General features: G+C 38.3%; 2 protein-coding genes across 2 annotated transcripts; one reads left to right on the top strand and one right to left on the bottom strand.

Annotated features, from left to right (window-relative positions):
* Positions 1-209,216: 209,216 nt before the first annotated feature.
* Positions 209,217-209,606, bottom strand: LOC133773705 (translation machinery-associated protein 7-like). The gene has a single exon (XM_062211288.1). It carries the CDS (start codon positions 209,595-209,597, stop codon positions 209,403-209,405), a length of 195 nt encoding a protein of 64 aa, XP_062067272.1. The 5' UTR covers positions 209,598-209,606; the 3' UTR covers positions 209,217-209,402.
* A 262,503-nt stretch (positions 209,607-472,109) lies between these two features.
* On the top strand, positions 472,110-982,845 carry BRINP3 (BMP/retinoic acid inducible neural specific 3). Its single transcript, XM_062211230.1, has 8 exons — positions 472,110-472,213; positions 494,283-494,568; positions 722,555-722,745; positions 757,614-757,804; positions 831,460-831,565; positions 843,169-843,405; positions 915,017-915,239; positions 981,524-982,845. The coding sequence occupies exons 2-8, from the start codon at positions 494,333-494,335 to the stop codon at positions 982,638-982,640; spliced, it is 2,301 nt and encodes a 766-aa protein (XP_062067214.1). The 5' UTR covers positions 472,110-472,213; positions 494,283-494,332; the 3' UTR covers positions 982,641-982,845.
* Positions 982,846-1,153,433: the final 170,588 nt, after the last annotated feature.

Raw genomic sequence — 1,153,433 nt, 5'->3', positions numbered from 1 at the left:
TTGAAGATTTAGGAATGACCAATAATTTTGTAGAGAAAGGCTCAACATCACTAGTCAGCAAGAAAATGAAAATGAAGGCCAACATGAGGAACTCTTTCTGACTGAACATCAGGAAGTCTGACAGCACCATGGGGGCGCGGGGGTGGGGAGGTGGGGGTGGAACAGCTGGAACCATCGCCAACCACAGGTGAGTCCATGCCATTCTTCAGCTGCTTCAGTACACACTCTTCAGTTTCTCTTAAATGGGACCGTGCCTGGAAAGAGAAAGGAGGAGGGAGCAGTAGAGGGGATGGCTGTGGGGAAGAAAAGCGGAGTGTCCTCACCCGCTTTCCTTTCACCACTACTGGCCCCAGGGCTCCAGGTGATGTTTCACCAGGTGGATCACACTCACTTGCAGATGGCTCTTAGGTTCTGTGGCTTAAAGTCAAAGATGACTTTTGAAAATATTGCCAGAATCTATGGGTTTTTGAAGCATGACTCCCTTAAAAATGTTATGCCAGCAAAGGCATAGCAGAAATATTTCAAAAAGCAAAATCTTTCCTGCTTCTGTGAGAAAAGCCTGCAAAATCTCATTCTTAGTTCTCATCTACATTTTTTCTTACTTTTTCATCCTTATTAAGATATAATGGACAAGTTGAGATTATATATATTTAATATACAGCATGATATTTTGATACATGTATATATCATGAAATAATTAAATGGAGCCAGATTAGCATATTTATCACCAAACCTACTTATCTTTTAATGGTTAGAGCATTTAAGATCTGTTCTGATAGAAATGTTCAAGTACAGGACATTATTATTAGTGATGACCACCCTTCCTTGTGTGTTTTTTGAGCCACAAAGTGTATGTCCAGTGCAGAAAGGAAGGACTTATAGAAACCAACATTGTTGCTCCCAAGCCTTTGCTACAAATTTCTCTACATTCTTGAAATTATTAGAAAATGGCAATCCCAGATATGATTTCTGATTGGCTTAAATTTTATTTGACCTTTTGATTGGATTGTTTTATTGTCTCAGCAACACATGCATATCAGCAATTCCATTCTAAGATATTTAAACATGAGAAATGAAAACAAATTCAAACAACAATAAAACACAAATTTCATGGAGCCAGTGCTGTGACACAGTGGGTTAAAGTACCTGTCTGCAGTGCTGGCATCTCATGTGGATGCTGGTTTGAGTCCCAGCTGCTTCACTTTCAATCCAGCTCCCTGCTAATGCACCTGGGAAAAGCCATGGAGGATGGCCCATGTCCTTGGGCCCCTGCACCCATGTGCGAGACTCAGAGGAGGCTCTTGGATCCTGGTTTCAAATTGGCTTAGCTCTAGCCATTGATGCCATTTGTGGAGTGAACCAGTGGATGGAAGACCTCTCTCTCTCTCTCTCTCTTTACCACTCTATATAATGCTTTAAAACAAATAAAATGCATCTGCAATTTTTTCATTTATTTTTAAGTTTAAAAGATTATTTTTATCTATTTGAAAGACAGGTGGGAGTGGGAGAGAGTCATAATCTTCCATCCATCTGCTGGTTCACTCCCCAGATTCTCAGTCAAGTAAACCAGGATTCCAAACCTGAATCAAGTATCCTACACAGGTGGCAGGGACACAGCTACTAGAATCACCACCTGCTGACTTCCAAGAAGCTGGAACCAGAAGCATAGCCTGGACTAGAACCCAGGCACTCCAACGAGATGTGGGCTCCCAACCAGCATCTTAACCATTACAACAAATTCCCACACTCCAAAACAAGAATATTTGTGGTGGTATAATAAAAATTGTACCGAACTGGAAATAATTACCAATAGGATCATGATAAAAGGAAGTTTGGGTATATTCATAAAATTGAATACTATTCAGAGGAGAAAAAAAAATGAACCACAAGTAGATACTTCATGCATGAATTCCAAATCACATTGTGTTAAGCGAGTAAGACCAGAATCAAGAGAAAACATGTTTTATGATTCCATTTATATGAAATTTAGAACAGGAAAAACTAAGCTACCTTGACAGAATGAAGATCAGTGATTACTTGGAATAGGAAGACAGGGTGGTTGGTGGGGGTAGTTACTGGTAGCATTCTCTATCCTTCGTTCATGACAGTTTGCTCATGGCTTCTAATCTGGCTCATGTTGCCTCCACCCTTCTCTCATGCTCTACCTCACTACCCTACTGTGTTCTTCATCCCATCTGCCATATTTTGAGGCATATGTGTTTGTTCAAGTACCCTGTTTTGGATTTATTCTGCATTTAAAATTTCTCAAACTTCACTTTGTGTGATTTTATTGGGAAATGTCATTCTGCTCTAGAAATTATGTTAAGTGCTTTCCTTAGTTAGCATTATAACAATAGAAAGGATTTCATCTTCATACTTGAAATACAGTCTCCTTTTTCCTACTAGTGTTTAGATCCTGAACATTGCTTACTGCCTGTTAGTTTGTAGAAGTGAATGATAAGCCCCTTGTGGAGGATGGATGAACATTGCTAAAAGGATTCCTCCATATCGCAATGCTGCTCATTTATATTTTAATTCTCTATTATTAGAAGTACTATGCTCTGCTATTTTCAAGTGAATCCATGACCAACAATCGTGAAAGGCATGAGAGTACTTACATTTCTATTTGTGCATTTACATTGAGTGTCTCTAGTTTGAATATGTAACCATGGAGAAAGGAATTATGCTTCCTAATCTCTCATACCTCTCTCTCTCTCTCTCTCTCTCTCTCTCTCTCTTTCTGTCTCTCTCTGTCTCTCTCTCTGTCTCTCTCTCTCTATCTCTCGCATGCGAAGTCCCTAAATAACAGTAATGGCAGCTGTTATAGAGAGCACCTGTTGGTTTGGAAATCTGTCTCCAACTCTCAGCCTGTACATTTCCTGGTCGTTTACTCCTGTCTTACTCCTGGTCGATCAGAACACCACATATCCTTAATGAAACAGGCTGACTCTGCTGAACGATTTAATCAACTTTGGTTGCCTAATCCAACCAAGGCCCATGAAATTAATTCTCATCTCTGTAGTCTTTTCCAAAAGAAATGCAAGCCAAATTTTTTTGCTTTCTTTATGAATCATTCTGTAATTTATTTTTAAATGTAATAATTGCTCTATAATTTGATAAAGGAAAGGTCCTTATATAATCCAGTTTAATTGTTAACATATCTTCTTTTTCTATTGTGTTTTAGTATAAAAGGCAGATTAGACATGGTGAAAAAAACAAAAGCATCTTTCACCACTCACACATATTTTGCAAGCTTGTTATCTCTTAATATATTTATAGAAACTTTCTATAGAAAATTGAGGTAATTTTATAATAGACTTTACTACAATGAAACTCAAAGTTGGTTTGGCATTCTTAATAATTGAAAACATTTATCTAAACTGAGTGTGAAATAGAATGAAAATGGTGTGCTAATTTTCCATTACATTTCAGCATACAGTAATTTAGAGGACTATAGAGAACATTTTAGTACGAACCTATATATGTATGTCACAAAAAAGTCTAGCATGTAAAAAACATCGTTGAGGCACGGGAGAAATAATCTTAGGCTGCATTCCTGATTTTTTCTTTTCTTATGTAGTGACTATTACACAGAAAACTTTTGTTGAATATTGTATAGTAACCATACAGAGAGGAATAAATTCCTTTAGTAAACTGCTATTTATTTAAATAAGGGGCTCCAGTAATACTTGATGAATTTTGTTCTCAGATGGTATATAGTTTTGTTAAGATAATTACATACCTCACATAACTTAGGTAATTTCCAAAGATTTTGCTTTCTCAAAGAATTCATTATGACTGAACCAATCTAATGTATGGCTTGCACACGTAAATAATTTTTGACTGTTTGTTTCTTGGCTATGATATATCATGAATTGAAAAAGCAAAGTCAGTTACTTGGAAGATTGACAGGTATTTTCTTCCTCCATTTAATAAGAAAATATAAGGTCTTCAAACATAACAAAATATTTTAATGTATCTGGATTTAAACTCTGGATAGCAAAACATTTAAAAATCCCAATGATACTTATGTGCATATGCATATTCTAATTTCTCCAATAGGTATAAAATATGCCTTAGTTTTTGGGAAAAATTGCAGTGCAATTGACTAAATAGTAATTATAGCAGGTAGTTTATAGTCTATCTAAAAGATAGGTCAAATGAGACAAAACTCACAACTATTTTTTTTTTAATTTTTAACACAGTACATAGAAGGCAAAGAGAATTAGAGATTAATCCTTTCAAAGATGTGATTATTACTTCTGGAAGCTCTAAATCAAAGGTGTTAACCAAGTCAATAATGGATGGCATATGAGGAAGACCACAGTCTTTCCAGGCTGATGAACCCAGAGACTTTCTGACCTATTTTTCAATTTTATGGCTTTTATCTTGTAAAGAGTATAGTACCTGCTCGCAGTAAGTAATTAACCTTAAAGTATAGGTGGTTTCATTCAAGAGAGAAAAAGCTGACCTTTGCTAGCTCAAAGCCTAAAACACTATATCAAATACAGGAAGAGTTCATTCTTCCATGTGACCTCACTTCAAGTGAACATTCTTAAAACTGTTCTTACTGAGACATTGACTCAGCTTCTATGTGGTTAAAAAAGTAAAAAGAATGGTAAGGAAATGTGCCGTACATAAATTTTAAATTGAAAAAAATAATCATTACCTGTGACAGCACAGAGGGTTTTAGAAACTGTTATTCTGAAAAAAAATCAATGGGAAATAAATATTTGGACACTTAAATTTTAATAAGAACTTACTGGAAATCATGGAATGAAGTCATGGAATGAATGTAAAACAATTGACAAATTTTGTTTTGTTTTGTTTTGTTTAGAATTTTACAAGTTGAGACAATAAAATACCCATAGTTGCAGGTAATACAAAGAGGGATGTCTAAAACAGTAGAAGCTTTTTTGTCATTTTGGAATCAGACTTTGAGGTTCTTTTTACATGTAGGTAAGAGTATTTCCCAAGAAGAATGTATGTACCCCAGGCCCCAGAAAACAACTTCAGTCTAACAAAATTGGGCTTTAATGTCTACTTTTTAAGAAATGTAAGCCAGTCACTACTTCACACTGCTCGCCATCATCTTGCAGCTTGATTATTTCAAAAGGATTTTCTAATATGATTGTAGTTTCTATTCCTATCACTTCTTATGCCACTGTTAAAAATGAATTGATAATCATTTTATTTTTCTTTGAATTTTGCTTGTTCAAAGTCATTAAATTTTACAAATTGGCCCATTTCAAAGGTCATTTTTTACAAACTGGTTACTAATATTTTAAAATTGTAGAACAAATACTGATTGATCTTAAGTGATCCAAAAATTTTTTTGAGTAATGCATTTCACTTTCTTTATCAATTCCATGCTTGAGTATGAGCTTGGGACTGTTGGAGCAAGAAACATCAGGTAGGATGTATGGGCATTTACTCATCTTTAGTTTTTAAGATTCTGAGACCAACAAATGGAGCGCAAGGTGGAGTCTGTTTATGTGGATACAGATATAATTGACAAGTGGGAAGTAAATATGTTAACAGGTTGGATAAGACTCTATAGAAGAAATCCTAGGTATTACACATATCTTACCATCCCCATACTTTTTTTTTTCTGATTTATCTCAGAATCGTTCACAATTGGTTTTCTAGCCACCATACCTGTTTGATCATTAGCTATCTGTTGCAAATTATTTTATATTCTGATTCTAGATTGATTTTTAAGGCACAAATTGGGCAATTCAAAGATCCAAATGTTGAGATGGAGACAGTAGATTTCAAGTACAAGAAAAGATCAAATGGTGTATAAGGCAAAAATATGAGAGACAGTATGGGAGTGACAGCCACACAGAAAGAAGGCAATACCACGAAATTCCTTTAGTTAAAGGACAATTTCTCTAAAAATCATATTTTTTCTGTTATTAACATTTTCTTGGATTTTCTACTTCATTTCAATGAAAAGAAGATATGGCGCTGAATCAATTTTCTCAGTTATTTTAGCATTTAAATTGTATCATAAAAATTATTATTATTTAATGTGTGCTTAATTTTTAAAAATTTGCTTTTTATGTAATCTATTGAAAATTATCTATATGTAAGGACTCAACATTAGTGTGTTCTGAATCTGTTATTCAGTAACATTTTCTGAATGTGGGAACCTGATACTTTGGTTAATTTTAGCCTTGGGTCAATTTTTTTACTGAATCTTGTACCCAGTTAATAAAAACCTTCTGCTTTCAAATTATTGGGTCTTAGTTTCTCCTCTTCTTATTTGGACATTGTGTCACGCACTGCCAAAGAAAAATCTCCATGATCATGTGTTCTTTCTCAGGCACTAAAAAATTTGTCCCTAGAAGGACAATTTCTCTTTGGAAGACTTACTTTTCTTATTCCATCTGGACTCAGGTATCAAAGTACGCATTCCTTTTTCATCTCCACATGCTTCAGTTTTTGTGATACCTAGTAAATTTTCTTGGGTTTTTCCTATTGGAGTCTTCAAGGGCTATGAGCCTAGAACATGTAAGATACTTTCAGAAGCACACAGGTCTGATATAACCCTACATTATAGTAGTTCTAATCAGAATAAATAATGTAACATCATAAAATAGGAAAAAGTACTTTTTAAAAATGTTTATTTATTTTTTTTTGAAAGCCGGAATTAGAGAGAGAAGAAAAGAGAGAGAGAGAGGGAGAGGGCACTTCTGTCCACTGGTTCACTCTCCAAATGGTCATAACAGCTGTAGCTGGCTGATCTGAAGCCAGCAGCCAAGAACTTCTTCTGGGTCTCCCACATCGGTACAGGGGACCAAGAACTTGGGCTGTCTTCTACTACTCTCCCAATCGTGTTAACAGGGAGCTGGATAGGAAGAGGAGCATCTGGGACGTGAACTGGTACCCTCTTATGCCACAGTGCCAGCTCTGAAAATGTACTTTTTAATCTTAAGAATATTTGAAAAATATTTTCTTGTTTCTGACTACAATTAGTGAAAACTACATATTTTCCAAGCCTTGAGTCTGTTGTACAGATATAAAAATTTATACATTCTTAAATTATACATTTCTGAAAGAATGTCTTTGTGCTGTATTAAAGAAAATGCTCTAATTTTTAGCATGGAATTTAGCATCCATGTCTTTTCTACTCTTTTGTCTTGTAAGTACACTTTTCTCTACCTTCTGTGGATCTTTTAACTCATAGATATTAACATCTTAAGAAGTAGGAGTTTGACTTATATACTTCACATTTATTTTCCTTGACCTACATGTCCAAAAGGAATATACCTTTTTAGAATTTATTATTCTATTAGGATCTGTTATTTTGAAATTTCTCCCATAAAATTTTTGATTTTATTGATTCTTTATCAACACAAGTTTTATAGTATTTAAACTTCTCTTCACAACTGCTTCTCTCACTCTCAAAACCCATTTCATTTCTATTTCTGTTATTCCCATGATATCATTTTTCCTGAAATAGTTTTTCTTTTTTCCCCTACATCAGCAATCTCTCTTCTTTATGGGATCCCTGCCCAACCCTGTTTTTGGTGATGCATTGCCTGCATAGATAACTCATAAAATCCCTAACAATATCTTGGCTGTTTAAGTTTCATTGCCCTCCATGTATTCCTCCTCCATAACCTGATATCTAGATCTTACGCTACATCTTGCCATTACTGATGGATGAATCACATTAGGCATTGCAATCTATGCATCTCAAACTCAAATCATTGTCTTTCACCTTTCCTGTTGTCTCTAAACTTATATTATTTAAAAGCCTACAACCAAAGGATAGACATATACATGTAATTTGCATACTACTTTAATACTAAATACATTAATAGAACAAAGGACTCCAGAAATACATTCTTTCTATACATACATACATAAAATACATGCATTTTATAGTTAACTGATTTTTGACAAGGAAGCCAAGAACATTAAGGTGAAAAAAACATGCTGTCATCAACTAGTGATAGGATAATAGGATAAACCACATTGAAAAGAAAGAAGTTAGACCCCAACACACAGTATATACAAAAATTAGCAGAAAATGGATCAAAGATATAAGTGTAATATTTAAAATTATGAAAATATCAGAAAAAACAGCTATAAATCTTTTGTGAACTTGGGTTCAGCAATGGTTTCTTAGGCATCCGATCAAAAGAATAAGAACAAGAGGAAAATACTAGACACTCCAGCCTTTTTTAAGTTGGTGCTTTAAAGGACACCATCAATAAAATGAACATATAATTTACAAAGTAGAAAAAATGTGACAAGCCATATATTTGATATAAACTTCTATACAGAATATAGAAGGAACACTTACAACCCAGTAAGATAAACACAAGTAACTCAATCTTAAAATTGGTAAACACTTAAGTTAACATTTATCCAAGGTCAATAAGCAAATGAAAATCAAAGCCACAATGATATCCCCCTTCATGCACATTCACTTGGATATAATAAAAATTGCAAAACAATTGTTGGCATTTTACAGGAAAGATGGAACCCCATTGATTAGTGATGGGATTCAAAAATGAACAGGTGTCTTTGAAAAGCAGTTTGACAGTCTCTCCAAATATAAAACATAAAGTTCCACATGATTCAATAATTCCACTTCTGAATTCATTCTCAAAAGTCATGAAACTATGTCCATACAAAAACTTGAACATTCCTATTAGTATTATTTATTATCACCAAAAAGAGGAAGCAATCCAACTGTTCATCAACAGATGAATAAATTAAAAAATAGGATATAACCAACAATAGCATGTGATTCAACAAAAAATGGAATGAAATACTGCTCAATGGATAAACCTTGAAAATACTTTATGAAATGAAAGTAGCCAATTGCAAAGGCCCACATATTATGTGATTCTGTAAATGTGAGTTCATAGAAACATAAGTTTTGTTATTGATAACGTGGTGCAGAAGGAACAAGAAATAAAGTGACTGCTAATGGATATAGGGCTTCTTCTGTGGGTGAGGAAATAGGGGCCAGCCTTGTGGCATAGTAGGCAAAGCCACCACCTGCATTGCTGGCATCCCATATGGACCCCAATTTGTGTCCTGACTGCTCCCCTTCCAACCCAGCTCCCTGCTAATGGCCTGGGAAAAGCAGTAGAGGATGGCTCAAATACTCTCTAACTCTTTCAAATAAGATAAAACAAATCTTAAAAATGGAATTTACTGGCCGGCGCCGCGGCCCAATAGGCTAATCCTCCGCCTTGCGGCGCCGGCACACTGGGTTCTAGTCCCAGTCGGAGCACCAGATTCTGTCCCGGTTGTCCCTCTTCCAGGCCAGCTCTCTGCTGTGGCCAGGGGGTGCAGTGGAGGATGGCCCAAGTCCTTGGGCCCTACACCCGCATGGGAGACCAGGATAAGCACCTGGCTCCTGCCATCGGATCAGCGCGGTGCGCCGGCCGCAGCGCGCTACCGCGGCGGCCATTGGAGGGTGAACCAACGGCAAAGGAAGACCTTTCTCTCTGTCTCTCTCTCTCACTGTCCACTCTGCCTGTCAAAAAAAAAATGGAATTTACTGATATAAGAATTATTAATTTTTTAATTAAAAATGTTCTAAAACAAAATAATGAAATTGTTGCAAAGCTCCATATATGTACTAAAAACACTTAATTGTATGTTTTAAAGGTAGATCTTATAATGAATATATCTCTATATATCTTTTATTAAATATAAAGTGAGAAAATCACCTACTATTCCACCAACTTCACTAACCTGCTGTACTTTTTGATATATTCTTTTTTTTTTTAAATATTTATTTATTTATTTATTTGAATGTCAGAGTTAGAGAGAGAGAGAGAGAGAAGTCTATCCGATGGTTCACTACCCAGTGGTTCACTCCTCAACTGGCTTCAATGGCTGGAGCTGTGCCAATCCTAAGCCAGGAGCCAAGAGCTTCTTCAGGATCTCCCACGTGGGTGCAGGGTCCCAAGGACTTGCGCCATCTACTGCCATCCCAGGCCATAGCAGAGAGCTGGTTTGGAAGTGGAGCAGCAGGGTCTTGAAGCAGCACCCATATGGGATGCAGGCGTTTCAGGCCAGGGCGTTAACCCGTTGCACCACAGTGTCGCCCCCCTGATATATTCTGTCTTATCATCCTGTTACATGGATGAAATCTCCTGGCTCTTTTCAAAGGTTAATACATCCATGTGTGTACTGACCAATGCAATTTGTTTCAGTAATTTTATTCTCTCTTTTCTGCATCATTAATTTTTGCTTCCTTCTCTATTGCTATACCCCCCAAAAAACTATGAAAGTCTCTTATATAAACAATCATCTGATTAATCCAACAATAAAATATGATACAAGAATCTTCTATACAAAAAGCCAATAAACCTACACAACAACCAACCAACAAAATCGTGCTACATTCCTTTCCCTAAACAGCTTCAATTATTTTCTCAGATAATCAGTTACTTTCTTGCAAAGATTATCTTGGCTTCAGTGTGTGGCACAGTTGGATGAGCCTCTGCTTCCAATGTGGACATACCATATGGAGAGTGGATTCGAGTACTGACTGCTGCACTGCTGAATACGCTTCATGCTAGGGAGGACAGCAGAAGAGGACCGGAGTGCTTGGGCATCTGCTAACACTGAGTGAGGCTGGGGTGGTGTTTCTGGATCCTGGGTTCATCCTGGCCCAGATCTGGTGGCTGCAGCCATTTAGGGAGTAAACCAGCAAATGGAAGATATTTCTCTCCTCTCTCCATTTCTCTCTGTCCCTCTCTCCCTCTCCCTGTCACTCTGCCTTTCAACTAAATATAAATAAATTAATTAATTAATTAATTTTATAAAGAGGTTATCTTTAATTCTGATCTTTATTTTCCTAATTTTCTTTATCTAACAAACTCAAATCAGACTGACTTCACTTGAGTGCTACTGAAATCAACTTAGTATTTGTGGCTTCATTTTTCCCAAACATTACTCTCATTTTCTTGTCTTAATTCTATTGGAAGTCTCAGTATCTTTTGAAGCTATGAATCATTTCTTTCTTAAAAGAATAACAGGATACCCTAAAGCGTTGGATTCTGTATCCAGTGACTGTTCCAAAATAATAAAATCCAGAGTGTATTAAATTGTTTGAAAAAAATTGCACAAGTATAAATGAAAGACATGGAAATCCATTGTATATGTCCCTCTCTACTGAGGACATGAACCCAGGAAACTTCATTTAAATGAAAGACTCCTGGGCTTCAGATTAATGCTGTAATTGAATAAGACTTAGATGGAGTGGGAGGAAGAGTGAGAATTGTTTAAGATTGTGATGAATTTTATGTACATATGTCCACCAAACTTTTCTCACATGCCAATATCTGAATATATTTCCTTCTATCTGGAGGCATAGTCCTTCACCCTTACCTTTTAATCTGTACTGGATTGTGAGTTGTGTTGACTGATAAAAAGTGGGAAAGGCGATATCCTGCTATATTTTGCTAAGGTAGTTAATTGACCTACTAAAAAGGAAAGAAAAATAATAAAAATAAAAAAAAAACTGTTTCTCTACAGTCAAGATGAGGGCTATGCAAGTCATTGTTTCTCAAAGTGTCAATTTCACTTCCCCAGTTTTCATTTTCGGTGCACTATTAATTCTCAAAGATCAGGGAGAACATACGGTATTTGCCCCTTTAAGACTGGCTTATTTTACTCATATGAAGTTTTCTAGATTGATCATTTTGTTGCACAAGACTGCATTTAATTTTTTGACGGCTGTGTAGTAGTCCATAGTGTACATATCCCACAATTTCTTTATCCAGTCTTCAGTTGATGGGCATTTAGGTTGATTCCAGGTCTTAGCTGTTGTGAATTGAGCTGCAATAAACATGGAGCTGCAGATAGCACTTTTGTTTACTGATTTCATTTATATTGGGTAAATCCCAAGGAGTGGGATGGCTGTGTCTTTTATTTTTTTAACTTTTATTTTGTAAATATAAATTTCCAAAGTACAGTTTATGGATTACAATGGCTTCCCCCCCCATAACTTCCCTCCAACTCGCACCCTTCCCATCTCCCTCTCCCATTCCATTCACATCAAGATTCATTTTCAATTATCTTTATATACAGAAGATCGATTCAGTATATTTTACGTAAAGATTTCATCAGTTTGCACCCACACAGATACACAAAGTGTAAAATACTGTTTCAGTACTAGTTATAGCATTACTTCACATTGGACAACATATTAAGTACAGAGATCCCACAGGAGGAGTAAGTATACAGTGACTCCTGTTGTTGACTTAACAATTTGACACTCTCGTTTATGGCATCAGTAATCTCCCTAGGTTCTAGTCATGAGTTGCCAAGGCTATGGAAGCCTTTTGAGTTCGCCGACTTTGATCTTATTCTGACAGGGTCATAGCCAAAGTGGAAGTTCTCTCCTCCATTCAGAGAAAGGTACCTCCTTCTTTGATGGCCCCGTTCTTTCCACGGGGATCTCACCTGCAGAGATCTTTCATTTAGGTCTTCTTCTTTTTTTTTTTCAAGAGTGTCTTGGCTTTCCATACCTGAAATACTCTCATGGGCTCTTGAGCCAGATCCGAATGCCTTAAGGGCTGATTCTGAGGCCAGAGTGCTGTTTAGGACATCTGCCATTCTATGAGTCTGCTGTGTATCCCACTTCCATTGTTGTATCATTCTCTCCCTTTTTTGTTTTATCAGTTAGTATTCACAGACACTAGTCTTGTTTGTGTGATCCCTTTGACTCTTAGAGCTATCAGTGTGATCAACTGTGAACTGAAATTGATCACTTGGACTAGTGAGATGGCATTGGTACATGCAATCTTGAAGGGATTGTATTGGAATCCCCTGGCACATTTCTAACTCTACCATTTGGAGCAAGTCCGATTGAGCATGTCCCAAAATGAACATCTCCTCCCTCTCTTTTTCCCACTCTTATATATAACAGGGATCACTTTTGAGTTAAATTTCAGCACCTAAGAATAAATGTGTGTTAATTAGAGTTCAAAAAATAGTATTAACCAGAACAAAAAAAATACTAAAATGGATAAAGTATTACATTGTACATCAACAATCAGGAGAAGAGCTGATCAAGCCACTGTTTCTCATAGTGTCCATTTCACTTCAACAGGTTCCCTTTTTGGTGGTTGGTTAGTTGTCACCGATCAGCGAGAATATATGATATTTGTCCCTTTGGGACTGGCTTAATTCACTCAGCATGATGTGTTCCAGATTCCTCCATTTTGTGCAAATGACCAGAATTCATTGTTTTTGACCGCTGTATAGTATTCTATAGAGTACATGTCCCATAATTTCTTTATCCAGTCTACTGTTGATGGGCATTTGGGTTGGTTCCAGGTCTTAGCTATTGTGAATTGAGCTGCCTGTGCTTCCGGGGTTTTTTCCAAGAAGTCTTTGCCAGTACCTATATCTTTCAGGGTTTCTCCAATGTTCTCTAATAATTTGATGGTGTCGGGACGTAGATTTAGGTTTTTAATTCATGTTGAGCAGATTTTTGTGTAAGGTGAAAGGTAGAGGTCTTGCTTCATGCTTCTGCACATGGAAATCCAGTTTTCCCAGCACCATTTGTTGAATAGACTGTCCTTGCTCCAGGAATTGGTTTTAGATCCTTGATCAAATATAAGTTGGCTGTAGATGTTTCAATTGCTTTCTGGTGTTTCTGTTCTGTTCCATTGGTCTATCCATCTGTTTCTGTACCAGTACCATGCTATTTTGATTACAACTGCCCTGTAGTATGTCCTGAAATCTGGTATTGTGATGCCTCTGGCTTTCTTTTTGTTGTACAAGATTGCTTTAGCTATTCGAGGTCTCCTGTGTCTCCATATGAATTTAAGCATCATTTTTTCCAGATATGAGAAGAATGTCTTTGGTATCTTGATTGGTATTGCTTTGAATCTATAAATGGCTTTTGGGAGAATGTATATTTTGATGATACTGATTCTTCCAATCCATGAGCATGGAAGATTGTTCCATTTTTTGGTATCTTCTTGTATTTCTTTCTTTAAGGTTTTGTAGTTTTCATCATAGAGATCTTTAACATCCTTGGTTAAGTTTATTCCAAGGCATTGGATCGTTTTTGTAGCTATTGTGAATGGGATTGATCTTAGCAGTTCTTTCTCAGCCGTGGCATTGCCTGTGTATACAAAGGCTGTTGATTTTTCTGCATTGATTTTATTTCCTGCTACTTTGCCAAACTCTCTATGAGTTCCAATAGTCTCTTAGTAGAGTTCTTTGGATCCTCTAAATAAAGAATCATATCATCTGGAAAGAGGGATAGTTTGAGTTCTTCCTTCCCAATTTGTATCCCTTTAATTTCTTTTTCTTGCCTAATAGCTCTGCCTAAGACTTCCAGAACTATATTGAATAGCAGTGGTGAGAGTGGGCATCCCTGTCTGGTACCAGCTCTCAGTGGAAATGCTTCCAACTTTTCCCCATTCAATAGGATGCTGGCCATGGGTTTTTCATAAATTGCTTTGATTGTATTGAGGAATGTTCCTTCTATACCCAATTTGCTTAGAGTTTTTATCATGAAAGTGTGTTGTATTTTATCGAATGCTTTCTCTGCGTCTATTGAGAGAATCATATGGTTTTTCTTCTGCAGTCTGTTAATGTAGTGTATTACGTTGATTGTTTTGCGAACATTGAACCATCCCTGCATACCAGGGATAAATCCTACCTGGTCTTGGTGAATGATTTTTCGGATGTGTTGTTTCATTCTATTGGCCAGAATTTTATTGAGTATTTTTGCATCTATGTTCATCAGGGATATTGTTCTGTAATTTTCTTTCAATGCTGCATCTTTCTCTGGCTTAGGGATTAAGGCAATGCTGGCTTCATAGAAAGAATTTGGGAGGATTCCCTCTTTTTCAATTGTTCTGAGTAGTTTGAGAAGAATTGAAGTTAGTTCTTTAAATTTCTGGTAGAATTCAGCAGTGAAACCTTCTGGTCCTGGGCTTTTCTTTGTTGGGAGGGCCTTTATTACTGTTTCAATTTCTGTGTCAGTTATTGGTCTGTTTACGTTTTCTATGTCTTCCTTGTTCAATTAAGGTAGGTTGCATGTGTCCAGGAATTTATCCATTTCTGATAGATTTCCCTGTTTGCTTGCATACAAGTCCTTGTAGTAATTTCTTATGATTCTTTTTATGTCACTGTGGTGAGTTTATTACAACGTGTCGTGGTGAGGATCTCTTTTGGTCATGTTTAGTAGGGGTTCTATGAGATTCCTGTACCAAGATGTCTCTGTCCTTCTCCAAACCTGGGAAATTTTCTGCTAGTATCTCACTAAAAATGCCTTCTAATCCTTTCTCTCTCTCCATGCCTTCAGGAACTCCTAGAACCCAAATGTTGGGTTTTTTAATAGTATCCTGTAGATTCCCAACAATATTTTTTAGATTTCTAATTTCCTCTTATTTTCTTTGGTTTGACTCTATACTTTCCCGTGCTCTGTCTGCTAAGGCCAATATTCTCTCTTCTGCTTCACTGACTCTGTTTTTAAGGCTCTCTAATGTGTTTGTCATTTGATCTACAGAGTTCTTCATTTCATTTTGATTTCTCTTCACTATCACACTTTCCTGTTCTACTAGTTTCTGCATTTCATTTTGATTCCTCCTTAAGATTTCATTTTCATGAGAGAGATTTACTATCCTATCCAGTAAGGATTTATGTAGCTCAAGCGTTTGTTTTTGAAAACTTCTAAATGTTCTTATAAATTTTTTGAAATATGTATCTTGCATTTCTTCCATCTCATCATTTTCATAATCTTGGCTTGGGGTGTCTTGTTTATTTGGGGGTGTTATAATGTCTTCCTTGTTCTTGTTTCCTCGGTTTCTGTATTTGTTGCTTGGCATTGTGGAGATATTCTTTGGATTCTTCTTCCCTCACTGTGGTGTTTTTTCTTGTTATACTATGACTGTATTAAGTGGACTGTCTGCTTTTGATGGAGCCTTAGAGGCTTGAGATGGGTGTGGCCAGAGAGCTCTGTTTGGTTCCTCAGGGTTAAGGGTATGCCGAAGGTGACACTCCCAGGTTAGGAATGGTAAATTGCTCTCTCTCTCTCTCTCTCTCTCTCTCTCTCTCTCTCTCTCGATTCAGAAGGGAAGTAATTCCGCACAGCTGAGCAGAATTGAAGGTAGTCAGCTTCCGATCTCTGGCTCCTGTGAGTATAATATTTGCCTGCTCTCTTCCAAGGACCACATAGGGAATCTGTGCTGCCCTCAGTGTGGGCTCAAATTCTCCTGTAGTCTCTCACTGGGTTGCCAAGGTTACCAAATTGTAGCATCTCTGGAGAGTACTCATGTGAACTCTGCGAGTTCTCTCACCCACCATCTCTTTTTTCACAGTCTCAGTTCATTAGCTATACACATTCACTAGGTCCTAATCTCCTGTTATTTCACCCCCCAGAGTCAGGTTTTTCTGCTTGGCTGTGGGCGGGCACAGCCCTGAGGTCACACAGCTTTTACGTATGAACAAAATGGTGCCTGCTCTTTGTCTTGCTCGCCTTTGAGAGGTGAGTGGAGAGAGAGAAACTTGTGTTCGTACTGGTCCTTTTTTTTCCCTCTCTCCTCTAGTTAGCCTGGTAAACTTTCCCCCACGGGGCTTCAAGCCTTGTTTGCTCTAGGTTTCTCCTTCTGCTTTCCTGCCGGTGTCTTGGGCTATTGAGGTTCAGCTCACCTCTCATTCCAGTGCTGGTGCATAGATTCCACCACTAGTGTCCCGAGCCATGGGCTCCCACGCCTTCCACGCAGGTCCACCATGAATCACTAGTTCCGGAAGAATTTCCTCTGCTGTTTCTTCCCCAACTCTTCCTTGAACCTGCAGTATCTCCACTTTTATTAAACTGCCTCTTCCTGGATTATTAGTGTGCTCCCTTCCTATGCTGCCATCTTGACCCAATCTATGTATATGGTATTTAAGGAGAAATATAGAAAAGTGTTGTGAAGGATTTGGTCCAAGCTTTTAAATAGGTTATAACTGATATAGAAACAAAGGAAGGATTGTCAATCTTTTTAAAATTTGTGTTTGTAATATTTTCCTATTTTTGTTAAATAAGACTTACTCTTATAAGTTTCATATAGAGATACAGTTCTAGTTAATTAAATCGTCTGAGCAAATACTCATATGTGGAATTGGATGAATGGGAGTGGGAATTTAGAGTATAGTGAACACATCAGCTTCCCTGAAGAAATAGCTAATCTAGACCCAAACTGGTATGACTAACAGTTGAGACCACATAGTTAAAGAATTTAATATTTTGCAAATGACATTAAATGTCATTAGGGTTTTGTTCCTGATAAGCTTTTGGTTTTGTTTTGTTTTTGATAGGCTCTTGGCAATCCACTAAACTATTTGATAACAGAGATATGAAAAAAATCAATGAAGTGTTTAAAAAGAAATATCACTGTCTTTGATGTTAGAATAGGAAAATACATATTAGCAAGACCAAGTGGGAGCCAAGATCAGCTCTCTGTGGGAGACAAAAGAAACCATTATTTTCAGTAAAATTTAGTGTCTCTTACCAATTGAGGCAATTTACCTTGCCAAGGTATGAATCATCTTGTAATTTCTTCAAAATCTACTTTTAATAACACAGCAATGAATGGCATAATAATCTGTGCCTTATTCAAGTTGGAGTGCCTGGATTTTCATACTGTATCTGGCAGGCACACCATCATCACAGATTTATAAAATAATGCTTAATAGTGAAAATCCAAAACAGTTACTTCTGCCTTTGAAGATTGCTAGTACTGTTCTGTGGTAATTTGGTGAAGGAAGATAAACTCAACTTATGAAAAAGAAAGAAAGGAACTGAACCATTTAATCTTCTTACATTAATAATTGCAAGCTATGATAATTCTTTACACTCCATGCGCCCTGTTCTTTCACTTGACTACGCTTAGACAATCCATGAGTATTTCAGTAAAAATGAAGTTTATATTGTAATAGGCTTCTGTTTGGGGACCAACTATGCACTTTCATTTTACCTTTCAATGCATATTATGCATATTTGTTATTTAGATTATCAGATGTTTATTTTAGCACAACACACTTGGAATAGTCACATACATTTTTCCTGTCTTATGTTTGAATATGTTCAGAATCAAGTGCAAACTGGGAGTTATTGAAACAATTTCCCATTTATGTGTTTTAAAGAGTAAGGATGAAAAAAAACAAAGTTCTTTTAGGGATTAGGCAGAATATTGAGTACGTATTGAATTACACGATCTTAGCAGTTTGAGTGTAAACTATCAGGCTTATCTTGATATGAAAAATATTTATTTTGCAAAGAATAGAAAAATACTTCCATGCTTATACATGTACAAATGGAGAGATAACATCTGGTAGAGAGAAAAATTATCTATATTCACTCACATTTTAATATCTACATTAAAGGAAAGTAGGTATTTAAAGCATATTAAATTTTCACAAACAACATGTGTTAGTGACAAGAATAACATACCAAGGAAATGAGTACCTTTTTGGAAGGTGTAGTTTATTGTCATATTCAAGGATTTTATCACAGGCAGTACAGAAGAACAAGAAGTTTAAGTTTGTGCCTCCCTACATCTTTCCGTAAAAGGCAGGCAACTGTGTATCTACTCTCCCAACATCATATCCAAGAACATTTTCAATGAAAACGTGAGTAATTCTTGTACTGCTTCTCTTCCTTATACGGAGGAACCATGAAGCAGACTTGACACCCCTACCCTTTGTGACAGGATTACTTGGGTTTAAATGCATCATTTTGTCCTTTCTTCAAGAAGACTCCAGAACACTAAATAAAGCTAGAACCCAATGCTTTTATGAAGATTTCAATGCCTGAAGGAAAGTAGACCAGAAAAACAGTACAGCCTTGGCCAAGTTAATGTCTATCATTACTGGAGTTTTTTTATAGATAACTTTTCATGATTCACAGATCCGTATGAATATATTCTTATATAATCTAGGATAGTTACATTCATGAGATTTATTTCCATAACTTAATATCCTTTTACTTGTTTTTATGTGTGTTCTGACTGAAAAAAAAATGTGTTCTGTATATTTGATGACTAAGTTATTTTGAGAAATTTTGTGTTCTGAAGATTACTCAAAAAACAAATCAAATTCTGTTAACCTGAAAATAAATGGGAATTTAGTTATTTAAATACAAAATATTGAGAAATATTTAGATTTTTAAATTTCCTTGCATTCTCTACATTCAAACATTGTGTCTATCCACATTAAATGGACAATATAGAATGTATTCATATGGAAATTCTTGCAAGTAAGATAAATAAAATAGTAGAAAACTGTTGCTTTTCATACTTTATTTGAACAATTATTTTTGAATGATAATATTTCATAATCTGGAAACAGATTTAAACTGTATATTTAATACCATGTAAGATAAATGGGGAGATTCTACTTTTTGTATGTGTTTTATTTTTATAAGAAAACTCACCATTAATTTACAAGGTTATTTTCACCATCCTAAAGAAACAAAGCCTAAGTGGGCTTCCTCTTTGACGTTCAAAGTGTTAATTTCAAAGCATTTGTCATTATTTAAATATATACATCCTTCCTAAGAAAGAATGGTAAGTGTATTCAATAATTGCATATTATTCAAATGCTCTGCCAGTTACTTTAAATACATGTTTACATGATTTTCTCATAACAATACTAAAGAAGAGATATAATTTATATTTTATGTATAAAGGACTGAGCTTTGAAAAGTTAGGTGAATTACCTAAGGACAGATAGTTAGGAAGCATCAGATTTTTATTTCAAACATGGACATTCTCATATTACAGCATTTTGTTTGAATCCTATCTATAGATAATGGAACTTAAACATTTTTAGGTTTGTTCTTAAGGAAGCAATAAGAAATGTTAAGGTTCATAAATAAAGAGAGTAGGGACAGGCAGTTAGCCTAGCGGTTAAAAGTCTGGTTAACACAACTGTGTCTCATGTGTGTTCTGGGTCTGGGTTCAATTCCCAGCTCTGCCCCTGACTCCAGATTGCTGCCAGTGTTCACCCTGGGTGACAGGAGGTGATGATTCAAGTAGCTGAGATTTTACCACCCACATGGGAGGACTGGATTGAGTTCTCAACTCCTGGCTTCCACCTGACCTAACCCTCTCTGTTGCAGGCATTTGTGGAGTGAGCCAATGGATGGAGTTTCTATTTATCTGTGTCTGTATTTATGTCCATATATCTATCTATATCTACCTCTGCCTTTACGATAAATAAAATTCATTTTAAATTCATAGCTGAGCTCAGGCCGGCGCCACGTTTCAATAGGCTAATCCTCCGCCTGTGGCGCCAGCACCCTGGGTTCTAGTCCTGGGTAGGGCGCCAGATTCAGTCCCGGTTGTTCCTCTTCCAGTCCAGCTCTCTGCTGTGGTCCGGGAGTGCTGTGGAGGATGGCCCAAGTGCTTGGGCCCTGCACCCACATGGGAGACCAGGAGGAAGCACCTGGCTCCTGGCTTCGGATCAGCACAGAGCACTGGCCACAACGCGCCGGCCATAGCAGCCACTTGAGGGGTGAACCAACGGGAAAAAGAAGACTTTTCTCTCTGACTCTCTCTCTCTCTCTCTCTCTAACTCTTCCCATAAAAAAAAAAAAATCATAGCTGAGCTCATGTTAAAAGACTGAAATATATAGGTATAATAATAAAGAAAGAAATTGAGGGAGAATAATTATATGAGTGTAACATATACTGGGCAAAGTTCTCCTCTTCAGTTTTAATTAGGTCACCATTGTTACTGAGATGCCCACAGTGACCAAGAATCCTTGATGGGATAGTTATTCTCAGAAAGCTAACTGTGGAACAAACCCAATCCATAAACTTGAAGCAGAAAAAAAATTGTCCTGCCTAGATAATAAATGTAGAAAAAAAATTAAGAAAAGGGAAAAAAATCTCCCAATGGAATTAATAAATATGACTTTCATGGATTTTGAAAATTTTCTGCTAGAAATAAATTTATCTTGTATTTCATTTTCCACAACTTTTTGAAGTATCCTTATATGCAATGTATTATTATGACAGTATCTCACATTGGGAATTATAGTTCAAATTTAAAACCAAAATAACATTTCTGAACAATAAATCATCTTAAGAAGTAGCTATCTAAGATTGATTGAAAATAAGGAGGCAATATTCTCCTCTAAGAAGCTGGAAATCTAGTCTATGGCCAAACCCAATCTCATCTGATCTCCAAAGCTAACCAAGGTCAGGCCTGGTTAGTGCTAGGATGGGAAAAGATGTGAATTTGGTCTAGGCTAATCTACTGATGGAATCATTCTCTGAAAAACATTCACTGAAGATGAACTCAATTGAAATGCTCCAGAGAACAACATAAAGAAAGATAAATCTTAAGGAAAACTCAGTTTAGGACTATAAATATATACATTGAAAACTATTAATAGCCTAAAAAGGAATAATAAATAAGAGAAGATATTAGAAGATTATGAAAGGATAGGATACACATGTTAAAAGTAAGAAATGAATTTTTCAGTTTAGAAGTTATAATAAGAGAAATTAAAATAATAATATAGGAGCATTTCTGTACAGAGAATATATTTAATAAAGATAAAATGTTCAATTGACTAACAAGAAATAAAAATTATAGATTGATATGCATAAGTTAAAAATAAAAATTAAAAAATACAATTGTGAAATAAAAATGCACCACCTTGGAGATTTTTATTTCTGCCATCAGTAATGAAAGGGAAATCACAGGATTTTCAAGGAGTGATCATTTACAAAATGAAATAAATATGTGATTTGGTCTCTAGCTCAATAAAACCTCTCAATTTTCAAATATTAAAATCACTTAACTAGAATTTATTTTCAGTCATGGTAAGGAGAAAAATGGGGAAATACTATCAGATGGGATCTTCAATCTACATAAGAAAATGAAAAGTGACAGAAAAATTTGTGAGCCGCTAAGAATACTTTTTCTCTCACTTCTAAATAAAAAAAAAAAATGACCCTTTAAAGTAAAAACATTGACTTTTCAAAGATTTGTTTGTTTCAGTCAAAGAAGAGTGACCGAGAGAGGGAGAGACACAGAGAGAGATCTTCCATCCCCTGGTTCACTCCCCATTTGCCAGAAACTGCTGCACCTGGGCCAGGTTGAATCCAGGAGCCTGCAACTCCATGAAGGTCTCCTTTGTGGGTGGCAGGGATCTGAGCCTTGGGCTAACATCTGCTGTCTCTCCAAACACATAGGAGTAAAATATCTTAAACAGTCGACACAAGTATAATATGTACGTACTTTAAAAATTTATTTAAGTTATTTGAATTTCCTATATTTAGTATATACAGATTTAGGAACGTAGTAGGACTTCCCACCAACATGCCAACACATCCTCCCTCTCCCTCTCAGATTCCCATTCTTAATTTTTTAGAACGATCTATTTTCAGTATACTTACAGTTAACCCTACTCTAAATAAAGAGGTTCAACAAGTAGTATGAAGAGAAGGAAAACAAACCAAAATAAAACAAAACAAGACATTTGGAAGAGACAAGGGCTATAAAAAATCTTCTATTCTCAAAATATCTATTTCACTCCAATATATTACTTTTTAGGCATTCTATTAGTTACAATGGATCAGGGAAAACACATGATATCTGTCTTTTGGAGACTGGCTTACTTCACTAAGTATAATGGTTTCCAGTTGTGACCATCTTATTGCAAAAGACAGGCTTTCATTTTTTTCTTCACTTAAGTAGTACTCCATGGGGTATATATACCACATTTCTTTATCCAGTTAACAGTTGATGGACATCTGGATTGATCCCATATCTTAGCTATTGTGAATTGTGGTGCCGTGGACATGGGGGTACAGATAACTCTATCACATACTAATTTCTTTGGTTTGGGTAAATTCCCAGGAATGGGATGGCTGTGTCATATGGTAGGTCTATATTCAGATTTCTGAGGTATCTTCATACTGTCTTCCACAGTGGCTGCACCAGTTTACATTCCCATCAACAGTGGATCAGGGTACATTTTTCCCCACATCCTCGGCAGCATTTGTCATTTGCTGATTTCTGTATGTGAGCCTTTCTAACTGGAGTGCGGAGAAACCTCATAGTGGTTTCGATTTGAATTTTCCTGATGGTTAGTGATCCTAAGCATTTTTGCAAGTATCTATTGGCCATTTTAATGTCCTCTCTTTGAAAATACCTGTTTAAGTCCTTTGCCCACTTCTTAACTGGATTGTTTGGTAGTTGCTGAGTTTCTTGAGCTCCTTTTTTGTTAAAGATTTATTTATTTATTTGAAAGTCAGAGTTACACAGAGAGAGGAGAGGCAGAGAGAGAGAATAGAGGTCTTCTATCCACTGGTTCACTCCCCAGTTGGCCGCAACGGCCGGAGCTATGCTGATCTGAAGCCAGGAGCCAGGAGCCCCTTCCAGGTCTCCCACACAGGTGCAGGGGCCCAAGGACTTGGGCCATCTTCTACTGCTTTCCCAGGCCATAGCAGAGAGCTGAATCAGAAGTGAAGCATCTGGAACTTGAATCGGGGCCCATATGGGATGCTGGCGCTTCAGGCCAGGGTATTAACCTGCTGCGCCACAGTGTTGGCCCCAAGTTTCTTGTGCTCTTTATAGATTCTGGATGTTAATCCTTTATCAGTTGCAGAGTTTCCAAATACTTTCTCCTATTTTGTCAGTTTCCTCTTCACTTTTCTGACTGTTGATTTTGCAGTGTGAAAGCTTCTCAGTTTGGTGTAATCACGTTTTTCAATTCTGGATTTGATTGCCTTTGCTTCTGGGGTCTTTTCCAAGAAGTCTTTGTCTATGCCAATGGCTTGAAGAGTTTCCCCAATGATCTCTAGTAATTGGATGGTATCGGGTCATAGATTTAAGTCTTTGATCCATCTTGAGTGGATTTTGTGTGAGGTGTAAGGTAGGGGTCTTCATACCCTGAGATCCAGTTTTCCCAGCACCGCTTGTTGCAGAGCCAGTCCTTGCTCTAGGAGCTGATGTTAGCTCCTTTGTCAAAGATTTGCTGGTTGTAGATGCATGGATTGATTTCTGGAGTTTCTATTCTGTGCCATTTGTCTACAAGTCTATTTCTGTGCCATTACCAGGCTGTTATATTATAATTGCCCTGTAGTATGCCTTGAAATCTGGTATTGTGATGCGTCCAGCTTTGTAAGATTGCTTTAGCTATTCAGGGTCAAAATGAAATAATTTAAAAACACTCAAAAAATATCCAAATAAAAGAGGAATAGAAAAAATGGTACAACAGAAAACAAGTCATAAAATGAAGGATTTAAGCCCAGTCCTATCAGTAATTACTTTAATTGCAAATTATCTGAGTATTCCAATTAAAACAGACAAATCAGGTAAAATAAAGAAGTAATTTTCAACTCTATATTACATACAAGACGCATATTGGTTAAAACTCAGTAAATAGGATATATGAATCTCACTGAAAAAAGCTAGGGTAGTTGTATTAATGTAAAGTTGAATTCAGAAGCATAAAAGTTACCATGGATAAAGAAAGATATGTAATAACAAGATAGAGATAAATTGATTGAGATAATATAATGCTAAATGTTTATGTATCCAGTAAATAATACTCAATCCACAAGAAGCAAGGGATGGAGCATGAGTGACAGCACTGAGAAGGTACTCAACAGCACTGTTCGCCATTGTCGTAATGGATATGTGCAGAGCAATCTGCTAATCCCATTCCTTTGAAATTTACAGAAACTTCTGCCCAAACCATTTTCCAAATGTGTAAACAAACCTCAAAGTATTTGAAGGGTTGAAGTCATATGAAGTATATCCTTTGATCCCTACAGAATTGAACAAGAACTGATAATAGTGAGTTGAAAAGTTTTTTTTTTCTCTTTCTATGTAGTGAAAATGTGTATATAAAACTGAGAAATGTATGGTAGAAATTTCCAATGAATTTATAAAGGTACGTGAAGATATTTTTTATAAAGAACATTTTTTGTTACTGTGAGTTAGACTTTGCACTTCATTTATTACTACTGAGGTTTTATTTATTTTTCAAAGCACTGTAGTCATGTAAAATCTTTATAATAAATGTCCATAAATACATTATAATAAAGGAAGATCAGTACATCTGGTTTCATGGAGCTCTATCTTGATAGGAGCATGGAAAAATAGAAGTAATTTTAGAACTACTTTCCCTGGCTCTTTCAAAATAGTAAACTTCAAAAAGTTCTTCTGTACACTCATTAGATAAAAGTAATGGAGAATTTTATTAGGTCACGATGTTAGGCACAATAGTGATTCTCCAAAAATGCTTGCTCTCTGTTTCCAGGAGCTTTTTTTAAAGCTTTATTTATTTGAAAGCCAGAGAGAGAGAGGAAGAGAGAGAGAGATCTTCCATCCCCTGGTTCACTCCCCAGATAACCAGAAAGGATGAGGTTGGGCCAGGCTGAATCCAGGACGTAGGTGCTTCTGGGTCTCCTATATGGATGCAGAGGCCCAAGTACTTGGGTCATTTCTTGCTGTTTTTTCCAACTGTTAGCAGGGAGCTGGACCAGAAGTAGAACAGCCAGGACTGGAACTGGCACCATGTGGGACACCAACATTGCTAGGAGGCGGTTTTACCCGCTGTGCCACAATTCCAGCCCATTTCTTGAAACTTACTGTGTGCATATATTACACGGTGACATGGGAATAAAATACAGATATTGAGATCAGGGCACTGCACTAGATTATTCAGTGGGGACAACTTTATCACAAGGTACCCAGCCTTGGCAATAACTTCATCTCAGCCCAATGAAACACATTGTGGACTTCTGAGTTGATTTAATGTCTGTTTGTAGTAATTCCTTAAACAGCACTAGGAAACTATTTGCATTCAGAACCAGGAATTACTTGGTTTATAAAATAATATTTTAAGGTCTTTGGGGAGAGACATCAGTATCTTCAATTAAAAACAAACAACAAACAATTTTTTAAAAACAGAAAATTATGCTTCTTACTAAGCAACAATAAATTCTCCACAGTCCACTGTCTAACTTCAGTGTGTTTGTTCTAAATATTTCATAAAAATGCTTAAATATATAGTTTTATACAGATAAAAATATATTTAATTTTTCTAAAATAGTTAACACAGTCTTACAGCAGGATGAAAATGAATAAAATGTGTATTCATTTTATGAGAAATATAATATCTGAATGATTTTGGTTACAATTCATATTAAGACTTGGTTACTAAAATGTTTTATTAGTTATTGTAAAAAGTCTGGTGACAGTTTTACAACCCAATAATTTGTGATAATTATGTCTCCCAAATACCTATTGTGTTGTAATTTAATTGTATATACTCCATCTATCTATCTATCTATCTATCTATCTATTCTCCATCAATCCAGAGAATTAGGTCTCTGTGTGGACTACCTCTATTACTATGGAAACATACATTGAACCTTACACCAATATAGATATCAGGTGGATTACATTAACATTACCTCAATTCTAATAGAATATACTAAGATTTATATAGAGATATAGACAGTAGTGTAGAAAGATATAGATACAAAGGATGGATAGATAGATGATAGATAGATAGATAGATAGATAGATAGATAGATAGATACAGGCAGATGACAGATAGGATAGGTAGAAAGTGGATAATGTATTTTATTTATAAAACATCCAGTGCTGTGTGCATTACTCATTTTAGCATGATGACACAATTTCTCAGAAGAGCAATCTTCAGATGTTCATCATTGTAATTCTCTAAACTGGCTTTTCAAATACCTTCCTCCTTTGAGGACTGTTGTTAGGCATAGCTGTATTGATTCAGCAGATATCAGCCAGATACTTGGGTGTTTGTTGAGCATTCTGCAGGGATTTCAGACAGTAATGGTGAGCATACCTTCCTTCAGAAATTTTACATTCTGTTTTGTATGTGGACCTGAATTTGGAAATAATAGGCTTGGGAAATAGCAATCAGCTGAAGAACAGAACCCAACAGTGCTCCTGCCAAAGTTTCAAAATAAACAAAGAATATCGTTCTAAGAGTGACAGTCACCTAAAAGGAACCACATCACTGAATGTCATTGTTCACATATGGGTAAATAACTCATCAGTAGTGTGACCTTCTGGGAAAACACAAAATCCATAAAGCCCAACCAGAATTCTGCGAATCAAATAAGCAGGGAATTGCGTCAAGCTACACCTCTCCGTTAGGCATACTTATTTGTTTTTCTCTTCAGCATATTTTTCTATTATTTCCCTGTTGCAAAAAAAAAAGTTTCATAATGATTATTCTGATTATTTGCCTTCAGAGTAAGATATTGAACTGAAAACATTCTCACAACCCATTCTTGTTCTAAACTGCTGTTGACATTTATGTACTTGGCATATGTAATTGCCGCAATCTCTTTCTAGACCTCCTGAATGCCCAGCTGGACTTAACTGAATTTAAAATACAATGACTTCAAATGCTGCTGTGATTCTTAAAAGGTTTACATTGACACTGTTAGTGTCTGACATAATATTTCCAGTAGGACATGCACTTCATCAAATATACTTGACAGTTTTATTTTTGAGATATACTGTCTGATGAAAAGGATGGTTGCTGCCATCTAATTTTAAAAATAATAACTCTATTGATATATGTGTATTGTAATTTTAACTTTTTATCTATTCTACTGTTCCATTAGAATTTCTATTCTCATTCTAAAGTGATTTTTGATTGAACTGACAATAGAAGAAATCCAAATCAATTGTTATTTTGCTATTTTGTGTATATTTAATAGCTTTTTGCTGGTAAATAAGTTTGCAGGCTGTAAAAGTTACATTTTGTTTCCAGATGTTTCTAAGGCGATCAATTTTTGTTTTTATTGTGGCCAACAGTTCCAATACCTTCCTAAATATACAAATCATAGACTTCTAAATATTAGAAAGAAAGAAAGTATATGGCCTCATTTATGAACTAATATTAAATTAGTAAGAATTGTTATATAAATAAAAATGTGTAGGTTTCTTTTCATAACTAGAAATATTTAATTATCATAGAAAAGAGAGTGCTTCCTCAATAATTTGATAGCAAAAGGAAGTGACTGGGAAACTTCTCAGTTTTCTTCAGCACAAAGTTCTGTGTGGTTCCTCTATTACCAGCCCTACTCCTTAGACTGCCGCCTCCTCCGGGTGGATCACATATCCAGAGTTGTTGATTTTATATCTTTTTTACCAACAAGCTTAGTGTATTTGTTTGTTTCACATATTTTAGGAAAAAAATCAAAGAATAACATTTTGTGACTTGTAAAAGTTATGTGAATGTCAGAATCCATAAATTAAGTCTTACTGGAACATAGCCATACTTACTCACCTGTGTTGTCTGTGACTATGATTGGGCTTCAAAGTTAGGGGTGAGTACCTGTGATAGAGAATATGTGGCTTGCAGATCTGAAGTGTTTACTCCTACACTTGCATCAAAAGGCTGTTAAATCCTAGACAGGAGTAAGAATCTGACTTTGCCCTCTGAGTTCTATTTGGTTTGCAAAATAGAATCAAACTTGAACAAGCCAAAGTTGGAATTTTTTGAAGGATACAGGCGGGACTCACAAAATAAACATAAGAGAATCGGGCTGTGATTTGGGGAGTTACTGGGATCTCAGTTTGCATATCCATTTTAATATTCTATCTTTCAAGTCCCATTCATCTACTTCAGTCATGTACTGTATGTAAAAGAAACTCATGTGTTTCTTCAGGCAACAGACGATTTTATGCACACACACACAGACGACACTTTAAAAACTTGTATAATAAGGAACTTTAATATTAACTTATGTTGCTGCAAAAAAATCTGAAATCTATGCAAGTTAATATATATGACAAAGATATCAAGTTATTTTGAGATGCCTTCAACTCTGAACAGATAAAATTATGAATACTTAAAGTACACTTGATCAAACCAGAAACATATCATATTAGAAAATAAGCTAAATAACTGGGGCGAAATCATGGCAGAATTAATAATAGTGTGTAATACTAGCATCTTATTGTGCAAATATTTCCAAATATTTCTCACTCACTGTTTCATCTAAGTTTTACAGTAATCTATGGGATCAATACAATGAGACTACTGTTTTACACCTAGGAGTCCTCAGACCTACAGGCATTAAATAAGTTGATCAAGGCCATACAACTTCCAAGGACAGAGCAAGTTTCTAACCTAACAGCCTGACTTAAAATGCTACTTGTTTGAAACTCAGCAAACTTAATATTATATATAAGTAATAACAACATCATTTAAAATTAGGTATGTATTTTGTGAATTGCTTGCTTTAACTCTATTTTTTAAATTTTTAAATGTTTTTTTCACAGTTCAATAAAATTTAGGTCTTCTTCATATTTTATTTGTTTGAATGATTTCCTTCAATTAAGGAATTTCATGCAATTCTCTTTAAGAAATGTTTAATACATTATATTTTCAGGGTTATAGCAAATGCTTGATAATTACTGCGATACAATTCTCATCAATCATCATAACAGAACAGATTCCATGTAGTTCATGGATACAATTCTAAGAATATAATGACAGTTCTCTTAATTTCATCCCAGTGTGTTAACATCTCCCTTAACTAACTTCGTCTCAGCAACACTTCAGAGTTTGGCATATTTTGACAAAAAGATATGTGGGTTTGGTAAAGGAATTAGCTGCTTCTGGAAAAGTGTGATTAACTATTAAGAAGATGTACACAAACAATGTTTATAACTTAACCAGGGTTTTGCTTACTCTTAATAAGCCATGCATGTATATTCATACACGTAATAAGATATATTTATTTTAAAGTTTTATGTAGTATTTCCCAACATTGTTTTATTCAGTATCTAATGTTTCTTACAAAGCAAGTAAGTAGAATATTTGTTCCATATCCTGTTGTACATTCTCAAAAGCAGAAAGATAAATTACTTTCCATGGATCTTTGCATGTATGAAAACTTTACCAAGAATACACTGTGATATTCATGGAAGTGTTTACTAAACTTCTATGTGCCAGTGGGCTTTATTATTTAAAACAAAATAAAGCTGTTTTCTTCTCCTACACAAAAGGGATTCACCAAAGATATAATACTGGAGTAGAAAGTGGTGTTGTATATGTTGTTTTAGTATCTCTTGCCCAGTGCAAGATATCCTTTCTGATTTATGGTAGGCTTAATGAGCAGAGTCTATAGCTATAGCATATGCTATAGAGCAGCGACTTTCACAAATTTGGTCTACAACTCATAGTAAGAAATATGTTTTATACTGTGACCCAGAGCACACATCATTTTAAATATGCATGAATATGTAAAAATTGAGACCTCATTACATGTGATATATTCTAATTTCAAATTTATGTTATGTCACACAGTACTTTTTCTGCCCTAGACTAATGACTTTCTAATGCTATTGAGACCAATAAAGAAATTTCAAACTTAAGTTGGAAAAACATTATTCAAAAACCACATATTTAGATGTCAAGGTGTTTTAACATCACTGCCTCTAGCATGATTTCTTATTTATTTAGTTTATCATCTAATCTGAGAAGTTAAAGTTTTAAGAAGAGAGAGCACTGGCCGGTGCCATGGCTCAATATGCTAATCCTCCACCTGCGGTGCCGGCACACCGGGTTCTAGTCCCAGTCGGGGTGCAGGATTCTGTCCCGGTTGCCCTCTTCCAGGCCAGCTCTCTGCTATGGCCCAGGAGTGCAGTGGAGGATGGCCCAGGTCCTTGGGCCCTGCACCAGCTTGGGAGACCAGGAGAAGCACCTGGCTCCTGGCTTTGGATTGGCGCGATGCGCCGGCCATGGCGGCCATTGCAGGGTGAACCAATGGCAAAAAGGAAGACCTTTCTCTCTGTCTCTCTCTCACTATCCACTCTGTTAAAAAAAAAAAAAAAGAAGAAGAAGAAGAAGAAGAAGAAGGAGAAGGAGAAGGAGAAGGAGAAGGAGAAGGAGAAGGAGAAGGAGAAGGAGAAGGAGAAGGAGAAGGAGAAGGAGAAGGAGAAGGAGAAGGAGAAGGAGAAGGAGAAGGAGAAGGAGAAGGAGAAGGAGAAGGAGAAGGAGAAGGAGAAGGAGAAGGAGAAGGAGAAGGAGAAGGAGAAGGAGAAGGAGAAGGAGAAGAAGAAGAAGAAGAAGAAGAAGAAGAAGAAGAAGAAGAAGAGCACTACACAGTCCTTACTACTTGTAGAGAAACTGTCATCTGTATAGTGTTCTAGGCCAGTGTGATTGTGGTGTTCGATAGGCAATTTATTTCGCTGGTAGAGATGAGACTTCACCCAGTCTCCCTGAAACATTGCAAAGCTCTAAGAGTGACATTTTTTCAGCTGTAGAATTTTGGGGATAGCTCATCTATAAAGAAGATAAAACTTAGAAAACCTGTTATTCCCATTCAACTTTGAGGAATACAAATTTTAATAAGAAATGAAATTCTACAGTCGAAAATGAGGGGGAGTGATGGGAGAAGTATATTGCTAATTTATTAGACCTGTCACTTACATTTCCAAGCCCACTATGACATCGTTTTAAGTGTCAAAGGAGCAGGAGGATGAAAGACTTCTGAAGCAGTATCAAAGAAAAATAAGTTCTTTGACACAGAATTCAGGTATCTGAATTTCAGATTTTTTCAACTTTCACTTCAATACTAATTCATATTATACCACAGTTTGTGAAATATGCTTGCATGTTTGGGGAAATAACTTTAATTACAAAAACATTTCTGATTCACTCACTGAATAGAAAAATGGTCTAACAACAAAGGAGACAGATCATTTTAATGCTTAACATTGAAATCCTTAAAATACAAATCTTAAATTGAAAGTAAAATTCCCTATATCAGTTAAGATATGTGTTTGTGAAATCTGGACATAATATATTTCAATAAAATATGTGTTATTTAGAAAAATATCTTAATTTCATACATATATAGTTGTTCTGTCACATTGCTTATGCATACTTACCTGAATTTTATTTTTTACAAAACAGAATGGCAATAGATCCCCAAATTTAACAACTATGGTAAAGAAAAAGGAATGCTAATTATCTGACTAGATCAATACATGCTGTAACCCACGTAGTGAGATATCACAGGGTACTCCATAAATATAAGCAATTACTGCATGTCAATCAAAATAGAAGAACCAATGACAGTATAGTATATCTTCTATTTTAAATATGTTACTTTAAGATGTAAAAATTCTTATTAGTGATATATTCCTAAAAACTCCTTGTTAAAGTTATTTTCACATATTTGATATTTCCATTGCCAATATAAATGTTGTTTTTATTTCTACATTTAAATACTAATTGTATCAGAGAAAATTATTATTTGTGCATATTTTCCATATCAATTTTAACTCAAATGTTTTTGTGCTACATATGAATTCATATTATGAGAAACCTTCTTACCAGTATTATAAAATTTCATTCATTCAGAATTTCTTTATCAAATTTTTGCCTCTTGATCTATCAATGTTCTTTTTTCCACTATAATAATACATATGAAGAACTTCTTAACTTTTTTATAGAAAGATATGGCAATAAATTCGTTCATTCTTTGTGAATCTGAAAAGTTTGTATCTCTCTCTTATGAAGAATCATTTTGTATAGAACATTATGTAGTTATCCATTTTCTTCTTATTTTCTTGATTTTGACAGAAATGTTACAATTCTTATGCTTTTGCTTAAATATTCCTCCAACCCCAGCATGTTACCTCTGGTATTCTGCAATTGGAATATGGTGTGTAATTGTGTCTTTTTTTTTTTTTTAAGTTTTTTTTTTATTTGTTTATTTGACAGGTAGAGTTACAGACAGTGAGAGAGAGAGACAGAGAGAAAGGTCTTCCTTCCGTTGGTTCACTCCCCAAATGGCCACTACAGCCAGCACTGCGCCAATAAAAAAGCCAGGAGCCAGGTGCTTCCTTCTGGTCTCCCATGTGGGTACAGAGACCCAAAGCACTTGGGCCATCCTCCACTGCCTTCCCAGGCCACAGCAGAGAGCTGGACTGGAAGAGGAGCAACCAGAACTATAACCTGGAGCCCATGTGGGATACAGGCGCCGCAGGCAGAGGGTTAACCAAGTGAGCCACGGCGCTGACCCCCCTTGGTTGTATCTTAAGTTTAAATTCTGTTCATCTCCCAAATTCATATGTCAAAGCTTTAACCTCAATATTTCAATATTAGTTTATTTTAAATGAGGATCTTTATAGAGAGGATCAATTTTAAATTAGATCACTTGAGCTGGTCTTAATCCAATATCATAGGAACCCTAAGAAGGGGAAATCTGAACACAGATATCAATAAAAGGAAAATGATGGGAGGATCCAGGGAGAAGAAAGTCATTGATAAGCAGAGGAGAGAGTCTGGGAACAGATTCTTCCACTGTGGTTCTCAGGGGAATGGATCTGCCACAGTGTTGATTCCAAGCTTCTAGATTTCATGACTGTGAGAAAGTAAATTCCTGTTGTTTAAGCCACCCAGTCTGCGGCACTTTCCTATGTCAACTCCAGCAAACTATCAAGTAAGCCTGGAGAATATGTTGGGAGTTCTGTTTGCTTGGTTCATTTTACAATTTATCCCATCTATTTTAGGCACAGTTTCCTGTACCTATCTTTAATTTTGGAAAAAAAATTACCTGTGATTATTTCTAATATGAGTTCTGATTCCTACTCTTCTCTTTGTGGAATTTCATTTACATATAAATGAGTTATACCTTTTGTAATTGCTTCATAGTTCTTAGAGGTTCTATTCAGATTTCGTTCTTTCTTTCTTTTTCTTCTCTTTTTAACCATACATATTTTTGTGCATTTATTTTATCTTGGGAAGTTTTATCTTGATGTTCACTGAATCTAACCCCAGCTGAGTTCCTACCATATTGATTGTAGCTATTCCAAATTTCCTATTTAATTCAAAGTTATGTCTATTCTCTTGAGTCTGATTCTGAAGTGTGGTATGTCTCTACACTTTATTGTATTGTTATTATTATTATTGTTAATTTTGCCTTGCCTTTTGTCAAGCCTTTATTTTCTTATCGAAATTAGACATGCATCTGGTAAAAGCTATGTGAATAGCTTGGTCTTGGGGTAAGGTAAGTTAGCCATCAGTTGGTTTGTGTTTAATTTATCCTATAGCTAAGTGTCAAAGTCTCCCCTTTTAACTTTGGGCTTCACTAGGTACTCTTTCTTGGCAAGAGTGACATATTACTGATGTTTCCACGATAAACAGTTGTTATTGTACTGGGACCCTGTTTGAATGATGGTGGGGAGTAAGGGAATGCATACTTGTGATATCATCCACTTAAAATACAATTGGTGGCCGGCGCCGTGGCTCAATAGGCTAATCCTCCGCCTTGTAGCGCCGGCACACCAGGTTCTAGTCCCCGTCGGGGCACCGGATTCTGTCCCAGTTGCCCCTCTTCCAGGCCAGCTCTCTGCTATGGCCCAGGAGTGCAGTGGAGGATGGCCCAAGTGCTTGTGCCCTGCACCCCATGGGAGACCATGAGAAGCACCTGGCTCCTGCTTTCGGATCAGCGCAGTGCACCAGCCACGGCGGCTGTTGGAGGGTGAACCAATGGCAAAAAGGAAGACCTTTTTTCTCTCTGTCTCTCTCTCTCTCACTGTCCACTCTGCCTGTCAGAAATTTAAAAAAAAAATTAAAAATTAAAAAAACACAATTGGTAGTGGGACTGTGTTTGGTACTGTAATCTCCAATTAGTTTATAAATATTGTTTGTGGGTGTCCCTTTGAGTTAGTTGACCCATGGATTCCAAGAGAGACACAGAATAGGGCCTTGCTTTAGTTTCTCTCTTCTTATTTTTAAAGTTTTCTGATTTTCCTCTCAATATGGTTATATATAGTATTTACAAAATCACTTTCAAATTCTATGTGTATTATTGTAACTTTAACTTTGCCGGACGCCCCATGGATGACTTGTATGTATGTATTTGTAAACAGTATACACTCCCATGAACCTCAATGCAAATTTCAGGTCTTCTGGATACTATACTTGAATTTCAGTGAATTCAAATCAAAATGAAACACAATCAGGAGATTAATGATCCTTCAGGATAAATGTTCTCTTTCTACTCACAAAGGCCTAGTTTACTCTCAGGTGTTCATACTCTTTGTAGGTTTGCATTAGTTTTTCAGTCCTCACAAATCACTTGTTTTCTCTAAAACCCCTGAACCAACCCCTGAACTTTGTCCTCAGTGAGGAAGAAGTGTAAATTCACCTATTGGCTTTCTTTGTTAGTAGTGCTTTTCCTTTTGATCTCTGCCCCTGAAGGAGGTACTGAATTATCTACCCTGGAAGAAAAAAAAGGGATCCTGAGGCAAAGAGGCAACTTTGGCTAAACATCTCAGTCTTTGTAGCTTGAATCCTGCTTTAGAGCAAGTTTTAACATCCCCAGGGATTCCAATGTGTCTGTACATCTCTACAATTATAGGGCAGGAATTTAAAAAAAAACCAAAAACACATTTATTCAAGTGAACAGAAGAGCCCATTCAGGGGTGTCAGAGATCATAAAAAGCATGTAACCAAAAGTAAGTAATGCACCAAGCACTAGGTACCAAGGATGCTAATTTTCAACACTGTTGTCCTTGACCTAGCTGAAACTGAGTGAAAAGCTTTGCTCTAATGCGACCAGAGCAGAATAATGCCTCTAAAGTAATTTCAAAGTGAAAAGAAGAAAGCAATAAGCACAGTGGTTGGTAGATTGGAGACTGTGAGAATAGATGCTCAAAGGAAAGCCTTCTTATCCAAATGAAGAGAAATGAGAGGAGGGCACTGCCGACAGACTCACCCTTGTGCAGCCAGATCTGTCTGGACTCAGCTCATTTTCCCCATCACTGAGAAGGGGCAGCTGTGCCATCCATCATAGTCAGATCATTTTTTAGTCTGTTAAATAGACAACTTGTCAGGTAGGCAACTAAATGTATGTTATGCTCCACCAATGTCACTTAGGAACAGAATCAACACTCTGAGCGTGACTTTCACAATACAACATTTCATTACCAAGACGGTCGCAGTTCCAGATAAAGCTCTGAGGGCAATTTCCCAACCACCGTTCAGTGAAGTCAACGTCAGTTGAACTTTAGCAGAATGGAAAATGTTACTTCAACAAAAAGTCAACCCGATGCAAGCAGTGTCCCAATTAGCTTATTTATTGACACAGAATATGTAGAAGGTAATTTGCATTGCTCAAAGAGGGTCAGGATTAAACCCTTACTTTAAACTTAAAACTAAGGATCTAAACAATAAAATTATGCCTTAAAATCAAATGGATTTTCAAATCAGTATCAAGTGCAAACCATGTCATTTTTGCAGTGTATTCCTAGGAAAAGTTTAAATGAAAGCAGTTTTTGCTCCTTTGAAATGTCTTCAGGAATGGCAATTTGATTTTAGCACCAATTTTAGGAGTAGAATATTTTCTACATTACAGTTCTTGGTGAGGCTGTTCAAAACTTCCTCAAATAGCCTTCCTTGAATGAATAGATCATATCATGTAGCTTTTGCCCATACTTTGCAGTTTTTGAAAATTATAACTATTTCAAGAACTTCTTGATTTATTTAGTGAAAAACATGACAGTGTAGTAGTGAATATTGCATTAAAATATATTTATCTGCTGAGAAGCTATTATGAGATTAAGAATCTTCCAAGGAAACTATCAGGTATCAGTAAGACATCCACTATCATTTTTAAAATGATGGATTACTAACCCTAACATATTAGTTAACTAAATAGTAGTGATGATAACATAAGATATTTAATAATTAACTGCTCCATCAACTGATATGGCAATGTGTGTTATGTTAAAATTCAAATTCATTTAAATATCTGAGCAGCGGATTTGGTTGTAATGTGGATGAGTCTAACATAAACAATATATTTAGGTCTCTTGATCTCCGTATCACTGTTTCTCTCTTTTTTACTCACTTTCCAGGAAGAATGATAAATGAGAGGCATTTACAGAAAATAATGTAACTAACACACAGCCCCTACCAGAACAGAATGTTCTGACTATATATTCATTCTTCTATTTATACAAGGATTACAAAAGGTTCATTAAAAATGGAATTGAAGAACAAGTTTGGGCACAAAAAATTCTTGAAGTCTAATGTAAGCTTTTTGCATAATAGGTGTTTTATATACTTTTTCTGAAAACTTAATTACTTGAGAGGCACACACACACACAGAGCAACAGAAAGTCAGAGATATGGATAGACAGAGAGCTTTCATTTGCTGGTTCACTTCCCAAATGACAGGACAGCCATGGGTGGGTCAAGGCCAACGCCAAAGCCAAGGCCAGGAACTAAGTCTGGGTCTGTTGTTAATCTGGGTGATAGGGATCCAGTTACTTGAGCCATCACCTTTGTCTTCTTGTGTCTACGTTTGCAGTAAACTACACTTGACAGCGGAGCTGGGACTTGAACCCAGGCACTCTGTTATGAGATACAAGTCCCTAACCAAATCCTGAAGTGCACTCAGCCAAATACTTCCTCTTTCATGAACTTTTTAAAGGACTCTTATATTTACCTCAATATTATATATCTGAATGTTTAAAACCAAGTGTTTCCTTTTCTGCAGTTTAATTTGCAGCTAATTTTAGAACTACTGTTTCCATTAAAAAGTACCTATGATACTAAGTTGCTTAATGTTTATTGCTTGTTGTGCTCTAATTCTTATTTCTTTCTTTCTTTTTTTTTTGTTTTTTGACAGGCAGAGTTAGACAGTGAGAGAGAGAGACAGAGAGAAAGGTCTTCATTTTTCCCTTGGTTCACCCCCCAAATGGCCGCTAAGGCCGTCACACTGCGCCGATCTGAAGCCAGGAGCCAGGTGCTTCCTCCTGGTCTCCCATATGGGTGCAGGGGCCCAGACACCTGGGCCATCCTCCACTGCCTTCCCGGGCCACAGCAGAGAGCTGGACTGGAAGAGGGGCAACCAAGACAGAATCCGGCACCCCAACCGGGACTAGAACCCGGGGTGCCGGCTCACAGGCAGAGGATTGGCCAAGTGAGCCGCAGCGCCGGCCTCTAATTCTTATTTCTCACTTATAATCATGTATAGTCAGAAAGGAAAGACACTTTTGAGTTTACACAGAATCATCTTCTTTGATATGTTTTAGAACATGGAATTTTTAATCCAATCCTGAGTTGAGTGTCATAAATTAGTGTTTGAAGTCTGTGCTATGGCCTCAATGTTTGTGTCCAGCCATTTTCAGGATGTTGAAATGCTCACCACTAAGATGATTCTATTAAGCGGAGGTTTGGGGGCTGGTGAGTCACATGAATAGGATCAGTGATCTTGTAACTGAAACTTAGGGAAGCATCCTCCCTTTTGCCAGAGAGGAGACAGAGAGAAGGTGCATTTATAGGGATGCAGGTCCTCACCCATCCCTGAATTTACTACACCACCATCCCTCACCCTGCAGGCTCCACTGTGTGCCATTTACAACCCACCCAGTTTACAGCAGCCAGAATGGACCAAAAGAGCTTTGTGGAATGTTCTATTAATAAGTAATGGTTTAATTTTTATCATCAACCCAAGCTTTCATAGTATTATAATATTTATTTTTTTTTCATACGACAGGTTACTTAACAACAAATGTCAAAGAGAAAGTATAACCGTGGCAAGGCTTTGTTTCTGTCGAAAGCAGACCTCAGAGATGACAGTGGTCTCCTAGGATGTCATTGCCTAGTGCTGTCCTAGCGATCCAAGTTTGTGTAGACACATCCTGCAGTGCTCAGACGGCAAGGAACCCACAGGAAATACAGCAGAACCGCGGCACACGCCTGTCTGTATTCCTGCCTTCTGAGGACAGAAAATTATATTGTCCATTTACGGGGAGGATTTTAAAATTGACACATGGATGCTCTCCTCAAGTTTATAATCTAGCACTGAAGAGAAGAAAATACACATATTTAATGAGAATTGGTGTTAAACGCAGTTTTGCTTCTGGATCTTTAATAATCATTTATATGCTAGTCCTTTCTCTGCAGTTCTGCCTTTATATTATCTTTTCTTTTTTTTTAACTTTTATTTAATGAATATAAATTTCCAGTGTACAGCTTATGGATTACAATGGCTTCCCCCCTCCCATAGCTTCCCTCCCACCCGCAACCCTCCCCTCTACCGCTCCCTCTCCCCTACCATTTGCATCAAGATTCATTTTCAATTCTCTTTATATACAGAAGATCAATTTAGTATAAAGGTTTCAACAGTTTGCACCCACATAGAAACACAAAGTGAAAAATACTGTTTGAGTACTAGTTATAGCATTAAATCACAATGTACAGCATATTAAGGACAGAGATCCCACATGAGGAGCAACTGCACAGTGACTCCTGTTGTTGACCCAACAAATTGACACTCTAGTTTATGGTGCCAGTAACCACCCTAGGCTCTTGTCATGAGTTGCCAAGACTATGGGAGCCTTCCAAGTTCGCCGACTCTGATCATATTTAGACAAGGTCATAAAAGACAGGGTGAGGATAGTAACCAATGATCCTAAGAGTGGCGTTAACCAGGTCTGAACAATTATACAGCATTAAGTGGGGAAGAGGACCATCAGTACACACAGGTTGGGAGTAGAGCCATTGGTGGTAAAGTAGAGGTTATGATTACAAAGGAATGGGGCCCAAGTGCGCTAGACAGGGTCTAGAACAAAGGACAGAGTCATTATTAGAGGAGCTAAGAAAGGTGCTGTCTAAGCTACAAGTAATTTTTCTGATTGAGAGGCAAATAGAACCTGATAGAAGGGGCTTGATAATAATCTGGTGGGCTTTAGGCCTTGTAAATTCAGAGGCCCAGACCTATCTATCTCTTCACATGGGGTATATCCTAAGGGAGGTGTGAACCTCCTAGGGGAAGGCACTCTGTTGACTTTCATTACTTGGCTGGCCTGGGAGGAGAGCTGGCCAGGTAAAGGCAGGGGGCATCTCTAACAAGAAATTTACAGTTCTGCCTGCAATGTTGCTGACCCTACTTGACCATCCCCTCAGCTGCAGTGGTCACTTTGGAAGTTGGGCTGAGTGAAGGGCTTTTCAGCTTAGAGCCAATAAGATCTGTGGCTCTGACCTGGGCATCCTTCGACTCCAGGGCAGGTCCATTTCCAGTGATCCAACTCTTGGCAGAGCTGCCAGGGCTCTTCACAAGCTGACTTCTGCTGAAGCCCAGGCTTACCACATTGAAAGCCACTGCAGTGGACTGGCCTGTTGGGTCTCCTTAAGGGCAGATCACTGTACAGATCAGCCATTAATAGGCCTGCCACCCATTGCTTCTGATGCCGAGCTGTCTTTTCCTCCTGGTTTGTGTTAAAGCAGACCAGAGGATGCAAGTCAAGTGAGTGCCCGTGTCCCATCTCTAGTCTTCAGTGGCCTGAACTACAAGTCTATAGTCACAGGCATGTTCTGTAGTAGTTTTTCTAAGGTAGACAATGCCCATGAGGAAAATTATATTCTCACTTTAAAACTTTCTTTCCCTTTGGTCTGAAAGGGAGGTTTTTTCTACTTACTGTATACTTCGCTGATGGCGAAGTGAATCTAGCTATGAGATTATTATTTAAGTTCTTATTTTGGCTATGCTATTCCAGAAAAATGTTAGCCATCTCTTTTATAAGGTCTAAAGATTAAATTGTGCATCCTACAGATTCCTTCATAATAGAATTAGTTTCCTACCTTGAAGAGAATAGAGAAATGAAAGAACAAGTTGGGCTTAGAATAGAGAAATGAGGGAGCAAGTCCTAGATCGCTTGCTGACAATAGCAATATCACATGAATACTTAGCAAACCGTTTCAACCATTAGATAACAACTTAAGAAAACATTTACCAGAAGGTCCAATGCCTTCTATAAATTTTAAGAATCATGTATTTGAAAACACCTCTTAAATATCTAACATGGTGTAGTTTGTTTAGCCAGTAAACTTAAGCACAACCATCTAAAATGTTTTTAGTTTCTTTCTACCAACAAGTCTAAAACATATGATACACAGATTCAGGTCCCACAAATTAAAATGTATCTTTGATTGATTTTAGCAGCTTAAATTTATGGACAATCTTATCTATAAGCCATTTAAAATGAAACTCTTAATAAAATTTTCCCATGTGGACATACAATATGTACACACATATAATATAGCATAATAGACCAATATAGCAATTTTAATAATAGCTTTTAAAATCTTTAACTCTTTTTGTCAATTGCCAATTGATTTGAATTGCTTTTTCTTTTTAGTAACCTCAGTTAACCATACTTTCTCTCAGTTGGTACTGTTAATACCTTATTGGCTTCATCTGTTTACAGAGCCATCCCAAATTACTGAATACAATAGAAGTGGCTGGAAAAAGTCCATAGGAACCTATAGGAGGACAGCTAAACACAGAACCAACAACGCTTTAGTTTTATGAGCAGCACATCATATATAACTATGGATGACAAAAGACTTTAAGTCGCCATGTTTAAAATTATAAACTCATCAACCAACAAGAGGCACTTGCTTACTTCACAGTATTTTTGAAAGCACCTGTAGGATTTTACAAGTATTTAACCCTTTAGGCCTCTGGGGCTTTCTCATTAAGATAACTATCATGTCTAGTAACACAAGATTATTAGACTTTTTAATTCTCAAACATTTCTATTAATAGCATTTTCCATTATAGAAACTTAAAGTCTGGTACCACATCACATCTTGACAGTCCTTCTAATATACTCCAAATAGACTGATTAGTTGGTGTCTCTATAAGATGAGAGACATAGGTCCTTCGATTTTTTCAGTTGGGCCCAAACTGGAAAAACCAAAGTCCAGGATTTACTGGAAATTTTAGAGACCAGATGGTTTGAAACTTTGATTTTTTGAATGCCTGTCAAGAATGCCAAGAAGGCTCAAAATCCAAAATCTCTGGTTGAAATAAGATTTCTTAAAATCATGACATAACAGACCAAATTTGATCATTGTTACAAGGTGATTATTCAAATTTTTGAAAAAAGCACATATTTAAATAACCCATAGCTCTTAATAAAAATTCAGCTGTTTTTGAACAATTAGAATTTAACAGACATCAAGAGAACATAATAGATTACTTTAACACATTGCTTTAACAGAGCATCAGAGTTTAATTCTATGTCAAAGAGAAATTGAGCTTCCTGTGATCTTTTGCTGTGAGGTTTCCTTCCTTTACCTTCTTTCATATTGGTGACCATGTTTCTGTGTTTCTGTGTGTAACACATCTTTAAGCATCTTTTGCAGGGCAGGATGAGTGGCGACAAATTCTTTCAGTTTCTGTTTGCTATGAAAAGTCTTAATTTCACCTTCATTCACAAATGAGAGCTTTGCAGGATATAGTATTCTGGGCTGGCATTTTTTCTTTCTTAGTACCTGGGCTATGTCTCGCCATTCCCTTCTAGCTTGTAGGGTTTCTGATGAGAAGTCTGCTGTGAGTCTAATTGGAGATCCTCTGAGAGTAATCTGACGTTTCTCTCTTGCACCTTTTAGAATCTTTTCTTTATGTTTCACTGTGGTGAGTTTGATTACAACATGTCGTGGTGAGGATCTCTTTTGGTCATGTTTATTAGGGGTTCTATAAGCTTCCTGTACTAAGATGCCTCTGTCCTTCTCCAAACCTGGGAAATTTTCTGCTAGTATCTCACTGAAAATGCCTTCTAATCCTTTCTCCCTCTCCATGCCTTCAGGAACTCCTAGAACCCGAATGTTGGGTTTTTTAATAGTATCCTGTAGATTCCTGACAATATTTTTTAGATTTCTAATTTCTTCTTCTTTTCTTTGGTTTGCCTGTTTCCTTTCCTGTTCTCTGTCTTCTAAGTCTGATATTCTCTCTTCTGCTTTGCCCATTGTGTTTTTAAGGCTCTCTAATGTGCTTGTCATTTGATCTATTGAATTCTTCATTTCATTATGATTTCTAGTCACTATCAGAGTTTCTTGTTCCACTAGTTGTTTCATTTCATTTTGATTCCTCCTTAATATTTCACTTTCACGAGAGAGATTTTCTATCTTGTCCATTAAGGATTTCTGTAGTTCAAGAATTTGTTTTTGAGAACTTCTTAATGTTCTTATCAATTTTTTGAGATCCGCTTCTTGCATTTCTTCGATCTCATCATCTTCATAATCTTGAATTGGGGTGTCTTTTTCATTTGGGGGCGTCATAGTGTCTTCCTTGTTCTTGTTAGCTTGGTTTTTGCGTTTGTTGTTTGGCATGTTGGAGATATTTGGTTTCTTCACTGTGGTGTTTTTTCTTGTTACACTATGGCTCTATATTAAGTGGACTGTCTGCTTTCGGTGGAGCCTTAGAGGCTTGAGATGAGTGTGGACTAAGAGCTGTGTTTGGTTCCTCAGGATTGAGGGTGTGTCAAAGATGACACTCCCAGGTTAGGTGTGGTAAATCTCTCTTTCTTTTTTCGATTTAAAAGGGAAGTAATTCCGCACAGCTGAACATAATTGGAGGTAGTTAGCAGGCAAATGATATACCCACAGGAGCCAGAGATTGGAAGCTCTTTCCCAAGGACCACACAGGGAATCTGTGCTGCCCTCAGTGTGGGCTCCAATTCTCCTGCAGTCTCCCACTGGGTTGCCAAGTTAGATGCTAATCTCCTGTTATTTCACCCCTCCCCCCAGAGTCAGGTTTTTCTGCTAGGCTCAGGGCTGGTGCAGACCTGAGGTCGCCCTGCTTATGACGTATGTCCAAAATGGCGCCTGCTCTGTCTTGCTCGCCTTTGAGAGGTGAGCGGAGAGAGAGAAACTTGTGTCTGTATCGGTCACTTTTTTTATTTTTTTCCTCTCTCTTTTCTAGTTAGCCTGGTGAACTTTTCCCCACGGAGTTTCAAGCCTCGTTCCCTCTAGCCTCCTCTTTCCGCTTGCCCGCTGGTGTCTCAGGCTATTGAGGTTCGGCTCACCTCGCGTTCCAGCGCTGGCGTGTCGAGTCTGCCGCTGGTGTCCCACGCTCTCCACGCAGGTCCACTGTGAATCACTAGTTCCGGAAGAGTTTCCTCTGCTGTTTCATCCCCTACTCTTCCTTGACCCTGCAGTATCTCCACTTTTATTAAACTTTCTCTCCCCCCGGACTAATAGTGTGCTCCCTGCCTATTCCGCCATCTTGCCGTTCTCCTATATTTTCTTACTACCAAAGACAAAACTGTCCATTTTATTAAAGAATACTATCTACTGTGTAGTACAGTACCAATGCCTTCTCACACTTGGCTTCCTGGACTGTACCTTGAGTGCATTTTCAGTTCCTAGTCTCACTTTTTTAAAGAATGAAAATCGGGGTACAGTAGGGGCAGGCACTGTTTAGCAGCAGGTTACCCACCACTTGGGCCTGCATCCCATTTCAGACTCCTAACTCCGTTTCCAATCCAAAGGGCAGATGATAGCACCAACAGGATAAGCCCAGATTAGAGCTGGTGACTCCTGGCTTCAGCCTAGCCCAGCACTGGCTGTCGTGGACATTTAGGGTGTAAATCAGCAAAAGGAAGATTTCTCTTCTCCTTTCTATCTCTCTTCCTTTCAAATAAAACAATAAATTGTTTAAAAAGGTCGTATAGTGAAATAGGAAGCATAGTACAAGGCAAGTAGTGAAGAGAACTGGGGCTGTGAACCAGTTAAATTGGGTCATTTCTCCAGTTTATGTAGGAGCACTATCTTGATGCTACTAGTTATACCACCTCGAACGCTCAGTGTGACTTAGCATGAGAGGACCTATTTCTCACAAAGGCTCTCATTTTATACAAGCTCAGAATGCTGATATATAAGATTCTCATATCGATTTATTTATTTGTCTTGAGAAATTTAATTATTTCAACAGATCAGAAAACCAAGCAGTATGATTAGCATATTCTTCAAAAGTCAGAAATTTCAGGAGGCAAAATAATAAGAGTAGGTGACTTGATGAGTGTGGGATCATTACAGTATTGGCATGTGGGATTGCATCAAGCTAACCCATGCTATGCTGATCACTATAATAGAGATGCAAATGTCAGAGGAACTAGGGTACCCAGCCATTCCAGAGACTCCCTCTAACACACTCAGAGCTTGGCAGGTCAGCGTGTACCTGATCTCTAAGCATGAATATCTCCCAAACTTACAGCTGATTATCTCTCTTAATGCAAAGCCGATGGTATTTTACTTGTTGTTCTCATGAGAAGGTTCCTAGCGTTAACACAATGTGCTTCCCTTCCTCTCTCAGAACCTAGGCAGTCCTGAGAGTTCCAAACCTGCCTTTGTTATTGGTCATACTTGCTATCAAACATAAAATTTAATTTTTAGAACAGTATACATTTATTTAAAGATATGTAGAATGCAAGAAAAGTAGTCAGTGATGTATATGGGTATGTTAAACGTCATCCTTGTCTTCCATGTGTCTTCTTCCACTTGCATACTGGCAATCCAAGGATAGTAGAGCAGAAAGGGGAACCAGAACACAAACTCGTGAATGTACAATCAATTTACCTTTGATAATGATGCCAGAAAAACACAGTGAGGAAAAGATGGTCCTCTTCACAAAAGGTGTAAGAAAAATGGATATCCATATGCAAAAAAAAAGAAAGAAAAAAAAGAAACTAAAAGAAAATGAGATTTCACCTTACAAAATACACAAAATCAGCTCAAAATAAACTAGAAAGTTAAAAATAAGACCTGAAGCTGCAAAAGTCCTAGAGAAAAAGATTACTGAATTGATCTTGGCAGTGATTTCCTGGATAACTTACCCAAAGCACAAGTAACAAAAACAAAAAATATTCTAGTGGGACTACATCAAACTGAAAAACTTCTATAAGCAAAGGAAGTGACTACTTGTGAAGTGAAGAAAATGTTTGGAAACCACATCTGATAAATTGTTAATTTCCAAAATGCATAAGGAACTCCTGTGACTCAATATTAAGAACAAAACAACTAAAAGAACAAACCTGATAATTCACTATAAAAAGGTGAAAGTTCATGATTAGAATTTCTCAAAAAAAAAAAAAGTGGCCAACAGTATGTAGAAAAATGTTCAACATCATAGAATATCAGAAAAACGCAAGTCAAAAATACAATGACGCATCACCTCATTCCTATAGGAAGAATGTTATCACAAAATAGAAGATAAGTGATGAGGAGGAGGTAGAAAATCCAGAACCCTTGAACACTGTTAATGGAAATCAAAATTGATAGAGCCACTATAGAAAACACTGTGGAGATTCCTCAAAAAATTAATAAATTGGCAACTCATGACTAGAGCCTAGGGAGATAACTGACACCATAAATAGCAGTGTCAATTTGTTAAGTCAACAACAGGAGTCACTGTGCACTTACTCCTCATGTAGGATCTCTGTCCTTACTGTGTTGTTCAATGTGAATTAATGCTATAACTAGTACTCAAACAGTGTTTTACACTTTATGTTTTGTGTGGGTGCAAACTGTTGAAATCTTTACTTAATATATGCTAAATTGATCTACTGTATATAAAGAGAATTGAAAATGAATCTTGATGTGAATGGAATGGGAGAGGGAGCAGGAGATTGGAGGGTTGCGGATGGGAGGGAAGTTATGGGGAGGGGGAAGCCATTGTAATCCATAAGCTGTACTTTGGAAATTTATATTTACTAAATAAAAGTTTTTAAAAAATTAAGACAAAAAAGAACAGGCAAAAAAAATTAATAATAAACTACTCTATGATCCAGCAATCGCACTTCTGTATGTATCCCAAAGAATTGACATATGTGAACAGAAAACCTACATGTACTCCCACATTCACTGCCACCTGATTCACTTTAGCTAAGAGACAGGAACAACTCAAGTGCCCACCAACAAGTGAATGGATGAAGAAAATATGGTGTATGCATTCTTGGAAATATTTAATAGATTATTGCATAGCCTTTAAAAAAGAAGGAAAAACTGCTGTTTGTGACAACAAGGATAAACCTGGAGAACATTATGCTAAGTGAAATAAGCCAGTCACAGAAGTACAAATACTGTATGATTCCATTTTATGAGTTACCTAACATAGTCAAACTGATAGAAGCAGAGAATACAAGAGTGGTTATCAGGGTCTGGGAGGTGCGAGAAATGGTAAGCAGTTGTGCAATGCTTGTTAAAAGTTCAGTTGTTCTAGGGCCCGGTGCTGTGGCATAGTGCGCAAAGCCACTGCCTTCAGTGCTGGCATCCCATAAGGGTGCCGGTTCGAGTCCTGCCTGCTCCACTTCTGATCCAGCTCTCTGTGCTGGCCTGGGAAAGCAGTAGAAGATGGCCCAAGTCCTTAGGCCCCTGCACCTGTGTGGGAAACCTTGAGAATTCTCCTGGCTCCTGGCTTTGGATCAGCACAGCTCCAGCCTTTGTGGCCAACTGGGGAGTGAACCCAGATGGAAGACCTCTCTCTCTCTCTCTGCCTCTCCTTCTCTCTCTCCGTGTAACTCTGACTTTCAAGTAAATAAATAAGTCTTTAAAAAATTCAGTTGTTTTGCATGATGAAGTGCCAACGATCTGTTTACAACCTAAGAAAATATGGCATCGTGCACTTCAAAATGGTTAAGACAATAGAAGTCATGTTAAGTATTCTTAACACACACATACTTGAAAAAGAAAAAAAAAGAAGAAGAAGAAAAGAGAAAAAGAAGAAGAAACAGACAGAGAGAGAAGAAAGAAAAAAAGGAAGAGAAGACCAGACACAAGCACCTTTTGGAGGTGCTGGATTGCTCTGACCACAGTGATGGTTAACACAGGTGGTGGCAAAAACCCAAACTCGTCGTACATGGCTGATTAAACTTGTCCAGTTACTTGTATAGCATTTGTATCTCTAAAGTTTAAAAAGCAAATATGCATTTACCGAATATATTTATTATAACTCATAAGTTCTATTTTGCAAATTTTTTCCTTTGAAAAAATATGTATTTATTTGGAAGCAGAGCATGACAGGGAGAGGGAGAGGGAGAGGGAGAGGGAGAGGGAGAGGGAGATGAAGGAGGAGGAGGAGGAGGAGGAGGAGGAGGAGAAGAAAAGAGAGGGAGACCTTTCCTCAACTGGTTTATTTTCCAAATGGCCACAACAGCCACAATTAAGCCAGGCTGAAGTCAGTAGCCAAAAGCTCTATCCTGACCTCTCACATGGGGTCAGAGGCCCAAGTACTTGGGGTATCTCCTCCTGCCTCCCCAAGTGCATCCTCAGGAAGCTGGAACGTAAACCGAATAGCCTGGACTGGAACCTCTGCTCCAGTATGAGAAGGCAGTGTCGCGGCAATAGCTTAACTCGCTGCACACGTACTCCATCACCTGCTGTGTTATTAAACAGGGTAGTTAACATTTAGCTCCTGCTACGTGGGTGACCATATCCTGACATGTAAGTGCTTTGACAAACCAACATTGGGAATATCTTAATGTACTAAGCCTAACGTAAACATACAGTGGAATGAGAAACAGAGGTATAGTGCCAGATGGGGTGAGTGCAGAATTTGTGGGAGGGAAGACTTCTGCTCTTCAAAAACACTTTATCCAACAACCTTTAATAACAATTAATGTGTTGACCTCCATATATAGATTTATATTAATTTATCTCAAATTTTTCAAAATAGTTTTCTTTCATTAATGACAGAAAATGTCCACATTTTAAAAATTCCTGTGATAATCAGAATAGTATTTAGCCTTTCATTTTTTTTATTTGACAGGTAGAGTTATAGACAGAGAGAGAGAGAGACAGAGAGAGAGGTCTTCCTTCTGTTGGTTCACTCCCCTAATGGTCGCTACGGCCGGCACTTTGCTGATCCCAAGCCAGGAGCCAGGTGCTTCCTTCTGGTTGCCCATGTTGGGTGCAGGTGCCCAAGCACTTGGGCCATCCTCCACTGCCCTCCCGGGCCACAGCAGAGAGCTGGACTGGAAGAGGAGCAACCGGGACTAGAACCGGCGCCCATATGGGATGCCGGTGCCACAGGCGGAGGATTAACCAAGTGAGCCATGGCGCCGGCCCCTAGCCTTTCATATTGTATACTGTCTAGACAATGCTTTTATACTCTCTGAAATAGTAAGCATATTTTTGTCATTGGTTTTCAGTTATCAGTGATCTCCTATGCAATGGAATTCATAAGATGTTCAGAGCTTCTTTTTCGGTTTCAGCCTACTCCTCAATTCTCTGCTTAGAAGTTATGACTCAAATTATGGAGGTTGGGTGAAATAGAGAGGCTGCAATGGAACAACCGAGTGTCCAGGACAAATATAGAATAAAAACAATGTACAAGATCCACCTTTGCATTCAGAAAATCCTGGCGTGAAATTACTCTCTTCCTTTAAAGGTCACACTCTGAAGTTCTTCCATTAGTCTCTATGACCTGTGAAACAGAAAAAAAAAATAATAATAATTTAGAAGAATGATTACTGTAGTATTTTAAACATAGAAATTCTAAAAACATAATACAACTGAAATTTTCATAAAGGTTTGTAAAAGTAAAGTGAGTGACTAGCATGATTCACATCCACTGTGTAATGAAATTCGTTTGGTCTCACGTTGCATATCCCTTTATTCCTTACGTTTCCTGTTTTAATGTATGATTTTTTTTCAATGCCATCAATAGGCTGGCTCATTGTAAATTATCTTTATTTTCTTAAGTGCTCTAAAAAATGTTTTGAACTTTACTTGTGGTCTTTACTTCAATTGCAATCACACAGTGAAAACATTTTAGATTTATATTTACTTTATAACTGAATGATTAGTTTCACCAATTCTAATTGTTTCTTCTAAATTAATAAAAATATCCCCACTCTTTTATATCATTTTGGTAAGAACTTTAACATGAAATCTGTCTTATTACTAAAATTTTAAGTGTGCAATACAAGATTGTTAATGATAGGAATAATAGTGCATGACAAATCTCTAGAATTTATTCTTTTTGCTTAACTGAGAGGTATGCTAATGAACCCCCACTTGATTCAATAAATTTGATATTTAGATGTTTCATATAAGTGGAATTATGCAGGATTTGTCTTCCTGTAAATGATTTTTCCCACTTAGCATAATAACCTCACAGTTCATCCGTACCTTTGCATCTTACAGAATTTCTTATTTGGTAAGTCTAGATAGTTTTCCAATGTATGGATACACCACAGATTCTTCAGTCATCCTTTAGTGTTCATTTATGTTGTTTCTACAACCTCATGACTGTGAATAGTGCTGTAATGGACATGAGAGTGCTAATATTTTCTTAAGATCTTGACTTATGACTTAACCCAAAAGAGAGAGTTCTGGAACAAAGGGTAGTCCTATTTTTAATTCTTGAGAAATTCACATATTGCTTCTCACAGTGGCAAAACCATTGCCATCTCAATAACTGCATATACAGATTGCCACTTCTACACATCCTCCTCAACACTGTAGTCTTTTTAAAATTTTTGTAATAGCTGTCCTGGCCAGTGCAAAGTTTAATTGCAGTTTTATTTACATTTCCTTGACAGATATTGACACTGAATATTTCTCATGTGCTTTTGGTCATTTGTTTGACTTCTTTGGAGAAAAATCTTAAGTGTTCAGGCCATTTTTAAAAATATAGTTATTAATTATTTTATTATTGAATTGAAATCTTTTCTTATAGATTTTAGAAAGTGTGGTATTGGTATAAAACCATTCAGAAGACCAATGGGACAGAATACACAACACAAAATAAATTCATGCATTTAAGAATCAACTGCTATTTGCAAACACCAACAATGTAAAATAGGGAGAGGGGAATCTCTTCAAAAATAGTATTGGGAAAACTGGAGCTCCACCTGAAAACAATGGCATTGGGTCCTTATCTTACACCATACCCAAGTACCAGCGTACAACAGACTAAAGATTTCAACATGAAATCTGAAAATGTAAAATTCCTAGGGTTGGAAATAGGCAAAAATCTTGGCAATAATATAAGCAATGATTTCTAAGATGTGACGCCAACAGTACAGAAAACAAAAGCAAGTATAGACAAATGGGATGGAATCAAACAGCAACAGCAAAGCTTCTGTACTGAAAAGACAATAATCAACAGAATAAAAAGACAACATATGGAATGGTGGGAGAAAATAGATGAAAATTACATACTCATCCCTATTAGTGACTGAAAATCATCCATGAATGCGTTCCGGCTTTCAAAAGAAGTTGAAGTTGATGCAAAATAAAATACTGCACTGAAGCAGAAGTGGATGCTGTATTTCTGCATGCTAAAACAACTACTTTCCCCAGCCAAACCACACACACACACACACACACACAGCTCAAGCCTTCAGTGCGACTGTTACTAACCATCACCAAAAAGGAAATGTATCCCAGTTTCAAAACTGCTTGAAAGCAACTTAAAACCTGCAGGGATGATGACAAGGCTGTCTTGCTGAGAGCAAACACTGCTGTGTGAAGGGGGGCTCCCGGTCTATCATTTCTTTCCATTTGTTTTCATAAATTTAAATTACTTCTTCTCAAGGAATCCTTAAGTTTTGTTTGTCAGTTGTTCAAACTTATGTTGGAAAACCCTGCTATGCCCCCAAATCATTCTCAATATATGTAGAATATTGCACTTAACAGATGGGATAAAGCACTTCACAAATAACTCCAAGTTATACTCTGTTTGCATGATACTTAACTGAGACATTCAGCAAACTAAAATGCTGCATTTTCACTAGAACCTTACCTACTCACCTACTCCTTGGATGAAAAGTTGTATTGAGAGGACAGAGGTATTCATTTTCGAGGAGTATAGGTTCCTATTAGATTTTGTTTTAATGTTAATGCAATTGCTTTTTCATGTGAAGGATGTGAGAAGCAGTGATTCTGGAAGGGTTATTTTTGACCTCACTTTCTTCTTAGTTGTTTGAATCTGTTCTGAGATTCAAGAACAGTGTGATAGTGCAGCTTCCATTTGCATCTTTCTTTGAAGATCAAGTGGCCTTTGAGAGTGTGTGAAGCATTTGTTCCTCGAGCACTTTATTAAGGGTTGTTGACTTTTAATATTTTATTCAGTATTTCAGTGTTATCATGTATGTGAAGTGTCAACCAAAATGTGGTAATACCATTTTTATTGATTAATATGACCAAAAATGTGGTCACCTCTTTAGAGTCTACAAACGGACTCCTATTGAATGCCATCCAGCGTGTTTTAATATAATAGCTTGCATAACTGAAGGGATTTATTTGGCCACAGAAAATAATGATAGTAATTAGTATAATTTACCTCTTGGAATCATGACTCAGTAATAGTAACCCTGAACACTAACTATCTTCAAAGCATTATAGACACATTGCTTTGTTTAATACTCTCAATATCATATGTAGTTGTTATTGATTAATATTTTAATAACAATTTTCCAGGTTAAGTATATCGAAATGGGAGAGAAGATTTAGAATCTACTGAGCTGACGAAACTGTGTAGAAAGAGACAGATAATTTCCCAAGGCACAGTTCTGAGACTGTGAACTAAGTAACACATTGTAAATGACACATAAGCTGCAAAGAACTCAAACAGCCTTCTACCAACATCCCTTATCCATTCCTCTTAGCCTCTCTTTTTTCTCTCCATTTTTCCCCCATGATACAGCTGTTGCTTCTTTCTTATTCCCAAGAAGAAATACTCTTACAGGATTTGTTTCCACAGCCCAATCCATAATAGAGACAAAGCCAATCATTCATTCATCTTTAATCTCATATAATCAGAAGTGAGGTCTTATTGGCCCAGTATTATAGCTCTGCTCCTGAGACACTAGGTGTTAGTGGGTGTATGTGACGTGGGCAGGCAGGGAGCTAGACTGCCAGCAGCCTCCATGCTACAGCCCCATACCGTACAAATGCCATCCCCCTCCACATTAATCCAACATGGCTATAGACTTGACCCCGATTCCCCATCACGCACCTGAGCCTCACTTCCCCTCATGCACTAGACACTAAAATGATTATATGTATGCTTCAGCCCCACATGGAGATGCCATGAAACTTCTGAAATTCCCCAAAGAGGGGACATGGAAGCAAGGAGTACTGAAGTCCTACCCCATACCCACCCTATTTAAAAATTCAGTTTGGGTACCACCCATACTCTATAAACAGATGAACTCAGCTTTGCTGCCTTGTTCTCATCATGAGAGAGGTTTCCTGCATGCAGGTCTAAGTGTGCTATCCCTGTAAGTAGAGCCTACCTTCCTTCTCCTCCTTGAATTCTTTCAGCCTTATAGACAAGAACTTGGAATATGCCCAGCAGGGGCCATGTTGCCTACAACAAATGTGTTTGTGTGTCTGTGTTGGGGAGGTGGGGTAGGGGGTGATACCGAATTAAAACAGATGAGAGCCAACCCCATCAGTGTGGTGATACACTGTTCTGTTATATTTAATTGTCAAAATGTCAATATCTTTGCATAAAGAGAACAATATTAATATAATTAAAATTATAGCTTCTAAATCTTTCATCTTTTCTGACATACAGTTTACATATACTAAAATGTAATGATCTGATAAGTTTGGTTTGATGGGTTTTGCCAGCATGAAGTTAAAATCAAAGAAAAATATGCATTTGTACGACCCAGAAAGATTTTTACTTCTGTCATCTCCAACAATTTTCTCCCCAGTCCCTGAATCAGGTATTGTCTTACTTCTAGCTCCATAGATTCCTTGTTCTTTTTTTCATATAAATGGAATCATAGAGAACATATCTTTTTGTGTCAAATTTCTCTCATTCACCATGATAGTTTGAGATTCGTTTATGCTGTCCCATTTCTGAATATCTTATTTCTTCTTATTACTGAGTAGTTTTCCACTGCACAAATATAATGTAATTTTTACCCATGCTTTGTGGGGGACATTTGAGTTGTTTCTATGATTGATCTACTATGAATAAAGCTTTTATTAAGATTCTCATCTAGGCCGGCGCCACGGCTCAATAGGCTAATCCTCCGCCTGCGACGCCAGCACCCCAGGTTCTAGTCCCAGTCTGGGCACCAGATTCTGTCCCCGTCGCTCCTCTTCCTGTCCAGCTCTCTGCTGTGGCCCGGGAGTGCAGTGGGAGATGGCCCAAATCCTTGGGCCCTGCACCCACGTGGGAGACCAAGCGGAAGCACCTGGCTCCTGGCTTCAGATCAGCGCGGTATGCCAGCCACAGCGCGCCAGCCGCAGAGGCCACTAGGGGGTGAACCAACAGAAAAGGAAGACTTTTCTGTCTCTCTCTCTCTCTGTCCACTCTGCCTGTCAAAAAAAAAAAAAGGTTCTCATCTAATTCTCTTTGTGCATATAGATTTTTTTCATCCCACTTGGGACAACTGTATGATTCTATTGCAATCTAAGAGCAGTGGCTGGAGGAGAGAGGAGTTCTCAGTTATAAATATGAGAAAGATCGTAGAAAATAGCTATCAGTCAAAAAATGTAATATGCCATCTCATGGACCAATTACTTCTTTTTTTTTTTTTTTTTTTTTTGACAGGCAGAGTGGATAGTGAGAGAGAGAGAGAGACAGAGAGAAAGGTCTTCCTTTGCCGTTGGTTCACCCTCCAATGGCCACTGCGGCTGGCGTGCTGCGGCCGGTGCACCACTGCACAAAGGCAGGAGCCAGGTGCTTATCCTGGCCTCCCATGGGGTGCAGGGCCCAAGCACTTGGGGCATCCTCCACTGCACTCCCTGGCCACAGCAGAGAGCTGGCCTGGAAGAGGGGCAACCGGGACAGAATCCAGCACCCTGACAGGGACTAGAACCTGGTGTGCCGGCGCCGCAAGGCAGAGGATTAGCCTGTTGAGCCACGGCGCCAGTGGACCAATTACTTCTACACCACTTATCAGGTTCAAATGGAAGCTGGAAAGCTCTCTGAGTGGTTGGGAGGCAATACTGCATTTGTAGGAGGTAGGCTGGTTCCTTTCCTTGTCCTCTGTCAGTGTTAATATTCTAAAATGATAGGACTATATTAAAGTGCATTTAGTAGATACAGTACATTTAGTACATTTACTTGGAATTTTAAAACAGGTAATTTGTCTAATGCAAATCATATGTTTTAGAGGCAAGTAAGTTAAGACATAAAATTAGGTTAAAAATATAAGCTGAATGTTAACCATACTGAGAAGAAATTTATACTCACAGCATTGAATTTGGAAAAAAGTGATTGATATATACTATTTAACTTATACAACATTTTGCAGAGAAAATACATCTCGCAATGTTCTGTTGTCTGTTTCCAAAAGGAAATACAATGAATTTTGAATGTTGATAGTCAACATCAATAAATAATGCAGTCTAATTTTTATGGTTTGCCAAAAATTTAAGCTTAAATAATATATTTTGCAGGGTTTGTATATCTGTATATATGCAATTACTCAAGGCTTCCTGGCTCTTAGCTGCCAGTCTGTACAAAGAAAGAATCTATATCTGCATTTCCCTTGAAGAAAAGAAGGAAAAGATGTTGTCAAATAATCCTGCAAAGAAAAACGAAAATCTATGAAGGAACGGGTTAAACTATGATTACTAAACTCAAGGGTTTTTTTTTTTTCTTTCACAACACCACGATGTAGAGTGTTGTTTAACAACGTGACTTTGGTCTGTAGTCATGTCCTTTCAAAATACCCGGTAATGTGGCCTAGCAGAGGGGTTATTGCCACTGACTCAGGCTGCCGCAAATAACCCTAGAAAGTGCAGCTGCCATGTGCGAGTCGGGCGGGAAGCACAAAGGAACAATGTGCAGAAATGTAAATTGCCTTCAGATTCTCACACATCCTGCTCTGCAGGGATTTCACTTTCAAAGGAATCTTCTATATTTACCACTTCACTTGTTAAATTGTTAACTCTCTGGGCCAGGATTTCTCAAATGATCACAGGCCTGTCACCACAGGGCTAAGTCAGCCATGCCCCAGCCCTGCTACAACGTTCTCCTCTCCACCTAACCCTGAGAGAGACTGTAAAACCGCAGATTTTAGAATATTTCTGATGTCTTCATAGAATAATAATAACAAAAAATAGTAAGCAAAACCAGCCCTAAGAAAGATAGACGCCAAAGATGTAAACCTTTCCGTGCCTTTCCTCTCTGTCTCCACATAGATATGTTAAAGAAAACACGTGATGCAATGCTGAACTTGAAAATAACTTGAAAGGCAAAGTCTTTAAGGGAATTCTTAGGTTTTCGCAGCTGCAGGGAAGAGGTGGAGGTAGTACATGGATTAGTATGGGGATTTGTAGAAGTCACAGAGATATTTCCCTTTGGCCATCAGATGCTGTGGATAATTCTATCCCCCATGGCGATGAAGGCTAGGCAGGGAGTTCCTGAGGGACACAGGAACCGAGAGGTTTCAGCCCTCACAGCGCTTCAGCCCCACATTGCTGACAGCCCCGCACCTTCTGTGCCATTCAGCACACCCAGCTTCCCCTGGTGTCCCCGAGTCTCCTCCAGCGTGAAGAGGCCAGGATGAACACATGTGTACTGAGCTGCTTGTGAAGGCTCCAGGAACATTGCCCAGAGAGCACCAGGCCCAGGGAACCCTGCCCTAACCCCACCCTGTTTTTATATTCAATTAGTGCTCCATCCCCTATCTGATAAAGGGGACTGCTGCACTGGGGTGTGCAGGATTCTCTTCCTGGGGCTTCCACCCACATTCACTTCTAACTGCACTGCTCTTCAATCGCCTTAAATAAATTCTGCTCCCATTCTTGCACTTCATCTATACGTATTCTCATATATAGAGAATAAAACTTGGATAAACCCAGCTGGCGAACTTCCCTTCTTCACAACTGGATATATTCACCATATAGTGTCCATATTCTCTTAATTTTACAGAATCAATATCTTTCTCTCTTTCTCTGTCTCTTCTTCTCTTTTTCACTCTGCCCTTCAAATAAATAAATCTTTTAAAATTGACAAGAAAAAGATAAAAGGTAGTATCAGAATACAAGGAATTATGTATTTCTAAAATTCTGAATCTAGGTAATTAAAATATATGATAATATTTTTAGTAAAAATAGTATTATTTAAACTTTACATACTTAATATTCAAGAGTAGTTTCCCTGTTTAAAATATAGCTTTGGGGAAATAAACTAAAAAAAAATTACATGGCATGAAATCCTCAGAAGACGGAGAATATTGTAGGTTATACTCCTATCTGTGTCCCATAGACATATTTAATTTAAAAAATCTTGTATCTTTCTACAATAACTTGCACATCCTCAATACACACATACACACACACAAACACACACACATGCCTGTGCGCGTGCACAGACACTACCAATATTTGTTGTCCCTAGAACTTTAAAAATAAAAGATTTGATAAAGTTAGAGTTTGAATTCATAACCATTTCTTAAAAGATTACAAAGTACTTTCATCATTTGTTGGTAGAAACAATTAATTAGGAACAAATACTTTTAATTTGTAGCCCAAGTTCTTGCTCCCACAGAGATAAGAATTCAAAGTAGAGGCGTAAATACAGTGTACAAATAAGAGCAGGAGTTATGTAAAAGAGAGAGGGTGAATATTCATTCACATCTGAGTCTGGACACCTTCACACGGAAAGTTGCTCTGAGTAGAGAGTTGGGGGAGGCCAGAGAGGGACCCAAAAGCAAGATCCAGAAATCAAAAACAAAAGACAGCCCCATGTGTCTCAGTGTCCTTTGTGAGGTAAGGGGATACAAACCGGATGGAGTTTAGGGTTTGTGAGACTTGCTGGGAGCTCCATGGTGCCTCCATGTGGAACTAAATTTTTACCTGACCATCCTGGCAAGTCCTCTTTCCCTAGATGAGGTGGACTTGCATTATGGGGAAGTGGGTATCAGGGATTGACAGGTAAGAGCGTGGAGCTACAATGAAGTGTTACACAGAAATTATGAAAAAAAAATCCCTCTTACTTCATTTATTTCTACCTCTCTACCTAGCTCCCCCATATCACCAGTGTCATCCTCCTTGATAGTGTTGTGCCCAGCACTGACCACAAACACGTGTGTGTAGCTCATGATCCTCAGGTCTCATTTAGGTTGTTCTCCGGTGAACAACCCATTGGTGTTCATACTGGGTCCTCTCTTATCTGCTGTCACTGTGACAAGCCTTCTTGGCATCGCTGCTGCTCTGGCTGTTTGCTGGGAGGCTGGCCGTTCCCTGTGCTCTCACATCCTCCAGCAGGCTAGCTTCAGCTTGTTAGCAAACTGAAACCTAGGTCAGGGGTCCCTGAACTCTCAGGCATGTTGGTCTGATTTGCAACTACACCACCAGTTCTCCTGGGCCTTCAACTGGCTGATGTGGGGACTTTTTAGCCTCCATAATCATGTGGAAGAATTCTTCATAATAAATCTTATTGTGCCCATCTATATAGGAGCATTCCTCAGAAAGTCCATGAAAATATATGTACAATGAAAAAACTATGCCTAGATTACAGAACATTTTTGTACCAACATAAACTTATTTTTAAATCCCATGTTTTGGTGAACTTTCTGAAGCGACTTTGTATACCTTCTTGGATCTGTTTCTCTGAACAACACTGAGACACTTGCTAATTGCACTTGCTGGTTTTGTGCATTTGACACTCCCTTCCGGAAGAATGCCTCATCTCTGAGTTTGGTTGGGTTTGGAGAGTTCTTTTTAGCCTGTAATGTGTCCTGGAAATGATGGTTTGACAACTGACTTTTAAAAAAGCCTGACAGTTTGTATTTTTACTATCTTAAACTCCTGACACATGAGGTACTGTAATCTATTCTGTAGCAGAGATTATTTGGACTAGAACTGATGCGCTCCAGCTGACGGTCCATGGCAGCTGATCTTCCAGATGAATATACACGGGTGAGTGACCCAGTAGAGAACATGCAGAGCAGAAGAGCTGCCCAGCTGAGCACAGCCAACGCAAAGAAATGCAGAAAAGAGTAATTGCTCCTGGATTACACCACAAAGAGTTGTGGAGGTTTGTTACTCAGCAGATGTACCTGGGACACAGAAGTGGGGGTACTGCCACACAGAATGCTAACACATTTAGCTTGGCTTTGGACCTTGGCAAGGAGCAGAGACTAGCAGGCAGAGATAAGACTGACACAGAAAGTCAATGGGGTATTTTTTCCCAGAGTTTCAGGAAGATGTGACTGATTTTAGGTTATGCTTCCACAGTTTTGTACCTATTAAATATCTCTAAATGACACCCAGGATTCTCCAGAATACAGAGCTTATTTTCTTATAATTTTTATTTATTTTTATTTGAGGCAGAGACAGAGAAGCATCTCCCGTCTGCTGATTTATTCCCCAAATGAACACAACACTTGGGGCTGGTTAGACCAGGTAGAAGCCAAGGGCTGCAAACACAGCCTGGATCCCCCATGTGGGAACACACCAGCAGGAAGCTGGAGTCAGTAGCAGAGCTGGAACCTCAGGTATTTCAATATGGAATATGACAGTCTCAAGCAGCTTTTCAATTCCTATGCCAAAAGTTTACCTCGAGATTTATAAGTCTTCTTGTAGCCTTGGTCATCTTACATTCCTGGTAGTCATAGATAAGAATTAGTCAAAATAGAGAGATAGCGGTTTATGGTAATGGGCCTCAGAATTGAATTTCCATTATTTCCCTAATAGTCCCTCTTGGTTTTATTGCACTAGTCGTTTCTTATTTATTTATTAATGTTTGGTATTTTTTTCTTTTTTTAACTTTTATTTAATGAATATAAATTTCCAATGTACAGCTTATGGATTACAATGGCTTCCCCCTCCCATAACTTCCCTCCCACCAACAACCCTCCCCTCTCCCGCTCCCTCTCCCCTTCCATTCACATCAAGATTCATTTTCAATTCTCTTTATATACAGAAGATCAATTTAGTATATATTAAGTAAAGATTTCAACAGTTTGCACCCACATAGAAACACAAAGTGAAACATACTGTTGGAGTACTAGTTATAGCATTAAATCAAAATGTACAGCACATTAAGGACAGAGATCCCACATGAGGAGCAAGTGCACAGTGGCTCCTGTTGTTGACCCAACAAATTGACACTCTAGTTTATGGCACCAGTAACCACCCTAGGCTCTCATCATGAGTTGCCAAGGCTATGGAAGCCTTCCAAGTTCACCAACTCTGATCATATTTAGACAAGGTCATAAAAGACAGGGTGAGGATAGTAACCAATGATCCTCAGAGTGGCATTTACCAGGTCTGAACAATTATACAGCATTAAGTGGGGAAGAGGACCATCAGTACACACAGGTTGGGAGTAGAGCCATTGGTGGTAGAGTAGAGGTTATGATTACGAAGGAATGAGGCCCAAGTATGCTAGACAGAGTCTAGAACAAAGGACAGAGTCATTATTAGAGGAGCTAAGAAAGGTGCTGTCTAAGCTACAATTAAGTTTTCTGATTGAGAGGCAAATAGAACCTGACAGAAGGGGCCTGGTAATAATCTGGTGGGCTTTAGGCCTTGTAAGTTAAGAGGCCCAGACCTATCTATCTCTTCACATGGGGTACATCCTAAGGGAGGTGTGAACCTCCTGGGGGAAGGCACCCTGCTGACTTTCATTACTTGGCTGGCCTGGGAGGAGAGCTGGCCAGGTAAAGGCAGGTGGCATCTCTAACAAGGAATTTACAGTTCTGCCTGCAATGTTGCTGACCCTACTTGACCATCCCCTCAGCTGCAGTGGTCACTTTGGAAGCTGGGCTGAATGAAGGGCTTTTCAGCTTAGAGCCAATAAGATCTGTGGCTCTGACCTGGGCATCCTTCGACTCCAGGGCAGGTCCATTTCCAGTGATCCAACTCTTGGCAGAGCTGCCAGGGCTCTTCACAAGCTGACTTCTGCTGAAGCCCAGGCTTACCACATTGAAAGCCACTGCAGTGGACCAGCCTGTTGGGTCTCCTTGAGGGCAGATCACTGTACAGATCAGCCATTAATAGGCCTGCCACCCATTGCTTCTGATGCCTAGCTTTCTTTTCCTCCTGGTTTGTGTTAAAGCAGACCAGAGGATGCAAGTCAAGGGAGTGCCCGTGTCCCATCTCTAATCTTCGGTGGCCTGAACTACAAGTCTATAGTCACAGGCATGTTCTGTAGTAGTTTTTCTAAGGTAGACAATGCCCATGAGGAAAATTATATTCTCACTTTAAAGCTTTCTTTCCCTTTGGTCTGAAAGGGAGGTTTTTTCTACTTACTGTATACTTGGCTGATGGAGAAGTGAATCTAGCTATGAGATTATTATTTAAGTTCTTTTTTGGCTATGCTATTGCAGAAAAATGTTAGCCATCTCTTTTATAAGGTCTAAAGATTAAATTGTGCGTCCTACAGATTCCTTCATAATAGAATTAGTTTCCTACCTTGAAGAGAATAGAGAAATGAAAGAACAAGTTGGGCTTAGAATAGAGAAATGAGGGAGCAAGTCCTAGATCGCTTGCTGACAATAGCAATATCACATGAATACTTAGCAAACCGTTTCAACCATTAGATAACAACTTAAGAAAACATTTACCAGAAGGTCCAATGCCTTCTATAAATTTTAAGAATCATGTATTTGAAAACACCTCTTAAATATCTAACATGGTGTAGTTTGTTTAACCAGTAAACTTAAGCAAAGCCATATAAAATGTTTTTAGTTTGTTTTTCTACCAACAAGTATAAAACATATGATGCAGAGATTCAGGTCACACAAATTAAAATGTATCTTTGATTGATTTTAGCAGCTTAAATTTATGGACAATCTTATCTATAAGCCAATTAAAATGAATTTCTTAATAATGTTTTCCCATGTGGACATACAATATGTACATACATATAACATAACATAATAGACCAATATAGCAATTTTAATAATAGCTTTTAAAATCTTTTACTCTTTTTATGAATTGCCAATTGATTTGAATTGCTTTTTGTTTTTAGTAACCTCAGTTAACCATACTTTCTCTCAGCTGGTACTGTTAATACATTATTGGCTTCATCTGTTTACAGAGCCATCCCAAAGTACTGAATACAATAGAAGTGGCTGGAAAAAGTCCATAGGAACCTATAGGAGGACAGCTAAACACAGAACCAACAACACTTTAGTTTTATGAGCAGCAAATCTTATATAACTATGGATGACAAAAGACTTTAAGTCGCCATATTTAAAATTATAAACTCATCAACCAACAAGAGGCACTTGCTTACTTCACAGTATTTTTGAAAGCACCTGTAGGATTTTACAAGTATTTAACCCTTTAGGCCTCTGGGGCTTTCTCATTAAGATAACTATCATGTCTATTAACACAAGATCATTAGACTTTTTAATTCTCAAACATTTGTATTAATAGCATTTTCCATTATAGAAACTTAAAATTTAGTACCACATCACATCTTGATAGTACTTCTAATATAATCCAAATAGCCTGATTAGTTGGTGTCTCTACATGATGAGAGACATAGGTCCTTCGATTTTTTCAGTTGGGCCCAAACTGGAAAAACCAAAGTCCAAGATTTACTGGAAATTTTAGAGACCAGATTGTTTGAAACTTTGATTTTTTGAATGCCTGTCAAGAATGGCAAGAAGGCTCAAAATCCAAATTATCTGGTTGAAATAAGATTCCTTAAAATCATGACATAACATAGACCAAATTTGATCATTGTTACAAGGTGATTATTCAAATCTTTGAAAATAAGTACATATTTAAATAACCCATAGCTCTTAATAAAAATTTAGCTGTTTTTGAACACTTAAAATTTAACAGACATCAAGAGAACATAATAGATTACTTTAACACATTGTTTTAACAGAGAATCAGATTTTAATTCTATGTCAAAGAGAAATTGAGCTTCCCGTGATCTTTTGCTGTGAGGTTTCCTTCCTTTACCTTCTTTCATATTGGTGACCATGTTTCTGTGTTTCTGTGTGTAACACATCTTTAAGCATCTTTTGCAGGGCAGGATGAGTGGCAACAAATTCTTTCAGTTTCTGTTTGCTATGAAAAGTCTTTATTTCACCTTCATTCACAAATGAGAGCTTTGCAGAATATAATATTCTGGGCTGGCAGTTTTTCTCTCTTAGTACCTGGGCTATGTCTTGCCATTCCCTTCTAGCTTATAGGATTTCTGATGAGAAGTCTGCTGTGAGTCTAATTGGAGATCCTCTGAGAGTAATCTGACGTTTCTCTCTTGCACATTTTAGGATCTTTTCTTTATGTTTCACTGTGGTGAGTTTGATTACAACATGTCGTGGTGAGGATCTCCTTTGGTCATGTTTACTAGGAGTTCTATGAGCTTCCTGTACTAGGATGTCTCTGTCCTTCTCCAGACCCAGGAAGTTCTATGCAAGTATCTCACTAAAAAGGCCTTCTAATCCTTTCTCTCTCTCCATTCCTTCGTGAACTCCTAGAACCCGAATGTTTGGTTTTTTAATAGTATCCTGTATATTCCCAACCATATTTTTTAGATTTCTAATTTCCTCTTCTTTTCTTTGGTTTGACTCTCTACTTTCCTGTGCTCTGTCTTCTAAGTCTGATATTCTCTCTTCTGCTTCACCCATTCTGTTTTTAAGGCTCTCTAATGTGTTTGTCATTTGATCTATTGAATTCTTCATTTCATTATGATTTCTCGTCACTATCACAGTTTCTTGTTCTACTAGTTGTTTCATTTCATTTTGATTCCTCCTTAATATTTCATTTTCACGAGAGAGATTTTCTATCTTGTCCATTAAGGATTTCTGTAGTTCAAGAATTTGTTTTTGAGAACTTCTTAATGTTCTTATCAATTTTTTGAGATCTGCTTCTTGCATTTCTTCTATCTCATCATCATCATAATCTTGAATTGGGGTGTCTTTTTCATTTGGGGGCATCATAGTGTCTTCCTTGTTCTTGTTACCTCGGTTTTTGTGTTTGTTGTTTGGCATGTTGGAGATATTCTTTTGTTTCTTCACTGTGGTGTTTTTTCTTTTTATACTATGAGTCTAGATTAGGTGGACTGTCTGCTTTTGATGGAGCCTTAGAGGCTTGAGATGGGTTTGGCCTGAGAGCTCTGTTTGGTTCCTCAGGGTTGAGAGTGTGCCAAAGGTGACACTCCCAGGTTATGCATGGTAAATCTCTTTCTCTCTTTCTTTCTTTCTTTCTTTCTTTCTTTCTTTCTTTCTTTCTTTCTTTCTTTCTTTCTTTCTTTCTTTCTTTCTTTTATTTAAAAGGGAAGTAATTCCACACAGCTGAACGTAATTGGAGGTAGTTAGCAGGCGAATGATATACCCACTGGAGCCAGAGCTCTTTCCCAAGGACCACACAGGGAATCTGTGCTGCCCTCAGTGTGGGCTCCAATTCTCCTACAGACTCCCACTGGGTTGCCAAGGTTACCGAATTGTAGCGTCTCTGGAGAGTACTCACGTGAATTCTCTCCCCCACTGTCTCTTTTTTCTCAGTCTCAGTTCACCAGCACCACACATTCATTAGGTCCTAATCTCCTGTTATTTTACACCCCTCCCACCCCAGAGCCAGGTTTTTCTACTAGGCTCAGGGCCGGTGCAGACCTGAGGTCGCCCTGCTTATGACGTATGTCCAAAATGGCGCCTGCTCTTTGTCTTGCTCGCCTTTGAGAGGTGAGTGGGGAGAGAGAAACTCGTGTCTGAATCGGTCACTTTTTTTTTTCTTCACTCTCTCTTCTAGTTAGCCTGGTGAACTATCCCCCATGGAGTTTCAAGCCTCGTTCCCTCTAGTCTCCTCTTTCCGCTTGCCCACTGGTGTCTTGGGCTATTGAGGTTCAGCTCACCTCGCGTTCCAGTGCTGGTGCGTTGAGTCTGCCGCTGGTGTCCCGAACTTGGGCTCCCACGCTCTCCCCGCAGGTCCACTGTGAATCACTAGTTCTGGAAGAGTTTCCTCTGCTGTTTCTTCCCCTACTCTTCCTTGAAACTACAGTATCTCCACTTTTATTAAACTGTCTCTCCCCGGACTGTCAGTGTGCTCCCTTCCTATTCCGCCAACTTGCCGCTCTCTATTTATTAATGTTTGATGGGCAGAAAGACAGAGGGAAAGACAGGCAGAGAGAGACAGACCTACCATTCACTAATTCACACCCTCAGTGGCCAGGTCTGGGGTAGGTCAAGGCAAATAGCTAGGGACTCAATCCAAGTCTCTCTTGTGGGTGGCAGGTACCCAATTACTTGAGCCATCATTGCTGCTTCCCAGGGTCTACATAAGCAGGAAAATTGAGTCAAGGATTGAATCTTGGTGCTCTGATGTGGGGGTAGGGTATCTTCACCTAGGCCATGCACTTTCCCTTACTTTCATGTTTAAAATAATAGTCTGATCAATCAACATTTAAGATCCCAGTTCTGTAATCTTAATTCCCATCACTGTGGAACTTTTTCTTTATAATATCTCCTATGTAATAGCTGAATGTAGCACCATTTCTTTTACAGAAATTTTCTTTTTGATCTAACCTAAAACCTAATCACATGTGACTGTACCACTACTGCTGGATTTATTCCAGGACCCTGGCAAATGATAGAAGAACTTGATTCCAAAGGGGCTGGAGAGGAGGGATGACTTTGTCAGCTGGCTGTTTTCCTTGTAAGGGTGCTGATTTCTCTTGTCTGAAGCCTCCCGGGCAGTAGCTATAAAATACTAATACACTGCTTTCCATTAAAGGATTACAGTAAAGATTTCTTCAAAATGAGTATGATCATCAGGTTTTCTCCAGAATCTGGGCTATTTATAGGTGTTATGAGAGGTGGAAGGGTAGTAGCAGAGGCCACGTGCACTAGGTTGATGTAGAATACTCAGCACCACTGGGATGGGTACATGTAGTAGAAGACCTGCCTGCTTTCGTTGTTGACTTGTTTATTGACTCCTTGGTCTTCCCTGCTCTCATCAGACCTTCAGTTGCTTCCACTTCTTCAAAATCAGAAACATGAGGACTCTGTAGTCATACACATCAACTCCTTAGTCAAGCTTGGAGGCAATGGAAGGTTTTTGTGGATCCTAGAGTGTTTGACTGGCTTTGGGTTCATCCTCACTCTTGCTTCTTTCTCATCCAAAGTTTGATTCCTTTTGCCTTTCTTTTTAAATGTTTATTTTTTTACTTATTTGATGGCCACAATGGCAAGGTCTGAGCCAGGTTGAAGCAAGGAGCCAGGGGCTTCATCTGGATCTTCCACATAGATGTAGGGGTCAAGGACTTGGGCCATCTGCAGCTGCTTTCCTAAGGAGCTGGGTTTGATGTTCTGCAGCAGGGACTCACACTGGTGCTTTTATGGGGATTCCAGCATCAGAGGCCAAGGCTTGCTCCACAATGCCACAGCATCAGACCCAAGTCCTTTCTTTGCGAACAAACAAAATCTTTTTTTTTTGCAGTTTTCATTATGCTTGTTAATTATATTTTTAAAATAAAATAATTATCTATTAAGGTAAAATGGCTTATAGGATGGATTACATAGTGAACCCAAATGTATACTGTATGTGAGACACATATCCAGATAAATAGATTTGGAAAGTTTGGGTATTAAATGTACACTAGGGAACTATAAATAAATAAAACATGGATGCATACATAATGGAAATCAAGACAAAACTTAGTTCCTTCCAATGACCTTTCCTGACCCATAGGGCCTTCAATCCCAGAGTTACGTTCAGTCAGATCTTATAGTCCTCAGGAGAAATGGTTATCAGCTTCCAAATTTACCCCAAGTGTAAAGTACAACTGCTCTCTAGAGAAAGTCCCTCTGTCTGTCTCACTCATAAATTTTCTGCTTTGTTTCCTTATCCATTTATTTTGGATATAGAGTTGTTCCATGTGAAGGTGGTAGGAATGTCCTAGCTGACAGATTAATTACCACAGAGGGTGGGTCAATGACTGAACACAGGACACTATAAAAAAGAAACTAAATCTTGATGTTTCATGACCAGAGCACTTAGTTGCGGTAGTGGTTGGCAACTGTCTGAGGCTTTCCAGGCTGTCAGAATAGCCTACAATAGACTGGGAAGTTTATTAAGGGGCATTTATTTTTGACAGTTCTGGAGACTGAATCCAAGATCCACGTGCCAACAAACTCAATGTCTGATGAGAATCCATTTCCTCATTCACAGACAGCCATCCTTTGCTTGGTCCTTACCTGGCACAAGTGGAAAATGAGCTCTCTGAGGGTCTTATTTATTTATGATCTTTTACTTTAGAGGCAGATAGTAAGAGAGAGACACACACGCAGAGAGACAGAGACAGAGAGGGCACCCATCCTCTGGTTTACCACTATGTGCCTACAACAGCCTGGGCTGGGTCGGGACAAAAGTTGGGTGCTGAGAGTTGGAGATGCTTTCCAGGTCTCTGACACAGGTGGCTGGAGCTCAATTACTGCCTTAAAATCCTGTTTGGGAGTCCTCACTGGGGAGAAGCTGGAGTCAGGGGTTACAACCAGAAAGAGAGCTATAAATTGCTTTGGGTTATATAGAAGTTTGGATGATCTTAATTCTTCAAATCCATGATCATGGAAGGTTTTTCCCCTTGTGTGTGTGTGTGTCCCTATATTTCTTAATGTTTTGTAATTTTCACTGTAGAGCTATTTCACATCCTTGATTAAATTTCTCCCAAAGTGTTCAAACTGTTTTGTAGTTATTGTGAATGGGGCTGATCTTACAAGTTCTTTCGCAGCTATGGCATTGGTTATATATGAAAATGCTATTGATTTTTGTAAATTTTATATTCTGCCAGTTTGCTAACATCTCTGAGTCTCAGTAGTCTCCTAGTGGAGATGTTTGATTCTCCTACATAGAGGATCATAACATCTGCAAAGAGGGATAATTTGACTTCTTTATTTTTAACTTGTACCACTTTGATTTTTTTCATGCCTAATGGTTCTTGCTAAAACTTTCAGAAACATATTGAGCAGCAGTGGTGAAAGTGGGCATCATTGTCTGGTTCTGGATCTCTGTGAAAATGCTTTAGGTTTTCCCCTTTCAACACAGAACTACTTGTAAGCTTATGAAATATTGCCTTGGTTGTATTGAGGTGTGTTCCTTTCATACTCAGTTTGCTCAAGATTTTTATCGTGAATTGATATACTTTGTCAATGTTTTCTCTGCATCTATTGAGATAATCATATGATTTTTATTCTTCAATTTGTTACTGTGATTTATCATGTTTGTTGATTATTTTAGTTTTATCCCTGAATACCTGGGGTGAATTCCACTTGGTTTGAATGAATGATTTTATTTATTTTTTGACAGGCAGAGTGGACAGTGAGAGAGAGAGAGACAGAGAGGTCTTCCTTTTGCCGTTGGTTCACCCTCCAATGGCTGCCATAGCCGGTGCGCGGCGGCTGGCGCGCTGTGCTGATCCGAAACCAGGAGCCAGGTGCTTCTCCTGGTCTCCCATGCGGGTGCAGGGCCCAAGCACTTGGGCCATCCTCCACTGCACTCCCGGGCTACAGCAGAGAGCTGGCCTGGAAGAGGGGCAACCAGGACAAAATCCGGTGCCCAGACCAGGACTAGAACCTGGGGTGCCGGCGTCGCAGCTGGAGGATTACCCTATTGAGCCACGGTGCCAGCCAAATGAATGATTTTCCGATTTGTTGTTGGATTTGATTAGCCACTATTGTATTGAAGATTTTTGCATCTGTTTTCATCAGGGTTGTTGGTTCAATAATTTTATTTTGTCTGTGTATCTGTTTCTGGTTTTGAAATTAAGGTGATGCTGGCCGCATAGAAGCAATTTGGGAGGGTTCCCTTATTTTCAATTGTTTTGAATAATTTGAGAAGAATTGGGATTAGGTCTTGTTTATTTTTTTTAATTTTTTTTTGACAGGCAGAGTTAGACAGTGAGAGAGAGAGAGAGAGAGAGAGAGAGAGAAAGGTCTTCCTTTTTCTGTTGGTTCACCACCAAGTGGCTGTCACAGCCAGTGCATTGTGGCTGGCGCTCTGCGTAGATCCAAAGCCTGAAGCCAGGTGCTTCCTCCTGGTCTCCCATGCGGGTGCAGGGCCCAAGGACCTGGGCCATCCTCCACTGCACTCCCGGGCCACAGCAGAGAGCTGGACTGAAAGAGGAGCAATCGGGACAGGATCCGGCGCCCCGTCCGGGACTAGAACTCGGGGTGCCGGCGTCCAGACAGAGGATTAGCCTAGTGAGCCGCGGTGCATGCCTAGGTCTTGTTTAAAACTTTGGCAGAATTCAGCAGTGAAGCCATCTAGTCCAGGGCTTTTCGTTATTGGGAGGCCTTTATTACTAATTCTCTCTCCATGTTGGTTATGGGCATATTTATTTTTTTATGTCATCGTGCCTCAATTCAATTTTGTTAATTGTTATGTGTCTGAATATCTATCCATTTCTTCTAGATGTTCCAATTTGTTCCCATAGAGCTGTTTGTAGTAATTCCTAATAATCTTTATTTCTGGGGTATCTGTTATAACATCTCCTTTTACATCTGAAATTAGAGAAGAAATCAACTAAATTGAAACTTAAAAATTATACTAAATATCAGTGACATGAAGAGCTGTTTTTTGTAAAGAATGATACACCACATTAACAAACTGCAGAAGAAAAACCATACGATTATCTTAATAGATGCAGAGAAAGCATTTGATAAAATACAACACACTTTCATGATGAAAACTCTAAGCAAATTGGGTATAGAAGGAACATTCCTAATACAATCAAAGCAATTTATGAAAAACTCACAGCCAGCATCCTATTGAATGGGGAAAAGTTGGAAGCATTTCCACTGAGAGCTGGTACCAGACAGTGATGCCCACTCTCACCACTGCTATTCAATATAATAGTAGAAGTCTTAGCCAGAGCCATTAGGCAAGAAAAAGAAATTAAAGGGATACAAATTGGGAAGGAAGAAGTCAAACTATCCCTCTTTCCAGATGATATGATTCTTTATTTAGAGGATCCAAAGAACTCTACTAAGAGACTATTAGAACTCATAGAAGAGTTTGGCAAAGTAGCAGGATATAAAATCAATGCACAAAAATCAACAGCCTTTGTATACACAGGCAATGCCACGGCTGAGAAAGAACTGCTAAGATCAATCCCGTTCACAATAGCTACAAAAACAATCAAATACCATGGAATAAACTTAACTAAGGATGTTAAAAATCTTTACAATGAAAATTACAAAACCTTAAAGAAAGAAATACAAGAAGATACCAAAAAATGGAAAAATCTTCCATGCTCATGGATTGGAAGAATCAGTATCATCAAAATGTACATTCTCCCAAGAGCAATTCACAGGTTCAATGCAATACCAATCAAGATACCAAAGACATTCTTCTCATATCTGGAAAAAATGATGATAAAATTCTTATGGAGGCACAGGAGACCTCAAATAGCTAAAGCAATTTTGTACAACAAAAACAAAGCTGGAAGCATCACAATACCAGATTTCAGGACATACTACAGGGCAGTTGTAATCAAAACAGCATGGTACTGGTACAGAAACAGATGGATAGACCAATGGAACAGAATAGAAACACCAGAAATCAATCCATCCAAATATCTCCAGCCAGCTTATATTTGATCAAGGATCTAAAACCAATCCCTGGAGTAAGGACAGTCTATTCAACAAATGGTGCTGGGAAAACTGGATTTCCACATGCAGGAGCATGAAGGTAGACCCCTACTTTACACCTTACCAAAAATCCACTCAACATGGATTAAAGACCTAAATCTACGTCCCGACACTATCAAATTATTAGAGAAATCGGAGAAATGCTGCAAGATACAGGCACAGGCAAAGACTTCTTGGAAAAGGCCCCGGAGGCACAAGCAGTCAAAGCCAAAATTAACTATTGGGATTGCATCAAATTGAGAAGTGTCTGTACTTCAAAAGAAACAGTCAGGAAAGTGAAGAGGCAACCGACAGAATGGGAAAAAATATTTGCAAAATATGCTACAGATAAAGGATTAATAACCAGAATCTACAAAGAGATCAAGAAAATCCACAACAACAGAACAAACAACCCACTTAAGAGATGGGCCAAGAACCTCAATAGACAATTTTCCAAAGAGGAAATCCAAATGGCCAACAGACACATGAAAAAATGTTCAAGATCACTAGCAATCAGGGAAATGCAAATCAAAACCACAATGAGGTTTCACCTCACCCAGGTTAGAATGGCTCATATACAGAAATCTACCAACAACAGAATAAATGAAATTGTTAAACCGCTGGCTGAACTAACAAGAGAAACAAAGAAGTGAGGGGAGAAAGTACAAATCCACAGTCTTATGTTTAAGTCATTTCTCTCGTGGCATTTCATTATGAAATAGTATGCAACATCAGGCCACTCGCTCCAAGAGTTTGCTTAGAAATTTCCTAGCCAAATACCTAATTTCAGCACTCATAAATTCTACCTTCCACAGAACACTGGAACATGAATACAGTTCAGCGGAGTTCTTTCCCTCTATAACAATGTTGACCTCTACCCTAGCACTCACTAACATGTTTAACATTGTTTTTTCTTTTTTTTTTTTTAATTTTTTTTTGACAGGCAGAGTGGACAGTGAGAGACAGAGACAGAGAGAAAGGTCTTCCTTTGCCGTTGGTTCACCCTCCAATGGCCGCCGCGGCTGGTGCACTGTGGCCGGTGCACCGCGCTGATCCGAAGCCAGGAGCCAGGTGCTTCTCCTGGTCTCCCATGGGGTGCAGGGCCCAAGCACTTGGGCCATCCTCCACTGCATTCCCTGGCCACAGCAGAGAGCTGGCCTGGAAGAGGGGCAACCGGACAGGATCCGGCGCCCCGACCGGGACTAGAACCCGGTGTGCCGGCGCCGCAAGGTGGAGGATTAGCCTAGTGAGCCACGGCGCCGGCTAACATTGTTTTTTCATCTGAATCGTCATCACCATGGCCTTCGCCATCCATTTTTTTCCCAACACTCCATTTGGGAATATTCAGGAATTCTTTGAAACACTGAGGCTTTCTCTGCAGCTGTCCTGTTTCTGGGCCCTCGGTGGTTTCCATTTTAACCATCCTCTGACAGAAATGTGGGATTTTCCTAGCATACTCCTTAGAACTCCTGAAGCCTCTGCCTTTATCCAGTTCCCACGTCGTGCCCATATTTTTAGGTATTGTTAGGGCAGTAGTGCACGGTTCAGAACCTTTCCACTGATAACAAATAGGTATTGATTTGAACTAATTTAATCTTTTCCATTTTGGCTGTGTGATTTAGGTATAATTAACCTAGCTCTAATCACAGAGGAGGTCCTAATGACTTAAGCGAGGCTCTCATTGATCTCACTCCTTTATTCTGGTTTGGATTTGTGTCCGGTTTAACCCTAGGAGATCGAGGCAACTAACGTGGTGATGCTGGGTGTGGAGAACAGGTGCAGCCGGTTTGATTGTTGCTTTCTTTATTTTGCTGATGAAGACAGCAAGCCCAGTCGCAGTTTTCTCATCTGGGAAGCAGAGAAGAGAGGATCACCGCCGCAGGGTTGCCACTGTGCCAGCATCCCTGGCCTCTGGATCAGCGTCTCTGAAGCCTGTCTTCCTTTCTGCTTGACAGGAATAAAAATTTCCCTTCTCGATTTTGGTGTATCCAAAAGATTTTATGGTCATTTTTATCAGTTTGAGTGAAGTTTCTTTTTTTTTCTTTAAGATTTTATTTATTTATTTGAGAGGTAGAGTTACAGACAGTGAGAGACAGAGACAGAGAGAGAGGTCTTCCTTCCGTTGGCCCACTCCCCAAATGGCCACAACCACCGGTGCGCACCGATCTGAAGCTAGGAGCCAGGTGCTTCTTCCAGGTCTCCCCTGTGGGTACAGGCGCCCAAGCACTTGGGCCACGTTCTAATGCTTTCCCAGGCCACAACAGAGAGCTGGACTGGAAAAGGAGCAGCCGGGACTAGAACCGGTGCCCATATGGGATGCTGACGTCACAGGTGAAGGATTAACCTGCTGTGCCACAGCACCAACTCCCTTAAGTGAAGTTTCTTATTCTCTATGGTAGTTACAAAACCAGTCCATCAAAGACATATGTTCTAATTATCTGAACTTGTAAATTTTCACTTATAAAGAAAAATGATCCATGCAAATATGAATAAATTAAGAATCTTGAGATGGAGATATTTTCACGGTTTATTAGAGTGGGGCCCACATGAAAACATAGTGTTCTATAGAAGAGAAACAAAGGGATTAAACAGACAGAAGTGGGGAAGATGATGTGAGGACCAAGATAAAGATTCAAAGAATGCAGTCAGATGCTAAGGGTTGCTGAGAGCCAACTTAAGCTGGAAGAGGCCAGGGATGGATTTTCTCAGAGCGTTTTTAGGGGGACTGTGGCCCTGCAGAATCCTTGATTTTGCCCAGGGATAACACTTCTCTATTTCTGGCCGCAAAATCTGTAAAGCACTATATTGTGTTATGGTAATTTGTTACAAAATGTATGGAGATTTGTTTTGACAACTGTAAGAATATAATATAATTTCTTTAAAAAATGATTTTTTAGAGATTTATTTATTTGAAAGGCAGAATTACAGAGAGACAGAGGCAGAAAGAGAGAGAGAGAGAGAGAGAGAGAGAGAGAGAGGTCTTCTATCCACTGGTTCACTCCTCAAATTGCCGCAACGGCCAGAGCTATGCTGATCCCAAGCCAAGAGCCAGTAGCTTCTTCCAGGTCTCCCACACGGGTGCAGGGGTCTAAGGACTTGGGCCATTTTCTACTGCTTTCCCAGGCCAGAGCAGAGAGCTGGATCAGAAGTGAAATAGCCAAGACTTGAGTTGGCGCCCACATGGGATGCCGGCACTGCAGGCAGTGGCTTTACCGGCTACACCACAGTGTCAGCCCTATAATGTACTTTTCAATTAAAACAGCTCTAAGTTAAAATAGATTTAAATATCAAGCAAAGGTTCAATGCCAAAGATTCTGTTTCAAAATTCATCACTCAAAAGAGATAGGACAAGACAATAGGGACACATTTGTGTGTGTATGTATGTGTGTAGGAGGCAAATAAATGCCTGTCTCTCTCCTCTTTTTCTCTAGATAAAGCAATTTAACATTTTTTTTGATAATTTCTCTTTTTCCTGAAAGAGTTCCATCAACCTCTTTTTTTTTTTTTTGACAGAGAACTAACATTTAAAGTCAGTTACATTGTCTACAGTAGCCTTAAACTAATTTAAGGAAGATATTTTGATGTTGTAAGGTTTTCATTTTTTGTCCCTTTAAGGTTTCAACCTTCCATTTTTTGTCTATGATGTATGTTTCTCTGTATCCAAATTGCAGTTCTTTCTGTCCTCAAAACTTGCAGCTCTCCAGATCTCTAAAAGACTGAAAGAGGAGAGTGTCGGGTCCCAGCCCTGTATCAGCCTCTGGGCCAGGACGTTCTTGATGCCTGTTTGTGTTTGAGCACACTTCATATTCTGCAGTGCAAGTATGACTGAGAATACATTTGCATGGAAAATAGGATCAAAATTCAGCATGACTGCATTTCACTAGAATACTTGAACACAAACTGATTTTAAAGGCATTTTAAACAATTTTCAGCATTTGTTATGTATGTTTTCATGGAAAAATTTGGATGGATGTCTAACATACTAAATTTAAACAGTAAATTTTTGTAACATTGTTGCCAACTTATTTATTAGTAATAACACAGTGAAAACACATTAAAGCACTTGTCATTTGCTTTGGAGCAGACATGATGTTTATATAAATGATGTTTATATATTTTGGGTGTAATTCTTAAATGAACTGTGTGAATATAATCTTTAAAACAAGGCTTATGATCATTTAAGTATTAGTGGTCTTTGAAGTCCTGTTTTTGGAATGTTCCAATCCTCCTGAGGCCCACTGCAGTTGATATTCTCTTTAAACACATTCCATGTGAGTTTTAGCATCAGTTTTTTTATAGTTCTGGAAAGAATGTTGTTGTTGGTATTTTGATTGGTATTGCATTGAATCTGTGAATTGCTTTTGTTGATACAGACATTTTGATGATATTAAGTCTTCCAATGATGAACATTTTTGTCTTCTATTACTTTCTTTAATGGTTTATAGCTTTAATTATAGAAATCTTTCACCTCCTTGGCTAAATTTATTCTAAGGTATTTAAAATTTTTTGTAGCTATTAGGAAATGGGGCTGGTCTTATAAATTCTTTCTCAGCCATGACATCGTCTGTGTATACAAAGGCTATTTTTGTGTGTGTGTTGATTTTTGTATCCTGCAATTTTACCAAACTCTCTTCTGGGTTCCAGTAGTCTCTTCGTGGGGTCTTTTGGTTCCCCTATATATAGAATCATGTCATCTTCAATCATGGATTTTGTACTGCCTCCTTCTCAATTTGTATCCCTTTGATTTTTTTCCTGATTAATGTCTCTGGCTAAAACTTTCAAGACTATATTGAATAACAGTGGTAAAAGGGGCATCCTTGTCTGGTTATGGATCCTCGTGGAAATCCTTCCAGCTTTTCTCCATTCAATATGACACTACCTGTGGGTTTGTCATATATTGCCTGATTGTGTTGAGAAGCATTCCTTCTATTCCAAATTTGCTTAAGGTTTTTATCATGAAACATTGTTGTATTTTATCAAATGTTTTCTCTGCATCTTTTCCAATAATCATTTGATTTTTATTATTCAGTTTGTTAAAGTGATGTAGCTCATTTATTGATTTGCATTTGTTGAACCATCTCTGCATACCAGGGAAAAATCCTACTTGGTCTACGTGAAAGATCTTTCTGATATGTTGTTGGATTCAATTAGCTGGTATTTGTTTAGGAGTTTTGCAAATATGTTCTTCAGAGAGATATTTGTCTATCGTTCTCTTTCTTTGTTCTATCTTTTCCTGGTCTTGGAATTAAGGTGATGCTAGCCTAATAGAAGAAGCTTGGGAGGATTATTTCCCTTTAAATTGTTTTGAATAGTTTGAGAAGAATTAGAATTACTTCTTTAAAAGTCTGGTTAAAATAATTTGAGTAGCTTAATTTTTCTCATGGAATTTTTGTCAGCTTTTCTAATTTTAAATTTATTCTGAGGATGTAAAATCAAATGTGAATGTTCTGTATTGAAAGTCCATTTTCAAATTTTAATTCTTAATTCTTATAAAGTATTCTTAATACTTATAAAGTAGAAACAATAAATACATTTACTCACAAGTTTGATTTGATGACTAAACAGCCTAACTTGCTTACAGTATCACTTATGCATAGCAAGCACTCAATACCTACTAACTATTGATGTCTATGATGACATTCAGATTGTTGTATTGGCAAATTAATGCTAGCTTTTAAAAATGGGTTATTTCCCTCTACTCTATCACCAATGGCTTTTCTCCCAACCTGTGTGTACTGATGGTCCTCTTCCCCACTTAATGCTGTATAATTGTTCAGACCTGGTAAATGCCACTCTGAGGATCATTGGTTACTATCCTCACCCTGTCCTTTATGACCTTGTCTAAATATGATCAGAGTCGGTGAACTTGGAAGGCTTCCATAGCCTTGGCAACTCATGATGACAGCCTAGGCACCATGATGACAGCCAGTAGGCGCCATTAACTAGAGTGTCAATTTGTTGGATCAACAACAGGAACCACTGTGCACTTGCTCCTCATGGGGGATCTCTGTCCTTAATGTGCTGTACATTGTGATTTAATGCTATAACTAGTACTCAAACAGTATGTTTCACTTTGTGTTTCTGTGTGGGTGCAAACTGTTGAAATCTTTACTTAATATATACTAAATTGATCTTCTGTATATAAAGAGAATTGAAAATGAATCTTGATGTGAATGGAAGGGGAGAGGGAGTGGGAAAGGGAAGGGTTGTGGGTGGGAGGGAAGTTATGGGAGGGGGAAGCCATTGTAATCCATAAGCTGTACATTGGAAATTTATATTCATTAAATAAAAGTTTAAAAAAATCATCATAACAATATACTGTAAAAAAAATGGGTTATTTCTAGGATGGCTGAAAATGAGCTTCTATACCCAAGTTATAAACACACAACCAACACTTTAACCTCAGATGTCTTTTTGTTAGATGTCCGTACATGGAGAGGGTCTAAGATTGGTGACAATTCTGATTGACTTATCAAAATATTATGCTTTTGCTTCTGTTGCTATTGTGAAACAAAAGGTTTTTAAGTTCTGTAGCACTGTGACTTATTTTATACTGATCTTTAACCAGGTAATCATGAAAATTTACTGTAGAATCTCTGTACTCTATTTGTAGAGTATTTTTATAATATTCTTTACCCACCAGTAAGGAGAGTTTTGCTCTTCTTTATCAATTTATATAACCAATTTATCTGTTCATTTATTTTACATCCATGAGTCATCTGCAAACTCTATCATAATCTGTAATCAAGGATACAACACACAGCTATGGATTATAGTCACCATATTATACAGTAAAAAGCTAATTTTAATCATTCCACAATGTACAATAAATAATATTTGTTCTGCCATGAGGATTAATTCCTGGATTAATAAGTGCCCGAACAACTATGATTATAGAGACAATACAGAGTTATCTGGTATGAACAATATACCGTGGAAAATAAGGTTGAGTAGTGGTCCAAATGATTAATTATCATTACTAGAAACCAGATACTTAAGGTGAGAAATTTTGTTATAAAAATGTACTTTGTTTATCTTCATGTATTCGAAAGACAGAGAAAGTAGGGGTGTGAGGAGGAAGCAATAGAGATAGAGTTAGCGAGAGAGACTGAGAGAATGATAGAGAGGAATCTTGAATCCACTGGTTCATTCCTCAAATACCCCCAACATCTAGGCTTGGACAAAGACATTGATGGAGACCTAGAATTCTATCTAGGAATCTCACCTGAGTAGCAGAGACCCAAGTACTTGATCCTATCACCTGCTATTCCCAGGGTATGTATTGGCAGCAAAGTGGAATAAGAAGCTGAGCTAGGAGTGGAACCCAGGCACAATGACATGGCATCTTAGGTATCACAAGTGGCATCTTAATCATTGTGTGCTCAGTGCCACAATGTTTCTTTTATATCACTGATACAGTATGAGTTAAATGAGTTGAGCCATGTCTTCAATCACTTTATATATTCTATCACATTAACAGTTTTTAAAATTCATATTTGAAATTACATGTCATAATGACTTTTCAATAAACTGAAATATAATTCTTAAATATTTGAAAAGTGATTTTTCATGTTAAAACACTTTGAGTCCAAAATTTCAAATTTCTTCATCTATTTCACCTGTCATCTTAATTTTAATTATTATTTGAGATATTCTTTCATCTATTTATTTTCATTTATGGATGTAATTACTCAGTAAGGTCATTTGTGATAATAATCACCATTAGAATCTAATTACCAGTAGAATTTGCAGTATAATTGTAAGGTAAAATGGAAGTTTTTGATTGTGCTTATTGATGTTTAATTAATTTATTTTCATAGTTCATATATGAAAAATTTAACATTGAACATCCATGTAACTTACTAAAATTTCCTGTGTATTTATGTGTTTCTTCATTTTAACATCACCTCTTATAGATTTACTGCTATTACTTGGTGGTTAAGAATATAGATGACATATAGACATAGTATTTTGGTTAACATCTTGAGTTCATTCCATTATTTATTAGTGTGTCAACTTGATATGTGAGGAAATCACAAAATTGCAAAGCAAGCAAGAACACACTTCAGATTTTCTTTCATATCAAAAAGTTCAAGATTAAAGTTCTTCTGTATTCCATGGCTTTGTAGGACTTTGTCTTGTCCCTCAATACTCCTACCAGAGCCCCTTTTAACACGGTCAGATCCAGGAAACAAAGAAGGGGAAGAATGAAGAGCAAAATTTGGAGCCATTTGACTCTAGAGACCAGGAGTCTTGCCTATGTTTCTCTTTTGTACACCACATTGGCCAAGCCTGTATCATGTGATTGCCTCTATCGACAAGGCAGGTAATAGAATTCTAAAATTTATTTGCCTACAATGCTGCTTCAACAAATTGAGAGTTCTAGTAATAGGATAAATGGGAAAATGAAGACACTTCTAGTCAAAATTCCAAGTTTTAAAGAATTCACACTCCTGCCGAGAGTAAGACATAGCTATTCCACATATCCTACAATGTTTGGTATTCGCAGTTTTGAACTATAGCTGCTCTAGGAATTGTGCAGCTATTCTATAGGGGATTTACACTTCCTTAATGAATAATGAATATATCTCTTGTTGCCTGCACTTATTACTGTTGATTTTTTGTGATTATTATTTGCAAGAGTCTTATGAATCAAAGATCACTAGGAATCAAAGAACAAGCAGGTTATCTGACAAAGCTGGATGTGCAGGCTTAATACAGCAAGGGAGAGAACACCATGCAAACCATAAAATCACTCTGTAAAAAGGATTAGGGAAATCTAGTTTGTAAGGATTGACTTCTTAATGAATGATTCCTAGGATGGTCTCAGGGAAGTAGGGGTCAGTTCTGATTGGACTCTGTCTCTAAAGTAGGCTTATAAGGAGCAGAGATTGGGGCTTCTGTCCTGACATGAGGTAAGGGCAGCTTGAGATTAGGTTTCTCCAGTAATAGTTGAGACTGGCAGAGTGGGTCATGGACACCCTTGGTAAGAAAGAAATAGTCATGAAAAGTAGGGGTCATTGCAACATTCCCCAGTGGTGGCATGGCCTTGGGATAACACCACTTGCAGCTAATTCTGCAACTGTCTTTAACTGTGTCTGTCCATTGTGATGAAGGGCGGAGCTGCATTTTCACCTTTTTCAGTTCAAGCTGGAATTCTCTCTCTCTGTCCTAGGCAGGATTCCTTATGTGGTCTCAATATCATTGTTGGTTATGCAAGCAGGTAATCATTTACCATTCTCTTGTTTTTCCTGTTCTTTTTTTTAATAACACCTCTGGTGAATGTAAATCCTTAATTGCAGAAAGTGAAACTGATCAATTTTTAGTTCAGAGTTGGTCTTTAGTGAATCTCTTTAAAGACATGCTTATCTGTATCTAGTTCATGAAGGAAATTTCCCATTATTTTCTAGATTTGTTACTTTCTCTTTCACATCAAGGATACAATGCATCTGGAACTGATTTTTGTAGCCATTATAAGGAAAGAATGTAGATAATGCATTTAATTTGTCCTCTAGCATCTTAATTGCCCAGTGATATTTATTTTTATTTAATTATTTACTTAAAGAGAATGGATTTTATGTATTTCAAGTATACAATTTTAATTAATGTTATTACCATCAATTACTCCCTCCCTCCTCCTTCCTTTCTTTTTATTCCTTTTAATTATTATGATAATATACATTAAATATAGTAAAGAATTCAACAAGTAGAAGGTAGAAAAGGCACTATTCCACAGGAATATAAACAAGGGCTGTAAACAATAATCAAATCTCAAAAATGTCAATTTCATGCATATACCGTACATTTTCTGTACTCTCTGTATTAGTTGTCTCAAATCAGAGTAAACAGATGACATATGACTTTTTCAGCCTGGCATTTTTTGCTAAGCATAATGGTCTCTAGCTGCATCATTTTGTTATAAAATACAGGGTTTTACTCTTTTTTATGGCTTAGTCATATTCCATAGTGTTTAAATACCACATTTTGTTTATCCAGTCATGAGTTGACGGACATCTAAGTAGATTCCATATCTAGCTATTGTGCATTGAGCTGTAAACATGAAGGTACAGATAACTCTCTCATATGCAGATATCGTTGGGTAAATTCCTAGGAGTGGGATGGCTGAGTCACATAGTAGATTTATTTTCAGATGTCTGAGGAGTCTCCATACTATTTCCATAAGCACTGTACTAGTTTACACTCCCACCAACTGTGTAGTATGGAACCTTTTTCTCTACACCCTCACCAGCATGCGTTATGTTTTGATTTTTGGATGGTAGCCTTTCCAACAGGGATGCGGTAAACCTTCATTGTGCTCGTTATTTGAGTTTCTGGGATGACTGTTTATTCTGAGCATTTCTTCATATGTTCATTGGCAATTTGTATTTGATTCTTTTTTTTTTATTTGAAAGTCAGAGCTACAGAGAGGGAGGAGAGGCAAAGAGAGAGAGAGAGAGAGAGAGTCTTCCATCTGATGGTTCACTCCCCAATTGGCCGCAACAGCCAGAGCTGTGCAGATCCGAAGCCAAGAGCCAGGAGCTTCTTCCAGGTTTCCCACATGGGTGCAGGGGCTCAAGTACTTGGACCATCTTCTACAGCTTTCCCAGGCCACAGTGGACAGCTGGATGGAATGTGGAGCAGCTGGGTCTCGAATCTGCACCCATATGGGGTGCCGGGGGCTTGAGGCCAGGACATTAACCCAGTGCACCACAGTGCCGGCCCATGTACTTGATTCTTAGAATTTGTCTGTCTGCATCCTTTGCCCATTTCTTAGCCAGAATGCTGTTTTGATTGTTTTTGAGTTTCTTGAGCGCTTTATATATTTTGAATATTACTATGTTATCTGATGTATAGTTTGCCAATATTTTCTCCCATTCTGTCAATGGCCACTTCACATTATTGCATTTTCTTTTTTGTACAGGAGCTTCATAGCTTGAGTGATTCCATCTGACTCATTTTCCATTTATTGCCTGTGCTTCCGGGGTCTTATCCAAGAAGTCTTTGCATATGCCAAAGTCTTGCAGTATTTCCACTGTGTTTTTGCCTTGTACTTTGACTATGTCTGGATCCCTGATCCATTGTTAGTTGATTTTGTATAAGATATAAGGTGTGGGCCTTCTTTCATACTGCATGGGGATATCTGATTTTCCCAACACCACTCTGTTGAAGAAACTGTCCTTCCTCCCAAGAGTGATTTTAACTTGTTTGTCAGTGGTTAGTTGGTTGCACATATGTGGATTAATTTCTGTGGTTTCTAATATGTTCATCAGTCTACATGCCTATTTTTGTGCCAGTATCAAGCTGTTTTCAACATAACTGCCCTGTAATATGTCTTAAAATCTGCTGTTGTGATTCCTCCAACTTTCTTTTTTACCGTTCTTGGTAATATTTAAATATTTACATTTCTTTCTCCCTGTCTTTTCATGTTTAAGATTGTTGTAGCTATTTGTGATCTCTTGTGTTTCCATATAGATTTTACTATTGGTTTTCTAGCTCTGAGAATGTCCTTGGTATTTTCATTGAGATTGCGTTGAATCTATACATTGTTTTGGATAGTGTAGACCATTTGATTACATTAATTCTTCAAGTCCATTTTCTCATGTCTTCTTTCTTTCATTAATTTTTTTTTGTAATTTTCATCATAGAAATCTTTCATTTCCTTGGTTAAATTTATACCAAGATAATTGAAAATTTTTGTAGATATTGTGAACTGGAATGATCTCTTTATTTATTTTTATGTTTTATTTTAGGTTAACAAATTTCATGTATTTCATTTATAAAGATTTTGGAACATAGTGATATTTCCTACCTCATCCTCCTTCCTACCCACACTTCCTCCTCCTTCCTCTCTTATTTCTTCTTAATTTTTACAATGATATTTTTAATTTAATTTATATTCATAAGATTAACCCCACACTAGGTAAAAAGTTCAACAAATAGTAAAAAAAAAAAAAAAAAAAACTGTTCCTCAATGCTGTAAACAATGGAACAACTTAGCCAAACTTTCTCATGAGTTCCAATTGTCTCTTGCTGGATTCACACATGTGTGTGTGTGTGTGTGTGTATATAGATATATGATTCATATGATTACATATGTATCTATATATAAAATATATAGATGATATATATGATCACGGCATCTGCAAATAGGGATAATTTGAATTCCTTCTTTTCAAATTGTTTCCCTATCATTTGTTTTGTTGCCTAATGACCCTGGATAAAACTTCCAGAATTTTATTGAATGGTAGTGGTGAATGTGGCATCCTTAGCTGGTTTAGAATCTCAGTGAAAATACTTCCAGCTTTTCCCTTTTCAATATGAAGCTGGCTGTGTCTCATATAGTTTCTTGAACTTGTTGATGTACATTCTTTCTATTCCAAGTTTGTTTAAGGTTTTCATCATGAAAAGGTGTTGTATTTTGCCCAATGCATTCTCTGTAACTATTAAGATAATCACACGGTTTTTGCTCTTGAATTTTTAGTGTGATATATCACGTTTACTGATGAGCATCTATCAAACAATTCCTACATCCCTGGGATGAATCCTACTTAGTCAAGGTAGACAATCATATATTTAGATCCTTGAACCATTGTGAGTTGATTTTCATATAAGGTGTAAAGTAAGGTCTTGTTTCATTTGTTGAAGAAACTGCCCTTTCTCTAGGGACTGATTTTAGCTCATTTATCAAATATTAGTTGGTTGTAGGTATGTGGATTAATTTCTGGGGTTTCTATTCTCTTCCCATTGGTCTACATGTCTTTTTTTGTGCTAGCATCAGGCTTTTTCAATTATAATTACCCTGCAGTATGTCTTGATGTCTGGAGGTGGGATGCCTCTGGCTTTGGTTTTGTTGGTTAAGATTAGTTTAGATATTTGTGGTTTCTTGTGCTTGTATATGAAACTTAGCATTATTTTTTTCTAGACCTGAGGAAAATGTCCTTGATATTTTGATTGGGACTTCATTAAATTTGTAAATTTCTTTTGGTGGCATAAATATTTTGATTATATTAATATCTTTTTTGGGCTTTATTTCAGTTTTGTTTATTTCTTCTCCATTTTTATTTTTCCTTTTTCTAGGTCCTTGCAATGCATCAGTAACTCATTTATGTGATCTCTTTCCAATTTCTTGATGTAGGCACCACTAATTGCTATAAAACTTTCCTCTTAACACTGTTTGTTGTATCCCATATGTTTTGATATGTCATTTTGTTATCTTAATTCCCTTTTGATTTCTTCTGTGACCCATTGTTTATTCAGGAACATGTTGTTCACTCTCCATGTATTTGCATATTTTCTAGAGATTCTTGAGTTGTTAATTTCCGGCTTCATTACATTGTTGTCAGAAAAATACATGGTACAAATTCAACTTTTCTAAAATTTCTTGTGATTGTGTTATGACCTAGCTTATGGTTTACCATAGCAAACATTCCATATACTGATGAAAAGAATATGTCATCTGTGGTTGTGTGATACCATATTCTGTAGATATAAATTAGGTACATTTGGTCAATAGTGTTGATTAGCTCTGTGGTTTCTTTGTTGATTTTAGTGTAGGTGATCTGTCCATTGATGAAAGTTGACAGTTAAAGTCTCCCATTATTATTATTATTATTATTGTATTGGAGCCTCTGTCACCTTTCAGATCCAGTAACATTTGTTTTATAGAGCATGTTGCTCCAGGATTGTGTGCATATGCATTTACTATATTCTCATGTTCCTGTTGAGTTGATCCCCTTATCATTAAATCATGCCATTCTTTCTCTCTTTTAAGAGTTGTAGTCTTAAAGTTGCTTTTATTCCTTGCCAATCAAATAAAAGTTTCTGCTTCTTTGCAAAAAAAAAAGTTGCTTTTATTGGATATTATAATGCCTATTCCTGCTTTTCTAAATTTTTGTTTGCATACAATATATTTTTCATGTTCAGTCTGTGTGTATATTTGTGGCTGATGTGTTTTTCTTGTAGGCAACATATCAGTGGCTCTTGATTTTGAATCCATTAATCCAGTAGCTATCTTTTAATTGGAAAATTTAATCCATTACATTCATGGTTCTTATTGCTAATGACTTGTTCCTGCAATTTTTTGCTATAAATATTCTTGCCGTTTGTTTTGGAACTTCTTTGTTTTCTGCTTTCACTTTTTTTCATGATGTTGCTTATCTTTCTCTGTCTCTGTTTTAAGTACATCCTTAAATAAATAAATGTAAGAATGGCTGGATAGCAATGAACTATTGCAATTTCTGCTTGTTTTGGATGTCTTTATTTCACCTTCATTTATAAATGAGAGCCTTACTGCGAACCGTATTCTGAATTGACACTTTTTTTTTTTTTTTTAGGATTTGGACTGTATCTCTCCATTCTCTTCTGGCCTATAGAGTTTCTGATGAGAAATCTGCTGTCAATCTAGTTGGAATCCCTTTAAAGGTAATCTGGCATTTCCATTTTGCACATTTTTTGGATCTTTTATGTTTGAAAATTGAACTACAATGTGTCATGTTGAAGATTTTCTTGATTGTGTCTATCTGCGGTTCTATGTGGTTCTTGTACTTAGATGTTCATATAGTTCTCTAATTTAGGGAAGGTTTATACTTTTGTTTTACTGAGTAATTCTTCTTAGACATTTTGTTTTTCCATTCCTTCAAGAATTCCTAATATAGGTATATTTAATTATTTGATGGTATTCCATATATCTCAAACACTGTTTTCAGCTATTTTAATTTTTCTTCTTTTTTATCATCTAAAACTTGTTTTCTAGCTTGGATATTGTTTCTTCTGCCTCACGAAGTCTGTTGTTGTGGCTTATGTTTCATTTTTATTTGACATAACAAATTTTTCATTTATAATATTTCAGTTTGAGTTTTCTTTAATGTCTCTATTTCCCTTCAGAATTTCTATACCATGTCATGTACAGATCTCTTTAACTTGCATAATTGCTTCTCTGAGTTTTTGAGTAATCTTACTCTCATTCTTATGAATTCCTTTTCAGGCACTTTGTCAATCTCATCTTCACAGTCTAATACTTAAGTATTAGACTTAAGTATCATTGTGATTATTTTGGGACATATGCCTTTCTTGTTCATATTTCTTATATTTTTGTGTTTATTTTAAGCATCTGGGGAACACTTGATGGTATGCCTCAGAAGGCTTTGTTCTTGTAAATGTGATTTTAAGGCTGACTGGAATGTCTCTACCTTTAGTAGATATCTAGACATGTGTATTAGATGGGCTTGGGAGCTGTATTCTTTGTGTGTGATTAGGGCAAGTCCTGAGTGACATTTGGCATGGTAGGTCTTCTCAATCGTCAGTAGCAGGGAGGGGATGATCATGCTGGCTGACATATTCACAGTTTCAAACTTTCTCTGTACTAAGATGAATTGGCTTCTTAGAGTGAGCTCATAGTGCCTGTGTACCACACCCACTCAGGCACGTGAGCTGCACAAAGGATCTATGTGATATCTTAATAATTTTGTATTCACTATTTACTTTGCATTTTATAGAATTTCACATAGAAGAAATCAGAAAGTATAGATCCTTTGTTTTGGGCTTCTTTGACTCTTCATAATGTGTTAAGATTAATCTATGTTTTTATATTTGTTAGGTTTTTTTAGTCATTTTTATTAGTGAGTACTGAGATTTGGTGTGTGTGTGTGTATGCGTGTGTGTATCTTATGCCTTATGTGTCAATGGAAATTCATATCATTTTTGTTTTCATCCTTTGGGAATGTTGCAAGAAACACTATAAATTGAATACTTATAAGCAATAGAATCTTCATTCTCATGATTCTAGACCATGAAGTAAAAGGTCAAGGCAGATTTGGCATTTGGTGTGAACCCACTTCCTGGATGACCATCACTTTACTGTAACCTCACATGGCAAAAGGGAAGAGGGATCTTTCCGAGATATCTTTTCCAACAACTGTTGCAGGAGTCTGCATTTCTAATTGCTCAGGTTCATGTTTCATGCCCATGAAAAATCAGGAGTGTGGACAGCTAAGAGCATACAAAAAAGTATTTTACTGAAGAAAGTTTAGAGATAGAGACACACATAGTGGCAGGGGGGAGATAACAAAAGCTAAATAAAAAGCTGCTGGCAGGGCTGAGGGGGGTCACTGAAGAATGGAACTGTTGAGAACTGATTCTCTAGGGACTTGTATGGGTGACGTCCTCATGATTTTGCAGGAAAGGCATTCAGAAATGGCAGTTTTGATTGGTTAATGGAGTGAAGTTAAGTCCCCATCTAAGACTCAAAAAAGAAAATAGAAAATACATGAGACTTTCTGCATAAATGCACTAAATTCTCATTATCCAGATCAGTTGCCACAGAACAGAACACTCTTGGTTAAAGGACTAGCCCATGACATCAATCTCCTACACAGAAGCTGGCTACATGACTTTTCTCAAATTCTCCTAAACTCATCTCCAGATGGTGGGAAGGTGTTCCAAGGACTCTGTGTACCTGGTCAAGAATTTCTGTTTATGTCACATCCCCTATGAACAGGTAACTATAACTGCCTTTATGAAGAAGTGGTGACGATCACTCTGGTTACTTCAAATTGGAGAGGGACAACATTGGAGACAGCAGTTAGTGCTCCTCCTCCAGAGGTCTCTCCAAGGGTCCCTGGTAGAAGGCCTGCCTCCATGAATCCCTCTACAGGACTATCTGGAGTTTGATAACCTTGAGGTGAGAAGTGATCAGTTATACATGAAGATTGAGTGTGCAGGACCAAAACATCAGCAGTGTTGCAAAAATGCAAAGAGGTAGAAAGTGATAAATCCATGTCCATATGTTAGAAAACCCAAAAGAGGACAACGGGAGTATTTAGGACTTAAGCCTGCCTATTCTCTTACGTTATCTATGAGTCTAACATTATCCTATAGAATCTCTATGGTTTCTTCCACCTAGTGGGAAGTATCAACCTAAAAGCAATATGTTTTGTTTAATAATGCACATGTCTGCCTTGTTGGGCCATAATGACATCTAATGCCCAACACTTTTGCAAGACCATAGAACCCAATGAGTTATCAGAGTTTTGTTGAATCTCAATGGTTCTTATCATGGCCTCCAGTCTCTGCTGACCCATTAGAATGAGATTTAAGATGGAAGTTTCCAAGGTGGAGATACTAACAAGCCAAAAATGCCTCTGTAAACAGGGTTTCCCAATCTGGGTCTTTCCAAGGTGGGGGAGATCTCTTAGGTATGTCCCTCAAAATAAGGGGAACTTTTGTAAGCCCTCACTGTGGTGCATATAGTCAACAGGGTTAAAGCCATGTGAAGTCAAACCATGGCACTGCCCTATTAGTGGAGGTGAGCAGGTGAATAATAGCAAGGAAAGAAATAGAACCCTAAGTAGCAAGGCTATCCACAAAATAACAGCAGCTTGATGATGGGACTGAAGGGTGGGACCAAGAGTAAAGGCAGGGGCGGAGTATGTGTAACAGATTTACTTATCTTTTTAAAAAGTAATTGGGATCCCTTGGTGGTTTGGCAGGAGTCTTCATCTTCCTTGGAGATGTCAATGTTGTCTTCAGAGATTAAATCTGATGTTGGTTCAGAAACCCAGGAATGGAGGAACAGGAATCTAACCTAGACACTATTACCATCATGAGGGGTAGAAAAAATCACAACACAGGGTTCTATTTACCTGTCCCCTATAGAGCAGGTGTGAGTGGGGAGGACCTTGACTAACAGTGAGTTAGTATATGTAGAGCTTTCCAGTACCCTCGATTTTGTCTCTGGGAGATCGTGAGTGGCCTGTTGAAATTTGGCAACTTCTGTGTTGGATTTGATCGTGTAAGGAAAGGATGGCCATGCAGCATTTTCAAAGTGCTCAAACCCGTCTTTGAAGAGGTATTTCAATTACACCACATGATATGAGCAGTAGAGAGATACCCTGAGTTCCAATAGCCTATTTCTGAAGCTTTCTTCTGGTATCTGAGGCTGATGGAATAATGAGCTTATTTAACTAAGGGCTTTGCTGAGATGCCTGCACAGGCATACCGAGAGAAGAGGGGAAATCTTGATTGGAGGGAAGAGCAGAGAAGGTGGCTTCAGTATCTAGAAAGAAGTCAACCTCCTTCCTTTTGATGGCTGGAACCAACTGGAGCTTCTGGGTGCTGCTGATCTGGGTAGTAGGAGCCTATGAGGGAAGTCCTGGGTCCCTTCAGTCTTGTCAGGACATCTGAGGAAGGGGCCCTGACCTCAGAGGCCTGGGTCTCCTGGGCCAGTCAACACTCAACGGATCCCCATTGTCCTTCCAAGTCATAACCCTTTGGAGACTCCTGGGGTTCCCCGGTTGGTGTGTCCACAAGGCTGCCACCAGGTCTGCACCCTTTCCTCGTCCCTTCTTTAGGATTGTTTGGTCTCCTCCTGGTCACAATTGTAAAAGATTAAAGTGTTGACTTTCAGGAGATTTTCTAAGCTATTCTCAGGTCTAGTGGCCATTTTTGAAAATTTCTACTAATGCCTGAAGCTGAATGCATATTGAACTGATCCTTTGAGATCACCTGCTCTTCTACCAAAGCAAGAGATAGGGAAATACACTTGACTAAAGCCTTAACGCTTCAAAGAAGGTGGGGGTTTTCTCTGGACCTTGCTCATTGTGGACAGCAGGGGGTAGTTTAGGGACCTGGTCTTGGTCCTCCTTAATCTCTCCAGGATACAGCCATGATATGTTTTTATTTCCATTCATCTACAGGAGTCATATGTTGTACAGTTAATGTGGGGCTCTTCCTAAGGAATGACCTGTTTTCCTGTAATATATGTCTCTTCTAGGTATTTCTTCTGTGATTAGGTGAGGATGTAATTGTTATATAAATTTCACCCCCCAATGTTTTTGCAGTTTGGAAAGCAGTTTGTTTTCCAGTCTCTGTTGTGATCTGATGTAAGAGTAACATGATATCTTTCCAGGAGAGATCATGGACCTGGGACAAACTCTGGAAGGCCTCAGTATATCTGTCAGGTTCCAAAGTCCCCCGTTTTCTGTCTAAGATCCTTCAGGGGAAAGGGAAACAAAGTGAATAAGGCTGCTCTACCTTCTGTGAATCTCGTGTTAGAGTAAAATAGAAGCTGGAGATCAGGTATCCTGTTTGCCGCTAGGTAACCCAGGATATGTGTGGCATAATGAAACAGGAGTGGTAGAAAGAAGGACCAGTAGAGACTGTGCAGCAGGCTCCACAGTAGGGGAAGGGAGAGAGGAAGCTGGAGTCTTGACTGCAACTGCTGCTAAAAGTGCCAGGCCTACCTTACAGTTGTGACAAAAGTCTGTCTTATATCACAAGGCAAAAAAATGCTCAGCCATAAAGGATGTCGGGCCACCTCCCCATTCTGCAACAGAAGAGTTCTAATTGGAAGGTGGCGCTATAGTTAATACTTTCCTCTGAGTGCCAAATATCTCCATCCTCCAGCTTGTATCCTAGCCATACGGTAGTGCAGAAAATGGCCAGCCATTGTTTTCTTCAAGGTTGGCAGACAAAAGAATCCCAGTGCCCAACAATGCAGTCCAAAATGTGCGTGCTGAAGATGGCCTATTGTCCAGCTAACAGTAGAGGACAAGAAACAAAGGCATGCCTAAGTTTCTGACCCGGAGGTTTTCCTCAATCTACTGATCTGTGGGAGCATCATGTCCTGGAGTCTGTAGCAGGGAGAGGTCAGAGAACAGGAGTCGATGCCCCACCCATGCCTCCACCCCTCCCATGTGTTCCTGTGCCCTTTATCCTGTAGATCATGGCTGCGTGAGCAACCTGGCACTCATGATAGCCAGCAGGAGTAGTCACTACCTGTGGCCTTGTCTTCCGTCTTTTTGGATCCAGATTTAACCTGTCAGTGTCTGGCCATTTAATGTTTACCTTGCCTGTGACTTTGTCAGCCTCTCTTTAAAGAATCTGATGTGCTCCCTGAATCTCCTGGCTTGAACTGGAAAAAAGTACTGTTTTCCATTTTTTTTTCTCCCCAGTATGTGTGTGCCTCTCACATAGTTGTCAGGTAACTGTCCGCTCTGCTCTGGGTGTACTGCCTGGGGGTACAGACTCCCTATGGAGTCACCCTAACCAGTGTCACTGTCCACATCTCCAAGGTTTTAACCCTTTGTGCCAGGACCCATGAGGAAGGGGAGGCTTGTGAGCAAGGACAGGTGTGCAGCCTGGGAGGACAACCCATGCCTTGTCCCAGTGCCCACCTGGCTGTGGACAAGCCCTGCACTTGAAGGAGACACAGCATATACCTGCTACCCAAGCATCACGCAGCCAACATAACTTGCAAGATGAGATAGGTCTATTATACAGGTGCGGATGGGTCTGCTCTAGAACTGTGTCTCATTGACCCTGGAGCCCAACACAATACGTCTTTATAAAAGCACAGCGAAATTTCACATCATTTTATAACCTTACAACATATTTTATAATCCATTTACCTGAACATCGTAATCAAAGCGGTGGGCCAGATCTAATTAGAATCACACTAATAACTCATGCAATTAAAAATAGGCAGTTAACACTAACTTTTTAAAGGCTTGATTCTCTCAAGCAAAAGAGAATCAGATAATCCTGTTGTCCAGAGCTGAAGGAAAAAGTCATCAACAAAATGCCATCTTCCGAGAAAGGAGAAAAGAAAAATCTATCAGGTTGAAAGGGGTGAATAGGTTAAGGCTTCTCCCTTGCCACCTTAGGTGGAGACATCCAGCCAGCTGCAGCCAGAGGCTCCCCCTCCCTGCCTGACATTTGAGACTGTGAGGGAGGAAGTAGAGAGAGAGTGGGTTACACAGGTTTCAGTCCAATATCCTCATTGATGTCAGAGTCTGATGCCGATCGGGGCGCCTTCGGGGATCAGTGCCAAGTTCACCTGCCCAGAACCCTTCCGTTACTACAGGACCTTACTCTAGTCTCACGTGGTGGAAGAATTGGCCTGGAAGAAAGCTGAAGCAGAACAAGACTGACATTCTCAGTGCCAAAAAAAGGCAGAGGGGGATTAATCATGTCTGCCACAGCAAGCCTGCCCTCTGAGCCTTTAAGGCTGGCAGCCTAGCTAGCTGCTTTTTTTAAATAGATATATATATTTTATTTATTTGACAGCGTTAGACAGTGAGAGAGAGACAGAGAGAAAGGTCTTCCTTCCGTTGGTTCACCCCCCAAATGGCCGCCACGGCCGGAGCTATGCCAATCCGAAGCCAGGAGCCAGGTGCTTCCTCCTGGTCTCCCACGCAGGTGCAGGGGCCCAAGGACTTGGGCCATCCTCCACTGCCTTCCCAGAACACAGCAGAGAGCTGGACTGGAAGAGGAGCAGCCAGGACTAGAACCTGGCGCCCATATGGGATGCCGGCGCTGCAGGCGGAGGACTTGCCAAGTGAGCCAAGGCACCGGCCCCCGAGCTAGCTGCTTTTTAACTGGCTGACAGAGTTCCTGTGTTTTTAATTTTTAGTGGACTGCAGTATAGAACAAGGACGTCCAAAAAGAAGGACCTCAGTCTGTTTGTAGTCACCCGTCTGTCAATGTGCCTGAGAGATGACCATCTGATTCTAAGCCAATATTTGCTCCCAGGACACAGCATTTACTTAGTGAATTCCTTCTGTCAAAAAACATTGGAATATTCTGGAGAATTAATCAGACATCACCCCTTAAAATCTTTGCTAATCAGAGATACCAGGGATGAGCCATCTTAACTGTCACTCAAGAAGTTCCTGCGTCACACAAACAGTGGTGATCCAAGCCTGTGAACTTGCCTGAAGGATCCACACGGGTCACCATCTCTGAATTCAAACAAAGGAAAAAACAGGAACAAGCAAGAAGGTGAGACCATGTTTCGCTGTCGTTATTTTTGAAACCTACCTTCGTGGACACTGCTGCCCACTAGGCATTCCGAGTGGTCTGCTGCAGTGGTTAGCAGCTTCATCTTAGATGAGAATGGCTGAGAAAAGCTCTTCAGTTCTTTGCCACGTGGCGTCATATTTTTGTTTCTGCCCTAAGCTAAAGCACACTCAGTTATTCCCCCTACACAACTTTGCGGAGTATAACTGACAACAAATCTTGTGCATACTTGAGGGTACACTGTGATGTTTTGCTAAACGGATACATGGTAAGACAATTGTCACACTATGCTTGCTAATACAATCCATCACCTCACCCAGTTTTGATTTTTTGGTGTTGAGGATATGTAAGATAAATTCTTTTAGCAAGTGTACAGTTCAGTATAATTCTGTAGTCACCACTCTTTCTTAGATCTCCAGAATGCATTCATCTTGAATGTTTTTACTAATTTTTCCCAGTTTTCCTCATCCCTAAGACCCTAGTAATGACTGTTCTCTCTGCTTTTTTGAATGTGACTGTTCTAGATTCCACATATAAGTGAGATCAGTTTTATTTGTCTGTCTGCATTTGGCTTATTTCACTTAGCATAATGTCATCCAGGTTTGTCCATGTTTGTTGTAAACAGTAGAATTTCACTATTCCATTGTGCATATATGTGACATATATAAGCATATGTAATTTTTATCTGTTAATGCCACATTTTCCTTATCCATTCTCTCCCCTGATTCCATAACTAGAATATTACTGCATTCTCCTGTGAGCCAGCATTCCCTTTGGTACTAATTCATTAACATTCCCCGCCAGTAAACGTAACTGTAATTCCTGAAATTATCATAATGATTCCTGATGTGATCATTAGTTCCGAATTGGTTTCATCTTTACTATCAATTTATTGATGAAAAGACACAATTGTAATTTTTAAATTTTATTATGCAATTACTTTATAGATGAGGATGAATATTTTTCATATAGTTCAGTAATTTTTTAAAAGATTTATTTATGTATTTGAATGACAGAGAAATAGAGAGAGAGACACACACAGAGAAACAGAGACGGAAACAGAGAGGTCTTCCACACGCTGGTTTGCTCCCCCAGTGCCTGAGACCGTCCAGGCTAGACCACCCCAAAGTCAAGATCCAGGAACTCCATTTGGTCTCCCATGTGGGGAGCTATGATTCAGGAATCTGAGCTGTCATTTGATGCCTCCCAGGTGCATTAACAGGGAGCTGGATCAGAACCAGAACAGCCAGAACCCTAATCAGGTACTGCAGGATGCAGGCACTGCAAATGGAAACTTAACCTTTGTGCAATGCCCACCTCTAGTTTTTTAAATTAATGCAGCAATTATCATTAAGAATTTATTATTCTTTAGAACTATAATGTGTACCAGAAATATAAAGTAAAACATACTAATTCTAACAATTCATAGCTTTGTGGAAAATAAATTACATGTTAATAAAGGATAAATGTATAATTGTATGAAAAACATACTCCAAGTCTTTGTGTATTTATATTTATCAAGTTTTTCTTTTTTTTTTTAAGATTTATTTTATTTATTTGAAAGAGTTACAGAGAGAGGTAGAGATAGAAAGAGAGAGAGAGGTCTTCCATCTGATGGTTCACTCCCCAATTGGCCGTAATGGCCAAAGCTGCACTGATCCGAAGCCGGGAGCCAGGAGCTTCTTCCAGGTCTCCCACGTGGGTGCAGGGCCCCAAGGACTTGGGCCATTTTCTACTGCTATCCCAGGCCATAGCAGAGATCTGGATCAGAAGAGGAGCAGCTGGGACTAGAACCGGCACCCATATGGGATGCTGGTGCTTCAGGCCAGGGCATTAACCCAGCGCCACAGAGTCGACCCCTATTTACCAAGTTCTTTTTATCCAAAGAGTGTTAATATTATTACCATTAAAATCAAGGAATGATAATAAACATCAGGCATAGTTTGGAATTGATAAGAGTTCTAACAAAATAGCTACTTATTCTTTATGCTGCAAAAGCTGGGTCACGTAGCAATGGAAAGATTTTATTACCGGCAGGAAAAAAATTAATTAATAGCTGTGCCTTAAAGTCATTGACCAGATTTATTCCACATACCCAAGTCTATCAAATCACTGTACTTCTGTTGAGTAAATAAGGTACAGATTAGAAGGATTTTTAGCCCTTACTGACATTATTTTCTTAGAAAGACCTAGAGAGTAGCAAAATAATTATGCTAATCACTTAATCTGCCATGAATCAAATTACAATGTGTGTATATAACTTATACAAAGTAAAATTCACTTCATTCTGTATGTTGCACATATGGTTTCTAATAGAATATTTCTAAAGTTTATTGTTTCCAATAAATTTATCACGAAAATGATCATTCATTTTTTATTGTGAGATAAAAATATTAAAGGAACACCATGTTAAAAGTTTTGGAAAACATGTTTTATGAATGTATGTACTTTTAAAGCTCCTTTCTGTTTCTTTTGAAAGGAAAACATCAATAATGTAGTCGTTTCCACATTTAAGATCCACACGGCTTGTTGCCTCTCACTTTACCATGGCAGGTCAAAGGTGCGAGAAGAGTGACCCACACTTCATGCTGGTGCTCCTCAACCAATGGCAATTATTTCCATTCTAGGTTAATAGGGCACTACCAGCTCACTGTGTATTTTGACAATGGAAACTTTGCCATTTAAAGGGTAAGATCTTTTTTGAGAAAAAAAAAATACAGAGTAGCACTTTTAACTTACGAGACATTTTCTAACTTTCCAAAATATGTTAGGGAATCACTAGGTCAGAAAACTTACATTTAAGGCAATATACTTTATTTGTTTTATTGCATGATAAATCTAGTAATATATGTCTGCTATCAAAAATAAATAAAAGAGAAATGAGCAAAATATAGCAAAAAACTGAGAAGAGGCTCAGAATATTTACCACTGTGTCATAAGATACTCAAAATTTTTAGAAGTCAAATGGGAAATGGAAATAAATTCAGTACTGAAATGTTATTTTACCCTTGTCAGACGGGGAGCAAGTATTCCAGGCATGCGGAACTTCCAGTCCATGCACGTTAAGTATGGGGAGTTTGTCAGAAATAAGTAACAATGATGTGCTACAAACTGAGGACTATATCTGATTTGTCCCTTGCTTCTTGAAATGAAAGGTGGAGGAATAGATGTAAGCAATTAATTAAAATGTGCAATAATAAAGCAGCCATTAGACAGCATACAAGAATGCATTCCTTAAATTTAAAAGAAATTTAAGAGAAACAAGATTAATTATACTCACATGTTAATTTAATTACAACATGCAGCTTTTTGCATCTCTATATCCATATCTGTACCCATATCTCTGTCCACTTATGCTTATATCATCTTTTCATCAATCAGTACATTTTTATAGCTTCCCATACAAATTCCCAATATATAAATGACTGTTAAGAGAGCATTCTTGCATATTGCAATAGGCTTAATAGAGTAGGTTTTCTTGATCGATAGTAAGCTCTGGTGATACTTGAAAGAAAAGGAAGCGAACAGTATTGGCTGTTCTAGCGAGCTCTGAGAGCTCCAGTAAAGAAACCTTTGTGATAATTCAGAAACAGGTGGGTCCCCGAGGATCTCACTTACACCTGAGCATCTCCCGAGCGCCAGCCTCAAGCAACAGATCTAGGATCTGACTTCTTCTATTCAGGCTCCCTAATGCTGAGTTTGTTTAGATTCCTATGAATTACAAATCTCATTTAGGAATTCTTTATTGTCTGACTAGATGTGAAGTTAAATCTGTAATAGAAATCTATATTATTACTAAAATTACCTATGACTATCTCTTAGAGGCAATGTGAATCCACTCGAAATTTGATTCATGTTTCAAGACTAAATAACACACACGCACACACGCACACACATGCACACACCAAAGTTAAGTGTTCTAGAAGGAATAAATCAGGTCTGTCAAACTAGTACAAAAATTGCTTGAGCAAGTATAGGAAAGAGAAGGAGTTGGTGTTTCTACTGTGGTTAGCGGGCTGTTTCAGTCTGTTACAGGGGTTTGCTTTATACCTCTCTCACTGGTATTAAGGATGGGAGCACAGAGCGAGAAAAGGAGAGAGAAGGATAAGGTGTGGAAGCCGTCAGCACTCAAACGTCAAAATGTAGTTACACATTTTATTACAGCTACTCTGTTTCTCTGTCTATACTTTCCCATTTTAGAAGTGAGCCTCTAGGTTGAAGTCCCTTAGGAAATGGACAGGTGTAGTAATTGATAAGTCATCTCTTGAAACAAATGGAAATACCTGCTACTGATGTCTTCGTAGGACAAAGTCTGCTTTTGAAACCTGTTAGAAAAACTTATGAAAGGGCTCAGGGATCCTTCTAGTTCCATGGCTGAGCTTGATAATAGTCTGTGGATACTACAGCTAACTTACATGTCAGATAATGTCCTTGCAAAAAAATCATTTCGAAAATACCTACCAATTTACACAAAACGGCTTTCTAATCTACCTTAGGCAATCAGTTTAAGTTATATGGCTTTATCTAACTTTGGACTACTCTCTAGGTTCATTTAAAAAGCATAATCTAGAGGACCAGAAAGAATAGTAGATTACTGGTGGATGATATTGAGCAACTTCATACCTGAGCCGTGGTGATCATATACAAAAGGAGCTTATTTTGTTTTATGGTTGCATGGGTCCAAGGGCATGGGACCAGCATCAGTTCAGCTTCTGGTGAGGGCTCCCTGCTTTTCCCTGCCAGCAGGTGGAAGACAAAGTGACAAAGGGGAGCAAGAGACGCCACCAACTCTCAGTATTGAAACATTGGCAGTTATGTTTCAACATGAATTTTTTTCCATAGACAAACCATATCCAAATTATAGTGTATGCAGAAAAGAAAACCAAGGTTTTAGAACTTGATGAACTCTTCTTAGTGCTGGTTCTACATGCTGATGGTTTCTGTACAGGGAATGGAAAATGAGAAAAGTCTTGAGAAATGAAATCCTCTTTGTAAAGAATATATCCCTGAAATCACAATGATCTGCTGTTGGTCTGCGTTCCACGACCTTGGAAGATGGGAGGGTATTACCGAATCAACTTTTCCATATCTTAGTTTTACCTACAGCTTAGGTAATATATTTCCATTCACTTAATTTTCCACTTGCCTCTGCTGAATTTACCAGTAGACATATTTTTGGCCATTCAGTGTCTTCACCAGTAAGATTATCCTAACTTTCCAAATATGGTTGGAAAGAAATTGCCCCCTGGGCTTGCAACCAAATTCTGCCACTCAAGCATGAAATGGAGCTAATGACATGGCTCAAAAGAACCTGTGGCTCAGACTTCAGCTGCTTTTCCTTTATCTTATTCTACCAATAAACTCATCAAAGACAATGTATTTCCTTTGTCCTGGAGCCAAAGAATCTGGCCAACAAAAACAACAATCATATGGCTCCAAACTCAACCATCTAACATTTAGGTTTTGTTCATTCCAGCCTGAACTAAACGTCTTGCCCAGTGATTTTTCAGATGAACTTTAGGGAGTGGATCTGTATATGCTGTAACATAACAGCAGGAAAAATAATCCATTAATATTCAAGCTTCAGTGAAAATTGACTTTAAAAAAGGGAGAAAAGGCCTGATTTACAGAATTGAAGCATTGTGTTCTAGAAGCCTGCAGGAGATATATGATTTATAATGGTAGGAACTCTTGAACTAAGCCTGTGGCAACTGAGTAGGCACAGAGAAAAATAGAAGACCTCAGGCCTTACATTGTCTCAAAGGTCACAAACCTGGCTTATCCTTTATTCTTTTGGAACATGTATGAGTATAAAATACATAAATAAATAAATTTTCTGTATTTTACAGAAAATGTAGAATTTATATATTTTAAAATAAAAATATTTATATGACCTTCCTAAAATTAAACAATATTAAAAATAAAACTGAATGAGCTTTCCCCAGTCATAGCTGCTTTGCTGGAGAGTACCAATTTCTTTTTCTTTTTCTTTTTTTTTTTTTTTTTTTGACAGGCAGCGTGGATAGTAAGAGAGAGAGACAGAGAGAAAGGTTTTCCTTTTGCCGTTGGTTTACCCTCCAATGGCCACTGTGGCCGGCGCACCGCGCTGATCAGATGGCAGGAGCCAGGTGCTTCTCCTGGTCTCCCATGCGGGTGCAGGGCCCAAGCACTTGGGCCATCCTCCACTGCCTTCCCGGACCATAGCAGAGAGCTGGCCTGGAAGAGGGGCAACCGGGATAGAATCCGGCGCCCCAACCAGGACTAGAACCCGGTGTGCCGGTGCCGCTAGGCGGAGGATTAGCCTAGTGAGCCACCGCGCCGGCCAAGAGTATCAATTTCTGAGACACCCCTTCTTTAAACCTAATCAATGGAATGAGAGATGTGTTTGAGTCTGCAACTGGGGAAGTGTTTTGTTAGATTGTGATTATATGAATATACCCAAACTATGCAAGCAATACATTATAAGATTACTATGGATTCTTTTAGCCTAAGTCATCTGTGTTACACACAGGTTTCTTTTATGTAATGCAGTATCACTGTATTTCATGTGTTTATCTTTTAAATTGGGTCCATTTAACAAAGATAATTTATTTAAAAATACAGTTACAACATCAGAGAAGTCTGGTGCAAAATAATTCTTGATTTGAGCAAAGAAGCGGGAAAATATCCCTAAATTCCGGTGATGTTAATGAAGCTTTTCACCACTTTGATTGGCTTGACAAGAGCTTCTAAAGGAAGGCATTTCCTTCAAAGACTCCTTAGGAAATCAAATAGAAATGTAGGTACTCTTCATCCATCTTTCTCTGAGATTACTTTAAGTCAGAACTTATAAAGTAGGCCTATATCTCTTCGTCACTCTTCATTTGCCCCATCCTATCTCACTGAATTCTGCTGCATTTTTCTAACATGGTACAAAGCAGTTCTTAATTAAAATACAAAAATAATAAATATATTAAAACAATTTATAAGCTTTTTTGACAACAGGTACCTTAAGCATTGTCAAAATAAAAAATAGATTATAATAAGTACACCATTTAATTTTCTTTGCTTTATTGAATTTGCAGATATTGTATTTTTTACAAATTCAAGGTTTGTGGCAACCCTGCATCATACAAGTCTATTAGTACTTTTCTTCCAATATGTGCTTATTTCCTGTTTCTATGTAACATTTTAGTAACTCCCAATATTTCAGACTTTTTCAGTAATTTTACATCTGTTATGATGGTCTGCGATCAGTAATATCTGATGTTACTATTGTGATTCTTTTGGGGTGCCACAATTATAACATGGTGAACTTAATGTGTTCTGACTCTTCAACCAACCGGCCAATCCCCTTCCCCAAACCTGTCCATTCTCTGAGACACAACAATATTGAAAATTATGCACAATACTAATCATCACAGTGTAGTAGAAGTGTTCAAGTGAAGGGATTGCCTGTCTCTTACTTACAAATACATGATTAAAATTACTTGGAAGGTATGTCCAAAGCTGACAAGGTTGAGGTTGAAAGGTAAGCTTTTTTTGCCTAACAAATGAATACAAAGAAAAACTTGTTAAAGAAAATCGAAGGGTTACTCCAGTGCACACTCGAATGATAAGAAAGCAAGTAAAGCTTATGTGTTGATACTTGGAAAATCGTACCGGTCTGTACAAAAGATCAAATCAGTCATAATATTTCTTTAAAGCAAAGCCTAATCCAAACGAAGGCCCTAACACTTCTCAGTTCTCTAAAGATTGACAAAGGTAAAGAAGTTGTGGAAAGAAAATTTGAAGGTTGTAGAAGCTGGATTATGAGGCTTAAGCAACGAAGTCATTTACATAACATCAGAAAGCAAGGTGAAGAACCAAATGCTGATGTAGAGGCTTTAGCAAGTTGTGCAGAAAATGAAAGATCTTTTTGACAGTGGCACCACTAGACAACAGATTTCCAATGTAGATGAAAGAGTCTTATTTGGAGGAGACGCTATGTAGGACTTTGATAGCTAGAAAGGACAGAAAAGGCTGAGTCACAGGCTAATGCCACTTGTGACCTGAAGTTGAAGCCAACGTTCATTTAGCATTCTGAAAGTCCTACGGCCCTTTAAAATTGTGTGGAATCTAATTTGCCTATGTTCTATAAATGGAATAACAAAGCCTGGATGACAGCACATCTGTTTACAACGTACTTTACTGAGTTTGCTAAGGAAACCTTTGGTAACTACTGCTCAGGAAAAAGGCTTCCTTTCAAAATATTCCTGTTTATTGACAATTAACCTGGTCAGCTAAAGGTGCTATTGGTAATGTACTCTGAGATGAATGTTCTTTTCACGACTGCTTGAAGAATCTCTGTTCTGTATATCATAGGCCGGAGTAATTCTGACTTTAAAATCTTATTATTATAAAGCTATAAATCCAATAGTGAAATGCACCACGTCCACTAATTTAAGAGTTTCAGCACTTTTAAAAATTTTTTAAAAATCTTGTTATTGAGGCTGGCACTGTGGCACATCAGGTTAAGCCTCCATAGGTTAAGCCACCATTTGTAGTCACAGCATCCCACATGGAATCCCACCTGCTCTGCTCCCAATCCAACTCCCTGCTAATGTGCTTAGGAAGGCAGCAGAGGATGATCGAAGTCCTTAGGTCCCTGCACACACGTGGGAGACATGGAGGAAGCTTCCGGGCTCCTGGCTTAACCCTGGTCCAGCCTTGCTGATGTGACCATTTGGGGAGTGAGCCAGCAGAGAAGATAGACCTCTCTATCTCTCTTTCTCTCTCTATCTCTCTCTTTCATTCTCCTCTCTCTCTCTCTCTCTCTCTCTCTCTCTCTCTGTAACTCTGCCATTCAAAAAATAAATAAATCTTTTTTTTTAAAAGTCCTATTATTGAAGAAGTAGCTGTCATAGATAGTGATCCCTCTAGTAGATTTGAGCAAAATCAAGTGAAAACGTTCTTGAAGAGATCCACCATTCTAAATGCCATTAGGAACATTCATGATTCATGGAGGAAGGTCAAATGATCAAAATGAACAGAGTTCAGAAGAAGTTGGTTTCAGCCTTCACAGATAACTTTGAAGTGTTCAAGATTCCCGTGTCACAAACAATTACAGATGTGTTGCAAACAGCCAAGAGGACTAGAATTAAAATTGGAGCCTGAGGATGTGGCTGAATTGCTGCAGTGTCATGATAACATTTTGATGGATGAGCAGTTGCTTCTTACGGATGAAGAAAGTGGTTTCTTGAGATGGAATCCAGCCCCAGTTAAGATGCGGGGACCATTGTCATCACAACAAAAAGATTAAGAATATAACATAAATCTAGTTGATAAAGCTGTGTCAGGGTTTAGAGGATTAAAAATAGTTTTGAAAGAAGTTTCACTGTGGGTCAAATGATGTAAAACAGTATCACATACCACAGAGAAATCTGTGAAAGGAAGAGTCAGTGAACATTGTGTCATTTTAAGAAATGGCAACAGCCACCACCCTGACCATGCAGTAGACAGTGACAATGAGGCCAGACCCTCTGTAGGCAAAACCGATTTTTGACTTGCTGAAGGTTCAGATGAACATTACCATGTTTTAGCAATAAATGTTTTCAGTTAAGGTATGCACTTTGTTTAAACATAACACTGTCACACACTGAGCAGACTACAGTATAGCATGAATATAATTCTTGTATGCACTTGGAAATTTACAAGATCTGTGCCTCTATTGTCATATTTTCCTTAGTGTAGTGGTGTGAAATAAAACCAAAAATTTCACTTGAGGTATGCCTATGCATCAACAATGATCAAAGTTTCGTCATATTCACATCATTTAAGAAAACTTCTAATTGGAATGATAACTGTATTAGGAATCTGTATTAGTGAGGAATCATCAGAGAGAACTAGTAGCATACTTATAAACAGATACATAAGAGGATTTGCTAGAGGAGTTGACTCATGCAATCATGGAGGCTGAGTAACAGTCTGCCATCAGCAAACTGGAGACCTTGGAATGCTGGTAGCATGGTCCAGTCCAAATTTGAAGAACTCGAAACTGGGGACCTCAGCGGTATAATTTTTAATCCAAGCCAAGGACTTGAGAGTGCAGGGGTTGCTATTGTTAAGTCTGTAACTCCACAGCCAGAGAGCCCAGGCTCTGTTTTCAGGGAAGGAGAATGCTGGGACTGGCTCTGGGAGTTCCTCCTTCACTTTCCGGGACCCCAGCTGGCTGGGTGCCACTTCACAAGGAGAGTGCATCTTCCTCACTCAGAACACTAGTTCACACGTCAGTCACCCCAGAAACACCCTACCAGGTAAGCCCAGAAGTGAGGTTTAACCAGTTCCCTGAGTATTCCTTTGCCTAGTCAAGCTGACCCCTGAAATTAACCAGCACATTTTCTATGGCATAGAAAATGCTTACATTTATTTTATTACCAATTTAGGCTCTGTGAGATTTCCTTTAATAGAGTATTTAATTAGTAATGAATATTCCCTTACTAATAATAATGTTTCCTTAAGCCATATGGTAGATATTCTATTAGTATTTCTTGAATAATGTTAAGATTTATCCAATAACTAGTTTGTCATGTTTTAGCCTAGGCTAAAAAAGTTACTTCAGATAATTAAACAATTTGGAGCACCTATATTTTCCCAGAATCCAAGTTTGGAATCTAGAAATGTTAGGTGGTTGTGATAGGTTATGGAGAGATTTTTGTTTTGTTTTCTTTGTTCTATCTTGCTTGCACTGTGTGCATCTTGGCTATAAGAAGTAGTCAGTGCACTACTTGAAACAACCTAGATATCTTACTTTTCATTGTTTCCAGATCACTTGTTTTACATCTCAGTCTATGCCGTGACTAATTTCAGCATATTGAATCCACAGCATAGCTTTCCCCCAGCTTATGCAGTTGTAAGAAAATTAAAATGGAATTTTATGGTTTCATTTTGTGTTTAAAACATATTTCAATGCTCAGTAGGAAGCATATTATTTTATTTCTCATATCTCATATCCTCCAGGTTTTTTATATTACATCTAAATTGTCATACCACCACGTAAACTGATGGTCCTCGTTTTCTGTAGCAAAGTTCATGAACTGGGTATAAGGAACGCATTTCCTTTCTAGCACACAGTGAAGAAGCTTTGAAGAAGTATTCTAAAAGTCTGCTTGGTAATAATATTTTATTGTCATTTTCAATGCCAAGCTCATACACATTTTTTACTACATTGCTAAACTGTATATTCCAGTTCAGTCACAGGTTTAACATTATATATTCCAGATTGTGATCTGCACTGTGCACAGCATTATGACGAGTGCAGCTGTCATAATGGAAGCACTGGAAAGTGCTGCACAGACATAAAGTGTAAACTTAAACTGCAACATTTTCAGAAATTAAGGGCAAGCAAGGATAAAATTAGCATTAAATGTCTTACTATAAGATATTCTTTTTACATATATATTAGATACATTATACCAACATATATTTGCAGAGAGTCCACATATATTCAACAGTCTATCGCATGCTTCATTCATTCATTTATTGAATGTCAGCCCTAGACCAGATACTCTTTAAAACTCTTGGCATAAAGCAACAAATAAAGTAGTCAAATTCCTCCCTACATGCTGTGTGTAAGCTGGTGGAAGGACACAGACCTTCAATACGTGAACATGTAGATATGATAAATATTGATAAATTCTAGGAAGGGTAGCAACACTGAGAAAAAAATGATGCTGGACATCCCCAAGGTGGAATAGAAGATAGTGCTCATCTTTAGATGATAATCAAGGAAGATTTCTCTTATAAAAAATCTTTGACCTGAGAACTGAAGAACTAATGCTATGAGCTAAGCAAAAAAGCTGTGGACAGAATGTTCCAGGTGGAGGTCACAACAGGTGCTCCCACCTCTGGATGTAATGTCCTCAAGAACCAGTGTTACTGAGAGAGATTTTTTTAAAAAAGGGTAGGCAGAGAAGATGCACTCCCTAAACAGCTACAACTGATGGGGCTGGGCCAGGTCAAAGCCAGGAGCCAAGAGATTCTTCCAGGTCTCCCACGTGGGTGGCAGGAGCCCAAGCACTTGAGCCATCTTCCAGTGCTTTCCCATTTGCAACTGAAGCAACCAAAACTCAAACTGATGCCCATGTGGGATGCTACTAGCATTGCAGGTGGTGGCTTAACCTAGTGTGCCATAGCGCCTCCCCATAGTTTCTCCATTGTTATCTTATTATAAGGCTAAGTTTGATGATTCCTGACTGTAAATATCAGTATATTGATTTAATTACTCACATGAGATGGAATGCTATTATAACATTATTATCAAAGTCCTGACATGATACAACTTTGTTTTGGAAAGAACACAAATTCTCAAGTGATAACGATGAAAGAGAGATAAGCGTGTCTTATAAAGTCAAGAAATGTAAGGGTGCTAGCAGCAGACAAATTCTTATTTGGTATATGCTTTATGAGTAAAACCAACAGGATTTGCTGTGACATGAATCAGTGTAAAAAAATAATAAACTGGGGGCTGGCGCCATGGCTCACTCAGTTAATCCTCCACCTGTGGCACCGACATCCCATGTGGGTGCCGGGTTCTAGTCCCGGTTGCTCTTCTTCCAGTCCAGCTCTCTGCTGTAGCCCAGGAAGGCAGTGGAGGATGGCCCAAGTACTTGGGCCTCTGCACCCACATGGGAGACCAGAAGGAAGCACCTGGCTCCTGGCTTTGGATCGGCATAGCTCTGACCGTAACAGTCATTTGGGGAGTGAACCAATGGAAAGCAGACCTTTCTCTCTGTCTCTGTCTCTCTCTCTCTTTCACTGTCTATAACTCTACTTGTCAAATAAATTTAAAAAAAATAAACTGATGAGCAATGATAACTATATATAGTTACTATGATCCTCTGATAATGTAGAGTTGTCTTTTAGTGAAATAAAGATCTTAGCTCACAGTGTTAATAGTTCTCTCTCGGCTCTATTAATTCTATTAATTTTGCAATGTCTATTAATTATGAAAGCTTTATCAAGTTAGAAGTTCCATAAATGAGTTAAGAATACCTGGAGATCTGGCTTCCTCAGCTTCGAGATGAGTTTGTGTGACAAAAGAAGAGAGTGAGTATTTACAGAGAAGTGATCTCAAAACTGACTTCTTTAGAATGCTAGCATTCAGAAACTGGGGATAAGAATAAGAATCGGCAAAATGATTGAGAAGAAAAATCCAGTGAAATAGAAAATAAAGCAAGAAAGTGCAGTGTCAAGGAATGTAAGTGAAAAATGTATTTCAAGAAAGAATAAGAGATTTCCTGTTACAAAATGCACTTGCTTAAAAATCAAGAAAGATAACGACTCTAAGTTATCATTGAATTTAGCAATGTAGAGGTAAATGTTGAACTTAACAAAAGATCATTTGGTGGAGTGGTAGAATAAAAAACTCTGACAAAATGGGTGAAAATACATATAGAAATTGCAACTACTAAGAAGATACAACAACTGAGAAGTTTTTCTGTGAAGTGGAAAAGAGAATAGAAAGATAAACTGTATTAGTTTGGGGGAACTAAAGAGATTTTTTTTAAAAAATGATATGAGAATGGTTTATGCTGATGGGAATTTTCAGTAGAGAGGAAAAACATATGAAGATGATCAATGGAATGTTGTTTGGAGTAAGAAATTGACAACAAGATTTAGTTTATAAATAGACTGCATAGCAGCAAAGACAGTCATCAATAACATGCATGACAGCAGGCAATGCATGGATGATACTGTATGCTTGTAGATATGTTCTGGGTGTGTAGGGAAGGATTTTCTAATTGTGTATTTTTTTTCTATTAGTGAATTAGGGAATAAAAATGTGAATATGGGAGAGGAGGTACAGAGGTTTAAATACAGATGTGATGGATGACATAATTGTTCAGGAGCATGTAAAAGGGAATGAAGTTGGAAATTGAGTGAGATCTGCGGGTGCTATGAAAAGTCCATTACAAATTAATACTCATGGATTACAAATGAGACCCATAGCACATATGTTTCATATTTTCACATTTTTTCTAGTGATGATCATCTGCTTAGTGCAGACTGGGCTGTAGGATTAGGGGTTGTCCTAATTTAGATTAATCAAATCAAATACAATGAAAACAAAAATTGTGAGGTAGCTTACTGGTATAAAAAAGTGAAAAGTCCTGTGGATTACAGAAATTTTGGAATTGATAAAAGATTAGGCTGAAAATAAAGTAGTTTTTGTTGAAAAGCATTTTGCCAAAAAATGATATTTTGAAAATTTATGGATATTGTTATAAAGATGAGGGATGATCAAAGAAATGTGGAATTAGAGTAGGGTATTAAAGTAGTGACAAGATCACTTCTTTAGGGAAAGCAAATAATGAAGTTTATATTAGACAGTTCATCTTCTGGATATTTAAATTACCAAGAAATATGACACAGATTTAAATAACATAAGCCTTTATAAGAATGATATAATCAGGCCGGCGCTGCTGCTCACTTGGCTAATCCTCCTCCTGTGGCGCCAGCACCCCAGGTTCTATTCCTGGTTGGGGCGCCAGATTCTGTCCCAGTTGCTCCTCTTCCAGTCCAGCTCTCTGCTGTGGCCTGGGAGGGCAGTGGAGGATGGCCCAAGTGCTTGGGCCCTGCACTCCCGTGGGAGACCAGGAAGAAGCACCTGGCTCCTGGCTTCAGATCGCCGCAGTGCGCCAGCCGTAGCAGCCATTTGGGGGGTGAACCAATGGAAAAGGAAGACCTTTCTCTCTGTCTTTCTGTCTCTGTCACTGTCTAACTCTGCCTGTCAAAAAAAAAAAAAAAAAAAAAGAAAGAAAAGAAAAAAAGAATGATATAATCAAATTGGAGTAGAATTCTCATCTTTAACTACTGCTGTCATACTACTGTTTGAAAAAGGGTACATTGCGCTCTCGCTCGCTCTCTCTCTCTCTCAGCAGAAAGATACAGAGAAACTAACAGAGATGTCCCCTACTCTGATGCACTTCCTAAATGAAAGCCAGGAATAGACCAGGCCAAAGCGAGGACCCAGAAACCCAGTGCTGGTCTCCCACATGAGTTGCAGGGGTCTATTTGAGCCTCACTTGCTGCTTCCAAGAGTGCATTTAGCATTAAGCTAGAGTTGTAAGTGGAGTCAATACATGAACAAAGGCATTCGGATTGGCATTATAGGATTCCCTGGTGGCATTTTAATCACAGCCAAATACCTACCCCAAATGTAGGTGGAATTTTCTAAAAATTAAAATAAAAATATTGTATATCTTTCCACAACTGCTTTTGAGAATTTACTCAGAAATATGTATAAATATTTAGAAATTATTAGTTAAGTCTATTTGTCACTATGATATTGATAATATAGAATATTTTAAGTTATAATCATATATATTTAATTCCCACCTATAGAGGATCTATTTAATAAATTATTGCATGTTTTATTATTTAATACTGTATATATGTTTGAAATGTTTATTGTTTAGTCAATGAAATATGCAGTATTAACATAGGACAAAGGTAGATTCAGAAAACTGAAAATAAGTGGAAGATACTTATCTCTCATTTCTGTGATTTCTATAGAGCAGGATTTTCCAGAACAATCCTGGTGTCACCCCCTGTCCTGTTCATGTATGCAGGTAGAGTAAGTCACCTCATCTCTTGGATAAGGAACTGAACGTTCACAGCTTAATGTCTTTTCTCCTTCCTTCTCTTAGAAGCCAGCATGGCTCCTATGTATCTGAACCTAGGAAATGATAAATGTGTGTTTTAATTCTAGGATCCAGTGTTAACAAAACCCTTTGTTGTGTTATATCAAATACTTGAGAATTATTAATACTTAAGGTAGTATTTCAATTTCTTATGGCTCATTTTTTGTCTTCTTTCTCAGTTTTTTTAGAATTGTGCTGGAGAAATCATGTGTATTACTTATTGGATACTCTCAAAACTCCGCAGTTACTACCTAATTATGGTGAGAGAGCCAACTGTGATTTTCATCATAATTTATTTAGTTCACACATTTTTAAAAAAAATTTTTTGACAGGCAGAGTTAGACAATGAGAGAGAGAGACAGAGAGAAAGGTCTTCCTTCCGTTGGTTCACCCCACAAATGGCCGCTAAGACCGGTGCGTTGCAGCCAGCGAGCTGCGCCGATCCGAAGCCAGGAACCAGGCGCTTCCTCCGGGTCTCCCATGCAGATGCAGGGACCAAGCACGTGGGCCATCCTCCACTGCCTTCCTGGGCCACAGCAGAGAGCTGGACTGGAAGAGGAGCAACTGGAACAGAAGCTTGTACCCCGACAGGGACTAGAACCCAGGGTGCCGGTACCACAGGCAGAGGATTGGCCAAATGAGGCACGGCACTGGCCTAGTTCACACATTTTAATTTTATTTCTATTTGTGAAAGTGAAGTCTAATGTTGAAGATAGTCCAAAATGTTAGAAGAACAAAAAATTTCAATTACCCAATAGTAATTGATTCAAATTCTCATTATCTTGTTTCCCAATTGTATGTGAAGTTTTTCCTTTAAATTATAAATTTAGTTAATTGAAGTGTGAACTTTTATTTACAGAGAGAGACAGACAGAAAGGCATCCACTGATTCACTCCCTACATGGTTGCAGGCCAGAACCAGAGCCCAGAGCTTCTTCCAGGTCTCTCACAGGGGTGCAGGGGCCCACACATTTAGGCCATCCTCCGCTGCTTTCTCAGGCACATTAGCAGAGAGCTGGATCAGAAGAGGAGCAGCTGGGACTCGAACCAGAGCCCATGTGGGATGTCAGTATTGCAGGCGTTGGCTTGGCCCCTATTTTCTGCTATTTATAGTTCAGTGCTACCAGTTCTTTTTTAAAGGTTTGTTTATTTACTTGAAAGAAGGATGGACAGAAAGAAACGGGGAAGTAAAGAGCTACCTTGCAACTCTGGTTCAGTCCCCAGATGCCCACAACAGCCAGACCTGGGCCAGGCTGAAGCCATAAACCATGAACTTCATCTGGATTTTCCACATGGGTAGCAGGAACCCAAGTACTTTGGACATCATCTTCTGTCTCCCAGGTGCATAAGCAGGAAGCTAGATACAGAGTATGGAGCAGCCAGGACTCATCAGATACTCCAATATATGATGCAGATGTCCCAAATGGTGGTTGGACACTCTGCACCACAATGCCTACTGCTGCATTTTTTAAAAATAATTTGTTCATTTTCTTCCAGCTGTGACTATTAAGAGTTTTGTCACCTTGTCTTGTTCTATTAAAGGTCACTAAATCCAGATTTGTTGATATGACTGAGGTGTATTTGTAAAGTATGAGTACAGAATATTTTAAAGAATAAGAGTTTGTTTCATCCAAATACAGATAACAAACCTAAATAACACAAACCTGGAATAACTGAGTGATTTAGTTGGAAAGGACTGATTGACATCTAGCTTTTGAAACAATTTTTGAAATAATTTATATATTCTATTAAATTAAATTTATAAGAATTATAAATAAAAAAGTAACCCAGAGAGTCAATATAGAATTTTGAAAACAAGAATAAACATCATGTTTAGAAAAAACAAGTAAAAATATACATTTAAATAACTTTCACTTTTAAGGATCAAGAAAAATTTTAAAAGAATAAAAAATATCAAAGTGTACATGTGTTTTTTTCCAACAAGCAGATAATCTGTTTCAGACTCAGGTGCATTTTATTTTAGAATGGCATTCATAAAAATGATAGAAAGCTTCTAGAAGTGCTAGGAAGTAATTTATACATGTATACTAATTTATTACTGATATAATTATAAACAAAAAGTAATTTCCAAAGATTTAATATACTATTACTATTAATATGTACTATATTATGTACTATAGTAATAGTAATAGTATATAGTAATATAGTAACATATATACTATTATTAACTTAAATTTTGAAACACATGTAATAATTTTAGATAAGAAGAATCAACAATGCAGAAAACATAAATTTATATACTTTTATAATATATTTAACAAAATATATTTGACACTTTATTAAATTAATAAAACTTTACTGAAGGTCTCAGAAATTCTAGTATAAATGAGCATATATATCATTGCTAATAAATAGGAACCTCTATGAATTAATATTAAAATTATATTCAAATGTTACCTAGATTTAGTATATTTCTTTTTTTTTTTTTTTGACAGGCAGAGTGGACAGTGAGAGACAGAGACAGAGAGAAAGGTCTTCCTTTGCCGTTGGTTCACCCTCCAATGGCCGCTGCGGTAGCGCGCTGCGGCCGGCGCACCGCGCTGATCCGATGGCAGGAGCCAGGTGTTTATCCTGGTCTCCCATGGGGTGCAGGGCCCAAGGACTTGGGCCATCCTCCACTGCACTCCCTGGCCACAGCAGAGAGCTGGCCTGGAAGAGGGGCAACCGGGACAGGATCGGTGCCCCGACCGGGACTAGAACCCGGTGTGCCGGCGCCGCTAGGCGGAGGATTAGCCTATTGAGCCGCGGCGCCGGCCAGATTTAGTATATTTCTTTAAAAATGTTCTCTTTTCATGGAGACTTATAATTCAATTTGAAAATATTTATAAAAACTTAATGTTATGAATAGTACTGAAAAACTAAAATAGAAGAACAAATTGCAGAATTTGGACTACCAGCTATCAAGAGTAATTACAGACCTATTGTCATTAAGATATATCAGTAAAATAAAGGAAAAGATCTTTAATAAATAAAATAAGAATCTTAATTTAGGAGGAGTATATTGTGCATGTGAGAAAAAGGTTATTCCTGGTAAATATTTATTCTTATGGAAACAAAAAAATTCATGGGATTTCTAATTATATGTAGTAGCAAAATATATTAACAATGTAGAACAAAATATATTAACAATATATCAACAAATATATTGGTAACAATGTGGAGAACGTGGAACCCTTATACTTTGATAATGGAAATGTAAAATTATCCAGCCTCTGTAGTAAAAAACATCCCAGAGATAGCCACTTCTCCATATTCGTTTCACCATTTTCACAATACACAAGTTATGGAAACATCCCAAATACCAACCAATGGACAAAAGAAAAAAAGGAAGTGGTACGTCTAAAATTGAATTTTTTTTTTTTTTTGACAGGCAGAGTGGACAGTAAGAGAGAGAGAGACAGAGAGAAAGGTCTTCCTTTTTACCGTTGGTTCACCCTCCAATGGCCGCCGCGGCCGGTGTGCTGTGGCCGACGCACCGTGCTGATCTGATGGCAGGAGCCAGGTGCTTCTCCTGGTCTCCCATGGGGTGCAGGGCCCAAGGACTTGAGCCATCCTCCACTGCACTCCCTGGCCACAGCAGAGAGCTGGCCTGGAAGGGGGGCAACCAGGACAGAACCTGGCGCCCCGACTGGGACTAGAACCCCGTGTGCCAGTGCCACAAGGCGGAGGATTAGCCTAGTGAGCCACGGCGCCGGCCTAAAATTGAATATTATTCAGGCTTGCAAAAGAAGGAAATCCTACAATTTTGACAAAGTGGATGAACCTGCAGGGTGCTATGCTAAGTGAAATAAACCAGGCACAGAAAAACAAGTATTACAAGGTTCCATGTACATGAAATATCTAAAATGGTTAAACAACTATAAACAGAGGATAGAGAAGCAGGTTCCAGAGACTGTGATGAGAACAAAAAGGGGAAGTCACTCAGTGGATATTGAGTTTCTTTTAAGCCAGATGAATAGATTCTCTACAACTTCCATTGGGTCTATAGTTAACGGTATGGAATGGTGCACTGGAAGCTTTGTTAGAGGATGTATCTCATAGGAACTGCTTTTATCAGAAGGACAGAAGGAAGCAACTTTGAAGATTATGGATGTGTTTATGACTTTGATTGTGTTGGTAGTATCAAAGATGTATACATATGTCCAAACCCATCAAATTAAAAATTCATGTAAGTCATACACATATTTCCAAATCAGTTATCTTAATAAAACTGTTATAAGTGGAATACAAAGAAAATATGATATTAAGATGTATTGAATGCAGCTGTGGAAAGAAAAATGCTACCACTTTAAAGGTTGCATGTAATATAACCCAGTGTACTGGGAGATTTATTAAATTAAACATTTAAAAGGATTTATGAAGAATAACTAAAAATTTGAGTTACATTAAAATCAAGAATTTCTGTTTTTCAAATGAGTATGTATAAAAAGTGTATCTTCAAATAGATAATATTTAGAATTATATATACAAACTGACTGAGATACTCATGTTTACTATCACCTAACTATAAATCACTATCTACCTATTTAAAGAGCACCCACAAATAATTAAGTAAGGAAAATACAATCCATCCTAAAAATGAATATAAGTTGTGCACTTTTTTAAAAAAAGTTTTATTTAATTTGAAAGGCAGAGTTCCAGAAACAGAGACAGAGAAAGAGAGTGATCTTCTATCTGCTGGTTCACTTCCCAAATGATTGCAATGACTGTGGCTGGGCCAGGCTGAAGTCAGGAGACAGGAGCTTCAGTCAGGAGATGTGGGTGCAGGGGCCCATAGACTTGATCCATCTTCTGCTGCTTTCCCAGGTGCGTTAGCAGGGGCTCAGACCAACACTGTTAGGGAATGCTAGCGCTACAGGCGGCAGCCTAACTGCCTATGACAAAACACCGGCCCCTGTGGACTTTTTTTTAAATCGTGCTCATTTTCTATGGTAGACATGCAGATTGTGTCCACTTCCCCTATACGTGGAGTCAGCTCTGCCTTTTGTACACTTTGTAATGGAACCACAGAAAGCAGAAGTCTGAGCAGAGTCACGATTATTCATCTGGAACTCCCCAATCCTTCTTGAATCTTTGTGTGGTCATAAAATTGAGAGATTTTGCCAAGTGGAAGTAACTGACTCATGCAGTTTATGGGACCATTCTTTGAAATGGAAGCTCCTTTTCTTTTTGTGTTATCCTATTACCTTTCCCTCTGCCAGAATTAAGATGCCATGTTGGAGCTCACCTTCAGCCATGTCCAAGACAAAACCCTATGAGACAGCAAAATCTAAATCAAAGCAGATGGGCCCTGCACCCGCATGGGAGACCAGGAGAAGCACCTGGCTCCCGGCTTCGGATCAGCGAGATGCGCCGGCTGCAGCGGCCATTGGAGGGTGAACCAATGGTAAAGGAAGACCTTTCTCTCTGTCTCTCTCTCTTTCACTATCCACTCTGCCTGTCAAAAAATAAAAATAAATAAATAAATCAAAGCAGAGTCAGCATCCGCAGATGATGCTGTGGGGTACTCTGACTTTCCTTCCCTGGGCTGCCCACCTGTATTTTGAAAGTTTTGGCTGACTGAATCAATGCCTGTGAGGTTAGAGCCACTCAACGAGCACTTACATGACAACAGCAAGTCTTCACTGGTGATCGGAATGAGCATGAGGATGAACTAAAAGACGCTGGCATATCTTGCTGCCATCACAAATCACTTTCACTGACAGGACAAGGGAGCCAGGTAAGATACCTAAAATCCTGCAGAAAAGTCTATATTGGTAATTTTTATCCCCTCCATTTTTTGCTTTAGCAAGGTGAAACAGGCCAGATAAACAAGCTAAAGCAGAAATGGAGGGTGCACTGTTCTACTGAAAAGTCTTTCTCTGAAAGCTGCAGTCTAAGTTGACTTAGAATCTACTGACATGGAGGGTTGCAGGGCTATAAAACCTGACTACCTCTGTCCACTGAAAAACAGTCGATAGGATTATGGAGCCTACATATCAATGTACTTGGACATAAAATGCTGGCCAACCCAGCTGCAATGATCAGATTATGTATATAGTCTGTTCACCTTGCCCATTATTTCCGATAGCCTTGAGGTAGCTGCCATTAAATGAGTATAGATGTCAGTAAATAAATGACTATTCAGGCTGAAGAACTGGTCCAGCGGGAAGTTTGATTATATTGAAGTTTCACATGGAACGGAATGGAAGCAAATAAATCAGAACCTCAAGAGTCTTTGAGAAAATTGTATTGCCCAAAAAACCTTAGCTTCCAATACTGTGATTGCTTAATCCACATGTTAACGTAAGGCTGAAAACCTCAACCAATAGTGGTTTGGCATTAAACCTTCACCACATCAAGGGAGACACAGCACTGCTTGTTTTAGATGTGAGAACCTGTTACCTAGTAGAGACAGGTTCGTATAAAGAAGTTAAGAAGTTACTCTAACTTGGACAAAGGGAGGCTTCGTAAGATCCACAGGAGCAGATCTAATCTGTGATCTATGACTTCATTATGTGCCCCTCCCCTAACCTCCATTTTATGAGGGGAGTGCTATTACAGTTACTCCATGCTTAAAGAGGAAGGGTGATCATGGTGAGTGAGTGTCTGTCTTTGGGCTTTTTGATCACCAAAGCATAGGGATGTACAGTCAAACCTTTCTGTAATACTATGCATCACAAAAAGAACAACTGGAGTAAATTAGCTGAGCAGTGATAGGAAACAAGTTTAGAATGAGGTAAAAGATCTGTGAAGCTAGTCACATGAGGCCCCCCACTCAACAGACATTGATCCATGCACAGATGGCATATCAAATCCGAAACATTGAGGACACATTGATCTTAAAGAGGTGATTGCAACTGAATAGCACTTTAAATGTTCAGATATTCAGATTGAATAACAATCTTTCTGTGCCAATTATGGCTGTTTTATGTTGAATTTAGGCATTCTCTACTCTCATAGATACATTAATGCAGTACTTAAAATTCTTAATTATATTTGGCTTCTAAGAGATCATCTATTTTTATTGTATGTTTTTGAACTGCCACTTGACAATTCAAAGTATATATTTGCTCCCCAAATAATACAGAAATTCCTACCAAATACAAACATTTGTATTTATTACCAATTTTTAAATTGAAAATACAGGATCTTTTGATGAATATTTGTTGAATACATAAATGAATAAATGATTAGTTTTTACAGCACTCATTAAGACTTCTGCTAATTGGTGATTCAAAAATACCATCCAGCCTGTTGCTAAAGTTTAACTCATTGCTTAACACTAAAGAAAATCATTACTCTAACAGATTATTTGTAGTCTATAGAGGAAGGAACATTAAATTACACACACACACAGAACCTTAATGTGGAAATTAAATTATAATGTCCCATTCTCCCATTATTCTTCCCCTGCATATTAGCACACTTTGGAGAATCATAGGCTTGAAAAGTTCATTGCTCTAGTGGACTTTTTATTATGCTTTTACAACTACATTGAAGGGAATATATGGATGAAAAAAATTCTTGATCCTAATTAAGCAAAAGTAATACACTAAATTCATTATTTTTCTCACTTCCAATTATATACTGGTGATTCCTTACAACTGAATAAAATAAAGTAAAAAATTAAAGCCAAATGACATTATATACTTGAAGTTAAATTTTGTATCAAATATAGGACTCAAAATAATTTTGCTTTACTCACCAATTTACTGAAAGCCTGGTTACGTCATATTCTTGAATAAATAATCATTGCAATTATCCCTGTTAATTGAAATAAACACTTGTGAATTTCATAGCATCGTAGGTTTGTCTTATGAGAAATCTTGCATTACTAGAGGCAGAGGGTTTATCTACTTTAGTTGCTACGCTGCATGTTGTCTGCTCAGCACCTAGTTTCCGCATGATAATGTTCTGAACCACATAATCAATCATCCCCCTAACGTGTTTTCTTCAACCTCATATGTCCAACTTATTTGTGAGTTCCTTGTTAAAATGCCCTTTATCACACCTGTTCGGAGCAAGCTCCTAGAGCAGCTCTCGGGATTCTTAATGAATTTCTATTTTCCACTAAGGCACTTTGTGTCCACCTGAATGTTGAAATGGCTGTTTCTCTTACTGTCGAACACTGCGATGCCAAGGCCATGATCAGCTCTACCTAGGACAAGGCAGATAGGCTTTTGTTGTCATCCCCCAACGTGTGTCTCACCAGGAGCTCCGCAGGGTATTGCTGGAGAATCCCTTTCTTTCAGCCCCATGCAAACTGCATGTTATCATTAAGCAGGGTACACAGAATTTATGGAACAAAATCAATAGCTAGACCTATGATAGCTCCAGAACGGTGGCTACTACATGCTTCGGATTTTGTGCACTTGTATCAAGACATGAGTGTTTACTTTGACTTTTTAGAGAAAGTCTTATCTTAAATTTCTCTCAAGTAATGCTGTTATAAAATTGTAGCTGTTGCTTATTATAGTAAAGAAATGTTCTAGGATAAGAAGATTATGACATTCTGCAATATTAAGATGCATTATCTAAACCACATCTAACATTTAACCAGTATTTTCACCCCATCTCTAGAAAACCTTAAAATTCATGATTCATTTTATAAACAAATCATGTTATAGCATGAAAGTGCCATAGTCACACTCTGAAGAAGTAACAACTCATTGATCATCAATCAGTTGTAATATTTATTGAACAGGAAGATAACGATAAAATATATAAAACTGCAAAAGTTTTTGACACTTGAAATTCATAAATTGTTTGGAAACTTTTCTTCAAATTGTTGTCCACACTGCAGATTTAAGACACACAGCTGTCAAAGTATTACACTACCATATTTCAAGACATACCATGCAGCTATTAAGACCAAAACAATCAGTATGGATATGGTACAGGCATTTAAAAAAAAAAAAAAACAGAGACCACAGAAACAAAATAAATACCCCAGAAACAGAAATTAATCTATGCATCTACAGGCAACTAATACTCAAAAAGTCATAAAAAATACAGCAGAAAAAAAGTCATGTTTTCAATAAATGATGCAAGAAAGCTAGATATTCATATGCAGAAAACTGAGATATATTTTTCAACCTAACAAAAGTCAGCTCTAAATTGGTCAAATATGTAAATGCAATACCTGAAACTATAACTACTAGAAGGAAAACTAGGAAAAACATGTCAAGACATTAGAATAGGCATTTTCTCTTTAGATAATAATCTAAATGTACAGGCAACAAAAGCAAAAATAGCAGATGGAATTTTGTTACATTAAGAAGCTTCTGCACAGCAACAGAGTGAAGAGACAACCTACAGAATGGGAGAAAAATATTCCTAAACTATTCACCTGCAAGTGACTAGTATCTAGAATACACAATGAACGAACAAAAAAAAAAAAAAAAACTCAACAACAAAAATATAAAAAAAAAATCCAGCTAAGTAATAGTCCAAGAATCTGAACAGACATTTCTCAGAACAAATGCCAAATGGCCAACAATTTACGTGACAAGATGCTCAAGATCACTAGTCATCAAGAAATTCAAATAAAAACCATAATGTCACTTCACTCCAGGTAGAATGACTGTTATTAATAAAACCAAAAAGTAAATGCTCTTGATGATCTTGTGAAAAGGGAACCCTAATACACAATTGATAGGAATGCAAATAAAGCAACCATAGTTGCAAACAGTGCAGAGACACCCCTACCCCTCCAAAAAAAACACACCAAAAGTAGATTAACATATGATCCAGCTATCCTATTTCTGGGTATAAATCTAAAGAATATTAAGTCAGTACATGAAAATGATACCCGCACTCACATGCACACTGTAGCACAATTTACGTGAGCCAAGAGAAGGAACCAACCTAGGTGTCCATTGGTAGATGGATAAAGAAAACATGGTACACATACAGAAGGGAATATTATTCCTCCATAAAGAAGAATGAGATACTGACATTTGCAACCAAGTGGATAGAATAGAGATCACTATGTTAGATGAAATGAGCAAGGCAAAAAACACCAACATTCCATGTTCTCTCTCATACGTGAAAGGAAGGTAAAAATATATTTAATCAATCTGGATTCAAAATAGTAATTACAGAGGCTGGAGATGGAGGAGAGGATGGAAATTACTGCATATTAGATACCAAAATGCCGCTGGGTAAAGATAAAGGGTTTTGGGGTCTGGCAGCATAGTGGGGTATTTGTATTTTATAATAATGCATCATATGTGTATAAAGAACTGGAAGGGAGCACCGGGCAGACTCCAAATGCAAAAAAAGAAAAGGAAATAAAAAGGCTGCTTGCGTGGTATGATCAGTTCACTCTGTGAATAATTGTTGAAATGTTGTTCTGCACCCCATAATAATGCATGGGTTTTGGGGTACAAAATCCCCAGTGAAGCATAGAATTGGAAGTATCTATTGATCAGAGTACCATAGCTAAAGCTTTGTGCAGGCCTTCAATCAGAAAAGTCACATGACTGGGAGACGCTACAAGTACATTTGGGATGATCTCAAACAAATGCTCAGCAAATCTCGTTGGGTATATTTAATGCCTTTGTGGTTTGGAATATTTACATAAACAGAGGCATTTCAGAAAACATTTTACTTTTAGTTTTCTTTTTATAATTTGAAGTATCTTGACCAGTGCACAATTCAAATTCTGAAGAACATTACCCATTTTACATAAATGGAATTAAATTTTTGATAATATTAAAATATGTTAAAAACTGCACATAAAGTAAAATGATGCTCGATATTCAAAACATATGAAGATTAAATCAATAGGGGGAAGTATTATTTGCTGAAAGGGAGAAACCAAGTTTCTCTTAATCCTCATAAATTCTTGGCTGTGTAGACCTCTGTAGCAAAATGGTTTAATAAGAGAAAGAAGAACAAGCAAGTCTATCTATGTGTGCAGTTCTTATCACGTGGAAGAAAACTGAGCTTAAAAGGCACTCGAGACAGTGTCACTGAGTCACGGCTTTGTATGAGGTCTTCAGTATTGGGCCTAAGTGTGGTACAGCAGTTACAATGCCACTGGGATCTCAGCATCCTATGTCAGGTGCCTGGGCGTCAGTCCCACTGCCAAGTTCAGCTTTATACTAACATGCTCCCTGGGAGGCAGTGGATGATGGCTGATGGCTCCAGTATTTGGGTCCCTGCCACCTATATAAGAGACCCAGACTGAGCTTCATGCTCCTGGCTTTGGCCTGACCCAACCTAGTGTGGGAGAAGTGTCTCTCTCTCTCTCTCTCTCTCTCTCTCACACACACACACACACACTGTCTCTCTTATCTTCAAATTCTTTAACATTTTCAACAAAGCAGAATAGACATTAGAAGAATGATAGGACAAAGAGGAAAGGCGTCCCAAGCTTCCAAAGGCAGGAAAACTGAAGGGAGGAGTAAAGTCAGCTCTCAGATTTTCCGGCAAGGCCTCGCTGAGCTGATAAGCAAGTTAAACGAGGAGCATTTGCATCCTGTCCTTAGGTAGCAAATACGGGAGAAGGATGGAAAGACCTTCTGCCTTTTCAAAGCTCTATCCTGCTTTCAGGCAAACAAAGGGAACACAGGAGCTCCCCTGCATTTTGATTGTCTTCAGCTCAATAATCCTTTGCATTTTAGGAGGAAATATTTTACGACCATTCATTGTGCAGATAACTAAGAAAGTCTACGAAAAAAAAGTGAAGAGGTTACTTTTAGTATCAAATTGTTCAAGAACGACTGTATATTTGAGAACTATTGATCAACATGTGTTATCTTAAAATAATATTTTCAAAACCTTTGTGTTTTCTTCAAGTTAACAGAGGGCAAATCTTTTTGATGCTCAATATTCAATCTCCAATAAACTAAAGGTTTTAATATAGTTTGTAGTTAAATTGTGACTCTGGTCATAGTGCATTCTGACTCATTAAAATATTCTGCAGGGGTGCAGGCATTGTGCCATAGTGGGTAAATCCACTGCCTGCAATACCTGAATCCCATATGGGCTCCAATTTGTGTCCCAGCTGCTCTACTTCAGATCCAGCTCCTTGCTAATGGCCTTAGAAAAGCAGTGGAAATGGCCCAAGTTCTTAGGCTCCAGCATCTACATGGGAGACCCAGAAGAAGCACCTGGTTGCTGGCTTCAGCTTGGCCCTGCTCTTGCCATTGCATCCATCTGGGGAGTGAACCAGCAAATGGAGGGTCTCTCCCTCTCGCTCTCTGTCTTTTTCTCTCTCTCCCTCCCTCTCCCTCTCCCTCTCTGTAACTAACATTGAAATGAATAAATAAATCTAAAAATAAAGATGTTCTGAGTATTGTTAGGGGTATTCTCACATTTTCTCAAGCACTTAGACTCATATTTTTCTCTGATCAAGTTTGAATAAATGTAATGGGTCCACTAAATGTCCAAAGCATTTTTGGTACAAAAATATTCCGTTTAATTTATATTTATTTCAAATTCATGGTAGCCCAAAGTTATTTGTGTTTATTTCCAAATAATACACCAGTAACTAGTTTTTCATCATATAACGGCAGAGCTAGTTGCCTTTTCCTCACAGTATTTCACTCTGTAGGGTTCATTTAACTATGAACTACATGAGAAAAGATAAAATAACTTGTCCAAACCCAAGCCTTGGCCCGTGCCAGAATTTTCAGTTTCAATTATGTTCAGTCAAATACCTGTGAATGCCCTGACGTTGGGATCCAGTATCCAGAAAATATACTCCTGCAGAGATGTAAAGTAACTTCAGTTACTCACAAGTTTCTCAAGCAGGACAAGAGGAATTTGGGCAAAATTCTTTCTTCTTTGCTAGATTGAATGTTTTAACTGAAAAGCATACTTCATCCCCTAAAGCACAAAGCTTTGCAGCTTTGCATGCCATTGGTTAGAAGACACTCGGTGGACTCAGTCGTTGCAAGGGAGACTGGGAAAGTTAGTGATATGACAAAAGGGATGAGAGTGCCATAACCAGTTTAAAAAATCATGATTCATGCCTTGGGCTGTGCTCTGAGCAGAGTCAAGGTTCTGATAGCAAAAAAAAAAAAAAAAGGAAGCAGAAATAACAAAGAATATCAGCTATATGCTTTTATCCTTAAAATCCCAGTGCAATATACAGGTACATGTTAATCTAATGAATAACTGAAGATTAATTGATTAATCTGTCTAGGACCCTTCTTTTTAAATCACAATTTAAAATAGCATCTGATAATTTAAATATTATTCCATTTAAAATGTTTCTAGGATCATTTTGCTAAAGACAGTTAAATTATACAAATTACAGCTAGTGAAAAATCAGTTGCATCAAAGCAATTTCTGCTTCTTGAGATAGATGCATGATTTCTGGGATTGGTAATTCCAAGACCTTCCCTTTTGGAGAATGTTTTGTGTTTCTCATAGCAAAGTTGATCAGTGAATTTTTTAGCTACATCCAATGAAGATACAATTCCATAGATGTCTTATGGTGATATGGTAATCTAACTCAATGCCAGTTAGATTTCTGTCCTTTAAGATACACAAGCATGCCTTTTTCTACCTTTCTCGTAGAAGTAAAGATTTATTATGAAAATGATAAAAATCTACTAAACATAAAGAAAGAAATTGTATGAGGTTTAAAAATTATTTCAGATGCTCTCGATGATCACTAGAGGGATATAATGATTAGCATCATAAGTTTATATACTTCTAAGTAAGCATTTAATTACATTAGTTCATGGACAGTTTTAGATCCCATATAATCTGTGGATTATAGAGGCAATAAACAGATTGCCTCCGTAGATGAAGTGGTGTTCTAGCCAGTGAAGGATTGTCTGAGAGCAGCACGACATTTCTGCCTTCTGCTAAGATCAAAGTGGCAGCTCCGTGCCTTCATCTGGATCTGCAGGCCATCAGTAGGTGCTGATCTTTAACATCTGTGCATTATTTATACCGAAAAGCAAAGTGACCACGAACAGAGGAGGGCTCTGCCAGTTGGTAAATGTTGCTGTGCCTCAAAGTCACTTAACATGTGGCTGTTTTCCAATAATTCGCGATCATGGCTAACACAATATTATTCCAAGGAATCAATCGCCTCTAACCATCTCATGCATATTTACTCTTCATCACAGGCCTACATGCTTATTTAACAGTTTTGATAAGAACCCAGTAATTAGACTTGAGTTGACTTCCAAATTCTAGCATGGCACAGCTCTGAATGCTAGGGAAAATTATTTAATCTCTCTGGAACTCACTTTTAAAAAAAGATTGTTCCAAGATGAAATTTGCAATCTAAACCATTTTTAAGAGCAGCATTAAGTTCATTTGTTATCCATCTCCAGTGGCCAATTCTGGAAAACTGAATAATATACTCACTGAGCAATAACTCTGTCATCCCTTCTCTCCAAGTCCACGGCAGTCGTCATCATACATTGCTGTCTTTATGAATCTGAATCCTCTAAATACCTCATATGAACGGAATCATACAGAATTTGTTCTCTTCTGTCATTTCAATAACACAATGCCCTCAAAGTTCATCACAGTTGTATGTGTGTCAGAATTTCTTCCTTTATATAAATATATAACATTATATATATATATATATATATGTGTATCATTGTATATATTTGCCATAATTTATTTTTCTTTCATCAGTTGGAACTCAACTGGGTTGATTCCACCCCTTGGCTATTGTGAATAGTACAGCTATGAACATGAGTGTACAAATATCCTTGAGTCCTTGCTTTCAATTCTTTTAGGTATACACTCAGAAGTAAACTTGCAAGAACGTATGCTAGTTCTAGCTTTAATTCTTTGAGGAACCACTATACTGTTTTTCATTTTCTATTGCCACTAACAGTACACAAGGATTCCAACTTCGCTTTCTGTCATACTTGTTATTTACTCATTTGTTATAGTAGTCATCCTCATGAATTCAAGGGAAACTCATTTTTAAAATGCAAATGATAATACCTACATCACAATATAGTTATTTATTTTATTTTTTAAGGGAAAGGGCTTATTGGGGAACACCCTACAGACCGGAGTGAAGGGGCAGCAAAGGAAAAAGAGAGAAAGAGAATATAAGAGAGAAACAGAGAGGAGAGGAGCTAGCAAGGAGTGAAGAGAGAGAAGAGAGATGAGAGGAGCCGAGAGAGAGAGCCAAGAGACCAGAGGAGGAGGCTAGAGAGAGGAACTGAGAGCGCAGGAGAGAAGGGCCAAGAGAGCACCTGTTCAGGAACAGGCACTTTTAAAACTTTGCCTGAGGGCAGGCAGGGAAGCAGGAGCATCGAATCCCATTAGGATGGGGGTGGAGCCTGGCTCAGGTAGCTGGGCTGTGCGGCCAAGACTGCGCCAGTTTCCTAACATTCCCCCCTTTTGTTTTTTATAAAGCAGGGTTTGTATGGGATTATATTAGTCCCAAAAGTCCAGGAGGGGTAGAGGGACGATGATCTATCTTTAGAGCTACTTCCTGCTGGCTGGGGTGACGGAGGTACCCTTCACTGGCATGGGGTGATGTCTCAAGTCACAATCTCCTGGTTGGAGAGCCAAGTATACTCCCATAGCACCATTTGGTTTCTAGTCGGGTTGCTGAAGACCTTGGTTCGTTCCATTATCACCTGCTGTAAACACATACTAGACACTGTGGTATAAAAGGACAGGGTGAGAATAGTAACCAATGATCCTAAGAGTAGCATTAACCAGGTAATGAGAGGATTTCATAGAGGAGAGGAATGGGGGGGGGGGTCTCTGGACCCTTATGGGGACAGGATGTGCTTTCAGCTGATTCCAGCCAAGACTGGGAGAAAAGCCACTCATCTTTTGCAGGTAGCGGGGTTTGTCTGTAGAGAAATTCTGAACAATAATACAGCATTAAGTGGGGAAGAGGACCATCAGTACACACAGGTTGGGAGTAGAGCCATTGGTGGTAGAGTAGAGGCTATGGTTACAAAAGAATGAGGCCCAGGAGTGGGCTAAACAGGGTCTAGGACAAAGGACAGAGTCATTATTAGAGGAGCTAAGAAAGGTGCTGTCTAAACTAAAAATAAGTTTTCTGATTGAGAGGCAAATACAACCTGACAGAAGAGGCTTGAAAATAACAATATAGTTTTATATAATGGTCTGTTAATATGTTATAGTTCATTTTCTAAATTCATTTCTATAGTTTCATGATATTTTCCAAAAATTGAGATACAAAACATGTGCCCTCTAATTAAGACAGATCTTTTGCCAAGATTTTATAAGCTCTTTGGGTTGCATTCCCTTAGGCTGTTTTATTAGCAGAAAGGAAAATGGTTATTCAATTGTGTCTTTCAACAAAGACAACCACTCAGGTACTAGAAACACAATTACAGAGACCAGGCCTCGGTTATTGGAATATATTGCATGTTGACCTCACTTTATAATGAAAATATCTTCAATTCCCCATATTTTTAAAGATTTATTTATTTATTTGAAAGGGTTACACAGAGAAAGAAGGAGAGGCAGAGGGAGAGAAAGGGAGGTCTTCCATCTACTGGTTCACTGCGCTGATCCAAAGCCAGGAGCCAAGAGCTTCCTCCCAGTCTCCTATGTGGGTGCAGAGGACCAAGAACTTGGCCGCCTTCCACTGTTTTCCCAGGCCATAGCAGAGAGCTGGATCAGAAGTGGAGCAGCCTGGAATCAAACCGGTGCCCATATGGGATGCCAGCACTGCAGGGGGCAGCCTTACCCACTAGGCCACAGCACTAGCCTCTCAGTTCCCCATCCTAACAGACCTCTGTCTCTCTCTCCCTGTCTCCCTCCCTCCCTCTTTTCCCCCTTTCTCTCTCTGTCCTCTCCTTGTGTAGTCACCATCACTTCCATTTCCTGTAATATTTTTGATTTAAGGCTTTATTTAGTATATAATTCTTAAATGTCCCTAAATTCCTTTGACAGGCAACTATTACTGCTACCTTATGACATGTTTCAGAGCATTGTTCCAACTAAAAATATCTATAAACTGACTAGCGATCTCCATTAACTTCTAAGTTCAAATAAATGAAATGTTTAGTGTTAACCCTGTGTGTATGGAAATCTTAAAGCCTAATTAAATGGTAGGATGCTAACCAGGGGATAGGGTGCCTTTGAATAGAGCATGGTCACTTAGGACAGTTGCATTTAATTAGCACAAACAAATGTGGTGCTGACTTTATATACTTATAATACACTTTCATGTTTTGGGATTCTGGGGGTATATTCATGGATGGATGTTTCTTGGAGACAGTTTTTCTGCTTCGTAGTGTTACATCTTTGATATTACCGTCTACATTAATTTGTTGGAGATGCCATAACATATTATGTCAGACTGCCTTACTCAACAAAAGAGATTGACTTCCTGAGAGTTCTAAAGACTCAAAGTCCAAGATGAAGATGTTGGCAGGGTTGGCTTCATTCTGAATTCTCTTCTTGTCTTGTGGATAGCTGGGTTCTCATTGTATTCTCACATGCTCTTTGCTCTGCACACTTACACATTTATGTAAATTTTTCTTCTTTTAAGGACATTAGAGTATTGAGGTGGGGCTTAGCCTAATGACCTAATTTAATGTCAATTATCTCTTTAATACCCCTGTCTGATGTACTGGCAGTTAGGACTTTAGCATGTGAACTTTGAGGGGGACACAGTTCAGCCTATACCACTAGCATATAGATTTTGAGCATTGTGGTGCAGCGGGTTAAACTGCTGCTTACGATGCCAGCCTCCCTTATCAGAGTGCCAGTTTGTGTCCTGGCTGTTTGAGCTTCCTGCTTATGTGCCTCAGACAGTAGCAGATGATGACCTGATGGCCCCTGCCCATCCTGTGGGAGACCTGGATGGGATTCCTGACTCCTGACTTTAGGCTAGCCCAGCCCTGGCTGTGTGACCATTTGAGAAGTGAACCAGTGGGTGCAAATCTCTCTCTGTCAGCCTCTCCCTATCCCGACCTCTGTCCCACTCCATGCCATGCTGCCTTTCAAATAAATACGTGAATGAATAAATAAATAAACAAATCTTTCCGCTTTTTTGAGTAAATTAATTCCTCTTAATGTACTTAGAAGTCAACCTAAACCATAATTTACTAAGTGTAAGGTTAGGATAATTTAGATCATTGCCCATAGCTTTTCTTAAGACAAACACACACCAAAATGGGGAAAAAAAGGGTCATAAAAACTTAAGTCCATCTAATTCCTCAAGTTGTTTTGGACTCTGACAAACACTAATAGCTTTGTGTATACTAATAAAATGCAATTAACACTGAATTTGGAGACAATAATGAGATTTCAGAAATAGTAAGAAGAGCCTTGGTGGAATAGTGTTCTCTGATTCACTAACTGAATTAAACACTTCCCTGAGGATCAGACTTCCCCATTGTGCACCTTATGCATAAAACCAGAATTCTGGAATGCAGCCTGCAGCGCAGTGGGATTTACGCGGGTTTAGAGGATCTTACATAATTAATGAAAAACAAACACAGGCATCAGGAGGCATCATAAAGATAGTTTATGCAAATATTCCCTGCCACCTAATTCATGAAGAGTAGGGATATGCCTGATTCCAAAAGCTTTCAATTGTAGATATCATTCTTCAATATAAAAATTCACCTGCAGTTTAAATTTTATAAAGTAATCTAAGACGAGTTATCAAAAGAAATTCATCAATACAGTAGCACTGAGTTATTCCTATTTTTATAATTTTTGAAGTTGAACCAAAATCCACAGACAGCTCCTTAGTATGTGCTTTTCTGTTATTCCTAAATTCTATTCCATCAACATTAATCCTCTATTGTAATTAACCAACTTGCATGTACATCATGAGGATCTCTTCACAACAATTGTCCTAGATTCTATTTAATTTCACTCAGTGATTATCTACAATGTGATGTGTGGAGGTTTGCCTTTTTATACATCCCACCTTTCCTCTTCATTTTCTGATGGAATTTAACTTTCTTTTCTTCATCAATGCATGATTCACAAAACATGAAGGCCTTTGCTTTAAACTGAGCTGTTGGTTTCAGTTCTGTACTTTGCTCTGAACTCAGTCTGTCCTATCCTCTCAACATAAATGGGATGTACCCCTCCTTTCCTAATCTTCAGGCTGAGCCATGTGACTTCCTTTGGCCAGTGAGGAGTGGGCAGAAGTGACATTGTGCCAGTTCTGATCCTCAGATATTTTGAATGTAGCTTCCTGCATAGATTTGATAGCCAAAAGAGCATTTCCCAACTAGATTCATTGCTCCAAGAGGAAGATGAAAGAAATATGGAAACAAAAGTGTTCCTGGAGATAGGCTGCTCCGGGGTTCTCCTCACACAAGAAGGAATTCGGACGTGAGACACAGAGTAGTGGTAAGTGAGGTAGCCAAGTTTAATAAAAAAAAGGTGCACCTGATAGGCCAGGCAGGTGTCTCAGGAAAGGGCTGAGAGCATAGCACGTGTTCAGACTGGAGTTCTTATGGGCTGAAGTATGGGTTCCCTGTTTCTTCTCCTCCCCACCCTCTTTTGGGAAATTCTGAATGTAGAGTTCCTGAAAATCATCCCAGGATGTTATCAACACAGTGTTACTGGACCTAATAGCCTCCTTGGGGCAGGGCAGGGGGAGGGCTGAAATCCATCTAACAAAGTCATAGCTCAAGAGCAAATAGTCAGGTATAATTGCTGGTCTGCTTTTGGGCTTGTTTCCTTAGTTTCTTAAAAATTCTCATTTTCTCCCCTCTTACGCACATATGCTAATTACCTAGCTAGCTTAACAAGATGGCCCTGATTTCTGCAGCCTGAGCAGAATTGCCTACATACTTGCAATGAGATTCAGAACTGTCTGGCCAATCCCACCCTCAGGGAACCAAATTCTAGATGCATATCCAATATTCAGTGAGTGTTACTTTGTAGTGCTTTGCTGTGCAGCAGTATCTAACCTAAACATGTTGTTTCTGGGACTGAATTATGTCTCCTCACATTCATATGTTGAAGTCTAAAATCTAAGTACCTCAGTATGTGACTGTGTTTGGATATACGGTCTTGAAAAAGATAATTAAGATAAAATGGGGCCATTGGGATAGTCCTAACCTAACATGACTTGTATCATTCATTGTAAGCCAAGTTGATTAGGACAGAAGCACACATGGAAGAAAAATAACATTGAATAAAGGAGGAAGAAAACCATGTAGCAACCTCAGAATGAAATCAGCTACTGCATGCCCCGATTGGATTTCTAATCTTTAGCAATACTAGAAAATACATTTCTGCTTTTTCAGCCATTTTCTTTATGTTACATTGTTATGAAAGTAAACTAATGCTGGTTGCATTTATTGCTTTTAGATTTCTAAATACTTTGCCCTAGTTTCCACATGTGAAACCACTCAGGTTGGGAACATGGCTGATGTCCAACTTTCCCAGTGTGTTGATGGACTATACCCAAGGACACTTACACCATTCCCTTAGCAGGGACATTAGGCAGCTACTATCCATGTTTAGTTATTTAAATATAAATTTATATTAACTAGGAAACCTAAATTAAAACTTCTGTTATTCAATCATATTAGCCTATTTAAATTGTTTTATAGTTAGATATAACTAGCAGCTATTATATTGGAGAGCACAATTTTGTAGACAAAAACTTCTGTTGGGCAGTAATGAACTAGAGAATCAATAAGCACACAGATTTAAAATTATTATTCCTGGATTTTCTAATTATAGAAAATTTAGTGTATTCATAGAAGATAATCTGATAAATTCTTCTTTGGATATCAGCAAGACGATAGACTAGAATGTTTGAGAGTCCAGGCACGTGCTCCCAACACACACACACACACACACACCACAAACACACACACAATCCAACTAGCAAATAGTCACAGATCAGAATACTTTTGAGAAGCTTCAAAAACTTAGGAATGAGACAAAGGTATCCACGTGAGCCACAGAACAGTGTATCCGAGAAAGGCAGAGCAAGGATATTACTTAGACTTAATTGCCCTCTCCCAGGTTGGCACAGTGCCACACAGACCCTGGGCCTGTAGTTTGTATAGTGGCCAAAGAGATGCAGGCATTTGGATTTCTCAACATGCTGACACCCTTCCAAGGAGACCCAGGTGGAACACCCAGGAGTAAATCTAGGGCTAGAAAGAAAGGTGACAAGACTCCTAACATGTAATGCATGAACCTTGGAGGTGGCTCTGCATTCTTGCCTGTGGTGGCGCATGATCAGAGATGCCTGTCAATGGTTTGAGTAACCTACAAAGCACAGATGACCACTCCCACAAGTCCAGTGGGAAGTGCTACTGATGTGAGTCCAGCAGCCACTGTGCCTAGGCTCTGAGCCCACTCAAAGGCTCCAACCAGGAATGAAAGTAAACTTAAACTGTGTATTTCTATGGAGCATGTCCTCAGGACCTGCCCAATCTGCGTAACAACTCAACAAACCTCAGACACTAATCCACAGTATAGACGTACAACAGAATCCAAAGAGTGGTATTGCCAAGGGAGTATTACCACAGGTTCTTGCAGTGTGACCAGCACCTCTGTTGAATCAGAGTGTAATGACAGCTTGTCAGCCCAACTAGGGAACCTGACAGAGGCTTTGTCCATAGTTCTTACCAACTAGACCATGCAGTAAACCAGGTTAGGTTAAATAGTGAAGTTCTATCCGAGCTAAAGAACATCAATAAAAACTAATGAAGGTGGCCACTTGCTCAAATGAAAAGACACCAACACAAGGACACAAGGATTCTGAAAAAAATCAAAGAATAGTGTAACCAGCACAAGAAATAATAATCAGTAATAGAACCCACAGGAGTAGAAATAAATGAAAGTACTGAAAAAAAATTCAGAATTATTTTCTTAAGTAACAGCTCAATTCACAGCAACAAAAATATGCAATCAACCTAGATCCAGCAACTGATAAAAAAAGTGTACGTGATAGAATATTATTCAGCCATTAAAAAAGAATGAATCCTGGCATTTGAAATAAAATGGATGGAATTGCAGATCGTTATGCTAAGTGAAATAAGCCAGACTCAGGAAAAAATATCATGTTTTGTCTTATTTGTGGAGGTTAATATATACAGAGGATAAAAATTGTGTGTGTCATATCATTTATTATATAGTTACAAATATCGCTTCTCTGTATCATATCATGTACATGAAATATACCTTTTTCCCCATGTTACAATCATTATTACAAATCCCTCACTTAATAATATTATTAATATATCTGGTTTCAAAAGGAAAAATTATATGAAAACAATGTTTCCATTGTGAATTAGAACATATGGAATAAATTTTTTAAAAAATGAAAAATAGCAAATGATAAATGATGAATTTTGAACTTGATAAAAAATAGAGGAAATAAATAAACTCACATAGAAATCTTAGTGATAAAAATATAACAAAAGGAAAAATTTAATAGAATTCTCCATCAGCAAATGTGATCAAGCTGAGAAAATAATCAGTGTCCTCAAAGACAGGGCATGTGAGAGGCCGGTGCTGAGGTGTAGTAGCTTAAGCCTCCGCCTGCAGCGCCTGCATCCAATTGTGGGCACCACTTCATGTCCCAGCAGCTCCTCTTCTGAAACCAGCTGTGCCTATGGCCTGGGAAGGCAGTGGAAGATGGCCCAAGTGCTCGGGCAACTGTACCAGCATGGGAGACCTGGAAGAAGCTCCTGGCTGCTGGCTTCAGATCTGCTCAGCTCTGGCTGTTGCAGCCACTTGGGGAGTGAAGCAGTGGATAGAAGATCTGTCTCTCTGTCTTTCCCTCTCTTTGTCTGTAGCTCTACTTCTCAAAGAAATAAGTAAAATTTCAAAAAAAAAAAAAAAAAGGTGGGGGGGGGCTTTTGAAGTTAATCTCTCAGAAAATAAAAAATAAAAAAGGAAGGTAAAACATAGAAATCCTACAGGAAATGTGATACACCAACTTTTCCTATAACAGGATTTTAAGAAGAAAAGAAAGAGGGTTAGAATACTTCAAGCCATAAACTCAGCATATGCAGTTGTGCACTTCATAATGAATTTTGACCAGTGTTGGATGACATGTACAAAGCTTGTCTCGTGAGGTTAAAATGGAACTGGAATAGGAACACATTGTCAGAGAAGAGGCAGGAGAAAAGAAAACTGAAAGGAAGCAAAACAGAAGCCACCAGACAATTCAATATTAAGGATTTAGCAGAATGTTTTTCAGTTATCAATAAGCTCCTTTGAAAGTTTGAAAATATGAGCTTTCAACACTGATGAGTTCATTAATACAATGGAATACTCATGGTGGACATGTGCTTACAAGAAACTCTATGATGAATATAAAGAAACAAACCAAGAAAATTATAACAGATTCATTTATAAAAACAATAACACCTCTTCAAGAAAAGTCTAAGCTGATTCTTAAAGATATTCTAAAATAAGCCATTTTTAGCACAGAAATTGACAGCTCCTTATGTTAATGACTGTAAAGACCTTTCAGGGTACGACGTGGAAGCAGAAGACAGTGATACCAAGAATTCTAACCTTGTATAGGCCTTGACTAATTTGTCAGCTTGTGTCTTAGTTTTCTCTCTCTTTTATTTTTAAGATTTATTTATTTATTTGAGAGGTGGGGTTAGAGAGGGAGAGAGATAAAGAATTCATCCATCCACTGATTCACTCCCCAAATGACCACAATTGCCAGAGCTGGGCCAATCCAAAGCCAGGAGTCAGGAGCTTCTTTGGATCTCACAAGTGCTTGGGCCATCGCCCTCTGCTTCCCTAGGCGTAAGCAGAGAGCTGGATCAGAAGAGGAGTAGCTGGAGCACAAACCAGTGTACTTTGGTACTTCCCTTGTGTTTCTCTCTGTTTTTGAATCTGGGCTGCTCTTGGACTCGATTTAACCAGCATATTGTAACAAAAAGTGATGTGCTACTGGAGGGCAGAGAATTAATGGGATGCCGGCACTGAAAGTGGAGGCCCAGCCTACCATGCCACAGCGCTTGCCTCATTCTCTTAGTTTTTAACAAAAAAAAAGTTTTTAAAAAATAGAAGAAACTGTATATGAAGGTAATTGAAAATGAAACTCGATGAAGGGCAGGATGGGAGAGGGAGTGGGAGAGGGGAGGGCCGCGGGAGGGAGGGAGGTTGGGGTGGGGGGAGCCACAATAATACAAAAGTTGCACTTTGTAAATTCACATTTATTAAATAAAAAGAAAAAAACTGATTAGAGAGGAGAAAGATGGAAATGACATCAGTGACAGAAAGGGAGAGGGAGAGAAGGAGGAGATGAGAGAGGAAGAGATCCAGAGAGAGAAAGAAACCAACTTCACATCTACTGGTTCACTCCCCAAGTGCCCAAGAAGGAGGAATTCAATACAGGTCTCCCACATGGGCAGCAGAGATCGAACCATTTAAGCCATCACCTGCTGCCTTATCAGGTATGCAGTAGCAGGAAGCTAGAATCAGGAACAAAGTCAAGTCTTGAAACCAGGCATTCTGTTATGGGTTGTGGGTGTCCCAAGCTGCCTTAACCACTGCCTGCCCTTATGTTTCAAATCAGCTGCTGTCTTCAAGTGGCTGTGCTATTTTTACTCCCATCAGCAATGAATAATAGTTCCTGTTGTTTATATATTTGTCAGAATTTGTTATTGTCAAGTGTTTTGGATTTGAGACACTTACATATGTGTACAGTGGTATCTTGTTTTAATTTGCAATTCCCTAATATAAATGAAAGTAAAACTTTAAAAAAAATAGAAGAAAAGCTTGTACAATTCTGGTACTGCAAATTGCCTTTATAGTATGTGACTTACAAAGGTATGCCATTTGTCATCTTTCACACTATGTTTTTACTATTCTCTTTCCATGTTTGGATACATAAATGTTTGCCAATATATTATAACTGCCTACAGTGCATATACAATACTTGCAATAGAAGTTCATAGACTAAGAGAAATTGGTATACCGCATACCCTAGGTGCAGAGTAGCCTATGTCATCCAGGTTTTTGTTTGTTTGCTTTAGGTTTTTCTGAGCACATTCTATTATTATATTCACAAAATGATAAAATTGGCTAATACACATTTCTCAGAAATTAGCCCCATTGTTAAGTGACACGTGACTGTACTTTAGAGGATTATTAGTCATGGTTTTATAAACTCAGACCAATGTTTCCCAAATTTGAAATCTATTGACTTCAATATGTGGCATAATGCTGCTTTGGAACTTCCAACATGTTTTGAATCTGGGCTGCTCTTTGACTTTATTTATCCAACATTTTACGGCAAAAAGTGATGCTGTGCCACTGCAGGGCAGCTAATTTGATGCATGCAGACCATGCAGTCTCAAAGCTAGTGGGCATGTAAGTCAACACTGCGAGAGCATTCATGCTTGGGTGGATAGAGGGAGGCATAGATATCTGAGATAGTGACTTGTAAAGGACACATGGATGATACCTGTATCTATCCATGGCCAAAGTGAGCCTGGGTTCTCACTGAGAGCATTGGGGGAGCTCCCAAAGGAAACCTAGCACAGGATTTCCAGCAGTGTAAGTCTACCATCTTGAAAATGGATCCTGGCTGACGCAGACAATCCAGCTATTCCAGATGACACACCAGTTTGTGAATAACGCCATCATCCTGGGCTTTTGTGTTGTGGAAAGGATTTGTCTTCACAATGGTTTACCTAATTCCATAACCAAAGAGTCATGAATAAATAAAATAGAGATTTTATTTTTTAAAGATTTATTTTTTATTTATTTGAAAGCCTGAGATACAGAGAGAGAGAGAAGGAGAGGGTGAGAGAGAGGGAGAGAGATCTTCCATCTTCTGGTTCACTCCCCAAATGGCCACAACAGCCAAAGGCGGGAACCAGGAGCTTCTTTAAGGTCTCCCTCATGTGTGTAGGGGTCCAAGTACTTGCGCCAACCTCCACTGCTTTTCCCAGGCACATAAGCAGGGAGCTACATTGGAAGCAGAGCAGCCAGGACTCAAACTGGCACCCATATGGGATGCTGATGCTTCAGGCAGAGGCTAAAACCTTCCTTAACCTTCCATACCACAGCACTGGCCTCAAGATAAAGGTCTGAATCACTAAATCATGAATCATTTTTACACAGATGTATTAGAGCTGCCATAACAAATGGTCACAGACTTAGAGACTCAAAGAAAAGAAATTTCTTTTATTGCATCTATGGGGGCTGGAATTCTGAGATCAAGGTATTGGCATATTTTGTTTTTCCCAATACCTCTCTCCTTGGCTTACCACCTCACTGTGTTATTGTATCATTGGTATCTCTTTCTTTTCTATTAAGGGCATTAGTCATAACAGTTTAGGGCCTGATCCTTATCATCTTATTGAGATTAAATTACCTCTTTGGTGCTCATATATACAAATGTAGGCACATTGAGAGTGAGTGTGTGAACATCTGAATTGGGAAGGAGTGCAATTCACTCTGAAAAACAGAAGTTGAATGTTACTATAATGAAAATCTAAAATAGATGGTACTGACCTAATTTAGTAATGGTAGATGGAAACCAGAAAAGCAAAAGGAAACTGTTAGAATGTGTATAAGAGCAGCCGGAAAATTGATATTGGAGGCAGGAGAAAATAAGACAAAAGCTTTTATTGGAAGAACAATTGGCAGGACTATCAGTTTTGGCCATAATTAAGCATACAGGTGCTTCTTGATCTACAATGTAGTTTTGCCCCAATAAACCCATCAGAAGTTGAAAATATCTAATTTGAAAATACCTAATTCGATTTGTGATGAGGATTCAAATAAGTGAAATAAATTAAATTCCTTTATGCAGAACCTAAAGGAAATATTTCCAAATTCAGATACATTTTTGGAAAAATACTATTTCCCTGTTCCAATTTCTTGAGCCAGCTTAAGTTTCTCAAAATTAAAAATCAACTGAGCACAAGGTAAAAATCAGAAAACCACTAGTAAAATCCTCACAACCAAATTCCCACAGGATCTTTTGTCAAAATCTCAGAAAGATTTAAGGTGGTGCACCAAGGCTCTTAAACTAAATAATAAAACCTGTAAAAATCTGAAGCACCTTGACTTTCAGATTAATGTAGAGAGATCCTATCACAGGAGGATTTTCTGTGTCTATATATTGTGTCTAGTGGGGAGGATTATAGTTTTATAAATAGGAAACCAGCATATGTGTAAAGAAAAATACATTAGATTGGACCAAAAAAAGAGTTAGAGACACTTCAAAACTTAAAAAACCAAACCGTTTCCTAGGGTCAGTAGGTTAAGTCACAGCTTTCATTGTCAGCATCTCAAATTGGAATGCCAGTCTGAGTACCTCCCGCTTGCTTTGTGATCCAGCTTCCTGCTAATGGGCCTGGGAGGGAGGTGGAAATGACCGATTTACTTGGGACTCTGCCACCCACGTAGGAGAACAGTGTGGCATTGCACACTCCTGGCTTCAGCCTGGCTCAGATCTGGCTAATGTGGCCATTAGGAGAGTCAACCAGCAGAGATTCTCTCTGTCTCTGTCTCTGTCTCTCTGTCTCTCTCTCTCTCTCTCTGTCCACTCTGCCTGTCAAAAATAAATAAATAAATAAAAAGATTATATCAGATTGAGTAGTATTTATAAATATTTATAAATATATTTATAAATATTGTGGCACAGTCCAGGATATCTCTAGGTTTAACAGTCAATACTCAGGATATCATTAAAATCTATCCTTTTTTTCCAGAACCAATTAGGGTACTTATAATTTATAGCAATTTATAGCACTCATAATATTATTTAATCAAATACATCAATACACCAAGAATAATATTAGCAATAATAATAATATCTTATATTGATACACATATAATACATAGTGATGATTCTGGAGAAATAATTAGATATTGACTTGCATTTCAGGAGATTACAGTCTAGTGGATGGTAGGGAAAGGATTAATTTTCCAAATAAATAATGGTGATGCAATGGAAGACAGTTTAATTTATATGAACAATAAAAAGGGGAAAACTAATTTTCTAGGGATTGGAACAGCATAAGAAATGGGGAAAGAATGAGACAAAATATGTCTGATGTTTAAAACGGCGAACAGAAAATGAAGAGAGAAGTCCAGTAAACTTTTTAATTTGAACTGAGCAGAAATAACATATGGATTTCATATTATATAATATTTAAGAATTTTATTTTTATTGTCATACAGCCAACATGCATGTGAAATGTTATACCTTTCATATCTGAAGCAAAGACAGTCCTATTTTTGACATTATGTTGGCTAGACATGAAAATCAATTTAGAGTACACACAAATAAATATGCATATAAGTATTAATGCAGATTGAGATCCAGATACTGGTAGATTCAGTGCATGAACAGCCTGTTTTTCCTGCTTTGCAATACCCATTCCATTTGGCAGTATCTTCCCCCTCTACCTGTAGTGCTATCTAGTGAATTGCTTTTCTCAGCCAGAGACAGAGAGATCTTTTGTGTTTCCATGTTTTCTTTCAAACATCTCCAACTTTAATGAGAATCTGCTGAAAGTAGATTTTAGGGGGCATGTGAGCAACAAAGGTGGCCTTCCCACCTAAGTAACCCTGGAGGAACAAGCCTATGTCAAATTGTCAACGTTCTACAAGTGCTTGAATGAGTCAAGCCAAGGCAAGCTCAGGCCAGTCCATACCATTGAAAGCTCACAGTGCAGTGTAGACTCATACATAAAGGTAAAGTGTGTTATTACAAAGCATCAGGTTTAAAGGTGGTTTGTAATGTGGAATTAGTGAAAAATAGATAAAATAGTACAAAAGTAACAGCAAAAGTTCACCAGAAAATGAATTGGTTAAAAAAAAAAAAAAAAAGGTCTTCTAATGAAGGTGAAGGATGTGTGTGAAGACCCAAATGATGAGGAAATTGGTATGCTTAAAAACAAAGAAGCCTGAGGTGGGTAGATGGTGCTAGTATCTGTTGGGCCTGGAAGAGTCAGTTTCATGCATAGATTCATTTAATTTAATCTGTAGAAATGACCATCTTTTGTTCCCAGGAATATAGCAGACAGTCAGCTGCTTGAATCTCAAGTTTTTAGTAGTCGCTTGATTCCAATTTGTAACCAAGTTTCAAACATAACAGAAACCAAAAATCTCACCAAAGGAGTTACATTGCTCCCAGAGAACAAGACTCCCTCTAACCGGGCCATCAGATGTTGGGGGCGAGCATCATTTAGAGTGTCTCTTGGAGGCAACATAATCCTCAATGACTATTTGAAATTCTAATTTAAAGTTCCCAAATCTCATATGTAACACTGGGTTCAGGAATCTACATAAAGCCTTAAATGGAAACTGTATTTCCATGAGGCATTTCCATCAGTTATACATTATAATGAAAATGCTGAGGTTTTAGAAAAAAATGCTAAAATTATTTTTCCAATAACATAAATTATTTGAAAGTAGCAAACCTCATCATGCCTTTGTTAATATTTTTAATCTATTCTGATATATATAGGCATTATGGTAAGCACTAGAAATACAACTACAAACATAATGAAACACTGCTGATTTTTTGCAGTGAACAGATATAATTCCATATGCATTATCGCATTTGACACAACAAGGCAAATGTGGTCTTTCAAAATGCAGATAGTCTAAAAACGCAAGTGTAACTATTGGATTTGAGGAATAAAGATAAGGTAACTGTTGGCAGCACAAAATATGTATAATCTATTCCAAAATCTGACCTGGCCAAAGTGAGATTTCTGGGAATATGAAATTTTGTGTTTATTTTTAAAAAATATTTTAAAATTTACATTGATAGTATAGAAATACAGTAGTATGGTAGAATATAACACATTCTCTATGTCTATGCATTCTTTCATCATAAATGCAAATATGCAACCAAAATGCAACAATTTCAGACAGAAATATATCTCAGAATAAAATATCACTTTTATTCGCCTAAAGATCAGTCTGTGTTATTACAAACCAAAGATTTATATTTCTATAATTTTTAAAGATTTATTTTTATTTATATGAAAGAGAAGGGAAGTAGGGAGACAGAGAAATCTTCAATCCATTGGCTCACTCTCCAAATGGCTGCAAAGACTAGGGTTGAGCCAGGCTGAAGCCAAAGCCAAGAGCTTCATCCAGGTCTCCCACGTGGGTGCAGGGACCCAAGGGACGTGGGCATTCTTCCACTGCTTTCCCATGCACATTATCAGGGAACTGGATTGGAAGTAGAACAGCCAGGACTTGAACGATTGCCCATATATGATGCCGGAGACACAGGCAGCAGCTTTACCTGCTATGTCACATCACTGGCCTCACCTTGCTATAATTTTAAGGATTTGTTATATCACATATGACTTTGGTGGTGTATTTCATTATCAAAAATAATAAGAAATATAAGAGTTCACCAAATGTGTTTTTTGTGAGAAAAATACACAGAAAGTATTAGAGAAAAAGTTTTGCATCACAGCCAAAATCATGCTAATAATTAATACCAAATTAGTGACCAATTCTGAAAACATTGTTAACAGTAATTACCAATATAGTATGCAAAAAAATTCAATCCACCTAAAGTTTATTTCTTAATTATATTTTCTGAAGTCTTTTATTATTTTTTTCTATTTTTAAAACTTTTGTTATAGATTAAAATTTTGTGTTTGGGTATATTTATTGTAGATCTCTGGAGTAAAATGCAATGTTATGATTTCTAGATAAAATGTGGAATCATTGGATCAAAATTGTTACTATTTCTCCATCATTTCAATATTTAATATTTCTGTGGTAAGAACATTGGAAAGTTACCTTCTGGCAATTTTTGAAAGCACGATGTCCTATCAACTGTATTCAACACTCTATATAACACATCTCAAAAACTATCCCCATGTCTGTCCTGTCGGTGACTGTGTACCCGTTATCATCCACCCTTCCCATTCTCTTATGCTCAGCCTCTGCAAGCGCCATTCTGCTCTCTGCTTCTGTGGGTTCATTGGTTTTCAATTCCACGTAAACATGAGAGCATTCAGTGTTTGCCTTCTGCTCCTGGTTTAATTCGCTCATCATGAATTCCAATTCTATCCAATTTGTTCCAGATGATAAAATGCCCTTCTTTTTAAAGACTGAATAATATTCCATTGTTGTAATGCCATTTTGTAAAATCTGTTAAACTGATGGACGTGTGATTGAGTCAGTGTCTCAGCTATTGTGAATAGTGCTACATTGCAATAGGAGTGACGATAGCATTGACAAAACCGTTACAAACATTTTGGGTAAATACACAGAAATAAATGCCAGTTAGATGATGTGGTAGTTCTCTGTTAGATTTTTGGGGAATATTCATATAGTTACCCATTATGGGTATACTAATTTACATTTGCTCCAGTATTTTAAAAGTGTCCCCTTTTAAATGGGCATTTACTTTTTAAGTGTGCAAAACTGAACATTTTTAAATGCTTCTCTAGCCTTTTGGAACAATGTTGCCTAGGTGAGGCCAAAATAAAGATTTATTATTTATTCTCCATTGCTGTTTTGTTAGCAATTTATCCTTGTTATTAGCAATATTCTTGCAAAATCTAAATGAAATGATAATGAGGAAAAATGCCTTTGCTTTGGTGCAATACTATTTAAATAGATCCTTGAAATTTGGCATCCATTTTCAGCAGTTTTTTTTTTTCATTTATTTCTGGACAATAATCCATTTTGACAAATAAGCATTTAAAAATTAGCAAAGTTTGGGTTTAGAGCAATGTTGTGAAGCCAGCGCAGTGTTGGCAGACACCCTGCACCAAGTCTCTGCTATTATTAACATCTTATGTTAACATGGCTCATTTGATGCAATTATTGAAACATTATTGACCCATTTTTCTTAAGTTTGCATATTATTCCAGTTGCTCTCACTTTTGCCCCTTAGTTTAACCTAATGTTCTTCTGTTCTGGGAACCCATCCAGGATGTCACGTTAAATGTAGTCATGGTGCGACCTTGGCATCCTGGTGACTGTGACAGTTTCTCAAATTTCCCTTGTTGATGGCTTTGACAGCTTTGAGAAGTAGAGGACAGGTGTTTTGCAGACAGTTTAGTGACTTATTACTGTCAATATTGACTTTGATAGGCTTTGCAGAGGAGAGTTTCAGTTTTCTCCACTGCAGGGCCACTCTTTTCTTCCGCTTTCCCATACTCTTTGGCAGGAAGACACTACCCACGAGGAGGTAAGGCAAGGGAATTGTGTACCAGCTTCTGCGGGTAAAATTTCTACATAATTTGAAATCCTCCTGCAAGGGAGATTTGTATCTTCTTACCATTGGTTTATTTACCCAATCATCTATGTACACCAGTGTGCATTCACTCATGGATATTAATTTTATACTTTGCGTTACAATCTAATGCTACTTCAAGTGTTTGCTGTGCTCAAGTTATTCCAGCGTTGACTACTGGGGTTCTTTTCAGTTAGATCCTGTCTTTTTTTTTCTCTATGCAGTCAATCTTACTATAGCAATATTTGCTTAGTCACATCAAGTACATTGAACATTTTTGCTTTTTATATAATACAGAGTTTTTAAATAACTTTATACAGAAATAAATGTCTTCAATCTGATTTCAGATTTTTTTTAATTCTCCATGCTTTCTATCCAAATTGAACAATATTTTCCATATATAAATTTGCATGAGAAATAATTTCAAAGTGCAAATGATGGGACCTGAGCAGGAAAGAGAACCAAAGTAGGAAGTAGGTATGGGGAATCATTTTTTTTAAAAAAAGGAAAATGTTCAAGCAAACATTGAGGATTAAGGGACAAGAAGTCATCCCTTTGACTGAAAATAAATGTCATTTTTATGAATTGAAAAATAAGCTTTAAAAATAGTTACTCCATTGTAATTTTTCAAAGCAGGCAGAAAAGAGGAATGTGGACAACTAAAAAGTCCCCATCCTTTCACTGGGCACACTTCAAATTCCATTAGAACCCTTTCAATGCCTGTGTGTAACTGAAGTAAACTAAACCTGAACCTTTGGCAGTAATAGAGAAAAGAGGTGTATGTTCCTGTTCTTGTGTTCTTTGGCATGCCCTCATCAACATGAGTGTGTGTGTGTGTGTGTGTTTAAAATCACCATCTTCTACTCTGGTTCTACAAGGTGTTCCAGTCTCATCTGGTATATTTCTTGTTGACTCCTATAATCAGCCATTTCTGTGAGAAGATCTGTTTCCATTTTATTCCATTGAAAATGTCATTGGAATCCAAGAACTAATTCATTGATACTATAATATTCTTAGATCTAAACCTTCTCAACTGGAAAACAAGGAACTGTATGTGGGTTTGTAAATCTCTGTATAGATAACTCAATAAATATTTCTTTATGTGAAAACAGTCTGTTCCTATAATAAGTCAAACATTGGTGTATCGTGTTGTATTCAGCTAACCCATTACCACATGAATTATTCCAGCTCCTTCACTTCTGTATCTGTACCCCCTCATTCAGCAGTAAGAAAGGTGGCCTAAGCCTCTGGATTCATCAGATTCTTTAATTCACACTCCCATGAGGAAAAACTACCAACTAGAGTATAATATTTTATTGCCATTTTTTTCCTTAACTTTTGAAGATTCTACTAATTTTCATAGCTACTTAGGTCAGCATTTTCATGCATTTGTAATGCATTTAGATTATCTTTTAACAGTGTGAATTTCTCCTTGAGATCTTTAACCTCGTAAATGACCATAAAATTTGCATTCATTAAGGTTCTATCATTATGCTATAATGTTCTATAGGTTCTTGACAAATGCATGGTCTCATATACACCATTATAGTATCATGCAGAATGATTTTGGGCCTTAAAAATGTCCCCATTGATATTTTTACCATTGCTATAGTTTGTCTATTCCAGAATGATATTTAATTGTGTTTACACAGTCTATAGACTTCTTAAACTAGAGACTTTCACCATTTACATTTAAAATTCACACGCATCTTTTTATAGCTTGAGGCTCATTACTTTTTACAACTGAATAACATTTTCTTTTATGGATCTAACAGAGAGTGCTTATTTATTTATCTATTGAAGGTTATCTTTGATACTTCCGGTTTGGTGATATTAATAAAACTTGCATAAACATTTGCATAGATCTTAAAATCAGTTGGGTAAATATATGGAAAGATGAATAGTGGATCCTGTGGTAAGAATATGATTCATGGGGCCAGCATTGTGACACAGCAGGCTAAACTGCTGCTTGCAGTTTATGGTGGAATGCTTGTTTGATTCCTGACTTCTCTCCTTCCAATTCAGCTTCCTGCTAATGGACCTTGAAAGGGCATGCTTTCCCAGGCCATAGCTGAGAGCGGGATTGGAATAGGAGCAGCCAGGACTCTAACCAGTGCCCACACGGGATGCCGGCACCACAGGCGGAGAATTAGCCTACTGCATCACAGCACCTGACCGAAGAGCTGTTTTTTTTTTTTTTTTAATAAACAAGATTTCTGAAATTTATATACCTTAAATAAAATTTTAAAAATACATTTACAATTTTTAAATATTCCCATTTCAAGAATGGGAATGGCTAGAAACTACAGTGGGGGAATTCCACCTGTTAGTGGGCATGTTTAAAGCTACACTGAGGCAGCATGCTGACCCCATCACAGCTACCCAAGCCCAAGCAGGTGACAAATACCCAGTAACATAAACTGCCAGGTGATCACAAAGAAATTACTGGAACCATCCAGGAATGGAGAAGGTGAGTGCTGTCAGACCTGTGCAGAGCCTGTTCAATTCACCAGTAAGGCCTGGACAAACCAGATGGGACATGCAGATGATAGTAGGTGGCCAGTAGCTTAATAACCTTGTTCTTTCTCTGCTTGCAGCAGGGTGAGTGTCTTCATGGACTGCCTCAGCCATGAACTTGGAACCTACCAAGTTTGAGAGCTGGCTAATGCTGTCTTTTGTTGTATCTCCTAAGTTGATCTTTTCTTGAGGTGGATGGCAGTAGTTCTTCACTGTTTCTCTACAGCCCCGCCTTGTGTCATGGTTTGATAATGGTCAGTTTGGCGTAGTGGCCTGTGCCTCTGGCCATGTGTGTGCTTCATTAAATAGAGGATGTGATGCTAACCTGTCACTCTCTTACAGGTTTGGAAGCAGCTATTCCCACGTAGCCGAGCCATCTAAACCATGTGGGTGGGTTGGCCGTTGAGTCCAACACACAGGGACCAGGGCTGTGTCAAATTCTTGACCCAGGTCAAGATAAGATTCAGGCTTTTCTCAACAGAGTGATTGTCAAACAGTGACAGCAGTTTGTAGAATTTGGGGGATATTGGAGAGTGTTTATCCTACATCTTGCCCAAATTGCCAGGCTCTTACAGCCTTTGGTAAAGAAGAGCATCAGGTACACACGGAGTAGGAGTGAGCAGCCTTCCCAGCAGCCCAGTGGAACGTGCAAGCCGCTTAGGCCTTCATGTGTTCGATCCAAGCTTCCTGTGTGAGACGGACGTTCATGTCAGACACGAGGGTTTGGTCGGGCCTTTGGCAGTGGCATGAAAGGCTGAGACTGAAAAATTTTGTTCCCAGCTGTGGAAAGGAGCAGAGACTTGGTACTCCTTAACTGCAAACAGCTTGCTACAGCGGACGCCACCTTGACGGCTACTAAAAGCACAACGGACACCACCCCTGACACAAAGTGCACCCTCTGCCCTACTGCTGGCCGGATATGACAGGGCAGTCAAGCCACACAGTGGAACAGCTCAAGCACCCCCATGACAAACTGGGGAACCTAACTGCAACCGTGGGGGATCTTAAATGCAAGCCTGCTGTGAGCTAAATGAGAAGGGATTTGGGGCCTGTGACGTATGTAACTGAAAATACGCTCCCCAAGACCCTGTGCACCAAGGAGCTGGTACTAGTCCATCCCAGGATGGGACTCGGCCAGTTCCTGTGTAGCCTGGCTCATGGACAGATCCAGCAGAGGACACCCCATGCAGAGGACGTGGTAGCTGTCTAGCTGTCTGCCATGACAATTTGGTGGGAACTGGGTTTACCGACAATCACTGGGCTCAGCTACAGGCGGTAGAGCTGGTTGTTGTGTATGAGTTCTCACCTGTGCTATTTGCACAGACTGCAGGGCCGTCTACTGGTCTAATGTGATGTCATATGTGGAGAATTAGATGGTTATGCGCTAACCTTTATGGGGGCCAAGCCATTTCTCAAGATTTGTGGGAGACAGCCATCAACATTGCTTGCTGTATTTGGTATTCCAGTTTGTTGTATTGTTGTGGCCTTGGTTGGAATGTTTCATGCTCTTTGCCTGCTCCTGGAAGATAACACATGGGCATATTGTGAGGTGAGGAAACCTGAAGAGGTGAAGTGTTGGGAAAATGAGACTTAGCTGGTTCCCAAGCTTGTATGTCTCTATGACAACCAGCATATGCACAACTGAAGAAGCTTGGTTGTGGTACCACTCTGTTATGTAAGTGCTCGGCTGCTGGTCACTGTTGCCTGTGGGATCATGTTAAAAGTTGTGGGGAACAGGGGATGAGGGCTGTGGTGTGGTGTGAACACCTTTTGTAGCTTGTCTGCAATCATGGGCATAGTAGATGTTTCCTATGTATACACACCTCCCTCTATGAGAATAAGCAATGTATGAAAATATTGAAAATCTCCAAGATTGTTCTTTGGTCTGTGCGAATGCAGGCCTAGTCTTTCTGGAGCTAGACTCCTGACTTCATTGGTGTGTTCACATTTATGCACTTTTGAATAATTTCTTAAAAATTTATTTGTTGAAAGTCAGAGCCATATAGAGAGGAAGACACATACAGAGAGAAAGAGAGAGAGATATCTTCCATCCTCTGATTCACCCCTCAAGTGGCTGCAACAGCCAGGGCTAGATCATTGAGTTGGAGCTTCTTCTAGATTTTCCACATGGGCTAAGGGGCCCAAGTACTTGGACCATCCTCCACTGCTTTCCTATGCACATTTGCAGGAAGCTGAATCAAAAGTAGAGCAGCAAGGACTTGAACCAGTGCCCATGTAAGTGCCTGCATTGCAGGCGGAAGTTTTACCCCCTATGCCATAATGCCAGTCCTTTGATTCATTTAATGAAGTATTTGGGTGCAACCTGTGCTGCTCACAGCTTTCTAGGCTAAATTATGAAAAGTGTGAACTTTGCCTGAAGTCCCATGTTTTGATCCTTGTCCCCATCAATCTTGCATGCTTTACGTTATTATGCCACCTGGATACTGACGCACATACAGCTGCATGCATTTGAAAACTCACAAGATAAGTAATTCGCTTTGAAAATGGGAGTTTTAGAGTAATCAAAAAGTTTGTACATCAGAATGATGAGATATGAACGATTCTTCAGTTTTTAGCCTGACTTGTGACTGAGCTTTGGCTGTTACGTGGCAGAAGAAAGCCAGCACAGGTCTGAGCAGCTGGGAAGGCTTAATTGGAGCTAATTGCTGATTGGAGACTGGTGATTACTAATTACTCTCACCTGTACAAATTGGCCTATCACAAACTGCTAGGAAAGTTAAGTAGAAGGACCCAATTTAATAGCCTCTTACAGTGAGTCTGAGAACAGACTAAGCAAGTGTTTGAAGCCATGATGAGAGAATAGAGAAGACAACGGTAAACTTGAGCACTCTACCTTAATGGCAAATTAGCCGAGTCTACAGTTATTGTTGGCTGCAGGAAATACCCTTGCTCTAGTGCGCAGACTTATTCTAGTTATGAGCATACTAAAAGAAATTACTCTCTCAATTTAAGAAAGAATATTTCAGAACAGATTAAAATTTTTAAATGTGTTGGAGAAAAATTTAGTTGTAAAAGTAAAATTAATGAAATCTTATTTGAGACAGTCATATCTGTATTCATATGCATATATTTGCAACTTACTTTGGGCAGAAATGAATTCCTACTAAAATCACTAAGCATTTAAAAATGTAATAGACGTAAAAATTGTATATATTTATTGAGTTCTTTGTGAGTTTTGCTAGCTGTATACATTGTGTAATTTCCAGTGAGAGTAAATATACTTGTCCATGCTAACATTTAATATTTCTTTATGTTAAAAGCATCCAAATTCCTATCTTGTAGTGTCTTGTATTTCATAGAGAAAAGTGCAGTACGTTTACTGTGTCACCCTGCTGTGCAATAGAACTCCTGAACTTGTTACTCCTATGTAGCCATAGCCTAATATCCACTCAATACTTCTCCATCCCTCCCTCTTCTTTTCCCCCCACCTCCAGCCTCATGTAACCTTCATTATTTTTTAAACTTCTATGACATCACCTTTTATTCTATATTTTGGACTCTACGTATGAGGGAGATCATGTGATATTTATCCTTCTGTGAACATTTCCTTCTTCCTTTAGAAAACTATTTATACACCTACCGAGCCAACTGCCATTCAGGATCTAAGACTGTTTAACTATAACAGGAAACATCAAAAAGTTCATGGATGTGGGACAGAATTGTAGCACAGCAGGTTAAGCCACTGTCCACAACACTGGCATCCTATTTGAGCACATGTAGCAGTCCTGGTTGTTCCAGGTCTGATCTGCCTCCCTGCTAATGCACCTTGGAAATCACTAGAATATGATCTAAGTGCTTGGGCCCCTACCACCCAGGTGGGAGACTCAAACGTAGTTTCAGGCTCCGGGCTTTGGCCTGGCTCAGTACCAGGGAGTAAACCAAATGGCTCTCCTTCTCTCTGCCTATGCCTCTATCTATCTGTAACTCTGCCTTTCAAGTAAGTAAATAAATCCTTTTTATTTATTTATTTATTTGACAAATTGAGTTAAACAGTGAGAAAGAGAGAGAGAGAGATAGGTCTTCCTTCCGTTGGTTCACCCCCAAATGGTCACTATGGCCGGTGCACTGTGCCGATCCGAAGCCAAGAGCCAGGTACTTCCTCCTGGTCTCCCATGCGGGTGCAGGGGCCCAGGCACGTTTTTTTTTTTTTTTTTTTTTTTTATTTGACAGATAGAGTTAGACAGTGAGAGAGAGAGAGACAAAGGGTAAATAAATCCTTTTTAAAAGTTCATGGATGAATGTAATTAGGAGATAAATTTCTTTTGTTACAAAGTTTTTTTTTTTTTAATTCCCATTCATAAATGTTTGATAGTAGATTTCAATGAGCTTTATGAAACCCCCACATATATAATTTTTCTTTAAGGATTTATTTATTTATTTATATGAAGGACAGAGTGACAGAGAGGGAGAGACAGAAAGATCTTCCATTGGTTGATTCATTCCGCAAGTGACCTCAGCAACCAGGTTTTGGCCAGACTGAAACCAGGAGCCAGGAATTCCATCCTGGACTCCCATGTGGGTGTCAGGTGCCCAAGCAAGTCGGCTGTCATCCACTGCCTTCCCAGACACATTAGCAGGATGTTGAATCAGATACAGAATAGCCAGAACTGAGACTCTGCTATAGTATGCTGACATCCCAAGTGGCAGCTTAATCCTCTGTACTACATCGTCAGCTCCTGTATTTTTTATTATATACAAGGTGATAGAGTATTTAAACACATTCTTTGTCTGGATGATGATTTTGTAATGTTGGACTTTCGAATAAGCTTAAGGTTCTTCTTTTGTATAAACTTGAGACAGAATTTAGTTTGTATTCATAATTAAGTTTTATAAAATAGAAAATCCTCAAGTAAGTGAAAATGTAAGGCATCCAGTTTTGTAGGGACAGACATGTCATAACTGATGATACCAAAATAAACAAGCAAAATGATATGCAATTAAAAATGAAAGAAATTATGAAACAGGAAGCTTCCTTCTTGCCTTCCTTCCTTCCTTCTGTTCCTTATGTATACTACAGTTTTTTAAGAGTATTCGAAAACATTACATAGCTTGATCCTTGTTTCATTTCTTATGTGGATGTTTGTTTTCTAGTCTGTATTTGGTCCTTTATAAAGTTGTTTTCTATTTGTTTCTTGCTGGTACATAATGGCCTTCTTGATTATTTATATTGACCTTACATCCAGTAATCTTGCTTAATTCTCATATTAGTTTGTTATTTATTTTTGTGTTATCTCTGTGTACAGTAGTATCAACCGCATATACTGACAGTTTATTGCTTAAATGCTGATCTTTATACCTGATAGCAATAAAAAATAACAAAGCACATATAAATGTGCACAATTATGATTAAACATAATGAATTTTTATTAACTGAAATGGGTATTTTTATCAATAAAGAAATGTTAAATGCTTGACTAGATAAATGCATTTACCCTGACTGGATATTATGCAATGCATTCATGTACCAAAACTTCACATGCCCCCATATATACTATAATTTTTATATGCTAATTTGAATTATTTCTAAAAATAAAAAAATTAAAAATATGAATAAATAAGCCATATTCTATTTAACATTTTTATTTATATAAAGAGAATAGTTTTCATGTCTTTCATATATATATAATTTTAAGCCCATAATGCGAATTCCCCTCCTCATTCCCTCCATCCTCCTTTCTCCCTTTCTTTTTTTTTTGTTTCTTAGTTTTTAACAATAACATATTTGCTTTCTTTTAAACTTTTATAAATGAATATAAATGTCCAATGTACTGCTTATGGATTACAATGGCTTTTCCCCACCATAACTACCCTCCCACCCGCAACCCTCCCCTCTCCCGCTCCTTCTCCCCTTATATTCACATCAAGATTCATTTTCAATTCTCTTTATATACAGTAGATCAATTTAGCATATATTAAGTAAAGATTTCAACAGTTTGCACCCACACAGAACATAAAGTGTAAAATACTGTTTGAGTACTAGTTATAGCATTAAATCACAATGTACAACACATTAAGGACAGAGATCCTACATAAGGAGTAAGTGCACACTGAATCCTGTTTTTGACTTAACAAATTGACACTCTTGTTTATGGCATCAGTAATCACCCTAGGCTTTCGTCATGAGTTCACTGACTCCCTGATCGGTGACAACTAACCGTATCCCATAAGTTTTGATATGTTGTGTTGTTATCCTCATTTACTTCCAGAAAGTTTTTTATTTCTTTTTTGATTTCTTCTATGACCCAGTGTTCATTCAGGAGCATGTTGTTCAGTCTCCATGTGTTTGCATACTCTAGGGATTCCTGAGTTGCTAATTTCCAACTTCATTCTGCTGTGTTCTGAGAAGCTGGATGGTATGATTCTAATTCTTTTGAATTTGCTGAGACTTGCTTTATGGCCTAGTATGTGGTCAATCCTAGAGTAGGTTCCATGCAATGCTGAGAAGAATGTAAATTATTTAAATATAGGATTGAAAGTTCTGTAGATATCTGTTAGATCCATTTGGGCTATAGTGTTGATTAAATCTGCTGTTTCCTTGTTGATCTTCTGTCTGGTAGACTTGTCTATTTCTGAGAGTGGAGTATTGAAGTCCCCCAGTACTATTGTATTGGAATCTAAGTCTCCCTTTAAGTCCCTTAACATATCTTTTAAATAAACCAGTGCCCTGTAATTAGGTGCATATACATTTATAATAGTTACATTTTCCTGTTGAATTGAACCCTTAATCATTATATAGTGCCCCTCTTTGTCTCTCTTTTTTAAGGGAAAAAAAGTACTTTATTTCTTTTCTCACTCTTTGATTCTCTTAATAGTTTTTGTGTTAAAGTTTATTTTGTCTGATATTAATATGGCTACACCTGCTTTTTTTTGTTTCTGTTGGCATGGAATTTCTTTTTCCAACCTTTCACTTTCAGTCTGCATGTATCTTTGTTGGAAAGATGTGTTTCTTGTAAGCAGCAAATAGATGGGGGGTTTTGTTCCTTAATCCATTCAGCCAGTCTGTGTCTTTGAACTGGAGAGTCGAGGCCATTAATGGTCAATGTGACTATTGATAAGTAGTAACTTTGCCCTGCCATTTTCCCAAAGATATTTTCTAGTATATGGTTTGAGCTTCCTGTGATCTTTTGCTGTGAGGTTTTCTTCCTTTACCTTCTTTCATACTAATGGCCCTGTTTCTGTGTTGCTGTGTGTAACACATCTTTCAGCATCTTTTGCAGGGCTGGACGAGTGGCGACAAATTCTTTCAATTTCTGTTCGCTATGAAAGGTCTTTATATCACCTTCATTCACAAATGAGAGCTTTGCAGGATATAATATTCTTGGCTGGAAGTTTTTCTCTCTTAGTACCTGGGCTGTATCTCGCCATTCCCTCCTAGCCTGTAGGGTTTCTGATGAGAAGTCAGCTGTGAATCTAATTGGAAATCCTCTGAGAGTAATCCGACGTTTCTCTCTTGCACATTTTAGGATCTTAATGTTCTTATAAATTCTTTGAGATCCATTTCTTGCATTTCTTCTATCTCATCATCTTCATAATCTTGAATTGGGGTGTCTTGTTCATTTAGGGGCATCATAATGTCTTCCTTGTTCTTGTTTCCTCGGTTTCTGCATTTGTTGCTTGGCATTGTGAAGATATTATCTGGTTTCTTCACTGTAGTGTTTTTTCTCATTATCCTATGACTCTAGATTAAGTGAACTGTCTGCTTTTGATGGATCCTTAGAGGCTTGTGATGGGTGTGGCTGGAGAGCTCTGTTTGGTTCTTCAGGGTTAAGGGTGTGCCAAAGGTGACACACCCAGGTTAGGAGTGGTAAATCTCTCTCTCTCTCTCTCTTTTTAATTCAGAAGGGAAGTAATTCTGCACAGCCGAGCAGAATTGAGGGTAGTCAATGTCTGAAATCCGGCCTCTGTGAGTATAATATTCATCTGCTCTGCCCCAAGGACCACACAAAGGATCTATGCAGTCCTCAAAGCTCAAATTTCTGCCATCTCCCACTGGATTGCCAAGGTTACCGAATTTGTGAACTCTCCCTAGAGTGCTCACATTCTCTCCCACACCTTCAGTTTTTCACAGTCTCAGTTCATTAGCTCCACACCTTCACTAGGTCCTAACCTCCTGTTATTTCTCCCCACCAGACTCAGGTTTTTCTGCTTGGCTGATGGTGGGTGCTGTTTTTACGTATGTCCAAAATGGTGCCTGCTCTTTATCATGCTTGCCTTTGTAAGGTGAGTGTAGAGAGAGACTCGTGTTCGTGCTGGTCCCTTTTATTTATTTATTTTTTTCTCTCCTCTACCCTGGTGAACTTTCCCTAGTGGGGCTTCAAGCCTCGTTCCCTCTAGGCTCTTCCTGCCATTTTCCTATCAATGTCTCGGGCTACTGAGGTTTCACCTCACCTCCCTTTCCAGCGCTGGTTCATAGACTTCACGGCTGGGCTCCTGAGCCATGAGCACCCTTGCTCTCCACGTAGGGTCACCAGGCCCCACTAGTTCCGGAAGAGTTTCCTCTGCAGTTTCTTTCCCAAACATTTCCCTGAAACTACAGTATCTCCACTTTTATTAAACTATTTTTCCTGGACTATCAGTGTGCACCCTCACTATTCTGCCATCTTGGCTCCCTCTCACAATAACATATTTTCTTTTTTTTTATTTATTTGGTAGGTAGAGTTATAGACAGTGAGAGAGAGAGAGAGAGTGAGAGGGAGAGAGAGAGGTCTTCCTTCCGTTGGTTCACCCCCCCCCCCCCAAATGGCAGCTCTGGCTGGAACTATGCCAATCTGAAGCCAGGAGCCAGGTGCTTCCTCCAAGTGCTTGGGCCATCCTCCACTGCCTTCCTGGGCCACAGCAGAGGTCTGGAATGAAAGAGGAGCAGCTGGGACTAGAACCAGTGCCCATATGGGATGCAGGCGCCGCAGGTGGAGGATTAACCAAGTGAGTCACAGCGCAAGCCCCACAACAACATATTTTCAATTCACTTTATAGTCACAGTCTTAATCCATCACTAAAGATTTCAACAAGTAGAAAGTAGGAAGACCACTCTTTCACAGGAGGATAGACAAAGGCTGTAAACAGCAATCAAATCTCAAGATGTCAATTTTGTTTATTAAATTTCATTTACATTTTTTGTACTCAATTTATCAGCTGCAAATCAAAGAAAACATGACACTTGTCTTTTTGGGTTTGGTTTATTTCACTAAGCATGATGGTCTCTCCAGTTGCATCTACTTTGCTACAAGAGATGCTTTAGAGAGAGATGATAATTTTCACTCAGAAGTATGCTTTAGGGATATCATAGATACCCAGAAGAAAAATAGTGGTAAGTGGACAAATTTGACTTGTTGGACACATGATTTTAAAAAACAGTAACATAATGTGTTTTTTTTTTTCTGGAAAGAAGTCAACTTTATTTTGCCTTAATGAAATGCTCAATTTAGAGGCTTGTATATAACAAATGAAAAATGTAGTTGATTTCATGGAGAGAATAAAGGGAGGTGGCCAGATGATATCATCTACCATTTATGATGAAATATACAGTTTCACAGGAAAATAAACTTGGCATGACATGTGCTTGATAGCACACAAAAATAAAAATTGGAAAGAAAGCAAAACAATGTGTCCTTTAGAGGTTCAATCAGACAGGACTGATCATGTTGGCATCATCATCACTCTCATGCCCTTTGGGTGACCCTGATGTTCATCCTAAACTTTGTGGGATTAAAAAACAGTGAAGATGAACTTCTGGGCTTGTCTTGCTGGAAAGGACCTTAGTTGTCTTTTATGTAATGCCTGGAATATTGATGTTTCTTGATAAATCTAGGCACACTTAGGTTATTCGTGGGCCACCTGTATCCATATTAAAGTATAAATCCCTTACTACTGTCTAGGAGGTACAGAGACCAGTTGTCTCATGGACACCTAGGACCACACTTCTGTTCCTATGTCCACCAAGTGAACCACACTTTCCCTAGATCAATCTAGGTTTTACGGCACCAATGCTGTGCTGTGAGTTAGATTATCAGAAATAACATGGTCGTTAAAAATGAAGTGAAGGTAACAAGCATTTCTTCCAAATGGCTGGATATTTGGGGAAATGACTGGTTTATAGTTTTTAGGGGGATTACCTTATATGACACACCTCAATTTAAAACAGAGGATTTGATTATACATTAAAAAATTAACAGAATTGCATGAAAATAAAAGCCCATGAATGAGTTTTAGGTTAAACATTAAATTGCAAAATACAGAAAGTAAAATCTTTGTTGTATACTTTGAAGGTCCTTTGGCAAAAATACAAGAAATGGTTGCTGTCTCTTTTGCACTAATCACATATAACCACAGAAGCAAAATTGTAACACTGATGGTGGTTTTCAGCTATTAATTTCATGAAACTGATATTTCACGTATCCATCCATCATTCTTAATGGTAATCCAGATTTCATCATGTACTTCAATAGTTCTATAAAATTGGCTACAATTCTCTGAGTAGAAGAAATTCAGTACCTCTACCTTTATTCTCATTGTTCTGTTAGGAGAAGATAATATATCTCAGCTACATTTCACTTAATTTTCCTGGTTCCCCAAATATCTCAGTGTCTTTTGTATCATGACACCTGTAACTTTACCCACAGTATTCTAACATAGATGTACAACGGCAGGCATGATCTCAATTTCCCTACAAAGACTGCAATGGGATTTTACCATGGCTAGGGAAGGGGTTACAATTCAGCAATGCAGAAGTATAGAACTGCTCTTATCCACAGGTTGTTTAATAGTGCTCATTTTTCTTACTCGCCTATGTCCTTCCAATTCTTTGCTCTTTGTCATGAGTGGCTTTAGTTCTCTTTCTATTTATACTGTCTTAATTCTTCTTCCTCAGGTTTAGTACCTTCTCCTAGAACACTGTTTCCTTATAACTAGGTTCTTTTCCCATCCCATGAGACCACAACTTGACAGCAGAGTAAATTTTTCAAGACTAACAAACAGGAGCACAATCAATGTGTTTTCTAAAACAAAGATCATTCTTTTAGATGCAGATATTCCTCCAGTTGAAGGTTTTTTTTTTCCTATATTATTTCTTTTTGTTAACTCTTAGCCATAAGACAATTAGAATTCCCTGTAGACCTTTTAATCAATGAAAATCTTATACAAGCAACCAAAAAGTAATAGATATCATCTGGAGGATTATGGTTCATTTTCTTCATTATGCTTTCTTCAATTGGTCCCAGGGAAGATTTGAATTAACTAACTCGAGGAGAGTTGGGGCAGGGTCTACTTTTAATCCTCAGAATTGTTGAGGACCTGTAGAGAAAACAGCCCACCAAGGGAGAGTCTGATGTTTCCATCTTTCAACTAGTCATGAATTGAATTATGAACAAATTTGTTTCTTGTAAGATAAGGAGATTCAGACTTAAAAGAAAATGTCATATATTTTTATAACAAAATTCCCCGGAAGAGGATATAGATAAAAAGTGGGACATGGGACAGTGTTTTGTACAGCAGCTGAGACACCCCTTGGGACACCCACATTGCATATGAGAGTGCCTGAATTCCAGTAACCGCTATTGACTCCAGCTTCCTGTTGATGCGTGCCCTGGATGGCAGTAGGTGATGGCTCAAGTCCTTGTGTCTCTCCCACCCACATGGGAGACCCAAAGTGAGTTAATGGCCATGACTTCAACTGGCCATGCAGTCACTTGGGGAATGAATTGTGGATTAAATCTCTCTCTCTCTCTCTCCCTTTTCCTCTCCATCTCCCATTCCCTCTCTACCTTTCAAATAATATTAAATGTGTGTGTGTGTGTGTATGTGTGTTCCCTGGACTGTGGTTAGTATGAGACCAGAGCAAATTTTGTCCAGTCACATTTTCTTCTGAAAACTTTTTCCTAAAATTCTATTTAAAAAAAAATCACTTTGGTAGATAAAAATGAATTGTTAATGTGATCACAGTAAAAGGCCCTAGATCTCAATAAAATTAGAAAGATGGAAACAAATCCAACTAAAATCACCCAAATAAAGTTTATTGCAGATGCTCACTTCAATTTTTCTCATCAAGTATTTGAACCATTAAACTATTGAGATTTAATTAATTCTGCCTTTTTGAGGGTCACAAATATTTATGAAGATAATTTAATGATAACCATGGATTCACAAATATAAAAAGATGTATTTGAAAATAATAAAGGATAAAATCCTACAGTTTTAAAAAAAATTCATGTTGATAAACTTAAATTTTGTATTTACTAAGGTGAAAAGGATCTTATTAAACCTTTAAATTTTTTTATAACTGGGATTATTAGAATATTAATTACAGTCAGATTTAGATACAAACTAGTTTAAAATCATTTTATAGCCTTCAAAAGACTGAAAAATTATTTACTTACAATTTTTGAAGTGACTGCTGCATTAAGATGATAGAGTACATACAGCAATTGTGTCCTTCCGCTCTGAAGCCAAAAGTTCTTGGCAAAACTTTTCTTGGACATTTAATTCAGAACCATCTATACTCTTTGATATAATATGTAAAGACAGGCAGTGAGTTTGCATAAAACTAGACCAAGGTGAGATAGACACTGTCATAAACCAGTAGATTTTGGAAAATGTCAGACACATTTAGAGAGGAGAGAGGCAGCAGCCATCAAATCAGATAGCAAAAACTTAAGAGCAAGCCCAGTAAGTTATTGCTTTGAAGTCAGATCCAAGTTTAACAAATGAATGTGAGACAGAAAGGGCTTTAGTCTTGATTATGCAGTGACAAAACTGTCTGTGAAAAAAAAAGAATGTTAGCTAGCCAAAGGTGGACGAAGCAGCCCAATAACTGCTTTTTTTGTGAGAAAAAGCAAAGACTAATTCTCCGGTTTTTATATTGTACAGGCCTGACTGAGCCAAAACGATACCTTGCAAGATCACTTGTTAGTTATAACTGCAGTTGTGAGAGATAATTAAAAAGTCCTCTACAGATTACTCCTCAATCCTAATACATGCCCAGTTTAAACAGAAAAGTAATTCAAAGTTTTCCACAAGTACCTTGTATAGAGAGAGATACAAGTATGACTTAAAATGATAATATGAACTGAATCAATCCCAAAATTCATTAAGAATAAAAATAAGAAGTGAATATGATGAAGCTAAAGGCAAAAAAATATATAAAAAAGTAATGAGTAATTTTCCATACAACTTTAAAAGTATTGAGTAAAATCTAGCCTTCATGACAAATTGCTAAAAGCAAAATATAAAAGGATTGAGACAAATTGGTATGTCAAAAGAAGAAAAAAAGGCTGGTAAATATCAAATAAAATATATAAAAATAAAACCAAAATGTAAGTCAAGTTACCACTAGCTATAATGAAAAAGAATTGATATTGATTAAAATATGGCAATATTGTACAAGGTATTCTCTTGAAAATTGGTCATATTATATGTTCAAGAATGATGTTTTAAATATGGACATAATCAACTCAGAGGAGATCCAACACACTTACAATTGTTTTTGGAGGGGGCCGGTACCCTGGCTCACTTGGCTAATCCTCCACCTGTGACACCAGCATCCAATGTAGGCACCAGGTTCTAGTCCCGGTTGCTCCTCTTCCAGTCCAGCTCTCTGCTGTGGCCCAGGAGGGCAGTGGAGGATGGCCCAAGTGCTTGGGCCCCTGTACCAACGTGGGAGACCAGGAGGAAGCACCTGGCTCCTGGCTCCAGATCCATGCAGCGCAGGCCGTGGAGGCCATTTAGGGGGTGAACCAACGGAAGGAAAACCTTTCTCCCTGTCTCACTCTCTCACTATCTATATCTCCACCTGTCAAATAAATAGTAATAAAAAAAATTGTTCTTGGAGGAAGAAAAGCAAAAATTTGATATTTGCTTAAAAATATCACAAGAATAAACTTGAAATCTGACTAATCCAAATTGAGATATATTTTGACTGAAATGCACACTATTTTTAAAAGTACTATGAAAAACAGCTCAATTTTTCATATTAACTATAGTGGGATGGTAATATTTAAGCTACATTGGGTTCATTTAAAATATTAATATGCTAATTTTATATATTTCATGTAAATTTTTTAGTGTGACTAGTAGAAAACACACATCTGTGTGAGCCTTGTATTTCATTTCTAAGGACACTGCTTTGTAGAGTCTGCCAATTTTCCTGTTAATTAAACCTCTGTCTCCAAACTCAGTCATTTACTTAATCAAGCATCTACAGTGAGGTCTATGTCTAGAGATGCTGTTTTAATTCTATTTAAAATTAAAAATTACCTTAACTCTTTAATTGACTTTAGATACCACTTTGTTTCTTCCAGTGCCCAGCTAAATTTCCTTTGTGACTACTTCTATACTGATTTTCCTTATCACCATAATGTTATGAGAGTATGTTGTCTGATTCCATTAATCCATAGGAAACTCTGATTATTGATCTCAAGATAGCCAAGAGCAACATACTAAAGTCTTTCCCCTCTCTACCCATCTGAAATATAAACTTTCCTGAAATTTCTCTTTCTTTTTTAAACATGTCATTTACCTAGTTTTTTTTCTTTTTACTACAATTCACTCTCTATTTTAGATTTTGCGTACAAAGATTTCTCATGTACCTGTGTTTATTATTATTTAAAGATTTTATTGAAGGGTTAGAAAAATCCAATTCAAGTGAGATCTATTGGCTCCTAGAGTAATAGCTTTATAGCTATTTTTTCCTTATGTAAATTAAGTGAAATTTCAGGACCAGTGCTTAGCATAGTAGAGTAAGCCTCCACCTGTGAAACCAGCAACCCATGTGGGTCCTGGTTCATGTCCCGGCTGCTCCTCTTCTGATCCAGCTCTCTGCTTATGACCTAGAAAAGCAGTGGAGCATGACCCCAGTGCTTGGGACCCTGCACCCACGTGGGAGACTCAGAGGAATCTCCTGGCTCCTGGCTTCAGATCAGCTCAGATCAGGCCATTGCAGCCATCTGGGAGTGAACCAGCAGATGGAAGTCCTCTCTCTGTCTGTAACTCTACCTCTCAAATAAATTAGTGGAATTCTATGTGCTTTGCATACACTAGCATGCTTAATCTACAAAATAATCCTACTTATTTTCTTATATTTCATTGGTAGACAAGGGATTCATAAACCCAAACTCTTAAGTTGACATGTCACCAATCATAGACTTTAATAGACAATCCTTGAGACAGATCCAGAACCTGCGTCTTGAGCACTCTGCTATGCCTTCAGTCCACACAATGAGATGATGTGTGTGCTGAATTCAGTCACAGCCTGTGCTGAAATAAAAGACTGGGATTTGCACCCTTTCCATCTCACAACACCTCTTTCTTACGTATTGGATTCACTTACACATATGTCGGGAAGTTTGAGGCTTATACGATGTTTGGTTCTAGTGGTAACAAAAGGAAAACAGCCGTCTCGCTCACCATCCTATCAGTCCTCTCCACACTGATAATAATTGAACCTTATGTTTACCTGGGCACACAGTTCAGTGCTGTCTGTGGAGATTGGACATAACGTCGGTATTCTCAAAGGCCAAGGCTATGACAAGGACAACAGTAGAACCAGGCCTTCTAACCAAGAACAGTCCCGAAAATGCTATGAAGTGTTATTATAATGTGTCAGTAGGAATTTTGGATTAGTATGTACCTACTAAGTATTTAAGAGTTAGATAAAAAGAGCCCAGATTCAATATTCATGCTGCAAATGAATTATATTGGTCTAGCAATTCTGATTGGATTATTATTCTAAAAGCATGAAGTAAACCCAAAAATGATAGAATTAACATGAATATCAAAAGGGAAATAATAAAATAGTGCAGAAAACAATGTCATGTAGAGCAAGAACATGGATAAGTTCCAGGGTAAAATAAAATTCGCAATGTGGATACATGTGTGGGGCATTGTATGTGGATGTATGTGCGTGCTTATAAGGTTTACAAGGGATTTCCAGTATACTTATATTCAAAAATATGTATATTTGTTCATCCTTTCCATGTAAAGCTAAGTAGACTATGTGCTTATTTTCTAAAATATTTGAAATTATAGAGTTAAAAATTTAGTATTATTAAAATGTATATTTAAACAACTATAACTCCCAAGAAAGGAATATCTTTCAACAAAACATAAGAGAAATGTCGCTCTCTAAAAGGCTTTGGTCCCACTACTACTGAATATCCCATTTATACTAAATATACTGCATCCAGAGTATATTTGTTCTCTGAAAAAAATTCCCTTGGAGGTCAATAACTAGGTATAGATGCTAAGAAAATAGGCACCACTTAAACACGTGTGATGAGCTTTCGTAAAAATTGATGCATTGCTTAAATATCTCAATTTATCTATTTATAGAGATTTTAAAAGAAATAATAAGTATGTCTATATTTACAAAATCAGAATATGTAATTCTTTGATTGAGCTATTGCAGCTAGAAAGAAATTTATTATGGCGTCAGTTGAGTGTGTGCTAGCCAGCTTCTTATATTAAAACTTCAAAACTAAAATGAATGATTTATGATATCTCTAGAGAAAAGCCATTTGTAGATTTGAGATGTCACTTATGCTTTTCTGTTCATTCAATTTGTTGCCCTCTTTTGCACTTAAATGTATTATTCTTCTTACCTCAACCTCCCATAAATACCATGGTCTTTCATCACTATTCCAAGCAGCTTCATAACATTATGGGAAATAAAAAAATTAGGGAAGCTACTGAATTTACTTAAAATTATCATTGAAAAGAAAAATGTAGAAATATCTACTGAAGGGTTTATCAGTATAGATGCTTGAGTATAGAAAGATACTCCTTAATAAATATAGGTTATTTTTCTATTTTATTTTGTTAAAACTTTTTTCCATAGGAAAGCAATTAATTTTTTGTCATAGTTTATTTTCCTAAGATAACAAAGTTTTAAAATGTGCTGGTTGCTAATGCAGTAAATGTTTGCTGTCCTCTGCCATCAAGGATATTACTTTATTCTTTCTTCTTGTTTTGGTTTATTTAGGTTTGATTATTTTTAGTAAGTGGATATTGAAATTTTCATTATCATCTTTACTTTTGAAATTGTAAATGTGTGTGTGTGTGTGCAAACTCACATGTATATTTACTTTCCCTCTGAGGAAAAATCTAAATTATAAACCTGAAACTTGCTTACCAGTGTGATACTGGCCTCCATCATCATTTGAGATGTGGCCCTGCAGCATCCAGAGAAAGCATTTTAAAACATGTAATAAAAAATTCTGTATGGTAGATTTTTTTTCTTCTATTTATTATTCATTTAGAATTCTTAAAACCAAAATTTTAATGTAATAAAACAATGAGTTCCCATGTACCCCTCAACCGTTTCCCTTATTAATAAAAGGGAGAACATGCAGTTGTTTGTCTTTCTGTGTCAAGCTTATGTCCTACAGTTCAATCCATTTTGTTGCAAATGACAGGATTTCATTTTTTTCTAGAGCTGAATGGTAGTACCCTATTGAGCATAAATACCACATCACTTTATCCATCCATCTGATGATGGACGCCTTGGTTGATTCCATATTTTGGTTGTAGTGAATAATGCTGCTATAAACAGAGTGGAGCAGGTATCTCTTTGATACAATGAGTTCATGATTTTAAGAGTATTTATCTCGGGGCCAGCACCATGGCACACTGCGTTAATACTCCGCCTGCAGTGCCGGCATCCCAAATGGGCGCCGGTTCTAGTCCCAGTTGCTCCTCTTTCAGTCCAGCTCTCTGCTATGGCCTGGGATAATAGTAGAAGATGGCCCAAATGCTTGGGCCCCTGCACCTGCATGGGAGACCAGGAGAAGCACCTGTCTCCTGGCTTCGGATCCGCGCAGCTCTGGCTGTTGCTACCATTTTGGGAGTGAACCAATGGAAGGCATACCTTTCTCTATGTCTGTCTCTCTCACTGTCTGTAATTCTACCTGTCAAATAAATAAATAAAATATTTTTTTAAAAAAAGAGTATATATCTAGTAGTGGGATCGGTGAATCCTGTGGCAATTAAATATCTAATTATTTTTAAAGAAATCTCCATTCTGTTTACCACAGTAAACCTACTGTGTATACGACTTCTCCTTTCTCTGCATTCTCACCAGCATTTGTTACTCTCTGTCTTTTGGATAATAGTCACTCTGTGCAGGAAGAGGCGATGTCTCACTGTGGTTTTGATTTGCATTCCCTGATGGCTAGTAATATTGAGCATATTTCCATATATTTGTTTTCTGTTTGCATTTCTTCTTTTAAGAATTGTCTGTTAAGGCCTTTTGCCTATTTCTTAACTGCTTTGAGTTTTCTGAGTTGCTGAAATAGTCTTTATATTAATCTTTTATCTTATAAGTAGCTTCCAAATACTTCCTGTTATTCTGTGGAATGTCTTTTCACTCTGTTGATTATTTACTTTGCTATGGAGAAGCTTCCAAATTGGGTATAATCCTACTTGCCATAGCTTTGCTTTTGTTGCCTGTGCTTTTGGAATCTTATCCAAGAATTCATCACCTATGCCAATGTCTTGAGGTGCTTCCCCTATATTTGCTTCTAGCAATTTAATAATTTCAGGTCATGTAGAAATGTTTCAAAATATCACAGTTTAACTGCTAATACACAAAAACAAAGTTGAAGTAATGTTAGTAATGCTAGAATATGAGATAGAAAGCTATCAAAAATCTTAACATAAATTAGTGACATTTATGAAAATATTTATGAATTAACAAAAAGTATCCAATTAAACTCCTTATTTTTGAAAATGTGGTTGCCCTTCCCCAAATATATATATAGTTTAAAATTAAAACATGTTGATCCCACAATTCTCACAGTTTCTCTTGAGAACTGTGGAAATGGAATCACTCTCTCATTATTGGAGTACTACAGAGCAAAGACGTCCTGGGTAGCAGGTGCAGCAGAACACTTGAGTATACCATGCAGGGAGTCTGGGCAGGCCCTTTGAGGAGTACAGGGTGTGGCCTTTACATCACTAATTACCAGTGGAGTTGGAAGCCTATGACTAGGTTTCCTGTAGTTAAGTGTTCAGGCTTTTTCAGAGTGATGGCTGACAATCTCTGACAAATATTTTTGTCTATGCTTAGAGTTGCCTCTGAGGCAGAAAATCCCTGAGTATCCTCTGATGAAAGAAAGTGGGAGTTCAATGTAATATTTATTTTTATTGGTGTATTCAGATCACATTTTACAAAATGCTTTGTTGTATTTGCTATTGTTTTTTAGGAAATATATTCTCTTTCGTTAAAAGATTGAATACATAATAGCATTTGTTAACTAGGATTTCCTTTGAAACGTTGAGTTCAGTCCAAACATAGACCTATACGTTGTAAAGTAAAAGTCAGAAAAAGTTGTTAGTTTTGATCACATAAAATTTCTTCATTATTCTCTAAGATCCTTGTACATAACTGCCTGTGAGACATGCATTTGGCATAGCAGTTACGACACTACTTGAGGTGCCTGTGTTCCCTCTTGGAATACCTGGGTGCAGGTTTTGAGATGTAACTTGGGAGGCAGCTTGGATAGCTAAAGTGCTTGGGCCCTGCTTCTCACATGAAAAACATGGATTGAGTTCCAGGCTCCTGGCTTCCAACTGACCCAGTTTCAAGCCTTGCGGGCACTTGGAGAGGGAACCAGTGCATGAGATCTCTCTCTCTCTCTCTCTCTCTCTCTCTCTCTCTCTCTTCTCTGTGTCTCTCTCCCTTTCTCTCTCCTCCCCTTTCTCTGTCTTCTCTCTCTCTCTCTCCACCCCTCCTCCATCTTTCAGGTGAATAACATTTTAAAATAAAGATCTTAGACTTGAATTTAATGTGAAACTACAGCAATATTTTGCATTTTATAATTCAGTGGTACCAAATTTAGTTGCAAACAAAAATTATAATCTAAAAATAACTCTATGAGGAATGACATAAACTGCCAAACCCTACACTCTATTATCATCAATAATCTCAATTTTCATAAGCCAAACAGGAAGCTACACGACAATAAATCAACCTTCTGCGGGAAAGCAATTTTAAATCTTTGTTGCTGAGGCAATCTATTCCACGAATTATGCATCACAGGTGAGAGCTTAGTGGAAATATTTTCAGATGTCCAAGAATTCCAGAGGTTGGTCCTCATATTCCCTAGCCAAGTCAGTTAGCTGAAGTTGAATAATAAAAATGAGGCAAAAAATATCAAGCAAAATTATGTATAATAGAAGTTCTCATCTAGGGGTTAAGAAAGGGAAGTCACGGGAAGAATAGGAGCTGACATCAGGAAAGTATTCATCCTGGGCAGAGCAGACCAACAGAGAGGCTCTGCACACCGAATGATCCGTAGAAAAGGAAAAAAAAATGCATTAGACTTAGCTGCATGAGAAAACTGTAAGAGAGTAAATAGCCTATGAAATAGCTTATGAAAGATAGCCTAAGAGAAAACAAAAAGTGACTATAACATAGCATTGGGTTGAATAATTAATTATATATGACAAGTTATTTCTGTCAGTTTTTATACAGATACCGTTCTGTTTGAAGAAGTATGGCATGCTTGCATTGTATACGTATTGTTCTGGGCAACTGGGCCCTCGGCTTGGCTTATTCCAGGATCTGTCTCCAGGTGTGAAATAATTCAAGTAGAGGTGTAAAGGTGTTCAGGGAAGCAGGATTTATTAAAGCAAAAGAAAAATGTACACTCAAGAAATTAGTAAGGCAAGTTCAGGAGAGAGAAAGAGAGAATGAACAAAGCAGACAAACAAAAAAGTAGTTTCCCAACAAGGTTTGGGCCATCCTTTTGTAATATTGTGATACCTAAAGGATAGTGTCTGGGAGGGATAACTTGGACATTCAAAAGGGGGCAGAGTTGGGGGCAGGGCTTGAGCTCCATCCGTTTATGTGTGGTTTTGGGAAATATCTGAAATGTTCCAGCATCAGATGCACTATGGGAATGGGAGTGCCAGCCGTGGTAATTTTATTACAGTGGTGTTATAATTACCTAAAGATCACCACAGGGGGCCAGCGCCGCAGCTCAATAGGCTAATCCTCCGCCTTGCGGCGCCGGCACACCGGGTTCTAGTCCCTGTCGGGGCACCAATCCTATCCCGGTTGCCCCTCTTCCAGGCCAGCTCTCTGCTGTGGCCAGGGAGTGCAGTGGAGGATGGCCCAAGTTCTTGGGCCCTGCACCCCATGGGAGACCAGGAGAAGCAACTGGCTCCTGCCATCGGACCGGCGCGGTGCGCAGGTCGCAGCGCGCCTACCGCGGCGGCCATTGGAGGGTGAACCAACGGCAAAGGAAGACCTTTCTCTCTATCTCTCTCTCTCTCACTGTCCACTCTGCCTGTCAAAAATTTAAAAAAAAAAAAGAAAAAAACAAACAAACAAACAAACAAAAAGATCACCACAGGGACAGGCACACATCCTACAGCCATTTGAATATCTGCAGCTGGTGCTGGCTCTAAGTCTGCACCATAGTGGAACTTGCAGTTTCAGATACATGGAAAAGGGGTGTGCGTGGTGGTGCACAGAAGGGGAGGCTCTGGTTGTTCTTTGGTTATTTCTTGCAGATGTTAAAAGGGTTACAATTCACATTTTCAATGGCATTTATTCTAGAAACACTTGCACACATTCAGGGGCCTTTTTCTTCCTTTTGAACAAGCTTCATTTTCTGCTTAAGCAAGGCTCCATGGATTCTTGTGTTTCCCACCAAGAAGACAGCCCCGTACAAATGGTTTATTGAAAAGATTAGAGAGAAGAGACAGGGGAGTAAGACAAAGCAGCTTGGGCAGGAGGCTTTGCTGAGATGTTTTCACTTCACCCAGTAGAACAAGGAGCAAGGGAGGGGTTTTAAGACAAGAAGTGACAAGGACCCATTTACACTTTAAAACCCACTCTGGTTTCAGTGACTGGGAACTATGTATACAACTTCCTGCTGTCTCATTTGTAGCCCTAAATATTTATTTGTGCCACAATCTCAACAAAGGAATAACTAGATTCAAGAGTAGTGGAAGAGCTGATGGTTATAAATGTATCCTGTTATTCTGAGCATTAATCCTTGCCATGCTACTATGTTAAATACTTGAAACTTAATCCAATGTTCTCAAGTCTACGTCTTCTGGGAAACCCAGCAGAGGAGGATAAATGAAGACTGGTTGACCAGAGGAAGTAAAAATTAACCTTGTATATATTTATTGTTGGTGAGATTTTTGCTTTATTAAAGGAAGAACTTCTAAATATAGGCCATGCACCATATTAGCATGCAAAAAAAATAATCACAGCAAGCCTTTGGTGTGTATACATGTATGCTTTTAGGAATCAAGACCATAAAATAAGCAATAACATTATTAAATGTAGCCAGAATCATTCCATATTGCCATGGTTAATAACTACTATCCTATTCCTAGAAGTCAATGTCTTGACAAGAAAGAAAGCAGGATGGAATAAGGGGAAGACAGGAAGAGGAAGAAAGATTACTCTTCATACCAGGTTGATTAGATGAGCTTGCCTTAATTCAAATGGGAAAATGAAGTTTTAGAAAACATAATGAATGTTCCCAATTTACATTTGAAGAATCATTTGCACACTCGCAAAGGAGCACCAGTTATTTAATTTTGGGCAAATGGAGAAGTAAATGGAATATGGTACTGTTCAGATATAAATTTGCTAATTGTTGTGAAACATTTTGATTAATGTAAATTAGGGTGTGTGGCTATCAGGCAAGGATGAGAGCTAAAATATTATTTGATCCATCAGAAGATTTTAGGGCAAGATTTGAAGACTTATTACATTAACCCTCAGTTTTGCATATGCTAATCATACTATGTTTGAGTCTATCCTTTTCTTCTACTTATGGTTTTAATTATATGAAGAAGAAGATTGAGCATATTTAACAGACATGCCAACTCTGTAGATTTTGAATTGCAGAGAACTGAATGTTGTTAAGGAATACAGAGAATATACTTCAAAAATTCATACTTGGAATAGTTGAAAAGGATATATTAATAAAATAATATACCTAAAAGGAAAATAAGTGTGTGTCACTTATAATAATGTATTAGAGGATTGCTTTTGTTGTTTTGTTCAAAATAATGTAGAACCCTAAGAATGCCTTTAGTGTTTCATTTGGTTATCTTAGTTCTGATCCATTTTCTTTCTCCTTTTCAAAGTTGTTTCACACTTAGTTATTTAGGGTTTCTTTTGAACTTCCCAGTGGATTTCTCCTACTTTTCTCTGACTTTTTCACAGCCTAGTTCATGTAGCTTTACAATTTTTATTTTAATAATGTAACAGGCATATTATACATAAATTTTATATATTAATGGTGCACTATGTGATGTTTCATTACATGTATACACTATGTAATATTCAATAAGAGTAAATACATTCATTCTTTCAAGCATTTGTATTTGTTTAGAATTTTAAAATCTTATCTGCTATTTTTTTTAGAGAAATACATAGTAAATTAATTTTATCTGCACTCTGCAATGCAAAGAACCCCAGAATTTCCCACTCATATTTACCTGTTACTTAGTACCTGTCAACCAACCTTTCCACATGCCTCTACACCCCCCCTCAGATTATGATAACAAGTATCATATTTTGAACTTCTGTGAGATCACCTTATTTTTTTCCTGGACACAACCTATGAGTGAGATCATGTGACATTTGTCTCTCTCTTCTTGTCTTAATTCACTCAACATATTTACCACAAGTTCCTTCATGTTGTTTCAAGTGACAAGATTTCATCATTTAATGGCTGGGTAATATTTCATTGTATACATGCAACACATTTATCCATTCATCTGTGAGTGGTCACTGAGGTTAATTCCATTTCCTGGATATTGTGAATGATGCTGCAATAAACGAGGAAATTAAGATGTTTCTTTAACAAATGGATTTCATTTCTCTCAGATATATATTTAGAGTTGGGGTTACTGAATAATCTGATAGCTTTATATTTAGATTTTTGAAGAAACTCCATACTGTTTTCTACAATAGATGTAGTAATTTACGTTCCCACCAACAATGGGTAGGATTTCCTTTTTCTCCACATCCTTGACAACTTCTGATAATCTTTTCTCATTTTGATAACAGCCAACCTTTAGTACTAGAGTGATGTGGTATATCACTATGGTTTTGATTTTTACATCTATACTTTGAGATTGTTGAGACTTATTTTGTGAACAAACAACTATGTTGTGTTTTGATTATACAATGATTAAAATCTTCCAAGAGGCCTATTTAGTAGATTGGATATTCTGAAGCATCACTTGAGAAGCATAGTTAATTACCAATGAATGGTTACTGAGCTTTTAAGGGAACATGAATTCAACTGAGTTTTAATTTTGCTTAATAGAATATGCAGAGTTTATTTGCTTAGGACTAGAAAGTTGCAGGATTGAAATTTAAGTCACTTCCTAGGATAAGCTTTCATTATATATTTACTTATATATTTAGAAGAGAAGCAGAAACAAAGAGACTTCCATCTCTCCCAGATGCCCACAATAGCGCTGAGCTGGAAGTTGAGTTTCAGGAACTAAAACCAGTTCTACCACATGGATAGCGCAAACCGAAGCGCTTCAGCCGTGACTGTCACTGCTGTCTCCCAGGGTCTTCCCAGGAGCTGAGGCTGTTTACCCAGCATCATAACCAGCTTCTTTGCCCCTGGGCCAAATGTCTGCTCCTGGTGAAAATGTTAGAAGTGTGAGAGGGAGGTCTCTGAGATGGGTTAGGCGTTCTCCAGATGAAAAATAAAACACAGAGATGGGTTCTCTTTCAACCCTTTTTTCCTCTTATCCATCACTGTTGGTTACCAGGAGAGTGTATGCTTGAGGAGCATGGGAGATGAAAGAATGGGGAACTTTCTTCCTCCACACTCCAGAAAACAGCAAGGAACAAGTAGTGGTTTCTCTCAAGTGAATAACTGAAGTGTCTCGCAGGAATCTCTAGACAGGAAATTTGGAGAAATTCACCCAAACAAATTTCTCTTGCAGCTCCACAACATGAATTGACATATGAAGGGACCAGGGAAATTTCGCAACAAATTATCCACATAACATTGCTTCAAATGTTGACCCAAGAGGTTGTTTCTGACACACAATACTTCAGCGATTCTGGGACATAATTTTCCAAGGATTCACATATTTAGATTTAGGAGATATGGAAATGTGTTAAAATCTCATTCTCATTGTTGACCAGTGGTAATACTCACATTTCTATCAGTGCTTGTATATGTTTAAGTTCTTTCATGGGTTTCCATGTTGATGACATGTCAGCTTGGTTTTGTGAATCGTTGTTACCACATCTACTTAATTTAATTGCCACTTGAAATTTTTCATTTGTTTTCTAAATTAAACTGTGGAAACTATCTAGCAGATCAAGAGATCTCTCAAAAGAACTTGCAGAATAGATACCATTAACTTGGAGGAAGATTTGGGAAACAATAGTACAACTCTTTAAAAATGCTCATCGATTTCTTTGTAACTAAGTAAAAGTCTATAAAGTTTTAATGTATGGCTACAGTTGGTACTGAAATTAAGTTCTTTCTTTTTCTTTTTTTTTATTTCATAAATGTGAATTTACAAAGTGCAACTTTTGTATTGTTGTGGCTTCCCCCCCCCCCAAACCTCCCTCCCTCCCGTGGCCCTCCCCTCTCCCTCTCCCATCCCACCCTTTATCGAGTTTCATTTTCAATTACCTTCATATACTAAAGATCAACTTAGTATATACTAAGCAAGGATTTCAACAGGCTGCACTCACACAACCGCACAAGTTATAGGGTATTGTTCGACTAGTAGTGTTTTTAAGTTTCATAGTAAAACACATTAAGGACAGAGATCCTACGTGGGGAGCATGTACCCAGTGACTCCCGTTGTTAATTTAACAATTGGCACTCTTATTTATGACGTCAGCAATCACCCAAGGCTCTTGCTATGAGCTGTCTAGGCTATGGAAGCCCCTTGAGTTCACCGACTCTGAACTTGTTTAGTCAAGGCCGTGTCACAGTGGAGGTTCCTTCCTCCCTTCAGAGAAAGGCGCCTCTCTCCTTGATGGCCTGTTCCTTCTGCTGGGGTCTTGTTCACCAGGATCTTTCATTTAGATTGTTTTTTGCCATCATGTCATGGCTTTCCATGCCTGTGAGACTCTCATGGACCTTTTAGCCAGATCTGAATGTCCCAAGGGTTGATTCTGAGGCAGGAGTGCTGTTTTGGGCGTTTGCCATTCTATGAGTCTGCTGTGTGTCCTGCTTCCTCAAGTTCTTTCTTTTTCTTTCTGCTTTTCTTTGAACACATGTAAAAACCACTCTGAAAGCTTACAGTAAATTGATAATATCGATAACTTAAGAATAGAAAAAAAACTTCCTAGATTAAATATAATTAATAGTGTGGTCACTTTATAGTCCACAAGCCATTTATGTTAGTTTCCAGCAAATTCATTAAAGCATACTAAAGAAAAGACATATAACTTAATTTTCCACTTGGCAAATTATGTAGCAAAAATTGTTACTATTGGGCCGGCGCCGTGGCTCAACAGGCTAATCCTCCGCCTTGCGGCGCCGGCACACCGGGTTCTAGTCCCGGTCGGGGCACCAATCCTGTCCTGGTTGCCCCTCTTCCAGGCCAGCTCTCTGCTGTGGCCCGGGAGTGCAGTGGAGGATGGCCCAAGTCCTTGGGCCCTGCACCCCATGGGAGACCAGGAGAAGCACCTGGCTCCTGCCATTGGATCAGCGCGGTGTGCCGGCCGCAGCGCGCCTACCGTGGCGGCCGCTGGAGGGTGAACTAACGGCAAAGGAAGACCTTTCTCTCTGTCTGTCTCTCTCTCACTGTCCACTCTGCCTGTCAAAAAGTAAAAAAAAAAAAAAAATTGTTACTATTTTTCCCTTTATGAAACCTTCTAAAAGAATTTTTACTTTTTTTTCATTTCATTTGAAAGGCAGAGAGGGAGAGACCTTGTATCTTCTGGTTCAATTCCCAAATGCCTGCAATATCAAGGGTTGGCCCATGCTGAAGCTTGGACCAAGGAGCTCAGTCAAGATCTCTCTTGAGGTTGGCAGGGACCCAAGAAGTCATTATCTCCTGTCTCCCAGACTATATACTAGCAAGAAACTGGAATTAGAAGCAGAGCCAGGACTGGGTCTCAGACCCTCAGAAATGAGATACAGGAGTCCCAAGCACTGTCTTAAACACCAGGTCCTCAGACTGCTTTTCCGTGTACCTGTGGATCTGGCTCAATGCCCAAGAAGGTAAAGCACATTCAGAGTGATGTTGTAGTATGGGGCAGAATTAAATGGAATGGGAGTAGGAGACTCCACTGGAAATGGAAATTTTATTGGTCTTGTGGGAAGTGAAGGAGTTAGCCATCCAATATAGCACTGTCAGTAGCAGAACAGCCATAATGAAGGCTTTCCGGTAGATAAAATTTAACATGTTTGAGAGAACACCTGGAGCCCACTGCTGCTGGAGGAGAGTGATTGGGGGACAAATTAGTGGGAAATGACATCAGAGAGGCAATGGGGAACAGATCCCTGAGTATGAGCTACAGGCCCAGTTTGCCTGATATTGTTCCTTCAACACTGAAATCCCCCTCTCTGGGGAAACCCCTCCATCACAAGGAAACAAAGAGATTTGGTCACCTTTGTAAAGCAGGAGCCCAGCTCCAGCAAGATTAGGTCAAGATTTGGACAGACCAAAGAACTTCAGAGCCTTCTGCAGATTCATACCTCTTTACTCTCACAGTGGCAGGTGAGCGTGCCTAGGAAACATCTACTAGGCACGTGGCAGCAGGTGAGCACACAGAGGATCCACACTCATCACACCTCCAGTTTCTTACATAAGCTTAGAGATAATAATGGCAGGCAGCTAAGTAGTTACATAACAGAGTAGTAGTAATTCCTTGCCTGCCTGTTGCTATGAAGAAAAGAACCCTGACTAAGCTCATTGTGCTGACACTTGGTCCAGTAAGCTCATTGTGCTTGCCTCAATCAACACGTGTGTTATATTCTGGGAGAGTCCCTGCATGAGGAATGTACAAGGGGTGTGGAATATTGAGTCCAGAGGCCATAGCAACAATATGAAGTACAGCAACAAACTATAAAGAGCATGCAACATCAAATAATGAGCAAGGATGTCCACCATCCATTTGTTAGGGATCCTCACAAGTCTCGGATGGGATCCTGAGTCAACTGCTTGACATGTGATGTTTTTCACATTAAAGTGGCATGAGCTTGGGTTACATTACTATAGGCATCTTATGTCTGTATACAGCATTCTGTTTTTAGCATGGTACACACACCATGCTGTAAGGATGTCTAATGCAATCTTTCTCATTTTGTATACTCCTTCATTTAAGAGGCCTTACGCCCTGTTACTTGTGTTAAAGGCCTGAGTTGTATGCAGGATAATGTAGTAACCTCAGCTTGGGCAGCTGTGTTAGCCACACTTGGGAAGGACAGGTAGGGCGAATAATACTGCCATGCTATATGTTTTACGTGTTGTTGGATCTTGATGGTTTCCCAGTTGGAAGACAACTGTGAAAGTGTGGAAGTCCATGGCCTGAGAAGAGAGGGCATCCCCATGTATAGTCTGCCACCCAGCTGTAAGTCAGGTAAGGCCATTCTTTGCATCCGCAAGCCCATAAGGCATCCAAAGGTATGGGATAGGCACCCATTGCAGCTCTGAGACTCTTCTATCCCCCTGTTGTCTTTAATCATCTGTTGTATACATAATACATAAAAATGCAGGAGTACCTCCCATTTGGGGCCCATACCATGCTTGTTATATGCATTTTGGCATGTGTGGGGGTTGCTCTATTACCTCTACATAAGGTCAGCCCAAACCATTTCATAAAGAATACATACTACCCTCATTGAGTGTTTTATTGCACTTGGACTAAAGTCTTCACATGGATCCAGGTGGGTCAGGAGTATTTCATCTCCAATCCAAGTCCAGTTTTGGTCAGTGGCTGTGATTACCTTCCAAGGAAGATAAGTCGAAGAGCTGTTAGATAACTCAATGCATATCCACAAGCTGATCAATTGGTTACCATTGTGGAAGTGTGTGCCCAGTTCACCAGGATGTTTTCAGTTACCAGGCTAAGACTGATAAGACCAAAAAGTTAATGGGCATCAAAAAGGGAAAAATTCCACCCGTTGAGTAAGACACAAGTAAGAAATTTGTCCCAAAACAGCAAGACAGCTGGCAAAAGTGTCACCCTTGCCTCTTAGATCAGACCTGGTGGGGCACAGATTTTATCAGCTCCTTTTCAACATAGAGGTAGAATTGGAGAGGATAGAATTGTTCAGAAAGCTAAAAGAAATATTCCCTTGAATGAGGTAGTGGCCCCTTCCTGGTGTGGAAAATGATCCTTGACTGCATTGAGCCAAGTAGCCCTTACCCATGGTGTCACCTTCAAGTCACATTCTACTTTTGCTCCCCACAAAAATGGCAAGGCAAACCATAAGTTGGTTACTTTCTGTATTTTTCATGGCCACAACTGGGTGACATGTGCTCCTGGCTCAAAGGCCATGGGAGTAGGCAACAACACATTATTTTGTCTTCCAAAACTAGTTTCAACAGGAGATCAGTAGTTTGCACCTGCAGTTGAATGGGCACTAAGGGGTAATGAAGCAAAGCCTCTTCAGGAGCTAGTACTGCTGTCCTGGGTCATTCATTCAATAACTTTAACACAGTCCACAGTCTTAGTCCATCCCATCAAGGACTCTGAGTTGGCTTTCTTTCTAAGGCCTTGTTTCAACCGACCCTTATACCATCTGTCATTCCTGCTTCTTGGGGATGACATGGTGCTTGTAGTTTCAGTAAATATCTAGGCACTTAGCCCAACACAACACTCTGGAGCCCATTAACTGAGTACCCATGTCTATCTCAATTTTCTGTTGTTGTCCATACATGACACATAGTTTTTCCGAGGCATGCAGGAATGCTTGCTGGTCAGGCCACCTAACTGGAATGGCAAAAAGCAGTCCTGTAATAGCGTGTGGTACAAGCAGCAGTATACTTGCACACATCAGGTTAGGGCAAAGGTCTGATGGAATAGATTTGCTACCTTTCAAGGGTACTCACCCCTGTGTCTAATGGCCACTTGTGCTCAGTGGGGATGCTCCTGGGAACTGATAGTACAGTTTTAGTAAGCATCTGGAACTTCCTCATAGGTTCCATGGCCTTCACTATAGCCCACGTTGTCCTTTCTACTGCATTTAGTAGCCACTGATGGAACCATTGAGTAGCATCATTTTCTAGGGCCAATTCCAACCAACATTCCTCATTTAATATATAAACCTCATAGTTCCCCATATGGGCAAGGGACATATGACCCCTATTATGGCATATGGTGATTCTTATGGTGTCCCATCTCCCATAAGTCTTGCTACATGATTTGAACCCATAAAATCCCTGCACGACTATCCAATTTTCTGTGTGCCATGTTGCTATCCAGATAGTCAAGTGCTACAGGTGGTACAGCTGCCCACAGCAAGTAGGAATAGGTCATAGCTCATTGACAGTGATCAGCCATACTTCTTATAGTTTGGCCATTGACTATTTTGGTGATTACTTGATTCCCAACAAATAGTTTTGGTGGAAGGTTGGAAGTTTACTGCAGTCCACAGCATGGGATTTCTTCTGCTGGATCCATCCATGTGTGAGGACTCTGAATGAATTGGCAGATACAGACTAGGTACTGCTTCCACAGCATATGGGGCCCTGGGGCTCAGACTGTCAGTTCAATAAGTCACAGGCCTCCAAATCCCTTGTATTAAGTCTTAGATGGGCTTGTGCACTAAATCCCCTTCGTTGCAGGTTGGATCCCTGTTTTGTCAGTGTGGACATTTGTGCTGTCCCACTATGTGGATTCACAGCCCAGTCTTTGATCCAATCAACAATAGGGTACAAGATGTGCACCATGATGGGACAGTGCCCATTATGCTCTCAATGGCCTTCAAGGCACTGTACACTGAAGCAAGCTACTTTTCAGTTAGGGAGGAGGGAATCCCTGCTAATTTCCATACTGGGACCCAAACATAGTAGGCTGTCCTAGTTGATCATGCCACTTGCCAAAGACCCCAGAAAAACACTTCTATAGTGATCTGTATAGCAAGTTTATACTCAAAGGTTGCATCAAACATGCTAAGGAACTGGGTTTCTAGTACATTCTGCATACATGCTGTGCATGTGGTGTGTTCTTGCTTAGTTCATCCCCCATCTGATACCCTTTTTTTTTAACAAATTGCATAGGAACTTCAGAATTTGTGCCACATGTGAGATAAAAATCTCTCCAATATCCCAACAACCCAACAAACTCATATAACTTCTTTACAGTTGTTGGGTTGGGAAGGGCCTGGATTTTGTCCTTCAGTGCCTCGGGGCTGACCCTGGTCTCACATGGCCAGACAACTTCCAAGAACTTGACAGAGTCAAGTCTCTGCACTTTGGACTCATTGATCACCCTGACATATGACTTTAGGTGGCTCAGCACAGAGGGTACAGCTGCAAGAGTCACAGGTGAATGTCACATCACCTGTGTAATGGGACACACTCACTGCTGAAGGCACAGGCCACCATAGCAAGTCCACTGCCACCAAACCATGTTACAAGGCAGAGCTATGTAATAGCCTTGAGGAAGAAGGGTGAAGGTCCACCATCATCCCTCCCAGGTGAAGGCAAAGTGCTCTTGACTTTCAGGAAATATGTCAATGGAGAAGAAAGCATCAGTTGGAGCTAAAACCTTATAAGTTCCAAGTTAATGACTGAGGCAGTCCATGATATCTTTCACTGTTGGAAACACCACATGCAAGGGAGGAATAATTTTATTAGGGTCTCAGTAATCTACAGTCATCCTCCTTGTAACATCTCACTTTCTCACAAGTCATACTATTGAATTAAATGGGCTCTGTGTGGGGTTAATGAAGCCTAACTTCTTCAGTTCCCGGATGATTGCAATAATTAGTTCATGAACCCTTGTGTTATGTACTGCTTGTTATTTGTCACCTGCCTAGCTATGAATAGCATTATGGTGGATGGGCACCACATCCCCTCAGTAAAGCTTTAGCCACATGCACCCACAGCTGGAACTTCCCTGCTCTAGTTTTCATCCATTAGCCCTGTGATGGGGGATACATGCACAGATATTCCAGAGTTAGTAGATGCCCTTTTCTCAAAGTCTGGTTTACTGCTTTTACCCAGATAGAGGATCCTCCATACCCATCTATGAGTATTAGTTGCCTGGGAAACCTCTCAGGGTTGCTGTACAGTACTGTCATTCAATTCCTGTATCAACCAGTACCAATGCTCACTGGATATTAGGAGACAGGTGAATAGCAAATTCTATGTGAGAGCACTAGTCCCCACCAATCTCACAGGGTAGGTTTCTGGTATCCCCCCAATCAAAAGTAAATCCCCAGTTGCTGATGCTCATTTCAGATAGCCCGAGATCCCTCAGAAAATCCTATAACCATACTTCTGAGAGCCCTAGTGCCTACTGAGATACTTTACCTAAGTTGGAATTCTTACATTGCTGGACCTAATGCTAGAGACTTGCCTGAGGCAGTCAGCAGGTGGCAGATGTATGCTGAGTTACAAAAAATATTACAGAAGTTGGGCATGTGCATCGCCATCTATCATATTAGGACTCATGGACCAGGTAAGAGTGTTGTCACCACAGAAATATGAGATATTGTGATGTGGAGTGCACCCTCCGCCCCATTTGGCCCCTTAGTGGCAATACTAGCCATGTGTGTGGGATGGTCTATCAGTGTGATACAGGCTCCTTCCATCAGGATATCTAAAATGAAATGATTCCCTAATGCATTATGAATGCAATCTGAATCCACTGTCACAGTGCTGTTCATGTGATCAGACACCAGTGTTTCCACTTCCAGCTCTAAGAGCAAGATCTCATCCAATCTTACATTCTATAGCTGAAACAGTCAGGCCAAGATGGATTCAAAAGGCTTTTGTCTAAACTTAGTCCCCAGATCCATTAGGTCTGCCTATGTATTCATGATGAATTGAATGCTCAATCACTTGGCTTAGGGAGGTTGGTGATTCTGTGGATGCTCCCGAGGATCCTTTGGTTCTTGGCCATTTATCTTCTGGATAGTCACCAGATAGTCCTCCAACAGCAATGGGGGCTCAGCATGATCCTTGCCACTGGAGGATGTCACCAGTGCAATCACCAGGTGAACAGTACAGCTGAGACAGTGGCACCCCTACTTCCCAGGTGTGAATTGTATCTTCCTTTACCCTTTGTGCTCTCTTGCCTCCTCTAAGGTGAGCTCTGTCCCCACTCCTGGGTCTCTACCTGCAATCTAGCATTATTTTCTGCCAGTAACAAGTATCCACCCCACATCTCTGGCCACTGCCTGGGCATTCTTCTAATCCAAGGTTTCTCCCAGAGCATGCAATGCCTTCTCCACACTAGTGGTTGATCCATCCACTTCAGCAAACTCATGAGAGGGGCATCAATGCTGACAAGGTCATGGCCTTATGACTGACCATTCCTAAATCCCACCTTCCAATGATGTAAGAGGCTTCCTTTTTGTCCTGAGCAGAATCCTGCCGATTAACCCAAGTGTAACACAGAAGCTCAGCTCTAGGAAGATTAGGTTCAGATTCAGACAGCTCAAAGAACAACTTTGGAGCCTTGCATAAATTCATACCTCTTTTTTCTCACAGCAGCAGATGAGCACACACAGTAAACATCTGCTATGCTTATGGCTGTAGGTGAGTGTGCAAGAGAGGATCCACACTCAGCTACAATTTCTTATATGAGCTTACAAACAATAGTGGCAGTCAGCTAACAGTTATATAACAGGATGGTAGGAGTTCCAGACCTGCAGGTCCCCATTACAGTTGGGGAGCCTGACAACCTCATTTTCCCAATATCATTTAAAGATTTGTGTAGGCCAATTAGAGGGATCAGTGATAATTCCTATATTGGCCTGAGCACCTGACAGGATGGAGTTGCTGTTAACTGAGGTAGACCATGAATGGTATGGATTTGGAGGGAAAAATTATATTGAGGCATATTTAAACAGAAATACCTTGAAACAGTTTGCCATATGTGTATAGAATTTATCAGAGTAGGAGCTGGCATTATGTTGCAGTGGGTTAAGCCACTGCCTGTTATACCAGCATCCCGTATAGTCACCTGTTCAAATCCCAGCTGCTGCATTTCTGATTTAGCTCCCTGCTGTTGTGCCTGGGAAAGCAGCAGAAGATGGTCCAAGCAATTGATCCCTGGAACCCCTGGGGGGAGACCTGGATGAAGCTCCTGGATCCTGGCTCCAGCTAAGCCCCTCCCCAGTCATTGCAGCAATTTGGAGAGTTAACCGGTGGATGGGAGACCTCTCTGTCTCTCTTTCTCTCTGTAACTCCACCTTTCAAATAAATATTTTTTAAAAAATTACCAGGGTAAAGACAAACTGTTAGCCTCCATCTATCATCAAAATCATGAACTGTATTTAAAAAAATAACTAGTGCAGACATAAAAGTGAGGCAAACATGGAGTTCTAGAGTACAGATAATTTGTGAACTTAAAAGAGCAGTTTTATTAGAAATGAGGGTTAAGATTAATTATATTGATTTGGAGAGTGGGGAATGGGTAGAAAAATCAGAAACAATAGAGAACATTTCAAGGATCACTGCTGAATGTGGAAGAGACAAGAGGTAGTAGCTAGCATAGGGAATGACGTATTACATTTAATTAGGAAATGGGAATGAAGAAAACACCTACTGAGTGAGAAAAAAGTCAACAATGTCAATTAAAGTGGGAAGAACCTCTTCATTTACATCCTTAATTGGCAAGATTATCTGTGCAGGAATACCTTTTGGGTAAAAGGATGCTAGCTTGTCTTTTATAGAGGAATACAAGGAGGAAGATCAGATGTGGTGCTGAACATCTGTGTGTAAGTTTTGATTGTTTCAAGATTTTCCAGTGAGATGAGAAGAAAGATTACCATCTTAGAATAAATTTGAGAAATCAGTGTTGCAAGATTTAGGGATAAAAGAAAAGATAAATTAGCTTTTTTGGAAAAAGGAGAATGCCTGAACCAGGAAAGCAAATTATGACTCCAGGGAAGTGCTGAAAGCCCACTGAGACTGCAGTCATCAGTTTGATGGGAGCTCAGTCATTGTGATTGGTGGTTTTGTCCAATAACTTTCATCCACTTTAATGCAAGCAAAGAGTAGAAAAATGGTTTATTTCAATGTTGTTATTATTTGATCATGAAAGCACAGCTATGTGAGGAAAATGACAAGGAAGTTTGAGGGTATATGAATGTGATTATAATGAATGACCATGAAATCTAAAGAGAGGGTACAAGGGTTAATGAAAACCTCGATGAATGTACAAGTGTGAGATCTGATAGTTTTACATAACTGCTGGAATGTCCAAAGAAATCACCTGAAATGGAGTTGTTGATAATCACAAAAATAAAGCAATAAAATGAATTTATGATAATGCATACATAGAGGGCACAACCCTGAGAAAGGCGACTCATTAAGACAAAAGACCACAAGAGGATGGGTGCAGAGAAATTCATGGCACCTGGAGGATGTGCAGTGAGAGGACTTCTACATGTTGCTTATAGAATTTATCAAAAATTAAGACCAGAATAGATTCAGAGAGGAATGTGAAGACAGAAACAAAAATGAGTACCCTTAGCTATAGGAAATAACAGAAAAATGAAGTGTAATGGAGAACAGACCCCAATGGTGTAGGATTCAAGCCAGGGATTTAGAAAGAGGAGGGAAGAATTCAAATTGTTGGAAATACAACGATGAGAACAGGAACTACACAGACTTTTCTAACCACACTGAATTGGAGGTTGGAAGAAGGATAGGAACAAACAAAACACTGCAACTCACCATAGGAAGGGGCAAAAGTACCAATGAGAAAAACTTAGCAAATGCAAAAAAGACTTTCACAAAGTCCAAGATAACAGTGGTTTGCTCTTGATGGACCATGGAAGGTTTCTTGAGTCATCTGAAGATTAGAGAAGGAAGATAAATAGGTTCAGACATCACAGGACATACAGGATGGAGAAGATGAGGCGTACCAGGGTGACTGCAGCTTCCTCTGGCCAAACCAAACGGAAGAACAAAGAGTGCGATGAAAGCCTCTGTGGTCTACTCAATACCATTGATATTGGGAGACAGGAGCTGTTTATAGGGTGAGGAAATGGGGAGTATCTTTATCTTAGAGATACGTCTACTTCTTCTTTCTCTTCTGCAAATTAAAATTCACATAATTTATTAATTTAATAAAATATACTTTCTTAAATTAATAAAGATATTTTAAAGTATTCTATTACTATCCAAGATAGAAAATGGGACTGTATTTAGCGCTGAGGCTGTTTGGAAAGTATATTAGCACACAATAGTTGAAAATTTCCTTTAAAAAAAGATTACTATGCTAGGCAGCTAGAAATGAGGGTATTCAAAAAGTTTGTAAAAAATGGAATTAAAAGATACATATACTTTAGTGCAAAATGGATTTCAAAATTTTATGCACCAGAATAAACTTATCTTTTACTTCCATTTCCTATGAACTGCTATTTCAAGCCAATAAACTCATCCCAAATATTGCTTATATAATATATGGGGTGATGAAATACATATCAAAATTAAGTTGAATTTCAAGCTGTCTTTTTCTATAGGGTGTACTTCTTGTCAAAATGCACGAACATCCTCTTCCTTTGAAGAATTTGCCTCAACTTCTGATCTTCAAAGTACACTAAAATTTTTTGGGTTTTTTGTATTATAGTACATATTCTTGTTAAAAGTACCAAGACTTCTTAACTTTAAGAAAATATTAAAGAAATTTTTTTCTAGAAAGATAAAAATCTGTTGAATAGTATATTTTCCTAAGTGTTTTTTCTCTTTTTGAATTTTTTTCTATTAGGGCAAGTTAAAACCTAGGCCATGTTATGAAACATGTTTACTAAGATGCTTCTGTTTATAGAATTAATTGGTTCAATGTAATTTACTCATAAATTCTTCAGCTATGCCTGTGCCTGAACTTGCACAAACAATTATTTAATGAAAGGACACAGTATAGCAATTCAGCATTTTGGGAGTACACTGAAGAATGTAAGGTTAATCTTTACCTTAAGTATAGAAACTAACCAATATGATTTGATGTACAAAATTAAGAGTGCAATGGGAAAAAATCATTTCCAAGCAAAGTACTGCTCAGCAGAAGGTAAAAAGATGTGTACTCCTACAGCTACTTCTTGCAAGTGCCCTTTAGCCATAGTAGCTGTGTTTACCATAAAGCGAACCAAATAAGATTCATGCTGTTACCAATTTCGTTTAAGACAGAGCATGCCAGAGAACAACTGATAGGGGGATAAAGCAGGGAAATGAGGTTATAGAGAAGTGTTGGAGAATAACAGGGGAGCATTCACTGAAGTCATATTTTGTAAAACTTGAAATGCGGTGTTGCAGTTGGAGGGAAAGAGCAGAAGAGCAAGTGTAAAAGCTGCGGTTGGGCCCAGCACAGTGGCTCAGCAGATAAAACCACTGCCTGCAGCAGCACCAGTGTCCTATATGGACACCGGTTCTCTCTCTCTCTCTCTCTCTCTCTCTCTCTCTCTCTCTCTCTCTCTCCACACCCCCCTTCTCTTTAACTCTGACTTTCAAATAAATAAGTAAATCTTGAAAAAAAGAAAAAGACCTGTGTTTGGCAGGTGGCAGCCGGTGTCTCACGGGTTAAGTTGCCGCTTTAAACGTACATATCCACATGGGCTGGCATTGTGGCATAGTAGATAAATCCGCTGCCTGTGGTGCAGGCATCCTATATGGGCAGCAGTTCACGTTACAGCTGCTCCACTTCTGAGACAGCTCCCTGCTACTAGCCTGGAAAAACAACAGAAGACGCTCCAAATGGTTTTGGCCCCTGCTACCCATGTGGGAGTACTGGATGAAGCTCCTGGGTTCAGCTTGGCCCAGCTCTTGCCATTGAGACCATCTGGGAGTAAACCAATCAGTGAAGATGCCTCTCTCTGTCTCTCCCCCTCTCTCTGTAACTCTGACTTTCAAAATAAATAAACAAATGTTTTCTTAAAAAAAAAAACGTGCAAATCCCATATGGGGTGCTGAATTGAGTCCTAGCTATTCACTTCCGAGTAGCCTTCTTGCAAATGTGCACTTGGGAAGCCAGCAGGAGATGGATCAGGTACTTGGGTTCCTACCATTCACGGGGAAAACCTGGATGGCAGCCCTTGATGTTGTAGGATTTGAGGAGTGAACCAGCAGATGTCAGATCTTCTAACATGGGTTTCCTCCATTAGTTAATGAAATTAACATATTTAGAGAGTGAAATACCCATAGTTTTCTACCGTTGCAGCGACAGTTTTCATGAACATGGAGCCTTAAAGGAACCCTCCCTAGCCTTCCCAATTATCTCACAATTTTCAAGGGTTAGGAGCCTGGCAAGGATTGAGCCAATCCTGTGCTCAGGATCTCACCAGACTGCAATGAAGGTGATGGCCATGCCGAGGTTCTTATATAGAGGCTCACCTAGAGAAAGATCCACTTCCAAGATTGTCCAGGTCATCGGCTGCCTGGTTCCCTAAGACTGTGTGGGAGAGTTTGCCATTCTCTTCTTAGCAGCCCACTGGAAGCAAAAACTCTTAGACTTTCCCACTGTTCCTCACCACACCCGCCACCCAGTACAGGACATGAGCAGCAAGCATATTGCTTTCTTCAGGCCACCAGAAGTGCTTCTGTAGCTTCCTATTCTCTGATTAAATCAGATCCAAGATAATTGGCATTTTGGTTAACTCCAAATTAACTAATTAGTAGCCTAACCCAAGAGTGTTATCCTATCCTATTCTCAGGTTCTGTTCATTCTCACTGGGAGGTGATCACACGTAACATGGGATAGGCAGTCATCTTTAATACTGCCTACTGCATCTACCCCAAGTTTCTCATTTTATGAATGATAATTTAGAATAAAGCTACCTTTAACAATAATGTATCACACAAGTGTATGAATGATGATGTATTTCTTAATTTGACTCAATCTACTCACAATATTACTGGTAAGATTGACCAATGTTTCAATAAATACATTTAGTTATGGAATTGAGTAAATTAGCTTCTTAATGGAAATCAGAGAAAAAAAAAACTTGGCCTTTATATAATTTTCATTGCCAAATAACATTAAGCAACATTTGGGGCATAATGCATCATTGATTCTATCTTTTGCATGAAAGTAGGTTGTTAAGAGGAAAATAAAAATTCTTTATTGAAATTCAATATGCACTTATATTTTCCTATAACCTACGATTAATGAGCATATGAGATTTTGATAAATGTGCTATTAAAACAGAAAAATTACATAGAAAGAGTGAAAGACAGCCATTATCACAAACAAGCAGATGTTTTCTTTTCTTGTGATACTGCAGGCTTTCATCAGGCACTCCTAATTACAGTCTGTACAATGGTATTCTTGCAATTCAAACCATTAACCTTCCTCTGAAGCAGCAGTTTTTGCACAAGGTACATTGTCATTGCAATGCTCTTTCTCTGTGTAACTCTATGATGGCTTGCAGAATGAACAGACTATTGAATGAACTTGGGGTTCATTTGCTGTTTCAATGCAAAAAAATATACAGGAAAAATACCAATTCCCCACTCACCAACTCAGAATGAGGCATAAACTATTTAGCCATGTTCAAGGAAAAACAAAAATATTTTAATTACAGAATCAGTAATAATGTATTGCTGAAAAATAGTTCGGCTAAAAAGGAAGAGAAACACAAAGAGAATTAGAGGAATAATTTAACAGTTTCAAAAGGAATGATGTGCAATTATAATATACAATTAAATTCAAGGCTATTCTTCACAAAAGAAGAGGGAAAATGGCATGTCCAAATAACAGATGCTTTGTTTAAAATGTGGTTTTGGTTTTCTTAATTACTACTTAAGATTCAGATTTTCCTTTTAGGGTTATAAGAGCAAATAATCACCAGTTCCTCTCAATTCTATAATATAAGCTTAATAAGATGGTAGAATATTGCGTGTGATAGTTTGTCTTCTTGATGAGTCTAAATAAAAGCTTTTGGAGAAAAATTACTTTATTCATGTGCTTTCACAATTAACCCTTTAAATGCTTGAACAAATATATGATGGTAATAAAACCAAAGCATATTTACATTACATTCTTTTTAAGATTTTTTTGAAAGAGTGATAGATACAGAAAGTGTGTGTGTGTGTGTGTGTGTGATAGAGAGAGAGAGAAAGAATCTCTTACCTTCTGGTTCACTCTCATGGCCACAATAGTCAGGACTGCCCTATGCTGAAGCCAGGAGCTAGGAACGCATTCTGGGTCTCCAAATGAATGGCATGGGCTCAACTACTTTGACCATGCTTCACTGCCTTCCCAGCTGTGCTTTTAAAAAGAAATCTGTGTTTACTTATCTATGTGAAGGACAGAGAGAAAGAGGAGTGGGGAGAGAGAGAGAGGAGAGAGGAGAGATCTTTATATTGTATTCCTGTTGAATAAAAAATAAAGTTGCTTGCATCTATTTAGATACTATACAGATGAGGAAATTATTATATTGGTAAATAACAAATATCATCCATATGATGAGTATGAAATAATAATTCTTACAAAATGAAAATAGTTTGATTTATTTATTTTTTAAAACTTTTATTTAATGAATATAAATTTCCAAAGTACAGCTTACGGATTACAATGGCTTCTCCCCCTACCATAACTTCCCTCTCACCCGCAACCCTCCCCTTTCCTGCTCCCTCTCCCCTTCCATTCACATCAAGATTCATTTTCAATTCTCTTTATATACAGAAGATCAGTTTAGTATATATTAAGTAAAGATTTCAACAGTTTGCACCCACATAGCAACACAAAGTGAAAAATACTGTTGGAGTACTAGTTATAGCATTAAATTACAATGTACAGCACATTAAGGACAGAGATCCTACATATTTTTTAAAAAATTGATTAATTTTCCATGCAATGTCCAATTTAAAACCAAGGTTTTTTTTTTTTTTTCATTTTCAATTATCTTTATATACCGAAGATCAATTCAGTATATACTAAGTAAAGATTTCATCAGTTGGCACCCACACAGAAACACAAAGTTTCAGTACTAGTTATAGCATTACTTCACATTGGACAACACATTAAGGACAGATCCCACATGAGATGTAAGTACACAGTGACTCCTGTTGTTGATTTAACAATTTGAAACTCTTGTTTATGGAGTCAGTAATCTCCCTAGGCTCTAGTCATGAGTTGCCAAGGCTATGCCAGGGGATTCCAATACAATCCCATCAAGGTGGCATGTACCAATGCCATCTCACTAGTCCAAGTGATCAATTTCAGTTCACAATTGATCACACTGATGGGTCTAAGAGTCAAAGGGATCACACAAACAAGACTAGTGTCTGCTAATACTAACTGATAGAATCAAAAAGGGAGAGAACGATCCAACATGGGAAGCGGGATACACAGCAGACTCATAGAATGGCAGATGTCCTAAATAGCACTCTGGCCTCAGAATCAGCCCTTAAGGCATTCGGATCTGGCTGAAGAGCCCATGAGAGTATTGTAGGCATGGAAAGCCAAAACACTCTGGCAAAAAAAAAAAAAAAAAAAAAAAAAAAAAAAAAAAAACCTAAATGAAAGATCTCTGTGAGTGAGATCCCAGTGGAAAGAACAGGGCCATCAAAGAAGGAAAGAAGGAGGTACCTTTCTCTGAAGGGAGGAGAGAACTTCCACTTTGACTATGACCCTGTCGGAACAAGATTTATTTATTTTTAAAAGGTTTATGTATTTATTTTAAATTATGAGTTACAGAGACAGAGAAATCTTCCATCCCCTGGTTCACTCCCCAAATTGCTGCAATGGCCAGCACTGGTCCATGCTAAAGCCAGGAGCCAGGAGCTTTATCCAGGTTTCCCACGTGGAGGATAGGTTGTTCAAACCATTGGACCATCTTCTGCTGCTTTGCACAGGCCATTAGCAGGGAGCTGAAACAGAAGTGGAGCATCCTGGGTACAGACCAGTGTCCATATGGGATGTACGTGTCACAGGTAGCAATTTTACGTGCTATGCCATAATGCAGGCCCTGAAAATGGTTTTATTTTTATTGGTTCCTTTAATTGTATGGAAATTGAAATATTTTCTATCAGATAAGGTGTTTTCAGGATGCTATAACCATAGACAAATGTGAAATCCTCTAAAAATGTATTTACCCCAAACACTGCTGACCAAATTATCAGATAATTAATTGCATTTGGAAACCACAAAATAAATATAAATACAATTTTCTGAGGAGTTTTTACATGTTTGTAGCCCTAATTTCAAAGGAGTTGCTAAAAGGCAACTGTTATATCGTACTGGAATAAATAATGGTTAATGCTTTTGCAGTAAACTCGTTGGTGTGGTACCTCCAATTCTTTCTATATCCAAAACTATTTTCACTCTGAATTTTATGAGATTAAATAAAAAATAAAATTTTAATAGAAGCCACATAAGTAATATAATGCACATTTTCGAAACAAACATGGAATACTTCGTCTTATCAATTGGCAATTAATGTTGTTATTTTAAATTTTAGAACATTCAGCTTTTTATGCTAAACTGAAAATCATTAGCTCTACCTTTAAATATATCATAACTTTATGATATATTTATATATCATATATATGTATATATATATATATATATATATATCTTGAGGTCATCATTTCCACATGGTAGTAAACAGTTGTTGATCATGCACTAATTGTTAGTACTATGTAAGGCAAGTGGCAATCACTAAAGCGCTTTAAATCAGGATCTCAATTTTCTACCAATTTACACTGTTGCCAGGGTTTATGTGGATGGTCAAAGAATCATATAAAATAAAGGAATTGATTTTAGATTTTTGAAATGAGTAGAATAGTAGAATATATCTCATAGGTCACTATGAGTTCTATGTCACTAATGCATGCAAGTAACAGTACAGTGTTGTGCATATATAAGTGAGTTACATCATGTTTCTTTTTTTTTTTGACAGGCAGAGTGGACAGTGTGAGAGAGAGACAGAGAGAAAGGTCTTCCTTTGCCGTTGGTTCACCCTCCAATGGCCGCCGCGGCTGGTGCGCTGCGGCCAGCGCATTGCGCTGACCTGAAGGCAGGAGCCAGGTGCTTCTCCTGGTCTCCCATGGGGTGCAGGGCCCAAGCACTTGGGCCATCCTCCACTGCACTCCCTGGGCCATAGCAGAGAGCTGGCCTGGAAGAGGGGCAACCGGACTAGAACCCCGGGGTGCCGGTGCCACAGGTGGAGGATTAGCCAATTGAGCCGCGGCGCTGGCCTACATCATGTCTTAAAGTGAGCAAGTCTGATAATGTGGAGAGTGATAATGAATGCCGTGTTTAGTTCTGATATTTTATTGTGATAATGCATTTATTAATCAAACTTCAAACTTACAGATCACATGCTAAAAACCAAATGCATTTATCAACCTGCTTACCAAATTCAGGTTAGCTTCCTTTTCATTGCTTTTTTGCAATCAAATACTAAAAACTGTCTGGTTATGCTGCCACCTTTAAAGCAATGAGTCAATAAACACACAACACCGTTGTTTCATGACAATCGCAGCTGAAATTCAATTTCTGCAATGTGATAGAATTGTCTCCCTTTAATGAGTCATGAACGTTTCACAGATCTCATTTTTACTGTAGCGAGTAACTTGTGCATCACCAAGCAAGACTCACAGTACACAGTTTTAAGAATCCTCTTACACAGCTCATAGTGTATGTAGCAGCAAATCCACTAGCACTGGTGCCTAGATTTGGTTATTCAATAAGTATGTGTAAATAAATGACAATTGAATGTAAATATGCAAATAAAATAAGTCATAGCACGGTGCAACACAAAGTAGTATGATGAAATGAAAAACTAAGTATTTTAAGGTGATAAAACAGACATATTAGGATCGCAGTAAGTTATTTTTAAAAGCAGTTTTTGTAGACACAGTAAACTGACAGCTTAAAGAGCAAGGCATGACTGTGCCATGAACTTTATTCAATATTGTCCTTTCCTCCAAACCTAGAACAAGAGTGAACATAAGCAAGAATGAATAGAAGTGTTGCTCTAAGTACTTTTCATTTAACTTGATTCATGCTCTAATAAACTGTGGAGAAAGCAAAATTAATGTGCCCCCACTTCACAGAGAAGTTAAGTAACTTGCCTAAAATGGCAGAATTTAGACTTAGCAGATCTTCAATCCAAACTTGAACAGAATGGCCCAAATTTTGAGCTAATAACCACAGTAGTCTTGCAAGTTCTGCCACAATAATTCTTAACTTCAACTTATGAGTGCAAGAACAAAATTAGTACTAACACAATTTGACTTTTGTTTTCATTTTTTACATTACCCCATGACCTCTTCAATCATTATCTGTTTATTTCCTTGTCCCTCTATCTAAACATCTATCTAATCCAATTTCTTTTTATCTTCATCATCATTGTCATCATCATTTATCTATGATCATTTCTTCAAGTAGTCTGGTGAATAACTAAGAGTGAATAGTCTCTAAAATTTCATTACATATCTTTTTCCTGGTATTTATATTTCCTATACTTCATGCTAAGTATTTTAGATATTTATTTTAGCATTTAGCATTGACAAAATAGACCATCTAAAAATCATTGATTTAGTGTAAAATAATTCCACTTTGCATAACTGGGAAAAATTTTATGGATGAGTACAACTCATGCTATGAAAGCATTTAAATTGACCTTTCAGAGATAGTTTGATTACATGTTTTAATCCTATAAGTGATATTGTATAAGCCAAGCTAAATTTAATTTTGACATAGATAATAAAAATTTGTTCTATATCCACTGTATGTGTCATCTGGAATTCATTAGGGTGGATGCTGGTCAGAATGGTGGAACATTTTAAACCAGTTTGGTGTCATCCCGCATTTTGCTGGCCTCTCACTCTAAAGGTGATGTTCCACCTTCTCTGGATTCCATTTCTCTTGGGAACTTAGGGCATTACTTAGAGTTCATTGCCCATCAGTTCCCTTAAGATGTTAGATTGAATTGATTTAAGATCTAATCTCCTCTACTAACACTCAGTTTAATCGAGCTCCTGAATCCTAGCTAACATAGACCCAACAGAAGAGATCTCACCTTCAAATCCACAGATTTTCTGCTATGCAGATGTGAGGGAAGCCTTAGATAGAGAACTTTCAGCAATGCTGCCACCTGGGGTGCCAATGGGCCTCATCTACTCATAATACTAAAGTTGTAGGCAAAATTAAACCTACACCAGCAACAAAATCACGTTTGAAATAATTTAATTTAATAATTTAGGTAATTACCTTGAAAAGAGAGTAACATATTACAAACATTTTAGTGCACCAAATTAAAAGAAATTAGAATGATTAATAAGAAAAATCATTTAGGTCTGAGGAATTTATAATTTTGATTTTGCTTTTTTTATGATTTTGCTTTTTATTATGATTCCAATTATCTTTTATATTTCCAGTAGTAGGTTTCTCTTTTTTCCATGGGTCTTTGTTTCAAAAAGATAAAGCAAAGAGAAGTCAAAAGTAAACAAAACAAAAATATGCCTTGAACAATATTTTTAAGTGCTGGCTATGCCTTCTTAGAAGGAATAATGAAGAATGACTGTTTTTCCCCAGATGAAGTTCTTGCCTGGGGAGTCTTCTCCAACAGCTAAATGTTATTTTTTAAACTTCAGCTGCTTTAGGGAAGAGAAGCACTCCAGGAGAACTGGGGTAAGAGTTAATGAGCAGAGTGTTCCTAGTGATACTCTTGACTGTAAGCATTAGGAGAGAGAATATAAGGGGTCATTTGACAGAGGTCATCTGAGAACCAATTTCCAAACAGCCGAAGATGCAGATATGTGCAGCAATAAATGGTGTTCTTTCTTAACACAGGGGTGGGAATAGATTGAGTTTAGGGTTCAATATTTTGAACAATATGAACAGAACATTTGAAAAACAAAAGGTTTATTGCAATTAATTCACACTGAAACTTTCAATCCACTTTTAAAAGAAGTTTAAATTCATTCTCAAAGTGGATAAGTGGTAAAAATATGCAAACTACCAGCAATTATATTTACTTGTTTAAACATATTTTCATAAAAGAACTTCAATGTTTTTCAAATATTAACTTTAAAATTTTAATTCACTTATTTTATTTGAAAGGGTGAGAAGATGGAGGGAGAGAGAGAGAGAGAGAGAGAGAGAGAATATCTCCCATCTATTGATTCACACCCTAAATGGCTGCACCTTCTAGGGCTGGACCAGGCTTACGTCAGGAGCTGGGAACTAAACCCCTGTTCCCACCTGTGTGACAGGTATTTGAGCGATTATCTGCTGTAGCCCAGGAGTGCATTAGCAGGAATCTAGCATTGGAGAGGAGCTGGGTGTGGAACTCAGGCATCCTGATCTTGGCTGCACACACCCCAGACATTGTCTTCACCACTACACCAAATGCTCTCCCCAAACTTAAACAGTATAGTAAAAGTTCAAGTTCTGAGAATATTGCTTAACTAGGAAAATTCAATCAATAAAATTTACAAATAAGGAATTCAATGTGTTACATATTTGGAAAATTTCTAACAACACATGACACAGTTTCTGTTTATTCTAAATGCAAGTATTACATTTTTATTAGTTTTTAAAAGATTTATTTCATTTATTTGAAAGAATTACAGAGAGATGAAGAGACAGAGAGAGAGAGAGAGAGGTCTTCCATCCACTGGTTCACTTCCCAAATGGAGGCAATGGCTGGAGCTGAGCTGATCCAAAGCCAGAAGCCAAGAGCCTCCTCTATGTCTCCCATGTGAGTGCAGGGGCCCTCAGACCTGGGCCATCCTCCACTGCTTTTCCCAGGTATATTAGCAGGGAGTTGGATCAGAAGTGGAGCAGCAGGGACTTGAAGTAGCATCCATATGGGATGCTGGTGCTGCAGGCCTGGGCTTTAACCCGCTGTACCACAGTGTCAGTCCCTGGTGTCATTTTTATTTATAGTACAGAGTTCCTTATTAAACATGTTTTCTAAAATTAAATTTAATGAACTATCAAAATGTGTCACAATTCTGTTCACATTCTATAGGAAAAGTGACCCTCTGGAAAAATATAAGGTCATCTGTGTGTTATCTAATTTTGTTTAAGTACTATGATAAAAAATAAGATGATTTACACTGTTTTTTTATTTGAAAGATAGAATTATAAAGAGAGAGAAGGAGAGATAGAGAGAGTTCTTCCATCCACTTTTTTACTCCCCAAATGGTCACAGTTACTAGGATGAGCCAGGCTGAAGCCAGGAGCTCCCATGAGGGTTCAGGGGGGCCCAAGTATTTGGACCATCTTCCCCTGTTTTCCCTGGCACATTAGCAAAGAGCTGAATCAGAAGTGGAGCATCAGGGATACAGATTGACATCATTTGGGATGCTAGCGTCACAGTGCCAATCACAACACTATACTTTAAAAACAAATTTATGCTCTAATTATAGGTATTTATAATTCTCTCCTAGTGTCAACAAACTGGAATGCAAATCTCCCATAAAACTATGAAAAGCTAGAAATGACATACAATATTTCATACCATCTAGAAATGAAAAACAAAAGCAATGATAGTTGTGACAAAAAATTGTGATTCCAGAAAAAAATGAGAGATTCAACAAACACTCCTAATACAACCTACAACATTATTTTCTCTCTCTTTTTTTTTTATTTATTTGACAGGTAGAGTTATAGACAGTGAGAGAGAGAAACAGAGAGAAAGGTCTTCTTCCTCTTGGTTCACTCCCCAAATGGCTGCTACGGCCGGCGCTGTGCCGATCCGAAGCCAGGAACCAGGTGCCTCTTCCTGGTCTCCCATGCGGTGCAGGGGCCCAAGCACCTGGGCCATCCTCCACTGCCCTCCGGGGCCACAGCAGAGAGCTGGACTGGAAGAGGAGCAACCAGGACTAGAACCCAGCGCCTATATGGGATGCCAGCGCCACAGGTGGAGGATTAACCAAGTGAGCCATGGAGCTGGCCAACATTATTTTCTCTTAAGAGTAGTTTCCATTGAGTGTGTAATCCCCTCCAACTGCATTCCTCTACCCATCTGTTTCCCGAAACTTTCTGAAAGAATTATATTGTCTCCAGTCCCTCAGTTGTTCTCTTTATTTTCCCTTAAAACTACTCTCTTTTTATTAGTGGCAGCTGTTTTTAATTTACATGAAAGGCAGAGAGAGGGAGAAAGAGAAAGAGAGAGAGAGAGAGAGTGATCCCATCCACTAACTCTTCCCTGTCTCTCAGGTGAGTGTAGGAGCCCAAGCACTTGGGCCATCTTCTACTGCTTTCCCAGGTCACAGCAGAGAGTTGGATGGGAAGTGGAGCAGCTAGGACTCCAACCAGCATCCAGCTGGGATGCTGTCACTGCAGGCAGCAGCTTTACCTTCTAAGCCACAGCGCCAGACCCAACAATGGGCAAATTTAAGTCCCTTTCTTACCTCTTGGTGGCAAAAAGGATGGTGATGCACCCCGTTGTTCTGGACAGGCTGCCTTTATTTGGATCAGAGAGGCCAGCCCCTAGTAAGACACATTAGCCTTCTGACACTTGGAAAATTCAGACTATGCTGTTGCCTCCACAGTGCTACATTGTTATTAAATTACTTTAGATAGTTTATTCTTCTGTTCCTGATTATTGAACCTTGCACATAGCCTAATTTTCGTTTCTTTTTTTTTCTTGTATTCTCATTCTCTGGATGATCTCATTCAGAACACTGGATTAAAGAGCCTTCTAAATATTGTGTTTTTGATAAATGAAGGGTGTTCAGAAGCATATAGAAAAATGGAATTAAAAGATAAATTTATTGTGGTGCAAACAACTATTTAAGCCCATGCATAGCTTTTTAATAATCTGTATTTCCCATGAGTTTTTAAAAGACCGTGTATATAGTGCATATGCATAGCACTGGCAGAAATCAGTCTTCCTGTTTTCACGATTTCTAGTAATGAGATTCTGAATTTCTACCCCTAATTCTAATTCTCTAAACGACTCCAGAAATAATTGTACTTACAATGTCACTTGTATTTGTAACAATTAATCAATAAGAATTAGATATGAAGTTACCCTAGTTTACCATTTATTCTTTGCTGTTTCAAAAACACAAAACAATAATTTCTTTAAAAAGATATAAACACAATAAACTCTTCTTGTAGAAAATGGTCAGTGGGAGGTTTCAGGTCTACTGTTAACTGTCAGATCCTCTGAACTTCCTTGGGATCTAACCAAAGCTTGCTTATAATCGTTCTGATTTTTCTTACAACAGCATGTTGTTCTCTTAAGGCATTAAAAAGATAATGATTTATCTTCAGAAACCCCAGAAGTGGAAGCTGAGCTGAAGTGCATTTCAGAGCCTCAGAACTTCCTCCAGGCACACAGTGAGGTGGACTTCTTTGTGTGAGGTCGGTCAATTTATTCTGCAGTATGCAGCGTTCCTTACTTTATAGAGGATAAATGAGAAACCATCGCAAACTCATGATGGGAAAAAGGCACAAGGATTATAAATTACAGACGCCATAAATTGAAAATATTGATTTAATTAAATAAAAGTAATTCTGCTATTTTCTTTCAATATATGTAAAATAATACTTGAAATTCTCCTGCCACAAATTAAATGACTGTGAACATGAATTTACCAATTTGATGAAAAAATCAGCAATACTTCATCCATAAGAGATATATCAAGAACTGATTTCCTTAGTAACAAAATCTTACAAACAAGAGGAAGCACTAATGCACTATGATATTAAAATGCAGTACGTCATTCAAACAAGACAAAGCTCTGTTCAGCTAAATTCTAAATGTACATTCTTTGTTCATTCTCCTTCCATTTCCAAAGTACAAATAACTGCATTTTGTTGCTCTAATAATTGTTATGTTTGCTTATCTGTCTTATTTATTTAGTGTGTTGTAAGTAAACTCATTATTTAGCCTTGTGAACCACATCTGAACCCAAAACAAAGAAATGTAAACTACTGAGGAATCCAGGTTTGGATGTTTTGTTGCACACATTGGTGAAAAAGACACGCATGTGGTTCAGGGAACTGTGAAAATGAATGTATTTTAACACGTTGGCATAAGAAGTATGTGTGTGAACCTGGATATCTGGTGCATCTCATCTTTTAATGACTGCAATCCAGCATATACTCTTTCTTATTCTTGCTCAATGGCCTGCCTAAGGGACTAGCTCAGGTGTTACGAAGCCAAGCAGTGCACACATTTTCTTAAGCCAGATTTTCTTTTTAAAATTCTATTTATCTATTTATCTAAATAAATTCTATTTATTTTTTGAAAGTCAGAGATTGAGAGACAGAGAGATCATCGACCCTGTGGTTCACTCCTTAAATGCTTCCAGTAGTCAGGGCTGTAACTAGGGTGAAGCCAAGAGCCTGAAATTCTCTGTTTCCCACACGAGTGGCAAGAACCCAACTACTTGAGCCATCACCTGTGACCTCCCGGGGTGCACATTAGCAGGACGGAGGATATGGATTTTATTATGGGAGGTGGGCACACCGTGCACTGTTCTGACCACTACACTGAACACCCACACTCCGAGTGATTTCTTTAGGAATGGACACATGATATATGCCGAGAAGAAGAAAATTTCCTGAGATTTTTCTTAGGAATACCAGCTCCATAGAGTCCCCTATCTTCCCATAAATTTGATGCTGATCACATAAAAGTTCTGGAGCTGCCACCAACATCATAACACAATGTGAGGCTTTGAACAAAACAAATCCTAAGGGAAATAAACTGGCACGGGAAGACAAGGCAAGGAGACCATGTGTGAACCCCAGTTAAAGCTGTACTAAAGCCTGCACTGTGTGTTCAAAGACTTGCAGGTCAATATATGTTTCCTTCCCCTTTCATTTGTTAATCAATATTTTGTTTAGCTTTTTTGTGATTTGAAATTTTAGTAAGTCTTACCAATCATGGAAGACAAAAGGCCTGCCCAGCGTCCTTCCACTTTACAGGGCTGCATCCAACCTTTCCCACTGCATGGTTCACGGTTGGCCGCTGTGTGCATCTAAATATTCTGGACTAGTCTAGGGATGGAGATTTCCTGGGTCACTGGAAACATTAATAGTCCTTCTCCAGGATCTTTCAAATTATAACTAAGGGACCAGGGTCTTTGATTTAATAGTATAAAGGTAGAAACAATAGCTTTTCCTAATTAGTTTTTGAAATCTGTCCCCAGTAAGATTAGGATTCTTGCTATCAGAAAATGGAGTAATGAATACTAAATAATCTAATATTTTCACATGGATATATTTTTATCATGCTCAGCAAGAAAGAATATAGGATTATTTTTAAAATTTTCAAAGATCAGATAAGTAAACATTATCTCAAAAGCTAGGAAGACATTAGCAAATAAAAACCTGCAACCCTCAAATTTAATTCAGTTTTTGGAGAATCAATTCATATCAGTACTTGGATGTATTTGCCCAATACTTTTGGACTGCTTAGGAAATTGTGCATGCAGAAGAACATCTGACTCAAGTGTTTGGTTTGGAGAGTATATGATTTGAGGTTTGTAAGCATTAGAAAAAGTTCTATGACGTGTGGTTAATTCTGCAGCAATGAGCTAAGGGATACAACATCCATAAGCTTGCTCAGCACCCTCAATTCTACCTGGAAATCTCCTTTGGTGTTTCTGTGCTTCTATTTTTTTATAAAACTTCATTGGAAAATTTGTTTTGGAAGAAAAAAATACTCTTTAAATTTTTAATGTTTTTCCCAAAGGCTTGGAACAGAGGTTTGAGAGAGGCTCTCTTTGTCTCTTTTTAGCTGACTGATCTTAGGCAATTATTTAACCTTTCTAAGACCCATTTATTTCTTTTTATAAATATTAATGACAAAATCAGTTTAATAAGTTCAATGAGAAGACTAAAGAAATAAAAAGCAAAGTTATTGTATTCTAATACCTAACAAATACAGTAATTGTTCAACCTCTGTATATAGAATGAAAGATAATACTTAGTATAGAGTTGGTCTTCTGTATATAAAGTGAATTAAAAATGAATCTTAATGAGAAATGGAATGAGAGAGAGATTAGGAGGCGGGATAAGAGTAGGGGTGGGAGGGCGGGAATGGGGGGAAGAAACACGATATTCCTCAAAGCTGTATCTATGAAATCTGTATTCATTAAATAAAAACCTTAAAAAACTTACTACTAGTTTAAACAATAATTAAAATAGTCTAATCAAGAGCTTAAAGACAGAAACAAAATTATTATAGGACTGATATTAAATCACCCATTCTCTGACAGATTTTGAAATGTATCAGTCTAGTTTCACTATAATGATAAAATGAAAATACCAATTTAAAAAAAAAAAAGACAATATGTCACAGAACATGCATGTAAAGAGAAACTTTGGGTAATATTTTTGCAGTAAGGAAACTACCTGGATGTTAGCCTATGTGTGTGAGAGGGGCCAAATAAAAAAGGGAATTTTTGTGTGGTTAAATGAGGGAATAAACATAGAAGCAAACCATGGTAGCAAACCCGCATTTATGCATGGAATGTCTTATTATGGTTCCATAGCCTCGGTGGATGGGTCCCAGCCCTCTCCTGGGGAAAGCTTAAGGAAATCTTCCAGACCCTGCACCAAGGAGGTGATTAGGGCCACTGTGAAGTTCTTGGGGGAAACTTAGGAATCCCAGAGGCAGGAATCCATCCACACAGCCATATCCCAGGAAGGGGGGGGGGGGGTATAGGGAGGGCCAGTATCCAAATCCAGAAAAACAGGCAGACTGGGCTCTCAGTTTTTTCCAGAGATGCCAGCCTGGTCTGGCAAGTGTATTTCTCTTCAATAAACTTGGCTAAAATGTGTACTGCTAAAAAAAGAAAAAAAATTGCCATAAAAGACTAAGTTTACTTAAAGTCCTATATTGGCTTATTCTGTATGCATAAGGTTTATCATTAATGTGGTTTATTTTGGAAACTTTTAAAAATCTTCATTAAAATCATACAGCTGCCCCTTAGTATCTATGGGGAACTGGGCCCCTTCCCTAACAGATAAAATCTGCAGACACCAGAGTTCCACATGTAAACTGGAATAGTATTTGCATCGAACAGTTCCACACCTTCTCCTATACTTCAAATCTCTTCCCGGTAACTTACAACATCTAACACAGTATAAGTGGTTTGTAAATAGTTGCTATATTTTATGGTTTACAAAATTATAAGAAAAAGGTATGTAAATGTTCAGCACAGAGCCATTTTTTCCCCCAGATATCTTTAACCTGTGATGCTTGAAAACCCCTGGCTATGAAGAGCTGATTGTATATTCTTTATAACATTTATTTTGAAATCATAATTGGAATGTTTCTTCTTTCATCGTGGTTACTATGTGCATAATAAGTTCAGGTTAATGAAGACAAAAAATTAAAGCAATGTCTTCTGTATCAATCTAAGAGAATCTTAAATTAAAATAAAATTTAATTTCTTATGTCAAATTTATTGTCCTTTTTGGTAAACGTAATCTAGAGGATATTCTCTTTTAATGCTTTACCGTTGTAATAAATGCATTAAATTTAAAGGAAAAATTATCTCTGGGATAAATAAGATGAATAAAGAAAACCATAGCTATCTATGTAAATATTAACTAGAATTGTAGATTGAATGACTATTGTAAAGAAAACAATATATATCACCATATAATGTTATTTTAATTGCTCAAAAGCTTTTACTTTCTTATTTATTCATGGGTCAATTTATTATTGATTCCACAATCAAGATAAGTTTCACGAAAATCCTATTTTAAAACCAAAATGAGCAATACAGCTAAATCTCATTGCACAAAATTTTCTTAACTCTAAGTGAAGTGAAATGTTAGGGAAACTAGAATCCTATAAACTCATTTATGTTCCTCGGCATATCTTTAATTTTTCCTATGATGGAAATTGGCAAAAAAAAATTTCTTCTCAAATTTGAAGCTAACATTAAATTTAAGAAAAATATATTAAGAGTCGCTATTAGATACAGTTTTTCTCAAATAATGAAATTATTGCCTCCAGTCATGATGACATCACTGTCAGTTTTACCTCACTACCCTAGAATGAGACTAAAGCAATATATAGATTCCAAGCAGATCCTAGGAATATCTCTCTGTGTCATTCTCTACATCACTCTGAACTCCCTCTTCTGTTTTTTCTTTTTTCATTTTATTTATGTTTTGTGTATTTCATATATACAGATTTAGGAACATAGCAATACTTCCTTCTCTCCCACCCAAAATTCAACCCTTCTTCCTCCTCCCTCTCACATTCTCACTGTAAATTTTTACAGAGATCTACTTTCAGTTTACTTAATGATCATAAGGTTAACCCTACACTAAGTAAAAGAGTTCAGCAAATAATTTTTAGGGAAAAAAAAAAAAGCACTGTTCCTCAAAAGAAAAAAACAAGGGTTGTAGACAATAATCAAATCTCAAAATCTCCATTTCACTCTAATACATTACATTTTAGGTACTCTATTAGTTAGGAAAAATGTATAATATTTTTCTGATTTTTTTATAGCCAGACCGAGTTTTTTCAGAGAAAATAAATCTATAGAGGTGGGTGACCAACTGCACTGGTGCCCATGATGGAACAAGTGGCAGAACGCCCCGACCCCCAGGGGCCAGGCCTTTTTATATTTTAGGAGTCTGCGGATGGGGGTTGGGGTGGGGTAGAGGGCAGCAGGCAGAGGGGAATTCCTGGAACTGGTCTTTCAGGTGCTGTAAGGGGTAGGGTATGAAGGCAATAGGGTGTGAGGCCAACTGAGATTCAAGGGCAAGGAATACCTTCCAGAGTGTGTCTCCTTTGGGCAATGAGGGAGAACAGCAGAGGCTTATGTCCTTGTTCCATCAGTCCCGACTCTGAGTATAGATAAGGAGAAGGGGTGCCGATTTCTCTCTGGCTACTTCCTTCTGATATGGGTGTAGACATGGAACCAGGACTTAGACAGTGACCTATACTCAGGATCTGATTGACAATATCTGTCTTTTAGGAACTGGTTTATTTCACCAAATATAATGGTTTCCAATTGCATCCATTTTGTTGCAAATGACAGAATTTCATTTTTGTTTTTTACAGCTGAGTAGTACTCCATCATGTATATATACCATAATTCTTTTATCTGTTCTTCAGTTGATGGACATCTGTATTGATTCCATAGCTTAGCTATTGTGGATTGAGCTGCAATGAACATGGGGGTACAGAGAGCTCTTCATATACTGATTTCTTTTGCTTTGGGTTAATTCCTAGGAGTGAGATGGCTGAGTCAACTGGTAGGCATACCTCAGATTTCTGAAGTATCTCCATACTGTCTTCCAAGTGGCTACACCAGTTTACATTCCCACCAACAGTGGTTTAGATATCTTTTTCCCCACATCTATGCCTGCATTTATTGTTTGTTGATTTATTTGTGAGAGCCGTCTCTAATGAGGGTGAGGTGAAACCTCATTGTGGGTTTGATTTGCATTTCTCTGATGGCTAGTGGTTCTAAGCATTTTTTCAAGTGTCTGTTGGTCATTTGAATTTCCTTTCTTGAAAAATGTCTGTTCATGCCTTTTGCACATCTCTTAACTGGATTGTTTGGTTTGATGCTATTAAATTTCTTGAGCTCTTTATAGATTCTGGATACTAACCCTTTATCAGTGCGTAGTTTGCAAATATTTTCTCCCATTCTGTCTGTTGTCTCTTCAGTTTGCTGAGTGTTTCTTAAGCAGTGCAGAATCTTCTCAGCTTGATGTAATCCCATTTCTCAATTTTGGCTTCGATTGACTGATTCTTGGGGCTTTTCCAATATGTCTTTGCCTATGCCAATTTCTTCCAGATTTTACCCAATGCTCTATAGTTATTTGATGGTACCACGTCATAGATTTAGGTCTTTGACCCATTTTGAGTGGAATTTTTTGTAAAGTATAAGGTAGGAGGCCTAGTTTCATACTTCTGCACATAATGATCCAGTTTTCCCAGCATCATTTGTTGAAGTGACTGTGCTTACTCCAGTGATTGATTTTAGCTCCTTTGTCAAAAATAAATTGGTTGTAGACACATGGCAGAATTTTACAGAGAGAGAAACATCACCCACTCACTGGTTGACTCCTCAAATGGCTGTGACAGCTGGAGCTGGGCCAGGCCAAATCCAGGATCCTGGAACTCCATCTGGGTCTCCCACGTGGGTGGCAGGGAACTAAGTAGTTTGACCATCTCCTGCCTCTTTCCCAGGTACATTCACAGGGACTTGGATGGGAGTGGAGCAGCTGAGACTGGAACCAGTATTCAAATGGGATGTTGGTGTCATTGTTGGCTACACCAGAACACCAGCCCCCTCCACACACTCTTTTGAGGGAGTTCAAAGGGCTGAAGATGTGTCTATCACAAAGAAAGCATTGTTGGAGAAAAAAGAAATAGCAGTGCATAAAATACACATTGAATTAGAACTCTGTTTTAAAGATGCTTTTCACTGTGAGTGTTAAATTGTTAAATCAACATCAGGAGTCACTGTGTACTTACGTCCCATGTGGGATCTGTCCTTAATAGGTTGTCAAAGGTGAAGTAATGATATAGCTAGTACTGAAACAGTATTTTTATACATTGGGGTAATGTGTGGGGTGCAAACTGATGAAATATTTACTTAGTATATACTAAAGCGATCTTCTGTATATAAAGATAATTGAAAATGAAAAAAAAAAAAACCTTGGTTTTAAATTGGAAATTACATAGAAAAATAATCAATCTTTTTTTAAAAAAAATATCTTGCAGAATCTCTGTCATTAATGTGATGTACACTGTTATTTAATGCTATAACTAGTACTCCAACAGTATTTTTTTCACTTTGTGTTGCTATGTGAGGGCAAACTGTTGAAATCTTTATATATACTAAATTGATTTTCAGTATATAAAGAGAATTGAAAATGAATCTTGATGGGAATGGAAGGGGAGAGCGAGTGGGAAAGGGGAGGGTTGCGGGTGGGGGGAAGTTGTGGGTGGGGAAGCCTTTGTAATCCATAAGCTGTACTTAGGAAATTTATATTCACTAAATTAAAAAAAAAAACTTTTTCAAAAAAAAAGATGCTTTTAACAGAATATAATAGAGTTACCCTAACTTAAGATGTGTCTTCATTTAAATTAGCTCTACGATTTAGACTGACTTCTCTTACAAGGGGTCAAAACCTTCATAGAGATTTCTTTTATTAGATGAGAAAGAGTAAACACAATTTCTTTCTCTCTTTTCCACACCTTCTTTTCTTCCTCCCTTTCCTCTTTCATGTAAATTTTGACATGTAACTAACATATTATATGTACAATCACTAAGCTGAAGTACATGCCATTCAGCTTTAAAATTTTGGATATAGTCTTCCTACCTTCAGATTTATTTAATAGTAATGTCTAATTGTCTCATGTTCCCCTACTTGTAATACTTTCATATTTAGATGACATTTCAAGTACTCTGCCTTCAGGATATCATCTGAATATATGGGAAGTTTTGCTAAATATAAACAAGCTGTGATGTATTTACACATATAAAACAGCATTTCCTGATTTATATTGCTATAATGCTAAGAAAAATCTGAAAAGATTTGCTGAAATAGAATATTAAAAAAATACAACTCACTCAACATTTTCTGGAGGAATGGAAAGACTGCCAAACTTCGGTGAACTCAAACTTGATAATTATCATGAATAAAAGGCAAATTTATAGCAATTAAGGTCAGCAAGGCAATTTTTTTTTTGACAGGCAGAGTTAGACAGTGAGAGAGAGAGACAAAGAGAAAGGTCTCCCCCCCAAATGACCACTACAGCCGTCGCACTGTGACCAGCGCACTGCGCTGATCCGAAGCCAGGAGCCAGGTGCTTCCTCCTGGTCTCCCATGCGGGTACAGGGCCCAAGCACTTGGGCCATCCTCCACTGCCTTCCTGGGCCAGAGCAGAGAGCTGGACTGGAAGAGGGGCAACCGGGACAGAACCTGGCGCCCCAACCGGGATAGAACCCTGGGTGCCAGCACCACAGGCAGAGGATTAGCCTATTGAGCCATGGCACCAGCCAGCAAGGTATTTTTAAGCTTTAATACATCACTGTCATACCTTGACAATGAGTACCATGATCTACTTTTTTTTTGACAGGCAGAGTTAGACAGTGAGAGAGAGACAGAGAGAAAGGTCTTCCGTTTCTGTTGGCTCACTCTCCTAATGGCCGCTATGGCTGAGGATTAGCCAATCAAGCCGTGGCACCAGCCTTACTTCTTAAAAATATCCTGCACAGTTTAAAGCAGGGTGTGTCATGTCAGCAGGTTATCTGGGTTTAACAAAATTTTACTAACTGGAAGATGAAGCGTTCATCAGGAACAGATTATCTCTCTTGTGTAAGTTCGATTACTCCTGGGGCTGCTATGATTATAGAGTGTATCCCAGTGCCTGCATTGTGAGATGATACCACAGGATTCTGTGACCCAGCCCATGAGGTCTCTTTCTTAGAATAAGATGGATTTTTATTCAGGAGGAAATGGATCATGAACAATCATAACTTCAAGAACAAGTTAGAATCATGGGAATAGTTGAGTACTATATACTAAATGTGGTATTTTATATGATAAAATTCTGTGGTTTTAAAAATTCAAATAAGAATATAAGAATGTGAAAATTGCATAGAGTGCTTTAATATCAATATGGGAGCATCCTTTAGCCTGTGAGGAAAGATTTTCTAGCTAAGTAAGTAAGAAGAAGCTCCTTAGGGGTAGATGCTTAGACACTGGTTAAGAAGCCTGCATCCCACATCAAAGCTGCTCAGTTTGATTCCAGGCTCTGGCTCCTGACTCCAGCTTCCTGCCAGTACAGACTCTGGGAGCTGGTGGTGACAGTTCAGATAAGTGAGTTGCTGACATCCACATAGAAGCCCTGGATTTCATTCCTGGACCCTAGCTTCAGCTCTGGCCCAGCCTTGAACCATGACATTGAGGGCATTTGGAGAGTAAACGAACAGAAGGGAACTCTGTCTGTCTCTCTTCTTCTCAAATAAATGTAAAAGTTCTTGGAACAAAGAAATCTTTTGAAGAGCACTAAAATTACAACCAGTTATACATACATAGATGATCCATACACATACAAACATGCACAGATCATTAATATTTGAACATGTGTGCCTATATTTTCTCAAAATGTATAGATAGGCACCAATATAAATCTGGAAGTTCTTCTCCAAAAGAGTTTAAATACCCCAGTAAAAAATATTATTGATTCAATAAACTAACAAGCACTAGACTTTTCTGGGCATCCAGCCAAATAAGTATGATAATGCTGATTTGAAACATGAAGCCCTCTTGTGGAAAGTCAGCTATATTCTCATATATTTCCCAAAGCTCCATGGAGAGGAAAAAATGCCCTAAACATGTCTCTTAGTGAATTCATTAAATACTGTGAAGTCATTAGGGCAAATCATCATTCACACTGCACCTCCCTCTGTATGGGTTTGTTTATAGAATCTACTTAGAAGCACTTGGAGAAAACATTTGCCAAATTTTTAATCAGTTATCAAATTCATAGTATGTAGAGTGCTTTTTTTTTTTCTTTTTGGACAGGCAGAGTTAGAGACAGAGAGAAAGGTCTTCCTTTTCCATTGGTTCACCCCCAAATGGCCGCTGCTGCCAGCGTGCTGTGCCGATCCGAAGCCAGGAGCCAGGCGCTTCCTCCTGGTCTCCCATGCGGGTGCAGGGCCCAAGCACTTGGGCCATCCTCCACTGCCTTCCCAGGCCACAGCAGAGAGCTGGACTGGAAGAGGAGCAACCGGGACAGAACCCGGCACCACAACCGGGACTAGAACCCGGAGTGCAGGTGCTGCAGGTGGAGGATTAGCCAAGTGAGCCGCGGTGCAGCCAGTAGAGTGCTTTTGAACACTAACAATCTGTAAACACAATTGTAAAATCAAACTAAATGATAAAGAATCAAACTGACAACTGGATAAGCAATCCAGCTGCATTGTTGGACTAATTCCCATCCTCAAATGCTTTCACTAAAAAATTTTTTTAAAAAAATGTTATTTTCCTCTCTTTGAGCTGGCTCACTAGAAAGCACAGTTTAATTTAATCAGACCTTAAAGTACGAAGAATGATGTAAATAGAATTCTGTGGCACCAGCACCCTGGGTTCTAGTCCCAGTTAGGGCACTGGGTTCTGTCTCAGTTGCTCCTCTTCCAGTACAGCTCTCTGCTGTGGCCTGGGAAGGTGCCGTGACTGGTCCTCACCACCGCCGGAGAACTAGGCAGGCTGCCCGCAGCTTGCCTTGACCGAGGAGGGGAAGTGCGCCACCCGCCACTCAGCCTTCCCCAAACCCGGGGGACAATCAGGCGCAGTGTGGAGCCCAGTGGAAGAAGGGTCTCACTTTATTGTAAAAGGGAGGTGTGTATAGCTGAGGTACAGAGCGGATGGTACGGAGCAGATGAGCGGATGCGGGCAAGGGGTGGGGGGATGTGGTGCAAAAGGGTCTTAGCCACTCCTATTATACCACCTTAATGACCATTAGGCAAAAGCGTCCTGGGACTGGGGTGTTTGCCACCAGGGATTTGAAACTTAGATTTTCAAATTCGAGGCAGGCTCAGGAAGTTTCCTCTAAGCCTCTCTGGATTCAGCCTTCCCCACAGGAAGGCAGCGGAGGATGGCCCAAGTGCTTGGGCCCTGCACCCGCATGGGAGACCAGGAGGGAGCACCTGGCTCCTGGCTCTGGATCGGCACAGCACTGGCCGAGGTACACATTTGAGAGGTGAACCAACGAAAAAGGAAGACCTTTCTCTCTGTCTCTCTCTCTCACTAACTGCCTTTTTCCCCAAAAGCTAGAATTTATGTAGAGAATAAGCAAATACAAAAATATGAATCAAACAAATTTTGACTGAATGTGGCCAAAATTTCCCTCTATTTTGAAGGTACAATAGTGAATCTAGGACTTGAAACATCACAATCTCTCTGCATTTTTAGCTTCTGTGTTTAAACTCTGTGCCAGTGGTGCCCTTTAACAGAGGCAAAATGTTACAGGTGTTGTCTGGGACCCAAAAATCCATTCTGAATTGCAGCTTGATAGGAATTCACTTGATACATTTAATCTATGATTCAGACCCGACTTAGACCCTTCTGAAGAAGTACCCAGAGGTCCCTATATATACCATATATTTTCCCTTCTCCCTGTCTCAAATTTCTGGATTCCTCCTGTTGCCCACGTTTTAGTGTTTAAATGGTAAGTTCTGTTTCATGCTGTGTCACTAAACATGCACCAGTAAGTCCCTGAGTAAATGAACAGTATGAGCAATTAATAAATGAATTTCAAGTGCTGTAAAAGTTATCTCTAATTACAAGCATTCTGTAGTCAAACTCTATATTCAATTTGTAGCATTCAGTCTAACAATGAACATTCCTGAAAATGAAGCACAAAACTCATATTACCAACCACAGATAAAATGGTTAAATACCTATGTGAAGAGATCAAAATATAGGCCTGAGAAATACTGAAGTAACTTTCTGATAAACATTAAGTCTATATTCCATTTGTACATAGCTTATGACATTTTTAAGATAAATATTTATCTTATGCATTTTAAAATTTTTAGCATCAATTTTTATAGATATTGGGATTAGGAATGAAGTGTTTTAAATATATTGATACAATATAGAATGATGTCTCCTGATAATGTGCAGACATATAGTAGCTAAGTAGAAACATTTCCATTTTTTTCAGTTTACTGTCAACTGATCCAGGCTTAGGAGATGTAAACTGGTTGTGGAGGAGCACAAGGTTTCCCCAAATGTGGTAAGGGTAAGGATTGGCACTGGTGGAAGAACAGTGCTGGTCTCACCATAGGGATGTTCACCTGCAAGTGCAGAATGCAAGGCTGTGGCTGTTGGATATGGCTGAGACTTTGAGTTTTCTGGCATGAACAGATGGAAAAACAAAAAAAAGAAAAGGTAGCAGAAGGGTACTACACCTGTTCCCAATCTGGGGCAAATAGTTAACTTTTATTTATGAAAAGATTTACAGCCTCTCTTGTTGTTTATTTTACTATATTAAAATTGCAAGGTAAAATGCTTGATTTGTACCAAAGATTCTTGTTGACTCAAAAATGTTATCTCAAATCTAGAATTTACTATTGGTAATAATCTTCCTTAGTAAAGCTGCAGAGCGTTCTTGTCTCGATAATATCCTGCTGGGGCATAATCTGTGCATTTCTGCCTCTGGTTTCCTATTGCTTATGACAATTGCTCCTCCAAAGTCAGAAGTTTTCAAACATTGCAACAGTTTCTTCATAGCCCATCATGTGAAGAGATACTTAAGTGCAAACCGGATCTGATTTGTCTGTAATAACAGTTTCGAAACAAGGATAATAATAATCGAAAATTACCATACTGAAAACCCAGTCAGACTTGTTAGCTGACGTTATAAATTAGATTGAGCCCATGTTAAACTAAGAATTATCAGGTCTTAGACAAGTCCCTGTTTTTTGTAATTGAATGGTACAATTAATTAGCTTCTGCTTGCATGGGACATAAGTACATAAACCCTTAGGCTTATTATCCTATGCCAGAATTGACACACCATTAGTAGGTTTGAGGATTGCTGGAAGAGAGAGGGACAGAGAGAGAGAGAGAGAGAGAGAGAGAGAGAGAGAGAATATCTTATTTATGCATCTACGTAAGCAGTTTTGGCAAATAGCCATGCATGACATTTCAGCCAAAGTGACATTTGTGTATCACAGATGATGTGCATACTCAAGAGCAGATGCCTGAACTAATGTGATTCATCATTTATGTTTATCTCCAAAGGTGGACTCATGCCTTGGAGGGGCTTTATCCAGTTTGTGTTTGTGCCAATGGACTTAGCAAGTTTATCTAGTGTGTCTTGATGAAATCTAACCTGAGATTTCAGAATTTTAAAGTGTAGAATAAAAAATGGAAATTTTCCTTTGAAAGTTAGGAAACATGAATTTGTACGAAGAGATAGCAAATTGGTAAATTTACAGAATGATACAATTTCAATTGGGTAACTAAAAGCTATTATGTTATTTGGCAAACTTAGAATATAACACCATTTCATTTACTGTTTTGCTCTCATTTTGTCCCCAAACCAATAAAACATCTATAAGTGACCTCAGACTTATTAAAATGGATTTTAATTTCCAGTTTTAAAAATCCTTGCCTTCCCATATTTTTCACTGGGATTTCCAATGCACTTTTTACAGTATTTGTTATGATTTTATTACATGTCTTAAATTTTCAAACCTGGGAATTTGGACAACTATGTATGAAACATCAACATTTTGCATGTTGCTTGCAGTGGGAAAATAAGCTTTGTAAAATACAACACAAATTGTTAACATGGGGTACAGCAGATTATCTCTTGAAAAGCTTCACTTTAATAAGCAATATAAAGACATTTAAAAGCAAGTCATATTGATGGATGTCGCCATGTGGCACACGGGACAGTGTTGCTGCGGGAAGCACTGGCAACCTATGTAGGAGTACCAGTTCGAGTTCTGGCAGCTTCTCTTCTGATCCAGCTCCCTGCTACTATGCCTGGGATAGCAATGGAGGACAGCCAGGTCCTTGGGCCCCTGCTCCCCACATGGGAAACCCAGATGGAACTATGGAGTCCTAGCTCGTGTCTGGATCGGCCCCAATTATTGTGGCCATTTGGGGAGTGAACCAGCAGACTGAAGATTTCTCTTGGTTTCCCTCTCTCTCTCTCCCTCTGTCACTCTGCCTTTCAAATAAGTAAATTAATCTTTAAAAAAAGAAAGTTGAAGTGATAAATGATGGAACTCATCTCTGTATTTTTACTGAAATGAAGTAGTGAACATTGAGCGAGGATTTCTTAGGAAAACAGAGCCTAGGAAAAGCAAATGTGGGCATCAACAATTATTAAGCATAATTTCAATAATATGCATGCTATGAAAACAGTGCATGAATCCAGTATTATACAGTCCAGGCTTGCATGATTCAATTCAGGCTGCCATAGCAGCATTGCTTTGGCAACATGAATATGTATTTCTCACAGTTCTGGAGTCTGAGATGTCCACGGTCAAGCTGCCAGCAAAAGGCTGTCTCTTGGCTTTTAGCAAGTTAGCTGCCTTGAGCTATGTCCTCCTGTAGTTGACAGAGATCATGAAAGAGATGAGAGGGGAAGAGGGAGAGAAACCATTGTTGTCTCTTCTTATAATGGCATTAATCCCATCGTGGGGGCCATATGATCATGATTTCAGAGAAAATTAATTACCTCTGAGAGAACCCCCCTATTCCAACTACCATCACTGAGCAGTTAGCACCTCAATATATTAATTTGGTGGAGGACAAATTTCCACCCATAGAACTGTTATATACATGCCAATCTGTGACTTTAAGGTAGATATTAGACTCTGCTTATGTTATTGCTTCTGTTTTCTGGATGAGATATTTTTTCTGAAAATAATTTCTGATACTGTCTCTTAAAACAGCCATTTATAAAGTTTAGAACTGAGTTTCAGCTACTAAAATCTCATCTTTCATTCATTGTCTCCTTTTTAATGCTTAAAGTATAATAGTACTTTTATTTTTACATCTTAGGAAACAATAAAAGCATTTAAATTATTTTAAATTTGTTTAACATAATTTCATAATTTATTTAACAAGCAGAAGGGGGGGGTGGAGAGAGAGAGAGAGAGAGAGGTATCTTCCATGTTCTAGTTCCCATTTCAAATGCCTTCATCAGCGGGGGGCTAAGCCAGAGCTGAAACCCAGAGCCATGACAGCAACCCAGACCTCCCATGTGGGTGACAGGAACCCAGAACTGCAGTCATCAAAGCTGCTCCCAGATTGCATCAGTGCAAGGCTGTGTTCCTGGAATGAGGAGCCAGCACAGGGTAGTGAACCCAGTTCCTCTGATCCTGGACATGGGCATCTTATCAGAGTCTTAAATGTCAGGCTGAATGCCTGCACTATGTTGTTTTAATTTATTTTACTTATTTTATGTTGTTATTTTATTTATTTGTATTATATGTGGGAGATTGTCTAAGGGCTCTCTGCTGCATTACTTCAGCTGATGTGGAATCTGATTGAAGGCGTTCCAGTAATTAGCTCTAAGATTCTGAACAGAGAAAATGAATAGCCGTTGCTGTGGCAGATTGAGGTCACCAGCAATTGAGCAAAATAACACAAAGCAATTTAACAATAAGGAGCTTTATGGTTGAAAATGAGGGAAAAAAGGAAGAAACACACTTTTATTAGCAAAATGATAGGGATCCTTAAATCTAACACAGATCCTAGGAAGCACTTTGTACTTCTGGGTATCTAAACTGTCAGCTAGTCACTGCAGCATAAAATGGAACCGAGATAAAATACTGACAGAGGACAGTTAAAGAGTAATAAAATAGTCTAATTTTATAAATATATGTATATGTTTTATCCTGATGCATTAGGGAAAAGGGTAAGCGAAATAAATTCCTAATATTCATTATCAAAAATTAGTTGGTACCTTTTCAAAATATAAATCAAATAAAGCACTTATACATACAGAAATAAAGATAGGAACCTGCAGCAAAATTATTAAAAATTGTTTTGTCTGGGATTAAAAATGTGGGATAGGAACTAGGAGACTCAGAAAGGCTTTTTAAAACTACAAAACTCAGTTACTAAATGACACTTAAATGTCAGGTATGAATTACAATGACAAAATTAATAATTTAAACATGGGATTTTTTTATAACTTTCCTTCCCACATAAAGAGAAAAATCTAATACTTTAAAATATATTTTAAATTATTTCTTAAAATAACATTTCTGACTTCTAACATCCTAAAGCAGTCTGCACTGTTGGAAAAGTTAAATTATCATTTGGAGGAAAAAGTCTTTTAAAAACTGAATCCATAAAAGTAAATATAAAATATTTTAAAAATAGTAAAGATGATTCCTTACATATGTAATATGAAGAAATTTAAATTATAATTATTTAAATTATTTTAATATATTTATATGCATTTCTCTATCCTTGTTAAATGCAGTTAATTGAATATTGGAAAGCGATCATAAATGGAAACGAATTCATTCAAAATTCATTACTCTGTGCATTCACTGATTGTTTAATTTGACTCCCATAGCCATACATTTGAAATCAGAAATAATTAAATAAACATTTTATATCTTCCTTGAATATAAGAAGTATGCGCCTTTGTTTAGGAACCAGAGAAACAAACAAAAGTTAGAGCGGTGTGTGCGGTATGCTAGCATAGTGAAACACACTGAGTTCTCAGACCAAGCAAAAAAGAGGCGTCCAAACCAGTCATTGCAACGCTTCCAGCATGGCTGACTAAACAGCACTGAGATACAGATGTCAGTTACTCATATTTTCTATTTCTACAATCTCAATAATTATTTTTAATGCTCTATACACAGAAAATGCATTTCAAGTAACATGGTGTTCTTCCACAATTAAACCCGCTCAAAAAATGTGAAACCACATCACATACAGAGGCATAGGAGGGTAACAAATAATAGGGTCACCAACAACGCAAAGATTGGCTTAAGAAAGTGATTTCATGGAATGTAAACAAGTGGCCGCTAATAGCATCAGGCTTCAAGTATTTTAGATAATACAGTTGCTACATGTAATTCAAATGTTTAGGTTGCAAATAAACCTATGACTCAATAATACTATTAATTAAATTTAATCACTCAAACCATGTCTAACCAGCACTGGCAGGGTCTCTATAAAGAGTTACAGTTCTTTTTTTTTTTTTTTTTTTTACAGTACAGTGGGGTTTATTCCCCTTTTTACAAAATTTTATTTGTAAATGTACAACAGGCTCCAAGGTAACACTTAACTCTTAACACTTCATTCTAACTACGGGTGGCATAAGATGTTATGGCCCGGAATCGAGATGTTTAGCTAGGAATGCAATCAAGGGCATCGTCACTTCAGGCACAAGGAACAGCTTACTTTTTGCCAGATTTCTTAATTCCACCTGTGGCCAGGGGGCCCTTCCCCGCCGCCTTTGCTTTTAGCTCCTTGAGTTTCTTCTGCTCCTCTTTCTGTTTTTGCTTGAAAGCCTTATCTTCCTCATCCATCTCCTTGGCCTGCTTCTTGGGCTGTTTCAGGGGCTTCTTCTTGCCACCTTCCCTGCCGGACATGGCGCCTGCCGCACCGAGTTACAGTTCTTATAAAGAGAGTTAGAGTGGATTAAGGAATAGATGAAGTAAAAGATGGTGAGCCCTAGAATATAAGGAATCTGCATCCCAAGTCCTGCCTCACCTGTTTTCATCGGACATGCTGTTTTAGCCCATTGACAGTGTTTCATTGGGGTAGAGTTGGCATCTGAACATGTGCCATTAGGCTATCATTACAGCGCTCTAAGCAAAATCAGCACAATTTGACTCACAGGGATACTGTTTTGGCCAACGCACAGTTGGATTACTAAAACTATGGGCTATTTCAGACAAAAGCCTAACCTTCAAGTTTCTCCCGTAAAACCTACAGATGTGGCCATACTGGGCTCATTCTAGTATTTTAGTTTCAATACATTTTCTTGTTCCCTGATCTTGAGTCAACACAGTTTCTTTAATGCCTATAACCTTTTCGTCCCCTAGCTCCAAATTCTCCTTACTCGACTGCTCTCTGAAGATGGACCTAGCCTTTGGCTCTTCCTCTTCTGCCAGTGGGCGGAGAAGCTCTGTAGGTAGAGGGCACTGGAGAGGATGTTAGAATATGAATCTGCTGTGTCACAGCAGAGGCTCAGTGACATAGCACCCAGCACCACGTAGGGCAGAATCTACCAGGTTCAGTGGATGTGGCACCCTGCCACCTCTGTGTCATTCAGTAAGCCTGCCTTTCTTTCCCTTGCCTCTTCCAGAGGTCCTCCGCCACAGCCCTGGTGAGGCTTCCTCCTCAGCTGCTCTATTCTGTCCTTGGAAGTGCATGTTCTTTACAGCCTCCATTCCAGTCTTCCTCAGAGTTCGCATCATACTAACCAATTGCTTGCTACTCCAACCCATGCTGCAGTTACTAAATTCATTTGTTTCTTCTTTTTAAAGATGTATTTATTTATTTAAAAGGCAGAATTACAGAGAGGCAGAGGTAGAGAGAGAGAGAGGCAGAGACAGAAAGAGAGTCTTCCACCCACTGGTTCACTCCCCAGATGGCCACAATGGCCGGAGCTGCGCCAATCCGAAGCCAGGAGCCAGGAGCTTCCTCCTGGTCTCCCACATGGATTCAGGGGCCCAAGGACTGGGGCCATCTTCTACTGCTTTCCCAGGCCATAGCAGAGAGCTGGATTGGAAGTGGAGCAGCCGGGACTAGAAATGGGATGCTGGCACTGCAGGCGGCAGCCTTATACGCTCCGCCACAGTGCCAGCCCCAAATTCCTTGTATTAAACTTTCCCTGTTCAAATTACTGTGTGGTTTCCCTCCAATAGTTTTGCAGACCAATAGTTTCCATTTCTCATGGGACTTGCTCTTGTTTACCTTTATATTTGACAAACATTTCACTATACCATGTCTTTATCAAAAGTGCAAAACAAAATCCAGACACTTATTTTTAATTTTTTTTTTGATTCAGGAAATTTAGAGGGAATTTTTTCCTGTGTAAAAACAGTATATTCCCTTGTGTTAGAAAGAAAGAAAGAAAGAAAGAAAGAAAGAAAGAAAGAAAGAAAGAGAGAGAGAGAGAGAGAGAGAGAGAGAAAGAGAGAAAGAGAGAAAGAGAGAAAGAGATAGAAAGCATGGTGAAAAAATAAAGCATGTGCACAAGGCTTTAACATGAGTGAATCAACAGAGGAATGTGGTTTGGGGACACTGGGAAGCTGGAGCAGAGACTTCTCAGGGATGCCTGTGCTCTATTCCCACCCCAATATTGGTATTATGGCCTCATTGCCACTGATTTTGGTATAATAAATAGAATAACCATATTTCTGTAAATACTGTTAAATGGAAGAACTAGAGGCAAATCCTTTAAGTCCTTCTTCCATATGTATAGAAGCCCTAAGAGTTTGGCTCCAGGATAAAATATAGTATCTGACAAGAGCCATTGTGAATAGGACTTGTCACCATGTCTCCCTGTGGCATCCACAGAGTGACTTGTAGGACTCAGGGAGTCTCAAGTGAGCTCTGCAGTATGCATTGCTCCTCTGTTTGCCTTTCTTATCAACGGACTCTTCTTGCTGTCTTTATTAAATAGGAAACTTGATCCAGCATTGCAAAGAGTGCATGCCCATTTGTGCATGTTTCTCTTCCCAACGTCAGTTAGTCCATGTGCAATACTTCAACACCATGTTAGAAACCAAAGCAAGATTATGGAAAGAAGTGGAAGAGGGGCAGGCATTATAACGCAGCCAGTAAGCTTCCCCTTGGATGTCTGTATTCCCTATCAGAGGCCAGTTGGAGTGCCTGCTGCTCTGCTTCTAATCCAGCTTCCAGGTTAGCACCTGGGAAGGCAGCAGAAGATTGCCCAGATATTTGGATTCCTGGTATCCACACTGGAGACTGGGAAGGAGTTCCAAAAGCTTGGCTAAGGCTTGGCCCAGCCTTAGATATTGTATGCATTTGGGAGTAAATCAGCATATCCAAGATCTCTCTCTCTCTCTCTCTCTCTCTCTCTCTGTCACTCTGCCTTTCAAATGAATTAATTTTTAAAAACATTTTTACAAGGCATGGTAGAAAGCATAACAAATTGGAAAAAGTATAACTTCTAGTACTTTCATTTTTTAAGATTTATTTATTTATTTATTTGAAAGTCTGAATTATGGAAACAAAGAGAAGGAAAGACACACAGAGAGACCTTCCATCCACTGATTCTCTCCCCCAAATGGCCACAATGGCCAGGGCTGGGCCAGTCTGAAGCCAGAAGGTAGGAACTTCATCCCAGTCTCCCACATGGGCGCAGGGGCCCAAGCACTTGGGCCATCTTCCACTGCTTTCCCAGGAACATTAGCAGGGAACTGAATGGGGTGTGAAGCAGCTGGGAGACACAAACCAGCACCCATGTGGGATGCCGGCATTGCAGACAGGGGTTTAACCCACTGGCCCCTAGTGTTTTCTTGATGTGAGCTAATGGAAACATAACCTTATGAAATACACACACATGTATCTGAAGTATAAAAAATTGCCAGGAGCCAAGCCATTTGACTGATGGAGCATTTAAAGAATAGATCTGTTCATTGTCCCTCTACCTCTCCTGGACTTTTGGGACTAATGTAATCTGTACAACTCCTGCTTTATAAAAAACAAAAGGGGATCAGCTCTTGTGCTGACTGCTGATGTACAATGTAATACTTTATCCATTTTAGTATTTTTTCTCTGTTTTTTTCTAGTACCAGTGGTTGAACTCTGTAATTAACACACAATTATTCTTATGTGTTTAAATTTTAACTGAAAAGTGATCCCTGTTAAATATAACAGTGGGAATAAGAGAGGGAGGAGGAGAACAATTTGGGACATGCACAATCAGACTTGCCCCAAATGGTGGAGTTAGAATCGTGCCAGGGGATTCCAATACAATCCCATCAGGGTGGCATGTACCAATGCCATCTCACTAGTCCAAGTGATCAATTTCAGTTCACAATTGATCACACTGATGGGTCTAAGAGTCAAAGGGATCACACAAACAAGACAAGTGTCTGCTAATACTAACTGATAGAATCAAAAAAGGGAGAGAACGATCCAACATGGGAAGCGGGATACACTGCAGACTCATAGGATGGCAGATGTCCTAAATAGCACTCTGGCCTCAGAATCAGCCCTTAAGGCATTCGGATCTGGCTGAAGAGCCCATGAGAGTATTGTAGGCATGGAAAGCCAAGACACTGAGGCAAAAAAAAAAAAAAAAAACCTAAATGAAAGATCTCTGTGAGTGAGATCCCAGTGGAAAGAATGGGGCCGTCAAAGAAGGAGGTACCTTTCTCTAAAGGGAGGAGAGAACTTCCACTTTGACTATGACCCTATCGGAATAAGATCGAAGTCAGCGAACTCAAAAGGCTTCCATAGCCTTAGCAACTCGTGACTAGAGCCTAGGGAGATTACTGACGCCATAAACAAGAGTGTCAAATTGTTAAGTCAACAACAGGAGTCACTGTGTACTTGCTTCTCATGTGGGATCTGTCCTTAATGGGTTGTCCAATGTGAAGTAATGCTATAACTAGTACTGAAACAGTATTTTACACTTTGTGTTTCTGTGTGGGTGCAAACTGATGAAATCTTTACTTAATATATACTAAATCAATCTTCCGTATATAAAGAGAATTGAAAATGAATCTTGATGTGAATGGAATGGGAGAGGGAGCGGGAGATGGGAGGGGTGTGAGTGAGAGGGAAATTATGGGGGGGAAGCCATTGTAATCCATAAACTGTACTTTGGAAATTTATATTTACTAAATAAAAAATAAATTACAAAAAACCAAATCAAATATCAAAACTTTATGTCAATAGGTACAAATGTCAACATCCATGGAAATAATAATTTACAATAAAATGAAGAGGAGTGAAAAAATGCCCTAAATGCTTGAATATAGACTAGAATTTGTTCTAGAAGAGGTAAAATAAATTCCATAAAAATTAAGATTAATATGGAACATTCTCTGTAGAATGTGAACAATTCAATCAGTTGCTCCAAATCACATTTATTTTCTTTGGTACCAATCACACCACTTGGATCTGTAATAACTCATATAAATATAATGTTGCAAATTCAAAAAAAAAGGGGGGGGGGGATGTTAGTAAAATGGCACAGTCTTATCTATGGCACGATCTACACCCTGACACCATCCTAGGCTCTAGGCCCCACCGCCATTGCTGGAAGCCAGGTGGCCACATGGCCCAACCACTGGTGTCAGCCCCACCCCCATCCTAATGGGATTCACTGCTCCTACTTTCCTGCCTGCCCCCTGGCAAAGTTTTAAAAGGACCTGCTCCTGAACACGAGTCTCTCTCTCTCTTCCTCTGTCTCCTGACCTCTGTCTCTGTCTCTCTCTTACACTCTTCTCTTTCTCCTTCTTCTCCACTTCCCTCCGGTCTGTTGGGTTTTCTCCAATAAACCCTTTCCCTTAAACAAAAAAAAAAGAAAGAATGCATCTGTTGAGTAAAATGCAAACTACATGTTCTGAACATAAACATTTTCAAAAGTAACCTAGCTGGAAAAAAAACTGCTTATTTTGTTAAAATATGGCTGATAATTTATAGGATGATATGTCTAAAATAGCCTGAAATATATTTACCATGTTCTATCATAAACATCAAGAGAACATATATGTGTAAACATTACCAATAGGCTCAATTAAAATATTTGTTAGATTTTGAGCATTCTATATTCTTTTTTTTTATTAAACTTTTATTTAATGAATATAAATTTCCAAAGTACAGCTTATGGGTTACAATGGCTTCCCCCTCCCAAAACTTACCTCCCACCCACAACCCTTAACACATTTTGTATCTTGATATTTATTTGTATTGTAAAAGTTTACTTAACTGTTTAGGATATTCAAGAAATTATCCATTGTTCATTTCCAGACATAACACTGAGATCAACATCTGTCTACAAAAGGTTTATTAGCACAATTAAATTCCTAGGAGACTGTCACTTACCTGTAGAAGAATAGTTCATATCACATTTCCCACGAACCACTGGAAAAAAAATGAAGAAAATATAAAAACCTATTTGAAGTTCTGCTAGAGTTACTAAGATTCCTGAAAATTGATTCTAAGAGGAAAGCCCAGTAGGAACACTGTCTGGAGATGAGTGCCCAGAAAGATTGAAATTGAGCTTTGGGGCAAACATTTGGTACAGCAGGTAAGACACCACTGGAGATGCCTGCATCCCATATGAGTGTGCCTAGGTCCTACTCCTGGCTCCATTCCCAATGTCCAACTCCCTGATAATTCACATTATATGATATAGCAGGTGATGGCTAATGTAGGTGGGTCTGTGCCATCCATGGGAGTGACTGCTGTACCTTGAGAGAGACAGACAGACAGACAGTCAGCTCCAATTCACTTGTTCATTCCCCAGATTCCTCCAATGGCCAGGGCTAGGCTGGGATTGGAAGCAGGAAAAGGCAAACTCAATATAGGTCTCCCACACGGGTGCAGGGGCTCCGTTACTTGAACATCACTTTTGGCTCCAACAGCCTGAATTATCAAGAAGGAGGAGTCAGGAGCCAGAGCCAGGGATGGAACTCTTGCACCCCTTGCTTGGCCCAAGCACCCAATCTTGGGAAGTTCTTTTAATCTGTTTTATATGACTGATAATTCAAGGTAATTTAAAGTAAATTATTCTTAACACTGTATTCCAAACCTTCTTATGAATCCAAGAATTCATAAATCCAGATTTACATGAATTTTCCTCACTCAAAAACTATTATTAAGACAAACTGAATGAGAAAAACTGTGACATTTTTCAATTATGGAATATTGGGAGAAAAATGCTAACATATAATTTCTAAAGTAAAGCATTAACTTAAAGTAGACCAACTAAATGGTATCAAGCAGGAAACTTTAAAGGAACTCTCCAAATTAGTATACAAATAGGGATCAGATTTGCATTACTAAATTGTGCACATTTTAATATGTTCTAACGTTTCTAGGATGTACGGATCAAATTCATGGAGAAGTTTAGTTTGAAAAAATATCGTGTGGACAGCAAGACCTGTCTCAGAAGGAATTGTGAGACACACCTTTGCAGGGTTCATGATAAATCTTTCCAAGAACCAAACAAGGACTACATATAAACGAGGATTGTCAGATGCCTTTGAAAGAATAGGAATGAGTACACCATAAGCTAACCATGTGAACCCGGACCTTTTTAGCCCCTAGGTCAAAGCTGTTTCCATTAATAATGCAGTAAGTCCGTCTACAAAATTTGAGAAACAAATGTTCATGGTAAAATGTACCTTTTTTAATTATCTATTTCAAAATAAGTTACTCTTACTCTATCACATAAAGATTCATAATTGGGAGGAAAGGTGTCAAATGGCAAGGTGTTTATTGATAAAAATACTGATTCAGATTTTTATTCCTATATACATTATATGTTAGATAAGTGATGTTTATATAGGTATATAGAAAGTTTTGAAATAAATATCTATGCATGATAATTTATATAACCTAGACATACATACCACAACAACTATCTGGGACTGGAGATACCATGTCCGTGTTATAGGCAAGGAAAATATATATATAAATTCTGTTTAGATTTATTAGATAGTGTAGCCACAGGAATTTATAAAGAAGTCTGTTCATTTCTGCTCTGTAGCAGACAAATTTATTTCAATATTTGAGTAGGGAAGCAGGCTTCTGATGTAAGCATTAATCACATACCAGTTTTCCTAGGAGTAGCAACTCTCAAAATGTACCACGTTTTGACAGAGACAGTTAAATGAACAATTCAAGGAATTGCATGCAGTTCGCTATTCATATAGCTGCTCTCATCAAGTCACATTATGAGTCTATAAATTTATTTAGAAAACACCTCAGTAAAACATCTTTAAAGTTCATACAAAAATATTACATATCAAGTAGGTGAAATTTTAATCCCTGTGTAAATTGTTAGAGATATGGAGTGGGTGTTTGGCCCCGAAGTTAAGATTCCATTTGGGATACCCATATCCCACATCAGAGCTCCTGGGTTGGAGTCCTTGCTTTGATTCTAAACCAGCTTCCTATTTGGAGTGCATCCCCGAGAGGCACCAGAGATGGCTGAAGTGCTTGGATCCAAACCACCTATAGGGAAGACCCAGATTGAGTTCTGGGCTCCTGGCTTCAACCTGGCCCAGCTAGTTGTTTCAGAAATCTGAGTAGTCAATAGAAGGAAGAATATAAAATAGAAGGAAAATATAGCTCACTCTCTCTCTCTCTCAAATAAATTTAAAAATGTTTAAATTATTAGAGATAGTAAAGGAAATAATGTTATGTTTATTTTCATCTCAGGAAAACTGGGGCCTTCAAAGAACAATGCATGGTATCTTATATTCACATGACAAAAGTCTTATCTACTAAGTCATTTGTTTGTTTAAAATTTCCATTTTAATGATCCTTGTTTTGAAACATGTTACAAAATTTAAAGCATTCTTGATCAAACATTATTTAGAAATTGATTATCGTAAATAAAATAATAGATACTGTTTCTAGTTCTATACAAATTAAGAAAACACAAAAACTCATTTAAAGTGGAAAATTTCTTTTTTTCTAAACATAAGTAGATATATATATTTCTTTTTTCAACATAAATTATGTTTTCCATGTTTAATACTTAAAAAATTAAGCATGACACAAATGAAGCAATGGTGAAGATTTGTTTTCAAAATACCTTAAATACGGACTATGTATTTTCTGTAGTCATGTTATTATACTTAAAACTTACCTCCTCATCTAAATCACACTCATGATGTCAGAGGAATATATTCCTTTAACCATTTTCTTGCAGTGGTGTGCAAAATACTGGAAATAATGGGAAACAAATTGCATCTGTCTGAGTGCAAGAAACAATGTGCATACACTTAAATATAGCAACTGAAGGACAGTTTGTCTACATCGGAAATAAATAAATGTTCATAGATATCTGAGGTGACAAATTTGGCCAGTTCATATTGAATAAATAACTAGTATTTTGTGGCCACCAGAAAAGGGAAGAACTCATGTATAAAATCTGCATTTACATTTTTATCACAGTAAAACTGTTCTGCAGAGCAACATACAAACTAGTTTCCAATCTCTTGAATAATCACAAATGCAATTTAAAATATGACTTTTCTGAGAACTTGAACATAATACCTGAGCTAATAAATACAGAGTAAAACAAGATAATCATATATTGCTGTTGGATCTGCCATAACTTTACTCCTTTTTAGAATATGCATCATACACTTTTTGTTTGAAAGTCTCTCTGCAGAAAACTTTTATTAAAATAAAAAGTAATATTAAACTATTAAAATACAAAAATAAAAGATGGAGAAGTGTAGAGAACATGGTTGTTGCCTGGTATCAGGCCCGCTGTACTCACACAGCTGTTAGAAAACACCAGTGCGTGTTCTGAGAAGGAGCAAATTTATCACAAGCCTGGAAGGAAATGGGCGAAGTAGAGCTAACAAGATCTAAATCCATCTCTGTGTTCAGGAGGGAGCTTGGAACTTTATGGAGTGAGAGCAAATGGGGTGTATAACTGGGGAACAATCAATTGTGCCATACAAATGTGGATCTCTCTGTGTGGCTTACGATGCTTTTCAGTAGTTTTAATAATCTACTGTATGTAGGCAGAATTTCAATGCAAAACATAGTCCCAGTTCATGTGTATTTTTTTTGACTTCTCACTACTGCATAAGCATACAACCACCAAGATATAAAATATTTCCATCACTACTGAATATTCTCTTGTGCTCCTTTCCACTCAATCCCCATTGCTAGATCCATTTTCCCATGGAGATTTCATTTCAAAGAAATACCACAGCAAAGATAATGAGAAGGCAAAGCAAGAAAGTAGGAAGATAAACAGCCAAATGAAGTCAGAAACTCAAGGAGAAGGCAAGCAGCTGTCAGTGGGGCTGGTGATGATGTTAGATGAGAACTGAGCAAGAATGGGCTCTTGACTCTGACAGCACAGAGCTCATGGCTTAACTTGAGAGAGCAGTTTCTGTGGAGTAATTGAAGAGAGTGTCTTAAAGGAGTAATTTGAGGTAGCAATGTGGAGAAGTACTGGGGAGAGTAAGTTCACTGATGTAATTTTCCAGGAGTGTCATGGTTACACGAAACGTTAGGAAATGACACACTTGCTCTCCTCCCAGAACTCATGCCCTACAACTCTTGTTCTCGTTTGATCTGCTTCTGTCCCACTGGCCCTTTGCTGCCTTGGGGATGCCAGTCTCTCCCCAGAATATCATCCTTTGGCTGACTCTTCTCAGCCTGGACGGCTTCCTCGCTGAGTTTTCTTCAGTATAACCTTCCTAAGAATCTTCTGATTTGGCTTTTCCTGTCCATTCTTTTAAATTTTCACCTGTTTCCCCACCCCATACTTCTTCTAATGCCACTCAATTTGCTCCATTTTTTTTTCCTAAGCCTTCCCCACCTTCCAATACACTGCAGAATTAATTTATCTATGATGTTTATTCTTCACTGTGCGTCTTCTTCACTAGAAACTAGTTGGGATCTTTGTTTTGTTTGCTAACATATTGCAAGCACGTAGAACAGGGCCTGGCAAGTAAGTACTTGAAAATGTTTGCAGCCTAAATGAATGGAATCAGAGTGGAAAACACTGGGTTTGGATAGACCAAGAGAAGCCCCATATTTACCAGAGAATGATCAAAAATGTCTTTGTTTTGGGAATCAGAGACGGTGGAGAAGTGAAGTAGGTGGCTGTTCTCTGATTTCTCTTTGGAGGATTACCAGCATGAAGGATATTCCAAATGAGAAGGGCAGAGGGGAGACATTAAGTTCAGTAAATCATGATCCTCTATTTCAAAAGTTTTTCCAGTTGGTAGGGAATATTTAAGTCAAGGGAAAACAAACAAGCAAACAAAAATTATGAAGGGAATTTTAAGAAGAGAGACTGGGTAAAGAGTCATTAAGAGGATTTGGGGACTGATTATTTAGATGTGTTGATTCTTTATTAATAATTATAGTAAAAAGCACAGTGATGGGACTACCAGAATGGTTGCTATAATAGAAAAATAGCATGAGTCGGCAAAAATATTATACTCCAAAAATAAAGAAATTTGTTAGAATGAGGAACAAAAACCCAGAGTATACATCAACAAAGCAACATATAATTGCACATTAACATCACGATGTTCAGAAACACACATTTAAGCTGCATACATAAATGACATATTTTCACATGCCAGTGGATATTTAGATTTGCAATTATCCATTTTCATGTATAAGTGTCTCTTTAAGTATGCAAATAAGTGATTTGCATGCATAATGTAGGCACTCATTCTGAATATTGGACTTATTAGATTGTCACTGGTAACAAAAACAATTTACTTTCCGGGCATAGCAGGCAGAAAGAATTCAATTGTATAGTAAAATTTCATGACAAAAAAATTTAGAGTTTATAAAATAAAGAATATGCTCCTTTTATTTAAAATTTATTTTGGGGGTTGAAATAGATGTGTGATTAGCTAAATCATTATAAATTGTGGTAACTATTAATCAAAACAGGTCATATACATAAGAAACACATAAAATTGGCCAGAAGGCAAGTAATGTTCTCCAAGATTTAAGAAGAAATTATACACACTATTTTCTGTGGTAATTTGTATTCATTTTTGTAACCTATAACAATAGTCTTTCAAAGAAACCACTCATCATTTTATGTGTACAAACAATATGAAGGCAATTTTGTCATGCATGGTTATGTAATAAATACTTTAAAAATTTTTTTTTTTTACAGGCAGAGTGGACAGTGAGAGAGAGAGAGACAGAGAGAAAGGTCTTATTTTTTCCGTTGGTTCACCCCCTAGTGGTCACTGCAGCTGGAGCACTGTGGCCTGCTCACTGCGCTGATCCGAAGCCAGGAGCCAGGTGCCTCTCCTGGTCTCCCATGTGGGCACAGGGCCCAAGGACCCGGGCCATCCTCCACTGCACTCCTGGGCCACAGCAGAGAGAGTACCTAATGTGTTTAAGTGAGTCTTATAAACCTTGAGTTAAATTCTGTAACTAAGTAGTTCTTCCTACCAAAGTTTGCCATTGGAATTAAGTTACGTTGCAGTGCTGTGTAGCTGACAACCACCGAAATAGAAGCATAGTGAGGAGCCCTGGATAACAGAGATGTTACCAGATCAGGGGTATAAGTGAGACTTGGTATTGAAACTATGAAGATGCAGCTGCATTTTAGGAGATGCTCCTTTGAATAGTTTTTAAAATGGTTTTCATAAATAGAAGTTAAGACACCATGAAAAGAAACATTTCATGAGAAAATCTATTCATATCTTAAAAAACAAAATGATATCAAGCCAATAAAAATTGAATGTTAGGCAAATGAGCATCTCATTAACTAATATTATATAAGAGCCCTAGTTGAAAAGACAAAAAGGCAAATTACTCAAATCATGCCATTAAAAAATTTAAGTCCTTCAGCAATTTTCCAGTGATTTAAAAATCTTCAAGACTGTCTTTATCTAAACAGAGACATTTGAGTTCATCTTTAAAAAAAATTTTTTTTTATTTGAAAGGAGAGAGAGAGAGTCAAAGAGAAAAAGAGAAAGCAACAAACAACTCTTTTACTAATTCCTCAAATGACCACAACAGGTGGGTCTGGCCCAGGTTGAAGCCAGGAGTTGGTAACTCTGTCTGGGTCTCATAGTGACTCATGAACACAGATATTCTATTTGGAGGCATATTTATCCCATAATAAGTATCTGTATTCACATGAATTACTAATCATTCTAAGTGCTTATGTTACAAAAGCATTAGGTATAAAATATATAGAGAAAGACTTTCTGGCCAAGAAAAGACTTTCTGACTACAGTATACAAAATTAAATTACATGCCTTATAAAGAACGGAAAGAGGAGCTTTTAGGCTCTAAACATAAAAAAATACCAAGGAAATGGAAATGTTATTTACCTGATTTGAGCAATTCACACCATGTATGTGTATTAAAGTACCACAATGCATCCCATTAGAAAGTGAAATATCAAGTTATTAAAAATAAATAAAAAGAAATGATTACTATCTATTGACTTTAAACAATGTCCTAATACAAAAATTCACCTATTATAATATCCTAAATCCAGCATATGGATGAAACAACCACTTTGGAAGACTGTGGCATTTCTATTTTATTTTATTTTATTTTTTATAAAACTATACTCTGCATACATACCAAAACTTCAATCCCTAGTATTTCCTCATATAAATTGAAAGAAAGCATATGACAACACAGTACCTGGCTATGATCATTTATAGTAGCTCCTTTTATAATTGGGAAAACTTAGACAAAGTCAAAGTTGGAAGGAAGAGGGAAAGGTTGAATAAATGATTCTTCCAGACAATGGAATATTCAGACCCAAAAAGACACAGTGACTTCTGGTTTCTGCTTCTACACGTAAGGAGCTTGGTAGTTACCACATTGCCCGAACAGACAAACAACTGAAAAAAAACGTGAAATTCCAACAACTTCTTAAATCTGAAAGAGACATGAAGTCACAGTGCAAACTGTTGCCCGGTAAACTTGAGATACAGACATGTACAAACAGACTGTGAGAGCAGACGTCTCTGCAGGAAACTGTAGTGGGGAAGGAAGACCTGAACAAAAGGAGTCACTTTCTAGAAGCCAGTACGGTATTAAAAACTCCAAGGAGACCCTATTGTAGGTGAACTCCACACTCACTATTATAAGTTTTCATTTCATTGACACATAATAACTGTATGTATGTATGGGGTACAGTATGATATTTTTATGCATTTATGTAATAATCAAAGCAATGCAACTAACATCCATCATCACCTTGTATATTTCTTATTACTTTATGGTCAGGGCATTCAAACACCTCTCTTCTAGCTACTTTGAAATATTCCATATGTACACTGTTGCTAACTATTGCCATCCCATTGTGTAATAGAACAGCAGAGCTGATTACTCCAATTCACTTTTAAGTTTTACCTGTTGAAGAACTGTCTCCATCCTCCCGCCTCATTCTTAACTACCACTTTACTCTCTACTTCGTGAGGTCATCTTTTTTATATTCCATCTATGAGAAAGATTAAACATTATTATTTCCTCTGTGTCTTGTTTATTTTGCCTAAAACATTGTGTTTCAGTTCCATCCATCATTTCCATTTCATCCCTTTTTCATGGTTGTGGTGTATTCTATCATCTATCTGTACCACATTTTTTAATGCACACATTGTTGGACATTTAAATTGACCCCAAGTCTAGGCTATTGTGAATAGTGCTGTAATAAACACAGGAGTGATAAATCTCTTCAATGCACTAATTTCATTTCATTTGGATATAGAGCCAGTAGTGGGAAATGCTGGATTGTATGACAATTTTATTTTTAGCTTTGTTGAGGACCCTCCATAGTATTTGTTATAGTTGCTGCACTAATTTACATTGGCACCAATGGTGTGTAAGACATGCCCTTTCTCCATAAGCGGACCAGCATTTGTTATTGTATGTGTTGATGATAAAAGCCCTTCTAACTGGGGCATGATGATATCTCTTGTATTGATTTCCTTTTCCTGCTAATGAGTGTTATGAAAGTGTTTTCTTATACCCTTGGTTAATATATGTCTTCTTTGGAGAAACAGTTTTCAAATCTTTGCCTATTTTATAATTGGCTTATTATTTTTTGTTATTAAGATGTTGGTATTCTTTACATATTCTTCCTCCTATTCCTTAAGTTGTCTCTCCACTCCGTTGACTGTTCACTTTGCTGTACACAGTCCTTTCAGTCTGATGGATTCCCATTTGTCTGTTTTTTCTTTACTTGTCTGTTTCTGAGGTTCTATCCAAAAATAAATATGTCCAAATCAATATTATAAAGACTTTCCCATATGCTTGTTTTCTAGTAGTTTCATTGGCCAGGTTTTCATAGTAAATATTGAATAAAATGCCCTTGTGGTTCCAACAGAGGGAGGCAAAAAGGAAACATTCTCTTCTTCTTAGCAATATCTGCCCTTAGGAGAAACTAGTTATTCAGAGCCCAACCTGTTCTTTTTATTTTCTTTTATCAGAACCTAACTAACATGGGGGAAAGAAATACTAAACCTCAGGCAGTTTTAACCATTTTGTCCCTACTAAGAGGACTGGTTCATTTTCAACCTTTATGCTTTTCTTTTGCTTTATTGCACTGGTATTTTTCTCAATATTATTAATTCAAAAATACCCCCACCACAGCTGGAGAAAAGCCAGCCTGAAGCTGGGGCTCCAGATCTCAGTCTAGTCTCCCACGTAGGCAGTGGTGATCCAACACTTGAGCTATCACCTGCTGCCTCCCAGGTGTGCAATAGCAGGAAGCTAAAATAAGGAGCAGAGCTGTGATCCAACCCATGCACTGTGGTATAAGATGTAGGTATCCAAACAATATTTGCACTGCTGCATCAAACACTCCCCTCCCCTACTGAATTTTTAATCAGTGAAAGCATCAATAATCTTTTTAATCAATAATCTTATGTCAGTTTGACCAGGTTTTAGGATCCTTGGCACTGTTTTCTTCAGCTATGCTCATTTTTTTCTCTTACAAGTGACTACTTCTTTAATCCAAATAGGAAAGCTAAAATTAGCAATACCCACAAAAGTAGAATATGTAACTTTTCTGATAAATGAGACAGGGATATTAAGTAAGATGTAAATGTTTTAATTTTCACATCATCTGTCAGCACTTTGTTTGTGCTTTCTGTAGCTGAGGTCAATCTTTAAAAAAGAAACTGGAATAACAGTGGGTTCTATGATGTAATTTTCAACCATGGCCAAGAGACAGTAAAAATGTCCTTTCCCCTATAGCACAGGTGTCTGAATTCTCCTTAGAGAGACTAGTCTTTTCTTTACATGTTACGCATTCTTTGGAAATGCAAAGATTTTCAAGAAAAGAACCATGCAGTTGTTAATAAGCTGTTAGTAATTTGTTTCTTTTCCTAACATTAGCAAAGTTTAGAGAAACTGATGGAAAAAACTCTAAATAATTCTACCAAAGTATTGTATTTTTGTTGATGACTAAGGTGTCATCATATTTTTATAAACATACTTTTATTTATTTTTAAAACTATTTTGGTAGTTGGAAAAATATGTACATGTATATGTATATATTATATATATAGAGAGAGAGAGATAAACCTCTTGCTTTCTCAACTAAACATTTTATGCAAAATTCTTTATAAATGTAGTGTAGATGATTGCATTATAAAGCAAAAATAAAGGTATCAAAGCATGCTTAAGCATCTGCTCCACTCCGTTTTGACCAGTTTTACTTTTATTCACATTATTGCGTTGTGATAAACATTTATGCATATAAATCTGTATGAAATCTGCCTATGTGTAATGATGTAATGCAAGGACAAGGATATTCTAAATAGCTTCCCAGAATGTAGGGCCTGCTCATTTCTTTAGTCTTCTGCATGGAGGATCTTATTTTTATTTTGAAAATGTGGTAATTGAGAAGGATGTGTATTTCTATGTTGACATGCACTATATATGAATATTAGTACTTATTGAGAACCAAATAATGTTAGGTATTTTACATTTGTCAACTCATTTAATCTTTATTAACACTGGAGAGTCAAATTGTATTTGAAATAAATTTATAATTCTGGGTACCATGTACCACAGTGAAATCACAGGGCTGAATAACTACTCATGTGTTTTCAAACAGACCATTTCTATTCTAACTGAACAACCATCAATGAAAGAACATCCTAAAATACAAATTTTTTACATATTTAGACACAAAACTCAGCATTGAATGTTGTGGAATGTTTCAAGTTTATGTACTAAAAAAGCAAGAATGTAAAATAAATTGTAAAATATTTCCAGATTTTATCATTAGAAGAATGCATAATTTATATTTATTTCCTATCATTACAGTCTTGGTTGATGTCCGATAGTTCAAAGCATATTTATGACAACTGTATCTACTCCATTTGTCAAGCTCTATAAAGCGTGAGGCATTCATCAAATGATGCTTTGCCAAAAACTGTTCTAAATGTGATGAATGTATTTTTCTTCTATTTTACATTTTCTTCAAGACTGTGTTGTTAATGTTTTGTACGTTCTTGTAGCAGTCATTTCATAGGATCAACACTTAATTTGTGTCACCTGCTTCCAGCAAAGGCTCTTAAGTTGAAATTAGCAATCCATCTCCTACAGTCATTTTCATGGTTCACACTATTCACAACACCCACAGGCCTGCTTACTATTTCAAATTGTAAGTCCAAGAGGCAGGGTCATTAATGATACTTAAATCAGGAACAACAGAAACCTACTAAAATGCTGTCTTATACAGAATAAAATGTGATAATATGTAGAACCATCTTGTACCCTATCCAAAAAGCATTAACTATGGACGAAGTAATTTATTATTTTTCTTTTTTTAACTTTTATTTAATAAATATAAATTTCCAAGGTACAGTTTATGGATTACAGTGGCTTTTTCCCCCCATAACTTCCCTCCCACTCGCAACCATCCCATCTCCCACTCCCTCTCCCATCCCATTCACATCAAGATTCATTTTCAATTATCTTTACATACAGAAGATCAATTTAGTATATACTAAGTAAAGATTTCAACAGTTTGCACCCACACAGAAACACAAAGTGTAAAGTACTGTTTAAGTACTAGTTATTAATTTATTATTTTTCATTACAATTTCACTTTTAATGTGTTTTTATAGAATTGAAAACATTGTATACCTGAAATTAGATTTTTTAAGATGTATTTATTTGAAAGAGTTATAAAAAGAGATGAGAGAAAGAGAGAGAGTGAGAGAGATTTTCCATCCACTGATTTGCTCCTCAAATGGCTGCAACAACCAGAGTTGGATCAGAAGCCAGGAGCTTTGAGCTTCTCCAGGCTCATATATGGGTGCAAGGATTGAAACACTTGGGCCACTTTCACTGCCTTCACACGAGTGTTAACAGGATGCTGGATTGAAAGTGGAGCAGCCAGGACTCAAATTGGCACCCATATGGGATGTTGGCATTGCAGGTAGCAGCTTAACCTGCTCAACCACAGTGCTGGTCCCCAGATGTATGTTTTTATTCAAACTGTTTTGAGTTGCAATGCTAATAAATAGAATTCAGGAGGCAAGTTAATCAACAGACAAACATCAAAACGGATACTGGACTTGTGGCCCAGATAAGATGATATGGACTCATTACTCCCTGCTCTACTTCACTGTTTACACCTATCAACCCAGGAAATAATGCAACCAGAGAAAATTTCTGAAATGTGGAAATAGGGAAGCAAAATTGATTTGGAACCCCAGGACTTGATGAATAAGACACAACAGTGGTCTCCCATCCTCTAACTCAACTCAGAAAGGGAAGTGAAGGCTGAGATTTCCGAACTCCCAGCGTAGAAATAGAAAGAGACCCAAATAGACTCCCCTCTGTGGGTCAAATGGGAATTCCACTGACAATGAAGGACAGACAATAGAGTTGACCTCCACACATGGTTAGGAGCTGGAAGAAGCACACTGCTTATCTAGAGGGCTTGAGGCGATACTGGCCATTGGCATCCTGCACAACAACTCTTCTCATCCACTGGAACCTGAACCCCCTTTTCCCTCCAAGTGTCTCCAGATAGCCAAGTGACATTGGAATGGAAACAGTCACATGAGCCCCATGGGCCCAAGATCCTCTTGGCCGTCTTAAAGCACCAGACTGCTTCCCCTGGGGATACTCTTTGTCTCTTTAGGCTTTAGGTTTACACTTTCAGATCAGATGACACTGTTAGTTCCGCCTGCACTGGATGAAACAAAGATGGCAATGCAAAGTCTGAGAATAAAATTATATTCAGAACCATAGTCTGCAAAAGCAGAGCAGGACCTACTTGTTAAGCCACACAGGGTGATTTATTACAAAAGCAGAGTGTGTAACCAGAACCAAAGTCTCCTGACATGATAGAGAAGATAAAAATTAAAAAAAAAAGGGGGGGGGGTGGGCAGTGCCAAGGATCACTAGGCTAATCCTCCACCTGCGGCGACGGCACACCAGGTTCTAGTCCCATGTGGGGCAGCGGATTCTGTCCCGGTTGCCCCTCTCCCATTTCAGCTCTCTGCTGTGGCCCAGGAGTGCAGTGGAGGATGGCCCAAGTGCTTGGGCCCTGCACCCGCATGGGAGACCAGGAGAAGCACCTGGCTCCTGGCTTCGGATCAGCGTAGCGCACCAGCTGGAGTGGCCATTTGGGGGGTGAACCAATGGAAAAAGGAAGACCTTTCTCTCTCTCTCTCTCTCTCTCTCTCTCACTGTCTAACTCTGCCTGTCAAAAAAATAAATAAATAAAATTTTAAAAATTCAGTTTGGGTACCACCCATACTCTATAAATGGATGAACTCAGCTTTGCTGAAATTATATAGAGCATATTTTAACCATAATAGAATCAAATTAAAATTCTGTTTTTATGAACTTTATAAAGTACCCTCTTATTATATCGTACTGAAAGCATGTTAGACTTTTAATTTGTATTCTATTTCTAGTTTCTTTCCCAACCAGTACAGCAGCTAGCCTTGCATGAGGTTCATTGATACCTTATTTTGCATGTTGCACCTGTGAATGAAATCACCGAGTAGTATGAATTAAGTAAAATTTTATATTTTTGATTATCTTAATATTTAGATGTATATTTATTTAATTTTGATTATTTGATTACTATTATGAAGTTTAATTAACTTCTGTATTAGTCATTTATAGCTTTCCTTTTTAAATTCCATAGTAACGCTTATTTGTTTATTGAGGTTTTAGAATTCTCAATTTTCCCCCTTTTGTTTTTTCACAAATTCATATTATTTAAGGCATGGACCTGTTCAATCTGGTAATTGCTGAAAGCTATTTGATTACAAATTGTATTTCATTTTTTTTAAAATGCCTTTTTAAAGATTTATTTAATCTACTTGAAAGGTAGAGTTACAGAGAGAGTTAGAAAAGAGAGATCTTCCATCCAGTCTTTCACTTCCCCAAATGGCTGCAATGGCCGGAGCTGGGCCAATCCAAAGCCAGGAGCCAGGAGCCAGGAGCCAGGAGCTTCTTCCAGTCTCCTAAGTGTGTGCATGGGTCCAAGAACTTGGCTGATCATCCACTTCTTTCCCAGGCCATAGCAGAGAGCAGTAGGAAGTGGAGCAGGTACCCATATAGGATGCCAGCCCTGCAAACCAGGGCTTTAACCCACTGTGCCACAATGCTAGCCTCTATATTTGCTTTTAATATTTCAAATGCTTCAATATTTGGAGACAATATATGCATTGTTTTCCTGTGGGTGCAAATATTTCTCCAAAGTTCAAAATTCTGTCCTCTCCAGGTTTGATAACTATCCATTTTTAAAACTCTGTGTATGTGTTTTTTTTATCTATTCTTTACTCCAAGTGGATTACATGATGTGGGGATAAAAATTAACATTTTTTTGAAATAAGTTTGTTATCATAGCAATATCTTTATTATAAAAAGACATGTTTCTTTGATTTGAATTGTCATTGGAAATATATACCTTGTTGTTTATTATAACTGCATCTATACTTAAGCAATCAGTTTTCCACAGCCATCTATTTCTTCTTGAATGCGTTCTAGGTTGATGCTGGCCTATCTTTGATAAAGCCCACATAAACAGAATTAGGATCTGAGTTTAGATTACAGTAAACATATATTTTAATTTGGACATAACTCGCACTTAGAACGGTGCCTGCTATCCAACCATTGCCTCTCAGCTCCAAACAGACCTGTGATTGCCCTGTTCGCCCCTTGCCAGCTGTCACAAGGTGCAGCTTTCTCAGTAGGAGGGGACAGAGGGATCCTGGAAGGGACGGAGCTGGCTTCCTGCCGCCACAGGGTCCAGCAACCAGCAGTGAACAGGGTCCCTGGTAATGCAGAGCTTCCCACACAACATCAAACCCCTGTTTCCCTGCCCTAGAGCCTCTGCCGTCTCCCAGAGTGGGTTCCTGGCTGGTTGGTCGCCCTTTGCCGGTGTCCACCCACTGACACCCAGCAGAGGCCTGCCTCCTCGCCAGGCCTGACCTGCTTTTCCCGCTGACCAGCTCTTGGCTCTGAACAGTGAGCTGAGTGAGGGTTTCTGATGCCAGCTTTGGGCTGCCAGCATCCTCCTGTGAGCCTTCATGCTTGCTGCCAGCCCCTGGCTCCTCCTCCAGCAGCTCAGCCACAGAGCACCCCAGGGGGGCATTTCCTGATGGACAAGCCCAGGGCCAGCGTCCCAGCCTCCAGCCCCAGCACCAGCGCACACTGCTGAGGAGCTACCTGTGTCTCAGCCCTGTCCCTGTTTGCCTGCTCCCCAGGCTCTGCTGACCTACAGAGGACCCGCGCTGACCACGACAACACAGAAAGTCCTCGAATGTCCAGGGTCCTGTAGTCAGGGACTTGCCAGCAACATCTGCTGAGATGATTTTATTTCAGGTTTTGGTTTAATAATAATACTAGCAGAGCATTTTAGTTTTCTGGATGATTACATTTGACAAAGGATGACTTTGACAGTCACAGTCTCCCCTCTGACTTGGCGGCCTTCCCCATGTGTATTCTGTGGCAAGGTACCTCCACTCCTCCCCCTACATTCCTCGTGCTGCACTGGCCATGCATTTTATTTCCACTTGCATTATTAAAAGCCCAGAATACCTAATTACAATTTCTCTTCTGTTAAATACAAAACAATAAGAAAACATCTTTTATACTGGAAAAAAATTTCAATTCTCTGATGTCTTCAATTTCCTGGGATGAATGCAAATGCCATCTGATGCTGCGTTTCCTCCGCACTATGAACTCCTTCAGCATTCCTTACAGAGAACATCTGCTGGCAATAAATTCGTCTTTTATTTGTCTGAAAAAGTCATCATTTCTCCTTTATTTTGAAAGATATTTTTGCTTGATTGAAATTCTAGGTTGATAATTATCTTGCCAGCCCTTGAGAGACGCTGCTCCTGTCTTCTCATTTATATAATGCATTTGTTTTCTATTCCTGCTTCACAAATTAGCCCCGGCTTAGTAAAGCTGCTTAAAGTCACACACACACACTGTGGTCAGGATTCTGGGCACAGCACAGCTGAGTCTTCTGTCGAGGTCTCCCAAGGCTGCCGTGGAGGTGTCAGCGAGGGTTGGGGTCTTATCAGGAGGCTCAGCTGGGAAAGTCAGGTCAGGTCATCTGTAGAGTTCATTCCCATGCAGCGCTAAGATTTGTGGCACTTTATTATTGAAGGCCATTAAAACAGTTTGCTAGCAAAATGGAGTCTTATCTGATCTGTAATAATCTTATAAAAAGTAAAATTACCTCAGGAGTGATTATTCCCCATAGTATGATCAGAAACAAGTAAGAGGTCCTACAAAAGAGAGGGATTTATATGAGTGTGAACCCCAGAATGTGAGGATCACTGATTGCCACACATAGTTTGCCACGCATGATTTCTAGCAAGAATTCTGATGCATTTCTAATCTTTGTTTGCATGTGGGTTATACATATGTCTCACCTGGCTGCCTAAAAGACTTTAATTTGGGCTTTCAGTAGTTTAACTCTGATGCTCCTGGGATTTTTGCTTGCATTTTAGTTAAATTTGCTTAATGTTCTCTCTTGTGTCTGTGGTAATAGGTTTGAGGCCAGGGGCACATCCTGGCTCTACCTCTAGTAGCTGAAGTGTCTTGGCCCAGAAGTTTCCTGTTCCCCTGTTCCCTTTCCTGGGGTCTAACATATTTTGGTCCCGTGCCTCAGGTCGCCACCTGGACTGGGAAGCTCTGCAGGTGACCCCTCAGAAGCGAAGGCTCGCTTGATCTGAGGTGTTTTTGAGTAACTGTCAATGTTTGTGTTTCTGTCCCAGGTCTCTGATGCCTTGCACTGGCATCAGTTGTTCTTGTTGCACGCAGTGTGAGAGATGAGTCCGTGGAGTTGTAATGATGTCTGGGGCTACCAGTTACTCTCAGTCAACACACGAGTCTGACTCAGCCTTTGACATTACATATTTTTCACAGAGTTACTGAAGGCAGTTCCTTAAATATTTGTTAAACAGGTGAAACTCTGTACCCAGTGAGTGATGTAACCACTCAGGAGGCAGCTATTTCATGTGTGGACTGAGAACATGGCACAGTGGTTAAGACACCACTTAGGATGTCCACGTCCCATACTGAAGTTCCTGGGTTTAAACACCAGCTCTGCTTTTGATCCATTTTCCTGCTAATGCATGCCCTGGGACATGGCATGTCATAGCTCAAGTACTTGAGCATTTGGGAAGTCCACTAGGGATGACAGATCTCTGTCTACATTTCCAACAAACAAATAAAATAAATGCATAAGAAATTCTAAACTTTAAAGGTTATCGCATGTGATTTTATGCACAATAACTTACATGGGTAAATGAGATAAACTCAGGGAACAAAGAGTACTACAGTTTTTAAGACTTTTACTGAATGAGTGCTGATATTATTTTGAGACTATTGTGTGCTCAATTTGGGAGAAACATAGTAAACAAGTATGTTTATGTAACCCTAACTCCATCATTAAATATAAGACTTCAGGGTTGGAAGAAAGAAACCATAGCTGTAAGGTAGCTGTTTGTCCCAAATGTCACCTGGAAATAACTGATCTAATTCACAATTATTTTTCCTTAAATCAAACATGCAAAAACAGAAAACCGTATTTTCTATTCAGGACAATGAAATGTCCTAGGAACAATGATTACCACAAACCCACAAGCATTCCCAGAGCCAACATTTGGTCTCTACATACCATTTCCTACTGAAATACTCACATCGAAATTACTGATTGCTGGTCTGGGTGAAGCCCTGCCAGAGGCCCCCGGAACATCTTGTCAGATCAGTCAGCTCGGTTTGCTATCTGCTCAGGTTGGCTACGCTGGGCAAACAGAGGCTGATTTGAATGCCACAAGGATAAAAGGATAAAAATAGAGACAGAATGAGGTGAAAAAAATATTAAATTCAGCGTGTGTGTGGGTGTCAGTGTGTGTGTGTGTGTGTGTATGAGATGTTCATGGAAATTAAAGATAAGCTTATTTGGGGACAACGAATGTTTGAAATGTATACATTGGTGTTGCACGACGTGTATTTCCATGACTTTTTAAACTATCATTAAAAGGTGTGAATTTCAAAAAATTTTACCCTAAAATAAACTTACCTTTTAACTCTTTTATCCACAAACTTTTTTCAGATACTTCATGTGTGTGCATATCTCACTCTGTGTGAAAGCCTAGGGAACCAACTCATTATCTTACTTTATTTTTTTTAAAAAAAATATTTTATTTACTTGAAAGGCAGAGTTACAAAGAGAGAGAGAGAGAGAGAGAAAGGTGAAAGAGAGAGAGAGAGATGGATCTCCCATCCACTATTTGACTCCCTAAATGACCACAATGGCCAGAATTGGGCCAAAACCAGTAGCCGAGAGTTTGTGCCAAGTCTCCTAGGTGGGTGGCAGGGGCCCAAGCACTTGGTCCATCTTTGGCTGATTTTCCAGATGCATTCGTAGGGTGGTGGATTGGAAGTGGAGCAGCAGGGACACAAACCAGCACCAGTATGTGATGGTAGCATTACAGGCAGTGGCTTAATCTGTTTGTCAACAACAAGGGCTCCAACTCATTATTTTAAAAGTTATAAATTCGGGGCCAGCGCTGTGACATAGTGGGTAAAGCCACCGCCTGCAGTGCTGGCATATGGGCACCAGTTTGAGTCCTGGCTGCTCCACTTCCGATCCAGCTCTATGCTATGTCTTGGGATAGCAGTACAAGATGGCCCAAGTCCTTGGGCTCCTGCACCCACATGGGAGACCTGGAAGAAGCTCTTAGCTCCTGGCTCCTGGCTTCAGATTGGCTCAGCTCCTGCCCTTTCGGCAATCTGGGGAGTCAACCAGCGAATGGAAGACCTCTTTCTCTCTTTGCCTCTCTTTCTCTTTCTATGTAACTCTCTCAAATAAATAAAATTTTTTTTAGAAGTTATAAATTTCAGAGGAAAAAACATACATGTTGTTCTATTTCCCGTACCTACTATAAATTTAATAAAAAATTGTGAATGCTATTTATTAAATAATTCTACCTACTAAATTAAAAAAGGGTAATGGAATTAATATATGGCAATTTTATAATTACTAATGAAGTAGTGAATCCAACTATTGCACAACAATGCGTATCAACATCAAAAGAATATGTCATTGATTCTGAACTTGAATTTGACCAATCCTTTAACTACAGCTGAATCTTTTCAGAAATGCTACAAGGAGAATTCTATACTATAAACATTTCAGTTTCTAGGGGCAGACGTTGGGTGCAGTGGTTAGGAACTGCTTTGGCCACCCACATTCCGTAGCAGCGTGCCTGGCTGGAAGTTCCAGTGCTGATCCTGACCCCACTTCCTGATAATGCACACCCAGGGACAGGAGGTGATGGCACAAGTACTTGGGTCCCTGCGAGCCACATGAGACACCTGGAGAGGGGTCCCAATTCCTGGTGTAGCTTGAATCCAGGCCTGGGTTATTGCAGGCATTTGGAGAGAGAACCAGTGAATGTAAGATCTCCCTATCTGCCTCTCTGTCTCCCTGTCTTTCAAACCAATTAAATAATTAAACGTTTCAAAAACATTTTCTTATAAAATAAATTGCTTGAAACAGAACAAAACAGAGAAGAGATGGAGAACAACCTATTGGTGAAAGAAGATATATAAACCTCTCATAATGTGTGAAGCTTTTTGAAACAGAGTTCATTACAATTGTGAAAATTATATATGTATTTTAAAAATTAGAATTTTCAATCTTGGCTAGATCTTTGAATTTAAAGTTACAAAGAAGAGAATAGTTTCTTTGTATGATGGTGGCACTGTGGTAATATCATAAATAAAGAACAGTTGGAAATGATAGAATTGATAGAATATATACAAATTAATTAAAACATCTGAAATTAGCCATCAAACAACGAGGGTAGATAAAAATAGAGATGAAACCACACTCATCATGAGGTGATTATTCTGAACTAGATGACAGCTCTATCACTGTTTATTAAATATAAAATAAAGTGTATAATGAAAATAACAGGGAACTGGCTGATTTTTCAATACAGGATTTAGTGCAGAATTCTCTACAAGAACAGTAAGTTTAAGAAACAATAGCAAGGCAGGTGCCATGGCTCACTTGGTTAATCCTACGCCTGCGGTGCCGGCATCCTGGTTGCTCCTCTTCCAGTCCAGCTCTCTGCTGTGGCCCGGGAGGTCAGTGGAGGATGGCCCAAGTGCTTGGGCCCTGCACCCGCATGGGAGACCAGGAAGAGGCAACTGGCTCCTGGCTTCAGATCATCACAGTGTCGGCCGTGGAGGCCATTTGGGAAGTGAACCAATGGAAGGAAGACCTTTCTCTCTGTCTCTCTCTCTCACTGACTATAAATCTACCTGTCAAATAAAAAAAAAAATAGCTGGATATTGGTATTACAAAAAGTAAATGAGGAGCTATCATCATCCCTAATCTTTAAAGGGGTAGCGTAGTGCTGCAATCAAAGACTGGCTGGAGAGTCTTGCTTGTGTAGAAATGCTGTGTGGTACCACCCACTTGTCATTCCCTTACTTATAAAGTGGGCACAGTAATACTGTCAACATGAGAAACGTACTTAGAAGCACTAAAAAAAGTTTGATAAAGTTCAGGTAATGTTCTAGCAACTGTTAGTGATGTAGTCATCATCTCACCTCTAATTTCAGTGATGCTATGAGCAACATAGGAATAAATATTGATATTTGCAGTGCATTACAAGTGCCTTTAACCCTTAAAAATTATTATGTTTTGTAAGAAGATATCAACTAATTTAAATGTTAGTGATGATCATTGAAATAAATATCGTTGTAAGACTTTAAAATAAATAACATCAATGTGAAACAAGTTGGCCTGTATAATCAAAAGATACTAAAATATACATCAGGACACAGATCAATAAACCATATATAGATCAATAGCAAAAGTGTTACCCTTTTGATGAATTAGTTATGTGACTTATGACCAATGAAAAAAGAGTTATCCTTTCCTACAAAACTTTTCATGGTTGTATCCTTGTAAAAACACCAGATGGAAAAGTGTATCAGTTATGAAAATATTTTGATATACACTGAACTAGCAATATATTGTAAAAAATAATTAAAAATGAAAAGAATAAAGATTAAAAATCTTATTGTGCAGGTATTTATAAATTCTAGTTAACAATATTAGTGAAGGCCGGTGCTGTGGCCCAGTAGATTAATCCTCGGCCTGCACTGCCGGAATCCCATTTGGGCACTGGTTCTAGTCCCAGCTGCTCCACTCCCCATCCAGCTCTCTGCTGTGGCCTGGGAAAGCAGTAGAAGATGGTCCAAGTGCTTGGACCCCTGCACCAGTGTGGGAGACCTGGAAGAAGGTCTTGGCTCCTGGCTTCAGATTGACACAACTCGAGCCATTGCAAACATATGGGGAATGAACCAATGGATAGAAGACCTTTCTGTCTGTCTCTCCCTCTCACTGTCTGTAACTCTACCTGTCAAATAAATCAATAAAATCTTTTTAAAAATTAATTAATTAAGGCCTTTTTCATGTATAAATCAGATACTAGACTGTAGTTCACAAAAGTATTTTCTCAGATTTTAATATCCATCATGTTTTTAATTGTGTTCTTACAGTTTATGAAGTCAGTACAAACCACAGCCTGAATTACAACTTTGATTGCTCTGCATCACTAAATATTCCACAGAAGAGTAGATAAACTCACCGGCATAAGTTACACAGCTTTTAAGTTTGTTCATATAGAAATCCATGGAAATTTATGGAGAAATCCAGAATTACAGAGATTAACATCGTTAATTTGAACAGATTAGTACAAGGCTCTAACATTCTGTACAGTTTGAACTGAGAACAATAAAATGTTATTATGAACAATAAAATATTATTATTTCCTGCTAACTTTTGAAAAGCTGTTACGGTGAAACAACCTTCAGTCAATTTGATCTCATTCAGCTTTCAAGCTATTATAGAAAAAGACAACTAATAGCTGAGACATAGGAAAGAAATTTACAATTCATCACAGGGTGATTACAGTCCAGCACTATTTATTCCAAACATTCGAATATCACCATTTTCTTAAGTGTAGACAATTTAATGTAATTTTTTAAATTGTAGTTTGCTTAGATGAAATTATTCTACTTTTGACCTTTATTGCTGTAAAGAATAGACTATAATATAGAAAGCCCAATAAATTACTCAGTCTTTTCCAGTGTTGTTTAATTAAATAAAGCATAAAAAAATCTCATTTTATCAGATGGAAAAATTTTACCAGTATGATTCTAGTTTATATTTTTAAAATTTTAAAGAGCTTTTATTTATTTATTTGAAAAGGCAGAGTTACAGAGAGAGACAGAGACAGAGAGACAGAGAGAGGTGGCTTTCACCTGCTGATTAATTCCCCAAATGGCCACAAAGGCCAGGGCTATTCCAGGTCTAAAACCAGGAGCCTGGTACTCCATCTGATCTCGTACATGGTCAGGGACCCAGATACTCGTGCCCTCTTCTGCTACTTTCTGAGGTACATTAGCAGGGAGCTAGATTGGATGTGACGCAGCCAGAGCAGGAACTAGCACTCAGAGGGGTGCTGTCATGGCAGGTTGTGGCTCAAACTGCTACCTGATACACCAGCCCCCACGATTCCAGTTTAAACACAAATAAGTACATTATCAGTCCTTTATTTATTCAAAATAATTCTCTCAATAGCAACACAATTTAGGGATCTGTATACTTAGCATACTTAAAGCATAAGAAAGTCGAATAAACATTCAATTACTCGAATTATTTTACTCTCAATCATATGAATGATTAGTGTATCACAGAAAGTGATGAATCAATCCAGTTTTTACAAGTTCAAGAAAACCTCGTGTTTGATTATGTATGATCTTTAAGGAAAGTGAATACATATTTACAATATTACATTCAAAAGATATTTTATAAGCATCTGGCACATCACAAAGCTCATATTAACTATACAGGCTTAGTTAAATTACAAATGTGCTTTCATTTCCATTTCATATTCTCAATATTTAAATTAATTTACTCTGTTTCCTAAAATGAATTGATTTATAAAATGTATAATTATTCTTTCAAAAATCCTATTTTTATTTCTAAGTTCATTTTTCTCTGTATTAAGACAGACTGTATTTTGATAATATGGCAAAGCAGACAGTTTTACCCATGTTTGTCAAAACCTAAAAAACATATCTTTCATTTACTAAAATATTGGGTTCTATTTACCAATACTTAGAAAATAATGGCATTCGTAGATTGCTGGAGTTTCTTCTAAGATTCCCAACTTCATAATAAGAAACTTTTAATTCAAAATGTGAATCGGACTTGCCCCAAATGGTGGAGTTAGAAATGTGCCAGGGGATTCCAATTCAATCCCATCAAGGTGGCATGTACCAATGCCATCTCACTAGTCCAAGTGATCAATTTCAGTTCACAATTGATGACTCTGATAGGTCTAAGAGTCAAAGAGATCACACAAACAAGACTAGTTTCTGCTAATACTAACTGATAGAATCAAAAAGGGAGAGAACGATCCAACATGGGAAGCGGGATACACAGCAGACTCATAGAATGGCAGATGTCCTAAATAGCACTCTGGCCTCAGAATCAGCCCTTAAGGCATTCAGATCTGGCTCAAGAGCCCATGAGAGTATTGTAGGCATGGAAAGCCAAAACACTCTGGCAAAAAAAAAAAAAAAAAAAAAAAAAAAACACAAAAACCTAAATGAAAGATCTCTGCGAGTGAGATCCCAGTGGAAAGAATGGGGCCATCAAAAAGGGAGGTACCTTTCTCTGAAGGGAGGAGAGAACTTCCACTTTGACTATGACCCTGTCAGAATAAGATCAAAGTTGGCAAACTCAAAAGGCTTCCATAGCCTTGGCAACTCATGACCAGAGCCTAGGGAGATTACTAACGCCATAAACAAGAGTGTCAAATTGTTAAGTCAACAACAGGAGTCACTGTGTACTTGCTTCTCATGTGGGATTTTTCCTTAATGTGTTGTCCAATGTGAAGTAATGCTATAACTAGTACTGAAACAGTATTTCACACTTTGTGTTTCTGTGTGGGTGCAAACTGATGAAATCTTTACTTAGTATATACTAAATCGATCTTCTGTATATAAAGATAATTGAAAATGAATCTTGATGTGAATGGAATGGGAGAGGGAGCGGGAGATAGGAGGGGTGCGAGTGGGAGGGAAGTTATGGGGGTGGGAAGCCATTGTAATCCATAAACTGTACTTTGGAAATTTACATTTGCTAAATAAAAGTTTAAAAAATGAAATTAATATGATAAAAAATATTGTGGAAAGCCACAACTGTATCATTTCTGTTTTTTATAAAGATCATAGGCCACAGTTCCCAACAGTGCCTAATAAAGACCTTTCAGTGAAAGTCGTGAACACACACTCAAAAAATCATTACACTGTTTTTGGAGGAATTTTATGATTGTGAAAAATTGAGCAGTAAGTTTCTTTGTACCCTGTACCTCCTCCAATTTCTCCTTTTATTAATATCTTTAATTTGTGTGCAACATTGATTATAATTGATGACCCAGTACTACTACAATATCATTAACTTGAGCCCACCATTAGTGTTTATTTTTTGTGTTGTACAATATATGGGGTTTAACAAATATGTAGTGGTGTGTATCCACCATTAAAATATCTGAGATAGACTCACTGCCTTGAAAATTCACTGTGGTCCACTTGCTCATCATGCCCACTGTCACACAGTCACACAGGCTTATCAGAGTGTATTTCCTGGTCATAGGACATTTAGACACCCAGAGAGTTTCATCCCACACAGTCATTCACAAAACCTGGTTCACAGTCTTTTGTCACCTGCCTATCAGTGTCATCTGAGCATTGGTGTCTAGTTGTCATGTGAGGGAAAGCACAGATGAAAACACATTGGGGGGCTGATGGGCTGGGGTAGATGTGACACCCACCACTCCTGCACCCATTCGATCTCATGCCACTCTGCCATATTGCAGGGTCCAATTAATGGGAGGCTGACAAATGCAATGTAGTTGTATGATCTGCAATAAGAACACCTGGATTTAATCACCAGTTAGCAGGCTTTGATACAAGTACTAACGATAGCACTAACTTGAGGAAGACACACAATTTTAAATTTTGCTGCATTTAACACCAACATCTCAAAATACACGATGAAAAGAAATGTGAAAATACGGAAGCAGAAATTAACATCTAAGATTACACAGGGGGCCGGCGCTGTGGCATAGTGGGTTAAGCTGCCGCCTGCTGTGCTGGCATCCCATATGGGCTCCGGTTCGAGTCCTGGCTGCTGTACTTTTCATCCAGCTCTCTGCTATGGCCTAGGAAAGTAGTAGAAGATGGTTCAAGTATTTGGGCTGCTACACCCTTGTGGGAGACCTGGAAGAAGCTCCTGGTGCCTGGCTTCAGATCAGTGCAGCTCTGGCTGTTGCAGCCAATTGGGGAGTGAACCAGCAGATGGAAGACTTCTCTCTCTCTTCCTCTCTTTCTCTCTGTGTGTAACTCTGACTTTCAAATAAATAAATAAATCTTTAAAAAAAGATATCACAGAACTATAGAAAAAATATTTTCGATAGGGCGTGTATTAATGGCTCCCCCGAAACATTAAACTAATGATTATGAATTACAGAATGCCATCAACCACTGCAGATTACACTTTCTTTACAAGTTCAGAGAGCAGCATATTTACACAAACTTAACACACTGAAGCATATCTTGACTGAGTTAACAACATAACTGAATATTTTTGTAACCTGCTTTTCCCTTCCTGCCTCGCACTCTGCTTGGGGAGCCTGAGGTGTGAAGTTGGGTCTTCATCAAGGTGCTGCAGGGCTGGCTCCTTCTTGATGCTTCCGGGGAGTCTCTTCTTGTCTCCTGAAGCTTCTGACAGCTGCCAGCACTCCTGGGGTGTGACCACACCACTGCATCCTCTGCTCCACCATCCTTTGGCATCTGTCTTCAAACATCCTCTGACAACCTCCCAGCCCCACCACCAATAATTCAGATGTCCATGTTACATTCAGGAGTCATCACCTGGTTATTGTCATCTCAAGAGCATTAATCTTATCACTTCTTGCCCATTCTCTTTTGCAAAATAAAGCAACTGGTTCCAGGAATGAGGAACTACTAATGAGCCTGGTATACAAACAATTTAAGAGCTAAGAACAAAGGAGAACAGAAACCAGGCTCCTTCTATAAAGGAAGTATAAGATAAATATACCCCCTCTTAAAAATATAAGACAGCAGTCTTGCAAGCTATTTGTTCATAGAGTTTCAAATTCCTTAAATAAATTAGTAGTAAATGAAATTTAACATTGTATACAACCCAAATAATACAAAAAGACAATTTTATTTTATTAAAGGATGCAAAGTTAAATACTTAAAATTCAATTCATGAAACTATTATATTAAAAGTTTAAGGAAATATACTACAAATTTAATAAAGGCAAAATAAAATCTTGACTATATTAAACATTTCTGTAAAAGCTGATCAACAAAATGAGAGTAAATGGAAGGAGGTTTCTTCAATTGATGAAATGTGTTTCAAAATTGACTACAAAATAAATTTGTAAAAACTAAAAATATTTTTAAGATTCTAGACTGCATTGGAAACCCACTATTCCCACTACAACTCAACTTTATACTGTAAATTTTACTTTCTTTTCTTTTCATTTATTAAACTTTTATTTAATGAATATAAATTTCCAAAGTACAGCTTATGGGTTACAATGGCTTCCCCCTTCCCATAACTTCCCTCCCACCCGCAACCCTCCCCTTTCCCACTCCCTCTCCCCTTCCATTCACATCAAGATTCATTTTCAATTCTCTTTATATACAGAAGATCAGTTTAGTATATATTAGGTAAAGATTTCAACAGTTTGCACCCATATAGCAACACAAAGTGAAAAAACTACCGTTGGAGTACTAGTTATAGCATTAAATAACAGTGTACAGCACATTAAAGACAGAGATCCTACATAATATTTTTTTAAAATTAATTAATTTTCTATGCCATTTCCAATTTAACACCAGGTTTTTTTTTTCATTTCCAATTATCTTTATATACAGAAGATCGATTCAGTATATAATTAGTAAAGACCTCATCAGTTTGTACCCACACAGAAACACAAAGTGTAAAAATACTGTTTCAGTACTAGTTATAGCATCACTTCACATTGGACAACACATTAAGGACAGATCCCACATGGGATGTAAGTACACAGTGACTTCTGCTGCTGACTTAACAATCTGACACTCCTGTTCATGGCGTCAGTAATCTCCCTAGGCTCTAGTCATGAGTTGTCAGGGCTATGGAAGCCTTTAGAGTTCGCTGACTTTGATCTTATTCCGATAGGGTCATAGTCAAAGTGGAAGTTCTCTCCTCCCTTCAGAGAAAAGTACCTCCTTCTTTGATGGCCCCATTCTCTCCAATGGGATCTCAATCACAGAGATCTTTCATTTAGGTCTTTTTTTTTCCCATGGTATCTTGGCTTTCCATGCCTACAATACTCTCATGGGCTCTTCAGCCAGATCCGAATGCCTTAAGGGCTGATTCTGAGGCCAGAGTGCTATTTAGGACATCTGCCATTCTATGAGTCTGCTGTGTATCCCGCTTCCCATGTTGGATCGTTCTCTCCCTTTTTGATTCTATCAGTTAGTATTAGCAGACACTTGTCTTGTTTGTGTGATCCCTTTGACTCTTAGACCTATCAGAGCCATCAATTGTGGGCTGAAATTGATCACTTGGACTAGTGAGATGGCATTGTTACATGCCACCTTGATGGGATTGTATTGGAATCCCCTGGCACATTTCCTTTTTTTGTTTGTTTCTTTGTTTTGTTTTGTTTTGTTTTAATTTTTTTTTAACTTTTATTTAATGAATATAAATTTCCGGTGTACAGCTTATGGATTACAATGGCTTCCCCCTCCCATAACTTCCCTCCCACCCACAACCCTCCCCTCTCCCGCTCCCTCTCCCCTTCCATTTGCATCATTTGCAATTCTCTTTATATACAGAAGATCAATTTAGTATAAAGATTTCAACAGTTTGCACCCACATAGAAACACAAAGTGAAACATACTGTTTGAGTACTAGTTATAGCATTAAATCAAAATGTACAGCACATTAAGGACAGAGATCCCACATGAGGAGCAAGTGCACAGTGGCTCCTGTTGTTGACCCAACAAATTGACACTCTAGTGTATGGCGCCAGTAATCATCTTAGGCTGTCATCATGAGTTGCCAAGGCTATGGAAGCCTTCCAAGTTTGCCGACTCTGATCATATTTAGACAAGGTCATAAAAGACAGAGTGAGGATAGTAACCAATGATCCTAAGAGTGGCATTTACCAGGTTTGAACAATTATACAGCATTAAGTGGGGAAGAGGACCATCAGTACACACATGTTGGGAGTAGAGCCATTGGTGGTAGAGTAGAGGTTATGATTACAAAGGAATGAGGCCCAAGTGCGCTAGACAGGGTCTAGCACAAAGGACAGAGTCATTATTAGAGGAGCTAAGAAAGGTGCTGTCTAAGCTACAATTAAGTTTTCTGATTGAGAGGCAAATAGAACCTGATAGAAGGGGCTTGATAATAATCTGTTGGGCTTTAGGCCTTGTAAGTTAAGAGGCCCAGACCTATCTATCTCTTCACATGGGGTATATCCTAAGGGAGGTGTGAACCTCCTAGGGGAAGGCACTCTGTTGACTTTCATTACTTGGCTGGGCTGGGAGGAGAGCTGGCCAGGTAAAGGCAGCTGGCATCTCTAACAAGAAATTTACAGTTCTGCCTGCAATGTTGCTGACCCTACGTGGCTGTCCCCTCAGCTGCAGTGGTCACTTTGGAAGTTGGGCTGAGTGGAGGGCTTTTCAGCTTAAAGCCAATAAGATCTGTGGGTCTGACCTGGGCATCCCTCGACTCCAGGGCAGGTCCATTTCCAGTGATCCAACTCTTGGCAGAGCTGCCAGGACTCTTCACAAGCTGACTTCTGCTAAAGCCCAGGCTTACCGCATTGAAACTCCTGGCACATTTCTAACTCCACCATTTGGGGCAAATCCGATTGAGCATTTCCCAAATTGTACATCTCCCCCCTCTCTTTTTCCACTCTTAAATTTAACAGGGATCACTTTTCAGTTAAAATTTAAACACCTAAGAATAATTGTGTGTTAATTACAGAGTTCAACCACTAGTACTAGAACAACAACAACAACAAATACTAAAAAGGATAAAGTATTACATTGTACATCTAGAGTCAGGACAAGAGCTGATCAGGTCATTGTATCTTATAGTGTCCATTTCACTTAACAGGTTTCCCCTTTGGTGCTCAGTTGTCACCGATCAGGGAAAACAAATGATATTTGTCTCTTTGGGACTGGCTTAACTCACTCAGCATGATGTTTTCCAGATTCCTCCATCTTGTTGCAAATGACCGGGTTTCGTTGTTTCTTACTGCTGTGTAGTATTCTATGGAGTACATGTCCCATCATTTCTTTATCCAGTTGACTGTTGATAGGCATTTGGGTTGGTTCCAGGTCTTAGCTATTGTGAATTGAGCTGCAATAAACATTAATGTGCAGATGGCTTCTTTATTTGCTAATTTAATTTCCTTTGGGTAAATTCCAAGGAGTGGGATGGCTGGGTTGTATGGTAGGGTTATGTTCAGGTTTCTGAGGAATCTCCAGACAGACTTCCATAGTGGCTTAACCAGTTTGCATTCCCACCAACAGTGGGTTAGTGTCCCTTTTTCCCCACATCCTCTCCAGCATCTGTTGTTGGTAGATTTCTGAATGTGAGCCATTCTCACCGGGGTGAGGTGGAACCTCATTGTGGTTTTGATTTGCATTTCTCTGATTGCTAGTGATCTTGAACATTTTTTCATGTGTCTGTTGGCCATTTGGATTTCCTCTTTCGAAAAGTGTCTATTGAGGTCCTTGGCCCATCTCTTAAATGGGTTGTTTGTTTTGTTGTTGTGGATTTTCTTGATTTCTTTGTAGATTCTGGTTATCAACCCTTTATCTGTAGTATAGTTTGCAAATACTTTTTCCCATTCTGTCGGTTGCCTCTTCACTTTCCTGACTGTTTCTTTTGAAGTACAGAAACTTCTCAATTTGATGCAATCCCAAATGTTAAGTTTGGTTTTGACTGCCTGTGCAGTCAAAGAAGTCTTTGCCTGTGCCTATATCTTGCAGGGTTTCTCCAATGCTCTCTAATAATTTGATGGTTTCAGGTCGTAGATTTAAGTCTTTAATCCATGTTGAGTGAATTTTTGTGTAAGGTGAAAGGTAGGGGTCTTGCTTCAAGCTTCTGCACATGTAAATCCAATTTTCCCAGCACCATTTATTGAATAGACTGTCCTTATTCCAGGGATTAGTTTTGGATCTTTGGTCGAATATAAGTTGGCTGTAGATGTTTGGATTGATTTCTGGTGTTTCTATTCTGTTCCAGTGGTCTATCCATCTGTTTCTGTACCAGTACCATGCTGTTTTGATAACAACTGCCCTGTAGTATGTCCTGAAATCTGGTATTGTGATGCCTCCAGCTTTGTTTTTGTTGTACAAGATTGCTTTGGCTATTTGAGGTCTTCTGTGTCTCCATATGAATTTCAGCATCATTTTTTCCAGATCTGAGAAGAATGTCTTTGGTATCTTGATTGGTATTGCATTGAATGTATAAATTGCTTTTGGGAGAATAGACATTTTGATGATATTGATTCTTCCAATCCATGAGCATGGAAGATTTCTCCATCCTTTGGTATCCTCTTCTATTTCTTTCTGTAAGGTTTAGTAGTTTTCATTGTAGATATCTTTAACGTCTTTGGTTAAGTTTATTCCAAGGTATTTGATTGTTTTTGTAGCTATTGTGAATGGGATTGATCTTAGCAGTTCTTCCTCAGCTGTGGCATTGCCTGTGTATACAAAGGCTGTTGATTTTTGTGCATTGATTTTATATCCTGCTACTTTGCCAAACTCTCTATGAGTTCCAATAGTCTCTTAGTAGTGTTCTTTGGGTCCCCTAAATAAAGAATGATATCATCTGCAAAGAGGGATAGTTTGAGTTCTTCTTTCCCAATTTGTATCCCTTTAATTTTTTCTTCTTGCCTAATAGCTCTAGCCAAAACTTCCAGAACTATATTGAATAGCAGTGGTGAGAGTGGGCATCCCTGTCTGGTACCAGATCTCAGCGGAAATGCTTCCAACTTTTCCCCATTCAATAGGATGTTGGCCGTGGGTTTTTCATATATTGCTTTGATTGTATTGAGGAATGTTCCTTCCATACCCAGCTTGCTTAGAGTTTTCATCATGAAAGGGTATTGTATTTTATCAAATGCTTTCTCTGCATCTATTGAGAGAATCATATGGTTTTTCTTCTGCAGTCTGTTAATGTAGTGTATTACCTTGATTGTTTTGTGAATGTTGAACCATCCCTGCATACCAGAGATAAATCCCACTTGGTCTGGGTGGATGATCTTTCTGATGTGTTGTTGCATTCTATTGGCCAGAATTTTATTGAGGATTTTTGCATCTATGTTCATCAGGGATATTGGTCTGTAATTCTCTTTCAATGCTGCATCTTTTTCCGGCTTAGGAATTAAGGTGATGCTGGCTTCATAGAAAGAATTTGGGAGGATTCCCTCTTTTTCGATTGTTTTGAATAGTTTGAGAAGAATTGGAGTTAGTTCTTCTCTAAATGTCTGGTAGAACTCAGCAGTGAATCCATCTGGCCCTGGGCTTTTCTTTATTGGAAGGGCCTTTATGAATGTTTCAATTTCTGTGTCAGTTATGGGTCTGTTTAGGTTTTCTATGTTTTCCTGGCTCAATTTAGGTAGGTTGTATGTGTCCAAGAATCTGTCCATTTCTGATAGATTTCCCTGTTTGCTGGCATACAAGTCCTTGTAGTAATTTCTGATGATTCTTTTTATTTCTGTGGTGTCTGTTGTTACGTTTCCCTTTTCATCTCTGATCCTATTGATTTGAGTCTTTTCTCTTCTTTTTTTAGTTAGTTGGGCCAATGGGGTGTCAATTTTGTTTATCTTTTAAAAAAACCAGCTCCTCGTTTGGCTGATCTTTTGTAATGTTTTTTTGGATTCAATCCTGTTGATTTCTTCTTTGATTTTAATTATTTATCTTCTCCTACTGGGTTTGGGTTTGGTTTGCTGCAGATTTTCTAGATCCTTGAGATGACGTGAAAGCTCATCTATTTGGTGCCTTTCCAATTTCTTGATGTAAGCACCTATTGATATAAACTTTCCTCTTAACACTGCTTTTGTTGTATCCCATAGGTTTTGGTATGTTGTGCTGTTATCCTCATTTACTTCCAGAAAATTTTTGATTTCTCTTTTAATTTCTTCTATGACCCATTGTTCATCCAGGAGCATGTTGTTCAATCTCCATGTGTTTGTATGTGCTCTAGGGATTCCCGAGTTGCTAATTTCCAATTTCATTCCTTTGTTGTCTGAGAAGCTGCATGGTATGATTCTAATTCTTTTGAATTTGCTGAGACTTGCTTTATGGCCTAGTATGTGGTCAATCCTAGAGAAGGTTCCATGTACTGCTGAGAAGAATGTAAAGTCTTTATATGTAGGATGAAATGTTCTGTAGATATCTGTTAGATCCATTTGGGCTATAGTGTCATTTAAATCTACTGTCTCCTTGTTGATCTTCTGTCCTGTTGATCTGTCTATCTCTGAGAGTGGAGTATTGAAGTCCCCCAGTACTATTGTATTGGGGTCTAAGTCTCCCTTTAAGTCCCTTAACAAGTCTTTTAAATAAGCTGGTGCCCTGTAATTAGGTGCATATACATTGATAATCATTATATCTTTCTGTTGAATGCATCCCTTGATCATTAAATAGTGCCCCTCTTTGTCTCTCCTGACAGTTTTTGTGGTAAAGTTTATGTTGTCCAATATTAAGATGGCTATGCCCACTCTTTTTTCATTTCTGTTGGCATGGTATATCTTTTTCCAGCCTTTCACTTTCAGTCTGTATGCATCATTGTTGGTAAGATGAGTGTCTTGTAAGCAGCAAAAAGATGGGTTTTGTTCCTTAACCCAATCAGCCAATCGGTGTCTTTTAACTGGACAGTTTAGGCCATTAACATTCAATGTGACTATTGAGAAGCAGTACCTTTGCCCTGCCATTTGCCAAAGATATTTTCTAATATATGGTTTGAGATTCCTGTGATCTTTTGCTGTGAGGTTTCCTTCCTTTACCTTCTTTCATATTGGTGACCGTGTTTCTGTGTTTCTGTATGTAACACATCTTTAAGCATCTTTTGCAGGGCAGGATGAGTGGCGACAAATTCTTTCAATTTCTGTTTGCTGTGAAAGGTCTTTATTTCACCTTCATTCATAAATGAGAGCTTTGCAGGATATAATATTCTGGCTGGCAGTTTTTCTCTCTTAGTACCTGGGCTATATCTCGCCATTCTCTCCTAGCTTGTAGGGTTTCTGAAGAGAAGTCTGCTGTGAGTCTAATTGGAGATCCTCTGAGAGTAATCTGACGTTTCTCTCTTGCACATTTTAGGATCTTTTCTTTATGTTTCACTGTGGTGAGTTTGATTACGACATGTCGTGGTGAGGATCTCTTTTGATCATGTTTATTAGGGGTTCTATGAGCTTCCTGTACTAGGATGTCTCTGTCCTTCTCCAAACCTGGGAAATTTTCTGCTAGTATCTCACTAAATAGGCCTTCTAATCCTTTCTCCCTCTCCATGCCTTCAGGAACTCCTAGAACCCGAATGTTGGGTTTTTTAATAGTATCCTGTAGATTCCTGACAGTATTTTTTAGATTTCTGATTTCTTCTTCTTTTCTTTGATTTGCCTATTTCCTTTCCTGTTCTCTGTCTTCTAAGTCTGATATTCTCTCTTCTGCTTCACCCATTCTGTTTTTAAGGCTCTCTAGTGTGTTTGTCATTTGATCTATTGAGTTCTTCATTTCATTATGGTTTCTTGTCACTATCACAGTTTCATGTTCTACTAGTTGTTTCATTTCATTTTGATTCCTCCTTAATATTTCATTTTCACGAGAGAGATTTTCTATCTTGTCCATTAAGGATTTCTGTAGTTCAAGAATTTGTTTTGAGAACATCTTAATGTTCTTATCAGTTTTTGAGATCCGATTCTTGCATTTCCTCTATCTCTTCATCTTCCTATTCTTGCATTGGGGTTTCTTGTTCATTTGGGGGCGTCATAGTGTCTTCCTTGCTGTTGTTACCTCGGCTTCTACGTTTGTTGTTTGGCATGTTGGAGATAATTTATGGGGTTTTTTTTTGTTTGTTTGTTTGTTTTTTTGCTGCGGTGTTTTTTTCTCGTTATACTATGCCTCTAAGTGGGCTGTCTGCTTTGATGGATCCTTAGAGGCTGTGATGGGTGTGGCCAGAGAGCTCTGCTTGATTCTTTAGGTTTAAGGCTGTGCAAAAAGTTACTCACCTTGCTCCTTGCTGGATCTCTCTCTCTCTCTCTCTCTTTTTTTTTTTTTTTTTTTTTTTTTGACTCAGTTGGGAAGTAATTCCGAATGGCTGAGTGGAATTGAGGGTAATTGAAATCTGGCCTCTGTGAGTATTCATTTGATCTACCTACCCCTGGGACCACACACAGAGTTTATGCAGCCCTCTATGTGTTCTCAAGTTTCACCTTAGACCCAAAGTTACTGAGTTTGTGTACTCATTGCTGCTTCACATCTGTAAAATGGTGCCTGCTCTTTGTTTTGCTCAAGTGGAGGGAGGGGCCTCTGCCTTTCCCCACCAATGTCTCGCATTTCTGAGGCTTTTGTCTTACCTCCCATTCGTTCCCGCGCTGGCGAGATTCTGCGGCTCGGCTCCCGCGGTTGGGTTTCCACGCGGTGGGCTCCTTGTAGATCCTCTGTGTCACATCCACTAGATCCGGAAGCGTTTCCTCTGCAGTTTTTTTCTTGAGTCTTTTCCTGAGGCTACAGTAATTCCACTTTTATGAAACTTTATTTTCCAGACCTTCGGTGCACGTCCTCACTATCCGCCATCTTGGCTCCGCCCCTATACTGTAAATTTTAGGCAATATAGTAAGATAAGTAATATTTGAAGTAGATGAATGGAAACAGGAGAAAAATTTACCATAAAATTTTATGAATCACTATGAAGAAAATACAAAAATGCTTGCATACAAACTTTTGCAAGTTTTCTAGATTTTAAGTCAATTTTCAAAAGCAACCACATTGATATGCACCTGTAAAATCTAGAAAACAAAATATAAATAGAATAATGACATTCATAGCAGTGGAATGAATAGAGATATATCAAATTTCAAGTACCTATAGATAATGAGAAATAATTTAGTAGTACCTCTAACTTGTTAAAACCATTTGAAATATCAACAAGATACAGAAGAAACAAATTCTTTATTCTATTGGCAAAGATAAAATGTCGTTATCTAGTAATGATAACGAAAATTGTACATATACCTAAGCATAAAACCTAGAGTAAAACTTTAAGAAAAAAAAACTATTTTAATTGGAAAGATGGACAGAGAGAGATAGAATGAGACGCAGACAGACAAAGATCTTCCATCTCTGGTTCGCCCTCCAAATGCCTGCAAGCTGTGCCAAGCAGAAGCCCAGTACCCAGTTCAGGTCTCTGAAGTGAGTGGTAGAGGCCCGTCACCTGCTGCTTCCCGGGGTGCACATAAGCAGGAAGCTGCAATCCGGAGCAGAGCTGGGACTCAAACCCAGGCACTGTGATATGGGATGTGGGCATCCCAACTGGCATCTTAATCATTACACTAAACCCTCAAAAGAACTTTTGAACTGTGCACTGGGAAAAACACATAAGAATTTATGGTAACAATGATAGTACTAATAACACAAACAAATGCAAAAAATAGGGTTGAAGAATGTTTTAAGTATGTTCTTACTGTATTTCATTTATGATACTCTATACCTCATTTGAAATAAAATAGTAAATATGAATGCATAACAGTGGGTGCAACATTTAAGTATCTCAAGAAAGTTCTAACAAAATAATAAAGAACATATAAAGTATAACTCTATTTAGATGGTAAATATAGAAAACACGAAAAACTGAGCAATATGTAGTGTATCATGCTCAAATTCATGAAGTAAATATATAGTTAATTAGGAAAGAAAATTATATATATAAATTTACTCTAGTGATTTTGTGTAGGAAGGGATTCAGAAGAGATGTAATTAAAAGAAGGAATATACACACTGAACATAAAAATGTGTTAATTAATATTTAATAAGTTAATAATGCATATTTACATTTTAACTGATGTCAAACATAAATATCTTAAACTCAGAAATACCTATAGACAACTTGAGTGGTATAGTTTCAGAACTGAATACATTTTGTTACTAAAAGTCTATCTTGATGGCTAGCCATAATATCTAAAGGATTCTTCTCTTCTCCTGTGACTCAACATTAGCCAGCACTGGGCTAAACTGAAGCCAGGAGCTCAGAACTCGGTCTGGACTCCAATGTTGGCGGCAAGGACCAAGGTCCTTGAGCAATTATCTGCTGCCTCCAAGGGTATATGTTAGCAGGAAGCTGGATGATAAGCAGAGTAGCTGGGATTGAAACGTGGTACTTTGATATGGGGTGGAGGAGTCCCAAGCAGCATCTTAATCATTGCACCAAGTGCCTGTCCATGAACAGCTTTTAGTACATGCTAGTTCTGCAGTCAAATCCTTCATTTTTATGTATTTAATAAGTTGGAGTTCGGGCAAGAAATGAGTGTTTTTGGTGAATACAGAAAAGTACTTGAATACAAGTGACCTGTTATCCACATCTTTAGAAATGCTAGCTTTGTTTTTATTTTTTAAACATTTTATTTAATTTACTTGAAAGAGTTACAGAGAGAGACAGATATCTTCCATCCAATGGGTCACTCAAGTGGCCGTAGCAGCAGGAGCTGGTCCAGGCTGAAGCCAGGAGCCAGGAGCTTCTTCCAGGTCTCCCACATGAGTGCAGGGGCCCAAGCACTGGGCCATCTTCTGCTGCTTCCCCATGTGCATTAGCAGGCATCTGGATAGGAAGTGGAGCACAAACCAGCACTCACATGGGATGCCAGTGCTGCAGGCTGTGGCTTAACCTGCTACCCTACAGCACCGGCCCCAGGAATGCTAGTTTTTAAGGAAATTAAAAATATGTCAACAAAAAAGTATCCACCCCAAAACATTAGAAAACATTAGTGGGAAAGGAGCATATTAATGTACCCTTGTTAAAAAGCTATGTTAAATTCTTTTTTTGTTGTATAGTCATATGGACCATATAATAGTGTTAAATAAATATTATAGAAGTCTTGTTTTTGACTAAACTTCTGGACAGGATCCCAACAGACTAGAGTAAAAGGCAAAATGCAGTTACCCATGCTAATGTTGCGTATCAGCAAATCAAAACTAACCTGATATCTGACAGGGAAATAAAAAGGATGATTGCAAAATTTACCACATACCAGCATGATAATAATGGTCCCTCTGCTTAAAATCCTTAAAATATTACTTAAAGTAATCTGATGCTGACCAGTCAGTTACTTGCCTGTTTTCTCCTCCTGGAACAGGTGTTACAAGGAAAGTGACTGAAATGGCCAATCTCTTTGTATTCTTTGTCTCTGAGTTCTTCAGTCTTTTTGTTCATAAAACAAACCTCCTGTGCTCAGCTCATTAGAACATTTAATCCACTTTATGGATTATTTCTAGAATTGAAAATAATGCCAATTAGGATCTTTTTAAGTTATATTGCCGTTTTTTTTTTTCATTTATTAAACTTTTATTTAATGAGTATAAATTTCCAAAGTACAGCTTATGGGTTACAATGGCTTCCCCCCTCCCATAACTTCCCTCCCACCCGCAACCCTCCCCTTTCCCGCTCCCTCTCCCCTTCCATTCACATCAAGATTCATTTTCAATTCTCTTTATATACAGAAGATCAGTTTAGTATATATTAGGTAAAGATTTCAACAGTTTGCCCCCATATAGCAACACAAAGTGAAAAAATACTGTTGGAGTACTAGTTATAGCATTAAATAACAGTGTACAGCACATTAAAGACAGAGATCCTACATAATATTTTTTTAAATTAATTAATTTTCTATGCCATTTCCAATTTAACACCAGGTTTTTTTTTTCATTTCCAATTATCTTTATATACAGAAGATCAATTCAGTATATAATTAGTAAAGACCTCATCAGTTTGTACCCACACAGAAACACAAAGTATAAAAATACTGTTTCAGTACTAGTTATAGCATCACTTCACATTAGACAACACATTAAGGACAGATCCCACATGGGATGTAAGTACACAGTGACTCCTGTTGCTGACTTAACAATTTGACACTCCTGTTCATGGCGTCAGTAATGGACAAGGTATGCTACTTTAATATAATGCTGCAAACTTTGCGATGAAAATTAATTTTGTAGTTATGATATAGAAAGCAAAGCTCTTTGGCTACATTTCTAGTGTTTCCAGAGTGTAGTCTTATAACTATGCAGAAGTTGCTTAACAACAGTGATGCCAGGACCTTTATGGTTTGTTAAAGAAGACCAGTTTTTTTGAGAGATCAGTAAATTCAAACAGAAATTGATTGATTTAAAAGTATGAGTGTTCAGGACTAAACCTTAAAATAACTTGCTTCATGACAAAGATAATGTCTAGGTAGAAAATTAAAATATTTCAGTTGCGCTCTAAAACTTCTGGAAGAAATAAATAAATGAATGCATACAGCTATATTTTTATGAAAAGCTATGCTTTAAAAAAAAGCCTATGTTTTTGAAAAGCTATGTTTTGTGTTGGTAATCCTGTTTCCAGTAAAATAGTTTTTCTCTTTATTAGTTTCTAACTAGGGAAAGTGGGAGTTGTGGAGAACTAGTTTATGCAGCCTTAACCTTCCTGCTGAGTTTCATGAATAACAGAAAATCAAAGTGAGACACTCATGTAGGCATCATGCTAACAATGAATAGTCTTTAAAATGCTAGACCCTAGGGGCATAACGCAAACAAATGAAGACAGCCTTTTTTTTTTTTTTTTTTCATTCTTGAAGCTATTGCCTCCCCAGAGGAAAAAAGGCTGAAAACTCTGTTATCCTTAACAGCAAAGGAGACACTTAAAGATTTATAATTACTAATTGCAAATATCCTGCCCATGTCCTATTAATAAAAGGTGGAGGGGAAGGAAAGAGATGAGAAAATAAGAAGACAAACAGAGAATATTATGTTATAAAGTTACTCTAAAACAAAATAGAGAACTGTATTCTATTCTGTGCAATAAAGTGTGCCCCAACTCAAAAGTCACTAATAAGACCAGGTAAAATGCTTCAGTTGTCCTTAGACCTGGGCTTCCCAGCTGAAAACTGACTGGTGGCTTTCCGACCCTCTCCTGAAAGTTATCCTCACATCTTACTGACCGGCCTCATCAGATTAGATCTTTCTCTTGGTTCCAGAACTAACTAGATTTTTTTTTTAAGATTTATTTTGTTTATTTGAAAGTCAGAGTTACAGAGAGAGTGGTAGGGAGAGAGAGAGAGAGAGAGAGAGAGAGAGAGAGAGAGAGAGAATTCTTCTATAAGCTGGTTCACTCTCCAAAGGGCCACAAGGGCTGGAACCTGAAACCAGCAGCCAGGAGTTTCTTCCAGATCTCCTATGGGGGTGAAGGGAACCAAGGACTTGCGTCATTTCCTGATGCTTTCCCAATGTGCTGTCTGCACATTAGCAGAGAGCTGGATGGGAAGCGGAGCAGCCTGGACATGAACCAGCACCAGCTTAACCTGTTATGTACATGCAGGTCCCCCCCAACACACACACTTTTTTTTTTTTTTTGATAGTTGTTATTAGGTGAAAAATCTTCTAAGGTCTATTAAAGCTGAGCCAAAAAATTTTGAAACCAAAAAATAAAATTTAAAGCTGTATTGTTTAAGCATGACAGTTCAAACTGGATGATTTGTATTTGTAAACATTTACTCTTTATAACTCCAAAATAAGTCAAGGAAATTTAATTAATTCTCATATTTTCTTATACATAATTATGAACTTAGAAGTTTTTTTAAAAAGTTGTGAATGCATTGTATTTTTATGAGTCAATGTATTTGGGTATATCAAGTTGGTAACATAAGTTGAACATAAAGGAGATGTGATATTGGTTCGCTCAGCAAAGAAATCTCACCGGCTGATGCAGGTCAGTGATATTTAAGCATCTATCAGCAGAGAGGTCCTCAATACATTACAGTGATTCTCCACTATGACCAAGTACTACTGAGAATGAGACATCATGATGTCTATCAACTGGATTCATTAACTTGTATTTGTATGAGACTTACAGATTACTATGATAGCTTTACTAGGATTTACGTTTCAGTAAGGTTAGCAGTTGCAAATATAAGAGAAATTAAATGGATATAAAAGTGTAATATTGGAGATAGAAAATGCCAATTTAACTTAACATTGTATCCTTCTTGCGCTGTCCCTTACAGTGGTATTGAACCACTGCCATTCTGGTGTAAGACCCCTTAAGCAGGCGTCCCACAAATTGACCGGACCCCAGAAACACAGACTCCACTCCAACCGATGCAATAGCAAGAGGAAGTTTATTTCATTTGCAAATGGGCCGTCTCAACAGCACCCTCTAGTGTAGTGCAGAGAGAGCGGCCCCGAACATCAGCTTTACAGGGTATTTAAAGCTTAAAACCACAACATTAGCATATCTAGTCGTGTTACAATTTCATTGGATATGTTAATGGTTACTGGGTAAGGGGCTAGGGAAGGGGGTAGTGCGGGCAGTTTCTTAAGCAAGCAGGGCGGGGGATACAGAAGCAGAAAAAAAGCGTGGTTACAGGGTTTCAATAAGACAATGGGGTGGGGGCATGCAGAAAATACCTTGCATACTTTTGCCGTCTGCCGGGACCCACAGATAAGGGGCGGTTGGGTGCTTCCCATGCCTTTATCTGGCGCCGTTATCTCAAACCGCAGCTGCCTGCCCTTGACTCATGGTTTCGGCCCAATTTCCAGGAACTGTTTTACTAGAGTTCCCTAAGATAGTGCTGGGGTAGTTAAAATGGCGTGACCATTGTCAGGGTTGTTCACTTCCTAGTTTTTTAGCAGGTAAATTTTCAGAAGTCCTTCACTGGTTACAGTGATGTTTATCCCTACTGCTTACATTTCTGCTCCTAATGCTATTTTCCTCTTAAAAAAAAAAAAAAAAAAAAAAACAAAACCTGGGCTCCTCAGAAGGTCATTGATTCCTCTCTGAAGTTAGGAAAAATAGGCATGGAGCAGAAAGCAAGAGGACATAAAATTTTATGAAGGCTTTTGGTAAAAGACAAAGCTGTTTAACTCCTAACGGTCACATTCTGATAAATGTCATTTTAATGTTAGATGTAAAACTTCGCCAAAACTAGTGAAGCAAAAATTACATGTTCATACTAATCCTTAAAAGGAAAAAAGCATTCTACTTTTATAGTAGTGTGTTCAGATTGATTTTATGAGGAATATGAACAGTTGTTAATATTTATTAATATTAATTTTTTTCAGTTTGTAAATAGATATAAATGTTTACCCTGTTTACCCTTAGGGAGACTTCAGATCATTTCAAACTCTAAATGCTCTCACCTGCCACTTCACAGAAAGCTCTTGCTGTGTGCATTGGTTTCCATAAATGATTGGTGTTGGAAGTCATTCATGCTGCAGCACTTTGGGCAAATCCTATTGATTCAATTTATTTTCCTCCCTGGCCAATGATGGCTATCTCTTCCTAGTTTTTTCCACCTGGCTTAGCCGATGCTGAGTGTCATTTCTGGAAGAATTCTTGAACAGCTGGTGTGCAATTTCCTGCCTCCTCCCTTCACTGCTTTTGTGGGTCCACCGTTCTGAGAATATGGAGCAAAAGCTTCACTGAGTGGAACAACGCAGAACGGATCTCCTGTCAATCAAAGACAGATGTGCATTGTGAGTTGACCCAAAGCAGAGAAGTAAGAATATCTGTTGCTTTCATAAGAGGACACTTCAAAAGATTTATGGGAAATGGAATTAAAAGCTAAGCTTATTTTGGCACAAAAAGTGTTAACTCCATGCATCATTTTTCCATAATACCCACTTTCCATGAACTTTGAGGCTATCTGTCCTATAGCCTAACCTGTTCTGCCTGTTTGGCACATGAACTAATGCCTTCAGTGGTTAAGGCAGAGAGCAATTTGGCACTATTCAGCCTACACAATACATTAATATTTAGATTAGCGATAAAAAAATCAGTTAACTATTTTGGCCAACATGCAACAAAAATAATACAAAAGGGTAATGATATTAGTGGGGCTCAGAAAACAATACTGTAAGGTGTGGTGCATTGGCATGCTCAGTATTTTTTAATAAAAAGGATTGAAAGGACTCAGAAGCAAACTCTCTGATGCTCTCATGCCGTGCAGTCTCCTGTCCCATGAAGAGGGTTGTATAAAGCAGAATTCATCATCCCAAAGGGTGCATTTCAGAAACTGAGCCGCTCTTCCCCAAAGAAGCCATGGCACCTGCTTCCTACCGCGAAGGAGGAACGCTGCACACAGACACCAAGACCTCGAGCCCACAGGCCTTGCTGGATTCCCCTTTGTCTGCTGCCAGTGAATCGTAGCCTTTTGTTCAATCACATTTCCATATGGCTGTCCACTCTTCGTTGAACCAAGAAATAGACATTTTTTTTCCTGGTATCTTCATTTCTGAAGGATCCTGTGTTGTATAAAATTCTGATTAAATAAATTTTAATGAATTTTAAAATTAACCTACATATTATTATAAGAGTGCCAGCCATGACTCATGACAGGTGGAAAAAGTTATCGTATCTTTTCCCCTTATACAATATTTATTAGTCTGTCAAGCAGAACAGAAAATAAACACATGAAAATTGGTTAGAACTTCAGCTAAAGAAGATAATGTGAAATGTACAGTACTTTTGACTAATACTCTGCAGACAATTTTTCTTTTGGTCCTGATTGGACACATCATTCTAAAGGCAAGTAAAGCAACCAAAAGAAGAAAAGAATTTCCCTTTGTAGAAGGGAGAACATAATATTTGTCTCTCTATGACTGGCTTATTTCACTCAACATGATGGCCTCAAGGTGCATTCATTTTGATACAAATGGTAGAATTTCATTTTTTTCAAAGATGAATAATATTCCATTGAGTATATGGACTGCATTTTCTTTATCCATTCATCTGATGATGAACACCTTTGTTGATTCCATATTTTGGCTATTGTAAACATGGTGCTTTATATATCTCTTTGATATAATGTGTCTGTGTCTTTTGCATATATAGCCAGAAATGGAATTGCTGAATCATATGGGAAGTCTATTTCTATTTTTTGAAAAAATCTACATACTGTTTATGTATGTAGTGGCTGCACTAATTTCCATTCCTGCTAATAGTGTGTAAGAGTTTTCCTCTCTGCACATCCTCACCAACATTTATTACTTTCTGCCTTTTGGACAAGAGCCACTCTGACAGGGGTGACGTAATACCTCATTGCGATTTGCATTTCCCTGGAAAAAATAAAAAACCAAGAACAAAAAGGAAAGAAGTGCCTATGTGCATCAATCTTTATGTAAATATAGTTTTATCAAAATTTGTTTTGTATGTTTGGGAAACCAATGGGTAAAAATGATATGCTACTGTAGTTTTAATGATATATTATTATTTTAAAATTTACTATCAGTGAACTGATAATCTTTCCATTTGATTATTGCTTGTATCCCTTGCTTATATTCCTATTGGGAAAAAGAAGAGATGAGAAAAGCGAATAGAGGAGAGGAGAGAAGGGGAGAGAAGATGAGGGGAGGGGAGGGGAAGGGAGGGGATGGGAGGGAGAAGAGGAGGAGAGGGGAGGGAGAAGAGGAGGAGAGGAGAGGAGAGGAGAGAGGAGAGAAAAAGAGAAATTACTCTTAAAAGAAAGTATCTCAATCGGTAAGTATGTTTTTATCCACTGAGCGTATTCCCCAGTCCAATGCTGCAATGCAGCAGAGTTAAAATTATACAAGAAAAAATTTATAAATCCTAGCAAGTTAAAGCGAACGTGGAACTTAAAATACTGTGATATGTTGTCAAAAATCACATCTGCCCTTGAAGTATTTGCCAATATTTTTAAATTACACCAGCATATTTTAACAGCTAATTCAGGCATGGAAGAAAATGACTGTGGCCATGCAGTGTGTGGAGTTCTAGAAAAACAATCTCAACTATGGACACATAACTGTAGGCCTATCCTCTTGAGAACTCATATTCTTGTTATATTACTGGTGTAGATCACAAAAATCCAAGACAAGAAATGAACTTTAATAAAACGGTAATTTATCTCTATTCAATTCTTCTAAGAGTGCCATATACAGAGTTTCAACTATGTAAGGTCATGATTTCCTTAAAGAACAAAAAACAATAAAATTAAGAATCAACAGCAAAGAACAAATATGAAATTCAGCACACTATTGTACATCCTAACTAATATAGTTATACAACAAAATAGACTAGATAGTAAGATTTTTAAAATAATGATATTTTCAGTAAATATGATGGTCATTTCAAAAGAATCTGTATTACATCAGCTTGTCATTACTTTCGCTAAGATATTTTGGAGAAGATATTTATGCAGAAGTAAAATTTATTTTCACATGAATTTGGAGGTTCACAGTCCAAGATCAATCCGGCATCTGACGAGGGTGATTGTTGGCAGAATGTGTGCAAGGGGAGAATTTCTTGTTGAGCCATGAATCAGGGAGCTGCGGAGCAGCCTGGGCCTTATAAAGCCAACCTTCTTGCAAGAACATGCCCCAGTAACCTACAGACCCTCACAAAGCAAACCTCTAGACACTGTAATTGGATTAGTCCATCAATTGTTAACATTAATTCATTCATGATTAACACAAGATTTGGTAGTTTCAATGTTTGTATGAGATGGATATCCGGATCATATTGAAACTATAGCAGAACTCATAGAAATATTATTAGAATTCATAATTGTATTTATGTAGGCTACTGGCTCTGAAGCCAACCTAAATCACTTGCTTTACAGTGCCACAAAACAAAACATTTTTTAATTTTTTTATTTGTTTGAAAGAGAGAAATACAGACGGAAAGACAGAGATCACCCATCATCTGGCTCCCTACCCAAATTCCCACAACAGTCAGGGCTGGCTGAGATTTAAGACAGGAGCCTGGAATTAAATATGGGTCTTCCATTGTGTGTGGCAAGGGCTGAAGTACTTGGGCCATCACTTTCTTCCTCCCAGAGAGTACGTTAGCAGGAAACTGGCATCAGGAGCAGAGCCCGGACTCAAACCTAGGAATTCCAATGTACAATAAGGTCATGCCACATAGCAGCTTAACCACTGCACCAAACACCCAACCCAAACCAAAATATTTGAAGGTGTAATTAGTAAAAAAAAAAAAAAAAAAAAAAAAAAGCTTCCAAAAATATATAAGCTATCTATCAGAAAAATCAGAAAAAATAATGTGAGAACATTGGGGAGAAAAGTTTAAAACCTCCCTAAAGATAAAAAATATTTAAATGATTTAGGAACTATTCTATTTTTAAAAAGATAAAGATGATATGACACACTTCTGTTTTTCACAAATTAATGCAAAAGTTTCAATAAACTCCAAACAAAATCTTGTCTGGTTCTAAATATAATGTTGCAGAATATGCTAAAAGACATAGCTTAAATGCTGTCAAGAATTTTGTAAAAGTATAATCATGAAAATAATGTGCTTGTGCTTTGAAAAAATTACTTAAACTCAGTAAACAATTGAATAGTAGATTCTCAGACCCACAGGAAAATTTGACATAACATAACAGAAAATAATACCAAAAAAATTAAATAAAGTTGAACCATCTGTTGAATGAGTAAAAAAAATGAAAACCTATTTCTACCTCTTATAAAAATACATTATGGAGTTCAAAGAACTAGAGTCACGAAGCAAATACATACAACTTTCAAAGAAACTGTAAGAGAACATATTTATATAAGAGAAGGGAATTATGTCATAAAGCATATACATATGCTTGCCCACCATACAAGTTGATAAATTTAACCCAAGTTCAAATTTATTTTGTTCAACAAAAGACATAACAACCTGATAAATACAATATGCTACAAAAATATGCCAATGAATTTATAAAAACATTAATATTTAAAATAAAAATTAGTATCTAATGAAAGTGAGCAAAATATATGGACAAGAAAAAAAAGAAATTGTGAATGTGTAGTAAAGTTATGAGAGATGATTAAATGCATAATAACTTGTGAATTGCTAATTACATCCATAGTAATTTCTTTCAGGTAACTAATCCAAGGGTCATATTTTGGGACATTCTAAATCAATAACTTATTCCGACAAAGTTTTAAAAAGCAAACCAGGATTAGTAGCACATTCTCCAGAGCATAGAGGCATTTAATATAGGAAAAGATGACCCTGGAAGATATAACAGCTCCTGAGGGTGTCACTGTACTAAAACATGACACAAAGCTTCCCATAAAACTTACCAGCAAAATATCAGGCTGTAAGTTCCTTCTTAGATGTTTCCAAGGGGACATTATAAAAGAAGCATTGGGAGACAATAGCAAGTCATGGATAAGATTGGAGTGCTTGAATGGTAGTACGTGGGTGTGAATCATGGTCAAATTTTTGTTTACAATTTGGAGAAAGTTAAATATATCTTTGAACCTTGGGTTTCTTATCTATAAACTGGTGTTAATAAGAGGCACTAAGAGATGGATTATTAAGGGGTTTCAATGAGATAAGGCATGGAAAATTCTTAGTATATGTGAAGGCACATGGTGAATTACTTAATATGTGTTTATTTCTATTACCAAGAAATATGAAGATTTGATCTCTAAAGTACTAATCTGTTTATCTAATACTCTATTTTAAAACAAATATAAATTATACTTTAATAAATATTTATTTTATTAAAAGTATAGAAGTTACTACTTTTGGGGTTGCATCGAATGAATCTTTTCTTACCAAAATGCCAACCAGTAACAGGCACAAATTCATTCACATTCTGGAAGATGGTATGTTGTTATTTAGTAGTTAAGTTTCTGGCTTGCTGACAAGAGCAGAAAACAAAATCAAGGTACTGGGGCCAGCATGGTGGCTTAGCGGGTAAAGCCACTGCCTGCAATGCTGGCATCCCATATGGGCGCCAGTTCGTGTTCCAGCTGCTCCACTTCCAATCCAGCTGTCTCTGCTGTGGCCTGGGAAATCAGTAGAAAATGGCCTAAGTCCTTGGGACCCTGCACCCATGTGGGAGACCCAGAAGAAGCTCCTGGCTCCTGGTTTCAAATCAGCAGAGCTCCAGCTGTTGAGGCTATCTAGAGAGTGAACCAGCAGATAGAAGATCTCTCTCTCTCTCTCTCTCTCTCTCTCTCTCTCTTTGCCCCTCCTTCTCTCTCTGTGTAATTCTGACTTTCAAGTAAATAAATCTTAAAAATAAAAAGATCAAGGTACTGCAAGATATGGTGCAAAGGTGAACACTGCTTGTGATATCCACACTCTGTATGAGCCCTGGGCTCAAGTCCTGGCTGCATTTCCAATCCAGTCATGCAAACCCTGGGAGACAGCAAATAAGGGCTCAAGTTCTTAGGACTCTGCCCACCCATGTAGAAGACCCAGATTAAGTTCTAGGCTCACGGTTTGGACCTGGCCCAGCGCCGGCTGCTGTAGGCATTTGTGAGGGTAAAATACTAGATGTAAGATCTTTCTTTATCAGTCTCTCTTTCTCTCTCTCTCTCTCTCTCACACACACACACACTGTGATACTCTTTCAAATAAGCAACTAAACAAAATTTTAAAAGTAAATAATAATTATATCCTAAAGCTCCACAGTATTTTCAGTAAAGGCTCATATTTTTAGACTATTTCTAATTTTAAGTGCTTGTTTTTCTTAGTGTATGGTCCTCATATTATTAACAACCATTAATCGAAAAAAATAACTGTTAATTGTAACAGCAACCCCCTGGAATATTTATGAAAAGAAACATAGATTTCATGTATGTATGTGTGTTCGGAAAAGGAAAATGTTAAAGAAAAGGAGAAACAACAGCAAAAATTAACAACCTGAAAATAATCAATATTTGGAGAAAAGAGCAACATAGTCTTAAATATACCCAAAGGGCAACAACGTTTTCAATAGAGATACTTCGAAAATTTCATGGAAAATGCAGTTACAGTAACAGGCGTTTGGCCCAGTGCCTGGGAAGCTGCTTGGCAGGCCCGTTTCCTTATGTAAGAACGCCTGGCCTCAAGTCCCAGCTCTGTCCTCAATTCCGGCTTCTTGCTAATATCCTGAGAGGCAACAGGTGACAGCTCAAGTAGTTGGGTCCCTACAACCCTCATGAGAGACCTGGATTGAACTTTGACTCCTGGTTTGACCTGGCCCAGTCTCAGATATGTTGAGGAGTATCTGGGGAGTGAAGTAGAGATAGGAGCTAAAGCTTTGAAATCTATGCTTACGAGGAGTCTTCAACCATTCCTGGAGTATACATTCAACGTATGATTGTTGAGTGTTTTAAAACCTAGAAGTTAATACTTTACCTGTTTCATATACAGCTACTTTCTAAGATATATTTGGGAAGCAGTTTTCTCCTTAAGGAAAATTTTATAAACCACCATTATAGGCAATAGAAAGCTGTTAGATGAATTTTCAACTGGGAAGACATAATTGAACTTTTATTTTAAAAATATAATTATAGTATTGTAAATAAATTAGATACAGTTTTAATTTGTCTAAACATGGACATCATTTTAAAATCCTTAACAATAAACAAAGAGGAGATGTTAAGATTGTTAACAAGAGTTCTAGAAGAAATCATAGTTTAAAAAATATGTTAAAAAGGTAAATTTTACTTGCGCTGATCACTAACATAATATGGTAAGCAAAGGATAGAATGGAATCTAGAATGACCATCAGATTTCTGTCTCAAAATATGTATAAGAGGTTTTTCAAAGGGTTCATGAAAATGCATATTCTCAAAAACTGTGCATGGATTTCAAAGATTTCAAAAACCTTTGTAAATTCATAAATTTATTTTCACAAAGATAAATTTATATTTTAAAAATTTATTCACTCAATTGAGCAAAAGAGTAAGAGAGAGAGAGAGGGAGAGATCCCACCATCCACTGGTTCATTCCTTAAATGCATGTAGCAGCTTAGGTTCCGAACCTGGGAGTTAAGAACTCAGAGCAAGTCTCCCATATTGGAAGCAGGAAGCAGGAAGCAGGAAGTAGGAAGCAGGAAGCAGGAACCAAATCACTTGAGCCATCACCACTGCCTCCTAGGGTGTGCATTAGCAGGAAGGTGGAATCAGAAACTGGAAACTGGAATCAAACCTGGGCACAATGATATGAGATGTGGACATCTCCACCAGCATTTTAACCTACAGGTCAAATTCCCACTCCTAAACACATCTGTTAATTCCATGCACAAAATTTATGAAGAACCATCATATGAACATTAATATTGACAATGATTCCACACTCATCAAGAAATCATTGAGTGACTCAGTGAACTCTATATTAAGAAGAGTCACAGTTTAACACTTTTGAGTAAAGTTTACTGTAAGAATCAAAGTTTGTAGAATGTAAAAAGAAGCTCTAGGTAGCAAAACTTTAATGGACATTACTCTTTGATTTCTGCAAATAATAAAACATCTTTAATATTATCACTGTATTAAAAATGTTGTGACAGCTTCTGGAGCATATATTTTTATAATTATTGTACTCTTTTAAGAGATAACTTTTGCTTTCTAGGTAGCTACACACATTTCTTTCAAGGTAAAAGTCTGTGGTTACAAATACATAATGAGTGATTAGCTTAGATATAAATATTAAGAAAGGGCTTCTCATTCAAATGCTTGAATATTTCATTTATTCATGTCTTATATATCAGACACATATACATATTATGTCATATACATTTTACATACATTATTTCAAAATATTGAATTTTTCCTCCTATTTACTTTATAATACTGCATTTTGGTTAGATATATCTGGAGTGTTGTAATAAGCTTCAAAATAAATTTTACTTAGATTAAAATAAAAATAGAGACTTTCCCTTTTACCTCTGATAAAAGAGCTTGAATATCATCATTTGTATTTTGATAGCAAATTTTTGACACACTGTAAATCAGTCAGATTTCTAGGATGCATTACAGAACTGAAGTTGCAAATGCCACCACCAACCTTAAAGAATCTAGGAAATTGTCATCAAAATCTTTAGAAAAAGAAAGATCTGAAATAAATTATCTAGGTCTCCCACCTGAGAAAACTAGAGAATGAGCAGCAAAATTTTCCTAAAATATGTAGAAAAAAGAAAATTTCAAAATTATAATTAAAAATATCCTAGAGAAATGATGCTAAGACAGGAAAACAACAGAGAAGATTAACAAAACTAAAGCTCACTTCTTGGTAAGAGCAGTGAAATAATAAAATCTGAGCCAGGTTAACAACATAATAACAACAAAAAAACACAAAAATCATTAATATCAGAAATATAGGTAAGGCCTTCTGATTCATGCAATTCCAAAGATAGTAATGGAATATTATGAACAAATCTGTGCCCTCATATTTGATAACACATGAAAATAATTCATTCAATGATAGATAAAATAAAACTACATGTAGAAATACAAGAAACATGAACAAGGAACACACTATAACTCCCCAAAAGGAACACAACAACCCTTCAATATTACAATGCGAAGCTGAAGAGATTGATGAAATGCCTGAAAAAGAATTCAAAAGAGTGATCATTAGATTACTTTTAAAATGTGACAAGTAAATACATGAGTTAAAGAATCCATACATGAAATGGATGGAAAATTTTGCCAGGAGATAGAAGTATTAAATAAAAATAAAAATGAAATACTAGAAAAAAAGAATTCAATGTATGAAATAGAAAATATAGTAGAAAGCCTTAACAACAGACTTGATGAGACAGAAGAAAAAGAACCCTAGCTAGAGGATAAATCCTTTTTCTTTGTCTCATGACAAAAAAAAAGAAGAAAAAATTTGAAAAAGTGAAAAATAGTGTTCAAGGTTTATAGCATACTATCAAATGACAAAACACTTGTATCTTTGGAGCTCCTGAAGGTATGGAAATAGAAAATGTCTTATAAGGCCTATTGAGTGAAATAATTAAAGAAACTTTTCCTAATTTGCAGAAAGGGACACCCAAGTACAGGAAGCATGTAGAGCTCCTAATACACATGATCAGAAAATACCTTTTTTAAAAGATTTGTTTATTTGTTTGAAAGAGTTCCTGAGAGATATAGAGAGACAGAGAGATCTTCCATCTGCTTTTTCTCTCCCCAGACTGATAGCTGCAATGGCCTGGGCTGGGTCAGGCCAAAGCTAGGAGCCAAGAGCTTCTTTCAGGTCTCCATCCTGTGTTTCAGGAATCTAAGCACTTGGACCATCTTCTGCTGCTTTTCCCAGGCCAACAGCAGGAAGTTGGATTGAAAATGGAACAGCCAGGACAGAAACCAGTGCCAACATGGGATATCAAAATTTCAGGCTATGTCTTTACCCACAGTGCCACAATGCCAGCCCTAAGAAATGATCTTCACCACAACACAGTACAATCAAACTTTAAACAATAAAACAAACAGAAAAGATTATAAAATATGCATGAAAAAACTGCCACATTGCCTTCAATGGATACTTAATTAGACTGACAATTGATTTCTCATGGGAGAAAAAGTCTCTCATAGGAGAGACTGAAGGGACAGAGGCCAGTCTTAAAAAAAAAAATCTATCAACCAAGAATACCATACCCAGCAAAGCACCCATTTATAAATGAAGGTGAAATAAAGACAATACAAAGAAACTGACACTGAAAGAATTTGTCACCATTCATCCAGCCTTACAAATAATACTTAAAGATGTTCTACACACAGAAACAGAGAAAAAAGACATCAATATGAAAAAATGTAAAAGCAGAAAGTTTTCTAGTAAAAATACAAAAGAAATACAAAGCAATAATAGGAATATATATAGAATAATGGAAGGACTAACTCACTACTTATCAATAATGACCCTAATTGTAAATAACCTAAATTCTCCAATTAAAAAATACAGGTTGGATGAATGGATTAAAAACAAGACCAATCTATTTGCTGCATACAAGAAATAAAGATACACACAGACTGAAACTGAAAGGTGGGGAAAAGATAATCCATTCTAGGCCAGTGCCACGGCTCACTAGGCTAGTCCTCCACCTGCACTGCCAGCACCTCAGGTTCTAGTCCCGGTCAGGGTGCCAGATTCTGTCCCGGTTGCTCCTCTTCCAGTCCAGCTCTCTCCTGTGGCCCAGGAAGGCAGTGGAGGATGGCCCAAGTGCTTGGGCCCTGCACCTGCATGGGAGACCAGGAAGAGGCACCTGGCTCCTGGCTTCGGATCGGCACAGCATTGACCCTAGTGGCCATTTGGGGAGTGGACAAATGGAAGGAAGACCTTTCTCTCTGTCTCTCTCCCTCACTGTCTAACTCTACCTGTCAAAATAAAATAAAATAGATAACCCATGCTAACAGAAAGCAAAATCAAGCAGGTGTAGCCATCCTAATGTGAGACACGTAAGAGACAAAGAAAAATATTATGTAATGATAAAGGATCAATTCGTGGCTAGCGCCGCGGCTCACTAGGCTAATTATCCACCTGCGCTGCCAGCACCCGGAGTTCTAGTCACAGTAGGAGTGCTGGCTTCTGTCTCGGTTGCTCCTCTTCCAATCCAGCTCTCTGTTTTGGTCTGGAAAGGCAGTAGAGGATGGCCCAAGTGCTTGGGCCTTCACCTGCATGGGAGACCAGGAGGAAGCGCCTGGCTCCTGGCTTCGGATTGGCACAGTGCACCAGCCGTAGCAGCCTGTCAAAAAAAAAAAAAAGGATCAATTCAACAGGCATATTTGACTATAATAAATGTATATTCAGCCAATGCCAGGGTGCCTGGCTATTTAAAACAAATGTTAGTGGATATAAAGGAGTCATGAACTCTAACACAATAATAGTGGAGGATTTCAACATGCCACTTTCATCAATAGACAGGTCAACTAGACAGAAAGTCAACGAAGAAACAGCAGAGATAGCCTAAACTATGGACCAAATGGACCTAACTGATATACAGAGAATGTCTCACCCCACAGTTGCAGAAAACACATTTTTTTCATCAGTGCATAGAAATTTCATTAGGATAGACCATATGCTATGCCATAAAGCAAGTCTTAAAAAATTCAAAAAACTTGAAATCATACCATGTACCTTTTCTGAACACAATAGAATGAAGCTGGAATTTCACAGCTTAAGAAACTAGAAAATATGCAAACACGGAGACTGAACAATATGCTCAACAAATTGAAGAGGCAACAGACAGAATGGGAAAAAATATTCACACACTATGTGATTGATAAAGGAATAATATCCAGGATTGATAACATGCTCAAGAAACTCAATAACAACAAAACAAATTATCAAGTTAAGAAGTAGGCATAGGACATTAACAAGCATTTTTCAAATGATGAAAATCAAATGGCCAAAGATATATTAAAAGCTGTTCAGGATCCCTAGCCATCAGGTAAATGCAATTCAAAACCACAATGAGGTTTCACTTCACCCCAGCTATGACTATCATCCAAAAATCAAAACACAATAAATGTTGGGGAGGATATGAGGATAAATGTTCCCTAATCCACTGTTGGTAGGAATGTAAACTGATGCAGTCATTGTGGAAGATAGTATTAAAGTACCTCAGAAACATGAAAATAGAGCTTCCATATGACCCAGCCACCCCACTCCTAAGAATTTACCCAAAGTATATGAAAGCAGCATAGGGAAGGGTTATCTGTACTGCTAGGTTTATAGCAGCTCTATTCACAATAGCTAAGATATAGAATCAACCCAGATGTCCATCAGTTGATGACTAAATAAAGAAAATGTGGTGTTTACACTATAGAGTACTACTCAGCCATAACAAAGAGTGAAATCCCTTTTGCAATAAAATGGATTCAACTGGAAACCATTTTGCTAAATGAAATAATCCAGTCTCAAAAAGCAAAATATATTTTTTCTGATATGTGGCAGTTAATATAGAATTCAAAAAATGTATAAGAATGAAGTGGACATCTTGTGATATAATTCTCCTGTTTTAGCTTTTGTTTATATTCCTGTTGAACTGTGACCTTCCTACTTTTCACTTGTTGAATATTAGGTTTGTTGCGATTTTAGGCCTGTGATTATAGTGTAGATTAAATTATGTCTTTGCAAAAATTAATGCAAAGAATAGAAGGAAGGGAATATGGAAGTTTGGGTGAGGGAGCAGTGAAGGGAGGATGTACAGTTATCCTCTTAGAACTGTACCTATAAAATACATGAATCTGTTCTCTTCATCTTAATCAAATGTTCTGAAAAATAAAAATCAAAAACAAAGAAAATAATATAGTTGGACATTATAAATTTTAAAAATCTATCATAATGACAAAACTCAATAAGACAACTGATATGATCATATTGATATATGAAGAAAAAGAATATGAAAAAGCTTAACACTCATTAATGATAAAAACTCTCAATAAACTAGGAACTAATGGGAACTACTTTATCTAATAAAGAAAATATAAAAACTATAGTTAACACCTTACTTAAAAAACACTTTCCCTAGAATATCAGGAACAAGGTAAGGATTATCACTTCTCTCATCTCTCCTTATTCAGCGTTGTACTCTAAGACCTTGCTAGTGATATAAAAAAAAGAAGTACAAAATTGACAGTTTGAAAAGGAAGAGCTGAAAATATCTTTATATGCCAATGACATTATTATCAAACCATACACTTAGATTTGAAATAAGGAATCATAAATTCCTAGAAGAAAATTCAGGAGAAAAATCTCTGTGATATCACTTTTGGTGAGTTTTTTCTTATATTAATCAAATGTATAACCCATGAAAGCAAATGCTTATGCAATGGTCAGTGTTAAAGAAGTCACTGCAGGGCCTGCGTTGTGGCACAGTGGGTTGAGCTGCATTACAAGTGAGGCATTCCATATTAGAGTGCAGATTCAAGTCCTGTTTACCCCACTCCCATCCAGATTCCTGGTAATGTTTGGGAAAGCTGCAGAGGATGACCCAGGTACTTTGGCCCCTGCAATGTACATGGAAGACTTGAATAGAGTTCCTGGTCCCTGGCTTCAGCATTGCTCAGCCCTGGCTATTGCAGTCCTTTGAGAGAGTGAACTTGTGAATGGGAGATCTCTTTCTCTTTTTTCTGTCACTCGTCTTTCAAATCAATAAAAAAATATTTTAAAATGTCACTGATGTCTTATTATTAGCACATGTAATAATGAAATTCTGAAAAACAAAAAAACTCCTTTTGTCAGATCCTGTCACAATGGTGTCAACTATTTCGTAGATCTTTACTAATTAATATGTTTATTTTCTGTTTTATTCATTTATATTATGTATCATAATATATTCATGTATATTATAATGGAACATGTAAACACATTTTAATGTGTGTATCCATATTTCGATTACATTAAATTTCTTGTTTTATAATTTCATTAATTATTAGTTCTTTTTTGTCTATATTATGTACCTATTTAGATATTAATAGAAAATAAAAATTTACAGTGATTGAGAAAGGTTCAGAATGGGATAGGAAAAGTAATATCAAGAATATCCCATTATCCTGTTAGGTGCATTTTTTTTCTTCCACTAGTTGAAATACAAAGAAGGCTTAGGGAGTCCCAGAAAAATAACACTATATATACCAGAAAATTCAATGTGCTCCCCCATCAGGATTTCCATCATACATAAAATTTCTTCTGCACAATTTTTATAAACTTGGTTTTCTTTTCAAAGTCATTAGATTTCCAGATTAAATTCAGCACCATTCTGTTCTTTAACTATATTCATTTTTCCATTTGCAAATGCTAAGGGTGTCTATCTCACCCTGAAATTAATTGCGGCCATGTCTCTTCACTTAAATGGCAAAATACAATTGACAAGAATGGCTGTAGTTCTTGAGCGAAACCTTAGAAGACAAAGCAGTTAAAGCCTTTTTCTCCCCTCCTTCAGCCATGACACCTGGCAACATTCTAAACTGTGCCTGGTTCATCTCCTGCTGCTAGAGGAAGAACATGGAACACAATACCCAGCTACTCCTGCTGCTCATGATGGATACAACATATTGTGCTTATTTTTAGCTGCTAAGTTTTTTTTTTGTTGTTGTTGTTTGTTTTTTTGTTTTTTTGTTTTTTTGTTTTTTTGCTTTTTTATTAGTTTAGTCTAACATAACCTATGTTGACTACAAGGAAGTTTTCTTCCCGTTGTGACGATAATTGTGAGATACCCATTTTGAGGGTTTGATTTTCATCCTTCCTGACATCATAAATATCCTAAATAAGCAATATTGAGAAATTTAAAATTACCACCAGGATTTACATTTTTACCAACAGCACGTGAGATTCTTCATTTGTTCATGCAAAAGCTGAATTTTCTTCTTGATAGATTTTGACTTTTAATAATGTGAAATTCATTGCATCTCTGCTCAAACCTTCCAATGCATTATTTTTTTCTCCAATCAAAAGCTGACATTCGTGCAGAGTGTTCTTTAATCTCTGTTACCTTGGTCTTACTATCTCTCTGGTCTCATCTGCCAACTCCACCCTGGCCCCTGATCTTTCAGTGTTTGCAAGTGTTCCCATAGAAGACATCTTTGCTCTTTCCTTGGGTGCTTCATTCATGTTTCTTGTCCAGTGTCGCCTTATCAACATTTACTCAGTAACATTCCATTGGCGGACATTGTTCAATTTTACTTATTTGTGTCTCTACATTGTGTACTAGAAGAATTAATGAATATTACTTTCTTCATCACACTACTTCTTTCTCTCATTGTGTCTAGTCTTTGGATTTATTTATCTCTTGATTTCTTTTATTTCAGATAACACAGAGAGAGAAGGAGAGGCAGAGGCAGAGAGAGAGAGAGAGAGAGAGAGAGAGAGAGAGAGAGGTCTTCCATCCGATGGTTCACTCCCCAATTGGCAACAGCTGGAGCTGTGCCGATCTGAAGCCAGGATCCAGGAGCTTCCTCCAGGTCTCCCACGTGGGTGCAGGGACCCAAGGGTTTAGGCCATCATCTACTGCTTTCCCAGGCCACAGCAGAGAGGTGGACTGGAGGTGGACTGGAAGCAGCTGGGACTAGAATTGGCGCCCATATGAGAAGCCGGCACTGCAGGGGGCAGCTTTACCTGCTACACCACAGCATCAGTCCTGGGATAACATATTTTTAATTTATGTTACAAAGTATTAATAACTCTACTAAATAAGGAGTTCAACAAATAAATGAGATGACCATAGTCCAACAGGAAAATAGGCAAGGGATAAAACAAATAATCAAATGAAAAGATATTTTCTTCTTCATAAATATTGATTCTTAAAATTTTCACATCCAAAAATGTTTATATCTCTTTCATATTAATTTGCTCTTGCTTCAATGCTGGCTGTTTTCAATTTTTATTAACACAATGTTTACTGTTAGTGAATGTATGTTGTCCTCTTTAGTAACTAGATGTTGTCTATTTTTAGTGAATTTGTTTAGTGAATAATGTCAATTTTAGTGAATGCATTTGCACATCCTTAATATAATTCATTTTAAATCTTTACGTGTAATCTAAATGGGATTTATGTATAATCTAATGGGATTTTGTGTACTAGCCATTAACTCTGTTGAATAACCATTTCCAAACCAGTCCTGATCACAAGACACTGTCTTTGTTCACAATAATTCATTTTTCAAGCATAATTCTAATTGGTAATAAACTAGCCTAATAAGGAGATTGTTTGGATTAACTAAATAGGTTTATTGTGTGACAAGATTCCTTATTGGTGATAGAGACAGACAGGGAAAAGCAGCGATGACAGATTCTTCCCAATTTCTCTGGCTCTGAAGTTGGAGGAAGTGAGTCATGATCCAAGGAAAATGAGTGGTTTCTGGGAGCTGGGAAAGATCCAGACGTTTCTCAGAGAGACCAGAGATACACCCATTAGGATACAATCCCAGTCAGACCTTTCTCCAGAATTCTAAACTAGAGAACTTCAAGTTAACAGATTTATATTGGTTTAGCCACTGAACTTTTGGTAATGTCTTAAATATCGAGAGAAAACTAACACAGACGGTGTGTTCAGATCCTGTTGGAAAGTGTATTATCCCCCTCTGCACCTGGCATATCTTTCTGTGACTGGCACCTCCATTAGTAATGTAGGCATCAACATTTCTTCCCAGATTTCCTACCTTTACCAAACTCAAACTCAGGATTTAAGCTCCGATCTTGTAATTCCAAATCATGTCTCCATATTATCCAGTTTTCCACTTCGAAAGGTAATGTCTCAGCTTCGGAAAAATTAAAAGATATCATTTCCACTCTTGTTCTACTCTCTCTGGATTCAGTATCATCATAATACCCGTATATTTGTGAGCTTCACTAACATAAAAGGATTGCAATGCTGTTATAGTGAAATAATTAGCAATTTGATTAAAATTATGATATGATCTTTTATTTTTAATTTATTTTTTAAAGGATTTTTTTTTTACTTGAAAGACAGAATGACAGAGAGAGCAGGAGAGAGAGGGGGAGGAACAGAGTGGTTGAGATCTTCCATAGCTGGCTCACCCCCCAAATGGCTTCAACAGACAGGGCTGGGCCAGGCTGAAGCCAGGAGCCACAAACTCCATCCAGGTCTCCCACATGAGTAGCAGGTGCCCCGTCACTCTTGTGCCATTTTCTGCTGCTTTTCTGGGTGCATTCGTGGGAAGCTGGATTGGAATTGGAGCATTTGGGGCTAGAACCAGTATTCATAAGGGACGCCAGCATTGTAGGCAATTTAACATGCTGAGGCATGACGCTAGTCCATATTTTTATTTTCTTAAAGATACTTAACCATTTTTTGTAGGCCTCTAACTATGCCCACCAGAGACCTCCAACATCTCTGCTCTTACTTCATTCAGCCTCAGGACTGACTGTAGACTTCTCACTTCCTTTGTTGGAGGGAACGTCCCTGATTCTGAGGAAGCCGCTTCAGCAGATAGGAAAATGCATGCAGAGACCAACATACTTCTGCAGGGGGTTAAGAAGTTACAGTCGTGTCTCATTCTTCTGCTAAGACCCTCATTTCAAGAACTCTGGAGACTGCTCATTCACCTGGACTTAGAGAATCTGGCAGTTCTCAGTAGATTAAAACGCCATGAGGGACATAAAACGTGCTAAGCCTGTGTGCGCTCTCCTACATAACCACGTTGTAGGACGGTAGATGACTGCTTCTCTTGATAGCTCATACCGTGTTTCTAACTGGGGCACGAGGATATGAAACTGGGTTCAAGTCCTTACTCCTCTTCCAATTCCGGCTTCTGGCTAATGTGCAGATCGAAGAGGAAATAAGGCCACAGCCAAAGACGAACAAACCAACCAAAAAAAGTGGAGGCTTTCAGTAGGGGCGTTCTGAGAAGTGTCACAGTAGAAGCTAGGTCCACTGCAGCAATACAGCTAAGGCAACTGCAGCGACTCGAGCACTTGCTGGCGTGGTTTTGTGTGACGTCGTGTTAGAAAGCTGCAATTAAACCCACCAGGTTAAGGCATGATGCTGATAAACCTATAAATATAGTTTAAAAAAAGAAAGCCTGGGTTGGATGCTCAATCTTGGTAAGCCATTCCACTGGGCCCATCATGTTAATAAACTGCTTCTGATCCTCCATCAGTCCTTGATGCCTGTTTGGGCTAAGGGAATCTCCCCAAACCAGTTTCCTGTAACAAGTTGATGTCTCAAGTAGTTCTTTCCCTACCATAATAATGGGAGAAACTGATTGAGTTCTGGGCTCCTGGCTTTGGCCTGGCCCCACTCTGGCTGTTTGGCATCTGGGGAGTGAACCGGTGCATGGACAATCTCTCTGTATCTTTCTATCTGCCTGTCTCTGTCTTTTAAACAAATAAATCATTGAATAATTGTTATTAGGAAAAAATAATAGCATAACAAAAAAATACATGTGCATACGCATAAAGTTACCATCTTCGAAGCTACATGGGAGAAGAGAAAAATATTCCCTTTTAATTTATTCCAGTGGACAGCATTCTCAACTTTTCTTTTTATATTTTCTTAATATCACACTTGAACAGGGATTTCCTAGAGAGCAGTGGGAAATACATGAAATTATGAAGTTTCACATTCAATTTAAATTTTGGCCAGCTCCTATAATATTTATTATTTTTGTCTGAATTGCCCTGGAGCTAGGAAAACCAGTTTCTCATTTGAAAGCAGCTAGTAGTCAGGAACTGATGTTATGATTGAATGCATTAGGAGACACAGCTTCATTAGTGTAACTATGGAAATGTGGTTCATAGCCTGAGGATGTTTTCTTTTTTCAAAGAAGATAGTATCTCTAGGAGAACAACATGGGAAGCATAGAAATCAGCTTAAGGAGTAAATATTATCAAAATATTGAATGCTGAAAATTTTGGGATATTAGTGTAAGAATTGTTCATTGGCAATATCTTCATATATCTGATTTTTAAAATATTATTCTGTAAGATGTAAAACATGAACAAACAATAGCAAAGAAGAGCAAAATTTAAATAAACAGAGAAACTGAAAATTTAATGATAATAAAATCCCATAAAATATTACTTTTATTATTTTCTCTATATGTATAGGTATAATTTGCTGTTTCAGGCAATAAAATACTATTCGTAGTGTCTGTGTAATTGCTAACACATTTCTTTAAAAAGTTATAGCACTCACTTCCTTTACACAATGTGGCTACAGATTTTTTCTGCAATTTTTTTGTATTCCTTAAAAACATGGAAATAACAGCCATTAATAATAAGACTTTTTTGTTTTTTTTCTCTTTTGAAATGGCCAAATATCTTTTTAAGAACATAATGGATATTTTATCAAAAATATTATTGATCTGTTACAAGAACGAAAAATAAATTTCTGACCACTATGTTTCCTGATGGAGAGACCCACCAGGGGAAGATGAGCAGTGCTGGGAGGCTGACATTATAGCATGCTTTTCATGTGAAATAAACAAAACCATAAGGAAGTGTTCATCAATCGATGCTTATGTCCTAATTTGGATACAGGAAGTGAAGAGAAACATCAAATGAAAGTCAGTGGTAGGTTTATGCTTCTGTTTAAAATACATGAAAACAAATTGCTACTTTGCTGTCAATTAGAACGTGGAGAAAGATAATCAGCTTCGTTGATCAGATAATTAAAACTATATCTTGGGGCTGACACTGTGGCATAGTAGATTAAGCCTCCACCTGAGGTACTGGCATCCCATATGGGCGCCACTTTGAGTCCTGGCTGTTTCACTTCCAATACAGTTCTCTGCTAATTGCATGGGAAAACAGGGGAAGATGGCCCAAGTGCCTGGGCCCCTGCACACATGTGAGAGACCAGGAAGAAACTCCTGGCACCTGGCTCCAGATTGACGTAGCTCCAGCCATTGTAGCCATTTGGGGAGTGAACCAGTAGATGGAACACCTCTCTATCTGTCTCTCCTTCTCTCTTTCTGTAACTATGCCTCTCAATTAAATAAATAAATCATTACAGAAAGCTATATCTTATCCATAGTCACTTTCCACCAGTCCTTCCTATGTGAATCTCAAATTATTTCCACCCTCCCTACTTTTGCCACAACCATAATCCAAACTTCTGAAACACTAATCAGAATATTTGCATAAAGAAAATGGAAAGGGATTTTTATAGCAGAGAAATGAAATTTTATGAAAAAAGCTCTAAATAGTTGCCAAGGCTATGGAAGCCTCTTGAGTTTGCCAGCTCTGATCTTATTTAGACAAGGTCATAGTCAAAGTGGAAGTTCTCTCCTCTCTTCAGAGAAAGGTACCTCCTTCTTTGATGGCCCGTTCTTTCCTCTGGGATCTCACAAGATCTTTCATTGAGGTTTTTTCTTTTTTTTTTCCACCAGTGTCTTGGCTTTCCATGCCTACAATACTCTCATGGGCTCTTCAGCCAGATCCGAATGCCTTAAGGGCTGATTCTGAGGCCAGAGTGCTATTTAGGACATCTGCCATTCTATGGGTCTGCTGTGTATCCCACTTCCCATGTTGGATCGTTCTCTCCTTTTTAACTCTATCAGTTAGTATTCGCAGACACTAGTCTTGTTTGTGTGATCCCTTTGACTCTTAGATCTATCAGTGTGATCAACTGTGCACTGAAATTGATCACTTGGACTAGTGACATTGCATTGGTACATGCCACCTTTATGGAATTGAATTGGACTCCCCAGGCACGTATGTAACCCTACCGTTTGGAGCAAGTCCAATTGAGCATGTCCCAAACTGTACATCTCCTCCCTCTCTTATTCCCACTCTTATATTTAACAGGGATCACTTTTCAGTTAAATTTAAGCACCTAAGAATAATTGTTTGCTAATTACAGAGTTCAACCAATAGTATTAAGTAGAACAAAAAACAATACTAAACGGGATAAAGTATTAAGTTGTACATCAACAGTCAGGACAAGGGCTGATCAAGTCACTGTTTCTCATAACATCCATTTCACTTCAACAGGTTTCCTTTTTGGTGCTCAGTTGTCACTGATCAGGGAGAACATATGATATTTGTCCCTTTGGGACTGGCTTATTTCACTCAGCATGATGTTTTCCAGATTCCTCCATTTTGTTGCAAATGACCAGATTTCATTGCTTTCTTACTGATGTATAGTATTTTATAGAGTACGTGTCCCATAATTTCTTTATCCAGTCTACTGTTGATGGGCATTTGGATTGATTCCAGGTCCTAGCTATTGTGAATTGAGCTGCAATAAACATTAAGGTGCAGACAGCTCTTTTATTTGCCAATTGAATTTCCTTTGGGTAAATTCCAAGGAGTGGGATGGCTGGGTTGTATGGTAGGGTTATATTCAGATTTCTGAGGAATTTCCAGACTGACTTCCATAGTGACTTTACCAGTTTGCATTCCCACCAACAGTGGGTTAGTGTCCCTTTGTTTCCACATCCTCGCCAGCATCTGTTGTTGGTAGATTTCTGTATATGAGCCATGCTAACCGAGGTGAGGTGAAACCTCATTGTGGTTTTGATTTGCATTTCCCTGATGGCTAGTGATCCTGAACATTTTTTCATGTGTCTGTTGGCCATTTGGATTTCCTCTTTTGAAAAATGTCTATTGAGGTCCTTGGCCCATCTTTTAAGTGGCAACTCATGACAAGAGCCTCGGGTGATCACTGACACCATAAACAAGAGTGTCAATTTTTAAATCAACAACAGGAGTCACTGTGCACTTTCTCCTCATGTCCTTAATGTGTTGTACTATGTGAATCAATAGTATAACTAGTAATCAAACAGTACTTTACACTTTGTGTTTCTATGTTGGTGCAAACTGTTGGCATCTTTAGTTAATATGTACTAAATTGATATAAAGATAATTGAAAAATTATCTTTATAATCTTGATGTGAATGGGATGGGAGAGATAGCGGGAGATGGGAGGATTGCAGGTGGGAGGGAAGTTATGAGGTGGGGGAGCCACTGTAATCCAAAAGCTGTACTTTGGAAATTTATATTCATTAAATAAAAGTTTAAAAAGATTAAAAAATAAAATAAAATAAACAGCTTGACTTTCAAATTTTGCATCGATCTCCCCTTGTTCTATAAATCTTGTCATTCCATCATAAGTCTCACAGAGATACCTGTTCCTCTTTGTCTTTTTAAATTTCAACTATCTTACAGATTTTAGAATTGTAATCTCTCTTTCTTTTGCTATTTACTTGCCCTGGGCATTGTACTCCAATGCCATGGTTTTCATTATGTAAACTGATAGATCCAAACTTTGTACTGCAGTCTCCATTTCTTCTCCAGATACCAGAAATTATCTTAGGATCTAGAATGGAGCAAGTGCTCATTTAGTTGTTTTGTGAATGAAAGACTAAACGTTAGATTAAATGTTAAAAAAAAAGCTCTAAATAATAAAAATGTCAAAATGGGTTATGATTAGATTTCATGGTACAAAATTTAAGATTTTTTTCATTTAATTCAAAGTGAACATAGATAATGAATTTAATCATTTAAAATGTGTTTTCCTTTTTTTTTTTTTTTTTTTTTTTTTTTTGGACAAGCAGAGTGGATAGTGAGAGAGAGAGAGACAGAGAGAAAGGTCTTCCTTTGCTGTTGGTTCACCCTCCAATGGCCGCTGCAGCCGGCGTGCTGCGCTGATCCGAAGGCAGGAGCCAGGTACTTATCCTGGTCTCCCATGGGGTGCAGGGCCCAAACACTTGGGCCATCCTCCACTGCACTCCCTGGCCACAGCAGAGAGCTGGCCTGGAGGAGGGGCAACCAGGACAGAATCCGGTGCCCTGACCGGGACTAGAACCCAGGGTGCCGGCACCGCTAGGCAGAGGATTAGCCTGTTGAGCCACTGCGCCGGTGGTGTTTTCCATTTTAAACATTTCTTTCTACTATTAAAAGCATGTAAAACTTCCCCCAAAATGTACTAGAAATAAGGGAAGTAGTAAATCATAAGACCCTGGATTCCATATATACTACATATGTCAGTTGGTAGGACACTTAATTATGTCTACAGAATGAAGGTAATAATTATGCAAGCATGTTTTCAACAGACACAATGTGCTATTATTTCTAACAGATAATATATGCTTCTGTAATTATTTGCTGTTATATTTAATTGATAATATTTTATGTCCAATTGAATATTGATGAGCCTATCAAAAATTCAGGTAGTGAGTTAATACAATACATTCATGTTTCTATTTATTTACCAAATAGTGTTATTTTCAAAATATAGGTGATGAAGTTATAGTATGCGTCCTGTTTTTGAGTAGCAAGCAATGTAAGGAAATAACTAAGCCAAAATATAAGTAAATATTAATGGTGACACAATCATGCAATAGTAATAAATATATCGATATTAAGATAGAGTATTAACATACAAAGTTGTTTACTTTTAATACAGTTTATTTATAATTGTTTCTTATTTAGCTATTATTAGTTTAAAATTATTTGTAGTATATATTTATTTTTAACATTTTAAATGCATTAATATAAAAAGAACAGCTTTCATGTGTTTTGTAGATACCTATATATACAATTTTTAGTTTTGTCCAAGTTTCTTAGTTTTTAGTTCAATTTCCAAGAGAGTAAAATTTCTATATTATGTAATATATAACATGTTCCAACACTGTTTTCAGTTAATGTTTTTCTCCTATAGGAACAGTTACTAATATTTTCAAAATATTATTTCAAGCATTACATCTGTGTGAAGTTTGTAGGTGCTTTTTCATCTCACTGAGAATTTCAAATAACTTTACTCTTTCTTTAAGACATGAGTGCAGTTTCTCAAGGTCAGAAGTCCATTGAGGGAGGCAGCTGTTTTAATTGTGTTTGTATGTGCAAAGCTCTGCAAAAGTAAGCACTCGATGAGTAATTAGTGGGGGAAAGAATATAGAAAAATAAGCTCCTATTTATCAATATCTAAGAAAACATATCTTGCTATAGCCGTAATTCAAGAATTTTGTTAATTAAGTTAATTAATATTTTATTATAATTGATTTCTAAATTTATTCATTGATATTTGGAGACTTTAAAAACTGTATTAAAAAGAGCTCCTTAATATCAAATTATTATGTTACAGAAAAGTCTGGAAACCATTTTTTACTCAAATGTAGGTCCACATGTTGTAGGGGTGGAGTTAGATCACAAAGTAAATTGTAAATTTACGTGGTGCATCAGACATACCACCAAGGTCAATGAGTCAAGACCTTAAGTCCCAAAGGAACCAGAAACTTGCTGCTGACCAATAAAATGATGGAGGTGGACTATCATTCCCTTGGAAGTGCTGCTCTCTATGGCAAAGGTGATAAACTTGTTGCCACTCCCATATTTATTGATTTTTAATTTATTTGACAGGTAGAGTTATAGACGGTGAGAGAGAGACAAAGGCCTTCCTTCCGTTGGTTCACTTCCCAAACCGTGCATGTTGTGGCAAAGGACTTAGTTACTCTGCATCTTGATGCTTTGGGAGTCTTGGGGCCACAGAAAATCGGATAGAACATTTAGGGGTAGCATGTTGGTTACTTCTTGTGAGCTTTCATTTTATTAAACACCCATGGAAGATTTAGTAAGTGACAATAGATTTGACTAATGTGTAAACACAATGAGGAGAAGAACATGGCTATACCAAGAGAACTATTTAACCTGTGGATGTGGGAAGTGGGTTTCTTCTCCCTTCTTAGCACCTCTCCTCTAGAAGTGCAGTTGGCAGGGATACTCTGCAAATCCCATCATGGATTCAGGTATTTTCTATTGTCACGTTCTGATCTCTTTATAGATTTACATTCTTAGCTGCAGAATTATGTATTAGTTCTAATTCCAGGCAGAAAAATAGGGAGAGATGAAAAAAGGCCAAAGAACAGGAAGAGATGAAAAAAAGAGCCAAAGGATATATGCCACCTGGCATAGGCCCTTCAAGAGGTTTCCCATTCCACTTCTTTGCTTGTGATGTGCAGGCTATGAACAACTCCCATTTAGTAAGCCCAGTGGACGTCTGAACATATTAACCCGCAGATACTACTACCATAGGAAAACGCATGGTTCTCTTAAGGGGTGATACTGAGAAATATTACTGAGAGCCAATTTCTGCTATAATTCCTAAATTTCATATTTTTTTCTGTGTGTAACAAAAGGCTTGGGGCTAGAAGGTATCTAAAAGACTCCCTCTGCCCTAAAGGTCTCTTACAAATGTGTGTCACTAAGTTTATCATTTATGATAATGGGGATGGAGATGAAATGGTGTAATTTTTAACTACTCCACTCAAAGCCATTTGCACTACCACTGTTGTCTGCACCTTGGCAGATGCTGCTCCTTCACAGCTTTCCATGAATGCCCTCATTCCTTAAATCCAGTCGTTTCCAATAATAGTGCCACATTAAAAATAATCCCAAGCTCAGACATCCGTTGATCCCCACCGCTAAACTTTTCAACCAACTTAATCTAGTAAAGATGTTTTATTCCATCAACACCTTGCAATCCAATAACTTCACCAAATCATTATTCACTCCTTTCTCTTCAGCTCCATTTTGTGCTTCTCAAAGCCTAACGTTATAACCTCTCAGTTTCATTCATGCTAAACTCTTTCCTCTTCTCTCATTACAGCCATGGAGACATACACTAAGTAAGGCTTTACCTTACTGTCTACCTCCTCTGAACCTTCACTGATGCTGAACCCAAGGTGAAGGTGAAGGTGGCCGGAGAAAAGTTCATAACCATTCTTACCAGGCCCTTAGAAATATCCAGAGTAGATAGCCTATTTCACTAATCAGTTATCTTTAAAATAATTATTTCAAAATTTTTCTTCTCTGCTTAAAATTAAACTGTCTCTCAATTGTTTAATTCGTCACCCAGCTTATTTCCCTGATAAAATAGAATTAAACTCATCCACATGTCTGCTGATATGCCAGCGTGCTCTACAATCCATACCACTTAGAACTGCCAGACACTATGCAAATCTAGATGAGTTTAACAACCTCATATTAATAGCCCAATACCCATTCTCATGACAGTGGAAAAATTAATATTTATAGTTAAGGTCCTTGATGGTTGGACAGCTGTTCTGTGACCCCTTCTCTGGTCATCCGTTACTCATTCTGCTTTAGCCATGTGGATGTCCTTTGCTGTGTCCCAGATAAGCAAAGGCCGTTGTAGCTTCAGAATGTTCATGTCTATAGTTCCCTATACCTGAAATAGTCTTCATAGAAATCCTTGTTGGAGTTACTTTTTCTCAACATTCAAGTATCTTCTCAGTTTATATCTTCTTACAAAGCCCCTCTGTGAATAAGATGATGCTCTGCCTTCTACCTGGCATGTTTTACTCCTGTACATACCTTCATTACTTTAAAATAATATCATTTGTTAAAATGATGCTCTCTGTGGATCTTCCTCCCACCAGACTGGAAGCTCCATGGATCATAGCTCTTCTTCTTCTTCTCCAGTTTCTTTAACAGTGCTGACACAGAGCTAGCCCCCAATAAACATTTATCAAGTGAGTGAATGAATGAACACAAATACCCACAAAGACTAAGGTTAAAAATTTACCATATACCATGGAGTATCCTTAGTACTTCACATACATCCGTTCCCCTAATTCTCAAAACCACTTTTGAGATGAGTAATAATTACTATGTAAGAGAAACTGGTGATCTTGAAACGTGGCTTAGGGCTTTGACTGCAGAGTGTGTGATGAGAATTTCTCTCCTGGCCTGTTTGACCAAGAACAACCCTTAAAAAAGTTCAAATTTGGAGGCCAGTATTGTGGCACAGCAGGTTAAGCCACCCATCCTACATGAGCACCAATTTGAATGCCGAGTGCTCCACTTGCAATCCAGCATCCTGCTCATGTGCCTGTGAAACAGTGGAAGATGGCCCAAATGCTGAGGGCCCTGATACCCATGTGGGAGACCCAACTGGGGTTCCTGGCTCCTGGCTTCAGCCTGGCCAGTCCCTGGCTGTTATGTCCATTTTGGGAGTGAAGCATTAAATGGAAGATCCCTCTGTGTCTCCCTCTCTGAAACTCTTTCTTTTCAATAAATAAGAAAAGTCTTTTATCAAGAAAATCCAAATTTAAATGTTTCCCCAAATGAAATGTATTGTATCCTCTCTATCTCTTCCACGGTTTACAATAACATTTTACAAATTATGATTTTATGTTAGTGCTGATTTGAAGGAAGTGCATAAGCACCGAAGAGTTTGGGATAAGGTGGTTAAGGGATGTATCTTTATTTCTCAAATCTTGTCCATTCTGAGGTCTGAAGACAGTGAGAGGATTTTTGCAATGTATTCTAGGAGGGCAGATTTCCTGGATTTTTCTAGAAAGTAAACAGATGCCTCAGGTGAACCTAGGAGTAATGCTATGAAGCCAAGTTCTGCAGGGGATTGAGAAATCATTACTCTGAATGCTTGGCTGAAAGTGTTCCTTGGAGGGAACCTAGGAGCTGAGTCTCCGCACACAATGAAAAGCTCTCCCTCAGCCAGTCAGTCTACGTTTGGGTTAATCCTGTTTACAAAAGTGTAGAAGGCTGATTATCTTTAAATTCTCAATACTTCCTATTATATGAGTCATTGTACTTTGTGACTTTTCTTATGTTTGCCTGGGGGAGAGATGAATTTTATTATTAAATTTTTGGCAATACAATCACTCATATGTAAGAGATGGCAATTGGTACTAAGAATGACAGACACGAGGTGATGGCTACCCAAGTAGATGTGACATTTTGAAAAAAAAAACATAAAAATATTCAATGGAGTATATGAATTTTAGGGATAAAATGTAATAACACTTCCCTTTTAAATATTCTATTAAAATTATTGTACAAAACCCAATTCCTTTAAGTGACTTAGTTATGAACACATTTTTACCATTTTCCAGGGTACATCAAAGTATTCTTTTTTTAACAAATGAACCAAATATCTTTTCCTTTATTGTTTTACTCTTAGTTCTTTGCATTTTTGTTTAGAGTACCTGAAGGATGGAATAAGAGAAGTCTGCTATACAGAATAAGGGAAAACTTATGGTGACTGGAAATAACTTCCACTAAATACCTCATTTACTGTGTGCTGCAAGATATTAAATAATTTAATTTTCTTATAGTTTATTATATTTATTTTTAAAAACAAAACATAGTCATTAAAATGATAATTGATTCATCACTGAGCCGAAATGGATCAAATTAAGATTATTAACTAGGCTGGTTTCCTGTCCATTCCTCTACATAAGCATTTTACAAAGCTGTTTAGACACTGTTCTACTTGTTGTCAGTGAAAGAGTGTCAAAATATGTTGCACTGAAGGAAAAAGCCTGGGGAAAAAAGCTACACAATTTCTCCTTTTTTAAAATCAAACATAAAGTATGAAAGAGAATTTTTTTGTCCTAAGTTAGAGATAATCATTCAACAGTATTTAACGGTAGTATTTTCTTGTGTACATTCCATGCCACTTGTCTTAAAAAAGCTTTGTAGCTATGGATTGGGGAAGACACATCTGGGCCATGGTGTTCCTCAAACTTAAACCCGTCTGGTGATTTAAAAAATGCATCTGCCATTTGTGATTGACTGATGTGTTAGCCCTTGTTCGCTGTGTGTTACCCAAATCATATTACCGTCCTAATGCAGACATCACTAACTCTATTTGACAGATGGACCAGAGTTTCATAACCTATTTAAGGTTACACACACCATATTTTATTCCCTGAATCTATGTTTTTTTTTTATTCCAACAGAAATTCTCGAAATATAGGGTACCTGTAGTACTTCCTAAATATCGCATTTCACTTGCAGCTTGTGTTTCAGCTCCTATTATTGTCAGATTCATTGCTCTATAAATAATAATTCTAATCATTCTAGTTTTGAGTTATTAGGAAAAATAATAATTCTGGAAACATTTGTTGGCACCTAAAAACATTTGATAGCACTAATATAGAGTATAGCACTAGAAGTCAACCTAGTCACTTTACAAATTTTATTTTTTAATTATAAATTGACAACTTATACATATTTGTGGGATACAAAGTAAAGTTCATACATGCCTCAATTATGTAGGAGCAAATTTTTACATTGTCAACTGCTAAAATATGTTAATTTCTTTTTAATCAATCAATGAAGACAATAGATGCCACCCTGTATTCCCAACGCCCAGTTAAATTATATGACTGCCAATTAGGATTTCATTCATTTCTAGCTTACTTTGTTTTTTCTAAGTACATATAACTTTTATAATCTATGAAAAAAAGTGATGTTTTACAATATTTTTTTTTTGACAGAGTTAGACAGTGAGAGAGAGAGACAGAGAGAAAGGTCTTCCTTCCGTTGGTTCACCCACCAAATGGCCTCTAAGGCTGGCATTGTGCCGATCCAAAGCCAGGAGCCCGGTGCTTCCTCCTGGTCTCCCATGTGGGTGCAGGGCCCAAGCACTCAGGCCATCCTCCACTGCCCTCCCGGGCCACAACAGAGAGCTGGACTGGAAGAGGAGCAACCAGGACTAGAACCCGGCTCCCATATGGGATGCTTGCATCGCCGGTGGAGGATTAACCAAGTGAGCCATGGCGCTGGCCCAATGTTTTAAAATATTCAAGCCAATATTTTAGCCACTAAGACAGACTGCTATCAATTATTAGAATACTGATAGTCATTGAAATTAATTTTATCATGTAAAATCAAATGTGTATATGCATAAACCTTGATAAAAGTATGAACAATTTCAGTAAGACTTTTTTGCAGTCCAGAACTCAATAAAGGGGGCCAGTGCTGTGGCACAGTAGGTTAACCCTCTGCCTGCAGCGCTGGCATCCCATATGGGCTCTGGTTCAAGTTATGGCTGCTCCTCTTGCAATCCAGCTCTTTGCTATGGCCTGGGAAAGCAGTAGAAGTACTTGGGCCCCTGTAACCCTGTGGGAGACCTGGAGGAATCTCTTGACTCCTGGCATCAGATTGGCTCAGCTCTGGCCCTTGTGATCATTTGGGGAGTGAACCAGTGGGTGGAAGACCTTTGTCTCTGTCTCTCCCTCTCACTGTCTTTAACTCTACCTCTCAAATAAACTAATAAAATCTTAAAAAAAAAAATTCATTAAAGGGCTCTATCATGCTTAATGAAGTCTACCCCTTCATTGGCTGATGAAATCTAGCCAATCCTGGAAATATAATGGAATCAAAAAATCCTCAGTATACAGTGAGGGTCATCTTCCTCAATATTGAGTTGAAGATAAAACAAATTAGACTACTAAAAAGTCATATACATATTTTACCTTTTTTCAATGAATATATAATTTTAAGCATCAAGGGGAAATTTAGGCCTGGTGACTTCAGCTTGTGAAATCTAAGTGTATTATGGGAGAATGAACAGAGACTGCTTGGTTTGACTGTCATCCTTTCTGAGATGAACAGGAGGCTCACCCCCAGCTCTGCTCTGTCCCTACCTCTGTCATTATTGATAAACTGAGAAGTGGGCGCATTCAATCTCTGTGACAAATAAATGCACATCCAATGCCTGGTTCTTTCAAACCTGGGCATATTGAAGTAGTTGCATTATGACAGCCCTGCACAGCATCCAGGTGCTTACATTGCCATGCTCTGGCTCAAACTAAAAGTGCAGCCCTATCCCAGGTAGTTAACAGGCATGCTCTGTGGTGCTTTCCCCAGACTTCTTGAAAAGAAGCAGAGATACGTAATATATAATCTACTTAAGTGTTACAGATAAAGTTATAAGGAGCGTGTCCTATATTATCACTTGGTTTACCACTTTTTGAATATGCTTATTTCTCTAATTAGTAAAATATCCATTCTGCATAAATTCTCATTAAACCTACTGATGCAGTTAAATTAGATATAATGAACAGCATGATAACTAAAGCATCATTATCTGTGATATGTCATTTATTTATGTCATTTATTTATGATATGTCATACAGTATCTGTGCCTATCCCTTGTTCATCCATATAAAACTTTAAAAAAAATTGCAGGTATTGTGAATTAAAAATGTAAGCTAAAGAGGTGGCATTTGGTGCAGTGGTTAATATGCTCCATGGGATTCCTGCATGCCATAACTGGAGTGCCTGGGTTCAGATCTCAGCTCTGCTTCCAATTCCAGCCTCATGCCACACACTGTGAGGCAGCAGTGATGGGTCAATTACTTGGGTTCCCCCTACTCATCTGGGAGGTCTGGATTTATTTCAGGCCTCGTGGCTTCATCTTTGTCCAGCCCTGACAGTTGTAAGTAAACCAGCCGATGAAAGGTCTCTCTCTCTCTCTCTCTCTCTCTCTCTCTCCTTTCAAATAAATAAAAATAATACATATGTATATGTTAAAGAAACAATACATGGGGGCCAGTGATGTGAAGTAGCAGGTTAAAGCCCCGGCCTGCAGCGCCGGCATCCTATATGGGTGCATGTTCAAGTCCCAGCTGTTCCACTTCTGATCCAGCTCCCTGGGAAAGTCGTGAAGGATGGTCCACAGCTCATAAATGCCTGCATTTATGTGGGAGACCTGGAAGAAACTCTTGGCTCCTGGCTTCGAATCAGCTCAGCTTCCGCCTTTGCTGCTATTCAGGGAGTGAGCCAGCAGACGGAACCTCTCTCTCTGTCTCCACCTCTCTCTGTAACTCTGTCTTTCAAATAAAAATAAAAAAACAAAACAATACACGCCTGTAGTAACCTTTTTTTTTAGCATTTTTACAGAAAATTGTGTTATAACTGGATAATAAGTCAAGACAAGATTGTGTACAATACACATTACTCTAAGGAATTTGAAAAGAAAATAACACTTTTAATAAATTAGAATTCTTGAAAAAAACACTGACTTTTCATGCTTGTATTGAAAATTGGATGGCATTTAAGTAAGATCATGAACAGTCTTGAAGATAAGTAATGTAAAATGGAGAATAATAATTTGGTATTTGCTGGATGAGAGCGTTTTGGGGGGACAATGAAAAATTGATTGGGACCTATTTATTTGATAACACTGACTTATCGGGATTGAATTTTAAAAAAATTAAAACGCTTTAAATAAAGAGGTAACAATTTGCTTTTGATTCTTCTTAAAATAACATACCTAAAAGATGACAACTTATATCAGTTAAAAAAATAATTCCAATAATAAAGCTATATTCTGAAGATGATGAGCTAAGCTCAAGGCTTAGCTCAAGATGATGAGCTAAGGCAAGAATCAGCTAAACTGATTTAAACAAGGAAGCAGCTCTTATTGTGAAAACAGGCATCACCGCTGCTTGGCAAGAAGTTTGGAAAGATCCCAGTGCTCTGCCTCTGTTTCCCAAGGTAGACTCCAGGTTTTCTATGGACCTTCTGAGCTCCACATCTCATAGCATGATCTCATCTGTCAGGAGTAGGCAGACGTTCCTGTTCAACTATGCTAGCTCCTGATAGGTTTATGGCCTTCAACCAAAATATTTTAGTTGTGAAGAGAAATTTAAAAATAACTGGGGGAGTAGGTGTTCAGCCTGGTGGCTGAGACAGCTCTGACCCACCATGCAGCGCCTGGGTTCCATACTTTGCTCTGACTTGACTCCGGCTCCCTGCAAATGCAGCACTGGAGAGGTCGCTGGGCTCCAGCTGCTAACATGGGAGATCTAGATTGAGTTCCTGGCTTCAGGATATTTAGCCAGGCCCAGTCCCAGCCATTACAGGTATTTGCGGAATGAACCAACAGATGGTAGGCCCACTTCACTCTCCCTGCTTTGCCTCTCAAATAAAATGTTTTAAAAATCTATGTCATTGCATATGTTAGGAATTTAAGTTTTGTGCAAATGTTTTATTCCATTTGATATAAAAAATGAGAATGGCATAGGGAAAAATCATAAGAAAATAATAGCTGATGAGAAAGAAAAAATATAGATGGCACTGAAGGATTAAAATTAGAGAAAAGACACAAGAGTAATACAAAAGTGAGAGGCAGTTCAGAGAACATTGAGCTCAAGGGAGTTTTAATTACTGATGTTAACAGCACGCTTGTAAGACATCAAGAGCACTCAGGAAGAAGCCAAAGTCAGAACATCGTGAGAGAAGAGGTGAAGGAATGAAACACCATCTGCAAATTACAGGTGTTTCCTAGTAACTGGAGTAAGGACTAAAATTAAACTTAAAATTGATGGAAAATTTACAGAACTGAAAATAGAACCAAGTATAAAATTCAGGTGAGAGTAAAAGAGCACAGAATCAGACATTCTAATTGCTTCTGTTTCTTAAGACATAACCAGCACAACAGCCGATGCATGACATGGAAATGCTGGATAAAGCATCGTTACCATCTTTTCCATGTACAGTTGAATTTCTGTTACCACTACAGTAACAGAAGTGACTTCAGCACACTGAGGGCTCAGTGATGGCCTCGTGGAACAATTGTTTGCCAAAAGACACCTGCATAATATTATTATTATTGATCTTTTTTTCCCATGTCTTTGGATGTTAAAGAGTAGAAGCAAAGAATGTATATTCTTTTGTGTTTGGACTGGCTTGCTTAGTCTTACACTTGGGTAACCTAGCCATGTTATTGTGTGCTATTTTACTGAAAATCATAGATTTTCTTTTGATTTCTAAAGATACTCAGGTTTGATCTACTTTTTGGCAGTTACTCATCATAGCGTTATAAACATTCTTGGGCAAACTCTTTGTATGCATACGTGGAGTACCTCCGTGGGAGTAAAAATACTGGATCACAAAGTGTGGGTTTTCAGCTTTGGTAAACACTGACATAGATAGGTAAAGTCACTCCATGCGTTCACTTTCCCATCAGCCATTCATGAAAGCTTCGGTTGCTCCATTTCCTCCCTAAGAAATGTTATCATCATTCTCCACTCCCACCCCCAGCATTTGTACAGTTCATCTCTTTCTACATTTAATTTGTGTTTCCTTGATAACTAAAATAAGTGAAATTAAGCATATGTCTATGATTTATAGACCATTCAGGTATTCAAAAGAGGAAATATTACATAATATAAACAGTCCTTTCATTGCTCATTTATTATTGTATTGGCTGATTGTCCTACTAAGTTTTTGGAATTTTAAAAATAATTTTATTCATAATATTTACTTTTGACTCATGTTTTCAATTTCTAAAATTTATTTAATTATATGAAAATTAAAAAATATTCTTTAATATAAGAATACTCCTGTATCATCCATGTTTATTTTTCTGTTTAAAAAGTTATTCCTCAATCTATAGTCATAATGATATAGCCCCATGTTATTCATCTATAGCTTTAATTATGGTACATTTTATTATCCACTGGAATTGTTTTCTATTTATGATGTGATAGGAGTGAAAATTCTTTTTATGTTCCATGTCAATAGCCAATTGACCTAGCACTAGTCTCATGGAAAATGTGTTTCTTTTCTCACTGCAGTATGTTGTCAACTTGATCATAAACAAGTATCCATGCATGAATAAATGTCTTGGACTCTATTTGGTCCTGCTGGTCGATTTGAATATTGCTCTGCCAATATTATGAAATTACTTTAGCTTTACTATAATTATTTTAATTGCTTTTTGGTTGAATACTTCTCCAAATTTCTTTTTTCCTTTTTTACATTTCTCTTGACTCTTCTTGCCAATTGTATTATCATACATATTTTATAATCAATGATTTTTACATGTAAAACATGTACTTGCATGTTTACAACACACACACACACACACATATCCACAAGCTGTTCCAGGCCATTTAATTGGAATTGTATTAAATCTATAGATCATTAATGGAATAATGGCATTTGATAATATGGATCAGTCTAATCTACACATATGATATACTTTCATTTGGTAATATTACAATTTTCTGTATGGTGATTTTGCATACTTTTGTTAAACTTATTCTCAATTATATGATGATTCATGTGATATTGTAAATATATAAATTTTAACTTGTTGTTAAAAATGTTTATTGCTACTATATAGGTGCAATTATCCTTTTTCCTAAAGATTTTCTACATTTATTTGAAAAAAACATGATTCCAGAGAGGAATATGGAGTTCCAAAATATCATCCTAGTCACTACTATTAGGAAAATGGTAGTTTTATCTAAGGCGCGATCTACCCCCTGACACCATCCTAGGCTGTAGCACCCACAGCCATTGCTGGAAGCCAGGTGTCAAGCTGAACCCCCATCCTAATGAGATTCGCTTCCCTGCCTGTCCTCCAGCAAAGTTTTAAAAGGGCCTGGCTCTCTTGGCTCCTCTCGTCTGCTCTCCTTTCCTCCTCTAGTCTCTCTTCTCTCCTCTCTAGCTCCTCTCCTCTGTCTCTCTCTCTTATACTCTCCTCTCTCTTTTCCTTCTTGTCTCTTCTCTCTAGCCTGCGAGGTTTCCCCAGTAAACCCTTCCCCTTACTCCAGTGTCTGGTGTGTTTTGTGATGGCTAACATTGGTGCGTTGGCCAGGGAAACCTTACATTGTTGATCCAGCGTCCCCCAGTGACTTTGCTCTCCATTTGGGGACCTCTGAGCTGCTCTGGGGTCCTGGATTTCTGCTAGTCGCAAAACACACCCCTGGAACTCCTTCCACGCCACCGAACGCTCCATGATCTCCATCCATACATCAGCCTTCCAAATTCTGAGGTAAGACGCGCAACGGGAAATGCTCACAGCGACTCCTACTTTGAGTTGTGGTCTACTGTCCTATGCTTGCCTGAGGCTTTTCTAAGTCTAGTAGTACTAGGCACTAACCACAACTCCTACTTAAGGCTTTTAGTCTCTACGGACACTGTGTCTGGGCAACAGTGGTGTGAATGATGACTCAACCTCCTTTCCCCTTGTACAGGCTAAGCCCTGGGCTCCAGTGGGTGCATGGGTGACTACCCCGCCTTCTGCTCCCATATTCTCTCATTAGTCAGACTGCCTGGATTCAAGGATGCTTGCAATCCATGGTTCTGACTCTACAGGTCGCAATGGGAACTTTTCTATAACCGCAGAGAGGCAGAGGGCTGAGCACATGGTCTGTTTGGACTCCCTAGCTTTTTAAGGGAGTCTGTCTACCCATTTCCCCCTATCCTCCAGGACAAAGGATAGAGAGTCCTGGGGGAAGGGTTTGTTGGGTGAAAATTAGCAAATTGCTCCCCAGATTTGCTGGCACCTGGCAGAGTAGAGGGTCTTCCCTTAGGGCATCTGAGAAGGTTTTATTGCCCCACATTAACAGGTCAGGTAACCCATTTGGTCCTGAGGAGAGAATTCTCCTGGGAGCTTTCCTTGAGGGAAGGGCTGGGACCACCTGGGAAGTTATCAGGGTCTGGGCAGGATTTTAAAGTGCAAGATGCTGGACTTCTGGAGTTTCAGTGGGTGCTGGTCTTCAGGCCTTTCTCATACACATAGGCTCAATTTCTGACTTCCTACCTAACAAATCCATCATGGAGATCTGTTGCACAAAATTGTGTTTTGTTTTGTTTTGTTTTTTGAGATTTAAAAGTATTTATTAGAGTTAAAGACCTCCAGCTAGAGCAGCTTGGAGGGGTGGATTCCAAGAGAGGAAAGAACCCAAAAAGCCCCTTAGCATTTGGGTTTTTAAGTACAATCTTGAAGGGGAAAAAAATTGACATTCAGATTGGTATTCAGTTATCAGGCAGGGACAAAACTCAAAGGACTTGATTTACAATTCTTTATCCTATCTGGCTTGCTCACAATAAAAAAAAAATCCAGAGAGGGAGAGAGGGGGTAGGCAACTTGTTTTCACAATAAGCTGTGAGCTCCAGAAGCGCTCCCTTGCTATTCTTATGGTAAATTTTGTAGACCAGGAGGCCTGTTTGTTCTTGCTAAGATAAGGTTTTGGGGAAGGAAGCAACTATTTTACACCCTGAGTTCCACTGGGATCCCCTGACTACCTATTAACCCGTCTGTATTTTGAAAGTCAGAGTTAAGTTTTAAATGTTCTCAAGCAAAAAATAAAGTAAAAGGAAATGCTTATTTAAGTACCTCAAGTGACCCTCCCCATAGCTTATACTTCAAACATAATTCCATATACATTAAACATATACAAATTTTATGTCAAATATAAAGGTGAAGGACTTGTGAAAATTTACCAGACTAACCTGCTAAAAAACAAGAAAGTTTCAAGAAAGGTCAGTTAGAAAGTTTCAAGAAAGGTCAGTTTCTGGGAAACTGCAACTTAGCAGATAACAGGGAATACCAGTTTGGAAACCCCCCTTGTGCAATGGTTAAGATAAGTAAAACTGATGTGTACTAAGTGAAATTGCTGTGTGCTATGATAAACAAAAATCCCCTTCCCCTTTGTATTCACTTGCTTAAGATAATTTTGTGGTTTTTGCCTTTAAATACTGCCTTTAACCCTCCTCCAGTACCTCACTCTCTCAGGAGGGAGGGGTCCGTTTTGCGCAAAACGTAAATAAACCGCCTCTTGTGCTTACATCGCTGGTGTCGGGAGTCTAAATTTCTGGGTCCCCAGAGTGCTACCAAGGACCCCGCCAGCTTTGGGTCCTTCAAAGGTATTGAAATTTTATTAATTTTTTAAAAGATTCTCTTTATTTATTTGAAAGGCAAAGTTACACGAGGCAGAGGCAGAGAGACAGAGGTCTTCAATCCACTGGTTTACTCCCCAGGTAATCGAAGCCAGGAGCCAGGAGCTTCTTCAGGGTCCCTTTAGTGGGTTCAGGGGCCTAAAGATTTGGGCCATCCTCTACTACTTTCCCAAGCCATAGCAGAGAGCTGGATAAGAGGTTGAGCAGCCAGGATGTAAACTGGCACTCATATGGGATGCTGGCACTGCAGGCAGTGACTTTGCCTGCTACACCACAGCATTGACCCCTGAAATTGTATTAATTTGAAAGCAATTACCTGCTTTTGAAAATGTTATCAATAATCTTCTGATGTATGCAGTCATTCAAGAACTAAATCTTTCTAAATTAACAAAAATAAAGAAAAAGAAATAACAGAATAAAACAACTGAAAGAGTATTGATGTAGGCAGGCATACCGGTTAAGATTGATTAGGTTTGTGAGCTGGGAAAAACCCGCCTTCACCATGCCCCTGTGTGACCTCATCCCTGTACCTGGCCACACCTGAGCGCCCACCAGCCAATCAGGTTAATTAACCACCCCCCTTTGGAAGTGGATTAAAAGCCTGGACACAGTGTGCCCACCCTTCCTTTCTTTGGCTTTTTGCCAGCGTGAGCCAGTGTGGCCCTGCGCCTCCAGGGCACATGGCCTTCAGGCCACCTGCCCCATGCTTGCTGGCCTGGATGCTCTTCTACCTGGCTGGTTCCTGGTATTCTGTATGAACCCAAATTTACCTCTGTCCTATAGGTAGGGCCTTCATGCTCCTATGCATCTTTCTCACTGAGTAAAATCGTAAAAATGTACCATGCTGCCTCATTCATTTATGCTGGTACACAGAATTCTAATCTGAATATTAGGCAAGAACCCACTTGTTAATATTGGGAATTTATTAATAAGCTATGGTGATATCATATGGCACCTCAAATTTCAGTTTCAGTTTCAAAGCATGATAAGTCATTTCTGAGCTAGGAACATACGTTTTATATTAGTGTGAACTACAGATGGTGTCATAAATAAGCAAAAAGTACAAATGATTTTTAAGTTATTTAGATATTTGCTTACTTTTATTTGAAAGGCACTGAGAAAGAGTGTCAGAGACAGGGTATTAGGAAAATGGCACAGTCTTATCTATGGCACAGTCTACACCATGACAGCATCCTATGCTCTACCTACCCCACCCCACCCCACCCCCACCATTGCTGGAAGCCAGGTGGCCACATGGCCCAACCACCAGTGTCAGCCCCACCCCCAACCTAATGGGATTCGCTATTCCTACTTCCCTGCCCACCCCCTGGAAAAGGGATATCAGACGGGATTCCAGACACACGCTCTCTTTCCTTCCTCGCCCCTTCCCTCTGGCTTGCTGGGTTTTCCCCAATAAACCCTTTCCCTTACTCTACTGTTTGCTGTGTTTTGTGGTGATCTTACACAGGGTGCTACTTTTTCTTTTTTTTTAATTTTTCTCATGTTTAGTAACTTAGCTAAATTCCCTTAATTCTTTTAATATTTTATTTATTTTTTTGTGAGGTAGAGTTACAGAGAGAGAGAGAGAGAGAGAAAGGTCTTCCATCTGTTGGCTGCTGGTTCACTCTCAAGTGGCCACAATGGCCAGAGCTGGGCAGATCTGAAGCCAGGAGCCAAGAGCTTATTCTGGGTCTCCCAAGTAGGAGGCAGGGGCCCAAGGATTTAAACCATCTTCCACAGCTTTCCCAGGTGCATTATCAAGAATGCTGGATATGAACCAGAGCAGCATAGGAGGCAACAGTTGATGTCTCAAGTAATTGGGTCCCTGTGACTTACTTGGTAGACCTGGCTTTGATGTGGCCCAGCCCTGGATATTTCTGATGTTTGAGGAGCAAACCAGTGGATGGAAGATCTCTATCTATGTTTATCTGTCTTTCATATAAAATGATAATAAATTAACATTTTAAAAATATGGCCTGATGAATACCCTAAAGCCCATGTGGGATACGTAATGATGAAACATTGTGGACCACATCCACATATGCATATAAAAGGAAAAAATAATGAATAAAAAGAGTAAGTAGAAAGTATAAATTAAATTTTGCAAAATTTTAGGAAATGTTCCTACATTCTCAAACTGAATCCAAGATAAGTAAATTAAATTCTGGTTTCCCAACACAGTTATGCTGTTTATTTGGGTTGCTAGTGATTTCTATTTACACACATACATATTTACATGCATATAAATTAAAAATTTAATGTTCTATGCCAGAAATTCTTCTAAGTGAACTCTATGAAAAGCAGTTTAACCCTCTATATAAATAACTTTACATATAAGAACATTGACAAAAAATTAATAATTCAGCAAAGGTTGCTTGGCTGATAAGTGGCAAGTTTGGGATTTGAGCCCTATTTGATTATGTTAGATTCTTTTCTCTTGCAGAAATAAACTATTTATTCAAAGAAATTCAGATTGTGTGAATAAGTTTTATATTCAGTACAGAGTTTTCAGGGAGGCTTACATGAACACAAAAGTTCTCAGAAATAGGAGAGATGCACCCTTTATGATGTTTAGTCAAACATGTGAGTGCGTGACATGGAAAAGAAGGAAAAGCAGCAGAAGCAAAACCAGACAGATGCTCTCATTGGCTTCAGTCGTAAGTGAATCTGTACTCCATTTTATTCCATAAAAGTCTTACTAACTCCATAAAGCATGAGTCAAAAAATAATTGACATTGTCTGTAGAAATGTGAGTTGTCTTCTCATATAAGGTTTTATGAACACACACACACATATATATCACCTTATTTAAATTCAAAGAGCTGGCACAGTATACCCAACCAAAATGATACTATTACTGTTATATCTTAATGTTAGCCGTCGCAAAACACACCGGACACCAGAGTGAGGGAAAGGGTTTATTGGGGAACACCCTACAGACCGGAGTGAAGGGGTGGAGAAGGAAAAAGAGAAGGAGACTGTAAGAGAGAGAGACAGAGAGGAGGAAGAAGAGAGACGAGAGGAGGAGAGAAGCCAAGAGAGGCCAAGAGAGCAGGGAGCAGAGCCAAGAGAGCACCTGTTCAGGAACAGGCCCTTTTAAAACTTTGCCTGGGGGCTGGCAGGGAATCCGGAGCAGCGAATCCCATTAGGATGGGGGTGGAGCCTGGCTCAGGTAGCTGGACTGTGTGGCCACCTGGCTAAAACTGCGCCAGTTTCCTAACAATTATCACATAAGTTTAGTCAAAATAGAAGCAGTAAGTCTGACTCCTCTTTCACAGTCTATGTCAGTTTTATCAAGATGCGCCTTTCTTGTTATAGAATGCTTTAAAATTTTTCATTGAAAAACAAAGCAAGTGCAATATGATTTCTGTCATTAAATATGATTTCTGTCATTAAACATAGAATTCCAGACCTTAATCGGCCTTGCAATTAAGAGATGCATTATGACACCTGTGTTTCATATCAAAGTGCCTGGGTTGGGGCTCTAGCTCTGGCTTCCAATTCTAACTTCCTATAAAAGTTCTCATGTTATTTTTATACATTTCTTTTAACATCCTTAGAATTAGGTGCTTACATCACACATACACACAAGAAATTTTTACAAATCTGAAAGTATACTATAGGTGATTTGTAACAGTATCTGCAAGAGATCATTTGAAACGGTCATGTAGAATTTACTACTTACCGTGTTGTGCCACTTAGGAAACCAACATTTACAAAGATTTGTTTCTCCAAGAAGTGTTAATATTTCAATTTTTATAAAACAAATACTTATGAAGATTTGTTTTTCCATGGCATGGTTAATATTACAATTTTTGGGAGGTGATATGCCTAATAAGCTCAGTAAAAAACAGTAGGAAAACAAAATTTTTAGTTAGGATGAGTAAGTTCTGTGATTTGTTGCACAGGATAGCAATGGTAGTTAATTCAATACAGATTTAAAATTTTCCTATTGCAAAAAAGAGGGTAATGATGTGAAGTAATGGACATGTTACTGAAGCCGATCTATTCATTCCACAATGTATAATGTGCCCTATACATATAAAGGGCTTTGAAATTCAGGGAGAAAATGAAACTAAAAGATAATGTACACTTTGCAAAATTATTTTGAGTCTCCTTCATATATCCGATTCTTATTAATTAGACAATTTTAAGTAATTGATGGCAGTTCATGTTTTAAGTGGCTATTGATTCAGATTATACGTGATAATCATGGTTTGTTCTAGACCTTCTGTATGCTCATTAACATAAGAACCAAGTAGATCCATTTCAGAAAGGGATGAACTCAGAATGTTGAGCTTAATTTTTATAAAAGTACTCTTTTAACATTCAAATTCATTGTTAAGAATATGAACTTGTATCCTAGGCAACTTGTAATCTAAGTGTCCACCAGTATATTAGGAAAGTACTAGTTAGAAATTTAGTAGAATTAGAAATGACTTAGGAAAGTACTAGTTAGAAATTTAGTAGAATTAGAAATGACTTAGGAAAGTACTAATTAGAAATTTAGTAGAATTAGAAATGACCCGGGCTACATGAACTACCAAGCACAGGACAATAAAGAAGCTTTCTCAGATAATTGAGTCACAACGATTCAAGAAGAAACATCTGTTTTTTCTTTTCTAGTGATTTTTGGGGATACTGCTTCTAGAAGAGATACCTGGTACCAGAAGCTGATATAACAGGGGAAGATTGTTTTAAGATTAAGAAAATTTGTGCAAGAACAAATCTGTCATAGAAAGCTATGTATTTTAGAACATCTGTCTTTAATGAATGAGTGTTCGGTACAGGGATGAAAACACTGCTTGGAGTACGTAAATCCCACATCAGAGTTCATGGATTCTAGACCTGGCTCTGCTCCTGATTCCAGCTTACACTGCATCACACCCTGGGAGGAAGTGGTTGCACCCCTGCTGAACAGGAAGTTCACCTTGATTGGATTTTGGGGTCCTGGCTTTGGCCCAGCATTGTTTTTTTTTTTTTTTTTTTTTTTTTTGGAATGAACCAGTAGATGGGGGATTTCTGCCTGTTTCTGTTTATCTTTATCTTTCTGTCTGAAAATTAGAAAGGAAAATTTATTCTTTGTCGGACCCTCGCCAGCAAGGGTCCAACGCAATCACGACACGGTCACTGTTTCTCGGTTCTCAAGGAACTTTTACTTGTGGAGGCAGAAGGAAAGAGTGGAGGGGGGGTGGGGGGGAGAAGAAAAGAGAAGGAGGAGCTCCAAGCCCAATTCCCAATGTCCCTTTATACCCCAAGTCCCGTAGAGCATCCGCTCCACAGCCAATAGCGGCTCTCTTCACATGCAGTTCACGCTGGTATCGTCCAATCAGATGAAAGGACGCGTATAGTCTCAGGTGGAAAGTTCACCTGTTTCACCTGGTTCTTCCTAGTTGTTTATGCAGAGTCCATTCTGTTTCATCTGTTTCACCTGGCTGTTTTCATAGGCCTTGTGGTCAACCGATTGCTGCAAGCTATGCAGATGAGGAGGTTCTCACAGGTGGCCAACCTGCGCTTCCCCACATTCTTAAATTTTCAGTAAAACTGAAAGAAACAATGACTTCATAAATCACATAATTTAGAGTGAGCATAACATGAAGAATATGATGAATTTTTGGGAAAACGCTGCGGGTGGCACCATACACAACGCCTCTTGGTAGAGGTGAAGGGGAAGTTACAAGAAATGTTTACATTTTAAGCTACAAAAACAAGCCTGTGAAATACAAAACTGACCATGCAGAAATTATCCTTAGTGTTTTGTAAGATATTTGCAGAGTTTATGAGTAGAGAGCATAAAATATGGTGAGAAAGTTTACAGACTGAAAATGGATATCTGAGAGTGGAATAAATCATGGCTTTGGGTTTGTTTCAATTCTTTTTTTTTTATAATGTTGGTAAATAAAAGGTCAGAAAAATGATATAAAATATATATATACAAAATATTGAAGTACTGGTGAACAATCTGGAATATCAAGACACTACTAACTATAGTAAGAATTCATCATAATTCCCTGAACACAGTCATACCCTGTGGAAATTATAAAATTTTAAAATAAAGAAAGAATATCACAAATAGCCTGGCAATGTAGCAACAAAACAATCAAAACATATCTGCTACAAAAATAAAATAAATAAAGCAAATAAAATTGAATGTAGCATCATCTCGAACTGACAGGCAAAAAAAAATGGAATAAAATATTCTGGACACAAAAATTTTGTGACTGGAAAATTTAACAGCATTGATTAATTGTTCATATGTCATGGCAGGAAACAAAATATTAAAGAGTCTTAAATATAAAGGACTTATTAAAGAGGACTAACTTCAATTCTTCCTGAAAATAATTTACTGCACAATGCAATGTTGGGATATACAAGGGTGAATCAATGAAAATAACTAAAAATTAGAAAAAAAAAAAAAAAAAGAAAATCTGAGTGATGGTGAATACTGAAAAAAATCCAAGTGTTATGAGGTTAAGGTCAATATTTTGATTAATAATAAAATATTTTAAAGTAATTTCAAGAGAAATTTTATAATTTAGACAATAATGGTGTGATATAAAGTCGCATATATGCCTGTATAATTTGGAAATGGATGTGGTAATGAAAGCTGGTAATTCCAGGCTGAGTGGGTAGGAATCAGGGAGCCCCTCCCCACCATGAGTCTCAAGCAACTGGCTTCTCTGAAGGACTTATGGGATGGGAGACATAACTTTCGCCCAATTAAAAAAATCAAAATCAGCACTTCTCACTGCCTCTCCCAGACCAATCTACGAAAACCCCTAGATAGTCAGCTCTCAATGCCTCCCACCTTCAGGAAGGTAACTTTCCTGGTTTTCACTGCTGTTTTTTTTTTCTTTTCTCCCCAGTAAATTTCCTTTACTTTTCTTTCTCTTCATTGTCCAGGCTTCTCATTCTTCATGGAAGCAAGACAAAGATCCAGGTTGAGAAAAAGAATTGTAACCTAAAAGAGCTTTAATATTTCAAAAGTTTTTCAGAAAGAAAAATCTACAATGTTTCCTCAGTGATTAGAAATGCAGACTCCTGCCACTGTAAAGGTACAAAAAAAGTGGTGGTGGGGTAGGCATCGGGGTGCAGCAGGTTAAGCCACAGCTTGCAACACCGGCATCGCATATTAGAGTGCCTGCTTCAATTCCCAGCTTCCTGATACTGTGCCTGGGAAATAGGGGTGTTGGCCCTGGTACATGGGTTTCTGCCACCAGATCTTGACTCCTAGATTCCACCTGCTCTTGCCCTGGCTATTGTGGGCATTTGTCAGTGAACCAGTGGATGAAAGATCTCTCCCTGCCCCATTCTGTGTCACTCTGTCTTTCAAATACAACAAATCTTTACATAAAAGAGATGGTCTACTCTTACTTTTCAAAAAAAGAAATAACAGATATTTAAAATGGTAAATTTCAATTATTTTCACTATATTGATAGAGCTTAAGGCTTGTTGTCTATCAGATTATATAGGAAAATATTGAAAACAAATGCTAGGGATGAGGATTTGCCCCAGTAGTTTAGATGCCTCTTGGGAGGTATGCAAACCATATTGCAGTGCCTGGGTTCTATTCCAAGATACACTTTCAATCCAGCTTCCTGCTAATGCACACTCTGGGAGAAGCACATGACATCTCAGGTTCTTAAGTTCCTGCCACCAAAGTGACAGACCCGCCTGTGTTGAGTTCCAGGTCCCTAGCGTCAGGCTGGCCCAGTTCCAGTTGCCATAGGGATTTGAAGAGTGAGCCAGTAGACAGAACACATAACTCTTTTCTCTCTCTGTCTTTCTCCCTCTCTGCTTTTCAAATAAATCAGTAAAATAAACAAATAGGTAGTGAGAGGAAAAATACAAAGAAAACACAAGAATGTAATGTGAAGCCAACTATGTAAGTCATGAAGACGGTTTCTCAGAAGTCGAGAGAAAGTATTTAATGATTCACCAAAGCTCACTGCTTAAACAATAAATATGAGGGTGTTCAACAACCTGCATACACACAGGTCAAACTTGTCATGCTCCAAGTTCAATGAATCTTGAGGATTCACAAGATTGGGCTGTGGATATATCAATAGTAGAGTCCAATTTAATTGTTAAAGAAAGTTAATCTTTCTTAAATTTATATCTAAAATTATCACTTAGTTTATTATTATTATATCTTGCATTATTAAATCTTGCATTCTTGTTATATAAACAACATTTATGCTTGTTGAATTTTTAAAAATGATAATCACATTCCACTAATGTCCTTTTAAAATTTTTTTCAGAAAACACATCAACCACATTATACAAAAGGCATTTAGTCATTGTACTTTTTAAAAATGTATTTGTCTATTTGACAGGAAGGCTAACGGGAGAGGGAGAGAGAATGAGATCTTTCTTTCACTGCTGGTTCACTCCCTGGATAGCTGCAAAGGTAGGTGCTGGTTCAGGTAGAAGACAGGAGCCCAGAACTCCATCCAGGTCTCCAAAGTGGCTGGCCGAGGCCTGCCCAAGGACTTGGGCCGTCTTCTGCTGCATTCCCAAGCTCATTAGTAGAGAACCGGATTGAAAGCAGAGCAGGGGCCAACACTGTGGTGTAGCTGATAAAGCCACCCCCTGCACTGCTGGCATCTCATATGGGTGCTGGTGAGTCCTGGATGCTCCACTTCAGATCCAGTTCTCTGCTGTGGCCTGGGAAAGCAGTACAAGATGGCCCAACCCCTTGGGCCCCTGTACCCACATGGGAGGCCTGGAAGATGCTCCTGGCTCCTGGCTTCAGATCAGCACATCTCCACCGGCTGCAGCCATCCGGGGAGTGAACCACTGGATGGAAGACCTTTTTCTTTCTCTCTGTGCCTCTGCCTCTCTGTAACTCTGTCTTTCAGATAAAATAAATAAATCTTAAAAAAAAAAAAAGAAAGAAAAGAAAATAAAGCAGAGTAGCCAGGATTTGAACTGGCAAGATAAGGAATGCAGATGTCACAAGTAGTTGTTTGACTTACAATACCACAATGAGCCCCTAGTCAGTGTTGTACTGTCCAAAATGATATATTCCTTTGCCTCAATCAATTTAAAGTGACTACAATTTAGGTCTACATTACTTTCTGTATCTATTTTTTTTTTTTTGAGTTTGCAGCAGATTTAATTGCTCTCAAATAATTAAATCATGTAAGTTATTTCTCATAGATTATGTTCACTATAATCTTACTTGGGTCACATTTTGGTCATATAGAAGGTTAAAGTTGTTACTGCTTAGTTTGAATCTACTTGTAACAGGTATCATCCAATGTCCGAGTGCAGTTATTAATTTGGTGGTTACTAGATAAAATTTCCACGTTTTAAAGATGCTGGAAGACATTTTAAACATTTAGTTTATGTCTTTTTTTAAATAAAGTATATTGCTGTTATGGATTTCAGTAAATTTGCTCTAAACTCATTCAGTTTCCAGGTGTTCATCAGTGGTGTGTGTCTTAGAAGTGAAAATATGGAAGATTATTTTAATCGCCACACACAATCATTGAATAATTTGCAATATGCCGACAGATGCAATAATGGCACATGTGCAAAATCACACCTCCTCACCTGAGTCTTTTTATACTTGCTTTGCCAAGTTTATTTTCTTCTCTTAGGTTTTTTCTTCATCAAACATTTTAAAACTTAATGGATGTATGATGATACCTATTTCAGATATGCTCAGAGTAATGACTCTAATCACCCTACTCTTTCCTCTGCTTTCCACCAGTTCATTATTCTTGGCTCACTGTGAAATAGCACAGGGAAGTTCAAGTGCAGATACTGATACGTCTTTCATGTAAAGTTTGCCGGCTGTGACTGTGGATATAATTTTCCAAAGGGGGTGTTTCTATCGGCTGCTGAGGCCTCTGGTCTTTTCTAGGTAGACTATGCAGCCTCAGCTTTTGCCAAATACCTAGCATATATGAATAAAATGCCAGCGGCTGCAAAATTCCTTAACTGGAATCCAGCCACAAACTGTGTGAAGTCTGGAACTGTGAAGTGCGATCGCATTGTTTTCCCATCTGGCTCTTTTTGATCGAAGATGCTGATCTTGGCCAGTAGTACCCTTCGGTCATATCCTGTCCTATTGCCTAACTTTGTGTGTAATCTTCCAACGTTAACTCTCCCAAATAGAAATTATTTTTACGTTTTTATAATGTAAAAATGCATTTCTGAAATTTAGTGGAGTATTAAAGTACCATATGAGGACTCAAATGCTACCAGTAGGTTCTGTCTTCCTCTGACACACTTTATCATAAGGGGGAAGAAGAACTTGGGTAACACCTTTTAAAAAAAGGGTTTCTTAATTTATTTAAATGTCAGAGTTCCAGAGAGAGAGAGGGAGAGACAGAGAGAGGGAGATATCTTTCATCTGCTGGTTCATTCCCCAAATGGCCACAAAGGCCAGGGCTGGTCCAGGCCAAAGCAGGGTGTTTCTTCAGGGTCTCTCACATGGGCGACAGGAACCCAAGTCTGTGGACATCTTCTGTTTTCTCTAGGCCATTAGTAGGGAGCTGGATTGGAAGCAAAGTTTGAATAAAGTAAAAACTCCTAATATTTGAAATGAACGAGCACTGGTGATTTTGTAGATGTCTAAACAAATGAGTTTGGATCTAGTGTGCCATTGAATAGCCTTGTCAAAATGCAAAAGGTGCGTGAGAAGAGACTGCTGTAGACAGACCAAGGACAGCACTGAAGTCGTCGGCCTGGAAGCAATCAAAACAGTGCAAACACAATAAAGCATCTTACACATAGCACATGGAGTCATGAAAAAGGAAAACGGCTTCAAGGACACAGGAGTGAGGACAGGGAACACTACGTAAATGTGAAATTGTTTAAGTAGGAAATTGTGGAATGTTGCAGAAGGATACGTGTTGGGTTGTGAAGTAGGTTTCGTGATATAAGGAGTTACAAATCTGGGCAGGGATATGAGTCACTGAGACAGGACTGCAGATCCTTCAGAAGAAACCAGAAATCTGCAGTTGGAAAATGCCCTGTAGGTTCCATAGCGTGGGAGACTCAGTAGACCACATCCTAGCTGCTCACGTCTTTATTCAAAGTAAAATTCCTTCTGCTTACAGTAAAATAATACAGTGCTTCCCAATTTCTGTTTCATCATTTCAGTTATTAACATTGCACCAAAACCACATCCTCAATTACACTATTTTATTTTAATTGAGTTGCCACTAGCAATGTTATTGCCAGTAGTCATCAAAATTTTAAGAATCAAATTGCTTCTTTAAATTTTTTTTTTACTTTACATAATATTATATGAAAACCTTAGAACCAGCATTTAACTCAGTGGTTGAGATATGGTTAAGACACCCAACTCCCACATCTGACTGCGTGGGGTCTATACCTAGCTCCAGATCCTGGCTCCAGCTCTCGGCTAATGTGCACTCTGGGAGGCCACAGTGACTGCTGGAGCCCCTTGGGTCCCTGCCACTCATAGGCTGAATTACTGGCCTCTGCTTCTAGGTACCCAATCCCAGCCATTGAGGGCATTTGAGGAGGGAACCAGGACCTCGTCTCTCCCTCCCTCCCTCCCTCCCTTCCTCTCTCTCTCTCTCTCTCTCTCTCTCACACACACACACACACACACACACAGTGTGTATATCTCAGTCTCTGCCGTTAAAATGGGCAAAATGTTGAAATCTTTACCTAATATATACTAAACTGATCTTCTGTATACAAAGAGAATTGAAAATGAATCTTCACATGAATGGAAGGGGAAAGGGAGCAGGAAAGGGGAGGGTTGCGGGCCGGAGGGAAATTATGGGAGGGGGGAAGCCATTGTAACCCATAAGCTGTACTTTGGAAATTTATATTCATTAAATAAAAGTTTAATTTAAAAAAAAATAAAATAAATAAATAAATAAATAAATATTTGACACATAAATAAATCCTTACGACAGACACGTCACATAAATGTGATTATTGGTTAAGAAGATGTCTGCTGGAGTCACATAAAATATGATTGTTTTCTCTCTGACTGGCTCTTGTTTGTGGGAAAATGCTATCCTCTCCAGGTCTGTTTTTTCTACCTTAAAATAGATACTAATATTTAAGTAAGAATAATCTCAGATGGATTAAGGAGATTATACATCCCCATGAAGTGCTGTAATTTGGAGCAACCTTCTTTATGTATGGTTAAGTGGCGAAGCTGCTCATGAAATCAGGCTGAGGGGCTGCACACTGTGATTAAATTCAATCAGAATGTCAAGTGGGACATTCTTTGCTAGTCTTCCACGTTTTAACTTATAAAAATGATTGATAAATATTTTACTTCTATTTTTGTTGGTTAAAATTTCCCTTAGTGTTATAAATTACTTAGCTTGTTAACAAAAATTAAATAAAATTTTAATATTAAAAAAGATCAAATTTCAAGTTCTGGCTGCTCCACTTACGATGTAACTCCCTGATAATGTGACTGGGGAAAGCAGCAGAAGATGGCCCAAATGGTTGGGCCACTGCCACCCATGTGGAAGTCCTGGATGGAGCTCCAGGCTCCTGGCTTCTGCATGGCCAAGCCGTGATCATCATGTCCATTTGGGGAGTGAACCAGCAAATGAAATATATCTATCTCTCTCTTTCTCTGTATCTCCCTCTTTCTGTAATTCTGCCCTTCAAATAAATAAGTAAGCCTTAAAAAGTGTGAAATACTCCACTAAATATAGGTGCTGAAACAAAGATGATCATTCTCTGGAAGAATGCCTTGGTGCAAAACCACTGGTGGGTGTGCAGTGAAGAACAGGGCATACCCAGGAGATCTGCCCTTTGCCTGTGGCTCCTGGGGGTGATCCCGGGACCCCTGGAATAACCTGGCAAATAGGAATGGCCTTTTTCACTTGGGAGCTTTGGCCACCAATAATCTAACATTGTGATTTACGGTAGGGGCTTTGGAACACGCAGTATTAGTTCCAGTCTCTGGGAACTACTGACTAAAGGTGTTGGGTAACCTCCAGGAGGGGCTGGGCACTAAAGGTCAGCCACTGGGCACCATGTAGTGAAGCCCCAGTGAGAGTCTGGGCACGAACGACCCAGGCTGGTGTACCTCATTGGTAAAACTCTGTCTGTTGTCACTCACCACGCTACAGGGGAGAAGGATGGGTTAACAGTGTGCAAGATTCCGTGAGGATGGGGTAGCTGGGACCTTGGCCTTTTTGCTCTTTATGTCATTAACTGGGTGAGATTCACTTACGTCATGAATAAAATCCTGCTTTGTTTAGCATAAACTGATTATGTATGTCAATCAGATCTACAAAATAGTTTCACAGCAACACGTAGACTATTGTTCAAACACCTGGGCACCATGGCCTAGCTAAGTTAACACATAAAAGTGAACCATGACAGAATGTATATTCAGGGGTGGGAAGAATTGGTAGCTATCTAGCAATCTACACACTGGCTCTGGTGACTCTCCAAGGAAACAACCAGATAGATCACTCATAATTCAGTGAACTCCAGAATCAAAAAGATCTACCAGTGGTCTCAGAGATTCCAGTTAGCATCTGAGTGTCTGTCTCTGAAACATGAGAACACAACTAAAGATTACAAGACATTGAAGAAAACCTCGACCAAGAAAGAGACCCAAACAAGTCGAGGAAACATGGCGGCAATTGGGAAGAAGAAAATGTCTGTAAGAGTCATATGAATCTCCTCATCTAAGAGACAAAAGTGAACCCTTGAAATAAGAAAGGAATGATACAAAAAATACAATTTAGAGAGTAAACAAAAAGAAAGAAATATACTAAGTGAATATTTTTTCTTAAATATTTTATTTGACAGGTAGAGTTACAGACAGTGAGAGGGAGAGACAGAAAGATCTTCTATTCACTGGTTCACTCCCCAAATGGCTGCAACAGCTGGAGCTGGGGTCATCCGAAGCCAGGGACCTAGAGTTCTTCCAGGTCTTCCATGTGGGTGCAGGGGCCCAAAGACTTGTGACATCTTCTACTGCTATCCCAGGCCATAGCAGAGAGCTGGATCAGAAGAGGAGCAGCCAGGACTAGAACCGGAACCCATAGGGATGCCGGCACTGCAGGTGGAGGATTAACCTCCTGTGCCACAGCACCGGCACCTAAATGAATAATTTTTTAAAAAAACAATATTCTATCAGACTTAACTTTAGTTCATCAAGTAGTACAACAGGGTGCACCATGGGAAAATTGAATAATTGATGCTCATGAAATTTTTTACTTACTGAGTCTACATGTCATCAGGTAGATTGTTTTGTTGTAGCTTTAGAGGTAGATGATGGGTAAGGTAGAAGTTCCAGGTAGAACTTGGAGGTCATCAGATAAAACCAAAGTAATCTCAGGACAACTGTGGGTTCTACTGCACTTTCTGCCCACTGCTCCAGAGAGGCCAAACCTTGATCAGGAGGTGGGGGACAAGTGGTTGAGTGGACTTTGATGGCATTGTTGATAGAAACCTTCATTACAGAAGCAAAAACTCTATTTTCTAGTTAAATCCACAAATGAGAATGGTGGCACACACATATGTTCACACACACATACATGTAAACACACACACATATGAGTCAAGGTAAATGATGCAGAATTTGTTGTTATTGTTCTAAGTACTACCCATGCAGTCAAGTGTTAGATTCTTCTGCACTTTGTATCAAGTACAGGTGAGTTTCACTTTTCTCTATTTTAATATAAATTTAAGAAAAACAGAGGCTGACATCACAACTAAGACAAGAAAATCCTTAGCATTAGTTGTCAAAATGAATGGAAAATAAAGTAGAAGAAGAGTAGACACATTGCATTTTGGCAGATATACAAAAGTGTACAGAGATCCGTAAAGGATGGCATAGTTATCTCCTGATCAGTTACATTTGTTCTGCTATTCTAATTTATATCTCTAGTAATCAAAGAAAGCTAAATGTCAGTAAAAGTTACTTTTCAATGATAATTAGAAAATCATGCTTTTTTTCTATTAAACATTTTTTTCTGCTTTGATCCATATTCTGTCATATGCAGATATGCCATTCCTTTGTTTGTTTTGTGTGTGTTGAAAGTGCTGGAGGAAGGTTCTAACGATAAAATTATTATTATTATTAAGTGAAAAGAAAAATGAGCTATAATAAAACTGAAGTCTAGAGGAAAACAATAAATCAAAAAATCAATTATGAATCAACTTTTCAAGCTGCAAGTTCTCCTTTGTATTCTTATGAGGTTACATCCTAAAACGTCAGGAGCCGGGAACTCCAGTCCTGGTCTTCTACAAGTGGTCTCTCACGCGGTTGCAGGGGCCCAAGAACTTGTGTCCTCCTCTGCTGCTTTCCCAGGGGCATTAGTAGAAAGCTGGATCAGAAGCGGTGCACATGGCTTTACAAGCAGTGGCTTAACCAGCTGCATCACAAAGCTGGCCCACAATAGTCCGTTTAATTGTTCTCAGCTTCTTCTTTTCCTTGCCTTCTGTCATGTCATCACCCTGGCCTCTGCTTTTCCTGGAGTGCTCAGTCACACACAGTTACATTTCTTCCTGAGCCTGAGGACAGTTGAATCCCACAGCATCAGCAGAGGTGGCCCAGATTCCTGCCCCTGGATATTTCTGAAGTTTAAATGGAGACTTCCTGATCTTCTGTCCATCTACCCCCACTCATTCCAAAAGGAAGAGTGACAAAGAAATAATAATTCTCCATAATAGCCGATACTCAACTATTACATAATTTCAATACTAAAACTAAGAATATCAGTGTAAGCTGTTTCCTGACTATATAAAAAATTGAAGAAACCAAATAGGTAAACAAAAGCTTAGATTTAAAACTGTTTTTTGATGAGAGAAGTAATGTTGAAAGCAAAAATAATATTGTCTCCAGTATTGAGCTGTAGACGGCCTTGGAATTACCAATGATCCTCTGAAGCCTTTTTAGTGGCCACCAAAGTCCTATTCCTTTTCCATGAGTCAAGAAATTATTTGATTTTTTAAAGAATGTGTCATAGTAAGATTTCCAACAGAAATCGTGTTCTTTGGAAAATGTAATTAAAATAATGCAATTGAAATTTATTGGTTAACGCTACACATAACAGCATAGTTAATAGGTTTTTTCTTTGCCTCACTTTATAACCACATTTAAAATAAATAAAATGTATAAAATAAATAAAAGTATAGAAGAAAATATATGTGGTAGTCAAAAAGACTCTAATTTATCACCAGAACAACTATCAGTGCATCATCCTTGTCTTGATAAAACTTATTCCTTACATAAATTAAATTCTCATATAGCTCATATAGCTTAATAGTTACACTTGTAATTTCTCAGCAAAATCAATGAGTTAAAAATTAGTACAAATTTAATGCACATATCAACTTTATTTTGATTTAAAAAAACACAATATAAGCTTTAGCTGTAACACGTGATTTTTTGTAAATTATAAAGATCTATTTAATATATTCTAATTTTAATTTCCTAGCAAAATGTCATATATAGCTATATTTTTTGAAACACTGGACACCCTTCACTCCAGACTTGCTTTAGCTGTATTTCAAATATGTAAGTAATAATTCCTTGTGTGTAGTAAAAATAGATACTATTCTATCATTTCCATGAGTATGGCAAAAGCAAATTAGATCATTAGGTCTTTGTGTTATATTAGTCACTATAGTTTGTAGTAGAATAATTAAGACCATTGACGATGTCTTAGCATTTCATAGTTGTTTAACTTCCAGATAATTATTATGAGAGTTGATTTTGCAACTGATCATAGTATAGGAATAGACTATTAAAATGACTGTCGCCCATATAATTGGGTATGGTGACTAAACTGCATTTGAAGTGGTTATTACTTATAAACATACAGTTTATAATAGAACACATAAAAAGTTGCATTAACCAGAATTGTTGAAAACAGATTAATTTTTATAATAAATTTCAAGCAAAAGGATTGGAGAAAATGTTGATTTTTTTTGTTCTGATTATTTTACATTTAGTAAAACCAATTTGTAGAAATGAATAATGGTATTCTTTCTAAAATGAAATTTCTGACAAAAGCACTTTAAACGATTGGCTTTAAATTCCATAAAAGTGAACTGTTTTTAGATGTTTTGACACATGTCTTGCCATGCTTCTAAGAAAATTTTCTGTTCTTGTTAAAACTACGTAAAAAGTACATTTTGAAAGTAGAATAAATGGAAATAATTTGCTTAATTTTTAATTTATGAATTTGTATTAAAAATTTTCTCCATTCTTGCCTCTGAAATTAATTTTGCAAGTGATAGATTGGAAAACAGAGTAGACCATTTTCCACAATCACAAAAAACTGAACGTATCTTCTAAGCGTATCCCATAAAATATTTTCATTTACTGTTGTACCTGGAGGAACTGAGTGCATTTCAAATCGTATCCACTTAATAGCTCACAAAAAGGGCTCCCCCAGATTCTCACAAAATATTTAAGAGCTGGGGCAGTAATCTGACTTGGCAGTTAGAACACTGGAGCCCCACATTAGAGTGCTTTGGCTTGCTGTGAACACAGACCTGGGATGCTGCCGTGATGGCGCGAGAGATTGGATTTTTACCACCCACCTGGGAGACCTGATTGAATTTCAGGTTCTTGGCTTCAGCTAGGTCCAATTCCAACACCTGTAAACATTTAAGGAGGAAACCAGCAAAAGGGAACATGCTCTCTCTCTCTCTTTTTGACTCTGAACACACACACACACACACCTTTTTATACATTAAAGGGGCAGGCATTTGGTTAAGCCACCACTTGGGTTCAAGTCCCACTTCTGCTTTTGATTCCAATTTCCTGCTATCGTGCGCCCTGGAAGGCAGCAGATGACGGCTCAGGGAGTTGGATCCCTGCCACCCACATGGGAGACAAGCATCGGGTTCTTGGCTCCCAGGTTCAACCCAGCCAGCGCTTGCTGTTGAAGTCCTTTGGGGACTGAACCAGTGGATGGGGAGATTTCTCTCTCTCTCTCTCACCTCTCTGCCATTGAAATAAAACAAATAAACGAATAAAAATCTTTGAAATTAAAAGGAAAATAAGAGGATACAGAAAAATGATGGGAACTCAGCTCAATTATTTTTTGCATCCATTTGCTAATTCTCTCTTTCAGGACAGATACAACGAAAGAAAATTTTGTATTCAGCTTGCAATGTTAGCATTACCTTAATGTGCAAAACAGTGAGAATAAAAAATAACAAAATAAAAACAATGTACCAGTTATCTTTATCATGTCGGAGAGAGGATAATGATCCTTTTTAAAAAATTTAATATTTGCTTCCTACAAGTCAAATGGCTTAATAAGACTCACGAACAAACCAAGAAATATTAAACTCAGTCCTTTCACTTTCTTTTGATGATTCATGTCAAGTTTAAAGTTATTGTATCTTATTTATTTGCATCAGTTAATTCATTCACAATATATTGATTATTCCAAATTAGCAATTTACTTTCCCTATATAATTGGTCAAATTTTATTCTTTCCTGATTACTCCATGTTAAATTAAGGGTGAGTGGCTGATGTGGCATAGCCTGTAAAGCCATGGCCTGCAATGCCTGCATCCCCATAAGGGCGAAGGTTCAAGTCCTGGCTTCTCCACTTCTAATCCAGCCCACTCCTAATAGCCTGGGAAAAGAAACAGAAGATGGTCCAAATGTTTGGGCCCCTGCCACCCATGTGTGAGATCCAGATGAAGCTCCTGTCTCTTGGCTCGGCCTGGCCCAGCCCTGGCCATGGCAGCCATCTGGGTAGTGAACCAGCAGATGAAAGATCTGCCCCCCCCCCCTCTAACTCTTTCAAATAAATAATTTTTTTAAAAAGTGAATGTGCTGGTTATTATAAATTCAGATTCAGGTTTTACATTCATGATAAATAGAATAAAGATTCAATGTAACATCTCATAGTGAATCTATGAGTTTGACTCCAAGAAATTAGAGGACAAATAGACATGTCTTGGGGAACCCTTGGGATTTAGAAAGGAAATAATAATTTAAGCAAAAAGTCATTCCCAAATTGGATAAAAACAAAAAATATTATTAATACTTAAGTGTCAATATTTGGCAGATTTTTTTTTCTTCACACATTTATATGCAAAGGCTTCTGTCCTCAATTAAGCTAATGTGTAGTCTACTTCCTCCTCTCAGGATGGAAAAAGAATCCTACTGTCCTGAATTTCCAGGAATACAAACAAGAGAGGATAACTCAAATTGTAGTGGGGTAAGCAAAATATAAGACAAAACTGAAGAGAGGGATCCAAGGTGAAATTATAGCAATTGCGATGGCTCTATGGGATATGGAGCAACAGCAATTGTGGCAGAAGAGTGTCCCACGTTTGTATTGAAGTCTACCACATACTTCTTTATTATTTTTTTCTACCACAGACAAACTTTCTGTTGTGTGCAGTATATAATATATATTCTGTCATAAAGGAAACATATATTTGAATGAGTTACTGTATTTGAATGAAAATGTGTATTTCATATTCCCACTAAGACTGGGGAAAAAGTAAAAATAAGCACTATTTCCACTAATATTGAACAATTATTTATTAGCCAGTTAAATCTCAATAAAATAAGTGTATAAACATAAAACAGGAATGAAAGAAACAAACCTACACTCTTGTGCGTAGTGACGTTTCAGGCAAGAGTGGACTCCCATGACAGCAGCCTGACTACAGAAGAAGTACTCTGGCCTTGGGACATCACAGCCACCAATAGGCCACAGTGCAATGCATTACCTATGTGTTTGTGGTGATGCTGATAAAATCATAGTACTGAGCTGCCAGTTGTCTGAACCCACCGTGCATAACATGGTGCTCAGTAATAATTCCTGATGATGACAATAAATGACCTTTACTGACATATATTTATTACAATGTGGTTTTCATTGTTTAGAGTGTACTTCTTGTATTTATTAAAGACACTTACTGTAAAACAGTGTGCCATATAACATCTGCAGCAACCTTATGTATCTTGTGCTTGCCGCAGTCTCAATTGCGTCATTTCCTCTTGGCTGGACTTAGTTTCCACTTGTTTTGCTTATCCTGGTCCTGGGAAAAACATTCCAAACTATGTCTATACCCTCTGGGTTTCTATGAGTGCACTCTGTGATCTTTGAACAAGGATGATATTGCCAAAGGGCACATTTTTGAAAACATACACCAGTAGTTTAGTGATGCATGTCTTCATTTATAGATGACTTTGTAATATACACAAAAAAGCCTAGAGAGTTAATGATAAAATTAACAAAAATAATGAAAGACTTCAGTAATACATCAGAATTTAAATTTCACATGCAAAATATACATGTAAAATAATTTGCAAGATATAAAGGAAGAAAAATACAGTTTACAAAACAAAAAGGAGGTAGTACACTGTAATAAGCTTTAGAAAGAAATATTCTTTTTTTTTAAAGATTTATTTATTTATTTGAAAGTCAGAGTAACACAGAGAGAGGAGAGGCAGAGATAGAGGGAGAGGTCTTCCATCTGATGGTTCACTTCCCAATTGGCTGAAATGCCTGGAGCTGCACAGATCCAAAGCCAGGATCAGGAGCTTCTTCTGGGTCGCCCCTGCACCCTCGCAGGTGCAGGGGCCCAAGGACTTGGGCAATCTTCTACTGCTTTCCCAGGCCATAGCAGAGAGCTGGATCAGAAGTGGAGTGGCCGGATCTCAAACCAGTGCCCATTTGGGATCCTGGCACTGCAGGCCAGGGTGTTAACTCTCTGAGCCACAGCGCCGGCCCCAAGAAGAAGTATTCTAAACTTTGATGGAAAAAAGAAAAAAAAAAAAAAACTATAGAAAACTTTCAGTGGTCACAAAAAGCCTTGGACAAGTTCAAAGTAATGCCTTACTTTTATTTAAAAATCTTAACCTCATCATCATGTCAGTTCTACAATAATCCTGATAAGCTGATTTATTGCACTAGACAAGGGAATGATGAAGTTCTTAAGGAAAATAAGCATGTAAAATTACCTAGGAAAACACTGCAAAGGGGCTGCACAGTGGGAGATCTGCTCTCCCCACAAATACAAAGCCTTTGTAATTAAAACAGTGCAATCTTAATGGGCACCAAAAGATTGTGATAGGAACTCTGGGACTGCCTATAGAAATCCATCTGCGCTGTAAAGAGAATTGCTCCCGTTAGTGAAGGCAAGAGCATCTTTTAATAAATAACATTGGACTAAGTGGGTAGCCACCTGGAGAAAGAGAAAATAAGATTCATTCATGCCCGGAAACACAGGCAACAGCCAATGTGTTTGTCAGAGATTTTAAGAAACATATTATCGTATGAAAATATCAAAATAAGTCATCAGCTAATCTCTTTACAATCCAGATAAAAGGATGGACCTTCTAATTATGATGATAAATTTAGATGTTCTAAAAGAATATGTTGATACACTTAATGATATAAATATAAAAGGAAATATTTGCAAAGCAAAAACAATGCATGTGAATTCAAGGACAGATGACAACTTAGGAGACAATATTTGTAACTTTCATCATCAAAAAGGACTAATGGTTCTATGTAGGAGGAACTTTTAAAAATTTGGGAAAAAAAAGTGTAAATATAATGTGGAAATATCAACAAAGGCATAGACAACTCAAACAGAAATTACAAACCACCTAAACAAATGAAAGATACAGTATTTAAAATAAGAGAAATGCAAATTAAGAATACTAAGAACAGCATTTCTTACTCATGTTGCTTTCTTTATTTTGAAAGATGTTGATCTCTAGACCAATTTTATAGAAAATTGAAATATATTTAGCTGAATTTTTCACATGTTCTTGAGATAATTCTTTTGTAGAAGAGATTGGTAAATTGGTCTTGAAAGAATTAATGGAGTAATTTTCCTTAGCAGTTTATTCTGGTTATGAAAGTCTGATTAAGTGTTTAAGAATAAAATAAATCAAGTAGATAGTCTAGTCTTTTATAATTCCTGTGAATTACCCACCTGTGGACTGTCAGCTCTATAATAAATAGTTCCTCCCAAATTTTAAAACATAAAATTATTACCATTCAGGAAATGCCAATGCAATAAAAATAAAATTTTAATTATTTTAATGTTTTAAATGTTCCTTCAATTAAAACCTGAGAATTAATAGTTGGCAAAATCATGGGCATTGGAAAAAAAGCAATAAATAATAGGGTTTAGGCAATAATTCAAGTATATGCTAGTTACTAGGGTTTTATACAAAACCTCTATGAAGGTATTTTGTTTTTATACAAAAAAAACTTGCAGAGATACTTTGATTTTTGCTGTATTTGAATGTTTGCCCTCAAGCTCATACATTGGAGCCCTTAACTCAAATGTGGTATTTGGAGATGAGGACTTTGGAAGGGAATTAGGATTAGATGAGCTTATGAGGGAGGAACCCTCATGAGGATTTCAGTGTCCTGGTACCCTGCCTCTCCCTCCCGCACCCTTCTCTCTCTCTCCTTCCCACTCCTTCTCCCCCTCCCTCTCTCCTCTCCTTCTCTTCCTCTTTCTCTCCCTGGGTGCAATAGGCCACATGAGCTCGTAATGAGAAGCTGGCCATAAGGAAGCCAAGAAGACAAACTCTTCCAAAGGATCAGATTTTACAAGGAGCCAGGTTTTCTACTTCTACCCTCTAGAAGTGTGAGAAATAAGTCTCCATTGCGTAAGCCATATGGTGAGCAATGTTTTGTTATGGTCGTGGGATATAAGACAATCTTATACAAAAAGCTGTTGAAAATACTTTGCTTTAAGTTAAAATAAAATTGTCAGGCAATATTTTGAAATTATAGAATTTCATATACAAAGAATATCCCAAGTGCCAATTTAGTAAGAAATTATTATACTAGTATAAATATAATGATGATAATGTTATCTGTGATACATTTACTTATTTCTGAATTTTTTAAAAGATCTTATTTATTTTATTTGAGAGTTAGAGTTACAAACAGAGAGGGAGAGACAGAAAGATCTTCCTTCCATTGATTCACTCCCCAGATGGCTGCAATGGCCAGAGCTGTGCTGATCCGAAGCCAGGAGCCAGGAGCTTCTTCCTGGTCTCCCACTTGGGTGCAGGGGCCCAAGGACTTGGGCCATCTTATACTGCTTTCCCAAAATACAGCAGAGAACTGGATGGGAAGAGGAGCAGCCAGGACTAGAACTAGCGCCCAGATGGGATGCTGGCGCCACAGGTGGAGGATTAACCTACTGTGCCACAGAGCCGGCCCCTCATTTCTGAATATTTATTCATGGTCTATATACTTGTTCGTTTATAGATGTTGAAGATTCAGCATGAAATGAGAATAGATTTTGAACCCAGAGGAGACAGACATGAAACACTAACCAAGTAAAATGATCACAGGGTGGTAAGTCCTAGAAAGAACAGGAAAGATGATGGTTAGCTAGAGAACGGCTTGGAGGAGCAGGAAGTTATCTTATGCTTGTGTCAGGAACTGGCTCTATCAACTTTCCTAGTTAAACAGAGGCTTCCTGGTGGGAAGGAGGAAGCCATGTGCTCGTGCCAGGCAATGATTTTACAGGATAGGGGGACCCTGAGTGAGAAGGCCCCTAGGGACTTCTAGTCCCTGTATTCCCAGAAACTTTGGAAATATTTTGGTCTTGTTGGACCATTGTTATATTGAGGAATGAAAATAACATTAATTAAGCAGTGTGAGACTTTAATTCCATTACCTTCCTTAGTCCCTGTTCCTGTGTGAAGTAATTAAATGTTACTCCTTTTAGAGATGAGGGGTGCTCCGTGGCTGAGCCGGGACTGCAGGAATAGCGAGCAGGACCCCAGCTCTGTGCTGCCCCCCTACAAGCCACGCCCCTCCTCTCTGAGGTGGCACTGTTACACTCCAACTACTGAGGAACTTCCACTTTTTAGGGAAGGAAATTTGTGGATTTCATTCTCAGAATTTTAGAAAACCCCTTGACATAGCTTGAGAACTACAATGGCATAGAAAATATAAAAATCAGTTACCAAAGGCCTCCCTAGCAAGCATGTGCATTTTGTGTTAAAGGTAAAATATGTCAATAAATTATTTTGAAGATGATTATAAACATCCTATTATTCTCTTATACCTGAATTTGTTTTAAAGATCAGATAACAATTGTATTTTAATGAAAATACTGCAGTTGACCCTTTGAAGAATTCTCCCTTCAGTTTAATGGAGTTCAAAGAAATTTCACAAACACAATCTTCTGTCCTCTCAAAAGTCCTTTGAGATAGGCAGGGAAAACATGCAAATCCAAGCTGATGAACCGTCATGCTCTCTCTATGCTTCCTCTTTATCATCCAGGAAAATAACAAAGCGAATATAGATACAGGAAAAGTCATAAACTCTTAAACCCTTGTAACATCAGAAATTGAGATTTTGTACCAAACTTTATTTATTTAAGTCATTAAGAAAACTTTCTTTTCAGTATCAGAAAGGAATTGCATTTTAGGGTAGATCCTGTCTGGTTCCTCAGACAAGAAGATAGTAAATAATCTATTTTCAGTCCTTTAAGCTTTTATGCACTCATTCCATCCTATTTTCTGAAGAAACAGATTTGTTACCTCTGAGCATCAAATCCACTCAACATTTTGCCTGGTGATTTGCCCAGGTTTACGTTATCCAGGTCTTGCATCTTCTACATAACCTACTGCAAGGGCCCTCCGCGAGTTTCTGAGCTTTTTCTGTGTTTTACAGTAGCTCATGCTCAGGTGCATGTGCCATTGAGTCCATCTAGATATTTAATACACGAGATTGTCTGAAAGTTGTCTGTTAAATATTGGTTAGAAGAAAACATGCATGGCAAAGAAACTATTTTAAAATGCAAACCATTTTCTTATCTATGCAGACATGGATTTTATTTTATTTTATTTATTTATTTTTTGACAGAGTTACAGACAGTGAGAGAGAGAGACAGAAAGGTCTTCCTTCCGTTGGTTCACTCCCCCAATAGCCGCCACGGCTGGAGCTGCACCGATCCTAAGCCAGGAGCCAGGTGCTTCCTCCTGGTCTCCCACGTGCGTGCAGGGACCCAAGCACTTGGGCCATCCTCCATTGACCTCCCGGGCCACAGCAGAGAGCTGGACTGGAAGAGGAGCAACCAGGACTAGAACCAGCGCCCATATGGGATGCTGGCGCCACAGGCAGAGGATTAATCAAGTGAGCCACGGCGCTGGTCCTGGGTTTTCTAACACATAAATTTTGCAATATCTGTTGCCATTTTAATTTTGACAGGAATTTGAACTTATGAAAACAAAAGATGTTTTACTAACCACTATGTAATCGTGTTAAAGCTGTGAACATAAGCTTTAGAGGATATTTGTAAGCAACGCCAAATAAGAAACTCTCCCAAAGATTAGTGAAATAAAAACAAATAGTGCTTTGAATGTATCTGTGAATTATCTGGGGCTCAGTCATTGTAGGTTGGACTCTGAAGTGGCACTGATCTGGTCAGCTAGGAGGCTGGGCATCGAGCAGCCAGGGCAGGTCTGTGTCATGTGTGAATTTTCCTCCATGGACCAGCAGGCTGCTTAGGCTATGTGAATATATGTGTATATATAGGTGTGTATATACATATACATATGTATATGTATATGTACATGTATATGTATTCATGAAATTCTTTAACTACAAGATTCGAGGCCTCTGTCTCTTCACCCATGGCCACCTCCAAAGGAAGCCGCATGGCCATGTCTTACAACAAGGGAATAGGGAAAACATCTGTGATGAATTCATAGCCCAGATGTGGATACAAGCATTCACGGATGTGAGAATAATTGAACCAATCACTCAATCTACAGCAAAAATGCTTGATTATTGCAAATAAATAATTAGAATTATAAAGTTGAAGTTATTATGAAATGTCATGCTCAACAGGTAAAACTAGACTTTACGTAGTACACTAAGAAAATCTGCGATATGATGCTTTTGAACTAGATGCAAAATCTAATATAAGGGTATTTTGTTTATTATTCTTCAAGAAATAAATTTTAAATAACTACATGCCACAAAACCTTTCTGATTTTATGAGTATACAAATAACATTTCTTTAAAGGGTATTGTACACAAGAATTATGCTAATCATTTTCCTAGAAACTAAGCTCTACAAAATACAATGAGCTGTTCCCATTATCTCCATTTTGTAGAGGAGAAAACTGAGGTGAGGAGTTTAAGTGATGTTTCTTGGGTCAAAGATTTGACTTAAACTCATGCACTCATGGAGCATGCATTCTTGTAAGAATTTATCTGCATGTAAGTGTGAATTGATTTTTAAGTATTTCTAAACTAATGGTAAGAATAAAAATTGATTCAAGACAGCAATATGCTCAGAAAAATATTTCAGAAAAAGCAAGAAAATGTTTTCCAATATTCAGTCCATAGAAACTTATTAAAAATTCTAGGACAGCTTCAATTCCTTGTCAAAAATCAATTTTGTGGTCCTGAGGAAATTCATATAATATCTTTTTTCTTATGTTTATGCATCTATTAAAAGAAAAAGAAATGTAGCATAAAACTGTTATTAGTTAATATGTGCAAAGTACCTAGACAATCTCATTGCATAGGATCATGGCAGTATTGATTCACATCATTGCCAATAGTATATTGATTTTATGTTGGTTTTCAACATAAAGACACATTTCATATTTTATATCCAGACACATTTGCTCAAGAATTCAATAATGTAATTCTATAATTTGTCATAAGGAAAGAAAAGTCACACATAATACATAAAACAGTTGATTGCAATTGACACCTTCAGGGGACACAGCGACATCCCATAATAATGCTCAAAACTCTGCAGAAGTACAGAAAGAAAAGAGAAATACTTTACTTTCAAATACTTTAACTGTTGTGTGCATCGTTCACAAGGAAGCACTCTAATTTAAATCAAAAGTCAACTGCTTTGTGGCTGGGTTAAATCAAGGGAATGTTAAATCAAGGGAAATGTATCTGTGCCCTCAACAGTTAACACTTCTTTGTAGTGAAAAGATTCAAATCCTTTCTTCTAAGTTTTTTTTTAAAGAGGGAAATGTACAGTACATGAACATCATCTGTAGTTGCCTTACTTGCTTACATCAGAATCCCAGAACTTCTTCTCTTACGTGGTTAGAAGTTAGTACTCATTAATCAGCCATTTCACATCCCCCACCTCCTCCCTGCCTTCCCAGTCTCTGGTAACCACCATTTTACTCTTAACCTCTATGACATCATCAATTTCTTTCACTCACATGGGAAAGAGCTCACGTGTTGCCTGCCTTCCTTGCTTGTCATACTTCACTTAACAGAATGGCCTTGAATTCACGTTCTCAAGTCCCCAGATACGTCCAAAAGTCCCAGACTCTCCTAGAGTTTACCCCAAAGCCGCCCTGAGGAATTTACTTCAATTTTCCCCCTGCTCTGACTAGTCCTGTTCTGAGGTTCCCCATCACAGGGAGAGTGCTTTGGTGACTTCTTGGAGTGGGACCGTGTCTTCTGTTCACCAGATGAAGTGCTAGCGCCTGGATTTTCTATGACTAGTCTGAGAGTCCAGAAGAGCATGCTGATTTCCAGGACCTTGAAACCTTAGGAATAATCCAAGAGTAGAGGTGAGAACTAGCAAATGAGATGCTCCAGACCAGAAGGGAATCTACTACATCCATCCCAGCGATCCTCAGGGACTAAATCTTGACAGACTTCAGTGTAAATAATCAAAATATATCTTCATGTAACCTGAGCTGTTTAACCTATAAATGACAAACAGAAGTTCATAATTACCTGAATGTAGCTAAAACACACAACTCCCGATTTCCTTGATATATAATGGAACTTTTCTATTTGGAATGTGGATCCACGTTAAACATTTTCTGTATAATATTCTGTATTTATCATTTTTACAATCTTTTTTTAAAATATATAGGTCTCAAATGACTTTTTATGTAGAGATACTAAAGAATTTATCTCTTGTATCCTCTCTTTTTTAATTGCAAGTAAAAATTGTATACTTATAGTATACAATATGATGTTTTAATAAGCGCATGTATGTAGAATGACTAAAACAAGCCATTTAATATATACATAACATTAAACAAACTTTTGAGGTGAGAGCACTCATACTCATAAATTATGTTTCCTAAATTTAATCTTCCTGTTTAGCTGAAATTTTGTGTCTTGTACCAGTATTTCCTCAATATTCTCAACCCTCGGCCATCAAATCTTATTTTCAATGCTTGTTTTGAATGTTTACAACATTTTTAAAACATTTTCATAGAATATTTCTGCTATATCACTCTGAGTGCAGAATTTCAAGTAATTTAATCTTTAGCAGGGAGAAAACAAACAAATCTGCAGCAAATTTATTAAATCAAGGGTTAAGAAATAAATAAGGGCTGATTTTGTGGCCTAACGGGTTAAATTCCCACCTGCAAAGCTGGCATCCGATATGAACACCTGTTCAAACCCAAACTGCCCCACTTCTGATCCAGCTCTCTACCATTGTACCTGGGAAAGCAGTGGAAGACGAACTAAGTGCTTGGGAGACCTGGATGAAGTTCCTGGCCTCTGTTGTAGCCATCTGGGAAGTGAACTGGCAGATGGAAGATCACTTTCTCTGTTTCTCCTTCTCTCTCTGTAGCTCTGCCTTTCAGATAAATCAATAAATCTTGAAAGAAAGCAAGAAAGCAAGGAGGGAAGGAGGGAGGGAAAGGAAGGTAGTGTGGAGACCGTGAACTACATACGCACTGCTGAAGCTGCTTCTCCCTGGTCACCACACTCACTGCTGCTGATGGTGTTTATACACAATCGTATTGGGTTCCCATGTCAGAAGGGATGTGCTAACCGCATATCCCACCATCCTATTTGAATCAGGGCTGCAACATTGCCTCAGAAGGAAAGCCATACCCTACAGTAGCAACTTTAATGCAAGGATTTAGCAACAACATGCTTCTTGCATCTGAAATAAGAAACTATCAGCAAGGCCACTTTCTCATTCAGAGAGGGAGAGCAAAGCCAGTTCCCAGGTTTCTCTAGACAATCTCTCCCTCTTCCACCCTGCAGTGACCTAGAATGACATTTTCTTGTTGCCTGTGACCTGATACAGCCTTTATTTTGTCTTACATAGGTGGAACTAGCAGGTAGTTTTGTCTTGGGGTGCCAATCCTGAGTTCCCTTTTCCTGGCCATAGAGATAACCTATCAGGAAAGACATTCAAGTAAACATTATCATCATTTAAAGAGTACAAAACTGAATTCTGAAGAAACAAGATGATTTGTGATCACACAACTACCTATAGTTACAGTCAGGAGAAAGGAAAGGTCCCTGACCTTAGCCCAGATAGCTTTTTACAACTACAAACTATTGTCTTTTACTAAGAAATTACAACTACATAAACATCTCTGGCCATGATGACATTAAAAAAGGACTATGCAGAAATGTCTAAAGTTCACACATATACATTAGAATATAAACCACTTGACGGAGAACATTAATTTTTATCCACTGTATTTCTATATAATGAAAAGAAAATATGTGTTCAGATTGATAGATAATTATATAATCAAATTTCCATTTCAAACTTCTGAACTTCCCTAATTTTTCAGACTTTGGTAGGTGCCAGGAATCTATAGATACCTGTCTCAGAGAGATTGAAATGCAGGTATTGACAGATAAAGTTCCAGCAATGGGCGTTTGGCACAACAGTTAAGCCACTGCTTAGTATGTATGGTTCAAGTCCCAGTCCCAGTGCCCATCCCACTTCCTGCTAATATGCACCTGGACGACAGTGGGTGATGGCTCAAGTACTTAGGTTCATGCTACACATGTGGGAGACCTGGATTTAGTTCCTAGCTCTGGCTTCATCCTGGCCCAGTCTGGCTGTTATAGGCATTCAGGGAGTGAACTAGCAGACGAGATCTCTCTGTCTCTCTGCATCCCACTCTCCTTCTTTCCCTCCCACCTCTCTTTCTGCCTTTAAAATTAATTAATTAATTAATTAAACTTTTAAAAAGTATTACATCTCCAAAGTATTGTAGTCTCCCATAAAGCAGTTGCCTAGGGTTATAGGTAGCGCACTATTGTAATCTGGAAAATAGTAGATACACAATAGGAAAACAACATAAACTGATCCCCATCTGTTCTGGATACATCATGTGATGGATGAGACATGTGGGATGATTAATGATAACATGGAGCTCTTGCACAGTACACCACAGCCACAAAACATTCAAGGTGAAGCAGGCCAGAACTCTTCCCACTCCCAGAATGTAAGACAAAGGAGGCAGTGCTCAGAGCGGAACGACAGAGCCGAGATCAGCGGCATTGCTCAAAGAACAGCCACGGGTACTTTTCTCTTCTTGAGCTTCCTTCTGCTCCTTTTCTTTTACTGAACAAATATTTCCACAAGTCCCTCCTATCTTATATGGGGGAAACTACAAACAAAGGAAGAAAAGGAAACTTCAACTTCATGACCCAATTTCACTGTTACCAGTGAAATTTCTTTCCCATAGTGTGAAGTCTCCTGAAGCCATCATCTCTCTCAGTGAGCCAGTTCTTTTTAGGCTTAGCTCCCCATGGAAACTTGATTTCCCCTCTCATCCAAGCACGAGATTCTTCCGGTCAGCATCACGAATGCCCTAGATGCTAAATCTGCAGCCCATAGTCAAATGCTCGAATTATTGACGTCTACAACGTGCGCTGATCCTTTGCAGCGCAGTGCTTACCTGCGATCCGGATTCGTCGTGTTCTGCATTGCCTGGTGGGTTCTGGATGGTATTTGCAGTCTGCCACTGATGCACTTACATGATTTAGAAAGCAGAAGTGAGGTGAGTTCCTCCCTGTGATAACAGGAGCGACAGAGGCAGGAGTTTCTGGTAGTCATGAACACGGGCAGGAAAAGCCTGTCGTCGCGCTCCTGTCTTGGTCAGCATCTGCAGGACCGTGCATCAGCTGTGACTGCAGAAGATTGTTTTCTCCCAAATTCTGACGCTCTCTAAATTCTGAATGTCAGCTACAGCTTCCTGGTATATTGCCTGCACACTAGAGTGGCTTGCAGTACTACCTACTGGGAGCTCTAATCTATACAAGCTCTCGATCCCCTCCAGCTATGTAGTAAACCCTTCATCCACTCTGAAATAGTCCTGACTGATGACAATAACAGCTCTGAACTCTAAATATGCAGTGTGTTCATACCAGGATCATCTAGGAAGCGTTCCCTCAATGTTGGAAAGTTGGAGTGAGCACTTACGATTTTTACAAACCTGAATTAATAAAAAATGTGATGGAAACGGATTCTGCAGATTAGGGAATTATGCCCTAAATTGAATTTACATCATAGGTATCATATCACTTTCTTGGAAATTAGGAGACTGGTCGGAAAGACTCTGATAATAAGAACGGGACCTTCAGTGGTGTCTGGGCACCTTGAGCTCACCGGTCACACGGAGTCTCTGGCAAGCAGAAGCATCTCTTCATTTGAGGGAGTTAGCTCCCCCTTGTTCACATTTAGGATGGAGAGCTTTCTAAAATGCCAATAATCTTACATGGTTCCATACCTCTCTCCATCTTATAAACAGGGTCTTTTTTAAAATTTTTTATAGGCAGAGTGGATGAGAGAGAGAGACAGAGAGAAAGGTCGTCCTTTGCCATTGGTTCACCCTCCAATGGCCGCCGCGGTAGGCGCGCTACGGCCGGCGCACCACGCCATTCTGATGGCAGGAGCCAGGTGCTTCTCCTGGTCTCCCATGGGGTGCAGGACCCAAGCACTTGGGCCATCCTCCACTGCACTCCCTGGCCACAGCAGAGAGCTGGCCTGGAAGAGGGCAATCGGGACAGGATCGGTGCCCCGACTGGGACTAGAACCCGGTGTGCCGGCGCCGCAAGGCGGAGGATTAGCCTGCTGAGCCACGGCGCCGGCCTAAACAGGGTCTTGTACTATGTCAACATGGTGAGGGATTGAACCCATCACTCTGGCCCAATTCTGAGCCACTTCCCATTGCAGTCACTCTGAGGGTGCAGCTGGCCCAGCTGCCTAGGTAAGGATACTATGACACTTCCAGAATATTATCCTATACTTGTTTGTAGATTATCCCTGAAGAGACTGACAATCACTTACCCCGGTTACTGTTCACTGGGAAAAACAAAACTTCTACACTTTTCTGAAAACTTCATTCTCTGTCTCTCAACGGCTGCTAATCACACTCACACATACTAATATTTTAGTGTGATGATGATCGTTAACCCTCACTAAATGTTCATGTCCCCTTCTCTATTTTAGAGTTTCAGGTTTTGGGTTTTTTGTTTGTATGTTTTAATTCCTTTTTAATAGAACCAGTATGCATTATCCGTCTCTCTCTTCTTATGCCACAACGTATCAGCCTTAAAAGCTTCAAGAAAAGGGGCTGGCGCTGTGGTGTTAAGGTTAAGCATCTTCCTGCATTGCTGGCATCCCATGTGGGTGCAGGTTCAAAATCCTGGCTGCTCTACTGCTAATCCAGCTCCCTTTAATGTGCCTGGGAAAGCAGCGGACGACGATCCCAAGTACTTGAGCCCTTTTACCTACGTGAAAGACCCAAAAGAATCTCCTGGCTCCTGGCTTCAACCTGGCTCAGCCCCAGCCAATACAGCCATTTGGGGAGTGAACTAGCTGATGGAAGATCTCTCTCTCCTTTCCTATATATGCCTTTCAAATAAATATATCTTTAAAAAAAGCTTCAAGATGGTAGGTAAACACTTGAATAAAATCTATCTATAATGTCAACAAGATACAAAGTTTCAACATGTTAAGCAACTGACATCTTAAGATTTTATAACAGCATAGTCTATTCTAATTTAACAAATATGGAAAATAGTATTATCAGATTACTGCTATGAAAAAATACCCTAGTATCTATGATGTTGACTCAGTGAATGGGAACAGGGTAATAAAGAAACTGACACATCAAACTGGGAAAAACCTACATCTAGTTTACAGCATAGCAAAACATTTTATAATGTATTACATGCAATGATTTTGAAGTCAGCTTCTACAGACTTAACTTGTAGTTCGAGATTAACAGAGTATAAGAAAATAACATTCATGACAAACAATATTCTTATGAATGGTGGTGATTATTCATGCCTGTATTTACCAAATTACTAAAGAAAGAGTTGACAGGGGAAAAGGTAGCTGAGCTCCAAAGCAGAAATGAATATGAATTTACAGTTATAAAGTAGAATGCTGTTAGATACCAATGGTGAAAAACAGAATTGTAAATGTATTTACTCTTCCATTTAAACATTTCATTCATCTTGAATTAGTATCTGTATGTGGTGAAAGACATATATCCAATTATATTCTTAGACATGTGGACAATCAGTTTTTCTACCACCATTTATTTCAGGGAGTTTCTTTCCAACATTGCATGCTCTTGGTTCCATGTCAAAGATTAGTTGACAGTGCATGTCTGGGCTAAATTCTGGACTTTGTATTGTAGTCTATTTTTCTAATTTATGCAATACGAACTGCTTTGATTACTACAACTTTATAACTTATTTTGAAGTCAGGTAATGCAATGCCTCCACCTTGGTTTTCTTCACTCAAGATTGCTTCTGCTATTTTGTGGTTTTATTCAAATGCTCTTGTATTGCCTGTTTCTGTGACAAATGTTAGTGGGATTTTGATAGGGGTTAGACAGAACCTTTAAGTCACTACAAGTAGTATAGACATTTTAACAGTATTAATTATTTTCATCATGAACACAGGATAACTTTTCATTTACTTGTGTCTGTTCCAGTTTCTTTTATCAAGGTCTTAACGTTTTTAGTGAACAACTCTTTTACTCCCACGATGGAATTTACTTTTAAGTATTTTTGATGTTCTGGTAAATGAGATTGTCTTAATTTGTTTTTCAGATTATTCATTGTTTGTGCATAGAAATATTGCTGATTTTATATATTACTTTTGTATCCTACAACTGTACTAAATTTGCTTCTTAGTTCTGTTTTTTGGTGAAGTCTGTAAAATTCTCTACACATAATACCATATCGTCTATTCAGACTTTTAATTCTTTCTTTCCAGCTTGAATGATTTTATTTCTTTTTCCTACCTAATTGCCCTAGCCAGGACTTGCAGAATTTTATTGATTAGAAGTGATTAGCATGAGTACTTTGTCTTGTTCTTGATCTTACAGGAAAAACTTTATGCTTCTCACCATTGAGAATGATGCTAGCAGTAGCATGTCATATATGTATGTTGAGATACATTCCTTCTATACCTAATTCGTAAATTAGGTATCTAATTATAAAAGTCTCCTCTTTCATTTACAATTTTATTTATTTGACTCCTCTTATTTTTCCTTGGTTAGTCTAGCCAAAGATTCATCAATGCTGATTATCTTTCCAAAAACCTTACGCTTTGGTTTCATCAACCATTTCTATTGTCTTTCCAGTCTCTCTTGTAAACTATCTGCATCTATAAAGATAAATTATATGTTTTTATTCTTCATTCTGTTAAAGCAGTGTATCAAATGTATTGACTTGCATATGTTGAAACATCATTGCATCTCAGAGATGCAATACATTTGATCATAATATGTGATCTTTTTAATTTGATGCTAAATTCAGGTTTTTTTTTGTTGTTGTTGTTGTTCTAAAGTTGCATCTATATTTATCAAGGATATCTGCCTGTAGTTCTCCTTGATCTTAGACTTGCAATGATGTTCGGATGTTAACAACAAAACCTCATGCAATAAACACAAATATAAGTAAGTGTGACTCCAAAAAACCCAAAATCTTATGCACAATAAAGAAAACAACATAATACAAAAGAAACCACATAAAGGCAGAAGAAATTGCAAACTATACATTAAACAAGAGATTATAACTCAGCACAGTAGCAAAACAAAAATTTAAAAAGGGCAAAGGATGTGAATACACATTTTTCTGAAGAAAACATACCTATAATCAACAGATATGTGAAAAGTTTCTCAATATCATTGATTATCAGAGATATCAAAATGATAATGACACATCACCTTATACCTATTAGGATAATCTTTATCAAAAATATAGTAAGTTGGTGAGGATATGAAGTAAAGGGAAACCCAGTACACACTATTGGGAATGTAGGTTACTACAACCATTAAGTGAAATAGTACCGGGCTTTCTCAAAAAGGTAGAAATATAACCATCATATAATTTAGCAGTCCCACTTATAAATATATATATATGTGTGTGTGTGTGTATGTACGTGTAAGAAATTTAATAAGGCACTCCCATTTTAATTGCAATATAATTCATAGCAATAAGTGAAGGAAATGCTATAAGTTCAGCAATGAATTAACAGGTAAAGAAAGTACATATACACAATAGAAAATTATTCTGCCTTTAAAAAGGAAATTATGTCATTTGAAAAAGGATGGACCCCAAGAGCATTATGCTATGTAAAACAAACCAGATTCAGAAAAATAACTATGTCTTTCACTTTTTTATGTGAAATATAAAATAGAAGTAGAGAGTAGAATGCTGGCTGCCAATGGCCAGGAACTTGGAGAATGGGGAGATGTTGACCACTGGGTATTAATTTTCACTATCTAAAGTGAGTAATTGGAGTCAGCACTGTGGTGTAGTGGGTCAAGCCACCACCTGTAGTGCCAGCATCCCAAATGGGCACCCATTTTAGTCCTGGCTGCTCCACTTCTGATCCACTCTCTGCTATGGCCTGGGAAAGCAGTGGAAGATGGCCCAAGTTCTTGGGCCCCTGCACCCATGTGGGTGACCTGGAAGAAGCTCCTGGCTCCTGGCTTCGGATCAGCACAGCTCCAGCCATTGCAGCCAATTGGGGAGTGAATCAGTGGATGGAAGACCCCTCTCTTTCTCTCTCTGCCTCTCCTTCTCTCTCTATGTAAATCTGACATTCGAATAAGAAATAAATCTTTTAAAAAAATAAAGTGAGTAATTTCTGGGGATCTGTTATACAGCATGGATAGTGATGTGTGCATTAATGTGATAATTACTACACAAAGATATATATTTAAATCATCATTAGTGTACACCTCAAATATATACAATCTTTTTTTTGTCACTGAAACTTTTTTTCAAAGATTTCCTTTATTCATTGAAAGGCAGAGTACAGACAGTGAGGGAGAGACACAGAGAGAGAAAGAGAGCTTCATCCAATGGTTCAGTCCCAAAATGGCCACAGTGGCCAGGGATGGGCCAGGACAAAGCCAGGAACTTCTTCAGGGTCTCTCATGTGGGTGATGGGAAGCCAAGTCCTTGGGCCATCTTCTGTTGTTGTTGTTGTTGTTTTGTTTTGTTTTGTTTTGTTTTGTTTTTAAGGCCATTAGCAGGGAGCTAGATTGGAAGCAGAGTTTGAATAAAGAAAGAAAAAAAATCCTAGCATTTGAAATAAACCAGCACAATGACTTTGTAGATATCTAATAAATGACAGTTGGATCTAGTAGGACATCAAATAGCCTTATCAAAAGACAATAAATGTGATGCGTGAGACTACTGTATACAGACCAAGGACAGCACTGAAGTCATCAGGCTGAAAGCAATCAACACAGTGGAAACACAATAAAGCATCCTTACATATATCACGTGAAGTCATAAAGAAGGAAAACTAGACTTCAAAGACACAGGAGTGAGGATGGGGAGTTAAAGTCCCTACTCACTGCATTGGAATCACTCTCTCCCCTTATGTCTAATGATATACGCTACATATAAGCAACCTAATAATTGGATGTGTGTATGTGTATGATTTTCCTCTTGCTGAATTGAACCCTTTATCATTATATAATGACTTTCTTTGTCTCTTTTTACTGCTTTGGTTTGAAATCCATTTTAACTCATATTATTATGGCTACTTATGCTCGCTTTGGGGTTCCATTTGCATGGAGTATCTTATCTCATGTGTTTCCCCTTTCAGTCTATGCAGTTCCTTGTAGTTTCTTTCTTTCTCTCTCTCTTTCTTGATTTATTTACTTGAAAGTCATAGCTACAAAGATAAGGAAAGACAGATCTTCCATCTGCTAGCTCACTCCCCAGATGATTGCAATGGCCCTGGCTGAGTCAGGACAAAGCCAAGAGTTTCATTTTCATTTGGGTCTTCCATGGGGTGGCAGGTGCTAAACATTTGGACCATTCTGCTGCTTTCCCCAGGCCATAGCAGGGAGCTAGTTTGGAAGCAGAGCACCTGGAACACAAACTGGTTCCCATATGGGATGCCAGAGTCACAGGTGTGGCTTTACTTGTTATGCTATGACTTCAGCCCCCTAAAGTGAGTTTCTTATAAGCAGCACACAGTTGGGTCTTGGGTTTGGATTTTTTAAATTTTTGTTTATTTGAGAGAGAAAAGAGAGAGAACACTCCTATCCACTGGTTCCCTACCTATATGCCTACAAGGGCCCTTGGCCAGGTTGAAGGCTCTAGCCTGGAGTCCATATTCAATTCAGGTCTCCCACATGGGTTTTCAAAAATCCAACCATTTGTGCTACCTTTCAGGGCCTGCATCAGCAAGAAGCTGGAGTTCGTGAACCCAGTATGGAGTGGGAGTGTCATAGCTGGTGTTGTAACAGCCAGGCCAATTACTAAGCCCAGGTCTCATTTTTCTCAAGTCACTCTGTGTCTTTTGGAGAATTTCAGGTAACCATTGCTAGGTAAGGTCTTGTTACTGTCTTTTGATCACTGCTTTCTTGCTTTATTGTTGGTATTTACTTTCTATCTCCCTCTTTCAGAATCTTCTTTTGTGCTTAGGTGATTTTCTCTAGTATTGTGTTATGATGGTTCATTTTTTTTCTATGTCTATTATGGATTTTGGGATTGTGGCTACCATGAGGTTTACAAAAATCATCATTTGGTTGTAGTAAGTTATTTGGAAATAATAGCAACTTGACATTGATTAGAAAGATAGGAAAACAATGCAGAGATGAAAATACCATTAAGGTACACTTGTCCATTCCTCACCACATTTTGAATTTTGATGTTCGTTTTCACATCTATCTATATCACTCGACTCTTAACCTTTTAATGTAGTGACTATTATGTACTTGTTTTGTACTTAGTCTTCACACTGGAGATATAAATGACTTACATGTTATTTTTACAATATGAGAGCATTTTGAATTTGTCTATAAAACCACTCTCACCAGTGAGTTTTCTCCTTTCTGATAATAACTTCTTATTTGTGAACATATCTTTCTTCCAGTTTGAAGAACTCTCTGAGCCTTTCCTATAAGACAGGTCCAGTGCGAATACATTTTCTCAGCTTTTGTTTGTCTGGCACTGTCTTTATCTCTCCTTTGTATCTAAAGAATAGCTTTGCTGGGTCCAGTATTCTTGGTTGGCAGTGCTAAATCAAACCAGGAACTCGCAGCCTACAGAAACCAGTGAGGCACAGAGGTAAGAACAAAACCCACACTGCCACGGTCTGTGTGCTGCTGAGGTAGACTCACAGCCCACAACTGCTGCCATCAGTCATCAGTGATGCTGGCTGGGCTCTAAGACTGATAACCAGGGCCACAGGGCGACACTCGGCAGTGGGGCAGGTCCAGAGGCTCTGCTGCAGGCACTGGCCTGGGGACAAGAACTATTTGGGTCTGCCGGGTGTTGGGTTTGGGCAGTGTGACTTTGAGTCCCAAGACACCCTTGTGGTTTCTTGCTGTCTATCCAGGCTGGCACTGAGATGGATCACAGAAGTGACCACTCCCTCTTACACCAGGCCCACATGAGAATGTCAGGGCTTTCCATGGAAAGGAGCCCATTCCAGCACAGAACAGACCTCTGCCTGATGCCAAGGCAAGTCTGGAAGCTACCTACAAGCCCTGGTCTCAGAGTAGAGGCCTTTGGACTTTGTCAGGTGCTGGTCTCAGTGTGGGGTGGGCAGCACCACTGATCTCAAAGGGAAAGCCCTTGGTTTTCTGTCCTGCTATACCCCCCAGCAGCTGGACTCTCCTCTCCTGCACACTTGTAACCTATGACCTACATCTCCACCTGTCCTAAGTCCCCACTCCTCATCCCTGCTAACCACCATTCTACTCTCCATTTCTAAGTATTTGACTGTTTTTAAAATTCCACATGTAACTGGACTATTGTACTATTCTTTCTTTCTGGCTTATTTCAGTTAGCATAATGTTCTCCAGGCCAATGCATATTTCACTAAAGACAAAGTCTCCCTTTTTAAAGACAAAATAATATTCCATATATAAAGACATAGACTACAATTTTCTTGTGTATGCATCTGCTGATAGACATTTAGATTGCTTCCACATCTTGCATACTATGAACAAAGGCACAGTGAATGGGGAAGCTCTCTCTGAGATATTGATTTTGTTTCTTTGTATGCATACACAGAAGTAAATAGATAGCATTGGGAGTTGTCAATCCATAAAACAGTTACTGAAGAATCAAACTATACTTTTGGCAATGAAGGTGTAGGAAATGATACATTAGAGATATGTATGTAATATCTTTTATTTGTATATAGTAATAGATATGTATGACAAATGCATAAGATGGCGAAAAAAATAAACATGAGAATTCAATAAAACTTAGGAAGCATCCACCTACAAGCATTTATGGTAAATGTTTTCCTAACTGTTACCTCCTATGAGTCTTGCAGCGCCTCTGGAATGTTCCACAGGTGACAACAATGCAGTCTAGAAAGAGAGAGCAATTTTCTCCAGAATCTATGGGAGTCAATCCTTAGAACTAGTATTTGAACTCAAATTGTTCCATTAATTTCTGCCTAGCTTGGTTCTGTTTCAAATTTGTAACTTTCTCAAGGACTACAATCCTGGATAATTTCAACACACTTTTAAGCAATCTATTTTGTTTCTACTGCTAACCACTGCCATTTGTGTAGTGACTTACAAGTATGCAATGCCATTTAGATTATTTTATGTGAGCTTGGCGCAGCCTTGTTAATGCTCAAGGCATGTTCCAGACAAGCACCGGTCCTGCTCCCTGCTCCCTTCACCATTCCCTTCCCACTTCACAACTCTTATCTCTCGAGCAACCCCTGCCCCAGAGCCATCACCTTGAGCAATTTTCATGGTATTACTGAACCTGGAAGCTCAAAAGAGACTGGAAATATCAAATCCAATTCCTTCATTTTCAGACAATGAAAATTTGACCTTCATCCATATACACAAACTGTACTTAAATTCTTGAATATTCTGTAGCCCTTTGTGTAGATGGCTTTGTATTTCATTATAACCATTCCTGCTTCCATTCTAAAAATATTGTTAATAAACTCCAGAGTCTTCCTTCTGTTGAAGCTTTGTTTTGTCAAAGGGAACAATTCTAATTCAGTATAGAATACTTCATGATTAAATTATTTAAAGCATTTTTCCTGAATGAAACAATCACTGCATTATTATTTCGTCCCATAGAACATGCTGGTTCTCTTTAAATGACTTAATACAAAGTAGATATTATTCAAACCCAAGAAAATATCAGTCTGTGTGTCTGCCTTGGTTGCCAGATAATTTTTGTGTTTTATGGTATTTGCATTAGTTTTTGAAATTAGTTGAATTTAAGTTGATCATTTGAGATAGTTTACACATATATTTTAACCAAATTACTTCTCTTGAAGAATTCTCCCTTAAATCAGATTATAATACTAACAAAGTAGACAAAATAATGAATCACCATAAATAATATCATATAGCTAATTTCTGTTGAGCAAGATTTACTAGAAAATCCATATCTACCTAAATTGATTGTTTATTTAAATGTATGAGGTTTGAGTTTTTCAGCTTAATTTAAACTCATATTAAAATAAATTACCAGGCTTAAATTTTTGCTGTGTATAGTTCTCTCTGCAATTCAACAATCATAAAGTTTGAATGTTTGCCTGTTCGTGTTCAAAATTGTTGAAATATTTACGGAAATCTCATACTTCTTTTATATAGGTGAATTAGAGGAAACAAATTATTTTAGAAGCAATTCTTTGTTCATTCATATCACTCATTCAGCAATAACTTTCTCAAAATGCAGTAATTTGGTTAGAATGTATGTGTAGAAACAGCTCAGCGGGTTGATGATGGAACACAATGTCATCACAGAAATGAAGATCTAAACTGCAATTTAAATGTTGGGAAAGGAAAAAACAAATTTCCTAGATGAACTTTCAAGTTGAACTGACTCATTAACCACCAGCTAGAAGAGTGGGGAGATACAGGTAGTGTTCAGCAAAGGCACTGATGATGATGGGAAAAACCGAAAGGCGGCTCTAGAGGGTCTGCCTTCCACGTCATTTAGAGGACAGGTGTAGGATGCGTGTGCATTCCTTTCACATAGAGCTGCTTTTAACTGAAACTGGCCTCCGCAGAGCTGTCCCAGGGGACAATATCTGCCAATTTGCAAAAAGCAGGAGCTATTCTCTGGGGATGGATGATTCGAGTTCAGAAATTGAAGTTTTCAGAATTAGGCCTTCAGTGCATGTCTTGTGAGAGTAATTTTGAGGCTTTCTAAGAACTTTTCTTGTGTGATATAGGAAGATAAAAAGTGCCTAACTGGGGCTGGCACTGTGGCATCGGCACAGCTCTGGCCATTGAAGCCATTTGGGGAGTGAACCAGGAGATGGAAGCCCTCTCTCTCTCTCTCTCTCTCTCTCTCTCTCTGCCTTTCCTCTCTCTGTGTAACTCTGACTTTCAAATAAATAAATGAATCTTAAAAAAATAAAGAGTTAAATCTTACATCTAAGAGATTGCTATGCAGTTATTAAGGATAATACTTAAATGCAATTTGGAGAAAAGTCTCTGGAAAATTCATTTATCCTCTGATTCCAAGTAGTAGATCTATGAAGAAACAGAATGCACAGGAAAAATTTGGAGGAAAATATGTCAAAAACGTAATTTTATTCACCAATGAGTGGTGATAATACTGGTTACTTTTATTATCTCTTTATACATTTTACAATTTCAAATTATTATGAGTGTAAAATACCTTTAAAATAAATCATAATTAAAAGAATTTTTAAAATAATGTAAAAATAGGGGGCCAGCACTTGGTCTGAAACACCGGCATCCCTTATAGGTGCCAGTTCAAGTCCCGGCTGCTCCTCTTCCAATCCAGCTCTCTGCTATGGCCTTGGAAAGCAGTAGAAGATGGCCCAAGTCCTTGGGCCCCTGCACCCGCTTGGGAGACCTGGAGGAAGCTGCTGGATCCTGGCTTCGGATCAGTGCAGCTCTGGCCATTGCGGCCATCTGGAGAGTGAACCAGGGATGTAAGACCTCTCTCTGTCTCTACCTCTCTCTGTTACTCTCTTTCAAATAAATAAAATAAATCTTTTTTAAAAATGTAAAAAGAAGAAGAAAAACCTGCATTGATGTCTTACTTTCCTTACCATTTTCTCATTCAGATGAATCTCAACTTGGAGCCATTCTCTGAACTCCAGTCCTGTGAGTTCAACTGCCAATTTGGTGTCGCAGTGTAGGCATTCAATAGACAAGCGCAAAATGAACTCCTGACACCCCCACCTCCCCTTAAGCCTCTTGAAGTCTTGCCCTTCTCTGTACCAACTCCATTCTTCCAGGTGCTGCACTCAAAATCCTGCATGATTTTTGTGTCTTCGTTTTCTCATCAGCCCATTAACAAAGATCTGACTGTTTTCAGAATCCAGCTAGAATGTGAAAACTCCACACTACCCTCATTGCCACTGTAGGTTTTTGTCTAAACTCTCCGTGTTTTTGTCCTTGCTCCTTTATGCTGATCTGAAAAGAGTGGCCACATGGATGGCATAAAATACAGCTCAGATCATGTCAGTTCTTCTGAGCACCCACGGTGTCTAACTTGAGAGCATGAGACCAGCATCTTACTGCAACCACAAGACCCTAGGGTTACCTCTGCTCTGACTTTCTCTCCTATCATTATTTCTCTCAGTCACCTCACCTACAACATGCTGAATATCTATGTTCCCCTGAAGCTCACCTGTTGAAACCCTGTTCCCTAATGCGATGGTATTGGGGGTGAGGCGTTTGAGAGGAAGTTAGGTTGTAAGAGTGGAGCTCCTGTAAATAGAATTAGTGCCCTGATGGCAGCGGCCCCAGAGAGTTCTCTCACCTGTTTCTGCCTCAGGAAGAAGTTAATGATCTGCAAGCTGGGATGGGGTCCTATGCAGTCCCCAACCATGTAGCATTCTGACTTTGACTTCCAGCCTCCAGAACTGTTAGAAAGAACTTTGTTCAGCACCTGAACTGCCTTAAAAACCATTCCAGACCCCTGGCCTTTTTATTCCGGTATCAGAGTGGGCCTGAGGGTTTTGTCATGGACCCTGCTCTGCTGGGATGTTCTTCCCCGGTGGGATGAGCAGCATTTTTCATCAATTAGTGTGACTACATCTTCCAGTTCGTCAATGAAGCACTAGTCTAGGTGTGGCTGTGAATCTGTCTACAGATGCGATTAGGGAGCCAAATGAGCCGCCTTTAATTAAACAGGTTCTGCTTGATAACCCGGGTGAGCACAACGGAATCAGCTGAAACCTGAGGAGCAGCGCTGTGCCTTCCCAGAAGACAGACTGCCTGCAGGTGCAGCTGCCGCTCACACGCCAGCCTCCGTGCTGTCCTCCTGAGGCTCCCCAGCACCACCGACACAGGAGCCGATCTCCTGCAATAAAGTGACTTAACATGCTCTCCTGCTGCTGGTTCCGTCTGATTCTGACAGACTCATCAGTTATTCACATAGGGACCGTTCTCTCCAAGTTTCTACTCAAAACATACATGTTAGTAAGGGCCTTGTCTCTCTTTGTTATATTTAAGCTTCCCCTTCCCCGCTTTCTTCTTATTTTTTATTACATGCCATGCTCCATCCCAGTGGATGTTTTATCTATTTTTCTCTTACCTGATCCCTCTACTACAGTGCATCCTATGAAGCAGAGATTGGACCATTAGATTTCTTTTTTACAGCATTTCTAATACCTGGAATGGAGCCAAAGAATAGTAGCTCCCTAATAAATATTTAAGGAATGAATAAATCAAGATGAAGAATGGATACCTGAAATCATGCCAGTTGCCCCATGTGGAATTACTGAATTTACCTTTAGGCAATAAGCGCCATCACTTTTTTCTGGTTTGTATGATTTCGCTTAGTGATACTATCATGAAATATGTACATTCACGCCTGCTGTGTGAGATGATCCCACAGCTCCCCTGAGGCCCTCTTTCACTATGATACAAGATGAGAGAGGCTTAGACTAGGAAGACCTTGGACAAATCAGCGAACTCCCTAAATCTTGTTTTTCGGCAGTGAATAGTAACCAGAGTTGTTTAGCTGAGTATATAATAATAAAATACGGGACATTATGTAGAGTGTAAAGCATGATCAAAAAGTACTAATATTTGGGGAATATTTATATTTACTCAATTCCATAATTAATTTCATAGTATATATGAAAGCTGGCCAATTAAGTTTTGATAAATATACTATCTTTAAAATTTACAATAATAATATAATCCATGAAAAGAACATATGCAGCAAATACTTAAAATAACATTGGTAGATAGTTGAAAATTTATGAATGTAGTCTCTGAGATTATTAGAAATACTTTCTCTTTCAAGGCTTATAAAGTTTTATCTCAACTGTCACTTATGTTTGGATAAAATGTTTCTTTTAAACTGCAGGTGAGTGGTGCTGCATTGAAATAATAGAGATGATGGTAAGTTATGGTGTCTTCCTCTGCAGCGACTCTCTTTTTCTTTATTTTCATTTCATCAGATTTACAAAGCCACTGTCACAACAACTTTGCTTCACTCTTCTCTCTCTCTCTCTCTCTTCCTTTTTGTCTTTCTCCCATGCATACCCATGCCTAAATCCAGTTTCACGGTTCTCTTCATTACAGTTGCTGTAGGACAAGAAAGGAAAATCCCGGCTTATATTCAGCACAATGGCAGAATTTTTCAAAACTTGTACATCTCACAACTCAGTAATAGGTAACGATTATTTTGAAAGCATGATATTAGCTATGATTATTCTAGCTTTAGCTCTGAAAAAATCAGAAATGATTTTACGTTTTGACCCCAGACAGTAAAATTGACAATCTGTTTATATAACTAGATATTCTAAATTATGGATAAAGTGTTATATGTAATTCAAATTTTGTTGGATTTTGATGTAAACATAGTATTTTCTAAATATACCTAGAAAACAATTTGAACATATTCAAAATCATTCACAATGTTTACCAAATGTAATTTCAAAGACATAAATCTCATATATAGGAATGAAAAGCATAGAGGAACTAGAGTATATACTTGATATACTTCTTGACCCTGCACTGATATAATTGGACTAGTTTTTTTCAGTAGAGAAATGCTTAGTGAAACACTTATTCAAAGTGCTTTTTAAAGAATCCAAATTTTGCTGTGTAACTTGCAATTAATTATGTTCTTAATTGCTTTAAATTAGTGTAGTAAGAGGAGAACATTTTATTTCTCTTTCAAGACTAGTATTTATGTCATGTTAGCACATTTCCTCCACTCAATAAATCCATACAGGTAGTAGAGAGATCAGAATTGTCAGAGTTTAAGATATCTTGTAGGGTGCACTTGTGAGTGCATGATTATTTGCCTTAAAAGGAAAATCTGTTGATGGCAAACTGATGAAGGGTCCAGCCATGGCTTGGTTTCTTGTCTCAAAGTGAGCAGCCCACAAAATGTAGGGCAACACATATAAGTGTCTGAGGCAGAACTACGGATAAAGTAAAAGCTTTTCTTAGTTTTAGAACCTATATCTTATAACAATATTTGAGTAGACACAAATAAATTACCAAGTTATCTCCTTTTTACTATTGTTTTCTGCTGGTTTTGGTCGAGTAGTAAATGTGAGGGTTAAGCCATGATCCACATACTCCTAGTCTTGTGGAAATAACAGCATTTAATAATAACCACACTTCAAATTTAGCCCATGAGTAGAAGTTTGAAATACCAAGTGTATTTGTTCAATCTACTATATTGTTGGTTACTTTGCCAATTTTGGGGAGATCACTGTACTTAAAATTTTAATGCAATATTAAAATGTAAAATTATAAAGTACTTCATGTCATAATTACCTACATACATCACAAAGTAGTTTATGTATTTGTTTTGCAACACATCCCAGCGACCTGAGGGTATTTTCTGACAAGTAGTGTCAGGTCCCTTTAGAGTTATCAATGCCCTGAAAGCCTGGGCTGTCAAGATAAAGATGACACAAAAATCAGAGGTGTCATAGAAAGTTTAGTGTGCTCAAATTTACTACCAGGATTCTAAAGCGAACATTTAGCTCTACTTTCTGAGTTATGAGCAGAACTAAAAATATACCTGCTAGATAAAGAACCAATGCTGTTCAAAGCCGACGGTAAAGGCTTTTCATGATGCTGTCGCCTGCAGGTTAAAAACTCTGAGCTACAGCCCCCAAGGGATATGAAAGAGTGTTGCCCACCGTACAGTGGGAAATCCATTCTTATTTATACCCCAAGAACAAAATCTATTCTTGTTTTCAAAGACATTTTAAATGACACTCCCATCGCCAGAGTGAGCTGGTTGTGGTGATAACACAGACGTAAAGTCCTCAAGTGAGATGAAGTGATGGAGAATCGTAGAATCGTAGCACCAAGTGGCACTTACATTTAAAAAAAAAAAAAAAAAAAAAAACCACACAGCAAGCAGGAAGTGTTCTCAGAGAAACCAAGTGATAAATACATTAAAGAGAGAGGAAAATTCAAAACACACATAAATTAGACACTGAGTCGAAAGGGCCTGAAGTTAAAGTGAAATGTCACTTCCCCTTCTTTCATAGTCTTAGATCCAAAAGAACAGGCGCAGGAGCCACACAGCATGGGTTCAAATTCAAGTTCTGACATTTGATGGCTGTTTCAGCCCAGTTCCCAGAAGAATCAGAAACTGTGCTCAAAAGGGTTGAACTGAAAGGAACTCAAAGGAAGTGTTATTCTCAGGGGTGTAGGCAAGGTCAGCCAACAAAGAAAAAGGCACCTGGGGAAATACGAGGTGGAAGGCAGTTTTCACCGTAAGTGTGGAGGAGAAAGTAGAGGATGGACGCTGGACTACTCCAGAACCCAGCAACAGCCGAGGTGTGTACAGGAAACTACCGAGGCGTCATCATGTTGCTGCAAGAACATAGCCATTGCAAGCTTGATAGCCAGGCCCAGACTGGGCAAATATAAAGCCATGCTGTTAGCGCCACATCTTCTGTCAGTGGCTTCCATCAATCAGAGCAAACTGAAAGCCAAAAGCCGAGACCCTGCTGGTGCAGTCCATAAGATTTGTCTGTCAGGGCTGAGAAAAAAAAAATAACTGTGTCTTGTTGGGCAATCCTCTGTTACGTGGTAAGTAGGGAATGAGAACGACATTTATGTCTCTCTGTTTCAAAGGACATATGTATTTCTTTTGGACAGAACCATGAACTTGAGTTTAAACCCTCTTGCTAAGAAGTCAACCATTTTCTTGTTTCATTATATCTTTTCCCAGGAGAAAACCATTATAATCATTGGTTCCTCAGGCCAGCCTTGGTATCTCCCCTCCGTTTCTTTTTCTGATAATTATATCCATGATAAACTTCTGAAATGACTCTTACAGCTTGTTTTTTCTTTTTAATTCTGATTGAATTTATTTTCCATTTCTAAAAGATTTTTTCTTTAATCCACCACTTATTTCTGAAGTCTTGTCTCTTGAACAGTTTTCAGAAAGGATTTGCATATGTTTAAGATAGACTCCAGGTGAATTTTGTAAAAGAAAAAACAGTTTTGTGGCAACTGTGAGACAACAACATTGAGTCTGTGATTAGCCAGGATAGAAAGACATGGATCATGCAGGAATTTGAGAAAATCCAGACTTACCTGAAGCCTTATCTGAATCTTTTTTATGGAAATCCATGGACCTCAATGGGCCTTTTGCAGCTTTCAGGTTTACAATAGTCTCAGGCTGTCAGTGGTGCTCAACAAAGGGAACCAAGGCTTCTGCTGGTGTTTGGTTTAGAATGAGGCCCAGCTCTGGTGATGATCTGAACTCCTTCCTTCATTCTTTTAAATATAATCAAATTAAACAACTTTATCACCAAAGTGTGAAGTTTAATCTTGTTTATTGGTTAAAGATATCCAAAGAGGAAACCATAGCTTCATCTTTGACTTTTCTCTGTGCTACCTTGGGCAGGATACGTTTACAGAACATACATTTTTTTCCTTTCTGTCCTGTATTGCTAGCATTTATACTTTATTTCCCAGAAAAAATAGAGTTGGCTAAACAGTGCCCATCTGGTCTTTTGTTTGGGGGAGTTATGAAGGTCTACAGAGAGTAACAGGCACCTTCCAAAATGAGCAGAATGTAGCTTCTTGTTAGCTTACTGTGTGTGTATCTTGACTCACCGTGTGTGCTAAGTCACTAGAACTCATGCCAAAGACAGAAACAAAGGACAGAATATTAGAATGACAAATATTTTTCTGTCTTTATAAGGGAAAATTATTCCTCTTTTTATTTTGGCTAAATTCTCTACATGTACATTGAAATTATTCTATTTATTTTTAATACTTTACAAGATGCTTTTCTGCTTTGGCTTCTACCACAGGTAATAAAGATATGGAAGGAGTGTTGTACCCATTAAGATGTGAGAAAAGAGCCAGACTAGCTTCAAATTCATTACTTTTCAAATCAATCAAAGAGCTGAGGTCATTGAGCAAACAACATGCCCATCTGGTATAGAAACAACTGAGCACCCGTAAGACGTGTCCATCTGGAATAGTTGACTAAGTGGTGATACTGTGTGCTGGTTAGAAAACTAGTGGATAATCTCGGTGGAAGAGAGGAAATTTAGGAAAGTTAAGGGAGTGCCTCCATTCTTACAGGCTATTTTCTGTTTTCCCACAATCCCCATTGCGAACGCAACACAAAAGGTCAGAAAGACTTCTGTGAAGTGTCACTTTGTGGTGCAGAACTAGGGCAAAAGTTCAGAACTCACAGGAGAGGGTCCAGAAACTCCACATGGATGCTTCTGGGTTCTATTTGAAATACACTTCGATCTAGGAGGTCAGGGAGAGTAACAAGCATTCCTGCCCTGGAGGAATAGTTGACACCTTCCTATAGTTTAAGAAGGAGAAAGGGAAGACAAGAGCCTGTGTTCTGGGGGGAGGTAGAGTTAAGAAGTGACAGTTGTAAAATGCTAGAAAAGCAGTGTGATGAATAATGCAGAAAATCAGGTCCATACGAAGAATTGGAGAACTGTAGAAATATAAAGATTTAAGGTAACACTAAATTAATTTTTAATGTTTGTAATTGTTCCCAGAATAATATTTAATCCAGAAATAAAACAATCAATTTTATATTTATGCTGCAAGTGAAGGCAAAATAACAAAAATAGTACTAAAAAGATGAAAAGGAACAACTGAGAATGTATTGTAAAGTATTATTTATGATGTGATACAATATTATTGGAGAATAATCTGTGATTAATATGTACTTATTTTATAGTGTAGGGAAATCAATAAACATTTTTAGTAGTAAGAAAGTAAACCAATATAAGAGATAAAATGTATTCATTTAAAATTTTTCACTGAACACAAGAGAAAGGAGAAAATAAAAAGAAACTATTTATATATATATATGTCTGTGTGTATTTATATATATATATATCTAATAGAAAACAGCTAGTAAGATGCAAAATTTTAACCCAACGCATTAATAATCACATTGAATGTCAAAGGACTAAAGATGTGTATTAAAACATAGATATAGTGATATTTTATGGGACTGTAAAACTCAACAACACATGATATATAAGATCTGTTTTCTAAACCAAAAATAGTGCAAAGTTAATAAGAAAAAGATGGAAAGTGATATTCCATGTAAAGATTGACTAAAAGAAAGTTGGAGTAGTTGAGTTCATAGCACAAAAAGTAAACTTCAGAACAAACTATATCATCAGGATAGAGAAGTTCACTGCATAATGATCAAGAGAGACACTGTTCCAAGAAGGTATAATTTTTTTTTTTTTTTAAGGCAGAGTTTAGACAGTGAGAGAAAGAGACAGAGGGAAAGGTCTTCTTTCCGCTGGTTCACTCCCCAAATGGCCACTATGGCCGGCGCAGTGCCGGCCCCAAGAAGGTATAATCTTAAATACATATGCAACTAACAAGAGATCTTCACATTTACATGGCAAGATTGATTGAGAAATAGAAAAATTCACCATAATATTTGAATATTTTGGCCGGCGCCGTGGCTCACTAGGCTAATCCTCTGCCTTGCGGCACTGGCACACCGGGTTCTAGTCCCGGTCGGGGCACCGATCCTGTCCCAGTTGCCCCTCTTCCAGGCCAGCTCTCTGCTGTGGCCAGGGAGTGCAGTGGAGGTTGGCCCAAGTCCTTGGGCCCTGCACCCCATGGGAGACCAGGAGAAGCACCTGGCTCCTGCCATCGGATCAGCGCGGTGTGCTGGCCACAGCGCCCCAGCCGCGGCGACCATTGGAGGGTGAAACCAACGGCAAAGGAAGACCTTTCTCTCTGTCTCTCTCTCTCACTGTCCACTCTGCCTTTCAAAAAATAAAATAAATGAATGAATGAATATTTCACTACTTCGGGCCAACACTGTGGCTTTGCAGGTTAAGCTGCCACCTAGGTTGCAAGTATCCTGTATCGGAGCCAGTTCAAGTCTTGTCTGCTCCACTTCTGATACAGCTCCCTGCTAATGCACAGGGAAGCAGTGGAAGATGGCCTAAGTACTACAGCTCCTGCCGCCCATGTGGGACAGCATGATGAAGCTTCTTGTTCCTGGTTCTGTCCCAGCCCAATCCTGGCCATCGCAGCCGTTGCAGGAATGAACCAGTGGATGGAAGATGGATGTCTCTCTCTCTCTCCCCCTTTCTCTCTGTCTTTCTATGTCTATAATTCTGCCTTTCAAATAAAATAAATAAATCTTTTTTTAAAGAGTTCTCTCCTAGTAATTGGCAGAATAATTGATATGAAAATCAGCAAAGAGATCTGAGAAAACACTGTTAGTCAAGTAGATCTAATTAGTTCTCATAAGCACTATACATAATAACAGCAGAAAATACATCCCTCTCAAATGCTCACACAGCATGCACTAAGAGTGACAACCTTCTGAGCCATAAAAAAAAAAAAAAAACAAACATAATTTTTAAGGTGTTGAAAATGATTTTAAAAAGAGAGACAAAGAAATTCTCCACCCACTGGTTCCCCAAATACAACAAAAGTTGAAGCAGGGCAAGACAGGAACCATGAACCAGGAACCCGATCTGGTTATTTCTTGTGAGTGGCAGGGACCCAACTATTTGAGCTTTCACCTGCTACCTCCCAAGGTGCCCATTAGCTTAAAGCTGAAATGAGGAGCAGAGGTAGGTCTTGAACCTAAATATTCCAGCATGGGATTCAGGTATCCCAATCAGTGTCTTAACCATGGAGTTTATTCTATTATATTTACTACTTTTATATACATTCTATTCTATGAATTTTTGCTCTTAGCAAGATACTTAATCTAAAAATCAATGGCACAAAAATTCCTCAGGAACCACCATATGCTTAGAAATTAAATGCTGTGTGGAGGATGGCCCAAGTCCTTGGGCCCTGCACCCACATGGGAGACCAGGGGAGGCACCTGGCTTCTGACTTCAGATCAGCACGGTGCACCGGCCACAGCAGCCATTGAGGGCTGAACCAACAGAAAAGGAAGACCTTTCTCTCTGTCTCTCTCTCTCTCTCACTGTCCACTCTGCCTATCAAAAAAGAAAAAAAAAAAAGAAATTAAATGCTGTAGTTCTGTTTTGTTCATTTCTTAATTTTCTATTTGTCTATTTATTAATTTTCATTTTTGAAAGGCAGAGATAGAGACAATCACATACATGCAGAGAGAGATTGAGATTTTTCCATTCATTAGTTTACTCCCCAACCTGTTGCTACAGTCAAGGGTGCACCAGACTGAAGCCAGCAGCCCACAAGTCAGTCTGGCTCTCCCATGCGGGTAGTAGGGACTCAAGTATCCAATTCATTTTCTGCCTCCCAGGATGTGCCTTATCAGGAAGCTGGACTGACAGTGGAACAGCCAGGACTCAGGCCAGGCAATCTCACATGGGATGTGAGCCTCTCAGGTAGCAACATGAACTCCTGTGCCAAACACCTGCCCTTAAGCACAGGAGTTCCAAGTAGGCCATGGGTCAAGAAAGAAGTCACAGTGGAAGTGTACATACATGTTTTACTCAGTAAAAATTAAAATGCAATACATCAACATTCATCAGCTGTGGATAAGTAAATGATAGAAAAAATTATGGCATCAGATGCCATACAAGTATTTGAAAGGAAAATAAAATCAATGATCTAGTGTTGCAACTAAAGAAATTACAAAATAAGTTCAGGCTAAACTCAAATTAAGGATCACGATGAAAAAATAAAAATTAGAGCAAAAGAACTAAGTTAATAATTGAACAACAGAGAAAACTAATTAGTGGAAATAAAAAGGTTTCTTTGTAAACCATTAACCAGTTTGACCAACAAAAAATATTGCCAATGTCAGGAATGAATTCAGGACAAACATAGCATATTTCACATGTATAAAATGAATAAAACGATACAACAACCAGTCTATAGCCTTAAATTTAACACCTTACATGAAATGGACCAATTCCTAGAAACACACAAACAGCCAAAGCTGATCTATAAAGAATAACTTTGTATCTTAACAAATTTAAAGTGTTTGATAAAACCCAATTAAAAATTCCAACCCTAGATGATTGGGGGGAAGGAGTTTCACCAAACGTTTAAGTAATACCAATTACATGCAGTTACTTCTACACAATTGATCAGGAAGGGTGACTGCACAGCTCAGTCCTGAGACAACCCTTACTCAATACCCAAACTAAACAATCACAAGAGAACAAAACTGCTGACCAAAACCTTTTATGAGTAGAGATACAAAAATCTTCAACAAAATGTCAGTAAATCAAATCCTGCTAATATTTAAAAATGATACACTTCACTCTGATAGGGCTCATTTCCAAATGGGAGATTGATTCAACATTAGAGATTTAGTCAATATGGTTCATTTTAACACACTAAAGGAGAAAAGTGATACCATTGCAAAAGGTATAGGAAAAACATTTGACAACATTCAATATCTATTCATGGCAGAATTCTCAGTAAACTAAGAATAAAAAAGAACTTCATTTTCTTTATCAGCAACAGCTACCTAGAAGCAACAGCTTACATGAATTTGCAGGTGAAAAGCCGAGTGTTTTCCCCATAGGCTGACATGACCACTCTGATTATAAGTGTTTGGCACAGTATGTCAAGGCCTTGCTAGCTCAAAGAGAATGCAAGAAAAGCATGATTGTTTATGCAGGAGACCCTAAGAACCCACCAGCTAGGACAAGTAAATTAGTTCAGCAGGATTGCAGGATGTAATTACTGCACAATACCATTTGCATTTCTGCATATTAATTAACAAGTAGCATTCAAAATTTGGAAAGAAACGCTATTTACATAGCATGCAAAATGGAATATTTATTTATGAATATGAGTTTGGTTTTTTTCTCCCTGTTTATCTCTGAAGAACAAAAATACTATGTTTTGGTGGCATGTTGATGTAACTTCTGGTCTACTATAATGTGTAAATGGCCCTCTAAGTACATTCACTTGTTAGTTTTAAAAATGCGGACTTACAGGAGCCGGCGTTGTGGCTCAGTGAGTTAAGCTGCACTCAGGATGCCTGCATCTGTTTCCAGAGTGACTGGGATCAAGTCCCACTTCTGCTTCTGATCCAGCTGCCTGCTAATGAGTCTTGGATGCAGCATACGACCCTAGAGCTTAGGGTCCTGCACCCACTTGGGAAACCTGGATGGAGTTTCTAGATCTTGGTTTTGGCCTTTCTCAGTCTTAGCATTGCACATGGAAGATCTCTCTCTCTCTCTCTCTTTCTCTCTCTCTCTCTTTCTCTCTCTCTCTCTCTCTCTCTCTCTCTCTCTCTTTCTCCTGCTCTCTCTCTCTCTCTCTCTCTCTCTGTCTCTTTGGTGTGTGTGTGTGTGTGTGTGATTCTGCTTTCAAATCAATCGATTAATCTTTAAAAACTCACAAACTTGTAGGTCAATTTGTTTGGAGAGACATATAGTTGATTTTGCAACACAATTTTAGACAGTGACAGCTGCAGGGCCCTGCATCAGCGACAAAGGTGTTCACGGGAACACAAGAGAGTGCAGGTCAGCTCTTGTTCTCTACTAAAGGGAAGTTCTCATGGACTTCGTCAGATCCGTTTTTCCCGTGGAGATAGCAAAAACAGCACAGGAGTTTTAGATGATGCTTGCAAAGCACTACCTTCTAACATCTGCTGAAAAGTAAAAATGGTTTCCAAGTAGGCACATCTCAGTTCCTGTGAGCAGCTGCTCACTTAGACCGGTATTAGCTGTCAGCCTTATTTTCTTTTTCTTTTCACACACTTCTCCATGTTGTTGGGTTGAACAGACTGCTTCACTCTGGTGTTCAAGTTAGACATCCACCAACAACGAGAAGGGCCATGACTCTAGAAGAAGAAATAGTGAAAATGTTAGGTACAGACCAAAAGTGTGACTTGTAGTTATAATATGTAACTTGTATAACTTGTAGTTATAATATGTAATGAAGAAAGCAGACAAAGGCACGCCTTTGACCTTAAGGTACCAGTTAGGATGTCACATTCCATATCGGAGTACATGGATTCAATTTCCTTTTCCAGCTCCCAATTCCAATTTCCTGCCAATATAGATCCTGGGATGCATTAGGCGATATCTCAAGTACTTGGGTCTCTGCCACATTGTATGAGACCTGCACTGAGTTCTATCCTATTGGCTCTGACATCTGTGAGCATTTTCATTGCGAACTAGCAGATGAGTTGTCCCTGTTTATCTGTCTCTCTTCCCCTGGAAATGTATGTCTAGGATAGCAATTATCCAATAAGCTTCTGCACATAAAAACAGGCACACTGAAGTGACTTAAGTAACAATGTACATACTTAGTGACGTATGAAAGAGACTGAAAACCTCATAAATACTCGTTTATTTTTCAAACCAAAATTAAATATAAAGTCATCTTCCTATCGGCAGCTATCTAAAAATCAATCTTTCTGGCATTGCAGATCAAATTTTATTTTTTTAATTTTTAGTAGGTCAGAAAAATTTTCTTTCAATATAGCTTTGCTGTATTCATAATATCTAAATCTTAACGCTTATGATGGAATTGGAAAGTATTCTAAAAATGTATTTCTTTGTTGAAATCTTTACTTAGTATATACTAAATTGATATTCTTCTGTGTATAAAGATAATTGAAAATGAATCTTGATGTGAATGGGATGGGAGAAGGAGTGGGAGATGGGATGGTTTGTGGGTGGGCGGGAGGTTAGAGGGAGAAAAAGGCGCTATAATTCAAAAGTTGTACTTTGGAAATTTAAATTTATTAAATAAAAGTTTAAAAAATTATTTCTTATAAATGTTGTTTTAGAATTTCTGGTGTCTGTGTGGGCCTGCTCCAGGTTTGTGCCTTCAAACACAGAAAGTTCTGATAAACTGTAATTCACATGATTTCTGTTGCAGCATGGATGTTGTGAGAGGCACAGAGGCAAAGGCAGGATCAAATGTGCAAGAAATCTATTATGGAGATGCCCGTGAGAGAAAGCAGGGTGGGAGCCAGTATCAGATCTCCTTTCAAGTGAAGACGAGAAGGAAGACAAAGCAAGGTGGACACACGCCTCTTAGATTGCATATAGTCTAGGAGAGGGCTGCAGGGTGTTCGAGAGCCATGAAGCCCTGTTTCCCCGTCATCTTCCAGGAACATGCCTGCCCTGACACCGTGCCACCCTCAGTCCTTGGCTGGGGGCAGACTGGGCCATGCCAAGCCTCAGCTTCAGTGCTGGGATGGATTTCAAAGCAAAGCCTCTGGGTGCCTTCCTCAACCCTACCCCCGAAGTCAAGACCTGCAGGTGTTTCTCACAGCCACTGCGATTCCCACCGAGAAAGGCAACCGGCACGTAGCCGTTCCCACTGTTCACTCTGAGCAGGGTCTTCTAAAATTTCATGGAAAGTGAGTATCATGAAAAGCCTATGCATGGAATTTCAAAACTGTGTTAAAATAAAGGTATCTTTTGATTTTGCTTTTCCATGAGCATTTTTGAAATACCTTTGTATTTATCCATCTGTCTATGCATCAATATATCTGTTGCTGAAATGAAATCACTTCTATTTTTATCATACATCAATGGGAAACAAATCAAGGACAATCTAAAGAAACCCAGGGCTAGTGTTATAGTGCGGAGGGTTGGGCTACTGCTTGCCAGGCCAGCATCCCCTATCTGAGAGCTGGTTCCTGTCCCTGGTACTGCATTCCAATCCAGCCTCCTGTTGATGCACCGGCAAAAAGCAGACAATGGGTCCCAGCCACGCCAGCCATGTGAGAAGCAAGGGTGAAGTCCCCGGCTCCGAGCTTCAGCCTTGTCCAGACCTGGCTGTTGTGGCCACCTCTGGAATAACCAGTAGTGGAGTTCTCTTTCTCTGCATCTCTCCCTCTCTCTGTCGCTCTGCCTTTCAAATACATGAATACATCTTTATTAAAAAAGAAGTGTTCTTTTTATATTAATATCAAAGTAACATGAGAATTGTGTTGTAGTAATTAGCATGTATTGGCTGTGACCCCGAGACCCTAATGTATTAAAACATTCCTAGGGCGAGTGTACCATAGCACATAAAGCTGTTGACTGTGACACCAGCATCCCACAGGGGCACTGGTTCGTGTCCAGGCTGCCCCACTTCCCATCCAGCTCCCTGCTAATGGCCTGGGAAAATCAGCAGAAACTGGCCCAAGTACTTGGGCCCCTTCTACCTACGTGGTAGACCTGGAAGAAGCTCCTGGCTCCTGGCTTCGGCCAGGCCCTGTCATGGCCATTGTGGCCATCTGGGAGTGAATCAGTGACTAGAAGCTTTTTCTGTGCCTCTTCTTCTCTCTCTATAACTCTGACTTTCAAATAAATAAATCAATCTTTTTAAAAAATTCCTTAAAATTAAAAAAGAAAGGATCTCAGAAGCAAATCCTATTACTGAGCGCTACTAGTTTAAGTAACAACTTACACACTTAATGACATATGCAGCAGACACACAAAAATCCATCCATAAATACCCTTTTTTTCTCTAACCCAAATTAAATATAAAGCCATCTTTCCATTGGCAGCTACAAAAAAGCACTAAAATCAATTTAATCTGACAAAATGGGAATGAACATGCAAAGGAAAATTTCATAGAGATGAAAAAGTGTCTTACTTCTGTAAATTTTACAAAAACACAGACACAGATCTTGAAACAGGGCCCTGGGAGGAGGAGGCCTGAAGATTCATTAGGTTCATCATTAATAAGATCCCGAAGAATGCTGTGTCTGAGTTTTTCTTCCAATTTTATCTCAGAGAATTAAAAATTGGAACCTAAGATTCCCAGGAGGGTGCAAAGAAACCACTAAGCCTTATCTTTGGGGAAAATGACTTGAGATTTTTCAAAGGATAAATGATAGGAGAAGAATATGATATAGCAAGCAGAAAATGTTGGGAGGAGCACAGAGTAACTAAGAAAGCTAATTTGATACTAGGGAGGAAGTAAAGGTACAATGGGTTGTAACTCTGTGTGTGTGTGTGTGTGTTAGTGTAAACTATAGTAGCTACAGTGCTTCTGTAACATGCAAAATAAACATAATCCCTTCAATATATGCTTTTAAGTAATTACTTTGGATTACCTGTGTTTAAATCCATTGGCACTTTCCTAATATTTTATTAGGATTTTTTTATTAACTAAGATATTTGATCTCATCTGTTATTATATTATTTATATATATGAAATATTGAAGAAACAAGAAAGCTGTGATATAAAAACAAAGACTGAAGGACTTGAAAGCAATTTTAAAATGTTATTTATTTATTTGAAAGAGTTACAGAGAGAGGAGGAGAGACAGAGAGAGAGAAATCTTAGATCCACTGGTTCATTCCCCAAATGGTTTCAAAGGCCCAGTGCTAGGCCAGGCTGAAGCCAGGAGCCAGGAACTTCCTCAGGGTCTCCTACGTGCTGGCAGGGACCCAAGCACTTGGGCCATCTCCCAGTGCTTTCCCAGGAACATTAGCAGGGAGCTGGATTGGAAGTGGTGCCACGGGGTCTTTTACCAGTGCCCATAGGGGATTCTTGCGTTGCAGGCGGAGGCTTAAGCAGCTATGCCACAAGGCTGGTCCAAAAAGCAATTTTTAAAGAAATCTAAATGTAGTTTAATGAATAAGTACTTATTTTATAATTATATAAATATTTAAGGATAGTCATGGAAGAAGCAAAAGCTTTGAGATACTGGGCTAACAGAAACTACATTAAGCTAATTTGATAAAAATTTCAGATTGTGTTAACATGGAAATTATCTATATCAAACTTTTACTTCTTGGAGCTGTATGAACAGCCCCATCATGTGCTCAATATAGCTTTTTCAATACAAGAGATAAAAAATGCAACAGTCCCTTACATTAAGATAATCTGGAATGTTAAGTCCTCAGTATTAACCTTTCAGGTGATATAAAATGATCTGCCTGTGAAAGTTTAAATGACGTCTCCCCGAGAGAAAGAACTGAGGTTGATGACCCTGTTATCATTTTCTAACCCAAGGAATATGCATGGCAGAGGAAGAAAAGATGAGAGAATTGCAGGTACAAATTCAGCAGCTTTGCTTCTGTTAAACGTTCTCACGGACACAGATCAAAAACGAGATGTAGATGTTAAAGGAAAATCTAACAAAATAAGGTGCTGTTTTAGAATGTGCAAAACGTGTGAAGAAGGTGTAGCACCCTCTGTCTTCATCCACTATCATTAGCAAAATTCATGGCCTATCTGTAAACTTGCTGGCTGTCACTGCTCATCCTAATATATTACCACCGTTTTGTTGGTTATTATTTTCAAATAATAACAATTCATGTTATGATACCTTCTTTATGATAATAACATAAAACACAAATTAAATCCCCCAAACTGTGTGGGCATATGCTTATACAACCCAAAGCTTGCATTTCCTTGAGGTCCTTTTTTATTCCAGGTACAGAAAGAGCTGGAAGGGACTGAAAGATCCATGCCATCCCCAATATTTTGCTTCTTTATTTTTTTTATCCAAGAGGTAATATCACCATAGTCTCTAAGAACTCAAAACCTTAATGAAAGACAATTTGTCTAAGGGACAAAGGACGAAGAGAAGAATGATATAAACTTCATCAAGCTCAGTACATGACATTTTTGATGGATTAACAGACGTATTGGATACATTAAATAATCAGAACACTAAAGTCTTAAAAACCAGCATTGACATTACATATAGATATTTGCTGATTACAGCACACTAACCAAGCATTTTGAGTTTAACTCTGGTTGAGACTAATTTATTATCATATGTAATCATTTCATAGTCTTCCAGAGCAACTAAATGCCTTTGTCTAATTATAATAGTGAAATATTGAAACTCTACACGATTTCCCCATATAACCATTATGACAATAGGAAGAGATAAGTATGTAAGTTCATGCACACACACACGTGTACCCATGTGCATACATACAGGTGTAGGAATGAGATGAACATGCATATGTGGATATAGATACATATTTGCATACATGCATACAAACATGGAAGTACTAAATGGATTCTGGATTAATTTAAATAATTCCAGACAATCTCAATTTTATTCTGTCCATTAATATAGCCCAAATAAGTAAGACATTTATTTATATCAGACAAATTTCTTTCTTTGAGGATATGAATATGAAGAAACAGTCTTTGTCATCCTGGATGTAGCTGGCAATAAGTGCTTAAGGAACCCTCCTAGACTCAGATTTTCTTCTTCTAGGCATCGTTCCCCCTTGTTATGACAAGAAATACACAGTGGGGCTTAGAGTTCAGCCTCAGAACATTACTAAACAAACAAAAGTGCATGGCAGCTCCCCTGTATTGCACTGTAGTCAGCATTCCTAAGAGTGCCTCTCTCAGATCCTATCCGCTACACACATCGTACACTCACACAGGCACATGCAACCTCCATCTCTTCGAGTATTTCTCTCCTAAGCTATTTCATCACAAGCAGGGGACTGCTTATTTTCCTCTGGCTAAGCTGTTTTATCTTACCTAGGAAGGAGATTGGCAATAACAGAAAATGCAATGCTTCTCTGAAGGAGCATTCTGCTCAGGACAAACCCGTATAACATTTTCATCATGATTTTATTCCATTACATATTTACTTTCTAAAGAGTAAAAGCTGGTGTGGAATATGCTTTCATTTTCAATACAGGTAGTGAAGAGATAAAATTGTAGTGTGTAAAAAAACTCCCAAAACTCAGATAAAACTAGTTATACCTTTCCTGAGTTGCACCAAGGTTATAGAATCACAAGAAAATATTAATACATGTCCTCTACAATCAAGAATTAATCACCATCATTTCTATAAAGAAAGGCTTGGAAAAGTAATGTGCTGAAAAGACCAAATTGTTCCACTCACATTCAAAGACATATCTATTAAATATAACAAATTGCTCTGAAGAATTTCAGAACAAACATTAAATGCTTCCAATCTATGCAAAGTAGCTAGACAGTATTTGATTACAGAAATCTGAAATTTTAATCTTGATCTCACCTTAATAGTAACTACAGAAAAATAAAAGAGTTAACTGGCATTTTGTATCTAAAGCAAAAGATTTTCTATGCCAGAATCTTTTAAGGTAAATATTTGGTGAGTTTACCTAGTAGATGGTAGCTGTTCGGCTTTAGCAACTTCAAAACATTTACAAAAATAAGAAGTAGGTGGATTAGAAGACAACTATAGAAACATGTCATTGGTAGAGTAACTAAATTCCCACAGATATGAAAGATGTATGCAAAAATTTGGACATGTATGGGACAAATCTACATTAACAGTAGTGCAAGTCTAAATGAAATTAGTATGCTTGGTATAGATTTATACCTAGAAACAAATCGGTGGGCACTACATCACTAGAGGAATGATCGGGACATAGCAAGCATTCAATAAGTGTCAGCTACTAATGGTATTACTGTTATTCTAGTTTTGAAATATATCTACTCTTGAATTTTCTCATATACAATCTATTTCTGAAAAAATGATTAATTGGAATAAATCATTCTATACATCTAAACATATTATAATTTATTTATTTAAGACAAATATATTGCTATCTGTTGTTTATTTGTTTATTCATTCTTCCTTTTACAATATTCTTTTTTAAAAGATTTATTTCATTTGAAAGGCAAAGTTAGAGATAGTAGGAGAGAGAGAGAGAGAATCTTCCATCCTCTGGTTCACTTCCCCATTGGCCACAACAGCTGGGAAGGGCCAGGATAAGCCTGTGGCACTGGCATCCTACATGGGCACCAGTTCACAATCCAGCTGTTCCTCTTCCAATCCAGCTCTCTGCTTACAGCCTGGGAAAGCAGCCGAAGATGGCTCAAGTGCTTGGGCCCCTGCACTTTCATGGGAAACCTGTAGGAAGCTCCTGGCTCCTGGCTTCAGATTGGCCCAGCTCTGACTAATGAGGCCATTTGGGGAGTGAACCAACAGATGGATGATTTCTCTCTCTGTCTCTCCCTCCCTCTCTGCCTCTGCAACTCTGCCTTTCAAATAAATAAATCTCAAAAAATAAGGGAAGGGGAGGAGAGGGAAGGGGAGGGGAGAGAAAGAGGGAGTGAGGGAGAGAGAGAGGAGCAACTGGTACTCAACCTGGGGCTCATATGGGATTCTGCATCACAGAATCTTAACCCACTGTACCACCAGGCTGGCTCCACAACCCACGTCCTTAGTTCAAAATATTGCTGAGTTCTCATTTCATGAAAGGCATTTTTCTTAATTATGAAGATATATTTGAAACCATCATTCATTAAATTATTAACTTTGTATTTCTGGATATTTTCTAGCAATATCTTGGTTTCAATTATCTGGCTATCCTCATAACTTATCCAGCATTATGTATTAGAGAACTTTTACTTATGAAAGAAATGTGTATGTGGAGTTTTTGTATAATTACTGATAATTGACGATCATGCTTTAATCATTCCATATACAATTACATACTACAGGATCAATAGAATTTAATGAACCCTATCCAGTCAGTGAAATAGTTATTAGTTATTCATATCTGAAAATGAACTGTATTAAGTTAATCAATCCATTAGGTCCTATTCCAAAATAAAGTATTAGAAAAATAATGTATCTTTAAAGATGAATAATCTCTACAATGATATCTGGCTTTGTTTGTACTTGGATTATTGGAACAAATTGATCTTGCAAATCTTATTTTAAATGCTTTGGTTCAATCCTATCTCATAAATATATATGATTATTATTAAATATTTTATGAACTATATTAATGATTTACAGGTTTTTAGAGTTATCTTTTAAAAGATAAAAGCTTTTATTTTTTCATATTTACATTTGGTACCTTTAAAAAATCTAGAAAATGTTAAAGTTGATGAATTATTTTTATTATTTTAATATTATTTGAAAGGCAGAGAGAGAGATCTATCTTCTTGTTGGTTTGCCCCTAAGTTTCTTTAATGAGTGGATTTATGCTATCTGAAGTAAGGAGCCTATAAGTTTACTGGGTGTCCCATGTGTGTGGCCAGCAGCCAAGGGCTTGAGCCATCATCTGCTTCCTTCCAGTGGATGTGGTAGCAGGAAACTGGAGGCAGAATTAGAGCCAGGAGATGCACCCACACTTCAGAATGGGTGGAGGCATCTCAAGCAGCATCTTAGCCATTGTGCCACATGTTGGCCCCAAGGATGATTTTTGGTTCATAACTAAATTAACTCCAACAATAATAGCATTATGCAGACTCAGCAAAGTTTGCATGAATACTTATGATAATAACATGACAGATAATAATATTATCAAAATATTATGATAATAAAAACAGAGGAACATTGTTATTAACTGCTCCTAGATAGCTGAATTTTCTGTAAAGTTTGATTTTTTATATACTACCTTGTTGTGCACAAAGCTATCTCAGACCATATATCACAAATTTATGTAAAAATAAGTTCAGAATGGGAGGTCTTCCCATTTACCTATCTTTTCTATTTCAACAAAGCAAAGCGAAAGTATGGAAATTTCAGTCTAATAAGACAAATAAATTTGTATTGTAAATTTAAAAATGGACATTTGAAAGTCAAATTCAAAAGAAAATAAATCATAAATTGATTAAATACTTGATATAAATATTAAATGAAATTTTGGAATGTTTTACTAGGGAGGCCTTTGAATAAAGCCAATGTTTAGAAAAAGAAACATTTTTAAATAAATAAGATTTTTAATAGTATCTTCATAAATATTTTTGTCTTTATTAAAATAGGAAGGAATGATTATATCACCAAAATATTCAGTACTTTATAATAATTTTTAAAAACTTGCAATTGAAGTATGTGGTAAACACATATGTAAGAAGTCAAGAAATTCACATACTCCTTGGTTATCTGTTTTGTAGTCCAAGATGGTTCTTAGAAATTAACCTTTTTCTTTTTTTTTTTCTTTTCTTTTCTTTTTGACAGGCAGAGTGGACAGTGAGAGAGAGACAGAGAGAAAGATCTTCCTTTTTGCCATTGGTTCACCCTCCAATGGCCACTGCGGCCGGCGGGAGCCAGGTGCTTCTCCTGGTCTCCCATGGGGTGCAGGGCCCAAGCACTTGGGCCATCCTCCAATGCACTCCCTGGACACAGCAGAGAGCTGGCCTGGAAGAGGGGCGACCGGGACAGAATCCGGCACCCCAACAGGGACTAGAACCCAGTGTGCTGGCGCCACAAGGCAGAGGATTAGCCTATTGAGCCACGGCGCTGACTGGAAATTAACCTTTTTCATATTCTATAAGGTATTTGTGGTGATATTATTAGTATTTAAATTTACAAAATACAATTTAAAATATTGATACATGTGGCAGGCATTTGGTATAGTTGCTAAGACACCATACCCCATATTGAAGTATCAGCCCATATTGAAGTCCGTGGTTCTGGAATAGTTACAGTGTCCTACTAAAGTGAACTCTTGGATGTAGCAGGTGTTGTCTTAAGTAACTGAGTTCCTGCCACCCAGGAGGGAGACCTGGATTAAAATCCTAGTTCCCTTGCTTCAGTTTGGCGCAGTCCCAGGGTTAGCTGGAGAGTGAACCAGAGAATGAGAGTACCCTAACTTTGTCTCTCTCTTTCTCTCTCTCCTGCTCTCTCTCTCTCTGTCTTTCTCCCCTCTGTGTGTGCTTCTGCCTCTCAAAAACATTTAAAAATACTTATGTATGAGAATATATTTATGTATACATATTATGCATAGTAAAATTATTTGTAGAAATTTGTATTTGTATGTGCTACTGATTCATAAATTTTGATTCATTAACCTAAATAATTCACATCTAACATATATTTAAATGAGCCTGCTACTCTATCCATTGAAATACATATTTGATTTTGAAGGATCTTTAATATTAACAATATTCTATTTCCATATTTAATATATTGCACCTTTGAGACATGTGTCCTTTCTTCCCTCTTGACCCAGAATGCACAAGCAGAATCAATATTGATATTAGTTATGTATTTTCATCATAGAAAATAGAATCCATTGTATATTCAATAGGAAAAAAACCTTGTAATATTAAATATTTACTCTAAATAAAAATGCTAAATTTCTAAAGTTGTTTACTCGCAAATTTATAAATGTTGTCTTAATATTGTTTAAAAACCAGTCTTTAAGGGGATATGGTTCAAGTGGAGGAATGTTAGGAGGCAATAGCTGCACTTGGGAGAAAATTAATCTAGTTTGAATCAGTGTGAAAGCAATGAAGAGAAAGAAAAAGTAATCCACTCATGAGATTATTTTGAAGGTCAATAAAAGAGGATCTTTTGATAGCATAAGTGAAGAGTTAGAGATAACAGAAGGCAATTATGACTCCAAACTTTTAAATGCATGCAACTGGAAAGGAGAACCAAGCATAATGGAGAAGACCCCAGGTAATGTAGAAATAGACAGCAAGGAGACAGAGTTCCTTTCAGAAATATTAATTTTGGAGATATCAGTTGAATCGGGAGGACAGGACTAATTAGCGTATGCAAATTTGGAAGTATACACATATAAATGACATTGAAAGCCAATGAGTAAGAGAGACCAATTCCAGCTTGATAAACTTGAAGGAATTCATTATAAATATAGGTGCATTAAAAAAACACACACATACAGGACAAGGCCAGTGCTGTGGCATAGCTGGTAAAGCTGCCACCTGCAGTGCCCGCATCCCATATGAGCACCAGTTCGAGTCCCAGCTGTTTCACTTCCTATCCAGCTCTCTGCTATGGCCTGAGAAAACAGTAGAAGATGGCCAAAGTCCTTGGACCTCTGCACCCAAGGATTCCCCACTTGGAAAACCTGGAAGAAGCTCCTGGCTCCTGGCTTCAGATCAGCTGTTACAGCCAACTGGGGAGTGAACCAGCAAATGGAAGACCTCTCTCTCTCTCTCTCTGGCTCTCCTTCACTCTCTGTGTAACTCTGAATTTCAAATAAATAAAAAAATCTTTAAGAAAAAAACACAAAACAAGAATATAGTGATATTACAGTAAATATAATGGTAATGATAGGGAAAATTAATAATGATTTGGTTTTGCTATAATTTAATGTCTCCGATTCTAGGAAGGCATGTTGAATGTGGCCTCTAACATCTTGCAAATGTACGTTTCTTTTGTTTTTTTTTTTAAAGATTTTATTTAAGAGATAGAGTTACAGACAGAGGAAAAGACAGAGAGAGAGGACTTCATTCCTTTTGTTCACTCCCCAAGTGGCTGCAATGGCTGGAGCTGCGCTGATCTGAAGCCAGGAGCCAGAAGCTTCTTTCAGGTCTCCCATATGGGTGCAGGGGCCCAAGGACTTGGGCCATCTTGTACTGCTTTCCCAGATAATAGCAGAGAGCTGGATCAGAAGAGGAGCAGCTGGGACTAGAACTGGCGCCCATACGGGATGCCGACGCCGCAGATGGAGGATTGACCTACTGCGCCATGGTGCCGCCCCGCAAGTGTACATTTCTTCCATTGAAGAAACCAGCTACTCTAGGCTGAACACATACTACAGAATATATTCAAAACAGACGTGTCTGATTGGCACAACGTGCATCAGAAGGCAAACCCTGGACCTGTAGCCTTATCTGGGGCTAGTGTCATACTGTGCTACCTTGGCCTCCCAGAGCTCTGACCACAGCATTACACCTGGAAACAGGACACAGTCACCGTGGAAGCCGAGCGAGGTCAGAAAGACGGGGACAGATCACCCTCTAGTTAGGTAGTGCAGTTTACAGCTAAGTAGTTTCAGTAAATTTATCACTTACTTTTCAGTATTTTTCAAAGAACCAGCCTGACTGAGCTTGACAGTTTTTTCTACCAATGTACTCATCTATACCTTGGTTACAGTGACCAGTGTGAATTCTGGACATGCTGAGAACACCAGCCACAGTTAGATGGACATTTCAGAAGAGTTCACGAATGGACAGAAAATGTCCCCATCTGAGGAAGTAACCTCCATGCTCTTTCCTTCAAAAGGCACCAAAAACATCCAAAGTTTATGTCCCAAATTACTTCACAATCCAGGTCTTTCTCTGCCAGATATTTTTGATAGATTTTGAAAAATGCTTGAGAAGTAAAAAGAGGCCCAATACAAAAAATTATTCATGAAAATAACTGCTCTAATAATGTGTTCCAAGAAAATTAAACTGTGAAGAACAGAGTCCGCAAAACAATTTCATCTTAATAAAACCAATTTATGTGTAAGTTTAAGTAAGATCATGGGACTTGGAGCTATAATTTATAATTTCATATCCCAGTCCAAGACTAGTAAGCTCTGAAAATTTGAGGAATTGAAACAATTTGTGTCTCAATTATTACTGCTGAGATTGAGATAACAATTATATCTATGCTATAAGATTGTGCAAACACACAAATAGTTAATAATGCTAAAGACCTCTGAATGTTGGCTAGCATATGGAAACAATCAATAAACATCAGTAATTTTTTAAGCTATTATAAGAAATCAAAAATACATAAAACTATCACTGTTTACTTGAGGTCAAGTTCCATATCCGTGTGCTTTCGTCATAGTTTTGAAACATGTTTCAGAACTGGACAGGTTTTCTGTCTTCCCCCCTCTAGTAAGCTGTTTTCCCCACGGTGCCAATATTGTGTCTGTCCACACATTGAACATCTGAGTCCTATTTGTCTCCTCCAATCTCTCTATCAAGTCATAGGGACTCACCAATAACCACAGTGATCTTAAGTAGTGGAAGACATTGCAAGTGATTAGGAAATGTTCATATAATTCATTGATAAAATAGAAAAAAATTCTCAGTTTTCTTAATATCAGACGTCTTGTATAAATCTTAAATCTCAATACTTAGTCCAAATAACAGCGTCGTAAAGAGCAAGTGGCCCCTATTTCTGAAAAGGGTGTAAAATGCAACAGCATCTTCCAGCCATTCTGCTTCAGGACGGGTTCATCAAAGCGGCAAGAGAAAGAGAGTTGTAACTTCTATTTGCATCATTCACCCCGGGAACTGCCTGGGCTTCCACACCGGTGACAGAGGACTGGTGGTCCTGCAGCGTGCTGTGGCGATTGCTTTATGGCCTCTAATGAGTAGCAGATGGGCTGAGCCGCGAGGGTCCGGCAGTGAGGGCTTTCACATGAGCTGCAGTCAAGCCGAGCCAGGCGCTCTCCGGAAATGAGGGCCGTGAGGCCAGAGCTGTCAGAGTGCACAGAGAATTTCCTTTCTGTGTCACTTAATTATGGGCTCAGGAAATTCTGCTTCCAATAACATTTTGTAGAAACCCCAGAAACAAGTATACGCATTATTTTTTTATCCAAGAGACATAATTATAGATATTTATGGGTAACTGTGAATAAATATATTTAAATAAACCAGGAAAATATTGTGTGGTAGCCTGGAAAATAAATCTTTTTTATCATTCCATAGACAATACCCAATACTTATTTAATTAAAGTGAACTTAATTATCACCAAAATTCAAACATGGATCTGCAGAAGAACACAAATGATAACTGGGAGACCAAAAAGCACTACAGGAAGGAGGGAGACCTTCCTGAGCCTAGAGAGGCTTCCTGAGAGCAGAGGGTGGCGGCAGGAGGAGCTTACGGCTGGAGGTTTGTCTTTATCGCAGGAAACTACAGATTAGACACTGTGTGCTCTTTCTCTTCACTTATAGATCCTGAGAAGATTCAGTTTTTCCAAGACAAGGTCTAATTGTCTCACTCAACACTAATCCACTTGCCAAGTCTATCAGTGACCCTAATTTGAATGGATTTGAGATTCCTTGGCTGTTCTCACACAGATATTTAACAAAAAAGAAAGAAATCGCCCTTTAAATTTTAAAATAAATTATGATAACAACAACAAGGCGCTTATTTATTTATTTGAAAGGCAGAGTGACAGAGAGAGAGGGAAAGACAGAGACAGAAAGAGAGAGAGTGAGAGAGTAACACCGACCTTCCATCCACTGGTTCACTCCTCAAATGGTCACGCAGCCAGGTATAGGCTAGCCCAAGCCAGGAGCCAGGAACTCCACAGGGTCTCCCACGTGGGTAGCAGGTAACCACACACATGGGCCATCTTTTGCTGCGTTCCCACGTGTGTTGGAAAGAAAATAGATCAGAAGTGGAGCAGCTTCACAGGTGATGGCCTAACCTGCTGCACCTAACCTACCAGCCCATTAGTATTTTTTTTAAATAAGTTTTTAAAAATAGAAAAGAAGCCTAATGGAAAATAGAGTTAAAATTTATTTCAAGGCAAAATATTTTTGAGATATATGCATACATGGGTCTTCCAAAGGTTCATGGAAAATGTATAAAAACTATCCATTGATTTAAATAAAATTTATATCAAAATAAATTTACCTTTTAATTCAGTTTTTCTATGTATTTTTTGAAGTACCCTTAAAATGTCTTATATGTGATTTTAGAAAAACAATTTTATAGGTAAAGAAATTTAACCTCAAAGACAGTAGCTGGTAGAAACTTACTGTACCGATTGAGACATAGAAGCAAAGAAAATTTGGCTGGTTTTGAAATACATGATATTTAATACAACAGCAGAAAGTTACCTGAAATTTAGCCATCACATGTATTATAAAGAGAAATATTCTGTCAAATGGGTCCATGTAGATTAAAAATTTGACATCAGTTTAAAATTCAGTTCAATGACAAAAATGAAAAGTCTCTTCCAGATACTTCTCTGGGGCCAGCGCTGTGGTGGAGCAGGTAAGGCCGCCGCCTGCAGTGCCAGCATCCCATATGGTGCTGGTTCGAGTTCCAGCTGCTCCACTTCCGATCCAGCTCTCTGCTATGGCCTGGGAAAGCAGTAGAAGATGGCCCAAGTCCTTGGGCTCCTGCACCTGTGTGGGAGACCCGGAGGAAACTCCTGACTCCTGGCTTCGGATCGGCACAGCTCCAGCCATTGTGGCCAGTTGGGGAGTGAACCAGCGAATGGAAGGCTTCTCTCTCTCTCTCTCTCTCTCTCTCTCTCTCTCTTTCTCTCTGCCTCTCTGTAACTCTGTCTTTCAAATAAATAAATAAATCCTTAAAAAAAAAAAAAAACTGTACTAGTACCAGAGGGAAATCGACTCAGCACACACAGCTTTTTATCTTTACTTCCACAAGGTATTGCTTTCTTTACAGGAGACAAAGAGCCTAACAAGTATATTCTTTGCATGCTTCACATTTGCAATCTCTTCACTGCCTGTATAAATAAAAATTTTAGAATGACTGCACACGTTTGAATTCCTCCTGAAATACACTGTGCAGGAGTTAATGTGTCCTGGCAAGGCAATCATCAGTTTTATTCTTCCTCCTGTTTATGTGTTGTTGGAGATGTAGACAGAATATAACAATGGAGATGCTTTTGTCATTCTTTAAAGCGGAATTCACCGTATTAGATTCTTACGGCACAGAAGACTTGCCAATATTTATGCGAAGTTGAAAAGTTCAAAACAGTCATAGGAATACTGGAAATAGTTTAATTAAGCTGATCTCATGATGAACAAGCACAATGATAAATTCAATAAATAATTTAACTGGGTCTAGACATTAATCACTATCCCCACTCAGCTCAAAAGCAGGTGAAATACTCTTGCAGCATTTATGGTCCTGTAAATGTGCAATTGTGAGAAAAGCAAATTTTAAACTAGATGCCAGAAAAACAAATGACTCACCAGGAAATTTAGCAAGAGAATTGTATTTGTTACAGCATACATTTTGCTGTTTTGTGACAATTATCTTTTCTAAAATTAATACTGATATAATAATCAGTTTAATAAAAAATACAAATCTGATCCTTCTAACATAGTTTAATAATGAGAAGGAATTAATAAACATTATTTTTTATAAAAAGAACAGTGTAATAATGAGAAATGTGTTGAGCATCTGAGAATCCAATCTGCTAGTAGGACACAAAGAGAATGACAATATATCACAAAATAAATATACCATCTTCTAATTTTGGCTTTCTTGATAACAGTTATTTTGTATTAGAATATATACAATGAAATTTATGACACTGGTATATAAATAAACATTTAACTAGCTTCAATTCAACTTTGATTAAAATTAAGCTTAAAAAATGGCTAAAATCTTTAGTAGCAAAACTTAGAGTATACACATATGTTTGAGAATGCAAATCCCTTAATTAAAATTGAACTTATTTACATAGACAAGAAATAATATTAGCAAATGTTTATATACCAACCATTATTATATGTGAATCTAAACCTACATTTCTTATCATCATAAAACAGGGGTTTCTGTTTTTCTGTTTGCTAAGTCTATTCATATGATACTGAAGATTTATTTTAATAACTCCAGTAACTATTAGAATACAATGTTGAGGCAGTGTGATTTTAATAAGAATGCTTTATTGAAATGTGTGTCTCATAAACATTCTGTAATTTAACTGTTTGCAAAGAATAGTCAGTGATTTCACTTTGATTAGTTGTTACATTAAACAATGTTCACAGAACAGCATATGCAGCACCTGCAAATTGTCTTTCTGGGTTATGTGATACCATAGTTACAATGTATATAAACCCGTGGCTGACATTCTAGTAAACAAATATGAAAACTCATGTGACATATCAGTGGAGAAAATATTACAAGTGAAAACAAGGCATGGGAAATGATAGAAAGTTATAGGGAAAGGGGGTTATTTTGTGCAAGAGTGTTGACAAAGACAGTTCAGAATAGGCAATATTTTAATGGAGAACTATGGAAGGCAGAAAAGATCTCCCTAATTAGAGCTACCAACAAATGTTAAGGCTAGGCTGAAGGAGCATCACTGGTATGGTCAGGACAAGGAAGACAAAGGATCTGGACCAGAGAGAAGTGTTGGTCCATTGAATTATGTTGATACAATGGGAGAGTTGATGAGGGTTGGATTATAGAAGACTGTAGCTTCACTGATACAAACCAGGATGAAAGACCACACAATCCCTCAATCGAATGCTCAATTTCCCACAAGAGTTTACGGTTGAGATTTGTCTTTTCTGCTGTTGTATACTGAGACTTGATGGTTTACTGGTTGTTACAGTTTGAGTTGTGTTTGCCAGAAATGCATACATTGAAATGACCTTAGTATGACCTAATTTGAGAGCAGGGTGTTGCAGACGCACTTAGTAGAGATGAGATTGTAGAGGGATAAAACTGTTGTTTAAGCCACCAGTCTCAAATGCTTCGTTAAAGCAACCCTAGAGAACTGGAACAACTGGGACTAGTGCTAAAATCAATACATACTAATGACCTTACTCTTCCATTTAAATCCATTTCGATCCTTCCATTGCCACTCCATGTAGATATTCTGCAGGAATCAAAAGGAAATAATGGAAGAAAAAGATAAACACATCTATCTTATATGAAACATTTTGACTTGTAATGAACTAGTGCTGGACATTTTCCATCGTTCGGTTTATGTCTTTCAAGAATGTTACGTAGGCCGGCGCCGCGGCTCACTAGGCTAATCCTCCGCCTTGCGGTGCCAGCACACCTGGTTCTAGTCCCGGTCGGGGCACCGATCCTGTCCCGGTTGCCCCTCTTCCAGGCCAGCTCTCTGCTGTGGCCAGGGAGTGCAGTGGAGGATGGCCCAAGTGCTTGGGCCCTGCACCCCATGGGAGACCAGGAGAAGCACCTGGCTCCTGCCATCGGATCAGCGTGGTGCGCCGGCCGCAGCGCGCCTACCGCGGCGGCCATTGGAGGGTGAACCAACAGCAAAAGGAAGACCTTTCTCTCTGTCTCCCTCTACTGTCCACTCTGCCTGTCAAAAAAAAAAAAAAAAAAAAGAATGTTATGTAGTGGGGACATTGCTCTCCCTCCACATTGAGGAAGTATATCTGAAAAGCAGAACCGGAAGTGATTTTGCCACCATGAGAGAACAACATTAAGATATGTGCTTTTTCTGAGCAGTAGCTATAGTAAAATATATATCTGGAATTCCCTACAGAGTTGCTGATAGAAATAAATAAGTTTATTGTATCGTTTAAAGGATATGAGCAGTGTCGTGAAATGTTTCCCCAGCATTTGCTTTTAGAAAATTTATGATTTATAATTTATTTTGAGGTAGTCTGTGTGTGTGTGTATGTGTTTCTGTGGTATAAAATAAGGTTTCAATTTTAGTCTTTTAGAATTTGGTGTCCAGTTTTTCCAACACCATTTATTGGAAAGAATGTATTTTCCCACTGAGGATTTTCAAAAACCCCGTTGTAGATCAGTTGACTACATATGCATAGATTGATTTCTGGACCGTCTGTTCTGTTTTATTACACATGGATATGACACCAAAAGTACAGGCAACAAAGATTGACTAACTCAACTTAAAAGCTGCATTGAAAAGAAAATCATCAACAGATTGAAAAGATAACCTACAAAAGAGGAGAAAACATTGCCAAGCTATACATCAGATAATGGGTTAGTTTTCACAATATACAAGAAACCAAAAATCCAATAGCAGAAAACTAGTAACTCAGTTTACCGTATCCTTAAACTGTGAATAGACATGTCTCTGTAGACATGGACAACAGGTGTACCCAGGTGTGAAAAGTGCACGTGTCAGTAGTCATCAGGGAGTGTGAAGATACATTTCATAACTATTAGGATGACTTTTCCAGAAAAAAAAAAAGAGAACATGTGTTGATGATAATGTGCAGAAACTGAGGACATTTGTACATTGCTGATGAGAATATGAATGATGCAAACATTAGGAAAAAATGCTTCAAAAACCCTCATTTCTGGGGCATCTACTGGCCCAGTGTACAGAAAGCACCTCCAAAGGGCGATGTCTGCAGTGGCTGCAGCATTATGGGAAATGGGCGAGATACAGAAATGAGCTCAGTGCCCACCCACACACAAATGGGTTGAAAAACACTTTGTGGGGTGGGGTGTGCATGTGTGTGAGGGGGTGGTGGATTATTATTCAGCCCAATATAGAAAGATCCTGACATTTGCCACAACCTGAATCTGGAAGACATTAAGACAGTGATACAAGCAGAATGTAAAAAGACAACTATTACATGGCCTCACATGTAATCTAAAAATTGTTCAAAAACCAGAGAAAATGAAAAAATTTATCTAATGTACAATATGATATGAGGACTGTTAGATAAAATTGTACTGCATTTGGAATTCCTAATAAATGAAAATATTTTAGCTGCCCTTGTACAAAAGAAATTAATAAGCATGAAGATGATAGATTTATTTAGTTGCTTTACCATAGTAAACATTTTACAATTTGAATCCCATAACATCAAGCTGTGTATTTTAAATATGCACAAGATAATGCACTTTTATGGAACATAGATTTCAAGAGAAAGACATTGTGTAAATAGCCAAATGAGGTTAATATTTTTGTCAGTATTTTGACTTAAACCAGAGATGTTTCACCACTAAAAGTCTGATTAAATGATTTTCCAATAACTTTAAGCAACAAGGAGGAAATCACCTTTCAAAAAACACAAGTATATTACTGTCAACTATTCTAGTTTGTATCACCAAAATATAAATGGACAAAAAAAATTGTCAGAGTTTAGAGAGAACAAATGGACTAACAGAAGCATAGAACATTTTGGGACACAAAATGATTATGCAAGCTCCTTAATTTTGAAATGTAAGGGCTTATGGATTTTTTTTAGAAGATTTATTTTATTTATTTGAAAGACAGAGTTACAGAGAGAAGTAGAGACCGAGAGAAAGGTCTTCCATCCTCTGGTTCACTCCTCATTTGGCCTCAAGGCCAGAGCTGCGCAGATCTGATCCGAAGACAGAAGCCAGGAGCTTCTTCCGGGTCTCCCATGTTGGTGCAGGGGTCCAAGCACTTGCGCCATCTTCTCCTGCTTTCCCAAGCCGTAGCAGAGAGCTGGATCAGAAGAGGAACCGCCAGGACTAGAACTGGCGCCCATATGAGATGCTGGTGCTTAGACCAGGGCTTTAACCCCCTGCGCCACAGCACCAGCACCAAGGCTTATGGATTTTTAATGGAGAATAATTATTATATATCAACAGGTAATAAAGCAGTTGTAACTCAGAATTTGCATGATTTTCTGTACTTTTCTCAGTTTTTTATGTTCATTCAGTTGCATTAAATTATTATTGATTTTTTAAAAATTAACTGATCAGCAATTCTATTGTATGTTGTTTCTACTACACATAAACACAGTCATGAACATTAAACATTCCTCAAAATTGAATCTAGCACACATTTTTATTAAAATTAAATTAAACATCCCAATGAAACACTGAAGCAATTTCATATAGAGATTATTTCTTTGTGGGAACATATTCGATATATATTCAAGCAGCAAAGTTTTCTTTGAGATAATGCTCTTTTTAAGTAAATGCTTAAATTTTAATTTTCTATTTTATCTTACGCTGCAAAATATAATGCACACATATATGTGCACATGCACACACTCACCTTTAGCCAAAATAAAGCACTTTGATGTAGTTTTTATACTATTTCTTTCAAGAATATATGTTTAAAAAGCTTGTAGCACTGACTTGGAGAATTTTGTGGTTGAAAGGGGTCACAAATTTGTATTTCCTGCATTTTATTTCAGTGCATGTATTTCTATCAGGCATCCTTATTGGTGACAGTTATTGAATAACCAACTGATGCCACAGAGATATTGATAGAATGGGGGGGAGAGGCTTACCAAGTCTTCCTTGGGGAGGACTGGGTGAAGAGAATTCGGGGGAGAAGAGGCTGGGGAGGCAGCAACTGCCCCCTGCTGCCCCTGGTGGGGTGGAGAAGAGGAGGGGCTAGATAGAGATAGGGATGGACTGAGCAAGGGGCCTGTACCTGAGTGCCTGTGCCTCAGCCAGAGAGAGAGAAGGCAGGGTGGGGAGGCAGAACGTTTAAAGGGACCTGTCAGGCCTTTTTCCTCTATGAGAACTTGGAGTGAGGGAAATCGATCCTGAAGGAGGAAGAAAGCCTGGACGTAAGAGACCTCTGACCGTTTGCCTTTTCTCTGTGTAAAACTATTAAGGTCACAGAGAATTTGGAGATCAAAGGTGCCGAATTCTGGCCATTTTGAGCCATCGTCTAATTCACATTGAGGCCAAATTTTAGTACAGAGGTTAATCTCTTCCGCTTTACTTCTCCCTTTAGACCCAGCTTATGCAAGCTTTTTTTTTTTTTATTAAACTTTTATTTAATGAATATAAATTTCCAAAGTACAGCTTATGGGTTACAATGGCTTCCCCCTCCCAAAACTTCCCTCCCACCCACAACCCTCCCCTTTCCCACTCCCTCTCCCCTTCCAATCACATCATGATTCATTTTCAATTCTCTTTATATACAAAAGATCAGTTTAGTATATATTAGGTAACGATTTCAACTGTTTGCCCCCATATAGCAACACAAAGTGAAAAAAAAAATACTGTTGGAGTACTAGTTATAGCATTAAATAAGAGTGTACAGCACATTAAAGGCAGAGATCCTACATTATATTTTTTAAAAATTAATTAATTTTCTATGCCATTTCCAATTTAACACCAGGTTTGTTTTTTTTTTTTCATTTCCAATTATCTTTATATACAGAAGATCAATTCAGTATATAATTAGTAAAGATCTCATCAGTTTGTACCCACGCAGAAACACAAAGTGTAAAAATACTGTTTCAGTACTAGTTATAGCATCACTTCACATTAGACAACACATTAAGGACAGATCCCACATGGGATGTAAGTACACAGTGACTCCTGTTGCTGACTTAACAATTTGACACTCCTGTTCATGGCGTCAGTAATCTCCCTAGGCTCTAGTCATGAGTTGCCAGGGCTATGGAAGCCTTTTAGGGTTCGCTGACTTTGATCTTATTCTGATAGGGTCACAGTCAAAGTGGAAGTTCTCTCCTCCCTTCAGAGAAAGGTACCTCCTTCTTTGATGGCCCCGTTCTTTCCACTGGGATCTCACTCACAGAGATCTTTCATTTAGGTCTTCTTCTTTTTTTCTTTTCCATGGTATCTTGGCTTTCCATGCCCACAATACTCTCATGGGCTCTTCAGCCAGATCCAAATGCCTTAAGGGCTGATTCTGAGGCCAGAGTGTTGTTTAGGACATCTGCCATTCTATGAGTCTGCTGTGTATCCCACTTCCCATGCTAGATCTTTCTCTCCCTTTTTGATTCTATCAGTTAGTATTAGCAGACACTTGTCTTGTTTGTGTGATCTCTTTGTTTCTTAGACCTATCCAAACCATCGAATGTGAACTGAAATTGATCACTTGGACATCACATTGGTACATGCCACCTTGATGGGATTGTATTGGAATCCCCTGGCACATTTCTAACTCCATCATTTGGGGCAAGACTGATTGTGCATGTCCCAAATTGTGCATCTCCTCCCTCTCTTTTTCCACTCTGAAATTTAACAGGGATCACTTTTCAGTTAAAATTTAAACACATAAGAATAATTGTGTGTTAATTACAGAGTTCAACCACTAGTACTAGAACAACAACAACAACAACAAATACTAAAAAGGATAAAGTATTACATTGTACATCTAGAGTCAGGACAAAAGCTGATCAGGTCATTGTTTCTTATAGTGTCCATTTCACTTCAACAGGTTTCCCCTTTGGTGCTCAGTTGTCACCGATCAGGGAAAACAAGAGGCAGGGTTTTGGAACCCATAGGTCAGGCAAAATATGGCCTGAGGGAAGAGGGCAGCCTCTGGGAAAAGATTACCCCAACCGAGAACCTAAGTTCTGGGTCCTCTTAGAGGAGAGAGCTAGAGAAACCAACCTAACACCCCAGGCCCTACCAGGGGGCATGAACTGGCCTGAATCAACACCCCAGGCCCTAAGAGGAGGGCTGAGAGAGTGACCAAGGCTGTTCTCAACTCAGATGGGAAGCTATTAGAGGAGTGTCTCCCAGGCTGGTCCTGGTCACTCCAGGGAGGACAGCCAGGGGGAATCCTGGAAGCTGTACCCTTCCCCCACCCCTCTGAGGGGAAGCCAGGTCAGAGATGAAAGTGGAAAGGGAGACAGACTCTAGGATACCCTGTCAGGCCCACGGGAGCCGGTTTTCGCCTGGGGAAGTTCGAGCCTCACCAGAGTCGCCATGGTCAGAGGCTGTCAGTCAGTTCCGAGGTTATTCCTGGCTCCGTGCATCCAAGGTCTCGCTCTTGAAAGGAAAATGAAGATTCCGCCTGCCACAGAGAGAAGGCGAGAGTTTGGAAGAAGGAGGAAGGTAGTCTGAGCTCTGACTCCAAACCTGGATCCTTTGCTCCCCTCCTCACGCGGGGCACCAACAATGTTAGGAAAAGAGACACAGATTGGTGCCTCCTGGCATCATCGGAAGATAATATTATTTATGTGTGCATTTCAAAGAATGAATTCCAACTAAAATTATCACCACTCTACGTGCATTCTCCATAATGCATTTTGAGTTTTCCCTTTTTATTAATATAAAGACAACAGACTTCACGTGCTACAGAGGTACAGCTCTGAGAAGAAACCATGCTTCCTTCCCTTCCCCAATCCTCCTCTTTCCCTCCCTTCTTTTCTTTTCATTAATTTTTGCAAAGACATCATTTTAGTCCATTCTATAATCACAGGCTTAATTCACCACTAACCATAATATTTAACAAGTGAAAAGTAGAAAAACCACAGCCCCACAAGAGCATAAACAAAGGATAAAAGCGGCAACCATATCCCAAGATTTCCATTTCATTCCTATACAGTTTTGTATTCTATATTAATTGCCGCATATCAGAGATTTTATTCACATGTAGTTAAAACAAAGATTGTTATGTGGTGAAAATGCAGATTTTTAATGTGATGAAATTATATTTTGTCTTTATTGAGTAATAATATTGGCTAAATCAATAATTTGGTAAATCGTGGCTGTCATTTTTGGTAGTATGCTATTTTACTAGTTTTATTAATATCAATGAACATACTCCATAAGATTTTTGTGCAAGTCAAATAAAGTAATGCATGAAACAGCATTTTCGAAGCCAAAAACCAATTTATACACAGAGAATGGAAATAAGATTCCTGAACTGGGCCATAGTTTCATTTGATCTCTTATTAGACTTTAATTTGGAAAAACAGATTGATTGCTGATGTGGGGAAAGCATGGTAGAGAGAAAAACACCTTAGAAGTAATGCAGCATCAGACTCCTTTGAGCATGCACTAAAAATGATACTGTGTATACAAATGTGCAAAATGTACTGCTTAATAATAACAATTTGTGCAGTTCTCACACTGTTTGCAAATTATCTACAGTCACATGTATATGTTGTAAAGTGAATGGTAATTTAGCTCAGTTTCAGGAAGTAAAACAAACATGTATGAAAATATATCAAAAGTTTATGGAAAATGGAATTAAAAGAAGCAAATTTTATCTTGGAATAAGACTTTTGAAATACATGCATAGTTTATTCAAATGCACAATTCTGTGAACTTTTTAAAGACAATTTTTACATGAGTTGATTTCTACCTCAAGCGTTCTCTTTATAATATAATACAGGTAGTGCAGTAACTACTGCATTACATATTTGCCAAAAATAAACACTTTCAGAAAAAGAAACTGAGATCTTAAGAAGTTTAACAAAAATATAAATTTAACATTTTCTAATTTTAAAAATTTGTGTGTTGAGGCCGGCGCTGTGGTATAGTGGGTAAAGCCGCAGTCTGCAGTGCCAGCATCCCATGTCGAGTCCCGGCTGCTCCACTTCTGATCCAGCTCTCTGCTGTAGCCTGGGAAAGCAGCAGAAGATGGCTCAAGTCCTTGGGCCCCTGCACTCATGTGGGAGACCCAAAAGAAGCTCCTGGCTCCTGGCTTCAGATCAGCATAGCTCTGGCTGTTGCGGCCATCTGGGGAGTGAACCAGTAGGTAGAAGACCTCTCTCTCTGTCTCTCTGCCTCTGCCTATCTGTAACTCTGCATTTCAAATAAAAATAAATAATTTTTTTTAAAAAATTGGTATGTTTAAAAAATAATTTCATTTCCCATAAAACAACCATCAGTCTGCAACTTTGATTAAAACAATGACTTCCCAAATGTGTCCATTTCCTGAGCTCTGGAGAACATGAAACTATTGAATAACAACACATTCCATTATACTCAGAGAGGGAGTAAGGTAGCAGATGGAATTACAGAGCTAATCAGCTGGCCTTAAAATGGGGAGGTGACCCTGGATTATCCAGTGAGTCCAATGTAACCACAAAGTTATCGAATGTGGATGAGGGAGCAGAAGAGTGTCAGAGTGATGCATGTGATGTGAGAAAGACCAGAGTAGCCTTTACAAAGACGCTGCCTGCCATTGCTGGCTTTGACAATGCAGACTGGCCAGAAACTAAGGATCCTGGGATGCTTGGTTCAGGAAGCTCTGGCTGCGCTTCTGAGCCAGCTTCCTGCTACTGTGCAGCCAGAAGGTGATGGCTCAAGTGGTTATGTCCCTGCCACCCGTATGGGGAGCAAGACTCAATTCCAGGCTCCTGACCTCAATCTGATCCAGATCTGGCTGTTACGACATTTAGGGGAGTGAACCAGTAGTGTCTCTCTCTCTCTCTCTCTCTCTCTCTCCCCCTATTTCTGCCTCTCTCCCCTACCCCCCCCCCCCAGCACCTTTTCTTTCTCTCTGTCTTCAGGTAAAAATAACTATTTTTTATTTTAAAAAAGAATGGTAGCAGCTGCGCAATGCAAAAAAGAAAATCATTTCCACAAAGGAATGTGGCCCTGTCAACACCTTGATCTTAGCCTAGGAGAACATACTTTGGACTACCGACCTCCAGAACTGTAAGTAGAAAATTTTGTATTATCATTAAGCTGACAAATATTGGCGATCTGTTATAACAGCAATAAGAAACTAACACACAGATTGAAATATTTAGTAAATAATTTTGAAGGGATGAATTTCATATTTTGATATTGGTAAGAAATAAAGGAGAATCAATATAACATCATCTCTTGAGCTATGTCCTAAAAGGAAAAGTGTAAATTCTGTGGAGGTGGTGAACGCAATAAAAGATCGTGAATTCAATCCTAATTTTCCTGAAATAATAAAGCCAGAATTAGTATGGAATTTCCTAAGATCTATTTATTTATTTATTTGAAAGGCAGAGTTACAGAGAGAGGGAGAAACAGAGGTAGAGATTTTCCATCTACTGGCTCTATTCCAAATGGCCAGGGCTGGGCCAGGCTGAAGCCAGGAACCAGGAGCTTCATCTGGGTCTCCCGAGTACTTGGGCCACCTTTGCTGCTTTCCCAGGCGCGTTATCCAGAAGCTGGATTGGAAGAGCAGCAGACAGGACTCAAACCAGCACGTATCTGGGGATGTAGCATTGCAGGTGCAGGCTTTACCTAAGGCCCAGCATTAGGCCCTAGTAAGGAAGTTTTAATCATAGCATCGTATTTGTAATTTCTTCTCAAAGTTCAAAGAGTAAAATTCTTAAATTACATGCATATTGTAGAAAAAATTACAATTTGTTAAAAAAAAAACCATATTAGCTCCTTAAAAAATAAAGATCTGCAAGTACTGTATTGGGTTTCCTATACAAAATCACAAGGAAAAAATGCAGTCATATTTTAGTGTTTGTGAAATTTTTTTTTTCCATCTCTGAGAAGCTGTTCTTCAAACTGAATGCTGGTTTGAGTTGCATGTCTGACTCTTTGTTCTATATCTAGGAATTGGTCTTAAAGAAAATAAAACATTTTTATGTTGGAAAGAAATACACAAAGTGGAAATGTGACTTTTCCTTATCTCTATTTAGCAGTAATGAGATTTTCAACTATTTTTACTGTAATTATTTGTAACCAAACTCTTTTCCCCCACAGAAGCAGACTCTACATACACAAGTTCAATTCCGTCTGCCTACAGAAAAGCTGAGCTCCTTCATTGGACACTTGTTCAAACACACAAGTGATATAAGCAGACTGGACAGATGGCTTACAATATGGTAGAATTGGCCTTAATATGGAGTGGTAGTAAAGAATTCCGAGTTTAAACAAAAACAAGGATTTTCACAAGGGCCTTTAAGTCCCAGTTGTGGCAAATATTGGCCTGCTTCACCCTCAAGATCATTCCACGAGCATCCAAAGAGACAGCCCATGTACCTCACAGTTAGAGAAGGTTCAGGTTGGGCAGAGACGTCATGTGGGTACTGAGCTTCAGGAGGTTGTAGTTAGCTGAGCAAGTCAAAGATTGAGTCGTGAAACTACAAGTCTCCGAGATTGTGGAACATTGAATAAAACATGGTAGGTTTATATCTGAATTTATGTACATGCGATACTAGTCACCAGAGACAAATAACTACTAATATTATTACATCCATGTTAATAATAGGAAAAAAGAAGAGTCATATGGACTTTGTTTTACTTACACGTAAAATAATAAATTGCAAATTCTCTTCTAAATTTATAATTCAATACAATGTGGAGAAAGACAGTGAGACTATCATAGGAGGAAATTAAAATCTTATGCTTTTTAAAAAGATTTATCTTATTTACTTGAAAGGCAGAGTGACAGAGAGAGAGGCAGAGACAGAGAGAGATCTTCCATCTGCTAGTTCATTACCCAGATGGCCACAACAGCTAGGGCTGGGCCAGGCTGAAACCAGGAACCTAGAACTCTATTCAGGTCTCCCAGATATTTGGATCATTTTCCTCTGCCTTCTCAGGTGTATCGTAAGGGAGCTGCACCAGAAGCAGAGCAACTGGGACTTGAACCAGCAGTCCACAGGGATACCAGTGTCACAAGCGGCAGCTTAATACACTGTGCCACAGCACCGGACTGTACAAACACATGCTTCACACACATGTAGCATTCTTGAGGAAGACAATAACGGGCATTGGGTACTGATGGAAGGTAAGATTGCTTGGTAGGCGTTTAGAATACACCATGTGGTTTAGAGGAGGATGGACTGACAGACCGCTCAGAAACGGTGTGATCAGTTAGACTTCCGTCTCCCTGGACAGAGTCCTGCAGCACACAAAGCCTTGCAGGTTCCATTCAAGCACCAGTCCTGCTGTGTTTGGGTGGGGTAAATTCACCATTATTTCATCCTGGCTAAATTATTCAAAATCAAAGAAAATTAAAAAAAATACATACAAAATCAAGAAGTCATACCCACACGTATTTTTTGGAAAACAAAAATATGAAAAGAGGCTAGAAAGGCAAATCAATTTCAATATCTTTTCAGTATCAACCATCATGAACTGGCTTCTTACTTGTTTTTGCTTTGGTTCTCATGGAGAAGCTATTTTATATTCTCAAGAACTTGCAGAGCTCTAAATATATGATTATATTGGGATAGCTTGAGACGATTTCAAGCTGATTTGCTTTGTTAGAGAGGTGAATGTATAGATATTTACATAATCCATGGCTCTCCTTTAGCCTGTCTAAATGCAGACACTCCTCCTATACTCATCAATTCAGATATCCATGCAATACATCGTCTCTGAATGACCACCAAGTGTCAGACACATCTTCAAGCCACTGGGACCCTAACTATAAACAGAATGGCACAATATCACTGCTTCCACTGAACAAGCTTACATCTTAGTGGAGATAAATAAGAATAAATATGTAAAATACGCGGCAAGTTAGCAGGGCAAAGAATGTCAATACAAAATGCAGCGGCCTAACTCAGCAATCATTTTCCTACCTTCTGGTCTCCGTGTGAAGCGATGTGGGAAGGGCTCAGCTGGGCAGTTCTGATCTGACGTCTCCTCAGGTGCAGTCAGACGGAGGCGGGGCCAGGAACAAGTCATTGCAGGCTTCTCTGTGTGGAATCTCTGCACCCAGTCTTTGGAATGTTTACAATATGGAGCCCTCAGGACAGATTGCACGGATGGTGACGCCTCCACGCAGGTGTACAAGGAAAGACCCAGATGACACAGTGGATGCCTGACACCACAGAAAGCACTGAACCCTAGACAAAACGGGGTTCTTCCCTATACCTAGGTACCTATCATAAAGCTTAATGTGTACATTAAGCATAGGAAGAGATTATACATAATAATTCATAATTAAAACTAATAATAAAATTGCAAGCATCACTATTCGTGACTATTATGCTACATAAGCATTACTGGAATGCAAGCACTGTGATAATGTAGCAGTCAATTGAATAATTGAAACAGCTACTCAATGACTAACGGGCAGATTGTACATACCGTTGTCCTGGTACAAGTCCTGTTTCAGGCTGGGTGGAGTAGAGTGGCACAAATTTCATCAAGCCACTCAGAAAGGCATGCAATTTAAACCTTGTCGGGGCCGGCACTTTGGCATAGAGGGTAAAGCTGCTGCCTGCAGTGCCAGCATCCCACATGGGCGCTGGTTCGAGTTCTAGCTGCTCCACTTCCAATCCAGTTCTCTGCTATGGCCTGGGAAAGCAGTGGAGGATGGCCCAAGTGCTAGGGCCCCTGCACCCACGTGGGAGACCTAGAGGAAGCTCCTGGCTCCTGGCTTTAGATCAGCAGAGCTCTGGCCATTGCAGCCATTTGGGGAGTGAACCAGCAGATGAAAGACCCCTCTCTCCCTCTCTCTCTCTCCCTCTCTCTCTCTCTCTAACTCTGACTTTCAAATAAATAAATAAATCTTAAAAAATAAACTTTATGAGCTGTTTCTTCTTAGATTTTTCCACTTATTATTTTCAGACAGTGGTTGACAACAGGCAGCTGAATCCTTAGATACTAAAACCATCGCTAAGGAGTTCCATCCAGTGGCCCCATCCTGGCGATGTGGCCTGTCCCTTCTCTAAATGCCTGCACGTGAACACTTACTTGAAATTTACATCTCTATCTCATGGGAAGATTGTGATGGTACCATTTTAACCTCACAGGCTTTTTGTAAAGGTGGCAACTGTAAATGATGAATACATATAATGATTTCTGTGTATTTATTATGCAATAGCAATTATAAATTCAACAAAGCTAGTGTTACATCATGCTATATACTGTATATTTACTTGTATTCACACTCTACATATCTGTACTCTTTTTATACTTTTAACTTTGTTGGAATGTACATTCAAATTAACCTGTGACACACAGATCTCACCTAAGTATTGCTTCATTATTTGATCATTTTTTTTAAAGATTTACTTATTTATTTGAAAGGAAGAGTTACAGAGAGGCAGAGGCAGAGAGAGAAAGTCTTCCATATGCTGGTTCACTCCCCAAATGGCCACAACAGCTGGAGCTGTGCCAATCCAAAGCCAGGAGCCAGGAGCTTCCTCTAGGTCTCCCACTTAGGCACAGGGTCCCAAGCACTTGGGCCATCCTCTACTGCTCCCCGTAGCAGCGAGCTGGATCAGAAGTGGAGCAACTGGGACTTGAAGTGGTGGCCATATGGGATGCCAGCGCTGCAGCCTGCGGTTTTACTGGCTATGCCACAGCACCAGCCCCAGGCCTCATCATTTGTTTGACAAATATAAACTGAGCATTTAATTCATGTCTTCTATGGTTTTTATCATATCTAGAAAAGTCTCATTAAGAAAAGAAACAGCATCTGCCATAAAGTATGCTTGAGTCTACAGATTAATAAGGTAGGAGTACTTAATTTACAGGGATAAGCATTTACTGTAAATTGAAGCAATTTTCCCTCAAATCTAGACAATTGATTTCATTTTTTCAAATTTCAGAAGCTTTGGGATGAATCCTTCTGTTTATTAGGTCACTGTACCCAAGTGGCTGTGAACTGATTACAGAACGTCACATGACTGTCTTATGTTGCTTGGACAAGACTGTCAGCCACCCTCTAGCACCTGCTTCTCCCCCCTTCCTTAGAACAGTGTTATATACAAATACAGATGTTAGAATTCTATTTCCCAGGTAGGGGCATTTTGCCTGCCTCCTTCATAGGTAGATGTGACCATGTTGCTGGTTCTGGCCAATGAAATTTAAGGGGAAATAGCCCAAGGAGCACTTACACTCTTTCTGCTGGTTTGGAGACGAGACGTGGGAGAATACTTCAAGTGTTTACGTACCTACAATAGAAGCCACTCGTTCAAGATAGGAGTCATGGAGTGCCCATGACTTATTTCTGATGTTATTTCTGTAACATCAGAAATGATTCTCTGTCTTTGTCACAGCATTATGAGGTCTCTATTGTAGCAGAAAAGCCGTTTAGTTAATACCAGATGAAAATGCATAGAAAACTTCCTTTGTTACTACCAAATGCTCTAGGTCTAAGTCTCTAAGATTGGAATACTTTGCAGGGATACAGACTTGTGAACAATAAAAGGAATGGTGACTATGTTGTTCTATCCCATAGAGTAACATAACTATCCATAGTATGCATAGCATATACTAAGCATATGTCAGACTCTAGCTGCTATAAACAAATCCGTAAAGAAAGGTGTAAGAAACTGACAAAAGAGGAAAGCTCCTCCTTGCAGCAGAATTTTAATTTAGAAAAATAGGAAGTCACTGTCAGTAGACACCAGAGCAGTAATGATTGCATGCAAGAACAAGCAATGATTGTTAAAATTGGAGGACAAAACATGATGGGAGAAGGATACTTGCATGATCTCAAAGGGAAAAATCGTAAGTGCAGTAAGGACACCTGGCAAATGCCATCTTAACCACGTGCCCGATGTACCAAATCCAGGAAGATCCAGCAATGTCACACACACCCTGATACGATGCACCGGGACCGAAACAGTGTAGTTTCAGTACATCCCTGTCCAAGCTGCACAACCTCAACCTCATCATACGAAATCAGACAAACCCAAATCCAGAGATGATTTGTCAAAAACACGGATGAGAACTCTTCGAGCTTGTCAAGGTAATCAAAGACACGTGATTGACATGCCGTCACCAAGTGTCACAGAGTAGAGTGAGAAAGCTAGAGGGAGACTGCGAGAGCGGATATGGAGTCTGCACCAAGACTGTCTCGCGTTTCCCCCGGTTGGACCAAGGTTCTTCCTGGCCTGGCGCTCCTCACCTCCGCATGGTGCAGGGGCCTGAGAAGGTCTCCAGTGTCCGTTCTTGCTCTTCCTCTTTGAGACGCGGTATTCCCCAGTCATTTCCCAGTTTCACCACAGTTTTGGACTTTGAGAATGTCTCTCTCATGGACCTCGTGTCCATGTCTCAGAAGTGGAAGCATCCCAGCGGGGGCCCTTCCCTGGGCGTCTGGGGACGGAGGAGAGGGCCTCAGCTTCCACAGCCACACTTGGTACCGATGGCCGCGTCCCACTCACCCATTCTCGGGCCCTGCCCGCGAGTGCACCCCAGCACCTCCAGATTCCTCCACAAGTGGTGTTCTCTGGCATTGCAAGAGTCTCCGAGAATGCCTTCCCGGGTTTAGCTCGTCAGCGCAGCTGCGCCTCGACAGTATTCAGAATTGCGGTGGAGTCTCATTTCACAGAGCCGTGATTTCATACGATTCTGAGATGCTAAGGAGACAATATTAATTAACCTGGTAAACAGACGATGCCATATTAAAATTAAAACTTGAGGGGAAGAGGCATTTGATCTAAATTGGTTTTGTTTTAGGATTATTGCTGCGGAGGACCAGCAGGCTCCCGGGGACTGGAGGCTGTTCCACTGCTCACAGTCAGCGGCTGTGTGCTCCTGACCTTGGATTTTGGAGCCCAGCACAGTCAACAGTTCCCTACATACCACGGTCCGGCTCAGCGGAAGAAGTAACAGACACTGAGACCATGTCATGTTCACTGGGGAGCACTAGCTCATGACTCCATACCCAGTTTTCTTTCACTCCCAGTGAAGGGAGGCAATGTCTGTGTTATAAAGTCATTGGAAAATTAAATTTGTTAAAGAAAGTACATGTAGTACAATTAAGCAATTCAGCTGATCATACTGCTTTGTTCTTCATTAAGATATTAGAGAATATTCAAGAAATTAGCAAATGTGCTTCAAGTACAGCTGTGCCTACTGAAAAAGTTATTTTCTATTTTTATGAATGATGACATTAAGTTGGAATATAATTAGAATTGTTAGCATTTATTTTATTTCTGTGAAAGCAGAGTGCCAGAGAGTAGTAGAAGAAACACAGACACACACACACACAGAGAGAGAGAGAGAGAGAGAGAGCGCACATTCGATCTGCTGGATCTGCTGGTTCACTATTCCAATAGTGACAAAGGCCAGGTTCTGGCCGAGGATACAAACAGGAGTCAAGAACTCTGAGTCCCCCACATGGGTGGCAGGGGCCAAAGCATTAGGGCCAATCATCTACTGCTTTCCCAGGCACATGAGCAGGGGTAAGGATTGGAAGTGGAGCGGCCGGACTCAAACCAGCACTTTGACATGGGATGCTGGTGTCGTAAAGAACAACTTAACCTGCTGTGCCGCAGTGCCAGCCCTAATTAGAAACTCCTGAAAAGTGAAGAAGTAAATATAATGAAGTCTAGCAATGCCATTTATTGGGCAAGATCAAATAAAATAATACAGTTAGTGATTAAATTTTTGAAAAAGTACAGCAGTAATGAAATAAGCAGTAGCTGCTTAAAGTACAGCATATTTGTTTCCATAATTACTATACTATTTCTACGAGGGTTTCTTTGAAGATTTCACAATTACTCAGTTTTCCTACAGTCCTATTAAATTCTTCCCAAGGCAATTCTAGCATTAGTAGCTTAGGAGGAAATTTTGTGATTGGCTTTGTTTTGAAGTCACAGATGCTTCATGGAATAACAGGCCTTTTCAGAGAGAAAGTGCCTTATGCAGAGAATATTGGTTCCCTTAGATGCTTATCGTTTTTGGAAGGAGGAAACATGCTATTAAGTCAAATTAATATGAGCAAATAATAAAAATATGCTTGTGTGTGGGATTAAAAATGACTTTTTATTTCTAAGATATCATCACAGATGTCCTGCATTAACCATATTTAATTAATTATTTTCTTACAGAATTTGTGTCAGCTCAGATAATATCTGTATTCTAAGAAAGCCACAAGGCAAATGATCACCTAATTCCTAAGCAGATATTTCTAGAAATGAATTTTCTTTCTAAAATCAAGCATAGCTACATGTGAGTGTGCACACTGACAGCATGGAGTGGAGACAGGGGAGTATCCACAGGTGTGCACAGTGACAGCGTGGGAGTGGAGACAGGGGAGTACCCACACGTGTGCACAGTGACAGCGTGGGAGTGGAGACAGGGGAGTATCCACACGTGTGCACAGTGACAGCGTGGGAGTGGAGACAGGGGAGTATCCACACATGTGCACAGTGACAGCGTGGGAGTGGAGACAGGGGAGTATCCACATGTGTGCACAGTGACAGCATGGAGTGGAGACAGGGGAGTACCCACACGTGTGCACAGTGACAGCGTGGGAGTGGAGACAAGGGAGTACCCACACGTGTGTATCAGTGACAGCATGGAGTGGAGACAGGGGAGTACCCACACGTGTGCACAGTGACAGCGTGGAGTGGAGACAGGGGAGTACCCAACGTGTGTATCAGTGACAGCGTGGGAGTGGAGACAGGGGAGTACCCACACGTGTGCACAGTGACAGCGTGGGAGTGGAGACAGGGGAGTACCCAACGTGTGTATCAGTGACAGCGTGGGAGTGGAGACAGGGGAGTACCCACACGTGTGCACAGTGACAGCGTGGAGTGGAGACAGGGGAGTACCCACACGTGTGTATCAGTGACAACGTGGAGTGGAGACAGGGGAGTACCCACACGTGTGCACAGTGACAGCGTGGGAGTGGAGACAGGGGAGTATCCACACGTGTGCACAGTGACAGCGTGGGAGTGGAGACAGGGGAGTATCCACAGGTGTGCACAGTGACAGCGTGGGAGTGGAGACAGGGGAGTACCCACACGTGTGCACAGTGACAGCATAGAGTGGAGACAGGGGAGTACCCACACGTGTGCACAGTGACAGCGTGGGAGTGGAGACAGGGGAGTACCCACACGTGTGCACAGTGACAGCGTGGAGTGGAGACAGGGGAGTATCCACACGTGTGCACAGTGACAGCATGGAGTGGAGACAGGGGAGTATCCACACGTGTGCACAGTGACAGCGTGGGAGTGGAGACAGGGGAGTACCCACACGTGTGCACAGTGACAGCGTGGAGTGGAGACAGGGGAGTACCCACACGTGTGCACAGTGACAGCGTGGGAGTGGAGACAGGGGAGTACCCACACCTGTGCACAGTGACAGCATGGAGTGGAGACAGGGGAGTACCCACACGTGTGCACAGTGACAGCGTGGGAGTGGAGACAGGGGAGTACCCACAGGTGTGCACATTGACAGCGTGGAGTGGAGACAGGGGAGTATCCACACGTGTGCACAGTGACAGCGTGGGAGTGGAGACAGGGGAGTACCCACACGTGTGCACAGTGACAGCGTGGGAGTGGAGACAGGGGAGTACCCACACGTGTGCACAGTGAAGCATGGAGTGGAGACAGGGGAGTATCCACACGTGTGCACAGTGACAGCGTGGGAGTGGAGACAGGGGAGTACCCACACGTGTGTATCAGTGACAACGTGGAGTGGAGACAGGGGAGTACCCACACGTGTGCACAGTGACAGCGTGGAGTGGAGACAGGGGAGTACCCACACGTGTGCACAGTGACAGCGTGGGAGTGGAGACAGGGGAGTACCCACACGTGTGCACAGTGACAGCGTGGAGTGGAGACAGGGGAGTACCCACACGTGTGCACAGTGACAGGACAGCGTGGGAGTGGAGACAGGGGAGCATTCACACGTGTGCACAGTGACAGCGTGGGAGTGGAGACAGGGCATATCCACATGCATGCATCAGTGACAACCATGGGAGTGAATTTCTGGTATTTTTTTGCTGGACCTTGGAAAGCCACAGCATTGGAAGTCTTGCTCCAATCTGAACAAAGTCCACATTTTTCTATTTTTAGTACAGTTGTGGATGACAAAAATTTCAAAATTATTTTCAACAAAACCATAATGAAAGCAAAATACAGAGAATGTGAACATCTGGCTTCAGACAACGGGTTTCTGAGGCCAGTGTTGTGGTGCAGTAGGTACGCTGCATCCCATATCGGAGGGCCAGTTCAAGTCCTGGCGGCTCCACTTCTGATAAACTCACTGATAATGCTACTAGGAAGGCAGCAGAACATGGCCCAAGTCCTTGGGGCCCCTTCACCTAGGAGACCTAGATGGAGTTCTTGGCTTCTGGCTTCACCCTGGCCCAGCCTGGGCTCTTGCAGCCATTTGGGGAGTGAGCCAGTGGACAGAAGACCGATTCTTTCCCTCCCTATCTCTCTTTCTCTCATGTTCTGTTTTTTAAATCCATAAATGATACAATCAGGGAAGAATGGCTCCCAAGACTTCCTGGTTTATTCCTCATGAGACCCCAGGTGAGGAGAGTAAAGGCAGGGAATGAGACCCCAGACTTTATAAAGGCAGTCTGTATAACTGACTGTGATAGCATTATAAGAAAATAATAACAATATCTTGTAATATTCCTATAAAAAGATTTTTATTGCTCCTAGAGCAATGTTGGGGGTATCATGGAGTCTTTTGTTTCTACTACCATTTAACTAATATAAAAAACTCTGTCCTCTTAAATGTATTATTGATAGAATCATACTTATGGAATTAATGAGGTAACACATTTGAGTAGATCTATGAAAATCAAATTGGATTAATTGCTAGCCACTTGCTGAAGGATTAAAATAGTCACATAAAGCAATGAATGTTTTAGTGCAATGTCAGCTTAGATATCTATCTATAGTTTCCAGTAAAACTGTGATGAAGAAAATGTTCTATATTTGCACAATCTATGATGGAGCCGCTACACACATGTGGCCACTAAGCACTTAAAATTTAAATAGAGCAACTGAAGACTTTAATTTAAATTCAATTGACATAAGGTTAAACAGCCAAATAAGACTAAGTGTTACATTAGACAGGATATACAAGCTCATCTTGTAGTATTCTTTCATTATTCCTAATCTTTAGAATTCTGTCATAGCTTTACATCTACTTTTCTACTTATGCTAAAATAACCGATGTCCTAATATAGAACAAAATAACTTGTCTTTGAAGATTGACTTTGATATAAATAACTCAGCAAAAAAGTCAAAGTGAATAACCAATCCAATTGTTTATGCATACAAAAAAAATCAAGAAAAACTTTGCAATCTGGGCTATTTGTTTAAAAAAGGCAATGACCTACCTTTGTTCTGAAGGTTGTAGGAAATTGTAGATGATCCTATCATTACTAAAATTTTTGTGTGATAGTTGATTATTTAAATACTGAATTTCAATTTCTATTAAATGAAGTAATTCTAGTTTTATCGTATTCAGAAGCAACTTGATGGCCATGACTTAACAGTTGCTATTATGATGACGAATCAAGTGTCTAAATTATAAACACATGCTCTTTTATTCTACATGTTGGTGAAAAACTCATTTTAAAGACACACAAATAACAAAAAATATTTGTGAGCAGAATAACAAGTTCTATGTAGTTAATTTTTTGCTTGATGGAAGAATGTAAAATATGTAGGAATTGGTTTTAAATTTGTTACTTGAGTGAAATTCTTACCTGACAATACTATCCTAAAATCCTCAGCTGAAGTTCAAGACAGAGATGTGGAGTTGTTTAAACTGTTTTCAACCAGGTCATACTTAAAAATATCACTAAAAATATCATTCTACAAAAGTTTTATCTGATATGTTCACATGGGTACACTGTAAACCAAAAATCAAAAGTAAAACTCCTCTCTTTCTGACCAAAAATACTTACTTAGGTAAGCATCTGTCTTACTTCTTTAGATCTGCCTATTTTGACATTAAAGTATATAAATCAATGTCTTGATATGTTTTCTGTACATTTTCTGCTACTAGTTTCATTGTCTTGTCTCTTAAATTTAGATCTTTGATCCATCCTCAATTGACTTTTGTGTATGCTGAGAGGTAGGGACCTAATCTCATCCTTCTACATATTAATGTCCAGTTTTGCCAGCAACATTTATTGAAAAGATTATGCTTTCTCCGGTATATGTTCTGAGCAATTTTGTCAAAATCCTGTTGACCATATGTATGTGAGTTATTTCTGGGCTCTCTAATATGTTCCATAAGTCAATATGTCAGTTATTTTTTTTGCCAGTACCATACTCTTTCAATTATGATAGCTTCAGAGTATGCTTTAAACTCAGATATTCTGATGCCTCCAGCTTGACTAATTTTGCTCAGGAACACTTTGACTATTCTGGGTCTTTCATGAATTTTAAGATTGTTTTTCTAGTTCTATAAAAATATAAATTGGTATTTTGACAGGGATTGCATTGAGTCAGTAGATTGCTTTAGGCAATATAGACTTTTTTTTTTTGACAGGCATAGTGGACAGTGAGAGAGAGAGACAGAGAGAAAGGTCTTCCTTTTGCCATTGGTTCACCCTCCAATGGCCGCCGCGGTAGGCACGCTGCGGCTGGCGCACCGCGCTGATCCGATGGCAGGAGCCAGGTGCTTCTCCTGGTCTCCCATGGGGTGCCAGGTGCTTCTCCTGGTCTCCCATGGGGTGCAGGGCCCAAGCACTTGGGCCATCCTCCACTGCACTCCCTGGCCACAGCAGAGAGCTGGCCTGGAAGAGGGGCAACCGGGACAGGATCGGTGCCCTGACCGGGACTAGAACCCGGTGTGCCGGCGCTGCAAGGCGGAGGATTAGCCTAGTGAGCCGCGGCGCCGGCAGTATAGACATTTTAATGATATTAATTCTTCCAATCCAGGAGCAAGGAATACAGGAGCAAGGAAACTTTTTTTGGTTTGTTTCCATGATGATTTCTTTCTTCAGTGTTTTATACTTTCATTGTAGAAATCCTTCCTTCTTTGGTTAAATGTATTGCTGAATATTTGATTTTTGTGTTATTTAAAGCTACAAAATATAATCTGTATTATTTTTCCACAACTAAACTAGATCTATTGCAACCCATAATTCTGCGAGGCTGGTGGAACCTCAGTTTTAGTCATTTCCCTATTCTGGGTTGAATCTAATTTCCTGGGTTGATCCAGAAACAAAGTGCTGGCAAAGCACGTCCTCTACTTCTTGTTTCCATCCCTTCCTGGGCCCTACAGATCCACACTTTTCCTTCGTTCAGGTTCATGACTGCACCGCATGCATGGGAGCCACGTGCTGCCCTGTGCCGTGCTGGACTACAGGAACCCTGCCCTGAGGCAGCCCAGCACCGGGCTGTCCAGAATTGAGCCTCACCACAGGTAGCTAGCAAGCACTTGAAACGTGCCTGGTTGCAAGTGAACTTGTATGTAAATGTAAAATACACACTGGATTTTAAATATTGCTTTCAGATTTCAAAATGTTTTAGCTATTCTGCTGTTTATTTCTGCTACTTTCATAGTCCGGGGATCAGGTAGGGGCAGAGACATGGGAGTCCATGCACAGCCAGTTCCTCTTTAAAAAGAATCTGTATGTGACCCAGAAAGGCAGGATGAGATAGAAGTCCCTTTGTCAGATATTTTTTCTGTTCCAGATTTCTTCCCATTGTCAAAAGAGCCTTGTATTTTTAAGATAATACATACGGGGGCCGGCGCTGTGGTGCAGCAGGTTAATGCCCTGGCCTGAAGCACCAGCATCCCATATGGGCACCAGTTCTAGTCCCAGCTGCTCCTCTTCTGATCCAGCTCTCTGCTATGGCCTGGAATAGCAGTAGAGGATGGCCCAAGTCCTTGGGCCATTACATCCATGTGAGAGACCCGGAAGAAGCTCCTGGCTGTTGCAGCCATCCTGGGAATGAACCAGTGGATGGAAGACCTCTCTCTCTGTCTCTATCTCTTTCTGTAACTCTGTCTTTCAAATACATAAAATAAATCTTAAAAAAAAGACCATACATACTTATGTACCTACATACATATAGCTGTTTTCTCTACATTCTGTGCTATGTTCTTTCTCCCAAGGTGAGAGTGACTATACTAAATGAATGGGAGGAAGCATAATGGGAGAAAGAAATAATGCGTTAAGAAAAAAATTTTTTTTCAAAATCACTAAGCACATGAACATACACACAACTGGGTATGGAATGAGGGAAAAATATGGGCTGTTTATAATAAAATATGATTGTAAAATAAAAATTACAAAACATCTTAAGAAGAAAGTAAAAGCACCATATTTTTTTTTCCTTTCTTTCTTTCCCCAAATGATATGATTTCATAGATATTGGAATGCAATAAGCTCTTTTTTATTGAATCATATATTATTGACATATTTCTGAAGTTAATATTTAAAACATCATCTTTTTAATTCATTTGTTAAAAAATCATTCATTATTTTTATTTGCTACTTTTAGTCTAGGATATAAAAGTAACATCATTTATGTTAGCAATATTATTGTCTACAGTCAATTAATGCATTTTTTTCAAATGGCATTGCATGTATAAACAAAATCATTGCAACTGTCTACACTGAGCAATGTAAATTTGCATTGAATGAGACTGGAAAAGAGATTTGACTCCTTTTTTATTTCTTGAACTTGGACTACATTCCCGGTGTTTTTCTGGCCCAAATATTCTGGAATAAGTTGAGAAAGGTCTTAGAAGTCTTCTTACCATTATCTAAGGCAGTGCTAACAATTACTACCGGCTAACTAGGATTGAGATGGTTTGGGGCTCAGCAGCTAGACCCCTGGACATAGTTTGCCCCCTAGTGTGCCTCGTTTCTCCTGGTCACTTAACCACACAGTAAGCCATTCCTTATTAATTGCATTTCTGGACATCACTCATTTTCTTAGCATGAAGATTCAATTTATTTCTAGAAGACATATTTGTAGAAATGGAATTTTACCATTCAATGGTGAATACAAATTAAATATTAGTAGATAATGACAAATTGTTCTGCAAATATGTGAATAAAAATATTTGCTCACGAAACTTCATTTCTTCTCTTCAGCCCATAACTACAGTTCTGATTTTTCTTTACTCAAGCCCATGGCACTGGGTTCTGACCGTGAGGATACGTCCATCGAGAACGTGCATCTTCCCAGCAGGTGATCCTCCATCATCTTTCCATGCAGAAAAGATTCCAAGGTCAGGAGCAGAATGGAGATGTGAGGTGGAAGGTTTGACATTGGAACAACTCATGGAGTAGACCACATCCTGATTGGCTCTCATATCAGTGAGAAATAACTTCCTATTCGATTGAGCTCAGATGTTGTAGTTCTTATACCATTAGCCTTTTGAAACAGTGGACTGAATCTTCCTGGGATTGCCATTGGCCTTCCCTACCTCCTGTGATGAGAGTCCATTGGAATCTGAGCTGGGAACGCAAACGTCTCATCATCTTTGCTTCCTTAGTGGAGCAGAACTGCTGTGTTCTCAAGGAAATTTCTAGCAAGAGATTGGGAGAGGGAGAGAGGGAGGGGAAAGATGGAGAGAGAGACAGCTTTATAAATGTTCTTATGTCCATTTTATACACAAACTCATCTTTGACAGTACTAAATGCTTTTAATTAGGAAGGAATTTGGACATGCTGATCACAATTTTTAAGATTGAAATTAGAACTCATTGCTACTAAGTTTGAGCATATGTGAAATGTTATTCTTCGCTTTTTCTAATTAATTTTTCTAATATGCAAGATTACTGAATGTTTATTAGGTTTCATTCATCTAAGAAGCACCCAGTTTGTGCCAGGTACGGAAGAACTACCAACTAGAGCTGGGCTCCTCATCCACATGGCGCCCTCATCACTGTCACATGAAGAGGTGGGAACGGAATCCTCAGCAACTGACTGTGTTTGATAAACGTTTGGGGGGTGGGGGGGAGATGCGGCACAGCACATGGCGGCTGCTTGGGATGCCCCAGCCCATATGGAGTGCGGGTTCATGTCCTGGCCACTACTTCTGATACAGTTTCTTGCTAATGCATCTTGAAAGACAACAGAAGATGGCGCAAATACTTGGGTTCCTCTCATGCAGGGAGACCTGCATTGAATTCCTGCTTCCTCACTTGGACATGGCTCAGCCCTGGTTTTTAGCAGGCATTTGAGGGTGAGCTAATAGACAAAAGATCTCTCTCTCTCTCTCTCTCTCGATGTCTCTCTCTCTCCCTTTTTCCCTCTCTCTTTGCCCTTCAAGTAGATGCAAATAAATGAATAAACGTCTTTTAAAAAAGATTTTTCTGGGTACTAATTCTTGTGCTACGCATTATTCCTTATGCTGGAGATACAGTGGTAATCAAAGTAGACAAAGCTCATGCTCGCACAGATCTTTTATTCCAGTGATGATAGAAAAAAAACTAACATATAAAAAAAAAACCAGATTACTTCAAATGATAATTCTCATAATGTAGATAAAAAGAAAGGAATAGAAAATGGTGCTATCAATAGAGTGCTCAAGGCAGGATATTTTAATCAGATATGTTAACAGCAGAAGACATGGGCCTTACAATGATCTAAAGATGGGTATTCTGGAAAGAGTAAGTGGTAACTGCCGCAGGTCTACAGTGGACAAACTCAGAAGGTTCGGAATTATAAAAAGACCAGCGTAACTACAAACTCCCAAGCGACTGTCTTGCAGGAGTTTCCATCTGCGAATCAGGGAGAGGATGAATAATGTGGTCACTTACAAGCCCAAAGAAGGATTTCACAGGCCAGCGCGGCGGCTCACTAGGCTAATCCTCCGCCTTGCAGCGCCGGCACCCCGGGCTCTAGTCCCGGTCGGGGTGCCGGATTCTGTCCCGGTTGCCCCTCTTCCAGGCCAGCTCTCTGTTATGGCCCGGGAGTGTAGTGCAGGATGGCCCAATTGCTTGGGCCTTGCACCCCAAGGGAGAAGCACCTGGCTCCTGGCTTCGGATCAGTGCGATGAGCTGGCCGCAGCGGCCATTGGAGGGTGAACCAACGGCAAAAAAAAAGGAAGACCTTTCTCTCTGTCTCTCTCTCTCACTGTCCACTCTGCCTGTCAAAAAAAAAAAAAAAAAAAAGAAGGATTTCACATACTCTTCCCTCTTGTTTTCCTATTTCCATTTTTAATATCTTCATAGGTTTGCTCTATGAATGTTTTGTTTTACTTCCTGTTGGATAACTTCTTTAGACTTATTTATAAAGTTTATAAAATTAAACCTAATTTGATATTTTACATCAAATTTCTCTAAGAATGCAACTTCTAAATGATTTTTATTTAGTAAAATTGGACATATATAAAAATTCAAGTAAATATAATATTAAAACTTTATATAACATATAAAAGATATGCCCAAATAGATCAACTTGAAAATAGGCTCTTAATGTTTGACTATAACAATTATTTTCATCCCCATTGTACCTTTCACTCACACAAAGCTTACATACTATGGATGTGTAAATTTATATTGCATACATAAACTCATTGAAGACAAATGTAGCACTCAAATAATAGGGACGTCTTTACGTTTTATTACCCAGCCACCTCCTGTGGATTGTTAGTTGTATTTGTGATAAATCCTTATTGAAAATTTAAACTGTGCCAGTTTAGTGCCACTGACTTCGGATATCAGGACTGTGGATGAAAATGATGAAGTGTGTTATAAAAAGGATTTAGTCACTTTGTGGCCAAATGAATGACTGGCCATATCGGGCACTGATATCGCCCACGGACCTCCACACACTGCTAACCAAACGTACTGAGAGAAACCCATCACTGACAACACAGACAGGTGCTATAAAGCAAAGCTGCCCTACACTAGCGAATAAAAATAAGCCGCAGTGAAGGATAGAAAATGAATTTTTGAAAGTATTTTTGTGAAATTTGTATTTGTTTAACAGGTGAAGTTACAAAGAGTATATTAATGTAACAAAATAACTTACAAAGAAATTTAATCTATGTTAAATCCATACACTGGAAGAATTTAATAGGACAGATATTTAAAATAATTTTATTGAATTTATTCATGTTTTTCTATAATTTTCTGCCTGAGAAACATCTAAAAGGCATTCATTTAGTACAAAACCTTATTGTATATTGGGTAAATTTAAAACACATAACAGTTAACTTTTTAATAATAATTTCCTTGTGTGTGTAGAATACCAAGAACCTAAATTTAAAATGGCTGACATCTATTGTCACAAATAGAAGTTTGGTGATATATGTTTAAAATAATTACCTTCTGGAATAATTTCACAGTGCAAGAAGGCTAAATGCTCAGTTTCTTACAGATTGCTGTTGAATATGAGAATGGCACGGTGAAGTGGTGAGGAAGTGAGTATGGCCAGTGTTATGGATCCTGGGTCTGGTTTATTACACCCCGCCTGAAAAGATGTTGAAATAGTCTTCACTATTGGAAGAGAAATATAAAATTGTCTCAAGTTTTTTTTTTACAAATAAAAGAATGTTTGCTAGGCAGAGAAAAATAGCAAGAGAAGGAAGCAAGGAATAAGGAAGAGAGGGAAGGAGGGAGGAAGTGAGGAAGGAAGAGAGAGAGAAAAAATATAAATACCTATCATTTATCGATATCTATCTACATATCAATCTATCTATCTATAGAGACTGAGGGAAAAAGAGAGCAAGAACTCCCCAAATACCTGCAATAGATAATGGAATATGGAGCTTGATTCAGAATATTTTTGCACAAAAATAAATTTATGTTTTAATTCCATTTTCCATAAGTATTTTGAAATACATACATAGAAAACATGGCTCTCTGAATTAAAGAAAAATTTAATTAAATAAAAATTTTGACATAAAAATCATATTTATTAATTATTGTTAGTTATTTTTATTTGCTTGGAAGGGAGAGAGGGAAAAGGACACAGAGAGAGATCTCCCGTCTGCTGGTTCCCTCCCCGGCTGCTCACAATAGCTAGGTCAGGGCAGAGATGAAGCTGGAATCCAGGAACTCAGTCACCGGCCGATCCTCAGGTGCTCAGTGGCAGGAGCTGGGGTGGAGCAGCAGAACTGGGGTTCAAACCCGGGCATTCCAATACAGACACGAGCAGCTTGAGTGGTGTCTCAACTGCCGTACCTCAAGTCCTCTCCTTAACGTTTAACATGGACGGCTATCAAGAATGCTTTTATATCAAAAACTCAATGGAGTACAAAGAAACTATGCTTCAAAGTTTTAAGAAAAAATTCTTAATTGAAAACATTTGGTCATCATAAACCAAGACAATGGTAGGTTTTAAAATATATACTAATCTGTACTTATTTTAAAGCAGCAAAAATGATGTGAACTGTAAACACAAAGTTTCAAAGCCTCTATCCTAGAATCAGTAGTTTTGATCTGTTTCAGTCCTAGAGTCTAGAGGCTTAGCCAAGAGGCACTTGGATCAAAGCCTATCTCCCTGAACTATGTCAAAAAGAGAATGGTTAATCGTGTTTACTATAAATGGGGAAGAAAGATACCAATAGCGTATCTCAGACTCACAAGTATGAAATCTCTGCATGCTCATGATGAGAAAGGATATCTTATCATATGTTATTTTTAATTAAATCCCCTTAATGCATCATTTCAATGTTCTTTAGAAACAAAGGAAAAGTGTGATTTGGATTCTGTGTGTTTGTTTGAATTAACCAAAGTAAAAAAAATGGTTGTATATATGAATACTTTATAAATGGTGTCCAAATTAAAATAAATGCCAATTTATCAAGCCCCAGAGAAAATCTGCTTTTCTAGTAAAATGTTTAATGAAATAATTAAAAAGGACACCTAAATTGTAAATAAAATATTTAATTTAAAATGATGAAGCATTTCCTTCTGATTTAATTGGCAATAAATATCACATAATGCATACATACTTAAATCTAAGTAGTTCTTATTCACAACCCCAGTGGTTTTCAAGGGAATCATATCATTTCATTGAAGCAAGTGGAGCAATTAATTGGTTTCTCTTTATTAATCCACACAGATATAATGAAAGAATTATAGTGAACAAAATTTATTTGCACTTCTATCAATGTTTAATGCTAACATTACTGTGATATTTAAAGTGTTCTCATATTTCTTACACATGCATACAAATGTAAAACAATGATTTGGATAAAAGTCCAAACTAAATCACCAGACACTTATAGAATAAACAAGTGCTGTGCTTCTGACACACTACATGTAAGTTTGAAACAAAATGTTTGGCAAGATATCTAATGTGACAATAGTCACAATAGCTCCAACTATCTTTGGTCAGTTTCCAGACAGAATATTCTTTTCTTCTGGAATCTGAAGAAACCACTATAGGGTTTGCTTAAATATGGCCATGAAATGACAACTTTGGGGAATCCTCAGCCTTGGTAGTTTCTTTTTTTCCCTTAATCATCTGTCTCAGAGAAATTTTTTTTTAAATTTCTTCATATGGCCATTTTTCTTTTTAAAGAACTTTATTGCACCAAAATTTACATTTCACATAATTCATTCAATTTACACAAGTCGGTACCCATTGCCACAGTCCAGTATCAGGTCGTACCCTTCACTCCAGAGAGAGCTCCGAAGAGCCTCAGCCCCAGCTCAGACCATGGTTATAATTTTCCTTCTGCGGGAGCCTCATGTAAGTGGAATCATGCAGTAGGTGTTATCACGCATCCTGCTCTTTTTCCTGGGGCTTGCTTATGTTGCCACTGTGGAAGTAGTTTGTTCCTTCTCATTACTTATTCTGTTTCAATAATGTTTCATAATTTTCCACGTCAGAAATTTTGTTAATGTTTTTCTTAAAATTGTTATGTTTTCCTAAATATTTTATTCATCTTGGTATTATTGTGAAAGGAATTATTTCTTGGTTTCATTTTTGAATGCTATAGCCAGCAAATAGGGTTAGAGTTAGGTTTAAGACAGAGGTCATGTATCCTGTGACTTTGTTAGATTTGTCTATTTGTCATAGGATGGTGATACATAATCATTCCAAAGTCTTAGGGGTTATTTTCGTATAAAAGTCATGGCATGATTTAGTAAGGAAAGTTTTATTACAACATTTGCCATCTGTGTGCCTCTGATTTCTGTTTTGTCCCTTACAGAATTGTTAAGAATCACCAATAAAGTATTAACAGTGACAGGGTTGACTAACTTTGCTCTTTTCCCAATTATAGGTGGAAGTATTCACACCTTCACCATTAACTAAGATGTTTGCTGCTGGTTTTGCTTAGCCACTCTATATTCTCGTAACAAATGTCCTTTCTATTCCGATTTAGTGAACGCATTTTTTAAATCCATGAATGAGTAATGGAATTTATCAAATGCTTTTTCTAAATTTAGTGAAATTATTTCACAGTTATTGTCTTTTATTATTTTCCCCTTCTAACACAAAATTCCATGTTATTAAAGTTATCTGGAAAATGTACATAATTACTTCTTTACCATATATGAATTAAAGCAGTGTCTATATGTTAAAAGACCACAGGAGGCAGTTATTAGATTTATAGGATTCACATTCTACAGCAACACAAATGTGGTATGAATATGGTCTATCAGTGAAATAATTTCAAGCATCATGATGGCAGTGGTAATAGATAAAATTTTATCTATCGATTTTGAAGAAGTAAAAAGCATTGTTGTTTCTATATCATTTTTCAGAATTGTTTAAGTCAAGCTATATTGTCTCTTTTGTTGTGTTTTTAATTCTATTTTTTAGTGGCAAATAATGTTTCTGTCCTTTATTCTTTAAAATGGTTCATTACATTATATGTTAAATATCGGTATGTATTGCATTTTTGAGGAAAGTATCTTTTATTCATGATACATGATTATTTTTATACTTAATTGCTAAAACTTAATGAAGATTTTTTATGTTCATGAAAGTTTCTATTATATATTTTCTTTTTTTTTTGACAGGCAGAGTGGACAGTGAGAGAGAGACAGAGAGAAAGGTCTTCCTTTTGCCGTTGGTTCACCCCCCAATGGCCGCCGCGGTGGCACGCTGCGGCCGGCGCACCGCGCTGATCCGATGGCAGGAGCCAGGTGCTTCTCCTGGTCTCCCATGGGGTGCAGGGCCCAAGCACTTGGGCCATCCTCCACTGCTCTCCCTGGCCACAGCAGAGAGCTGGCCTGGAAGAGGGGCAACCGGGACAGGATCGGTGCCCCGACCGGGACTAGAACGCGGTGTGCCGGCGCCGCAAGGCAGAGGATTAGCCTGTTGAGCCACGGCGCCGGCTCTATTATATATTTTCATTTCCTTGTTAGCAGTTAAGCTGGATTGGTATCAGGGTAGCATGGATCTTACACAATGAGACTGGGGTCAGTTCTCCCTCCTCCACTTTGTGATGGAGTTTTTGTAAGTGTGTTCTTTATTCCTTAGAAGTGGGGTAGAATTCACAAGTGAAGCCGTCTGGGCTTGAACTTTTCTTTTTGGAAAGATTTTTCTTGCCTTGATATGTATTGATTGCTTACTGATTGCTTTATATATTCTCTGTTTCTTTCTATCTGTCTTATTATTTATCCTCATATTTTGGTAGTTTTCTGTCATGACAAATTCGTTCTTTTTCTCTTTTGTGTATCTGCTCTGTTAGTGCATTTCATACGGGCAGGTGTTTCCACGAGGGCTACTCCAAACTCCCATCAGAACATCGTGTAGGGCTGATCTGGTGATGATGAGTTATCTGTGTTTGCTTGTCTGTGAAAAATTTATTCTCCCTTCACTTCTAAAAGATAGCTTCATTGGATATAATATTCTGGGTTGAAAGTTTGTTTTTTTCTTTCAATACCTTGAGTATTTTATCCCACGCTCTTCCAGCCTGTGGGAATGCTGCTGAGAAATCTGCCATCAGTGTCATGGGCTTTCCTCTACATGAAACTTGATGCTTTCCTCACTTTCTTTAGGATTCTCTCCTCATACCAAACTTTTGATAATTTGAATATAAAATGCCTTAGAGAAGGTCTTGTTTAGTTGAATACAATTATTGCCCTTTGAACCTCCTGAATCTGGAGGTTTATAGCTCCTCCAAGACTTTCAGCTTTCAGCTGCTATTTTATTGAATAGGTCCCTAATGTTTTATTCCTTTTCTTCTCCCTTGGGTACACCTATAATATGAACCTTTGTTTGCTTAGGGTATCTCATATGCCTCAAGGCTTTTCATTCTTTTTATTCCTTTTCTTGTTAATTTTTATTAAATAAAGAGAACAGATTTCATATATTTCATAGATACAATTATAAGAAGATAATCATATTTCTATCTCTCCCTCCCTTTCTCTCTCCTCTGTAAATCCCCTCTCCTTCCTTCTTTTCTTTTTTTTGCAATAATACAATTTTTTGCAATAACGTAATTTCAATTTACTTTGTAATCACAGGCTTAATGCACCACTAACCACAATGTTCAACAAATAAAAAGTAGAAAGACTGGTGTTCATAGGAGAATACAAAAGGGCTAAAAGCATTAATCAAATAATAACATGTCCATTTCATTCTTATACATTCAGTTTTGTATTCTGTATCAGCTACCACATATCAGAGAAAACATGATATTTGTCTATTTGGGACTGGCTTGTTTCACTAAGTACAATGGTCTCCAGTTGCATCCATTTAGTTGCAAAAGACAGAAGTCCATTTTTTAAAAAATTTTTTTAAAATTTTTTTTGACAGGCAGAGTGGACATTGAGAGAGAGAGACAGAGAGAATGGTCCTCCTTTTCCATTGGTTCACCCCCCTACAGCAACTGTGGCCATTGCGCTGCGGCTGGCACACCACGCCAATCCGAAGCCAGGAGCCAGGTGCCTCCTCCGGTCTCCCATGTGGGTGCAGGACCCAAGGACCTGGGCCATCCTCCTCTGTACTCCCAGGGCACAGCAGAGAGCTGGACAGGAAGAGGAGCTACCGGCACAGACTCCTGCACCCCAACTGGGACTAGAACCTGGTGTGCCGGCACCGCAGGCAGAGGATTAGCCTATTGAGCCGTGGCGCCGGCCAGAGGTCCATTTTTTTATGGAGGAGTAGTATCCCATTTTGCACCTATACCACATTTTCTTTATCCAGTCATCAGTTGATGGATGCACCTCTGGGCTGATTTCCTATCGTAGCTATTGTGAATTGAGCTGCTATAAACATGGTGCTACAGATAACTCTTTCATATGCTGATTTGATTTCCTTTGGGTAAATTTCCAAGAATGTGATGGCTGGATAATATGTTATATCTATTTTCATCTTACTGAGGAATCTCCATACTGTCTTCCACAATGGTTATACTAGTTTATATTCCCACCAATAGTGTATTAGAGTACCTTTTTCCCAACATCCTTGCCAGCATTTAATTTTTTGATTTTTGGATGATAGCCATTCTAAATGTTGAAGTGAAACCTCATTGTGGTTTTGATTTGCATTTCCCTGATGGCTAGTGATACTATAGGATTTCTTCATCTGTCTGTTGGCCTTTTTTCTTATTTCATTCTTTGAAATGTCCATGTCATTTGCCCATTTCTTAACTGGATTGTTTGTTTTGTTGTTGTGGAGTTTCTTGAGCTCCTCATATATCCTGGATGTTAACTCTTTATCAGATGTGTAGTTGTCAAATATTTTCTGTCATTCTATAGGGTGCCTCTTCACATTGTTGAGTGTCTCCTTTGCTGTGCAGTAGCTTCTTAGCTTGTTGTAATACCATTTGCCTATTTTTGCTTTTATTGCCTGTGCTTCTGGGACCTTATCCAAGAAGTATTTGTCTATGCCAATGTCTAGCAGAATATCCCCAATGTTTTCCTCTAGTAATATTATGGTTTCAGGTTGTAGAATTAGATCCATGATCCATTATGAGCTAATTTTTGTATAAGATGTAAGATTGTTTTTGTATAGGGCAGGAGTCTTACTTCATGCTTACATACACAGAGGTCAAATTTTCCAACACCATTTTAACTCATTTGTCAGATTTCTTTTTGTAGCTGTACGGGTTAATGTATGGGGTTTCTATTCTGTTCCACTGGTCTACATGTCTATTTTTGTGCCACTACCCGGCTGTTTTGATTATAAGTGCCTTTTAGTATGTCTGATATCTAATATTGTGGTGCATCCAGCTTTGTTTTTGTTGTTTAAGATTGCTTTAGCTATTTAGGATAGCTTGTATTTCCCTGTGAATTTTAAGGTCATTTTTTTCTAGATTTGAGAAGAATATCATCACTAGTGATGGGGATCATGTCAAATCTGTAAATTGCTTTGGATAGTACAGAAATGATCTTACATCTTCTTTCTCATCCATGGCCATTATTTGGGAAATTTCAAAAATCTTATTTTCCAGAGCAGAAATTATTTCATCCACTTATTCTGTTCTGTTTTTTGAAGCTTTTAATTTTGTTTTTTATTTCTTTGGATGAATTTTTCCTCTTCAAAATTTCTTTTACTGATTCTTTTTAATGTTTCCTATAACTTTGTTGAAGTCCTTTTAATACTATGCATTATTTTTCAAATTTTTTGAATTGTCTATCTGTATTCTCTTGCATCTCATCAAATTTCCTTGAGACCATTATTTTGAATTTTATAGGCATTTAATAGTTTTCCTTCAAGTAAGAATCTATTTCTAGAGAACTATTTTGTTCTTTCGATGTGTCATGCTTCCTTGCCTCTTCATGTTTCTTGTCTTAAGTAGTTGAAATCCACACAGCTGAGATAACAGAGTAATTTTCCTGAGATAACAGTTCCTTCCCCCTACGGAGTAATTGGAAAATATTTGTTTGTTTACATGGAATGCATGTCGACAGTTGTGTAATTGCTTCTGCTTTGGTTTTAGATCAGCCCCAAAATGTAAGCTCCCAGTGATTTCTTCAGTTGTGATCTGCATCAGTGCCCGATTGTCCAGTCTGCAGGAGGCTGTGCGGTAGTGATTATGAATTGCAAGTGGATTTTCACATGGACATCTAGGTTGATTCTTGTCTATGAGTGAGATGGCAATAAACATGGAAGCACTACTATTCTTCTTATATGCTGCTTTCATATCCTTGGGGCATATTTGTAGCTATGTCACATTATTGAATGAGCCAATACTATGTTTCTTTTAAATAAATTATATCCTTTAACATAAATTAAGAGAGAAGAGAGGAAACACACACAGTCTTTTATAGTATTAAGATGTTTATTTTACTGTAGGATGGAGTTACTGTCTAAAGCCATTTCATTTCAGCTTTAGGCCTTTCTTTAGTATTTCTGGTGAGGTAGGTCTGCTGGAAACTCATTTCCTCAGCATTTTATTAATCTGAGAGGGACTTTATTTCACCTTAAATTTTGATGAGTACTGGGATACTTGTACTGGTAGAAAATTATTGGTTGAGTTTCTTTTTTTTTTTTTTTTGACATTTTAAATATGTGATTCTATTGTCTTCTTCTATTACATGAAGAAGCCAACTTTTTAAAATCACACCGTTGTTTCCTGTACATTAGAATTTATAGTCTTTCACTTGTGTTTCTTGTTTCTTGCTTTAACTTGTTAGTTTTTATGTCTTGATGTGAGTCTCTATGTCAAGTTTCTTGGATTAGTGGATGAATATTTTACATAATCTTCAAAAAATTTTGTCCATTTTTTCTTTAATTAGTTTGTATTTTTTAATATACCCTCTGGAATTATTTTCATTTTTCTTTAAACTTTCCCTCCCCTGTAGTATTTGCATTGGATAATTCCTATTAACATACTTTCAAGTTCACTGACTATAAATAGCTGGAGAACTCTGACCAGCTCTTCTAAGCCTCTGCCTTCTCCAGGGTGTTTGGCCACAGCTGCAGACCTCAGCTTGGAAGGGGCAGCTTCGCGGAATCCTTTCCTCGGTCACTCTGCCACGTTTAGCTTGGAAATACTTGCACTTCCTGTTCTCAACCCATGTCAAATCCTCTCTCCTCTAGAAGCAGAGGTGCTGATTTTTAATACCATCTTCATGCTGCAAAAGGACTCTAGAACTAGAGGGAAAAGTATGGGAACGGCCCCCAGATTCCCATCATTCTTCCTGAAAGTTATCACAGTTTTTGAGAAATAAAATGTTTCCCACTTTGTTGTCTGCCTTGCAAAACGGTCAATTTTAAAACCCCTAAAATAATTGTTTTTAAAATTTGTGTTCAGTTTAGACTTTTTTTCCTGGAAAAAGTCATCAACTCCATGCCATTGTAATTAGGAGTCTTGTGAACTATCTGCTGTGTCTTTTCTCTGCTCCAAGTTCACCACTACAGAGCAAAGAGACCGGAAAGGCTGAAAGCAAGTACAACTATTTCATAGTTTCTGAAAACTTTTGATAAAAGTCCCTGTGGAGATTTTTCCCTGAAAAAAAAACTATTGCATTAGTTCCCCCTGAAAGTTATTTCTTATTGAAAGTCAAAAACTGTTGGAAAATAAACAATGGTTAGATGCAGATAAGTATTATCTCTAATATAGAGTTATCTGTGGTTTTTCATGAAAAATAAACTTGGAACTCCTAGAGGATAAAAACCAAAAATATAGTAGTGATTGAATTTACTCCCAATTTCTTATGTTGGTAAGATATAAACTGAAACTCCAAGAAAAGCAGAAAGTAGTAAAAGAGGAGAATCAGACTAAACAATAGTTTCTCAAGTCCCCTTGAAGTAGCCAAAAATGTCACTGAATCTGAGAGATTTTCTTTAGTTTTCCATATTCAGGAGCATCTTGACAAAGGAGGAATTACATTTAATTGGACAAGAGGCAGTGGTAGCAAGGAGACCACAGCTGAACTCAAGTAAAGGAAGAACACTCATTTCGATAGTCTTAATTAAATGAAGAACAAAACTAATTTCCTGATGGGTTAGGATTCAATCACGCTGTGATAACCAGCACGGAAAATAGAAGCAGGGATATATACACAAGACAGAGAAATGTTCACAGAAAGTCTAGCCAGCAAGAACAGTGCCTTTGTGTCTCAGCACTCCCCCAGAGAAGACAATGCCCAAGGAATCCAGTATGTTTTTGGATATAGATCTTCTACATGCTACCATGTACCTAACAGCTTCATGTACCAGCAACTCCAATCAAAAGCCAAGTTCTACTGACTCATTAGAAAAACAGAAAATAGAAACATTTTAAATTTACATTAAGCAACAAAATGCCAGGTCTTTCACCAAAGTGGTGAAAATAAACACTATTTTTCCTGTCAAAATACCAGATAAAATTGAACTATCCATTTTTATACCCTTCCTGAAATAACATGAATGATACTGAAACACAGTAGATGCATATCCAAAAATATCAACAATCAATTACTGTTAAGAGAGTTGGAGTGTATGGGGAAAGCCCTGGATCTGCAATGCAATTAACAACAAGGAGGCTGCTTCATGCACAGAGCAAGGTGTCATAAGGTTTGGGCAGATCTCTAGCAATGGGAGACCCTTTTAAAATCAACAGTGCTGGGAAAACTGGGTATTCCTGTATAGAGATCTGATTAGACCTTCCTGACAGAACTTATTATCAATACGAAGTAGAATAAGCAAACGTGAAAGGTAATATTACATTAACTGTTAAGATAACTTTAGGCCAGTGCCACGGCTCACTAGGATAACCCTTCACCTGCGGCGCCGGCACCCTGGGTTCTAGTCCCAGTCAGGGTGCCAGATTCTGTCCCGGTTGCCCCTCTTCCAGTCCAGCTTTCTGCTGTGGCCCGGGAGTGCAGTGGAGGATGGCTCAGGTCCTTGGGTCCTGCACCCCATGGGAGACCAGGAGGAAGCACCTGGCTCCTGGCTTCAGATCGGCACAGCACACTGGCCGTAGCAGCCATTTGGGGGGTGAAACAACGGAAGGACGATCTTTCTCTCTGTCTCACTCTCTCTCACTGTCTAACTCTTCCTGTCAAAAAAAAAAAAAAAGGATAACTTTAGAAGTAGTCTTTATGGCCTTAGAGTCATTGTATCTTTCTAAAATATTTCTAAATCAATGCGTACCAGAAGTAGACTACAGTTACCCATATAGATTGTATACTCTGAGAAAATATTTGCACATCTACACCAAAGGCTATGTACAAGAGAATGCATAGCCGCTTACCTTATCATGAAGAAATGCTAAAACATCCCAAACATCCATTAATAACAGAAGTAACAAGTGAATGTAGCACATTCATTAAACAGAATGCTATGTAGCATCCATCTAAAAATAAGTGAACACATATACACATTTGGATAAATCTCACAATACCAGACCTCCCTGACACAAGAGGTCACAAAGATTAAGTATAATACTATTCAATTTTCATGATGAGAATAAAAGCAAAACTAAACAATATAAATGCTATAAATGTGTTAAAATAAGTATAATGCCATGGTATTAATATGTCTCAGAATTCATTATGTTGGAACTTGAACTCAAATGTTACAGCATTACACAGTTGAGTCTCTAGGAAGTGATTAGGTGATGAGAGTTCAAGTCCTCATGAATGAGATCAGCAACCTTATTGAAGGGCTAGAGGGAACTCTGCTAACCTCTTTTGTCTCTCTGTACTTCCTGTAGTCTGAGGAGACTATCAAGGCGACATCCTCGAAGAAATGAGCAGCCTTCACCCAGCCCTGATCTGTGGCAGCAGGCTCTTAGATTTACCGGCCTCCAAATATGTGACAGAATAAATTTATTTTCTTTGAGCATTACCCAATTGCTGGCATTTTGTTGCTGCAACTGGGACAGACTGAGACATGTATAATACCTTTCTGTACACATACATGGATACATATATGTTAAGTATATATAATTTGTCACAATGGAGAAGACTTGGAAAAAGACTCATAAAGTCCAGACTGTTAGTAGTTATATTTTATAAAAAGAGAGAGAAGGGAACAAAGAGGTGCTTTAAATGTACTAATGTATTGATATTATCCTGATTCTCAAGCTGTTTTGTGATTGTGTCAATGTTATTACATATTCTTTGGTAGCAGTATATTCAAGGTAATATAAATAAATAAGGTAAGTGAAAAAATGGAAAATTCAAGAAAAGTTAATGGTTTAAATTTCAGCCATTTTGAATCCACAGTGTCCATGGAGCATACAATTGTTATAAACACCAGCACTGGTCAGTCTAAGAAAATGGCTCCTATGGTTCCTTTCCTCATTTAGCACCTTTGACCTCAGCGGTAAGTGTTGGTTCTAGCTCTGCCTGATACTGTTGACCATGTCTTAGTACTTGGTGTAGGGCAGGTGCTCTTTTTGGCCACAATGGCTAACTAAGTCTTTAACCTGTAAGGGAAGTCTCTGACTTTCTTGATTCCTTATTTCTGAACTAAATTTTTCAACCTGATATTATTCTATCATTAGATACTTCAACTTCTGAAAGTTTTTTTTTTTTTTCAAACCAAAGTAATTTTTCACATTGTGACAATGTATGACCTTGGCCTTGAATGATGCCTCTTGGGGTTGTGGTGCGCTGCCTAGAACTTGAAATTTAAAATTCAGGTTTTCTTAGTATCTCTCCCTCTAAAGCTTTATTTGTCTCTCTCAAATTATCAAACTATTATTAGACCTTTTCCACAATTGTCTTTGCCAATTTCAATCTTACTTACTTGCTTCTGTTTTACTTCTCATTTTCTATGGCACTGCGAACTCACTGGTCTCCTTAAATGCTAAGATAATTAGTTTGGAAATTAAATAAGCCATTGCTTAGAGATTAGCTTAGAAAAGTCTTTAAATTGTTAACTATAGAGTCAACAATTGTGGTCTCCCAACAATTCATCCAAAAAGTAAAATACATCCAGTCCTTATCTAACAAATATAGTCACGAACCAATTTTGCATTTAATTTGTGTGTATTAGAAATAACTACTTTATATTATTTTAGGTTTATTAATTGTGTTTTTTATAATTAAAAGTCCCTTGAGAACAGAGAAAACATGTCAACCATTTAAAAATAACAATCCCTTACAGCTACTCACTATGCATCCTAGCTCTGGACAAGAATTTCTTAATCAACTTAAAGATAGTCCTAATGATTTCTTCACTGATTTCCTACAAAAGATTACATTGGTACAAAATAGATTCCTCATGTTTATCAAATTAAAATTTCATTGGATTTTACTCTCTTCATAAATAAAAAATTTTGAATTTTTTGGAACTAGTTTGATCAATTTCAGAGACCAAGAATAATGGTGTTTGAGCTTCTATTTTCATTTTTAGTGGGATTAGGTTTTACAAAATGTATATCAAGGAAATGTTATAAAGAGTATTTCTAAGAAAGCAAGACTACAGGCAATTTTAGATTCGTTGAAGGCTGAGGCTAATAATATGAGTTGATTTCAAAAAGTTTATGGAAAATGGAATGAAAAGGTTCTTTTAGTACAGAAATATTTTGAAATCTATAAGTAGTTTGTTATAAAATACATTTTGCATGAGCTGTTTTCATTCAATACTCAATAATACTAAACTTTCAATTTTTGTTTTAATACAGTTTATGTGTTATTTTATAAAATTTATTATTTTTCTAAATTCTTGACTAATTTGTAATATTTGTACATTTTTATCAGCTACAGTTCAATACTTCAACATATAGATACAGGGTAACATGATCAAATCAGACAATTAGCCCTCCCATTTATTAAAGTCTCTTTGTGTTTGAAGCACGTGAGTTCTTCCTTTCCAGTTCCATATACAGTATATAAAACATTAATATGAACTGTATTAAGTGTTGAAGGACACTAGAAACTATTATTTCTGTCTGTGTGTTTTGGTATCAATTATCCAAATTCCTTCTGTACCTCCCACCCTTACACTCCAAGACTCCAGAAATCACTGTTCCAAGTTCAGAATGCCTTTTAAAAATGTTTAGCTTCCAAATATGAGCAAAAACATGTGCTAAATATTGTTCTGTGTCTAAATTCACTTGTAATGACCTTCATATTTGGCTAGAGGTGTCATAATTTCACACACACATCACATCACATCATCACATCACATTTTCTTTTTTCATTCTTCCAAAGTCACATAGATTAGTTTCATAACTTAAGTACAGTGGAATTATGCTGCAGTGAACATGGGGTGCAGTATCTCTCAAATTCTGGCTTCATTTCCTTTGGATACATGCCTAGAAGTGGGGTTTCTGGGTCATATGGGAGAATCCATACTGTCCTCTATCATGGCTGTACTAATTTTCATTCTCACCAACCATGTATCTGGATTCCCTTTGCTTCACACCCTCATCACATAGCTATACTTCCAGCCACAGTTTTGGCCATCTTTGTGGTGGTTCTAATCTACTCTGCCCCTCTGTGTCTTTTTTTTTTTTTTTTAAAGATTTATTTGAAACACAGAATTAAAAAGAGAGAGGAAGGGAGAGAAAGAGATCTTCCATATGCTGTTCCACTTCCCAAGTGGTTGCAACAGCTAGGGCTGAGCCAGGTTGAAACCAGGATCCAGGAGCTTCATCTAGGCCTCCCATGAGGGTGCAGGGCCCAAACCCATGGGCCATCTTTCCCTGCTTTCAAGCTGGATTGCAAATCAGGCAGTCAGGACCAAAGCTAGCACCACCACTCCTGCCCCTATGTGGTGGGCACAGGCAGTTGTAAACCCCACCAGACTTTGGGCTTGCACTACCACTACATCCCCAGCACCGGGATGTACACAACCTTGCTGGGGCTGCAAGGAGCCCCCCACACCCCTGCCACCACCAATATCTCCAAACGTAGTGAAAAGATACAGGGAGACTGACTACACTTCAGTATTCTACAGGAACTAAAACCAAAACAAGTGTCAACCTGTCATCTGAAGACACAACATCAGGAAAGGCCTTTAATCCAGGAAAACAGCCATTTAAAGTTGATAGAGAGAATTGACCTCCCAGATGTGCAGATATCAAGATAGAAACATGAGAAGTATGAAAAATTAAGGCAGTATGACACCTCCAAAAGGACACAAAACACTTCAAGATCAGACTCCAGAGGAAAGGAGACTGACCAAATGCCTGCTCAGGAATGTGAAGAGTGATATGATATACTCACAGGGATACAAAGAACACTGACAGATTGCTCAGTAAAATTTGGAAGTCATGCTATGAATGAGAAATTGAACAAAGGGATAGAAATCTTGAGAAAGGACTAAATATATCTTAGAACTGAATTCAATTAGCCAAAAAATACAGCTCAAAACTAGATTCAGCAGAATAAAGGACTGGATTAAGCAGAATAAAGAAAATATGTGAACTTGAAGACAAGTGTGTTGAAATATCCCAGTCAGACTCAATAAGTAAATAAGCAAATAATAAATAAGCATGAAGACAGCCTCCGAGACCTTTGGGACAACACCAGAATAGATATTCTAATCCTGACCATCCCTGAAGAAGATGTGAAACCTACTTAATGAAATGACTGAAAATGTTCATGTATCTTTAAAACTCTTTGTATCTACTCATAGTTGCCAGGTAGTATGCCTTCTCAGCAAAGGAATATTGCTTTTGGAGATTCCTCAGATAATCACCACACAGATAGTGACACTTTATTGCTGCAATTCACCCAGTGTTCACCACTAGCAAAGCATGAAGGTACAAACTAAGGTTACACTTTTTGATTGTATTTAGATACAATGATAGCAACAACCATAATTTCACTTTCAATTTCCAATAGACTGTGACTTTTAAGTCATCCAAATTTAGGTCACCAGTCTCTGACCAATCTATATTATGTAGCTTAGAATGTGTGTAGACATTGTGCTCGCTAAGCCCAATTATGAGTATTAAGGAAAGAGCCTCACCTGTGTGAGTTTTGTTTGAAGATCATGATGTGTGTGTAACTATCAATCAGTATTTGCAATACTTTTGAGTTCCTTTAGGTTAGAAGCATTAAAACTGCTAGTGGAATTTTCAGAGAACTGTTAATTCTAGAATCTTGAAAGTTCTTTTTTTTTCATTTCTATTGTCAGCAATAGTGTTCAATATAACCTGAAATAATATTACTATCACTAAACCTTACATTTAAAGTGTGAGTTATGGCCACATACACTGTCACTGCTCCAACAGAATACTCTCCAGCTCCTTTAGTCAGCCACTCACTCCTTTTCTCTGGGTGCTTTTGCTTACAAGACATCGCAGGTTCACACACCTGTCCTTGACTCCAAAGTGCCTGGTAGTTTTAACTCCTTTAACGAATGACTCCTTTATATTTCAGAGTTCTCCTGAAGTACACACTGGCATAGAATTCTTCTCCTTTCTCTCTAGCTTTCCCAATTCCCTTGCTAATTTATCCAGGGAGCACTTCTTTAGAAATCACAGACACAGTCATGTGCTGCTGTAGTTTGCATCTTTGGAAACTGACGATGATACTTAATCACAATGTAAATGCACGGAGATGCAGTGAACTTACCATCACCACAAGCAGGCATTCCAAGGGCGCAGTGCAGAACTTTCATTGAAACCTCACCTCTCCCTGCCTTCGCCTCTTGCTCAAGAAGCTGAGTGATTTCCTTTCAGGTGCTTTCCTGTTGTCATAATTTGTCAATGGTGCTTAATCAGAGACATGCATCCACTCGTTTGCCTGGTCTCCTTCCTACTGCACTTGGCTTGCCCTCCACTTATCAGTGCAGTGCTAAAGCTCTTCTTAATGAAACATTTAATTCTTACATCTCCAACTCTAAATCTAATGAAAACTCCGATCTCTAACTCTCAGCCCGGACCACTGCAAGTCTCTAATCTTACCTCAACGCCTCTCTTCTACTTCTACGTATAGTTTGCCTTCTGTTTTCTAGTCGAGTAGAGTTATAAATCTCTTTTTTAATGAAAACTTGTCTTGAATTTACTCATGACAAAAAAGTGATCGCACTACTTTTGGGAACTGTGTTACTTCTGCAATACTCTTAATGATCTTTACCCAGCCTTTGACCTGTGCTCATAAACATTTATTACCAAAGCACCTCTTTGGCAATATTTGAGGTTGCAATAGCATTATTCATACCACCATAGATAGCATTCTTCAAAACTCTCTTTTCTTTATCATCATCAGATTTAATTTTATTTCTGTGCAGCTTTAATTTCTTTTTGGAAAACAGTCTGTATTATCTGTATAAGAAATTAATCATAGTCATATAATTGCCAGGCAGATTTGGGTGCATAGTCCTCAAGCCCCATAAGAAAACTGTGTGAAGTTCTATCTCCTCAAATTCTTTATTGTCTCAGCGATATTGTTGAAATTCTGACTTAACTTCAGTTCCCATAATGCCTCTTGCAATCTGGGATGTCATTTCACATTTTTCTATGTCCTCTTTTCCTTGTCCCTTGATGTTTTATTACTAAGATTGCCTCAATTAAACACGTGACAAAGACTATCTATAAATACCTTTATTAGTGAAATACATACTTAAATTTGTATACTTTTCCATGCCCCAGCGGATAAAAAATCAAAATATATCTTTACTTTCATGGTGTTTATTCAAGTCAGGAACAAACAGAGAGTGAGGTGTTCGAGACCTTGCCACAAGTGTACAGGATTGCTTCAAATATATAATTTAGGAGTAAGGGGGCTCTGGAGATAAGATCCTGAAGGAAGAATCCAGAATAAAATATTTATTATAAAAAGTTCAAAAATTAGACATATATATTTAAAGATTTCTTTGGTTCTCTCCTAGAGTTGGAATATAAATCCTAATGAGTTTGCAGTGCTTCACTCACAGGTGTGCTTCTGTTTACTACATCAAATAAACCAAAAATGTTCTTGAGGCATCCTACAATGGCTTGAATATTAAAATAAAAAATAAGTATAAAATAATGAATGCCCATATAATTATTATGGACAAAGATGTATCTAAAGCATAAATAAATTTGCTTGTGTTCTCAAAATGATTTTGATGTGACTATTTTTACCTAGAAATCTGTTTAATATGAAGATATCAGTAGTGAAATTTTAAAAATATGAAGATTTTTTTCTGATGGTCTGGATTAATTCTGAAGATTGATTTTACATGACAGTGTAATATTCATATAGATCTAGATTTGAATATAGTTGTCAGAAGAGAATCAAATATTGGACTGCAAGAGAAAAATGGACCAGGGTTCAGAAGTATCCAGAGTCCCATTCTTCTGTTCACCATTCACATTAATATACACAGACATTTGTACATCCACACACAACACATGCCCACAGCCCTCAAGGTTGAATTGTGCTTCTTAAATGTCTTGCTTAGCTATTAATTTTTTTAAAAAGTATATTTTGAGAAAGCATAATTTAAAATTCAAAGGGTATTCTGCAAGGTTTCCAGAAAGTAAATATGAGAGAAATACCTGGCTCTTATCCTTAGCTAACTTGCCAGAGTAGAATATAAAAGTATATTTGAAATAACATCTGAAATAAGCAGACTGTGCAACACATTGTCAAAAAGGAATTCCTTGTTTGGCTGTTCCTTCCTATTTATTTCCACTCCTTGTAAATATTTACATAATACCTTCTTCAATAAATGTTTTCATGTGAAAATAAGAATCACTTTTTCCAGAAATTATTACCCCATTGTAATAAAATCATTTAAATGCCATCAATGAGATTAAAATTCAAACCCATGGGGCTGACTCTGTGGTGTAGCAGCTAAAACTGCTGCCTACAGTGCTGGCACCCTATTTGGGTGCTGGTTCGAGTCCCAGCTACTCCACTTCAGATCCAGCTCTCTGCTATGGCCTGGGAAAGCAGTAGAAGATGGTTCAAGTCCTTGGGCCCCTGTCACTCGTGTGGGAGACCTGGAAGAAGCTCCTGGCTCGTGGCTTCAGATTTGTGCAGTTTGGGCCATTGCGGACATCTGGGACGTTCATCAGCAGATGGAAGACCTCTCTCTCTCTCTCTCTCTCTCTCTCTCTCGCTCTCATTTGGGGAGTGAATCAATAGATGGGTGATTCTCTCTCTCTCTCTCTCTCTCTCTCTCTCTCTCTCTGCCTTTGCCTCCCTGCAAACCCATTTCAGCCCCAGTATCATGAAGCAACAAGTTCAGACATGAAAAGTGCTCTCACAATAATGCAAACATTGGGATATTGTTAATGTGTTATGCAGAGGCTTTATTTTACTGTTAGTCAATTAATAAAACTCCTCACTGCAATATATCTTATAGTTTGAGAACATGGATAACTCCAAAAATGACATTTAAGCAACACTTTACCAAATATTTCCTGATACTTTCCTCAGCCAGAGACTAAGATGGACCATATGGAGAGTAAAACTCCTCTTCTCAGGAAGTTAAAGAGTGCTATACACAAGAAATGTATGAATAATGATTAACTTTATTATTATACAAAAAATTGAATGTCCTTTATGGAAGAAGTTTAAAAACATCAATGGTGTTCTTTATAGAGGAACCTGAAAAATAAAACAAAGCATTGGTCAGTTGGAGAGCACAGCCGGGGGGAATCGAGTTGCCAGGTAGAAGCATAGTGTGGGGAACACTCCATTGGGGAAATTCCCAGCCAGTGCCACCTGTGAGGACCAACTCAGCGAAAATCTCAATAAGAGGTGTAGTAAGATACAAATATATATATACTTGTAAATATATATTTATATATAATATTTATATATTAGATATTATATATAATGTGTATATATAAAATATATACATATATTTATATATTATATTTATATATTTTTATATATTGTATATTTATAAATATATAACACATATATTTACACACACATATATGTACACACATATATATTTATATGTTATATATTTATAAATATATATGTGTGTGTATATACATATATACACACACACACATATATATATAAGACAGAAGCAGTCCAAACTTCCTTGGAAGAACTGTGGCACCAGTAGAACTGTATGTTGACACAATCACCTCCATTCAACACTGTTTGCAGAATGGCTAATTGTGCCGGTAGGCATCAGGAGTGGATAGGGGTCATAAAATTACTGAAAAATTTCTAGGAAGGACAAAGGTGTTGAATCAGAGGGATAGTTGAAATCATGAAAAGCAATGTGTGTGTCAGAGACAGTTCTGAAAATACTAAGAACAAGGAGCAGGAATATGATAAGGTGGTTTAGACGTCAACGGAAACTCCTACATCCCAGATGGTCCTCGGTTCAAGCCGTGGCTCTGCTCCCAATTCAGCTTCTTGCTAACGTGCACCCTGGTAAGCAGCAGGTGATGGCTTAAGTGCTTGGGTCCCTGCCACCCATGTGAGAGACCTAGCTGGAGTTCTGGGCTTCTGGCCTCAGTGTGGCCCGCCCCAGCTGTTGTGGGTTTTTGTTGAATCTTTCTGACTTTCAAAAGATAAAAATAAATTTTAATATAGAAAATATAATGACAGATTGTTCATGAATGGGAAATATGTACACATATGGCCCCACGGTACAAGCATGGTGGTAGCAAATATTGGAAAATTGTGTTAAATAAAAAAGTCCATTGAAGGTAAAATTAAGAAAAGTAGGGATATTAGTATTCGTATTAGATTAGTATTAGATTGATTAATATTTGTATTAGTATTAGATATTTGAATTTAGATATAATAAATTTAGGATAGTACCTGGGAACCACTAGTTTTATGCAGAGGAAATTAGGATTATAAGAAAGAAGTTTAAAGTGAAAAGGGAGAGACACACACAGTCATAACCATTTAAAAATGATGTTTGTCAGGGACAATTATAGATGCTTCCAAATTAACAGTCTCATTCATTCCTCAAGTGATCATATAAAAAAAAAAAAGTGTCACTAGATTGTTTCTAATGTTGAGGAGGTTGAAATTTAAAGTAATTACTTAATTTCTAAACTCTTGAGACGACAGCTGGTGGAATAACTGTTCTGCCTATTTCCAACGGCGGGAAAAATACATTCTTTTCCCCTCCAGCACACCAGTGGTGAGAATATGTGGATTTTGAGTCCTCTAATAAAGAGACAAAATTTAAACACATGGCGAGGAATTAAGTCACCTTCATGTTGGTGGAGCAAAAGGTATTTTCAAACTATCATGATGTCTTTTTTTTTTTTTATGATGTCTGAACAAATAGTATTAGGGTGGATTATTAGGAATAATTGTGAGAAAAATCTGTTAACAGCCTCCAAGGAGAGGTCATCTGTGAATGGCACTAGACTCATGGGTGTGAGGTCACAGTGACAGAGACAGACTCCTGGCCTGGGAGACAGGCACCGGGGGCCCCACACCCACCAACTGGAGAGGAGCCTCAGAGGGCCCAAGGAGAGTCAAGCAGCCGGCTTCCGCGAAGGAAGTTGATGTCATGTGCTGGTCCGTGGGATGAAGGTTTTCCTGTGCTGTTGTACATGATCTAGGTAAAGAGAATTCTGTGCACCTTGGAGCAAAGTTTCCTGTGCTTCCTGATGTCTCTATTGAAAGTTTCACCCAGTTAACCCATCGAAACCCTCCCTCACCCAGACCACTCAAGATAACTTCTCTAGACCCCACTGGGAGCTTTGGGTTTTGCTTTCTTCCAATCAACCACTTTTGCTTTACACACTTTTCCCTGTCTGCTCCTTATCCTTCATGAATGTGAGAACGAACCCAATGGAGAGAAGTAACTGTAATAACTGCCGATTCCTGCTGCATTTCTCAGGGGCTCCTCCGGGACTGGCAGAGGGTGAATGAAAAGAACCACTTTCACCTTTTCTCCAGAGATTTTGAGCTCCACCGTAGTCCTCCACCAGCTAAAAGCACTGGTACCCTGTCAGCCCCTTAACAGAGCATAGCAGCTGTCCTTACAGACACAGAGGAAGGCTTGTTGGTGCACACTTGATTAATGCTCCTGAATCTTAGGGCCTTGAAAAGGCTTATCTTGTTCTGTCTTGGTTTCCTTTGGGGGAAATCCATCCTACGCATGAACCTGGAGTAGGGTATCTGAGTAGTTGAATGTTTCTAGTTGAGATGACCCACCACCACCCCCGCCGTGTTGCCCCGCGGTGTTGCCTGAAGGCCCTCTGATTGGATCCAGACTCTGCCTTTAAGATACTGGGCTAGGGGGCTGGCACTTTGGCGCAGGGGGTGAAAGCCCCAGCCTGCAGCACCAGCATCCCGTATGGGCACCAGTTCATATCCCAGCTGCTCCTTTTCCAATCCAGCTCTCTGCTATGGCCTGGCAAAGCAGTGGAAGATGGCACAACTCCTTGGGCCTCTGCACCCCTGTGGGAAATCTAGAAGAGGCTCCTAGCTCCTGACTTCTGATCAGCTCAGCTCTGGCCATTGCAGTTTCCTCCTCTGCAGTTTTCATTTTCTTGATTACTTTTTTTTTAATTCAACTCTTGACTATAGGATTATCCAGTTCTCTATTGCTTGGGAGAACTGGGTCTTAAAAAGGTTAGCATTATCTGTCTATTATTAATTGTTTGAGTGATTAGATCTGGCCAACAGTTTGGGGTAAAATACTCAGGTTAAATGGATTATTACTCCTTTTTCTTTGAACAAAATACCTTAAACTCATGACAGTTCCTCAGATTTTTAAGCTCTGAAATGAGTTTATGTTCTTGAGGCTTCCAGTTGAATCCCTGAAACTCTCAGAAGACAAGGCTCCCAGTTGGGCCAGATGACAACTGTTGTAGTTAATTTAAATGATGCCAAACTTATGTTGTGCTTATATAAAAGTCTGATGTTTTAACACTAAGAGTTCAATGAGATATGGTTCCAGAGTGGACCCATCCTCCATGGCTTTATATCAGATAGCTCGACCTGCATGATGATGGTGGTAATCGGAATGTATGCTCTATCCTCTGCCCGTAGCATCTCACCTGGGTCCAGTTGGCTCTGAGACAAGGTTCTGGTTGCCTTGCCCCTTGCACTCTCATACTTGCTCACAATTCTCCATTACCTAGCACACCCTGGCACTAAGGGCTAAAACCATTTGGAGGAAGGGGATGTCACCATCAGCACAGGGGTCAGGGCTATGCACCCATGATGAATCTGTACCTCTAGGTAGAACACCTGTATCAAGGACAAGGAACTTCCCAGTAGACATGAGATGGGCTTGTGTACATGTCATTCCAGCTCTGTGGCTACAGCTGGCTAAAAAGGAAAAACAAAACAAACAGCATTTTGGTCCTACCTGAGTAGACAGGCTTAGCAAACATGCCCAGAATCTTTCAAAGGGGAACTACAAAGGTGCAAGCTAATAAATCAAAACGGGAGGTCAGCTCAGACTATCAGGAAAATGAGAAATTTGGGCCCAGGAGGCTCATAGAGCAATTAAACTAAGGTATATTGTGTAAGAGATTTAAGCCTAACCTACAAAACATGCTCCTGAGGAGTACCATCTACCAGCCACTCCAGGAAGCCAGCCTTCAGATACGGACATATGCTGGCCATATACAGACAACATATCTTCAGCAAGATCTAGAAGAAAGACTGGGCGACCAAAGGAAGGCTCAAAGTTAGGTGCACGTAAGTATGACTACTCCTGTCAACTTGACCCTCCATGATCTTGAGTTCTAAGTCCCACCTGCACCCGTGATCCACAGAACCAAGGATCCCAGGTGATCAACAGAAGTTTCTGTTCTCTGACCTCTCCCTGACGTGGGCTCCTGGACACTATTCTCCGATAGCCCAGGAACTTGAGGATGCCACAAGTGGCTAGAGGCAGACATTTTGGGATGCCTTTGTTTCCTGCCCTGTCATTTAAGATGGGTAATAAGCCAGATTCAGGATGTACCCCCTTTGGAGTGCATTGTTAGCCACTGGGACTCCTTAAGGAAAGAATAATTCCCAATATTATTCTGCACCATGGTGTTATCAGGATACAATCCAGAGGACAAAAACTCCTGAAGGAACTATTTCCCATTACTCCATCCTCCAACCAGACCTCTTCCATTGCAGAGCAGGGGAATGGTCCGAGATCCCTAGGTTCAAGCATTTGTTGCCATGTGAGATTAGCCGATGTTTGCCAACTCTGTAAGGCAGAATTGGTGCTTTCAGCATTCCCTCAGTACCCCATCTGCTCCTCTCCACCCACTGTGGAGCCTGTCACAAGTCTACACCAAACCCTCTGCCTACCATCCCTCTTCTTTCATGGCCCATTATCCCAGGACTATTTGTTAGTAAGCAGTACACCCAATGGCCTACTTCTATTTTATCCTTCCAGGAGGTTACTGGAACGTTCCATTGTCCTAATCATCTCTGGGTCCCCTTTTCTCTCCAAAAATAAAAGGTGTCTTGGGAAGATTTTCAATATATATAACTGACCCTGACAGATATATTGAGACATTCAAGCGTTTGTCTCGGGGCTATGATCTCACCTAGAAAGATGTAATGCCATCCCTCAACCATACCCTAACAGGGACTGAAAACCAGCCTGCTCTCCAAGCTGCAGGAATTTTCAGGAATGAACTTTATGTAACATTTACATCCCCATGTGATCGGGGAGCCAGGACCAGACAGGCCCTGCCACCATTCCTCAGGCTACTCCCAGATAGGCTGTTCCTCAGGAAGAGTTGTACCTTAGATGGACTTCAGATGACCCTGTGGATAAATGGAAATGAAAACATTTCATTGCTCTTGTCCAAGCCCCAAACCTACTTCAAGCTGTCCACAATAGACCAAGGTCCTGAAGGAACCCCTCTGCCTTCCTATAAAGATTGTAAATCTTAGTAAAGCAGACTTCCATGTCTTCAATTTGATAGAAAGACAAGCAGTCCTAAAGGATAAGTTCATTACTCAATCAGCCTCCGATATTAGGAGAAAACTTCAAAAATAGCCTATTGGAATTGTGGGTGTATTAGAAAACCTTCTGAACATCACCACCTCAGTCTTTTACAGTCAGGACCAGGGAAAGACACAACAATGTCAAAGAAGAAATAAGAAAAAGTTCAGTGTTTTTATACTGACCTTAGGGCCATACCAACTTGAGGGTCCCCATGGATCTCCAAAGTGCTTTGCTCAAGCAATGTTCACATTCCTGTTTCCAGAGAAACCCCCCACAAAACTGCAGGGTTCGCTGTCCTGAGACCAAGGCCTCTGGTGTCAAGCCCCCTTCCTTGTGTGACCCAACATGGCTGAAGGGGACCAGGGCTTCACCAACAGTCTCCTACCACCCAAACCATCAGCATTCAGGAGCCCCAAGAGCCCCCAACCATTGAAGGCAAGGAAGTTGTCATCCACCTAAGTACTGGGGCCTCATTTCTGTCCTTTTCTCCCCTGTTCCCTTGGCATGAACATGACAAATGTCTCAGGAAAACCTCTAGCTGAGAATGCTTCCCAGCCCATACGCTGTAAGTGGGGCTACTTGTTTTCTGCATCTGCCTTCCTGATCATACCAGAGAGTCCAACACCCATCTAGGGAGAGAGCTCTTCGCCTAGGTTGGAACCATCGTCCTCATGGCTCCAGAACAATCCTTATAAGCTTCTCCTAATTGAGAGACTTAAAAGATGTCCATTTTTATACCCTTCCACCCCAAATCCCAATATTTGTTTACTTTTGAAGACCCTTCAACTTTGTCTACTCAATTAACTTGGATTGTGCTGCCATAAATCTTCTAAGGAAGTCCACATTTGTCCAGAGATTTTCTGGAGTTTTCTATCTTTAGACCACTTTTTTTTTTTTTTTTGACAGGCAGAGTGGACAGTGAGAGAGAGAGACAGAGAGAAAGGTCTTCCTTTGCCGTTGGTTCACCCTCCAATGGACGCCGCGGTAGGCGCGCTGCGGCCGGCGCACCACGCTGATCCGATGGCAGGAGCCAGGTGCTTCTCCTGGTCTCCCATGGGGTGCAGGGCCCAAGCACTTGGGCCATCCTCCACTGCACTCCCTGGCCACAGCAGAGAGCTGGCCTGGAAGAGGGGCAACCGGGACAGGATCGGTGCCCCGACCAGGACTAGAACCCGGTGTGCCGGCGCCGCAAGGCGGAGGATTAGCCTAGTGAGCCACGGCGCCGGCCCTAGACCACTGTTCTATAATATGTGGATGATATTCACCTCTGTGGTCAGAGCAGGTTTCCAAGATGACGGTAATGCCTTCTCAGCTTCCAAATCTAAAGCCCAACCTTGTCAGCGTCTCATAAAGTATGCAGACTTAGCCCTATCTGAATGACCCCAAGCAATGGGAGAAGACAGAAGCAAGTCTACAGGAACTTTCCACTTCCTAAAACCCTGCAATGGCTTAAAGGCTTCCTGGTAGTCACAACATTCTGTCAACTCTGGATCCTTGGATATGGGCAAATAGCCTGTCCTTTGTACTGATGGATAAAAGATACCCACACAGCAGGGACCCATATTTTGAAGTGGGGTCCAAAAGGCCAACAGTCCTTTATCCAAAGTAAAGAGATCTGTCAAGGTCCTGGCTTTATGTCTCCTAACAAGCAAAGTCTCTAATCCATAAGTAACAAAGCAAAAAGGGATGACCTTAGGGATGTTTATTTAGCCCATGAAACTGACTCAATAGCCATAGGGTATCTTAACAAAGAACTTGATATGCTGGCCAAAGAGTAGCCAACCTGCCTCTGATTGTTGGCAGCTATCACCCACCTAATCCCTTAAGACACCAAACTGGCCCTGGGACAAGATCTAATTTGAGTTTGCTACCCTCAAAAGGAAGCCTCTGGTTAACAGAAAACCATCCCCTTTTAAATGACCAAATATTACTGATGGAAGGCCCTGCAGTCCAGATCAAGACTTGCTCCTCTCCTAATCCAACTACTGTTCTCCCAGAGGAGTTGGAGAGCCCAGCACATGACTGTGAAAAGCTAGCTCTACAGACCTATGCAGCCAGAGAGGATCTCAAGGAGACTGCTTTAGAGGACCTATACCAGGTTATCTTAAAGACAAGTGGTACTTCACTAAACAAAGAGCCTGCCAGGCTGGATATGCTGTAGTCACTTTAAATGAGAACATCGAGAGCGGTCATCTTCCTCCTGGCAAAAGTGCTCAATTTGCAGAGCTGGTAGCTCTAAGAAGATCCCTCAATCTGAGCATGGATAAAGGGTAGATGTTTATACTGATTCTAAGTATGCATGTCTGGTTCTCTATGCGCATGTGGCTATTTGGAAAGAAAGGCACTTATAGTCGCCTATCAAAAACCATCAGAAAGCAGATCATTAACTATGGTGTTCCTCCCTGAAAGTGGCAGTTACACACCGGAAGGGACACCCAAAAGGGACTAATGGAATAGATAAGGACAACCAATTAGCAGATGTGGTGTCTAGGTCAGCAGCCAAGGTGATTCTCTCCTTTAGCTTTTACAGAACCTTTTGATTTGGGAGAAGACCCTACAAGAAATCAGTTCACAATTCTCTGAAGAGACCCAATGTGCACTTTCTAGAGGTTATAGTCTCCAGTCCAGTTTATATGGCTTCAGTCTGAATAGGGAAGGATTTATCTTCCTTCCTCTTTCCAGTGGAAGACACCACTCTCCATTAAGCTTTCCTCTTGGGGAGGAATAAGACTTTTCAGCTGCCAATTGGATTCATGGATCCACCACTCTAAGTGAAGGCCTGGGTTTCCAAAACGACCTCAGATTCTATCCCAGAGAATGACTTTGACACCTTCAAGGAATATGAAAACTCGTTCCAAGTCATTGAGGGACTCAAACTCCTTTAAAAAAGAGGGAGAGAGAGAAGCGAATTTGTTGTGCACACTCTTCTCAGCCTTCTTCTTTCACCCCAACCATTCTTCCATTGCATCATCCATCTGCTGCTATTTTGGGTATAGCCTTCCTACGCATGGTAGTTCTTTTCATCTAAGTGTTCACCTGCTTACCTCCAATAACGGTATGATGCCTTGGCTAGCCTTCACTTGGCTTTAACCCTGTTGACTGTATGCAACACAATGAGTACTTCCAAACACCCCCTTAACTTTTGGAGCTATGCCCATGACAACTCCTCAACTTCTTGTCTGGATCGTCTCTTCTCATCTAGAGGGTATCAAACCCACATTGTCCTGTGGTTGGAACTATGGATGAAGATCTAACAGAGAGCCCCAAACTGACCTCTGGAGAAGGAACTGCTATCTCTAGTGTCACCCCTTTCCAACTCGTGGTATACAGAGCAATTGTCACCCATTCTCCCTAAAAGAAGCTAGGGTTACCTCTTGGGTGGGGCGGGGGCTGATACAGAGATGGACTCCAGGCTGGGTGTCAGGCAACACCTGGAGAGGAGTCTCAGAGGACCTGAGGAAAGTCAAGCAGCCGGCTTCTGAGAAGGTTGTTGATGTCATGTGCTAGTGCTTGTTCAAGGTTTTCCTATGCTGTTGTAACTGATTTAGGTAATGAAAATTTTATGTGTTTTAGAGAACGTTTTGTGTGTTTGCGGTTGAGTCTTGATTGGAACTTCACTCAATTAACCAATCAAAACCATCCCTCTCCCAGACCAATCAGTAAAATTTCCCTGTTGACAGCCTTTAAAAAACTCTAGACAATTATAGCTTCACCATTATAGCCGTTATAGCATCACTGTCGCTCCTCGTGAATGCCCAAGATGCTGAGGAAGAGATCCTGAAATGATGCTGCAGGCAGCCACCACGTTTCCAAAACATTTCCTGCTAATAAACACAAGGAAGAGAAACAGGAAAAAGTGTGAAGTGTGTGTGGGAGGCTGGGGGAACAGGAGTGTGGAAAGAGAAACGTAAATCATACTCATAAAGCATGTCTCAGGGCATACCTTTGGCCTTGTGCTTTAAATATCAGTTAGGGCACCCTGATTGCATTTTGCAGTTTCCTGCTCGTACAGAATGGCAGTGTTGTCGGCTCACCTAATGGAGTTCCTGCCACCAACACAGGAGAACCGCCGTGTGTTCCTGCCTCCCTGCTTCAAACCCTGACCATTGCAGACATTTGGGGAATGAGCCAGGGGATAGGAGCTCCTTTTCTCTGTTGCTCACTCACTTTCAAAAATTAAGAAAAGAATACGCCTCCACACATCATCCCACTGTTATCTATATGCATCAAGATAAAAAAACAACAAAACTTATAGTTATCCAAATTCCTAGTTCTAAAACAATCTACACACGCTTTCCACAGGGAAGAAAAGTGAAAATGTTTGGTGCACTCATCAGAGGCACCCTCCCTGCAGAAAAGGGTGAGCAAAGTCTTACTTTATTTAAACCAGAATAGAAGAAAGCGACACCAGAATAGGAGGTGGCAGATAAAACACAAGCGTAAGTGAAGACTGAGAGTATGTGCAATGCCATTAAGGGAGCCTCCATCCCACTCAGAAAGTTGTTACTTCCAAGAACAAGGGCTAGACATTGAACATGAACAGAAACTGGAGAAAAGATTAATATAATTGAGACCATATTGTTCTTGTATTCTTGTAGATAGCTAGGTTATTTCTTTTTTTTTTTTAATTTATTTTCTTTCTTTCTTTTTTTTTTTTTTTTTGACAGGCAGAGTGGACAGTAAGAGAGAGAGACAGAGAGAGAGGTCTTCCTTTACTGTTGGTTTACCCTCCAATGGCCATCGTGGCTGGCGCGCTGCGACCGGTGCACTGCGCTGATCCGAAGCCAGGAGCCAGGTGCTTATCCTGGTCTCCCATGGGGTGCAGGGCCCAAGCACTTGGGCCATCCTCTACTGCCCTCCGGGGCCTCAGCAGAGAGCTGGCCTGGAAGAGGGGCAACCGGGACAGAATCCGGCACCCCAACCGGGACTAGAACCCGGTGTGCCAGCGCCACAAGGTGGAGGATTAGCCTATTGAGCCACGGCGCTGGTGCTAGGTTATTTCTGACTCTGACAAAAATAGTTTCATTGGACTCTTTAGGGCATTTGATATATTTTAGGTGTTTGATACATTAAAAGAATAAGTTTAATTCCAAACTAAAGAATTATGAATGTTATTGATGTTTTTAAGAGATATCTGAAAAAATTTCTAGACAAAACAAAAATAGTGAAAGATGTACTTGCTAAATGAAAAGGGCATGAAGAATAATTTCTAGAGTGAAATTATAGGAAAGGGAAATCAATTTCATGTGAAAGGAGAGAAAAAGACAAGTCTTCAGAAAAATAAAAGAAACATTTCTTTGAATCAAGGTGGAGTTCATGGTAATGTATCAAATATTTTTAAACAAATACTGAAATGATAGATGAAAGGTTTTTGGATGTTTGTGTCTTAAAGAAACAATACATGTTTGAGGAGATAGATATGTTTAGCCTAACATTACATAACATGTACATCTGTCCAGTTATCACATGGTACCCCACAAATATGTATAATCGTTATGTGTCAGTTAACATAAAAAAATGAAAATGGAGGTCTGAGAGATGACATAATGAAAATAAAAGTTTTGAAATGTACACATAATATTTGAAACAATTGTCTTATGGAATTACTCTCAGAAGGTGAGGGCAGGCACTTTGGATAGGAATTGTGGGATAGATCGGTTGAAGACTGTAGGAAAGGGCAGAAGCATCCACAGACTTGTACATCAAAAGACAACACAAGATACAGAAACAGTTTGCTGATTACCATCCGGTCAAGGCAGGATTTTATTTATTTCTTCATAGCATTCAGAATTACACATTGGGAAGGAAAAAATGTGGTAAGATGGTTGACTGTTAGCATGGAAGCACCTGTGAAGACTTAGAATAGATCTGGAAAACAGGGAGAGTCAAGGAAAAATGATTAGGCAAAATCCCATAGAATGCAAGAATGAGAGAGGAAGAAGGAGTTGATTTCTCCCAGAGTAAATTCAGAGATCTTGGGTGGCAGTCTGAGACATAATTATTCCAGATCTTGTTGCAGATAAAGCTTTGGCAAATCGGTTAGAGACATGTAAATATTGGTGACCCTGGATGCGTTACAACATATGTAACATTTATGAAGTATGAACATCATCAAATCAGTCTGAAACATCACTCGAAGGAAGTTCATGTGAAGCTACTGAGCTCAGTTGACGTGAAAACACTGACAGCAGCGCTCATCCTGGATCAACAACATCCTTCAGAACAGTGCATTTAGGAAATGTAATTTTATCCTATATTTAATATTTTAAAACAAATAGGTCATGATTACTAGAAATTTTCTCTTCATCTTCATTGTTGTACTGTCACATTTGATTCAATATTATTAGGAAATTATTGTAACAAAGACAGTTATGAGAACTACTACTGGAAATAATGATAAATCAGCCAATTAAAATTGTAGAAAATACCTCTCTACTATTTTTCTTTGAAATAATAAGATCGATTAGACATTTTAATATATACTTATTAAATTACCTGTATCCTAACTTTTAAAATGAACACAAATCTTTCACTGAAATTTCTCCAGTGTCTGGAAATAAATTTAATTTTTACTGTTAATACAATCATCTGTGCATATTCTTCAGGTGCTCAGAGCATTATTTTAGACTGATAATTCATAAAATTCTTAAGCTTATTATAAAAGAAATGTGAAAATACAATTCTACCTAGTTTACTTTCTTCAAATAAGGCTGTATCTAAATTACTATTGGGACTAGTTTCATTAAGATCCAATAAACTTTTCCACTGGGTTCTATCTGTGTCCTAAACAACACACATACACACACATGGTCCCATGTACACATATGCATGCACATGCTAGATACCTCAAAAATACTCACGGACAATATGAATTACGAAAAAGTCTGTGGTTGGATTTAAAAGTTTATACACCAAAGTAAATTTATGTTTTAATTCTATTTACCTAAATTTTTTGAAGTACCTGTGTGTGTATATGTGTATGTGTGTTTGTGGTTTGTGTGCATGTGTAACCCAAGCTTGCAAGGGAAGCTTGGAGACTTCACATAACATATGAAGATAAGGAAGATTACCCTGAATCACAAGCAACAAAGTAAAAAAGATGTATTTTGCTATATTAAATATTAAAACATTTTATGATTAAAGATAAGAAAATTCTAACCAAACCATAGACAAATAGTAAATATTTGTAAAATAGATGTTTTAAAGATAAAAAGAAAACATCTTGTAAACTTAAGGATCTAAAAATTAAAAAATAACCTATTGGCAATGCATCTGCCTAAAGAAGCTCTCTTCTAGGAGCCAATTAAGCACAGTTCCCAAAAACACTTAGACTCATTTGTGGCTAGGTTAAAAAAAAAAAAAAAAAAAAAACAGTAAATGAAGGAACATATATTATCTATTAGTGCTTGTTTGGTGCTAAAGGGAGGAATAAGTTATAATAAAATCCATGGAAAGGGTGAAAACAGGAGAGTTTTCATTTGTTTTAGGCAAGATATTCTGAATGAGCCTTCCCAAGGAGATAAGACTTCAGCAGATTCCTGTGCCAGGAAGGCAGCAGGTAGAGGCATAAGGGTGAGTCTTCCAGGCAGAGCTGTAAGCATAGAACTCCAATACCTAAAGTTGGAGAAGCTGATGGATCTGCACAGGAGTCCAGCACATGAGGCTGAGAAAGAGGTGAGACCCGAGATAGAGCAGACACAGGCGGACTCATATGGGCCTTGTAGAAGATGAAGAGTGCTTTAAATTTCAGCCTTTGGAAAGTTTTGAGCAAAGATCAGATGTGGCTAAAATTTAATGTTGAGTGGAAGGAAAATGATACAGCAAGATGTGCAATATGTAACTATTTCTATTTTAAAATGTGTGGGAAAACAAATAGAATTCTTCCAAGCATGTATGCTTGCATGAACCAAGGGAGAGATGTGAAAGAACACATTTGAAGATGCAACTATTTGATTAAACAGGTTCATGTGTTTGCTACAGTTGGGATGGACATGCACCTGGAGTTCACACAATACTGCTACTTTCAGTGAGACTGCACTACTTTTGTAATTTTTAAATTATCATTAAAGATGATTGTGAAGACTGTTTAATCATGGGTATCATATTTATAGTTGAACAAAAAATAACAGCAAAGAACAGAATGTCAAGAAGATAGTTAATTCAGTGCCCTGCCTAGAATTTCAAGGAAAAATATAGTGAAGGGGTTTCTACAACTGAAAGCTAAAGAAAGATACGTAATTTAACTTTCATACCATGTTAATTACATTGTGCCAGCTTTTAGGAATCATATGCTTGATCTCTAAAAACCAATCTGAGTCATATTTAGATGTCTGGATTTGCAATTTAGCCTGAAAGTCCTGATGTACCGAGATCAGTGGTACAAAACCAATGTCATGCGTTTTGTGATCTGGCAATTGCACATAATCTTTTTTCTATCATCTCTATCATGAGGTAGACACAAAGACAATGTTTATAAAATGTTTTGAATGTTAAAGTTTTAAGTATTATAATTGTTACTTCACCACTGACTCCTCTTTGTTCCTAAAGGACTTAATCTTTTACTGGGTTACAATCAACCCTTCAAGTCACTGAGACACTGAAAATAGCCCCACATCTTTAGCAGACTGGGCCTAAAATAGTTTCTTTTGAAATTGTCTTACTAAACAACATGAAGTCCTTTTGCTGTATTTCACTCAATCTAATATCTCCCTAGAAGATTGTTTAATCAGATCTCAAGCACTCTAAATTATTTCTCCACTGATTAATTCATTTTGTCTAATAAACATTGCTTTAGCATAATGTCTATGGAAGCAAAATCAGAACATTTCAAGATTTGCAAAAGAACCTGTGAATATTAAAGCTAGAATTAAATAAATACTATATTTGTTGATTACATTACTATAGAGATATTTCAGATCTTCTAATGTAAATCAGAGAGAAATGCTGTCTTTATCCTAAAGATAACCATATCCCAAATATCCCAAAATAACTCCCCTCACTCAATCAATTATATATATTTTCTAATTCTAAGTATTAGAATTAGAGGCATTTTCTTAGGAAGAAGGTTAAGAAATAGCTTTGAGTCTCTGCTAATGATAAGAGATTACACATAATTTGGAAACAAATCACAGAAATTTCAAAAATTATGATACAAATAATATTACATCATCTCCCATATTACATGACAAGAAAATGAAGTCAAACTTATATTTATATCAGCTGAGAGCTAAATTGAATAAATGATAAAAGTAAATCCTGAATCAAGATATTTTTAATTTTTTCCCTCCAAAGAGTACAAATATTTAACATAGATACGCAAATTAAAATCTATATTTCTGTTACCCCTATAATATATCATCTATTTTACAGAGATGGGTATAGGGCTTATTCTGATCATTTTCTTTTAGTCTCCAAATTTTACAATTAAAAATATTGTTGAAGGTAACACATAGGCATCATTGATTTCTTCCACACTGCCAGTTTTTGATCAGCTCATAGCAATTTTATCATGCATTAAATTTAAAATTACATTAGAGCTGTGTATATATTGTAACATGCATATCTAAAGGAATGCTTGCTCACTAACGGATACAATTTCCTTTCTGTGTACTTTTTGCATTATCAGATTTGCTTAGTGAACATTATCAAACTAGTATTAATACTTTGGGGATGCAATATACTTTACTTTGACATTATGCAATAAATAAACATACAGCCTCTTTTTTATAAAGACAATATCTGTTAATGGAATCTAGCTCTGCAACGGAACTGAAAGTAGGATGCAAGGATCCACATCTGCTTTTATGTTAATTGAAAGTTTTATGGATATTGATCACTGGATTTCTATCATGGGAATCAAATGTGAGTGGCATGTAAGATTAGAACACATTAGGGAGCGCCCATTAGGATGTCCATCACAAAGACTTACAAACATAAAGGACATAGTATTTAGAAAATGGTTGTATTAGGCTTAATAGATACTGACAAACTCAATAGTTACATTTTATCTTTTCAATGAAATTAAATCAAAGAAAGATTATACAGGAGCCAGAGAGTTTGGGGGGTGGTATTAGCATATTAAGACGCTGATGAAAGATTCAACGATAAGACAGAGTTTAGAAAACCTCAACACTGAGGGAACAATAACAGCACAAAAGACAATAATTAGACTGAGAGGGAACTAAGGATCCCTGAGGTGGTGTGAAACCAGGTCCACACAGAGAAAGGAAAACAAAGGAGCAAGAGGCTGGCAACATCCACTGCCCAGTTTCAGTCCTGTGATTTAGGCAACACTCCGAGTGTTTGTGCCGCCTCACGTTCATGTTTTGAATTCCCACCTCCCAGGGTGGTGCTATTAGGACATGGAGCCTTTAGGGGGCAATTAGGTCATGGTGGGGAAAATATAAACCATCCAACTAGATTTGAAGAAGACAAGCTTGCATCCTCGAATAGTACAGGGAAGATGGGGAGTGTCCGAGAATCAGGTGAAATGAAATGCATGATATCTCAAATGCTATTAACACAGCATCCGGAAGTCTGCACTCCCTGCAAATGTAGCTTCTATATTCCTAAGTCCCTAGAAGCTTAGCCTGTAATTCAGAAGGGCTGAGAGCATCAACATGAAATATCCCTAATTATGATTAGAGATTTCATCTGATGGGACTGAAAAATAATTGAAAATAACATAGATCATAAATTACCTGGAAATGACCATTTTTCCCTTTGCATAAGACAGAATCAGATGCACAAAATATAAAATGAATTTAATTATGGAAAAATAAAATTACATATGTAAGACATCAGACTTAGTAACTACAAACCACATTCAACCTTTTAAAATATTTATCTATTTTCATTTTAATTAAATGAAAGAGACAGAGAGAGAGAGAGAGAGAGAGAGAGAGAGATCTTCCATTCTCTGCTGTCCTCCTCAAATGCCTACAACCACCAGGGCTAGGCCAGGCAAAAGTCAGGAGCCCAGGATTTAGTCCAAGTCTCCGTTGTTGGTGGAAGGGACCCAAATATTTGAGTCATCATTTACTGCCTCTCAGAATTTGGGAGGATGCTTCAGTCCCATGATATGTGCAGTGGACTGAGGGTTTGTGTCTCCTCACTACTCATATTTTGAAATCCTGCCTCCCAATGTGATGATATTAAGGCATGAGGCCTATAAAAGAAAAGTAGGTCACGGTGAAAAATATAAACTATCGAGTGAACTTTCATCTGCAGGGATCCTCCTAGGCAACGGCAGAGCCAGCACCCATACCCAGCACTCGGATGTGTAAAGCAAGCTGCATCTTAACTACTGTGACAAACTCCCAGGCTACACACTAAGCTCCGGCTCACATTTCTACCACAATCCTTGTAGAAAGAAAAATTATATAAAATGTCTAAGGAATCTGGGGAAAAGGCCAATTAGGAGACCAGGAGGAAGCACCTGGCTCCTGCCCTGGGTCGGCGCAGCGCTGGCCATAGCGGCCATTTGGGGGGTGAACCAATGGAAGGAAGACCTTTCTCTCTGTCTCTCTGTCTAACTCTGCCTGTCAAAAAAAAAAAAAAAAAAGAACTAGATATAACAAAACAGTCCAATTTCCGAACTTAAATGAATAGAAAGAGGCCTAGAACCGTAACCTCAGCCAGTGTACAATGTCCACTCCTGCACAGCTGCGTTTGTCTCTAGTCATAGCTAATATTTAAAACAGAAAGAATCAGATTCGAGAATTACCACATGTACAAAAAGAGATGTGATAAGTAACACCAAAGAAGTGAAATCCTTAGTCATCAAAACTAGCGCAAAAACTCCAGGATTTTTATTCTGTTTATTTACCATTATGTATAACTTATTGGTAATAAGTATAATCATCCTATAATAACAGATATAGAGGAGCAAGTTCTTAATCCAAACCTATAAAACGTACTGTGAATACATGAACAGCTTCTCCTGAGTTTTTCCTTCTCTACGGTCTGAACATCTTGGATCCAGAGATTTTGTTCTCTACTGCTGCTGCCACTAAATGATGTTCATCACTCTTCCATCAGTCTGTTACTTCTGTGTATTTTGTTCTGTTCTATGTTATGCAGTTCAAAGTTGTTATCATTTCCAATCTCTCTGTTGCTTAAAATATTATTTGCTAGTTGTATTTTACTCTTCAAAGTTCTACTTATATTAATCTAAATTCACTTGTTCTTCAAATTGTTTATGATCTCCATAGCTTTGTACTATTATCAAATATGTATTACTGTAAAATTTAAGCCCCTATCAGGCACCAAAGTGCTGCTATGACATTTGAAATAATCTATCTATTTACTCTCCGATTTCTTAAGTATCAAAATAACCATAAGATTTACAAAAAAAGAAATAAAATTGGGTTGTTTTTACTTATTTTTTCCCAGAGGAATGAAAACCTAACCACTTAGAAACAGCAGGTGAGCTAGCTTATCATATAGCTCACAATTTATTTTTTTTTAAACACCTCTTCAAACTCTCACTATTTCCATAGATTTCAAACTACCTGTGATCAAAATTGCTAGGGCATGTTTTCTGAATGATCCGTAGGCAGGGAGTCCTGCAGGTTATCAAAGATTGGGAGAACCGCCCTTCAAAAAAAAAAAAAAGAAAGAAAGAAAAACCAGTAAATGAGAACACACTTTTAGAAAGTCATGCATGTTTGAACTTCTCATCTGAATCAGGTCTCTGCACCTGCTCATCCCGTGCACACATCCACCTCTAAGGATTCCTGCCATTCTGCATTTAAATGACTTGGAGAAAGGGCAGGGAAGCTGGGGGGGGGGGGGCAGATCTCCTGTGCTGGGAGTGGGCAATGCCCAGACACCCTCAGCCAACAGCTTCTCACACCCTCTTCAGGTCCGCACCCTGGGGGTGTATGCCTGCCCTTAAAGGGTGCCACGAATCTGTCACTACCCAGAAGCATAGATTCCAAAACACTGAGAACAACAGCTCTCTGTGCTCTAGCCTTGGAAACAGAAGCAGAGGCAAAAAGGTCTATGTGGGATGGAATGTGCAAATTCTAAGGACTCTCCCCCAAGTCACTTGTCAAAAAAGCAAGCGATGGAATGGTCAGAGACTGGTGTTCCCCAGCCATCCGGTCAGTGCTGCTGCAACTGCCGGCTGAACAGCATCTGTAGCACAGTTTTCACATTCTCCATCCGGTATGGCTCGGGGAAATGTTACTTAAAAAGTACTTTAGTTGAGCTACAGAAACTGCACTTAATAACAAGACCTGTGCATATGCACTTTTTTCCCCTAAGTGGTATCAGAGTATAAATGTGTTTTTTTTTTAACCCTTCTTTTGTGTGTGCAGGGGAGGAGGAGAGGTGGGTAGGTCTAAGCACCAATAGAAGATGTATTCCTGCAGTGCTCAAATGGCAGAAGCCTTTTGTTTTCTCAGTACAATATAAACTAAAATTTATCTCTCATTGCAATGGTAAAAAGGAAACTTCACTAAAAAAAATACTTGGTGAGAGACGAAAGCAATGGGATTTAACATCTAAAGACCCTTTAATCAGTTCTGTTAAAAAAAACAAGCACTGAAGAATTGAAGGTGGATTGGATTTGGACATAGAGTTTGAATGTTTGGAATGGGAAGCAATTACTAAGTTCAAATATAAATGACTGGCATCCTGTGAAGAATTCTCCATGGCCTCAAACAAATTCTGTCTTTGAGATTTCTTCTTCAGTCCTCTGACCTTTCAGTCCCAGTGGACACATGGCATTCTCTTGGCTCTCCTATCTTCTTGCAATGGTGCTGGTCCCCTGACTCACCAGGTCCTGACTGACTCTTTACACGGGAGCACCTCTAGTACCTTCCTCACCCCACCCACACTCCCACCACCTTTATCTGATCGTGTGGAAATCGCCAAATGGGTGCATTTTCCTAAAACATTCCAAGTATCCATTCTTTAGGAAAATTTAGAGTATTTAAGAAAAATGCATCTTCTGGAGACATTTATTTGACACAAAGCTGTTCATACCTATGGGTATCAAATGATGTTTCAATAAGGTACACAGGGAGTACTGCTCAAATCAGAGTTAGTATATCTGTCTTCTCAAGCATTTCTCATTTTGTTGTAAAATTTAAAATCCTGTTTTCAAATATGTAATGCATTATTGTTATCTATAGTCATCATGTTGTCAGTAGAACTCAAAACCAGTTTCTGGGGCCAGTGTTGCAGCCTAGTGGGTTAAGCCATAGCCTGCAATGCTGGCATCGTATATGGGCATCTGTTCAAGTCCCAGCTGCTCCAGTTCTGATCCAGCTCCCTGCTAATGCTTCTGTGAAAGCAGTGGAAAATGTCTCAAGTGCTTGATCTCCTGTATCCACGTGGGAGATCTGGCTGAAGCTCCTGGCTCCTGGGTTCAGCCTGCCTCAGCCCTGGCCATTGCAGCCATTTTTTTTTTTTTAAGATTTATTTTATTCAAAAGATAGAGTTACAGAGAGACGTAGGGACCGAGAGAGAGGTCTTCCATCCGCTGGTTCACTCCCCAGATGGCTGCAACTGCCAGAGATGCGCTGATCTGAAGCCAGGAGCCAGGAGCTTCTTCCAGGTCTCCCACATGGTTGCAGGGGCCCAAGGACTTGGGCCATCTTCTACTACTTTCCCAGGCAATAGCAGAGATCCGGATTGGAAAAGGAGCCGCCAGGACTAGAACCGGTGCCCATATGGGATGCCGGCACTCAGGTCAGAGCCTTAACCTGCTGCGCCACAGCGCCAGCCCCTGTTGCATCCATTTGGGGAATAAACCAAGGGATGGAAGATTTTACTCTCTCCTTTTGTCTCTGTCTGTAGCTGTTTCAAATAAATAGAATAAAACTTTTAAAAATCTAATTTCTTTTAGCTGTAACTCAGCACTGGTCGAGCAACCTTTCCCACTCTGTCCTCTCCACTCTGCCAGCTATCTCTTTAATGCTCTTAAGAGAAATTCTTCTCACCGCTGGACATGAGACCTGGTAATGGTGCCGCATAGTCTCTATCACACACATTTCACTATACATTCTTAATATGTTACTGATGGTATCATAATAGATCATGAACATACACTCTGTAAGTCACGCAAACATATCATATACCCTTCACAAAATGGAAGGCCTGCTGCTCAGGACTTTTGCAAATTGTGCTCAACTAAATTGAACTGAATGATCAGTGTATTAGTATGATTTGCCTTGTACTGAACTATTTCTACTATCCGTTCCAAAGCAATGAAATGACACATTTTATTTATGTTAGTATCATATATCCATTTGATTATTTTTTGCAAGGTACTATGTTTCAACTCTAGAGATTATTAAACATTTAAGATAACCAAATTTTTCAGAGGTTCTCCAATTTTTGTTCAGGTCTATTAAATAGATAAATTTGTCCAGTCCTCACCAATAATGTGACTTATCAAGTAGGTGCATAATGTTTCTATAAAAATGTATAAACATCATTTACATAAACTTACTAGATAATTATCTTTATTCTCCTATTTAATTGCCCAGACATGAACAAGGTGTCCCTTATCTGAGGCCGACCTTTACATTTGCATTTTACAACTCCTTTCTAACATTTTTTGTTACTAAAATATAAACTTTGCTACATACATAAAAAGAAATAGTTTCATATAGTCATTCAACAAGAAATTGTCATTTATGTAAATTTTTGTTTATTTAGTCAATACAAAAAATGAAATGTCAGTTGGAGACAACTATAAAGTTGCACACAAATATGAAGTGAAGGTCTTAATTATGAAGTCACTATTAATTAAAATGTTAGAATGTGAATAATAAAATGAAACAAGTGATACAACCTAAGGAAGTATTATCTTCAAGTGTTACATCTGGAAAACAATTAGAAAGAGGCCCAAATTACCCAGAATCAGAGCTTATTAGACCAAAACTTCCAAATACAAGGGACTCTGTAAATATACAAAAAAGAAAAAGTTTGATAGACCGCTATACGAAAGGAACAACTGTTACATGTTGGGCTTGGCAGCATGTTTCTTTGTAAACAGGAATGAAAGGACATTCACTCGGTAACTCGAAGGGTGACATCAGTAAGGGCGTGCTTGCGTATATGCAATTTGTTTCCCAGCAGGTTCATATTTTGAAGTGATTCTTTCAAATCCTGAAAAGCCCACAGAAGCTGCTTTCTTTGGTGTTAAGGGGTGGGTAGTGGACAGGATTTTAGCTGCTAAACTTTGCATCCAACAAGGTTTCTCTGTAATGTTTAAGTGTAGAAAGGCAGCTGTAGGCGGGCGCTGCGCTCACTAGGCCAATCCTCTGCCTTCGGTTCTAGTTCCAGTTGGGGTGCCGGATTCTGTCCCGGTTGCCCCTCTTCCAGTCCAGCTCTCTGCTCTTGCCCGGGAGTGCAGTGGAGGATGGCCAAGTGCTTGGGCCCCTGCACCTGCATGGGAGACCAGGAGGAAGCACTGCTGGGTCTTAGTCCACCGGTACAGGATGGACTGGGTCCAAAGAAAGGTAAGTGCGCCACTCGCCCATTCCCCAGCCTCCCGATCCCGGAGACAATCAGACGCAGCGGGGAGCCAAGTCTAGCAAGGACTCATTTACTTCGTGCGAAACAGAACCTTTTATAGCACAAAACTGCAGAGTCATTGGGGCAGGGCTAAGGACCAACAAATCACTTAAAAAATCACCTTATGGGGGGATTTCTATAGGACTAGCCATATGTCTATACACTTGTTACTAGTTTTGTCACCTCCCCTGATGTTGCGCAGCCAATTAGTTTTAGTGGTAAACAACTTTAGATTCCGCCCACCTTACTTCCTTTGGGCACCATCATGTAACTAATTTCCCCACAAAGCACCTGGCTCCTGGCTTCAGATTGGAGCAGCGCACTGGCTGTAGCGGCCATTTGGGGGGTGAACAAACAGAAGGAAGACCTGTCACTCTGTCTCTCTCTCTCACTGTCTAACTCTGCCTGTAAAAAAAAAAAAAAAAAAAAAAAAGGCAGCTGTAAAAGCATTTTTTTCTGTATTTGAAAATAATTAATGAAAATGTCCCCTCTTGCATCTTATTTATTAACTTTGATGAACTTCTTCCCTATTTGGAAAAAAAAAAAGATGCATTTTGAAATTTAATGGTTTAAAGGTTCAAAAGGTTGACAGTCATTTCAGATGCAAATCCATGGAAGACTGAACTGTACTTTTTTGATTAGGATGGTTATTCTTACTAGGGCTCTGATCACAGGACCCATACATTTTGAATGATTGGCACTAACAATTGTTACCATTGCCCTGTTGTTTTTAGTGTACAATTTTTCAGAACAAGAGGACTTTCAAGAACATATATATTTAGCAGAAACTCCTGTACCAACTCATAATTGCCATATGTCTCAAATTACTCACAGGTGAGGATAAGATGAAGTGCCAAGGAACATCTACAATGTCAAAACATAAATTTTCCAAAGAACATGTTAAGTAAAATAAAGAAAATTTCTACCACTTTAATAGCAGGTAGACAATAGCAGCAATTACAAGAGCAGAAATTATCATGGTTTTCAAGAACTGACACAAAATAGAAAAAGCTCTTCTTTATTTGAGCTGCAACTTTCAAAGGAGCTAAGTAAATAATCAACTCTTCATGACAATACCACAAGTTTTCTTTCTTTATTACCCCTGGGTGCTTCTTGCTCATTCTATCGCTGAGTGTTCAGACAGTCATGTGTTATTGTTAGGTCAAATTTACTTACTTATCGTAGCAGAATATATTACTCTTTTTGGCAAGTAATCTAATAAGAATCATATTTAAACTCATTCTATAACTCAATTATCTCATAAATCACCAAATAAAAGAATGTGTTTATTAATTAAATATTTTTATATGTATCTGGAAATGATCAGTAATAATAGAACTGTCTAGGAATTTATTATATATAAAATATTTCTTGCTAAATTAATAATTAGTAGTATATATCAAAATCATAATTATTTCATGAAATAATATCAAAAAAGGAAAGCAGTATATCAACTGATAAGACTACTTTGATAGGTGTTGTATTTACTTGGGGAGTGAAGACTCAGCAAGACCTCTCTGTCTCTTTCTTCCTTCTCTCAGTGCCTACTGAATTAATAAGAAAGAAAAAACAAGTCAAAATGCTTCCCAGCAATGCCTATGGCCTTAGATGAAATTTATGTCAACTGTTAATCCTTTGGTTAAAGTGTTGTGCTGGGACTGGCACTGTGACACAGTGGGTGAAGCTGCCTTCTGCAGTACCGGAATCTCATATGGTTGCTGGTTCGAGTCCCAGCTGCTCCACTTCCAATCTAGCTTTCTGCTGTGACGTGGGAAAGTAGTAGAAGATGGACCAAATCCTTGGGCCCCTGAACCCGCGTGGGAGACCAGGAGGAAGCTCCCAGCTCCTTACTTCAGATCAGCACAGCTCCACATGCTGTGGCCATTTGGGGAGTGAACCAGCGGATGGATGACCTCTCTCTCTCTCTCTGCCTCTGCCTCTCTGCAGTTCTGCCTTTCAAATAAATAATAAATCTTAAAAAAAAGTGCCATGCTATGGATTATCCTTCATCCAGCTCTAGTTACTCACTTATAGGGAGACAGTTGTCTATGCTAGAAAAAGTAATCTATGATGATAAATAGTGTGACTATGCATTTAGAAAAAGTACAAATATTGCAATGTATTTTATATGGTAAATTTATGTCATTGCACTTTTTAATCTTTCCCTATCATATTTTGAATCATTTAGTACAAACTATGGTCACTGTAAGTTGCAAAGTTGGCATGTTGTCAACTTTGACAAGACGTTGTCTATTCTTTAAAAAGTTTTTAAAATACAAAATTAAAAGTGTGATGCTGAACTATATTTGGCATTATGTAAGCCACTTTAGAGGTAATAAAAAATATTTATATCTAGATAGATGAGAAATCATCCTCTATAATAAATTTGTAATTCTCTACAGATAATTCATTCTATAGATATGATAATCTATAATCTACATTACACATAATAGGTAATAGGTAATTTTCACCATATCTAGTCTTCTTCTAATGTGTGTTTTCTCTCTTTCTGTCTTTCATGAATATTTATTTTATAAGGCATCGTATAACTAAAAGTTAATATAAATTTTATACCAATGTATAATTTGAATCAATGTCTTAAATGTTTATAATTCAGTACTATAATTATCTTATTCTATTTGATACTTGGGAATCCCGTTTTTATTTTTTTTACTAGTTATCTGTCACCCTTTCTTGTTCATGTAGTATTGATAATTCCGGACCATTCCTCTTCATCCATTTTGTGCAGCACACAACTATATACTTGGTATTGACAAAGGCTCTGTCCCTAATCAGACTTCAGTCAGGGACCTCTAGACCCTTTGTCTGCAAGGCCCATTCTTGGGCTGTCAAAAACAGGATTCCCACTAAGTAAACATAGTGAGAATCCCCTACCCCAGATGTCTAATCAAATCCTCAAGTGATGTCTGGCCACCACCTGTCTTCAGCAAGAATCTTGTCGAGTCCACACATTGCGCCAAAACATTCTGCTTCTCCCTGTTGCACTCAGAATTGAGTACAGGTTAACAAATGTCAGGATAATATGTTACTGGTGAGTTAAATTATACCCCTAAAACCATTTTCAATAATATGGATTTTTATTGGCTTATAGTCTAATTTAGTCGATGTTTATATATGTAAGTTAGAATATATATATGTTCCATTTTGGTTTATATATTATATGGTTTTCTTATTTTTAGTCTTTCACAGCTAGATGTTTCAGCTGTGAATTATATCAACAGACTATATTTGAAATCGCCTACATTTGATTATTTATGCATTTTCTACTTCGAAACAAATATGTTAGTTATCCACTCTTCCACTCTGTCCTTGGTGATTTTCCTAGAAATTATAATATGCATCTTTACATTACCAAAAATTGGCATGTAAACAGTCTCTGCTTTAATTTACTAAAGCTCTAAGGTATCTTAATACCTTAGAGCATGTGAACTATATATTGCCCTCACAATTTATATACTCTTGTTTTTTATATATACATTCAAATCAACATAATATTGTTTTGCAACTCAATATTTATTTAGTTTGCATTTTTAAAATTTTCCAGTTGACTTAATTTCCCTCTGCATTTTTCAAGCTTGCACCTTCTGTTATGTTCCTTCTGCCCAAACAGCAGACTTCAGAGGGTCTCTGATAATCAAGCCACCATCCGTCTTGTTTGGTTGGTACCAGTTTCTTTCTCTCTCTCTCTTTTTTTTTTTTTTTTTTTTTTTGACAGGCAGAGGGGACAGTGAGAGAGAGAGACAGAGAAAGGTCTTCCTTTACCGTTGGTTCACCCTCCAATGGCCATTGCAGCCGGCGAGCTGCGACCAGTGCACCACGCTGACCGAAGCCAGGAGCCAGGTGCTTCTCCTGGTCTCCCATGGGGTGTAGGGCCCAAGCACTTGGGCCATCCTCCACTGCACTCCCTGGCCACAGCAGAGAGCTGGACTGGAAGGGGAGCAACCGGGACAGAATCCAGCGTCCTGACCAGGACTAGAACCTGGGGTGCCGGTGCCGCAAGCAGAGGATTAGCCTATTGAGCCACGGTGCCGGCCTGGTTGGTACCTATTTCTAAGTTGGCACACATTGTGAGTGACCACTGAGTTTTGGTTTGGGAGTTTTATCAGCTTCATTCTCTCTTTCATCTCCTCCTTTTCCTCTCTTTTCTGTTCCTCTTACTCTTCTTCCTCCTCTCTCTCTCCTTCTGTCTCAGGCAATGAGCCTCTGGGTTTTTTTTCCCCCCTCTTCCTTACAAGTTATCAAATTTCAGGTTTCTAGGCCTCTTGGTCTCCTATTTCAAGATTAGCAAATGCTTTTATAGGAAAGATCCAAATGTTAGGCTCACTAACTCTGTCACTTTACATTCTTTTGTGTGAATGCTGCCTTGTAATTTGTATTGTGCCAGCTCTTAGGTGTGCTCAAACATTCATAGCTATTATTTTTTTTTAAAGATTTATTTATTTGAAAGTCAGAGTTACACAAAGAGAGGAGAGGCAGAGACAGAGAGAGAAAGGTCTTCCATCCTCTGGTTCACTCCCCCGTTGGCTGCAATGGCCAGGAGCCAAGAGCTTCTTCCGGGTCTCCCACACGGGTGCAGGGGCCCAAGGACTTGGGCCATCTTCCACTGCTTTCCCAGGCCATAGCAGAAAAGAGGAGCAGCAGGGACTCAAACCAGTGCCCATATGAGATGCCGGTGCTTCAGGACAGAGCATTAACGCACTGAGCCACAGCGCTGGCCCTTGGTAGCCATTATTTACACAGCTTTTCTACCTGCTCTCTAAGGAGTGTCAGCATGAGTCACTAGCCTATCCAAGCTAAAGTCTCTCACTGCCTGTACTATTACATTGGGGAGATTCATCCCTTAGCAGCTTCCTTTGCTAGATAATTCTCCATTGTTTATTTTTTCATCCACTTTCTAAAAGATGTTTTCATAGTGACTAAGAACGTTGCTCTTAGCATCCTCATGGTTGTGTACTCACACACGAAGGCAGTAGTTTCTCTGTGCAGACGGCTAATACTACAGGCGTCTGTGTAACTCCTCCCTTGGTCACTTCAATGTGCTCCCAAAACACGACTCCTTGCCGGTTTCGGATGGGGATTTCAGGCTTAGCTTCTCTGCGGTAATGCCGTGCAGACCTTGAACACCTTGCAGTGCAGCCGTGTTCTCTGCCTCGGGGGAGATCAGCCCCTCGGACGCCTGCGGTCTCAGGGGCTCACCTTCACAAGGAGCCCGAGTCTGCCTCTCCCTTCTGCACAGGAGCCTTCTCCCAGTCTCTGAGGCCTGATTTCTGGGCGCTTACGCACCCTCTCCCGCTTCTTCCTGACTTCACTTCCCCCACGGACACTTTGGCTCTTGACCTTGAAGGTGTGACCCCTTGGAACACAGCTAACGCTTCTTTGGGAATTTCTCAAGACCTTTCCTAAATTTACTGTGAACTAAAAATTATATCCAACTCAGATGTGTGTGTTGCACAATGTAATTCCTTAGACTTTCATTATGTCAGGATACTCCAAAGAACTCTCACAGTAAGTCACACATAGTCCTGATGATTCGTCATGTATCTCAGTTACTATATACACTCTCAGCATGGAATATATGTGTATATATATATATATATATATATATGCATATACATGGAATATATCTATGTATCTCTCCACATGGAATGTCAAAGGTTTGAGATTGGCCATTCAACGCTGGTAAATGGAAGAATCACTTTTCAAACCTGATTGATCTGATGCCCACACTCAGCCTTTTCCTCCATGTAGATTCTGCCTTTCCAAAATAATCCTTGCATATTTATTTTTAAAATAAAACTGGCCAGTAAACTCAATGCCTTAGGAAAGTTGTTTGAATTATTAGAGAAAGTGGGAAATTTCTATATCGGTCTATTTCATTCTTCAAAGCCTTTGCAACTGTGGTAAAATCAAATATCTCAAAGCTTTTAAGAGTGTTATTGATTGATAATAAAATGGGTATCAATTGCAACATTTGAATCACTTAAATAGATATAAGTTGCCTAGGCAAATTTTGAGGAATTGGATGAATAAACTAAACCGCTGACACTGTCTTAAACAGACATATTTCAATAGAAATGTGAATGTGTCAATAAAGAAGCATACACATATTTATTGTTTCTGTACTTAGTAATGAAAAACATATACAACTTCTTACAATTGATTTATTTGTTAGTTCAGCATATTTTTAGCTTCTCTGGATGCTTTTGTTTATTTTTAGAGTATATAATAACGCATTACCTTCTCATATATAAGTGTACTAATTGTACCATATAGACTAACTTGGCACTAACTGTGTTATATATGGCATTTATTTCTTCTGAGAACTTTGCCAGTGGAAAGAAAACCTAGTCTTATGCCTTACTTTTTAAAATACAAGAAGTTTTCTGTAATAGGAACTGCTGTCAGATTCAGGGGAAAAAACAATCCAGAGTTTGGACATGGGACATTTATAAAGGAACACATTACGATTAAATGATACATTTTTCCCTATGTAATGTTCCCTGTGCATCTATTACTACGAAGTTCTGCAGAGATTGTGAGTTCGGGAGACACAGCAGAGTGAAGATACCCCACAGTGCTTCACCCACCCCCGGTCGTTAATTGTATTCTTTGAGCGGTGTATTAGGAATCTGCGGATGTGTCTGCTGCACAGGCAGAAAAAGATGATTGGGACGATAAGATGCAAGGTGCGAAAGCACAGCTACCCCGTGAAGAGAAGCGACAGGAACACTGTGACTGACTGTGTCCAAGGCCACTGCTAAATCGAGCAGAATCAAGACTGACAGAAAACTCCAGGGTTGGCAATCAGTAAGTCACATTTTGTTACATGCACAAGCATCAGAATATATTTTATGAAACATACAGAAAAAAAAAAAAAACAAGAGGGACTGCAGGGAACAAAGAAAAACATTGTAGAAGTATTTTGGTGGTAAACTTACTCTAGTTTTAAGAACTTAAATGGAAGAGTATATTGGTAATAATATGCAAAAGACATAAAGGTTAATATCCTCAGATAAAATCTGAATATTCAACTCAGTTCTGGATAAAAAATTTATTGATAGATTTTAAAAGAATTAATAATTAGGATTTTTACAAGGATACAAGAAGGTGGGATAAAAACAATAATAAATCAATTTATATGTTTAAAAATTAGATGATTTTAAATAGGTTTATAAAAAATTTCCAGATTTGAGACTTCATAGTTTGTAACAACAGAAAATAATATCTGACTTTCAAATCTCTATAGAATCTTTTTTGTTCCAAAAGAATTTGGCAGGTGTATGGGCCAAACTGTTTAAATGTCATTTTATATTTTTGTGAAATATACAAATAATTTACTACAAGACTTGACATCTATTAGTGTGAATTCTGTATTTGATTATCAGATAAAGTTTGGAGTTTCTTATAATTTAAACTATTCTGAGGATGACTTAGACGTCAGTAAATTGCACTGTCCTCCAAGTCCCCATCCAGCAATAACTAGAAACCATTCATGTTTTCATCACTGATTTCTAATTGATAACGTCTTCTTGCCCTGCAGCTTCTATGAGGGGACTTCAACAGCAGAAGCAAAACCAGCCTCATTTGTAGACTTTTTCAGATTAAGAATGAGTCAGGAAGAGCTGTATCTGGGCTGTAGGGTGGCCCCCCGGTGGGTTTCCCTTGAATCTCTCGCAGTGTTCCCATCTCTCACCTTCCCTACCCAAGCATGAGCGGAATGAGCTGGCGCACTGCCATGGTGGAGGGGGACCCGGGGAAGCCTTCCTGAGGCTTCTCAACGCGCTCTCCTATAAGCAGGTGCCACTGTTCTTTTCTGTTCATAGAGCCAATAAGCAAAATGCATTCGGCATCCCCAGAACCTTCACCATGAACTTTGCTCTTGACCAGTCTGCTTTTTCTTGGACTGGATTACTTTCATGGCTGGGTAGTCATGGCTTTCACTGTGCTTTGCCTTCAGACCACAATGGTAAGGCCTGTGCCATTTCCTATTACAGTTCGTGAAAGAAATGCTCCTGGATTTTGCTCCCACATTTGAAATTTTCCAAATTTAGGGGGCTGGCATTGTGGGGCACAGAGGGTTAAGCAACTGCTTGTAACACCAGCCTTCCCTATCAGAGTACTGAATAGAATCATGCTGATCTGCTTCCAATCCAGCTTCCTATGATGCACCGGGGAAGGCAAATACATATTTAGTGGACAGCTGGAATCAAGGCAGAGCTGGGACTCAAACCCAGACTCTTGCAGATCCAGGCGCTCCAGACAGTGCCAAGATCTATGAGAGATGCCTATTCCAACTAGGAAGCTTCACCATGGAGGTAGGTTAAGTCCTTTGTGTTTGTCAGGAGAAGACCACAAATCAAGAATGTACAAAAACAAGTGCTTTTTAAAGAAATAATTTACTACACATAGCAGCAAGCCAGGAGCTGAGAAAAGAATGGACAGACACAAAAGACTCTATCTATCTATCTATCCATTAAAGATAAGGAATTGCTGGTGCAAAAATTTTGAAATCCGGAGAATCCAAGATGGCGGAATAGGAAGGGAGCACATTGATATTCTTCAGCAAGACACAGGTTAATAAAAGTGGAGATACTGCAGGGTCAAGGAAGAGTAGGGGAAGAAACAACAGAGGAAACTCTACCGGAACTAGTGATTCACAGCGGACCTGCGTGGAGAGCGTGGGAGCCCAAGTTCGGGACACCAGCAGCAGACTCAACGCACCAGCACTGGAACGCGAGGTGAGCCGAACCTCCATAGCCCGAGACACCAGCGGGCAAGCGGAAAGAGGAGGCTAGAGGGAACGAGGCTTGAAACTCCGTGGGGAAAAGTTCACCAGGCTAACTAGAAGAGAGAGAGAGGAAAAAAAAAAAAAAAAAAAAGTGACCGAAACGGACACGAGTTTCTCTCTCTCCGCTCACCCCTCAAGGGCGAGCAAGACAAAGAGCAGGCGCCATTTTGGACATACGTCATAAGCAGGGCGACCTCAGGTCTGCACCGGCCCTGAGCCTAGCAGAAAAACCTGACTCTGGGGGGAGGGGTGAAATAACTGGAGATTAGCATCTAACTTGGCAACCCAGTGGGAGACTGCAGGAGAATTGGAGCCCACACCGAGGGCAGCAGAGATTCCCTGTGTGGTCCTTGGGAAAGAGCTTCCAATCTCTGGCTCCTGTGGGTATATCATTTGCCTGCTAACTACCTCCAATTACATTCAGCTGTGTGGAATTACTTCCCTTTTGAATCAACAAAAGAAAGAGACATTTACCACACCTAACCTGGGAGTGTCATCTTGACACACCCTCAACCCTGAGGAACCAAACACAGCTCTCAGTCCACACCCATCTCAAGCCTCTAAGGCTCCACTAAAAGCAGACAGTCCACTTAATCTAGAGTCATAGTATAACAAGAAAAAAAAAAAACACCACAGTGAAGAAACCAAATATCTCCAACATGCCATACAACAAACGCAAAAACTGAGGTAACAAGAACAAGGAAGACACTATGACGCCCCCAAATGAAAAAGACACCCCAACTCAAGATTATGAAGATGAGGTGATCGAAGAAATGCAAGAAGCGGATCTCAAAATATTGATAAGAACATTAAGAAGTTCTCAAAAACAAATTCTTGAACTACAGAAATCCTTAAAGGACAAGATAGAAAATCTCTCTCGTGAAAGTGAAATATTAAGGAGGAATCAAAATGAAATGAAACAACTAGTGGAACAAGAAATGGTGATTGTGACGAGAAATCATAATGAAATGAAGAATTCAATAGATCAAATGACAAACACATTAGAGAGCCTTAAAAACAGAATGGGCGAAGCAGAAGAGAGAATATCAGACTTAGAAGACAGAGAACAGGAAAGGAAACAGGCAAACCAAAGAAAAGACGAAGAAATTAGAAATCTAAAAAATATTGTCGGGAATCTACAGGATACTATTAAAAAATCTAACATTCGGGTTCTAGGAGTTCCTGAAGGCATGGAGAGGGAGAAAGGATTAGAAGGCCTTTTTAGTGAGATACTAGCAGAAAATTTCCCAGGTTTGGAGAAGGACAGAGGCATCTTAGTACAGGAAGCTTATAGAACCCCTAATAAACATGACCAAAAGAGATCCTCACCACGACACGTCATAATCAAACTCACCACAGTGAAACATAAAGAAAAGATTCTAAAAGGTGCAAGAGAGAAACGTCAGATTACTCTCAGAGGATCTCCAATTAGACTCACAGCAGACTTCTCATCAGAAACCCTACAAGCTAGAAGGGAATGGCAAGATATAGCCCAGGTACTAAGAGAGAAAAACTGCCAGCCCAGAATATTATATCCTGCAAAGCTCTCATTTGTGAATGAAGGTGAAATTAAGACTTTTCATAGCAAACAGAAACTGAAAGAATATGTTGCCACTCATCCTGCCCTGCAAAAGATGCTTAAAGATGTGTTACACACAGAAACACAGACACATGGTCACCAATATGAAAGAAGGTAAAGGAAGGAAACCTCACAGCAAAAGATCACAGGAAGCTCAATTTCTCTTTGACATAGAATTAAACTCTGATGCACTGTTAGAGCAATGTGTTAAAGTAATCTATTATGTTCTCTTGATGTCTGTTAAATTCTAATTGTTCAAAAACAGCTGAATTTTTATTAAGAGCTATGGGTTATTTAACTATGTGCTTATTTTCAAAGACTTGAATAATCACCTTGTAACAATGATCAAATTTGGACTATGTTATGTCATGATTTTAAGGAATCTTAGTTCAACCAGATATTTTGGATTTTGATATTGGTCTATTATGCTATGTTATATGTGCGTACATATTGTATGTCCACATGGGGAAATTTTATTAAGTTTTATTTTAAATGGCTTTTAGATAAGATTGTCCATAAATTTAAGCTGCTAAAATCAATCAAAGACACATTTTAATTTGTGGGACCTGAATCTGTGTATCATATGTTTTAAACTTGTTGGTAGAAAGAAACTAAAAACATTTTAATGGTTGTGCTTAAATTTACTGGTTAAACAAACTACACCATGTTAGATATTTAAGAGGTGTTTTCAAATACATGATTCTTAAAATTTATAGAAGGCATTGGACCTTCTGGTAAATGTTTTATTAAGTGCTTATCTAAGGGTTGAAACGGTTTGCTAAGTATTCATGTAATATTGCTATTGTCAGCAAGTGATTTAGGACTTGCTCCCTCATTTCTCTATTCTAAGCCCAACTTGTTCTTTCATTTCTCTATTCTCTTCAAGGTAGGGAATTAATTCTATTATGAAGGAATCTGTAGGACGCACAATTTAATCTTTAGACCTTATAAGAGATGGCTAACATTTTTCTGTAATAGCATAGCCAAAATAAGAGCTTAAATAATAATCTCATAGCTAGATTCACATCGCCATCAGCGAAGTATACAGTAAGTAGAAAAAAAAAAAAAAAAACCTCCCTTTCAGACCAAAGGGAAAGAAAGTTTTAAAGTGAGAATATAATTTTCCTCATGGGCATTGTCTACCTTAGAAAAACTACTACAGAACATGCCTGTGACTATAGACTTGTAGTTCAGGCCACCGAAGATTAGAGATGGGACATGGGCACTCCCTTGACTTGCATCCTCTGGTCTGCTTTAACACAAACCAGGAGGAAAAGAAAGCTAGGCATCAGAAGCAATGGGTGGCAGGCCTATTAATGGCTGATCTGTACAGTGATCTGCCCTCAAGGAGACCCAACAGGCCAGTCCACTGCAGTGGCTTTCAATGTGGTAAGTCTGGGCTTCAGCAGAAGTCAGCTGTGAAGAGCCCTGACAGCTCTGCCAAGAGTTGGGTCACTGGAAATGGACCTGCCCTGGAGTCGAAGGATGCCCAGGTCAGAGCCACAGATCTTATTGGCTCTAAGCTGAAAAGCCCTTCACTCAGCCCAACTTCCAAAGTGACCACTGCAGCGGAGGGTGTGGTCAAGTAGGGTCAGCAACATTGCAGGCAGAACTGTAAATTTCTTGTTAGAGATGCCCCCTGCCTTTACCTGGCCAGCTCTCCTCCCAGGCCAGCCAAGTAATGAAAGTCAACAGAGTGCCTTCCCCTAGGAGGTTCACACCTCCCTTAGGATATACGCCATGTGAAGAGATAGATATGTCTGGGCCTCTTAACTTACAAGGCCTAAAGCCCACCAGATTATTATCAAGCCCCTTCTATCAGGTTCTATTTGCCTCTCAATCAGAAAACTTAATTGTAGCTTAGACAACACCTTTCTTAGCTCCTCTAATAATGACTCTGTCCTTTGTTCTAGACCCTGTCTAGTACACTTGGGCCTCATTCCTTTGTAATCATAACCTCTACTCTACCACCAATGGCTCTACTCCCAACCTATGTGTACTGATGGTCCTCTTCCCCACTTAATGCTGTATAATTGTTCAAACCTGGTTAATGCCACTCTTAGGATCATTGGTTACTATCCTCACTCTGTCTTTTATGACCTTGTCTAAATATGATCAGAGTCGGGGAACTTGGAAGGCTTCCATAGCCTTGGCAACTCATGACGACAGCCTAGGGTGGTTACTGGTGCCATAAACTAGAGTGTCAATTTGTTGTGTCAACAACAGGAGCCACTGTGCGCTTGCTCCTGATGTGGGATCTCTGTCCTTAATGTACTGTACATTTTGATTTAATGCTATAACTAGTACTCAAACAGTATGTTTCACTTTGTGTTTCTATGTGGGTGCAAACTGTTGAAATCTTTACTTAATATATACTAAATTGATCTTCTTTATATAAAGAGAATTGAAAATTAATTTTAATGTGAATGGAAGGGGAGAGGGAGCGGGAGAGGGGAGGGTTGCGGGTGGGAGGGAAATTATGGGAAGGGGAAGCCATTGTAATCCATAAGCTGTATACTGGAAATTTATATTCATTAAATAAAAGTTAAAAAAAAATATTTGCAACTTCAGAACCTTTTCTAATGAGCAATTCTAATTGTCCTAATGTAATAATTGTACGATCTTCTGCATACTCAAATTTATGATTTAATGGATCAAAAGATGTGAACAGTATCTCAGGATCCATGGGAACTTTGTTTATTGATGTTACAAGCTGTCTTCAGGAAGAAAAGAGCTATACAATGAAAAGTACAGAGCTGTTTCCCAAAACTATAAGAGAATGCATCTTAATATTCTAATGGAGACGTGTCAGAAGTGCCATATATCATTTCAATAAATTATAGTCATTTCAAGCATCATTGGTTCTGCAGGATCATATAACCAAATGTCAGAGGGTCTTTTGTGGTGTGGTGGGTTTCCTTTAATGTCCGATCTTTCTCCTTATGTTTGCTGAATAAATGAATTAAACTAGCTCAAAAAAAAAAAAAAATTTTGAAATCCACATATACGTTTAGTCATAATATATACATTTTCCATTAAATTTTTGAAGGAAAATTGATCAAGATCATGCCATCATAAATACACATAGTTTTTTTGTTTTGTTTTGTTTTTTTCCTTTTTAATATGGATGCCTCATATTTCTTTTTCTTGATTGTCCTGGAAGATCTTCCTGGAAATACCGAAGTGGCGACACCTGACATCCTTTACCTGTTCCATTGCTTCTCAATATTTAAGATTACTGGAGACATTTAATTCTTATTTTATGACAACCTATTTTTTAAATAAGTAAAGCTGACAAGATTGTCTGTTATGTATAAGGGATTTTCATAAGTTCATAGAAGTACATGTTCTGGCCGGTGCCGTGGCTCAATAGGCCTGCGGCACCAGCACACCAGGTTCTAATCCCAGTCAGGGCACTGGATTCTGTCCCGGTTGCCCCTCTTCCAGGCCAGCTCTCTGCTGTGGCCCGGGAAGGCACAGGAGGATGGCCCAAGTGCTTGGGCCCTGCACCCACATGGGAGACCAGGAGAAGCACCTGGCTCCTGGCTTCGGATCAGCGCAGCGGCCATTTGGGGGGGTGAATCAACGGAAAAGGAAAACCTTTCTCTCTGTCTCTCTCTCACTGTCCACTCTGCCTGTCCAAAAAAGAAGAAGAAGAAGAAGTGCATGTTGTGAAAAAAAATATGTGTTTCAAAATTTTTGCAACAAAATGAATTTATATTTCTTTTTTTTACAGAGAATATTTTATTTAACAGAATAAAAGCAAATGTATGATGCAGTTTAGGGATATGTATTTTATATAAAATTCATTACAAACAGAAAATCAGTAATGCACTAAATGTATATCAAGATAGTTGAAAGTCTTCAGTATGAACAAATTCAACACAGTCCTTCAGATGCAATTTCTTTTGGGTTGACAGCAACACTTTTTGTTATATTTTATGTCTTGTAAATTCCAATAAGTCTATCCGCAATCTCAAACATGTTGTTTCAAAGAGAAATTATTATTATTTTTCTGAGAAACTTTTTGAAGTACCCTCCCAGTTCTTATTATAGGTTCACTGGTCTGTAATATTAGATTATTAACATCTAAGGATAGCTAACTGAATAGATACATATTGACTTGGAAATCTAATTCATTTTATTATCTGATAAATAGTAATTGAGTACTATGTGCAATTGTGACTACCATAACTATATAATGTATGAATGCAGAGGGATTTTTCTTAGAGATGTCAAATATTCACCAGAGAATGGCACTTGATTTGTGATCTGACAGCTGAGTAAAAATTGGGTAGGTACAACCAAAAAAAAAGATTTTATTTCAGGCAGACAAATAACAACTGTGAAATATGTGAAGCAGGTTGAAGCTGGTAGAGAGAACAGAATGAAAGTAGGATCTTGAGTAAGGACGGCAAAGTAGAGTTTTATGCAGCTTGAAGCCAGAGAATTTGGTTGAGGCTAGGCAATGGGGATTATAAACAAGTAGGAATTGTGAATTTATCCTGAGGGCAGCTAAAGCCACTCTAAAACCAAAAATCCTAAATGGAGGGAAGACAAAATTCTACCTGTGTTGTAGATCATTCAGATTATATGTAGTCAGATAGTGTTTCCTGCAACCCAAATGAGAAACACTGGTACCTAGAATAAAGGATATCATGGTTCATTCAGAAATAAGTGACCAGTATTGAGATATTCAGAGTATTGAGTTGTACTTAGGATCAGCTATGGGGGAAGAGTTAGCAAGTAATTCAACTTACACAGTTCGATGGATGGTGATAACATCGGTTTAAATCAGGAATGCTGGGAAAGAATTGTGCTTTAAGGGAAAGGATGGTGAGTTTAGTTTTGAGTTTATTGATTTGGAGTGTTTTGTGACATTTTTTTAATTGAAGATATTTCAGTTGTCTTTTTTTTTTTTTTTAAGGGAAAGGGTTTATTGGGGGAAACCTGACAGACTGGAGGGAAGGGGTGAAGAAGGAAAAGAGGGAGAAGAACATAAGAGAGAGAGAGAGACAGAGACAGAGAAAAGAGAGAGCAAGAAAGATTAGGGGAAAGAGAGAGAGAGCCACGTGTTCAGGAACAGGTCCTGTTAAACCTTTGCTGGAGGGTGGGCAGGGAAGTAGGATCAGTGAATCCCATTAGGATGGGTGTGGAGCTGACACTGGTGGTTGGGCCATGTGGCCACCTGACTTCCAGCAATGGCAGTGGGGGCTAGAGCCTAGGATGGTGTCAGGGTGTAGATCGTGCCATAGATAAGACTGCGCCATTTTACTAACATTTCCCCCTTTTGTTTTTTATAAAGCAGGAGTTGTATGGGATTACATTAGCCCCAAAAGCCCAGGAAGGGTAGAAGGATGATGATCTGTCTTTAGAACTACTTCCTGTTGATATGTGGTGATGAGATACTCTCTGCTGGCATGGGGCGATGTCTCAAGCCATTGTCTTCTGTGTGGAGAGCTGAGTATATCCCTGTAGCAGCATTTGGTTGAATGCCTGGTTGTTGAAGACCTTGGTTCATTCCATTATCAACTCCTCCATAAATACTTAAATAGACACTGTAGTATAAAAGACAGGGTGAGAATAGCAACCAATTATCCTAGGAGTGGCATTAACCAAATAATGAGAAGATTTCACAGAAGAGAGGAAATGAGGGGGTCTCTGGACCCTCATGAAGACTGTTAGATGGATGTGGTTTAAAACTGATCCCAATCAAGGCCGGGAGAAAGGCCACTCATCTTTTGTAGGTAGCAGAGTTTGTAGAGAAATTCTGAACAATCGTACAACATTAAGTGGGGGAGAGGACCATCAATACACACAGGTCAGGAGCAGAGCCATTGATGTTAGAGTAGAGGCTATGATTATGAAGGAATGAGGCCCCAGATGGGCTAGATAGGACCTAGAACAAAAGACAGTCATTGGAGAACCTAAGAGAGTTGTTGTCTAAACCATGACTAAGTTTTCTGATTAAGAGGCAAATAGAAACTGATGGAAGGGGCCTGATAATAATCAGGTGGGCTTTAAGGCCTTATCAGTTATGAGGCCCAGACTTATCTCTTCACATGGTGTATATCTTAAGGGAGGTATGAACCTCCTTGGGGAAGGCACCCTGTTGACTTCCATTACCTAGCTGGCCAGGTAAAGGCAGGTGGCATCTCTAACAAGAAACTTACAGTTCTGCCTGCAATGTTACAGACCCTACTTGGCCGTCCCCTAAACAGCAGCGGTTACTTTGGAAGCTGAGCCGAGTGAAGGGCTTTTCAGCTTAGAGCCAGCAAGACCTGTGGCTCTGACCTGGGTGTCCTTCAACTCCAGGGCAGGTCCATTTCCAGTGATCCAACTCTTCTTGGCTGGCAGAGCTGCCAGGGCTCTTCATAAGCTGACTTCTGCTGAAGCCCAGGCTTACCACATTGAAAGCCACTGCAGTGGACTGGCCTGTTGGGTCTCCTTGAGGGCAGATCACTGTACAGATCAGCCATTAATAGGCCTGCCACCTATCTTTACATTGCTTCAGATGCCTACCTTTCTTTTCTTCCTGGTTTTTGTTAAAACAGACCAGAGGATGCAAGTTAAGGAGGTGCTCAAGTCCAATCTCTAACCTTTGGTGGCCTAAACTAGAAGTCTATAGTCTCAGGCAGGTTCTGATAGTGGTTTTTTATGAGGTAGACAGTGCCCATGAGGAAAGCTATGTCCTCACTTTAAAACTTTTTCTCCCTTTGTTTGGTCTCAAAGGGAGGTTTTGCCTGTTTACTGTGCTGATGGTGAAGTAAATCCAGCTGTGAAATTATAATTTAAGCTCTCATTTTTGCTATGCTATTACAGAAAAATGTTAGCCATCCCTTTTATAAGATATAAAGATCAAATTGCACAACTTGGAGAGTCCTTCATAATAGAATTAGTTTCCTACCTGGAAGAGAATAGAGAATTGAGGGGAAAAGTAGGGCTTAGTATACAGAAATGAGGGAGCAAGTCCCAGATCGTTTACTGACAATAGCAATATCAAATGAAAACTTAGAAAACAATTTTAGCCATTAGATGACAACTTAGGAAAACATTTACTGGAAGGTCCAGTACCTTCTATAAATTTTAATACATGTATTTGGAAACATCTCTTAAATATCTAACATGGTGTAGCTTGTTTAACCAAACAATTCAAACACAAACATACAAAAACGTTTTTAGTTCCTTCTACCAACAGATTTAAAACATCTGATACAGAGATTCAGGTTCCATGAATCAAAATGTATCTTGGATTAATTTTAGCAGTTTAAATGTATGAGCAACTTTTTATCTATAAGTCAATTAAAACAGAGCTCTTAATAAATTTTCCCGTGTAGACATACAATATGTATACACATATAACGTAACATACAGGATAGAACCATAAAGCAGTTTCAGTAATAGCTTCTTAAACTCTTTAACCGTTTTTTAAATTACCAATTGATTAGAATTACTTTCTGCTCATAGTAACCTGAATTAACCATACTTTCCTCCAGTTGGAACCTGAAGTGCATTATTGGCTTCATCTGTTTACAGAACCGTCCCAAAGTACTGAATACTATAGAAGTGGCTGGAGAAAGTCCATCAGAACATATAGGAGGACAGCTAAACACAGAACCAACAATGTTTTAGTTTTATAAACAGCAAATCTGATACACAAAACTGTGGATGGCAAAAGACTTCAAATAGCCGTGTTTAAAAGTATAAACTCATTAACCAACAAGAGGCACTTGCTTACTGTAGGATTTTACAAAACATTTAACTCTTTAGGCCTCTGGGCCTTTCTCATTAAGACAACCATCATATCTAGTAATACAAGATCATTAGACTTGACTTTCAGACATTTGTATCAGTAGCATTTTATATTATCAAAACTTAAAATTTAGCACCAATTCACATCTTGACAGTACTTCTAATATAATCTAAATAACCTGATTAGTTGGTGCCTCTACAAAATGAGAGACATATATCTTTTGATATTTCCAGTTGGGCCCAAACTGGAAAAATCAAAGTCCAAATTCACTGGGAATTTCAAAGTCCAAATCCTTTGGAACTCTGATTTTTGATTTTTTTGAATGCCTCTCAAGTATGCCAAGAAAGCTTAAAATATCTGGTTGAAATAAGATCCCTTAACATCATGACATAATATAGACCAGATTTTATCATTGTTACAAGGTAATTATTCAAATGTTTGAAAATAAGCACATTTAAATAACGCATAGCTCTTAATAAAAAAAATTCAGCTGTTTTAAACAATCAGAACTTAACAGAGATATTAGGAGAACATAGATTACTTTAAATACTTGCTTTAACAGAGGATCAGAGTAATAGCTTTTGTATCCAAAAATTTCTTTCTTTCATAACCTTCTGTGACTTCCACACACCCTCTTCAACTTACTTGAAACATTCCATCATTTCCATTCCGGTCTAGAGTAGATTAACCGTCAGGATGAAGTAATTCTTACAAACCATGTCCTTTATTCAAAAAAGCTCTTTCCTTCTTAACCTTCCTTACCAAAAACATTCTATACCTGTAATGTTTTCCATCTGCCAATTTCCTGGATTTACATTTTGAAATAACCTGTTAAAAATCTCCAAATTAAGACAATGTTTTTAAACAGGTAACACATCAAATTTCAGCCTGAGTTACTTTAAAGCAGCATTGAACTATTTTTCATGGATAGTTTATGAAAACATATTTGTTAAACCCAAATAGTTTTTCTATAAAATATAACATGCTGAGAGTACCAAAGTTTACATTTAGATGCATTTATCTCATTTGCCTTTACCCAATTTAAATTAGCAGTTATACTTAAATGACTTAAGATGCTGATGTTATGTTATATCTCTCTGAATTCAATTAAAATTAAAATTGCATTCATCTAAAACAAGTACTAATTACTCATTGGTGTTTCATTGAGTACTGATTACCCAGAAACCTGTTAAAATCAATTGCAAAATAAGTTCAGCAAGTTATGAAGTAATATTTTTAAAGGTAATGATCTTCCTGGATTCAAAGAGAGAAATTTCTTCAAACTCAGTGTCTAGTTACAGTTGCTTTTTTTACCCTAAGAACACCTTGGGCCCCTGATGTCCTAGTTAGCCACTTGGGACTGCCTCTGATACAAACGTTCAGGCAGCTGCCAGACAGTTCCCAAAGGTGACTATGGGCCTGTGGCCCATGCATCAAAGACAAGAAGGCCACTGGGGTGGAGGTCAAAAGACCTAATTTTCTTGTTTGGCTTGCATATGATAAAACAAAAGAGCCATTTGAAGGGTGGGATACCTAATTTGTTTCTCAATAAGCAGGGAGCTCGAAAGTTTGAGATTACCACTCCCTTGTTATTCTTATGGTAAATTGGAACAGGAGAGGGAGGGGTAAAGACCAGTTGGAAGGCAAAGGCTGGAGGGTGAAAGCTTGGAGCAGCCATGCCCAAACTTGCAGGAGGATTATTGGTAAGACAGGGAGAGTTGACTTTGGACCAGTCCTGGTTCTAAGATAAAGTTGGAATTCCTGGGTGGGAGGGGGAGGTACAGTGAGCTACGAACATGGAAGGCAGAGTTTTCGGCTCAGGCCCTTGACCTCTAGTGGAAACTTTGAAGGCCAAATGGACCTGAGCTGGAGAGCCGGAAGTAAACATAGAAGGTTTAGATGGAAGACAGAAAAAGCTTGAACATATGGGATCGCCTTCCATTTTCCTGATCGCTCACAAAAGTGACAAAGCTATCCAGGTCGGTTCTTTGAGGTCTGGAGCCAATATGAGAGGCACCATATTACTTAATTGGAATGCAAGAAGAAGCTCCCATGGCGACCTGTAGAGTCGGAATAGCAGATATCTGGCATCCCTGAGATCCCTGCCTTTCGACTGACAAGAGAATATGGAAACAGAGGGTGGAGTCATCACCCAAGCACCCACTGGAGCCCAGGGCTTAGGCTGTAGAAGGGAAACAGAAGGTTGAGTCATCACCCGCACCTGCTGTTGCCTGGACACAGTGTCCGTAGGGGTTGTGGTCCCAGGACCAGGACTTTGAGATGAGAGAGTAGAACCACAACCCATAGTAGAAGTTGCCGTGGAAATTTCCCATTCTGTGCCATACCTCAGAATTTGGAAGGCCTGTGTGTGGATAGAGATCACACAGCATTCGGTGGAGGAAGGAGTTCCGGGGGCATGTTTTGTGACTGGCAGAAATCTGGGACCCCAGGGCAGCTCAGAGATCCCTGAAGGGACAGTAAAGTCACTGGGGTAGCCTGGATCTGAGTCACGGCACCAATGTGAGCCCACCACAAGACCCACCAAACACCAGAGTAAGGGAAACGGTTTACTGGGGGAAACCCGACAGACTGGAGGGAAGAGGGAGGAAGGAAAGAGGGAGAAGGAGAGTGTAAGAGAGAGATCGAGAGAGAGAGACAGATGGAGAGAAAAGAGACAGAAAGATAGATCAGGAGATGGAGAGAAACAGCCAGTTGTCTTAATTAACAAAAGCTCAGAAGAGAAATCTGGCCTAGTAGTACACATTTTTCATTTGTTTACAAATAAATTTTAAACAGTCAAGCAATAGAAAAACTGTGGATAATTGAAACAGAAGGGTGAGTTTATTAAAAGAATTTTTATTATCTCAAAGAGTCATTAATGTAGTTACACAGCTGGGCTCAGAAAACAACCAAAAGCAAGAAAGATACGGTGACCAAGTCATAGCAAATATCAGAGCCCAGGGCCCATTGATGACAACGCTGATACTCCCTCATCCCGGACACTCCAGCCCACAGGATATTGAATATTTTTGCAAGCTTTACAGGTGCTGCTAGTCCTATTGGAACTGCCAAGGAGATGTTGCTGCTGCACCTGCTGCTAACACGGAAACGAATCCCTTACCGTTTGTGATTATCTGTGTTCCTATTTAGAGATTGGAACTTCCAGGCATGTGCATCAGATTGCACAACTTAGAATCTGTGATTGTGCTGGGAAATGCCTCTTCATCACTTCTCTGTGTTCCATCAGTCTCAGTCAGTGAATTCCTCACCCTTTGGATTGGGTTTCAGATAATGAACAACCACTACTATGGCTGTACACTGCAGTCATTATACTAACTACATAATACATTTTAAAAAAAAACACTTTATGGAGGTAGTATACATAAGAAGAGGAGAATCCTTCTTTAAGGACTTAATGTATTAAATTAATTATTCCTATGTGGCAGAAAACACTTCACAGAGCCTCAAATGTGACTCGACCCATTCTTTGTCCCTGTACATCATTGTGATGGTTTTGATTGATTTAATGTCTTGAGTCTTCCTTTTTACAATGGCTTTCATGTTGGAGTTAGTAGGGAATTATGCATAACCCGCAGTTTATTTTAGAAGGACTTTCTGGAGTATACTCTGTGTGTGCACATTATTACCTCTGATGAGACAGGAAGTGATAAACTGTTGGTGATCTCAACTACTGATAAAAAATCAAAGACTGTGACTTTTTAAAGATGTATTTATTTATTTGAAAGTCAGAGCCAGAGAGAGAGAAAAAAAAAGAGAGAGAGACAAAGAGAGATCTTCCATCTGCTGGTTCACTCCCCAAATGGCCACAACAGCCATGGCTGAGCCAGGCCAAAGGCCGGAGCCAAAAACAACTGCCAGGTCTCCCCCATGGGTGCATTTTTCATCAGTCTGTCTGCTATGGACCGAAATGTGTCTCCCCAAATTCACGTGCTGAGGCTCCAGTTCCCCCATGTGACTCTATTCTAAATAAGGCCTTTAAGGAGATGATTGAAGTCCAATAAGGAAGTAAGGCTTGAACTCCAATCTGATAGAACCTTGTGAGAAGAGGAAGCAACACCAGACCTCGCTCCACCAAGTGAGGACAGCAAAATATTAGCTGTCTGCCTGCCTGAAGCAGAAGCTTATTAGGAAGTGACGATGCTGGCACCCCCATTCTGGACTCCCCAGGCTCCGACCCATGGAGATAAACTGCTGTTGTGAGTTTCTCTTATCTACAGGATTTTGTTAAAGGAGACATGCTAATACACTATATATAACCAATTTTCCATTCCCTACAATTTTAGAGGATGGTGTACTGCAAATCTGAGTAGTGGATGAATCCCAGTCCCTAGCTAAAACACACAAATGCTGTACCCAGTCCGACAATGTTTGAAGGCTTTTCTGCAGGTGCAGGGAATACAAATGTTTCATATTAAGTAAAATGGTAATATTTATAGATTACATACTTACATAGTGCATTTTCTTGAATTTTAAAGCAATACCAAGTTGCAGTCACTCTTATATGAGTGAACAATGTATAAGGCAGAATTTCCAACAGAGGAAAAACTTGATTATATATGTATCATGTCATAATGCTAATATCCATGAGTGATACATGGGATATTATGAATAGATTTTAAATGTGCATTTATTTTTATATATTAATTTGCAAATATATATTGGAGTTTTGAAATGTTATACATTTTTATGATACTTGTTCATGAAAATGTTGACTTCAAAATCTATTATCAGCAACTGAAAATCAACAACATACTGTGGAGGCAGTATTGCGGTGTAACAGGTAAAGCCACAGCCTGCAGCAGCAGCATCCTGTATGGGCACTGACTCAGGTCCTGGCTGCTCCACCTCTGACCCAGCTCCCTGCTAATGTCCTGAGAAAAGTAGCAGAAGATGGCCTGGAAGAAGCTCCTGGCTCCTAGCTTTGACCTGGCCCAGTGCTGGCCATTGTGCCCATCTGAGGAGTGAATCAGCAGATGGAGGATCTCTCTCTCTCTCTCTCTCTCTGTAACTCTTTCACATAAATAAATAAATCTAAAAAAATACTGTATTATTTTCTATGAGCAAATGAGAATTTTTATGGACCTCTCAAAGGAATTTAAAGATTTACCAAGGAAATTTAGCAATAATTGCTGAAATAAAGTTTGTTTTATTACAAACAGTTGGTCATATTTTGTGATCAAGACTTCTCTTCAGCCAGTGCCTCCGTAGCTCACTAGGCTAATCCTCTGCCTGTGGCGCCAGCACCTGGGGTTCTAGTCCAGGTCAGGGCGCCGGATTCTGTCCTGGTTGCCCCTCTTCCAGGCCAGCTCTCTGCTGTGGCCTGGGAGTGCAGTGGAGGATGGCCCAGGTCCTTGGGCCCTGCACCCCATGGGAGACCAGGAGAAGCACCTGGCTCCTGGCTTCGGATCAGCACGGTGCGCCGGCTGCAGCGTGCTGGCTGTAGCGGCCACTGGGAGGTGAACCAATGGAAAAAGGAAGACCTTTCTCTCTGTCCCTCGCTGTCCACTCTGCCTGTCAAAAAAAAAAAAAAAACAAAAAACTTCTCTTCATTCCCAATACCTTTTCTCCATTTTTAACTGATTACATCATTTTTCCTTTATGACATATAAACAATATAATTAAGCCTACAAGAAATTGAGTATATGTACTTGTATTTTTATTTAACTATGACATCTTCTGGGTGGCTAGTGTTTCCAATATAACATGTTTACCTTAAAATTCCTCTGGGTGTGGTCTCTAAGGAAAATTGAATTAATTGATTCAGTGAAGAATGGCAAAGAAACTGAGAGTACTATCACACATATGGACCCAGAAAGAACAGTGCTTTCAATATTGTTAGTGCACTTTTATGCTTATAATCTTAAAGAATGTTAATCCACCTCTTTTAAAATTTAAATAGTTATTTTTATAATCGAGATTGTATTAGTGTGGGTTATGCAATAGTGTGGGTAAAAACATGAGCAGTTACATTAGTTCAACTATAATTCTTCTCAGAACTCAATTTATAATTTATAAAATGAATAATAGAGTGGAAAGTTATTTCAGTTCTTTATTATTATAATTCTAAAATTTTTAATTCACTTTTTGAGAAGCAGGGAAAAAGAAACACATATAAGCAGGCAGAGACAGAGACAGAAATAGAAAAGAGAGAGACATTCCATTCACTGGTTCACTCCCCAACTTCCAACAAGCCCTGGGCTGAGCAAGGGGCCGAATCTGGAACTGGGATCCAGGAACTCAATACGGGTCTCCAGGGAAGGTGGGAAACACTCAATCATTTGCATCTTCACTGCTGTTTCTCAGGGTCTGTATTAACAAGAAACTGAATTCAGGAGCCAAAGCTATGTATCAGATCTAGATACTCTGATTTGGAATGTAAGTCCCTTGACCTAACATTTTAACACTAGGGTGAATGCCCACCTTTGGTTTTTCTTAACCAAATATTTAATTTGGATGTTGAAAGGGAAATGACAAGATAAAGTTTGCATGAAAAAGAAAAAAAATTGATTAGCATTGAAATCTCTTTCACTTATATTTACATGACAGTTTTTTTTTTTTTTTTTTTTTGGCCATGCAGAGTTAGACAGTGAGAAGAGAGAGAGAGACAGAGAGAGAGTTATAGACAGTGAAAGGGAGACAGAGAGAAAGGTCTTCCTTCCGTTGGTTCACTCCCCTAATGGCCCCAACAGCCGGAGCTATGCAGATCCGAAGCCAGGAGCCAGGTGCTTCTTCCTGGTCTCCCATGTGGGTGCAGGGACCCAAGCACTTGGGCCATCCTCCACTGCCCTCCCGTGCCACAGCAGAGAGCTGGACTGGAAGAGGAGCAACCGGGACAGAATCCTGCGCCCCGACTGGGACTAGAACCCTGCGTGCCGGCACCGTAGGCGGAAGATTAGCCAAGTGAGCCACGGCGCCGGCCTACATGACAGTTTTAACCAATCAATACTTTCTCTGGTTTATTCTTCAAATGCCCAAAACAGCCAGGCCAAAGACTGAAACTGGAACCTCAGTCCAGGTCTCTCACATGGAAGGAGGGACTGAAGTACTTGAGCCATCACCTGCTGCCTCCCAGGGTACCCATCAGCAGAAGGCTGGTATCAACAACACAAGTAGCACTCCGCTGTGGGGTGTCAATGTCCCAAACAGCAACTGAACTGCTGAGCCAAACACCTACCCCACACTTCGAATTTGTAGTAGTATTCTACTGTATATTTTCAGCTTCTACAGTGGCCTGTCTTGTATTGCATACTTCATATGAGCAGTGAACACAGGCATCACTTTAGCACATGCTCAAACCTGAAAGACTTTCCCCAGTCCTCTCCACACACAGGGAACCAACACACCTCTTCCTCAAGGCTAACTCTGTGTCCGTGGTACTTTTGCTGTTGGAGAGAGGACTCTCGACAGCTGCTGCCCAGTGACTTTAGCATTGAACAACTAGGTGTGCCATGCCCCATGTTCAGGCCTGCAAGTGCACAGAAGCTCCAAGGCACAGCAGGGAGGGGTCAGCAGGAAATGTGAGAAATTGTGAATTGGCGTGTTTGACATACTGGCAGGGAAAAGCCACTGAGAGTGCTACCTTAGACAGAGATGCCAGGCGGACCTCTTTCCCAGAATGACGTAGTTCTTTCTTCTGCAACATTTGATTGTTAGGCGATGCTTTTTATTTTGCAATAAATCCTCTCAACAGTAATGAGCTCAAAAATGGACATATACAGCATTGTGGCATAGGAGGTAAAGCTACCACCTGTGATGCTGTGGTTCTATAAGAAATTTGTAGTAGTCTGGCAATTGAAAATATGGGATCTCTGTCCTTAATGTGCTATACATTGTGATTTAATGCTATAACTAGTACTCAAACAGTATGTTTCACTTTGTGTTTCTATGTGGGTGCAAACTGTTGAAATCTTCACTTAATATATACTAATAATTGATCTTCTGTATATAAAGAGAATTGAAAATGAATCTTGATGTGAATGGAATGGGAGAGGGAGTGGGAGAGGGGAGGGTTGCGGGTGGGAGGGAAGTTGTGGGGTGGGGGAAGCCATTGTAATCCATAAGCTGTACATTGGAAATTTATATTCATTAAATAAAAGTTAAAAAAAGAAAATTTATCTCAGTTTTCAAATTTTTAATTAGCTATAACTGTTCATACTTATGGGCCACAGAATGACATTTTAATATATGTATACAATGTGTACTGACGGAATCAAGGTAATCAACATTTCCCCTTTCTTGACTCTATAATTGGAGCTGTGGAGTTCCTTTCTTCTGTTTGTTCATAAAATATTTAATAGGTTATTTTGAACCATTGCTATCTTACTAAGCTGTGTAACATTAGGCACTTGTTTCTTCAATCTAACTCTGACTTGGTACCCTAGCTACTCATTATTTTGCCTTATTCTGCCTCTGTTGGCTGTGAATGTGGTGACATTATAACAGTAGAACCTGCTTATGAATCCTTAGGTATTTACATCTCATTGGGGCTTCCTGCGCCTTCTCTACACACTGTTTGGGGAACTTTAGCCTAAAAGCACCCTCACCTTTTGTGTTGCTTGGTAGTTCAGCACAGTCATGTGACCAGGGCCTACCATTCAGACCAAACTTGAGATTTGATTTTTAAAATAACAATTTTGATGGCGTCACTAACCTTACATGAGTGGAAGTGGTGGTGTCTAGCTTTTGTGTGCAAAAACCATCCTGAGTCAGATCTTCAGCATCTCAAGTGATGCATTGATTACTGGAAAGGGAAGAAGGCTAGAGAAGAGGAATATTTACAACAAAATAAATGCATATTCTTGCAGGCTGATGGATTCAACCAGATCACTCCATAGTTCCCATTCTTGTAAAAGTTACACATGTAAGCAAGATCATTTTTTGGTCTAATGGAAGGGGATACGGTTTTGGATATCTTTGTTCAAGGGCTATTTGCTGCTCTACCCACTAGGGAGAACTCATTGTTAACTAAAGTGCCCAATTTTTTCTTCAGCATCAACTGGCTCCATGGGAGGAAACCAAGGTGTGCTTTGTTTGCAAGGGCTCAGCATTAAAGAAAATGAATTTTAAAACTTCCCTTTGAAAGTGAGAACTCAATGGATTCACAGTCTAATAAAGAACATTTACTCTAGAGAATGTTTAATGTTTAAAGAATTACATTTAAGGATGGTTTTGTTTGCTTAGAGCAAGCTACTGAAATTTTTTCCAAGATGGAACAAAAAATTAGAAGGTGAGCAGACAGCAGGATGGAGGATAGGTATGAAAAGAGATAATTAGAAATCTAAGAATAACGGCCTCTGCTTGCTTTTTTCCTGGAATTTTGAGCAGAATATCCCACAGTGGGTACTGTTCACAGCACAGTAAGTTATGTTGTAGAGTCTTAGAGAGAAGGGACCTAAAATATACCAGCATGCTGCTCATGCATTGTGTGCGTTGTGGAGAATGTCCAAGATTTCCAGAAGGAGATCATTCTGACCACGACCTTTGAATTCCATGAGGTCTGGGATTAGGACAGGACAAGCACAAAATGGACATTACTCACGATATGATTGCCTAATGAAGGAAGCAATTTCTGAAAAGGGGCCAGGGTGGTTTGAGGGACGTGACTAAGAATAGAGTAGTTATAGACTTACAGTGTATGGTAGTAATAGACTAAGAGGATATAATAGCAATAGCTAAGATGATGTAGTAGCAACTGATTAAGAGGCAGTGGAATAAGGACATAGTATTAATGTACTAAGAGGATGTAGTGGTGATAGTATAAGAAGACATAGTAATAATAGACTAAGGATATATCAGTTATAGACTAAAAATATAGCGTTAATAGAATAATAACATAATAATAGCCTATGGGGATAAAATTATTAGATTTTTGGGGTCCTTAGGAGTTGGTGTAAGGATGCTGGTGTTTGTTGTAGATGACATCATTGTACATTTTGTGCAGAGAAACTCCATGGCCAATTTCCATTTTGAAGTTGTTTTATGTGTTAAGGATAGAAGGAGTGATACTGGGAAAGGCAGAGAAAGGTAAGGGCATTATTGCAGTAAACCAGGTGAGAGATTATACTGACTGGGTTTAGTATATTAACAGTGCAATGAGTGGCAGGTAGTCAGAACCTAGATGTATTTTGTAGGTAGGGCTGAGGGAATTTGCTGAATATTTGAGGACAAACTCTGAGAGAGAGATGTCAACAATCCCTTCGGAGTTTTTTCACCTGACCATCATCAGGGATGCATCATCAGGTGTTCAACGCAACTGAGGAAGAAAGAAAACAGAGCAGGGTTTAGATGAGGGCAGGTACAGGTGCTGAATGTTGGATATTTTAAATTAGAATAGCTAATACTTTTGCAAGTCAAATTGTTGAAAAGTAAGTTGTATGGACTTTTAAAGTCCAGGAGAAAAGACTATGCTGAAGAGATAAAATTGGAAATAATTAGTAGACAGATGATATTGGGGACCATGAAAATGAATGAGATCCACAGACGCTTGAGTGTAGCTGTAAATATGAAGAAGCTAAATAATTGGCCCTTAGAGGATTTCAGCTGTAAAAGTTCAAGTTGATGAGGATAAATTTGGAAACGTAACTGAAAAGCAGCAAATCAGTAAATTAGAAGGAAGATCAAGTGATTGCTTTGTCCTGGAAACAAATTATTTCAAGGAGCATTTTGTCAATTGCTGTTGTTTCATCAACGGAAATGCAAACCAAGATTTAACCATTGGTTTAGTTTAGACATCAACTTGCTCCAGCTATGCATCCTATCTTCTCCCACTACCCCCACCAATAAAAGCCAACTAATGATTAACAACTGGTTTTTAAAAATTTATCTATATTTTTATCTCTTCCAAAATGTCCTGTAGTTGGAATCATAGTACATACATCCTTCAGCCTAGCTTCTTTTACTACACAATGTGAAATTAATTTTCCTCTATGTCTTGTTGTGGTTTTAAAGTTTTTTAACTGTACATTTTTGTAGGGTACAGTGTCATACTTCAATAAATGTTTGGCATTTAATAATCAAATCAAGAGTTACCATGTTCATCTCCTTAAAGTTTTTTTTTTAATTTTTGATTGACATTTAATTATGGATGAAGGTACTTATAATTAATGAACAAATGGAATTAAATTATTATATGTGGGCCAGTGTTGTAGCACAACAGACTAAGCCAGTGCTTGTGATGGTGGCATCCCACATCAGAATGCCATTTTGAGTCCTGGCTGCTCTGCTTCCTATCCATCTCCCTGATAATGTGCCTAGCAAGGCGGTCGAAGATGGCCCACGTACTTAGGTCCCTGCCATTCATTTAGGAGCCTGAGATGGTATTCCTGGCTCATGGGTCCGGCCTGGGTCAGTCCTGGCTGCTCTGGACATTTGGGGAGTGAACCAAGGAATGAAAGGTCTTTCTCTATCTCTCCTTCTCTCTCTGTCACTCTGCTTTTGAACAAATAAATAGATAAGTCTTGAAAATAAAAAGATGATATTCATCCTCCATGAACTTCCTGGAGACTCTTTGTATATATTTCTGGGGTACAGTGTGATGATTCAATCCATGTATAAAATGTGTGCTGAGTGAATCTGAGTGACTCACATTTCATCTCTGTTTCATGACTTTCTGTTTGGAGGCTCCAAGCTTGTCTCTTCCAGTCATTCATGAGATAATATTGTAGGTTGTTGTGACTGTAGTTCCCCTACTCTTCTGTGGAACACCAGAATGTATTCCTTTCATCCAATTCTATTTTTGTGATTATCCAACTTAACTCTCCCCTTTCCTCTGACTGTTCCAGTTTCTAGAAAATCCTCTTAATCATTGAATAACCTTATATTTTATGATTGCATTATAGTTTATCTATTCACCTTTTGAAATCCATCATGGTTACTGCTAGTTTAGGTCAATTAGGAATAAACCTAAACATATTTTTGTGTTCATGCATACTCAATTCATTTGGGTAAATAGCAAAGAATGACATTCATGAATTAGATGATAAAACTATGCTTAAGGGCCACCACCTTTCATGCTGGCATACCATGTGAACATCTGTTCATGTCCCAGCTGCTCCATTTCTGATCCAGCTTCTTGCTAATGCTCCTGGTAAAGCGATGAAAAATGGCCCAAGTGCTTGGGCCCCTGCACCCATGTGGAACACCTGGATGAAGCTCCTGGTTCCTGGCTCCTGGCTTCAGCCTTGTCCAGTCCTGGACATTGTAGCAATCTGGGGAGTGAATCAATGCATAGAAGATCTCTCTCTCCCTCTGTCTTTCTCTAATTCTGCCTTTTAAATATATAAGTAAATATTTTTAAAAATAAATAAAAACTATAGTTATCTTTATATAAACATGCCAAACTGCCTTTCAAAACTATTTTAACATTTTTATGACCACTAGCAAGAATAAGAATTCCTGTTGTAGTTCTTCTAACAATTTACTATTGTCAGGGCTTTGTATCTTAGTCACTCCAATAGGTGTGCAGTGGTATTTCATTGTTCTTTTAATTCAGAATTCCCTAATGACATATGTTGAACACCTTTATTTATGCTTATTTCTGTCTGTATATCTTCCTCAGTGAGATCTCTATTCAGATCTTTTACCACATTTATTAATCGCTTGTATTGTTTCCTTATTCTTCACTAAATTGTACATTTTATAGGGTACAGTGTGATATTTCAATACATATATTCAATATATACTGATAAACTTGGATACCCTACATTTTGTCCCCTTTGATCTGAATTTATTATTTGAATTTTTTTTTTTTTTTGACAGGCAGAGTGGACAGTGAGAGAGAGAGACAGAGAGAAAGGTCTTCCTTTTTGCCGTTGGTTCACCCTCCAATGGCCTCCGCGGTAGGCGCGATGCGGCCTGCGCACCGCGCCGATCAGATGGCAGGAGCCAGGTGCTTATCCTGGTCTCCCATGGGGTGCAGGGTCCAAGCACTTGGGCCATCCTCCACTGCACTCCCGGGCCACAGCAGAGAGCTGGCCTGGAAGAGGGGCAACCGGGACAGGATCGGTGCCCCGACCGGGACTAGAACCCGGTGTGCCGGCGCCGCAAGGCGGAGGATTAGCCTATTGAGCCGCGGCGCCGGCCTATTATTTGAATTTATTATTATCATCCCCTTTGTTATGAATTTACTATCTGAAATTATTATTATTATGGCTTCTAATTTGCTCATTAAAATATCACAGGCTATTGCTAACCATAGTCACCCCAGCGGGCTGTATAACTCTAGCAACTTACTCCTTCTTGGGGCCAGTGCTGTGCTGTAGGCCTGAGGCGCTGGCATTCCATCTGGGTGCTGGTTCTAGACCCAGCTACTCCACTTCCAATCCATCTCTCTGTATGGCCTGAGAAAGCAGCAGAAGATGGCCCAAGTCCTTATGCCCCTGCACCCACATGGGAGACCCAGAGGAGCCTCCTGGCTCCTGGCTTCAGATCAGTGCAGCTCCAGTCATTGTGGCCAATTGGGGAGTAAACCATCGGATGGAAGACCTCTCTCTCTCTCTCTCTCTTTCTCTGCCTGTCCTCTCTCTGTGTAACTCTGACTTTCAAATATATAAATAAATCTTAAAAAAAAAAGAAACTTACTCCTTCTAACTCTAATTTGGCAAAAATGTTCCAACCTTCTTTCCCCTCTGCACTCCTTCCAGCACCCCTCCATGCCCTCTTCTTTGTTCAGATGGAAATTTGTACCTTCTGTTTATGAGGCACAATATGTGGTATCTGGCTTATTTCAGTTCACATGATGTTCTCCGGCTTTATCCATTTTGTTGCAAATGGTGATATGCTTTTTATGTATAACATTTCCATTTCTATATTATATGTATATGTATATGTATATTTTCTTTATTCATCTATTGATGGACACTCTGCTTGATTCCATATCTTGGTTATGTGAATAGTGTTGCAATTAACATGGTGGTGTAAGGTATCTCTTTGATACAATGATTCCATATCTTCTGAATATATATTCAGGAATGGGATTGCTCAATCAGTTGTGTAAGTATTGTTTGCTTATTCTAAAGCAAATAGTTCAGCTAATCTGTCTTTTTATTCTCTTAAAAGTGTTTCATAGAACAGAAGTTTCTTATTTTATTGAAGTTCAAATTTTTTTGATGAATTTCACTGTATCAAAAAATTCACCTCCAAACTCAAGGATATCTAGATTTTCTCCTATGTTATCTTCTAGGAGTTTATAGTTTTGAATTTTACATTTATGTCAATGGTACATGTTGAGTTATTTGTGGGCAAAGGTGGAAGGTCTGTGTCTAGGTGTGGTTCTTTGAAGGGAGCCATCAAGTTCAATATCAAGTTTGGGCACAGGGACATTTCATGAGGACACTCAAGGCCACAGTTGCTCACTTAATAAATATTTATAAGCACTAGCTATTGCCAGGGTCCACTGTAGTTGTTGGCAAGGACTGGATCCTCCCTCTTACTTGGCAGGGCATCACCTAGAGACTTCCTGATCTGATTTCTTCATGCAAGCAAAGCTGATTCCTACCCTATGGTTAACAAACAGTCAGATGTCACACACAAGAGTGCTCTCTTCTGAGACTGTCCATGTGACCGACGGCTTTCCTGTCCTCATCTTCTTCCTTGACTTCATTCTGTTGCATTCTGTATAGTTAGATATGACCATCAGAAGCTGTTTTCATCAGTGGAACGTGAATGGAAGAGATTGGGGCACTTCTAGGCCCAGCCCACAAAATCTCCTAAGTAATCCTCCAAAAATCCTCTTTTCCATCTTTTTTTTTTTTTTTTTTTCCCAAATGCTCAGAGAACTCCTAAGAACGTAGTAGAGGACTGGACCAGGAGATGAAAAAGCGACAGGGTTCCTGAGCCACTGTGACTTAGGTCACCATTGACTCAACTGAACCTTGCATGAGCAGAAAATTAAATTTTATTTTTGAGCAACAAGTTTGGGGTTGTTAATTACAGTATTCCACTTATATGGACAAAAAACATTCATGCTTCCTTAACTGCTGCCTCTTTAACTCTAGAAAGTGCCCTCTTGCCAAGAAGGGCAAGCGGTGGGTTAATAAACAGGTACTTTCAGAAGCTATTTAGTAATGTACATCAGTGAGCAAGTTGCATGTACTGCTGCAGAGTCTGCCTAGGCTAAGGACAGCTGCAATCACTCATTCGACTCTGCCTTTATTATTCCCCTTCATTGTTTTTGCTTTGATCGTGTTCATGTTATAAGATGCTTAAGGCCCATACTCTAGTGTTTCAGCACACTGTTCTAGGAAGCCCTTGGCCCATACATGATAATCAATACATCCGTTTTTCTTTCCAGTAAAAGGGTGATTGATGTTGTGAATGAAATATAGGCTGGAGTCAAAAAAGACCTTTGTATCACTATACTTGCCTTATCTTCAAGTAGGATATAAAGCCTGAAACTTGCTTATTTTTATGTGTTTTTATTTTTGTATGCTTACAACATTGAAAATCTTGTTTCTTTTATGTAACACTATCAATACATGATTGTTGAATAAATGCTCGATAAATATTTGTTGAATTGACTTCCAGACTTGGTCTCTTTCCATAAATATACAATGAATTCATTTTATGCAGTCTTTTAAAATTACTTTTGTCTATAAATTCATATTTTCTCCACAAGGCAAAAACTCTATGATCAATGTGAAGGGTTGTTTTTCATCCTCCTACAAGGTATGCATTTCTCTGAATAGAAAGTGCAGGCGTTAGGGACATTTAGAGATTCCAAGAGGATTGGCAATCAAGTACCTTGGTTTCTCTTTATTTTCATTAAAGAGGTGAAAGGCCTTTGGAGTTCATGAGACGATTAAAATTAATGACGCATCCTAATTAAGTAAATGTTCACTCTCTTTTCTTGATTGCAATACTGTTCAAAATAAAAGGAGAAAAAGATCAGATTGCTTCACATCACTCTCTCCATGAAAATAAAAACCCTCCTACTTCTTGTCAGTCATTCTCTGTGGTCTCCTTTTAGACCTTCAATTTCTTTTAATATTTTGCTAATTTTCACCAACCTCAGTAGTTAATCTTATTGTATGCAGTGTTTTTTTATACCAAGGATAGCACTTTGCATATAATCTTCACATTTAATGTACTTGAGGCACTTCTCACATTTACATCAATATTTTTAGATCTGTATCGGCATACATTCCATGCTAATATGTAAAGTTGTATGCTGTGTTGTATATCCTACACTGATAACATTATGTAAAGTTACATACCATTAATTAACTCATTTATTTCCAGAAACCGGTGCTATGTCCAATCATCCCTACCCTAGTTACAACGCATTGTCTGTGAAGTCAAATCAGAAGGCTCCATTTGGGTCTTCCTTCATGAGACAGTGGTTTGGTCAGTACCTGATGAAGTGGAATGCTCATGAATAAGAATTTCCTGTTAAATCAAAATTTTTCTGGAGAGCAGCGAACATGCCACTTATTTTTCAGCTCTCTTTGGTTTTCTACTACTACTATTACAAATTACCAAATAAAATAGCAGCTTAAAACAACCCAAATTCATCAACTGACAGTTCTGGTACCAGAGGCCTGGAATGGATCAGCGGTGCTTCCACTCTCCGGGAAGCCCTAGGAAAGAATCTGTTTCCTTCCCTTTCCAGGTGCTACAGGGTGCCCTGCTGACGTTGCTTGTCTTACTGCCTTCTCCCAACAATTTTAGCCAGTGTGTCTCTACATCGCAAGATGCTTCTGTAAAGCCTAATTTTTCAGATCAGTGCAAAAGGTTTAATTTTATAAGCGTATACTATAGAGATTTTAAAACACATTTAGATTGTATTTTTTGTCCTTTTAAAGCCAAGAGTGACAACCACCAATTAATTTTAGTGTTGATATTTCCTTTTTATATTTTCTCTTTCTGAAAAGAAAAAAAAAGTTTTCCATGAGATACTCAAAGGTTGATGCAGATAAAAGAATGGACGTCATGAATGCCATTTCAACCACTCTAGAACACTGACCTCTCTAATGGCTAAAGCCTTGTAATATTTCTCCTAGTATTTCATAGATTTTTAGTGGAACATGCACTTTTTCATGTGGTGAGTTTTTATTTATTTCTATCACAAATCACTGTCTTATGTGTCTGCATTTAACTCTATCTATCTATCATCTATCATCTATCTATATCTCTCTCCATGTGTGTTGTATGTAGTTTCAGACATTTTTTCTTGGAACAAACCTTCTCTCTCTATTGGTAAGGATTTTAAAAGAAGAGTAAAGTGACATGATGGAGTATGCTACTGGTGCGGTTGGAATTATCTACAGCTTATGTTGCATTGGAGAAAATAGTCCAGGAAAAACCCAATGCATGTACAAAAAGAACACTTGGACATCTGGTCAGAAAGCAAATGTTGCAATGTTTCCTACTCATGTGTGATAGGTGGGGCATAAAAGACAGCCAGGGAATGAACAGTCTCTAGTGAAGAGTATTGGTTATCAGCCAATAAACTCTAAGAAGGATGACTCAAGCTTATTCACCTCTGTATCATTTTCTCTTCTTTTCATTTATTCCCTGTTCCCTGGCCTCTTAACCTCAATCAGACTTTTTTTTTTTTTTTTTTTTTTTTTTTTTTGCAGCTGGCAATATAATTTAATTGATTTAGAAAGAATACTAAGTGTTTCTAAAGTAACTTGGGATAATAGTTACTGTTACACTATTACTGTTACACTATTTACTCTCCCTGATTCTAAATTTTTCATCAATATAAGGGATCAGATGAAATGATCCTTAGAGTCCACTTTTGATCCAGCTCTCTGCTATGGCCTGGGAAGGCAGTGGAAGATGGCCCACGTCTTTGGGCCCCTCCACTTGCATGGCAGACCCAGAAGAAGCTCCTGGCTCCTGACTTAGGATGGGCCCACCTCTGCCTATTGTGGCCATCTGGGGACTGAACCAACAGATGGAAGATCTCTCTCTCTGTTCCTGCCTCTGCCCCTCTATAACCTCGCCTTTCAAATAAATAAATTAATAAATAAATCTTTTTAAAAATAAATAAAGTTCAGGACTATGGATCAGAAAATTAATATTTTCCTTATCCTGTCTTTTAAAAAATATTTAAAGAACAGTATTGTCATATTTATTTCACATGTGAAATTAAAATTTCAGTTGTTTTTTAATAAAAGGGATTTAAAAAAAATTTTTTTGAAAGGCATAATTACAGAGAGAGAGAGAGAGAGAGAGAGAGAGAGATCTTCCGTCTGCTGGTTCACTCCCTGAATGGCCACAGTAGCCAGGGTTGGCCCAGGCCAAAGCCAGGAGTCCAGAGCTTCTTCTAGGTCTACCTATGTGGGTAGCAGGGGCCCAAGCATTTGTGGCCATATTCCATTGATTTTCCAGGTGCATCAGCAGGGAGCTGGATTGGAAGTGGAGCAGCTGGGACTGTGCAGGCCCTGAATGTTTTATTTTTCTAATTTCTCAAGTTGGATCCTCAATAAACAAATGTATTTCTTTGGATAGCTAATTAGATAAGTATGTGTAGGCATCATATGGAGGTCTTCAATGAACGGTTTGTTCTCTACCAATCAAAACTGTGGAGCCTGTGTTGGTCTTGAACGAGGCACTCGGCCTCCTGAAGTGGACCTCAGCTCCTCCAGAGCAGCCTTTGTCAATCTCTGTCAAGCACAGAGACACAGGCAGAGGGTTTCCATCCTCCGGGTAAAATGAGACAACTGAAGCAAAAGCTCTGTTCTAGGACATCGTTAGAGCTGGAATATAGCCCGAGGTGAAAACAGAAGTAATGCCAACGCGTCCTTACTGGAATGCGTTCCCGTGGCGATGGTGATGTGATGAAGACCACAGATCCTCCAACACTTGCCTACTTGGGCATGCACTTGTTAAATGCCACTTAGCTTTGTCTCATCTGCGACTGTATAGCAGTGACTTCTGAAGTATTGATTATGGACAAGAAAGTTTATTTTTTCCGATGAAATTTTAATATCATACATTTTAGATGAGGTTGAGGTCATCTTGCGTGATTTAGGAGTAAATTCTGTGTCAATTATCATGCATTATTGAAATATGGAGATAAGGGATTATGGTAGGATTAACAAGAGAAAATAAATATTAATGCATACACATTATGTTTACGGTTAAAATGTCTGATTTGCAATCGGAATGATTTCTCTCCGTGCAAGTCTGATTTTACTCGCGGAGGACGCCAATGGTCGTTCTGAACACCCCTCGGCTATATCCAGCACAGGGACTGGAATAGAGACGCACATTTCCTAAGTGCTTCCCATTCTTGTCACTTCTCTGCAGAATATTCATTTCTGCTAACTGAAAAGGTATTGTGTCAGGCAGCGCCGAGGCACCGGAAAGCCCACTGCCCCCGGAGCTCTGCGTTTTCAAAGCGCGAGGGGCTAGCTGGAGTTCCAGGAGACGCCGCAAGGCTGGCTCTGCACCCAGGCCAGGGCCCGCTGCACCTGCTACGGGGGCTCTTGGGGGATCGCGCTGTGCTCTCCAAGCCCCGCTGCGCATCCCGCCTCCCGCACCCGACTAGTGCGACCCCTCCGGGCAACAGGGAGAGAGGGTTGCGGCGGCCCAACCTGGGGTCTGCATCCAGGGAGAGGGCGAAGGCGGGCGGTGCGGGAGGAGCGCGTTTCGTCCTGAGCCACAGGAGAGATTCGCCTCCGCGAGCGCTCCGACCCGGGGTCCGGAGTGCGGTACCCCGCCGAGAGAGCGCGAGAATATCTGACAGACACCGGGGTCGGGCTGGAGAGGACACGCGCGGCGAGACAGCGCATCTTACCCGCTCCCTCCGGCGGCGGCCGTGCCCGCGGCGGCGCGGGAATCAGCCGCACCTGCTCCCCGCAGACCAGTGCCCGACGCGGCCGCTGGGGGCTCAGGTTCCCGATGGGGGCGCCCGCCTGCGGTCTTGCGTCGGCGGACCTCGCCGGGGCAGCAGGACCCAGGAGGGCCGCCTTTCCGCCGCGCGCCGCGGGCCAGGCACCCGCTGGCCGCACAGCGGCGGGTCTAGGCGGGGCGTGCCAGCCGCTGTGAGCGCCTCAGGGTGTAAAGGGGATCCTGGCGGGGGGCGCACGGGTCGAATCCTCCCCTTCCCCGTCCCCACCGCGCGGTCCCCGGCTCAGGGGCCGAGCGGGGTCGGCTCCGCGGTTGCGCCCCCTGGCGCGCTCCTCGGCCGCACGGCGGCCCCGGGCCCCGGCGCTTGCGTGTCCCCGGCTCCGCGCGCCCCGGCACGCGGCGCGGGCAGCTGGCGCGGAGCTCCGGCGCCTGCTCGCCCGCGACCCTCACTTCCGTCTTCCCCCGCGGTAGGGCGGTGTGGACAGTCTGTAAATTCCCGCTCCCGGCCGCCGAGGGGGGCCCCCGCCAATAAACTCCCGGCCCCACCCCCAAAACGCCCCATCCCTTCCACGTTGCGCTTCCGCTGCCCGCGCGCGCTCGCGGCTCTCCCGGACGCTGCTTCCACGCCAGCGGGGACGGCTGCTGATTGCAAAGTGCCCGGGCGCCCGGGCCGGGAGGGCCATGGACCGTCCGTGCGCACCCTGGCTGCGTTTTTCTCACAGTCATCTGGCCTCCTGGGATGTCCTCTGGTGAGTCCTCTTCCCGTCCCTGGGAACTGCGGTCATGAGCTGTCTTATTTTTAAAAGTCTTTTTTTTTTTTTTTTAATTTTTTTAGCTTTTCAGAACTCAAACCTCTATAACGCTCACTCCTCCTCGGTGTGCTCACTACCTTGGTCCTGCTGAGCGATTCCCCCCACCGTGCATCAGCCCAGCGCCCCGCACCTCCTTGGCCCTCTCGTTCAGTTCTCATTTCTACCTCAGGTTGCACGGACACGGACGTGAACTGTTCTGGGGTGAACGTCCTGGTGCCATTGCAAAGGTCAAATAACATGTGAGAGAGAGAGGGAGAGGGAGAGAGGGAGAGAGAGGGAGGGAGAGAGCGAGCAAGCGAGCGCTTGAGCCTGAAAGGGCCCTCGTGGGTGCCGGGGTCCGGGAAAGTTGCGTCTGATGGGAGCGGGCCGTGGGGTCAGTGCTGCTCTGAGACCGCAGGACTCAGCCAGGACTTTTGGTAAAGTGCACGTTCACGGGGTCCAGCAGCGCCGTCTCACCGAAATGCCACTGTGTGGCAAGGCGGCGGCTGTCAGTTGTCAGTTGGGGGGGGGGGGGTGTTGTACCGTTTTTCTTTTTTAAACCCCCACAACCTCCCAAATCACGCAGGAACGCCTTGCCTCTCCGAGGAGGTCGCACCTGGACCCGCCCGGAGCCATCTCCGCGGGCACCCCGCGTGAGCAGGTGCACAGGTGACGACGGCACACCTGGAGCAAGCCCCGGGGGAACCGCGGATGCTCTCCTTCCCAATACCTAGAGGCTCAGAGGCCAACCTCGCAGGGAGACCTGGCCTCTCGCTCGCGCACCCGCCCACCCGCCCACCCGCTTGTGGTGGGCGAGCAGGGATGTGAACGCGGCCAGTGCGCGGGGCTCCCGTGGCCACAGCCCGCGCGGGCCGACGCTCGGGGTCTTCTCTGTGTCCCCCCTCTCCCCCAACAAGTATCATTTCCCTTCGCCGCGGTGGACAGAGGTGAGAACCTATTGTTTAAGCCCCCCGCCCCCCTTTTTAAAAATTTCTCGCGAACTGTTCTTGTGGTCAGGGATGGCTGACTCGACACCCCCCCCCCCCCCCGCTTTCTTTCTTTTCGTTTTTTTTTTTTTTTTTCTCTTTAAATTCAAAAGCCCTCTTGGCTTCCAGACAGAAAAGTCCTCCAGCTGCGGCGTCACCCATCCCCCGACTCGGGCTTCCTCCCCCTCGGCTGCTCTGAGCCGGCTGGACCGTCAGCCAGGTCCGCGCCGCTGCGCCCCTCGCCCGCTCCCCCTGCCCACCTACCCCAGGCCGGGCGTCCAGCCCCGAGGAGCCGGGGCCACCCGCGGCCGCGACCGCGCTGCGAGCCCCGCTCCCCAATCCCCGGCGCCCTCCTCCGAGGCTGCCGCGGGCGCGCAGGGCGGCGGGAGGCGGGAGGCAGAAGAGCAACTTTCGGGGCGTCCGGAGCCCCGCGCCCGCCGCTCGCGTGCCCGAGTCGAGGTGAGTGCGTGCCGCTCCGCTCTCACCTGGAGCCCGCGCGCGCTCGCTCGCGTCGGAGCCGGGGAGACGCGCGTCTCGGAGAGGCCCCCGCAGCCGTCCGCAGCCTCCCCGGGAGGCGAGCAACAGGCGCCCGAGCCTGGACGCCGCTCCGCAGCTCCGGGCGGCGCGGGAGGAGCAGGTGCGGGGCGGCGGGGCGGCGGGGCGGGCCCCAGACCCGCGCCGCAGGCTCCTGCGCGGCCCCTGGCGGGGGACCCGAGGCCGGCGCGGGGCTGGCGGGCTGCGCTCGCCGTGCAGCCTTCGGGGGGGCCAAACTTGAGCGAGACCTGCTGCGTAGGTGAGGACGGACGCGGGGTGCACGGGGTCCCTGCGCACCTCTGCGTGGTACCGGGGATTTAGTGTTTATTTTTGGTGGTGGTGGCTGGGGGAGGAGTAGGTGGCAGGTCAGCTCAGGGCGGCTCGGGCCGCTAGGTGGGCTTGGGCGACCCGAGGCCGCGGGAGGGGACTTCCGAGGCGCCGCGGACCGGCCCCGCCCCCCGCACCCCCAACCCGGAACCCGGAGGGCGCGCGAGTCCCAAGTCCCAGCTGGCGCCAAGTTCACAGCCTGGAGCGAGGGTCTCCAGCAGCCTGGACGATTTACCAACCCCCCCCTCCCCCCTTAAACTCGGTTTTTATTCGATTTTCCCGGGGGTGGGGTGGGGAGGGGGTGGGGCTCCCTGGCCGCCGCCGCCTGCGCGTTCCGCAGCCGCACGGGCGGCACTGAGGTCCGCCGCACAGGGACCTGGAAGCCCGAGGCTCCGCCGCGCGCTCCGGAGCGAGCTGGGGCGCCCGCCTCGGGGACCTGGCTGCGGGACGCAGGGGCAGACCCCGTGCGCGCTCCTGGCCGCGCGAGGTGCGGGGGCTGCCCGAGCCCCCACCCGGGGGGTGGCTTAGACGGGTTGAAGGCAGTCAGATGTGAGTAAGCAGAGGCGAGGGCGCCAGGGTGTAAAACTGTCACAGCTGATGGAGGACTGATGGTGCCGGTGATGCCAGGGACTCTCCGGGTGTGTTTGGTCGTCGTGCGGTGGAGCAGGTACGGTCTGAATGTCTCTGTGTGATGGACAGCTGTGTACCCCGGGCTTGACCCGTCCCGGGATGGTTCCCCCAGCCCGGTTCCAGCCTTGAGCGTGTGTGTGTGTGTGTGTGTGTTCCTGGGGCTCTGTGTGATGCACGACTTCTTGATATGCACATTGGAGACTCTGTCGAAAACCCTGGGCATGTTGAACGTGCCTGCACCCAGCCGTGTAACAGTGTTGCAAAGATCCGGTACTTGGGTGCATGGTGGGGGTTAGAGGAAGGGACCTGCGACCCTGGAGCCACAGGGCAGGTGCACTTGAAGAAATGCGCTGGGACCCTGCCTCTTGCTAAGGTCACAGACCTCTGGGTACTCCAGGCACTTGGTGGGGGGACTGGGAAGGGCGTCCTGGAACAGCAAGGCAATGCGGGACACTGGAGAGGGGTGTTCTTTGGGCATTTTCATGTTCTCTCAGTCTTGAACACGGGGTGAGGGCGGGTTGACAGATGAGGGCAGGAGAGCTTGCCCATGAGCAGGCTTCGGAGGGACCCAGATGCAGAGATCTTTGGAGTTAGGAGACCAGCCAGAACACTGGGGTGGAAAAAAAAATCAAAATTCGGAAAACTATGGAAACAGTCATCAGAATGAATCTCTATAAAGTTAAAGTTTGGAAGGTGTTAGATTGGGCAGCCTACCGATTTCTTCCACTAAGTGTTCCTAAGTTTTAGAAATTATTGTTGGTGGTGTTTTGTCATGTTCCACTGACATGGTGAATGAGGGTGGAGTTTCCACAAGGTGAAGCCAATAAATAAATACCAAATTGTAAAACTATTCCACTTGTTAATGACACTGTCTCTTCTCTAATTGCATTCTTTAAAATTTTCTGGAAATATTTTAATGCTTACATTTGTTGATGTGGATCTGTGATCAATAGTTATTCTGCTTGTAAGGCACCGATAAAATCTTGAAGATCATGTACAAGATAATTGCAACTTTGGTTTGTGAAATTGCGAAGTTACAGTACTTTCTCTTAGTTGGATGGAAAAGGTAGTTTTTATCCTACTAGGGAAAGTAATTTGTCAATGAATTTCAATGCTTCAATTCTTTCTCATTTTATCCTGTTAAAGTTAATGTAGCAATTATGTACACATAAGTATACTTATGTATTCTCCATTTTTGAATGAGCAGAGAAGGGATTTGCCTTAAATCCACGTTGTTTTTAATAACGTTTTCCAAATGAGATAGGCTTGATACTATGTAATGATCAATCTCATTTATTTTTTAATCTGGTAATATGTAATTCCATCCTCTCAGGAGATATTTTCTCTCAGGAACCTCAAAAATATAATAGGAATGTGTATTTTCATAAACTGTAGTACATCTTGATTTCCTACATGGAAAAAATTTGTTATATATTTTAAGTAAAACAAACCCAATTGGGAAGAAACCATCAGCACTCAAAATAGTGTGTGTGTGCCTGTGTGTGTGTATGTGTGTGTCTGTATGTGTGTGTGTATTGGGAGCCAGCTGGAGGGCACATACCCAGTTTCAATCGTTGGTTTTGCTCCTAGGTTTGTGTGGTCTTTAAAGAAATGCAGACTTCTTTTCAGAATAGTGCCTCTGTGTGTTTGTCTATACAAGTTCACAGAACACAACTGCTAGCATTGCAACTTGATGCTTCATTATCAGTCTGTACTTTAGTTTCCTAGATTTCCTGTTATTTTGTGATTTTTACATAATTTTTAAAGCAAGTAGTTGCTGATTAAAATAAATCTAATATTGAGTAATTTAAAACCTGGAAAATTAGTAATAAAAGAGGTCAGGCACAAATGAGAATATGATACTCATCGGAAAAGTTTAACACAAAAATAATCTTCTTAAAAATATCATAATGGTGCTTGGATGTTATGCTTTTGACTTATATTTAATGATGTGCTCTTCTAAAACTCATGTTTTCCTCTTCACCCTCATCATACTGGGTTATTGGGAAAAGTGAAGTGCTGATAGATGTAGGGTTCCTTCTTGAATTTCAGTTCTGGTTCTACCTGATTAATATGATTGTAGTAAGATTTCTTGCCTGCTATTCATTTATTTTCCTCATCTCTCATTTGGAGAAGAGAAGATCTAATTGAGAAAGTTGTAGGTAAGATGAGATAGAGATGAAAACGTTTTAAAAGGACAAGAGTTATGAAAAATATATTTTGCAAAACACATTTGTTTGAATTTTTTGATTAGTCTTTTTAAACTTGTCTTTTGGTCTGATGTATCATGGTGCTAAAGTGTTTAATCAGTACCCTTGTTGGTGTTTTGATCTTTTGTAATTAAAAAAAAAAACCTGAAATTTTCTGAGGGGTGTTAGTTCTTATCGGCAGGGTATTTACCTTGGCCTTAATGCAGTTTTGGGAGACTACTTTTACAGACTGGTTGGCTCTTGAATGACTTGGTAGTGTCACTTAATGAGAAGAAAGTCTGATTTCTTAGCAGAATTATATTATCAACCTGATTATTTCTGTTCTTAATTGAAAACATGATCAAAGTATTTTTGTGTAACACCTTTAATATGAAAAAATATGAAAAAACCTTACTTTCTAGTTTTATCAGAAAAAATGGAGCAACATTTGGCATTGCTGGTATTTTAATTTAGCAACTATTTGGATTATTTCACTTAGAAGCTTAGAAATCTAACTTGAAGCAGTTTTTCCACATACCCCGCATGATTTTTATCGATTTGATGTTCATGTTATAATTCATTAGTTCTAAAGAAGAGCAAATAAAAATATTCTGGGCATGAATATTATTAATTGCTTATTAATTGTTAAAAGAAGTCTGTATGGTAATAATGTTTACTTTGTTCTGGAGCAGAGAAAATGAATCTCTGAGGCTGAAATTCAATCATACCCACTAATGGCTCTTCTACTGAAGGTGTAGCTGGAAGTTCTGGCCCATTTCCTCTTTTTTTTTTTTTTTTTTTAGTTTGAAAAGCGGTAGCCACTGAAACCATTTTATGCTGGTCGTCAAATATCCTCATCAATAACATTTTAAGTCTTTTATCACTATCATTTTAAAGCATATTTGATGAGCTATCAAGAATACTTATATCCAGTTACCAACTTGCAGTCCTATCTAGTTACACATTCTCTACAGATTATTATTTCATAAGCTATAGATTCACTCCTCTGTGCTTAATGCTCTGAGTAAAGTATCCGTCCTAAGTTGTATAGTGTTGCCCAGTTTGATGTTCAGAATAACTAGCTAGGGGATGCTATAATAATAGAACTCGACCTCATTAACCCGTCCCTTTCCTACAAAGATTAAAAGATTAAAGTTATAACTAATATGTTATCAATGACGAGCTGATTGGATTTACAAGCTTTTATCCTGGAATAATAGTTATTGATTTTTAGTGCGTATCTTTAAATGAGAAAGAAAAATTGAGTTGTTGGAAAATGATAATCTGTTGAGTTGAGTAAGCTTTGTAGACTCTCATTCTATCTTATTCATTATTAATAATCACATTTCACAATTTTCAAAATTTCTCCCCAGACTAGAGTTCAAAAAGGAGTATATCCTCAGTTTGACCTACTTTGATTGTTTGTTTTGAGAAGTATTTGTTTTAAAACTGAAACTCTAATTTACTTAGATGTGGATGCCTTTAAGAGCACCCAAAGCATAACACATTCCCTTTAATAGCTAATAAAGTAGCTACCATATTGTAGTTCCAGCAAATTAAATCTATAAAATACACATTTATTGATTAAATTAATAAACATGTGAACATTACATTCAAATGTATTGTAGCTCTCTGCTATGTAAGAATTATTCCCTCATAATGGTGTGTTGCATTGAAATTCCATTATAGATTTATTGTGAAAGAATACTTATAGATAGACTTATTCTTTCTGAATTCTGTGAATATCAGCCAAGCTCATCAGGATTGAGCTGCTTTTTATTAACTTTTCTGGACTCCTGCATTTTGTTAATTTTAAAAGCTATCTCTAGAATATTACACTATTAAAAAACAATCTAGCCTTGGGAAACCAGAACTGAGTAAGCATAAATTTGAGATTTCTCAGTGTCAAATAGTGGCCAGTACATAGACACGCAGTGCTTATAGAGTCATTAAACACTTGCTCCCACAAAGGAAACATTTTTTTCTTAAGAACATTTCAGATGATATACACAAAATTAAGTGTATATGGAAAAACACTTCAGTTAAATCAGAGAATAAATTTAGAGATGAAATCATGGGTTTATGTAACTACCATATCTACAAATCACATGTGTGTGCAAGTTGAGCTTAAAACCATGTTCTGTGTCAAATCATTGGTATTTGTGCTTTTAAGACATATGTTTTCAAACTGCTTTTCGATATTTAATTTGGTAGTGCTGTACAGGAGCCCTTTCTGGCATAGCTAAAGAATAAAATTAATGCAGTCAAGAAGTTCCTCGGGTGGATAATATATTCAAGTGCCTTTCATGTCCTAAGTGTGGTAACATTTCTGATGGTTTGAAAAATTAGCCTGTAAATGTATACATAGAGACCAGGAACTGTCTTTTTCAGAAGTGAGCATCTCTTAAATAATAATCAATTCACTCTAAATTTTTAGAAGGATAATCATGAAATGTTGGATAAATCATTCTTCAAAGTTAAACAAGATATTAAGATAATTAATGCATGATTTTCTTAACACTTTCTTATGTTGAACAAAGTATTATCTTAAGAAAATTAATGCATACTTTTTTAACATTTTCTTCTGTGTCACAAAACATTAATATATAGATCATGTGTAGCTTACCCAAAATACTTAAATTTAATGATCTTGCTTGTTTCTAGTAATAGAATTTTTAATTATTCACCTAGACCGCTGGCTAATTTTCATAGTCCAGTTGCAGTACATTTCGAAAAGTAATATTTTCAAGATCATACGAACAAGTGAGGAAGAAGACAAGTTTTGAAAATTGAATGATCTAGAATAAAATGAAGTATCAATTGCCCATCAACACCACCAACAAGAAGGAAGTACCTTTTCTTCCTGAGGACTTATATCACTCCAAAAGGATTTTTTAAAAACGATTTTTATTAAAGTTTATTTTTGAACAAACAATTATGATGCAATAGTTTTATGAAATACTTTTCCTAGTCATTGAAGGTTTCAGTCTGTTATTCAGTCACGGGGAGAGCTCTATTGTTTCATTTTCTTTTTAACGTAAACTCACGGAAGTGAACCCAGTCTACTGAGAGAATTGAATTTTTAACTTCTTAACTAAGAAAAAGAGATTCCTGAAGAATTTATTAAAGGACACCTGCTGGAGCTGGCCTCTTCCAGTCCAGCTCTCTGCTGTGGCCCAGGAAGGCGGTGGAGGATGGCCCAAGTGCTTGGGCCCTGCACCCACATGGGAGTCCTGGAGGAAGCACCTGGCTCCTGGCTTCGGATCGGCACAGCTCTGGCCGTAGCGGCCATTTGGGGGGTGAATCAATGGAAGGAAGAACTTTCTGTCTCTCTTTCTCTTACTGTCTAACTCTGTCAAATAAAAAAAAAAAAAGACATCTCCCATACCCTTTAGGATTAATTTTAACTCTCTTTAAATTAACTGTTTTAAGCGTATTTCTCACCTCTTTGTGGAGACATAGCTTGTGGGTTGACAAGCCTCGCTATCTTACCAACACACACACTTTTGCCATGTATCACTTCGTGTTTCAGAACTTTTGCATCAAGGTTATTTATGTTTTTAGCGTGTAGCTATAGCCATACTGGAGCAAAAATAATTCCGAGTGTCTGTATATCCTCTGAGACTCTGATGAGTTTCAGTCTGTAGATTTCACCCGGCCACAGGATGCAGAATCTTTACATATCTTATTTTACTAATTTGAAAGACAAAATAACAAATCATAATTCATTTGAAGACAAGTCAGAATGGACATGCAAGATCAGTCCTGTAATTATTAACTTTTACACCTATCCTTGACAACTACTGTTTATCAAATCTGACTTAGAATAAGTATCAATGTCCCAATATGAAATGTTACTGAAACCTTTCTTTCTCTTCAGTAATATCAAGTAGATTAGGTAATCAAAAGGTTAATCACAAGATCCATCATCTCAAAAGTGACCAAAATTTGAAATTTCTTATTTTTTTGAAGATAAAGATTTGTTGTAGTCTAAGCTGAAGATGATAGCTTGTTTCCTTCAGGTTTTAAAACGACAGCTGTTAACTGTTCAATAAAATGTATCTATTTCTAAATTTTGGTCTCAGATAAATCTAGGAACAATGAGTCATGTGATTGTCATTTGGAAGATAATTCCTAACAGGGCTGGACACTGTGATTTCAGAAATCACCAATTCATATGCACAAGATATGCCGCACGATAGGTAGTGATCAGTACTCTGTATATACCATAGTGATGTTCCATTTATTCTTTCTTGTAATTTCCTTCAGAATTTGTTTTATATAAAGACTGTCTTCAAAATGCAGATTTTTCACATACATTTACTTTGCTTTTCTTTTGAAATCTAATATCATACAACCTTTTTAGTTTCAGGACAGTTCGGGCTATTTTACAAGTTAAAGTAGTGTGTTGATAAGAGTGGAGGCAGATGCTTCCTGTTATATAAAAGGTTAGTTAGAGACAAAACAGGAAGGTATGAGAGATATTCAAGAAGTTCTTGTAAAATATAGATTATGAAAGAACTATAAATGAATTTCAAATTTTGTATACCAAAATTCAATTCTCTTTGTGAAAATATATATTTATTTGCAAGGTAGATTGGCAGAAGGGAGTGGGGAGAGAGGCGATATCCTCCATCTGATGGTTCATTCCACAAATCTCACAACACCCCAGGGTTGGGTTAAGCTGCAGACAGGGGGCAGGAACTCCATTTGGGTTTCCCACATAGGTGGCAGGAACCCAAGTGCTTGGGCGACCTTCCTCTGCCTGCAAGCTGGATAAGAGGAAGCTGGGTTGGAAACAGGGTAGCCAGGACTCAGAACTGGAACTGGCGCTTTGATATGGGATGTGCACACCCCAAGCAGCATCGTAACCATTTTGTGCCACAACATCCTCCCTAAACTCATCTTCTAATTCCATTTGCCATAAACTCTTTGGAGCGCCTCCATGTTACTGATACCAGGCATGGTTAGATTCTGTATCATGTGAAAATATGGGCTGTGGCAGCATCTCTAAACTGCAAGGTTGGCTGTGCTGAAGTTCGTGGCTGGAGAGGCATTCTTCAATTAGAAACACCAGATTCCATGTGCTTGGCTAGATGGTTCAGAGAGCTTTGGGGGATGTCAGATACAGCTTGAGATACTTGGTGCTGGATTGGCTTTCTTATTGTAGGTCACATCTATTTTGTTGTTGCTATTTGTTTTTAACTGTGCATTGGATGTCTGATAAATTGTGTGCACTGGGTTAAACCTAGGGAATATAATAAAAGATACCATCATTGCTCATAATGATGCTTATAGATTTTTTCTATTTGCAGTACACTATTTTAATTAATACATGAAAGCAAATTCGTGCCTGGTCACACATTTTATTTTCAACACACATCCAATTTTGATATTGTAAATTCAACTTGGAGATGAGGGTCTTGTTTCTCGGCACAGGGATAAGTTGACAAAGAGGGTATTAAGGGATAACTCTTAAAGTGAAATGGAGGAGCTACGACAGTTCTGAAAATAATGTCATTACAACTTGCGGCGTGATGTTTTAGTTGGTATTTTTAAAAAGAATTTTTTATTTATTTGAAAGGCAGAGTTATAGAGAGCATAGGCACAGAAAGAGCGAGAGAAAGAGAGAAAGAGAGAGAGAGAGAGAGATCTTCCATCCCCTGGTTCACTCCCCAAATGGTCACAATGGCCGGAGCTGGGCCGATCTGCAGCCAGGAGCCAGGATCTTCTTCCGGGTCTCCCACACAGGTGCAGGGACCCAAGAACCTGGGCCATCTTTCACTGCTTTTCCAGGCCATAGCAGAGAGCTTGGTGTGAAGGTGAGAAGCCATGTCTCCAACTGGTGCCCATGTGGGATGCTGGCACTGCAGGTGGTGGCTTTACCGGCAATGCCACAGTGCAGGCCCCTTAGTTGGCATCTTGGTCTGTGTGTGTGTATTGTTTTATTAAAAAAAATGGAAATGGTATCTTCTTTATAGTAGAACATTTGCAATGGGTTATTCATTTTGCCCTTAGCCATTTTAATGGACAGAAAGTCAAATTAACCTCCAGCATTTTACTTCAGAAATTTATTTTTTCTCATTCCATCCACTTGTTAGTAATAGGGATCTTCCACATGCTGTATTCTCTTGTGGGTGCCGCTGACACATCAGTGAGTGAAGCAGCGCCAAGTCCCGGCTTCCTGTTGGCTAAACTGCAGTGGGACTAGTGCCCTGTGAACTGAGTAAAGCTGTGACCCAGAGGGACAGATTTAGGGGACTACTGACAATATATGCAGTAAGACACTCCTGGATTGAATACGTTTTAACTTTTCCATTTTCTTACACATGGATAAAAAGAATCTGAATCTTATTATTTTGAAATTTTAAAGCTTTTTCCTATGACCCTTATCATCAGAGCTTTTTTTCTTTAAAAATCAAACTTTTGTAGAAGCTCCTTAAATGTAATATTTCTTTTGTGCTTTTAGAAGACATACTTTTGCTTACCTTTTTAATGAAAAAGCTTCTAATTAAACAGCTTGTTTCAATTTGTAGGTTTGGTTAACTCCAGGATAAGTTTTGGTGGTTGGATAGATCAATAGATGTGTTGTCTATTTTTAGTTTCCAAACTCCAAGATAATTTACCCCAGCACTGAGTCTTTTCTCTATTAATGATAACACTTTAGCTAGCTAGAACAGTATAAATGCCTTTGCTGAAAAAATAATAAATTTTCAGGTTTTAAAAATAAAAAAAAAAGAATGCATTGAAGAACAAAGAATGCATTTGGGACATTGTCCATAAAATCAGGTGCAAATAGTACATACCTGTGTACATAGCTTGCACATATTATGATGTTGAAAAAACCTTTTAAAATTAGCTTTATTTCTCCAGTTTCCTTAACTGGACATTTGTGTGACAAAATTCTTTCAGTGACAAGAAATAATAATACAGTAGCCATCTTAAATCTTGATGTCTGCAGCCATTATTTCTACTCCACTCCTATATGTAGATTCTTATAATCTTTATTGAAACTGCCTCCCCTTTCACTGTTTTGCTAGGAAACTACATTAATTATAATAAATTTTCTGCAACCATTAAAGGAAAAGATTCTTGGGACACTTGTTAAAGGATGGTAAGACAGAGTTTTATGCAGGAGAGTGGTATTTGGCTCAACTTCAGATACACAGAGGAAAATGACAAGGGGTAAATTCAGAGCTAAGGGTAGGATGGAGGTCTGTGGATGGGAAATCACTCAGCGGAGTCGTGAGGGATCTGGGGGTCTCCATAAGCCGACCTAACGGGATCCCAGCTGAAGATAGGCCAGGCTGCTCGGATCACCTGAGGGTCGTGGGGCACGGGGAGCCTGGTCAGGTGCCTGTGGTGGTGGCATGTGGGGCATTCTGCTCAGACTGGCTGAATGGGACCCGGCAAAACAGAAACACCCGGGTCTTTCCAGGAAGGGAGTTCAAGGGAGAGCATCTGCTGAAGCAGTCCTCATATTTTCCTCCAAAGTTAGGTTGTAACGGCGAACACCCCTTATCTGACCTTCAGTGTCCACTGTGAATGAGAAGCAGGTAGCATCTGAATCTTAGCGAGCTTTTCGTTGTGAGACCATCTGTGTTGAATACCATGGTAGTATATATTTATCTGGCAACCCAGGTGACGTTTATAGTTTGGAATTCTAAGAACCATTTCGCCTGTGTGCCGGACAGCACGAAGGGGTGGAGCTCACCGTCTGCTCAGTTTTCGGATTGGGCCTGCCATCCAACCATTTACCTGGCCTTTATAGGGAGGCCGCGATCCTATTTGACAGGATCAGGCAAGAGATTAGTTCCCTTTGAAGAATGCACTCCTCAGAGGAGTGCCCAGCCTCATTAAGATGGAAAACACTTAGGGCTGTAATTCAGAGGCCTTGCGTTGCCTGATCAGTTAAAATAAATGAGAAGGACCCTCTGGAGCACAGCTTCAGCAGAGTTAAATGATTAGCAGGATACACTTCCAAGGCCAGCTTTATGCCATACACAGGGGCTTGAAACAAGGAAACATGGTTCTTATGAAGGGGAAAAAAAGAAAGATGGCAAAAATTACAATAGCAGAGCCTTCCTAAGAGATAAATTTAATATTAATCTCCTGGCAGTGCAAGCACCTGTAAAGAACATCCCACGTGCGTGTTCTCGAAGGTTGCCGTGTGCCAGATAGTGTGAAGCAGGAGGGACACAGGGGTTGCGAAAACTTAATCCGTGCCAGCAAGCCCCTCATAATCCGGTGGTGAACAAAGGTGTTAAGAGAAGATAATCACCTCACATTGTAAAATTGTAGAAAATTCATGAATGGAAATCTGTCCCCAGTCTATACTTATCTTAATGATTTCCAGCATACCGTCTTGAAAAGAATTCAGAGTAGTGATTAACCCACCAGGACATTTGTTTTAACGTTCAAAGTGAATTACTAATTCAAATAAATGTTCATTTAGTTTATTTTTGTAATCTCTGATTGCGTATATTCAGGTTGCCTTGGTGCCTTTAGTTGAAGAATTTAGTTTTGATTTTGAAGTTATCACTACTTTTTAACTTTATTGCCTTAAAGGCATGTCAAAGCACAGGAAAAATAAAAACTCATTTTTTCTCATTCCTATTTATATCCAGTGATAATTTGTATACCTAAAAGTAAAAATTACCTTTTTTACTTTTTTACATACTCATGTTAACTTCAGCCAAAGCACAGAGATAATGCAACCCTGTTTCTCTTTTTCTGGTTGAGCATAGAAAAAGCTGTATCACCTACTTAGTGGTCCACATTGTGCAGCATTTGCAAGACATTAAAACTTGATGGATTATCTGAAATTTTTATATGATGAAATATCAAATTTGAGTTAGTTCATTTGGCTATTTAAAAATTCATTACCTGGCCAGCGCCACGGCTCACTAGGCTAATCCTCCACCTTGTGGCGCTGGCACACTGGGTTCTAGTCCCGGTCGGGGCACCGGATTCTGTCCCGGTTGCCCCTCTTCCAGGCCAGCTCTCTGCTGTGGCCAGGGAGTGCAGTGGAGGATGGCCCAAGTACTTGGGCCCTGCACCCCATGGGAGACCAGGATAAGCACCTGGCTCCTGCCATCGGATCAGCGTGGTGCGCCGGCCACAGTGCGCCTACCGCGGCGGCCATTGGAGGGTGAAACCAACGGCAAAGGAAGACCTTTCTCTCTGTCTCTCTCTCACTGTCCACTCTGCCTGTCAAAAAAAAAAAAAAAAAAAAAAAAGTAAAAATTCATTACCTTTAAATGAGCAATATCCAGATTAAGACAGAATAATCTAGCGTTGTTTGAAATCTAAAATTGCAGAACGTAGCTAGCGTTTCACCAGAGCAGTAAAGCAATGTGTCATTACTACAGTACTTGTAATGACGCTCAACAATAAGGCTCTCATTCTTGCATTACTCTGACTATAGGCTGTGTGCCCTTGTGAGTGTTCAGATCTAAGAATCGAGATGTGCGTGCATGTAGAAAATGTTTGATTACATGACACACATAGGTTTGAGCGTGTGAATCAAATTTAATACTTGAGTATTAACTGCTGTTTAGAAGAGCAGTGCCTACATTTAAAACTATATTCCTTTATCCACGGATCTTCCCTCCCATATGGGGTTCTAAAATACATTTTTTTTTTTTAGCCGTAGTCCAGAGTTTTCACACTTTTGTCTCTTAAAATAATACTTGTTGGAAATGAACCACATATTCTTGACATTATCTGGCATGTTTTAGAATATAAGAAAACTGACCTTAATTAAAATTTTATGATTGCATTTCAGCAAAATATTACAAGTCATCTAATTTCACTGAAATTTTATTACATCTCCCATTGTGAGATACCAACTCTGTTATAGATATGTTGAATAGTTCCTTTTTTTTTTCCTTTTAGTAGTGTTATAAAGTAATTTATGATACAATTGAATCATGAAAGCCTATTGGATTAATCTTGTAAGTTCTCTGAAGATAGGTAAATTAAATTATTCTGACCATGATTAGACTTTTCAACTCAATGAATAACATATGCAATATGAAAAAATAGTTTTTTGGTTTTTGAGTTTATACATGTTTCAAAAGGTGTTACATTAAATCACATTTAGTTAACTTAAACTATCACCCACATTGAAAATGTTAAATTATACAGACACCCCTGAAAATCCATAATATGCAGTTATTAAGATCACTTGCTATAGCCTGGGAAAATATTCCTTAATTTTAGTTTTATTTCAGTTTTCATTGCCGTTTCTCATACTTTATAATTTAACTTTTATTTGTAAGTGACAAAATGCTAATGAACAACTTTCACTCTGCAATCAGTCCTAATTAGGTTGTAGTGTGGTGGAGAAGCGGGGAGACTCTGGTATTCAGCTTGATTTCAGATGATTACTTCTGAATCCTTTTTGAACCATATGCTTATTCACTTTTTTATTCAGTTTTCTAGATAACAAGTGGTGATAATACTATATACCACATTCTCCTGCTGGAAGGTGAGATCGGGAAATATTCATGACATACTTGGCATACCCAATGGCCTTAACAAATGTCTATTTACTTTTATACAAAGATATAGTTATGTTTTATAAGTGTGGTAAATATTCTTTTTGGAATTATACTTGCAAATAATGAAGAAGACTAAAATTTTAAAATATGCAACAAGTTCAAATAAAATCCAGTTATGCAAAAGCAGCAACAACTGGACAGTACATTTTTTGTTCTTTAATACAATTTCATTTTATCATCATTGTCTTTTTTTTCCTCATAGGGAGTTATGTTGACTGAAATTAAATTTATGATTTATAAATTAATATATTATTAGTATATAATTATATAATTCATATAATCAACTTACATAATAATTATTATTGATTTTTATAAATTAATAATCAAGCATATAGCCTTCCAGCCAGGCAGGGACAAGCTATTCAATTGCTACTTCCATATTGTTATTACTTAAATATGACTGATAGAACAGTGTAGTCACACTGTGCTCCTCTGTGAGGTTTGTGTTTGTGCTTATTGACTAGGATCTGTGTTTGATTTTTGTAAATGCTTTCTATCTGTAGAAGGTATGAGTAGTAGAACATAAGTGAAAAAGTTCTTAGTTTTCCATAATCATATTGATGATCAATCCCTTATTTGTCTGTTTAAAGCTAGTAAATTTATTGTTAGGCATTTATACCCTTACATTTAACAGTTTTTAAAATATAGGAATGTTTTGCTTTGATACAATTGGGACATGTCATTTGTGTTTACTGGTTGGACATGGAAACCATAACTTCAGAATTCCATTTCTTTCATTCAACTGACAAAGCTGATGTCATCCTGAGGCTTAACTCTGAGGCCAACTCCTCTGTCAGTATTTTTTTCATTTCATGCAAAAGGAGTTTTGTCAACCTTGCCATCCACATCACATTGATTATGCCTCAACTTAGCACTTATTTAATCCACGTGTGTTCTTTCACTGAGCCCTTAATTAACCCTTAAGTAACATGATTTCAGGCACTTTGATAACTGTTCAACTGATAACTGCCAATTATTCCTACTCTGAAATAAATCTAATTGAGGAAGGAGAGACACGTAGGCAAAGTGAACAAACATACAAATAAGTATGCAATATAAATGTGCTATACTAGAAGTCATCTTGGGATCATAAAATATGGCCAACCAACCTAAAGAGCCATGGAGAGCTCTGAGGATAAAGTGGCAGTGCCGCCTGAGGTTTTAAAGGCAGATCAAGAACCTGCAGGTGAGATTCTGGTTTGGGCAGAGGAGACTGCACAAGCCAAGATTCTGGGGAGAAAACAGAGAGAGAGGTGAATTTGAGGAATAGAATGATTTTTGCAGCATAGTTTGTTTGGTAGATAATGGTCACGGCACATGTAGAAGACGTAGATGAAGAGTAAAGCCTTCGTTTTAGAGCTTGGATGTGATGTAGAAGGCAGACTGGACAACTGCACCAGTTGGGGTATAGGAGTTGTACATTAACTTTATACAGTAACTTTATTAGGATAAATCTGACTAAAGCAGAAAGAACAGATTAGGGAAAGCCATTGGCGTTATGAAGGCCAGTGGTGAAGGTGTTTCTGGAATTCAATTTAGAGGTGGTGGTGGTGGTAGTGTTGGGAGTACAGAATGAGCCAGCTGAGTAGTGTGAGGGGAGAAGGAAAGAGTAGATTTCTACTGAGAAGACAACACCATGGGACTTGGAAACTAGATACTGGCAATGAGTTGAGCAGGTGGGTGAAAGTGATGTTGAAGGTAAAGACTGAGTGAAAGAAGGGCCATTTAATGAAATACAGAAGGAGGAGGAGAACAGTTGGGAGATTTTGCATCTCAGTTGCAGGGGTGTGGGTTTTTGTCAGGGTGCCCTCCATTACGCATCTCTCCCTCAAGTTCCTGAGGACAAGAGTGTTTTGATTTGAGTGGCTTGCCACCATCTCAAAGCATCCCAGTATGTTTAAGACCTTGAAGGCAATCCGTACAATTTCTTTATTGTGCTGGTTTTCTGTATTACTATTCCTACCAAAATGGAATTGAAAATAGTGAATAAAAACATGTAAAAACTGCTAAAATTTCACAGAGTGGAGATACTGTTTAGCAGATCTACCATTCAGTGACTTATACAATGATGCATTTAATATGTATTTATTTTAGAGCCAGCAGTTACTTAAACATATGATAGAATAATCTTCATATGTTTATATGTTATCCATTATGGGAGAATATGTACATATTTTATTTGAAAATAAGTGATTCTAATATTTGATATTTAAAAGGGTAGCACATTTTATTAAAATGTTGAGAAAGAGTGTGGATTTTTAAATGCAATCCTTCTGGTCTTTGAAGACATTATTTTGAAGATGCGTCATTTTTTATTTACAATCAAATCCATGTTAGTGATTATATTTAGAATCTATTTTATAGAGCAGTCTAGTGCACACACAAGGCATTTGCATGGCCTTGAGAAAATCAGAGAGTTTTCCTTTAGCTCTTGTTCAGTACTTAAAATCTCATCCGGGGGAGGAACGAAAAGATAGAGATAAAATGGTAAAATATAAACTGGTGAACCAGTTGATGGATATGTAAAGTGCTTATATTAATCTTCAAAATTTCCATCAGCTTTATACTATAGAAAATAAATAAGCTTGACACAATTATTGTATGAAACTCGAGAAATATTTTGGACATGTTGGCAGCAAAAATCAAAGTGAAGATATAGAAGAAGTTACAGAGCATACCATGTTAAGTGTTTACCGGTTAGTTAGAATCAGCATTATCATCCAATCAGATAGTGGCTGATGACTACCTGTGATCTAAGAATGAGCTTTTGTGATGTGACTCACCGTTCTGAAAGATATTACATCTAACTTGGAAATTCCCAACATTCTCTGTATGTATTTGTGATTTCAACTATATTAGAACTTTTCGATATTATAGGAAATATTTAATAAATTTCAATATTAATATGCATTTCAAACACAAAACAAAAACGATGCACTGCTATTTTTCAATAGGATTGCAGCTGGCTAGTGAGGAAGATACTGTAACCTAAAATATATATCATATAAATAGTATATATGTACTACATATTACATACACAGATACCCATTGCTATATATAATATAGATTTTATGTGTTACATATTACATACATAAATATCCATTACGATATATGCAGTGTGCTTTTATGTGTTTTCTTTCTGAATAGGTTTCTGTGCAATTTGCAAATAGGCAATCAGGAGGCAATACTTACACTGAAATTATTCTGAGTTTGTTATGTACAAAATATTTTTAAACAGCAATATATTTCAAAGTTTGTTACTTTTTTGTATTTTATTAAAAGAAAAATCTGAGTAATACCTCTTTTCAATTTATTACTGCTTAGACATGAACTCAAAATTTTTGGTTTTTTAAGATTTTGTTGACTTTTGTTCTTCATTCTTTTTGTTCTTTTATATAAAATGCACCCTTATGTGTTCCAGAAAATCTTGTTCGCTATTGGCCACTTGGGTTGTTATCCAGAAATCTTAAATTCAAGATCGCTTTGTATTTTTTCTCATACTTGAGGGAGAATAAATAATGAATTTGCTGATAAGTTTAATAATTTTTGTTTCTTTCATTGGGCCTTGGTATTTTCTCCCCTTAGCAAGACATGCAAGTTTAGTTGTTTACCTTCCTTGTGATTTCCAAGCATCCTAACATTGTGTCAGGCACCAGTATCATTGAGAACCCACGTTAGCAAGCTGTTTCTCACACGAGGTATTAACACGTATGGATATTAACACAGTCCTAAGAAAGGAACTTGTGAAGGCCCTCCAGTCATAATTTAAAAATTAGAGCTCATCAGAGGTGATTCAGCTGTTCATTTACCCACTTCCGTGACAAACCAGGATATTACGTGCTCTGTCCATGGATGTTGGGTCTAATAACGCCTGTCCTCAGGTGGCAGGCAGCGTTTCTCTGCCCCAGGAGTCCCGGGGCCCCTTGTCTCTGTTTTATAACTCTTTAGGAAACATTCTCCAAGGCTACTTCAGTCGAACTTCTGTGTTTATCTTATTTTGGTTACTCAAAATATCTGATATACCCCAGAAACAAAGTATTTCAAGAGCTCCTCCAAGTTACTTCACATTTAAACAAAGCTGAGATGCCATATGTTCGCAAACTTTCCTTTCAGAAAAATTCATTTCAGAACAGAAGTGGGGAAATGCACCCAAATGAGGATTAAAAGAAACAAATATATAAAAACTAATAGTACCATGTCATTAATAATATTTTAGGCAGTTCCCTATTCATGATTCAAGAAATTCTTTTCTTCTTCCCATATATAACGATGGATAACTGTATGAGATGACAGGTTAGTTTGCTCCAGTATATGATCATTTCATTATATATCTCATTATACTATTTACCCTAAACATGCATGATAGCATAAAAATGATGGAATACAAAGGCCATGAAGCATCCTCATCATATACGATAAAGATGACTCTGAAGATGCGGCTTTAGGGTAATTACACATTGCAAAGTTACAACATTTTAGAACAGAACTTTAAATGTCACCTAAGACAATCTTACTCTATTTTTATAGCTCTTTGTGTATTACGAAATTGTGCAACTCAGTACCAAGAGTTGGGTTTAATTTTGTGGCATATAGTTCCATAATTTCCTATCAGTACGAATTATGATTCGAAACACTTACCAGATGTCCTTACCATGTGCCAGATGCTATTCTAGGTGCCTTTGCACAGTAACTCATTTAGTATTTGTGGCAGTTATGGAATCTGAAGCAGAAGAGGTCGGCAAGTTGCTGGAGGTCACACAGTAGAGGGTAGGGGTGGGGCTGGGATGTGGTCCCTGTGTGTGCTGCCTCTTGGTGCCGTATCAGTGATTGATGAATTGGGGAAAATCTGATTTTGTTTTCCAGGGAGGATGTCCCCACTTGTTAATTAAGAAGGATGCAGTAATTCTGGTTGAAATATTTTCGGCAACATTCTTACTCACATGTTTGGTAAAAAGAGAGTTCTGTTTGGATGGTGTGACTATGAATTTCATTGATTTAAAATTATTTCCTATAATAGTAGATATTTTGTATGAAAGTAAAATAAGTGTTTGAATAATTTATAATGCATTTACTTGTGAAATTAAAACTATAGTTCTTGGAGAAATTAAGAAAGTATAGTTTTTATAACAGTGTTTAGGTTTTGCTACTTTGAATATATTTGTACAGCAAATTAAAACTGTGCTTAACAAAGATGAGCAATATCTATTTCATGTAGGGGACTTTAATATGCCATTCATAAGAATAATTTTATTTATCAGTGTAAATAAATAGTATTTAAGATAAATGATATAGTTTGCATGCACAAAAACAGTATGTTAAAAAGTACTAACGAATTGTATGGCAGTACTTCATTTATACAATGATTGAAGGACGTCTGTAATTTCTCAACTGCTATTTCAAAACATTTCTATTATACTTTCCTATTCCTTCTTATGATATTCATATTTTAAATGCCAACAATTGATAATGCTTCTATGCTGTTTAAAAAAACACGATTTTCCTTAGTCACCAGAGCAACTGCATGCATTATTGTGTAGCTCATAACATATGTGGCCATTGTCCTTTAAGTTTTATAGTGTGTAAGTGTGAATTGGATGACCTAAGTGACATATTATATATCACTGTTTTGGCACACTTTATACTTGCAAATTAATTGATAACTCCTGTAGAAATAGTTTGAAGTTAAATCATGAATTACATGATCATGGTTAGAAAAGTAAATTAAAACTATCCATGTCCTAGAAATATAGTGGCTGTTGTAATTGAAGTGTTTTCTTAATATTAAGAATTTTCATTGTGTCTAAAGTTGTTTTGCAGGCTAAAAACTCTTACAACCAAAACACAATCTCTAGTAGAATCTATGTATTCCATAGTTCTCTGTGGATAAAAAATACCATTAGAAATAATTGATGAGGTTAGAGAGGAAAATTTCAAATTGGCATTATATCAGCAGTTTTGTGTGTAAGTTATTTACACCATACCCTGTTCAGTTTACAGCTCTTGTTACTTTTCTCTTGGATGGTTATAATGTAAGTTATGCAGTTTCATCATTTATGAATAATCTGCATCGTCTCAGTTTTCATGTATTTATGAATTTTTCAGGTAGGACTGTTTATGTCATGAATAAGACAAAGATGCACATTTAAATCTTTTAAAGTCCCTGGAAGTAATTTAATTATGATTCTGTGTAAAAGATCAAATAAGCCGTTTGTTTCTAACAGGAATAATAGGACAAATTATTGTACAAACACTGCCTCCCTTATATTCTCTCTCCCACACACATGCACGATTGGATAGACAAGTACATACACAAAATATTAAATATTCATGTGCTCTTAGGCCCACACTCTATAGATTGTGGAAATAACTACACAAATAACTTTAATTCATTTTAATGTATTTCTCTAATGTAAATATAAGCAAATACACCTTGTATTAAAATTTAAACACAATAAATATGTGAAAGGTGTCCAGTTTTGTGAAGCACTTCAACAGGAAGAGAAAGCATTGGTTGACACTTCTCGTTGTTGCTCAGTATGATTTCGTGATCTGCTGAGTGACGGATACAGGGCTGGCTACGACTCAGTGACCAGTTTTCCATCGATAATATTAAAAAAGGACACAAAGTATACAAGATTTACAACTCTGAAAAGTATTTTGTTTTGCTTCTTAATAACGTTTGCTATCATCTACTTTAAAACAGTGATGTGAGATTACAACATAAGCTGCCTGAGCACCTTAACGGATGGAACATTGTCTTCTCGGGGCTAACTGATCGCCTGTGTGTTTTGTCTAGGTGTTGAGGGGAAGCTGAGAGAATGAAGGCTCTGAGTCCCCAGAGGAAGCATGACATGGCGGAGCAGAGCTTCTGCTGAAGTGTTCTCTCTGATGGCTCTATGGGAGTGGATGGCCCTGAGTCTTCATTGCTGGGTTCTAGCGGTTGCTGCTGTTTCGGATCAGCATGCCACAAGCCCCTTCGACTGGCTGCTCTCTGATAAGGGACCCTTCCATCGCTCACAGGAGTACACAGATTTTGTGGACAGAAGCCGGCAGGGATTTAGCACAAGATACAAGATCTACAGGTATGGAGCAAAGGGAAAGCAGTTGCAGAGGTGTTCTTGAAGGCTGTGTGTACCTGAGTTTTTCTAAGGGAAAGTTCCAGTTGGGAAGGGTAACTGTTTACCTTGTGCCGTGGCGATGTTTTCTTGCTGTTTACAAGTATTTCTCATAAGGCAACATTATAGAAGAAATGTGGATGATGGTGACCACTTGTGTATCACTACCAAATTTTACAGTGCTGCCTTGCCATTGAAGTAAACGCCAGCATATTTGAGGCTTTCTTCTTTTAAAATGGATCTTCTTGAATTGCTTTTCCTTTTTACTGTATACTATGCTGTACTCACTTACACCCAAATGAAAGTGGTATCTTCTGTTAGTCACTGAGCAGCTGGGTCACCCCTTCCTTTTTGACCTGAAAAATAATTGTATTCAGAACCTGAAGAAAACAGCATTGGAATAAAAAGAAATGGCAGAGGAATTGGACAATATTATTATGACCCAAACTGGAGATTTAAATATATGACTTCATCCTATAATACCTAAATAACTTACACAAAAGGAGTCATATATTAAATCCAACCCAGACTGCCTGTCCAACTAAGGCACCGGGAATCGAGTATACAAGTGGTTGCCTGAATGGATTAAACTATATTGGTTTATGCCATAAAACATGTTTTATGCAAAGTTATTATGCTGGTTTGTTTCTTAATGACCAAAGATTACAACGTGACGTTATCAGAGGAGCATTCGTGTAGGCACAATTATTGTTTTCAATGTTTGTGTCTAGGTATCTCTGTAGACACTATTACATAAACATTTTATTTTATGTTGTATGTGCAGCAGAGGGCACTGTGTTTCAGGTCTGTATGGAGTCTTTGTACAGTGTTGTGAAAAAATTATAAATCTTACAGCAGTGGATATTTGCAGAAGGCAGTGCATGTACTAAACAAGCTCCATGAATTATCACACAATTATTGCTGTGCTTTATAGAAAGTAAGAAATCTTTTAGTCCAGGCAGCCAAAGCATTGTCATGAGTCTAAAGAAAAGAGTCTAATTTGTCTTTAAAAATGAAATGACAAATACTAAAGATTTTCTTTCTAAATGCAGCAGAACTAGTCAACAGATTATGAGTCCTGATTCATTCATTTTATATGTTTGTTGGTTTAGCCAGCTGCTCTTCACAGATTGCGTGAAGCTACTTGACTCTAAGATTGTAAGAATGTCTTATATTCCAGCATTCTGCAAGATGATTTTTAACAGCCTGTCGAACAAACTGGTGTCAGAGCATGTCTTCATGATCTATTGGCATTTGCAGCTGGAGGTCTGAGGTGTTGTCTTACCTGTGATGGTTGTGGTTTGGCGTATTGGTCCATCAGCTCTCAGTTGCAAACATAGCTTGACATGATTTTAGAGGTTCTGGTCTGAATGCAAGGGGCATTATTGGGATCACAGTAGTGAAACATAATGAAAGAATAACATATTGAGGCATGTTTGCAAGGCTCATATATTCTGTTTAGTTTTATTGAACACTAGTTTTGAAGAGTTTTATTAGCCTTGTGCTCATCATTCTTCCTATGTCTGTACCTCTGTGGTTGAATATGCATATGTGGATATTAAACCTGCTTGTAAGGAAATGGTTGAGTATTTCCACTTACACCAGAGCCAGACTATCTGTGCTTTGAAACCTTTTAAACAGTGTATTGAATCTATTATAATCTCTGAGAGTTGTGGAGAGATGGACCATATATCTGTTCATGGGGTTCCTTTAGTCTTGGTTTAAGTGAGGTATTTCACTTATCCAATTTATACTTCCTTAAATTTCAGAGAATACTCTCTATGCATCCAACTGATATAATAGATCCAGGTCTATGCTCGTAAGTTAACATTATTTTTGAAAGGTTAGACTTTCAAATCTAGGTATTAGAATAGCTATTTTTTGTTGTTCTAGTTTTTATTTTTCCTAGATTCTACAAAAATAATTGCTGGAGACTTTATCTTTCATATATGGTGACCCTAAAACAGAAAAAAGTTGGGACTATTTCGAGCTTATGGATGGGAAAATACTGTTTTTCCATGTTTACGTACTTGATTTATCATTTGAAAAGGCCACATAATTTTTAAAAGTGATCAGCCAAATACTGCTTGTATTTGGTATCCCAGTCACGAAGTCTTCCATGTGGCACATTGCATTGACATAGTTTCTGAAAAGCATTAGTTCTGAATGTAAAGCATATTAAGCCTGTTAAAATAATTAGGTCAAACCTCTTTCAGTTGTCTTATTTCATCTCCTCGGAAACAATATATTTTCCTTTTCAGCTTAGTTATAAAACAGCAAGATCAGAATCATCAAATATTACTAGGATCATAGATAGAAGTAACATTGTTTCTAAAAATATATTTAAGAAAATATGCATTTTTATTGACTAATAGGACTTATATTTATATTTAATTAATGTGTATATAAAGTGTTTTCAGGTTGTGCATTCGAAACTCCATTATTGACTTAACAGATGATTAATTCGTAGGTAGACCGTTGAATTGGAAGATTTAGAATTAGGATGTGACCATGTTATTTTCTAGGTATTAAAAATCAGGATTTCAGCTACCTTTCCCTTTTACCAACAGTTAATAATGGAACGCAAGATTGGGGTATCTCAAGTAAGTATTTTCACTTTTAGAAATTGGGCTATGTCTGAAGAAATTTGTTTGACTCTGAAGTGTAGGGCAGGAGCACCAACCCCTTATCATTTAGAATCTTGCATTTGCAGTTTGTTCTAGAAGCATCTTCAGGCAGGATCCCCACCCCACCCTGGTGAGGATCCTCTCCCCAGGCGCTGGAAATCCTCTTCCTTTTAATGAGAAGTGATTCACTCTCAGTGATTCACTCTTCAGGCAGTTATCTTGAACCACTGATGTGAATTCTAAGGTTACAGACTGGCAATTTTCAATTCCTACAGGAAACCTTTCACATATGTAAATCCTCAAATATGGTGACACAAAACAAAAGTCTTCTTTCTCTTCTCCAACTCCTGCCATGCTTTGGTTAGCCTCATATGCAAGTCCATAATAGGACGATGATTTTCTTACAGTCTTTCAAACACTGCACAGATGTGCTGTGTTCTTAGCTTGCTTTTCAGAGCAGTTTTTCAAAGAGTGGCACAAATTTGAGTCAGAACAGGAGACAGTTGAGATAAATGTTCTGTCCTGTTGTCGTTGTAGTTATGTTCTATGGAAAAAATAGAATAAGAAGATGATTTGGAAAGGACATGAGTCCAGAAAAAGAAGAAAGAGCGGATCACTTGATAGGTGACAGGAGTCGGAAGCAGTTAGTGTGTGAGGAAGGGTGTGCTTTTCAATAAATGATTCTGCAATGAAGGTCCCTTAGAGAAAAGTTGAAATTGGATCCCTTCTTCATTCCATGTACATGTCTATTTTGGAGGTAAGAAAGATCTCAGTCGTAGACAAAAAACTGAATATAGAGAAGAAAACAGAGGGCAGTGTCTTCATGAAATTGGCATTCCTATGGACTTTCTTTCAGAACACGAGACGTTGAGTATTGGAATACTTATCAATTCAGGTATATTAGTGCTAACACCAATAACAGCATGGAGGAATCTCTTAAACAGAATGTTCAGTACAGGAAATAAAATGCACACACATACAAAATTGCCATGGTATATTTTATTTACTTAGAGTTCACAAAACAGGCAGAACTGAATAAGGCTAGTTAAAGATGCAGATTAAGCATACTTTGAAAGTCAGAAGAAAAGCAAGGGAATTAATAAGACAGAAGTCAAGGTAGAGGCTCTCTGTGGGGGCGGTAGAAGTCAGATTTTTTAGAGCAAACAGTGAGGGAGCCTCTAATGTGATGACAATGAACAATTTCTTTTTTTTTTATGATTTATTTTATTTGAAAGGCAGAGTTAGAAAGTGAGGGAGAGAGAGAGTGAGAGAGGGAGAGATATCTTCCATCAATTGGTTTACTCCCTGAATGGCCACAATGGTTGGGGCTGGGCCAGGCTGAAGCCAGGAGCCAGGGGCTTCTTCTGGATCTCCCACGTGGGTGCAGGGACACAAGGACTTGGCCCATCCTTGGCTGGTTTTCTAGGTGCATTAGCAGGGAGCTGGATTGGAAGTGGAGCAGCCAGGACTCAACTGGCACCCATATGGGATGCTGGCATCACAGACAGTGGCTTAACCTATTACAGCAAAATGATGGGCCCAGTGCTCAATTTCTTAAACAAGGTGATTGTTACATTGCAGATCTTTGGAGTCTACATAGTGTATGCAATTATTTCTACAGATTGTATACTTCACAGTGTAAAAGTTAAATATTCTGTAAGCTTTGAGTTGAAATACTGAATCTACAAATCAAGTAGATTAATTCTTTTATCTCAGATTTGATATGTACTATGAATTTATTAAGACTTCTTTAATTCTAAACAAATGTTTACTTTTTATGAATAGAACTTACCTTATTATGTTTAGTATTTATAATTAAATTCATTTATGTAGCAAAATACATTTTTGCTTTCTGTTTACTAAGATGTTTCATTTTATAAATGTGACTTTACTGTAGCTTTCCACTGTTGATAGTGCTGGCATTCAGAGATTTTAAGTAGTCCAACTAGAAACAGCAACAAGAGCAAAACAAAAAACACATTAAAGTCCATACTAGGATGCTTACAAAGTTCATGGAAAATAGAATTGAAATACAAGTTTGTTTTGGAGCAAAAAATATACAAATCCATGTTTTTCATAGTAAGCATTTTCCATGAATTTTTGAAGTCTCTACTTATAATGAAATTCAAATCCAGCAATCATCTTATCATAATTGCAAAAATTACAAAACAAATCCCCTAATGGTGGTAGATAATATCTTTTGAATGCAGATTCTTGATATTAAAATAAATCCATTGCTCCAATTTCCTTCCTTCCAATATACTAAGGTATTGGTCCATTTTGCTAGGTAAATATGCCATTGTGACATCAGCAAGCCTAATGCACTCACTCAGAGGCTTACATAGTGTTTGTGTGTAGGGGTGTGGATCTAAAATCACACTGTGAAGAAGTCCAGTCTGGACTAATGAAGGAGAAGAGGCCACATGGAGGAAAGAGCATGGCAGGTGACCTCTCTGGGTCCAGCCCACAACAGACGGTAATAACCCTCGGACCATTTTAGAGTGAGGACATTTGAGGGCATCCACCCGTGGCTGGACTGATAGAAAACTCAATCCACCTGAGTGACACTAGACAATTCCAGAATAAGAACGAGTTGGCTGACCCCAGCCTCTGTGGCACCTTGACAGAAATCAGGAACAAAACACAAGTGATATTAAGCTTCTAAGTTTTGAGATGGTTTTCTGTGGAACACATGCAATGGATACAGTCATTATTCATTCAGCAGGTCTTTCTTGCTATCATAAATGATAAGAAATGATAACGATGATATCATTTGTAGAGAACATCTTTTTTTTTTTCATTTATTAAACTTTTATTTAATGAATATAAATTTCCAAAGTACAGCTTATGGGTTACAATGGCTTCCCCCCTCCCATAACTTCCCTCCCACCCGCATCCCTCCCCTTTCCTGCTCCCTTCCCCTTCCATTCACATCAAGATTCATTTTCAATTCTCTTTATATACAGAAGATCAGTTTAGTATATATTAGATAACGATTTCAACAGTTTGCCCCCATATAGCAACACAAAGTGAAAAAAATACTGTTGGAGTACTAGTTATAGCATTAAATAACAGTGTACAGCACATTAAAGACAGAGATCCTACATAATATTTTTTAAAAAAATTAATTTTCTATGCCATTTCCAATTTAACACCCTTTTTTTTAATTTCTGATTATCTTTATATACAGAAGATCGATTCAGTATATAATTAGTAAAGACCTCATCAGTTTGTACCCACACAGAAACACAAAGTATAAAAATACTGTTTCAGTACTAGTTATAGCATCACTGCACATTAGACAACACATTAAGGACAGATCCCACATGGGATGTAAGTACACAGTGACTCCTGTTGCTGCCTTAACAATTTGACACTCCTGTTCATGGCGTCAGTAATCTCCCTAGGCTCTATTCATGAGTTGCCAGGGCTATGGAAGCCTTTAGAGTTCGCTGACTTTGATCTTATTCCCATAGGGTCATAGTCAAAGTGGAGAACATCTTAAGAGTATGCACTTTTTAAAATAACAAAACTGTTGGGATTCTTCTTCAAAATGTCTTCTAAATAGCAATTCCTGACATAATCACGCCACAGATTTCCTGCTAAACTACTATGGATCCACAGGAGGGAAAATGAAAACTTGTAACAGCATAGAAAATTATCATCAATATATAAATTTCTGCCAGCGTTTTGGAGGCATTTTGGCTATAATAAGGTTCAATGATGAGTAAAATAGTTTAACACTTAAGGTGAAGCCACAGTCTGGGCAGAGGTCCACTTGCCTTAAATAGAGATGGGAGCTGCGTCATTACCAAGACCTCTCTACTGAGAAATCCAGGGTTGGCACCTGGTAGGAGCTGTGCAGTCTTCTCTCTAGAGAGGGACCCTACTTTGTGATGTAAGCACAGTGCAAGTGCTGAGTCTCCCCCACTGTCTTTGGAGATGTACTGGCAAGCTATATAGGAGAAAGAGTTCGCAAACAAGGATGCCTTGTGCAATATTTGGGACATACTTATACCTAAAACTCAGTTGAGTTTATTAAAATTCTAATTAAACTGTTTGCTGGGTGTTTTTATTTGTGATTACTAAATCTGGGAACCTTGCAGACAAACAGATAAGTTGATGCTTATCTCTTAATGACCAGAACTCTCAGGGGTAAACTGTTTGGGACAGGATGAGGAAGGGCCTGGAATGCAGCCAGTGTGGTAAAGTATCTGATGGACGTTCTCATTCAGATTGTCATGAAATGGATGTCAGAGTGCATCCTGTCCTAGCTATGCAGTGACCATTAAACCCAAACACAACACACACTTCAGTAAACCGAAGAGTGAGTGGGGAAGAGTGACACAGGCACTCCGTCTCCAGGTCACCTGGCAATTCCAGGTGCTGATAGAGCCCTCTTGCTCCTACATGAAGTAAATAAAACCGTTCGCGGACATTAGGACTTGCAGTGTGTGAGAAGGGACCATCGTGTAGTGGAGAGATCATACTTACCAAAGGAAGAAGGATCAACTTCTTCTGAACAGTAGAACAGCAGAGATAGATGCTTACCTTAGAGATTCAGTGGAAGCGATGGCCTCTTGATAACTTCTAGCCCCACCTCTGCCCAGGTGTGCACACACATGAGCACATCTGTGCTCTTGGTTTCCGTAAAAAATCTTTTTGCAGGAAAATGTGACTGTAGACGCAAAAGAGATGACAGGAAAAATAGCTAGAGGAAAAAAAAAGGAGTTTGAAGAAGTTAATGTTGCCCATAACGTGTAGCAGCAGAAATAAAATTCACACTAAAATCTGTTACACACAGTTGAAAATTAATGAAATTGAATGGAAATATTAAAATATAATTTTGGAAGAGACAATATTTAATATAAAACAGGGTGATTATGTTAAAATAACATGAGTCTATATGTGCAGTCGATGAAGAATAAATAACTAAAAGAAGGGGCTTGATAAAGATTAAATTAAACCTTAAGAAATTAACCAGAGACAAACTCCAAATTTATTAATATTTCCAATTCCTACCCCAAAAATGTTACTGCCAACTATATGTAACATTGTGTTTTCATTATGTCACTAGGGCTCTCACATATCATGTATTTAGCCCTCCACACTGCCTTAATAATTTTTGTCTTACAATTTAATGAAAACAAAACTTGAGGGCTCTTTCGTGTGCTCTTCTTGTCGCTGCACTGCTCCATCACTGCTAACACTGCACCGAACGCCTGCTGCCTCTTCTGGGCTGTGCATGTCCTGGCCGGACTTTCCATCTTTCTGTCCTCCTGTGCACTTATGTTGTCAGGGCCAGCGAGGTGCTCGCACTTCACAGAATCAGTTTTCATTTGCAGATGCTTGGTATTCAGCAGTGCCCATCTCACGGGAGATGTCCCGCTCTGACCGTGGAGCCGTCAGTTGATTGTTTTCTGTCTGCCACACGTTCACTGTGTCACCTGAGGCTTATCAGTTGATTTCTGGTGTTTCAGTATCCTCCTTTGCCAAACTGCGGACGTGCAGCAGCTCTAAGAAGCTTCGAGCAGTAAAGTTCAAAGCTTCAATCCCTAAAAGCTAAATGAGACTATATCACAAACAGATAAGCTAATTCTTAACACCTGTACTTTCTGCGATGGGCAAAATTCACATGTAAATAATTCTTCTAGAATGATATCATGGAATTTTTTGTATTCCTGTTTTTATATTCATATGTTCATATGTGAACATAAATTGTGTAATTCTCTTTCCCCCAGCATTCCATTTTTTTTGTATTTCTTATATATTTTACTTTAGTGAGAAAGATGCTTTTTCTTCTCCTCGTTAATTGATTGTCTAAATTGTATTAGTCTGTAAATACATCTTACAGTATGGTGAAAAATTAAGGAGATTATTCTAGGTAGTGATTTTACACACAAAAACCAAAAATATTGGAAAGTATTTTTTGAAATACTTTATTTCTTTACTTATTGTTTCATATCTAATTTTCCATTTTAACCAGGAAATAAAAGTTAAATTTTATAAATAGTTCTTCTTCACAATTGATATGTGTATATGAATTCATACGTTATACATCCTTCACTTAACACTGGAAAATTTTAGTCAGGAATGATCATCAGTAGTTTAGGAATTAAAGTCATTTTCAGAACAGCCATTTCTTTTTTTTTTTTTTTGAGCAATTGTTTATTGGAGGAGATGATTGAAACACATTGCAATGACAAGAATAATGTTAAAGTCTTAAGTACTCATTTTTTATTTAAAAATGATCTTAACCACCAGGGAGTAGGGTAAACATTTTTCCGACATTGGATATTAAAATAAATGTAGTTTTCTTCCTTCACTTCAAAATAAAAAAATACGAAAACTTTCTGCTTAAAGATGAAATCATATTTTATTTAGATGTTCCTTTCATTATTATATCATTTTTTAACTTTTATTTAATGAATATAAATTTCCAAAGTACAGCTTATGGATTACAATGGCTTCCCCCCCATAACTTCCCTCCCACCCACAACCCTCCCCTTTCCCGCTCACTCTCCCTTTCCATTCACATCAAGATTCATTTTCAATTCTCTTTATATACAGAAGATCAGTTTAGTATATATTAAGTAAAGATTTCAACAGTTTTCACCCACATAGAAACACAGAGTGAAAAATACTATTTGGGTACTAGTTATAGCATTAAATCACAATGTATAGCACATTAAGGACCAAGATCCTACATGAGGAGTAAGTGCACAGTGACTCCTGTTGTTGACTTAACAATTTGACACTCTTGTTTATGGCCTCAGTAATCTCCCCTGGCTCCAGTCATGAGTTGCCAGGGCTATGGAAGCCCCCTGAGTTCACCGACTCTTATCATATTTAGACAAGGCCATAGTCAAAGTGGAAGTTCTCTCCTCCCTTCAGAGAAAGGTACCTCCTTCTTTGATGGCCCTGTTCTTTCCACTGGGATCTCATTCTTGGAGATCTTTCATTTAGGTCATATTTTTTTTTTTTTTTCAGAGCGTCTTGGCTTTCCATGCCTGCAATATTCTCATGGGCTTTTCAGCCGGATCCGAATGCCCTAAGGGCTGATTCTGTGGCCAGAGTGTTGTTTAGGACATCTGCCATTCTATGAGTCTGCTGTGCATCCTGCTTCCCATGTTGGAAGAACAACCATTTCTTCATAAGCATTCTATTAATCTCTTGATTATAACTTAGGAAAGATGTGCCTTTGTAATAATTAATATAATTTAACAATTTTTAGTTCCAAGGCATATTCATGTTTGTCCCTATAAAAATGAGAAAATAAACAAAACTGCTAGTTAACACAATCAATCATTTGCAGAGAGGAAATAACAATTATGATTTTTTGGATTTTAACCAAATATTTTATTTGATTATGTTTCTCTGCCTAGTTCCATCTCACCAAGCCTCCTCATTCTTCACTGTCATTATCTCTGTAAGCAAAATTACTGCTGTAGTTTTCCTTTGTTACCACTGTTCTGAGACTTTTGAATTGTACTTTTTTAATGGGCACTATTATAAAAAAATCAGAGTTTATAAGTGGAGGAGAAAACCTGCGTAATAACAGTTTTTTTGGGGCTTCTTTGGCCTTTTCCTTGTATGTGTGTCTGTTTGAAAGGACTCTAATGAGAAAAAGTTATTTGCATTCTGTTTCCCATTGTTGAGTAAAAAAGGTCCTGAAATGAACTTTATTATTATATCTTTTCTATTTCTGTATAAAAATAATTAAAGTAACAGTGATATTTAATTGCAGTATTTAAGAAAGTTAATAAGATTAAGGTTAGGGTATTCTCTCTTTTATTTTAATAAACATGTGTTAATAATAGTTGGAGATTCGATCCTAACTTTCAAGTGCAATTCCCAACATTAAAGCTAACATTTATATGAGGATGTGTGCCTTACAGTAATTCTTACTTACCCAGTAGATTGAATTTTATAAAAAAGCAAGTCTTGCAATTTTTGAAATTATTTTTAATGTAAATTTTAAAATTTCTCCATTGTATTCAGTAGGATTCATAATTCCACCATCTACCTTAAGATGTAAAAATTATTTAGTAAAGCTCCTAGAGAGCCCTAAATCAATTACTTTATAATATTTACTTGGAACTTGCCTCAGAGTCAAGTGAGAGATGATAATATATAGATGTTCAATGAATGACTTTTGAAAAATATGCAATGATAGGCGTATAGTTTTTATTTTTATTATTTTTTAAAGATTTATTTTATTTATTTGAAAGACAGAGTTACAGAAAGACGTGGAGAGAGAGAGAGAGAGGTCTTCCATCCGCTGGTTCACTCCCCAGTTGGCCGCAATGGCCAGAGCTGTGCGGATCCGAAGCCAGGAGCCAGGATCTTCTTCTGGGTCTCCCACGTGGGTGCAGGGACCCAAGGACTTGGGCCATCCTCCACTGCTTTCTCAGGCCATAGCAGAGAGCTGGATCGGAAAAGGAGCAGCTGGGTCTCAAACCGGCGCCCATGTGGGATGCCGGCGCTTAAGGCCAGGGCTTTAACTCGCTGCGCCACAGCGCCGGTCCATCATATAGGTTTTTTTTTTTTTTTTTTTTTTTTTTTTTTTGTGACAGGCAGAGTGGACAGTGAGAGAGAGAGACAGACAGGTCTTCCTTTACCGCTGGTTCACCCTCCAATGGCTGCTGCGGCTGGCACGCTGCGGCCGGTGCACCATGCTGATCCGAAGCCAGGAGCCAGGTGTCATATAGTTTTGAATTTTTTCTTCATTTGTTTCTGCAAATATTCTACTAAACAATGCACTATAAAAGTTTCCTGTTTATTATACTTACAAACTTAGGAAAATATTAATGAATTATTCAGTTTAAGTGTAAAAGCTAAAAACTGCCTACAGGGAAAGGAAAAACAGTCACATTCTTCAGTTCTTAAAGAACTACTAGACACTCTTCACATTTGTTGATAGTTAAAATACAGAAAGATTCCACAATATTTGAAATTCTTCAACTTCTGTGCATGTCTATTGTCAAGGCATCAACAACTCAAAGCTACAAAGTATTACATAGATAGAACTGTTATGTAATTATTTTCATTGAGGTCGCTCCACTTTCTTCAGTAATTTCTCTTTCTTCCCCACGTCTGGCAATCTCTTTTCTTCTTTTCAAAACCAGTTGAATAGAGGCAAAGAGAATGACTTGGCAGACGTGTGTGCATACCTTTTGCAACAGATGCTTCTCTGGCTACTCCAGTAGTTACTAGCAGCTACTAATTAACCTACCTCTCCTGTCAGCCTGAAATTAACGAAAGGCTTAAAACATGTGCGGGAGCTCTGTTTTGCTGTGGCCTGTGTGCTGATTGCCTTGTCTTAAAGACACGGGCAGCATTATCCCCAAATGTAATAGAAATAGATTTAAATAACCACACTCAAACAAATTTATGAAATCTTTTCTCACAAAGTATCTTTCAAAGATTATCTGTTACATGAAAACTTAATTTTTTACATATAACACAAACTCCACATTGATAACAACTTTTCTGTGTTTATTATAAAATCAAAGGGAGAATAACCTTTTTGCAATTGTCTGTTCAGGAGCAAAGGGTTTTTTTTTTCCATATAAAATCAAAGATTTTAATGATTGAAGATCTGAAAATTCATCTACACAAGCCATTGCTTAACGTATGCTAATTTCCCATGTTACTGTCAAGTCGTATCTCACCATGCCTTAAATCTTTCTTTTTTTAAACTAGAAACCTTTTATTTAAGATATACAAACTTCATGCATATCTTACATACAAATTTAGGAACATAGTGATTTTTCCCACCCTACCTTCCCTCCACCCACACTCCCACCCTTCTTCCTCCTCCCTCCTCCCTCCCCTATTTCCATTCTTATATTTTACAAAGATCTATTTTAGTGAACCTTATGCATATAAGATTAACCCTACACTAAGGGAAAAGTTCAACAAATAGTATGAAAAAAATGCAAACGATTCCTCAACAGTCAAGGCTGTTAAAAGTCATCACATCTCAAAGTGTCAGTTTTGCACTGTAGATTACCTTTTAGGTACTTTAGTAGTTACCAGGAATCAGGGAAAACGTATGGTCATTGTCTTTTTGGGACTGGCTTATTTCACTAAGTTTAATGCTTTCCAGTTCCATGCAGTTTGTTGCAAACTATAGGATTCCCCCCCCCTTTTTTACCGCTGTGTAGTATTCCATGGTGTGCACATCCCATAATTTCTTTATCCAGTCTTCAGCTGACGGATATTTCAATTGTCAGAACTCACTGTATCTCAAGATAACTTAATTCACTGTTGGGAACGATCTCCCTGGGGAGAGTGTACTCTGTAGACTTGTGTCTTCCATGGCTTCAGTTTAATCACGTGACAGCTCTGAGGCCTCACATTTATCTCCCCTTCATAGAATTTATTATTTTGATTCTGCCACATGCTCTTTCTGTGGCATAGTTTCCTTTTCATACTGCTGAGAACATTGATGTGTCTGTAATTTAACATAACATTAAAACATGTCTGGCTCACGAGGCAAATCTGTCAAGAATTGATTTTCTTGAACATTGTCATCAAACATTTTAAAATCTTGTCCCCTATATGTCCATTTGTATCACTGATAAAATTTTAGTAGAATTGAGTAGAATAGTAATAAAAAATAGATCCCACAATCACATCATGAGAAACCTTCGAACAATTAAACTTCAACTTTTATACAGGTTCAAATGCTTATCAGAAATTGCAGAATTTCAGAACTCTAAACCATTTTCACTTAGTGTATTTTACTTCTAGACCTGCATTTTCCTGGACATGTCATGTGTTCCTGACTTCATTTGTTTCCTTAATGAAAATACTCATCTGTTTTATTGCAAGGATACTGGTATACTTTATTACTGGCTGCTACTTCAAAGTCCGTTGAGAATGTCACTTTCTGTGCACCTTAATTCCCTCTAAAATCTAAAAACGCTAAACTCGGAAATACATGTGACCTCACAGACTTCACATAAAACGCAGGCTGTTCTCTAGCTTCCCACTTTTAACTGTATTAAGTGTTCAGGCCTCATTCAGGTATTTTACAACATATCGATTTGTCGATCTTTCTGTCTACTAATCCCATCTAAGCAGAAATTGTGTGGTTTTCAGTATTAACTTCCATTTCTAACTTTTAAAACATGTACAAATACAAGCTAGCATACTCCTTCTATTTCAAATACTAAAATTGTGTGCTAAGACTCTGCAACTGTTTTTGCATTGTACTTGTACTCCCATTAGTACCGTGTACACCTTTATTTAGACTATGACTTTGCAATCGTTGTATACCATTAAAAAGTATTTCAAAACACCCCTTTTTAAAGTTGACCCTTAAGTTAATGAGTTAAATTACTTATTTTTGGTTTTACATCAAGTTCATGCAGCTCTCTGAGTATGGAGAGCTAAAATCAACTCAGTAGGAAACGAAGAGGCAAGTTGGCATGGAACTTAGGCTTCCAGCTGGTATCTGTCATTCACTCTTCATGCACATATATATTTTGATATCATTTCATTTAGTGAATGAGGAAGATGAACAGTTCTTCAAGATTGTTTCTAACTGGTTATATTTCTGATATAATCTATTCCATAATGTTGATATAAGGTAATATCACTTCATGTAGAAAAAGAAGTAGGAATTCAGTGAACTAAATAAATGCAGGATATTTCCTTGAAACTCAGGGTTGGAGTTGAGCATAGGTTTATGATTTAAATAATTGTACTGAGAGAACACCATGGGTGAATAGAATCTGAAGTTTTTGTATATGATCTCTAAAATGTGTATGTTGTTATTTTCAAGATAAGTAATGTTAGTTGCTTCTATGAGAAGAGTAGTATTTAAACAATGCACAGTAGGGTGACTATAGATAATTATAATATACTATATATTTCTCTAATACCAACTAGAGGAGAATATTTTGAATGTTTCCCCTTTAAGATATGTTAATTGCTTGGAGAGATAGATATATTTACCATGATTGGATAATATATAATAAATACATGATTCCAAACATAATTTTGAACCCCATAAATACATTATATTTTATGTGTCAAATAAAAATGTAAAAAGTTTTAAAATAATAAATCTTTTTGAGGGCAAAGAAATCTCTGTTGCTGCTACAATAGACAATAGCTTCAGCAAATCATGTGAATAGATTTATTTTTGTTTCACAAAAATCCTGAAGATTTTTCCTGTTGCCAAATTATGAACATTGTTTGAATGTATTTCTCACTGTGTTTTAGCTTTTTAAAATATGATTTTTTTACAACTTCTGAAGAAATGCAGCCTCATAAGATAGTTGGCTATTTCAAACTAAACAGTTATTCAGGGTATTCTGTAAAAAATAAGGTGTTAAGATTGGTTACCTTTCATTTAAACCATAACACATTTAAAATGATAGCTAATAAAAATAAACTTACTCAACACAGGAACTTATATTTTGAGTCCTGTTTTATTTACGGATGCTTTATTAAAGGAAACAGGATTTTTTGTTGATATAATAGGAGGTTAATATTATATTTCATAAAACTCAGATTCTCACCTCATTCTGACATCCTAATTGTAAGAATTAGGTTGATATTGCTGGCTTCTCTTTGATACTATTCAGATTTAGATCTTTACTGTCTACACCTGTGGGTTATTATGTTATCTCTCTTCTATTCGTGGCATCAGTAAAACTCCAAGTTTAGATCACCACACAACTCCTCATCTTTGTAATATTAATTCATTCAAAACGTACATACACACACATAGAAATTATTCTTCAAAATAACAACGAACTGGCAACTCTTCCGCCTCAGAATAGATCCTTGATCTGTTTTTCATTTAACATATTCGTTATGTAGTTAAATATAAAAAGTTTTTTGCCGTATTTGTGTTATTTAGCATGTCAAGATAAATTAAAGCTAGAGACTCTAGCAAAATTAGAGTACTGGGGTTATATAAAGAGCCTTCATATCAACATATGCTATTTGAATTGAAGTTCTCCACGTGTTTTCTTTCTGATCCTCTCCGTGTGAGCTTTACAGTACTGTTTCTGAGCCTCACCTTTGTCTGTCCCGCGGGTAGGTAGAGTTGAGAACACACTACAGGACAAGTTACTTGTATCTTGGTGTCTGCTGCCCTGCGTTGTTTCAGTGTGAAAGGAAAGTGAAGTACTCCCCTGCAACCCTCCTCTTTTGCTTTGTCTCCCACATGTGCACACATCTGTGAAAAATTACAAACCAGATAGGAAGGGTACATTCAACTTGGAAACACCAGTTCAAGTCTTCCTCTGCCATAGTCAGCCACAGGGAAAAAAAAATGAAAATACCAGTGAAATACCAGTGAACTGTCTCCCTGGATCTGAGATTATTGGATTTCTGAACAAGACCCCAGCAGAAGGAACAGGCCATCAAGGAGAGAGGCGCCTTTCTCTGAAGGGAGGAAGGAACCTCCACTGTGACACGGCCTTGACTAAACAAGTTCAGAGTCGGTGAACTCAAGGGGCTTCCATAGCCTAGACAGCTCATAGCAAGAGTCTCGGGTGATTGCTGACGTCATAAATAAGAGTGCCAATTGTTAAATCAACAACGGGAGTCACTGGGTACATGCTCCCCACGTAGGATCTCTGTCCTTACTGTGTTTTACTATGAAACTTAAAAACACTACTAGTCGAACAATACCCTATACCTTGTGCGGTTGTGTGAGTGCAGCCTGTTGAAACCCTTGCTTAGTATATACTAAGTTGATCTTCAGTATATGAAGGTAATTGAAAATGAAACTCATTGAAGGGCGGGATGGGAGAGGGAGGGGGAGAGGGGAGGGCCACGGGAGGGAGGGAGGTTTAGGGGGGAAGCCACAACAATACAAAAGTTGCACTTTGTAAATTCACATTTATGGAATAAAAAAAAAGAAGTAGCTTGTAAAGCAAGGCTGACAGTAACCTTTCCTTCGCTTCTGCTGTCGCTTAACCTACACTGAGAGTTGGAAAGGTGTGCAAAGAACATGGGGGTGCAGCTATCTGTTTCTTAGGCTGATGTCATTTCTTCATATATATACCCAGAAGCTTGAGAGCTGGGTCATTTTTAGTGTTTTGAGGATTCTGTTTTCTATCCGGATGTACTAATTTGCGTTTTCATCAACAGTGTGTATGTGTTTCCTTTCTTTCACATCTTTGGCAACATTTGTTGTTTTGGTCTTGGAATAGTAGCCATTCCGACTGGAATGAGATGATACCTAGTAGAGTTTTGGTCTTCATTTCCCTGATGGCAGTGATATCGATCGTTTTTTTTCGTGTGTGCGTGGGCCAATTTTGTTTCTTCTGACAACTGGATTTTTATGCTTGTTGTTGAGTTGTTTCATCTCCTTACATATTCTGGGTATTATTCCTTTGACAGTGCAAAGCTTGCCAGTATTTTCTCACATGCTGTTGGTTATCTCTTCACTTTCTTGATTGTTCCTTTTCTGTGATATATTTTGCTATAGCTGCTTACACTCTACAGGTGTTATTCAAAAAAGTAGTACTGTGCCATTCAAAAAAGCAGTACTATGTCAATATCTTGAAGTGTCTCCCTGAATTTTCTTCTAAGAGTTTTTATAGTTTTAAGTCTTATATTTAGATCTTTGATATGTTTTGAGATGGTTTTTATCGGGGTTGAGAGGTGGGAACATGGGGATGTTGGCTCAGTATTAAGCATATGCCCATTGAGATTTCTAAGTATCATTTATTGAAGAGACTCTTGTATCCCTCATGTATGATTTTGGAAACTTTGTCAAATATCAGTTTGTTGTGGATGTATGGATTAATTTCTGTGTCTCTGTTATGTTCCATTGATCTGTGTTTTGTTTTTATGCCAGTATCTTTCTGTTTTGGTTAAAATAATTTTGTGATATGTCTTGAAATCTTACATATATTGTAGTACCTCCAACTTTGTTCTTTTTTTTCAAAATTACTTTAGTTATTCAAAGATTTTTTGGGGCTCCATATGAATTTTAATATTTTTGCCATTTTTCTGAATTGAATGGAATCTTTTCATTTCTTTTGGTAATGTAGACATTTTACTAATACTAATTCTTCCATTCAAAGAAAATTGGAGGGTTTTCATTTTGTGTGGGTGTTCTTGTATTCCTTCCATCAGTATTTTTCAATTTTCATTGCAGAAATCTTTCACATATTTAATTTAAATTTATTACAGAGCATTTTCTTTTAATAGCAATTGTGATTAGAATCACTCATTTCTGGGTGAGTTCACTATTGGTGTATAAAAATGCTACTTAATTTTTATTTTTTATTTTGTACCCTGTAGCCCTACTGAGTTTATCAGTTGTAATAGTCTCTTAGTAGTCTTTAGATGATGTTATAAAGAATCATGTCATCCACAAACAGAGATAATTTGACTTCAATCTTCTCTATGTCTATGCCTTTGATTTCTTTTTCTCACCTAATAGAGCTGGCTGAACCTTCCAGTAATGTACTGAATAAGAGCAGTGACAGGATGAATCCTTGTTTGATTCCAGATCTTAGAGAAAATGCTTTCAAGTTTTCCCATTTAATACGATTTTTCTGTGGGTTTGCCTTTATTATGTTCAACTATGTCCCTTCCATAAACAATTTCAAGGTTGTTTTTTTTTATCTTGAATAATGTTGAATTTTAGCAAATGCTTTTGTGCATCTATTGCGATGATCTTACGATTTTTTCCTTCATTCTGTGGATGTGATGTGTTAAGTTTACCGATTTGTGTCTGCTAGAGCATTTCTGTAGCCCTGGGATAAATCCCACTTTGGGTCCTGATGAGTGGGCTTTGTGTGTGTGTTGGTGGACTTGACGTGCTGGTGCTTTGTTGAGATTTTCTGTGTGTGTGTTGATCCGGGATATCGGTATGCAGTCTCTTTGTCAGTTGCACCTTTCTCTAGTTTTGCAATCAAGGTAACTTTGGCTCCTTAGAAAGAGTTCTGACAGAGTCTTCTTCCTTTCAAATGTTTCTGGACTCATTTGAGAAGAATTGGTGTTAGTTTTTTTTTTTTTTTTTCTTAAAAGATAAATTCAGCAGTGAAGCCATCTGGTCTTGAGCTGTTCTTTTTTTAGGAGACTTTTTTTTCTTTAAAATTTTTTTTACACTTTTTAAACACATTTTTTATGTGATGAACAAATTTGTGTATTTTAAATATTACTGATTTAGGAGCATAGTGATTGTTCTCACCCTACCCTCCCTCTCCCCATACTCCTACCCTCCCTCCTCCTTCCTTTCTTATTCTTTTTTTTAATTTTTGTGATGACATACATTGTTCATTTTATAATCCTAACATTAACCCTCCACTAAGTAAAGACTTCAACAAGAACTAAGAAAAAATAAAAGCCAACAAAAAGATAGTGTTCCATAACAGTAGATACAAGGGCTGTAATTAGGAAACTTTTTTAAAAATCCTCACATTTTCTTTATTTTGTTGCTTTGGCTTGGGTATGCTAAAAATTTGTATTGTACAGTTTTTAGTTTTTGCCAATAATTGTTAGCTATTACTACTACATTTCATTTCTTATTTTAATTTTTAATGATTTTTATCACTCTATGTCTCTAGCATATTTTTCACTGTTGTTCTAGCTTGATTTCATTTCTGAGATGATTTTTTTTCCTATTTTTTATATTTATATTCATTTTCTTTTTTTTTCCATTTATTAAACTTTTATTTAATGAGTATAAATTTCCAAAGTACGGCTTATGGGTTACAATGGCTTCCCCTCTCCCATAACTTCCCTCCCGCCCGCAACCCTCCCCTTTCCCGCTCCCTCTCCCCTTCCATTCACATCAAGATTCATTTTCAATTCTCTTTATATACAGAAGATCAGTTTAGTATATATTAGGTAAAGATTTCAACTGTTTGCCCCATATAGCAACACGAAGTGAAAAAAATACTGTTGGAGTACTAGTTATAGCATTAAATCACAGTGTACAGCACATTAAAGACAGAGATCCTACATAATATTTTTTTTTAAATTAATGAATTTTCTATTCCATTTCCAATTTAACACCAGGTTGTTTTTTTTCATTTCCAATTATCTTTATATACAGAAGATCGATTCAGTATATAATTAGTAAAGACCTCATCAGTTTGTACCCACACAGAAACACAAAGTATGAAAATACTGTTTCAGTACTAGTTATAGCATCACTTCACATTAGACAACACATTAAGGACAGATCCCACATGGGATGTAAGTACACAGTGACTCCTGTTGCTGCCTTAACAATTTGACACTCCTGTTCATGGCGTCAGTAATCTCCCTAGGCTCTATTCATGAGTTGTCAGGGCTATGGAAGCCTTTAGAGTTTGCTGACTTTGATCTTATTCTGATAGGGTCATAGTCAAAGTGGAATTTCTCTCCTCCCTTCAGAGAAAGGTACCTCCTTCTTTGATGGCCCCATTCTTTCCACTGGGATCTCACTCACAGAGATCTTTCGTTTAGGTCTTTTTTTTTTTTCAGAGCGTCTTGGCTTTCCATGCCTACAATACTCTCATGGGCTCTTCAGCCAGATCCGAATGCCTTAAGGGCTGATTCTGAGGCCAGAGTGCTGTTTAGGACATCTGCCATCCTATGAGTCTGCTGTGTATCCCATTTCCCATGTTGGATCCTTCTCTCCCTTTTCGATTCTATCAGTTAGTATTAGCAGACACTTGTCTTGTTTGTGTGATCCCTTTGACTCTTAGACCTATCAGAGCCATCAATTGTGAGCTGAAATTGATCACTTGGACTAGTGAGATGGCATTGGTACATGCCACCTTGATGGGATTGTGTTGGAATCCCCTGGCACATTTCTAACTCCACCATTTGCGGCAAGTCCGATTGAGCATGTCCCAAATTGTACATCTCCTCCCACTCTTTTTCCACTCTTAAATTTAACAGGGATCACTTTTCAGTTAAAATTTAAACACCTAAGAATAATCGTGTGTTAATTTACAGAGTTCAACCACTAGTACTAGAACAACAACAACAACAACAAAATACTAAAAAGGATAAAGTATTACATTGTACATCTAGAGTCAGGACAAGAGCTGATCAGGTCATTGTTTCTTATAGTGTCCATTTCACTTCAACAGGTTTCCCCTTTGGTGCTCAGTTGTCACCGATCAGGGAAAACAAATGATATTTGTCTCTTTGGGACTGGCTTAATTCACTCAGCATGATGTTTTCCAGATTCCTCCATCTTGTTGCAAATGACTGGGTTTCGTTGTTTCTTACTGCTGTATAGTATTCTATGGAGTACATGTCCCATAATTTCTTTATCCAGGCTACTGTTGATGGGCATTTGGGTTGGTTCCAGGTCTTAGCTATTGTGAATTGAGCTGCAATAAACATTAATGTGCAGATGGCTTTTTTATTAGCCAAATTAATTTCTTTTGGGTAAATTCCAAGGAGTGGGATGGCTGGGTTGTATGGTAGGGTTTTGTTCAGGTTTCTGAGGAATCTCCAGACTGATTTCCATAGTAGCTTAACCAGTTTGCATTCCCACCAACAGTGGGTTAGTGTCCCTTTTTCCCCATATCCTCTCCAGCATCTGCTGTTGGTAGATTTCTGAATGTGAGCCATTCTCACCGGGGTGAGATGGAACCTCATTGTGGTTTTGATTTGCTTTTTCCTGATTGCTAGTGATCTTGAACATTTTTTCATGTGTCTGTTGGCCATTTGGATTTCCTCTTTGGAAAAATGTCTATTGAGGTCCTTGGCCCATCTCTTCAGTGGGTTGTTTGTTTTGTTGTTGTGGATTTTCTTGATTTCTTTGTAGATTCTGGTTATCAACCCTTTATCTGTAGTATAGTTTGCAAATATTTTTTCCCATTCTGTTGGTTGCTCTTCACTTTCCTGACTGTTTCTTTTGAAGTACAGAAACTTCTCAATTTGGTGCAATCCCAAATGTTAAGTTTGGTTTTGACTGCCTGTGCTGCTGGAGTATTTTCCAAGAAGTCTTTGCCTGTGCCTATATCTTGCAGGGTTTCTCCAATGCTCTCTAATAATTTGATGGTTTCAGGTCGTAGATTTAAGTCTTTAATCCATGTTGAGTGAATTTTTGTGTAAGGTGATAGGTATGGGTCTTGCTTCAAGCTTCTGCACGTGGAAATCCAATTTTCCCAGCACCATTTATTGAATAGACTGTCCTTATTCCAGGGATTAGATTTGGATCTTTGATCAAATATAAGTTGGCTGTAGATGTTTGGATTGATTTCTGGTGTTTCTATTCTGTTCCATTGGTCTATCCATCTGTTTCTGTACCAGTACCATGCTGTTTTGATAACAACTGCCCTGTAGTATGTCCTGAAATCTGGTATTGTGATGCCTCCGGCTTTGTTTTTGTTGTACAAGATTGCTTTGGCTATTCAAGGTCTTCTGTGTCTCCATATGAATTTCAGCATCATTTTTTCCAGATCTGAGAAGAATGTCTTTGGTATCTTAATAAATGCCCTCCCAACAAAGAAAAGCCCAGGGCCAGATGGATTCACTGCTGTGTTCTACCAGACATTTAGAGAAGAACTAACTCCAATTCTTCTCAAACTACTCAAAACAATCGAAAAAGAGGGAATCCTCCCAAATTCTTTCTATGAAGCCACCATCACCTTAATTCCTAAGCCAGAAAAAGATGCAACATTGAAAGAGAACTACAGACCAATATCCCTGATGAACATAGATGCAAAAATACTCAATAAAATTCTGGCCAATAGAATGCAACAACACATCAGAAAGATCATCCACCCAGACCAAGTGGGATTTATCCCTGGTATGCAGGGATGGTTCAACATTCGCAAAACAATCAACGTAATACACTACATTAACAGACTGCAGAATAAAAACCATATGATTCTCTCAATAGACGCAGAGAAAGCATTTGATAAAATACAACACCCTTTCATGATGAGAACTCTAAGCAAGCTGGGTATGGAAGGAACATTCCTCAATACAATCAAAGCAATATATGAAAAACCCACGGCCAACATCCTATTAAATGGGGAAAGGTTGGAAGCATTTCCGCTGAGATCTGATACCAGATAGGGATGCCCACTCTCACCACTGCTATTCAATATAGTTCTGGAAGTTTTGGCCAGATGTAATAGGCAAGAAAAAGATATTAAAGGGATACAAATCGGGAAGGAAGAACTCAAACTATCCCTCTTTGCAGATGATATGATTCTTTATTTAGGGGACCCAAAGAACTCTACTAAGAGACTGCTGGAACTCATCGAAGAGTTTGGCAAAGTAGCAGGATATAATATCAATGCACAAAAATCAACAGCCTTTGTATACACAGGCAATGCCACAGCTGAGGAAGAACTTCTAAGATCAATCCCATTCACAATAGCTACAAAAACAATCAAATACCTTGGAATAAACTTAACCAAAGACGTTAAAGATCTCTACGATGAAAACTACAAAACCTTACAGAAAGAAATAGAAGAGGATACCAAAAAATGGAGAAATCTTCCATGCTCATGGATTGGAAGAATCAATATCATCAAAATGTCTATTCTCCTAAAAGCAATTTATACATTCAATGCAATACCAATCAAGATACCAAAGACATTCTTTTTTTCCTATTTTTAATTGCTGCTTGAATGCTGCCTTGCCTCCTTGTGATAAAAGGAGACTTTTGAGTACTGATTCTTTCTCTTTTCATGATCAGTCTGCTCAGCTTTTCTATGCCTTCATGGTTCAGTTTTGGTATGTTGGATATATTCAGAAATTGATCGGTTTCTTCCATGTTTTCCGGTTTGTTGGCATATAATTGTTTAGAATAGTCCTTTTTTAAGGCAAATCTAGGAATTTTGACAGTGTGAGGCTTAATTAGGAATAGATAAGGATCTTGGATATAATAGGTTTGGATAGACGGCAAAACAGAGAAGAACTTTGAGGCCAGAAGTTCAAAGAGTATTGGCAATAAACCATTTATTGGTGTTTTCTATTGGCATGTCTATAAATTTGTTAGATTCTAGAATGAAGATTAAAGCTTATTGGGCAAGAATTTCTTAGATTCTTAAAATCATATGGAGAAAAATGTTACAGTAGAGGGTAAGCTGTCTACATGGGGCTGGACTGAATCTCACAATTCTATGGTTGTGTTGGAGATGGACAAAATCCCATAGAGGCTAAATGAATGGCCCAAGGCCTTATGTGTATTCATTATTGACAAGACCAGAGTCCAGGCATTTTTGCATGTAATGTGGGTGTTTGCTGAAGTCGCTTAGGTTTTTAGTGTAAAGCTTACAATATGAAGATCGCCTATAAACAATACTGGCTTTCCTTGAATGCTTTGAGAGATACCTTGTTGACGCTTGCTTCCACCAAAAAGGGGAGGTAATGCAAAGCTTATATGAGAGGCCTTCAGAAAGTTCATGCAAAATGTGTATTATAAAGAAAACCTTATGGACTTCAAAATAGCTTTAGAATAAATTAAACTTACCTTTTGACTCCACTTTTCTACAACTTTTCTTCATACACCTTATGTTGTAATTGCTTAGTTATCTGCCATATTACCAAAGGCTATGGGATTCCTGGGAGAAAATATAGTATATTGCTTTTCATTTCAGTTTGGGATATAGCACAGTCTTGAGTATAGCATGTGCTCAATAAATAAAACAATAATGCAATAGAAGCTTCCACCAGATGGCGATGAGTGTCTGAGGTTCACATTAATTGATTGGCTTGTTTTCAACCATGACAGATTGTCAACCGTTTCATAATTCTATTTGCTTGATATACCTTTCAACCTAATATACTTCTTTGCATTTAACTATTGTATGTTATATGGAATAAATTATTCAGAAATATTATGCTGGTACAGAAAACTTTATTTAATATAATTTTTAAAAAAGTCTTTAACACTTACTTGAAAGAGTGAGAGTGAGAATGAGAGAGAGACTGACCAACCTTCTATCTGCTGGTTCACTTCCTCAATGACCAAAACAGCTGGGACTGGGCTAGGCTTGTGCCAGGAACCAGGACCTTCATAACTATATCTGGGTCTCCCATGTGAGTAGCAGGAATTCAAGTACTTGAGCTATTATCTCCTGCTTCTGGAGTGACTTAACACAGAATTGAATTGGGCACAGAGTAGCGGAGTTGTAACTGGGATTCCCACGTGGAATGTGGGTGTCCCAAGTAGTGGCTTTATCTGCTTAGACAGCACCTGTCCCATAAGATCATTTCTTGAATTGGTTAGTTAAGCATTATTGCTTGCCCCACCACATATTTGCCATTTGTAATTCAAAGATGTTAGAGATACAAATTAGGACCACCCCTTTGATCTCTTTTTGGATATTATAACTTTGTATTGGTACGTTCATTCCATAATGATTTGCTGATTTTAATTTTTTTTCAACTTTTATTTAATAAATACAAATTTTTAAAGTACAACTTTTTGGATTATAGCAGCTTTTCCCTCCATAACCTCCCTCACACCTGCAACCATCCCATCTCCCACTCCCTCTCCCATCCCATTCTTCATCAAGATTCATTTTCAATTATCTTTATGTACAGAAGATCACTTTAGTCTATACTAAGTAAAGATTTCAACAGTTTGCACCCACAGACACACAAAGTATAAAATACTGTTTGAGTAGTAGTTTTACCATTAATTTGCATAATACAACAGATTAAGGACAGAGATCCTACATGGGGAGTAGGTGTACAGTGACTCCCGTTGTTGATTTAACAATTGACATTCTTGTTTATGGCATCAGTAATCACCCTAGGCTCTTGTCATGAGCTGCCAAGGCTATGGAAGCCTCTTGAGTTCACCAACTCTGATCTTATTTGGACAAGGCCATAGTCAAAGTGGAAGTTCTCTCCTCCCTTCAGAGAAAGGTACCTACTCCTTTGATGGCCCCGTTCTTTCCACGGGGATCTCACTCACAGAGATCTTTCATTTAGGTTTTTTTTTTTTTTTTTGACATAGTGTCTTGGCTTTCTATGCCTGCGAAACTCTCATGGAATTTTTCCTCAAAAGGAAATCCAAACGCCAACAGACAAATGAAAAATGTTCAGGATCACTAGCCATCAGGGAAATGCAAATCAAAACCACAAGAGGTTTCACCTCACCCTGGTTAGAATGGCTTACATACAGAAATTAACTAACAACAGATGCTGGTGAGGATATGGGAAAAAAGGGACACTTATCCACTGTTGGTGGGAATGCAAACTGATAAGCCACTAAGGAAGTCAGTTTGGAGATTCCTCAGAAACCTGAATATAACCCTACCATACAACCCAGCCATCCCACTTCTTGGAATTTACCCAAAGGAAATTAAATTAGCAAATAAAAGAGATATCTGTACCTCAATGTTTATTGCAGCTCAATTCATAATAGCTAAGACCTGGAATCAATCCAAATGCCCATCAACAGTAGCCTGGATAAAGAAATTATGGGACATGTACTCTATAGAATACTATACAGCAGTCAAAAACAATGAAACCCGGTCATTTGCAACAAGATGGAGGAATCTGGAAAACATCATGCTGAGTGAAATAAGCCAGTCCCAAAGAGACAAATACCATATGTTCTCCCTGATCGGTGACAACTAACTGAGCACTTAAAAGGAAACTTGTTGAAGTGAAATGGACACTATGAGAAGCAATGACTTGATCAGCCCTTTTCCTGTCTATTGAGGAACAACTTACTATTTTATTCCTTTTAATATTTTTTGTTCTACTTAATACCATTGTTTGAACTCTTTAATTAACATACAGTTATTCTTAGGTGTTTAAAATTAACTGAAAAGTGATTCCTGTTAAATATAAGAGTGGGAATAAGAGAGGGAGGAGATGTATAGTTCGGCACATGCTCACTCGGACTTACCCCTAATGGGAGAGTTAGAAACGTGCCAGGGGATTCCAATTCAATTACAGCAAGATGGCATGTACCAGTGCCATCTTATTAGTTAAAGTGATCAGTTTCAGGTCATAATTGATCAACAAGATAGGATTAAGTGTCAAAAGGATTACATAAATAAGACCAGTGTCTGCAAATAATAATTGATATAATTAAAAAGGAGAGAATGATCCTACATGGGAAGCGGGATACACAGCAGACTCATGGAATGGCAAATGCCCTAAACAGCACTCTGCGTCAGAATCAGCCCTTAAGGCATTTGGATCCAGTGATTTTAACTCTAAGAAGATCATAGGAGTTTTGATGTTCTGGGAAGACTGTTGTTCACATAAATTTTAGGACCCTAAGGTCCAGAAGTTTCCACATGTGGTTTGGTGCAGGTACCTTAATACCTTCCTGTATGACTGGCTAACCCACCCAGAATCCAACCAAAATAAAAATCGATCAGGCTCCCTCTGTGTCAATGATGCTTTAATCTCCATTCATCTACTTTTTTATTTAAAAATTTTATTGAAATGCAGTGTACATGCCAGGAAATGCACTTAAGTGTATAAATAAATTAGTTTTTTTGTCCTCTGAGTACATTCCTAACCAACACCAAGTTAAGGGCAAAACATTACCAGCACCCCAAGAGTCCTCATTGTTTCCCCCACCAGTTCTTATTTTTTTTTTTCACACGGGAAACCAGAATGTATTGTCATTTATATGGTAAGATTCAGTGAAACGGTGTTTATAACTAAATATCAAATGATATGACATGTGTACAATTTTTATACTTTTGCTTTATTAACTTCCACAAGTAAAAGAAAAATTCATGATATTTGTCTTTCTGTGTCTGGCTTACTAAGCATAATGACATTCACTTGCATCCTATTTATGGCTGGGTAATATTCCACTTTGTATATATACCACATTGTCTTTATCCAGTCATCAGTTCATGGACATCTAGATAGATTCCAGGGAAAAGAATCTCTCAATTTCATGCATGTGTTAAAGTGTAATTTGTAAACTAAGGTATAGGCAAAACTTTCATAGAAATATAAAATAAACATGTGCAAAGTTTTAAATTTAGCTTGTCAAGAGAGAAGCAGTAAAACCTGATAACTGGTTAGTAGAAAAATTCAATTGAATGTATTGAAATTAGTTCAAAAGTACATAGATTACTCATTTATTCCAACGCAAGGAACAAAATTAATTGTCCCTTTAGCTTAGCTTTCATAATCTATCTGAATGTCTGTACAAAATTCACTGTGTTGTTGCTCTTGATTTACAGCATTGTGAGTGGCCCTAAAAGCTACGGGAAGTGAAGTTCTCCTAGGAGAAAATAATGTGAAAGATGTGCTTGTACAATGCCACACACTTCTCATTGAAGACACCCAGTAGTACTTTTGGGCCTGACCTGATTTTTTTTTTTTTTTTTCCACAAAAGGTGCAGCTAGAATGCTAATTTTCCCAGTGGATCTTCTTAAATTTGCTTTGCAAATTAGATCCATGCAGTTTTGAACACTCATAAATACTCAAATTTAATTTCTTTCTGGAAGCTTTTATAAGAAATCTTGCATTGGGCTTTTTAAAGCCTCTGTTATTTGCTATCCCAAAATTAGGACACTGAGTCCCAGAACAGCTCTCTGCAAGGTTGTCCCTGCAGTTCTTAGCCTGCCAAGGAGAGACCCGCCTTACCCAACTATGAGCCCTGATCCTTGGGAGCCAAGTGCAAGTCCAGGTTTTCTGGGAACTGCTTCCACAAGCACAGACATCCTTTGTTTCTTTAATAAGAAGCTTGCTGTGCCGCAAATATGACACTCCAGATAAATGTTGTTTGTACACTGATGTGCTGAACTGAATCCTGGTAAGGCAGTGGACAGGTATTTACTGACCTAGAAAAATTTATAATCCTGTGAAAAGTAAGAAACTGAATTCTGGGGAGCTATGGAGGATCATATGTCACTTAAAAATTTTTCATTCTACCTTTATACAAACAGATTATGATATTTCAGGTTAGGTAGTTTGAGAAGATAATTTTCTCTAGTTCCAGAAGATTGGGCATTCAACTGAAAGCAGCAATCATTCCAATCAAATAACTCGGTGAAATTTTCCTTCCCTGCTCATTTTTTTCCATGTAATTCTTCAAGTTTTATAAGAAAAAACCCACTGACAGTGACACTTTTGTGTAATGCAAATAATAACGGTGTTACAAAAGGAAAATAGCACAACCTCTGTCTTCACTGTTTTCTTCATTTGAAATAACCCAGGATGTAACAAAGACGAATGAAGCACAGAATGGGCTCTGGGTAAACACCAGGTCTCTGCAGGTTGCACAAGAGATAAAGCTTCTCCTTTACATTCCCGACGAAAGCTTTCTCTAGAAAAACAAGGACGAGGACCATCACATTGAGAAATCTTTGCAGACATTTAACAAATTTCATAGGTTTTCAGGCAAATACAATTCACTTACCAAGTTTTGTCTTTCAAAGCTTATTCATATTCTGTAAATGATACTTTTCTGTAGGCAAATCCCAGGGTGTTTGGGAGGTCAGAGCTGATTTCGTAATGCTAATTTATTGTTTACACTAATCTAAAGTGCAGGCGTCTTTAACACTTTTTTTTTTTTTCCAGTTTTAATCTCTAGTGCAGGAACTATCTGACATTCCAATCCTAATGGACCAAAACCCTTTGGAATCCTCAGTAAGTACTAAGGTTGTATAGGAGTCTCCCACCAATGGCAGCAAAAAATGAAGCCACCCTCCCCCCTGGAAAAAAAAAAAAAAAGAAAAACAACCACATCAACAAACACTTTAAGAAATATTGCTTCGGTAGAAGATTTTGTATGCAAAAACCCACAGCTGTCACTATTGCTCCGTGGTTAGTCTTTAGCGCTCACACTCATTAGAATTTGTAGGCAAGGATACTGACTTCTTCACTGAAAATAGAAGAGGTAGTAATTGAGGGGTTTCTCTCGTGCAAGGTATTTCCACAGACTCACCGAGCTCACAGGAGTTCTTACCAGAACACGCTTGCTCTTCACCTTTCTAAAGCAGCAGAAATTAATGTGTTCAGTAATATGGCCAAAGCTCATAGCTTCAGCATCTCGATAAACGTTGCTAGAATGGGTAAGCTCTAGTGCTCCACAGCGACTGTAGTTCGCAGGAGCGTGGGTGTTTTATGAGGATGGAGAAGATGGGAACTCTGGGGTTCCACACATGAAGGAATGATAAGAGGAAGGTGGTCATCACCCAGATTTGATCAGTACCTATTGCATACATGTGCTGAAATAGTACACTGTACTCCATAAATATGTACAATTATCACCCTGTAATTAAAAAATAAAAGCATAGGGGCCGGTGCTGTGGTGCAGCAGGTTAATCCTCAGCCTGTGGCAGCGACATCCCAATATGGGCGCCGGTTCTAGTCCAGGCTGCTCCTCTTCCAGTCCAGCTCTCTGCTGTGGCTGGAGAAAGCAGTTTAGGATGGCCCATGTCCTTGGGCCCCTGCACCTGCATGGGAGATCAGGAAGAAGCAGCTGACTCCTGACTTCGGATCAGTGCAGCTCCAGCTGTTGCGACCATTTGGGGAGTGAACCAATGGAAGGCAGACCTTTCTCTCTGTCTCTCCCTCCCATTGTCTGTAACTCTACTTCTCAAATAAATAAATAAATAAAATAAAATAAAATAAAATAAAATAAAGGCATATAAGGAGAAGTGATAAGAAGGATGTCTCTTATCAGAACACTGAAGGTCAGAAGATGATAGAAGGAGATAGATGGATAAACGCAAACATGCAGATAATTTCAGATGATGATCTTTGCTGAAGGTGAGCGGATCTTTGCTGAGGAGAACAGAGAGAGGAAAACTGGAGAGCAGATAATAGAAGCAGAAGTAATATTAGGGTGATATTTCTGAACATTTGATACTTCAACTGAGACCTGAAAAATGGAAATGGGCCATAAAAAATGCTGCAAAAAATTCAAAAAGAGAACACATCAGGCAGAGGAAATTGCACTGTCACTCATTGTAGAAAGTGCTAGGAAGACTGGCTGGCCAGGAATCTGGTGTTCCCTGAGGTGAGAGGAAGATCTAGACATGCAACTGAATGACAGACTGAAGTCCTGATACTATTGTACTTGCTGTTGACTATTTGTATTCAGGGGATAATTAGTTGATCTGGTTAACTTCTTCAAAGACTTCCTGGAACTGTGGAGAGAGAATGGACTGGGGAGCAAAGGTTACATGGTCCCTCAGAGTCCCTCGGGCAGGTCCTCTGAGGAGACAAAGGCTTGGTCATTACTCATGTGTAAGCAGGCCAGAGAACGTGATTCGAAGGTGTCTCCACAGCTGGGGTAGGTTAAAGCTCTATGAGTTAGGTAGGAGAGAGATGGTATGTGGAAATTTCCAGCAAGACAGATTTGATTGGAGAGGCTTGGAATGAGGCTAACATGGTAAGGTGGAATTTTAATTTCACATTTCCAAAATACTGTAGTTTTTTCAAGTTCCTGTGTTACTTTGGCTTCTTTGGTTCTGTCGGTTCGATTTTCCTTCTGTTGAGCACGCCTAGGTCATGTGAAACGTAGTGTCTGTTCTGTAGTTCTGTGTTCTGAGTTCCCTCTGCACCTGTGCAGCCATGTCCTAAATGTAGAGTCAAAAATCCATGATGAGACCTGTTGCTAAAACATGAGATGGGAAACTTTCAGGAAAAGATGGGAAGCAGAATGAGAGGTTCTATGTTTAAGGTATCAAGGGGAAACCAGGTATAAGGGCAGTCTGATAGCACAGATGAGAGTAGAGACAGAGACAGCAGCTGTGAGATGAGAATACAATTCAGTTTCTCCACCCTGTTCAGCTCAGGTTGGGAACTGTATCCTACCCTCTCAGGCTGCCAAGAGTGAACCAGTTAACAAAACGCCGTGTTATAAGCGGTTTGCTAGCCTTTATTTCTTCTCTTTTTTGATTTATTTTAAAAAAATTATTTATATAAAGAGAACAAGTTTTATGCATCTCATTTTTAAAAAAATTTTTATTTAGTAAAAATAAATTTCCAACGTACAGTTTATGGATTACAATGGCTACCCCCCCATAATTTCCCTCCCACTCACACCCCTCCCATCTCCCGCTCCCTCTCCCATTCCATTTGATTTTATTATTGATCCATGTTTATTAAACAGATCATATACAGTGTATATTTTTCCAACAATTAAAAGCAAACATTATAAAATATGTATATAAATCGATAAGCTCTGGTTAGTCATCTTTTTCTACCATCCCAATACCTGAGGCATCACTTGTGAACCCTGGGTAAGTTTCAGCTCCTGGAAGGTCAGTGCTGAGTGAAACAAGATCCACTCTTTCCCACATTCCCTTGGAAAATGTGGGCATTTCCATGGATGGATTAAAGTAGACGTTGGCTGAGAAGCACAAACACACATTCATGCCTCTTTTTAGCCTGTGCAGACAGAAGCTTGCTGTCAGTCCCACCTCTTACAATAGACAGCAGAATTACAAGCAAAATCAGATTGTAGTTATTTTAAAATTGTGAGCCCTGACATTCCATGTGTGTTCATGGTAAAATTATAGATGCTAACACACACACAGGAGCCCTGGAAGATGGAAGTTTCTAGTCAGAATCATGTTCTCATGTTTTCACTGTTTTATGTATGATATGGAAAAGGAGTGTTGCAAATTTGAAGGGCACAGGGGGTGAGCAGAAGATTTCCAATTCATCATTTGTCATCTGCATATCACAGTTCTTCTAACACAAAGTAAGTGTGTTACATTGGAGATGAAGGGAATCTACCTCTAAGTGACCTCTGGAGACTGGTGGATTTTAATTACATTACAGTTTCACAATTTTTGTTGTGTTTTAGACTTGTGACTTCTGAATTTTAAGGAGGAAAGCTACTGAGTAGTAACTTGCACAGAAAGTTTGTATTCGGGATTTTGTATTCATGCTTTCCAATTCTGATTACTTCCAGTGAGCCACTCTTTCCACTGAGTGTGTACGTATTGTTTGCTGCCTCTTGTTGCCCTTGTGTAGTCGTCTTGATGGCGTCACTTATTTATCCAAAAAAATCAATGCCCCCGGATGCCACGGGGTTATAAGCAAACTATTATAGTTTTCTTCTTAATTCTTCCAGCAATGTAGATAGGCTTTTGAATGGCATTTCTGAAGAAGATAGATAATACTGCTTACTAATAGGCATTTAATTTGCACTATCCAGCAGAAAAGTAAATACGGTTATGCAGTATGAAATGCTTGAAAAAGCTACAGTTTATTTGTAGATTTTATGAGTTTGGATACATTCATTTTCCCCTATAATTTGTCATTGAAAATGAAATTCTCATCATTTTCAGTAGAAATTTTTTAAATTAAAGTAACAGCAGTTAGAAAATAAATTTTCCATTTGAAGTATTGCTTTTTAAACTTGCATACAAATATTGTAGGGCAATCCACACATACAAAAAAATCAAAGTTGTATATACCAGTTAATTGAGCAATAGCCACTCAGTATATTATTTGAAAATTTCAATTTAATTTTGAGAATTATTTTTTAAATTCATTTATTTGTTCAAAAGTCAGTGAGATAAAGAGGATTTTAAAGAGCTTCCCTCCTGTGTTTTACTCCCCAGATAATCTCAACATCCAGGGGTACGCGAGGCTGGAGCCAGGAGCCTGGAACTCCATTCAGGTTTTCCACTTAGGTGTCAGGGACCCAAGCCCTTGGCCATTGATTGCTGCCTCCCCGTTACATTAGCAGGAAGCTGGATTGGAAGTTCAGAGAAGCCTGGATTTGGGCTCCGCTATGAGGTGTGGGCATCCCAATCAGCAGCTTAACCCTTGGTGCCACAATGGCTGCTCCTCCCCTGTAGAATTATTTTAATTCAAAATAACAGTGCTGTGAGTATTCAGCGTACTATACCTTTAAATGTGGTTCTTTATTTTTAAAGATTTATTCATTTCTAAAGTCAGAATTAGAGAAAGGGAGATAGAGATAGATAGATAGAGAGAGAGAGAGAGAGAGAGATTGAGATTATTTTCTATGCACTAGTTCACTCCCCAGATGGCCACAATGTCCAGCACTGGGCCCGGCAGAAGCCAGAAGCCAGGAGATTCATCTGGGTCGCCTTTCATTGCTTTCCCAGGATATTAGCAGGGAGCTGGAAGGGAAGTGGAGCAGCCAGGGATCCGTCAAGGGATTCCGGTGTCACTGGCAGTGGCTTTACCTGCTATACTACAATGCTGACCCCTGACTGTGGTTTTTAACAGATATAATAGCCAGAAAACTAACAAAAATGTCACAAATTACTTGTTTTCGGAAATCTTCCAGCAATTACCATGCTGTCCTTTAGTTCTTTGTGTGAGACATTATATCACACAGGAATGAGTTTTTGAGAACAATGCAAAATCCTTGTAACATTATTTTGACAGGATAAACATATTTAAATAGTTTACAGCATCATTGATTTGATTTCTCTAGGCTATAGAGTGCAGTTGCATTGTTTTATTTTATAGATCGACTCCAACAGTGAACATCACAACAATTGAATTTCTTCCTTCATAAAGCTTAATTATGGCTTGTGGCCAGTACTTCAGCATCTACACTAAGAAGAAGATGCATTTGGGTCTTATGACCTTTAAGTGCCATTGAGGGATAGAAACAACTCCTTATCGTGGTTGAAGTTGTGAAGTTTGATAGAAAATTGCATATGAACCTTATACAGATTTCAGTTCTATAATTTAGCTACAAGGGCCTCCCTTTCACCTGGTGCCTGCATTCTTCTCCCCTTTGTTGAGATCCTATGATTTTTAAAGCCCAGCCTAGCCTACACAGCTCCTTCTATGCATCTTACTTCTATGCATCTCACCCCAGATACGGTAGGACTGTGCTGTTCTCCCTGTGTTGTGCTAGTTCATCGTGAAGCCGTTGCCTCCGTGCTGTTGAGATTCTACTTATTTCAGACAACATAGAGTACCCTGTACGGTACTTCTGTCTATTAGCCATCCTCTAACATGACTGGTTTCTGTCGTAGCATTTCTCCCTCTCTGTATCAGTGTCTTAAATCTGACTGCTGGCAAATGGCTAAGGAAGAGCAAAACTGACTAATTTGATATGTTTGAACCTCTGATAAAAGTCAAATTTGAAGTTGACATCTATATCAGGTGAATAATGCTGACATTGTTATAAGGAAAAGCAGTAGAGATCAGACTAGAGTGAATTTAATATTTTACTAGAAATGTTCCTGACTTTCCAAACTATAGAAAAGTGTTTATAGAGCTAAAACATTTCTGGTCAGGGTAGGATAAAAGATGGCAGGGGTGGGGGGGAATTGATTAATGAGTACTGAGTTATGGTTAGATAGGAGTAAGAAGTTCTTGGGTTTTATTGCAAAGAAGGGGAACTATGAATCACGTTAATATCTGCAGTATATTTTTCTATCAACAAAACTGGAAAATGGAATTTTGAAAGTTTTTGCCACAAAGAAATATTAAAGCTATATTTACCCTGATTGGACATAACTCGATATATGTATTTATCAGAACATCACATGGTATACTATGTGTACATATTTTATGTATCTGTTAAAATTAAACACATAAACAAAAATGACATGTAACATGGATTATGTTGTAATTGTTTATCTTTAATATTGTGTAAATATACACTACTAATATAGTAGTTGAGACACCAGGTAGACAAAAATTAATTAGTCTTTAGGTAAATTTTTAAAGTTGAAATAATAGAAATAAAGAATGCATTTACTACAAAATCCAATGTTACAAATAATATTTGTTGAAAAGTAAATTTTCCATCAAACTCTTGAACCTTAATGTACTAGTTCTCAATTACTTATTAAGGTCACTCATAATTTCTGTGTAAATTAGCTTACCGTATTATTTTAGTGGTTGTATAGTACCTGGTATACATGAAAATCACAGTTAACCTATTTCTTTAGTACTTGTTCAGTTAAATATTTATAAATTATAAATTTATAAAAAATTATAAATATTTATAACCTATATTGAAATGAATACCTTTCCATGCTTACTTTTGCCCACATGAACCAATGTAACTGTAGAGTAAATGCTTGTAAGTAAGATTGATAGAACAAAAGTTGAATGTATTTAAAACGTTGATACTGCTTCCAAATGCTTTGTGGGTTGAAATTATACCTTATGTTTATATTTGCATTTCTGTATTATGAATGAGCCCACAATCAAATATTAGGTTTTATTCTTCTCCAGAAAATTATTTGTTCTTGAGTTTTTGCTGTTTTTTTCTTATATTTGGGTGATTACCCAAAGGGTAAAGAAAGGGAAATAAATATTATAAAACCAAAGACTTTATTTCCAAAAATGAATGAAAGTATAAATTAATATATTAGGATGTAGGATAAAAATTGTAAAGATAAATAACATCATAAAAATGCCTATGGGGAAAACTGTGATATTTTATTCCTCATTTGTGATACGGTCTACTTTCAGGTTTGCCTGTGATCTAATTAAAAAATCCAGTGAAATTTTCACCGTTTTGTTGACAATATGGGAGTGGGTGAATAGCATAATGATTAAAACCTGGCCTAGGTATGGATTATGGTCATGAGACTTCAATAAGTATAACCTTGAGCAAATCATTTAAGCTCTCTAATCGTGGGTTTCCTCATCAGTGAGTGATAATATTTACCTAACAGCTCTCTCATGAGGATTCCACTAAATAATGCACGTCATGAAAACATTTCATCCAGAACGGACATAAGGCACCATACCAGCTTACCCTAGGCTGCTCTGGGTTGCATCCTAAGACTCTGAACTCACACCCCTCTGTGGTTATACAGTTCTTCGCTCTCCTCCTAATTGTCTGATCACTCTGTAGCTTCTTTCCTGACCTTTTTTTCATCTTTCAAATGAATGTCTCGTCTCATTTTTGGATGATACAAGACGAATGTTTCTAAAATTAGTCATGATTCTGATCACGTTTCATTCTGTAAAATCTTCAGCAGTTCTCCTTGACCACTGTGATTCTGTGGAATCTTTGTGTTTACACCCCACAGTAAAATGTGAAGTGGTGGTTCTATGCAAGAGGGAACACCAAATTTAATGTTCAGGGACCTGACTTTGAATTAAGACAACTGAAATACATGTACATTTTCTGCAGGCTGGTTTCTCTCTCTAGGACATAGTTTTCTGAGGAAGCTAGGGTAGATCACAGTGGATCACTTGTGTTGTACTCTACAAACACAAATAGCTATATATAATTGAAGTTATATCCTCTGAATTTCTAGGAGGTTTTTTTTTTTCTGTTTTTATTTGATTTTAATTTAGGGAAAGCCATAGAAATACACTTATCTAAGTTACCTCTTTAATACAATATGATCTCAGTATCAGATGTTTTGAGGTGACAACACTGAATAAGTTGATGTAAATTTGATGAAATCTAAAGAAAAGAGAAAAGAAAATGGAAAACAGAAGATTTGTTAGGAACTGTAGTCTTCCTACTTTTTAACTTGTTTATTATGGTTAGTGGTGAATAATGTGTGTGATTATAGAATAGATTAAAATTATTTCTTTGCAAAAATTATTGAAAAGAAAAGGGAGGGAAGAAGGGAAACTGGGGTGGGGGGAGGGGAAGGAAGGGAAGTATGGTTATCTTCTTACAGTTGTTCCCATGAAATGCATGAAATCTGTTCTCTTTATGTAAACAAGAAATAAACAAGTCATGAAATCGGGTTGCCATCTTGGTCAAATCCTCCCATCTCTTACCATCTCTGTTAGCGCAGTGACTCAGCTCCTCGATGATCTGAATGGTCCTTAGCTCACCACTGTGTCTACTTGCCCCCTTGTAGTAACTGTTGGACCAGTATCCAGAAGGATTCTGTTCATACAAGGAGAAGTAGGTGACTCACTTATTCCAGGGTCTCCCAATTTCTAAGTCCTACTCAGAAAGGAAGGGAGAGTTCATGGATACTTGTGTCTTGAATGGCATCACTGACCACCTGTCCTGCCATGCACCCCTCTCTGTTCCTTGTCCTGTGGCTTTTCCTAGGAACATACTAAGCCTGGCACTGTGTCAGGGTCTTTGAGTGTTCTGTTCCCTTCCCCCAGGCTGCACTTTGACCAGATCTCATCCAACAAGTTTTCTGACTCCCTCCTGGTAAATCTTTTCAGTAAAGCATTTTCACCTTTTCAGTAAAATTTTTCTAATCATTTTCTTTAAATTTGGCACCACCCGAGACTTCAAGGAGAATATCCCTCCTCTCTTATTTTTCTCTTTAGTTGAATACTTTCTTTGTGTTTGTCTTATTCATTATTTTCTAAATTTTCATGTATTTTTAATTTTTTGAAAGGTAGGGAGGGAGGGAAGGAGAGAGAGGGAGAGAAAGGGAGAGAGAGAGATATCTTGTATCTAGTTATTAACCTCCCAAACACCTGAAACAGCCAGGACTGGGATAAACTTTAGCCAGGACCCAGGACTCCATCTGAACCTCCCTCATGAGTAGCAGAGACTCAGGACACAGAGCCATCACCTGCTGTCTCACCAGTGTACGTCTGCAGGAAACAGATCAGAAGCAGAGCTGAGACTCAAACCCAGAGTCTGAGACCTGGAACGTGGGCATCCCACGCGGTGTCTGAACAGCTGTGCCAAGTGCTCACCCCTGCAGGATTCTAATGCAAGCTCCTCCAACCGAATGACATCTTCACGAAGAGCTGGGATTCTTTTCCACTATTTTCCTGTTATATATGTCAAAAACTTCGTCCAGTGTACTCTTTGTAGCATATGCTGATCAAATGAATGTACTCACATGTCGAATTGGCTAAAGTGGTATCGAATTTATAGTATTTAGTGTTTTTCTTATTATATTCAGCATGAGGTTTGAAAGATTATTTTTTCATAGAGTTTTGGGACCTGGAACCTACAATCTGTAATCAGCAGTGGCAAATATTATAATGTATTTAATATCTTTTTAAAGATTTATTTTTATTTACTTGAAAGGCAGAGATACAGAGGAAGAGAGAGCTCTTCCATCCTCTGATTCACTCCTTAAATGGCCACAATGGTTGGAGCTGGGCGGATCCAAAGCCAGGAACCAGGAGCTTACTCCAGGTCTCCCACATGGGTACAGGGATCCAAGCACTTGGGCCATTCTCCCCTCCTTTCCCAGGCCATAGCAGAGAGCTGGATCGGAAGTGGAGCAGCTAGGACTCAAACTGGTGCTCATATGGGATGCTGGCACTGCAGACAGCAGCTTTACCCACTACACCACAATGCTGGCAATATATATATATATATATAATATATATATTTAATGAAGGAAGAGTGGATAACTGAGAAACAGTTCCCAGAAGTAGCTGTCAGCAGCCCAGTGGATAAAATGCCTGCATCTCATGTTTTGGCACCTGGATTTGATTCACAACTCTGGCTCCTGGCTCCTGACCCCAGCTTCTTGCTAAGACAGACCGTGGGAGGCAGAGATCATACCCTAAGTAACTGGACTCCTGCCACACATGTTGGAAACCAGGATTTTATCCTGCCTCAGTGCTTCAGCTCCTGACCGTTTGTGGACAATTTTTAAAAAAGATTTATTTTATTTATTTGAAAGACATAGTTAAAGAGAGAGGTAGAGACAGAGAGAGAGGTCTTCCATCCACTGGTTCACTCCCCAATTGGCCACAATGGCTGGAGCTGCGCCAATCCGAAGCCAAGACCCAGGAGCTTCTTCTGGGTCTCCCACACAGGTGCAGGGGCCCAAGGACTTGGGCCATCCTCCACTGCTTTCCCAGGCTATAGCAGAGAGCTGGATCAGAAGAGGAGCAGCCGGGAATAGAACCGGCGCCCATATGGGATGCTGGTGCTTCAGGCCAGGGCGTTAACCCACTGTGCCACAGTGGACAATGTTTGAGGAATGAATCAGCAAATGAGTTCTGTCTTCCTTCTGCTGTCCTCTCCTCTTCTCCCCTCATAAAAAGACCTTTTCAAAATTAAAGAAAAAGATCAATAATGAGAAGATCCTCAATTGTCTTCAAAAGAAAGCATTTTCATAGAATTAAGAATAGAATGCTGATTGCATAGGGTTTGAAAATGAATGAGAAGGAAGAAGGAAACTTCAGATGATCTTTATAGGAAGCTCTTCAGTGTAAGGGAAGAATAAGCGAAAGTAAATACTCTTTTCTTGGTGGGGAAAAACAAGAATAGTCACTCATCAAGACATGAACATACTCTTTTTATTTAAAAAAAAAAACTTTTATTTATATATTTGAAAGGCAGAGTGACAGAAGAGAAACACACACACACACACAAACACACGGGCTCTTCAGCCAGATCCGAATGCCTTAAGGGCTGATTCTGAGGCCATAGTGTTATTTAGGACATCTGCCATTCTATGAGAGAGAGAGTGACAGTGCGTGCTTCCAACTGCTGTTTCAATTCCCAGATGGGCACAATGGCCAGGGGCCGGTCAGGCCGAAGCTGGGAGCTTCAGACTCCCTCCAGGTCTACCACGTGGGTGGCAGGGCTCCAGTGCCTGGGCCGTCTTCCATTGCTTTCCCAGAAGGTACAATAGCAAAGAGCTGGATTGGAAGCAGAACAGATGGCACTTGAATTTGTGCTCACTTGGGATGACAGAATTGCAGGTGGCAGCTTAACCTCATGTGCCACGATGCTTGCCCCAAGACATGGGCACATTCTAAGAACTGTGTTGTTTGGAGATTTTGTCATTGTGCCAACAGTGTACAGCATCCTTATGCAAATGAAGTTTGCTACAAGGATTTGAGCCAATACAATCTTATGTGTTGTAGATGCAGTAGGTTGTTGATTGAAATGCTATGATGTGGAACACAAAAGCATTTTTTGTTGTTGTTATGAGATATAAATACGGAAGAGAAAGAACTACAAGGCATCCTTTTATTGAATAAAAAACACAAGAATTTCTGTCCCTGATGAACTCCCGCTATATGAAATTAGCATAAACTTAGTGGTTTGAAATAATACATTTTTTTAAGATTTATATATTTATTTGAAAGTCAGAGTTACACACAGAGAGAAGTAGAGGCAGAGAGAGAGAGAGAATTTCCATCCACTGGTTCACTCCTCAGTTGGCCTCAATGGCTGGAGCTGTTCCAATCTGAAGCAAGGAGCCAGGGGCTTCTTCTGAGTCTCCCATGTGGGTGCAGGGGCCCAAGGACCTGGGCCATCTTTCACTGCTTTCCCAGGCAATAGCAGAGAGCTGGATTGGAAGTGGAGCAGCTGGGACATGAACCAGCATCCATATGGGATGCCGGCACTGCAGACTGTGGATTTACCCACTACACCACAGTGCCGGCCCCTTGAAATAATAAATTTTTAACCCTATAGTTCTGAGGGCCAGACATCTATAATGTGGCAGAGAGATGCATTCCTTCTTAAGTCTTTAGGGAGAATGTAATTTGTTGCAACTAATCGACCTTTAAAAAACTAAGCAGGGGTCGGCACTGTGGCACAGCGGGTTTATGCCCTGGCCTGAAGCGCTGGCATCCCATATGGGCACCAGTTTGAAACTCGGCTACTCCACTTCGATCTAGCTCTCTGCTGTGGCCTGGGAAAGCAGTAGAAGATGGCCCAAGCCCTTGGGCCCCTGCAACCATGTGGGAGACCTGGAGGAAGCTCCTGGCTCCTGGCTTTGGATCGGCGCAGCTCTGGCCATTGCGGCCAATTGCGGAGTGAACCATTGGATGGAAGACTGCTCTCTCTCTCTCCCTCTCTCTCTCCCCCTCTGCCTCTCCTATCTCTGTGTAACTACGATTTTCAAATAAATAAATAAATCTTAAAAAAAAAACTAAGCAAATGCTTTGTACTCTTAATTCATGAATGATTGATTATTAGCTTTAATGATTAACCGCAAATGCAATTTTTTAAGAAAAGCTTTTTATAAATGTGGTTTAATTTTATAAATACTGTAGAGCATGGATGTTACTGGAAGAGGTTTTCAAAATTGATTTTGTGTGTAAGTTATATTTCTCCATGTAATTATTAAATAGAGCTTATTTTTTTAAACTTTTATTTAATGAATATAAATTTCCAAAGTACAGCTTATGGATTACAATGGCTTCCCCCCCCTCCCCATAACTTCCCTTCCACCCGCAACCCTCCCCTTTCCCGCTCCCTCTCCCCTTCCATTCACATCAAGATTCATTTTCAATTCTCTTTATATACAGAAGATCAGTTTAGTATATATTAAGTAAAGATTTCAACAGTTTGCCCCCACATAGCAACACAAAGTGAAAAAATACTGTTGGAGTACTAGTTATAGCATTAAATAACAGTGTACAGCACATTAAAGACAGAGATCCTACATGATTTTTTTTTTAAGAATTGATTAATTTTCTATGCAATTTCCAATTTAAGACCAAGTTTTTTTTTTTTTCATTTTCAGTTATCTTTATATGCAGAAGATCGATTCAGTATATACTAAGTAAAGATTTCATCAGTTTGCACCACATAGAAACACAAAGTGTAAAATACTGTTTCAGTACTAGTTATAGCATCACTGCACATTAGACAACACATTAAGGACAGATCCCACATGAGAAGTAAGTACACAGTGACTCCTGTTGTTGATTTAACAATTTGACACTCTTGTTTATGGCGTTAGTAATCTCCCTAGGCTCTAGTCATGAGTTGCCGAGGCTATGGAAGCCTTTAGGGTTCGCCAACTTCGATCTTATTCCGACAGGGTCATAGTCAAAGTGGAAGTTCTCTCCTCCCTTCAGAGAAAGGTACCTGCTTCTTTGATGGCCCCGTTCTTTCCACTGGGATCTCACTCACAGAGATCTTTCATTTAGATCTACTTCTTCTTTTTTTTTTCCCAGAGTGTCTTGGCTTTCCATGCCTACAATACTCTCATGGGCTCTACAGCCAGATCCGAATGCCTTAATTGCTGATTCTGAGGCCAGAGTGTTGTTTAGGACATCTGCCATTCTATGAGTCTGCTGTGTATCCCACTTCCCATGTTGGATCATTCTCTCCCTTTTTGGTTCTATCAGTTAGTATTAGCAGACACTAGTCTTGTTTGTGTGATCCCTTTGACTCTTAGACCTATTAGTGTGATCAGTTGTCAACTGAAGATGATCACTTGAACTAAAATAGAGCTCATTTTTAGTACTCTGTCTATAAACCCGGTGGGTACACACAAATACTGAGTATTTTCAAATAATTTGAAATTTAGAAGCTTTTTTTAAACAACGTAGAGTTACTTGCATATTATTTCCATCCAACATCATAAAACATAAAAGCACATTTTCCAAACAATGGAGAGCAGTTTTCCATTATCACCGATTTAGAAGTGTGTCTAATTTCTCATGTCATATAACTTACAGGTGTAGAAGTGCTTTCAGAAATTCTCCAAGAAGATTTTCCTATGTAATATGCACAAAAAAGTGTTTGACTTGAATGGCCCAACATTTTAGAGCTTGAAATGTGTAAGAAGAAAAAAAATTCCATAGCTTTCATATAAGCCCAATATTTTTAAATGGCAGAAATTTCGACATAATATCCTCTTATGTTCCAGGCAAAACTGAATATATTTGCTTCTTTAAATTTTTGTACTAATCTCAGAAGAACTATTAATTAAAACCTCCCCAAAAGGATGTAACAGAAAGAGTACCTCAAAGGTAACCTGTAGGAGTGAAATTGACACTTTGAGATGTGATGATTTTGAACAGCTCTTTTCTTGACTGTTAAGGAATGATGTTCTTTTTTTCTCTTCTTCATACTATTTATTGCACTCTTTACTTAGTGTAGGGTCAATCTTATGAGAGTAGAACTAACTGAAAACAGATCTTTGTAAAAAAAAATAAGAATGGGGCTAGGAGAGGGAGGAGGAGGGACGGTAGGGGTGTGGGTGGAAGGGAGGTGGAGTGGGAAGAATAACGATGTTCCTAAATTTGTATATGTGAAGTTTATATTCCTTAAATAAAATTTAAAAAAGTGAAAAAAAGTTAAATATATAAGTGAAAAAAAAGCCCATAATTTGCTTACAGTATCCTTCTCCTCCTCCTCTTTTTTTGAAAGGCAGAGTTTCAGAGAGAGAGGGAGAGTCAGAGAGAGAGAGATCTTCTATCTGCTGGACTCTCCAAATGGCCACAATGGCCAGGGCTATACCAGACTGAAGCCAGGAACCAGAAGCTTCTTCCAGATCTTCCATATGGGTGGAGGGGCCCAAGTACTTGGGCCATCCTTTGCTGCTTTCCTGGGTGCATTAAGAGGGAGCTGGACTGGAGGTGGAGCAGTTGGATTCTGAATCGCCTCCCATATGGGCTGCTGGCATCACAGGCAGTGGCCTCACTCGCTATGCCAGAACTTAGTATAGACATTTAAATTATAATAATTTTATAAGCCTATCACAAAAGACAACCAGATTTAGCATTTGTTGTGTTTCCTTCTTGTAGTTTTTATGGGTATATTCCACACAATTGATATTCTATGTTTTTATTAATATTTTCTCCTAACTTTCCATAAAGAAGCACTTCTATTATTATTAAGCTGTTTAATCCATTATATTTAATAAATGACATCAGTTTCATTAGTTCTCATGGTCTCCCCAAGGCAAGAGAAAGAAGGATGATGGAAATTCTATACTACATAAAATTAAATCATAGATGAATTTTATTAGATATTTATTGTTGCCATGCAACATTTCTATTTCATTTTTAATTTTATGAAGGAGATCGAGGATAAAGGTGGGACTGGGAATATTTTACTTCTCTCAGTAATAATCCTGAAAATTTAATTATATTCCATATTTCCAAAGTGTGGTATACCTGAAAAATTTTACTATTTTCATATTAGATTGTAATATGGAATATATGTATATAACTGCATTTATCAAGGTCCGTGTTATACATATTAATACATAACTGCAGAAATTTCTTGCACTTCTGACATTATGTATGCCAGTACATTTAAATTTTTGCTGATTAAAAATAAAATGCTAGGCTTTTCATTATTTATTAGCTTTTCGTGAAAGTCAGATTTATTGGCTTCCTGTTGAATACTGTTAGAGGGGAAGGTTTTATTGCAGTGATTCTGTTTCAGCCATTTACCTTTCACAAGGCACAAATCAACATTGTTTGGGTCTAATGGTTATTGATTTGGAAATAATTCTAACAAGCGTAGTTCTTTAAGGTCAAGCAAGGTTTTGCCAGCTTAGCTGTTGTTCAGCATTCTACCTTGCCTAAGCCTCTTTTCATAGCACCCATTTAACTTGGGCTTGCAGGTCAAGTTTCTAGTATAAGGGCTGCAATGTGAGGCGTTTCCATCATATACACTATTGCTTTGTTAAATATGTTGGTGATGACTCATAGAGCAAGGCATTGTTATTCTTTGCAAGTCAAAAATGTAGATTTCTTTGAAACAAGTAACCTGTAATTCCTTGGTTCTTGCCCACTCTGAGTTTTCTCTATTACTGAATAAACTGGCCACTAGTGGTTGATAGAACACAAGAAAACACTGTTCATTTAGAAATAGGTATGTGATATCCATTTTAAGACAATATCTGTATATTTCCCAGTATACATCTGTTGAGTTTTTAAGATTTATTTATTTATTATTTGAAAGGCAGAATTACACAGAGAGAGGGAGGGACAGAGAGATCTTCCATCTATTTGTTTGCTCCCCAAATGGCTGCAAAGACCTGGGCTGTGCCAGGCTAAGGCCAAAGCCAGGAGCCCTGAGCTGCTTCCAGGTCTCCCACTTGGGCACCAGGGTCCAAGCACTTGGGCCATCCTCCACGGCTTTCCCAGGTGCATTAGCAGGGAGTTGGATTAGAAGAGCAGCTGGTTCTTGAACTGGTGCCCATGTAGGATGCCGGCATCATAGACAGAGGCTTAACTCGCTGTGCTAGACCCCATCTGTTGAGTTTTTAAGTCACTGATACTACCTTGATGTTGTTAAATCATTTCAGTCTGCAAGTATAGGTCTCTCTCAAGTCATTCAAGTCTTTTGTTTTTCATCTAAGCTTGGCATTATTTTCCATCTATGTAAATTTTTCTGTAGCATTTCTTAATTCATAGGTTTCATATCATTTTTGTGTCCTCAAACTATCACATTGCTTCATATGATTTTAAACTTTTCCCTTTTCCTTTTGAGATACCATTTTCAATATTTTCCCCATGCATTGCTAGTTATATGAAGTGTCAGTTCTTTCTGTGCTTGCCTTCAATCTGATTTTATTATTGTAGTTATGCTCCCTTGAAGTCTTCTCTTATTTCATCCATCTCCCCTGTGATCGCAACCTGTCTTTTCGCTTTAGCTGTGCACACCTACCAGGGTGTGCTGTGGTAAACTTGCTGTGCTGTCCTACACACAGCTCTGTGTACTGTAAATGCAGGACTGAAATTTCCTCTGATGTTAGAAAGGAAAATATTTTCTGAAGGTGACTTTTAAAGGTAAAATTCCTGAGACCTTTATGTTTATTTTTCTATAATTCGTGTATTTTAAAGGCCTTTTGTAATTGTTTTCTTGTGATCTAATCTTTAAAAGACCCCTTGCTTACAAACATCCTTTCACTGCACTTGCTGTCATTCCTTTCTCATATGCACAGCACCAGGGTAGTATGTGAATTCCTGGACCACAGTAGCTGTCTGTCATCGTTCAGTGATGCAGAATTGTGATGCCACATTAAGCCATTTCTAATGGTTACTTGACAGTATGAATTAAAAAGGCAGTTGAATTTCTAAAGTTCCTATATTAATGTATTATTAGCAATGCTTATCATTCATTTTTCTGACTATAGTATGCTTTATACAATGACAGTATCTTCCTTTTTGAAATCGGCAAACATTAGATTGGTTTCTGAAACTCAGAATGGGTATGGAAGGGCTTGGAAAGAACAGTAGTTATGATAATGAATGACTAGAAAGTAACAACCTTTCCTATTTTGTGTTGCCCTCAATACTTTGACGATATAACAACAAATTCAAGAATGTAGTATAGTCATATCTACAACATAAATAGGAGAGAAGTTAGAACTCGAGACATAAACAAGTTGTTTTTCAGGAGAAATTCAATCATAAATCTATAATACATTGGAATAAATAAAACAATTATAATAAAGATGTATCTACTTTAAAAAATTCTGTTTTTGGAACAACAATAATATAAAAGATAACATAATATTCAAGAACATAAATTCAATACAAAAGTTACGAGCAACACTGAAACTAGGTTAACGTTGTTTGAAATTGAGTTGAGGTGATAGAAATTCTAAAATTCCTTTCAGAGAAAAATAATATGATGTAATACAAAAACTGCTTAAATAATAAGCAAAAATAAATATCCCATGTCTAGCAGCTGTGCCAGGCAGAGCTTGTATATGAGCTTTGTTTAAGGGGTGGAGAAATGTGTGAAGTCTACAGTTTGATAGTAGAGAAAAATGTCTAAGGAAAATAGCTCATTCTTTTTAGCCATTTATTCCTTAAGAAACTTTTAATTATGCTATACTGGGTGCATATATACAGGTCAAACTGAAATTAAAAAGATGGACAGGGGCCGACGTGGCACAGTGGGTTAATCCACCGCTTGCAGCTCCAGCATCCTGGTCAAGTCCAGACTGTTCCAGTTCCATGCCAGCTCCTTGGTAATGCACCAGGGAAAGCAACAGAAGATTGCTGGCTTGGTTCCCTTCCCCCTCCGTAGGAGCTTTAGATTGGGTTCTAGTCTCTTGGCTTTGGCCTGGCCATTGTAGCCACTGGGGAGTGAACCAGCAGATAGATGATTTCTTTCTCTCTCTCTCTGTCTCTCTCTCTTCTTCCCTTCCTCCCTCTCTCTGTCTTTCCTTCTCTCTCTAACTATGCCTTGCAAATAAATCTTTAAAAGGATGGACAATATTTTTCTTGTAAAATTGCAAAATATATGAGGATACAATAATTTTGGCATGTTATAAAGGATCTATCTGTTGCCAGTGCCATATATTATTTACTGAGCAAACATTTTACATCCCTGTGTTGAACATATTGAATGTATATCATGTTTGGAAGATATATTTTCTCTGAATTTGTGCAAATAGAATTTAATCAACAGAGTGGATTGGATTGCTTTATGAATATTGTGCTCTACTCCCAAATTTTAGAAAGGTGGAATGCATTTTTCTGTTGCTGATGCATTAAAACATATAGCAGTGAAAAAAAGACATTCAGCTTCTAGAATTGAAGAAGTAAATCCCAATACAAAACCAGGTTTGATGTCCTGAGCCTTCTCTGGGAGGAAAATGTGCCTCAGTTACCTCCTTGCAAGGAACTGGAACAATGCTGAACCTGAAGACTTGCTGAGGGAGCCCGGTGAAGGGTCAGGAATCTGGAAAAATTCCTCCCTCACCTTCAACTGGGAACAGCAGCTGAAGCTTGCTGCCTGCCCGGGACTCAGTAAACACGTGTCACTCAAAAAATTGTATCTAAAAGCTCTAGTTTTTCAAAGATCTTTTCCAATATAAAAATGAAAATATAAAATGTGTTACTCATAACAAGCATTTTGAATTCTTCTGTGAACGTTACTAGATTTTGTGATAGGTCAAAATATTTTATTTTTAAAAAGCTACTTTAATTCAGCCCAAAATTGTGAACTTTAAAGAAATGCTTAACCTTGCACCAAAGCTCAAAATTCTAAATTTGCTTCTTCACCTGACCCCGTTCTTCAAACACTAAACTTCAGCTCTTATTTCTGGATGCTAGTGTTGTGAAAAACTGGTGTGTAACAGTTAATTGGGGGGGGGGGGATCAGTCATAAATTCTAGGAATATTGCAGGTGCCCTGGGGATCAGTATATTTCTGGTTACCTTTCACATTAGTGAATATTTTTAAAAAACAGTTATTTATTTGAATGGCAGAGAAACAGTGAGCAGGCAAGCACGTGCACTCCTCCGATGGCCTTAGTTGCTGGCCCCGCAGCAGATAACATTTGTAATGAGTTTGCGGTGTATCTTCCAAGTCTCTTCTCTCCTTCCTCCAGAGCAGCTGTGTTGCTTCATCGACAGTTGTTTTTATGATTTTAAAGGTTTGAATAACAATGCAGAATCTAATTTTCTGAGAGATGCAGACAATCTGTACCATGTGATCTTCCCAGGTCTAGGTTATTCAGTATATTCAACTCTGTCGTCCGTTTCTAGGGTGAAAATGGCTAATCAATCACATTCTAAAGAGACCAAGAGGACACATTCATTAATATCACATTGGTCACAGTTAATGTTGCAGGAAGAATTTTAAACACTTAATACATGGTTTTATTTAACCCTCAAATTTAGCCATGATTTATGTACGACCGCATTTTCTACTCTAAAGTTAGAAGTCTGAGGCATTAAAAAAATAGCTCTTCCCCAGCCATAAAACTATTAAGTGGCAGAGTTTGGTCATAAATCCAGTCACCTTAACAGATGTCAGGGCCACCTAGGAAAACGTAGGCTAATAAGAAGCATTTTCTAGAAATGGGTATTAGATGACCAATACTCTGAAGTGCAAGAAAGATATGGAGAAAATTGTTGAAAAATAGCAAAGCAGGGCTAATGAAATAGCATAAATGAGAAAACCTATAGAAAAAATGAAAGAGAAGTGTTTTGTACATTGTGAAATCGATCATGATTTGATATCCAGAACAAACCCATAGCAAAAATAATTGTAATAGTCTGATTTAAAAAATGGGCCAAATACATCGAGACAATTCTAAAATGAAAACATACAAATAACCAACTGCAGCTGGAGAAATGTTCAACATGAATAATTAACAGGGAAACATAAGTCAAAACCACTATGAGACTTCACCATACTACTGTTTGCATGGCTAGATGAACAACAACAACTGCTGGAAAGGATGTGGAAAAAGCATCCTTACTCTCCTATTTTTATCATAGAACTGCTCATCATTGCCAAGGAATGCAGTCATCACGTTTCCAGCTGAGTGGGTCAATAAAATGTGTTGTATGTTCATGGTGATATACTATTCAGCCACAAAAAGATGGAATCCTGTCCTCTGTGGCAACATGATGGAAGCGGAGGACCTAATGTGCAGTGAAACATGCCAGGCACATGAAGGCAGATTGCACTTGCTGCCACTCTGTGTGGAGTCTGCAGAAGTCATTTTTACATAAGTGGAGAGTAGAAGACTGGAGAGGAGAGCTTGTCGGGAATCAAGGGAGCAGTTGGGTAATGGAGCAAGTTGTAATTACATAGGAGGAATAAGTTCTGTGGTTTACTTGAGTGACTATGTTTATCAGTATTATATTGAATATTTCAAAATAGCTAAGAGTTGGTTTTGGATATTAACAAAAATAAATTATCTATGAATTAGGTGATTAACCTGATTTTGCTATTACACAATGTATACCTGCATTGAAAAACCATACTATAACTCACAAATATTTATAAAACTACATCAATGAAGCAAAAAGAAAATGAAAAAAATAGCAAAGAAAAAGAAAAGACTTTGGATGAGTCGTAGAAATAGTAAAAGGGAATCTGGCATCTTGAACATTTTAGCACATGGTCCATACCTATGACCACTTACATTTTATGAAAAACTGTGACTTTAACTTTTTCCAATGAGGAAACTGGAGTTCAGTGAAGTAAATGATTTATTCAAGGACACAGAGTTGCTGAGTTGTAGTGGCCGTATTCAAAGCTACACCCCATCTTAGTGCTATGTCTGTGAGTTCTGAGACTACTATCACAATGCTGTTTAAAAAGAATTCAACTGTTGCTTGCATGTCTTAGAGTGAGTACTATTTATTATAATTAATAAACCTTTTAAAACTTCAGAATGTTGGACCTAGAGTTGATGCTTATACTTGAAGCACCTGTTTTTTCTCTTGAAAGTAATTTAATTTTGTATGTGGATGAAAATTTAATTACTAATGTGTTGACTGTTTAATTAACAGGATTTTTGGCATATTAATGATATCTAGTGTTCACTGAAGTTTTTGAAACAACTTGCAAAGCTATTAACTTTTTTATTTGAAGAACAATTTTCTCTCAGTAAATCTAGCATTTGCCTTTTAAATGAATTCCATCCTTTGTTACGTTTAAGATAACTGGACACCTCTATATTATATGGTGATATATTATTGTGACTATTGGATAACAAATTCTGTTTGTTTTTAAGTAAATTATGCAGTATTTCATATGTCAGAGTAGCTATTTCTTAAAAATAGTGAAACATTCATTACTAGTCTAGAGATTTCACTTTCTTCAATAATTCACGTGGATTGAACTTGGAAATCAAGGTTATATTGAGGGGCCGGCGCCGTGGTTCACTTGGTTAATCCTCTGCCTGCAGCGCCGGCATCCCATATGGGCGCCCGGTTCTGGTCCCGGTTGCTCCTCTTCCAGCTCAGCTCTCTGTTGTGGCCCGGGAAGGCAGTGGAGGATGGCCCAAGTGCTTGGGCCCTGTACCCGCATGGGAGTCCAGGAGGAAGCACCTGGCTCCTGGCTTTGGATCAGCATAGCTCCGGCTGTAGAAGTCATTTGGGGAGTGAACCATCAGAAGGAAGACCTTTGTCTCTCTCTCTCTCACTATCTGTCAAATAAATAAAAATAAATAAATGAAAAATTTAAAAAAGGTATTATTGAATAAATGAGAAACTGAGTGTACATGTTATTTATTTCTTCAATTATGAAAATTAAAAATTATCTGTATCTTTATGAACAAGCAAACCAAACAAGAGACAAAGTGAGCACATATTTGTAAAATATATGTTCACCAAATTTTTGCACATGCATAGGAGCTTGTGTTCAAAATCTTTATGTATTATTAAATCATACTGACAAGGATACAAAAATTTACATATTTCAGATAAATGCTATAATTAACAAAAAGCATTTCTCAATTATAGCCATATTTATATTTTGTGATCTAGATGAATAACAGGCTTTTTTTTTTTTTTTTTGACAGGCAGAGTGGACAGTGAGAGAGAGAGACAGAGAGAAAGGTCTTCCTTTTGCCGTTGGTTCACCCTCCAATGGCCGCTGCGGCCGGCGCACCGCGCTGATCCGATGGCAGGAGCCAGGTGCTTCTCCTGGTCTCCCATGGGGTACAGGGCCCAAGCACTTGGGCCATCCTCCACCGCACTCCCTGGCCACAGCAGAGAGCTGGCCTGGAAGAGGGGCAACCGGGACAGGATCGGTGCCCCGACCGGGACTAGAACCCGGTGTGCCAGCGCCGCAAGGCGGAGGATTAGCCGAGTAACAGACTTTTAATACAAATGTGTGCAGAATTAGAATCTTCAGACTGTTATTCAGAAAGTTTTAGTGAATATTTTAAAATTGTAACCTTTGACAAGCAGATGAATATATGTAAAATGACAACTAGATTATACATTAATAAAATGTTTATTGAAGCATATTTCTTTTTCATGATACTTACTTTAAAAAGTGTTTTGTGATGCTTATAGTATATTGTTAGGATTTCCAACAAACCAGATGGAATTTTTTTTTAAAGATTTATTTTATTTATTTGAAAGAGAGAGTTACAGAGAGAGGTAGAGACAGAGAGAGAGGTCTTCCATCTGCTGGTTCACTCCCCAGATGACGGCAGCAGCCAGAGCTGCGCCTATCTGAAGCCAGTAGCCAGGAGCTTCTTCCTGGTCTCCCACTTGGGTGCAGTGGCCCAAGCACTTGGGCCATCTTCTACTGCTTTCCCAGGCCACAGCAGAGAGCTGGATTGGAAAAGGAGCAGTTGGGACTAGAACTGGCGCCCATATGGGATGCCGGCGGTCAGGCCAGGGCTTTAACCCACTGTGCCACAACACCAGCCCCTGGACGTAATATTTTAATACAGATTATATACATAGTCTCATGGTGTCATTTGTTCATGTAACTATGTATCCATGGCTTCTGTAAATATGTATTCATGGCTTCTTAAGCTCCTCCAATGTAAAATAATAAAAGCTGTATAATTATAGGCAGCAGTGAGTGTAATGCATATCCTAAGTTCCTTTTTGCATCTTAATGATAAACATACTTTGTATGGTCCCCAGTTGCCATCGTATGGTTCACTCTCTGCTCCCCGTATGTTATTTTATGGCTCTTCCTTTTCATGAGGGAACGCGTCCTGTGTGTGGGTCTCGTGCTCATTTCCTTCAGCCCCAGAAGTTCAAAAGCTATCTTCAGGGACATTAACTCACTATATGGAAGAAACTTTTAAAGTTATCACCATTAAAAACAAACCACAACATTTGTTGAAAGATATAAAGCGTATGATTAAATAGCAATGTTGAGTTTTTTAATGATCTTCAAAATGCTAATGATAGAATATTAAGCAAAAATAACCATAATAACATTGTTAATGAGACTGGATTTCAACTATGTTTTCAAAAATCATCTTTAAAGCCTAAATAGAATCCTGACACCAAAGCATTAGAAGCAGTTCACTTTAATCTGTAGGCTAATATGAGATTATGTTTCGGTTTCTTAACATTTTTATACTTCTTAAGCAGTATTAGTGTGTATGAATACTCATCAAGAGAAAAGGGATATAAATGACATAATTTATTATTTAAAGTTATATAAAGTGAACTATCATTCTGTTCACAATCAGTTATAATTCAGTGTAAGTGTGTAGTTTTATGACCTCTACACCTATATAATCCTCAAAGGCTTACTAGTCTTATAAACTTTGATATTCCTGAATACAATTATACTATATACTCATTTAGACATTATCTGGGGCACTTGTTATTTCAAATAACATTGTTATTACAAGTTATTTTAAAATACTAATTCAGCATTTCTGTCTTAATCTGCTGGTAACCAATGCTGGTAACTATTTCTCTGTGATAAAGGAAGACCTGGTTTCTCTTAAAGCAGTGGGAAGAGTAAGGACAAATGCCCTCTCTCATGGCACCTACATTCCAGTGAGGGTTTTATGTAGCTGCCACACAGGTTTATACATATTGCACTGGATGGTGATACATGTTATGGAAATGCCACAGCAGAGAGGGTGGAGAGGTACATGTATTTGTGTGTTGGAGGCAAAATTTGGAATTTTAAATAGATTTTCAGAAACTGACTCATTAGGAAGGTCATGTAGAAACTGAAGAAGTTTTATAACATAGCTGTAATCATTTTTTTATAGAAAGCTCTTTTTATCATTTCTGAAAATCACCTTCTGTAAAAGCATCAACATATAACAGGGAATTAACAGTAATGATATAGCTTCACTCTCCGTGTCCTGCACACTTCAGCCTTATGTGACTCAACCAATAGTGTTTCTCACTTGCTCATCCTGTGGGTCCAGCCAAGCCTGAATTTTAGATTACCCTGTGTTCATTGTACATGTCAAGATTCTGCTCATAAATGTCTTCAAATGACTGCATTATTATAGATGGTTTTCTAATGATTGTGACCAATATTATCTAAAAAACATTAAAATTTCAGTCACTTCTCACAAGGATTTAAAAAACAAAATTAAAAAAATCAGTTAACCCAGAACTTTAAAAACTATTAAAGTGTTCCATCCGGTTATGATAATGTAAGAAAATGTCAAATAGTGCAGAACAGGTTATGAGAATAATGAAAAGGAATGTCAACGTTTTTATGTGATGACCAGCTGAGAATTCTAGAATTTTCAGACAGAAACTTACAAAAAGATAACAGAATATGAGCACAGTTACTTCAGGTCTCATTAAATCTAGCAATGAGGACATACCTTTTCTACTGCAGGGCATGGAAACTCTACAACTGATATTCACATGATGATGTATGGAGCTGCTTCCAGCAAATGGTGCTGAGGTTCACATCAAGGGGAATTGGTTAGTCCCATAAAGCATCTTCGTCCTTACCACAGTGTATCATGGTTATAGGACCTTCTTCAATATGACATAACTTACATCTAGTGGTCCATTTCTTCATAAAATTAAATAAAGCCATGTGTGGGTTCATTTTCTGTATCGCATTTTATGAATATTACATATTCAGCAGTGCATCAGTCATGGACCAAGGAATGTACCCAAAGCCAGTGCTTCTGTAATAGCAGAGTTGCCCTTGGGGTCTTCTGGGGAGTGAACCAGCAGATGCAAGTCCTCTGTCTCTCTCTCTCTCTCTCTCTCTCTCTCTCTCTGTCTTTGTCTCTCTCTCTCTCTCTTTACCTCTTCTCTCTCTGTATAACTCTGCCTGTCAAATAAAATGAATAAATAAATTGTTAAAAAAAATCTTGTTTAAATACCATCAGCATTTTTGATGAATAGGATACTCATTATTTTATCATTTCCACTGCAGCAAAGAGGAGAAATAAGACAGTTGTTATAAGAAATGGGATGATTGTTGGGAATACATGTAAATGGTCTAGTGATTAGCATCAGATATAAAAATGAATAATTTATTTCCAATTACAATTAATGTTGGTGTAAAGGTGTGTGCAATTATCGGTAGAATCCTGATGATACATGTGTCATTCTTTTCACATGGAGTGAGACTCCTACAACCATTTCATTTGCTAGTCATGAGGGCAAGAAGCTAACACTCCTACACTCAGGAGGTTTCACAAATAAGCGTTTTCTGATCTCTTCTGGTAACTGAAATAGAAACCTTAGATGGGAAGGGACAAAATCCCAGTAGAAACAACATTTTCACTGACACCCTTGTTGGGTCACAGCAATCTATAAAATCTCACTATCTTTGCCAAGCCTTTGAAGAGCTGGTGTTAGTGTTACCTGGATAAGTGGCTGGATTTGTGATGCTTCACTTTTCAGAGACCAGGATTTTTGCCAAAGGTGATGACTCAAATGCATTCCTATAATTGGAGTACCGATGTTGCCATTTTTCTAAGCAAATATTTTAGAATATTGCCCTTTTCTGAAGTTATGTGGACAATTCCTATAGAGATAAAATTGTGATCGTTTTTGTGTAATGTGAAGAACTTTCTTTAAGAGAATAAAAAGGCCAACTTTGTAGTGCAGCAGGTTAAGCAGCCACTTGGGACACCCTTATCTCATGTTGAGTGCCTGGTTCTAGTTTCAGCTCCTCTTCTTCCAGTCCAACTTCCTGCTAATGTGCCTGGGAGGCAGCATGTCATAGCCCAAGTATTTGGGATCCTGCCACCAATGTAGGTGGGGGGAGCAAATAGTTCCTGGGGTCAACATAGTCTGTTTTGGCTGTTGTGGGTACTTGGGAAGTGAACCAGCAGAAGAAAGATCTCTCTCTCTCTTTCTCTCTCTCTGCCTTTCAAGAATAAGAAAATATTTTTTAAAAGAACATAGAAAAAGTGGATCAACTTGGCTAATCCAGCATTACAAATCGAGTGATTGTTATCCTGGATTTTAGTGTACCCTTAGGTGGGGAGTCTGATCAAACTGAGTTTACTTCCTAAATCAAATTTTTCCCTTTTCCACATGAGTAGTCAGTTATTGCATTATGCTAAGCTGTGTCAGTCTCCAACTTTTTCCACATGTCTTACATGCCTATTTATGGTGTACATTCTTGGATGGTAACACAAACATTTTGTCAGGGTAAGGTGTTGGGACACATTGGGGCATAATTGTGGCCAAATCATTGACAGGAGATGCCAGCTTACTAGACTGGAGGACTTTTAGACCAGCTGTGTGTGTCCGTTACTGCTTTAAGACACTTGACACATGTTCCTTCTTACATAGCTTTAGTTGTTAAGACATGACCACCTGCAAAGCCATCTGTGTGCTTATTGAATCTTATTTAAGATTCATATACAGATTCGTTAAAAAATGAATCTACTTTGGCCCCCAAAATTTGGTTTGCTTGCAAACATGTTATACCAACACAGCTGCATTTGTATAGCCTCTCAAGAAAAACAAATTATTTTAAAATACAGACTGCTTTCAAGTGATATTGAAATATTGACCTGGGAGTATTTGATATGAAGAGAGAAGAGTTTTTTCTTCTGTTAGCACAGGTGAATGTACCAGGATTTGGCATTAACATTCTATTTTTTAATCATCATCTTACTAGTTTCCTAGGAACCTAATGTGTGTTTGTGTGTGTATGTTTATAAATGTGTGTAAATATACTTCTGAATGCGACCATTAACACTAGGAACTGTGAAAAAAAGTATATGAAAAACAACATGAGGGGAGTAGGATTATCCATCTTTGTACTTGCAAATATCACAATTTGCTGTAAGTACTTTGTTTATAGTATACTATCAAGTAGCCATTATAATAAAATATTAGAATTTACTTTAGGTAAATGAGGCACTTGTTACTTAGCTTCAAACTCAATTACTGTAGTCCTCTCTTACCTGTGATTTTACTTCCTATTGTTTCAGTAATGGTAGTCCTCTGTGAGTAATACTGGAGCTGCTACATACAAGTACTGAGGTACTTTCAGAGAGAGTGAGACCACACTCACAAAACTTTTAGTGTAGTATATTGTCAGGACTGTTCTATTTTACTATTCATTATTGTGCCTACTGATTATTGTGCCTACTGATTCTTTATCATGGTAAAGAGGGTGGCATCTAACAGAGCTCAGAACTGCCTGCATTTCAGGATCCCCTGGGGGTCTTCACTAAAGCCCCCACTGTTAAGGGGTTCTGCTGTGTAACGCTGATGAATAGGTTCCTATTTTATAAACCTGTCCAGTGGTTTAAACTTTACCACTCATAAACTTGATGCATTGTACCTGCAGAACAAGAATAATCACCAGAGATGTACTGGATTCCCCGAATTCTTACTCTACTATTTCAATCAGAAATTTTTCAAAATTGGTTCACAGTGTTCAAGTTCATTTTAACTTTTCTAAATGCAGTGCTGTCAATATGTCCATTTTTTAAAAAAGAAAAAAAAACAACTATCCCTTTTGATAATGAAGGACTGCATATTGTTAGGGCTTTGTGATATTTGATGTTTAAATAAAGGATGAATGTTCATTTTAATATTTGCATTCTCTTCTAGGCAAGCTGAATGACCTCTAGCTTCTAAATTAATATATACTGGGAAAATATATTAGAATGGTTCTAATTATCTAAAAAATGTTTTTTTAATATCAGGTATACAGAAATCTTGAACGAGTTATCTGCATGGTATAATGATTTATATGAGTTAATTTCTTGAAGTATTAAAAGTTATGTAGGTATTTTTCAGTGACGTTCTATCATGTATCAGTTTTGGCTTGAGCATAATACAATGTGTGTATTAAGGACAACTATCTTTTTTGAACCATAGCTCAATGGAGAAACCAGAAGATGTGGGAATCACAATATTCCTTCCATACTCACATGCCACTTCTCGAGTTGATGCCTGGCAAAGATATATGTGGGGTTTTGTAACTAAAACTCAAGCTCATTTTTTTACTCTCATTTTAACATGAATTATACCTACAAATATTTCTCCAACTATTTTGAATTGACTAGTTACATTGATTTCTGCTTGAGTTTTCTCATGAAGATCAGGGAGAATGTTAAAGATGTGTTCAGATATATGTGCAATGAGAAGGAGAATTAAAATTTACTAAGAAAGGAGAGCCAAATTGGAAGATGTAAGACATTGAAAAGAGTTTTAAATCATAGGGTAGAATATGTGTGATAGTTTTGGTGGAGGTCACAGATGTATTGCGACATTGAGTGATATTTTAAGTATTAAACCAGAATGAGAAAGTAATTGTGGATACAAGCGTGATAAGAACATTTTTAACCTATTACAATTTTGTCTTCATCAGCTAGACTTTATATTATTTCTGATAAATAGCTGTGATACACAATAGATGTGTAATTTGCAATTTAAAATTTTCTTACTAACAAGAGTTGCTTGTTGAAGCTCCTTCTCAAATATTGTTTTAAGAAATGTGCAACGTGTTTAAAAACACTTGTGTCCATAAGCAATGGATGCTTGGGGGTAGATTTTCAAACACGTTGAAGGATGTGATTTAGCTAATGCAGTCACATAATATTTTAGGATTGAAAATCAAGGAAGTAATTAATGTTGATATCCTGAAGACAGATTACAGGAAAGGTTAGGGTGATGAGGATGTGTCTTAGGGTGTCTGCTGTGGAAATATTAAGGATGGAGGATAACTACCTTTCTTGTTAGGAAAGGACAAAAACTGTAGCACTGCGACTGTGAGATTCAAGGAGATTAACTGTTAAATACAGCATGAGAGCAAGAATAAGGAGAGCTAATATGATGAATTAATGTGCTGAAATCACTGAAGAATGAAGTCTATGTTCTTAGCCAAGGAACTAGGGATCTAGTGGATTTGTTATCTGATTATTATTTTTCTGGGTCAGAACCAACTTGAATAATATATATTGTCTTGCTTTTTAAAGGAAGATAGTTTTTTTGTGAGATTTTGTAGAGTGGCAAGCACCTCACAGTATTCCTTTCTCTCATGGTGTTATCTTCATATAATCAAATATAGCATATGTTTATAGTCTTAGGAGAACAAGGTGCTTTATTTCCTGTTGAGATAACTTAAGCATTTGTAACAGGTGCTACTTATTTTTTAAACTTTTATTTAATAACTATACATTTCCAAAGTACAACTTATTGGATTATAGTGGCTTTTTCCCCCCATAACTTCCCTCCCACTCACAACTATCCCATCTCCCACTCCTTCTCCCATCCCATTCTTCATTAAGATTCATTTTCAATTATCTTTATATACAGAAGATCAACTTAGTGTATATACTAAGTAAAGATTTCAACAGTTTGCACTCACACAGCCACATAAAGTATAGAGTACTGTTTGAGTAGTAGTTTTACTGTTAATTTGCATAGTAGAACATATTAAGGACAGAGATCCTACATGGGGAGTAAATGCACAGTGACTCCCATTGTTGATTTAACAATTGACAATCTTATTTATGACGTCAGTAATCACCCTAGGCTCTTGTCATGAGCTGCCAAGGCTATGGAAGCCTCTTGAGTTCACCAACTCTGATCTTATTTAGACAAGGCCATAGTCAAAGTGGAAGTTCTCTCCTCCCTTCAGAGAAGGACAACTCCTTCCTTGATGGCCCCGTTCTTTCCACGGGGATCTCACTCACAGAGACCTTTCATTTAAGTCTTTTTTTTTTTTTTTTCCAGAGTGTCTTGGCTTTCCATGCCTAAAATACTCTCATGGCTTTTTAGCCAGATCTGAATGTCTTAAGGGCTGATTCTGAGGCCAGAGTGCTATTTAGGACATCTGCCATTCTATGAGTCTGCTGTGTATCCCGCTTCCCATATTGGATCATTCTTTCCTTTTTAATTCTATCAGTTAGTATTAGCAGACACTAGTCTTGTTTGTGTGATCCCTTTGACTCTTAATCCTATCATTATGATCAATTATGAACTGAAACTGATCACTTTGATTAGTGAGATGGCATTGATACATGCCATCTTGATGGGATTGAATTGGAATCCCCTGTCACATTTCTAACTCTACCATTAGGGGTAAGTCCTAGTGAGTATGAGGCACTAATTATTATACCATGTATTTGTATTGTTTGCTGTGCAAACCCATCAATTTTACCTTAGAGAAGGGCTCACTGTCTAAAATTAAGAATAATAACAACAGGGGGCCGGTGCCGTGGCTCACTTGGTTAATCCTCTGCCTGAGGTACTGGCATCCCATATGGGCACCGGGTTCTAGTCCCAGTTGCTCCTCTTCCAGTCCAGCTCTCTGCTGTGGGCCAGGAAAGCAGTGGAGGATGGCCCAGGTGCTTGGGCCCTGCACCTGCATTGGAGACAAGGAAGAAGCACCTGGCTCCTGGCTTCGGATCAGTGTAACACCAACTGTAGCAGCCATTTGGGAGTGAGCCAACAGAAGGAAGACCTTTCTCTCTCTCACTGTCTATAACTCTACCTATCCAAAAAAAAAAAAAAGAATAATAACAACAAACATACGCTATAGGCAGGGCCAAATATAAAGATAATGATGACATATTTAAATTTCAGACTTATAACTTCCTGGGAATTATTAAAACAATAACCAAATATTCTATTAGCAATCAGCTTTAACTGTGAAATATCTTTATGTATCTTCATAGAGCTATTTAATTAATTCGTAATAGACATCAGACATATTAGGTTGGTCAGGAAAGAAAAGCTGTACTAAAGCCCTTTATATGCATTCATAGTTATAAAATGCCAAGTATGAAAATTTCTCTACTTGATTTTTTTCACAAAGAATGATGTCCAATGATGTAATTTTTTTTATCATCTTTTATGGCAGATGTCTCTTATTAAAGTTGAATAAATAGGAAATACCTATTTTTCTTAAAAAAATCACTTCCCCAGTGAGTTTTAGTTAATGTGTGTTCATTTCAGTAGATTTTCACTGCATTTTAGAAAATTGTTATTTTTCTTCACTGGGATTTATGGCATTTTGCTCAATTATGAAGTGTCAGTTTCCTAGCAACGGCAATTGGGGAGCAGGATGAAACTAATTTTGGTGTCTGAAATAAGCATATGAAATAAACCTTGTATTTAATCCCCTACACATACTTCTGGTTTAGCTTCAAGGATGAATCTAGAGGAAAAAGATAACCCCATCTGGTTGTAATCCGGAAGAAAGCCCTACATTGTCCCCATTGACAGTGCTGTCTCATGTTCATGAACATGGGATAGTCTTGTGCCAAAGTCTCCATTTCTCAAGAAAGACTCTCAATAGGTGCCAAACCTTGGATGGAAAGGCTATGTTCTCCAAGCCTTACTTTCCTTATTTGCAAATGATAAATTCTGATAAAATGACTTGGCTTACATGTGATAAGGGTTATAAGCTCCGTCACAGTCCCTGGGCACACATAGTGCTGAATGCATGTCTTCAGCGTTATTACTTAGCTCATACTCACACGAGGGACTTCTAGATGCTCATAGCCATGGGCTGTTGTGAACATCTGTGGACATCCACTCCACTACAAGCCTTTCATTGTAGGAGTCTGTCCTACATCTGTTTTTGAAATTTAGTTCAGTAATTTTAAAATCCCATGGTTTAATTTTTATTTAACAGTTATGTCTGGTATAAATCAAAGTTCTTTCTGTCATGGTTCTCTTGGGCAAGGGGTGGAGAAAGATAGGTAAGCTGCATTAACACCCAGTGTGTATTTAATAATCAGGTAACAGACTGAAAACAGACAGAAAAATCTTGTTGTATGTATTCAAGAAAGTGCTGATAACGATGCTTAACTTTATGTATTTACAAATATTTATCTAATACAAATGCAGAGCGAGTACATATCAGCCAATTTCAGTGACATAAGTGTTTGAAAGGGAAGACAGATAGAGGGAAAGAGATGGAGAAGGAGAAGAGGGAGGAGGAGGGGGGAGGGGAAGGAGAAGGAAGGAGGAAGAATTGTAGGGACAAGAGGAGGGAATATCATTATATCCTTAGAATTGTATCTGGTGCTACATTTTCTTTGTATTAGTATCACAGTATCATAAAAAAAGTAAAAATATTTAAGTAGCCTTATAGCTATTGAGGCAACCTAATAGATTTATGTATTGATTTGTTCATTACTTAAGATTTTATATCATGTGCTGTAAACCTCCATTTAAAAGGCATTTAAAGAAATTGTGCTTAACATTAGGAACACGTTGAATGTGACTGAGTTGCTGGAATAAAACTTAATAACATAAATGAGGTATGTAAAATGAGACATTGTGTGAAAGTCTTTTCTGATAATGAGTTGTGTTATATTTAGATTGTCGTTTATGTTGTTCACATATTATTGAATAATCCATTATTTTAACATAATAAATTATATTTATGTTTTAAAGATTTATTGATTTGAAAGGCATAGTGACTAAAGAAGAGAAAGGGAGATAGCTATATATCTAGATATAGAGATAGAGATAGAGAGATAGATATATATATAGAGAGAGATAGAGATAGTGATAGATATAGAGAGAGATAGGGAGATGGAGATGGAGATGGAGATGGAGAGATAAACATAGATCTTCCATCTGCTGGTTTGTTGCCCCAAATAGCAACAACAGTCAGTGCCAGGCCAGGCTGAAGCCAGAAGCCAGAAGGGAATTCAGTGGATAGACTATCTATCGAGAAGCCTTATTGGAAGAACAACCAAGACTCAAACTGTACCCTGACACAGGATGCTAGTGTCACAAGCAGCAGCTTAAACCACTGTGCCACAACAGTAGCCCCTAGTTAGATTAGATTAAAAAAATCCACAGTGTTATCACTTAATATTTGTATGTCTTTTGTTTTATTAGCCAGACCACTAGAATTGAAGTCATGAAATGTAACCATACATTTATATGATTTACAAGTTGAAGAATTGCGAATTACAAGAACTCAGAGATGCAAAGTGTATCCGTGCTTTTGTCTTGCTTTGTCACTATGTGGTTAAAGACTACATGGAATTGCTGTCTTGGCTGTTGGTGAAAGAGGTAGGCCTGTGCTTCACCCAGCAGGTCCACTCACTTCACAGCCTTGCATTCTGCCAGAGGCTAAGTCGCAGAAGAACCACTTAGTCATTTACGTGATACAAAGACATACATTGTGTTCTGTATAGATCTTGGGAGGCAGTTTTCTCTGTATCCCAAAGGCAAGTTGGATATTGAGTTAACGATTTGGTGTAGTTCTCATCTTGCTCAGTTTATGTATATAACTGAAAGGAATTGAATGGTTTTTGAACCAATCATTTAAAATAGGAAGTCAGTCTATTGATAATCTATAGCGGACAAGGCAGAGACAGACATCGTCTGCTTTTAGTGTTAGGAAGGGCGGTCTTGTCGCAGGCTTCTTCCTAAAGGGGTAGCAACAGTTAAGACAGCGATTCCTCTTGAACCTTTTTTTTTTTTTTTTTTTTTGACAGGCAGAGTTAGACAGTGAGAGAGAGAGAGAGAAACAGAGAGAAAGGTCTTCCTTTTTCCGTTGGTTCACCCCCCAAGTGGCCGCAATGACGATCCAAAGCCAGAAGCCAGGTGCTTCCTCCTGGTCTCCCATGCGGGTGCAGGGCCCAAAGACCTGGGCCATCCTCCACTGCACTCCCTGGCCACAGCAGAGAGCTGGCCTGGAAGAGGAGCAACCGGGGCAGAATCCAGTGCCCTGACTGGGACTAGAACCTGGTGTGCCAGTGCCACAGGCAGAGGATTAGCCTGTTGAGCCGCAGCGCCGCCTCCTCTTGGATCTGGATGTTAGTGCCCCTCAGTGCCATCTTTGGGTGCTTGTTCTGAGTCTGGAAGGCACTGGCAGGTGTCAGCCCAGTACCCACTCTTCCTCAGTGTTAGCGGCATTGTTCTCAGCTGGAAGCCTCATTGCTGACTAGGGCAAGGACTCATCAGGTCATTTCTTCCCCTTTTCTCCATCTGTTCTAAAATGCTGGTCTAGAAGATACCTAATGATAGTCTGATGTCCTTGGGTGAAACATTATGGTCTAAGGGTTTCAGAAAAATGAAACTGAAAACACCTGTGCCCTGGTGAAGGTGAAGTGCTGTTCCAGCCCTCGGTACCCTATCTGCAGGTTAATTATACATAGCAGAAATAAACCAATATTGTGTTGAAACCACTGAGCTGCAACCTCTGATATTAGTAAACAAATATAATTCATAGCTGACACACAGGAAAAGCACAAAGATTCAGCCAGCCTCCAAGAATTATTATGTTCCTAGAAAACTGTACCGAGTAGGTGTGCTGCTTCATTAGGCCAATACATTAGCATGCCAAAAATGTTAGCCTCTTTGGCTAGATATAGGATATTTTGCAAAGAAATAAAAATTTATTATTTTTGCTTAAAAATGAAAATAGTATTTTTACAATGAATTATTTTTCATTTGAAAGGCAGAGTGCGGAGTTACAAGAGGCCGAGAGAGATCTCCTATCCACTGGTTCACTCCCCAAATGGCTGTGACAGCCATGTTTGGGCCAGGCCAAAGCCAGGAAACATGAACTCTATCTTGGTCTTCTACACAGGTGGCAGGGGCCCCAAGGACTTAGGCCATCTTCTGCTGCCTTCTCAGGCACATTACCAGGAATCTGGATTGGAAGTGAATGACAGGGACTCAAACCCAGACTCTTAGGTGGGATGCCAGCATTGTAAGTGGTGTCTTAGCCCACTGTAGCACAATGCTTGCCCTGAAAATAGCATTATTTTCATTGGAAAAATCATACATGCCTGTAGTAAAGAACCAGTTAAAATAATAGAAACCACAAACTATATCCTTAACGTGTCACTCCTTTTACTATATTCTCTATGTATTTTATTTTCCCATATACTTTTTGGACATATGTGATTTATAAATCAATTTTCTCATTTAACAATATAGCACAGATATTTTTCCTTATCAATTTCTACACGTGCTGTATCAGTTTTTTGTAGCTGCTTTATTGCCATTATGACTTGAAAAATAGATTTTTTCTTTTTTAGAAGATTTATTTATTTATTTATTTATTTGAAAGTCAGAGTTACACACAGAGAGAGAAGGCAGAGACAGAGAGAGAGAGAGAGAGAGAGAGAGAGAGAGAGGTCTTCCATCCAGTTGGCCGCAATGGCTGGAGCTCTGCTGATCCGAAGCCAGAAGCCAAGAGCTTCTTCTGGGTCTCCCATGCAGGTGCAGGGGCCCAAGGACCTGGGCCATCTTCTGCTGTTTTCCCAGGACATACCAGAGAGCTGGATTGGAAGTGGAGCACTTGTTCTCGAACCAGCACTTGTATGGAATGCTGGTACTGCAGGCAGCGGTTTTACCCACAGCACTGGCCCCAGAATTTTTTTTTCTTTCTTGGTATTGAAGATCAGAGGTATAAATTAGTGTCACTGAGTTGGAATCAAGATGTTGGCAGAACTGTGCTGCCTGGGGTAGGGAGAGGGCAGGGACTCTAGGGGAGAAGTTGTTCTCTGCCTCTCCCAGCTTCTGGCGGCTGCCAGCATTTCTTGCTTTGCAGCAGTCTTGGCCTCCATGTCCACACTGCCTTCTCCTCTTCCACATGCCTCTTATAAGTTCACTGCTACAGGATTTGTAGTCCACCTGTTTCAATATTCCGACCTTTAATAAAGCAAATTCATTTCTGAGATTTTAGCAAAAGATAGATGTGAATACCATTTTTAAAATTTTATATTGACTAAACAGTGCAAGTAACTGATAGAAACAGGCATCCTATTAATCTGTATTGTGGTGCAGAGGGTTAAGGCAGGGCTTGGGATGCCAGCATCCTGTGTGAGATGGCTCGTTGAGGTCCAGTTGCTGACAGCTCTGTGAACAGTATTCATCCATCACATATCTGTTGATTCTGTGAATGACCTGACTTTTTTTTCCCTACTGGGAGCCCTCAAGCTCTTAGTTTTTGGCTTTCTCTCATTCTTTAAGCTCTTTTCCTCCAAACTGTAAAAACGTGTTTTAATATCTGATCTGCTGTTACTTTACTCTCTGACTTTGGTCTTCTGCCTGGCAGATTTATACATTTTTAAAAATCTGACTGTCATTTTCACAAAATACCAGTAGGGAGAAAAACAGACACTTGTTTGATGTACCATATTTCACAAGTATCTTCCATTTTTTAAACTACTGCAATCAGACTTTTTTTTTTTCTTTCCATTTTAAAAATTAGACTTAACAAGTTACAAATCCAGCCTTTTGATGGGTTTAGTCTCTACCTTCCTACTGATCGTTAGTTGCTTTTCAGTTTTTCCCCAAAAGTGTGTTTAAGATCCCACTTCCACCAGTTTCTCAGGTCTGCCTCTCTTGCAGCCCCCTCCTGGTTGCTGGGGCAGGGGGCTTTTGACTTAAACAAACTTGCTTTTATCTTAAAAAATTTGAATAATAGACTTAAGAGACATAAATTGTACCATCAGACTGCTGCAAACATTTCTAAACGTTGCCTGCTGCCGACAGCTAGTTTGAAGACAAATAGGAGAAGCTTGTAGAAGGACCCAGCTTTGTTCTTGGCTCTTTTCCAGTCTTGTCTAAGGGAGATTGTACACTGTTAAGGTGGGGAAAAGATTCTGTGCTGTTATTTTCTGAAAGCTTTGCTTTCACTTTCTACCTTTAGGCATCGAGTGCTCCAGATTGGCACCTATGGTGTGAGGCAGGGGTTGGTTTCACCTTTCTTCTGTAGGTGTAGGCGTGTGCTCCACATCAGCTCACATTCCAGTCCTTTCCTACTGCTGACCTGTACCAGGGCTCACTGCTGCGTGGTGTGCTTCTGTGTCTGCTATTCTGTGTCCAGCATTCTGCATGTTAGCACCCTGAGTTAGTTACTATAGAACTAAACTAGACCTCCGTATTCGGTGGTGTGCATTTTCCCACCTGCTTCCTTATCAAAAGTTTCTTGGCTTTATTATCCTGACCCATTTATAATACTGAGATTTCTCATCTATATATTCCACTCAGACATTTGCCTAACCATTGCACTGAAAAGACTTTAAAATGATCAGAAACTTTTAATATGTCTACTGCTGGTTCTCTGCCGTTTCTTACTCTGCCTCCAGCTGAGGTATCCCCCATTAGCAGGTCTTCTGTGGTGACTCATCCCTTCTCTGGTCTTAACAAGATTGTAGGTTCTGTTGCTTTCCCTTCTAGCCCTGGCCTGTCTCCTGGTCTGGTCTCGTTTCTTCTGTTTGTGGCCTCTAAGCCTCATGCCTTTTCTTTTTCTCCTTTATGATCCTGTACTCTCTATAGGGGGATTTCCTTTCATCTAAATTTCTTGGATATGTTCATATTTTCTGATGTCACCAAGATTTATAATCCAACTTTAATTCTTACCTAATATTTGCTTATATTTCTATGTGTCATAAATTCCCTAAGCTTTTCACATTCATAGCAGGATGCTTCATTTTCTCTTCCAAAGAAGAAAACAAAAGTAAAACGCCGTGTCCTCCTCTCCAGATCTTTAATGCTGTCTATTAAATAGTTCAGGCCAAAAATCATGGAGTTGTGTTGTGTTCTTTGCTGACTTGGATGGCTGATGCATTAACACCACTGATGAGGTCTTGGTTGTGGTCCAGAGAAACCTAAAAGAATGAAATAAGAAGAAGGGAGGGAGGAGGAAGGCAGGGAAGGGAAGGGAAGCATTCTGCTTGTTCCAGCTATGAGACTCCCAACGCCTTATATCATCTTGGCTCTGCCTGCCTCTCTGGGCTCATTTTCGATCACAGTCTCTCTTTACTCTCCTCTTGCCTCCCACAAATGGCAGGATTTTCCCTGGACTTGTCTGGCTTGCTCTCCCTCAGGCCTTTATAGAAATCTTTCTTGTTCCAGTCTTCCTGCGGTCACTGGCATGCTACAAGTGCGCACGACACGTGTGTTCCATGATGGACACTCTCTGACATTCTCAGTTTTTATTTTCCCCAAATAAGATATTCCCATACATTTTCTTTTAGAAAGAAGCTAATAAACTGTAATGTTAAAGGGGATAAAAATCCAGAAATTGAAACACAATGAGATACTATTCTTCTGTTTGAGTATGCTGTGTTCATAGCGGCATTTTTGATAGACGTTTGTATTGTGGAAAGGAGTTGACTAAAGCCAAGAAGTCTTCAGCCATCTGGTGGAGAATTTCTCGACTCCAGCACTTCAGTCAATGTTAAGGGTGCCTTGTTGGATATATAGCAGCATTGCAGCTTTTATTGCTGGCTTCCAGTAGCAACAATGCCTCCAACAAATTTATGTGTACCATCAAATACTGCCAGCTATCCCCTGGAGGTGAAATCGCCCCACCTCTACAAACCATTGCTTTAGTTTAAATTATTCCTGTTCTTTAGTGTTAATGCTGTACCTCTCTAATCCGTGTTATGCACACTTGAGTGCTGCATGACAAACAAATGACTCCAGAGTCTTGCAAGTGGAAGGCAAGGTTATTCTTAGTTGACACACAGGATTTGAATGTCTGACATCGGAAATGAATAGAAGGACATGGCTTCTTACAATTGATTACTTAATTTGAAAGACAGTGATTGAGAGATAGAAGATAGACAGGTGGGTAGGTAGATGATAGATAGATATCTTCTTATGCTGGGCTACCATCTGGTGTCATCCGGGATGCACATTAGCAGGAAGCTCAATCAGAAATGGAAGTGGGGCTGCATCCCAAGCACTGTGACATGGAATGTGGATGTCCAAGCCATGGCTTAATGCTGTGACCTAATGCCTGCACTTGATGAGAGCTTTTAATGTCACTCCATTTATTGACTGTATGGGGATTCAGATGCTAGGCATACTATAGCTGGGCTTGACAAACTGCTATGCAAGGTGCTTTACTAAATTTGTACTGATGTCCAGATAGAAGTTCCCCATCTCCTGTGGGGTGCTTGGTAGAAATAAAGTGTGGCATATTTTTTTTTCTCAGTATGTTTTTGTTGCTTCTACTGAACTAGCTATAAAAGATCAAAAGGATTCTCATGAAGAAACATCACATTAGAAAAAATATTTTAAGATGAATTGTAATCTGGCATCTAAGCTGACCATGAAGCACCTCAGTAACATTCATGTGAAAGCTTTGCTTCTATGCTGGTCTCCCTTCATGTGTAATGCTTTAAGTAAAATGAATTAGCTTATAGAAGACAAAGAAATTTTACATGAAATTGTTTTGTAATCTTCGTTCGAGCTCTAGAAACCATCCACTAGAATGAATTATTTTAGTTTTGGTAGAGATGCTTTGTAACACTTTGCTCCCTAACTTGCACTAGGAAAGAGCATAGCTTTTACTAAGGACACCCTGGGTTCATGACAGTAAAATTATGTTCTTAGCTTACATGATGCTTGCCTGTTATAACTTGATGTATGCCCAGCAGGACAGAATATGCGTATCTTCCAGTTAATCTAAAAGCTGTATCAAGTTCTTGAAAAATAAGTAAAGTAAAAACCAAACTAAAATCCGTTCTTTGTAAATCTCCTGAGATTGAAATCTGATCTGTCAGGGTTCTCTCTCAGAGAGTTCTGACTCCGGCTGCAGTAAGAAAATACATACTTAGCAGAAATACAATGCGATTTGTGTTAAACCTATAAACTATTGTGAAGAATGCTAATGGGTAAGTTATTTCTATGGAGCTTCTTATTCTTTGCTGATTTCTCGGTGACATGAAAGATGAAGTCGTCAGTAGAGCAGTTGTGCCTAAGAATGGTAGCACAAAGCATTTGTGGTAGAGCTGGGATATCCTATAGGTCTATTTCCTGTGACTGTTTCTATATTTTGATTTCTATAACTGTTGATGATGCTGTGAAAGCCCAATTTTACAAGCACTAGTATTTTATACTTTAACAAACAAGATCTTACCTGGATAGTCTGAAAAGAAATCCACGACTCTTTCAAACATGTAAAATACGAAGAACAGTAACCGGCAAAATAAGGGTGTCCCAGCACAGCAGATCATCAGGTATTTGTTGAATGTCTGAGCACCCTGGACTACATCGACCACGTAACATGAAGGGAAGGCTGTGTTGATCTGGCTTACTGATCTTCTGTGTCATTCCCTGAATATATTTGTATTAATGTTGCTGCATGTCTTTCTCTCTTACCCAGTTATTGCAGCATATCCAGCATACAAAAGGATGATTGCAAATGAAATCCCTGAATCCACCTTCAGAATCTAAAAAAGCTTAAATCGAAGAGTAGAACAATATTATTGCAGTTTTGGCTTATTTCAGAATACTCTATCTGCAAATTCCTTTCCTTCAGTCTGAATTCATTCCTTTGACTGTGTCTCGCGTCCTGATGTGATGCTGCACTAATTTATATGATAAGCCTCCAAGCTCCTTCCTCTGCAGTCCTGCAGCGACCTGAGCTCAAATCTGCTCATCATTATGCATGTTAAAAATGCGGGGACCTGTCTCTGATTCCTTGAAAACATTTCTTTTTACTACAAACTAAGAAAATGTAGTATAATTAATCCTAAGATTCAGGAACTGCTGATGTAGGGCATGGATGTGCTTTCTAACCACTTTGACAAATTAAAGAGCAGTCACTGCCTTTTCGGCTCATTTGTTTATGTATCAGAAAATAAGTAACTTCTACACAGGAATTTCTAAAAAAAACCCTATGGGGAATTATTTCGTGGCAAAGATTCTCTTGTGATTTTTTTAAATTAAAACTGTTTTTAAAACCGAAGAACAGTTTGCAAAACCGTTTCTGTGTTTCATATAGTAAAATCATTGCTGTGGAAATAGTAGAAAACCCAGAAAGAAATTGGACTTTAATAAGACTTAAGTGCCACTGTAGAAGCTAAGTCTACTCTTGGGTGAGACGCTTCATCCTCCTGAGCCTTAGTTTGCTGACTCATACCATTGGATTTGCTGACTTATACCATTGGGTTTGCTGTCTCATACTATTGGGTTGATAACTTATCCTTCCTGGCAGAGTCACAGGGCTTTGAAGGGCTAAGTGACAGTATAGGAAAGACTCTTGAAAAATATACAGTGCTTCAAAAATGTAATGTTTTTATTTATTATTTTTAAACAAATGATAATGTTTTCCCTCACAGGCTAACTTCTTCTGTGCTTTGTGCCATGCAAATAATAAAAATTTTAGTAGTAGCCATCCTTTAAGTAAAGGGAAAAATATATTAAATAACAATATTGTTTATGAAGTCACCATCTAAAACTTTATTATGAAACAGTTGCATCATTTTAGCCCGGTTGCATGTGCCCATAAAACTAAATTATTCTACAAACTATAATACATCTTTTTGAAGAATTTCATTTCTGCGGAATAGAATTTCTTCAATGAATTCCTTGTCCTTCCTTCAGTAATAGCTACTTAGCTGTGTGAACTTGCTATGGTGTAATATTGCTAGTAATTTTGGTTGCTATTAACTGAAATGTTTTGCATTAGGTTGATTATTTGTAAATAATATAATTATGCAAAATAACAAATTATTTGAAAAATAATGATTTGATTTAAAGAACATGAATTTTAGGATGAGAGTTCGGGGTTTAAATACTAATATTTATACATTTTTGGCCGGCGCTGTGGCTTAACAGGCTAATCCTCTGCCTTGTGGCACCGGCACACCGGGTTCTAGTCCCGGTTGGGGCGCCGGATCCTATCCCGGTTGCCCCTCTTCCAGGCCAGCTCTCTGCTATGGCCCGGGAAGGCAGTGGAGGATGGCCCAAGTGCTTGGGCCCTGCACCCCATGGGAGACCAGGAGAAGCACCTGGCTCCTGGCTTTGGATCAGCGAGATGCGCCGGCTGCAGAGACCATTGGAGGGTGAACCAACGGCAAAAAGGAAGACCTTTCTCTCTGTCTCTCTCTCTCTCTCTCTCTCTCGCTATCCACTCTGCCTGTCAAATATATATATATATATATATATATATATATATATACCTTATCGCAATAGTAATATTTAGATGCCATCTCTTTTTTTTTAAGATTTTGTTTTTATATTTGAGTAGTAGAGTTACAGACAGTGAGAAGGAGAGACAGAGAGAGAGGTCTTTCATCTGCTGGGCCACTCCCTAGATGGCTGAAACGGCTGGAGCTGAGCCATTCTGAAGCCAGGAGCCAGGAGTTTCTTCTGGGTATCCCACATGGATGCAGGGGCCCAAGGACTTGGGCCATCTTCTACTGCTTTCCCAGGCTACAGCAGAGAGTTGGATTGGAAGAGGAGCAGCCAGGACTCGAACTGGAACCCATATGGGATGCCAGTGCTGCAGACGGAGGATTAACCTATTGTGCCACAGCACCATTCATTATACACCATCCCTTAGTTAGTTTCCCATAGTTATTATACACCATCCCTTAGTTTAGTTTAGTTTTATCTCACACATAAATATTGTACTTTAATATTTTTAGATTTAAAATATGTAGCTGAAATTTTTAGCAAACACAAACATTGCACATATTTAAGGGGTACTATGTGATGTTTCATTATAGGTATACATTGTGTAAAAGTACACAATTATTATCTTATGCCTTTTTGCAATGAAAATGTGATGAGGTAGGTATATTATCTGGTGTACAGCCAGAATTCAAATTAATTCACATATAGTTCACACAATATCTTAACAAATCCTAGTTTAAAAATACATCACTGTTCTGATCCATAATTTTTGCTTTTGCTTGGAAATGTTTATCAAACTACTTAAGGGGATGGAAGATATTCAAAATCAATATGCGTGTTGATGAGAAACCGAATGAAAGAAATTCAAGAAAAGTAGTATCATGTACCTAGAGAATTTGAAGAGTTCTAAAACATGGAATCAGCTGAAAATACTCAATATTTCACTGACTGTTAGGAGTTACTCTTTCATTCCCAGTTGTCTTGGGGAAACCCATTCGTTCTCTGATCCATGGACATGTGGATTCACTCCTCATATAGTGGTCCCCAGATGATGTTCAGAGGAGGGCTCCACTTCCCAGTTCTGCGTAGGCAATGAACATGGAATGAAATCATTTAGCTCCCAGATTTTTATTTTATCCATTTTTACATGAAGGTGGCAGCACTTCTTCCATAGGCAGCTGTGTCAGGCATTTTGATTGCACTCGTTCTGTATTTATCCTTCTAGAAAACTGGCTTTGAACCTGGGGCTATGCAGCTGCTTCAGCCCCGCCTTTAGAATTCAAGTGATTCACCCAGCAGAACTTAAAGGGTTAACTGAATACAAATTTAATCCTTCCTACTTTAACTGCAGTATCATAATTTGACACGACATTTCTTTATGCTGAGATTTCCCTAGGCAAATAAAATATTGAATATGCTTCAGATAATTTTTCTCTATGATTTGTTGCTGCATAAGATTACATTTTCAGGACAGTGTAAAAATGCTTTGATAATAGAGAAAATGTAATCTTTGAAAATTATTTAATGTAAGCACTTTTAAAGAAGCTACGACAAAAAAGTTCATGTTATCACTTTGTGCACATAGTGGCTTTTAAAAAAAGATTTATTTATTTGAAATCAAGAGTTACAGAGAGAGGGAGAGAAAGAGGAATGGAGATAAGGGAGATACAGAGATAGATACAGAGAGAGAGAGAGATCTTCTATTTGCTTGTTCACTCCCCAGATGGCCTCTATGGTTAGGGTTGGGCCAGGTGGTTGAAGTTTCTTTATGTTCTACCTCAGTATTTAGCAACTTCCTTTAGTATCTCTACTGATTTTTCATTACAGTTATTTTACCTGAAAGAAGCTAACTTATGAAGGAAAAGGGATATTTTCATTCACAGTTTTGGTGGTTCACTACCCAAGATCCAGTTGAACCCGCTGGTTCAGCAGTCTGGTGAGGCCAAAGGATGATGGAGCGTGGAGAACCAGGAAGCTGAGAGATGGTCAGGGTTGGTCCAGGTGGAAGCCTGGATCCTGGAATTCATTCCATCCAGGTCTCTCACCTGGGTAGAAGGGAACCATGCAGTTGAACTACCTTCCACTGCTTTCCCAGGCCATTTGCAGGGAGCTGGATGGAAGGTAGAGCATTCGAGATGCGAGCTGGCACACATATGGGATGCCAGCATTGTCAGCAGTGGCTTTGTCAGCTATGTCACAGTGTCAGCCCCCGTACTGGCTCTTTTTGTAGAAGATTCAAAATATCTTGATCTCTTTTATAGAATGGTCAAACTTCAGTATTAAATTCTGTATATTCTGTTGAATGTAATGCCTGATTTTTTTAATAAGTTTATCATCAAAGTATGAATTTAGGAGTTTTTCATCCGTTCTGTGCATAGACTGTGTGAATTTAATGACCTGGCAGCCTCCTGTGAGAAACCAAGATAGTTTAACTTAGCCCCTGAAAGAATATTTTTAAAAGTAAATTGGATTTCTGAGATTAGCAGTTGCTATTGAGAAGATGATGTAACTAACTTTAATTCATAAGATGGACTTATTAACATTAGGATGTGTCTGAAGGTATTCAAGGTGATTAATGTATGAATGTACTAATTGCACATATTCCTATAATTTTGAAAATAACAATTTTTACTTTCACAGATAAAACGAGAATCAAAAGTGTAAAAGCAGTGTTATTTTCTAACAGTGATTATGATCATATATCTTCACTATTTATTATTGGATTCACATTATGAATGTTGACTGGTACACAGCAAACTTAGGTAACCTTGCAGTTACACTCTGGTTAAATTGCCCACATCACACATCAGAGTACCTGGGTTTCGTACCCAGACCAGCTCCTGACTGACTTCAGCTTCCTGCTAGTGTAGACCCTCTGAGGCAGTGGCGATGGCCAAGTCACTGGGTCCATGCCATCCGTGTGGGAGAGCTGCTCTGAGTTCCTCAGCCCTTACCCAGCTCTGACCCTGGAAGTTGCTGGCATTTGGAGTGAAATAGCAGATGGGAGTGCTCTGTCTCTCCCCTTTTCAACTAAATTAGTAAACTGTGAAAGACAAGTAAACTTCCCTACTGCAGTTTAATGAGATGTAGAAGGATGCTTCGAAAGTCACTGAAAAATGGGATTAAAAGATGGACTGACTTTGTTGCAACACTTGTTGAATCTGAGTATAAATTTTCTTTTTTTTAAGATTTATTTTATTTACTTGAAAGAGCTACAAAGAGAGGTAGAGACAGAGAGAGAGAGAGGTCTTCCATCCGCTGGCCCACTCTCCAGATGGCCGCAACCTGCCGAACCGAAACCAAGAGCCAGGTGCTTCTTCCTGGTCTCCCACGTGGGTCCAGGGGCCCAAGGACTTAGGCCATCTTCTACTGCTTTCCCAGGCCACAGCAGAGAGTTGGATCGGAAGAGGAACAGCTGGAACTAGAACTGGCGCTTCAGGCCAGGGCTTTAACCCGCTGAGCCACAGCGCAGGCCCCATGGTTTTTTATAATACACATTCTCTGTGTAGTTGTTGAAGAGCCCTGCTGTTCCACATTGTTGACTGCAGTCACATTTTGGTGGCTAGGACACCAGCATTCGTTTTCCTGTCTGTAATTCTGTGCCCCTTGGCCACCCTCTACCTATCCTCTCCGCTTCTCTACCTTTCTCAGCCTCTGGTGTCCACTGCTCTGTTCCCTATTTATGTGAGATTTATTTTTTCTAGATTCTATATCTGAGTAAAGTTATGCAATAGTTTTTTCGCAAGCTTGCTTATTTCAGTTAACATAAGGCCCTCTAAGCTCAGCTGTGTTCTTACAAATGTTAGAATTCCATTGTGCACACATGAGAAGGCTTCAGAAAACCCATGCAAGGTTTATGCTGGGTTTTCATTCCATTTTCTGTGAACTTTCTGAACTCCTGTCACACACCAGTTTCTTCATCTGTTCATATTTTGTCGACAATTAGGTGGATTCCATGTCTTGATTATAGTGATAGTGCTGCATTAAACCTTGGGATGTGGTTATCTCTGTAACTTACTGGATTGTACAGTAGCCCTCTATTTAGTTTTCTGAGGAACTTCCATACTATTTTCCATAATAACTATGGTAGTTTTAGTTATGTAAAACAATGTCATATGAGATCTGCCTGCTGTACATCTCCCTAGCTTTGGCTGCTTTTTTCTTGTTGATAATAGCCATTCTGACTGCAGTGAGCTGTTATCTCATTGTGATTTTGATTTGCATTTCCCTGAGAATTAGGATGTTGAAGACATCTTCATATACCTGTTGGCTGTGTGAGGGTCTTCTTTTGAGAAAAATTTACCCAGGTTTTTTGCCCATTTTTAATCAGATTTATTGTTTTCTTTTTTATATTGTGCACTGAGTTCATTGTATGTGATTATTTCAAAATGTTTGTGGACTATAGAATTAAAAATGTATGTTTTGGCTTTAAAATTTTTGAAAAAATGCATATGAGGCATTTTCAAAAAGTTCTAAAAATGCAAACCATGAAAAGCACCATAAATAACTTTGTATGTGAATAGTCTAGCTGTTAACCCCTTGTTAGTAGGCAATTCTGTAGGTTTTTTCCACACTATCAGATATTCCTTTTGTTGTAAAAAATTTTCTATTTTCATTTAATCCCATTTGCTATTTTTAATTTTGTTAGTTTGCTTGCTTGTCTTATTCAAAAATGCTTGCCCAGTTCAGTGTCATGAAGTATTATGGTTTTTCTTTACTGCATGAATCAGGCAGTAGAATTGATATTGTATAACTTACTGAAATACTTTACAAAATTTTATTGTAGTTTTAATATTTTTCTATGAAAAATATAAAAAGAGATGGAACATTTTAAATAAAACTGATAAAATAGCTTTTGAAATTAATCTAACCATCTGTCTGAAAGAGAAGGAAAAGAAAAATTTGGTGACTAAGCATCCCACCTCTGCTCTGGGGTATGCTGAGTTTATTTTGTATTGTTTCAACAATTTTTGAAAAATCTAAAAATATTTGGAGATTGCCATGTACTCTTTCTACAGTAAATTTTTGATCAAATTAACATTGATTGTTTTTGAGATAGCACTTTTAATTTACATTATAGTCAAAGGCTCAGTGCCTCTACTACATAAAGAATGAACAAATAGAAAGTAAAAACACCACAGTCCAGCAGGAACAATGGGGAAGATCTATAAACAATAACCACATGAAAGGTTCAACTTCACTTGTAGAAAGGAAATTTCAAAATACTCACAAAATCGACATTAAATTCAATTATATTTATGTTTGTATTTCTAATTTCACTGACAACATTGCAGTTTACTTTATGTGATAATGTTTAAGATGTTTTCCTAATCCTAAATTTTAAGAATCTCCAAAGTATGATGGAATTTGAGGCCTGTTAACTCAGAGAAGCAGAATGTTCTTTTCAGCTTCCACTGTTTCAATGTTACATTAGTTGTTTTCAATCAAATCTTCACATCTATTTGCAGTGTCTTCACCTAGGTTCATTTTACATCTCCTCCTTTAGGGTTTGTTTTTAAAATTTATTTCAAGATTTATTTATTTATTTGGAAGGCAGAGTTACAGAGAGAGGGAGAGATAGAGGAAGAGGGAGAGATCTTCCATATACTGGATCACTCCCCAAATGGCCACAAGGCTGGAGGTAGGCAGATCTGAAGCCAGGAGCTGTGATCTTCTTCCAGGTCTCCCACACAGGTGCAGGGACCCAAGTACTTGGGCCATCCCCCACAGCTTTCGCAGACACATTAGCAGGGACCTAGATCAAAGTGGATCAGTCTGGGCAGGAAATGGCGCCCATGTGCGATGCCAGCACCACAGGTGATGGCTTTAATCACTACCCAGTGGACTATTTCTTGATGTTTCCAGGATTTAAGTTGCCAATGATGCTAGGGAGTCAACAAACGCTTCTTGAGATAATGGATGGATTTTTGAAGAAACCTGAGAAGAGAAAAGAAATAGTGCCTTGTAAGGCGTGATGGCTTTAAAGTGATCAAATAATTGACTGAATTTAAGTTCTTTGCATAAATAATTTGGAGCTTCAGAGTATCCAGACGTAAGCAGGAGGTAGCTCCATTTCGATTACCTCAGACATATTTCATCTCTCTAAAAGCGAATTATCCTAACTGTGGCTCTAGTTCTTTTCCCTGATCACATAAATTTCACACTGGGTAGACAGAAGGAGAGACCCTTCATGGTAAGGTAGACCGTAAGCCTCCCGTGCCTGAGTGGAGAAGTCTCAGAGCTCCTTTCAGAACGTGGCACTTACCACAGAGAAATGCCCCGTGAGATAACTTCCATTCCTGCCTCACGTTTCATTGTGTGGACCTAGAAACTGGCTATAAACAGAAGGATACTAAAATACACACTAAAATTTTTTAGCTATCAAAAACCCCTGGGGATTTCTAAATGAGAACTATTTATTGTGCTTTACAAAACTATATTTCAATTTCATGCTCAAGTAGTGTCAGTTTGATGTTTAGCCTGAAGTCATTGTAATTTGGTGAAAAGGCACAGAGGATCACAAATTAGCTCCCCTGGGAAGATTTTCTATTTTTACTCAGGTACTAGTAAGAAAAAATGGAATTTTTTGGAAATGTTTTCTGTCTTTCCTTTTAAAGGATGCTGCTGGTGGGTTTTGTTCATTTGTCTGAAGGGTGGACATTTGTTTTTCATGAGAGAATGTGTTATAAATTAAAGATATCTAAATGAATTCTCGAGTTACACATATCTAGCTTATTTTAGGAGTGTTCAGGAATTTAACTTTATTTTTAAAGCTTTTCTTAGTTTATTATTATTATTATTATTAGTTTTTTATTTTTTGAGAGGCAAACTTACAGAGATAGTGTGGGGGAGAGATAGAGAAAGTGAGAGGGGGGAGGGAGGAAGGGAGGGAGGGAGGGGGGGAGACAGAGAGAGAGAGAGAGAGAGAGCGCCTCTATCCACTGGTTCACTCCCCAAATTGCTACATGGCGAGGGCTGGGCCAGGCTGCAGCCAGGAACCTGGAATTCCATCATAGGTGGGAGGGGCCCACACATTTGAGCCCCCTGCTGCTGCTTTCCCAGGTGCATTAGCAGGGCTCTGGATCAGAAGCAGAGCAGCCAGGACTTGTATGAGATGGCAGCACGGCAGGCAGCAATTTGACCGTCTGTGCCGTGACACTGGCCCCCCAGGAATTAACTTACATTGTTTTACATTCGTTTAAGAAGTGTTCCATCCCCTACGCTCAGAATATCAACAAGATGGATTTAGAACAATTCCTGTGCATGAAGAATAAATAATCTCTGAGGAAAGAAATGTAAAAACAAACGTTAACAATGCAGCCTGCCCATGATGGAGGTGTAACTGGGGGATGTGAGAAGAGAACATTAGATCCTAGGTTAGACACAAGGTAGATGTTCATCCTAAAATCTTCCTGCAAAAGTTTAGTTTTACAGGAGTGAGTGTTTAGCTAAGAAAATGACAGAGGCACACCAAGAAAGGGAAACATTCTATATAGAGGTGATCGTCCCAATTTCCTCACCTGTCTCGTCTGTTATTTCCTATTGGTGGTGCCCGACTCACCTCTAAGTGAGGTCCTGAGGTTCTTGTCTTTCTGTACTTGGCTTACTTCACCAAACGTAGAGGTCTTCCAGTCCCATTCATGTTGTTGAATAGGACTAGATTTCATCCTTTTTATACATTTACCCTGTTTTTTATGCATTCATCAGTACTGGAAGCTAGGTTGTTTGCATTTCTTGGCTGCTATGTATAGTGCTGCGGCATAATTGAGAGCATAGTCGTAGTTCCCAAGCGGCTGGAGACAGTAGAGAGTGTTTGGGAAAAGCTGTTTTCGTGGTTCCTAAGTTATAGATGGGAGTAACAAGTGACGGTGTTTTGTTGCACAGTAGGATGAGTAGGGATACTACTAATAATTTTCTTTAAAAACAAGCAACAAAAAGCTACAAGAAAGTTTTTGGAATGTTTTCACCATAAAGAAACAGTAAGTGGTTGAAGACATAGAGATGTTTACCCTGACTGCACATTACATAATGTATGCAAGTCTCAAAACAACACTTGGTACCCTATAAATATATATGACTTGCATGAGTCATTTAAAATTATTTTTGAAAGTCTGTGTCATAAATGTGAAACTAAAATGAAATAAAAAATTCTGGAAAAGAACATAAATGCTGTATTATGAAAATGTATAAATGTGAGATTTTTTGTTTTTATACTTACTGTATTTGAGAACATTTTTGGCAGAAAGTTTCTTTAGAGTAAATAACTTGTTTGTTAACCTAAGTTATATCTCTCTGTATATTTTTTTATAAAGTGGAATTAGAAGCCAAACAAGTTAAAGCCCTGATTTAAGGAGCAGATAAACTCACTATTAAATTAATTTCCTCAGAGAGAAGCCTTATGAAATCAAGTGTCAGATTTCACTAGAATTGCTCCTGGCTCTGACTGATTCTGGGCTAATCCTGCTTCCCTTGTCCACACCTAAGAATGTGGATTCTTGGAAAAACTGTAGATGATTGTGTTGCAGATACTCAGTACACCATGCTTAGAGAGGCATTAACATTGAGTCCATTTTTGTCTCATTTTTAACGCAGTTCCTGCATTGATCTGCCAAGGGGACCATTCTGTCTAGTGTGGAATGTTTCATGGAAGGCACTCAATAGGACATAAGACAACAACTAGACCTCCTGAATTTGGTAGATCCAGATCTACAGAAGGGACATTTGCTATTTTTTTAAACACCGTATTTAGTACTTGAGACATGCATTCTCCTGTAATAATTAAACCCTCTATAAAGTTAGGTTACTCTCCTTCCACTTCGACTACGACCTTGTCTAAATATGATCAGAGTTGGTGAACTCAAAAGGCTTCCATAGCCTTGGCAACTCATGACAAGAGCCTAGGGTGATTACTGATGCCATAAACAAGAGTGTCAATTTGCTAAGTCAACAACAGGAGTCACTGTGCACTTCCTCCTCATGTAGGATCTCTGTCCTTAATGTGTTGTACAATGTGAATTAATGCTACAACTAGTACTCAAACAGTACTTTACACTTTGTGTTTCTATGTGGGTGCAAACTGTTAAAATCCTTACTTAATATATGCTAAACTGATCTTCTTTATATAAAGAGAATTGAAAATGAATCTTGATGTGAATGGAAGGGGAGAGGGAGCGGGAAAGGGGAGGGTTGTGGGAGGGAAGTTATGGGGGGGAAGCCATTGTAATCCATAAGCTGTACTTTGGAAATTTATATTCATTAAATAAAAGTTAAAAAAAAATTGAAAAAAAAATTACTGTGAATTTAAAAAAAAAGATCACTGTGAACCTAATGAATTTTATGATATATAAATTATACTTCAATAAAGTTATTAGTAAAAAATATATTACTGGCTATTTTTCCCCACTAATAAGCACATATATCAAGTTTTGATTATTTGTTTACTCATACAAATAACTCCCACTTGACTGAAGTATCATGAGGGCAGGGCTAAAGTTTGGTATGGTTCACCACTGTACCGATAGCTAGTACTTAGAAGATTTCAAAGTACATTTTTTGATTGGATTCAAGAATGAAAGAGCAAATAAACAATTGAAACAAAGAAAAATTTAGGTTACTCTCTTATCATCCATAGTTTTACACCATTCTTCCCCAAAAATTAAGTACTCAATGTAGGCTATATTTAAATTACCATCAACTCTCAATTAGGCAGGTATGGCTTAACAGTGAAAATTTTTAGAACAATTTATTCACTTTAAAAATACATTTACCAACTTTCACACTTTTCATCCTATAAAAAGTACAGCCCATGTGTACTGAAGGAACATGATTTTGTGTCAAGTTTAACTCCACTGAATCACTACTTATGGGATCATTTGGCTAATGACTAAAATTGTATAATTTAACCGAAAGTAAAAGTTATTCACTTTTGAATTGTTTAATTTTATGTTATTTTAAAAACTGCAGCTTTACAGAGATATTTCAAAATGAAGCCAAATTCTTTTTCTTAAAAGATGTATATATTTTGAAAGAGTTATGGGGAGAGGGGGAGGGAGAGAGAGAGAGAAAGAGAGAAAGAGAAAGAGAAAGACAGAGAGATCTTCCATCCATTGGCTGCTCCCCAGATGGCTGAATGGCCAGGCTGGGCCTGAAGCCAGGCCCCAGGAACTTCATCCAAGTCTTCCATGTGGGTGCAACAGCCAAAGGACTTGGACCATCCTCCACTGCTTTCCCTGATGATGCAGGGGACTGGATTGGAAGTGGAGCAGCTGGGACACAAATGGGCACCCATATGGGATGCCGGTGTTGCAGGTGGTGGCTTAACCTGTTATACCACAATGCCAGTCCCAGGATTCTATTTTTGGTGGCTTAAAAGGAAACGCACTTGCTTTAACATATGTCCCTGGTAAACTTACTTTACAAAAATAAAACCTACACTGAACAGGATATTTTTGAAAATTTTGACAGTCATATTTCTTTTCTTAGGAAAAAGTTTATAGGAATCTTATCTTACATGAAACAAATGTTTAAGAAAATAATAGGCAATTACTTTTCATGTATTGTGATTTTAATATTAAAATATTCTTTGCCCTCTGATTTTTGACAAGTTGGATTCCTATGGGGAGAATTCTAGTAATTAAATTCACTCTATTAAATTAGTCCTATGCATAACCACTGTAGCCTCAATTCCATTTCTGCTTTCACTGTGTCTCTTGGAAAACAAGAAAGGCAGTATTTAAAGTCTCAAGATTTAAAGTTGCTGATGCAGGGGTCAGCATTGTAGAGTGGCAGGTACTCCACGATCCCATATCAGAGTAACAGCTGAGGTCCCGGTTGTTGCCCTTCATATACAACTTCCTGCTACTGTGCCTGGGAAAGCAGTGGAAGATTACCCAAGTGCTGAAGTTCCTGCCACCCATGTGGGAGACCTGAATGGAGTTCCTGCTTCCTGACTGTTACCTGGTCCAACCCTGGGTGTTGTAGCCATTTGGGCAGTGAAAGAAGTGGATAAGAGATCTTTCTTTGTCTCTCCCTCTCTGTTACTCTCCCTTTCAAATAGATAAATCTTAAAACATAAATAAGGCTGGCGCCGCGGCTCAACAGGCTAATCCTCCGCCTTGCGGCGCCGGCACCCCAGGTTCTAGTCCCAGTTGGGGCGCCGGATTCTGTCCCGGTTGCCCCTCTTCCAGGCCAGCTCTCTGCTATGGCCCGGGAGTGCAGTGGAGGGCCCAAGTGCTTGGGCCCTGCACCCCATGGGAGCCCTGCACCTGGCTCCTGGCTTCGGCTCAGCGAGATGCGCCGGCCGCAGCGGCCATTGGAGGATGAACCAACGGCAAAGGAAGACCTTTCTCTCTGTCTCCCTCTCTCTCACTGACCACTCTGCCTGTCAAAAAAAAAAAAAAAAAAAAAACAACCCATAAATAAATTTTTAAAAAGCAGACTTGCTGATTCGTGGAGTGAAAAGTTTAGACTAATTAGATGACAAGAGTTTCCCTGCGTTGTGTACGGAGAATCAGGACGTGCGTGCAGAAAGTATGAAGAATAAAACTCAGTTTTTTTTTTTTTTTACAACCAAGAAATCAGTAATAAATAAAGGTGAAGTAGAGAGAAAGTCAGATGTGCACGCCCAGGCATACAGATAGGGTAGACAGGGAGATAGCTAGAAGTATAGAGTAGTGTGGAAAGCTGGCAAACAGAAGCTGTGGTGACACCATGGTCTACTCCAGGAGACTGCGAGCTGTCCAGGAAGACCCAGATGTGAACAATGCGACTGATGTGGGGACTGGGTGACAGCAGTCTGTGCTTAGAGGGTGGCTCTGTGGCATTGCTCTTAAGTCCTCATGGCTTGCAGGTGCCACAGGGACCCAGAAGTACCTTCTAGCCATGCTGGCAAGAGGGCTAAGGAGTAGAATGGCCAGGTTCAAGATCAAATGAGTTCCAAGGCAACAGGTAAAGACTACATTTACCTGTGAGAAGTCCCAGGGCCAGCTGAGTCTACATCCATGGCGGCCAGCACCACCTGCCCTGCATACCCTATCCCCACCTGCCCTCTATCTCTGCTTGGTTATGGCAGTCAAAATCCCCATCTTGAAATGGAATTTAGAAAGCAAAAAATTTATGCTCCCAGAGTGAGGAAATATACCTCATGGATGTTTAAATACTGAAAAGGATGCTATTTGCCTGACAGCATGTCCGTTTACTTGTTCTTTCCTTTCACATTCAAACCCTGTCCCTAAATCCTGCTTAGCAGATGGGAATATTCAAGACGTGATCAGTTAGTGGGAAATTAATATGAAATTAGCCACTTGTAAAGCATATATTAGCACATACACAGATATCTATGTTTATCATTCTGTTTTCAAAAGTGATAATAAAGTATCCTTTGTGTTATAATGTAATGGAGAATGCAGAATAGTTTGAAAAAATTAAAGTCATATTCAAGCTACTTGGATGGGTTCTGTACTTAATAACTAACAAGGTCAGCTTTCTTTCCAGTAAGTTAGCAGACTGGGTAGAAAGGAGATACTCAGACCTACACTGTCTGGTCCATGTTCAATGAAGAAAAGAAGCAATGGGCCAAGAACTTCACTCTGAGTTTGCGTGATTGAGGGTGGCACTAGTTTGCTATGTGATATATACACCAATGTTTTGCCAATTGAATAATTTTCCTATTGTAATTTGGTTTATTTTAGGCAGCACTAGCAACTGGTCATCCTTACTTGGTGGCAGGTGCTATTTATTTCAGATGTAGGGTTAACTGTGGAGTTCAGTCCCAGCATCACCTGTTTACTAGCTGTGTCTCAATGAGTACATCATTGACTTCCTCATCCCCTGTGTTCTTATCTCAGAGATGGCAATGCTAGTAGCTGCCTTCTAAAGTCATGAGCTGGATGACCAAGTGGATGCTGAGTTCCCTGTCCATTTTCTTATATTGTTATAAAAGAGAATATGTAAAGCTATCACAAGGGAAGTTTTATTCTGGCTTTCACAGTGTATTAGGATATTCTTTTCATTATCACAAACAACCTAAACAGACTCTACACGCTTTTCTAGAGAGAAATTCCCTGTGACTGGTAAAGCTTAATCACTGATGACGAAATAATTTGAGAACTCCAGCAACATGTTTCCTAGGGGTGGGGAACCTTTTGTTTTCAGCCGAGGGACATTTGGGAATTTATAAGCATTTTTCATGGGGCATAAGAAATTATTTACTTAAAAATTAACCTATAGATTCATGAATTTTGAGTTCTGCCTGTGTTCTGCAGAGCCAAACCAAATGATTGTTCAGGGCTCATGTGGCCCACAGGCTGGTGGGCCACACATCTGCAGTGTCAGAGCCTGATGTCGAATGAGAGTGTGGTTTATGATTAATCCATACTCATCAGTAGCACCAATGATATATTATTCCATTTTGTTTAATAAAATATTTATTAATATTTATTAAGTGTTAATGCAACAGGTATTTGTAAAATGCTTACAAAGTGCTTTGGCTGAGCTCTTAGATGACAGTGATGGTACATAATAGATTGAATAATAAATTATGTAAAAAGCACAGATAAAACACAAGTTATTTTTTTCTGTGCTAAAATTCTATTTTTTCTCCTGTTATCCATCCTTATAGAAGCTTTGCTGATAATGCATTTTTCAGCTGATAATGCATGACAAATAATAGATTGTCAATACATGTTTTTCTTCACATTAATCAACTAAATTTATAAAAAAGTACTACATGTAAAGTCACCTGTTCTGTAATGCTCTTAGAGTTACTGCTTAGTAAAATCATTTAAAACAGCAATTCAAAATATAATCTTGAATAACTTTTACTCACGGCAGCGTGAATAAATGATAATCTTAGGCAAAATGACCAAAGACATAAATAACTGTCTGAATGAATGCCATTGATATACCTAGCATATAATTACCGGGAACATTAAAACCTGGTTTGATTTTATAAACTCTTATCTATTAGAAGTAATACATACAAGACTTCCTAGTGGGTCTCCTTAGTCTACACTTGAAAAATGGCATTCTAAACACTCCAAAGATGCCCTCTTCTTAAGGTGCCATTCTGCATGCATTCAGAGTCTTTTCAGTTCTAGAAGTCAAAGTGTTTTGGGAGCAGTACATTCATACTTTCCATAAACCTTGCCCTAAGATTAGGGGAGAATGTTGAGAGTATATTTCTGCATATGTAATATTTGTATAAAATAAATATCTCAATAAGCAGCTTATATTAAAATAGAACATTTATAGTGACCTTTGGAAAATGAAAATATAGATAGAAAAATAGTTTCTTTCAGTTTTGTTTGCTCTTCTTTGCTTGTTTCAGTTGTAATATGATTCTCTATATTAAGGGATCCATGTTATTTTAACTACTTTATTTAAGGAAAGAAAAGAGTCCCTGGATTGCTGTTTGGAATATTCTAATTGGAGAAAACAGCTTCCATTGCAGTAATGCAAATGTGGAAGTTTGGGTTTTTTCCCTTTTGGCATATGCACATTCATATTGTCTTTAGAAAAGAGAAGAGTTAAAAAAAAAAACAGTAAGAGGAACCCATTACAAGCTGAAATTACTGTTATTGGAAATAATGACATCTTAATTGAGCTGTGTTGAATAATTCCATTTTTATTAAAAAAGGAAATTATATTTTGGTCTGAGGACTCATTACATACCCCTTAATAATGAGACTAAATAATCATGAATAAAGAAAGAAATATTTTAAAGTATTGTAAAATGTTACAGGAGTGAAAGGCTTCACGCTTTTTAAAATCACGTACATGTTCTCTGGTTTAATTTGTTACTTTGAATCAAGCTCCAAACTAATTATGATGAGCAATTTACCTACAATACTTCACTTACCTAACTGATAAGAAATTCAAAATGCAACATAATTGACATTAAACATTTTGTATGAATTAAAGTTGAATGTAAAAGAATGAAATAATGACAGTTTTCTAATTTCACACACAAAATCAGTTTTAATGCAGATGGAGATTTTAATGTACTACTTTCCCTCTACTTATTTCTTACATCCTTGACTTAGCATTAGAGCAAATGGTTTCATTAAAACATTTTTTAAAACTGAAATTCTGCAGCGAGTGCACAAAATTAGCCATAACTTCCATTTTAGCATAATCAAATGCAAATTTTTAGCAACCGTTTTCAGAGTAATACGTGCACTCAAGGTTTTTCAACATGCTCTTAGATTTAATAGTCTAAGATGTGAGCTATATATAAGAAAATTAATCAAAAATATGTTTTGAATTCCTCCCCTAAGTACATGGTTTTATTACACAATTAGGGAGTATAGCGATATGTGATGTTATAAAGTTTTCTAATGTCCACTGTTCTATTAAAATATATGCATATGTTATGAACCTGGTGCTTTTCATGCATGATTCCTACAAATCTCTTGGGAATAGATTCCACAGGTCTTCATATCAGAGGCTCTGTTAATGTACAGGATGAGAAGCATAGCGACATACCAACGAGAATAAAGGTTTGTGCAAGCCGGCACTTGTTACTACATTTCTTCCCAGCCCGTGGAGATCTCTTTTTCCCATCCAGACAAGTCTGACCTTCACCTCCCTTTCCAAATTGTATAAAAGACAGAAAACTGTCATAAGTCAACAAGTTGAGTTGGCATAAGTGATATATGAGTCTTCTCTTTGTCCTGAATTTTTAGGTTTAATTAAAATTGGTTTTAACAGATTCAGTGTGCTGTGTAAATACAGTTCTGAGAACACGGAGCTATTCCTTTCCTCCCTCCCTGCCTCTCACCCTCCATCCTTCTCTACTTGGTTTTTTTTTTAGTTTCTGAGATGACATATTTTAAATTTACATACAGTAAAAAGGCTTAATATTTTGCCCAATAAGAAGTTTAGCAATTAAAAAGCAAAAAGACCGTAGTTTAGTGGTAATATAGATGGTGGCTATAAACAATAATTGAATGAAAAATGACCATTTCACCCATATACAGTAAATTTCAAAGTAATCACAGATCATTGAAACAGTAGTAGTACGACATTCTTAACCAGTGATTTCATAAAGATATAAAACATTGTTTTCAAAACTATATTTGCAGAAATACTGATACGGATATTTCTTACTTTTTTGTTTCTTTTGTTATTTGATTTTCAATTTAAGCTCATACGTAAAACAGAGAACATGCAGTATTTGTCTTTCTGGGTCTGACTTATTTCACTCAACATTATGGCCTCCAGTTGCATTCATTTGGTTGCAAATGGTAGAATTTCATTCTTTTTTATAGCTGAATAATATTCTGTTGTGTATATATACCATGTTTTCTTTATCCATTCATCTGATGATGGACACCATGGTTGATTCCAAATTTTGGCTATTGTGAATAGTGCTGCTGTGAACATGGTGGTGCAGGTGTCACTTTGATGCATTTTGTTCAAGTCCATTAGTGGAATTGCTGTATCAAATGGCAAGTCTATTTCTAGTTTTTAAAGAAATCTCCATAATGTTTTCCACAGTGGCTGCACTGATGTACATTCCCACCAGCAGTGTATAAAGTGTTCCCCTTTGTCCACTTCCTTGTCAGCATTTGTTATTCTTTGTGTTTTGGATTTTCGCCATTCTGACAGGGGTAAGGTGATATCTCCTTCTCATTTTCATTTGCACTTGCCTGATGGCTAGTGATGTTGAGCATTTTTGCATATATTTGTTGGCCATTTGCATTTCTTCTTTTAAGAACAGTCTGTTGAAATCCTTTGTCCATTTCTCAACTGGATTGTTTGGTTTTTTGTTATTGAGTTTTTTTAGTTGCTAAGTATTTGCAATATAAATCCCTTGTCAGATTGGTAGTTTGTAAATATTTCCCCATTCTGTTGGATGTTTCTTAACTCTATTGATTGTTTCCTTTGCTTTGCAAAAGCTTCTGAGCTTGATGGAGTTCCATTTAGTTTGGCTTTTGTTGCCTGTGCTTTGGGGGTCTTATCTGATAAGTCATCCCCTACACCAATGTCTCGGAGTATTTCTTCCAGCAACTTCATAGTCTCAGGTCTTAAGTTTAAGTTTTTGAAACATCTTCAGTTGGTTTTTGTGTATCATCTTAGCTTCATGCATTGGCCCTTTGGTAGACAATACGCAGAGGTCGTACATTATGATATATGTGAGGACAAGCAGACTATGATACATATTAATGCATATCTAAAATATTTAGTACATATGAAATATTTTTCAGATATATAAATATATTTTGGAAAAACTAAAGGTTAGGTGTTTGGTGTAGTAGTTAAGATGCTGATTGGGATGCCCACATCCCATGCCAGAGTGCCTGGCTCCACTTCACATTCAGCTCTCTGCTACTGCTCACCCTGTAGTCAGCTCAAGTTCTTGTTTCCCTGCCATCCACACAGAGATCTTGATTAGGTTCCTGGCTTTTGAATTTGGACTGGCTGAGCCCCAGCTTTTGTGAGCTTTTGGGAAGTGAACTAGTAGGTAAATTTCTCTTTCTCTCTGTCTCTCTGCCTTTTAAATAAATAGAAACAAATTAATTTAAAAATAAAAAAGTATTTTTCTATGATAAAATTAGGACAATGTACCACATATAATCTCTTGTTACTATAATTCATAGAAGTTACAGATATCTTGACAAAGGTTTTTATTCAGATACATTCCATTTCTAATATTTCTGTTTAAGTCTGGCAATATCTACAAAGAAAGTACAGTAAATATGAACATAGTAAGAAACTTGACATAATTTAATTTGTGCATGCCTTTCATTATATTCATGACATTTCAAGACTGTAAGAACAGTAAAAATGTCACAGAATTTTGGTTAAAGGAATCCATAATTACTCCCCTAGCCACCTTTACTTATTTGCTTATTTATTGCTTTGCGGGTTGAGATTTTGTTTATTCCCCTGCTGATAACTCAGTTGCTTATAGAATGGGTATGAAAGTAGGCAAATTTCTATTGTGTATGTATGTGTTAAACTTTTTATTTCTGACCAAGAGTATGTGATATGGAATAAATGTGAATTGTTAAAAGTTGACAGTAACTTACTTCTTTAATTTTTATATTGAGAAGGATCAAAAGTGAAACACCTTCAAACATGTACACATTGCTACATAAATGTTTCAATGTTAAAAGACACAGACTGGGAGGGACCAAGTGTACCACATTTACTTGGGTGACCTCAGCCAAGTTGTATCAGTTTTCTTAGTTTCAGGTTTCTTTTCTCTATCAGTTGGGAATAATAATAGTATCTACCTCACAAGAATGTTCTAAGACTTAAATGAGACATACTCTTTATGTAACTAACATCTTGCTGTATCCAAGAAAACCATAAATTTCAGATGATACTATTATTTTCTGTTGTCATTATGAAGACAGTGATAGTCCACTTTGACATTGTTTATTGAGAATTTTATTGCTTTAAACCCTTGTTTATGTTATGAAAGCAGTTTGTAGATTAAAGTGTGTCATAAAGCCCATTTTAAGGGTAGTGTGAATCAACAGGTGCACAGTTGAAACTAATGTCCAGATGAGTCTTTCAGTGACGGAGTTGAGGATCTTTGACCAAACTAATCCCTGAGCCAATTTCAGCTTCCCATAGTCTGCTGTGCTAAACCAGTATCATGGTCATGCATCAGAGATTAGAGTTGTGCACACCTTGTTGTCTTCCGTAAAGTGTGGAGCTGAACAAGATGGCTTCTGAAAACTCATTAGTATTGTCTGCCTACTTGAGGCATCAAGTATGGCATGATAAAATTTGTTGCCTTTAATGCAGCAAAAGTGCCAAAGATAGGCATGTGTGGGTCCCTATCACTGTAATAATCTGGAAAACACAGTGTGCTCACAATTCAGCCTTTCTCTACTTGTAGATTAGCTCAGGTGGCCCCATGTACTGAAGAAATTACTGGAAAGAGCATTTCTGTGTTGCACATTACCTTAGAAATCCACACAGCTTTTAAATAGGTCAAGAGATCTTTCCAAGTATCTGTTTTAAAAGAGCTATGCCAACCTCTTGTTTTCTATGAAATATATTTTTATTTATTTATGAGTAGTTAATCTAATACCAGATATCTATCTTGATGACAAGTTGCTATGGAAGGTTCTGTGGACTTAAATGATCTTTAATTCAGATGCTTAATGATACTCAGTGTAGACCAGCATGGATGTATCATCAGATAGATTCCAGTGTGCATTTTCTCAGGCTCCAGAGAGGACACACTGCTTTTGGGGCACCGTGAAGTTTTAGAAACAAGTAATCCATGTCTTCGTCCTTGCGTCCTGTCCTTTGGTGTCCACCCATTCTGAAGTACAACTCCTGGAGCTCTTGAATGACCCAGATGGTTTTGGGTGCTCAGATAAAATCCCCTGTGCCAGACCTCAGGGACGACTCAGTGGGTATGCAGAGTTGCCAGGAGGCCCCTCCTGCTCCAGGACAAATCAGTCCTCCCCATGGCTGACATGCAGAACGGGCTGCTCCCGCCCATTATCCTACCTTCGCCTCAACCTGGGTAGGTTTACTCTAATGAGAGCTATTTCCTTTGTTTACATTAATTATCCCCAAAGACCCGGGACTAGCAGGCCTCTCATATGTCAGACATGAATCCCACATTCTGACTACAACCTCCAAAGCATCGCCCCCTGGCATTCCAGGATCAAGGTCAAATGCCTACACAATTCCTCTGAGCTTACCTTTTCCATGAATTTCCCCGTAGTTTTTGGATGGACGCCTCGTCTGTCCAGGACACCCATTCTGCAGCCTTCTCCAGGGCGGTCGTTCTCTGTGGCGAGGACAGACGCAGGGTTTGCTGACCTTCCTCCTCCCTTTCACACTCCCTCAGATTTGGAAGTCGTAGCTGTTAGGGCCCTGTTTCCCACCTGGCTTCCCCACTTCTCCGTGAGCATTTCTTTGCTCCTTCGTCTCTTTAGCATCCTGGTTGTGCTGTGGTCCGTGATGACTTAGGTATTCACATGGAAGATGCTCCTGATAGCAGGCATCTTGTTTCCTTAACTTCTCCACCAGTACCCCGGGGCCAACGCTGTCCCTTCTAGCCTGTCTCCCACCGCATAGTCATATCTTAGACGCTGTCATTGTCAATATCTCTCATTGCTTCATAATTTCAGTTACAAACATTCGCCTGTGAGCTGCTCATCCAGAATCTAGCACCTTGTCTCCCTGTGAATCTCTGACATGGCTGACCCTATCTTTTCCCTTTGTTGTGTGTAAGGGGTGGGGGAGGAGGGTGGGTGTGGAGATGAAAGACGTAGAAGAGCTTGTCCCAGAGCTCACCCGCTGTGACTGCCACTCTGTCTCACCTCTCACTGCTGCTGACCTTCTCCAGACACTGCTGCTGTGTTTCTCCTCCTCTCTTCTATCAAGGAGGCAGAACAGGATTAAAAGTAGATTATTTCATTATTTGTAAGGAGAGAAGGAGAATGAGACAAGAATTGAGACAGAGAAATTGAAAGAGAAAGAAGGAGAAGGTGTGAGTGGTCTCTCCTTTGCTGGTTCACTCCCGAGGTCCCAGCAATGACTACGTTTGGGCCAGGCCATACGTGCTGGATGGAACCCCATCTAGGTCTCCTACATCCGTGGCAGGAATCCAACTGCTTGAAACAAGGATTTGAGTCATTGCTTGCTGCCTGCCAGTGTCCACAGGAGAAGGCAGCTCGAGTTAGGAGCGAAGCCAAGACTGGAAACCAGGCATTCCCGTGTGGGCCATGGTCATCCCAAGTAGCAGCTTAACCAGCAAGGAGCTTTTTAGATTCCCTTTCCAGAGGAACATCTTACCAGTACACAACCTGTGTTGTTCTTGTCAATAACAAAAGACTCATCAAAAACAACAAAAGACTCTTGTCCCACTACTGCCCATCTTGCTTCGTTTTGGGCAGTAAAGTTCTCCTCTCCTCCTTTCTTCTCCTTAAAGATCTGTGTTAACTTTGGGATTCTTTTAGTAGAAAAAAATGGAGCAATAGAATAAAATATTGGAATTTTTAAATTTTTATTTTATAATATTTGAAATACAGGGAGGAAGAAGGGAACCAGAGAGCAAGAGGGAGAGCGAGCGAGCTGTTCCATCTTCTAATTTACACCCCCAATGCCCACAACATCCAGGGCTGGGGCATGCCAAAGGCAAGAGAGCAGAACTCAGTCCAGGTTCCCCACATGGGTACAGGGACCCAAGCACTGGGGCCATCTTCTGTTGCTTTTCCCAGGCCATTAGCAGAGTGCTGGATTGGAAGTGGAGCAGTCGGGTCATGAACCAGCACCCATGTGGGATGCCAGCTGCACAGGTGATGGCTCTACCCGCCATGCCACAATTCTGGCCTCCAATTGTTCATTTATTTACAGTTTATTTATTTTTATTTGAAAGGCAGGGTGACAGAGAAAGAGAAAGGGGAGTGGGGAGAGAGAGGGAAATTCTGTCTGCTGGTTCACTCTTCAAATGCCTGCAACTTGAAGCAATGCTGGGCCAGGTCCAAACCAAGACCAAGAAATTCCATCCTGTTTCTCACAGGAGTCGTAGAGACACAGTTCTTGGGCCATCACCTGCGGCCTTTTCAGGAGTGTTAGCAGGAAGCTGGATCAGAAGTGGCGTAGCTAAGATTTGAACCTCCACTCTGATATACACAAAGAAATACTATTGAGCCTTAACAAAAGACATTTTGTCATTTGCAATTACATAGATAGAACTGGGGAACATTGTACTAAATGAAATAAATTTGGCACATAATGGAAAATACTGCATTTTCTCACTGAAGTGTGGAGTCCAAGATATTTGTTCTCACAGAAACAGAGATTAGAAAGGGGGTGACCAAAGGCTGTAGAGTCCTTGGATGATAATGGTCTACAGGGCTCTAAATCTCTTCAAGAAGCAGTGAGTTATTTTGCTGCACAATGTGGTGGATATAGTTGATGGAAAAATATTGGACATTGTAAAATGGCCAAAAGCATACATTGTACATGTTCCTGCCCAAAAATATTAAGTGTTTGGGGGTGATTGTTAACTAGTTTGATTGTATCAACAAGTTATGATGCTAATTCACACTGTATACATTTTACATAATGTTAAGTTGTTCATTATTTAAGAAATCAAAACCAGAGTCCGAGCATGGCCACAATCCAGTGCTCGCATGAGCTGGCTTGTGAGACTTGCACAAAGCCACCTTTCAAATGGGATACCCAGGAGGATATAGTGTCCTGGAAGCCACACCCAATCCAAGCATGCAGAGTGCTCTCAGGAATTCTTAGCTCAAAGTACGGACCCCTCCCCGTCTTTAACCTCCTAATGGTGGTCTCTAGTTGCCAGTGCCCATCTTGAATTTTAGTATTCACAATTAAACAATATTTCAAATTCATTTTGACAGTGTAGGGTATGGCAGGCCTATCGATTCCCGTGATAAGTGCACTATAACTCTATTAATGCTGCCTAGGATTAAATTAGCTTCTGTTAGCCTGTCATATTATTTTTTTTGATTAACTGAAAATCCCCAGATCTTTGGCACATGAACTGTTTTCAAGCCAAATTTCTTCCATCCTCTAACTTTTATTATTAATGTCTAGAAAGTATGTCCAGAAATTTGCATTTATTCTTATTAAATGCCATCCTCTGGCTTCAGCTGATTTTGCCTTTCAAATTTATTCAGAGTCTTGATCAGCAGTCAGATAAAATAGCTGTGGTTTTAACCAGAGGTCATGTGCATACCTGAGGAGCATACATTAATTCCTCTCTCCACAACAATGTTGGAAAGGGAGGTGGCCTGGAGAGATCTGTTAGATACCTTGCATCAGGTAGTGCTGGCTCATGGCTCAGAGAATTTCCTCTTGATGGTACTGGTGATGGCAGAACATTTTTTGTTTGAGATTTATTTGAAAGGAAAAGTTACAGAGAGAGAGAGAGAGAGAGAGAGAGAATCTTCCATCTGCTGGTTCATTCCCCCAAATGGCTGCAACAGCTGGAGATGGGCTGGTCCAAAGCCAGGAGCCAGGAACTTCTTCCAGGTCTCCCATGTGGGTAAAGGGACCCAAGCACTTGGGCTATCTTGCACTGCTTTCCCAGGCATATTAGCAGGGAGCTGGATCAGAAGTGGAGTAGCTCTGAACACAACTGGTGCCTGTATGGTATGCCGGTGCTGCAGATGGTGGCTTAACCCACTACACACAGTACTATGCCCCCAACCCGGCCCCGGCAAAAAATTTTAAAATTCAAAGTAAGTCCAATTGTGTTCCCCACATGAAAAGAATAAGAACATTTAGTATAGTCAAATGAGAGAACACTTAAAAATATTAAAGCAATTTTAACCCCATGGTGTAGTTAGAAAATCATGAGCAGTTGTTGATGAATATGAGTTGTAAGCCACCCCTTTTTTAAATCATCGTTTGATCATTAGTGTAAGGCTATGACCTCTATACTGTTAAAATCTCCATGTTACTGAAAGGGAAGTGTGTTAAGTAACTCCAATTATCTATGATTAGCTTGATGTACCATCCAAGGCATATGACTCTAGGACTTGTGCACTTATCCGGTTGGTTGGCAATCGATTTCTTACAAAATTGTGTCTCCAGAAATTTCAGTACAAAGTTATATATGTAAGTAATCTCACCACTACTTAATCATACACACACACACACACACAGGGAGAGAGAGAGAGAGAGAGAGAACAGGAGAGTAGTCTCATCTGTTTTTGACTCCCCAAATGCATTTTAGGGCTGTGGCTGGGACTAAAGCCAGGAGCTCAGAGCTCAATCCAGGCCTCTCAAGTGGGTGCCAGGGAGCCAGTTATTTGAGTCATCACTACAGCTTCCCAGGATCTGTGTTAGCAGGAAGCTGGAGTCAGGTGTGTATTTCACATTTTAAAATACATGTTGTTTAAACATTTAAAAAGAAATAAAGCTTACAAGGGCTAGCGTTATGGCATAATAGGTAGTCACCATCTCCAATGCTAGTATCCCTTATGGCTACTGGTTCCTGTCCTGGTGCTCCACTTCTGGTCCAAGTTCCTTCTAATGGCCTGGGGAAAATAGCAAAGATGGCTCAAGTGCTTGGGCTATTGTTACCCATTTGGGAGACCTGGAAGAAGCTCCTGGCTCCTAGCTTTGTGGTGTCCCCAGCCTTTCTGGCTGTTGTGGCCATTTGAGGAGTGAACCAGTGAATGGAAAATCTGTGTGTCTCCCTGTATCTGTAACTCTGACTTCCAAACAAATAAATCTAAAAAGGCAAATGAATAGAAGTTACACATGGATTTAAAACCCGATTTTTTTCTTTACATATAAACAAGCCATAAATGCATTTCTGTATCAAAGAATATAGGTCTGTAGCATTAATTTTAGTAGCCATATATCTCCTACTTAAAAAATCATTAATTTCCCAGTGTTCTTTCAGTTAACATTGTTTCTAAATACTTTTTGCATTTTAAACAAAGCTGAGAAAAATGTTCATTTTAATATTATTGCCATTATTTATTATAGCCATAGTGGTTTGGAATCACATTTTTTTTAAATTTCAATTCAAGTTGCTCCATGAAATAGTGATATGATTTAGAGTGAATTACTTAGTTTCTGTAAATGTCAATTTATTTACGTTTAATGGGTGTCATAACAGCAATTGCTTAAATGAGCTGGGCAAGGAAAAGTAAAAAAAAATAATGTCAGAAAAATCTTAGAATGGTCCTTAGCAAATAAGACCTATTGTTTTTGTACTTACTTTTTTTTAAAGATTGATTTATTTGAAAGGCAGATAGAATTAGCTGGTTTGCTACTCAAATGGCTGCAGTGGCAGGGCTGGGACAGTGACAGCCAGGATCCAGGAGCTTCTTCCAGGTCTCCCACATGGATTTTGGTGCCCAGGGAATGTGAGTCACCTTCCACTGCTTTCCCAGGCCCTTTGCAGGGAGCTGGATTGGAAGTGGAGCAGCTGGGATATAAACCGCTGTCCATTTGGGGTGCTGGCACTGCAGGTGGCAGCTGTACCTGCTATCCAGCGTCTGATCCAGCATCAGGTAACGTGCACTCTGGGAGAAGATGGTGACTCAAGTTTGTGGGCTCTTGTCACCTGTGTGGGACACCTGGATTGAGTTCCAGGCTCATGGCTTCTGCCTGTCTCAGCTCTGGTTATTGTGGATGGAAGATCTCTGTCTCTCTATGTCTTTCTCTATGTCTTTCTCTCTGTTTTTCGAATAAAGTGAAAATAAGTAAACAAGTATTTTAAGTAAATTTAAAAAACCTGAAATGAACAGATTTCTTTAGATTCAGTTTTGTTGGCTGCTTATACATGAGTCAGTACTAATGAAATTTTCAAAAATAAATATTTAAGAAAAATAACAATAAATTTGTTAAAAGGGAACTGGAAACCATTATACTTAGGGAAATAAGCTGTTCACAAAAAGACAAATACTATATGTTTTTCCTTATCTGTGTTAATCAATAGCATGCCTGAAGTGTAACATGTATGAGTGAAGTTGACATTTTGAGATTTGATGATTATTTATAGCCCTTAACTAACTATTGAGGAACAGTGTTTTTTTTTTTTTTTTTCTTCATTAAAAATAGGTGGGAGGAATCTGAAGCTGAGAATTTCTCACTAAGATAACGTGGACTTATGTGCTGCCTACATTTCTCACTTACAAACAAGGTGCCTTATTGGTGCTGATGGGCACGTGTATTTGGAGGCTGTAGCTTGAATGTTCCCTTAGGGGTTGAGGATACAGGGGCTCCAGGGCCCCTCCAGGAGGAAGGGTGTATTACTGAGTACAAGCTTAGTTTACGAGAAGGTTGGAGGCCAGAAAACCAGTACGTGTGTACTTCAGAGAAAAGCAGGTGGACTGTGTCCCCACACTGCTGTGCCCCAGTTGACTAAGGAGGGCGGTGTCCTTAGGAAGTTGTGTTCAACTCAAAGTCGTCTTTGTTTGTGTCCCTTACATACAAGGATTAGCTGCATGCTAATATTTTGCATTCTCTGTGCATAGAATACACAAGAAATGACAGCGGAGAAATACTAGCGTTTTACAGTGAGGCAGATGGTATAGGTTCTACATCTTGCTTTGCTTCAAACATTTCTGTTTATGTTGTTTAATTATTAGTTGACAAATAATTTTAACATTTTCTGTGAGAATGTTTATGTTTCCCTTCATATATTACTTCCGTGCTTTAAAGAAATGAATCTCATGTTCTTCATGAATAGTAATAATCATTCTATGTTGAAATTCCAATTACAATTGCAATATTGCCTGGAGCCTTGGAATAACAAACAAGAGGGCCTCATTAGGTTTTGTTGTGTTTATATCACACAGGATGCAGAAGGGAAGTAATGCAAAAATTGTATTCAATTGGGAAAAAGTAATTTTGTTTTGCAAATCATCATTTAATGGCGAAGCACTAAAGGGTAATGGTTAGATCAAGAACAAAGACTCTGGACTTGGATTGCTTGTGCTTTGAACTTTGACCTCATCAATAAGTAGATGTGAGATGCCATTTAACTGCCATCCATTACAGTTTCCTACAAAATAGGGAAAACTGTGATAACTACTGCGTACAGTTACTGTCATGACTCATTAGGTTAATTCATGTAATCTGTTTAGAACTAGCACCTAATAATCACTCAGTAATCAACGCCGTTTATTATTTGATGGGTCTATGCAATCTGCAAGAATGTGGAAACACCTGTCTGTAAAATTAAGTAATATTTAAAGTCTCTTTAATGTCTAATAATTTTATGAAATACTTTGCATGACCATTACATCAGCTAACCCTTTGGAGGAAAAAGTATTTTGTCTATATAGGTGAAGAGAAAAGTAAGGTTTGGAAATACTGAGTTACATCAATAACTTAAATAGATTGTAAAATCGTAGATAGAACTCATTTCCAGGGCTTATAATTTGAAATTTATTTCATTTTTCATCTTGCTCATCAACAAAAAATGAATTACTTCTACTAGTATAAAATGCATTCTTGAAGTACTAAAATGTATGAGTCTTATGTGATTGATGCATAGTTAACTATTTTCTGGAAATTTTTAGGATATCGGGGCTAAATATCTAGAACTTAGACTGTCGTTCCTGCTAGGAGGGAGGAGGCTAAACAGATTACATGTTTTTATAAAGAAAATACATAGTTGAAACTCAATGATAATTTTTTATCGCATCTTACACCTGCCCTTAATTTCCAAGGGCCATATCATTGCCATCTAAACATGGCAAACATTGGCTTCCAAGAATCATGCCATATTTTATTATTATTGTAGTACCAAAACAAGAAATTTTATTTTTAAAAAAATATAATGGCTCAGTAACTTTTAAGCAATGGGACATTACTTAGATAATGATCTCTTTTACAAAGCACCCAGTTAGATATTTTCCTGATCAAAATGAGATGAATAGAGGAAAAAAATACACCAGGAATGGATGTGTGCCAATATTCTAATTTCAAGGGCTTCCTTTCACAAGCCAGTCCCATCTGCACTACTGAGAAGACACAAATCAATACTGTATCTATTCTGGGTTGTCAATTTGCCAAGCCACAGTGGTGAAAGCACTTGAAGAAATTTAGAATGAGGCTACATCTCCATGACTGTGCTGAATCGAAATTTCTGCCATGTTTGCCCATCCCAGGTTGGAGCTTAGAGACTCGATGATGTGGCTTGAACCTTCCGACTCAACTACACACTCTTATGTGGATTTTACAAACTGGACAGGCCTATTGGAACTGAGCCTTGGCCGGTTCAATGGCTGTTAATTTTGTGAAACAAAATGTGTAATTAGAGGACTCTTTTAATATTTGAAAGCAGTTGAAATGAAGAACATTTGAATTGTCAGATAAAGGACAACTCGGGCCTATTCTGAAAGGGCCAAGAGAATAACAAATGTGTACTGTGTGTCAGCCTTTGCTAAAGGTATGTTGTCCTTTCTTAGGAAGATTCGAAACTGGTACCACATCCTACCTCCCCTCCCCCTTCAGTAAATTAAACCTTGGCTCTGTGTGATGCTTTACAGAAATTTATTGCTTGCAATTTTCTGAACTTTTTACTCTGTGAAGTTGAAGTATGGGTTTGTTAAGACTCATTAAGGGAGTCTGCGTTTCCAGCTTCCTCAGTAGCTATTGAATCTGCAGTTGGAAGCAGGAACAATGTTTTCATTTGTGGTGGTGTATTAGGAGGGAGAATGTAAATCCCTGTTGTGTGACAAGGAAAGATGTGACAGGATTTCCAAGCATAAAGTAGTTAGGAGAAGTTGTGAGAATTAAAATTAAAAAAAAAAATCTTAAGACTCTTTATGTGTGTGTATGCATCTTGGTTTCTTTTCTAATTTTTAAATCTTATGTCCTGAAAAAGAGCAAAAGGAAATGGAATAGTCATGGTAATACAAGTTTTTGGATTTCTAGAAGTAGCAAATAGCATATTGTAAAGCTGCCAATATTCAGAAGGAAGATATATTGTCACACATGCTCTTTCCAAGCAATAAACAGTCCTATGTAGTATGTGGATCTAGGTTTTATGTCCATACATACAAACTTCAGCCATTTCTGATTATTTATGCTTTGTAAGTTAAATTTTATATATCTTAGCCTTCATGCAGTGAGTTGAAACTTTCTGAATTGTAAATTGCCACATAAGATCTGAAAAATTTAATTTCCACAAATATTCTATATCAAAAACAAAAGAATATTCAAATAGTCTTGAAAATAAGTAGTGATTCCTATGCCTGGGACCTACAAGATTTCAGTATGTGTGGAGTGAAATTGGGATGTAGCATGCAGGAGCATTAGCTGATGGATTTAATGAAAAATGTGCTATTCACTGCCATTCATTTACATTATTAATATTTGATAGCTAATGACTCACTGGCAGAATTTTATGAATATATTATTCTGATTTAGGCTAAAGGGAAAGATGGCTAACAGGAAACCTCAAGGCCACTGTACATATGTATATGATTAATAAAGTATTAGAGACCTAGAAAGTTAGGCATATCAGTCGCTGGGAAAGGAAGTGGGATGTGTACTTATATTTACTTACATTTCCTTCATTTCGTCTTCCTTTAAAGCAGTGGGTGGGAGGCTCGCATAGTGTAGATGTTACTCCTGGCTCTCAGGACAGGCTCTGAACTGTAAGTAGCCAGGCTAGTGCTCACTGACAGCGGTACTGCCCAGATGCTGAAGAGCTTTTTCCATGTCACTGCTGACTTTATTTTATGGTATACATATTTTTGTTGTTGTTGTGATTGGAGAAAAAGGGTGAAAGATACAAAGTGTTGCCACATTGAGAACCTAGGGCCATGATGCTTAACTATCTTAAAACATGATAAATATAAGACTCAGCTAAGTCAACAGAAATGTGGAGGTTTTGTTTTTCTTTTCGCAGTGGGTCCCTCTAGACCTGGTAGAGAGAAGATAGCACACCTGTTGGAGTTGGAACTTGAGCTCCAGCCCTGTGCTGTGGTTTGAAAAAGGATATGATTTCTTGAATTTGGGAAGTTGGTGGTATTGTTGGGGAATTTTGTCTGGGTTGTTGTCCGTGAATCAAAGAAGGCTGATGGTAGAAAAGGAGCAAAGCTCTTTTAAGCAGAGGGTAGGAAAGCTCCCTACAGTGGAAGGATCTGGTGGAAGGGGACCAGATGGAATAGAACTTGCATCCTTGGTGTGTTTATGATGTTCATGTGAGTTGGTTTCTACAGGCAGATAGCACTGGAGCTGACTGGTCCCTGCTCTGAAAGCTGTTGTTGCTGGGCAAGGGACCTACGCTAGTGTTGTAGAAGGAACTCCCTTCTCCTTCAGTGGAATATTTGTGGTTAGGCCAATTGATACTGGGAGTATTTAGGCCTCTCAGTGTTGAGCACAGCATCCTGTTTGGACAGTCTGTACCTGCAGACAAGGGGCCTTGAAATGAAGGAGTTTTGATCAGGGGCCGAGTTTTTAAGATGGGAATTCCATCTGGTCTTTGATTTCCAGGTTCCAGGGACCCTCTGAGTAATCAGAGAATAGGTGCTTGCTTCTGCTGTTGTGTCTAGGAGGTGGTCCTGGTGGGAGGCCCCTACGTCACTAGTGCATGCCCTTGGAGGTAGTTTTCTGTGGAGAGCTGATTATGCAGGCCTCAGTTGGGTCCATACACTCTCTCCACGTCTTGGCTCACCACCTGACTCTTCCTGCACACATCCTCTGCCATCGCTACCCTTCACCTTCACAAACTGCTGAAGCAGTGGGTCCCGCCAAGTCATGAATTAATCTGAATTAAGCCTACAGTCGTCAAATGTAGCTTGTCTCAGGTGTTTTGTTGTAGTGAGGAGAAGCTGACTGACTTTACCACTTACGTGTGTGGCCCTTGACAAGTTATCAAATAATTTTGAGTCTTACATTTCTTATTGGTAAAAAAAAAAAAAAAAAAAAAAGGGAATTCTGAATTTTACATGTTTGCAAATGCCATAATAAAGATTAAAAAAAATCTTAATGATACAGAGTGATGTGATAGAAATAAGTCTAAACCTTAGCACCTGAATCCATTCACCATTAATATTTTTGTAGGATTCTGCAAGTCATTTCTTCTTCTTGATGGTAAAAGTTTTGCTATCTAAGAAGTTGAAAAAGCATAAAATACCTATAAGGGTTGTTAATATCACTAAAACAGTGACTCCTCAAACCTTGAAGCTCACTTACTCTAAATTTACTAATGTATGAGGTCTTCAAAAAGTTCATGAAAAAATAGATATTATGAAATTCATATTTTGATATTTCATTATTGTTTACAGCCCTTATCTTTACTCTTAAGGAACATTTTTTTCTCCTATTTATTAAATTCTTTATATAGTAGAGGGTTAAACTTATTGTAAAATAAACTGAAAGCATGTTGTTGTAAAAATTAAAAGAACAAGAAAGGAAGGAGGAGGAGGGTGGGAGTGTGGGTGGGAGGAAAGGAAGGGAGGAGGTATTACTATGCTGCTACATCTGTGCATATGAAATACATGAAATTTGCTTACCTTATGTAACTAAAAGATTATTTAAAATTAAAAAGAGAAAAAACTATTCTTACATTTCAAAAACTTTTGTACCAAAATAAACTGATATTTTAATTCCATTTTCCCACAAACTTTTCATAATACCCTCCTGTGGTACCTACTGTCATAACCAATCTAGGATCCTAATTTAAGTGTTTCCTTACATCTAAGTTCAGTCCTAGTACATCATTTTTTTTTCTGAAACTACTCTTTCTGCAGTCTTATTCAGTCCTGTAATGCTAAAAAACAAATTTTTATTTTTTTTAAATTTGGAATATAAAATTTATTTCTTTAGTCCAGGTCCCTAGTTCAGAAGTCCAGTCGAATATCCATCTACTCTTTTGACATCTTCCTTTGGATAGTAAATGTCTACCTCAAAATTAATATGTTGAAAATGGAGTTTTTGAGATTCTTCCAAAAGTTCTGCCCTCCTTCCCCCATTCGCTCACCATCATTCTGCCGCTTACTGGTCTTGAAACCCACATATCATTCCGAGTACTGTGCTTTCCATCATCAATCACATTAAACCCATTAGCAAACCTTTTTAAGTCACCAATCCATACATTTTGTTTCATCCTTCTTCCCCAAATGTAGTCTAAGGTATCATCATATTTGACCTCTACTATTGTTATAGGCCTCAAGCATTGGCTAAAATAAATGTACCCCAGAGCAGACAGTATAACTTCTCGGGAATATTAAATCAGACCACACAGAATGTACCAATCCTTTAAGTAAAAATATTCAATGACTTCCTATTGCTATTGGAACAAATCCTAAATGCTTTTCCATATCCTAAACATTGCTTCATGGTTGCCTTTCACACCATCATCTGGCTACCCTGGTCTCCAGACACCCTTTCCAGAGTCTGAGTTTGTTTATTCCATCTACAATTTGTTTCCCTTGTGATTCTCTTTTTAGGTAAGCGACTAAATGTCAGATGTCCTGGGTACTGTATCCAAACTACAACCCCTCATTCCTTTTTTTTTTTAAAATTATGTTATCGGGTTTCCTTTATCATAGCTGTAACTTCAAGATGTAATCCCATTATTATATTGATTCTTGTATTTATTATTTTAGCTTATCTACCTCATTAGAATGCAATTTCCACAAGGGGAATACACATATACCACCATATGTATATTCTTACTGCCAAGAATATTGACTAGCAAGTAGTAGGAACTTAATAAATATTTGTATACCAAATGGACTTACATATATGCATGTACATATATTACATTTATATATATGAGAGGTAAAATTCTAAAACAAAGCAAATTGAGTTGGAGGAGACAGATGAACCTACAGGTTTTTATAGTGTATTGTAAAAAGGATTCAAACATTGGGAAGAAGATAATTTTGGCTGTGAGTAATTTAAGAAAACAGAGAAAATATGTCAATCTGAGATGTGCAGGAAAGAGTTGTCCAGCTTCATATTTATGAAGATGATAAAGCAGTGGATGTTTTCTGGAAACTCTTAAAAATTCAAATATAGCAATAATGATGGGGCAATAAGGAAAATGAGGAAGGACTTGGTGGGAGATGAGAGAGTCACTCTTGAGTGTCAAAAATACTTTTACACAGAATAACATTCCTAAGATACATCACCAAAAACATATTTGACCGGAATTTATTTTTTTTTGAATGTCAACTAATCAAAACTGAGCTTCAATAGGTTTTTTTCAGAAGGTATAGGAAAGCTAAGAAAAAAAGAGCATCTCTTTAAGTAGTCACTGCAACCTATTTTCCTTGGTTCTCATAAAAGCAAATGGTAACATTTTCACCATGCATGCAAATGAAGGGAATACATTAAAATGTGGAAAATGAATTCATCAGCTCAATATCTGAATAACAGTACATTTTTTTAAAGTCATGTAATAGGATTCTGGAATAAAAGTCTTGGTACAGTGGCTCAGTAAGACGTTCAGTCTTTTGCTCCCTATTGTTGGCAAGTTGGCTTTTGTAGTTAAGGCTGAGTGTGTCGAAACTGAAGTACCTGAGTGGTTACTCGACTTGCAGAACAAGTAGTCGACTGCCCCAGGTTCATAGCTGTTAGCAGAAGACATGAGTCCTGGGTCAGATACAAGGGGCTTGATTACTCATGGCAGAGCAGGCAGCATGAGCTCTGTTTTCACATTGGTGCAAACTGCCCAGCAGGTCCCACAGGGGCCACCTGAGTAACTCAGGAATGCTGTACATGCACCCAGTTTGTATCTCAGCTGAGGAACTTCAACCTAGGAAGTCACAGCTGTCACAAGGGGACTGCTAGCAAACCTGTCCAGCCTTTATACTCTCTCTATTATCCTGGTCAGAAATTAATTTGCCTTCATATCCCAGGGAAACACCATTTCTAGTTTTCCGGACTCTTTATCAGGCAAACATGTTTCAAAAGATAATCCAGGACAAGGACTTTAACAGGAGGATCAGATACACCGTTGAGAATTTTCCCTCCACTGTCTGGTGTTACATATTTCAAAATGATGTCTGCATACAACTCTATTCAGGCAGGATGAATGGAGCAACTTTTTTTCCCACTAGAGATTGGGGAGTTTCCTAGGCAGATTATTAAGCTCCTGGGCTTGAACTTGACCCCATTCTCATCTCCAAACAAAAACTGAGAAGGAGGAAGGTAATTCCCAGATTAGCTTTGTAGCAGGTTTTGAAATCAAGAAGCTTGAGACTTCTAGCTTTGTTCTTTTTAAAGATTGCTTTGGGATTTGCTCACTTTGAGATTTCATATGTATTTTACTTATTCCTTCATTTTTATTTGAAAGAGAGGGAAGGAGAGAGAGAGAGAGAAGGAAGAGAGGGAGAGGTGGAGAGCGGTTAAAGAAGGAAAGAGAGAGGAGAGAAAGGAAAAGGGATAGAAAGGAAAGATGGGAGGGAGGGGATGAGGGAGAGAGGAGTAAGAAGGGAAGAGAAAGAGAAGAGAGAGAGGGAGGAAGAGAAAGAAGGGAAGGAAGGAAAGGAGGAAAACAAATCTTCCACCTGCAGATTCACTCCTGAAATGCCTGCAACAGCCAATGCTGGTCTGGACCAAAACCAGGAGCCTGAAGCTCAGTCCAGGTCTCCTGTACTGGTGGCAGGGACCCCATCACTGCTGCTCCCTAGGGTGTGCATGAGAAGCCAGTTGTAATCGGCAGCAGAGGCAGAACTGGAACTCAGCCACCCAGTGGTGAATGTGGGCACCACAGATGGGTCTTTACTGTGTCAACTGCCTGCCCCTCCGTATGAATTTGTATCGTATTTTACATCCCTGTAAAAACACTGTTGATACATTTATAGGGATGCATTGAATCTATATTTTGTTGAGGGTACTGTTATCATCCTGACAGAATTAAGTATTCTGATTCATGACCATGAGATGTCTTTCCACTTATTTAGGTCTTCTTTAAATTATTTTAGCCTTTTTATTCTATAGTATAAATAATCAGTATGCAAATCATGTCACCTTGACCAAGTTATTCATAAGATTTTTATATAATTTCAAATTGATTTATTTTCTTAATTCTTTAAAAAGATTTTATTTATTTATTTGAGAGGTAGAGTTACTGACAGTGAGAGGGAGAGGGAGAGAGAGAGAGAGAGAGAGAGAGAGAGAGAGGTCTTCTGTTCCTTGGTTCACTCCCCAAATGGCCGCAACGGCTGGAGCTCCGCCAGTCCAAAGCCAGGAGCCAGGAGCTTCTTCCAGGTCATCCACATGGGTGTAGGGGCCCAAGGACTTGGGCCATCTTCTACTGCTTTCCCAGGCCACAGCAGAGAGCTGGATTGCAAGAGGAGCAGCTGGGACCCATTTGGGAAACCAGTGCCCATATAGGATGCCGGCGCCACAGGTGGAGGATTAACCTATTGCGCCATGGTGCCAGCCCACTATTTGTTTAATTTCGTTTATGTATTATAGTGCTAGAAACAGAACTGATTTTTGTATGTTGATTTTGAGTTCTGAACTTTGCTGAATTTATTTATTATCTCTAAAAGTGTGTGTGTGTGTGTGTGTATCTGCACATTGTGTAGTCTTTAGAGTCTTATCCATATAAGGTAATTGCATCAGCAAATATTAACATAGTTTTATTTCTTCTCCAATTTGGTGTCATTATTTCTTTTTCATGGCTAAGTGCTCTGCATAGAATTTCCAGTGTTGTATTTAGTAGAAGTGGTAACATAGGCGTCCTTGTCTTACTCCTAATCTTAAGAAAAAAGCTTTCAATCTTTCACTGTTTGCAGTTATGTTACGTTGATCTAGTTTTTGTAAAGGAGAACGTTCTGAAGGGAGTATTAGCAAATGTTCCATTTACTAAGGAATTGCAATGTTGCTATAGTGGTTTGAGAGAGAAAAAAAGGTGACAGACTAGGTGCATGTTTGGATGTAGAGTAATAGGACTTGTGACATGTCAGAGAGGTGCTTGGTGTAGAATCACAGGTGTACAGTCCAGTATTGCCTCCATAAGCCGTGTGTGCATAACTAAAATTAAATTAATTATCATTAAATAAAATAAAAGGGTCAGTTCTTCACTCGTACCAATCACTTTCCATGCACTCAGTAGGCACACTGTGTAGCAGCTACAAGTCAGACTAGAGATAAAGCACACTTATCAAGCTGCAGAAAATCTTCTGAGATTCAATGCCTGCATTTGTCTCTTTTTGCCTTGTCATGCCTAGAATAAGTTTGAAATGAAAAACAAATGAAACATTAACCTTTCAAAAGGAAAAAATATTTTACTAATGTAGGGTCCTTAAATAAATTAATATTGATGCAAGTTAAATGCATTTATTTGTGTCAAAAGTTCAACAAAATACATTCTTTTCAATGAATATTCATGACAGTATTTTGAGGAGACAATATTATGTTATGTTTAAGAAATTATGCTATGATGTCAGACTTTATTTCTGTTCTAGATCAACTTAAATTAATGACTATTTGTAATCATCCATTCCATCATAGATACAATGGGAATTTGATTTTTGACCAGTTGGTTCCTTACAAGGATTAAGCAAGTGAGCTTATGGCAGTGCTTACCACATTGGAAATGCTTGCTGAATAACAGTGAGCTATCTGTGAAAACCATGTCCAAGAAGACAAACAGATAATAATATTATTTCATTTTACAGCCCTGATTTATTTGTTCTTGCTTCATATTTTTAGTAAAATTAACATATCCACTAATCTAATAGCATAATCTAATTATGCTATTTCTAGAAATCATTAAGGGAAATTAGTTATTAAATAAAAAAGCCTTAGAACACCCAAACTTATGTAGTTACTTTGTATATATAGGTCTTTTATCTCAGCCAGAGGCTACTACATTAAAAAATTAAATTATTCATATTAAATACTCCAAGAAGAGTCTTAATAAATTGTGAATTCCTTAATATATAAAGATGTCTACAGTCCTTGGATGGGATAATTTGGTTAAATTTCAAAGATTTTTTGACCTCAGGAAAAAACAATCTCACAGACATTGTGCTGATGGAATTATTATTCTTATTACTTCATTATGACAGAAAGTCTATTTTATTTAAAATTAATGCCATGAAGAGTAAGTAAAATTCTCATTACATAACATAGACAATCAAAATAGTTAACATATTATTTACTTCTTTTTCCTAAATACTTATGTTTTCATTTGTCAGGTATTTGAAGACTTTTTAGAATTATACTCTGATCATGTGGTTGTGAGAAATTGGAAGGATTTTGTAGGGAATTTCTATATATATGTATATCATAAAACATAATTTCACTAGTAGCAAAGATTTTTTTAAATTTATTTATTTATTTGAAAGTCAAGTTACACACACACAGAAAGAGAGAGAGAGAGAGAGAGAGAGAGAGAGAGGTCTTTCATCCGATGGTTCACTCCCCAATTGGCTGCAACAGCCGGAGCTGAAGCCAGGAGCCAGGAGCTTCCTCCGGGTCTCCCATGCGGGTGCAGGGGCCCAAATACTTGGGCCATCTTCTACTGCTTCCCCAGGCCATAGCAGAGAGCTGGACTGGAAGAGGAGCAGCCAGGACTAGAACCGGTGCCCATATGGGATGCCCGCACTTCAGGCCAGGATGTTAACCTGCTGTGTCACAGCACTAGCCCCAAGATTGTTTCTTCAGAATTCAGTTATATGATATGATGAACTTATTGCTCAACTTATATATTTGCCTGTCCATATGTGTTTCAATAATCTTTTTATTGATATGTAGGAGTTTTTATAAATTAGGCATACTAGTCTTTTATCTATAACATAAATTCTACTTTTTCAGTCTGTTATGCATTTGCCTGGAGGGCAATGATGAGGCATATTTATATAAAGTAGAAATAAATACTTTCATGATGTCTATATTTTGAAGCATATTTAGAATATCCTTTCCTATTTCATGCTCATAAATGATGTGCTTATGCTTTTTACACTGTTGAATATATGAAATACATTATATAATGCATACATATGTTCATGTATGTGAGTAGGTATGTATATTTCATTGTGTGTGTGTGTGTAGTGCATCTTTAATTTATTTGGTTTTCATTTTAGCATGTGATAAGTGATCTTCCCAATTCCTTTATTTCTAAAGTTACTATCTAGCTGTCAACATGCCATCTATTTAATATTTCATCCTACCTGATTTATTTGAGATGCTACTTTATTATATAGTGCATTTCTGTATATATTTGGATCTTTTACTTAAAATTTAGCTTTATTGTCCTGTGTATCAACTCACTTCTGGTCATTAACATACCTAAAAATTATTGGATATTATAGCATTTTTTGTTTTTTGATAGTCCTAATGTATCCTTGTTGCTCTTCTAATGTTTTCCTAGGTACTTATGCCTCTCTGTCTGTACATACACACTGTTGATGATACCTTTAAGGGGTTGAACATTTCTATGCTATAAAGCTTCATTCTACTTCTATAATTTTTTAAAGATTCTATTTATTTATTTGAGAGGTAGTTACAGACAGTGAGAGTAAGAGGCAGAGAGAAAGGTCTTCCCTCCACTGGTTCACTCCCCAAATGGCTGCAATGGCAAGAGCTGTGCAGATCCGAAGCCAGGAGCCAGGAGCTTCTTCCAGGTCTCCCATACGGGTGCAGGGGCCCAAGTACTTGGGCCATCTTTTACTGCTTTCCCAGGCCATAGCAGAGAGCTGGTTTGGAAGAGGAGGAGCCGGGACCAGAACCGGCGTCCATATGGGATGTGGGCACCGAAGGCGGAGGATTAACCTACAGTGCTACGGCGCCAGCCCTACTACTTCTATAATTATTGAAAATGTTTAAAAGTGCTCCTCACATAGATTTTTCACACTTTGCTTTGTTTATCTCCATGCTTTCTGTGTTGTTGCTTTTGTTGATATAGTAATTGAGGCCCTCTTTCACGTTATATTTTTCAAGTCTATTGTGTGTATACATGGAGGCTGTTGATTCTTGTATTTTTATTTTACACCTCACTATTAGTTTTTTGTTGTTTATAAAAGTCTTGCAGTTTCTCTAGTGAACTGTCAGGATTAAATCACATCATGTACAAATATTGAATGTTTTTATTCCTTCCATTTTGTGTTTGTACTTCTGACTTCTTTGTTGTGGCCAGTTACATTTGTAAAAACATCTACTATGTAAGAAATGGTGATTATAGGAGCTTCATGTTCTCTGCTTAGCAATAAGGCTCACAATAGCCCGCATCATAAATGTGATAATTCCTGTGTATTTTATGTGTGTGTGTATGTGTGTGCGTTTGTGTCTGTGTGTGTGTACTATACATGAACACATGTGTACACACAAGAGGGTACTTCTAAAACTCATGGAAAGATGGAATTAAAAGATAAATGTATTTTCATGCCAAGAAATCTTGAATTCAAGCAGTTATTCATAATGTACATTTTCAACGAAGATTTTGAATACGCCTTGTTTATATTCATGAAATACAAATATGTTACACATATAGCTAATTCTTATTTTATAAAGCCACTAACAGAGTGAATTAGCAAATCAGCATTCCTGAAACCTTGGACAGAGAGCAAAGAGCCATAGGAATGCATATCTGTACTCAGTGCCAGGCTGGTAAAACCCAACCTTGGGAAGTGCCTGAGAGTCCCGACCCCCTGCCTGTGTACAGAGCCTCTGGACATGCTCCTCCGCCAAGTGGAGCCCATGGCCCCAGTTAATCTATGTATACCCCACCCAGCATCGCTGGAGACTGATTGCAGTACCCTTGGGCTGTGAGTTCACTTGAGCCGCAAACAGCTGATCCTGATGTTTTGTGGGTTTTATTCTACCCTTGTGCATTGATCTCTCCGGGCTGTTTCCTCCTGATGTGATCTAGAACTGTCAACCAAAATACTGTACCCAGAAAAGCTATTCTTTAGATATGAAGGGGAGATAAAAATATTCTCAGACAAACAGAAGCTGAGAACATTTATCACACCAGATCGGTCTTACAAGAAATACCAGACAGAGCTCTTCAAACTGAAAGAGATGCCAGTGAATATTAAGGTAACATCAGAAGGCAGAAACTCACTACCATAGTAACCATACAAATTCCCAATTTCTAATATTGGGATCATGATATGTAAAACATCTATACCTTTAGTGTGAAGGCTAAATGTAAAACAATAAAATAATAATTACAAGCAATGTTAAAAGACAGGCAGTAAAGAAAATGGTGAAACAGGAAATCAAATATTCAAAATGTGGAGAGGAATGGAATACAAGTGTTTTTTATTTTATTTTTTCTATCTCTCTCCTTTTTGTTGGTTTGTGTCCATATCTTTGTAATCAGTGTCAAGTTTTTATCAGTTCAATGTAGATTGCTATAACCAAAAGATAATTTGTATAAGCCTCCTGGTAACTACAATGCCCAAATCGAATAGAGTTACCAAAAATAATGAGCAAGGAATTAAAACACACAATTTGAGAAAATCATTCAACTACACAGGAAGATTGTAAGAGGGGGGAACGGAAGTAAGAGTGAAAGAAAGGAAGGCACAATAAAACTTGTACACATGCATCTACATGGTGGGAACAAGGTTTTGTCTACCAGTAATTATCTTAAATATAAATAGATTGAATTCTTCAACTAAAAGGCATGGAAGGGACAGAAGGAATTTTTTTAAAGTTACTTGCTACTTATAAAAATCTCACTTCACCTGTAAGAATGCATAGACTGAAGGTGAAAATGCAGACCAAGATCCTCTGTGCAAATGGAAACTAAAAGGGAGCAAGGGTAGGGGCAAGCATTTGGTGCAGGAGTCAAGATACTCCTTGGGATATGCCATATCCCATATCTCCACTATGCCTGGGTTCAAGTCTCAGCTCTGCCACCAAATCTAGTTTCCTGTGAATGCAAACCCTGGAAGGCAGCACGTTATGGCTCAACTATATAGATCCTGAACCCCTGTGGAAAACCCAGGTTGAGTTACAGGCACCTGGCTTCAGCCTGCCCCAGCCGCAGTTGGGGTGGGTACTTGAATAATTAACGTGTATATATAATATCTATGTCTGTTTCTCCCCTTCTTCTCTTTCTTTCTCTTCTCTGCCTTTCAAGTAAAGATAGATAGATAGATAGATAGATAGATAGATAGATAGATACAAATTCACATTAAGGAAAAAAAAGGAATAGCCATACCTGCAAATAATATAAGAAACATAGATTCTAGTGAAAATCAGTAAAAAGAGAAAAAAGGCTGGTCACTATATAATGATACAGGGATTTAGCTAGTAGAAGTAACAACAGTAAATATATGTGCACCCAGTATTGGAGCACCCAAATATAAAAAGCAAATATTAATAGACCTAAACGGAAAGATAGACATCAAAGCAATAATGAAGTATAATTTTCTAAAAAATAAAGATTAAAAACAGGATAAAATTAGCATTTCACTCTTATAAATATACAGATGACCCGGATAGAAAATCAAGAAAGAAACAGGATTAAAGTGTGTCCTGGATCAGCTGGACCTCAAGGATGTCTATGGGATATTCTCTTCCAAAACTCCAGAACGCACATTTTTCTAACATCATGTGAAGCATTCCCCAGCATAGAACATCCTGTAGGCCATGAGAAAGTATCAACAAATTCAAAAATAATTTAAATCATACTATGGATCTTTTTCTGACCACAGTGCAATAAAATAAGAATTCGATAAGAAAAAACCTCAAGAGTATACAAAAGCATAGAGACTGAACATGCTTCTGAATGTGCACTAGATCACTGAAGAAATAAAGCAAGAATTTACTGAAATAAGCATGAGTGAAAACACAAGGCACCAAAGCAGATGGAGTACAGCAGAAGGAAAATACGAGCAAACCCACCTCAACTCTATTACAAAGATCAGTCACTGTGATCAGGTTTGATTGGTAGGACTCATTCATGGGATGTGAGGATATTTTAATAATTGCAAGTCAGTAAACATGATACACTGCGTCAGCACAATGAACAGCAAGAATCATAGGACCAAATCAGTCGATGTAGAAAAGACATTTGATAATATTCAATATTCCTTCAGAGTGGAAACTCGCAGTGGGGCTGACATTGTACCCTAGCATGTGAAACTGCCCACCTGCATTACTGCCACCCCATGTGGGCGCCAGTTCATGTCCCCACTGCCTCACTTCCCATCCAGCTCCCTGCCTGGGAAAAGCAGCCAAATCTGGAGCAAAGAAAACCGAAGCAGGGGGCATTATATTATCTTACTTGGAAATGTGTTACAAATCTAAAGTTACTAAAACTACATAGAGCTGGCATACAAAAACCACACAGACTAATGGAACAGTGGATAGGTCCTGGAGGTAAACTCTCATATGTGCAGTCTTCTGATCTATGGCAGATTTGCTAAGAAGAGACCTTGGAAAATGTTAGTATTTTCAATAAAATATGTGGGGAAATTGTATATCTGTATGTAAAACAGGGGAACTAGACCCTTATCTTTCACCATATTCAAAAGTAAACTCAAAATGGATTCAAGACCTAAATGTAAGCCTTGAAATTTTGGAATTCCTGGAGGAAAATGTAGAGGATGCTTCAGGGCATTGGAGTGGACATGGATTTTGTTTTTTATTTTATTTTTGACAGGCAGAGTGGACAGTGAGAGAGAGAGACAGAGAGAAAGGTCTTCCTTTTGCCGTTGGTTTACCCTCCAATGGCCACTGCGGATGGCGCACCGCGCTGATCCGAAGCCAGGAGCCAGGTGCTTCTCCTGGTCTCCCATGGGGTGCAGGGCCCAAGGACCTGGGCCATCCTCCACTGCACTCCCTAGCCACAGCAGAGAGCTGGCCTGGAAGAGGGGCAACCGGGACAGAATCCGGCGCCCCGTCCGGGACTAGAACCCGGTGTGCCGGCGCCGCAAGGCGGAGGATTAGCCTATTGAGCTGCGGCGCCGGTCTGACATGGATTTTTTTGGATCAGACCCTAGAAGTACAGAAAGCCAAAAGAAAAATAGACAAAATGGATCTTATCAAATTAAAGGAGATAATCAGACTTGAGAGACAGTGTACAGATTGGAATAAAATATTTGCAAGCTGTGCTTCTGGCAATGGGTAATAACAGAATATATAAGAAACTCAATAGCAAAAAAATACAAGTAATCCAATTAAACAATTGACAGTAGACACAGGCTGACAGTTCTCAAAGAAGACTTGTGTATGACCAACAAATACATTGATGGTCTTCAACATCGCTCTTCATCAGAGAAATGCAAATCAACATCACAAGGAGTTATCACCTCATTCCAGTTGTATTGGCTACTATCAGAGACAAAAGATGAATCTGGTAAGCATGGGCAGATAAGACAGCACTTGCCCACTGTTAGTGGGAAAGCAAACTAGTACAGCCGATGTGGAAATTAATGCAGAGGTTCCTCAAGAATCTAAAAATCAAACTACCATGTGATCCAACAATATCACTATTGGTTAAATATCCAAGGGAAATGAAATCCATCTGCGAAAGAAACATCTGCACTCCCATGTTTATGGCAGCACTAGTTGACAGTTGGCTTTTCATAATAACCAAGGAGTGGAAACAACTAACTGTTCTCCAGTTGATAAATGGATAAAGAATATATGGTACATATTCTAAATCCTAAATTCGTATGGAATCATGAAAGATACTAAGTAAAGCAATTTAAAGCAAGAAGATCAAACCTGGAGGTATCACACTACCTGATTTCAAAATACATTGTAAAGCAACAGTAATCAAAGCACAGCATGTTTTAAAATAGACACTGCCCGATATTCCAGAAATAAATGCTCACATGTACAGTTTTCTTCTTTTTTTGGGGGGGGAGGGGGATTCCAGAATGCTTTAATGAATTTGAACAACAAAGTGTTCCATAGATTTTTTCCTGAAAATTTATTTTATATTATTCTGTTAAATCTTTATAAAAGCCTAGTGAAAATTGTAGGAAGTTTCTTATGTTTTAGAAGAATACTGAGGCTAAAGGAAATGACTTGTACAAGAAGAAGTAGCTGTCAGTTATACAGCTGAGACATGAATTTAGGATACTTTTCATTACATCATGCTAACTATTGAATTTAGTGAGCTGGAGCACCGTCAGTTCATGGCCACTTCACCTTACATTTTTTTCTTTTTTTTAACTTTTATTTAATAAATATAAATTTCCAAAGTACAACTTTTGGATTATAGCACCTTTTTCCCCCCATAACCACCCTCCCACCTGCAATCATCCCATCTCTCACTCCCTCTCCCATCCCATTCTTCATCAAGATTCATTTTCAATTATCTTTATGTGCAGAAGATCAATTTAGTATATACTAAGTAAAGATTTCAACAGTTTTCATCCACATAGATACACAAAGTATAAAGTACTGTTTGAGTACTAGTTATACAGTCTTCTTTTTTAAGGTGACAAGAACATAAAATGGAAAAAGGGTAGTCTGTACAATAAATAGTGTTGGGAAAACTGGGTATCTGTGGTGAAAGAAAAGAAATTGGAATGTTTCTCACAAGCATACACAAGATGGATTCAAGATGACATACGACCTGAAATTTTACAAGTTCTATAAGAAAACAGAAAATCTCTAGGCCATTGGTCTAGGCAGTGTTTCTTGGATACAACAATAAAAACACAGGCAACTGAAGCAAATAGATTGCATCAAGCTCAAACACTTTTCACACAGCAAAAGAAGTAATGAACAGAACGAAAGAACAAACCTACAGGTTGGGAGAAAACGTTGTGGGAACAGGAACAACTTGAGATTGTTTTTTGCAGTGGGAACAGGAACAACTTGAGATTGTTTTTTGCAGTGTTTTCTTTTCCTGCACCCTCCATACTTCTCCAGTCTCTTCACTGAGATGGTGATACGGAGAAGAACATGATATTAGAAATGAATTAACCAGAGCTTGTGTTGTGGTGTGGCAGGTTAAGCCACTGCCTGCAATGCCAGCCTTCCATATGGGCAGTCAAGCGCTCTGCTGATGTACCCGGGAATACATCAGACAGTGGCTCAAGTGCTTGGGCTCAAGTGCAGGGGCACCCATGTGGGAGAACTGGATGGAGTTCCAGGCCCCTGGCTTTTGCCTGGCCTAGACCTCACCATTGCAGCCATTTGGGGAATGAACCAGTGAATGGAAGATCTCCCTCTCTCTGTTTCTCCCTCTCTCTGTAACTGCCTTTCAAATAAATAAATAGAGGTTTTAAAAAATGAATTAAACCAAGGAATATTCATTTAAAAATTTGAGAATGACTTAAAATATTTAATAAATTGTATCATTCAGACAAGTGCAGTGTAAAAGTATGTAGGTTCCTTTTTGTGATGATTGGTGACTCAATTACTAATTCAAATGTGGGAATAAAGTGATAACTTTAAATGATATTACATATTACATTGAAACTTAAACCTGCAGATTTTGCCAGTATTTTGGTCAGTAATCCATAGTTCATGTAAAACTTGTCCCAGGTAAAAGAACTTTTCTGGAAGCTAGTGAAAAAAGAAGTAAGTACTTTTTCAAAACCACATGCGTGCACTTTTTCTTCCTTAAGACTATGAAAGTTAATGTGCTTGATTTAAAAGTTTTTTGGAAAGTACATCATCTTTTTACCAAGGTGTTTTGTCATTTGAAATTCAAAAAATGTATATGTAATTTTAATTTCGAACTGCTTTTTATATTCCAAAATTTTAACATATTGATTTATGAAGCATTTTCTGTGATTTTTAAGAAATATCTTATTTTCACCCAAATTGCTTGAATTGTAAAACTGATTACTACCTTTAATTTAAAACTTTTATTTTATTTATTTATTTAACAGGTAGAGTTATAGACAGTGAGAGAGAGAAACAAAGAGAGAGGTCTTCCTTCCATTGGTTCACTCCCCAAATGGCTGCAGTGGCTGGAGCTGTGCTGATCCAAAGCCAGGAGCCAGCTGCTTCTTCCTGGTCTCCCATGTGGGTGTAGGGGCTCAAGCACATGGGCCATTCTCGACTGCCCTGCTGGGCCACAGCAGAGAGCTGGACTGGAAGAGGAGCAACCGGCACTAGAACCGGTGCCCATATGGGATGCCGGCGCTGCAGGCAGAGGATTAACCAAGTGAACCACAGCGCCGGCCCAAATTTAAAACTTAATCATTGTATTATTTCTAGTTTTCAAATATGAGTTCGAACACTAAGTAGCATTACTTGACAGATTTCAACTGCTAACATGTATGTATTGATAAAAGCTATTTCCGTTGTGATAATACATTTTGTTAATTTAATCACAACTCTATCAGAACTACCCTATGACAGTAAAATACGATACTCGAGTCTCTGCTATAGTAACAGAACAAATATTAAATATGAGCACATTAACCCCTACCTCAATTGTGTGTCTTTTCTTTACCAGTACTGCAAATATCTCCATTACTGAGAAAGCTGACTGCAAGATGCAATTTCTAGTTACTTGATCATTTCTGCATTACATGCAGCTCCTCTTACAATCTGGGAGTGTGTGTGGCTGTTGTAAGATACACTGGCCATGCGTCTTCATGCCTCAGGTCATTTGCATGAACTCTGTCATTGGAAAACTGTTTCCCTCTCTTTTCCTAGTTATCCTCCTTCTATTCTTTATTGGCCCACGAAAAATTTCCTCAAAGATGTTTCTCTCTCTGTCTCTGTCTCTGTCTCTCTCTGTGTGTGTATACACAGTCATGCATAGCTTGATATTGAAATCACTGTGGGAAATGCATAGGCATTTTGGCCATTGTGTGCACATCATAGAGTGTCCTTATGTAAAACAAGAAGACTGCGTTGTCACCGTCTTTAGGTCAGGTAATCTTGCAGGATTACTGTCACACATACAGCCTTCCATTGGCCAAATGGTCGTTATGACTGTATATTCATCTGTCTATCTGTACTTTCTGATAGTGTCCCTTGTGGAATTCACATTTTTTCTTCAAATATTACTTTTTAAGGTTATTTTTTAAAAATACATTTCTCTTGAAAAATGTTAAAATGTGTGGCAGGAGTGATTCTGGCTGTTTCGTTCCCCTTTGCATCCTAAGGACTCAGCAGAGTACAGGTATCGATGTCGATCAAATTAATACACAAAGAAATGGGCAGGAAACAGGTGACGGAATGCAAAGTCTTCCTCATTCAGAATGCTCACCTCTGTGTCTCTGGGTGGGGAGGCGCCTCTGTGGTGTGGGGCCACTGTATTCTCATGTGTCAAGCGGCAGTCTTACTTGTTTGAGAGCTTTGTGATAAATTCATGTTAGTGAAGCTGATGACTAGCAAAACCAGAAATGATTTTGTAATTGGGATATTTCAGTAAGTTAATGCTCCGAGAGCCACTGCGATTTTTGGAACAGTACATAAGCTGTTTCTCTTCCCAAGTCACTTCTGATCTTATTGAGGTGAAAGTCATGGCAGTGAGTTGAGCTAGCCAAATTTAGTCCAGAGTTTTCTACCAGTTGTTTCTGGGTAATTCTCAACACATGGAAATTCATCCTCTAGGTGGTATCTTTGTTACCCAGTCACTGCTTCCTTCCTTCAAGTATTTCTTTAGATTCAGCTACACGGGGATCTCAATTTTATTTTAGAATGTTGCAATAAAATATATTTGTAGCAACAGTTTTGAAGCATTATTAAAATTTATTTTATGTATTGAAGAATATTTTATTATATTTTGCTTAAGAATATGTTATAGCTATCCAATCTTTATTAAAAGAATGCTTTGTTAAATTATTATGATTTAGTATAACTTCATGAAACAAATATTTAACATATCTTATTATAATTCACCATTGTAACTGTCAAAACATAACAGTTACCCGTGATCTACTTTTTTCACTATACTATGTTTTTATGATTCTTAAACTCCTCATTGTGAATTTTTCTTTCCTCTTCCTGGAGACACTATCTCTGTCTAAAGTCTAACTTTCTCATGAAAGATTCTTACCAGACAGATTTACGCAGATTATGAAAAAAATGTTCAGAACACTTAGATGGGATCATGCATTCAAGTGTTATTTCAGATTTGATACAAGGGCAGATTCTTGAAACAGGTCAGTTTAGATTTATGGTTACTACAGACATGTGTAGGAAGAAAAAGAATCAAACCTACCCCCCCAAATAGTCTCTTAGATCATGAGCCTATTGACTGACAGCTGAGTGGGAGGGGGAGTCCGTTCCCAGAATCAGCCTGAATATCATTAAAAGTTTATCTTGAAATTGCTTGAACGTTTTATCAGAAATGCTAATTTCTTCCAAGAAGGAGGCTATGACTTGTGTTTTACATAAAATCTTACTCCAGATTAGACACAATGTTTTTATTTCGCATTTCATTCCATAGACAGCCCCAAGTGCTACATTTCCAAAATGTAATATATTCCCTCCCTTCAGTCAACCCAACTCTGCACCATCTTCTCTGTTCCCAGAGTTGTAGGCTGCCCTTCACGTGAACATCCTAGGTGCACATCTGGAATCACGGCATCATCCTCTTTCCTTCATTCTGCATGCCCACGCTATCCTCACACCTGTCATTTAACCTCCTAATTCTGTTGAGTGCTGCATTTTTACTCCATTTCCACTGCTCTACTTCGGGCTCTCCATTTCTGCTGGGCAATCATAGTCTCCTCTGTGATCAACTCCTCTTATCTTTCCTCCCATCAGCAACCAGAGCAGTCTTGACATCCCACCAGCTATCCTACCTGCCACACCCCTGCTCACTGTCACACTGTGGACTCCCACAGCTGACAGAATAACCCCCATGCTCCTCAAACACTAGAGATTTTGTGAAAACCTCCTGATGTCGCCCATAGCTCGCCAGTTTGAGTACGTATTTTGTGGTCTCTAATAATGTATTAGGCATCTCTTACTGTCTGAGAAATTGCCACCAATTTTGGACCAACACAAAATCTTGCTGTCTGTGCTGAGGGAGCTGGGTCCTTTGCTCAGCCTATCCAGGGCTGAAGTCAAGGTGTTACCTGGGATGTGCATTCCTGTGTGAGCTCGTTGAGGCTCACATAGTGTTGACATCACTGAATATCTTCATGTTGCAGCCCTGAGGTTTTTGTTTTCTTGGTGGCTGTTGACCAGGAGCCGTTCTCCACCATGTCAGGACCTTCTCAATCCCCCTCCACACACTTTAGTCACTCTTCAGGGGATCCTGCTGCCCTGCAAAGGGTTTTTCTGATTACGTTGGTATAACTAAGTAATCTCACTATTGATGGAATCAGAATCAACTAATTGATAACCTGGTCATGGACGTGATATTCCATCATGTTCACAGTTCTTTCTGAAATCAGTTGAGGTAATCAGAAATCTTGGAGCTCTCAAAAAACAAACTATGACAATTGAAAGATCTCTATTGGTGTTACTTTTGTTTCTATAGTTAGGAATTATTATGTTTCATAAGAGAAAGTTTCAACGGACTGACAAGATTAGTTTTCTATACAGAGAAGGGATAGTGCAGAAGGAACAAAACTCAAAAAGGTTTCACATTTCAAAGTCACTTTTATTGTGAGGACAGGGAAACAGAACAGAAACATAACTGATTGGTTGGTGTCCAGTAACTCTAGTTTCCTTTTTCCATGCAAAGCTTAGAGCAGAGTGTAATTCCTTATCATGCCAATTGAAGCGAGCCTCTTCCTCTGCTGTCTTGGAAGATCACATGAACAGATGACTTTCAGGTTGGTAACATTGAACCTGAGCATGTGTGACTTTTATTTTGATCTGTTGGGGTTCAGTGAAGGGGCCCAGACAAAACAACGGCAGCCAGTTGATTTTAACAAAGGCCGTCTCAGAATTCTGCCCATCACAGGTAAGTATCTGTGCTTTTTTTATGTTATTTCTCTGGACAGAAAATCCCTAGCTAACTTTTTGTACCTAGTTGCTTCTCACTCTTAGCTTAAACACATGTCCTACAGAATGCACACTTATCCCAAATCCCCGGGGTCAGCTACGTTATCCTCTGCTCTGCTCATACAGTGTGCTGCAATGTTTCCCAGTGTGAGTACTGTTTACTTACTTAAGACTGTTTTGTGGCTTTCCTCCTGAGGGTACTTATTAACTCACATTGTTGACATAGAATCCTGTCCACTGGGCGACTTAGCAACACACACTTCTCATGGTTCTGGAGCATGCCTGTCTGGAATCTGTTGGCAGCATGGCTGGTTTCTGGTGCTTCCGGCTCCCCGGTGGCTGCCCCAGTCATTGATGGGAGAGCACTTTCTCTGCAGTCGCTTCCCCTAAGGCCAGTGATCCCATCAGAAGGCCTTTGTCCCCATGGCCTCATCTAGCCTTAATCCCAAAAGGCCATAGCTGCAAGTATTGTCACATTGGGGTTACAGCTGCTACTGACAAATTTGGAGAAGATACAACCATTCAGTCCATAAAAGCAGTGGTGACGATGTCTTCATCTTTGCAATGCTGGTGGCTAGTACTGTGTGACACACCCCATAGTGTTTTCATCTTGCAGGACCAAAGCAACTTACTTCTCTTCTAACCAATCACTTGCCACAGCCTATTGCCATAATCTTGATGTTGATTTTAGGTCAGATTCTCCAGACATGTCTCTTTTCTCCAGTCTTCTTAATATATTGTTGTTTTATAAAAGTAACAGTAATTTAATTCTATAAATACTTTAATTCCTTAACTAAAGTTGATTATGCCACTTCATTACCTAATTATTATATAAAACAAAGTCTGTATTTATAATCTTGGTCACCCTCTAGGGGTCCAGAAAGACAGAGGAGTACTGAGATAAACACTTTCTCTTTTACTTCAAACATAACAGAATAAAGCCTGAAATACATAGAAATGTTCTATCATGGGGGAGGGGTCATACCAATAATATTCACGATGGAAACAATGTAACAATTGGAAATTATGTAAAAATAATAACAAAGAATGACAATTATGGTGTTATATAAAGAAAATTGATCTAAGAAAACACCATATATTTTATTGTCTTGTTTGTTTTCTAACTTTCATCTATATCATATACTCTGTATGATTCTTTTTTTTTTTTTTTTTGACAGGCAGAGTGGATAGTGAGAGAGAGAGAGACAGAGAGAAAGGTCTTCCTTTTTGCCATTGGTTTACCCTCCAATGGCCGCTGCGGCCGGCACATCACGCTGATCCGAAGGCAGGAGCCAGGTGCTTCTCCTGGTCTCCCATGTGGGTGCAGGGCCCAAGCACTTGGGCCATCTTCCACTGCCTTCCCGGACCACAGCAGAGAGCTGGCCTGGAAGAGGGGCAACCGGGACAGAATCTGGCGCTCCGACCAGGACTAGAACCCGGAGGATTAGCCTGTTGAGCCGCGGCGACGGCCTCTCTGTATGATCCCTGAGGCAAAGGCCTGTGGTACTTATCTTTGTGATCCTGGAAACTAATAGGCTGTTGACACAATTAAACAATGGAAAATATTTATTTCTCTGACTTGAGTAGAAAATATACAAAATGTAAAAACAGTATTTGCGATGCAGACACACGAATGCCTATTGCCACCTCTGGTAACTCCTATGTAATATTAAGTGTCACATACTTTAGATTTTACGTAAAGACAGATTATCAGTAGAGTTCCCATTGTCTTCTTCTTGAGCTTCCTGGTATTGCTCCTAGGAGGCAGAAGATGACAGCTCAAATGCTTGGGCCCCTGCTTGGTAAACCTAAGTGGAGTCCTTGGCTTTGGCTTCAGCCTGGCCAAGCCTCTATCTCCTTCCTCCCTCCCTCCCTCCCTTCCTTCCTCCCTCCCTCCTTCCCTCCCTCCCTTTCTTCCTCCTTCCCTCCCTTCCTTTTCCTCCCCTCCCTTCCTCTTCCTCCCTCCCTCCCTTCCTCTTCCTCCCTCCTTCCCTCCCTCCATTCCTCCCTCTCTCCTTCCCTCCCTCCCTTTCTTCCTCCTTCCCTCCCTTCCTCTTCCTCCCCTCCCTTCCTCTTCCTCCCTCCCTTCCTTCCTTCCTTCCTTCCTTCCTTCCTTCCTTCCTCCCTTCCTTCCATCTACCTACCTAACTTTGAAGTACATGAAAATAAATGAATGAACATTAGAAGCTTCAGTTTTTAGAAACAGTAAAAATTTATTGCCTGTGCTCCTTTGGAGTGTACAGGAACATTTCTTATTTTAAAATATTTTTCAACCTTGTATGTTAATAATATTGTCCTAGTTTTATTAAGTGGTCTAAATTTATTGCTGTATTTTAACTCTTTGACCCTTCTGTACTCATGATTCATGAATAGACTTTATAGAGCTTAAATGAGTCCTGATAGAACTCTGTGCACATCTGAAAGTGAACATTTTGTCAAGAGCCTGCAGTGCTAACACAAAGAAACACTTCAGTTAGCGAGAACGGACTATCAAATCCTGCGAATGGATAATTCATCTGTTTGGTTATGAATTGCATTGCATCTGTTTCCTTTTACCCCCAAAATAGAGGCTGCTCATATTCTTGCAATTGGTCCAGTGGATTTAAGTAACCACAATTGCTTTTGACAGAATTATTTCTTACTTAGATTCACTGAGCAGGATCTTTAAAGAATAGAAATAATTCATGATCATATATGAAGTTACTCTTTCTTTCCTTTAGGGTTAAATATGTGTGTATATATTCATGAGGTTTTCAAAAAGTTCATGAAAGATAGAATAAAAGTGTAAGTTTATATTGGTTTTTAAAAAAGCTATGCATAATTTTGTCATTTTATGCTTTTTCCATGGAATTTTTGAAGAACCCTGTTTAATTTTATACATATTTTATATGTTTATATTTCATGGCTAGTAATAACTTTTATAAACTGAACAATTTTGTAGCATACTCCTGTATTTTGAGATCAAAAATAGCAACTGTCAGGCAGAAATATCCATTCACTTAGTAGATAATTGTTGAATGCCTACTGTGTGTGTGCATGTATGTGTGTGTATCATATGGTATTAGAAATTGAGTTTAGCATGTTTAGCAAGAAGAGAGAGCTCTGTTTTCTAAGGCTGAATTTCAGTTTGCCCGTGGGCCACCTTTTTGCTCAGGGAGGGGTGATTTCGCTCCTCCCCGAGACACACCCCTCATTTACCCCATCTCACAGGCTGTGCCCGTCATGTTTTTCTTTCCTTCTATGCTCTGGATTTTCCTGTTTCACCGGCTCATTTCTTCAGTCCTGTGAAGACCAGAACGTAAGTTCTGAGAAGGCATCGTTTTTCCTCTTCACACAGAACACTTACCAAAACGTCCTCAGTAAGCACTGGCTGGTTTCGGGGGCCACGAGTTCAGCATTCACTGTCTGCTGTCTTAAGAGTAGTAGCGAGGTCTTGGTTGACCCTGAGAGCTGTTCACCGATAGTCTCTGAAAGACAGGCATCGCCTTGCATCCTTCCCAGCCTCTCCTCGCTCCTGAACTCTGTGGTCCGTGTTTTGCTCCCACTGCTCCTGCAGCTTCTCAGTGAGGGTCAAAGCGTACCTGCTTTCTAGATTCAAGGGTGCACTCTGGCTTTCACCATTCTTGAACATGTTCTAGATTTTTCATGCTGGTCACTCCTTCTTGAAACTACTGTTTAGTTTCTTAAACAACACATTTTATGGAATGCACTACTTGCTGTCCTAAGGTAGCTTTTCATTTGTACTTCCTATCTTCTCTTCCTTTTCTGTACATTTGTCCATTTTTAGGTCGTGACTGACCTTAGATTTACCTTTATTCCTTCTCACAACTTTCTTTGCCCAACTCACTCACATGGCCTAAACTGCTGCATGTCATAATCAGTGTCTCCAACTTCTGTATCTCTGCTGTTTAAGAAAATTTTCCGACTATCAGATATCAATATTTGCAACCCTCAGCATATCAAGCTGAACATATTCATAATACAGTTCATCTTATTTGAATCCGTGGTGATCATTCAGCTTTTTATCTGCCCAATCCCACGAGCCAATAATTGGGAGTCCGGCCGGTGCTGTGGTTCACTTGGTTAATCCTCCGCCTGCGGTGCCGGCATCCCATATGGGCGCTGGGTTCTAGTCCCGGTTGCCCCTCTTCCAGTCCTGCACTCTGCTGTGGCCCAGGAGGGCAGTGGAGGATGGCCCAAGTTCTTGGGTCCCTGCACCCGCATGGAGACCAAGAGGAAGCACCTGGCTCCTGACTTCTGATCTGCATAGCTCTGCTGTAGTGGACATTTGAGGGGTGAACCAATGGAAGGAAGACCTTTCTCTCTGTCTCTCTCTCTCACTGTCTAACTCTGCCTGTCAAATAAATTTAAAAAAAAATAAAAAAAATAATTGGGAGTCGCTGTTGATTCTCCTTCCTATTACAGTAACTTGTGATTAGGCCTAAGTTGCACCTGGTCGTCAGATGTAAGAAACTGTATGCATATCACCCTTCAGGATACTTTACGTTCATTTTATAGAAACTATCATAATATTGAAAATATTTTCCTTAAAACAAGATATTTCTTATCATCGCCTGTTATTGTGCAGAAATTTAAGTGTCTACTTTTTAGATAGGGCCTTTGGAAGTAGCCCCTTGGAAGGAACGTTTGGAAGTAGAGGCCTGGGGTGGGTGTTGTAGCACAGTGGGTCGACCTGCTGCTTGGAATGACCACATCTCGTATTTTGGCACATTTTAGAGTCCTGCCTGCTTTGCTTCCATTCCAGCTCCCTGCTATTACAGCTTGGAAATGACAGATGATGGCTGCTACCCTCAGGGGAGGCCAGGTTGAATTCCTGGATCCTGGCTTCAGCCTGGCACAGCTCTAACAGCTGTACTTGTAGCCATTTACAGAGTGAACCAGTAGAAAATCTCTTTGTCTCTGACTCTGTCTCTCTTATATTAATTCTTTCAAATAAATTAAAAAAAAAAAAACAAAACATAGGAGCCTGCAGAGTCCTATTGATTCTCTGAGAACTTCTTAAATTTAGTCTTATCTTTTCCTGATTCACGTATTAATTCTCTGTTGCTCATATGATACACACTAGTGACCCCAATGTCATTGCTTGTACAGTCATGTCAGGGTACGTCACTAATAAACCACTTCACTGAGTTCATTTCCTGAATTCAACATCTGTGATTACTCCTACAAATTCCAACCCTCACTTGTCAGCCCCAGGTTGATGTATTTCCTACTTCTCCCTCTCACTCCACCACAGGCTGTAGGCTTGAGTCAAAGGCAGCGGCCCGTTTTTCCTGACAAGCCTCTCCCTCCATACTTTTAAGGAGGTTTACACATTTCCCGACCTTAGAATATTCTTCATTTCTTTCCATCTCCTGAACAAATACATTTCCAGTATTGTATGGTGCTTGCTTTGACTAGTTCACAGAACAAGTCATGTCTTTAGATTCTCTTTTAATATTGTGCGAGTATATGACTTAACATTTAATTATAATGATTTGTTTGCTTTTCTGTCTCCTTTTCTAGATTGTAAGTTTCCTTGTAATAATCTGAGAAAACCTCAGGTTATACTTCTGTGTACCGCAGTGCTCAACACACTGCTGAATTATGATTATTATCTTTTTTTTTTTTTTTTTTGACAGGCAGAGTGGATAGTGAGAGAGAGAGACAGAGAGAAAGGTCTTCCTTTTTGCCGTTGGTTCACCCTCCAATGGCCGCTGTGGCCGGCGCATCGCGCTGATCTGAAGCCAGGAGCCAGGTGCTTCTCCTGGTCTCCCATGTGGGTGCAGGGCCCAAGGACTTGGGCCATCCTCCACTGCCTTCCCGGGCCATAGCAGAGAGCTGGCCTGGAAGAGGGGCAACCGGGATAGAATCCGGCGCCCCAACCGGGACTAGAACCCGGTGTGCCGGCGCTTCAAGGCGGAGGATTAGCCTGTTGAGGCACGGCGCCGGCCTGAATTATTTTTGAAAATAAGAAAAATGCATCTGTGAATAGAGTAAAATCCGTATCACATGTTTCCCACTAAATGAGTGTTGAGGACTGGTTGAAAAATCATCATTCCCCCTTTAAGATCATCACATGGTAATATGTTCTTGTTTTATGTGCAAAATAAGGTTCTTCTAGAATTCATTGTTTTAAAAAGCCAATCTGTGTGACTCAGAAACAATGAAATTTAATGAAATGACCCATATGTAACTCATTCTTAAATTCTGACATCCAATATTGGATGTACTTTATAGAACCCATTCCTGGTATTTCTCCAGTCTTGTTTTGTTTTAACTTTTTTCTGAACGGAATTAACTCAGGCAAGCCTGCCATCACCAAGATAGGGTAGTGTCCGTTTTCTATCACTGCTGACATTGTCTTGCTTTATGACTGTTTATAGGTATGACTAACAGTGCCCCTTTCAATTTCAAAAGTATTATGACATACACGATAATTATGCAGTTGCCCTAATTACATTAGTGGTTTAATTAGAGTGTCACAAAGACCTGTGGAGGACAACCCTTCAGAAAGATTGAATAACTGCCACTGATTCTTTCGTATTTGTTACAGATGTAAACTACCTATGAAAAAAATCTGAGAGCAAGGAGATTTACCATTTAAATAGTGGGAAGAATGGACGATTTGGCAACTGTGCCACTGGCTTTTTAAAGTTAATGATTAAAGCTTGAAGTGAGTCATTCTCTATCTGTAAAGAAAGCCTTGTGAATGTTCTAATACAAATAGGTTTGTGAATCACCTGAAACCCCGATCAGGATGAGGAGAGTTGAGCAAACCGCACAGTTAGAGGAAGCATCATCCCCCATGAGGCTATCCATCATCCTCACCTTTATCCTCGGTTGGAGAGAGGACACAGATTAAAATCAGGCAGTGGAAGTATTCCGAAGTGAGGAACTCAAAGATGCACCAACGCTGGGACTTCCACTGCCCCTGCCCATGGAGCGGTGCTGTTCTGCTTGCACAGCTTTGTGTCCATGTGGTGTCCACACGTGCCTATAGAGTGTGGGGTCAGAGTGTGTAGAGTCCAGTCGTGTAGGTGTGATGGATCGATCACTATATCGTTGAGTTCAGTCTTTATGTGACCCAGGGCCCTCATCTGACATCACATCCTTGACCTTCCCGCTGTGGCCAGCCCTCATGACATTGGGATCACCTGGCTAGCCCAGGCCTGGGCACACACAGGTTACCCAGAAGGAGCCAAGGTGAGGGCATCGTCTCTTTTTGACCGAAGCTGAATTCTTTACTGCATGCGAAACTTGTGCATTCTAGAGTTCTTAGAAGGTAGGACAGGAAGTCCAGCTTTCACAATGCTCCAGTCATGGCTTCTGCATCCCAGCTCTGGAAATTTTATACTAAAAAGACTCAAAAAATTTAAGACTTATTTGTTTGAGAATTAGAGTAAAAGGTTGACTTCCACAGTGGCCACAGCAGCGGTTGCCGGGCCAGGCTGAAGTCAGCAGGCAGGAACTCCATGTGGATCTCCCCCATGAGTGACAAGGCCACAGCTGCTTGAACCACCATCTGCTGCCTTCCCATGTGTATTGGCAGGGAGCTAGAGTAGAGGCAGAATGGCTGAGACTCAAACTTACACTCCAGTATGGGATGCCAGAGTTGAAAGTGACAGCTTAACCCCCGTGCACCACAAAGCTGGCCGTAAGACTCAAATTTCTTATCACATGTAGAGGTCTAAATAAATTATTTTAAAATCTAACTTATTCAAAATGAAATCTTAGAGCAGATGTCATGGCAACGCAGGTTAAGTCACCACTTGTGATGCCTGCAGCTCATATCAGGGTGTTGATTGAAGTCACAGCTACTCTCCTTCCAACCCAGCTCCCTACCAATGTACCTAGGAAGTCGGTGGATGATGGCTCAAGTTCTTGGGCCCCTACCACCTGTGTGAAATAGCTAGATGGAGTTCCTGGGTTGTGGCTTTAGTCCTGCCCAGGCCTGGCTGTTACACCCAGGTGGGTAGGGAACCAGCAGATAGAAGATCTTTTGCTCACTTTGTCTCTTTGCCTCTATCTCTTTCTCTCTTTCTCTCTCTCTCTCTGTGACTTTGCCTTTCAAATAAATAAATCCTTCAAAATTAAACCTATATAGCCATATATATTATTCATATTAAAATCTAGGTTAAGCCGGCGCAGCGGCTCACTAGGCTAATCCTCCGCCTTGCGGCGCCGGCACACCGGGTTCTAGTCCCGGTCGGGGCACCGATCCTGTCCCGGTTGCCCCTCTTCCAGGTCAGCTCTCTGCTGTGGCCAGGGAGTGCAGTGGAGGATGGCCCAAGTGCTTGGGCCCTGCACCCCATGGGAGACCAGGAGAAGCACCTGGCTCCTGCCATCGGATCAGCGTGGTGCGCCGTCCGCAGCGCGCCTACCGCGGCGGCCATTGGAGGGTGAGCCAATGGCAAAAGGAAGACCTTTCTCTCTGTCTCTCTCACTGTCCACTCTGCCTGTCAAAAAAAAAAAAAAATTCTAGGTTAAATCGATGATTTAATGAGGTCAGTTTCAAAATATCTTTAAAATTATGCATGGACTCTTTTTTCTTTGCAACACTCTAACCAACATGAAAGAATTTTATTACTTGAATTATGATCCCATTTTGCGTATTTCTAGGGATAAATATTGAGCAAGACCTGAAATTGGGGAAGAGGGTGTAAGAAGTCTGAGAAGTGGTGCCGATACTCCTTTCCATGTCACCCTGGAAGCATTAGTCACTGTCATTCTGTATGGTGACTGCTGACCCATTATCTTCCTCCCTGGGATGAGCAGCAGTTACATTAAATGGAACAAATAAGTGAATGAATGAGTCATTACTGTCCATTCAGACTGTGGAACTGGATTAGTCAGTGTGGTAAAGCAGGATGGTGGCTCCCCAGTGCGTCCACCTCGGAATCATCTAAACCTGGACTTTGCTTGGCAAGAGGGGCTTTGCAGTTGTGGTTAAGTGATGGACTTAGAAATGGGCTCATCGTCATCACAGTTGCATTTGTAGGAGAGAGACAGGAGGGTTAGAGTCACAGAGCAAGATGTGACCACGGAAAGCGAGATAAGACAGGAGAGTGAGTGTAGGTGAAGTTGCTATGGTGCAGATTTGTGGACTGGGGAAGGAAACCTGCACCAAGGAATGCAGTTGAGGGACAGTCGGTCTCTAGAAGAAGAAAGGGAGGGGGCTTCAGAAATTGTCCACCACGAGGTCTCAGAAGCAACACAGTCTTGCTGATACATTTTAGACTTGGGATCTCCAATCCAAATCTCCAATGTGTGGCAGGGACCCCAGTCCTTGAGCCATTACCTAATGTCTCCCAGTGTGCCCACCAACAGGAAGGTGGAAGAAGAAGCAGAGTAGGACTTTGATATGGGACACAGGCATCACAAGCAGTGTCCTGGTTACTGCACCAAACACCTACTCCTATTTTAAAAAAATTGTATTCATTTGATAAGGAGAGGAAAAGATGAAGGCAGAGGATGCTAAGGAGATAGAGTTAGAGATAGAGTTAGAGAAAGAGATACAAATGATAGAAAGAGAGAGAGAGAGAGAGAGAGAGAGAGAGAGCGAGCAGAGAGAGAGAGAGAGGGAGAGAGAGGGAGGAGATAGATTCTCATATTCTGGTTCACTCCCCAGATGCTCACAGCATTTGGAGTTGGGCCAGGGCCAGAGCCCAAGCTGGCAATGTAATTAGATCTTCCACAAGGGTAGCAGGGATTTAACTACCTGAGCTGTTGCTGCTGCCACTCAGGGTCTGCATAAGTGGTAAGCTTGAGTCAGGAGTGAGAGGCAGAAATCCTACCCGGCACTCTGGTATGAGAGACAGGTGTCTTAACTGCTAGGCTAAATGTTTGCTCCAGGTTGCAGATTTATTATAGATTGTAAAAGAAGATGAGTGGTCATTCACCATAGCTCATTTAAAAAATGTACTCTTCATTTCAGGTTCCTGGAACTCTGCTCATACCTGCATGTAGAGTTAACCAAAATGATAATTAGGTGTCCCCTTATGGAGTAGAGAGCATTTCAGTTAAATCTCATTTCATAAATGAGGCTTTTTTATGGAAATGAAGGCTTAAATGGACACTATTATCCCTGGATAATATGTTGAGTGTCTACAACCTACTAAACAGATTTTGAGCAAGAAGACACATGAATAAATGCATGCTTTTATAATTTGATGAGACACATAGCACACAGATAGATGATAGGTAGGTACGTAGGTAGGTAGATAAGACTGTGACTAGGAGCCTGACTTGAAAGCAGTCCTGTGTGCGCCCTTTTGAAGAACGACATCCTACTTGATACCTGAGGGGTGAGTGCCGTGAGTCCTCTGACGGTTAGGGCAGAACACCCCTGGCAGAAGGGCCTGAGACAGGCCCCCGATTCTGGGAGGAACTTGGGGACTGGATTGCAGGAAGGATAATTGTTAGGCTTAGTGATCCCATGTGGGAATTTGCTCTGGGGAATTCCTTGGCAAGTTTAAATGCTTTATTTTTTGAGTCTTGGTCATGAGAACAGTCAGTTGGGAAATCAGAATAATAAGAAAAATGTAAATAAATGAGCAGGAACTCATTTATAGGCTGTCATATAGAGTAGAAGATTAAGGTCAAAGTTTGGGAAACTAGGATGAAAGTAGGTGGAAAAGAAATGTCATAATCCTATGTTACTCTTTGTTTTTACGGTTGCCACACTATAATGTGTTTGTGGCCTGCCTACTGTTGAAGGTGGATCATTCTTGCCAGTAACATACATATTACAAAGTTTATATACACATCTATGCAAATCCTTTGAGTGTCATTCCCTGAGGTACCATGTCTTGGAAGTAAGATAAATTTATTGAAACTTAATGTTCATTCCAAATTCTTTTCAAAGATTTATTTTTTTATTTTTTTATTTGGAAGAGTGACAGAGAGGGACACACACACACATACATACACATGAAGGAGAGGGAGAGAGAGAGAGAGAGAGAGAGAGAGAGAGACATATCTTCTATCCGTTGGATCACTCCCATGCAGGTCTCCCATTCCCATATGGATAGCAGGAATCAAGTATGTGGGCCATTACCTGCTGCTTTCCCAGCATGCACCAGTGGGAAGCAGGATCAGAAATGGGGTAATGGGACTCCAGTCAGCATGGCTATATGGGATGCCAGCATTGCAAGCTGCATCTGAACCTGCCGTACCACAATGCTGGCCCTCACTAGTGTTTTCTGGTATTGAATATTTATTTTGAGCTGTAGTCCTTTGTGCATGTTACAGAACTTAGCATTTACTTATTTTTAAATACGTATTCATGTATTTGAATGAGTTATGGTCAGAGACGAAGAGACAGAGAAAGAGATCTTGTGTCCTCTTCCCAGGTGGCCACAACAGCCAGGTCTGGGCCAATCTGAAGCCAGGAGCCAGCTGCATGCGGATCTCCTACATGGGGCGCAGGGGCCCGAACACTTGCACCATCTTCCACCACTTTTCTTGTGCCATTAGCAGGGAGCTGGATTGGGAGTGAAGCAACGGGGGCATGAACCAGTGCCCAAATGGGACGCCAGCTACACGATGATGCTCATCCCGAGATTTATGTTTATTAAGTAAATAGTATTTCTGAAATAATGGGTGGAGTCTATAAAGAATTTTAGGTAATTATTTATGATCTTAGTCATTCCTGAATATTCTGGTGATTTCTGCTTCATGCTCATAAAGACTGAAGAATTTGGACAGAGTAGATTGGTGCTGCTGAATTAGACTAAAATAAGCCAAGAGCAGAATATGTTTTTAAATAATTGTTATTTAATAAGGAAGGAAATAAATCGCAAACTTCTAAACAAAATGGTAACATGGTGAAGGTCATGTTCTGTAATGATAACTGCCTTCTACACAAAAATAAATGAAGTACATGAGTTTAACTAGAGATAAAAAAGAGATTAAAAAACACCTAGGAAACTTTCAGATGAGAGATGGTAGCAATGGAAGCAGAGACATAGGCAGATTTGCCACGTGTCTTAGAGGGAGAACAAAACACCTTACGTATTAGAAATGTGTACAAGTACAGGAAATGTTTTGTGCTCAGTAACACAGAGGGTGATAAATTGTGAAAAAAAAATGTATTTTAAAATCTTATCAACATCCATCTGGGTATAGAATTTCTGTTGTGCATAAGCCATCTTTGTGTGTCTTTGGTATCATTTCTGAAACGACTGTAAGGATCAAACCCTGTGCTGGATGCTGAGAATTCCTGCCTATCCGATGTGATGCTTACCCTAAAGCAGTGATTCTCTCAGTACTATTTTTTGGGCACAGGAATTCTTTGTTGTGGGGCTTTCCTGTGCATTGCTGTATGTTTAGCAACAGCCCTGGCCTCATTAAATGCTGGTAACATCCTCCCTCTGATTTTGGTAACTGGACATTACACATTAGTGCATATCCCCAGACCACACCCCTGACAGAACGCCCCGGGATAAGCAGAGCTGTAGCTTGCCGATAGTCCCCTGCAAAGGCTCCTCGAAGGCTGGGCTGGGAGCAGGATTCCCAGTGGACCCAGGACATCTGGTGAGAGGAAGGGGATGATGATGGAGAAATGAGTCAGCGCTGTTCTGTAACTTGCATGTTAGGGAATTTGGATTTGCTGTGAAGACCATGAGGTGCCCTTGGGGGGATCTCAGAAAGGAAGTGGTATGATGAGCTTTGTGTTCCAGAAAGCACACCTGAGAGTGAGAGGGCCCCACAGGAAGGACCCTTTGGAGGGTGCTGACCTCATGCAACTGAGGCAGTGTCACTGGTTCTGGATAAACAGTGACCAATGAGAGTTTGTCACATTGTGTGGGGTACACAGGACTTTGACAAATTAGACACAGTGGGGTGTTTGCGGTATCTCAGGTGAAAGAATGGTTGGTGCAGTGTCATCCATTTTCTTTTGTAATTTTTAGAAATTAAAACAGTGTATTCACTTATTGTCATTTTATCTGAATGGCAGAGAGGAAGAAAGAGTGGGAGAGAGAGAGAGCTGGAGAGCGGGATAGAGAGAGTGCTTCAGTACACTGGGTATTCTCCCCAGATGCCTGCAATAGCCGGGGCTGGGCCAGGCCGAAGCCAGAAGCTCCACACTCAGCCAGGGTCTCCTGGGCGAGTGGCAGAACCCAAGTGCATGGATCATCATACACTGCCTCCCAGGGTGTGCATCAGCAAGATGCTTGATCAGAGGCAGGATATTGAAAACTTCAGCAAGGGACTCTGATACGGAACGTGGGCATCCCAGATGGTGGCGTCACTGCTGTGCCAAATGCCGGCCCCATACATTTTCTTTTGGAAATGAGGATGTAAGTAATTTCTGCAACACACACAATACATATGAGTACATAAAGGTTAACTAGCAGATTAAAAACTGTGAGATCTAATTCCATTTGAATTCTTTCTGTAATATTCATGCTTTAGTTGTAGCTGCTTAACTTCAAATAGTTTAATTTTGAATATGCCAACATGGTCATTCTTTATGCCAGTTGCAGTCAAATTTTAATTGAACTAAATTGGAACATTTAATGTGAAGTGATGCTTTGGCTGACATACCTCCAGAATAATCTTATTCTCAAAATCATAGTTTTACTTAACCACTAATCAGAGTGCTTTGATGATGAATTCCTGCCTAACAATATCATTATGCCCATGTTTTATGCTCCGATAAAGAATACTCAAAGAAACTAACCTTTTGACTCTTCATTTCATGAATTCTGCATTACTGTTTTAAGAAATTTTTACTGCTTTTATAGCCTGGAAAACCATGCTCCATGTTATAAATAACTCATTGATATGTAAAATGTGGCATAGACTTGAAACACAGCATGTTCTTTAGGAAAAGCCTGTGTGTATCATTTTTGTTAAAATGTTTAGTAAACTACTGCGTTTGGTTTTCAGCCCTGGTTTTGGTATGCATGTTTGTGGGCAGCAAAAATGCCCCCTTCTTGAGTAACAGCCACCCGTGTGTCTGTTATAAAGCTTACATATTGCACGAGAAGTTCTACACACAGAGTGCCAGTTTTCCTAGCTTCAAACTGTGTGTGGATGCCTGTGTGGCAGAGATGCAAATATCTGCGGCAGTGTAATGGCTTGTGTGATCACTTTTTATATTATGATTGTAATGAAGGAATAGCTTTTATTTCGAGTTGGTGCGGGGTGGAACAAAAATACATCAGAATAAGGATAAAGATGAAAAAGTAGGTCAAACTGTATGAAATAGGTTAAAAAGTTTAACGACGTTGCATGAAAACATGTTTTGGCATTTTTAAAAAGTTCTACACCATTTAGCATTATAAGGAGGAAGATAGAATGGGTTTTCTTTGAGTGAAAGCTTCAGTTTCCTCTCTCTATAAAGATGTATTTAAAGATTTTAAAGGTCTATCGACGGAGAGAGTGGGGAGAGAAAGAGTTCTTCCATCCACTGTTCACTCCCCAAACGGCCTCATCAGCTGGGGCTGAGCCAGGCCAAAATCAGGAACCAGGAACTCCATCCAGGTCTTCCATGTTTTTGACAGGGACTCAAGTGCTTTGAGCCATCACCTGCACTTCCCAGGCATGTCAGCAGAGAGCTTCGTCCGCAGAAATGCCAGCTGGCGCTCTGCAATGGGGTGTGACTCTCCCTGGGGGGAGCATAACCTGATATGCCACAACATCCACCCCTTTTCTCTCCATTTTAATCTTTGAATTTAACCATTCTCATTATAAGTGGTAGCGCGATCACTAGTTTCTCAGCAGGATGGATATTTAAATATTCCTTACCTCTGGTTTTCCCCTTGTGCTTAAAACTCAAAAATGTCTGAGCTACACCCAGGGATGAGAATCACACAAATATTTATTGAGTTTTACTGATTACTGAGAATGGTATTTAGCTTTGTTTTTAAGGATTGAAGCAGACTATCTTTCACCAAAATGATATGTTATTTTTTTTAACTTTTATTTAGCAAATATAAATTTCCAAAGTACAGCTTATGGATTACAATGGCTTTCCCCCCCCATAACTTCCCTCCCACCTGCAACCCTCCCAACTCCTGCTCCCTCTCCCATTCCATTCATATCAAGATTCATTTTCAATTATCTTTATATACAGAAGACCAGTTTAGTATATATTAAGTAAAGATTTCAACAGTTTGCACCCACACAGAACATAAAGTGTAAAATACTGTTTGGGTACTAGTTATAGCATTAATTCACATTGAACAACACATTAAGGACAGAGATCCTACATGAGGAGTAAGTGCACAGTGACTCTTGTTGTTGACTTAACAAATTGACACTCTTGTTTATGGCGTCAGTAATCTCCCTAGGCTCTAGTCATGAGTTGCCAAGGCTATGAAAGCCTTTAGAGTTTGTCGACTTCGATCTTATTCCAACAGGGTCATAATCAAAGTGGAAGTTCTCTCCTCCCTTCAGAGAACGGGAATGGTACCTCCTTCTTTGATGGCCCATTCTTTCTACTTTCTACTGGGATCTCACTCGCAGAGATCTTTCATTTAGGTGTTTTTTTTTTGTTTGTTTGTTTGTTTGTTTGTTTTCCCAGAGTGTCTTGGCTTTCCATGCCTAAAATACTCTCATGGGCTCTTCAGCCAAATCCAAATGCCTGAAGGGCTGATTCTGAGGCCAGAGTGCTGTTTAGGACATCTGCCATTCTATGAGTCTGCTGTGTCTCCCGCTTCCCATGATGGATCATTCTCTCCCTTTCTTATTTTATCAGTTAGTATTAGCAGACACTAGTCTTATTTATGTGATCCCTTTGACTTTTAGACCTATCAGTGTGATCAGTTGTGAACTGAAATTGATCACTTGGACTAGTGAGATGGCATTGGTATATGCATCCTTGATGGGATTGAATTAGAATCCCCTGGCACATATCTAACTCTGCCGTTTGGGGCAAGTCAGCTTGAGCATGTCCCAAATTGTACATCTCCTCCCTCTCTTATTCCCGCTCTTATATTTAACAGAGATCACTTTTCAGTTAAATTTAAACACCTAAAACTAATTGTGTGTTAATGCTCTAGCCATCTAAACTTTTGTAGTTTCCAAAAAGAAACATTGTTTAATTTTCTGCATGAAGTTTTTATTTTTACTTTTTCCGTTATCAGTCTGATAAATTGTTACTGAATTTTGGAGCAAGGTGCAATGATTTTTATCATTCAGCACATTATGTTGGTTGATTTTAAAAGAGTAGAGATTCATGTTAACATTTAAAAACAAAGGAAATTTCCTATGTGAGATTTCAATTGTTCTGAAATATACCCTAGAATGTTCAAAGCATATTCAAATCTTTCCAGAGAGCTTTTCACAATCTTAACACATTGAAGATAATTCAGTTCTTTTCTTTTTAACCACAGAATTCGTCTGTTTTGATTTGGTCATCTGAAAAATAGTGAAATTTCAGCCACTGCAGGAAAAGAATATTATTTTAAAATTAATATATGTATCATAAGAAATTATTTATCCATTTAAAATTCCTCAACCAAGCTGTACAAATCTGTGTATCCTACAACTAGCTAGAAATTGAAAACCTATTTCTATGATTTTTTTAATAGATGGAAACAATTTGAAAAATTGAAATGTCAATGCTGTTTTCATTAAGACAAAAGCATACTTTTTTCTAAATGTTCATTTTTTCAGCCATTTAAAATTAGAACATTTTGATAGTGATCAATATATGGAAATTGTGCAAATGCACATTTACATTAAAAAGTGCTTATCTTCCAAGTTTTGCTTTCTCAGAATTTCATTCTTATGAATTTACAAATATTTATAAATTGTCAATAATTTCTGTGAGTAAAATAAACTAGAGAAATTACAAATAATTCCATATTATAAGCAACATAACTGTCATATTGGTAGTTTTGCCAGTATAAATTGCTTTTTGTGTCCAGTTATTTGGATTGAAAATTTGAAATTTCATGAGTAATGGAAATTAAAACATGAGCCCATCCCACCCGCCCGTACACGGGAGCATGTGGGAGCATGCTCACACTCACACACACACACACACAACAGTTATAGAAGGTCTCTATTCTCTGAGTGGAATTCTTAGTCTACTTTGGAGTTGTAATTCAAACTGAAATACCAAAAGAGACAAGAATTTAATGTGATTGATTCTGGCTAAGGAAGCCCCTTCAAGCCGTGGTGGGGAACATAATGCTGCCAGGGGCTGCCAGATTCCTGCCCGGTTTTAATTTGGGATTGTGGGTCCGCATATTGCCATATTTTCTACCATGTGAAGAGGAGCCTTACTTCAGCGACATTAGGCCAAGCTGTTTTTAAAAGAGGACCCAAATTCTTAGCAAATTCAAACCCAAATTCAGGTTTGAAAAATCCATAAGGTAATTTTTCTGTCTCTTAGTAAAGCCAGGAAATCCAGTGGAAAGGGCTCAAAACAGCGCCCACATGGGATGCTGGCATTGCAGACAGTGGCTTTACCTGCCAAGCCACAGCACTGGCTTCATAACTAAGTAATTTCAAGGTATATATGTGCCACATTGTCTTTATCAATTCATTCATCAATAGAGATTCGGATTGATTCCATATTATGACTGTTGTGAATAATACTGCTATAAAAATGGGGGTGCAGGTGGCTCATCAACATGTGATTTTATCTGCTTTTGGCAGATATCCAGGGGTGATATAGCTGGACTGTTTGTTCTATCTTTAGTTTTTCTTGAGGAACCGCTATACTCTTTTTCATAATGGCCATTCTAATTTACATTTTCACTGAAAGTGTCAGAGTGTTCCCCATTTACTACATCCTCACCAGCATTGGCTGATTTGATAAAACTTTGTGATAATAGGAATTCTAAATGTGGTGAGTTTATTTCTCATTGTGGCTTACATGTGTAGTTTTCTGGTGATTATTGATGGGACTTCATGTATCAGATCTGTCAGTCAGCAGGACTATTGAAAGTGTTGAGTTTATAATTATCCTTGCACTCCACAACTGAAACACTCTTATCATTGAAGTCTTATACCTACAAGAGCACAGCTACTACATTTTATTAATTGAGCCTATAAGTTTTTCATGATTTATCTAGTGTGATCCAGAATTTAATAGGAGCAAACAGAAAAGATAACGTGCAAGAAACAGTTGTGATATGTTATAGAATAAGTACCTTCTTCTGGAATAGGCAGCAAATGAGCCCTAGTTCTGCACTTATAGTTTATTTTCTTTTTAAAAAAGATTATCTATCTATCTATCTATCTATCTATCTATCTATCTATCAGAGTGAACTGAGAGGGAAAGAGATCTTCCATCTACTTGTTCACTCCCCAGTTGATGGTAACTGCCAGAGCTGGGCTAGGCAGAAGGCAGGAGCTTATAACTCCTTCCAGATCTCTCATGTGGCTAGCAGAACCCCAAGCATTGGAGCCATCTTTTGCTACTGTAGCAGGAGCATTAGCGGGAAGCTGGATTGGAAGTGGAGCAGTTGAGACATGAACCAGCTGTCATATGGGATCCTGGCATCACAAAGAGCAGCTCAATGACTGCATCACAGTTCATACTCAGTACTGTGTTGGATGATAAAAATATGAAGCCCAAGGAGTTTGTCTGCTAATCATGGGTAGACAAACATAGCCAAACACTGGAGGATTTGGAATCGATGCTTAATAAACATGGACCTTACAGCATCATTATATACGTATGGAGTGCAAGGTAAAATAGTAGATCCATTGGAAGATACAAAAATGCTTGGTATGTTACAAAGGTTTTTTAAGTCATAAAAACTGTGGAGCATTAAATGAGACATTGTTTATAAAGCCACAATCTGGATAAATTAGGAAAACAGCTCCAGGGAACTGTATATAACCATTCAGAATATGTCAGAATGACTTTTGATATAATAGCCACAGACACAAACAGATTGTATTTAAGTATTTGAAAAGTTTTAGCTGTTTCCTTGAAGAAGAGTCTGGCCACACAGCTGAATTATTGGAGATTACCGGTGTTTTCGTCAGGTTTCTTATTTAGTAAAATGTTTTGAGATTGATAAAATACTACTTACTCAGTGTAATCATACAGAAAGAACACTCCACCTTGCTTTCTTTCTAAAGCATATGCCCCAGACTTTTAAAAGTTCTTGAGACCAAAAATACTAGGCAATAATATCTCAGATCAGAACAGAGACCTTGAATTTTCTAAAACTTTCACATTTTTAGGTCATTTAGAGGTCATTTATCTCCTAAGGGCAGCTTTCAGAATGGCTATTTGTGTTATTTCTATCTCTTGTATACAAGCTGTCTTCTTTATTTGAATTTTATTTTATTTTTATAAAAACAAGCATGGAAAAGAAGTATTTTAGGTATGTGTTTCAGGTTTGAATGTCCAGTTCGTCGAATCTATTTTCTCCAAGTCGTGACAGCATTTCTGTCTTCTGTAGAAAGTCTTCAGTGCGTGATTGTGTTCTTCACTTCAGATCTCGCTACCTGCCCACCTGCTGTAAAAGACAAATAAGGCACTTTTTTCATTTTTGTTGGTCCTTGCATTGGTAACCGAAAAGCTCTATGAAATATACAGATATTAAGCCAAGCTCTACAGCATGGAACTAATGATTGTCTTAGGGGTCATGAACGTAAGATTTTCAGTAATCCTTAGGGATACTGGGCAGCCAGAAAAGAATGCAAATTTGTATAATTGTTAACTAAACTAAGGAATTCAGTTTATAATAGGTTCTGGAAATAGCAAATTCAAGGGAAATTAGCTATTTGTTTATTTTTAAGCACGTATATAATGAATGCCTTTTGTGTGCTAAGACATGGCAACTAGAAGTGAAACATCAGTAAGACAAGGTTTATTCTTCCCAGAAATAAATTCAGACTAGCAGAGGCAGATGTGGATATTTTTACTGATGTGTTCAGTGGCAAGTTATAAATCATTTTAGCTGATTTATTTTTGAGATAATGCATTTAATTTACGTTATAGTCAGAGACTTAATGTCTCACTAAATAAAGATATCAACAGATAAGAAGTAAACAGATCATAGTTCAGCAGGAATGTAAACAATATTCAAATTAAAAATGTCTGTTTAACTCATATACAGTGAATTTTGAAATGGTTACAGATCATTGAAACTATAGTAGTGTATCATTTTTGTAAAGATCTGTTTTATTTATTTGAAAGGCAGAAGGGAGGCGAGACAAAGAAAGAGAAATCTTCCATCTGCTGGTTCACTCCCCAAATCACTGCAATGGCCAGTGTTGGGCAAGGCTGAAGCCAGCAGCCAGAAGCTTCTTCTGGGCCTCCCATGTGGGTGCAGGGGCTGAAGGACTTGGGCTGTCTTCTGCTTCCCAGGCACATTAGCAGAGAGCTAGATTGGAAGTGGAGAAGCTGGGCTTGAACTGATGCCAATATGTGATGCCGGTGCTGCAGGTGGTGGTTTTACCAGCTATGCCATAATGCAGGCTTCAGTAGTATATCATTCTTAACAATTTGTTTGAGAAAGATTTAAAACAAAGTTTGAATCTGGTTTATTTTAGTAAGCCTAATAATCTCCAGTTACATCCATTTTGTTGTAAAACTCAGGAAAGGAATTACCACTATATTCTTTATATGTTTTGTATATTTGTACTACATTAAATCTGTTCTTTTTATATTAATAAACTGTAATTTGATCTGATAGAAGTTAAAAGTATGGTGTTGATTACAAAAGATGAGGGAGGGACGGCAGAACGGTAGGGATAGGGAGTGTTGGAATTCTAGGTTATAGCTAAATAGCAGTAAGGACTTCTGGGATTCCATGTCACAGTTAAGTAACTGTAGATAATGTTATTATACTGTGTATTCCTCTAAAAGAAAAAGAAACTATAAGGCAAGAATTTGAATGCTCTCACCATAAATAGATATTAAATGTTTGACAAGTTAAATACATTCACCCTGGATAACACATACATGTACCAAAACACCATAGAGCACCACATAAATACGTGTATTTTATATGTCTGTTAAATTTTTAAATGAAAAGATTAAGAAAACAAAATTTGACACACCCCTGCATTTGTAGGAAAACTGATACACATAGGTATTGCTTTATTTTTCTTTTTTTTTTTTAAATTTAACCCCCACCTATAAGGGAGAACATGTAGTATTTGTCTTTCTGTGTATGGTTTATTTCATTCAACATGAAGTCCTCACATTGTATTATTTTGTTGCAAATGATAGAATTTCATTCTTTTTATACCTAAATAGTATTCCATTGTATACACCTACCACATTTTCATTATCTGTTCATATGATGGAATACACCTGGATGATTCCATATTTTGGCTATTGTCAAACCTGCTGCTGTAAACATCGTGGTGCCAGCATCATTTTGATATAATGTGTTCATGTATTTTTGGTATATACTCAATAGTGGGTTTGCTGGTTACATTTATCTTAACAAATTTCTGTAATTTGTTTGTATGACCTATTTAAGTGGTTTTCTTTGGTTCCTGCTTGTTTGGCAGAGGAGGATGGAGTTAATGCTAGTTACATAGCTCGGTAGGTAAATAGAAGTCGGGAGGCAGGTAAGTACGTAGATGGTAGATAGATAGAAAAAATACACATACCATTCAAAATATTAAATTTAAATCTCATCTCTTAAGGACTTGGAAGTAGGTGCAAATGTCTAACAAATGTATGGGTCAAAAGCATCCAAACTGGAAGGTACATTTCCTCCATTTCTGGGAATCTAATCTGTGTCTTAAAATTTCTTATTTATTCAAATTACTGCATTAGTTGTATCCACCAAAGATTATAGATTAGGTGTTTTCCATATTGGCTCCTATTTTAATATCATGGCATAACTCCAACTTGTTTGTTTTTTTTTTTTTCTCTTCCTTTCCTGTATGACATGAGAAAATTTGGAATTGAAGTTTCTGTTATATAAAGAAATGATAATCAATAATCACTTTTGTATAATTGAAAAATGGAAATATTAAGGCCATAATAAGCAAAAATGAGCATATCAAGCAGTGAAGAGATAGAGATAAGCAGCATAGATTTAAGGTTCAGCCTTAAAAAGAATGACATACCACCATGTGAGTAACCCTGGAAAGACATTTTTCTAAATGAAATAAGCCAGATACAGAAAATATAATATTTCGTGACTAACTTATATATGAAATCTAAAAAGAAAACATACACACAGAAACAAATATACAAAGATAGAAAAAAATAGTGGTTACCAGGTATAGAAGTATAAGTTAAAGAACAAGAGGTGTAAAATATGGGAATAGTCAATTCTAGATATTTAACATGAAGACAATAAGTAATACTATATAGTACTATATATAGAATTATTGTTAAATGAATAGATTTTAACTGTTTTGCCACAGAAACTTAAAAAGGGTAACTGTGAAATGATGGTTATACCAATTTATTTCACACTAGTTGCCCTTCACTATCTTGGTGTATCTCAAAACATCCCTGCTATATAACCTGAATATAAATAACGAGTTTGTTAAAATGCAAAAAGAGTAGTCCTTGGTAGACATTCTGGTCCCTTAAAGATCAGTTTTCTTGGATTTAAGATTCTAAGTTTACATAATGTTTGTGAGGATCAATCATGCTGCATATGGAGTTTTTATAAACAGTAAGTACTCATATATATATGTATATATATACACACATATACATGCATACATGTTTTCATGACTCATATACTACTCATTAATTGTTGATTGTAAATCATTAAATCATATTTATTTATTGTCATCTAAGGGTTAGTTTACTAAGAATACAGTAATAAAAATACATAGGACAGTTCTGTCGTCAAGGTATTAGCTATAGAAGTCAATAGGTGATAATGAAATGGTGATACATGCTATAATAGCTATGATAAATTCTGAGTGAGGATACACAAAGGTTTGGGTTAACCAAGAGGAAATAAATCTTTTAGTGTGGGACATTTCAGAGATTGCTGTTCGGGGAAATTAGCTGGTAACTGAGTTCTCAGGAGTAAGCCGGGGTTAGGAGTTGATGGCAGAGCGTGAGAGGGGAGAATGAAATGTGTGTTCTAGGATGAAGCCGTTTGTAAGCATGACCCCGTCCTGTTAGCTGGAATCTTCAGGTTCATTGCTGCCCGATTGTGCTAGATAGATACTGGCAAGTAGTGAACATCCCTTGGCTGCAGGTAATCCAAGGGACACCTAAGACCAAAGGCTTTCAAACAGTGACACCTTACCTACTAAGGCACTACAGAGAAATTAAAAACCCCTAAAGGAACACATTATTATCTGAAGAGGAAAAAAATTGAGGATTTATTGCATGCAAGCAATTACATCCTAACTGAACACCTGACTTATTTAGATCAGCAGTCTGTAGCCACACTTTAGTGTTTTCCTATAGTAGTTGTAATTTATATGTACGTACAGTTGAATATACTTTTCATACTGTGTTTCTGGGCAATATTCCCTTCTAGATTGCAGTACCACTTTTGCTGTCTTTTCCCTGGGATATTCCTCCTGTAGGTGGCCTTTAAAAAGTGGTTGTCTTCTGTCTAATCATTCCAGTATAGTTGACAGTTACTCTCTGAACATAAGAATATATAAACTTGTCTTTGAAAGCATATTTAGATGATAGGTCTATAAGAAATGGCATTTTTTTCTCAGCATTTTTTGTTTCTAATCTCTGATATTCCAAAATGTCACCTTTTCCATTTTCTGTATCTTCATAACCCATAATTAACCCATTAACCTTCGTAACCCATAATTAGTGCAGTTTATCTATATATTTAGTTACTTAAAGCTTTTTTTTTTTTTTGACAGGCAGAGTGGACAGTGAGAGAGAGAGAGACAGAGAGAAAGGTCTTCCTTTGCCGGTGGTTCACCCTCCATAGGCCACCGCGGCTGGCGCGCTGCGGCTGGCGCACCGCGCTGATCCGATGGCAGGAGCCAGGTGCTTCTCCTGGTCTCCCATGGGGTGCAGGGCCCAAGCACTTGGGCCATCCTCCACTGCACTCCCTGGCCACAGCAGAGAGCTGGCCTGGAAGAGGGGCAACCGGGACAGAATCCGGTGCCCCGACCGGGACTAGAACCCGGTGTGCCGGCGCTGCAAGGTGGAGGATTAGCCTAGTGAGCCGTGATGCCGGCCAGTTACTTAAAGCTTTTATTTATTTATTTGAAAGTCAGTCTTACAGAGACAGAGGGAGAAACAGAGAGAGAGATCTTCCATCCACTGAGTCACTCACAAATGACTGCGATGGCCAGGGCTGGTCCAGACCAAAGCCAGGAGCCAGGAGTTTCATCCACGTTTCTGACTTGGGTGCAGGGATTTGAGCCATCTTTTGCTGTTTCCCAGGTCCATTAGTAGGAAGCTGGTTCTAAGTGGAGTAGCCAGGACTCTAACATTCCATATGGGATGATGGTGAGGTGGGGAGCAGCCTTACCCACTGCGCCACAAAACCGGCCCTGTGAGCAAGTTGTTTAAAGTATGGACATTCTGTGAAACAGCTGGCTTTTTTTGCTAACCTGGACTTCTATTACCAACTTGAGAAATCATTCAGTTCCATATTTTGAATCAGTTTTCAGACTGGAGGTAACTTGGTAATAATTTCCGGTGTGTATTTTAAAGAAAAATATTGTGCTTGAATTTAAAGTTATCCTTTTAGTTTACTGTTGTGAGGGGACAGATGATAAAAACTTCCACAAATTTATTTTTTCCTAGGGATGAATTAGTATTTTCTGCTTGATTTAGTGAGTTACTTCCTTTTCTGACCTATTTCCCCAGATAGTTTGCTTGATTTTAGCAATAATATTTAAAATGTTTGGATGTTGAAAGTTTGCACAATTTTTTCATGTTTACTAATTCTAAGTTTAATTTAATACAAATACATGTGTGTGTGTATATATATGTATGTATATATGTATAATATATATATATATATATATATATATATATATATATAAACTCGTATTTCCAAGGAAAAACAGATTAAAGAAAGGGAGAAGGAGGGAGTAAGAAATAGCTGAAGATTGCCTGAATCTGTCTTCCAGAATCCGGTTCTCAGTTTTGTTCCTGTTCTGAGCTCTGAACAGTTTCTTCATTTCGTGGGTGAACTGACAGTTATGGCTTTGTAACATTTAGATGTCCCACATTTAGGGTCTTTTGAATCCCTCCTCCAGTCACAGCTTGGTGTCTCTTTTCTGGGATGATTAAAATGCACAGGGCCGGTAGGGTAGTGAGTGTTATATAGACAAGTAGATTTACTGAAGTCTCCTTCCTGAGACCTGTGAGTCTGCCTGTTTACACCCTTTACAGCGCTCTGCTGTTGAAAGGCATGTATAAATGAGGGAAGGAGAACCATGACCGAAATACGGCGCAGGTTAATGGACTTCGTAAAATGATCTGAAACTCATACCGTGATTCTGAAAATCATTAATCATTGGTGACAGTTTCCATGACAAGTTAGGTAATATATATCCAATACAATTACATTAAAACCAATTACATAATTCACATAGTGCTTATTACTTCTACTTGAAATTACTGTTATTCATCATAATATAATAGTTGTCTTTTGGATATGTACTCCCTTAAGGTCATTGTTGACATATAGGTTAAAGTAATTCTAAATTGTTCAAATATTTGAATTTCGTCCTATGACCAGCCATAATTTCATACCATGCCTATTACTATCATAAATTGAGATAGATCACTTATTATGTCTTTTTATTATTAGTCTTTTCAACTACTCTACAGAAAATATGTTCATAGGTGATTGATTGTTGGTGAACATTGCTATTGTACACCTTCTTTCCTTTTTAGTCTGATTTTTGTCCAAATTTTCAAGATGAGTAGGAAAGAAATCTTGATTATTGAATAAAATGTTCTCTGAGAATATCCTGATGATCATGTTTTATTAGTGAGCCAGAACTGTATTAATTTAGAAACATGGACTGACCTGTGGCTAGTAATAGATGATCAGATCTTTGCTGCTTGCATTTGCACTGATGGATTTTGAGATGGGACTGTCTGCAATGTGTGCAGCAACACTAGTTGTGGTAGAAGCTCTTCCCATTAAGCCGCTGGGTTACACTCAAGTTCAGCACTTTGTAGTTGTCTGGCTCTATTGAATTCACTCTTCTCCATCTCTCAGCTTACTCAACTCGAAATTGGGAAATTTAAGGTAACAAAATGAGTGCATGTTCATGCACATAACACCATTGCACAGTGCCTAGCATGGAAATTCCTCACAACAACAAAATAATTACTACATGAGGGTAACCCCAATGGTCTTCCTTTGTTTTGATGAATAAAATCCACAAGTAAGAGAGAAGGTAACTGCTTCTTTTTCATAAAGGGAAATTTGGTAGATATGAAGGTACTTAAGAAAGTTCATGGGCAAATGGAATTCAAAGAGAAGTTTATTTTGGCACAAAAATTATTGAAGTTGTTGCACAGTATTTTTTTTTTAAACAAAACTAATACATCTAACTGGAGAATCTTTAGGATCTTGAAAGCATTCATGAGAAGTGCTTATTGTAAAAATCTATGTGGGGACTTCAACACTTTTTGCACCAAAATGAATTTATCTTTTTGAAGACTTGAGAGTTTTGTTTTTCTTTATTTAAAAGCATATAGACCCAAAGACAGAAGGACAGAGAGACAGAGAGATATCCTATCCCTTGGTTCACTCTTTGAGTGCCTGCAAAAGCCAGTACTAAATCAAGCCAAAGCCCAGAAACAGAAACTCCATCTGTGTCGCTCATGTGGGTGGCAGGGATCCAACCACCTGAGCCATCACCTGCTTATTCCCATGATCCTCATGAGCAGGAACCTTCAATAGGGATCTGAGCTGCGATTTGAACACAAGCATTCCGATATAGGATGTGATATAGGATGTGAGGATAAAAAGTGGCATCCTCACCACTGTGTCAAACATTTATCCTAAAGTTATCTTTTAATTCCATTTCCCTATAAAATTTTTGGGCACCCTCACATGATTAAATTATTATGGTAGAATGCTTATGGGGACATGCCCTTCAGGTGATGTGGACTTAGAACCAAGTATATGGGAAAAAGCTTATGCCCATGGAAAAATATGCACTTTGATACCTGAGGATTTTGCTTTGTACTTAATTTTAGAGAGAAAATAATCTCATTATGTTATCTGTTGGCTACATAAGGATAATTGAAGGACATGCCAAGACAGTGTATAGGTTAGTTGAAGAAACTCTCTCTTGGCAATTTCATCTATTTCCTTAAAAATATCACCTCTAACAAATTGGCTGTTGGATAACATAATTGCCTCTCAGATAATAAATAAATGAATAAATAAATATTTTATCAAAGAGTTTATATTAACCAAACAAAAATATTTAAAGAGGTGTTTTTTCTCTCCTAATAAGTTTTAGTTTGTGTGTAAATTGCCTGCATAATTGAAGGCACTTGTCCTCCTTTGGGCAGCATCGAAAAAAGACAGGCGTGCCTGCTCTGTCATGACCAATACAAAGAGCAAAAATAACTACCAGTGGTGCCTTGCTTTCCTGTGAACTGTGATGGCAGCTCGTCTTCCAAATGCCAGACACCTGAATTATAGACTGAACCTTAAAATGCTGAAGACCACCTCTGCAGATAATGAGTGATAATTTTACCCTAGTGCCCCCAACATCTTAAAGATGAGTTCTGCTCGTTAGATTATAAACTGCATGAGAGCAGAGCTTTGTGTGTTAGAGACACCGCTGGACGTAGCCATTCAGAATTAATGAGTATCAAAAGCATCTATTGTTCATATCTACTTACTTTGAGTCTCAAAGTCAGAATCCAGGTGTTGTTGTTAAGAGAGTATTTTTATTTTTAAAAGTATCTGTAGGTTTTTAGCATTGCTAAAATTTACTTTAAGATTTAATAAATTTTAACATTTTGCCATAAGCAGTTGATATGTAGGTATTATCTCTGTGTATATATATTTATATGTATATACAAGCACCTACACACGCACACACATATATATACACACACATGTGTATACATACATATATATATATATATATATATATATAAAGAGAGAGAGAGCAAGAGAGAGAGAGAGCATAGAATTGTGTGGCTGTCATATTGTTTGTTACATACATAGCTATAAATAGTGTCTTCACTGAATTATACACTTACATGACAATATATCCTTCTTCCTTCACTTTCTGCTTATTGCCATGAGTCACACATTATGTGAAATTGATATTTCTGTTTTCGGAAAAAAAGTTATATGTGTGTGTGTGTGTGTATAAATATATATGAAAGATAGCGTGGTGTTTGTCTTTTGGTGTCATGAGTCACACATTATGTGAAATTGATATTTCTGTTTTCGGAAAAAAAGTTATATATATGTGTGTGTGTGTATAAATATATATGAAAGAAAGCGTGGTATTTGTCTTTTGGTGTCTGAGTTATTTTACTCAGCATATTTTATGGCTGAGTAATAGTCTACCATATATATATATATATATATATATGCCATATTTTCTTTATCTAGTCATCCGTTGGTAGATATCTAGGTTGATTCCATATATTTGCTATTGTTTATTAGGATACTATAAACATGGAAGTGCAGATATCATTGATGTACTGATCATTTCCTTTAAATTTATTCCCAGATGTGGTACTTTTAAGGTTCTCTTAGAGAATAGGGACTGAGCTGAGAACAAAGTAGTGAAATTGAGAACATGTGTTTTAAGTAAAGAAAATATGTATTTATTTGAGAGGGAGGGTGGGGGGAGGGAGAGGGAGAGGGAGAGAGAAAGAGAAAGAAGAGAAAGAGAAGGTATGAATGAGAATATATTCCTACATGCTGGTTCACTCCCCAGATGTCAGCATCAGCTCTCTCTGGGGTAGACTGAAGCCAGAAGCTGGGAACTCTATCCAGGTCTTGCACATGGATGGCAAAATCCAATTACTTCTACCATCATCACTGCCGACCAGGGTTTTCATTAGCAAGAAGCTGAAGTTCAGAGGAAGAGCTGGGAATCAAACCCAGGCACTCTGTATGGCATCTTAACCACTAGGCCAGATGCCCTTCCCTCCACAGCTTTATTTTTGAGGCATACAAAAAAATTTTGTCATCTTACCCACAAGAATGATTATATTCTATTATGCATGTATGGAACTGAGAATAAAACTTATACGACACTATTCATTATAACTGCTGGAGCTCAGATAAATTTGTTTCTGTTGTTGAAGCCTGGCTATCCACAATATTTATCCACAATATTTGATTGGCCACTCTGATATATTATAAGGGAGGGGTAGATGTTGTCTGTGCTTCCAGCAGTTGGACGCTATGTTCCACTGTGTCCTCGGGACCCAGCATCAATTCATGGACAGGTAACAATCAGCAGAAAGAGGGCACATGCTGAGGTAGACCAAATTGCAGTGTCTTTGCAGAGCTTCTACAGGGGCAGAACCCTAAAAGACTTGGCAGTGAAGTGAAGACTCTGAGCTCTTGGGCAGCAGCACAAAGGGAGATTCAGAAGCTTCAAGTTGATCAATCATCTCGTGAGCAGTTTCCTTCCCTGTTCCAATCCTTGGTTTCCTTCTAAGTCAGTAACTGTTTACCTGTCTGCTACCAGCAGATGAATTAGAACAGAGGTCTCAGTGCATCTCCTGATAGAGTAGATTGAAACATTTGCTTATCCAAGGATTTGTTTATTCTACACCTGGTTGTTGTGCATAATCTATTTGTGAAACAGAGTAAATCATTTTAAAATGTGGCTGTAGACCTATCTCTTTTTACTTTCTCCTTATACCCACTAATGGGTGGTAAACCCAGCCAGTCTGATTCCACTACATCTTGTCCTATGTCATCTGCCTCTTAAATTGGACAAAGGTACACAGGAGTCTGGTATGAGAAGAAATGGCTTTTACAGGAGGATAACTTAATGTCTTTTTGCTGTCTTACATTATAATTCACATATAAAATAAGAATGTCTACAAATATTGATCTACAGTGTGCCTCTGCTAAGTAAAAAATGCTTTTGAAGATTAGAAATGAAGAACTCAAAGTTTGCTTACAGTCTGACTTAGAGAAAATGCCTAACTACATAACATTTTTAGAGAAAGCATCTTGTTCATTTTTCATATTTAAAAAAAAAGTATTGGAGGAGGCTGGCTGTGGGCAGTAAGACAGGATCAGCATGGAGATGTAAAATTGGATGAATCACTCGGAATGAAGTGGTTCCACAAGGAATATTCCCCTCGTTGTTGTTATGTGGATAGAAAAAGAGGACCTCCTCTTAGCAGTTTTTATTTTTTGCCCTTAACGTTATTCATTGTTTTGCTGACCTTCTTCCGCATGTAAGAGTGGATTCCAGCAGCCCCCTGATTTTCTCATAGGTCACTCTCGCAGGGAACTGGGATGTGCGCCTCCTGCGACTTTTACAGATGCTGTTGAAAGATGTATGAGAGCTCTGCTCCCCACCCCCACCCCATGTTGTCAGCGATTCTGCCAGACACAAAGGAAAGCATTTGTTTTTGTTTTTGCTAGTCTGGAATTACAATCCATTTCCAAAGATAGTCTCGGTTTTAATGAGGCATTAGAGCTGTCTGCACTGCAGCTGCCACTTTGCAGTGGCCTGTGCAGCTTCCAGACAGACGTGGACAAGGCAGATTTACCATCCTGGGAAGCTTGTGCAAGGCCAGTGTCCTGAAGTGCGTAAGGCAAACTGGCTTGTTGCTGAGGGTCCTTCACGATTACAGGCAGGCTGCCGTGTTTCTGCACGGAAAGATGAAGACAAGTCGTCATTTGTTTTTCCACTCCGGATCAGCTGTCCTCTTTCTCATGAAATAAAATTGTGAGTGCAAAGTCCCAAGCTTTCTAGTGTGTGGGAGCTGCTGGTCTCAGACCTGGAACTGTGCGTAGCTATCATTCCCTTTCTGTGGCAAGGAAACGGTGGTAACTGCAGTTTCTCCTTTTGTGAAATGAAGGTGCTATCAAAGCAGCTGTTACGTGAAAATGTATGAATTGTCATTATTTCTAGAGTTATTGCGTGGTATGCATAAGATAGGACAGGTGAGATATAGATTTACCAGAATACAGTCAGATAGTGCATATGTACTGTACATTGATGGATAAAACCAATTATGTGTTAAAATTAGATCAGCTAATTTTAGTTAAATGTTACTTAGACTTTCATATGCATATTTTGCTCTCTCCACATACTCTAGTCCTATAAATTTTTGAATAAGGTGTTGCACATATAATCACATATAATAATAGTGCTGATATAAATATCATATTCTCTGTCTTGGCCATTGAGCATGAAACAACCATAGCTTTCCATATTCTTTAAAATTTGTCTCCTCAACCATCAACACAATGTATTCAAACTAGATGTCTATATTTTTTTCAAAATCTAAAACAGATTTTCTTTTAGTTTCTCAAATAATGTTTAACTCATGAAAACTATACATATGCCCCAAGGCTAGCCTTCGAGTCTGTTCTGTTTAATTTCCTGTTGGCTATAGGTATCAGAGCAAGAGAAAAGATCCTTCTCCATTATGAAAGATTTGGATCTACTCCTTGAATCCTGCTTCAGTTGCTTAAATCATTAAAAATATCCAGATTGAATTTGGTATTTTTTTAAACATCAGATACATTTCTGATTTGCTATCTTTGAGTTCTTGGACAAAAACTATAGCAGTAGATTTCAAGGTAATGCTTGCTTTGAACTGTTAATGCAGAGTTGAAGAAATGAAGTCAAAAGTAGGCAAAAAAGCTTTTCTTATGTCACAGAGCTTATTTTATCTTTAATTATAACCAGGAGTAATATCACTAACTGAAGACACATCATACAAATCAGAATGTGGCCTTGGCCAGCGCCATGGCTCAATAGGCTAATCCTGCTCCTGCGGCACCGGCACACCGGGTTCTAGTCCCGGTCGGGGCACCGGATTCTGTCCTGGTTGCTCCTCTTCCAGGCCAGCTCTCTGCTGTGGCTGGGGAGTGCAGTGGAGGATGGCCCAAGTCCGTGGGCCCTGCACCCACATGGGAGACCAGGAGAAGCACCTGGCTCCTGGCTTCAGATCAGCGCGGTGCGCTGGCCGCAGCGGCCATTGAGGGGTGAACCAATGGAAAAAAGGAAGACCCTTCTCTCTCACTGTCCACTCTGTCTGTCAAAAAAAAAAAAATATTTCCTTGGGTAATGTCTGAGACTGTGTTCAAAATCAAGATCAACCAAAGGCACCAAAAATGATCAGGTTCACAAGGCCTGGGAAGCTGGACATCACTACTCATTTTAGACCAATTCTTTCTTCTTGGGTAGGAGTTGTAGTCCAAGGGGGCAGTCTGATTTCTTTTGAATCTGTTATTTAGGTCTGCAGCCTTACGTTAAGTTCATGGTCAATGCTGAGTGATTTCTCACTTTGATATTTTTTCCTTCCTGGACTCTTGATGTTATTATTGATGTTATATAATATTACATATAACTCTTGCATTATGTTTACATTCTTCAAATTCTAAAATTATTTCATCCAATATTTATTTCCCTTTGGCAGATATTTTCCCAGGAAAAGTCGTTTAAGAAGGAAGGGTAGGAAAGCTGAAGGAAGGGAGAGAAGGAAAGATGAGAGAGATGGGAATAATTATTCAGTTTGGAGAAAGTTATTTATTATTCATTGTGATAAATGAGCCATAGGTGATAGAGAATAAAGCACATATTATTGTGTTTGTTATTTGTTGTTTTGTCTGTAGCAGATTTAAATTATACTCATTTTCAGGAACTCATTCTTCTACAAACCAAGTTTACTATATAAATAACATTCACAGGGATGTTTTTTCTCAGTAAACCTCATTAGATGTACTTAGGCCTTGTAAACATTTATATGTTCTTGAGGGGGAGAGCAGGCATTCAGTATCAAGATCAGTTCGATCTTTATATCTTTATATTTTGCCTTATGATATTTTAATTTCCTTTATATTACTATAGATCTATGTAATTTTCTTCAGAAATTCAAACAATATACAAACTAGCTTTATAATAAGCAAATGAAAACCTAGGTAACTATTTGTTTTTAGGAGTTATTTACTTATTTGAAAGGTAGAATTACAGAGAGGCAGAGGCAGAGAGAGATCTTTCATCCACTGGTTCACTCGGCCACAATGCCTGGAGCTGCGCTGATCCGAAGCCAGGAGCCAGGAGCTTCTTTCGGGTCTCCCACGTGGGTGCAGGGGCCCAAGCACTTGGGCTATCTTGTACTGCTTTCTCAGGCCATAGCAGAGAGCTGGATTGGAACTGGAGCAATCAGAACTCGAACTGGCGGCCATATAGGATGCCGGCACTGGAGGCAGCAGCTTTACCCACTAAGCCACAGTGCCGGCCTCCCTAGGTAACCATTGTAATTTTATTATTTTTATTTATTTTAGTTAAATATTTGTTTGTTTATTTGAAAGTCAAAGTTACACAGAGAGAGGGATTGATTCATGGAGAGTTTTTCCATGTGCAGTTTCACTTCTCAATTGGCTGCAAAGGCCTGGGACTGGCCAGGCCAAAGTCAGGAGCCTGGAACTTCACCTGGGTCTCCCACGGGGGTCCAGGGCCCAAAACACATGGCTGCCTTCCGAGACATTTCAGTAGAGAGCTGGATTGGAAGTGGATCCATCGAGACTTGAACTGTTGGTCATATGGGATGCCAACTTCCCAGGCAGTGGTTTAACCTATTGTACCACCACACCAGCTCCTGCAATGTTATTTTTTAAAGAAATTAAATGTGAATTCTTTCTTGGAGCACTGTTACAACGTCAAAAGGATCTAAGTGAAACATAGGTGGGCGTTCAGAGGAGCATATGGCTAAGAAGACAAGGATGGATCTCAGTGTTAGTCATTTGTGAACTAACGGAGTTTCAGTACTTTCAATTTGGAGAACTCAAGAAAGGAATATGGAACCAATGACTATGGTAGCTTTTACAAATCTTAACAGATTTTTTTCTTATAGCCATTTATTTAATGATGGGAAACTGAGACATTAAGCCACTTGCTTTAATATATATCACAGAACTGTATTCTGAAAGATGGGAGAACCAAACTTTTCCTGGAGGGATTCATTAACAGGTTTTCTACTCTGTAGTTCTTTTACCTCAGGAGCTCAGTGAAGAGTTCTGTTCTGTGCCAGATGTCACATCAGAGAGGGAAAATAAAAGATTCCTGTTCACAAGATTCCTGGAGTTTTCCTGTCAAAATAGCAAAACGTAAAACTCTGAATTGTCAAAGCACATGGTACAGGTATACCACACTGGCTCCATGTGGACTTGAAATAATTTTTATAAAAAAACTTTCCCCTCAATAATGTAATGATTGTCACATCTTGAAATTTTCCTTAGAAGATATTAATTTTATTTGAAAAAATATTGCATATATTCAACCTGAATTTATAATAATTCATATATTCTTTGAAATTTTAAAACATCTGTTTTGGAATTAGATTTCTCCCGAACTTCCTAGCAAGAGAAGCAAATTTATACCATTGCATTCTAAAAATTTACCTAAGCTAAAAATTTCTTTAATAATCTGAGTTCAGACAATTCACTGTCTATATATGAAATTCATCATTTGCTTTTAGAAGGGGTTAGATTCTTTATAAAGTCAAGGTATCCTGTAATTTGTGACTTCAGAATTTAACAATCCTACTTTACTAATGTGCCTTCATTTTTTTCAGGGGAATAGTAAAGCAATGTAACTTTAGCCTTCACTTTGTATATGACACAAGGAATATTCTAGAATATGCCTGGGCAGTGTTTGATTGTCCTGGTTTCATCTTCAGCTGATTCTGTGAATTCTTTTCCTTAAATTATTTATTTGTTTGAAGGATACAGTGAGAGAGAGAAGGATATATAGACTTCCATCCACTGATTCACTCCTCACATGGCTTCAATAGCTGTAGCAGGGGCAATCTGAAGCCAGGTTCCAGGAGTTTCTTCCAGGTCTCCCACATGGGTGCAGGGGCCCAAACACTTAGCAGATCTTCCACTGCTTTCCCAGGCACATTAGGAGGGATCTGGATTGGAAGTCGGGGAGCTGGTACTCAAACCTGAGCCCATATGGGATTGGCACAGCAGGTGGCAGCTTTACCCACAATGCCACAGCACTGACACTGACTCTTAATTCTCGCTCCACGTTCCCTTTAGGTTGCCTTATCATGTCTTGCAAACATCGATGCTGAACTTGCTCAAATCTTTGTCTTTATCATCACTTTTATTTTCCTAGCACTAGATCGTAAGTTTGGTTAACTAACTTTTCCTGGAGAATTTTAGATGGGGAGAGAAGGAACATATGCTAAGATTTTGACATAAAGTAGAAAATATCTTCAAACTGGATATCAGAAAACATGTATCAAGGTCATTGACCACCCTTTGCATGGGGAATCTTTTCCTGGAGGCCATTTGTCTCCAGATTCTGGGAGTTCCCTCTTTCTATGGTAATTGCCACTTCCCCGATCCTAAAAATTTACTTTCTGGGTTTTCCAACTGGAAATAAAATATCAGTTTACATTATGAGGCCACTGTAACCTTTTAACATGATTTCTCAGGGTGAGAATCTGGCCCAGTGGTTCTAACAACTGAGATGTGTGTGCTTGGGTTTTACACCTGGGTTGAGCTGTTGAATCCAGTTTCCTTCCATTTCAGGCCCTGGAGGCAGTAGGTGATGGCTCATGTAGTTGGGTCCATGCCATTGGGAGCATTTTTAGAGTGAGGCAGTGGATGAGAACTATTGTTCCCCCTCTCCCCCCTCCCCCCTCCTCAAATATATAAATAAATAAGGAAAAATTTTAAAAGTAGTGTTGAAATTTAGAGAACTTTATTTTATACTCCCTATTTTAGATTGTTTGAGAGACCTAATTATATGTCATTTAAACTAGTCAGAGAAATAACTTCCTAAAAATACCTTTAAGATTAATAATGGTGAAACGTAGAATGCAGGGAAGGGCCATAGACAAATTCTAGGCATTTTTCTTTGTATGACATAAATAGTGGGTGAATCTCACATTATATAAGGATGGAAAAGCAGCAAACCTCTAGTAAGTATCAAGAAAATCATCACTTCCCTCTAGAGTTCTGATGCAAAACCCTAAACCTGCCAAATACAATGGGGTTAGAAACAAATGCCTCTCTTAGTTATGTTTGTCAATTTCCCATTTTTAGAGTATATGAATATCTAGAAAAGACATGATAAGCTCTAAGTTATGATAGAAAGAAGTAAAAGAAATAACCATTTATGTATTTTCAGAATGGCTTTACATGGACTAGATAATGTCCTTATAAAAAGAATCTACAGGAACTTTTAGAAAGGAAAAAAAAAAATCAAAGAGAAAGTGAATCCAGAGGACAAAATGAAACTCCATCATCAGACCTTCCACTCCTGTTGTAGAGTAACTTACTACAGAAACTTGAATTTCTAGGATTTCAATTTTTTGGTGCTATATTTTACATTTATCTTTTAATTTTTCAAAACTACAGAACTGGGTGTTCTTAAATGTGTATATGAGGTTAGAACATTATGATACTTTGCTTGGCTTGATTAAGTGTGTCTCAACTACGGAGTGATTCTTGAACTGCAAGTATTATCAAAGTCCTATCCCGGCTCTATGAATGTGTCTGAGGGCTATCAATTAGAATCAGTGAGAAAATTAATTATGTGTTTCTCGGAAGACAGAATTAAGATCAATACATTGATGTGATGAAGGAGCAGGATAGATTTCAGAACAATCACACATCTCTGTTAAAAGAAATCAAGCTCTTTCTCTCAGGATATGTCCAAGCAGACACTGAAGACCAATTGGTCTGGGTGTTGTTAGGTGATTCTTGCACTGAGAAATAATTTTGAAAAATCCAACTGTAAATCAATTTTCAATCATATAAACATTTTATAAACAGATGAGTAAAAATAGTGTGATTTAAAAATTGCCTTTAAAATGTGATATCATGTTTTCATTATTAATAAATATTTAGCATATTTGGTTTAATTCCATTTTTAACATGTGCTTGTGCTTCTGTTATCCTTTTAACTTTGTCCTTATTGTTTTTTAAATATTTATATATTTATTTGAAAGAGTTACAGCGAGAAGCTGGGAGAAGAAGGGAGGGGAGGAGAGGGAGGAAACACAGATCCTCCTTCCACTGTTTTATTTCCCAAATAACCACAACAGCCCAGGCTGGGCTGATCTGAAGCCAGGATCAGAAGCTTCTTCCAGGTTATATAAAGAGTGAGAGTGAGAGGGGAGTGAGTGATAGTGAGTGTGAGAGCGAGAGTGTGAGAGTGAGAGTGGGAGAGTGGGAGAGTGGTAGAGTGGGAGTGGGAGTGGGAGAGTGAGAGTGGGAGTGGGAGTGAGAGTGGGAGTGGGAGTGAGAGAAAGTGAGAGTGGGAGTGGGAGTTGGAGAGTTGGAGTGGGAGTGAGAGAGAGTGGGAGTGAGAGTGGGAGTGAGAGTGGGAGTGAGAGAGAGTGAGAGTGAGAGTGGGAGTGAGAGTGGGAGTGAGAGAGAGTGAGAGTGAGAGTGGGAGTGAGAGTGGGAGAGTGAGAATGGGAGTGAGAGTGGGAGAGTGGGAGTGGGAGAGTGAGAGTGAGAGTGGGAGTGGGAGTGGGAGTTAGAGTGGGAGTGGGAGTGAGAGAAAGTGAGAGTGAGAGTGGGAGAGTGAGAGTGGGAGTGAGTGAGTGAGAGTGGGAGAGTGAGAGTGTGAGAGAGTGGGAGAGTGGGAGAGTGGGAGTGGGAGTGGGAGAGTGAGAGTGGGAGAGTGAGAGTGAGAGTGAGAGTGAGAGTGGGAGTGGGAGTGAGAATGGGAGTGGGAGTGAGAGAAAGTGAGAGTGAGAGTGAGAGTGGGAGTGAGTGAGAGTGGGAGTGAGAGTGGGAGTGGGAGTGAGAGTGGGAGAGTGAGAGTGGGAGTGGGAGTGAGAGAGAGTGGGAGTAGGAGTGGGAGTGAGAGTGGGAGAGTGAGAATGGGAGTGAGAGTGGGAGAGAGGGTAGGAACTCCATCCATAATCCCAAAGAAGAATTTTGGGTATTTGCCTCTTGAGGGGGAATGTTAGGTAGGAAGTCAGTTATGAGTGTGTAACAGGCCTAAAGAGAAGACATCTATGTCCAGCATATGCTGCATCTCAAGGTCATCCAGATGGTGTTTCAGGGGCAGCCCTGCATTAGCATTCTGCCCTACCCTGCCCCCTTCTACCTGATAACCTGCCAGGTGGAGGTCCCCACCCCTTCTGCCTGACAATCTCCCACAATCTCCAGGTGCAGCACAGTATCTACATCTCAAAACACCTGCTCCCTTCCTCCTGTCTGATAACATTTGCATCCATAAAGTCCTTTGTTTCAGACCTTTAGAGAGAAGTTTTTCTATTTACATCCAAAAAGCCCTTTGTTCCAGGAGGAGCAGAGGTGGGGAAGCAAGACCCATCTGCCTTAAAAACCCCCAGCCTCAACCAGACTGGGCGCTCAGCCCTCTGCCTCTGTTGCTGAGCTGCCCACCTGGTCTGGCCAGGTGTAATCTCTCCACTCAACATCTAACCTTGCTTCCTCCTCCTCCCTTCTGAGCGACGGCACTCTCTCTCAGGTCCTGTCTGGAGAGGTGCCCATCCGTCCTTACGGATGTCTCTACCCTAATAAACCTTGCTATTTTACCTCCCACAAGAGAGAGAGAGAGAGAGAGAGAGAGAGAGAGAGAGAGAGAGAGAGAGAGAGAGAGAGAGTGAGATTGGGGGAGAGAGTGGGAGTGAGAGTGAGAGTTAGAGTGGGACTGGGAGAGTGGGAATGAGAGTGTGAGTGAGAGACATTGCCATCCATTGATTCATTACCCATATGTCCGCAATGGCCAGGGCTAGGCCAGGTCAGTGCTTGGAGCCCAGAGCCTCTTTCAGGTCTTCTATGTGGGTGCAGGAGCATAAGGTCTTATGCCATCTTCTGCTGCTTTCCTTGGCACATTAGCAGTGAGATGGATCAGAACTGGAGCAGCTGGGACACGAATCGGCACCTAACTGGGATGCTGGTGCTGTAGGCTGGAGCTTTACCCACTATAGCATAGCAAGGCCCTGCTTTAATTTAGTTCTTTTACTCTCTTGATATCTTAGAACATTAAGATCTGGCCAGCACTTCTGTAGCAGATGTTCCACTAAATTTAAGGTCACTAACCAATGTGATCATCATACTACACTCTTGTGTTTTTTTCAACAGACTTGAGAAAACTGTCTGTGCCTGAATCATGTTCACTGCTTACCAGCTTTATACTCAGAGATAGTTTTTAGGATTTTTGTAGTTCATTATTCTCATCTGTAAATTATACAGTAAAAAATTACCTTAGCTATTGCCCCAATTAATTGTGATAATTTGTACCTATGAATGACGTATGAGGTTGAGCATAGAGGAAACATCCAGAAATATTGGTAATAACATTCTGTTAATAGCTGTTTCATCTATCAGTAAATATTTGTAAACATTGCTTATGGATAAGAGCAGGTTTTTCATCCTTGTATTCAAAAATTTCAGTTAAATATTAGAGAAAGATGTGAAATAAGTGCTTAGGAAATGAGTCTTTGGTGCTGCTGTTGTGGCAGAGCAGTTTAAACCTCTGCCTGTGATGCTGGCATATCATATGAGCACCAACTTAAGTCTTGGCTGCTCCACTTCCAATCCAGCTCCCTGCTAATGCGCCTGGGGAAGCAAAGGAATATGGTCTATGTTTGGGCCTCTGCTACATGCTTGGGAGACCCAGATGGAGTTTGTGGTTGTGGACATTTGGAAGGTGAACCAACAGATGAAAGAGCTCTGTCTATGTCTCTCTGTCTCTAAGTTTGCCTTTCAAGTAAGTAAAATAATATTAAAACAAGAGAAATAGGTGTGTACTTGAGACAACAAAGTGTAACCAATAATTGGAGACCCCCCCCCCCCAACACCAAAACACACCCACATGGAGAGAGCCTTCATTTAGTGTCTCCCCATGTTGACAAGTAAATATTCATTGTGTTTCTCTAGCATTTTCACTCAGAAAAGGATAATTTTAGTTTATTTTTATGAACCTCCATTTGAGAAAACATGGTAGCCTAACTAAATCCCTGTGAAAATATGTCTTGTCTTTCATTTGTGGAATTTGACTCTATTTCCAGCAATCAGGGATTGGAAAAAAATAAACATAGAAGATGTGAACAACGCCACACTCACAAGAAACCTTGTGCATTTTCCACTGTTTTCCCGTGGTGTCAGAGTGCCTAGAGCCACAGGTTATGCCTAGCCACTCCTCCCAAAGAGGACTAACCAATGGCTTACAAAAGAGAGTGGGGAGAAGAGCCTTATGAATGGAGTACACAGTGGAGAGCATCAGGATGGAATGAGGAGCTGGCCCATAGAAGAAAATAGTAGTTAATGTCTGACTACTATACGGTATATCTGCTCAGCCACATATGGATTGTTTGGCAAAGGCACCTGAGGTCTCTTGTGGATGTTATGGTTAGGGCAAGTTACCCCTTAGTACCCATTTACTATGATTATTACCATCCCGCATTCCTAAAAGAAGTAAGAGAAAAAAATGACATTATGTATGCAAATTTTAAATGAAATCTATGTACATACTCATATATTTCTGTGACAGTTATGTTCATTTTATCAATATTTAATTTGAGAACAGAAATATGTGTGTGATATTTTAAAATCTAGTTATTGGAAAATTAAAATTATGCTTCAAAATAAGAAGGATGTAAATTTGTGTTACTACAAATGGCCATATTAGCCAAACAAACAAAAATAAAATATACTGAAAATTAAAATATATTTATAATTTAAAAGTGAGGAAAGAGAATTCATAATCACAACCAACACCAGAAAATGCTGATGTACTGTTAAAAATATATTATCCATAAGATAATGGGAATTTTGGCTCCTGGCTCCTGGCTCCTGGCTTCAGATCAGCACAGCTCTGGCCGTTGCAGCCAGTTGGGGAGTGGACCAGTGGATGGAAGACTCCCCCCTTCCTGAGTCTCTCTCTCTCTCTGCATCTGCTCTTTGTAACTTTGCCTTTCAAAGAAAAAAAAATAAATCTTTTAAAAAAACGGACATTTCTGCTGTCAATATGTTTACCGAAAGAAGTTGATGACACTACCATATGCTGCTTTGCAGCTACAGTAAGCATATTGTGGTAGACCCAAGAATTGATGATTTCAATAAAAACAGGAATTATTTATTTTTCCATATAATGCAACTATGCGAATGGTTATTTTTGATGTGTGGCTTCTACAGTTGCTCTAGGAAGTATGTTCCATTTCTGCCACCTGGAAGAGGAAAAGAGCATGAAGAAGTTGATAGAATAGTTTCTTTTTCACAGGCCAGGTCCATAAGGGGGGGGGGGCACATCACTCCTCTTGACCTTTGGGCTAGAAGTTAGTCACATGACTTTTTCTCATGACACAACATTAACAGTCTATGGGCATGCTAGGATGAACCAAGCAGTATTGTTTATTTAGAACAAGAGTCTACCATTCATTGCATAAGAATCAGACCTTTTAAAAACATATTGGAGGTGTCTCAGCAAACTTTGTTTCAACAGACTAATGTAGATAGAGTTAAGCATTCATAGCCAAGTTAAGATATTTCCCATATTTATTATGAATAGGTAAGAAAAGTCTGAGGGGCAAGAAAAGCTCGCATCACATTTACTGAAACCTTTGAGCTTCAAGTCACTCACACAAGATTGACCTTTATAAGATGTTAAGTTTTTGTTTTAATGATTGTGTGTAAAAGGAACCATTTAGGGGCAAGCATTAGGGCATAGTGGGTAAAGTCCCCACCTGCAATGGCTGCATTTCATATGGCCACTGGTTCGAGTCCCAGCTGCTGCACATCTGATTTGGCTCCCTGTTAATGAGACTTAAAGATGCCCCCAGCCTTTCACACACGCGCACACACACACGTGTGTGTGTGTGTGTGTGTATATATATATATATATATCACAGGCTCTGGGGCTCAAACCGTGTAGATGGAGCACCTACAGGCAGCTGGATCTGCGAACATTTTCAGCTTCTCTGTGGACTGGACAGGCTAATGGGGTAGAGCAGATCCTCTGCACCCCATGACTGTTGGAACCCTGTGGGCTGAGACTGTGGGGACTCTGTGACTGCAAAAGAGGGTGCAGGGTGTAGCTTGGGCTCTGGGCAATCATCGTGTGCAGCTCCTCATGCTCAGAGCTCCCTGATTGCCTGGGGTGGGTAATTGCAGCATGATCTGTGCTCATACTAAGGAATGCACAGATTCGTTGTGCAGTTCATGTAGAAGCATGGATGAGTATTGCACCCTCTCTGGGCTAACATGCTGTAATTCATCACCTTGGAAGAGAGGAGGTTATGGTGTGATTACATCAACAGAGGTGACCATACTCTCCTTTCTATTAACAAGAGGAGAACTACCATGTCCAATCTGGGTGTTGCCCTGGGTACTCGCCCAACCCTGGAGCATGGACCAGACCCCCATGGCCACACTCAACACATGCCTCTTGATAGTTACTGAAACAGCAGATATAGTCACAGAGGCATAGTTCAAAGATAAAAATCATCAGATAAAAAAACCAACAGTGTCTCCACAAATGCCTGAAATTAAATACAGGAATGAAAGAAATATAAATAAGGAAGAAAAAATGACCCCCGTCCCTCAAATAAAGGTACACAGTGACACTTCAGTATTAGGATGTGAAAGTGAAGAAATTGTTGAAATGCCTGAAATCAAATTCAAAAGATTAATCATAGGATTACTCAGAAGCAATGAGAAGTGCATTTATGAGTTACAGAAATCCATACATGACAAGAATGAAAAATTTTCTCATGAGATTCAGACTTTGAAGATAAATCTCAGCTAGAAGGTAAATATTTGAAAATTTTTCAGTCAGACCAAAAAAATGAAAAAAAATAGAAAAAAAATTTTAAAAATGGAGATTTATGGGATACTTGCAAATGACCCAACATATGGGTCATATGAGTTACTGAAGCTGTGGAAAATGAGAATGGATGAGAGGCCTATTCAGTGAAATAATTAAAGAAAATTTACCTAATTTGGAGAAAAAAAGGACATCTAAGTACACAAGGCTAATGGATATATATAGTTTAAGATTAGGAGGGAAAAAAAAACCTGTTAACCCAGAATACCCTACAATGCTTTCATTTATAAATGAAGGTGAAACAAAGACCTTCCATAGCAAACAGAAATTGAAAGGATTTGATACCACTATTCCATCATACAAATGCTGCTTAAGGTTGTGTGACAAAAAGAAGCATAGAAAGTTAATCATCATTATGAAAGAATATGAAAACTGAAAATCTCCCAATAAAAGTACAAAAGAATTTCAAAGGAAACAACAGGAAGATTTACAGAAAAATGGCAGAAAATTATTCATAGAGTAAAGTCATTACTTAACAATAGTAATCATGAATGTAAATGGCCTTAATTCTCCAATTCAAAGATATAGGCTGCTGAATGGATTTAAAAAAAAAAGACTCATCTATTTGCCACCTACAAGAGGCACACCTCACCAACAAAGATACCTGCAAACTGAAAGTGAAGGATTGGGAAAGATTATTCAATGCTAACAGAAAACCAAAAAGAACAGGTGTATCCATCCTAATGTCAGACAAAACAGACTTAAACACCAAACTGTTAGAAGAAGGGCACTATGCAATGATTGAGGGATCAATTAAACATGAAGATATGACTATAATAAATGTATATGCATCCAATGCCAGGGTGCTTGGCTATTTAAAACAAATATTAGTGGATGTAAGAGAGACATAGGCTCTGATACAATAGTAATGGGGGATTTCAAAGCCCCACTTTGATCAATGCACAGATCACTGGACAGAAAACAAAATAAACAACAGAGCTAGTCTATACCATGGACCAAATGTACCTAACTGATATCTACAGAACCTTTCATCATGTAGTTACAGAACAAACATTCTTTTCCTCAATGCATGGAGCTTAAACTAGGGTAGACTATATGTTAAGCCATAAAGCAAGTCTCAGTAAATTAAAAAAATCAAAATCATACCATGCATCTTCTAGCTAATCAATTCCAACAACACATCAGAAAGGTCATTCATCTGGAAAAAGTGGGATCACCAGTGATCTGCAGGGATGGTTCAACATTCACACATCAATAAATGTGATATATCACATTAACAGACTGGAGAACAAAGATTATATTATTGCAATAGATGCAGAGAAATCATTTGATAAAATACAACATCTTTTCATGATTAAAACCTTAAGCAAATTGGGCATAGAAGGAACATCCCTCAACACAATCATGACAACAAACCCAAAGCCAGGATCTTATTGAATGGGGAAATGTTGGAGACGTCTCCACCAAGATTAGGAACAGACAAAGATGCACACTCTTAGCATTGCAAGTCAATATAGTTCTGGAAGTTTTAGCCAGAGCCATTATGCAAGAAAAAGCAGTCATATGAATATAAATTTGAATGGAGTAAGTCAAACTACCCCTATTTACACATGACATTATTCAATATATAGGAGAAACAAGACTCCACTAAGAGGCAATTTGGTCTCATAAAAAAGTTTGGTAAAGTGGCAGGATATAAAATTAACACACAAAAATCAATAGCCTTTGTACACACAGATAATTACATCGCTAAGGAAGAACTTCTAAGGTTATTATGAATCCCATTCATAATAGTTACAAAAATTAAGTGCCTTGAAATAAATGTAACCGAAGAGGTGAGAGATCTCTACGATGAAATAATGAAACATTAAAGAGAGAAATAGAAGAAGAAGACACGATAAATGGAAAAATCTCCCATATTCGTGGATTGGAACATTATAATGTCCATACCATCAAAAGCAATTTACAGATTCAATGTGACCCCCAATCAAAACATCAAAGGCATTATTCACAGATCTAGAAAAAATAATGCTAAAATTATATGGAAACGCAAGAGACACCCAAATCACTAAAACAACGTTATACAATAAAAACAAACACTGAGGCAACACAATATCAGAGTTCAAGATATACTACAGGGCTTTTATAATCTAAATATTCTGGTAGTGGCAAAAAAAAAAAAAAAGGTGAGTATACCTATGGAACAGAGTAAAACTCTAGAAGTCAATTCACACATCTACAACCAACTGGTCTCTGACAAAAGAGCTAAAGTCAATCCCTAGAGTCAGGACAGTCTCGTCAACAATTGGTGCTGGGAAAGCTGGATCTATAATTGCAGAAGGATGAAATAAGACCCAGACCATACACCTTACCCAAAATTCCACTCAAAATGGATCAAGGACCTAATCTATGACCTGATACCATCAAATTACTGGAGAACATTGAGGAAACTTCGCAAGATACTGGCATATGCAAAATCTTCTTGGAAAAGACCCCAAAAGCACAGACAATCAAAGCCAAAATTGACAAATGGGGATTACATGAAGCTGAAAAGCTTCTGCAATGCAAAAGAAATACAAAAGGAAAAAGCCATGTCACTCAGCAAAGTAAAGAGGCAACTGACAGAATGGGAGAAAGTATTTACAAACTATGAGCCTAAAAAAGGATTAATATCTAGATAGCATAAAGAGCTCAAGAAACTCAACAACAGTGAAACAAACAACCCAGTTAAGAAATTGGCAAAGATTGGAAAAGGCATTTTTCAAAAGTGGAAATTCAAATGGCTGAAAGACACATGAAAAAATTTCAGGATCACTAGTCATCAGGGTTATGCAAATCAAAACCACAATGAGATTTGACCTCACCCTAGTTAGAATGGCTCTCTTACGGAAATCAATAAACAGTAAATGCTGGTGAGGATGTGGGCAGAGAGCTACTGTAATTCACTGTTAGATGTAAACTGTTGCTGCCATTGTGGAAGACAGTGTGAAAATACCTCAGAAATCCGAATATACATCTAACATATGACCCAGCCATCACATTCCTGGGAATTTACCCAACTGAAATGAAATCAGCCTGTGAAAGTGTTATCTGTACTCCCATATTTATTGCAGCTCACTTCACACTAGCTGAGATATGGAATCAACCCAGATGTCCATCAATGGTGACAGGATAAAATTATTTTATATATATTCTATGAAATAATACTCAGCAGTATAATAAAATGAAACCCTATCTTTGCAAAAAATGGATGCAACTGGAAACCATTATACCTAGTTAAGTAAGCTAGTACCAAAAAGACAAATACCATATGTTTCCCCTGATCTGTGGTAACTAATAGAGTAAGTGAAAAATTATCTATGGGAATGAAATTGACATTTTGGGATTTGGTGATTGTTTACAACCCTTGTCTTGACTGTTGAGGTACATTTTTTTTTCTTCATACTATTTGTTGAACACGTTACTTAGTGTAGGATTGGTCTTATGAGTATAAAGTAAATTGAAAATAAATCTTTTTGTAAAAAATGTGATTGAGACTAGGAGAGGGAAGAGGAAGAATTCTGGGAGCATTGGCAGGAGGGATGTCAGGATGGGAAGTATTACTAATTTACAAAATCTGTGTAAGTGAAATACATGAAATTTTTATTCCTTAAGTAAAATTTTAAACAGTTGAGTCTGAGAAAAGCAGCAGAAGATGGCACAAGACCTTGGGCCCTGCACCCACATGTGACACCTGGGAGAGAAGCTCCTAGCTCCTGAGTTCAGGCTGGTCCAGTGCTGGCCATTGCATACATTTGGAGAGTGCTTGACCGGTTTGAAGATCTTTCCCTGTATCTTTCTGTATCCTTACCTTTCAAATAAATCTTAACAAAATGCATCCATTTACATGTATAAGCTAAATATCTCTGATCATGTGGCATTAACAAGACATAAGTCACAGCCTTTCTATGAATGCAGGCATGATCAAAATATGAATGAGGGCAGGGGAGAAGAGAATCACACTGTCAGACCCACACAGCAGCTATCCTTTTTCCTCTACCATCAATATCAGCATCTTATAAAACAGTCTTCAGAGCGCATATCTGAGTTTTCTCAAGTAACTCAGGGTAGCTTTCTGGGGTTCTAGCCTGTACATCAGCTCTTGATAAGTGATCCTTTCTGACAAGTAAGCCAGCATGACTTCAGTTTGTAAGTTTTTATGGAGCTTGATATCAAAGTCTTGAGGTCAGTCTGCAGTTTCCAGTGTTGACTTCCCAGGACTTCCTCTTCTTTTCAGGTTGGCTAGGTTTCATCAAGAGCTTTATGGTACCTTTACTCTAATTCCCGATGTTTTCTGATTGTGGTTTTAACCTCTGCCAATCAGTTTATTCCTTTTGGAGGAATGTTCCAGATCTGGAAGTTGAAGAAGCCCTGTCCTTACTTACAATAATTTTCTTCCTGTGATCTTAATTCCCTCTTAAACTATGAAACCATCTACTTCACAACTATTCTAAGGAATTTCAAGAAAATTAATTATTTTCCTGTTTAGAATAATGAGTCTCTTTATTATACAAAATTTGAAATTAATTTTTGTACTCTAAAACATTTATGTCTGCTTCCTTGTTGGTATAAGTCTTTGAAACCTCAGTTTTCTTGTTTTTGTCTCATTGGGGTTCTCCTTATTAAATGTTTAAAATATTTTTTCTAAACATACTAAAAACAGAAATTCATTATTGTTACAACTTTTTTATTTCATCATCTAAAAAACCTTAGAAGTCTTTTATTTATTGAACTTCACATGTTGTTTAAAGTTTGCCTGTTTATTTGTTTGAAAGGCAGAACATCAGAAAGAGAGGAAGAAACAAGGAGAGAAAGAAAGTGAGAGAGACTGGAAGAGAGAGAGTCCATCTGTTGGTTCATTTTCCAAATGGCCACAACAGCTGTCTTGGCCGAGCCAAAGGCAGTGTCCAGGAACTTCATCCTGATATCCCAGATGGGTGGCGGCAACGCAAGTACTTGGTTCACCTTTTGCCACCTTCCAAGGCACATTAGCAGGAAGCTGTCATTGGAAGCAGAGTAGCTGGGATGTGAATCTGAACTCTGCCGGCATCACAAGCTACTGCTGAACCCTGTGCACCACTGCTGGTCCGTGTGTGTGTGTGTGTGTGTGTTTAAATTCTTAATCTCCTTCCAGAAGCTAATGACTATGATACTGTAGTGTTTTTATTTAGCAATATTGCTATTCCTACTTCTTGGATCTTATCTAGCCCTAATTAGTTAGAAGTAATTCATTTTGGTAAATTTATGAAAAAAATTCAAGATAATTGCTTAGTAGTTACAAGACATTTCTACATATTTTCTCACATAAACAATGATATCCATTATTTTTAATGTTACAAATGATATTTTCAAATATTTGATAATTCATAAACATTATTAATAAGTGATTTTAAATAGTTTTCTCCCCAAAATACTTCGAGGAACACTTATTAAGCTTGAGACAATCTTTAAAGAGAAATATTTGTGATCATATCCCAGAAACAGAGTGAAGCACTATACTTTTCAGTGATTGATCACAGCTATGTTTTATCCCCCTCAAAAAACTTTTTTTATTACTATCTGACAGTTAGGAATGTTTTAGGAAAAGAAAATCTCTTTTTCAGTGGCTATAGTGAGATTACTGGCTCAGGAACAGAGCCTCATCGGGTATTGGAGACAGCCATGTGTGATCTCAACCTCCAAAGGTAGGATATTATTTTGAAAACTCCTGTATTAATTTCCACCTTATCCATCTTCAACCAGCTTTCTTAAAGCCCTCTTTTTCACTTTGCTTTTGTGTTCTGTGAAATCACATAAATTGTATTACTACGCATCTTAGAGGTATTATTTCTTCCTTGCTACTCAACAATGCAAGTGATGGGCTTGTATTGTAACGAAGAACTACGTTTGACATTGTCAAGAAATATCTTCCAAATGTCTAATGTTCTTTCTACTTTTGTACTGTGGAAAAGGCTGAAAACAATTTTTAATCACTCTTTACCTCTTGCTGGTCATGATATGGACATTTGCATTTATTTATTTTTGGTTAGAATCTCTATTGTTAGTGCTAGAAGCAAGTTTCTCCAACAGTGTATTTGGCATCTTTAACAAAGATTCAGTTATTTTGGGAGAAATTCAGGTTTTCCAACTGTAGATTTTTTTTTTTTTCAGAAAAGCTCGAAATTTATCACTCAGCATTCTTTTGCATTCGTACTGAAGCTGCAGAGGGATTTCTCAACAATATCTTATATATCACTGAGAGCTTTTCATTTGCAGTAATTATGCAACTGTCTCATGGTTCTGTCCTGCCTGCCATGTTTGTCTTGCTTTCTTGTATCATCTCAGTGACATGAGTTACAATATTCAACCACACAGAGCTGTTAAATAACCAGCCTTAATGCAGATGAGGAAAACTTCTTATGTAAACTTTCCACATGCTTTTAAGCATGCCTATGAAGTACATATTATTTTGTTACGTTAAATATTATATCTTTTGGCGTTTTATTCACTCATTCGGGTAAATCTCATCAGTTAAAAAAATTAGAGTACTACATTACACTCCATTTCTCAAGGGATGAGTTGCAATACATGTTTGCTTCTTTTGTAAATGTTATGGTTTTTAATAAGCATCTCCATCATTCCCATTTGAGCTCTGAATGTGTCAACTATATTTGAAAATCAAGTCATCATTTTGATATTCAACATTTTTTTGAGACTGTAAAAAGAATAGACCTAATAATTTTTTTATTGCTGATATGGTTATTTGAGTCAGAAAAAAATGGCACCACCACCACCAACAACAAAAAAATACTTTAGATACAGAATATGGTAAAAAATAGCTTTTTTGCTTACCTTTCTTTGGATTTTCTTATACCTTCACTATCTAATTCAGGCATATGGAAGATATTTTGTTATCATATCAATCTATCAGTAATCTAAGAACTTCATTGGTAGGCAATCTAGACACCCATAACTAGTGTATACTTTAAAAAGCAATTTATTAACATGCATACAATTTGAACTAAAGTAACCCCATTAAGACATTGGATCTTCAAAGTATGATTTGGGCAAGTTCCTTAATCCTTCTGATCTTTGCATATGTAAAAGATGTTATTACACATGATATGCATACAGTGAAATACCACATTGTATCCCGTAAGTATGTAGAATTCCTATAAGCAAACTAGAAATTCAGAGATGTATTTAAAATAAACAGGAGTTGAAGTTCTACTGTGAGAAAGATGAGAGCCTGATGACTTACTTTTTAAAGGACTTGATCAGATTGATTGATATGGTTTATATGGAGCAGTTCATCATTGCTTGAAACATAATGAACAGCATAAGAGGAAGGTGATGAGGATAATGATGGTGATGATATAGCTAACAAATAGTCAATTGTGGAACTAAAATGAATGTGAATTTATATTTATTAGAAAATTTAACTTATGCAAAATTTTTGTTTGGATAACCAAAATTTAAAATCCATCAATTCAGGATCCCTCCTTTATTTTTCTAAAGTGGGTTGTAAAGATTTACATAAAACTTTTTGGCAGATGGTAGAGCAAAAACGTTGCAAGTCCTCATCATTTATTCAAGCTAGCATCCACTGGGATGTCCTCACCACCACCGTCTTAGCTGATGTTGCTATTCTGTGACATTCCCTTATCAGTCACACTCGTTCAGGTATGTTTAGTTACTCAGTCACAGCTTTGTTCTCTAACAAATATGACAAATACTCATCTCTGTGGAGCACATCCAGGCCTGTCAGTCTAAATACAGGGTGCATACTGTTACTTTGGTTCCCAGGCAAAGCTAAGAGCAAAGGATTTCCTGGACCTTGTCATTTTGTTGTACCATATTTAAAAACAGAAATTTTTTTTTTTCAGGTCACACAAATTAAAATGTATCTTTGATTGATTTTAGCAGCTTAAATTTATGGACAATCTTATCTATAAGCCATTTAAAATAAAACTCTTAATAAAATTTCCCCATGTGGACATACAATATGTACACACATATAACATAGCATAGTAGACCAATATAGCCATTTTAATAATAGCTTTTAAAATCTTTAACTCTTTTTGTAGATTGCCAATTGATTTGAATTGCTTTTTCTTTTTAGTAACCTCAGTTAACCATACTTTCTCTCAGTTGGTACTGTTAATACATTATTGGCTTCATCTGTTTACAGAGCCATCCCAAAGTACTGAATACAATAAAAGTGGCTGGAAAAAGTCCATAGGAACCTATAGGAGGACAGCTAAACACAGAACCAACAACGCTTTAGTTTTATGAGCAGCAGATCATATATAACTGTGGATGACAAAAGACTTTAAGTCGCCATGTTTAAAATTATAAACTCATCAACCAACAAGAGGCACTTGCTTACTTCACAGTATTTTTGAAAGCACCTGTAGGATTTTACAAGTATTTAACCCTTTAAGCCTCTGGGGCTTTCTCATTAAGATAACTATCATGTCTAGTAACACAAGATCATTAGACTTTTTAATTCTCAAACATTTGTATTAATAGCATTTTCCATTATAGAAACTTAAAGTCTGGTACCACATCACATCTTGACAGTACTTCTAATATACTCCAAATAGACTGATTAGTTGGTGTCTCTATAAGATGAGAGACATAGGTCCTTCGATTTTTTCAGTTGGGCCCACCAAAGTCCAGGATTTACTGGAAATTTTAGAGACCAGATTGTTTGAAACTTTGATTTTTTGAATGCCTGTCAAGAATGCCAAGAAGGCTCAAAATCCAAAATATCTGGTTGAAATAAGATTTCTTAAAATCATGACATAACATAGACCAAATTAAAAAAAAACAGAAAATTAAAAAAAAAACAGAATTATTTTTGAAGTGTGTGTGTGTGTGTATGTGTGTATACTGGAGTATAAATCCATATTTGATGAGCTTTAAAATTGTTTTCCATTATTTTCAGAGAAAATCTATTAAATCATTGGGTCATAAAATTTTTCATGCATCTAAAATTAAAAATAGTATATTTTTATAAACAAAATATCCTTTTTGCTATATCAAGCAACCACTTTTCCGAATGATGTGAAGATTTCATACCACCATGGAAGAATCTGCTGTATTTAAATTTGGTAGTATATCAACATATTCATGTTTTCCAGTAAAAATATACAGAAGAATCATTTTCAAGTAAGAATTCATTGAAGAATTTCTTTGAAATTGTTATGTTGTCAAGGGAAAGATGATAAGTGATCAGTTGATGCATAATGATGATGACTAAATCATATCCTAATTTATTTAATTGATCAAAAGGTTAGGTGATTGGAGCTAAAACACATTTACTGCTTCCTAATCCAGAGACCTTTTGGGTAATTTATTATTTAAAATCGTATTTATTATACATACTTGGTTCTAGTACCATATCATTTTTTATATATATAGAAGTGTCATTTGTATTTTTAAAATCTGATTCTTATGACGTACAGTCTATTTTTTTCAAATATTTCTCCTTATGATTGTTATTTTATATATGGTTTAGAATAGTTAATTGAAAAGAGTTAAAAACATAAATGAAAGATGCTTTGAGACATTTATTTATTTGAAAGGCAGACCAGAGAGAGAGAGAGAGAGAGGAATTTTCTATTTACTGGTTGGTTCACTTCTCAAACAGCTGCAACTGCCAAAGCTGGGCAGTCTGAAGCCAGGGGCCTGCTACATCCGGGTTTCCTACAAGGGTGACAGAGGCACAAAGCACCTGTCTCTTCTGATGCTGCCTTACCAGGTGCGTCAGCATGGAGCTGGATGAAAGCCGCTGGGACTTGAGCAAGTGCTCTGATACGGTATATTGACATTGCAAGCTCCAGCATAACATGCTTTGCCACAGTGCTGTTCCCATAGAATATATATTTTTGCCAACTTGATTCAAAACACAATTGTATGTATTTGGTCAAGTTGATGGAAATAAATATAATTGGTTTCTTTCATTTCTGATGATTGGGCATAGGTTTATGGCAGAGATTGGCTTTGATTTATTCTTCTTTGTTTTAACAACAGATGACACGGTGTCTACAGTCTGGCCCTGCCTATAATATAGCGTGAAACAAATAAAATCATTCATTATCTTTCTAAATATTTAGCTTTCTTTGCTTTTATTATAAAATCAATTTTAATCTGTATATGAACACAGAGGAATATTGCAAAGAGCAATATTTAAACAAATAATGACCCATGAAATTTCTATTCTTTTTTGTATTTTATAAATAGCTTTATTTCTTTTTCATTGATTTATTTCCAAGGCATCTATTAAGTAAAAACCCTAATGGCAGGTGTCAGGTGTACAAAGACAGATAAACTATACTGACATTAAGAATATTATTCCCTTGTAGTTGAAGCACAGGTGTTAAAAAAGTACTTTGCAGAGCTGGCGCCGCGGCTCACTAGGCTAATCCTCCGCCTTGCGGCGCCGGCACACTGGGTTCTAGTCCCGGTCGGGGCACCGATCCTGTCCCGGTTGCCCCTCTTCCAGGCCAGCTCTCTGCTGTGGCCAGGGAGTGCAGTGGAGGATGGCCCAAGTTATTGGGCCCTGCACCCCATGGGAGATCAGGAGAAGCACCTGGCTCCTGCCATCGGAACAACGCAGTGCGCCCGCAGCAGCGCGCCTACCGCGGCGACCATTGGAGAGTGAACCAACGGCAAAAGGAAGACCTTTCTCTCTGTCTCCCTCTACTGTCCACTCTGCCTGTCAAAAATTAAAAAAAAAAGAAAGAAAGAAAGAAAGAAAAAATGTACTTTGCAATAAGAACTATAACATAGGAATGCGAACTAGTATTAAAACACAAGACAGGGACCAGGGACTCGCATTTTGGCACAGCAGGTAAAACAACTTCTTGAGACACCAGCGTCCCATATGAGCGCTGGTTCATGTTCTGGCTGTTCCACTTCTGATCTAGCTCTCTATTAATACATGTTGGGAAGAAGTAGCAGGTGGCCCAAGTGCTTTGTGTCCCTACCGCCCATGTGGGAGACCCAGATGGAGTTCTAGGCTCCTGGATTTGGCCTGGTCCAGACCAGGCTGCTGTAGCCATTTGGAGAGTTAACCAGTGGAAAGAAGCTTCCTATTCTCTCTCTCTCTCTCTCTCTCTCTCTCTCTCTCTCTCTCTTTCTCTCTTTCTCCCCCCCCTTATTCCCTCTCTCCCCCACTGTCTCTCTCTCTATATATCCTCTGTAAATATGTCTTTCAAATAAACAGAGTACACTCTTAAGAAGCAGATGAAGACATCAACATTGGAGGGGAAAAATGCATCAAAGAAGGGCATAACCATGACAGGGGAGAAAAGTGATTGAGGGAGTTTATGGTGCTCCAAGCTTATAGAACACGTGCAGTCACATCTGGGTTTGAATTCTAAATGGTGCATTTAGAATTAGGCGCTGTATTTGAACCAGCCACATGTAAGGTGCATCCTAAAGTTTTGTTGGAGACCAGTCAGCCTGAAATTTGGGCATGCAGAAAGTGGCACTGTAAAAACAATACAGTTTATAGCTTTTTTTCATCATTACATGTTCACAAAAAAAGTACATAATTTCTTCCATTACCAAGCTTTCATTCACTCAATGTGATGAAATGTCTATGTTCATCTAATCAAATGAGGGAGAGAATGAAACATGGCCCAATATCTGATGCAACCATTTAAGGGAAGAACAAGTGTGTCACAGCTTCACAATTCAAGAGTCAATTGGAAAAAACAAATCTGAAAATATTTAATCCTGGTTTACTCAGTCTCTGAATTTTTAAATAAGAAAAAAAATCCCATTGTAAAGACTGAAACTCTCCCTAAATGTGTATATTTCCAGTCAGGAGAGCCCTAGTTTAGCCCATGGTTGCATTATTCCAAGAAGCTGGTTAGAAGATTGGGTTAAATGGGCTGTAACCAATATCTAAAAGTCTATTTTTAAGAACTTGACTGAATAGAATATGAGATAAATCATTCCCCCAGTCAGATTCCTCTACGTCACTGAGGGGCAAATTGGAATAAATCAAACTTCTGAGTTTGTGGGAAAGTGTTCATGGGAATGGAAGAATGAGACTGTGGAACTAATATTGTTATTACACAAATGAAGAAACAAAAATATTAGTTAAAATTAAATAAAATCAGAATGGAAATAAATCCAGGGTCTGCAGTTGTATATCCTCACCTGAACCCCATTTGTCTTGTAGAATGACAGTTAACACAAGAATCTGTAGAAAAACTACCTGGGTTCAGTTTCGCCTCTTCTGTTCTGACTGATGTGACTCTGAGAAAGTAAGCAAATTTTTCAGTGCCTCAGTTTCTCATCTCTAAAAGGAAGTGAATGATTGAATCTACCCCACTGGATTAGAAGGATGTCTATGTTAAGGTTAAATTGGGGCTGGCGCTGCAGCTCACTAGGCTAATCCTCTGCCTTGCGGCGCCGGCACACTGGGTTCTAGTCCCGGTCGGGGTGCCGGATTCTGTCCCGGTTGCCCCTCTTCCAGGCCAGCTCTCTGCTGTGGCCCGGGAAGGCAGTGGAGGAAGATCCAAGTGCTTGGGCCCTGCACCCCATGGGAGACCAGGAGAAGCACCTGGCTCCTGCTGGATCAGCACAGTGTGCTGGCCGCGGCGGCCATTGGAGGGTGAACCAATGTCAAAAGAAGACCTTTCTCTCTGTCTCTCTCACTGTGTACTCTGCCTGTCAAAAAAAAAAAAAAAAAAAAAAAAAGGTTAAATTGGTTACTGGAACAAGCACACCCCCACGTTTCAATGAGAGCACACAATCAACCTTTTTGGCTCTGAGGTCAGTGCAGTGCTCATATTCCTGGTCTGCAGTTGCTGACGGATCTTCTGCCTTTAACTCTATCTGTGTCATGTTGGTTGAGATTGATCATGGAATGTTAGTCATGAGAAGCTTCCCGGAACTGTGCTTGTCAATGGTTTTCATCATTTCTATGTCTTTCTGGTCCCTGAAGCTGTGCCATGGCTACTTTAAACTACACTGCAGGCTAACAAATGCTTTTGCCTTTATGTACAGGGCAAAATCTAATAATTTCTGGTACAAGTTTACCCTTCTGGATACGAGATGCACATTGATCCTCATCTTTAAATATAAAATACACTTTCATCCACCCCATGTGAGACAGATCTAAATCCCATTCAGCCATTGTTTCTATCATATTTAGATGTAGCAGAGATCTTTGTATAGCTTCTACACTGGGTTCTCATGGTTGGCAATCAATGAACTATGGAGATACAAATAGGTTAAACACAACAAAATTTACTATGTAAAAGAGAGAAGGATGCAAGACATTTGACAGGAATATATCATGTAATACCAGTAAACAGGCTGCGAACTTTCTACCTTAGGGATAAGAGACAGTTCCTTAGACATTGGTGGTGCTCTACATGAGAAAATTAGTGACCCAATGCTCTTATGCATCCTTGACACGATCTTCTTGAAGATTCTTGCTTCCCCATTCCTCTCCATGGCCACATTTGTGGTTGTTCCTTGAAATGTCACAGGTGCCGTAGTTTATCTCTTGCTTATTTCAGAATGGACTCTGAGGGCTGTTTGAACAGTTGATGATGTTCAAGTTTCAATAATTTTAAAGTTTTCTTATTTCCTATTTATGGTTTATTTTTTATTATTGACTCCACATAACCCTATTTTGCTTGTAATCCATTTGCTTTTGGTGCCATGAATCTCACCCAAGGTTTTTCTGGAATTAGAGCTCTCACTGTATTCATATGTAATCTATGTATTTGTCTTCTTTCCATATGGATTTCTCCCTCTCACCTTCATAAAATTCTTATGAAGCACCTTTATAAAAACAAATAGAAAGAGCACATGGTAGATGGTGTTGGACACTCGGCTGGTCAGTTCTGGATGTGGTAGACATCACTTCCCCTCACATTTCTCTATATGGAACTCCATTATATAACCACATGCTCTCCTAGAGAGAATGGGGAGAGATATCTATCTGGGTGGTCACGATAGAAGGGGGATGGTTGCTGTTTTGACTAGTGATCACTGTTATGAAGATTTAGTTAAAATACTTAACCTACTTGTAGCAATACCTGGAATAAAGTACTTGATTAATAATACAAGTTATAAATGTGCTACTTTGGTAAATATGATCAAGTTAATAAGTATCTTCCAATATCCACATCAGTCCTAGTTGTCCTTAAAACCTTCAGATTATTTTATTTCATAACAGTGTTTTTTTTCTTCCTTGATTCTATTGATACCTTAAATAGCAATTGTCCTTAGTCATTTTTTTTCTTTTTAGTTTTATCTGTTTATAGGTGATAATATATTTCACATACATAGCTTTAATGAAAATTCCATCACAATAATTCTGAACAACACAGATGAACTCCTGAACTTTGCTTAGAGTTCCAGAACAATGTCGCAGATGGTTTTATAGATATTTCCTCTGGGATGTCCCTAAGAATCTCAGATTTTGCATAAAACAAATGTGCACATTGCATCCCCAAACTTACTGCTTTTCTTATCTGTCCCTTATCAGCACTATCATCGTCTAATTCCTTAGAATAGCAACATCAGAATTCTGTTTCCTAAGCTTTTCCTTCTTTAAAATGTTCATTACTTTTGAAAGTAGTAGAGGTATGGAAGTTCTTATTGGCTTACTTGAAAGGAGGAGGGAGTGAGGAAGAGAGAGAGAGAGAGAGAGAGAGAGAGAGAGAGAGAGAGAGAGAGAGATATCCCACTCACTGGTCACTGCTCAAATGTCTGCAATTGCTGGGGCTCGCCCAGAAGCCAAGAACAAAGTCCAGGTCTCCCGCATGGGTACCAGGGACCCAATTACTTGAGTCATCACCAGGAAGATGGAGTCAGAAGCAATGCTGGGAATTGGACTCAGGCACCCTAATGTGGGATCAGGCACTTTACATGATAAGCTAAAGATATACCCTTGCTTTTCCTTCTTACTGCAGGGTTGTATTTGATAAATTTTATAGTTTCAAATACTTGATGATTTTGTAATTACTTTTGCAGTTTTACTTCTAGTGTTATTTATTGGCTTCAATTTATTAAAATTTAACTACAAGATTTTTCTTCTTGAAGTTGATCCTGCCTGTGCCACCATAGTCTGGGAACTGTCAGCAGACACAAGCAACTGCAGTTATGTTTTCTCTGCCTTTCTCTTAGTTGATATTTTTCTCTTTGTTTTCTTTTCAGTTATTACTTCAATCTCCTTACTACTTGGCATTTTCTCTCTGCCTTCTATATGTAATTCAATCACAGTAAACTTCTACATTGTAAACTTCTTAGTGATCTTTACTTTCCTAGCATTATAATTGACCCTTAATACTCCACTGAAGCTATTTCCTGCACAACCAAATCAGGAAGTGGACGCTTATTCTCATATACCCTTCCTCCCTTTAAACTAATTCCCCTGTAATAACTATCCGATTATCATTTCTTCAGTGTGAATATATCATCTGCCCTGAATGAAGTCAAGTGCTGTCTTAGAGCTCAAGCCATCAGAGCATCCTATTCTGCCCTCCTCCCCAGTGTGATCTGTTGTCTGATTGGTCATTACAGGCATGTACTGAAGATTGTGCTCTTTGGCCTTATACAGTCTTTCTTCATCAAGTCTTGCCTTAGTTTTATTAACCATCTATTGGGACCACACATACTATATAGAATTTCTTAGTTCCCCTCCACTTAGTGACTTCCCAACTTCATTTTATTTAAAGAAATTAAAATTACACTCTGACTTTATCATGATCTATAGCTACTGTCCACTGGAAATACTAAATTTAATCATCCGCATATTTATGAATACAATAACCTTTTAGTAAGCTTAATGCTCATATTCTCTCTCAGATTGTTTCTTTTTCCCATTCATGTACCCTTTGAATAATCTAACCTTGTCCTACCCTAATTTCAGCTATAACATCACTTTTTCACAAACACCTTCCGTGGCATCTTGGCTGAAGTTCAGTTTTCCTACTTCCTCTTTCATGGTTATGCTACCTTTGTTAAACTTTCTAGAGGTGTGTATAATTTTATGTTACCCTACTTTTCAGTTATCAAAGTCTTCAGGAACTTTCTTGATAGTCGACTGATAATATTAACAGCAATAATAACAATTAACACACTGTTAGCTCTGGGTCTTGTATATGTGTTTCCTTTGCTGGTAGCAATTTTATTTGCAAATTGCTTAATTTTATGGGTTTGTGTTATCTTTACATTTTTTCTCTTAGCAAATAGCCACTCACTTAGTGATTTAACACAAATCCATTACCTTATAGTTCTTACGCTTTCAACTTTCTTATTCTTGCCTTTGATTCTATCCTCCACTTTAAGTGAATTTTTTTTTTTTATTGATTGGACCCAGCTGATTGATCTGTGAAGGTTTCATTATTGCAAAATCAGCTGATTAGCAACGTTACCTCCCCTTTCCTGTGCTACTTAAGGTATTCATGCTGTCTGGGGAGTAGAACCGTTGTAAGCATTTGGAGACTGGCTGTTATCCAGGTCTCCCAGTGCTTGTTCCTCCAGAATACTTTCTTTTTTTTTTTAAAATATTTTATTTTTGTTTATTTGAAAGACAGAATTACAGAGAGAGGTAGAGACAGAGAGAAAGGTCCTCCATCCGCTGGTTCACTCTCCAGATGGCACAATGGCTGGAGCTGCGCCGATCCGAAGCCAGGAGCCAGAAGCTTCGCCCAGGTCTCCCACACGGGTGCAGGGGCCCCAGGACCATCTTCTACTATCCCAGGCCATAGCAGAGAGCTGCATGGGAAGAGGAGCAGCCGGGAATAGAACTGGTGCCCATATGGGATGCCTGCGCTTCAGGCCAGGGCGTTAACCCGCTGCACCACAGCGCCAGCCCCTAGAATACTTTCTTACTCCCAGTCTAGAATATTATTCCTCACGTGTGTTACCAAGGATGTTCCTTGTTATAACCTTTCAATGTCCCTTATAGCATTACAGACGAAAGACTAAATATTTATTTATTTCTTCTGCTAGGCTGGGACTGAGTCTGTATTGCTCACTGCTATAACTCCCATACACATAGTAGATTCTCAAGGGATAAGTGAATGAATACATTGTGCAGAAAGCCTAAATTTAAAGGACTAGATTAAATCCCGACTCTACTACTTAAAAACTTTGGATATGGAATCCGACTCATATCTCAAGTTCCTGTTTCCATATCTATCATGTATATGAATTCTTAGTACCCTTTATAACTTCCAACATTTCAAATTTATAGCGCAGACAAAATATATAAAGCATGTGTTTAATTGACAAGTATATTCATAAAAATATAAAATGGTAAGTGCTTTTAAAACAAAAATTTGATATTTTTAATTCCTTTCTCAAATACCTTGTCATAACAGTCCAGAGAATAAATTTCATATTCCATTGCATTATATTAAGATCTTCTGTCATCTGGTCTAAATTTATTTTTCTAAAATAGTTTCAGATCATATCTTACAGTCGTGCCTCTTTTTTTTTTTCTGGTCAAGTTAGATTATACTCTGTTCTTAAATCATAACATACTCTACTAATCTTCATAAAATGTCATATTATTAAATTTCATCATACAATATATTTTCCAAGTATGTCAGAATACTTATTGCAACTTCCTGTTATATTCTCTAATTTTTATTCACTTATTTGAGAGTGAGGTAGACAGAAAGAATGAGCTCTATCTGTTGGTTCACTCTGTACATGCAAGAAATGTCAGAAGCCAGATCAGGCCAAAACCAGGAACTGGGAATGCAAACTCTGTCTCCCATGTGGGTGGAAGGGAACCAGTCACTTACACCATCACCTGCTGCCTCCCAAGGCGCACATTCGTAGGAAGCAAGAATCAGAAGCAGAGCCAAGACTTGTACCACAATGTCTGAATGGGATGGAGTGACAAGTGACATCTTAATCAACATGCCATACCACTGCCCTTGCATTCTCTCTAACAGCAAGGATATTAATTGTAAGGAAGACAGTTACATTATTTCAAATACTCAATGCACCGTTATACCCATTCTTTTTTCATTCTTGATTATAATCCCTTTATTTTTATTCCAATTTTGAGAATGATGAAACTGATTGACGTTTCCAAAGTTTATGTTGTTTTCCCATTCCCAGAATTCATTTTTTCATTTTTATTTACTGAAAATTAGTAGTCTTTTAAGACCTTCAAATGTAACGTACTTTTTTTCAGACTTAATTTCCTTGGTTCCTATTAACTGTGCCTTTGTCTACATTTCAACAGCAAATCACTTATGTATAAATTTCCCAGACACTTTATTAACTTTTAAAATGTTTGCTTTTTTGATCCTCTGATGCCAGTTGAGATCTTTGTTTATCAAAATGCTCTACAAGACATACACGTCACTGATTATATTTGAAGATAAGTTCCATATTGGAGTGAAAGATGCAAGGTCCCTAACTGGATGAGGAGGCTAACATCATCTCTCTACTTATATGCTCTTTTAAAAAATCACATTTTGTAGGACAAAGGTAAAGCAAGACCTTAAAATACTTAACTATATTTCTCTGATATTGATAATAACTTGAAAAATATTTAAACTTATTTATTTCATCAAGTACCCACATAAGAAAGCATGAAGCTGGAGCATTAAGAGGCCATAGAATTCAAAAGAATCTGAGCTGGATTCCTGCCTTTCGAAGAAGCCATGTGTCTTCTTTATGTAAAAAAACATTCACATATTGGAGAGGGAGAGGGAGAATCTGCCATCCAAAGGTTCACTTGCCAAGTCGTGTGAACAGCTGGTCTTGGCCAGGACAAAGCCAGAAGTTCCATCCTGATCTCCATGTGGGTGGCGGGGCTCCACAAGCTCGAGGCATCTTATTTTCCCAGCCTTCCCAGGGGCACTAGCATGAAGCCGAATTGGAAGTGGAGCTGTCAGGACTCACACTGGCACTCTAACCAGCCTAACCAGCTGCGCCTCAGCTATAGCCCCCGTATGTCTTCTGTTTTCACTCTGTAGGGTAAGTCCAAGAATCCAATTCAAGGACTATTATGAAAACAAGATAAGATATACAGAGAAATCACGTTTAGAGTGTCTGGAACATACATAAACCTCAACAAGTGTTAATTATTGGTGCCACTGTTATTGTAAAACAGGCACATGTAAAACTGGATAGACACTCATTCTACTCATTATATGTAATTTTTTTGTTCAAAGATACATCATTTGCAATTTCCCTTCATAACAGTACTTACAGAACCTTCCCTACTTTGTAAAAATGTAAGTTCCCGTGTGTGCTGTGCATCCAATTTTATCACTTTCACCACCTTCCCATTGCCCTCGCCTGTGCCTCAACCTGCTTCCCTTCTTGTCTCTTGTGTCATCATCTGTGTTGCCTGTTTATTTTACCAACACACTACCCGCTGGCTGGATATGAATGTATTAGAATCACACACTGCTGCACTATGTGGTTCTGGTTTCATCAGCACCCCTTCAGCTTCTTTTGAAAGAGACATGGCAAACTGGAGTTACACGGCTGATTTTATCCACCAAATTTAATTAATAAGCAATTTACTTTTTCTTTCTTTCATATTGTTGTAATCTGTGGTCTCCATCTTAAAATGAAAACACGTTAAAGGTAATTAGTAAGTTAAAATTTATTGCTCAATATAAAGTTTGTGGTTGATAACATTAATGGAAGCTATTTCCAGCATAAACTGGAGAATTTGAAATGTGTGTTTAAGGTAAAATGAACAGAATAACAACCTTGCTCAAGCAATAAGATGCATATTCCCAGAATAGGTTATTAAAACCACAAGTTGGCAAAGATTTCCAATTAAATGTTAGACACTGTGAAAGAACAGCCAATCACATAGGATGTGACATTTCTCCCCAAAATATCAACTTTATCTTTAGCTATCTCCTGTTATCTGATGATAGAAAATGAGACTTAATATAAGATTTGGGCTCAGCATTTCAGTCCTTTAATTTAAGAAATTTTATCATGCTTTTCTTTCAAAACCTTTGTACCTCTTACATCTGAAAGCTCTCAGAAACTTTCAGAAGAATCTTTGTAGAGAAAAGCCCAAGAATATTGAGAGCACATCTTAAGGTCTGTTTAATTTCCTATTTTGAGATACAAAGACAACTTATGCTGTCAGTGCATTGACAGCTGAGGTACTCTGAACACTTGGGAAAAGCTGTTCTATTCATCTGAGCACTCCAGGTTAAAGTAGACATATTTAGGAGATCACTGGGAGGCATAAAGGATCCCCTGTTCCCCAACTACAACTGGGTATTACAGGAATGCATTGTTAGAAATTGTGTATTTTTATTTATTTTCATGCTTTCATACCATTCTAGGATCTATTTTAGATCTTTAAGAAATGTATAGTCCTGGCCGGTGCCGCGGCTCACTAGGCTAATCCTCCGCCTTGCGGCGCCGGCACACCGGGTTCTAGTCCCGGTTGGGGCACCGATCCTGTCTCGGTTGCCCCTCTTCCAGGCCAGCTCTCTGCTGTGGCCAGGGAGTGCAGTGGAGGATGGCCCAAGTCCTTGGGCCCTGTACCCCATGGGAGACCAGGAGAAGCACCTGGCTCCTGCCATCGGAACAGCGTGGTGTGCCGGCCGCAGCGCGCCTACCGCGGCGGCCATTGGAGAGTGAACCAACGGCAAAAGGAAGACCTTTCTCTCTGTCTCTCTCTCTCACTGTCCACTCTGCCTGTAAAAAAAAAAAAAGAAATGTATAGTCCTGTTTTTTAATATTTCTTTTTTTTTTTTTTTTGGACAGGCAGAGTGGATAGTGAGAGACAGAGAGAAAGGTCTTCCTTTTGCCATTGGTTCACCCTCCAATGGCCGCCGCGGTAGGCACGCTGCGACCTGCGCATCGCGCTGATCCGATGGCAGGAGCCAGGTGCTTATCCTGGTCTCCCCTGGGGTGCAGGGCCCAAGCACTTGGGCCATCCTCCACTGCACTCCCTGGCCACGCAGAGAGCTGGCCTGGAAGAGGGGCAACCCGGACAGGATCGGTGCCCCGACCGGGACTAGAACCCGGTGTGCTGGCGCCGCAAGGCGGAGGATTAGCCTAGTGAGCCGCGGCGCCGGCTGTTTTTTAATATTTCTAATTTACAGATTTTCAGATATGTAAGAATTCTTAAGAAGATCGTCACATTCAACTTTGCAGTAACACAATTTATAAAAGATCATCATTTTTATTAAGCCTTGGCATCACTTCAAGTGTGGCTAGTTTTGTAAACCTAAAAATACTAATTTATCATCTGCAAGGTGACCTTAGAGATGGAATGATCCAGTATCTCAGATTTTTCTGGACAGATTTAATGTTTAATATTATCTTCAATTTAAAATATGCTTTGAATTTGTGTTAAGAAAATATTTTCAATTTGAGTCAAGAATAGATTTATTCATTCTTCTGTCACCATCTTTATAAAGTATGTTGTTTTAATCTTGTAAAGTCTGAATTTTCAATACATATTTTACATCTTTTGTCTCTGCTATTTAATGGCAACCTCTCAATCTGTCTCCTTCCTCCCCTTCTCCCTCTCTCTCTCTCCCCCTCCTCCCCTCTCCCTCACTCCCTTATCTCTATTTCTATCCCTCCCCACATACAACTCACACAAATGCGTATGTGGATATATTCTATCAGTCTGTCTATATCTATATTCAGTGTCACCAGGTTTTTTACTCTTATAGAACATAAAGATCAAATCAGCATTCTAGATAGAGAACTTTTACTTATTTTTCCATAAAACTAAAGATACACACTTTCCCTCAGATTAACACCATTTCCCCCCCTGGTTATTACGTATAAAAGGACATGGGTGTGACTTTTAATATCACTTTCCAAATTTTGTGATCAACTTTGCATTAACAATAATCTAACCCTGAATACCGGTATTATTTCTCTTTATTTCTGTTCCTTTTGGTTCCATATCTCAGATGCTGAGTTACTACACTCTGCTGCCAACTGTTGTTTTTCAGTTTTTTTTTCTTTTTTTTTTTTTTTTTTTGACAGGCAGAGTGGACAGTGAGAGAGAGACAGAGAGAAAGGTCTTCTTTTGCCATTGGTTCACCCTCCAATGGCCGCCGCGGTTGGCGCGCTGCGGCCGGCGCACCACGCTGATCCGATGGCAGGAGCCAGGTGCTTCTCCTGGTCTCCCATGGGGTGCAGGGCCCAAAGACTTGGGGCATCCTCCACTGCACTCCCTGGCCACAGCAGAGAGTTGGCCTGGAAGAGGGGCATCCGGGACAGGACCGGTGCCCCGACCGGGACTAGAACCCGGTGTGCCGGTGCCGCAAGGCGGAGGATTAGCCTAGTGAGCCGCGACGCCGGCCTGTTTTTCAGTTTTTATTATGTGCTGGTTACGTTCTACCTTTCATTCAGCAAGGATTAATCTTTGTTCCCTCAGCAGTCCCCATGCTTTAATTTATCCACGTCTGTACCCAGGTCTGTACTTAACCTTGGATGCTTTTCTCACATTTCTCACTTAAGAAAATCCTTGTCAGTTTTCAAGGCAAAATTTAAAAGTTGTGTTTTCCATGAAGCTGTCCCTGATAATTCAGATTAAAATAAATGCTCTACCTTTTCAAATCACACACACACACACACACACAAAAATTATGATACTGGAACATTGGACTTTGTGTGTACATTTGACCTACTCTATCATATTTTTTCCAGAAAGGAGTTGTGGCTCTTCAGAATGCCATTGCAGTAATTTCTAGGCTTGCATAAAAATGCACTAGCATTGAAAATACCAGAAAATATGTATTTTAATTTTGTTGTGGTTGACTGACACTTGAATTACTGCCTAGGTCACAAATTAATGTCCTCAGTAAGCCTTATCGTGTGGTATTTCCTACAATCATGAAAATCAGATGTCAGAAGTTTTTCTTGATAAACCAAAAGTCAAGAGAAAATGAAATTTTTCTCCATGCAAATTACTGCAAATGCTTTTCATTCCACACACCACACCATCTTCTTCCTTATTAATCCTCATGTTGTAGTCTATTTATTTGGTGTTATTTTAAACAAGGATCCAGTGCTGTCAGTTTAAACAAGTTTTTATTCCTTAAAAAAGATAGTAAAACTAATAAAAAATAAGGAATATAAAGACATATAGAAATTGACTGCCATTACCTTCTCCATGGATTCCAGCTGCATTTGCTGAAGGGGTTTCTGTATAATCTTCAAAACCACTAACCTATAAATTTAAAGTAAAATAATTTAAAGTAAGAAAATTAAAATTTTAAAGTAAAAAAATCAAGGATATATTTCAATTTTTCTGAAGATTTATTGTAAGTTTTTAATTTTATAATTAGTATATAATTAATTTTATAACTAGGATTAACTGGTAGTGAAAGCTATTGCCATGCGATTCATTACTTTTTAAGTGCAATGGAATAACTTTTCTTCATAAACTGGAAAATGAAAATGGATTTCCCTAAAATTCTTTGGGAATATTACAGTATTTTAAGAAGGAATTCCTTGTCCTATGTGTATCGTCCCGTGGGGCAATGTAGGATAAAACACCCATTGGGTCATAGAAGTCTACATATTGAGTTTAATACTAACTACTTGAAACTTTCTTTTCAAATTATTTATTGGTATAGGTGTAGGAAATATATTTCTCTCTTCTTCATAAATATGGTTCTGAATTATACCCGTTGCCCTTTAAATTAAAAGCAAATAATTTAAATTACAAATAGTTAGTCATTATAAAATTAATCATTTTAACAATTTTTAAATGTACACTTCAGTAGTATAAATATATGCACTTGGTGTGCATATCACCACCATCAGTCTCCTGCCATCTGTGAGTCTTGCAAAACTGGAAATCTGTATTTGTTAAAAATAATCTCCTTCTTCTGCTCTCTGTTTCTGTTCTATGATTTTTATTGGTCTAGATGACTCAGATATGTGGAATAATATGACGTTTTTCTTTTGTCACGGGCATCCTTCACTTAGTGTAATGTCAAGGCTTATCCATATTGTAGAACTTCTCTGATTGCTCTTCCACTTTATGATCAAATAAAAATCTTTGCATGTTGATAGGACACAGTGTTTATCCATCCATCTGTTGATTAACATTTGGGTTTCTTCCATTTTTTGAATCATGTGAATAAAGCTGCTATAAACAGGAGCATACAAATACTTCTTGTGACCCTGACTTTAATCTTTTTAAGACTCAGAAGTAGAACTGCTGCATCTAACAGTTGCACTTTTAAATTTAGGGGGAGCTGCTCTACTGTTTTCCCCAGTGTCCGTGCTATTTTACATAGCTACCAACAGTGCACAAAAGTGTCCCTGTCTTCACATCTGTGTGAGTTCTTGGCATTTTTGTATTTGTTTATTTGTTTTTTTTTTTTGTTGTTGTTGTTGATTTGGTTTGGAATAGTAGTTATTACAAATGGTAACTCATTGTGTTTTTTATTTCCCCTTCTTGAATTACTAGAGATGTTAGACATCTTTTTATGAAAACACTTTTTGGCTATTAGCCTTCTTAGCAAAAAGCTCTATTGAAGTCCCTTGCCCTTTTTATAAATGAAATTTTGTTTGACTTTTGTTTTGTTGAGTTGTGGGAGTTCATATTATGTTCAGATATAATCATCTTGTGAGGTACATGATTTTTAAATATTTTCTCCCATATAGATGCATTTTTCACTCTTTTTGATAGTGTACTTTAATGGATAAAAGTTTCACATTTTCACATATAGTTCATTGTATCAAGTTTGCTTGTGTTACCTTTGTCTAAAACGAGCTTGTCTTTATTGATTCTATCATTTGATTGCAATGTTATTACTTTCTTTACTATTTTGTATCTTCCTTTCTTCTTTCTTGCTTTGTTTTGTTATCCTTTTCACATTTCTGTTACAAATTTATATGTAACTCCCACTCAGTCTTTTAGTAGTATTTTCTAATAAGCATTTGAATTCCAAAATATCGTGAGTAGAATTACTTCATTTGTATCCAACAGTAACAGATAAACAGAATAATTCAATTCTAAATATTTTAATTTCCATTATGATTTCCTTATTAGCCCATTGTCATGTAAGTATGGTTCTAAATATATGTATTTATTACATGCATAATTTATTGCATATATTTGAAACATATTTTGAATATATGACAATTGTCCTATTTGCATCTTTAGATTTTGAATCAAGTTTGTATTTTTTCACTTTTCTTCTTTTATTTTTAACACATGTACATTACAATACCTAGAATAATATATTGACCTAGCATTTATCAGAATTCTTCTGAAAAGACAAGGACCTAGAATTTCTCAACTACATTTCCTCCTCTCCTGTATTGTAGTTCTATTGTTTAGTTGTGTTCTCTTATTTATTAGTAGCAACTTTTTATACTATCAGTTGTTTCAAACACAGTCTTGCATTCATTTGAGATTTTCTTTTCTCTAGTGCTACAATTCAAGGCATGACACTGTTCATGTTTTCTAAAACATTCTTACTTCTAGGTTGTCTTTGAATAAAAATCACACAATATTGGGGCTGCAATTTGAGATGGAAACGAGTTAATGACAAAAGTTATAGGTTGCCTGTTCCTTACCTGCTCCCATATACCCTAAATTTTACCTTCTTTCCTTAGAAAGCTTGTAGGCCATAAAATTGCTACTGAAATTCATCTGGGTTAGTCCAATGTTATCAAAGTGAAAACATGTTTCAATATTTAACTTTACATTTTTATATTTTAGCTTTTTTATATTGTTGTCCCAGAATACTAATTTTCTTGCCAGTTCAAAATATTTTCAAAAGTTTATTCTAGTGCAATCTTTAATTATCTTCATGCCAGAGACAATCCACTGTACTGATGTAAGTGGAATCTTTGTTCATTATTTTCTTCTTGTTACTTTTTCAAAGCACAGATCTAAACAAAAGGAGAAAAAAATGAAGTGACTTAAAATTAAAAAGATTTTCTTTTTTTTTTAAGGTTAGGCAAGTTGAAAAATTTATAAAAGGAAAAATGAAGCTTTCAATTCCAGCATGAATACCCTTACCCTAGGATAATAGCCAGGATTAATGAAAGTATGGAATTTCTCTCTGTCCACTTACATGTACTAAGTGAAGCTATGTACAAAGGCCATTTGTATTTACAATAGAAGATGAAAGGACACAATACAAAGAGCTCAGACTCTCTCTAGATTTGACTTCTAACATTATTCCCATCTTCAGGGACTCTTTTTAAAATGTTTCAATTAATATAAAGAAAACAGATTTTATGGATTCCATAGGCACAGTTCCAAGACGACAATGGCACTTCTCTCATTCCCCTGCTCCTCCCGCCCCCAGGGACTCTTTAAGATGCTTGTAGTAGTGATCTCAGTTCATCATAGTGCATTCAACTTCAGAAAAACAAACTACAAAATGTTTTAATACATCATCAATCGTGATGATCTCAGCTAAAATAGGAGAGTGCACGGAATTGGAAGAAGCTGCTCCCTCCAGCTGTACAACAGAGGAGATTGTTCTATTGCAGACTGGGTTGTTAAAATGTAGCACGTGGGCAGGAACCTCTTTCTTGAAGTTTTACCTCATCGCCGAATCCCAGCTTCACCTTTTAATTTAACAAAAAAGATTCTATCACCGTAAGGAGAAAATACATGATTGTCATTACGCCATAAATAAATATAAAATCACAAGTTTGTGTGTTCTCTGCAATCTTTATCTTGTGTTTTCGATCCTCGAACACACTCATCTCACAGTCAGTATGTTCCTAGGACATTGACCATGACATAACGTCGGATATTCCTCTTCAGGCTCAGTGGCACCTCACGCACTTCTCTCCCTCTCTGTTAGGGCACGGCACTTTCTGCTTACATGCTAAAACGAAACTTCTGGTTCACTAAATCTTTCTATTGGGAAGCACTGATTTTCATACTTTTTGGGATTGAGAACGTTTCTTAACTATGACAGTATTCTTCCTCTGCTCGAAAAGGATGATGGTATTATCCAGGCCCTGTAGGTTTACCGTGAGTCTTCATGAGAAATTCTACAGAAGTTACAGTTGATTACAGTCATTGTTTTCATGAGGCATCAGATGAATATTGCCTGGAAAGGCCAAAAACCAACATTATGTTGTTATAAGTATATATAATATGTATATATATGATAGCATGGTATAGGAGGATGTGCAATATGCAGTTCCTATGAAATAATCCACATGCTAACTACTTGAAGATATGAGTACTCTTTAAAAATGTACCTGTGTAACTGGCCATCTACAGAGTTACATAGTTTAAAGCATACACTATTTAAAAAAGACATTTGAACTTTTTATGTCTAAGTACTTCATTTATAATCATTAAGATAATTAAGAATCTAAGTGGTAAAATAATTTTTTCAAGGTAATTTAACTATTAAATATCATTTTATTTAATATATAGTGTTATTTCTCTATGTGCTTTTATATGGATGGTCACTTAAATTACTAAAATATATTATTATTATTATAGAGTCAATTGCTGTTTAAAATACCTAGGAAGGAAAGGGAGATGCTTATTTTATCTAACTCTGTAATTAGTAACACTGAGTCATCTTCCATTTACAGGGGCAAACTGCTGGCAGTTTTCCAGATTTTCCCATATATCACATGAATTATTGAATAACGAGCATCAGCCAAATCCAGGGTAGTTAATTTTAGTCAAGTGAGTTCAGCACCATCTGTACTTCTGGCTTAACTAACGTTAAATGGTCTAATTCTTCCAAAAGAGTCCTAATACCTAATTTATAAAATAGCTACCAAAGCTCAAAGAAGAATCAGTAAGAGCACGTGTTAGAATAGTTAATTGTGATGTTATTCAAGCCTGAACAAATGAAATAAATGATTAAAATTTGATGTTAAAAGCTCATTTCTTTTCAGTGTTAGTTTCATAATTATTTTAAAATGTAGCCTGTTTTAACATTTAATTAATATTCTCATACTCCCTATTTTAGTCTTTATTGATTGTTATTTCTCTGTTATCAGTTAGCAGCTTTCTGATTAGAGTATTATTTTACAAAAAAAAACAAGGTTACATTCAACATTGTAACCACCCACATCGAAGTTTCAGATGAAACATTTTAGTGAAAATATCATCAGAATAGTCACTTCACCATTTAATTTATGTTTACATGGATATGAAAATATTAATGTTTTTACAAAGTTTAATTTTAATTACTCTTTGGCTATCATCTTGGCATAACCTTCCTGTTAAATCCCATAGAAAGTTAATGTCCATCTGTTGCTATATGCTTAAACTTGGAAAATTAAAATATCTAATTATGAGTTAACATTTTGTTTTCTGTGAGTGGAAAATTATGCCTTAGATCTTCCAGTTTCAATTTCAATATGCCAATTTATATTACATGCTACATTTTAAATTAACAGTTATTTCTGGTCATTGCTTTAAAATTACTGATAAAAGTCTCTTTTTTTGGAGATTTATTTTATTATTCATTTGAAAGGCAGAGTTAGAGGAGGAGAGATAAGGAGGGAATGAAATCTTCCATCTGTTGATTCACTCCCCAGATGGCTGCAATGGCCAGGGCTGGGCCAGGCTGAAACCAGGAGCCAGGAGCTTCATCTAGGTTTACTATGTGGGTGGCAGGGGCCCGAGTATTTTAACCATCTTCTACTGCTTTCTCAGGCACATTAGCAGGGAACTAGGTCAGAAATGGAGTAGCCAAGGCTCAAATTGTCACCCATTTGAGATGCGGCCTTTTTAGGAGGCAGCTTAACCCATTATGCCACAATGCCAGCCCCAGATAAATGTATTTACATTAAAGTTATTTTTGCAATCATTGTTAGAAATATTTTTAGTAAACCCAATAGGATTCAGCATATAGGAGCTAAATATATGTTTCCCTTGTCTTGGAGAAATATTTGCATTCTATTTGATCATATGTAGCCTCTAACTATCATAGAGTATCTATAGAGAGTGAATCTCTTTATTCCTATGACTTGACTGTATTCATCATTTATGTCCCAAACAAACACAGTGAGGTAGCGTAACTCATGAGAGTCATAGTAACTTGTAAAAAGTTTGAATTAACTGTGTTGAAGTGTTAGATCAAATATGCATAACCATGTGCCCTTGAGACTTGCCTCAGTCTCTACAGTGATAGTTCACAAAGAGCCAAATTATTAAGCAGTTTGTGCTGCTGCTATTTGTTGGAATTTTTCTTCTGTTTCAGTCATTTTTATTATTTCAACTGTTTTTTTTTTCTTTGTTTCTTTAAATTTTATTCTATATTCTAATCACAGTATGGGTGGTTTAACAACTCCTACAAAACTTTCCACTTTAAATTCATTATAAAAATAATTTATTGTCCAAACAGAGAATACACCACACCAAAGTGAAATCTGATGTAAACTATGGGCTTTGAGTGATAATAGTGTGTCATGTAGGTGTATCAGCTATAAATATGTGGCTGTTAAGTGAGGGATATTGATAGAAAACTGAATGCTTGGAAGGTGTGTGAGCTTCCTCTGTTTCATTTTGAACCTAAAAGTCCTCTAAAATATTTTAGCACAAAAGAAAACAAAGCAAAAACATCAATAAAATACTTTATCTACATGTAGATTTCACCAGAACACTTTCACAGGGCCAGCATTGAGGCAGAGCCGGTGAAGCCCCTGTGGCATCCCATGTGGAGTTCAACTCCAGCTGCCCCACTTTGGAATGAGCACCCTGCTCATGTCCTGGGAAAAGTAGTGGAAGATGGCCCAAGTGCTGCCACCCAAATGGGAGACCAGGATGAAGCTCCAGGCTTTGGCCTGGCCCTGCCCCAATCATTGTGGCCCTCTGGGAAGGGAACAGAGGATGAAAGACCTCTCTCTGCCTCTTCTTCTCTCTTTTCATTTCCTTTGGATATATTCCTGGTCTGTACCTCTGACCTTCAAATAAATAAATGTTTTAAGAAAAAAAATTTTCAAAATGCAAGTAAATATATATGTGAATTTCTGGACCTATATGAAGAAAATGTTCCTATATTTCTGTCAGTAATATATATTGCTAATTTTAAATTTTACTGGAAATAGTTGGTGTTCCCTTTTTTTGATTGACAAGCAATAATTGTAGGTATTTATGGAATATAGTGCGGCATTCTGGGGCATGCATATATTATCTTGATTATATCATGGCAGTTGACATAGCTATTACCTTAACACTTTATCATTTGTTTATGTTGAGATTTTCAAACCCCTCTATTATAGTTCTTTTGAAACATTTTATTATTTATTATATTTTATTATGTTATTTATACTATTTACTTAACAACCTTTTTATATTTTTGTGTCATTTAAATGGGGACTTTTCAGTATTGTATATATTTTACTCTTTATTCCACAAATGTGTAAAAAATGTGTATAATTTAAAGTAATAATTATAACTCACTTTTTATTGTTTTCATAAAATTTCAAATAATGAAGAAAAGCATAAGAAAAAATTGAATGAGCACACATAGATTTAATAATTTTTAATGTCTTCCATGTTCATTTGATGTGTTAATATTTTATATATACACATACTATTTTAAGCAGGTTTAAATATATTAATGTCACATGACATGGGATCCCTGACAAAGATTGTACAATAAAGGTATATTATTATATAAATGATATAATTCAGTGAAAGCAACATTTATAAATATGTATATACAAAAATATGGCAGCCACAATTTCTTTAACTTCATATGTATTAACTTCCACGTGTGATAAAAAACATGGTATTTATCTCGGTCTTGTTTATGTACCTTAGCATAATGATCTCCAGTACCATCCGTTTTGATACAGATAACAGTAATTCATTTTTTAAGATTTTTATTTTATTTTATTTTATGATTTATTTTTTAAACTTTTATTTAATAAATATAAATTTCCAAATTACAGCTTTTGAATTACAATGGCTTTTTCCCCTCTATAACTTCCCTCCGACCCACACCCCTCCCATCTCCCTCTCCCTCTACCATTCAATTCACATCAAGATTCATTTTCAATTATCTTTATATAGAGAAGATAAGTTTAGTATACATTAAGTAAAGATTTCAACAGTTTGCACCCACACAGAAACACAAAGTGTAAAGTACTGTTTGAGTACTAGTTATAGTATTAATTCACATTGTACAACACATTAAGGACAGAGATTCTACATTAGGAGTAATTGCATGGTGACTCCTGTTGTTGACTTAACAATTGACACTCTTGTTTATGGCATCAGTAATAACCCTAGGCTCTAGTCATGAGTTGCCAAGGCTATGGAAGCCTTTTGAGTTTGCCGACTCTGATCTTATTTAGACAAGGTTATAGCCAAATTGGAAATTCTCTCCTCCCTTCAGAGAAAGGCACTTCCTTCTTTGATGGCCCTGTTCTTTCCACTGGGATCTCACACGCAGAGATCTTTCATTTAGGTCTTCTTTTTTTTTTTTTTTTTTTTCTTTTCCATGGTATCTTGGCTTTCCATGCCTAAAATACTCTCATGGGCTCTTCAGACAGATCCGAATGCCTTAAGGGCTGATTCTGAGGCCAGAGTGTTGTTTAGGACGTCTGCCATTCTATGAGTCTGCTGTGTATCCCCTTTCCCATGTTGGATCTTTCTCTCCCTTTTTTATTCCATCAGTTAGTATTAGCAGACACTAGTCTTGTTTATGTGATCCCTTTAACTCTTAGACCTATCAATATGATCAGTTGTGAACTGAAATTGATCACTTGGACTAGTGAGATGGCATTGGTACATGCCACCTTGATGGGATTGAATTGGAATCCCCTGACATGTTTCTAACTACTGTTTGGGGCTAGTCCGATTGAGCATGTCCCAAACTGTACATCTCCTCCCTCTCTTATTCCCACTCTTATATTTAACAGGGATCACTTTTCTGTTATATTTAAACACCTAAGAATAATTGTGTGTTAATTACAGAGCTCAACCAATAGTATTAAGTAGAACAAAAAAATTCTAAAAGGGATAAAGTATTAAGTTGTTCATCAACTGTCAGGGCAAGGGCTGATCAAGTCACTGTTTCTCATAGTGTCCATTTCACTTCAACAGGTTTCCTTTTTGTTGCTTGGTTAGTTGTCACCTATCAGGAAGAATATATGGTATTTGTCCCTTTGGGACTGGCTTATTTCACTCAGCATGATATTTTCCAGATTCCTCCATTTTGTTGCAAATGACTGGATTTCATTGTTTTTTACTGCTGTATAGTATTCTATAGAGTACATATCCCATAATTTCTTTATCCATTCTATTGTTGATGGTTATTTAGGTTGATTCCAGGTGTTATCTACTGTGAATTGAGCTGCAATAAACTTTAAGGTGCAGACAGCTCTTTTATTTGCTAACTTAATTTCCTTTGGGTAAATTCTAAGGAGTGGGATGGCTGGGTTGTATGGTAGGATTATATTCAGATTTCTGAGGAATCTCCAGACTGACTTCCATAGTGACTTTACCAGTTTGCATTATTTGACAGGTAGAGTTTCAGACAGTGTGAGAGAGATAGAGACAGAGAGAAAACTCTTCCTTCCATTGGTTCACTCCCCAAATGGCCGCAACAGCAGGAGATAGGCCAATCTGAAGCCAGGAGCCAGGTACCTCTTCCCATTCTCCCATGTGGATGCAGGGACCCAAGCACGCGGGCTATCCTCGACTGCTCCCTCAGGCCACAGCAGAGAGCTGGACTGGAAGTGGAGTAACTGGAACTAGAACCCTGCACCCATATGGGACACCAGTGCTGCAGATGGAGGATTAACCTAGTGTGCCATGACGCCGGCCCCAGTATTTCATTTTTTATGGCTGAGTAATATTTAATTGTGCATATATTATACATTTTGTTTATCATTCATCCACTGATCAACATCTAGGTTGATTTCATTTCTTAGTTATTAATAATGCTACAATGGACATTGGAATTCAGGTAACTGTTTCAAATACTGACTTATTCCTTCAGATATATTCGATGAAGTGAGATAGCTGCATCATAAGGTGACTATTTTTAGCTTTTTGAGTAATTATCATAATGTTGAACATAATGTTTGTAATAATTTTCATTTCTCCAACAGTATGTTAGGTTTCTCTTTTCTCCACATACTTGTCCATATTGGTTAATTTTGACTTTCTGATAATAGTAATTCTTTTTTTAAATTTTTTTGACAGGCAGAGTTAGATAGTGAGAGAGAAAGTCAGAGAGAAAGGTCTTCCTTTTCCGTTGGTTCACCCCCAAAGTGGCTGCTACAGCTTATGCCTTGTGGCCAGCACGCTGTGCTGATCCGAAGCCAGAAGCCAGGTGCTTCCTCCTGGTCTCCCATGCGGGTGCAGGGCCCAAGCACTTGGGCCATCCTCCACTGCACTCCCGGGCCACAGCAGAGAGCTGGACTGGAAGAGGAGCACTGGGACAGAACCGGCACCCCAACTGGGACTAGAATCTGGGGAGCTGGTGCCGCAGGCAGAGGATTAGCCTAGTGAGCTACAGCGCTGGCCCTGATAATAGTCATTCTAACTGAAGTGATTTGATACATTACTTTGGCTTTATTTTTCATTTCCCTAATGGATAGAGAATCATTTTCTCATGCAATTTTTGGTATCTATGTTTCTGTTGAAACATGTTTACTCAGTACTTAACTGGATATTTTGGGTTTTGTTATTGTTGAGTTGTTTGAATATCTTATGTAGTCTGGATATTAATACATTGCCAGGTGCATAGTTTGCAAATATTTTCTCCCATACTGTTGCTTCTCTCTCCACTCTCTTGATTATTTCCCTTACAGTTTAGCAGTTCCTTAGTTTTATTTAAACCCATTTGTCTATTTTTGCTTTTATTGCTTGTGCTTATAGAGTCTTCCAAAAAACTCAATGCCTATGCCAGTTTTGGAGTGTTCCACTATATTTTCCCCTGATAATTTCAGGTCTTAGATTTAGATCTTCGATGCATTGTGTTATTTTTATAGGTTATAGGTGCAGGGTATTGTTTTTAAACCTCTGCGTCTGGAAATCCAATTTTCCAAACACAGTTTTTTGAAGAGCCATGGTGGGAGGGAGGGAAGATGGGAGGGAGAGTGAAAGAGAGATATTCATTGTTCATCTGCTATTTCACTCCCCAAATAATCACATTATCTAGGACTGGGCCAAGTTGAAGCCTGGACCCCAAAAGTCAGTACCAATCTTCCATGTGGATGAAAGAGATCCAAGTAATTGTGCTATGCTGTGCTGCCTCCAAGGATGGGTGTTAGCAAGAAACTGGATTGGAAGCAAAATATCAGGCACTGGAAGCAACCACTCCAATATGGGAAGCAGGCCTTTCAGCAGCTAACTTCACTGTTGTACCCAAAACCTCCCCTGTTCAAGATTTTTACCATAAAGGATGTTGTATTTAATCAAATCCTGTCTCTTCGCCTGTTGAAATAATCATTATCATCTGTTTATGCGATGTGTCACATTCCCCATCCTGACTCACTGTGATGAAGTCTCACTTGATCAGAGTAGTGATCTCCTAAATGTGTTCTTGGATTTTATCTCTTAGCACATTGTTGAGACTTTTTGCACTTAGGTTTATCAGCAATATTGATCTATATAGTTGTCTTTTTTTGTATCACAGTCTGGTTTTAGAATTAAGGTAATTTTGGTTCAGTAGAATGAGATTTAATGGTTCCCTCTCTTTCAATTTCTTGTAACAACTTGAGAAGAATTAGTGTTCTTTCTTAAAAGTTTGGTAAAATCTGACAGTGAAGCCATCTGGTACTTGGCTTTTCTTTGTTGGAAGGCTTTATTGATTCCACTTTGTCTTGGTAATTTATCTATTCAGGTTTTATGTGACATCAAGGTTGAATTTTTGTAAGGTAAATGTCTCCAGAACCATTTCTTTTGGGTTTTCCAATTTTTTGACATAAGGCTGTTCATGATAGTTCCTGATTATTCTTTGTATTTCTGAAGAGTCAGTTGTAACTACTCCCATTTGTGTCTGATTTTACTTATTTGAGTTTTCTCTTTTGTTTCCTTATTTAAGAAAATTTAAAAATCCTTAACTTTTTATTCCTCATACTAAAATCGCTATTTATAGGGCAAAATGCCTGATGTAATAGAAGGGGAAGGAAAATTCAAAGCTGCAAAGTTAGAAGACCTAAGGAATGTACATCTGATTGACATTACATTGCAATAATCAATAGCTGCACGTGTTGCAAACTCTGTAGGACAATGCTGTCTATCATGTTTGATTATCTTTTCACACAACAGACTCTTCATTTCATAAGTGTTTTGTGTTGTTTTTAAATTTTCTCTTATACTCATTTCTTCACTAGTTTTTGTTTCTTTCCATCGGCAAATTTCAGGTTTACTCTGTTTTTGTCTTTCTAGGTCCTTCAGATGCATTGTTAGATTGTTGATTCAGTGCCTTTTCATTTTTTTAAATAAGCATTTACTGCATTAAGTCTTCTTAGTACTGCTTTTGATGTATCCCATAAATGGTTATGTGTTGTGTTTATACTTTAATTAGTTTTCAGGAATTTTTAAATATCCATTTTGAATTCTTCAATTATTCATTGCTTCTTCAGTCAACAACATTGTTCATGTTGTTCAGTCTCCATGTATTTCAATAATTTCTGTGACTTCTTTGGCTTTATTGTATTGTGGTCAGAAAAGATCTATGATATGATTTCATACTTTTGATTTTTGTTGAGCCTTGAGTCATGTTTTGTGGTCTATTGTATGATCTGTTCTAGAGGATTTTCCATGTACTGATAAACAGAATATTTTCTGTAGCTTAGGGTTGGAATGTTCTATAAATGTCTATTCTGTTTGGCCTATGGTGCAAATTAACTCTCTTGTGTTTTCTTGTTGATTTTTTTCTCTGGCTGATCTGTCCCTGATCAAAAAGGGATATTGGAGTCTCCCAACACTATATATTGGACCTTCAAAACTGTAAAAAGGAACAATCCTGCATTTAAACTTGAAAACACCTTCTTACATTTAGTGGGATTCTTGGCTACTAGTAGTCTCCTTATTTAGAATACCATTACACTTTGAGTATCCATATAAAACAGATAAAATAATTCACAATATTAGCATTGTAAGAGCAGCTCTAACTTCCAAGAAAATAAATTAGATCTATTTCTCTCCATTTCTCTAAGCACAAAGTAAAGCAAACTTAAGAGGACTTTAATAATTGTGGAGAAGAAGGCAGGGCTGTTAAGGACGTTGAAATTGCTGTACTGGGTAATGAGGTCCCTGGATTTTCTTTGTGTCTCACATACCCCAGATCTGGAACTGAAGAAACCCACAATCTGGAAAGGCCAATCTACAGTATGTGCAGACAAAAATACCCTCAGGAGCCTCAGGAAAGGTGTAACCTCTTAGGATGCAAAAAAATAAATAATGATCTTTCTTGCCCAGGGTTGGGTGGAAGGGACTCATTCATAGCCACCCCAGAAATGGCTGAATATAGATCTTAACTATCCATCCTTGTCAGGCTGTATTGAGTATTTCAGGTAGGTTTGGTGCTGAGATAATCAACCAAGTTAGGATCCTGGACTTGCATATTCATTGGATGGTGAAAATCCCCTCTTTTACGGCTTCAGTGGATACCATAATTAGACCTTAAACTTACTGCTGTCATTAAGTGGTAACCAGATTACATCCATGTCTTATTTTTTTTTAAAGTTTACTTGTTATACAAGTTTCATGTGTGTCATATACAGATTTAGGAACATAGTGGCATTTCCCTCTTCTACCCTCCATCCTCCTCCCCCATTCATAACCACTGCTATTTTTTACAATGAGCTTTTATCATTTTACTTAATGATTAGTTAATGATCATATAGTTACCCCTATACTAAGAAAAAGATTTCAACAAATGCTATGAAGATAAAAGAAAAAAATGTTGTTCCTCAACAGAAGAGACAGGGGCTATAAACAATCATTGAATCTCAAAATATTTCTCTCCAGGATATTACATTTCAAGTAACCTATTAGTCACCTTAGATCAGGGAAAACATATCTGTATTTGGGACTGGTTTATTTTATTAAATATAATGGTTTCCAGTTGCATCAATTTTGTTGCAAAAGACAGGATTTCATTATTTTTTACAGCTAAGTAGAAATCCATATTTTGTGCGTATGTATATATATATATATATACATATATATATATATATAAAATAATTTCTTTATCCAGTCAGCAGTTGATTCCATATCTAAGCTATTGTGAATTGTGCTGCAATGAACAAGTGGGTACAGATAACTCTTTCATATACTGATTTATTTTGGTTTGGGTAACTTCCCAGGAGTAGGATAGCTGGATCATATGGTTGGTCTATGATCAGATTTCTGTGGCAACTCCATTCTGTCTTTCACAGAGGCTGCACCAGTTTACATTTAAACCAACAATGGACCAGAACACCTTTTCCCCCACAGCGTCCCCTGGCATTCATTGTTTCTTGATTTCTGTATGAGAGCCATTGTAACTGGAGTGAGGTGAAACCTCATTTTGGTTTTGATTTGCATTTCTCCCTTGGCTAGTGATCCTGAGCATTTTTTCTAATATCTGTTGGTCATTTGAATTTCCTCTCTAGAAAAATGTCTGTTCATGTTCTTGGCCCATTTCTTAACTGATTTCTTTGCTTTGTTTTCGAATTTCTTAATCTCTTTAAAGAGTCTGGATGTTAACCCTTTATCAGTTGTGTAGTTTGAAAAAATTCTCTTCCACTCTGTTGATTGGCTCTTCACTTTGCTGAGTGTTTCTTTTCCATTGTGGAAGCTTCTCAGCTTGTTGTAACCCCATTTGTCAATTTTGTCTTTGATTTCCTGTGCTTCTGGGGCCTTTTCGAAAAAGTTTTTACCTATGCTAATGTCTTGTAGCTTCCCTAATGTTCTCTAAAAAAATTGATGGTATTAGATCATAGATATAGGTGTTTCTATTTTGATTTTTGTGTTAGGTGTTCAGTATGGGACTTACTTCATGTTTCTGCATATGTAGATCTAGTTTCCATGGCTCTACTTGTTTAACGAGACTTTCCTTCCTCCAGGAATTGATTTTAGCTCCTTTGTCAAGGATAAGTTGGTTGTAGATGCATGGATTGATTTCTGGAGTTTCTGTTCTGTTCAATTTGTCTACAAGTCTGTTTTTGTGCTAGTACCAGGCTGTTTTGAATATAAGTGCCCAGTAGTATGTCTTGAATTCAGGTATTATCATGCTTCTGGCTTTTTTATTGTTGTTGTTGTTGGATAAGATTGCTTTAGCTGTTTGGAGTCTCTTGTGTTTCTATATGAATTTTAGCATCATTTTTTTCTAGATCTATGAAGAATGTCGTTGGCTTTTTGATTTGATGCTTTTGGAAGTTTGGATAGTATGATGATATTGATTCTTCCAGTCCATGAATGTAGATGATTTTTCTGTTTTTAATCTCCACTTCTATTTCTTCTCTTTAGTGTTTTGTAATTTTCGTTATAGAGCTATTTGACATCCTTGGTTAAATTTATTCCAAATTTTTTGGAGCTATTTTGTATGGAACTGATCTTAAAAGTTCTTTCTCAGCCGTGACATTATCTGTGTATACAAAGGCTGTTGATTTTATATCCTGCCACTTTACCAAACTTTTTGTGAGTTCCAAAATCTCTCAGTGGTGTCTTTTGGATCTCCTATACATAGGATCATGTCATCAGAAAATGGGGATAGTTTGATTTCTTCCTTCCCAATTTGTATCCCTTTGATATCTTTTTCTTGCCTAATGTCTCTGGCTAAAACTACCAGAAGAATGTTAAATGGCATTGGTGAGACTGGGCATCCTTGACTGGATTCAGATCTTACAGGGAATGCTTCCAGCTTTTCCCCATTCAATAGGATGCTGACTGTGTGTTTGTCTTAAATTGCCTTGATTATGTTGAGGAATGTTCCTTATATACCCAATTTGTTTAAAGTTTTTGTCATTAAAGGATGTTGTATTTTATCAAATGCTGTCTCTGCATCTATTCAGATAACTGTATGGTTTTTGTTCTTCAGGTTGTTAATGTGATGTATCATATAAATTGATTTGTGAATGTAGAACCATCCCTGCATACCCAGGATAAATCCCACTTAGGCTGGTGAATGATAATTCTGATATGTTCTTGGATTCAGTTAGTTGGTATTTTGTTGAGGATTTTGCATCTATGTTCATTAGGAATATTGGTCTGTAGTTGTCCTTCTCTGTTGTATTTTTTTCTGGTTTAGGAATTAGTGTGGTTCTGCTTTATAGTAGGAGTTTATGAGGATTCCCTTCATTTCAATTGTTTTGAGTGGCTTGAGAAGAATTGGAATTAGTTCATCTTGAAATGTCTGGTAAGATTCAGCAGTGAAGCTATCTGGTCTTGGGCTTTACTTTAATGGGAGGGTCTTTATTTCTGATTCAGTTTTCGTCTTGGTTATTTCGCTGTTTAGGTTTTCTATGTCTTCATGACTCAATTTTGGTAGATTATATATTTCCAGGAACCTATCCATTTCTGCTAGGTTTCCCAATTTGTTGGCATATAGCTTTTTGTAGTAATTCCAGATTTTTCTTTTTATTTCTGTGGTGTCTGTTATTACATTTCCTTTTTTGTCTCTGATTTTATTGATTTGGGTCTTTTCTTTTCTTTTTTTTTTCCAGAAAACTAGTTCTTCATTTAACTGATCTTTTGTATTTTTTTATTGGTTTCAATTTTGTTTGCTTATTTCTTCTCTAATTTTAATTACCCCTTTCTTCCTACTTATTTGGTTTGTTGTTGTCGTTCTAGGTCCCTGAGAATCACTGATAGCTCATTTATTTGGTATCTTTCCAATTTCTTCATGTAGGCACCAATTGCTATAAACTTTCCTCTGAACACTGCTTTTATGTACCCCATACAATTTGAAATGATGTATTGCCATCTTCATTTGTTTCCAGAATTTTTTTTTTATTTCTCTTTGATTACTTCTATGACCCACTGTTCATTCAGGAATATATTGTTCAGTCTCCATGCATTTGCATATGATCTAGAGATACTTGAATTATTGATTTCTAGCTTCATTCCCTCATGTTCAGAGAAGATGTATGATATGATTTTGATTTTTTGAATTTGCTGAGACTTGCTTTATGGCCTAGCATATAATCTATCCTAGAGAAAGTTGCATGCGCTAATGAGAAGAATATTCTGCAACTGTGGGCTGAAAAAATCTGTAGATGTCAGTTAAGCCCATTTGGTCCATGGTGTGAATTAGCTCTGTTTTCTTTGTTGATTATCTGTCTAGCTGCTCTGTCCCGTGATGAAAGTGGGGTGTTGAAGTCTGCTGTTACTATTGTGTTGGAGTCTGTGTCTCCCCTTTGATCCATTAGCATTAGCCAGCCACCCTGTAATTGGCTACATATACATTTATTAAAGTCATATCTTCCTGTTGAATCGGTCCCTTAATCATTACATAGTTCCCTCCATGTCTTCTTGTTGGTGTGATAGAAGAGGAAGGCAGGAAGATAAGAGGCCTTTTATCATCACCTCGTAGAGAAGAAGCAAATCCCTCATGATGTTAGCAGAAGCAAAGTACTATCACTATTACTGCTACTAATCACACCAAAGATGACTTCAGCCAAATCCTAGAACAAAGGTGGAGCTCTCACCCTAGAGAAACTCCTTCCATATGTGGGCATAAGCAGAGGCTCAGCCAATGAACTGGCCATCATACTGCACCCGACAGTAATGTACTTATTTTCCAATATCTGATTGGTGTCAGAAGTCACCCAAAACACAGGATTTAAGTAAGAAATAGTGTTTTATAGCATAGTTTCCAAAATATCAAGTTTCTAAGTAAAATTAGTTATAAAAATAAGAAGAAAAATATCAGACAGAAAGATAAAATCCATAAATAAGTGGCGGCACTGAATTATCAGAGAGGATATTGTTTTCAGATGGAGATTTAAAAGCAGATACCATGAAAATATGTCATCCTGCACTTAAGAACATGTTTAAACAGTTGGAAAGGAAAAAACTCAGCAGCAAATGGAAAGTATCAAAAAGGAGAGTTGTATAAAGACCAAGTGGAAATTTTAGAACAGAAACATTCAAAAATTGATATAAAATATCCAATGAAAAGGGTCAGCAGTAAAATGTCAAGGAAAGAGAAAAGGTCATGAATGTGCATGCAGGACAAGTAGATCACTCAATCTGAATGACACAGAAGTGTAAGCAGTGGATAAAGCCTGATGTGCTTGGAGAACTCTAAAGAATTAAACATAGTGTCATGGGAGTCCCAAAAGGAGAGGACAAAAAGGCAAGAATAATAAAATACTGGAAGAAAATCTGAAGTGTCCTTTCTGATAGAGGACATCAACTCCCAGATGGAAGAAAGTGAAAAACCAAATAGCAGAAACTCAAAGAGATTCACACTGAATGGCAAAATAGTCAATTTTCTGAAGACAAAGGAGAAAGAAAAATATCTTGAAAGCAATGGGAAAATGATGATTTATTCCTTTAGGAGAATTTAAAAAAAATATAAACACTGTGAATTTCTTATCAGAAACACTGGAAGACAGAATGAAATGGCATATTTTTCAGGTTCTAAGGGAAAAATAACTGTTAACCCAGAATTCAGATATCTAGGTAAAGTAACATTTTAGGGACAAAGGAAATCAAGACATTTTTCAGATGAAGGAAAACTAAGGGAATTTTTCATCAAAGACCTGTGTTGAAAGCATGTCCAAAGATGATGAGTGTTTACCGAAGGAAATATAGAAGACCAGAAAGGAGAAAGAAAATGAGAAACTAAGAAAACAACTAATTTTGAAAGGTTTACTTCTATAGAATTTTCTATGTTATGGTTCTAAGGTAAATGAAGATGTTAACATTATAAGATGCAAATTCATTTTAGATTTAAGAAAGGAGGTGAGGCATCTATAGAAACTGGTAAAACGTTGACTCCAATAGATTGTAACATTATGTCTATAAAATGTAGCATATAAACCTCTCACTAAACATCATTTTACAAAATGTATCAAAAGAGAATTCTAAAAATGTTTTAAGTAACTCACAGGAAGGTGGTGAAAACAAAGACTTAAAATATTTTTAAAAATCCCAAAATTATGTGTTGTCTAATGTGAAGTGATGCTATAACTAGTACTAAAACAGTATTTTTCACTTTGTGTTTCTGTGTGGGTGCAAACTGATGAAATCTTTACTTAGTATATACTGAATTGATCTTCTGTATGTAAAGATAATTGAAAATGAAAAAAAAAAAACCTGGTGTTAAATTGGAAATTGCATAGAAAAGTAATTAATTTTTAAAAAATATCATGTAGGATCTCTGTCTTTAATGTGCTGTACACTGTTATTTCATGCTATAACTAGTACTCCAACAGTATTTTTCACTTTGTGTTGCTATGTGGGGGCAAACTGTTGAAATCTTTGCTTAATATATACTGAACTGATCTTCTGTATATAAAGAGAATTGAAAATGAATCTTGATGTGAATGGAAGGTGAGAGGGAGCGGGAAAGGGGAGGGTTGTGGGTGGAAGGGAAGTTATGGGGGGGAAGCCATTGTAATCCATAAGCTGTACTTTGGAAATTTATATTCATTAAATAAAAGTTAAAAAAAAATCCTAAAGTTAGAAATAAATATGATAATAAAAATAATTAAACTTATTTTGCATTATTTGCAATAAATTGAAATGGTTTAAGCATTAAAATGAAAGTAAGCACATTGATGGAATGGCTTAAAAAACACTGTTTGTAGAAAATCCTGCTTCAAGATATTTAGATTGGATGGAAGTAAAGGAGGGATGATGTATCTTACAAATAATAATTAAAAGATATGGAATCAACCTAGATATCCATCAACTGATGACCAGACAAGGAAAATATGATAAATATACATGATGTAATTTTACTCAGTTATGAATAATGAAATCTTGACATTTGCACCATAATGGATGGAACTAGAGATCATTATATTAAATGAAATAAATCAGACTCTGAAAGACAAACATCACATGCTTTCTCTTGTTTGTGAAATTTAATATATAATGGTAGTATAAAGATTGTGTGAATGACATATTATTTGGAATATAGTTGCTAATATTGCTTCACTGACTCATACCATATAAATGACATCATACCCTTCTTTCTCTCCACAAAAAGAAAACAGTAGTAGATATATTAATATAATGTAAAATACAATTCAAACCAAAAATTTACCAGAGACAGATTTATCTAAAACAATTGTAAAATATTGGTGCAGTGTGAAAACCTATCACTTTTAAATCTGTATCGGAAAACAAATGGGCCATAAGATTGGAGAAGCAAAATCCAATATGTGTAAACAAAGAATAGAAAAAAATTACGCTTGTAGATTGATATTTTGATGCCCATCTTCTTTGAATTGTAGAACCAACTACAGAAAAAGTCACCAAGTATGCAGAAAAAATTCAGTGCTATGAATCTGCAAGACCTACCTATTATTTATACAGCACTTCAGCTAACATAGCTAAACACACACATATTTTCAGTTTGCCTAGGGCATATACCATGTATAACATGTTGAATGATAAAACAAAGTTAAATCAATTTTAAAGTTATTATTATACAGTGTGTGTTCTCTGATCATAATGGGAATATACAAGGAATCAATGACAAAAAGTGAAGAGAATGTACAAACACTTGGAAACTAAATCCCATATTTTAAACAAGCTATCCAAAAACAAAAGTGGAACATTATTTAGGCAATGATGAGACCAAAATTTATTGCTCCAAATGCTATTATAAATGAGGAAAAGTTCAAAACTGTAATGTAAGTTATGTCCTTAAGGATCAGAAGACAGAAGAGCAAAATAAACACAGACAAATATAAAACATGAGTGAAATAATAACAGAAATCAATGCAATTGGACAGAAGAATAAAAAATTAGGCCTCTACCGTAAAAATCTGATTCTTTGAAAAGATCAATAACATTGTCAGCCACCTAGCAGGAAATAAAAGAGGGAAATGAATTACAAGTATAAGAACTAAAATAGCAGTTATCACTTACAGACCTTTTGGACATGAAAATGTTCCTAGGGGAATGCTATAAATAACTCTGCTCACATACATTTGATAACTCAGATGAAACTGACCAATTGAACAATAAGCACAAACTGTCACGACTCTCTTACTATAAAATAGGTAATTTCACTAGTCCTTTAACTATTACAGAAATTAAATTTAAATATAAAAAATAAGGTCCAAACAGATGGTTTAACTAGGAAATGATATAAAATATTTGAATTAGAATTAATACTAATTCTATAAATATCCCCAAGGAAATAAAAGAAATAATATTTCCCAGTTTTACCAACCCAGTATTACCTTGATTTCCAATCAGTTGAAATAAAGCATGGAAACAAAATAAAATTATAGACCAATGTCTCTCATCAGAACCAACTTGAAAATTGATAACAAAATATGGACAAATGCAAATATATGGAAGTGATACTGATTTTTGTATTTTGATTTTTATCCTGCAATTTTACTGAATTTTATTTATGTGGTCTTAATGTTTTCTGTGTTTTTTCTTCCTTTCTAATTTTGTTGCAGTTTATTTCTTGTCTAAATACTCTGGCTAGAACTTCCATTTCTGTATATACTGAATAGAAGTATTGAGAGTGGGTATCCTAGTCTTGTTCCCAATCTTACAGAAAAATAATTTGGGTTTTTACTGCTGAGAATGATACTCAGTGTGTACTTGTGACATAGGACTTTTATTGTGTTGAGATGCATTATTTCTATACCTAACTAGATTTTTTTCATGAATGAAGATTGAATTGTTTCAAATGTTTTTTCTTCATCTATTGAGATGATTATATGTTTTTGTACTTCATTCTGTTTGTGTGGTATACATGTTTATTGATTCATATATATTTGCCACTCTTGAAACACAGAACCATTTCACATATGTAAATGTAATCCATGATAATGTGAAACTCCTAGAACAAAACATGAGGAAACGGATTTTTATATAGGTTGGCAATCAATTATAGCAAAGAATCAGACAACAAAATAAAAATATACAAATAGAATTGAATCAAATAAAAAGCTTCTGAACAGCAAAGGAAAGAATCAAGACAATGAAAATAACCAACATGCCAGGTTGAAAATATTTTCCAACTATGTATTTATGATATATAATACCAAAAATGTATCAGAAACTCATGGTATTAACATACCAAAAAACATACTGGTAAGAAGTGGGCAGAGATCCTGTGTTGATACCTTTTTGAAGAAGATAAACTAGTGGCCAGTAGAGGCATATGAAGAGGTATTCAACATCTCTAACCACCAGAGTAATGCAATCAGAACAACAATGGGATATCACCTTACAACTCTTAGGATAATTACTATCAAAATGACCATTGAAGTAAGTATTGATAAGGCTGTAGACAGAAAGTAGTGATAATTAAAACTGCTATTGGTATTATAGAAAAATAGTGCAGAGCCTTCTCAAAAGTACAAATAAAAAGCATTTACCCAAAAGAAATGAAATAATTATCTCAAAAATACATCTGCAACCTAGTGTTCATTGCTGCATTATTCACAATATCCATGATATGGGACAAACTCAAATACCCATAGAGGGATGAAAAGGATATAGAAAGTTTGATAGAGAGAATGAAATAACTTCCCTTTTTGACAATATGCATGAATCTGGATACTATGCTATGTGGAATAAGTCAGACACAATAAGATAAAATATTGTATGACCTTATTAGGTGTGGAATTTAAATAGTCAAGTACAAGGAGACAAAATTTGTAGCAGTGGTGGTCGGGGTGAAGCTGTAGTGGTAAGTCCTTGCTCCTAGCTGCTTGAGTTTGTTTTCTCGTGGAGACGAAGTATGTAGGCATATGTAGGCTTAGGGTAAGTAAATATTGAGGCAAAGTTTAACGAAAATAAATAATGAAGAGAGTACATGTGACAGAACAGGCAGGCCTCTCGGTAAAAACAGTTGGGATAGTCTACATTCAAACGGGAATTTTATGGATATGGCTACGGACCATTTTTTTTCCTCTTCCCTCTTCCCTACACAGTGGAGGGCTTCTTGAGCTTGATATTCCTAAAATTCCTATCAAAGCATCTTAATGGACCTCAGTAGTCCCTTTGGTGTCAGAAGGGATACTCCCCTCACCTGCCCCTTGGGAAGGGGTGAAGACCCACCCTTCCAGAGTTTTGAACAAGAGCCATCACTTTAAACATGTAATACTGACTTACTTCTACAGCTTTCCTCATTTACCACAGAAATTCACATTATGTTCGTTGACCTTTCATATATACATAGGCTTGTATCTACCTAGCTTCCTTAACAAGGTGTTGGGCAAGGTAGGAATGAGTATTGATTATCAAAGTGTACAGACCTTCAGTTATAAGATGATGGAATTCTGGAGTGCTAATATATAGCATGGGTGGTTTTGCATGTGTTAAAACAAAGATTGCAAACAAAATAAGGATATACCCTCTAAGCTCTGCTATAAAATAGATTTCTAGGATTTCTGTCCAAGGAAATGAAGCATGAAATGTAAATAAAATGCTATAGGTCATAAAAGAAATATGGAACTGTCTGTATTTCAGATGATATATGCTTATGTAGTAATTATGAAGGGCTCCACAAAGTACAATTGAGAAAGAAAGTTGAATGATGACCCAGGAATAATAATCGACAGTTATTTCACTTCCCTATGCAGCAGTGAATATTTAGACATTGACATTAACAGCACAGTTTCATCAGAAGTCCTTGCAAAAAGGTGTATATATGAAGAAAAATGTATAGGTATTGAGTCTCAAAATCTATAAAATACTTATAAAAGAAATAAAGAAGTTCTTGGATTTGCAGATACAATATAGTGAAGATATCAATTCTTTCTGATAAATTGATATAAATAAAATACATATATTTAACACATCCCCATCAAAATCTATGCATGTTGATATAAACAATGGTATTTATAAAAATAGTATCTTCTAGATAGAAACAATGGTATTCTAAAATGTACAAATGAAATGTCAAAGAAACTGTGATATCAAAATGAATGATCAGTTTACAAAATTTTAAGATTTGTTTTGCAGCTATATTTATAGGCTGTGTGTATTGGAAAATAGACATTAGAAAAATGGAACAAGTAGATGACCTAGAAATAGACCCAAATATGATATTTGCCAATGATGAAAGCATATCATTATAGAAAGAACACTCTTCAACAGATAATATGTGAATAAAAGTATAATAATGACTTTTCACTTATTTATCATACTTTATAAAAATTAATTTGAAATTATGCACAGACTTATGTGTAGCTATAAAACTTTTGACAAAAATTGGAAAATACCTTGGAGATCTACTGCAAGACAAAAAAATTAGATTTGGTAAACAGCATAAATCATACAATGGTAAATCAACATACTGGATTGTATCAAATGAAATAAAGCTTTGCTTTGTGAAAGATTCTGTCAAGGGGAAAAATGAATTAACAAAAAGGAGAACATATTTGTTACTTCTATATTCATTGAACAATTACTATCTAGAATGTGTGTATTCTATTGTTTTTGTGTGTTTGTGTGTTTATCTTAGTTTTTCAAACTTCCAGTATAGAATGAGCAAAAGACATAGCTAGATATTTCTTAGAGCTTCATACAAATGCTTAAATAGGCACTTGAAGAGTTGATCAACATCGTTTGCCATTGTTGACATGTAAATTAAAGTCAATTCCAATGAGACATCACAAAAGGCTATTAGGATGACAAATGAAAGAGTAAGAAGAGAGAAAATGGATCACTCAGACATTGCTGTTGGAGTGTAAAATGTGTTAGGAAGCCTGAAAGCTTTCTTTAAGAACTGAGCCCCGGTTGCCCCTTTTCCAGGCCAGCTCTCTGCTGTGGCCAGGGAGTGCAGTGGAGGATGGCCCAAGTGTTTGGGCTCTGCACCCCATGGGAGACCAGGAGAAGCACCTGGCTCCTGCCTTCGGATCAGCGCGGTGCGCCGGCCGCGACGCACCTACTGCGGCGGCCATTGGAGGGTGAACCAACGGCAAAAAGGAAGACCTTTCTCTCTGTCTCTCTCTCACTGTCCACTCTGCCTGTCAAAAAAAATAAAATAAAATAAATAAATAAAAATAACAAAAAAAAGGAACTGAGCATGTAACCTCCATGTTACTCAGAATTGCACACTGTTATCCCAGAGAAATGAAGACCTACGATCACACAAAACCTGCACATGGATTTTTTGTTCATATTTATCTGAAATATTCAAAATCTGGAAACAACCCTGATAGTTTTCAACAGGTTTATGTTAAAACAAATCACAGCACATTTATTCTATGGAATACAAGTCCTTAGAGCAATGGTATTTTCTGATATAAAATATGGATAAATCTACTGGAAATTATTCTAAGTAGAAAAAAAGCCATCGCCAAAAATTGTTATGCTATATTATTCTGTTTTATAGTATTGTTAATAAAGAAGTCTTATACAGATAGAGACTAGATTATTGGTTGTCAGCAATTAAATGGGCACAGGAAGGAAGTTGAATTACAAAAGGACGACATGAGGAGTTTTGTGTTGATAAAAATGTTCTGTATCTTGGCTGTGTAAATACCAATACTCCTGGTTGAGATAATTTACTATCATTTTGTGAGATGTTAACGTTGGCAGAAATGGCTCAGAGTCCATGTTTTTTTCTCTATATTACTTTGGAAACTATATATAAATCTATTATTTTCTCAAAATAAGATGTTCAATAAAATTGTTGTAGTCAATTGAAATGTAATTTGATAAAGACTTGTGCTTAAATATTTATTATCAGTTCAGGTTGAAACTGTTTCCTGCTAAATAGTTATGATTAGTGTACGATATGAAGTACACAATTCACAATTTTTTCTTTGCCTAGAAGCTTACCTGGAGCATCAACATCAAACAAACACAATGACAATGTACCAATGAAGATTCCTCCAGTAGCAGGCTGGGTTTGCTGCTCCCATTCTGTGCATTTTCAATATCTAGCAAAAGTTCTAGAAAAGAAGGACTCAGTAAATAGCATATTAATCAATTCAGTCATTCCAAGATAAAACAGCTCATCTGCCAACTGTCGCTTTCCCAGTCAGCGATTGATTCAAGAAGCAGGAGGGCGTTGTAGAGGCCCAAGTAAGACTCACGGAAGGAGTTGGATGCTAACTGAACCTGAGAACCAAGCTGCTGCTTGCTGCACAGCCAGAAACCACTCCATTGACTTTCCTCTGGAGGACGAAGAGCCTGTGAGACCAGGGATTAATTAGTGATTAAAAATTAATTGAAAGTTTGTTGATCTGTGCATGTTACTATGCCTCCCTAAATCTTCCTTTATCAAATTTGCATATGTGAGTAGAGTATTTCACTCTTATCTGACACTTAATGCTGTGTGGTATTTATCTCCTAAAGTTGTGTAAGGATATAACAGAGATTAAGTAAATGACCTTGTGAATTCCAGCAGCTCAGAATTATCACTAGTGATGTTACATTTTGTAGTAAACATCACCATGGGAGCTGGGACAGTGTCCATGAATATAAATTGTTACTATAACACTATGTATTAGTGTTATTAACATATTAACATACCAATTGATTATACTTGATAACATGCTTCTGCCATATATTAACACTTTTGTAGACACTCATTTTATCATTTTTCTTTACATAGACCTATATTGATGGTGATAACTTGGCAAAAAGTAGAAATTAAAGTCTGTTTTTTAAAAAAAAAATTATTATACAGTAGGGGTTGTCTCTTCACTTTGCTGAATGCTTATTTTTAGTGCAGAAGCTTCTAAGCTTGATGTAATCCCATTTGTCAAATTTGGTTTTGATTGCCTCCGCTTTTGGGGTCTTTTCCAAGAAATCCTTGCCTATACCAATGTCTTATACAATTTCCCACATGTTCTCTAATGTTATGGTTGTATGGGGTCATGGATTTGGGTCTTTGATCCATTTTGAGTGGATTTTTTGTAAGGTGTAAGGTAGGGGTCTAGTTTCATGTTTCTGTATGTGGAGATCCAGTTTTCCCAGCACCATCTGTTAAAGCGACTTTCCTACCATAGTTGATTTTAGCTCCCTTATCAAAGATAGGTTGGCTGTAGATGAATGGAATGATTTTGGAGTTTCTATTCTGTTCCAATGGTCTACAGGTCTGTTTTTGTGCCAGTACCAGCTTGTTTTGATTATAACTGCCCAGTAGTATGCCTTGAAATATGGTGTTGTGATGTCTCCAGCTTTGTTTTTGTTGTATAAGAATGCTTTAAACGTTCGGGATCTCTTGTGTTTCCATAGATCTGCAAAGAATGTCACTGGTATTTTGATTGGGGTCACATTGAATCTGTAAATTGTTCTTGATATTATGGACATTTTGATGATGTATTGATTCTCCCAACTCATGAACACGGTAGATTTTTCCTTTTTTTCCTGCCTTTCATTTCTTTCTTTAGTGTTTTTTGTAATTTTCATCATAGAGATCTTTAATTTTTTTATTTGACATGTAGAATGATAGACAGTGAGAGAGAGAGAGACAGAGAGAAAAGTCTTCCTTCTGTTGGTTCACTCCCCAAATGGCTGCTATGGCCGGCGCTGTGCCAATCTGAAGCCAGGTGCCACGTGCTTCTTCCTGGTCTCCAATGCATGTGCAGGGGCCCAAGGACTTGGGCCATCCTCCATTGCCCTCCCCGGGCCACAGCAGATAGCTGGACTGGAAGAGGAGCAAGCGGGACTAGAACCTAGTGCCTATATAGGATGCCGGCGCAGCAGCTGGAGGATTAATCTAGTGAGCCACGGTGCTGACCCCATCACAGAGATCTTTGACATCCTAGTTAAGTTTATTTCAAGGTATTTCATTCTTTTTAAAACTAATGTGAATGGGACTGATATTAAAAGCTCTTTCTCAGCCATGACATTGTCTGTGAATTCAAAAGCTATTGATTTTTCTGTGTCAATTTTGTATCCTGCCACTTTACCAAACTGTTTTATGAGTTCTAATAGTCTCTCAGTGGAATCATTTGGATCCCCTAAACAGGGTCATATCATCCACAGATAGGAGTAGTTTGATTGCCTCCTTTCCAATTTGTTTCCCTTTGATTTCTTTTTCTTGCCTAATGGCTCTGGCTAAAACCATCAGGACTATATTAAATAGTAATATTGATTGTGGGCATCCTGCATTCCATAGGATGCTGGCTATATGATTGTCATATTTTGCCTTGATTATGTTGAGGAATGTTCCTGCTTTCACCATTTTGATTTATGTTGTCATCATGAAAGGATGTTGTATTTTATCAAATGCTTTCTCGCATCTATTGAAATAACCATATGGTTTATGTTCTTCAGTTTGTAATGTGATGTATCACATTTATTGATTTGCCAATGTTGAACTATTCTTGCATAACAGGTATAAATCCCACTTGGTTTTAGAGAATGATTTTTCTGTTGTGGTGTTGGATTTCATTAGCTAGGAATTTGTTGAGGATTTTTGCATCTTTGTTCATCAGGAATATCAGTCTATGGTTCCCTTTCTGTTTTGTGGCATTTCTGCTTTAGTAATTAAGGTCATGCAGGTTTCATAAAGAAGTTTGTGAGAGTTCCTTCCTTTTCAATTGTTTTAAGTAGCTTGAGAAAAATTGCAATTAGTTCTTGAAATGTCTGTTTAGGTTCTCTGTGTCTTCATGACTCAATTTTGGTAGCTTGTGTGTTTCTAGCAATCTATCCATTTCTTCTATGTTTAATAATTTGTTTTCATGAAGTAATTTCTGATGATTCTTTTTATTTCTGTGATATCTGTTGTTAGATTCACTTTTTTTTTTCTGATTCTATTGATTTGGGTCTTTTACTTTTTTTATTCCCTTTTTTTGGTTAGTTGCTCCAGGGTTATATCAATTTTATTTATTTTTTCAAAAAACCAACTCTTCATTTCACTGTGTTTTTTTATTTTTTTGGATTCAATTTTGTTTATTTCTCCCCTAATTTTGATTACTTATTTCCTCTTAGTAATTTTGGATTCGGTTTGTTACTTTTTTCTTGTTCATTAAGATGCATAGATAGCTCATTTGTTTGGTACCTTTCCAGCTTCTTCCAGGTCTCCCATGCAGGTGCTTGGGCCATCTTCCTCTAGTTTTTTAAGCCATAGCAGAGAGCTGAATTGAAAGAGAAGCAGCCAGGTCCAGAAACAGCGACCATATGGGATGCCATTACAATGGGAGAAATATTAACCTACTGCACCACAGTGCTGGCCCTGTTATTGCTTTTGAGTAATTCTATGATTGATTTTTGAATGGCATTTATGGAATATCTTCAACCTCTTCATCTTCATGTTCTAATATTGAAATGTTCTTGTGTTCCTGTTGGGAGTTAATATGTCTTCTTTATTCTTGTTTCTTGAAATTCTGGTTTTATTTTTTGGGATCTGTACAGATGTTTCTGTTTTTGTTTGTTTTTCTTCTGATAGTCTTTTTTCTAGGGTTCTACTTCTGTGGGATACTGGGCTGTCTGCTTGGTCAGTAAAAAGAGGTGTGTGATGGGTCTGGCTTGGAAATTCTTGTCAATGTTCTAGGGTGGGACTAGTTTCCAGGGTAACGTCCATGTTTGGCATGGTAGAACTCACTACAGCTACACCCTACCCTTTCTTATGTATGCCAATTCTGAGAGTCTCTGTAGGCAATACTCTCACAGTGGTTGGGTCCAGAGGTTTCTCTCCAGCCTCCCAGTCTGGAGATAAACAGAGAGGTGGATCTGCCGCAGCATTTAGACTCTGGAAAGCTGTGGGTGCAAGCACCCCACTGTTAGCAGCCCAGCCACCTCCCAGCCAGGCTCAACAACTGTGGGGACTGTGGACCTGTTCCGTCAGCAAGAAGCAAAGGTTCACTCGCACAGATTAGAGCCAATGGCTGAACACTACTGCCTGTTCACCTCTGTGACTGCCAGTGTTCAACAGGTGTTCTGTCTCAGCCAGCTACCATCTGCAGAACCACGGGTTTCCAGAGATGCTGCAGCCCTCTTCCAAAATGGTGCCTGCCCTCTCTTAGCTCAACAGCAGGCACTATTCTGGGGCAATAGTTGGGGGGAAACTACACATCCCACTCCACTTCTACTGGGATCACAGGTAACTGCCAGCAACCACTAACCCCTAGGGTTCCAGTCTGGACCCACACCATGTTACCCCTCCAGCTCTGTCACCACAGTCACAGCACCCAGCCTAACTGTAGCCCACTTGGTGCACCTCCTGCTGGTGCTGAGCCTCACTGTTCACCCATCAGTTCACATTGTTCACCTTTTCCCATGGGATTTGCTGTGCAGCTTTCTCTCTAACTTTCCCCTGGGGGTATGCCTTCCAGTGTTTATCCTTAGCCCAGCAAAGCATGTGGGTCCATAATCTGTCATATTGATCACATCATACATATATTTTTATACTCTATATATTATGAACCATAGATGGGAAAAAAACTGTGATATTTGGTTTTTTGGGTCTGGTTTCTGTCACTAAGCATAATGTTCTCCAGTTTCATCCATTTTGTTGCAAAAGAAAGATTTCATTATTTTATGGCTGAGTAATATTCCATCCTGTGTGTATGTATACAAACATACATACATATATACCACATTTTCTTTTTTTGACAGGCAGAGTGGACAGTGAGAGAGAGAGAGACAGAGAGAAAGGTCTTCCTTTTTCCGTTGATTCACCCTCCAATGGCCACTGTGGCCAGTGTGCTGCAGCCAGCACACCACACTGATTTGAAGCCAGGAGCCAGGTGCTTCCTTGTGGTCTTCCATGCAGGTGCAGGGCCCAAGCACCTGAGCCTTCCTCCACTGCCTTCCTGGGCCACAGCAGAGAGCTGGACTGGAAGAGGAGCAACTGGGTCAGAATCTGGTGCCCTGACTGGGACTAGAAGCTGGTGTGCTGGCACCGCAGGTGGAGGATTAGCCTATTGAGCCACAGTGCCAGCCCACATTTTTTTATCCAATCATAAGCAGATGGACATCCAGGTTGATTCCACATCTTAGCTAATGTAAATTATGCTGCAATAAACATGGGGGGTAAAAGTAACGCTTTCATATGCTGAATTCATTGCATTTGGGCATATTCTCAGAAGTGGATGCTTGAATCATATGGTAGATCTATTTTTAGTTTTCTGAAGAATCTCTATACTGTCTTCCATAATGATTGTACCAGTTTGCATTCCCACCATTATAGTGTTGTGGTACCTTTTGCTTCGCATCCTTGCCAGCATTTGTTACTTTTTAATTTTTAGAAGATAACCATTATAAGCTGGGTGAGGTGAAATGTAATTGTGTTTTTATTTAGCTTTCTCTGATGGCTAGTGATCCTGAGCATCTTTTCATATGTGTTAGCCATTTGTATTTCACCCTTTGAAAAATTCCAGTTCATGTTCTTTATCCATTGCTAAACTGGATTCGTTATTTTGTTGTTACTGAGTTTCTTGAGCTCTTTATGAATTCCAGGTATTAATCCTTTATCAGTTTCGTAGTTTGCAACTATTAGGTATTAATCCTTTATCAGTTTCATAGTTTGCAAATATTTTCTCCAACTTTCTGCTGGTTGACTTTAACTTGAGTATTTCATCTTCCGTGCAGAAGCTTCTTAGCTTGGTATAATCCTATTTTCCTACCTCTGTTTTACTGCCTGTGCTTCCGAAGTCTTATCTGAGAAATCTGTGCCTATGCCATTGTCTTCTGGTGTTTCCTCCTAGATTTTATGGTGTCAAGCTTAGATCCTCGATCAATTGTGCACTGACTTTCGTAAAGAGTGTTAGATAGGGGGTCTCATCACATGCTTTTGCATGCAGAGATGCAATTTTCCCAACACAGTTTTTTGGAGAGACTGTCCTTTCCCAGGGAGTGATTTTAGGTTGCTTATCAAAGATCATATTGTTTTGGGTATGTTGATTAAATTTTGGAGTTTCTATTCTGTTCCATTGGTGCACATGTTTATTTTTCAGCTGTTACTGGTTGTATTGACAATAACAGCCCTCTATTGTGTCTTGAAATCAGATATTTTATGCCCTAACTTTGTTTTTATTTTATATTTCTTCAGCTTTTCATTTTCTCTTTGTTTCTGTATTAATTTTAGGATCAGTTTTTCTAGATATGAGAAGAGTGCCCTTAATATTTTGATTGGGATCACATTGAATCTGTAAATAGTTTTGGGTAGTATGGATATGTAAATGATATTAATTCTTCTAGTGCACAAACATGGCAGAGTTTTCCAATTTTTCTGAATTCTATTTCCCTAATAATTTGTAATTTTCATTGTAGAGCTGCTTCTCATTCTTATTTAAATTTTTTGAAAATTATTATTCTTATCCCAATGTATTTAAATTTTTGTAGCTATAATGAACAAGACTGATCTTAAAAGTTCTTTCTCAGCCATGGCATTATTCGTCTGTATGAATGCTACTGCTTTTGTTTGTTGATTTTATATGTTGCTACTTCGCCAAATTCCTTTGAGTTCCCTATTCTCATAATGGAGTCTTTTGGTTCGTCCACAAATATAGGAACATGTCATATTCAATGAGGGATTATTTGAAATCTTCGTTTCTAATTTGTATCCATTTTGTTTCTTGCTTTTATTTAATGTCTCTGGTAAACTTCCAGAATTTTATTGAGTACTAACAGTGAAAGTGGGCAGCCTTGTTTGTTTCCAGGTCTTAGAGGAAATGCTTCCAGCTTCTCGGCATTGAATATGATGCGGCATGTGCATCTGTCATAGATTTCCTTTATTGTGTTAATGTGTGTTCCTTCTATATTCAAAATTTTGTAAACATTTTTATTATTTTGAAAGGATGTTGTAGTTTATCAGAAGCTCTCTCTGTATCTATGGGAATAATCATATGGTTTTTATTATTCAGTGTTTTGTTTGGTGCATCATGTTTATTGATTTGCTTATGTTGAACCATCCCTGCATCCCTAGGATGACTTCCACTTGGTCTGGGTTATTGATCCTTCTGATGCATTGTTGGATTTGATTTGCTTGTATTTTGTTGAGAATTTTTACATCTATGTTCATCAGGAATATTGGTCTATAGTTCTCTTTCTCTGTTGTATCTTTTTTCTGGTTTTGAAATTGTGGTGAAGCTGGCCTCATAGCAGGAGTTTGGGAGAATTAACTCCTTTTCAATTTTTTTGAGTAGTTTAAGTTGGAATTAACCTTTTAAAAGTTTGATAGAGGTGCCGGCACTGTGGTGTAGTAAGTAAAGCTGCTGCCTGCAGTGCTGGCATCCATAAGGGTGCCAGTTAATGTCTTGGCTTTGCCACTTCTAATCCAGCTCTCTGCTATGGCATGGGAATGCAGGCCAGGTGCTTGGGTCCCTTCACCCAGATGAGAAACCCAGAAGAAGCTCGTGGCTCCTGGCTTCAGATTGGCCCAGCTCCTGCCATTGCAGTCATTTGAGGAGTGAAGCATTAGATGGAAGGTATCTGTCTTTCTCTTTCTCTCTGCCTCTGCCTCTCACTTTCTGTAAATATGCCTTTCAAATAAATAAATAAATATTTTTTTAAAAGTTTGATATAATTAAGCAGTGAAGCCATTTGCCCCTTGGATTTTAATTATGAAAGGGTCTTTATTACTGATCCCATGTCAGTCTTGATTGTTTTTCTGTTCAGGTATTCTGCGTATTTGTGCCTAAATTTTGGTAAATTGTATGTGTCCAAAACTATCAATGCATTCTACATTATCCAATGTGTGGGTAAATAGTTGCTTGTAATAATTCCTGATTTTTAAAAAATTTCTGTGATAGGTAATGTCTCCTTTTTCAGATCTGCTTATATTATTTGGGGTCTTTTTTGTTTTTCTGTTGGTTAGTTGGGCCAATTATATATCAATTTTGTTCAATTTTTCAAAAAAAATCAGATATTCATTTCACTGGTGCTTTGTAAATTTTGTATTTCTATTTTTTTATTCTATAATTTTTATTATTTCTTTCCTCCTAATTTTGGGTTTGGTTTGTTCTTATTTTTCTTTATTCTTGACATAAATTGTTAGATTTTTTATTTGATACCTTTCCAATTTCTTTATGTAGACATTAATTGCTGTAATTTTCCTCCTAACACTTCTTTTGATGCATAAATGAGTTTTCATACATTGTGCAATCAAATTCATTTATTTCAGGGGATTTTTTTATTTCCCTCTTGATTTCTCCTTTTATACACTGTTAATTCAGTAGCATGTTGTTACATTTTCTTGTGCTTTTATATTTTCTAGAGTATCTTATGTTGTTAATTTCTAGCTTTGTTCCATGTGGTCATAAAAGATACATGGCATGAAATCATTTTTTTTAATTTGTCCAGACTCATTTTATCACTGAGCATATGGTCTACCTAGAGAATATTCCATGTACAAATGAAGAAAATGTATTCTGCAGTTGTGATTCTGCAGATATGAATTTAATCTAATTTATCAGTAATGTAAGTCATCTCTGTTGTTTCTTTGTTTATCTTTTGTCTGATTCATCTGTCCATTGATGCAAGTTAGGTGTTGATATCCCCATTATAATGAATTAGAGCTTATCTCCCTTTAGATTCATTAATATTTATTTTAAATAGCCAGATGCCATAGCATTGTGTGCATACGCATTTACTATAGTCACATCTTCCTGTTGAACTGGTCCCTTAATCATTGTGTAATGACCTTCTTTGTGTCTTTTAACTGTTTTGTGTTAACATCTGTTTTGTCTGATACTAGGATAGCTACTTCTGCTTTTTTTGATTTCCATTATTCTGGAGTATCTTTTCCCATCCTTTCACTTTCTGTCTGTATCTTTGTTGGAGAGAAGTTTTTCCTATAGGCAGCATATTGATGAGTTTTGTTTTTAATCCATTCAGCCAATATGGTAATGGAGAATTTCATCTATTTACATTCAAGATTATTATTGATAAGCAATGACTTGTTCCTGGCATTTATTTCATAAATAAGCCCATTGTTTGCTTTGAGTCTCCTTTGTTCTACTAGAAAGCTTTCTGTCTTCCCATTCTTCATGAGGCTGTTTATCTTTCCCTGTTTCTGTGTTTGGTACATCCTTAAGGATCATTTGTAAGGCTGGCTGGATGGTGATAAATTCTTTCAAGTTTTCTTTGTCTCCTTCATCAATGAGAGCTTTGCAGAGTACAGTATTCCTCTTCTTGTCATATGGAGGAACTGTCTATGATCACTTTTCTGGCTCATGAACATTTTAAGCTTATCAATAAACTTCTTTCTTGTTTATAATTTCATGTATTTAGTTAAAATCATGAGCAAGGGCTAGTGTGTGTGTGAGAGAGAGAGAGAGAGAGAGTGCACAAGAGTAAGAGGTGTGTGGGTATGTGTGTGTGTGTGTGTGTGTGTGTGAGAGAGAGAGAGAGAGAGAGAGAGAGAGAGGAAATGAAAGAGAGATCACACACACTTGCTGTCAGGGCTGGCCATGGAAAAACCTGGGAATTGATAATTCAATCCAGGTCTCCCACATAGGAGGCAGTGATCTGTTGTTATGTATCAATTCCAGGTACTTTGTTCTGATATGAGATGTGAATGTCTTAACAGGTAGGCTACATGTCTGCTCCCAAAAAATTAAATGATTTTAAGTTGTTTCATAATTCTACAGATTGAACAAACAAGAGCAATGTTACAAAATTTTTGAATAGACATTTACTCTAGGAATTAAGAAATCCAAATCCCAAATCAGGGTACATGGTTTGGAATTTTGTTCTTCCTCTTGACTCCAGCTTTTGTCCAGTGAAGACCTTGGGGGGTAGCAGTGATGGCTCAAAAGAGGAGACCTGAATGGTGTTCCTGGTTCCTAACTCAAATTCCAGTGCAGCCCCACCCATTGGAGGAATTTGGGCAAATAACCAGTAGATGAGAAGCTATCCCTTTCTGTGAGTCTTTCTGTTTCTTTGTTTTTCTCTCATTCTTTCTACCTCTAAAGTAAATGAGATGGGTCAACATTGTGGTGTAATGATTCAAGTCACCACCTGCAATGCTGGCATCCCCTAGGGGTGCTTGTTGGATTCCTGGCTGCTCTATTTCTAATCTGGCAGTGGAAGATGGCCCAAGTCCTTGTGTTCCTGAACCCATGTGAGAGACCTGGATGGAGCTTCTGGCTCCTGGCTTTGGTCTAATGCATCCCTGGCCATTGCAGACATTTGGAAGTGAACCAGCAGATGGAAGACATCTCTCTCTATCTCTCTCTGTCTCTCTGTCTCTCTCTCTGCCCCTCCTCTCTAGAACTCTCCCTTTCAAATTATTTTAAAAATGAATCTTTTTAAAGAATTTTGTTTTTAAAAATAAAATAAATGAAAACATTGTGAAAAGATTATTACTAGCTCATATGTATCTTATTTCTGTGCTGTAGTCAAAAGGTTTCAACTACAGTAAATTCATTTTTATTTTACTGGATGGGCAAATTTCATATTGCAATCATGCAAATTGTCATCTCTGATCTACTCTGATTTTGGTGTTGCATTCAAGCATAGTAGTCATTAATTGATGCTTTTCAAAAATCCAACATGTAAATATTTTACATAAGTCATATTTGTGATGTGCTTTTCTTTCTGTTTTTTATGTGCATGGGTTAACTCTGCCAAATTCAAAGCTTCATCCTGTAATGTATGTCAAGCTTTGAAAATATCCAGAACTATTAAATTTTTTAAAAAGTTGGGAGTATCAAGGGGTGGGGAGAGAGAGTAGAATCTCTACTCTGCCAACTGCTTAGCATTTATCTGCTTTAACAACACAGAAATCAGAGCCAGTAATGCGGGCCATCAGGCTCCTTTCCTCATACCAGCCAAATGGAAAATAGTGTCATTTGTGAGATGTGGAAGTGGTGTGGCATGCGTGTTAAAAAAACAATTTTATATACAACAGTTACATGTATTAGAATTATGAGAATCTAGTATTGATCATTAGTGGCATTTCTTAAGATCTGTGTGATTTTACAGATGTACTTAGGAGGTTATTGCTAATAAATATTGGCAAGTTAATTTATGATTCTCATGTTGAATTTATTCTCAATAGATTAGTGCTTGGGTTATATATTTTGTCTTGGTATTCTGTTGTGTCTGCAAATTTTAATGAATATTGATGGAATTAAAATTATAAACCAACAAAAGTAGTGATTTGAAAAGTAATGTAATAATAGCCTTTGGAACTTTAGACAAATAACTTCATTTAGTGTAAATTAGCAATTAAAGATAAATCTTTTTAGCAAATGCACCCTCTGGTTTTGTCAATACTTTTAATTCTGCTTTTCCTTTTGTATTGAGTCCAAAATTTCTAATATCAACAATGGAAGAGCCTTTACATTTGAGAAATAGTATGTGTATGTATTTATGCATGGTTGTGCATATATTAGTACTGAGTATATTTGAGTATTTACTTGGAATTTAGATGCTAATATGGTGAGTCAATGGTATTGTGGCAAGTCTGTAACTGCTATTTAAATGAAATTTATTGATACCGTTCTTGCTTTTTGACTATTTATGAGATAGGTAGAGAGAAAAATATCACAATATACAAAATACACACATAATAGATGCCTGTAAGTTAGAATTTTCAGGAGACGAACATACAATCCTCATAAGCTGAAAGAATCTGCTTAGAGCCAAAGCACGTTTTCAAGGTAATGCTGAGATTGAACTGGTTATGGTCCATGTGTGTGTTCTGCAAAATAATGGCACCTCTAACAAGGCCGAGTAATAGTCAAGTCTCATGATAGTGCCTGTTAAATCAAAGTCTTCATGATGAAAAAAAATCCATGTTCTGTGACATTCTAAGTAAAAGGCACCACTTAGTTATATATAGCACTGTTCTTATTTAATATGAACATAGAGCATCTGGATGGAATCCTGAGATGCCTTTGGATGAAATATTCTCATTATGATAATCATGCCCAATAGCATTTTTTAAATTCAGCACCCCATTGCTTTGTTCTTCCAAAATTTAATGAATGTATGATCTGGCTGCAACTTAGATGAATTAGATCTTCAGAAAAAAAAAAAAACAGCCCTAGACCTATATGTTTCTAATTTATGTATTGCCATTATTTTCTTATTGCTGTGCTAAATTTCTAATAAGTCAAAATACTCAGTGTCATTCTTGGCAAACTATATAATATTGCTAGGAAATGAACAGACTCAGTAAGGACTCCTGTATGTTGGTGACTTTTTATGTGATAATTAATTTTAAGTCATACACTTGTTTATATTGGTAACCTGTAAGGGTGGATTTAGAGAACGGATTCTGTTCATCATTGTTGATCAAGGTCCCAGACTGTTCAGGCTAAACAGACATGTTCACTCGTCATCAGAGTAAGCCACATGAGCACACTGACTTCAAGGAACACCAGTAAACAACCTTGTCTTATGCCTTGGGAAAGAAAAACTGAGTATTTGTGTTCAATTTAATGTCTGCTACTCACTGTGGTTCTCTCCATAGATGATTTGCTGAAGTTATGCTTACCACCACATCGCTGGGTGATTTCAGTACTTTTTTCTGGATCGTTGGCAAAAATTTATGGAGATGACAACAGGGAACATGCATCATTACAACATAAAACAGATTTGATTAATGGAAATGCAAGATCTCTTAGATCTCAGCATTTGTTATTTCCTATACAAATTAAACATGTTGGATTAACCAAATAGAACATGTAATATTTTCTCTTTATGAGAAAATATGAGGAAGTAAATTAAAAGAATAATTTTAAATAAAGCTCTTGAAATGAAGAAAATAATTTCCCGCAATTATGAGCAATTCTGCATTGATTTAGTTGGGTCATTAATTAGTTTTATTGGAGATGCCTACAAAGAATGTGTTCTCAGCCTCTAGGCTGCTGAACAACAGAGAGAACAGAATAATCTTATGTTAGCAAAGTGGTTTGCTCAGCTGAAATATCACAGTGTGAATTTAGACAGTAAACTTGAGTGCAGCATATTGAGGTGATAAAAAGTACCTGACAGCAGAAGGTGGCTCTCCAGAAGTTTGTCCACAATATTAGGCTGTTCAGAGCCTTGCAAGTTATATGAATCTAGGAGAAGACTACACATTTCCAAAGTGAGTTAGACCAAGTACATTGATATAAGAGAATGCTGATAAATTTTGTAGAGGAGTGATGTTAAATAAATTACTGCATACTTGTGATTTTACAGAGGAAAACCACTTCAAAGCCTTTGAATTGAAATTTACTTATTCACATGTTATTTGATTTTTTGATCCCTCAGGTCATTGATTTTCTTATTCAAATATATTGCAAGGAATGTAGATAATAAGAATAGATAACAAATAGTAGGCAATTACAGAATTGTTGATTGTGCAGTGTAGTGATCGGTATTACAGACTTATTTCAGAAAATCACACAAATTTAATCGTTCTTTAGATAACAGTCCTTCCTTTGTGAGGTTGAATAGTGAGGACATAAAGCAGTCATAAGAGCTTTAAGTCAGAAGGTATCTGGGTTGTTTCTGTTTATTTAATAATTGCTGAGAACGATGAGGGATGCTGGAATCGCACTCTTCTATCAGGTGTTTGTCTCAGTCACCAGCAGGAAATGCTCAGCGAGTTGGAAAAGGTTTGTGTAGAATATACAGCATCACCACCACGTGACTGTTTCAGCGGTTCAGAGTCCAATTAATTTGTGTTGCCGCTTTCAGCCTAATGTGTGACTCCGAGTGACTTTTCCACGGAAGTTAATCATCACTTTAAGCCATTGACAGAGATGTCACTGAGTTTGGGTCCAGTTATATCACTTTACCTTAATAAAATTATAAACTTGTTTTAGGTATAACAAAGTAAATGCCTGTTATATTAAGATTTAGTACGCAACTATTGTTTAGCTGATGGTTTAATGAATAACTTAGGAACATTGTAATACCATGTAATTTGTGCTAATACTAACCAACTAAAACTTAAATATTTTATTTCAAATATGAATATACATTTACACATACATGCAAATTTCTTATAGAAGAGAATTATCTCACAAAAATTAGAAGCTATTGATATCAATATCCAGATTTGGAGATAGTAAAGACACTTAAAAACATGCCTGTTGTCTTGAGGAGACATTATAATAAACTTACTGAAAAGGTACAACTCTGAATAGATTTTAAGACATCACCCCAAATCATCTAGATCAGAAGTTTTCCTCAGATTATGGCTCCCAGAACAGTAGCAGTAGAATGTAGTTTTTAAAAATTTTATTTATTTGAGAGTTAGAGTGACAGATAGTGAGAGGAGTGACAGAGGCAAAGGTCTTCTATCTGCTAGTTCACTCCCAATTGGCCAAAATGGCCAGAGCTGTGCAGATCCGAAGCCAGGAGCCAGGAGCTTCTTCTAGTCTCCCACTTAGGTGCAGGGGCCCAAGGACTTGGGCCATCTTCTACTGCTTTCCCAAGCCATAGCAGAGAGCTGGATTGGAAGTGGAACGGCATGGACTCTAACTGGCAGCTTTACCCGTACACCATGTATGAAATATTTACTCAGCATTTCATTTGCTCAGCAGTGCGCTGTGTTAGTAATGCTCATACAAGTTTTTCAATCCTAAAAAAGGAAATTCTTACATATGGAAAATACTTAAGACTTTTAATTCCAACATTGCTCAGGGAAAAACTCTCAGTTGTTGACATCTGGTGATTCAATTTATGATAATTATTTTATAAAGCATGATTAGGTTAATTTAAACTTAAGTGTAAGTTCTTTTTAAAAATGCATACATTTTTATCGCTGTATCTGATGTTTCTCTAATCTGGCAAAATCCATTTGTAAAGTTATAATGTTGAGAAATTTCTAAACAAGTTGGATTTGAGTTTCAAAATATGTTGTCAATAGTGACTATTTAAAAATAAACAGCTCAAAACAAAACCAAGACAGTTTGTCTTGTGATCATGTTTTTCATTCTTTAGGTCCATGATATCTGAGCTCTATAATTTCTACTCTAAAGTAAATAAATGTATCTTTAGAGTGATGAAAACAAATAATTGATTCCCTTGTTCTTTTCTCTTAGAAAATACCTCCATTTTTCTTTTCTTTTTTGTTTCAAGTAACCACATTCCTATTCTATGCATGACTAAATCAGTTTTTATGGGTACAGCCTTCCTTGGGAAAAATTTGTCAGTGTAAGCTGTTCCCTCTAAGATTCGGTTCGAGTGTTCACTTCAGGTAAATAAAGTACAAGGATTGCTTCTCCTACTCGCAGCAGATGGCATCAGGTTGACAAAAGCAGTTACTCTAATGGAGAGAATGACCAAGAGAACTTTTTGATGAAAATGTTCAGATGATGCCTTTATAAATAAAAATGAATTTGCTTTCCAGGGAGTTTGGCCGTTGGAAAGTAAATAACCTGGCGGTGGAGAGAAGACATTTCCTGGGCTCCCCTCTGCCTCTCGCCCCTGAATTCTTCCGCAACATCAGGCTCCTGGGGCGCCGGCCCACCCTGCAGCAAGTCACAGAAAACCTTATCAAGAAGTATGGGACACACTTCCTGCTGTCTGCCACTCTGGGAGGTAGGGTGCTTTGACGATGTGTATGCCTGCGTGTGCTCTTGCGTGAACTGCATGCCGCACACGTGATGCGTGTCTGTGAGTCCGAGTAGCTGCCGCTTGAGTGACTGTAGCATTGTCATTCGCTTTCCCAATACATTTGTTGAGGGACTTTTAAATGCCTTTCACAGTGTTCACAATAGTTGGATAGATGAACATCACTTAGTCTGTGCTAAAAATTTGCGTATAGCCTAATAGCATACATTTAATATAGCACTGGTTATTACCCTCTGTAATGTGAGGTGATATGCAAATTTTGTTTCAAAAATTAAGCATGAAGTGAACACAGGTGGGAGTCATCAATTCTGGGTACAGAGAGCAGGAACGGTTTACTGGAGAAAATACTAGATATCAGAAATTACAGTTTACTGCTATTTGAGTATTTATGATTGTGAAGTCTGATATGAAAAAGATGAATAAATATCCATTATGATGACTTCTTTGAAAGTAAAGAGTAATAATCGTAGTTCTTTCTCAGCTTAGAAATCTGAAAAATAGAGAAAGCTATCATTTAATACTTTAAATTTGTGATTATGGAAATGTGCGATTCTGTATGTCAAGTACACTTAGATGGTGTTGGGAGACATAATACACAATAAGGAAACTGACAATTTCCTAAACTTTAGAAACATCCTCAAACTGTATCCATTTCATTTTGCCTTTGACTTCAAGAGACACTGGGCTCTGTATTCCTCTTAGAAAGGGGTTCTGCTCTCCCGTCTGATGGATAAATTGCATAGGAAAGCCATGAAAACTGGGAGTCCTGTTCTTCATAAGTTTCTCAGCAGGTGCATGCACACCCACAGCACAGGGGCCGGCAAGAAGCTTGGTCCTGGTGTTCCCACCTTAGAGAATGAGGCTTTGCTTTCCTTACCTACCCACCTGTCCATCAGCAAATCATGTCATTTTATTACCTCCGAGGGGACGCCTTGCAAACTCTGTGCTCACCTCCTATATCTCTAGATCCAGACACCACCATACGTTCCCCTGTGCAGCTCCCCTGGTCCACCCTCCACACACATCCTCTGAAGCTCAAGTCAGGCCACATTCGCTGTTTTATTTGGATCCCAGAATGCCTTGTTGTGGACCCTAAAGGCCTACATTCGTGGTCTGATGCCGATTTTCCTCCCGGCCCCCTGCGCCTTTCCTCCTGGCACTGTGTTTTAGTCACAATGACCTTCACATTTTCTGTTCAAATGTAGCTTCCCCAGCCGCGTCTTTCCTGACCATCCCAACAACAGTGCCCAGGAAACTCCTTATTCTCAACTGCTTCATGATCTGAATTTGCATTCTTCATAGTGCTGTTTATTGACTTCTTCTCATGCAAAATTGCTTTATTTGCCTACTGGTTTATATTCTGTTTCCCTTGCACACTTTTTTTGTTTATTTTTATTGTTGTTGATTGTAAACAGGGGTACTGACTGCATCTGTCACAACTTTACTCCACTGGTGATAACAGCACTTGGTTACATAGGTTCTCATCAAGCGTTGGCAAATGAGCAAATCAGTGAAATTAAACTTTGCTTGGAGACTGGGATTGTAGTTCATTGGATAAATTTTAAAATTTAATAGTGTCTACTGAGGATAATTCAGATCTCAATTAGAAAGGGTACTTAATGAAGGAAATCTAGAGATCCCAGATGGGTCAGTTCTATAAATAAAGATTCCAATATAGAGACAATCAGGACCGAGAAAAGGTGTTGAGCCAGGTGTGGACAGGTCTGGACAGGCGCAGACCGCTGTGTGTATTCTGGAAATGGAAGTCTGCCGTGTAACCCTGAGCAATTAAAGTAGAGACCATTTGGACCCCAAAATAGGTTCACTAGATGGTATTTCTCCATTACTTTCTTACACAAATAAATCATAACATAATAAAATAAAGAGGTCACATGACCTTGTGTTGAATCTGGATTCGTCTCTCTCCTTTCTCTTAGCTACCCCTGAAACCTTGGAAATGTTTACTTAACTTTTCTGAATTTTAGCTTTTTTTAGTAAAAAGGAGGAGGGTGACACAATGCGACAAAGCCATGGGATAGAGGAATATAAATTTAGGGAAAAATTGTCCCAAGCTCAGTGCATGGCATAATGTAAACCTGTGATACATTTATAATTATAATTAGGGAAGCATACACATCCTATAAATTATAAAATAGCCTAATTTTTTAAACTTTTATTTAATGAATATAAATTTCCAGTGTACAGCTTATGGATTACAATGGCTTCCCCCTCCCATAACTTCCCTCCCACCCGCAACCCTCCCCTCTCCCGCTCCCTCTCCCCTTCCATTTGCATCAAGATTCATTTTCAATTCTCTTTATATACAGAAGATCAATTTAGTATAAAGATTTCAACAGTTTGCACCCACATAGAAACACAAAGTGAAACATACTGTTTGAGTACTAGTTATAGCATTAAATCAAAATGTACAGCACATTAAGGACAGAGATCCCACATGAGGAGCAAGTGCACAGTGACTCCTGTTGTTGACCCAACAAATTGACACTCTAGTTTATGGTGCCAGTAACCACCCTAGGCTCTCATCATGAGTTGCCAAGGCTATGGAAGCCTTCCAAATTTGCTGACTCTGATCATATTTAGACAAGGTCATAAAAGACAGAGTGATAGTAACCAATAATCCTAAGAGTGGCATTTACCAGGTTTGAACAATTATACAGCATTAAGTGGGGAAGAGGACCATCAGTACACACAGATTGGGAGTAGAGCCATTGGTGGTAGAGTAGAGGTTATGATTACAAAGGAATGAGGCCCAAGTACGCTAGACAGGGTCTAGAACAAAGGACAGAGTCATTATTAGAGGAGCTAAGAAAGGTGCTGTCTAAGCTACAATTAAGTTTTCTGATTGAGAGGCAAATAGAACCTGATAGAAGGGGCTTGATAATAATCTGGTGGGCTTTAGGCCTTGTAAGTTAAGAGGCCCAGACCTATCTATCTCTTCACATGGGGTATATCCTAAGGGAGGTGTGAACCTCCTAGGGGAAGGCACTCTGTTGACTTTCATTACTTGGCTGGCCTGGGAGGAGAGCTGGCCAGGTAAAGGCAGGTGGCATCTCTAACAAGAAATTTACAGTTCTGCCTGCAATGTTGCTGACCCTGTTTGGATGTCCCCTCAGCTGCAGTGGTCACTTTGGAAGTTGGGCTGAGTGAAGGGCTTTTCAGCTTAGAGCCAATAAGATCTGTGGCTCTGACCTGGGCATCCTTTGACTCCAGGGCAGGTCCATTTCCAGTGATCCAACTCTTGGCAGAGCTGCCAGGGCTCTTCACAAGCTGACTTCTGCTGAAGCCCAGGCTTACCACTTTGAAAGCCACTGCAGTGGACTGGCCTGTTGGGTCTCTTTGAGGGCAGATCACTGTACAGATCAGCCATTCATAGGCCTGCCACCCATTGCTTCTGATGCCTAGCTTTCTTTTCCTCCTGGTTTGTGTTAAAGCAGACCAGAGGATGCAAATCAAGGGAGTGCCCGTGTCCCATCTCTAATCTTCGGTGGCTTGAACTACAAGTCTATAGTCACAGGCATGTTCTGTAGTAGTTTTTCTAAGGTAGACAATGCCCATGAGGAAAATTATATTCTCACTTTAAAACTTTCTTTCCCTTTGGTCTGAAAGGGAGGTTTTTTTCTACTTACTGTTTACTTTGCTGATGGCGAAATAAATCTAGCTATGAGATTATTATTTAAGTTCTTATTTTGGCTATGCTATTACAGAAAAATGTTAGCCATCTCTTTTATAAGGTCTAATGATTAAATTGTGCGTCCTACAGATTCCTTTATAATAGAATTAGTTTCCTACCTTGAGGAGAATAGAGAAATGAAAGAACAAGTTGGGCTTAGAATAGAGAAATGAGGGAGCAAGTCCTAGATCGCTTGTTGACAATAGCAATATTACATGAATACTTAGCAAACAGTTTCAACCATTAGATAACAACTTAAGAAAACATTTACCAGAAGGTCCAATGCCTTCTATAAATTTTAAGAATCATGTATTTGGAAACACCTCTTAAATATCTAAAATGGTGTAGTTTGTTTAACCAGTAAACTTAAGCACAACCATATAAAATGTTTTTAGTTTCTTTCTACCAACAAGTTTAAAACATATGATGCAGAGATTCAGGCCACACGAATTAAAATGTATCTTTGATTAATTTTAGCAGCTTAAATTTATGGACAATCTTATCTGTAAGCCGATTAAAATAAAACTCTTAATAAAATTTTCCCATGTGGACATGCAATATATACACACATATAACATAACATAATAGACCAATATAGATATTTTAATAATAGCTTTTAAAAACTTTAACTCTTTTTTTAGATTGCCAATTGATTTGAATTGCTTTTTGTTTTTAGTAACCTCAGTTAACCATACTTTCTCTCAGTTGGCTTCATCTGTTTACAGATCCATCCCAAAGTACTGAATACAATAGAAGTGGCTGGGAAAAGTCCATAGGAACCTATAGGAGGACAGCTAAACACAGAACCAACAACGCTTTAGTTTTATGAGCAGCAAATCATATATAACTGTGGATGACAAAAGACTTTAAGTCGCCATGTTTAAAATTATAAACTCATCAACCAACAAGAGGCACTTGCTTACTTCACAGTATTTTTGAAAGCACCTGTAGGATTTTACAAGCATTTAACCCTTTAGGCCTCTGGGGCTTTCTCATTAAGATAACTATCATGTCTAGTAACACAAGATCATTAGACTTTTTAATTCTCAAACATTTGTATTAATAGCATTTTCCATTATAGAAACTTAAAATTTGGTACCACGTCACATCTTGACAGTACTTCTAATATAATCAAATAGCCTGATTAGTTGGTGTCTCTATAAGATGAGAGACATAGGTCCTTCGATTTTTTCAGTTGGGCACAAACTGGAAAAACCAAAGTCCAAGCTTTACCGGAAATTTTAGAGTCCAGATTGTTTGAAACTTTGATTTTTTGAATGCCTGTCAAGAATGCCAAGAAGGCTCAAAATCCAAATTATCTGGTTGAAATAAGATTCCTTAAAATAATGACATAACATGGACCAAAGTTGATCATTGTTACAAGGTGATTATTCAAATCTTTGAAAATAAGCACATATTTAAATAACCCATCGCTCTTAATAAAAATTCAGCTGTTTTTGAACAATTAGAATTTAACAGACATCAAGAGAACATAATAGATTACTTTAACACATTGCTTTAACAGAGCATCAGAGTTTAATTCTATGTCAAAGAGAAATTGAGCTTCCTGTGATCTTTTGCTGTGAGGTTTCCTTCCTTTACCTTCTTTCATATTGATGACCATGTTTCTGTGTTTTTGTGTGTAACACATCTTTACGCATCTTTTGCAGGGCAGGACGAGTGGTAACAAATTCTTTCAATTTCTGTTTGCTATGAAAAGTCTTAATTTCACCTTCATTCACAAATGAGAGCTTTGCAGGATATAATATTCTGGGCTGGCAGTTTTTCTCTCTTAGTACCTGGGCTATGTCTCGCCATTCCCTTCTAGCTTGTAGGGTTCCTGATGAGAAGTCTGCTGTGAGTCTAATTGGAGATCCTCTGAAAGTAATCTGACGTTTCTCTCTTGCACCTTTTAGGATCTTTTCTTTATGTTTCACTGTGGTGAGTTTGATTACAACATGTCATGGTGAGGATCTCTTTTGGTCATGTTTATTAGGGGTTCTATAAGCTTCCTGTACTAAGATGCTTCTGTCCTTCTCCAAACCTGGGAAATTTTCTGCTAGTATCTCACTAAAAAGGCCTTCTAATCCTTTCTCCCTCTCCATGCCTTCAGGAACTCCTAGAACCCGAATGTTGGGTTTTTTAATAGTATCCTGTAGATTCCCGACAATATTTTTTAGATTTCTAATTTCCTCTTCTTTTCTTTGGTTTGCCTGTTTCCTTTCCTGTTCTCTGTATTCTAAGTCTGATATTCTCTCTTCTGCTTCGCCCATTCTGTTTTTAAGGCTCTCTAATGTGTTTGTCATTTGATCTATTGAATTCTTCATTTCATTATGGTTTCTTGTCACTATCACAGTTTCTTGTTCCACTAGTTGTTTCATTTCATTTTGATTCCTCCTTAATATTTCATTTTCACGAGAGAGATTTTCTATCTTGTCCATTAAGGATTTCTGTAGTTCAAGAATTTGCTTTTGAGAACTTCTTAATGTTCTTTTTTTTAAACCTTTATTTATGAATATAAATTTCCAAAGTACTGCTTATGGATTACAATGGCTTCCCCCACCATAACTTCCCTCCTACCCACAACCCTCCCCCCTCGCGCTCCCTCTCCCCTTCCATTCACATCAAGATTCATTTTCAATTCTCTTTATATACAGAAGATCTGTTTAGTATATATTAAGTAAAGATTTCAACAGTTTACCCTCACATAGCAACACAAAGTGAAAAAACACTGTTGGAGTACTAGTTATAGCATTAAATAAGAGTGTACAGCACATTAAAGACAGAGATCCTACATGATATTTTTTAAAAATTAATTTTCTATGCAATTTCCAATTTAACACCAGGTTTTTTTTTCATTTTCAATTATCTTTATATACAGAAGATAGATTCAGTATATACTAAGTAAAGATTTCATCAGTTTACACCCACACAGAAACACAAAGTGTAAAAATACTCTTTCAGTACTAGTTATAGCATCACTTCACATTAGACAACACATTAAGGACAGATCCCACATGAGATGTAAGTACACAGTGACTCCTGTTGTTGACTTAACAATTTGACACTCTTGTTTATGGCATCAGTAATCTCCCTAGGCTCTAGATTCTTATCAATTTTTTGAGATCCGCTTCTTGCATTTCTTCTATCTCATCATCTTCATAATCTTGAATTGGCAGACCTGAGGTTGCCCTGCTTATGACGTATGTCCAAAATGGCGCCTGCTCTTTGTCTTGCTCACCCTTGAGGGGTGAGCGGAGAGAGAGAAACTCGTGTCCGTATTGGTCACTTTTTTTTTTTCCTCTCTCCTAGTTAGCCTGTTGAACTTTTCCCAACGGAGTTTCAAGCCTCGTTCCCTCTAGTCTCCTCTTTCCGCTTGCCCGCTGGTGTCTCAGGCTATTGAGGTTCGGCTCACCTCGCGTTCCAGCACTGGTGTGTTGAGTCTGCCGCTGGTGTCCCGAACTTGGGCTCCCACGCTCTCCACGCAGGTCCACTGTGAATCACTAGTTCCGGAAGAGTTTCCTCTGCTGTTTCTTCCCCTACTCTTCCTTGACCCTGCAGTATCTCCACTTTTATTGTTTTTTTTGTTTTGTTTTCTTGTTTTTTTTTTTTAATTTTTTGACAGGCAGAGTAGACAGTAGAGAGAGACAGAGAGTGTCTTCTCAGACTATCAGTGTGCTCCCTTCCTATTCCGCCATCTTGCCGCTCTCCCAAAATAGCCTAATAATTTTGAAAACAGATTCTGTGAAATCTGTGTCTACTTGACTTAGTAATACTGATATTTCATGCAATAAAGTCTGAAAAATGGATTAACTTATTTCTACAACTTCTGAATATGTTAGGACTTATTACTGTTGTAAGAACAGAGCAGAGGCCGGTGCCGTGGCTCACTAGGCTAATCCTCCGCCTTGCGGCGCTGGCACACCGGGTTCTAGTCCCGGTCGGGGCACCGGATTCTGTCCTGGTTGCCCCTCTTCCAGGCCAGCTCTCTGCTGTGGCCAGGGAGTGCAGTAGAGGATGGCCCAAGTCCTTGGGTCCTACACCCCATGGGAGACCAGGATAAGCCCCTGGCTCCTGCCATCGGATCAGCGCCGTGCGCCGGCCGCAGCGCGCCAACCGCGGCGGCCATTGGAGGGTGAACCAACGGCAAAAAAAAAGGAAGACCTTTCTCTCTGTCTCTCTCTCTCACTGTCCACTCTGCCTGTCAAAAAACAAAACAAAACAAAACAAACAAACAAACAAACAAAAAAAGAGCAGAATACCTAGGAAAATTTCAGAATAAGAAAGAAGAGACTGGAAGAGGAAGGGCAGAAGAGATTGGAAGGTACAAATTGCACCATGGATTTTTTTTTTTTCCCATAGAATAAAATTACAGTGACTTTTTGATTTAATGATTGCATTGTTTTGGTTTTGTGAATACCGCATTTTGTCTTTAATCAAAGCTTTTGTTTTGCAAAGTTTTTAGTTATTTATAAACCATATATCAAAACCTTTTGGGTTTTAATCACGTCTTTCAGCCCCCTGTTCCAGCAATAGCAGTATACTCTGAAAATTATGTTACTTCAGTTATCTGAAAGTCGTGTGCCAGTAGTTTCTTAAGGAGTGGAGTGGAACTAACCAGCTCATTTGCTTTCTAATCTCTGAATATTCCTTGAATTTTGTGTTCATAGTATTTCTACTAAAATTATATTACTTCTCTAAATGTTGCCTATATTTTTCCTTGAGGAATCTCTGTTGGGTGTTGTTACTAATTTGGTGGAAGTGTATTAAATTATTAAATATCTTAAGGATATAAGTTACCTGCAATTAAAATATGTATCAGGAGTAGTTTCAGGCAATTTTTAAATTATGTCTGTTGTAATTACACTAACCCTCTTTTGTTGCTATAAACCTATAATTTTAGTGTCATATATTTACGTGAGTGAACATGAAATTATAGTCATATTACTTTTTTAAAATTGAGAAATTGAGTGTTTAAATTTAACTTCTCTTTCTCTTCATCTACCTCTCTCTCTTTCTCTGCCCTCTTTATTGGCTAATGCCAAGAACTACTATAATACCAGCACGCTGTGTACACCACAAATATAAGCAAGATTTTTAAACAAAACACCATTCATTTTGTAAGTGGGTGATTTCTAAGTACCTACATCTCCTGAATTTAAATATTTATCAAACTTAGTTGAGTGTGAACTACTATGAAAATCAAAGTGATGAAAAAGAAACAAATGAAAAATGGCTTTTTCTCAAAAAGTTATTCAGTACATCATATTATTGACTTAGACATAAAACTTTGAAAAGCATTTTTGAAGCCTTTAATGGGATATTTTATGATAGATAAAGCTAGTGATTGAATTATCTTCCTTTGGGAAAAATAAATTAGAAAGCGCCTTCTTCAATACATATCATTTTCCTCACTTATTTCATTTTATGGCTTTTTCAGACTATTTATCAACATTGTAATTCTGCTTGGTTCTGTTTTGTATAATGCTGTCTAAATTCCATCACTGTTTAACTCTCTGAAGTAAGATACTCATTTTAAAGAATCGGTCTTGAAAAAGGTGGCACTTGTTACATATTGATTTCTAGCTATGGAATATATTTCAGGACTATTTTTATAATAGGCTTTATTGTAATACAATATATGAAAAGTGTAGAAATAAAACTACCTGTATACTGAGTATAGAAATACAAAAAAAAATTAGTGAATAGGATTTTAAAAAGTGATTTTAGCTGGGTTGAGCTTTCATTTGAGGCAGAAGGACCTCCTCAGATAGCACCAGATCCGACCTCTGGATCAACTGAAAGGGAAAAACCACTAAGGAAACCCAAATATTCGTTAATATTTTCATAGAAATGCTGCAAGTAATCCTAGATATCAGTCTCATGTGTGCTTATCCTGAGCTCCCAAGATCCTGGCATCTGTACCCTGTCTGGGAGCGGCAGCCTCTCTCCACTGCAAGGCAGTCGGAGCAGGCTGGTCTGTGCAGCTGTTCTTGGCAGCAGTCCTCGGGAGAGGGGAGAGGAAGAGGCAGCCTCCTCTTCCAACTCCTTTCCTTGGTCCAGCATTTCTGTGAATCCACTGTAAATTGGTGAGCAGAGTCAGAAACATGGAGAAAGGGCTGTTGTGGCTAAATACCTTCCCGAGGAGAACAGTACAGGGGGAAGTGTTCTTTTTCTTCATGGAGATTATTTAAAACCAAACTTTTGGGCCAGCATTTAGTCTAGGAGCAGACAACAAGATATGAAGATTTAGGGCGGGTGTTGTGTGGAACACTGGTTTGAGCCTCTGCTTGGGATGCTGGTATTTTGTATCAGAATTCTGATTCCAATCCTAGCTTTGGTTTCCAATCCAATCACAGCTGATGTGCCCTGGAAACAGAAAGTCATGGCTCATGTGCGTGAGACCGAGTCACCTGCATGGGGATGGGAAGGCCTGCATTGAGCTCCTGACTCCTCGCTCGAGACTGGCCCAGCCCTGGTTGTTGTAGGCATTTGGGTGTTAACCAGTGGACTGAATGTCTTTCTCTGTCCTCCACCCCTTCTAACTCTCTCTCTCCCTCTCTCTCTCTCTGGGTTTCAAATGAATATAAATGCATCTTAATATATAAACAGTTGTTATTTTAAAGCAACATTTAAGGGTAGTATTTATTCTGAGAAATAAAAAAAGGCAATGTCACTGTTTATGAACATACAGTTTTTAAAGCTGTAATTAAATGTTTAGCAGACATGCAGTTTTTAGATGTGAGTTCTTCCTGAAATTATTTTCCAAATGGATTCTTATGAGACTGTATCCTTTAGTTACCATTTCACTAAATGTGTGCATTTCTTCATATCCTTTGTTTAACTGCAGAGACTATGTCTATCATGTTTTGATATTAGAAGATAAGATTAAATTTACTATGTTGCTGATCTAAATTAACAGTGCTCCAGGCAACCAAGACATAAGATAAATGTTCAGGTGTAAAGCATCAGATATTTGATGGAATTATTTCTGGTTCAGAAATTGATAAAGCAGATCAGTTGTCCATTTTATTTATTTATTTATTAACATTTATTTATTTGCTTGAAAGGGTTGCAGAGAGAGGGAGAGGAAAGAAGAGAGAGAGAGAGAGAGAGAGAGAGAGAGAGAGAGAGAGAGAGAGAGAGAGAGAGAGAGAGAGAGAATGAGAATCTTCATCAGCAGCTACACTCCCCAGAAGGCTGCAGCAGGCAGCACTGGGGTAGTCTGAAGCCAGGATCCAGGAGATTCATCCAGGTCTCTCATGTGGGTGCATGGGCCCAAACACTTGGGCCATCTTCCACTGCATTTCTCAGGTCATTAGCAGGGAGCTGGATGGGAAGTGAACAATCAGGACATGAACCAGCGCGCCCCAGTGGGGTGCTAGCATTACAGGGAGCAGGTTTACCTGCTGTCCATTACAGACAGATACATAGTGAGTTACCTATGGCGGTGCAGATCCTAGGCCTTCCAGGAGGGACCACTCAGATCACTGATTACACACAGGCATTTAAATTGCTGATAATTTTTATTATGGTTTAGAGCCTCATTCTTGGAGTGTGGCCCACATACCGACAGCATTAATATCATGCTGGAGTTAGTTAGAAAGCAGAATCTTTGATTTCATCCCAGATGAATAAATCAGAAATCACATTTTTAACAAGATCTCCAGGTGATGTATATTTGCATTAAGTTTCAACAGCACTGTTGAAAGCATCTGTAGAAATTCAGAGTGCACCCAAATATTCTAGCAAAACTACTTCTGAGAATTATTCTTATAAAAGTAATTGCAGAAGTGCATAACTACATACCAAAAATGTTTGTAATTTTTAATTATAGCAGCAAAAATTATAATTGTATTTTGCTCAGGATGGATTCACTGCCAACTTTCCTGGGAAATCATTACTTCCAGGTGTTGCAAGTGGTGTCCTTGTGTTCCTGGGAGTACTTAGAAATTTTTCAGTCTTGTCTTAAGAGTAACTGTTAGTAATCAAAAGGTCATTTCCTTTCTGTTTCAACATTGTTCAAAGCATATTATTTCTTCCATGTGAATTCTGTGAAAGGTAAACTCTTTCCTTCCCATATTACCTGTGGATGCCGATTGGTGTTATGCCAAACTGTCTCTTTTTTAACTGCTTTTATAGATTGGTTCCATTTCTTGCCAGAAATATGTCTCACTAAGATGTTTTTTCTTATACCTATTTGTTTCTCAAACACCATGATTTTTTTTCCTAGAACACTATGGTAAATTAGTAGACTGATGTCACCAGGCAGGTATACCTTGGACACATGGAAGGTTAGTGACCAGTTAAGTAGTGAAAACAGAGTAAAATCGCTAAACTGAATATTATTTCAAAAGGTCAATAGCCAAAATACTGTAAGACTTCAATACAAGTAACAATGTGGCCTCTCCTGTCAAAAATGGTGCAGTATTTTTATGTCAAAAATTATATCAAAAGTCAAACTTAAAACTGAATTTGAAACTTACAAAAATTACAGTCTTAAAAAGTCAAACTTACAATTTAAACTGGGTTTGACATGTTGATTCCGATAGAAAGAATTTCCACCCAGCTGGTGTTGTTTCCATATAAGTAAAAGTGACAGAAAAGCAAAATGGACATTCATAGTGATATCATCAGAGCCAGCCTTATTGCAGGGAAGAAGAAAAAAATGATGCCAATCTCAAAGGATTGTAGTCATAATTGTTCTGATTTTCCATGTTGGCAGCCATGGGTACCCTGTATCTGTCTGTATCTGCCTCACTTGTATTCCATAGAGCAAAACGTTCTACTTCCCAATGCCGTAATAAAGAACACATTCAGGAAACAGTAGTAGTATGTAAATCCATGTGAGCATCTTTGCATCCATGATGATGGAGCCAATATACCACATCATCTTTTTTGATTTTGTCCACTTGCTTTGTTCTGTTGTTTTCAGAGTATTATTTCCATCTTCAGTAACCATCAGATCAGAATGGAAACTAAGAAAATCCAAGTGATGTGTAAATAGTATTAAGGTTGTTCTTTTGTTTGTTGTTGTTTTAAAATTTACTTATTTATTTGAAAGACAGAGTTACAAAGAGGGTGATGGAGAGACAGAAAGGGAGATCTTCCATCAGCTGGCTCACTCCCTAAGTGACCACCAACAGCCAGAGCTAGGCTGAACCAAAACCAGGAGCTTCTTCTGAGTCTCGCATGTTGGGTGTTGGGGCCCAAACACTTGGACAATCTTTCATTGCTTTCCCAGGTGCATTAGTAGGGGGGTGGATCGGAAATGGAGAAGCCCGACTGAAACTGGCATCCATTTGGGATGAGTTTATTGAATGTTCTTTAATTCTCGTTTCTCATGATCAAAACAGGAGAGGAAAACCACATAATTGCAATATCCACAGCATGTCAAAAGTGCCCCATTCCAGCAGCCAATTGTGGTTTAACATTGAAATTGTGACTCCTGTTTTTTTTTTTTTGTCATTTTTATCTCTTTCTCTTAAGTAGCCTTCCTTCAATATGTGCATTTAATGCCCACCACAGAGTTGTAGTTGTACAAGATACAGCTGCATGAATTCTCTGTGGTATAATCCCATCTTTTTATAACCACAGTCATTAATCCTTTTCACATCCTAACAGACTCAGAATATCGAATCATTTTCAAAATCAAATTTCCTTTCTACAAAATGTGTGACTGCTCTTTAGAACCCATGTCATGCTTATGAGTTACAGGTGTTTAAAAATGAGCAAAAATAACTTTTAAACACAAATATTGTAGATGATTAAATGATAGTATTTTGAATTGCAAAAATTGCAAAAAAAAGATCTGAATATTGTGAACAGATGCCTAGAATCCTGATGGACTTTTGTAATGGAATCCTTGTGGGAACTTTGTAGTAAAAACAGAATATAGCATTCCTCTCAAGGCTGAGAGTAAGAATTTCAAAAAATGTCAACCAAAGTTTGGTAATTCACATTTTTTAAAGAGATCTCTGGCGCTGGCAATGAGGCAGACCACGTAAAGCTGCCACCTGCAATTCTGACATCCCATACTGGTTCCTCCTTGAGTCCCAAATGCTTCCTTTCAGATCCAGCTCCCTGCTGATGCACCTGGGAAAGCTGTGGAAGATGGCTCAAGTACTTGGGTACCTGCAATCACTTAGGGGACCCCGAAGCAACTCCTGGCTTCCTTCTGGCCCAGCCCAACCAGCAGATGGAAGATCCATTTCTCTCTCACTCACACTCTCTGTAACTCTGCTTTTCAAGCAAATTAAAAAAAAATCTTTTAAAAAAGAAATCTCTTGGAGGAAAAAAATAGGCTTATTCTTCAAGTTGAGTGACATTGCTGAAATATCATGTATAAAAGTTAAAATTTAGCAATAGCTGACCATCTTACATCCAATAATCATCTGTTTTTGTATGGTTTAAAGCAAGGCTTTCACAAAAGACCAGTTATGATAACCTCTACTGTAGATTTAAGGTTCTCACATGTGTGGGAAAGTCCTTTCATACATGAATTAATGCTCTACTCTAAAGAAAAACATGAATAAATCATGAATTCTCTTTATCTGGCAATTGGAAATGATAACCAGCTATCTAATAATGCCACATGTCTTGGTTTACTAGAAAGTAATTTTAAACTTTATTTATTTGAAAGAGTTATAGAGAGAGAGAAGGGGAGATACAGAGAGATATGTTCCATCCACTGGTTTACTCCCTAAATGGCTGCAACGGTTGGAGCTGGGCTGGGGCAAAGCCATGAGCTAGGAGCTTCTTCCAGGTCTCCCGTGTGTTGCAGGGATCTAACCAAGTCCATATGTTGTCAAGTAGAGACATAGGATGCTATCAGCTTCTGCCCTTAAATACATTTTGTTCCAAACCCGTGTCTTCTCTTCCCTCATTAATATCACTTGCCTCCAGAATCCTTTCATTGTAGTCAGTCACATGAAAAAATAAATAAATGAACAGGAGGCCTAGTAAAAATGTGTATTTAGATTTACAACAGTACTTTGTGAATTTATTTTCCCTGTTGTCTGAAATCTTTATTTGCTCTTTGGAGTAGAAGCAGTAAGGTCTAGTAATGATGACTAGTATGATTTACAAGCAGATGTAGGGACTTTAAAATATGAAAGAAATACTTTTGACTCTTCTGTGCATAAAAAAAGAAAACCTCTCTTAAACATGATAATTTTATACCACATTTCCTTGCTTCCAAATTTGATTTCTTTAACACATATTGATATTTCTTCTATCATTCCTAGTGTTACAGTGATGGTCAGTTCCAAATAAGAGTCTTTAGATCCTGATTAATGTCATTTTCCATCTGGGTTGTGGGACAGTCAAACATTTGCAACTTATTCTTAATTAAGTCAGTGTAGATGCACATTTTAAAATACCTGTATGCTCATCCTCTCTTGTAGAGTGAGGCAAGACACAAATAAAGTCCTATTTTAAAGTAACTTATTTATGTGCAAAGAGAGGGAGAGATGGAGCGAGAGAAGGAATGAGAAAGGAAGAGAGACGCAGTGAGAAAGGGAGAGAAAGAGAGAGAGAGAGAGAGAGAGAGAGAGAGAGAGAATCTACCTTCCATCCATGAGTTAAGTCCCTAAATCTTCAACAGCCATTTCTGGCATAAGCTGAAGTTAGGACCCAGGTCTACCTCTGGGCCTTCTGTGTTGGTGTCATGAGACCAGGAATTTGAATCATTATCCACTACCTTGCCAGTGTTTTAGGAGGAAGTTGGATTGAAATGCACCAGCCAGAACTCAATCTGACACTGATATGGCACTTACCAAGCAATGGCTTAACCTACTGTACTATAATTCTGGCCCACCAACTAACTGGAATTCTATTAAAATGAAATTACAGATGTAGAATATTTCACTGGAGAGCAAAACCATAGAAACAAATGCAGAATGTAAAGCACTGTTTGGGGAGATGTTTATTCTCGCCGTGGATGTGAATTGTAGGACAGCATTAATGAATTTGTGAACAAAGTAGAAAGGCAGTCTCTTTTCATTACAAATAAGACAAAGTAGCTCAAATTACTAGAACTGTCTGGGTAAGGGATGAATAGCTTTATGTGGCTGTAGAGAATTGCAGTGAATGTTAACAACTTCTGAATCCTGCTATATTCTAGTTGTATTCTAAATCCTTTACAGAAATATGCTTCATACATATAGCCACGCTTTGAGGAAAGTATTACTGCAGGCCTGTCACAAAGGGGAAGCTGAATCTTAAATGATTCAGGATCATTCAATTACTAAATCATAACCAGCATCAGAACTCAAATCTGACTATCAAATTGTAACATTTCCATCTAAACTACCATGATTAATTCTACAGTTCTCTGTTTTCCAGAATGTCATAAACCGTAGACGAATCTCTTTTAATGGTTTAATCATCTTTTCTGCTTATTGACATTAGTTTTTCAGTTACTGTTAGAATACCTGCAGTAATGGAATAATTCTGTACCATTCAGAGGGAAATCTGTGAAAATGATTCTCTTAGTGTATTTAAGTGACCTTCTGGAACGTGGCAAAACTAATGTCCACTTAGTCAATGGAACCAGTGTTTTGACTTTCATTTATTAATTAATTAAAGATGATATTATATAATTCTAAGAGAAATCTTTCACAGCTATCTGTAGAAAACATTGTTAATGCACAAAGCTGAATTTGGACAACTTGTCAAAAATTTGAGATGCATTTCCCAAATGGAATCATCTGGCAGATGCTGAACCATCTAAAATTCAATTTTAATCATAATTTTAGCCAGCAGGTTACCAATTATTTAAGATAAGCTTTGTTTTTCTTTTTAAAGATTTATTTATTTATTTGAAACACAGATAAGAAAAAGTGAAAGCGATAAAGCCAGGTCTGGGCCAGGCCAAAGCCAGGAGCCAGGAGCTTCCTCCAGGTTTCCTTCCATGTGGGTGGCAGGGCTTTAAGTATGCAGGCCATCTTCCCAGGTGTATTAGCAGGATGCTGGCTCTGAATGGGAGCAGCTGGAGTTCTAACTGGGATGATATGGGATGAAGACATTGCAAGCAGCCAGCTTAACTTCTTGTACTACAGTGCCACCCTAAAACAGTTGAATCTTTTGTTTACTTTTTTATTTTTAAGGTGAACAGATTTCATGTATTTCATATATACAGATTTAAAAGCATAGTGAAATTTCATCCTAACTCACTCCCACTCATGTTCCAACATTCTCTTCTCCTCCTGTCTTATTCTTTCTCTTAATTTTTATACTGATCTGATTTCAATATATTTCATGCTCATACCAATAACCCTACTTTCAGTAAAGAGTTTAACAAATAGAAGAAGAAATGCACTGTCCATCAAAAGTAGAGACAAGGGCTGTAAACAATTATCAAATCTCAAAATGTAAATTTCAGTCCTATACATTACAGTTTTTGGTACTCTACTAGTTACCATTTATCTGGGGAAGCATATTGTATTTCTTTTTAGGGCTGACCTAGTTCACTGAGTATAATGGTCTCCAGTTGGTTTCATTTTGTTGGATTTTGTTCTTTTTTATGGCTGATTAGTGTGTGTGTGTGTGTGTGTGTGTTTGTGATCAGTTGATGGACATCTGGGTTGATTCCATATCTTAGCTATTGTGAATTGAACTGCAATGAGCATAAGGGCACAGACAACACTTTCATATGCTGATTTCATTTCCTTTGATTAAATTCCCAGGAATGGGATTGCTGGCTCATATAGTAGATTTGTGTAAAGCTTTCAGGTATCTCCATGCTGTCTTCCACAGTGGCTACAGTAGTTTACATACCCACCAACAGTGGATTAGGGTGCCCTTCCCCCACATCCTTGTCAACATTTGTTTGTTGATTTCTGTATCTGTGCCTTTCTAAGAGAGGTGAGGTGAAACCTCGCTGTGGCTTTTATTTGCATTTCTCTAATTGCTAGTGATCCTGAGAATTTTTTAAATGTATCTGTTGGTCATACAAATTTCCTCTTTTGAAAAATGCCTGTGCAAGTCCTTTGCTCATTTCTTAACTAGATTGTTTGTTTTGCTGTTGTTGAGTTTCTTGAGCTCTTTATAGCTCTCTGAATATTCATCCTTTATCAACTGCACAGTTTTAATATTTTCTCCCCTTCAGGTGGTTGTTTCTTCACTTTGTTGATGGTTTCTTTGCAGTGCAGAAGCTTCTTAGCATGAGCATTCCTGTTATCTTTGCTTTGATTGCCTTTGCTTCTGGGGTCTTTTCCAAGTAGTCTTGGCCTGTGCCAATGTCTTCCAGAGTTTTCCCAATGTTCTCCTCTAAAGTAATTTAATGATATGAGGTTGTAGATTTAAATCTATTTTGAATTAATTTGTGTACAAGGTGTTAGGTAGAGGTCATGTTTCATATTTCTTCATGTGGAGATCCGATTTTTCCAGTATCATTTGTTGAAAAGATTTTCCTTTATTCAGGGATTGATTTTAGCTCCTTAGTCAAGGGTCAGTTGATTGAAGATGTGTGAAGACTGATTTCTGGAGTTTCTATTCTGTTCCGTTAGTCTACATGACTATTTTTGTGCCAGTAACAGGCTGTTTGGGTTATAACTGCCCAGTAGTGTGTATTAAAATCAGGTATTGTGGTTTCTGGCTTTGTTTTTATTGTTTAAGATTGCTTTAGATATTCAGTGTCTCTTGTGTTTCCATATGAATTTTGGCATCATTTTTTCTATTCTGAGAAGAATGTCAATGGTATTTTGATTGTGTTCCCATTGCATCTTCAAATGCTTTCTATAGTATGGGCATTTTTATTATACTGATTTTTATAATAGATGAACATGGAAATTTTTTCCATTTTTGTTTCTTACTTTATTTTTTTCTCTAATATTTAATAATTTTCACTGTAGAGAACTCCACCATCTAGGTTAAATTTACACAAAGTTATTTCAATTTTTTATACCTATTGTGAATGGAGACTGATCTTACAAGATATTTCTCAGCCATGGTGTTGTCTGTGTATGGAAAGGCTATATAATTTTGCGTGTTAAATTTATATCCTGCCACTTTACCAGACTCTTTTATGAATTACAGTACTCGCTTATTGGATTTGTTAAGTTGTTCTATATCTAGAATCGTATCATCATCAAATATGGAGGATTTGATTTCTTCCTTTCCAGTTTGTATCCTTTTGATTTATTTTTCTACCCTAACAGAGCTGGCTAAAATTTCCAGGGCAATATTGACAAGCATTGGTGAAAGTGGGCATCCTTGCAGCTGGCACTGTGGCATAGCAGGTAAAAATGCTGCCTGCAGTGCCAGCATCCCATATGGGTGCTGGTTTCCGATCCAGCTCTCATCTGTGGCCTGGAAAAGCAATAGAAGGTGGCCTAAGTCCTTTGGCCCCTGCACCCACGTGGGAGATCTGGAAGAATTTCCTGGCTCCTGGCTTCAGATCAGCACAGCTCTGGCCATTGCAGCAAATTAGGGAGTGAACCAGCGGTTCTCTCTCTCTCTGCCTCTCCTCTCTCTGTGTAACTCTGACTTTCAAAAAAAAAAAAAAAACAAATAATTCGTTAAAAAAAGAAAGTGGGCATTCTTGTCTTGTTCCAAATCTTACTCAAATGCTTACAACTTTTCCCCATTTCATATGATGCTGGCTGTGATTTTCTTAAACTGTCTTGATTGTGTTGAGCCATGTTCCACCAATACACAGTTTGCTTAAGGATTTTATGAATGGATGTGGTATTTTATTAAATATTTTCTCTTCACCTATTGATATAAACATTGGATTGTATTCTTCAGTTTTTAATGTTATTTGTCACATTTAAGTATTTGTATATGGTGAACCAACTGCACATTCTAGGGATTAAACCCACTTGGTCCACATGAATGATTATTTTGATGTGTTCTTGGTTTTGATCAATTTGTATTTTGTTGAGGATTTTTGCACCTAAGTCCATCAGGGATATTGGACTATGGTTCTCTTTCTTTGTTATATCTTTGTCAAGTTTTGGACTTAAGGTGATTCTGGCCTCACTGAAGGAATTTGAGATTACTCCATTGCTTTCAGTTGTTTTGGATAGATTGAAAAGCATTAGAATCAGATCTTTAAAAGTCTGGTAGAATTCATCAGTGAAGCTATCAACACTTGGGCTTTCCTTTGTTGAGGGGTCTTTATTACTGATTCAATTTTCATCTTAGTTATGGGTCTATTTAGGTTTTCTGTCTTCATGACTCAATTTTGGTAGATTGTATATGTCCACGAGTCTACCCATTTCTTCTCATCTTCCAATTTATTGGCATATAGTTGTTTGCAGTAATTTCTGATGATTCATTTTATTTCTCTGGTACCCATTGTTACTTCTTCTTTTTCATCTCTTGATTCAGTATGGGTCATCTCCTTTTTTTGGTTACTTGGGCCAATGGTGTATCATTTTATTTATTTATTTTATTCAAAAAAACAGCTCCTCCTTTAAATGATTATTTGAATTCTTTATTGTTTGCTTATTTGGTTCAATTTTTGTTTATTTCTTCACTAATTTTAATTATTTATCTTCTCCATATTTTGGATTTGGTTTTTTGTTTTGCTTTGTCCTTGATATGCATTGATAACTCATTTATTCGATGCCTTTCCAATTTCTTGATGTTGGAATCAATTGCTACATAAGCTTCCTTATTAATACTGCATTTGCTGTATCCAGTAAATTTTGGTGTGATGCATTGTCTTGTTCATTTGTTTCCAAAATTTTTTTGATTTCTCTTGTGATTTCTTCTATGACCTACTGTATGTTCAGGAGTTTGTGGTTCAGTGTCCATATGTTTACAAAATTTTGAGAGATTCTTAAGTTGTTATTTCCTGCTTCAATCTGTTATGGTCAGAAAATATGCATAGTGAGATTTATATTTTTTGAATTCACTGAGACTTGCTTTATAGCCTAGAATATGGTCTATCCTAGAGAGAGTTCCATGCATTTATTAAAAGAATGCATATTCTTCATCTGTGGGATAAAATGTTTTGTAGATATCAGTTAGGTCCATTTGGCCCATGGTGTGTATTAGCTCTGTTGTTTCTTTGTTGATTTTCTGTCCAGTTAATCTGTCCATTGATGAACATAGGGTGTTGAAGTCACCCATTACTATTGTATTGTAGTCTGTTTCTCCCTTTATATCTATTAACATGTGTTTTAATTAACCAGACATTCTGGTATTGGGTGCATATACATTTATTGTAGTCACATTGTCCTGTTGAATTGATCTGTTAATCATTACAGAATGTCCCTCTATGTCTCCTAACAGTTTTTATGTCAAGCTATTATCTCTGATATTAGCATGGCTACACCTGATCATTATTGCTTTCCGTTAGCATGGAATATACTTTTCCATCTTTCTACTTTCATTCTGCCTGCATCTTTGTTGGTATGGCATGTTTCTTGTAGGCAGCAAATATATGGTTCTTGTTTTTTAATCCTTTAAGCATCTTTGTTTATATTAATTGGAGATTTTAGGCCATTTACACTCAAGGTTACTACTGATAGGTAACAACATAGCCCTGTAATTTTTCTGTAAATATTCCTACTGTTTGCTTTGGATTGTTTTTGTATTTTGAACTCTTCCATTTGCATGCTTAATTTTTACCAAAAGCTATTTTCAGTTTACCTAATGACAATGAAGATAACTCTACACTAAGTAAAATAATTCAACAAATAATGTGAAGAAAAAGTAACTGTTGCTCAGCAGAAGAGACCAGGGTGATAAACAATCATCAAATTTCAAAATGTTCATTTCACTCCAATACATTATGTTATAGGGACTGTATTAGTAATGGTACTAACTGTGGTATCTGTCTTGGGATTGGATTATTTCATTAAATATAATGGTTTACAGTTGCATTCACTTTGTTGGGAATGACAGGATTTCATTTTTTACAGCTGAATAGTGCTCCATAGTATATGTGTGTGGGCATGTGTGTGTGTGTGTGTATTTATACAGTCAGAAAATTCAAGGTCAACTGTGTTGATTCTGTATCTGAACTATTGTGAATTGTGCTTCAGTGAACATGGGAGTACAAATAACTTTCATATGCTGATTTCTTTTGGCTTAGGTAAATTCTCAGAACTGGGATGGCTGGATCATATGGTAGGTCTATATTAAGATTTCTGAGGTATCTCCATACTCTGTTCCACAGTGGCTGCACTGGTTTGCGTTCCCATCAACAGTGGATTAGGGTACCTTTTCCCCCTTTTTATCACCAACATTTATTGTTAGTTGATTTCTGCATTAGAATAATTCTAACTGGAGTGAAACCTCATTGTGGTTTTGATTTGCATTTCCCTGATGGGTAGTGATCCTGAAGATTTTTTTAAGTGTCTGTTGGCCATGTGGATTTCTTCTCTTGAAAAATGCCTGTTTATGTCCTTTGCCCATTTCTTAACTGGAATATTTGTTTTGTTGATGTTGAATTTTTCCAGCTCTTTAGAGATTCTGGATGTTAACCCTTTATCATTTGCCTAGGTTGCAAATATTTTCTCCCAATCTGTCAGTTTGCCTCTTCACTTTGCTGAGTGCTTCTTTTGCAGTGCTGAAGCTTCTCAGTTTGATGTCATCCCATTTGTCAATATTGGCTTTGATTTCCTGTGCTTCTGGGGTCTTTTCAAATAACTCTGCCTATGCTAATGTCTGGTAATTTTTTCCCAATGCTCTCTACTAAGTTGATGGCATTGGCTAGTGGATTTATGTCTTTGATACATTTTTTGATACATTTGGTATATATACGAATGGATTTGTGTAAGAAGGAAGGTAAATCTCATTTCAGACTTTTGCAGTTTTCTCAGCGCCATTTTTTGAAGAGATTGTCTGTCATTGCTCCAGGCATTGATTTTAGCTCCTTTGTGAAAGATAAGTTGGTTGATATGTGGATTGATTTCTGGAGTTTCTATTCTGTTCCATCGGTCTACCCATCTGTTTTTGTGCCAGTACCAGGCTACTTTGAATATAACTGCCCTGTGGTATGTCTTCAAATAAGGTATAGTCATGCCTCTGGTATTGATTTTGTTGTATGAGATTGTTTTAGCTATTCAAGTACTCTTATGTTTCTATATGCTTTTTAACATATTTTTTCTAGTTTTAAATTGGGATCACATTGAATCTGTAAACTGATTTTGGTAGTATGGGCATTTTGATGATTATTGGTACTACCCACCCATGAACATGGAAGAGTTTCCCATTTTTTGATGTCTCCTATTTCTTTTTTAATGTTTTGTAATTATCATTGTAGAGATCTTTGTCAACCTTAGTTGGATTTATCCAAGGTATTTAATTCTTTTTGTAGCTTTGTGAATTAGACTGATCTTCAAAGTTCTCACCTATGGAATTTTCTGTGTATATTAAAGTTATTGATTTTTCTGTGATGATTTTATATCCTGCCACTTTACCGAAGTCTTTTTTGAGTTCCAGTATTCTCTCAGTGGAGTTTTTTGGATCCAGTATATATAGAAGCATGTCATCTGTAAATAAGGATAGTTTGACTTTCTCCTTTCCAATTTTTATCATTTTGATTTCTTTGTCTAAAACTTCTAGGACTATATTAAATAGAATTTGTGAGAGTGGGCATCCTTGTCTGGTTCTGGATCTTGTGGGGAATACTTTCAGCTTTTCCCCATTCAATAGGATGTTGGCCATTTGTTTGTCATAAATTGCCTTGATTGTGTTGAGGAATGGTCCTTCTATACCCAATTTGCTTAATTTTGCCGTCATGAGAGATGTTGTATTTTATTAAACGATTTTTCTGCATCTATTGAGATAACTGTATGTTTTTGTTCTTCAGGTTGTGAGTGTGATGTATGACATTTATTGATTTGTGAATGTAGAATCATCCCTGCATACCAAAGATAAATCACACTTAGTCATGGTGAATGATTTTTCTGATGTGTTCTTGGGCTCAGTTAGCTAGTAGTTTTTTTTTTTTTTTTGAAGATTTTAAAGGTTTTATTTTAAAGGTTTACTTGAAAGTCAGAGTTACAGAGAGGCAGAAGCAAAGAGAGAGAGAGGGAAGTCTTCCATCTGCTGGTGCACTCTCCAGATGGCCACAATTGCTGAGCTGAGCCAATCCAAAGCCAGGAGCCAAGAGGTTCTTCTGGGTTTTCCCATGCATGTGCAGGAGCCCAGGGATCATAGCAGAGAGCTGGATCGGAAGTGGAGCAGCCAGGACTAGAACCAGCACCCATATGGGATGATGGCACTGCAGGTGGTGGCTTTAGCTACTACACCAGAGCTTTGTACCCTGAGGATTTTTGCACCTATGTTCATCAACAATATTGGTCTATAGTTCTTATCTGTTGTATCATTCTCTGGTTTAGGAAATAGGGTGATTCTGGCTTCATAGAAGGAGTTTGAGAGGATTCCCTCACTTTGAATTGTTTTGAATAGCTTGAGAAAAATTAGAATTAATTTTTCTTGAATTGACTACCAGAATTCAGCAGTGAAGCCATCTACTCCTGGGACTTTCTGTGCTGCGAGGGTCTTTATTATTGATTCAGTTTCCATCTTGGTTATAGTCTGTTTAGGTTTTCTGTGTCTTCATGACTCAATTTTGGTAGATTGTATGCTTACAGTAAACTATCCATTTATTCTACATTTCTGAATTCATTGACATACAGCTCTTTGTAGTAATCCATCATGATTCTTTTTATTTCCGTATTACTTGTTCCTTCATTTACTTTTTAACCTCTGATTTTATTATTTTGAGTTTTACTCTCTTTTGATTAGTTGGGCCAATAATATATCAATTTTCTTTTTTTTTTCTGAAGAAAGAAAAAACTCTTCATTTCATTGATCTTCAAATGTTTTTCATTTCAATTTTGTTTATTTCTTCTCTAGTTTTAATTATTTCTTTCTACCTACTAGTTTTGGTTTATGTTTTTTGTTGTTTTTCTAGGTCCTTCAGATGCATTGATGGCTCATTTATTTGACCTTCTTGATTTCTTATTGTATGTATCAGTTGCTACAAACTTCCCTCTTAATATGGATTTTGCTCTATCCCATAAGTTTTGATATGATGTATTGTCTCCTTCATTTCCAGAAGTTTTTTTTTTTAATTTATTTATCTTTTGATTTCTTCTATGACCCACTCTTCATTCAGGAGCAGGTTGTTCAGTCTCCATGTGTTTGCATATGATCTATATATTCTTGAGTTGTTGATTTCCAGACTCATTCCATTGTGATCAGATAAGGTGCATGATATGATTTCAGTTCTCTTAATCTGAGACTTTATTTATGGCTTAGATTATGGGGAATCCTAGAGAAAGTTCCAAGTCTTGATGAAAACAATCTGTGATATGCAACTATGGGGTGAAAGTTTTGCAGATATAAGTTAGGTCCATTTGGTCCATTGTGTCGATTAAATCTGTTATTTCTTTGTTGTTTTTTTTTCTGTCTAGTTGATCTATCCATTGATGAATACTGGGTGTTGAAGTACCCTATTACTATTGTATGGGAGTGTTTCTCTCCCTTTAGATCCATTAACATTTGTTTTAATTAGCCATGCATCTATAATTGGGTACATATAAATTTATTATAGTCATATCTCCCTGTTGAATTGATCCCTTACTATTACAAAGTACCCTTCTTCATCTCTTTTAACAATTTTTGTGTTACAGTCTGTGTTGTCGGATATTAAGATGGCAATGTCTATCCTTTTTTACTTTCCACTAGCATGGAATATCTTTTTTCATCCTTTCACTTTCAGTCTGCATGTATCTTTGATGGTGACATATGTCCCTAGTTAGCAGCAAATAGATGGGTCTTGTCTTTTAATCCAGTCAGCTAGTCTGTTTCATTTAGGAGAGTTGTTGCCGTTTACATTCAAAGTGACTCTTGATAAGTAATGACTTGGCCCTGCCTTTTTTCCATAAATACTCCAATTTTAAATTTTGATTTCTTTAGTACTTTAATTGGGGGATTTTCTGCCTTCATGTTTTTTTTTTCATAATGAAAGCTATCTTTCTGTGTTTCTGTTTATAGCACATTCTTAAGCATCTTTTGTAAAGCTGGATGAGTGTTGACAAATTATTTCAATTTCTATTTTTTGGAAGGTCTTCATTTCACCTTCATTCATAAATTTACTTTCTCTACAACTTCAGAAACTCCTAAGACCTGTATATTGAGTCATCTGATATTATCCCATAAGTCTCCAACACTCCTGTATAGTTTTCTAATTTCTTCATTTTTTTTTTCTTGACTGAAAGATATCCAAAAGTATATCTTCTAGCTCAGATCTTCTTTCTTCTGCCTCAGCAAGTGCATTGTTCAGGTTTTCCACTGCATTTTTTTCATTTGATTTATTGAATTCTTCATTTCTAATATTTCATTTTGATTTCTTTTTGAAATCTCAATTTCCTGGGAGAAATTTTTATTCATGTCATATATGGTTTTCTTTAGTTTGTGGATTTGCTTCTGATTGCTTTTGAGTAATCTTATGACTAATATTTTGAATTTTGTTTCTGGCATTTCGTCAATCTTTATCTTCACATTGTAATATTGAAAATTTGTTATGTTCCCTTGTGGGGGTGGTCATGGTGTCTTCTTTATTCTTGAATTTCTGCATTTATTTTTAGGCATTTGTGAAGTAATTTTTTTTTCTTTATGTCTTTTATCTTTGAGCTATGCTGCTGTGGCTTAGTGGTATGTCTGCACTTTCGGTGAATACCAAGAAGTGTGTGTTGGATGTGGCTGGGGAGTTCTGGTCAGTGCTCCATGGTGGGGCGAGTATCCAAGTTAACACCCAAATTGGACACTGTAGAGCTCCTCTTATTAACAGAAGTAGGTAATGGTCATCTCTGTTGGTGTGATCACCCCCTCTCCTTCTCTCCTCCAAGCTGAGCAATGCCTAGATTCTATCCCCCCAATATGTTCAACACTCATCTGTGCCATCATGTCAACCACACAAATGACCTGCACAGTCCTTACTATGAGGTTTGTTTCTACAGCAGTGTCCCACCCCAAATAACCAAGGGGCTCAGGGCGTGTGGAGCCATACCCAGTGATTGCCCAGAGATCCAGCTACACCCTGCACTTTCTCATGTAACCAACCAGTCCCCACGTTCTGAGCACACAAGAATCCCAGAGTTGCTGGGCGCAGAGGTCCTGCTCTGCCTTGCCAGCCTGTCCAGTCAAAAGAGAGGCGAATGTTCCTGAAGAAGCTCGCCTAGGCATCTTGATCACTGGAGCCAGTGGTTTGTTGGGAGGCTGAAGGCACTTCACAGTCCTATGTGGGAACACATCCACCTGCCTATCCTCACAGGCAGGCTCAAAGTCAGTGGGGACTGCAGATTCTCCCTCCACTAGAATCTCTGTATCACACTTGTAGTCATCAGCTGCATGTTGCCCTTTCCCTGCCAGTGACTCCAGTACTGCTGAGAAGATGTTGCTCTGTCTCAGCTGGTTGCTGTGCACACACAAAGGCACAAGGGGGCTGCTGCCCAAACCTAAAATAGTTCCTGCCCTTTCTCAGCTGGGCAGTGGGTGGTGTTGTCTCAAGGTTGGTGTAAGAAAACATGCCCCTTTTACTTCTGCTGGGTCCGTGGGTAACTGCTGGAAACTCCTAGCCCCTAGGGGTCCAGTCCAGACTCATGCCACACTCTCCCTCCTGCTATGTCACTGCCGATTGCTACAGTCTGATCTCCCCTCCATCTCCAAGCCGCTGCTGACTCTGGCCCTTGGCTGCTGCAGTTGTGTGTTGGGTCCATGTTCATGCTGCACATCAGCAGCTTCCGTAAAGGTGCGTGGTATTCCTTTTCCTCTTGTAGGAATTCCGGTGTGATTTTTCTCCAGTTCTCCCCTGAGAGTGCACTTCATGAACCTTTGTTTTTTGCTATTTATCCTTAGCCTATCACAGTATGTCATTCCCTAACCCCCCACTGAAGAGGCTTTCTAAGCCATTCTCTCTTCCCACACCTTCAAGAACTCTTATGAATCATATCTTGATAGTATTCCATACATCTCAAGCATTGTTTTAAGTTTTCTAACTTGTTCTTTTGGGGGATTGTCTGAATTATTTCCTAAGATTTGCTTCTTTCTTCTGCCTTACAAAGTCTGTTGTTAAGGCTTTCCTCTATTTGAGATATTGAGTTCTTCCTTTCATTTCTAATATTTCAGTTTGATTTCTTTACTTAATATATACTAAACTGATCTTCTGTATATAAAGAGAATTGAAAATGAATCTTGATGTGAATGGAAGGGGAGAGGGAGTGGTAAAGGGGAGGGTTGCGGGTGGGAGGGAAGTTATGGGAAGGGGAAGCCATTGTAATCCATAAGCTGTACTTTGGAAATTTATATTCATTAAATAAAAGTTTTTAAAAAAATCTCAATCTCATGGGAAGATTTTTCCTCCAGTCAGGTATGGATTTCTTTAACTCATGAATTTGACTCTCATTGTTTCTTAGTAATCCTACGATTATACTTTTGAATTCCTCTTCAAGCATTCCATCAGTATCTCCATCTTCGCATTCTAACATTGAATTTTTTGTTTCTTTCAGGAAGTCATGTTTTCTTCTTTATACTTTTTTCTTGAATTTCTGCATTTTTTTAGGTATTTGTGGAAATACTTGTTAGTTTTATCCTCTTATGGATTTTATCTTTGAATTATTCCTCTGTGGCTTAGTGGAATGTCTGTTCTTTCAGTGAATACCCAGAGGCATGTCCTGGGTGTAGCCAAGGAGCACTGGTTAGTGCTCAGGGTTGGGCAACTATCCTGGGTGACACCGAAGTTGGGCCAGGAGTGGATCTCCTCTATTGTCAACAGGGGGAGGTTGCGATCACCTCTGTTGTCATAATCACACCCTTACCTCTTCTCCTTCAGGGTGATGAATGCCCAGGTTTAAACCAGGGTGAGTACAGCCCTCACCTGCACTGGTGCCTGAGCTGCAGAGTCTGTGTAGTCCTCAGTGTGAGAATGGATCCCTCTGCAATGACCCACCCCAGGCAGTCAGGGAACTCTGAGCCTCTGAAGTCAGACCCAGCGATTCCCCAGAGACCCAGCTACACCCTGTGCCCTCTCATGCAGTCCCAGAGTTTGCACAGTCACAGTGCACAGGCTCCCATGGTTTCAGGGTGTGGAGGATCCCCTCTGCCCTGCTAGCCTGTCTCATCCACGGAACAGAGACGTTACCTGTGGGTGCTCTGCCTTGGTAGTTTGAGCCTAAAGCCTATGATATTTTGAGAGGATCAGGGCACCTCAGAGCCCACGGAGGTGCCCAGACCTCTGTGAGACTCCAGGTCAGTGGAGAATGCATATATTTTGTCTTATAAATTCCCCTGATAGCACTTATGCACAAGAGTCATTGCAACCTCAACTTATGTCAAAATGGTGCCTTCTCCCTGCTAGTGGGTGTGTGCCCTTGTCTGGGAATGGGAGAAAGAAACATGCTTTTCTTTTGCTGAGTTAGGCAGGTACCCTGCCCCTGCTAGGGCTCCAGGCTAGACTCATGGCCGGTGTGGCCCACAAGGGTCTCCCTCGGGCCATGTCACCAGTAGCACGGCTGCCACAGTGTGCTCTTGCCTCTCTCTGCACAGCTGGCATCTTCCCCAGTGCTCAGCCGCGGGGCTCTTGTGTGGCTTCTCCATTCTTTGCTGCACGTTCATGCCTCTCACAGTGCTCCACGGCATCCCTCTTCCTTCTGTAGAATTTCCACTGCACACTGCACTGCAGCTCCACCCTGCGAATGCACTTCCTCCATTTTTCTTCTGCTGCTTTCCCCTTGTGAAAAGTCTGTCTCCTATTCAGCCATCTTGGACTCTCCAGAAAATTTGTTTTGTGAATTAATCTATTTTTTCCTTGATGATTACTTTTCCTAAATGGATTTTCTGGTATGCTCAAAGCAGAGACTCCTACAGTGAGTGATCAGATGTTACCGTGTGTAACCACATGCTGTATAAAACATCATCCCCGCTGCTAATACCCCTACCCTCACGTAGACAACAGAAAGAAGTTTGATTCCTTGTGGTTTTATTTCCCATCAGAATAAATGTTAAAAATATACTTACATTCAAATTACTGTTATAAGATCAATATACTTATTTTTATTAACATAGTGTATATAGCTGGTAACATTGCCTTATATTTATAATTTTAAGGGATAGCTTTCTTCAATTTGATTTAATTTTACATGTAAATTAATACTCTGAAAACCATGTTTTCAGCGCTTAAACACTGCATCGATATGTATATTCAGAAACATCTTCCAAAATTCTTCTTCCATCCTCTTCCCTCTGCTTCTTTTTAGGTGAACATTTCCATAAGGTTTTCATTAATGTTTCCTGTGATTTCTGTTTTTGCTTTCAAGAAAAATGAAAAAGAATAGATTCACTTACTTGGATATTCCCCATTCTTGTAAAGATGCCACCTGTGAAATGTATTTTTATGTATTTACAGTTATCACAGTAATGTGTAGGATTTCATATGGTTGCACAGTATTCTGTGTGGGCATAGCAGACTTTATTCCTATAATTAGACATTAGTTTTGCTTCTCTTCAAATGTTAAAAATAAAGCCACATTGAGAAACTTTTTACATCTTTTATTCAGCATTAATTTGGGAGAGAATCTTAAAGTCAGAAGGCTGAGTCTCTTCCAGCTAACTCTGCCCTTTGGACGAGTCACTCCCATTTTGTAAACCCCTGGGCAATGCAGCCAAGTATCTGTTTACTTCAGTTGCCAGCAGCTACACCCAAGTTGTCAAATTTGGATTTTGGCAGATTTTACAATTGTATAAACTAATGCATTAATACAATTTAAAAAAAATTGTGCTTGTGCTTTGGCTTAAATGATCTTTTCTTCAGATTTACATAGACTTTTCTCTTACCTGAAATCTCTTTTCATGTTTTCCTATGTGAAACTTGTCTTCTCCTTGATATTGAGAAGCCTTTGGAGTGTTAGAGATATTAACCCCTTGCCTTTTATGTTTATATGTATTTTACCAACAAAAATTGATTTGTGAAGTTCAGTGCTAGAAAAAACATCTGTTCTCATCTGGAATAATCTATTTATTTTATTTTATTACTTTTAGATTTTTAATTTTGTGGGTTTTTTCTTCTTTGTGTTTTTATGATTTCTTCTGGTATTTTTATGGTTTCGTTTTATTTAAATGTTCATGTCTCTAAAGCTGTTTAGAATTGATCCTTATACACAGTCACATCCTTTATGTCCCAAATGGTTACTTAAGTCTTGCAGTGTCATTTAGTGAAATTCCATCTTACCCTAACGAATTAATATCCCATCCTTGGGGACTGAGTTGTGCCACAGCAGGTTAAGCCATTGCCTGCAACATGTCAGCATCTCCTTTGGGCACTGATTGGATCCCAGCTGCTACTCTTTTGATGCAGCTCACTGCTAATGCTCCTGGGAAAGCAGTGGAAAATGGCAGAAGTGCTTGGCTCCTGCCAAACATGGGAGAGACTGGAATGAAGCCCCTGGCTTCAGCCTGGCCTTGCCCTGGCCATTGTGCCCATTTGGCGAATAAAACAGTGGATGGAAGATCTTTCTCTGTAACTCAGCCTTTCAAATAAATAAATAAATCTTAAAAATTATATCCAATCCTTATTATTTGATAAATGTCCACATGCATTTATTATTTTTATGGATTTTTATATTTGTATGCCTATTGATGCATCAATACTACAAGGTTTTCATTACAAAAATTTATGCAACACCATTCAGATATGGTAAAGTGCTTTTGGTCTTTCCTTGTTTGAAAAATTTTCCTGGTGATGGTTGATTGATTTTTTTCATTCAAATTTATAACTAGCATGACTAATTTCAGAAAACAAAAAGTAAACTGGTCTTTTAATCACATTATATTATAGTTACATATGAACTAAAATTTATATATATATATAAGTATATATATATATATATATATATTTAAAGATTATTTATTTGAAAGGCAGAGTTAGAGAGCCAGAGAAGGAGACAGGGAGAGGTCTTCCATCCTCTGGCCAGGAGTCAGGAGCTTCTTCTTGGTCTCCTACTTGAGTAGAGGGGCCCAAGTGCTTGGAGCATCTTCTGCTCTTTTCCCAGGAACATTAGCAGGGAGCTAGAGCAGTAGTGGAGGAGCCAGAACTCGAACAACTGCCCAAAAAGGATGCTAGCATCATAGGTAGGTAGCTTTACTCGCTATTCTGCAATGCCAGCTGCCGATGTATTTACATATAGAATATTCCCATTCAGAAGAAAACATTTTGTTGTTTATAAGAAGCTATTTTTACAACTTCCAGGAATGGCTTATAATTTTACATGTACTGATTTTTATTTTTCTTGCTGCTTTAAATGACATATCTTAAGCCATTATTTCTTGTCACTAGTTAATATTGTATATTTTTGTCTACTCAGTGCATAGTTTTCATTGTTTGCTTCTATCTTTGTAAGTTCTGATTGCAGCAGCTGATCCCTTTATTGTTGGTGTTCTCCCCAACATCATCATATACAAAGAAATAATCATCATATACAAAGAAATACATTGTTCCGTGTTATTTCTAACACTGTTGCTCCACTTTACCTTCCCTCCTCTATTTGACTTTATTACTGATTAACCAGGACTGCTTCTTCTGGATGTGTTTGTCTGGTTCTGATTTTAATGCAACTATCTGATGCATTTTCCTAGTAAGTAAGATACTGTCTCATAAGGTGATGTTCATGTATTTTACCTTTTAAGGAACTATAAAATTACTTTTAATTTATTAATTCCAGTTTGCCATAAATTGTTATGATTACATTTATAATATATATTAATCATTAATAGACATAATATTTTTTTCACATTACTCTCCTAAATTGCACTAATATTTTCCTAATACTGAATCCTCTTGCCTACTAGGCTTATCCTACTCAATCATGAGATATGAGTGTTTTAAAATTTACTGCTGTAGTCTTTTTGCTATTGGTTTATTTGTGGTTTTACATCCATATTTATATATTGCAGCTGTGTATGGTGTGTGTGTTGTGTGTGTGGTCTCCAGATAGCTGTTTATGATCCATCTAAAAAACCTCTGTGGTTTCTATTAGTTATTTATTTTATAATGCAGTCAGTGAATGTACTTTATTTCTTTTAAATTTTCATAATTTAAAATCATTTCTTTCTATCATTTTATCACCTTTTAAAAATATTTATTTATTTATTTATTTGAAAGACAGAGTTACACAGAGAGAAGAGAGGCAAGAGAGAGAGAGAGAGAAAGAGAGAGAGAGAGAGTGGTCTTCCATCCGCTGGTTCACTCCTCAATTAGCCACGACAGCCAAAGCTGTGCCGATCCCAAGCCAGGAGCTAGGAGCTTCCTCTGGGTCTCCCACGTGGGTGCAGGGACCCAAGGACTTGGGCCTTCTTCTACTGCTTTCCTAGGCCATAGCAGAGAGCTGGATCGGAAGTGGAGCAGCTGGGTCTCGAACTGGTGCCCATATGGGATGCCAGCGCTGCAGTCTGGGGCTTTAACCCACTGCGCCACAGCGCCGGCCCCATGGTCACCTTTTTGTAAATACCTGTACTCTTAAAAATAAAGGCTTGTTGTCTACTATCAATATGAGGTTTGATATTGACTGATGAATTCTACCTCATTACTTAGGTGTCAGTGCTCTTCCCCATTAAGGTCTTACTCACACCAGATGTATATATGTCTAAAAAATATGCACTGTATTCTAATATTAGCAGTATGTGCTATTGCTGTTCTGTTCTCTGCTTTCTGATGGGGTTACCATTGTCTCAGATTTGCAAGATTAGAAGAATCATACTCTGCAGTATTTTTCTTTCTCCTCGTTGAATGATTTTGGCCGGAATTCTACAATGTTTGATATCAAGATTATCACTGTTGCCTCCTTTTTGTTTATAATTAGCACTAAGTATTTACCACCTTATTTTTCACTCTTATTTGGTAGAAGCTATCACCTGTACAAGTGATGGAGCTGCATCGTGAGTTCCGAGACGCTCACGCCCCTGCCCTCCTTTGTGTTTCACAACTTAGCACATGGTTGAATTTTTCTGAGATCCAGCGGCCATTACGCTCGGCTCGTTCTGTCTCAGATGCTCCACATCAAGCTGTTCATCATGCTTGTGACCCAGTGCAGCACGTGACCTGACCCACTGGTTCATGTTCTCCAGCGACGGTTTTCCTGTAGCTGGTGTAGTTGGTCTATTCATTTTCTAGGATGCGTTTGGAGGCATAGATACAAACAGGGAAAGTGATTTGTCTGAAAAAAAAAATGTTAATGCGTTTACACTAACATTGGATGACCTGATAATCTTGTAAAGGGCTATGAACTGTTGGCTGGGATTGGATCGTCACCAGGGCTATGTCATTTTATGGTTGAAATGCAAGCTGTTTGGTAGACAGTCTTATCTGACCTTTAACAAAACTGGCTTGTCACTTTGTACACCAGCACAGTGTTACCTGAGCAGGTGGGCTCTGCAGAGTAAAGTGCCACGTTCCACAGTTGTTTGCCAGCTGAATAGCCAATAGTATGGAAGCTGGAGGATCCCAGCTCTCCATGTCTATTTTGAATTATATGGATATTGTTCACTGGCATTAAAAATTGGATTAAATATAATATACTTTACATTTTGCCCTTAAAAGTTTATTGTCACTATCTAAATTTCCCATGGACTTTGGTGATTTCCACAGAGTTGATTAATATGCACTGTTTTAATACATTGTAGGCAGGATGCTTCTAAATATTTTTGCTTATATACGTAAATATGTATATATTTTTCTCCATATTTTAAGTCAAAATTGACAACTGCTAATACTTTGCCATGTTTTCAGTTTTAAATACAGCTCTGCAGTAAAAATTTCTGAGTGAATACAATTTCATAGTATGTACTCCATCTAAGTTTATTTTACATATTATCTTCATTTTCTTCTGAGCCATATGAGTGTTAGGTAAGCTAAACTGTATTAGAAATTTAGTGAGACCTAAAGAAATTGTTCTGCCAAAGCTGGATACCTCACATTCATTGCATATATTTTAATGCCTTCAAGATCCCAGGAAATTTTCTAGTTACTTGGGGGTTGTTTATAAACATAAAATACAAAAAGTCCTGCTCTTTCAGTGTTTAATCACTCGTTTAATTATGCTCATAATCTGGACTTCCCAGTTGCATGCAGGTGGTAATGGATTTTAGGTAGAAAATGAAGTAATCCGAAATATCCTTAACACAGGAGAGGAGTCACTCACAATTTTCGTGGACAAGCGGAAGTTGAGCAGACGATCCGAAGGGAGCGACCCCAGCACCAACAGCTCCTCGGTCACTCTGGAGACGCTGCATCAGCTGGCTGCTTCCTACTTCATTGACAGGGACAGCACCCTCCGGAGACTGCACCACATCCAAATTGCGTCCACTGCCATAAAGGTATGAATGCGCTCAGACCCAACTCGCTTGTTCCCTGTTTTCCTATCGCCAAAACATAATTCTCCATACTTTGTTATCGCACTAAGACAATGGTATTAAAAGAGTATATAAAATATATTTCTAGCTTTCCTTTGTTTATATATTACATACTGTATTTCATACAAAAATGTATGTTCTTTGATGTAATTTTGTTTGTTTGAACATTTGGCTATAGTTTTTCAGGGCCAACTGTAACTGAAATATACTTATTCTAGATCCTGGAGTATACAAACTGCTCCACAAGGTATATGCAGTTAAAACTTTTTGAAGGTTAATTTATTTTGCAATTCTTCTAATCCTTTTTTGTATATTTAAAAATACTATCTGCAAAGGGGACTTTATTAGCTCAAAGTGGACCATGGCACAAAATATCAATAATAAGTCTTAGTTTTATGAGTATTTTCTCCAGTATTTTTATATTAAATTCAAGGTGTAAGTGCTTAGTTATAGATTTCTAGAAGTCAAAATATGCCCTTATTAAGAAATAAAGGATTGGCCGGCGCCGTGGCTCAACAGGCTAATCCTCCGCCTTGCGGCGCCGGCACACCGGGTTCTAGTCCCGGTCGGGGCACCGATCCTGTCCCGGTTGCCCCTCTTCCAGGCCAGCTCTCTGCTGTGGCCAGGGAGTGCAGTGGAGGATGGCCCAAGTGCTTGGGCCCTGCACCCCATGGGAGACCAGGAGAAGCACCTGGCTCCTGCCATCGGAACAGCGCGGTGCGCCGGCTGCAGCGCACTACCGCGGCGGCCATTGGAGGGTGAACCAACGGCAAAAAGGAAGACCTTTCTCTCTGTCTCTCTCTCACTGTCCACTCTGCCTGTCAAAAAAAAAAAAAAAAAAAAAAAAAAAAAAAAAAAAAAGAAATAAAGGATTAACATGAACTATTCACCAAAATATTTGTCATTATTGATTTAACAAAACCGAGAAATGAGCAGAATAATGAAACTCTAAGTTGAGAGACGAGGACAGGCAGAGGGAGAGAGAGAGAAAGAAGACACTGCTGAGAGTCTTCCAAACTGTAGATCTCCAGACACATTTCTCTGGCAGTGTAGGTCACATGTTATTTTGTGTGGCTAATGGCCCTTGTAAAACTAATAAAGCCAAGCACAGCACAGTGTGATCCTGGACTAAGTTAATAGTAGCAAAATAAAATTTAAAGAGCTTTACTGGTGTTTCAAGTCTTAACATTTCATAGTTAATGCAAAAAACAGCTATTAGCTATAACAGTTCATTGCTTGATGAGAATAAAGTTAATGTGTGTGGGGTTTTTTTGTCTGTTAGTTGAAAAATCATTGCTTCAGTATTTGCGGAAGGGAAGGAAAATTATTCCAAAGGTCCAGATTTGCTCAGGATATATCGGAGATTAGAGAAGACAGTATGTAAATATCTTTACATAAAGGATACACAAACCGCATTGCAAAGTCCTGGAGTACATGTCTTCAGTTTTGCTAGTGAAAGGGCTTGGGAAACTGGCATCCATAGATACAAACTGTAAGATAGATTTAATCCACTTTTTGACTTCGGCTATATTGTGAATTCAAGTATATAAGTAGTATTTTTGCTGTATGAATAAAAATACAACCAGCACAAATGCAGATATTCAGTTAATTTAAATTTTTTGAAAGGTAGACTATTTTTGGAGACATTTAATTTGAGGATGCTGAAGAGAAATAGACTTTTTTGGAAATCAATTTCAGTGATATAAACAGTAAGTTAAATCCAACTCTATTTGCTGGTAGAAGAAATCACTGTTATAAGTGTTTATTATATGGTCATTGATTTTTTTTGTGTGCAGAACCAAATGCAATTACAGAATAGAGATTTTGTACTCACCCTATGTAAGAAAGATTCATATGCACTTCATGTCTAAAGCCAATGGGTATTTGTACATCATTCTAGTTTCGTACAATAGAAATATGTATCAGAAAAACCACATGTTTTAATGGGACATAATGTTGTACATAAGCTCCGTTCTTAGACTCTGGTGATACAACAGGAAATAACAATTTGGTGAAGCTTATCATGTAGCTAGATGGTAGAAATGAACCTCAAAGCAGAGGTGATTTTTACAGAAAGTGAGTGATGTAGCAGCAGCTCTGGGGAAAAAGTCTGTGGACTTACACTGACAGGGTTCCAGGAACTGCATTTTCTTCATTATCACGTAGAGGAGTTCCCACGTACAGAGTGCAAGAGCTTCAAAGGCTGTGTGTATTGTAAAACAGGATGGGGAAGGGATCCAGGGGCCGTGATGGTTAAAATGATATGGGGATGGGTTGCACACAAAAGTGTCTGTGGTTTGTGATGTAATTGAGAACAGAGGAGATTGACTGGAGGCCAGCCAGCAGCAACATTGCTAAGAAGATGGGCACAAATGTGAGCAAGGAGTGCAAGAATAGGTGGTGAGGAATGGGAAAGCAAGGAGGGCACTTAGACCTTCCTGGCTTTGATTTAGGCCAGAACAGAACTTCTTTCTGAAGCAGGTGTGATTTTATATGACTGGTAATTCCACAGACTAGGATTAGTCACGATGCCAGTTACTGTGAAGAGGCCAGGGAAAGGCTTTGTGCTACTATGTTGTATTTCAGCAAGAATGGAGTCAGACGTCTTCAAGAGTTATACAGAGGCCTTGCACTAAGTGTGCACTCACATGACTGCGTTTTGCTGGGGTACAATATCCTTTATTTGGTTTCATTATCAGATGTGTCCTTGCACAAATAAATGGTATCTCTCTTTAATTCCAAGAGTGACTAAGATTGCAAGTGCACAGAGGGAAGTTAGGAGTTGAGAAATGGAGTAGCTGTGGAAGAGGAGGTGGGTAGGCTACAACCAAGGACAATCACTTCTTGCAGTGCTTGTAGTGGCTAAATGAGTCAGTGCAAAATGCTTTTGTGGTATCCTTGAAACCAAGAGCTGAACTCTTTTACTAAATTTCTTTTTTTTTTTAAATTTCCAAAGATGTGATGTTGTTGTTTGTAATTTTTTTGAAAGATTCATTTTATTTGAGAGGCAGAGTTACAGAGAAAGAGAAAGGGGAGGGAGGGAGAGAGGGAGGGACAGGGAGAGCGGGAGGGGGAGAGAGATAGCTTTCATCAGCTGGTTCACTCCCTGAATGACCAAAACTGCCAGGGCTAGGCCAGGCCACAGCCAGGAGTTTCACGTGTGCCCCCAACATTGTGCAGGGGCCCAAAGATTGGGCCATCTTCTGCTGTTGTCCCAGGCGCATTAGCAGGCAGCTGAATTGGCAGTGGAACAGCTAGGACTCTGAAACCCTCACCCGTATGGGACTGCTGGCATTGCAGGCAGCAGCCAAACACGGGCTCCAATGCATTGTTATTATATTTTAAAGAACCCAATTTAAAGGTATCATGATCCACAGTTTCATTGATTTGCTAATGCAATTTGCAATTAAAATGAAAATAGTAGACATTTAAATCTTAGACAAATGTTGAATAAAGTTGTCCATTGATGCACAGAATTTAGAATGCAAAGTATTTCAAAAAAATAAAATCAAGTACAATTATTAGCAGATAACCACAAAATTATAATTAAATCTGTAAAATCATGCCTGCTTTATCATGCTAATTTTTGCAAAACACAAGAGTTGAGCAATTAGTGTTAACTATGAGCTAGTTACTAGAAAATGGAATAGAGCAATTTGTTGTTTCTATTTCTTACAATTATGAATGTAAATGTGAATTGTAATTCATCAACACATCTCTAAGTTAAAATCAATTGCTCAAATGCCCATGCATCTTAATTAATTACCAGATTATTGTGATTAATGTCATTTACATCAATTATTATTTTGCAATATTATTTGTAGACCACTGATCAAGTATAATGCTTAATATTGACTATTATTTTCAAGAGATTTAACTCAGTAAACTCAGGTTATCAAAATGACCATTTTGAAATACTGTAGTAACTTAAGGCTATACAACTAACATCAATGAGAAAATTAAAATATATGTTATTTTGGAGGAAATTTAATCTCTTATCTGGCTTGTGTAGGAGAACTTACACATTTTCATATGAAATGAAATTAAAAGACAAAAGCTTATCTTGGTCCAAAAAGTTGAAATCCATGAGTAGTTTTTTCATAAAATTTTTTTTCAACTTTGTGAGGACCTCTCATTAAGGCACATACCTTTTCAGAAAAGCCCCTAATTCTTTATTTAAAAAATGCTGAGTGTACAATTAAATTATCTTATAGAATCCTATTAACACTTTAAAATAATAAGTAATTCTTACTTTTCTAAAATATTGATGTGTTTATTTTGCTCATGTTCTTCCACACACAAAAAAATATAACTTTTAAAATGACAGGATTTAAAAAATGGTGGCCAAGAAATCCAGGAAAAAGATAAAACAATACATGTAAAGTCAGTGTTCCAGCTACAGAATCTATCTTTAAAAGATTTTTAAAAAACGTTTGTTTTTATTATTTGAAAGTCAGAGAGACAGAAAGACGGAGCTTTTCCATCTGCTGGATCCCTTCCAAAATGCCTGTAACAGTTAGGACTGGGATGGTCAGGCCTGGAGCTCAGAAGTCAGTGCAGGGTTTCCCACATGGGTGTCAGGGACCAAGTCATGCATCACCAGATGCATTATGAGCTCCACAGGAGCAGGAAGCAGGAACTGGAAGGGGAGCCATGGCTTGAACTGACGCACTCTGATAGGAGAGTCAGGATCCCAAGTGGCCCCCTAACTGCCTCACCAAACCCCCACCCCGTAAATGATTTTTCACTGCTGCATAATGAAGAATGTTTCGGGAGTTGAAAAGAGGCCCCGTGACTCTCAATTCACACTTCTGAAATTATGCATTAAATTAAAACTTGAAAAGCTATTTATCTAATTAGAGATGATAGTAATTTTAAGAGAAGCATTTTTGATGAGTAAATTATTTATTCTTTGAGACTACAAGCAGTACAATTTAATAATTAATTTATTTTAAAAATCGCTTCTATGTATTCAAAAACTGACTTTAGGAAGGAACAAGATAAGGAAATTCGCATAATGTAAGTCATTCATAATCATTGCAGGGTTTTGATTTCATACATTATTTGCAGTTTTCGGAAGGATTCACATTTGATTCCCTCTTTCAAAATGTTATTGTAAAGGTAAAAGGTACACAACAGGATATCTTGATATACTTACACAGAGTGAAACTTTTACTTCTGAGAAGCAAATCAACATTTCCACATCTTGCAAATTTTCGTAGAGTCTATATATAAATGAGATCATACAGTAGGTTTCCTTCTCTGTCATGCATATTTCACTTAGCATAATGTCCTCCAAGTTTGTCTAATTCATTACAAAAACCAGGATTATCTAAAGACTAAAGTATGTTCCATTGCATGTGTGATATATGCATTATGTGAATCTCAATTCTTTATCCATATAACCACCAGCAGACACTGAAGTGGTCTCCATACTTTGCCTATTACTGTAGCGCTGCGATGAACATGTGAGACCAAATACGTTTCCAAGGTGCTGATGTCACTTCCATTGCGTGTATACCCAAAGTGGGACAGCTGGATGACACAGCAGTTCCATTTCTAGGTGTTTGAAGAAATTCCATAGTTATCTTCAATGAATGCATCAATTTACATTGAGTGGATGGAGATTCCCTTTTCTCCAGAGACCTGACCATGCTTGTTATTCTTTGATTCTCATTTAAATAGAAAATTCTTTTTGAATTCCAGAAAAAATGTTTCTTTTTTAAAGATTTATTTATTTTATTTGAAAGGCAGAGTTACAGAGAGTCAAAAGCAGAGAGAGAGAGAGAGAGAGAGAGAGAGAGAGAGACAGAGAGAGAGAAAGGTCTTCTATCTGCTGGTTCACTTCCAAGATGACTTCAACAGCTAGAGCTGAGCAGATCAAACCCAGGAACCAGGAGCTTCTTCTGGGACTCCCATGTGGATGCAGGAGTCCAAGGACTTGAACCAACTTCTGCTGCTTTTCCAGACCATAGCAGAGAGCTGCATCAGAAGTGGAGCAGCTGGGACTTGAACTGGCGCCCATCTAGGATGCTGGCAGTGCAGGCAGTAGCTTTACCTGCTATGTCACAGCACCCACCCCAAGAATGTTTCAACTTAACAAATTTAAGTTGCTAATTACTTGGTTCAATTAATGGCACTTAGCAAGTTGAAGAATTTTGATCAAATAATCACAAGATTATCTGAATTTTTCATGTATACATATTTATCTATCTCATATTTTTGGTATAAAGGAATAAGTTATCAATACACTATTGATTAAGTGCCATTTGAAATTCTTAACCATGAAAATGTCTATAGTGATTAAGAATCAGGTGCCTTTTTCATATTCTTGCCTTCAGTTTTCTATTTGTATTTTTTTCGATTATCACAATGCTTATGGATATGGATACAAGTGTATCAACTCAGGACATGAACATGTCTTCATTAATTAAGTAGACTTAATTTTAATAGTATAATAAGAGGGACTAATTAAAATTTTCATCATTTGTTTCACACCCACAAAAATGACTTCAAGGGCATTAATGATCTCTCAAAACTGATCAGTTTTGTGTCAGTAAAACATGTTTCTTTTTAAAAGACTTGTGCACTTGCCAAGGCTCAAGAATATTAAAATCTAGCACATAAAGGATAGGCGGCAAGATGGCGGAATAGGCAGGGAGCACACTTAGTCCGGAGGGAAAGAAAGTTTAATATAAGTGGAGATACTGCAGGGTCAAGGAAGAGTAGGGGATGAAACAGCAGAGGAAACTCTTCCGGAACTAGTGATTCACAGTGGACCTGCGTGGAGAGCGTGGGAGCCCAAGTTCAGGACACCAGCGGCAGACTCAACACACCAGCGCTGGAACGCGAGGTGAGCCGAATCTCCATAGCCCGAGATACCAGCAGGCAAGCGGAAAGAGGAGGCTAGAGGGAACGAGGCTTGAAACTCCATGGGGAAAAGTTCACCAGGCTAACTAGAAGAGAGAGAAAAAAAATAAAAAAAGTGACTGATACGGATACAAGTTTCTCTCTCTCCGCTCACCTCTCAAAGACGAGCAAGACAGAGCAGGCGCCATTTTGGACATACGTCATAAGCAGGGCGACCTCAGGTCTGCACCAGCCCTGAGCCTAGCAGAAAAACCTGACTCTGTGGGGAGGGGTGAAATAACAGGAGATTAGCATCTAACTTGGCAACCCAGTGGGAGACTGCAGGAGAATTGGAGCCCACACTGAGGGCAGCAGAGATTCCCTGTGTGGTCCTTGGGAAAGAGCTTCCGATCTCTGGCTCCTGTGGGTATATCATTTGCCTGCTAACTACCTCCAATTACGTTCAGCTGTGCGGAATTACTTCCCTTTTAAATCAAAAAAAGAAAGAGAGATTTACCACACCTAACCTGGGAGTGTCATCTTTGACACACCCTCAACCCTGAGGAACCAAACACAGCTCTCAGTCCACACTCATCTCAAGCCTCTAAGGCTCCACTGAAAGCAGACAGTCCACTTAATATAGAGCCATAGTGTAACAAGAAAAAACACCACAGTGAAGAAACCAAATATCTCCAACATGCCAAACAACAAACGCAAAAACCAAGCTAACAAGAACAAGGAAGAAACTATGACGCCCCCAAATGAAAAAGACACCCCAATTCAAGATTATGAAGATGATGAGATCGAAGAAATGCAAGAAGCAGATCTCAAAAAATTGGTAAGAACATTAAGAAGTTCTCAAAAACAAATTCTTGAACTGCAGAAATCCTTCATGGACAAGATAGAAAATCTGTCTCGTGAAAGTGAAATATTAAGGAGGAATCAAAATGAAATGAAACAACTACTGCAACAAGAAACTCTGATAGTGACTAGAAATCATAATGAAATGAAGAGTTCAATAGATCAAATGACAAACACATTAGAGAGCCTTAAAAACAGAATGGGCGAAGCAGAAGAGAGAATATCAGACTTAGAAGACAGAGAACAGGAAAGGACAAGCAAACCAAAGAAAAGAAGAAGAAATTAGAAATCTAAAAAATATTGTCGGGAATCTACAGGATACTATTAAAAAACCCAACATTCGGGTTCTAGGAGTTCCTGAAGGCATGGAGAGGGAGAAAGGATTAGAAGGCATTTTCAGTGAGATACTAGCAGAAAATTTCCCAGGTTTGGAGAAGGACAGAGGCATCTTAGTACAGGAAGCTTATAGAACCCCTAATAAACATGACCAAAAGAGATCCTCACCACGACATGTTGTAATCAAACTCACCACAGTGAAACATAAAGAAAAGATCCTAAAAGGTGCAAGAGAGAAACGTCAGATTACTCTTAGAGGATCTCCAATTAGACTCACAGCAGACTTCTCATCAGAAACCCTACAAGCTAGAAGGGAATGGCGAGACATAGCCCAGACACTAAGAGAGAAAAACTGCCAGCCCAGAATACTATATCCTGCAAAGCTCTCATTTGTGAATGAAGGTGAAATTAAGACTTTTCATAGCAAACAGAAACTGAAAGAATTTGTTGCCACTCATCCTGCCCTGCAAAAGATGCTTAAAGATGTCTTACACACAGAAACACAGAAACATGGTCACCAATATGAAAGAAGGTAAAGGAAGGAAACCTCATAGCAAAAGATCACAGGAAGCTCAATTTCTCTTTGACATAGAATTAAACTCTGATGCTCTGTTAAAACAATGTGTTAAAGTAATCTATTATGTTCTCTTGATGTCTGTTACCAGACTTTAAGTTTCTATAATGGAAAATGCTATTAATACAAATGTTTGAGAATTAAAAAGTCTAATGATCTTGTGTTACTAGACATGATAGTTATCTTAATGAGAAAGCCCCAGAGGCTTAAAGGGTTAAATACTTGTAAAATCCTACAGGTGCTTTCAAAAATACTGTGAAGTAAGCAAGTGCCTCTTGTTGGTTGATGAGTTTATAATTTTAAACATGGCGACTTAACGTCTTTTGTCATCCACAGTTATATATGATCTGCTGCTCATAAAACTAAAGCGTTGTTGGTTCTGTGTTTAGCTGTCCTCCTATAGGTTCCTATGGACTTTTTCCAGCCACTTTTATTGTATTCAGTACTTTGGGATGGCTCTGTAAACAGATGAAGCCAATAATGTATTAACAGTACCAACTGAGAGAAAGTATGGTTAACTGAGGTTACTAAAAAGAAAAAGCAATTCAAATCAATTGGCAATCTACAAAAAGAGTTAAAGATTTTAAAAGCTATTATTAAAATTGCTATATTGGTCTATTATGCTATATTATATGTGTGTACATATTGTAGGTCCACATGGGGAAATTTTATTAAGAGTTTTATTTTAAATGGCTTATAGATAAGATTGTCCATAAATTTAAGCTGCTAAAATCAATCAAAGATACATTTTAATTTGTGTGACCTGAATCTGTGTATCATATGTTTTAGACTTGTTGGTAGAAAGAAACTAAAAACATTTTAGATGGTTGTGCTTAAGTTTACTGGTTAAACAAACTACACCATGTTAGATATTTAAGAGGTGTTTTCAAATACATGATTCTTAAAATTTATAGAAGGCATTGGACCTTCTGGTAAATGTTTTCTTAAGTTGTTATCTAATGGTTGAAACGGTTTGCTAAGTATTCATGTGATATTGCTATTGTCAGCAAGCGATCTAGGACTTGCTCCCTCACTTCTCTATTCTAAGCCCAACTTGTTCTTTCATTTCTCTATTCTCTTCAAGGTAGGAAACTAATTCTATTATGAAGGAATCTGTAGGATGCACAATTTAATCTTTAGACCTTATAAAAGAGATGGCTAACATTTTTCTGCAATAGCATAGCCAAAATAAGAACTTAAATAATAATCTCATAGCTAGATTCACTTCGCCATCAACAAAGTATACAGTAAGTAGAAAAAACCTCCCTTTCAGACCAAAGGGAAAGAAAGTTTTCAAGTGAGAATATAATTTTCCTCATGGGCATTGTCTACCTTAGAAAAACTACTACAGAACATGCCTGTGACTATAGACTTGTAGTTCAGGCCACCGAAGATTAGAGATGGGAAACGGGCACTCCCTTGACTTGCATCCTCTGGTCTGCTTTAACACAAACCAGGAGGAAAAGAAAGCTCGGCATCAGAAGCAATGGGTGGCAGGCCGATTAATGGCTGATCTGTACAGTGATCTGCCCTCAAGGAGACCCAACAGGCCAGTCCACTGCAGAGGCTTTCAATGTGGTAAGCCTGGGCTTCAGCAGAAGTCAGCTTGTGAAGAGCCCTGGCAGCTCTGCCAAGAGTTGGATCACTGGAAATGGACCTGCCCTGGAGTCGAAGGATGCCCAGGTCAGAGCCACAGATCTTATTGGCTCTAAGCTGAAAAGCCCTTCACTCAGCCCAGCTTCCAAAGTGACCACTGCAGCTGAGGGTATGGTCAAGTAGGGTCAGCAACATTGCAAGCAGAACTGTAAATTTCTTGTTAGAGATGCCACCTGCCTTTACCTGGCCAGCTCTCCTCCCAGGCCAGCCACGTAATGAAAGTCAACAGAGTGCCTTCCCCTAGGAGGTTCACACCTCCCTTAGGATGTACCCCATGTGAAGAGATAGATAGGTCTGGGCCTCTGAACTTACAAGGCCTAAAGCCCACCAGATTATTATCAAGCCCCTTCTATCAGGTTCTATTTGCCTCTCAATCAGAAAACTTAATTGTAGCTTAGACAGCACCTTTCTTAGCTCCTCTAATAATGACTCTGTCCTTTGTTCTAGGCCCTGTCTAGTGCACTTGGGCCTCATTCCTTTGTAATCATAACCTCTACTCTACCACCAATGGCTCTACTCCCAACCTGTGTGTACTGATGGTCCTCTTCCCCACTTAATGCTGTATAATTGTTCAAACCTGGTAAATGCCACTCTTAGGATCATTGGTTACTATCCTCACTCTGTCTTTTATGACCTTGTCTAAATATGATCAGAGTCGGCAAACTTGGAAGGCTTCCATAGCCTTAGCAACTCATGACGACAGCCTAGGATGGTTACTGGCACCATAAACTAGAGTGTCAATTTGTTGGGTCAACAACAGGAGCCACTGTGCACTTGCTCCTCATGTGGGATCTCTGTCCTTAATGTGCTGTACATTGTGATTTAATGCTATAACTAGTACTCAAACAGTATGTTTCACTTTGTGTTTCTATGTGGGTGCAAACTGTTGAAATCTTTATACTAAATTGATCTTCTGTATATAAAGAGAATTGAAAATGAATCTTGATGCAAATGGAAGGGGAGAGGGAGCGGGAGAGGGGAGGGTTGCGGGTGGGAGGGAAGTTATGGGGGGGGGAAGCCATTGTAATCCATAAGCTGTACACTGGAAATTTATATTCATTAAATAAAAGTTAAAAAAAAAAGAAAAAAAAATCTAGCACATAAAGCCCATTACTAGAAGTAGAAATGCAGCCAATATACTTTTACAGCAACAGCCAATTACAGTTAAGAATGTGTAGCAGTCAAATGGAGAATCAAATATTGCGTCAGATCAAGTGTTACTGAGAAAAGTGCATTTCTATAGAATTCAGGGTTGCTCTTTAGTTTTTTAGCTAAGTTTTTAAAGCAGGCTATGTTAACTGGCAGCATTTTTTTAACTTTTTTATTGACATAAAGGAAACAAATTTCATGTATTTCATATATTCAGATTTAGGGTAATAATGATACTTCCCACTGTACTCTCACTCTCTTCCTCCTCACTCCCATCCTCCCTCTTTTTTCCTTATTTATAAAAATTTTTACAATAACATACTTTCAGTTTACTTTATAATCACAAGCTTACCTCTCCAATAAAGAATTCAGCAAATACTAAGTAGCAAAACCACTGTTGCTCAAGAGTATGGACAGGGGATATAAATAATAACCAAACGCCACTTTCACTCATATACATGGCATTTATTTTTGTACTCTATGTATTAGTTACCACAAATCAGGGAAACATGATACTTAGCTAATTTTAGTATGTATAGTATTCACCAGTTGCATTCATTTTATTGTGGAAGATGGGATTTTTATTCTTTTCTTCTTGCTGAATAATATTTTGTTGTATATTTTTACATTTTCACTATCCAGTCCTTAGTTGATGGACATATGGAATTGTTTTCATATCTCCATTATTGTGAGTTGAGCTGACATAAACATGGGAGTACAAATAATCTTTCATATGCTGATTTCATTTCCTTTGGGTAACTTCCCGTGAGTGGAGTGGCTCCTTCATATAACAGATCTATTCTCAGATTTCTTTGGAATCTCAATACTGTCTTCCAGAGTGCTTGTAGTAGTTTACATTCCCACCAGTAGTGTATTAGAATACATTTTCCCCACATCCACACTAGCATTTTTTATTTTTTTTATCATTTTAGATGATAGACATTCTTTTTTTTTAATTTTATTTATTTATTTGTTTGAGAGGTAGATTTACAGACAGAGAGAAGGAGAGACAGAGAGGTCTGCCATCGCTAGCTTACTCCCCAAATGGGTGCAAAGGCCAGAGCTGGACCGATCCTAAGCTAGGAGCCAGGAGCTTCTACCAAATCTCTCATGTGGGTTCAGGGGCCCAAGGACTTGGGCCATCCTCTATAGCTTTCCCAGGCCATAGCAGAGCTGGATCAGAAGAGGAGCAGCCAGGACTAGAACCAGCACTGCAGGTGGAGACTTAGCCTATTTTACCAGTGACAGCCCCAGATGATAGACATTCTAATCACGGTGGGGTGAAACCTCATTATGGTTCTTATTTGCATTGCCTGATGACTAGTGATTCTGAGCATCTTCATATGTCTGCTCACCATTTTCATTTCCCCCTTTGCAAATGCCTGTTCAGATCATCAACCCCTACTTAACTGGGTTGCTTGTCTTATTGGCAGTTGAGTTTCTTGAGATCCTTATATATCCTTGATATTAATCCTTTATCAGATGAATAATTTGCAGATATTTTCTACCATACTGTCAGTTGCCTCTTTATCATTTCCTTTGTTGTTCAGAAGCTTAATGAAATCCAGTTTATCTATTTCTGTTTATATTGTCTGTGCTTCTAGGGTTTGTTCAGGGAGCCTGTGCCTATACCAATGTCTTACAGTGTTTCCCCTATGTTTTCCTCTAGTAATTTTATGGTTTCAGGTCTTAAATTTAGTTCCTAGATCTACTGTGGGTTGATTTTTGTATAAGGGATAAGGTAGGTATCTTGTTTCATATTTATCCATGCAGACATCCAATTTTCCTAACACCATTTGTTGAACAGACTGTCTTTTCTCCAAGAAGTGATTTTTGTTCATTTGTCAAAGATTTGTGGATTGTAAATGAGTTTATTAATTTATGCATTCTCCAGTCTGATCCTTTATTCAACATGTTTATCCTTGTTCTAGTACCAGGCTGTTTTGACTATAACTGTCCTGTAATATGTCTTGAAGTTAGGTGTTGTGATGCCTACAACTTTATTTTTATTGTTTAGGATTACTTTGGTTATTCTGTGTCTCTTGTTATTCCATATTAGGTCATTATTTTCAGATCTGAGAAGATTTTGTGTTTGGTGTTTTGACTAGAATCACATTGAATTTGTAAATTACTTTGAGTAGTATGGGCATTTTGATGATATATGTTCTTCCAATTCATGAACATGGAAGATTTTTCCATTTTGTAATGTTTCCTTTTATATATTTTTTTACTGTTTTTAAATTTTAATTGTAGATATCTTTCATGTCCTTCGTTAAATTTTTTGTGGCTATTGTAAATGGTACTGATATCACAAGTTCTTTTTCAGATATAGCATTGAATGTATATACAAAGGCTATTGATTTTTGTGTGTTGATTTTATATCCTTCAACTTTACCAAACTCTGAGTTCCAATAATCTTAGTGGAATTTTTTGATATTCTATTTATAAAATCATGTCTTCTGCAAATAGGGATAATTTGACTTCCTCCATTCCTATTTCTATTCCTTGGATTTCATTTCTTGTCTAATGACTCTGGCTAAAGATTCCAGCTCGGGAGTCACTGGCAGTGTCCAGCTTGCTGCTGTGTGATTGTACCTTCCCTGTGTTCCACAGTGTCTCTCTTCTTTCTGTAGAATCTCCTCTACAATTTTCTCTCCATCTGTCCCATGAGAATGTAGTTCCTGTGCTTTTCTTCAATTATCTTCCCATGGTCAGAATCAACATATCTTTTCCCAGTTCAGCTATCTTGGATCTGCACTCTATTTCCACTTTTGGAAGCAAACTGACTAACAAGGTATAGATACTGAAGGGGAAATTAGTAAAATCAAAGCAATTATTGCTATTTACATTAAATCACAATCACACAGATCAGAAAACTTTTAAAGCCCAGTCTGTGGTGTTCTTCTTGGCATGATTCATTACACTCTTTTTGTCCAACAGTTTCTGCACTAAGCAATGTTCCCTGTAGTAGTCACATCTCAGTTGTCACACTGACCTCAATCAAAGTATGTCTTATGTTGATCTTTAATGTGATACACTATTCATGAGGGTCTGCAGCAAGTTTATAGGAAATGGAGTTAAAAGATAAATTTATCTTGATGTAAAAAATATTTGAAATCCACAAATAATGTTTTCCAAAGTACACATTTTCTGTAAAATTTTGGAAGAATACCTTATAGAATGATATTTTTGTCTTTACTGGGTGCTGACCAATTATCAACTCTACCATTTGACAAGGAAACTTGAGGGAAAAGAACCTGAGCTTTTGAAATCAAGGGAAAGAAAATAAAATTAAACATTTTAGGTTTAAAATCAAATTAAAATTCTCTATGTAGATATGCCTTTATAAACAAGATGAAGTGACAGAAACTGGATTTACCCTCCTACCTGGTGTGTTTTCTCTCTCTCTCTCTCTCTCTCTCTCTCTCTCTCTCTCTCTCTCTCACACACACACACACACATGCGCACACACACGAGAGAGAGAGAGAGAGAGAGAGAGAGAGAGAGAGAGAGAGAGAAACATATTCATTAAACATCTGTATCATGTCATTGCTCTGTGAGTCAAGGGTCCAGGCATGGCTCGCCTAGTTCCTCTAAACCTCTAACTCTAAACATGGCATTCATCAGAGCTGGATTATCTCCTCCTAGTCTCAACCTAGGAAGGACCTATTTTCAAGCCTACATTCTGGATGATAACGCCCTTGTCCTGTTGGTCTCAGTTACATGGTGGATGCTGTCAGAGGTGATCTTCAACTCCTGGACAACTGGCCCTCTCCAGTTGGCAACCACAGCCTATTTTTTCTTTAAATCCAGCAAGGCTGAGACTCTGACAGCAGGAATTTTACCAGAGGGAAAATCCGCTTTCCCCACTGACTTTGACTTAGTCTGGGAGGATTGATAGGGGGTTGGGCACCCATGTAGGACTATGAGGTGCCTCCACACTCCCAACATATCACAAGCTCTGGGTCTCAAACAGACAAGGGGGATCATTCATAGGCAGCTGGCTCTGGGAATGTATCTGCCTCTCCAAGGACAGGACATGCTAGCAGGGCAGAGTCCCTGAGCCCCGTGACCATGGGAGCCTTTTATGCTGAGGCTGTGGGAACTCTGTGTCTGGGCACAGGTGCAGTTGGGTCTCTGGGTAATCACTGAGTGTGGTGTCTGATGCTCAGAACTCCCTGATTGCCTGGGGTGGTTATTGTAAGGGGATTCATGCTCATATTGAGGACTGCATAGATCTTTTGTGTGGTTCCTATAGTAGCACTGGTGAGTGTTGCACCCACTGTGAGCTAACTCAGGGCATTGATTACCTTGGAAGAGAGGCGAGGTTGTGATTATGCCAACAGAGGTGATCAGGCCATGCACCTGCTGACAATAGAGGATTTCTACCATGCCCAACTTGGGTGTTACCCTAAATGTCATCCTCACCTCACCCTGGAACAATGACCAGAATTTGCTGGCCACACACAGAACACGTCTATGGGTATTCACTGAAAGAGCAGGCACTCCATTATGCCACAGAAGCACAGTTCAGAGATAAATGCCATTGGAGGAGAAATCAATTAGTATTTCCACAAATGTCTAAAAATAAATGCAGAAATTCAAGAAACAAGAATAAGGAAGACAATGTGACTCCCCCAAAAGGAACACAACACTTCAATATTAGAATTTGAAGATGAAGGACTGATGAAATGCCTGAAAAGGAATTCAAAAGAATGATCACAGAACTACTTGAAAGCAATGAGAAGCAAATTCACAAGGTAAGGATATTGATACTTGACATGGAAAAAATTCCATTGATAATGATATTTAGAAAATAAACTGAAATGCTAGGACTGAAGAATTCAATATGTAAAATAAAAAATACAGTGGAAAATTTTGACTTGGTGAGGTAGAAGAAAGACTTTCTGAGCTAGAAGACAGATCTTTTTAAGTTTCTCAGACCAAAAAAGAAGAACGTAGAAAAATTAAAAACAGCATTGGAGATTTAGGATATACCATCAAATGATCTAACATATGGAACTTTTGAGTTATTGCTGTTGTCGTTATTTGCTTTCAGTTGTGCGAGGATGCAACAGGCCCATCATAATTGAGATGTTGCTCCACACACAAATCAGCTTAATGAAATAGATTCTCATCAATTGATGACCTTGCTTAAATACTTGTATAACTTCTCTCAAGACTGATTTTTCTCATGTCACTTTGGTAAAAATTTTATAAACCTGGTATGGACCTGGAACCCTGGCCCAGCTTTGCCCCTTCCCTAATTTGGACAAAGAAAGGGACATTCAAGAACATGAGGTACATAAAATTTCTAATAGACATGACAAGAAAATAGCTTCAACACAATATATTGTAGTCAAACTTTCAAAAGTGAAACATAGAGGCTAGCATTGCGGCTTAGTGGGCTTAGCTGCTGCCTGCAGTGGTGGCATCCCACATGGGAGCTGGTTCAAGTCCTGGCTGCTGCACTTCCGATAGGCTCTCTGCTATGTTCTGGGAAATCAGTAGAAGATGGACCAAGTGTTTGGGCCCCTAAACCCACATGAGAGACCTGTAAGAAGCTCCTGGCTCCTGGCTTTGGATTGCTGCTGCCATTGCAGTAATCTGGGGAGTGAACCAGCAGATGGAAGACCTCTCTGACTCTCTTTTTGCCTCTGCCTCTGTGTAACTCTGCCTTTCAAATAAAAAAAAAATCTTAAAAAGAAACAGTAACGATTGTAAAATATGCACGAGAGAAACACCAGATGACTCTCAGAGGATCTCCAATTAGACTCACAAATCAGAAAGCCTACAGATTAGGAAAGAATTGAGAGACATAGTCCAAATCTTAAAGTGCCAACCCGGTGTACTGTACTGTGCCCTATAAAGTTCTCATTTATGAATGAAGGTGAAATAAAGACCTTCCTTAACAAACATAAATTAAAAGAATTTTCACTGCTCCTCCAACCATACGATTGATGCTTAAGAATGTGCTATACATAGTTACAAAGAAAGAAACTCATAATTATGAAAGAATGTGAAGGCAGAAAATGTCTCAGTAAAAGTACAGAGGAAATCCAAAGCAAACAGGAGCAATATTTATGGAGAAATGGCAGGGCCATGTTGTTAGGTGTCAATAGTAACCTTGAAGGTAAATGGCCTAAATACTCCAATTAAAAGATACAGAATGGCTGAATAAATTTAAAATTAAAACAAGACCAATCTATTTGCTGCTGACAAGAAACACATCTCACCAACAAAGATCCAGGCAAACTGAAAGTGAGTGGGTGGAAAAATATATCCCATGCTAATGGAAAGCAAAAACAAGCAGTTGTAGTCATTCTAATATCAGACAAAATAGAAGTTAACAGAAAACCTGTTAAAAGAGACAAAGAGCACCTGCAATGATTAAGGGTTCAGTTCAACAAGAAGATGTGACTATAATAAAGGTATATGTGTTTGATGTCAGGAAGCCTGGTTATTTAAAACAAATGTTGATGGATCTAAAAGGAGACAAACACTCCAGTACAGCAGTAACAGCGGACTTTGACATCCCATGCTCATTTATGGATAGGTCAACTAGACAGAAAATCAACAAAAACCTACAGAAGTAATTGACAATGTGGACCAAATGGACCTAACCGATATCTTCAATACCATTCATCCCACAATTGAAGAATGCAATTCTTTTCATCAGTGTATGGAACATGCTTGGTCTCTAAGATAGACCATATGATAGCCCATAAAACAAGTCTCAGACAATTCAAAAACAAGTTGAAATCATACCATATATCCTTTCTGACCACAATAGAATAAAGTAGAAAATTAATCACTCAAGAATCTCTAGAACATATGCAAATACATGGAGGCTGAGAAACATGTAACTGAATGAACAGCAAGTCAAAGAAGAAATAAAAAAAAGGCACCCAAAATTTTTTGGAAACAAATGAAATTGACAATACAACATATCAAAACTCTTGAGATACAGCAAAAGCAGTGTTAATATGGAAGTTTATAGCAATTGTTGCTTATTCCAGAAATTGGAAAGCCATAAAATATGAGCTCTCAACGAATTTCAAGGACCTAGAAAAACAATAAAAAATCAAGCCTGAACTCAGTAGGAGAAAGGAGTAATTAAAATTAGGTAAGAAATAAACAAAATTGAAACTAAATACAAAATACAGTGAAATGACAACTGGATCTTCAAAAAAATAAGCAAAATTGATACACAATTTGCCCAACTTACAAAAATGTAAAGGGAGAAATCTCAAATTTATAAAATCAGAGTTGAAAAGGGAATTGTAGCAACAGAAACCAGAGAAATTAAAGGAATCATCAGGAATTATTACAAAGAGCTATATAATAACAAACTGTAAAATTTAAAGAAATGGGTAGATTCCTAGGCATAAAACTGAATCATGAATCCATAGAAAATCTAAACAGACCAACAGACCAAGATAGAGATTGAATCAGTAATAAAGATCATTCCAACAAAGAGAAGCCTAGGAATGCCTTACCAGACTTTTAAGGAAATACCAATTCCAGTTCTTCTTAAGCTATTCAAAACAATTGAATGGGAGGAAATCTTCCCAAATTCCTTTATTCCTAAATCAGAAAAATGTACAACATCACCTTAATTCTATAACAGAAAAAGAGAATGATAGCCTAATATCACTGATGAACATGGATGCAAAAATCCTCAACCAAATACTAGCTTTGAATCAAACTACACATCAGAAAGATCATTCACTTACCAAGTGGGATTTATACCTGGTATGCAGGGATGGTTCAGCATTCACAAATCAATAAATGTGAAACATCACATTAACAAACAGAAGAACAAAAACCATGTGATTCTCTCAATAGATACAGAGAAATCATAGGACAAAATACAACATCTTTTCATGATGAAAACCTTAAGCAAATTGGGTGTAGAGAGGACATTTCTCAAGACAATTAAGGAAATTTATGTCAGACACACAGCCAGCATTTTATTGAATGGGGAAAGTTGTAAACATTTCCACTGACATCTGGTACCAGACAAAGATGCTCACTTTCATCATTGCTATTCAATGTAGTCCTGGAAGTTTTAGTCAGTTACATTAGCCAATAAAAGTAAATCAAAAGGATATAATTGAAAAGGAGGGAGTCAGTTATCCATGTTTGCAGATGATGTGATTCTGTATATAAAGAAACCAAAAGACTCTACTAAGAGACTATCTGAACTCATAAAATGAGGTCAGTAAAGTTGCAGGATATAAAATTAACACAAAAAAATCAATAGTCTTTGTATACACAGACAATGCTGTGGTTGAGAAAGAACTTTTAAGATCAATCCCCGTCACAGTAGCTACAGAAAAAAAAATAAATACCTTGAAATACATTTAACACAGGGAGGTTAAAGATCTCAAAGATAAAAAATTAGAAAACATTATGGAAAATAGAGGAATAAACAAAAATTCGAAAACGTCCATATTCGTGGATTATAAGAATTAATATCATCAAAATGTCCATACCACTGAAAGCAATTACAGATTCAGTGCATTCCCAATCAAAATACCAATGACATTATTCTCAGATCTGAAAAAATGATGCAAAAATTCATATGGAAAACAAAAGACCCTGAATAGCTACAACAATCTTACACAACTGAAACAAAGCTAGAGGCACTACAATACCGGATTTCATGACGATACATGGCAGTTATAATCAAAACTGCCTGATACTGGCACAAAAATAGATATGTAGTACAATGAAACAGACTAGAATCTCCAAAAATCAATCAATGCATCTAGAACCAAATAATCTTAGACAAATGAGCTAAAATTAATCCCTGGAGAAGGGACCTTCTCTTCTAAAAGGGGTGCTGAGAAAATTGGATCTCCCCTGGCAGAATTAAGAAACAAGAACCCTCCATTACACTTTATACAAAATTCAACTTAAAGTGCATCAAGGATCTAAATCTATGACCTGATACCATCAGATTAATAGGGAATATATTGGAGAAACTCGGCATGACATTAGCATAGGCAAAATCTTCTTGGAAAAGACCCCAGAAACAAAGGCAATCAAAGCCAAAAGAGACAAATGGTAATATCAAGCCGAGAAGCTTCTGTACTGCAAAGGAAACAGCAACATGGAGAGGCAACTGACAGAATTAGAAAAAATTTGCAATCCATGGAACTGATAAAGGGTCAATATCCTGAATCTATAAAGAGCTCAAGAAACTCAACAACAACAAAACAAAGTATCCAGTTAAGAACTGGGCAAAGGACTTGAACAGACTTTTTTTTTTTTTTTTTTTTTTTTTTATAGGCAGAGTGGACAGTGAGAGAGAGACAGAGAGAGAAAAGTCTTCCTTTTGCCGTTGGTTCACCCTCCAATGGCCGGCGCAGCCAGCAGGCTGCGGCCAGCACACCGCGCTGATGCGAAGGCAGGAGCCAAGTGCTTCTCCTGGTCTCCCATGGGGTGCAGGGCCCAAGCACTTGGGCCATCCTCCACTGCACTCCTGGGCCAGAGCAGAGAGCTGGCCTGGAAGAGGGGCAACCAGGACAGAATCCGGTGCCCCGACCAGGACTAGAACCTGGTGTGCTGGCGCCGCAAGGCGGAGGATTAGCCTAGTGAGCCGCAGCGCCAGCCGAACAGACATTTCAAAAGAGGAAATTCAAGTGGCCAACAGTGACATGAAAAAAATGCTCAGGATCACAAGTCATCATGGAAATGCGAATCAAAACCACAATGAGCTTGGCACCTCAACCCAATTTGAATGGCTCTCAAACAGAAATCACCAAACAAAAAATGCAGGAAAGATGTGGGAAAAAGGTACCCTAATCCACAGTTAGTGGGAATGCAAACTAGTACATGCCTTTGTGGAAAACAGTGTGGATATACCTCAGAAAGCTGAAAATAGAACCACCATGTAACCCAGCAACCCCACTCCTGGGAATTTCCCCAAGCAAAATGAAGTCAGTATATAAAAGAGTAATCGATACCCCATGTTTATTGCACCTCTATTCACAATAGCCAGAATATGAAATCAACACAACTGTCCATGAACTGAAATATGGTATATATATACACTATGGAATACTACACACTCTAAAAATGAAATCCTGTATTTTGCAAAAAATGGGTGCAACTGGAAGCCATTAAACTTAATGTGCCAGTCCCAAAAAGACAGCTATCATATGTCTTCCCTGATCTGAGGTAACTAATAAAGTACTTAAAATGTAATGTATTGGAGTGACATGGACATTCGAGATTTGATCATTGTTACAGCTGTTGTCCCTATTGTTGAGAACACTGTCTTTTCTTGTATTTGTTGAACTCTGCTTGGTGTAGAGTTAATTGCAGGGTCTTAGTCCGCCTGTACAGGATGGACTGGGTCCAAGGAAAGGTAAGTGCGCCGCTCACCTGTTCCCCAGCCTCCCGATCCCGGAGACAATCAGACGCAGCGGGGAGCCAAGTCTAGTAGCAAGGACTCATTCACTTTGTGCATAATAGTACCTTTTATAGCACAAAACTGCAGAGTCATTGGGGCAGGGCTAAGGACCAACCAATCACTTAAAAAAATCACCTTATGGGGGGATTTCTATAGGACTAGCCCTATGTCTATACACTTGTTACTAGTTTTGTTACCTCCCCTGATGTTGCGCAGCCAATTAGTTTTAGTGGTAAACAACTTTGGATTTCACCCATCTTACTTCCTCTGGGCGCCATCTTACTCGGCTCTGCGGCTCTGTTCCGCGCAGCTCGGGTGGGGGCACCCGGGGGTAGCTGTGCATGCGGAGCCCCCCGGGCCAGGCCTGGCCTGGCCGCGCCATGGCCGCGCTCATGCCCCACAGTTAATCTCATGAGTATGAAGTAAATTGAAAGTAGATCATCATAAAAATTAAGAGTGGGAATGGGAGAGGAAGGAGAGTGTGTATGAGTGTGGGTGGGAGGGAAATTCAGGGGAAAGTATCACTTTGTTCCTAAATCTGTATATATAAAATACATGAACTTTGTATAACTAAAATAATATTTAAAAAAAGATATTAATCGTCTAGGTTCTCCTGTCAAAAGACACATCTTGTCATTTTGGATGTTTTTAGTAATTAAAAAATGTATGTTGCTTACAGTATAATCAGTAGAAATGTGAAAATGGATTTGAAATAAATGTATGGGAGTGGATAAACTTCACTAACACAAAGTAGCTATCTTTGTCTAGGAAAAGTTGGTTTCAGCATAGGATATTACCAGAAAAAAAGCTACTTCATAATGATAAGGGAGTCAGTTAATTTTGGAGAAATAATAATCCTAAGCATTTATGCCCCTAGGAGCAGAACTTCTCGTATATGAAACCAAAATTATTTGGAGAGAAATAGAAATAGGTAAATTCATAATTATAGTCTGAGAGTTGTAATTTATAGTTCTAAATTATAGTCAGCTTTCTTTTAATCATTGAAAACACACAGACACAGAAATTCATCAAAGGAATAGTACTGTTAAGCAACACTGTCGTCCAAGCCATTTAAAGTATGCATTAGTAATAGAAAGTATATGGAAAATCATCAAATATTTAAAACTAAATAACACTCTTCAAAAATGCCAGCAGGCAAAGAAGAAATCAAAAGGAGTTTGAGCAGTTCTGTGAAGTGTTGTTAAAGCAGAGGAAATTTGCAGCAAACATTATTTTAGTTAGGAAGACTACTAACATAAGGATAACCTTAAATTGAATCTGAAGGAATTAGTAAAAAAGGAAAAAATTTAGAAAGATGAGCAAATTAAATCCAAAGCAGAAAGAAGAAAGAAAAGCCTAAAAATGAACAAATGGATTAAAATCTCTTTTAAAAATTTATTAGAATGTCAATACAATTTATTAAAATCTAGCCCAAGTTATCCTAAAAGCCAAATGGCCAGTTCTAGCAATGAGGGGCGGAACATCCCTATCAGTGAGCAGATATGGAAATAATAGTAACCATATATCATTTACAAGTGTGCACAGGTTTGAGAACTTTTGTACGTATTCCTTGAAAGACACCCATTCCCAAGGTCCTTCAGGGATGTTACATGAATGGCCCTAATTATCAGGAAAAATGAAGTTTAGTTAAAATAGGCAGGGATGGCTTCACTATGAAATTCTCACAAATATTTTAAGGAATAAGCAATATCTGTCTTCCTAAATATTTCCAGAATATTCGAGAGGATAATAGTGCCAAAATCATTCTTGCAATCCCACACTACTCTGATACCAAAACTCAGATGAAGAGATTTTAAGGAAATGAAGCCAGCAGGACTCTTGTTAGTCTAGGTGCAAAGATCCTAAGCAAATGTTATGCAGTTTGAACTCAATCATGTATTAAAATTGGTACACATCAATACTGTTTAGGATTTATTCCAAAGTGCAAGATGAATAACATTGAGAAATCAGCCAATGTAAGTTATATTAATGAGCTAAGGTAGATGTAGATAAATGTTATAGATAGCTGGAAGATAGATTAGATAGTTATAAGATATTGATAAATAGAATCTGTCCAGGAGATGCAAAAATGCTTGATAAAAAGCTTTTGATAAAAACGCCTGATAAAAATTCTCTAGGGTATCACTAGTAGTGACAAAGGTATCATTCAAAAATGAGATATTAATAATAGGGGAAGCTGGGGACTCATTATACTACAATTTCATAATTTTTATTTTGTACATTTAAAATTATTGTAATATAAAAAGTAAAATCAAAAAGAACCATTTCCAACCATAGAGAAAGAAAATATCTTTAGCCTTTTGAATAGCATACACACCCAAAAACAATCCATAGCTCCCATACCCATTGGTGAACATCTCAGTTCAGGAACAACATGAGGAATTCTGCATTTACTGCCTTATTAAACATGTGTTTTGAAGCTCTAGTTATTGCAGTCAGGAAATAGCAAGAAATTGTTCAGATCTATAAGGAAGAAGTAAAACTGTCACTATGCACAGATATGATTGGCTGTATAGTAAATCCATCAAAATATTAAGAAATATAAAGGACATTTTAAAGTTGCAGGGTACCATATAATCAAGAACAAATTAAAATTGTCTCCATCTGGTATAGCATCAGGAATATAAAATCCTCAGTGCTATATCTGACAAAAGATTTTACTGAAAATCATAAAAAATAATACTTAAATCTAATTCATTATTTTAATGAGATGACTATTTTAGATTCAAACATTAATTTGTACATACTCATATATATATATTGCATATATCAGTCCACCTATCATCTATCCTATATACATGCATCTGTAATATCTATTTATGTATCTATATGTGTATGTATTTTTTATGTTTTTTTCATTTATTAAACTTTTATTTAATGAATATAAGTTTCCAAAGTACAGCTTATGGATTACAATGGCTTCCCCCCTCCCATAACTTCCCTCCCACCCGCAACCCTCCCCTTTCCCGCTCCCTCTCCCCTTCCATTCACATCAAGATTCATTTTCAATTCTCTTTATATACAGAAGATCAGTTTAGTATATATTAGGTAAAGATTTCAACAGTTTGCCCCCATATAGTAACACAAAGTGAAAAAAAATACTGTTGGAGTACTAGTTATAGCATTAAATAAGAGCGTACAGTACATTAAAGACAGAGATCTTACATAATATTTTTTTAAAAAATTAATTAATTTTCTATGCCATTTCCAATTTAACACCAGGTTTTTTTTTATTTCCAATTATCTTTATATACAGAAGATCGATTCAGTATATAATTACTAAAGATCTCATCAGTTTGCACCCACACAGAAACACAAAGTGTAAAAATACTGTTTCAGTACTAGTTATAGCATCACTGCACATTAGATAATACATTAAGGACAGATCCCACATGGGGTGTAAGTACACAGTGACTCCTGTTGCTGACTTAACAATTTGACACTCCTGTTCATGTGTATGTATTTTTATATATGTGTATATATATGTATATATGTCTATGCATATATATATATATATATATATATCCATCTTTCTGGTTTATCACCCACCTTCTATCTCACTTTTCTGTTATATTGCTGTCTTCTGTCCTCCATTTTTCTCATGAGTATTATAATTTTCCTTGAATTTAATGCTTCATTTTTTCCAGAAGCTTTTTTTTTATGATTTCATGTTTATTTTGGTCCTTCAGAAATTTTACTGTTGTACACACCCATGAGATTTTGTTTCTATATATTCCCCCAAGTTTTTCTGAGATTCTTCTAATCTGGTATCGTTCATCGGTTTTGAAATAGACTTGGTTATTTAGTCTTCTCTTACAGTAATCCCTTTGCATTATCTGTCTTGTCTGGGACTCTGATTCTGTGTATGTTGGATGCATAGTATCATTAAGATCTTTAACTACCTGACTTATATTTGTATTTCTTTGTTCTTCAGTTCTATTAATTTCTCATGCTTTGTGTTTAAATCTGTTCTTTCTTCTTAGGTGTCCTGTCTTATGTAAATCAGATCAAATTAACCATAACCTCTTATCTCCATCTTAGTCTGCTGCTCTTGGCTATTTCCAGTTGTGTCCTTTGAGTTTACATTATTTTGTCTTTTCTCATTTTCTAGTTTTTGTCAAATATTATGTCTAAAAGATGTCAAAAACAAAAACCACAACAGGGTGAGTTAAATAGTATTTTATCTGAAAAATAAGTACACCCTTTGTTCTTGGGCTTCTGGGTGGCTGAGTCTCGATGTGCAATTGAGGAAGATGTTAACATTTATGAAAACTTGATTTATTGACTTATCGTATAAAATACTTTGACATTATGATGTAGTTTATTTTCAGCAGGGCTTAGGATCTGACCATGAGGACATTACCACATTGTTTACAATACAAACACCAGCTCTCTGAGCCAAGAGAAATCCTCTTCTGTTTTTGGATTTGGTTACTGGCTTCTGGGGATCCTGGAGAATTGGTTGAGCTTTCAGCTTTGTCCTGGCTTTGCACCGATTGGGAGGTACCAGTGTGCCTGCTGCATTGTATCCCGCATTTCAATGGTTAAAGTCTGGCCCTTGGTGAACAACTCTGCTGCTTTAGAGGCATCTTTCTCATTGTCTCTTCTTCATTTTTATCCTGTAAATTAAAAGTGCCTTTCGATGGTTCAGTTCTGTTGCCCTGCTCTTTTGCTTTGCCGCAGCCTTTTACATGGGGGACACTCACGTCTTCAGAGAGTGCTGTCCCTCAGCTCTGCAGCTCTTCCCCTGGACTTGCTGGGCTCCCACTGTGCACTCTGTGAGGCTCCTGGCAGCAATGTCCTGTGCAGGTGTATACTCACTTCAGCATTTCCTGGTTTTTTCAGTTATTGTATCAGCCTCAAAATAGCCATTCAACACTCTTTCAAGTTTTATCTTATCAAGGCCAGGTGTATCCTCCTGCCTGTCTACCTGAGATGAAAGGAGTATATTGTCACTTTTCCTGCCAGAAAGCATTCCTCGTTTTCTGGATTTTAGTTCATTTACACAAGCTTCTATTCCTTTAGAGAGAAAACAAAATGAAACAAGCAAACAAAAAGCCGCAAAAAACATTTCATGTTTTCTGACTTCATCTTATTGTCAAGGTGACAGTGACAGTGTGTTGTGACTTTATTTTAAACATTCTAACTAGAATTAGAAGCCCTTTATTTTAGACTCTGATAGTTCAGTCCGATTTTCCTCTTGCCATAAAAATCATATTCATTATTTTAAGACATTATATTGTATTCATTGCATTTGGTTCTTACTGTATTAGATTCTAGAGACTTCCTGGAGATAGGAGAAATTTAAGATTTTTAGCATTTTGTTTCACAATAATTTTCAATTTACAAAACAAAATTGTGAGTTCCCATTTCCCCTTTTAACACCTTATATTAGTATCTTTGTCAGAATTAATTAAACACACCCAGCTTCCCCTGTTTTTTAATCCAGAAAATTTTTATCCCTCCCATCCTCTAGTAATCAACATTCGCTGTTCAGGTTGAGGCTTTGTTTATTTATTTTTTAGTTTCATCTCCCACATATAAGGGAGAACATGAAGTACTCGCCTTTCTGTGTATGGCTTATTTCATTCAATGTGATCTCCTCCACTTCCGTCCATTTTGGTGCCAATGTCAAGACTTCATTCTCTTTTTTTATCATTGAGTGTGTGTGTGTGTGTGTATATATATATATATATCACATTTTCTTTACTCATGTATATGATGACGAACAGCTTTATTGATTCCGTATTTTGGCTGTTGTGAACAGTGCTGCTATAAACATGGTGGCATCAGGTATCTTTTCCATATGATGAGCTCCTGTCTTCTGGGAACATACCTAGTTGTGGGATTCCTGGGTCACATGGAAGTTCCATTTCTAGATTTTTTTAAAAGATGTATTTATTTATTTGAGAGGCAGAGTTACAGAATGGCAGAGCTAGAGAGAGAGAGAGAGGTCCTCCATCTTCTCGTTCACTCCCAAGATGGCTTCAAGGGCTGGAGCTGCACAGATTTGAAGCTGGGAGCCAGGAGCTTCTGGTTTCCCACTCAGGTGTAGGGACCAAGGACTCTCCACCGCCTTCCCAGGCCACAGCAGAGAGCTAGATCGGAAGTGGAGCAGCCAGGATTCAAACAGTGCAAATAGTGGGGTGGGGAGAGTTTTTTTTTTTTTTTAAGAAATTTTCATATTGTTTTCAATAGTGGCCGCACTAATTTATATTATAAGAGTTCCCCTTTCTCCAAATCCTTGTCAGCATTTGTTACTCTCTGTTTTTTTTTTTTTTTCTCTTCATTGTATTCTCTGCATTTCTAGCATTATTGCCTTCTGGATTCGATGGGCTCCAGTGTTGCAGACCTCCCCCAGGTCAAGAGACTTGAGAATCAGTTGAAATGCACTTCTGCGAATCATAGTGACTAAAGCCACAGTGTAAGGCCCCACTTCAACCTGTCATGTAGAAGTGCAGTCTCAACAGTCTTCAAACAGTTTTCCCCAAATTAATCTTTTTTCCTTCCAATTAATCTTAAATACATAGCACTTTCCCTTAGCCCAGAGTATACTCCCAAATGTGTAGCGTGTAAAAATACATAAGATTATACCAATCACATAGTATTTCAAAGAAAGCATAGCCATCTAGCCAGTCATCTTGTCATCTTCTCATCTTTGATGGAAAATATTGCGTGTTGGAGGCAGTTGGGCTGAGAGAGGGCATCCTCAGAATGATCCTAGCAGAACTGATATCAAACAAGCACTAAGCAAATGAAAATACACTCTCCATTCTAATCACACCTAGAGCGGCTTCCATTGATTAAATATAACCAATGCCTTCAAAATTTCAAAGTAGCTCTATGTATTATGACCTCTATTCTTACTGTCATAGCATTATCTGAATAAACCTACGTTATTTCATAATATATTATTTCCTCCAAAAAGTAATGAGATATTGAACAGAATAATGAATGTTGATCACAATTATCCTGACTTCAACCCAAAAAAATGACTTTTGTTTTGTTTCAATATATGTGTCTGTATTAGATGACTCTATTTATGCAAATATTCTTTGGCTTTTAACTTTTAATTGGAGATTGGATGCAAAACGCAGTGGTCTTGTGCTAGGATTCATGTCACAGTCCTGGAACTCTGAGATGGTTTGTTAGAAACAGTGATCTGGAACAAAGACTCTCACAGGCAATACTTTAAGTCAATAAACTCTTGAACTCCATTTCTTCCCACATATAAATTAAACTTGTAGTTTCTAAAGGACTATCAAAGGAGCAAGTGTCAAGCAATAAAACCTGTAAGGGGCCCTTCTGTTTTACTGAGCCTTTGGCTGCCCACCAGTATTGATTGCAACGGTCATCCTGCAAGACATGAGCAGAAAACAAAAGGTAGATGTAGTAATCACTTAGAGAATTCATATAGTAAATCTGGACTCCTCTGCTGTCCCCTGCTGTAAGTCTGTGGAAAGTGTGTGTGTGTGTGTGTGTGTTCAAAGCATATGTGTAGCTTTTCCATGTGATGTACTGTGGGTATGTTGATTGGCAGTGCTATATTTACTAAGAGCTCAGAAACCTTAAATGACAGGATCCTAGCTTTGTGTCTCCAAAATCAGTCAATCCTACCTCATCTACACAACTGATGCCCAGGACACTGAAGTAAGAGTTAGTGTTCACATATGCAAATAGTCCTCAGAAAACATTTTCAAAACCTCCCAAGGCTTGTTAATTTTTTTCTTGCTTGCATAAAGAGAACTTTGATTTAATTTCTTATATACTTTTGTTTTAGAGGAGGAAGTGAATATTGTCGCAAGATAGAAGCTATAACTGTTCCCTGACCTTTATTTCAACTTAGCCTACTGCATTAAAGAGATACAAGTCCATTATCGGATGTTGTGTTGTGACCTTATGTAAATTGTCATTAATATTCAATTTGAATACATCTTTATTGAGATATAATTCATGTACCATACAATTCCTTTGTCTAACACATCCAATTAGATGGTGTTTATATTCACAGATATCTATAACCACCACAGTGAATTTCAGGAAATTTTCATCATTATACTAAGAACTCTAGAGAGCTCTTCTATAATACCCCCATCTGCTACCTGCCCACACACCCATCCATAAGTAGCCAGTAATACGCTTTCTATCTCTGTAGATTTCCCCGTTTTGGAATGATATCATGTACAATGTGGATGTTTGTGGTTTCTCTCTTTCACCTGGGATGGTGAAAGGTGGTAACTGCCCATCTGAGCTGCCACATGAGTCAGTTCTGTTCTTTCCAGTCTTGGCTACGCAATATTTCATGTTATGATACCACATTGTGTATCCCTTCACCTACTTATGGATAGTTGTTTCATTTTGTGGCTATTATGGATAATGCTACTAGCACTATTGTGTTCAGGTTTCAGTATGGCCAATTGTTTTCATCACTCTTGATTACATAGCTAGGAATTGGATTGCTGGGGCATATGGTAGTTCTGTGTTTAGTTGTTTGAACAACTGCCAGATTGCATATAAAGTGGCTGCACATCTTACATCCCCACCATAATGCATAAGAGTTTCAATTTCTCTACTACTTTGCCCATAAATTGTCATTATATTTCTTATTTAATTCATGTTAGTGAATGAGAAATGCATTTCATTTGCATTCCCTGGATGATTAATGATGTTAACCATCTTTTTAATGGGCTTTTAGGTCATTTGTATGTCTTTCTTGGATAAATGTCTATTTAGGTCTGCTGCCCATTTCTTAATTTGTTTTTGTCTTTTTTCATCATGGAGTTGTACCAGTTCTCTATATAGTCCAACTATGATTCCCTCATGTGATATATAGCCTGCAAATATTTCTTTCTGTTGTATAGGCTCCTTTTGCAGTTTTTTTCATGATGTCCTTTGAAGCATAAGAGTTTTTAATTGTTAAAAAGTCCAATTTATTTTTTCTTTTGTTGTGGTTTTGGCATCATATCGTAAAAAATTTATTTCTAAACTCAAGGAACTTTTAGACTTCTTGCAATGTCTTGAAAATTTACTCTTGTATTTTCTTGTAAGAGTTATATAATTTTAGCTCTTATAATTGGTATTTAATTTGTTTTGAGTTTTTGTCTGTGTGTGTGTGTTTGCGTGCGTGTGTTATTCTTCTGCATAGGGCTCCTAGTTTTCCCAGCATCATTGTTTAAAAATACTTTTATTTTTCTAGTGGATGCTCTTGGTATCTTTGTCAAGGAGTGGCATTTGGTGCAGTAATTAAAACACTGTTTGAAATGCCTGCATTCCATATCCGAGTGTCTGGGTTTGAGACTCAGCTCCATTCCTGATTTTACTAAGCATTTTCTTTAATTTCATTCAACAACAATTTTCAGCATGCAAGATTTTCTATTTCTTTGTTAAATTGAGTCATTAAATTTTATTCATTTTGATACTATTTTGAGTTGAATTCTTTTCTAGTTGAATTTTTGAATTGTTCATAATAAGTATATAAAAACACAATAGAGTTTTTATACGGATATTGTATCCTGCAATCTTGCTGAACTTGTTTGTTAGTCTAACTTTTTTAGTAAATTTGTTGTTATTTTTCTTTATATAAGAACAAGCTGTCTGCAAATAAAGATTGTTGTGTCCTGATATATATGCTTTTTATTTCTTTTTATTGCTTAATTGTTCTCTGGCTAGAAGCGCTAACACAACAATGAATGACAGTGGTAGGAGTGAAAATCCTTGTTTTATTCCTTATCTTAGAATAAAAAGTATCTAGGGACCTGGCACCGTGGCCTAGCAGGTTAAGCCTCCACTTGCCATGCTACCATCCTATATGAACACTGAGACCAAGACCCAGCTGATCCACTTTTGATCCAGCTCTCTGCTATTGTACCTGGAAAAGCAGTGGAAGATGGCCCAATTGCTTGGGATCCTGCACCCATGAAAAGGACGCCAAAAAGCTCCTGGCTCCTAGCTTTGGCCTGGCCCAGCCCAGGCAGTTGTGGCTATTTGGGTGTTCTTGAGTTTATTAATGTGATATATTACACTGATTGATTTGCAAATATTGAACCATCCTTGCATACCAGGGATAAATTTCACTTGTTCTGGGTGAATGATCCTTCTGATATGTTGGATTTGATGGGCCAGAATGTTGAAGATTTTTACGTCTGTGTGCATCAGGGAAATTGGTCTGTAGTTTTCTTTCTCTGTTGTATCTTTTTCAGCTTTAGGAATTAAGGTGATGCAGGTTTCATAGAAAGAATTTGGGAGGATGGCCTCCATTTCAATTGTTTTGAAAAACTTGAGAAGAAGTGGAGTTATTCCTTCTTTAAATGTCTGGTAGAATTCACCAGTTCAGCAGTGAAGCCATCTGGTACTGGGCTTTTTCATCTTGGTAATGGGTATGTTTAGGTTTACTTTGTCTTCATGGCTGAATTTAGGTAGGTTGTGTGTGTCCAGGAATCTATCCATTTCTTCTAGGTTTCCCAGTTTTTTAGCATACAGCTTTTTGTAGTAATTTCTGATGATTGTTTATGTGATGTCTGTTGTTACATTTCATTTTTCATCTCTAATTTTATTGATTTGGGTCTTATCTCTCCGTTATTAGGTTAGTTGGGCCAATGTTGTGTTAGTTTGGTTATTTTTTCAAAAAGCCAACTCTTTATTTGCAGATCTTTTGTATTGTTTTTTAGGTTTCAATTTTGTTGATTTCTTCTCTAATTTTAATTATATCTTTTCCCCTGCCAATTTTGGTTTGGTTTGTTGTTGTTGATAGCTCATTTATTTGGTGCCTTTCTAATTTCTTGATGTAGGCACCAGTTGCTCTAATATTTCCTCTTAACACTGCTTTTGGTGAATCCCAGAAGTTTTGATATGTTGTGTTGTCATCTTCACTTGTTTCCAGAAATTTTTTGATTGCTCTTTTGGTTTATTTTTTGACCCACTGTTCATTCAGGAGCACGTTGTTCTGTCTCCAAGTATTCACTTATGTTCTAGAGATTCCTGAGTTGCTGGTTTCAAGCTTCAGTCCATTGTGGTCTGAGAAGAAGCATGGTATGATTTTGATTTTTTTGAACTTGCTGTGACTTGCTTTATGGCCTAGCATGTGGTCAGTTCCTGAGAAGGTTCCATGCTTTGGTGAGAATGTGCACTCTGCAACTGTAGGATGAAAAGTTCTGTAAATATCTGTTACGTTCATTTAGTCTATAGTATCAATTAACTCTGCAGTTTCCTTGCTGAATTTCTGTCTCATTGATCTGTCCACTGATGAAAGTAGGGTATTGAAATCCCCCATTTCTGTTGCATATGAATCTATGTCTCCCTTTAGATTCCTTTAGCATATCTTTTAAAAAGCCTGGTGCCCTGTAATTAGGTGCATATACGTTTATAATAGTTACACCTCCCTGTTGAACTGATATTTTCATCATTACGTAGTGTCCTTCTTTGTCTCTTTTAACAGTTTTTGTGTTAAAGTCTAATTTGTTTGATATTTGGAATGCTAACCAGCTCTTTTTTGGTTTCTGTTGGCATGGAATATCTTTTTCCATCCTTTCACTTTTAGTCTGCACACATCTTTGTTAGGGAGATGTGTTTCTTGTAGGCAGCAAATAGATGGGTTTTGTTTTTTAATCCATTCATCCAGTCTGTGTTTTTTCACTGGAGAGTTGAGGCCATTTACATTCAAGGTGATTATTGATACATAATAACCTTGCCATGTCATTTTCCCATAAATATTCCTATTGTTTACTCTGGATTTCTTTTGTAATTTTACTGGGAGATTTCCTTACTTTACCTTCTTTCATAGTGATGACCATGTTTCTGTGTTTCTGTGTGCACAACATCCTTAAGTATCTTTTGTAGGGATGGCTGGTAGTGGCAAATTCTTTCATAGTCTTGTTTTGTTTTCATAGAAGGTATTTATTTCACCTTTGTTCATAAATGAGAGCTTTGCAGGGTGTAGTATTGTGGGTTGACAGTTTTTTTCTCTTAAAACTTGGAATATATCTCACATTCTCTCCTAGCTTGTCGGGTTCCGATGAGAAGTTCTCTGTGAGTCTAATTGGGGATCCTCCGAGTATAATCTGGCATTTTTCTTGTGCACATTTTAGAATCTTTTCTTTATGTTTTACTGTGGAGAGTTTGATTACAATGTGTCATGGTGAAGATCTTTTCTGGTCATATCTATTAGGAGTTCTATGTGATTCCTGTACTTGGATGTCCTTTTCTTTCTCCAAATTGGGGAAATTTTGTTATTATTCACTAAAGAGGCCTTCTAATCCTTTCTCATTTCCATGCCTTCAGGAACTCCTAGAACCCAAATGTTGTGTCATTTCATAGTATCCTGTAGATTCCCCACAGTTTTTTTTTAAATTTTCTAATTTCTTCTTCTTGTATTTGATCTGACTATATAATTTCCTGTGTTTTGTCTTCTAAGTTGGATATTCTTTCTTCTGCTTCACTGATTCTGTCATTAAGCTTTCTATATTTTTATTTGTTCTATTAAATTCTTCATTTCCATGATTTGATTTTGATTTCTTGTTAAGATCTCAGTTTTGTGGGAGAAATTTTCTTTTATGTCATGTGTGGATTTCATTAGTTCATGCATTTGCTTCTGATTACATGTAAGTAGTCCATGATCAATAAATGTTTTTAATTCATTTCTGGCATTTATTAAATCTCATCATCTTCATAATATAGTACTGAAGTGTTGTGTTCTTATGGGGGTGCCATGTTGTCTTCTTTATTTTTATTTTTTGAATTGGTGTGTTATTCAACATGTGTAGAGATACATGTTGCTTTTTTTTTTCTTTTTTTCCTTGTGGCAGCTTTTATCTTTGGACTTTCAGTGGATTAGTGGAGTGTCTGCTTTCAGGGAATACCTAGAAGTGTGTGTTAGGTGTGGCCATGGAGCTCTCTTCAGTGCTCCAGTATGGAGGGTGTGTCTGAGGTGACATACTCAGGGCTGTCATAGCAAATCTCCTTTTTTTATCAGAGGGGAGGCTTCTTGTCTGTTGGCATAGACTCAGCTGATCTCCTCTCCTCAAAGGAGACCAGTGCCTCAGCGCAAGCCCCAGTGAGCATATTATTCATACACTCTCCCATAAGGACCACACAAAAGTTCTGTGAAGTCCTCAGTGTAACCTCGGATTCCCCAGCAATGTCTCTTGCCAGGTAACCAGGAAGTCATGATTGTGTGGAGCCTCCCACTGTGACTGCCCAGCGTTCCAGCCACACCCTGAGTCCTTTCATGCAGTGTCAGTGTAAACACAGTCCCAGCACACAAGCCTCCCACAGTCAGGAGCACCCAGGCCCCAGTCTGTTCTTCCCACCAAACTCAGGAGTCTCTGCTTGGCTCATTGCTGGGCACAGAAACGAGCTGGCACAGCTGCTACATAAGTCCAAAATGTCAGTTTGTTATAGCACACCTTTGCAGGATGATCAGGGAGAGAGAAGCATGCCCACTGCCTTTTTCTCCTCTAGTCTTGCAGTTGCACTATACCCCCAGAGCTCTAAGCCGATTCCCTCATGGCTCTTCCTGCAGCTTTTTCGCAAGTTACTTGGGCTACTGCAGTCTGGTCTCACCCCACTGTCCATTGCTGATGTGGAGGCTCCCAGCTGCTGGGGTCCTAATTTGTGCATGTCCTCACCCTCCATGTAGGTCCATTGTGTTCCTCCAATTTGTGTAGAATTTCCTCTGCTGTTTTCTCCCGAACTCTTCCCTGAGACTGCTCCCTGTTTCTAATTGAGTCTATTCTATTGTTATCTTTTTCAGTTAAGCTAAACTTTTTGTCAATTCTGTCGATCTGTTCAAAGAAGCAATTTTCCTATTCTTTGATTTTTCTATTTTGTAATTTATTACTTTAATCACTGAAACATTATTTTCTCCCTTCTTACCTTAGGTTTAATTTTGCATTTTCCTACTCTACCTAATGTTCTTAATACAGGCATTTGCAATGTAGATTTCTACTTGCCTTTTACTTTTTGCATTTTTTAAAGATTTACTTATTTATTGGAAAGTCATAGTTACACAGAGTGAGAAGGAGAGGCAGAGAGAGAGAGACGTCTTCCATCCACTGATTCACTCCCCAGTTGGCTGCAGCCAGCCAGAGCTGTGCCGATCTGAAGCCAAGAGCCTGGAGTTTCTTCCAAGTCTCCCACACAGGTGCAGGGGCCCAAGGACGTGGGCCATCTTCTACTGCTTTCCCAGGCCATAGCAGAGAGCTGAATCAGAAGTGGAGCGGCCAGTACTCAAACCAGTGCCCATATGGGATGCCGGCACTGCAGGCAGTGGCTTTACCAGCTATGCCACAGCACCATCCCCGTACTTTTGCAATTTTACGTGATGTGTCCTTCATGGATCTTTGTGTTTATGCTATTTAGTGTTTTTTGAACTTTCCAATTTATGCATAATGTTATTGAGTTTTGTAAATTTTGCTTATTTATTTGAAAGAGTTACAGAGAAAGTGGGAAAGACAGAGAGATCATCCATGACCTGGTTGACTCCCCAGATGGCTACAGCAGCCAGCAGTGTTCCAGGCCAATGCAAAGAACCATGTGCTTTATCCAGGTCTTCCAAGAGGGTGGCAATACCTCAACCTCAAACCCTTGTACTATCTTCTGCTTTTCTCAGGCATTAGCAGAGAGCTGGATGAGAAGTTGAGCAGCTGGGAACTGGCTCTCACATGTGGTACTAGCGTCACAGGTGGCAGCTTTACCCACTACACTACAATGCCAGTGCAGAAAATTACTGTTTTAAGCTAAGTGCGGAAAAATTGTAATTACTCTTTGATTTCCTTTCTGCTTTTTCTCCCCATCTCTTCTTCTGGAGTGTGTATGTATGTGTGTTTGTATGTCTGATGGTATCCCACATTTCTCTGATTCTGTTATAATTTTATGTCCATTAATTTCTACTGTGTTTCTAGGCTTACCTAATCTTCATGGATATATCTTTGCCTTCATTATTCCTTACTTCTTTTTTTAAATTAAACTTTTATTTAATGAATATAAATTTCCAAAGTACAGCTTATGTGTTACAATGGCTTCCCCCTTCCAAAATTTCCCTCCCACCCACAACCCTCCCCTTTCCCGCTCCCTCTCCCCTTCCAATCACATCATGATTCATTTTCAATTCTCTTTATATGCAGAAGATCAGTTTAGTATATATTAGGTAACAATTTCAACTGTTTGCCCCCATATAGTAACACAAAGTGAAAAAAAATACTGTTGGAGTACTAGTTATAGCATTAAATAAGAGCGTACAGTACATTAAAGACAGAGATCTTATATAATATTTTTTTAAAAAAATTAATTAATTTTCTATGCCATTTCCAATTTAACACCAGGTTTTTCCTTTTTCCATTTCCAATTATCTTTATATACAGAAGATTGATTCAGTATATAATTAGTAAAGATCTCATCAGTTTGTACCCACGCAGAAACACAAAGTGTAAAAATACTGTTTCAGTACTAGTTATAGCATCACTGCACATTAGACAACACATTAGGGACAGATCCCACATGGGATGTAAGTACACAGTGACTCCTGTTGCTGACTTAACAATTTGACACTCTTGTTCATGGCGTCAGTAATCCCCCTAGGCTCTAGTCATGAGTTGCCAGGGCTATGGAAGCCTTTAGAGTTCGCTGACTTTGATCTTATTCCGATAGGGTCATAGTCAAAGTGGAAGTTCTCTCCTCCCTTCAGAGAAAGGTACCTCCTTCTTTGATGGCCCCGTTCTTTCCACTGGTATCTCACTCCCAGAGATCTTTCATTTAGGTCTTCTTCTTTTTTTCTTTTCCATGGTTTCTTGGCTTTCCATGCCTACAATACTCTCATGGGCTCTTCAGCCAGATCCAAATGCCTTACGGGCTGATTCTGAGGCCAGAGTGTTGTTTAGGACGTCTGCCATTCTATGAGTCTGCTGTGTATCCCACTTCCCATGTTGGATCTTTCTCTCCCTTTTTGATTCTATCAGTTAGTATTAGCAGACACTAGTCTTGTTTGTGTGATCCCTTTGATTCTTAGACCTATCAGAGCCATCGAATGTGAACTGAAATTGATCACTTGGACTAGTGAGATGGCATTGGTACATGCCACCTTGATGGGATTGTATTGGAATCCCCTGGCACATTTTTAACTCCACCATTTGGGGCAAGTCTGATTGTGCATGTCCCAAATTGTACATCTCCTCCCTCTCTTTTTCCACTCTTAAATTTAACGGGGATCACTTTTCAGTTAAAATTTAAACACCTAAGAGTAATTGTGTGTTAATTACAGAGTTCAACCACTAGTACTAGAACAACAACAACAAAAACAACAACAAATACTAAAAAGGATAAAGTATTACATTGTACATCTAGAGTCAGGACAAGAGCTGATCAGTTCATTGTTTCTTATAGTGTCCATTTCACTTCAACAGGTTTTCCCTTTGGTGCTCAGTTGTCGCCGATCAGGGAAAACAAATGATATTTGTCTCTTTGGGACTGGCTTAATTCACTCAGCATGATGTTTTCCAGATTCCTCCATCTTGTTGCAAATGACTGGGTTTCGTTGTTTCTTACTGCTGTATAGTATTCTATGGAGTACATGTCCCATAATTTCTTTATCCAGTTTACTGTTGATGGGCATTTGGGTTGGTTCCAGGTCTTAGCTATTGTGAGTTGAGCTGCAATAAACATTAATGTGCAGATGGCTTTTTTATTTGCCAAATTAATTTCCTTTGGGTAAATTCCAAGGAGTGGGCTGGCTGGGTTGTATGGTAGGGTTATGTTCAGGTTTCTGAGGAATCTCCAGACAGACTTCCATAGTGGCTTAACCAGTTTGCATTCCCACCAACAGTGGGTTAGTGTCCCTTTTTCCCCACATCCTCTCCAGCATCTGTTGTTGGTAGATTTCTGAATATGAGCCATTCTCACCGGGGTGAGGTGAAACCTCATTGTGATTTTGATTTGCATTTCTCTGATTGCTAATGATCTTGAACATTTTTTCATGTGTCTGTTGGCCATTTGGATTTCTTCTTTCGAAAAATGTCTATTGAGGTCCTTGGCCCATCTCTTAAGTGGGTTGTTTGTTTTGTTGTTGTGGATTTTCTTGATTTCTTTGTAGATTCTGGTTATCAACCCTTTATCTGTAGTATAGTTTGCAATTATTTTTTCCCATTCTGTCGGTTGCCTCTTCACTTTCCTGACTGTTTCTTTTGAAGTACAGAAACTTCTCAATTTGATGCAATCCCAAATGTTAAGTTTGGTTTTGACTGCCTGTGCTGCTGGATTATTTTCCAAGAAGTCTTTGCCTGTACCTATATCTTGCAGGGTTTCTCCAATGCTCTCTAATAATTTGATGGTTTCGGGTCGTAGATTTAAGTCTTTAATCCATGTTGAGTGAATTTTTGTGTAAGGTGATAGGTATGGGTCTTGCGTCAAGCTTTTGCATGTGGATATCCAATTTTCCCAGCACCATTTATTGAATAGACTGTCCTTATTCCAGGGATTGGATTTGGATCTTTGGTCAAATATAAGTTGGCTGTAGATGTTTGGATTGATTTCTGGTGTTTCTATTCTGTTCCATTGGTCTATCCTTCTGTTTCTGTACCAGTACCATGCTGTTTTGATAACAACTGCCCTGTAGTATGTCCTGAAATCAGGTATTGTGATGCCACCGGCTTTGTTTTTGTTGTACAAGATTGCTTTGGCTATTCGAGGTCTTCTGTGTCTCCATATGAATTTCAGCATCATTTTTTCCAGATCTGAGAAGAATGTCTTTGGTATCTTGATTGGTATTGCATTGAATGTATAAATTGCTTTTGGGAGAATAGACATTTTGATGATATTGATTCTTCCAATCCATGAGCATGGAAGATTTCTCCATTTTTTGGTATCCTCTTCTATTTCTTTCTGCAAGGTTTTGTAGTTTTCATGGTAGAGATCTTTAACGTCTTTGGTTAAGTTTATTCCTTGGTTTTTGATTGTTTTTGTATCTATTGTGAATGGGATTGATCTTAGAAGTTCCTCCTCAGCTGTGGCATTTATATCAATAGGTGCCTACATCAAGAAATTGGAAAGGCACCAAATAGATGAGCTTTCAAGTCATCTCAGGGATCTAGAAAATCTGCAGCAAACCAAACCCAAACCCAGTAGGAGAAGAGAAATGATTAAAATCAAAGAAGAAATCAACAGGATTGAAAAAAAAAACATTCTAAAAAATCAGCCAAATGAGGAGCTGGTTTTTTGAAAAAATAAACAAAATTGACACCCCATTGGCCCAACTAACTAAAAAAAGAAGAGAAAAGACCCAAGTCAATAGGAACAGAGATGAAAAGGGAAACGTAACAACAGATGCCACAGAAATAAAAAGAATCATCAGAAATTACTACAAGGACTTGTATGCCAGCAAACAGGGAAGTCTATCAGAAATGGACAGAGTCTTGGACACATACAACCTACCTAAATTGAGCCAGGAAGACATAGAAAACCTAAACAGACCCATAACTGACACAGAAATTGAAACAGTAATAAAGGCTCTCCCAACAAAGAAAAGCCCCAGGCCAGATGGATTCACTGCTGAGTTCTACCAGACATTTAGAGAAGAACTAACTCCAATTCTTCTCAAACTATTCAGAACAATCGAAAAAGAGGGAATCCTCCCAAATTCTTTCTATGAAGCCACCATCACCTTAATTCCTAAGCCAGGAAAAGATGCAACATTGAAAGAGAATTACAGACCAACATCCCTGATGAACATAGATGCAAAAATACTCAATAAAATTCTGGCCAATAGAATGCAACAACACATCAGAAAGATCATCCACCCAGACCAAGTGGGATTTATCCCTGGTATGCAGGGATGGTTCAACATTCGCAAAACAATCAACGTAATACACTACATTAACAGACTGCAGAAGAAAAACCATATGTTTCTCTCAGTAGACGCAGAGAAAGCATTTGATAAAATACAACACCCTTTCATGATGAAAACTCTAAGCAAGCTGGGTATGGAAGGAACATTCCTCAATACAATCAAAGCAATATATGAAAAGCCCACGGCCAACATCCTATTGAATATGGAAAAGTTGGAAGCATTTCCGCTAAGATCTGGTACCAGACAGGGATGCCCACTCTCACCACTGCTATTCAATAAAATTCTGGAAGTTTTGGCCAGAGGTATTAGGCAAGAAAAAGAAATTAAAGGGATACAAATCGGGAAGGAAGAACTCAAACTATCCCTCTTTGCAGATGATATGATTCTTTATTTAGGGGACCCAAAGAACTCTACTAAGAGACTGCTGGAACTCATCGAAGAGTTTGGCAAAGTAGCAGGATATAAAATCAATGCACAAAAATCATTACTCCTTACTTCTACCAATTCAAGTCTACCTTTGAACCTTTTTAATGGATTTTTCAAAAATTCTTTTATTCTGTTTTTCAACTCCAGATTTTCCATTTTTAAAGTAATTTCTACCATTTTACTTATGTATCTGTTTCATGTGACATTGTCATCATAACTTCCTGTACTTCTTTAGGTATAATTTCCTTTAGATTTTCTGCAAACTAGCTGGCTTATACTATAGACAATATCTTAATGAAAATCTGTGGGGGCCAGCATTGCGGCATAGCAAGTAAAGCCACTGCCTGTGGTGCTGGCATCCCATGTGGGCACCAGTTCAAATCCTGGCTTCTCCATTTCCAAGCCAGCTTCCTGCTGGTATGCTTGGAAATGCAGCAGAGGATGACCCAAGCAGCTGGGCCCCTGCACCCATGTGGGAGACCTGAAAGAAGCTCCTGGCTCCTGGTCAGATTGGCCCAGCTCTGGACGTTGCAACCTTTGTGGGGAGTGAACCCCTAGATGGAAAATGGCTCTCTCTGCCTCTCCATCTCTTTCTCTTTGTAACTTTGCCTTTCAAATAAAATAAATATCCTTTTAAATAAAACTATGAATATACCCCCTCCCTTTACCCTAAACTTTGTTCTTGAGAGTACCCTTAGTTCAACCTTTTCTTTGCTCTTTCACAGCTAATCCCAGTTTTATTATAAAGAGATTGGGAGCTACCTGTATTATTACTTGTTCCTCTTTGAGCAAAAAGCTCTGTAAATTGAGGGTATGTGATAGTAGGATACAATGTCAGTGTCACTCCCTGTTGTAGGAGCCAATGCAGTTCCAGAGAGGTAGCAAGTAGTATCTGAAGTAGCTGGGTTACTGTACCCAATTCAGCCTGCCCTAGGCTCTGTCAATTAGTAACTGGAGAGTGAATCAAAGAATTGTCTATTTCTCGGTTAGTCTGTCTCTCTCTCACTCTCTTTTCCTATCTCTATCATTTGTATCTCTCAAATAAGTGCTTTTTTTGCATTGAACACACACACTCTCTTTGATCAATCAATTCCATATTTAAGTGTGTACCCAGCCTTAATGTGGATATTGTCAGGAACCAGAGCTGGGGTGCCAAGAACAGGGCTGTAGGAAAGTCCACTGTTCCAAATCACAAGCCTTTTTTTTAGAGAAAAAATCTTGCTCTAATTAATATTCAATAAACCACAAATAATAATGCTGTTGGCTCAATAATAAATTGATAATAATAAATTATATTTATATTATTCATTACCAATAATAAATTAGTAACAAGTATTAAAGTGTCAGAAATATACATAAAAACAAATTAACATGTTGATTTGTTGGCAAAAGCCATTGTGACTGTGGGCTCACAGGATCCCACCCTGGCATTTCTCCTGGGAGCAATGATTCAGTATTCCTTAATTTGGAGTTCAAGGTCAAGGCAAAGCTATGAAGAATAACTATTGCAAATAGTGAAAATAGTATGAGAGAGCTATCAGCAACTAATAAACATTACAAACTCACTCAAAGAAATAAAATCAAAGGAAAATTTAAATATCTTCATCTACCAAAAAAATAAAACAGCCAGTGTTAGATACAGTATAGAAAAAGGCACTCTCATATACTGTTGGGGCATGAGGACAATTTTCTGGAAGGTATTTTGGCCATGTATAAAATAAATGTACTAAGCAGGTACTCGGCATAGTGGTTAACATCTACTTGGTTGCTCACACCCCATAACTGAGTTCCAGGGTTCAAATTTTGTTTCTACTCCTCATTCCAGCATCACAACAATACAATTCCAAATGGCAGTAATCTATGGCACAATTACTGGGGTCCCTGATGCCTTATGGGAGATACAGATAGAGTTTGGTTCCTGGCTTTGGCCTGACCCAGCCCTGAGTAATGCTTATGTTTGGGGCATGTTGGTCTCTCTCCAATTTTCTGCCTTTGAAGTAAAACAAAGATAATTAAATAATTTAGAAAAAAATTACTCTGTGGAGCAAGAACAGTTTACTGAACAAATGGTGCTGGGGAACCTGAATCTCCATGTGCAGAAGTATGAAACTAGACCCCTACTTTGCACCTTATGGGAAAACCCACTCAAAATGGATCAAACCTAAATCTATGACCTGATACCATCAAATTATTAGAGAACACTGGGGGAACTCTGCAAGACATTGGCATGGGCAAAGACTTCTTAGAAAAGACCCCAGAAGCACAGACAATCAAAGTCAATATTGACAAATGGGATAACATCAAATTGAGAAGCTTCTCCACTGCAAAAGAAACACTCGGCAAAGTGAAGAGGCAACTGACAGAATGGGAGAGAATATTTGCAAATTACACAACTGATAAAGGTTTAAAGTCCAGAATCTATGAAGAGCTCAGGAAATTCAACAACAACAAAACAAAGAATCCAGTTAAGAAAGGACTTGAAACAGGCATTTTTCAAGAGAAGAAAATCAGATGGCCAGGATCACTAGCCAAGAGGGAAATGCAAATGAAAACCCCAGTGAGGTTTTACCTCACTCCAGTTAGAATGGCTCTCATACAGAAATCAAGAAAGGACAAGTGCTGGCAAAGATGTGGGGAGAAAGATACCATGGTCCACTGTTGTTGGGAATGTAAACGTACAACCACTGTGGAAGACAGTGTGAAGATACCTCAGAAATCTGAATATAGACCTCTCATATGACCCAGTCATTCCACTCCTGGGAATTTAACCAAGCCAAAAGTAACCAGTATATGAAAGAGTTATCTGTGTCCCCATTGCAGTTCAACTCACAATAGCTAAGATATGGAATCAACCCAGATGTCCCTCAACTGTTGACTGGATAAAGAAATTATGGTATATATGCACTATGGAGTACTACTGAGCTATAAAAAATGAAAGCCTGTCTTTTGCAACAAGATGGACACAACTGGAAACCATTATACTTAGTGAAATAAGTCAGTCCCCAAAAGACAGATATCATATGTTTTCTCTGATCCCAGGTAACTAATAGAGTACCTGAAGTATAATGTATTTGAGTGAAATAGAAATTTTGAGATTCAATGTTTGTTTATAGCCCTTGTTTCTTCCACTGAGGGACAGTGGTTTTTTTTTTTTTTTTTTTTTTTTTTTTTTTTTTTTTTTTTTAAATTCATAGTATCTGTTGAACTCTTTTACTTCGTGCAGAGTTAACTATACAATGATTAAGTATACCGAAATTAGATTTTTGTAATACTTAAGAGTGGGGATGCAAGAGGGAGGGCCAGGAAGGGTTGGAGCGTGGGTGAGAGGGAGGGTGTGTGGGAAGTGTCACTGTGTTTCTAAATCTGTATATATGAAATACGTGAAACTTACGTAACTTAAATAAAATTCTAAATATAAAAAAAGAACATGGATGTTGTCACTCAAGATATCTTAGAATGTTGGTAACAAACACTTATAGTAATATCAAAATGAAAACTATCCGAATGCCCATAAATATTTGGAAAGGATTTTAAAACTTCCTTATTTATTTGAAGGCCAGAGAGAGGAAGAGAGAGAGAGAGACTAGATCTGCTGGTTCATTCCCCAAATGGCTATAGCAGTCAGGACTGGACCAGGGTGAAGCCAGGATTCGGGAACTCTCCCCAGGTTTTCCACAAGCCAGGTTCTTGGACGGCATCCGCAGCTTTCCCAGATGCGTAAGCAGAAAGCTAGATCAGAAAGAGAGCAGCTGGGACTCAGACCAGCATTCTAATATGGGATGCCAGTGTCATAAGTGCCGGCTTAACTTGCACAATTGCAGCCCCCTGCACAGATTTTTAAAATTTATGTATATTCATACCTGCAGTATTAGGCAGCATTGAGAATTAATGAATGAATTATTTTAAATTACAGAAACCATACTAAAAATAGGTTTAAGTTATGTTGTTTAGAAACAGACTTTTTTTCAAAATTTTCTTTAACCTTATCCAGACCGCACTTCAACATCTGATACCTTTTTAAAATTTTTTTCAAAAAGTTTATTCTTTCTTTTTTTAAAAAAGATTTTATTTATTTATTTGAGAAGTAGAATTACAGACACTGAGAGGGAGAGACGGAGAGAAAGGACTTCCTTCCATTGGTTCACTCTCCAGATGGCCGCAATGGCTGGAGCTGTGCAGATCCGAAGCCAGGAGCCAGGTGCTTCCTCATGGTCTCCAATGTGGGTTCAGGGGCCCAAGCACGTGGGCCATCCTCTACCACCTTCCTAGGCCATAGCAGAGAACTGGATTGGAAGAGGGGCAGCTGGGACTAGAACCGGTGCCCATATGGGATGGCGGTGCCACAGGTGGAGGATTAACCTGCTGCACCACGGAGCCAGCCCCAAGTTTATTCTCTTAAATCCAATGAATTCACAGGTGTTAGCACTTCTAATGTTTATAATTTCCACCAATCACAGCATTATCTAAGTAAAGCAAAATAAGCACTTTCATCATAGGTGTAGTCAATTATTAATAAAAGCTTTTTTTAAAAAAGGAACCAAATTTCCCCAAACTTTCAGCACAGGTAGTATTGTATATTGCATTTAGTAGGTGATTAAAAACAAATAGTAGGCCGGTGCCCCAGCTCAATGGGCTAATCCTCCGCCTGCGGCGCCGGCACACCAGGTTATAGTCCCAGTCGGGATGCTGATTCTGTCCTGGTTGCCCCTCTTCCAGGCCAGCTCTCTGCTGTGGCCCGGGAGTGCAGTGGAGGATGGCCCAAGTGCTTGTGCCCTGCACCCCATGGGAGACCAGGAGAAGCACCTGGCTCCTGCCTTCGGATCAGTACGGTGCGCCGGCAGCAGCGGCCATTGGAGGGTGAACCAATGGCAAAGGAAAACTTTTCTCTCTGTCTCTCTCTCTCACTATCCACTCTGCCTGTAAAAAAAAAAAAAAACAAAACAAAAAACCAACAACAACAAAAACAAACAGTGTGTAGAAATGAATAGTTTCAAACTTCATAAGTATATTGTGCCATCTGATACCTTTAAAATTTTCTTTGGATTAATAGTGAGAGAATTTAAGACAAAGATTACAAAAGCATGCTCTTCCTAAAATGGATAATGTTATCACAGTGCTCTGTGGAACATCTTTTATAAAAGGCAAAAACAAATCCTCCAGGCCTGTGGGTGAGCCTTAGAAGAAAGAACGTCAGTGTACTCGGCGTCTTTGTTATTATGCTGCTTGGATCCCACATCAAGAGATGCTCTGCTCAAGGGGCAGTCTTGGAGATCAAAACCGTTGCTAATGATTGGTCTAGGAAAACCGTTCTATTCAGAGTGTCAAATATTTCCAGTCATCTTCAAGTCTTTGAAGTTACAGAAGCATTCAATCTGATGCTACTCCTGGAATAACAGTTCAGTGTTACCTCTGGAGTAAAATTGACAAAGCAAACTTTAGGGAAGAAAGGAATACTGAAGAGAAATCTATCAATCCATGGATAAAATATGTCCATTGTGAAACATAGAATGACTTTTATTAGACAGTAGAACACAGATGGAAATTTATGCTGTATGCTAAATAAAATTTAATGTCCTTGGCTGGTGCCGTGGCTCAATAGGCTAATCCTCCGCCTGTGGCGCCGGCACACCGGGTTCTAGTCCCAGTTGGGGCACCGATTCTGTCCCAGTTGCTCCTCTTCCAGTCCAACTCTCTGCTGTGGCCTGGGAGTGCAGTGGAGGATGGCCCAGGTCTTTGGGCCCTGCACCCGTATGGGAGACCATGCTCCTGCCTTCGGATCGGCACAGCGCACCGGCCGCAGCGTGCTGGCTATAGTAGCCACTTGCGGGGTGAACCAACAGCAAAAGGAAGACCTTTCTCTCTGTCTCTCTCTCTCACTGTCCACTCTGCCTGTCAAAAAAAAAAAAAAAGAAAGAAATTTAATGTCCTTCATAACACTAAGAAAAATCGGAGCACTCAGGAGAGTCTTGTCCATGTTGTCATCCATTCTCTTCAACGAAATTGTATGCCCTGTTAGTTCTGAGAAGGCTAGGATAAGGAGGATGTCAGAGCCGGGATGAAGAATGTGAGAATCGGAAAGTGTAGAGGAAATTAACGTATCCGCCATTAGAAACTTGGTTTTAGCAGTCCTCAGGTTTTTTTTTTTTTTAATAGAAAACTTCTATTTAATGAATATAAATTTCAAAAGTACAACATTTGAATTATAGCAGTTCTTCCTCTCACAACCACCCACAAACCATCCCATCTCCTACTCCCTCTCCCATCCCATTCTCCGTTAAGATTAATTTTTATTTACATTTATATACAGAAGATCAACTCTATACTAAGTAACGATTTCAACAGTTTGCACCCACACAGACACACAAAGTATAAAGTACTGTTTGAAGACTCGTTTTACCATTAATTCTCATAGTACAACACATTAAGGACAGAGGTCCTACATGGGGAGTAGTACACAGTGACTCCTGTTGTTGATTTATGGAACATGTAGTCACAGAAACACAGTGGCTTTGTAAAGTGTGCAGAAACCTTGGTCAGGATGCTTTTTCTTGATTTATCTGTTTCTTTTGTTCATGACCCCCTAAGATTTCCATTAACAAATTCCCAAGGTTACAGAGCACAACTTGTATCTTCCTCTCCTACTGGACTTTCCTCCTATGCTGTTTTAAATGGGGTGCATTTTACTTATTTCTCAAAGGTCTCTCTATTCCGCGTCATCCCTTGATTCATTTAAAAATTATATTCATGAAACCACCAATACATCTCTTAAATACTTTAAAACATGATGTCTTGAGCCAGAATTCCTGTGTGCAAATCCCAGCTGAGTGAATCCTTAGCCATAACAGAGCCACTCATCTCCCACCTCCCCCCGTCTATCATCACTTTAGACAGGGGTAATATAGATTGGTTGTGAGGATCAAATGAGTTAATATTTGAAAAGCTCTTAGAACAAAGTCTACCATATAGAAATACTAGAACATCTCCCATCCAAGAACTAACCAGGCACAACCCTGCTTAGCTTCTGAGGTCAAAATAGATTGGATGCCTTCAGAGTGGTATGGCTGTATTGTTTTCCATGATGCGAGGTAACTAATAGAGTACCTAAAATGTAATATATTAGAGTGAAATGGACATTTTGAGATTCAGTGATTATTGTTTACAGCCCTTGTCTCTTCCTTTGAGGAGCAGGTTTTTGTTTGTTTATTTGTTTTCTTCATATGATTTGTTGAACTCTTAGTGTAGGGTTAACTTTATGATCTTTATGTAAACTTAAAATAAATATATGTAAAAATAAAGAGTGGGAGAGGCCTGCACTGTGATGTAGCGGGTACAGCCACCACCTACAGTGCCAGCATCCCATATGGGCACTGGTTTGAGTCCTGGCTGCTTTGCTTCTGATCCAGCTCTCTGCCGTGGCCTGGGAAAGCAGTAGAAGATGGCCCAAGTCCTTGGGCCCCTGCACCTGTGTGGGAAACCCAGAAGTTCCTGGCTCCTGGCTTTGGATCCACCCAGTCGCAGCTATTACAACTATTTGGGGAGTGAACCTCTGGATCGAAGACTTCTATTTCTCTCCCTCTCTGACTCTGCCTCTCTGTAACTCTGCCTTTCAAATAAATAAATAAATCTTAAAAAAAATTAAAAAGTGGGAATGGGAGAGGGAGGAGGAAGAAAGGTTGGAGTGCAGGTGGGCAGGAGGATTGAGTGGGAAGTATCACTATATTCCAAAATCTGTATATAGAAACACATGAAGCTTGTATAACTTCAATGAAATTTAAGAAAAAAGAAAAAGGAAATACTAGAAAATCTTAGATATTAGTATGCAATATGTAAGTACTGAGCTCTTGTTTTATGCCAAGAAGTGGCTTATTTATCTTCTGATCTCTCCACCCAGAGCTCAGTACAAGATAGGAGCTCAATAAATGCTAATTGAAAATAAATGAACCTAACTCAGCATGAGCAGAATTGATGTTGTAGCAATCAGAAACCGCGGCAACCCCGGAGTTTCCGATTGCTAAAATTAGGTGAGCGGATACAATGACAACAGCGGTGCCCAAACAGCTTTGAGAAGTTTCCCAGGAATCCCCAGTAGGCTCTTCTGGTTCCACATCCTGGTATGTCTCTAGCTTGAGAGCATCAGAGTAACAACTCTTCTAAGAAACAGCAAGAAAATTCAACACCCTGTACTGGAAATGGCTTATTTTTAATAGGAACACACAGTTGTTCTTTTCTTTTACAATAATTCTGTATATCTTACTACGTCTTTTCCAAGCATCAGATCAGAGTACGGCTAGACCAGGAAATGCTGTAAGTGTACCAAGTGTGTAAACCTCTTTGTGCCCTGTCTTTGAAATGCCTCTAGCACTGAGTATGGAACATATGTAGCATTGTATGTAGGAATAATCTGCAAACATGTGTTGAGTGCATTTTTTTGAAATTATGAAATATCAGCTGCCAAAAACAAAGATGCTTAGCAGGGAGAATTATCTTCCAGAGCTATATACAAGTGACTGTGTTAAATCTGATTTACAGTGCATCTGAGAGACTTGCACTCTCCCCTTTATTGAATGAATTAGAACTTAATTCTTTCAAAATTATATTGTTATTAATCATCAAACTGAATACAAGGAGAAAGCTGCATTGGTTAGTTTACATTTGATATCCATACTGGGAAGTAAATTTTGAGTTAGTAAGAACTGCATTTGCTGAACATGGTTTCTGACCTATCATTTTTGTTTGTTTTTGAAAATATATATTTTTTAAAAAAGATTTGTGTAACTTATTTCAAAGGCACGATTACAGGGAGGGTGGTTGGGAGGGGAGAGACAGCTGTCTTCCATCTGCTGGTTCACTCCCAAAAGGCAGCAATAGCCAGGGCTGAGCTGTACTGAAGCCAGGAGCTTCCTCTGGGTCTTGCAAGGATTCAGGCCATCTTCTGCTGCGTTCCCAGGCCCATTATCAGGATCTGGATTGGAAGTGGAGCAGCAGGAACTCAAAGAGGCGCCCCTATGGGATACAGGTGTCCCAGGTGGCAGCTTTAGCCTCAATACTATGATGCCAGCCGCATAAAAGGATAATTTTAAACAGCGTATTACATGAAGTGGGAGGGAAGGAGGGAGGGAGAGAGAGGGAGAGAGGGAGAGAGAGAGAGAGGAGAGGTTTGTATTCTGTCTCTCCCATCCTGGTCTAGAATTGGTTCAACTACTTGTCAGCTGTTGATAACGAGGCATTGTTAGCCACTGCATGTTTTTCTCCATTATTTCCATTTAATTCTTGGGCATAGAGTTAAATGCTTGAGGAAAATGTGTATCTTACGCTTTTCTCTGCACGTGTGTGCATACTCCCTGTTTCAGCGTGCCACACTGTGCCAGAAAGAAGTACAAGTGAGAGCATTAAACAGCACCGAGTCCCATGCCCCTTGATGGGTGCCCCATCCCACTGCCTACTGATTGTGTGATCTTCCTCAGTTAACTATCTCCTCAATGCACCAGTGCAATATTGCTGAAAGGGAGATGATAATAGAACTCACATCATACGGTTACCATGGAGATTAAAGTAGCTAATATGATGATACTTGAAAAGTTCATGGAAACTGGATTTTAAAAATATGCTTACTTGGGTATAAAAAATGTGGAAATCCATGCATATGAAGGGTATTCAAAAAGATTATGGAAATGTGTAGTATGAAATTTGATGCACATATTTCAAAATTTTGTCATCAAAATAATCTTTTAATTCTGTCTTCCACGGATGTTTGTTTTTTTTTTTTTTTTTTTGACAGGCAGAGTGGACAGTGAGAGAGAGAGACAGAGAGAAAGATCTTCTTTTTGCCGTTGGTTCACCCTCCAATGGCCGCCGCGGTAGCGCGCTGCGGCCGGCGCACCGCGCTGATCCGATGGCAGGAGCCAGGTGCTTCTCCTGGTCTCCCATGGGGTGCAGGGCCCAAGCACTTGGGCCATCCTCCACTGCACTCCCTGGCCACAGCAGAGAGCTGGCCTGGAAGAGGGGCAACCGGGACAGGATCGGTGCCCCGACCGGGACTAGAACCCGGTGTGCCGGCGCCGCCAGGCGGAGGATTAGCCTAGTGAGCCGTGGCGCTGGCCCACGGATGTTTTGTAGCACTATTTTGATGGTGCTTACAAAAGTACCTGACACAAATTAAGTGCTTAACAAATGTTAACTTTATGAATCAAGTCCATGATGAGATGTACACATTCAGACAGATAAACCGGACTCAGGGACAAACTCCACGTCAGAAGACAGTTTGTTTAGGAAGTAGAAATAATTCATAGTTCTCTCACCCTTTGCAGAAGAAGCTGCTTATTTAAGAGAGAACACAGTCAGGGCAGTTACTGATTAGGACTGAACTAAACGCAATCATTCTGTGTTGTAATTTGCAACAATTCCTTAAACCTGCGACTTGAGGCTCAGCATACTGGTGAACTTCTGCATCCTCACCTATGATCGCTGGAGGCCATTGGAAAAAGAACTCTGTAGAACATTCTGGAATTGTGCTTCCCATAAATCCAGGCTCAGCATTGTGGTGTAACCAATAAAGTCACCACCTGCAATGCTGGCATCCTGTATGGGCGCAGGTTCAGATCCCGGACTGTCCCGGTTCTGATCCTGCTCCCTGCTCATGGCCTGAGAAAAGCAACAGAAGATGGCCCACTCCATTCCTGAAACTCAAGTTCATCTCTAATATTAACAATAGTCATAATATTTCCTTCAGTTTTTAATATCAGTTGGCTACAAATGCCTTTGTGAATGCCATTCCTGCTCTTATTCTCTATACGGAATCAGTCTGCAATTCTGCAGATTTTTCTGGTTTCCATGCCTTTCCCTTCATTCCCAGTAGGAACCTAGCTCAGAGTCTTCCACTGGACAACCTCATAGTTATTCTTCCTGACTTCATCTATTAGCTTTATTTATGACCTTTCAGACGCAGTCTGCATACTGTCCCAAGAAAAGTCCTCTACAATATTTTCTTAAACTACAGTATAAAACTGCCTACCACCTGGAGGGGTTCTTATTTCCTATTGCATCTAATGCCCCCATGGATAAGAGTCTCTGGAGCTGAGTGATGCAACATATTTGACTTTGAGTAGGGAATTAAAGGACAAGCTTATCCAATTCATGCCAACTGGAAAGGAGCTGAACAGAGCTCCAAATCCATCTCAGTAAGCTGGAGTATAAATTAATTTATCAATATGACACACCTTAGATGCAAATGTAAAGTTTAGAAAAAAAGGTATTGTATTTTTGCTTCTTTAACATTCTAAACAATATGCTTTCATTATAAAATTTGAACACTTTATGTTCACAGAATTAAAGTACAATTAGCAAGCTTTAACAATAATTTATGTTATATAGAACCACATTTATTTTATGCCACTTCATAACAGATATCTTGCCCACTTTGCTACTTAAGAGGAGATCAAGATTTAAGTGTTCAAATCTCACTCTAGGGTGTGCTGGGCATAGAATGTATTTTTAAGCCTGCTGTTTTTCCCTCTAGTTGGATTGTTAAAGGTTGAGGCTAAGTTACTTTTACATTTTAAAGTGCATTTTAAAGTGCATTAACTTCCTAACATTTCTGCCCTGAAATGCTACACTAATTTAATATTTGTCTGATATCCTTTTTTTTATCTAATTTAGGCAGAAATCTGAGTTGACCTTAATTGTATTTTTCTACTTTTAAACTGCAGTCCTCTATTAGCAATTTTCAGACTCATAAATGGGAAATTTTGTCATATTAAAAATGATATTTTCTTTTAAATTTAGATATTTCAATGAGGAATATAATAATCCTGTCAACTTCAGGATGTATAGCACTAGTCTTTTGTAACTTACATCAGGACGAAAGGTTGGAGCCTGTTTTAGTTAGGTACATGAAAAATGTACTCTCACTTTTGCATAACTCAGAAATGGCTAAAGCAATTTAGTTTAAACTCTCAAACAAGTTCACCTCTGGTCCAACTACAGTTTGAGAATCTCATCCAAATTGGAATCACACCCTGAGAAAATATGTGTATGACTTCAAAAGGAGATGGAAGTTAAAAAGACATTCTTTTTTGTAAACTTAACATAAGCAATTTTTCTTGTTAAAACATGTTATCCTTATTTATACTTATTCTAAGAGAAATTAGTAACTAGTTTTAAATTTAAAACTTCTAATAGTTAGATTTATTTTAATAAGATTATTGGAAAGGTTTAATTAGTTTTAGTTGCATTATTAACATTGACATTCACAGTAAAATGCATACATAATGTGTGATACTATAATTTCTATAATGTTCAATAGCATATTTTGAGGTAAGATTACCTGGAGGTCTATACACTACCCAATGTAGTTGGTTTTAAATGTTTACTATGTACATAATGCTCAGCTTGGTATCTGGCCACATAGAAGAAAAAAAAAAGGATTTTTATCATTAAGGTATTTTTTTCTGGTAAGATAGATATCTAAACACAAAAAGGCAATATGAAAAAATACTGCAGTAACACACTGATTTTTTTCTGAGGGAGCTGATGAGAATATTCAGAGATATTTGATCTGGGTTTTGAAAGATGAGTAGCTGGGTGGTAGCATGGAAAGGAAAATCCAGATGGAAGACAAAGAGTTTGAGAAGTGAACGTGTGGCAGGTGGAGGGATCAGGAGGAGTAGGGGTGGGGAGAAATACCCTTGTGTGAAGCAGCAGCTGGTTTCCTTAGAGCAGCCTTGACACATGAGGGATGTTGAGTATTTTTCCACAGTCTTTTCCCTTTGCCTTTGCCAAATTTGATCCCTTTGGTGTTGGCTGTGGTCATGTGACCTTGGTCACTGCACTGTTACTGAGCATGATGCTGATAAAGTGTTGAAATTTACATCTGTGTTTGAGTTTCCCTTCATGTACCTCTGTCAATACCCCTTGAGATGCTTGCTCTGGGGGACCACCGTCTCCTTAGCTGGGGTCCTAATGTGAACAGGTCATAGAGCAGACCTGAACCAACACACAGTCTGGAGCCTGTGTCCAGCCTGAACTGGACACTTGCAGCAGAAACACTAACTGTGAAGAGAACATCAGAATAAAGTGCTTTTCAGCACCAGTTAATTGGCTATCAACTACCTTAATGTATCTTATAAAATACACACAGATAGCTGGGTGATAGCTGGGGATCTGTAGCATCCCTTGTTACGTGAATCCGTCTGCCTTTGTTGAAATGAGGATCTATCAACACAATAACTCAGAAACAGAAGGCACTGGGTGGCATTAGCAGGTAATCTGTTTGAAGCACTTTCTTCCATGTGGAGTGACTGCAAAACTCAGGAAGATGAGCTTTTAATTTTGAGAACTTGAATGGCATTGATCCTGAAGAAAACGGAGCACAAAAATAACTGGCATCTTGTGAATTTAGCTTTGTTTCCCTGACCCTCAGGAGCTGGAGAGAAGTAAAATAAATGGGCAGAGGCTTCCTGTCCAAAGCTTGAAAAGCTTCTCAGGGCAGGGAACTGTCTTAATAGCTCAACAGAGAACTAATAGGCTACTGCCACTCTGTTTGGACCGTAACCATGTGGCATTCTTCTCCCCAGTAGTCCTCCATTATCCTCAGGACTCCTGCCAACAAAGTATCCTAATGTTCTCAAGGCTGAACCACAGAGCAAATGAATAAAAAAGGAAAGTATTAGCCTGTGTAAAGGGAGTCAGACCAGAAGAAAGAGTAGTATGTAGCACCATCATTTTTGCTTCTAAATAAATATAGTTGGTAGAGAAAATGCCTGAGTGAGTGGGAAATGCAGCCCCAAATACTTTTCTATAGAGAATAGTAATCAACTAATGAAGAATTAATACTAAAAAATTAACAAAGACTATCTCAAAACAAAGAATAAAATGAAAAGTATAAAAACTTGAAATTAAAATGAAATGTAGATGATATACCCACAAGATATATCATGTTAAAATAAGAATGTGCCGGCGCCGTGGCTCACTAGGCTAATCCTCTGCCTTGCGGCACCGGCACACCGGGTTCTAATCCCGGTCGGGGCACCGATCCTGTCCCGGTTGCCCCTCTTCCAGGCCAGCTCTCTGCTGTGGCCAGGGAGTGCAGTGCAGGATGGCCCAAGTGCTTGGGCCCTGCACCCCATGGGAGACCAAGAGAAGCACCTGGCTCCTGCCATTGGAACAGCGCGGTGCACCGGCCGCAGCGCGCTACCGCGGCGGCCATTGGAGGGTGAACCAACGGCAAAGGAAGACCTTTCTCTCTGTCTCTCTCTCTCACTGTCCACTCTGCCTGTCAAAAAAAAAAAAAAAAAGAAAAGAAAAAGAAAAAAAATAAAATAAGAATGTTAGGGGCTAGCATTGTGGTGCAGCTGGACAAGTTGCCATTTGCAATGCTGGCATCCCATATCAGAGTGCTGGTTCCAGTCCCAGCTGCTCCACTTTTGATCCAGCTCCCTGCTAATTTACCTGTTAATACAACAAGAGATTGCCTAAGTGCTTGGGTCCCAGCCCTCCATGTGGGAGACCAGTCTAGTATTTCTGTCTCTTGATTTCAGCTTGGCCCAGATCTGAGTACTGTGGCCATTTGGGGAGTGAACCAGATGATGAAAGACCTCTCTGTCTCTGTCTGTATTTCTCTCTCCCTTCCTTTCTGTGTCACTCAGTCTTTCAAATAAACAAATATTTAAAATAGAAAATTCTGAAAAATAACAAAAATAAGTAATTAGAAGACCCAAATACTGGGATAAAATCTATATTAAAAGAACAAAACTCGATCACTGGTATCATGTAATTATGAAAATAAGATTCACTTTTAAAAAAGTTAACTGAAAGATTTTGTGAATCAGCAACATTTGAGATTGAACATTCATGCACTAAATTTATAGAGTTTATTTCTCAAAAAATCCAGAGCATGAACAATTAAAATAATGATGAACAAAGATCCTCCCCCTGGAAGGTGGGCTCTGTGTGCATCAAATGCATATTGTCAGTTCTAAATAAGGATTTGTAGAATGGAAACACATACTGCAAATGAAGTTCTCACAGCTGTTTGTAAGAACTCAGGAGAAAATTAACCAACATACTTGTATGATGGATATTGAAAGTTCATGGCAAGTGCTGATTGTGAATCAACAATGCATAGATTTCAAAGATTTTTGCACCAAAATAAACTTAATTTCATATCTCTACAAACTGTTTGAAGTCCCTGTGTAAAATAACATTTTATTTGAAACAAGAAAGGAAATGGAAGGATTCCAAACATAGCTGAATAGAGGGAAAGCAGAGAACGAAAATCCTGAAAAGGTAACATCCTGATGGGAAGCAAATTGTGGAATAGGGATTTTTAGTCGAATATAATTTTCACGTTATAGCAGAGGAGGATTTTCAATCACCAATATTGACAAAGGGGAGCTCAGTGTTAATGAGAGATGGATTTGCAGCAACATACTTAATTTCAAGAGAAAACAAATAGGAACTTAACTAAATCAATAAGTTGAGGAGGAAAAAAGACCAAAGTTAATAAAGAATAATCCTAACAAAAATGGACAAAAATCAAGAATTATAGTGTAAGCTGAGAGGTGAGTGCACTGAATTTTCCCATTAAAGCAAACAAAACACAGAGGCTGTTATAAGAAAGAGCAGTGTAATGCAATGGGACAGAATGGCAAAGCTGTCTTCCCCTGTAACAAGAAGTAACAGATTTCTTCTGAAGACATCTGAAAGTATTGAGTGAACCATTAGAAGCAATTCTTTGGTGAATCCATTGATTGGCCAGAAAGGGAATCTCAAGCCAGAAGACTTTCAAAAAGGGGACCAAGATCTTGACAGTATTTACTAAATTGGATAGATTTGAGTTCTTGGTTTAGACTCATGGGGCTCAAGGTATAAATGGCTAAGTTCAATTTGTGTCCAAGATAGAAGAGTCTAGAAGAAACACTCACATAAATTTAAGATTCCAAAACTCTGTGACCTTGATATAAACTGAAAATGCTTAAGGCACTGTAACTAGGTGATAATTAAGAAAATGCACAGGGGGCTGGGCTGTGGCAACACGGGTAGAAATGCCACCTGTACCTCTATCATCATATATGGGCTCCAGTTTCTGTCCCAGCTTCTCCACTTCAGATCCAGCTCCCTGTTAATATGCCAGGGAAAGCAGCTGAAGTTGGCCATGTGCTTGGGCCCCTGCACCCATGTGGAGATGTGGAGGAAGCTCCTGGATATATTTGTTTAAAATCTTTGCCCAATAATAACTGCAAGTATATATTGAAACCAGTGGTTTATAATCTAAGTAACCGTTTAAAAAGTCCTCAAAGTTTTCACTTAGAAATTTTGTGGAACTGATCTAGCTAGCTTGCTTATCATCTTTCCTCACTGGAAACAGATTAACCATCAGGTTTGGAACAATTTAGAAAGAGCTGCTAAGTAGAAGGCACACTAGTTATGATATATACTCAAAACATGTCATACATGGTAAATATGTATACTTTTATCTGTCAATTAAAAATAGGTATACAAACAAACAGTTGAATTCATAGTAAAGAGAGAGGTTGTAGCCCAAAGAAAACTTCTGCATAGCACGGTTGAAATAACAGCTCATGTGGTTCATCAGGTCCCACTTAGTACATGAGCAGATTACCATACGTACAATAGGCCAGTTCATGTTTTTTTTTTTTTTTTTCCCCTAGCATGATTAAATGAAATCTGAATGAATAGAGCTTTTGGTTCCCCCCACCATAGGAAAAGTAATAACATGTATTGAAATTATGTACGCACTGAGAAATCATTTTTTCCTTAATGTTTTGAGGATTTTCATGTTAATTGTGAATAAGAACCACCTGGTTGTATGGCTCAAGCCAGCTTCCAGCGTCAAGGTTCGTAGACGTGCTTTGTAGCCATGGGCGATTCCAGGGAATGGTGGTGTGGAATGTAGTCCATGCTCCCTACATCACTGATCAAGCTTCTGAACATCCCAGGGGGACTGTGGAGATGAGTGTCTAGCAGGAGTGGGGAGTTTCTGACTGGTGGTCCTTGGAAGGCTCATGAAATCACATGGTCTGGCCCCGCCAAAGCCACTACAGGTGGGACTCGAAAGTCAATAAATTTATAGCAGGTTAATTTTGGGGTTGATAGTTTTGTACCCCACAATGATGTTAGAAATATCCGCATGGTCCTTGGCAGAAGAAAAAGGCTCTGCATCCCTACACAGAAATCCATAGGAAGTAAATAATCCAAGGAAACCAAGATGTTGGGGAAAGGCACTGGAGAGAAGAGGAAGACAAGATTTGCAGTGAGATTTAGCCTGGATTTATTTTCTTCTAAATTTCTTACAGAAAAGATAGATACTTAAATTTGAAATGACTGAAGTCCCTTTTCCCTTTCCATTTTTCTTATGCTTCCATTAATTAAGGATAAAAAATTTATCTTAATTATAATCCCCGAGCTATCTTTCAACTAAAAAAAGTGAATAACACAATTATAATCCCGTGAAGAGATTTGGGCAGTTTATGCTATTTCCCTGGCTCTTAGAATGTTAATAATGCATATATAATTCTTGTGGGTTATGATCCCTTTTTCTCATATAAATATTTGTTCCTTTGAAATCATCTCAGTGCTGACATTTAGTGAAAATCAATTGCTAAGGAATTTGAACTTATCCAGACTTTTTGTGAGCAAACCCAATTTATTTTTCAGAAAAAAAATGAAATGACAGAAAAGTTTCTGTAATGGCCAGTTGAAACTAGAACTCCACTTCTGCCTTTCTAATTATGCCGGAGTCTGCAGAGTTCCAGTGTGTTGTGCTTCTCAGTTCTGTGTGGTGTCCACTTTAATTGGGTGACAAATGGAAGAATTTGACAGTGTTCTTATGAACTTGGAGCCGATCTCTGCACAGGCGTGACTTGTCCTGTATTTAAAACATAACTAAAGCAAGAAGCCGTTGATATGCTTAAGAAATTTTCTAAAAAGTGTGGTACTGCTGAAAATTCAAAAGCATTTTAAAAATGTTTTGTTTTAAATCAAAGTCATAAGAACTGTTTTAACAAATATTTCATAGCAGTAATATTTCAGAGAAGCAATACAAAATTTTGATATTATTTTGGAATAAAATATTAGGAAATGTGGTAGTACACTAGAGTACTAACTCCTAAGCTGGAAACAAGATAATTAAAATAATGACAAGCTACATTCAATGCCTGTATTGCATAAATGGCATGCTATAGTATCCTGGTATGGTAGAAGGTTTTATGGAAAGACTGCTGTGGGCTCTTTGTTATGGACAGATTGTTCCGGGTGTGCTTTACCTGAGCTACTGTCCACTTTGGGCAGGCAGCGCCCTTGATTTTGGTCTTGCTGCCCTCTAACGTGGTGACAAGACCTCTCCTCCGGCATGTGACGCTGACACATGCACATTTAGTTCCTGAATCAAAGAAAGTAAAATAATTCAATTTGTGAGGTTTTACATCATCTGTATCATCAGCTCACTGTTAACAGCTTGGCTGAGATGCAAGGTGAGTTCCAATTGGGCAGGTTCAATGGATTTAGAATTATAAAATGAGTTATGCAATAGAGATGAAAGAAGAGAGTGACTCTTGTTTAATTAATGCTTTGCAGTCGCGTCTTGCCACACCATCTTGTCTGATTCACTGGAGTGTACACAGCCCTTGGTTTTTTCACTCTGCCTTCTTGATTACTGCTTCAAAGAAGAGACAGTCTGGTGGTTGTTGTGGCGTAGCAGGTTAAGCTGCCTCCTGCGTGGCCGGCATCCCATGTGGGAGCTGGTTGCATTCTTGGCTGCTCCACTTCTGATCTGACTTCCTGTTAATGCACCTGGGAAAGCAGCAGAGGAAACCAAAGTACTTGGACCACTGCCACCCATGTGGGAGGCCCAGGAGAAGCTCCTGGCTCCAGCCGGGCACAGCTCTGGCTGCTGCGGCCATTTGCCAAGTTAAGCAGCAGATGGAAGACACCTCTCTCTCTCTGACCCTTTCTCCCACCCCACCCCCATTCTCCCTCTCTCTCTGTTACTGTGCCTTTCAAATAAATAAACAATAAACACGTGTTTTAAAAATAGAGTGCATTAAAGTAGAAGAATAACTGGCATTGGTTTGATCTGGGGTGCAAGGGTTTGGGAAGGGAATAATGAAACCAAGGGGAGCAGCCCGTGCCTGCTCTTCTGGAGATTAGAGATTGGTATCTCCAAGGAAGAGGCGATATTTGCTGAAGATACAGACTCTTAATTCCTTGTCTTCAGTGCCTTCATTATATTAAATTTAGCCTTTCAGACAACAACAGCGTTTTAAGGTTCATTTATATGGGAAAGCTAATAACACACTGTTAAAAATAATTATAGAAGACTGTGAACTATTCTGAACTTAGATTTAGAAACAGTGTTTTCTTTGTTTTGTTTTATTATTCCCATTCTGCGTTAAACTTTTAGCCATTTTAATCGTATTTAAAAAACAAAAGGCAATGGGGTCGCAATTCATAGGGTAAACAAAAAGAAAAGAAAATCAGTTTTTCACGTGTTGCTTCACGAGTTCTCTTTTCTACGACAAACGTGATGAATGCTGCCTTGGGTTGCGTTTATTTTTTATGCAAAGCAGTAGAAAAGAGTCTCTGGCCTCGGAGTTCCCTGAGACATAATTTCTGCAGACTTGGGAGGTGGCGTTCAAGGCCAGTCATGGCGATGGCACCTGCCGTGGCTGCTGCTGACTTTCCTGCAACAGAGGGAGCTGTGGCCCTGGCCTTTGGCGGCCGGTGTCCACTGTGCGTTACTGCTTGGTGGTAGTGGAGCTGTGCTTCTCCCCCTATTCATACTGAAGACATCAGAAGTCTCCTAGCCAACTGTAGAGCAATAACAATATCCCTTCAGATTTCCTATAATGAAGTGCAAGGTTGCTATTATGTAACACCATCGGTTATAGCTGTCACAAATGCAATTTTAGGAAAATGTCAGTTGTCTATATCCATGTAGTCTGGAACCTAATGAATGCTTATTTTCTCCCTCTGTCTTTCTCATTTTGCTGTATAGTTTCTTACTATTGTTATGATTTTAAACTTAGTGTTATTTAAAAAATAAATCAAAATAGCATCTGTTGGAGTGAATGTACAGGTCAACCTCTCCAAGACCAATCAAGGGACTCACATTTAAGTTCCATGGCAACCACGGTTAAGCACAAAGGCACCCTGATGTTTTTTGGCAACCTTGTTCTGACTTAACTGTGTCCAGTTTACCTTATTCCATATCACATTAAGAATCTGAGAAAACTTCTCTTTTCATCCCAGTGTGTAATTTTATAATTTAATGTGTGCTTAAAGGGCATACATAGCCTTTCTCAATAGGCTTACTTGTGAGTGTTCGTGGGTGCTGTGTTTGTGTATTATTCTGACGGAGGACAATTGATGGGGCAGGAGAAACTAGGTCAATCATTGTGGCCATGCATGGGCTCACGGTGGCAAGTAGAAGTACAACTGCACTGAAGCAGTTGCTCTCCAGGAAGACGTAATCCATTTGTCCCTAAACAAAACGTGGCGATCATTGGTGTTACTCTCCTTGAATCCTAGTTGTTTACTTCACGTAAATATATTTTCTCTACACTCTCTCTTATACTCTAATTTATAATCCATAGCTCTATGGTTTATGTTGTACATATTTTAGGGATATATGGCTCTTAACATTGTTTATATTCTGATTTTTATTCTCATGTTTCAAGTATCATTGCTTCTCCTGTAAAAAACTATGCAGTTTTTCAAAATCCTATAAATGAGTGATTCTAGCTTTTAAATGCATTTTATTATTGAAATCCTGGGGAGTACAACTTGGGAAAGCTGTCATCAGCATGAAATCATTTCCATACATAGATGATTCAACAATGGTATATATTCTTTTATATTGAATTTATATTTGATTCATGTTTGTGTTTTTCATGAGAACATATGTCTACTGGACATTGGTTATGTATCAGATACCATTTTGAACTGCTACTTAACAGTTGGAACAGATTCAAGAATACAATGACAATGTCAAATATATTTAAGTCATTTTATTATGTATAACATACTAAGTATAGTGTTTATTATTCAATTAAAAGGCAAGAAAATTTTGTATTGATATACTCTTGTGTTTTTTTATTTGTGGATGCAACATTGTATAAATAATTTTTTTCCATGTCCTACAAAACATAAGTGATAAAACAATTTTAAAAATTAAATTACTCTGCTAATAAGTTTACACTAATATGAACATTTTTCTTTTTGCATGCATCTTATAATAAATGGTATCTGAAAATGCATTTTCTGATTTAAAAATAAGCTCCAAAAATATTGCAGCAGAATAAAAAATGAAGACTGCATTGAATTACGATCTGATGTTAAGAGCTTAGTAAGATGTTGAAATAAAAAAAAGACAGGCCAAAAATAAATGGAAAAAAAAAAAACTTTAAACGCTCTCATTTTAACAAACAAAAATTATACTAAGACATTTTCTGCAGTTGGGGAAAAAAGGCAAGTTTTCTTAATATCATCATTTTCTAAAGCTTTCTGTAAGCTTGATGGTTTTAACAATACACAATTGTAAAATGCCCTGTGTGTGTATTATCAGAAAAGAGATACTCTTTCAGAACATATCAGAAATGAATCAACAATTGTACTGGTATTTTATATTTCTGAAGTCTACTGCAGAGTAATATAAGAATATGACATGTTATATTTCCAACCATTAATAAATTAATGCTTAGAGTAAAAGCTAACTCATTTGGCTTTCAATCAAAGGTATATTAACGAGCACACTCCTAGCAATGTTTATTATCTATGAGAATGACCCAGGATATTATACCATTGTAATTGACTTCCACATCAATCTAGACCAATTAATTTGGGCTTTATTGTAACATTATTGCCAGAGAGAGAGAGAAAGTAGGAGAGAGCAAATGAATGAGATTGATCAAGCCAAGCAAAGTTTCAAAAACTTGTTAACTGCGGAGCTTGGAAAGGCAGCACAGTGTGTGGTGTGGGTATTTGATTTATGAGTCCGGAGAGCCAACTCCCAGTTCCAGCTCTTATTTCACTTAGAGGGTACCAAGCTAGCTCAATGATCTCCCTGGCTCCAGATACCTCATTTGTATAATGAGATCGTGAAAATAGATGAATTCTAGGACTCCTGATAGCTCTAAAAATTTATATATGTTGGCGCTGCTGCACTTTTTCAAAAGATTCTCAAGAAAGTATAATAAATTAATGATTCCTTTGAAATAAGGATTTCTAAGCATAAAATATTTATCCATCAATTTAATCCACAGTTACTGAATTCCTACTATGTGCCTGGTACTAGGTATCACTAGGAGTAGAGTTTACAGTCTAACAAGTAAAGATAATGGAAATGGAAAACTGATATGCAGTTTTTTTTTTTATTTCCATGACAGAACATAAAGAAAACATTGTAATAAATGAGTGAAATAGGACAATTTCCTGAGGGTTTTAATCCCCTAATTATTTGTATATTTAGCTCTCAAATAATTTGCTGCCCTGGTGAAACTACTTTTAGCTGTTTAAAACATCACTGTTGGGGCCGGCACTATGGAGTAATGGGTAAAGCCACTGTCTGCAGTGCCAGCATCCCACATGGGTGCTGGTCCCAGACCTGGCTGCTGCATTTCAGATCCATCTCCCTGCTAATCTGCCTGGGGAAGCAACAGAGATGGCCAAAGTAGTTGGGCCCCTATATCCACATAAGAGACCCCAAAGAATCTCTCTGGCTCCTGGCTTTGGATCAGCCCAGCTCCAGCCCTGGCAGCCATTTGGAGAATGAAACAGTGGGTGGAAGATCTCTCTGTCTCTGACTGTCTCCCTCTCTCTGTAATTCTGCATTTCAAATAAATAAATAAATCTTTTTTTAAAAAATAAATATGATGGGGCTGGCGCTGTGGTGCAGCAGGTTAAAGCCCTGGCCTGAAGTGCCAGCATCCCATATGGGCGCTGGTTCTAGTCCCGGCTGTTCTTCTTCCAGTCCAGCTCTCTGCTGTGGCCTGGGAAAGCAGTAGAAAATGGCTCAAGTGCTTGGGCCTCTGCTCTCACGTGGGATAACTGGAAGAAGCTCCTGGCTTCTGGCTCCTGGCTTCAGATCGGCTCAGCTCAGGCCTTTGCGACCATCTGGAGAGTGAACCAGTGGGTAGAAGACCTCTCTCTCTGTCTCTATCTCTCTCTGTAACTCTGTCTTTCAAATAAGTAAAATAAATCTTAAAAAAATTAAAAATAAATATGACGTCACTGTTTTGAGAATGTTTCCAAGTATACTCATGGCACCTTTATCTGAAACCCTTGCAATCATTAGGATCTGTACTTTGCATATTAACTCTATGAATTAACTCTTGTTATTAATATTAAATATTATTTATTTGTGAAAACTTTAATACCTTGTAACTTAAGTAAACTTGGAAAGGAGTTATAATTAGGAATAATAGAATATTTTAAATGATTGTTTCATTTATTCATACTTATTTTTATTACTCTTTCAAGGTGAACATATGAGGAAAGGAATAATTTCTTATATCAGAAATAAGTGTGTTCTCTGGAATCACAGGCAAATACAGAACAATAAGAAATGCGAATAATTAATCTATCAGCTATTTTCTAGTCTACAAGTGGCTAACTGTCTAAATATCTACAATTAGAAAGTAGTAATGGCCTTGAATGAAAACTAAATAAATATGACATACTGTAAGATGATTAAAAGTTTGTAGAATTTGATTTTTAAATAAACTCATGTTAATAACCTAAAATAAGTAATCTCTTTTAGTAGTCTGTCACAGCATGAAATTTTCACATTTTTCTTTATGCAAAGCCACAGTAGAATAATAACCAAGCTGAAAAGATATAAAAGCAATGACCATGCTTGCACTGCAGTACATCCAAATGGCTGACAGATAAACACATAAGTAAGTAGATTTCTAGACATTCATACATGTGTATGTAGACATGTCATACTGTCTGCTCTAATAAAATTCATAAGGAAAACAAATATTAATGGATTTTGGTAAATGAGTGTTTTACATATATCCATACACAGAGAAGTGTAGAGTGTTCAGGTTTGAAAACACAACAGTCTTCAGCCACAGCACAGCGAGAACATTACTAGAACCCAAGAGTTTCCCTTCGTGCTCAGTTATAATTACTCTCGTATACAAAGAATAAGCACCATCCTGAGTTCTAGCACCATAAATTACGTTTTCTGTATTTTGAACTTAATATTGATAGAAGCATAATGGATTTCATTCAGTTGTGAAATGACTCATGTCGTTCAATGTTGACTTTAGTATATTCTTAACGTGGTACAATATTCACATCTTAAATTTACTTACACATTGAACTGTTGATTATGAAGTTGTTATTTTTCTCCATGGGATATGAAGAATGGGATGCTATGAAACAAATTGCAAGAGTCTTTTGGCACATTTTGTTGACTGTATACCTGGCTTCGAAGATGTGCTAGACATTTTTCCAAAAGATGCAATACAAAACACCAGGAAGCACATGAAAGTTTCTCAGGATCACTAGCCATCCGGAAGTATGAATAAAGTCACAATGAGGTCATCTCACTCCAGTTGGATTAAATATCCTCCAAATTAAAAAAAAAAATAGAAATACCACAAGGTTGTTGAGAAAATGGGAACCCTAATACAGTGTTAGTGAGAATACAAATAAGTGCAGCCATTATGGAAAACAGTATGGGTATTCTTCAAACAACGAAAAATGCATCTGCCATATGACCAGTATATCCTTTTTCTGGGAATATAGCCAAAGGAAATGAGATAGGAGTATGAAAGAGATATCTGAACTCCAATGTTTTTGCAGCCCTAGGGTTTGGAGTCAATTTAGATGTTTATCAACAGATGACTGGAATATATATATATATATATATATATATATATATATATAACATAATACTAAGTAAATTAGAATAAAACAGAATATAACTCAGACATTGAAGCAGAATGAAATTTCTGACATCTGCAGCAAAACTGATGAAATTGAAGATCATCATGCTTTGTGAAATAGGCCTGACACAGAAAGACAAATTTTGTTTTTCTCTCATATTTGCAAGTTAATATATAAACATATATATGTATATATAGAGTATAAAATATGTGAGTATCATATTACTTGGCATGTGTTTATAAATGTTATCTTCACTGAATTATACCTACTAAAAATATTGTACCCCATTTCCTTTCTTTACCTTCCCACATTATGTGATATTGACATCCAAGCTTTAAAGAAAATTGTATTCATATATATATATATATATAATATAGAAGTGAAAATGGCAAAATGTTTAAAATTGTTAAATCTGAAAACATAAATATTTTTAAAAGAATGTGTCCATATGTGCCTCAATTCAAGTCCAGCTACTCCTCTCTGATCCAACTCCCTTCCAATGGCCGGAGAAGAGCAGTGAAAGATAGCCCAACTGCTTGGACCCCTGCTACCCGCTTAGGAGACCTGTGTGAAGTTCCAGGTTCCTGGCTTCATCCTGGCTCAGCACTAGCATCATTTGTGGAGAGTACCAGCTGAAGGAAGATCTCTGTCTCTTATCTCTACTCTCTGTAATTCTGACTTTCAAGATAAATAAGTAAGTCTTACACACACACACACACACAGATGTGTCTATATCTCCTTAGGTAGACACTTTCAAAGCATTTTCTGAAGGTTGTATGGATTTCCACTCCCAGCAGCTGTGAGACTTCCACTTCCTCTGCACACTGTGCACACCTAGCTTATAAGCGTTCCCTGAGAGTGGGTAGAGGCATCCTCTTATGTTTTGAATATTCAGATTTCTACTGAAAAAGTTGAATGCTTTTCATGGCTATTGGATATTTAGATATCTTTTTTTAAAATCTTTTTTCAGTTAACTTTTTTTTTTATTTGAAAGGCAGAGTCACAAAAAAAGAGAAAGGAAGAGACAGAGGGAGAAATCTTCCATACATTTCTTCACTCCCCAAATGACCGCAATGGCCAGAGCTGGGTAAGACAGAAACCAGGAGCCAGGAGATTCCTCCAGTCTCCTACATGGGTGCAGGGGCCCAAGCACCCAACCATCCTCTGCTGCTTTCCGGGTGCATTAACAGGGAGCTGGATCTGTAATAGAAGAGCCAAGTCTCAAACAGGTGCGCATATGGGATAGTAGCGCTGTATTCAGTGGCTTAGCTCGTCACGCCACAGCGCTGGCCCAATTACTGTTGCCATTATTATTGGTTTGTAGAATTCCTGCCTGTAGTCCAGATTTGAGTCATCCACTGGTTATATGGGTTGCAGTTATCATAATCAATATTAATAAAAGAGTGGTAAGAATCAGTAACTCATTGAGGAAGAATTTATGCAAGGAGACACCTTTATTTATGTTTGAAGTATTAGTTTCATTCTTTAATATTAAGGCACCAGAAATACTCTAGGAGCCAATATAATTTTGTCTTGCAGTGTGGTCTTCTGAACACAAATTGCTTTAGATGGTTATGAGCAGAAATGTTATTTCTGGAAGAAAAGAAGGTTGGGGTAGAGTTTATGGTAAGGCAAATCTGAGGGAAATGTGGGAAGAATGAAAGAGAGTAATCAGTAATTTGTAAGGCAGCTTATCTGGATGGGGTACCAATTACAAACTGCAGCCTCTACAGCATCCAACATTTTAGGTTTTTTTCTGTTCCTACAATACAACAGACAGAATTTCCTCTTCAGTATATTCATTCTTTCATGGCTATCCCGGTAAGATGTGGTTTTCAGAAGATACTGTAACACTGGGAAGGAAGTTCCTATGTTCCCTCTTGGACGTGTTTTACAAATGAGTTCCATTGTCTTTGTCAGTATCCCAGCGTTGGGTGTACATAATCAGTGCATATGAAGCAACTCACAATAAACTTTGGTAACTAATGTAACTCTGAAAGCAATAGAGTCCATCATTTTTTTCTATGAGAAGGGGCTGTCCAAAGGTCAAGCTCATGACAGTCTGGTGCTATGAGTAAAGTGTGGTTCTGAACAGTTTCTGCTAGTCTCAGCCACTTCTGTATCTAGTAAAATGATGAGGACAAAATAGAAAACATATTTTCATCTGTTTCTCTGAGCTAGTAATTTATTCTGTTGCTTGAATTTCCAACACGAGGATTGATTACTTTTGTTACAAAAAATGACAGCAAGTAAACCACTGTTCTGTATGCTTACTTATCATGTAGCCAGCAATGTAAAGATGAAAGGGGAAGTAGACACACATATCTCTTATAGAACTCAAAAGATTAAAAGAGAAAAAAAACTCCTGAATATCAGTTTCTAGAAACATTATAAGCTTTTAAAAATGCCCATTTATAGATTTGTTGTAAGAGACACAGTTTTCATGTAGAATACATTTTATTGAATTGTTGAAAGATGGTATTCAGTCAAAGTGATGAATCTTGTTACATTTGGAAAAAGGCCTAAAGCAATATGATAGTTCTTCACAATGTCTTTGGAAAATACATATAATGAAAAAAACTATACATGGATTTCATTTTTTTTTACCAAAATAAACTTAATTCACTTTTTCATGAGCTTTCTGGAGTTCTGTAATAGTGGTTTTACAGATCCATATATGATGTATATTTATGTGCACATATGTATGTATAATTGTACAAGGTCATATCATATTCTGTTAGCTTTTTCATACACCATGAATACACTTTTTCTCATTTAATCATTTTTTTGGTAGAATCCTCAATTGTGTTCTGTACCAGATAGCAGCAGTCTTCTCTTTTGTTTTTTGTTTCGCTGTTAATATTGTTATTTTATATGTAATTGAACTATTTTTTCTTGATTAATATTTCTACTTCAGTCTTTTTGTGGATTTTTCTCACCAAAATGTGCTTCTTTTGTATTTTGAATGGTTTTGTGCAAAATTTGTACATTTGCAGGTTGAAGGGCATGCTTGATTTGGGACGATTAAAGTAAAGGTATCCTATCTCTATATAAAAATAATATTCACATCCAATGCTGATATCATGAAATTATTATGATGTTACAACCTTCATATTATCAATGGGCTGTGGATAATTTTCATACACTTCCACAACAATTATATTTGTGCCTTTGTTTTTTTAATAGTAAATAATAATTTTTTTACTTTTATTTTTAAATATTTAACATGGAACTGGATCACAGTAAAAACTTTTAATAAGTCATCTGATTTTATCTTTACCACCACCCAATGCCGTAGAAAATTTTAGCTCTCAGCCAACAGAGTCTTCAAGCTTAGATGAGTTCTGCTACAGGAGCCACGTAGCCATGGCTGGGGCCTAGGCATGATCACTTCAGTCTATTTTTTTAAATTACATGATAGGATTAGAATGTTGTCTAGAATAATTTACATTTATAATGAAGTTTGGAGATGATGGAGTAGTGTTATTTCCCCTAAGAGGGCTGCTTGGTTTTCTGTTTACAATTATTTGTTTCCCTTTTTTCTTTCTTTCTTTCATTTTTGCTTCATATTAATTTTCTTCAACTGGTTCTTACTGATTTAATTTACAGAACTTTAACAACAAGACTCAACTACAATAATTCTTAAGTTAAAAAAATCATCCTTAGAGTATCTAAGCCTAAAGAAAACTTGATAGAAATTGGCAAGGATTATTTATTTCCAAGTAAATTATCTGTGCCGATTTTGTTTTAATGTAAGTAAACTTGAATATGTGTCAATGTTTATATAATTAATTACAAAACATCACTTTGAATTATGAAGGTCATTTGTCTTTAACTGTCTGTGAAATTCTCCAACTGTGAAGATAATGGGTAATAATTCAATGAAACAATAATGAAAATATTGAAAAATGCATGCATATTTCCTGACTTATTATACCTGTGTAGCCTCAGTGCTTTTCAACATTGTGGAAAACACTGTTCACATAGCCTGTCCATTTTAGAGTTAAGAACTCATTTGTCATATGCAGACAACAAATTTCCCTCAGATAAGTTTTTGCAAGGTTCCATGTCATGCTCCATAGCGGGTTAAGCTGCACCTTTCATACCACACACCCCACAATTCTCTTTGAGCTCCCTAGTCTTTAAGAATGTGAAATTGTGCTTCTTGTATCCAAAAGCAGCCACCACCCAAAGGGACAGCTCTGAGAGGTCTTCCCTTGTATGCTCTGTCTACACTGTTAGCCCTTGCTCTCAAAATAGTCAGTCCCAGAGCTAAATAATATAAATTAATTGATATGTTCTCCTTCTGTATATCCTTTCTCAAAAACTATGAATGCTCTTGTTAAAGGATTATTGTCAACCCTAATCAATGTTATATCTGTTTATTGAATAATGGCAACTCCTGCATCAGACTTTCTTAAAACAGCTGATGATGTAAGTTTGGTATTTGTGATAAGTCTATGTAATTATATTTTGCAGAGTTAGCCTCTCTGCAGTAATGTTTGTATAACAAAGTGTGTTGCATTTTCCATCTGTATTCACTTCATTATTTTAAAAATGTATTAAGAAAGGATCGTTTACTAATACTGAAACTTGTAAGGCACACAGGGTACTTACATATGACAGAGTTCAGAAATAGATTTGCTTGATAGAATGTGCTAACAGTTTATAAATTTTTACAATGAATCAGACATCAGTGAATTCAGTTGTGAAGGAGAGAGAATATAGTAAAATTATGAATGTGATGCCAGATTTTTATTGCATTTTGTGAAATATGAGTGATTAAAGCAATAATATAGATATATAGATATATCACCTATATAATATATACATCAGATAAATAGATGAAAGAGATTCAACTTTTCTCCAAATTATTAACTGTTATTTAGTTTTCTTAAGTTTTTCCCTAGGTATACAATATCTGAATCTAAGAGGGACTGTAATGATATAAAATGATACTATCTGAACTCAAAGTTTAAGTGTTAGGAGAGTTTTTTTTTCCAGTTTCCAAGATATGATACATCATGAGTGTGTGATTAAAGCCAATTTTATTCTGAAAACTACAAGTATGGAGTGTGTTTGCAGTATTGTGATGGGTATATATGTTTTTTGAATAAGTTGGAAAGCAACAGATAACCTATATGATAGGATACTAAAATGGCCTCAAACCCTAAATGTTTACTTCAAAGCTCTTCATCTTCTATTGACTTCAAAATGCTATTCATTTTTATTATCTCCACTGGGGGGACAATGAGTAAAGGAAAATTCAAGTCAATGTTAATTTAGGACAAAGGGAACGTCTTCCCCATGATAAACTCTAATTTCAGATGTTGCTTTGTGCAAAACAGGCAGTTTGTGTTACTATGAAGGACTCATTTAGGAATTATGTCATACACGCACTCCCTGCCTTGAACTGATGAATCTTTCCTCTCGTCCTAGATAATTGCCTATAAATCGACAACTCCAAAATTAATAGGCCTGTCTTTGATATCACTTCTAAAAATAGACTTGTGTTGTCGCTTCTTCTGCTGGGTGTCTTCACCAGAGACTTAGCATGTGAAGTAGCCAGCTCCTTGTGTGCCTTCCGCAGTGGCTCTACTTTGCACCATATCTTCACGTTATCTTGTCCGTTCCCCACTTTGTTGTACAGTTTTAGTGTTTCTTATTCGAGCCAGTTCTAGTTGTTTTCATAATCCATCTTCTGGGGCCGGCACTGCAGCTCACTTGGCTAATCCTCTGCCTGTGGCGCCGGCACCCTGGGTTCTAGTCCCGGTTGGGGCGCCGGATTCTGTCCCGGTTGCTCCTCTTCCAGGCCAGCTCTCTGCTGTGGCCCGGGAGTGCAGTGGAGGATGGCCCAAGTGCTTGGGCCCTGCACCCGCATGGGAGACCAGGAGGAGGCACCTGGCTCCTGTCTTTGGATTGGTGCAGCGCACCTGCCATAGTGACCATTTTGGGGGTGAACCAACGGAAAAAAGGAAGACCTTTCTTTCTGTCTCCTTCTCTCTCACTGTCTAACTCTGCCTGTCAAAAAAAATAATAATCCATCTTCTTCAGATTCATCTTATTGCTGCTGCTTACTTTAGACTTTCCTCGTATCGTTCATAACCTGATGTCTTCCTTGCTTCCGTTTCCATTTTCTTTCACTTCGTCAGTGCCTGTGATCTTAGACGAGAACAGAGGATGCGCTGCAGTCACCTAAGTGAACAAAATAACCCATATCCCCAGCACTTGTGCGCTTAGCTTCTACAGAGAAGTATCAGTGATAACCATGATGGAAGAGTCAATTATACGGCCTCTTAGGATCTGATCACCATGGGAAAAGTAGAGCAAGATAAGCGGACAGAAATGTGTTTGGAAGAAGTAGGAATATTCACTTTAAATAGGTTAGTCCACATTGTTCTGAGAGATGGCTATTGAGCACAGACTTGAAGGGAGTGACAGTGTGGAAGTGTTCAGAGGAGGAGCATCGGGATAAGGTCAGCAAGTCAGGGATCCTAAGCCAGGAGCCTGATGAATGTGTTGTAGAAAAAGCCAAAAGACCAGTGTGGTTGTAGCAGAAGGAAGGGTGAGGGGAGGCGAGTTTAGAGCAGTTACAGGTAGCTGGATACTATGCTATCTTTCTAGTCCTAGAAATGTCTCTAGTTTGACCCAAAGTGAGATGAGTAACTATGGTGGATGAAGTAATCTGAATTCTGGTTTCCACAGATAGCCTTGTTACTTTTTTAAAACACAAAGTTCATTACAATTGCAATTAAAATGATCTTCAGGATAAATTTCCATTTTCATGCAATCGATAAAACTGTCTCCTCATCTCCTGATACTGTCTTTCCCAAGACATCCAAGTAAAAAAATCAGTCTACAATATGAGACTTCACAATTATTTACTAAAGTGTATTGCCAGCCATAATTGATAGAAATGGCAGAATAATATAGGTGGACATCATTAAGGAATAGCTTGTGAGGGTATTGGAACATGAGCTTCATTTTGAAGCTCATCCATACACCAGATTAGTCACTGCTGAGAAACGAGCCTCCATCATCAAGGTGGACTGAAGGTGGGATCATTATCTAAACAAAGACTTTCCCATGGACAGGGAGAAGGCCTGTCTGTGAGTGAGAATTTATGCAGATGCCAGACAGAGTTAGACTACAATACCACCAGGAAGAGGGGATAAGTGTAGCTTTTTAAGTAGAGGAATCTAATAATGCAATCAGTTTTTAGACAGTCGCCTTGCAGATGGGTCTGATTTATTGAAGAAAGTGAAAATACTTTTTCTAAAACTCAAAGCGTTCTCTGTAACTTAAGAGGCATGTTCTTGTTATGTCTTCCCTAAAATCATGAGTTGTGATCAAAGAAGGCTTCTGCTATTTTTCTGGATGTTCTGTGCCCGACATCAGGATGAAGAAGATGAGGAAGAGTCCTGTGTGCTCTTCTGTGTTTTGCTCATTGTGTTTAGTCCCTGGCCCCTCCAATGATATTTACCCTCAAATGTGTAATATTAGCACAAGATAACTATGACAAACTGAATGAACATTGTAAAGTCTGATGTATACAATAAATGCAATGTTTTGTTCACCAGGTAACAGAAACACGGACCGGTCCTCTTGGCTGCAGTAACTATGACAACCTAGATTCTGTCAGTTCTGTTTTGGTTCAGAGTCCTGAGAATAAGATTCAGTTACAAGGTACGTTGGTAACATTTCACTAACAGTCTACAAGCGTGGTTGGAAAATTCTCTTGTTGGGACTTCTTTAAAATCAGCTGTGTGTACAGTGGCAGGTGGTTCAAACCCCTGTAAAATGTTATTTCATAATTTTCAGCCATATAAACCATCTAGACCAGATGATGAAGATGTCAAAATTCACTTTTCTTTTCAAATTAGGTACTATGTAGCAATGGGAAATTTTTCTGGGTAATGTTTTCCTTGTAAGCAATAATCTTTGTCTCCATAAATAGCAGAGGCTTGCTGAGCTCACCCTTTCCCTTGTAAATGCTGGTAAAAGTTATAACCATGTTTATTGGTAACGTAAAATGATCTGTTGGATTTCAAATTTAAACTAATATGAAAGCAAGACTGCATTCTTCTGATTAATAGAAATATACTTGAGAACATATCAACAAAATACTTGAATTCACATTATTTTCATTTTGAAAGATCAAATTTGTGCTCATGTTAATGATTTGCAATTTTCTATTGAATGTTGATAGATATTCAATAGAGAATGTTTTATTCATATTAACTTTTATAAGTATGTACTATCACCAGAGTGGTTATAAATATGCATACTTGCTCATTCTTATGGTTGAGGAAGAGTTTTGGATACACAGATTGAAATATGCTCGTTGAACAAGTTCAGAAGTCTTGGTGATGACTTGTGTATATATTAAGTTGACTGATCAAAGAGGTGATTTTGAGTTGTTATTCTCTAGTGTTTTTTGGAAATATATACATTAGAGCTCTATTTACATTATTCAGCTTTACATGCAAATGCTTAAAACTTTCTGAAACTTCACTCCTCAACTTTCCTTATGCATTTGAGATACAGGAAGACTGAGAGAAACAGGCAGATGGAGGGAGTGCTTCTGTCCTCTGGTTTACTCCCCTGAATGGCCCACAGTGGTCTGGGCTGGACTGCGGCTTGTCCAGGAGCTGAGCACTCTCTCTGCTGCTCCCAGATGGCTTTCAAGGATTCAGTTACCTAAGCCATCATCACTGTTTCCCAGGGGCTGCACTGGCGGAAAGCTGGAATGGGAGCGGGAGGCAGGCATCCAACCCAGGCACTCTGATGTGGAAAGTGAGCTTCTTGACTGGTGGATTCACTGCTGGCCCAAATACTCTTTTCTCGTCAACATTCCCATCTTGACAAATGTAACAGCATTCACTTGTATAAATTACCAGAAGGGCTGGCCTTGTGGTACGGCTGCCTAAGCTGCTGCTTGCAAAGCCAGCGTCTCATACTGGAGCTCTGAGTCGAGTCCTGGTTGTCTCACTTTTGATCCAGCTTCCTGCTAATGTGCCTGAGAAGGTGGTTGAAGACGACCCAAGTGCTTGGGCATTTGGATGCATATGAGAGACCAGTAAGGAGCTCCTGGCTCTTGGTTTTGACCTAGTCCAGAACTGGCTGTTGTGGCCATTTGGGGAGTGAACCAATTAATGGATAATCAAAGTCTGCATCTGTCACTCTCTATCACTCTGCCTTTCATATACATAAATATAAATATTTAAATAAACATTTCAAATATCTTAAAATTACCATAAACATAACTGCATGTGATTTATTTTCATATAAAACATGTAGAAAGTACTTAATATTTCAAGACTTTGAATGTTATACAACTTATCAATATTTTACATTTAAACTTATTGAGATATTTTCTCTAAGTAGAAATTCAATCTTTCAATAATTACTTGTAATATCTACTTATTACTGTTTATTCCTTTTTAATATATGGATTAACTTTCCTTGAAATATTGATTTCAATCAAAAAAATAAAAATGTGGTACCATTTTCTATTTTAAAAATTGCTTTATCGCAAAGATTACTTATTGAAACATTTCTTTTGTTCTCAAAATCAGTGCTTATTGTCAGAATAGTATATTATAAAAACAAACTTTAGCCTCCTGTCTTGAAAAAAAAGTAACATAGGGAATAAATAAGGTCTTCCCTGTTGTGTAGTTAGTATTTCTTCTCTTCAACTGATGTGACTTAGAAATGCATATCTGCATCTTTCACTTTGTTTCTGCTTTCCAGGCTTGGATTTTCAATTGTCTAGTGCAGTTTATTTTCCATCCCTGCAAACCTTACCAAAAATAATCTCGGGAAATCAATTTTAAATCCCTCAACATTCTGTATATTGTTCTTTTTGATCGTACTTCAAGTCCAAGCATACTGTCAATTCACCTTCTAGACCTCAGCATTAGCTGTAGCCTTTCACTTCACACAACAGTGTACAGTATTCACCAGTGTGATCAATATAACCTTGTGCATCTTTTTGAATGGCATTGAAGCTCCATCTCACTGTGAGTAGCAACTGAAAAATCAGTGTCACTGAACAATAGTTTATTAAGGTTACTGCTGTAGGTCTTTGTGTCTTCATGCTTAGCTAGCTAATTTTAAGTTGGTTCAATGAATGGGTGGATATAGATACAGATGATAGGGACATAGACAGGAGGAAAACAGTCTGTGTTTCTACTGTGTTTTGTTTCTAACCATGCAGTGTTCGGCTCAATTTTGAATCTTCCCACTTCACTGAGAACAATATGAGAAAATGACAGTTTTTTCAGTAAAGACATTCTTTCAAACCTCTAATCTTGTAATAGAAGAATAGCTCCTGAAGTGGAATTTTATTAGAACCAAGCAAAGAAAGTGTCAGTAATCATTAAAGGCAGAGACATTAAGCACAAAATCAGAATAAAAACCCATAACTTAACTATCTACATAATATAACATTATGAAGAGGGAATCTGAAAGTATGCAAATAACATTAATTTTGATGAAAGTTAAATGAAATTAATGTCTTCCAGCAATAGGCTGGGTCATCACCCATACAGCCCTGCAGATGATGCTTATAGATGTTTTGCACACAGAAACACAAAACATGTTCATCACTACAGAAGAAGATAAAGGAAGGACATCTCCCAGTAAACGTACAAAGGAAATACAAAGTAAACAATAGGAATATTATGGAAAAATGGCAGGGCAAGGTTGTTACTTATCAATAATCAGCTTGAATGTAAGTGGCCTCAACTCTCCAGTGATAAGGCACAGACTGGCGGAATTGATTAAAAAACAGTATCTGTTGATTTGCGCCTACAATAAACATATCTCACTAACAAAGATGCATGCAGACTGAAAGTGAAAGGCTGGAAAAAGATATTCCATGCTAACAGAAACCAAAAAAGAGCTGGTATAGCCATCCTAATATCAGACAAAATATACATCTACACAAAAAAAACTATTAAAAGAGACAAAATAGGACACTATGTAATGATTAGAGATCAACTCAACAGGAAGATGTGACTATGATAAATGTATATGCATCTAATTACAGGGTACCTGGCTATTTAAAAGAAAGATTAAGGAATCTAAAGGGGGATATAGACTCAAATACAACAGTAATGGGGGATTTCAATACCACACTTTCAGCACGGACAGATCAACGAGACAGAAAATCAGCAAGGAAACAGTAGAGTAAATTGACACTATAAACCAAATGGTCCAATAGAAATATATAGTCCACCAAGAGACTATTGGAACTTGTAGAAGAGTTTGATAATGTAGCAGGATATAAAATCAATACACAAAAATCAATAGCCTTTGTATATACTGGCAATGTCATGGCTGAGATTGAGTTTTTAAGATCAATCCCATTCATAATAGCCACACAAAAAAAAATCCAAAACCTTGGAATAAATTTAACCAGGAATGTCAAGGTTCTCTAAGATGAGAATTAAAAAGATTCAAGAAAGAAGCAGAAAGAGATGCAAAAAAATGGAAAATCTTCCATGGTTGTGGATTGGAAGAATCAATATCAACAAAACGTCCATTCTTCCAAAAGCAATTTACAGGTTCAATGTGATACCAGTCAAAATGCCAAAGACATTCTTCTCAGATCTAGAAAAAAGGATGTTGACATTCATATGGAAATATAGGATACCTTGAATTGCTAAAGCAATCTTATGCAACAAAAACAAAGCCAGAGGCACCACACTACTAGATATCAAGAAACACTACAGTTATAATCAAAACAGTCTGATACTGGTACAAAAACAGATGGATAGACCAATGAAACAGAATAAAAATGCCAGAAATTAATCCAAGAATATACAACCAGCTGATATTTGATCAAGGAGCTAAAACCAGTCTCTGGAGCAAGGACAGTCTCTTCAACAAATGGTGCTGGGAAAACTGGATTTCCACAAGCGGAAGTATGGATCAGGACCCCTACATTTACACCTTACACAAAAATCCATTTCAAATGAATTAAAGAGCTTAATTTATGACCTAATATCATCAAATTATTAAAGAACATTGGGGAATCCCTGCAAGATATTGGTACAGGCAAAGAATTCTTGGAAAAGACCGAAGAGGTACAATCAAAGCCAAAATTAACAAATGAGATTACATAAAATTCTGTACTGCAAAAGAAACATTCAGGAAAACAAAGTGGCACCCCACAGAATGGGAGAAATTATTTGCGAACAATGCAACTGATAAACAATCAATGACCAGAATATATAAAGAGATCAAGAAACTCAACAACAAAACAACTCAGTTAAGAAATGGGTAAAGAACTTATTCAGGAATTTTTAAAAGAGGACATCCAAATGGCCAACAGACACATGAAAAAAATGTTCTGGATCACAACCCCTCAGGGAAAGGCAAATCAAACCCACAATGAGGTTTCACTTAACCCCTGTTAGAATGGCTACAGAAGTCAACTAACAGCAGATGCGGCAAGGATGTGGGGGAAAAAGGTACCCTAATGCACTGTTGGTGGGAAGGTAAACTGGTAAAGCCACTATGGAAGACAGTATGGATATATCCAAATTGGATATAGACCTATCATACAACCCAGCCATCCCATTCCTAAGAGATTACCCAAGGGGAATGAAATCAGCAAATAAAAGAATTATCTGCACCCCCATGTTTATTGCAGCTCAAATGACAATAACTAAGATGTAGAATCAACATAAACACCTGTCACCTGAAGACTAGGAGAAGAAATTATGCGATATGTATTCTATGGAATACTATACAGTGTTTAAAAAAATGAAATCCCGTCATTTGCAACAAAATAGATGAATCTGGAAAATATACTGAGCGAAATAAGCCAGTCCCAAAGGGACAAAAACCATATGTTCTCCCTTATCTGTGATAACTAATAGAGGCCCTAATAGGAAATCTGTAGAAGTGAAATTGACACTTTGAGAAGCAATGACTTGAACAGCCCTTGTCTTGACTCTTGAGGACCAGTTTTTTTTTTCTTTTCCTCATTCTATTTGTTGAACTCTTAACATAAAGTTAATCATATGTATAAAAAGTCAATCTAAAATAGATCTCAGTAAAAAATAAGGGTGGGAATAAGAGAGAGGGGAGGAAGTTTATAACTGTAAAACTTTATAGTTCTGCATGCATTCCTATGGTCTTACTTCTAAGGGTACAGTTTAAAAACTTGCCATAGGGCCTCAAATCCCTTGAGCTGGTGGTAAAAGTGCCACTTTAAGTGTTAAAGTGATCATATTAAGCATTCAGATGATCATGTAGATATGATTAAGTGTTAAAGTGATCACATAAATAAGATCAAGTGTCTGGTAATACTAATAGATAGAATTAAAAGGAGAGAATGTTCTAACATGGGAAGGAGTCCACATAGCAGACTCATAGAATGACAATTGCTCTAAGTAACACTCTGACCTCAGAATCAGCCCTTAAGACATTCTGGGGCCGGCACCATGGCTCAGTTGGCTAATCCTCCACCTAGCAGCGCCGGCACACCGGGTTCTAGTCCCGATTGGGGTGCCGGATTCTGTCCCAGTGTCCCCTCTTCCAGGCCAGCTCTCTGCTATGGCCCGGGAGTGCAGTGGAGGTTGGCCCAAGTGCTTGGGCCCTGCACCCCATGGGAGACCAGGAGAAGCACCTGGCTCCTGCCTTTGGATCAGCATGGTGCGCCGGCCACAGTGCGCCAGCCACGGCAGCCATTGGAGGGTGAACCAATGGCAAAGGAAAACCTTTCTCTCTGTCTCTCTCTCTCACTGTCCACTCTGCCTGTCAAACAAACAAACAAACAAAAAAGACATTCTGGTCTGCCTGAAAAGCCCATGAGAGCATTTAAGGCATGGAAAGGCAAGGCACTGTGGAAAAAAAAATGTTCTACATGAAGGATCTCTATGAGAGTGACTCCATCAAAGTGGCCATCAAAGGATGCACTTTCTCCTGAAAGGAGGAGATAATTCCCACTTCTCTTATGGCCTTGTAAATACTGACAGGGTTTGTGGACTCAAAAGGCTTCCATAGCCTAGGCAGTTCATGTCAAGAGCCTCGGGTGGTCACTGACATCATACATAAGATTGTTAATTGTTGGGGCTGGTGCTGTGGCACAGTGGGTTAACGACCTGGCCTGAAGTGCCAGCATCCCATATGGTTGGTTGCTGGTTCGAGACCTGGCTGCTCCACTTCCCATCCAGCTCTCTGCTATGGCCTGGGAAAGCAGTAGAATATAGCCCAAGTCCTTGGGCCCCTGCACCCGCATAGGAGACCAGAAGGAAGCTCCTGGCTCCTGGCTTCGAATTGGTGCAGCTCCGGCTGTTGCAGCCAATTGGGGAGTGAACCATTGGATGGAAGACCTCTCTCTCTCTCTCTTTCTCTCTCTCTCTCTTTTGGCCTCTCCTCTCACTATGTAACTCTTTATTTCAAATAAATAAATAAATTTTAAAAATTGTTAATTGTTAGATTAACAATAGGAGTCACTTTGCACTAACTCTCTAGGTAGGACCTCTGTCTCAGTGGATTGTATTATGAGAGTAAACCGTAAAACCAGTTCTCAAACAGTTGTGTGTGTGTGTATGTGTGTGTGCAAATTGTTGAAATCTTTACTGAATATAGAATTGGTCTTCTGTGTATAAAGTTAATTAAAAATGAATCTTAATGAAGAATGGGACTGGGAAAGGGAGATGGAGGAGTAAGTGGAGTGGGAGTAGGGGTGGGAAGGCAGGTATGATGGGAAGAATCACTATATACCTAAAGTTGTAATTATGAACTTTGCACTCATTAAATAAAAGGTTTCCTTGGGAAAAATAAATGAAGTGTGAAGTGTAAATGAATAAAAAAAGATTTTTATAAAGAAATACATTTGAACAATAATATATAGGGAAAGTGGAATGAAATTATGACCTCAAAGAATCCATAATATGTATATGTATGTATATACATGCATGTGTGTATATATATATAGCATATATATCTGTAATTATTATGTATAGGGGCATATCTAGATAAATAACATTATAGAAATATATTTTATTCATATACTTGTACTATTGAAAATATATATTTAATGGCAAATCATAAATATTAGATTCTACTGTTGTATAAATATATACAGTGTAATATTTTTATTTTGAAATACACATATTTATGTACTGCAAAAGAAATGACCTAATTATGGCCTATTTAACATATGATCTAAATTTTAGATGGAATTTAATATATTCCAAAGGAGTGCTTCCTGTTTCTGAAGGATTTTATGTGGGATATGATCAAAATAGAATTAGATGGCCGACGCCGTGGCACAATAGGCTAATGCTCCACCTGTGGCGCCGGCACACCCGGTTCTAGTCCCGGTTGGGGCGCTGGGTTCTGTCCCGGTTGCTCCTCTTCCAGTCCAGCTCTCTGCTGTGGCCCCGGAGTACAGTGGAGGATGGCCCAGGTCTTTGGGCCCTGCACCGGCATGGGAGACCAGGAGAAGCACCTGGCTCCTGGCTTTGGATCAGCACGGCACGCCGGCTGCAGTGGCCATTGGGGAGTGAACCAATGGAAAAGGAAGACCTTTCTCTCTGTCTCTCTCTCTCTCACTGACCACTCTGCCTATCAAAATAAATAAATAAATAATAAAAATTAAAAAATAGAATTAGAGAAACTAGTCAGCTGTTTACCTTGCTACACAATGTTTACATGATTCAAATGACTATTTTCTTGATGACTCTCATAAGTTTTATAAAATTATACTCTTTCATAAAATCTTTTCTATTCTCTCATTCTGGGGTTCCAAATAAATGTATTTTAGCTCTTCCTAGCTTGACCCATATGTATTTGAAGCTGTCTTCTGTGTGAAATATTTCTATGTATTTTCTTAAAATTTTTATTTATTTATTTGAAAGAGCTACAGAGAGGCAAGGCAGAGAGAAAGAGAAGGGTCTTCTATCTGCTGGGTCACTCCCCAGATGTCCACAATGGCTGGAGCCGTGCCAGTCCAAAGCCAGGAGCCAAGAGCTTCTTCCTAGTCTCCAATGTGGATTCAGGAGCCAAAGGACTTGGGCCATCTTCTACTAATTTTTCAAGCTGTAGCAGAGAGCTGGATGGGAAGTGGAGCACCTGGGACTCAAACCAGCACCTATATGGATGCCGGCACTGCAGGCAGTGCTTAACCTGCTATGACACAAAGCCAGCCTCTCTCTGCTTTTATTAAATTACTTTAATATATTCTCCAGAGGTGCTCCAGCTTACTAATTACGTCCTCTGCTGTGTCTGTTCTGTTACATCCATCCATTTCCCTTAAAATTCCATTTATGCTTTGTTATTTGCATGTCTATTTACATATTATTTTTTTTATTTTATAATTTTTCCAAATTGTTTATTTTATCATTTAATTTTACCCACAGCTTGGAAATCAATTTATAGTTTATCTTTGATAGCCTTTATGTGTTCCTTTGCTACTTGTGTGTTTATTTTATTGAGATTGGTTTCTGGTGTTATATATGCATCTGTAAAAATAATTTTGAAGTTTGAAGATGTTTGTATCTTTTAGCGAAGCTTTTCTTTATTTCCCACAGTCCTTTCATCTATTTTGAATTCAGCCACTGTAAACTAGGTTTCATAAGCGGTAAAAGCTAATTGGTAGATTCATTTGGTTGCGTGCTGCAGTTTTTCTCTGCTTTTTCGGTTTGTACCTTGTCTGGGTTCCTATAAATCCTGAGGAATTTTCTCTCTTTGCATTTTGTGTCTCAAAATGTCGATTTCTTCTTTGACACCAGGCAAAACTCTCAGAGACAAAGTGTTTCCAATATTGTACTTTCTCAGGAGAGATTTTTTTTTTTTTTTTTTTTTTTTTTTTTTGCCAAATTAGCACCCTGAAATTCTCCCTGCCTTGTTTGCATTTTGGTCCCTTTAAGCTGATCATTTTTTTTTTTTTACTGTTTTATTTAGCTTTTTTAGTTGTTCCCAAAGAAGAGAGTTGGTTCAGAACAAACTAGTCCTCTGGTGCTGTTAACATTCATATTTTACTCTGTGATTTTCAGCTTCTCGCAGTTGTCCTACCTAATAGTCAGTCTGTTGCCCTGAATTCCTAGACCCAAGTTGTCTTAGAACCATGTGGAAGTGTGATCAGTGAGTGTTTCTACCCTTGTTTCAGTACAGTTTTTGAAGAAGTCCCCAGCTTCTCTAACTTCCCTGCCACAGCAGTCCAAATTGTCTCTTCATGTATCAATTACCATTTATGTTGGTGGACCAGTAATACAGTGACAATCAATGTTTCAAATAATCTGTCACTGTATTTCTTCCATATTTTTGTATGGTTGTACAAAATGTGAGTTTATGTATGTATAGAAACTAGAGCAGATACTGTCTAAGCCCATCTCAGCCTTTTCTCTCCAACAAAAGTACAAGTATACTTTGCATTGAAAATTACAGTACAATAATTTGTTCAATGTTTTCTTTGCTTCCTGTAAAATTAAACTTAACATATATTTGTAGTTTCCAAATATCTGGTCTATACAAAATTTTAGTTATCGTAGCTGTTCTAGTAGTTACATACTTTTTCCTGAATTCCATTAGCAGATACAGAGGCAAGTTCATGTATTTTTAGCACTTGATGGGAAGTATTCAGAAGAAAACACTAGTTATTTCTGAATCGGAGGGTAATTTGGGGTGACCCATAGAATTAGACTCTCATAGGCTATTTCTTACTTTATATTCCCAAGTCATTTGGCCATTTCATCTGCCTTAGATGAAATACATTACTGTCTAGTATACTTTCCTTCTTCATCCCCCAACACTTTAATTGCTTTCCTATGATCCCATCATTTAGCACCTTTTAGGCTATTGAAATTGCTTTTAATACATTTATGTCTAAAAAAGTACCAGATTAACCCATCTAGATAAAAGCTTTTTTAAATCTAAGTGAATTAATCCCCTTATATAGGAATTCCAATTAACATGATTTATTTTTCTAAACAACTCACTTGTTGCCCTTGATAGCCCCTATGAATTGAGTCATTGTATTACTTTCTATTTATAAATATACTTTCTATTTATAAATAGAAACACTTTCTATTTATATATATATATATATATATATTTAAATCCTTCTTCATTTGTGTGTGTGCTGGTAATGAGTCATCATTTGTTGTGAGCAGCTGATTTTCGATGGTCAAAAAAGCCATGTGTCAAATAGCATCTTAGTCCTGCTTTATTCATGAAAAAGTTTTCTTATCCTTGCAAACTTAGTATAATAATTGCTCCACCAAGTAATTACATGTATCCCTGGTATTGTATAATATTATTATATAGTTGCAGCTTTTAATTTTCTTAAACGTGCTACAAATGTATTTTTAGGACAAGTATATGCATCAGTCATTGTCTTACCTAAAATTTCTCTTTGAAATGGGAGAAATTTGATAAATATTTTTACTTGAGGTGGAATAAAATTATTATAAAGGTGAATGTATATGTAATGAGCATGGTTTACTTATGTGATAGATGAGAGAATTAATCTGAAAAAATGATGTAGATATAATTGTCAGTGTATTTTCAAAGTTTCCTAGATGTTAATTCCATTATTTTGATTAAGTTAACATCACAAATAATAGTCAAGTATCAAAAGCTTGGTTATTTTTTGTTAGAAATGAAGCATGTAAAAGTTTTTTTTTAATCCAGTTTGTTGCAAATGATGACTTGGTATTGCCTAATTGTGCTCTTATTCATTTTTACCTACTAGCTAGCTTGAATATATAGCCATTAACAACTTTTCTAGTATATCAAACATTATGAAATTAAAGCTATATTTTTCTTTAAATATCATAAAAAATGAAGAATTCCCAGAGACTTCCAAATAATATTTTTCAGTATTTTTTTCATTTTTAATGTTTTTCTTAAAATATAACTTTATCGCACTTTCATGTAGAAAATTAAGGAGCTAGATCAGTGGGCAGTCTTGACAAATGACAAGGGTTTGAACTGTGGAATATCTAAATCAATCCAAATGTTCTTCTCAATTACATCAGCAAACCCACTCAGTAAGTATAAAAAGCAAGGTCTTAATGAGTTCCATAGTTTCTAAGAGTCCATATTCATGGGGTCAGCATAAGCTGAAAAATATGAATGTTTGAAAGTACTTAGACATAAATAATTTTCTAATGAAAGCTTTAAAATACACATTTATCAATTAATGTACATGTTTACTGTTTATTGAATACTGTTAATAGGTTTTTTGTTTGGGTTTTATGTTGTTATTGTTTATTGTTTTCTGTATTGAAGTCAACGTTTTTGATTACTCTGCTTGTTCTCTACAGGACTTCAAGTACTCCTTCCAGACTATCTCCAGGAGCGCTTTGTACAAGCAGCTCTGAGCTACATCGCTTGCAATTCGGAAGGAGAGTTTATCTGCAAGGACAATGACTGCTGGTGTCAGTGTGGCCCCAAGTTCCCAGAATGCAACTGCCCCTCCATGGACATCCAAGCCATGGAAGAGAATCTTCTTCGAATAACTGAAACCTGGAAAGTCTACAACAGTGACTTTGAGGAGTCAGGTAAGGCACATGTTCTCATGGAACATTTTCAAACCTTGATCAACAAATGCCTAAAAGATTTTGCCTTCCAGGAAGAATCTACTATATACTTGGAAGGTCTTGACACCTTATTCTTTCAGATGGACATACATTGGTCTTATGACTGGTTTTTCAGAATTTTGCTAAAACAATGTCTGGTGTTTTGTGTATTACTATGCTACTGACACTACAGTAGAACCTGCTATTGAAATGATGCAGTAGTCGTTTAGTAAAGAAAAGTCTTGCTTTTATCCATGCAAGAATTTTCATCTGACAGTTCTACCTTTGTTAGTGGTCCCTGAATTTCATTTGTGAGACCAAACATAGCATTTGTTCTATACCTCGTTTACATGAACATGATTTCCATAAGGGCTCACCCTCATGCAACTACTTACTTTAGAACAAAAGTGTATCCATTTTTATTTAATAGTGCATATCTTTATTGTCATCCTAAAATTTTATTAGTGTGTGTTTTCAGTATTTTTACTTATTTGCTGCATAACCTGTAGTAGTATATATGTATAAAGCATTGATACTTAAAGCAATACAAGACTATTGATAGGGGCTTATTTAATAATTCATGTTAAAAGGATAACAAAAATCGCTGCAGTGTGGTGAGTTTGATTATATAGAATTTAATCAGAAGTGTTTTATATCACTAAATTTTAAATAAGCAAAGATGTTTCAGCTGCCAGATGTGCTTCAGTATTACAATCCATCTGATGTGTCATTTCTTCAAACACACTTAAAAGGTGTCCAAAATATGTATAAAACAAGAAAAACCATGATGGTGGTTTCAACAGAACAAGGATTTTTGGTTGGAAAAACCCCGGTATTATATATAATAAAAGGGTGTCTAGATTTGGGAAGAATGATAATTTAAAAAGAGTTAAAATTGTTTAGAATACATGTATTTAAGCAAAAGACTTCATGAATACAAATGAACTCACAGAAGCAGAGACAGGAACGGTGGATACCAGAGAAAGGAGATGGAGGAGCTAGAATTCTGATGACCAAATGTTACAAAGTTTCAGTTAAAAAGGAGGAAAGACATTTTTATATTCATTGCAGAGAGATGACAACAATGAATAATAATATATATTTATCAATTTTAGGTACATACACTTCGCATATTTTCTTTACAAAAATGATATGTTTTTGAAGTGAAAGATACATTGATTAATCATGGCCAATTGTACACATGAATCATGACATCAAATTATACACCATAAAAAGGATTTTCAAAAAGTTCACAGAAGTGCATATTTTGAAAAAACTGTGGATTTCAAGAAATGTTTGCATCAAAATAAACATTCTGTTTCCAATTTCCTTGATCTTTTTGAAGTAGCCTTATATACAAAATGATCAGTTGTCAATTTACAACCAAATTTTAAAAGATCAACTATGAGGAGAGGATTGGCAACAAAATGGGCAAGGATGGGAAACCCAAAAGAATGATGAATGTATACTGAGATTCTGCACTTGCTTTTCCTTTTGGCATATTTATGCATATTCAAGACATATTTCAAGACTGAGAATAAAGTATCAACCCCTGGAAAATGCTGCTGCTCCCGGATAGAGAAACCAGAAGAGCTTTTTGCAGTCACCCTAGACTTAGGTCATATAATTGGGAGCTTAAGGTGTCTTAAGTGTACAGACCATCTCTCCTCTGGGACATCTCCTTTATTCTGAATCTGCACATGACAAGTGGATAAAGATTTACACTGGTAAATCTTGGATGTGGAACTGAGTCTTCTGCATTAGTGCAGGCTTGCTGTTTCACATACTAATCAGGTAACGTGGCAGAAGAACAGGAATAAACAGAGGAAAATAGAGTCCTATTGAAATCCAGCATTGGTACAGCTCACACTGTGATCCTTAGGAGTTGATTCTGAAAAGATCAACTCTCCATTGCAACATCTAATAAATGATTGAGAGGGGTACTCCTGAAGAAGAAAACATTTTCTGGGACCACTGTGATTCTTTTTAAACAATATGTTAGATATAGAATCCTAATTTATAAATATGTGTGCAGACAAAATTTTATGGATAGTATTACAGAGAAACAAACCAGAAAATAGAAGCTGTGTGATCTAGATTATAAATCTAGAAGGAAATAATTTCAAATTATTACTGCTGAAATATTTGAACAAAAATTGGAAAAGAAGTATAAAGTAGATAAAATACTGCAAACTTAACTATAGATTTGCACTATATAAAACTGATTAAAGAACATTCCATAGCCAAAAAATTAAACATCTAAAACCAATAACTCAAAGTTTCATTTTGATAGGAGTTTTTGGGACAGAGTGTGATAGGGCTAGTGAACACAAAGACGGATTAATGGGATATACAGAAATGAAGACAGTGAAGACTACATCAGCATGGCATCAGAGGCACCGTAAGCCTGCAAGAAATTTAATTTTATTCAATCAGGAACAAGAAAATCAAATGAGAGTTACTTGATGATACCAAAATAAAAGCATAAAGAAGAAAATGGGAAAAATTGGCATCCAGAGATAAATGCATGTTGTTTATGTCACACTCTCTCTGCTACTATGTTTCAAATTAAAAATTTAAGACTTTTATTCATTTTTCATATGCTTGTTGAAGATTGCCATTGGCCTCAATAAAATATGTCAAGTGAGATAAAATTCCATTGTAAATGGCATTATGTTAAATGTTACATTTTACTTGTTACATTACATTTACTAAGTAAAATATTAAAATTATAGGACTTGGTAAAATAACAGGATTTTTTTTCAGTTTATTAGAGATATACTTTAAATATAAAGATACAGATAATTTCAGTTGAAGAGTAGAAAGTATAAATAATGTAAAAACATACCACAATGACACTTGAGTAAATTCTAAAGCAAGCTACATTAATGGGGGAGCCATTGTAACCCATAAGCTGTACTTTGGAAATTTATATTCATTAAATAAAAGTTTAATAAAAAAAAGAAATACAAATATTTTATAAAAAAATAGTGCAACATGAATGTATACCAGAATACTAGTTTATATGGAGCTTAACATAAAAATTATACCAAATCAGTTAAATAAGCAAAAAACATACCTTTATCCATGACTTTTGAAATAAATGAGAAAGACTTGTAATAGATGAGAAGACTGAACTCAACATTCAGGAATCCAAAGGCTGCAGGATTTTCCATAAAGGACTGAGCTCATTGGAAAGCACTGGTGGGCATTCATAGCGACCTTGACAAACTTGAAGAGGCCACTGGTGTTTGCTAATTATCTCTTACTGAAGTTAGGCTCCCCTTCTTCCGGAGAAACTCACCTGTTTTCCACAATCATTACATTTCAAAGGGATGCCCCAGATCCTAAAGAAAGGTATAATTTTTGTGAAATATTTCCATCTCAATAAAAAAGGAAGAATTTACAATTTTCTAAGATGAGTGTTCTATGACCAGAGATCAATGATCTATCATTAACTTAGAAAAACTGAAGAGAATGTTTGACCCTCTTGGTCAAAACTTAATAACATATATCCAAATAACATGAAGAGAAATGTCACACACACACACACGCACACACACACGTGAGATTTTAACCTGTCTTTCAATAAATGAAAGAATAAATAAGCTTAATATCAGTAGCAATTTAGTGAATTGAATAGAGAGGTGATTGGTGATTAACATGAAATATATGTAGAGCATCAAAGGAAACAACCCAAAATTTATATTTTCCACTACTCAGGTAATATGTAGTAAGTTCCAGCATATGCTAAGCCACAAAGTAAGTCTGAACACATTTTAAAATACTGGAATAATTTGAATTATATTTGCTGACCACAATAAAATCACGATTAAAATAATAAATAAAAACAAATGAGTGTGTACTATTTATTTGAAAATTAACTGAAAGTTTTCTAAATAAAACATAGTTCAAAGAAGTTTTGAAAATGAGAAAATAACTTGCATTGAACATGAGAGTAGGGCATACCAGGCATGTGTGATCCAGCTAAATACTTGTTTTGGGGGAAATTTCATAGCTTTGAGTATATTTTTAAAAACTAAAAGGCTGAATATCAGTTACGTATGCTATCATTTTAAGTGTTTTAATAAAGAAATAACATCCTGAGACCAGTGCTGTGGTGCATTAAGTTAATCCCCCACCTGGCTCCTGGCTCCTGGCTTCAAATCAGCGCAGTTCCGTCCATTGTGGCCATTTGGAGAGTGAACCAACGGAAGGAAGACCTTTCTCTCTGTCTCTCTCAGTGTCTGTAACTCTACCTGTCAAATAAATAAATAAAAAATCTAAAAAAAAAAAGAAAAGAAATAACACCCTCTGACTAGTATAAAGGGAACAGAAACAAAGACTAAAGCAGAAATCAATGTAACCCAAAGCACCAGGAGACAGAAAACCCACAGAGCCAAATGGTGCTTCTTTGGAAAGATGGACAAAACCAGTAATTACCAAATATAAATAAGAAATGTCTATATTCTAAATATAAATTCTGCGACACTGGCATCCAGCTTCCTGTTAATGTCCTGAGAAGGCAGTGGAAGATGTCCCATGTATTTGGACCTTTTCTGTCTACAAGGAGACAGCAATGGAGTTCTGGCTTGGATTTGGCTGTTGTGAACCTTTGGGGAGTGAGTCAGCCAAGTAGAAATGTGTCTGTCTCTCTCCTCACCACATTCCTTACTGTCTCTTTCAAATAATGAAAAACAAATGTCATTTAAAAATACATTTCTGAATATCAAGTGTATAAATAGAACATCACTTGAGATACTACAGCTATAACCAAAATTACCAGAGAAATTATATACTCAGGAATTTTCCAATTCAGATAAACTAGACATTTTCTCCAAAACTAGCTTTAACAAACTAGGCAAAAAAATTATACCTGAAAATATGTATCTAATTTGAAACAAAACTTCACGCAAAACTTCTTTTAGAAATAGAAAGAAAATCATAAACAAACTTTCTTAGGAATATTGATGCAAATGTTCTATCCAAATATATTTTATAGACAGGAATATATAAAAATGACAGTCAATAATAACCAAATATAATTTATTCTAAAAGACTTTAAAATATTTATCAAATTAATTCATCACAAAAAGTGACATAGAACATAACCATGCATCTATCTCAATAAATTCAGAATAAATAATCCCACACATGATTCTTAAAAAATTCTTAGGAAAAATGGGAATGCATAAACCCTTTTACATTTAAATATAGGATTAAAAATCTCACTTATAATGGTAAATTTGAGAGCTTTTGCCCTGAGAATAGGAATGAAACAATGATACTGATTCTCACAAAAATGTACCTTGAGTTCCTAGTTAGTGAAACTAGTTAGGAAAAGAGAAGCAGAAGCCATAATTACTAAAAAAGAAAAATAAAATGCTCAGACACTTAGCTTGAATTGAGCTGCTGTAAACATGGAAGTACAGATAGCTCTTTAAATGACGATTTTGCTTCCTTTGGATATATTCCCAGGAGTGGGATAGCTGGGTCGTATATTTTTGTGCTATCTGAAGAGTTTCCAACTGACATCCATAATGGTTGTAGTAGTTTTTATTGCTGCCAGCAATGTATTAGGGTACCCTTTTCTCCACAGCTTTGCCAGCATCTGTTTGTTAGTTTATTTTGCTTTGGCGCTATTAGCCATTCTTACTGGAGTGAGGGGATTACCTCGTTGTGCTTTTTACTTACATTTCGCTGATGGCTCCTGCTCCTGAGTATTTTTTCATTTGTATTTCACCCTTGAGAAATGCTTATTCATGTCCTTCTACCGTGTCTTATTTGGATTGTGTGTTTTGTTGTTAAAGTTTCTTGAGCTGTTTATATATTCTGTATATTGATCCTTTACCAGATACATACTTTGAAAATATTTTCTCTTGGTTGCCTCTTCACTTTGTTACTTGTTTCTTTTGCTGTGCAGAAGATTCCAGCTTCCCTGTATCATTTGCTTAAGAAATTGTGCTTTCTAAAGGGAATGATTTTAGCTCAATTGTCAAAATTAGTCTTTTGTAGATGTGTGAGATGTATGGGTTAAATTCTGGAGTTTCTATTTCTTTCCATTGATCTTCTTGTCTATTTTTATGCCAATATCAGGCTGTGGTATGTTTTGAAAGCTGGTATTTCCATACCTCCTGCTTTGTTTTCAGTGTTTAAGAGTGCTTTGGCTATTCAGGGTCTTTTGTGATTCCATATGAATTTAGGATTATTTGTTTCAAATTCTATGAAGAATTGTCTTGGAATTTTGAATTGGTCTGCATTGATTTTGTAAATTGCCTTTGGTAGTATGGACATTTTGATGATATTAAGTTTTCCAATCCACAAACATGGAAGATTTTTCTATTTTTTGTGGCTTTTTCTATTTCTTTCATTAACATTTTGCAGTTTTCACTGTAGAAACATGTTACATCCTTGTTTAAATTTATCTCAGATATTTAAATATTTTTGTAGCTAATGTGAACAGAACTGATCTTATAAATTCTTCCTCAGTGAGAACATTGTTGATGTCAAGAATTCTCTTGATTTATGTGAAAGGTGACACTATAGTGAAAAGAAAAAAAAAACAGAAAAAAATAAGCAGTATTGGACCTTTGGATATTTCTATGTAAATACAGTGAATTTATGTGCTCTTGCTGCACAAATCACCAAAGGTTAGACTGCTGATCTAACTATGATAAGATTTGAAAACATAATACTTAGAAGAAAACAGGGAAGATCTTTATGGAGAAGCAAAGCAAAACAAAACAAAACAAACAAACAAACAAAAAAATCTTGGACAGAAACACAAACACAGCCCATAAAAAATGGAAGTTAATTTGAATATATTACAGTTAAGTTTTTGGTTAATCAAAAGATACCATTACAAAGCTATAGGAAGAGACAATCACATGCAATCCATTTTTCAAACAAATAATTTTGAACAAAAATATTTGCAGAGAGGAGGGGTTGAGCGTAGTATTTTGGAAGCCAATAAGAATGCTCTCATCCCATGGAGGAATGCCAGAGTTTGACTCCCAGTACATCTTCCTGCTAATGTACATCCTGTGTCAGTGGCAGCTCATGAACCCAGGTTCCTGTCACTCACATGGGAGACACACATTGCATTCTGGGCTCCTGGCTTCAGCCTGGCTCAACCCAACTGAGCTGTGGGAATTTGAAGAGCAAAAGAGTAGAAGGAAGATCTTTCTTTGGATATCTGTCTCTCTCTCTCTCTCTCTTTTTTTTTTTTTTTTGAAAGCTTTTATTTAATGAATACATATTTCATAGGTACAGCTTTAGGAATATAGTATTTCTTCCCCCTATAACCACCCTCCCACACCCGTCCCACCTCCAACTCCCTCTCCCAGCCCATTCTAAATTAAGTTTCATTTTTAATTATCTTTATATACAGAAGACCAACTCTGTACTAAGTAAAGATTTCAACATCTTGCACTCACACAGACACAACAAGTATAAAATACTGTTTGAAGACAAGTTTACTGTTAATTCTCATAGAACAACTCACTAAGGACAGAGATCCTACATGGGGAGGAAGTGCACAGTGACTCCTGTTGTTGATTTAACAATTGACACTTTCATTTATGACATCAGTGATCATGCCATGCTTTTGTCATGAGCTTCCAAGGCTATGGAAGCCTTTTGAGAGTACAAACTCTGTCATATTTAGACAGGGCCAAGAGCAAAGTGGAAGTTCTCTCCTCCCTTCAGAGAAAGGTACCTCCTTCTTTGATGGCCAATTCCTCCTACTGGGAACTCACAGAGATCCTTTATGTAGATCATTTTTTGCCACTATGTCATGGCTTTCCATGCTTGAAATGCTCATGTGGGCTTTTTAGCCAGATCTGAATGCTTTAAGGGCTGATTCTGAGGTCAAAGTGCTGTTTAAGACGTTTGCCATTCTATGAGTCTGCTATATAGCCAGCTTCCCATGTTGGATCATTCTCTCCTTTTTAATTCTATCTATTTTTATTACCAGACACTTGGTCTTATTTATGTGATCCCTTTGACAGTTAATCCTATCTATATGATCAGTTACACACTTAATATGATCACTTTAACATATAAGATGGCTTTAGTACCACCCTGCTTAATGGGATTAGGACTCCCATAGCAAAATTATAGCTTTACCCTTAGGGATAAGTCTGTGGAAACGTGTGCTGAACTGTAGATCTCCTCCCTCTCCTATTCCCACTCTTATTATGTACTGGGATCTACTTTCAATTAGATTTAAACACCTATGAATAATTCTGTGTTAAGTAAATAATTCAACCAGTGGTATTAAGTGGAAAAACAAAATAGTAAAAAAATAAATAAAATAATAATGGCCAGCATCATATTGCATGGGGAAAAGCTGAAAAAATTCCCACTGAGATCCAGTACCAGACAGGGATACCCACTCTCAAAACTGCTATCCAGTATAGTCCTGGAAGTTTTAGCCAGAGCCATGAGGCAAGAAAAAGAAACAAAGGGATACAAATTGGGAAATAGGAAGTCAAATGATCCCTATTTGCAGATGACATAATTCTATATATAAAGGATCCAAAAAACTCCACTAAGAGATTATTGGAACTCATGAAAGAGTTTAGTAAAGTAGCAGGATATAAAAGTCAGTACACAAAAGTCAACAGCCTTTGTATACACAATGCCACGGCTGAGAAAGAACTTCTAAGATCAGTCCCATTCACAATAGCTACCAAAAAAAAATCAAATACCTTGGAATAAGTTTAACCAAGGATGTCAAAGATCTCTATGATGAGAATTATAGAACATTAAAGAAAGAAATAGAAGAATATAAAAAATCTTCCATGTTCATGGATTGGAAGGATCAATATCATCAAAATGCCCATTCCTCCAAAAGCAATTTGTAGATTCAGTACAATAACAATCAAGATACCAAAGACATTCTTCTCTGATCTAGAAAAAAGGATGCTGAAATCCATATGGAAGCACAGGAGACCTCGAATAGCTAAAGCAATCTTATATATAACAAAAACAAAGCCGGAGGCACCACATTACCAGACCTCAAGACATACTAAAGGCAATTATAATCAAAAAAGCCTGATATTGGTACAAAAATAGATGAATAGACCAAATGGAACAGAGTAAAAACACCAGAAATCAATTCAAATATGTACAACAACTTATATTTGGTCAACGAGTTAAAACCAATTCCTGGAGCAAGGACAGTCTATTTAACCAATGGTGCTGGAAAAACTGGATTTCCACATGCAGAAGTATGAAGCAAGACCCCTACCATACACCTTACACAAAAATCTACTCAACATGGATTGAAGATCTAAATCTACTTCAATGATCTCCTGATCCAGGGCTGAGACCTCGGGCACGTAGTTGTCTCTCTGCTCCCGCTCCTCCTCCTGCAGCTTGATGGAGATGCCTCTCACCGGGCCCCTCTGAATCCACTTCATCAGGGGCGTGACATAGCCTGCAATCTTGTTGCACAGCTTCTTGCTGGGGATGATGGTGATCTCCTCGCACATGCGCTTGTTGGTGTGGAAGTCGTTGCCAATTTGTTGGGTCAACAACAGGAGTCACTGTGCACTTGCTCCTCATGTAGGATCTCTGTCCTTAACGTGCTGTACATTGTGATTTAATGCTATAACTAGTACTCAAACAGTATGTTTCACTTTGTGTTTCTATGTGGGTGCAAACTGTTGAAATCTTTACTTAATATATACTAAATTGATCTTCTGTATATAAAGAGAATTGAAAATGAATCTTGATGTGAATGGAAGGGGAGAGGGAGCAGGAGAGGGGAGGGAAGTTATGGGAGGGGGAAGCCATTGTAATCCATAAGCTGTACATTGGAAATTTATATTCATTAAATAAAAGTTAAAAAAAAAGAAAAAAAAAGATCTAAATCTATGGCCTGACACCATCAAATTATTAGAGAACATTGGAGAAACCTGCAAGATATTGGCACAGGCAAAGAGTTCTTGGAGATGACCCCAGAAGCATAGACAGTGAAAGCAAAAATTAACAAATGGGATTACATCAAATTGGGAAGTTTCTATACTACAAAGAAACAGTCATGAAAGTGAAGAGGCAACTGACAGAATGGGAGAAATTATTTGCAAACTATGCAACTGATAAAGGATTAATTACCAGAATATATAAAGAGATCAAGAAACTCTACAACAACAAATCAAACAACCCAGTTAAAAGATGGGCCAAGGTCTTAAACAGATATTTTTCAAAAGAGGAAATCCAAATGGCTAATAGACGTATGAAAAAAATGTTCAGGATCACTAGTCATCAGGGTAATGCATATTAAAACCACAATGAGGTTTCACTTACCCCAGTTAGAATGGCTTTCATACAGAATTCAGTAGACAGCAAATGCTGGAGAGGATGTGGAAGAAAAGGTACTCTAATCCACTGTTGGAGGGAATGCAAACTGGTAAAGCCACTATGCAACGCAATATGGAGATAGCTAAAAAATCTGAATATGATCCTACCATATGACTCAGCCATCCCACTCCTCAGAATATACCCAAGGGAAATGAAATCAGCAAATAAAAGAGCTGTCTGCACCTCCATGTTTATTGCAGCTCAGTTCACAATAGCTAAGACATGGAATTAACCTAAATGGAAGACTGGCTAAAGAAATTATGGGATATATACTGTATGGAATACTACACAGCAGTAAAAAAAAATGAAATCTGATCATTCGCAACAAAACAGAGGAATCTGGAAAACATCATACTGAGTGAAATAAGCCAGTCCCAAAGGAACAAATATATGTTCTCTCTGATCCAAGGCAGCTATCAGAGCACCTAAAAGGAAACCTGTGGAAGTAATATTGACACTTTGAGAAGCAATGACTTGAACAGCCCTTGTCTCTTTTTCTTTTTTTATTTATTTATTTGACAGGTAGAGTTATAGATAGTGAGAGAGAGACAGAGAGAAAGGTCTTCTTCCCATTGGTTCACTCCCCAAATGGCCACTACAGCAGGCACTGCACCTATCGGAAGCCAGGAGCCAGGTGCTTCCTCCTAGTCTCCATGTGTGCGCAGGAGCCCAAGCACCTGGGCCATCCTCCACTGCCTTCCGAGGCCACAGCAGAGAGCTGGACTGGAAGAGAAGCAACCAAGACTAGAACCCGGCGCCCATATGGGATACCGGCGCCGCAGGCAGAGAATTAACCAAGTGACCCATGGCACTGGTCCCCTCTTTTTCTTGAATTTCTTTCAAATAAAATGAAAATGAAAAAATAGTGAAAATAAAAAAAAGTTGTGGAATCTGTCTAATCAATTAATCAGTCAGTAAAAGTAGCTCAATAAAGGAAAGATGAAGGTGTTGCAAATCCTTGAAAAAGAGAATGAACAAAGAATGAACATATGGCAGAGTGTTCAATATCATTAGTCACAGAAGAACCCAAATTAAAGCTACTATGTGGTGTCACCATGTACCTACTAAAATAGCTAAAACTGAAAGAAAGGAAAGGAAGAAGAAGAAAGAAAAGGAGGAATGAAGAGGGTGAAATAACAAGTGAAAAGAAGTGTAGAACATCTAAAGCTATTACAAAGCAATGGCATGCGTGTCATTGATTTCTTTTTGGAAAAATTATTTTTGCAATATCTACCATATGTGAATGTCTCATTTTCTTGATCCAGCGGTTCATTCCTAGATAGAAACTCAAAAGAAAAAGGCACATATTTGCAACAACAAAAACATAAAGCAAGGCATTCACATAAACATCTTTATTGCCCTGAAAGTAAACACTGCCAAAATGTCCACACATAGAAAAGATTTTAATATCACTATACACAAGGTAATAAATGATTAATCTAAAATTAATAAATATCTCAAAAATCATGTTGAATAGGGAACCTACACTCAAAAGACAATATGTTGTACAATCCTAATTATATTAAGCACATAAGCCCACCAAGTCCATCGGTGACCAAAGTGAATATTAAGGAAATTCCTTAAACACACATACATGAAGAACTATTTCAGAGTGCCTGCTACAGTAGTGTAGATTTAATACTGTTACCACACACAGGATTTGCAAACACTTTTCTGCTGCATGTGTTTCCCATTTGCACTAAATGCAAAATTTAATCAATAGATCATTAGAATGGAATGCTTGGACATTTTTTATATTTGATTATATTTCAATCTCGGAAAATATACTAATTATGGAGTGTGATGGAGAATTCAAAATCAAATGTATTTGTCTTCATATCTTGTAGTAAGAAATATTCTGTCTGTAAAAATGACATTATAGAAATCTAGTCATTCTTTACATTTTGTGCCTTAATAAGAAGTATTGATGCCATATGTGCAACAGGAAGTATGTAGGATAAAGATACAAGAAGATAAACATATGGAAATGAAACTACACACTCCTTAACAAAATAACAGGCAACTCTAAACCAACTTATTTGTTATATTTCGTTAGGCAGAAGTAACAGTTAGGAATACTACCTTGCCATGGCTAGATCAGAGATTCCAAGTTAAGAAGAAAACTGTATATGTATACAGTTTTATACATATAGCTAAATGAATAAAGCCAAAATTAAATTTGAATTGGATTATGAAACTGTTTCCCAAATTTTCCTTTTAAAAACTACTAAATGGGAGCCAACGTTGTGGTGTAATAGGAGCCTCTGCCATCAGCGCTGTCCCATATGGGTGCCAATTTGAGTTCCAGATGCTCCACTTCTGATCCAGCTCCCTGCTAATGCACCTGGGAAAGCAGCAGTGGATGGCCCAAGTTCTTGGGCCCCCACCATACTTGGGAGACCAGAAAGAAGGTCCAGGATCCTGGTTTTAGCCTGGCCTAGCCTGGCTGTTATAACTCTTTAGGGAGTGAACCATTGGAAAATGGAAGATATCTCTCCTCTGTCTCTGTCTGTCTGTCTCTCTTTCTTTCTATGTAACTCTGTCTTTCAAATTAATAAAATAAAGCTTTTGAAAAGGGAGAGACAGAGCAAAAGGTCTTCCATCTGCTGTTCACTCCCCAAATGGCCTTAATGGCCGGAGCTGCACTGATCCGAAGTCAAGAGCCAGGAGCTTCTTCTGAGTTTCCCACACAGGTGTAGGAGACCAAGCATTTGGGCCATCTTCTGCTTTCCCAGGCCATACCAAAGAGCTGGATCAGAAGAAGAGCAGCTGGGACTAAAACCAGCACCTATATGGGATTCTGGCGCCACAGGCAGAGGCTTAACAGATTGCACCACAGCACCAGCCCCCAACAAAATAAATCTTTTTAAAAAATACTAAATGGAAAAGTATTATCTTTTCGAAATAATTTTGTAAATGATCCTCAAATATTTTCTGGAGTAATAAGAAATTTAATTAAAGTGTAGTTATGGGACATGATGATATTCTTCTAAGGAGTAATTGCAATAAAAAAGAAAGGATTTGGTTTACGTAAAGCACAAATATTTTTGAAACTTTCTGACATATCACTGTCGCTCCCATATGGCATTCAGAAAATCTAAGGTGTCCCTTATGCTGTACTCCTACATCTTTATCAGGATCACATCCCCCTAAATAGAAGGGTGTGTATTTTATGATCCACAAATGGGAAGTGGAGGCCACCTCATAATGGGATTGTCTAGGTGTTACTGTTAGAGAACATTGTCCATGTTGACATTTCATATGAAAGTAGATTAACTCTTAATGCTATAAGTCCATGCTATATTGAATGGTATAGAACTATAAAGGTTGGGGAGGCTTGCTTTACAATCCTTGTAACAAAAATCTATTTCTCTTGCTACTTTTATATGAAATATTCTTAATTCTCTTTCTCAAAAAGCCATTTTTCTCTCAGGTGATGTTTAGTACTCATAAATACATTTACATAAAATAACTGAATTTTTTTATATTCTACATTATATGATACAGACTTTCATCATGTCTGTCTGGTTCCTGCTCAGTGTTTATTCTTCCCCTTCCTGACAGTAATGTACCCCTGATTTGTAATGGGGAGCTGCTTTCCATTTGTAGTATTGATCAATGTTTGAGACTGAGATCATGAATCATTCTCTGATTAATATGAACTAAAAACAAGAGTCCATTCCCTGTCTGCAGAGATCAGTCCAAGACGCATGAGAAGTCGGACCAATGAGACCCAGAAATACCATTTTCTAAGGGTATCTGGGGGAGCAGAAACATTCTTTATTTTCCCGCAGAAGGAAGTGTAAGTAGCTATTCCTCTTGGATGTTAAACAACATAGAGTAGTAGAGAGCCATCTTCAGCCATCGAGTTGCTCGAGCCATGCACAGTAGAAAAAAATGCCTCTCTGGGTCCTCCGGTGAGTGGTGAGCCCCCCCCCCCCCCCCCCACTTCAGGCTGCTCTTGTTTCCACAGTTCACCTTAATGAGCTCATGAATGTCCTTCACTGTCACTCAGGAAACTTTAGGTAACCCTTCAGTAAAAAGGAACCCCCAGCCCCAGCATGTTAGACTTTATTTCTCCTCCCTTGTTCATTGTGAGTCCGCTGTGAGATTTGTTCAGTCTCCTCCATCTCGTCTTTAGCACTCTTAACTAAAGAGCAGGGCTGGGTGGAAATCCCGCCCCCCTTGGTATGGCAGAAGGAAGATGCAGCTACCTGTGCACTGTGTCTTGAAGCTTTGGCTGGAAAATGGTTCCCAGTACACCTGGTACAGTTCAGTTTTTTGTTTAATCTATTTGAATTCAGTCAGTTCCACAGCCAGTAGTCACACCTTTTTCCAAGCTATGTTTTCGTATTTGACATTTTTCTTTTTGTCTTCACTTTGTTGCTCCCTGCTTTCTCTCTTGTTTTGAACTGTGGAATTTCATTAGACTCCTTCACTTGTGCTTTGTTGCCAAGTTCAGAGTATTTACTGGATTCTATACCACTAGTGAGCTATATCCCTTAAGAAAAGCTGAAGTAGTTTATGGTTTTGACGAGTAATATGCACAACACACACAACCATTCTTGCTATAAGGCAAATTTCAATTGGATGCTGTAAGTAGGTGAGCTTATTTTAATGCTGGGAGTTCAGTAGTGTTTGCTTTCTTCATCTACCTGATTCACAGTCTCTGCATGTTTCCTTTATATATGCCTTCAAATTACCAACCTCTTCTGGTTTGAGGTCCTATAGAATACAAGGAATACAGATAGTGCTAGAGAAAGGCACAGTATAAAATTATTCTGCACGTCTGAAATCACAGTTCGTTGTTCCTGCTACGTGTCCATTACAAGTTGGCTGTAGAGCTTTTCCTGTGTCCCCTCACTCCAGAATGTGGGCTAATAGTATGGCCACCATCTGGAACCATGTGTCACCATGCCATATTTCACCAGAAACAGTTACAGCAACAGAACTAGTTTCTCTTCTCTGGCATCCGAGTTTATTGGATCTGTGCACTTTTCTAGTTAGCATGGGCAACAGTTTTGCCGGCTGCTTTCTCACTGCTTAATACAGATTGTCACCATTCCCTTTCCAGCCCTTGATAATGTGTTCTTCACACTTCAATGATCCAGCAAGTCAACGCAACAACTGTAAGCTTTTGCTCTTTTCTTTCTTTTTTTTTAAAGTTTTATTTATTTATTTATTTATTTATTTATTTATTTATTTAAAGAGTTACAGAGAGGCAGAGGGAGAGAGAGATAAAGAGAGGTCTTCTGTCCACTGGTTCATTCCCCAAATGGCTGCATATGGCTAGAGCTGGGTCAATCAAAAGCCAGAAGCCAGGAGCTTCTTCCAGGTCTCCCACATGGGTGCAGGGGCCCAAGAACTTGTACCATCCTCCTTTGCTTTCCCAGGCCATCGCAGAGAGCTGGAGTGGATGTGAAACAGCCGGCACCTACATGGGATGTGGGCACTGCAGGTGGCAGCTTTACCCGCTATGCCACAGCCCCGGCCCCAGCTTTTGCTCTTTTTGGCAGGACTCCTCCCCTACATTTCTGAATGCAGTATCTATGTGAGTCAAGATCAGCTTGGTGACACTGCAAAAATAAACAACCCTAAAATCTCAGGTGTAAACAAATCTCATGTCTTCACCCATTGCATGCCCAGCACAGGTGAGCTGGGGTCTCTGTTATGCATAGATCCCACGCCCAGACTCAGACTGAAGGGAAGAAGCCCATCTGGAGTAGTTTGGTTACAGAAGCAATGCGGATAAATGCAGTCAGTTGTAACCTACTTTTAGATGAGTTTCTTCACAGCATTTACTTAGGGTCAGGTTTTATAGTCAAGCCTAATTTCAAAGGAAAATGAGAAGGAAATGCTACTTACCATGTACTCAGAAGAGAAGAAAGGATGGAATATTTGCGAACAGCCAAAAACAGCCCCTGCTGGATTTTCATCTATAAGATACTGGAAAAATAATCTGTATTATGTAATCATATAATCTCAGATAAGATTCTTTAAAGTTTCCTTTTGCTGTCTGACATGTGTCAATCTTTTTTACTATCAGAAAAATGAGATGTCCCTGTAATTAAGTGAGCATTCACATGTTCAATCCGCTGTATCCGTCATTTGAGCAAAGTAGCTAAGATTCAGATGAATACATTTTATTAGTAGTTACATGAATATTCACAAGGCATTTACTTTTTTAAACTTTAACTGCTTCACTTATCATTAAGTATCTTTATTTATACATGATGAACTAGATATGAAATTCTCCTAAATTAACTATCACATCGATGTTGCTGGCTCTGGGGTAAAGCTTTGGCATTTCTAGGTTTGTATTTGTAACACAGTTCTGAAGGAATTGGTAGTCAGAATATATGAATAAAGGAAAAAAAGCAAGCTTTTCAAAACAGGAAGTTGCACCCTTCCTTTGTTCCCACAATATCAATATGCTTTAATTGTGATGATTTGCTCTGTGGCTATCCTGTGAGCTACAGATATCCTCAAGGCTGTATCCAGCATCAAGCCTGAAATAGAAAAACGAATTGGATTTGTGCTCCTGCTTGTTTTGATAGGCCAGTGTTTACACTCTGATTCATCAATGCCTGACTGTACCAGTATTTAATATATCATGAATATCAACTTTGCCATTACCAAATTTTATTCTGTACTTCAATTAATTTTAACACTATCTGGAATAAGATGGCTATAGAGTGCCAAGCAGGTGTTTTATGAAATAATTCCTGACTCAAGTCCCAAAAGGCTTTCTGCCAAATGCCTCCTACCTGTTCCAATTGGCCTGATGCAGCATACCTAGTTCAGCGCCATCATTCCAAATCTCTGCAAAGAGGCCGATGATTCCTGAGAGCAGAGAACAGCATATATTTTGCATCATCACAAAAAAGCTAGTGCAGTGCTGTATATAGCAGACACATTATATATCTTAGTATCTAATAATTGATGGATGAGATAACAAAATATATATGTTCAGGGCATTTGATTTAATACACTTCATTTGATGTCACTTGGAAGTTTGTGGCTAACAAAACACTGTTCATCTTTTTGCTGAAGTGTGTTCTAAAAAACAATTGTGAAATAATATGGTATATACTGTTTTGAACATTTTGCTAGGTACTTTGACAGGATTTTTGCCCTTTTAAAATATTCTTATCCATCTCTCAGATATGAGTAACATAATTAACAGCAACCGTATATTATTCTTAACCATCGGATGAAGATTTATAGATGCACCTTAACATGCAAGTGTAATGTTTTCCCATTGGTTTCTGTTTATTTTTTATAAAGGGATTTCTCAATATTTTTCTTCTAAAATTGCATTTATTTGAAGTCGTAATTCACTCAAATATCCAATTTAATCTGGAAGAAATCATTCGAGACTCTGATTTGGTGTCATAAAAATAAAATAAATGGTGACTTCAAGAAGTGTTTTTTTCATATTGACACAGACTGTGATGAAAAGAGATTAATGAATAAAATTGCATTCAGAGAATTTGTACTTAATACTCTATGGTCAGTTTCATAAAAATATATTTGATGATTTTTCTAGGTTTTGTATGCTTTATGCTACCACTTGGGTCAGGTTGATAAAATTATCAAACTCTTTGAAGCCACGCCAAGGGATCCATACACTCAAACATACAGATATGTAAGAAAATTGATCTCCATCAGCTGGAGCTTAGGAATGGCCAAGTGATTTACTTTTCTGCAGGAAACATGAGAGGAAGCAGTGCTTCTCACGGTGAAGAGGAAACCTTTAAGAATCTGGCATTTAAAACATTGAAATTCTACTCATAGATATTTATTTTATTAAAAAAATGCTGATTGCATTGCTCTAACCATTTGGTTAATTTCCATGGTTTTAAAAAGTTGATTTTAAATTTTTTTTTTGCCAATTAACTTTATACTTTTGTAGTGAAAGGATAGTTTTGTGTTTATGCTACTGATACAGAATTGCTCCTAGTTCTAGTCTCCTTTAACTTTGACGAGGTATTTACTTGTTCTGTGAACACGCTCGCAAACACTCTGTATTGGACTTTTCACTTCTTCAAGATTAAAAAGTATTATTTCTTTTGCTCGACTGAATTGTAAACAAATACCCAGTTCTTTACATTGGCTTACATAGTTTTTATATTTTTTATCATTGCACTAATATTTGGAAATCACAAAAGGGTGTTTGGATGGGAATTTATGATCAAGTTCAGGGATGTGGGGTCAGCTACAGTAGATTCAAGTGACTAAGTATTTAAAAGGATAGTATTTTAAAGAAATTGTTAAGTTGAACTAATAGATATTTTTAATGTATTTTATTTCATGTCAACCCCCATATGTATAAACACATATACAAGAGAAACGGGGTATCTCTGTGCCTATCTGTGCATCTATTTATCCATCTGACTGTCAATAAAACATAAAAATTAAAATGTTGGAAAAAAAAGAATCTGACATGACTTTCCAGGTTTACTTTCCCAGCCAGGGAAATTGCAATGTTCTAGTTAGTGAAGATTAACAGCTTTTGTCCACAAAGTAGGGCAAACCAGAGTCCAGTCCCCAGCCACTCCTGGTGCCTATGTGATGAGCCGAAGCCTAGAAATGTGTGTTGTTGATGCCTAAAATTATGATGATGGTATCTGTTTCTTTGGAAGAAATTAATCTATTTTGACTTATGCACAAGATATGGCTTTTTATGTCACTGTGAGTGCAAAGAAGCCTCAATTTGTTTATTCATCTTGATTTATTTACCCAGTGAAAAAGAAACTATGAGATTTTTAGCTTGATTTCTTTTTCTAATAAATCATGGTAAATATCTACTATAGGAAATGTACTTCTCAAAGTTTAAGATGCACTGATTTTGATGAACATATATATTGATTTGTTTATAATGAACCAAGTATAATGTACATTATAGGCATTACACCATTTAATGCTTAAATTGATGCTTCAAAGTAATATTATGTGGTACATTTTCTATTTCCAGATAAGACAGCAGAAATGGCACATAATAAGTAACTTGTATGACATATCTAACAAGCAGTAAGCCAATATTCATACTTAGACAAAACTGCATAGTACTATACTAACCTTTTAATTGAACAGGAACTATTATTAAATCAGAACCCTGACCTGCTTGTCCTGGCTCATATTTCTCCACATGATCTGACTTAAGTTGTCACTGTTGATGACACAGAGCTTATAATAAACCCTTAATGATAAAAGGGAACACATAAGCAATACCCAGATTCATACAGTATGAAAATATGTACACTTACAAGGAACATCCCATAGATACGTACATTTATGTAGCTCATAAATATGTTCACTACTCCCAGATACTGACATGAGTGTTTGTATGTCATTTGCTTATTTCACTGTGTTATGGTAGAAAGCACTAGAGCCAAAAAATATATTTAGTTGGAATGAGTTGAATTCTATACAAGATGTCTGCAGTCACTTCTAATATTTGCTATCTACTTTTTATAAAGGTTCAAAATTATTTCCAAACATTGTAGCCTAGATTTGTGGAGGATAGCCAGATGGTTCATAGCAATCATTTAGTGTGCTTGTAAAATGCATCTTTTCTTTGGGTTGAACAATGTCTCTTCAACTCCCTCCATTCTATAGTGACACCTGTATAGCATGCACACAGCGTCAGCCATGTGGTTAAATAGACTGTCACTAAAAGTCCATTAATTTTTGCTATCTTGCTAGTATGATCTTAACAGCTTGTTTTGAAGAAGAAGTAACCCTTCTGAAGGTAAAAAAAAAAAAAAAAAAGAAAGAAAAAGTGCTTCATTTAAGGAGCTGACAAAGTGTTAGTGAAAAGATCCTAAAGTTAATTGGCAGCAAAACAGATGTGTGGTGTTATGGCAGGTTGTCATGTAGCTGTGTTGTGTGAGCTCTGAACAAGTATCAGTCTAGTGTGGTTGACCAAATTTGTTGCCTGGGCTCTACAGGATAACACACAGAGAATAACAAGATAAATTTCCCCCAAACACCACTGAGGCATAATCCATGCTTTAGATCCTGACGCTGACAGGCACTTCAGTGGCCAGCTTACCACGCCTTCTGCCTGGTGAAGAATCCTCCAGTTCCTGCAATTCTGTGCTGATTACCTCCATTTCCAGCAATGCGGAGCACAGTGTCTCACGAGGCTGAAGACTATGAGTGTGAACATCGCTACCCTTAAGGAAGCTCTTGTGTATTTTAAAATTAAAGTATTCTGCATTTGCTGATTTTCGGCAAAGAAAACAATAGCGTGACGGAGACTTGCGCAGAAATAGCGTGCATGCCAGTTTCTGACTGATGGCCCTTGTCTGTCTCCCTGCACTCTGCTGGCCTCTGCTTCCTCCTCCACAGGGCAGCGCTTTGGAATGAGCACACCATCAGCTCCTCCTCTGTGTAGATTCGTCCTGTTAGATTGCTCTTCATTTCACAGTATTCCTAAACCATGACCCATGCTTTACTTCTTGGAATGTTCTCAGTTCAGCAGTGGAATTCAGAACTAAATAGAATGCAAGGTGACAAATATGGTTTCGTTACTATATAAAAAAAAAAGTTACCACCTCCTTAATCATGGACAAAATACATACTGAGATCTCTGACTTGCTGTCCCATATATTATACTGTTCATCTTTGTGGGCCAAAGTGTTTGTTCTTACTGGGTGTCCTTAGTAAAGTCCGTTTCATCCAGGCAAGACTGAGCCAGCTTTTATTCAGCATCAATTTATTTCAATTAATGTTTCCTTTTCTTTCAAACTAGTACCAATTCTGAAATGTTATCTATATATTCAAACTTGTAATAGTTTAATTTTAAAAATATAATTATCAACTGTAAATACCCACAAACCCAATAGCTGTCACAGTTGTCAATCTAAAACAGATTATGCTCTTTCTGACTGGGTATCCTGTTATTAGTAACAGAGTTCACCATCACAGCACACATGTGGCCCAGTAGTTAATTGACACTCGGGATGTTCACTCCCCACATTGGGGTGCCTGGTTCAACACTGAGGTATCTACTTCCCATCTAGCTTCCTGCTAATGCACATACTTGCAAGATAGCAGATGATGAATCTTTTTTTTTTTTTTTTGACAGGCAGTTAGTTAGACAGTGAGAGAGAGAGAGACAGAAAGGTCTTCCTTTTCCGTTGGTTCGCCCCCCAAATGGCCGCTATGGCTGGCATGCTGATCCGAAGCCAGGAGCCAGGGGCTTCCTCCTTGTCTCCCATGCCGGTGCAGGGCCCAAGGACCGGGGCCATCCTCCACTGCACTCCCAGGCCACAGCAGAGAGTTGAACTGGAAGAGGAGCAATTGGGACAAAATCCAGCGCCCCAACCAGGACTAGAACCCAGGATGCTGGCGCCGCAGGTGGAGGATTAGCCAAGTGAGCCAAGGCGCCTGCAATGATTCTTTGTACTTGGGGACCTGCCACTCACAGATTGAGTTCCAAGATCCTGAATTAATGCCTGGCTCAGCTCTATCTGTTGCTACCATTTGGGGAGTGAATCAGCAGATGAAAGAACTCTCTTTGTCTCTCTATCTAAAAATCTCTCTATGTTTCTCTGACTTTCAAATAAAATGAAAAAGAATTTTAAAGAAAAGATGTTTGCTATCATTTAGTTTGAAATATATTTAAAATTGAGCAATAAGAACAGCAAGAGATAAAATACCATCATTCTCCCAATTTCTGCCTTTGAGATATTTTTTTTCCTTTCATGGTGTCTTGCTCTCTGCCAAAATGCATACTTACATTTTGTAGTTCTCAGATGAAATACAAAGTATTTATTATCAAGGAACTCTCCTAGGGGAAACTACATCTGTTCAACAATCTTTAAAACAATGCTTGAACTTCTCAGCGTTTTTAAATTCTGAGCCAGCTTTGATGATAACATTCAAGGATGTGAGAATACTTCCCAGGAGCATGGAAAACTGGAGAGGCATCGAGTTAGTTGGAGCTATGAGAAATAGATTCTTTCTTAAAAGAAAATACATTTGTAATGTGTGTCTTTTAAAAATGTTATTTGTTCTTTCATCCAGATTGTACCTCATGTTTCTTTAGAGAATCAAACACACTTAAAAAAATCATTGTTGAACAAATATATATTTTACTTTGTGAAGTATGCAGCATTAAATGTACTATCTCTTTATATAAAATAACTTAGCAATTCATCTCACATCAATAATGAAGTCGGATATCTCTGAAAACATTCTTTGAGAAAGGGAATGATCAAGAGATTTGACTAATAGAATTGTACAAAGATTATCATGGTGTGAAATCAAAGAAGAATATATGTAGGTCAAAAGACGAACATGTTTTGTTCAGGATTGAGGCCTTCAGAAGAGAGCCTGAACAAATTGCAGACGATTGTCCCATGCGTTCTATTACAGTAACCTGAGTGGATTGAAGCACAGTGCTCTGTGTACCTACTTCGCAAGTGGTGTTGCTTGCTGGGCAAATGCTCATCGTGGTCAGTTGCTCTTTTCTTCCATTGTGGGATGACTAATTGGTCAAGTTTGTGCATATTTATAATTATGAAATTGTATGTCTCTCAGCTGACACATCTGATTTTCAAAGACCCGGAAATAAATCCATGTTTTGTGAAATTCTGCATAACTACAGCATTGATTCAACATCAGACCCCATGCATGCACTATGCAATACCCAGAGAGAGCATAGTTGACATTCTGGAAGTTCTACTGCAGTTCAAATTTTAAGTTCATTCCAAGTTGGAAACTATTACAAGATAGAAATCGTAGCCCTGGAAATCAGACATGAAGCCCCCTAGATCGCAGCATGATTGAGAAACAGTAGCTATTGGTTGAACTAAAGGCACTGAGTAGGCAGAAGAGATGTAAAATGTTAAGACTGTGTCCTTAAAGACCTTCCCAGACATATTTTAACAGCTAATTCTAAGATAATTAGGACATAAGTAGGCTCCTGGTGGTACTGTTGCAAGAAAAAAAAAAAAACTGGAGATTGGTGTGCTGAGAGAAGCAGTGAGGAAACACTTATGGATAAGTGAATATTGAGCTGCACGCACAACAGTTAGGGATTGCTGAATCCTAGTCATGCAATGATCAGGACTGCGTGATCATGAACTAGTAGGGAAAATGGTAGAAAAATTAGGATGGCAGTCCAGCCAGTGTCACAGGGATGTGGTGAAGGTTTTTTGTCTTTGTTTCTTATTTTCATCATATTAAAAAAAAAAAAAAAAACTAGATGAAATAGAATTTTCAAGAGAAGGAAGGAATGTGGGTACATTTGCACAACAGGAAGAGTTGTGATTTGGATAATGGTTTGCATGTTCTCCAGACTCCTATGTAAGGGGTTGATTCCCAGAGTCTCATGTGAGTGGCATAAGGATAAAACGTAACTCAATACTGGTGTCTGAAGGCTGGCGTTGGAAAGTGTCTAGAATGACGAGGTTGTTAGGATGGTGCCCTGATGATGAAGTCATGATGGCTTTACATGGAAAGACCACATGTGGGTGCTGTTGTGGCACAGTGAACTGAACCAGCACCTGATGCCGAAATCCACAGGGACTTTGGTTCATGTCCTTACTGGTCCACTTCAGATCCAGATCCCTTCTGATGTGCCTTGGATAATAGCAGAAGACTACCCAAGTGTTTGGGCTTCTGCCACCCACTGGAAGACCCAGATGGAGTTCCAGGCTCCTGGTTTCCTCCTGGCCCAACTCTAGCTATTAAGCCACTGCAACCATTTGGAGAACGAATCAGCAGATTAAAGATCCCTTCCTTCCTTCCTTCCTTCCTTCCTTCCTTCCTTCCTTCCTTCCTTCCTCTCTTTCCTCTCTCTCTCTCCCTCCCTCTCCCGCTCCCTCTCCCGCTCCCTCTCCCTCTCCCTCTCCCTCTCCATTCCCCTCTCCCTCCCTCACTCTCTCTCCATTCCCCTCTCCCTCTCCCTCCCTCTCTCCCTCTCCTTCTCTCTCTCTATCTTCATCTCCCTCTCCCTTTCCCTCTCTCTCTGTAACTAAGCCTTTCAAAGTAAATAAACATAAATCACTTTTTAAAAAAGGCTGCCCCATGATTGAGTGTGCTCCCTGTGTCTCTGCTTCCAGGATACCCACATGGTCCTTCTTTGGCCCACATTCTACCATCCACCATTCTCATCAGGTGCCAGATTGCTGAATGTTGCTGAGTGTAACCTCCAAACTTGTCAGCCAGGAGCCAAAATCAGCCTTTTTCCCATAGCTCCTCTCAGGCACTTTAGTTATACTGACAAAAAGCTGATGGATACAGGCAGAGTGCACTTTGAGAACAGATGACAGTCATTGGAGAGCTGTCACTTTACCGCCTCTTTTCTTGTTTATATCTTTCATCTTAACGAGTTCCTCCCACAGAGTTTGTGATAAATATTGGTACCAATATCATAAGAAGTTTTTTTCCTATCAATTTATCCTAAGATGGAAAGACAATTTTCCCTGGATGTTATAGTAGTAGTAATAGTTTTGAGCATTATAGTTCTGGTTTGAGTTTTTTCATAATACTGAACTCATCATTATAGCCAAGAGGATGGAGGTTGCAGATATTTTCTGGTCTATCATACCTACAATATTTGATTCTCCTCTCCTTCAACCTCAGGCTTCCTGGTAGATTAGGTTATATTTTAAAATATTCTCAAATCTATTGCACCAATAAGAATAAAGAACTGAAGAAGATGGCATGGAGATGTCACAAGAACACACAAATGAAAGTTTGATAACACTGTTCGCAGTTTTTATTAGAGCAGAGGGCCTATTGTGAGTCTAACTTTTATGCATTTACTTGACAAATAAATTTCAGGGTTAGGGGTGTGCAGGATACTTTCCCAATGATTGTTTGGACTTGGTTCACACCTGTTCTCAGTTAAAAGAGTCTAAGTATGGCTCTCAGTTTAAAAACTTTTAAGTATGATGTTCAAAATTCAACTATTGACTCTGAAATGCAAAAGATACATTTCTCATAAAAATTTCTTACGAGTTAGACATCTCCAGAAGAGAAACAAGCAAAAAAAAAATCTATTAATGTGGCCAAACACTATGAGATAATGAAGCAGTAATGACTGAAGTACTTGAGTTTCTGGTTTTGTTCATCCATAGATTTCTTTTAATGACTCTTTATCAATGCCTAAATTGTGATTCTCTGTTGGATTTCCAGCTCTGCAAACTGCCCTTATAACTATTTACTTTGGAATACAAATATATATTTAATCGTTTTGGGAGGAAATGCATATATTGCAATTCCAATCAAATTACTAAATCTTAGAAATGCAGAACAGCTATATGGTGCTGGGGTAAGCAATTTGTCCTTTTGATTGAAAGCACCCAAGAGGTCAAACCTGTTTGCCACTGTGGTGACATCCTGACTGCTGATGGCACATGGATGGCAGAAGGTTGGATGCTGTTGAAAGGTGAATAGAATCCTAGTATCGTGAAGGAGCACAATGTGATGCTGTTACCTGGAAACCAGGGATGAGATGGTATATTGATGACTGATGGAAATATATGCTTTTGACTTTGTTTTGATTTTGTTTTTATTTATTTATTTATTTTTGACAGGCAGAGTGGACAGTGAGAGAGAGAGAGATACAGAGAGAAAGGTCTTCCTTTGCCGTTGGTTCACCCTCCAATGGCTGCCGCGGCCGGCGCGCTGCGGCCGGCGCACCACCACGCCGATCCGATGGCAGGAGCCAGGTACTTCTCCTGGTCTCCCATGGGGTGCAGGGCCCAAGGTCTTGGGCCATCCTCCACTGTACTCCCTGGCCACAGCAGAGAGCTGGCCTGGAAGAGGGGCAACCGGGACAGAATCCGGCGCCCCAACCGGGACTAGAACCTGGTGTGCTGGCGCCGCAAGGCGGAGGATTAGCCTAGTGAGCCGCGGCGCCGGCCTATGCTTTTGATTTTGAAAATGGATTGAGAGTTGCCAAGACTGTTGGAGAGTCTCCATGTAATGGTGGTCAGGTAGCTCAGGTCTGTACCGCAGTGTTGACTTCTAGGAGTTAATATGAGATTCTTTGGACTGAGAAGATGTGCCACATATGAAGACATTGAGGCATCACTGAACGAAAGATTAAAAAGGCTGAGTGGGTGGAAAGAAAGTGGAGCAGACACTTTTTTTAGAACTTTAATTATCACAAGAAGAAGAAAACGTGATGATTAGAGGAAAATACAAAGTTCAGTAAAGATTATTTGATTAGAAAATCACAATATATATTCATTCTGAAGGGAAGGTAAAATTAAAGAAGAGAGTAATAATTCACTAAGAAAAGAGGTTAGGATGATATTGTAAGGTCTTTTTGTCATACAGGCATAGGGGTAGTGTGTGTGTGTGTGTATCTTTAAACACAGAGAAAAATTTAATGTAGCATTTTAATGCATTTCTTCAGGGAAGAAGAGTAAGAAAAATCACATTTTTATGCTAGGTATATATAAAAACTTTGCTATGAAATTTAAGTACCTATTAGGTTTATTGAACTCTTGGACTAGTGTTTTATTTTCTGCCCTGAATGTTTGTAAAATAAAATCAAATGGGTGATTACTTACAAATATGTTTTGTATGTTATAAAATAATATCAAAAGTTAGTTTTAGGTTTTTTTGTTTTGTTTTGTTTTGTTTTGTTTTGACGGGCAGAGTGGGCAGTGAGAGAGAGAGAGAGAGAGAGAAAGGTCTTCCTTTTCCGTTGGTTCACCCCCCAAATGGCTGCTGGGGCCGGCGCACCACGCTGATCCAAAGCCAGGAGCCAGGTGCTTCTCCTGGTCTCCCACAAAAATTGTCTTATTTATATTATCTATGGTAGATAAGTCAGTGTAATTTAGTTGTACCAACATTTTCATCGGAGAACAAGACATGTTTAATTCAAATTATACATATGTTGCCCTTATATTACTCATGCGATGTGGAGTTTTAAAAGAGTAACGTCAAGTGATTAAATATTTTGTCTTTAAATGGGACATTGATAGCATACCTGCAAAACAAATAGAAATAGTTTTATAGACTAAACTTCTGAGTAACCTTGTAAACATAGTTCAACGTATTGTTTTTCCCCAAAGAAGTGACTGGAGAGCTCTTTTGAATTATTTATGCTAACCATCTGCTCCTTGCTCATTTCATCTTCCAGAACAGACAAATCTCATGGCCTTCAGACTGTAGCTACTACTACTTCTAGAGGAGCAGCTGTTTTCTTATCAAAAATCCATACTGAAGCTGTTTATCCTAAATGGGTGAATTTCATTATTATATCCAGAGTTCTGCCTGAATTAATCTATGTAAAACAACATTCTCCTTAAAAACAGGTGCTTAAGTAGTTTATCCCAAGTCTATCATTTTCACAATAGTACTTAGGAAAAAAAAAAAAGACTTCACATTTCCTGCTAAACAAAACAATATCATTTCGTTCCTTTACTACTTGTATCTTTTGTTGTGGAAACACCTCCCTAATCAAAGGCAGATCACGATTTAGAATGTTTGAAATGCAATCAACATTTTTACAATAGCTTAATTAGTAAAATTTTAAGATGATACACTTCGATAACAATGTTTTCTGATAACTCTATGTGTCTTAAAACTTCTGTCATAAATTACCAAAAAGATGGTGGCTTGAAAGAAAAGAAATTTATATTCTCCCAGTTCTGGGGGCAGAGGAACAAAATCAAGCAGCCAGAAAGGTGACTCTCCATCTGGGTGCTCTGGAGGAGATGCAGCCTGCATCCATCAGGGCCTGGTGGCCTTCTGCATTCTTTATCGTACAATTGCATCACCTTAGACCCTGCCTCTGTGTTCACATGAGCTCCTCCACTTGTCTGCACACACTGTTCTTTTTTATAGATTTATTTGCTTATTTGTGAAGCAAACTGAGAAAGAGATGAGCTCTTCCATATTCTGATTCACTCCCCAGATGTCCACAATAGCCAGGCTGGGCCAGGCTGAGCCAGGATTCAGGAACTCCAGCTGGGTCTCCCACATGGGTGACAGTGGCCCCACATTAGGACCATTGTCTGTTGCTTTCCCAGGTGCATTAGCAGGTAGCTGGATTGGAAGCAAGCTGCCAGGACTTGAACCAGGATTTCAGTCTGAGATCCTGTTGCAACACAGGACCACTTAGCCAGCTACACATCAATGCTAGTCCCTCTTTTGCCTCTCCACTGTAAGTTCATTTATGATGGCATTTAGGGACAACCTGTAAAATTCAATCAAAATATCCCATATTGTTAAAGAAATGAAATCACATGGGAAGAGTTAAACAGACAAGGGAGTCTTTAGTCAAGACTGTCTTATTAGAGGGGAGAACTATAATGTTATCTCTGAATGATGAGTGGTTTTAAAGTTCTTGGTAATGTAGATACCTGGGAAAGCCAAAAGCATCAAGTAAACTTAAGTAAGCGTCTTTAAATCACATGGGAGACCCACATGGAGTTTCTGGCTTCTGGCTCCCCAGATGATGTGGGCATTCTGAGAGTGAACCAACATACGGGAGAAAACTCTCCCTCTCCCTGTCCTTTCTGTCTTCTTTCCAATAAACTTTTTTTTTTTTAAAAAGCAGGCTTTAACATATGTTCATGTTATTACAGTCACTTCTTCATGCTGAGTTGATCCTTTAATCATTACATAATGCTCTCAAATTCATTTTTTGTTTCATATTGATGCCAACTTATTTATTTATGCATTTTTTATTTGAGAGTCAGAGGGAGAAACATATTGAGAGACAATTTCCAACTGCTGGTACACTCTGCAAGTGCCCACGACAGCTGGGGCTAAGTTAAAACCAAAGGTGAATCCAGCTCTCCGATATGAGTGGCAGGAAGCCAATTATATCAACAGCTAATGTCTGTCAGGGTCTACATCATCATGAAACTGAATTCAGAAGCCAGACCTGGGAATTGAACCTAAGTACTTCTATATGGGACACAAGCATCTTAACTGATTTCTTCTCCAGTGGGTCAAAGGTGCAGCCTCTAACAGTTTTTTGTTTGTTTTTTTTTTTAAAGTAGAGACATGAAATGGTTCTTTTTTTGTGTAAAGGCATGCTTTTGAATATTTCCTGTGAAGTTTTGAATAGCTGGTAAGATTGTTAGAGCATTCAGAGCCCATATTTCTGAAATTCAGCTTCACAGCATATTAATATCAACAGTTGATATTACTACAATAATTAAAACTTCAAAATGTCATGTATATGAGTGAGATTGACATCTTGAGATTGGATTATTGTTTGTAGACCTTGTCTACACCCCTGAGGAACAGTTGAATTTCTAATTACTATGTGTTGAATTCTTTATTTATTTGAGGATTGAGCTTGTGATTGTAAAGTTGATTGAGGATTTGTCAATGCAAATATGAAAAATAATGGAGGAGTGGAATGGGAAGTATCATGTTCTTAAAACTGTATATTTGAAATATATAAAATCTGTTCCTTTTATATAAATAGATAAAAAAGAAAAAATAAGCCAGTTTGATCCAAAATACTTTTAATTATGAAATTTACTATTTACTGAAGAGATCATCTGATATAATAAGCATGTTAATTATATTACATATTTATATATGTTTAAATTTTTATTTATTTGAGAGAGAAAGAGAGACTGAGAAAAATCTTCCATCTGCTGGTTCACTCCTCAGATGGCCGTAACGGCTGGGGCTGAGCTGATCTGAAGCCAGGAGTGTTCTCTGGGTCTCCCACACAGGTTCAGGACTCCAAGCCCTGCTTTCCCAGACCACAAGCAGAAAGCTGGATTTGAAGGGGAGCAGCCAGGACACGAACCAGTATCTATAAAGGTTGCCAGCTACGTGGGCAAAGGTTTAGCTTACTACACCATAGCACTGGCCCCAAACATTTCCATCTTTAAATCCAATTTCCCTTATAATAAAAATACATAAATGTAAAAATTAATTTTTTGAAATTAGAGAGCAAAGTTGAAAAATATGTATTTTTTTCTAAACAAAAATTATCAACAGGTAGTATAAAATCCCAATGTGGAACATGGTGTAGGGTACTAATTCCCCAACTTTGCTTCATTTGAAAGTTATAGGGATCATTAAAAATATCTGCAGCTGTATTCTATACCTAAATATTCTGGTTCAATTAGTTTAAAACACAACATAGACACTGTTTTTTATAAGGCTTCAAACTGTGCCGCAAAGTTTGAAAATAGAACCTACACAGTAAAGCGATGTTTCCCCTTGTAGGGACACAATAGTTGAAGATTGCTGAATTCTCACTTTGAAGTGAGGGGAGTTGCGTCTTAGAAATGTGTTTACCTATCTTGTAAGTGCAGTTAAATATTCTAGTCCTGATTTCCATTCAAATTGACCTTAAAAGTATCTCCATTATCACTTTGCTTACAGATCACTAGTTCATAATATCTATAATTTCCCCTATTTGCATTAAAATAATTTTGCACTAAAAATATTTAAGGATGTGTTATTATCTCCTACTAATATGGTGAAAAGAACTATGTATAAAGTAAAGTATATATTTAATTTGATTAAACGAATCCTCATTTATTTTTTAAACATTATTATTTATTTACATTCCCACCAACAATGTATTAGGGTACCTTTTTCCCCACATCTCTGCCAACATTCATTGATTTTTGATTTTTGAATGATAGCCACTCCAATGGGAGGGAGTGTGATATGAAACTTCATTGTGTTTTTTATTTACATTTCATTGATGGCTACTGATCCTTGAGCATTTTTTCATGTATCTGTTGCCCAGTTGAATTTCACTCTTAAAAATGCTTGTCATGGGGCTGGCATTGTGGCACAGCAGGTTAAAGCCCTGGCCTGAAGCACCAGCCTCCCATATGGGTGCTAGTTCTAGTCCTGGCTGCTCCTCTTCCAATCCAGCTCTCTGCTGTGGCCTAGGAAAGCAGAAGAAGAAGGCCCAAGTTCTTGGGCCCCTGCACTGCAGGGGAGACCCAGAGGAAGCTCCTGGCTCCTGGCTTCAGATCGGCACAGCTCCAACCATTGCGGCCATCTGGAGAGTGAACCAGTGGATGGAAGACCTCTCTCTCTGTCTCTACTCTCTCTAACTCTTTCAAATAAATAAAATAAATATTTTTTAAAAATGGTTGTTCATGTCCTTTGCCCATTTCTTAATTGGATTGTTTGCTTTGTTGTTGAGCTTCTTGGGCTCTTTATGGATTCTGCATATTAATCCTTTATCAGTTGCATAGTTAGCAAATATTTTCTCACATTCTGCTGGTTGCTCTCACTTTGTTGAGTGTTTCCTTTGTGATGCAGAAGTTTCTTAGCTTGATGTAATCCCATTTGTCTATTTTTGGCTTTATTACTTGTGCTTCTGGTGTCTTTTCCAAGAACTCTTTGTCTATGCCAATATGTTTCCCTGATGTTTTGCTCTAGTAATTTGATGATATGAGGTCATTGATTTAGATCCTTGATTAATTGTGACTCCATTTTTGCATAGATGAAAGGGAGAGTCTTGTTTCATACTTCTGCATGTGTAGATCCAATTTTCCCAGGCCAATTGAAGAGACTGTTCTTTCTCCGGAGATTTATTTTAGCTTCTTTCTCAAAGATTAGTTTGTTATAGAACTGTGGATTGATTTCTGGGGTTTCTATTCTGTTCCACTGGTTGACATGTCTATTTTTTCTGCCAGTACCAGGTTGTTTTGATTATAACTTCTTTGTAGTATGTCTTTAAATGTGGTCTTTTGATGCCTCCGGTTTTGTTTTTGTTGTGTTGTTGTTGCTGTTTAAGATGTTTTATTTTTATTTTTATTTTTTTGATGGGCAGAATTAGTAGTGAGAGAGAGAGACAGCGACAGATAGAAAGGTCTTCCTTTTTCCATTGGTTCACCCCCCAAGTGGTGAACCCACTGCCAGCGCGCTGCGCCAATCTGAAGCCAAGAGCTAAGTGCCTCCTCCTGGTCTCCCATGCGGGTGTAGGTCCCAAGGACCTGGGCCATCCTCGACTGCACTCCTGGGCCACAGCAGAGAGCTGGCCTGGAAGAGGAGCAAATGGGACAGAATCTTGCACACCAACCAGGACTAGAACCTGGGGTGCCGTCATCGCAGGCCGAGGATTAGCCTATAGCTACTCATGGTCTCTTGTGTTTACATATGAATTCTGGCCTAATTTTTTCTAGATCTGAGAACAGTGTTGCTGATACTTTCATTGGGATCACATTATCTGTAAATTGCTTTGGATACAATGAACATTTGGATGATATTAATTCTTCCAATCCAATTAACATTGACTATTTTTCTACTTTTTTGTATCTTCTACTATTTCATTCTTTAATCTTTTGTAATTTTTGTTGTAGAGATCTTTCATGTCCTTGGTTAGATTTTTTTCCAAGGTATTTAAAAATTTTTGTAGCTATTGTGAATGGTATTGATTTTGGAAATTCTTTCTCAGCCATGACATTGTCTGTGTGTACAAAGACTATTGATTTTTGTGTGTTGATTTTACATTCTACAACTTTACCAAACTCTCTTTGGTGCTCAAACAGGCTTCTTCGTGGAGTCTTTTGGTTTCCCAATTTAAAACATCATGTCATATGTGAACAGGGATAGTTTCACTTCCTCCTTCCCAATTTGTGTTCCTTTGATTTCTTTTACTTACCTGATTGCTCTGCCTAAAATTTCCAGCACTACATTGAGTAGCAGTGGTGAAACTGGGCATCCTATCTGGTTCCAGATCTTAATGAAATTGCTTACAACTTTTCCCTATTTAATATGATGCTGGCTGTAGGTTTGTAATATATTGCATTAATTGTGTTGCTTAAGGTTTTCATCATGAAAAGATGTTGTATTTTATCAAATGCTTTCTTTGTATATATTGAGACAATCATATAGTTTTTATTCTTCAATTTGTTAATGTTATATCTCACATTTTCTGATTTGTATATGTTGAACCATCCCTGTGTACCAAGGATAAATCCCACTTGATCCAGTTGAATGAGATTTCTGATCTGCTGTTATATTAAATTCGCTAGTATTTTGTTGATAATTTTTCATATATATTCATCAGTTATATTGGCCTGTAGTTTCTTTGCTATATCTTTTTCTGGTTTTAGAATTAAAATGATGCTGGCTTCAGGGATGGAATTTAGGAGAATCCCCTCCCTTACAATTGTTTTGAATAGTTTGAGAAGAATTGGAAGTTGTTCTTTGAATGTTTGGTAGAATGCAACAATGAAGCCAACAGGTCCTAAGCTTTTTTGTTGTGAGGGTCTTTATTACTGACTCAATTGTGGGCTTGGTTATTGGTCTATTTAGATTCCTTATGTCTTCTTGACTGAATTTTGGTAGATTGTAGGTATCCAGAAATCTGTTCATTTCTTCTAGATTTTCCAATTTGTTGGCCTGTAGTTGTTTGTAGTAATCACTGATGATTCTTTTTCTGTGGTATCTGTTGTAACATCTCCTTTTTTCACCTCTGATGTTATTAATTTGGGTCTTCTCTTTAGAGAAGACAAAGATGTTATATTCTCTTTTGTCTGAAATTAGGATGACTAGTTCTGCTCATTTTTGCTTTCTGTGTCATGGAGTAGCTTTTTCCATCCTTTCACTTTCGGTCTGTGTGTATATCCATTGGTGAGGTGTGTTTCTTCTAGGCAGCAAGTAGACTTGTCTTATATTTTTAATCCATTCAGCCAGGCTTTATGTTTTAATTGGAGAATTTAGGCCATTTATATTCCACATAATTATTAATAACTAATAATTTTCTTTGGTCATTTTCACTATAGAGATTTTCTGCCTTCACATTCTTTCATAATGATGACTATCTGTGTTTCAATCTGTAGCACATCCTTAAGTATCATTTGTAAGGCTGGACCAGTGGTGACAAATTCCTTCAATATCTGTTCATTGGAACTTATTTATTTCACCTTCATTTATAAATGAGAGCTTTGCAGGGTACAATATTCTTGGTTGATTTTTTTTTCTTATAGGACTTGCATTATGTCTCTCCTTTCTCTCCTAGCCTGTAAGGTTTCTGATGAGAAATCAGCTGTCAGTCCAATTGCAGTGTCTCTGAAGGTAATCTAGAGTTTCCTTTGTCCACACATTAGAATCTTCTTTATGTTTTGCTGCTGTACATTTGACTATAGTGTTTCCTGGTGAAGACCTTTTACAGTCATGGCCATTAGGAATCCCATGTGCTTCCTGTACTTGAATGCCTCTTTCTTTCTCCAAATTAGAAATTTTCTACTATTATTTCACTGAATAGGCCTTCTAATCCATTCTGTCATTCTTCACCTTCAGGAAATCTTATAATCCATATATTAGGTTGCTTGACAGTATCCCATAAATCTCAAACATTATTTTCACTTTGTCTAATTTTTTTCTTCTTCCTTTTATTGGTCTAAAAGCAAAATTTCCAAAAATTTGTCTTCTTTCTCAGATATTCTTTCTTCTGTTTCACCAAGTCTGTTGTTAAGGCTTTCCACTATATTTTTATTTGACATATTGAATGTTTCATATCTAATATTTCAGCTCGATTCTCTTTAATATATCTATCTTCCAGTATAATTTTTTATATATGTCATATATGGGTTTCTTTAACTCATGAAATTCCTTATCTTTAATTTTGAGTAATCTTATGATCATTGTTTTGAATTCCTTATCAGGCATTTCATCCGTTGTTTGTCCTCACAATCTAATATTGAAGTGTTTTGTGCTCCTTTGTGGCAGTCACGTTGTCTTCCTTGTTCATGTTTCTGATATTTCTATATTTAGTTTTAGGCACTTGTGCAACCACTTGTTGGCTTTCTACTCTGAGGGCTTTTATCTTTGAAATATCCTCTTTGGCTCAGTGGAGTGTCAGCTCCTTTAGTCGGTATTCTGAGGCATGTGTTGGGTGTGGCCAAGGAGCTCTAGTCAGTGCTCAGAGGTGGTGCAGGAGTCCAGGATAACACCAGATTGGGAGTGGTGGATCTCCTCTGTCGACAGCAGAATGGATGGTATGATCATGCTTGCTGGTGTGATCACTGTCTCATCCCCTCTGTGCAAAGTGATCAGTGCCAAGGTGAGCAAACAGTGGCTGGCTACATACCCCTCCCATGCAGGTGCAGTTCCTGCACAAAGGACCTGTGTAGTCCTAATTGTGAGCATAGAACCCTTTTCACTAACCCTTCCCAGACACTCAGGGAACTCTGAGACTGAATCCAGACACAGTAATTGCCCAGAGACCCAGCTATGCCCCATCTACTATTGTGCAGTCACAGAATTCCCACAGTCATAGCATGAAGGACTCGCAGAGTCACAGGAAGGAGGGGATCCACTCTCAGCCCCACAATCCTACTGTATCCACAGAAGGGGCCGAAATATTTCCAGAGCCAAGTGTCTGTTGGTGTTTCACCTTGGCAGTTTGAGTTCAGGCTCCAATGATAAATTGAAGGAAGGGGAGTGCCTCACAGGCTTAAGTGGCAGGAGCCCAAGTACTTGAGACATCTTCCACTGCCTTCACAGATGTAGTAGCAGGAAGCTGAATTGGAAGTAGAGTACCTTGAATTTAAACTGGAACTCCAGTATGGAACAGGAGTATTGCAAGCAGCTTAACCCACTGCACCACAACATTGGTCCCTTTCCTGTGTTTTCATCAGGGAGTAGCACAGTGTCAGGTCTGTGTTTAAGCCTTTAATTGATTTTGAGTTTACTTTTGTGCATAGTATAATTCACAGAGATAGGACTTTTTTTTTTCCTGTGAAGAGACATTTGGAAATTTACAACACCATTTGCAGGCCATACAAAATCATCAACTTAAAATTTAGCCTACTGTATTTTTTATTTTTTTCTTTTAAATTTTGAGTCTTGACTGTGGTCGCCTTGGCAGGGCAAGGTCAGATATTTTCTCAGGCCTTCTATGGCTGCAGGCCAGATGTTCCCTACCCCTGGATAACATAAAGGTCCAATTTTGTTATTTTGATGTGGCTATTCCTTTTTCAAATACTGTTTGTTGAAGAAACTATTTTTTCCCATTGCTTTTTCTTACCCTCCTGTGGATTTTCAGTGAACTAAATATACGGAATTATCCCTGGACTGTCTCTTCTCTTCCATTGGTCTATTTTTTGTCAAAGAGATAGAAAAACTGGACCTTGTTAATTCTTTGTGGAGATAAAAAGATGATGCAACCACTGTGGAGAACAATATGGGAGTTCCCCAAATAATTAAAAGTAGAATATCCATCTAGTCTTCTGATTATTTATAGAGAAGAATTGGAATAAGAGTCCTGAAGAAATATTACCACCTCCATAATAATCAAGATGTAGAAACAACCTAAATATCCTCCAAAAGATGAGTGAATAAAGGTAGTATTTCATATGCATGCAGTTGATGAGTATACATGCTCTCCTACTTTACAAAATATAAAAATTCTGAAAAATGTGGGAGTATGGGTGAACTTGGAGTCTATTGTGTTAAGTGAATAAGCCAGGCACAAAAGATAAACAGTGCATGATTTTACTTATGAAATACGTGAAATAGTCCGAGAGTTAGGTACAAAAGCCAGAATTTTAGTTTCCAATAGAGGAAGTAGTGAAAGGGGAAGTTGCTAATCATTGGGCATAAATTTCCATAACCTAGAAGAACAAATCCTAAGGACCCACTGTACAAGACTGCACCTATAGTTGAAAATATTGTATTATATATGTAAAAATAGGAAGGGAGCTCTCATGTTAAACATTCTATTGCAGTGAATTTTTTAATGAAAAAATACTATAAGTACATTATTCCTGCCTCTAAAATGAAAGAGGTTTAGCTAAACCTGGTATTATATATAAAATGAACACAAGACCCTTAGAGTTACAGAGGGGATGGCAGACTTCCTAGGGACCTCAAGGCGCCAGAGACAGCAGTGCCAAGAGTTCTCTGATTTCTCCTGTGGTTGTATCTTTTCTTTCTTTTTGTTTTAATTGCCTTTTATGTCATGGACTGTGTGGTGAATTGCTAGAAACTGGAAAATACCTATGAGAACAGACAAAAGAAATGTCTGCTCTAGTCAAAGACTCAGAAAAGAACAGCCTAGCTATACAGAACATGTTTAAGTTTGTTTTCCTAAAACAGATGGATACCTCACAAAACTGCAGCCCTGACGTGGTCCTGCCATCCAAGTTGAAGTCGGGAGGCGGGATCAATACCCTCACTAGGTGCCAAAGAGGTGCTGCAAACCCCCTATCGAGATGATTTGATCCAGGGTCAAGTGGAACTTTTGTAGTCCTATCCCCTTTGGATGGCAATGATTACTCCATTCGTGTTGTGTCAGAGAATGCCTAGTGTAGAATCAAGACAGTGATCACCCAATGACTAGCAATCCCACCCCCTGTAGTGTCAAGACAGAATGTGTGCAGGGCAGTAATGGGGTTCCATCCTCTGCTACCATGATGGTGTCAGCAGAAACCTCAAGAGAGCCCTGGTCCTTCCCTACCCATCAGTAATGAGGAGCTGCTGTCGCAGGAGATCGAGTGAAACGTAACACCTGGACCCACACTGGCATTAACCCGATGTTGTTCTGACCTGTTTGAGAAGTTTCAGCAGTAACTGACTTAAACACTCTTAAATAAGACAGTGATTCATAACATAGTACTCAAAACAGTCAGATTCCAATTGAAATTTACTTATACAAAGGACTAGGAAATTTTCAGCTGAAATGTGGGAAGACCATCAGTAGATTATGCCTTTGCAAGAATTAACTGGAAGTGATTTTTAAAGCAGCCATCACAAATAGGCTCCAATGAGCACTTACAGACATGCTTGAAATGGAAGAAACACAATGCCTCAGTCTAACACAGGCTCACTGCTGAGTGGAAGGTAACACAGATCTCTCAATTGTGGTAAAATTCTAGTGCTTCTGACACCAGTTGCACTTTTGGGAGTTTCCCAAAACTATCTTCAGTTTGGATAATTCACTAAAAGAACTCATAGACCTTACTGATAGGTATTGTACTCAGCGTTACAGCTTCTTTTAAGAAATGGACACAGGCTAAAGCCAGCTGGCGGAAGTGCATAGTGGAGAATCTGGGCCAGGATATATTCCATTCCTGGCATTGAGTTGGGACAGTGTGCGTTGGTGCACTGCCCACCAGGAAAACTCAGCCTCAGTGTGCAGAGTTTTCCTTGTGGATCTATCACAAAGGCATAATAGATCAATTGGCTGCCCAATGGAGTGATCTCAGGCTCCAGGTGAACTACTGTGTAAGCCAAATTCTCCATTCTAAATCATTGTGTTGCTCTTTCTGGGATGGCCATTCCTCACTCTGAATCTTCTCTGAGGTGGCAAGGCTAATGTCTACTAGCATTGTAGGCTTCCCTGTAATAACCCAAGGCTCCAAGCAAGCAGAGCCTCTGATGCCTGGCATAGCAGACATGCCCTTACATACACTTTACTTAAATGCCCTCCCTCATTTTGGGCACTCAGCAAAGAACGAAATACTATAAAGACTAAAGGGAGATTTTAAAAGTGAGAATTATAACAAATCAGTCAAAAATGGGATTGACAACAGAATGAAACATAATCAGTGAATTCAAAGATAGAACAATAGGAGTCATCCAATTTGAACATCAGAGAAAATACACACACACACACACACAAAGACAAGTGACATAGCACAGGGATTGTGAAACTAGCCAAAGGTCAAACTTTCCTGTCATTGGAGTCCTACAAGGAGAGGAGAACAATGGAGACACTAAAAATTAGTCAGATACAAAATAGTTGAACATACCCCAAACTGAACAAAAATGTGTAGTTTAAGAAGTTGAGGGGCCAGCACTGTGCCATAGTGGACTAAGCCTCTACCTGTGATGCCTGTATCCCATATGGGCACTGGCTCAAGTCCCCAGCTGCTCCTCTTCTGAGTCAGCTCTTTGCTATGGCCTGGGGAAGCAACAGAAGATGGCACAAGCGCTTAGGCCCCTGCACCCATGTGGGAGACCCCAAAGAAGCTCCTGGCTTCAGACCGACCTAGCTCCCACCATGGCAGCCATTTGGGGACCAAACCAGCAGGTAGAAAACCTTTCCCTCTGTCTCTCTTTGTCTGTAACTCTACCTCTCAAATAAATAAATAAACCTTTTTTGGCTTTTTTTGAAAGTTGAACACCAAACAAGATAAATACAGATTTCCACACCAATATACATCAGTCTGACTGCTGCAAACAAAGACCAGGAGAGAGAGATATTTTGGAAGCTGAGAGAACAACATCTTAATAAAAATAGAAACTGATCTGAATGACTTCTTCTCAAATGTCATTGAAACCAGAACAGTGTGTCAGACATGTTCCGAGTGCTGACTAGAATGAGTCGTGATCCAGGATCTGATTTCCCAGTAAAAGTATCCTTCAGTAATTAAAGGGATGCCAACCATATGCAGATGAAGGAAAGTTAAGATGATTTGTCACAAGAGACCTATCCCTAACTGAACAATCCCTAACTGAAAGGAAATTATAAAAGAAAATATCCTAACAGCAAGAATGAATAAAGAACAAAGCAACAGTTTAGTAAAAAGTTAATATCATTGACTTTGCTTTTCCTCTTGAGTTTTCTAAATTATGTCTGATGGTCAAAGCAAGTATCTTTATGTTATCTGCTATGCACCTCAACTATAAACAAAGTGAACTATAAACAAATGAGGATAAAGGAAATTGTAGAGAGTATGTTTTCTATACATTATTCATACTGGTAAAATGCCTACGCGAGTACACCATGATAAATTATATATATACAATATAATTCCTACTACAACTTTTAAAAACAAATCTAAAAAGTGCATATAACACTAAAATACTACAGATAAATCAAATAATTTTAAAGAAAATTTCATAAGTTGCATAAAGACCAAAACATAAAAAAACCAAAATAAGAACCAAGAACAACACAATAAGTAAAATGGCAGAGCCAAGTGTTAACACATTAGCAATTACATGTAATTGAAATTGTTTACATTACTTTTATGACTCAGAAACAACCAGAATGTTCCTCATTGGGTCAATGTGTAGTTAGCGCACTCATATCATGAAATTGTGCTTATTAATAGCAAGGGATGAACTGTGAAATTGATAAATACAGCAAATTTGATAAATCTTCAATGTATTTTACCGAGTGGAAAAAAAATTCCAGTCTCAAAAGAGCCCATGTTGATTTTACTTGTGTAATCTTTTCAAAATGATAGAATTATGAGAAAATTATTGAATAGTGTTTTCCAGAGATTAGAGATGGTTGGAAGTAGGACTGGTGTGACTCTTTGTGATGATAGCTTAATTTTGTATCTTGATTGCAGCAACAGCTAATTTATTAATCTTTATGATAAAGTGGCATAGGACCATACACATGTGTCATATTAAATCCACGTGAATTTCCTGGCTCTGATGTTGTGCTATGTTTACATAAAATGTGGTCACTTGTAGGGCTTGGATAGAAGGTACACCTAATTCTCCTTCTCCCTATAGCTTCCTTAAATTTTTATTGTTTGAAAGTAAAATGTTAAAAGAAGGTACCTTAGCACATGTGTTTATCTAATATTTAACAGTATTGCTAATACTTTAGTTTCTAAAGTTTTGAAAAATCAGTTGGATTTAGCGATTTTTTTGGTTATTTTAACTAGCTAATTCAAAGTGATTTATCCAGAAATTTTATGTGCTAATGCAGGTAAACCTCACCAGTCTTTTCTGGTGGTTAGTATTGTTACTTGTGAAATATATAGCTTCCCTGAATTTGTTACTGGGCCTGTAAAAGGTCTTAGTCTCCTGAAAGCATTCTCATATACCGTAATAGTGAGATAGATAGCATTCACTTCCTTAGTTGAACTCATTGCTATGACATGAGAGGATGATAAGACGTTTTTATATTCCCAAGATGGCAAAGTGGTAACAGCCCAGCATCATGCCCCTTGCTAAAATCCAAAATTTCCAGGAAGACCAGTGGCCAGATCCAAAGGTAAATGCATTTCAGGAAGGCTTTAGGATCCTGCACTTGGCAACACCTCCATGCTGAGGAACTGTGGTATAAAATCAGAGGCTGACGGGGCTGTCTGGTTCCTGTAGGATTCATAGTCCATTAGTTCTCCAGGTGACTGTCAGGTAGGGAGGGGGCCAGCTGCCTCTCTCCCATTTGTGAACAGAACATTCATTGTTCCCGGCCCCTAGTCAGTTGAGACTTGACTTATTTCAAGAGAAAAAAAATATATAGGATTAGCTCTCCTTATGTCACGGGGGCAAAGGTGGGCTGACTCATAATTTACCACGCCATGCTTTCTAAGAAAGCTGTCTCTGAACCAGAACACCCCATGTGCCCATTCAGGATAAAATGAATAATAGTAGTACAAACCCAACAAGAGTACACCACACAGAACAGGAAATTGGGCCACAAGTAGGGTGACAGCCTTTTCCAAGATCACAGGAACTGAAAGTAGATTGACTCCAGGTTCCATTCACTGAACCACTACCATGCGATGGGGAAAGGGAAAATGATTTTTAACAAGTTCATAAGCTAATCGGGTAAGAAGTGCCTTGCCTGTTTCTCACAGCAGATGCATTTTACCCTAAAGAAGATTCACTTTATATGCAAAGCAAATTTTGTGTTGTTTTCATAGAGTGATTCCTTAGGGATTTTTTAATTAGATTGATGAAAATTTGAGATTCCTTTTAATAATTTAAAATAAGGAAATAGAGCATTAATAATTACTGCTTTGTGTCACTGGGATGGAAAAGGAATGCTAAGACCTGGTTTGCCATAGCTATTCAAAGAGACCTGGGAATATCACATTTAAGATTACAAACAGTCTCTGGGGCACCTCATATAATTATGTTTCCTTATTATTTTGCAAGGTGTTAATTGCCTAGTAGTAATTATCTTCCCGTGTGACTGTCAAGAAATGTAATCAATAGTTAAGATCGGGGGACCAAGCTGTCACGGTTTCCGTGACCAATATCCTTTTCTCACCGCTGGCAAGGTGTTTCTGTTTTAATAAAATGAACAGGTGCAAATGTACAAGGTTTCACCGGAAAGCTACTAGCTAAATCAGTTCATCTCATAGTTCTGAAATTAAAATACAGCCAATCGGAACTTTGAATTATAATTGCCTCATTTTCTAACTTAAATACATTATGGGCCGCCCGCTAGCACTGCACCTGGCAAATCTACTTATTAAAGTTATGAAAGGAAGAGTTTGCTGAGATGTTTTAAATATTATGCTGACATTGTAATAAAAGAAAGGAGGAAGGTAAGCATGATCTAATTCTACTGATGTCTGCTCAGTTTAGGATATAGTGTTATTCCTGCAAAGCTGATAATCAAATTTCATTCATGGAAATATGTCAGATAATTTTCTACAAAGTAAAACCCACTGAATTTAAATATATGCCTTCCCTAGTTCTTCAATATATTTTCTATTTTTCAAATAATATTTTATCATTTAAACCTCCCAATTTCTTTAATTTTCCCAAATCCATCTTCTTGCATGTCTATAGCAGCTTCTTGTACCTGTGTATATACTTACATAAGCAATGGAGAGAGGCTGTGAGGATGATGAAATTCAATTTCTGTCGCTGCGTGAGCAAAGCCGTCATGTGCATTCTGAGATGTGATTAATCTTCATCGTCAAGCAAGGAAGATGCAGAGCCAGGATTCGGATTTTTGGCATCACTGTCTTTACCCAAGGCCTTGATGCTTTTCTGTGCTCTTTTGTAGAGGCCGTAAATAATTACCTGATGGGTTGGAGTTTATATTAACAAAAACTTTCACTTGCAGCATGTGGCATTACAACTCACTCATACAAGGCAGTTATACTGGATAAAAATAGATATATTTCTATGTTATATATAAATATAGTTGTATAGTAATTTAAATAAATATAGTTGCACTAGACAAATATTTTGAAATGTATATGATTATAATACTAACTGTAGTAACAATGATGTGCACTGATATTCAGGAAGAAAAATAAACATATATTGAATATGGGAGGAGTCATAAATCTAAACATAGTAATATTGAAAGATATATTGTTAACTAAGTATTTTGTCCAAGTAGTCACAAATGATATACCAAAACAGGTGATGAAAATGTGTTACAGAATTCATAATAATTTGGCTTTTAGAATAACAAATTGATACAAAGAATGCTTATTATCAATACTATTCATTGCCTGGTGTTCATGCTGCAACAGGAAATACTTGTTCCCAAAGAACCTAGGTAAAATCAGACTTCACTTCAGTTTTTAAAGCTTTGGAGGCTCAGTAATATGCTTATGGGTCTATAGAATTTATTACCAATACTTAATGAAGTATCTGTTTTTCATTATTTTATGTGATTTTAGCTTTTCTGTTAAAATTATGCATTAAAAAGAAAGCATTTTTATTGATTTTTTAAAAAAACTACTTTAACATTGAGTTCCAAAACGATTATTTGGATACATACTTAGTTATCCCTACATTGTTTTGTCCTTCTGACTGCTACAAAATTATGTAGAAGAACTGAGATTCTTCCATGACAAAGGAACAAACAATAAAAGATTATTTTGATTCTGTGACCAACTGGTGCAGTAGCAAAGAACGATGCCCACCCAAGTTATCTGTTGGTAAACTGTCCTGTGCAATTGCCTGCAGGGGAAGTCATTTGCTCCTGCAATTTTAGCTCTACCAAAAGAGGTTAAAGAACACAGCCTTTGTGGTTTGTGTTGATGGCTAATGACTGTGTTTACCCATGTGTTAAAGAAACAGAGTTCTCTTGAGGATTGGAAAGGGACAAAGTCCAGAAATTTCAGACCTCCATAATTAAAAGTGCTAACTGCTTCTTCATCCCAACCATTAAAAAGTGAGAATGAGAAAGCCTCAGAGACACAGCTATAAAAGATCAGAATAAGGACATGGCTCCTTTAGAACCTTGGCAATCTCCAGGTAGCCAGTCCCCTGTGCATCTGAGAAAGGGAGAAAGGCAAAAATGGACAGGAATGCAGAGGATCGGGGAGCTGTCTTTGGAAAATGACGGTGATTGAGGTTGCCAGCATAGGGTGATAATAATGGGAGTCTCCCAGAAAGTACGGCTGAGACTTGATCAAGGACTCTCTGCCATTGAGGGTTTCGAGTTGATTGCATACAGTGACTTGTTAGTGTCTCCCATCCCTGTCATTTATGACAAGATGCTAGTGTTTATTGTGGTACTTCTGTCCTTTTCATACCATTGAATCTGGGCATGGAAGGAAAATAATCCTTTTAGCTTACTGATTGGCGACTCAGTTGGAACCATGTCAGTCCCATGGCAGACTGCCCACATCTCCCAGTAAACCTGGCCTTTGTAGGCGACACCATTTTGTCACATTTGATTCATACCCTAGGGTATGAATGGTGGAGTAAATTCTATGTGGGAAAGCAGGGGCACCAGGGGGATATTTGGTGAACAATAGGGTAGACTTCAGGGACTGCAATGTCCACCAAGTATTCTTGCTCCCATAGTTGCCTTAGTCCTCTTGCAGTTAAATGATGCTATGTGATAGATTTTGACAAGGGGCAAATGAAAGTGAAAGTTGCTGTATATGAGCTGAGAAAGTAAGTGAAAACAAGGGTAAATGCAGTCATTCTGTCTCCTGTGAGACACGAAAGGCCTTGTTTCACAGGTGTGCATGAAAAGACAGAGCATCTAGGATCTTGGGATCCTGCAGAGCCCACCACAAACCCACTAGGCATGCAGTGTGAGCAACACATCCATTCCTCTTGTTTTAAGCATCTAGGATTTGGTGGAAGGTTTATTAAAGCATCAAGATGTAGCATTTCCTTATAGCCAAAAAACATGTAACAGATATAAAAATATGATAGACAGGTAACAGTTAGAAAGATACAGATGCAAAAAAATAAAAAAAAAACAAAGCAAAACAGAATATGAACACATAAGTTCTTATTGGTTATGCTTGTATTTTGCTGTGAAAAGTACAAATTAGGTAGTAGGGTTTTTATGTTTAATTAATTTACAATAAAATGAGAAAACTGCGATTTTCAACATGCAAAGATTCGTTTATGAACCCTTGTTAAACAATAGCATTGACTTCCTTTGTACACAGAAGCCATAGCATGTCTGACTGCGGTCTAATATTTCTTTGGTTTCCAATACATAAAAAGAAAAACCCTTGAAACTGAGAGTCTAGGTATTTTACAATGAGTTAAGTAATGCATTGTAGACAACTAAAATCCACAGGAACATAAAAATAAACGTAATTTCATTTTAGTTGTTTGTGTTCTGCCCTAGTATGAAAGATAGCGAGATTCTTTAAAGTAATATATCTTTGGTAAATCACTATCATAATGCTTGCACAATAGTGAGGCATCCTTTTACTGAACATTTATTTGGGAGTTTGAAATATTGGTTCTATTGTAGATCAATCCCTCTGATAACAATTGCACTAGCTTTGCAATTTTCTATTGCAATTTAATATTGCCAGTGATGTTAGACCTGCCATTACTTTTATTGCTTAGATTACTATTGAAAATATTGTTGTGAGAATGAAGTAATATTGCTGTGATTTTATTAGTAGACCACTTTTCTTATACGCAATGCCAGAACTCTACAAAAGCACAAGGCTCTGAGGCCATACAGGATCATTTATAGCTTTTATTACTGACTCTCAGAGTTCTCCACCAACAATAGTGATGGTGATTTTCAGAGGCATGGTTGGAACAGCTCATCTCTGCAGCAGATAGAATATGATGCTCCAATTTTAAAATTCAGCAGCATGTTTCAGGTGAAAAAATTAAAAGGATAACTATCACCTATTTATTTATCTGCCTACGAAATTCCAATAAAATCAATGATGGAAAAAAGGCAGGATAATTTACTGAATGTAGTTTTGTTAAGCATAAATTAGTAAAGTTTTTTCATTGAGTAATACATTCAGATGACTAGAAAACTGAAATTTTGTATGGTAAATTCCTAGAGAATAAACATCACACACTTATTTTCTTTCAAATAGGTAGTATATTGCACACTCAATGAAGTCGGTCCCTCTTGTAATCAGATTATGTCAGTGTTTGGCTTTGTGTGTTAGATATTTGTATCTATTTTATATATTAGCTCCATATTATATACATTTGCAACATAAGATAGAAATGTAATTTATATATATATATATGTATATATGTATATATGTAGACTAAGATATATGAGGGGTCTTCAAAAATTCTTGGGAAGTATAATTAGATAATACTTTTTTTTTGATAGGCAGAGTGGACAGTGAGAAAGAGAGACAAAGAGAAAGGTCTTCCTTTTCCATTGGTTCTCCCCCAAATGGACGCTGCGGCCGGCGTGCTGCAGCCGACGTACCACACTGATCCGGAGCCATGAGCCAGGTGCTTCTCCTGGTCTCCCATGCAGGTGCAGGGCCCAAGGACTTGGGACATCCTCCACTGCACTCCCGGGCCACAGCAGAGAGCTAAACTGGAAGAGGGGCAACCAGGACAGAATCTGGCGCCCCGACCAGGACTAGAACCCAGTGTGTCAGCGCCGCAGGCTGAGGATTAGCCTATTGAGCCACGGCGCCGGCCAGATAATACATTTTTGCGTATAAAAGTTAAAGCCATGCACTTTTTTAAAAAAGATTTTTAATTTATTTTGAAAGGCAGAGTTACAGAGAGGCAGAGGGCAGAGAGAGAGAAAGAGAATGTCTTCCATCTGCTGGTTCACTCCTCAGATGGTCACAATGGAAGAAGCTGTGCTAATCAGAAACTAGGAGCCAGGAGCCTCTCCCATGTCTCCCACCTGGGTGCAGGGGCCCATGCACTTGAGCCATCTTCTACTGCTTTCCAAGGCCACGGCAGAGAGCTGGATCAGAAGTGGAGCAGCTGGGTCTCAAACCGGCACCTATATAAGATGCCAGCACTGCAGGCAACAGCCTTACTAGCTACGCCACAGTGTCGGCCCCAGCTATACAATTTAATATTACTTTCACAAAAGATAAGCAGCGAGGTAGAATGGAAATGCTATTTTTAAAGATCAAGCAGATAGGTATCAACTTTGATGTTGGCGACAAATAGCTACTACTCTGAAATTTTGTTGCCTATAATGGGACTCCATAAAGTTGAGCTGATTATATACACTGCGGGACTGCTTAAGTTGCTAGTGGAAGCAACAGGTAAATTATAACGTGTCTTGTTAATATGTAGCACTGCCTTAATCTTTGGAGCAGTGATTCTAATAATGAAATGAGGGAAACCTGGAGACCCCCGAAGTCATTTCAGGATGTTCCTGAGATCAAAACTCTGGTTTTAATAAAATTGAAATTTTATGTGCTTTACTTTTCATCCTCTTTATCATGTTTTGTAGAGATTTCTAGGAGGTACATGCTGTGTGATATTGCAACATGTTTTTAAAATTTTTTTAAATAATTAAGTTATCTTTTAAATAATACAAATTTCATAAATACACTTTAGGAATATAGTTATACTCCCCACCATACCCAGCATCCCACCCACACTCCCACCCCTCCTCCTCCTTCCTCTCCTCTTCCTAGTCCCATTCTCCATTAAGGTTCATTTTCAACTAACTTTATACACAGAAGACCAGCTCTATACTTAGTAAAGATTGCAACAATTTGCACACATATTCACACACAAAATAAACTGTTTAGGAACTAGTTTTACAGTTAACTCTCATAATACAACTGATTGAGTACAGAGATTCTGCATGGGGACTTAGTGCACAGTGACCCCTGTTGTTAACTTAACAATTAACACTCTTATGTATGATGTCAGTGACCAGCTGAGGCTCTTGACATGAAGTGCCAAGGCTATGGAAGCTTTTTGAATCCAAAAACTCCATCAGTATTTTTTTAAATTTATTTTTTATTTGACAGGTAGAGTTATAGACAGCGAGAGAGAGAGAAAGAGAGAAAGTTCTTCCTTTTCCGTTGGTTCACCCCCCAAATGGCTGGTACAGCTGCAGCTGTGCCGATCCGAAGCCAGGAGCCAGGTGCTTCTTCCTGTCTCCCTTGCGGGTGCAGGAGCCCAAGCACTTGGGCCATCCTCCACTGCCCTCCCAGGCCACAGCAGAGAGCTGCACTGGAAGAGGAGCAACCGGGACTAGAACCCGGCACCCACATGGGATGCCGGTGTCGCAGGTGGAGGATTAACCAAGAGAACCATGGCGCCAGCCCCACAAACTCCTTCAGTATTTTGACAAGGCCATAAGCAAAGTGGAAGTTCTCTCTGTCCTTTAGAGAAAAGCACATCCTTTTTTGATGGCCATTTCTTTTCACTGGGGTCTCATTCACAGAGATCCTTCATGAAGAACATTTTTTTGCCATAACATCATGGCTTTCCATGCCTTAAATGCAATCATGGGCTTTTCATCCAGACCAGGTAGCCTTAAGGGCTGATTCTGAGGTCAGAGTTTTACTTAAAGTGATTGTCACTCTGATTCTGCTGTGTGGACTCCTTCCCCTGGTAGAACATTCTCTCTTTTTTAATTCTATATTACCAGATACTTGATACTATTTATTTGATCACTTTAACACTTAAGATGGCATTTTTACCACCCAGATTATTGGGATTTGTTGTCCTATGGCAAGTTTTTAACTTACCCTTAGAAGTAAGTCCATAGGAATATATGCAAAACTATATATATATATAGCTTTACCATTATAAACTTCCTCCGTCCTCTTTTTTCCCACTCTTATTTTCTACTGAGATCCATCCTCAATTGACTTTATACACATATGATTAACTCTATGTTAAGTAAAGAGTTCAACAAGTAGTATGAAGAAGAGAAAAAAAAAATACTGTTCCCCAACATTCAAAACAAGGGCATTGCTTCTCAAAGTGTCAATTTCACATCTATAGATATCCTTTTAGGTGCTCTATTAGTTCTCACAGATCAGGAAGAACATAAGGTGTTTGTCCTGTCCCTTTGGGACTGGCTTATTTCACTCAGTATGATGTTTTCCAGATTCAAGCATTTTGTTGCAAATGACAGGATTTCATTTTTTTTAACCACTGTGTAGTATTCCATAGAATACATATCCTGGGGCTGGGGCCATGGCTCACTTGGTTAATCCTCCACCTGTGGCACTGGCATCCCATATGAGTGCCAGTTTCTAGTCCCAGTTGCTCCTCTTCCAGTGCAGCTCTCTGCTGTGGCCCAGGAGTGCAGTGGAGGATGGCCCAAGTACTTGGACCCTGCACCCACATGGGAGACCAGGAGGAAGCACCTGGCTCCTGGCTTCGGATCAGTGCAGCTCCAGCTGTAGCGGCCATTTGGGGAGTGAATCAATGGAAGAAAGACCTTTCTCTCTCTCTCTCACTCTCACTATCTGACTCTACCTGTCAAATAAAAAAAATTAAAAAAGAATACATATCCCATAATTTCTTCATCCAGTCTTCAATTGAAGGGCTTTTAGGTTGATCCCATGTCTTAGCTATTGTGAATTGAGCTGCAATGACATGGAAGTGCAGATAACTCTTTTATTTACTTATTTAATTTCCCTTGAGTAAATTCCAAGGAGTGGGATGACTAGGACATATGGTAGATTCAGGTTTTTGAGGTATCTCCATATTTCCTTCCATAGTGGCTTTAACAGTTTACATTCCCAACAACAGTGGATTAGGGTACCTTTTTCCCCACATTCTCACCTGCATTTGTTGTTTGTTGATTTCTGTATGAAAGCCATTCTGACTGGACTGAGGTGAAGCTTCATGGTAGTTTGGTTAACATTTCCTTGATGGGTAGTGATCTTGAACATTTTTCATGTGAGTGTTGGCCATTTGAATTTCTTCTTTTAAAAATGTCTGTTTAAGTTCTTGACTCATCTCTTACCTGGGTTGTTGGTTTTTTTGTTGTGGAGTTTCTTGATCTCTTTATATATTCTAGTAATTACTCTGTTATCAGTTGCACAGTTTTCAAATAATTTCTCCAATTCCAACAGTTGCCTCTTCAATTTCTTGAGTGTTTCTTTTGCACTACAGAAGCTTCTCAATTTTATGTTATCCCTTTTGTTAATTTTGGCTTTGCTTGCCTGTGCCTCTGGCGTCTTTTCCAAGAACTCTTCACCTGTGCCAATGTTTTGTAAGATTTCCACAATGTTCTATAATAAGTGGATGGTGTCAGGTCATAGACTTAGATCCATTTTGAGTGGATATTGTGTAAAGTGCTTCAAACTTCTGCATGTAGAAATGCAGTTTTCACAGAACTGTTTGTTGAAGAGACTGTTCTGGCTCCAAGGATTAGTTTTAGCTCCTTGATCAAATAAAAGTTGGTTGTAGATGTTTGGATTGATTTCTGGTGTTTCTATTCCTTTCCATTGGTCTATCCATCTGCTTTGATTATAATAAGGCTTGATTATACCAGGCTGTTTTGATTATAACTGCCTGTAGTATGTCTTGAAATCTGGTAATGTGACGCCTCTGGCTTTGTTTTTGTTGTGTAAGATTGCTTTAGCTATTCAAGGTCTCCTGTGTTTCCAGATGAATTTCAGCATCCTTTTTTCTAGGTTGGAGAAGAATGTCTTTGTTATGTTGATTGGTATCACACTGATCTATAAATGACTTTTGGAAGAATGGACATTTTGATGATATTGATATTGATATTGATGATTTGATGATATTGATGATTGATATTGATATTGATGATTTGATGATGCTGATTCTTCCTATCCTTCAAAATGGAAGATGTTTCCACTTTTTATATTCTTCTATTTCTTTCCTTAATGTTTTGTAATTTTCATCATAGAGATCTTTAACATCCTTGGTTACATTTATTCCAAGGTATTTGATTGTTTTTGTAGCTATTGTGAATGGGATTGATCTTAGAAGTTCTTTCTCAGCCATGGCATTGTCTGTGTATACAAAGGCTATTGATTTTTGTGTATTGATTTTATATCCTGCTACTTTACCAACAGTCTCTTTGTGGAGTCTTCTGGATTCCCTATATATAGATTCATGTCGTCTGCAAATAGGGATAGTTTGACTTCCTCCTTCCCAATTTGTATCCCTTTAATTTCTTTTCCTTGCCTAATGGCTCTGGCTAAAACTTCCAGGACTATAGCAATGGTGAGAGTGGGCATCCTTATCTAGTACCAGATCTTAGTGGGAATGCTTCCAACTTTTCTCCATTCAATAGGATGCTGGCTGTGGGTTTGTCATAAACTGTCTTGATTATGCAACACTTTTTGAATGCAAACGCAGATATGAGAATCCAGGTGTTTTTTTCTTAAACTCAACATGGAAGAGCTTTGCAAAGTGTGGGTGTTTGCAGTAGTTAAGACACCATCTGTCATCTCCTGTCACGGTGCCTTGGTTCGAATCTGACTGTTTTGTGAATTCCAACTGCATCCTGGTGCACACCCTGGAGAGCAGCGTGTGATGACTCGCGTACTTGCTTCCCTGTTATCCCCATAACTGGATCGAGATCCTGACTTCCGGTTTTTATGGGCATTGGGCAAGTGAACCAGTGATTTGGTAATCTGTCCCTGTTTCTGTTTCTTTGTATCTTTATTGTCTCTTTATTTCTCCCTGTGTGTGTGTGTGCGTGCGCCTGTCTGTCTGTTAAATAAGCAAAGTAAAACAGTATGACACTGTGACAGAATGCCAGTCTTCCCACAGTGTACTATTTTTAAAAGAATTATTTTATTTACTTGAAAGGCAGAGTTACAGGGTGGCAGGAGGGAGAGGCAGAGGGGGAGGAAAAGATTGATCTTCCATTTGCTGGTTCACTACCCAAATAGCTGCCACAGCTGGATCTGCCTGAGCCAGTCCAAAACCAGGAGCTTCTTCCAGGTCTCCCATGTGGGTACAAAAATCCAAGCAATTGTGCCATCTTCCACTGCTTTTCCAGGCACATTAGCAGGGAGTTGGATCAGAAGAGGAGCAGCTAGGACTCGAACCATCACCCATATGCTGATGCTAGCTTCACCTGCTACTCCACAACGCCAACCCTAAGTTACTGTTTTATTTTTTAAATTGTTATTTTCATAAGATACTACTTATATGTGCTTTTGGTGTCTTTATCGAACAATTATTGTCTACACTGATGCTTGGAAGTGTTAGTTGTAGGGTTACATTTAGGATTTTAATCTATTTTGAGTTCATTTTTGTATATGATGAGAGATAGGGACCCAAATTAATTCTTCTACATATTCATGTCCAATCTTCTAGCACCATTTATTGAGATGGCTATACATTGAGATGACAATACCATGATGTTTTAATTTAATTGTTTATAAGAAACATTGATAAAGTTAAAAAGAATATGAAAGGGCTAATTATTATGTAACAACTCAATAACCCTTACAAATCACTAATAAAACCATAAATAGCCCAGTGGAAAACAATGTCATTTGTATATAAAGAGTAATTGTTGTTGCTTTAAGTAACTGAACTAAGACTCATTTATTTAACTTACTATGGTAAATGCCATAAAGGACCCACAAGAGCATGAGTTCTGCAGCATCTTCAACAGTGTCTCAGAATGTGAAGGGTTTTGAGATCGAGGTTTGGGAACTACTCTTTAAATGCTTGCAACACCAGTATACCAATGGCCATGCCAGTGACATCTGCACAGAGCAGCAGTGATGGGGTTTGGCCAAGGGTGCCTCCAGATACAAGGAGGAGATGGCCAAAGGGTCTCCGCGTCTCATGCCTCCTTCCTCCTGGTTACAGCATGGAAGGCACAGCTGTAGCCCTGAGCTGAATTGCCCCGCAGTTTGCTTCTTTTGTCTCCTTGCCAGACTGCAGTCATAGACCCATCGGAGTCCCCAAGTAGTTTCATACCTGAGTCTGTTGCGGTCCACCACCAAAGTGATGATCTGTGGTAGTGATAAAAGGAGAATGGATGTGGCGGGAAATATGTAGCAGTGGCCTTACCTGACTTCTTCATCCGAGCTTCAACAGGAAAATACAGCCTCCCAAAATATGATGGCAAATATGTAGTGCTTATATGAGGGCGGAACTTGGAAAATGAAGGAATGGAAGACAGTTCAAAAAGTACTAGAGAGACATCTGTAAGCCACTGAACCTCAAAGCCCTGACGTGTATGAAAAAGCCAGAGGCTGGAGACAAATCCATGCTTTGGATGTACGCAGCCACTGTGAGGTGGGAGCTCTGGAGTGGCTTCTGTAGCTGCTGCTCCTGGGAACGTGACCACACCTACTGTGTGTCTGTGGGTGCCAAAGCGTATTCTGGGAAGGGCTCTGGATGCCAGCATGCATTTTGGGAAGTGCTGTGACTATCAAATATTAGAGGTCAGAAACCTCCAAGGATGAGAATGATGATGGCTTCCACTTCCTCTCTAACCTCCACATGCCCCGTGAGTTTTTCTTACTGACAAACTTTACCATGGACCTGTGCAGCAAAGAGGATTTGAAGAAAGAATTCTCAGCTTTAGACTCCTGAAAATATGCCTGCTCCATAATAAGGAAGTTATCATGAATACCAATAGTATATAAAGAATAAAAGTCACAGTCTTGGGATAGTTTAATATGGAACAAATAGACTTTTCATTAATTAGAAATGTCACATCCAAAAGACTATGAAAACATTTATAGGATATGTGTATTATGAAAAAAGTATAGATGAAATTTTTAAAAATGCACCAAAATAAACTTGTCATGTAATGTCACCCCAGTTGCTTTTTTGTAGTGCCTCCATATTGTTTCTGTGACAAACTTGAGTAGTGTTATAAGAATATATTAGAGCACCAACACAGATTTGGTTAATTCAACCCAGATTAAAAAGCCTTCAAAAACTAAGAAATGTGAGCAATCACTTGTTTTTATGAAATAATAAAAGTAAAGCATTATATCTTTTAAAAATATTTACTTATTTATCCATCTATTTATTTAACAAACAAAGTATGAAAGAGAGATCAGCCATCTGATGTTTCAGGCTCAAAATGACTGCAGACAGGGCTGGGCCAGGACCAAGCAAGGAAGCCCATCCTGGTCTCCCACGTGGGTGGCAGACGTCCAAGTACATGGACTGTCTCCTGCTGACATTCTAGACACGTCGGTAGGAGACTGGACTGGAGGAGCAGAGTACTGTGACTGGAGCCGATGCTCTAGTAGGGAATGCAGGTGCTGCACACGGTAGATTAACCCACTGTGCCACAACGCTGCCCTCATGATATCTTTTACCTTTATATAAGAGGCATTACTGAAATTTTGTGGAAAAACATGTGAAACAAAACTATTTAGGTATCTCCTGGTGACCACAAATGCTGATTCTGTCTTATTGAAAATTTTATCATCTAATTTTTTATTTATCTTCTAGTAGGAACTTCTATTAAGTGCAAAACTTACATGAGAAAGGTAGAAAATACTTTTAAAAGCAGACTTCAATTGAATATCATGGAGCAAAGCAGCTGCCTGTGTTCCCACTTTGGCTTATGTGTAGGGCCACCCCATGAGCTAATAGAGAGCCTCCCTGATTACACACAGTTTCTCTGTGGGATTTAGGCCTCAAAAGTTTCACTATTTGGAGTGTGTCTGGGGCCCCCACTGTGGCGTAGTGGGTAAAGCCGCCACCTGCAGTGCCGTCATCCCATATGGGTGCCAGGTTGAGACCCAGCTCCTCCACTTCCAATCCAGCTCTCTGCTATGGCCTGAGAAAGCAGTGGAAGATGGCCCAAGTCCTTGGGCCCCTGAGCTGCATGGGAGACTTGGCAGAAGCTGCTGGCTCCTGGCTTCGGATTGGCCCAGCCCCAGCCATTGAAGTCATTTGGGGAGCTTGAACCACCAGATGGAAGACCTCTCTCTCCTCTCTGTTTCTCTCTATCTCTGCCTCTGCCTTTGCCTCTCTGTAACTCTGCCTTTCAAATAAATAAATAAATATTAAAAAAAGAAAGGTGTGTCTGCCAATAATTCTAGTTTTGTTTTCTGATATTCTAAAATAATTTGTTAGGGTTCTATCAGGTAACCAATGACTCCGATATTTTCTGTTAGCATATTGGGACTCTTAACAATACTTGAAATAAACCACATTGGAATAGCTTAAGGTAGCATTGTTTATGCTTGTTCTTAGCTGTAAATACGCTATAATGAACATCCAAAAATGTTGATGATATTACTTACATAGTTTTAAAAATTGTTCTATTTGAAAGTATTTCCTGATTGTTAATAAGTGAACCATCACCATATTATATACTCTCAAGTATATATGCATATAAGATGGATACATGATATAAAAGACAAATAGTTGGGGAAAGTTCTTAGTTAAAAGCATTCATTTCAATTTGTAGACAGTTGTACATGAGCTTCTTTCATTGTCAGTTATGTACAAACAAAAACTGCTGCAAAACCCAACCACCGGCTTTCATGGACAGTGTGGTGTCAGGAATGCTTCTCATGAGGAGTACTCCTTTTGGGTATCACTTACCATTGAAAGTACGTGAGGGAAAGTCTCTTCACACTGCCATCGCCCTAGACTGGGATGCCCTAATAGTGGTTTCAATGATTTAAATTAATTTGACTTCATAGGCAGAATATTGTTTGCTAATTCTGCCACTTTTCTTTAAGCATTTCTAAGGGGATATCCTGTAGAAATTTACTCGGTATTTCAAGTTCCTGCTTACTATTTTTACAAATTTGTTTTTCTTTATTTGAGAGGCAGATAAACAAAGAGAGCTCCTTGGTTCATTTCCCAAATGTTTACAATGTCCAAGATGGGCCAGGGCCAAAGCTGGGAGCTGGGAGATGGGAACTTGATTCAGGTCTTCCTTGTGGGTGGCAGAAACCCAAATACTTGAGTCACTGCCTGCAAAGGTTTATAATAGCAGGAAGCTGTAGCCAGGAACCAGGGCTCGGAGTAGAACCATAAAATCTCCAGTGTGGGACACAAGTCTCTTAACTTGCTAGGTTAAATGCATGCTCCAGTTACTGTCTTACTACAATAGGTATCAGAGCAAAGACTACTGTGTGGAATTAGGAGAGTTGGCTGGCGCCACTGCTCACTAGGCTAATCCTCCGCCTGCGGCACAGGCACCCTGGGTTCTAGTCCTGATGGTCAGGGCGCCAGATTCTTTCCCGGTTGCTCCTCTTCCATCCCAGCTCTCTGCTGTGCTCCCAGGGGTGGGCAGTGGAGGATGGCCCAAGTGCTTGGGCCCTGCACCCGCATGGGAGACCAGGAGGAAGCACCTGGCTCCTGGCTTCGGATCGGCGCAGCGCACCTGCCGTAGCAGCCATTTAGGGGTGAACCAACGGAAGGAAGACCTTTCTCTCTGTTTCTCTCTCTCTCTCACTGTCTATATCTGCCTGTCAAAAAAAAAAAAGAAAAAGAAAAGAAAAGAAAAGAAAAGAAAGGAAAAGAAAAGAAAAGAAGAGAAAAGAAAAGAAAAGAAAGAAAAGAAATTAGGAGAGTCAAGTTCCAGAAAGAGAGCTTGATACTTGAGAGAGCCTGAATATAAGTGTTCCTTATGCAGTCATGGCTATGCTTTTTTTCATGTTTTGTTTGTAACTATCACATGTTACTGCACCATATTGTGGTTACTTATCAATCTGATATTTACACATATTTATTTCACCATCCAAAACCCACTTGATTGATATTTTCATACCAATAACTTTAGAAATTTCTGTATTTCTACCTTGCAGTTTTGCTTCCACCTAAATTCCCTTTTTCCACAATGGTATTAAGGCTTATATAATTAACATTTTGTTTCAACTGTCTTTTCCCATTTGGGTTATTGTGGCATTATGTTTTATATGAATAAGTACGGTCAAACTCTACTTTTGCAGATTAATGATTCTGTATATGTTTATAGTCATCTTCAATCATTTCTTTCCAGATTTTTTTCACCCTAAGCATTTAAGAAATATATACTTAATTCATAGTGTTGTAATATGCTTTTTAGGCTCTTGGAAAGGGAAAATTAAAAAATTGTCCTAAACCCTGAAGAAATATGAAATTACCTGTGATTCCTGTTCCCTTGGGTCTATTTTTTCTTACAGTTGTCTTCTTTGTACAGTGATCCTATGATTCAAATTAGCTTCACAGCACATCTCAACAAACCAGCCTTCCTGCTGCTTGGTCACTGTGTTATTAGACGTTGCAAATGTTTGGGAAATGTCTACCAGGTAAAAGCATTAGGGAATAATAATTTTATTTTCCGGTCAACTCTCAAGTGATTTTTGCTCCTTAAGGCAGGGGATATGCCCCTTTTCAGACATGACTTGTTCTGGGCTCCACTTAACAAGAGCATCACAGTTTCCTGAACCTTGAAAAGGTGTACTTTCTCAGCAGCAAAATGCAGATGATACTGTTACCCATATCCTAGAGCTATTGTTAAAATCAAATGAGATAATCAGACTAAGGTGGTCAGCACAGCACAAATAGACATACAGAAACACTGAATAAAATATAACAACTTAAAAATAGCTAGCATTTGCTCATCACAAATCATGTAAAAGATGTTTCATTAAGTGTTCACTATAATCACATAATTGAATCTACACGGAAACCCTGTGAGGAAAGTAGTATTATAGCTATCATAATAATTAGTACTGTAGCTTTAATACTTAAATAGCACAGTGATTGGCACACAGTCGACAGTCAGTAAATATTTGTTAAACTCTTGCTGAACTATACACTGTCATTACCCTTGAGACCTCAATTAGCTGTATCTCTCAGCATTCTTGCAAGAATAGAATCTGACTGCAGCAGGAACAGAATGTATTTAAGACATAGAGTTGGATAGCTCGGAGACACAGCATGAGAGCTGGAGGTGCTGGCTCAGAGACTACGCTAGGAAGAATGCTGCGATCATACAGCTGGGGCAATCTCTGGAGGACATCAAGGGGCACAAGAACCCACAGCTGGCACATCTGCCTCATTGAACACCATTATCCATAATGTCACCAGAGAATGTGCTCTATGCAGCTTCAAGGTCTGTACATATTTCTAATTAATGCCATATGAAGAAACTATTGCTTGTTCTTCATTTGGAGGAGATATTCAGATATGCTGAGGATCACTGGATGCTCAGAATAAATAAGATGTATTTGCATTCCTCACCCATAGGTGTGGACCACCAGCTAGGACACCTGCTACTGATGTTATCACATCTTTTCAGTATTATGACCTTAACAAAATGTATCTAGTGGCTCAGTGAGATGACCTACATCCCTGTGGAGTAAACTGTAGCACAGAGGTTGAAAAATTACTTAACCCTAGAACACAATGAGGTGGTTTAATTTATTGTGACAATGCATGAAAAAAAAAAAAAAACACTGCTTCTGAAATTCCTTTTTTACAACCATAGAAGCAGTTTTTACCAGAAGAAAAGGGTTCATCCCTTGAGCCAGGAGTCTTGCTACCTGGTAAAGCTACCATATGAGGAATAGCAGTTTTAATTAGGGTTCATCTGTATTTAAGCTAAAGTCAGTGTGGTGAGTGATTTGGAGATACAGGAATATTATCCTTAACTTCCAAGTGTTGAGTGGATGTGTAATGCTACAGCTGTTTCAAACATGAAAAGCAGGCAGTATGATTTTAGATTTGTGATTTTAGTATAGGAAAAGTATAATTTTACTCTAAAAGATCTTATTCTATAATAGAGTATGGAGATGATGTTCTCCTGTACTAATTCAGTCAGGAAATGGGAAAAGAAAAAAATATATAGAACGCATCATTGTGTCACTGGACCAAACTTGAAGGAGATACAGAAAAAGGCTAATTTTTTCTGTCTTCCTCTTATATCTATACACTTACGCTATGTCATTTGGGAGCCCCAGGAATTAGCATTAATTCACAATTCAAGGAAGCATTTTGCCCCTAGTGAAGCTGTGGTACAAGGTTTCTGTTTTTGTTTGGTTGCTTGGTTATTTTATTATTATTATTATTATTATTATTATTATTATTATTTTAGCAATTCTAGGCTGGGATTCAATAGGGTAGCTTCCTCCTAATTCATGATAACTGAAGTCAAGCCATTGTTGCCAAATCAGTGAATTTTAAGTTATAAAAATCCAATAGGCACCGAGTCTGTATTTATGCCCCTAGAACCATGATTTGAAAACTCTGAAATCCCTACAGGTTAAACCTTAGTAAGTAGCACAAGGACCTGTTGTGCATTTCTAAGCCTATGTCCACTGGACCCCTGAAGGTAATGACTGCTTGTGGCCTCAGTCACGGTGGGGCCCTTGTGTCTTCACTAGGAACAGAGTGATCATCTGATTCCACACAACTTTCACAGAGAATCGTTTCCCCAGCCTGCAGAAAACAGATGACTCAGTGCACATCAGAGAGAATGCCACTCTTTCCAGCAATGCATTTAGTGTTTTGCATCCAATGAACATTAGAAAATTTTGGGAAATTGAACTTCTCTTAGAATATTCTTAATAATCTCCTTTGGGGCCTGATGGGAAATTGAATTGGAGCAGAGTAAACATTGGCTTTACAACAAAGGTCACACCTTTGATGACGATCATTGCGATCAGTATTGTTTTTGTTTTTGTTTTTGTTTTTGTTTTTGTTTTTTGACAGGCAGAGTGGACAGTAGAGAGACAGAGAGAAAGGTCTTCCTTTTTGCCGTTGGTTCACCCTCCAATGGCCGCCGTGGTAGGCGCGCTGCGGCCGTTGCACCGCGCTGATCCGATGGCAGGAGCCAGGTGCTTCTCCTGGTCTCCCATGCAGGTGCAGGGCCCAAGGACTTGGGCCATCCTCCACTGCACTCCCTGGCCACAGCAGAGAGCTGGCCTGGAAGAGGGGCAACCGGGACAGGATCGGTGCCCCGACCGGGACTGGAACCTGGTGTGCCGGCGCCGCAAGGCAGAGGATTAGCCTATTGAGCCGCGGCACCGGCCAGTGATCAGTGTTCTAAAAGCCAGACACGGTCAGTCCAACAAGACGGGCAGAAGGGGCTGTGTCTGGGGGTCAAGGAAAGCCAGCATTCACTCTGGATTATTCTGAGTCAGCCTAAGTCCTCCCACATATCTACCTTCAGGTTCTCTGGTTTCCATGCCTTCCAAATCCATGTTAATAGAGAAATTCAACGTAACAGATCTGGCATGAATTAAGTCCAGTGTATAGTTTTGAAACCACATAGTGGCAACAACAGAGGAAACCGGCATCTTTGAAAGTCTCTAGCCGTCATTCTGTGCCTTGAGAAGAAGCTGTAAGGATGTGGCAATATAAAAGCCATCTCTAATAGAAGCAACCATCGCACCCTCAGTCCTGGACTTTTCCATGCTCTCCCTGGAGTTCCAGGAAAGCGCAGAGTCCCAAGTGCCATTCCTGTAGCAAGCACTTCATTCTAGATGAGCACGGGTGGCAATTCTATTGTCAAAGTTCTGCTCCGAACATCGTATGGATTTGTGAAGCGTTTTGTCCAGTTCAGTCCTGGAAACCATCCAAATTTTCTCTCAATTGAACTAACAAAATTATGCTCCATCAGCTCAGAATCTTTGCTGCAAGTAAGAGAAACAGGCTTGATTTGATTGAACCTGATAAAGAAATCATTAAAAGATATCATATAACAATAAAGTCACCAAGGAGTATAGAAAAAACTCTTGTGTTACAGTCAGGAAACAATGATTTTGCATATGACTTTAGTTAGGTCATCACTACTAACTCAGTGAATGCCAGATTGAACTAAATACAGTCATTACTGCTGTAACATTACCTCTTGAGAGAATCGCTGTAGGCATCCTCTTTGTCTTTGCATCAGCAACTTGATATCCAAAATCTAGGTGGAAAAACTTGATTCCTGTAGCTTGCATGATGCACTGGTTCTAGAGCTGCAAGAGCACCAGGAAAGAAGATCTGGCTTTTCCAGCTTCTGTAATCTGATTTATCAAACATTTAATGGTATCATAAACAGGGCTACTCAATGCAGGACAGGTTACCACAGTTTCCTTAATGCACAGCAGTATTTTAATATAAAATATTAGGCAACTTTTGGAGAAAATGAAGCAGAAAAGCTGCAACATTTCTAGGTGGCTACTAGGAGTTAGGAATTGTTTCTGAATTACATCCTTGTGTACTCATCACGTTGTTGTCTCATAAAATTGACCAGTTCACAAACTGTTGAACTGACTGGCCATATGCTTCTTTCAGCACTATACTATTTTGTGAATTTCTGTATTAACTCTATGCCCATGGCCAGTAGAGTGATTTGAATAGACATTTGATAGTATGTGGCAACTCAAAATTGTAGCAATTATTTATTGTAGAAGTTGAGACAATTCAAAACTGTTAAAATACTTTAAATAGTCCCTTAGAAATGTTTGGAGAATGAAATTATAAAAGTATGAAGTGGCCAGTTCTAATCAGGAGAGTGATTAGATTAGATTAATGTTGAGTTGAACTTTCATCATTAGCTGAACTCCCTGGGGATCAGATGTCACTCAGTACTTGCTGACTTTCTGGTGTTCCAGACACTGATTGCCTGGATTTCATCTCAGCCTTTCCTGGAATGAAAGCTTTTTATTCCCCATTCAAATTCCCACTTCTTCCCCATGTTGCTGGTTTTGAATCTGACCTACATAAGAAAACTAGTTTTGTAATGTCAAGATTTTAAATTAACTTATTTATTAGTGAAATCTTTGCCATTGAAAATCAGGAGGTGGACCTGGCATTGTGCCATAGTAGATAATGCCACTGCCCGTGACAGTGGCATCCTGTAAAGTAGGTACACCGGTTTGAAACCTGAAGCTCCACTTCCCACTCAGCTCCTTGATAACGGCCTGGGAAAGAAACAGAAGATGATCCAAGTTAGTGAGCCCCTGCCACCCACTTGGGAGGCTCAGATGAAGCTCCTGGCTCCTTGCTTTGACCTGGCTCAGCCCTGGCTGTTGCAGGCTTTTTGGGAGTGAACCAGTGGATGGAAGATTATCTCCTGCCTCAACCCTCCACCCCTTCTCTCTCTGAATCTCTGACTTTCAAACCAGAAATCTACAGCTGTCAAGCAACAAAAACCTTAAGAGCAGGCTTTGGTAAGGCATGAAATGTGTCTGATTGAGCAATAACTTTGAGGGCCAGTAGAAGACAGAGTTTGATATTTGTCAGCTTTGGTAGTATACTTAATAAGTCTGGATGTATAATAGACTAGTCAAAAGAAACCAAATTAATGTTATATAAAAATCCAAACAAAAACTGGAATATATGAGAGATATTCAGAGAAGTCATGGAAAAATATACATTAAGAATAAAGTTATGTGTGGATTCCAAACATTTTGCACCAGAATAAACTCAAACTATTTAGTAAATATATGAACAAGATCTTGTTGGAGGTGCTAAAAAGGAGAAGAGATAAGTGTGGAAAGAGCCCCTATCAGAGCAACATGAATTCTGCTAAAATTAACATAATAATAAACCTCAAATTTATGGTGATGCAGGGCTGGCACTGTGGCATAGCTGCTAAAGCCGCCACCTGCAGTGCCACCATCCCATGTGGTCACCAGTTCAAATCTTGGCTGCTCCACTTCATATTCTGCTCTCTGATAATACCTGGGAAAGCAGCAGAAGTTGGTCCAAGTGTTTGGGCCCCTGCACTCATGTGGGAGACCTGAAAGTAACTCCAGGCTCCTGGCTTCAGATTGTCCCAGCTCCAGCCATTGCAGCCATTTTGGGGAGTGAACCAGTGGATGGAAGACCTTTCTTTCTGTCTCTGCCTCTCTGTAACTCTGCCTTTCAAATAAATTAACTATTTTAAAAAAAAATATTGAAATATATCCGGCGCCGTGGCTAAACAGGCTAATCCTCCGCCTTGCGGCAACGGCACACCGAGTTCTAGTCCCGGTTGGGGCACCGGATTCTATCCCAGTTGCCCCTCTTCCAGGCCAGCTCTCTGCTATGGCCGAAGTCCTTGGGCCCTGCACCCACATGGGAGACCAGGAGAAGCACCTGGCTCCTGGCTTCGGATCAGCACAATGCGCCGGCCACAGCGGCCATTGGAGGGTGAACCAACAGCAAAAAGGAAGACCTTTCTCTCTGTCTCTCTCTTACTAACTCTGCCTGTCCAAAAAAATATTGTAATAAAAGTCCTTAATAGTTATAGAACAATTCAAACATTCTTAAAATGTTATGATGATGCTTGTATGGAAGGATGATGAAATCACTGACCTATGACAAGAGTATTTGTATAATACAAAAGAGAAATCAGCCATTTCAAAATGGATAACTTATTTTCAGAAGGGAGAAGATGGTGTTGAAGATGAAGCCTATAGCAGCAAACCATCTACATCAGTTTGGAATGAAAAAAAAATCTATCTTGTTCATGCTCTCATCGAAGAAGACTGATGATTAGCAGTAAAAACAAGAGCCAGTGTCCTGTCAGCACGGTGGGGACAGCTCACAAGACAGTGACTGGTTTCCGAGGAAACTAAAACTGTACTCAGATCAGCTCTTCGCAAGAGCAGAACATTCAACATAAATTCTTAACAAGTGGGTTCAAGATCTTAAAAAATTTCTTAAAGAATTGTAACAGCAGATGAATCACAGCCTTATCAGGGAAGTCGTGAAGACAGAGCATTCAAAGCAGTGGCTACCAGGAGTCACACGTGGTCCAGGTAAAACAAAAACAGATTGGTCAAGAGCAAAGGGCATGGCGACAGTCCTGAAATTTCAAGGACCTCTGCTGGTTGATTGCCCAGAGGGCCAAAGCAGGACACATCTGCTTCTTGATAGACTGAATCGAGAAATTTGGCCAAAGCTTGATAGACCTGTTGTTCAGAAATAAAGCTTCAGTGTTTAAATTTTTATCTATTAATTTTATTTTCCAATGAAACTTTCGAAGTTCCCTGCTTCTTGCAATGTGTTCCTGTATAGATAAGACTCCAGTAGTACACTCAAGCTGAGAAAGTAGTACTTGTTCTGTTAGCTTATTGATTAGATAAAATCTGTACAAGAGTTTGTTGTTAATGCATTCCTGAAAAATCTTACATTGACAGACATAAGTAGGAAAGATGTGTTTATAGGCACTGGATTGGTAATATCATAAGGTCAGAAATGATCAGCATTTCTGCCTAAAAACACCTGTGTGAATTCTTCATCTCACTTTGATACACTTTATATTGGAGTCCCTGCACCTATATTCTTTACGTATTTTGTTGATGCCATATGTCATTTTATTATTATAGTAATATCATTGCTATTCTTTAATGATGCTTAATATTATCATCTGTATTGTGGTTTCATTCCTTCTGACAGGATAGTTTGATCATGCCAATATGTTCATTGATTAAAAAAGAAAAATATAAAAAAAAGAGAACCAGTAAAGTTTTACCCTTATATTAACATTTAATTAAGTAATATTTTATTTGAATGTCTACACTATAAGATATGTTTGTAACTTATTGAAAATTCAGTATTATTTTTACTGTTTTTAAATTTATTCACAATATTGATTTAAAATTTAATCACAATGACACATCCATATGGACTAATAAAAGTCATACAGACACCAGTTTACTTCTACCACAGTCCTACTTTGCAATGGCTGAACTTTCTGCTTTGGATTTAACGTTAGAAACCATTTCTAAAAATCAAAAAGATATCTTATTTCTGCACATTTCAGGAAGTAAATTATATGCTCTCAAAGCTTAAGAAATTTAGGTTACAATAGAACATCTTTGAGAATATATTCTAAAGCAATTCTGAAGACAGGTTATAATTCTTCAAAAATATATAATCAACTCTATTAGTCATGATCTTCGTGTTCATCAACATAGACAAAAACACTACACAGGATATACATATTGGTGGCTGATCTTCTCACCCCAAGAAAGTTCTTAGTTCCCACTCTCATCTCAACAGTACAGAATGACAAAAATTTGCATGAAGATATGAGCAGGTCAGGTAATTATGTAAGTACAGTGGTAGCAATGAAACTTTTGATGACAATAGAGTTATAAAGGCAAGGATTATCTATATTCTGCATCAAGATTGTGCCAATAAAATTTGCATGAAGGATTCTTGGGAGAGTTAACTGAGCTAATATTTGAAGCATTTAAAACGATGCCTCCTGAGGTAAGAACTCATGCTAGCAGTAAAGAGATTTCATTAGTTAATTGGATATCAAATGTTAACTGGAGTTTCTCTGGTGAGAAAGAGAAAAACAAGTAACCAATGCTTTTTAGCTGTTTTAAAAACCACTTTATTTAAAATTTCTTAAAATAATCATTATATGTATTTATGGGGGATGGTGCAGTATTTCAGTACATGTATACAATGTGTACAGATCAGATCAGGAAAATGACCATGCCCATTGCTTTGACATCACTTTGTATTGGAGCCTTGAGTCTCCTTTCTTCAATCTGTTCACACAAAACGTATGAGATCATTGTGAACTATTGTCTCCAGCCTATGCTGTAACACCAGGGACATATTCTTTATTCCTTCAATCCCACTCTGAATTGCTAAATATTACCCATGCTCTATTTCCCCTACCCTACCAGACTCTAGTGTCCACCATTCTGTATTCAGACTGGTTTTGCATTCGGATTGGGTTTTCAGCTTCCACAGACAACGCAGTAATTACAATGTTTGTCTCTCTGAGTCTGGCTTATTTCACTTAACAGGATGCACTCCAGTTCCATCCGTTTTGCAGCAAGAAACAGGATTGCATTCTTTTTAATGGTGAATAATATTCCATTGTGCATAAATACCACATTTGATTTGTATATTCATCAGGTGGTGAACACCTAGGCCAGCATTGTGTTCTGGTTATTATGAGTAGCCCTGCAGTTCACATGGTATAGTAGGCATCTCTGACAGAAGTATTTCATGTCTTTTGGATTGGTGCACATTGGTGAGATAGCTGAATCATATGGCAGTTGTATTTCTATTTGTTAAAGGATTTCCATACTGTTTTCTGCAGTGTCTATACTAATTTGCAATCCCAGCAGTAATATGAGTCCTGCTTTCTCCACATCCTGATTGTACAAATACTGATTGTATTTTTGATAATAGCTATTCTATGTGGGATGAGGAGATATTTCATTGTGGTTTTATTCACATTTACCTGCTAGCCAGTGATAATGAGATTTTTTTCATACATTTGTTGTTCCCATTTTTATTTCTTCTTTGAAGAAATGTCTATGCGGGTCCTCTGTTTCTTTTTTTTAAAGATTTTTTTTTTTTATTTGAAAGAAAGACTTGGCCAGCGCCACGGCTCACTAGGCTAATCCTCTGCCTGCGGCGCCGGCACTCCGGGTTCTAGTCCCGGTTGGGGCGCCGGATTCTGTCCCAGTTGCTCCTCTTCCAGTCCAGCTCTCTGCTGTGGCCCAGGAAGGCAGTGGAGGATGGCCCAAGTGCTTAGGCCCTGCACCAGCATGGGAGACCAGGAGGAAGCACCTGGCTTCTGGCTTCGGGTCCGCGCATCGTGCCAGCCATAGCGGCCGTTTGAGGGGTGAACCAACGGAAGGAAGACCTTTCTCTCTGTCTTTCTCTCTCACTGTCTAACTCTGCATGTCAAAAAAAAAAAAAGAAGACACACATACACACAGAGGAGGGAAGGGAGGGAGGGAAGGAGGGAAGGAGAGAGAAAGAGAGAGAGAAAGAGAGAGAGAAGAGAGAGAGAAAGAGAGAGAGAGAGAGAGAGAGAGAGAGAGAGAGAGAGAGAGAGAAATGGTACTGCCAGTCTGGACTAAGCAGAAAAAAAGAGCCCACATCCAGATATCCAGATCTCCCCCAAGGTAGGCAGGACCCAAACAATTAGGCCATCATCTGCTGCCTTCCCAGGTGCATTGGCAAAGAGCTGGAGCCGAAGTGGAGTAACTGGAACTCAAACCTGCATTCTGATACGGGACGATAGCATTACAATTGATAGCCTAGCCCACTGTTCTACAACACTGGCATTCTTTGGTCATGGTTAACTGGTTTTATTTTGTTTTCTTCTTGTTGTTTTTGATTATGTCTGAGTTCCTTAGCTTGGAAATGCTTTCTTCCATTCCATTAGAGGTATGTATGTAGCGAATGAATTTAGATCCCTACCTCACCATGTGCAAAATTCAACTCATGATGGGTCGATGGGTCAGGTACCTAAAGGTAAAAACTGAAAACTTGAGGCTGCTAGAATAAAACACGGGAAAAACATTTTAAGATGTTGATGTAGGCAATGATTCTTTCATTTTTATTTTTTTGATAAGACCCCCAAAGTGCTGAAACAAAAGCTGAAACTAAAACTCAACAAATGGAATTGCACCAAATCAGAAGCTTCTGCAAAGCAAAAAAAAAAAAAAAAAAAGACATTAGCAGAATTCAGAAAGCACTTACTTTTAATGAAAAGTTGTTGTAGTCCTTAGGGATAGTCTGATGCCCAGCTGCTCATTCATAGCTTATTGAAGAGTTGCTGCCTAGGCTAATAGTCTCTGCCTTCATGGAAATCCACTGTTGTGATACATTTCCCTTTGTTTCATTTTGCATTTCACGTGAGTTGGTTGCATTAAGAAGGCTGTGACTGACTATAGATCCCTCCCTGCATACATTGTTTTTCATAATTATTGATGCTCTGTAGTCCTCAGGACTATGCTGTGCCAAAGCACTAACTTCATACATAGATAACACACCAGGTATTTCTGGACTGTCTCTCTAATAATTTACGTATTAAATTTAGTTTTTTGGGTGATTTTTACATGGCATTGATTTATTCCCTTCTACAGATCCATAAATGCACTCCTAAAATATGACTTCTCGTTGTTTATTTGCTTCTTAAGAAGCAAGTAGTACTTGCTATTCTAAGTACCCTTGGATATCACTGTAAGATAAAATATAATCTGGCATCCTTAATTATTGTATTTATCTCAGTAGTTACATAAATCACTAACATGAAATTCTAGTGTGCCATTCAAATTTCACCTATATATTCAACAAATATGGTTTTACTAATTGACAAAAATTACAGAAAAAAAAATACCCACATAGAATTTTTCTGCAGATTCTATTAACTTCGAAATAGAATAATTTTCAGATCCTGGATGTGTTATTTTATCATCTGAAACTATTGTTTGTCAGTTTTTTTTTTTTAAATGAGATGGAAGGTTTATTATTCTTGCTGTCACAGACGGAAACGGCTGTATGTTCTGGGCCCAACAGGTGTTCAGGAAACATTGTGGGTGACTGTCAGTAGTGACTCCTAATGATTTCGTAATGAAGTAATTACTCAAGTGTCATGTTGAAACCCGCTTCTTAGAAGTAGATGGCAGCAGTTTTCAACTAACATTTAGTATCACATACACTTAGGTAAAATAACTTCTCTTTAAAATACTCTTTAATCTGTTTAAAAATTCATAGATTTAGAACTTTCCCCAATATTATTAGAACAAACAATGAACATAATTAAAATATGCACGGCCACGATACAATAAGGCTTATCAAAGTTGTTCAAGTAAAAGATGGCAATGAAATGAATGATTAGTTTTGAAAGCAGCGGCATCTGCTCTGTGAATAATCCACACAACGCTTTCCAATTTCCACACATCAACTCTTTATTCAGAAGAGGGGATTTCTCAAAAGAGACATATGGGACCAAACAAAATGTAGGATACTGTCAAATTGGAATTATAAAATGCATCTCTTATTTATACTCTGCTTGCTTCAAAAATGATTTGAAACATATCAGATGCATACACACTCTAAATTATTTTCCCATTTTTAACTATAAAAATACTTCTCTTTCCTCTTATTTTTCCTTGTTCCTTAGAAAAAAGGTGCATATTCTTAGTGACAAAAAGATGACAGAACTCTGTATATTTATTTGATCTGGAAAAAAGCAGTCCCAGTTTTCATGAATACAATTTGCTGTAAATTGTTTAAAAATGCATTTCTCAGCACACATGAAAAAATAGCTTGGCTATGATTACTAAAATACTTCCTTTATATAAAATAAATATGAAGGTATTGATGTGACCCTGTCTATGACATAGTTTTAGAGGTTTGAATGATGCTTTGGTGACTGAAACAGTGATATAGTGGTGAGCATTTGTACAGTTGTTAAGATGTGGCTTGGGTTGAACACATCCCATTTGAGTACCTAGTTTTGAGTTCAGCTTCTGCGTCAGATACCAGTGTCCTGCTAACCCACCCCTGGGAGGCAGCAGGTGACGGCTCAGCATTTGGGTCCCTTCTGCATCAGCAGATGTAAAATCCCTTTTTCTCTTTCTCTTTCTCTTTCTCTTTCTCTTTCTCTTTCTCTTTCTCTTTCTCTTTCTCTTTCTCTCTCTCTCTATCTCTGTCTCTGTCTCTATCTCTATCTCTATCTCTTTTTCTCTCTCTCCTTCTCACTCCCCCTTTCCCTCTCCCTCTAAAATAAATAAAAATTAATTAAAGAAATAAAAATAAAGCCCTGCTACAAATAATGCATGTGTATACTAAACAGGTTTTGAAAAATCTTGTCCAAGTTTATTTGAATATCAATATTATAACTCTCCCTGAATATGTGAAAACAACTGTTTCAAAACCCTATATTTGAAAACAACTAAATGGGCATTTAAAAAGGCTGATAGGGGTCGGCACTATGACATAGTGGGCTAAGCCTCCACCTGCGGTGCCCACATCCCATATGGGTGCCAGTTCAACTCCCGTTTGCTCCACTTCCAATCCAGCCCTTTGCTAATTCACCTGGGAAAGCAGTGGAAGATGGCTCAAATGCTTGGGCCCCTGTACCCTGAACCCAAATGGGAGACCCAGAAGAAGCCCCTGGTTCCTGGCTTCAGATAGGTCCATCTCATGCTGTTGGCAACCATTTGGGGAGTGAACCAGCAAATGGAAGATCTCTGTCTGTCTCTCCCTCCCTCTCTCTCTCTCTCTCTCTCTCTCTCTCTTTAACTCTGCCTCTCAAATAAATGAATAAAATCTTTAAAAAAAGAAAAAAAAACAGCTGATAACATGGTAGAATTTAAAATTAAAAGATATGTCATCATCTGTACTTGCTCATTTATGTTGGACATCAGGGTGCAGAGAGGGTGAGGTTTACTGCAGACTCAGAACTTCCTTGTGTACAGAACAGCGATGAGAACAAAGCATGGCTTATCCTCTTCAGGTCTCTATGGTGCATTTGCAGTCTGTGATGTGTGGTTGTGCATGCTGGAGGATGACCCCAACAATGTAGTGTATGGCAATGTTTGCAACATGTTTTTAACACAATAAATCCTGCAAATACTTCAGTGCTTGTTTGTAGTAGTCACTTCAGAAGTTAAGGGGAAGTGAGATAAAAGGTTAAAAAATGTTTTTCTGTCTGTAATAAAATATATAAGAAGATTTTTCATTATGCTTACCTTGGAATCGACAATGCAGTAGATTTAATTACATGCACATTGTTGCACACCCATCATTGAAATCCTTTCCAAATGTTCATCCTCTGGAACAGAAATTCTGTAACAATTGTGCAGTATCTTACATTCCACTTAACTATGGTGAGTTCTCATCTGCTCTGTGTCTCTAGAAATTTGACTAGTCTCATTATTTCCTACCACAAAATTATACAGTATTTGTCCTCTGATATTTGGTTTCTTTCAGTGAACATACTGTGTTCCAGGTTCACCTATGTTGTATCATGAATGAGAACGAATACATTTTATGTCCAATGAATATTGTATTAGGGTATGGACCACATTTTATATGTCCGTTTTTCTCCTGATGGGAGTTTGCTTTTATCCACAACTATTGACTAGTGTCTCAATTACCCTTTAGATAATATATACATTGATTATGATTGATTTTGGTTGGTTAGATATTTGAAAAGAAAGCAATTTACAGTGTGACAGATATTGCATGCAGCATGAAAAAAGCTGATGTTTCTTTAAATTATTTTTATTTTTTTCTATTATGCACTTAAATTTTAAACTGTTGTATTATGAATATGACAAATACAGTCAGAGGACTAATGAGAGTGATTAGTTGAATATTAAATTTTTCCATTTAAATAGATTGCTTGTTTTCTTTAAATAGTAAAATCATTTAGTATTGATCTTATGTGTTAATAAAAACTTCTGAAAAGAGTTCTTTAATGTACAATACTATTAGAGGATTATTAATACTGATTCCAAAGATAAAAGCTAGAGTAATGACCTCTGCTTGTCAAAGGAAGCTAATTCAAATGCCATCAGGAAGAGACACAGAGAAATTAAGTCATTTAAATGGTCTACCCAAACTACTTGCTTTTACAAAAACTATTTAATTGTTTTCTTGTATAAAAGTTCTATTTTAAGGGAAGCACAAAAGGAAACACTCCTAAATGATTCCAAAATCTCACCTTCTATTAATTTGCCACTAACAAATAATTAATTGCATTTATTTGTTTTTAATTTTAATAAATGTTTGGAAAAAACAATTGTTTATAATTAAAATACCTATTTTTAACATTTTTCAGATGAATTCAAGTTCTTTATGAAAAGGCTACCTGTGAATTACTTCCTGAACACATCCACTCTAATGCATTTGTGGACAATGGATTCTAATTTTCAGCGCCGTTATGAACAACTGGAGAACAGCATGAAACAACTGTTCCTAAAGGCACAGAAAATTGTCCACAAGCTCTTTAGCCTTAGCAAGAGGTGTCATAAACAGCCCCTCATCAGCCTGCCAAGACAAAGGTGAGTCAGTGGTGCGCCTGAAGATGCTGCTTCGTCAGTGAGTCCTGGTACTGTTCTGAATGCGGTGAGGGAACGCACATAGCACAGTGTTACTTATGCTAGTAGAGGTCTTCTAGGAAAAATAAAATAGCACATATCCTCTACTGTCTCAAAATAATAAACTGCAGTAGTTTCCAAAGCAGTAGTACAGTGGGAACTTGTGTTAACACTTGTTTTTTTTTTTTTTTCTTCATCAGTAACAAAACAAATCATTCTAATTTGTTCCATTTGATATTCAGTTGATAATTATATTACAGTGGACACAAAGCCATAAACAATACAGTTGTCAGCATGGGTAGTAAGCAGAACCATAAAGTGAAATTTCGGAATATGTAATTTTCATGTAAAGTGTCTGAAGGTTTATTTCACATGAACTATGTTTACAGAACTAAAACTCATTCTGTAAAAGACTTTGAAAATCCCTGTGAGGGGTTCTAACATTTGTGTGTATGATGACAGACTTTAATATGTGGATCTGAACTGAGCTGGGGCGGTAGCTTTGGGATGTACTAGTTTAAGAGCAGTTAATGCCATAAAAAAATCACATTTACCTACTTGAAGCCAGGTTAAAAATACTTCAGAATTAAAACAAGTAAATGTAAGACAGCTCCACAAAAGTATACATTCTTACCAGTATCACTGTTGTCAAATGCTTAGGTTTCAACTTAATGATTAAATCATTAAGAGGAAAAATCTGTAATTATAGATTTTTTTTTCCTCTGGGGGGGAAAAAAAAACTGAAGATCAATATACTGTTAAAACGCCTTTTAAAAATAACTCACTGGCATTTTTGTCATGATCCATTGATTTTTAGTGTATTCAAATTTGTGTAACCTCATCACAATCTAAGTTGACTATATTTCCATTACTCCAAGAAGAAACAGAACCAATTAGCAGTCACTCCCTATTATTCCGCAGACTAACCCAGGCCATTTATCCCTATAGATTTTTCTAGTCATTATTTGTCCTTATAGCTTACCTGCTCTGTGCATTTTGTGTTGATGGGATCATAGAGTACCTGCAGCCCAGCAGCACGGGAACACTGCCTTCCTTTATCCTTTCACCTTTTGATGGCCAGTGTTTCAGGCCAGTTTCACTTAGATATTTTACTTTCAGGCCAGTGTGAATAATACTTCAGTGAACATTTATGTTTGTCTATGCGTTTTCAGTTCTTTTGGGCATATGCCAAAGTGAGGAATCGTTAGTAATAATTCTTTTTTTTTTATTAAACTTTTATTTAATGAATATAAATTTCCAAAGTACAGCTTATGGGTTACAATGGCTTCTTAAAACTAACATTTTAAGGAGCTGCCAAAATGATTTCCAAAATGAACGCACCATGCAGTATTTCCACCAGTCACGAAGGACAGCTCCAACCACACCATACCCTCACCAATTCTTGTTGTGTTCTGTCCTTTTCACCACAGCTATATAAGTGGATGTGAAGTTGTATGTGGGGATTTTGATTTACATTTACCTAATAACTAATAATGGTGGGTATCTTTTTATTTTCTTATTGCCCATCGTATATCCTCTTTGGACAAATGTCTAAAGTAATTCAAACATTTCTACATTTAAATATTGAATCATAAGAGCACTGTTTGTATTCTTAACTCCAGTCCTGTATCAGTTGTATTATATCTTAATATTTCCTCCCATTTTCTGGCTTGTCTTTTTATTTTCCTGATATACATCAGGAAAATGTATGTATGTATGCCTCTGTCTCTCTCATCAGTTTAACAAAAGTTTATAGATTTTGTTGCCATTTTCAAATATCTAACTTTTAATTTTCTTGAGTTTTAAGGCTTTTCTCTTATTTATCTTCTTTTTTCTTTCTAATCATTATTCTTTCCATTTGTTGTGTATTCGATGTAAATTTATCTTTCTGATTCTTAGAATGAAAAGATGGATTATGGAGAACTTTTGTCTTTTTAAGTACAGACATTCACTGTGAAAATTTCCCTATAGGCATTGCAAGGAGTTCTGTTATTTTATATATCTCATACATTTTCTTATTCTCTCATGAATCATGTGTTTTAGTATGTCTATCTATATACTCCCTGGGGGGGGGGGGAACAGTAAGAAGGCACTCTTATTTGATTGTAATAAACTTTCTGCTCTACATGTGTGGATTAAAACAGTCTGAAACATCATTTAAAATAGATTAGTCTCTCAGACATAGAACTGTGCCAGAAGATAAGGTGAGGTAGGAGTCGGGTTGATGAATCTGGTTATAAACATGTTCACTGCAGGCCTCTGTTTAACAAAACAGTTAGAGCAGGATATTTTTTTTTTTTTTTTTTTTTTGGACAGGCAGAGTGGACAGTGAGAGAGAGAGAGAGAGAGAGAGAGAGAGAGAAAGGTCTTCCTTTTGCCGTTGGTTCACCCTCCAATGGCCGCCGCGGTAGCGCGCTGCGGCTGGCGCACCACGCTAATCCGATGGCAGGAGCCAGGTGCTTCTCCTGGTCTCCCATGGGGTGCAGGGCCCAAGCACTTGGGCCATCCTCCACTGCCCTCCCTGGCCACAGCAGAGAGCTGGCCTGGAAGAGGGGCAACCGGGACAGGATCGGTGCCCCGACCGGGACTAGAACCTGGTGTGCCGGCGCCGCCAGGCGGAGGATTAGCCTAGTGAGCCACGGCGCCGGCCAGAGCAGGATATTGATGTGGGAAGCCCAGGGAAGAGTTGACCAAGTGGCATGGCTCTCGCCAGCACATCAGTCTGTGAAATCTGATTCTGACGCCCAGTGTACAGACAGATCTGCAGCTAGATGCAAGAGCCGAGTGGGGAAGTAGAAACAGACTGGACACACACTAGGGTAAGTTTTCCGTGGGCGTCTCCATCAGTTTGAGCAAAAATAAATGAATTCTAAGTTGGGCAGACAAAGGTGCTGCAAAAGTGCAATATTTGTAAGCAAAATATCGGGTTGCGGAAACCCAAATCGAGTTGGGTGTATGCAAAATAAATCAGTGGAATAAAAGGAAGATGTATTATCTGGAGCAGAATTCAATATAATACAAATAAATCTTTGTTTTCCAAAACTTTTGAACAAATCAAGGATAGCCACAGGCTGTTCTTGACTTTTATATTTTACGTTCAGCATAATTTCTGTGGTATTGCTCATCAAACACAAAGCAGTGCACACTCTTGCTAGATGAAGAATTACTGGATTTGGATTTTTCTGCATCACATTTTTCAAATACTATCAATGGGAGATTTTGTTTCTATTTTGCTTATATGGTCCATATTTGAATAGAACAATATAAAATGATATTAGGAAAATAAAAAATATGCACTAATATCATTAGTAGTGGAAACAGTAGGAGAGGAGTCTAGAAATCTGTGAGGAGGTGGGGAATATTTCCAGAAACCCTTGATTGAGTACATGGAGAACAAATAACAATGATTCACTTTCAAACATTTTTATTTTTTCCTGTCTGTATGGAGGTTTTCTCAGCCTTTCTGAATTCATTTCTTGTGAGAAGAGTTATTCTTTTATTTTGTTAAGTGCCAAAATATTTTTAAAAGATGTAGAAACAGTCAAACTGAGACCTTCAAAAGTGCATCTTCAATAATAAGATGGTTAGTATATCAGCTCCGTGTAGAGTGGCAGACAGGTTGAAGTTACCCTTTATAATGTAGAGTACAGTTCTACTTTTAAATTAATTAATGAATTAATTTGAAAGACACAGAGACAGACACACACACACACAGGGTAGCAGGGATGGACGGAGGGAGGAAGTCTTCTATGAGTTGGTTCATACCCCAATTGACCTCAACAGCCGGGCTGTGTCAGATCGAAGGCAGGAGCTAGGAACTCCATGCTGGTCTTTCTAATCGGTCACAGGGGTCCAAGCACTTGGCCCACTTTCCACGGCCTTCCCAGGCACATTAGCAGGAAGCTGAGTCAGAAGGGAATAGCCAGTGCTGGGACTAGCACTCAGATATGCACCACAGTGCTGGCCCCACTTCTTCCTTTGTAGTAAAACATCAGGCAACCTCACCACTTCTCTCAGTGAGTCAAATGACTCAAGATGCTTTTTCTTCTTAACTTGTGATAGCCCTGTGATAATACCATTTCCTTCAGGTAATCAACTTTTGTTGCTTTTCTCAAACTTTTGTTAAGTTTATTTATTGACATTTCATTGTTTGAAAAGCAAAGAAACAGCAGTACAGATAGAGATAGAGATAGAAATTTTCTATCTACCTGTTTACTCCCTAAATATCTGCAAAAACCAAGGCTGGGCTAGGTAAAAGCCTGGGAGAGAGAGAAAGGAGGAGAGAGGGAGGGAGGGAGGGAGAGAGAGAGAGAGAGAGAGAATCTCTTATTCACTGATTCACTTTCCAAATGGGCATAATAACCAGGGCTAGGCCAGGTCAAAGCAAGGAGCCAGGAACTCCACCTCGATCTCCCACATGGTTGGCAGGTACTGAATCCATTGAGCCATCATCTACTGCTTCTCTGGCATATGAGCAGGGTGCTGGATCAGAAGCAGAGTAGCATTTTGTTATGAGATGTGGGCATGCCACATGGCACCACAGGCCCTGCCTCTGAAATCAGTTTTATTTTAAAATAATTTCACATTAATATCCATGTATGAAATTGCATTCTTTTCAAGAAGTCAGCCAACTTTCTTGTCTTTCTCCTCCTTCTACTCATGACCTCCGTTATAATAAAACTCAAAATGATGTTATGATTTCATACTAAAAAGAACAACAAAAAACACAAAATAATAATACATGGATGAAATGAAGTGGAAGAATCAATTATGTTTGTGTGTCGGAGTGAATAAAATACACTTGAGAATGCAGAAATGAGATAACTATTACCATACCAGGGAGGATTATCTACCTGCCCAGTGGAACGCTCTGGAAACATGGAATTCAGGTAGCACAAAGACCAAAGGATTTTGAATTTTTGGTCTCAGAACTCCTTTGTGCTGTTAAAAATTATTGATAGATCCGAAGTGCCTTTGTGTATGGTATATAAATATATGTACATATATGGGGATATATAGATAGATATTTACACACAAATGTTTATATCCACGTGTACCACAGTAAAAGCCAAAGAAAAGTTTAAATAAATTTTCATATATACCTACTAATACAATGAAGAGTAACTATAGTAATCCTATTACATGTTAATATATATAACATTTATGTTTTTTTTATTTTTTTTTAACTTTTATTTAATGAATATAAATTTCCAGTGTACAGCTTATGGATTACAATGGCTTCCCCCTCCCATAACTTCCCTCCCACCCGCAACCCTCCCCTCTCCCGCTCCCTTTCCCCTTCCATTTGCATCAAGATTCATTTCCAATTCTCTTTATATACAGAAGATCAATTTAGTATAAAGATTTCAACAGTTTGCACCCACATAGAAACACAAAGTGAAACATACTGTTTGAGTACTAGTTATAGCATTAAATCACAATGTACAGCACATTAAGGACAGAGATCCCACATGAGGAGCAAGTGCACAGTGGCTCCTGTTGTTGACCCAACAAATTGACACTCTAGTTTATGGCGCCAGTAACCATCCTAGGCTGTCGTCATGAGTTGCCAAGGCTATGGAAGCCTTCCAAGTTTGCCGACTCTGCTCATATTTAGACAAGGTCATAAAAGACAGAGTGAGGATAGTAACCAATGATCCTAAGAGTGGCATTTACCAGGTTTGAACAATTATACAGCATTAAGTGGGGAAGAGGACCATCAGTACACACAGGGTGGGAGTAGAGCCATTGGTGGTAGAGTAGAGGTTATGATTACAAAGGAATGAGGCCCAAGTGCGCTAGACAGGGCCTAGAACAAAGGACAGAGTCATTATTAGAGGAGCTAAGAAAGGTGCTGTCTAAGCTACAAGTAATTTTTCTGATTGAGAGGCAAATAGAACCTGATAGAAGGGGCTTGATAATAATCTGGTGGGCTTTAGGCCTTGTAAATTCAGAGGCCCAGACCTATCTATCTCTTCACATGGGGTATATCCTAAGGGAGGTGTGAACCTCCTAGGGGAAGGCACTCTGTTGACTTCCATTGCTTGGCTGGCCTGGGAGGAGAGCTGGCCAGGTAAAGGCAGGTGGCATCTCTAACAAGAAATTTACAGTTTTGCCTGCAATGTTGCTGACCCTACTTGACCATACCCTCAGCTGCAGTGGTCACTTTGGAAGTTGGGCTGAGTGAAGGGCTTTTCAGCTTAGAGCCAATAAGATCTGTGGCTCTGACCTGGGCATCCTTCGACTCCAGGGCAGGTCCATTTCCAGTGATCCAACTCTTGGCAGAGCTGCCAGGGCTCTTCACAAGCTGACTTCTGCTGAAGCCCAGGCTTACCACATTGAAAGCCACTGCAGTGGACTGGCCTGTTGGGTCTCCTTGAGGGCAGATCACTGTACAGATCAGCCATTAATAGGCCTGCCACCCATTGCTTCTGATGCCTAGCTTTCTTTTCCTCCTGGTTTGTGTTAAAGCAGACCAGAGGATGCAAGTCAAGGGAGTGCCCGTGTCCCATCTCTAATCTTCGGTGGCCTGAACTACAAGTCTATAGTCACAGGCATGTTCTGTAGTAGTTTTTCTAAGGTAGACAATGCCCATGAGGGAAATTATATTCTCACTTTAAAACTTTCTTTCCCTTTGGTCTGAAAGGGAGGTTTTTTCTACTTACTGTATACTTCGCTGATGGCGAAGTGAATCTAGCTATGAGATTATTATTTAAGTTCTTATTTTGGCTATGCTATTTCAGAAAATTGTTAGCCATCTCTTTTATAAGGTCTAAAGATTAAATTGTGCGTCCTACAGATTCCTTCATAATAGAATTAGTTTCCTACCTTGAAGAGAATAGAGAAATGAAAGAACAAGTTGGGCTTAGAATAGAGAAATGAGGGAGCAAGTCCTAGATCGCTTGCTGACAATAGCAATATCACATGAATACTTAGCAAACCGTTTCAACCATTAGATAACAACTTAAGAAAACATTTACCAGAAGGTCCAATGCCTTCTATAAATTTTAAGAATCATGTATTTGAAAACACCTCTTAAATATCTAACATGGTGTAGTTTGTTTAGCCAGTAAACTTAAGCACAACCATCTAAAATGTTTTTAGTTTCTTTCTACCAACAAGTCTAAAACATATGATACACAGATTCAGGTCCCACAAATTAAAATGTATCTTTGATTGATTTTAGCAGCTTAAATTTATGGACAATCTTATCTATAAGCCATTTAAAATAAAACTCTTAATAAAATTTCCCCATGTGGACATACAATATGTACACACATATAATATAGCATAATAGACCAATATAGCAATTTTAATAATAGCTTTTAAAATCTTTAACTCTTTTTGTAGATTGCCAATTGATTTGAATTGCTTTTTGTTTTTAGTAACCTCAGTTAACCATACTTTCTCTCAGTTGGTACTGTTAATACATTATTGGCTTCATCTGTTTACAGAGCCATCCCAAAGTACTGAATACAATAGAAGTGGCTGGAAAAAGTCCATAGGAACCTATAGGAGGACAGCTAAACACAGAACCAACAACGCTTTAGTTTTATGAGCAGCACATCATATATAACTGTGGATGACAAAAGACTTTAAGTCGCCATGTTTAAAATTATAAACTCATCAACCAACAAGAGGCACTTGCTTACTTCACAGTATTTTTGAAAGCACCTGTAGGATTTTACAAGTATTTAACAACATTTATGTTTAAATGAGTTTCCACATTTCCTTACTGTTTGACTTAAATCAGATGTGGAAATCTATCTGCCAAGGGCCTTCTGTATATTTATACCATCATTCACCATTATCAGCTTAAGAATTAGTGTGCTAGAGATGTATTGAATGTTGAATCCTACCTGTGGTTGCTTTGGCAGGGTCAGACTATATAATGATGAGAGCCTTATACGACCCACAGGCTGGAAGTTCCCCACCCCTGAAGAGATGAGTCTTGAATCTCATAGCTGCTTCTGCTAGGCAGCCATTACAAATTCTAGTTCCATAGATTCACATAGATTGTTGGAGAAAGGAGTATCTTTTTTTTTTTTTTTTTTAGATTTATTTATTTGAAAGTCAGAGCTACAGAGAGGCAGAGGCAGAAAGAGAAAGGTCTTCCATCCGCTGGTTCACTCCCCAGATGGCCGCAATGGCTAGAACTCTGCCCATCCGAAGCCAGAAGCCAGAAATTTCTTCCCGGTCTCCCATGTGGGTGCAGGGGCCTAAAGACTTGAACCATCTTCCACTGCTTTCCCAGGCCACAGCAGAGAGCTGGATCAGAAGCAGAGCAGCCTGGACGCGAACTTAGGGGATGCTGGCACCTCAGACTGGGGCTTTAACCCACTGCGCCACAGCACCGACCCCAAGCGTGTATCTTAACCCCTATAGATAACTGTGGGTATTATTCTTTGATACTACTCCAAAATCCCACAGGTGATAATTATAATGGGAATCTTAAATCATATGACTCACATTCTGAAATTCTTTACGTGGAATTCTTGGTCTCTGTTGTTCAATGAATAGATGTTCAACTCACACAAAACCATTCATTAGCCATTTAGAAAATATTGTTTTGCTCTGTTATGAGAATCTTCTAAATGATTTTCATATCCTTAAATAATAACAAAAGGTCTCATTTCCTAGTGTCATCACTGGACTAGTGAAAAAGTCTTGAGTTTTCTAGGAAGGTGTCAATCACATAGTGACAGGTTCAGAAATGTTATGTCAGTCATTCTTCTTGTATGACAGTCTCATTTCCTTAAGGTTTGATGAAAGACCTCCCACGTATCCAGATCAGAATAACCATAGTGTTAAAGGACGTCAAGTGAAAATGGTTTAGAAGAAGAGTTCCCATTTCTTCAAGGCAACTTTTACAGTTGTGTGTGGCACAAGTACTTTATTCGTATGTCCTGTTCTGATATCCAGATGTGTAGTGAAGATTGAGACGCAATCATCCTTTCTTCCAACTGCTTCATCTAGAACATTCATGAGTAAGAAAACAGTTGCGTGTTTTACAAGAGCATGGAGGTTACGAGAATAAGCTGATTAGCTGCACGGTTTGGTCCCATTGCTTTGATTTGTACCAAGTCTCCAGCAGCTGGCTCATGTTTCTTCTGGAAAAAGCAATGCAACTGTCAAGAAAATGCAAAAGAAAAATAGTTCTGCATTTACATGAAAATAGTTTTTATATATAGTATTTATATATAGTATTTATATGTAGTATTTATATATAAATAGTTTTTACTTTGTGTATCTCTGAAGGTAGCTGGTCCCCTTTTCCATTCTTCACCTCTCACAGCCTGGGCCATGTGGATCTCTCATTGAGAGAGGTTCACCTCCTTATAACGACCTCACAGACCTGAGGACAAGGTCGTTCTCCCCCCTTCCCTCACCAACCCAGACTCTAGTTTCATCTGCACACAAGCTGCTCACACTTCCAGGCATCGTTGCACCTAGGACGGACGTGGCTAAGTCTGGACAAATGGTTGTAAATGGAAGGGAAGCATGAGACTTCTGAGAGGAGAAGATTTGAGAATCTTGGGGGAGAATGGGAGAAGTTAGGGGAAAGTTAATTGAGGGAATTGAGTCATAATAAGGTAAAAGGAAGAAATTCTGGGATTCTGTTGCCCAGCAGGGGACTTAAAATAATGACAACATACTAAATACTCACACTTTATTTTTAAAAAGCTTTAGAGAATTTTATGTTTTCACCATAAAGAAATAATAAAGTTTTGAGGAGATAGAGATTTTACCATGATTTGCACATTCTATAGTGCATACACTTATCAAAATATAACATATCAGTCAACCCGTAAATGTGTGTAGTTTTTTATGTGTCAGTTAAAAACAGGAGCCAACATTGCAGCTCAGGGAGTTAGGCCACCAACTGGGATATCTGCATCCTACACGGGTGCTGGTTCAATCCCTGGCTGCTCCACTTCTGGTCTAGCTCCTTGCTGCTGTTCCCAGGAAGGCAGCAGAAGGTGCCCCCCCCCCCAAAGTGCTTGGGCCCCTGCTACCCAAGTGGAGATCTGGATGGAGTTCCAGGCTCCTGGTTTCAGCTGGGCCCATTCCTGGCCCTTGCAGCCATCTGGGTAGTGAACCAGCAGATGGAAGATTTCTCTCTCTGTACTTCTGCCTTTTAAATAAATAAAAAAAATCCTTTTAAGAAAACAGAAAAGTATGATAAAGATAAATAGTGAAGCCACCTTATTTTTCCTGGAATGCTTGTAATTTTGCCATTATTTTAGAGAGGAATTCAATTCCATTTTGTCTAACTGCTGTTTGGCTTGTATTATTATTATAGTCAAACATGGATTCCAACTAATAAGGAATCTGACTGGATGGACTTGAAATTATCAATTTTATAGAATATGTGATTTAATTAAAATGGAATTTATAATTTAATACAAGGTACTTTTGTTGAGAGCAATTTCATATGAAACTGTGCAGAAAAATTAGAAAATTAATTTTCCTTGCATTTATATTTTTCATTATTTTTCAAGTTTCAGCCACTCTATGATATCTCTCAAACACATGCTACGTAATAGAAAAGCAATAAGTTTTAAGACTTTTCTATTTGGATAGTTCTAATTGTTATAAAGAAATAAAACAGTTATGGGAATTATAATGTATCCAGTACACGGAATGTGCTTAAGTAATTATTTTCTATTTCTATAACAAAAAAAAAATCTCCATTTCTTGTGCTTAGGGCACTTGTAATATACTGATTCACCACATATGTTTGTTTCTCTGTGTTTCACACTCAAAAGGAAATTTGTGGTGAAGATGACAGCATAGATTTTGTAAGAAACACAGCATTACTGATATAAAATATTTTAGTAGACTGCATCTCAATTCAGGGGATCTAGGGAGAGAAGAAAAGAGTGTGTGCACCTCACCCTCATTGTTTCAGGATGGCGTCTAGTGTATGTGAAAGTAAGCTGAAGCTGTGTGTCCACCTGTACCTTTCATTTCCCCCAGTTTTTAGTGTAGCCTGTAATTCAACACCCATGGCTCTAAAAAATCTTTTCACTTTAATATTCCAACTTTCTGATCTGCTCAGAAATTCTTTCATGACCTTTCACTTTGTTGCATCTTTGATAGCTGTTATCTGAAGTTAATTATTTTTAACTGATTCATACTTATGCATAAAATATCACTTATACTTTTAAGATATATTATGTATTAGTCTTTTTTAAAAATAATTTTATTTATTTGAAAGTCAGAGTTACAGAGAGGCAGAGGCAGAGGCAGGAAGAGAAAGAGAGACAGAAGTTTTCCATCTGCTCATTCACTCTCCAGGTAAACTCTGCTGATCTGAAGCCAGAAGCCAGATCTCCCACACAGGTGCAGGGGCCCAAGGACTTGGGCCATCTTCTACTGCTTTTCCAGGCCATAGCAGTGAGCTGGATAGGAAGTGGAACAGCCGGGACTCAAAGCTGCACCCATATGGAATGCCACCCCTGTAGATGGTGTCTTTTACCCACTACCCCACAGCACCAGCCCCTATGTATTAGTCTTAACAGTCAGTAATTTGAGTCATTTTAGGCAGAGTAAACATAAAAATGATAAAGTAAAATGAAATCTGTGGAATTACGATGTTTAGTCTGCTTGCTGTATTTCTCTCATGGATAAAATACTATGTAGGGCAGCCAAGAGTTGCCTAACTCAACATTTGGTCCAGTGAACGCTGTCTGTGGCCCACAGTCTGTTCAGGAAAGAGGTCCAAACTCAACCCATTAAAAACACTTTTATTTTAGTGTAGCCAATTTTGATAATACCAACAGAGCCCAACAGTCTTGCTGTTTTTGGACTTTTCTGCTACGCATCCGTGTGTCTGTGCAGTTGTGCAAAATGACAGGTCATCATCTTGTTAGGTTTTCAGTAAAAATCTTAGTGTTTTCCTTGGATACGTGTGAGTCTCTCATCTGAGGAAAAGAAAGCCAAGAGCTGAGGGTATAGTCGTGTGTGTAACCCCATTTCAAATCCAGGAAGTTCATTCTATTCCTCTCACATGGTGAACTTTAGAAATGCCATTCCAGTGTCTCCTGCTGTGCCTCTTCACACTAAGAAACACTCTTCTAACAATGACTCAATGTGGCTCACAAGCAGCCTCTTCCCCAGGAGCCAATAAAATTGCTTGCTTCAATAGCCAGGTTTGAGAACAGATCCAATACATACAGCTCTGGAACACTGCTTGAACACTACGCTGCCGCACGCAAAAGAACCAAATTCCTCTCAAGGAATTCTCTGTTAAGAGCCTATAATGTGGCCGGCGCTGCGGCTCACTAGGCTAATCCTCCGCCTTGCGGCTCCGGCACACCGGGTTCTAGTCCCGGTCAGGGCACCGATCCTGTCCCGGTTGCCCCTCTTCCAGGCCAGCTCTCTGCTGTGGCCAGGGAGTGCAGTGGAGGATGGCCCAAGTGCTTGGGCCCTGCACCCTATGGGAGACCAGGAGAAGCACCTGGCTCCTGCCATCGGATCAGCGCGGTGCGCCGGCCGCAGCGCACTACCGCGGTGGCCATTGGGGGGTGAACCAACGGCAAAAAGGAAGACCTTTCTCTCTGTCTCTCTCTCACTGTCCACTCTGCCTGTCAAAAAATTAAAAAAAAAAAAAGAGCCTATAATGTTTACGATGAAGAACTCCCCTTTCCATGCACTGTTTGATGAGAATCACTTTGTTTAAGGCATCAAGAAGGAGTTTGTTTGTGTTGCTTTCTCAGTTGATGGATACCAACCCTTTGCAAACAATCCTTTTAATTACTTTCTCAGTCTAACTCAGGTACTATACTGCTTCATCCTTATACAGGTATAACTCGACACAGTCCTACAAATTAAATGCTGATTTATATACTAAAACGTATTTATCTCACATATTTTTATAACTTACAACTCTTGAGATTCTCACCCTGAGGAGTTGTTTTAGCTGTGCTCTTCCTTGGTGGTTAATTGGCACACAAAGTTATGGTGCACAGAGAAAAATGTTACAGAATACAAGTTAATAAAAAGGTTATCTGTTGACACATTAACCATCAATGGTTTGTATCTGAACTACACAATGTGAGTCTATTAGACCTCAGGCCACTATTGTTTCTCCAAATCTTGTATTGTTATTGACAGTAAAATTCTAGAATGGACAGTCTTTCAACTTTTAAATTTGATTAAATGAGGACTGAGTCTCCAATCAATCTCATTTGCAATGAAACAATTTCTAAAGAATTTTACTTGTGTTTCAGAAGAAATGGATACCTGTTAACTTTCCAGAAGAAATAGGAAGCTAAATACCATCTTCTACTCCAGTGGTGTATGTAGTATTTTCATTATCCCAAAGCTAAATTGCAACTTGTATATCAAAATTATTACCCATACACTTTCCTTCTTTCACTCCCCATTCATATGCTGTGGCCAAAGATAAATATACTGGTGTTGGAGTGATCTGAGATTAAAGAAATGTAGAATATTTAATTCTTAAAAAACAATATTTATGAAAAAGGAATAATTCAAATAATTTTAAATATCCTGTGAAATTCTCATCACATAAGATTTCATACAAGTGGTATTGGAGAATTCTATGCCCATAGATGAAATTGATTTTCAAAATTGTCACTGTGTAACTGTTTGTATTCAGATAACATTTGCCCTAAACTCCTTTCCCTGGTAAATGATGGTACTAATAAGCAACAATCTGTTGTTGTACTACAGGCTGAAAGTCAGGTAAGTCATACAAATCATGTATTTATGCAGTCAAAGTTGCCCAGTGAAGTGGGGGGACTCTCATTTGAGTTGACTTAATGATGGATTAGTAAATAATCTTTATTATCTTATTTTAGCACAATTTTCTTACATGTATATGTATGTTTGTATATATGCACACAGGCACATACACACATTCAAAGATACAAAATTACTAAATTACATGAAACTGAAATCCAGAGTTATTGCCTCAAACATTAAAACTAAGGTACCATTTTCTAAAAGTAAATATCTTTTTGAGGGAAAGACATAAAAATTAATATTACCACTGTGGATATCACCGCAAATCCCTAATACCAGAAAGAAAAATCTCTGAAGCACTTCATTTGAGGGTAGCCACCACAAGTTGTAAAGTGAATGAATACGTTTCAAAAATCAATGCCAGTTGAAATAAAAATCCCCTGTCTCACAATCGAGATGCACTTCAGACAGCAACAAACAGAACAACACAAAAGAACATTGATGCGACAAAAGAACACAGAAGAAAATGAAGGTCAGTTAGTTGTGGTTGTTCTATTAAACTCAGCAGGAAGACTTCATGTAGGTTTCTCAAAGGGAACAAAAAAGACCAAGTCTGAGGTAATACCTTTTATTGAGTTGAAATAAAATTAATCCACACAAGCAGAAGAGTTGGCCATAAACAAATCTTAAAACAAGTAATATAGATATAAAGAAAGTACGAATTTTAAGGTAATATATACTCCTCAATGTTATCCAAAACACAAACACACACATACACACAGGTAGAGCAATAAAGAGTGTATAGATAGATAGATGTGGATAAAGATATTAGACAGTTTCAACTGCCTATTTAAAAGATAAGAACACTTGATTATGATCTAAATACATGATTTTTCTTTCATATCCTCATGTAAATTCCCATTGAAATTAACAAAATTTTATCACTGCCTGTAGTTACTTAATCATTCCATTGATGCGCCAAAATGTGGACCTTTTGGAAGCAAATGCTGCAGGAAACAAGAATGAGGGAAAACCTGACAGTGAAACACCTGCCCGATGGGGGAGAAATTCATCAGAATCTACCAGAAGTCCTTGGTGCAGCGGCTCAGAAGTTCTTTTGTCAAGGGAGATGAGATGAGTCTGAGGCTGACACCTTAAAAACTGCCATAGTCACTAACATGCTTCAAGCGCAAACTGTGTCAAACACTGTTCTTTAGTGCCTTTGTATTGCCAGGTAGGTAGTAGCAATAGTATTCTAAATTTACAATGGAGGACTCTGGAAGTCAGATTATCTGAACAACTTGGTCCCGATGCTGAGATCCAAAGTCATTCAGTCTAGTTGCAGAGCTAAGGGTCTTCATGATTGCCATGGTACTTCCAGGTTTACCATGTTGCTTAGAGAAGGGCTCCCTGTTCTTGCTAGTGCCTCTTGTTTAAGACCTTTCAGAAGTTACATTATCCATGCAAAAGCATTCTGCCTTGGAATGAGACCATCAGAAAGCAAGGAAGTTTGGGAAAATGAATTCATGGTCACTAAACTTGAAACTAAAATAAATGCAATAAACTGTTTACAGAAAGCTGGATGGAGCTGTTAGAATAAAATTATAAACTAGCCCAGTAGTATAAAGAAAGAATAGAGAGAGAAAATTTATGGGGTTCCTGATGAACATGGGGGAAGACTAAAATTACACAATATACATAACGGAATTTTCCTAAGGAAAAAACTGATTAAGAAGAAGCAATGAGAGGGCCAGCGCTGTGGTGTAGCAGGTAAAGCCACCACCTGCATTACCAGCATCCTGTATGGGCACCAGTTTGTGTTCTGGCTGCTCTGCTTCCGATCCAGCCTTCTGCTACGGCCTGGGAAAGCAGTCGAAGATGGCCCGAGTCCTTGGGCCCCTGCACCCGCATGGGACAGATACCCAGCAGAAACTCCAGGCTCTTGGCTTCAGATCAGAGCAGCTCTGACGGTTGCTGCCAACTGGGGAGTGAACCTGCAGATGGAAGACCTCTCTCTCTCTCTGCCTCTCCTTCTCTCTCTGTGTAACACTGACTTTCAAATAAATAATAATTATAAAAAGCACATCATAAATTTTTTTTAAAATCATAAGCAATGAGAGAGAGGGAGAGATAGAGCACTTCCTTGCAAGACTTGAATCAGATGTGAAAGACTGAGCACCAAACGAGATTTACAGGAAAAAACAAACAAACAAACAAACAAAAAACAAAAACAAAAACCCAGAGGATTGTGTGGAGTAATGATTTCTGTTAATGTCAATCACTTTTCCTGGTTCACCAAACAATTTAAAGACTTGGCACATTTTAAAAACTCATTTGCTGAGTGCATGGGCACACAAAATTCAAAATGTGTGCACTGTAGCATCATCATCTCACACTCCTGGCTCCATGGTCAACATGTACCACATTAGGATTTTAACCAAAGGCAGACATGACCAGAGCTCCTTCTACACCACAGTTTGGCTTTTTAAATTTCTCTTTCTCCCATGATGGAGAACCGGAGGACTACAGCAGCTTGTCCGGATGCCATGTGGTGTGTGGATATAAAGCCAAGTACCACCATCCAATCTACCAGTGATCAGGAATCCAAATCCAACTTGTCTTCCTTGCAAAGACTATGACAGCCAACTGGTTTTGTTTTCTTTTATTTCCTTCCCTAGAAAGATAACAAAATGAGCATGAAAATGATTTTTGAATCTAACATATAAATACTAGAGTATAGTAAGTCAATTAGTGGTATTTTGAGAGAAAAAAATAAGGAATTCTATGCTTTTCAATTGATGTTCTACCAACAAGGAAAACAAAAGGACACCCTTGGATATGCAATGTCAGGTGTTATATCCAAATACTCATTCTGAAAATATTGCCTATTTAGTAAAGAGGTCAGTAGAGTATTCAATTCAAGGTTATAAATCATTTGCATGAAAAAAAGTCCTGTGAAATATTAGTTTTAAGACTAAGGAATAAAATTATTCTCTTGCTTTTATTGTTTTGAAGATCTGACATGAATTATAGCATGATGAAACAATTAGTCAAAGTGTAGAAATTAATATGGAAACAAAATATAATTATTACTTGCTGATAGCATGTTTACTTACTGGGAATGCCAAGGAGAATCAACCACAGAAAAAAATAAAAATAGCCACTGACCAATGTATTTAAACATGTAAAGTTGCTAACTACAAGTGAAAATTAGAATTCCAAAATATGGGCAAAACTCAATTAAAAATACTAAATTAAGGGTGCTGGTGCTGTGGCATGGTGGGTAAAGCCACCACCTGTGCCAGCATCCCATATGGGTGCTTGTTCAAGTCCTGGCTGCTCCACTTCTGATTATCTCTCTGCTATGGCCTGGGAAAGCAGTGGAAGATGGCCCAAGTCCTTGAAGCCCCTGCACCTACATGGGAGACCCAGAAGAAGCTCGTGGCTCCTGGCTTCTGATTGGCACAGCTCTGGCCATTACAGCACTTTGCAGAGTGAACAAGCAGATGGAAGAACTCTCTCTCACTAGCTCTGACTCTCTGTAATTCTGCCTTTCAAATAAATAAATAAAAATAATAATAAATGGCCACATTCACAAGAATATGAAAGGCTTTAAGAAAATAAACAACAATAAAATTAGAATCTTAATGGAAATTTTGATTTAATCTAGAGCTTATCCATGTTTCTGAGTGAAATAGTATAGCAAAGTTATTTCCTCAGTTACTACCTTCTACTAAATTAGCATTATAAGTTAATATAGGTTAATGATATTGCATACTTATTCAACATATTCATCAAAATCTTTCTGGAATAGAAACAAAACGCGTAAGCAAAAGTGGTAATGGTATGTTAGAAGAGGAATAATACAGTGGGCTTCTGATCTGACAGTCAAGATGCCTGGGTCCTGGATAAGCAGGATCTGGGTTTGATTGCCATCTCTCTCAATTCCAGCTTCCTTCTTGCTCTGGGAGGCAAAGGGTGATGGCTCAAGTAGTAACATTTGATGAACCACATACAGCTTCCTCTGTTGTTGTTGTTTTTTTTTTTTTTTCCCTAAAGATTTATTTATTTGTTTGAAAGGCAGAGTTACAGAAAGGCAGAGGCAGAGAGAGAGAAAGAGGTCTTCTGTCTGTTGGTTCACTACCCAGATGGCCAAAACGGCAGGAGCTGAGCCAACAAAGCCAGGAGCCCAGAGCTTCCTCCGGGTCTCCCATGCGGGTACAGGACCTGGGCCGTCTTCCAATGCTTCCTCAGGCCCAAGCAGAGAACTGGATTGGAAGTGGAGCAGTTGGGACATGAACTTGTGCCCACATGGGATGTCTACAAATGCAGGTAGCAGCTTTATCCACTATGCCACAGCACTGGTCCCCATCCTCTTTTTTTTTTTTTTTTTTTTTTTGACAGGCAGAGTGGACAGTGAGAGAGAGACAGAGAGAAAGGTCTTCCTTTTGCCGTTGGTTCACCCTCCAATGGCCACCGCAGTAGGCGCGCTGCGGCCGGCGCACCGCGCTGATCCAATGGCAGGAGCCAGGTGCTTCTCCTGGTCTCCCATGGGGTGCAGGGCCCAAGCACTTGGGCCATCCTCCACTGCACTCCCTGGCCACAGCAGAGAGCTGGCCTGGAAGAGGGGCAATCGGGACAGGATCAGTGCCCCGACCAGGACTAGAACCCGGTGTGCCGGCACCGCAAGGCGGAGGATTAGCCTAGTGAGCCGCGGCGCCGGCCTTTTTTTTTTTTTTTTTTTAAATAAAACTCTGTTGTTGTACCTTATCCATAATTTCATTCATTTCTGTTTCTGAAAATATGCTATCAGATCAAAGAAAAAAAGAAAGAAATGTCACACTCTTGAAGCGGTTAAGATGATGTACCGCGATAGAATTACCTAGCAGAACAAAGTTCAGCCTCCAAGTAAAATCTCTATTTCATGATGACTTATTTATTAAAGAATTAAAAATTTAAAAAATTAAAATTACTTCTAATTTGCAGCTATTTTTGATACTTAATGTCATTGACAAAGGGGGTGCATTAGATATATATCAATATGGGGAGAGAGAATACAAAATTTGGAGTTTATGTTTTAGGTAGGTAAGAAAGAAAGGAAACAAATTATGTGTTGTTAGAAGTTTTTATTTGTGTTGGAAAAATAACTGAACCAGAAAGGAGTAGAAAATGCATTGTGTGTATTTGTATGTGTGCTCCTGTGAGGTATAATTTTTAGTGGGATTGCCAGTAATGATGTGAAGTAAATGAGGAAGGAGTGTTCCACATGTGTATTTAGGAAGAGAAGTTGGACACACTGAACAGCTTATTCAAACTGTTAGGTGCATTGGAGTCTGGACAGCTTAAGTATGGGAGGATCTAGAAACAGAAATTGAGGTCAGAGAGGTAATGGGCAGGGGTAGGCAGATTACCAACTTTGACAAGTATTAAGGTGAGATGTGTTTGCAGGTAATATTTCTATAAAGCATAGAAATTAAAAATATTATTTAAATTTTTCTAGGAAGGCAACCTAGTTTATAAAACCAGCCTCTCTTCAATCTGAAAAAGGGAACACAAAACAGAAGCCAAGGACCAATGTACTTACTCTTCATCATTATCAAAAGATAAAGTGTTAGGCCACTAGGCTAATCCTCCACCTGGGGCTCCAGCGCCCCGGGTTCTAGTCCCGGTTGGGGCGCCGGATTCTGTCCCGGCTACTCCTCTTCCAGGCCAGCTCTCTGCTGTGGCCCAGGAGGGCAGTGTAGGATGGCCCAAGTGCTTGGGCCCTGCACCCGCATGGGAGACCAGGAGGAAGCACCTGGCTCCTGGCTTCGGATCGGCGCAGCCAACGGAAAAGGAAGACCTTTCTCTCTGTGTCTCTCTCTCTCTCTCACTGTCTAACTCTGCCTGTCCAAAAAAAAAAAAAAAAGATAAAGTGTCTGTCTGGAAGTGATATGCCCACTTGGAGAGAAGGCTGCTGCATATCACGTGAGGATAGCACCTCGGATGGGGCAACACAGTGGTGACAACATTCCAGGACTGTCGTGAATCCTCATGCCAAAAGCTGGAACCAGATGTTCTCCAAGGACTATCATTTTGCTTTAGAATAGGTTAGCATTAGAGAAATGTGGGTAATATTTTATTCTTTTTTTTTAAAGATTTATTTATTTATTTGAAAGTCAGAGTTACACAGAGAGAGAAGGAGAGGCAGAGAGAGAGAGGTCTTCCATCCACTCGTTCACTCCTCATTTGGCCTCAAAGGCTTGAACTGTGCCGATCCGAAGCCAGGACCCTGGAGCTTCTTCTGGGTCTCCCACACAGGTACAGGGTCCCGAGCACTTGGGCCATCTTCCACTGCTTTCCCAGGCCACAGCAGAAATCTGAATCAGAAGTAAAGCAGCCGGGACTCAAACCAGCACCCATATGGGATGCCAGCACTGTAGGCAGCGGCTTTACCTGCTATACCACAGTGCTGGCCCCATGTTTTATTCTATTTTTATTTGCAATATCTTTATTTCAACTAAAGAACCACTTTGGCTTTTTTTAAACATTTTTTTTAAATTTTTTAAAAAATTAATATAAACAGAACAGATTTCATGTACATTTCTGAGAAAATAACCCTGTTTTCCTCCCTCTTCCTCCCTCAACCCTCTGCTTCCACAATTTCCACCCACTGTATAATCACTAGCTTAATGAACCACTAACCATAATAGTCAACAAGTAAAAATTAGAAAGACTGTAGTTCCATAAGAGAATAAACAAAGGCTATAAACAAGGAGGTAGATACCAGATATGAGTCATTTAGTCACAGAGGGAAGAAAAACAATCTACTTTTCAAAATGTTTTTAATTCATAATGAAATTTTCTGGAATATAGTTGACACATCTTCATGGCTTCCATGTCCATAAATTACTTAAGTTTTCTTACAAAATTCCATACAACAAATAGGATTTCCACCCTAAATCTCCCTTAGTCATTTTTAGGGATATTAATATGCAAACAGGCCAATCAGGCACAATGCTCCTTGCATAACTTTGTGAGGCAAGAAGGTCAATGATTTATCTTTTGGTAGTTAGAAATGGGAATGCCTATGTTACTGGCAAGAAATCCACTGGTTCAGATTATCTATCTGTTCTTAGGGACAGGTCACTCTGAATGTAACCTCGTTAGCATTTAACAAGAGGATTTTAATAAAATGTCAGCTTGACTTTTGGCTAAAGTGGAAGTCACAAATGTACTTCACAGTGGAGGGTCAGCTAGATCCCAAGCATAGTGTCCTTAGACGTGGCGGTCGTCTGTCTCCGGTGAGCATGGATGTGGGCTGCTTGGCATTCATGCAGTGCTCCCAAAGCGCATCTGTCTTCTCCTTTTCAGCTGTGGGACCTTGAAGTAGCTCCATCACAAACCAGCTTGCTTTTCTCACCCAGGAGTCAGGAGTCCCACATTATCATCAGTTCCCGTGCATCTTCTTCTCTGTTGTAATCTCTCTCCTGGCTTAACCAAACTGAAAGGAAAGGACACACATCAGGAGCCAGCAAAGCCAGGTTGCTGGAGGTCGTCTGACTTGAGGCTGGCAGTCCTGCTATATGCTCCCTGTCTTATCTTCCCACGCTCCGAGCTGATGTGTATGTCCATGACATTGGAGGATTAGCCAAGTGAGCCGTGGTGCCGGCACCCCAGGTTCTAGTCCCAGTTGGGGCACCGGATTCTGTCCCGGTTGCCCTTCTTCCAGTCCAGCTCTCTGCTGTGGCCCGGGAAGGCAGTGGAGGATGGCCCAAGTCCTTGGGCCCTGCACCCGCATGGGAGACCAGGATAAGCACCTGGCTCCTGGCTTTGGATCGGCACAGTGCACCGGCTGTAGCGGCCATTTGGGGAGTGAACCAACAGAAGACCTTTCTCTCTGTCTCTCTCTTACTGTTGAACTCTGCCTGTCAAAAAAAAAAGTATTTTCATTTATTCATTGAAAAAGTTATTGCAGATTACCTTTATTTTAGAAAAGGAATAGGTTACTAGCATCTGTTCCCTATTTCTTTGTTGGGATAACACAGAAATCTCAAGCCAAAAGTATAAAGTTTCAAAAGGGAAAAATAAAAAAAATTACTTCTAGCCTTTGAGGAAGCTCCTTGAAAACAAGGATATGTTCAGGATCTTCGTTAACAAAGGCAGAGTGGCAGAGGGAAAGACAGCTCTTTCCATCTGGTGATTAATTCCCCAGATGCTTGCGAATCTTAAGGCTATGCCAGTCTGAAGTTAGGAGCCAGGAACTCCATCTCATCTCCCAAATGGGCAGAAGGAACCCAGGTACTTGGACCATCATCTACTGCCCCCACCCCAGCAGAATTAGCCAGAAACAGGAAAAGAAGCATGAGGGAGCCATGATGTGAACCAGGCACTCCCATATGGGACACTGCAGTTCCACGCGGTGACTTAAGCTGAGGCTGTACAATACCTATCCCCAATCTCTCCTTTTAACTCACGTTTCTTTGGTGCAGAAATACCACAGACTTTTTTTCTTAGATAAAATTTATTCTTGAAGCAAATCAGACCTTTTTAATTATTAGATTAAATCATTTTATGCAGCTATCAACACCACATTTCTGAAATTTCTACATGGAAGTTCTATTTTCCTAAGTATTTCTGAGTCTGTCCTATGAACACTGTTGACACAAAAAACAGAAACGCATTCAAATTAGCATCCAAGGTCACTGCACGTATTCACACAGCATCTTCTTTAAAACAGTTAACAACACACACGTGGTAGAGTTGAGTTACTAAGGCAAAAGTAGTTGAAATTTATCCTGTTTTTGCAGTGCCAGATATGTGAAAAGTAAAACCTTTGCAGCTCCAACCACTTTTAGATTCCTAGCCATTTGCTAGTGTCTGACTAAAATGATATGAAAATTCCCTTCGCTGACATCGATCATGTTAGATATTATTTCAGGGGCTTATGTAGCATTCATGGATCAGGTTCTGTGAACTGTTTAAATATTTTCTCCACTTTGAGAAATTTGTTTGCTTCTCATTGCATCATAATATGCTTCTCCATGTCGGAATACAAGTATTTACTCAGGTATTTGAACTGTAGATATTGCAGGCCAGAATGTGATCTGCCGTGTTCATTTTGAATGGTGTCAGTTGAAGAGAGACCTTTTTAAGATTTTGAAGATTTTTTTTTTCATTTATTTGAGATGCAAAGAGATGGAGAGAGACAGAGAAAGAGCACTCTCATCTCATCTTTTACTCCCCAGCAGCCCACCATGGTCAGCGCTGTGCCAAGGACAAAGGCAGGAGCCAGGAACACAATCCGGGGCTTCCAGGTCTCCCCTGTGGAAGTCAGGAGCCCAGTTATGTGCTGCGTCTTCACCTGTTACCTCGCAAGGTACACATTAGCAGAAAGCTGGAGTATAGAGCAGGAGTCAGGAATCAAACCCAGGGACGCCCGTGTGGCAGTCAGCCGTCTTAAACTCTGGACCAAACACTCGCTCCCAACCTCTCTAATTTTGATGAAGTTTAACTGAGAATGAATTTATTCTACAGGTGACATATTTGAGTCCTAAAAAAAAAAAATCTTTGTTAAGCACAAGAGTGAAAAGATGGCATATTGTCTTCTGAGAAAAGTAATTTATTTTTGATAGCTGATTTTCTCTTTTTATCATTTACATATTATAGTCTTATTTGTATTTTTCATAACTGGTATCTTATTCAATTCTCACATTCACTCCAATACAAGTAAGATTTTATCATTCTGTGAAACAGATAGGGAAAATGAAAATCAGCATATTAAGTGATTTCTCAAAGAAAATACAGTTGGGAAATGGTGATGTGAGTCTAGAATTGAGCCCATTCTCGTGTAGTTTCCACTCAACTGCACTGCAGACAAACATCTCTGTTCTTGAGGGTCTCAATCAAGAGACAGTGGATTTAAATTCCACGCATAAAATCATATTCATTGCTGGGGAAATAATCAGGAGTTATGGTAACTTACTGTAGAGGAAGAACAAGAGATATTTCCCTTTATGTCAGAAAGATCAAATCAGTAAAACATATTAATATGATAATAGCAAAATGAATTCCCATTTGGTGTTCTCATTAGTGAAGTAAATTAAGTGCAGTCTGCAAGAGTTGATGCATTTAAATAGGCAGACCTATGGGAAGCTGGCCTCATGTAAAGAACCATGGCATTAAAATGTGAAAGCCAAGGGGTTCTTTGGAGACTATTTATAAGAGAGTCAGTGTATCCTTTTGCACCTGTTGTTAAGAGGAGGTACAACTGCTCAAGTTGCAAATTGAATTGGCTTCAAAGATTTTGAAAAATGGCCTCTCTGTTTGTGAGTCTTCCCTCTCTTGTGAATGGAGATTTGTCTCTTGCCAGGGAGGGGTGGAGACTACCCAGGCATTCTCTGTAAGCAGCACCTGTGAAATTTGGCAAAAGTGTATGTCTTAAGCCTCTCATGAATAACTTAACACTCTGTGGGTAAAGAGGCCACCAGTGCTTTCTGACGAATGAATGAATCCATGCAATTCTAATTTTGATATCCCTGAATTGTGTGGCTAGTCAGCTTCTAAATGTTGGTTTGAAATGCAGCTCACTTCATCACATGACATTTGAAAACATACCCTTTGCCTTTAATTTCAGCATTGTATTTTATAAAAGGGCTTGTTGTTATGTTGGGAAAATGTCAAAATTAAGTTATGTCTGATCCTCACATTTCTGGTTTTATTAACTAAATTTAACCATTTGTTTAATGGCAACTTTTATGCTTGCAGTCAAGTTAATAGTAGGTTTATAGGTGTTAATACAGTTGTGTGTGTGGCATATACTTATGCTACATGGTTAACTCAGTAGGCTTCCAGGCAAACGACTTTACTTGTCCATGGCAGATAACCACATTTGTCAACAATAAACATTAGTGATAATAATACATATATGGATATGTTAGGAATTGTCTTTCTGAGTCCCATATTCATTTACTAGGACTCACTACGCTTTGGTAATATTTATTTCCTTATATGTTTGTCTTTTCCAGTTGATAGTGAGCCTCCCAGACACACAGGTTGTGATTTCCTCATTTGATTAGCCCTTGGCTTAGTTTAATGCACATCCAGTACATGCTTACAATAGGTATGAGATTGGGCCTTAAAAATATAGAGGTGACTTTGCATGTTGGGTGGAGAAAATCTTATTCCACATGCTACATGGTGTCAAACTCATCCTAAATCGACGCAAATACCAATGGGCAATATATTTGCATCGCTTTCTGTGGTGACCTGAAAATGCTCACGACTTTCCTGCAGGCACTTGACTCGTGTTCCTTCTTATGCTCTTTAGTAGCCAAAGATTGAGGAAGATTTCCTTCACATTGAAAAATAAATAAAATGCAGCATAGTCAGTACAGTTTTGAAAGTCACACAACTCAAATGGGAAAAAAAGGATTTTTTTTTCCTGTAATGAAATGTTTTGACATTGACCACTTATTTTATCGAATAAAAATATCTAAGCCCTTTAAAGTATATTCTTTCCATATCTAAGGTTTAACTCTAGTCTGTATTTTCACAGCATTTGGTTATGAAATCCTCTCTCAGGTTTTCCCTCTCCTCACTTGCACTCCTTCTCAATGGAAGTGAGGCTTCTGATCCCCACTTGACCACACTTCTTGTGCAACCCCATGTGATTGGGCTGTTCTTGCTGCCCCCAGGGAGGAATGTGATCTTGTCGCAAATCTCCACAGGCCACCTCATCTTCTCCTTCTTTACATTAAAGTCAGTAGGATCCTTCGTTCTAATTCTCTGGGCCCAAGAGAGGACCTTGATATTCTCCATCTTCCTGAAGTCCATGTGTCTCTGGTGCTGCTCTCTGACTTGGAGGGAAATTAATATTTTAATGTCCAAGTTTAGCCTGGGGTTATAGTCAGAGAGTAAAATGAACATACATTTGATTATTTTATTAAATGAAAATATATTTGTTATCATACAATATACATAATCATGATTTCTAGTTATTTCTATAATACTGCCTTAATTTCCAACAGGGTTTTCTGTTACTCATTTAGGTACATGCACACTAACATAAACTCCAACCAACATGTGAAAATAATAAAAGATTTCTAAAAACTTTGGAAAATACTGTCATCTTCTTAGCACTAAAACTCATGAATTCCAAATTCTACTAACAAACAAAAAAGCATCAGAATATAGTCAAAACTTGGAAAATTTCCAGATGCATTTGCATAAAACTGCCTTATGCAGAGATTTAAACAAATGTATACCATAAAAACACAAATACTATGCAAAAATTCTGTAATGGCAACATTAGCAATTCTCAATTTAAGTCCAGCATTTTTTATACTTGCTCTAAAGGTTGAATTTCCATATGTATCCATTAGGACAAATGCAGCAATGTCATGTGGGGGTCCAAACAAAATGTTTCTTTGCAAGATTCCCTTTAACAAATCCCAAAGTCTACCAAGCAAGGCATAGGAAACCACTTCTGAAGCTAACTGAGGTGCGTTCATTTACTACTGTAGTTGCCGAACCCTCCTGGAGTTCCATATGGGTTTAGGCAGATGACTGTTGCTAACTGTGGTAATGGGACCTGTGACACTCCAAGGTCTGACTTTTTCCAATCTCCCAGAGGTTTGGTGTCCTGTCCTTAATGGTCATGATCCAGATTCCCAAAACAACTGACTTCAAGTGTTGGCACTCATTACAATGTGTATTTTGCACTGTGAGCATTGTGCAATTTAAATACCTCTCCCAACAAGCAGAAGTTAAAAATCTTGACTTTCATTTGATAAATCAGTTCATGGAATTTGCTTCCCACCTATTTGTTCTAGGATAAAACTAAAGTCCCAAGTCTACCCACTTGGTTTGTATGATGCTTGCCTATATCTGGAGCCTTTAAAAAGAGGATTTTTTTAAAATTTATTTGGAAGATGGAGTTAGAGAGAAGGAGAGAGAGGCAAAGACTGAGAGAAGTCTTCCTGTTCACTCCCCAAATGGCCACAGTTGTTGGAGCTGGGCTGGTCCAAAACCAGGGTCCAGGAGCCTCATCCTAATCTTCCATGTAGGTGCAGGGACACAAGCACTTGGGCCACTGCTTTCCCAGGCACATTAGCTGGGAGCTGGAACAGAAATAGAGCAATCAGGATTCAAACCAGTGCCCATATGGGATGCTGGTGCAGCAGGCGGTGGCTTTACCCACTACACTACAACACTGGCCCCTGAAACCTTTTTGTTTTTTTTTTTTTTTTTAAGTCTACCTAGCCTGACTGCTTCCACCAATGCCTAAGCTGCCAACGCAACATCGTGAAATTACAGTTGTAGCTGTGGCGTCACAGCTGCTCTGCCACTCCTGCCTTGCTTCCACTTTTAATTCATCCTGCACACAAGTCATCACATATTTGGTAAAACCTAGATTTATTGTCCTGTCTGCTTTCATTGCACTAAGGCTGCAATACAGATCTGTTTTTCTTTTTTGTGACGAGCATATTTGTGACAGAGCCATCTTGTATCTGTCTTCTCCGACTCATGATTCTGGAGCCACACTGATCTTGGTTATCCCACTCATCCCAGGCCAAAGCATCTGTACTCTGCCTGGAATACCCGTCATTTGCTAAGCTTTACACAAATAGCTGATTCTAATCATTCAGCTCTCAGAAAAATGTCAGCACCACAGGGAGGCTTCTTCAAGCCTCCCTTCCCTCAGTACACACCATACCTTTTTCCTGGTCAGATTCACTGTGAATTGTCTCATAGCACCTCTGTGTACTTGATGTTTTCCTATTAATTTATTCAGCTATTTCTTGAGAATTAAAGTAGTCATCAAGCCATGTTGTTTTTCACTATTTTATTCTTAATTTCAAAAGGCAGTAGGTGTTTTATTTTTATTGTTTGCTATTTTTATATGTCCAGTTTGATTTTCCAGAGCTTAGGGGCAAATAATTGGGTGTGCATATGTACCACGCCCGTAGTGCTGTAGGACCCCATCTGCTTTTTCATACAAATGTATTTTCCCTTCATTACCATTTAGCCTGAGCTTCTATTTCTCTTCCTACAAAGATCCGACTCCATTGGAATATTGACATAGGTCTTTAAGTGTACATGTGCTATTGTGAAATCTGTAGTGATGTTCACGTATTTAGTTTGTATTAATTGTATTATGCATGATTGCTCCTTTTTCATCAAATGTGCTTTCAAGATCCATGAATTTTTATCTACCTACGTTGTATGATGAAATTGTTACAGAATATTTTGCATCCACCATACTTTCCATCCATGTCCTGCCTCTCGTTTGTGGGGATTCTTCCATAATCTGCTCAGACGTGGGATTACTGAGTTTTAATAAATATTCTTACTTTCAAAAAGTAGTTGTTTAGCAAATACATGTTGAATTAGCTATTTAGCACTGTATAACAAGCTAGGTTACATTATTATTTTAACCTCTGGATGAGTATAAATCACCCAGATGTACAAAGTATTACAAGTTTTTAAAGAAAATAGTTACAGTGTTATCATAAACTGTAAAATATTACTTATCTATGACCACCCAACAAGATATTCCTTACAACAAGTGTGCATTATCTAATAATGTCTCTGCTTCAGCATGTTGGAAATGGCTTTGTTGTTTTCCCTTGGGATCCCTCATGAATTGGCAGCCGAGCTATCAACCTTGGGGCAGGCATGCAAAGGCTTGACTGCGGCTGGAGTACACAGTGACAGCTCACTCAGATGACCACTGCATGAGTTCTCAAATACTTGACAGGGGCATCTGTAAAACTGCTCTTTCGCCGTCCTCATGACTTGTTAGCTTATTCCAGAGCTAGCGATCCAGGAAAGAAACTAGTGATGAAAACACAAAGGCTTTAATGACTGATGCCCAAAGTTACTGCTACTTTCACCATTTTCTGTATCAGATGCAAATGTCTACATTCAATATAGTAAATTAAGCTCTAGCTATTGAAAGAAAGAAAGAACTTGTGGATGTATTTCAGACTCATTGCACAACTATAGTGTATAGTGGAGTGCTTTATAGTATCAGCTCTGAATTAACACTCACTGATTACGTTTTGGGTTTGATTCTGTAAATAGTGTATATTGTCATTGTGGTAAGCATTTCTCTAATATAAAGTGTAAGAGGAATAGTTAGGATTTGTGCTATGAAGGATCTTACAAATGCATAATTGATGCATGCAATTTAAAATGTAATCCAATGCAGATCAACTGAAAGAGATTTTGCTATAGCCTGTTATAATGCAATAAAAATATCTGGGGAAGATAGAATTGCATGGCATATTATATCACACATTACAAAAATTACAGTCGTATAACATGGGAATACTTTTAACATACGTGAAAGTAAACTGAGTCTGCCTGAAAATCAAAGTCTTGCTATGAAATTAAAGTTTTAAACTAAGACTCAAAGATTTAATGAATAGCCATCTCTTAGATAAATCATCCATTTTTAGGGATTATAGGCAGAAAGATTATCATACGCAAACTATATATAAGTATGAATACAGCAAGTATATTAAAAAAACCCTATGATTATAGGCTTTTGAGAAATTTGTAGGTCCTGGGTATTTCATGAATTTGACAAGAAGAAATGCTACAAAGTTGTATTTGGATCACAGACAACTGATGAACTTTCCTTTTTAAAAAGTAATTTATTTACTTCCACACATTAGCTAGGAGGACTGCTCAGACTGTTGACACTACCTGTGCTTTCTTAGCCATCTCAGCAGCTCCATGTTGTAGCTGCTATCGTCCAAATTTTTAGGATCACTTGCAAAAAATGAATACAGATTATGAACTCCAGTAATTCCCTGGATCTTCTACAGTTTAGTCTTCAGATCATAAAATTCAATGGGAGTAAATGAAAATGGACTTTTACTAGGAGTGATGTCAGGGAGAATTTGATCAGCCCATTGGTTATTTGAATGGGAGAAGATATTACCAGCTTTACTTGTCAGATGGTTCACATTGGTTATGGCATAGAAGATAAATAAAAGAGATGGAAATCAGAGTCAGGAGACTAGCATGTAATAGATGATCAAGATTTTCACAGAAGGAGAGCAAAAATATGAGGTCTGCTCAGTGACTATCATGGATTTTTCTTGTGATTGAATAGATTTTGAGGGAATGTGAGGGTTGAATCAATTAGAATGAATTGAGTTCCTAACACAGGTCTATGGACAGAACTATCATTTACAGAATTGAGATCTGCAGGAGAGAAATAGAAGCAATGTCTCCTGTTACTATTACTTCAGGATTCTTGAGTGAGAAGATTTGATATTCCAGTGTATCTCAGAATTGTACCTCATGAATCTGCAGTGTAAGTTAGTCAGAACAGCTCTTTTTACTTCACTGTGAATGTGACCTATACACATCTTCTGGTAGCGGGATTTGGAGTTACACAGCTTTCCACACTGTTCCTGTGAATCTGAGATGAGTAACCAACTTCTATTGGTCTCTCAGTCATCATCTGTTATGTGGGGATGGTAATGTCCATCTGTATCCATTGGGGAAAGCCAACTGATAGAACAAACATACTCATGACATGCAATGAACAAACCTATAAAAATATGCCCCTCAATAAAAGAACCCAAATGGTTCCAAGTTGGCAAGGAATAGGGAGCAGGATTATACTGGTGTGGAAATGTGTACCTTTGCTCCACATGGTCATCAGAAATCCTGGTTTATGGAGGTTTTGCATGTTTAATGAGTGGCCTCCCAGGTTACCTGAGACATCAGTGTCTCACTACTGCACAGGTTAGGAGTGAGTGGGGAAGCACCACCTGGATTTTAAGGTCCCAGCTCAGCCGTGTTCTGTGTCATTTATAGGTCATCATCAAGAACTTGTCAGTAGCCACACCTAGAAGCAAAGGTAATTGAGAAATGTAATTTCTGGCTGTGGAGCCACTTCCTAGTGACACCCCCAAAGCTGTGGATAATTAAGCAGTGCAGATGGTATTTGTAGAACAATTTCTACATTAGGAATACTCAGCAAACATCAGGCTGGGTGGAAGCGTGCTGGACGGTCCGCGGCAGTGCTCTGTTCCCTGCTCGGCTTCTGGCCTAACCCATTTCTGCATCTTTCCCCTCTTGGGGTCGTTCACATGATATTTAGGATGAATGGAATCAGCTAAAATATTTAAGGGCACTGAATCTAGTTAACTAGCTAATTACCTAACGAAAAGGAGTCCAGAAGTTTTTTTGCTGAAATCCTTAACATCCAAAGCCAACAAACAAAAAACAAAGCAGGAAAATTGTGGCCAAGATTTAGAGTCTCGGCTGCTCAGAGGGCATTGTGAAGACAGGACAATGTGGTACAGAAAGAAGAAAGGAAAAAAAAAATGGAGGGGAAAGTTGCTTGTCCAGTCAAAGCAGCCAAAAGATTTGAGTCAGCTTCCTTTCTCCTGCAGGAAATCTTGCAAACTACAGAGATGAAGAAGCAAACCTACAGTCAGGAGAAATCCCTGCGCTTAAGCAGAACTGGCATCAGATAGGCTTCCAGAATTCTCCCTGAATATCTGCTTTCCTCATGTATCATTTTTCCTTACCCAGAAAACTATTTTTTAGCACCACCACATCAAGATAAACGAAAAATATCAGAAGATAAAATCAGGAATCTGGAATAGATACATGAATCTTAAAGGATTTTACTCTTAAGAATGGATTTTGTTCAACACAGTGTCTTAAAATTAGGATTCCTATCTTATTTATATCCTTAACATCTTTATTTTCCTTTCATTCCATGTTGACTTTTTACTCACAACATGAAAATAGCATTTTCAATGTTATTTATTATAGTATTTGCAAATAATATAACTATTTCTCCATAAATCCTCTGTGATTTTGGGGAGAAAATGCTAGAACCATAAGACTACTAAGTAAGAAGCTGAAAACATCCTTATTTTTTTTGCTAATATCATGCACAGTTGAAAGTCTTCATCACGCCAGTGGCATTTTCATTCTTCTCATCAAGCACACTGCTCCAAACACAGATTGGTTTATCATCCTTAGTGTTCAGAAACTGCACCTGTTCCTTTTAAATAGTATTTAAAAGAACATAATGCTGTAATTATCTACTGCGTGAATTACAAGTATACCCAGAACTGGTAAAATTATAGTTCAATGCTTATTTGCATGTAGATGACCAAAAATATGTCTCTCTGTGCACTCTTCATTTAGTAGACAATAAAATTACTATTGTTCCACTTTGAAAGATGCTCCTTTTTTAATTATTCACTGAGCTGAATGAAATTTAGAATTGGTTGATACAGTGGAAATTGTCAGTTATAAGGAAAAGAAAGAAAGAATTGGACTTATGTAATCGCCTTCTCACACTTCTTTCCCTAATTTTGATCCTTTCTAAGATAACAGTCATCGAGTGATTTTTGGTAAATGAAAATAGCAAATAAAATTGAATAAGACTTATTTATGCTTTGACAGAAATGGAGAAATATATAGAGGAATGACTAGTGAAAATTTTATTATGAGTGTCTTGTTTAAATACAGTAGACATACCCTGCCAAGTCAGTGTTTCCCACTGCTAATCATGAAATTATAATCAGACACATCCAAAAGTTTGCCAGTATATTTTATATTTTCTATTGTCAGCTAGGTGTTGGCAGAAAAGTCTTTGATGTGGTGCAATACAGATCCTGGTAAAGCACTATTGTTAGAATATTTTGCCCAATAGAGCTCTGTATCATGTATCAGAAAATTGGTTTGTGTGGTTTAACTTTTCTTCTAATTTCTTACTAGTTCAGGCATAGGTAAAGACATTTTATATTTCATTCATTAAACTGCTGAACCATAGCAAACAGCAGATAATAATGCTGGGAACATATTTTGTTAATAAGTACTATGTATTCAGTTTTGAGTTGTAACACATTCTTCCATGTTTTGTCAGATATCAGGTAGATTTCTAAGAAATGAAATTCTGGATTAAGTTGATACTTTCCCAAACATTTATTTGTTTACTTGGAAAGCAGAGTGAATGAGAGAGAGAGAGAGAGAGAGAGAGAGAGACAGAGAGACAGAGAGAGAGAGAGAGAGAGATGGAGAGATCCATCTCACATCTACTGCTTCACTCCCCAAATGGCCACAACAGCCAGGGCTGGACCAGGCCAAAACCAGGATCCAAGAACTCAATCCGAGTCTCCCATGTAGGTGACAGGGACTCAAGTACTTGAAATATTATCCACTGCTTCCTAGGTGAATTAGCAGTGATCTGGATTGGAAGCAGAGTAGCCAGGGACTGGAATCAACACCATGATATGGCATGCAAGTGTCCCAAGCAGCTTCTTAACCCATTGTATGACATCAGCCACCCAACTGATATGTTAAGTTCTATGGAGACAATGGACAATAATGACCTTTAACCATGAACCCACTCTTGATATAGACAAATCGTATTATCAATATGAAACTTCAAGGCATAGTCTGTGGAAGATAAAAGTGAATTGTCAGGTATGTACCACATAGTAGTTGCTTGTTAAATATTTAAAGAAAAAAATTCATGAAATTATGAAATAGAATGTGATTGACACCCATTTTATACTCTAGGAAAGCAACTACCTACTATCCGGAGACTTAATATATTTTTATATAATTTTGTCCTGACCACAGCCATCTAACATGTTTATGTTTTGCTTTCTCTCAAGGGTGGGGAACATTCAGCCCCCAGGCCGTGTACAGCCTGTGAAATCATTTGTTCTGCACCCAGCAAGGAAACCACAGGCAGAATTTGAAAATCGAGATATCTATTGCAGGCTAATTTTTAAGTTGGTAATTTTGGATGGCCAAGGAATGGTGTTATAAACATCCGAACAGCCATGGCAGAAAAAAAGGTTCCCTATCCCTGTTAGAGGAAGAAGTGCATTTCAAAGAAGTAATTTATGAAACGTGCAAGACTGAAGTACGCAGTAGAAACAGTCACTGGTGACTGAATATGAGTGGGTTCACCTCCTTCATTTTTGTAGCTCCATTGTAGGGAGATGGAGCTGTGAGACTGATTATACACAATGAGGTGAGAGCAATATCTTTGTGTGTCACTTTTGCACCAATAGATTGAAAAGGCAGCAGTCACTGTCTTGCTTTTTCTTCCCTTATCCTATAGATGTTGGAAGCCTCAAGCTGAGGTGACACACCAGGTTAGCCTGCTATTACACACAAACTCTAAGTTTTCAGTGATGTGATGCAGCCAAACTTTGTCACTAACTCTGCATGAAAGAAACAAGTTGCTGTGATATTGACTGTGGAGGAGACTACTGTTTCACAAATAAAAATCTCTCTGAAGAGATGGAATCTGAACAAAGGTGTGGGGATAAGTAGGTCTGAGAAAAGATCCATTTCATTGTGAAAGATCCAAGTGAGGGGTCCTGTTTCATGGCAAGTAAAGCAGAGAAAACACAGGCTTAGAACAGCAGTGGTGTGGTACCAAACACGCCTCTGGGATCTCCAGCGAGCACTGAGAAAGGCAGGCAGTGCTCAAAGTGAGGAAATGGGTTTAAGTTGTTTGTGATATCCCAGGTAGTCTCGTGAATCCAAGGTGAACACACACAAAGTGCAGAATTGCAGTTCAATGAAATTATGTATTTTAAAAGACAATGTTGTACAATGAATCAACGAATTTTCAAATGATCCTTAGGTTAGAAACATTATCAGCATGAGGTCAGATAAAGGTTCATATTAATGTAGCAGTGTCTAAGTTCTGCACTTAGACTTGTCTATGAAGATCAACATCAAAATCTCCAGTAAAATCAATCTCAGTTGTTTCAGTTAGGATATGTGTTAAGCTGTTATGAATAAAAGAGACTCAATTCAGAAATTACACAAGATAGAGCTGCTTTGCCTCTTATGTAAATAACTGAGTAGGACTTCCAGGGCAGGGAGAGTGGATTCAAAAATTGAGAGAGCCAAGGCTCTTCCAGTAGTTGTTCTACCAGCCTCCATACACAGCTTTGACTTATTGCAGCAGGTGCTGCTCCAGCTGCCACGTATTGTGGGAGAAATGGAATCGAGAGAGCATGCTTTCCTCTGAAGCCATGACCCTGTGGTTGAATAGATCATACCCACTGCATTCCAGAGAGCAAGACCTTATTCTTAGGGAACTATACTTGCTAAAAAGTAATCAGGAAGTCCAGCCTCTGTCTGATTGTGTGTTCAGCTATGAAGTTTATTGCTATTCAAAGTAAGGAAGATGAATATTAAGAAACAAATTTTAGCCTCTCCTATATAATCTTGCGATTTTAATTTTCAAGTGTTAGTTTCATTTCTGGAAATGTAACCAATTCCTTAAAAATAATCAAATGAACTGTGCAGAAAAAAAAAAAAAAAAAAAAAAAAAAAAAAAAAGAAAATCAATTACATATTCTGAATAGCTTTCTCAGTCTTATTGCTCATGCCTTCATTATTATCTGCAAAGCCCTCATGTTAATAATTGTTAAAATGAAATGGGCAACATATTCTTCAAGAAGATAACCAAAAGGTACACATTTCAAGTATTTCAAAAAGGAAAAAATTGCATGATCAACATATTTTCTTCCTAAAATATAAACTATGTTACAGGTTTCATATGCATTACATTTGATGTATGTCTAAATGTGTACATGCACAGGTTCCCTTACCTCTGTAGGATGCACTTGAGAGCAGAGCTTTTCATTCTGTTTTATTTTTAATGCTTTGGAACAGTATGACCTTTATTCAGTTGGAAAGACCCTAGTTAGGAGTCTGAATACTTATGTTCAAGGCCTTGTTCTGCCACTAATTATCTGCACGACCTTGGGAAATTATACTTGCCAATCTGGTTCCAATATCCTCATCTGCCAAATGAAGGTGTTGGACAAGGTGATCTCCAAGGTCCCATTCTGCTCTAATTTCCATGATTGTCTGACTCACGGTACATTGTGAATGCTGATCTAATTAATTTTCTTAGTCACCTTCATGACACTATAGAATATATTTTCTCATGATGTTCAAGGCGTTGATTCGTGGATCCGTAAAGATTTTAGTTAAATGCATACACTAGTTCCTAAAATACACTGAATTGACTTCTAAGCGCATGCGGCAACTGCTTTTCTCCCATTTTTGTTCTTCTTACATTGAATTTTCACACCTCTGCCTCCTGTGATAATCTTTGAAATGAAGTCAGATAACATGCATAGCTACTTTCAATGAACTTCAGAATCACCGAGAAGTGAGAGTACTAAAGACAATTTGGATAATCTCCATCCAGTTTCCGTTAATATAAAGATAGGACTTACACATAAACTAGGGAAGCAATTTAAACAAAGTTGTGAAAGTCAGCATATTTATCAAATAATTGCAAGAGAGAGCGAGAGATGGATGGTAAAACATGAGTTTCACCAGTTTCATGAGATCTTATTCTAAGGATTTCGAATGCTGCGTTTGGAGCTTTGCAATCGAAAGTCAGTAACTTTAGTGTTGCTCATGGCTGAATGATATGCTGTTCATTTGGGAAACTTTTTTAAAAAGAAATCCATAATTAATTAATAGTTTTTCTAGCATTGGAAGTAATACTATGTACTGCTTAATATGAATAGTAATAAACACTTAGCAACTTTGAATATGATAGAACATAAACTACTTAGATAGATTGGGAAGCAGTGTCTAGAATTGTTCAGGCTGGCGAGATTTTACTCTACTTGAAGGTAGTGTGTTAACCTGCAAGTTTTCCTGGATGTTGGCAAAAGATAGAAGACTCTTAAGTCAGAGCGAAAGGATTATTCTGCATATAACTTAAGAAGCAATGAAAATATCACCAAACCTTCATCAGTTTTCCTTGAACACACAGGGTTATGTGGTGAGTTCAGATGGCTTTTTAACATATGATAGATTTTTGTCATGGTTAAAAAATCCAGGGCCCAGAGTGCAACATTTCTGAGCAAAAAGTAAGCCTACAATCAGTAAACAGGCCAGTCACCTCACCTCTGAGTATGAAGAGTTGTGCAGTAAGCACTGTCAGGCTGTGGTTGCAGTCACCTGCTGACCTGCCTATGTGACTAGCTTTAGTGTCCAGAAGCAGTTAACCCTTGCAGTTGGGCACACTCAGCAATGATGTGCTGGTGAGCTCAGGCCCCAAGGTGATTGAATATCTCGACGGAAGGAAATTTCACAAGTGATCCTCAGATATCTGTTCTTAGCACCTGCAGGACATGGCCTTGCAACTTACCCATCCAGACCTCTTAGTACTATCTATCTCTGTGTTTGTATCTGTATTCATTCCCCAATAACTTACCACAAACTGGTGGTTTAAAACAACAGAAATTCATTCTCTCAAGGTCCTGGAACTGGAAATCTGACGTCAAGATGCCTGCAGTATCATCTTGCCTCATAAGGCCTCAGGGAAGAATCCTTCAGGTCTCCCCCTAGCTTGAGGGAGGGGCTGTAGACACTTGGCGTTGGTTGGCTCCCAGTCACAGCACCTCAATCCTGCCTCTGTTGTCACTGGACTCCTTCCCTCCACATCTCTGCCTCTGTCACCTGCTCTTCCTCTGAGGACACGTTCTCTTGGATTTAGGGACCACCCAAATCCAGTGGGAGCTCATGCAGGTTTAAATAAATATGCAAAGGTCTTATTTTCAAATAAAGTTAATGTCTGAGATTCTAGGTGAACATGAATTTTTGACAAGGACAGTATTCAAACTACCATCAATATTTTTATATCTACATCTGGTCTCTGAACTTGGATTAATCAACATATCAATGAACAAACAAATAACTGAATTCAAGACTAAGCAGTCGAATAAACAAGGGGCTGATGACAGAAAAACAACATTGAAGAGGAGAGAAGGATTCAATATTATATACCTGCAGAGCTGAAGTTGTTCATAGGACTTCCAAGTGGAGAGGACCCACAGGCAATTAAAGACATGAATTAAAATATCCTCACTGGGGCCGGGTTGTGGCATAGCAAATAAAGCCACTGCCTGCAGTGCTGACATCCCATAGGGGTGCCAGTTCAAGTCCCAGAAGCTCCACTTCCGATCCAGCTCTCTGCTATGGCCTGAGAAAGCAGTAGAAGATGGCCCAACTCCATGGGCCCCTGCATCCACATGGGAGACCCAAAGGTAGATCTGGCTCCTGGCTTTGGATTGAGGCAGCTCTGGCCATTGCGGCCAATTGGGGAGTGAACCTGCTGATGGAAGATTCTCTCTCTCTCCCTCTCTCTTTCTTCCCAACTCTACCTCTGCCTCTTCTTCTCTCTCTGTGTAACTCTGACTTTCAGATAATAAATAAATAAATAAATGAATCTTTAAAAAAAATTTGTACTGCTCGCTACTCATGCAATGTGTTATTATCCACAACAAAGTCACTCCTTTAGTCTCCTTCAGTTTATAATCATTCTCCCATTTTCAGTTCATGAAGCACCATCTGCTTTGGATAGTTCAGCCCACACAATGTCTCTTGTCGTTATTAGCATATCTGTACATGATATATTTATCACATATATTTGTGAATTTCTAGTGTAATGAGCAGCTGGAATTCACAAGGAAATGATCTTATTTTCTGATCCCTTAGCTCCTACTTTTTCCAAATATATTTTTTGAAGTTTTCATGGAACAGCCTTTATTCCACCATAAGTATATCCTAAACTTTAACATGACAGTGCCTATTTTTATGTGAAATGGTGGTGAATATACTTGTTTTTGCCATTGTTTGTTTTTATATATATATTTTCTAGAATTGATGCTAGATTGATAACCGAAATTAATAAGTACTCACTAAATTTTCCTATTTATGCTTAATAGGTTTCCACAAGTAAGCTAATTAAAATTTTGTCCATATTTCCACATATTACACAAGAGAGGGACCAAGGAAATATGAATTTTAGCATTTGTTTATATAAACATTATTTATTTCTATAAATATACATGTTTCATCAGCATTTTTCCTGAAAATTGATTTTAAACAACTGCTGACATTCATCCAGCTTAGCTTTTTATTATTCTACATTCTCTTTGACGTTTGGTTTCCTTCCTGTGTGTTTTATCCTTTTGATTCTACAATTTTCCTTGCTCTAAGCTTTTATCTCTAGAACGTGATTTTTTGTTTTGTTTTATTCTTCTACAAAATTCCTTTTGTTTTAATTGTAATATTTATATCTGTTCTCATTCTCTCCCTGTGTTCAAGTAACAAAACACATCTCTCTGTGCTCTGGGAGCCTACACGGGCGCAGCCTGCCGCTGGCAGAGCAACAGCACCTCCAGCCCTCTCACTCCGCGCACGGGAGTTATCTTGAAGACCTTTTTCAGCTCCGGCAGCTTGCTTGATTTTTTCACGATTCTGTGTATGATCTCGTTGCATTGCATGTTCACCTTGCTGGACAACATGCCTTGCTGCGCTACATGATGTCTGCTTTGCATTTTCCCGAGATTAATTGCAATTCTGTTTATGTCATAGTTTAACTGGGTGTCTCTTTGGGTGGAGATGAGAAGTTAGTGATTCTTGAACTAAAGATGCGTTATCTGTGGACACTATGTGAGTTTAACCCCAGTTACTAGTAAAGGCATTATCTGTTGTTTATAAACAACCAGTTTTTGACAAATTCCACACAAAAGAAAAACAAGGTTTGTAAATTTATGTTTAAATTCATGCCATTATAAAAATCAGTGGTTAAAATGACAGTATTTCCATGTCACATTTGATGAACATTCTGGTTTTTTTTTTTTATGTTGCATTTCTGATGCACGTGTCACATACAACAAACTATTTTCTGTTCCTTTGTGCAGGATAGCAAAGTTTTATTATGAACTACCCACCGTGCATTGACTGCAAGGAGAAAAGGCTGTCAAGTAGGACAGTCGTTGCTGAGGACGAAGAGGGAGGGCTGGGCTCTGCAGAATTCCATGTTCTCAGAGTCACAGCCACTTATCACTGGCCTTGAGATTTTTATTCAGATAAACTTCATAATGAATACAGTTGACATTTTATTTTTTGAAAGATAAATAAGAAGGTAAAAACAGCTCTTTTTTGCAGTTTGAAGGAAACAGGAATTCAACCATAATTTCTGTACCTGCTAGTTTTTGCTGGTCTCGCATATGAACAACCTGGTTTGTTGCAAGAGGTGAACAAATAGGTGCTCTGCAAATAGCAGACAGAGGGTGGAGGCACAGTCCCTAATGCAGCAGTGCTGATGTGTCCTGCAGTTGAATTTTCTCATTGTTGCCTTCCCTGTTGCTCACATGATTCTTCTACCAAGGCATTAAAATGCTGCCTAAAACACAGACACCCATGTCCACACACAGCATAAGTAAACACTTTGATAATAAATGGTTAAAAAAGCAAAAGTTTAAAAAGTATAATGCCATAAAATGTAAAAACTACCAAGAAGTCAGGATGTGTAAAATAAATGAAAATTTCATATAAATTCTGATAATGGTAACATAAAATAAATGAATTGGTTTTTTTGTTTAGTTGAAAGCCAGAATATAAAAAAAAATGTAAACCATAATTACCCTGTGTTTACCTTCTTTTTGTGGAAGAAAAAGTTATTTTAATGTAGAAATAGAGCTTTTCTCCACAGGTAAACAATCCAGGAAGGTCATAAAAGAAAAGAGAAGGTCATATTGAGAAAAACTGAATTGATTGTATACCTAACTTTTTTTAAAAAATCCTAGCATATTGAATATTTCATGAAGGAAATAAATGGATGAAGGAACAGTTTTCTTCTGTTCCCTATTGAAGACTTTCTCTTTCTCCTCCGCCTCAGGGCTAGCGTCAATCTTGCCACCCCCATGATGCAGATCTTTTCCAATTGATCAATGGTTTAATTACCTGAGAGAAACACCATTGCTTTCTGCTATGCTTTTACAAGGAAGCTGATTTTATGGGAAGGCAGGATTGAGCAGTGTGAAAGAGAATGACACTGCACCTTCAGAATCCAGCTCAGCCGTTGTAACATTCATGATTCCACTACTTCACCCATCACCGATTCTCTTTCCTCTTTTTTTAAAATGGGAAGATATTTGCACCTGTCCCGTCGGTTCCTGGGGAGTCTTCAGTGAGTTAACAAAGAGTGTTTATAAAAGTATCTGATCATAGTAGGTACTCAATAAGTGTTAGCCATGTCAGTGACATAAAACCTCATAAAAATAGTCGTGTATTACAAAGTGAAAATATATGTAGCAGTAAATAAATCATAATCTTTGTTTATATACAAAGTCATTATACTAAGAACAAGATTAAAGGAAAACTATGTATTTGTTCTTAGTTAAGCCAAAAATAGGAGAGTATTTTGAAAAGTCCTTGGAAAATGGAATTGAAAAAATAACTTTATTTTGGTGAAAATGGTTTCTGAAATACATGCGTAGTTTTTTTATTTATACATATTTCCCTGAAGAGTTTGAAATCCCTTTGTGTTACCAAAGACTTTCTCGTTTTATAGGCAGCACTGATACTATGTTTTCTTACCTCTGTTTCACCTGCAGGCTATTTCTTTATGAAGATCTTTAAGACAATCACAGATCTTGATTTGAAGACAGAATTATTTATGCTTCTTGTGTGTGTGTGCGTGTGTGTATAGATAGATTGATTGATTGATTGGTTGATTGATTTTGAGGACAGAACAGTAACTCAAGTGTAAAAATAGTAAATATTTAGCATCCACTTGTGAAATTTCTCTGTAGTTTTTGCCCCAGAACATAATGTTCTTGGATCTAATAAAGCATCTGATGCAGACTTCTGGCTTGCTGTTTGTTAGTTAGAATAATATGTATTTTTTTATTGACAGGTAGAGTTATAGACAGTGAGAGAGAGTCAGAGAGAAAGGTCTTCCTTCCATTGGTTCATTCCCCAAATGACTGCCGCCACGGCCGGCACTGCGCCAATCCAAAGCCAGGATCCAGGTGCTTCCTCCTGGTCTCCCATGCAGGTGCAGGGACCCAAGCACTTGGGCCATCCTCCACTGCCTTCCTGGGCTACAGCACAGAGCTGGACTGGAAGAGGAGCAGGCAAGACTAGAACCCGGCGCCCATATGGGATGCCGGCGTCATAGGTGGAGGATTAGCCAAGTGAGCCATGGCGCTGGCCCCAGTTAGAATTATATTCACAAGTTAAATAGCATCATGAAAATTTTCAGTCAAATCTAAAAGATGGGCTACTTTACAAAGCTGATCTCATTCCTTATAAAAGACAATAGAATGAGGTGTGGGGGAGAAAAATAAGAGTGGCTGAAAAGCCGTAAAGAGGCAGAGCTACCTAGTGGATTAGTACACAATATTAAGATTCTGATTCTTAAGTTTACAAAGAATCCTTCTGAGACTGTCTGGAAATTTGAAGATGGCCTAGGTGTTAATACATCCTTGTCCAAAAAAGTATTGTTAATTTTGTTTCGTGAATAGTGATTGTAACAGTGATGTTTTTTAATTTTTTTACTTCTTAGCTACATACACAATTGCACACAAGATATTTAAAGATGATATAATATGAGATTTGAAATTTGCCTTAAAACATTCAAACCTGTCCCTCACTTTCAAAACAGTGGGAGGAGAGTAAATAAGACATGTAAACCAGAGTGTGATTGTTATTGGAGTTGGCTAGCATGTACCTGGAGCTTCAGGTGGAATCTTCAGTGTTTGTGTGTGTTTGCAGATTTTGTTAAAAAAAAAAAAAAGCTAGCCGGCGCCGTGGCTCAACAGGCTAATCCTCCGCCTTGCGGCGCCGGCACACCGGGTTCTAGTCCCGGTCGGGGCACCGATCCTGTCCCGGTTGCCCCTCTTCCAGGCCAGCTCTCTGCTGTGGCCAGGGAGTGCAGTGGAGGATGGCCCAAGTGTTTGGGCTCTGCACCCCATGGGAGACCAGGAGAAGCACCTGGCTCCTGCCATTGGAACAGCGCGGTGCGCCGGCCGCAGCGCACTACTGCGGCGGCCATTGGAGGATGAACCAACGGCAAAAGGAAGACCTTTCTCTCTGTCTCTCTCTCACTGTCCACTCTGCCTGTCAAAAATAAAAAAAAAAAAAAGCTAGATTTAATAACAATTGATATAGGCTCCTGCAGATCAGCTATTATATCTTTTCAATAATTGTCTATGGACTAAGTAATTAATAAATACTTATTAAATTACATATATAGTTACCTGTACATTTTTGTTTATCCTGACACAAGATTATTATAGAAAGCTGTTAAACATAATTGTTGAAAGACAGATACTTCCCTTGTAAAACCTTAAGAAGACACTTCTTAGATTAATTTATTGTGGATCATGATGATACACGTGTATACAGAACAATCGGATTACAGAAGGATTTAGAGTTGTAGGTTCTTTATTCGGGAAAGATTTTATGGTGAAAAGGTGAACTGTAATTTGTATACAGTCTAAGTAGTGACAGGTGCTCCTGTTTCGCCAACTGTAACTTGATTTAAACAAGTAATAACCACTTTAAGTTTGAGAATAATCATGAGGAGTACAGCATCCCTATATTCAAAGCACTGTTTTCATAGCTTTGTAAAGACAGGAGGATTTGTCTGTGTTCAGAAATTTCAAGAACCATGTGGCATTCAAATTCATTAAGCAAAAAAAAAAAAAAGTGACAGAATCCAAGTATTTCATATGCAAATAGCCATACTTCTGTAGCTTCAACTTATTCTTTAATTTTTTTCTTCAGGGAACAGCTCCATAAATAAAAGCTCGTGTTTATCTCTGATGATTTTTGAATCAGAAAATCTATTAAGAAAGGTGATGCAAATGAGTTCATTGGAAATTGTGTTTAGTCCCCTTAGAATGCTGTGTTTGTATCAACCCCTGACATTGCAAGAACACTTGAGGACACTCTACCCGAGGGTGGGTATCCAGTTATACGGCAGTCATGCTACTCTGGTTTTAATTTTCCAACCAAATAACAGAAAGGACAGCAGGTGTTTTTGTCTAACCCCATTGGTTATGATTAGAGATATTACAAAACTATGAAAATTAATGTTGACATCCCACTTTGAAAGCTAATTTTCTTGTGTGTGTGACATGCCACAGCATATCTGAAATGCATATATTCCCTCTTGCCAGAATGGCACAGTATTTGTTAGTGCCTTTGGTTCTAAAAGCAGATGTTGTCTACTTCAATCAATTTTCAACGATTAATGGTAGCTTTTAACTGCATTGGTGAAAGGCAGATACTTTCAATTAGTATTTTTCAGGAACAACATGACATTTATTTTGAGGAAAAATTTAAGGCTGCCAGGATTTATTGTAGCATATGATCATCCAGATAAAAATTACCAAGTATAAGCAGTATTATATGCAGCTTTAGGGAACAACTTAATTTTTCCTCTGATTTTACACTACACAGGAGACGATGAACGTAACTATGCTTAGTGGCATGGAATAAAAATAGAAATACAGTGAATGAATTAGCAAAGTTAGGATGTATAACAAAATTCCCGCAATGTCTGTCAACTTGTTGAGTTAATACATTTGTTTTCATTCTCAGGAGATTTCTCAAAGAAATACACGAGCATGTATTTTAAATCTCACTTTCTCACGAATGCATAAGAAAGCCAAATTGTAAGCTATATAGAACATTTTAAAAAATAAACTTCAGTCACCATATTTTATGTGAAATCAGAAGCAGGAAACAAGTTATCCTTCCCCAAGCATGAATTCAAGCTGCAACAAGGAATCCTCTGTCACTTTTGCTTCCCCGCGGCTGTCACTATCCACATGTGAGCCCTTCTCCTACCTGTCTCAGAAGAATACAGTTTCAGAGACTCTCCACATCTCTGTGGCCAGAAAACAGTGCTGAGGAAGGGAGGTTTTTGTGTTTTTTGGTTTGTTTGTTTGTTTTTGTTTTTAAGATTTATTTATGTGAAAGGCAGAGATGGAGAGAGAGAAAAAGAGATACTCTATCCACTGGTTCACTCCAGTGGCTGGAGCTGGGAACTTCTTTTTGGTCTCCCACATGGTTGATAGGGGCTCAAGCACTTGAGCCATCTCCTGCTGCTTTTCAAGGCACATCAGTAGGGAGCTGGATCAGAAATGGAGCAGCCGGGACTTGAACCGACACTCATACGAGATGGCAGCAATGCAGGCAGAGGCTTTACCTGCTATGCCACAGAGCAGGTTCCTAGGAAGGGAGTTTTTGAAATCCTAATGTCATTGTTTGACCTTGCTTTGATTACTACGAGTCTGCTAAAACAGAAAGATTTCTTTTCCACAGTCTCCTCTTTCTAAGATGTTGTAGGAGCTAAGAAAGTTGGATAGTGATTATGGAACAAGATATTTTAACATTATTAAGTAGGAGAAACATTCACTCACTTCTCTAGGAAAAGGCAGGTGCATGTCTGCAGAGTGTGTTCAGGTAATTTGGGACTAGAAATAGTTTTCAAGGTGTGGGTGAGAAAATTCTTGAACTATTGGCTCATATCTCTTAGTTATTCACACTGGCTTGATTCTAAAATTTCACACTAAATAGAGTTTTTGTTCCAAATATCATAGGCATTGAAAAGAAAAAAATGGAATGAAGTGGGTATTTGGTAGGTGAAGTGCAGAGCCTAGGATTGTAATTTTCAAGTAAAGGATTGTCTATTTTGATTAGAAGTAATTCTATATCTAAAAGAACCTTCTATGAACTGGATGTAAAGTTGAAAGGCTTATTTGTGCCTACTACATATACCTTTCATTTTAAAATTTCATTTTTCATTTTACTACATATACTTTTCATTTCAAATTTTCTAAATACATTAACTCATGAATTATTCAGTGCAGTTTATTGAGCTCCTACCATGAGCCAGTTACTGTTTCAGGAACTATAACCATGAACAAGTGAGATAAAAGTTCCTGTCAGCATTGGAGCTCACATTCTAGTGCAAAACATTTAAACACAAAAATCACAGGTACATGCAATAACAGTACAACAGGAAGAGCTGAGGTTCTGAAGAATTGTGAATGGGATTATGTATGGAAAGTCTCACTTAGAAAATATGAGTCTCCAGACCTGAGCACAATGAGGGAGGAAGCCATACAGGTGCCTAAGCAAGGGAGTTCCAGGAACAGGAAACAGCAAATGTCAGTTCCCAAACCAGAAGCAAATATGTGGAGTTGGAGAAACAGGAAGGAGGCCAGGGAAGCTGGTAGGAGTGAGGGAGAGCGGAAGACATCCTGACTTGTTGGAGAGGAGGCAGCAAGGTTATAGACCTAGAGGTCACTCCAACACCGTTCACATTTATGCCACAAGATGGTGGAAGGGTTTTGATCTGAGGGATGAGATGATACTTCAGTGTTAATGGAATCACAGTGTGTGTAGAAGACACCAACACACACACACACAGTCACAAGCTTATTTCCAAAATATTTTAAGAAAACCAAAGAAGCTTGTTTTACTTTAGATAGTACTGCTAAAATCTTATTAAAACACTTGTAATAGTTATTATATGCTAATTTATAGGCATTGGTTTGTTCAGGGGTGTCATTTAAGTATTATTTAATGGGGACAAAATGAAATTTTAGTCTACAGTTAGAACCTGAGATGCTTAAGTGGAAAATTAAAGATATTCTAGTAAAATCAGATTTGCCATATAAATGAGAAAACTATTCCTAAAGAGGTTAATTATAGCCCTGAAAGCCCATAGGTTTTACTTCCCCAGATTATGGCCTGGAAAGATATCATTTCAGATTCCAAGTCCAGCCATTGTTTGTCCGTTGTTTCAGCAATGTAATACATAACGTGTGTCCTGGTTTGGTTGTTGCCATTGATCGATGAAGCTGTGAATAAACTGTTATTATGTCTGTTTTCTGATAAATGCACAAGAAAATGGTTCTAATGAGTTCTGACTGATTTATGCCCAACTGCATTTTTCTGGAATTCCTGATGTCTGAAAATAGGCTAATGAATTTAAACTCAGCGACAGTGTTTCCTTCCTTGTAAAATTTGTGGTTGATTTAATTAATTGGCAGTCTAATGTGTGAAATTTCATTCATTTAAATTTTCCTGTAAATACTTAAATAGATTGATGTTTTGGCAATGGAATTTACCCCTTATCCCAGAAGTTTTAAGGCATTGTTTGTGATTCCTAAACCCACACTGTCACTGAATAAAGGTTAAGAAATCCAAAACACTTTGTGTGATTGCCCATGGGTGGTGAAGAAGGAGGAACAGGAATGGAAGGCAGTGGGCAAAGGGAAGAGGCAAGAAAAAGAGAAGGAAGAGAAACATTTCACTCAGTTTTAATAATTTTTAAGCATTTAATTGACAAATTTGCATATACTTAAATGGGTACCATGATTTGATGCACATATATAGTGTGTAATTATTATCACATTCAGATTAATTAACACGTCTGCCATCATCCATGTTATCCATTGGGTTCCTACAAGTATTTGTCTTCTAACTGAAACTTTATTCCCTTGGATAATGCTTTTATGCTGACAAATGCTACGTTGTTTTATTTTAAAAAGAAGTACTATGCTTTGAGTATAGGATTGGATGTTGTACTTTCAACTTTTCAGCATGATCTTCACAAAACAACTTACAGCATTAATGCGGGATGACAGGTTTCCTCCAAATTGAAGGACCAGAAGCAGTTTGTGTCAGATCACTTACAGGAATGACATATGTAGAAGTAAACTAAAATGAGAAATAGAACATTTCTTGTAAGAATCCAAGTAGTGTTACGAAGACACTAAAAGAATACTGATTCACAGAAAGTGGAAAAAGACAGCATTGGATTTAAAAGTTCAGTCTTTACTTACTGGCTTACTGGTTTTGCTAGATAATCCAAAGCTGAATTTTTTGTCAACATTTCAGAATAAGAAAAGACAAAGAATGTTGTGAAATACTGTGCATAGCATATGCTACTCTGCTTATGCAATACCATAGTCACAAAATTCATAGTATGTTTTAGAGATTTTTATTTGTATTTATTTTTATTTATATTGATTTATTTGTATTGATGTCATATTAATATTAGAATTTTAAAAATATTCTCATGATCTAAAAAGAGGACATATACTGTCAGCATTAATTTTGCATTGTTTCCAAACAATGGTGTTAGCTGGACAGGACTCACTGAAGCTAAATCACTTACTTCATTTGTTAAGACTTTTATTTGCATGCCTAGAGGTTTTATTGTCAGCATACAATGGAACGTTTTCTAGTGCACCCAGTAATGCTTGAAAACTCTGTACTCTTCAACAAGTTGCTGAATGAGTGTGATAAGCCAGATATTCCAGTCTCCACAGTCACATACATTCAACTCTCCATACTCTCCATTGAACAAACACACTCAATTTTCTGTTTCAGATTGTCACTCTTTGTATATTCTTATGTAAAAAAGTTTCAACACTTAGGCCTTCCTGGATTTCATTGTACAATGCTAAAAGCAAGTTAGGTTTTGAGATAGTTTTCTCTAAAACTGTTTAAAAGTGTTCATATATCATTTATTTTGAAGGCAGAGAGAGAGAGGTAGGGAGAGATCTATGTTCCTATTCACTCCCTGAATGTCTACACAACAGTCAGGTCCGGGTCAGGCCAGTCTGCAGCCAGGAGCCTGGAATGCCATCTAGAGCACCCTCATAGGTGACAGGAAACCAAATACTTGAGCCAGAATCTGTGGCCTTCTCCAGTGTATTAGCAGAAGGCCAGATCAGAAACAGAGGAGCTGGGACTCAGACTGGCACTCTGTTGTGGGATTGGGGCCTCCCAAGTCGGGGCTTAACCTACTGTGCCACAACCCAAGCTCTGTCTTCAATTCATGTTTAGATTGAACATACAAGTCCCTTCAATTTGCTCCACCAATCCCCAGATAGAATACGTTTCTTGATTTTTCTCTTCGAGTGACATAAATTCTATGGAAATTGTGGGCCACGTATCCATGCCTGCCCTAACTCCTATGGCCCCTCCCCCGTTAACTTTCCTCACATATTTGTTGTTTGAAATCACACACACGATGGCTCATGTGTCTTGGGACTTCATGTGCATTTTCAAAGAAGGTAGTAGAGAGCGGTGGAGTGAGCTAGGGCTGTTGACTTTGATCCTGAGAAAGGAGCAATCCCAGACTCTCTCATAGTAGCCTTCTCTGTGGGGCACAGCTGTGTCACACAGCCACATGTAACTAAAAGGGAAACTGGAAAAGTAGTTTAATTTTTGCAAATTATATTGAACATTACAAAAGCTCTGTTAACTTAAAAAAATGGGTCTGCGTATATGAGGTAGACAACTAACAGAAAATTAGGTGTCCAATCTTTAATAACCTCTCATGCTGCTGTTTCTCACCTACCTCCTTATGTTCCTTTTGCTCCTCACACAAGCAGATACCATAATACTGATACTACCTCATGACCTCATTATTAAAGACAGAAAAGGAAGAGTGATGCGATTTTCATGAAATCTAAACCACTCCTCCCTCAGTCTCAAAATTTTAGTGAACACAATTTTATCAGGATCATGATAATTTTTTGAAAGGTTTATCCTGTTTACAACAATCAGTGACCATGGTTAAATGTGGGATTTTTTTAAAAGATTTTTATTTATTTCTTTGAAAAGCAGAGTTGTAGAGAGATTGGAGGGAGGAAGGGAGGGAAGGATGGAAGGAGGGAAGGAGGGAAGGAAGGAAGGAAGGAAGGGAGGGAGGGAGAGAGAGAGGGAGAGAAGGAGAGAGGGAGGGAGGGAGGGAGAGGGGAGGCAGAGAGGGGAGGAAAGAGGGAGAGAAGAAGAAAGGAGAGACGGAGACGGAGAGAATCTTCCTTCTGCTGGTTCACTTCCCACATGGCTACCTCTAGGGCTGGACCAGGCTGAAACCAGGAGCCAGAAGCATTATTTGAGTCTCCCATGTGGCTGCAGGGGGCCAAACACTTGGACATCTGCTGCTTTGCCAGGAACATTAGCAGGGAGCAGGATCAGAAGTTGAGCAGCAGGGACTCAGACCAGTATCTTTATGGGATGCCAACATTGCAGACAGTAGTTTTAACCACTACACCACAATGTCAACCCCTGATTAAATGCTTTTTAAAAGGAATCACTTAATTTTCAGAATCAAAAGCAAATTATTTTTTATTTTTTATTTATTTGCCAGATAGAGTTAGACAGTGAGAGAGAGAGACAGAGAGAAAGGTCTTCCTTCCGTTGGTTCACTCCCCAGATGGCTGCTATGGCTGGAGCTACCCTGATCCAAAGCCAGGAGCCAGGAGCTTCTTCTGGTCTCCCACTTAGGTGCAGAGTCCCAAGCACCTGGGCCATCCTCCACTGCCCTCCTGTGCCAAGGCAGAGAGCTTGACTGGAAGAGGAGCAACCGGGACTAGAACCTGGTGCCCATATGGGATGCTGGTGCCGCAGGCAGAGGATTAACTATGTGAGCCATGGTGCCATCCCCAGCAAATTATTTTTAACTTTGTGTTTATTTTCTTTTTTTTTTGATATGTTCTTTTAATTTAATGAAAGTTAAATGTGACCAAAATTCTGTTATTTATGGCTGTTACTTGACTTAAGCAAAATACTTAACATGTAAGAGTTGTGGCTCAGGAACACTCTGATCCATTCCTCTGCGGAATCTCCCTTATACCACATGACTCTCACAGTGAACTGAATCTTAGTCAAGTGCACTGAGCTAAACAATATTGAGAAACTTTAAGATACCATGATGGTATTAAGATTAAGTATTAGTTACCTATTCATGTTACTCTGCATTAATTTATCTAGAAAATGTAAATAAATATATTTTATTTATGTTTATTTTTAAGCAATTTTGAGAAACTTAACTAATTTTGAAGAACCCAAGAATGATACGTCTTTTATGAGCACTTAGACATTACATAGTACCCCATAAATATGTATAATTACTGTGTGCCAATAAAAACAAATAATCTAATAAAATATATTGAATGACAAAAGTGATAAATGAATACATAATTATTATTATTTAAACTTACTTTATAAACTAAAAATGATATCTTATTTTTGAAGATTTTTAAAGTAGATGCTGTCCTGAAATGAAATTGAAGTTGAACTCACAACACTAATAAACTTGCAGATTTTTCTCCCTGATAAGACAGATTAAACAAACACAAGTGTCTCCCTTTCTGTCAGTTGATAAGAAACTTCCTGTTCATCCTTGTGGTTGACCCTGCAGTAAGAAGAAACTGTACAGTTTGAATGCCATTTGATTCGTGTCACTGCTGATTTCCTCCAGAGAAGCTCATTTTTTTTCAAGTTTATGACACTTTGGTTAATAGAAAGTCTTATCACTGAGAGGAGAGAGAAACTCTGCATTATATGAGCCTAGTGGAGAATCCATGAATTCAAGTGTTGGCTCTTCTATTTGTTTTCTAAATAAATGTGGGGTGGTAATTTAAGCTAATTCATTGTTTTCTGTGGTTTCATCTGGAAAATAATGAGTTCAAAGAAGGTTAGACACATTTGATTGCTTCTGCCTTCTAACCGGTCATTTGATATGTTCTAATTTTATTTTCTACAAAAACAAAGTAATATTGAATTGTTAGAAAAATTAGGAAAAAATACTGGTGTATATTTTTTCCTAATGAACAAAATTATGGAAAATGAGACCAGTTTATTGGTTTTATCAGTTTGTTAAGTGGGTCAATTTTTAAACTTACAAATAGTTGTCCTTTAAATATTGTACAGTTTTCATAACAGTGAATGTACACCTGCTCTCCCCCTCATTTCAGCCGCCAAATACACCACATTGTCCACTGTTCATACAAAAGGTAGAATTTGTAATGGCCAGGAGCATCCAATCTTTTCAGGTGATTTCCTAGCACAATGAGTAACCTCAATTATTAATGTTATTCCACCTACTAGACAATATTCATACGTGGCTATTGTATTGAGGATGAGACTTTTGAGAGATTTTCGTACATAAAGATCACCAATACAGGACTTCTGAAAGGTGCCCATTCCTTTGTGTTTGCCCCCAATTGTCCCATTTCTGTCTACTATTTGGCTGCAGAATCTCCATCTTGTATTAGAACTATAATCAGTTTGTGCATTAGAAACAAATCAGGGCCGGTGCCGTGGCTCAACAGGCTAATCCTCCGCCTTGCGGCGCCGGCACACCGGGTTCTAGTCCCGGTTGGGGTGCCGGATTCTATCCCGATTGCCCCTCTTCCAGGCCAGCTCTCTGCTATGGCCCGGGAGTACAGTGGAGGATGGCCCAAGTCCTTGGGCTCTGCACCCCATGGGAGACCAGGAGAAGCACCTGGCTCCTGGCTTCGGATCAGCGCAATGCGCCGGCAGCAGCGGCCATTGGAGGGTGAACCAACCGCAAAAAGGAAGACCTTTCTCTCTGTCTCTCTCTCACTATCCACTCTGCCTGTCAAAAAAAAAAAAAAAAAAAGAAAGAAAGAAACAAAAATCAATCAAACTCTCAAGAAATAATAATAAACCCAAATTCCATGTTGCTATCTGGTGATGGAGTCACAATTGACTGTATAATTTCGGTCAATTAGGTTTCTCTTTGCAGCAAAGTTATATGAGAAACCAGATTTCTATCTAAAGATTTGTTACTGACCGTGGAATCAGAGCAAGAGGGTTATTTCAGTTTTATTCCTAATAGAATTTTATTTAAGTCTGGTTGTATCCATGGTCTCTATAAAGAGAAATCACCAAGAGTTCTGGCTCACTCATTATTTTGTGAAAACAACCTCCTCCTAAGATGATACTAGTCTCTCTCACTGTCCACTCTGCCTGTCCAAAAAAAAAAAAAAAAAATGATACTAGACCAGCATCCCCAGGAATCACTCCACTGCACCTTACTTGCCATTGTTATCATGAGTCCATCTTCTTTGTTTTATTTATTCGCTTAGTTAATCAGTTTAATTCTTTTTTAAGGAAATTTATTAATACATTAGAGTCTCAGCATCACAGCAAAGGCATTAGGTGTCACTACAACACAATCTCATGAATTCACTTATTAATGTGATATTAATAAAAAGAGAGCAGAGCTCATGTAGTTCATAGGTACAAGTCTAATATAGCTATACTTCCGTTGCTTGCTTCTTAAGTTTCCCATAAGTAAAGCTTGTGAAAGCAGATAGTTGTGAATATGCACAGTTGTTGTGATTGTGAGTCATGAAATTGCCCTTGAATAAAGGTTAAAACGAACGCATAGGTGATTAACAGAAGTCAAGGTGTTCACAATTAACTGAACATGAGAATATCAAGGAACTTAGAAACATGGTGTTGGGTGACACTCCCTACTGTAAATGGAAGTCACCAAGAATGAGAGCAGGAATAATGCTGGACAATAAATAAAGCAAGAATGATTCGCAATGCCAGTTATTACTTTTATTTATTTATTTATTTATTTGGACAGGTAGAGTTAGAGAGACAGACAGAGAGAAAGGTCTTCCTTCCATTGGTTCACCCCCCAATAGCTGCAATGGCCGGAGCTACACTGATCCGAGGCCAGGAGCCAGGTGCTTCCTCCTGGTCTCCCATGCGGGTGCAGGGCCCAAGGACTTGGGCCATCCTCCACTGCCTTCCCAGGCCACAGCAGAGAGCTGGCCTGGAAGAGGAGCAACCGGGACAGAACCGGTGCCCCAACCGGGACTAGAACCCAGAGTACCAGCGCCGCAGGCAGAGAGGATTAGCCGAGTGAGCCATGGTGCCGGCCAGTTATTACTTTTGAATGTATATGGATCATCCCTCGTACTAAATGTAGGATTGGAATTAAATCTCTGCCCAGTGCTCTTTCTGTTCATCTATGGAATTACATATTCAGTAATCTACTTAAATATTCCCGGAATCTATACCAGTTTTGGTGTATAATCCCTCATTTCAGTATAGTGCTCACAGCCTGCAGTGTTTGATATGTGAGTGCCCCAATGCCTGATTACATGCTTACTGGGAAATATGAGAACCTGCACTCATCTTCTCATTTTCATTCATTCCCCCCATTTTTACTGTTGAGACACGTGTGCACTGCCTAATATTTACAGACACTTGGAATGAGAACATGAGTGGAACAGAATATTAAACCTTGGGGAGTGATAGATGCAAACAAGTAATTAGAACAGTAGGTTTTATTATAATAGGGCAAAACATCATGGAAGAGATGCCTGATCCTCCAAGGTGACTCAGGACGTGCCTGCTAGTGACACCACTTGAAATATACTTAAAAATAACAGCCAAAAGAGAAATGGCACAAACTAAAAGGCAGGGTAAAAACTCCCAAAAGTTTTCAATTTTAGAGAAAATACAGCTGTTATTTTTTGTTGCTAATAGGTGCAAATTTTGAATTTTGAATGTAATATTTTCAGTGTCAGTCTAAATTGCCCTTTTAAGGAATCTGTTATATTTATTTAAAAAAAGAAAACCTTCTTACTCCTCAGCGCATGTAGAGGTCTTTCTCTGTGTCTTACAGTTCCACCTAGAATGTCCCCCACAGGGAGTAGATGTCATTGTACAGTTCTGGAACTTGGGCTGGTAGGGGGCAGGTGTTACTGTTTGGGTGTGTGGGCTGGCGAGTGTTTCCCAAGGCTTGGCTCACCTGACCATCTTCCTGGAGTGCTCCTCGAGCAGTGCTGTTTGTGACTTCCTGTCTTGATCAGAGGTAGGTGCGGTCACCATGTATGAAGTGAGGGAGAGTGTCCTGGGCAAAGGGGACAGCTGCTCTGAGGCCCTGGAATAGGATCAGGAAAACATGTCCCAGTGATGCCGGAGGTGAGTCAGTGAGGGTAAAGGAGGGGAAGTGATGAGGGGTTCTGAGCAGAGGAGTGAGTTCAAGGTCTTCTCACAGCAAACCAAGGTTGTGGACTTCTTCCTATAGAGATGGGAGTATTGAGAGTTTCTCCTCCTCCTCTTACTGTATTTGCCCATTAGAGAAAGTTTACGTAAGGGGCCATATATCAGGTTCTCTTCCCAGAACAGTGTGGTTTTTAATATTATTACAACTGGATTAGGATCAACATGGAGGAAATAAAGTGAGAAGAATAGTTATTTCTTTGAGATTTGCTAGCGTGGAGGTGTTTGCCAGACATCTGCATGTAGATGAATAGTCAGTAATGCCATCTGGATCTCAAGAAAAGCACCTGTGCCATCCATGTTAGGATGGCAGTCACTGTTGTGTGTGGAAGTTCAAACCGGAAGGTGAGGGGAGGTCAGGTGAGGGGAAGCTTGTGAAATGAAGATGGAGTGAAGGACAGGATGAAGATTAAAGCCTGGCGTGGAAAGATGCTGGCATCTTCTTGCTGGTCTGGACATCTCTGCCAGGGGTATTTGGAGCCGGATCCTGACATGGATGTTATCTAAACAATTTTAGGAGTATCTGAGAGATTTTAGTTCTTTGTTATGGTTTATTTATTTATTTCTATGAAAGGCAGAGATACAGAGAGAGAGAGAGAGAGAGGCTGGGCCAGGCTGAAGCCAGGAGCCAAGAGCTTCTACCGGATCTCCGACATGGGTGCAGCGGCCCAGCACTTGGACCATCCTCCGCTGCTTTCCCAGACACATTAGTAGGTTGCTGGATGGGACGTAGAGCAGCTGGAACTCAAACTGGTGCAGATATGGGATACTGAACTGCACGCAGAGGTTTATCCTTCTACTCCACACCATGTACCCAGGATTCTAACTCTTTTAACAAATTCAGAATTTTTAAAAATAATGTTTTTATTGTAAGGATATTATTAAATAATATCATAACACATGTTAATAGATACAAAAACAATATAATGGTCATGGAAATAGAGTTTCTGAAACTGGAATGTAAATTCTACCTACCTCCCCACTGCTGTCATTTCACTCACCAAATTGCTGCAATGAATGGAGCTTAACCAATCCAAAGCCAGGAGCCAGGAGCTTCTTCCAGGTCTCCCATGCTGGTGCAGGGGCACAAGCACTTGGGCCATCTTTTACTGCTTTCCCAGGCAATAGAGGAGAGCTGGATAGGAAGTGGAGCAGCCAGGATTGGAACCAGCATCCATGTGGAATGCTGGCGCCACAGGCAGAGGATTAACCTACTGCACCACAATGCTGGCCCTCAACTCTAAGCTTTTAACACTATTAATTTGCCACTAAATTTTGCAATAACTTACTTCCTATAAATGTCTATTTTCTTTTTTTTATTTATTTGTAAGTCAGAGTTACACAGAGAGAGAAAAGGAGAGGCAGAGATTGAGAGAGAGAGAGGGAGAGAGAGAGAGAGAGGGAGAGAGAGGTCTTCCACTCCCCAATTTGCTGCAAAGGTCTGAGCTGCACTTTGCTGAAGCCAGGAGCCAGGAGCTTCTTCAGGTCTCCACGCTGGTGCAGGGGTCCAAGGACTTGGGCCATCTTGTACTGCTTTCCCAGGCCATACCCGGGAGCTAGTTAGAAGTGGAGCAGCCGGGACTCGAACTGGTGCCCCTATGGGACCCTGGCACTGCTGGCAGCGGCTTTACCCAATACACCACAGTGCCAGCCCCCTTAAATGTCTATTTTCATTCATATTCATTTGAAATGGTTAATTTGGTTCTGAATTTTTCTTTGACTCACAAATTATCTTTAAGTGATGATTAATTTACAAATATTTCAGACCTTTAACAATATCTTTAAATTATTTATAAATAATTTAATTTCACTTCATTAACTAATATACTTTCGAGCAGTTCATTATATTAAAACTCCTTTGATGGGGTGGGCACTGTGGTGCATCGGGGATAACGTGCACTTTGATTCCTACACCCTGTTCATAGTGCCTGGTACTGAGCCCCACCTGCACTTCAGATCCAGCATCATGATCTCGTGCATCTTGATAGGCAGTGGATGATGTCTCAAGTACTTGAGTCCATCCTACCCATGTGGGAGACCAACGTGGATTCTCTAGACCTGGCTTCAGTCTGGCCCATCCCTGGCTGATGCAGGCATTTGAGGAGTAAAGCTAGTAGATGGAAGCTTCTCTCTCTCTCTCTCTGTGTGTGTGTGTGTCCTCTTCCTTCAAATAAAAATGTATAAATGAACTTAAATTAAAAAAAAAATTCTGAGGGAACTGAGATCCAGGCAGAGAAACAACCATAAAAACAAAACCTCTTTGACAGTTATTTGTGCATCACAATATTGGGTCAAGCCAAAGAACACTATGTGCAGCTGTAAATCAATACACTTTCAATGCATTCTGCAATTTTAGTAGTAATTTTCTGTAATGGATGGTAAACAATGATGTTATTCAAAACCTCGATGTTCTTACTCATTCTTTTTCTAATTTATTTATCAACATAAAGAAGACATTCAAAGTTCTAAATAGCATTTTCTAAAATGTATTTGTTTATTTGAAATGCATACTGGGGCCTGCACTGTGACTTAGTAGGCTAAGCTTAACCCTGTGGTGCAGGTATCCCATATGGGTGCCAGTTCGAGTCCTGGCTGCTCCTCTTCAGATTCAGCTCTCTGCAGGTAGCCTGGGAAAGCAGTGGAAAATGGCCCAAGTACTTAGATCCCTGCACCCACATGAGAGACCCAGAAAAAGCTCCTGGCTTTGGATCAGCTCAGCTCTAGCTGTTTTGCCCATTTGGGGAGTGAACCAGTGGATGGAGGACCTTTCTCTCTGCCTCTCCCTGTCTGTCTGTAATTCTACCTCCCAAATAAATGAATAAAATCTTAAAAAGAAAAAAAAAAGAAATGCATATTGACAGAGAGAGAGATCTTCCATCCATTGGTTCACTGTCCAAAGGGGAGCAACAGCTAGGGCAGACTCAGGCCAAAACCAGGAGCCAGAACTCCCTCTGGGCCTACAACATGGGTTGAAGAGGTGCATTATCAGGGGCTGAATGGGAAGTGTTGCCACCAGGAATTGAACCTGCACTCAGACATGAGATCCAAGCATGACACTACAACACCAGTTTCAAGAGACTTTTTTTTTTGACAGGCAGAGTGGACAGTGAGAGAGAGAGACAGAGAGAAAGGTCTTCCTTTTTGCGGTTGGTTCACCCTCCAATGGCTGCTGCGGTCGGCGCATCGTGCTGATCTGAAGCCAGGAGCCAGGTGCTTTTCCTGGTCTCCCACGCGGGTGCAGGGCCCAAGGACTTGGGCCATCCTCCACTGCCTTCCCGGGCCATAGCAGAGAGCTGGCCTGGAAGAGGGGCAACCGGGATAGAATCCGGCGCCCCAACCGGGACTAGAACCCGGTGTGCCGGCGCCGCAAGGCGGAGGATTAGCCTGTTAAGCCACGGCGCCGGCCTCAAGAGACTTTTAAGAGTATCCACTCTGACATTTTTCTATAAACAAATTTGTTTAAATGTTAATAGAGTAATATTCTTTGGAAAAGTTGAATGGAAAGCCACTTGGCTGGTCTCTAGGGCTCCAGTTTAGTAACATACAATTCTGACTTCCTGAGGAGTTTATATTCTGGTTAGGAGAACTTAAATGTAGACCATTACAGATACCATAATGTTATACTTTGTTTAAAATTATGAGATAAGGAGTCAGTATTGTGCATAGTGGGTTAAGCTGCCGCTTGCAGTCATGGCATCCCATATGGGCACTTGTTTGAGTCCCAGATGCTCCATTTCTGATCCAGCTTCCTGCTATTGGCCTCAGACAAGCAGCAGAAGATGGCTCAAGTGCTTGGTCCCCTACCATCCATGTGGGAGACCTGGAAGAAGTTCCTGGCCTCTGCCTTTGGCCTGGGCCAGCCCTGGCTATATGGCCACCTATGGGATGGACCAGAGGATGGAAGATTCTCTCCCTCTCCCTCTCTCTCTCTCTCTCTCTCTCTCCCTCTCTCTCTCCCTCTCTCCCTCTCTCCCTCTTTCCCTCTCCCTCCCTCCCACCCTTCTTCCTTCCCTCCCTCCCTCTTTCTATAACTCTGATTTTCAAATAAACAAATCCTTAAAAAATAAAATTATGAGGTGAATCAACAATAATATAAAGTTATACACTACTTAATAACATACAATGACATAGATAATAACTGAAAAAGTCACTCAGAATATCAGTTGATAACTTAGATTGCTAAGGGAGATCAATAAAAACAAGGATAATTGAATTTGAACTTTGAACTAATTAAGTAGAGGAGAAAATTTGATGTGGTTGAAATTGAGCATAATATGTTTGGGGGTAACAGGGACAAAATAAGAGGAATAAATATTTTATTAAATCAGATGGTGAAGAAACCCAAGTTAGAAGAATTCAGATTTTATATAAAAGATGTTGGTGTGCATACAAGTAGAAATTAAAGATATAGGAAGATTAGCGTGTCAATACAAACCCAATAGCACAAATTTTTCAAAGAGCAGGTTGAGTCTTCCAACACCCAATTTGCTCTTTAATGGGTCCAGGAATGAGTTGCTGTATCCTCTCAGTGCAACAATGATGGCTAAATAAGAGAAGAAAATGGTCAGCTCAAGACACTTGATTTGGAGGGATGCTAAACACTACCCCTTTTATTCAGGTTTTTTTTTTTTTTTTTGGCTCACACATGAAATTGGACAGGATGAAAACTTGTCACCTTCAGCAACATAGTGTGGAAATGAACAAACCATCTCAGCTATAGAAACGACACTTTAACCAACCTCCAACTTAGCCTGAACTTGCTTTTCTAGCTTCCTCTCTCTTTTCATTAATTTACTCATTTATGCCAAATGTTTATTTAGTCTGAAATATTTCTGGCTTCCTCTCATTCATCACCTTATTTATTTGTGTCAACTTTTGTTTAGTTTGAACAGATCTTTGAAGGGTGAAAGGAAATAACTGCTTTATAAATAATATTTTACTTAAAAATTAAAAATGTTATTTATGCTTTTATACTTGTCTGTATCTGTGTCTGCATGTGTGTGCACTTCCCTGGGAGATTCCTCCTGGAGGAACATTTGAAAGGGACATTTTCTTACTCAGGGTGAAAACCTATTTCCCAAAGTAAAACTTCCGTGCCAGGAGTGTCAGCGTGAGCTCAGTGAGTGAATTGGCCATGCAGCACGGTGAGAAGAGGGAGGATGACAGACAAAATATTATTTGGCTTTATCTGTGACTGAGCTAATAATCAGCTTATGATTGTTTAAATGGCTGTCAGTGCTTAATCCCAAATTTATATTTAGTTTAAAGTATTACAGTCTGAGAAGAACAAATCCATGAAGGCTGAAATGGCCTACCCAAAAGAATAATCCTAAACTTCAAAAAGATGTTGAAATTGTATTGTGTAGGTCTTAAGTTGTGGATTCGCACTGCACAGATTTGAAGAGAAATAGGGAATTACACAATTCAAATAAGGGGCCTTAGAATAAGGGTATTAGTGCTCACACAGGATTTACCCATGAGAGGATGCAACTGTTTTTGTATCGGCATAGGTTCTAATATCTCATGCAAAATGTTAAGTGTCTCAAATATGTGTTTGGAATTTCAGTAGTATTCTTTTTGCAGGTTTTTGGGAGCTTCAAAACCATATATGGACTTTTAAATACAGGCCACATATGTACTCTCGAACATTATTGAAATAATGTCTGTTTTAACAAAGGTGAAATTCAGGCATTCATGTAACATTATGTAGAAAGTCATGAATGGTTGGAGAGAAATTGAACTATGCCATCTTCTGGGGGAAAAAGCAATTATGATAAAGAAACTGCCTACAATGATATTTCTTTAAAAATGACAGTAGTAATAAAAATTATAATAACAGCAATAAAAATTCTCATTTATTTGCTATTCTGTGCATACTCTTTTTTAAAGACTTATTTGCTTATTTGAAAGACAGAGTTAGAGAGAGAGAAAGGGACAGAGAGACAGAGAAATGTCTTCCATCCGTTGGTTCGCTACTCAGATAGCCACAACAGCGAGGCTGAGCCATACTGAAGCCAGGAGCTTCATCCAGGTCTCCCACGTGGGTGCAGGGGCCCAAGCAGTTGGGCCATCTTCCACGGCTTTTTCAGGCCACTAGCAGGGAGCTGGATAGGAAGGGAGTAGCCAGATCTCAAACCATGCTCATTTGGGATGCTGGTCTGGAAGCTAGTGGTTTAACTTGCTGCGCCCCAGGCACTCTTTAGAGTACTTGGAATTGTGCTTGAATTCTTACAGTGACCTTACAATAGATTTTATTCCCTTTTTGCAGGTGAAATCAACCTAATGGTATTCAAAGTTGAAAATTTGGCTTCTGAGAAAATGTCTTAAGTCAATATAGTGTATTGCCACCTAGGAACCCAAACATTACTTCACAAATAAAGTTATTTTATCCTTAGTTTTATCCTGATATAACAATAAATGAGTAGTTTTCTGGATTTCATTTATTATGTGGTTTTCCCCACCATCTGTAAAACTTTCAACACACATTTCAAAAAGCTAACATTTAGATTTGCTTCTCTGAGTTCTTCTTCATTCTCATGTTTGATAGATAACTGAGTGAAGCATTAAAACTCATGCAATTCAGTAATTTTCAGATTTTAAAATGGTATTAACCTTTATAAGCTGCTGCCTGAACTTAAAAGAAATAATAAATGAATACAATTGGTTGTTCCATGATCTAAAGGTTGCTCACGAAGCACTTAATTAACAGTACATAAACACAACATAATACATTTATCACATTAGACCCCAGTTCTTAGTTTACTTTTCTTTTTAAGTTTTTACTAATATAAACAGAACAGTTTCATGTATTTCGTGAATACATGCCATAAGATTCTATGTGGCATTGACAAGTCTTCGTGCAAAGAATGACCACAGAGCACAAATGCATGCAAAGTCAAAGCCTTCAGCTGCTGTCTGCTACTCTACATGACTGCCAGTGCTCCCTAGCCCTGGTCACGCTCTCCCATGCTAATGATGGCCACCACAGCAGAAGCCCTAACAAGTAGTGTTGGTTATCAGTCTGCAAAACCAGGAACCACGAAGCCTCTATGTTTTCAAATAGCTATCTGAAAATCATATATTTTAACATGAGCTTCTTGGGCCTGTTCCTAGAAATTCTCATGATATGTCTTGGGTACACCCAGGATTCTGGTTCTCTGATCACAGTTAACATCATTAAGACTGGACAGATCCAGCTTCATCTTATTTGCAATTCTCATAACAGAAAAACTGTAGAAACAGTATTTCATTCATGTTGTGTTAGGTGCAGCTGCCGAGTGTGAGACTCGGGGACAGGTAGTATTTTTACATTGCATCGTTTCATCCTGGCCTCAGATCAGCAGGTGAAGTCACAGCTGAATGGACACATGGAGGATCAGAAAACCACACTCATCCACATTTCCCTGGGTCATGCAGAATCAAATTGAACCATGTTTTCATTCTAGAATTTCTGCTGGAACTTACAGAGTCTAAGTAACGTGTCCAAGGTTCCAGGATAAAGCCAGGTGTTCACACTCCCAGTCCAGGGCTCTCTTGATCCTCAGGTAACGTGTATCCTGTGGAGAAAGGCAGAGCCTAAATACATGGGGAAGCTTATGGATTGAAAAGAGACAAATGGGCTAAACAGATGTCTGAACTCCTCCAATTAAGTGCTACATGATTTTCAGTGATGTAAATGGCACAGACACTTTACCTAATGATTTTAATCCAAAAAACTTTTGGAGCCACTCTGGAAAATATCTCCCGTTGTGTTATGCAGTCCCTCAATATTTGTGAGAAGTTACACAATAAGTAAGGGGTTTCTGTTCCTTGGCAGTGGCCCATGTTGGTCTATTTGTCCTGCTGATTGTTGTTGGCATCTGTCCTCTCCTAGTTTCTTTCTGCTCTTCCATAATCCATAGTTCTCAACCATAAATCCCTTCTCCCATTCCCCTCCTTAATCCTTCTCTCCTCTTCTCCCTTTGTTAATTTAGTAAGTATTTACAGAACCACTGTTAAATAGATAAAAAACAGCAAAACAGCTGTTTCCCCCATCCAGAATGGAGTTCATCTTTCCACATTGCATTCCCAGTCTTGCATTCTGTTTTGTCTGAACCAAGATTATATTATGAATAAACTTTGGGAGATTTTGTTTCAGTACACAGGCATAAAAGAACATACTGCAAAAAAAAAGTGTTTGAACAGCTTAATTTGAATTTCAAATATTTTTTCTGTAATTTTTAAAACATTTTAAAAGCCAATATATGTAAATTTTACTTTGGGGACTGGGGCAGAGGGGAATATGAACTTTTGGGTAACAGAAAAATCCATTATCCAATCCTGAAACTAAGTCTCTATTTTTGCCTGCGGCTTGCACCAAGATTTTACAGAGTAAAGAAAACATAGATCATTGAATTTCTTTTCTTCTTAGAAAAAAATCTATTCCCTTTTTACAAAATACAGTGAAATAGTCAAGAGGTAGGGAATAGGTGAGAAAGGAACAGAAACAGCAATTGAGAAATTCCCCATGCACACTTTTCTGTCCCATTGCTCCTCCTGGCTCTGACAGCGTGCCCAGGCATCAGTATTCATGCATGCCAATCAAAACCCCAGAGGCCATCACACATTCCTATGTTAATGCATCCTCAGGAATGTGAACAGGATGGGAAGAGCCTGAAAGCTGGAAAAGCCATTGCTTTTCTCACGTGTCTGGATGATTCTTTCTGCTGTGCCCTACTTTTGTGAGCTCCATCTTTGGCCTGAGGTCTATTTATTTCATTCTTGTTTTGTCCTTATGATTTGGAAACACGATTAGAGCTTACAGTGAGGGATGGCTTGGCTCAAAGAATCTGTGCTTTGGTTTCAGGGAAGAAAACATAATTTTCAATCCAGAAAGGATATATATTTTATGTACTTGACATTAGATAGATAAAAATAGAACAAGAGACAGAGGCAAGCAAGGAGAGGGGGAACGAGGAGGAGGAGGGAAAGAGGAAGGTACAAATGAGAGAGGAAAGAAGTGGAAAAAGAATGGGGGAGAGGGAGTGAGGAGGAGAAGGAGGGAGGGAGGAATTAAGAGAAAAGGTAGAATGAACTCATCAATAACAAATGACAAATAATGTTAACACGTAGCAAATCCATACTATGAATCTGCATTGTGAAATTATATATAGAAATCATTTATCAAGCTATTTCATAAACCAGAAGAAAAGCTTTCTTATATATTTACTTTGTGATGTGACAAGAGTTGCAGAAATTCTCATTTGTGGAGGAGCAGCTCATAAAGTGCCTAAAATTCTCACACCTTTTTTATTTCATAATCCTCAGCCATAAGCCTGGGAGAGGTGCAGAGAGCCTTTCTTGAAAGTTTCTAGAGGGGCCAGCATTGTGGTGCAGTGGGTTAAGCCACTTGTGATGCCAGCAGCCCATATGGGAAGGAGGCAGGTTCCAAGTCCCAGCTACTGAACTTCTGGTCCAGCTTCTTGCTAATGCACCTGGGAAGGCAGCAGGAGTGGCCCCTGTTACTTGAGCCCCTGCCACTCATGTGGCTGTTTGGGACATTTGTAGAGCGAACAGAGGACAGAAGAGTCATTCTCATTCTTTCTCTCTCTGTCTCTCTCTCTTCTCTCTCTCCTTCCCCCTCTCTGTCACTCTTTTGAATAAGTAAATCTTACCAAAAAGTAGCTAAAGAAACTGAGATATGAATTGTCATAATCTGTTTTGATCTTCTGTAACCAAACACCACAGAATGGTTAATTTTTAATGAATACACAGAGAGCCCAGGAAGAACCGGATTGAGGGTCCAGGGTATATTGTGAGTGCCTTATTGGTGTGCCATCCCCTGGCAGAAGGTCAAAGAGAGAGAGGGAGCAACAGGGATCCAAGCCAGTTCCTTTAAAAAGAACTTGCTCCCATGGCAAACAGAATTAATTCACTCATGAGGGGGGGTTGTTCATGACCCCGGCACCTCCAAAGTGGTCCCATCTCCCACCCTAGACACACTGGTGATCATGTTGTTATCGCATGAGCTTAGGGGGATGTGTTCAAATCATGACATGAATCTAATAGATTTTAATATCCCAGAAAGGGTTTTTTTCACTGTGAGAAATGATTAAGAGGAAAATGTGATGTGGTTTAGTTTGTCCATTTCTTCTTGGTCTATAGGTAGCAATTGCAATTAGAGAAGCTGAACAAAAAAAGGCGTTTGTGTTATTTAATTGCGCAAAGTCAAAGCCTGTGTTGTATAATGCCACTGCCTGTGACCTGGGAGCTAGGACTCCCAACTGTGTTAAATGTCCACTTTAGGGTTTTTGTTTCACGCAAAAATAAGAAAAATGTTCCTTTGGTCCCATGCGGTTTATTTAGTATTCAATAAGTGTTAAAAGACTCTAATGACCTGGAATTTTATGGGCACTGGATATGTGGCTATGAACAAAACATGCAGGATTCTGCAATCTTTGCATTGTCTTTAATGAGAGAAAGGATATAGAGAAGTAAGTACATGACAAGTTGTCAAGTCAAACAAGGCACTAGGAGGAGCAATAAGTAGATGCTATGAGGGAGAATAAAGGGGCTGTTTCATTTATGTGGTAAAACAAAGAAGAGTGCTGTCTTCAAAAAAATAGTTAAGTTGCCAAGGGATGGTGGGTGAAGACCAAAAATAGATGTGTGATTCAAATAAAATGAATATCTGTTCCGAATATCTTAGTGAATTGTTTTGATTATCTATACAGATTAGCACTTGTATTGTGAGTGTTGTGCACATGTAAGTCATTTGAAACAGCAGTGATCTAATGAATCTAAAGGATTGAGTACAATATATAGGCTTTACCAAAAAATGCCAAAATAGACATTAATTTTGAGTGTCAATTGTTAGATAATGTGTAAAATACATGAATATAATATGCATGAGGTATGAGCCTTAATTTGTTCTTCACAAAAGCGCAATATGGGAGAGATTGTAATTTGCATTTTTCTAATACACTATTGAAGATCACCTAAGCCGTGTACCTGTTCCCATGTTCATACAGCTAGTTTGAGAAAGCAACCTGGTCAAAACAAGGAATTATCCAATTAAAGACCACTTCTCCTTCACTATTTTACTAAGATTTCTCAACACCCAAAAGAGTTTGGAAAATGTGAGAAAATAGGAAAAGTTAGATCTTAAGTTGGCATCATGATTAGCCTGCTAAGAAATAATAATAATGACTCAAATCAAACACATTTAATGGACACGCTCAACCTTTATTAAAAGGGCTTGTTGGTTTAAATGGCATTTTTCCCACTATTTCCTTGAGCACACTATAGGAGTGAAATTAAACATGTTTTAACAATACTTTTCCTCTCAGTAGATACTTGTTACTTCAATGCTGATAAAACCCTACCCTCAAGGTACACTGATTAACTATTTGAAATTGTTGAATTCACTTTTCTTGTACTGTTTGGCCTTCCTACAGCAGTACAGTTTTGTCTCTAAGAGTGAATGAATAAACAATCATGTGTATGCTCCAAGTCTACGGTAGATATTTATGATACAGTCACTTTTACTTCCTATTATTGGTTATCATTTCAAGACAATAACCCACCTAATATTGGCTACAGTCAGCTTCCAAGTGTGCTAATAAGATGGCGAGTGTCACATGTTCAGAGATACAGTATTGGGGTTTGAATCTAGCATTTCCATCTCTACCATCTAGTGGATTGTGCAATGATGAATATCTAATTAGACGCTCTATACATCTCTTATTTCATGCAAACCAATAACTCAAGGCACCAGGGTGAAGCTCGGAGCTAAGACTTGATGCTGTTTGCAGGACAAACAAAAGGCATGTGTGTGCTCACGTAGATTCTTTTTCTGTTTCCAGAACCTCAACCTACTGGCTCACCCGCATCCAGTCCTTCCTCTACTGCAATGAGAACGGCCTGCTGGGCAGCTTTTCGGAAGAGACCCACTCCTGCACCTGTCCCAACGACCAGGTGGTCTGCACGGCGTTCCTGCCCTGCACGGTGGGCGACGCGTCCGCCTGCCTGACCTGCGCCCCGGACAACCGCACGCGCTGCGGCACCTGCAACACCGGCTACATGCTGAGCCAGGGCCTGTGCAAGCCCGAAGTCGCCGAGTCCACCGACCACTACATCGGGTTTGAGACGGACCTGCAGGACCTGGAGATGAAGTACCTGCTGCAGAAGACAGACCGGCGGATAGAAGTGCACGCCATTTTCATCAGCAACGACATGCGCCTCAACAGCTGGTTTGACCCTTCCTGGCGCAAGCGGATGCTGCTCACCTTGAAGAGCAACAAATACAAGTCGAGCCTGGTCCACATGATCCTGGGCCTCTCTCTGCAGATTTGCCTGACCAAGAACAGCACCTTGGAGCCGGTGCTGGCTGTCTACATCAACCCCTTCGGCGGCAGCCACTCGGAGAGCTGGTTCATGCCTGTGAGTGAGAACAGCTTCCCCGACTGGGAGCGGACTAAGCTGGACCTGCCCCTGCAGTGCTACAACTGGACCCTGACTCTGGGCAACAAGTGGAAGACGTTCTTTGAGACGGTGCACATCTACCTGCGGAGTCGCATCAGGTCCAGCGGCCCCAACGGGAACGAGAGCGTCTACTACGAGCCGCTGGAGTTCATCGATCCTGCCCGGAACCTGGGCTACATGAAAATCAACAACATCCAAGTGTTTGGCTACAGCATGCACTTCGACCCCGAGGCCATCCGGGACCTGATCCTGCAGCTGGACTACCCCTACACTCAGGGATCCCAGGACTCGGCGCTGTTGCAGCTCCTGGAGATCAGAGACCGTGTGAATAAGCTGTCCCCGCCGGGCCAGCGGCGTCTGGACCTGTTCTCTTGCTTGCTTCGTCACAGACTCAAGCTGTCGACCAGCGAGGTGGTGAGGATCCAGTCCGCTCTGCAGGCCTTTAATGCCAAATTGCCAAACACCATGGACTACGACACGACCAAACTGTGTAGTTAACCGTCGACGTCAAGCACAACCCAGAACCTTGGAGGAGTTTTTACAGTGCTTTTGTGGAGCAGTTTATGTTTGGAAGAGTAAATTTAAATTGTCTTTTCAATATCTGTCTTATATCCGTCGGTCACATTGGATGGCGATTTCCACACGTGAACTTGCTGACAGTGAATATATTATACTGCGGTTTTGGTTTATGAATGAAATAAACACTGACACCAGTCTAGAAGACATTCTACTTTTTACAATAAATTTCGTTTGTAATTTTATATGTTCCGTGGCGATGCTTTTCTGCATTACATCCTAGAGGGAACATAAAAAGATACCAATAAAATTTTGTAGCTGAACAGTTATTAAAAAGAAGTGCTGTGGGATTCCTTTTTTTTCCATGAAATGAGTTCTATTTTGATATAGTTTGTTAGAACCTAGGGAAAATTCACCAAGGTTTTTTAATGGAAACATTTGAAGTCCCCTTTCAATTATCTTCATGGAAAAATCCATCTAGGTAGAGCACTTTGTCTGTGGTTGCGTTTTTGTGGTAAACAGCGTAAAAGTGGCAGTGGCATATTTATTACCTGTATTGAGTACCCAACCACAGAGACATGTTCGTTATTAAAATAACCAGATAAACTAATTTCCAACTAAATACCAGAACATATCAGAACATCTAGAAAAATCCATGTGATGGTAAAGCGTGTCACAGAGAAAGAAAACCCTTAATTTCCTTAGCAACTTGCCTTGGCATTCTGTCTGCATCCTAATAACCAATTATCAACATGTGTTCCATAGCTATTCTCATTTCAAGTCCTGAAAACCTCGTTATTCCCTCATTTTACCAAAGTCAACACTATAACACTTCTAGAATTCACAAATTATAATGCAATAGTATAAAATAAATGCTCAAATAACTAGTTCAAATGTAAATAGGCCTTTTCACTCTAGAAACTGCTACTAAAAGGTATTTTGAAGAGAAAATTCTTTCAATATGAACCAATTTAACTTCAAACGTCTCGTTTGAAAGTTGAATTTACATATTACCTGTGGTGTAATAATAGATACATAATACTCTTTTGTTCTATAAACGTAAATTTCATTGTTGCTTGGTTTTATGGTTGTATCTGTAAAACGTGTTTATGTCATTTGCACTTCAGCTCTTGGCTAAATATTTTCTATGTTGTATGTATTATCTAAATATTATTTAACCAAATGCACTGCCCAGCACTCCTGTGGAGATCATAAAGCCATGTTTGAGGGCACAGAGAAAGGAACACGTGACGTAGGTGGGAAGATAAGGAATTTTTAAAATCATTGCACAGAACTTCTGCATTCTAAGACTGTAGGTACTCAATTCCAATGCATTTTAGGAATAACTACACAGTTCAGATAGAGAATATTTCTCTTGTTTTCTATAAGCAGAGCATTGTCCTAAATTTCTAACTTTAGTTATCTGATTATTTAAACTTTACTTCTTGCCATTGTAGGTGATTCAATAGAAAAACATATGGAAATATTAAACACCCATCACCTTTCTGGCAACATTATAAATATTCTCTTCACTTAATTCTTATTAGAACACCTTGTTATGGATTATCATTCCCATTCTCTCAGTGGAAAAAAAAAACATAAATTCTGAATGGATTATCAAACTTCGTAAGATCACAGACCAAGAAATTGAAAGACCAAAATTCCAGTACAGATTATTCTGGAATGAATCTCCATCCCCTACTGGGCTTTAAATGAGCCATTCTATTTCTGTATTAAATTTCATTGCACTCAAAGGCTTATGCCAAAATGAAATCAGCTAACATTACAAAACACGTATACCCCACATTATACCTGAAAAATTAAAGAAAACCAGCCTTTTTCATCCATGATCAGTCGTCTGCAGTCACCACATTATCCCAAACAGTGTGCATTGAAAGACTTTCGTGCTAGAAAGCTAGAGATGCCTCCCAGAAGAGTCTCAGAAGCCCAGCTGTCCACACCACTTACACCAAAAACTCTCCGAGCAGCGTGCAAAAATTCCACTGGGCTTTAGAAAACTGACAGCAGTGATTCTTCTGTGAAAGCACAGCCCACTCTGCCCTGGGCCAGCATAGGGGCAGAAATATCCTACTGCCACAGGTAAGAAAATGCTTCACTAGGATTTTACCCGGGTCTTCTTGTGCCTGGCAGATATCGACACAAAAGTCCTACTGGGCAGAATAAAACGATCTGGTAGTACCTGCTGATGAGTCTTCTGTGAGTTTAGTTTCCCCTGAAAGTAAAGAAAGAAGTGCACCTTCCTCAGAGCGCTGCCTGAGATGACATGAATATGATATATGCAAATGTGCTAGGCAAATTCTGAAGTGTTATACAGATTTAAGGGATAAATGATCAATGCACAAACATTTTTATGTTTCTCCTTATCACATGTCATTGGCTACTCAGCAATGTCCAGAAAAAAATAGACAACATAATAGTCAAGTTAATAAAAAATATGGAAACATATAGCACATGAACATTTTTCCTGGAGTGACTCTATGCAAACTTTTTTGCTCACTGTTATTTTAGGAATTTGGGAATTCATAATGAAAATAACTCTGCTGTAAATACATTTTTTAGAGCAAAAGATAATGTGAGTATAAGGAATCACACCTTAAACATAAGGTGCATGGTTCTTTTTTGATATTAGTTTCTTTATATTCATAATTCATGATTCTGAATTCATCTGAAACCTAGAAAGCCAACAGGTCTTGAAATTTCAGCAATAAAAATTTCAAATATCACATGTTCTCCCTTATACATAAGGGCTGAAAAATCAATTTGAACACAAAACATCGATTACAGCAGGTTAGAAAGTTGGTAGAATGAAAATCAAAATAGACAATATATTGAAAATACATTTTCTCCAGATGTATCTCCTACTGCTCCAGTATTCTGCTGAATACCTTCATTTCACCTGAAGTTGATTTTTAATGTCAGTATCCACATTATCATTTTCAGCTCAGAAAGAATGCTAAAACACCTGGCGATCCTAAATGGACTTACACATTGAAAGGTGGTACACAGCTGAGTTTCCATCTGGTTGTAAGTACAGTATTTGAACTGAGAGTAGACTGCAATGAGCTGAATTTTTACCGATTGAGAGTTTGCCTTTCGGTATGTTCGATCATTGTGCCGAACAATCTCCCCTCCACTTACATCAGATTTATATTTCCGTATGCAGGCTTCCTTTGTCTGATATTTTCAAGAAGTATAATTCAATCACTCCATAATAATTTCAATATTTAGTAAATGCAACTTAGCGGGAAATTTTTACAAATGTCTCCATTTCTTTTATATGAAAGCAACATTAGCTATTTTAATGAACTATGAATGGATGATGAATTAGAATATCCATGTCAAATCAGTTGATATTTAGGACATGGCAGTCAAATGTGGCAAATTAGTACATGAAATTCGAACTGAAGCAGAATCTTCAGTCTTGAATTTATCTCCTGTGCTAGTAATCAGTTTAACCAATAAATGACTACAGTACTATTTGTCTTATTATTATACAATATGGCTATCATATGATAAATATGGGATATAATATTTGATTAAATATCTATGGACTACTTAATGTGAGTAAGGTCCTGTTCTGGAGGTAAATACGAGAACGTTTACGTGTCAGGTTTCTGAATAATCTACCCTTCCAAATCACATTATTGTACAAATAAGAATCCTGCAAGAGCTATCAAAAGTGCAAGAATGACTGAACAGAGGAAAAATACGGCCTGTAAAAATGATTTGTAATAATAATAAAGAACGTAACCTCAAAATGTCAACTATAATACCCAAAATGCATCTACTACAAAAACTAAGATCAAAATTCCATCACTTTCCAAAGAAGTACGTAAAAGTTACATTCTAGAGTCTTGATTTTGAAACGGTTTTGTTTGCCTATTTGCTGTAGGTTGGATAGTATTTTTAAAAATACTTTCATTTCAAATTATTAAAACAGGAGAAATAAGCAAAAAACCTTATATATAGAATCAATATAGCATTAATGGAAAAAATGCTTAGTGTTTTGGAGTCCTGCAAAATTCAAATAAAACTATTATTAAAATGAGACTAATAAATGTTTCTTTATATACTACTAGCAATAAGTTTTAATGGAAATAAAAAGCTCTCAATTTTCATAGCAAAAAAATTTAGACTCAGTTCTATTATAGTGTGATATTTTTCCCATCCTAAAATGGAATACCCTTAATACAAAAGAAGGAACCGTAAAGTACAATGAAATTAGCTAAAATCCGTAATAAATAAACTTGAAGTTTTTTTTTTTTGCTTGTTTTGTTGTTTTTTTTCTTTCTTTCTTTTTTTTTTCTTTTTTTTCTTTTTTTTTTTTTTTTCTATGAGTGTTTGGCCTCTCAGACATTGGTTAAGATGCCCAAGTTGCATATTGCAATGTCTGGGTTCCATACCTACCAACAGCTTCTCATACCAAATTCTGGAAATGCAGACCTGGGAGGCAACAGTGATGGATGAAGTATTCAGGGTCCTGCTATTTACATGGGAGACCTGGATTGAGTTTTCAATTCCTAGTTTTTGGTCACCCCAGCCCTAGTCATTATGGGCATTTAGGGAGTGAACCAATAGAGGGAAGATTTCTCTTTCTGTCTCTCTCTCTCTCTCTTTCTCTGTCTCTCTCTCATGAATAAATAGCAAATAAAAATAAAATATTAAAAATAACATTATTATGAAAAACAAAACTGACAGTTTTGGAAGTACACATTATATTGGTATAAGATAAGTATAGTTCATCCAGGTTGGATTACTTGATTTTCTATTTTGAAAAGGGGATTTGAAAAAATTTATATTTTTTTTTATTATTTTTTTTTGACAGGCAGAGTGGTCAATGAGAGAGAGAGACAGAAAGGTCTTCCTTTGCCGTTGGTTCACCCTCCAATGGCCACTGCGGCCGGCGCACTATGGCAGGCGCACCACACTGATCCAAAGCCAGGAGCCAGGTGCTTCTGGTCTCCCACGCGGGTGCAGGGCCCAAGCACTTGGGCCATCCTCCACTGCCTTCCCGGGCCATAGCAGAGAGCTGGCCTGGGAGAGGGGCAACTGGGGTAGAATCCAGCGCCCCATCCGGGACTAGAACCTGGTGTGCCGGTGCCGCAGGCGGAGGATTAGCCTGTTGAGCTACGGCACCGGCAAAAAAGTTTATATTTTAAAGCAAACACGAGAAACAAAATAGATTCTAGTGGCTTAGGAAGTTAACACCCTTATTTTCTACAGGAAGGAAGTGATCAAGAGAAATATAATGTAACTCACAAACACAAGCCACATATGTATATTCAAATTTTCTCATAGTCATATTTTTTAAAAAGTCCTTTTTAATCCATTTTAATTAAACCAGTATATCTACTATTATAATTTTAAGTATATTCAAAGTGAAACATTAATATAATTATTTTACATATATTTTGGACGAAGTTATGGAAATACAGTATATTTTACATTTGTCCCCTTCTCAATGTGGAATAGCCACATTTCAAGTGCTCAGGATTCAGGTGTTTGACTTTGAATCCAGAGGGTCTGACTCTTGCTCTTCCTGTCCCACCTGAGCAGAGCCACCTACACAGTGACTTTTTCTGGGTGGGAGACTGTCCTGACATCTTGACTCACTTTTGCTATTCACACTTTATGTTTTTGTTTATCTGCTGTCATTGTCTTTATTACAAATTTAAATATCTAAGAACCCTTCTTCTCATGTCCTTCATACATGATGGTTGAAACCCAGGTGCTTCACTTAGTAAAATTGTGTTGGTTTCAACTTCATTCCTCCCACCACTATCTAATTCATCCTCCTCCCTTACTTAAAGGTTGATAATGGGCTCTGCTTTTCAATTTCTACTTATTTTTTGGGCCCTGATGATTGCTTTTGCTTTGGTACTGTTTAGCTGGGTTTAAAAGGATAGTTACTTACGTAATCTACCAGTTTTAAATGTTTATTATGGAACTTTTTTAATACTGAAGCTACTGTGTTAGTGAAAATCTACAGTTTATCTTTTTCATCTAATTCTCCTCGATACTTTTCCAATTCATCCTCTGCTAGAGGTCACTAGAGTGACCATTGAAGATATAAACCTTTTATATATAAATCTTCTATATATCTCTCTATTGAATAGGGATTTAATTTGTTAATGGGCATGTAAGTCTTTCTTAATACAACCTTTGACTATTACTCTATTCTCTTCTCCCACTGCATTTATTTCACTTTGGAATAAGTCCTTCTATATAAAAGGAGAAAACATACTTTTTCATGACTCGGGATTTTTTTCTTGTGCAAAAAACATATTTTCTGTCTGAAATATTTCTCTATCCTCCACACTTGATTTTCTCTCCAAAATACTACTGCTACTACTACTATGCTACTACTAGTACTACTGCTGCTGCTACTACCACTACAACGTTTCTGCTGTTTTCAATGAGTCAAATAAAAATTAGCTTTCTTTGAATTTATTCTTTATCTTCTCATTAGTAAAATGTACCATTCCTTTATATACTCCTATTGCAGCCGGGTGAAAATATGACTAAGGTTATTTGGTATTTTACTGTACTGAATTAGTTATACAGACGTACTTACTAGATACCAGTTTCTAAAAGGCAGGAAACATATATAGTCATGTATTTTCATTAGAAATGTTACACATGAAATTATTAAGAAGCATTAAATCAAAGGTCCCAGTACCCAGTGTATTTTATAAATGCACCAGTGGTGGTTTGGTGAATGAATGATATGGAAAGTTGGTTCTGTATTTAAAGATTATACATAGTTTTTAAGCATAAATATTTTAGCCTTGTGCAGTACTTACATTATGTAAGTAGTTGTAAGGTTGAAATTATATAAGAATGGCATCAATATACCTAATTACCAACACTATAAATTTTTTTTTAGTTCAAACATCATTTAATTATATATGTAGCTTTTGTGATTATATCAACAATACATGACTGAGTCCACCACTAGAGCTCAACACCATTCACTTGAGACACTGTGTTTTTACGATCTAGTACAGTATAATGGTTCAAACATCTATTTCACATGTAACTTTAAAGAATCTTCCCTTGGGGAGCCATCCAAACTGCGCTACAGAGAAAAAATAGACAGAAAATGAGTAACTCAAGATTTATTGACAGTTTTCGTTCCTTTTGATGGCTGAGTAGTTGTCTATAAGTTGTGTGGCTGTCCTATTGTTAGGTATGTAGATAATTAAACATGTAACTGGGTTACAGCATGTACATGACTATATGCCCTTTCTGTCCCCATTTTATGATCAGTGTCATGAATCCCACATTTTGTGTTACTAACATCCTTATTTTCAAGAAAAAAAGAGTATAAATGTGTATGCATATATTTATATATGAAGTGACTATGGTAATATAATTTAAAGAGCAAAATCATAAAGAATAAATTAGACCTACAATAAACCTGAACCTAATACTTAAAAAAAAAAAAAAAGTTGATGAACTTCCCTGGCTTTTGTTCAAGCAGCCAACACTGACTTTTTTGGATAACATTTTTAGGTGAAATCTCAGCTATTGTGAGAGTTGATTTACTATTCTGTCATTTGAAGTCTTTTTCAATTATTAATTAGTATTTGCTGCTTACTGTAGTGGGCAATTCTCCTTTGATATGAGTGTATTATGAAAAAAAGAGACAAATAGTAATAAGAATAAAACTATAATCGCACTTTATATAATTTTTTAAAAGTTTGATCATGCCAAATATATTTCTGAATTTTCAGATTTCAATACTTATGATTATACAGTTTCAGTAAACAGAAAATATAATGATCTTAAAGATTCTAAACATTAAGACTAAAGAAAAATATATTATTTAAATAAACAACATTGTAACTGCAAAATATATGAGATAATGCTTGGAAGACAACTTTGGGGGAAATGCTGGAACTGTATGCAGTGTCTGGCTATGCATATGAAAACGCTGATCTTCTTGATCTGAAGTGTTATTTCCTTATGTGAATACAATTTGATTATTTTTAGATGACATGGTCATTAGGTTATGTGGGTTAATCACAAATATATTCAGTTTCACCAGGAAATGAAGGTCTGTGAGGCAGTAGAATAGCAAAATGGACCACAGCATGATGCTCCACTACATGAATTCAAATGTGATTTTGTTAATATTGTTTAATAGAGTGGTTTACAAAAGAAAAAAATAGAGAGAGAGCATAGAACAGGCTTCTACTGACTATTTTACCTCAGTATCATCTGCAACTATTTTTTCCAAGAAATATTTTTATCTATTTTAATAATATATAAGTTAAATACCTAAAATATTTACTTTCATTTAAAAATAAAAAAAATTCACAGGCATTGGTTTTTCAAAGTCAATAAAATTATTCAAAACTAAACTTATCATAGAGCATTGAAACCCTGATCATTCACTTCCCACTCTTTTGTTGCTTATTTTTGTTGCATTCGGTTCCTAGGTTCCTATCAATATATACTCAATTGCTTATTTATCAAATAAACATTTGCTAGGGTGTGCCAGAAACTGTGGTAGGTGTTGAGCATACAAAGTTTTAATGTTATCACTACTCTGAAGGATCTTAATATGATAATAAATATGAAAAAAAATGTGGTAAGGTGCTTTTACTCTTTTATTTTTGTATCTGTACTGAAAGGGTTAGTGAATTATATTAATAAAGTTTGAATAAATTCAGAAATTTTGTTTCTGTGGTTTGCTTCCATCCTGTATACCTTACGTAATAAAATATTGACCATGAAAAGCATCTAACTCATGCAGAAATCCAATGGATCCTTCTAAACCCATAAAAAATACAATATCCTTTCATTAAAATATAATAATTAAATTTTATATGTCAAGCTTAACAGCAAAATGCTATATAAGAGAAACAAAAATGTCTTATATATACAATAAAAATCATAATTCAATCTCCAGTTACAATGTTTACTTATCAATAGCTTGGAAGTCATCACTTTGCTTCATAGAGTAAGAAAAAAATAAACTCTTGGATGGTAACTTTGACAAATTTATGGAAGCTAAGTGTGGAGTAGCTGAATAGTAGAAAACTCCTGGGAACAATGTTAGCTCCCCTCATAACATTGCGAGTGAACCTTCTGCAGGTCTGTCTGCAAAGGTGCAAAAGGTATGACTTCATTGGTCTGGAAGAGGGAGAGGAAGTGAAATCACAACGGTGAAATACGCCCAGAGCTTTCTTCCTACCAAAGGGTTGCGTTCCAAGGGAACGGCCTTTAGCTGGGCTTATCTCACCAGATGGGAGGGCGGTCTGCTCACACTGGCCCCCACTAACTCTCCTAGTCAATGGGTAAGGAGGAGAAGAAGCTGCACCCCAACAGGAAACACCGTTAGCCATAGCCACAGCTGATAACAGCTGAAAACAGCAGAATTTTAATCACAAAGCTATGGAATCTCTCTCTTCTTCTTCACATGACTTACCCCAAATTAGGCCAGGCTTTGATATAGGACAATGGTGATCACAGCTGAAGGAACTACAATTTTTAGAATCCGTTTTTGAGAAAATACTAAAGGAACACAAAGTGAACACGGGAGACAAAAACAAGAACACTATGGAAATTTGATGCCACTGTCACTTATAGCTATTGCAAACACCAAGTGCAGTCTATGCTATCCAGAATAACATTCCCATAGGATACATTTGCATCCTATTATAGTAAACAACATGTTCACAGTTCAACTGAAAACCAAGATGTGCCTTAGGGAGGATATTGGAGATATGTGACTTAGAAGTAAAGTGACCATGATTATTGTGTTGAGAACTCTAACGAAAAAAAGTTAACACAAGAATATTCAAATAATGCAAGCAAAGTTATAGGAATTCAATCAAGTATCAAAAGGAACCGGTTGAGCACAAAGTACTCTAACAAAAATTAAATCTCGATGATAAACTTGGTAGAAGGAATCCAATGGAGGAAAGACTCAAAGAATACACGAGTTTACAGACCTGAATGGAAAGTTCAGATGCTTAAATGCAAAGACAATAAGAGAATGAAGGAAACAAAAACATAATAGATTATGTAAAAAACTGTTGTTATGGATGGCACTGGGTCCTCCCAACATTCATATGTTGAAGTCATTATGGAAAGTATTTCATCTTCCTAATTTTACTGTGTTGAAAGGATTACATATTCAGATAAGATATATAAATAGTTAATTTAGTAAAAAGTTTAACTATTAGGGTGATCCTAACACTGTGGGTCTGGGCTTCTTAGAAAGAGAGGGGCTAGGACACAGGTGCATAGAAAGAAAACCAAGTATGGACACAGAGAGGACATCCATGTAAAGGCCAACCTGAGTCCCCAAAAGCAACCAATCCTGGCAACACCTTGTTTCAGAACTTCGGCTTCCAGAATGGGGAGAAAGCACATTGTTCTTCCAGCCACCCAGGCTGTGGTGCTTCGTAGAGGAAGCCCTGAGAGTAAGACAACCATGCACGATTTCCCAAGCAGTCATCTCCAGGTAACTGAGGGGAATCTCGAGCAGTGTTGTAAATGCTGAGCCAAACACCTGCCCCAAGAAATCTCTTATAAATATAAAAACTCATCTGGGAAATAAAGCGATGTAAAATGTGTCTCTGCTAATACCAATTATAAGAAAGCTGAAGCAGCTGTATTGATCATTGAAAAAACGGGCTTCACAACAAGGAAATTTTTGGACTTAAAGATGAGCATTACATAATGATAAAGGGGTCCATTCTCCGAGTGGACCCAAGAAACCTTGACTTGTAAGAGAGCATGGAAAGGACCCTATTCCATCTATTGATTGACAGAACTGAAAGGAGAAATATGCCATCGCACTATTACTGCTGCAGACGTTAACACCGCTCCTTCAGGAATTCAGAGATCAAGTAGGGGAAAATCAGTAAAGCTATGGTTTACCTAGGCTGATCTATAGTTTATGTAATTGACATGTCTAAGTTATTCCAAGAAACAACAGCACAAAGCACATTCTTATCATGGTCAGACTGCACCATGAACTTTGGAAGAAGCATCTCATCACGTGAAGGCATCTGCTCTCAACAGGACCTGACACTGCTGATGGTGACTTCATCTAACTGACATAGACTTTCTCTGGGTTCTACAATGCAAACACTGACTTTTGCTCTGGGTTCTTTTCCTTTTTTTATTTTTGAGATAACATATTTTTAATTTACTTTATAGTCAAAAATTTAATGCTTCACTCAGTAAAGTGTTCAATAAGTAAAAACTAAAAAGACCATAGTTCATCAGGAATATAGGCAAGGTCTATACACAAGAATCAAATGAAAAGCTGTCAATTTCACAGTAAATTTTAACATAATCACAAGTCATTAAGACTGTAGTGGTATATCACCCAAAAAATTTGTGTGACACATATGTAAAACAAAATTTGAGAAAACAATATCTGACTGCTCTGGGTTCTATACTGCAAGCATACACTTTTTCTCTCTTTCTGTGCCGTGCTCTGTGGAAGTCACTGTGCATCTCACACTTAATGAATGGGAAGTTATTCTTTCCCCACTGCTAGAGAGCCTAACGGTTATATAAATTAAAAATTCTGAATGGGAGCCATGTTTCCTCTCCCAAATTTATAAATTGACTTAATCATCTATTTATATCAGCATGGGATCATTAATCATCTATTTATATTAGCGTGGGATTGTAAATAATTTTGTGTTCTATTTTTCCTGTTTTGGCTGTGGAGAGCACATCCAGTTAATTCCTGTAACCTTTGATATATCATTATCATGCATTTTCATTTTTTGAGTACTTTACTCTCTATGCAAGATGCTCTGTCCCATCTTGTGTATTTCCTGTCCTTTTCCCAGAATTTCTCCAAGGATCCCTGGTTCTACTGATTGGTAAATGTTATCATAGAAGCCAGCAGGTGTGCTCATTGTTGCAAAGTTGCTATTACACGTAGGCGATTTCAGATAACAGAGGAAAAATGAAAGACTGCTTTAGAAAAGAAAACACTTTCCTATGTACCAGCAGCAAATACTGGACATTGGGTCAAAACTAAATTAATTTCAATAAACTCCACAATTTATTTAACAATAATGTATCAGTACTACTTAAGTATAACAAAGCTATGATGCCAGCAAGTTATCAACAGGAGAAACTGGGACAGGGATATACAAGAAGCTGTCATCATATTTAAACCTAATGATGTCCTATACAAAGACTGTTCTAGAAATAACCAGAGAAATTTTAGTGTATGCTAGAAATATCACAGCAAATCATTTTCAAATAAAAATATATTTTTATATAAGACATGGCTTTATTTTTCCATATATACAGCTTTAAGTGCACTATACATCCCTCCTATCCTCTCTTCCTCCCTCACTTCCACACTCCCACCTTCTTCCACTATTTTTATTTTTTTTTACAATAACATACTTTCAGTTTTCTTTATAATTACAAGCTAACCTCTCCACTAAATAGTAATTCAATAAGTAGTAAGTAGAAAATTCACTGTTTCTCAAAATTATAGACATGGGCTATCAACAATAATCAAATGTTGAAAAATGAATTTTGTTGACATACATTACAATTTTGTACTTTGTATATTAGTTACCACAAACCAGGTAAAACATATGATATTTGTCTTTTACAGACTGGCTTACTTCATTAAGTATAATGTTTTCTAGTTGCATCCATTTTGTTGTGAAAGACAGGAGTTCATTCATTTTTATGGCTCAGTAGTATTCTATAGTGTATATATACCAGTCATTGGTTGATGGACATATGGGTTAATTCTGTATCTTTGCTATGGTGAGTTGAACTGCCATAAACGTGGGGATAAGATAATTCATATGCTGGTTTCTTTTCCATTGGATGAACTCCAAGCACTGGAATGGCTGAGTCATACAATTGATCTATTTTTTTTTATTTATTTCTGAGGAACCTTCATATTGTCTTTCATAATGATTGCACGAATTTACATTCCCAAAAACAGTACATTAGGGTACCTTTTCCAACATTTGTTATTTTTTGATAAACTCTTAATAACTTACCCTGGGAAATATTGTTATAATGCTTATTTAATCCCTCAAATTAGTCTTTCATCTTTACCAAGGTACAGAGATTCCCAGATGTACCGTATTTCCTTGTCTCATGTGTAAGTAGGTGTGCCTGTGTGTCTAAGTTATCACCCATGGAATACCACTGAGCGTTGCAGCGCCAGTCTCCTCACTGGCCTGGGCTCACAGAGATTCCCAGATGTAGCGTATTTCCTTGTCTCATGTGTAAGTAGGTGTGCCTATGTGTCTTATTATCCATGGAATACCACTGAGCATTGCAGCGCCAGTCTCCTCACTGGCCTGGACTCACTTCTCCTTTCCTCCCTACCTGTGAATGTTGATAGAACAAACAACCTAGGAAATCACGCCAGGATAGCAGAGCCCCTGACTATTCCTGAAATGACGATTTTGACCAGATTCCAAACACTCATAGTGCACATTACATAAAAGAAAAATAAATGTACCTTTTGACATTCTGTTAGATTTCTGTTTGTTCAGCCTTCTTCCCAACATATAAAAATGCTTTCTATGCATTACTTTCTGCTAATGTATCTTCCAATTTAATATCTAACTTCTCTAATGTACATTCATAGTAATGAGCACAAAATTTACATTTTATAAATTACAGAAATACAGAAATGCTTCATTTATTCAGTAACTTAGCAGGAACTAAATAGTTTTTTATAAGGATTTTTTTTTAGAAATGCAAACCTTATATCCTTTTATGGCCTCAAGCTATTTTGCTGGTTATCTTGATGTAACTTTTCTGAGTTTATTAGCAAGTGCACTGAATAATCATCAGACTCTCTACTACTTCATGCTGCTGTGATAACTCATGGCAGTGATAACTTTAGCACATACAGTTTTCATGCTCTGTACTAAATGACACCAGGATGCTATCATGTTTGGGGTTATGTCCCTTTCTCAAGCAACAGTGTATTACCCAGGTACCCAGAATCATGTCTAATTTTTATAACACTCTTTAAAATATATAATTCTCTTGGTTAAGGTGATAATAGTAAGTAAATTATGACACAGAATGTGTCTGAATTAAGACTACTTTTGCCAGGAATGATTTGAAAAGACTTCAGTGGTTTAGAGAATGTGAGATTTTGTGCTTCTATAATATAGTTTGCCAGGCCTTATTTATCTTTCTGAAGGTTAAAACTATGTAGGAATACTATTTAATACTGCTTTTAACTATTATGAGCCAAATACTTTGCAATTATTTTTCTAATTTGTAAAAAATATTTAGCAAGTATAAAATAGTAATAAATTAGGTTAATTTGATTTTCTAAATGGCCTTTTGATGATACACAATGAAATATTTAAATTTATTTTTTCTGTTTATTCAGTTATTGAACCATGTATTCATTTATTCAACAAAATATATAGTAGGCGCCAACTCTGTGTCTGCAACATTGTTGAGTTGCAGGAATGAAGCAAGCACACACTGTGTCTGAGACTGTTAGATATATGTCACTATGCTTTGTTTCACTTTTAATATCAGAACTTTCACATTTTAGGTGGCACTGGCTGTCAGAAAGTCATTACTTTCCTCAGGCACATTGTTATGATATGGTCAAATTCTTGCCAATAAAAAATGAAATGCAGGATGGGTGGTTGGATCATTCTTTAGGGGCAGCTACATGATCTTCAGGATGCAATGCAAAATGAAAATACAAGGCATTGCCAAAAATTATTAAGAACTTCAAGAAAATTACAGAAGCACATTATAGCAGACATAGCACCCTTCTGAGCACAGGTTCCTTGCCAATCGCCTAGGTGGAGCATCTATGAAGCAGTTCTGAGTCTCTTTAATAGGGATACGGTTGTATATTCCTTGCACTTTCACTTCATCCTCATTTACTATGATCTAAAAAATGTTTAACAAATGAAAGACTCATGGATCAAAATGTAAAGTCTGTACAGAGTAGGAAATAGCTAACCTGCTATTCCTGGACTAGACTAATGTCATTTCTATATCATTAAGTGAGATTGAAATGCAATTTTATCTGGTGTAAACTTTTGTAATTTTAATAGTTTTACTATAATACACTGTCATGTTCCAAACCTTATGTATACATATTCCAAAGGGCCATTTTGTAAATCTGACTCCGGGTTGTATCAGTGCCGACACAGTTAAATTGTTATCATCATTACACTTAATGTACAGAGAAATAAATTAAAGTTGGGTAAGTAATCTGGTAGAAATTACTAACTTATGGGAGTCTAAAATGTGTTTAATATGATTGAGTTTATGCTTACAAATGCTGCTTCTTAAAGATGTGTTTCTTTGATATTTGGCTTCACTTAATTATACACTAATTTCACTAATTAATGTTGATGTCAGTTATGTCAGTCTATTGCTAAACATAAAATATGTATTCTATATACACCTAAGCTGACTTTATTGCTCTTGTCATCATCAATATCAAATTATACTGAACCATAGCAGATTCCAGACTTTGAGATTAAATTGGGGGAGGGTAATGTTATAAGTCAACATCATTTGCTTTGAGAACAGTAAAGTCAAAATCCCCTGCCAGGGAGCATCGGAAAAATGGATGGATGCAGGGATGGATGGGTAGAGAGGTGGGTAAGTGGATCAACAGGTAGATAGATAGAATGATAGTAAATGTAAAAGAAAAATTAGTCATACATCATGTAATGATGTGAATGTGTTTTGAGAAATTCATTGTCAGTTTTACAGTTGTGCAAATCTCATGGAATGCACTTATTGCACTTTGCATCTAGGCTATGTAGACCAGCCTTATTTCCCTGAGGCTACAGACTTAGAGTGTGATACTATACTGAATACTGTAGACTCTGGGGACACCATGATAAGTATCCACATGTACCCAAACACTGAAAATGTGCAGGAAAATACTAAACCAAGGCATTTTCCAGATGTCACAGTATCTTGAGGTGACCATCATAGCTGTTGTGGATCATTGATTGAAGCATTGCTAGGCGACACCTGACTGTTTATGGAAAAGAGCAAAACTGTAATGTAGTAGTATTTAGTTTCTAGTTTTTCATCAAAAATACCCTTTATTCCAAGGGAAACCTGAGCTGAAAATTTGAGGTGATGTCCACATTCTGATTGAATTCAGAACATCATGTGGGATGCTAAGCCCTGGTCAACACCAGCTTACCTTTTTGGTGACACCTGGTTAATTTCCGTGGATATCTAAGCTGCAATGTATAATATAAAAGCCAGAATTTTAATAATATGTGGTTGATTAGATCTCTAATTTTACATGCTAAGCATTTTTTTAATGGTGTTTAGTATAATAAGCAAGCGACTTAGTTCCTCTAAGTCCTGGGTTGCACCCCAGTAAAATTAATGACATGATCTAGTTGTGCTTTAAGTTATCTTCCAGTTTAAAAATTTTGTGGGGGCCAGCACTGTGGCATAGTGGGTAAAGCCACTGCCTGCAGTGCCAGCATCCCATATGGGCACCTATTCGAGACCTGGCTGCTTCACCACCAATCTAGCTCTCTGCTATGGCCTGGGAAAGCCGTAGAAGATGACCTAAGTCTTTGGGCCCCTGTACCTGTATGGGAGACCTGGAAGAAGCTCCTGGCTTCAGATTGGTGAAGCTCCAACTGTTGGGGCCAACTGGTGAGTGAACCAGTGGAGGGAAGCCCTCTCTCTTGCTCCACTTCTCCTTCTCTCTGTATAAATAAATAAATAAATTTTTTAAAAAAATTTTGTGATATTAGAAACAAAATTTTTCAGATAATAAAGATCTCCTTAAATTACACTATTTGGGAAATACTGACTATGTTAACGAATTCTAGCTGAACCTTAAGATGTGAGTTAAATCTTAGCAAATTGGGAGGGTATGCAAGGACATTTCAGAGAAAGCAAATGCTATATTATTTGGAAATGCAAATGCATGTGCTGGTAACAGTGAATTCATGTGTTAATTGTTACTTGGAAATGAAATTCTCATTTTTTAAAAGATTTATTTATTTATTTGAAAGTCAGAATTACACACAGAGAGAAGCAGAGGCAGAGAGAGGGAGAGAGAGAGAGAGAGAGAGAGAGAGAGAGAGAGAGAGAGAGAGAGATCTTCATCCACGGATTCACTCCCCAATTGGCCACAGAAGCCAGGGTAGTGCCAGGAACCAGGAGCTTCTTTTGGGTCTCACATGTGTGTACAGGGACCCAAGGATTTGGGCCATCTTCTACAGCTTTCCCAGCCACAGTAGAGAGCTGGATGGGAAGTGGAGCAGCCAGGAATCGAAATGGTGCCCATATTGGATGCTGGCACTGGAGGTGGTGGCTTTACCCACTACACTACAGTGCTGGTCCCTCAATTCTCGTTTTTGATCCACACATTTTGATTTTGGAGAGTTGACTTAAAAAAATTGCTGAACATGATGATTTACTCAGTTGTTCAGAGAGACTTAAAAATTTAGACCATTTTCAATAGACAACATTTCTCTACCAGTGTTGCAGTTGATTTCTCAACAATGTTGCAGTGGATTCATTTCTGAGAGGAGGAGCGTGGTGGGGGCAAGAGGCGCGGAGTCACCACACAGACCCTGGGAGTTGGGTGAAAGCGGGCTTGAGGCAAGCAGCCCACAGACTCTGTTTACTTCAGTTAGCACAACAGCTTATATAGTCAAGACCAGCCAATCCGGTCAAGGGGCGGTCTATGCCCCAACCAATCACAGCCTGTTGACAGGCAGTTTCCAAAGCCATCCAATCACAGCCTGTTGCCGGGCAGGCTCTTGTTGCCAGGCAGTTTCTGAAACCATCCAATCACGGCCTGCCGTCAGTCAGGCTCTGTTGTCATGTGGTTTCCTCTGTTGTCATGTGGTTTCCAAAGCCATCCAATCATGGCCTGTTGCCAGGCAGTTTCTGTTGTCAGTGGCCATCTTGGCATGACCTTTTCACTTCAGTGGCCATCTTGATATGATCTTTTCACCTCATTCCACTATATTTCCTCCTTTTCGTATATTTTTGAGCAACGGGAGGCATGATTCTTGGCCATACCATTGTTGACCCTGTTTCCATGTGGTCTCTGTACGCAGCTGTGCCTGTCTTAGGTTGTCCCCCAGGGGATCTTACCCATCATTGACTAACCAGCACTGAAATCGAGAGACCACAGGATTGCTTGCTCAGATAGGGGTAGGAATGAGAAACAGTGGTAATCAGGAATGGCATGACCGTACATAGGCTGTGAGCCGTTTGAGTGGCTGATCAGAGTTAGTGGGGTACAAAACAGTAACAGATGTGGCTATGGGCAGTTTCTAAGGGTAGGATGATAGGGCAGGTGCGTCCGCTAACACGGCGGAGTCTCGGTCTTGTTCAGCTGGTTCTGGTTGGCTGTCAGTTGCAGACTTGATGTTTCTGGCTGGTACCCAAATGGGCTGTTACGCATTCTCTGGAAAGACACAAGCACATCCTTGACCTTTGGTTAGCAGAAGGTGTGGTCCTTTCCATTATCCTATTAGGGGGTCTTTCCACCTAACCATAGGGGCTGGGGTCTGGGATGGAAAGGATCCCCAGTGTTTATAAGCTGGGCTGATCCCTTGGGAATCAAAAGTAAGAAAATTGATAGTGAAAAGGACCTCAGTCAAACCAAGCTGAAGGTCTGAGGGTATATGATTATTTTTTTGCCTTTGTAAGAGATCTTTAATCGTCCTATGAGTTCTTTCAATGATTGCCTGTCCCTGTAGGTTGTATGGGATACCTGTGGCAGACTGTATGTTCCAAGATTTCAGGAAGGAATTAAATTTCTGTGATGTATACGCTGGCCTGTTATCAGTCTTTATGGTCCAGGGGACACCAAGGACCAGCATGGCTGATTTAACTACTTATATCGCATTACTAGCCTTTTCTCCAGATTGGGCTGTTGCAAATACAGCCTCTGAATAAGTATCTACCACCACATGAACAAACTTAAGTTTACCAAAGCAGTTAATGTGGGTGATGTCCACTTGTCATAGCTTATTAGGAGCAAGGCCTTGCAGGTTCACTCCTGCTTATTTCAGTGGGCCTAACGGGGCGAGGGGTGCACAGTTCTTGCAAGAGTGCACTAGATGTTGCATTGGCTCATTGTTAGCTCTGGGAAAAGCAATTGTATGCTGCTTGCCGACATATGAAATTTTTGGTGTAAAATATGGGCTTGTTCTAAGTGTGCAATGGAAGCCATGTTGCAGGAGATAAGACGATCAACCTTTCTGTTGCCTTGGAAAATAAAGCCAGGTCACCCAGTATGTGATCTTACGTGTGAGATATACCATGGGTGTTTTCTGTTCTCAGTTAGCTCTTTAAGTGTTGTGAACATCTGGTCAATTGGCTTATTGGTCGGGTTAAAGACTGCAAAAGGGGTCGTCTTTGCTACCTGTACTGAGTATTTGCTGTCTGAAAATATATTTACCTGTCCATCTTGGCTAAGGAGTAGAACCTTGCCTATTGCTCTTATTTCTCCCAACTATACTGATATCCCATGGGGTTCTACATGGATCTTATCTTTTTCTGTTTAAGATTTGATCATTATTCCAAACAGTGACTTGGCATCCGTAAACGCACATGGTGCCATGGGTATAGGTTGATTAGCAGGGAAAGCATGTTTTGGATAGTCTATTTCTAAGGTCTTGTAGTGTCTGAAGTAGCCTGTCCACTGGCAGGTGATTGTCAACCTGTCCTAGGAAATTTATCATTAAAGTTTGAAAGAGTGTGCTATTCTGCATCAATGTCGATAGTTCTAATTGTGATAACGGTTGGACAACTATGTCTGGCTCTGTGTTAAATATCTTATTGGTATAATATCTTAATTTAAGTCCCATCATAAGGATGGCATCTACTTTGTTTACTATTTTATGACAATCGCTCCAGGCTATGTGCACCCTAAAAAGTGGTCCGTGTTGTTGCCAAATAACATCTAAGGGGGCCTTGAGGGTAGATATGGTTATGGCAAATAGAGGTACCTGAGGGTCATATCTAAAGGTTTTTAAACTTGACAACTGGGTGTTAATCTTTTCTATAGTGGATTTGGCTGCTGGTGTCAATGTGATTTTTGAAGAAGGGCTGTTTCCCTTAGTAAACTGTATAGCGGTCTAAATTCTGCAGGTGTTAGTGGAAGGGAGAGCTTCAGCCAATTGCTTTGGCCACATAGTTGCTGAAGTTCATTAAGTGAGTATTTATGCTTGACTTTTAGGTTTGGGCCCATTGGAGATTTCTTACTGTCTCACTTAGGCATTCAGAATTGCTGCATTCTTGTGAGCAAGTCAGATATCATCCATATAATGTATGACCAAGCACTGATCTTTAAGTGTGCTGGTTGCATGAGAAACGTATCTTTGGCGAATGGCAGGGCTATTTTTCATGCCTTGTGGGGGTACTGTCCACTGGAATCTTTTGCAGGGAGCTGGAAATTGGGCTCCCATACTGTAAAGGTAAAGTAAACCTTATCCTGCTCTGCAATGGGAATGGAAAAGAAGCAATCTTTGATATCAATGGTAACTATGTGGTATCCATTAGGAATGGCCCCTGGATGGGGAATGCCAGCCTAGAATGTTCCCATCTTTTTTATGTTTTTGATAATGGCTTTCAAATCCTGTAGAAGCCTATATTTTCCCTGTTTCTTTGGTATCACAAAAATGGGCATGTTATGAGGGCTAGTGGAGCGTTCTATGTGTCCCTTTTCCAATTGTTCCTGTACCAATTCTTTAAGGATGCTAAGTTTGGGTTGTATTATTGGCCACTGCTCTACCCAGCTGTTTCCTGTTTTTTTCCCATTCAGTGGGGATTGGGCTTGGCTTTTGTATGAGGTGAGCAGTGGCCCCTAGAATTGGGGGTGAATCTTACTTGTAGGTTCTCCATTAAAGCTGTTGGCTTGTGGAGATTTGTGATCCGTAGTAAGGACCGCTTGCATTTGTGAGAGCACATCTCTCCCCCATAAGGTCATGGAAACCTCAGCAATTAGTGGAAAAATGGTTCCTGTATCTCCATTGTCATCTTACCCAGTTACAGGCGTGATGACCTGATCAGCCAATTTTAATCCTCCAACACCTTGGAGGTCAGGTCCGGGTGCTGTGTTCCAATATTGCATTTTTCTTGCATCCCTAGCTTTTAAGACAGTAACATCTGTTCCCTATCAATTAAACCCACAAAGGCAATGTCATATAAATATAGGGTCAATTTCGGCCTCCGATTGAAGATGGGCATCGACCAGTTAATGGTGGTGGAACTCCCTCTTATTTGCTGGGTTGAGGGCCGCCCCACTGGGAGTGTAAAGGTTTGGTCTTGCAATCTTTTGCCCAATGAACACAGCGTTTTGGGCTTGCCCCGTCTTTCAGGGTTTGGGCAGTTTCACCGTAGGTGTCCTATTTCCTGGCATCCCTGATAAACTGGAGGGTCATTAGACTTCTTTGTGTTCAATTTGTTAATGGCTGCAGTTAGGGCCTGGATGGGTATAAAGGCAGGGTTTACTTCCTTTGTGGCTACTATCCATTTAGAAATGTATTCATTACGGACTGGGGCAATTGCTGCTTTTGCCTCTTTGGTAGCACCTTCCCAACCTAATTGTTTGACCAAATTATCTTGATCTGGGCCAGTCAGTAATCTTTTCTCTACTGCCTCCAAGACTCTGGCAAGGAAATCGAGGAACCATTTGCCTGGGCCTTGAACTAGATTTCTATAGAGCTGACTATAATTAGGAGGATTTATATTTTTTAAGGCTTTAAGTGCCAAATCTCTGACCTGATCAAAATAGGCAACTACTCCAATGCGGGCCTGTTCTTGAGGATATATGTAGGTGCCACGGCTTGTAAGCATATCAAAGGTTACTGCTATTCCATAGGCAGCATTATTCCTTGCCACAGTTTCAGCCTCTTCCTGATAGGAGGCTTTCTACTGTAAAAACTGTGGTCTCGACAAACATGCTTTGAGCAGTGCAACCCAGTCAAAATGTGTTTGAAGGTTTGCCGCCATACCAGGGATAGGGAAGGTGCAGCCCTTGGGCCATAGAAGACCCACAAAATCATTTGATCTGACCCAGCCAAGGTAACTGCAGGCACATCTCAAGTTTCAGTAAAACTTTAGCAGGCAAATTTTTGAGTTGATAATTTTGTATGAGCATGTCATATTATAGAATCCAAATGACTTTTGGCATGTAAAAAGAGTTCCTCATTCCTGCAAGTGACAAATATATTTGGCATCTACAGTTATGTTTGCCAATAAAGCGGTTGCTTTATTTATAAGGTGTATCATCACTTGACGACTAAAAAGTGAAAAAGAAAATAGGGTGGATGATTCATTATGTTCACTTGCTATATGCAGTAACTTCTATATATGTTCTGATCAATAGAAGAATTGCAGAATAGTGTATCAAAAATTTAAAGAAAAGATATTTTATGAAGGGTTATTCATTAAAGTCAGTGCCCTGTGCCATGGCTCCCTAGGCTAATCCTTCATCTGAGGCGCCGGTACTCCAGGTTCTAGTCCCAACTGGGGCGCTGGATTCTGTCCCGGTTGCTCCTCTTCCAGGCCAGCTCTCTGCTGTGCCCCAGGAAGGCAGTGGAGGATGGCCCAAGTGCTTGGGCCCTGCACCTGCATGGGAGACCAGGAGGAAGCACCTGGCTCCTGGCTTCGGATTGGTGCAGGGCACCGGCCGTAGCGGCCTTTTGGGGGGTGAACCAACAGAAGGAAGACCTTTCTCTCTGTCTCTCTCTCTCTCACTGCCTAACTCTGCCTGTCAAAAATAAATAAATAAATAAATAAAATCAATGTGTAAAAGTTTCAAATACCTATTCAGAAATGTTCACTTATAAAAGGGTATTAAAACAGTCAAATGAAGACTGTAGCCTTTCTAAGTGCAGAATGTGTCAGCAAAAGTAGAGCTGTGTGCACAGAATCTAAAGAAAGGAGAGGCTAAGGTCATCCATCTATGGTTTTCCAGTCCCATCCAGATGTATGCATTTCCTTCTAAGCACTTGTTTTCTTTGTTAAAATTTGTGGAATTGTGACACATGTTAATCCTCTGCCTTGCGGCGCCGGCAAACTGGGTCTAGTCCCAGTCAGGGCGCCGGATTCTGTCCCGGTTGCCCCTCTTCCAGGCCAGCTCTCTGCTGTGGCCAGGGAGTGCAGTGGAGGATGGCCCAAGTGCTTGGGCCCTGCACCCCATGGGAGACCAGGAGAAGCACCTGGATCCCAGCTTTGGATCAGTGCGGTGCGCCAGCCGCAGCACGCCAGCTGCGGCGGCCATTGGAGGGTGAACCAACGGCAAAAGGAAGACCTTTCTCTCTGTCTCTCTCTCTCTCTCACTGTCCACTCTGCCTGTCAAAAAATAAAAAAAAAAATGAAAATAAAAAATAAAAATAAAAAATAACATCTAATAGGTTGCATTAACAAGGCGGTGCTTTTTTATCTTTCCCAAACTGCAAAGTGTTTATAAAATTAGTGAAACATCTTAATGCCACTGCTTTCTTAATTAATATAATGTATGCCAGGAATGATAATGTAACACTACATTCTCTGTTGATTTATGAACAAACATACCTGATATAGTTATAGGTCTTATACAGGTAGGAACCCATGTGGTTTTCATGTGTTTTTATCACTGGCATATTGATTGAATAAACAAATTCACAGATGTGTAATGTCTGTGTGTATTAATACTGCTGCAAATACAGTTTTGTAAAACTGTTTTATAACTTTGTCAAACCAATGGTTATGAATGTTATACTATAAATATATATATAAATACTATATATATATATACTATATATACTATAGTTTTAATTACCTGCGATTACTTTTAAATTTACTGTAAATGGGTGAAATGGGCATTTTTACATTCTATTACGTTGTCTATATTCCCATGAAACTATGGTCTTTTTGCTTTTTTATTTGTTAATATCTTATTTGGTGAAGTATTAAACCTTCTTACTGTAATGTAATTTTAAAATATATTATCTCATAAAGTTAAAAAAAATCAATGAAAGAGGGTGAGAGGGAGAGATGGAGAGATGGAGAGGGAGGAAATATTATGTTAAATTTAGTTGAAAATTAAAATAAAAAATCTAATGTCACACAAGCAACAAATAATAGAATCAGGATATATTACTCTTCACTTTTTAAAATTTAGTTACTTTCATTTTTTTAATGACAGAGAAAGACAGGCAGACAAATAGACTGAGATCTTTATCCTTTGATTCATTCCCAAATGCCTGCAACAGTCACAGTTGGGCCAGTAGCTGGGAGATTAACCCAGGTCTCCCACGTGGACGTCCAGGATCCAAGTATGTGAACCATCACCAGCTGCCTCTCAGGGTGCGGTTTAATAGAAAGCTGGAACTGTCAACAGAGCAAGGACTGAACCAGCCACTCTGATATGGACTGCAGGCATCCCAAGTGGCATCCCGATGACTCGGACAAACACTCTTCCTGGAATCAGGATTTAAGTGCTGGCATTCTGGTGCCATATTCTAAGCTCTTAAGGAATTCATGTTCAATTTTTTTTTAAAAAAATTACAATTATGATTGGGGAGGAGTCAGGCATTTGGCCTAGTGATTTAAGATACTGTTTAGGATACCTATATCCCACATCAGAGTGCCTGCATTTAACTCCTGGCCCAGCAGACTCATAGAATGGCAAACGCCCCAAACAGCACTCTGGCCTCAAAATCAACCCTTGGGGCATTCGGATCTGGCTAAAAGGCCCATGAGAGTCTCACAGGCATGGGAAGCCATGACACTGTGGCAAAAACAACCTAAATGAAAGACCCTGGTGAACAAGACCCCAGCAGAAGGAACAGGCCATCAAGGAGGAAGGCGCCTTTCTCCGAAGGGAGGAAGGAACCTCTACTGTGAAACGGCCTTGACTAAACAAGTTCAGAGTTGATGAACTCAAGGGGCTTCCATAGCCTAGACAGCTCATGGCAATAGCCTCGAGTGATTGCTGATGTCATAAATAAGAGTGTCAATTGTTAAATCAACAATGGGAGTCACTGGGTACATGCTCCCCATGTAGGATCTCTGTCCTTAATGTGTTTTACTATGAAACTTAAAAACAACACTACTAGTCGAACAATACCCTATACCTTGTGCGGTTGTGTGAGTGCAGCCTGTTGAAACCCTTGCTTAGTATATACTAATTTGATCTTCTGTATATGAAGGTAATTGAAAATGAAACTCGATGAAGGGCGGGATGGGAGAGGGAGTGGGAGAGGGGAGGGCCGCAAGAGGGAGCGAGGTTCAGGGGAGGAAAGCCACAACAATACACAAGTTGCACTTTGTAAATTCACATTTATTAAATAAAGAAAAAAAAGGGAAAGATGGAAAAAAAGACACTGTCTAGGATACTTACATCCCACATCAGAGTGCCTGCATTTACCTCCTGGCCCTGGCTCCTGATTCAAGTTCCAAGTAATGCAGCCCCTGGGAGATGTCAGGCAATGACTCAAGCACTTGAATTTCTGCCCCCCACACTGAAGATCTGGGTTGGGTTCCCAGCTCTCGGCTTTAGCCTGGCTCAATGGAACTGCGGGCCTTTGGGTAGTGAACTAGCAGGAGGCACTCTTTCATTATCTCTCTCTCACTTTCCGCACTAAATTATTTTTTTTAAATGGCAATATGATATATATTTTACATCTGTACATTATCCTTTTTAAAAACTGCGTTTTAGGCTGGCGCCGTGGCTCAATAGGCTAATCCTCTGCCTTGCGGTGCCGGCACACCAGGTTCTAGTCCCGGTTGGGGCACCGATCCTGTCCCAGTTGCCCCTCTTCCAGGCCAGCTCTCTGCTGTGACCAGGGAGTGCAGTGGAGGATGGCCCAAGTGCTTGGGCCCTGCACCCCATGGGAGACCAGGAGAAGCACCTGGCTCCTGCCATCGGATCAGCGCGGTGCACTGGCTGTAGCGCGCCTACCACGGTGGCCATTGGAGGGTGAACCAACTGCAAAAAGGAAGACCTTTCTCTCTGTCTCTCTCTCACTGTCCACTCTGCCTGTAAAAGAAAAACAAAACAAAACAAAAAACAAAAAAAACAAAACTGCGTTTTGACCTCTATTTCAGGAAATCGTTAAGGACCATGTGTGACTCATGTTGTTAGGTATATAGAAATTTTTTAAGCAAATTCAGAAAAATGTTAACAGCTGCACATTCACTTCAATTACTTCATGGTTTTGGACTCTCATTTTGAAAAAATGTAATTGAGCACTTAAGAATTATAACATGAAAGTCCTGGAAATTAATCTTCCTTTAGCTGTGTGAAAATTACTGTATACTTAATAATACAAGTAAATTATTTTTTAGATACTAAACATATCCTCAGGCAGTTACTTCTGAATTTCTGTCTTTCCCTAGATCTTTTTACTCTGTATTATTTATTTCATGACTTGTATCTGTTTGTATTCAATGCACACCTGCTATTCATGGGCACTTAATAACCCTGTTATTTCACTGTGACTGCTGCAACAAATTACCATGAACTGGGTGGCTTGGAACAATTTAAATTTGTTCTCTACCCTTTAGGGAGGCCAGAGTAAGAAATTGGTTTAACTGGGCTGAATCAAGGGTTTAGCAGTGAGTGCTCCCTGTGATGGCTCTGGGAGAATTCACGTCTCACCTCTCAGATCCTAGTGGTCATGTCACAGACCACCCTGCACCTGACTTCATGGTGTCATTCAGATCTCCCCCTGCACCTCCCCTTAGGACACGCACAGTTCAAAAGGATGCACTTGGATTAACAAGGATAACCACATCCTCTCAAACTCATTAATGTAATCACGCTTTCAGGAGCTCTTTCTCCAAAACAAAACAAAACAAAACAGGTAACATTTCTAGTGATTACAGTCTGACCTCATCGCAAGCCATTATTTAGTCTACTATAGTAACAAGGGGAAAGGTAATCCATGTGTACTTTCAGTATAAATTGAAAATTCCAAGAACATATATTCTGTACCTGAACTCTCTTACTCATCCAAAATTAAGTATTCAACTACGATTAAGACAATAGTTATTCAGCTGATCTTTGAAGTGTTTAAAAATACAAAATATGTCAGAAGATAAGCATGTTTTATTTTAACCATTTAATTTCAAATTATTCACACATTTGTTTATTGAATCTTTTGGTGTTACGGTAAAAATAGCATTATCTTTGACATCTTAAACATTTTTAGTACACATGTCAGTGGTGTTAATTATAGTCACCTTATTGGGCAATAGATCTCTAGAAGTTTTCTTTCTCACAAAACAAACTCCCTACTCATTAAACAAGATTTCCCACACTCTGTTTTTGTGATTTTGACTACTTTAGATACTACATGTTAAGTGGAATAATGCAGTATTAGTCTTTCCATGACTAATTTAACACCATGGCTTATTTAACTTCATGCAATGTTCTGTCAGGTTCATCCGTGTGGCAGCGTGTGCTTATGTTTAAGCGTGTGCTCAATGTTTAAGGCATGCAGACACACACACACATATATGTGCACACATACACATACATACATACATATATACATACACATATATATTCCTTTATCTGCTGATGAATATTACTTTCCTTTTACCTACAGGCTCTTGTGAAGAATGCTGCAATGAACATAGATGTGCAAATAGCTGATATGCTCCTTTGAGTTATTGTAGATTTAAACCCAAAAATGGGATTGCTGCATTGTATAGCACTTCTGTGGTTATTTTCTGATATTGTTTTCTAGGATGCATTCCATAATGGCTCTATCATTTTACACCTTTATCAATATTGCACAATACTTGTAATTTCTGTGACTCTTAGCCAATACTTATAATTTATGTATTTTTTTGTTTTTTGTTTATTGTTGTTTTTTACTGTGGCCATCCTATTGAGTGAAAGATTATCCACAATTTTAGTTTTTATATTCATTTCTCTTATGATAAATGATGTTAGGAATATGTTAATATGCATGTTGATCATTTGCATAAATTCTTTAGATAATTGTCTTTTCAACTCATTGGCCACTTTTTAATCCTTTTTTGTTGTTGTTGAGTTCTATTTGTTGTACAATCTAGATATTAACACCTTATCAGGTATATAATTTGCAAATATATTCTTCCATTTCACTTGTTATTTTTTCACTTTGTTTATTGTTTCCTTTAATTGTTATAAATATATTTTTTAAGGGAAAGGTTTATTGGGGAACACCCTACAGACCGGAGTGAAGGGGCAGCGAAGGAAAAAGAGAGAAAGAGAGTATAAGAGAGAAACAGAGAGGAGAGGAGCTAGCAAGGAGAGAAGAGAGAGAAGAGGAGAGGAGAGAGGAGAGCAGAGCCAAGAGAGAAGAACCAATTGTTATATTTTTAAAAGGTGTGTATATTCCTATCCATTTATTTTTGCTTTTATTTTCTGCACTTTTGAGAATATCTCCAAGAAATCATCACTAAATCCAATGTCATGGGGCTTTCCTCATGTGATTTCTTCTACTAATTATCAATAAATGTTAAGTTCTACATTAACATTTTAATTTATATTCTAAGCTTATTAAATAAGTTGTGTATAGCTTATAAAGTGCAGATCCAACTTAGTTTGTTACATGTGCATATCTAGTTTTTCCAGCACCATATTTTGCACACTGTACTTTTCTTGTTGAATGACTTTTGTACCCTTATCAAAGGTCATTTGATGAAATATAATATGTGAGGATTTACTTATTGGCTCTTTTCTGCTTTGTGGGTCTCTATGTTTATCTTAATTCCAGTGTCACATTGTTTTGATCACTATAGCTCTGAAATATGTTTTGAAAATTTGTTCAAGGAGCCCAAAATCTGGTAACAGAAATGAATATGAAATCAAATTGTAGCAAGTGTGTATTCTGCTGTGCAGTGATACAGGTAGAGTCTTGATGTATAATGTTATTATGAGTAACAAGTGCAGAGTCCAAAAAAACAGTCCTCATAGAAAAGAAAATAGCTTATCTGATCTGGATATTGATGTTCAACAGGAATTTCCTAGCTTTGTGCATGGTAAATTACGTACAAAATGATATATGAAGGGGAAAAGGCATAAAGTTAGATTGTGCATCTTAAAAGCAGTAGTTCATTTGAACACATGGAGTTAACTTAGTATGTATAAATGTGTGTCAGTTATAGTCACATTAGTAAAATAATTACACTTGTTTTTTATACTCAACAATGGATAATAGATGGAGACTAGATCTAGATTAGGATATAATAAAGGAGAGAGTTTAAAAAATAAGAATTATTAGGATTGGGCAATTTCTTTTTAAGTTAGTGATGTGGAAGAGGGAGTTTGGACTAAACTACAAGTTTCTACATTTGATTGGCTGATCAGAAGTTGTATTATCAACAGGATAAGCAATATCACAAGGGGAGCAAGTTTAATAAAAATGCTAAGGAGATAATTTGGTGCACATTGAAGTTAAAATTCCTAGGAATCATTCAAGGGAAAATATTTGAGATACATGCATGCACAGCTCAACCTGTGCTGTAAATAGATATTAGTCGTCACCCATCACAGAGTGGTTGTATAGTTTCAGAAATGTGTCAGAGAGGGAATCCTAAAGCAAATGAATACAGGAAAAGAGTTGGCAAAAGGAGGAAGAAGCAGCCAGAAACTGCTCTTACAGATGGAAAACTCAGTTTTCTTCCTACAAACTAGACGGGGACAGTGCTCAGTAGAGCAGCATTGTAAGGGTGAGGACAAGGACACACATTGTGATGTTTAATGACCTCAGCTGTGGAAATTCCGTGGCATAATCTGACAGACGTGTGTTCTAGCTATTAAGGAGAAGATGCGAGATGAGAAAATAGAGTTTAGAAAACAGAACTGTTTTAAAGAAGATTAGCTATGTTCCCTGGGTTGGTAGCTGTTCTGTATTGATCTCCTACCATCCACGTAGGAGCCATTAGAGGTACTCAAGGAAGATTCTATTGAACACATTCCTAACAAATGCAGAACTGGAGTGTGGCAGACGGAAAATTAAATTTTTCTGCCCATTTTCCAACATAAGAACCATTAGGTTACTTCTGTCTCCACTTTGTACCAAAATTAATGCCTCTCCATGCCTTTAAACCCCAACAGCCTCTCTGCCTTTCAGATTTTGGAGCAAAGAATGAAAATAGGGTACAAAGGAGAATGTTTGCTCCTAGGAACTTCATAGGAGAGATGAATTCCTTAGGTTAAAATGGAGTGGTGAGATTGCCATGTAAGGTGTATTTTTATTGGCGAACCAACAGTCATGTTCATGCATGAAATAAAGAGGTGATGTAGTAATTGCAAACACCACCATCTAAGTAAGATTCTGAATGAGAAAATAATATTAGATGTCTCAAAAACATCTTTAACATATAAGTGGACACACATAAGTAGATCTTGGGAACATTTGAGGAAGACGAAATTGTTGATGCAGAATCAATGTTGGTAAGAAGCAAGGTTAGATTCAGGAGAGTCATTTTATTATTATGGAAGTGTCTTTAGGTGACTGTTGACTCATGAGTATAAAATACTTCTTACTGTCCTAAAAAAAAATCCCTTTTCATTGAAATGAACAAAGAAGCTATAAGAAAATTAATTACAATGAGGCAAAAAGAATTTTCAAAAAGGCTTGAAGTATATCTCTTCTTAGTCTATCTGTGATATGATGAGCATCGATAATTTGGTACAACATCAAAATGAGCAAGAATTTGAAGGTAAACAAACTTTTCTAACAGTGCATCCTCAAAAGTGATACATTTGGTATCAGAGAGAATGGAATTACTTTCCCAGAGGTATTGCAAATACATCTCTGCCTTAAGAAAGTCTAATGAAAACCTCAGAATTTCCAGTTAGAACCTTAAGCCATATTAAAATAAGTTGAAGAAGGGAAATTGGATTGCTCACTTTTTATCTCTTAAGCCAGGAAAAATATTTGCCATCAGCTGGATAGCTATCTATTTGTGATTTGGGTTAATTTTTAGATGGGCACATGCACAGAGGCTGAATTTCACTCACATCTCCAACTTCACGTAACAGAAAATCTCTCCTCTTGTCTTTGCTCTCATCTTCCAGAGCCAGGCCTGCCTGTAAGTCTTGAGGCAAGTTGTGTAGAGGTTGCCCCTTGTCCACAGTGAGTTCAAGCTTAACTACAGGGTTCAGAATGGGAGAAGAGATCTTCCCTGACATGCAGGGCATTAGCAGATATCCAACATTCAAAATTGCTAGAAAACAGCTAAATTAGTTACCTTATTCGAGCTAATAAAGCCCCTGATGTTTCACAGCTTTGTAGCATTGACATTTGAATCATTATTGGCCCCATAGAGCGGTAAACCTAGGGCTATGTTCTAATGGCCAGGAAGCTTCATACTGATTTGTAAAGGTGATAGAAAGGAAATGGAGTAAATTTTATGGCAATGGCAAGGAGTGAAATAACCCAACAGTTACAGAACTAAATTCCAACTTATAGATAAATGATTTGGTTTATTTAAATAAAGTTAAGATACTATATTCCATTAAAATAATTTTTAGAGATTCTGTGGTAATCATATTCATTTATTCAATTTATAATTAAATATGGAAACATTTATAATAAGCTGAGTGATAATAAGGACATAGTTTTTTACTTGGATTGATGTGTCATTACAAGCAAACTCAACATGCTGCTAATAGCATTTATCAGCACTTCATATATGAAGTATGCAGAAAGCACAGATACAAAACTCAATACATTATAGTGACATACTATATGATATATGTGAAACTCATTTCTTTACTTTTATGAACATTTATAAGCCATTTTCAAAGAAGCAGACAGTTATATTATCTTTAAAAAAGTCAAGAATGTAGGAAAGAGACTAGCTGTGTCCACCTTTAGTGGACTTGACAGTCGGAAATGGCATTTATCATTTCAACTGGAGATGTTCTGTGCAAATGGTCAGTGCTCAGTGTTGAGCTCTAACCCCCCTTTGTATGAGTACCCCCCACAAAGACAATGCTCTTAGACAACCAGGCTTTAATGAGATAAATAATTGTTTATGAATTCCAAACCTTTCCTCATATGCACTCAAGTGGAACCCATTCGTGGTATTCTTGTTGGTTGAATTAATCAATCAATTTGGATTTTATTTCAGATATTGCCTAGGAATGCAAATGGTAGCTCAATGACCCTTGGTGATGATCCACAGCATTTCATATTTATTTATATTTCACTGATCTTGGATATTTTATCATCTTAGGGGAACCAACTGCCTTGACCTCTTATTCAAATCTCTGTTACAAACAGGGACAATATCAGTGAGGCCCAATGCTGGACATAAAATTAGAGAAGGTGAGGAAGACCCTGGAAACCAGGATTGAGTGATAATTCCTACAGCATGGGGTTGCCAGGAAATTCTGGATAGTAGATTGTGTAGCTAGGGTGTTTGGAGTGTTCAAAGGACTTTCAGAAATGGCCATTCATCAAAGATTTATGAGTCAGTTCACTGGCTGTGTACATCCAAGTTTTCAAAACATTGGGATAGCTTTGGGTAACAGAGAACATCAGGATCAATTATGGATGGAATGTATCCACCTAAATTCCTACGTTTAATTCTTAACCCTACAAAGCAACTCCAATTTAAAGTGAAATTTATATTAAATGAGGCCATAAGGGCAAATTTCCACTACAACATTTCTGTTATCCATAAAAAGCAAAGAAGGAAAACCAGGCCTATGCTGTGTGCAGAATAAAGACAATATGAGAATACAGTGAGCACACGGCCATGTGCAAGCGAAGGAAAATGGCCCTAGCGGAGCTCATACTTACTGAAACCTGCATCTTGGACTGTTAGCCTCCAGACTGTGAAAAATGAATAGCTGTTGCTTAAATGATGGAATCTGTAGTATTTTGTTATGGAGTCCCTTGGAGACTAGTACAGGATCTACTCCTTTGTTTTTTGACATAAACTCTGGAAGCTGTATGATGAGTCAAGAGGGGCCCAGCCGCAGTAAGATATGAGTGGAGACTACTACGCAAGAGAGGGAGGCAAAGATTAACCTGGCATTCTTTCTGTCCCCTACAGTGTTTGAAAAGATATAGTAACCCCAATAATTCTTTAGGAAAGAACAGAAAAAAATGAAAGAGCAAATATCAATGTGCCTGTCACTGTTTGATGAGGAGCCAGCGCAGATGCTGGCCTTGGATGGGTCTCTGGTTCAGCAGCCACAGCTAGAACTGGGAAGGGACTGTTGTGGGATATGGGGAGCTGAGGTCTGACAGCCTCGGCCAAATCACTGCTGGACAGCTCCCTGCCAACCGCCATGGGCCTCTGACAGCTACTATGATAGCCCCGCCTGCCCCATGAGAAAAGTCCCCTTCTGTGCGTGATCCAAACTCTTCCTGCACACCATGGAAGCCTCGCATTTTGTGCACAGCCCAGGCCTGTCTCCCGTGTGCCACCAAGACCCTTCCACCCTTTTCCATGTAGTAGAAGCCACAATTTCCACAAAGGTTGGCTGGAAGTTTCCAACATGGCTGCAGATTGTGTTCCTTCCAATGACCATTAGGTAATTATAATATCATTTCAATAAAATCACCAGAGGAAACACTCTCACTCCATCATTCCAATGACGTCTTTACACTTCACATCATTCACAAAAGGGAGCAGAGATGGACCATCTCGTTCAGTTCGGTTCCATCAAAGACATCACCTTATGCCTCCAGACCATATAAAGGGAAGGCTTAACCCCCTTGAGTTTTGACTTTCAGTCTTGCAGGTTTTTCCTTGGTGAAGGGTTTTTATTTGTTGGTGGTCTTTCTGCATTTTGGCTGTTTGTTCATTCGCCTCTCTGACATGACTCATTCCTTGCACTTTTGCATTGCTCTGTAAATCCTGCTCTCCTGTACACCTTCATGTCCCCACATTTGAATTCTTCCACCCCCGGGGAAGAGCCTGCATAAACCTGGTGGGGAGCTCCACATCCCACAATTCCCTGCCCTGTGAGAATAAACCATCAATCATACCAGCGAACATTCAAAGCCCAGCCAAGAAGATCAGTAATATCTAGGACAGCAAAGTCTTTAGAAGCACCGAAATATCCATCAGTCGAACAAATATAAAACACACTGAAAAATGATGTTTCTTTGTGGAAGCTTTGAAATATCCATCTTTAGTGTTTTGAAATTTTGTATCAATTTTACTGCCTCAATGTGCTGTGAGTTTGAACATTTATAGTATGGGTATTTCCAAATGCATGGCCCTCAGGCTTGTGAATTTACTTCTTTTTTTATTTGATAATTATATACAGCTAAATCTATGATTTCTATCTCCTTTCTCTTTTTATCTTTTTCTTTCTCCCATAAGTTGCTTCAATGGCTAGCTGGACAGAATTAGCTTGTGGTAGGAGTGAAGGGGGAAGCCATTGTAACCCATAGGCTGTACTTTGGAAATTTATATTCATTAAATAAAAGTTTAATAAAAAATCTAAAAAAAAAGAGTATTTTCCTCTTACATCATCAAAACGATGCTGGTAGACATTTAAAGGACAGAATAAGTCTGCAGTTTGGGGATAAAGTAAAAAAAAATAAATGCTTCATTTCTATAACTTTTGAAAAATAACAATAAAATAATGTGAATTATGCATAATAGCATTTGAGTGGTTTAAAGATCAAGTATGGTTATTTTGCAAATTGTGGAACTTTTCAGTATAAACTATGCTTAAAGCGGCTTGTTAGGGGGCTGGCATTCAAAGCAGTTTCTGTAGCATTCACATGTCAAGTAGTATCTTTTAGGTACCTTAGAATTTCAAATGAAGTAAGACCAAATTTTTCAGACCATTGTCAAGATGAAACTGTTTTCACAGAAATGATTGATTTCTTAGCATATCTATCCTAGCTAACAACCTGAGTGAACATTCTTCTCAAGCTGTGAAAATAATGGAACTCTTTTCTAAAGGTGACTAATTGATGGGACTAATTTTACTCCAAAGACTAACAAATCTCATCAGACAAATTTGAAGACAATATCTGCGAGATGAAATTTTTTAAAATCTTTGTTCCATATGCATAAACTGAGAAGTAATTGGACATTATATGTTTTGTTTTGTTTTGTTTTGTTTTTTTACACTAGAAAATGTTCATTTATTATTTAAAAGAAAGATGTCAAGGAGTATCAGAGATAAACAAAGGACAAATGTAAATTCAAAATATCAATAATTATGTTAAATGTTAATTTGGATCTTTTCTTTTTTTTAACTTTTATTTAATGAATATAAATTTCCAAAGTACAGCTTATGGATTGCAATGGCTTCCCCCCCCCATAACTTCCCTCCCACCCACAACCCTCCCCTTTCCCGCTCCCTCTCCCCTTCCATTCACATCAAGATTCATTTTCAATTCTCTTTATATACAGAAGATCAGTTTAGCATATATTAAGTAAAGATTTCAACAGTTTGCACCCACGTAGAAACACAAAGTGAAAAATACTGTTTGAGTACTAGTTATAGCATTAAATCACAATGTACAACACATTAAGGACAGAGATTCTACATGAGGAGAAAGTGCACAGTGACTCCTGTTGTTGACTTAACAAATTGACACTCTTGTTTATGGCATCAGTAATCTCCCTAGGCTCTTGTCATGAGTTGCCAAAGCTATGGAAACCTTTTGAGTTCACCGACTTTGATCATATTTAGACAAGGTCGTAGTCAAAGTGGAAGTTCTCTCCTCTCTTCAGAGAAAGGTACCTCCTTCTTTGATGACCTATTCTTTCCACTGGGATCTCACTCGTGGATATCTTTCATTTAGGTCATTTTTTTTTGACAGAGTGTCCTGGCTTCCCATGCCTGAAATACTCTTGTAGACTTTTCAGCCAGATCCGAATGACTTAAGGGCTGATTCTGAGGCCAGAGTGCTGTTTAGGACAGCTGCCGTTCTATGAGTCTGCTGTATATCCCGCTTCCCATGTTGGATCATTCTCTCCCTTTTTTATTCTATTGGTTAGTATTTTCAGACACTAGTCTTGTTTATGTGATCCCTTTGATTCTTAGTCCTATCATTATGATCAATTGTGAACAGAAATTGATCAAATGGACTAGTGAGATGGCATTTGTACATGCAACCTTGATGGGATTGAATTGGAATCCCCTGGTATGTTTCTAACTTTACCGTTTGGGGCAAGTCAGCTTGAGCATGTCCCAAATTGTACATCTCTTCCCTCTCTTATTCCCAGTCTTATATTTAACAGGGATCCCTTTTCAGTTAAGTTTCAACACTTAAGAATAACTGTGTATTAATTACAGAATTAAACCAATAGTATTAAGTAGAACAGACAAAAAAATACTAAGAGGAATAATGTATTAAGTTGTTCATCAACAGTCAGGGCAAGGGCTGATCAAGTCACCGCACCATTTCTCATAGTGTCCATTTCACTTTAACAGGTTTCCTTTTTGGTGCTCGGTTAGTTGTCACTGATCAGGGAGAACATATGATATTTGTCCCTTTAGGACTGGCTTATTTCACTCAGCATAATGTTTTCCAGATTCCTCCATTTTCTTGCAAATGACTGGATTTCATTGTTTTTTACTGCTGTATAGTATTCTATAGAGTGCATGTCCCATAATTTCTTTATCCAATCTACTGTTGATGGGCATTTGGGTTGATTCCATGTCTTAGCTATTGTGAATTGAGCAGCAACAAACATTAATGTGCAGACTGCTTTTTTGTTTGCCAATTTAATTTCCTTTGGGTAAATTCCAAGGAGTGGTATGGCTGCGTTGAATGGTAGGGTTATATTCAGGTTTCTGAGGAATCTCAAGTCTGACTTCCATTGTGGCTTAACCAGTTTGACATTATATGTTTTGTAAAGTAATGGTTTATTGCAGACACTATACCAGCTATGCTACTAACTTTGTTCACATTCACAGAACCGAATCTTGTCTGTCTGAATCTGAAATCCTTGTCTGTACCATATTCAAATTTTATACATATCTTAAACATGTTTTGTTATTGTTTTCACTTAACATGAATTCAGATTCACTTTCATATTTGTTGTAATCTATTCTTTTCTCATTCTCAATTGGCAACCTTCCTCTTCATCTTCTGTTTCTCTAACATATTGGTACAATGGTTAAAATGCCAACAGGGACACCCAAATCCTGTGTTTGAGTTCTGGCTAAGCCAACAATATCAGCCTCCTGCTAATGTCACCCTGGTAGCAGCAGGTGGTGGATTAAGTGTTGGGTTTCTGCGACTCACGTAGGAAACCTAGATTGAATTTCTGGCATCTGGCTTTGACCTGGACCAACTTAGATCATTACAGTCATTTGAGGAGTGAGCTGGTGAATGGGAGCCTTGTCTGCCTCTATGTATATATTTAATAAAATAAAAAAAAATACCTAGTACCTAGTACTTTTCATGGTCAGAAGCAGGTAAACACATATGGATATGCACACACATATACACATGCAAAGAACTGCATCATTTTATACTTTACAAACATTATACTGTTCAATATATAACTATTTTTCATGAACAATGAAAAGTGAAAATTCTCGCCATTCAATAGAGAAAGATCATGGCATTCTCTTCAATAAATGCAGTTAATCGCATTCTAGATTTTATCCATGAATTATGGTGAGGGTATGTGTAGAGTTTCAAAATGGTGAGCCAGGACATGGGAATCTTCCTCAGAACAGCACTGCCGGTTAGCTCCAGCCAGCATCTTTTTATTGAACAGGACAAACAGGTGTACAAAACTAAAAGCATGAAAGCCAGGTAGAGCTTTGAGTATCCACCATACAACAGGGGATACAGGAGAGCCAGGGCTGCATGTTCCATAACCAGGAACAGCATCAGTATCATAATCACCTCGTCCATTTTGCTTGCTATCACAGGTTCCCGAAGCCCCTGTAAGAGATCACCCTTCTGCCTACTGCTGTGGCCGTCCATTTAGGAAGCTATGCCTCCCTAAGAACCTGCTTTAGCAGACACATGACTGCAGCCATGTTCTGTATACAGCAGGCTATCACCTTCGAAGAACACTTAGTATCCTCTATGGACAGGATCTATTATTATTATTATCATCATCATTATTATTATTAATTTTGCCTGATCTATAGCTCAAGGACAAAATAGTTTGCCATCTGTATACATGAAAATTTAATTTTAATATTCAGCAAAACTCCTTGGCACATGAAAATATTTGGAACATGGTTAAAATCCGTTTGTCATCTTGTTTATTTTGTGAATTTTTTTTATATACAGAAGATCAATTTAGTATAAAGATTTCAACAGTTTGCACCCACATAGAAACACAAAGTGAAACATACTGTTTGAGTACTAGTTATAGCATTAAATCACAATGTACAGCACATTAAGGACAGAGATCCCACATGAGGAGCAAGTGCACAGTGGCTCCTGTTGTTGACCCAACAAATTGACACTCTAGTTTATGGCGCCAGTAACCATCCTAGGCTGTCGTCATGAGTTGCCAAGGCTATGGAAGCCTTCCAAGTTTGCCGACTCTGATCATATTTAGACAAGGTCATAAAAGACAGAGTGAGGATAGTAACCAATGATCCTAAGAGTGGCATTTACCAGGTTTGAACAATTATACAGCATTAAGTGGGGAAGAGGACCATCAGTACACACAGGTTGGGAGTAGAGCCATGGGTGGTAGAGTAGAGGTTATGATTACAAAGGAATGAGGCCCAAGTGCACTAGACAGGGCCTAGAACAAAGGACAGAGTCATTATTAGAGGACCTAAGAAAGGTGCTGTCCAAGCTACAAGTAATTTTTCTGATTGAGAGGCAAATAGAACCTGATAGAAGGGGCTTGATAATAATCTGTTGGGCTTTAGGCCTTGTAAATTCAGAGGCCCAGACCTATCTATCTCTTCACATGGGGTATATCCTAAGGGAGGTGTGAACCTCCTAGGGGAAGGCACTCTGTTGACTTTCATTACTTGGCTGGCCTGGGAGGAGAGCTGGCCAGGTAAAGGCAGGGGGCATCTCTAACAAGAAATTTACAGTTCTGCCTGCAATGTTGCTGACCCTACTTGACCATCCCCTCAGCTGCAGTGGTCACTTTGGAGGTTGGGCTGAGTGAAGGGCTTTTCAGCTTAGAGCCAATAAGATCTGTGGCTCTGACCTGGGCATCCTTCGACTCCAGGGCAGGTCCATTTCCAGTGATCCAACTCTTGGCAGAGCTGCCAGGGCTCTTCACAAGCTGACTTCTGCTGAAGCCCAGGCTTACCACATTGAAAGCCACTGCAGTGGACTGGCCTGTTGGGTCTCCTTGAGGGCAGATCACTGTACAGATCAGCCATTAATAGGCCTGCCACCCATTGCTTCTGATGCCTAGCTTTCTTTTCCTCCTGGTTTGTGTTAAAGCAGACCAGAGGATGCAAGTCAAGGGAGTGCCCAAGTCCCATCGCTAATCTTCGGTGGCCTGAACTACAAGTCTATAGTCACAGGCATGTTCTATAGTAGTTTTTCTAAGGTTGACAATGCCCATGAGGAAAATTATATTCTCACTTAAAAACTTTCTTTCCCTTTGGTCTGAAAGAGAAGTTTTTTCTACTTACTGTATACTTCGCTGATGGCGAAGTGAATCTAGCTATGAGATTATTATTTAAGTTCTTATTTTGGCTATGCTATTGCAGAAAAATGTTAGCCATCTCTTTTATAAGGTCTAAAGATTAAATTGTGAATCCTACATATTCCTTCATAATAGAATTAGTTTCCTACCTTGTATTTTATTGTATTCAGTACTTTGGGATGGCTCTGTAAACAGATGAAGCCAATAATGTATTAACAGTACCAACTGAGAGAAAGTATGGTTAACTGAGGTTACTAAAAAGAAAAAGCAATTCAAATCAATTGGCAATCTACAAAAAGAGTTAAAGATTTTAAAAGCTATTATTAAAATTCCTATATTGGTCTATTATGCTATATTATATGTGTGTACATATTGTATGTCCACATGGGGAAATTTTATTAAGAGTTTTATTTTAAATGGCTTATAGATAAGATTGTCCATAAATTTAAGCTGCTAAAATCAATCAAAGATACATTTTAATTTGTGGGACCTGAATCTGTGTATCATATGTTTTAGACTTGTTGGTAGAAAGAAACTAAAAACATTTTAGATGGTTGTGCTTAAGTTTACTGGCTAAACAAACTACACCATGTTAGATATTTAAGAGGTGTTTTCAAATACATGATTCTTAAAATTTATAGAAGGCATTGGACCTTCTGGTAAATGTTTCCTTAAGTTGTTATCTAATGGTTGAAACGGTTTGCTAAGTATTCATGTGATATTGCTATTGTCAGCAAGCGATCTAGGACTTGCTCCCTCATTTCTCTATTCTAAGCCCAACTTGTTCTTTCATTTCTCTATTTTGTGAATTTCTAGCCAATCACTTTGTACCATTTTCTTTTGGTATGACTATCTTTCACTAATAATTGGGTCATTTCTATACATTGCAAAGGAGCTTTTTTGTTTTGGTTTCCTAATCATTTGGTTGGCATGTAATTATATTTTATTTCCACATACAGTGTTAAAAATATGCATAGACAATGAAACAGCAGACCCTGTTTAGGCTGATCACAACTGAAAAGCAGCAAGGGTGGCAGACCTTTCTCTCTGTCTCTCCTTCTGTCCTACACGGGTGACAAGGCTCCAACAACTTTCCAGTCACCTGCTGCCTCCAAGGGTCTGCATGAGCAGGAAGCAGAAACTGGAAGAAGCACCAGGATTTTAATGCTGATGTAGGATACAGGTGTCCCATGTGGCACCTTTGCTGCTATGCCATATGTCTGCCCTAGGCAGGAGCATTTCTGTAGAAGCATTTAGGAGGTACAATACCCAAAGAGTAAGATCACAAGGCGAAGATCTTGCATAAAAGTGAACATGTATGCTAAACAACTTCTTGGATTCTGAAGAACTTTGATATGGAGATTTTATATACAAACTTATTGTATAAGTTCCATGTTATATATTTTATTTTAGAAGTTTATTCGTCCTGGGTGCCTTAGCTGTTCTATCTGGTGGACTGCAAAGTAACCCAGTATGAGAAAACAGATCTTTCACTGATGTCAATTTTGGTAATAGACTTAGCAGTTTAGAAATTTGGTATCTTTCTTCTTTGGTTAATCTTCACCTTATTACTTCCAAAGAGAACTCCACTTAGAGAGATTAGAACAAACAGAAGTGGAATGAATCACTTTTAAACACATAATGTGTTTGTATAAATCACAATTCCCTCTCTTTCTCTCTCTTCTCTATAACTCTGACTTTTAATAAATAAATCTTAAAAACTAACACACTGTATTTATTCTCACCAGTGCTTGTCCATAGCTTAAATATCAAATCCAACCAATTATCTATTCTAAAAACTTTTAGAAACTTCTAATTTAAGTGATTCTGCAAGACTTCAATTTTTAAAATCAGTTTCTTTATACTTAGTGAAATAAGCCAGTCTCAAAAAAACAAATACCACATATTTTCTCTGATCTGTTGTAGCAAATAAAGTACCTAAAAGGTAATCTATAGAAGTAAAATTGACAGTGTGAGATGTGGTGATTTTGAACAGCTCTTGTCTTGACTCTTTACTTAGTGTTGGGTTACTCTTATGAGGATAAAGTTAATTGAAAATGGATCTTTGTATAAAATGAGAATGCGAATAGGATTGGGAGGTGGAAGAAGGGTGGGAGTGTAGGCAGACAGGAGGGTAGGGTGGGAAGAATTACTATGTTTCTAAAAGTGCATATATGAAATACATTAGTTTGTATACCTTAAATAAAAGGTTTCCAAGTAAATAAATAATTATATATATTTTGTGGATTTCATCAAAAGGAAAAAAAATTCCACAATTTCATGAGGTCAAATCTCTCCAATAAAAAAAAAAAACTCACAAAAAATTTTATTTCAGAGAAAAAATATTGTCTATAAGATTTCACCTTACCTATCAATGTGTCTCTGTAAAATCTGAATTATATTATTTCATTAGTGGTTTCTAGAATAATTCATAGAAAGTTACAAACCAGAAAAATTATATGTATATATATATATTATATGTAAAAAGGTAGAGTTATAGACAGTGAGAGAGAGGGACAGAAAGATCTTCCTTCTGTTGGTTCACTCTCCAGATGGCCGCCATGGCTGGAGCTATGCTTATCCGAAGCCAGGAGCCAGGAGCTTCTTCTGGTCTCCCACAGTAGGTGCAGGGGCCCAAACACTTGGGCCATCCTCCACTGCTTTCCCAGGCCATGGCAGAGAGCTGGACTGGAAGAGGAGCAACCGGGACTAGAACTGGGGCCATATGGAATGCCAGCGCCACAGGCAGAGGATTAACCAAGTGTTTGGGCCTCTTCCATCCACATGGGAGACCTAGATGAAGCTTTGGCTCCTGGTTTTGGCTTAGTCCAGAGCCAGCCATTGTAGCCATTTGGGGAGTGAATCAGCGGATGGAAGATCTCTCCCTTTCTTTCCTTCTTTCTTTGTGAAACTTTGCCATTTAAGTAAATAAATAAATCTCTTTAAATAATAAGAAAAAAGAAATTAGAACAGGGGAGGGAAAACTGTAGATTAGGGAGCCACATGCTTCACAGGGCTAGGAAGAAACAGCGCAGAGTATAGTGTAGAAGGAGCATGCTCAGTGGAGAAGTGGGGAGAAAACCATCCTGGAAGCCTCATAAGAGGAGGGGAAATGGCTTGAACTTGCATGGTGCGTGCTAATGCACACCCTCAGAGAACTTGGAGAGCTGAAGCCATGGGGAGCCTGAGCCGGCAGTGGAGAGTCTTTTTGCACCAATCTGTGGGAATAGAGCCAGAGAAACAGCAGGGCATGGGTCCAGACTGGAGCCTGGGGAGCTTGTGGTTGCTGGTGGTCACCTGTGGTCCTAGTGGAAGTGGAGGGAGGCAGTCGATTCAAACCAATCTCTCCAAAACAGAACCCACGATCCAGGTTAAAGAGGGCAGGCACCACTTTAAAACAGACCTGAAGCTGCACACATAGCAGCTCACTGAGTTAGGACAGTGCTGGCAGTAGCGGTGGGCAGGCCTTAGGCCAGTGACTCTAGTGTACCTGTGTAATCCAGAGCTATGAGTGGAGGGAACAGCCCAAAGCCCCCACTGCATCAGAGCTGGGCAGGCATGTGGCCCTCTGGTAACATCTGTGGGAGCCCTATGTGCTGAGACGTTCGGACCTCGGTGGCTACAAGAAAAGGTGTAGGGCATAGCTGGATTTGGAGTTCTACCATGCTCAACTTAGGTGTTACCTGGGAAACTAGCCCCACCCTAGATAACTGACCAGAGGCTCCTGCCACACCCACCACACACCTCTTGGTAGTCACTGATAATATTAGCTAATTGAATCCAACAACACATTAGAAAGATCATCCACCCTGACCAAGGGGAATTTATCCCTGGAATACAGGGATAGTACAACATTCACAAATCATTCAACGACATACACCACATTAACAAACTGAAGAACAAAAATCATATGATTATCTCAATAGATGCAGAGAAAGCATTTGATAAAACATAACACCCTTTCATGATGGAATCTCTAAGCAAATTAGAAGGAACATTCCTCAACATAATCAAGGCAATATATGACAAACCCACAACAATCATCCTACTGAACAGAGAAAAGCTGGTAGCATTCCCGATAAGATCCAGAACCAGAGATGTCCACTCTCATCATTGCTATTTAATATAGACCTGGAAGTTTTAGCTAGAGCCAGTAGGCAAGAAAAATAAATCAAATGGGTACAAATTAGAAAAAAGGAACTCAAACTATCATTATTTGCAGATGACATGATCTTATTTATAGGAGATCCAAAAATCTTCACCGAGAGACAGTTGGAACTCATAGAAGAGTTTAGTAAAATGGCAGGGTATAATTATACCAACAACGCCACCACTGACAAAGAACTTGTGAGATCAGTACCATTCACAATAGCTCCAAAAAGAAATAAATGACTTTGAATGAATTTAACCAAGGATGTCAAAGATCTATATCATGAAAATTTAAAGAAACACTAAAGAAAGAAAGAAAATATTAAAAAATGTAAAAATCTTCAATGTTCATGGATTGGAAGAATTAACATTATGAAAATGTTCATACTACCAAAAGCAATTTACTGGTTCAATTAAATCCCAACCAAAATACTAACGACATTCTTTGCAGATCTAGAGAAACAATGTTGAAATTCATATGGGACACAGGGGACCCTGAATAGCTAAAGCAATCCAATACAACAAAAACAAAGATGGTGGCTTCACAATACCTGATTTCAAGATAAAATATAGGGCAACTGATACTGGTGCAAAAATAGACTTACAGACCAATGGAACAGAATAGAAACTCCAGAAATCAATCCATGCATCTACAACGAACTTATATTTGATAAAGAAGCTAAAATCAATCAGTCTCTTTAACAAATTGTGCTGTATAAACTGGATATCCACATGCAGAAGTATTAAATTAGACCCATAACTTACACCCTGCACAAGAATCTACTCAAAATGGATCAAGGGCCTAAGTCTATGACCCTATACCATGAAAGTATTAGAGAACATGGGAGACACTCTACAGGACATGCATAGGTAAAGACTTCTAGGAAAAGACCCCAGAAGCGTATGCCATCAGAGCCAAAATTGATAAATGGATTACATCAAGCTGAGAAGCTTCTGCACTACAAAAGAAACACTCAGCAAAATGAAATTGCAGCTGACAAAATTGGAGAAAATATTTGCTAACTATGTAACTGATAAATTGTCAATTAACTTCCAGAATATAAAGATCTCAAAAAATTCAACAGCAACACAACAAACAATCCAGTAAAGCAATGAGCAAAGGACTTAAACAGGCATTTCTCAAGAGAGGAAATTCAAATGGCCTACATACTTGTGAAAATACTCAGGTCCTCTTGCCATTGGGGGAATGCAAGTCAAAACCACAACTAGGTTCCACCTCACTCCAGTTAGAATGGCTAGCTTACAGAAACCAACAAACAACAGAGGGTAATGGGAAAAAGGTACCCTGATCCACTACTGGTGGGAATGTAAACTGGTGCAACCACTGTGGAAGACAGTATGGAACTTCCTCAGAAACCTGAATATAGACCTCTCATATGACCCAGCCATCCCACTCCTGGGAATTTACCCAAACAGATAGAGATCAGTACATGAAAGAGCTATCTGTACCCTCATGCTGTAACACAATTCACAATAGATAAGATATGGAATCAACTCAGATGTCCATCAACTAGTGACTGTATAAATAAATTATGGTATGTATACACTATGAAGTACTATCCAGCTATAAAAATGAAATGTTGTCTTTTGTAATGAGATGATCACAACTGGAAATCATTATATTTAGTGAAATAAGCCAGTCCAAAAAGACAAATATCATGTGTTTTCCTTGACTTGGTGCAACTATTATAATACCTGAAATGTAATATACTTGAGTGAAATAATCATTTGGTGAATGGATAATTGTTTATAGCTCTTTTCCCTTTCATTGAGGTTCAATCTTTTGTTTAGTTTTCTTTAATTAATCTTTTTTTCTCTTCATATATTTGCTGAACTCCTCTACTTATAGTAGGGTTAGCTATCAAATCACTAAGTAAACTTATAATAGATCCCCATAAAAATTAAAAATGGGAATCCAAGAGGAAGGGGGAACAAGGGTTGGAATGTGGGCAGGAGAGTGGGGTAGCTCTACTTTGTACCTAAATCTGTATATATAAAATCTATGAAACTTGTATAACTTAAATTTAAAGGAATACAAATAACAAAAGCAATTATAGCTTGTGTTCTCAATTGGGAATATTGAAATGGTAAAAATACCACACTCTATGACATCATATATTGCTTTTAGCTCATAAGGATCCTTACAAACATTCAAAGAGATGCACTGGACCAAGGCAAAAAAGGGGCATTTGCATGAACTAAGACATTAAATTTCTTTTCTTCCTCTACTATGACAAAGGTTAAAAAAATGTTTGCACTATTGTATCTGGAGTTACTGATGGTTGGGGAAACCATTATGTTGAACACCTCAAACAAGGTTGGAAAGGATGATTTGCTGTCTTAGTGAACATCCTAAAAATACTCAGAAAAATATAAGTGAAGAGGGGCTCCAAATATTTATGCACTTGACAAGTTGGTCAAAGAAAACACTGAACTTTATTTGATAGACTCTTCACGTATTTAATTTCTGTTTAACTGTATAACTGTATAAAAGAGGTTGAAAACTGTTCCATGGACAATGATGACAACAGGTTTTTGATTTCCCAGTGAAGTAATGGTTTGACTTGTTTTCATGTGAAGTGGCACTTATTCTCTCAGCTTAATGAGTTTAATAAAACTTAATGAGACATCTTCAAACCTAATGAAGCACTTTTAAATGCAAAATGATGGAAAATAAAGATTTGTCTAGTACTACACACCCAAAATAATAAATAAATTGGAGAAGTAGGCTGGGTATGGAGTATAAATCTGTCTGAGTGAACATTTAGAATAAAACTGAAGTTTACTTCACAAAATCTGTAATATTCACTGCTCTTGATTCAGATAAAATAATTGTGTAAGATAATTTGTATTATATGCACCCACACAGATACATAAACACACACATAGGTTGTGTTTCACAGTCCTGGTACATTTCAAAGCTTTGGGGCACAGAATTTCACAGAATAAAGGATTGTTTTGTGATGTATTAGGATCAAAAATAAGGTTGAGATCTAAGATGCCTTTGTGTGGAAGGACGTTTGGGATTCCAGAGAACCGCAGAAAGCCAAGCAGAGCTGAAAGCAAGTTGGGTTATCTCAAACCCTAAAATCCTGTGTGTGGTTATTTGGTGAAGTTTACATTTCCATGTGAATCTCTCTTGGAGAAAGCGTTCCTGTGAGACATAATTTACAGTTTTAGTGCAACATTGAAATATATAAATATTTATTTCAGCAATCATAATAAAACTAAATGTGAAATATGACCTAAAGTTATTTGACTCCTTTAAACTTTAAGAAGTCACAATAAATGTGATGTGATCTGAATTAGAAAAAAAAAATGTCATCTAGATAGTCAATTAGAGGTGCCCAGAAGTTGCCTTCTCCAGAGACAAGAACCAAAGCCACAAATAAGCAGCTGCTTTTTGAGATGGTGCCTGAAGAAAACGCCGGGACTCAGTGACAAGAACCTAGTATGACAATAAAGTTTGTAATATAAGCATAGAGAGAGGAACAAACTCAACTAGAAACTGAGGCCCTGGTCCCACAGGGCTAGGAAATACCCGTGACGTGAAAAGACATGAACAGGAGAGCCATAGCGGAGTCCATCTGCATGAATGCCTAGGGCAGGCAGTCCTAGCTGCAGGGGGAATGCACAGGCATCAGAGCTACCTGAGAACTCACAGTGACTTCGATTCTGAGAAGGAGTTCACATCGCATCCCTCTCGGCCCCCAGAGCACAGGCTGACACAGGGAGGCACAATCGTCATACAGGAGTCACTATGAGGATCCGCCCTCCTCTAAGGACGACAACAACCTCTGTCTGTATCCCTAGGGCTCCACATATATTCCATCACAGGCAAAACGAAACTGCCACTGCACAAATCCAACTAGACATAGCAGAGCAACAGCGGCCCTACAATGCAGCATACAGAGCATTCTGTACTACAAGGTACAAGAAGTGCAGAGTGGCAGGGACATCGTGCCCCCAGGAACTTGGAAGTAGAGGCAGCTTCCTACACAGTGGCCTTTCTGCTCCTACTCCTTCTTTCTTCCAGGGCATTGCTCAGCACGACTGACAACCGTCTCATTTTGCTAGTGTGATTGAATGTGTGCACCAAGTCTGCCAGCTTGTTCTTCCAGCCTGCTCTTCCTATAGCACAGAGGACTCCACGTGCACTTGGGACTGTGTGCATCTCCAGGCTGGGTGTTCACCCAGTCCACTTCTGGCACCAGTGCCACTTCTTTGTCTCCAACTCCTGTCTTGGATGGTGGTTGGTGGGTGAGGGTCGACACTCCTGGCACCAGTGCCACTGCTATGACCCTACTTGCTTCTCCATATCTACAGGGACACTGCATTCCTGGGAAGTGAGCGACACTGCTATACTCGTACTACTGAGATGGATGAAAGAAGGTCCAGGGTGTCTATACTGCATCATTCAACTAGAACTAGAAGCCAAATAGCCTACCAGCTGACACCCAAAGAAATCTTCAAGCCAGAGCCTTTTATCATGAAAGGCATGTTTTATAAGTGATAGAGAGGGTTGGTGCCCTGGCTCAGTAGATTAAGCCTCCATTTGCGATGATGACATCCTATATGGACACTGCTTCATGTCCCAGCTGTTCCTCTTCCGATCCAGCTCTCTGCTGTGGCCTGGGAAAGCAGTGGAAGATGGCCCCAGTGCTTGGGTCCCTGCACCCATGTGGGAGACCTGGAACAAGCTCCTGGCTTCTAGCTTCGTATCTGCCCAGTTTTAGCCATCTGGGCCCAGTGACAGCCATTGTGGCCATCTGTGGAATGAACCAGCGGAAGGACCTCTCTCTTTCTCTCTGCCTCTGCCTCTCTATAACTCTGCATTTCAAATATGTAAGCAAGTCTCTTTTCAAAAAAAAAAAAAGAAAGAAAGAAAATATAGTGAGGGACAGAAAATGCTGAGTTTTGAGCTCAGTTCACTTTCTAAAAAAACGAAACAAAACAAAACAAAGCAAAACCAAACAAAAAACTTGAAAGCCTCCTCAACAGGAAGACCAGACAGAGGAAGGAATATCTGAACTTGAGAAAGCAGGTCAAAAAAGGAAGGTAGTCTCAGATTTCTGAGATACTATGAAATGAATAAATATGAAACTGTGACTGTCTATGAGAGAGAAGAGAGGAGTAATGATATATGAAATCTATTCAATGAGATAATAGCTGAAAACCTCCTCAGTCTGGAGTATTAATCTTCCAAGTACAGAAGGCCCATTGAACCCTAAAAAGAAGTGATCAGAAAAGATCCTAACCATGACATATTGTAGTAACCATCTTAAAAGAATGATACACAGAGAGAATTTTGAGATGAGTAGCAGCAGATTTTCTAACAGAAATCTTATAGGCTACAAAGCTATATAATTACTTATTGCAAGTTTTGAAATAAAAAATTTCCAGAGAAGGATACTATATCCAAAAAAGCTATCCTGAATAAGCAATGGAGAAAACAGGACTTCATTTTCTGGAATGTATCACCTCTGGATTGATCTTACAAAGAATACCTAAGAACATTTTCAATACAGAAGTAAAAAAGAGATACCTACAGTCATGAAAATATGTGAATATTTATTTTATTTATTTATTTTTATTTGATGGATTGATTGAAAGAGCATGAGAGAAAGAAACAGAAAAAGATAATCAGAGAGATATCTCCTCCATCTACCAATTGAATTTCCAAATGACTACAACAGCCAGGTTTGGACCAGGTCAAAGCCAGGAACCACACTGGGTCTGGGTCTCCCACACTGGTGTCAGGAAGTCTCACTTGCACTAACTGCTGCTGTGTTCTCAGGCATGCTAGCTGGATGCCGGTTCAGAAACTACCAGGACATCAAGCCAGCACTTCGTGTGGAATGCCAGCATCCCAAGCAGTGGTTTTACAGTGCCACAACAACAGCCCCTGCGAAAGGTTAAGTGTTCTAGGAAATAAAGGGCACTCAAAATAAAAAGACAACAAGCATTTTAAATAACATGACAAAGTCATTACTTATCACTAGTAATCTTGAAATTAAACAGCCTAAATTGCTCAATTAAAAGATACAGACTAAAACAGGTGCCTGTCTGGTACATATCCCAAGGAAATGAAATCATCATATCAAAGTGATACATGAACTCCCAATCACTACAGCTAAGAATTTAATCAATCTATAAGGCCATCTGCGGATAAATGGGTAAAGAAGATGTTAATCGAGAAATCTGAGATATTATTCAACCTTACAAAGAACGAAATCCTGACATTTGCAGAAAAAAGGGATGAAGCTGGAGATAAGTATGTTAAGTGAGATAATCCAGACACCGAAATATCAGTCCTGCATGTATTGGTCATGTGTGGAAGTGAAAAATGAAAATGTCAGGGGCAGTTGTTTGACACAGCAGTGAAGATGCATTTTAAGATTCCTGCAGGCTACGTTAGAATGCCTGAGTTAGAAATCCTGCCTCTCTGTCCTGAGTCCAGCTACCTGCTAATGCAGACTCTGGGAGGCAGTGGTCTTGACCATGTATTTGGGTCCTTGCTTTTCACGTAGGACCCATGAATTGAGTTCCTAGCTCTCAGCTTCAGTTTGGCCTCGTTCCAGCCATTTCAGGCATTTGGAGAAAGAACCCGCTGACGGGATCTCTCGTCTGCTGTGTGTCTCTCCATCCCTCTGACTCTCAAATAAATTTTGAAAACAGAGAAGTTAATCTGTGCTTTGATTAGTGATTATTAGTCAATTAGTGATTATTAGGGTGAGAAGAGAGGGAACAGAGAAAGGTAGGACAAAGGGCATCAAAACACAGTGAGATAGAAATAGTAGGTTGTGGCTAACTGCAGAACAAAATACTGGCTACAGATTCTAATCATGCATGGTTTACTGTGTGAAGAAATGGAGGAGAGTGAGCAGCAGGCTCCATGCGTGGAAGACAAGTGCGAGGCAGGGAAGCCGATTTTCCAATCTGATGATTGGACTGCATGCATCTATTGAAATATTGCAGTGTACCACCTAAAGTTGCAAAGCAAGTATTAAATATTCTCTTGAAAATTTTAAAATATATGATAGTCACTAAAACATGCCAGATTAACAAATTGTCCAAGGGTTGACTATATTACTATTATGTCAGATAAAGTTGTAATTAGTAACATGTAATTCTACGGATAAATACTTGCACCCTAGGTTTGTCACTACTGGGCAGTGAGGCCACCTTAAGTAGCTAATCTCTTACACCCTGGCATCTTCTCTGGAATAAAGAGGAACGCCAATGTTATACCACCCACCCCTACTGTTGTTTGGGGCACCACATGAGATTATGCACTGCAAAATCATGTTCACAATGTAGATGCTATTCACTTTATTATTATGTACTTCAATTGTGGATAGTAGCTAACTATAAGTGATACAAGTTAAGATATTATAGAACAGTTATAAGCATATTACATTTATTGGCTTGGTAAATGCATTATTTCTTTACAACAGAGAGACTAAAATATTGCTATCTTGCCTTCTGATAACTTATTCTCAGCATCACTGCTTCATGAGTCAGGCTGTCAGGAAGTGTTATCTGTATTTTTTTTTTTTGACATGGGTATTTAGCAAATGAAAAAAAAACACACTAATTGTGAATGAGAAATAACTTATAAAAAGTGGAGATTGAGTATTGTTCAGAAATAATCTCTCAACTTGTCTCTATTGAAGGGATTATATGCGGAGTTCCCTGTCCACATGACTATGGATTTGGCCATGTGACTTGCTTTGAGAATAGAGCAAGAGGGAGCAAAAGACCAAAGTGCACCTGAGTAGGGCCAGCCTTGTGCTGTAGCAGGGGAAGCTGCCTATCTGTGACTTCAGCATCTCATACAGATTCATGTCCTGGCCGCTCCATTTCTTATCCAGCTAGCTGCTGATGGCCTGTAGAAGCACCAGAAGATGGTCCAGGTGCTTGGGCACCTGGACTCACGTCAGAGACCCGGATGAAATTCTTGGCTCTTGGCTCTTGGCTTTCACCTGGTCCAGTCCTGGCTGTTGCAGCTATCTGAGGAGTGAGCCAGCAGATGCAATTTCTGTCTCCCTGTCTCTCTCTCTCTCTGTATGTCTGCCTTCAAATAAATAAACACATCTTTAAAAAATAATATTCCCATTTTCTTTAACAAATTCCTTTTTTCTTCAGTCTCTCTTACACACATGGGCTAATATCTACCTAGCTATCTTAACAAAAATACATTGACAATACATTTACAATAGTTTCAAATAAATAAATATTTTGAAAAAGCAAAGTTCACTGAGTGTTGGGGTCGCTATCGACTGGGGGTCTTCATCTAGGAGGCACACGTCCTGGTGGCAATTGTGGTTCCTTTAGCCTGGGATACCAACTGAGACATGTGGAACAGGACAACTTAACCATGGGGAGGCACAGCCTGAACCAGAGCCTCTTATCCTCGCCTCGACTGCAGCCATCCAGACACACAGGCAAGTAAACACTTGCTATTATAAGTTTTAAATAAGTGCTAATCGTGTCACTGAAACAACAGCTTATTGACACAACAGTTGCATTCGTAATAGAATTAAGCTTTACCATGTTAAGATTAAACTCATGGGTCTTTTGCATATCTTGTGAGCAGAGGCACCCACAACTTTTGCTATAGTGTAGATTTCCAGGGATGTTTGTATAGCAAACAGTTTTGGAAGATAAAAGTTTTATTTCAGAGTAGAAGGCAGGGTTTTTGGTTTGTTTTTGTTTTTGCTATACAGTAAAAGAATGCATTCAAGAGGCAAAGGAAATTTCTAGACATGGCAAAATATTTGGATTCTCTTAACAGAGTTCTCTCATAATAAAAGTTATTCTGTGTGCAGACTTTATGAGCCCACTGTAATATATCTCTGTGGGAATTTGGGCTCCAGAACTCAGCACATGAAAATGATAACACTTTGATTGCTGCCAGCTATTTCTTTGAGTAATAAACTGTCTCTTGTCCCTGAATGAGAGGCTCATGTCTTCTGACAGCCTCTGAGAAGTTGTGACAGGCTATGCTGTTAGCTGTAAAATGGAATAAAATCTTAGACCCTTCACAGTCTTTCAACATGACCAAGATTCAGCAGTCAGAGAAAATGTTGCTTCCAGACACTAAATCTTATAAATCTACATTCTGGAGGGGTGGGGAGAGAAGAAATAATTTTCATAATTCTCTCTATGAAATTAATAAACATATTACAAATCATTTAAAGCCCAATTAATCTCCTGTGTGTATGTGTGGAAGTGTGAATTCAAGACCCCTAAAAAGCAGTTTAAATTTAGTAAAATTCACAATTTTTTTATCAAGCACGCTTTGTATAAGGAGAATCTCAGTGCAAGTTTGTTGATAATCTAACATTTCATGATAATAACGTAAACAAGTATGAGAATGCATTTTTTAAAAATTCTGATGCAATGGATCACTTATTAATTTGTCTATACTTACTAAGGTTTAGCAATGGGATAAAAATATTCACTTAAAATACAAATTTCAGCAGCAATTAGCAAACTATGCACTGCAGTATTATATTCCATTTCACAACCAGTCTCAAAGGTTTCAAATAAATTATATACTGAAAAGAAGCTAGCACAAACATCATGTGTCTGCATATATTTCCTTCCGAAGTAAGTACATTGCATGGTTGGCATTGTCAGTTAAAGATTTCCTGTTGTGCCTAAGTTAATTCGGTATCTGAAACTGGTCTTTGGTTATGCTATATTGCAGTAGATCTTCACATCGAGCCCATGTTTGAAAACTTACGGTTCTGTTGAGGCAACTGCTCCATATTTTGTGTTAGACACAGTACAAGTGCTTCTTCATGATCCATAGCTATTATAGCCAATGCCAGCTAGGAAAAAATATGAACACCATGTGGTATAGGTCTTCAAACTCTCATATTTTAGTGATGAAGATAGTAATGATGTTTTTGATCAATTGTTTAGAACAATAGCAGATTGCTCGTATTATTTGGATAAATCACAATAAATGTACTGATTTGACCATTTCATTATTACCAAGTCTAAATCCCTGTGTCAATACCTAATCTGGAAGCCACTAACACGACTTTAAGCACAAGTTATAAGAAACCACAAATGCATATTTAAAATATTTTAGTGCCTAAGATTAAATATAATCATTTGCTGCCTTACATTTGTAAAAAAGTAAAAGTTCACCTGAAGAATATTTCACATAAACTTTTTTATCACTTTCTTCATTCATTCCTGTATTCGCATGCTTATTTATATATTTATAATTTCATTCATCCAGAAATACTGAGCATGTATTAGTATTATTAGTACTAATACTATACTAATAGTACTATTAGTACTGAGGTGTTAAGTACTATTTTTGAAACTGTAAAAATAGTTGTTAACAAGGGAGAGCAAAAATTCTTGTTCTTATGGAATTTATTTTGCAATGTAAGATATGGCAAATAAGCAGGTTTTACAGATTAATATGAGATTATGATAGATATAAATTAATTTTAAGCAAAGTGGAGAGTTAAGGAGAGGGTGAGGTTTGTTATTGGATTATGTACAAACAGCTATTCTATGAGATGACCTTTGATATTGATTTAAATTTGGTGATGGGGAAAGTCATGGAATCTCAGGAGCCAAAGGTTTTCCAAAAAGGGGTCTGAGGAAAGAATTTACAGGTGTGTTTGAGAAAGAACTGGGAGACTGATGTGAGTACAGTGGAGTATGTCCAAGAATCAAGGCCAAAATTAGTGTCATTCTCCTTATACGTATTTATATTTTTAAATCCCATGCAGACAGATACTAAAAGCCAGTTTGGATTTAGTTCTATGCAGTTAAGTGCTCAGTGTAGGTGATTTCTGATAGACTTATGTGCAAGATGTATATGGCTTGCAAGTCAGATAATGATGGTGTCTTCAAGATCAAGCAGCCTGAAAACTTAAGATATCAATTTTCCTCTTTTAATGATTGATTGAATATGTTAGGAAAGAGTGGAAAAGAGGAAACATAAAAAATTGCTTGCATTAGAATATTGCTTTAGGGGCCTGCACTGTGGCTTAGTGGATTAAGCTGCTCCTGAGACACTGGCATCCCAGATGGGCGCTGGTTCCACTCTGGCTGCTTCATTTCCTCATTTCCTATCCAGCTCTCTGCTAATGGCCTGGGAAAAGCAGCAGAGGATGGTCCAAGCGTTTGGGCACTTGCATGCAAGTGGGAGGCATAGATGAAGCTTCTGGTTCCTGACTTTGGAATGGCCAAGCTCCAGCCATTGCAACAATTTGAGGAGTGAACCAGTGCATAGAAGAGCTCTGTTTCTGTCTCTCTCCATGTGACTCTGATTATAAATAAATAAATTTGTCCCTTAAAAATATTGTTTTATGGTAAACTATTCTTTCTTATATATTTTACATAGGAATCGAATGCTTATTCATTTTAATGGTAATGAATAAATAATATTCATAATGCTTATTTAATACTCCTGTCTATCTTAATTTGCATATTTGCTGTGAAATTAGCAGACTAGAAATAAGGATATGGAGAGAAAAGAAAGCTACAGTTTATTTAAGACCTATTTGTTCATATTCTTCAGGAAGATGTATGTGCCCAGGGCCAATAGATTAGATTCTATTCCCCTAGTCTCCTCTCTTCCTATCCACACTTAATCAAGATACTGCTTCGGTTATATCAAAGTACTGAAAGCATAACACAGCAAATATTTTATGTATAAGCATGGTTGTTACAAAGCTGAATCCTTTCACATTTTTCAGAATCCTTTGATATGCATGGCTCATCACTGGCAGCAGAATCATGGGCTCTCACATGCGAAAAATCCTGAACTCAGAGACCTAACTATGTGCCCTGAGGCTCCTCAGGTAGGAAATGCTGTCCTCTGAACTGGAAGCCTCATCTTAACACTGGGACCAACATGACTTCTGTTTACTCCATTCTGGACAATACTGTTCATTGCCCATAACTTAAGAGAAAAAATAAATCTCCACAATGAAGCCATACATCTATAATGATATATATACATATATATATATATATGTATATATATATTCAGATTTTTAAATGATGAGCTAAGAAAAATAGGTAATATATTAGTTAAAGAAATAAAATTTCCATTAATGCACTCATATTTGTGACAAAAATTGACATAGTAAAAATGAAAGCTCAGAAAATCACAAAACCTAAGAAGTTACAAGTGTCTTGATTAAATAAATCAACATGATGATTTCAATCAGAAACAGAAAAATCTACTTATAGGTAAAAAATAAGTCTCAAAGCATTGAAATATGTTTGTAAATAGCAAATTCATACCAGACACTAGTCACACGGCACTGGTCAGGCTCAATTGCTATTTGTGTCACACTCAGACATGTGCAGAGACCTCTTAGTAATCCCACCCTGGCTCTGGCTACATGTGGAACAGAGAAATCTCAGAGAACAGCCACAGAGGAGGGAGACTTAAGGTGTACAATTAGCTCTTAACAGCCATGGAAATTCGTAGAGCAAATTGGGGGTCCCACATGGTGTTTCTCAAGCCCCAGATGTTGTGTTTTAGCCACAGGTGGAAAATCTACAACAGAAAGCAGGTGATCACACACTTAATAGTCACTGTTGTTAAAGCAACAAAACATAAAAATTAAATGCATTAATAACATTGATAGTAACAGCTTTTAATATCATTTGTACTCAAGTATTGAACTCTTGAGGTAAATATTGGCAGGAACAGGATCAATAGCATAGAGTGGTTTATTGACCAAGGCTATTGGGAATTCATAGTTTCAATATTAACTTGATGTCCTGCATCTTACCTCACCTCACACATCAAAGAACGTTAAAAAACAGTAGTATCTTGATGGCATACTCTGTTAAGTTCTTATTTTTTGGCACCAAGAGCAAGAGAAATACATAAATAAACACACTCATGGAGCACACCAAGAAAAGAGACCAATGGTAAACCACGTAAGAGTCCATCAGACTGACCTGAAAACCATGTGGAAAACACCCCTTAGGCATTTACTATAAACATGAGCATGGAGAAATTTGAGAGTTAGGGCTTAGTGCTTGAGAAATAATGCTTTATAACTATAAGAATCCATTATTTTCTTTCTTTAGAGCTGTGATACCAGTGAGACTTCTGAAAGATTTTATAATCTTTAAGAAATGGAACATATTTTCCATTAGTAGTCTACCTGGTGGCACTGGCCAAGTCCTAGCAGAAAGACTACCTGGTTTTAGAAACATACACATTGGATTCTTTCAGCACATTATTTTAAGTCTTAAATATGGCTTAAATATGTATTTTTTCTGATGTCATATTGTGCCTCCCCTAAGACACTGAAATATAAATGCTACTATCCATGTTTGAACTATCTATCAAAATGGGAAATAACTGTGTCTTTCTTAAGATTGCTCTGTACATGGCATGGAGTGGGTATCTAATAAGTATTTGTTGACATCTTTTTCAGTGAATAAGCTGCTTGCTAAAAGATACAAATCCCCTTGAAATTAGGTTTCCTTTTAAATTGGTCTCCTTTTTTATCGTAAACTTGATCAGTTTAGTTCTAAGTCAATTTCACTAAGTCTGATCAATGCCAGACTCTCAGCAGATGGATTTGGTGGGCCCATGAGGCTGACTATAGACTGTTGACAGCACTGTTTCCTTCGTTTATTCTGGGTTGCCTCCTAGCATCCATATTGACTTCCATAGCAACATACTGCTTTCGCTAAAATTCTTCAAGGTTCCAGTTTTTAAAATTCAACTTCAAGAAAGCGCATGTCTGTTTAACAAGTGCTGGAAATTTACTTAGAAGATATATCTACTATAACTCTTGCACTGGGTAATGGCCTTGATGAATAAATAGGTTTATTAAATAAATTTATTAGATAAATATATTTATGGAAAAACCTAATCTAACTTTGGGGAATAAAAGCTGTAAAGTTAAAATGATAAATCAACTGATGAAAAGTTGGTCATGAATACAGTGGATGAAGAAACTCTTCTGATTTTGTTTCCCATGAAACAGTTTCAGTGAACAATTCTATATTTACTGATAAGATAATGAGCAGGAAATCATATCAGAACTGTTGAACTGATTTGTGTACATAGATCCACTAATAATTGAATGTCTTTAGGTTTTTAAAGTAAATTAAACAAAACTCATCTTAATAAAGAGTTGGCATTATTACTCATTCAACAAGATTCACACGACTATTAAAAGAATGTTGTATCAAGTCATTAGGAACCAAATCAAAAGCAATTATTAAACATTTATGCATTTTTATTTATTTGAAAGGCATGGTTTGGTGGGGGGAGAGAGAGAGAGAGAGAGAGAGAGAGAGAGAGAGAGAGAGAGACTCTCTATTGGTTCACTTTGCAAATGGCCATAACAGCCAGAAATGGAACAGGCAAAAGCCAGAAGCCAGTTACTTCATTTTGGTCTCCCACATGGCTGGTGAATATGTAAGACCTTGAGCCATAAACTGCTGCCTCCAAGGATGTGCATTAGTAGTAAGCTGGGCCAGAGGCAGAGGGGCTGAGTTTTGAGCCAAGCACTTGGGGTGTGGGCATCCACAGATGGCAGCATAATCCACCATGCTGCAACATAGGCCCCATCAGAAACAAGTTTATATTTCCTCTAAGACTGTAGACTGATCGGAGAAATTTGATTGGGCATCAGAGCTTTCCCATACTGAATGGCTTTTATTTTCTTCTTACCATTTGTCGAATTCTTTACTTAGTAGGGTAAAAATTGTTTGCCTTGCAGAAGGTTAAGCTTATAGTTATACAACAAACTAAAGGTATGTAAATATAAAAATTAAAAGAAAGAATAAGAAAGGATGGAGAAAGGAGTGTGAGAGTGTGGGCAGGAGGGAGGGAAGGGTGGGAAGTATCACTAGCTCCTAAATCTGTATATATATGAAATGCATGGAGTTTGTTCACCTTATATAAATAAAAAATGAAAACAGGGAAATAGTAAGTTAAGTTGTTGTTTCTCTAAACTAATAAAGAAAAGCACCATAGCACACATAAATTTTACATGACACAGCAAACAGAATTGGATATGTGAGGAACTAGGTGCCAAGGATGAATGTACTGCATGGTAAGTGTTTGAAATAGAGAATGGCAAGTGATACATCACTGTGGAAGTAATGCTGATTAATATTTTGAACTTCGTGGAGAAACAAGTCATTTGGAGTGCTTACCTGCATATCTAGGCACATTTGTGGACACCACACATTCTGTTATCCCTTTTCTCTAAGCAATCCTGTTCTAGGTTGGCTCCATTTGAATAATTTTATACTTTGATAAATATACTGTTGGGAGTAGTAAGAAAAAAATTGCTATTTTAAGGGCTACAGTGGTAGTTTTATATGAATTACAACACAAAAAATTAGAGAATTCTTTGGTTAATTTTCTTTAAAAATGTTTGTTTTCATTCATTTAAAGGCAGAGAGAGAAAAATAGACAAAGAGAATCTTCCAATTGATGGTTCACTCTCCAAATGTCTGCAAAAGCCAGGGTTTGGTCGGCCTGAAACCATGGACTGAGTGGCAGGGGACCAATCCTCCAGTCGTCACTGCTGTCTCCCAGGGTGCACATTAGCAAGAAACTTCATCTGGAAGCGGGACTAGGACGTAAACCGAGGCACTCCAAAATGGAACTCCAACATCTGAAACAGCATCTTAACCATCGTACCAAATGCCCATCCAGCAGGAATTTTTCTTGATAAGTAATCAGATACATACCTGAAAGATCTAAACATCTAAGTACAATATCATATGTTAGGAACAAAGCATTATTAAATTTGCATATTAATAAGTACCTGTGAGGCATTTCATTTTAAATAACCTGGAAAAAATGAATTCAAGTTTTCTCGAGGTGAATTGGCGATCTTGATGATATGAGCTCAGTGATACGTCATAGAGTGACATAAGCACAGTACATACGTTCACATATTTTGAGCAAATATTAAGCAATTCAGAATTTGCTGTGTGTCAGTTTTGCTGTACACATTTTACAAATATTAGGTTACGTGGCTGTCTTGGGTGCCTTCATAACCTATTTGAGGCAGTAACCAAGTTTATATATAAAGATATCTGAAACAGGTTTATAGATAAGGACATTTCTTGCAACATCCTTGACAATTTCTGGCAATAGGACTTGGATCCGTTATTTTCTCTCTCTTTACCACAGAGTCTACATTGTGCAAATATGCCAGGCAGTAGTATATTTATAGATACCTGGAGGTGTCTGAAGGGTGGAACAAATCAGATCAATAGAATACAGTACATGATTGCATTCTCTCCACCCAAATTTACTCACACCACTACATCTTTCAGATGCCCAGCTTCAACAACCTCCCTACCCTCCCTTCTCCACTGACAGGCACTAAAATCTGTTTTCAAGGTGGTCAGAACTCGGGGTCCTTTCATTTTCCACTCAGGAACTCTCTAGGACATCAGTTCCCAGCAATAAAGCTGTAGTGGTGTAGGCAGAGAGGCCACTTTCAAAAGGGAAAGCCATGGAGAAAAGGGATTGAAGTGGAATAAATTCCTGTAGCAACATACACTAAGATTTATGCTTTTCATGTGCTTTTTGAAATCAAGACACAGAATTTAAAAGCACTGATTCCTTCACACTATTCAGAAATGAAATCCAATCTTGACCATTCCAAGTAGGAGAAGAGATAGATCACTCTTTAGGGAGCAGAGCTAAAGAGATGTCTGCTCAAACAGCAGACGGGGCACTGTGTATATTTAGCAGCTTATAATACATGGTCCGTAAGAAGGATTATTAAAGTGGAGACATGTTTCAGAGTGAGGATAAGATAATCCCTAGCCCTGTTTACTGAAAACAGCAGGACTGAACAGGCCTCTCATCTTTCACAGCTGGATAAACCAAGGAAACGAAAAATGAGATCAGAACAGGGATTATTGTCTGATTCTACAACGTAAGGAGAAGAGAATGCTACTTTCCCATGTTGTCAATACACGACTGTTATATTTTGCAATGAATTTCCACATAATTAAATTTCAGATCACGTTGATTATATGAGAACAGAGGTAAAAATATAAGAAAACAGATGAAATAAATTGTATACTGTTTAGACACTCAGGAACAGAAAAAGCTAAAGGTATATTTAAAAAGACTACTACAACACTTTCAGAATGTGTATTAGGAGTTTAGATTAGATATTTTTTTCCACAACACAAAATACAAAATAATTTTTATGTGAAAGATGCAATTGATGCCCGGAATTTAAGGAAGAAAATAAAACATGTCAAAAGAAACAGTGAGGAAAATAGAAGCACATGTCATTGTATTGAGTTTAAAAGAAAACAGGAAATTGAACAGAAGAAATTTAAATGCAATTGGAAAAGAAACCCGAGCTGATATGAATTTAATACACTCTTATCACAAAGAAAAACCAACAGAAATAGTTCAACACACAGGCACACACATGAAATCAAAGGACATTTCTGTGTTTTGTTGACAGAATCCTCACAGCAGGAAACGTCAGCTTTCTTTCATGAACAATAGTGCCCTGTGGAGCAGCCCAGTGTGGCTAACTTTGAGGAGCACACACTGGTTAATTAATGCATGAGTGCATGGTTCCTCAACTCAGCTTGCATGCCACTTTTCACATTCCCAATCAAACTGAGAAAATATGTAATCATATTAAACTTCTACCTAGAAATGTGTTTTGTTACAGAAATAGGCAACCTGTGGCACTGGCTTATTTGTGACTGCTAACTCAGGTGTTTCATCTGTTTTTCATTCCTAAGATCAGCAAAGGTAGTCTCCCTTTCCACGTGCTTTAGTAATGTATGATGTAGCAAGGACCATAAAGAATAGCTAATAATTGGGGCCGGCGCTGTGGCATAGTGGGTAAAGCCGCCACCTGTAGTGCTGGCATCCCGTATGGGTGCCAGCTCAAGACTGGGCTCCTCCACTTCCAATCCAGCTCTCTGCTATGGCCTGGGAAAGCAGTAGAAGATGGCCCAAATGCTTGGGCCCCAGCACCCATGTGGGACACTTGGAAAAAGCTCCTGGCTCTTGGCTCTTGGCTTTGAATCGGTGCAGCTCTGGCCATTGCAGCCAACTGGGGAGTGAACCAGTAGATAGAAGATCTTTCTCTTTCTGCCTCTCCTTCTCTCTCTGTGTAACTCTGACTTTCAAGTAAATAATTCAATCTTTTTTTAAAAAAAGAGTAACTAATTAAAGTTAGAAACTAAGAATCTAAGATTTCTTTTAAAATCACCACACAATTTGCCTTTAAAAAAGAATTGATTTAAGAAAGGGAAAAAGGTTAAGCATGACAAGATAAATCGCACATTTATGAAATCCACTGGTGAAATTCAGAACTTGGAAAAATGTGAAATATACTTCCAGAAAAGAATTAGTCAATAACGGAGTGTGGCAGTTGTCCAAACACTGACAAGAGCTCTTCATCATGGGTGCAGATTTTCCGGTATAACTGTCAGTTCCAGTCCACACTCCTGGGATGACTGTTGAACATTCCATGTAGATGTCTCAAAGACAGCACAGGAGCACAGACTGCCGTTCTTGACATCAGAGAATGTTATCCTGTTTTTTTTTTCCTTTCTGGTGTGTGTATGTGCAGCCTAACATGTCAACTGTGCCATACCTACATGTACAATAGAGTAGTGAGTGTATGCTGATAGTGACACCACTCTAAGTCTTAGAACAAACAATTTGTAGAAGTTTCTTTACCAGTGGGTGGTAATTGAATGAAGAAACTAATGTTTTGATATCTCACAATTCATGTAAGACTTTCTTTGCTCTGGCTACGGATGAGTGTAAAGCACAACATTTATACTAGCTAAACCATCGTAATTGTTCTTTCCTGATGTGCAGTTTTCATTTATTTAGAATTTTGCATAGGTAATAATCATACTTAGCATAGGCAATATTTATTGAACACTAGTTATTCACCAGTTCTACAACCGAGTAATATTCAAGAACTCCAAAAATGCTACATAATGCTACATGGCTATCTATTTACATAGTTCTAATGTTCTTGCTTCCTGATTCTTTCAAAAACCAATACTTTCTCGAGTTTCTCACTTTGGTCCTGATTTGCTCCTCCCCAGCCTGAAGTCCGTGGACAGTATTGCAGACCTCTGGGCTTTGCCTAAGAGAATCCACATTAATTACTGCTCGTCAGCATTCATCATGGTGACAGCTCCGGTTAGCAGTGCTGTTTATTTTGTTCTCACCTCTTCTGCTTGACTGTCAAATGGAAGAATTTTATAGTTCTTGAGGGAGCAATCCTTCTCTATGACCAGCTGCTTTGAGGGGAAAAAGTCTTCTCTTCACTGTTGTACTGGCTTCAATAATTCCTTGTAAATGAAAAGACATAAATGCAGCAATTAATAGTCTTCTTTAATTGAGTTCATTTATAACACAACAGTTTAATCCACCAAAAAGCTGTTGAACAAATTCATGAACCCTCATAGTATTTCAAATGCTTTTCAAAGCTGATTAAAAAAAAAATTACCCTGTCTAGTCAAGGTGGCATAGGTGTATTGGTTGATCTAAACATTAACTATAATAAAACCTTATGGATTTACAAAAATTATATTCTGTTTTATTTCATTTCAGTAAATTATAAATTGGATATCATTAGATTAAACATTTTTGGTTGTTGCTGCTGTAGTCTTCCTTAATTAGATGTAAATTCAGGTTTTTATAACGATTAGTATGTTGTTTGCCAGCTTTTTAAAGCTAATAAACTCAAGGTCTTTGCCTGTGAAAATGATGTTTATATGAAAAGTAAAGATGGATCTTCAAATAAGTAGATTTACTTACAAAACAGGAGAGGTCTTTGACTTCTTTTAATGGTGATTTAATTTCAGAAACATATCACACTAAATATCTTTATGCATCAAATAGACAGTCAATATTTATAAATTATTGGCTACAAGTTATAAGATTGAATTGTAGAAAGGTAAGATCAATAATGGAGGCATCTCTTGACAAAAAGGATATTTGGGCATCTGAGAAGTGAGTGAGAAATAGAAGTGGAATTTGGAAGCATTACAGGTCCAAAGTAATGGATGTTGGGTCTTCTAAAAGCAGGGAGTACAAAGCAGAATTAAATTAGTCTTTGCAAGGTCATCGATCGAGATTGAAGTCACTGCCCATGTCTAGAACATCCTCAGGTCTGAAACTTGTTTAAGTGGATCAAGTACTGTCAAGTTCTATTAAAAAATAAATGAAAATATTCCCAGGGGAAAAATAACATGTTTTAATCTCAAATCTAGTGAGCAAATATTTTATATTTAAATTTAATTTCTAATAAAAAAGCTATTTAGGTATTCTAAAACATAACACAAAATGAATAAGAAACAGCACAAGAATTGCGCTTGTGCTATTAAAGATGAACTCAGAAAGAATGTAAGAAAAACACAATTAATATGTTCATAGAATTAAAAAAATTATTTTTAAAAGGAACTCCAATAGAACTTATAATTAGTAAAATTAGATCTAAAGGTTAATCAATAGAGTAGACACAGCTTAACAATTAATTAGTGTATTAAAGATAAGTTAGAGGGGGGCCGGCACTATGGCACATTAGGTTAACCCTCCTCCTGTGGTGCCGGCATCCCATAAGGGTGCCAGTTCTAGTCCTGGTTGCTTTCTTCCAATCCAGCTGTCTGCTGTGGCTTGGGAAAGCGAGGGAAGATGGCCCAAGTGCTTGGGCCCCTGCACCCACATGGGAAACCAGGAAGAAGCACCTGGCTCCTGGCTTCGGATAGCATAGCTCCGGCCGTTGCGGCCATTTGGGGAGTGAATCAACGGAAGGAAGACTTTTCTCTCTGTCTGTCTCTCTCTCACTGTCTGTAACTCTACCTGTCAAATAAATACATAAAATCTTTAAAAAGATGTTAGAAGAAAATATCCAGAATAAAGAAAAATAGAAAAAATAATAAATGTAAAAGACTATTAATTGGCCAGGTAAAGGCAGGTGGCATCTCTAACAAGAAATTTACAGTTCTGCCTGCAATGTTGCTGACCCTACTTGACCATCCCCTCAGCTGCAGTGGTCACTTTGGAAGTTGGGCTGAGTGAAGGGCTTTTCAGCTTAGAGCCAATAAGATCTGTGGCTCTGACCTGGGCATCCTTCGACTCCAGGGCAGGTCCATTTCCAGTGATCCAACTCTTGGCAGAGCTGCCAGGGCTCTTCACAAGCTGACTTCTGCTGAAGCCCAGGCTTACCACATTGAAAGCCACTGCAGTGGACTGGCCTGTTGGGTCTCCTTGAGGGCAGATCACTGTACAGATCAGCCATTAATAGGCCTGCCACCCATTGCTTCTGATGCCTAGCTTTCTTTTCCTCCTGGTTTGTGTTAAAGCAGACCAGAGGATGCAAGTCAAGGGAGTGCCCAAGTCCCATCTCTAATCTTCGGTGGCCTGAACTACAAGTCTATAGTCACAGGCATGTTCTGTAGTAGTTTTTCTAAGGTAGACAATGCCCATGAGGAAAAGATATTCTCACTTAAAAACTTTCTTTCCCTTTTGTCTGAAAGGGAGGTTTTTTCTACTTACTGTATACTTCGCTGATGGCGAAGTGAATCTAGCTATGAGATTCTTATTTAAGTTCTTATTTTGGCTATGCTATTACAGAAAAATGTTAGCCATCTCTTTTATAAGGTCTAAAGATTAAATTGTGCGTCCTACAGATTCCTTCATAATAGAATTAGTTTCCTACCTTGAAGAGAATAGAGAAATGAAAGAACAAGTTGGGCTTAGAATAGAGAAATGAGGGAGCAAGTCCTACATCGCTTGCTGACAATAGCAATATCACATGAATACTTAGCAAACCGTTTCAACCATTAGATAACAACTTAAGGAAACATTTACCAGAAGGTCCAATGCCTTCTATAAATTTTAAGAATCATGTATTTGAAAACACCTCTTAAATATCTAACATGGTGTAGTTTGTTTAACCAGTAAACTTAAGCACAACCATCTAAAATGTTTTTAGTTTCTTTCTACCAACAAGTTTAAAACATATGATGCAGAGATTCAGGTCACACAAATTAAAATGTATCTTTGATTGATTTTAGCAGCTTAAATTTATGGACAATCTTATCTATAAGCCATTTAAAATAAAACTCTTAATAAAATTTCCCCATGTGGACATACAATATGTACACACATATAACATAGCATAATAGACCAATATAGCAATTTTAATAATAGCTTTTAAAATCTTTAACTCTTTTTGTAGATTTCCAATTGATTTGAATTGCTTTTTGTTTTTAGTAACCTCAGTTAACCATACTTTTTCTCAGTTGGTACTGTTAATACATTATTGGCTTCATCTGTTTACGGAGCCATCCCAAAGTACTGAATACAATAGAAGTGGGTGGAAAAAGTCCATAGGAACCTATAGGAGGACAGTTAAACACAGAACCAACAAGGTTTTAGTTTTATGAGCAGCAAATCATATATAACTGTGGATGACAAAAGACTTTAAGTCGCCATGTTTAAAATTATAAACTCATCAACCAACAAGAGGCACTTGCTTACTTCACAGTATTTTTGAAAGCACCTGTAGGATTTTACAAGTATTTAACCCTTTAGGCCTCTGGGGCTTTCTCATTAAGATAATTGTTAGAGATGCCCCCTGCCTTTACCTGGCCAGCTCTCCTCCCAGGCCAGCCAAGTAATGAAAGTCAACAGAGTGCCTTCCCCTAGGAGGTTCACACCTTCCTTAGGATATACCCCATGTGAAGAGATAGATAGGTCTGGGCCTAAAGCCCACCAGATTATTATCAAGCCCCTTCTGTGAGGTTCTATTTGCCTCTCAGTCAGAAAACTTAATTGTAGCTTAGACAGCACCTTTCTTAGCTCCTCTAATAATGACTCTGTCCTTTGTTCTAGACCCTGTCTAGCGTACTTGGGCCTCATTCCTTCGTAATCATAACCTCTCCCACCAATGGCTCTACTCCCAACCTGTGTGTACTGATGGTCCTCTTCCCCACTTAATGCTGTATAATTGTTCAAACCTGGTAAATGCCACTCTTAGGATCATTGGTTACTATCCTCACTCTGTCTTTTATGACCTTGTCTAAACATGATCAGAGTCGGCAAACTTGGAAGGCTTCCATAGCCTTGGCAACTCATGACGACAGCCTAGGGTGGTTACTGGCGCCATAAACTAGAGTGTCAATTTGTTGGGTCAACAACAGGAGCCACTGTGCAGTTGCTCCTCATGTGGGATCTCTGTCCTTAATGTGCTGTACATTTTGATTTAATGCTATAACTAGTACTCCAACAGTATGTTTCACTTTGTGTTTCTATGTGGGTGCAAACTGTTGAAATCTTTATACTAAATTGATATTCTGTACATAAAGAGAATTGAAAAGGAATCTTGATGCAAATGGAAGGGGAAAGGGAGCGGGAGAGGGGAGGGTTGCGGGTGGGAGGGAAGTTATGGGAGAGGGAAGCCATTGTAATCTATAAGCTGTACACTGGAAATTTATATTCATTAAATAAAATTAAAAAAAAAAGACTATTAATTGGCCGGCGCCGCGGCTCACTAGGCTAATCCTCCGCCTGCAGCGCCGGCACACGGGTTCTAGTCCCGGTTGGGGCGCCGGATTCTGTCCCAGTTGCCCCTCTTCCAGGCCAGCTCTCTGCTATGGCCCGGGAGTTCAGTGGAGGATGGCCCAAGTGCTTGGGCCCTGCACCCCATGGGAGACCAGGAGAAGCACCTGGCTTCTGGCTTCGGATCAGTGAGATGCGCCGGCCGCAGCGGCCATTGGAGGGTGAACCAATGGCAAAAAGGAAGACCTTTCTCTCTGTCTCTCTCTCTCACTATCCACTCTGCCTGTCAAAAAAAAAAAAAGACTATTAATCAATTTAGAGAATGTAGAAGTTCTAACACACTTAAACGTTAAGTTGTAGTCCAATCAGAGGTTGCACAGACAATGGCAAAAATATTTGAAGAAAATAAGAGCTGATACTTTTAAAATCATAGAAGGAAAGCAATCTGTATATTTAAAGAGCTCAAAAAATGTAATTGAACAAAACTGACATTTTGAGATTTGATTGTTGGTGACAGCCCTGTCTCTACTGCTGAGAAAGAGTATTTTTTTTTCTTTTTACTATTTGTTGACTTCTTTACATAGTGGAATGTTAAGCTTATGATCATATAATAAACTGAAAGTGTATCATTGTAAAAATTAAAAGAAAGACTAAGAAAGGAGGAAAGTTGAAGGATGGGAGTGTGGGCAAGAGAGAGGATAAGGTGAGATTTATCACTATACTCCTAAATCTGTATATATTAAATGCATGACATTTGTTCACCTTATATACATTTAGAAAAAAAAAAAAGAAAAAAAATAGCTCACCAATCCCCAAGTAGTAAACAAGACAGAAATCCTCATGAGCATTAAAGTTTACATAATGAAGGTAAAGAACATGAAAAACAGTAAGGAAGATCGTAGCGGCCACAGAAGAGAGCAGAAAAAATGACAAGGAACCAGCAGATTGGGAGTGGAGTTCTCAAGTTAGAACCAGTCGACCATGCACCATATGTCAAATATGTGAGAATTCCACAACTAACTGAAACATACTATCTTCCCTTACAGGTGATCTTTTGTGCTTGTCCTTTGAGAATGTTGTCATTCTGAAATCCTGAAATAGTTTTTAAATGTAGGATTCTGTGGGGCATGAGCGCGGCCATGGCATGGCCAGGCCAGGCCCGGGGGCTCCACATGCGCAGCTGCCCCCAGGTGCCCCCGCCCAAGCTGCATGGAACAGAGCCGCATGGAGCCAAGTAAGATGGCGCCCAGAGGAAGTAAGATGGGCGGAATCCAAAGTTGTTTACCACTAAAACTAACTGGCTGCGCAACATCAGGGGAGGTAACAAAACTAGTAACAAGTGTATAGACATAGGGCTAGTCCTATAGAAATCCCCCCGTAAGGTAACTGTGTAAGTGATTGGTTGGTCCTTAGCCCTGCCACAATGACTCTGCAGTTTTGTGCTATAAAAGGTTCTGTTTCGCAGGAAGTAAATGAGTCCTTGCTAGACTTGGCTCCCCGCTGCGTCTGATTGTCTCCGGGACCGGGAGGCTGGGGAACGGGAGAGCGGCGCACTTACCTTTCCTCGGACCCAGTCCATCCTTGTACGGGTGGACTAAGACCCAGCAGGATTCTATTTTCAAAGTTAATTGGAAATAGATCTTTGTAAAAAAAAAAAAAAAAAAAAAGAATGGGAATAGGAGAGAGAGGAAGAATGGTGGGAGTGTGGACGGGAGGGAGGGTAGGGTGAGAAGAATCACTAAAATTTGTATACATGAAACTCATGACATTTGTATACCTTAAATAAAAGGTTTCTAGGTAAAAATAAATAAGTAAAAGCAAGATTTATTTCTTTCATTTTTACCTTAGATATGTTTTGCTTTGGAATTCACTAGTTTCCAAGAATTTTTCTTCAATTCTCGATGTTTTCCATTTACTGCAATTCCAGAGTGACCTCTCTCCACTCTGCTCATGTCATGTCTAGAAAGCTGGAAAATGCATATATATGGAATCCATGTGCTTTCTGGAATTCTTAAATTATTGCATGTATTAATATAGAGAAATATATGGAAATTGTTCTGGTTTGTCCATTGTATTTCTTGCAGTTCCCTTGTTAAAGTGCTCTTCAGCTCATCTTTTTGTGTTGTCATGCAGATACATGGCATCTTCCAGTTGACAAATTTTGAATTTTTTTCAACATGTCCCTCCTTCATTTCTATTTTCAATTACTTATGTTCATGTCTACAATTTTCAGTTGGGCTTATCTCTGTATTCAATATTTTTAGCTTTAAGTAAATTTTTATACTTTTAATGCCCCATTTTTCTTTAAACAAAATTAAATAGTATTATATTTAAATTTTAAATTTATGACCCTTGGGACATAACCACCAGACATTGTCGGGGCTCTGTGGGTATTCTGGGCATAGGCTCAGAGCTGAGATGGTCAGAGGTTGTGACTGAGTTCCTGTGAACCCACCAGACCTAACTTCAGAGCTCCCTACACACTGGGGATGCATGCTGTGGACAGACCATTGCCCTGTACATCTTGCGTGCATAGTGGATTGGGTGTGCTGGGACTGCCAGCGCGTTTCAGTTCTTAAATCAGCTGGTTCACCCTGGCACACATAAGAATTGGGGTTGTGAACACAGCAGCCCCTTTCCCCATCGCTTATAGCCAGAGGTGCCCCACCATGCCCAATTTGAGTGTCACTCTAAATTGTTACTGCATCTCAAACAGTTGTCAGAGATCCCGGGCCCCATATAGCGCACAGCCTTGGTGCTCATGTGTAAGTCTTAGAGCCCCAGAGCACATTCCCAGGAATAAAACTTTTAATCAAAAAACAAAACAAAACAAAACAAAAAACACCGCAGCAGAGGAGATAGTAAGGACAAATTCCCCAGATTAAAAAAAAAATTAAGCAAACTGAAAATAGATCTCCATAAAAATTAGGAGTGGGAATGTGAGCGGGAGGGGGAGAAGGGGAAATCCACAGCTGTACTTACGACGCTCCAATTTCCAGTCCACAACGACCGTCCTGCGTGACCGCGGGCCTCTGCTGATCTTGTCTCCCACAGCTTCTGTCTCTCTGTTGGGATCTGCCTGGAGTCTCTGCTCTCCCCCAGAATTAACAAGCCCTTCCCCACCCAGAAAAGGCCAGCATTCACCCAGAGAGTACTCTACTCCACAGATGAACTCAGTGGGAGGCAGGAGAATTTCTTGCTAGTTCTTGTGTGGGTCCGGGCTCTCACAGTCTCTCATGTCCTAGCTGAAAAGAAAAGGTATTTGTTTTTGTGTGTCGAGGTATATTTACGTAGAATAAAATTCACTCACTTTACACACACACTCCGAACGCTTTGGGCAGCTGTGGCAGTCAGATAACCATCACGCCAGTGGAACTGTATGATTCCTTAGTCCTTAGTGAAGACGAAAGTTGATGAAGTCTGAAGTGGTTCTTCTCTCCAAGACAACGCCGTCTTACTACATTACTTCCTGGATACAGCAGCACCTGTTATGCACAGTTTCCCTTCCTGTGATACCAATTGCTTGTGGTCAACTGCAGTCCAGAAATATTAAATGTAGAATACAGGAACAATTTTTGAGTTTTGCACTCTCATGAGTGGTGGGATGAAATTCTAGGCCACCCACCTGGCCCAGGAAGTGAATTATCCCTGTGTCCAGCATATGCTAATACTCCACTACCTGTCCACTATCAGCCTAGGAGGCATCCAGCTGGTGAGATGGACTGCTCAGCCAATGATTAAGTCAAATCAGGTACTGATTTGGTTCCATGGTGCAAGGATAGTGATGCTGGCAATTCTGGAGCACCAAAGAAAAGCATATTTGAGAAGTTGAAGTTTCTAGACTTACTAAAGAAAAAAGAATTATACACTGATGTTACTAAGATCTGCAGGAAGAGTGAATCTTCTATCTGGGGCTGGCGCTGTGGCGTAGCGGGTAAAGCTGCCTCCTGTAGTGCCGGCATCCCATATGGGCACCGGTTAGAGACCTGGCTGCTCCACTTCCTATCCAGCTCTCTGCTATGGCCTGGGAAAGCAGCAGAAGATGGCCCAAGTGTTTGGGCCCCTGCACCCTCATGATTGACCTGGAAGAAGCTCCTGAATCCTGGCTTCAGATTGGTACAGTTCCAGCCATTGCAGCTATCTGGAGACTGAACCAGTGGATGGAAGACCTCTCTTTCTCACTCTCTGCCGCCGCCTCCCTGTAACTCTGCCTTTCAAATAAGCAAATAAATCTTTTTAAAAAAATTTTCTATTTGTGGAACTGTGGAGAAGGAAAGAGAAATTTTTGCTAGTTTGGTCATCACACCTGAAGCCGCAACAATTATGGCCACAGAGTGTGAGAAGAGGCCAGTTTAAGATGCAAAAGACATTACTTTGGCGTGTGGACACGGAGCAAAGACGTGGCTCCATTCTTATTGTGTTCTCAGAACACAGAGTCAGGCTTGCACACAGTAGGTATGTAACACATATTTATTGACTGGATACTTTCTTTCAAATCCAGTTTCCTTTAATATATTTCTACACAGGAGATTGCTAGGAAATCCAACAATTCACCAGAAAACTGTGTCAATGCTTTATTCCATTTTGATTTATCACATCAGAATGGCCTCTAGTCTGTATGTAGGATTACTGGATTGAATTGAAACTTTGAATTATGATTCAGTTTATACTTTTTGTATAGACATCACCTGAAAGTCATTTAAACTTCTGTCATTATCTGTAGAGAAGCATTTTATGTCATTCTCACCTATGTGTAAGTTCACAGGGAGACTTCCCTGCTGAAAAGCATTTCTTGTGATCTAGGCTTTCTAAGTTTCTCTGTGTGATTTCTCTCTATGCACAACTTCCACTCTGCAGGGAATATTATTTACCCGATATTCTTTCCTCTACCTCAAAGTTGCAAGCACTCTCAAGGAGCTCACTAACAAGATATAAACATAACATTTATCATCTCATATGTGTTTTGCTTTTCTTTGAAACCCTTTCCCCTTAAACTCAAAGTCTACAACAAATCTTAGTCTTTAAAGGCCCATAACTAAGAAAAGAAAACTAAAAATGAGAAAATCGCAGAACCCAAGTGGTGTTCTTCCTTTGAGCTCTGTGGGATTCTCTATTTCCCAAGACATTTGATCCCAAAGAAGAACAGCAATTTTGGCTGCTTCTTCTCTGGGTAGTTTGCCTGCTGCAGAGTCCATTAAGTGTAGACAGAGAGAGAGAGAGAGACAGAGAGACAGAGAGAGACACAGAGAGAGAAACACACGGTAAGGTAAAGTCTATGCTGCTGTCACTGTGTGTTCTTGTCATTTTGGAGGGCAGCATTTCACGGACGTTTTTGTGCCAAGCCGTGAAGAGTTGCCGTGTGCAGCAGAGGCGACTGTGTCTGGAGTCTTAAGGGAGATTTCCTACAAAGGAGACAAAAGGAGGGAGAATAATTCTTACCCCAAAAATCTAATAAAAATTACAGAAAATGTCTTACTACTTTGAAATGATCTATCCTTTGTTCCTAATTGTCCCAACCAAATTTTGTCAAAGTAATTGGAGAGTGAGCTTTAGATATTTATTAAATATACAACTATTCGGCTGGCGCCACTCCTCAATAGGCTAATCTTTAGCCTGCGGCACTGGCACCCCGGGTTCTAGTCCCGGTTGGGGCGCCGGATTCTGTCCCTGCCACTCCTCTTCCTGTCCAGCTCTCTGCTCTGGCCCGGGAAGGCAGTGGAGGATGGCCCAAGTCCTTGGGCCCTGTACCTGCGTGGGAGACCAGGAGAAGCACCTGGCTCCTGGCTTCGGATCAGCGCGATGAGCCGGCCGCAGAGTGCCGGCCACAGCAGCCACTGGGAGGTGAACCAACGGAAAAAGGAAGACCTTTCTCTCTGTCTCTCTCTCTCACTGTCCACTCTGCCTGTCAAATATATATATATATATATATATATATATATATATATATATATATATATTGTAATGCTGCAGCTCATAGATCATTTGAGGGGTCAATGGGACGCACATGTGTGTGTCACTTCCTTGTGTAATTAATTTAAAACATCCTTACATATGAAAGAAAAGTAGAAATAAACTGTTAGCACAAATAAACACTTTTGCTTCCATTCCTACCATTTCTATCACCAAAATACAAAAATAAGGAGAATTTTTTTTAGGCAAAGTGTTGAGTGCCATTAGAGAAACTGGCCAACACTTCACGCCCAGAATGTTTTTGCAGGGATTTTCTTACACTTTGTTTCCTGTTTCTCCCCTGTTTTATTCAATCAGAACTCCAATTTCTCTGCTACATTCATTCTTACTCTACATATTCTTATGCCTGAAAGTCGATCACATCATTGCCTTTATATTGAACTATTGGCCTATTTTTTTAAGTCAATGGCTTGACTAAACCAGACAGTTCATCAAATTGTATAATGATATCTAGTCTCCAGAAGAGTTCAAGACCATGGGGGTAGTGAAAGGTTGGAGTGAGTACTAAGCGGCCTTCCTTCTCCTGAGACCACACAGTGAGTTTTGATGTATGAGTTGCAACTGTTTGGCGAAGACATATGACCAGGATGGACACAGCTCTCACACATTTTAAAATACTTATTTAGTTTGTAGGCAAAAATATACTTTTCCACAAGGTAGCCTCCAGAGGACAGAAATCATTTCTTTGTCTATAGACAATAATTAATTCACAGAATTATCAATTATCTACAACTTACAGAGTTACAAAACAGTTTTTGTAAATCAGAACAGGTAACCTGGTCGCATGCTATGGACAATGAACAGATTTCCATCAAAGTATGGGCATTGTTCTGAAAACATTAGGGTGATGATATATTAAAAACATACGCAGTGAACTCAGATGAATAAAAGACAGAGTGAAACTTGCATTTATCAGCAATTGCTCAGACTTTATAGCTTTTGGTGTCAGAATAGTAGTATTTCCACATGCAAAGAGTAGAGAAGGGATAGATCATGAGAAAGTTGATGATTATTTGGGATTTGCTCTTTTAAGAATTTTTGTTTAGTTATTTTAATCTATTCGAAAGACAGAGAGAGAGAGAGAGAGAGAGAGAGAAAATAGAGAATTTCCATCAACAGAGGCACAGCCCACAAGAGCTGGCCCTTGGCCAGTCAAAAGCCAGAGACCCGTAAATCAGTGTGTTTCTCCCATGTGGGCAGCCAGCACTCAATACTTGAGCCATCACCTACTCTTCCTAGGGTGCACATTAGCTGTAAGCTGGAACTGAAGCCGAGCCAGGACTCTCTCAAGCACTCTGTGTGAGATGAAGGAGCCCTGGGTGACAGTCTAAGTGCTGCCCCAGATGCCTGCTTCAGACTGGGAGGTTGTGTCACCTACCTGGATGGCACGCATTTATGGCATGGAACATTTCATGCTTAAGTTGACTTTGGATAACTGATCTGAGAAAAACAGAACAATATGAGGGGCAACTGTGAATGCCACATCTTCACATAAATCATTAGATCATTTTTCCTCTGGCCTGTGGCCTGGAGTACAAGTACAAAATTTTATAGCACCATCTCTACTTTGAAACCACTGCCTCAGGTTTTGGCTTTTGTGGGTATTTGCCCAATCTGTGTGGTGGAGTTCATCCAATTCTGAGAACAAGCGAGGAGGCTGACTTCACATTTGTTGTTCAGTTGCCTCATAGTTCCTCATCTCTTTGGCTGTGGAAGTCTGGCCTGAAGATTCCAATAGGGAAAGGGGATCACCATTCTTTCCAAATAGCATCATTTTCTAAACGACAATTGACATTATGAAGCTATTTGAGCCAACCTATTAAAACATAAAAAAGGCTGTCGAGTCGGCTTGCTAAATTTGCAGCAATGCTCTCTCTATTAGGAGATTGGGAGGCTGACTTCAGAATAATAATACACAGCTTTGACAGGGAACACAGGGACTCTGAACTTCGTACACCCAGGAAGAGCAAGGTGTACTCAGAACACCGGGATCTTAGGATGTGCTTGCTCAGAATTAATAAACTTAAAAATGTTAAAGGAAAAGGTAGCTGTTTCTACTTATCTTTGTGTTATCATAATTTTGTGTATTTTCTCTGTTTTATTCACAAATACAATGTTTCTCTTTGCCTTTCCATTGATGTATTTCTTTTAGAAAAAAAAAAGAACATAAATTAATATAAGCTGCAATAGAAATATAATCACATGATTTATTTGAATTTTGGTTACTATCCTAAGCAATGCTGCTTAAGATCCACTTTCCCTGATGTACATTTATGTACAACTTCTTTATAAGACTTACAGAAAAAATGTTTTTAAAATGGTAGTTTTTTTCTTATAAGAGTTATTCTAGTATTTTTGTGGAAGAAAAAAAAGAAATTCATTGTTTTCATTTATCCCATTGTGATGGTTTTCATGGCTTGAAGTTTGGGTAAAATATAATGAAAATATCTAATGATATCTACTGGAATGCTTGAGGAAAACGATATATTTGAATCATTAGGACACCAGATATAGATATGAGAAAGCTATTGATACTATGAGGATGGAAGGCAGCGTCTGCCCTTTGAAGATCAATAATTTGATTCTATAAAAGAACTGACGATAGCCAGAGAGAAGACATACAAACTTATTAATGCGCAAGTGCAGGGGAGTCACAGAATGAGAAACACACCCAGAAAGCCGCAGCTGGAACTCCCTCTTACCAGGGGACGGGGAACTGGGGGCAGCTACTGTGGGGGAAGAGCAAATAATTCGAGAGAGAGAGTAAAGGGCGGAAGAACACACTAGGCCTGGGAAAATTCCCGTGGGCCCTTGGGGAGCTGAAGATAAGTCATTTATGGCGACAGTGGCTGCCTTGGGATGCAAGTGGCCTTCTGAGCTGACCACCCCGGGAAGAGCCATGAGAAGCCGTCCGGCTGAGTGTGTGAATGGCCCTTACTTGCCGCTGCAGTAGTTGATCCCGCTGGTTAATGGCGTCTCTGGGAAGCCATCAGGGGCAATGGCACTCCTGCTGGAAGAACTTCCCTTACTCCTATAAAGGGACTTCAGGGGAAGCCGCTTCCTGAGCTCTGGGCGAGGAGAACTGATGCTGGGCAAGAGGTGCCCGGGATGGTCGGGAGGGCTGGGAGAAGGGGGAGCTCACATCATCCTTAGGTGGTGTCTGGAGTGGAGACTGCTGTGGGCTAAGTTAGATCACAATTTGTGTTTCGGGCTCTCGCCTCTTACTTAGAGAAGAATCCTAAGCACAGGCTCAAACGCGACATGCAGCATGGCAACGCTCAGGAGTTGTGTAGAGCACGAGAAGAACACGAGGGCTTTATTAACGGACAGTGGGCAAGCAGGCTAAGCAGGGATCTCCATACCAGTCCCTCCCCGGTCCACGAGGAGAGAGGGGTGCAGTCCAGAGAGCCCAAGTGAGTGAGCAGGCTGCAAGCCAGAGGGGCTGCAGGCTAGAGAGAGGGGCAGGAGCAGTGGCATGGGAGTGGGCGGGTCCAGCGCTCTGCAGGCCTCTCATTCACGTCCAAAAAGGGAGTGGCTACATAGTCTGATTGACAGGTGAGTAGACCAGGAGGCAAGGGGGCGTGGCCTCCAGCTCATGAACCTAATCTACCTCTCTGACCAGTCCCATATCAACAGCAATTAGCATGTTGGAAACATGCTTTAGGGTATCTTTTTTTTTTTTTTTGAGCTCTAGCAATACGATGCAAATTAAGTGTCTTTGTTTCTGCATCAGTATATTCCTTAAGTTTGAAATTTATTTTTCAGAGATCTTTTCTTTGGTGAGGATGTCAATACTGTAGTGCATGAAGACCGTTTTATAATGCAGTGATATCCATGTTGTGATCTTCATCTACTTATGGTTCCTGGATAGCCCATATACCTGATAATTGTATTGTTTCTCAAAAACATCCTCCTGCTAGACAACAGAACTATTAATGAAAGCAGTAAAATAGCAAAACTATAAACAACACTAAATAACGTGAGACTGAATGTCTTTTAACATTATTATAAAACATTTTAGAAATTATTACAATAACATTTATCAATTGTCTAGAAGTAGAACAGTAGACAGAGCACCCTAGAGCGAGATTTACTTCTTGGAGGCTCTATGTTTATGCTTCAGAGTGGAGAAGACACAAGAACACGGAGGTGCCCAAGATTTTTGAAGCTTGAATAATTAATTTGATATTCCCTTAATATTAGAAATTTATATTCCAAAGGGTAAGAACCCAGGATCCTTCCCCTTTGAGTATATAGGGAAATTATTTAAACTAGGAACAAAATATCCTTCTCCTTATTTGAGGATGAGAGTAGGGGCAGCTGGCCACCTGCTTTCAGATCTTTGCTACTCCTTGCCCACAGTCCGAACTCCAGTGCCCAAGAGCAGCCTCTTGCTTTGTTCTCATTATGAAGGGGGATGTTTGGACTCAGGGAACCAGGATGGCCATTGGATTTATGAAACAGAATTATTCTGTGATCCCAAAACCATGTTACTGGGGCTAGGGTCGTAGTGTAGCAGATGAAGCCGCCACCTGCGACACTGGCATCTCTTATGGGTATCATGTTCCAGATGCTTGCCAGCCAATCCACCTTCCTGTAAATGGCCTGGGGAAAAGCAGCATGACGTGGCCCAACCGCTGGGGCCTTTCCCACCCACATGGGGGACCTGAAAGAAGCTCCTGGCTCCTGGCTTTGGCCTGGCTCAGCCCTGGCAGTTGTAGGCATCTCATGAGTTAACCAGAAGATGGAAGATTTCTTGCTCTATCTCTCCCTCGTTCTCTGTATCTCTGACTTTCAAATAAGCAAATTATTTTCAAAAGTAACTGCGTTTATGATGAAATTAACAAATATAGATATTGAAAAGTTCACACACAGGACTATGAAACAATTATTTTAATCTGTAAGTACTGCTAAATCTCTTTGGAAAATGTTTTCAAGTTTCTAGTCTGAGCTTGAACATTCTAACTTATCTCTGAGACGATAGCAGGAGATTACACTGAAATGCCCATTACACCTCAGAATTATGCCAACAGAAGAGTGGGTCCAACAATTTATAACGCTTGCTTGAGCAGGTCAATGCTCTGTGGCCATTCATTGAATCGTAGAGCAGTTTTTACTATTAGTGTGTCTGTTAGAATTTCCAAGGGAATGATGAACAAATATTTTAAAACGTCTAAGTGAGGAAATGGCCAGCAGTTTTCAGTGGTGCTGAGCCCCAGCGCTTCCCTCCCAGTCACCACCATCTGAACGTCCACAGTGTTCAGCTCCTGTCTGAGCTTCATGTTCTCACTCAGCTCTTTCACAAGGGCAGAGACCTAAACCCAGCCAGGTAGGACTACACTGTGAATCAGCTCAGATAGACTCAGACGAGTCAGCCAATATCATGACTGGGAGAGTCCGGCTTCCCTAAAGGGATTTTTACTGGTAGTTAGTGACGTGATATATATGAGACACCTGAATGTGAAAGAGTTTACATAGAGTTCGTGATTGAATTCTTCTTTTGGAGTTTCCATATCACATGTTCACTTTCTTACCAGTAGTTGGGAAAGAAAATGAAAGGGTTCTCCAAGAAATTTAAAAATGAGTATTTTAAAAGCAAATTTTAATTAGATATATGAATGACAAAATCTAAAACAAACAAACAAACAAACAAAAAAACTACACAGCCACTTTAGAGACAGGTATTCCTGAATACACAGCTGTCACAGAAACTTGTATTTCTAACTCAGACGTATATATTCTAAGATAAATTTCTTCTCAGAATGTGATCCTTAACATTGCATGCAAACTGTTTCTTCCATAGATTAAACATGAGACGTCTTCTCTAAAGTTTTATTTGTTCACTTTAAAATCATAGTTATGCACACAGAGCTAGAAACACACACACACACAGAGTGAGAGAGAGAGAGAGAGAGAGAGAGAGAGCGAGCTGCAGAGAGAGGCCCTTCAATCGCTGGTTCACTCCCCAGATAACTGTGCTGGACTGGGTTTGGCTAGGCCAAGGTCGGGAGCCAGTAATTCCATCTGGGTCTCCCTCATGGGTGTCGCGGAAGCAAATACTTGAGCCATCACCTGCTACCTTCCCAGGCACATTGGCAGGGAGCCGGATCCAAAGTGGAGGAGTGGGACTGAAGCGGTGCTCCAGGACCAGGCTAACCTGCCGTGCACTTCACCTGCCCCAGATACGGCTTTTGGAGCAGAAAGGCTGTAGGCTACAATACCTGGATTGAAAGCAACAGTCTTTTCTTTTCTGCAAGCATTGTCCCAAGCACAGGACATGTCACTGATCTATGCTCTGAGTTCCTGGGGTAATGGCATCTTTAAAGGAAAAAGCAGTCGGTTCATGGTAAGCGACCTCCGGCTAATTCTCCAATGAGTTGACGATTTGGAAGCGGAGTATGCCCTAAGTGTTGTGTGGAGTGTGAAATTCAGGCAGGGAAGGTGCCCAACTGTGGTATTGTCAAGAAAGCAGATGGCTGAGAAAATACAATTTCTGCAATTATTTCACAGTTGCAACTCATTTTAGTCAATGCAGTATTATTATTAAAATTTAGTTCTTAAAATTTGCATTAGGAAAATCATACAAGTATTTTCATTTTTCTGTTATAATTTACCAAGTTTATTGGTAGACATTCACATTATTACCAAAGCATAAAAGAGAAATAATGTGGCCCTTGTAGTCTGCTATATGAATGCAAAACTGTGATTGTTGAAATGCAACTTTAATACATTTAGCATTTAGAATACCTTGCACAGTAAAATAATTGTTTGCATAATGTGTATATTTCATAATTAAAGTGTCTGCAGATATAAACAACAGCTTGCACATAACATTAAAACAGAAATAAGCACAATGTTTTTAAAGGTGAACTCTCTATTACTCAAGATAAAAATAAAAGAGAAAATTGTAAAAAGATTTATGTATGTAATTGAAAGGCGTAATGACAGAAAGAAAGGGAGAGGGCTCTTCCGTCCACTGGTTCACTACCAAATTCCTGCATCAGCTGGGGCTGGTCCATCCCAAAGTCAGGAGCCCAGGGCTCCATGCATCCCCTCCATGCAGAGACTTGATGACTGCTTTCATTAATATTTTGTGATTTTCATTGTGCAGATTTTTCAGTTCTTTCGTTAAATTTATTCCTAAATATTTGATTTTGTTGTGGCTTTTGTGAATGGAATTTCTTTCTTGATTTCTCTTTCTGTGTGTTCATTTTTGGCACATAAAAAGTTACTTTGAACAAATAATAAATAAATAAGAAAGTTATTTGAACAAATATTATTCAGATTTAAAAGAAGAAATTTTCTCATTTATAATAATACAGATAAACCTGGCAGAGATTATGCTCAGTGAACTAATCTGGTCACAGAAGAACTAAATACTGAATGATTCACTAATGTGAGGCACCTAAAGTAGCCACGCTTGTAGAAACAGGGAAGACAATAGCAGTGACCAGTGATTGGGAGAGGGGAAAAGGTGGAGTTGACCTGATAGGAAGTTTCAGGTTGCAAGAGCCCTGCCCTGTGGTGCAGTATTCTGGTTAGCACTGCTCTGCTATATATGTAAACATTTAATAGGGTACACCCCTTGTTCAGTGCTGTTACCACAAAACAAATGAAAATAAAAAAAGGAGGGGGCAAAAGAAAACTTTGGATCTAATGGATATGTGTATTCCATGAGCGTAGTGACATTTTCACAAGTGTGTGCACTGTAGGGCGAAGGTAGATAATGTTGATTTACTGTGTATTTCTCCATAAAATATCTAAAAATAGGATTTTTAAATGCTTTCACTATAAAGAAATGCTTTAAAAGATAAATATTTGTACCCTGTTTGAGGACTGTACAATGTATACATGAAATGAAATATCACATATGTCTTGTAAATAAGTACAACTTCATTTGTCTGTTAAAATCTCTAAATAAAAACCGAAACAACAAAGTGGATTCATTAAATATGCTGATATTTACCATCTATAATTCAGTAAAACTTCCTAAAAGGTAAAAAGAAAGAAGGAAATTTAGGATGTATATCATGTAAACCAAGAATGACAATATTTACCATGGAACGCAGAAAAGGAAGAGAAAAGTGCAAAATAATTCCTTATTAAATAGCTATTAAATTGGTATGAATTATTAAACTCATAAATTAAAAGATAAAATATGCAAAGCTGTAAGGAAAACGCTTATAAATCATTGACTGTCAAATGCATCAGTCATAAGAATAATCATTGCTTTTTGTGTTTTTGCAAAAAAAAATCCACATATAATACATCAATTAAAGCGAGCAATGTTCATAAGTCATAACTGAATAGAATTGTCTTAGAAGTGATGAAATTCATTTGTTTTGAAAGATTTATTTATTTATTTGAAATTCAGGGTTATACAGAGAGAGAGAAAGAGAGAGGAGTCTTCCATCCGAAGGTTCACTCCCCAATTGGCTACAATGGCTGGAGCTGAGCCGATCCAAAGCCAGGAGCCAGGAGCTTCTTCTGGGTCTCCCACGTGGGTGCAGGGGCCCAAGGACCTGGGCCATCGTCCACTGCTTTCCCAGGCCATAGCAGAGAGCTGGATCGGAAGTGGGGCAGCTGGGTCTCTAACCAGTGCCTATGTGGGATTTCGGTGCTTCAGGCCAGGGTGTTAATCCACTGAGCCACAATGCCAGCCCCGAAATTCATTTTTTTTTTTAAAAGAAAAATTTTAAAACATTTAAGTGAAGGGATATATAGGTTACAAATAAACCATAAGAAATTTGAAATATCACTATTAAGACAGTACAAAAGACAATAGAAGACTTTATTAAAGGCCAAGAATGATGTTCTCGTATCTTGGTAAATGGAACACCATGACAAGGAAAAACAGCCCCAGTAAGCTCAGCCCTACAAAACCATTCAAAAAATGTAACTATCAAGTCTCACCTCAGAGACCTGGAGAAGAAAGAGTTCGATTGGTAATGGCTAGGAAACTTACTAAACATGATTTTAATTGCAATAAAGTGTAAATGAAATAAAACAAAAAACAAGCAGAAGCACTGAAGATCTGAGCAAGGTAACTAAAGGACCCAGTTATTAAATGTGAAAGGAGCAGTCCAGTGAGCAACCAGAGGAAGATTCAAGTCCAGAGACTGAGTTCATGACAGGCCCTGCAGGGAGCCTGAGTTAAGTAGTCTTTGATAAAATGGTCTGTGGTTTCTATTTCTTGTCAATAAACAATGCAATGATACTCTTGCTGACGTTCAATTAATTTTGTGCTCTTTTTAGTCTATCATGGTCCTGGTGTTATCATATGTGTTTGAACTGTGCTGTGATGGGAGGCTTTACTTTGGCAGAAACCACCTTGATTTAGAGAATTCACTTGAAAATGAAGTCTGTATTTCTTGCCTGGGTTACAAGGAGGGATAAAATCATTGTTAGCAAATACTATAATGGCTAAATAGAAGATAGAATTGAATATTTCTGGTTTTCAGTATTCCAATAGGATTAACTAATGTGTCTTCAGGTGAAAATATGGAAGAATTGATAATTCTGATTTTTAAGATATTTTTATTTATTTATTTGAAAGTCAAGGTTACAGAGGCAGTGGGGGGAGAGAGAGAGAGAGAGAGAGAGAGAGAGAGAGAGAGAGAGAGAGAGAGAGAGAGAGAGAATCTTTCATCTGCTGGTTCATGCCCCAAATGACTATTAATGGCTGGGGCTTGGCCAAGCTGAAGCCAGGAGCCAGGAGCCAGGAGCTTCTTCCAGGTCTCCCATGTGGGTGGCAGGGCCACAAGTACTTGGGCCACTTTCTGTTGCTTTCCCAGACACGTTAGCAGGAAGCTAGATCAGAAGTGAAGCAGCCAGGACATGAGCTGGCATCCATATGTGATGCCAGCATTGCAGGCAGCAGCTTAGCCTGAGAGGCCACAATGCTGGTCCCAAGAATTGCTAATTCTTAGTAAATCATTTTTGTTGTAGTTTCCAGAGCTGGAGGTATGAATAATTCCATTGGGTCACTAACAAGATTTTAGTAAGTCAGTGGCTTTTCAAATGTTTGCTTTCAAAAAAAATTGAAGAATCTTGTCAGCTAATATTTCTTAAAATAATTTTTTAATTAAACACTGTATAGCTTTTACAAAATATTCAACAGAAATTTTAATAGCTCAGATTTTTGTAACAAAACTAATACAATTTCATCTATTGTATAAGTGTCAATACTTAAAATTAAGTCTTGTTTAAAATGGAAAAATTGCTAAAGTTTATTCCATAAATATATATATTATCCGTTAATGAATAAACTGGCAACAGGATATACATTTGATAAAGTATGAATATTAATAAACTATATGTTTTAATAGTAGTGATTTATCTGAATTTTGTAAAATACTTATGATTTTTACTAACTTTATTTTAATAATTATAAGAAAATTCAAAGCAGAAAAATTAGTTTATGGAAAATGGAAAAATATTTAAGTTTCAACAGGCTTTTTTCACAAAATACAGTAGAAAATAAAAATTATGAAAATGTATGTTGTAACAATGTTCTATTGGGAACATAATTAAAAATTTGAGTGCAATGACAAAAAATGATGGTATTCCACTGTGTACTGTAATAATTTTATTGTAGCATGACAACCAAAGGTTTCCTTGTGTTGTAGGTACACATAACAAACTACTTTAGAGAATACAGTGTATCTGGGGCAGAGTTCATATTTGTGTCTGAGTGGTAGAGTGAGGAAAATGTCTCAGGGCAAAGATTGGGCTGGTTTTCCAGAATATTACAATGTTGGTGGTTGCCTAAAGTTAAGGTTTCTCAGCTGCAGCAAAATACAACTGTGTTTTTTTAGCTTCCGCCTGGGCACACTCATGCATGGCCCCATAGGATTTAGAAGCCTATGGTGTTTGCTCAAGAATAATAAAGGGTTTTGCTTCTTACCCAAGGATCTCAAGCCTTCTGACAATGTCTATGAAAATTCATCACGATACTGAGTCAGCTGGCAAGAAAGATGGAGTTTCAGACTCTTTGTAATTCTTGAAAATTGTTTTTATAATAACACATCTACACATTGCATTATTTACAGCTAAAATATGCTTAGATTAAAATAGAAATATGTACACTCAAAATGTGGAAGATTATTGCTCTAAACGTGATGTATTAATCATATAACCATTAGCCATCATAGTGCGAGAAAGGAAAGTTACTTTTCTGGATTTGTTCCCCTTATTGCTGGATCCCTGATGAACTTCCTGATTGGATGCAGTAGGAGTTTCAAGGCTCTACATAACATGAATGAATGAACGCTTTAACCAGTCTAGCATTAGTGGGAAAAAAGTGTTTTAAGGCAATATTTTGGAAATTTGAGAATTTGGGTTTGTAAATACAGGGAGAAGTCAAATTGTGTCTTTGATTTCAAGCCTTATTGATAACACATTGTATAAATTCACATCCAATTCTTCAGAATGACTGAACATTTTTTGGTGGACTTTTCAAGATATTTGCAGGAAGCATTATCATCTGCCTTAAGACGATGCTCTTCAATTTCATGGACGTTAAGATGAGTGTGAATAACTTGCATACTTCATAAAATGGTCAAGTATATGCAAAGCTCCAGATATTTTCCAAAAGTTTGAAAATGTATGTGAATAGGTAGTTTTCATAAAGCTTTGCAGTTAGTAAAAGATAGGTGGGCATAAGCTGTGGTGGTGATGCTTATATAATTATTGGACATTGTTACTCTTGTGTGTGAATTAAGTATTTGGCTATCATTGGATTCCAGACATGAACATAATTTTAAAATATTTTATTAATACTATTACAAATGCTAAATGACTATTATTTCTAAAGGACTCAATTTTTCTCATCAAAATTGAAAAAAAAGACATCTGCCATTCTATGAGTCTACTGTGTATCCCACTTCCCATGTTGGATCGTTCTCTCCCTTTTTGATTCTATCAGTTAGTATTAGCAGACACTAGTCTTGTTTGTGTGATCCCTTTGACTCTTAGACCTATTAGAGTCATCAATTGTGAACTGAGATTGATCACTTGGACTAGTGAGATGCAATTGGTACATGCCACCTTGAATGGCAGATGTCCTAAATAGCACTCTGGCCTCAGAATCAGCCCTTAAGGCATTCGGATCTGGCTGAAGAGCCTATGAGAGTATTGTAGGCATGGAAAGCCAAGATACCATGGAAAAGAAAAAAGACCTAAATGAAAGATCTCTGTGAGTGAGATCCCAGTGGAAAAAACGGGGTCATCAAAGAAGGAGGTACCTTTCTCTGAAGGGAGGAGAGAACTTCCACTTTGACTATGATCCTATTGGAATAAGATCAAAGTCGGTGAACTCTAAAGGCTTCCATAGCCTTGGCAACTCATGACTAGAGCCTAGGGAGATTACTGACGCCATAAACAAGAGTGTCAAATTGTCAAGTCAATAACAGGAGTCACTGTGTACTTACATCTCATATGGGATCTGTCCTTAATGTGTTGTCTAATGTGAAGTGATGCTATAACTAGTACTGAAACAGTATTTTTCACTTTGTGTTTCTGTGTGGGTGCAAACTGATGAAATCCTTACTTAGTATATACTGAATCGATCTTCTGTATATAAAGATAATTGAAAATGGAAAAAAAAACTGGTGTTAAATTGGAAATTGCATAGAAAATTAATTAATTCTTAAAAAAATATCATGTATGATCTCTGTCTTTAATGTGCTGTACACTGTTATTTAATGCTATAACTAGTACTCCAACAGTATTTTTCACTTTGTGTTGCTATGTGGGGGCAAACTGTTGAAATCTTTGCTTAATATATACTGAACTGATCTTCTGTATATAAAGAGAATTGAAAATGAATCTTGATGTGAATGGAAGGGGAGAGGGAGCCGGAAAGGGGAGGGTTGCGGGTGGGAGGGAAGTTATGGGAGGGGGAAGCCATTGTAATCCATAAGCTGTACTTTGGAAATTTATATTCATTAAATAAAAGTTTAAAAAAATGAAAAAAAGGAGAGCCAATGTTGTGGTGTAAAAGGCTGAGCCTCTGCTTGCAATATATCCCATATGGACGCCATGTCCATGTTTCAGCAGCTCCACTTCTGATCCAGCTCTCTGCTAATGACCTGAGAAAAGCACCGGAATATGGCCCAAGTATTTGGGCCCCTGCCACCCACATGGGAGACCGGGAGGAATCTCCTGGCTCCTAGCTTCAGCTTGGTTCAGTTTGCGCCATTCCAGCCAACTGCAGAGTTAACCAGTGGCTGGAAGATTCATTCTCTCTCTCTCTCCCCCTCCCCCCCCTTTCCCTCTCTCTCCCTCTCTCTCTCTCTCCCCCACCTCAACTCTCTCTGTGGCTCTTGCAAATAAATAAAATCTTTGTAAAGAATGGAAAAAAAATCTAAAAAATTGAATATATGTTTCTAAACCAGTTTGTACAAAAATATGTGTGCTATTAAAAACCTGTCATGAAAAAAGTGAAAAATTAAAATTGGGAACTGTATAATACATTTCTCCTGTTTTCCAAGGATATTATAAATAGGTTTGTGTTTTCAAGTATTGACAATAAAATCACTATGACAAAGTGCTAACCAGCCCAAGAATCATACTTCGATAAGCAACAATCTTGAATTTGATGTGCAACTGGAAGGAAATAATTATGGAATAGATGGGAATCTGATTGCTTGTTGAAAATATGACTGTGATTTATTTTTTGTTTTGCTATATGCAAAAATGAGCTTCATCTGTACTGAGTCTAGTTTAATTAATAATGGGTATTTTTTATAAACATATTCATCACAATTATGCAACTATACTTGCACTGCCATATCCATATGTAGATTATTTAGGTTGACTTTCAATTGCATACAGTCAAAAAGAAATAACAAAACCTGATAATTGACCAATTGAATATTGAAAATTTATTAGCTTTTAAACTCCTGAAATTTGGGAAGTTTTGTGCAAGTTGTCCAATTAAATGAATATGCATGATCACTTAATTTATCTCTTCTTTCAGATTTATTTATTTATTTGAGAGGCAGAGTAAGAGACAGAGAGGAAAGTCTTCTACCTGCTGGTTCACTCCCCATATAGCTGCAAAATCCATAGTGGGACCAATCTAGAGCCAGGAACCAGGAGCTTCTTCTGGATCTCCCATGTAGGTGCAGGGGCCCAGGAATTTGGATCTTCCATTGATTTCCCAGGCCATGTGCAGAGAGCTAGATTGGAAGAGGAGCAGTTATGTAGACTCTGAAGTCTTGGAATTAAACCTGTAGGTAATGAAAACATAGGTGTATTGGTGAAACTGCACATGTTAATAAAAATAGTTAAAATAAATGAATTATCTATTTTCAAAAGGTTCCATGCTTTTCAACTATAGAATTCTTTCTAGGAAGTAAGATCACATATTTTCCAGTCATGTATGTCAAATAAGTTTACTGAGTAATACCATTCATACAAAGCATACTTGTTTGTTACACATTATTATATGTCAATTACACATTAATATATGTAAATCATTTAAAAACAATTAATAGTCAATTTGCTTTAATGGAAGTAATTTGAAATATATGTTTCTTTCAATGCTAATAAAAATAGGATAGCCCTAAATAAAAGAAACTACTAACTCTAACTAAATGGTTCTGTGTTAATGAGTAATATTTTAACTGTCTCAAATTCCAAAAGTTAATACAGTATTAATTTGCAGTTTCAAGTAAAAATTGTGGGGATGGGCAATTGATGAAGTGCTGAGTTCGTACTTGGGACTCCATATAGCATCTTGGAGTTTCTGGTTCAAGTCCTGGCTCAGCTGCTTCTGATCCAGTTTCTTACTAATGCATATCCTGGAAGGAAACAGGGGATAGCACAAATACATGGGTTCCTTTTACCTATGAGAGACCGAGATTGACTGATGGCCTCCTGGGCGTCCTTCTGGACCTGCAGTAGCTATTGTGAGCATTTAGGAAGTGAACCAGTGGGTAGAAGATTTGTCTCCATCTGTGTCTTTCAAACAAAATGAAAATGAATAAATAAGTACAACAATTTTCAAAGAGACAAATTATGTACAGAATGTATCTGGGATATCACAATCCTGTCTTCCATCACTTATTTTTCTAAGAGTTTTGCCGTGGCTTGGATATTAATTTGGGTGTCCCCTAGTGGCCTTACATTAGGGTGTTGATCTCCAAAGTCCTATCCATCAGGGTGGAAATGTAATTCAGTTATGGTGTTCAGAGTTGGGGCTTTTGGGAAGTGATTAGGTTGGATTAGGTTTGTTAAACAGGAGCCTCCGTGGTCAAATCACAGACAGATGTGTGTTCCCCTTGCCATACCAGCTATGGCTGCACCAGCTAGGGCTGCACCAGCTAGGGCTCTGCTAGAATGAACGTAGTCTCCAGGCCATGAATCAGTCAATGGGATGACCTGTCCTCAGACTGATCCCTCAGAGCCGTGAGCTGAAAATTTGTCTTTTCTCATTGTAGCATAAAGCTGACTACACCAGCTTTTCTCGTTTTCCTTAATAGTCTGGCCACTTCAACTACTTGATGAATATAGAATAAATACAGAATACACAAATAAACTTAATGACAAATACAAATGGAATAAAATTAACATTTTTATTTTGGGTGGATGTTGATCAGATACTTTTAATCAGACATAATGTGATGTACTCACAGAATAATGATATCAAGTTCTGAGTTGGGTTGCACATTATGAGTCTAAAAGAATCTCACTCTTTTCTTTATAGTAGCCTCACTAATTAATATTTCCTATAAAACAGCTCTCACCACAGTCTGTGGTGAGAATACCATTATGAATATTATGGAGAAAACAAACTAATCAAATTGAACAGTAATAAAAATACAGAACATTGACTTTATTTTAGTGGCAAAATCTAACCTAAATTTCTTTCTTCTCCCTATGATCTCATAACATACTTAGAAAACATACCTAGAAAAGCACATTTGCAGATGTTCTCAGTGTGTTTATGTAGCTATCTCTTTATCGATATTTAAACAGAATTTTTCTTAAAATCAATGAAATGTTTTAGACATTTTATCTTCAGTCAGAATGGAAACTAGGGAAAAGTGTAAATTCCTATAATAAATGGAGGTAGAAATTGTATCTATAAATCATGGCTAATAGAGGAAGGATAGAATATTTCTTGGAAAGAGAAGGATTTTTTTTCTAAATCTATACTTAGAGTCCCTGTGGGTGTCATGGTAACAAATGGTTGATGTGAATATTAAACCCTTTACTCTCATAGTCATTCACTAGATAAAATAGATAAACAAAATCACCAAAATAATCCAGCACGTGTGAGAATGTAAGTATAAAATATGGAGAATAAGATAAATATAATATATATTTTAAAATATATATAAAAATATAAACATCAAGTAATTTTTTTTTGAATTTCTTCCTTCCACTGTTTCATTTACAGATTCACTAATAAATGACCTATGTATCCTGCAGTTCACTGCTTTTGCACAGCTCTGCGTAGAATGGTGACTTTGTATTTCAGTCTTTTTTCCATGCATTCAGAAAAAAAAATATGCAGTTTTGTTGGGATTGTAAAATCAGACTCTCTGAACAATTATCATTGAAAATCACCTTATGGAAAATAAATGCTGTTAATCTGATATTACTTTGTGCAATGCAATAAAGGATTCTAATGCATTTCTTTTTTAAACAATTATTTATTTGAAAGGCAGAGTTACATAGAGAGAGGAAGGGACAGAGAGAGAGATATCTCCTATCCACTAGTTCATTTCCCAGGAGGTTCATGTCCAGGGTCAGGCCAGGCTGAAGCCAGAAGCCAGGAGGTTTATCCTGGTTTCCCACGTGGGTTCAGAGAGCCCAAGCACTTGAACTTTCTTTTACTTCCTTTTGAGGCACATTTTCAGGGATCTGGATCAGAAGGTGGAGCATCCAAGACTTCAACTGTTGACCATATGTGATGCCAGCATCCTTGATGGTAGCTTAATCCTGCAGGCCACAACACTGGACCCTATACATTTCTTCTCTTAAGAAAACCATAAAATTTTTTTGAGAAAATTGAGATGAAGAAATCAAAACTTCAGCAGGAAACCAAAACACAGCCATGAGGGCACTTGTCTAACACCTGAAATATTCCCATCAAATGATCCTGTGAACCTGAAAATCTAAGAGAAAAATATCTTTATGTGCAAATTCACTGGATCACTGTTTCTAAACAATTCTATAAAGAACCTCCAGATACAGCATCTTCAGTGTAGCTTACTTATGTAGGGTGAACTGTTGGTGCCGGTCTAAAGGAAACAAAAAATCTTAAAAGACACATTTAAGGGCTGGCGCCGCGACTCACGAGGCTAATCCTAAGCCTGCGGCTCTGGCACCCCAGGTTCTAGTCCCGGTTGGGGCGCCGGATTCTGTCCCGCTTACTCCTCTTCCAGTCCAGCTCTCTGATGTGGCCTGGGAGTGCAGTGGAGGATGGCCCAGGTCCTTGGGCCCTGCACCCACATGGGAGACCAGGAGAAGCACCTGGCTCCTGGCTTCGGATCAGTGCAGTGCGGTGTGCCAGCTGCAGCGGCCATTGGAGGGTGAACCAACGGAAGGAAGACCTTTCTCTCTGTCTCTCTCTTTCTAACTCTGCCTGTCCAAAAAAAAAAAAAAAAAAAGACATTTCAGGTTTATTCTTTTTTATTTATTTATTTTTTTGACAGGCAGAGTTAGACAGTGAGAGAGACAGAGAGAAAGGTCTTCCTTCGTTGGTTCACCCCCAAAATGGCCGCTATGGCCAGCATGCTGCGCCGATCTGAAGCCAGGAGCCAGGTGCTTCCTCCTTGTCTCCCATGCCGGTGCAGGGCCCAAGCACTTGGGCCATCCTCCACTGCCTTCCCGGGCCACAGCAGAGAGATGGACTGGAGGAGGAGCAACCGGGACAGAATCCGGCGCCCCAACCGGGACTAGAACCTGGGGTGCTGGTGCTGCAGGAGGAGGATTAGCCAAGTGAGCTGTGGTGCTGGCCAGGTATATTTTTTTGATTCAAAGCAGTAAATTATGTTCTAAGAGGAAGGGTTGTTTTAAGAAGCCAGGCTTGAAGCCAACTCCCAATATTTATTTATGTATTCTGAAATAAAATTTAAAACCTGAAACAGATTATAGTTTAATTTGTTCTCCATAGTCAAGATTATTTTGAAGTTTTTGAGGAAAAAATAATAATCACATTCAAAAGATCTTCAGAGAGTGATTCTTTTCTTTTATTAAAATCTAAATACATAAGTGATCTATTAAAATAAATGATTAAAAATACAACAATTAGTAATTTTTAGTTCTTCCATTTTCCTTTTTAAATGTGGTGTATTTTGGAAGGTTTGCAGGTTCACAGCAAAGTTGAGGAGACGTATAGTTATGTGCCATAATCTCTCCACCTGACAGATGCATGACTTCTGCTGTTAACAACATCCCTCACTAGAGTGACATTTGTTACCCTTGGTGGACATACCTTGTGATGTCATTGTCACGCCAAGTTAACGGTTCACATTAGGGTTCAATGAAGGTGGAGTTTTGGCAAAGAGATAATAACATGTTTACCAACATAGTATCAAGCATAACAGTTTCATTTCCTAAAGCTCTGTTTATCCATCCTTTCCCTCAATGGTTGGCAACCACTGGCCATTTTCCCATCCTGCCATTCTGCCTTTTTTAGGTGGAGTCATCCAGCATATAGACTTTTCAGTTGGCTTCTTTCCATTTAAATGTTCTCCATGTCTGTGCATGGCTCCATGAATCATTTTAGCTCTGAAGAATAGTCATTCTATTTTCTGTATGCAGCACAGTCTATCCATTCACTTACTGAAGGACTTCTTGGTTGCTTAGCAATTATGAATGAAGCTCGACTACTTTCTGTGATATATATATATATATATATATATATATATATATATATATCACAGAATATATATATATATATATATATACACATATATATGTATATCACAGCTATAGATAGATAGATAGATAGATAGGTAGATAGATAGATATCTGGATGCTTGCAACAACTGGAGAGGGGCCAGACCAAAGTTGTTATCCAAGAACTCAATGTGGATCTCCCACATGAGTGACAGGGACCTGATTACATCCATCACATCACTGCCTGTTGCCTCCCAGGAACAGCAGGAAGCTGGTAGCAGTCACAGAGATGGGACTTGGACTCAGTTCCTCCAGTATGGGATGTGATCATACCAACCTAGTCACTGAGCCCAACACTCAGCATCACTCTCCGCTTCAGAGCTCATAGCCAGAGAATGTTATGCATATTTATGTTAATGCATAAATCAGGCTTCGTGTTCCAAAACTATGACGTGAGATCTCCAACGTCATTAGCATAAAATCCATGGTCCTTATAAAGTGAGCTTGATTGTGAAGTCCACAGATATTAGACAGGCAGATACATACATACATACCTATATGCATTTGTACATAGACACACAGGTACATAGATACACATTCAAATGCAAATGTGTCATGTAATTTGTACACATATACTTCAGTTTATACATGTTTTCACACATGAGCCACTCAGTTTTCACAGTCTGTGAATCTTTTCATATGTAAGGCTATTTATTTTTTTCCCTTCTTCTCACTAATTTTCAATTTTACATTCTGTTCTGTGAATTCTTTGGCAATATTAGATAGTATAAAATTATTTCGTAGTGTATTTTCCTCCTTGTAATTTATATATAAAATGTTTTGAAACAAATAGTTCTATTAAATCTGCAAACTTTTCACCTTTGTGATTTTTGTTGATTTTTGAAAACTTTTTCTTTCCAAATAGTTTTAAATTTATATAAGAAAAATTGTACAGTTGTACAAAGAGTCCCCATACATCCTGCATCTAAGTTCCCCCATTGTTAACATCTTATCATAATATATTTGTCCCAGACCAATTTTTTTCACTCATCTTTGTATCAGTTAAAGAATACTTTTTCTACTTCAAGACCATAATGTACATTTCTGCAATTCCAACATTTTGTTGAATGTCATCGTGTTTTAAGGATCTGTGCTGGGACGGGCATTTGGCATAGATAATTAGAAGTCACTTGGGAACTCTGTGTCCTATTTCAGAGTGCCTGGTTCAGGTCCTGGCTCCACTTCCAAAGCAGCTTCCTGCTGATGTCACCCTGAGAAGCTGGAGGTGATAGCTCAAGTACTTGTGTCCCAGCTCCTCATATGAGAGTTCCTCACTGACTTCCTGGTTCCCAGATTTGGCTTGGCTTAGCCCCAGGTGTTGTGAGCATTTGGGGAATAAACAAGTGGATGACAAATCTGTCCGACTTTGTCCTCAAATAAAAACTAAATGACTCAGTGCCATGTGTGGGTTTATCGAAGCATAGATTTGGGACTCTTAGCACAAAATTGAGGGTTTTTCCTTCACCCTTTTGAAAAATAAAAATTAATAAACATGCTTATTATTTTAGTGCAGAAGAGTACTTGTAGTGCTATAATTTGTGTATCCTGCTCTTTGCAGGATGATATCAGTTTTATTCTATTGCTTATGTTGGATTTTATATGAATATCATCTTATCATCAGTATTTTAAATTGCTTTTGTGTCTTCTAATTTTTTAATATCATTCATTTTAACATAGTTATTAAGACATGCATTACATATAATATAATCACCCATTTCAGGTGTATTTCTATCCCATTAAGGAAAGTGCTCTTCTGCTTCCTTCATTTCATTACCCTTGTTGTACTGTTCGTCTTCAGCAAGTCACTGACCTTGTACCTCTGTCACTACATTTTTGCCTTTTCTAGAATTTTATGTAATTGGAATCACAGTAAATAGCATTTTGCATCTGATTCCTTCATCCAGCTTATTTTTTTGAGAACTGAGCGTGCTAATTATTAGAGTGCTTATTATTCAGATAATTTTCTAGACCCTAAACATATGACAGAAAACTAACACACACACACACACAAACACGTGCACACACACACTTCTGAGTTCATAAGACTTATATCATTATTGAGAAGAAAAGTAATACGCAATGTGAAAGTAAATGAAAGTGATTTAAAGCATTGTAAAGAGTATTCAATTATACTATTTCAGGTAGGCTAATCAGAAAAGATCACATTAAAGACTCAACATGTATGAGATGTCTTTAGAAAGTTCATGAAAATGCATACTATAAAAAATAAAAATGGGCCGGCGCCATGACTCACTAGGCTAATCCTCCACCTGCAGTGCTGGCACCCCGGTTTCTAGTCCCGGTTGCTCCTCTTCCAGTCCAGCTCTCTGCTGTGGCCTGGGAAAGCAGTGGAGGATGGCCCAAGTGCTTGGGCCTTGCACCCACATGGGAGACCAGAAGAAGCACCTGGCTCCTGGCTTTGGATCAGCGCGGTGCACTGGCCACAGCGGCCATTGAGGGGTGAACCAATGGAAAAGGAAAACCTTTCTCTCTGTTTCTTTCTCTCACTGTCCACTCTGCCTGTCAAAAAAAATGATTTTCAATTTTTTGCACCAAACTAACTCATACTAACTTTTAACCTATCTGAACAAGATCCAGTTTGAGCTACAAAGTTATGACATTTAGTTGGAAAAATTCCCTACCAGATAAACATTGATTCTGGTACAACTGAAGCAAGAACAAACATCAGAGGTATAGCAATATTCCAATGGGGGAATAATGAAACCCTCCATGATGTTTTAGTAAACGCTAATAGGAGGGCTGGCATCACACAACAGGTTAAGTCACTGCTTGCAACGCTGCATCTCATATCAGAGTCCTCGTGCCAGTGTTGGCTGCTCTGCTTGCGATCAGCTCTCTGCTAATGTACCCAAGAAAGTAGCAGATGATGGCCCAAGTACCTGGGCCCTGCCAGCCACATGTGAGATCCATGTGGAGTTCTGGGCTCCGGCACAGTCATTTGGGTAGTCAACCAGCTGGTGGAAGATCTCTTTGTCTCTGTCTGTGTGTGTCTCTCTCTCTCTCCCTTTCTGTGTCACTGCTTCTTTCAAATAAACACCTAAACAGACCTTAAAGAATTTATGGAAGCAATGCTTCCAAAGAAGCTGGAAATTTGTATAACTCAGATTCAGAAAGGATGAGACAATCCTGAAGACAAAAGTCACAGTCACAGAAAATCCAATTGATTTGGGAGGAAAAAGCAATCTTATCGATGCCCTAATTGAAGGAGACCCATGATTAACACAGACACAGCAGCCAACACAAAGCCCTTCTCCATCGGTTTAACTTAAGTAATTCTGACTAGTAAATTAAAGTGGAGCAAAGTTTCTGATGTGGGTGCCAAAAGTGATGCCTTAGGATCAGCAGAAGGGACAGAGATGCCAACTTCAACAAATGAGTTCAACATCCTGAAGTATTTCTTCAAAGAATTGTGAACTGGAGATGAAGCCTGGCTTTGCCAGTTTGGTGTTAAAGAGAAAGCAGAACCTAAGCAGGGGCTCTCCCAGCACCAACGTCCCTTCTTTCCCTCATGAAATGAGTTACACTCCTGAACATTGCTGTTTTCTCTGCTGTATTGTCCCCATAAACTGTTGTAAAGCATCAATGATTTCACCATTCTAACCAAGCGTGTTGATACATTTGAGGTTTGTTCTTCACAGTTGTAGCAGAATTCACATTGCTCAGATAGTGGCTCTTATAAAACGATGTATATCCTTTTTAAAAAGATTTATTTATTAATTATTTAAAAGAGTTACAGACAGAAAGGGAGAGACAGAGAGAGATATTCCATCCACTGGTTCACGCCCCAAATGGCCACGATAGCTGATAGTCTGAAGCCTACTGCTTCCCAGGCCCATTAGCAGGGAGCTGGATCAGAAGTAGAGAATTGAGGACTCAAACCGGCACCCATGTGGGATGTCAGCCTCACAGGTGGCAGCTTTACCCACTATGTCTCAGTGCAACCCTGTCTATCCTTCTTAGTGCTGCCAATTAGATCCTATTCAAATACACTATAATAAGTTATTTGGGTACCTCCAAAATTTGAAATTCATGCATAGTTTTTTCCACATGTACATTTTCTATGAACTTCTTGAAGACTCCTTACATTTAGCACAGGTATTACTCTCCCTTTGCCCCTCACAAATGATAATGGTGTTCCCCTATGAGAGATGTTGCACCATGCTCTAGGGGTGACCCAGAGATCAGCAAGAAATGATTGTTGCTCTTCAGTATCTGTCTACTGGGGATGTAAAACTTGATCACACATAACTAAAAGACTATAGAGAGTAACTGGAGGCTTCACTGTGACATAAACTATATACCGGGGAGCATTTATGAAGGGAATAATTTTGGATCTTGAAGGAAAAGTCAGAGAAGGGTGATGCCATTTCATGTGTATTTTTTGATAACTTTTTCTATAAAAAGTTACTGCATACACATATTTGCATACATGCTGAAAAACCTTAGATTATATCAAGTAAGACACATTCCAAAAGCACATTATAACAGGATTCATGTGCAATGTGAAACAGTGGAACTGACTTCATGTGAGTAGTTGTCAAGCTGGTGTGGATGGGAGGTGGGGAAATCCCCATCTTCCGTCAGGGAACAGAGCATCTTCCAACTGCAGGCTGGCAAACCACAGCATGGCGTGCAGAGGAAGTCCTCAGGTCAAGTCACAACAGCACGAACGAGATGTGTGGAGGCGACAACAGGTAGCAAACTTACAAGGAAGTGTTGCAAAGCCCTTCCTCGTGATGGATTATTTCTGGCCTTACGTGTGGTTTCTATGAATTCAAATGAAAAACACTCTCACTAATCATTTCTAATGTGTATTTGGGATTGATGCAGAAATTGTTCTGGTTGATTAAAAAAATAATGGGTTAGTTATAATAAGACAACTTAGAAAACAGCTAATATTCAAGATGCCTTTGTCTTAGATCTGTTTGAGTTGCCTTTGGAAAGGAGAAAAACAGTAATGTGGAAGAATAGCATGAAATTTAACAGTTTAAAACAGATTAAAATGAAACTTTTAAAGTATCAGGTTGGATTTTATCATATAACTATTTTATCCTGTTAAAGACATTTTTAATTATTTAAGATAATGAAAAATATATTATCAGATTCTTTTAATTTGGTAAGCATTGATGAGAGAGAGAGAGGGAGAGAGAGAGAGAAATAATAGAGCTCCCATCCACTTGTTCTCTCCCAAAATGCTTGCAAAAACTGGTAGTAGGTCAGGGAGAAGCCTAAGGCCAGGATTCAGTCTGGGTCTGCAACAAGATTGGCAGGAACACAACTGCTTGAGTCCATCACTGCTGGCTCCAGGGCTCTGCACCAGCAGCAAGCTGGTGTCTGGATCGGAAGCTCTCAGATACAGGATGCTGCATCCAAACTCGCCTCTTAACAGCTAAGTGTCCATCCCAGCCAGCTTCTTGTGCTTGCAGAAGGCAACATTGTCCAAAACCTAAAGAAGGGAGAGTGAAGAGTGGGGAAGACATACAGAGATGAGAGGCAGGAGAGTGTTCTCTCTTGCTTGTCTGCTTGTTTTCTGGAAGTTGCTCGCAGATGATTAAGGCCAAGGAAGGAACTGTAAACACCTGGATCTCTGCAAGGCATTTGGGCGATGTGCTGAATTATTCATTTTTATCTCTATGTTTTGCATTTCAAAGGTAATATTTTAAAGTTTTGAATCCTATGTTTTTTCCTCTAAAACTTCTGATGAATGCCCTTTTTAGTCCTGGAAGAGTAAAAAGACACAGAGATAAGATAGAGAAGTTAATTAAAGAGAAAAGGCGTGATGTAACATTTCTAACACAACTTTTCAACTTTGTGGAATTGACAGTGGAATCTATGTTAAAAATAATAATAGGAAAGGAAAATACAGTTTATAATCTCAAATCTACACTGATAATGTGTGAGGGCAAACAAAATATGTCCTGCTTTCAAGGCTGATGTAATCTTTCATGCAGGCTAAAAACCTATCAACAAAGAACAGCTAATTCCCAAAATGAATCAACTTTGTGCTTTTTCCTAATCTATATGCAAGTCACCTCTGGTCATTCTTTTAAACTACTTTGTATTTTCTCAGTTGTGATGTTCGTACTTAAAATTGACAGTACACTGGGGCCGGCTCAGTGGCGCAGCGGGTTAAGCCGCTGCTTGCAGTGCTGGCATCCTAAATGGGCGTCAGTTGGAGTCCCGGCTGCTCCACTTCTGTTCTAACTTTCTCTTATGGCCTCGGAAAGCAGTAGAAGATAGTCCAATTGCTTGGGCCCCTGCACTCGCATGGGAGACCCAGAAGAAGCTCCAGGCTCCTGGCTCTGGGTTGGTGCAACTCCAGCTATTGATTTTTGGGGAGTAAACCAGTGGATGGAAAACCTCTCCCTCTCCCTGCCTCCGCCCCTCTGTAATCTTGCATTTCACAAAAATAAATAAATCTTTAAAAAAATTCACAGTACATTATGATATAATATATACTTTATTCCCTGCAGCTGCTGATTTCCATAATACGTGAAAACTGAGCAGGACAAATAAATGAATTTACATCTAAAAGGCTATGAATAGAAACAAAAAAATCTCAATGACTTTTTTCATATTGATATAAAAAATGCAGTGAACAGTAGTCAGCTGTAACTTCACCTCTCAGCATTATTCTACTCCTAGGCCAGATACCAATTTTCCCTTGGTAATTCTTTAGATATTTCTAAATACAGATCATGTTCGAAGAATATTTTTCTTCAGTGTTCATTTGCAAAACCTTTTCACTTGAAATTTCAGTAAGCCCTTTGTTTCTAAATATATATCTTTACGGATGATGCATTAAAAATATGGGTGTTGGGGCAGGCATACTGAAATAAAACATAGGCTGCAACACCAGCGTGCCATAGGGGGCTGGTTAGATTTCATGGCCGCTCCACTTCAATGCAGCTTCTTGACAATGCACCTAGGAAAGTGGAGTTAAATGACCCAAGTGCTCCACGTGGGAGACCCAGAAGAAGCTCCTGGATTCTGGCTTCTGCCTGTCCCAGCCCTAGGCACTGTAGGCATTTGGCAAATGACCAGAGGATGGAGGTCCTCTCTCTCTGTCTCTCCCTCTCTCTCTGTGACTCTGCCTTTCAAATAAATAAAAAATAAATCTCTAAAAATAAATAAATCTCTAAAATGTATATGAGCATCAAATTGTGCCTACGAATTTTACATCACAATCATGACCTAGATTTTCACAGACACCTGTTGGTAACCTGACAGTGGTCAAGGTCATGCTTTCTGGAATTGAAGCCAGGAGCCAGGTGCTTCTTCCTAGTCTCTCATGTGGGTGCAGGGGTCCAAGCACTTAGGCCATCTTCCACTGCTTTCCCAGGCTACAATGGAGAGCTGGATTGGAAGAAGAGCAGCTGGGAGTAGAACTGGCACCCATATGGGATGCTGACACCACAGGTGGAGGATTAACCCACTTTGCCATGGCACCAGCCCCATGGTGGTGGCTTTAAATACTACACCATACCACAATCTTGGTCCCATGCATATATTTTTAAAACTATTCATTGATAGATGTTTATATTTGCTGGCAAACTCTATACTTCTCTTAAGAATCAATTATTTTGTAACCCAGAATTCAAGACTTCAGTTTGGATGAAAAATTAGTCTCTTTTGCTCGAGTCTAGTAGAATTCCAAAATGTAGAAGCAAATATGAGTCACTGAGTTGAAACTATGGATGTTATTATAATATATGGAAAATGTGAGGCAATTAATTGCATCCTTGATATTATGTTCACATATATGTGTTATAGTGAATACTGTAGTCTTTATGTTTATGCTTTATCTGGAATGTACGATGTTTGAAATGTACTAAAATGACTCCTGTTGAATTTGTAAATATAGGTTATAGCTTTGAATACATTTCAATTATTTCCAGTTATTCTATTTTCAAAATTTCTTTTTATTTCACCATTATCCAACAGTGACTTTAATAGTGTAGAGTGCATAAGTAACCATTCATAGGTTGATTTATAAGAGGTAGATATAAAATATGAAATGTGTAACTAATAGAAAACATTCTATACAAATACAAGACTGTCATATATCAAGAATGTGATGGGTGTGATTGCTGTGGCATGGTAAGCTAAGCCTCTGCCTGTGGCTCCAGCATCCCATACAGGCAACAGTTCATGTCCTGGCTGCTCTTCATGTGATTCAGCTCTCTACTTTTAGCCTGGGAAAGCAGTGGAAGATGGCCCAAGTGATTGGGCCCTTGCACCTATGTGGGAGACTTGGAAGAAGCTCCTGGTTCCTGGATTTGGATTGGCCTTGCTCTGGCCATAGCAGCCACCTGGGGAATGAATCAGTGAATAGAGGGCCTTTCTCTCTTTCTCTCCTTTTCTCTCTATGCAATTCTGTCTCTCAAGTAAATTAATAAAATATTTAAAAAAAATAATGTAATGAACTTTCGGTGTTTTTCAAATAAAAACAAATATAAGTTGTTAAAATGGTGGGCATCTGACAGAGTGGCTAAGATGCAGATGGGATGTTTGCACGCAGTATCAGAGTGTCTGGGCTCAAGTCCTGGTCCACTTCCTGGTTAAGTTTCATGCTACTGCATACCCTGAGAGACAGTAGCCAATGGCTCATCTACTTGGGTCCCTGGTACCCACATAAGAAACCTCAGTTGAGTTCCTGGCTCCTTTCTACAGCCTCCTCCTGTGAAGGCTGTTGTGAGTATTTGGGAAATGAACCAGCAGAAGAGCGATCTCACTCTGTCTCTCTATACATGTGTCTGAATTTTCTCTGTCTCTCAAATGAGTCAGCTAAACAAATATTCTTTTAAAAGAGGAGTACCAAAAAAAAAAAAAGAGGAGTACCTTCATATAAAGCCAAAATAACCTAATAAAGTCCCAATAGGAAGGGGAGAAATGCAATACCTAAATAACAGATCTCTTCATTAAAAATGAACATTGTAGATAAAGTACTAGGAAAGGATGAATGAAGACCCGGGTGCAAATCATGCAACTTTCTTTGGTATTAGTGCTCAAGTTTATTATTTAGCATCCTCCTCAAGCTATAATGTAATATAACAATTATTTTAAGACTATGATTTATAATAAGTCAATAATCTCAGTGTATCTGTATTTCACACAGATCTTTCATGTACTTGGTATTTTCAGTCTTTTTGTGCTTTTGAATTCTTCTTGTAGCTACATTCTTAAGCCCTTTTCCCTAAAAATGCTTATGAACACCATCACAAACCAAAGTTTCTCAGGAATATTTGTATCCTTTTTCTGTCCAATTTAATTAACTGGTTTGTTTTTCACATTTTGAATAGATTTAGTAGTGCAACCAAAATGAAGTAGTAAGGACACTCATACCTGGAATGTAATGAAATGACCATTTTTTACTGTAAAGACTATTCAATGACTCAGGTTCTTTCCTCTTACTCTTACTGAGTAGAATCGTTTATGGGTCTGATGCAGTGAGGTTCTAAAAGCTGAATAACTGAAAATAATTACGTGTTTATTATGATACAAGAAAACCGCTGACCTCTGAAGCAGAATTTCTGAGCAAAACATCCTGATTATAGTAAAGTGAGCTACAATAAATAAACTCAATTCAGTGATGAATACAAGCTCCCTACAGGTAAGACTAAAGAAGGTGCCAATTAATTTCTATTAAGGACTAAAAACAGTTTATTTACTTTTTAAACAGGAATAAACAACATTTAAGCTTTTTGTATGGTAAATTGAAATAGTGACTTTAATGTAATGAGCAAAATGCCAGATTGTAATGTTCAACCACATTCATGCTTTTAACCACAAGCGTATAAAACCTATGATGCAAATGATGATTAAAGTTGGCCATTTTGGTGGTGCTAACAATTCAATTGCAACAAGATGAAAAATTATCTTTAAATAAATGTTTTACTGTAAAGGAGCTAGATAATGGGTAGGGGAGAGTGCATTGAATAACATTTCAGGGCTGGCAATGTGAAATGAGTTAGCATGTCTAGTTTCCCCTTTCTCATGTACTAAGAAACTCATGTTAAAGCACGGTGAACTTTTAATACATTAAAGGCAAATGGGAAAACAAAGTGTAGAAATTACTGGAAGACATAGATGGATACCAGTAGTTGCTGAGTTTGGGTTGTCCTTGTTCGCTCCAAGTTATTTTTCATTGCCATTCTGGAAAGCAGATTCAGTTTTCTAGAGGATCAGTTTAATGTGGGGAAATTGAGGATTTCTATAGTTCTCCAATTAGAAAACCTAAATGGAAAATTCTTATACAATATTCGAACTAATAAGTAAGGTCAAGAAGGGAGTTCAGTATAATACCAACTATAAAATTAATTACCTATCACAACATTACAATGGAAAATGCATAGCCAGAGTTTTCTGGACTCACCCTTAGAATTTCTCACTCTGTAGGACTAGTTTGGGCTGGAGAACTTGATTTCAAACGAATTCCCAATTGGTCCTACTGCTAGTAGTTCAGGACCACATGGAGAACCACCATCTGTGAGAGGTCTTGCACATATGCACAAAAGGCACGGTAAGAAGCTTGGGGCCAGTGCTGTGGCTGAGTGGGTTAAAGACCTGGCCTGCAGGGCTGGCACTCCATATGGGTGTCAGTTTGAGTCCCAGCTGCTCCATTTCCTATCCAGCACCCTGCTAATGTGTCTGGGAAAGCAACAGAGGATGGCTCAAGTCCTTGGGTCCCTGCACTCATGTGGGAAACCTGGAAGAAGCTCCTGGCTCTTGGCTTCAGCCTGGGCCAGTCCCGATTGTTCTGGCCATTCGGCAAGTGAACCAGCAGATCTCTCTCTTTGTCTCCACTTCTCTCTGTAACTCTGCCTTTTAAATAAATAAAATAAATCTGAAAAGAAAGAAAGAGAGAAAGAAAGTTAGTTGATAGCATTGTATTGACAACAATCCACTACACCAATCAGCAATAGAAATTACAGATAACATAATACATTGACCATCAAACACTCTATATTGATGACAAAGAACAAACTAGAGATACAGTGACATAGTTCATTCTCAAAAAAATGTCATAGGAAGGAAGAAGGTTAAGAAAATATAGAAAAGGGTTTCATTTACATGATGTTATATACAAAACAAATTACAACATCACTTAAGGACCCATTTAATTTCTATACCTGTGGAGATGAGAAAAAAAAAAGAGTAATCCAGTAATAGAGGCACTGCTTTCTGCTGTGGAGTCTGTGTGATGGCAGGGGGTGTTCTCATCTTAGGATGGGAGTGAGGAGTAGGTTCAGGGTGCTTAAAATGCTTTCTAAGTTGCAGAGATACACAATAGAGATTTTTGTATCTAAAGTGTGCTTTATAATGAAGTTAACAGCAATGACACCCACAAAACAGGAAATAAACCTTAAATGAAACAACAAATGTAACTGAGGTAGAAATAAACCAACCCAAACACAAGAGAATAAACATCTAAAGCAAAACTGATTAAAGAAGAATAAATCAAAGGTAAAATGTGTCCCTTTTAAAATAGGATTCATTTGTGTGGCGGATGCTCAGTATACTCATTCAAGAGTCTTGCACTGGGCGGCATAGGTGATGCCTTAAGTAGTGGGGTCCCTGCTAACCATGTAGTAGACCTGGATGGTGTTCCTTGTTCCTGACTTCAACCTGGCCTAACCTTGGCTGGTTTTTTGCAGGTAACTGTGGAGTGAACCAGAGGATGGAAGATCTCTCTCCAACTGTTTCTCTGTCTCTCTTGCTTTAAACAAAGTGAATGTCTTAAAAATCAATTTATTCTCTTATATGCACAGCATATATCATCAGTTATGATTTATATTTATTTATTAATCCTTTTTAATTTATCTATTTATTTTTTATTTGACAAACAATAAGCAGAGAAAGAGAGAGAGAGATCTTACCGCAATGGTCCACTTCTCAAATGTTTGGTACAGCCTTGTGCCAGAGGGGAAGCCAAGATCCTGGAAATTCATTCCCGTCTCTCTCTTGAGTGGCTGAGCTAAATTTTCTGCCCCCCAACACCTGTATTAGGAGGAAGCTGAAATCAAGAGTGGAACCAGAACTTGAATCCAGACAGCCAGTATAGGATAGGCTGGTCCTACTAGCATCTTAACCACTTAGGCCAGATGTCCACGCCAATTTTTATTTTAAATAGTAAACAGACAAGAAATATGTGCAAGTGAGTTTTCCATTATTACTTATTTGCTACTTGTCTGGCATCAAGCAATATCAAGCAGGCTTACAACTTTAACAGAAGTAATCACTTGAGCAATCTTTTCAGTTCCAGGATAATAATCAACTCAGTTTAGTACAAAAAAAGTCTATTAGGTTGGTTGATGTTCTAAAGCAAATTCAAGTAGTGGGTAGAATGACTCAAGTTTTCCAGCTGTAATGCTTGTATTTATCATGAAATTGGCTCAACAGAACCCATCAAATCAAGTACAAATCTTATTTATGTCTCTAAGAGAGAACAGAAATAAAAACATTATCTTTTTTGTTTGTTTGAATTGTTCCTCTGACAGAAAATGCTGTATTAATGGATTTGTTTATTATCTAATACAAAAAAGTTCGCAGTTCTAGGAGAATTAATACTTTAATTATTGATCTGCTTCAAATGGCAGCTACCCAGCACATTTATAAGTATGCCACTGGTTAAGTAGATAAAATGAATGAGATTGCAAGTGAGAATTCACTAAAAACAACACAAAGTTTACAGTTTTGTAGATTTGATTTTTTACACTACCATGTAATGACAGTGGGACTGCCAATATGTTACATGGCTTATGTAAGTCTCAAACTGAGACTACATTTTTGACTAATTTTGATGAAGATTCAGTAATGTAACTAGAAGCTACTGCTTTTGTTACTTTTACTGGTAGCATCCTTTAGGCTATAACAACTCATTGAACACTTTGTTAGCATCATTTTCTTTCTAAAGTATTTCTTTCTTATTAGTTTATTATTCTGTTATTTGTCTATAATTCTTTCTGTTTTCTGGGATCAAATTTGCCCTTGATCTTTTTTTTTAAGATTTATTTTTAAAAAAAATTATTTGAAAGACAGAGTTACAGAGAGAGGTAGAGACAAAGAGAGAGATCTTGGCCGGTGCTGTGGCTCAACAGGCTAATCCTCCGCCTTGTTGCGCCGGTACACGGGGTTCTAGTCCCAGTCGGGGCACCGATCCTGTCCCGGTTGCCGCTCTTCCAGGCCAGCTCTCTGCTATGGCCCAGGAGTGCAGTGGAGGATGGCCCAAGTCCTTGGGTCCTGCACCCCATGGGAGACCAGGAGAAGCACCTTGCTCCTGGTTTCGGATCAGCGTGGTGCGCCAGCTGTAGCGCGCAGGCCGCGGTGGCCATTGGAGGGTGAACCAACGGCAAAGGAAGACCTTTCTCTGTCTCTCTCTCTCACTGTCCACTCTGCCTTTCAAAAATAATAAAAAAAAAAGAATAAGCAAATAAAAAAAAAAAGAAAGAGATCTTTCATCTGCTGGTTCACTCTTCAGATGGCCACAAAGGCCAGAGCTGAGCCGATCTGAAGCCAGGAGCCAGGAGCTTCCTCTGGGTCTCCCACATGGGTGCAGGGGCCCAAGGACTTGGGCCATCCTCCACTGCTTTCCCGGGCCACAGCAGAGAGCTGGATTGGAAGAGGAGCAGCGGGAACAGGAACCAGAGTCCACATGGAATGCCGGTGCTTCAGGCCAGGGCTTTAACCCACCGCGCCATAGTGCCAGCCCCTCCCCAATCTATGATTGATGGCCAACAGTTTATGCAACTTCACACCTGTGTCCTGGCCCCTTTTTCTATCTCAGCATCATTATCATTGTGCATTTGTCCCACCTTGCTTCCTACTTTCTTTCACATATTGTTACAATCCTTTCGATGCTGCTGCTGCGGGCTATTTGAATTGTTCCAAAACGTGTGTTCCTGATCGTTTCATTTTCTAGAACTAAACCTTCACTACCTGGACCCTACCTAATAAATTAAGCGTAAAATATTGTGTCAGCTGAAATCTCGTATGAGAAGGTCCCGGACTGCATTTTCACTGTATCCCAGTACTCATGACATGCATTATATACACCGAAGAATCAACTGGGCCCTTAATTCTCATCTCAAATGCTACCCAAGATAGCAATGTTAACCTGAAATCCTCAACTGATAATATTCTCATTATCTTTAGCTTCCAGAACTTCATTCATAATGGATTGTTCTGTTTGATGTAAAGAGAAGTGCATGTCTAATTTGCTAAACGTTGAGCTCCTTGAAGACAAAGCATGGATGAGCAACATCTATCTCCCTTAGCAGTAGTTTTCTGTGGGTAGCAAACACTCTCAATTTCCATTTCAATCCAATCTCACATTCTAATTTATTTTCCCAGTAAGTTTTATTTGCATTGCTACTTTCTCTTCTACTTGCCAGATTTAAGAACAGTCAAAATGTCATTTTATGCTGAGAAGAGAGCACTAGTTAGTGATCATGTGTAGTCAGAATGTTTCATACACACTCATGTTAGCTGTCATCATGGGGTTAGGGTCAGAATGTTTTCAGAAACACACTTTACACTTATGGGCTTAATCCAGATTCAGTAACTACTCAAAGCTAAATATCTTATTTCCATGCATTGTAGTGTCTGGAGAAAGAAGTAAATTCTCCCATGAATGCATGGTCAAGAAACGTTCATGAGTTTGTGCGAGCTAAGATTGAGTGGTACGTGCATGCTCATAGCCTAGACGTGAGGTGTTTTGTAAGCCTCTGAGCTATTCCAGCATCGATAGTGCCAAAGGATAGGAGGTGAAGTCTCTCCCCACCTGAAATAGAGTATGATTAGATTCACACTTTAACACAACAAGTCAAGATTTTGATAACCAATATGCTTAGCCTACAATCAGAGAAATAGACTAAGACTGGCAAGTATTTTACAGTCATTTTATAATGCTCAAAGTGGCTTTATGTGTATCATCTTGTTTATAGACTCACATAATATGAGGTAGGACCTGACAATATCCGATGTTTTGTTACTCCTACGAAGTGGAAGAATGGGGATGGGAAAACCGCAGAATGACACCATTTATCAATAACTCAGAGGAGGTTTGCATGTTGTTAGGTAATTAACTCAGTATGATTTTACATTCTTACTTTTCTCTTGATTTCTGTTAATATACTTGACATAGGAGAACAGAGCGAGTGTTAGGCTGCTTTGATTTGCTCTCGTCCCCAACCTCTGCTACTCATGCTTTAATTGCTTGCTGTATTTATGGTCTCGCCTTTTTCTTGTCCATGCTTGATCCAGAACTCAAACTTGGGTTAAAAAGTCAGAAATGATTTCTCACAGTTCATGGGTCAGCTATGTGGTAGATAGGTTCTCACAATGATTCATGAAACACACATGTTAGGAAGCTTTCAGATATGCTGCAGAGGAAGAAAAATAGGAAAACAAATACAAAGTGGGAATTTTTAATGATTTTTTTCAGCAGTTCTGATGTTGAAGCAAATCAAATGATGAAAAGAAATTATATATTGATATCTTAATCCAACCTTCCTATTTCCACAAAGTATAGATTATTATAAATTTGGCTCATAAACTTCTTGGTCATCACACTAAACTTTTGGAATACATTTAGACCACGCATGCATGTTTGTGTAGAAATTACTGAAGTTAGTTCAGACCCAAGAACTACATTATGTGTTTAAACAGAGGCTGCTTATTAGTCCTTTACCTTTTGGACAAGAGGGCACAGAATACTAACTCCTTCCCATCTACAGATAATGTAAATTTTTATTGTACCATATGTGCTTTGCAAGCAATGAACATGGTGGACTTGGGAGGCAAATGAGTACTGAATGTTTATCGAAAGTGAATTAAAGACAGAAGCAATCTAGAGTCACAGGGCATAATTGCAAAGGATTTTCTAGATTCTAAAATACATAAATTGTGGCTCTGTCACTTTAGTCTGTTCATGCTCACCTAAGCCCAGCTCCTATTGGAGTTGTAGGCACTCTTTAAACCTGCATTGACCTTTCTGTCATATCACTTTAGCGGCTTAATTGGTGAGGTCATGCCTGAATACTTTTTTGGCCAGAATGGGGCCCATATTTCATAATACTTTAATTCAGCTTCTCATGTTAATTCATCATTTGAGATACAAAGCACAGCAGGGTTATTCTTTCTAGGTAAGCTTTTACAGAAATAATTGTGAGCTGACTAGTCATGACCTTGGCTTTATCTATGCTCAATTTTTGATCTGAAACTTCACTGAACATCAATTTTGAAACCATTTCCAAGTACACTGAGAAATAATGTTTGAAGCTTGGGACCATAAATTCTCCTTTAGATATTTCCCTGTTCAGGGTAGATTGAGTAGGATTAAAGGAAGCAGCCATGCACTCAGGGTTAAATAAAAAAGGTATTACACTTGAATGGCAATTTAGGTAGGAAGGATGTTTTTCACATTACAGACACAGGGGTAAGCATGGCAGGAAACTACTCAGCAGGGAAGATAAAGGGAAATGATGCTGTAAGCCTCCCTGACCCACAAACAGACACAAGAGGCATCGTTAACTGAAACCAGGGGCAAGGCAGGGGCAGCAGGCATTCCAGGAGTTGGTTGCAGTTTGCTTTCAGGAGAAACAAGTTCGGTGATGATGCAAGTGATAACCAGGATTTAGTTAGGTGTTAATGAGGAATATTAAACTAAGTTTATTTAATCCAGTTCCTGTTACTATGATGATATACTTGAATTGGGGTCTATGGTTGAGCGAAAGGAAACTTACTTGGCTCACAGTTCTGAGGCTTCAAGGGCACGGCACTGGCATCACTGCCACTCTGATGAGGACCTCGTTGTGGACGACATCACTGTGGCGGGAGCACTTGGGAGAGGTCCAGTTCCTATTGCAATGAGAAAAGGCGCAGAGTCCCTTTAAGAGTGGACTAAACGCTTGCTTCTCCACAGAGGCTGCCTTTGGCATGAAGTAGCACTCTCGCCCTCTGACTTTCTAGTTTAATGGGAGTATTGCAAGGAATTACCAATTCTTGCCTTCTGATGGGTTTTGTATTTTATCCTGAGCAGCCTAGACAAGACTGCGGTTCTGGCCTCAGGGTTTTTTTTCCCAGCCCTCTGGTTGTGAGCTGTTAGTATGCTCCACCCCCAAACTGTGCTTAAAAGACCACACACTGGTGAGCATCTGTGGGTCTTCCTCCTTTGGAGCCTCCCTCCTCACTGCTGTGCCAGGAGTCTTCTGACAAATGAGCCTTGCTTTGCTCACTGTCCTGTCCATGTGGAAATTCTACATGAGACAAGATTAGGTGGCCTTCTTCATTCCTGTAACCATATTATGTTGTATAAGGATAAAATTACGAAGAAATTTATTATATAATATTCTACATAAAAGTCTGAGGAGGCTGGCACTGTGTCATAGCGGGTTAAGCCACCGCCTGCAGTGCCAGTGTCCCATTTGGGTGCTGGTTTGAATCCCGGCTGCTTCACTTCCAATCCAGCTCTTGCTATGGCCTGGGAAGGTGGTGGAAGATGGTCCAGGTCCTTGGGCTCCTGCACCCACATGAGAGACCCTGAAGAGGCTCCTGGTTCTGGGCTTTGGATTGGTGCAGCTCCGGCCATTGCGACCAACTGGGGAGTGAGCCAGTGGATGGAAGATTTCTCTCTCTCTCTGCCTCTGCCTCTCTGTAACTCTGTCTTTCAAGTAAATAAATAACTATTTTTTTTAAAAAGCTGCTGAGATAGGGGATAGATTGGGGGTGGGTAGGGGGTGCGCAGTGTCCTGGAGTAGAGCACGAGATTCATGAAATAAATTTCATAATTGGGCAGTCTTAAGGATGGTATTATCACATGCTTGATAATTTGTGCACCACTTTGCTAGATCAAAATTTTATGATTAAAAATATCGTTTTAGGGGATCAGTGTCATGGTGGTGTAGGTTAAATCACCACTGGCAAAGCTGGCTTACGATATCTGTTTGCCATGTTGAGTCCTGATTGTTCTGCTTCTGATCCAGCTCCCTATTTAATGCATGTAGGAAGGCAGCAGAACATGACTCAAGTGTTTGGGCCCCTGCCACCTACATGGGAAGCTGTAATGGAGTTCTTGGCTCCTGGCTTCAGCCTGATCTATTGTGGGTTTTTGGGAATAAGCCAAAGGATGGATGTTCTCGCTCTCACTCTCCCTGTGTGTGTGTGTGTGTGTGTCTGTTGCTATACCTTTTGGATAAACAGATGGTTAAAATATTTAAGTATATTTATGTATTGTTAATTTAAAAGCAGAGCCACAGAGAGTTAGCATTCACTGGTTCAGTACCCAGATGCCCACAATTGCCTGTCTTGAACTGGACCGGACTAGGAGACTACAACCCAGTCTGGATATACAACATGGGCAGCAGTGACCTGTTACCTTCTGCCTCCCAGGGTGAGCAACAATAGGAAGGTAGAATAGAAAACAGAGCCAAGTCAAGACATCTGATATAGAATGTGAATGTCCCAACCAGTGTCTTCTCTGTTAAGCCAAATGCTGTGCCCCCAAAAAACATCCTTAATGCAAAAGATGCAATATATGGGATGCTTTCCTATTTTCAGAAAACATTAGGAGTTAGGAGACAAAACAATTTCCTCTTACTGCCTTCTATCTATTTAATGAAAATGAATGAGCCCCTAGTTTATAAATACAAACAGAAAATATTGTTTTTATTAAAAAAACAGGTTGAAGCTACCAGGACAAGGTGCATAAGATTCTTGCATTCATGGGTGGATTACAGTGACTCAGGTTCATTGTCCTGCCCCCTTGGCTGGCTCTGCTGGAGGGTTGTACATATGAATAGAATTCACGCAAACCCAAGTGGCTAGGCACACCTCCTAGTTTTCTTCAGAAAAAGCATTTCTGGAAACCACATTTAAAAACAAAAGACACTGGGCATTTCAGGACCTTTCTCCTTGTATTGAGAACCACTGAGTTGTTGTTCAAGAATTAGACACAGCTGGAAATCCAACAAACAAGAAATCCAAGAATGACATCAACATAACAGTTCCTGGAACTCTTTCAGAAAAAAAGCAGGGCGAAGTAGTTAGAGTCTCCTGTATTTTCCCTTTTCATCCTTCAGACAATTTCTATCGAATACAAGGCAGAGTATAGTTAAAAGAAAATTCAAAATAGGTAGAATACACTGTTGAAGTGGTAAAACAGCCATAACTCTCTCTCGATTTATGCTCTCCCTTCATTGATAACTTTCAGGATTACTTTAGGGATCATCCCACCTCTAAAGCCTGGGCCTGAAGACCAAGCAGGCTACCATCTTGCTAAAGCATTGAAACTGAAGCCTTAAAGCTCTCATGACAAACCTCTTACACCCTTCTCTCCAGGGACCACAAACACCTGGAGAAAATAAAGGGGCCCTTACACAGGGACATCATGGATCATATTCAAGATCTGGTATTGCAGGTACACAAAGGGATGCATGGGATTGCACAGGGCCCCAAAGGACAAGGTCCAGATCTTGGGAAGAGAGATTTTACTTATTCTACTTTTTTTTTGACAGGCAGAGTTAGACAGTGAGAGAGAAAGACAGAGAGAAAAGTCTTCCTTTTCCGTTGGTTCACCCCGCAAATGGCTGCTACAGCCAGCGCACTGCGCTGATCCGAAGCCAGGAGCCAGGTACTTCCCCCTGGTCTCCCATGCGGGTGCAGGGCCCAAGCACTTGGGCCATCCTCCACTGCACTCCCGGGCCATAGCAGAGAGCTGGCCTGGAAGAGGAGCAACTGGGACAGAATCCGGTGCCCCAACCGGGACTAGAACCCGCAAGGTGGAGGATTAGCCCAGTGAGCTGCTGCACCGGCCTGTACTTATTTTATTAACAGTGCGTCCCTAGAGCCATGACCTGTTCTCCTCTCTTTGTTCTTTTCTTCCCTTGCCTTCCCATGGAGTCACACCTGGATTGGGAAACCCTTAGATGGGATGTCGTAAATGAGAAAAAGCATACTTTCTTTTTTTTTTTTTTTGGACAGGCAGAGTGGATAGTGAGAGAGAGAGACAGAGAGAAAGGTCTTCCTTTTTTGCCATTGGTTCACCCTCCAATGGCCGCTGCGGCTGGCGCATCTCGCTGATCTAAAGCCAGGAGCCAGGTGCTTCTCCTGGTTTCCCATGTGGGTGCAGGGCCCAAGGACTTGGGCCATCCTCCACTGCCCTCCCGGGCCATAGCAGAGAGCTGGCCTGGAAGAGTTGCAACCGGGATAGCATCCGGCGCCCAAACCGGGACTAGAACTGGCCAGCATACTTTCTTTTTGCAACACTGTCTGTCCACAATATAAGTTAGAGAATGGAGAAATCTGGCCACCACAAGGGACCTAGCAAGTTTAATCTTACCTTCTAATTTGAATGATTCTGTAAGAAATATAAATGATGGTCATAAATTTCTATGTCTAGTCATTCATTCAACTCTTCAAATATTCCAACCTTAGAGGGAAGAGGAGGCACCTGTTGTCCTATTAATAGCACAGATATAAAGAGTACAGATTACTAAATTGGGGACTTCAGCCGCAAGCTTTAACAATGGGATGGTGATTTGTGCAGGCAATTCTAGGATTACTGTCTAGCAAATGCATCTCTATTTCATTTGAAGTTTCAGTTCATTATTAACTGCACGGAGTAGCAGCAGGTAATGGAGCAAGATGGAAGGGCACAGCAGTCTTTGCCACTGGATAGAATACAGCTAGTTTGAAGCATGTTTGGCGTATATAGCCCTTCTTTTAGATGTGTGGACTCTAAGCACCCAAAATCGTCGTTAAGTCTTCAAGTTCCCGTCACCCCACAGGTACACCCATGAACTTGTGTGCAAGTTACAATCCTGGGATGTTCTGGAGAACCAGGTTCGTCTCACCTGTCATTGCCTCTGGATTCCATTACCACTTCTCATCCACTGCCTGTAGAACCTTATTGACCCTCACTGCCATTAGAGCATCTCCTATTTCTTCTGTTAGCTATTCCTCAGGTCCTTGCAATTTAGGAATCACTTGAAAAGGGTCTTGCTGTTGCCACTGACTGTTTTAAGTTTGTTTCATTCTATCGCTTTCCAGCTTTATGCTTATTATTTGGTATGTACATTTTTACTTGCTGGGACCGTTGAAATGATAGCCCCAGAGTAGGAAGGACAGCTGAACCAGGGTCTTGTCTGCCTGAGAGAAATGGCAAAAGGAACCAAGTATGGAACACTTGTCTGTTCATTACCTCAGAGCAAATGCAACTTATTATTTTCACTTGTCTCATGGCTTGCCACATATACATTTAAGTAAGGACATCTCTGCACATGTTTGGCTACATACATCATTACAATAACCTTTATTCTGGTAGTATATTATGTTTTGCCACTGGTATTATAATTTTATCTCAAGTTACAGGACAAATGAGTCATTCAGCTATTTCTGAATTTTACCTTATGTCCACACACAGAAAGAACTGCACAAAGTTCATTAATTTGAATCTTCTGTTGACAGCTATAATCATTATGTTTATATAATTTACAGTCTCCTTGTTTAGTCAGTACTGCTCATGCATACAATGTAACAAGATTAAATTTATCATTTGTGAAGAGCACATTAACATTTTAAAGCAGTACACTAGGAAGATTCATTCTCACTAGAGTGTTTTCACATGACTGTAGTTATCACCAAATTTTTAAAGTTTTATTTATGCCAAAACTGTTTCATTTTGAGGAATACAAAAAGGATTCTATTTAAATATTTTATAAATAATAGAAGGTTGGATCTCTAGTCATTACGTATATAAATGCAAAAAATATCTATTATACACTTAGATTTTGACAGGGTCTTCATCAAACACCTAAACCCAAATAGCCACCAGGGGTGTGTAGGGAAGCTCTGGTTGAAGACTAGCAGAATTGATATTTCTATTACTAGAAAAAGGGAAGCTCTTTTTCTTTTAAATCACACATTATTTCAATCATGCTTACAACATTTAGTATTAGGTGGAAAAACAGAATAGCTCTCTTGGCAATGTTACTAAAAATAAAACGGCTTAATGGCAGTTAGAGATTACCTAATTCAGCAAATGTTTTGAGCTACACAATTACGATATTTTTAATACAGAATTTGTTGAGTTGAGTAAGTTTTTTGCTTATAAGATAACCCCAGGGCCCTATTGTTGACAACTAGATCATCAAATATAGACTGGGTAGGGGAAAATACTGGGTACTCCTCTGGAGTTGCTACTGGGGTTACTGCTGTTATAATTTAGAACTTTTGGATAGGAATCTTTTTGGATAGGAATCCAACTGAGTCCTTTGCTGTAGCCATCATCATCCTCATCAAGACCACTTCCTATTAAAGGCCTTGGTGTCTCCTCTCTGTTACAGCAAAAGTTTCACTTATTCCAAGTTGTCTCAGAAAGTTATGGACTATTCATTTAAAATTTAGATTTATAAGTATGCAAATATTTACATGGTTTAAAGATTCAAAGTTAAATGTAACCAAAAAATCATATTGAGAGCAGTCTTTCTTTGTGTTTCCCTCCAATATTCTCCACTATCTTCTTATTCTGTGATCCTGCAGAATTGTGGGGCATCAGCAGTTACCTCAGTGCTGTGAATGTCTGCACGTCTTGGGCATTGGCTCTCAGTCTGGAGATCCAAGAGGAGAATGGGTCCATGATAACTGGTGCCTTATGGAACACCCCAGGAATGGCTGACCTATCACACCTGTTATTGCTGGTGGTGCCCCACTCCAAAATGTAGTGACTGCAACAACTACCTGGGAGGCGTGCTTGTGCTTCTCAACATGGCACCTGCCTGCCTGCAGAAGATCTCAGACAAGTGCTTCAGTTCCTCCTGCATGCCCCGTCATACTTCCTGCAGGCCAGCCTAGCTGGTGACAGTGCTCACAACAGATATTGGACATGCTAAGGCACTTTTCCAGCCTTTTTTGCTGCTGCATTGTCTAACACGTTGCAAAGTCAAGTTCAGTGTCGATGAGAGAGGACACTGTCCAAGGCCCAGGTACAGGAGAGCATGAAAAGTTAGGGCCAATAATGCAACCAGTTTTTCACAACTCCCTTTTCTAGGAACTTCTTCCAACCACCTGTGGCAAAGGCTGTGGACAGCACTTAGACAGTGGGTGGTGAATGGAGGGAAACAGGAAGTTTCAGTAGTCCAATCAGACACCATGTATCACCCTACCTACATAAAGGTGCCCATGCTCAGAGAGATTGATCACTCCCAATGGCATCCCTCAGTTCTCTCTCATACCTGGAAGAAGTCTATGAAGGGGTAAACATTGGCAAAACCAATGGGTGGGGTTGATTTAGTAAAGAAGATTACATTATTACTTTGTAATATTACCTCAAAGAATGTTTGTAATATATATATAAATATCTGAAAAGATGTAACATGAAAGAATGGAAGAAGTAAGGAATTAATATAAAATAGTTTCCCAATATTCTTTTTATATCCTTTTCATAATTTTAATATTTGAAAACAGTATATGATAAAAAGAAAATTTTATATTGTGATAACTAAAACTTTACATTAAAAGTTGAAATATATGCCCAAAGATTTTGCAATGTTCACATAAGTGAGGTGAATAAGTTATTAATTTTCTTAATATTTTGGTTATTGTATTTAATAACTATACAAATTATGAGAAAATATTGTTCTTTTCTTTTTAAATCATGTAAGTCTTTCCCCCTGGTCTTCTGCTAGAAGATATAAAGAAAAGATAGAATTTTCAAATCCACTTCCAATAATTAGTGCACCTAATGTGTTCTCACACATATTTCTTTTTCTTTTTTTAAAGATTAAGATTTATTTATTTGTTTGAAAGGCAAAGTGACAGAGAGGCAAAAGGCAGAGAGAGAGAGAGGTCTTCCATCCGTTCGTTCACTCCCAATATGGCCACAATGGCTGGAACTGTGCCGATCCAAAGCTAGGAGCCAGGAGCTTCTTCTGGGTCTCCCATGAAGGTGCAGGGTTCCAAGGACTTAGACCATCTTCTACTGCTTTCCCAGGCCACACAAGAGAGCTGGAATGGAAGTGGAGCAGCCAGGACTAGAACCAGCACCCAAATGGAATGCCGGCATGGCAGGCAGCGGCTTTCCCTGCTATGCACAGCGCAGCGCCCCCCCCCCCCCCAATTTCTTAGGAATCTATTCAACGTGACCTAGTGAACACATGATGGCCAAGTGAAATCTCTAGGTTGTTCAGCACAAGTTCCCAAGAAGAGAAGAGTCAGTGTGCACCCAGTAGAGAAAATTGCACCCCCTTCCTTCTGTAGAGATAGTCTTAACCTCCTGAACCGTGAAGGCCTCTGAAAGCCCTGTTTGTTAGATGCACTCTCTTTTTCTTAAATGTAAAACAATGTCCTTGCACTTACCAGCATAGAAATAAAATTAATAGGAAGAATTTGAAGAATTTTATGAAGCCTATTTAAGAGTTCTCTTGAGCTTTGTAATATGAAAGGCTTTCAAGAGTCACCCAAATGAGATATATTTCCTGTTAAAAACTGAAAAGTATGATTGTTTACTTGATATGAATGACCCTTCAAACTCTCCAGAATGAATGAAGGAATATAGATAATTATGTTTTACAGTCACAGTTGTAACCTGCATGGTGTACAAGCTATTTAGAATTGTTATAATGCAAAGTTGCCATCTATTTTATGCCTAATGTTTTCATTCTAAGCATTTCTAGATTTCTCTGCTTAACAATTTGAAATTGAACTGTAAGGTAACAACGTAATTTAGGTTACTGGCAGTCAATTAACTCTGCATGACACTTGAGAAAAAATTGGCTTATGCAACTGTAATTTTAGAAAATAATAAGCTTCATTTTTGTTTGTAAAAAGTAGCTCACATCAAGAACTATTATTCTGCTGGAATGTATTTTTGGATCCAACCTAGCAGAAAATAAAGACTTTTTTTTCTCTTCCACATTGTTGACTCCACAGTATCCCCTCACTGGAGAGCTTTCCACTAAACACTACGGCACGTTCATGCTTTGGGTTGCTTTAGGGAACGTTGTTTTTAAAAGATTAAACCACTGATGACTTTCGCTTTTAACCTCAGTCATAAAATACAACTACTCCACTATATCCCTACAATTTAAATGCAAATAATCTTTAAACAAAACTAATCTTGAGGGCTTTTGGATACTGAATGATAAATGGAAGGGAATTTTATAAAGTGTGATAGTGAGCACTTCTGATTTCTTTTTCACATCAATCATCTCTCCACATGGATCAACAATTAAAATAGTTCAGTGCTTTGGAGGGAGTCTGAGAAAGCAAGTTCATCATTTTGCTGCCCGTGGCATTACCTTGGGGAGAAGCACGCTGATCCAAAGGGTAAGTGTTAATTGAAAAACGTGTACAGGAAACTGAAGATGCTTCTATGTTTGCTTACCTGCAGAACCAAATCTGAGTAGTGCCCGGAGAGTTTAATAGTCTTATCTCAGATAGGGCAAACTCAATAAAAAAGAAGTATAAAATTATAGCTGAGCTCTTTTATAGTGAACTAATTAACTTACCATTGTTTAGTTTATTGTTGATTTTATTTATTTGAAAGGTAGAGCGACGGAGAGAGAGAAAGGCAGAAACCAAGAGGGATCTTCGATCTGTTGGTTCATTCCCCCAAACCTCGGGTTCGGTCAGGCAGCAGCCAGGAGCTAAAGAGTTCATATGAATCTCCACCTGCGTGTCAGGGACCTAAGTCCTTAAATCCATCACCTGTTGTCTACAAGGGTGTTCCTTAATAGGAAGCTGGAATCAGAAGCAGAGATTAAGACTTGAACCCAGGCACTCTAATATAGGATGCTGGTCTCCCAAGCAGCATCTAAAGTGCTAATCCCAATGTTCACCCTCTCAAATTACTATTTTAAAAGATTATTTTAGGCAAAATTTTGCGATAATGAAAATTATGTTTTAGATACATTCAACAGACAGAAAACTTACGCTTTGTCATTTATTTTTTCATGAACTTGCTGTTCAAATAATTACACAATTTTTGTTCTGTAGCTCTTTTTTTTTTTTTTTAAGATTTATTTATTAGCTGGGCCAATCTGAATCTAGGAGCCAGTAGCTTCTTCAGGGTCTTCCAAGGGGGTGCAGCATCCCAAAGACTTGTGCCATCTTCTACTGCTTTTGCAGGCTATAGTAGAAAGCTGGATCGGAAGTAGAGCAGTCGGGTCTCCAACTGGTGCCCATATGAGATGCCGCACTGCAGACTGTAGTTTTGCCTGCGCTGGGCCCCCAGTAGTTCTTTTTACTTCCTTTTATTGAGAAATAGAAAGTGATAGCAAAAAAATAAACAATAAAAATTCAAAAGAGATGATGTTTATTCTTGATTATAAGGAACAAGAGTTCATCATGAAGTGGATTCCAGTTATGGAGCAGGGAAAACATGTGTTAAGCCTGAATTAACTTCTTGATCCGAGTGTAAAAACGAGTTGAAAGGATGGTTGCACGTATGTAAAGGGAAAAGGGAATCGTTGTAAAAGGCTTGATAGTAATGGCAATAATCTAAATGCACACTGACTGAAGTGAATGGATGAGTAACAATAAACAGAAGAGATAACTACACTTTCCCTCACATGAGGACAACACATAAATATGAAAAAGAAATTATAGAGTCCGAAAAGTATCAGTAAATCTCACAGGTCAATATTACAGGAAAAAGTTTGATGATAACAATTATGAATTATAAAATAAAATAAAAAATTAATGGTAAGTGTATCTGGTGGATTATCTTTAAGCAGTCATAAAATAGACATCACTATATTGGGTCAAATTAACATCATGTGCTTCCTGATATTAACATATTGAAAAGAGATATCAGCACTTTCATGTATTCTTTCAAAAATGTATGTGAAACTAAACTCAAATTGAAAAAAAATTACCTGTACCCTTCAAAGCTGTGAAAGTTAAGGTAGGCAAAGAAAGTTTAAAAAATGATCAGGATCAAAACTGACAACAGAATATAATACATTATACTACAATGAATCCTGAATTAGGGAAATATTTATAAAGGACATTTTTGGAACAATTCTTGGAATTTCATTTTGAAGCTTGTATTAAATGATGATACTGTATCAATATCAAATGTCCTGAACTTTATACTATGTTTACATGAGAGTATACCTTTTCCCTAGAAAGCATATAATGACACAGGAAAATTAATATATTTACCCATTTATGAGTTTGTGTACAGTCAGACTTACAGAGAAAAGGAGCAGGGATGATTAAAAACAAATAGAGCAAAATATAAATTCTTGATCAAACAGCATGGAGTGTTTATGGGAGTTCTTTGAACTAACCATCCTTTGTGTTAGCTTAAGGTTATTTAAAATACAAAAAAAAAAAGTCTTCTAGAAGTTATAAATGAGGATTTTACTATTCGGTTGAAGTAACAGATATAAAAATTTCCTTTTATCACAGAATCATAGGATTGGTATACTACCAAATCACAAGAAATGCTAGAAATGAATAGAACTGGTGTGTATATTGGATTGAATCTAAAATGGACAGGAGCAAACAGAACTGTTAGGCCAAATATTTGAAATACCTTGAATTGAACAAACTGAATGTTTTAAGTAGTTCAGTTATGAAGATGGTTATGTCTGTTTAAAATACTGTGTCTCATTAGCAATTTGTAGTGCAAGCTAAAATAATGTTTCCTAGATTCTCATGCAGTAGGGTTTTTTTCCCTCTTTTGTTTGGTGCATTTGTTGGCATTAGTATCTAATTGTAAAAGTCATGTGTGATCTGTAAACTGGAGAGCTAACCAGAAAAATCTCTGCAGGCTACTTATCTTAGCACTTGGTATTAAGAAAGGAAATAATGAAACAATAACAAAATGACAAAAAAACAACAGAATGTGGCCGGCGCCATGGCTCAACAGGCTAATCCTCCGCCTGCGGCGCCAGCACCCCAGGTTCTAGTCCTGGTTGGGGCGCCGGTTCTGTCCCAGTTGCCCCTCTTCCAGGCCAGCTCTCTGCTATGGCCTGGGAGTGCAGTGGAGGATGGCCCAGGTTCTTGGGCCCTGCACCCCATGGGAGACCAGGATGAGCACCTGGCTCCTGGCTTCGGATCAGCATGGTGCGCCGGCCGCAGCGGCCATTGAAGGGTGAGCCAACTGCAAAGGAAGACCTTTCTCTCTGTCTCTCTCACTATCCACTCTGCCTGTCAAAAAAATATAACAACAACAACAACAAAAACAGAATGAACAAACTTTGGAAGGAAAACAAATTCCACCTTACCATTCATTTAAGCATAAATATGAAATATCTCAGATGAATTCAGATAGAAATCTCTGGTTTCTCTTCTTAAGGAATTAATAAAACTTTTTTTTAGCTAAGAATATTTACTTTTCTGTTATAGTCTAGAATGTTTTCCTTCCAAGTTTTAATGAAATTTTCTATATGTTGATTTCCCTTCCATTTTTTTGTGTATTTTTGTAAATTGTTCATAGCTTAATTACCATGTCATAAAATGTTCCAAGGGATTATAAAAATATAATATCTATGCTGGAGGTTATAGTGCAGAGGAAGAGGGAAACATGCAACTATTTGCACGTTATTTATTAACTGCAGTCAACTTTTCAGGTTGACCTTAAATGCAGGGCTGCTACTTTACTCAGTAGTACTGTTAATTTCAGTAAGTTCCTATGAACTTTACTTTGGTATTTTAATGTAACGTGACTGGGTTTATATTTTGTTCTGTCTCTAATTTGAGAACTTATTACCTCTGTCTGTAATATTGTTAGTCTGTGGTAATGGAAAGTTATATCCTATGTGTTTTCTTTCTTTCTCTCTCTCTTTCTTTTCTTCCTTCTTTCTTGCTCTCTCTTGCTTTCACTCTTGCTTTCTTTTCTTCCTTCTCCTTCTTCCTCTTCCCTTTCCTTCTCTTCCTCCTCCTCTTCCTCTTCTTCTTCTCTCTCTTCATCTTCCTCTTCTTCTTCTTTCTCTTATTCCTCTTCCTCCTCCTCTTTTCTTCTTCTTCTCCCCCTCCTCCTTCTCTTCTTCTTTCTCCTCCTCATACTCCTCCTCCTCCTTATTCTCTAATTTCATTCTTTATTTTCTTTTTATTTCTTTACTTTTCCTCCCTTCCGTCATTCCTTCGTTCCTTATTTCTATCCTGTCTCCTGTCTTTATCCCCTCCCTCCTTCCTTCCCTCCCTTCCTTCCTTCTTTTGGAAGCAATCTTTCAATAGGCAAAAAAAATAGATGTGGACAGGCTAAAATTATGAAATATCTCTTCTTGGTGTCACCCTCTACCCAATGAGACAAACTTAGGCTTTTCCCATTAAGCACTTATTTTCTAGCATTATGCACATCTTGTCTCATGATACTTTATGTCTGAAATCAACAAAATTCTCCATCACATACAAGAAACATTCCAGAATATTTCTACTATCTGCCACTCATTCCATACCTTGACAATGCCTTTTCATCTGAGAAGAAGTTGAATATAATTTTGTCTATGAAATATAATCAAACCCCATATTCATACTTAATAACTTTATGCATATATTATAACACATTTTCTTGATGATTATATGTGTGTTTATTTTCTCTGCTCCTGAAATTTTTGGGTTCTGATATTTGTATACTTTCTTCCTCCTGTCTCTGTTGTCCACACTATGCTCAACCTCTTGTATGATGGCTGGCACAGAAGACGTCCTCATAAAATTCCTAAGCATATTCGAGAGCTCAAGGTAGCATTTGATGATGACTTCATTGAGCAGAAAGGGTATAGAAACTGAAATTATACAAGCCTCTATTTGAATTTGGACTCTGAAAGTGATGAGCTTAGTGATCTTAGGAAAGCTGATTTGTCTCAGAGGACAATGATACATAAAACAGCAGTACTTTTCCTTTATGAAAATTGCTTTGAAAAATACATAAAATTAATTATAAAATCTAAGATGTGGAATAAAATAGGAGAGGAAGTGGGCCAGGCATGCACAGTTAGAACAACTAGGATCACATATGAGATCACACACATGCATGAACACACACACACACACAAGAAAATAGAGTGATGACTGATGGAATTCCCCCTCAGAGCTGCTAAGGACAGAATAGGAGAGACACCAGCTCTAGAGAGGAAGAAATTAAGTGAGACAGAAGCAATGTGACCCAAGCAGGAAACAGAAATGAAGACTATAACAGGGAACACAAGAAAGGGCAACAAGGAGGGGACCCTCAGCACATGTTGACCAAACACTCACTGCACCAGTTATCGTTGTCCTGTGGGGTTGTAGTATATATGAAATTAAAATGTGTAGACAGAATTATATGAAAGAAAAGGGGCACATGGAATGTAAATATTCTAGAGTTCTAGCTCGATTTTGGAAGGGTTTGGAAGTCCTAGTTTGTATTAGATGGAATTGGTTGATAATCCATATTATATTCTACAAGGTTGCCACTCAAAAGAAAAGCAATCATCAATGAACGAGTTAATCTGAGAAATATGAAGTAATGAGAAATATTGTGACATAAGCCTTGCTCAGTTCCATCATATCTCTGAATTCATATTTTCCTACTTCTGACATCTGTCAGGGACACACCTGCCTTCTTTACTTTGTTCTTCTCTGGAGCTTCCTTGCCAGAGAAGTCTTTTCTCAGATGCATGGCTCCCCTTTGGATTTCACAGTTTCTCCCTTTTTTTCCCTGCATAACTCTCCTCCTTAGATCATATCACTATCATTCACTAACTGTTATATGTTTATCCCACTAATTTTTTCTTTATTATAGATGGTGGGTACCATTTTTGTTCAATTTTTTATACCATTGCATCTCTGGTACTTAGATTTGTCTTTTGCCTGTGGTAGGATTTCATATTTAGTTTTGAATGAAGGAATGCGTGAATGAGTAGGTCCAGAGGATGGGAGGAAGAACTTCACTATGTTTGTGATGCTTCAAAATTCTGGGTGTGGAATTGTGAACCCCACAGATGGTAATTTTCAGAAGTGGGGACTATGGGAGTGGTTACATCATGAGTACAGCGTCTCATGAGGATTAGTGCCCTTATAAAAGAGATCCAAGTCTACCAAGTGAACACATAGTGAGAGGGCATCATCTCTGAGAAATGCATGGGCATTACATAGAAACCTTTAAATGAAAGGCAGCTTGGGACAAGAGGAGCAGTGTCCGAGCTGTTTCCGAGGATGAGAATGTGGAGGCCGCTAATCTGAAAGGAGCAATCCCCGTTGGACATTTTTAACTTACACAGAGAGCAGTTTCTGTATTTGTGTTTCGAATTTGCTTCCTTTTTTTTTTTTTTTTTTGACAGGCAGAGTGGACAGTGAGAGAGAGAGAGAGAGAGACAGACAGAGAGAAAGGTCTTCCTTTCCGTTGGTTCACCCCCCAATGGCCGCTGTGGCTGGTGCACCGCGCTGATCCGAAGCCAGGAGCCAGGTGCCTCCTCCTGGTCTCCCATGGGGTGCAGGGCTCAAGCACTTGGGCCATCCTCCACTGCACTCCCGGGCCACAGCAGAGGGCTGGCCTGGAAGAGAGGCAACCGGGACAGAATCCAGCGGCGCCACAGGCAGAGGATTAGCCTATTGAGCTTTGGTGCCGGCCCTCAAATTTGCTTCCTATTAAGTTAAGAATAGTGGGGAAAAAAAAAAAAGGAATAGTGGGAGAAATGGTCTTTAGAAACTTTGGAAATACTGATCATAATTTTTTTAAATGAAGAAGAGATCTTATTTTTCTTATATCTTGCATTACATTCTCATTAAAAGAAATACAAATGTGAGCTGAAATTGATCTCTTGGACTAGTGAGATGGCATTGGTACATGCCACCTTGATGGGATTGTATTGGAATCCCCTGGCACATTTCTAACTCCACCATTTGCGGCAAGTCCGATTGAGCATGTCCCAAATTGTACATCTCCTCCCTCTCTTTTTCCACTCTTAAATTTAACAGGGATCACTTTTCAGTTAAAATTTAAACACCTAAGAATAATTGTGTGTTAATTACAGAGTTCAACCACTAGTACTAGGACAACAACAATTGATGGCTCTGATAGGTCTAAGAGTCAAAGGGATCACACAAACAAGACAAGTGTCTGCTAATACTAACTGATAGAATCAAAAAGGGAGAGAAGGATCCAACATGGGAAGCGGGATACACAGCAGACTCATAGAATGGCAGATGTCCTAAACAACACTCTGGCCTCAGAATCAGCCCTTAAGGCATTTGGATCTGGCTGAAGAGCCCATGAGAGTATTATAGGCATGGAAAGCCAAGAAACCATGGGGGAAAAAAAAAAAAAACAACTAAATGAAAGATCTCTGTGAGTGAGATCCCAGTGGAAAGAACGGGGCCATCAAAGAAGGAGGTACCTTTCTCTGAAGGGAGGAGAGAACTTCCACTTTGACTATGACCCTATCGGAATAAGACCAAAGTCAGCGAACTCTAAAGGCTTCCAGAGCCCTGACAACTCATGACTAGATCCTAGGGAGATTACTAATGCCATGAACAGGAGTGTCAAATTGTTAAGTCAGCAACAGGAGTCACTGTGTACTTACATCCCATGTGGGATCTGTCCTTAATGTGTTGTCTAATGTGCAGTGATGCTATAACTAGTACTGAAACAGTATTTTTACACTTTGTGTTTCTGTGTGGGTACAAACTGATGAGGTCTTTACTAATTATATACTGAAGTGATCTTCTGTATATAAAGATAATTGGAAATGAAAAAAAAAACAAACCTGGTGTTAAATTGGAAATGGCATAGAAAATTAATTAATTTTTTAAAAAAAATTATGTAGGATCTCTGTCTTTAATGTGCTGTACACTCTTATTTAATGCTATAACTAGTACTCCAACAGTATTTTTTTCACTTTATGTTGCTATATGGGGGCAAACTGTTGAAATATTTACTTAATATATACTAAACTGATCTTCTGTATATAAAGAGAATTGAAAATGAATCTTGATGTGAATGGAAGGGGAGAGGGAGCGGGAAAGGGGAGGGTTGTGGGTGGGAGGGAAGTTATGGGAGGGGGAAGCCATTGTAACCCATAAGCTGTACTTTGGAAACTTATATTCATTAAATAAAAGTTTAATAAATGAAAAAAAATAAAAAAAAGAAATAAAAATGAATTGTAGGCACTTGATTTATTAATGAATATGTTACTTAGTTGTGAACTATACTCATATGTCATGCACCATTTTTTTAAAAAATATTTATTTATTTACTTGAAAGTCAGAGTTACACAGAGAGGAGAAGGAGAGGCAGAGAGAGAGAGAGGTCTTCCATCCACTGGTTCACTCCCCAGATGGCCTCAATGGCCACAGCTGTGCCAATCTGAATTCAGGAGCCAGGACTTCTTCCAGGTCTCCCACATGGGTGAAGGGGCCCAAGGACTTGGGCAATCTTCTACTGCTATCCCAGGCCACAGCAGAGAGCTGGATCAGAAGAAGAGCAGCTGGGGCTAGATCCAGTGCCCATATGGGATACTGGTGCTTCAGGCCAGGGTGTTAACCCTCTGTGCCACAGCGTCAGCCCATGCATCATTCTTCTATAATACCTGCCTAAATTATAAGACATTTTCTTCTCTCAATCACCAAATATTAGAGTTCCCACTTACATGCTGATGGCACTTCATGCTTTAAATTTGAAGAACAAAATTTTCAAGACAGTACTACCAGTTTCTATATACCCTTTACCCCATTTTCCTTAGTAATACCTCATATTAGGACATTGTTGCAAAAAATGAACCATACCCAGTCTCTTCTTTTTTTTTAACATAAACTTTTCTCCTTCCCACACTTCCTAGCCTCCTGCAATCAACATTCAGCATTCAGATTGTGGTTGTTTTTAAAATTTTAGCTCTGACAGATAAAGGAGAACATGTGATATTTATATTTCCATGTTTGACTAATTTCACACAACACGATGTCTTCCAATTCCAACCATTTTTTTCTGACAATAGTAGGATTTTACTATTTTTATAACAGAACAATAATTCACTATATCTATCTCTCTATATTTTTTCTGCAATGCTCTAAGGATATAATGGATAATAAATAAGATGGTAATTGCAGTAAAAGAGGAGTATGATGAAAATTTTAAGTTAATTTTCCAATATATGTGTCATTGAGGTGACATGAACAAAATATACAGGAAGGATTGTTTAAGGACTGAGCCTTGCAAATATTTTGTTAATAAGAACCTTCTAGGGCCGACGCTGTTGCTCAATAGGCTAATCCTCCGCCTTGCGGCGCCAGCACACCGGGTTCTAGTGCCGGTCAGGGTGCCGGATTCTGTCCTGGTTGCCCCTCTTCCAGTCCAGCTCTCTGCTGTGGCCCAGGAGTGCAGAGGAGGATGGCCCAAGTGCTTGGGCCCTGCACCCCATGCGAGACCAGGAGAAGCACCTGGCTCCTGCCTTTGGATCAGCGTGGTGCGCCGGCCACATTGGCCATTGGAGGGTGAACCAACGGCAAAGGAAGACCTTTCTCTCTGTCTCTTTCTCTCATTGTCCACTCTGCCTGTCAAAAAACCCCAAAAAACAAAACAAAAACAACTTCTAGAAAAACAGAAGCAGTCATTGAAAAGCTATAAGGTGGATATGACATTGCCGTGTGCTAGGAGAAGCAAGATTTGTTTGGTTAGACCAGATGTATGGTATAATAGGAGACTGATTATGAGATATAAGACAACATTGTGTAGCCCTATGGAAGACATATGACTTGGACTTTTCTACTGTACAAACTAGAAATCCACTAAAGGCTTTGTGCAGAGGGGTACCTTGGGCTGAATATCATTTCTGATGTGTGATGTGTGCTGAAAAAGACAAAAAAAAAAAAAAAAAAAAAAAAAAAAAAAAAACTCTAAAGAGCAAGTTTAGGAGTTGGGAAGGACTCATATTCTAACTATTCCAAAATTTGGATTTTTTTTTTTTAGGAAAAATATGGTAAAGTTACTGAGAAGTGGGCAGACTCTAGCTTTTTTCTCTTAAAATATATAATCAACACATATTCTTGATAAAATAGCTATGAGAATAAAAAGGAGACAGGTCAAAGAAGACACTGACCACTGGTAAGAATGGAGTGTCATAAGCACCATGCTCTAATCAATGGAGCTAACTGGCCACAGAAACTGGTTAGAACAGTTTGTCATTAATGATATGAAAAGGAATACAAGAAGTTCACATCAATATTGACCTGGGTGTTCTAGTTCCAAATGGAAATACTGAGTCATTAGATAAAAGCCTATATTTCAGAGCCTGTAAAGGTACATGACTGGATGGAATTACTAAAATAATCTCAGGGACAAATAATTGGACAGACTCACTCCTGGATATTCCTATATAAAAATATTAAAGAGAAGAGGTAGTACTGTCATAAGCAAATGATTCATAAAGCTATAGTGGATAAAAATCAAGAAATGTTCATGTCCTAAAGATTAGGTGAACAAAGTAGGCCAAAAAGGGGGTTGTAAGATACATGCTTCAATGCTACTGATGGATCAAATACAATGACCTAATTGAAGGATGAAGTTATTGGAGACTTTGATGAGAGCTATTTTAGTCGAAGGGCAGAGGTACAAGCTCAGGATCTCTTGTACAAAGGGCAGAATTGACCTAATACAGAATCAGAGAGTCTTTTCCAATAGCAGCACAAGAGAAAGTAGAATATTTGTGGTCAGGTGGATAGACACACAGAAAAGGTATTATGAAACTTTTCTTTGAGTTGCTCCAATTTTTCTCAGTGAAAGATGATGCAAAATCATCCTCTAAGAATATCCCTATATATATATATATATATATATATATATATATATATAATAAAAATATGTATACAACATTCCAGATAAAAAGTTGCATTGTTTATGTCTGTGAGTCATAAAACCAGTTCATTTTATATGTAGTGTAACCTCCAGATCTACTAAAGACCCATTCCTTTATGTCAAGTATGTGAGGTAATTAAAATGGGCTAAAATTACAAAAAAAATATATTTTAATCAGACCCAACAATCAGGTAAGCAGGAAGGAAAATGTAAGAAGGAAAAATGAAAAAAGAAGAATATGTGAGCATCCTTCTAAAAGTTCATGTAAAATTGAATTAAAAGATAAATTTGCTTTGGTCAAAAAGAGTTTGAAATCTATGTGCAGTTTTTTTTTTCATTTTTTCTTCATTCACATTTTCTGTGAATCTTTGCATGACACATATATGTATATATGTGTGTCTATGTGTGTGTAAGAGAGGGAGAAGGAGAGGGAATGATCAAGATAGAGAAATAGAGACAAAGAGAAGGCAGGGAAAGTGAGAAGCTAGTGTTGAAACTTTCACTGGGACAAGAGCAACTGTCAAATTTAGTTAAAGCACTACCAACCATTGCAAATAACAAAATGATCATGACATGTAGGACATGGATATGACTTTGATATACTAACTGTATTCTCCTAGCTTATACAGGGCATGTCTTTCAAAACAGAGAAGCTTATTTGGTTCTCACAAGTGTTTTGTGACTATGTACTGTTTATATTCCTATTTTGCTGAAAAAAATTCTAAAACTTTGGGTGGTTGCTTACTTGTCCAAGTTAATCAGTGGAACCAGAATCAGAAGTCAGGCAGTTTTTGTTCATTTAATCAATATTATACTGAGTATTTAGCTTACATAGGATAGCAACATGATTTATTGAAATGCAGTGACTTAATTGATTTCCAATGAAATGTTCTTTTAATACAATAGTTTTAGAAAAGTTTCATTTTAATGGAATGACTTTCGTTCTCAAAATCAGAGATGAAAGGACAGTTAAGGTAAGTTCTAGCCACTTGTGTGGAGGATTGATGGTGATGTCAGTCTATAAAGAACAGTTCTACCAGCAGAACATTTAATAAAGTGTTTCTCCTTGAATGTTATGATGGTATCATGCCTTTGAAAAAAGAAGATTGATGTGAAAACAATGTCATTCTTTTAACTTTCTTAGCAGGTGTTTTCTATGAACACATCTCTGCTATACAAAGAAAAAGCTTCTTACCTAAGTGTGGAAAGATTTTTGGAGAATGTACATTACAATTGCAATACTAGTAGTTAACATTTAAAAATTTACCTTTTTGGTCAACAATTTTCTAAACCAATTTACACTGATAACTTAAATTCTTGTAATAGTCTAATACATGTTATAGTTTAATTGTTCAAGTTTATAAATGAGGAAACCAAGGACTATAAAGGTCAAGTAATTAGCCTAAAATAACGGAGGTAAAATGGAGCATACAAGGTATAAAAAAGCTCTTTATCTGAGATCTCATCTGGGATGGAGTTCACAAGCATACCCGTGCCATTCCATAGTCTTGCAAAGAGTTTCGGTAAATACTGGCACCTATATATTGTATAAGTTAGAGTCAGAAAATACTGGCACCTATATATTATATAAGTTAGAGTCAGAAAATGTTTTTGAATTTCCATTCAACTATTAGAATTCACTATCCATCCCAATAATCTGGTTGTCTATTCTTTCATCCTGTTGTGCTCTAAGTGGTTGCTTAAAAAAAAAAAAAGTTCCTTCACTTCCAAAAGAATAATGAGGCCTTTACAATAATTTCAGTTTGTCCATTAGTTTTACACTCTTGGATTAAATTTCCCTCATTCCATTATTTAAAAACATTACTTATTCTTATATGCTGTTCAAGTAGTATGAATTCTACAATCAATTAAATGGAAGAGATTGTGGGGGAGAAATAGTTCTTATAAAATAGTCAAAATCCTTTATAATTGTAGGTTAATGATAGACTAACATACTGTACTTTATAAGTTTCCCTTGAATTTTTTCCCATTCTGCTACTCTTGTGTTTAGGCTGTATTCTATAAATGTGCTCAACCCATTCAGCCATGGAACCAAATTACATTTCCAGCCTTGAATTGTGTTCTCAGAGGAGCTGGGACACTTTTGCTTTGCAAGGTAATCATTTTTAGAGAAACTATGTTTTTAAACTATCATGTTCTACAATAATGAATCATTTTATATTGAGGAATTGATGGGCTATTTTTTAGTGATTCATTTGAGACTGCCTAGAAATGACAAAAAAAACCAATCAAACATAATTGCAGGTGGGATACTTACATCTAAATTTTAGAGATACGCATGACTTTGGCACGAACATTTGAAGTAGTCTGGGTTCTTCATGTTCAGGTAGCTATAACTGCCTCAATAATGATCTGCTTTTGTTACAACAAAGACGTGAAATGAGGAGCTTCATAATTAAAATGTCTACCTATCCCAACGCTCTCACCATTTTACTCGATGCAATGCATTCATGTTCTGCAAATTTGCAGCAAGAAGAGAAGGAATAATAGAATTAAATGTACAACCGAAATAAAGTTTATGCTTAAAAAATCTATGAAATCACATAACATTAAGTAGTAGTTTGTCAAAGGTTTTTTTTTTTTCCTTATGAATGATTTGAAAGGCCTCCTAAGCACATACAACTCTTGAAAATAATGTAATAATTGAACAAAATATCCTCAGAAACAAATAAAAACTCACAGAAAAATTACCCTTCAGAACCATTTCTGTGATATTTCAGGATAAGCTTTCCTTTAGATAACACATAGATATCCTACTGCATTTTTCAAAAATCCTGACTTCAAGAGATGTTTATGATCAGACTAGAAACCGTGAAAAACAGCACTAACAGCTTACAGAGACACAAGCATTGTCATTAGAGGATCAGAAGGTAGTAGGAGTTTGTGTGTAGAAGATATTTACAGTTATCATCGAACATGATTTTAATGGATCTTAAATTATAAAAAAATTATCAAAATTGCACAAATACATGAAATCAATCAAGAGAATGTCAATTACTTAAAAACTACTGGAAAAATATTTCTGAAAAGAGGATGATCCATAGTACAGAAAAAAATCCATGTGAGAAAGATGAATAGGGAAAATTTTCTTAGAAAACATGGAGTGCTCTGGAAAACACAGAAGGTGCAGAAAATGGGAAAGACTTTAGCACATATCTTCTTTTCTTTTCTTTTCTTTTTGACAGGCAGAGTTAGACAGTGAGAAAGAGAGACAGAGAAAGGTCTTCCTTCCGTTGGTTCACCCCCCAGATGGCCACTACTGCTGGCACGCTGCACTGATCTGAAGCCAGGAGCCAGGTGCTTCTTCCTGGTCTCCCATGGGGTGCAGGGCCCAAGCACCTGGGCCATCCTCCACTGCCTTACTAGGCCACAGCAGAGAGCTGGACTGGAAGAGGAGCAACCGGGACTACAACCCGGCACCCATATGGGATGCCGGCGGCACAGGTGGAGGATTAACCAAGTGAGCCGTGGCGCCGGACCCAAGCACATATCTTTTACTGAAACACTACAATTACTAGGTAAAATAAAAAAAAATTAAAAAAAAACCTGCGTGACATCATTTAACAGTATGATCTCAGCAGTGGTCATTTATCACTTGTAAATCAAATTGGATGTATGAATAACTCCTTGATCAAATTTTTCACTCGCTTTTTGTGGTTGAATTTTTCATCTTACTTCTATTTAAAATATGTGTTACGAAAAGCAATTTTGGAATGACTCATTTTTTTCTGAAACAGCGCTTAAATGACTCTTTGTCCACTTGTGTTTGCTCCCTTGTCTTACCATGATTATAGTTTATTCACTCCCATAACCTCCTTCTGTAATGATGGGAAGCGTTATATTTTGCTAGCAGATAAGCATCCAGTCCCAAGTTATGGATTGACACTGAGAGTAGATGTCAAATGCTCCTTCAGTGTTTACATTCTTCACTAGTGAGTAAAAGGTGCTTTATCTATAAATTAACTGGCATCTACAGCTTGCTGTATGGTGAGAGATAAGATCATATGAACAAACTTAGACAAACACAGTAAAAAATTTTCAGAAAAAATACCACTATGTATTTTTAAATCTGTAAATTACTCAAAGCAATGCCTGCATTCCACATAGAGGATCTGAGTTTGATCCCTGGCTGCAGACTCTAGCTTTTTGCCAATGTAGAACCTGGGAGAGAATGGTGATGGCTCAAGTAGATGAGTCTGTTAGCCCTAGGGAAGACCTGGATTGAATTCCTGGCTCTTAGCCTCAGTCAGCCCAGTGCTTGTGAGCTTGTGGATGAGAACTCTCTCTCTGATGTGAGTGCATCTCTCTCTCTCTCTCTCTCTCTCTCTCTCTCTCTCTCTCTCTCTCTCCCTCTCTCTCTCAGTGTGTGTGTGGTGTGTATCCATCTCTTTCACTCTACCTCTTAATTAAATAATAGAAAATTTTTTTAAAAAAATTGAATTAGTAAAAAACTCCAAAGGTATAAGTTTCATAGAGAAATCCTCAGTACCAACAGCTACTGGTTCTATTGAGCACAATTTATGTCACCTTATTTGATTCTTCCAAAACACTTTAAAGTGAATTAAGGCTCAGAAGATTAAATGACTTATTTGAGGGTGCTAATTTAGAAAACAATTAAGCCTGAAGAGGAACCTGGGTCCCTTAATTTTAAATCCAATTATTTCATCCAACTACAGAGTGAATGATGAGAAGAATTTAGTGCCTATTCCTTTCAACCTCAATTATTTTTATTTGCACAATAAAAATATTATTTCATCTATTATTTGAGAATATAATTTGTGTTCTGGGAGTTGCTAAAGACATTTTGAGCAGGACCCTGCACAGCATACATTTGATTTTTATTTGTTTTTGCTTTGTTTTGTCATGTTTACTGAAAGAATGGGAAGAGGATAAATGTATTTGGTAATAAAAACTCCTTTTACTGACTAGCATCAATCTAATGATGGTTTACATGTGATCTGCAGATTCGTGAAGAATCACGTTCCCCTAGAAGTGCAGGGCAATTGTGATAGTTTGCACTTTTGTGCAACATTTGTGCATATATCTTCTGAAAGCTACAGTGGTGAAGCATGAAATGTGTTATAATTGTGTAGAGAGTTGGAATGTATTAATACACATCTCTAGATGCTCACACATTAGTTATTACATACACACAAGGACATAATATGTCAATGCTTCTTGGAGAGTATGATCCATAAATGACAAGCAAACCTTTAGTAATGACGGTGGAAAATCTTCAGTAATTTCTTATTGTGACCTACATGTGAAAACCATACATATTTAAGTGTCATTTGCATGTAATATGAGATCACTTTTTTCCAAGAAGTAAATTGGCCAGCATCCAAACACCATAAGTTCCTAACGAGTTAGGTACTTCCTGTTTGCCAATTGTTCTGCAGCATTGCTCCCTCCTACTCACACACCTGTTTAGTGTGGGTGAAACAGTCTAAGTAGCTGTATCATTAGGAAGACACCTATCTGATGTAACAACCCAAAGAAGACTTTCCAGGACAAAATGCACATGTCTGCGGGACTTGGCATTGGAGTGGCAACAGAAGAGAAAGAAAATGAATGACAACAGCCTTGGAAATCCTCTGACGCTCTAGTCATTCAGGCCCTGTGGTCCTTGGAGCACATCTTCAAACTTCTCTGCAGTGGTTTTGGGAGTTAGGGTGAATGGGGCTCCTCCATTAACTTTAGATAATTCTACAGATTGCATAGAAAATTATGACCTTAACTCCTCTTCTGTGGCTTCTTCCATCTGTAGACGCTCATAATAACAATTTTTAAAACCAGAAACTGTTTTTGCTAAAGGCTATGTGAGCTGCCATTTTTCCTGGAGTCTATTCTGTGTGGTCTATATCTCATACGATTGACTGCAAGTAGCATAGAGTCTGCACCAAACACCTCTCATTGCTGCACACCTCTGATGACAGTGCTCAGGCATCCAGAACTCTGATATCCAAACCTGATTTTAAACGAGGAAAGTAAATATGCATGATTATATAAAGAGGATTCTTCAAAAATTGGGTAGAAATTCTATTTTTAAAACTGCATTTCTAAAGTACCAAAACAACGTTTTTATTGTATTTTTCATGTACTTGAAGTCCCTCCATATATATATATATGTGTATACACACACACACACACACACACGTGCACATATATATAAATGTATGTGGAAAACAGCCCATATTGTAAGAGGGGTTGAATAAGTAGAGAATTATTTTAAAATATTTAATCTTCAAGTAAAGCATCCCATGTTATTCTTGAAATACTTATAGTTGGGGTATGGTTGATTTAACTATAGAAAAGAACATGAAGAACAAATGGAGAGGAGTTTCCACACACTGGTTTACAAAAAACTAATTAATACAAAACAGATGAAAGATTACATTTTTCCTCTGAAACCAATCAATTATAAACACAGTTATGATTTTAATGAAAAAACAGTAAATATAAATTAAAATAGTGATTGTCCTTTGCTTACAAGTTATTGAATAAAAAAGGCTATTTCATTAGCAAGAAATGAGAAAGTAAGGATAAACTATCTTATAGATTTTGAAGAAATGTATGAGGAACATAAAGTTTGTATGTATAATGATGTAAAATCTTTGCTGTTCTAAATTGAATTGAGAAGTCTCCTTTTTACATTTTTCTTCATTTAAGTGTATTGTTAATGTATTTTTGTTCAGGTAGCTAGGTAGACATTAGTCTATGTGTGTGAGAGGGACTGAAGAAAAAGAGAATTTTTTAAAGAAAATGGGAATGTTATTTTTTAAAGACTTATTTATCTATTTGAAAGGCAGAAATAAAGAGAGAGAGAGTTCGCTCCTTAAATGGCCACAATGGATAAGGATGAGCCAGGCAAAAGCCAGGAACCAGGAGCTTCTTCCAAGTCTCCCACGTGAGTGCAGCAGCCCAAATACTTGAGCCATTTTCTGTTGCTTTCCCAAGCACATTAGCAGGGAGCTGGATCAGAAGTGGAGCAGCCGGGACTCAAACTGGCAGGCATGGAGGATGCTGACATTGGAGGTGGAGGCTTAACCTTCTAGGCCACAGCACCAGCCCTAAACATAGAAATTTTTGCATGGTGGAAAGAGGAAACATAGAAGCAAGACTGACCAGACACTACATATCTAAAGTATTCTTGTTCAGTAATCTTTGTAGGTGGTTTTCAGTCTTGCACCCAGTGACAGCTTTGGGAATCTCCTCCACCCTGCAACAAAGGGATTTTAGGCCTGATTACACTGTAATGGCAGCATCCTGGGAGGATATTTGGGAATCCAGACCGATAAAGACCTCCTAACAATTTTGGAAGAGAGAGGAGGGCAGTATAAACTGGGGGATTCATATTCCTATCCAGAGAAACTCCAGTCTGAATGCAGATAGGGCGCTCAGTTCTTACTGAGATGCTGGCCGGTTCTGTCGGGTGTATTCTCCTCATTAAACTCGGCCAGCATACTTTTTGCTACTCTCTGGTGTCCACCTGGATTCTTTCTTGCATGAAGACAAGAACCTCCAAGCTAACACGCTTGGTAAGCCAGTCAGGAGAGAATGACAGCCACAGAGGTCTTGAGGAACGTCATCAGAAAAATGCTCCATTTCTAGCCTTCTTCACTCACCCTGCCTAGGCAACCACCATCTCTTTGCCAATATTTCGGGGACACAGAGCTTTGTCCACTTTCTTTTAAAACCTAAGCACCTTGATCTTTCTCTGCTTTTTGAGCAAAATCTCTTTGCTGCCCTCATGCAGGAGTGGTATCCTACAGGGGAACAGGCCAAATTAGTCTCTTTTAAACTCAGTAGCGAGGCCCTCTTGGCCTTGCACATCTTGCTTATGGGCTGCCCAGGTTCTGTTCACTACCTCTTCTTCATCTCATATGCAAGGATATTGGACCTGTTGCATATGTTCAGCATTCAAGGCCCACTGCCTGGTCTCAGTCAATCCTGAATACTGAAGGACAGTACCCCTACTTCCTTGGACACCATTTTAAAGAAAGTACTGCCTTGAACTGGTCTTGAGCTGTAGCTGTAGAATAGAGGGATCTAATAGTGGACAGAAAAACATCCCATCATTAGCTAGTAACAAAAGGAACCCTTGGCTCAGAGAGACCACAAGACCCATTCCTGGTAGACTAAGAGGAAAAAAAGTTGAAAAAACATGGCTCTGCAGGAGGTCTGGTTGGTGGTAAAAATAGTAATTTGGAGAAGACATCTCAAGACCAGTTCAAGGCAGTACTTTCTTTAGGGGTACTGAGATTCTGCCCTGTGGACTTCTAGCTCAGGCCACCCCTGATATAGAAAAAAAATCTCCAAAAATTAGGAATGAGGCCAAGCACCTCCTTGGAAAACATCCTAAAGACTGCCTCTATGCTCTATTTTTTAAAAAAGATTTATTTATTTATTTGAAAATCAGAATTACACAGAGAGAGAAGGAGAGGCAGAGAGAGAGAGAGAGAGAGAGAGAGAGAGAGAGTTCTTCCATCTGCTGGTTCACTCCCCAGATGGCCCCATCAACCGTAGCTGCTATGATGCAAACCCAGGAGCCAGGAGCCAAGAGCTTCTTTCAGGTCTCCCATGTGGATGCAGGAGCCTAAGAACTTGGGCCATTCACCACTGCCCCCCACCTCAGGCCATAGCAGAGAGCAGGATCTGAAGTTGAGCAGCCTGGACTCAAACCGATGCCCACATGGGATGCTGGCATGGCAAGTGGAGGCCCAACCTGCTATGCCATAGAGCTGGCCCCCTCTATGGTCTACTTTAACAGAAACCAGGAGGAAGATTAGTGAGCCAAGCAGAAGATGCAACATAAGAATAGGCAGCAGGTCTGACTCATAGCTGATTTACATTGTGATCTGCTGTCAAAGGGACCAACAAGGACTTTTCACACTTAAATCGCGTCCATTATCAATGTGAAAGCCAGGACATTGGACAAGCAACTGTAGGCCTCTACAGAAGCCATTTCTGTTCTGCCAAAAGCTAGGCCACTTGAAATGGACCTGCCTCAAGGGTTGAAGGACTCCTGGGTCAGAAATGAAGACCCAGTTGGTCTTAATCTGAAAAAGCAATTATTCAGCCTGACCCCCATACTGATCCTCACTTTTGAGAGGACAGAGCCCACGGTCATTACTGGCATAGAAAGTTGGATCATGAGTATTCTGTTTGGAACTTAAGCCTCCTACTCTGTTAGCCTCCTAGTCACAGCAGTTAGGTAATGGAAGTCAATGAGGTACACACCAAGGGATTTCACACTTCCCTCGTAAGGTCTCCCCCAGTACTCCATGTAAGAGATCTACAGATTAACATACAGGTCTGGGCCCTGTGCATACCTGGCCATGCCTTGAAAGCCTGCTTGGTTATTAATAAGCATAAAATCACCTCTTGACTTCCTATTTACCTTTAACTGGGTTAGCAAACAGAGTATAAAGTTAACAGGTAACCTGAATAGTGCCGCCACAAAAGATTTAGAGACAGATCCCACCAATTTGGACAGGCATCCATAGAGGATCTCAAGGGCCAATCTCTTGAGAGGGACAAAGAAATAATCTACAGTGTAGATGTTTTGCTAGACTATCCCATCACCTGAGACTCCAGTTTTAGACATTTAACTAACATCCTTAACATCCTAACAGATGTGACTATCAGGTATCCAGCAAAAAAGTACCACTGGTCTTTATAGGACGCAAGCTTTTGTGGTTCATAATCACCTCTTGGAAACAGAGACTTGCTCCAGAGAGGATACAGGTCTTGCAGGAAATTCCTACCTCTACGGTCTTAGCACAGCTATGGGCATTTCTTGGATAAAAGGTTATCTATCTCCCAGAAGCTAGAACAAGGACCCCAGTTTTGGGAAAGAGAACAAAACAAGTGAAAGACTGTCATGACTGAGGCCTCATGTGAAGGTTGGCAAACCCAGGCCTGAAAATGTCTAAGGAGGGCTTTCCTGTTGTCCAAGGAAGCAGCTGCTCTGTCCTCCACGGAAAATATTGTTTTGGGTGAAACAAACTGGACCAGTTTAAAACCATATTCACCAATTCTTGGATAACAAATAAAAAAATAAAATAAAAAAAAATCAGGAATTTCTACAAAGTGCTCAATGCCAACAAAATCTAGAAGAAATGGATAGATTCCTGGACACACACAATCTACCAAAAGTGAGTCATGAAAACACAGAAAACATAAACAGACCAATAACTGAGACAGAGATTGAAACTGTAATAAAGACAATCCCAACAAAGAAAAGCCCAGGACTGATGATTCCACTGCTTAATTTTACTAGACGATTAAAAAATAACTAATCCTAATTCTTCTCAAGCTATTCAAAATACCTGAAAGGGAAGGAATCCTTCCAAGCACCTTATATAAAGTCAGCATCACCCTAATTTCTAAACCAGAAAAAGAAACAATAACTATAGACCAATATTCCTCATGAACATAGATGTGAAAATCTTCCTAAAAATAATAGCTAACCAAACCATCAACTTATCAGAAAGATCATTCCCCAGACCAAATGGGATTTATCGCTTGTATTCAGGGATGGTTCAACAAATGCAAATTAACAAAAATGATAATCATATTAACAAACAGAAGAAAAAAAACATATGATTTTTCACAATAGATGCAGAGAAATCATTTGATAAAATACGACATTCTTTCATGATGAAAACCTTAAGCAAATTGAGTACAGAAGGAACATTCCTCAACACAATCAAGGCAACTTATGAAAAAAGTCACTGCAAGCATCATTTTGAATGGGGAAAACTTGGAAGTATCCCCACTAAGATTCAGAACCTGACAAGTATGGTCACTCTCATCACAATTACTCAGTAGGGTCTTTGAAGTTTTAATCAGAGACATTAGGGAAAAAGAAAACAAACAAATTCAACTGGAAGAGGAAAAGTCAAAATATTCTTATTAGCAGATGACATGATTCAATATAGAAGGGAATAAAAAGATTTTACTCAGAGACTTTTGGAACTCATAAAAGAGTTTGGTAAAATGGCAGGATATAAAATTAACACACAAAAGTCAATAGCCTTGTATACACAGATGATACCATGGTTAAGAAAGAATTTCTAAGATCAATCCAATTCACAATAGCTACAAAAATTAAATACTTTGGAATAAATTTAATGAAGGAAACATGGAAAGCCAAGACACTCTGGAAAAAAAAGAAGAGGACCTAGATGAAAGATATCTGTGAGTGAGATCCCAGTGGAAAGAATGGGGCCATCAAAGAAGGAGGTACCTTTCTCTGAAGGGAGGAGAGAATTTCCACTTTTACTATGACCCTGTCGGTATAAGATCGAAGTCGGCGAACTCAAAAGGCTTCCATAGCCTTGGCAACTCATGACCAGAGCCTAGGGAGATTACTGATACCATAAACAAGAGTGTCAAATTGTTAAATCAACAACAGGAGTCACTGTGTACTTTTGTCTCATGTGGGATCTGTCCTTAATGTGTTGTCCAATGTGAATTAATGCTATAACTAGTACTGACAGTATTTTACACTTTGTGTTTCTGTGTGGGTGCAAACTGATGAAATCTTTACTTACTGTATACTAAATCAATCTTCTGTATATAAAAATAATTGAAAATGAATCTTGATGTGAATGGAATGGGAGAGGGAGCGGGAGATGGGAGGGGTGTGAGTGGGAGAGAAATTATGGGGTGAAAAGCCATAATAATCCATAAACTGTATTTTGGAAATTAATATTTACTAAATAAATGTTAAAAAAAATGAAGGAAGTCAAAGATTTCTATGGTGACAATTGCCAAACATTAAAGGTAGAAATAGAAAACACGAAAAGTGAAAAAAATCTTTCACGTTCATGGATTGGAAGAATCAATATCATCAAAATGTCCATACTACTGTAAGCAATTTGCAGATTGAATGTGATCTCAATCAAAAACCAATGACATTCTTCTCAGATCTAGAAAAAAATGATGCTAAAATTCATATGGAAACATGAGACCCAAATTGCTAAAGGAATCTTATACAACAAAATCAAAGCTGGAGGCATCACAATAGCAGATTTCAAGACATAGAAGAAGGTGGTTATTATCAACTTAGCCTGGTACTGATACAAAGACAGATAGAAAGACCAATGGAACAGAAAAAAAAAGTCCAGAAATCAATTCACAAAACAACAAACAACTTATCCTTGAAAAAGCAGCTAAAATAAATTCCTGGAGCAAGGATGGTCTCTTCAATAAATGGTGCTGGGAAAATTGGATCTCTGCATGCAGAAGTATGAAACAAGACCCCTACCTCACACCTTACACAAAAATCCACTCAAAATGGACCAAGGACCTAACCCTAAAATTAATAGAGAACACTGGGAAAACTCTACATGGCATTGGCATAGACAAAGACTTGGAAAAGACCCCAGAAATAGAAGTAATTAAAGTCAAAATTGACAAATGTGATTACATCAAGTTGAGAAGCTTCTGTACCGAAAAAGAAACACTCAACAAAGTGTAGAGGCAACTGACAGAATGGGAGAAAATATTTGCAAACTATGTGACTGATAAGGGATTTATATCTAGAATCTACAAAGACCTCAGTAAACTCAACTCCAACAACAAAATATATATTCCAGTTAAAAAATGGGCAAAGGTTTTGATCAGGCATTTTTCCAAAGAGGAAATTCAATGACCAGAAGACACATAAAAATGCTTAGAATCAGTAGTCATTAGGAAAGTACAAATTGAGACCAACATGAATTTTCTCTTCACCCCAGTTAGAATGGCTCTCATACAGAAATCAACAAATAATACATGTTAGCAAGGATGTGGGGGAGAAGGTAATGTTAACTGGTACAGCCACTATGCAAGACAGTGTGGCCAAATCTCAGAAACCTGAAAATAGATCTACCATATCACCTACCCGTCCCACTCGTGGGAATTTGCCCAAACCAATGAAATACACAGATGTATGTACCCCCATGTCCATTGCGGCCCAATTCAAAAAGCTAAGATATGAAATCATATCAAGATAGCCATCAACTGACAACTAGATAAAAAATTATGGGCTGGCGCCATGGCTCAATAGGCTAATCCTCTGCCTGCGGCGCCGGCACACTGGGTTCTAGTCCTAGTCAGGGCACCGGATTCTGTCCTGGTTGCCCCTCTTCCAGGCCAGCTCTTTGCTGTGCCCCAGGAAGGCAGTGGAGGATGGCCCAAGTGCTTGGGCCCTGAACTCGCATGGGAGACCAGGAGAAGCACCTGGCTCCTGGCTTCGGATCAGCGCGATATGCCGGCTGCAGCGCACCAGCCGCAGAGGCCATTGGAGGGTGAACCAAAGGCAAAAAGAGGACCTTTCTTTCTGTTTCTCTCTCTCTCTCACTGTCCACTCTGCCTGTCAAAAAAAATTATGGAATACTACTCAGTGGTAAAAAATAATGAAATCCTTCTTTTGCAACAAAATGGATGAAACGGGAAACCATTATACTTAGTGCAATAAGCCATTCCCCCCCCTACAAAAAAAAAAAAACATGTTTTTCCTGATCTGGGGTAACTAATAGTGTATCTAAAATGTAATGTATTTGGGTGAAATGGACATTTAAAGATTTGATGATTGTTTATCGCCCTTTGTCTCTACTCTTGAGGATCAGTCTTTTTTTCTCCATACAATTTGTTGAACTCTACTTAGTATTGAGTTAATATTATGAGTATAAAGTAAGCCAAAAGAGATCTTTGTAAAGATTAGTGGGAGTAGGAGAGGTAGGAGGAAGAAGGGTGGGACTATGGGCAGGAGGGAGGATAGGGTGGAAAATATCATTATGTTCCTAAATCTGTGTATATGAAATACATAAATCTTATATACCTTAAATAACATTTTTTAAAAAATTATGCATGGATTTCAAATTATTTGCCCAAAATAAATTTATCTTTAATTATATTTTCAAAAAAAAAAAAAAAGCTAAAGGGATAAGAATTCTCTGTCTCTCCCCTCCCTATGTGTGTGTGTGTGTGTGTGTCTATGCCTGTGAGGATACAATAAGTCAACTGTCATTGGACACCAGTGCCTTGGTCTTGGAATCCATGGCCTCTAAAATTGTGAGAAATAAATGTTTGTCCCTAAGTCTCCTGGTCAATAGTATTATTAAAGCATCCCGAACTGGCTAAGACACATAGTATAAAGATACCAAAATTTACTGGTTGATTTTTGCATCAGAAGACTTTGAGTTTATTTCTTGGATTTGCCCTGAAATCAGTGTCACTATGAGCACACTCTTGGGCACACTGCAGCCCATTTGGTCAGTCTGGAGTATAGCTGCTGTATCTCACAGTATGAGGGAGCCATCACAATCTTAGGACGTGGTGCTGTGTTTTTTACTAGAAAGCTGTTTCCTCGAGCAATCTGCTTACCAGAGCATAGGAGATCTCAGCGATGCAGAACCTCCCTAATTTTGACCTGTGAATGGGTGTAAAACAGAATCTCCTTCGGTCTCCATCTTCTCTGATTAACCATGAGGCTAGGACAGATCACTGTTTGTTTGTGCTTGCTCTCTTGTATTTATTTTTTCTGCTGAGGAATGCCTGATCATTCTTCTACAGGTTTACATGGTGGATTGTTTAAAAATGAGTCTGTCAGCTTTCTGAATCCAAAAGGACCTTTGTCACCCGTTTCATCACGAGTTATTAGTCTCTGTGTTTCCCGGCCTTGCTCTGAGCTGGCCCTGTGACTTGCTTTGTTGGATAGAATGAGACAGTAGCTCTGCTATTTGACTTCTGGGCCTGGGTTTAGAAAGGACTGCGAGCTTCTATTTTCACTCTCTTGAGTCCTGAGTCACCATAGAAAAGAGCCTGACCGACCAGCTTGGCAGTGAGGTGACCTGGAAAGAGGATCTAACATATGAGTTTGAAATGAAAATTAGCCAATCCTCAACCATTCAGACACTTGACTACAGGTGCCAGAGATGTGTTATGTCACCTTGGATTTTTCTGCCCTTGTCTGTCTTTCAAAGTCAATAAACATAGTCCAGAATATAAGTCATGTCTATGGAGTACTGATTAAATTGCAGGATCATAAAATGGTATTCTTGTATTAATCCAATAACATGGGGTTAGTTGGTTATACAGTGAAAGATTGCAAAAATATGATCTTTTAGTTATACTTTTTTATATTTTCTTGTTCTTGCTTATGAATCACGCATTGGAACTATTTTCCTGATTCATAACTTGATTTTTAACTTTAAGTTATTTTTAGATGAACAGAAATATTTTAGCTTAATATAGCTGCATTTATAATGCTCCTCATTAAATAGTGAACACTTTTTTTCACACTATTCAAAAAATATCTACCACATCCCAATATCAAAAATATATTCATCTATATTTTCTTGCAAACAGTTTTAAAGCTTTGTCTACAGTATTTCAAGTTTTAGGCCATCTGTGTTTGAATTATGGATATGTTGTAGAGGAATTCAATTTCATTTTTCTTTCCATATGGATAACAAATTTTTGTTGCTCATTTTGTCTCCTCAGCCCTAAATCAAAGTGACATATTTGTGTGGATCTCTTTCCGGGTTCACTATTCAGCTCTATCTGTCAATTTGCCTGCCCATTGTACACTTGTTACACTGTCTGAGTTACTGTAACTTAAAATAAGTCTCAAGATTTAGTGAAGGCATTTCTCCTACTGCATTTTTCTTCTTCAAAGGCTTAAACTATTTATAGATCTTTGCAATTCTACATAAATTTTAGAATCACTGAATCTTTAGAGAAAGAATAACATCTTTATGTTATTCATTCATTCTATTAATATAGGAAATAGCTCATTGTTTCAGGGTCTTAAATTTTCAGTAATGTTTTGTTATTTTCTCCCACACAGGTCTTGCACATATTTCATAATAACAACTGCTAGATCTTTTGATTTTCTTTGCTATTTAAATGTCTAAATATGCTAGTAATCATTGAGGTTTTTATTATTGGTTTTCATTCAGGCCACCTAATCATTTACCTTATTGTTTTTAATTCTTTATTTGCTTACTTATTTAAAGACAGAGTGGCAGAGGGAGACACACACACACACACACACACAGAATCTCCCATCTTCCGGTTCACTTCTCACATGTCCCAGAAGCCAGGCTGGGGCCTGGTTGAAGTCAGGAGCCAGGAACTGCCTTTTGATCTCCCACATGGGTGGCAGGGACCCAAGTACTTGTGCCACCATTTGCTGCCTTTCCAAGGACATTAGCTGAGAGCTGGATTGGAAGCAAATAGCCAGGACTCAAATCTAGACTCTGAAATGGGAAGCAGGCATCACAAACCACACTGTAATCCACTGCATTGTGATGCTTCTCCCCACACCCATTGTCTTTGCAGTTTATAATATATCTCAAGGTTCTTTTCCCTTTTCCCCTGGAATCAGTAACCTCAGCTGCAAATAATGATCAACTGCTCTGTTTCTATTTGGCATGCTCACGTTTTCTTCTGTGCTAGCTCTTGCATCCTTCAATATTGAACATAAAGTCTGCCCATAGCTACAAATGAAATACTTATCACAATACCTATTTATTGAAACAATTTTTACCTAATGATTATCACGTTGAATAACTTTCTGTGTATTCCAAACACTCGCAGGATTTTTGTATAGTTTTTTTTTTTTTTGTTAAATGTCAAACTTATCAGGCTTAACACAGTGAGGTGATCATTTTTCCTATAATCTAGCAATTGACTTAACCATCTACTGTTACTTTCTATTGCTAGAATCTGTTTCCTACATTTTCTTTGTTGCGAGCATTTTGAAGGTGGGTCATCGGATGGGAGATACCTCTCTCCCTTTCTCTCTCTGACTTTCCAACTCCTTCTCTCTTTCTTTTGCTCTGTTTCAAATAAATACAGAAATATTTGAAATAAAAATTTCTGCTCTGCAAAAGACAATGCAAAGAGAACTAGCAAACGAGCCATCAACGAGAAAAAAATATTTACAAAAGAACTATGTAATAGAGGAATTCTTTCCATAATATACAAAGCAGTCCTATAATATGAAAACGGACAACCTCATTGCAAAAGAGGTGACTACTTTAACAGATACATCATTAGTGAAGATATATACCAGATACATAAGTATATTGAAAGATTTTCAACATCCTATGCAATTTGAAAATTTCAGAGTTAAACAAAATATAGAACTATATAATGATCAAAGTGGAAATTATCCAAAACTTTAGCAACATCAAATGCTAGCTAGGGTGTGGGACAACAAGTATTTTCATTCAATGCCAGTGAGAATTAAAAATAGAGACATTGGAAAAGTTTTGTAATTAATTATGAATTAAAACTATTCTTACTATGACTCTCCCATCTCATGTATTGGTATTTACACAAAGGAGATGGTAACTTACGCCAACACAAATGCTTGCTATTGTGTGTTTATGGCATCTGTATTCATAATTATCAAAACTTGAAAACAACCAAGATTTCCTATGGTAGAAGAATGGGTAAACAATGTGAGGGGCATGCATGCACTGAAATGTTTTGAGGCGCTTTAAAAATGTGTTATCGAGCCTTGAAAATCTGTAGTGTAACCTTCAACACATTCCCCGGTGATGGAAATGAATCTGAAGAGGCTACTTCCTGTACGGTTCCAACTGACTGGAAAAAGCAAAACTATGGAGGCAGTTAAAGGTGGTAGCCAGGATTAGGTAAGAATGAGGGACAAATAAGCAACATACATTTTGGGTGGTGAAAATAATTGGTTTGATATTAAAATACATTATAGATACTGACATGCACCTGTCCAAACCTACAGAATGCACATCACCAACAGTGGGCCCGAAGGTAAACTCTGGGCCCTGGGTGACAATAATCTGAAGTATCACCAGGGTTAAAAATGTAGTTCCTTGAAGCTGGATTCGGACAGTGGGAGAAGGGTGCACATGCTGAGATAGGGGTTGTATGAAACTTTACACTTCCCACTCGTATTATTGTGAACTTATAGCCTCTTTAAAGAGTAGTATAGGGGCCAGCACTGTGGCGCAACGGGCTAATTCTTTGTGGCGCTGGCATCCCGTATGGATGATGGTTCCAGTCCTGGCTGCTCCTCTTCTGATCCAGCTCTCTGCTTATGGTCCGGGAAAGCAGTGGACGATGGCCCAAGTGCTTGGGCCCTTGCACCCCTGTGGGAGACTGCTGCGCCCACAGCTGTTGTAACACCTGCGTAGCAAACTTTTGTTACGTCAGGGGTTCACGCTGCAGGGACGAGGCGAGAACCCTGTGGGGTGTGGCCTCGGTGGCTTCTGTGTAGCCCAGGGTTGTAAAGACTTTCGGCTACGTAACAAGAAGTGGAAGACCTAATTACTGCTGGTTAATAAAGCAATGTGTCTCAACATTAATAGTGATTTTGTATTTAGTAGTTATGCCACGTAGTGCGTTAGGACAAGTGCACCATGATTAGAGACAAAGGAGTCAAGTAGTGCCAATAAGCATTTCACAAAAATCAACAAAAAGCACTTTAGACTTTGGCCCACCAGTCATTAGGGCAATTTACGAGGAGGCATTAAACACTGACAAAAAACAGCACACCCTAGACAAGATAAAACAAAGGGAGCTGAGGTGTTAGCTTTAGAGAGCTGAGGTGTGATTTAGGTTCTGGGTTATCAAGTTTAAGCAGCATGGGGATGAGAAAGCTACATTCAATCTTACATAGGTGATATATGAAACTTGGGCTAACAAGCACCACCATCTGATAACTCCCCTGTCCCAGGTTCTCCTAATGAGAGGTTAACTAGTAACCTGACCTTTACCTTTTCTTAAAAGTAGGACTGCGAATCATCACCACAACGTCTCCCTGTGTCTCTTGTAAAGTTAATCATGTAACCCCATTAGCCTTAACAAGTTTTTGTAATCTTGGAATTTCTTTTGTCTTCAGCAATGTAAGCTTCCCTATATAAACTCTGGTTTTCCCGCCAATAAACTGCAGACAGACAACTGCAGGCAGACAACTGCAGCAACAGCATACTCAAAAAGTGTGTGTGTCTGTCGGTCATTCCCCTAGCCGATTTCTGTTCCTCCTGTGCTTTCGTCCCCCGTTCTCCCTCGGGTCTGGTGTCTACGCGAGAGCCGGTCCGCGGCAGGAGACCTGGAAGAAGCTCCTGGCTCCTGGCTTTGATCGGCTCAGCTCTGGCTTTTGCATCCTCTTGGGGAGTGAACCAGTGGATGGAAGACCTCTCTCTCTGCTTCTCTGTCTCACTGTCTGTAACTACCTCTCAAATAAATAAATAAAATCATAAAAAGGTAACTTCTTAAAATAAATAAAATAGAGTAGTATACTGATTAAAAGAAATTTAAAGACAGCCATACACAGAGAAGATAAGTGTAAAGACCACTAGCTATTAAATCTCAAAGTTCTATTATATGCTGTTTTTGTGTAGTTGCTGTCATTTATGAGAGAGGAGAGATGGGAAGACCCTCACTGAAGCAGAATTAAACTGTCAATAAAATGTGCGCATATAACAACTTCAGAGTTGCTCCTGAATCAGGGCTGGGTTAGACGAACACCAGGAGCCAGGAACTCCATCAAGGTTTCCCACAGGGGCCCAAGTTTGGACCATCGTCTGCAGCTTTCCCAGGAACATTAGCAGGAAGCTTAACTGGAAGCAGAGTAGCCAAGTCTCAAACTGAGCTCTAATGTAGGGTGCTAACCCACTGCTCCACATGCCAGCCCTTTTCTATGTACTTTAAAAAAGATCTCGTGTGTTTTCACATCTTTGGAGCCAATTCTGAATGGCTGTGAAATATTCATCATTTGCAACTTTAGGCTGATAGATTTTTGAAACCACTGAGCATGGAACTGTAGTTTCTCAGAAAATGCATTGTTTTTATCAAATTTTGGAAGAGTCAAACCTGTATATGGATATGTTCCATTTGCAAATCCTCTCCTGGAATTTTGATATGTAGTCAAAACTATATTATATACTGTAGGCTTCAAGCACAGTTGGAACACCAGTTATAACAGAAACAGCTTTAAGATAAAATAAGAACCGGTTCTTAGAAGGATTATCTGATATATCTCACACATGAAACAATAGGTTTTGGGGAACAAAATGAACTGTTTTATATGTACAGACTTTCAGTTGTCTGAGATGCTGTGAAAAAAATAACCAGCTTATTGCATCATGTATTCATTCCTTTTATTACTCAACATTCATTGCTTTATTCATGTGCCAAGTAGAGTTCTAAGTTTCTTGGAATGCATTCGTAAAAATTACAAGGTATCATATGTCACCTTTAGAGGAGACATATAATAAGTAACTAAAATAACAAATTGTAAAACTGTTTAAACATGACATGTGTTATAGCCAGCAATATGTAATCAAATTAAGGTAATTGGCAATGCTGGGAGAGATGGATACAACCATACTAATAATGGGTGAGTCCATGACACTAAGGATGCTAAGAAGGAGGGGATTTTCTTAGCGTGCATAGCTGTCAGAAAATACTGGAGACTGTGTGACTTGACACACACTTATTTCTCCTAGTCATGGGCTGGGAATCCAAGGCCTGCAGACCAGCTTCTGTGAGAGGCCTGCTTTCACACAGCTGCTTTCTTGTCACGACTTCCCGTGGTGGAGATACATTGCAGGGTTTTCTTTTCTCCACACAGGGACAAGACTCACATCCTGGTGCCCCACTCTTTTAAAAAAATATTTTATTTGAAAGGCAGAGCTACAGAAAGGCATAGGCAGAGAAAGAGAGAGGTCTTCCATCTGCTGGTCCACTCCCCAGATGGCTGCCAAGGCTGGAGCTGAGCCGATTGAAGCCAGGAGCCAGGAGCTTCTTCTGGTCCTCCCATGTAGGTGCAGGGGCCCAAGGACTTGGGTCATCCTCTACTGCTTTCCCAGGCCATAGCAGAAAGCTGGATTGGAAATGGAGCAGCCATATGGGATGCTGGCAGTGCAGGCAGCGGGTTCATTCATTGCATCACAGCGCTGGCCCCAAGGGGCCCCACTCTTACAATCTGATCTAATCCTCACCAGTTCCCAAAGTCCTCATTTCCAAATTCTGTCACTATAGAGACCAGGGCTTCTATAAGGAATTTAAGAACGAAGTCTAGGTGAGCCGACAAAGCCATGACGCTGGATGCTACGAAGAGCGTGCCAACGACTCTTCCTTTGGTGTTCTACCATTAAGAGGTCAAAAAAGAAGTGTCTGAGTTTTACAACTTTCTTAAATAGGATGAAAACCAAGAAAAAGGGACATTTTAAAAGCTAAGTGAGGGGAGTATATCAGTGAATGAATCTAATAGGTTAAATAAAATGAAAACAGACTTGGTCATTTGTTTAAACAAAAAGTAATTGGCAATATAACACACTGATTCCGTGAAAGAGCTAAGTGAAGGCAATGTAATCAAAGAGGAGAGAAACACTTGAAAGCAAGACTGGAGAAGAAATTGTTGGCTATTTTAGTATAGAACAGAATATATAAAACAGTAGTCCAAAATATTGGGAAAGTAATCAGGGAGGGGAAATACAATGTCAACCCCAGGGAGCATTGCCACTTGGAATTCATAGTGATACATTTAAAAAGAAAACGGTGAATATGTTTTCAACACAGTGCACAGCTGTGGTAGAGGTGGATGGCTGGATGTAATGAACATTGTGATTTGAAGAAGGGTCAAAGATTTTGCATTTGAGTCAAAGGATCATTGAGTTCACACTATTAGAGGGAGAGAGCTCGTGAATACTGCCAATAAAACTGAGGGTTTTCTTGTTAAAACATAAGTTATACCTTCCAATTTATCTGGAAATGAATTTATAAAGGCACATAATACCAATTCAGGTTACCTCTTGTAACTTATTCTCAGTACTAAGTAAGACTGATATTCTGGGGCCCTGCGCTGTGGCATAGTGAGTAAAGCTACTGTCTGCAACGCTGGCATCCCACATAGAAGCCGTTCATTCCCCAGACGCTCCACTTCTGACCCAGTTCCTTGCTAATGCTTTGGGAAAAGCAGTAGAAGATGGCAAAAGTGCTGGGGCCCCTGGTATCCATATAGGAAACCCAAAAGAAACTATTGGTTCCTGGGTTCAGCCTGGCTCAGCCCTGGCCATTGTAGCCATCTGAGGAGTGAACCAGGAAATGGACAATCTTTTTCTCTCTGTCTGTCCCTCCCATGTAGCTCTGACTTTCAAGTAAGTGAGTAAGTCTTTTTAAAAAATACTGATATCCTGGATATTTTATACGATCGATATGGTTTATTGATATTTACATTATGATAGAAGAACAAAAGAAAATAATAGTCGTGAATTCTGTTAGATTTTCATGAAAGAAATTAAGCTTATATTATACTCACATTTAACACCTTGTTAAAACTGAACAGGGAATTACAGAAACTACCATTTCGGATTGCAGATGCGTTGGATATAATCTCTTTATTGCTTTAGCCATGAAAAATAAGAGACTCAAAGGGTTTAGGGGATTTTCAGATTAATTTTGCTTGATATAATATTTAAAGGGATCTCTCTGAGTTCAGTAAATTATGTTTTATTATATTCAATCATATTGCATTGGAAGGGGAATCAAAATATCCCAAATTGAGCCACTGTAAATTACTGATAATCACAACCTAAATTTTGTCTCCCTAAGAGAAGCTGTCACTCATAAAAAGTGATACTTTGCTGTTTACTGAGATGTCTGGTACTAATTTTGTACTTGATAAAGAGAAGCAACTGTGTGTGTGTGTATATATATAGTAAATCCAATCAAAATTTTTTATATCCAGAATCTATAAATTACTATGTCAAAGTTATATTTTCTCTGATGTACATTTAAAATTATTTATATATTTGACACATTTGTCAGTATGAATTTTAGATAACTACAATGTGAGATTATTTAGGATTTCAGTCGCAAGTGTATAGTAAATACTCCATAGATAGGACTATGTTTCATATGTTACACACTGAAAAATCAAGAGGAGAAATGTGTAAGTTTATATAAACTAAATTTTGTGCAATGTATCTATTTCTGTTTTATTATTTCTTGCTCCCCAGTCATTTCACTTTTTTCATTGTTGTTATTTTTGGAACCTGTGCTGTGCCTCAGAATGAGGAAAGCAGGTGGGCACGCTGCCCCCTTTCCCCCTGGTGAGCAGCTGGAGCAATGTCCGGCCACCTCAGTACAGCCGGATGCTGAGCTGGGCTGGAGCTCCTTTGGATTTTAGGTAAGACTTCGCTCTGATGTGTATGTCTGGCTTGCTCTGGCCTGTGTTCTCCGGGGTTCTGCTGGGAACACGGCACAACTCCATCTCCGTAGCACTGACAGCAAGAAGTCTAGCTCAGATCACCTGCCTCCTTCCTCATTCAGCCTCGGTCTCCAAGGAACGCCAGGAAGGAGAAAGCAACAGAGAGCTCCTAATCACCGCAAGAAAGAGGGAATTTTGATTCTGCATTTTAGAAGCTATTTGGTGATCTCTCCTTATGGAGCCTCTAGCAAACATTTTATAGAATAGATTGTGTTAGAGGCCCTTCAAATTTTTAGCACTGTCCTTGCTAAAATATCACTGTTTCCACTTCCCAGTGAAACTCTTGCATAGGCAGAGCCTCAGTCCAGGCCTGGAACAGACAACAGCATCTTAAGGGAAAAGGGAATTGAAATTTACCCTTACTTGACAGTCTTTCCCTTGTGAAAATTCAGTTTTCAACTCTTTTGGTTTTTACCCTTCTCTAATATTTTTTAAAACTAGAACCCATGCTTTATTTAAATGCTTTGTGTTTTGTAAGCAGCACTAGGATGCTGTCACCTGTTATTTTCTACCTGGAAGTAAAAAACTCATCACATATTTTCCGTTGTTGCTTTTTTCTGTTTATTATTCCTTTGCATATGTACAAGCATCCACATTTAGTCAAGTTGATATTTTATAGCTGCATTAAAACAAAATAGCTGCTATTATGGCTCTTTTTATTTTTCTTATTAATAAAGATATTTACCCAAAGAACAGATTCCATATAGTTCATAGATAGCAATTCTAAGAATGTAATGGTACTTTGGGATTGGTGTTGTGGGATAGTTCTGACACTGACATCCCACATGGGCACTTATTCGAATCTTGGCTGCTCTACTTCCAATCCAGCTCCGGGTTAACGTTCCTGGAAAAGCAGAGAAAGATGGTGCAAGTCTTTGGGTCTCTGCTACCCATGTGGGAGACCCAAAGGAAGCTCCTGGCCTCTGGCTTCAGACTGGTTTAACTCCAGCCATTGTGGCCATTTGGGGAGTGAACCAGCTGGAAGTTCAGTCTCTCTTTGTCTCTCCTTCTCTCTGTGTGTAATTCTGCCTTTCAAATAAATAAAAATTTAAAAATAAAACAATGTAATGATTCTTAATGAAAAGTGATCTATTACATTTTGGCTGTAATGGAATGTATTAAACTAGAAAATTTTCTGATAAATCAGTAAAACTGGTCTATTTTACTTTTTGTTTCTGTTTACAATTTCAAACAAATAATGTCTGCATTAAGAAGGAAGGCAGGAAGGCAGGAAGGAAGGAAGGTGGAAAGAAGGTGGAAAGAAGGGGGAGAGGAAAGGTGTGTTAAACCTACACTTATCATTATAGGAAATAAATGGAATAAGTGCACTGATGGCTTTCCATTAGCCAATACAGGTAATTGTATGGAATGTAGGTTAAATTGAAAAAAACTTATAAAACAAATTTTTCTAATTCAAAATTCCATGAGAAAGGTACTTTATTCTTGGCTTATTTTGTTTTGGACCCTTAATAAATATAACAGAAACAAATAAATAATAATTAAACAAATAATTCCATAATAAATATAACAGAAACAACTTTTAGTAAATACTCCTCTAACCGAGGCTCTCCCTTTCATATCTTACCTGCATATTTACTGCAGTTTTCCTTCCTTTAGCTCTATGTTCAGGTCATGTAGCTACCATCATGAGTCTGGAGGCCTCAGGAGCAAAACCTAAGGAGACACCCATGTGGTTTATTGGATGAGATTCAAGGACATGAGAAGGGTCCAATCCGGCAGGTTAAAAGTGAGCAGGCCTGGACAAAATAGCTTCCCATAACTGTTTAATTTGATAAATTGCAACTTCAGTATTATGCAAAACCAGCAATGACTTTCAAAATGTTTCTTCATTTATTCTTGTCACAGACACAAAATATTGGAAAGCTTGCCATGACAGGTTACAGTTCCTTTGGGAGTAGACAAGTGTATATCGCAGAAACCAAAAAAGTTATTGGATAATACAAATGAAGTAGTTTATACAAAACTTAATTAGAAACTACAGTAATTTATTGACAATTTGCAAACAAATATCTTATAAGCTGAATATTTAGGTGTTAATCAAATTTAACATCAACTCTTTTATTTTGCATCAGAGCATTTTGTTACATATTAGTGAGAGATCCTTTTTTCATATTTATAATTGCACCTTTGCATTTTAAATCAAGGATTATTTTAGTATCATACAGGGAAAAGAGTGTAACAAAAAGAGCCAGCTGTTGGCCTTTCAATTAAGAAAACAATAAGCCTCAACAGAATGACAAAGAACCAACACCTCAACCTAACAGAGCAGCAAACAAAGCAAAAGCCGCAACAGATGCTGTTTTCAATATTATAAAACACTTTATATAGAAGAAATTCCCTTGAAAGTTTAGCAGTGAGAACATGCCAATTCTTGATTAATTCAGATTTTCCTTAGCTCTAGAGAGCTCAGAAAGAAAACCTACTTGCTGCTGTGGTGTTAGCAGTAGAAGAAATGATCTTATAATTTAAAAGAAATAAAACTGTGAGTCCACATGGCTGTAGGGCAAACAATAAAAATTCCAAGGAAAGTTTAAGTGTACCCATTTAAAAAACTTTTGCTAACATATAATGGAACCACATTTTACTGTCTACATAGCTAACAGTAAGTTTCCACATCTTTTCTGAAGCTCTCTGATGGCTGCCTGTTTTGTACACTCTGCATGGTTCTGTTGTAGTGATGCTGGTGAAGTGGTCCAAAGCTTTGCTCTCCACAGAAATGCAGCAACTTCCAGTTTATTGCTCTCTGTGTGTCTGTGTGTGTGTGCACAAGTAGGCATGTGTATCACGGTTTGAGGATCTAATCAAAGAATGAATGAGTTACTCTCAGTAGAGAAATAAACACTTGAACTCAAGAAGCTGTAACATTTTAGGGAATTCCCTGAATCCTAGATGTGATAGCCAATCTCTAAAAACAAAGACCTAAATATAAAAATGAAAAACATATGAGCACTTACAATGCAATAAATCATCTTTCAAATCAGAGAGGAAAGAATGCTCAGTAAACAAGGTTGGGAAAGGTTCAGAAAAGGGAATACATTAGATCCCTACCTCACACTGTTAGAAAGATTGAGCCAAAAATATTTTAAAATAAATTTTGAAATGAGAGGAAGTCATGGTGCAGGAAATCATGTGTCCCTGGGCCAGAGGAAGATTCTTGGAAGATGACATTAACAACAAAAACACTCAGGCAAACATAATGATCTGAGAATGTAAGGACTGGAGATCTCTTCATGGGAAAAGTGATTATCAATCAGTTTTTAGGCTATAAATTTAATATGGTTGATGAATAAAACTCTGAAACAGAAATACGTAAGTATAAAGCAAAAGAGATTGATTTGTTTCTATTAGTTATTAGGGAAATCAAACTAAACCAACAATGAAACAGCATCTTTATAACAATCAAATATCAGAAGTCAGAAACTGAGAAAAATAATGACTATTGGTCTGCATGTGGGTAAAATAAAACACGACATGGAAGTGATGGGTTTACATATTGTTCTAGATATTTTAGAAGGAAATTTTGTGATTTTTATTTTTTTGAAATTGAGAAGGAAGTACACATTATGGCTTAGAAATTTAATTAGTGGGATTCATGTTACAGAAACTGCATACGTGCCTTACGCATTTATAAAAATACTTAAGGGCTTATTGTAGCATGTTTAATAATAATGACATATTTGGAATCAATATAAATGTCAACAAGTCTAGGAAATGTGGTATAATGATTCAGTATGTGTACCCATTAAAAACAGAGATAACGGAAATGTTAAATCTTTGAAGAGAGATTCATTTACCTTGATTGGACATTATACAATGTATAAATATACTGAAACATCACATAGTACTCTGCACATATTTATAATTTTTATATGACTGCTAAATATGTTTAAATAAAAAAGTTAAAAGAAAATAGCATAACTTCATATTATTGGAAATACAAAGCTCTTCATTACATTTTAGATAAAAATAAGCTTGTGAATATTAGATTTAATGTAATATCATTTAATAAGCAACAGTCAAATAAACATCGCACAATACTCTGCACATTTATAGTTGCCAAGAATATACAATCTGCAGAAAATATTTGTGAGGTATACACCAAAATCACAACAAATACTCTTTCTGAGAACTCTACTAACATGTGCTGAATGTTATTTAAATTTTTAGAAGGATAAAATATTGTAAGTTCACAATGCTTGCTCAGTTAAAATGCTGTACTTGCACAAAACTCATTTCACTTCAAGAGAGTAGTAGGAGACGAATAGCAATTTAAACACGATGATGTGGATGAAATGTGTGTGTCTCTCCAAAATCATAAACTGAAACCTAACCCACACTGTTAGGGAATTCGGAAGTTAGTCATTTCAGGGTGATTAGCTCACGAGGACCAAACAGTCAGAACTGGCATCAGTGCTCTTGTCAGGAGAGCCCTGGGGACTGATTTGTCCTCTTGCTGTTTGGGAGAAAGGAGAAGTCAACATTCTGCCTCCAGGGAGGGGGTTCTCACCGCCACAAAGTCAGGCTGGAACCTGATCCTGCACTTCCAGCCTCTCCAACCCTGAAAGCAAATTGTTGTTGTCTGTAATTTCACTGGGTCTGCGATATTTTGTCATATCTCAAACTGTTAGGAAACACCCTGCTCCCTTCCTCAGGTCTGATAACATTTGCATCCATAAAGTCCTTTGTTTCAGACCTTCAAGAGAAGTTTTCCTATTTACATCCAAAAAGCCCTTTGTTCCAAGAGGAGCAGAGGTGGGGAAGCAAGACCCATCTCCTTAAAACCCCCAGCCTCAACTGGACTGCGCGCTCAGCTCTCTGCATCTTTGCTGAGCCGCCCGCCTGGCCTGGCCAGGTGTACTCTCCACTCACCCATGCAGCCCCCCCCCCCCCCCAGTCTGAGGGACTGGGCACTCTCTCTCAGGTCCTGTCTGGAGAGGTGCCCATCCGTCCTTACAGATGTTCCTTCTTAATAAACCTTGCTATTTTACCTCCCACTACTCTCTGTCTCACGCCTGAATTCTTTCTTGCGCGAAGACAAGAACCCTGCAATTTCTCCGGTAACAAAACTAAGAAAATCCCAAACCACCAAATAGTATGTGTGTGAAAATTGTTACTTCTATAAATATTAACAAGTACATAATGCTGTGTTATAGGTTACATAAATGCATAGTTTAGTATTTTCAAAATCCTTATGAGTTAGGACTTTGTTTTGCAGATGAAGAAGTCTATGATACAAGATCAAAGTAATCTGCACGGTGTTATCAGTAGACTCAGTGACAGGGTCCAGATACAAATTCAGGAAAGTCTTTTTCATAAGTGAACTGGTTGCAGGTCTAGGAGCAGGTCTGAACATATAAGGAATGCACTTGGAACTCTACTTATTTTAAATTTATAATAATTTTTGAGGTCTGAAAACAGATTATTTGAAGATAACCCAGACAATGTTTTTAACAAAGTGATATTGTGATCACAAGTAAAAAATGTATAGGTGAAAAATTTAAAAGAGTGTGTACTGAGGGATGAATTATAAGCAGGTTTTAAAAAACTTCAGTGACTTATGTTTAATGCTTCCATGTTCTTATTTTTTAGAAGTTTTACACAGCATTGTAGTTCATATGATTATTCACAATCATCACATGGCACCACAATCTACAAATCATACTGGGAAAAATAAAATATATTCTGAGTGATCAGAAGAATAGTTGGGGCCAGCGCTGTGCCATATTTAGGTTAATTCTCCGCCTGTAGTGCCGGCATCACATAGGGGCACTAGTTCTAGTACTGGCTCCTATTCCAATCCAGCTCTCTTCTACGGCCTGGGAAAGCAGTAAAAGATGGCCCAATTGCTTGGGCCCCTGCACCCACGTGGGTGACCCAGAAGAACTCCTGGCTCCTGGCTCCTGGCTTTGGATCGGCCCAGTTACAGCCACTGCGGCCATTTGGGGAGCGAACCAGTGGATGGAAGACTCTGTCTCTCCCTCTCTCTGTAACTCTATATTTCAAATAAATAAATAAATAAATTCTTTTAAAAAAGAAGAAAAGTAAAAATCTTATAGAAATATTAGAAATGAGTAATAGAAGGAATGAGGAGCAATGAACAGTCTGCTACACACATAATAGAACATCAAATACAAGTAAATTAATGTATTACAGGATATATGATGGAGATAGATATCACACAATAAATGAATATATTGAAACATAAGTAAATGCTGCAGCTTTTGCATAGTGTTGCGTTTGGGTGGCTTCATTCACCGACACAACTCTAGAATAAGGATGTTGGCACACCTCTAGAGGGCACGTAGGAAGAGGAGACTCACATATTTCCTTTTTCTAAACATTTGCTTTTATAAAATGACAATAAAAAAGGCATAGAGATGAAAAATATTTGCATTGCCTCAAGTGACTTCATTGTTAAATTAATAGTTTGGGATTGAAACAATATGTCTTAGCAGAATCAGAGTGGCATAGAAAGCAAATATCTCAATACTGCATGTTTTTTTGCTATGAGGAATTTTGGATGTGACTGTAGAAGTTGGATAGCAACTTAGTGTTTCCTTCTTGTGAACAAATTAGTAGAAATTCAAAGACAGTGGCATGGCTGCCAGAATTCTTGTAAGATAATCAGAATGATATCTGAGAAGGAAACACTAAAATCAGTTCAATTGTCATCCTTGTTAGCAACTCTGATGTTTTCTCAGTTATGTAGGTTAGTGGTCCTCGGATCAGCAGCTGCAACATCACCTAGGATCTCACTAGAAATTCATGTTTGAGTACCAACCCACACCTTTTCAACCAGAAATTCCATGGGTGGAGCCCAACACTCTTTAAAAAGCAACAAGAACAAAAACTTCTGCAGGTGACTCTGATAGTAGCACAAGTTTGAGAACCAGTGGGCCAGATAATTACCTCTTCCTCTTGTTTTGTTTTCCTTCTGCAAACATGTCAGTAATTGCTATGGAAATGTATTATAATATAGTCAACATGCAATTATCTCTGATATTCAGGGAGCAGGATGATTTGGACAAGAGAACGCGTGGCTAATCCCCTCATGTCTCTTTAGCTGCTGGATTCAGACCCCGCCCACTCATATTTTTATTTTTAAATTTTTTTGCCAGGGCCCCTAATGAGAACTGTAATTGACTGACTCTTGTTTCAGCTCCCTTATTCCTCTGCCCACTCTCTGGTGAAGGTGCTAATGAGCAGTGAAATAGCCTGAAGGCAAACCGCAGGAGGGAGAAGGAGAAGAGAGCCCTGTCCCTCTGAATATTTGAAAATATACTCTGCTATCAGAAACAATTTTTTCAGAAACCTTCTTCCTCCTGTCTTAAAACTTCCTGACATACCGCTTACGAAATCCATTTCTAAACATTTTGTAGTGAAACTTTGAGCTGCTATATTTTGTCAAGATTACAGCTGTACCTTGAATGACTGCTTGACTATCTCTTCTTTCTTTAGTCTTCTCTGAGTAGTTGTTTCAATCTGTTCTATAACGGCCATCAACAGGCTTTTCTTGCCTTTGCTTTCTATCTCTGTAAACTCTCATCTCCTTGTTCAATTGGCTTTGGATGCATGTTTGGAAACCTACTTAAAAACAGATGAGAAAGAAAAGAAAAGCAAAATAACGCTAAATACGGAGACACTATTATAGATTTAATTCTAAAGGAGTTTCAGGATTTGAAACATCAAACAAACCTCAGTTGGAAGGGTATTATTTGGCTTCTGGATTTATTTCTGCAAAGTGGTAAAAGGACAAAACTCCTTTTAGAAATTCTATTGTGATTTTGACTGAAAGGAAAAAAATAAAAACCCCTATTTTTGACATAATCATAACGAGCCGAATCTCTTTATTTTGCTGTTGCTTTTGATTCAAAAGACAACCTCTCCCAAAAAGCACTAATGTGTACCATTGTCTAATAAATCTTAAAAACAATCTTAGGAGCTTCCTTGGACATGTAATAGTAGTATCATGAACCATACATCATATGGTGCAGGAGACAGCACTGATAAGGTATGGACATGTTGACCCAATGATATTGATGAAAATGTTTTTATCAGCAGTGTTGTGGAGGTCAGACTCCCTGTTCATGTTAACGCTACAATATTTACCCAAATTCCTACCTGTGAGATAGTCATGGGCCACACTGGATGTTAGATATCTTCACTGAAACAAAAATGAAGCAAAGAAAATAGCAAGTACCACAATTCTTAGGTCACCACATTCATGTTCTCAAGGTTTTACAAAGCAGGAATGTAAAGCAAATACCACAAATGATTTTTTCAGTGCAAATTAATTGCTTTTGTTAAAATATACAGTAACTATCCCCTTCAAAATCATTTCCCTCTCTTTTTTTAAAGATTTATTTATTCACTTGAAAGTCAGAGTTACACACAGAGAGAAGAAGAGGGAGGGAGGAGAGAGAGAGAGAGAGAGAGAGAGAGAGATCGAGAGATCGAGAGATCTTCCATCCACTGGTTCACTCCCCAGATGGTCATAACAGTCAGAGCTGCGTTGATGCAAAGCCAGGAGTCAGGAGCTTCTCCTGGGTCTCCCAAGTGGGTGCAGGGGCCTGAGGACTTGGGCCATCTTTCACTGCTTTCCCAGGCCATAGCAGAGAGCTGGATTGGAAATGGAGCAAGTCTCCCTGCTATGCCACAGTGCTGCCCCCTCACCTGAAGTCTTTGTGTAGGTGTTCTTGTTAGCATGGAAGTTGAAGATACGTTTGAGGTGCCACAGTTGCGGCACAGTGTGAAGGTACCACTTGTGATGCGGGCATCTCATATTGGAGACCTGGTTTAAGTTCTGGCTGCTCCACTTCCAATCCAGCTTTGTGTTCACGTACCTGGGAAAGCAGGAGATGATGGCCAGGTCCTTGAGTTCTTCAACATGCATGGGAGACCTGATGGATTTCCTTGCTTCAGGCTTTGGCCTGGACTAGACCAGGCCATTGGGGCCATTTGGGAAGTGAGCCAACAGATGGAAGATCCTTTCTCTCTCTCTCTCTCTTTTCTAATAATTATCTGATTTACTCCTTTATTGTTAAATTATTGACAAAAGCACTTGGCTGTTCCTACTTAGTGGATTCATACTGTATCAAATGTATTCACTTTATAAATATAGTTGAACATGCCTAATACAAAAATCCAATATCTGAAATGCTCCAAAATGTGAAATTTTGGGAATATTGATACAATACCCCATGTAGGCCTTATATGACAGGCTTATAGTCAGAATACAGGAACACTAAAATATTATCTAAAATTACCTTCAGGTTAGGCATATAAATTATACATGAAACATTAATTAATTGCATATTTTGTCCTGAGCCCTCCCCAGGATCACTCATGATGAATACACTCATATATTGAAATCGAAAAATCTGAGGTCTGAAGCATTCTTGCCTAAGAGATGCTGAGGCTTAACATCAGCCCGTAGCTCAGACCCAGGTGCCACAGTGACTGACAGAAAGCAGTGTATAACCAGCCTGGCCTGCTGAGGGCGCTCTCTGTTCAGCTTTCTGGAAATGAATGTCACTAGGCCAGCCTTAACTATGAGAAGCTAATAAATAAAATAGTTTTAGAAACTGAATTTTGCTCTGTGTCCATCCTTGAAATCTCTATTTTTATTTTGTTAGCTGTTGTGCATGAATGAGCAGCATGGCTGTCTAAAACAGTTCAAGACAACATAGTCAGTACCTTTAGTAATCGCTGAATTCTAAAGAAAGATATGTTTGTTTTGCACTTGTCAGTGGACAGAGTAAACAAAGCAATAATGCGTTTCAATAAGCCAATATTCATTATGCTATTAAATATGTGAAACCCTAACTCTTTAAAGTCGGCATCTGTTTTCACATAGCAGAACTTAGAACTGCTGCCAGACATTATGAAAATAATTCCTACCATTTCTAATTCAGACTTATCCACATGCTTATAGAGCTGCAAACATCTGGGGACCCTAAGGTTTCTGCCTATATTTAAATCCAAATCTTGAATATTATTATTTTAATCCTGTAAGTCTTAAGAAGAAAATCCATTTTAAATACTGGTATTAAAGTGGCCGCTACATTAGAGACAGTTGTTGTCAGTGAATACAAATTATCCCAAAACTCAATGGTTTAGAAGAACTCATTATTATGTTCACAGATTTTGTGGACCAGAAAGTGAGACACAGCCTTGTAAGAATTACTCATTCCTGCTCCACGATGCTTGAGGACTGAGCTCCGACACCCTGCGGTGACTCAGGAGCTGGGCTGAGATAACCAGGCGTCCGAGTCCTTACTGCCATGTCTAGCTCTCGGGTTGGAGTGACTTGAGTCTAAGGACTGACATCGGAAGCTCCTAACGGCCCCTCTGAGTGGCTCAGCTTCCTCACCACACAGCAGGCTTGGGGTGGCTGAACTGCATTTGTGGTGGCTCAGAACTTCAATCCAATCATTGCTGTGAGCAAGGCAGAAGCTGCATCACCTTTCACTGCTCAAACCAGGCAGTTATTGTGCATCACTTCAACATCTGCTGGTGACTGAAACACTAACGAGTAGAAGACACAGAGTAGAGGACGGAGGGCCCACTTCTGTACAGAAGGAATACAAAGAATCTGGGGACCCTGTCTTATAACTGAACCTCTTCTTTGTAGAAGAAACCACAAAGTCCAAAATGTTGCAACTTACAATTAACACCAGGCATATCCAACATGGCTGCAGGCTGCAACCCTGTGATGACATTTTGAGCAATATAACATAATTATAATTAAAAAACAAAATTTTGGGCAACACAACCACTCCCACTATGCACCTGATGCCATGATGCTTCTGAGTTAAAAAAAAAAAAAAATAGGGGCAAGAAAAATAGGTGGCACTCAAGCCCTGCCCCCAATTCCCTTTGAATATCAATTCATACACCAGACACCACTCCCAGTGCCTCCAGATCATCCGAAAGGACAGATCTGGGCCTTGTGAATCACTGATCCTTCTCTCTCAATCTTACCCATGCTCAGTCCTGAGTGTGCACTTTCACTTCATATAAATCTTACTTTTCTGCTTACCCTTACCTATGCCCCATCTTTGAATTCTGTCTTATGTGGAGATAAGAACCCGGACCACACCTAGTCAGGGGCCACCCTACATCACATATACAACAGAATACTAGTAAACTGTAAAAAGAATGAAATTCCATCAAGTAAAACAACGTGGTTAGAACTGGAAATTAATGTCTTAAGTGAATTAAGCAAGGCACAGAAAGAAAAATATCACGTGTTCTCACTGGTAGGCAGAATATAGAAAACTTGCTCTCAGGGAAGCTGAGAGTAAGAGAGGTTGTCAGAGGATGGGAAGAGCACTGGGGCTGGGATGGAGAAAGGTGATGAGTTGATACTAACTTATGGTTAGATGAGAGAACTTCTAGTGTTCTACGCACAGGGGGTGGCTACAAAACAATAACGTACTATGTGTTTGATAAAAGCTAGCATAAAGAGTTTTGAATTTTTTTACCACAAAGAAATGATAAATATTTAAGGAAATAGATATGATTACCCTGATCTGCACATTATACAGTGCATACATGTGTCAAATCCTCATAATACCCCATAAATATATACAATTTATATGCTAATTATTCACTGGAAAAGTCTGTTTTGGGAGAATCTAGTGTTTTACTTATTTCTCTTCTTCCTTTCAGCCAGTTTTTTTCTTTATATAATATACTAAAAATTTCCAATTTTAACAAATATAAAGGACCATTTTTAATATAATAATACATAAGAGAAATTAGTCTTTTAAAAACGATGAAGTGTTTTCTGACAAGGCTTGTCTTCTTATGTATAAAAAGATATTTTTATATTAGAGTACAATTCTCACTGTTATTTTTGGCCAAATCAGTCATCATATTTTCTATAATTAAAATATATAATTAAAAATTCTCAATAAAACATGAGAAAACAATATTTATAAAATCATGTAGGATTAGGTTATAGATGTTTTCTATCAAGTCATTGTTCTTTTCTTATTTTCATTATAGGAATAACAGAAAAAATAATGATTAATGAATATTAAGGATTAAATTAGTAAATGATGAATAATTTGATATAAATACATATATTTGAAGAATACAAATATAAATTGAAAGTTAACTAGTATTATGACAATATCTTTACACAAATGTCATTGATGTCCAGAATTGATTTCTCTTTAATCCATTCTGTAGTGGAAACCCTTTATTTTGGTGCTGAAAACATTAGCTTTATTTTGATCAATTCCATGACATGAACAAAAATTCCATGTCAAGAATTCTAAAGGTTATTAGAAAAATGATGGTATCTTTAGCTGTAATAAATATAAACATGATTTCATGATGTTCATTTTATTCAGTAGGAAACATAGGCACTTTCCTTCACCTACATATCACATGCCATGAAGTGAACACAAGTTCCTGTGAAAACAATGTGTTTGGTTAATTTAACGTGTACTTTAACTTCCCGTATCTATACAATCAGAGTCACAAGTCTTTTATTTTTCTTAATGAGTGTTCCTTCTTTTCATAAATCATAAAATAGGCATGTGACAGACGGGTGGGATTCAAAGTATTTGCCCTTCTTACTGTGTGCCCTTGTCTTTTGTACCCAGAAGCATGCCACCTTTTTCTTGGAAACAGTCTCAGAAATAATTACCCCGCTGGCACCTCCTTTATTTTTTAAAAAAACAAACCACTTATTTATATACTTATTTCTTTTATATGAAATGTGAAGAGACATAGACAAACATTCAGAGCTCCCTTTCGCTGGTTCACTTCCCAACTGCCTGCAACAGCCAGGGCTGGGTCGGGTTGAAGCTGGGAACTGGGGACTCCGTTGGAGTTTCTCATGTAGGTGGCCATGACCCAATCTACATCATCGCTGCTCTCTGAACATCTGAATTCAAGATGTGAACTTCAGTGACTTGTCTTGGGAAGTGTTCATTTTTGGTCCTTAGGTCCCAGATTATGTACTGAGGTGCCTGGTTGAGTCATAATAAAATTCAGGGTGCCATGGAACATTGAAAACTTCTCATGAAAACCACAGTGCTTGATGCTTTCCAGACAGCATGTATACTGTTGCTTCAGACAGTTCACAAATAAAGCATTATATTAAACTACAATGCTTTTGATTACATGGCACGAAGGCAACATGGAGTTTCTAGCAGTTGCTGTGAGAAAGTGAAACCACAGAGCAAAGATCACTGTGGAAGAGGGAAGGAAGGTCCTATGTCACTCTAGGGTTTGAAAAGTGGTGCTATGTCCAACAGTGCACAATCCTACTGATAAAACTTTTGGTTGTTTATTATTTTTAATTTCAGTTCATGTAGATTGTGTACTCAAATGAATACCAAATTATTAAGAAATGATTATTCATGAAAATTGTTAGACTTAACTACTTGGTAGAATGGTTAAGAAATTTATTTTGATCAACAGCATCATGAACAAATTAGGTAGAAATTAAGTACTGTGAAGAACACTTTCTATTTCTGAATTGACCTGGAATTAAATATAATCTTTTGGGGATTCTTGAAAATATATACAATAGAATGTTGCCAAAATTTCACATTTGGTGCCATATGAATTTTAGGATATATAGTTTGTTTCTTTTAAATATGCTACTGGGATTTGTAAACCATTTTCCAAGTATGGACATTTTCAGAATATTTTATTCAATTCATGAAGTTTCAGTTGAGCAAGGCGAGTAAGTCTTAGAGATCTACTTGCAACATAACATTTACAGGAAATAATATCATCGTGTGCACTTAATTTTTTTAACAGGACAGATCTCATGATAAATGTACTCACCACAAACAAAATTAAAGCAAAACAAATGAACACAGGGGAACTTCTAGGGGGAGGTAGATATGCTTATTACGTTGCTTGTGATGAATTCACAAGTATGTGTTCCAATTCATCAAATTGTATAAACTTAAATATTTGAAACGTTTTTATATCTCAATTATACCTAAATACAGCTATGAACAGGAAAAAAAAAACCTGTTAGTTCCCATTACTTCATTTGTTCCTGGATTCATATATCTGACTACATATACAGAGAGGCTGTTATGTGCCCTGTAACATCTTATTCACTGGAGTAGGGCAGTGAGTAGGATACAAAAAAACTCTAAGAGGCATGTCTATTACTTGAGAAAATAGAAAATAAACTAAGGAGCTGGCATATAACATGGCAGTGAGCGTAAGCTGCTGCATGGCCTACGTGATAACGCATCGGTGCAGTAAATGACATCTAAAGAGTAAGCCCACGTTGAATTTGGTATTCCAATAAGCATTCCTTGGAAAGATGCGTAACTTCTTTAGCACGTCTTTACCTCTATATCTATGGGTTACTAGGAGCGATTGTTGATTTCTTTGCTTGAACATGGCACTCTTTATTTTACTGAAATTCTACTCAGGCCCCTTGTGTCCTTGTGAGCAGGCAGTCACCCTGCACATGTGGGGAGCCTGAAATCCAGGCTGAGGAAGACTGTCACAATGTCTGTGCCATCGCTGCCACGGATCTGGATGGCTTTGAAATGCTACCACTCATATTGCTGGATGAATAATTTTGTTTTGTATTTTCTTTCTTTTTTTTTTGACAGGCAGAGTGGACAGTGAGAGAGAGACAGAGAGAAAGGTCTTCCTTTTACCGTTGGTTCACCCTCCAATGGCCGCCACGCCTGGCGCGCTGTGGCTGACGCACCGCGCTGATCCGATGGCAGGAGCCAGGTGCTTCTCCTGGTCTCCCATGGGGTGCAGGGCCCAAGCACTTGGGCCATCCTCCACTGCACTCCCTGGCCACAGCAGAGAGCTGGCCTGGAAGAGGGGCAACCGGGACAGGATCGGTGCCCCGACCGGGACTAGAACCCGGTGTGCCGGTGCAGCAGGCAGAGAGGATTAGCCTAGTGAGCCAAGGCGCCGGCCTTGTTTTGTATTTTCAATGCCCAAGAACAACAAATTTTAGGCCCAGTACATAAGGAGGCAATTCATACAGCAGGGACTCTAGAAGAAAAGACAGGAATTTCAGAAATTTCAGAATTTCTGGATTCTAGAATTCGGAATGTAATTTTTGCCTTTGTAAATAGTTTTATTTGATATGGAAACATGCATACACAAAAAATATAGATTTGTGTCTGAACTCTGACCTTGGACACAGGTATTTACTTAATGCTGGAACATTCTGAGACACAGCTATTCTGTGAATTAAAATAATCCCTATATTTTGCATTTTATTACATATTAAACCATAAATAATACTAGCACAAAAAGAGTGAAAATTCATATTTATATGATAGTTATATACAGTACAACGAAGCAATTTTCCCCTTAATACCAATTAATTAACTCTCTACTATATGGCAAGGAAAAATAATTTGATAAAATATGCAAAATTATAAATACGTTTTCTTAACTACATTTTCTTTTATGATTTTCTTTTATTCAAGTCTACAATTTACTTATATAATAAAGAGTACAATTCACCTGAAGGTACTGGCATTTGTAACATGCTAGTTATGTAAAGTTATGTAAAAATACTTCAATGTACAATATTCTTAGTGCTTTGGGTACAGAGAAACAAGTATTTGCTTGGTGTATTCAGATGTGAACATTCTTTTTGAGTAGTTGTATGCCCAATAGCCTATGAATATTTATAGAATCTGAAGCAAAGAGACACTTAGCACCTTAAATTTTATGATCACAGTTTTGTTAACAGTTCAAAAGTTTCATGTTCTCCTTTGAGGGAAGCAGTCTCTGATCTACATCTGAAAGATTGAGTAAAGTGACATATATTAATTTTTAAGCAAATAACAACTTTTGCAAATGAAACATAAGCAGATTTGATTCTCTCACGTGGCTCCCAGCCCTGAAGAAGATACTGCTTAAATTTTTATGCTGGAGATTTTTTAAAATTAATTTTTGTCTTTCTTCTAAGACTCCAGTACTTCTTATAGACACTTAAAGAAGCCCTAGATGCTTAGTACAAACTTCAAGAGAAATATGAACACAGATATCAAAGAAATAAACATTAATTAAAGTACAGCATTAAAGTGCATTATCCAAATTTTTAATTTGCTAGATACTTCTATGTTCTGTGTGCTAGTGTCTGAGAATAATTTTCAGAGGTCACAGTGTTTACTGTTCAGAAAGAACAACTTTAATGTATTACAAAAAATTTCATCAAAGGTAGTATTAGCATTAATTTGTAGCAACATTTGAGAACGTTTATCTATTTAAGCTCTGAGAAATTCCAAAGTAAAAAAGAATTTAAAATGTTGACTGATATTCTAATTTTTCTCTGAGTGTGCTGCATTATTATCATGCATAGATGATTTTTTCCTATTTTTGATTTTTTTCATCATTAGTTAACTGCAAATGTATGCAATTTAAGAAGTAAATGATACCAGTTATGGATGTGTAGTCAACTCAAATTTCAATACAACTATTTATAATAAAGAATATAAGCTCAGATACATAATAGTTTTTAAAAATATGTATTTAGTTGAAAGGGAAAAAGAGAGAGAGAATCAATCTTCCATTCACTGGCTTACTTACCAAATGGACACAGCAGCCAGGGCTGGGTCACACTGAAGCCAGGAGCCAGGAACCCCAGCCAGGTCTCCCATGCAGGTGGGAGGGGCCCAAGCATTGGGCTATCTTCTACTGCCTTCCCAGGCACATTATCAGAGGGAGGGATTAAAGTAGAGCAGCTGGGACTCTAATATGTGATGCTGGTATCGCAAGCATTGACTTAACCCACTGTGCCACAATACCAGCCCCAGATACATAATCCTTTAAAAATAAAATATCTAGGTTGGAGTTATTGGAGAATCCCTGTTTTGTCATTTTTCCCTTACTTTTGCTATTATTTTATAGAAACCTGTAATCATGTTTTTGTCATTATTTACTTCATTTAAACATTTTGGTTGATGCACTGAAAGAAATTGTAAGATGAAAGACAATATATATGGATTTACATATTTGACAATCAATGTACTCTTCAACCATAATTGATATAGCAAAGCCAAAAGCTTACAGTCTTAGTTATAATAACAAAAACAAATGGGGCTGTTAAGGTGCCAGTTGGGAACCCTGCATCTTGTATCAGAACTCGTGAATTCCAGCTGGGGCTCTGGTCCTGATTCCACCTTCCTGGTAAAGCAGATCTGGCCTTTCTGATGGGACAATTGGCAGAGTGCACCAGCAATGGGATCTCAACCTCTCTCTTTCTCTCTCTAATAAGAAAGATATCTCTTTTACAAAGTATTTTGAGATACATCAGCATTAGGTCACTTGTGTCCAAACCAATGTGTTTTATATAATTAATTTATCAGATGGAGGGAGATAGCAGGGAGAAAAAGAAAGAGAGAGAGGGAGAGAGCATCTTCACTCTCCAAAGGCCTACATTGGCTGGGACTAGGCCAAGACAAAGCAGAGGGTCTGGAGCTCAAACTGGGTCTCCATGTGGCAGGACTAACTACTTGAGCCATCACCCACTGCCTTTCAGATCATCATTGGCAAGAATCTGGAAGTGGGAGAAGGGACCAGGGGTCAAACCCAGGCACTGCAGTGTGGACAAGATATCCTAAGTGATGTCTTCACGGCTGGGCCAGACTAGATGCCCCAACATGTTATTTTTATCATATTTTTAAAGTAGAAAAATATGTGTGCCTTAGTTCCTGTGAGTTAACATTTTTCCTTTCATCTAATTTTTAAGCATAGTAATCCTTTTTTTGTAATTCTCTGGAAATACTAAGGGTTTTGTGCTGCTTTTGTTCTCCTTAATTTAGTGCTACATTTCTCTTAAGGGCAAGTTTTTCAATTAGGAACAACTTTTCCCTTAAGCTTATTATCTATTTAGTATAGAACATTTCAATTTTAACTTCACTAATCAGTGTATTTATAAAGATCACTCAAACCTCTTTCAACTAGGAAACTATCTAAAACAACTTACTTTCTCTGTGCTAATATTTTATTGGCCTTTCTATTACACAGGTTTAAATAGATGAAACATCCGTAAGATTCTTGTGTTACATTTGCATTTTAATTCTGAAGAAGCATTTAAATTTTTATTGCCTTGTATTATTAATCGATTTTTCTCTATGCTTTTTAAACTTGAAAGAACACATTTTCTGTTGTTTAATAAATGTTTAGGTCTTAGTCCTATTAAGTTGTTCACAAAAAAGTAGTTTGAATATTTGGACATTACTTATGCTATAGTAACATAAAACCCACATAATCCTGGTTTGTGCCACCAGTGGACATTTACGATGAGCTATCTACCAACCAGTGGTGTGGCTTGGAGCATAAAAGAACGGGCCAAATATGCTGCAGGGGATTCAGGGATGGGTGAGCAGGACCTTGCTGGAGGCCAACAGAACGTTGAAAGAGAAAGAGAAAGAGCAAGATCCAAGCACCAATAACAGTTACTATTATGTGAAATTTTTATTTTAAGATTGAACTTCTTTAATTCCTCATTTTTCATTTTACTTTGAAAATTTGATTAACATGTTATACTTGCGTGTTTCATGGAGTATCCTATAATATTTGAACACATATAAATAGCATGAAGTGATGAAATCAAGGAATGAATATTTCCATTCACTTATCTTTTATTACTATTATCATTTTGAGTGTGTGTGTAAAATTTATTTTGGCAACAAGAAGAGATTTGGAAAGAGCAAGATGAAGCTCTTTCTTCCTTTTTGATTTACTAACAGAAATATTTTTGTGATAAAATAAATTATGGACTTAAATAATGTGATAGAGTGAAAAGATCACTGTCTTTAGTGTTCAGAGCTGTATTGAATGTACGGGAATTTTGGACTGATATGAGGAGAACTGTTATCTTGTTGTGGATCATTCTCTTGCCATGAGATTAAACCTCCATTAACTTAGGTCATTTTTATGTCCCTCAGCATTTTGCTTATTTTTGTAGTAAATGTCTTGCATAGTTTTTTTTTTAAACTTTTATTTAATGAATATAAATTTCTGAAGTACAGCTTATGGATTACAATGGCTTCCCCCCACCATAACTTCCCTTCCACCCGCAGCCCTCCCCTCTCCCGCTCCCTCTCCCCTTCCAATCACATCAATATTCATTTTCAATTATCTTTATATACAGAGGATCAGTTTAGTATATATTAAGTAAAGATTTCAATAGTTTGCACCCACACAGAAACACAAAGTGAAAAATACTGTTTGAGTACTAGTTATAGCATTAAATCACTATGTACAGCACATTTAGGACAGAGATCCTCATGAGGAGTAAGTGCACAGTGACTCTTGTTGTTGACTTAACAAACTGACATTCTTGTTTATGGCGTCAGTAATCACCCTAGGCTCTTGTCATGAGTTGCCAAGGCTATGGAGGCCTTTTGAGTTCACCAACTCTGATCTTATTTAGACAAGGTCATGGTCAAAGTGGAAGTTCTCTCCTCCCTTCAAAGAAAGGTACCTCCTTCTTTGATGACCTGTTCTTTCCACCACTGGGATCTCACTCACAGA

The sequence above is a fragment of the Lepus europaeus genome, chromosome 14 (assembly GCF_033115175.1).
Source record: "Lepus europaeus isolate LE1 chromosome 14, mLepTim1.pri, whole genome shotgun sequence".
Lineage (NCBI taxonomy): Eukaryota > Metazoa > Chordata > Mammalia > Lagomorpha > Leporidae > Lepus > Lepus europaeus.
This window is presented reverse-complemented; position numbering and strand designations above follow the sequence as displayed.

Bases quoted from the DNA above. Each gene is read 5' to 3' on its own strand.
- LOC133773705 (XM_062211288.1), bottom strand. From the start codon at position 209,597: ATGTCCGGCAGGGAAGGTGGCAAGAAGAAGCCCCTGAAACAGCCCAAG.
- BRINP3 (XM_062211230.1), top strand. From the start codon at position 494,333: ATGACATGGCGGAGCAGAGCTTCTGCTGAAGTGTTCTCTCTGATGGCT. The intron at 843,406-915,016 runs GTAAGGCACATG...AACATTTTTCAG, and splicing joins CAGTGACTTTGAGGAGTCAG to ATGAATTCAAGTTCTTTATG. The intron at 915,240-981,523 runs GTGAGTCAGTGG...TTCTGTTTCCAG, and splicing joins ATCAGCCTGCCAAGACAAAG to AACCTCAACCTACTGGCTCA.